Source organism: Ambystoma mexicanum, chromosome 12, assembly GCF_040938575.1.
Source record: "Ambystoma mexicanum isolate Mex_15411 chromosome 12, UKY_AmexF1_1, whole genome shotgun sequence".
In the NCBI taxonomy this organism is placed as follows: domain Eukaryota; kingdom Metazoa; phylum Chordata; class Amphibia; order Caudata; family Ambystomatidae; genus Ambystoma; species Ambystoma mexicanum.
Window position 1 is genome coordinate 987,020,778 of NC_090936.1, and position 1,149,175 is coordinate 988,169,952.

At 46.7% G+C, this 1,149,175-nt stretch overlaps 3 protein-coding genes across 6 annotated transcripts; 2 read left to right on the forward strand and 1 right to left on the reverse strand.

The window, feature by feature from the left end:
- Positions 1-189,092: 189,092 nt before the first annotated feature.
- Positions 189,093-663,864, reverse strand: LOC138514169 (rab-like protein 2A). 2 transcript variants are annotated; one of them, XM_069629476.1, is made up of 9 exons: positions 663,442-663,864; positions 556,496-556,656; positions 542,442-542,471; positions 398,923-399,002; positions 398,508-398,587; positions 372,734-372,845; positions 298,647-298,744; positions 191,283-191,366; positions 189,093-191,162 (listed from the first exon to the last, which is right to left on the reverse strand). In XM_069629476.1, the coding sequence occupies exons 1-9, from the start codon at positions 663,826-663,828 to the stop codon at positions 191,082-191,084; spliced, it is 1,113 nt and encodes a 370-aa protein (XP_069485577.1). In that variant the 5' UTR covers positions 663,829-663,864; the 3' UTR covers positions 189,093-191,081. The 2 variants fall into 2 exon arrangements, with proteins under 2 accessions (XP_069485577.1, XP_069485578.1); XM_069629477.1 differs by lacking the exons at positions 189,093-191,162; positions 191,283-191,366; positions 298,647-298,744 and adding an exon at positions 368,976-369,055 and having other exon boundaries at positions 663,442-663,857.
- Positions 663,865-664,129: 265 nt separating this feature from the next.
- On the forward strand, positions 664,130-812,825 carry NME6 (NME/NM23 nucleoside diphosphate kinase 6). Of its 2 annotated transcripts, none has more exons than XM_069629479.1 (6): positions 664,130-664,354; positions 708,673-708,774; positions 709,740-709,842; positions 712,240-712,279; positions 725,539-725,699; positions 811,363-812,825. In XM_069629479.1, exons 2-6 carry the CDS (start codon positions 708,688-708,690, stop codon positions 811,569-811,571), a joined length of 600 nt encoding a protein of 199 aa, XP_069485580.1. In that variant the 5' UTR covers positions 664,130-664,354; positions 708,673-708,687; the 3' UTR covers positions 811,572-812,825. The 2 variants fall into 2 exon arrangements, with proteins under 2 accessions (XP_069485580.1, XP_069485579.1); XM_069629478.1 differs by having other exon boundaries at positions 664,135-664,354; positions 708,668-708,774.
- A 96,630-nt stretch (positions 812,826-909,455) lies between these two features.
- On the forward strand, positions 909,456-1,039,867 carry CIMAP1B (ciliary microtubule associated protein 1B). 2 transcript variants are annotated; one of them, XM_069629480.1, is made up of 7 exons: positions 909,456-909,593; positions 942,777-942,901; positions 961,665-961,868; positions 964,694-964,795; positions 998,461-998,582; positions 1,033,427-1,033,567; positions 1,037,693-1,039,867. In XM_069629480.1, exons 2-7 carry the CDS (start codon positions 942,793-942,795, stop codon positions 1,037,828-1,037,830), a joined length of 816 nt encoding a protein of 271 aa, XP_069485581.1. In that variant the 5' UTR covers positions 909,456-909,593; positions 942,777-942,792; the 3' UTR covers positions 1,037,831-1,039,867. The 2 variants fall into 2 exon arrangements, with proteins under 2 accessions (XP_069485581.1, XP_069485582.1); XM_069629481.1 differs by lacking the exon at positions 909,456-909,593 and adding an exon at positions 911,352-911,549.
- Positions 1,039,868-1,149,175: the final 109,308 nt, after the last annotated feature.

A 1,149,175-nucleotide genomic window follows, 5' to 3' on the forward strand; every position in this document is an offset into this window, starting at 1 on the left:
AATGGTCGAATTTTTTTTTTTTTTTTATTTTAACCCTTTTTTTGGGGGGTCCCCCACCAACCCCCTTTTTCTCTAAAAACCCCTTTTTTAACTAAACGAAAACCCGAAAAATAAATATATAAATTAAAAAAAAAATTCAACCATTGGTTTTCGACCAAATTGCGTCGACCAGTTTTTTTTCGACGAGTTGACTGGACACCGTAGCTATCTTGTTCCAACGAGATCAATATGTCCATATTGGAATGTAATTGTACACATGGTCATTGTGGAAGAGGGCTCAAGTTAAAGGCAAATGACGGACACTCTTTCTAGCGAGACAGGGGAAGTGAATTGATTTATTCCTCCTCTACAGTATTCTGGCCGGGCTCTAGTTGCCTCGGCCTCCTCCTCTGTTCCCCATGCAGGGGTCCTTCCTCCTGGCCTCTATGGTTGTTCTTTATTTAGGGTGGTCCGTTCATGTCCGGTTACAACATCTCCTCCCTGCTTGTCATCCTTTTAGGGAGTTAATATTTGTCCTCCTGCTTTCTGGTGGCTGTTGTGGCCTTTGACTCAGTCATCCTTCTGCTGGCTTTGCACTCTCTTGTAGCCACCCATTAGATTCCAATTTCCTCTTGACAGTGTTGATAATTTCCTCCTAGGATATTCGCATTTCCATCATCCCATACCATTTCTTTGAAGTCTTCACCCATCCTTTGCGTTGTCCGCTTGCGTGAGCGCCACTTCATGCGCCTCTCTCACCATCACCGAGTTCCCTCGCTGCTTGTGTCCTCACCTTCCTCCGTTCCACCGCTCTTTATGACCCTTGTAGTCTTCTGTGTTCTTAGCGAGATCAGTACATTCAGCTTGCGCCGTCTCTACCAGCACTATTGTGTTGCCACCTTTGCCATGTACGCTCCTTAATTTGTGCTCAACTGCTTTTGTTGTGGCAGTCTGCAAAAAGCACTTCTCCCCCTTGGGCGGGTTGTCTTTCGCTTTTGGTATGTCCTCCCCCTCAAATCTCACACAGTCATGCCTAGCAAGGTCTTCTTCAGTACATAGTTCTGCCAGAAAATACGCAGGGTTTACTGTCTTGCACTGTACTATGTGGATATTTGGGCTAGATATCATTTCATATGTGGATGCTCACTGGTGGTCAAAGTTGATTTAGACTGTTCAAGAATGGCAAAACTGCATGCTTCACATACAATGTTACAGAACACCCCATGGTAATTGTGGAGCTCTTTTTAATTGCGAATGAAGCAGCGGCAAGCGCTTGTTCGCAAGGGAACTTTCCCTGCATTACTTAATGTAACACTCTGCTATAATAAGCCAATGGCTTGGGGCCCACAGTGGTCTTCAGAGTCAGTACTGCTGACAGCATTTGACAATTTGAATGGGAAAACAAGTAGAACTCTAGAGTGTAGTCAGGGGTTGCCAACACTGGGGCAGTGGAAATAACCTCTTTCAGTTTGTTAAAGCTTGTAAGCATGTCCTCTGTCCACATTATCTTATTATCTGTCTTCTGTGCTTCTTTGAGGCCTTGCAACAGGGGCCTCGTATATGGGCTGTAACCTAAAATCCACGCCCTGCAGTAATTAAACAATCCAAGAAACTTCTGCATTCCTTTGACACTTTTTGGCTGGGTGGCAGTCTGCACAGATGCAGCACGTTCTGGTTTGCTTTTATTTCCATGGACAGATATTAATTGGCCCAAATAGAGAACTTTCTGGAGGAAATATAGTAAATTTGCTCTGTCTACTTTGTAAGCATTATGTGCTGGCAACTGCAAAACCATGACAGAGTCACTCCAACATTGTTGTTCATCATCACTGCATACTAGCAAGTCATCCACATTTTGAACGCTAGTGCTGGATACATGTATATTCCCTAATTTGCACGCAATATCCTGTTGAAGATATTAACAAAGTTACTCACCATAGTGACTACCTTACTCCTAGTCCATAGTCCCCTTTCCTCCATACTTGTGGGACATTCCGTCCTTCGGGACGGGACCACTTTTGTTAAAAAGCATAAAAAATTAAAAAATGTTGTCCTTTTTATTGGGGATACTGCACACGGCCGTAACTCTGCCCTGCGCATCGCCCTTCAGTCCTTTTCTAGAAAGGGTCTGTGACCATTTAAGCAATAATAGAGGATACTTATTAGAGGGGGCGGCAGGCAGGCATATGGAGGAAAGGGGACTATGGAACTAGGAGTAAGGTAGTCACTACGGTGAGTAACTTTGTTATACTCCTACGTCCTGTCCCCTTTCCCCCGTACTTGTGGGAGATTCCAAAGCACTCCTCACAGATAATACGGGTGGCTGGAACCCCCTTACTGAAAAAGGTTTTTAAGAACAGCCTGACCGAATTGAGCATCTGCCCTGGAGCTCAGGTCCAAGTTGTAATGCTTACAAAAAGCTGATGGGGAAGCCCACATAGCTGCCTTGGCAATGGTCTCCCATACTTTTGGAAGGCAACAGCAGCCACTTTGCCACGTACAAGATGGGAATGAATGCCTCTCAGAGGTCGAAGGCACTGAATGGTATACGCTTCTGAAATACAGGAGGCAATCCATCGGGAGATAGTAGCCTTTGGAACAGGTTTCCCTTTCAGGTATAAGGTAAAGGGAACAGGTTTCCCTTTCAAAGTGTCAGGAATCGTCCTTGGAGACTATGGCAGAAGTGGAAGTTTTCGCCGCGGAGAACCTTCACTTAGCAGTCCAGTCCTCATCCAACATGGCGGCCTTTGTTATTTAAGCAAGCCCCGCCCACCTTCCGGCGCGTTGTATCTGTGTTGTTACTCCTAGTTGATACCAGCGCTCGGTGTTATACTCTGTTCAGCTCCTTCCGTGCCCCTCCAGTAGCGCTTATTCCTTCCCGCTTGTCTTACCTCTGTCTTTTCTTCTGCCTCTCCGTGCTCCCTTGTCCGTCCTCGGCACTTTGCCCATCACTTCTTTTCAGACTTTTGCTTTAGGCATCTGGCCACTCGCGCTAGCGGTCCGCCGTCATCCTCACGTATCTTCGTGTTCCTCTCTGTGCCTTTCGTGGATCCAACCGTTTCTGGTAAGTAGGGACTTTACTGCTTCTCCCTCTTTCCCTTCCTTTTCCACTCTGCTCGGTCCGTTTTTCCCGTTTCTTTCTTTTCTTTCCTTCTTCATTGCTTCTCGTAGCTGCTACCTTGTATTCGGCCAAGCCTCTTCGGATCGGACTCCGCCCTCTTTTTCCCGAGTCATCATCACATTGGTGGACCGAACAAACTCGCTGGATCCTCTTGTTTCCTGATTTCGCTCCGGATCTCTTGCTACCACATCCACCATTGGAGTCTCCCATTTCATACCATCTCCGGAAGACTACACAGGGTTTTTTTACCGCCCATCGGTTTTTTCCCTGTCGCGGGCTTTGGCTCCTCGGGGCCCCCCAAGACAGGTTCCACCTCCTGTCGAGGTGGCCTCCGAGGGAGCCAGACCCTACTTGCATGACAGGAGGTCCAGAGACAAGTCTACCAAGGAAGATACTAGAACCCCCCGAAGATCCTCCAAACACTCCAAGGACAAGCAAGAGGAAGCAAAAGGTGAGGAGAAGGGTGGTGAGGGTGAACATTCTGACACAAAGATTTGAGAGGAGCCCCCGAGTACAGTTGTTCTGTCCAGATAGAACTTCAGGGCTCGTCTGACATCTAAATTGTGTAATACCCTCCCAGCATCCGAGGCCAGGTTCGGAAAAAAGACAGGTAATGAGATAGATTGATTCAAATGAAAATCAGCCACTACTTTAGGGAGGAAATAAGGATGAGTGCGGAGCACAACCTTATCCTTATGGAAGGTAAGGAACGGATGTTCCATGGACCAAGCTTGAGCTCGCTTACTCGCCTTTCCGAAGTCACTGCAATCAAAAAGACAACCTTCCATGAAAGGTACTTTAGATCCGCCGTAGCCATGGGTTCAAATGGTTTATGGCATAAGGCGGTCCGGACCACATTTATATCCCACTTTGGATGAGGATTGCGTACAGGTGGAAAAAGATGTAATAAACCTGCAAAATGCTTTTACTGACTGGGTTTGTAAAAGAAAAGGAACAGGTGTCAGTGGACAGGTAGGTGGCAACAGCCGACAAGTAAGTCCTACAAGACAAGACATGAATGCCCGAAGCTGCAAGATGAGGAATGAATGAAGGGACAGTGTCAATCGTAGCATGTCTGGGGTCCAATTGCTTAGCTAAACACCAGTGACAAAAACAGAGCCACTTGCTCTTATACTGAGACCTCGTAGAAGGCTTCCGGGCTGCTTGGATAATGCACATATTGTCCTCCGACAGGTTAAACTGTGCTAAGGATTTGAATTCAGGCACCAGGTTGCCAAGCTGAATGATTGTGGGGAGGGGTGTCACATCTGCTGATTGCACTGGTGAAGGAGGTTGGGAATCAACGGAAAACCAGAATCTGGCTGGCCACCAAGGAGCTATGAACAGGAGAGTGCAATTTGATGTATTCCTGAGCTTGCAGAGTGACCGATGAATCAGAGGAAGAGGCGGGAAGGCATATGCCTTTATGTTGTGCCATGGGTGGGATCCCAAGAGCATCCCCTAGAGAGGAGACCCGAGACCATTCCTGGATGCCTAGAGAGGAAGTTTCCTGTTTGTAGCAGTCAGAAAAAAGGCCCACCACTGGTGTGCCCCATTGGCAAAAGATGGTGGCGAGGACTTCCATTGAGTTCCCACTGGTAGCTGGCCGCTGTCTGTCAGTTGAGTGAGTCTGCAGTCACATTGAATTACCCTGGAATGTGTACCGCCAGTAGCCAAATGCTGTGCTGGATGGCCCATTCCCAAACCTGAATGGCAAGGTCTACAAGAGGAATCTGAGTCCGAAGCCTGACACCAAGAGCTCCGAAGAGCCAGATGTGTACGTCTCATTTTGAGACGCGCAAGGGGAAAAGCAAGTACGCACGAGGCCATGAGTCCCAGAAGCCTCTGGAACCGCCAAGCCGTCATGTGCTCTCACTGGATGACGAGCTGCCACGTGGGGAATAGATCTGCAATCCTGTCCACCGTCAAATACACCCTGGAGACGATGGTGTTCCAACGGAAACCCAGGAAGATCAGGTCTTGGGAGACCATCATGGAAGATTTCCGCCAGTTCACTGACAGCCAAAGATTGAACAGGAGCTGGAGGAGAGACTGGAGATTGCTCAAAGCCGTCAGTGGATAAGGGCTGAGTAGGAGCCAGTCGTCCGAATCCAGATATACATGAACACCCTGTAGCTGAAGGAAAGCTGCGATGACCGCCATCATCTTTGTAAACACACGCAGTGCCGAGTTGAGACCAAAAAGGAGCACACAGAACTGGAAGTGCTCCCCTCACAGGGAGAACTGCAGATATCTTCGATGCGGCCTCCATATCAGGATGTGCATATACGTGTCCTGAAGGTCCACTACACTGAGGCAGTCACCCTTCCGAAAAGAGGACTTTATTGGCAAGGTGTGATCATCTTGAATTTCTCTTGGGGAAGAGAAAGGTTGAACTGGGAAAGGTCAAGGATGGTGCGCAGGCCAGCCTGGTTCGGTTTGGGAACTGTGAACAGACGAGAGTAGAAGCCCTACCCTTGCTCCCCGAGGGGAACAGGTTACACCGCCGAGGTCTAGAAGCTTCTGAACCTCGGCTCTGAGGGAGGGTGTCCCGATCTGTTGGAAGGGAGGGTTCAAGGGTGGGGTAGGGGCAAGCGAAAGCCTACCCAAGCGATGGACAAAACCCACCGGTCATCAGTGATGGTCTGCCACGCCTCCAGATGAGACGAGATTCGTCCTCCCACCAGAGTCTCGTGCGACCGTCAAAAGATATCATTTTACAGATTAATCGGCAGGGAGACTACCTGCCCCTTGAGAGGATGCTGATGGGCGAGAGAAAAAACAACCATGTTGTTGTTTTCGATGGGTGCTGCCAACCGGAGGTTCAGTTCTGCGTGCCCGGCGTTCCTGGAACCCCCTGAAGCCAGAGAAGGATCGAGACGGAGACCCTGACCTCTGTGTATATGGAGCCTTAGCTGGGACCTTTGCCAGGACTGACAAAGATTTGGCAGTTTGGGTGCTCGCCTTGGTCTTTGTATGTTCGTCATCTGTAGAAGAATGGCACAATTCATCAAAGGGAAGGTCTAGAATTTTATCTTGCACCTCCTTCGAAAACTTTGTCGCATGGAGCCATGCCTGGTGGGAGGTGTCAATTCCCACCATCAGGCCTGGAGCTGAGGTATCCACATGGTGTGCTGCAGCTTCCAGGAGGTCTTGTGCCAACACCCTGGCGTCTGACAAACCAGCGTTGAAGTTGTCTAGCCTATCCGTAGGAATACACTCCTGGAAATCAGCCAACTCCTTCACAGCTTCATATTAGCTGCAGCCAGGATCAGCTCGGTATTTGCTTGGCGAAGTTGCAGTGCTGAGTTGGCAAAGACTTTCTTGCCCAAGGAGTCCAGAATCTTGTCTTCCTTGGAGAGAATCTGAGCTGCAGCCGTAGAGGTTGCAGAGGCCGACTTGGATTGGAGCGTGGGGCTTATCCCACACCTTACGGGCCCCAGCCAAAACGGCCTTCTGGAGGAACAGGCCGGTACGCTCTTGTGGTGACAAGGTGAATGCTCCCGATAGCACTCCTTCCTGCGGAGTGGGGGCCTCAGGTACTGGAATGTCGAGGAGGGCCATCATATCTAGAACCCAGTCATAGAATGCTCTGACAGAGCGGGACTGCTCATCCCTATCCTGATCTGCTTGAGGATCATCCAGCGAACCGGGAGCAGACAGCTGGGCCGCCATAGGTTTTAAAGTGCTACCCCGTTCTACCGGTGTCTTCTCTATTGGAGACAGCGGGGGTAGGGGAGGAAGCGCTGGAGGTGGACCAATAGAAGGAGGTGGTATCACCGCCGGAGCCGCTGGGGTGGAAGGTGGACATGGAGGTTCAGGGTAGATTTCCTTGAAAAGACCCTTAAAATACTCCTTCATAAGGTCAGAATGCACAAGCCTTCTCTGATGAAAGCTTTGGTGCTGGGGTAGTCAGAGGCCTCTCAAATGGGGCATACCCCCACAAATGCAATGAGGATGGTTGCCAGGAAGGCCCACCACCAATCGGGTCAGCATAGACCAGTGGAGCAGAAGTAGGCGGAAGCGAGACAGTATGAGGCAGCGGCATCCGAGCACACCAGTCATAAGGGCAGAACAGATTTTTACCTTCCACCTGAGGTGAAAAAGGCTGCTCAGCCCCATAATTAAGATTCCCAGCACCCGCTGTCGAGAACGTAATTGTAAGGGAAGAATCCAAAATGGCTGCTGTGGACGATGAGGGTTGCACTGCCATTTTGTCGAGGCCAGACAAGAACTGCGTCACATGTGCAGATGAGGCAACCGCCTCCTCAGGCTGGTCAGGGGACTGAAGTAACACCTTAGCCTTGACACCAAGATCCTCGGCAGAGTCGGTACTCGGGGGGTCTCGGATGTTTAGTGGACATCTTGGAGGTGGCCCCAAAATGAGCCTCCAGAAGAGGAACCTCGGCAGAGCCGGTAACAGAGGAGTGACGGTCTATGACCACCCTCTTTGCCCCCTCGACAGAACCGGTATCACCGTGACCCTGAGTGCAGGAATACTGAGGAATCCCCCTTACAGACAAGACCTTTGGAGCAGGTCTCTCGGTTTTGTCGGTACAGACCTTAGCCTCAAAAAGAGGAACCTCGGGTTTTGTCCCGGTATGTGTAGCTCCCTCGTGAGGGGCCTCAAGCCATGGCTTGGTACAGAAAGCTCCAGAAAAGGAGACCTTGGAGCGAACCCTGGTGTCCTAAGCCACAGATGAACTGGGCTGAAGTTTAGCACCAGACAGGTGAACCTTGGAACCTGGTCCGGTCTTGGAACCCTCAGAGAAAACTCTGGTACGCCTATTAGGTCTGCGAGACACTTCAGGGGAAACCCTGGTGGTAGAGCTGCTCAAGCCCCTCCCAGACTGAGAAGACTCCAGGAAGGAGTCCCCCGGCCAGGGGGCCCTAAAAAGTAAGGAACTTACCTGGTGTCCCTTCTTTTTGTCAATGAAAAGCTGAAGGTGGGGTGGAGGAACACGCTGAAAGATGTCCTCTCACTGAAGAAGACGGCACTGGAGTGCCCGGACGGAAAGGGAATTGCAGTAGAAGCATGAATCCCAGCAGTGGTCCGGCCCGAGACACTCCAAGCAGAGAGAATGGGGATCCGCCCTAGCAAAGCGACGTTCGCATGAAGAACAGGACACAAATCCCAGACGCTCCGGTATAGACGGAGAACTAAGTGACCGCAGAACCGGAGCAGGAGAGAAGGACAAGGGGAACAACAAAAACTTTCCGGTGATGCGTCCAGCCCCGATCACACAGAGAAAAGGATTGAAGGGCGATGCGCGGGGCAGAGATCAGGAGGGCGGGGTTACAGCCGCGTGCAGTACCCCGTGTAAAAAGAGAAGGGCAACATTTTGTCATTTTTTATGCTTTTTAACAAAAGTGCTCCGGTCCCGTCCTGAAGGACGGAATGTCCCACAAGTATGGTGGAAAGGGAACGGGACATAGGAATATAGGGGATTCACAGTACCCATGTGGCAGTCTTGTGTGTTCGTACCTTTTTCCTCCATGCATAAATGCAGTGAGGTATTGAGAATCCAGGTGCAAGGGTATGAAAAAGAAAAGGCCTTTAAGTCCACAAAAGTAAAACGTGTTGCTTGTTTTGGGATGCTACACAAAATGGTCGCAGGACTAGCAACTACTGGACATTCTGCCTGTTCAATGTCATTTAGGGGGCGGAGATCCTGGATCTTTCTCCAACTTAGCCCTTTGCCTTTCTTATCAGGTATATGGCCGTGTTGCACAGAGAGATGGAGGGCACAACTATCCCCTGATGAAAGAGTGCAGAAATGGTATCTCTTATTCCTTCCTCCGCTTCTTTGGACAGTTGGTATTGTTTCACCCGGGGCAACACAGCACCTTGCTTAAGTGTTATTCGAATGGGTGCCACTCCATGTAGAAGACCAACATCGTGGGCACTGATTGTCCTTAACCACAGGAACTTGTTCTAGATCTTTTTCAATAAAAGTAGGTGCTGTTACAAGGGCATCAGGGAACACTGAACTTTACGATATTGCACCATTATCTCGTAGGGCATGCAAATAGTCAACACCATCTCTCCATCATCAACCCGATAAACAATTCTCCATCTGTTACTTCTTTCAGGGGTATTGTTGGTTCACCACTCGCATCTGTCTGAATAAGTCCCCACCACAACAATCCTTTTCAAAATATTCTGTTAATACCAAAAACTTTGCTTACATGGTTTGCTGATTTTCGATTTTAGCAATGTAAAATGCCTTTTCTTTGAGCTTACTTACTATATTGTAACCTTGGAACTTTTACTACGAGGGATTCAGGGACAACTTACAAAGAGCCTATTCATTGTGTGCTCAAATTTCCAAGGTCCCCTTAGCTTGCGTTTTTTGGCTTTATCGCAGAAATACAAAATATTATGTTTTATTTCCATTGTGCCCGCTAAACATATTTTTACCCATCACAAGCACATATTTACTTTCAACGTTAATATTAATATACACATTGTTAATCAAACCATGTTATATTATCGCTATTTTATCAAAAAAGACTACATGCACATGTGGGAGAGTGTTCTGGTGTTACATCTCGTCAGCCACTTTTACAATGCAAATAGATTATTTGTTTTCCCAATCAAATTTATTTGGCTATAATGAACAACGACCAACTTGTTTTAACACAATTGTTACTGTTAGTTGAAAAAAATAGTAACAGTTCACAGTATAGGGGTCATTAGGAGTGTGCCGGTCTTGGAAAAACGCTGGAAGAAATGCTGGGAATACCGGCTCAGGCCTTTTACCGTACCGACAGGCTCTGAGTTTGCTGGTAGGGGCAGTGAACTACTGGCACCCCTGAATTGCTGGGAGTTCAGGTCCCTACTGGCAAATAACTGCTACAATCACCAGTAGGGGTACTATTGGTGCCGGTGATTGTGGCAACCCCATTCCATGGAGTCCTGTAGGACTCCATGGAATGGGAATTTACCGCCGTTCCTGGCACCTGTAATATTCCCGTAATACCGGGATATCGGATGCCGGTAAGGGGGGGTTGCCGGTAACCCGCCAGAATCAATGGCAGGTTACCTGAAAACCCCTAATGACCCCGATAGAGTCATCTCGGTCTACAATTAAAAAAAAACAAAGTACTCTCTTACGCAGTGATGTCTCTATGGTAGGCCAGCATACAATGGTAGGAGAATGCACTTTTGTGCTGATGCCTCAGCCCCAAGAAGTGCCCAGTACTAGGTTTCCTCTCTGGCTGTTGGAGGGCAGGGTCCCATGTGTGGGGCTTGCAGTCTTGGTGATAGTGGGAAGGATGTCAGGTACAGGGCATGTGCTCCGGGTGGTGGGGAGGCAGGATGCCAGGTATGGGACTTGTGCTCTTAGTGCTAGAGGGGTGAGATTACAGGTATGGGGATTGCAATCTTGATAGTTGAGGGGCAGGTTATCAGATAAGGGGTTTGTGCACTGGGTGGTGTGTGCAAGATGTGAGGTGTGGGGTTTGTGCTCTAGTTCTTGGCAGTGTTGGGTCATTTGAGTTTGTACTTTTGGGACTAGCAACCCCTCGTAACTCAGGGACTCCTGTAATGAGTATCACTCTCTTAGTTTCACAAACAAATTTTAGTAATCAAAGAGAAAGTGACTGATCCATAAATTGATAACAATTCAAATTATACATAACATAAAATAGGAACATTATTGTCAATGCATGTTGTGCAAGACAAAAGGAACAAATGGGTCCTATACAATCTTACGGGACCATACAATTTAATTCAACATGGGATGATCTAAACAACCGTGGTTGACATTAAACACTGTGGAAAGGAATGTCGACACAGGTGTATTTTGGTCACTGGTAGCAGATCTAGTGTGCTTAGGATTGGGTGGCCTTCATCAGGTCGAAAAAAGGGATTGGGTGGTGAAGCACTGGATGCAGAATCCTGTGTTGCTCTGTAGAAAATGGGACAGAGGAGAGTGTCTGAGATATTGCATTGCCTTTTGGATAAATCATATTATTTAGTAAGCACCTAACGCTTTCATTAATATAATAAACCCTGGAGGGGCTTACAGTGTGTTTCTTGTTAGACACGATGTGTGTGGGACGCCACTAACATTCGTGGTAGGGGGTCCCGATCAGGTTTGAGAGGAAACTCTTCACAACTTGATCTTGTGGATAATGATATACTGAAAGACAGAGTGATAGGGCTCCTCAGTGGTGTGCTGGAATCCTAATTAGGGAGTCCTATCCATGAATGATTAGTACTCTGGGCATGCAAATTGATGAGTGGTGGTGTACTGAATCCTAATTAAAGTGCGCTATCATTACTGATTATTGCTCTGGGCATGCACGTTGAGGAGTTTTGACACATGTGCATGAGTCAATAAGTGCCATAAAAAATAATAATAGTACTTTTGTTGCTCAGTTGGTGAGGCTCGTAAGGTGCTGATTTTTTTTAAGGAGAGGGCAAGTGAAAGGCCGCCCATGTCGTTCGTGCCTGGTGGGGTGCATAGGTTATAGCACAAGTGCTTACACCATGCTAATGCCCACACACTCAACCATGTTTGCAAGAGTTAAAAGGAATACGGGGCAGTGCAGGTATTACTTGGATGCATTATAGCCACCACAGGAACAGCCTGTGCATGTTCACAACAACTGAATAGTGAGGGAGCGGAACAGTGACACGCTGCTGTGTGTGGCGGGCACCGAAATGAGTGGTGACGGTGGGTGCAGTGGAAGAATCTCACGTTGTTTAATCGAAATCCGATTGGACCACCAGCACGAGTTATCGCCCGGAGGCCGAATGTGCCAGATTGAAAGGCGACACCGGCTCGGCCTCGTATTAGAAGCATATCGCATCTGTTGCTAAGTCAACAGGTAATCCAAACAATGGTGGCCATTTTGGAATGGTTTCCAGGTCGGCAAAAAATAATATATTTAGCATAACCCCGGAAAATACAAATCTCCAAAAGGGGAACAGGTGAGCTTGGAGACATTGTTATTGAGTTATGTACACCGAAGGTGTTAAAATGAATGATACTCCTAGCCGGATCCTGTTGGTAAAACCCAGGCAAAAAAGTCTAAGCCATCTGATAGGTAGGGATATTGGATGCCACAGGTATAATGTGCGGATGAGTATTAGAGGGTCTCCGGTGCCAGTGTATGACGGAACCGATGTGAGCCAAGAGGTACACAATAGACCTGTAACGCTCACCTGATTCCCGCAGAGGCGCCGGTCTTGACTGGGTGAATGCTGTATCGACAAAGGTGATGTGTAACACACGGTTGGCTCTTTGGGCTGACCTCTGTGCACTGTATGTCTGACTCGAAGAGTAAGATGTCTGCAGATAGAAAATATGGGATTAATGAACTGGGGTTATTGGGTGCCTCTCTCCTCCTCCCTTTCTCTTCTCCTGTAGAACCCCAAAGGTTAACACCCTCACCTTAGGTAAGTGAACGCCGAGCTCTCCATCTGCCTCGGGGCAGGGTGCCGTAACCAGTTTCTTCACTGGATAAGGGTGCAGGCCTCTTGACCTCAGAGGACTGCTGTCCGTCGTTAACTGCACGAACGGTAAGTTCTGGGCACTTCAAATGTCTTAAAAGTCTTTTGTAATGATATCTCTTGTTTTGCAGGGTTCCGGCGATGGCGGATGGCGGGCTGATGAGAGTTGAGGATCGAACCCGCGTGAGGAATAGAAGCGCCTGGAAGCACGTAAGTAAGCGCTTGCAGCCTGCTTCACGATGCGCACTAACTGTCCCTTTTATCTTGCAGGTACAAGTTCGGAGCTTTAGAGAAGCTGAAGGGTGCTGGAATACCCACTGGATTTGGCGTGGGAAGGAGTAATGGCACGTGAGTAATAAAGTTGCCCAATGTCTTTAAACGCACCTTCTTTTGTCTTTCAGATGCGGGATGCAGCGCCGAAGGCCTCCGGAGCGTGCGAAGAGCTGGTAAGCTTTTGTCTTTCAGATGCCGTAATGCAGTGCGAAGACCTCCGGAGCATGCGAAAAGTAGGTAAGCCTTTGTCTTTCAGATGCCGGAATGCAGCGCGAGGCGTTGGTGACAGCCGATGGACCAGGTAAGAGATGCGCTGCCACTGAAGACCGTAGTGCTAACCTGTTCTTTCTTTGTCTTTACAGGTGCTGCTGAAGACTGGATTCCAGGATGGTAAGCCTTTGTTCCCTTAGGCCCAGGATCAGAAGCAGAAGACACGATGAGCGTTCTGCTGCAGAGAATGCAGAATAACGCAAAGCAAGATTCATCCATCGGGTGTGGTTTAAATAGCCTCCTGTAGTGCTTAGGTGTCTCCTTCCACAGCCTCGCCTAGGTGAGAAAAGAGTTCCTGCTTTCCAGAAGAGTTCCAGTGTTCTGAACCTAGGGAGTGGCTCCTGCCCCACCCAACAGGAAAAGTAGTCCCAAACTGAAGAGGATCAGGGGCTCAACTGGCAGGTAAGTAAGCAGCATGGTCTGCTGCAGGTAAGTCCACCCAAGCATTATGAGCCCGGCGCTTTCAGCGCTGGGACTGGGCATCTTTATGAGCCTGGTGCCACTGGCGCCAGGACAGGGTCCAAAAGGTCCCAATTGGGACTGGCTGGCACTCGGAACCGGGGTTATGGGTCTGCTTCCAAGGGAGTCGGGCAAGTCCTGATCTTTTGGAAGCAGAGATCATGACAAGACCACATACAGGTCATGTCTATATGTAGAAATACATTTGACATTAAGGAAAAAGGGGTACATAGAGCCCTTAGATAATCAAGATTTGGGGTTATCTAAGGACCTTTTGGTTGTCAATGCAGGTAGTCACAGGGCGAGAGGTGCAGTAACCTGGGCCTATGGTGTCTATGGAGCCAGCCCCCGACAGTGGGGGTGGGGGCTGCACAATCGGATCCCCAGAAAATGATTCCACTCGATCATGAAATTGAGACCATTTTTCACAGTATCTAAACAATGTATCCATGTTTGTTTCAATCTAGTCAATAGTTTGTTCAGGTCTCCCCCTTCACATATCTTTTTGGTGCGAGGCAAGTTTCTCTGCAGGCATTTGCTGGTCTCTTTTTGGAGATCCTTATCGCTTTCTTGGAACAGCCCCCGGCCATTAGTCTCTGTTGGAGATTGTATGCATGTAGTGCATATTTGGGCTTGTCAGGGCAGTTCCTCCTTATCCTCAGGAACTGTCCATACAGGAAAGTGTACTTGTACCGGATGGTAACTAGAAAAATGTAGCAAACTGTTGCGGTCTGTTTTGCGAAACAATTTGGTTTTTAGTGTGGTGCTTGATCTATAAATATGTAGGTTGAGGAAATCAATGGAGTGGAAGTCCCAGTGGATAGTGAACTTGATGTGCCTTCTGCAGGTGTTTAACCAATGATGGAATATACCTAGGACTGTAGATGGACCAGTCCTAATCATGAGGACATCATTGATGTAATGACGCCAGATGAGTATGTTGTCCTTGTACGGGTACAGGTTGGTGTCAGAGTAAATACGATCCATCTCATATTGTGCCATGTACAGGTTGGCCATGTCCGGGGCGAAGGTGGCTCCCATGCCGACGCACTTGGTCTGCTTGTATAGTTGGTCTTTAAAAAGGAAAACATTCTTAGTCATGGGGAGTCTGACACATTCCAAGATGAAACCTGTAGGTACCATCTGGTTGGCTTGTCTTGAGTCTAAAAGGGTACGCAATGCCACTAGGCCTTCTTGCTTAAGGATGGATGTGTATAAAGCCTCCACATCCAGGGGGGCTGGGATGTAGATCTCTGGTAAATTGATGTTGCTCAGGATGTTGAGTGTGTTGGTAATGTCTTTGATGTAAAATGTAATTCTGTTAAAGAACGGTTTCAGAAAAAAGAAAAGAAAAAAAAAAAGAAAAAGAAAATCAGTGTAGAGAGATTGAGGTTCCAGGAGTGAATCACATGCCGAGACTATCGGCCGTCCAGGTGGATTGGTCAGATTTTTGTGAACCTTCAGGAAGATGTAAAAGGCTATAATTTTAGGGTGTGCTTCATTAAGGATCGGGTTATGGTTTAATTCCTGGTCGGCCTCTGTGTCCGAGAGTAACCAAAGTCATTCACTTTAATAACCATCTGTGCTGAGGAGTACAATTCCACCACCTTTGTCGGCAGGTTTTATGGCGATTGCCTTGTTGTTGTTGACGGAAGTCCGGGCACGTTTCTCTTCTCTCGAGAGGTTGTCTTGATAATAGTTATTCTTTCTTAGGTCACCCAAGATGGTTCTTGTGATTAATTTCTCAAATACATCAAACTGAGCTGGGATGGTTTCAGCTGGGGGATTGAAGACTGATTTTGTCTTGAAGCCTGTCGTGTTCATACAGAAATCAGTAACAGCACTATCGTCACTCGATATAGTGGTGCGATGTTCTGGGAGATAAATCTCAAAGAAATACTTCAGCCTGGTGTTCCTGTAGAACCTCTTGAGTTCTAGCGCGGTCTCTAAAGGCTCCGCCTTAGCCGAAGGAACGAATGAAAGGCCTTTACCTAGCATATTCTACTGCTGTGATGGAATGTATGGATACATTAAAAATGGTGCTGGTATCATCTTTCATTGATTCGTGTACCACTGCTGCGTCTTTGTGCATTGACCTGATGGTAGCAGTCTCCGTTTGCGTCGTCCCAGTTGTCCTCCCCTTTGATAAAAAGGATGCTGTTGTTGCCCAAAGTTATTGCTGGTACTCCCAGAGGGGCCGGGATCACTGTTGCTTAATGATGCTGATGTACATGAGAAGGTTATGTCTCTTCTGTTACGTCTGTTAAGGCCTCCCTATTGTTGGTCGGTATAAAAGCTGTCTCGTAGGTAGGGGTATGTCTTTTCCTCGCTATAGTTCTGTAGGTCTTTCTTGAATTTTTGTACGTTTTGGTCAATAGTGATTGACAAACTTGGACAGTTCTTCCTCCAGTTTCTCCAATTTCTTTTTGGCGTCTTGAACGGTGAGATTCTTGAGGAACCGTTTCTCTATCTCCAGTAGCTCTTCTCCCAGCTTTTTGCATTCTTTGTCTGCTGTATCAATAAACAGAATGAGCCAGTCGCGGCTACACTTATTTCCAACACCGCTAAAGTTCAGTTTGAACTTGGGGTTGTCTGAACACTCGAGGAATGTTTCTTACTTGTAATCCTTCCGGGATTATCCTGGCTTTTAAGTATTCCAGCATAAACGTGCCGTGCCTTTCAGTTCTTATTAATGTTTTCTTCTGATTTTATGGTCTCGAGTTCATCTCTCGAGAGAGACCTTGGCCCAGAACTCCTTGGTCCGTGTTCAGTGTGGTAGATGTGCCCAGTAGTCTTTGGTAATTTTCATCTGCAAATGATATGTTGTTACCTTTCTCCATGATGGTCCTCAGGAGCGCAATGAGGTCAAAAAATCCTGACTTGAGAAAAAGCCTGCAGCTACGGGCTGTGCTTATATAGTATAATCCGTGGGGCTCCTGGCGATTCCCTGATCTACCCAGGTAAATCAAATAGTAATGTGTACAATTGATCAGTGCGTCCAAACAGACTTGCAACCCCTCGTAACTCAGGGACATAAAGTTTGACAAACGCATTTTAGTGATCAAAGAGAAAGTGGTATGATACATACATTGATAATTCAAATTACGCAGTATCACCAGACGCACTCGTCCCAGTTTCCACAGAGCAACACAGGAGTCCGCATCCAGTGCTACACCACGCACTCCCTTTTTTTCATCGTGATAAAGCCACCCAGTCCTAAGCACACTAGATCTGCTACCAGTGGCCGAAACACAGCTGTATCGACATTCCTTTCCACAGTGTTTAATGTCAACAATGTTATTTCTAAGTTGTTTAGATCAGCCTATGTTGAATTAAATTGTATGGTGCCGTCAGATTGTATGGGACCCATTGGTTCCTTTGTCTTGCACAACATGTATTGACAATGTTCCTATTTTATGTTCCACATGTGCATTTGCTATGTTATGCATAGTTCTTTTCCTGTGTAATTTGAATTGTTAACAATTTATGTATCAGACCACTTTCTCTTCGATCACTATAATTAATTTGTGAAACTTTAGGAGAGTGATATTAATTACAAGTGTCTGAGTTATGAGGGTTTGCTAGTCCGTTTGGACACCCTGATCAATTCTACATATTATGATGTGACTTACCTGGGTAGATCAGGGAATCGCCAGGAGCCCCACCGATTATACTAGAGAAAGATGTATAGAGAGAAATGGATAGAGGTATATAGAGTGATGCATACAGGGAGATGAATAAATGTAGATGGATAGGGAGCAATCAATGGAAAGATTGATAGATAGATATAGATATATATATATATGAAAAGAGACACATATTTAAATTTGTAGGGAGAGATGGATAGAGAGCCATAAGGACATGCATACGTTGCGATGTATAAAGTTATATAGATAGACAGAGATGGATATGTAGATTGTTATAAAGAGATACATAGATTGCTATAAAGAGATACATAGAGTAACATTTATAGAGATATATGGATAGACAGAGATGGGGCTGTATATAGATAGATGCATACATAGACAACTAGGTAGATAGAGATGTATTGAGGGTGCTGGATATATACATATATAGACATGCAAAACAATAAAGAGATGTATAAATACACTTCGAAACAAAAAGATAGATGCATTTAAACGTGTGTGGACATAGAGATGAATGTAGAGAGATTGATAGAGGGAGAAGTATGGATGCATGGAGATGCAGAGCCAGAGATTGATATAGGTAGATGGAGAGATTCATATACATATGGAAAGATTACTAGGGATGTATACAGAGAATGATGGAGCTTGATGGAACTGTTCATATAGAGATATGCAAAGATAGGTCGGCAAGGACAGACAGAGCAATGGATACAGTGAGATATAGAGATGCATAGATCGCGATGGAGACAGAGGTAGGTGGATCTAGAGAGATGGATTCATATAGATGGATAATATGTAGATAAGAGGAAGCCTAAGTCAGAGAGGAATTGAAGAAGAGTGGGGGAAAGGTCAGTTTATACTGCTTCAATGCGTCAATGCTACTGTGAAGATGAAGTGATAGATTGGTCTCAATTTCAGCAATGCTGCTGGTGTACCTGGTCGGCCGCCACACATGGGCATACACACTGCCTAATAAGGATGGCACAGAGGATATGCCCCAGATGTATGGTTATTGCACATTGTGTCAAACCTTCTTTGTAACATTGGTACCACTGTACCACATACACTATTGGTGTCTTTCAATCCACATCATTTTCTAACTACACCGACATATCAATGTAGTCACAGTCCATACATCCTTTGGTTGGTTCTGTTATTCATTCTTTAAGATAGCTTCATCAATGTTTTTTTTCATTTCTTGCTCATTGGTGCCTTCACTACACAAATAATTTGATATAATGTTCAATTTGACCCCATCCATGTTACTTTATGATTCTTATAGGACACGGTTTAATATATTCATGTTTTATTCCAGCAAAACAAATTCCATGAGATTTGAATTTGTATTCCTCCTCTTGTTTGATGTAATGAGAAAAAAAAAAGATTCAAAGCAGAAGTGTATCCTATACTACAGCTCCAAGGATTTCCATGTAATAGTCACTGTTATCTGAATAAATGCAGAATTTTTCAGATGGAAAAAAAGAATTACTTTTCCAAATTAAAATAATGTCATCATTACCACCAATTCTGAGTAACTACCAAAGCATTATATTTAATGTCTCATCCAGAACAGTGTTATGTGACCGAGAAAAGACCAATATTCTCAAAAATAAAAAATAAGAAAAGGCCTAATCACATGGACAGTTAGATCTACTTTGCACAGTCTCAGTTACAATTACACTCACCATGGTCAGACAAATAAAAACAAAAAACACAATCATCCTTCCTTGAAAATACCAATAAGTATCATGGGTCACTCTCGATTCCTGTATATTAAACCAGTCCTTTGTCTACTCTACCGGCAGTTAGTTACCTCTGCTTCCACAAACTGCAATCTGCAGCATACTTTAAAATCAAGTGCATGTTTGTTGCATGATAAAAGGCAAGTATCCTCATCCCTTTTCTCTGCATTGTTCAAGGGTAGCCCACCATTACTAGCAACCCCACACTAATACTTCTTGTCCTGTCTGTCACATACTTCATAACATGACCGTGGGGTAGAGTTTCTTATTGAGTGTAGTTATGGAGGTTACAGAGGCTGGATTTTCCATCTTATTCCACTGCACCATCTTCCAGAGTATTGCACTAGCCCCCTGGGCCAAACTCCCTTGTGTATATGGTATAAGATTTACATATTTATGTATATATTTTTCAAGGTGCAAAATGCATCTTCCTCGGTTCTTTAGAGATACATTATAAAAAACAAAGAACAATTTAAAGTCACATCTGTCACCTGTGTGGTGTGACTAATGATTCAAATGTGTCATTGCTGTCTTTGGCACCCATGTTCCTTTTCTCGTTTTTCACTAATGAAAATGAACTACTAAAATTTGAAAAAAATAAAATAACACCCAAATGTATGTTGCAATTTAAGAACCAATATACTTTGTAATGATTGCGAACAATAAGTAGAGCAAAACAAATGTATATTCACATTTATTTGTATAACACAAAAAAGATACTGTTTTAGAGAAAAGATATGCCAAAATGCATACAAATACACATTTAATAAGAAAAATAGATTCACATTTATTTTATGGAAAAACACTTTAAAAAAAAGTTTAACTGCATATTTTTTTTAACCCTTTAAACTGCCATGGGTATTTCCCCCCAGTGCCAGGACCTTTTTTGATGATTTCGGTATGTGGCCATTCAATGACTTGTAACTTTTTTGTTACATGAGATATCTCTGCCAAATTTGGCTCCTTTTTTTCCCCACATCCTAGGTTGCTGTAGTGGGGTGAGAGAAAATAAGCAAAAAGGGCGTACATTTTGGGTTTTTTCAAAAAATGCCAATAAAATGATGTACAAAGAAGCCTGTGGTTTTTTTCCTTGTAAGAGCTAGGAACGAATGGTTTGTTGTGCTGAATTCCCCAATTTCCTGGCTTTCAAGAACATGTTGTGTGGGAACGAAAAAAAATTATTTTGATGTGGTTATCAACTGTTTTGTGAGAGGTAGGCGATTTTGGCCATTTTTGCCAATTGGACATGCATGGACGGAATGGAAGAAAAGGGTAGGAAAACCGAATTGGAGAAAAAAAAGGCATATATTTCTGAAAAGGTGACAACATTCCAAGTTTAGGAATGGGTGATTTGCGTAGGTCAGGCAAACACTAGGAAGGGGAAAATGCCATAAATTGGGGGAAAAGCGGGAAAATGACCAAAAAAAAAAAAAGGTATGTGTTAGACATGGTTGGCTTGGTACGGCAATGGCTTCTATGAATTTTGAGAAAAGCAATGCTCCGCTACATTCCCCCCGACTCTTGCAGTTAGGAAAGCACACATTTTTTGTAGTGTTTTACAAAACAAGCAATACCACAAGCCAAAAACTGACTCATGGTACACAGAAGTTTTACGCTCACGGCCTGAACAGAGGCACATTGCATGTGTAAATCGGGAAAACCAATGTGGTGAGGAACGGCAAGCACACATTTCTTGAAAGAGCACAGGCAGACCTTTTCAAGGATAGGTGACTTGTGTAGGTTACAAAAGCGTATGGTGCCTAAAGCAGCGACTGAATGTAGGTCACATTTGGGAAATGAAAGGGTTGTGTGACAAAGGACACCAGCAAATGGGTCAAAACGTTATGAAAACCACACAAACACAACATATATTATACCTTCCCACAGGTGTGCCGATGAAAACGGTACCTCACATGTGTGGCTGCACCTACCTGGGCGCCAAGGGGAAAGCCTAAAACACAAGTAACCCCAAGTCTGTTTTCACACCTAAATTTCACACTTTCTCCAGACAAGCGCAACATACAGATATGGGCCTCGGGTGTCCAAGCCACCAAGGAAAATAGGGAACCCCATGCTTTTCCAGAAAGAGAACACCCGTGGGAATCTGCAAAGATATGATTTGTGCAAATCGGCCCAGAATTTAGTACCCAGACACCCCCACAAAGTCCGAAATGTGGAGAAAAAATGCATTTTCCGCACATTTCGCTCGACTCACCCATCGAAACACGCCGCCAACAACACATGGCCTACCGTCCACATTCCCACAGGTGTCCTGATGAAAACAGTACCTCACATGTGTGGGTGCACCTACCTGGGCGCCAAGCTGAAAGCCTAAAACACAAGTAACCCCAAGTCTGTTTTCAGTCCGGAATTTCAGACTCTCTGGCGACCAGCACACCATACAGATATGGGCCTCGGGTGTCCAAGCCACCAAGGAAAACAGGGAACCCCATGCATTTCCGAAAAGAGGACACCCGTGGGAATCCGCAGAGGTACAATTTGGCAAATCGCCCCAGAATTTGTTACCCAGACACCCCCGCAAAGTCCGAAATATGGGGAAAAAAAATCTTTCCACATATTTCGCTCGGCTCACCCATCGAAACACGCCCCCAACAATACATGGCCTACCGTCCCGCGTTCCCACAGGTGTCCCGATGAAAATGGTACCTCATGTGTGGGTGCACCTACCGGGGTCGCAAAAAGAAAAGGGTAACCCACTGGTAACCCCCGGCCTTTCGCCACTGCCCATTTTGTTCATGTGGGCAACCTACAGATTTGGGCCTAGGGTGTCGAAGCCAGCAAGGGAAACAGAGAACCCCATGCATTTCCTAAAAGAGGACACCCGTGGGAATGCCTTGGGAATACAGGGTGTTGTGGTTCACTGTATCAAGTAGAATGAGGACAGAGGGAGAGTTAGAATCAAGATTTGAGAGCGGATCTTCACGGTTGTTCAAAAGAGCAGTTTCTGTGTCTCTGTATGCTCTAAAGCCATACTGGTGGTCATGGAAGCAACCAGCAGATTCAGTGTGGAGGGTAAGCTGAGAAATAGCCAACATCTCCTGGAGTTTGCCCAGGAAAGGAGTGATAGTGATCGGGCGACAATTTGCCAGAATGAAAGGGTCAGCTGAAGGTTTTTTGAGGAGAGGGTGCACAAGGGAGTGCTTAAGAGTGGTGGGGAAAACTCCAGTGGTGAAGGAGAGGTTGCAGAGGTCGGTCAAGGCTGGGGGCGTGAGAGTCAATTTTGTCCTTGATGGTTTTGGAGGGGCAGGGATCTACTTGTTTGGAGGAGGCTTTCATAGACCGGACATGTCTAGTGACCGCCTCAGGTATGACAGGGGAGAGAGAAGGGAGAAGGGGGAGGGGTGGGGCTGGCCAAGGGCGGTAATAGAGATGTTGGTGCTTGAGGTGGTGTGGAAGAGAGAGGATAGGATATCCTGTGTTTTTGAGGTGAATTGTGCAGCCAAGGCCGAGCAAAGGCCCTGTGTCAGTGCAATGGTGGAGGAGGCTGCGGTAGGATTGGCTAGTTCCTTGTAGACTTTGAAAAGTTTGGCTGTGTTATTGGATGCCGCAGAGATGAAGACTTTTCTTGGAGTGGTTGCAGAGTCTATACTGCTTTTGAAGGAGGCGGCAGGCCAGTTTGTCAAAGGGTTCGTCTGGGGAATCCGATTTCTCTTCGAACAGGGGACAGGGCGGATATGCTTCTAGTGGCCCGTTGCGAGGTCAGAGGCCTGAGAGAAGGGTGTACATTGTTGAGGTGGATGGGGAGGTGACCACATCGCTCTCCTGACCCCAACAGCAGAGGAATGGCAGTTGGTGGATGTGAAGCTCTGCTTGGAAGAGGTTCTATTCGCAATTCGGGGGATGAAGGCTGGGACGGCGCTCCGGGAATATGGTTTCACCATTGAATTGTCTAAATCTTTCTCAGGTCTGCACTCTCCATACTTGGTGAAGTTGTTCAATCACATTCAGAAGACGGGGTGGACCCTGCAGTCCTTCGGTCGAGCTCGGATATCAGTAATCCCCAAGTGGGCTGGGGGGATGATACACTAAAGAGTATGGGTCATATCGACCTATATCTTTATTGAACGTAGATGCAAACATTTTCACTCGGGTAATAGGTTCTTGGTTTGACTCGTTGATGCGCTAATTGGTACATGCAGATCAGGTGGGCTTCATTCGGGGGAGGCAGGGTGCTGATACTTTGAAGCAAACCCTACACCTGGTTGACGTGGCCTGGGGAAAGGGTAGTAATCCCACGTTGATGGCTTAGATGTGGAGAAGGCTTTGATAGGGTGGAGTGGGTCTTCCTCTACACAGTGCTCAGGAAATATGGAGTTGGGGAGAAGGCTCTGGCATGTATTTCTGCATTCTATTCGGACCCTACGGCCATGGTGGCTGTTAATGGCTGCTTTCCAGAGTGTTTCAGCTATTGAGAGGCACCGGGCAGGGATGCCCGCTCTTCCTGCTTCTGTTTGTTCTCTCGATGGAGCCTCTCACAGAGAGGCTCAGGACTGAGCCTCAGGTCGAGGGGATTTGTGCAGAGGACACCACATTTAATCTGGGACTCTATGCTGATGTGGTGTTACACCTATGAAATCCACACACGTCGGTCCTGACGGCACTACAAGTGATTCAGCGATACAGGAAGTTCTCGGGGTTCAAAGTTAACAGGGCAAAGACTATTTTGTTTCACGTCAATAAAGACAGTTATAGGCATTCCTGGGCGGTTGGGGTGGAGGTGCGGTTGGAAATGCTCAGTTATCTGGGAGTGACTATCACGTGCATGTTGCAGGATCTTTGAGAGGTGCATTACCCGCCGCTCCTCCGAGTGTTTTTTGGTGATATGTTGAAATGGGAGAAACTGCCTTGGATGGGTCTGTTAAATGCCCTCAAGATCATGTTCCTGCCCAGGATAATGGATTTTTTGCAGATGCTGCCACTCGCGGCCCAGAGTCTTTAATCAGAGAGTGGCAAAAAGTAGTAGTGTCCAAGACTCTAGGACACTCCTGTTCCATACACACTTATCAAACTCTGTATAACCTCAGTCAAAATTAATGTGGCTTGCAATTCATTATATGTTCAATTTATACACAGAATATTTATTGATTGCATTGATCTACGTCAGTATTTAATGTGTGACAATTTGTCAATTCAAACATAAATCATTTGTATACAGGCAAAATCAATTATAAAAGGAAAAAACTAGCTCTGCGTGTTTCAGGATCTCCATTCGGAGCAGAATTCATTGCTTTGGCTTATTGATGTACTCTTTCCTAATTCTACAATTAAGTATATGACAGCGAGTCAGAAAGCGTGTTCAATTCATAAAATCTTTGTAAACTTAACTTAAATTGACAATACCTCACCTAATTCACTCTGATATTAAGTACTATTCTTCAGGGGTATTCGGCCGAGTAATCACATGTGCAGAATTCAAGTTGCCATTCATATTCTGTACCTCTTTAATCAGAGGCCAAGGGACGTATGTTGAGGTTCCTGTGGCAGGGAAAGAAGCCACAAGTACCATATGGGATGTTAACCCAGGCCAAGTAAGAGGGGAGTGGGACTCCCTGACCTCTGGGATTATTAAAGGGCAGTGCAGTTAAGGGTGCTGGTGCCACATCTTGGTGGGGAAATGGTTGCAGGTCCCTCGTCCGCAGATTCCTCAGAGAATTAGAGAACATTCGATCCTAGGGGTGATTTGGTACATGTGGCGTCCGGGGGCTGGAATGCAGGGGATTCCCATGTGGCCTTTGCCGATGAGCAACCTCTGGGCACCGGGGGTTAGGGAAGCGATCCCAGTGGTGGGTAGATATCAAGCATGGTTCGAGGCAGGCCTGTCAATGGTGAGCCAATTGTGGCGGAGAGGGAGTTTTGTTTCAAATCAGGATCTTGAAGAGGCCCTGTACATAGAGACTTAATCCGTATTGCTCTACCTGCAGATTAACTGTGTGTTTACCGCGGAACGATGGAGGCAGCTGACACAGAGGGATATGACACCCACAGAGTGCATTTTCAACTCTCATACAGAGATAAAGGGGCTGGTCTCGGTTTTGTATGGGTCATCCTGGGAGGCGGGGAGACCCGGTACGGAGCTGCTGAGGGCCACATGAGATGAGTAGGGAAATGAATGGGGGGCTGTGGAGGAAGATGTGTTGTAGGGCGTTTACGACCTCAATTTCCTGTTGGTATAACCTATATGGCGTTAAGTTACTCCATTGGTGGCAACATGACCTGGTTCACTTGCAAAGATGTTCACAGGGGTGAGCCCGATGTTTTGGAGGGGATGTGGGAGAGGGCCACCTATAGGTACATGGGGTGGAAATGTGCAGCTGTGCAGACGTACCGGGCGGAGGTGTTCGGATGGATCAAGGAGGCTAAAGGGAGCGCCCGTTCATTGGTCCCCTTGTTATTGCTGTTTTGCAATGAGGAGGTGGAGGGGGAATTCAGGAGCTTTCCTCACATTGTGCACCTTTTGCTGTTGGCGGCTAGAGCGTGCCTGGTGTGTTGGTAGAAGAGGGAGAGACTCCCTGGCCAGAGGGAAGAGGCAGCAAAAGAGATTTATTTGATGGAGAAAATTACGGCGGCCCTACATGGGGGGAGAATGGAAATGGAGGCAGGATGCTTGGGCTTTACCTCCAAATATTAGGGGAGAGATGGTAACCTGGAGTTCTGTGTCAATAATGGATGGGAGAACTGACCGAGACACGGGAGTCTGTGTCCCCCTCTGATTGACTTCTCCAGTTACGGGATGCATTGCCAGATGGGAAAGTCTGTGGCAAAATGTATGCCTTTGTAGTATTAGGCTGACCTGTTCCTCAAGCAATGAATGTCCCCGAGTTATTGTGGGTTATGGAGATATTGCAGGGGTGGGATGGGATACGAGGGGTGGTCAGAAGGAAGTGAAATGGATTATGAAGATGTTTATGTGCCTTTTGATTTCTTTTTGTAATGATTAAAATCAATACAATTTGAAATTTTTAAAAATAAACTGCGTACTACAAATATCAGAGACAGTTCTTGTTCCCGGCTATTGGTGAAGCCTGGAGCCTCAAACAGATAACCATAGACCATGCTCTTGCAGGCAAAAGGGTCAGGCTTGCTGGTGATGTACAGTGCAACAGTCCTGGATTTTCGGTCAAGTACTGCACTTACCAATTCCAGGACATGGACACCCAAAAAAAATAGTGAGTTCTGTCGTGGTGCAAGTGTCCGAATGTACATCCTCTTGCTGCCATGGAGAAATAGGGTTTCACCAAATCCATTAAACTGCTGCTATCAAGGGGATTGCAAATAAAATTGATTGCCACTGTCAGGCACGTTGGAATAGAAAGGTCATTGGAGAGCAGTTCATGCACATAAAGTAGCAATTGGATGTATGGTACATCGCCAAATCAATATCCCAAAAAATCGCAGCTGCTGGTAAAAAATAAAAACAAAATCGTAAGAAATGTTAAAATGGTCAGTCCAACAGCAACCATCTTCGGTGGTGTTCAAATACGTATGGGTCAGTCTAGATTCTGGTTGAAAAGTTCAATGCTCCATCATAGCTCAAACATACAATCATGGGAATATAACAAGTTTTTTCACAAGTGTGCACATGGACCTTTGAGAGAAGGGCACGATCGTAAGAAAAGGTGGTTGGTTCAGGCTCCCCTCCTCACATAGCCCTACAAAAGATTGTGTGCGACAAAACCCTTACCAGAGATTTGAAGGGACTAACAGAATTTTGCCACACTGGTTATTTGGAGGTTTTCCATAATATGTGCCTAAATTACATGCCTAAAAGGTTGCATTTCAGCATAGATGGTATGAAGGCCAGAACAAGGCTTGCTGTACTTGCTCACTGTGAGGACATTGGTAGGGAACAAGCTATAACAGGAGATGCTTTTGGTATGCTTCGTTACACCATGGTGTTTTCAAAAAGAAAAAGCAATTGGCTAAGCCAATATTAGAACAGATGGAATTCGACTTTGTGAAAGATCTGACTATGTGCTGGCCATGCAAACACATGGACTGACAACAGATTATGTTTCTAGGGGGCAGTCTATGCCACGGGATATTGCTTATGTGGTTCGTCCTCCAAAAGGTGAATTTATTGAAAAGTCGCCTTCAAGATTCAACTGAAGTGGTGTGGTCTTCAAAATGTCTTCCTATTCAAGTGGAAATCATTATTTCTTTAAAAATGTTATAAGGAAAACTTTAAAATAAATTGATATTTAATCTCTTTAGTGCCAAGGACGAGCTATCTCGTCCTTGGGATTACCTCCCTGTTGCCAAGGACGAGATAGCTCGTCCTTTCAGGCACGAAATACTCTTGCAGGCAAAAGGGTCAGGCTTGCAAAGCAGGGATCGCACAAAACTGAAATCCAACCCCCAGGCTATGTGAGGGGGAGGTCCCCCCTCACTGCCAGGGGGCTGGATTACCTTCAGTTTCACGTCAGCGTAAAAGTAATTTTCACCGCAGCAGCCATTTCGGGCTGCTGCAGTGAAAACAGAAGGTGAGTGTTCACCTTTCTCCGCCTCGATCTCTGGCTGTATTTCAAGCTGGAGATCGAGGTGGGTATCATTGGAAAGGGGAGATTCTCCCCTTTACAACGATACCCATTGTGTGGCATTGCTGCCCGCGATCGGGAGCAGGGCAGGCGATCCATGGGCAGCAATGTCACTGGATCAATGCAGATCCGTTTGTGACGTGGGGGGAGGGAGGCTGCTTACTAGGTAAGCGGCAGCCTCCCCCCCCCGTGGCCCCAAAGCATGGGGCCACAGTGTCAGAGACCCCTGGGGGCAGATGATCACTGCCCCCAGGGGTGAAAATGAAAAGAAAAAAAATAGAGGGGAGGTGGTTTGGGGCCCTGGGGCCCACTAGGCCACCAGGGATAGATGAAAAAGTGGTGTCCTTGGAAAAGGGAGGTTCTCCCCTTTCCAAGGACACTACATATACGAGGCATTGCTGGTCACGGATCAGCACAAACCACTGATCCGTGACCAGCAACCTACTAGACCACCATGGATCCGTTTGTGACTTGGGGAGGGAGGGGGGACTGCTTCAAGTAAGCAGCCCTCTCCCCCCCCGGCCTCCAAAGCATGGGGGCACAGTGCTGGAGACCCCTGGGGGAAGATGATCACTGCCCGAGGGGTGAAAATAAAAAAATAAATAAGTAAAAATATTTGAGGGATGGGGGATCCCTCAACACCCTGATCGCACGTCTCTGTGATACCCTGGGCATCACTGATCAGGCCCTGGCGTGAACCACCTTTCTCTCTGACTGCCCATCCCAGATGGAACTGGGGTCCTTTCTCTCTCCGATATCACTCCCTCTATGTGCGGTGTCCCCCACGGATCTAACCTATCCCCCTGGTTTTTCAATGGCTACATTTCTCTGCACTTTCTCTCTGCTTGCCTTTGTTGACCACCTGTAACCCGGTCTACTAAGCCGTTGTTGTTTTTTCACAATCTGTACTGTATATTTTTGCCATGCTGTAACTGTTTTTAAGTCTCCGGCGCCCAGCTACCCCAGGGTTCGGTGCGCGGTACAAATAAATAAACTAAACTAAACTAAACTACATGGCCCCACTGGCTCGTAGGATAGCCACCTTCACCTCCAACTTTCAATGTTACGCGGATGGCATGCAGCTCTCCTTCACTCAGCCTCTTCCTCACTCATACCCGACTGTCCGTAATTCAGTCATCGTGTGCTGCAAACGACCTCTGCCTCAATGCCAGTAAGACAGATTGTCCTCATTGGGACCCCTGCTCCCGCCTTCCCCCTTTCACTGGCCAACCTCCCTTGGCCCTGCGCCTCCACCTACAAACGAGGCAAAAAAACCTGGGGCTCATCTTCGACTCCACTCTCCCCTTCCCGTCTCACATCGCAGACATCTCTAAAATGTCCCACTACCAACTGTACCTTCTCAGAGGTATTCTACCTTTTCTCACTTTCCCCCAGAGGCTCAGCATCTCCAGACCGTTTGTCTTGTCTTCCCATCCTATGCATGTTTGGGCTTTGAAACACTTGTGTATAAGCCCATAATAAACAATCAATCATAATACTTTTGCTTCAGGAACTGCAGCTGATGGACCACGCTGCCCATCTCCAAAGATTTCAGTTCTTCCCTCTTGCCCCTGACCTCCCGCCTGCACTCCGTCCCATAGTCCCCACCATCCCGAATTCTGCATTTCAAGAGAACTATGCGCCTTCTCAAATTACTCTCCAGCATATTCCTTTCCCTCTTCTTGGAAGCGCCCTCCCTAATCAACAAGCCACGCCAGGTCACCTTGGCTGCCTCCCAAACCATACAATAGTTCACCTTCCCTGTACCCTGTATCATTTATCTCCAAGTAGTCTTTGATCCCACCCTCCATTTCTTCCCGAAACCTAGCATCCTTCCAGTGAATCCCTGCACCTCCATATCGAGTCCCGGCCTTGCATTCCCTCCGAGGAGACACCCATGCAAACCATATCATGATCTGTTCAACTGACCGGCACATCAGCACAATCCACTTCCTGGCCCAACAACTCTCTCCCCACACAGATGTAATCAATACGCGTGTAGGTACCATGCGGCAGTGAGTAGAAGGTAAACCCCAGAACCTCCAAGTGGACCCATCTGCACACATTCTGGAGCCCATACATCTCCAAACAGTCTACCAAGCCCCCCTTCCCCCTCCAACTCAGACCCAACTCCCTTGCCAGGGTCTTCCTGTCTAACTTGGGGTCCGCCCACATATTAATGTTGACCCCCAGCACGGGGACACCCCTGGCCTCTCTCATCAGCTGAGCCAAGGTCTCATCCAGAAAAGCCTTCTGTCCCTGGTTTGGCAATATGCCGTTCCAAATGACATCCGCTCCCCCTCCCTCTGTACTACTACCAACAGGGCTCTCAACCCTTTCAGACCCTAACCTCAGTTAACCTCAACCTGGGCGGAATGCGCCTCTCCTTGCCCACCATCAATCGAGTCTCCTGTAACATCAGAATATCCAACCCTGCTCTCCGGAACTCTGGCATCCAACTAACATTTAGCCAGGGAGTTCAGACCTTTCATGTTTAAAGTCCCAACCACCAGGTGGTCTGCCCATCCCCCTTATTACCTCTTACCATTGCCATTGCTCACCCCATCCCACATTGAACACTGTAGCACCCCTGCTGCCATATTTCCTCACCCTCTGACCTTCCCTTGTACCAGCTGAAGGCCCCACCTCACTTTGTCCCCTACCCTCCTAATCGTCTCCCCCGCATCCCTGAGACACCTATCAAAACGCTGGGCTACCATGGACAGAACACCCACCCCGTCCCCCTTACCCAAACTGGACACTTCCACCAAACCAAGGTAGAACCAGTAACCACAACCACAGTGATGTTCACACTCCCTTATAAAGTCAGGCATCCATGGCAACTTCCCATGTCACTTCTGCCAGTCTGGGCCCATTTTCTGCTGACTCAGGCCCTTAGGCGCCACCTGGCACCCTGCCACCCAATCCACCCCACTCAGAGACCCCTCCCCACTCTTTTCAGCACTTGCAATGTGTTGAAGGACCTGCTCGGCCTCAACACCTTTGGTAATTCTGTAGTCCAACTCCTTAATCTCGAAGACCAGCACAAACGGAAAGGTTCACTTGCATTGTATGCCCTTTTCTGCCAACCAGGTTGTTAGGGGCCCACAGTCTCTGTGCCTGGCCAGCGTGAAGCTTGAAAGATCTTTATAGATCTGCACAGTATCTCCCTCATAATGAACGTTGCACAGCTGTTTTGCTCGTTCCAGGACTGCCGCATTTCCATGTACCTCAAGAATTTCATGACCACAGACCTCAGGCCTCTGCCCCTAGCCATCCCTCTGTGGTGCGCTCATTCAATCTCCACCGCCATGCCTCCTTCCTCTGCAAACAGGAGGAAGCACCTTAACTGTCCCACCACATCCGTAGGAGTTTCCCCCTTCTCCTGTAGACCAAATACACGAAAATTGTTCTTACTTTCCCTATTTTCAAGGTCATCCAGCTTTAATTAGTAGTCCTCTTCCTGGGGTCCGACAGCCTCCCTTTGAAACTCATCGCCACAAGGTCTGCATTGAAGTGGTTATTTTCCATTCCCTCAAATTTGTTCTCCAAAACCGGCCCTCTGCCTCTCAGATACAAGACTGAGGCCTGCAGCTCTGCTCTCATGGCCCTAATCTCCTGGAAAATTTCTCTTATATCCTCTTATGTGGATGGGACCTTAAAGTCACTCTCAGCCCAAGGCAGCATCCAGTCTCCAGTGTCCCCGTCCTCCATTGCTGTCTGCCTCTGAAACTGCTGCCAACCATCTATGCTTCCCTTGACTTTTTCAGCCAGCGCGAGTGCCTGCCGCGAGCCCCCGCTTCTCCCTGCTGCCACACTCCTCCTGACCAGGCCTCAACTCGATACACATCAGTTCTCAAGTACCCTTAACCGGCCCACAGGAGCAGTCAATCTTTTCTACAGACCACAGTGCGCCCCTGTCTCACCAGTCATGTCCAATGTGGTAGTCCCTTTCGTACCCTGCATTCCTCCTCCATGCCAAGGGCCCCCCATTGCCTCCAGTACCTCACTGTCTTCAAAGTTCCAGGGGGGCGTCACTCTGCAGCCGTGTGCCTGTCGCCCTCACTGCAACTTCTCTGTCCCCTTCTTCAGATCCCAGGGGGAACTTCAGCCACCAGCGGGCCCTACACCTGCCCCCAGCCTCCTTCCTCCACTTTATGCCGGTCCCCGGCCTCCTCACCTCTGTGTCACAGAGCCCGCAGGAGCGAACAGAGCATCTGGCCCCCCTCTGGCCGAGGCGAACCACTGCAGCAGCCTCGGGCCAACTCCTCACAACAGGGGATCCCGCCTGGCGTGCCTTCGACCGTGGGCCTCCTCCTGTCCCTCCAACTGCTATGGAGGGTGGGTAGCACCCACCACAGATCCACTCCTCGGATCACCGCCAGCCCCATTCCTGTCTGCCAAGCAAGGACTCCACTGAGCCCTTCTTTTTCAGCCAGTATCTGGCCCTTCTCCTTTCTGGCGTTCACAGTGGGAAACAGGATCCTCCACCCGCAATTTCGGTCCACACCCCTCTGACATGCCTCAACCAGAACCCGGCTCAACCAGGGGCCACGGGACACATGGGGGCCTCCGCTACACCGTCCTTTCCAACACGGGTCGGAGCACTGTCACTCCGCCGGGCCCCACACTCTGCTTCACCGCCGCAATTTCCCTGGTTGCTTTTCCCTCACGAGACCTCTGTGGCTGTGGAACAGCTGCAATCACTCTATAAAGTGCCTTTGCCTACACTTAGGCCGCCATGGGTAACAACAGTGCGAGGGGCACCCTCAGAACATGCCCACACTGGTCTGTGCCCCCTGGTGGTCTACATAGTATGCAGTTTTAGCAATGAAGTCAAGTCCTACAAATTTACAGAAACTAGAGCATGGCCCAAGTGAGAACTTCCTTTGATAAACGTGGGGTAAGGATGTGGATGTAGTGAGCGCAACATGGCTGGCACCTTGTCAAAGGACACAGATATGTTGATTGCTGAGAAGGGGTATTCAAAAGGGAGTATGGAGACATCGGGTCTCGGTGGTCATGTGGTCCCCATCAAAAGACACCTTTGAGTTGTACATGGCTTACGACACCTTGTGCGTTCCCATTCACCCAGCCTCATTGTAAGTGTATGGCCCAAATGAGAACTGTCTTTGTTAACGGAAGGAGATGGATCTTGATGTAGTAAGCGGAATAAGCCAGGCATTATGGAGACACTAGGCACTAGGTGGACAATTGTCGATAGACCCAAGATGCCGTTAAGTTGTACATTCACTTAATGGGGCTGACTAGCCTGATCTGATGCCGTGAAACAGTCGCATCGCTCCCCTCCGCCGATCACGGCTTCAGATCAGGCTAATCAGCCCCACTGGCACCCGGACACGGGAGGACCAGCAATCAGCACCTAATCAGAGTACACCATAGCACTATATTGGCACTGAAAAAGACTGGTCGAAACGCGCGTCGGCTGCTTGCCCTCACCAATGCTCAACAACTGACGTTATCCGCCGCTATGATGTTTCTAAAATTGACTTGTGGAATTGCATAAGAAATAATAAAGCAAACAAGTTATAATCACCAATACAACTCGGATCTGACCATGAATCAATTCCTAAGCGTAACTGCTACACTCTGGGACTATTGAAACCCCCCCAGCGCCTTCCAATATCTGCAGGTTTGTCATCCCACCCAATCATTCATCCATTTGGGAACCCTGGCGTTGGTCCCCAGACGAACCAGGAGCAAGGCTGCAGGCTGGCTCACCAACTGTCCCTAAAGAAAGGTGCGCGGAAGGTAGAGAGTCCCGACCCAAATAACTCCAAACAACTGTATAACTACATTTTGATTGAGTCTGACTGATATTGGAAACATATTCATGGCAGCAGCAATAAACTGTTTATATTGATGGTATAGCTTAATTTATTTTGTTAGTGAACTTGGTGGAGGTGGTGACTTGGACAATCACTTTCATTCACTTGACATCATATCACTTCATTGCTTGTATGTCCTACGACTGTCCGTGTATGATGATTGTTAACATTTAATAAAATACTTGTGCATTCCCAAATGGAATCTAATAAAATGTAGAGTACTTGAAGCAAAGTAACATGTGAAGGAATAAGACATGTAACCTCCTTTAAAATGCAAGTACTGTGTATTTGATATTTTGACTTTCGGGTTTGTGCTGTGTTGTATATAATTATTAATAAAAGTGCTAACTCCCTGGTGATGGATATGGCAGTAGGTTGTCGGGAGGAAAGCGATTATCTCCCCCTATACCTCCTGCTGTCTAACGCCTAGGAGAATGATGCATATCAATTGAATGGGAACACAGGCATTAACAATGCAGGGAATCAGATAATTTGGAACCCTTCCAAGTTAGAAAAAGGTAAAATAGTCGCAGACTATGAACTAACCAAATTCATAGAAAACACTGCCCCCATAAAAGATGACTGTATAAATGAAATGATTCAAACATTTGAACGGATGGTGAGCACTATCAAAGCAGTCACAATCCAAAAAACACAAATATCTAACTAATAGTGAGAGATGGAATTTATGTCATGACAAGAAGAATCTCTTTGATGCTGTAATACACAAGGCCAAAAAACAACTAAGATTAGCATCGGAGACATCAAGAATCAAGAACTCTAAGGGCCTGATTGACAGAACGTTTTCCTGTGGGAGTGCGCCATTATAAAACGTTTCTGTGAATCAGGCACTAAATGTATAGATGCTACTACAAAAAAAAGTAAAGCTAAAAAACAATATAAACTGTGGTTAAGACATTATCGAGTACGGAAAGCAGACGAGATTTGGCGCACTGTAGCCTTATTTGCCAAGAGTAATAACCAAGGAATCTGGTCAGTTATTAACGGTACAAAGAAGAAAAAACTTTGCCTATAAATAGTGTGTCGGAAAAAGACTGGATTCTTCATGTAAAGAAGACACTTGGCGCACAGGCGTTAGATGAGGACACGGTCCTGCCCAATGTGACCGTTTGGCAGGGCAGCTATACTCTGGATAGCCTTATCAGATTAGTTAAGAACTTACACAGCTCTAAAGTTGTAGGTCCGATGGCACCTGTAATGTACTGGTTCGGCCGTCTCCTGAAAAATGGGCACAACCGTTAAACATCTTGTTTCAATGGATAGGGAAGTGAGGCCAAATCCCAAAATCTTGGCGAGAAAGTATAATTCTACCTATCCACAAAAAAGGTCAATGGAAAGATCCAGGCAACTATAGGATGCTTGCAATGCTGGACATAGCTGAAAAGATTTTTGCCAAAATGCTTCTTGTTGAATTGAACCAATGGATAGTCACCCATCACATCCTTCCGTCTAATCAATCAGGTTTTCAGGCACTATCATCTACTAGACCCAATATTGCTAATTTAGTGGCCGCTATTGAATTTTCTTGGTATAGTTGTAAATTGCCAGTTTTTGCTGCATTTATAGATTTCACTGCAGCATTCGATACCATAGTGCGAAAAAGACTATGGATTAAACTTAAAACTTGGGGAATACCTGCTGGGTTGTTATACATGATTCCATTACTATATAGTGAAACATCTGTGAGTGTGTTTAGACAGGGAAGGCAAACTACCTGAACCCATAACTAAACTGCGAGGAGTCAAGCAAGGTTGCATTTTAACAGCTAAACTATTTAACCTGTACCTAGCTGACTTCTCGGTTGACCTCTACGAAACACTTTCTGATGATATCAAATTGGGCACTGTGAAGCTAGGCTGGTTGGGTTATGTTGATGACCTCTTCTTGTTAGACTACACCACTAAAGGACTACAGACCACATTGAAAGCCTTAGAAAGGTTTGCAGCTGTAAATGGTCTAAAAATAAACATTAGTAAAACCAAAGTAATTCGTTCCTAGGCAAAACTAAACACTTTCACTCTACAAAATCTAAGTGGTTCATTAATAACCAGCAGATTGAAACTGTAGAATGTTACAAATACTTAGGAGTGATAATAGATCACAAACGTTGTTGGAAACAACAATGGAATGAAACAAAAACGAAATGTATGAAATCTGTCATGGCACTGAGTCACTTCATTGGTCGACAAGGGGGTTTCTCCATTAGCACCATCTTATTGTGATATTCAATCAAAATGGTACCCCGTTTACATTATGCTGCAGAAACTTGGGGCAAAAGTTTTAAAAACGAAATGGATAAGCTAGAAGCAAAAATGTTAAGGATTTTATTCAGAATGCCGAAATGTTTATCTTGTGAATACATGTTACTACAGTGTAACCTAATGTGTGCTAGTGATAGTTTAGAATATAAAATGTTAATGTTATTTGTGAAATTAACCACCTTAGATAATGACACTTATTGTTGAATTGATGAAAGCTTCTAACAAAATGGAGAAACAACAGGACTTAAGTGTAATAGACTCGATGCGTAGTGTGTACCTTAAATGGGCAAAGGAAAATGCCTATGTATGGCTTCAATATTCTCATGCAAAGGTTAAACAAATACTAAAAATGTTGATACGACTATGGCAAAGAACGCAATATGATAATCTTGCAACTAAAACCGATAGTGGTTTATTTTTGCAATTTTGGATGAAGGACTTGACAAAACCCAAATATCAAATTGCCTTTTTCAGACGGTAACACCATCAGGCGGTATCTTCTTTTAAGTTTAATGTGTGACACAATGGAAATTATGGGAGCAAAACATGTCATTGCTAGGCAGCTAAGACTATGCAGGTTATGTGGTACATCAGCCACAGAATCCGAGAAACGCATGTCACTGTGAGAGCCTTAATTTTTTGAGAATTAAATATCTGAAGGCATATGACAACACCAATAATAATGAGAACATGAATGACATATGGGAATCTCTTATATATGGAAATGATGTGTTAGGCAGAATTATATGCAGTACCCTTTGGGAACACCACACACAATTAAGACTACAAGTGACAGTACAAATTCACCTTTGGTACAAGCCTGTACTACACAGTAAAGTGGTAGCGATGGCTGAGCAGCCAGACTTATCAAGAGTAAAGTGAGCAGTACCAATAGTTACACAAAGGACAACAATTACTACGATTCAAACAAACACGGACTCAAGGATTTTGAGTAAAAGAATATACATTTATTTACACAGTTATTAAATATTTCACTATTATCAAGCAGTTGAAAAATCACGATTCTAATATGCCACACCGCACCCAATAGATTCTGGACAAGTTAGGCTCAAAATGAAGTGTGAGCAAAATGGCAATCAAGTAATTTTAAAGGGAGGGAAAGACACAAAATGTTTAGGCAGAAATTGAGCAGCACCAAGAAGTAAATAAGCAGGGCAATCTAGAAAAAGGATCTACAGTGAGGAAATCGAATTCAAGGGACCTGGCCCAAAGTCAATGGACCAAAGTCTTTGCAGAGGATCTCACAGTTCAGAGTAGTTTGCGGTTAAGTCTTTACCAAGAGTTCAGAACAAAGTGGGTCAGGCGAAAAGTTACTTTAAAACATAGGGAAGGACAAGCCCTCGGTTTGGCGAAAGATTTCACACACTTTCACCGCGGCTGTACGAAACGAATAAACGGGTTAGCACAGTACCATAAAAGCAGAAGAATGCTGTAGTTGAGGCAGACGTTCCTGGCAGATCCTTCAGGCTCACTGTTCCTGAAGCGACTGTTGGACTGACACGAACGAGGAAGACTGGAGGGTCCTGCACTGCTCAGGGAAGAAACCAGCAGCGGAGCAAAACGACAAATAAAATGTGCGCGCCTTAAAACCCAAACAGGGTCCATTCCTCCTGGCTATCCGGTTCACTGTAGCTCTGTACAACAAATTCGACCAGAGGAGGGAGGCCTGGCTTGCAGTTTGGCAAACTGGTTGGTCCCACCAGCTCAAGGGGAGAAGATTCCTTGCAGATCTTCCCTGTCAATGAAGTTTGGAGATTCGGACCTGCAGCAGGGCTTCACCGGGCAGTTCAGTCGTGGTAAGGGTCCTCTTCTTCCAGCTTCACTTTGGTTCACTTGTTCCAGTGGTGACTGACTTCCAAGCCCAAGAGACCTGCTTTTTATGCAGTTTTCCCACATTCACACAGCCTGGCTGTCAATCACAGCAGGGTGGCTGTCCCGCTGGGACAGTCACCTCAGCCAATCATGCTAGAGTGTGACATGGGTCTCCAAGAATACCCTGTGCAAGGAGTCTCAAACCCCTCCCTCACATCCTGTCCCTCTCAGACATTCAGGCGCCTAAGGAGGGCTTCTGGGCAGAAGCCTGCCAAAGGACGGCAAACAAAGGAATCAACCCTGGTTTGGCACGCAGAGAAAAGCATGAGAAAGACTTACAAAAAGAAATGGCGAATAAACCCAACCGGAACCGTATCAAAATCTATATGGACGAGCGGGTTTAAGTTTGAGGCTACTAAGACAGCCTAAAACACTACCAGGGCTATTTAAGACAACCGCGGTAGGAAAAATAGGGTAGTTACCACTGCCACCAGCCAAATCTTAACGAAAAGGGAACGAAACAATGTTCCATGAGAAACAGACAAAAAGGGATAATTATTAACCCTTTCCGGAACTCTATGTAAAATAGTTTGTACTGGGTCTGTGAGTTTAAAAAGACTTATAAAGTCAATGGCAACTTTACATGTTCTGGGACACAGTCAGTCCCAAAAAAATGGAGTCGGAGTTGGGAAGTCTGAAAAAGACAACCCTGATTCACTGCACTGAAGTTGCTGTGTGACACACAGTAAAAAGATGATGCCTATGGAGCAGGTGAAGCTCCACAGTCTAACATAAAAATGTAAAACACACACAGCAAAACACATGTAGGAAAGGGAAAAAAGGCTCACACTTACCAGGTAAAAAATAAATCCTAGAAATCCAGCAAAGCTGCTGAGGGACTCATTAGCCATTCTGGAGAATTCTCCCTAACAATATGAATTTTATTTTTCACATGATGAAATTTTATGAGCTAATTTTATCCATTTTAAAGGAATTGTCACTTGGCACTCTGTTTTAATAGAAACTGATTTTTATGGTGATGATATTATTTGTTACTATGTGTTATAATTGGATTTTGTTATGTTCACTTGTATATGTAAAGCCTTTGTTGGCTGTGTACATATTAATAAATAAATAAAAGAAAATTCAGATTCATCAATATATGCTCAAAAATGCATGCCCTATCCATTGGACCAATACAATTCAGAGAGAAATTTCCCTTTGTTTTATTTATTCAAAAGCTACTCCAGGGTGAATTTATGGAAAACTCATTCAGGTTCAAATTAATTTTGAAAGTTTGAGTAAGGGATATGATGTTACTATTAAGCAAGGTAAGGAGTTGTGGACAAGGGAATCCTCTAAGAAGAAGTTTAGAAACTGGACCAAAGACAATCTTGCGGCGAGTTGTAGGGGACATAATAGGACAGTGAAAATGAGTTCTGATTATAGAATGATTGGAAATGAATGCCTGAAGCATTGTCTAAACAAGTTATTCAGAGTTCCTGACAAGCGTAATAATTTGCAAATTCTCTACTGGAAATCTAGTGGTTATAACCAATTCCTGAAAAAAGTACAAGGTAACCAATTTGGTATGTCCTTATGATACATTCTTAATTAATACAAGAAGCTTTGTGACTTTGTCCCCTATACATCAATGGATTCACCATGTATTCTACACTGGTGAGTAAAGGGCCACAGGGAAGACAAAGTGCAAGACTTATTATGGGGGTAAAGAATAATATTAAGTCCGAGGAATTCCTGAAAGATTGAATGGGAAAAAATGTGATTGCGGTTGCTGTACAACATAAAAAAAGCAACGCAATACTTGGGTAACTGGTGTGTTAATAAATACTTATGCCTCTCCGGGTCCACAGTAGAGAATTTGGCTATCAAAAGATTTAACTTTGGTTTTGGAAAATTGATAATATTGCTCCTGGGTTTAAAACTTTGTGGTGGGGATCAGATGCCTGGAAAAAAAATGTTGGTAAATAATTGTATTGCCATCAGCCTAACAAGTTACTAGATGCTAAATTACTGTAGAAAACATGTAATGAGGGACGTCGATTCTGGGCTGAGTTGTTCATCGATTGGGCCTTGGCCATGCCTATTGGAAAAGTTAAAGATGATATTCCTGGGAAGATTACAAGATATGAAGACAGCGATAAGTCTACCATTGATTACTTTTTTGCAGATGCTGGACATATTGATCCTTTTAAATCACTATGTTTCACAGGCTGGTAGGCATGTTAATGAATAATGAGAAAGTGACCAGAATTATTTGGTCCAATAAGAATGTTCTGGCCTTCTCTAGCCATATGCTCGCTAACAAAATTGAAGTAAAGCAGTGGGTTAACTCATCTGTGCCATTAGTGAATGTGCAAGAATATGCAGATCAAATCAGTATGTGGACTGGTGATTTTGTCTTTTTCAAACTTGTAAGAAGCGTTTCACAACTAGGGCTGTAACGGTATACCAGTATAGATACCATGAACAACTTAATTGAACAATAATAACCGTCACGTTGTTTATACCGGTATACTGTTAAGTGTGCTTTTCAATCTGATTTGGAAAGGCTGCAGTAAGCAAGTGCTGCACAGTCTTGGTCTTGCACTGTGGATGTGGTGTATGCAAAGGGGGCCTTGTTTGGCAGACAAGAGCGTAGGGAAAGTGAGACCACATTAGTAAACGCAGCATTGCTGCTGTGACCGCTCTTTCAATGTGATCAGTAGAGTCGATCCAAGATCAGACGACTTTGCCCAAATTGTGTTGAAAGCTGCCCAGTGCCTGAACCTTTGAGTTCCCCATGCAAAGCTGGTAATGATGAGCTGACTGGGTCGGTAAGCATACCAGAGACTCCAGTTCATAGACTCTGCCAGACCTGAATTTCATGGGCAAACTAGAACAAAGTTATTTTGTTTCAGGCATCATTTATTTGAAAGGCAGCATACAGATTTTACACGTTTTCACACAGTCGTGCTGCTCCACACTACAGGTCAGATATTCTATGGTGATTGTCCAAATTTTCAATTTGCAATTAGCAAGACCACATGGACATCACAAGGGTGAGCGGAGCGCCTGAACTAAAAGTGAGCATTTTGTTTTTCCTTTTGTTCATATGTAGTCAACAAATGTGTAGAACCTGACAGAATGGAGAGGCCAAGTTTGTTATCATTGTGGAATCATTACTTATTGTTATCCATCATTACCCCTTTAGGAATCCAGTTATCCATCATTGTATCATGTTTAGTTATCCATCATACATTCTTATTTGTAAATGACGTAGCATTATTAGACTATCCACATTATTCTACCACATATTTGTAGCCATTTGCTTATAGAATGAAGCCTGTTGTATTTGAAATGCCATGTAGTGCCATTTAGAGACACTGTTATATTTGTAGAGAGCCATGTAGAGACGTATGTATTATGTATGCATGGAGAGAGACACTGTCATGATGCCTGCCCCCGGAAAGCCAGACCAGGCCCAGCAACCCCAGAAGCAGGCATCATGCCACTTGAAGCATGCCCAAAAACCCCAGTTAGGGGCTATTTGGCTACAATCCTGGCGCCTATGGCGCCAGGCTCATAAGAATAAAGTCAGTCCTGACGCCATGGGCGCCAGGCTCATTACAGAAAACTTACCTGATGCAGACCATGCTGCATACCTACCTGATGCAGACCATGCTTCACGAAGCCACAAGCCAAATGAGGCTTAGAGGGACTATTTTACCTCAGGGACGCCTTTCCTCTCGGGTGGGGCTGTGGAAGAATACTTACCTGGAACTTCTTCCAAGGCTATTTAAGCCACACCCGGACAGCCACACGTGCTTTGCGTTATTCTGCGTTCTGCAGCGTAACACTCACCGTGTCTTCAGCAGCTCCAGTCTTCAGCCACGCCCGCTTCAGCCCTGGAACACCTGGAACAAGAAAAGGAGAAGGAGAAGAGATCAGAACAAAACCTTTACCTGAATCCTTGATCCAGCACATCGTCGATCTGGAAGAGAGAAGCCTTCACAGTGCCTCGCAGCGCCGCGCTGAACTCACCATCCAGGGCTGCATTCCTTTACTCCATCGCGAACCCAGCATCTCCAGGCCATTCTTCAACACCTGGGGGAGACAAGAACAAATAGGTGAGCAAGGGCAATACAAACCACCCCCAAAGACTTACCTGATTACCACAGGGGGGTACTCGCCTCATCTCGGGTCGGCGCAGTCAATCCTGCATCACCGCCGCACCCCGGCCCCTAAGGGGAAAACAATGACAATACAACCTACCCCCAAAGACTTACCTGATTACCACAGAGGGGTACTCACCTCATCTCGGGTCGGCGCAGTCAATTCTGCATCACCGCCGCACCCCGGCCCCTAAGGGGAAAACAAGGACAATACAACCTAACCCCAAAGACTTACCTGATTTACCACAGGGGGGTACTCACCTCATTTCGTGTCGGCGCAGTTAATTCTGCATCATCGCTGTACCCCGGCCCCAAAGGGGAGAACCACAATAGACTTACCAGGATCTTACCAATTGCCACTTGGAACTCTTCTAGTGGTTTAAATCTGCAACCTGCAAGGAATCTGGCAGAGTGAAGATCAGACTTTTGAACTCTTACGAACGATTGGACTTTAGAGTCAATACTGGAACTCGCCAATTCCTCCACACCAGTGAAGTAACTGGTCGTCTACGCGCCCCTGCGCTCGACGCAGGATGGAGAGCTCATCTTTCCAAATCATCAGGTGAGATTAAGAGGGGATTTCAGGAGTGTTCTGTGGGCAGACAAGGGGAGTGGGAAGGCGGGTTAACGCTCAGATTACGGGAGGTTAATTCCCCTTCTCCATTGCAGAAAGATATTCGTACAAGTCCAACAAACGAAGCTAAGTGGGTCTGTCCAGTCTGTCATCTCGGCTCTACGTGTTACTCTGGTGGAAGCAACAGCGGGCCAGTCCAGATCGACGCTCCCGTGGGAATCAGGTGAGCGTAACAGACAGGCATTGAGCGTGCACTTAGAATATGCATTGAGCTTTAAGTATAGTGCTTGGTATGAATGAAAGCTTATAGGCACTATATTCGAGAATAGAGAAAGCATGAGGCCTATGGCATTATAAAGCCATTCCACTGAATGGAGACACACAGAAGTTGTTTGCACTGCAGAGTGCAGAGATTGTTATGAGTTGATGTACAAGTATTCTTAAACATTTGCTTGGCAGGCAGACAGATAACACGACCCTTGTCCGAGTGGGGAAGGCGAAGGAGGCTTATCAGCATGGATGGCTTGTGTTCGCAGAGAGAGAAAAGGTGAGGGGCCAGGCAGCAGGGAGTGTTTTTGCATGGAGAGGAGAGATGGCCTGTTCTCTGAGGAGAGAAGGATTTCATGGATATGAATGGAGAAATAGATGGTAGGATGCCTTCGCAGGCAGAAGGCCATAGTATAGATATGAGAAATGTCACATTGACAAAGAACAAGCAGTGATTGTCCAGAACACGGAGTGAAAGTACATGCAACACAGACATTTAGGCACGGCTCATATATAGAATGCGGACACACAGAGAAACAAAGGAATGCTTAATGTAACCATGGATATGTGTACGTCATGGAATAGTATAACCAGATGTGAGGAGATAGGAGTTTTTAGATGGAGTTCGAGTTCGATGAGACACGTCTGGTTGGCATGAGATCGAGAGGCATTTGGTGGGGGATTGATGCAGCCTTGGCAAACCAACTTGGCAGAGATCGATGAGCTTGGCAGACGCTTGAGACAGTTCGAGTGACCAGACTTGGCTGAGCTGGAGAGGGGCGAGATGGGACACATTCCAGATGAGACTATGGGAAGCTCAAATGGGAAGTATGTGTTATGGCCTAAACTGATTGATTAGGTCAAACCCTCACAAAGAGCTTTGGGTTTGGAGAAGGCGAAGTCAGACAGGGATCGTCTTAGAGAGAGTGAGGAATGGTGTGGATTGGACAGGAATGGTGAATGCTGGCACTTGCTATATGTATATTGCATTAGACCTGATAGATCCAGCTAATCACAGGCTTGCATTAGAAGCCTGTAAGGCGTATAGTCATTACACTGCATGGTAGATTTGCACCAAAAGTATAAAAGGTGCAAATTCGATATTTGCATTACATTATTGTTTGCATCATGCCTTGCTGTGCATGAATAAAAGTGTTTCTATTGTTTGAATCGATTCATGTGTTTTCTTTGTGTCTTGTGTCCATAGGAGTAAGAGAGGAGTATGTTAGGAGTAATCTAGAAGTAACACAGTGCACAAAGGCCCTGAGAAACGAAAGAAGGGGGGCATAGTTATCCTCACCCCCCCCCAGGAGATTGTCTAGGGTTGTCTAAGACTGATGCATGGTCGCCCACTAGGGGTAGGCATTAGGCAGATTTGTTTTACAGTCTCACAAATGTAGTAACACTTTCAGTGACTTGCAAAACAGTGGAGCAAGGAGCACATTGCTTAGCAACCACTCGGCTAGCAGGATCAGAAATGTATCCGGCCAGTGAAGTCATGCATCGCGAATTACTCTCCCCAAGGTTTAGATTCAAGGAACTTAAGTTTCTCATGGTCATGGATCGGATAACCATCCAGTTCTGTTTGAGCTTAGAATTCTAGGATTTTTAGTTTTCCCACCAATTTGAAATATGGAGAACTACACATCGCAGAATTCAAAGGGGGGAATGAAATGCATGTCCTTCTGATGCATGTCCACAAAAAACGTTAGCTCTGTAGGCTGTGTGAACACTGGGCCTATCAGTGCTTTCTGCTAGTAAATAAACTGCCCATCCCACCCCACTGTCCTCCGTGTAGATTTGCACATTGGCACTAGAGCCTCTGCTTTGCTTAATCCTTCACCTACCCGCCTTCTGCTTATGGCACTGGACTCAAGCTGGCAGGACCGATTCTACATTCAATTTGAAGTATCCAGAGCAATGGGGGTGAGATATTTCTCATGTCTATTCTCAATTTGTGACACCACCCATGAAAGCATTGCTCAGTCTCCACTCGCGTCACAAGGTTCCTAATGTGCTCCGACCTGGGGGAAACGGTAATGACGGGGCTGTGGTGAGTTGGTGGTCTAGGCCATAGTTGTGCCCATATGCATTTTAACTTTGTTATTTTCAAAGTCTTTTTTTGCCACCGTCTTTAAGAAGGTAACTGAACATGTACTGCAAGAATCAAGAAAGCAATCAATAGTACCCATTGAATGCTGTCCCTTTAGGATTACATGGTCAGTGGTGACTCCGACATCAGACTTCATAATACACCAGGCAGATGGTAAACAAGTTATAGTGATTAGGTCAACATGTAACCTTTCGGTGAGTCTATGTTGGCTATGACATTTTTACTAAAGAAACAAAATGACACTGGCTTTCAGACCTCACATGTGACTTTTCTCCCTTTAATGGGATAAAGCGTTATCAAAACAAACTTTTTGTCGCAGTAAGGGGTCATGATGTACATGCCATCTGGTTCCAAAGAAATGCAGGTCGAGGCCGATTTTCAAAGCGATGACCTGTGACTGAGCAGCAAGCTCATTGCTCAAAATGTACATTTTAACACTTCCCCTAGTCACTCTTTCATTCAAGGCGATCAATGAGTAAGCGCCACGAAAGACCAATTCTGCAGCCACCTTAGATTCCTGGAGGATCAGCTACTAAATATGTGCAGAGACAAATTTCAAAATGCTACCTTGCTACAGCTGTAAAATCCTGCCTGCATATTCGTAAGTTAACTAAAAAGCATTGAACTTCAAATGCAAAAAGGCAATGTGAAAAAATAAAAAGTAGTTTCAGTTGGAGAAGTTTTTAATGCCATTCCATAAACCGCACGTGCCTGACACAAAATCAATATGTTAGCAATAAGAAGAATAAATACAGTCCAAAGCAGGAAAAGGATTTATTTTGGGTTGGCGGCTTTGGGGTTTATATATTTATAATGGATAATGTTTTCTAAACGTATAACAGTGGGGGATTTCCCTGGTTCTATCATTGAATTTACATATAATAAGCCACACTGTGGTATTCCCTTCTGCCATACAAAAGGGTAACACGTCCGGTAATTACTGAACAGCTTTTGGCCCGCAAGTAAATTAAATGTTGTAACGTAAAGAGAGAGAGAGTGCGTGTGTATGCACACAAGCGCATACTACCATCAGCCTACATTGCTCTCTGGCATGCAGATTATCAAGATGGCAACATGCTCATCTTCACCAGTAGCCAGTGGGGGAGCTAAAAGCCGAAATGACCACTTAAGAAAAGCAATTAAGTTTCCTTTGCCAGCCGCAGCAGGGTTCTGCCCCCTGCCTGCTGCTCCTCCTCCTCCTCCTCCTCCTCTTCCTCGTCCTCCTCCTCCTCTCCAAACATGGGTTTGTGTTTGGTGGCAGCAAAGGGTGGGATTTCAGTGGAATGTATGTTGATGAGCCCTATTCTGGCCCTGGGCACTGGCGTAACAGGGGCCCCCACAGCCCACACTGTGCAGGGGGGCCCACCTGCACATGTCCTGGGAGAGGGCCCCACTTGAAGAAAAAGAATGAAAATGTTTGTTCTCAACAAAATAGAATTTTGTTTTGAATTCACTCTGCATTAATAAAGACATTATTTTTGTAACAGAAATCATTTATTTGTGAAGGCAGAGTGACTACAAAAAGAAACTTTCTTTTTGAAGGCTGAGGGCTCCCCCCAACCCATGACATGGAAGACCCTAGGCTGGAGGGCTCCATGTCATGGGGTGGGGGTGGGAGCCCTATGACTTCAAAAAGAAATAGTTATTTTTTAAAGTTACTCTGCCTTCATAAAGAAATTATTTCCGTTATGGTTCGGTCCTTAACTGAATAATTTCTTAATGAAGTTAGAGTGACTTCAAAAAGAAATAATGGGGCTCATTCTGACCATGCCGGCCTGGAAACAACGGTGCTGGTAATCTTACTGGCACCGTTGTTTCCGGACCGGCATATTACAGGTCTACCTGCTGGAGCGACTGTGCCTGACAGGTCTGACCCTGCCGGGCATAGTGGCCATGGTAGGCAGACCCGTCACGGAAGCACTGGCACTGTTAACAAAGGTGCCGGTGCTTCCATGTCCCCAATCCCATGGAGTCCTATGGGACTCCACGGGAAAGGGGATTACAGAAATTACCGGCGCCTTACTTCCTGGCCGCCGGACTTTGAAGAGCCTGGTGGCACTGGGAAGTTAGGCGCCGGTAAATTTTTAAAGGTCTGGCGGTAACCCATCGGTAGCACCGGCACGGTTACCGCCGGACCCGTAATGAGACTCAATTTCCTTTTGAAGCACTAGAGCTCGCCTCAACCCCATGATGTGCGAGTGTATGGTGAAAGGGTGCGCACAAATGTATGGGTCGCTGGGTGTGCGTGTGTGTGTGTGTGTGTGTGTACAGTCAAAGGGTGCCCATTATATGTATGGGTTGCTGCCTGGGTGTGCCTGTATGGTGAAAGAGTGCCCACTTAAATGTATGGATGGCTGGGTGTGTATATGGTGAATGGTGTGTGTGCTTGTTTACAGGGGCACAACAAAACCTACATATCGGGAGGCTAACCCTTCAAATGTTGGGAGAGGTGCTAACTTCACAGGTGGTGGGGAGGGTCAAACATTTGTGTAGGGGCATCTAAGTTCTTTACACGTTTTAATGAGACTATTCTAGTGCAGCTTCAATGTTACAAGCAGTTAACCCTCTCCTGTAAGTCTCCTATTCCCTCTCTACCCTTCCAATGACTCCCCTGGCATGCAAGTACTAGACCCACATCGCGGTTTCAATTGCCTAAAAAATTTGGCATTTGAATTCAGGTATTAACAGTGAAATGCTTTACATTGGTAATTGCTGGGCCCTTATTAACAGCAAAACCCGGGTGCTGTTTAACATCTGTGTTCTGTTCTGTCTGGCAACTGCTCTAAAGGTCAGCCAGGTCGAATCAACATAACCCAAAATGTCAGGGGAAGGGGAGGAGTGCTGAAGCCCAGTCAACTCAATGGTGTTGCGCCACTACTTGTGTTTAATGCCTTGATTACTCCTAGCCCTATTCTTCCTCGTCCCAGTACTTATGTATGAGGCAGTACTTGCGAACTCTGGCTCATACACAAGTACTGATATGAGGTAGAGGTACATGGAGGTAATGCCTGACTTAGCTACCTGTAATCTTCATTACTGCTAGTCCCACTCTTCCTCATCCCAGTACTTACCTATGAGGCAAGGAGCCTCATACGTAAGCTCTGGGACAAGGAAGAGGGACGTGGCGGTAATTCTTGGCCAAGGAGCTGATTTTGGCCGTTGGGGTAGGGGGTGGGAGGGAGAGGGGATGTGTGGGGCGGTAGGATTGTGTGATAAATCATAATGGTTTTCCATGTCCAGGCTAAGCAGGCATGATATGTGATATTAGTGGCTAGAGAGGCATTTTTGTGCAGCCAGTCTAGTCATTCCACGGTTTGCTATGACTTTCATTTAACTGGGAATTTCTGATAAAGCAGTCCTGCTAAGTATAATTACCTGGCTAGATTGGCATTTGGGTGCTGCCAGTCTAGCCATTTCTTACTGCGGCATTGTATATTTTTCGGGGCATCTGTGATAAAATTATATGATAAGTCATGTATAATGCGTCTGTACACAAGTGTTTCTATGCGCGACAAGACAAGGGAGGGAAGAAAGAGGGAGGACAAATGATCTTACTAGGCCTTGTGTCATTGTGAGAATGAGAGGTGCAAGAGGAAAGGGAGGGGTGGGGGGAACAGGGCTGCAATGCTCTGAGTAAGTGCAGCCAGGGCAGCGCGGCTATGGGTAGTGCAAGGAGTACAAGGGGCTGCAGGGTTACCGTTACAGCCCCTAAGTGCATGCTAGAGACAGTGCAAGGGTGACAGATCAAGAAAGAGCCTGGACTCAGAAAGACTGAGGGTATTCAAGCAACCGGTCGGTACAGCAGACAGGTAGGTCAGCAGGGGAGGGAGAGAGAGATAGCAGAGGAGAAAAGGAAAGTTTTGAGCTGCTTCCAAAACTTCAGATGGTCCGGCTCAAGTTTGAAGGGGCAGGCAGGCCATTCCAGAGAGGCGCACCAGAAGAGTAGAGAGATCTCCCCCCCCCCCACTCTCTGGCTGGAGAAACGTCTAACCCTTAGAGAGTTGGAGGTAGCTGAGCGAAGGGCTCGAGAAGGAAGGTATTTTGGAAGAGGGCGTTGGATGGAGTGCGGGCCCCAGTCCCAGAAAGCCTTATGGACAATGCAAAGGGTCTTGATCTTGATTCTTGCAGCCACGGGGAGCCAGTGGAGAGATGATCCCTGGGCTTGAGGCCAAGGATAAGTCTTGTAGTCCTGTTCTGGGTTAGTTGCAGATGACAGAGAGTAGAGGAAGGCAGAATGGTAATAGAGTATGATGCAGTAGTCCAGCCCAGAGAGAACCAGGGCTCTGGGGACAGTAAGCTTCTGGTGGAAAGTTAGAAAGGGAAGATTCCCTTTGAGGAGAAGAAGCTGGTAGTGGAACTTCCTGGTGACATTAGAGATGTGAGAAGAGAAAGAGAGAGTGGAATAGAAGAGGACACCAAGGTTTTTTGCCTCACAAGAAGGTGACGGAAGAGGATAGGCCGGAGAGAGAGAGGGAAAGCTGGTGCCAGGGTCCCAATGAGAAGGATCTCTGTCTTACTGGCATTAAGGCAGAGATCATTGGAAGCACACCAATCCTAAATTGCGGACAGACAGTCAGGAATGAGTGAAAGAGGAGAGGAGGCTGAGGGAGCCTGAAGGAAAGCCGATTCATACGCATAACACTGAAAGTTAGAGGAGAAGGTAGAGATCAGGTGAGCCAAAGGGGCCAAGTAGAGGTTGAAAATTACCAGGTTACTCACCGTAGTGACCACCTTACTGCTAGTCCATAGTCCCCTTTCCTTCATACTTGTGGGACATCTCTCCATCCTGTGGGACGGGACCGGAGCACTTTGTAAAAACATCCACATTTTTTTCAAAAATGTGTCCCTCCTCTCTTTCCTGCACAGAGCCCGGCACGCGGCCGTAACCCCGCCCACCTTGGCTCCGCCCCACGCATCGCCCATCAGTCCTTTTCTATCCCCAGGTCAAAGACCCATTAGCAATAACAGAGGAACCTTATTAGAGGGGACGGCGGGAGGGCGTATGGAGGAAAGGGGACTATGGACTAGGAGTAAGGTGGTCACTACGGTGAGTAACCTGGTAATACTCCTACATCCCGTCCCCTTTCCTCCATACTTGTGGGAGATTCCCAAGCACTCCTTACAGGAACTACGGGTGGATGGAAAGACCCCTTACTGAAACAGATTCTTCAGCACAGCCTGAAGAAACTAAGTGTCAGCTCTTGAGCTCATGTCGAGACAGTAATGCTTACAGAAAGTTCTCATCGATGAACGCCTGAAAATGCGAAGGAAGAGTTTGTCGGAACACCTCCTCCCACCGCTACAACCGACGTTCAAGTGCCCGGACCGAAAGGGAGTCACAGTAAAAACAGGAGTCCCAATGGTGTTCCGGACCCAAACACTCTAAACAAAGAGGATGGGGATCCGCCCTCGAGAAGCGACAGTGACACGATGAACAATCTGGAAAGTCTAATTTGAAAGACAGACAGACTAGTAAACGAACGCTAGCGAGAGCCAGAGAGGAAAAAAGGGCAGAAAATCTTCCGAGGATGCAAGTGCGTCCGGCCCCGATCGAGCGGAGAAAAGGACTGATGGGTGATGCGTGGGGCGGAGCCAAGGTGGGCGGGGTTACGGCCGCGTGCCGGGCCCTGCGCAGGAAAGAGAGGAGGGACACATTTTTGAAAAAAATGTGGATGCTTTTTACAAAGTGCTCCGGTCCCGTCCCACAGGACGGAGAGATGTCCCAAAAGTATGGAGGAAAGGGGACGGGATGTAGGAGTAACCAGGGTGAGAGTATAGAGCCCTGGGGAACACCACAGGTAGAGAGAGGTGGCAGAACGATTGGGACCAGGTTGGAGCTGGGAGTGGGGCGGTCCAAGAGGAAGGAGGTCAGTCACTCCAGGGCCTGATCCATGATGCCCAGGTTCTCAGAATCGATTGATCAGGATGGCGTTGTTGACCGTTTGGAAGGCAGAGGAAAGGAGACGGCCGAGGACAGAAGGAATGCTGGAATCAAGGTTAGAGAGCAGATCTTCACGGGTGTTCAGGAGAGCAGTTTCCATGCCTCTGGCAGCTCTGAAGCCATACTGATGGTCATGGACACAACCAACAGATTCAGTGTGGAAAGTAAGCTGGGAGATGGCAAGATTTTCCAAGAGTTTGCCCAAGAAAGGGGTGATGGAGAATGGGCAATAGTTTGCTGGGCAGGTAGGATCAGCAGACGGCTTCTTGAGGAGTCGGTGCACAAGTGAGTGCTTAAGGGGAGAGGGGAACGTTCCAGTGGCTAAAGAGTGATTACCGAAATCAGCCAAGGCTGGAGCGAGGGTGTCAATATGGTCCTTGATGGTTTTGGAGGAGCAGGGGAGCACCTGTTTGGACGACGCTTTCATAGATCGGACTTGTCTAGAAACCTTGTCAGGTGTTGTCAGAGAGAAAGAGGAAAAAGGAGGGGGAGAGGTAGAGATTGCCAAAGGGGGCCGAGAGAGGAACAGGGAGAGGAAGAGGAGATAGAGGACTTGGTGTCCTGAGATTTAGCGGAGAAGTGAGAAGTCAGAGCCATACAGAGGGGCTTGGAGGGAACAGAAGAGGTAGAGACCGTAACAGGATTGACCAGTTCCTTGCAGATTTTAAAGAGTTTGGCCGTGTTGGTAGAGGCCGCGGAGACACAGGCTTTAATGTGTGCTCTCTTGATGAGTGTTATTGTTTTGAATGGCATTTTGGTGCAACCAGTATACGTTTGTCTAAATGTGGCCTGGCATGCTTTACTGTAATGTCATTACGTGTCCACACTGGTCTACATTGTGAAGCCAGTTGGACATGTTTTCATTGTGGCATGGCATTTTTAATAGAAAAGCATTAATGTTCCTGTGCACTGTTGGTGACTTGCATGTATTGGATTGGTGTTACCTTACAAAACAATTGCAAACACTGGCTTTATAGCCATTTTTCCTCAGAAAGTGTTCTGTATATTGCATTAAAATACATATTTATATCTTTATCCTAGTGCAGTGTGCGGCATACGCCTTCAGCAGCACGTTTGTGTATATTGCGCAATCGTGACAAGCTAGGCCGGCCCAGAGTGTGGCGCGACCCGTGATTTGTTGCCAAGTTGGGGGTGGGGGGGTCCTCAGCATGGCTCGCAGGGGGGCCCCCACATTTTGTGTTACGCCACTGGCCCTGGTTGCCTGGTTTTGTTTGTGATGATGAATCTGACAATTTATGACCTTTCAGAAAATATTTGTTAAGATTAGTTAACTCGAACTGCTATGGCGGGATAACCATGATATACTGTCATTTGGCAAGAAGGTTATCGTACCGCCATAAAACCAATACCGTGACACCCCTATTAAATCACAACAGTCTACTATTTCAGGTGGGACTGACACATTTGTAAAAGCAAAGGACAGTTAAGAAGGGACCTGGTCTCAGTTTTGGTGCTGGTTTCATCTAAAGAAGATTATCAGCGAGCATAGCAAAGGAAATTACAAGAATACAAAAATTGTCTTAAAAGCCATACAAAAATGGGATTGGACAGGGCAGTGGAGGCGTATGCATGAAATATTCCCCAGAAAAGATAATAGGAATTTCTGGGCATCTATTATTGACTGCCAGAGGAAAGCAGGAAGCAAACTGTCCTGAATAAAGAGGAAACCTGGAAGGAACATATTAAGGTGACTTTATTTTCCTCTGAATTTGAAGGGTGTAATTTGTTGGCCTCGGAAAAACATTGAGAGGGGAAAGGCTTGGAGATCAAATTGGAGGAAATAGTGGATGTTATTCGGCATGGCCTTGCTAATATCGCGCTTGGTGATCAAAATGAGTTATGGAGGCGATTTCTTATGCTAATGCATCAAAATATCATGGTAATGGTCGAAATGTTCTGCCCCTAGCACAAGGCATTGCTCATCCCATTTAGCTACAATGGGGAATAGAGGGGAAACTAGAGACTACAGGGTGGCCACTATTAGATGCTACTAGCAAGGTCTTTGCATTGTTACTACTTGTTAGGGAGCATTCTCAAGAATGGCTAATTTCCCTTACCTACCGAGTCCCTCAGCAGCTTTGCTGGATTTCTAGGATTTCTTTCTTTCACCTGGTAAGAGTGTGAGCCCTTTTTCCCCACTCTTACATGTGTTTTGCTGTGTGTGTTTAACATTTTTGTGTTCATAGACTGTGGAGCCTCACCTACTCCACAGGCATCTTTTTACTGTGTTTTACACAGCACCTTCAGTGCAGTGACACAGGGTTGTCTTTTAGACTTACCAACTCAGACTCCATTTTCTGGGACTGATTACGGTCTCCCAGAACATGTAAAGTTGCCATTGACTTTATTAGTCTTTTTAAATCCACAGACCCAGTACAAACCATCTTACATGGAGTACTGGAAAGGGTTAATACTTATCCTTTTTTGTCTGTTTCTCTTGGAGCATTGTTTTGCTCCCTTTTCATCAAGACTGGCAGTAGTGGTAACTACCCTATTTTTCCTACCGCGGTTATCTTAAACAACCTTGGTATTGTTTTAGGCTATCTTGGTAGCCTCGACCTTAAACCCACTAGACCATATACGTGTTTATACGGTTGCGGCTGGGTTTATTCGCCATTTCTTTTTGAAAATCTCTCTCTCGTGTTTTGCTCTGTGCGCCAAACCAGGTTTGGTTCCTTTGTTCACTGTCTCTTTGCGGGCTTCTACACAGAAGCTCTCCTTAGGCGCCTGAAAGTCTGGGTAGGCAGGCGAGGGAGGGGTTTTAGGACCGCTGCTATGGGTTCCCTTGGTAACCAAAGTCGCACTCCTGGGTGATTGGCTGTGGTGACTGTCCCGGCGGGACAGCCACCCTGATGTGTGATTGAGAGCCAGGCTGTGTGAATGGGGGAAAACTGCATAAAAAGCAGGTATCTGGGATTGGAAAGGCAGAGTTGCCACTGGAACGAAAGAATCGATGAGGAGCTTCAGGAATGATGATTTTAACGAAAATCATGCCTGCATGGTCAAGTATAGCAAGAAAGAATATCCATCCATGGGCTCAATTTATCACCATTATCACGCCTACTCATAACGACAACAGCCTGCCGCAGTGTGTAGATACTAGCTGTATATCGATTTTTAACATCTATTGGAACCCCACTGCCATTAGTGACAACAAATTAATAGATTCGATATGTGATGAAATTGACCTCATCGCTCTTTCCAACAGCAGAAGTGAATTCATCATTGTAGGAGAGCTTAATATACATCTGTTCAACAAAGAAGGATCCAAATGTAACATCCAAGAAATGTCGAGTCGAGCAAGAAAATGGATGAAAGAAATGGGAATTCTTAATATCACATTAAGTGAACAACCTACGAATGTCAAAGGCTTACCGCACCTGACTTGGACATGTGAAAACTCCACCTCAATCATTGACTAATAGATTCATCTCAGAAACTTTACAGAAATTAATAATTTCTACTAACAATATACCACATTGTGCAAGTGATCACCACCAAATATCAATCTCATGGATTGCTCAAAGAACAAAAGCCGACCGTATAAATTCACCAGAAATGGAAGTGACCAATGGGCTGAACAAACTTTGAATCCAACAACATCAAGTTTCTGAAATACTTTCTTCTATGGAAGCGCGCCTCTTAAAGAGCATTCAAAATTGAATTAAGAATGGATACTAGAAAAATATAAATATTAAAAATCAAGGTCCAAGTATACATCAAATCATATCCACAACCATCAATACAATACAGAAATTAAACAAAAGAAATATCAACATCAAAAGCGATTATGACAACTGAAAAAAAAGAAAGAGCCTGATTTCAAAAATCAAATGAAAAAAGAAAAACAAAAATATTCGAATTTCTTAAAAGCAAACAAAGCCATGATGAAACAAAAGGATGCTGAAGCAATTCTTGCGGCACTACAAATGAAAAATACGAGATTGTTATGGTCAATGATGAATGATGTTTCAAAACAACAAACAATGATCCAAGAAGTAGAGTCCCACATATGGGTCAAGCATTTTTCAGGACTGTACAAGAACACATTGCAGAATTCGATCAAAGAGAGGGAAAACGATGCGTCCTCTTGGAACCTCAAGTAGGACGTGGATGATGTAATAAACACCATCAAAGCCCTAAATTCATCCAGAGCACCAGGCCCGGATGGCATGTCAAACAATTCTCAAGGCAGCTCCGGCAGAATGGGCAAAATTCTTTCTTTACTTGCTTCACCACATGGAAAAGACAAAGGAGATTCCACACACTTGGACAGTTGCTATTTTGATTCCAATCTTCAAGGCAGGAGATCGAAAGAATCCGGGCAACTATAGACCAATTGCCCTCCTAGACCTTCTGGGAAAGCTTTTTGCAGGTTATCTACAAAAAGCTTAACAATTGGGCAGCAAGCAATGGAAAACAAGCAAAAAGACAAACAGTCTTTGTCACCAAGATTGGAACTAATGTAAACCTTTTGTTATTGAATATTCTAAAAACAGAAGCAATTGCCAGAAATCAACAAGTCTATGCTCTTTTCATAGACCTAAAGGTGGCGTTTGATTCCACAGGCATAAACTTTGGATCAAATTAACTTCTTGTGGGTGTCCATCTTGTATTCTAAACCCAATAAAACAACTGTATTCAAATACATCTGTTCGAATGCGGTTAAAAAATGATGGTATGGTCACGGCATCCATTCCTACCTGGAATGGGTTAAAACAAGGATGTCCTTTAGCAGCATGTTTATACAACTTGTATACCAATGATTTTGGAGAAAAAGTACAAAATGCTAAAGCGAATCCACCCAAGATTAACAGTGAAGCAGTTCAAACGCTAATTTATGCTGATATCATCATACTTGACAAAACTGTGACGGGCTTACAAGAAACACTGGACAAAGCACAAGAATATATGTTGGAAAATGATTTACAAATCAATACTTGCAAAACAAAAGTTATGAAACTCTCTACACAGAAGTCCAAAATTCAACATACCATAAAAATGTGGCTAGAAAGCCAAGAAATAACTACAACAAAGACAATAAAATACTTGGGTGCTCTGATTAATCCCTCAAAGAACGAAAAAGAATGGAATGAACACATCGAAGCAAAGGCAAGATCCTTGGCAAGACAAGGTTGGTTTTTTCACTTGAAATACGGATCATACTCGCCAAAAGCAACAACCCTGTTATACAAGCAAAAGGTAATTCCGATATTAACTTATGCTAGTGAAACCTTAGTCAATCAAGAGGCAATCAACTGGTCTTACTTCGAAGGAATCTATTGGCGGAAGACGTTAGCCCTACCAAAATCATTTCCAATAGCAAGAATCCGATTTGAACTGGGACTGCAGTCCATTCAATTGATAGTACTATGGAAGCAGATGGATCTTCATAGAAAAATAATTTCGGATGATAAGATACCGTCATTGGAAATACTAAAAGAAAAAGAACAAGCCTTGCAAATTTCAGCTCTCTCGAAATGGACTTCAGAGATTAAAAGAAAAATGCAAGTAGAAGAAATCACAGACGAAATGTTAACAAATACACCACAGCAGGCGAAGCGAAAACTAAAAACTAATGATTGGATAAAAACGAAAAATGTCCAAACAAGTTATAAATGCTACCTAAAATGTGGAAATGAGGCAAGAGCCCTCAATGAATTACCCCAATATCTAATTCAATTTCCGGACTCCAAGATTTGCGATCTTTTTCTGTGTTTTCAATTCAACATATTACCAACTCGAGATTATCTATCGTTGATAGACAAAACAGCCAACGTATCCGCAGTGTGTCGATTCTGTGAAGAACCGAAAGTAATAGAAACCTTATTCCACCTGATCATGGTTTGCCCAGCACTGAAAGAAAAAAAGAGAACTGTACAGAGACTTCAAGATTTCTAAAAACCAATGACGACAGAAGATGGGCACATTTTCTACAAGGAAAGGACAAATGGCTCATTATTACAGTAATTCAATTCTGGATGGAGATTATAAAAGAGACTTAATGGGCCAAAAGAAATGAACAAAAAAATATATCTTCTTTTCTATATTGTTTTATTTCTAACATAATTCCTGTGTATGAAATTGAGAGCGAATCATAAATGAAAAGTTTGTAAAATCAAACAAAACATTTTAATTAAAAAAAAAAAGACTTTTGTCCTATTGACTTTGGCCCTAGGAACATTTGATGTGATTCCATCACTGTAGTTCCTCTTTCTAGATTGCCCTGCTTACTTTCCTGTTGGTGCTGCTTAATTTTAGCCTAACTTTGTTTTTCCCTCCCTTTTTAAATAGCTGGAGTGCCATTTGGCTCACACTTCGTTTTGAGTTTAAACCTGTCCAGAATCTATTGGGAGTGGTGTGGTGTATTGGTAATGTGATTTTTCAACTGCTTTACTTTAGTGAAATGTTATACAACTGATGTGCAAATAAATGTATATTCTTTTACTCAGAAACTTTGAGTCAGTGTTTGTTTGAATCATAGTAATTGCTGTCCTTTATGTAACTATTTGATACTGCTCACTTTCTCTTGAGATAAGTCTGGCTGCTCAGCCATCGCTACCACTTTTACTGTGTAGTGCAGGCCTGTACCAAAGGTGAATTTGTACTGTCACTTTTAGTCTTAATTGTGTGTGGTGTTCCCAAAGGGTACTGCATATAATTCTGCCTAACACTACTGCCAAAATGAAAATAATGGGCCACTAATAAAAATATACTACCAAAATAACAAATTAGCTTTGGAACGAACTGCTCCACTATATATAATCTTATCATGTGTAACTGCCTGGCCAAAACTGCGTTGATGAAAGATTGTGCCCCCTTCATGTGGCCTACACCTTTGGTTCTATAAAGTCTAAGATTAGGTTTTCTCTTACATGTTTGGAAGGAAGGTGAGACCTCAATCTTACTATGTCTAGAGAAAGAGATCACACAAAGGGTTTGGACTGTCAGGTACTCAACCTTGCGCAGAGGTAGTATGTACACCTGCCTCCCCGTTGGGTCTTGGTGCCTGAATGTTAGGTAATTTAGGCCTCCGTGTCTCACCTGGGAAAGAGGGTTAGGGTCCGCTCGATTGGCTAGGCAGGGGAGGTTAGGGAAACCGGGAAAAGGGTCAGGAAGAGGTGATGGATAGGGAATCGGATACCAGGAAAGGATACGCCCTCCTGGGGTTCTTGAGATCACTGGTACTCCGCCCACACACACTCGTACACACATGCACACTATGCCCCCAAAGACCTGCCTAATCTCAGTCTAAGGTGTAGATACCTGTCACTTTATGGATTTCTGATGCGTTCCGATCCCGCATTCACTACTGTAACCAGTGCTGGTTATTTGGCTTCACAACCGGCACCTTTAACAGGTTCTAAAGCACATTGCATACAATTGCTCCTTTGACAATAACATTAATGTACTGCAGTGATTGTTAGTACTCCCAACCAATGACTTGAGTAACAAAATGGCACTTAGCTTTGTGTCGTGCAGCAGGTACATCTGCCAAGAGTTGCAGTCCCAAAGTTCTAGCCGTATTGATACGGCGGAGCGCCGCTATAAGAAAATCAAAAGCATGTGAGAGTTTGTGTTACAAGGCTGTGTTACAGCACACGGTACAAGTTGTCATTACTGCCCATTGGCAGTCAACATGCAAATACTGTTGTCGGCTTCCCCAAGCTCTGACACTTTTATAGTGTGTCGGAAGTCACTATGTGTATTTCCCAAGGGTTTTTGAAATGCACTGCACAAGCGCTGCTTGCGTTCTATGATGAGTTCCCCAGTCCGAACGCTGCCTGCGTTTGAATGCAATTCAAGATAAAAGCACTTATCTGATGAAGAATGCAGGGCCTGCAGTATTTACAGGCAGGGTGTGGCCCCCCTGGTTTGCAGCCTGCAGAAGCCCTCTGCTCATACTTCCTCTCTGTCTCATGTCCTCCAGCACAAGTAGGAATACTTGCGCGCATGCGCAGTTGATTGGGCGTTGCCTTTGAGTAGTCTGGAGGCCCGTGATCATGCAAGCCTTCTGGGAAATGAAGTATTTTGGCTCCCAGCACGTTCCACAGCATTTTTTCCCTGCAGGCAAACCATAATAATGTCCTGAAATATGAGCGTTTTAGCTCTACAGAGCTCTTTCTTTGGCCATAGTGCTGCAGACCCATAATGCTGCTATTTACCTGGTGCCCCTTACCCATTCTAGCCACTGATGAAACCTTGACAGTACTCCCCCGCCCAACAGGTCCTGCTTTAGAGGGATGGTTTCTATGGAATAGACGCACAAGGCGGGGAGCGTGAACATTCGATGCTGGCTCCCAAGAGCATTCTTCTGGTCCATATCCCAACAAGTCAGATAGTGCAATCGCCCCAGCCGAAAGCGTGAATCCAAAATAGCTTTCACCTCGAACACAGGAATCTCATTCACTCATTCACCAATATTGGCGGGGGTTTGGTCTGGCGGATGGATGTTGGGGCAGGTTTTAGTAGTGCCACGTGGAATACTGGGTGTATTTTCATCTGGGGTGGTAATGTTAGGCGGACCGCCATTGGGTTTAGGACCTTCTCCACAGGGAAAGGACCCACAAACCTAGGTTGGAACTTACGTGGACCCACTAGATGTTGGTTAAATGTAGCTAACCATACCTTATCACTGATCTTGTACTCTGGGGCTAATAGTCTTTTTGTCAGCGTATGTTTTACAGGTTAGTTAGGCTGCTTATAGGTTGGTAAGGATACTACGCCACACACTTTCCAAATGTTTCCTAAGCAAGACGGCAGCTGGAACTGCGGTGAAAGTTGCATGTGGGACTGGTTGGAAACATGGGTGATAACCATAAGTACCACAGAAAGGGGTTACTTTGGTGGATGCATGCACAGCATTGTTGTATGCTAATTCGGCTAACCAGGTGGTGTCTGCCCAGGTGGACTCATTACTATAGGTCATACAGCGTATGTACTACTCTAGGGTTTGGTTCACTGTTTGCCTGTCAGTTTCGGGATGGTAACTGGTGGATAGCTTCATTATTATACCCACCGTGGCACAGAAGGCTTGCCAGAAACGTGATGTAAATTGTGACCCCCGATCTGATACGATGTGTTGGGGAATGCCGTGCAAGCGTACAATGTTTTGGAGAAAGATCTACCAGAATTTTAGCTGTGGGAAACCCTTTGCAAGGCACGAAATGTGCTAATTTAGTTAGTGAGTCCACCACCACCAGGATGGTCGTAAAACCATGACATACAGGTAAATCCACTATAAAATCTCAAGATACAGTATGCCAAGGCACTGGAGGCGTGGGAAAAGGTTTCAGCATTCCTGCGGGCTTTCGATGTGCTTTGTTTCTAAGACAACATTTGCATGTACGTATGTATTGAAGGATGTCTCGTTTCATCTGAGGCCACCAGAAATGGCGTGTTACCAATTCATAAGTCTTAGTAATTTCTGGATGATCCACAAAAGGTGAATCATGACACCACTTAATTGCTTGTCGGCGAATGGCTGGGGTAGGGAGATACAGCGCTGTTCCATAAAAGGGGAGCCTGTCCTTTACAGTTTGCTTTTTGCTGCGGTCACTCCACTATGCCAATTCCTGTGCTGTTATTGCCTTCCTGATGTCATCAAACATGTCATCTACCGTGATGCTGCCAATGATGCGCGTAGGTGGCACTATAGGCTTTGGTTCTTCCTTGTTAAACTTGAACACTGACTCTGGGTAGCGAGACAAGATATCGGCCCTTCTATTCTCCGCCCCAGGACGATATGCCACCACAGAGTCAAAATCTGCAAAATACATGGCCATTCATAGTTGTCTGGGGCTCAGTGCTTTGGCAGACTTTAAGAATTGAAGATTCCTATAATCTGTTAGCATGGTTATGGTATGTCGAGCCCCCATCAGGTAGTGACGCCATTCGCCGAACGCTGCCTTGATAGCTAGGAGTTCCTGATCAGCTATCATGTAATTCCGTTCTGCAGGCAATAAGGATTGTGAGAAGTACGCCACTGGATGCAGTTGTCCTGTGTCATCTTGTTGGGATAGTATGGCACCGAGAGCGTAGCCTGGAACCCTGCTTCCACCGCTGCATCCCATGGGAACGCCACCCCTTTCTTCAATAAGCGAGTAATCGGCTGCACCTTCTTGGCAAACCCATCGATGAATCAGTGGTAGAAATGAGCAAAACCCAACAGTTTGCACTTCCTTCACCGACGTGGATGAGGGCCACTCTGTGATGGTTTCGCACCTTTCTTTGATCCATAGTTACACCTTCAGGTGAGAGTATAAATCCCAAAAACTCTGTGGTTCAGTGAAATTCGCATTTCTCAGGTTTTGTGTATAATTGGTGTTCCCTTAAACATGGTAAAACTGCCTTCACATGTTCTTGATGTTCTTCTAGGCTTCAAGAGTAAATTAGTATGTCGTCTATATAGACTACGGCAAAAAGATCCAAGTAACCCTGTAGGACCTCATCCAAGAAGTGCTGGAAGGCGGCATGGTGCGTTACAGAGTCCGAATGGCATGACTTGGTATTCGTAAGCCCATACTTTGTCCTGAAGACAGTCTTCCACTAGTCTCCTTCACGCACCCGCACCAGATGGTAAGCTCCTCGTAGATAGAGTTTTGTATAGATCTTGGCGTCCCTGTACTTGGTCTAAAAAGGTAGGTATCAATGATGGGGGCTACCGGTTTTTAACCGTTATCCAGTTAATTGCTCTGTAGTCAATACAGGTTCTTAAATCCCCAGTTTTCTTGGGGACAAAGAACAATGGTGATGACACCAGCGATTTAGAGTGGCTAAATTAGTTTTGACGTAGTCTCGTAAATGTTCATTTTTAGATTCTGTTAAAGCATAGATGCGGCTGCATGGCACCGCTGTTCCAGACTCCAAGTCGATCCTGCAATTGAATGCTCGGTGGGGTGGCAATGTCTCTGCTGTGACTTTACTGAAAACATCCCTGTAGTCCTGGTAAACGACTGGCAAGGTCTCCATACTTCCAATCACATGTCCGCTACAAAGGCGTAGTCTGGGTCTCAGGGCCTTTGGTTGAAATAGATTGGCAATGCTCGGATCAATGACTAGAGGAGAAGCACAATGAACACTGGGTCCAATCCACTTTTGGATTATGAACCCCTTACCCATGGTTATCCCAAGATCATCCCAAACTGGGGCGCAGCTAGGACATCAAACCTAATGTCTTCATGATGCCGTGGGCTACATTCCAAATTTACCCATCTGGTTTGCTTTATTAGGCCCGAAGTAAGTGGTGATCCATCTACAGACTTCACCTCTTCTTTGCATTCCTTATCTTTTAAGGGAATTCCTAATTTAAACGCTAAACCTTTGTCGATAAAATTACCCGTGGCTCCTGAGTCTATCATTAGTGATACTGGTACTCGATGGTTCTGCCAACTGATATAGCCTGAAACTGTTGTGTGCTATTTGCATGTGTTGAGTGTTTGGCAAACATTTTTGGGGTGTCTTCTGGTTGGCTCACCCGGGCCACCCTCACTGGCGAGCTTTTGCGTTTCCCGGCAGCTCCCCATTGGGTTAAGTGGGACATTCCCTAACGAAGTGTCCTGTATAGGCAGAGTTTCTCCCGACGCCTCTTGTCCGTCTCGTCCTTTGTCAAGGGGCCACGAACGGTCCCTATCTGCATAGGCTCCTCAGATATTTTCTCATTCTTACTATGCTTCTGTTAATCCAACCTAACCATCGGTCTTGGGTCCCACTTCCTCCGGTGCTGCTTTCTCTCACTCTGTCTTTGGTCCAACCGTAGTGCCAAATCTATCATGGAAGAGCAGGTCTTGGGCTGCGGGTCCATCTGCACAATGAGGTCTTTCATTTCATCCCTTAAAACCTTGATAGAATAAAGCCAGACATTTCTCCTGGGGCCAGTCAGTTTCTACAGCTAGCCGGTTGAAAATGGTAACATAAGTAACTAGGTCCTTTCCTCCCTGGCATAAGGTAAGCAGCTCCCTGCCTTTGATCAGTGTTGCTGCCTTGCGGTTAAAGATTTTACCAAATTCTTCAAAAAAGTATCCCAATTATATAGGAGAACGTGATCTTTAGCCACCAGAGGTGTGGCCCAGATACAGCGTCTCCACTCAGGTATGATATGACAAAGGTTGTGCGGGCCTTGGCGGTGCGGGATATGTTAGGCTTTGTGATAAAGTGCAACTGACACTTCATTATGAACTGGTTATATCGTTGTGGGTCCCCATGATACCTTTCAGGGGCTGCCAATGGCAGTGGGGGCTCAGTAGAGAGGTGTACCTGTACAGGAATGGGTGGTGCATGGTCCCTGGGCAGAGGAGTAGTTTGGGCAGTGCCCTGCACAGTAAGTTTGTGCACCTGACCAGCTAGGCTCACATAATCTTGCCTGGTGGGCTGTAATTCACTTTTCAGTTCTTGCAATGCTGCCAATATGTCCTCCATGGTGTCGTGCTACCCAGGCGCTTGATAATACTTGGGCTTGTGCTACTGTTAGGTACTCAAACTTGCGGAGGTAGCACGTACACCTGCCTCCCCATTGGGTCTTGTTGCCTGGATGTTAGGTAACTCAGACCTCCGTGACCCGGCGGGGAAAGAGGGATAGGGTCCGCTGGATTGTATAGGTAGGGGAGGTTAGGGAAACCGGGAAAAGGGTCAGGAAGAGGTGATGGATAGGGAAGGGGATACCAGGAAAGGATACACCTTGCTGTCCCCTCCTGGGGTTCCTGAGATCACTGGTACTCTGCCCACACACTCTCATACACACATGCACACTATGTCCCCAAAGACTTGCCTAATCTCAGTCTAAGGTGTAGATACCTGGCACGTTATGGATTTCTGATGCGTTCCTATCAAGCATTCACTATTGCAACCAGCGCTGGTTGTTTGGCTTCACAAACAGCACCTTTAACAGGTTCTAAAGCACATTGCATACAATTGCCCTGTTGCCAACAACATTAATGCACTGCAGTGATTGTTAGTACTCACAACCAAGACACAGTGACTTGAGTAACAAAATGGCACTTAGCTTTGTGTCGTGCAGCAGGTACATCTGCCAAGAGTTGCGGTTCCAAAGTTCTAGCTGTATTGATACGGCGGAGCACCGCTATAAGAAAATCAAAAGCATGCGTGAGTTTGTGCTACAAGGCTGTGTTACAGCACACGGTACAAGTTGTCATTACTGTCCATTGGCAGTCAACATGCAACTACGGTCGTCGGCTTCCCCAAGCTCCGACACTTTTATAGTACGTCGGAAATCACTCTGTGCATTTCCCAAGGGTTTTTTTAAATACACTGCCCAAGCGCTGCTTGCGTTGTATGATGAATTTCCAGCCCGAACGCTGCCTGCGTTTGTATGCAATTTAAGATAAAAGCACTTATCTGATGCGGAATGCGGGGCCTGCAGTGTTCGCAGGAGGGGCGTTGCCCTGCTTTTTGCAGCCTGTGGGAGCCCTCTGCTTGTACGTCCTCTCCATCTCATGTCCTCCAGCACAAGCGGGGATCCTTGTGCGCATGCGAAGTTGATTGGTCGTTGCCTTTGAGTAGTCTGAGCCTTCTGGGAAATTAAGTAGTTTGGCTCCCAGCACGCTCCACAGCGTTTTCTGCCCACACAAGGTCTTTATCCTGCAGGCAAAACAATAATTTCCTGAAATATGGGCATTTTAGCTCTACAGAGCTCTTTCTTTGGCCATAGTGCTGCAGACCTTTAATGCTGCTATTTACCTGGTGCCCTTACCCATGCTAGCCACTGATGAAACCCTGACATGGACTTATCTTCCAAGGTAGCTTTTTGACATGACTGAAGCTGGGAGGAGAAGGTCTCATGCGACCACGCAGCAAGGAAGGGAGCTACAACACCCCGTTGCAGGCACTTCCTGCTGTTTGGCACTGGGCAGGTGTTGAAAGCCAGTGCCAATGAATCTCTTAGGCCTGGTGAATCATCTTTAATTTCAAATGTTCTTTTCTTTTGTAAGACCCCAATGGCTGACAAAGCCGTTTAACAGTGATCTCATCTGTTTTTCCGCCTGCCTCCACTTCCCTGTCGGTTTTAAAATCAACAGGGGAACAGGCTCTGCTGGTGCCGATTAACTAAGCACGGCGCAATGTTTTGAAGGGGAGTCTTGTTGAAAGGAGTTTTCAATAACTCGAGCCCTTTACTACATAATTTCTACATGATTTTTTGATACACCCAACATTTCTATACATTTTTGATGTGCAGTTATAGTAAATGTCCCGTTTATCACATAATTATGTATCCCTACTAGCCTGCAGTCCTCTGGAGATTGCAAACCTACATCTAGCCACCACTGCGCTAGCCATAACTGTATACGTCTTCCAGGATTTGTCCTCTAATTAAACTAAGTGTGAGACTATTAAGTAGATTGACACAGAGGAATTGGTTTTTGCATACATCTTGTTAGCTTGGCACTAGGAAACCCAATCAGCCAACTTCCATAAGAGTCTAGAGATTTTATGGGGGTGGGAGACGGGCTAGAAAAACCCACCAAGCCAATCACACGTTCCCTAGCCTACCAGCCTAAAGACCGACTTGAGCCATTGGGGGAAAATGTGCACATACAAACGCAAGTCTAGAAATCTCTATGGGCACAGCGTGAGCTTACTCGGTTATCTTTTATTGCAGGATTTTATTATTTTTCTACATGCCACATCCTATTATTTTAATCCGATTGTTTTATTGCCATTGTAAATTTGTGCAGTCAATAAGTATGCATGCCTATATTTTAATCCGACACCTAATGCCACAATTGTAAGTGTCCCGAGGAAGTTAATTACTTTAAATTGAGTGAATGAAGCAAATTATTTAACAAAATAGATAATTATACTATAAATGTCTTATTAGAAGAGTGTCTGCTTTATTAAGTGACTCCTACATTTTCTTCTGGGATGACCATAAAATACAATTATGGTCAAATGCAAGGTAATCCCTGGCCAGCCCTCTCATGAATCTGCTAAAAGAAATCATTGATCATTGCTGCACCAATGATGGAGGCAAATAACTTAATCTCAGAACTATAAATCTTGTCACAGGATCTAGGAAATAATCCTATAACCGGGAAATGGGAATTTCATAGTAGATATGACGCCCAATGAGCCACACTTAAAAGACAACATAAAGGCAAAAGCTAATACTAAAAAGATAGGGTGATTTAGACGGACAAAATACCACCAAGACTAAAACTGGGATGAGTAAAACCAATTCCATCAAATATCGCAATACAACCAATGCAGCCAAAGATCTAGATGATGTGGCAGAATATCCAGCATATTTTGAAATCTCAAAACAATTAGGAGGCAAGCTTTATTCAATTCAGGTAGAAATTCACAAACAGGTGAACATACAGCCCAATAACAGAAGGAACAAGTTACTTACCTGTAACTGTTGTTCTCCAGCATGGGTCTGGCATGGATTCACATGCTCATGAATATTCCCCGTCGTCAGGCTGGGAATCCTCGGTAAAGAAAAAACCAGTATCAGTTTCCTTTCTGATCTGTCTTTCGTAGTAATAACCAATCACTGGTCTCTGCGTCATACTGACCACAGCCAATGACTGCCCTCTACCTAAGCACCGCCTCTGGCAGCCATCTTCAGATTTGGAAGCACGTGAAGTGGCAGTATGACCAAGTGAAGAGCCGCAGAGGGGTAGGCGGGAGGGTTCGCATGTGAATCCATGCCAGACCCATGCTGGAGAACAACAGTTACAGGTAAGTAACTTGTTCCTTCTCCAGCATGGGGTCTGGCATGGATTCACATGCTCATGAATAAAAAATACATAGCAGTACACACATGCACAACCACGGGAGGTGGCAAAGGCTCAACATTAAGCATCACATCAACTCAACATTAAGCATCTTACCTTCTCACCAGGCTCACCTCAGGCGAACAGGTTGCGCAGCACTGCTTGGCCGACCCTGGACTCCTCCCTGGAATCCCGGTCGACGCAGTAGAATTTCGTGAAGGTGTGCGTCGACCTCCACGTAGCAGCCCTGCATATGTCCAGCAGGGGCACACCAGATAGGAACGCCGTGGTAGCTGCGATCGCTCTGGTGGAATGGGCTCTCGGACGGCCAGGCAGCGGTCGGTTTGCCAACCGGTGACAGCACATGATACAGCCGGAGAGCCATCTGGAGATGGAAGCCTTCGAAAGAGCCTTCCCCTGATTGACAGGTCCAAAGTTCACAAAGAGTTGTGACGTCTTCCGAAAACCCTTCGTGCGGTCCACGTAGAACTTCAGCGCTCTAGCTACATCCAGCGAGTGCAAAGTCCTCTCAGCCGGCGACGAAGGCGACGGGAAAAACACAGGTAACACCAAGGGTTCGTTGAGATGGAAGTCCGACGGTACCTTGGGCATGAAGGAGGGGTGCGTCCTGAGCACTACCCTCGTGTCGTGGAAAGTCAAGTACGGGGCCTTGCAGGAAAGGGCCTGGATCTCTCCCACTCGACGTGCGGAGGTGATGGCCACAAGAAAAGCTGTTTTCCACGATAGAAACTTCAACGGGGCCGAGTGCAGAGGCTCGAACGGAGGTCCCATGAGCTTGGTCAGCACCACGTTGAGCTCCCACGCCGGGGCCGGAGCCTTCACCGGCGGGAACGATCTGAACAGTCCCTTCATGAACTCTTTCACCAGACGATGAGACCACAAGGACGTCCGCCCCGTGGTTCTGGTGTATCGGGAGATCGCAGCAAGATGAATCTTGATGGACGCGTGTGCCAGCCCAGCCTTGGCCAGCGTCAGCAGGTACGGCAGTACTTGGGGAGCAGTAATCCGTAGAGGGTTAATCTTCTGTGCGTGGCACCAGACAGAGAACCTCTTCCATTTGTGTCCGTAGCATTTAAGAGTCGAGGACGCCCTGGCCTTTGCAAGAACCTCTCTGCAATCGGCCGGTATGTCGTATCCTCCAAACTCTAGCGCTGCAGGAGCCAGGCCTGCAAGTTCAGCGACTTCGGGTCGTGGTGGAGGATGGCGCCTCCTTCCCTGGAGAGTAGATCCGCGTCCGCCGGCAGCTTGATCGGCGGGGACGCTGACAAGTCCAGCAAGTCCGGGAACCATATCTGCCTCGGCCACGCAGGTGCGACGAGGATCATCCTGCACCGTGACCTCTTGAGCTGGTTGACGAGCCGGATTAGCAGAGGCAAGGGAGGGAACGCGTAGAGGAACAGGCCCTCCCAGGGGAACGAGAAAGCATCGCCCATGCTCCTCGTCTGGGGAAACCTGCTGGCGAACCTCCGGCACTTGGTGTTCGTCGCCGTCGCGAACAGGTCGATCTGGGGTGTGCCCCACCGTCGGAAGAGGCGATCCACCAGATCCTGCCGTAGTTCCCACTCGTGGCACGAGCGCAGCTCCCTGCTGAGTGAGTCGGCGATGGTGTTTTTTATCCCTGCCAGATGAAACGGCACCAGAAAAATCCCTTGGGCGACGGCCCAATGCCACAGGTCCTGCGCCTCCTTGGACAGCACTGGGGACCTGGTTCCGCCCTGTTTCCTGATGTAAAACATGGTGGTGGTGTTGTCGGTGAAGATCCTCACCACCTTGCCCTTGAGGGACGGAAGGAAGGACCTGAGGGCCCAAACCACTGCACGGAGCTCCAGGACGTTGATATGGAGGGACTTCTCCGCCGGGAGCCAGAGTCCCCTTGCGTGCAGATTTTCGGTGTGCGCTCCCCACCCTTCCAGGGAGGCATCCGTGGTCACAGTCTCCTGGTGGGCTGGGGTCTGGAAGTCCATGCCCGCCGTCAGGTGTGCGCGGGTGCCCCACCACCGTATCGCTCGTCGGAAACTCTCGTCGAGCTTGATCCTTTCCTCGAAGCTGCCCGTCGTCTGGATCCAGCACGCATCCAGGAATTCTTGCAACGGGCGCATCCGGAGCCTGCACATGGGAATGAGGTAAATGCAGGAAGACATCATCCCGAGGAGGGACTTGATGGACCTCACTTTGGCCGCGTCGGTCACCAACATCCGTTGCACCTTGCCCAAGATGGTCCTGGTCCTCTCCTCCGACGGGGAGGCCAGAAGGGACACTGTGTCGAGCCTCGCTCCCAGAAACAGTGCGACTTGCGCGGGCACCAGGTGGGATTTGGCGTAGTTCACGGAGAATCCCAGGTCCGTGAGGAGTTGGACGGTCCTTGCCGTGTGGACCACGGCGAGCTCCCTCGTCTTGGCGCGGATGAGCCAGTCGTCCAGGTAGGGGTAGATGTGAATCCCCTCGCGGCGCAGCTCCGCCGCCACCGGTGCGAGGCACTTGGTGAATACCCTGGGTGCCGACCGTAGTCCGAAGGGAAGGGCTTTGAACTGGTAATGACGCCCTTGGACCACGAATCTGAGGAATTTTCGGTGCCCCTTTAGGATGGGAATGTGGAAGTAGGCATCCTCCAAATCCAACGACGATAGGAAGTCTCCTTCCTCCAGCTGACCCAGGACGTGCTGGAGGGTGACCATCCGGAACTTCTGCGCCTTGATGAACTTGTTCAGACGTCGCAGGTCTAGGATGGGGCGCCATCCTCCCGTCTTCTTCTTCACGAGGAAGTATCTCGAGTAGACTCCGGTGCCCCGAAGCCTCCTTGGGACGAGTTCGATGGCGCCCTTTCTGAGCATCGCCTTTACCTCCAGGAGAAGTTGAGGGACGTGAAGTTCTTTCCTGGCCACGGGGGGGGACGCGCGGGCACCTTCTTTGAAACTCGAGCGCGTGGCCCCGGGCCAGGGCGTCCAGCACCCAACGGTCGGTGGAGATGGACTCCCACACGCTGACGAAGCCCGCCAGCCGGCCTCCCACCGGGGTGCTTCGGTGGGGGCCCGACCCCACGGCCGGTTCAATCCTGCTTGGACGCGGCCTTGCCGCCTTGACCTCCTTGGCGACGACGGCGGGGTCCGCTAGACTTGCCTCGTCCTCTGTAGGCCTCTTGCGACGACGAGCGGGCCGCTTGACGGTAGGAAGCGAAGCCGCCGCCGGAACCTTTGGAGGCGCCCTTGCCTCCGCCGCTCCGAAAGGGCGTCCGTCGTTGCTGCAGGACTCCAAGGGCCCGGGCCGTCTCAGTATCCGCCTTGAATCGTCCACTGTCTTGCCAAACAGGTTGTTCCCGTCGAAGGGCATGTCCAGGACTCTGGTCTGGACGTCCTGCCGGAAGTCCGTAGCTTTGAGCCATCCACGACGTCGAAGGCAAACGCCGTTGCCCAGCTGGCGGAACCCAGTGTCGGCGATGTCCGTCGCCACGGTGATGGCGTGGTCCGAGGCCACCTCACCTTCCTGCAGGATCTCCAGGGCCTCCGCACTCTTGTCGTCCGGCAGAAAATCCAGCAGGGGAGCTATCTTGTACCAGAGCTCCCTGTCGTAGCGGGCCACGATAGCCAAGGCGTTGGCCGCCTTAATCGTCGTCGCTGCCGACGAGATGACTCTACGTCCCATAGCATCCAATTTCTTTCCCTCGCCGTCCGGCGGGGAAGTCGATGTGGAGGCCGCACCCCCCCCCCCGTTTTCTTCCTGGCTGCCGCGGAGACGACGGAATCCGGGGTAGGCTGCGCCCGGAGGCATAGGGGGGCCGTGTCAGGGACCCGGTACTTTTTCTCGTACCGGTCTCTTCTAGCTGGCGTCGTGGAAGGGTTCTTGAGGAGGGAAAGGCCCTCATCCCAAATGTCGTCCAACAGAGGCACTGCGAGGACCGTCTTCCTCTTGGCCTCGCGCCGCTGATAAAGGAAGCCTTCCTTTTTCTTCTCCTCAGGGCAGAGTTGGAAAAGCTCGGAAGCCCTGGAGATCATGGAGTGGAAAGATCCGATCTCATCGGGCGGAGAAGCCCTGGTGGGAGGCGACGACGGCATATCCTCGTCGTATGCCTCGTCGTCCGTACCCGTCGCTGCCGTGTCAGTCCCCGTATCATCCCCTCGGGTGGAAGGGGAGGAGGGCTGGACGGGGCGCGACGGTTGAAAAGGAGGTGGTGGATGGATCCTTCTTTTCTTGGTAGGGGGAACACCAGAAGGTCCCGGTTCTGGATCCCCCGACGGGAGAGGTTCCTCCGTCGGTAACGGTAGCCTCGTCCTTATCTCGGAGCATAAGGACTGTATGGCCAACAAAATGGCCGCCGAGTTGTCTTGCGGCGCTGGCAGAGGGGAATCCGACGGGCGAGCAGGGGCCCCGTCGGTATCCTCGACGATGTCGTCGTCGTCACCTGCGTCGGGGTCCATTCCGACGGGCTGGCCTTGTTCCACGCCTAGGCCGTGGCTTAAGACCTCGATCAGCTCCTCTTCTGAGGTTGAGGCCGAATCTACGACGACGCCCTGCCCCCCCTTCTTCTTCCCCACGGAGGGTTTCACGGGGGTCCTATCGATGGGCACAAAAGAAGACTCCCTCCGAGGAGGCAGGGAGATTCTGGGCCCTGAGGTCGCCACCACTGGTGCAGCCTCCACAGGCTGAGCCAGGGCCGCCGCGACCGTTTCGATAGAGGGCTTGGTCGGATGGATCAAGGCCTTCACCACCTTAGGTGCGCTCACCGCCTTATCCTTGAGGGAGGGGGCACTGCCACGCTCCTCCTCTGCCTTAGAGCTCGACCGGGGCCTCTCCAGGAGCTTCGCCGGGTGCTCGGCCTTCCTCTTACCCGACCCAGAGCGTTGGCTCGTGGTTGATGGTGCCGGGGAGGGTGCGCCCTGCCTGGCGCCCGTAGAGCCCGACCGTTCGGCGCTCCCGGTGCCAGCGGACTCGCGGTGCTTGGCCTTATGTTGGGCCCCCGTCGCCGGGGCGCCCTCAAAGGTCTTAGAAGACCGCTCGGATTTCTTCTTCTTCTCGCCAGACGGGCTCTTACCCTCCAGCCAGTTGGCGAGACGTTGATGACGGTCCTTCATGGTCCGTTCCGACATGTTGCCGCAAAACGCACAGTCCTTCTCCACGTGCGTTTTGTCCTCATGAAGGCAGTAAAGGCAGAAAGAGTGTTCGTCCTCCTTAAAGACGTTCTGCAGCTGGCATCCAGGGCAGACCCTGAACAGCTTTCCGGGCGTCGAGCTTCCCTTCTCCTGGGCCATCTCCGAGACCAGGCCTGAGAAGCTTCTGGAGTCCTCCGAAGTGTAGCTCGACGAAATCTTCACCCTTGAGGGGCACAGACGAATCCGACACGGGTCCCCGTTGATCGGATGTAGGATCGGTGGAGCTTGAGGCTCTTTTGACCGAAAGAATCGAAGTTTTTTGTGAAAAAGCGCGAAAAAATAGCACTAACGCTCGAGAGCAATAGCACGAGGATCCCAACACATGAACGTGCGGTAAAAATCTGAAGATGGCTGCCAGAGGCGGTGCTTAGGTAGAGGGCAGTCATTGGCTGTGGTCAGTATGACGCAGAGACCAGTGATTGGTTATTACTACGAAAGACAGATCAGAAACGAAACTGATACTGGTTTTTTCTTTACCGAGGATTCCCAGCCTGACGACGGGGAATATTCATGAGCATGTGAATCCATGCCAGACCCCATGCTGGAGAAATGGCATAATCAAATGCACCCGGTGATGGTTGTGAACCAACAGATATACAAAAGTGAAGAGGGAGACCTAAATGTGGTCCTCATTGCACCTAACCCACTCTCATCTTGGTGACAGAGAAATGAGAGGAACATTGTTCCTGGTCCCCTCATCCCCATCGTCAATGTACAGCAGGTGTGAGAAACACTATTCACTCAGACAGCCCTTCAGACCGTATCCTAACGACGCCACTGAAGATATAAGTTTGCAGTCAATGGAGCAGGTAGACTGACTGCGACCATGCAGAAGACGACGATGTCACGACAGAGACTATAAGCCTCATTTACAGGTTCGGCGGTAACCATGCCAGTGATACCAGTGGGTTGCCACCAGACCCGTAAAGTATTACAACCCCGGCGGCCACGAAGTCAGGCGTCGGTAATTCGTTTAATCCCCATTCCCATGGAGTCACATAGGACTCCATGGGAGTGGGGGCCACGGAAGCCCCAGCACCGTTAACTGTGCCAGTGCTTCCGTGACAGCTTGCCTACCGTGGCCGCTGTGACCGGCAGGGTCTGCCTTGTCGGGAACATCTGTTCCGGCAGGCAACCTCTTAGTGTGCCGGTACAGAAACAGCGGTGCTGGCACCATTGTTTCCGGACCAGCACACTTGTAATGAGGCCCTATGACATAGATGCATTAGACATGAAGTACATATGCATTCCTGCATGAAGCTACACTGACAGATTAAATTGCTTGTAGACACGATGAATTATGATCCACGTAGATGGAGGACAGACACAAGAATACATATGAACTGCTGGATGATGCTAAATCACAACTTTAATGGGCGGCGATGTAAATCAAGATGGAAACCACAAGTATGTTGAAGTTAATGGAAGGTGCTAAAAGGACTCGATAATACAGAGAGGTGCTTACATGCTGATTTCGTGGAGACGTGCAGACCAGGTTTCCAGTGCAGCCACTGTGCATATTCATGCCAAGGACAAATAGTGAGAAAGTTTCATATTAGTAGACAGCATAAATGCAAACAGGAGAAATCAAGTTTGTGGTCCCTACACACGTGATCTAAACCTGGGAGACAAAGCCTACTAATTTGAGTCAGGCTTAGGCAGTTGTTCCCATCCAACCGAAGGCAGGACAATACAAAGTAATACCAGGTTAAAAGCATAATGCTCTGTCTCAAGCCAAGAGGATCCGAGATGGTAACTTGTTGGTAATATACAGCACCTTCAGGGCCATTCTCACCACTAATAATAATTGCACTTGGGCGGGTAACTTTCCAAAGCTCCAAGTGTGAGAAGATCCTCTTTTACCAATCCCTGCTCATCTTCTAACGCTAAGCTCACACTTTGTTGCATAACCCAACCGCAGTACACTAACCAGACATATTTGTAGTTTCAACATTTAAAAGGTGGTCGCAGAAGGAGCCATCAGATAGGTTTCACCCAATCAATGTACTAATACCCTCCATTTTATATATGCATGTAGGGAAAGAAAGAGAGAAGTAGAGAGTCACCTCAAGGAGGAGACAATGACAGGACCCACATGTTTAGATGAGGAAGAGGGAATACAGAGGAGATTTGGGACACTCTACAGGAGGATAGCTCAGGGGAAACATGCTCGCCTTGGAAGCAAGACAACATGGAGCAACACAGGTTTGATCACTGGATCCGGGCTTAGAAATCTCTGGGTAGTAAGCATGTTATAAATAACCAATCATATCATATCATACAGGAGTAGAAGAGATAGCCCTTTTGCCCCTAAGGCAAGCAGAAGCATTGCAGGGTCCCCACAGAAAGGGGTGGGGGGTGGTATGACTCACAGACAGAGCAGTGGGGAGACAACAAGAGGAATAACATGTTGAGGAGGCTCAACTTTGAGGACCAAGGAGGTGAAGACAGCGATGATAGCTTAGGGACAATGGGGTCAGGGAGAGTGATGATGATTAAGGAAGGAGGCCACACCGCTTCTCAAAGGGAATAAGCCTGGAACGGGAGACATTGTAGGAGAAAGGGGAAGACATGAAAAAGGGAAAGCTGGAACTTGAGGAGCACCTTGAACGAAAAAAAGGCAGATCGCCTAGCGCAGACAAGGCTACCCCATATGCGCAGAGGTTGAGGGCATTTCCTGGACGAAGGAGAAGTAGCATGATGGGAGCATTTACTGTCAAGAAAGGTCCAGGAAGACATGACCGATGTGTGGGGTTGGCACAGTTCCTGTTGCTAGAAAAGGGTGCCGGACGACTACAATACATACTGTGGTTGCAGATGGACAAGGATAATTTGAGGTTTAAACTACCCTCATTGACTGCTGGAGCTGGGAAATTGATTTATGAGCTAAAATGTTGACGGCAGGAACAACATTGGCAGTGGGTGACATAAAGAGTTTACTTTCAGCCATTTTGGGGAGGTAGCTAACAATGTTTGGAAAGGGGCAGGGTATCCCGGGGTGACAGCGCAGAACACAGCACACGATGGAGTGCCGTTCAATAACCGTAGAGCAGTCGTATATGGAGTGCCGTTCAATAACCATAGAGCAGTCGTATGGTAGGCTCTCAGGGTACAGTACTCCGACACATCTGGCATAAGTGCAATCATGGCACGCAAAATGTGCGAGGACGAGGACCCACTTTAATATATTCAGGAGATACAAGAAGGTAGGCGTCTTCAGACATGTGAACTGTGGGACAAAAGAGTGGGTTTATTTTACCACATGCTACACCTGGGAACACCAGAGCAGGTACAAAAGAATTTTACAAAATTAGTGGGGATGGAGGTGAAGCCATGGTCAAAAATTCAGGAGAACGAGAGAAAGAAATGTGAGAAGAGAAAACAGGAAGAAGCAACGTTAGTTCAGAAAAAACAATCACAATATAAATGAAGGGGCAGTGTTGACAAGCAGAGAGGGGGTGGCTGCCCCCAACATTCAGTATCAGCAGCCAGTGGCAGGGCGAAGCTTTGCAGGCTGAGGGGACATTAACTATTGGCCACGGGGAAGAGGAGGCATGCCCAGAGGGAGTGGAGCAAGTGAACCCGGCACAGCTGCGAGGAGACAAATTCAATGGGGCACAGCCCAGACCCTTGGGAGGTCCACCACAGTGATGGGCATGCAGGAAGATCGGCCATATATCCAGTGTGTGTAGCGTCAGAGAGGGAATGCAGCAAAGTGGGGAGGTGACATGCAGCAAAGTGGGGAGGTGACATACCTGCCAACACACAATATTGAGCAACCCGACTACTATGCCCAAGATCACACGCAGACATTTGCACCGCAAGTGGTGCAAGCACAGCATGCACCAGTCCAGTCACAAAAGCCTATGGCGTATACACCACAGACTCGGGTGTACACCCAGCCATCGCAAGCAGTATCGCAAGCACCGGCACAGCAGAACGCTGTTGCCATGAGACACGCAGACACTGCAGTGCAAACTCCTACACAGAGTATAGGGGGAGCAACTGTAGTAGGATGGAACCCTTTCACAGGGAAGGGGTTTATTTACACCGACAATAGGAGAGCCCAAAGACTGCCTTGATGTGTTAAATCATATCTGTTACACCCAACCCAAATGAGGAACCACATGTAAACATAGGTGACAAAACATTCTCTTTTCTTGTGGATACGGGGTGACTAGATCTTGTATTGGGGCGGGGAGATACCCAATGGCAGGCTTTGCCATGAATGCTCAACGGTTTTCTGGGGCTACAGATTTGGTTCCATATACTGATGACTTGCCAATCTCCATTGGGGAACATTACCTTACCATGCCGCTGTTCTATTCTAACCAGACACCAGTTAACATAATGGGAAGGGACATGATCAGTAAACTCAACATGACCATCTCATTTACTGAGCAAGGGATAGTAAATTGTACCCCAGGAATTTACTACGTGAATGCGTGAGAATTCATTCATGCATTTTGCAGACAGACTGTACAGAGGGGGGTGCCCGTAGACCCGAGCTATTTCAATGTGGGGTGGAAGTGCTGTTAGCATGGCTTCCAGGGATACAGGGCAAACTGCTTCGATTACCCAACAAAATGTTGTTCAGACCAGAAATTCACTTAGACAAGGAAGGAGGACAGGCGTTTCCACTTGAATGAAGAAAGGTATAATAAGAGATGAAAGAATAGTACTGCACAGGACTGATGATACAGGGTGGGCGTGGGGAGCAGTGATTGCAGTAGGAGAAGGGCACAGAGTGACTGACTTAACAGAATTGTTTAAGGACTATTCAGATTTTAAAACATTTTTCTATATGGGTAATACATACTGGATGAGGATTAATCCTGCAGAGAATGACCCTGATGAAAAAGGCGCCACAGCCCTTTCTCAAGGAAGATCTGGCACAGGTACCGAGAGTAGTGTGGTCCAACAGTCCATATGACGTTGGCCTATAGAAAGGGGTAGGAGCTGCTAAAATCAAGCTCAAGCCAGGGGCTATTTTGCCAAGAGCAAAGCAATACCCTCTATTTAGGGAGGCCGACAAAGCTATTTTTGAAACAATTTCTACACTAGTGCAGCAGGGAATTTTGGTACCATCTGAATCTCCATGTAACACAGCTGTATACCCAGTGAAGAAGGCAACAAGGGAATCGTGGCTTTTCATTCAGGATTTACTGCCTTTAAATAATATTGTCGAAGCAGAATTTCCATTCATTCCCAATCCTGCAACAATTTTATGTAGAATCCTGCCAGAAGCCACTCACTTCACGGTAATAGAGTTGAAGAACGCATTCTTCTCTATCCCACTCCATGAAGAATCACAGGACTTGACAGTTTGGATATAGAAATAAAAAGTGGAAACATACGAGGCTATCACAAGGGTACTGTGAATCACCTATGTTTAATAGGGTCCTGCAAATGGACCTTGGAAATATGCATCTAGACAGCCTGGTTATCCAATATGTGGATGACGTCTTAATATGCAGCAAGACAGGAGGGCAATGCCAAAAGGACTTGGTACAGTTGTTGACCGTTTTGGCAGACAAGTGCTACAAGGTGGACAAGGCAGAATTACAGAATTGCCAGAAGGAGGTCCTATACATTGGACAGCTAGTATCCCATGAGGGTAAAGTGACCCCCTGAGAACACGGGAGATTTTCAGGACACCGCCACCAAAGGTGGTGAGGGAGATGCAGTAATTCCTGGGTCTTTGCAATTATTGTATGGCCAGGGTACTCGATTACAGCATGTACACTAGACCTCCTTTAAACTGGCTTAAGGAGGCTCATAGAGGGGACAGCAAACTAACATGCACAGGGCACATGACAGAAGCATTTGTTGAATAAAGAGGGACAATCTGTGCAGAGCTAATAGAGGAGGGAGACTACATACACAACTGTGCTGCATATACCAAATGTTAGGCAGAATCCTATGCAGTTCCCTTAGGAAGCACTACAGGTACATGCAATAAATCCCCCTTTGGTATCAGTCTGTACCAGACAGATTTAGTTGGTAGCTGTGGCTGAGCAGTCAGACTTATCTCAAGACGGAGATGAGCAGTATTCAGGGTTTACACAATAGGACTACAGTACTATGGGACAAGGAAACACTAACCAAAGCTGTGTATCAAAAAGAATATACATATTTATTTTACACACTCTTAGTTCAACACACAAATCACTATTACTAAAGCAAGTTAAAACAGTCAAGAAAAGTATACAAGTTTAAAGTATATTTAAATTGTAGACAAGTTTGTGCAAGAGTGAAAACTGAGCAAAACGGCACAGTGTAAACCAAGCAGAAATGGTACTCTAACAATTTCTTCAGAAAGGTCAAGTTATACAGGGTTAGACTCCTAAACATACCAGCAACACTTCCCAATTGGATTGTGAATGAGTTAGGCAAGGCAGTACTTTATTATCAGCAACACTTAGGTGAAAACTGAGCAAAATGGCACTTCAACAATATATAAAGGGGAAGAAAAGGTGGTTATAAGAGTTTAGGTGCACCAACACATTTCTTAATGGAAAGCAATCTAGAGAAGGCAGTTGTAACAGAATTAGCCAGAGCCAATAGGCCTGTGCCAGAGTCAGTGACACGAGGAAAAGTGCCCAGGTTCAAACGGTTCTAGTAGCTGCAATCAAGTCTTTGTTTAACGATTGAAAAGGAGGGTGCAGAAGGTAAAAAGATAATGTTAGACGATAGGGATGGCCAGCCCAGAAGGTAAGTAAAGGATTTAAAACACCTTTAGCAGTACCCAACGAAACGGGAGGCCTGGCAGAACAATGTACCTTAAAAGTGGAAGAGGCTCCGGCTGTGGCGATAGTTCCTGGCAGTTCCTGCAGTTCGGGAGATCCAGCAGAGGAGGAGAGGCTCTCGTCGTGGAGGAAGGTTCGAGTTACTGCACTGCCCAGGGATGAAGCCGGCCACGGTGAAGCCAAAACGGAATAAAAAGGTACGCTCCTTTAAATCGCGGTCATGGTGGACGGGTGCCTGGCTATCCGGTCTCCTAGGGCTTGGCACTGGCGATTCAACCAAGACAGGTCCTGGAAGGTGATTGGCAAACTGGTTGGTCCCACTAGCTCAAGGGAAGAAGGCTCTTGCAGGTGAAGATCCTCTCTTGTCGTTGGAGAAAAGTGGTGAGGATCTGCAGCAGGGCTTCACCGGTGGTTCAGTCGTTGCAGATGTCTTCGGCTTCTCTCCTCTTCGGATTTCTCAGGTCCAGTGGCGACGTCCATCTTCCAGTCCGCAGGTCACTGCTTTTATGAAGAAAACCCCCCCATTCATACAGCCTAGCTGTCACTCACGCAGTGGGGTGGTTATCCTGGCGGGATAAACCCCAGCCTATCAGGGCAGAGTGCAACTTGGGTTGCTTAGGCAACCCTGTCCAGGGTGCCTATTCCCCCTCCCACACATCCTGTCTACTCCAGACTCAGTGGCGCCTGAAGCAGGGCTTCTGTCCAGAAGCCCTCCAAACGGACAAACAAAGGGCCCGACCTCGGTTTGGATTACAGAGAGCGACACGAGAAAGAAACATTATAAAAGATCTGGCAAAAAAAAAAAAACAGAGTAAAGTTAATATTAAAATAAACCGGCGGTGTGTTAAAGTCTATCTTTAAAAAGTAGTAGCCTCGAACAATAGGAAAATCCCATAGGAAAATATTTGCGGTCGAATATAAATGGTAGTAACCACTGCCACCAACCAGAAACTTTAGAGAGAGGGACTGGACAGTACCATCTCGAAAATGAACACCAGGAAAAAACTATTAACCCTTCCCTGTACCTACATAGTAAGATGGTTTGTACTGGTTTTGTTCATAACTATTGACTAGCAAAGTCAATTGTAACTTTGCATGCCCTGGGAGACAGTGGTCAGTCCCAGGTTATGGAGTCTATGGGCCTCATTACACAGTAGGCGGTAAGGGTTTACCGGTACCGGTATTTTACCAGTGCCGGTAAATCCTTACCGCCTTACTACGAGGTCCCTTTGCGGGTTGGGGAATTTAACGCCTGCTTTTTGCAGGCGTTAAAAACCAACCCGCAAAGGGACCCAGGGAGCTAATTACAGTACCGCAATTTGCAGTGCCGTAATTAGCGCCTTCCCCATTCCCATTATGCCCTATGGGGCAAAAATGGGAATGGGGAAGGGCAATGGTGCAAGGGGGAATTACCGCCCCGCCAACCTTGGAATGGGGCGGTAATTCCCCTTTCCACCAAGGCGGTGCCAGTATTTTACCGGCATGAACCATGGCGCTAATAGCGCCATGGTTCTCCGCCTACCGTGTAATGAGTCCCTATGTTTGGAGGTTACTATGACACCCCTACGGTACGGCACTGAGGGTGTTGTGTAACACACATGTAAAAAGATGATACCTATGGAGTGAGAAAAACTCCATAGACTAGAGGCACAAAAACAGACAGAAACATACATCAAAATACAGCTAAGAGTGGGAAAGAGAGTCTCACTCTTAGCAGGAGTTAAAAAAAAAAAAACTGAAATCCAGCAAAGCTGCTGGGGGACTCTATAGGTAAGGGAAATTAGCATTTTAAGAGTTCTCCCTAACACCAAATATAATGAAATTTCTAGAGCACAGGAGAATGCCTTTTGGAGAGGGGAGGTACTCTTTATTGACTGGTCCTCAACTGACCATGCAACAGGAGAATGACATCCAGACAGCAGTTGTGAAATTAGAACAGAATCAGACTTTTGAAGTAGTGAAGAGCGCAAGACTACCCTCCTATTGTTTGACACAGGCAGAATTAGTGGCACTCATACTAGCGCTAGAGACACACAAGGACAAGGAGATCCCAGTGTACTCCGAATACGTGACATCAACCGTACATGCAGGACTGTCATGTTGGAAAAGAATGGGCTTCTGACATGCTGAGGGTACGCCAGTGCAGCACGCGGCCCTATTGGATAGGCTCATAGGAGCACTACAGCTCCCAGCAGTAGTGAAATGCCAAGCCCACACATGGGGGGAGGGCATGGTTTCCTTCGGCGCACAAAGCCGCAGAAGCAAAGCGAGCAGCTTATTTTTTAGAAATAGTTGAATTTGACACTCTACTTAACAAAACGCATGCAAGCGCTCAGCATGATATTGCGAGAAGGGTATAGTTCTTTGCCCATTACCCAGATAACAGAACTGCAGGGGCAGGCACCGGTAAAGGAAAATGAGCTATGTTTAAGGAGGGAGTGTTGAATATCCCCCACTGATGCAATGTGGCGACAGGAGAGTACTGGAAAGTAGATATGATTCAAATCTGCAATGGCTACAGGTACATGCTCGTAGTAGTGTGTCCATTTTCTCGCTGGATCAAAGCCGGTCCATGCTCACACCTCGTTGCTCTCTATGGAGCAAAATTCCTTGTCAGAGAGGTTTGGGGGTTATGAGGTCCTACAATCTGATAACAGACCTCACCTGTTAAATTAAGTGTTTCAGCACATGACAACCCTGCTGGGAATTGAGCACAAGTTTTCTTGCACTTATCACCAGCAGGTGAATTAATTTGTGAACGCCTCAATGGATTGCTCAAATAAACACAACACTGTAAAGGGATGGTTTAATTGCCTACCCCTTGCATTATTTGCATTGTGTAATCAGCCTGCATCTGACCTGCATTTAACTCATGAGGTGGTGACAGGGTGAAGCATGAGTTTACCACTTGGTCCTCCCACTAGAGCGTTGACGGATGCCCAAAATGTTGCCACTGTTCTTGGAAATTAAATGTATGAATACCTCACTTCGATGATGGCTAGTGCTTCATTTATATCTCAACAGCTAGAAATGAGGCAGGGGAGGTCGAAAAAGAATGATGACGATGACACACCAGTAGACCAACATTAGCTGCTCAAAGCACCTCTTCTTTACCCTGGAGACCTCACTTTCTAGGTCCCTACACTGTAGAGCAAGCAACAGACAATGCCGTTAAACTGTTAGGGGGAAAAAGCATGGAATTACCTTAGTGACGCCAAGCCCTGCAGAGGTGAGACCCCTCCCCCTTCAGGCCCAACTCATAGATGATACACCACAAGAAGAAATACAGCAGCAGGTCCACACATGGTCAGGAACCAGAGCTAGACAGGAGCACATTGAAAGCTAGGGTAGGCACACTGTCTTTTCTTCAGACCAGGTGGCTACTGTAAATAATCAAACTGACTTTTGACAAGTAATTTCACACTTGCACAAACACTGAGAAGCACTTTATGAACTCAGAGTAACCTTGAAACAAACGATATCAGCAAAAGATTGTTTATGCTTTTCTTCTCTAAGTTGCACACAGCTATCCAATACGGACATGAAGCAACATGCCCATTATCACTTTTCTTGGGCACCCAAGATCCAATTTATTTTCGAGCGACTGTTTATTGCTGCATTGACACACTTATCACAGAAGAGCCTGATTATCCCAACAAATGATAATGATCACGGTCTCACTCAACTCATTGTACTCCCGACCCACCAAAAAGGCAGAACCCTTGATTGGGTAGCAACCCACAATTACAACACAACCTGCAAAGATCCCCAACCTCTGGCATGGACCGATCACCACATGATCCCCCTTGAGGTTAACACCAATCAGGTACTGCCCAATAAGCACCCCATGGCACCAGCATACCCCACCAGGAATAAACGCAACATCACTGCTGAAGCCCTACTACCACTGGTCTTACCTACCCTCAATGCCCTCCCAGCTAACGCTGACTTAAACCTGCTGATTGACACCTTCAATGATTCCATGGCCAAAGCAATGGACACCGTTGCCCCCTTGAAAATACGCAAAGCTAAACCCAAAGCTCATCTGAACTCGTGGTACACCCCTGAGCTCAAACTACTTAGAAAAAAGAAAGCTAAGGCTCACCACACCTGGAAGACTAACCCCACTGCGGAGAACAAATCCAACCTCACTAACTTATCTTCACTTTACAAAAGTGAGATAATCCGGACCAAAAAAGATAATTACAACACCAGGATCACTCAGGCAGGTTCCTCCACTAAAGAACTATTCAAAATTCTGAAGGAACTAGAAAGCCCTATTTCGCCCCCGGAAACCTGCCTGAAAGACAAATCCTGGTGCACCAACATCCAGAAAGCCCTCAACAATAAAATTTTAGGACTCCAAACTAAAATCGAAAACAAACGGCAACAACTCAACAACAATGTCACCAACCTTAACCTACCCACACCTAACTACACTACTAGCGCAGACGTCTCGTTCAAAAAAGTCACCATACCGGAAGTTCAAAAAATCATCACATCCCTGAAACCCTCTAACTGTAAAGGAGACAGCTGCCCGGCTCAAATCATAAAAGATGCAGCCAGAGAGCTCTCCCCCTTCATCACCAAACTCATCAACCTATCCTTCACCAATAGATCCATCCCCAGCAACTTAAAACAATCATGGGTTCTCCCCCCTCCTGAAAAAACAATCCCTCGACCCGGACACACCCACAAACTACAGGCCCATCACCACAGTCCCCTTCCTACTGAAAATCCTGGACAGAGTCGCCTACATCCGAATTCAGGAATACCTAGAATCCAACCAACTGCTAAGAATACGTCAATCTGGCTTCAGACCTCAACACGGAACTGAAACCGCCCTTGTTGATCTCAAAAGCCAGATTGATGAAATTAAAGACAAAGGCAATGCCGCTATCCTACTCCTCCTAGACCTCTCAGCGGCCTTTGACCTGGTCAGCCATGAGGTCCTCTGTAATCACCTTGCCACCGCAGCCCACTTCTCCTCTCCTGCCATCACATGGATACAATCCTTCCTGGCAAACAGAACCATGCGAGTCTTTTCCACTACAGCTGCAGCAGACCCCATCCCCATCACATGCGGGGTCCCACAAGGTTCCTGTGTATCCCCCACTTTGTATAACATATTTACAAAGCCTCTATTTGTCCAACTGGATCATCTGGGTGTCACCTACACAAACTACGCAGATGACACCCAGATACTCCTCACTATCTCTGGTAATTACCAAGAAGACTCCGCCCGGATCAACAAAATATTCTCCATCATTCAGGCATGGATGGCCTCCCATGGTCTCTGCCTGAATGATGAGAAAACAGAGCTCCTAATTGTCGGCTCCCCCAACACTCTAACTAAACTTGACCCTTGCTATAACAACATCACCATCGATGATCATCCCATTCCCATAGCCAAAAGCGTAAAAACCCTTGGCTTCTATCTAGATGCCAACACCAACCTCAGCAAATACACCAATATGACCGCCTCAGCCGCTGCCTATACCGGCAAGCTCATTAGGGCCAGCAGACCCTTCCTAGCACCCAACAGCTGCCTCACCCTTGCCAGGGCCCTAATACAATCCAAACTGGATAACTGTAACAGCCTGTACCTTGGCGCCAATCAATCCGTACTCAATAAATTGCAGGTAATACAAAATAACGCCTTACGCGCAGCCCTCAACATTCCCAGACAAGAGCATATCTCTGCCACTAGGAAAGCCTGCAAATGGCTTTCCATACGCCAAAAAATTGATCTAAAAATCATCTGCCTCACGTACAAAGCCCTCAATCACCTAGCACCACCTTATCTAGCCAATAAACTCACCCTGAAACCTGCCACCAGATTCACCAGATCCTCCAACACTCCTTGCCTACTAGTGCCCAGGTTCCACCTAAAAAGAGCGGGAGGGGTAAGCTTCACAGTGCTTGCCCCCCAACTCTGGAACTCCCTACCGCTTAACATCAAAACTGTCGAATCCTTCCAGATCTTTAGGAAGCAGGTCATCAGCTGGCTGCTAAACCAAGAATGACACCACTAACTCTAGACCCGTGCGGATACTGGTTTAGACACTGTATTTATTCTGAAAATTGTATATTGTACGCACTGCATATGCTCTGTTTATTGACCACTGTATATATATGTATACATTATAAACCTGTACGAAGTATGCAACACACAGATACTTCTCAACTCTGTAACCAAATTCTTAAGCACCCTTCTACCTCTGGGTTTGGAGCACCATACAAATAAATAAACAAATATAAACATAAAACATTAGGGGTTTTGGTAAGCGTTTGTGTTGAATTTATTGACAGAGCCAAGAGCGCACAGCTCTACAAGACATGGAAGCTGCAGCCAGAGCCATTGTGTTGAAATGTTTTGCATTCTGTTGTCTTTACCCATTTACCCTCTTAGTGTTGCAAAATGCTACATTGGCTCGCATACAATTTGAAGTTTATGTAAACACAACCCCAATTCCAGTTATCACCCAACCTATATCTGAGCAGGTTACCAGTGCAAGTAAAACGACTCGGGAAAAGCACAGACATAGATTTTGAACATGTAAACACAATTTAGCTGATTCAGCCCATGTTTCTAAGAATGTGTGGTATCAGCATATGATGAAGGTGGGGAGAGAAGCCACGAAGGAGAGCTGCTATGTGTGCTCTCTCATCCCATAGGCCATGAGTTCTTCCAGAACATTCATAGCCACTGAAGTTCCAGCAGCCAGAGCACAATGCCTTATGCACCTAGCGCTCTGCACCACAAGGGGCCGATTTCAAGGAAAATGGGCCACACTGCGATGGATGTCACAGAAGATGTTCCCATATGAAGACAACTATAGCAAGACTCAGGCAATGATAGATGACTACTGGAGCTTAGACAAGACAATTGAATACATCCTGAATGGCCCAAACAGAGGAGAAACAAGAGTAGTGACACAAAAGGAGTTGCAATGTCCTAAGACAGGGAGAAAAGAGACAGGACATCTGCCAGGATGCTGGGAGAGACCCCAACTGCTGGTATATGTACATGTGTTCATAGGTGAAGGATGGATGGAAGGGCTGATAGGAGTGTCTGTGCTTTACACCCTAACAGTTCCAGTAGAAGTGGAACCGAAGGAAAAAGATGACGGTCTCAAAAAATGGGTGACAAGCACAAAAGTGCTCAAATGGGTAGAGAATGAAGCAGGCCCTGTGTCAATTATACCACTCGAGAGTGCTTCCCTGTGTTTCCAGAATGACATTCCAGTGAAGGTCGGGATGAACAAAGGGTGCGAACGAACCTCAAGAATACAGTGTGTGAAGGTCGGTAGCGCAGTGATAACGGACCACTACTGGGCCTATGGTTCCAAGGCATACATGCAACTACCACCGTACTTGCGAGGAATATGCTCTCTAATACAACTGAACACACCAGCATTAGTGGTGCCTCAAAAGGACATACAAATAGATGGGTTTCCCAAAATGAACACACAGAGTAAGAACCGATCTGTGGAGCTGACAAGGGTAAAGAGAGAAAACTACATATTGACAAAAATGGAAAAGTGCTGGATGCGATACCACCAGAGCACAGACTGTTCAGCAGAACTGAAATGCTCTTTGCGTCAGCTGGTACAGGAGTTCAGGCCAACTCGAACTCCAAGTTGCTACAGCTCATAAGATGGGAACTGTTGCAGAAAACAAATTCGATAGTCAAGGGAGTTCAATGTTATCAAAGAAGAACTGAGAGCTGTCAGACTGAAGACCCTACAGAACAGATACGTTCTTGATCTCCTAACAGCCATTAAAGAAGGCATGTGAGTCAAGTTTGGGCCTTCTTCTTGCACATATGTGCCCTTCCACTATAGAGGGAATGGAACACTCATAGAAGGGATAATGCAATTGTCATACTTACATGCCAAGATGGAGGCGGCAACTAGCACAGTCGGAGAAGATGAAGATTGGTTGACATATATATATTTTCCTGGATACCACCATGTATGGCTAACGGACTGATGGTACTCATAGCTGCCTTAGTACTAGTCCTGCTAGCATTCTGGGTCATTAGGGTAGGGATAGCACAACAAGATGACAGAGAAGAGAATAGGGATGTAAATATTGACATAGAAACAAAAGCAGATGGATAGACAGACTTTTGATGTGTTACAGTCACTCCTGAAGCAATGTCCTCTCTTTCCTCCAGGCACAAAGTTCTAATTTCCCCCAGATCCATGGAACTATATGGGAAGATGGGTATGCTGCAAGCCTGATGGAGACTGCTGTTATATAAATGTGACCCTTGTTGCACCTATCACACTATTCTCGCCAGAAGAGAAATGAGAGGTGTACATCATTCCTCATCCCCATTGTCGATGTACCAGAGGTGAGAGAAACGCTATTCACTCAGACAGACATTCACACGCTACCCTAATGATGCCATTGAAGATATAGGTTTGAGTCAAGGGAGCAGGTAGACTACGACCATGCATAAGCTAATGAGGTCACGACTCGGACTATATATAATAATAAAAAAAAATCAGGATGTGAGATCCTACAAATCAGCAGGCTATGGTTCTGAACAGAAAAGTTTATTTCAGAAAACCACAAGTGTTATAGTTCAATTAGTTTACATAGCTTTCGATAAGCACGAAAGGCTCAAGAGGAACGGACAATAGTGATTGAGTATGGTGGAAATACAGATTGAGTATTTACCTCTTTTGTGTTGAGGTACAGAGTTTCACCTAAAGGCACAGTGGTATACAGCAGTTAGAGGAACATGTACTTATACAGTAGTGCACCCGGGACATAGGGTGGTCCAGGGTACCGTAAACACGGGGTGTACACAACATAATCTACAAGACATACACTAAAAAGGGTATTTGCAGTTGTGTCACTGAGGATCGACACGGGTGTGTTTCGGCCAGGAAGGCAGAATTGTTGCCTGGATGGTGTTGGCCTTCTTCAGGATGAGCACCAAATGTGGTGTAGTTCGTTTTGTCTGTCAATAGAGAAGGATTTGTAAGGATCTCGGGGTCTAATTATGTTATTTAGTGTTTCATAACTGTGGCCTAGTGTTGCCATATCGAAGCACAGCTTACCTCCTGCTGTGTGAGCAGTGGTGATGCTGTACAGAATCCTCCAAGGGTAAATGTTGGATGGTAGGAGCAGGGAATGCACTGAGGGAGCCGTGGGTTCCTGAGGTAACGATTGGTCAGGATTCAGTCGGATAGAGGAGGGCCTAAGAAGGTCCCTCGTCTGAAAAAAACCAAAGATGGACGTAAGTATGAAGCGTCGGTGCCGGCGTATAGGACTAGGGTGATGGCGTCCCTGGGTTGGTGGATAATATAGGATGCATGCATGAACGCTCCAGGGGGTGTCGGCTACCTGGTATCACCTGTTGCCTTAAGTGATTTAGGGCGTGGAGGGTATTATCGACCCATTAAAATAAAATAAAAATAAAAATAGCGCCAAAGTGATGTCTATATTGAGAAGTGCGTCCGAAATGGTGGTGCGTCTGTGTTCTACAGATGGGTCACAGTGCACATGAAGGGCCGAAAAGCAACCTGTGGTTACTGTGCATGTCATACCTTACAGGTTAGATAGGGCCCACACGGGGATGAAGGTGGTACCGCTATCGTGGACTCCCTGTGAGTGGGTAGACGGATCAGTGTGGGGAGCACTGTCTCTGAAGGTGTGAGAGCTAGATTTAGGCACTTACCGCGAGCCGTGAGAGCAACGTGCGTCGTCGGGGGATCTGTTGCTGTAATGGTAGCTGTAGCATATAGATGCAACCAGCTTGGCTAATAAGCTAGACCCAGGGTGGTGTCTGGGCCAATGGGAGGGGTGCGGGAGGTGCTAGGACCAATGGGAGTAGTCCTCGCCGTTCCGCGAATGGACAATGGTCTCGGTGGAGGACTGAAACTACTGGAACTGCTAAGGATGCTGGGACATGTAGTGTCCGGCCTACTGGAGGCGCTGAGGAGCCCATGGTGATGGATGGAAAATAGTGAGAGGCGCTATGGAGCATGGGACATGTGGTACACAGCGAGAGTAAATAATGTGGAATACATATCAAGTGCTACACACAACATGTGACCACAGTTCTATTCCGTATTGAATAGGTTCATACAGTTTAGTGACATGCATGTACTCAGTTTAAACATCGGACATCTGGGTACAATTTCTGGGTAACATTTCGAGGGTCCAACGAGCACAAAATGGCAACATTGTGTGTGGTGGATGGGGTTAGACCCAAAAATGTTTCCACTCTATGGTTATGTTGAGGCCGTGGTGGACTGTGTCTAGTCTGTGGACCCACTTTTGTTCCAGTTTTGTGAGCGCCAGGTCAATGTTGCCTTCTCGTTTCTGGGGCTGCAGTTGTTGCAGCACTGTCCAGGTGAATTGTTCATGCATATGGCCTTTTTTGTTGAAATGCTCAACTAGGGGTTTATCCTGTACTTTGTTCTTGATGCAGGATCTATATTCGTTGATCCTTTGTTTAACAGGTCTGATGGTCTTTCCGATGTATATCATGTCACACGGACATTTGATGACGCAGATGACATATCTACTTTCGCAGTTAGTGTGGTCGTCATGTTCCATGTAAAATCTTTGTAGGTAAAAGTTTTGCTGTGGCGGCAAGCCAAACAGTGTCCGCAGCTGTAGTGTCCCACGACTGGTGGCAGGCTCCATAATGTTGCTGCAGTTTTTGAGGTTTCCAAAAAAGTATGGACCAAAGTGTCCCTTAGATTTTTGTTCTTTCTGAACGCAAATAGTGGTTTATTTGCTAGACTCCCTTCATTTTTGATGAGGTGCCAGTGTTTCCTGATGGTGGTTTTTATAAGGTTGCTTATCGGGTTGAACATTGTGACACAGACAGTCCTGTCTACGGGATCCTTGGTTTTGGTGGTGAGACAAATGGAACGGTCTGTGTTTGCTGCTCATTTTTTAGCCATTTTTATAGATTTTTTTGGATAGCCTCTTTGTCCTAGGCGAGTTTGTAGTTGTTTGGCGTGTAGGTTGAATTTGTCTTTATCCGTGCAATTTCTACGGATGCGCAGGAATTGTCCGTATGGGAGATTGTACTTCAGGCCCTGTGGATGATAGCTCGAGAAATGGAGGAGACCGTTTCTATCTGTTGGTTTCCGAAATAGCAGAAGGCGGAGCTATTGCACAACGTGCAAACAAAGATGAATTGGACATCATACATCAGAAGAGAAGAAAACTCATCCGCACAGAGATGCATGGAACTTTCATTCTTGAATACCTAAAGGCCGGATTAATACCAGAAGGACTTCAGGTGAAAAATATCCCCCATGTTTTCACGGACAACCCCAAGTTTAAGATAAACTTCAGTAGGGTTGGAAACAAATGCAGCCGAGACTGGATTATTCTCATTATCGACACTGCCCAAGAGGAGTGCAAAAAACAAGGAGAGGACTTGACCGCTCTGGAGAAAAAATTTGCAGAAGACAACCATACAGGACGCAACAAAGAAACTAGAAAAACTTACAAATAGTGAAATTTAAGGAAATCACAGTGGACCGCAAAGTACAAAAATTCAGGAAAGATCTCTCCAACTATGCCGAAGAAAAATCGTACCCGTATCTCAAAGAGACATACTACAGCGACCTACAACAGCAACAACAAACAAACTATAACAGACGCAACCGTGTCGTCAATTTCTCCGGCAGCTCAGGATCCTCCAGCGGAAGACCCCCCCCCCCCCCAAGTTCATCAAACAGCAACAGAGGGACAGGACCAACAACCCCCCATCCTTTTTTTCAGAGGGGGGGACAACAGGGCAGACCGAAGAGACGCCCACAACACGACAATGGTACTCGAACCAACCTTAGACTCCATCCCCATTTTCAATCTATCTACCAGAACACTGACTCCACCTGAACAGAGCCTCCTAGAAAGAGGACTATCCTTTGTGCCAGCCACAAGGGCAGACCCATTCCAAACTGAGGCCGAACTCAGATTTTTTCGGACCTTGAGACTAAAATACTTTTTTTTAAATGTACCTATCTGAGAAACAGAACTCGGAAGACACCATTGACCAAGAACCTGCAGAAACATCAGAGAACGTGACGGGCCTGAAACCCAAATCAAACTTTAATCCTTCTTCCCACACTATTTCAGGGAAGTTCGAAACCATTGAGAAAATAGTCATGAAAACCATCAAAAGCGGACTGGAACAGAAGAAATACTATCAAGATAACCTGAACAAAGATGAAAGACTATCTCTCAAAAACCTGGACTCGGATAAAAACATAACCATCAAACCAGCCGACAAAGGCGGAGGCATCGTTATTATGAACACTGAAGACTATAACAAAGAATGCCAGCGCCTCCTAGATGACACCACGTCATACAAAAAACTGAACAGAGATCCCACACAACGTCTACTAGAAGAAATCAGCAATCTCACCAAACATGCTGAGGATGAGGGCTGGATCTGCACCGAAGAACGTACCTTCCTCAACAAAATGCACCCCCGGACACCAGCCTTCTACATTCTGCCTAAAATACACAAACACACTACGAAACCACCTGGCAGACCTATTGTCTCGGCCTGCGACTCGCTACTGGAACCCCTGTCACTATACACGGATCATTTTTTGAAACCCTTCGTGAGTAAAATGAAATCCTACATCAAGGATAGTGCAGAGACCATCAAGATCCTAGACACCATCACCCTGACCACTAATTCCATCTTAGTCACCATGGATGTTGAGGCGTTATACACCTCCATCCCCCAGCGAGAAGGACTACAAGCTCTCGCCACTTGCCTCGAAAGAAGGAGAGATGTTATTACTACCCCAACCAACTTCATCTTGGAATGCATCCGCATAGCCATGGTGAGAATTTCTTCCTATTTGGACAACAACTGTACTAACAGATCAAAGGGGTCAGCATGGGTGCCACCTTCGCTCCAGACGTGGCCAACCTGTATATGGCCCAGTACGAAAACGACCATATCTACAGAGACAACAACCCGTACAGAGCCAATGTTAAGGTATGCCGCAGATACATTGATGACGTCCTTGTCATATGGGAAGGCAACAAAGAAACACTCCTGGACTTCCACCTGTGGCTCAACCTGCAAAACACCCACATAAAGTTCACCATACAGTGGGATTTCCAGTCCATACATTTCCTAGACCTTCACATCTACCGGTCTGTGAACCTACTAAAAACAGAATTATTTTGGAAACTAACAAATAGAAACAGTCTCCTCCATTTCTCGAGCTATCATCCACAGGGCCTGAAGTACAATCTGCCATACAGACAATTCCTGCGCATCCGTAGAAATTGCACAGATAAAGAAAAATTCAACCTACACGCCAAACTACAAACTCGCCTAGGACAAAGAGGCTATCCGAAAAAATCTATAAAAATGGCTAAAAAAAGAGCAGCAAACACAGACCGTTCCATTTGTCTCACCACAAAAACTAAGGCTCCCTTAGACAGGACTGTCTGTGTCACAATGTTCAACCCGATAAGCAACCTTATAAAAACCACCATCAGGAAACACTGGCACCTCATCAAAAATGAAGGGAGTCTAGCAAAGAAACCACTATTTGCGTTCAGAAAGAACAAAAATCTAAGGGACACTTTGGTCCATACTTTTTTGGAAACCTCAAAAACCCCAGCAACATTATGGAACCTGCCACCAGTCGTGGGACACTACAGCTGCGTACACTGTGTGGCTTGCCGCCACACAACTAACAGCAAGACTTTTACCTACAAAGATTTTACATGGAACATGACGAACCACACTAACTGCGAAGGTAGATATGTCATCTATGTCATCAAATGTCCGTGTAACATGATATACATCGGAAAGACCATCAGACCTGTTAAACAAAGGATCAACGAACATAGATCCTGCATCAAGAACAAAGTACAGGATAAACCCCTACTTGAGCATTTCAACAAAAAAGGCCATACGCATGAACAATTCACCTGGACAGTGCTGCAACAACTGCAGCCCCAGAAACGCGGAGGCAACATTGACCTGGCGCTCACAAAACTGGAACAAAAGTGGGTCCACAGACTAGACACAGATCGCCACGGCCTCAATATAACCGTAGAGTGGAAACATTTTTGGGTCTAACCCCACCCACCCACCACACACAATGTTGCCATTTTGTGCTCGTTGGACCCTCGAAATAACTTATTCACCAGGCCTCTGTCTAACCTTCTAGACGCACTGGCATCTCATACACTAACTAAGCAGATGATACCCAGGTGCTTATCCCCCTCTCTGGGGACTATAAGGACAACCTGAAAACTCTCAACTCATCTATTCCATGATCCAATCGTGGATGGCAGAAAATTGGCTTTGCCTGAACACGGAAAAACTGAACTCCTGTTAATTGGATCTCCAATCACCCTGGGTAAACTTGACAAACAGTACAAATCATTCACCATTGACAATATACCCATTGTGGTGTCTCAGATCCTTGGCATCTATCTTGATGCAAATCTCACCATGAATAGACAGGTAAATGCCATTGCCTCATGCTCGGCCTACTACTCCAAATTGATTAAAGGAGCCAGACCGTTCTTATCACAACAAAACAGTCTCACCATTGCGAGGGCTACAATTGGTTCAAGATGGATTACTGCAACGCCCTCTTCATAGGGACCTCTGGCAAGAACATTGCAAAATTGCAACTGGTGCAAAATAACGCCCTTAGGGCCGCCACTGGGACCTTGAAAAAAGACCACATCTCAGAGGTTCGGAAACAGGTTCACTGGCTCCCAGTGAAAGAGAGAATTGTCTTTAAAACCCTATCCCTTACGCATAAATGCCTCCATGACCAGGCACCCCCTTACCTGGTCCAAAGAATAGCTAAACCTACATGCTCTAGGCTGACCAGGAAAGCCTACGCCAATTTGATTTCCCTGCCCAAGTCCCGGAGAATTCTGGCAGGAGGAACTAGCATCCCATCCATGGCTTCCCTGCACTGGAATGTCCTTTCATCCCACATTAGGATGATTGACTCACACATAGTCTCCCGCAAATCAATCAAAACCAGGTTATTTGTCCAATAGCGGAGCTTGCACCTGCGACTACTTTAGTTTGCTGTCTACCAATTGCTCACATCCTGTATTGTACTCACCTGATAATGTTCTGCTTAATAATGTTGTAACTATCCGTTATATATAACTAAGAAATCTACTGTTGTGCCGTTCTCAAGGTAACCCTGAACAATGCTTACTCACAATCACATGTAAAAAGCGCCTCGATGCCTCTGGGCTGTAGCGCGCTCTATAAATTCAAATAAAATAAATAAATGAAACTCTGTGAAGGAACTGAGAGAACAAGTGATAAATCACAAGTTGAATAGGCACATTTTTCAAGAATCCATTGAATGTACACTTAAACGTATTTAAAGTGGCTAGCAATGTGAAACAGATGAAGAGGGCAATGCTCCCTCCACTGAAAACTTATGCGAATGTGGTTAGGAGCTCACCAACTCAGAATCCAAAGGGCCAAATGAACATTAGTGTAGAGGAGGTTCTTCCACCAACAGACTGTGTGCAACGCAAGAGCAAGGCGCAAAAGAAATCTAGCAAAAGAGACTGCTATGAAATTGGTGGAAATTATTGAGCCGAAATCAAAAAAGGAAAGAACTCGGTAAAAATGAGTTTTGTACGGGCCCTGAATTTCCCCAGAGAAGGAATCAGTAAAATTGAGCAAGAAGGTACACAAGCGCAAGAAGACTACAGAGAAAGAAGGCCCTGCAAACCCTACCACTGTTGAATATGGGGGAGGCGGTGGCTTCCACGCACCGCCAGACGAAGATCCAAATGACTGGTAAGACTTCCACGGGTGTACAGAGGAAATAAAGGAGGTTAAGGAGTTGGCACCTATTTTCCTCAAATGTAAGAAATACCAATGGACTCTAACCCTCCCAGATTCCTCAATAAATGGGGCAGTGTCTAAAGACTGTCCAGAAATCGATGAGAAATGCATGGGGGAGCAAGACTGGAGAAAAATGCTAGTGAAAATGGGAAGGAACTGAAACAGTGTGCACCAACTAGCAAGCAAGAATACCCAAATCAGTTGACTCTTGGGGGAATAAACTGCAATACACCAGCAATGGGGGAATGGGTAAAATGATGAGGTAGGCTTTAAGGACCGGCCACATGCAAAGGGAGTATCCCCAAATGCAGAGACAACAAATTACTAAGGTCCCCGGTTACAACTTCTATTGGCCTCGAGAACCAAACACCTGGGGCCAAAAAAGAAAGTCAGTTTGTGAGCTTGCCCCCATATGCAATCCCACGGCTTTGGTTGTATCAGTTTGAAACAGTAAGCAATTTAGGGCTCCAAATAGTAGTACAATTCTTCTCATACTGAGGAGGACTCCAAACTTATATCTATTCCCATCTGAGGACATTGAGGTCATTCGCTTCCCTCACCTAAACTGTACATATATAGTAGAGATAGGTTTGAAAGCAATAGCAGGGGTGGAAGCCCTAATTGATGCAGCGAAGGACTGGTTTGCATTTGGATTGGAAATATCTGCACAAGTTATTGAGGACAGGGAGAAAAGCTCAGATCAGTGTGAAGGGGAGGAATACCTTGATTCCTCGAAGGGGACAGTGTCCAACTCAATGATAAGATCCCATCCTATGCCTAGAGGTCCCGCTAGACACACACGACCCAGAGTCTCTAAAGCAACTATGTGGGAACTATTACCTGCAACAATAACTGAAGTGTGTGAGAAATTGAGGGGGAAGTGAAGATTTGCTTTAGCAAGCAGAAATATGAAAATACTGAGATAGAACACGTGGGGACCGGGTTCATTTCAAGTCAAGCGAACAAAGTTAGATATTTCTAGCAACTATGATTTGGTTCTATTTTGCCTACAGAAGCGCATACAATTTGATGGATTTCTAACAATAGAGCAATTAGCCACAAGAGGTTTGTGTGGACGCCCGGCTGGGGGGATGGTGATCTCAGTCCGGGCAGCCATATGCTCTTCCATACAAGCCTTGCCCTCTAATATTCCAGGGTTGTTGGTGGCTCATTTAACATTGAAGTGCTTCTTGCGTCCAAATCAATTAGTAGTGATTAATGTCTATTGGAAGCTTGCCTGTACCAGCTTGGTAGTTTTTCTGGAAGCCTTATCGGAAGTGTTAACAGGTGTAAAGATAACGTAGCCTTTGGTTGGAATACTTTTAATGGGGGATATTAATGCTCGGTGTATTCCACTGAAGAAGGGATGATCTCAAAGAAAAAGTCAATAGGGGATGGGAAAAAATGGTCATCATTCTTAGATTGCTGGAATTTAAAGTTTGTAAATGGGACTGCAGTAGGAGATACACAGCCGTTGGCCAAATGGTCGCAGGGGTCTTCCACTTCAATTTTGGACTATCCGGTGCTATCTGAACATTTATTTCCTTTGTGTTCATCATTTCAGGTCTTGGACAATCAAAGTAGTGACCATTGTCGATTAGCTGAACTGATGAACTTTGAATACACCTACAGAGTGATGTCCACACAGACTAATCAGTTGATAAACAATTCTAAAAACCGGATTGTGAAGTACAAGGGAAATTGCAAAGTTAAACAATATGTTGCAGAAATCTGTGGGTGAGTCTTCAAACGAAGAATTGGCCAAACTTTGCAACCCCTCAAATTCTGTACATTTTCTCTGGGGGGTGAACCAACCGAATCCTCTCAATGTATGTGTGAATACGGAATATAAACATACTTTTGATGAGGAAACTCGGATTAGGAAGAGGGCACAAAGAAGGGCAATTAGAAACAAAGTGTAACGCATGAACACAACAAAAAGAAGGAATCGAGGTAAACATTTAGCGAAATGATAGAAATTGGTTGCGAGCGCACAAATATCTCCACCATCAACAAGACGGGGAAAGAATGTGTGTACGCTCTGCTCCAAAAATTCATATAATTTTGGGAATTTGTTTAATACCTCATCCCGATTTCAAGCTGAAACAAAGTAATGTGCTCTCAGAAGGGAGCCGGTGCTCATATTTTACCGAGATATACAAGCAAACAGTATTAGAGGGGGAAAAAAAAAATCTGACCAGGATCTGAAAGCAGATGTAATAAGAAAATAGTCCTCTTCGAGACCACCAGGCCCCAATGGCCTTACTAACGCCATTTTAAAATCAAACGCGGATTCATGGTCTAGAATTTTAATGGTGCTTTTTGAACACATTTTGAAAATATCCACAATTCCTGCCTCATGGAAAGCGGCTATCTACAAGAGGGGCAATCGGGCAAAACTGTTGGACTACTGTAATGCTTTCTCAGGAACATTGGCTAAAAACGTGGACAAACTCCAACTAGTTAAAATAATGCCCTTCGCGCAGCTCTGGGTATCCCCAAAAGGGCAAACATGTCAGCTGCCAGACAACAAGCGCATTGGCTGCCTGTCCGCCAGGAATCTTCAAAACGCTGGCCCTCGCGAACAAATGCATACATCACACAGCACCCTCCTACCTCTGTCAGTGTCATCATCCCTCACACCTCCAGACCCACAAGAACACCATACGCCAACCTACTGCGCATCCCCAGAGTTAAACTGGCCAGAGGTGGGGGTGCAAGCTTCCCTTTTACTGGCGCCAGGCACTGGAACTCCCTTCCACTGGCCCTCAGAGCTGAACCATCTCATCTCACCTTCCGCAAAGCAATCAAAACCAGACTGTTCTCCTAAAACATCACACATGCCGCCAATGTCTCCCACACAGCAAGCGCTATAAGTTTATGCCAAACATAGGTAGCCTACTTACATTGTACTATGTGTGGATACGGATGTATGTCTCTAGGCAACTACTTTTAGCTAAACCCAGTAGAGGCCAATGTAACCCAGCAACCTACCTAAATAATTTAACAAAGCCATGTAATGTTGTGGGCCAATGTAACTCAGTTGCCCATCAATATGTACTGTAACTAAGACGTTATCTTGTAATAGCGCCTCAATGCCCTTGGGCTGTGTGCATGCTAGATAAATGCAAATAAATAAAATAAATAAACTGGCCAACTATCGCACGATCACCCTACTAGATGTGGATGGAAAGATTTTTGTTGCAGTTCTAAGAAACAGAGGATTGGATAAAAGAAAAAAGAAAACATTCTGTCAAAGGTTGAAATAGGTTTACTTAAGGGCCTTTCTATGCCAGTAAATGGATTGGTAATGACAAATTGTCACACTGTCAACAGTGGTGAAAAAGGGCTGCATATTGTATGGTGCTTGGCTTGAGTTTTCTAGGGCATTCAATACAATAAACAGGGAATGTCTATGGGCCAAGCTCTGGGCCTGAGGGATTCCAAATGGTCTCTTGGCGATAATCATGGCTCTCCATGATGGCTCTTCCCTTCGAGTCCGGCTGAATGCACAGGGGGACTTGCCAGGAGAGGTTGTTACTGAAAGAGGGTGAGGCAGGGGTGCAGACTGGCACGCTGTCTCTAATCTATATTTGGGGGATCTTGACAGTGCACTTGCGGGTCAATCTAGGATATCCCCAAAAATGGGTGAAAGGCTTGTCCATTGGGTTGCATATGCGGATGATTTAGTCCTGTTGGACTATTTACCCTTGGGATTGCAGCACGTGTTGGCTGCCTTTGGACTTTGGATGATATGCAAAGACAAATGAGCTATAGAGGTAAATCCGGCGAAGTCAAAAATCCTAATTTTTAAGAGACCTAAGAAAAATAGTTTTAAATGCATCATCCAGAAATAGACCATACCCGTGTTGAATGAATTCACATATTTGGGGCTTAAGTTGAGATCCATTCAGACCCGCCCGGTGCTCATTAGAATTGGCGTCAAGTCATAAAATCATACCCTTGATCGCACAAATGAAGATTCACAGTACCCTATGCAAATTCTCAATACTTCCAGTAATAGATTTTTACATCATTGCTGTACGGTCTGGAAATCTCTTAATTTGCGCAGATAATAAAATGGGATTGGTAAGAGGGAAAAATTTGGAAGGGAGTTTTGAACTTGCCTATGAGCTGTCCGATGGTAAGCCTGCAATATGAACTGGGGCTCCAGTCCGTGAAGTCAGCTATGGACTGGAAGATTTTGACTCTCTGCATGGCTCCTTATCGATCAGAGATAAGCTGAGGGGTTACTTGGCTAACTACCTGATTTGCTTTCCTATTCAGCTCCAGGATATCAGAGTTCACCCACACTATGAATCTGGCAATCTTGTTAATTTCGGGTAGTAGTGCATTGGCCCACAGTGGCTGTACCACTGTGAGGTTGTTACCCCATCCAATGTGCTTCTGCACTTCGTTCCAAATCTGTACACTATGGCGGGTCATGTCAGGTAGGGGCAGTTCCCCAGATCTCCCATATAGGATTTGCAGAGGTCTTGTCCCCCCCATCCACGCTTTGTAGGACTTAATATGAGGTAGTTGGGAGATCGGCATGTATCTAGTTGTTGACTGTCACCAGTTGGCTCGCCCAATAATAGCGTTGCATGTGTGGTAACCCAATACCCACCTCCCACACCAAGCATTGTAATGTGGACAGAGCAGTAAGCAGCGTCTGTTTGCCTCCCCACAGGAGTTCTCTGAGAGCCGAGTCAATTTTAAGAAATTCCCATTTGGGCACCACGAGGGGCGCTCTGGAGAATGTATAGGTATTTGGGTAGCGTTAACATCGTGAACAAAGCCGCTATCCCGAGTAAGTTTAATGGAAGAGTCTTCCAGTGTTTCACATCTTGAAGGAAGCGTTCAGTAATGGGGTAGAGATTATGGTCATGGAACCCTACTTGGTTAGTACCTGTGTATAGGCCAAATAATTGAAGCCATCTCTTACTACCAGGTATATTGTATTGGAAAAAATAGGGATTGGTGCCAATTCAACCTAAGTCCACTAAATGTTTCATATTCCTGAAGCCTTCTCATTACTATCGCACAGGACTGTACTGGGTTAATGAGTAAATCATCTGCATACAATGAGACGCTGTCTTCCTAACATGTTCACCAACGGAGACCAGTCCATGCCTGATCTGTTCTGAGTAATGGCACTAATGATTTTATGGCGAGAGTGAATAATAAGGGAGAAAGGGGGCAGCCCTTCATAGTTCTGCATCTCAGTGGGAAGGACCTGGATGTTGTACCGTTCACCCTGACCTCTGCAATCAATGATTCATTAAGGAGGCAAACCCATCGAACAAAATCCCCCCCGAATCCCATTTTGCCAAAAACATCCCACAGGCTATCCCAAAGGACAGAATCAAATGCCTTCTCAAAGTCGACCGAGAGAAGTACCATCAGGCCTTGAAGAGTGGAGTCCTGTTCACTCACCAAGTGTAGATGCCGGATGTTCATGCGGGCGAATTTGTTCAGCATAAATCCACGTTGGTCGGGATGGAGCAAGGTGGAGATAACCGCCAGCAGGCAGTTTCTGCAAGTACCCTTGTGAGTACTTTGGCCTCCCCATTGTTAAGTGAAACATCATTCTGTGAGTTTGCCCTTTTTGTGGAACATAATACTGTAACGCTCACCTGGTACCCACGGGGACGTCACTCAGCCCGTTCTGACCTCTTACGACCTCAAACCCTTCCCTGGAGTCTACTCGACTGGAGACTGGGCCTGAAACACAGGATTGGTAGAGTGTAACTCCCTATTGTCTATGTGTGCTTGAACCCCTTCTTCCCCGGGGTCCAACCCTTCCCTTTGATCCACAGCTCACCTTGTTTTTCTTGGAACGTGTGCTCTCCGTCCCGCTTTCAGCACAGGGGCGCGTTGATTGATGCAGGCTCGTTGCTGCCTAGTTACTTCACTGGCAAGAGTCCGACAGTTAAGTATAATGAGTCTTTTGAACAGTTCTCTAACTTCGTTCCTTTCCTTCCTTAGATGATGGCCGGCGTCCGGGGATGGCGACGTGCTGCTGAGATGAGTAGGTGAGTGAGAGTGCGATGCGCGATGAGACCCTTTCGTATTTGTATTGAACTGAGTTCTTTTTCTGTATCTTTTAGGAGCCGCGACGTTTTCAGCGTGGATGCCGGTTATGAAGAAGAAATGCGGTGAGTAAGCGCGGTATGCAACACAAAGCATGTTTTTTCAGCCTGGGCATGGCTTAAATTGTCTCTGGGTATCCCAGGTGTCTCTGGGCTGAACCACACCCAAAAGACTAGACTGCCCATGCAGTTCTGGGAACCGAAATATGTGGGGGCATCCATCTTGTCCCCATCAATGCACTACAAGTCCAATCCCCAATGTTATCCTATGGGAGGGAGTGAGTGAGTCTTTTGCCACAAGGGCCAAGTCTGACTCCAAGTGGGTCTTTGGAGGGATGGAGAGGCCCTTGTGAGCCATGTAGGTGATCGTGGCCTGGCTCCAGCCGGACATCTTGGAGGGCCTGGGACATGAGGGGCAGGTATCATGGCAAATACTAGCTTTCCTAAGATTTGGAGGCAGAACACAAGTGTCTCTGCTATAATAGAAGAGAAAGAGGGGGGTTATGACTTTAGTGCTCAGTTTCTTCCATACTTCGACGGGGAAACCATATGAACCTGGGACCTTCCCAGATGGGACCTGGAAGAGGCATACCTTATTTCCTCCTCTGTGATTTTAGTCTCTCGTTCGAATGACTGTTGATCCGACAAGCAGGGGAGAGTGAGATTAGTTTAGATATTCATGCCACCGGGCCCGGGAGATCCCTGCAAGTATCGTTACAGTTCTTCATAATGCTCAGCAAAGATCTCTGCCATGTTCTCCTCTTCTCAAATTCTCTCAACCCTGCTATTTATCAATACCCTAACGTGTCTAATACCTTCATCCCTTCTTTCCAACCACACCAACGGCTTTACTCCGTTATCACCCACCTCACATATTCAGCTGAGCATTTCCCAGCGAGCCTGACGTGCATTGTCAAGGGAAGTGTTCTGCAGCTTCTCTCTGGCTGTCAAAAGCGACCAATGTGCCATGGGGGAAGGGGAGGGAGAGTCTGAATTAAGGAATTCTTCTTCCAGTTCAGCTTCACTTTCTGCTTCTCGAATCGTCTGTGACCGAGCCTTCCTCTTGGCTGAGATCCAAGAGATCATTTCACTCCTTAGAATGGTCTTATAGCCCTCCCACAACATTGCCGAACTATTCACTGTCCCACTGTTGAGAGTGAAATACTCCTCTGCTGTGGAAGTTATGTCTTCTATACATTCAGTAAATCGGAGATAATTGTTTAGGCGCCATCGTGGCACATAGAAGCACCTTGTTGCTTTTAAGTTCTATAAGTTGAAGCGAGTGATCTGAGATTTCCCTAGCCAAAAATCTTGCTGACATCGCTTTATGTGCGTCTTGTTGGAGACAAAAGAAATAATCTATCCTAGACATGGATGCATGGTCCCCAGAGTGAAATGAGAAACCTCGCTCTTGAGTATGTATTTCCAGCCATGTCACACACCTAGTGCTGACGCATAAGTGTGTAGTTTCGTAGACCTAGTGCTGACGTGCAAGTGTTTAGTTTCGTATAAACATTGGGATTCCTATCGCACAGATACGCTCGATCGCAGGTAACAGTGGGTGGGGCATAAAGCACAGTTTAACGGGTAAACTGTTATGTATTAGGACTAGAACCCCTCTGCCTCCCCTAGAGAATCCAGCATGTATTGCAGTCTTATAATTGGATCTCTTGAGGAGATGGCATTCTGAGCCTGCCAAATGTGTATCCGTGTGTAGGGCAAGGTCTGGGGTGTATCCGTTAAGGAATTGGAAAACAAGCCTCCATCTGATACAGTAACGCAGCCCGTTCACATCCATATTACAAGTTTAAGGAGCCTCAGTTTCATCTGCGCCCATATAGATCTGGTGTAAGGCTTGGACAGAAAATGTCTATCAGTTTTATTGATGCTGGGGATAGTGTGGGTAAGGGCCTGAGTGTATCCGAGCAAAGTGTACAAATATAAACATGTGAAAACTACAATCTCCCAACGCCCCCTCCTTATACTCCACACCAACCTGAAGTACTGGCCCAAATATTCTAGTCAAATAGCACTTGCTAACAACGTGACCTGTGAAAAGGTTAAGTGGGGGGGGATCTGTCCCCCCCTGCCGAGGCCCTGCAGTGCAGTCTCGATCTGAACGTCCAAAACCAAAGTACATGCTGTGCCTCTCGCACATTGGCGGAGAAATTAGTCCTTTAGGCCTCAAGGCCATCAACTGCTGTTCCAGAATATGAGCACCGCCTCTGCAAGCAGAGAGTCCACCGGATCGCAATGCTGGACAGACTGATGATGCATTGTCAGACATCACGCGGCCCGCAGGAAGTGTGTCTACCTCGATGTTAAGTTCAAACCAAGTGCATGTGTCTCAGATTCTTGGAAGAGTGGAGTTGTGCCGGGAAGGAAATACATATTTAATGCTCCTCGGCCGAGAGCCTTTTCTTTATCGAGGCTTTTTGTACTTCTCTCTTATAGTCAGGAAAGAAAGCAATCTTTGAGTCATTATACATGAATTGTCCTCTTGAGCGTGCTATCTGGAACAGGGCGTCGACCACTGTAATTCAGGAGTTTGTCAATTACTCTTCAATGTGAGGCTCCAGGTATCGGTTGCCATATGGGCACCCTTTGTACCAGTTCTACGAGAAGAAATTCGAGAGCTTTTTGGGTTTCATCAGATCGACCAGCCAGTGCTTCATAAAGAGCTCTATACTCGGGCCCTCAGACTTCTCCGGGAGTCCCAGAATCCAGATGTTACTCCTGGAACAACCCTCACTTTCTTCAACTCGGTTCTCCAATGCCTTCATCTGTTTAGTGACCGCTATAATCTGCTGCTCCATCTTTCGGATGGTATCTTCTGATTCGGATATGTGTTTCTCAGCCTCCCCAATCCTTGAGGCCATTTTATGCATATCACGGCGTAGTATGGAGAGCTCAGAACTCAAACCATCCAGTCTGCCCGCAATAGACGTTCTAGAATCAGCAATAGCCTGCATCACATCAGCAAGGGAGCTAATGCCTCTGATTCATTATCATGCAGGGAGTCATAGATGTGGCTGTTTTAGGGAGTACTTTAGTAGTTATAGCATACTGCTCCATCCTGCTCTGTGATCCAAGTTTCATAGCCTTGTCTTTCACCATGGTTAAAGTCCTGTTGCTAAGTAGGAGGCGGACCCCCAACCACAGATAAGCCGGTCTGACAGCAGTGGAATGCTGCAGGGTGCTAACGATCTATCGCACTGAACATAAAAGCAGCAGAAATGGCCTACTGTCACACCTCTACCAGGCCCAACTATACAAATCCAATTTAGCGTCAGAGAACATCACATCGAAGGAACTAAGGGGGCTGCCCTTGCACACTGGAGGACCGTCCCAACGCCAGAAGTGATCTCGTCTTCACCCTGTATCCCCCATGGGAGTCGGTCCTATGCTGGTCCCAGCAGGCTCTCAGAATATGGCTGCATCGCCTACCTGTAGGTGCCAGCCCGTTGTTAATACCTTTTACTTTAACAAACCTTTATTCGGCATAAAAACCATTAGCACCACTCAAAAAACAGATTTATAAAGATGCTTTTAGCACATTGATTTAAAAACAAGAAAAAAGAAAGGGGATGCATGTTCAAAACTAGTTAATACCTTCATTTACAGGGTTACACAAAGTCATCAAATGTCAAGTTTTGAAGAGAGCACGCTCGCAGCCTCATTCTTAAAAACATTTCCCATGAATCCTCGCCTCAGTAACCAGGCGCGGAGCACAAACCTTGCGGATACCAAGACAACACTCCTTTCTGTGAAGCACTTTACAGTTGCATATGGCTTCTTTGATGTATCGAACATTTCGTTTTTTAAATCGTGGTTTCAAGTACACACGCCTTAAATTAAGAGTGGTAGTGTAAATGAACATGGAATGTATTAGGGTTTCATCAGCAGAACTGCACAATAGGCAGGGCCCAGATCTCGTAGTTGATCATGATCAAGTAAACCAAGCAGTATGCAGAATCCCCAGTCTCATGGGAACAAACAAGGAACGCTCATAGGCAGGACGGATTTCGTCCAAAAGGCTCATTAAATTCCCCGTTATTGTGCTGGAGAAACACTCTGGTGGATTCTTCATAGAAGCTCGTTTCACCTTCAGCTGAGCCAATGATTTCCTTTTTGCATTTGCTTTAAGATCTGCTTTGGAAAACATCCAACAGTGCACTGGATTGTCCCAAAGAATCGCCATGGTCCACAAGTACAGCACCTTTTTTTACATGGGCCAGCCAGCTAGCCAGCCCTGTGCCCCCTCCAAAAGTAGAACATTTGTTAGGGCATCCCGATATGTTAATAGCCCTGGAGAGGTCCACAGTCTCACCCAATAAAGCACAAGTTTCAATACGATCTTGTCAGCTATGGGAAAAACACCAAAATGCATTGTTCTTAATACAAGACAGAGCAGACAATTTAATGTGGCCCCCCAGTTCAGACGCATATAAAGCTACAGGTAAAGCTTGCTTAGCCATCGAGTTCCAGGGCTGGTGAAAAATACCCCACTACTATGGCCTTTTAATTTAAAAAAAAAGTGCATTCCATCACTGTATTTTCCCAAGCTTATCTTGGCTTTGGCCAGGTGATCAGACGACCCACCTGATTCATGGAACCTTAGACCCAGGTAATTGAGGAATTTCACTTGCTCCAACAGTGTATTGTCCACCACCCACCACGATGCTCAGGGGGTTGCTTTTGACAAAGGGGGGGATTTAAAAACCAGGACTTTTTAGCATTCAGTTCAAGGCCAAGCTTGCCACATTTACTCATAAAAATTGCTAAATCTGGCTTTAAACCCTTTTGGGGAAGTAGCCAGAATAACTGCATCATCAGCGTAGAACAGAGTAGGCCATCTTCTAGTTATGATTCTTGGGGGGGTCAAAGGCGCCTCTTTCTAGTGAGTCTATTATACTCTGAATAAAAATTAGGAAAAGCAGGGGCGCCACAGCGCAACACTGATGCACCCCTCTGTTCACGGCAAATGCTCTTGATTGCTCACCCCTGGCTCCATAGCATACCGATGCCATGGTTTCTGAATATAACAATTTAATAGAATCAACCAGCGGCATAGGCACGTTCCGTTCGCTTAATACCCGCCAGGGTATGCTCCTAGAGACAGTCAAAAGCTGACTTCAAATCCAAAAAGATAACATATAGCTTTGTTTTTGCTAAAAATACATATTTTTGGATTAATAAAGTCTGGAGGAAGCAATGGTCCACAGTACCACTGCAGAAACTGGCTTGTGCTTCGGTTATAATTCCCGCTTCTTTTTGCAATCTAGTCAGGATCATCTTGCCAAATATCTTCTCGACACAATCTAGTAATTAAATTAGGCGATAGTTCTCCCCCCCACACCTGTAAATGGGGACTGATTGCATTCCTCCAGGTCTTAGGAATTACTCCAGAACAGATGGCAGCGTTAAAGACCTTGTGTAACATTGGGGCCCAGATCATCAAATCATCTTTATAAAAATCGACCAGGTCAGGTCAGGTCCAGCCGCTTTACCCGACTTGTGTGAACGCATGGCACTTCCAACCGCATCAGTCATGATACGCCAGCTCCCGCACATAGTCCAATCATTTCCTTCTTCCCCCGGGACAAACCCTGCTAGATCTGTGCTCAAATATAAGGTAGAGAAATATCCCCACCATACATCAGCAGCAACATGGCATTGTGAAGCTTGATCATTGTTTTTTTCGCTTGATAATAACCTCCAGAAGCCTACGCTAATTCCCTGCGCTAATGCCGCATGAAGGGCTTTCCACTGTGATTTTACATATTGACTTTTTTCTTAAAGAGTAGGGCCTTATATTTTGTCCTGGTATCGCAGAGGCATTGCTCGTCATAGATTGCTCCCGATCTTTTGCATAAGATAATGGCTTTCTTTGCTTTTGCGCAGTCAGTGTCATACCACAGATTCCCCCCCCCCCCCATCGCCTTTTTATTTGAATGGCCTACAACTTGCGATAAGAATTGGATTCATTTCCTGCCCATTATTTCAAATTTCACAATAACCATGAGCTGGCAGGCAGTTGCTATAGATGTTGCTCATATTATCTTTGATGGCATCATACACTAAGTTTTGCAGCCCCATCTGCCCAATTGACACATTTTGTTGTTTTCCTTAAGTAGGCCAGATTTGACAGGGATTGATTCCTGACAAGGCCATGGGTCAAATGCGAAGTTGGACCCCTCTTGCAGAGTTTAAGCGTAAGGGGCTAGTGGTCACTCTTGCTTCTTTCAGCCACCTTGAACTCCATAACCAGGACCAGCTACTGGCTGTAATAAATATGTAGTCGATATGAGACGTACCATTGCAGCCATTAAATGTTATCTTTGCTGGCTGGTCAGATGGTGATCTGCCATTACAGGCCCTGAGGTTCAGGTTGGCAATAACAAAGGCTGATTCCACTGCTTGTGTGTGAACCCTTTTTGGGGGCGTGACCAATAGAATAGGGACAGACCAGGCTATATCCTGGTCATTCCATAATTCAAAGGTTTCTTTTAGGGGTTCTAGCTGGAGGTTTAGGTCTCCAGCAACAACACTAAATTCACTGCAGAGAATCAATCGATTTTTAGAGCAGCTCAGCTCCTGCAATTTCGACAGTATATCACAGCCCGGTGCCCCATTAGGTCTGTTATGAAAATTAAATTAGTAAGAATCGATCTGCCACATTTGTTACCACTGATAGAAGCTGGAGGTCCACCTTCCATTCAAGTCTGGAATCAAGCCATATCGGCTGGCCCCCTGATGGTCTCCCGCTTTGTCCCCTTGTGCCTGGAACTGTATAATTCACATTTTCCTGGAAATTCACAGGGTTTACAGCCTATGTTTTCTGGAACATCAAAACCTGGTAACCAATAACAAAATTGCACCATTCCGGATCAGATAATACTCTATTTATACCTGCTGTGTTCCAGGAAAGAATCTTTGGTGAGTGTGCTGGCACATCGTCCAGGGCAGGGCATGCGTTCAGGTAGCCAGCCTCAGGTTTCCCACACTTGGCCTCAAACTTACTTTGTTCGTTTGTCCCCTCCCATTCCCATCATAACACACCATTAGCTTAAACCCAAACTCCAGCAATGCTGCGGAACAAGCACCGAGTAAAGATGCAGTGGCTGATGAGGCCGGTTTAATCAATGCCCAGTTAGTAAGGCTATCCAATTTCGGCAATTCAACACATAACAAGTCATTACTTCTAATTGAAGAGAGCCATGGGATGCCTTCCCATAATGCAAGCAATCTGGATTGATTTAAGAAAGGGCTATCTGCCAATGGGGAGACTTCTGTCAGTTTCACCAATTGGCCATAAGGCCTTAATGTTCCTAGGTCAGGGACATTTCTTAAGCAGCCACACACTTTACTGTTCGCATTAAACATATGCTTCGAGCTTGTTGAACCAGATGTGATATTAAAATAAGAACTGTTAGCAGAATGAATGTTAGGGTGTCCATCCAATGTGTAGCAGGATCCGGCAAAAGCCTAACCTTATGTTGCTCTTCTGCCATATTAACTTGTGGGAGCGTATTAGCAGAATGCTGGCCTGTTCCTTTCTCCCCTAACGACATGTGGACTCCGGGCGGGCGCACGGTACGAGGACTTCTTAATTGATTGTTCAATTCGATGTCATTTGCCAGGATGACATCGACAACTTTCCCAATAATTAGTTTCAGTTCTTGGTGCTCTGCTGCAAAGTTCGTACAAAGAATAAACAGTGCATCAACCTTGGAAAGAATAAAATTAAGGTGGGAAAATAAAGAAACTTGAGGCTCCATTTCCAATAAAGAGGCATTGTTTGGTGCAGTGGTCGCGACTTCTGCACTTGAGCTTTCTTCGCCTAGAACTTGAGGCCAGGACTGCAGGGTTAAGACTGACTGAAAGGTCTATCGCTATACAGCTGTTGTCGCTGCTATTGATACCATTGTTATTCGCCGGTTTTTGCCCGATACATTTTCATTCAGGTTAAGACAAAGTTTAAACAGTGAGCCATCATTATCAATCATAAAAGAATGGAGTGCAGATACAGATGCAATGTTGGGCGTGAGGTTAGTTTAAGGAAAGAGGGCGAAACAGGTAAACTATCAGTGGCAGTCATAACTGCTGAACCCATATGCATGCATTAGTACTGGCCGAACCCCAAGCCCTCTCCCGTAATAATAGGCTCACAACTTGTGTCAAGTGTTGGCAATAAAAGGCCGTAGGATTTTATTGTACAGATATGGTTATGGCAATACACAATATCACATAATAATGGTATCATACTTTTGGGTACCGGGTCCTGAGGTTACCCCCTCTGACCCGTGCCGCCTTCTTGTGTCCCACGACTTGTAGTGGGCACTGTACAGTGCCCTGTACTACTTTTTGTTCTTACGTTTTTTGTAGGGTGGGAGGGTTCTGTGGTAAAGAAGCAAAAAGGATTTGGAAGACACTGTTATGTATGTAGTGGGGGCTGGTGTTGTCGCAGCCCCCGTCCGGATAGCCGACTGTCTGGCCCCCTGGTGGGGGCAGGTCTTTTAACCTGGGCCCTGCCTGACGGTTGGTTTCCTTATGGTGCTTAGAACCTTGCTGTTTGGAGGAAGGGTGAGGTGATTGTTCACACCTCACCCTTCCATGTCTTTGTGCTGCAGAGACTGCGGGTCTCTGCAGCTGGGGGGAGAGGAGAGGAGCAGGCACAGATAAGGTTGGGGCTGCCCCTCTCCCAGCTTCTGATGGTAACAGCAGTTACCCTGCCTCGCTTTTGGGATGCCCTGCAGCATTGCCCATAACTGCTGAATCCATATGCATGCATTAGTATTGGCCAAACCCCAAGCCCTCTCCCGTAATAATGGGCTCACAACTTGTGTCAAGTTTTGGCAATAAAAGGCCGTAGGATTTTATTGTACAGATATGGTTATGGCAATACACAATATCACATATCATAATGGTATCATACTTTTCGGCACTGGGTCCTGAGGTTACCCCCTCTGACCCGTGCTGCCACACGCGGGCAGGGTGGGCGGCTGACCGTGTTCCCCCAGAACTATGCCCTAGAGACAGTCCCTGTAGGCGAGGGTTGCATTGATTTCCCGAAAGAAATGCTCCATGCCCTGGTTAAATAAATGGGTGCCGTCGTGTAAAAAGAGGTCCGGGTTGCCTAGTGTAATGGCTGGGTGTTTTAGGAGTCCCTGTCCTCTTGACCTACAGAATCTCTCTATTCCCCTGTTCAATTTTCTTCTGGAGATGTCTACAGATTTGTAGCAGTTGGTACCTAGCCATTTCTTTCTTGGTAGGATGGCTGAGAAGTATATTTCTGTACCCCTCCAGTTGTGCGAAATGCCTGCTAGGGAGGAGCAGATTTCTTCGCATAGAATTCATCTACCCGTGTTGACTAGGTCGTTACCCCCTCGATGGATGATCAGGAATTCTGGGGGGTCCCTGTATGCCACTAGTTCTGCTAGTGTTTCGTGGATATCGGCCCACCGTAGGCCTCTGTATCCCCACCATGAAGTGATGGTGTTTCTGAAAGGTGGCCCTACTTTGGTCTCTTCTGCCCATCTGCCTGTCCTGAACACGAATGAGTGGCCGACTATCCATGCTGATCGGAGTGTGGTCCTCACTTCACCTGTCATTTCTGGGGGGGGAGAAAAAGAAAATTTGAGGGAGGATGGCTATATCAGTTGTGGTCTGATATATCTTTTGTAACAGTTTGACTTCCATCCCCCTATGGTTTTTAGTTGTTGCGGTGCTAGGCCCCCCTGCCATGCTGCAGTGGAGGCACCTATCCTGAAGGAGTGGGTGCCAAAGCATTTGGGTCCCACCCTGCTTTGCTGATTGCTTTCATCAGCACCCTTTTAAATTGGTAGCGGCTTAGTGCCGATGAAACCTTGTGGATTAAGAAACTCCCCCCGCCCCCACTTTGGGTCGTTGTACGTAATAGAGGTTAGTGATGCAAACCGGACAGTTTGTTGCTTCATCAATGCAACAAATGTTGATGGTTCTTTCAGCGCCCGTTTTTGACTGTTGCATTTCTATGTTAACACTCTCCTGTCTTATCCTGACCTCCATGACACCCAAGCCGTTTGTGGCCTTGGTACAGGAAGCGATGGGTTCTCCTACCCGGAAAGCCCCAAAGTAGGCTAGGAAAAAAGCTGTTTTGAATAACATTATCTCGTATGGGTGCCAACATATGGCTTCCAACTGGCTTGCTATCTGCACAAGTTTGTTGAAAACAAGAGGTCGGCGGGTGTCCACTTGGGGACCCTCTATTCTGCCCCATCCTTTCATTGCATAGGAGATGAGGGCGTTCTGGGTGGGGTCTGAATCGCTCCGTATTTTTGTAAAATATTAAATTGCCACCAGGTGTCTTTTTGCCCAATCTCTTTTGAACCCTTGTTCCTGAGCCCATTTTAAAAATAATTCTACGTCTTTAATCGTTATTAACTGTGCATGGTTTAAACCTGTGGCTTTAAATACTGTCTGCAAACCCTTACTGTACTGTGTTGCGGTAGTGCTTGCCACTGCTCTCTCTGCCATTTCCGTTAGGAAACCTGTGAGGTTGTTGGCACCCGTTGATGTGCCTGATTCTTGTTGGGCATCCCGGCCTGGGCTCTCTGGCGCTGGCATTGATGCGAATGTGTTGTTGGCACCCGTTTTAGAGGTGCCTGGTTTCTGTTGGTCATCCCGGCCTGTGCTCTCTGGAGCTGGTGTTGATGCCAATGTTTTGTTGGCACCCGTTTTAGAGGGGCCTGGTTTTCGTTAGGCATCCCGGCCTGTGCTCTCTGGCGCTGGCGTTGATGCCATTATTTTTGTCTTCCCATTATTGCCCAGCATTCTGCTGGTATTGGCGTCATCTGTTCTTGGGCATGTGGTGCTAGCTCTCAGAATCTTGTCCACTGGAAGCGAGACAAAGCATCAGCAATGTTATTATCTGCCCCTGAAATGTGCTTCGCTTTGACTACAATGTTTTCTTGTAGTGTGACTTTTGTAATGGCTCGTAATTCTTTCAGCACTAAAGGTCATCTTGGAGACCTTCTGTTTAAGGAGCCCACTATCGCCATGTTGTCGCACCAGATCAAAGGTTCTGTGTTCGCTAGTTGCCTGCCCCAGATGTGTAAAGTTAGCCAGATGGGAAATATTTCTAGGAGGGTGATGTTTTTTGTCCACTCTGCCAATGTCCTGCCACCCACTCAGAGCCTAGTATGGCTCCAAAACCCTTGCGCCCGGCTGCATTGGTGAATAGGACCCTGGTTGTCCAGGTATTTAAAGGCGTTCGCCAAAGTAAAGACCCGTTGAATTCTCTGAGGAACTTTGCCCATGTTTCCAGGTCCTGTTTAACCTCTTTGCCTAGCCGGATGTGCAAGTGGGGTTTGGTGAATGATTTGATTTTGAACTCTAGGCTTCTGGAAAATATCCTCCCTTGGAGTATTGTTCTGGATGCGAAATTGAGACTGCCTGCTAGGGATTGCATTTCTTTTACTGTCCCTTATCTTTCGTTATCAGGTTTTGTATTTTTAACAAAAGTTCTGTTATTTTTGTTTTGGGGATTCTGCAGAGCCCCTTTGCTGAGTTTCTTTCGATGCCCAGGAAAATTATGCTGGTGTCTGGCGTGGTGGTTTTCTCCTTTGCCAGGGGAATTCCCCATTGGGCGGCCATATGTTCCAGTTTTGCTAAAGCCCTGCCGCATTCACCAGAGTTTGGTGGTCCCATTAACATGAAGTCATCGAGGTAATGTACTATTTATGTCCCCGGTCTCTGCTTTTGGAAAGCCCATTGAAAAAAAGGAAGTGAATTGCTCAAATAGTGCACAGGGTACTGCGCACCCCATGGGGAGGCATCTGTCTACATAGAATTTGTTGTTAAAAGTGAAACCTTGCCACTGTTGTGAATCTGGATGGACTGGCAAAAGTCTAAAAGCAGATTCGATGTCCAGCTTGGCCCTCATTGCATTTCTGGCACACTCCTGTATGAGTCTTACTGCCTCTTGGAAATGTGTGTAAATTACGGCGGATTCAGTGTGTGGGATGCCGTCGTTTAAAGATTGGCCTTTGGGGTAGGAAAGATGATGGATTAGCCTAATTTTTCCGGGTTCTTTTTTGGGGACCAGGCCTAGTGGGGATATTAAATAGTTATTCAATGCCATGCAGTCCCAGGGACATGCTATCCTGCCTAGTTGCAGTTCTTTTTTGATTTTTGTTTCCACTATCTGGGGGTTGTCCCTGGCTGACTTTAGGTTCATCAGGACGGTCTGTGACGCTGTGCCCTTAAATGGGATGGAAAAACCCTTGGTGAAAACCTTGCCATATTGCCATGCTGGTTTCCTTGTCTGGGTAGTTGTCAAGGGCTTCTCTAAAATTGCCCAGATTGATGGGCGTTTGTCCTGGTTCTAAAATTGGGGTATTATTCTTTCTTGGCTGGTAGTCTGGTGCAGTTGCTTGCTGCATGGTCACCATTGCAGTTTGTGCAGGTGCGTTTGTACCAGCATTCTTTGCCCCACGTACACTGGTTTTTCCCAAAATTTCTGCATGGGATGTTGGATTTGGCAGCTTGATGTTTGTTCTGTCTGTGGGCATTATTTTTAGCCGACCAAGGCTGGTTCTTCTGAAAGGGCTGCTCCCCTTTCTTGGATTTATCATTATCGTTGGACTTGCTTCCCTGAGTGTTTTTGTTATTTTTAGAGGAAGAATGCGTGATATCTTCCTCCAGTGGGGGCTCGGCGTTGAGGGTGTATAAGTCGTTCTGGACCTCAACCCACTCAATTGCAGGGCTTTCTGACATGCTCCTCCTGAATCTGATATCATATGCTAGCCATGTCTTTCCCCTCTGGGTTACTTTTACTTCCCTTATTTTATCAACGTATGCCCAGATTTTCCTACAATCATGGGGAATTTTTCTTCGTATATTGTTGCTAAGATATCAAAAGCTTGTAACCAGTTGTCCCAGTTTTGTTCCACCTGGGCATTTCTGGCAATAGCGTTTTCTTCTATCTTTTTGGGATCCCTGAAAGCATCTTTCCCTTTGCGCTGGGCTTCTATTAAAGAAGATTTCTATGAATTCCTTGGCCCATTTGGCTTCTTTGATTGTGGTATCAATGTCCCTGTCACGCCCGTGTTGTTTGCGATAGGGGTTGCCCATGCTTTTAAAGCACCTGCTGGGTCTGTTGATGGAGCTCTTGGGGTGTTGCATTTATTGCTGTGGGTGCTACTGGCACCTGCTGTACCTGTAGTGCCGGGGTTGCTGTAGGTGGCATTACCGGGGTGTTGACCATCGTTATTGCAGGTTCTAGTGCCATGGTGGAGTTTGGGGCCCCAGGTTCCCTTGTGGGCAGTGTCTGTTTCCCCCTTCTAGCATTAATTGCTGCAATTCCGCTACATTCTCACATAGTTTTGACCATTTTTTGTTACCTTTTTTGGCGCCTTCTGATAGTTTTCTCTTTTTTGCTGGTGCAGTGCCCTCCTCTTGGCTGGGTGGCCTGGCAATTTCTTCCCTGGGTAGGCCATACATGTTTTCTCTAACCCATGCCCATCCGTAGTGCTCTGCTGCTTCAATGGCTGCTAACAACTGTGGTGATTTGGGTTTTTGTACCGGTGTTGCGGGTCCCTGTGCTTTCCGTTTGGGCCCCATGCTCCTTTTTGGCCTGTTCTGGGGAAAGGAAAAATGTTTTAACAAGGTGTAGGGCTGTTGTTATCGGCGCGCTCTTTTGAGCTTGTTCTATTTGTTGCCCGTGTTGAGTAACTGGTGGCTGATGCCCTCGTGTTGCTAGCATCTGTTTTCTGCTAGCTCTTTTTGCTAAAGGAATTGTATCTCAATTTGTTAAATCTATGGAGGGTTCAAGAAAAATGTCTCCTATTGCCCACCGTGTGTGGTGCTTATTTTAAATAAATGAGCAGCCCCCAGAATTGTTTCCTGTGTCATGATATTTAAAATAAATGGTTTTGCTGTGGGGGTGCCCATGTAAAATTATAGAAAAATATTTTTTAGTCTGCAGTATTTGGGCCCCGCCGGGATTGAACTTGCATCAGCAGGCTCTGCGTGGATGTCAAAGCGAGATCTCAGCTCGCAGTGCTACTTGGCTGGCTGATAATCAGTCTGAATTTATCACTGGGTTGTGTTATCCTGGCACCCTGCCTTGCGGCACGGAGGCTTACACAAAAAGAAACAAAACAAAATTGTATCTCTCCCTGGACATGAGTGACTACTTTTCTTCCCTCTTAGTCCCCAGCGCGGCGGCTTACTTGAAAGCTGTTGAAACTGACACCGTCCGCGCTGGGCCACTCGGGTGCCGCTCTTTCCTTCGTTCGAATGGATTTGAAGGTTTCACACAGCACGCGTCCTTGTTTTTGTTTTGGAAATGGTTGCCGCTCGCTTGTCCATTTGGCAGAGATGTTGAAACTGACGCCGTCCGCGCTGGCTGATCGGATGCCTCTTCTTCCTTCGTTAAGGCTGCAATGCAATGTTTTGAACAGTAACAATGTTCAGGAAGGAAAAAGACGATGCGGAGTACAGCGAACTTTCCTAAGATTTGATAAAGAAGCAAAAAGGATTTGGAAGACACTGAGTAAACAGTGAACCTCCTGTTTGCTACCAGTGAGAATCTAGGAATCCCTTTTCCCTTTTTTAGGGCGCGGCTGGATCTTTGAGAACGTTGTTTACTTGTCAGGACTTCTGGGGCGCTTGCCTGAGTTATTACCCGAGTTGTTGGGCCCACTGCAAGTCCTTACACTTTTCTTCCCCCCCCCCCCATTTCTTTTTCCCCAGTGCACCAAATATGCCGGGTTTCATTAAATATTGCCTTTATAGAGTCTTTGTGATGCTGACACCGTGTATCGTAGTCCACAAATTCTTAGCCAGTAGTAGGACCGCGAGATACAGCACGACATGGGAATACCAGAATCACCAGGAAGCACAGGGTACGGAGGCACAGAGGAGGGGGCAGAGGCTCCACGCACAGCAACACGGTAGGCACCCGGCTCACGCCCATTGCCTACCACTATATGTTCCATGGGGCATAGGGATAGAGCTTGTACATTCATTATGAGCTGCACAAGCAGGGTTTCCCCTACAACAGCTTGCTCTCCACAATAGGTCACCTGGCCTAAGCCCCGCCCACCTGGTGCCTTCCTGCCTGCTGCTCTTTTTCCCCACTTAGCAAGCCCCGCCCACCTGGTGCCTTCCTGCTTCCCGCTCTTTTTCACTACTTAGCAAGCCATGACAACCTGGTGCCTTCCTGCTTTGCGCTCTGTTTCCCTACCTAAGGAGCCCTACAGCCTCTTTTCCTTTACAGATGGGGAGCAGGTGCAAGTGGATCTAGGTCACCTGGCCTAAGCCCCGACCACCTGGTGCCTTCCTGCTTGCAGCTCTTTTCCACCACTTAGCAAGTCCCGCCCACCTGCTGCCTTCCTGCTTACCGCTCTGTTTCCCTACCTAAGGAGCCCTCCAGCCTCTTTTCCTTTGCAGATGAGGAGCAGGTGCAAGTGGATCTAGGTCATCTGGCCTAAGCCCCGCCCACCTGTTGCCTTCCTGCTTGCCGCTCTTTTCCACCACTTAGCAAGTCCCGCCCACCTGCTGCCTTCCTGCTTATCGCTGTTTCCCTACCTAAGGAGCACTCCAGCCTCTTTTCCTTTGCAGATGGGGAGCAGGTGCAAGTGGATCTAGGTCATCTGGCCTAAGCCCCGCCCATCTGGTGCCTTCCTGCCTGCTGCTCTTTTTCACCACTTAGCAAGCCCCGCCCACCTGGTGCCTTCCTTCACCATCACCGTCTTGTGACCAATGCTGGATTTGACTTATGGACTTCATTCATTCACGGTGCGTCACTCTTTCTCAACTCTCATGCTGGACTTCCTTTGCATCTTGTAATCATGGTGGCCCTGAATCATGCTATTCCCATCTTCATCTGGTATCCTGGCTTGCAACATTATGTGTTACTACTGACTTCTGCAATTGTATTCGCTCTCCACTCTTGCTTCTCCACTCTTTTTGACTGCTTACTCTCTGTTCTCTCCTCATTTCCCTTCTCCCTTTTCCTATCTCCTCCCATTACTTTCTTCTACGCACTTACTATATCAGAATTGTCCCTGGACCTAATATGATAACCTCGTCTGTTTCCTCCACCCTCCCATTACTGTTTTTTTTCCTCCCCACCACCCCTCCAGCACTATCTGAAATGTCGTCAGGCCTAGTATGATAGTCGCTTGTTTTGTTCCTCCCCTCCCTTTCTGCACCCCTCTCCCTCACCTTTTGTTTTTCTCCGGCTCTACCAGAAATGTCGTCAGTCTGTTTCCATTTCCTTCCCACTCTCCCCCACCCTTCCTTATCTATGTCTTAGCTCTTGCACTATCTGAAATGTCATCAGGCCGAGTACGATAGTTGATTTCACATCCTTACTGTTCATGGCCTGTAAGAATGTGGTTGTATTTTCCCTTGTTCCCGCCCTTGCCTTGAAGCACTTTGAAACACATTGTGTATAGGCGCTATATAAATAATCATATCAATAGCTGTGTTTCATTTGGATTTCAGTGCATTATACTGGCATTTTGTAAACTGGGAACTTACTGAGAATACCAAATAGACCTCACTGTTAAGTTTACTGGGAAGGTAAAGCTTAGAGCTTATAATGTCAAACTGGGAGATTAATGTGAAATGTGGAAGTAATGTGAAATTTTAGGGAGTAAAAAATGTGCTTGCATTCTTGAAGTATTTTCAACCAAGTAAAAATAAAAAATACCTTCATTGTGATTCAGGTTCCCTTAGTCCTTGTGCTTCCTCCTTTGCAACTGCCCGGGCAAGCCTGCATTCTCAGGCTAGCAGGGAAAGCCAAATCCAAAGAGACACTTCCAAAGTGATTTCTATACAGCTGGGCTCATGAATTCATCCTAATATCTATAGGGCAACCCAACTTGCAATCTCTACGGGTCAACTCAACTTGCACACCCTCAATTCTCCATGTATATTTTTCCCATTGCCATACCAGGTGGTTGATGCACAATAGGCTCCCCAGACCACTCGGTGTCTTACAAACATGCATATTTGACATTAATTTTGAGTATTTAAGGTCAAAAAGTTAATAAATGCCTGTCCTGTGGAAGTTTGATTTATGGTGTGCTGCGTACTCACTCCTGGTTCCCTAGCTGTAGCTCTTGCCTATTGGGTGATGCGGGACACCCAGGAACTGGCTTTAGCGCCTGCTCCTCACATCCTATCAAACCCTGTATGAAACCTACTTAGCAAGAAAAGTCTTTGATGTCTTAATGCTGAGGGAAAGTCTACTATAGGTTACGAAAAGATGGTTAGGCCATTTAATTGTGTTTATTAATTCTATGTAAAAGTAGGGTGCCCTTGCTACACCTACGCTATGCAGTGTTTCTCCTGCACTGCAAGAATGGTGTACTGAAAAAAAGACCAGGGGACTAGGTTTCTGGTTAGGATGAAAGCCTGAAACATTTTTAGGAATGAATGAATGAACGTAGATTTTGCAAGGCAAGACACCATGTTGGTAAAAGATCCTATCGGAGCCCTGCAAGACAGAGCCTCATGTTTTCGAATCCACCTTGTGGATGTGAGAGTGACCAAGGAGGCAGTTTTCCATGCGAGATGGTCTGAATCCGAAGAAACCCTTAGTTCTAGGGGCTTCCTTATTAATCTGAGAGACAGGTAGTCTCAGCAAACCATCACAGGGAAATTTGATAGCTTCACTGGAAAGAGAAAGAAAAATATCAGTCCTTTTCCATTATATATGCACAAATATCTGGAAAGTAGTGGGCACATGTGTCAATTAAGGCACCTGTTGAGTACACAAAAGATGTGGAAGGACAGGTAATTGATGGAGGACTTCATGGGGATTAGGCCTTTCATAAAAGCCAATAGATTCTTAGCCATTTGCTTTCGTAATGTTTCCTGGTGACTTTTTTCCTAGCTGCAGACATGAAGAGGAGCCTTTTCTCTGAGATAAGGAGATATCCATAAACTAGTTTTTGGGTACAAAGGTTTCAAATTCAGCAATGGAAGGAAGGACTTAAGTACATACTCCTACTGGGTTAAGAGGTACAGAAGTTGAGGCAGGTGAAACACCAGTTGGATTAAAGATGGTGATCCAAGAACCACACCTTTAGTTGTCAAAATGGGCACACTACAATCATTGCCACCAATTGTCTCCTCTGGAATTTAAGCAGGAGTCACTGCATCAGAGGCAGAGCTGTAAAGGCAAAACATGCATCATCCAACAAAAAGGACCGGTTCCTCATTTTTGATGCATAGTGGGGGCAGAAAGAGTTGTTAAGAAACACAGTTGTGGGGTGGGTGGAAAGGCATTTGTTGAAGATCTCTTTGGCTATCAACAATGTCAACACCATGTGTTTTTGGAACTGTGTAAGCCAGCTTAAACAGTATTGCTTTTATGTTTTTTGTCTTGAAGATGGGATGCTAGCAAGAGGCGAAGATGAGCCCAGACCAAAATCGATTCTGCTAACACAGCTGGGAACATCCCCCTCCTTGTTTATGTAAAAACATTGCTGTAATATTGTCTATGAAAATTTCAACACATTTCCTTGGATTGAAACAAAGGATTTGGGGGCCAGAAAAATGGGACATTGATGTGGTCCTTTCTGTCCTAAAGCCATGCACCTGCAAATCTTAGCAGGAAGTGCCTCATCCAAAGTCTCAGGAATCGGTTACAGTAATCTCGGCCTAGAGAGAACTGGGGTTGAATGAGAAATCCATAATCTGTTTTGTTATTTAAAGGGATTTGAATGGAGGGTCTGCAGAATGCATAGAGAGCCAGATGCCATTGCAGATTTCTCATCTTGAATCTTGCACAAGTGTCTAGATGAATGCAAGAAGCCATGATATCAAACAACCTCTAATCACTAAGGGAATAATAATGTATTATTACAAAGTACTGAATGTTATGTAGAATATTAAAAATCTTGATTTATGAAGCTTTACTCATCACAGAGTCCGAAACGTCTCCTCTAAACTGATTACATTGACTTTTATGGCTCTCCACTACTAATCCTTTTACAAATAAGATCACCAAATGGCGTAGCTACATCGAGGATATCTTTGTATGGAGAGGCAACACTGGAGAACTTGAGAAATTTACCTGGAACAACAATCGGACTGAAGAGATAAAATTCACAATGAATAGCAGTACGACGGCCTTAGACTTTTCAGACCCGAAGATCCATGATAAGGAAGGGAAACTGGCTTGTACACTCTTCAAAAAAGAAACCAATCGTAATACACTTTTACACTACCAGGGCAATCATCCAAAGAACTTACGAGATGATGTACCCTTTGGGCAATGTTTGAGAATAAGAAGGAATTGCACAGACACTGAGCAATACAGAAAACATGCTGGAGATCTGCAAAAGAGATTACTTGATCGAGGTTACCCTAAGAAACTCCTTAAGAATACCAGAAAAAGAGATCTATGTACACCCAGAGAGTATCTGCAACAACCAAGAACACAGGAGACCAAGCAAAACAATATTACGTGTGTCACAACCTTTTGCCCAGACACAACCAAGATCAAAAGGATGATAAAAAAAATTCTGCTCACTAGTCAATTTAAGCCTTCCAGACGAACCCACTCGAAGGATGGCATTGAAACGTTCTAAGAATTTAAAATAATTCTTGACCCAAGACTCAAAGGACCCGGGAGAACAGGAATGTGGAACTTGCAAGAAGTCAGGGGTCACCATCCCTGTGGCACCTGCACAGTGTGTAAACTCACCAAGAAAATGAAATGCTGTACTATAAATGGAAAAGAATGGCAATTAAACCACTTCTCGAATTGTAAAACCACCCACATAATCTACATAATAGAATGTCCGTGTGGACTACGCTACGTTGGACAGACCAAGAGACAAGTGAACAAAAGGATTGGGGAACATAGATCAAGGATTTGCTGCAAAAGCCATTACTCCCCACTGGTCTCGCACTATATTGAATATCGACATGGACCAGATATTCTTTGGTGGGTTATTGATAAACTATCCAAAACTATGAATGCTACAAATGCCTTAAACCACAGGGAGGCCTGGTGGATGTTCAGGCTGAACTCAGAAAAGGGCCTTAATGAGGCACAATTAACAGGCCCTTTCACTTAAGAACCTCTGACCCCCTCCAACATGGGCATCGTCGATTCCAAAACACAAAACAAAAAAGTACGCAACTTAATACATCCAACACATAGCCTGGGCAACATCCAGCAGGCCCTTTGGCTGACAAGTAGTTCACACTGTACCCCAGACCACACCCATACCAACCTAAAAGGGCTTTAATGCAGCACAAGCCACGGGCCAGTTTGACACTACTCATGACTTTGGAGTGCACACGACCTGCCTGGTAGTACCTCACCTGCAGCAGCAACCAGGCAGGTGCTCGGTTGGAAGTCCGTACCCTCCCTACCCCATGTGATGCCCACCAGACATTGTCATTCCTTGACCCACCCTCTTAGTTTGCAACTGATATAAACATGAGAATGAAACATTAGAAACAGCCATCAGCTGCACTAGTTACAGACCTTGCTTTTCTCGTGAATGAACACAGGCATGTAGTTCGAATAGTCGCCAAGACACTCGACATGTAGAGCACAGCACGGCTTTCTTCCGTAAACGAACTATATCCCCATGGCAACAGGACACGCATAGCCTCACGCATGCGCATTCCCAAAGAAGAGAGTCCACTTCTCTGACATGCATGCGCTATGGCCACGGACACAGCTTCATTAAATATCGAAACGGCTGAATGCCAGCGTATGCCTGACAGAACTGCGGTCTAGAAGCATACCGATAGCAACATCATCCTTTCTATTTTGAACACATTGACTCCTGTCAGGATAGGCATCATTGTTAATGTTAATGGACATTTGTCCCGCGCACTATCACCACCGGAGTGGTCCCCTGGCGCTCTGGCGGCTCTGAAAGAGGGAGGGGGGGTGAGTTAGTGAGGAAGCTGGAAAAGTGCAAGAGCGCAGTGATGTGCTGTTGGCAGCTTCAGCCCGGTGGGTCCGTTGGCTGGGCCTGGGGTGTTTACGGCCAGTAGTCGTCTACTGTTGTGCGAGTCTATGTGTGTTTTTTGTTTTGTTGTTGCAATGTAGTGAAGTTTGTGCGGTTTGTTGTGCTGTAGGTCTGTGGTTGTGTTTGGTTTGGAGTTTGAGAGGTGTATGCAGAAGGGGAAGTTGCTAGTGGAATCGGTTAGTTGGCCTCGCTATCCTCAATTGAGGCGCTGGGCTTGTGTAGTTTCCCCAGGTGATGTGTTGGGGCAACCCCGCGCCTCTGTCCTGATCTGTGCCCATTCGGCATTCAAGGTCCCTTTTACATCTGGCCCCAACCTCCACCAGCCTCCCTCACAACCCCATCTGTCCTCCCTTCCCACTCATACGGCCCGTGGACCCACCCATGTCCACAACTCCGCTAGTGTAGTGAATGCCGATATCCCGACAATTCCACAACACAGTGGTACCTGGTAGCACCTAAGGGGTGAGTGAGGATAAGGGATCAATGAGGCCATGAGCCACCTTTAACAAACACGCAGTCTTTACCAACGGTTTCTCGCACACCTCGGGCTAACGCTGAGCTTGCACTCTACAGCTCCTCGCCAGTCAAAATGCTGAGCGTAAGGAACAGCTACCCAGAATACTGCTGGATGCTTTTTCACACTCCCGATATCCGAGCATTCACCAACTAGAAGGTACATATATTTTCCCCATTTCCATATACTCTTGAATTGACCATTAATGGACCAACCATGTTAGATCTCACCGTCTCACTGTTTAGCAAGTGGGGATGCAGGGTTACAAGCCAGAGAAGGCTCTTCAACCACAAATAGTCACAAAAGATTGTACTTGTGTCTTTTTGACTAGGCCTCCCTCCCTCACCCCCCCCCCCCCCCCCGAAGATCACTCACCTGAAGGATTCAGACGGGATAAGCACCAGGGTACATAAGAACCCCCTTTTCCTCCCATTTTGCATTTCGTCCGCACATGGGACACAGACAAGGTCAGTGGTACCCTGTTTTTACTTGACAGGCCTTTCTCCTTTTAAAATTGCCAGGTTTTATGTAGAATTATTATGTCCCCAGTCCTTTCTTGGTAAATACTGCAGTCAAGCACAACAAAATCTCCCTACTAATTCTAAGCACTTGTATGTCCCCCTTTTTAGAGACACAATCAGTGGCCCGGAAGAAGTGCTCATCCTGTGACATCTCTAGACGTAGACCCCAGCATTGGTCACATGTCTGCCCGTCATTTGACAGTCTAGAAGTCAAGTTATAGGACATATTTTGAATAGATCCTGTGAAGAAGCTTTTTGAACCAAGTTGAGAGGTTCCATTTGGCAGCACAATAAAAATATTGTAACTCAATTGAAAGATTCTGTTTTGTAGCTCTCCAATGGTCTGCACAGACTTAGGCCTAGTAGCAGTCTTCAAGTAAAAATTACGGGCTGTCAGACCCGTTTCAAGATTGTGATATTCGTCATTACCCTTTTTGTTATGTATTGCACTGTATTCTGTTATCCTCATTTGTAGTTGTACACACTTGTTGAGAAATAACCCGATTAAGGGTCAGTTTGGTTATGCGTGTGTGTTTGAAATCCCATAGAAAATACAAAACAAAAACAATTGTATTAGAATGTTAATCTGATACAGAAGCATTATGGGGAATTAATAAATGTTTAAATACTTTTTCTGTAGTACTGGTTCTATGTCTTTTGCAAAAGTAAAATAGCAATTACATTTCCAGCACCGATATTACATTTCCAGCACCAATATGGACGTGTTAGGGCAGATTGATACATGCCCCTGTATGTAGATGAAGTTATCAGACCTAGATTAATAATAAGCCCAAACCGAGTTAGTGCTTGGCAGAAAAAGAATAATCGTGCAGGAAGCCCTTTGTTCTGTAGGTATTTAGCCCTTAGTTCTCCCACGTTTTTGGGCTGCCCCTCTAGTTAGTTACATTAAGTAGGGAACAAGATGCCACTTTGGTCTCCGTTTATGGGGAATGCCAGATTTGAAACGCAAAGGTATTTTTGAAGATTGAGGTTAATTTCTGAGGGGGGACAACCCCTTTACAGCCAGCCATCCAGATGAGGTAATCTTTAAATAATGTGTAGATGTAAATAGACTTAATGAAAAGTCTGGATGATGTTTTCAGACCGAAAAAGTATTTTGGAAGCGTTGGTTTCGCTGCATTCAAGCTGTACGAGTATGATAGATTTTATTTGTATTGCGCTGATACACACGTGTTTCAGAGTGCGACGAGGCAAGGGAAGGGAACAAGGGAGGACCGAACGACGATCTTATTAGGCCCAGTGACAATGAGAATGTACAAGTGCAGGGGAGGTGGAAGGGGGAAGTGCAAGGGAGAGTGGAGGGGTGGAAAGTGCAAGGTTAAAGCGTAGACAAGTAGTGTCTGATAAGTGCAGGTAAGGGGACTGCAGGGTTACAGATACAGACCCAAGTGCAAGGGTTGCCAGGAGGCAGTGCAGGTGTGTGGTTGGGCCAATCAGAGGGTAGCCAGGTGCACTAAGCTGAAGCAGACAGATCCGCAGGGGAGAGGAAGAGCGAAGGCAGAAGCAAAGAGGAAGGTCTTGAGGTGCTTCTGGAACCAAAGATGGTTCTCCTCAAGTTTCAGAGAGGCAGGGAGGCTGTTCCCGAGGGAGGCCCCAGGCGAGGAAAGAGATCTGCCCACAACTTGTTGTTTGGAGAAGTGACTGACTGGGGGGATTGGAGGTGGAGGAGCGAAGTAGTCTAGCCTAGAGAGAACCAGAGCTCTAGAGACGGTAAGCTTCTGGGGAAGGAGAGGAAGGGAAGAATACCTCCAAGAAGTATATTGGCAGTGTTGGTTTCATATGACAAACCTCAGGTACTGTCAATGTCCTTTCCGAATCGGAGTATTGCAGTAGGTGCCAGATTTAATGAACTCACCCAATCATCCTTTTGAAGGAATGAGATTTTGGGGAAATGTCAACATGTGGAAAGTTTCTACTAGGAGAAATTGGTTGGTATGGTAGAGATACAGAATCAGACTTAATCAGTCTTAAAATGATCTTAATGGGATTCAGACTCTTAGTTCTTGCTCTCCTTTTGCAAATTGTTGCTACAGCGTGCTTCTGAGGCGGGACAGAAAACGCAGACTGCCAAATAGCATTTTTCTAAAGTCACAGACAGCTCTCACTATGAGAAAATGCTTTGGAGGCCTTACACACACGTGCCCCTCTGTGTGTAAGCCTCATCCAATACTCCTACGCCAGCAACCAGCACAACCAGTTGCATCAAGTTATTTCTTGCCCAAGGCAGTTGTAGCAAAGTATATGCTTTACTGGGGACGGTTGGAGTCCTGTAGATTAACAGAAGAGGAGGAAAGGCATAGTGTATTATTTGACCACTTTATTAGGAGTGCACCACCCACAGAATGCAGTCTCGGACCACCTACGGGATGCACATTTTACTGCTTTGCAAACTAATAACTGCTGGAAAACCTAACTTATGAAAAAAACATTTTCGTAACCATCATCTTCAGCTACCATTCGTGAGGGAACATAGACCAGTATGCTTAAGACTACCTGGCAATACATTACGCTTTCTTACCAGATAGGGTGCTGTCTGAAAAATGTGGCCTTGGGCGAACCAATACCAAATCTGTTCCGCTAGGTGACAGGATGAAGACAAGTCGCTCCTTGCTTGTTTAGATAAAAGAAATATTTGTAACGAATGGAGGAGGTGATCATGCTCAGATTAATACCCCCTAGGAGATCGGGCCAGCGGGATCCCAATGGCTGTGGCAAACCCCCATTAGAGGACAGGATATCCCTCTGTAGATACAGTATCAGCAAAGACTGAAAGCTTCATGGGTAGTCCTACCCCCTAACAGAGGAATAAAGAGTCCATCAACCTTACAGGAAGGGGAGAGACATCCACAGAGCTTCAGAGGAGTGGTAGGAGGAGGAAGGGGCATGCGGAGTGTGGCAGGCTGAGGTCTAGGCCACAGAACACAGAGCCGTGCTGGACGTGTAGCCGGAAACACCTGGTCAAGGACACCAGTGCCGAGACCAGCCCACAAACTGAATGGCAGCACAAGAGACCGGTATCTCAGAGTAGTGGAGTGCCCGCGAGAGGAAGGCAGAAGTCCCACCTGAGGAGAGGAAGCAGAGGGTGCCAAAGAACCAGCAATGCTGCCACCAAACATCCCCCGCCAGCTGAGTAGCATGCACTGAACTGCCAGGTAAGCAGTGGTTCAGGGGAATCGGAGGTAAGGGGGCTGAAAAATATCATGCCCAAGGGAGGGTGCAAGAACCATACCACCAGGCAGGGTGCACAAGCCAATACCCCAGGGTGGGGTGCAAGAAACCATACCCCAAGGTGAGATCCAAGAGACCATATCCCAGTGTGGTGTTAGGCAGAATTATATGCAGTACCCTTTGGGAACACCACACACAATTAAGACTACAAGTGTCAGTACAATTTCACCTTTGGTACAAGTCTGTACTACACAGTAAAGTGGTAGCAATGGCTGAGCAGCCAGACTTATCTCAAGAGTAAAGTGAGCAGTACAAGTTACACAAAGGACAGCAATTACTATGATTCAAACAAACACTGACTCAAGGTTTCTGAGTAAAAGAATATACATTTATTTACACCATCAGTTATACAACAGTTCACTATTATAAAGGCAGCAGAAAATCACAATCTTAATACGCTACACACCCCCTGATCAATTCTGGACTAGTTAAGCTCAAAATGAAGTGTTAGCAAAATGGCACTCCAGCAATTTAGAAAGGGAGGGAAAGAACAAGGTTATCAAAAATCAACACCACCAACAAGTGATAGGCAAGGCAATCTAGAAAAGGCTTACTACAACTAGGATTCAAATAAATAGGCCTGGGCCAATGTTAATGGTTCAGAGTCTTTGCAGAGGATCACACAAGTCAATGCAGTTCACGGTTAAGTCTTTGCCAAGAGTTCAAAACGTAGTTGGTCGCAGGAAAAGTTATTCAACAGAGTAGAGAAGGACAAGCCTTCGGCGAGGCAAAAGATTTAAAACACTTTCACCGCGGTCAGACGGAACGAATGACCGGATTTGAACAGTACCTTAGATGAAGAAGAATGCTGTAGCTGATGCGGTAGTTCCTGGCAGTTCCTGCAGGCTCACGTTCCTCAAGCGACTGTCAGATTGACAAGGAGGAAGACTGGAGGGTCCTGCGCTGCCCAGGGAAGAAGCCAGCAGCAGAGCAAAGCGTTAAATAAAAGGTGCGCTCCTTAAAAGCACGAAAGGGACTCTCTCTCACTGGCTATCCGGTTTCCTGCAGCACAGCAAATTCGACCAGGCTGAAGTGGAGGTCCAAGGGCTTTGTAAGCTGGTTGGTACCACCGTGCTCAAGCGGAGAAGACTCCTTGCGGATCTCCTCTGTCGTCGAAGTTTCAGGCAAATTGGACCTGCAGCAGTGCTTCACCGGGAAGTCCAGTAGTTGCAGCAGTCGTCTTCCTTCAGCTTCTTGTTGGCTCTCGCGATCCAGTGGCGACTGCCTTCCAGCCCCAGAGACTGGCTTTTTATGCACCAAATCCCCCATTCACATAGCCTGGCTGTCAATCACACAGCAGGGTGGCTGTCCTGGCCGGACAGTCACCTAGCCAATCGAACCATAGTGCGACTTGGGTCTCCAAGTGTCTAAAACCCCTCCCTCACATTCAGCCCACGCAGACCCTCAGGCGCCCAAAGAGGGCTTCTGGGCAGAAGCCCGCGAAAGGATGGCGAACAACGGAACCAAACCTGGTTTGTCGCGCAGAGTAATACACGAGAAAGACCTTTACAAAAAGAAATGGCGAATAAACCCTACCGGAACCAAATAAAAATAAAAGGGGTCCAGCGGGTTTAGTGTTTGAGGCTACCACAATAGCCTCTAACCATACCAAGGCTATTTTCATAGCTCACGGTAGAAAGAAAAGGGCAAATACCACTGCCACCAGCCAAATCTTAGAGAAAGGGGAACTAAATAATGTTCCATGAGAAACAGACAAAAAGGGATAACTATTAACCCTTCCAGTACTCTATGGAAGATAGTTTGTACTGGGTCTGTACATTTAAAAAAAGACTAGTAAAGTCAATGGCAACTTTACAAGTTCTGGGAGACAGTAGTCAGTCCCAGAAAATGGAGTTTAATAGTGGGAAGTCTACAAAGACAACCCTGTGTCACTGCACTAAAGGTGCTGTGTGACACACAGTAAAAAGATGATGCCTATGGAGATGGTCAGACTCCATATCCATGAACACAAAAATGTACAAACACACAGCAAAAACACATGTAAGAGTGGGGAAAAAAAAGCTCACACTCTTACCAGGTGAAAAAATAAATCCTAGAAATTCAGCAAAGCTGCTGAGGGACTCAGTAGGTAAGGGAAATTAGCCATTCTGGAAAATTCTCCCTAACGGGTGGTGTGCAAGAAACTACATCCTTATTGTGCTTAGTTCGGGTCACCGTTTGGCTTCTTGTGTGATAAAATGTAGTAGCGTTGGCAAAATAGCAGGTTGGTTTCCATGCTAAAGTTATTGTAGGAGTCTACAACAATGCAAGAGTTTAGTGACTGTGGGGCTTTTGCCCTTTGAGTTGTGCACTTGACATTGCTGCTTTGGCTCATCTCGTTAATACAGGGGCAGGTTCCTGCCAGTAATGAGCCGCCTGTGATTGTGGCTAGTGGTGCCGGTGCTTGCTGCATGGTAGTTCTGCTTCGGAACACAGTGACCGCAGGCCAAGCCCCCACTAAGCAGATGGAGCAGGTGGAAATAAGCTCCAAGAGCTAACCTGCCAATGGAGCGATGGTGCTCAGAGGGGCACCCCCCACCCCCAAGCATAGGAGTGTCTCTCTCCTCCTCTACCCCTCCCAGGAGGGGGTAGAATATAAAGGGGGCAAAGCCCCACGAGCCAAGGGGCACAAAAGAAGGGAGCAGTACCCCCCTTCTGAAAGCCAGGCAACCACACAGAGCACACCCAAGGACACAAGGATAGGCAACCCAAAGAGAAGAGGAAGCATCACCACCTACACCTAGGGGCAAGAACATTAGAGTTGGCCCAACCAGCGCCCCAGAGAGGACTGCCGCAGGCCCGGTCCAAAGGTGTCCGGTCCTGACTTTTCTTGTCCCCAGGAGCTGCTGAACCACACAGATCCCTCAAGACTGTTTGATCAACAACTGTGTAAATTAACAGCTGAAGAACTAACACTCCCAAGGGAAAGGGGAAATGGAGAAAATAAAAAACAGACTCCAACTTCTGAATGGCTGAGAATCTCCAGAAGGGAAGAAAAAGGTTAATCAGAAAACAGCATAACCTTCAAAGTCTATTATCCAAAACGACTTCATAGGATCAGTACCTGTTAACCCTCCATTAACAACTTGGAGGATGTTATTTGCACTTTTAAGTAATTTTGGTTATTCTGATGAGTGCTTAGGGTATCCTGCAATTAGACTTGGAATCTTTTGAAAGGAAGTTAAGTTCCAAGTTGCAGAAAAACAGCTTATCCTCTGAAAAGGTGACTACATGACATTCCAACTCCATCATGTTCCTGTCTTGCATGCAAGTGAAAGCACAGCCAGCAAAACCCAGATCTCAACTCATGAATTAACAGAACACCACCTGGAATCAACCCTGGACATAGCGTCTTTCACTTCCCTTTGAAAGTATTGCAGCAGAGTTCCAAATTGCAGAAAAACACCTTATCCTCTCAAAAGGGGACTACATGACATTCCAACTCCATCATGTTCCTGTCTTGCATGCAAGTGAAAGCACAGCCAGCAAAACCCAGATCTCAACTCATGAATTAACAGAACACCACCTGGAATCAACCCTGGACATAGTGTCCTTCACTTCACTTTGAAAGTATTGCAGCGGAGTTCTTAAAGTATCAGTTAACCCTGTTGCTCTTGCACTGTCTCTTTTAAAAACATGCACATAAGAATGTGTTCTTTCATTCAGTTTTTTAACCACACATTTCCACGCTGTGGTAAGCCAGCATGACTTCTACTTGCAAGGAATCTTTGCATGCAGCTCACATGTCAGGTTCAGTATTCATTCAACATGTATTTTACAGAATGTCTTAGTAAGTAGAGTTGATTTCCAGCAAACTAACACTTGACAATGTCTTTAAGAAGTAAACTCTCTGCAGCAACCTAAATACCTAACTCACTAGATACTTAATGAAGATAAGAAACTTGATGGCAAGGTAATCCTCTTTCCACTTGAAACAAACGCTGCGCTCCCACCAGATTAACAGTATTGCCTGTCCCACGTAGTCCTTGAATAACTGGAAAGCAGATTTCAAGGATCTCTCTGCCAAATCTTCTCATAAAAACTTCAAATTGGGCCTAAAACCAGGAACTTAAAAGCAGGACCTTCCTGCTAGGGAATGAACAATGAAAGGCAGATTAGAAGGTTAGTGCTGCCCTGAGGCCCTTCACTCCACCAATCAGTGAGCAGCTTCACTTCCTCCATGATGACTTGGGGAATTCTCACTCTGTGAAAGGGAGTACAACAACCAATTATGAATTCCCTTCTCACAATTAACCAATGTTTTTACCTAACCCAGACATACTACCTATCTTACTTCTCACATACATTCAGACCCGGGCCAAAGGGCAATAAGCGAGGCAAGCACTGTAGAGCGAGGGAGACATGGAGGAGACAACCCAGGCAGGAGAAAGCGAGGATGTTCCCCCGCTCCCAACCTGGCCTGACCCCTCAAGACCCCCATTAAAAATAGGAGAAAAAAGAAGCTGTGAAAGGGGGGCCCGCACAAAAAAGGAGCGACCGGTCCAAGGATCAGGGGGGTCTGCTGCAGCACATACCCTGTTAAACGAGACCCAAGGCTAACCAAGACAAAGGACACCTCTAGCCAAAGGGCCTGGAGGAGGATGTCAAAAAGTAGGGGCAAGCACTAGCATGTGACCCCAAAGGGCCCAAAGAGAACGCAGGAGGGCCCCATTCAAAAACTCTGGAGGAAAGACACGGACGCCCAGTCCGAAGGGGAAGGGGGCCCAGAGAATCAGGAAATCGGCCCAGGACAGGAGGATGCGGGGGTAGGCCAACCAGTAACACAAGAAAACCTCAGAAAATTCTTCCAGGACTTTGGGGATAAAATCACAGGTACGGTTGAGACCCAGTTGGAGGCGTCAGCCCTGCACAAGGTGAAGGAGTATATTAGTAACTTGGCAGGGCCGACACAAATGAGACGGCACTCCAGGAGCTGGTCGAGGGCCCAAGGAAGACCGAGGACCTGGTTGAGAAGCTGGTAGCCACTACTTACAGCTTGGAAATGCAGATCAAGGACCTGAAAACAGGTCCAGGAGATCTGATGTACGGATAAAAGGACTCTCTGAAGACGTCCAAGACAAAGACCTCAAGGCGGCTGTCAAGCAAATATTTGCGGATCTAATAGAGCTGGATGGAGAATCCAAACTAAGACTAGATCGAGCCCACAGAGTGGGCCCGCTAAGAAAAGAGCCGGGGCCAGGCCCAGAGACACCCTGGCGGCCCTTCACGAATACGGGCAGAAAGAAGAGATCCTCTGAGCAGCAAGAAGCGCAAAACAACTAAAATATAACGGCACAGAAATCCAGCTCTTCCAAGACCTGTCCTACATGACATTACTAAAAAAAGGAGGACAATGGGTCCCGTAGTAAGATTCCTAAACAAGGAGGAGATTGGATACCGCTGGGCCTTCCCTTTTGGCCCGCTATTCGAATGGGAGGGAAAACAGTGAATCACAACATGCATTGAGGGAGCGAACATACTGGGACTCGAGGAGGAGGAACCAGAGACCAGCTCAGCAGGAGCCAGGAGGCCAGGAACAAATAAAGCATGGGAATGGACAAAAGTGAGATGCAAAAGCGCCAAGAGGGGCCCAAATCGCCCTGAATCAACATAGAAGGATAGGATGGTATAGTCTATAAGAGGGATGAATGCCCCGGGAGGGCAAACACAACACAAAATTCTTAGGGGCAAGGGGAAGGTGGGATTTGGGACACCACAGTGGGAGGGGCTAGAAGCCAATTGAGTCCACCCTACGGGGGAGAGGGGAAGAGGTTCAGGGGGGAGGAGGAGACTGGGGCAGGAACCCATCCAAACCACGGAAAGAGACAAAGAGCCTTAGGAACTGAAATGGGGTCGGATAAGAATAACACATTATCAATCTTGACGCTTAACGTCAGGAGTCTAAACTCCCCTTTAAAAAGGAAAAAACTAGAGAGATTCCTACATAGAGAAAAACCGGACATCTTGACACTCCAGGAGACGCATATACAAGCGAGGGACGCTCACAGGATTAGAATTCAAGGATACAACAAAGTATTTCAAGCCAACGAGGGAAGGAAGAAAGGGGGGGGGGCTCTCCTGGCTATTAGGTCCTCCCTCAACATGAAAACAACAGACTGGGAAAAAGACAACAGTGGGAGGTATCTTGCCATAAGCCTGCAAGCAGGGGAAGAGGCGAACACGATAGCCACCATTTACGCACCTAATTTCGGCAAACACAAATTCATACAACAGAAACTGACTGAGCTGGAGGGTTTCGCCAGAGGCCCTATTATCCTAATAGGGGACCTTAACATGGCCTGGGAGCCACAAATAGACAGGAGTCTAGGAAGAGCGGGAACCCAAGGGGGACCCTCGAGGGAACTGAAAGATAAAATGGACAGGCTAGCTTTAGTGGATGCCTGGAGGGACAAGAAAGGGGATGCAAAGGGGTTCACTTTTTTTCTCCCATGTTCACAGGTCCTCCTCGACGATCGACTGTGTGGATCTCACGGGGTATACTGGGATCAGTAGCAGAAATTGGCATCGGCGCAATAGCTCTATCTGACCATGCCCCCATATCAATCTCTATAAGGAGAAGGAACAATTCCACAGGGATCTGGAAGTAGAAATACCCGGCATGCATAGTCAAAGAGGGGCTAATTAGGGATGAGATAAAATGCCATAGAAGAATTCTTTATACTCAACAAGCTGGGGGACACGAGCCCCAACTCGAGGTGGGATGCATTTAAAGCCACGATCAGAGGTCAACTCATTGCAGTGAAAGCAAGGAGGGACAAGGAAAGGAGGCAGCACGAAAGGGAGCTTGGAAGTAAATTGAAACAGGTCATGACCCGGATGGGGGTGGGGCTAGTGGAGAAACTAGGAGAGAATACAGGGCTAGAAGTGGCCAACTGGAGGTGTTGCAAACAAGGGAAGCAGAACGGGCTTGCTACACCTTAGACATAAATACTACGTAAAAGCCGACAGGATGTTAACCAGGCTTGTAAGAAAGGAAGAAAGACAGAACAATTACCAAAATTAAATTAAGTAATGGGGGAAGAGTACTGAGCAATCAGAGACACAAACAGAATTCACAGCGTTCTAGAAAGAACTCTACAAATCGGAGACCCCCAAAAAACTTGCTCCACTAAAATATCTGGAAAGCATACACCTTCCAACCTTAACAACCCAAGAATCTCAGGTCCTAGACCAGTATATAAAAGCTGGGAGGTGCACAAACTGATCCCCCACCTAGTCCAATTATTCAAAGACTACTGGAAAGAAGGGAGAATAACTCCAACTATGGACGAAGCTATGGTAGTCCTCCTCCCAAAATCAGACAAGGATCCGGAGTGCTGCAAGTTTTATAGGCCGATTGTCTTAATAAATATCGACGCCAAGATGTACACAAAAATGTTGGCCTCAAGGATAGACCCCCTCCTTCCGAAACTCATCAGATTAGACCAATCAGGTTTTATTCGAGGCAGACAGACCAGAGACAACAGCAGAAGGGTAGCACACCTAGTAGAAAAGGTGTACTTAAAAAATGTGCCAGTGCTTCTCCTAGCTCTAGACGCAGAGAAAGCGTTTGATAGGGTGGAATGGCGGTTTGTGTTTGCCACCATGAGGAAGATTGGGTTTGCGGAGAAATTACTGAGAATGGTAAGGGCCAACTACTCTAACCCATCCCTCCGGCTACAGATAGACAGGCAGCTAACTGGGCCAATCAAGGTAACTAGAGGCACGAAACAGGGCTGTCTACTCTCCCCCCTGTTGTACACGATCTTCCTAGAACCCCTATTGGCTACAATTAGGGCTAACAAGGACATAACAGGCATCCCGTTTTTGAGGGCAGTGCCACAAAATAACGGCCTTTGCAGACAACATGCTGCCAACACTCACAGAACCAGAGAACTCCATCAAGGCACTGGAAAGAGAAATAGGAAAGTTTAGGCAGATCGCAGGGTTAAAAATCAACACTAACAAGTCAGTGGCCCTGAATCCAACGTTACCGACAGGGAAAGAAAGGGAGATTAAAAAAGCCTCCCAATATAGCTGGGAGTCCACTGCTATACAATTCTTAGGGATCAACATCCCAAAAGATCAGTATCAAAATCAGTATTCACTGTACCAGGAAAACTACCCATCCCTACTGGTTCGCATCAAACATCTACTTCAGGAATGGTGCCCACTTAGAATTTAATGGCTGGAAAGGATAAACATAATAAAAATGGTCATCCCGTACTACTTCATACAAAATCTAGACAAAGTCACCATATCGTTCTTTAGAACACGCCAGTAGTACATAGGGAAATTTATCTGGAACAATAAAAGACCTAGGATTGCGAGGAGGCTGATGCAATTAGAGATTGGATGAAAGAGGACAGAAACAAGGGGTGGTGACATATGGAGCAAGCAGTAGCAGGAGGGCCTCTGGAGACTATGCTGTCGATGCCCAAGGGAGACAGGCCCCAAAACTTGTATAAAAGCAGGATAGGGTCATTAGTGTGCGAGGTATGGGACAAGCTAGTAGCTAAATTGGACCCGACTACTTACCTGTCGCCTTTTACACCAATCTTTTATAACCCACAATTCATGCCAGGGGTGAGAGGGAAAGGGTTTAACAGGTGGGAAATGGGAGGCTGCCTGAAGATGAGACATGTTTGAGGGAGGAGAAATCCAAGTCGTTCAACCAATATAAAAAGGACTTCTCCCTGGGCGAAGAACATGGATTCAGATACATGCAAATGCATCACCCTTTGAAAAACTGCTCAAAGAAAGCACGGGAGATAAAAACCTAGTAGGCACTCTCTATACATTTATGAAACAGAACGAGGAATCAGGGCCCATCCATTACAGGAGGTTGTGGGAGGAGGAGGTAGGCCGTCAGTTAGAAAATGGAGTGGGCACGGCTCTGGGCTAACATACCTAAGCTTACGAAACCGATCGAATACAAGAATTCTGGACTAAACTAATGTGCCAATGGCATCTCACCCAGAGTGCCCCGAACAAACTATACTCACAAGAGAAGAAAGAATGTTGGAGGGGCTGTGGGGAAGAAGGTTACTGGGGCCATGTCTGGTGTGAATGTACTCAAATCCAAGCGTACTGGGACACGATAGCACTCGTGGTTGAGGAGAGGTCTGGCCTCAAAGGCACAGTCAATCGAGGCGAGGCCATATTGGGCATTGGAGGAACAATGAAAGATCTCCCCTCCAAAGCGCAGAGGAAAATCTGTGTGATACTAATGCTCTCAGGGGCACTGGTAATCACCCAGTAATGGAAAGCAAAGGACCCACCGAAGGAGCATGAATGGATAAGCAAAATGTGGCAATTCACATTCTTGGAATGGATAACCTACTCCATACAGGGGAACCACCAGGGCTTTGTCGCGGACTGGGACTTTGTGATGAAATTCCTACAAAAAGACTCAAGCGGAGCATGGTGCCCGAGGAAAATGAAACTGTTGGGCTTGGTGTAGAAGGGACAGTAGGAATGAGACACAGACCTGTACATTCGGGAGTACTTGCAAGTACCCCAGGAAAAAGCGCAAACAAGAACCACAGAAGGTTCACATGGGGGGTTTGGAAGATACTCTGGATGGGGGAGGGGGACAGTTACTGTTTGTAAATAAAAATGTATGTGAAAAAAACAGTTATGGCCCCCATTGGAGAGAGAGATTAATACTCAGAACATTGACGTAATAACCTCAAAGAGATTGACAAATAAGGGGTATCCCACAATGAAATTGGTCACCACACAATTGGGGCTAGTAGTTTCATTTACTGATGTTCAGCTGGATAACTCCCTTTTAAGGGATGTGGATGCTGTCGGCAATGGATGAGAAGGAAAGGAGCAGGCCCATGAGAGCTGGGGGGAAAGTTATAGAAACTGATGAAAGTGAATTTTGATATGCAATGCGTTTTGCTGGAAATTTGTTTTAGAAAACAAAGCGTTTCAGCAGGCTGTTTAATAGGATTGATAAGCTACACTGCCATTATATGGGTAACTGTCCGAGTGCTGATCAGTTAGCAGGAACTATGATGAACCCTGCAAGCATGAATAGAAATTCAGAGGGGTCAGTGAATGAACTGAGGGCCTTAGGTATCTTAAAAGGGGTGCAGATTACATATTATGACTTGCAAACAGCTGGGGTTAGAGACCCCAATTTTCGAAATTTTTAGAGGAAAAACCCATTCAACACTATTTTGTCCAAGTTTTAAAACGAAAAATCTCCAGCCTATATGGTGACTCCATGATGCTATGCCTAAATAGAACGAATGTTCTAGCAATCTTTGCTAAATTTCAGAATCTGAAATTCAGCCCAAGTGTGGATGTTGAAAGCGTGGAATGTGTGGACTCGAACAAAACCGATAAAGTGATTCTCCATATTGGTTCAAAATTAGGGAGCAACCTTATAATGAAAGAGGTGCCCTTTGAAACAGCTAGGATTTGAAATGTCGGAATTTATAGATACTACAGAGCCATCCAGGTTATCTCCAGACGGAAATTACTTTGTGGACATTGTAGTGGCAGTTAATAAAATAAACCAATGTCATCGAGATGTCATCATTGCGGCTGCCGTAATTTGGACCATACAGATTTTGCTTGGGTGGTGGCTTCTTCGATGAGACGATAACATATGTGGAAACTGTGCCAAGGAGGTAATTTAGCTGCTGGCCAGATTGTTTATTTCATGGAACTCACAAGGTCATGGTCATCTGCTCACAAATCCGGCTTTGATGGAATTCATTAGAGCTTACACTATCCTAATGTCGCAGGAAACATGGCTCACAGATCAACTGTTCCTTGATGGTTATGTCATCCTTGAACAAAAGGCTCACTCTGGTCAAAGCAGGCATCCGACTGGTATCCTATTGACTGCGATTCATATGTCCCACGATTTGTAGGCACACATTTTGGACAATGACTTACATGATGCTTTAATCAGGGAATTACAACTGGGAAAAACTGTTTCTAGGCAAGTTTTACCCATTAATATATTGCCATAAGGGGGTGGCAAACCTTTTGAACTCCTTGGCCAAATGTATATTTGAATGGAAATTGGATCATGACAAGGTTTGTTCTCCTTGCAGGAGATATGAATTCAGATTATCAGGGTAATTCATGGAATTAATGTAAGTTGAAAAGGGGAGCGAAAGCGTGAAAATCGCAGCGCACGCGTGCTAAAACAGCACATGCAGCTGTATGTCGATTCATGGAATGCACTGCGCGTGTGTTCCCAGGGATGTGCGCCAAATTCGCGGGTGGCGCACATGTCACTAAACGCTGTGTGAGACGCGCACAACAAAAGGGGGCGGAACACGGGGCAGAACACGCAGAATGGGGAACACATGAAAATGTGAGCGTTACGGGGGAAGTACCGCAGCTAAATCCATGCAACGCGCGCTAACACGTATTCATGGAATTGAACAGGGGAAACCGGCGTGCCACAAAAGACGCGCTAATCCAGAAACACGTACGGAGCAGGAAGCAGGCGTAAGCAGCCCAGCGCAGCATAAAAGTGCGCGTAAAGAACAAACAAGCTCATACGCTACGATTAATATACTATTCCTCGCAGCAGTGGTCGGGGGACACAGCAGGAGGAAGAGGCGGAGGATGATAGCCAGGCCCCGCATTTTTTTACCCAGGACCAGCCTTTTTGGGATGCCCGATGACCAGGTCTATGGGAGGTACAGGTGTCCACCCCAAATAATCCTAGAACTGGTTGCTGAGTGGGAGGAGGACCTCACATAACCCACCTTGTGCTCCCAAGCACGGAGTCCCTTGGAAAAGGTGCTCAATGTACTGCATTTCTTGGCTACTGGGTCATTTCAGCGGACAAGTGCCATAGTTGGGGGTGTCTCACAGGCCACACAGTAACACTGCCTACACCAGGTGTTGGCGATCGTGACTGCACGCTCCTCAGTCGGCAGGCACATATACATGCCCAGAACACCTGCAGAAAATCAGGCCTTGGTCCAGGACTTTTACAGGGTGACACACTTCCCCAAAGTGCTAGGTGCCATTGATTGCACCCATGTAGCTCTACGCCATCCCAGGGCCACTGAGCACATCTATCGAAACTGCAAGCACTGGCATTTCATCAACGTGCAGTTTGTATGTGATGCCAAGGGAATCATCACCTCAGTATATGCTAACTATCCGGGGTCCAGCCATGATAGTTTCATATTCAGAATGTCACCCCTAAACCGGGACCTGGAAGCTGGGAGGCATGGCGACACATGGCTCATTGGTGAGTACAAATGCCTCTGCACATGCATGCATGCATGTCAGACACTGAGAAATGGGAAAACCCAACTAATAATAACCATTATCACCGCCCCAGGGGACAGTGCCTACCCTCTGAGCACCTACATGATGACTCCAATACAGAACCCCACCACACCACCAGAGGTAAGATACAACACAGCCCATATTGAAACCTGGGGCATAGTGGAGCACACCTTCGGAGTGTTGAAGTCACGTTTTCGCTCCCTTGACCGCTCTGGTGGCCAGCTATATGCACCCCCAGTAGTGTGCAGGATCATAGTGGCAGCATGTGTGTTAAAAAGCAGGTTCCAGGCTCTTTAAGATTTCTTCAGGTAAGTTTATTTCCAAGTTCTTAGTTACATATCCACATGAAGACAAAGGACATAAGCTGTGACAACACCGGCTCCCATCACCCAGGGCAAGCCAGCTGTAACCACCTCTACACAGAACACTCACTCAGAATATTCCATCATTCCACACGACATCTCAAGCTACCTCACCTCAGACAGGCACAATACAACACACCTCCCTCCTATACTAAACCATACATGCACAGACCAAGTCACATACCAGAACACCACAACTACCACCTTCCAAGATATACGCACACGTAACACTCAACTGGCAGACAGACACTTCCACGGCCAAACCCAACCATCAAAACATCACACCCTGACAAACTACATTCCATGTGCCAATAACAAAAATACTGTCATCCATCTGCCTGTTCCTGCCACAAACAAGCAACTGGGCTCTCACCCCAGGACCTGGCCAACCCTGAAACTGGGCTACTTCACCTACATTCCTGAATGACCACAAGACTGCTACACCTCCTACCACCTGCCCCCGCCTACAACAACGCGGGTGTCCAGGCTGCCACCCTGGAACCCCAGCAGGCCTCTAGACTACCACTCTAGAGAACTGAGACCTCAAAGCCTCCAAAAAGACAATCACAACCTCACTCCAACAGGGATTTGCAAAGTGGAAACATACAACATCACTGAGATCACAAACACCCATGGTCTTAATACCATAATCATTTCACCAGACTAGGATGTACAAGCCTTCCAAACACATTGGGAGCGGTGGCCACACACTCCCAATGCCAACATCAATGACTGGTAAAAACTAAACGGTCTTATAGCAAGGAAAACATCCTAACCCAAAACAAGATGTTGAACCCATGGATACAATGAAATCCACAATAAATACCACAAGTAACATAGAAAACAATTTACTCATCATCTCAGGACTTACCACACTCAATACCGATGGGTCATTACCAGGCGTCCCCAGCTACCCCTTTACCACCAGCTACCTACTGTCCAATGTGATGAGAAGGATTTAAAAAAACCCTAGAGAGGCGCTACCTCCCTCACAGAACAACCTCACCGCTGTTCAACCTTTACCGGAATCAGGTAACCCCTATAACCAGACCAATCCCCTCACATGAAATTAGAAAATCCTAACATCCTTAATTGAAAGAGTCGAGGCGCTACCTTACTCTAGAACAATTGCATGGGTGTTTAACTTTTACCACAACAGGCAACTACCCAAACCAAACCAAAACAATGTAAGGAAAACTATATACCCCACTGACATTACCCAAACAAATCAAACCATGCATTTCACACTGCAACACTTCCATGCTGAATGTGAGTTCACCCAATACCCAACACTCACTGACTCTCTCCAACCCATCGGAGTCAGATTCATCATAACATGCATTCCAAAAATCATAGAATGCTGCAACCATATGCTGTAAACAATACATAAACCACATTTGAATACAAAACCATGTTGCTCATAGTAAGTAAAATCCCCAAAACTAACACTTTTATGAACTAAAACGTCCATAGCCATTTATAGGCTCTTAAGCGAACCTGTGAGTCCATAGCCATTTACACAGGCTCTACCGACATGTGCAATATATCTGAAAATCCTCAAAATGATTAAAGCTATCACACTCCTACACATTCCACCCATCTTCCACTAACAGCAACGATTTATGCACATTAGTGTCCATGTGCCATGGTGCTTGGCACTCGAAACCTGCAATTCCTCAAAGGAATTATGCTAAATACCCTTCAATACAACATATTACCACACTATATTGTCACTGTTTCACTTACCCATTTACATAACAGCGCCGTTTAAGATGCATGCATATCTTCTATAAACACAAACTCTTGGATCCTCGCAGTGCCCCCAGTCTACAGATTCACATCGCACCAAGGCACTCACCATCCTGCACATGCAAAATGCTCTGTCAGTTTTAAATGGGTATATTAAAGTTCCAAACTACCCAACATTACAGCCGTTACTCTCTGCACAAACCTATACCTCACCATAATGTCATGACCTAAAAATGTCACCTTATTTGTTGGCCGCTACTTGTCGCCTCACTGAGACGGAGCGGCATGCCAGCATCACAATCCGCCGAAGATGTCTCTTTTGCCAAGCAGAGATCACAGCATTTGGCACCTAAACAAACCATGTCTCTTGGATCTGATTCGTAACATAGGGTTCCCATGTTCTAAGCATTGTTCATTGCTGCCTTAATATAGCTTCACACATTTTGATTCCTTCATTCTAAGACATGTCTTGCCAAACGACAGATTTCTTAAAGTACTTTCCCTTTTACATCCACAGGGCAAACAGCACTTCTAATACAAAGCTCTAGCAATAGCACATTCCAAAGAACATTCTACGCTTCACCATCTCCCCCTGCTGCATGTGTGACATCAGTCACTACTGCTCAGCAGGGCTAAGCAGAGCTTCATAGGCCAACGGTCGTTCACTTCCCAGGAGACCTCGCCATGAAAGGCTCATAAATCACCAGAGTTTCAGACAGCCAAAAACATGATGTGCACGATAAGCACAGTACGGTGCTGCCAGGCTCCCATAACTTCAAAGCTTGCAATTATCTTGTGAGGCGGACACTGTTTAAAACAACAGCTCCCCATTGCTATGAGTGCACAAGACATGGGAGTGACGTGTAGTCAGGCAAACAGTCCTCCTTGTTCATGTCAAATTGACATCCATTTCCCAAACACAGAGCAGCGTCTTTTTTTTCTATTGCCATTCTAACTTTTAAAAAAAACGTAGAGTAACATCACATTCCTCCCAGTGGTCTAGCTCTTCATTACATCTCACGGAGGACCAGGGTACAGCGTTTGCTTTCAACATCAATTTCCCAGTATTGCCAGTATTATCTTTCACCTGTTGGTCCAGCGCCATCTCCAGCCCCCAGGGCAGAGCTCTACCTCCTACTTAGGAGCTGCCCATCCAAAGGGGCCTCTTTCTTGGACTTCCCCTGAACCCTGGGACGCAGTTCTCCTTCCTGCTCCTGGAGCTGATCCATCTGCAATGGGGTTCAATTCCTGTTCCTGCCCCTGCGGTCTGGGGAGCCATGTCAGGGCTTCTCTTTGAAGACTCCCTGGGGCCCAGCTTGCCCACTACTTATGTGCGCCCATCCCACCAAAGATGGGGCTTTAATCCTCCAGCTTCCACTGCACCCTGGCTGATGGGACTTAGTTTTTAGGGGCGGTGTTGTCCTTCTCCAGAAGCTTGTCCTTCCTGCACCCCCCGCAGCAGGGTCCTCAGTCCATCAGCTTGTGGTAGGTAGGTTACCAAAGACCGACTCGTCGCCATTGTTAAAAAGCAGGTTCCAGGCTCTAAGATTTCTTCAGGTAAGTTTATTTCGAAGTTCTTAGTTACATATCCACATGAAGACATAAAGGACCTAAGCTGTGACAACACCGGCTACCATAACCCAGGGCCAGCCAGCTGTAACCGCCTCTACACAGAACACTCACTCAGAATATTCCAACATCCACACAAACATTCCACATGACGACATCTCAAGCTACCTCACCTCAGACAGGCACAATACAACAATGTGTCCTGCACAACGTTGCAACCCGTCGGGGCATGCCGGTGGACATGGTGGTGCCCCCACATCTCCAACCACATGCACGCCCGCTGCGCATGGGAGGGGAAAGGGCACGTGCTGAGGCAGCCCGTACCCAACTTGTGGCAAATTTCTTCAAACTAAAATCCCACCCCTGCGGAGTGCACACAGGCCTGGCACATACCAGCTGACAATTGATGATGTCAAAAGGGACAGTCAACTGTCACAACCATAGCACCCTAAGGTTGTTTTCCTGGAAGTGCCACATTGTGTGCATCCCTAGCTACTTAAACGGACCCAATGCTGTGTGAGTAAAAGCCACACATTCATGCAGCATGAAGGACTACCCCCTTGCAAAATAGTACACCCAAATAGTGTCATGTTACCCAACCCCTCTCTAACCCCATCTCAGCTACCCAACACACCATGGCATGCTATGTGAAAGCAACCAAATTAATGCACAACACATGACACAAGTGTCACAAAGTGCACCATCCCAAATGGAAAGAGACCAGAGACAATTCTTTCTCACTAATGAAAAAGAAACAGCACACATGAACAAATACTTACCCCCATGGCAATACATTAGTACAGGACCCACTAGTCGCAAAGAATGACAGTAAAAAATTAAAGTAGTGCAATTGTCACAACCTGACAAAGGCAGCACATCGACCCCTTCCATCTCCTGTGTGTTGCTGGTAGGGAAATCTGGCAGTGTACTGCATATAACATGAACTGCATCTGCAATGGAGACTGGCTCGTTGAGACATGAAGAAGCTACATGCAAAATGTCCTGTATGCAATACAATATACAAATCAACCATGCAGTGGAGAAATCATCACCAATCCCCACTAGGGGTGTATACACAGTTTGGACTACAGACTGATCACACAACTCATGGGAGCCCAATGCCTCTGTGTAAATTACTGTCACTTGGTCACACCCTTGCAAGCCCATGGAAAGGGGAAGCAGGAGTGGCATGTGTGTCAGGAACCCAAGTTTCAAACCCAAACACAGGACATGCCTGCATGTGCCCAGCTGGAACACACAGTGGATGCCTACGTGAGCCACACAAAGCAACACACTGTACCATGAATTTACAATCTGAAAGAAAATAGTTAAAAAAGGAAACGCAAATTAAAAAAAGTGAAATTAAAAATAAGAAATGAAAACAGAAATCAAATTAAAAATACCAATTAAATTTTAAAAAAACAAAATAAAAGAAAATGAAAAAAATCAAATGAAACATGAAATGAAAATAAACTGAAAAAAGAAAAAGAAAAAATCAAAAACCAAAAATGAAATTCTAATTGTAATTTACAATTTGTAATCAAATAGGAAAAACCAAAAATAAAAATTAAAAATGTCAAAAAGAAAAATGAAAAAGAAAATCAAAAATTGCCACGTGTCGACTGGGGGGGGGGGGGCACCCAGGAGGGAGGAGGTACACGGTGCACCCCAACACCCACATGCGTGGATGTTGAGAAAAAGAAAATCCCTCCATGGGCTCATGGCCTGCACGGCTACCCTATAGTGGGAGAACTGCCGTTGCTGTTATCACCCTCTGGTGGTACACTAGAAGGTGCGCATGGTATGGGAGGCAGACCACGCAAAGCCCTGCTCCCTCCATGGCAGCAAGCATGCAGGTCTGAAAGGTTTGGTTCTGCAGGATGATGGCACGGAGATCCCCATGCAGCACCTCACGGGTAGCATGGATTTCTGCCTGGATCTCCTCAAGGGTTGCCTGGAGCTCAGCTGAGATTGTGCGTGTTAGCTGCTCCAGCTGCTGTTCTGACCTTGTACTCTGGGACACCTCAAGTGCACCCCGAGTATCTCTGAGGGACCCGTGTTCTAATCTCAGGGCATCCCTGTGGGCTTGTGACGCTACAGATATGGCTGTGGGGAGAGTCTCCAGTCCAGCCCGTCGGTCCCTGTTGGACGCCAACATGTCCTCCCTTTGTGAGCGGCACATGGACTCTGTTGCCTGCTGCTGGAGCTCCTCCTGCCTTTCAGGGAGGAGAATGTAAGTGGCCACCCTATCCACGGCCTGAGCCATCATCTCGCATGATGCCCCCTGTTGTGCTGCAATAGTATACATGGAGTTCTCCCACACAATATTGCCTGGTGGCGCACGGCCACTGCGTTGGCAGGCACCACACCTGTTTGGGGCAAGGTGATGTGCACCTTGCTGTGCTGGCACTGCCTGTGGCTGCAGGACTGCATTCCTCCTTTGATCTGCTGGCCCATTAACAGGAGCAAATATAGTGGAGTGTGACCCTGCATCCGTAACCGCCACATGCAGACATTCCAACACTGAATGCCCCATAGAGGGGTCTACCTCCAGTGCAGGTGGGTTGGACAGAACAGCATCCCTGCCAGAAACACTTACCTGGAACAGGACATTTGTCTCAATGTCAGATTCAGCACCTGAGGCATAGAGGTCTTCAGAGGTGTACCCAGAGACACCAGCGGACCGGATGGTCTGTAGGACTAATGGATTTTCACCCACCACCACCACCCCACGCCCGCCACTGGTGCCTGGTTGGGGCTGTGAGTACTCCTGCGCCATCTCCTCCTCCGCAACAGCATCTAGTGCCTCATCACCTGCGCAAACATAAAACAAAAGTAATGAAGACAGGCATCACAATCTACACATCGAATACATAAATGACACATATCACACATGACACTAACTCTGGCATGCATGCACTGGCAATGAAGTGGAAGGGGAGCCTAAAAGCAGACACTGAGGACTCCAAGATGGAAAAGCAACACATGTGCTGCATGCTGCATAGCACCTGCATCACACATTAGCCTGTGAGTGGTATGGACAATCCACATACATGACACATGCCAGCACACAGATGGCACATACCATAGCCATGGCAGATTTGACAAGGACACCCAGATGGTAGCAAATCAGTACTGCCCCCCCATCCATGTGAGATGGACATCATGAAATAGAACATGCAAAAGAGTGTGACAAAACACCCATGTGCCACACGCTGCAACAGAGCCAGTGTTTGCTAATACAGTGATGGCAGGCACATGGATACATCAATGGTTGGTCACTTGCACATGACAGAAGTCAATTGTCATGTTTAACATTCAAACAGGGCTCCGAAGTGACCGTGTGCAGAGCATGTGTAGGTGCACAAAAAACAATCAGCCTGATTGATTGATGAAATCATTCCCATGATAAGTAAACACATGTGGGACATTGTGGGGTGAAATCTATGTCTGAAGTATGGTGAATTTGGGGCAGAACGGCACATAAATGTGTGTTAATCATGCAAATGATTCCATCAATCAGGCAGAATGAATAGGAAAACAGTATCAACAATGTTGTGGCATGATGGGAGTTGAAGGGCAAGTGCAGTAATCGGGTGCAAATTGTTAACTGCGGTCAGACGGGATACTGTGAAACCCAAACCCAAGGCTGGGGGATGGTTTGGAGGCACCACATGGGTGACCCATAGCAGTCATGACTACACAGCCTCACCTTGAACTCAATCCGAACACATCACCCAAGCAACATACACATGGTTTGCACAAACATGCATGGCCACTCACCAGACATTGCCTCAAGATCTGGTAGGTCTCCAACGCCTTGGATCTGGTCCTCTGTGATGAAGCCTCCAGAGATTGACTCATGTTCTGTGAGTACTTCCTCCTCTGGTGGAGATCCACTGCCAGTCACCAGAGTAGAGGCATGATTGGAAGCCAGCTTGCTTTTTGCTCTGCGTTTGAGGTCATTCCACTGCTTTGAGCAATCATCAGCTGTGCGCCTCACAATTCCAAGGGAACTAATCTGGTCCGCGATGCACTGCCAGTGGGACCTACGTTGAGCAGTCGTAGTCTTACACCCTGCAGTCACCAGCATTTTGCGGCCATGGGCCAACACGTAGCCCACACGTGCGTCTAGTTCCACATCATTGAAACTCTGCTTCCTTCATGTGCCAGAGGGTTGAGCCGTTTCTGGGGTCCCCGCCTGTTCAGCAAGAGCATGCTTCTTCCTCTTGAGTGGTGATGCAGACCCTCAGTGGCTTATGCCGCTCTGGTCAGTAGGGGCTGAAGCGCAGGTAGACTGGGCACTGGAAGTAGGCAAAGGCACGATGACCAAAGGTCTCACTGCAGGGATTGGCTGCTGGGTGCTGTTGGCAGGACCAACCTTGGTGTGATGGTCTGGGACCAAGACTGTCCCGGCTGGGTGATTCAGAGCTGGGGTGGATTGAGCTGAAGCTGCCCCTGCAGCCTCCTCACCCTGGCTACTTGGGGCAGCAGATGACATTGCTGCCCCAGATCCATGTGGCCTGGTAACAGCAACTTTCACCGCCACACGTGGCTTTGACTTTGTGACACGGAAGTCAGCTTGTGAGTCATCCCGTGCCAGTTCGGTGAACAATATGGGCCGGGTTAACAGGGCCTGAGCTGGGATGGTGTCAGTTGCATCTTCCCGACCCATTGAGGGGGTGGGGGGCATAGGTGTCCCTGATTGGTCCTCCACACACTGGGCTCTTGGGCCACCCTGCACATCCTGGCCATGTCCCCTACCGCGGACACCTCTTGGAGGTCGGCCACCTTTGCCTCCCTTACCACTTGGTCACCTCCCAACCATGGCACTGATGTTCTTGTGCGAATGGGAGGTGCAGTAAACAATTGTCCTGGGATATTGGGGTGAAGGGGCAGAGTACTAGATGGAATACGTACCCCTGTGCTCTAGCAAGGCTGTCTGTAACTCCTGGGGAAGATGACAGTCACGCAACGCTCAGGCACCCCGAAACGTGCACGCGACCCCTGGTAGCCCATGTGCATGGAATAAAGGACCTGCACTACGCTGTGGCACCCAGAAACACAAAGATAAGCGTACACATGGTACACACAGGTTACAATGACCTCTGAATGGGTACGCAACACACCGGGGCAACCACAGTTGAAAAATATGTGCGCGACTCACCATCTGCCTGGGAAAAGAACATGAGACACGCATGGGCGCGTTGGCAACACCCTCGCCAAAAGAAGAATCGAACGCTGAGTATACAAGTACGACGAACTGGAACCGTTGTGAAGTAATCATGTGTGAACCGACAAGAAGTACAAGAATCACCCACTCGCTCTCCACAAAAAGCATGTACAAGAAAATGGTGTCCTACGCGTACCTTTTAACCCTGCCCACACGTGCCACATCACTTACGCGCTAAGAGCCTTTCCTCCAATTACACGCAGTGACACTCGGACGTGCAGTTTTTGCATGTGTGGAATCACTATGCACCATCCTTTCCTCGATTTACACGCTGACATGCTGTTTTTTCACATGCCAAATCATTCTGTATCAAGCTGGCCACGTGACACACGGAAGACCACGTTCCTTCCCAGAAGGCAATTTTCCTGCCCCCAGAGCCCCGAGCCGACTCCCACCAGCCAACTGCTGCTACCTGCCTGCCTACTGGCCACGTGCCCTGCTATTTGGTGCCTGCACGTCAGCCATCTGCAGGGGTCCAGTTGCTGCAACCACCCCTGCTGGAACAGAAGACTCCCGACTGAAGTTCCATTGCTACACAGCCCAGCACCAGGACCCAGTTGCCCACCCACACCTGCCTCGGGGTTGCCATGTCAGGGGAAACATCAGAGACCACTAGCAACACCCAGCCAGAGAGGCAGAGGGCTACTAGCTTCAGTGCCGCAGAAGTTGGTATCCTGGTGGAGCAAGTCCTGGTGCATTATGATGCCCTCTTCGGAAGACCATGCGCCGACAATGAAGGACGGAAGAGGATCTGGAAGGACATCGTGGCTGCCATCAACGTGGAGGGGGTGGCAGCCCGCGACATAGCACACGTCCGGAAGCACTGGGAGGACTTCAGGTTCAGGACCCTCAGCAAGGCCTGGGGCCTCTTGGAGGCAGCGCATGCAGAGGGGTGCCGGGTCCGCCTTACCGACAACCAGATGAGGGTCCTGGAACATATACGCCCAGCGCTCCACCTCCAGGTCCTTGAGAGGCAGACCCATCTGGAGTCGAGCGGGCAAATGTCCCTGTGTACTGATTGAACGCAGTGCATGTTGGGGTGTGCCAGGAGTGTGCAGCTTGGACACAAGTCTGGAAAGGCCCATGTATGGATGTGTATGTGCAGGGACATGAGCCTGCCGCATGCAAGTCCAGTCATGTGTGAGGCACATCAATGGTGTATGTGTTCTAATGCATGATGGCCAAATGGATGTGGGGATTGCCACGTTAGCATTTCTGTGTATATATTATGGCATGGTTGGGGTGTGACACATGGATGCTGGTTCCACCTTCATGTACGTGCACGGTGTACATGTGCGTGTGTGTATTTGACATGTGTGCAACTGTGATACACCATGGATGCATGTGACACTCACACATAGGAGGCCGATTGGCAGATGTGACATAGTGGCCGATGATTTCACTGTGACAGGTGGTGGAGATGTACAGATGCATGTATGTCTGGTGGCGTGTGTGCATGTGTTCGGCACTCCCCATGTTGCATGTGACGTCAGGCTAACCTTCGGATGTTCATGATGTTGTATGTGTATGGATGCTGCTGCCTGCTGCAACAACCCTGTTAACTTGCACATGTGTGTGAGTTCAAATGATGTGTGTTGGGGAGTGTAATGCCATCTGTGAAGTCTGACACTACCACTCATGTGCAAATGTCATGCATGTATCAGACCATTGTACAGTGCCCTGATGCCTGTGTTCTGTCTCTCCCTGTCTGCAGAGTCAACTGATGAAGAGGGCGGAGACGGTGCTGTGGGGCACAGCGGCAGGGATCCCACCGCCAGCCAGAGACGCAAGGCCCAGCTCCCCTCCAAGGTTGTCATCTCTTTGGGGAGTGAGGAGTCTGGAGCCGCGTCCGTGGCCGCAGCTGCCGAGGGAAGATCCAAGAGGCAGAGGTGGACTCCTCGGCAGCAGAAGGGACAGCTGAGCCCCCACAGGGGGCTATGGAGGTAGATGGCACAGAGTCATCCAGGTTGGTGGGGGGTTCGGTTGAGGAGGAGGCCATGGAAAACCCACGCACAGGGCCTGGAGGGGGGGGGGGATTCCACTGAGGTGCCTGTGTGTAATCCTGTCCCTGATCCTGTGACTGCATCATCCTGCATCAGCAGGGATGCCTTCGTCCAGACCTGTTCTCAGGGAGGGGGATGCGCAAACAACTGGCCTTCCTCTCCTGCAGACGTGGCAATCCGTGACCGGGTTGCGTCAACGTGGTATTCGGGATGACGTGCAGACTTCTCGTGAGGAGAATGCACATCATTTTGAATACCTCATTGAGCGCGTCGACCTACTAGGACAGGTCACCGGCGCTGGTTTCCTCCGTGTGCTGGATCTTCTACCGACCCCCTCCTCAACTGCACCCCTATGCGCCAGTCGTGCTCTGTGCCATCTACCTGCCCAAGAATCACCTGGGCACCCTGTGGAGCGGCCCCTGACCCAGCGGCCAGGCCGGTGGAGGACACATCCTTGCCAAAGTTGGGAGTCAGAGGGCCACCCCAACAACTGGACCCCAGCAGGAGGAGGACGTGCAGGCATCAACAGGCAGGGCACATGCACGGTAGCAGCAGGGTCAAGGTGGGAGCGATGATGGCTCGGGGCCATCAACATCACAGGGGCAGGAATCGGCCAGAGGGCAGGAGGACCCTGGATTGGGAGTGACCACCGTGTGGCAGCGGTTGGGCCAGCGGATAGATGCGGAGCGGCGGCGGGCAGAGGAGGCACGGCTCACTATGGTCAGGGCGGAGAACTTCATGCACAGGGCATTGAGGTTGGCTGAGTGCCTCGAGGCAACTCGCAGGGAGTTTGAGGCCGCCATGACTGCATCCCTGCGAGACCTCGAGGCCAGGGAAGAGGCCCGCCTACAGGACGTTGAAAAGGAGTTTGATGCCCTGGCCCAGAACATCAAAGAGTGAGCCATAGGACTTGCCCGCAGCCTTTGTACATAGTTCTTTAGTGTTAGGTTTCCTTGTTTTTTCTTTTTTTTGGAGTTAATGGACTTTGCTCCACTTCATGTATATAGTTTTTTTTTCTAGGACTTTTTGGTAGGTTTCATTTATTTTGGGGATTATGGACCCTTTGGACTTGGTTTGTACATAGTTGAAGACTTGTACATACTTTCTTTATGGACTATTCCCATGGATCAATGGTTTTATTTTTTTTTAATTATTTTTTTCATATTGACGTAGGTGATGGCCCACTTTTCTTTTTCATGCCGTGGATTTTTGTTTTTCATTGGATTTTCATTATTTTTTGTTAATATCTGTCATTGTTTATTGATTTTCAAGTTTGATTTTCTTTAAGTAATTTCATTGGTTTTTTTAATACATTCATTCTGAGTTCATGATTGGTGTTAGGTACCATCATTGGTTTTGTGCATGTCTCAATGAACATTGCCTCAGTCATGTGTTGCCACTGTGTGGCTCTGTTGTGCATTTATGCATGGGAATGGTGGTTCTTTTAAGAGTGTCATGCCATGGGTCATTTGGGAGTGGGTGCTGTGGATGGTTGCATGCTTGTACTGGGAGGCAAGGGGGATTTGGGTTGGCATTAGGGCCATGGGTCTGTTTTGTTAGGACATGTTTGGTGGGCCATGTGTCAGGGCCTGCTGGCAGGTGCCTGTCAATGGGGGTGGAGGCACGTGTCAGGGCCTGCTGGCAGGTGCCCGTCAATGGGGGTGGGTGGGAGACATGAGTTGGAGCTCCCATGTCCATGGTGCCATGTGGCCTGCCTGCAGGGCAGGGGTGATGGGCTGCCTGCGGGGCATGCCCAGGGGTGATGGGCTGCCTGCGGGGCATGGACTGGGGTGTGGGCTGGTCCAATGTGGTGTGGGCTGCCAGCAGGGCAGGGGGGCACACTGCCAGATCGCGTGTAACACTCACTGCGTACCCCTGGAATACATGTAGCCCGCTCACGCCAGGCCTATCACGTGTAAAACTCCCCGCATATCCCCGGAATACTCGTACCCGGCTCGCGCCAGGCCTATCGCATGTAAAACTCCCTTTGTACCCCCGAAATACACGTACCCCACTCGTGCCAGGCCTATCGCATGTAAAACTCGCTGTGTACCCCCGAAATACACGTACCCTGCTCGTGCCAGGCCTATCACGAGTAAAACTCTGTGCGTACCCCCGGAATACGCGCAGGCAGCCCATCCACCCTGGGCATGCCCCACAGGCAGCCCACACCACAGGGGGGCCTTTTTCCACGCAATTTACCTAGCGCGAGCGGGTTACATGTATTCCGGGAGTGCGCCTGGAGTTTTACAGACGATTTCGCTAGTGCGAACAGGGTACGTGTATTCCAGGGGTGTGCAGGGAGTTTTACACGCAATTTCGCTGCACGAACGGGGTACCCGTATTCCGAGAGGGTGCAAGAGTACATTTTCATGCATTTTGGCTGCGGTGAGCGGGGTACGCGTAGTATTTTCACACAATTACAGTGTAGCAGCCTGTGAGCTGGTCCAGGGTTAGCGCGGCCCTTTGCGCCGTATTGGGGATACCGATGGCTTTTCCTTGCGCAAGGGGCGTTCTTGGGGGCGTAACTGGTGCTGCAGGATGTTCGCTGCGCCAGGGCTCAAAATGGCTTGGGAAATCCATGAATACGCAGTGCACCAGAAAGCTGTTTAGTGCACATGGCTGGCGCACGCTGGTGCACGCTCTCTCTCTGCGCTGCTCGCGAGTGCTGCCTCTGCGCTGAAATCTATGAATGAATTACCTTGTGTATCTCTTCCAGTATTCTGGACGAAGATGAGTATTTGCTTCCTTCTCCAGAATGCGAAGAGGAGAAACTGAGATATGGTAAGAAGAACAAGTTACTTACCCCTGGTAACGTTCTTTCGACTGAATGATCCTCCCATGTATTCCTCATCTTTGAAATTCGAAATCTAGCCTCAGCTGTTTCAGAAAAGAAATTCAGCAGAGGGCGCTGTGCATCCATGCAGTCGACTTGACGTCCCTCGAAGGCCTCCGCCTTGAGGGTGATGTCATCGAAGGAATATAAAGCACGCGCAGCACTCGTTGACTTCAGTTCTGTTTTTTTCTTATAGTAGAAACTACCCGCATAACCACGGATTTGATCATACTAAGCTTTATAGGAGCGAAAGCAGTAGTAGAATGGGAAATTCTACTGTGGGGTAGGCTGGTAGGGGGGGGGGATGAGGAATACGTGGGAGGAACATCCAGATGAAAGAACGGTATCTAGGGTAAGTAACTTGTTCTTCGAACGGATTGTGTCCTCCCACATATTCCTCATCTTTTATACACTCCCAAAGCAGTGTTTGTTTTGGTAGATAGAGTAAGAATTTAGCTATGAATCATTTCCACAAAACAAATGGAGCACAGCCTTTCCAAAGCTTCCATCCTGACCGAAGGAAGACTCAAGGCAGTAATGCTTCATGTACGTGTGTACAGTAGACCATGTAGCTGCCTCACAAATGTTTTTGATCGGTACACCCCTTTGCAGAGCCGTAGACGTGGCCATGCCCCTGGAGGAATGGGCCTTTAAGCCTTCTTGAGGATCCTTGCCTGTCAGCCTGTAACATTCTGAGATTGCCAGAATGATCTATCTGGATAAGGTCTGCTTTGTCACAGCCTGACCCAGTTTGTGACCTGTAAATCATATAAAAGCTGATCATCTATACCAAGTTTGGATAATCTAGATATATAGAAGCTTAAAGCTCTACGTGGATCCAATCTGTGTAATCTTTCCTCCTCTTTGCCAGGATGAGGTGGAGGATACAAAGTGGACAATACAATTTTCTTTCCTACATAAAAATAAAAAATGAGTTTAGGTAACAATTAAGGCTTATCCCTCAGAACAACCTTATTCTTGTGGAACATAGTAAAGGGGGGCTTGGATGATAGTGCCTGCAATTCACCCACTCTACGGGCTGAAGTTATGGCTACCAATAGAATGGTTTCAAATGTTAGCAACCTTAATGGGCATGAATGTAGAGGTTCAAAAGGTGCACATATTACAAATGCTAATACCAGATTAAGGTCCAAAACTGGAACCCGGAAAAGAGATGTGGAGAACACATTGGTGAGTCCCTTTAGAAATTGAGTTACCAGTGGGATCTTAAAATATGAAGATTCCTCTGACGAGCGTTTTAAGATGGATAGCGCTGCCAAATCAGCCTTTAATTGTTCCAACATGGAGCCCCAGATTGACTAGGTATAGTAGGAAAGATAATACCTCTGGTGTCTTGAATAGTAAAGGGTCTACATTCTTGTTCTTGCACCACCTGCAGAATGTGTTCCAAAGGTAACGGTCCAAGAACTCAGTTGTTAGCCTTCTGGCCGAAAGCAAAGTCTTCTTTACGTCACTTGGGAGGTCCCAATCCTTGTATCTCAGCCGCTCAGAAACCATACGTGAAGGCTGCAAGTCTTGACCTCTGGATGGAGAACCCAACCCTCTCACGAGAGAAGGTCCTCCCTTTGTAGCAAACGCATTGGAGGGCAGATGGACATGTCCAGAAGGTCCTGGAACCACGTCCGCTTGGCCCAATTTTAAGGCCTCACCTCGGGTGGTGAGCTCTTTCCAAAGGATGTATCCAGTACAGCCCTGATGGACTGGAGCTTTTGAGAAGGTATCATATGGGACTTCTTGTAATTGAGGGAGAAGCCCAGTCTGTGAAGAGATTGGCAGATGATGTTGAGATGATCCAGGACTTGTTCAGTAGAACGTGCCCTGATCACCAATCGTCCAGGTAGGGGTAGGTGTGAATCCCCCTCTCCTGAGCCTCGCTGCCACCACCTCCATCAGCTTGGTGAAAACCCTCGGGCGGAGGTCAGCCCGAAAGGCAGAACTCAAAACTGATGAGAACAGCCAACGGCGAACCTCAGGTATTTTCTGTGCTTATGATGGATTGGCACATGAAAATAAGCATCCTGAAGGTCCAATGACACCATCCAATCCTGGAGTTGGAGGGCCTGAAAGATCTGAGAAAGTGTGACCATCTTGAAAGTGTCTTTCCTGAGTAACTTGCTCAAGTATCTGCGGTCCAAAATGGGTCTCAGTCCTCCGTCCTTCTTGGGTACTAGGAAATATGGAGAGTACCATCCCTTGTTCCTCTCCGCTAGAGGCACAAGTTCTATAGCGCCTTCTAGCAGGGCCAACATTTCCTACACAAGGAGTGGATCTGGAATCCTCAAAGAGTGGCTCCCCGGTGAATGGTTCTGAGGTCTCTGAATGAAGGGGAGGCAGTCACCTTGGGCTATGGTTTCCTATGCCCAAGCATCCGATGCTGAGACAGCCTGCCTCTCACTGGTGTTTCAGGACTCAAGACCTCAGAGGTTTTGAAGCAGCTGATGCAGGGACTGTAGGTAAGGATGCCCCTGCTTGAGTGGCCTATGCACCTCTCCCTCATCCACCACGAGGGAATCTTCTTTGGCTTATTTGACCAGCCATTCCTCGCGCTCTTCCAACTGAGGAGTAGTAGCAAAAAGATCTACCCTTCCAAGGCTGTCCACTGGGGAGAAAGGGGTGAGGCTGCCTAATAGCGGCAGCCAAATCCTTGGGTGCCGCCTTCGAGGTCTGCAACTTCTCAAGGCTTTCGTCAGCCATGTTGCCAAAAAGAGGAGACCTGTCAAAAGGCATGTTCAGGAGTCTGTACTGCACATCCGGCGCAAATTGCGACTTCCTCAAACACGCAAATCCGCGTATTACAGCACTTGATGCAATGGCTCTGCTGATGCCGTCAGCAGAATTCAGAGCCAACTGAAGAGACTCGCACATGGCTTCTTCGCCGTCTCCAACAATAGCCAAGAACCTGTCTCTTTCCTTCCCCTCAGGAATGTGCTCTGCCGTCATGGAAATACAGTCCCATAATGTAAATGAGAATTTTGCTAGGGCACATGTATAGTTCACTGATTTGAGAGCCAAGCTCCCTGCAGAAAATACTTTCCATGCCCATGCATCTACTCTCGTTATCCCTATCTGGAGGGATAGTTAGATAAGCTGCCTGCTTTGAAGTTGTGGTAGCTGCATGTACCACCTAACTCTCTGGAGTGGTGGGTTTTGATAATAGTTTGGGTCACTACTAGATGGGAAGTATTTTTTAGTCAGGTTTTTGTTTACTGCTTGATTAGACTCTGGCGTTTTCCAATTTGCAGCCATCCTTTTTTGGAGAGCAATGTGAAATGATAAAATGGGATCCATTTGCGGACCCTTATCAAGGATGTCCGTTAGATCATCCTGCTCAAAAGGGAGGGTAGGCCTACTCTACCCCAAGTAGTCTACAACTTTAGACATTAACTGCCTATATGGTGCATTTGCATGCTCACCAGCTTCAGGTCTCACAAATTCTAGCTCTGGTTTGGTGTCTATGCTACGAGGATCTGGCCTTTAGCCCCGGATCGTGGGCACGCCGGATTTGGCTCAAGCACTTTCCTTACCAGCTTAATTGGAAGGCGCGGTAGAAGCATGGCTCGTTGAGGGTTTTTGTCTCTCAAATATTTGCAGCATTTCTGATCTAAATTTGTCCCATTCAGCAGGTGTGGAGGCTTTAGTGGGACAAGATACCCTCTCGGGAGGTGTCTGACGGCAGTTAAAGAAGGCGACCTGTGGTGCCTCTTTCTATTTTCTCGATGACGATGAGATGGATCTTTTAACCTTCTTTCTTCGAGGAGAGTCGCCTCTCAGCTCGTCTGAAGGTTTATTTGACGGGGTAGTCGATGGGGATTTCTGGGGGTTTTTACTTCGCCAATTTACCCTTTTGCTCTTTCAGAGCTTTTCCGGTCATTGACTGGCATTTGGAGCAGGCAGGGGTCTTGTGCTCTACACGAGACACCACAGACAAACGCAATGTGGGTTGGTTATTAACATCTTGGAGTCGTAGTCCCGACACTTCTTGAACCCGGTCTTCGGGGTAGTAGAAAGAAGAAATGTTCACGTTTATAATAAATGAGGCACACCGCAGTTTCTCATAGCATGAGCTTACTCAGAAAACGGAACTGAAGCCAACAGGCGCTGCTATATATGCCTTCAATGACATCACACTTGAGACAGAGGCCCTCGAGGGACATCAAGTCGACTGCATCGACGCACAGCGCAATCTGCCAAATTCTATTTCCGAAGCAGCTGAAGCTGGATATCCAATATCAAAGATGAGGAATACATGGGAGGACACAATCCATTCGAAATGGGTTTCTTGTTACATTTCACTTGAGATGTTGCTGCTGAGCGGACAAGTTGTGGGTGACATTCTTAGTCGCCCGACCTGGCATAGGGAAAATAGTTCATCCACCCCTGACCATGTGTTTACTGATTTGGCCTTTAAGGAAAGAAGTTTGGGCCTATTATGCCTAATGAATGGAGTGATCAAAGTTTAATTCTGGCTATTTTTGATATACCTGTATGTAAATTTGTTAGGGGGGCAATTGATCTGTTGGTTAATGAAAGGAAGAATCAAATCAAATGGCCTTATGCAGCAATGAGTAAGCTTAGTACTCTAATGAATTTAATTCTTCATTCCACAACTATGAGTGGAAGTGGGTAATATTTAACTGCAACAATTAAGAAAAAACTATAAGGGAGGTGATTGAAGATATCCTCTGAGGTAAACGCAATGGTTTTAGACGAGTAGGTGGAACCCTGCATTCCCATGTTTGATGGTACGGTCGCCACAGAGAACAGGACTAAAATAAGAGAAGTTATAAAGTCTACTGTCGCGGTGGACGAAAGCATGACTGATTAAAAAAATTAAACAAGTTTGTAAGAATTTCATATGGCAACATCATGCAATAATTCTACAGAAGGATGCTGAGCAAATGCTAGCCATTTTGATGAGTGGATACCTTGCTAGATTTTGGGAAGTTATTAATTCAAGCAGCAAGGCCCAAGTGTTAACCCAATCCAATTCAGTGTCAGAGGCTGACTGGATAGCACATTTCGAATTACTGTAAATGATTACTGCTACTCAGGGTGAGGAGTACCCAAGAGGCTCCATTGTTAATTGGGAGCTTAAGATTAAGGACACACTTATAGATTTTATGCATAGGTTCAGTAATTCTAGGGCTGCAGGTACTAATCAGTTTAGTAACAAATTATGAAAAACGAATCCTGAAGCTTGGGCATTTTATACTTACCATTGTATTCCGTAGTGTGGCAGATACCTTGAGTTTTCCAGAAACTGTGTTCGGGATTCTGATTTAGAAGAGGAGTGCGAAGACTGACCTAAGATATTACAGACCTATTTCTATACTGGATGCCAACTGCAAGGTATTCACATCCCTCTTGTTGATTCATCTACAGTCAAGGACTAGGGAAATTGGGAGGTTAAATTGCCATCAAACTGGTTTCAGGAGAGGCCATGGAACTAATCTGAACGGTTCTCTTTTGAAGACTCTGCAATCCCTGCCCTGGGCAAGGAAGTTTCCGGCAGTGTATGTTGCATCAATTTATCGTTCAGCTGCCTTGGATCGAGTGAATCACAAGGTCCTATGGGGTGAATTGGCAAGCTGGGGGATCCCAGATGTGTTTCTCAGGTTGATCATGGGTCTACATGTATCCTTTGGTATTCAAATTTGATTGAATGGGGAAGAGTTCATTGTCAAAACTAATAGTTATTAATTCAGTTCTTAAGCAGGGATGCAGCCTTGCTCCCTGCCTATTTAATGTATATGTCTCTGATGTAGGGGGGGGGGGGGTACCTTCTATGGGGCTGGCTTGATCTCTCCAAAGATCAGCGCTTTTAGAGTGCTGTGGTTGGCATACACAGATGATTTCTTGCTCTTTGACCTTACTCATATATGGTTACAAAAACTACTTGCAGCGTTGAGCTATTTGCCTTTGATAACTCACGCATTATAAATCCAGAAAAAACGAGTGTTAGTTTGCTCAGACTAAAAGCCATTGCAGTTTACATAGAATTTAAATAACATCTGCTTACTGCAAGTAAATACTTGCGTTTAGTCTATCCAATTATTGGTCAACCGCATAAAGTTCTTAGTAATTCGAAAAGCCTCTACTAACCAATCAGATCAAAATGTATCATATATTTTGAAGATTTACAATTAGGCCTGTATTACAATTCTGTTTGGGGAAAGTAGTACCCAAAATGGCTTTTGGAGTAGAGCTGTTGGGGGAGTGGGTGTTTGACCTTGTTAAACTGGAGGTCTGTATGTGTAGGAAAGTTCTAAAAGTGACAAATGTAATATCAGTGGCCGCCATTCCCTATGAGCTTGGGATATTCTGCATCCAAGCTAAGGTGAGATGTTGCTTATTGTGCCTGTATCTGAAGCTGTGTTTCCCCCAGGTGGAAACTCTTTATGAGAAGATGAATTATTTGCCGACGGTAAAAGACGCATTATATTTCGGAAATAAAAGAGCGATGTGAAAATATTCTGGGGGAAATTGGGAAGGGCGGTCACTGACTTCGAAAAGTACCCATGCTCAGGTGAAAACATCTTTTACAATGGGATTGGTGAACCATATTAGATCTTTTTCATTAGGCCCATTTGACTCACTTGTTATAGGATTATAAAAAACTAAGGACTGTGGGGCTCTGCGCAATCACATTTTTTAAAAATCAGTACAGACTTAGTTCTTGAAATTCAGATGGCACCTCCTTTATACAAGGCAGGTTCTTAGAAGAAAGCACATCTCAAAAAGAGGCTTGTCATTTTGGTAATGAAGAACTGGAGTTGAAAAAATTGAAGCATTTATTGCTATATTGTAAGGCATTAACCCCACTTCGTGAGAAATATTGGGGGAAGTGTATTGCAAGTATCCCGAGTAGGGTCGCAGATATATTGTGATCGAAACGTTTGAGCGGTTGTTCTACATTGATTGGACTTGCAGTCACTGGGTTTATGGCTTCCCTAAAATTGAAAGATGATATCTAATGACAGAGTATACTCTGTCATACTATTAAAATATATAGTATTGGGCTGAAATATTAATTTCAAAATGGGTTTAAATTATGAACAAAATTATGCTTTGCATGATAAGCTAAATTATTTATCCCGATTGAATCCTTAATTGAATTTTTAATGCGCTTTCTGCAATTGTATGTATTTTATGTATTATGGATTTTTAAAATAATATATCAATGATTGAATGCTTTTTTAGAATTTGAAATGTCATCTGTTTTAATAATTTGAATTGGGATTTGTATTTAAGAAATATAACTAATGTGTTTATTTGAATTTTCTATTTTTGCAAAGGTTTTCAGTTGAGAACTGTACACAATAAAGAAATAAATAATAACATATCCTAAAGTGGTATTCAAGAGACCATACCCGAGGGCTGGTTGAGAAGAACATTGCCTAAGGCAGGGCGAGAGAAGCAAGTCCCCAAAAAGCTTTGCGAGAAACCCTATCCCAAGCTGGGGCAAAGGTTTATTTAAATAATCAAGAAAACAGACAAAAATAATTGACGGTGTGGATCTCTATTGGAAAGGGGCAGTGGCAAACAATAGTAAAACACCAAGAAAAAAGGCCCTGCAGAGAAACAGCATTCCCCCAGAGTTGTGTGTGGAAAAACAGGAACTGGTGTGTTGCAGTTGGTGAAATGCAGATAATGGTAGCTAAGCACACACAAGAGCTGCACGTGCAAATGAGCCCCATTCTAGGCAAATTACTTAAAACGGCAGTATGTCTTTTGGAACCATACAGGCATTCACAATCTGTCAAGGGAGAGAAGAACAGGAAATACATTCATAATTTGAAAACATATCGCTGCAATCTATATTATCTTTGAATTGAGAAACTCCTGTAAAAGAAGAGATGTAGGCATAGGTGCCGAATTCAGATCTGTGAACTTATGATGTGATTGTAGCTATTCATTTTGCCCCAATCACATTGCCTGTGTAACTAAGGGACTGGGGTGACTGTGGGAACCCAATGTTACAACCTGTCCAGTGATGCAGTTTACAGAAAGGGTATATGTAGGATTCAAGCTTCCCAGTCCATCACATTCTCTATGGTGCTAGCCATCATATGACCCCTATCCAACCCTTTAGGGAATGAACTGGAATAAAAAGGAGGTCAGCAAGCCAACAGGGGACTTGTTTAAAAAACCTTGAGGGGCATGCACCAGATAATTAGAAAGTGAGATACGCAAGACAATGGTTACCAATCCTAGGGGTATGTACTAACACCTTTAGACACCTCGATCGATCATTTTCCTGTAGAGACCCCTTTTATGCATAGAGAACCCCAATTCTAGCTAGTCATCCCTTTGCCAATCATAAAAAGAGATACTTTAACATCAAAGATTTGATATTAAGGGCCACATCGGTCAGATGATCCAAAACCACAGTCATCCATGGAGCCCGCTATAGCAATGCTGAAAAATGGTTTCAGAAAAGACATGTACTTGATACATGGCATTGCTGAACCCCACATGAGTCAGGAAATCCAAAATGGTGCACCTCCTTTAACACTGCATGTATTATCTACACAGCCAGTAGAGCTGCGCCAGATTCAGCTAGCGAATTGACATCAGATGATTTGTCGTTTCATGGCATGTGTGCCTATCACAGCTTGCTCACAACAGTCCCACAGCCAAAACCCCCTGAAGCAATTAAACACACCTTCGGCCGACCCACCGAGAGCAAAAAGAAGTGGTGTACGAATTGAATGTAGGAGTTAGAGTGAGAAGACTAAAGCACATGGCAATATGGTGAAGAGGAACGGGTCAGAAAGAGGGGCAGCGGAAAAGAAGCTGGAGAGGAGTAATAGGTTGGAGAGGAGAAATAAGGAGGGAGAACAGGAAAGTTAGCACATAGGGAAGAGCAGCTTAAAGAGGAGAGAAGGGAGTGAATGAGGAGGCAAAGAGAAGCTGAGAAAAGAGGAAGGAGGAATTGAGAAGTAAGAGGTGCTCAAGAAGATGGGTAGCAGGAGAACAGGATGGTCTAAACATAAGCTCTTGGAGTGGCTTCTAAGTTTGTGGAGGAGCAGCACACATGTCAGGACATCTTGGCTGAGGAGTTAAGCTTGAGAACCCTAGCGTCTTATGCGGGATCTATGTTTTGATCAGCCAGACACCATGGGAGGTGGTGTCAGATTTTGGCAAAGATTATGAAGAGACCTGTGACATCCTGACAAATTATACAACAGCCAAGTAAATCATCACAGCACACCACAGTAGAACTGCATGGGACATTTAAAAAGACTACATGAATCTGTTCCCGGCATGCATGAAGACAAGGTTTAAAAATGAGAGGGGGAAAAACTAAGGGCCAGGTATCGAAGGGCAGTCCGACATGTACAACGTTGCAATGCAAAAGCCCCCTCCTTCGCCAGACCTATGGACTTCACATATGGTTTCTGTGCTCTCTCCTTTTTCCTCCTCTCCCATTAATGGTACCCGGTGGGAGGTCCATCTGGCTTCCTTTCACTCCTCTAAGACCATCATTACTGTCCATCAAAATCGCAATGTCTTGGACCAAGGCCCTCAGGCCAACCACATCCTCTTTGAAAGACTCTTCCCGCACCTCAAACTTCCTTTCTTCTCCTGTTGTCCCTTCTTTCCCGTCTCCAGCTCCTTTGCCTTCCTCCTCTGTCACTTCTCTGGTGCCTTCATCTTCATCCTCGGCTACCTTGCCCTCTCCTCCTTCCTCATCCTCTGCCCACCCTCTGGCTCCTTCTACACTTCCGCAGGGCTTACCTCTGACCTGTACCCCTCCACGTAAGTCTTTCAAGGGTGGGAACCTTCTCCACATTGCCACTCAACTCTCGCTCAGCTGTCAAACACTCCTCCCACATCTGCCATCTCCTGGAAGAACTCGACCTTGATGTTCTCGGTCTTGCAGAGACATGGTTCACGGCCAGATCAGTCACAAGCTTTGACAATCTCCTCCTGGATGGCTACAAGATCCTCTCTGAACCCTGATTCAACTGTGCCGGTGGGGGTGTAGCCCTGCCTCTATCATTCCTATGCAGTTCTACTCCTTTGAATGCCTGGTATGCAGGCTCTCTCTGTTGGCCACTCTCTCACTGTGGCTACTATCTACCGGCCACCTGGTCAGTTTACCACCTTCCTCTGAGTGGGCAGACCTCTCCTTCCTCCTGGCCTTGACAACTCAACCCCTCCTCGGAGATCTCAATATCCACCTGGATGCTTCCTGTCCCTGCTCTGTTCTCTTTCGCAACCTCTGTTATTCTCTCTCCATTCGTCCCTCTGGCCCAACTCACTCTGCAGGGCACACTCTGGATGTTCTGATCTCCTCAGACCTCCCCCTCTCTGACCCCTTCACCACTCCTCTCTCTCTCTCTCTCTATACCCCTGAGGCCGAGCCAACCCCTGCACTGCCACCCACCTTCTCGGTTATCCAACCCATGAAGAGTGTCAGCTGAGGCTTTCACTGCCTTTTTCTCTCTCCCTCCTGCACCTCGGGCTGACTCACATCCTAACACAGCCCTTTCAAACATCCATTCTACTATCGCTGACACTATCAATGTACTTGCCCCTGTCGGGAGGATCCACTTGAAGCCCAAAGCCAAGTGCTTTATACGACTTGGACCTCGTCACCCTTAAACTCAAGTCCAGTGTGGCTGAGAGGAAATGGCAGGCATCTTGTGCACCCTCTGACAAACTGGCCTGCCACCTACTCCAAAGGCAGTACTGAATCTGTCCACACTAAGAAGAGAGCTCACATTCAAGCCTGCGTCTCTGCAGCATCTAACTCGGCTGAACACTTTAAAATCTGCAAAGAGCTGGCCAATCCTGCTGCAGTTTCTACCTCTCCTGTCCCCTCCCAGGCCCTCTGCACGGCCATGGCTTCACATTTCATCTTGAAAATTCAGGACATCCTGTCCACCCTCTCTTCCTTGCCTCCTTCTTCCTCTACTTTTTCCCTCTACCTCTGGCACCTTTCCTTTATTCACCCCAGATGAGGTTTCTAGACAAGTCCGATCTATGAACGTCTTGTCAAAACAGGTTCTTCCCTGTTCATTCAAAACCATCAAGGACCACATTCACACCCTCGCGTCAGCCTTGGTCGACTTTTGTAACCACTTTTTCCCCACTACAACCGTCCCTTCCCCCCTGAAGCACTCTTGTGCAACCTCTTCTTAAGAAACCCTCAGCTGACACCTCCTGTCCTGCTAACTATTGCCCGATCTCCATTACTCCTTTTCTGGGCTAACTCTTGGAAAAGCTGGCCATCTCCCAGCTTAACCTTCACACTGATTCTGTTTGTTGTCTTTATGACCATCAGTCTGGCTTCAGAGCAGCCAGAAGCCCGGAAACTGCTCTCCTGAACATCCGTGAAGACCCACTCTCAAACCTGGATACTAACCACCCCTCTGTCCACATCCTATGCGATCTCTCTCCTGCTTTTGATACCGTCAACCATGCCATCCTGCTCAACCGGCTCCGTGATAACCTGGGCATCACTGATCAGGCTCTTGCCTGGCTGACCTACTTTCTCTCGGGTCAATTTGGGTCCTTCCTCTCCTCTCTCTCTACTTGTGGTGTTCCCCAAGGGTCTAATCTTCCTCCCTGGCTTTTCAACTAATACCTGGCACCTCTCGCCCACCGCATAGCCGCAGTCTGCTCCAACTTTCAGTGCTATGCGGACGACACTCAGGCCCCCCTCAGCCGCCTCTTCTTCCTCTCATCCTGGATCGTCTTTCTGCAATCCAGGAGTGGTGAGCCGCCAATGTCCTCTGCCTTAATGCCAGTATGGCTTGATCCCTAGCATGACCCCTAACGAAACACAGACTGTAGTGTAGGCAGAGCCTGGACACTAAGGGTTGCTGGCTGGCGCAAGTTGCAGTCTGTTAATACCGGCAACTGCCACCACCAAAATAGCCCCCAGAGCAGGATGCCATATGGGAACCAAGATGGCCCCTGGCAATCCTTATCCAATGTATCCTTGGTAGTCTAGTGGTTCTGGGCGCAGCCCAGGACTATATAAGCCCCACGCTGGCCACACCCAGTGCTTAGCGTTTCCTCTGGCTGAAGATTGCAAGCTGCGTAATGCTTGCTACCCACGGCAGACTCCGCATGCTACACGGCTTCTCTTTGCAATACCTCTGCTTACCTGATCTAGATCCTGAAGCCGCCCAACATCAGAATACTCACTGTGGGAGTCTTCAGGTCCACAGAAGGGCTTTGTTCCATCGCTGAGGTTTGCATTACCTAGGAGACAAGAAACACTCGGTAAGCGATTATCAGCATCCGAGCTTTCCGAGCACACCTCCTGCATTCCTGCTTACCTCTGAGCATAGATTAGTAGCATTCCTCCTCACTTCAACTGATTCCTGCATCGGGGTGGGCACCTGTACGCAAACTGAAGACAACGAACGGCAGACGGCCTGAAAAGGGAAAGAAAAACACACTAGCAGCGCACGACAAAGGAACTGCAAAACAAACATAAGAACAAGTTACTTACCTGTAACTGTTGTTCTCCAGCATGGGTCTGGCATGGATTCACATGCTCATGAATATTCCCCATCATCAGGCTGGGAATCCTTGGTAAAGAAATGAAAATCAGTATCAGTTTCGTTTCTGATCTGTCTTTCTTAGTAGTAACCAATCACTGGTCTCTGGGACATGCTATCCCCAGCCAATGACTGCCCTCTCCCTAACCTCCACCCCTGGCAGCCATCCTCAGATTTGGTAGCACGTAAAGTGGCAGGATGACCAATTGAAGAGCCGCAGAGGGGAAGGAGGGAGGGTTCGCATGTGAATCCATGCCAGACCCATGCTGGAGAACAAAAGTTACAGGTAAGTAACTTGTTCCTTCTCCAGCATGGATTCACATGCTCATGAATATAATACATAGCAGTACACACATGCACAACCACGGGAGGTGGCAAGGCTCAACATTAAGCATTACATAAAACTCAACATTAAGCATCTCTTACCTCCTCACCAAGCTCACCATAAGCGAACAGGTTGCGCAGCACTGCCTGGCTGACTCTGGACTCCTCCCTGGAATCCCGGTCGACGCAGTAGAGTCTCATGAAGGTGTGTGTCGACCTCCACGTAGCAGCCCTACAGATGTCCAGCAGGGGCACACCAGACAAGAACGCCGTGGTAGCATTGATCGCTTTGGTCGAATGGGCTCTCGGACGGCCGGGCAACGGTCGGTTTGCCAACCGATGACAGTGCTTGATGCAGCCGAGAGCTGGAAATGGAAGCCTTCGAGAGAGCCTTCCCTTGGTTCACAGGTCCAAAGTTCACAAACAGCTACGATGTCTCCCAAAAACTCTTTGTTCGGTCCACGTAGAACTTCAACACTCTAGCTACATCCAGAGAGTGCAAAGTCCTCTCGGCCGGCGACAAAGGCGACAGGAAAAAGACTGGTAACACCAAGGGCTCGTTGAGATGGAAGTCCGACGGCACCTTGGGCATGAAAGAGGGGTGCGTCCTCAGCATTACCCTAGTCTCGTGGAAAGTCAAGTATGGAGGCTTGCAGGATAGGGCCTGAATTTCTCCCACACGTCGTGCAGAGGTGATGGCCACAAGGAACGCTGTCTTCCACGACAGGAACTTCAACAGAGCCGAATGCAAGGGCTCGAATGGCGGGCCCATGAGCCTGGTCACCACCACATTGAGCTCCCACGCCGGGGCTGGAGCCTTCACCGGCGGGAACGTTCGAAACAGTCCCTTCATAAACTCCTTCACCAGGTGATGAGACCACATGGATGACCGTCCTGCAGTTCTGGTGTATCGGGAAATCGCTGCCAGATGTATCTTGATGGAAGCATGAGCTAGCCCAGCTTTGGCCAGCGACAGTAAGTATGGTAGCACCTGAGGGGCTGTAATCCGTAGAGGGTTAATCTTCTGTGCACGGCACCAGGCAGAGAACCTCTTCCACTTGTGTCCATAGCACTTGAGAGTTGAGGACTGTTAGCGAGAATTCCCTTTAGGCTGAATTTCCTAACCTAGTGAGTAACCCAGCAGCTTTGCTGGATTTCTGGAGTTTGTTTTTTTTCTCCTGCCAAGAGTGAGACTCTTTCTCCCACTCTTGGACATGATTTATGGTGTTCCTTTGACTGTTAATGTGTTTTATAGGCTATGGGGTCCTTTACTCCATAGGGTCTCATGTGTTTTTTACTATGGGTGTTACACAGCACCCTCCGTGCAGTAACACAGGGGTGTCATAGTGACACCCCACCATAGACTCCATACCCTGGGACTGACTACTGTCTCCCAGGGCATGTAAAGTCACCATTGGCTTTACTAGTCCCAAATTATTAACAGAAACCAGTACAAACCATCATATTGTGGACGTACTGGTCGGGGCAATTCGATTGCCCCGGGGTCTGTTAGTCGAGGGGGCACGTCTCCGTCCCCCCTGATCGAGTTTTGGCTGGTGGCAGTGGAAACTACTTTATATCCGACCGCGAATATTTCCCTATGGGATTTTTCCATTGTTTGAGGCTACCAACTTTAAATTATTTAATTCTCATAGCCTCGAAAATACCGCCGGTTTATTCAATTAATATTATTTCGCCGGTTGGTATTTTTTGCCAGGACTCGATTCTAAAATGGCGTTTGTGTTCTCTTCTGTGACTCCAACCCAAGTCGAGCCCTTTGTTCCACTTTTTGGCGGGCTTCTCCCCAGAAGCCTCCAAAGGTGGTGCCACTCTGGGTACCACAGGGGTGTCGGAGGGGGTTTAGGCACCCTGGACTGAGTTACCTTGGTAACTCAAGTCACACTCTGGTGTGATTGGCCCAAGTGGTGAGCCGGCCAGCTCACCACTTAGCATGTTTGATTGACAGATAGGCTAAGTGAATGGGGGTATGCTGCATAAAAGCAGGGCTTTGGGGACTGGAACTTCAAAAGTCGCCACAGGACCTGAGAATCCGATGAGGGAGAAGCTGAGCCGACCGACCACGATGACACCACCACCGGTGGAGCCCTGCGGAACCGACTCACCACTTCCCTACGACAGAGAAGATCTCCCAGCTGGAGAGGCTTCTTCCCCTGACTGGTGGGCACAACCAGTTTACCTTCTTTTTCTTCGCACCCCAGACCGGTTCGTGGTCGAACTGCCCGTGCCAAGCACCCCGGCGGCCTGATAGCCACTTACCACTGAACCACTCCTTGTACCTGAGAAACTCTGCGGCTGGTTTCTTCCCTGGCAGTGCAACGGACTCCTGTCTTCCTCCCCGACTGCCAGGAACAACTGCCCCCGCTGGAGTGTTCTCACCACTTTAAGGTACCGTGTCCGCCAGGCCTCCCTTTCTAAAGATTGCTACAAGGTAATAACCCCTTAACCTTCTGGACTGGGCTGGCCGCCTTGACCCTCTAACTGGTCCCTTTCTTTGGTCCAACTCCTTTTTGAACCGTTACAAGACTTTTGTGCACTGCAACCGTGTGACCTTGGACACATTTCGTTTTGATCCTCTTACAGCGGATCCGGCCTACTGACTCTGAATTCACGGTGTTACTTTGCCTTCCTCTCTTGTTGTGTTCGTGAAAACGTGTTGGGATCTGTTTCAGTTTATTCTCTGCCTTTTTAAAACGAATTATTAGAGTGCCATCTACGTTAAGCGCTCACCGCTGTCTGAAAATAAGTGGGGCTTTCCTTAAGACTTGTCTAATATTCTTTTAAGGGAGTGTATATCTTTTAGTGACCGTGTTTCTGAATTGCTTACTATTAGTGCCTGTGTGTTATTTTAGATGTGGTTTTAAATAATTATCTCTTTTACACCAAGCCCTGGTCAGTGTTTACTTGTTCTATTGTGTTCTCTTGACCCATTGTGAATACTCTGTATACTGCCTAACTCTACTTGACGGAAGTCTGACTGCTCAGCCACAGCTACCAAGTGAATCTGTGTGGTACAGACTGCTACCAAGTGGGTTTACTGCCAAACACCTGTAGTCCTAAATCTTTAGCAGTGGTCCCAGAGGGAACTGCACAGGTTTCTGCCTAACAAGGACGCCCTGGCCTTTGCAAGAACCTCTCTGTAGTCAGCCGGGATATCATACCCTCCAAACTCTAGTGCTGCAGGAGCCAGGCCGGCAGGTTCAGCGACTCTGGGTCGTGATGAAGAATGGCGCCTCCTTCTCTGGATAGAAGATCTGCGTCCGTCAGCAGTTTGACTGGTGGGGACGCTGACAAGTCCAGAAGGTCCGGGAACCATATTTGTCTCGGCCACCTCGGTGCGACAAGGATCATCCTGCACCAGGACCTCTTGAGTTGGTTGATGAGCCTGAGTAGCAACGGCAACGGAGGGAACGCATACAGGAACAGGCCGTCCCAGGGGAACGAGAAAGCATCGCCCATGCTCCTCGGCTGGGGGAAACCTGCTGGTGAACCTCTGGCACTTGGAGTTCATCGCCGTCGCAAACAGGTCGATTTGGGGTTTGCCCCATCGCCGGAAGAGTTCATCCACTGGATCCTGGCGTAGTTCCCACTCGTGGCACGAGCGCAGCTCCCTGCTGAGTGAGTCGGCGATGGTGTTTATCCCTGCTAGATGAAAAGGTACCAGAAACATCCCCTCGGCAACGGCCCAGTGCCACAGATCCTGGGTTCCTTGGACAGGGCTGGAGATCTGGTTCCTCCCTGCTCCCGGATGTAGAACATCATGGTGGTGTTGTCGGTGAAGATCCTCACCACCTTGCCCTTGAGGGACGGGAGGAATGACTTGAGGGCCCAGAACACTGCAAGGAGCTCCAGTATGTTGATGTGGAGCGGCCTCTCCTCCGGGAGCCACAGGCCTCTCGCGTGAAGATCTCGGTGTGAGCTCCCCACCCCTCCAGGGAGGCATCCGCCATCACCGCCACCTGGTATGCTGGGGTCTGAAAGTCTGTGCCCGCCGCGAGATGCGCGCGGGTGCCACACCATCGAATTGCTTGGCGGAATACTTCGTTGAGCGAGATCTTGTCCTCGAAGCTGCCCGTCGCTTGAATCCAACGGGCATCGAGGAACTCCTGCAGAGGGTGCATCCGAAGCCTGCACAGGCGCACCAGATAAATGCAAGAGGACATCATCCCGAGAAGGGACTTGATGGACCTCACTCTGGCCACGTCTGTGGCCAGCAGGCGCTGTATCTTGCCCAGGATGGCCTGCGTTCTTTCCTCCAACAGCGAGGCCACCTGCGACGGAACCAGGTGGGATTTGGGGAAGTTGATGGAGAATCCCAGGTCCGTGAGCAGCCGGATGGTCTTTGCTGTGTGTTCGACCGCGAGTTCCCTTGTCCCTGCTCGGATGAGCCAATCGTCCAGGTAGGGATAGACGTGGATCCCCTGCAGGCTCAACCGCGCCGCCAACTGGTGCCAGGCACTTGGTGAACACCCTGGGTGCCGACTTCAATCCGAACAGGAGGGCCTTGGACTGGTAGTGCCGCCCTTGGACTACGAACCTGAGAAACTTTCGTTGTCCTTTTAGGATGGGGATGTGAAAGTACGCATCCTCCAAATCCGACGATAGGAAGTCGCCTTCCTCCAGCTGGACCAGTACGTGCTGGAGGGTGACCATCCGGAACTTCTGTGCCTTGATGGATTTGTTTAGCCGACGCAAGTCCAGGATGGGACCCCAACCCCCTGTATTTTTCCTGACGAGGAAGTATCTTAAGTATACTTCGGAGCCCCGGAGCCTCTTTGGGACGAGCTCGATGGCTCCTTTCTTGAGCATCGCCCTTACCTCTAACAGCAGTTGAGGGATGTGGTTTTCCTTCCTGGCCACTGGAGAAATTCGGGGGCACTTCTGTAGAAATTCGCGAGTGCGCCCGTGGGCCAGGGCATCCAGCACCCAACGGTCAGTGGAGATGGACTCCCACACGCTGACGAACTTCGCCAGCTGGCCTCCCACCGGGGTGCTTCGGTGGGGGACCGACGCAACGGCCGGTTCAGTCTTGCTTGGAAGCAGCCTTGCCTCCTTGGCCTCCCTGGCGACGACGGCGAGATCTACCTGACTTGCCCCATCCCCTGCAGGCTTCTTGCAACTAGGAGCGGGCCGCCCGACGGTAGGTCGAGGAGTCGCCGCCGAATCCTTTGGAGGCACCTTGCTTGCCTCCGGAGTTCTGAAAGGGCGGCCACCGTTGCTGCAGAACTCCCAAGGCCCGAGCCGTCTCCATGTCGGTCTTGATGGCCTGCAGCGACTCATCCACTGTCTTTCCAAACAGATTGTTCCCGTCGAAGGGCATGTCCAAAACCTTGGCTTGCACGTCCTGGCGGAAATCAGTCGCCTTGAGCCACCCCCGCCCTCGAAGGCAAATGCTGTTACCCAACTGGCGGAAACCGGTGTAGGCAATGTCCGTGGCCACAGTTATGGTGTGGTCCGACACCACCTCACCCTCCTGTAGGATCGCCAGGGCCTCTGCCCTCTTGTCATCTGGGAGGAAGTCCAACAGGGGGGCGATCTTGTACCACAATTCCCTGTCGTAGCGGGCCACGATCGCTAGGGCGTTGGCCGCCGCCGACGAGATGACTTGTCGTCCCACGCGTCCAGCTTCCTTCCCTCGCCGTCTGGTGGGGAAGTTGAAGATGAAGCCGATGCGCCCCCCCCCCCCCCCGTTTTCTTCTTGGCCGCTGCTGAGACGACCGAATCCAGGGTCGGCTCTGCTCTAAGGCACAACGGGGCGGCGTTGGGGACCCGGTACTTCTTCTCGTACCGGTCCCTCTTGGCAGGTGTCGTGGACGGGTTCTTGAGGAGGGCAAGTCCCTCATCCCACATGTCATCCAGCAACGGCACCGCGAGGACCGTCTTCCTCTTGGCCTTGCGCCGTTGGTAGAGGAAGCCTTCCTTCTCTTCGGGGCAGAGCTGAAAAAGTTCAGACACCCTGGCAATCATGGCGTGGAAGGAGCCAATCTCGTCGGGAGGGGACGCCCGAGGAATCGGAGACTGTAGGCCAGTCTCATAGTCACCGCCGTCGGCATCTGGCCCCGTCGTGGCCGTCTCTCTTCCCGTGTCATCACTCGGGACCGGGGAAGGCAACAAAGGCTGAGAAGGCCGTGAGGGCTGAAGGGGCACTGGATGGATTCTCCTCCTGTTTGGAGGGCTTCCCGACAGGCCCGGTTCAGCTGGGTCGTCTGTCGAGGGTAGGGGCAGTCTTGTTCTTATCTCCATGCATAAGGCTTGGATTGCTGTCAAAATGGCCACCGAGTTGTCCTGCGGCTCGGGTTGCGACGGGCGTGCCGGGAGCTATGGTTGTTCCTCCTCCACGGGAACCTCATTGTCGTTGCCACCCTCGCTTTCGTCGAATCCCTCGTCGGGATTCCTCCTGTGGGACCGGGCCTCTTCCAAATTCTCGGTCAGTTCCTCCTCGGAGGTTGTGTCCGTGTCCATAACGGCCACCGCCCCCCCTCTTTTTCCACGGGGATCTTCTCGATGGGCTTAAAAGATGATTCCCTCCACAGAGGCAGGGAAACTCTGGGCCCCGAGGTCGTCTCCACTGGGATAGCCTCCACATGCTTCGCCAGGGCCGCAGCAACTCCCTCGATAGAGGCCTTAGCCCGCTGAATCAAGGCCATCACCACCTTGGGCGTGCTTTAGGCCTTCACCTTAGGGGGAGGGTCACCGCCTCGCTCCCCCTCGGCCGGTTCCTTCGAGATCGACGGGGGCCTCTCCAGAAGCTTAGCCGGGTTCTTGGATTTTCTCTTCCCCGAGCCAGAGCATTGGCTCGTGGTTGATGGCGTCGGTGAAGGTGCGCCCTGCCTGGCAGCCGAGGAGCCCGACCGTTCGGCGCTCCCGGTGCCCGCGGACTCACGGTGCTTTGCCTTCTGTTGGGCCCCGTCACCGGGGCGCCCTCGCAGGACTTAGAAGACCGCTCCGACGACTTCTTCTCACCTGCTGGGCTCTTGCCTTCCAGCCAGGTGGAGACAGGTCCGATGATCCCTCATAGTCCGATCCGACATGTTCATGCAAAACGCACAGTCCTTCTCGACATGTGTTTTGTCCTCGTGGAGGCAGTAAAGGCATTTTGAATGCTCGTCCTCCTTGAACACATTTTGTAGGTTGTATCCAGGGCAGAACCTGAACAGCTTGCCGGGAGTCAAGCTTGATCCGTGAGGTAGGCCTCAAACTTCTGGAATCCTCCAAGAAGCATAACTCGACGAGGGGCGTAGATAAATCCAAAACTGGTCCCCATTGATCAGAAGTAGAAACGGTGGAGCTTGAGGCTCGATTAAACCGAAAAATGAGAAATCTCTTTGAAAAAGCACAAAACGCAGTAAAAGCTCGAGAGCTATAGCACGTGGACTCCTAAAACTTGAACTTGCGGTAAAAATCTGAGGATGGCTGCCAGGGGCGGGGCTTAGGGAGAGGGCAGTCATTGGCTGGGGACAGTATGACCCAGAGAACAGCGATTGGTTACTACTAAGAAAGACAGATCAGAAACGAAACCGATACTGATTTTTTCTTTAATGAGGATTCCCAGCCTGACGACGGGGAATATTCATGAGCATGTGAATCCATGCCAGACCCCATGCTGGAGAAAAGGAAACTTTTACAAAGCGCATTGCGCCGCATCATCGCTCCTAGCTCAGGACAATATTTGAGCAGAGGGAAGAGAGGACATTAAAAGTATGCACATGGCCATTGCTTGTAATGCGCAAAGGAGAACACTTACCTACTGGCATTTCGTGCACCGCAGCAGGACTGGGCCTCCATTCTCAGTGAAGCAACTGGGAGATGGATGTCAATCTGATGTTCTGCGCATCACTTGAATACAAAGGTGAGCACATCCTTTGAATTGCCTACCAGTCAGCATACCCTGGGGAGAGTTAGGGTGGTGGTGGGGGGGGGGGGGAGAGCAGAAGACGCAATGGCTTACCTTTTTCTTCTCATCTGTCCACCTGATAAGATACTCTCAGAGGGCCCGGCACCAAATAATCATATCCAGGACCTCCAACCCACTCCCAACCTACCCATACGCTGGGCAATTAGCCTGTTCAGCAGAACAGTGGGAAGGGAGTGGTTTGGGTGAGCAGCATATCACCAAGAGTCACACAGTGGGCGATCCGGACCAGGCACTCCTGCAGGGCACCAGAGGTAAGCGTTACAGAGTAAGACAGAGATCTTCCTCATCGGCTCACCAGCACCTTCCTTGCCTGTGACTCTGGCCGCCCACTCCGGGCCCTCTTCCTGCTCCCACCTGTGACCTCCGTCATCTTCGACTCCACACTCAAATTCTCTCCTCACATCTCCAACATCTCTAAGAAGTCAAACTACCGTCTGCAACTCCTCAGAGGTATTCTTCCTTTCCTCACTTTGCCCCAGAAGCTCACTGTCTACAGAGCTTTGGTTCTCTCTAGGTTTGACTACTCCAACTCCTTGAGGGTCAGTCGCTTCTCCAAGCAACGAGTTGGTAGCAGATCTCTTTCTTCGGCAGACTCCCTGTCTCTCTGAAACTTGAACAGAACCATCTCGGGTTCCAGAAGACCTCAAGACTTCCCTCTTTGTTTCTGCCTTCTCTCTTTCTCTCCCCTGCTGATCTGATACTGCACTGGTCAACTGGCTACCCTCTGAATTCGGGCCCAGGTGTTACACTCACCTGGTATCCTCGGGGGCACCACACGATACTGGATGGATGTCTAAGCACTATCCCGGATCCCTCTCTGCTTCGTCATGTGCCAGAAGTTGGGTAGTGCCTATAACAGGAGAATGGAGGGTTAAGATACTGTTTCTGTGATGGGTGGACTCCCACCTCCCTCTGGTCCAAATCCCCTCCCTTGGGGTTATTGCTCACCTTAGGTTTTTGGGCGTTGAACTCTCCGTCCTGCGTCTATGTGCAGGGGCGCGTGGTTGGTGCGGGCGTTCCGTGGACCTAGTTGCTTCACTGGTCCGTATGCCCTTATGTCGGGTCCAGACCGGCTGTGACTCCGACTCTGCTTGCTGTCTTCCAGGTGAGTTTTAATGTATTTTATTCTGTCTCTTTCTTTCCCTGCTTTTTCTCGGTCTTCTCAGCGTCTTGCTCCACTACCCTCCACTATGCTGACCTTGTTCCTTCTCCATTGCAGGGTGCAGTGAAACCCAGAGATGGGCGAGGTAAGAGAAGCGCAGAGTGCTGCCAGGTCTCGCTGCTTGCCCAGGTAAGAATTGTTATTAATGCTGTCCTTGTTTCTTTATCTTTGCAGGTTGCGGCGAACTCCGGAGATGGGCGAGGTAAGCGAAGCACAGGGTGGATTCAAGACTGGTTACTTTACAGTTAAGTGTTCTTGCTCGCTAATACTGTTCTTGTTCTTCCAGGATATAAATGGAATCTGGATCTAGGGCTTCAGAATCGAGCCGCCGGAGAAGCAGATGAGCAGGAGCTGGACACAGTGAGCGTTACGCTGCAGGAGTGCAGAATAACGCAAAGCGTGTTATGCTGTTTGGGTGTGGTTTAAATAGCCCAGACCAAATAGTTCCAGGCCCAGCCACACCCAAAACACTACACTGCATGGCTTGGTTCTGAAGAACTGAGCTGTGTAATAGGCCCAACACTGGTATTGCTTTATTTCTGATAATAAGCCTGGCGCCAAAGGTGCCAGGAGTGACTCCATGTATGTTTCTGATGACGTTTTAAGGCCCTTGGGGCCAGTGTGAAGGGCTTTAGCCCCACTGCTACCAGGGGGCTGTTATACCTGGAGGGGGTCAGGTGCATGGATCGTGACACCAGATCCCTACCTGTCCAGCTGTACACCCGCACTGCCTCCTGGCACCCCCAGCACTTGTGGTCTGTATCTGTAACCGTACAGATCCCCTTCCTGCATTTTTTAGACACTTGTTGTCAGCGCTTTTAACTCTCGCACTTGCCACCTGCTGGCTGCACTACTGGTTGTGTTGATTTCTTGTTCTGCACTTTCCCATCCCACCTGCACTTCTCCCCTTCTTGCTCCCTTGCACTTGCGTGTTCGCAATGCCACTAGGCCTAGTATTTCCACTCCCTTTCCTTGTCGCGCCTTGAAACACTTGTGGATATGCACGTTATAAATGCCATATCATACAGCTAAGATGACCCAAACAGCCTGGCTATGAATGGCCACCCTTTGCAAAATGAAACCCTTCATCCCACTGCAGGATTTCTGGAAAATAGTGTAGGCCTTGTGGTCTCGCACATCGATGAGAGAAATGCCCTCCGGATGGGGCTCCCAGCTGCTCACTCCCCTAAAAACAGTCCACCACACGACTTACTACAGTTGTACGGAAATGTGACAGAATCACCCCCATCCTACATGAACTACATTGGCTTCCTCTCTAGGCTAGGATACTGATCAAGACTGCATGTATTATCTACAAAGCAGTCACGAGTAGCACACCAGTGTACTTGGCAGCTAAGCTTCACATATCTGGTGTCACGCACTTCTTGCAAAGCAAATCGATCAACCGGCTTGACTCAACTCATCCGCAAAGAGGATCTGCAAACAGTCCATCTCTTGTGACACACCCACCCTCTGGAACTCTATCCCGATGTCAGCTCAGAATGGCCCCACAGTTCTAAAATTTTGCAAATCTCTCAAAACATGGCTTTTTCAACAACACCTGTCCAAGCACCAATTCCAGAGGACACACATCCTGACGCACAGACCTCAACACACCTTGCGCTATGGTTGAAAGATTCCAGCCCAAATGCGGGCTACCCACACACTATACAGCGCTCCACAGTTCTCAACCTAGGTTCATGCTTTAAACAATTTTTTATTTTTTAACTGGTAATGCACGCCATACAATAAGAGTTGCAAATTATTTTATTATTTCCAAAGGAAACTGCTAATGCGGCAATCTCTTCTTGCCCTCAACCATCTACCCAAACCTCAATTTGGTCACAGCAAGTTCAAAGCGGATACAGGACAGTAAAACAGTAATCATCTCTGCCATGCTTGCATCAAAGAACCATAGATGTGTGCTGCAGGAATAGCCAGGTAAAGTTCAGTTTCTTTTTTAAATAATTGCATAAATTCTAAGTTACTCACCGTAGTGAATAAAATACTCTTAGTCCCCTTTCCCCCATGCTGCATAGGAGTTCCTTCGTGGGACAGGAGACGGAACCTTTTTCACCAGAAATAAACCTTCCACTTTAAATTTAGAGGCACCCAGGAGTGCAGCCCTGGGAGCATGTGCGCCCTGAATCCGTCCACCAGCGTCACACCTCAGTCCTCATAGATGCATTGACAATAGATTAACATTGCATAATGACACCAGTTTTATTAGGGGAGAGCATGGTGGGTACCTTAGGTAGGAATGCTGGGTGTGTCTGCAGGACTTCTTTATCCCTGTGAAAGGTAGTATATGGCTCTGAGGCAACCAGCAGCCCGATGTCACTGATTCTGCGAGCGGAGGTGAGGCCGACTAGCAAGGCTGTCTTGATGGTGACCAGCCTGATGTCCGCGGACGCCATTGGTTCAAATGGTTTGTGCGCCAGGGCACCCAAAACTATGTTGATGCCCCACACGGCGTGCAGTCTCTTGATGGGTGGGTAGAGCCTGGCAAGTCCTGTGTAATGTTTGACAATTGGGTTGGAAAAGATCTGTTCCTCCGAGTTTCTGTACGCCCCAATGCCTGCCAGGTAAGTGTGCCAAGTGTCTATCTGCACGCCAGAAAAGGGGCGAGGTGTGCCGAGAAGGAGAGCATGTCGTCCAAGGTACATGCAAGGGGGTTGATACCCCTAGAGTCTGCCCAGTGGCAGAACCTGGTCCACTTGCTCTTATACTGGGCTCTGGTAGATTTGCTCCTGGCGCCATATGATCTCTAGATTAGCCTGGGGAGGCTGAGGTGACCTAGCATGACCTGTTCAGGAAACACGCTTTGAGGGCTAGTTTCTGTGGAGAGATGTGGAGGACCCTGCTCCCCTGCTGCACCAGAAGATGTACTGGGCCCGATGGAAGGCGATTGGGAGGCCTGCCCAGGAGACTGAACAGCTCCGATGAACCATGGCCTGGCTGGCAACCATGGTGCTATCAGAATGATGCTGAGGTGGCGAGACTCCTTGATCTTGCAGATAACCCTATCAGCGGTGTGGGCGGTTAAGCGTATGCTGTCATTCCGTCCCACCAAATCTGGAATACATCTCACAGGGAGCCCGGGCCCTGACCCTGCCATGAGGCAAGCAGCTGGCACTTCCTGTTGTCCCAGGAGGCAAAGAGGTCAACCTGGGGGTGACCCCTTTTGTAGAAGATCTCCTCCAGCAGTAGGTTGTTTAACTGCCACTCGTAGTTGTCTGCTCCCAGTCTGCTGAGCCGGTCTGCCTCCAGGTTGGATTCCCCCAGCAGGTGGACGGCCGTGAGGTAGATGTTCTCCAGGGCCCATTCCCACATGCTGATCTCAAGTCTGCACATGAGTGGTGGGGTGGTCTGGTACCTCCCTGCTTGCTGACATAGAACATGCTGGCCGAGTTGTCTGTCTGAGGACGATCTTGCCCTCGATAACCGGAAGGAAGGCTGAGCGCTAGCCAGATGGCCTTCATTTCCAGCCAATTGATGTGATACTCCTGCTGGGTCCAGGTGCCATGGACGCAGTGGTTGTCCAGGATGGCACCCCCCCCCCAACCCACAAGAGAGGAGTGTATGGTGACCTGTGGGGTAGGTTGCCGGAAAGGCTTGCCTGTCCGCAGGTTGCAGTCCCTGGACCACCATGTGAGGTCCAGGTGAAGCGATGGAGGAACGTTGATGCTCTGACTGGGAGCCTTGCTCCTGGTTCGAGGATGCTGCAAAGTGCAGCTTTGTCCTCCTCATCCTGAGTCTCATTTGGGGGACAGCCAAGAGGACTGGTGCCATGAGGGCCTGGTGGTCACACCTACTGGGTGAGGTCACTTCTCTGCTGAGGAAGTGTTTTGTGGCCCTCTTGATGGGAGTGATCGTGTCCTTCGAATGAAAAAGTTTCTCGGAGCACGTGTCCCATATGAGACCCAAGGTCAGTCTCTGCATAGGCTACAGCTGCGACTCGAGACCGTTTCCTGATAAGTCGCCCTGACGAGCCTGTCGTCGAGGTACAGGTAGATGTGATGGCCCTGCGACCCGAGGAGGGCCGCCACTGTATTCATCAGCCTGGTAAAGACCCTGGGGGCCGAGTTGAGCCCGAAAGGAAGCACCTTTTACTGGAAATGGTAGCCCATGATCCGGAATCGTAGAATAAACAATGAGGCTTCTAGATCGGGACGTGTAAGTACACGTCCTTCAGATCAAGGGAGCACATCCAGTCTCCCTTGAACAACGTCTCCGCTATCAAAGCTGGCGTAACCATCTTGAATTTTTGTAGAGGTAGGGAGAGGTTGAGGGTGGAAAGGTCCAGCATAACTCTCAGGCCCGCCTGGTTCTTTTTCTGAATGGTGAAAATACTGGAGTAAAAGCCCAAGCCTCGTTGGGAGGCTGGAACTTCCTCCACTGCCTGGCTCTCGACGGGAACCTGTGGGACTGGAGGGGAGGAGAGGCTGGGATAGGGAGGCGGTACCCCGAGGACACTATGAAGAGGATCCAGGGATCCGTGAAATTCTGGCACCAAAAATGTGCATGGAGGGCAAGCCTGCCCCCCACTGGAGACACGTGGACCCAAAGTGGCGTGTCATGCCTTCTTTCCCTCTGAGGCTGTTGCGGAGGAGGGGGACTGGAAAAAGCCCTTACTTTCCCCCACCCTCCCTATTTGTTGCTTGCGCTGATGCTGGGTTGGTGAACAGTCAGGCTCCCTGGACCTCCGCACTTGGAAGCGGCGGAACCCTCTGTAAGTACACCCCTTGTCTGAGCGCTGCTGTGACTGGGTGTACGTTTTGGGTGTGGCCTTTGTCAGGATGGATAAAGACCGTTTGTGAGCTGTTTTTCTTTTTGTCCAGCTCCTCGTCCGTAGTGGAGTGGGAGGGGTGTCCCCTCAAACTGAATATCTAAGATGCGCTCCTGGACGTCCGGATTGAATTTAGTAGTACAGAGCCAGGCTGTTCTTCTCATGTCCGTGGCTATGCAGATGGCCCAGCCAGAGGTGTCAATATGGGCCACGGTGGACTCCAGGGTGTCTGTCTTGTGCCACTATCTCAGCCTCTACCAATCCCGCCTTAAATCGCGATTGGCTCTGCGCCGGAAGCTCAGAGGAAATCCGCAATTTCCCGCCAAAGCCTCTGGTTAACGGCTGCCAGCATGGCATCGGCGTTGGCCTGATGAAGATCTTCTCCTCCTTGCCTAACAGCGCCACTGAGGAGGAGGCCGAGGACGACTGAGGCTTGGAGTATAGTGATGCCGCATCGATCACCGAAGAGTGCAGCTGAGGGTAGGCTGATACCAAGAGTGTATCCCCCTCCATCTGCCTGTACTTGGCGTCCAGGCGTCGATTAACCGGCTGGACCGAGTGGGGCTTGAGCCAGCCCTTTTTGGCCAAGGCGACCACGTCCTTCTGCATCGGGATCCCCCTTCTTGCTGTGAGACGCAGCGCGAGGACTTCGGCGAGGACCGCCTCTGCTGGTTGCTCAACCTCGGGTTGAGGAAGGCCCAAGTACTCTGCCAGCCCTGCAAGACATTGGTGGAAAGCGGTGGCTGACAACGGCATTTCGGGGTCCTCCTCCTCATCCGTATCCACGTGAGGGCCCGGTATCGGTGGAGGGGTGCTGGGTGCCGAAGCCTGGGGCGTGGAGACCGGAGCCAGAGGCTGCACGATCGGATGGGGGACCGGAGCGGGCGGCAGAGGCTGCACAGGGGCTCGGGATGCCTGCACTGGGGCCTGCGGCGCCGGAGCCATTGGCAGGAGCACATCCCCGATGGCATCCCCGAGGATGACCCCCATCCGAGATTTCACGGGATCAAGGAATCTTTCAAAAAAATCTGTCCTCACAGGCTGGAGCGATAGGTGATATTGAAGGGGTAGCCGGTGACTGCTAGAGCCATTGCATGCCCTGCCCAGTCCCACCTTTAGACACGTTCCTCCACCTGCTCCATGCCTTGGTGTGGTATCGGGCGGATGTCAGGAATGTCTGGCACAGCGGCCATTTTGTCAAACTGCCTTCCACGTGCCTGCGTCGTGTTGCCCGGCTCACCGGGCTACCCTGTTCCACAGGCTGAGGCCTGATAGGCGTTTCGCCCTTGGCAGGTGGATCTGCCGGTAGAACTGCATATAGGTGCCCCCGTCAGTACTAGGGTGTGGCCCCTCGGATGAAGACCCGGTAAAAGAACCTTCCTGTCCCTCTGCACTGTCGCCGGGAGGATCCACTGACCGCTCGGCCTGTCAGCTGGTAGCTGATGTAGCCTCAGTACTCGTGCTGGTATGAGGACCTGAGCAGTCCCTCCCGTGCGGGCGAGTCCTTGGGAAGGAGTCTCCCTTGCGGGGGATGCTGGAAAAGAGCAGCCCTACCTGGGGCTTGGATTGATGATAGACAAAGTCCTTTAGGTCCTTTGGAAGCGATATCTGGAAGAGCTCCTTCCACCTGGCTAGCCAGTTCTACAGAGACCTCGAGGAGAGCGCGTTGTACACGGTACAAGCTTGCCAGCCGTGGTCTGGGCCAAGGCAACGTAGGAAGCGAAGTGTGGGGGTCTTTAGTTGGAGAGAGCCTGTCGCAGGATGGACACCTGCTGAACCCTGTAGAAGTCAACATGTGCCGGGGAGGAGTTTGATGCCTGAGGACCGAGTACCTGAATGATAAAAAGACAAGACAGAAAAGAAGTATCCACGTGTGGAATTACATGGCCGGAGCCAAACCCAGGAGCGCTGGTGAAGTCAGCTTGTTCCCGTCGACACTGAAAAAGCGACTGGGGTGTGGGAGTCAGAGCAGTGCATGCTCCCAGTGCCGGACCCCTGCGCGCCTCTAAATTTAAAGGGCAAGAAGTTTATTTCTGGTGAAAAAGGTTCCGTCTCCCGTCCCTAGGAAGGGACGCCCATGCAGTATGGAGGAAAGGGGGCGTGACGGAAGAGTATAGCGGTAATCTAGAAGATGGCTTTATTTCTCCAACCTTATAAAACAATGTTTTACAAGTAGCACTGCTTTTGTTACTTTCTTTTTTAACCAGACTTGCATTTCTATTCATAAAAATGTAAGTGGTTATGTTCTGGAACATTAAATATGGCTATGATTAAACCCTTCATTGGCTCCACGTTTCTGCAAAGTTCTGTATAGGTTTGTTTAAGATTCTCAGTGTACACTACATTAATACAAATCTGCGTCCTTGTATGGCATTTCATTCAGTATTCTTTCATTTCTAACTACTGTAATTGCAAGTGCTATCATAACCCCACTTTATTGTAAGCCAATAAAGTGAAAGGCTGAGTTGGCCCTGCTGCGGCTTTCAAACTTGCCAAGTGCAGGCGAGCACCATATGAGAGAAACACTGAATTTGTGAATTATCCACCCAGACTTACATTATCAACCCGAGGCTCTCCAGATGTTTTGAACTATGACTTCCATGATCCCCAACTATTGACTATGCTGGTTTGTACTGATGGTAATTGTAGTTCAAAACAAGAACTGTGGAGCCAAAGGTTGCAGACCCTGGACTGAGGGCAAGAGACCTCAAACTGACAAGCACTCGAGGACAGTTTAAGAAACATTCCATTATAGCAACAGCCTGATCTTTAGTTGCAAGACAAAGAGCTGTCACCTAATGGTTATTATAGATCTCTGCAGCTGATGCTCAACAACAGCTGAACTCCTTGACAGCCTAGGGCCTCCATCAAGCCGTCTCTTTAAACTATGTACAATGAAAAGTGGTAAATGGCCGCCAACTCCCATTTTCCACCTAGTCTGTCATGGTCACTGCTTGCTAAACCATCCACTCTACATGGTCTCTAGATTTTTTTTTCTTTTCTTTTTCTTTGCTTCATCCTAAATAATTTTAAACACACATCGCTAAAAATTGAGGTTTATGCAAAATAGATCAACAGTTCCATCCAGTCTGCCAATCCACAGACCAACTGCAGCCTTCACTCTGTCACCAGATTTCTCTTCGCTTAGGATTGCATTATATAGTCAAATAGATAGCAGGCTGGGCCTTGTGGTCCACTTGATCTTGCCATTTAGTTTGCCTGATGAAACATCATTCTCTCTACTTGGGTACCAGCTCTGACCTTGCTCTCACTTTGTGAGCTTGATGTGTGAAATTTAGAAATTCCTTTACCACACAGAGTACAGACACGGGGCAGGTATAAAACATACAGGGGCACTCCTGCACAACACCAACTGCCCTTACTGCATAGTTACTTGCAAAGGAAACCCCTTTTTAGAAGCTTTATAATATTTATTTTGCAGGGTTTTCTGAGCCCTTTTCTGCAGTTATTCTTTACATCTTAAAATGGTAGAGAAGCCATAATTTATTTTTTATTTTTATTAAGAATAGAATTATGTGGGTAATCCATCTCGGAAAACGTGGACTGCTGACCAGATCTCAGTTTCATCAACCAACTTGCCAAAAGTGTAGTGTACACCCGTGCCCTGCTGCATCAGTATCCTGATCAGCAGACCTTGCGCTCCCGTGGCACAGAGCAGGTTTAGAGGTCAAAGATGCTGTTTGACGGCTGCTGTGACAGCAAAGACGCTGCAGCAAAGCTCTCCACCTCTGTTCCAAAACCACATAATTAGGAGAAACAATCAACCTGTTAACAGGATATTTTGGAAATGTAAGACATACCTAGGTTTTGGTAAAGTGGCTGACGGTACCCATAATTGCACTTCTGGGCTCCATCCCCCTGCACTAGCCTGGCTGGGCATGCACCCCCTGAGCCCATCCAGCCCCACTCCTTCAACTTAGCACGTGGACCATCTGCCCCTGCACTCTACTCCCCTGGGCTTCTGTCCACCTGGCCTCCCCAGGCACTCGCTTAACCCTCCAGTACTTCCCCATACTTGCCTCTCCCCTGCACTTCTTTTTACTGCACTTGCATGATCCGAATGTCACAAGGCCTAGTAGGACCGTTTTTGTTTTGTCATCCCCGTCCCCTCCACCCTTGCCTTTTTGCGCCTTGAAACACATTCTGTATAGGCGCATTATAAAAACCACAATAAATAAAATAAAGAAATAATTAAAATCCACTTCTGATTTATAGTATACCAGTGTCCGCTCAGAACAGCTGTGAGAGGCAATGCAGATGCTAAGGACAAGGTGCCTGCCTCAGTTGACATTCAGGGGGATTGGATAACCCCTCCCTGCCAGGCCCAATGAACCACAACAGGAAGTCTCCTGGTAGTCTGATTTTAAAGAGACATATATTCCATAACTGAGGCCTTTCTCACAACGGGGGGTTGCACACCAATGGCCTTTGAAGTGCACGGCTAGAGAAGGGACATGTTTAGGCGAACAGGCAGAGCACAAGGGAGAAAGCATTCCACTATCTTGAGTTACTGTGGGCTTTTCTTACCTTCCCGTCTCCTACACTTCATGCACAGCAAAACCCCGTGTAGGATGCAAAAAGGTACATGTCACTGGTTATCTTTGCAAGTACAAGACCCTTTAAAGCAGGCTTGCTTTTAACCAATCCCCTCGGGCCCGTTGCCTTTATAAGGAAGGGGCCTCACCTCTTTCACCGATTCATTTTGGGATTAATTCCTGGAATTCCTCTTTTGGGAAAGCAGAACTTTCCAAAGTCTTCCACTAGCAAGGCAAAGGAGCTCTGCTCCCTACCCACCCCCCCAGTGCACATTGTTGGTAAACTGCTGCTGGAGCAGGCCCCGTCTCTCTGCCACCTACTCTAGTACCCAGGACTTCACTGGAGGTGAAGGATTCCGGCCGATGTTAGATAGCCTGCCCCTGTTTGGGAAAACAATAACTTCTCTTGTCTCTGAGCCCCAGCAACGGAAGCAGCAAAGCAGCTGGCTTCTGACATTCTACTCTGTCGAATCTGCAAACCATTGTTCACCACATTCGAATCAAAGGAACCTGCGATGCGGTCTTTTGACACTTTGAACCTCTTCAAATCACTGTTGCTTCTCTTCAAACCAGTTTGCCACCTCACTACACCAGCAGAGCGTGTCGACAACACTGGCTCAAACAAAAGGATGCCACTGCGATAACCTATGAACTGCCAAGTCTCGAACATTACCTTGAACCAAGAGCATCTTCATCATTGACTGAAAGCTCAATAGTTAAATAGCAGCCAGCGTCATCCCGAACAGTACTCGACGCCTTCTCAACATCCGGATCACTGAGACTATACGAACTTGGTTGCACCAGCTTGCACAACGTTAAGAAGACTGGCTTGACACCAAAAAGGTGCTGTAGGAAGGCCACCATTCCTCCTGGCCCAGTTGTTGGGACTTTGTGTGACTGACACGGTAAGCCCAGTTTTACACCCTTTTCCCCCAACGACATTTCCTACAGCATTTCCTTTTTTGACAACATTGTAGTGATTTATTGCCTTTTCCTCCCTGCCAAGTATCCTGGAAACCTGCCATGATGTGCTAACTAAGCATTTAGTAAATTGGTAGTGAGATGCTAACTTGGTTCAAATATGCATACATAAAAATAGAAAACTCATTTATCTATCTAATGCCTCATAGTGGCATTTCTGACTATATTTAAAGCCCCCTAAAGTTTTAGAAGCATGTTCACAGAGCACCTCTATGTGGCATATTATGTAAATGTCAACGGTTTGCACACAGGAATGGAGCAGTGCAAGTGGCATCAAGAGCCACACGTGCTTATTTATACTCCTTATTTTACTTCCTTGGATGTATTAGCCTGATTGCAGGGAGTATAATGACAGGCACACCACGTATGAGGAGCCATCGAGATTTTTGATTCGCTTAAAACCCCAAGCAGAAGAGCACATTTAAAATCTGAAAAAGGCAAACATACATCCTTTCTGGACTGCATGCTTTTACCAACCAATCCTCCAGACAGGGCAATGACTATGTATTCCCTTGAATAACACTCAATCACACTTGACAGATGTTTTGTGAATGATTTTGGTGTAGAACTTAAGCCAAATAGTGATTCAACATGATCTGCGCCTACAGCCAACCTCAGCAATTTCTTATGATGCAGCCAAAGTAGGTATGTTAAATAAGGAGTCTTTCATTCATCTCAGTCAAATTCCTATTGCAGTAAGGTTAGAATATGTCACAAATATAAATTTCTCATTTAGGTTAAATAGGAAAAAAAACAAGGTCTATTATTGCTGTGAGAGCTTTGTCCTCTTCGTAGATTGCAAGAAAACGAATAAAATCCCAGACTTTCCTACCACTCTGGAAGTGGCTCTATGGCCTGTACATCCAGTACATTTCTTCTTATTTCATGTATTGGATGGTCGGATGACGGCTAATAACAAGGAGGGAGAGTAGGTGGTTGGGAATCTTGGGTTTCCATGCATGTAGGCATTTTGAAATGTCTACGCCCACAGGAGATGTATGTTAAGATACTTGGAGCCATATGTAGTCAGTTTGGCATTTATGCATTTGTGGAAGAAGTAGATAGACTTTATTTAGCTCTCAAAATAAACTCCAAATCAGCAGAAGTGTAAGTCCTGTCTCCTCTTAATCTCATAGAACCTTCAAAAACCTCCAGAGGTTTTTGACATGTCTGATCCATACTGAAAGAACATGGTCATTTGCAGTCTGTGAAATGATCAAGAATTTAGCAGTCCTAGAACAAACCTTGCATTGAGATGATAAATCATCCCATCAGAAAGTAGCTTTCCCATCAAAAGATAAATCAACCTCATTCTGAGATTTCTGTTTTTAACTTTTCCTGTGCTGCAAAGCCTGGTGTGCATTATTTCTATTTTTAGGTTTATATATTCACATATTTATAACTTTTGCATCAAAGCCGACAGTTAGACTCCCAACCCCAAAGCCATAAACAAAGTATAGATCTAAAAACCTGCCCCAGATATTCTCAAATGATGTCTTTTTCTTCTGACGATTATAGATCACTTGTTCCATCTGCACCAGTTCAAACATATCATATACATACATGCCTTCTTGTGGCTAGTCTTATGTTCAATCCCCTTGCTGCTTGATCAATATGATTAAGGCAAGAACCCAACATAATCAGAGACATCTGTTTCGCCTCAGGCACTACTTGGATAAACCTCTTCCCCAGGATGTCTAACAATTTGTCATCCTTATTTAAGCACATCAAAGATGCCCTACCCTTCATACAGCTAACTGGTGCTGAAACATAGTGTTTGTGCTAGCAGATGGGGCGCTAGACAACTTCCCATCTGCCGGAGTTTGTATGCGATGTCCTTTCTAATTTGATGGCATACTAGAATTTGGTTTCTGTCACTCTGCAATACCACCTATACGTCATCATACATTTTGATGTTGCTTTCCTGGAAATACTGGAGCAAACATGCCTGAATATTTATCCGTAGAAGATGTGTTGTTAAGGCTCTTGCATTATATATTCATATGTCAGAGGTTTGACTTTGTTACTGGTCTAAATAGACTATCATTTCAAACCAAGTTGGTGAGTCAGAAGAGCTGCCAATGTCTTTGTTCTTATAAGGTGGCCTTGAAAACAGTTGTAGAAAATTATATCTTCTGTTTTGATATGTGATGTTATTGTATGTGCCACCATAGATTAGAGATTCACAATCTTAACCTAAATCGTTCTGTGTGGGCAACCCACTCTGTATCTTGCTTTCAAACCATTTGTGGTCTGAATGGTGTGCACACTGTCTGAATCTCTCTTTGTGGTGCCTGCCATTTTACAGAAACTTCTGAGAAATGTCTATGGGACTGGTGAGTCTTTAACTGTACTGTGTTCCAAATGAGCACTCAAAAGCTGGAGAGCTATCTCCAGCTGTACCGATCAGTCTGCTCAGATTAAACCTCTGGTGTAAGCCTGGTAACAGTGCCTGGAGGAACTTTAGTACCAATCTTCAAATTAAGCATGGACCTCAGCAACTCAGGATCACCCTCAGTAATACCAAGACCCCTGGAGGTAATGATCAGTAACAAGTCTTCACCTTCAATATAAAAATATTATAGTGGTAGGTGATTTTAATTTTAAGCCTAACGATCCAGCATATCGGCTAGCTGCCCAATTTATCTCTGCTATGATGGACTTAAATCTCCTTCAGCTGGTGACTGATTCGACATACGAACGTGGTAATACAATCAACTTAATTTTCTCTCAGGATACTATTACGTCTATCTTTCCTGCATTCCAGATAACCTGGTTGGTCCCTTTGTCGTTCCATTTTGCATGACTTTGGACTGTGATCAACCCAAAATCGCGTAGCCACAATGTTATTAGGCGGACTTGGCATTCTACTGAGTCGTCAGTAATTGCTTCTATTTTTGCAATCTTGTGGTTCATTGCACACTCTTGATCTAGCTGGTCTTTCTCAAATATTCATATCCACGCCTCATGGCCCCATTGAAAACCTGAAAAGTTCCGGGAAGACCCTGTGAGCCCTGGTTTAGCAAAGATCTAAGGTCACTGCGGCTCAAGCGCCATCAGGGGGAGCACAGATGGCACATTTCCTATTGCTTGTCTGACAAGGCGCTATTGCGCCCAGCCACGGCAGCCTATCACAAAGCTATCTCAGAGGCTAAACGTATCTTCTATAAACATCGTATTGAAGTGGCATTGAATCAGCCAAAGGAACTTTTTCAGCTTGTTAAATGATTGCCTTCTAAGACAGTGTTCTCATCTCAGTTGTAGATAACCGGTCGCGTCTATCGGATCAGTATGGTGTGGGTGCGCTGGTTTTGTTAGCTCTATCAGCATTTGATTCCATCGAATGCGCCACCCCGCTTGATTGTCTCTCAGGAGTTGGCCTTGGTGCGACAGTTGTGACCCAGTTTCAGTCTTTTCTCACTGATCGCACCCAGTCTCTTTCTTTGGTGCCTTTTCGTTCAATCCCAACCCCCTTGACCTGCAGAGTTCCTCATGGGTCGGCACTGTCCCCCATTCTGTTCACTACATCCAGCCACTTGGCGCCCTTATTTACTCCCATGGCTTCCGTTGCTACTCCTATGCTGATGACATGCAAATGATTGTCCAACTTAATCTTGCTAATCAGGATACTGCGTCTCAGCTGAGTGGCTGCATGGAGGCGGATTGGATGGGCGACAACTGGCTTGAGCTGAACGGGGACAAGACCGAGGTGATTGTCGGCCCTCATCTTCGTCTGGCTACTGGTCTTCAGCTTTTGGCCTTCTGCCATCGGTCTTTTACCTGCCCCGGTTTCCGTGGTCAAGGACTTGGGTGCGAAACTAACACCATCTCTGTCTTCTGCGACCCAGGTGAGTGCAGTTTGCCAGTCTGGTCCCCTTCAGTTGAAGATCTTGCAGAAAGAAATTAGTTTTCTTCCTTTGCATCTCCGGGCTCCAGTGGTGGCTGTGTTGGTGCTTGGTATTGTGGTTTATTATAATTCTTTGTACCTTGCCCAGCCTGGTTTTCTGATCAGCCGCCTCCAGATTTTGCATAACTAAGCAACTCGACTTGCTACGGGTACTCCCTTAAAGGCCTACATTTCTACAGCCCTCCGTTACTTACATTGGCTGCCAGCTGCGAAGCGGGCTCTGTTTAAATCTCTATGTATTGTGCACAGAGCCTTTTATGGCTTTGGTGCAGAATACTTGCAGTATAAATTGTATCCTTATGTTCCAGCTCAATCCCTGCGCTTGCAAAAAGCCACCCTCATCCAGGTCCCCACTTATAAACTTTCTCGGGTGGGAGGACGTGCTTCCTCTGTGGTAGCAGTGAAATTTCAGAATTCACTCCCCTAACTCTACGAGTCATTGATAATCATCCATCAATTCGTAAGGCGCTAAAACATTTCTTTTCTAGGTCTCTGGTCCTGGCTGGTCCTCTCCTTTTGCTCTCAGCACCAAGATGCCCTTGGCCGATTGTTGCGCTTTGCAAAATCGATAACAGACTCAGTCTCTACACATTTTAAGAAACTGAAACAACCATGCACTGCAAATCGGATCCTACCAGAATTCCTTAAAAAAAGCCTGTGTGCGCAAATGTCAGGACATTCTATGGTGTTTTCTGTGGAAGAAATGCTTGTAACTGCACAAAACAGGCCACGGGTGCTCTGCACCCAGGTACTGAAGACCTATGTTGTGGGTGTGAACCTTCAGAGGATGTAATCTTTGCTCATACAAATTAGCACAGATCAAATGCGAGCTGCAAAAAGAAAGAACAGAAGGAAAACTCCTACACACAGCACAGCTTAGCTTAGATCCTTCCAGTGCCAAAATACAGAAGGGCTGTAGAGAAGCCATCAGAGGGGCCTGGTTAAATGTGAGACTTTGCATATGCATACAGATTAACACTCAATTAACTGCTCAGCAAAAGAACTGTCTCTATGCAAAGGACACAGGCACGACACATATTACTAGGAAAGGAGTGCAGGGGTATGAGGGAACATTTGAACAAGCCTACCAATTAGGTCATAAGTGCTGTTCTGGAAACTTTGAGGGCTCTTTTTAAACAATTAATGTATGTGCTTAAAAAAAAACAAAAAAACATTTTGTGATTATTACACTAAAATAAAGACATTATATAGTCTTTACTGGATGCAATAACTGTTCTGGTATGTTCACTGGTTGGCAAGAATTAGCTTTTCCATCCAAACACATACCCTCTACTTTGTGCCCTTGATTTTCTATCTGTCCTGAGAACTCGATCCTGCACTTTATAAGTCAACCTTCCAAAAAACCCTCAAACCACACTACTTCAAGACTGGTATCACTACAAACGGCCTGTTACAAATGTCCGTTTTAATTTCTGACGTTACACTTTTTATTATGTCACTACATTATTTGATAACCCCAGATTTTCGATCTACAAACGCTGTTAACATACCAGTAAGTGATTGTCCGGTCATAATAACCCCTAAGGGAGGAAGCGTTTCAGCTATAATCTATCACCTTTAAATCAGAAATGTTAAGTGACATGCGCAGAGAGCAAATCAAGAGCAGTAGTTGCTAAATTACTGAAAGACAGACATACACTTCTTTCAGGTCTGTCAGATCCTCACTAGCAGTTTCATCATTCTACCCAGAGACAAGCAGCCACTTCCAAGTTTTACAGTAAGTATTGCATCCATCGTGTTAATTTGGCTCCTTCTTCCTCCATTTCCTTAGCCATGTTGCTGCTTACTGTGGGACCAAATATGACAGAACTCCCCTGTTGAGAATCATCTGTAGCTCCATAGACAACATCACTTAACTTCTATGTCAATCATTCGATCCACACTCAGGATATACACAGATTGTGTGAAGAAGGTACATAAAAAATAGACTCAAGTTTCCAAATGTCATTTCATTAAATAAAAACAACTTCTTTACAAGGATTGGATCTGCAAATCCACGCTGCTCTAAGGCGTCATATTGTTCAGTGAGGAGAATCTTGAATGTCAGCAGGAATAGCGATCAGGACTGCAAGATATGGTTAACATAGTGGTCCATATCCATTCCTTGCATTTCCAAGCCAAACTTGCTAATCAAAGTATGGATTTTGTCCTTGATGCCAATGAGCTTTTATTTGATCTCAATTAGCACTTTGTCACAGTTCTTATAATAGAAATTCCACTTGCCCTTACTTCTCAGTGACAGGAAAAAGCAACGTTCTGAAGTCGAGAAAGCGAATGGGAATGTAGAACCTGAAAGGCAGGCCACCTCTTTCAGCAGAGAAATATAATATAAGATGTTCTCTAGGTTGCCAGTTCCCACAGAGCAATAACATAGCTGATCTTGCTGCTGGAACAATACACTTTGCCTTTTTCATACAAAGCCATAGTGAGAGAACTGTACACGTTTATGAATCAAGTGTGAAACAAGTGGGACAAGGAACAGCCTGCTGAGGAAGTGTAAAGTTTGGGATGGTAAAAACATTGGCAAGAGTCAGCTAAAGAGATGGAACTGCTTGAGGTATCTGTAGAGCTGGAGGAGGCTGGCAAAATTGCAGAGAAGGAGCTTGGCTTTGCTACAGAAATAAGGTGCACAGCTGGAGAGATGAAGGTGGCGCTTTGCTTCAGAGGTGGAGGAACTTGAATTAGCTGTAAAAGATGGTCATACATTGGAGCAATGGTGGTGCTTAATAGAAGATATTAAAGCGCTAACAGTAAAGATAGAGTACTTTGCTGTAGAGATCAGGTTGTTTACCTCTACATATCTGGGAGCTAAGCTGTAGAGAAGGCAGATCCTGCAGTGATCAGGTTGTTTAGTAAAAGTAATCAAGGTGTTTAGTACATTTATTGTGGCAAGGAGCATTAGAATTGTGCTGTTTAACAATAAGGTGCTCATGTGCATTGATTGTTAAGATTATCTGAAAAGACATAGGAAATAGGCTAAAGAAATGAAGGTGCAGTGCTGTAGTGATTGAGTACCTGGTTTTGCTGCTGAGACAGCACCACTTAATTATAGGGGTTTGGTTTTGCTCTTTAAGATAGGAGAGCTCAGCTGGTGATGGGGGCTTGACCTAGTTGCAAAAACGGGAGGTGTTAGTAAAGGAATGTATCGATTAAGTTCTTGTTGCTTAGTTGTTTAGCTGGGAGGTATCAAAGTTGTGAGATGGCTGGACCTAACAAGATGCAGAGATGGAGGTATGGCTGAGGTAATCCAAAGGACTAGCTTTTTAAGCCAGCAGCAAACAGAGGATGTTGGCTCCAACGGGCGGTGGGTGGCCCACTTGTACAGATTGAACACGCAAGGCCAGTCGCTAGAGGCAAAATTCAGCACTCTGTTGTGTGTTGCTGTTTGGTACTCAGGGTGACGTAGGCTGTTCAAGATTAGGGTCTTCATTATCAGATGCATCCTCAGTATCTTTGTTTTCCAATTCAAAATTCTGTATAGGAAAAATTAAATTGAGAGCTTAAACAAATAAAGTTAAATTAATACACCTTTCAGCAACTTGTAGAAGTATGCGACAGAACACTGCAGCAGTAACCTAAGGAACAAGTCTTACCTCTAGCTCTCGCATGACCTCATCCATGAAATCGCTAGAATTTTGTTTGTATGAAACAGCCAGCTTAATTGCATCAGAAAAAATCTGCAGAGAAAAATGAAACTTAATTTGTGAGAGACTACTTAACTCCTTCACTGTTAGTGTTTTGTTCGGGGACTTCAGAGCAGAGATTTATTTGGAACTCAAATGTGCATATTTTAACCTGAATACTTCTTACATAAAGATCACAATATAGTTATGTTTTCTCCCAATGACACCGTAATACAGCGAGTTTAAAGAAGGCTGTATTTATTCTTCTGTTCTCTACAGCAGATCCCCGTTGCCTCCACACTCTTTCTCTCTCTCTCTCTCTCAACTCCTTCTCTTCAAACACATTCTCCCTTTACATTCTGCTCTGGGGTTAGCTTCCGATTCTTTATTCCACAGCCATCATTCCTGAACAGCATTCTTCTCACAATATAACACACCTCCTATTGCACATTTTCTTATCCATTACTGCACACTGCTGATCTTTTATTGATCAGCTTTGGTGCAAGAGCTACTCTCTCCTTACACCATTTTTGCCATTACACTGCCTCACCATATTCCCCAGATCATCCTAATTCACACAAGTTTTTGAATACTTTGAAATCCCTTTGTCCACACGCCTCCCTAATTTTATTTTCACCAGTTCTCCTTTTGGCATACAATTTCTTCAATCATTATTAGGTTTTCTCCTTTGCAGTATTTCAAATGTAGATACACCTGTGGTTTGATGTGGTTGGCTTGTTTGTTTATTCACTTATATTGCGCACCAGACCCGAAGGTATGAGGGCGCAGGAGCAGCAAGATTATTCTCAACGTGGTTACAGTGCTGTACAGTAATTTACAGAGTGTAGATAGGTAATGCAGTTGCAATAAGTACAGTGATACACAGTTTACAAATATACATATGTACATAGTTTACAAAGGTGAGGTCAGTTATTGGTCGTTATTCTTTAACCATTGAATATAGTTACGTCTAAAGTGGGGGTAGGTTTGAGGTATCCTTAAGGAGGGTGGCAGGGAGTTCGTGTTGGGCTGCTTTCATCTGGAAGCTGTTGCCTCCCATTTTGGTTTGTTTGAACCTACTGAACTGTGAGCAGGTTAGCATTGGTGGTTCTGGTAGGCCTGTTAGGGGTATGTCTTGTTATTCTGTCGGCCAAATAGCGAGGGGCTGCATTGTTGAGGCATTTGTGTGTTAATGAGGCTACTTTGAGCAGGGTTTTGTCAGTGGTGGTAAGCAAATTGTGGGTTCTCCTGATGTTAGAGATGTGCTCTCTTGGGGATGCTAAGCACTGCTCTGAGGGCATTGTTTTGCAGAGTCTGGATTTTGTTAGTAACCTGTTTGTTGGCTCCTACATAGAGGGTGTTACAATAATCCAGTTTTGAGAGTACAAGGGCTCTGGCTAGGGTGATGCAGTTCTGGGTAGATAGGAAAGGTTTGGCAGCTCTTATAAGCTTGCATGTGTATGCTGTAGAAGAGGCCAAGGAACTAACCTGTTTATGGAAGGAGAGGGCAGAGTCTAGGTAGATTCCTAGTGTTTTCACTTATTTGGCTACCTTGATGGAATTTTTGTCTATAATAAAGCTGGTGTATTTGTGGTCAAGTTTGTTGAGGTTGGGGGTGGATCAGAGGATGAGTTCAGACTTGTCATCATTCAGGCAAAAACTATGGGAGGCCATCCATGCCTGGATGATGAGGTACACCCTGTTCACCAAGGCCAAATCCTTGTAATCTCCAGTCAACGGGATGAGGATCTGGGTATCATCAGCGTAATTAGTGTAGGTGATACCCAGACCGTCCAGATCCTCAAACAGGGCCTTCGTGAACACGTTGTACAATGTGGGGGAGACGCATGAACCCTGAGGGACCCCGCATGTGATGGGGATAGGGTCAGCGGAAGCTGAAGTGGAAAAAACCTGCATAGATCTATTGCTCAGGAACGAATATCCATCTAATGGCTTCTTGGGAGAAGTGGGCAGCCGATTCCAGGTGGTTGCATAGAATTTTGTGATCTACGAGGTCGAATGCTGCAGAGAGGTCTAGGAGAAGCAGTAGAGAAGTATTCCCATTATCTCTCAGGGTGTCGATTTGGGCCTTAAGATTGATAAGAGCAGATTCTGTCCCATGTTGGGGTCTAAAGCCTGATTGCCGGATTCCCAGGAGATGGTTTAGTTCGGGGTATTTTTGGATTTGCTGATAGGCTGTTTTATCTAATATTTTGAGCAGGAAGGGGACGGTGGTGATTGGTCTGTAGTTAGTGGGTATAGCGGGGTCTAGGGAGGGTTTTTTGAGTAGAGGGAGGACCCAGGATTCTTTGAGATTGTAGGGGATACTGCCAGAGGAGGAGGCGTTGATAAGTTTAGTAATAAAAAGGCGAGAGGTCTCTAGCCGCATCTTTAATGCTTTGTGCGGGGAAAGAGTCGCCTTGGCAGTTTGACGGTTTAAGGCCGAGGATGATTTTTTTCCACTTCTAATGTGGAGACTTTGGAGAAGCTAAAGCGGGTGAGTGGGTTGGGTATAGGGGTATGGGGAGTGGAGGAGTGTTGGTGGATTTAGTGGAGTTGGTTATGGATTCCTTCTTGTTGTTGATTTGAAGGCCTGCGACTTTGTTGGACAGGGCCTTTTGGACACTAGTGCACCATTGTTTGTCTTTTGCAAATGTGTCTGGGACTAGGACAGGTGTTTCCAGATGATAGTAAACAGTTCTTTAGTGCTGGATTTGGCTTGCGATATCTCTGGTTACATGAATCCTGTTTGGCGATAATGATTTCTTCTTTGTATGTGGAGGCTATTTTGTTGAGAATCAGCTTGTTGATGTCTGTAGGAGATTGTCTCCACACTTGTTCCTTTTTGCGTTTCTCTGATCTGAGGGCTTTTAGATGGGATGAGAACCAAGTGTTCAAGTGTTTTCTCGGCTTGCATTTTCTCAGTTTCAGTGGTGCAATAGAGTCTAAGGCTGAATGAATGATTTTATTGCAACTTTCTACAAGGTGGTGCGGGTTGGAGGTAGCTGAGAGTTGGTTCAGGGTAGGGAAAATGAGGGGGGATGAGCTTTTCCACTGTAATGTTTTTCTTGCTTCTCGTAGGGATAGCTGTGGCTAGTAGGTTATTAGTGATGGGGCTTGAGGCTTCAAGGGTGAAGGTGAGGAGATGGTGGTCAGACCATGGTTGAGGGGTGTTGGCGGTGATGGGGGACACACAGTTGAAGTCTGCTACCCAGTCAAGGGTTCTCCCATTGTTGTGGGTAGGGGTGTACACTCTTTGGGTAAAGCCCAGTTCTGACAGGGTATTGTTAATGAGGGTAGCCTGGGGGCCTTTGAGGCCTAGGTTGAAGTCTCCTAAGAGGAGGCTCTGGGAGGTATTTTTTAAGTTGTTGGTTAGGATGGTCGTGAGGTCTTCCTCACAGGAGCCTAAGGGACCAGGAGGTCTGGACAATAAATGAATGGTGATGGTTTGGGAGTTGGCGGTGGGCAGCTTGGCTATGAGTGATTCACATGAAGGGATGTGGTTATTGGTGTTGAGTCTAATGTTAAGGTTAGTTTTAGCGATTATGGCAAGGCCTCCGTCTCTGGATTCTATTCTGTCCGCTCGAAGAATAGTATAGTCAAGAGGGATGGCTAGCGAGAGAGCTGGGCCAGCGGCTGCATGGAGCCAGGACTCTGTGATGGCTAGGAAATAGAGCTCTGCTGCTAGAATGAGGTCTGCTATGTCTCTGGCATGGGCTACTACAGATCGCGCATTAATTAAGACGCCTCTTATGGGTGGAGTGGTGGTTTTAATGCATGTGGGTCTGGTGGTTGTGTTGTGAACCTTGTGCTTGGTCGTTGTTAGTTGGGTTATGCTTGGGTCTGACTGTGGGGCAATTATTGGGAGTGACCATGGGCATAGGTGGGGTCCGGTTAGTCGGTTTGGACTGGATGGAGTCCCTGGCTCGAGGCTCATAGAGTAGGTAGTCTGGCACGTAATCTAGCATTTCTCATGGAGAAGCTGCATGGCTTACAGAGGTGCATAATGGGAGGGGAAATGGTGCCTATGGAGGCAGGGCTAGAGGTAGGGCTAGGATAGCTAGATGAGTGGATGAGGTGGATGATTACTCTCAGCAGTACCGAGTAAATGGCTGGTAGGCACATTCTGTAGGATGTCGGTGAGGTGAGACAGTCAGATGGCAAGGCAGATATGGGCTGAGTGTGGCAAAGGTGTTGAATGCCGCAATCAGGAACTAGAAGCTCAATGTAGCTGTAGGGTGGCAGGGCAGCTAGGTGCGAAGATGCGAAGATCAAACGCAACTCTCAAATCGAAGGGCAGGTAGCTACTAGGTGCACCATAGATGATGGGTTTTAGTAGCAAGAGGTTCGGCTAAGTGCAGAAATCACAAACTAGGCAAGAAACCCATGTGCAGTCATGTAAGAACGATAAAGCCAGCAGGGTCTGACTAGATTCAAGAATTCACAATCTAGGCAAAGTACAGTGTGCAGCCATGTGAGAACAATTAGGGCAGCAGAGTCTGACTAGATTCAGGAATTCACAATCTAGGCAAAATACAGTGTGCAGCCATGTGAGAACAAGTAGAGCAGCAGGGTCTGTCTAGGTTCACAGTCTCGGCTAAATACAATATACAACCATGTGGGAACAATGGTGGCTAATACATGTTCTCAGACAATTTGAATATGACATAGCTGCTATGGGCAGGGTTATTAGCAAAGGCAAGCTGTGGGGCGGCCGTGTAGGTTGCAGAGGCAAATTCTTACGCAATCTGGAATCAGCTTTACTCACCATATAAGTACGGTTTTACAATCTCAAAACTGTTTACTCATAATGTAAATTCAATTTTACTCACGATCTAAAGCAGTTTTACTCGCAAACTACAGTCAGCTTTACTGCTGTATGCGGGGAATAGATTGGCAAAGGCATGTTACAATGAGCATAGTTCGCACAGTCTAGGTGCATCATTGCTGCATGGGGCTGAAGTGGAAAGCGTAGCTAGAGACTGGGCTGGGTGGGAGCGCTCAGGCAGCGAGGAATATTATTTCTACCTGCATTCAGTCACCGTTATGCAAACAACATAATGTATGTAGTATAAGAGCAGTTCAGTCAAAAGCAAGTATGATATGAGACAACAACTTTAATGGCGTGTGAATAGTATGCGGTCACCCAGTGCAATGCAGCAGCTGAGGTGCAATGAATGTGTTAACTTTAGGTGGAGCCAAGGTGTGGGAGACAGGGGGTCTGGCAGACGGCAGTCATGGCAAAAACAGGCATGAAACAGGCGATGGCCTTCTTTCCCTTGGGCCTTGGTGTGAGTGGGCCGGCTTCGCCTGCTGGTATCCAATAGGAGGAGAAAAAGGCAACAGCGCCCAATCAGAAGGTGGTAGTGGCTGTTGGGGGCTGGTTAGGCCCTGTCAACTGCTAACAAAAGACGGGCGGCCATCTTTGAGGGTGTTCGGTACCTCATGTACCTTAATGGTGGAAATGGTGCAACCTCCGGTTTTCAGTAGTGCTAGTCTGTACTGAATAACCCTTTCCATCAGAGCACGCACCCAATCTCCACCTGTTGCTATCCTGACGGCATCAATCAGCGTCCTATTCTATCACTCCACTGTAGCATTTCCTTTAGGAGTATACAATGCCGTTGTTGCATGCTGCACGCATGCTGCATGCCATTCCTGCAAAACCTCCTCCATTTCATTGGCCACAAACTGAGTGTTCGGCAGAATTATATGCAGTACCCTTTGGGAACACCACACAGAATTAGGACTACAAGTGTACAAATTCACCTTTGGTACAAGCCTGTACTACACAGTAAAGTGGTAGTGATGGCTGAGCAGCAAGACTTATCTCAAGAGCAAGTGAGCAGTATCAATAGTTACACATAGGACAGCAATTACTATGATTCAAACAAACACTGACTCAAGGTTTCTGAGTTAAAGAATATACATTTATTTGCACATCAGTTGTAAAGCATTTCACTAAAGTAAAGCAGTTGAAAAATCACTCTTAATACACTATTCCACACCCAATAGATTCTGGGCAAGTTAGGCTCAGAATGAAGTGTGAGCAAAATGGCACTCTAGCAATTTTAAACGAAGGGAAAGACAGTTAGACAAGAATTGAGCAGCACCAACAAGTAAGTAAGTAGGGCAATGTAGAAAAAGGAACTACAGCGAGGACATCAAATTCAAGGGGCCTGGCCCAAAGTCAATGGACCAAAGTCTTTGCTCAAGATCACACAGTTCAGGGTAGTTTGCGGTTAAGTCTTTGGCAAGAGTTGAGGACGAAGTTGGTCGGCAGAAAAATTAGTTTAAAGAATGGAGAAGGACAAGCCCTCGGATTGGTGAAAGGTTTCACACGCCATCACCGCGGCTGGACGAAATGAGCAACCGGATTTGAACAGTACCTTAAATGGAGAAGAAGGCTGTACCTGAGGCAGACGTTCCTAGCAGATCCTGCAGGCTCACGGTTCCTGAAGTGACTGTCAGACTGACAGGAAGTAGGAAGACTGGAGGGTCCTGCACTGCCCAGGGAAGAAACCAGCAGCAGAGCAAAGCAACAAATAAAAGGTGCGCTCCTTAAAATGCAAGCAGGGTCCGTTCCTCCTGGCTATCCGGTTCACCGTAGCTCTGTACAGCAAATTCGACCAGAGAAGGGAGGACTGATGAGCAGTTTGGTAAACTGGGTGTTCCCACCAGCTCAAGGGGAGAAGATTCCTTGCAGATCTTCCCTGTCGTTGGAGTATGAAGATTCGGACCTGTAGCAGGGCTTCACTGGGAGGTTCAGTCGTGATAGGGGTCCTCTTCTGTCAGCTCATCGTCGGTTCTCTCGTTCCAGTTGCGACTCTGCCTTTCCAGCCCGAGAGACTTTCTTTTTAAGCGGTTTTCCCCCCATTCACACAGCCTTGCTGTCAATCAAACAGCAGGGTCGCTGTCCCGCAGTGACAGTCCCCACAACCAATCAGATCAGAGTGTGAAATGGGTCTCCAAGGAGACCCTGTGCAGGGAGTCCTAACGCCCTCCCTCACATCCTTCCCCCTCCACACATACAGGCACCTAAGGAGGGCTTCTGTGCAGAAGACCACAAAAGGACGGCGAACAAAGGCACCAAACCTGGTTTGGCGCGCAGAGTAAAACACGAGAAAGACTTTTACAAAACAAAATGGCGACTAAAACCAGCCGGAACCGTATAAAAACGTACATGGTCTAGCGGGTTTAAGTTCGAGGCTACCAAGATAGCCTAAAACAATACCAGGGCTATTTAAGATAACCGCAGTAGGAAAAATAGGGTAGTTAACGCTGCCACCAGCCAAGTCTTAATGAAAAGGGAGCGAAACAATGCTCCAAGAGAAACCGACAAAAAGGGATAATTATTAACCCTTTCCAGAACTCTAAGATAGTTCATACCGGGTCTGAGTTTTAAAAGATTAATAAAGTTAATGGCAACTTTACATGTTCTGGGAGACAGTAGTCAGTCCCAGAAAATGGAGTCGGTGTTGGGAAGTCAAAAAGACAACCCTGTCTCACTGCACTGAAGGTGCTGTGTAACATACAGTAAAAAGATGCCTATGGTGTATGTGAGGCTCCACAGTCTATGAACTCAAGAAAAACATACAGCAAAACACATGTAAGAGTGGTAAAAAAAAAAAAGCTCACTCTTTACCAGGTGAAAAAAATAAATCCTAGAAATCCAGCAAAGCTGCTGAGGGACTCAGTAAGGGAAATTAGCCATTCTGGAGAATTCTCTCTAACACTCATGACCATTATCTGAAATAATTTTTCTTGTAAAATACTGACTCCAAAACAATTGTTCGCCACACAACAGCGCACACTGTCTACCCCACTAAACAACCTATTAATGACTCTCTGAAAGACTCGAATTGGAAATGAAACCAAAAGCATTCCCATACAGCTATACAAACCAAAAGGCGGTATAAATGTCGTCAAATCCAAGGACGATGAATGTAACCAAACTTGATGGTGTGCTGCCCTCAAGTCTATCGTGGAGAACATGCCGGTAGCAAATTCCCTCCTATCTTTGTGACTGTTAGGCAGAATCACCTGGAGTACCCTTTGGGAACACTACAGGCAATTAGGAGTACAAGTGTAAGCACAATTTTACCTTTGGCACTACACAGTAAAGTGGTAGCGATGGCGGGGCAGCCAGATTTATCTCAAGAGTTTAAGTGAGCAGTAGAACAAGTTACACAAAGGACCAACCAATACAGTGATTCAAGTAAACACTTTCTCAAGGTTTCTTGGTAAAAGAATATACATGTCAGTTAGAAAACATTACACTAGCATAAGCAACTCAATATCACACTAATACACCACAAAAATCCAACCGGTAAGTAACTGAACAAGTTTAGCTCCAAAATGAAGTGGGAGCAAAATGGCACTTCAGATACTTGATAAAGGAGGGAAAAGTAAAGGGGATAAGAATAGACAAAGGGTTTCAGTTAAATACAACCAGCAATTCTTCTCAACAGGCCTGGGCCAAAGTCAATGGTTCAGAGTCTTTTGTATAGTATAGCACAGTTCTGGTATATAACAGTTAAGTCTTTGCCACAGATTTTTAAAGGATTTGGCTAGGCGAAAAGTTTGACGAATGTTTAGGGAAGGACAAGCCTTCGTAGTTGAGGAAAGTTTCTCGCACTTGCTCGATGGCCGAAAACATTTCTGGATCGCGTTTGCACAGTACCTAGTCAATGAAGAAAGCTCCAGCTGAGGCAGTTGTTCCTGGCAGTGCGAGCAGATCTCGCTGTTCCTGAGCTTCAGTCGTGGGGACAAGAACAATGTCGTAAGGTTCCTGCACTGCCCAGGGATGAGACCAAAAGCTGTAGCAACACGTCGGTTAACGGGGCGAGTTCCTTAAAGTCCACGAGCTGGTTTCCATCCCTCGACTATCCGATTTTCAACAGCACTCTGCTGAAAATTCGACCAGAATAGGACAGTGTCCAGGTGGCTTGTTCCCACCAAACTCAAGGGAAGAAGTTAACCTTGAAGGGCTTCTCCGTCGTCGGAGTTTCAGGCAATTTGGACCTGCAGCATGGCTTCCCCGGTCATCCAAGAGTTGCAGCAGTCCTCTTCCTTCCTCTCCTCTTCAGTTCTTTCGTTCCAGTGGTCGACGCTGCTTTCCATGTCCCAGAGACCTGCTTTTAAACAGTCCCCCGCCCCCATTTGTTCCAGCCTGGCTGTCACTCACACAGCAGGGTGGCTGCCCTTGCCAGACAGCCAGCAAATCACGCCATAGTGCATTCAGGTCTCTTAGGAGACTAAACACAGGGAGTTTCGGGCACCTCCCTCACATCCTGTTCACACCAGACACTCCGGCGCCAGAGGGGGGCTTCAGCACTGATGCCCGCCAAAGGCCAACAAACAAAGTGCCATGATTCCTGCCCCTCATGTCCCCAGCCCTCCAAGATGTCAGGCTGGAGCCAGGCCACAATCACCTACATGGCCCTCAAGGGCCTCTCCATCCCTCCAAAGACCCACTTGGAGTCAGACTTGGCGCTTGTGGCACTAGACTCAGTCACTCACTCCCATAGGATAACATTGGGATTGGACTTGTAGTGCATTGATGGGGACAAGATGGATGCGCCCACAGATTTCGTTTCCCTGAACTGCATGTGCAGTCTAGTCTTTTGGGTGTGGTTCAGCCCAGAGACACCGGGGATACCCAGAGACTATTTAAGCCACACCCAGGCGGAGAAACATGCTTTGTGTTTTCTGCACCTGCAGCGTGACACCCACCGTGTTCGGATCGGTCTCCAGTAGGCCTGCATCTTTCTTCTGCGCTCAGCTCCTGCAAGAACAAGAACACAATAGGAACAGCCTTACCTTGTGGTGCTTCTGCCCATCATTCATCGCTCCTTCTGTTCTGCGGGCATCTTCGGCGGTGTCATTCCCATCGGGCACACCGCTTCCTAAGGAAAAGGGAAAAGAACAGAAAAAAAGGCATTAGTAAGCATTCAGCAAATCGTCGCTTATTTTTAAAGACTGTACGAGCTTCAAACGCTTACCTGAATCCCAGCCGCTCGGGGGGAACTCGGTCTCTGGAACTTCTCATCCATCTGCAAGAGGGAAAAGACACTCCAGGTTAGCGTTGAAACATCTAGAGGTGCCACATACCGCGCTTACGCACCGCATTTCTTCTTCATAACCGTCATCCACGCTGACAACGTCGCAGCACCTAAAAGATACAGAAAAAGAACTCAGTTCAATACAAATACGAAAGGGTCGCATCGCGCTCTCACTCACCTTCAGCGCTACTCATCTCCGCAGCACATCACCATCCCCGGACGCCGGCCATCATCTAAGGAAGGAAAGGAACAAAGTTAGAGAACTGTTCAAAAGACCCATTATACTTACCTGTCGGACTCTTGCCAGTGAAGTAACTAGGCAGCAACGAGCCCGTATGAATCAACGCGCCCCTGCGCTGAAAGCAGGATGGAGAGCACACTATCCAAGAAAACAAGGTGAGCTGTGGATCAAAGTGAAGGGTTGGACCCCGGGGAATAAGGGGTTCAAGCACACAGAGACAATAGGGAGTTAAACTCTACCAATCCTGTGTTTCAGGCCCAGTCTCCAGTCGAGTAGACTCCAAGGAAGGGTTCGAGGTCGTAAGAGGTCAGAACAGGCTGAGTGACGTCCCCGTGGATACCAGGTGAGCGTTACACAAAGGGACCAAACCTGGTTTGGCGTGCAGAGACAAACACAAGAAGGAATTTTCCTACAAGAAATGGCAAAAAAAGATAACCAGAGTTTTACAGATAGGTTTTGGGCGCCATATTGAAAAACATGGCTGACCTGATTTTAGCTACCTGTGTCAGCGGTCACGAAAAATCACAGTAGTTGATCTAAACCACTAGCCATTAAAATAGGAAAAGGTAACATTTTACTATTACATGAGTGTTTTGACTAGCTAGCTAGCTAGGCAACCCCTCCAGCACTCTATTCGAAGATAGTATGGGCTGGGTCAGTAAATTTAAAAAGATTAGTAAAGCCAATTTAACTTTACATGCTCTGGGAGACGGTAGCCAGTCCCAGAGAAGGTATTCAAACCTTGGGGAGTCTGAAAGACACCCCTGTGTCACTGCACTAAAGGTGCTGTGTGACACAGAAAGAGATGCCACTGGAGTTGTTTTAAAACTCCATAACCAAAGAACACAAAAGTAAAACGCACACAAAATACATGGAAGAGTGGGAAAAAAGGCTCACACTATTCCCAGGTAAAATCAAATCCCAGAAATCCAGCAAAGTTGCTGGGGGTCTCAAAAGGTAAGGGAAATGAGCACATTGAGAATTCTCCCCAACACTTGCCCCCGAGGATTTAATCCACTCCTGTATGAATCTCCTTACTCCAGTCGGTCAAACATCCTGGAGAGACCATCAGCATATTGGTGAGGACACCCTGACCTGTGTTCAATGGTAAAAATCAAACCCTTGCAGGCTGATAGACCATCTCAGTAGTTTTGGGTTCTCCCCTTTCATTTGCAACAACCATCTCAGGGGTTGGTGGTCAGTCTGAATCACAAAAGCAGATCCATACAAGTATGGTCTAAACTTCTTCAGTGACCACACAATAGCAAAGCACTCACAAAGCCCACCTTGTTTCTGGTTCCTTCAGCTTCCCGCTGATGAAGCAAATGGGCTGCTCCCTACCTTTCTCATCCAGTTGTCTAAGGACTGCACCTATACCTGCATTTCAATCATCTGTCTGCACAATGAAGGTTTGGTTATAGCCAGGAGCTCTTAGGACTGGCGCTTGACAACGGGCTGTCTTTAGGCCTTCAAATTCTTGAGTGCAGTACTCATTCCACCTGACCTTTTTAGGGAATTTGGGAGAGGAGATCACATTCAAGGGTGAATCTATGGTCCCATAGTTCTCTATGAAGTTCCCATAGTACCCAGTGAGGGTAGGAAGGCTCTCACTTGGGTTTGAGTAGTACGGGTGGCCCCGTTTCGTACAGCTTGTACTTTGCTAGGCAATGGACTGATTTCACCTCCTCCTACCTCATGTCCAAGGTAGACCACTATACTCTGACCAATTTGACATTTGCTAGCCTTTATGGTCAGACGGGCCTGCTCAAGAGCCTGCAAAACATATCCTAAGTGATCAACAAGTTCTTTCCAAGTAGGGCTGAACACTGCAATGTCATCCAGTATGCAGAAGGCCTCCATCCCATTCAGAACTTGATTAACCATCCTTTGGAATGTAGCAGGTGTATTCTTTAGTCCAAAAGGCATTACCTTAAACTGGTAGAGGCCTGCTGGGGCTGAGAATGCAGTCTTCTCCTTGGCATGGTCCGTCAATGCTATTTGCCAATAGCCTGAAGTGAGATCAAATGTACTGAGGTACTTGGCTGAACCAAGTTTATCGACCAGTTCATCTGTCCCTGGTAAAGGGTGGGCATCAGTCTTGGTGACTGCATTAAGAGCTCTTATTATTTTTTTTTATTATTTATATCTGGTTAGTTCAAACCTTTACAAAACACATAAGATCAATGACAAACAGAACCACATAATAAAAAATAAAAAGAAATTAGCAACTACTGTTTCATAACCCAGATAAAAACAGATTAAAAAAGGAACCACCACCATAATAAAGAAAGAGCCAAAAATTACACATTTCACAGAGCTCTATAGTCCACACAGAATCTCAACTCCTTGGATCCTGCCTTTGGTACTAGAACTAGACTAGACCATGGACTGGTAGAAGGCACTATTACCCCCGAGTTGAAGCATCCTGTTGATCTCCTCCTTTATGTGGGACCTTACATGATCTGGCATCCTGTAACCCCTGTTTGACAGTTAAACAGTCACCAGTTTGAATATCATGCTGGCCCCAAGGGGTCAAGCCTGGTGATAGTGAAAACAGGGAGGCAAACTGATTTAACAGAAACGTGCACTCCTCCTGTTGTTCAGGTGTCAAGTTAGAAGACAGATGAACTCCCATTTTCTCATCTAAAGGCTGGCCTCTGAGTAGGTCATGTAGAGGTTCACTCTCCCCCTCCTCCTCCTCCTCCTTCTCCTCCTCCTCCTCCTCCTCCTCCTCCTCCTGGGCTGAAGCTAGAAGCAAAGCTCCCACTTTTGGTCTTGAGACATAAGCCTTTAAAAGGTTGGTGCAAAAGATTCTAGGAGCCTCCTTAGGATTGCCTAAGTCCACCAGATAGTTGACCTCTCCAAGTTTACCCACAACCTTGAAGGGTCCTATCCACTTGCCCTGTAACGCGCTGCGCCTTGTAGGTACCATAGCCAAAACTTGCTGGTCTTGAGTAAACTCAACCATGTTGGCCTTCTGGTCGTGCCAATGTTTGACCAGAGCCTGACCAGCTTTTAGGTTATCTGATGCTTCTGCCATCATGTGTGACATTCTCCTCCGGAGACCTATCACATAGTCAGCGACTCTCACTGGCTTGGGGGAAGGAGCACTCTCCAACCCCTCCTTACTTGGAGCCAAAGGGCCTCTAACTGGATGGCCATAAAGAAGTTCAAAGGGACTAAATCAAACTCCCTCCTGAGGGACTTCTCTATATGCAAAGAGATGGCATGGCAGTAGAAGGTCCCACTTTCTTCTAAGGGGTTCCTCTAAAGGACCTATTATGCTCTTCATTGTACGGTTGAACCTCTCTACCAATCCATTTGGCTGAGAATGGTAGGCAGTTGAGAACTTGCAAGTTACTTCACAGTTTTTCCACATGGCCTGCATGTAGTGGGGCATAAAATTAGATCCCCTGTCAGAGATAACTTCCTTAGGAAAACCTACTCTGGTAAAAATACCAAGTAGGGCCTTAGCAACAGCCTGAGCTGTAACAGTCCTCATAGGTATAGCTTCAGGATACCCAGTAGCATGGTCTACTAAAACCAGGATAAATCTGTTTCCTGAAGATGTGGGAGGGTCGAAGGGACCAACAATGTCGATTCCCGCTCTCCATCTATGGATCTATGGAAGAGAAGAAAACAAGTTAGAACTAGTAAGCACGCGCATGCAATTACTGCCTCAGTCTCCCGCGCGCCCACAGTAACTTACCTTCGTATGCGAGTCAAGTGGACTTCTCTCTGCAGAAAAAAAGAATATCTTTGACAGCCTTTGATAAAGAAGTAATTCCTTGGCGACTGCTTTTTCTCTTAGTAGAAAAAATAGGTCTTAGTAACTATGTTGGGTTATCTGCATGAGAATTTCCCAATTCTGTGTGGCTGCTGCACAGATGTAACATTGAAAAAAGAAAAGAAATTTGGGAAAATAGACTCAAATGCGCTAGCCCCTTAAATAAATGTATACAGGCGAGTCTTTACAGTCTTTTTAATTTTATTAGTGTTTTTTTCACACTAATAATTTTTATTTTTCATAAAAGGTTTCAAAAAAACATTCCAGATAAAGAGACATTTCTGTTAGATGTCACTTTTTTCATTTGTTTTTGCTTCACACCAATATATTCTAATTCAAGTGTTTTTCTTTCGCAGATGTCACTTTTTTCATTTGTTTTTGCTTCACACCAATATATTCTAATTCAAGTGTTTCTCTCTCTCGACACATGTTTCCCCATTGACTCTCTCAATGGTTCTTCAGGAGAGGAAGTGTTTGTACTAAAAAGAAAAAGCCAAATTCTCATTTTGAGTAATGCCTTAAATTTTTTTTCAATGGAAGTAAATATAATATTTACTACAATGACTCACCCTTCTAATTTTCTTGTTGTTAGCATGTATCCTGCTTGTTTTTCCAAATTTTATATACTCGAGTCTCGCTAATATTCATCAGGATATTTTTCCTAATTTAATTTTTAGGAAAGGTTCCAGGTTAAAGCTATAAGGGGGAGAATAAAGGAAAAAGACAAGATAATACTTCTTGTTAATAGTCTATAAAAAAGGAAAACATGGTCATAGTTTAAATACCAGTTCTAGGAAAGCTTAATCCAGGGAGAGTACAGGCTTCTCATTCGCTTACCTTGTTTTCTTCTCTCTGCGCCTGCATCCAGCTAGCAGCTCCGTTCTCAGACCTGCAACGACAACAAACTCAATAATAGCGCTGAGCATATCCTCAACTGACCACTCACCTTTGTAACTCGCACTCCTAACCAGTGAAGTAACTGGCCTCCATTGGACTTACCTTCTGCTCGCTGTTGAACTTGCCTGCAGCTTCTGCTTCATGGGCTCCTGGAATTTAGCCCGTGAATTGAACTTACAAACAATTCCCAGTGCTGTAACTGGGCAAACACCGAAGAGTGTGTTTTCTAATCTTTATCTGCCTGAACTTAGTGAAGCAACTAGTTCCGGACCCCAGACTTCCGTGCTCCTGCTGATGCAGGATGGAGAGCGTGCCACACTAAAACAAAAGGTCAGCTTCCCAGCCCCGGGTTAACGAGAGGAAGAGTCCAGAGGAATCCATTGCTCCTGCAGAGACCCAGGTGAGCGTGACATTAAGTGGCCAGCCAAAGGTATCTCATGGGCTAACTGTGGGAACTAGAGCCTGCTTTCAAGAGGCACTACAAGTCTTCTGTAGTCCCCTGGGATAGACTCACTGTAGAAGAGGCCATCTAGTTCCCAGTACACCCTATGCTTCCCTGGCTCTTGCCCATCCAGCTGGGAAGCTGACTGTTGGCGAAGACCTTCAAGAGTAGGACACTCTTTGACCTCTGCTAAGGTCTGCCCTACAGGGTCCACCTTCTGCCAGTAAAGGCTGCAGCTCAGGATGGTCTGCAGGATCCAGATCTCCAACAGAAGCAAGGTAATTTTCCAGTTCTGATTACTCAGCAGCCGTTTCAACCACAAGGTTGTTCCACACACTCAGCCTCAGCTGGTGGAGGGATCACAGGTGTGATCTTGGACAGTCCTCTCGGGGATGTCCTTGTTGGTAGCACTGGAGTGCTGGCTGGTTGTTTTCTGGAGGGTTTGGGTTCCCACTTTCCCTCTTTCTTCTTAGAAATTGCAGTCAGTAAGTCGTGTGAACTAGGAGTTACAGTTTCCTCTATAATCTCAAGGTACTCTCTCTGGCCTTCCTAGTCTGCTTCGGTTTCTTTTTGCTAGGAGGCCTGGGGGTGCTTGCTACAACTCCAGAGTTTTTAAGTCATTCCCCAACAGGACTCTCCCAGGTACTTCACTCTGCACACTTCCAGGTATTTTAACAGTCCTAGCATTACACTGGATGAGAAGTGGGAGGACAAGTGGTCCTTTGTGGTGTGGACATTGTTTGGAGACGGATCCATACCGGTGAATTGAGCTGCATTTTCTACAAAATCCCATTTGGTGCGCGGAGCAGTGGGAGGACAAGTGGTCCTTTGTGGTCACTTGTGGACTGCGGTGGGTAGGAGCCCTTCTTCACTGTGTCTAACGCGACGTACGCACCAACAGGAGATTTCTAACTCAGCGTTTACCTCTATGGAACGTTAAGAAAAGGCACTCGCCAGTCATTGGGCCTCATTACGACCCTGGTGGTACGGAGTGAACAGCGCCGTAAAAGGTGTCGGCGCCGTTCACTCCGTACCGCTGCATTACGAGTTCCCCTCGCGGGACACGGGAAGCACGCCTGGGAAATCCAGGCGTGCTTACTGTGTCCCGCGAGGGGAAGAGGGAGCAAACAACGGGCCATCTCGTAATGGCCTGTTTGCTCCCTCTCCCATTCCCATTCAGCCCTATGGGAGCTGAAATGGGAATGGGGAAGGACCGTGTCCGGGTCCTTGGAGGGAGGAATTACCGGGCCTTCTGAACTCGGAATGGCCCGGTAAGTCCTCATTCCGAGGACCGGGACCCCGACGTGATTTCGGCAGCAGCCATGCCGCCAATAGCGGCATGGTTACCGCCGAACTCGTAATGAGGGCCATTGAGTCTGATTTCTTGCGGACGGGAGACTGCGGAGGGCTGTGCTACCTCTTTGATCCCGGCTGCTTGTCTCACTTATCTCGGAATGCAACACAGCCTGTGAGGGTTTTTTATATCTCTCCTTCTGAATTATTACTCCACCCCCCTCTCTGCTGACTGTTGTATGTGGACTCGCCCCACCCTTTTTCTACAGATGGGGTGAGCTAAAGCAGCCGCTTCTCCACGACTATCACCATACTACTCACGGTATCTTAGTCTGACCCTGTAAAACAAAATGACCAAAGCAAAACCTGGGAAATCCGGAAATGACCTACACCGAGGCAACACTGAGAAAACAGCAAAACAGCCCTCTAAGCCCTCCCAAGCTGAATGGTAATAATGAGGTGGGGGGTGATCTGTACAAAGGGTCTTTCCCTGCTATGTTTTCAAAAGTCACTCCAAAGGTGACTGCCCCGGTGGATAAAAGTGTACTGGAAGGAGGGGCTTCTTCTCCCTCACATAACAGTGCAGCTATGGACATTACGAACTATAATATTGACAATTATTCACTCCTTGATCTGTGTCTCTCCATCCAAAAGTCCATGGCAGCAAGCAACAGACCCACCACGCCAATGAAAAAAAGCACTATAGTGGTGGAGGCGCAGGTCCTGAACGCTGCTCACAATGATTCTCAAGCAGCTAATGAGATCCCAAGTCCTAAACAGTCTGGCACTACAGGTCTAATTTGTTAGGAAATCATTCTATACACCCCACACCCATCTCACCTGTGGTACCAACCATGGGACGCCTGACGGCTTCCCCTGATCTGTACATTGATACGGAAGACCTCAAGCATGGCGACGGGAGTGGGGTGGCAGAACGTTTAATACAGCCATAATTGAGCTGCAGGTGTCCATGGCATCAGTGCAATTTGCACAAAAAATGTTACTAAAAATTTGTGGGAGGATACATACAAACACTATCATACAACTAGGGTTGCCGAATCCTAAGGCTGGGTTGGACCAGGAGCCTAGAAAACCGGCATCACCGATGGGGACCCAGGGATCTGTGGCACCTACAGATAATGGAAACCCTGTTGCACCTGCGGCTGAACCCCGGCCCATCCTTTGACAAAAAAGCAGCAACGCTTGTTGAATCGGGCAGCTATAAAAACGCGGCGGTGTAAATTGCCCCCTCTTTACCTGCCACCAATGCCCCAGTAGGTAAATCTAAAAAAGCAAAGAAAAGGGCCCGAAAATCAAAGAAGCGTGTGAGCAAAGGGACCCGGACTCTGACGAGCTGGGTCATTCCCGACAAAAACTCAGAAAGTGCAGACACAGAAGATTCGTAATCTGACCTCTCGGTCTGCACAATTGGCAACTCGACAAAGTTCTCAACGCCCCACAGGAGAGGAGCCTGGGGAGGAGGAGCACCAAGAACAGCCAACAATCGAAGATGCAGAAGACTGCAAAGCAAGAAAAATGTGCATCATTAAAAATCTGAATCAGAAGAAAAGAGATAGGTGGTTGTCAAGAACAGAGGTCCTGACTAAACTTCACCTCATCCCCAAACTGCATGTCATACGCTTCGAGGACTTCTCGTTTGTGGAACCACTTAGGGTATGTAATCCCAACGTCTCAGTTGTCCATTGTAGAGTCTTGGCATCTGCTCAACTGATCCGGACGCACAAGAAAAGTCTAATGCAGGTTGGCTTAGAGGTCGATGCGAGCAAGGAGAAGGAAGACCCCTCCCTCCCGAGTGAGGGCTACCCAGTACCTAAAAGCAAGGGCGGCAGGCCTGCCCAACCATCGGCAAAGAAGGTGCAGTTGAGCGACATTCAGAATACCCTGAAATGTCTTGCGGACTCACTAGCTATGGTATTACAACAGCCATGAGATTGTTCCCTACTTAGTTGGAACACGCATGGCCACCAACATTTTCTGACGGCTAAGGATTCCCTTTCGCTCATTAATATACATTCCTTCTTTTTCCTCCAAGAAACGTGGTTACAGCTCCCTATGGCTATTGATGGTTATACTCTACATCACACCCCTGCCCAGAAGGGAGGCGTGGGCGGCTGTTTGGGGGTCCCATCATTGGGATCACCAACAAGATCTCTAGCAAAAAGATCTCCACTGGTGATAACATCTGTGCTGTTGAAGTGTCCCTTCCGATAGAAACATCTTGGGAAAGAATGTTACTAGTCAACATATACAATCCGCCGGGGGCAAAGCACAGATAATATATTCAGGATTCCTTGCATGAGCTATTGGGTAAATGGAGGCTTGTCAATGAGAAATACCTTGTGATTGTTGCTGGGGATCTAAATTGTGTATCAACGGCGGGAGTGGTAACGGCAATAATCCACTTTTGAGTATCTTTAGCCTCTGGAATCACATACTGCCAGACTCTGAAGAGGACTGTTGGTCTGGATTCTTTGAATGTTGAGACCTTGAGATCAACAACGGTCGCACTACGGGCCACAGACCAGGCAAAATCACCTGGAGGAATGGGTGGGTGGGGAGCATCCTTGACTATATTTTCACGCAGTGCTGAGGTTGCGTCCATTGTGAAAGAAATGGGGGGTTCGGGAAACCAAATTGAGTGATCATGATTCCCCTGGTCACGAGTCTGGGGATTCTACCCACGCAGGTGGGACGAGCTAACCTGGGAATCTAGCAGCCAACCACACTTTAAATCGTATCTCTTGGTCAGTGTAGAACATGTTAAAAACAACTACGGCTACTGGTGACTGGGACTTAAATCAGGCTTATAGATTTAACCATGTCTGCCGAGCAAATTGAGAGATGGCTATGTGCTTTCTCTGATCTACACGCTTCTTGTAGAGCACGGTCAACAGTGGGGAAATCGCCGAAGGATGATACTTATGACTGGCCTATAAAACAGGAAACGTAAGCTCAGGAAAGGCATCTGACTGGTTATATCAGGGATCTTCTCTAGGATGGTTACCTTTAATGACATTAGGTAATTGAAAAATGGTTATAGATCCTGGTTGAAAGTACATAAGGCATATATATGGCAGCACACTCAAAACACTATGTAGTAGAAACACAAGAAACATATGGTCTGTTTTGGGGGAGGCTAAGGGAAGTAAGACCTCACATACGATTAACCCCATAGGTATTGCAGAGTGGTCTACCTATTTTGGAAAACCGTAATGGTATGATACGCAGAAAGGCTAGTAGCCCCAATATCATCAAATCTCTGACCCTCCCTCTGTGGTCTCTACTGAGAAGCTCCAACTCAGAATTGGAGAGCTGAATTCTTCCTGTGCTCCAGGGCCTAATCGCTTATTCAATGTTGTGATGAGAAATAAACCCCGACCTTCTGGGCTGGCCTCTTGAAAATCTTATTTGAAAAAAATCCTAGCGGAGGGACATATCTCAGCTACTTGGCAGACAGCTATTCTCATACCGTTTTTTAAAAAAGGTAACAGAACCGAACCTGGGAACTATCAGTTACTGTCTATGTTGGATTGCACGGGCAAGATGTTCGCAGCGCTAATTCTAAAGGAATTACAGAAGTGGGCTGAGGGTGTGGGAATACTTGACCGCTTCCAAAGGGGAAACTACACCTCATGCATCCAGGCACGTAAAACCAAGGCTGCACAACTAATAGCGGTAATACATAAATTCACGCGCGATCAGAGTGGCTTCTCGATCTGGGCAGCACGCCAACTGTATATTCAGTGTTTAGTACCTATGGTCACGTACGGCCTAGAGCCTCTTATTAATATGAATCTGGGGTGGTTACAGCTGGTAGAGGGCAAGTTTTGATGGAAAATTATTGGTCTTCCTCAGTGCATTCCTATGGCTATAATCAGGCTGGAGTTAGGAATTACCTCTCTTAAAGCCATTGTTCTGAGAAGGAGAACGGAATTCTACATCAGATTCAACAATAAGCCTACTAATAGGCTTCTCATGGCTATTAAAGAGGATGCACAGGTTGGCAGACAGCGTGAATTAGAAGCCCAAATGAATATCCTGTTTGAAGAAATCAGTTGGTCACCCGAGTGGGGACAAGATAATGAGCGCGTGTTTTAGTATGCAGAAACGCTTAACATTGTGGGACTGGCAGAGTAATTTTGCGCACCTGGAAAGCCTGAAAAGCTAAAAATTCATCACGCATATGTGGTTTACTTTTAAAAAGGCTTAGCCCTATTTAAATCTGTCCTTCTGACTTGTTAAGGCGTTTTGTTCTGCTTCTGCGTATTAACCATCTACCTACATTGGCTACTAGAGGCCCTGAAATGGGACTAGTGGAGTCAAAAAGGTATTGCAGAATATGCGCATTGCCTTCTGACACACTAAACCCCAAACTACATTTAGCACTTTTTCAGGTGTGGCGTGATGCCTTTACCCGTATGAATAGTTGCAGTGGGGCTCGCCCGCTAGTCGCCTCCTTTAGTAGGCGATTGTGAAAGTTAGAGATAAACCATGCAGACTAATAAAACTGGTATAAATTTGTATACATATGATCGCACACTAAAAAGTTTGAATGAGTTCTTATGTCTGACATGATTAGGTATTTGCTGCTGTTGTCGTAATATTAGTTTTTTATTCTATAATATGTTGTAGGTAAAGTTTGGTTCAACCCATGACCTAGTATATATTTTTTTTTTCACTGATACAGTTTTATTTTATGTGGATATGTGTAAAGTGTTTTACTTATGTATCAAACTGCATCACATTAATAAATGATTATTACATTGGATGAGAGCTGGTAACTGTGGAAGCATTTGGACAGGGCCTCCAGCAAGCTTAGTTAAGATTTTGGGTGTCTTAGGAACATCCTCTATCTTCGAAAAAGATTAATCAACTACAGTTATGCTGGCCCCAGTTTCTCCAATGCAGGGGTCTCCTGACCATTCACAAGAACACTGTCTTTGTAATACTCGTATTGTCTGGAATAGACTTGTACACATCCAAGTTCTGCTGTTCCCACAGACCCAGGGGTACTAAAGATACACTGGCTGAGACCTTCATGGGTTCCTCAGCCAGTAAGTGAAAGTTTCCACTTGCCATTGGTACTTCATCCACAGGGGAGAAGGCTAAGGAGACCGTGTGGACCCCTGAAGGTTAACCCTTACATCTGGGATCCCCTTTCCCATGGCCAGTTGACCCACAAGCTTAACATTTACAAAATGTTTTTATAAATGGGGGTTTGTTCTGACCTCCTTCCGGTTTGTCCCCAGAAGGCACACTAGCCTGATTTGGTTTTCCCTGTGGTTTACGCTGTTATGTTTCTGGCCCTCTTTTGGATTGTAGGTATTTGAATTCTCTTTGGGATCTTTCTTGTGCTGCTTCCCCTCATTCCTCTGAGTTGCCCCAGAATCCTTGTGAGTAGCCCTGTTGGCACGCCACAAGTCAGCAGCCCTTGCTAACTTCTTGGGATCAATTTCCTTAGAGTCAGCCAAGTGCTGTCTCAGCTCAGGAGAGCAGGCATCATGAATAGATTCCAACATAAACAAATTCCTCATACATTCATAAGTGTTCACTCTGTAACCCTTAACCAGTTTTTCAAACAGTCACCCAGGTAGCCCAAGGGGTACCATCATGCTTTTTGAGGGTCCTGACCCTCTTAAAATACTGAGAAGGGGTCTGCCCAAATCTAGCTATCAGAGCTAGCTTCACAGTTTCATACTCCTTTCTGTCTATATCCCCCAACTCCATTACCACATCAGTTGCAACAGGGGGTAGCCTAGAAAAAAGCCAAGGAATCAACCGATTCCCTGCATGGTCTTGAATCCCTTGGTTATATTCAAAAGCAGCCAACCAATCCAAAATATCAAGCTTAACCTCATACATACTTACTGCATCTTTGGGCATGCGAGGCCTCTTAGGACTGGAAGATCTAGAGGTCTCTGGGAGAGAACCAGTTTCAAGATACAACTTTTTCATTTCAAGGGCATGATTCAATTCCATTTCTCTGAGCCTAAGCTCTTGATGCTTTGTTTCAGTTTGAGCTTGGATTCATTTAAATTCTAACTCCAGTCTCATCTTTTCAAGTGAGACTAATTCAGGACATAGGATTGGACCTGATGGGGTCCCAGTGGTCAAAGGTTGAGGTCTATGAGCAGGTAGAGGTAAGACAAGGCCTACATTCTGAGACTCTTCTGCCTCATCTAACTCATCCATAATATCAGAGCTGGGCAAATAGAACCCGCAGAATGAAGAGAAGCTGGAGTCTCAAAGGGGTAAAAATACCTGAGGTTTCATCAATGCAGTATTTGGGGCTAACCGTGAACACTAATATGGTAGACTCTTATGGGGTAATGGCCATGAAATCAAAAGTTAAGAACCCAGCATCTCAGGCTAGAATAATTAATCTCAAGTACAGCAAATTTACTCTATCACCCATCATCAACTTCTATAAACTGAAGGTGACTCCCATTCTGACGTATGGCTGTGAAACTCAACTACAACTTGCAGGCTCTCTGTGGCGTCAGGTTGAGGGAGCAATGCTCCGTGTTCTGAACATGCCATCCTCTATCCCGGTCGAAGTGATCAGGAAAGAAATGGGAATGGTGTCACTGTACTCCATGGCCTGGAGATCACTGTCATTGTTGAGGAAATGTTTACAACCCCCAGGCGAAGGAGGGTACGAAGTCTTACATAGGGACTTCTCACTGTTTGAGAAAATAGCCTTAACTGAATGGAGATCTACATGTGTGGAGATACCAAAAAGTTTAGCACTGAGTGAAGAGCTCCTACTGGAAAATCCTGATCACGTCAAGAAGAAGCTTTATGATCAGGACTGGATAGACACAGGTGAATGATTCGGATCATGAAAAGTGGTGGAGGGATAACGAAAGACACTAGGAAATGAGGCCAATTTCCAAGATACTTGACCAAGTTTCCCTCTCCCACCCTGAGACAAGACTTCAATGAGGATCCGTTTTAACCTGTACCCAACAAAAGAAGTTGACAAGATGTAAAACAGCCGCAACGCAAAATTACACGTATGGGCTCTGTAAGGGCATGCCCAAAACTCAACATCTAACTATAGAATGTGAGTCACTGAAAGACTTAAGAACAATGTACTTGGGATTTTTGTTTCAAATTTCAACAACATCCCCCAATTCACTCTGGGCTAACTTGTGTCAAGGGAGGAGAAGAACAAGTTACTTCTTACCTTGTAACGTTCTTTCGACGGGATGTTCCTCCGACGTATTCCTCATCTTAGATATCTCCTTCCAGCTCTGCTGGCCTCAGAAATTTTTTTCTCTAGAGGGTGCTGCGCGTCGACGTCCTCCGAGTCGATGTCCCTCGACAGCCGCCGTATCGACGTCGACGTCATCCTGCCTATAAAGGCCGCGCGCAGCGTCCGTTGCTCAGTTACGTTTTGCAGCCCACAATAATACTTTCTGGACTAACTATTCACCCTGAAGGAGCGTAAGCTGCAACAACAAGGGAAGTAGAACTGCGGGGATGGATGGGAGGGTCGATGAGGAATACGTTGGAGGAACATCCCGTCGAAAGAATGTTACAAGGTAAGAAGTAACTTGTTCTTCGAAGGGATTGTGTCCTCCGACATATTCCTCATCTTAGATAGGCTCCCATAGCAGTATTCTATTATCGGAGGAGGGAGTACTGACTTCACGCTGTCTTCTATTGATGAATAGAATGCAGTACAGCCCTTCCAAACCTAGTCTCTTGACTGGAGGAGGAATCCAAATTGTAAAAACGTGTAAAGGTATGGACAGACGACCATGTAGCGGCCGCACATATGTCCTTAACCGGCACGCCTCTTTTGAGGGCCGATGAAGCTGCAATACCTCTGGTCGAATGAGCCCTAAGGTTTTGAGGGGGCTCTTTCCCTGCCAGTTTATAACATTCCAGAATGGCTAGAATGATCCATCTGGAAATGGTCTGCTTAGTTATTGGTAACCCCAGCTTGTGACCTGCGTAACCTACAAACAGCTGGTCTGCCTGTCTTATCATGGCTAGTCTACTGATGTAAAAACTTAAAGCCCTCCTAGGGTCTAGCCTGTGTAACCTCTCTTCCTCTTTCCCCGGGTGAGGAGGAGGATAGAAAGATGGTAGGGTAATCTTCTGAGTGATATGGAATTCAGAAACCACCTTTGGGAGGAAATTAGGCTTCACTTGCAGGACAACTTTGTCTTTGTGAAATATTGTGTGAGGGGGGTTTACAAGAAAGAGCTTGTAATTCGCTCACCCTTCTAGCAGATGTAAGTGCTATTAATAAAACAGTTTTAAGGGTAAGGAATCTTAACGAACAAGAATGGAGAGGTTCGAAAGGTGTACCCATCAGGAAAGTTAGTACTAAGTTTAAATCCCATAGGGGAATTTGGAATGGTCTTGGGGGATAAACATTGGTTAACCCCTTTAGAAACTGTATTACCAAGGGTAATTTGAAATAGGATGGTTCTTCCGCAGTACACGTAAAGATGGATAGCGCTGCGAGATAGCCCTTAATGGTGCCAACTTGAAGGCCTGAATTTGCCAAATGTAGTAGGAAGGACAAAACCATTGGTGTACCACATGAAAAGGGATCGATATTCTTTTCTCTACACCAGCTGCAAAATCTGTTCCAACGGCAGCGGTATAAAGACTTTGTTGCTGGCCTCCTTGCCGAAAGCAACACCTCCATAACATCATCAGGGAGGTCCCAATCCTTGTACCTCAGCCTTTCAGAAGCCAAGCGTGAAGGTTGAGGGTTTTGATGTCTGGATGGAGAACCTGACCTCCCTTCTGTCAGAGTAGGTTCTCTCTGAGTGGAAGTCGAATTGGAGGGCAGATGGACAAGTCTAGAAGGTCCGGGTACCACGTTCTCCTGGCCCAATCCGGGGCAATTAGGATCATGGTTCTCCGGAATCTTCTCAACCTCCTGATCATTTGAGGAATGACAGGGACCGGTGGGAACGCGTACAGAAGCGGAAACTCCCAGTCCACTATGAACGCGTCTCCCAGAGCTCCTCTCGGGGGAAATTCCCTTGAGCAGAACAGGTCGCATTTCCTGTTTAGGCTGGTGGCAAACAGATCTACCTGAGGGGTTCCCCAAAGGGCGAAGATCTCTTGAAGGACTTCCTGAGCTAGCTCCCACTCGTGGGAGACTGTTCTGCCTGCTCAGAGTGTCCGCTGTCAAGTTCTTCTCTCCGGCTAGGTGAACTGCCGATAGAGATTCCTTCTTGGATTGCCCAAAACCAGAGCTGCATCGCCTCTCTGCACAGGGGTAGTGATCCTACGCCTCCTCTTTTGTTGAGGTAATGCATGGCCACCGTGTTGTCCGTCATTATCAGGACGTTCTTCCCTTGTACAGCTGGCAGGAACGCCTTCAGCGCAAGTCTGATGGCTCTCAGCTCTAACAGGTTGATATGTAGTCTGGACGCCGATGGAGACCAACGACCGCTGATGGTCAAGTCGTTGGCGTGGGCTCCCCACCCCGTCAGAGAGGCATCCGTGACTACTGTTATCTCCGGCCAGGGTTGCCAAAACTGTTCTCCTTTCAGAATGTTCTCCTGACAGGCCCACCACTGAAGGTCTCGAGCCACCCTGCTGGGAACCTGAAGAAGATCTGTCATTCTCCCTGAGAATTGTGACCACCGAGTCCTCAGTGCCCACTGGAGGGATCTCATTCTCAGGCGAGCCTCTGGCATTAGGAAAATGCAGGATGCCATGAGGCCTAGCAACCTCAAAAAGTCGAAGGCTGGCAGACGTTGGGCATGTTGGAACTTGGTAACCATCTGTAGAATATCTTGAGCCCTCACCTCTGGTGGCGAGGCTTTTCCCAGGGAAGTGTCCAGGATCGCTCCTATGAACTGGAGTCTCTGCGATGGTATCATTTGTGACTTCTTTAAATTGAGGGAGAAGCCCAGTCTGTGAAGGAAGTGGCACACGTGATTTAGCTGGATCTGAGCTTGTTCCGGAGAAACAGCCCTGATAAACCAATCGTCCAGGTAGGGGTAGACGTGAATCCCTTCCCTCCTTAGACTTGCAGCCACTACCGACATTAACTTGGTGAAGACCCTCGGGGCGGAGGTCAGCCCAAATGGCAGCACTCGAAATTGATAGTGAGAGTTGCCAATTGCGAACCTCAGGTATTTCCTGTGTTTGAGATGGATAGGCACATGGAAATAAGCGTCCTGAAGGTCCAGAGATGCCAACCAGTCCTGGAACTGAAGGGCCTGGAGGATCTGAGAAAGAGTGACCATCTTGAATTTGTCTTTTCTGAGGAATTTGTTCAATTCTCACAAGTCCAAGATGGGTCTCAGTCCTCAGTCTTTCTTTGGAATGAGAAAGTAAGGGGAGTACCAGCCCTTGTTCCTCTCCGCTACAGGTACCGGTTCTATGGCACCTTTCTCTAGCAGGTCCCAAATTTCCTGCAAGAGGAGCGGATCTGGAGCTTTCAGAGAGCTGATCCCCGGTGGATGACTGAGGTATACGTAGTAAAGGCAGGCAGTAACCTTGGGCAACTGTTTCCAATGCCCAAGCATCTGACGTGATAGCCTGCCATAACGCCAGATGTTGAGTCAACCTGCCTCCTACAGGTGTCCTGTGAGGGAAGTCCTCAGAGTGGTTTTGGGGCGGCTGATGCAGATGGTAAAGAGGTACCTGCTGTTGCTGCGGCTTTTGAATATCTACCCCGTCCACCTCGGGTAGTTCTTCTTTGTCCCCTTTGAGCCGGTCGTCCTCTACCTCTTCCGAATGCGGAGTAGAAGCGAAAGGACTTGCCCCTCGCAGAGGTTCCTGTGGGACGAAAAGGAGTCTGACGGATTGCAGGTCCTAGGGATTTTGCTGCTGCTTTTGAAGTTTGCAGTTTTTCTAAACTGTCATCCGCCTTTTTCCCGAACAAAGAAGAGCCATCGAATGGCATGTTCAAGAGCCTGGATTGCACATCTGGGGCAAAACCAGACTCTCTCAACCAAGCGAATCTCCTGGTTGATGTACTTGCCGCCATTGCTCTGCTGATACTGTCAGCCGAATCAATGCCCGTCTGGAGGGATTCGCACATAGCGTCTTTACCGTCCTGTATAATATTCAGGAACGCATCCCTTTCTTCTCCCTCCCGGATGCAGTCAGCCGCTGTAGAAGCACACTCCCAAAGTGTATGGCTGAACCTAGCAAGGGTGCAAGTAGCATTAACAGATTTTAACGCCATGCTACATGCTGAAAAGACTTTCTTTGCCATAGCATCATATTTTTTATCGTCCCTGTCCTGTGGGACGGTAGGATAAGCCGTCTTGACATCGGTAGAGGATGCTGCCTGTACCACCAGACTTTCTGGGGATGGGTGTTTAGACAAAAACTCTGGGTCTGTAGAAGATACCCTGTACTTTGTAGACAGTTTTTTATTTACTGCTGGTACTACATCTGGGGTTTCCCAGTTTGTCATGATCTTTCTCTGAAGAGCTTTATGAAAAGGCACCACAGGATCCTCCTGTGGGCCTTTGTCAAGAATATCCGTGAGGTCATCTTGTTGGAAAGATTGTGAAGGTGCAGACCACCCCATGAACTCTGTGATCCTGGCCATTAAGGCTCTATAGGGGGTTTCAGCATGCTCCCCCAGGTCTGGCTCAGCAAACTCCACCTCAGGGGAAGTGTCTAACCCACTTGCCTCATGTAAGGAATCATGAAGATCCTTTAACCTGCGCTCTTCAGAGGAAAATTCCTCTCTAATTGGGGTTACAGGTCCCTGTAACTCAAATGTGTCTTCCTGTTCAGACAATTCACCCTCTTCCAAAATTGAGGACATAGTTCTCAATTGTTCTGAACTCATAAAGGGAGTAAATCCCATTTCCAAGGCAGAGGGTGCCGAACTTGTCATTATCGGCCTCGAAAACGTCGATGTCGTCGTCGTCGTCGTCGTCGAAGGCTTCGAGCGTGGCGTCGAAAACAAAGGCGGAGGCCTCGAAGACCTCGACAGAATTGGAATTCTACTCGACAATCTCGAAGCCATCAACGTCGAGGACCTGGGGATAGTCACTGGGTGTGTCGTAACCGTGACTTTTCTTGGCGTCGACGCCGGTGTCGAAGCTGGCGTCGAGTCGACAGACCCGTGTGTCGAAGGTCCCTTCGACAACGGCGTCGAAGACAGACGTCGACGGAACCCTCGTCGACGGAACCTTCGAGGAAGGTTTGGAGGTCATAGTCCTCCTCGAGGGTTTGAGACGCGCTCGAGAGGTTTCCTTCACCGGGTACTGCGACTCGCGGCGTTTTTGACCTTCGGTTCTTTCGACGAGAGCATCGCTCTCGGCAGTCTTCGAGGGGGTCGAGGCCGCTTTCTTGAAGACGCTCATCATATTTTTTCAGAATTCCTCCCACTCAGCCCGGGAACTATGTTTCGTGGGGCCAGGGATTCTTTTTGGCGAAACAGAGGAAGAGGAAGAGGGAGAAGGGGATCTTCGACGTCTCCTCTTCGAGTGCTTCGATCTCGAGGAGTGATGAGACCCACTCTGAGACCTGGAGCGCGAATGGTGACGAGGAGACGAATGTCTCGACTTCGTCGACGAAGAAGAAGCTTTAAAAGTCTTACCTTTCTCCAGCTTCCCCCTACGCTCCTTCAGGCCTTAGCTGTCATGGACATACAGTCCTCGCATTCTGAACAATGGTGTTCAGCTCCCAAACACCACAGAAACTCTGTGAGGGTCAGTCAACGACATAATTTTCCCACAATCTCGGCATTTCTTTAAGCCGGATGGAGGAGTTGTCGGTTCCGACTAGGAAGCCATCGAGTACGGATCGAATGACTCGAGGTAAATAGGATTAATCTGACTAAGAACTGAGCAACGGTATTCCGAGGCAGTGAGTAAGCGCGGAAAAACGGAACTGAGCAACGGACGCTGCGCGCGGCCTTTATAGGCACGTCGACGTCGATACGGCGGCTGTCGAGGGACATCGACTCGGAGGACGTCGACGCGCAGCGCCCTCTAGAGAAAAATTTTTCCGAGGCCAGCAGAGCTGGAAGGAGATATCTAAGATGAGGAATACGTCGGAGGACACAATCCCTTCGAAATACAGAGATTTTAGCCTTGTTGGCTTTCGGCAAAAAATCTTTCAAAGAATGACAGTGGAAGAAGACCAAAGGAAGAGACTCCCTGAAATGAGAGGAAAAATTGATGGAAATGTAGATATTGGACCGATGGGAATGGGTCCCCTCCCCCTTTTTTTTACGTTTCCTTTTCTTTCTGAATTTTTTATTTTATATACTTTTTTTATCTTGGCTGTAATTCAATGGAAATGTGTTTTCTTTTTAGTAAGTAGCATAAACAGTTTAAATGTAAACTATAAATATGCTAATAAAAAAAAAATTAGAGCTTGGTTGTGACATATCACCCTTATCAACACTTTCCATATTTGCTGCAGGGATGGCGGTTTCAGACCCACTCCTCAGACTTTGGTATTCTAACAACTTTTCTATCAATTCAACCTTTTTGCCTTTGACAGTGAGATTCCTAGCTTTACACATCTCTCAATTGATCAACAGTTAGTCACTCGGGTCTCCTGTCTGTAGCTTTCCATATCAGTCATAATAAAAACATTTTTTCTTTAGTGTTGCTTAGCCGTGAAGATTTGAAGAAAAGTAAAAGTAGCACTCTAAATGTAACAAGTATACTTTATCCTCACCGCTGTACACCAGTGTTAGGCAGAATCATCTGCAGTACCCTTTGGGTACACTACAGGCCATTAGGACTACAAGTGTAAGCACCATTTTACCTTTGGTACAAGTCTGTACTACACAGTAAAGTGGCATTGATGGCTGAGGAGCCAGACTTATCTCAAGAGTTTAAAGTGAGCACTAGAACAAGTTACACAAAGGACCAACCAATACAGTGATTCAAGTAAACAGTCAAGGTTTCTTGCTAAAAGAATATACGTGTATTTACTCAGTCAGTTCGAAAACATGACACTGGCATAAGCAGCTCAATATCACACACTAATACACCACAAAAATCCAACTGGTAAGAACAAGTTTAGCTCCAAAATGAATGGAGTGGGATCAAAATGGCACTTCAGATACTTAATAAAGGAGGGAAAAGACAAGGGGATAAGAATAGACAGCCCAAACACATTCATAGGCAGGGCAAAGGGTTTCAGTTAAATACAACCAGCAATTCTTCTCAACAGACCTGGGCCAAAGTCAATGGTTCAGAGTATTTTGTATAGGATAGCACAGTTCTGGTATATAACGGTTAAGTCTTTGCCACAGATTTTTAAAGGATTTGGCTAGGCAAAAAGTTTGATGAATGTTTAGGGAAGGACAAGCCTTCGTAGTTGAGGAAAGTTTCATGCACTTTCTCGATGGCCGAAAAGATTTCCGGAACGCGTTTGCACAGTACCTTTTCAATGAAGAAAGCTGTAGCTGAGGCAGTTGTTCCTGGCAGTTCGAGCAGATCTTGCTGTTCCTGAGCTTCAGTCGTGGGGACAAGGAGGACGTCGGGAGGTACCTGCACTGCCCATTGATGAGGCCAAAAGCTGAAGCAGGACGTCGGTTTAAGGTGCGAGTGCCTTAAAGTCCACGTGCTGGTTTCCTTCCCTCTGGCTACCCGGTTTTCAACAGCACTCTGCTGAAAATTCCAGCAGAATAGGACGGTGCCCAGGTGGCTTGCAAGTTGGTTGTTCCCACCAAACTCCAGGGAAGAAGTAAACCTTGAAGAGCTTCTCTGTCGTCAGAGTTTCAGGGAATTCGGACCTGCAGCAGGGCTTCACCGGTCGTCCAGGAGTTGCAGCAGTCCTCTTCCTTCCTCTCCTCTTCGGTTCTTTTGTTCCAGTGGTAGACTCTGCTTTCCAAGTCCCAGAGACCTGATTTTAAACAGTTTCCCCCCATTCATTCCAGCCTGGCTGTCACTCTCACAGCAGGGTGGCTGTCCTTGCCGGACAGCCAGCCAGCCAATCACGCAAGAGTGCATTCAGGTCCCCTAAGAGACTAAGCACAGTGAGTTTCGGGCGCCTCCCTCACATCCTGTCCACCCCAGACACTCAGGCGCCATAGAAGGTTTTGGGCAGAAGCCTGTGCAGTTCCCTCTGGGACCACTGCAAAAGATTTAAGGTGTTTGGCAGTGAACCCACTTGGTAACAGTCTGTACCACACAGATTCACTTGGTAGCTGTGGCTGAGCAGTCAGACTTCCCTCAAGAAGAGTTAGGCAGTATACAGAGTATTCACAATAGGTCAAAAGAACACAGTAGAACAAGCAAACACTGACCAGAGCTTGGTGTAAAAGCGATAATTATTTATTTAAAACCACATCTAATAAAATACACAGGCACTAATATTAAGCAGTTCAAAAACACGGTCATTAAAAGATATACACTCCCTTAAAAGAATATTAGACAAGTAAAGCCCCACTTATTTTCAGACAGCGGTGAGCGCTTAACGCAGATGGCACTCTAATAATTTGGTTTAAAAGGGAGAGAAAGGCAGAGCATAAATTGAAACAGATCCCAACACTTTCAAAAGAACACAGCAAGAGAGGAAGGCAGAGTCAAACCGTGAAGTTAGAGTTCAGAAAGCCAGATCTACTTTAAGAGGATCAGAACGAAATGTGTCCAAGGTCACACGGCTGAAAAGTGCGCAAAAGTCTCGAAAAGGTTCAGAAAGAGTTGGATCAAAAGAAAGGGACCAGTTAGATGGTCAAGGTGGCCAGCCCAGCCCAGAAGGTTAAGGGATTATTACCTTGTAGCAATCTTTAGAAAGGGAGGCCTGGCGGACACGGTACCTTAAAGTGGTAAGAATACTCCAGCGGGGGCAGTTGTACCTGGCAGCAGATGCAAGTCGGTGCTCCGTCCAGGGGAAGAGAGGATCTCGTCGGGGAGGAAGACAGGAGTCCGTTGCACTGCCAGGGAAGAAACCAGCCGCGGAGTTCTCAGTTACAAGGAGCGGTCCTTTTATTCGCGGTCCAGTGATAAGTGGCTATCCTGTTGCCGGGGTGCTTGGCACGGGCAATTCGACCACAAGACGTCCTGGGATGCGAGAAAAAGAAGGTAGACTGGTTGGGCCCACCAGTCAGGAGAAGAAGACTCTCCAGCCGGGAGATCTTCTCCATCGTCGGGAAGTGGTGGGTCGGTTCGCAGGGCTCCACCGGTGGTGTCGTAGCAGGTCAGCTCAGCTTCTCCCTCGTCGGATTGTCAGGTCCTGTGGCGACTACTGAAGTTCCAGTCCCAAAAGTCCTGCTTTTATGCAGCACACCCCATTCACTCAGCCTAGCTGTCAATCAAACATGCTAAGTGGTGTGCCGGCCGGCTCACCACTTGGGCCAATCACACAAGAGTGCGACTTGAGTTACCACGGTAACTCAGTCCAGGGTGCCTAAACCCCCCTCCCGCACCCCATGTGGTACCCAGACAGAGTGGCACCACTTTTGGAGGCTTCTGGGGAGAAGCCGCCAAAAAGTGGAACAAAGGGCTCGACTTGGGTTGGAGTCACAGAAGAGAACACAAACGCCATTTTAGAATCGAGTCCTGGCAAAAAAATACCAACCGGCGAATTTATATTAAATAAATAAACCGGCGGTATGTTAGAGGCTATGAGAATAATTAAAGTTGGTAGCCTCGAACAATGGGAAAATCCCATAGAGATATATTTGCGGTCGAATATAAAAAGTAGTATCCACTGCCACAAGCCAAAACTCGATCAGGGGGGGCGGAGACGTGCCCCCTCGACTAACAGACCACGGGGCAATCGAATTGCCCAGACCAGTACATCCACAATATGATGGTCTGTACTGATTTCTGTTCATAATTTGGGACTAGTAAAGCCAATGGTGACTTTACATGCCCTGGGAGACAGTAGTCAGTCCCAGGGTATGAGTCTATGGTGGGGGGTCACTATGACACCCCTGTGTCACTGCACGGAGGGTGCTGTGTAACACACATAGTAAAAACACATGAGACCCTATGGAGTAAATGACCCCATAGCCCATAAAACACATTAACAGTCAAAGGAACACCACGAATCATGTCCAAGAGTGGGAGAAAAAGAGTCTCACTCTTGGCAAGAGAAAAAAAAACAAACTCCAGGAAGTTCAGCCTAAACAGAGAATTCTCCCTAACAGGAGGGCTCCAGCACTGAAGCCCACCAAAGGCCAACGAACCAAGGGACCAAACCTGGTTTGGCGCGCAGAGACAAAACACAAGAATGACTTTTCCTAAAAGATGACCGGAGTCTGTTTTTACCGATAGGTCTGGGGCGCAATATTGAAAAACATGGCTGACCCGATTTTTAGCTACCGTTGTTAGCAGTCGTGAAAAATCACGGTAGTTGATCTAAATCACTGCCACCAGCCATTTTAAAAAAAATAAAGAAAAAAATAGGAAAAGCTAACATTCTACTGTTACATGACTGCTTCGACTCAGGGGAAGCTAAGCAAACCCTCCAGCACTCTATTGGAAGATAGTGTGTGCTGGGTCAGTACATTTAAAAAAAGACTAGTAAAGCCAATTTAACTTTACATGCTCTGGGAGACAGTCAGTCCCAGAGAAGGTATTCAAACCTTGGGGAGCCTGTAAGACACCCCTTTGCCACTTCAATGAAGATGCTAAGTGACACACAGAAAAAGCGGATGCCACTGGAGTTTTAAAACACCATAACCAAAGAACACAAAAGTAAAACACACACAACATACATGGAAGATTGGGAAAAAAGGCTCACACTCTTCCCAGGTAAAAAAAAAAAATCAAATCCCAGAAATCCAGCAAAATTGCTGGGGGTCTCAAAAGGTAAGGGAAATGAGCACATTTTGAGAATTCTCCCCAACACTGACCCTGACAAACCCATTGCTTTGCGCCCTCTAGGTCCAAATTGACCCTCAAACTCCCCTACTATATCGATAGACACCACCCCCTAAGTATGCGCTGCTATTGCTATCTCCTGTAAGTCGCAACATCCAAATGTACTTCTTCACGTACTTGCGTTCATCAGCGTATAATCGGCCCCACTTTCAATCAACAACCTGACAGCAACATCATTTATATCAATCATTGCGTGTGGCTTTTCATTGTCGCATCCACAACACACACATCATCCGGTTCATACCACCCACTCCGTGACGACGATACGTCCCGAACTGACTTCACTGATCCATATTATGTCGTTTGTTTGCATCACCACGCGAAGTGTCCTTTACTTTTGCACTCATGACAGATACTGTGCTGGGCAAAACATTCCTTGTCATTTGCGAAGTGTTCTGTGCTTCCGCAACAAAAAAAAAAAATCTTCCATTAGTTCTGCCCCCATCTCCAGCCTCCTTCTAGAATGTATCTTATTCTCCTCCTTCGTCCTCCCACCTGTATTCTTGGCACTTCCCTCAACCTGATGGTTGCCTTCTACCAATGTCGTCTCAGAGTCTGCACCAAGTTCCACTTCCTGCCACCGCGCCGCTCGAACCTTGTGGTTACTACATCATAACATGAACTGGTCCCCTAGGTATTCTTCCTTACAATCCACATTTAATGTCGAGCCGTCGCAGGGCGGTGATGAACTCCTCTATGGATTTGTTCTTCTTTTGCCCCTTGGTAGCAAAGTGGTACCTGGCCAAAATGTTGTTTTCCTTGATAATAAAGTGCTTGTCTAACTTGCGGACCCTTACCTCAAATGCATTTATCCCTTCATTCTGAGTCCAGGCGGGATTACGGTAGTCTTCTGTATATGGATTGCCCTTCACATTGCAGACCATGGTACAGCAGGGAGTCTTCATGTAAGCAGCGAAATATTGTGCCGTAAATCCCGTGTAGATATTGACGGCCTGCAGTGACTCGTCCTCTGCCTTGCCGAACAGGTTGTTACCGAAGGGCATGTCCAGTACCCTAGTCTGCACATCCTGATGGAAATCGGTGGCCCTGAACCAACTACACCAGCAAAGGCAAACACTGTTGCACATTTGGCGAAAGCCAGCGTCGGCGATGTCCGTGGCCACCGTGATGGTGTGGTCCGAAGCCACCTCGCCTTCCTGCAGGATTTCAAGGGCTTCCGCTCTGGTCTGGGAGTAAGTCCAGGAGGGGAGCGATCTTGAACCACAGCTCTGTCTTAGCGTGCCACAATCACAAGGGCGTTGGCCGCCTTGATGGTCCTGCCGACGAGATGACCCTTCGTCCCATGGCGTCCAGCTTCCTCCCCTCGCCGTCTGGTGGGGAAGTGGAAGTTGATGCCATCGCCGATTTCTTCTTGGCCGCCACGGAGACCACCAAATTCGGGGATGGCTGTGCCCTGAGGCCCATAGGGACCCGGTACTTCTTATCGTATCGGTCCCTCTTTGCAGGGGCCGTGGACGGGTTCTTCAACAGGGACAGTTCTTCATCCCAGATGTCGTCCAGTAACGGGACTCAGAGGACGGTCTTCCACTGGGCCTCCCGTTGTTGGTAGAGGAACCCTTCCTTCTTCTGCTCTTCGGGGCATAGCTGGAAAAGCTCTGATGCCCTGGGGATCATGGCGTGAAAGGAGCCATTTTCGTCGGGAAGGAAGGCCCGGGCAGGGGGTGATGTGAGATCCATCCCGTTGTCACCACCATCGTCCGTCCCCGCCGTCTCCGTTCCCGTCTCATCCCTCGGTGGAGGGGATGGAGGTGAAGGATGGAAGGGTGGGGGAGGATGGACTCGTCTCTGCTTGTTCAGAGGACTCCCAGACGGCCCAGGCGTCGCTGGATCATCCACCGTCCATCTCGGTGCACAGGGTTTGCAGTGCCAGCAAAATGTCATCCTGCCTGTCCGTCGTAGGTTGCATTGGTTGGGACGGGAGCGCAGGAAGTGGTGTGGTGTCTGGTTCTTCTTTGAGTTGCCGCTCTTCGTCGGCTCCACCCTCGCTCACGTCTGCCTCGTCGGGATCCTTCACGCGGGCACTCGCCTCGAACTTCTTGTCCAGGGCTTCCTTGATGGCAGCCAGTTCATCCTCAGAAGAGGTATCTGAGTCAGTTAGGACTACCTGACCCCCCCGCCCCTCCCGTCTCTCATCCCTTGGTTTCACAGGGGTCTTTTCGATAGGCAGGAAAGACTATTCCCTCTGGGATGGCAGGGAAACTATAGGCCTGGAGGTTGTCTCCACTGGGGACGCCTCCGCAGGCTTTGCCAGGGCCGCCATGACTCCCTCAATCGAGGCCTTAGCAGGGTGAATCTGGACCTTCACGACCATGGGCGCGTCTGAGGCCTTCACAGAGGGGGGGGGGGGGTGGCCATCACCACCTTGCTCCCCCTCGACTTTGTCTGTACTTGCCGGGGCTTCTCCCGAAGCTTGCCCGGGTTCTCCGACTGCCTTTTCACAGAACCAGAGTGTTGGCTTGTGGTTGACGGCATCGGTGACATTGCGCCCTGCCTGGCAGACGAGGAGCCTGAACCAACGGCGCTCCCGATACCCATGGACTTGCGGTACTTTGCCTTCTGTTGGGCCCCCGTCGCCAGAGCGCCCTAAAAGTTCTTAGAAGACTGTTCGAACTTCTTCTCACCTGCTGCTGGGCTCTTCCCCTCCAGCCAGTTAGTGAGCCGAGTAAGACGGTCCTTCCTTGTCCAGACGGACATGTTCTTACAGAACGCACATTATTCCTCCATGTGCGACTTGTCGGCGTGAGGGCAGTAGAGGCACACGGAGGGCTCATCTTCCTTGAAGACATTCTGTAGTCCACATCCTGGGCAGATCCTAATAAAGCTTGGATCCAATGGGCGTCATGTCTTTGTCCTGAGCCATGTCCACCCGGGTAGGCCTCAAAGATCTTCCGGAATCCTCCAAAAAGAGAAACTCGATAAAATATATCCCTTGAGGGGTATAGAAAATTCCGAAACGAGTCCCCGTTAATCCGAAGAACAATCGGTGGACCTTGAGGCTCGAATTGACCAAAAAAATAAGAGTAAAATCTTAAGAAAAAGAACCAAACGCAGTAAAAGCTTGAGAGCCAAGCACCAGGACTCCCAACACTTGAATGTGCTGTACAAATCTGAAGATGGCTGCCAGAGGAAGGGCTTAGGTAGAGTGCAATCAATGGCGGTGTGCAGTATGACCCAGAGACCAGTAGTTGGTTATCAGTACAAAGACAGTTCATAAATGAAACTGATTTTTTCTTTACTGAGGATTCCAAGCCTGACGACGGGGAATATTCATGAGCATGTGAATCCATGCCAGACCCCATGCTGGAGAAAGTAGGCAGCATAGGTGAAACCACTGCATGCATTAGTAGAATTGAATTTTGATCCATCAGACTGAAAGGCACATCAAACCGATTGTGCAGCACATTTACATTCAGAGGCCTCAGTAATCCTATTTAAGACAGGAAGCGCTGTAAAGCCCAATGTTACGGAATGGGGACTACAGGATATTCAAAACAGTACGCAAACCAGCCCCCTATTCACATATCAGAACACTGACCCCAGTCAGGACAACTGCTCTTACTGTAGGTTCCAGCACTGGCAGTTCTGGGACTGCAGGTGCAGAGTGTCCTTTAGATGACAATCTTGACAGCTGGATTTGGCAAATCTGGTCTGTCAAGAACCAAACTAATCCAAAGTTCACCAGGCTGTACTCCTCCTGATCGTGAACCGCAGAACATCAATGTCCAGGGCCCATGAGTAGAACGTTTCGTGAAACCAGGCCATGCGAGATCCAGGCAAAAGTAGAAGTCGCTACTTCGGAGGGTGGATGCCAGTAACCAGCCTACAACTATTCAGAGTTTCATTACAATGACCTCAGAAATTTAGGCCTGCCCAATGGTTGGGCCCACCAGTTCAAGGCAGGCGGGGAGTCACCAAAAACATTACCTTCATGATGATTCTGGCACTCTTCGTTCTTGTTCTCCCTCCTTTGTTGGGTATGTCTGCACCACAGAATGAATGGGAAAAAGCTTTGCCAATAAATGATGCTGTCACTTTAGGCCTTTTAGAAGGGAGCTTGGTACACAAGCATGCCTCCGTGCACCCAAACCCAGCCCACCTGCGCGATAGCAAACAAAACCTCCCAATTCCGCCGATTTTACCGCCATGGAGACTGCAGCTCAGCATATGCATAGTGGAAGAACCTGAATAACCATGAAGGCACTTTTCTCATACTCTAGCATCCTGCTCTCCCTCTTTCCCAAGTGGTTGGGAAACCAAACTGTGCAGATCCATGTAAATGGGAGGAGACAGAAGGGAATAGTTTCTTACCTGTAACTCCATTTCTCCAGCATTGATATCTTTCATGGATTCACATGCTTTGAATATTCCCCGGCGTCAGGCTGGGAATCCCCGGTACATTATATATAGACCCTTTCCCGTAGGAAAACTTTTGACGCTTATGCGTCCTATCCACCTCGTTTTGTATCATGCGTGCCCGCAACGTCAGGACGTCATGATATAAATACAGGACCCGCCCCCGCGCTCCCTCAGATTTCGGCCCACAAAGTAGTGGGGGAAGCGGTTTGCATGTTCAGGGGGAGGCAGGTGTGCGCATGTGAATCCATGAAAGATACCAATGCTGGAGAAATGGAGTTACAGGTAAGAAACTATTCCCTTCTCCAGCATTGGATCTTTCATGGATTCACATGCTTAGAATAGATTACATAGCAGTACACCCCCAAGAGAGGGGGCGTGCATGCAAACCCATATACTTTCTTCGCAAAGCCCGTTCCCTATGATCATGTATACATTAGTAATCGTTAACATAGGAAAACGAACCACATACAGTCATAAATTCCACAGGATGCAACCCCTCAGTCGGGGCTTACCTTATTGGAATAGGTGTCGGAGCACCGCCTGTCCCATCCTGGTATCTTCGGCATGTTGCTGCGACAGGCAGTAATGGCGGGTAAAGGTGTGTGTAGCCGCCCAGGTAGCCGCCATGCAGATGTCCCCCAGAGGGACTCCGGCCCACAGTGCCGTCGACGATGCCGCTGCTCTAGTTGAATGAGCTCTTGGCCGTCGTAGAAGAGGCTTCCCTGCCCTGGAATGGCAGTACGAAATGGTAGATGACACCCATCTTGACAGTCCTTGCTTAGAAATGGCTTTTCCTCTAGCACCCAAACCATAGGCCACGAACAGTTGTCTTGTTTCTCTGAATGGTTGCGTACGATGAAGCCCTTTTTACATCCAATGTGTGTAACGTGCGCTCCGCTACCGAGCATGGCTCCGGAAAGAACGTAGACAACACGATAGAGGAGTGTTTATGGAACACCGAAGGAGCTTTCGGTATGAACTGTGGGTTAGTGGCAAGGGCTACCTTGTTCTTGAAAAATCGTAAGTATGGTGGGTCTACCATTAGAGCCTGAACTTCTGAAATACGTCGGGCTGAAGTGATGGCCACCCGGAAGGCCAATTTTCACGACAAAAACTTCAGAGACGATGATGACATTGGCTCAAAAGGAGGCTTCAGAAGAGACGTTAAGACCAGATTGAGGCTCCACTCCGGTGGAAATTTCTTCTCTGGAGGGAAACTCCGAAAGAGGCCTTTAAGGAAGTGCTTAATCAGGCGGTCGCTGAACAATGGTGTCGAATGCCGTCGATGAGTAAACCTGGAAATGGCGGCCAGGTGTACTTTTATTGACGATACCGATAGGCCCTTTTGAGCTAAGAACAGCAAGTATGGCAGGAGCTGTTCCGGCTTAATCGATTGCGGGGCCAACCCTGGTTGATCCTCACACCACTGACAGAAACTTCTCCATTTGTAAGTGTATGAGGCGTTTGTGGAAGCCGCTCTTGCCGCTTGCAGGATACGCCGACAGTCCTCCGGAATCGTTAGCCGACCGAATTCGGCGAAGTCAGGAGCCAGGCCGTCAACTTGAGGCTGTCCGGGTCGTGATGCCAAACTACACCCTCCTGTCGAGACAGAAGGTCGGGGGTCTTCTGGAATCTCATCGGTTCCGCCACAGCTAAGTGTAGCAGGTCTGAAAACCACACCTGTCTGGCCCAGTACGGGGCCACCAGAATTACTCGACATGGGTACCTGAGGATCCATTGCAACATCCTCCGGACAAGGGGAAATGGCGGGAATGCGTACAGGAATTTGTTTGACCATGGGAAGGAGAACGCATCCCCCAGTGAGCCCTGCTGAGGCCATCTGCTTGCGTACTGATGGCATTTCCTGTTCTTCGTCGCGAACAAATCTATGGAAGGATGTCCCCATTTCTTGAATACTTGCTGTAGTTGTTGGTCGTTCAGCACCCATTCGTGAACTTCGTTCATTTCTCTGCTGAGGGCATCGGCTTCCACATTTCTCACGCCTGGTAGGTGGAACGCCAAGATTTGCATGTTGTGTTGTAGGGCCCAATGCCAGATTTTCTGTGCCTCCGTCGATAGGGACCTGGAACGTGTCCCTCCTTGTTTCCTCAAGTAGAACATCATAGTGGTGTTGTCCGTCATGACACGCACCACAGAGTCCCTCAGTTGAGGAAGAAAAGATTTCAGAGCCCATCTCACTGCTCTCAGTTCTAGCAGGTTGATATGCAGGGAGGACTCCTGCAACGACCACTGGCCTTGTACCTGTAATGTATCCAGATGAGCTCCCCATCCGCTCAGCGATGCATCCGTCACCACCGTCTTCTGGAACTCCGGTTCCACCAGAGGCATTCCTTTCGTTAGATGAGTAGAAACTCTCCAACAACAGAGTGCTTGTACCAGTTGTTCGTCGATGATCAGTCTGTCGGACCAGCGACCTTGGCTCTGCGCCCAACGGTCCGCTAGAAATTCCTGGCAAGGCCTCAAACAGACGGCAGTTGTTTATCAACGGAATGCAGGATGACATGGTCCCTAGCAGGGACATGTATTTGCGCACCGACACCCTGGTACCACATCTCAATTCCGACGCCTTGCTTTGTAGCTTCTGTATTCTTTCGCTGGATGGTCTTACCAGACTTGTGTGCGTATGAAACTCCGCTCCTAGAAAGACCAAGGTCCTCGAAGGCTCTACGGAGGACTTGCTGAAGTTTATCGCGAAGCCCAGTTCCTGTAAGAGGGACATCGTGGCCCCCAGACTTTTTCGTGTTTGTTCCATGGACGAGCCTCTGACCAGCCAGTCGTCTAGATAGGGATAGACATGGTGACCGTCCTTCCTTAAATGGGCCGCTATGGGGGCCAAGCACTTGGTGAACGTCCTGGGGGAGGACTTGAGACCGAACGGGAGGACCTTGAACTGAAAATGCTTTCGCCCGACGACGAACCTTAAATATCTCCTGTGTCGTGGGCGTATTGGGATGTGAAAATAGGCGTCTTGAAGGTCTAGTGACGACAGATAATCCATGGGTTGCACCGACCTGATAACCTCCTGGAGCTTTAGCATTTTGAACTTTAGGCTCTTTAGCCATTTGTTGAGTACCCTCAGGTCGAGAATGGGCCTCCATTTTCCATTTGGCTTCTTGACAACGAAGAACCGGGAATAAACTCTGTGTCCTTCCTGTGCCACAGGAACTCTCTCTACCGCTCCTTTTCGCAACATAAGCGCCGCCTCTTGTCGTAGAATTCGGAGGTGGGGCTGGGTCGAAAATACAGGCGGAAGACGTGGAGGCTTGTCTCTGAATTGTAGCGCATGACCCATGCGAATCGTGTCTAGAACCCATCGATCTGTGGTGATGCATTTCCATTGGTCGAAGTGATGAGACTCGTCCCCCCAGGACGTTCCGAAGGCCGTCATTGGTTGCTGGTTTGCTTGTTCTTCGTCGACGAGGGACCCGAGCTTCGCCGCCTGGAAGCTTGATAGTCTCTGCTTCTACGTGCCGATTGGGACGCTCGTCTGAACCCTTGTGAAGAGTACGAGGGCCTGTTAAATCCACGGTCCCTCGAGGCTCCAAAGCGGGAGTTTCCAGAAGCACCCCTAAAGGGGCGAAAAGAGCGAAAGTTTCTACCCGTTTGGAGGGCGCCGAGGGACCTAGCAGTATCCGTGTCTTCCTTCATCCCCTTCAACGCTTCGTCAACCTTTTCGCAAAACAGGTGTTCCCCTTCACATGGCATGTCAAGGACTTTGTACTGGACTTCAGGACGGAAAGTAGTACATTTGAGCCACGCTTGTCGACGAAGTACTACGCCATGGTTGATTTGTTTGAATCCAGACTCTGCTAGGTCAACTGCGATATTAATTGCGTGGTTCGAGGCCTCTTCGCCTTCCCGCAACAGTAACATGGCTGCTTTCCGGTGTTCGTCTGGCAGGTGTTCTAGGATAGGGGCTAGTTTGTGCCACATTTCTCTATCGTATCGTGACACGATCGCTAAGGAATTGGCTGCTCTTACCGTCGTCGCACCGACCGAGAGCACCTTTTTTCCAAAGGCGTCTTGCCTCCTAGCCTCGCTTTCTGGTGGAGTTGAACATTTTTGCTGTACCCTGGCCTTCCTAGCCGCTGCCGCCGACACCACCGAGTCAGACAGAGGTTGTGATGTTAGACATTTTGGAGTGGACTCCGGAGCTTTAAACTTTTTCTCAATCCGCCCCTTTATAGCTGGCTCCGAGAACGGATGGCGCATCGTCTTGGGACCTTCCTGCCACACGTGGTCCAGAATTGGGATGGCAAATACCGATTTCCTCCTTTGACCCATATGGTCAAAAAGGAAACAGTCTTTCTTCTGCTCCTCAGGAATCAAGCCGAACTCGGAACAAGCTTTTCCCATCATTGCATGGAAGGCTCCCACATCATCCGGAGGAGATGGCTGTGACTGGCTCCTCGTAGACTCTACCTCTACATCCGAATTCCATGTTGGGTCCCTCGAAGGTGACAGGGAGATGTCTGACCCTGAGTCACCCAGTATAGAATCGGACTCCGACAACTCACCCTCCTCCTGCACTCGAGGACGATCTTTTACTGCCTGAGGAGTCGATTTGTTTTTAGTCGTCGAGCGAGCCGCACAAGTGTGCTCGTCGACGGGAGGTACAGAAAAAGGTGACGACGAAGTCCCAGGTTGAGGGATCTGCGTATCCAGCCGCTGCAGGAGCTTCTGAAGAGTATTAAGCACATCCAGAGACAAAACTGCCTGGGGGTTCAATAACGTCGATGATATAGGTACCATACCCCCACTCGCACTCGTCGCCGTCGCCGACGTGGAAGGCCGTAAGCCTAAATCTGATGGCTGCAGAACCGTGCCACCTTCTCCTTCCACCGAGCAGGCCGTGTCTGGCTGCAGTAAGACCTCAGGGGGGATCGGGTCATAGACCTCTGGCAGCCAAGCCATAGACTGAGTCTCCGTCGACGAAGGAATCCCAACCGCTGCTGCCTGAACGGTAATAGGCATCGTCAATGACACCGAGGTCGACGAGCAAGTTGTCGTCGTCGAGCCCTTAGACTTCATCGCCGATTTCAATGCCGACTTCCCGGCTGAAACATCTCGACTCACGGAAGACCTGGGACGGTCCCCTGAGGAGGATTTTGACAGCGCTTGCCTCTCCGTCTTAGATGAGGAGGAGGAGGAGGAGGGCTTTTTATGTGATGAGGAGGACCCAGCATGCTTCCCCTTATGCTTGTCCTCAGCGCGGTTTTCTGCTGGCCGTACCTTTTTCGATGGAGGTTCCGACTTGCTCCTGGAGGCCGTGGAGCCAACTTCCGACGCCGGGTAGGCACCCGCTACGTCATTAAGCCAGTCGACCAGCCTTCTTTTACGGTCCTTAAGGGTTTTTTGGGAGAAACCCTGGCATATCTCACATGTATCCGCCGTGTGGTGCGGGTGGAGACAGATACAATCCATGTGGGCATCTCCCTCATAAACTTTTTTGAGGCCACATGTCGCACAAGGGCGAAATAACGCTTTTCCAGACATTCTCCAGAATTTGTACGTCGCTGAAGCGAAACAGAAAAAACAACCTAGTTTCCACTAGCAGTAATCACGAGGATCCCACTACTTTGAAAGACGGTTGAAATCTGAGGGAGCGCGGGGGCGGGTCCTGTATTTATATCATGACGTCCTGACGGTGCGGGCACGCATGATACAAAACGAGGTGGATAGGACGCATAAGCGTCGAAAAAGTTTTCCTACGGGAAAGGGTCTATATATAATGTACCGGGGATTCCCAGCCTGACGACGGGGAATATTCAAAGCATGTGAATCCATGAAAGATCCAATGCTGGAGAATATGCCCGGTTAGAGTTCAAGCAAAATGTTTGCGTAAAGCTTGCTGGCCAAAGAAAGAAACCCTACTTGAGCATGCATCCAAAGAATAGTTAGAGAAAAAGAGTTAGGGTAAACCGCTATTGAGTGCGCTTGGACAATTTCTTGTTGTGCCGCAGTAGTTAGTATAGGTCCTATTGCTGACCTAAAATGGGAAAACAATAACGTGTCTAACTGGTTTACTGCGCTTACCAAATAGTAAAATGCTTTAATTGAGGAGTTAAAGCAATACATTTCAAAGCTCTATATAGCATTTGCTTAAAGGTAATAACAGAACTGTCTAAAAAGTATATAGTTCAGTACTCGCTTTGCAACCCAAGTGTTCCTTTAACATTGTATAGATACAGGAAAACTCCTTAGAGCATTTTACTATTTGTTGAGCGCAGTAAACCAGTTAGACCCATTATTGTTTATCATCCAAAGAATAGTGTTTACCAAAAGCATGAGGAGAGCCCAGGTGGATGCCCCACAGATACCTGTGGACAGGGAGAAATCTCAGTAAGGCCACTGATGCTGCCTTAGTCCTGGTAGAATGAGTGCAAGGTCCTCCAACAAACTTGAGACTAGAAAGCTGCAAGTTTTCAAAATACAAGAGACTATCCACCTACAGATGATGGCTTTGGCTGCCTTGTTTCCAGCTGAAAGATCACCATAGATGATAAAAAGGCTGATTTCATGGAAGACTTAATTCTGTCCAGATAGAACTTTAAAGTTCTTGCCACATTGAGCTTGTGCAAAGTCATGTATGCCGAGGAAGTGTGAGTGATCGGGTGGAAGACCAGCAAAACAATCTCAGGATCCAAATGAAAATCAGGCAAGATCTTGGCGATGAATTAAGGCACAGTACAGAGAAGGACCCGATCCTTACTAAAGCAAGGAGGACAGACGTTAAGCACATATCAATACACTAGCCTTATAATTATAAAGGCACCCAAGACCATATACTACAACTTCAGAATGCCAGCCCTAGCCTGTAAAAAGTCTCTTGTAGCCTTTAGGTGTCCCAAAAAGTTCCTGAGGAAAGACGTGAGTAGTCACAGAGGGCACATTCCACTGGTATTTGGATTTACACATTTATAAATCATGGGGGGATGGGTGGCCATGGTCCATGCTGTGAGGACGTGTCTGGCGTGAGCTCCTACTCCGATCCTAAAGTTGATCCTTTCTGTGGTGTGTAGGATCCTGTATGTGGCCCGATTTGCACATTGGTGCATTGCTGAAGTGAATCGCCAGCCTTGTGCAGGATTTGGGGCAAATGGCGGTGCTGCTTGGAGACTCTGTACAGCGGGCAGCCTGCTTGTGCCTAGTGACGGTAAGATGGTGAGCATGAGAAATTGTTGAGTGCTGTGGCCAAGGGGAGGAGTGCTTGTGCAGCTGGGGAACACTGTGTGGGCTCCCCCGATTAGGTCGTCTAGAAACTGGGATACAGAGGGACGCAGACTTAAAGCTGTCAGGAATGCCAGCATAACGGCACAGAGCTGAAGTGGGGTGCCTAAACGAAGAGTGGGAGCGGATGTCAAGTATCGTGGGCAGCATATATGATATGATCTTGTGCGCTGAAAATTGTTGTATTGCTGCGCAGCAGTTTAAACCCATGTAATATGATGAGGGTTGTTTAGCTCCCAAGGAATGCGCACACAACCAAAAAAATTAAAGTGCTCAATTGGGTGTAGTTTAGTGCAATTCAAACAGCCGACACGTATTTTGAGCAAAAGCTCTTCTTCCAAGGCTGCAAAATTATGAACATATTTTGTACATTTTTGACAAAGTGTTAGGATGAGCAACAATTGGACCTGAGACAGAGCCAAAGACCATACAGTAAGCATTAGGGTGGCATATAAAATAAACGTCACAAAATTTCCCAACAAGATATGGCAAATTGATTAACATTGCAGAGTATAATAATACAACATGGCACAATAAAATTAAACATGAAAGGATATATAGTCCATTGATCATTGAAGTTATCGAATCGTTGAATCAATGCCATGTGTAAAAAGGGAAAGAAAGAGAAATGTGCATGAATGATGGGAATGGCCCCGTAAATACAAAGCTCGTCACACTTGTGTCTAACTGCATTACAGTTATAAGGAAATTTACCTGAGAAGGCTTGGCACTAGTTCTAATGCGTGGGGAAAAACAAGGAACAAGAGACACAAGGTGTTTGTATTTCAGTGGACAATTTGGATGTTTGTAAAAGCCCTAATTGGTTGGCTTTCATAAATTTGTCAAAATTAAATTGCTTGTCCAAAGCAGGTTTACCCAAATTAACTTGCATCTATTCTTACCTTTATATATGGTAGATAGATCTCCAATAAATTTGCAATTGCGGCTCTGCTGCAAGCGGAAGAAAACTGTTAGCCGCTTAGCATATGAAGAATTAAATAGCACATGAGAGGATAATATATAAATTGTTAAACCATACCTATATAAACGCATGTGCGTATCCAAACGTAGCTGACAGGTAGACCCATTGCGATATAATGGAGTAAGAATGGAGCAGGCACGCGGCATCGGGTAGAGGGGGAGACAGGAGAGGAAATATCTAATTAGTCAAATGATTGACACTCGCGAAGGCGAGACGGTCATATGCGCATAGACCCAGGGCGAATAGTCCGTATGGGTCGGCGCGAAAGGCCTGCACTTACCGGCGTTTCCACCCGACTGATGAGATAGAGCCTCGCACGTGATGTCTGAGCTCGTATTTACAATGCGGCCAGCGCCATGTGAACAACTAGAGCTACAACGTGAGCTTGTGGCGGCTATGTTGGGTGTAGGCCCAAGACCTATTCTATATGCACAGGTGTGCGGCTAAGTTAAAGTTCAGGAACCAGTAATATCATTAGAGTTAAATTAAGGGACACATTCCATGTACATGGGGATGCCGCCGAAGAGTAATTCGGGGAATGAGACTATATTTGAGTAGTACCCAGCAATGTTCACACGAAGCGTTAGCAATGAAGTCCTGTTATAAGTCCAAAATATTTGGTTATAAGTCACCTGAGAGACCTAATAAGTACGGTCACTGCCAGGGATTAACCTGATTAACGGATAAGGAAGATATAAACGGCCGTGATTAGTGGTCCCAATGTCCCCCAATTCTCGATGCTACGTACTTGCAACCCAATAGAAGTAGGAAAATTACACTAAACAATGGTCAAGCCATAGTTTGATTAGAAGTGATCAGTATTGTACATACTGGACAGTTCCCATCATTTATCTATAAGTATGTATGGAGCCCCATACTAGTCCGATGTAGGGAATACGCACAGACTTCAGAGAAACACAGATAGTTCATGACCGCTGTTGAGGCCATTGGATACAGTTCGATAAAGACAAATTAACCGTGCTTCCAATTGTCTCAATTTGAGGGTAAGGTTACATCCACGTTGTGGTACGGACACTTTGGCCATGCCCACAATTTTGATCTGTGACTTGTCATCAAGCTGATGGGATTTTTGCCAGTGCATGGCAAGTGGATATTTAGACTTCTGGTTTGAAATAGTACATAGATGTTCGTGTATTCTCATTTTGAGAGGTCTGATAGTACTACCAATGTATAATTTCCCCATAGGCATAGAATGCAATAGACACAGAATTTTGAATTGCAATTAATGAAAGAATTCACTTTGAACATTCCAAGTTTACCAAAGTCGATATTTGAAGTCTCGAGTGCATAGCAACACATTGAACATCTTCCACATTTGTGGAAATGGTGGTTAGCTCTCTGAGAGAGCCAGTTTATGGCAGGTTGACGGTTAGACATAAATGACGGTGACAGGATGTTTTTGAGGTTGCTTGCTTTGCTGTAAATAAAATTTGGAGTTTCATCCAACCATGGTGAAATCTCATGGTCTAGCTGTAATAAGTGCCAGTGGCATCGAACAATTTTGTATAGCTTTGAGCTATCTGTGTTATACCTTGTAATGAATTTCAATTTATTATTGGGGTAGAGTTGTGTCTAATTTTAGGGGTGAGTAGATCCACCCTCTTCATGTTATGTGCAGATTGTTGAGCTTGAGTTACTATACTGCGGTCATAACCTCTTGTTTGGAATTTCTCACGTAAGAATGCACATTCTTGTATGAAGTCCATATCATTTGAACAATTCCTGCGAGCATGAATAAAATTCACCTTTCGGTATATTCTTGATAACAGATTTTTTATGACAACTGGAGGCCTGTAAGATTGGGTTGACTGAGGTTGCCTTGCGAAATGTTTTAGTGACGACTGAATTATCTACCAAGGTGATAGTTAGATCTAAAAAGTTAATGCTGCTGGCACTGAATTCATGTGTAAATGAGATACCCCAATCATTGTTGGGCTTTGTAAACCACTTGAATAACAGATCAACTGTAACCGTCCAAACCAAAAACACATTTATATAGTGTTTCCAGAAATGGATAAATTCAACAAACGGGTTATCTGCAAATGCAAATTGTTCCTCAAATTGATGCATGAAAAAGTTGGCAAGTGCCGGGGCATAGCTAGGTCCCATGGCTACACCGATTTTCTGTTTGTAGTAGCAAATATTAAACAGGAATACATTATTAGTGAAAGCACAACATCTCTTTGACCATTAAAATATGTTCAAAATAGGATGCAGTGTGTTTACGGTAAATAAAGTCGACACTTGCAATTGCTTTTGCATGATTAATAGAAGTATACAAGGCTTTGACATCGAGCGTGACCAACAGCATCCCAGGAATGACTGCCATTTCTGATAGAATTTGCAGTATATGCATTGTATCCCGCAGAAAGGTGGGGATTGAATTAACTAAAGCTGCTAGACATTCATTGATATAGATGGAAATGGGCTCCATGATCCTCCCACCCCCACTTAGGATGGGTCTCCCTTCAGGTATATGTATGAATTGATTGTGTATCTTAGGCAAAAAGTATGCAGTTGGCATGACAGGACCGTTAACAAGTAGAAACCGTTTTTCAACGTCTGTTAATAAGCCGCGTGAGTGCCAGTTACATAATAGTTCACTCACTGTTTTGCGAAGTTGGGGCAAGGGGTTGGCTGAAAGTTCTTCATAACAGCCAGGGGAGTGTAGATGTTCTAAGCCCTTGTCAATGTAATCTTGTTTGTCCATCAAAACCACATTGCCCGCTTTATCTGCTTCCTTGATAATTATCGCATCATTCTCCATTAGTTTGCGTAGTGCAGATTGTTCAGCTGAAGATAAATTATGTTTAGCACTGTTACATTTTTTGCCTCTGGAGTTATCCTCCAGGCGATGGATGTCATTGGTTACTGCCTGATGGAATGTATCTATTGTGTTATCTTTCGGAAAAATTGGCACAAATTTCTATTTGCTTGAAAGTTCTTTAATTTTCAGATTTTGTTGTTGTATATCCAAATCTTTCATTAAGTCACTCATATTCATCATAGGATTATGTTCACATTCATCCAAGGACATCAAAACATGAGTGTTATGCATCATTTGCAGTGTAATGTCTGATGGACAGGGTATTGCAGGTTTGGTCTTGTAATATTTTACTTGGGTCGCAAAATATTTTTGGAGTTTAAGTTTACGAATGAACTTAAACAGATCGATTTGTATCTGAACATACTCATTGTAGCCCGAAGGGGCAAATGAAAGTCCTTTGTTGAGTACTGCACATTCACACGGGGAGAGTGAATAACTGCTCAAAAGTTTATCGAGTCTGATTTCTCAGATTCTGCTGGTAGGATGACCTGGTTACTCGGCATTGCGGTGGAGGTGCGTTTCCTCCTGTTGGGTTTGCCACCCCTTGTGCCCCTATGTTTTGGCCTCGGGTGGAGGTATTTGACGCGAGTGGTACTTGAAAGCGAACTTTTTTCATGGCGGCCAGTGCAGCTTGCCAGTTGCCTTTTTTGAAACGACGTATCTGTTCCAAAAAAGCCGACAAATGTATATTACTTGCATCTCCTGTCGAGTTTCGGAATCTGTAGGTATCTCTTCATCCATAGGATCCGAGTCATTAACAGGTATGTCTAACCCTGGAGCTCGGTTAATGCTTGGTCTTTCGCTATCGATGTCAGAACTTGCAGGAGAGGATGCTACGCTGCTAGTTCTAGATTTGGAAACTTCGTCATATTTAGGCTGATAGGTGTAAACTCTATTGTCTCTAGTCCCCATCATCGCGTGAGAATTTTCTGGACTTTCGGAGTTTGACATCATCTTGGTGTCTACGCAGGCGACTGTATAGAGTGTTATAGTTTGTCAATGGTGGCACTAGGTGCTTCGTAAAGGGCTATTTCTTCCTTGAGAGCATCAATTTGTATAACAGTCCTGGCATGTTCACGTTTTGCATGCTCGATGAGTAATTTGGACATATTGTTAGAACTGGTAGTTCAGTTGGCTTCCCAATCAGTTGCGAGATCACCATCCTCCGGATTGTCAAAATCCGGCAGAATAAGTATCCGCAAGCCTCTGGGAATTTCATTTTCTTGTAAGTAATGTTCTAATGTAGTTCTTTCCCAGAATTTATTAATTTCTTTTGTACGAAGGCGTTCTAATTTGATAAATGTGGATCTAAGATCCTCAGACTCCGAGGTGCATCTTTTAAAAGGGTTCAGAGATGAGCCTCTAGGTGCGAACAGGGCTTTTATATCATCATCTCTGGTAAGTAAGTATTCAGCGGCTTGTGCCATTATGCCAACTAAATTCAAGGGGTGAGAGTCCGGCAGCCAGTCCTCGGTGTCCACAAATAAAGAGATTGTGGCAGAAAAGGACAATTGAGGTTTTGGCGCACTTGACAAAGAGTAAGATGGTTCTCTGTACAAAATATGTTCATAATTTTGCAGCCTTGGAAGAAGAGCTTTTGCTTGAAACACGTGTCGGCTGTTTGAATTGCATTAAACTACGCCCAATTGAGCACTTTAATTTTTTAGTTGTGTGCGCAATCCTTGGGAGCTAAACAACCCTCATCATATTCTATTTATGTGTACACTGTTGGGAGGGTGTTCACACACTGCTCCCATTTGCTGCCCGTCAACCATCTTACTCTTTGTCAAGTGCGCCAAAACCTCAATTGTCCTTTTCTGCCACAATCTCGTTTTTTTTTTTTTTAAATTTCACTTTTATTGATTTTTAAAGGCTTGGCAGTCACATAAATGCAGCTTACATCTCTTGGTTACAAAGAAAGCGGGCATGTAAGTAGTATACCAATCACTTATTTCGCATACCTGAAGAAAACCAAACCATTGTTTCCGAACATATCCCACCCCTAATTCCCACCCCCCGCACATGATATCAGACCCGAAATTAGAGAGAGCATTAAACAACACCAATAAACCGTCATTTCAATCATGGCAGTGGGCATAAAAGTCGCGCATTGATTCAACAGACACGTACTCGAGTCAATCCAAGCGTTAAACCTTAATAGCTTTAGATATAGCGTGAGTCAGACACATTTCACAAAGCATATACGGAGCGAAACTCCGACCAGGTGTTCTCTACCGTGGGACGATCCCCATGCAATGCCGCAGTCAGGCACTCCATTCTGTAGATGCTCAATGCGACTGCTCGCCATTCACTCTTGCTAGGGAGCGTGGGTCTCTTCCATGTCATAGTAAGGCATGCTCGAGCAGCCATCAATAGGCCCTGCACCATTTTGCATGCCACCACTATCTTATCCCCGTCCTCAGTTAAGGAAAACAAAACGAGCAGTGGATGCGTCTCTCTTTCCTCCCCGTCAAGGTCCCTGATCCAGCTAAGGACTTCTGACCAATAGAGTTAGACCTTTGCGCATCCCCACCACATATGCCAATAATCGGCCCGCCTCCCACATCCCCTCCAACAATTCGGGCTTACTCCCTGGTACATCTTGGCCAGCCGGGCAGGGTCGTATTGCCATCTGTATAATAGTTTGATAGCATGTAATTTGTATTGACACGATAGGGAAGATCTCGCCGTTCTTCTGCACATTTGTAACCATAGTTTTGGGGAGACTTGCCTGCCCATATCAGCTTCCCATTTGCCCTTGAGTGTCAAGGAGGGTTTAATATCGATTTCAATGAGTGCGAGGTACATAGCACTGATCAAACCTTTGGAGCTAGTGCATAAATCAAGGATCTTTTCAAACGGTGTGAGGTCTCTTTGTAACTGTTGTTTCCATATGGGTCTGGACATTACCCCCTTGAGTCTAAGATACAGGAAGACCGAGAGGCTACCTATGCCGAGGGCTTCCTGCAACTCCTGAATGGTAATAAAGGAGTCATTGCGGCGCAGTTGCCCTGCCCTTTCCAGCCCCGCCTGATACCATGCTTCATAACTCCCTGGCTCAGGAATAGCGTCGCGGATCCCTGGTGACCAGAGATGTCCCAGTGGGGCGGGCCATGTAGTGACACCCACCATTTTCCTCCCTGGTTTCCATATCGACCATATCGTGCCTATGATGGGGTGGGATTTGACAGTGTTACCTAGTTGTGTTCCAGGCACCCATAGCCATTTACTCATAATAAAGGGACGGAGGTGATAGTTATCAAGCGCTATCCACTGGGGTTCTGACTGCTGCCTGAAATGTGGGACAAGGACCCTAAGCTGAGTGGCTCTGTAGTATGTCTCAATATCTGGGAGACCCACCCCAGCGTTATCCTTTCTAAGTTGAAGGAGGGATCTCGGGATTCTTGGCTTTTGGCCTTGCCATAGAAAGGTTAATATCAATTTCCTTGTGTCTGTAAAGTAGTCTGGGGGCATTTTAATAGGGAGCATTTGAAATAGATACAATAGTTTAGGGAGCAGGACCATTTTTACAGCATTTAGACGCCCTAGCCACGAAATGGTAAGTTTGGACCACCTTTGGACATCTTTCTGGAGAGCAAGGGACATTGGGGAGAAGTTGGCCTCATACAGGGATCCAAGGTCACGGGTGACGTTAATGCCCAGGTACCGGAGCGTAGTGAGGCTGACCTTAACTCCCAGGGGGGCGAAGCGCTCGGCATCCACGTCTCTGCGGCTATCTATTGGAAGGAGGACAGACTTGCCCGTATTGATTTTCAGTCCCGCAAGCGCTCCATATTCCTCAATAATACTAAATGCTGCCGGGATCGAGTCTAAGGGGTCGGTCACATGTAGCAAAATATCATCAGCATATAGGCCCAATTTATATTCCCGGTCGCCCACTGTGATACCCTTAACTCTGGTGTCATTTCTCAGTTTTTGTGCCAGTGGTTCCAGAGACATCACAAATAGGATCGCTGACAGTGGGCAACCTTGCCTTGTGCCTCTCTCAAGGGGAAACCAACGAGAGTATCCCCCGTTCACCGCCACGGACGTCACGGGGGAGCTATAGAGTGCTTTAATGGCACGGGAAAGCTGTGGTCCCAGCCCGTATGAACTCAGTACCCTCTCCAGGAATTCCCAGGAGACCCAGTCAAAGGCCTTCTCGGCATCCAGAGACAGAAGGGACGGGTCTCCCTCCATCTCCTTCGCTTCATGGATTAAATGCAGCGTTTTTCTCATTGTATCCGCGCCCTGTCTGCCAAGGACGAAGCCAACTTGGTCGGAGTTTATCAGTCTGGGGAGGAATGTCTCTAACCAGGCTGCAATCACTCTGGCGTAAATCTTCGCATCGATATTAAGCAAGGAGATGGGGCGGTAAGAGCTACAGTGTCTGGGGTCACGGCCCTCTTTTGAAATGACCGCGAGGAGGGCTTGTGAAAAGAATGGAGGTGCATGGCCTGTGATAAATATGTGGTTAAACAGTGAAGTAAGAAAAGGAGCAATAAAGGGGGAGAACGTTTTATAGAACCCAGGTGTGAATCCGTCATCCCCTGGAGCTTTCCCTGTTTTCAACCTCTTGATGGCCTCTATGACTTCTTCTTCAAGGACAGGCATGTCTAAGGAATCCGCTTCAGTGGGTGTTAGTGTGGGGATCCGTAATTCTTTCAGATATGTGTCTATACTTCCTACGGGGGGGGGCGGGTCACACGTATATAGGTCTTCGTAAAAATAGGCAAATGCTTCCTGTATGTCCTCGGGGGCTGTGACTACCGTGTCTGTGAGAGTGCCATCCAGTCTCTCGATCGTTTCAACCCATCTCTCCACTTTTTGCGCGCGGAGGCGGGCCGCCAAGAGAGCGTCGGCCCTGTCACCCTTCTCATAGTACTTTTGCTTAAGATATTGCAGGGTCTGGGCCGTCTTACCGGCAATGAGTATTCTCAACTCTTCCCTGAGACGGCGGACTTCGGCAATATGTGCAGACCTCTCGGATGGGGATGACTGTGCCATATCCTGGGCCCTCCCAAGCCTTTCCCTTATATCTGTCTCCACCAGGGCACGTTCACGTTTTTTATCGGCTCCCTCTTTTATTAGTATTCCCCTCAGCGTCGCTTTGGCGGCCTCCCAAACGTGTGTCTTCCCCACCTCCCCCGTATCATTGGTAAGGAAAAACTGTTTGATTTCAGTCTCAAGGTTTTCTCTGAAGACCAAATCGGCCCATAAAGAATCATTACATCTCCATTTGGAGTTTCGTGGGGTTAGATCGTGCCAGGGTATATCCACCATCACCATATCGTCGTCCGTCCATGCGGAGGTTTGTATACTAGCTGCCTGCATTATACGCAAGAGATGCTCTGAGAGAAAAATGTAATCAATGCGCGTAAGCGTATCATGGGGGAGGGAATGGAAGGTGAAGCCTCTCTCCAACGGGTGTAAGTGACGCCAGGAATCAGTGAGGCCAAAGAGGTCAAGGGACAGTTTGATGCTTGCCTCGTTTGGGGTACCGGGTGGGTCTGCTGCGTCTGCTTTAGATTGTCTGTTTAAGGAGCTGTCCATCCATATATTAAAATCCCCGCCGAGGACCGTGTGTCCTCTGGCCATTCCAAAGACCTTTTGTCAGGCTGAGATCCTGGTGTCTGCAGAAGCTGCTGAGCCCCCGACAATCCACCCAAAATGTGGCACTCTGAGCTGATACTATAAACTGCTCAGTTTACCTCACTTCCAGGGGAAAGGGGGAAGGGACAAATTAACAAACACCAGGCTGGAAACTAAGACTAGCTGGTTCTTCACCTGTGGTAAAACAAACATATAATACACCTTGTTATTCATGAGGCACTATACTAACCTTAAGTATCAATATCCTTTACCAAATAAAGTAAAAACCATACCTGGAACTTCTCTACAAAATGCCCAGAGAAGTGATAAGCTGACTAGACTTCCTTACTAGTTGACTTGAATCTCAACGATCATTCAGCCTTCTTAGTAGGTCCATGAATGTGAAATTAACTTTGCAGGTAATCTTCTTTAAACTCAAGAAGCTTGAACAAAGTCTTAAGTTCATTAAAAGTAAATGGAAGTTCTAGTGTTTCTGGAAAGTATTTATATTTCTTAAAAATTTCTTTTTAGAGTGTTTTTACTTAAATAAACAGTTCTTGAAACTTGCGTCAAAAATCTCACGTGGAAATCTCTTGAACTCGCATAGGGATCCAAACTGAGTGAAGATCGTTGAAACGCTGTAGATTAAACCGCAGGAAAAAAAAACCACACGCGCTTTTTCCAAAATGCGAAAACACTCACACGCGCTAAGTCGAAACCGCAGGAAAAAATCCACACGCGATTAAACGAAAACACGCACACGCACTGAAGTTCAACCGCGGGAAATATCCACACGCGCTTAGTCCAAGATGCGAGCACACGCGCTGACGACAAACCGCGGGTAAAAATCCACACGCGCTTAGTCCAAGATGCGAGCACACGCGCTGACGACAAACCGCGGGTAAAAATCCACACGCGCTTAGTCCACGATGCGATCACACGCACACGCGCTAAAGTCGGAAAAGCAGGAAAAATCCACACGCGCTTAAAACAAGATGCACACGCGCGGAAATCCAACCGCGGGTAGAAAAAACACACGCACAAGAGTATCACGCGACACCAAAGAGCTCGCGCTAGATACTCAAGCGAAGACTCTCACGCGCAGGCTTCTGTTAACGGAAAAACCACGCGCTTGATAGAAAACGTAGCGTAGCAAAGCCAAACATGCGACAGCAATATAGTTCTAAGTAAATATTTTTCATATGAACTTGAAAATCAGATTAAATCTTCTACAATGACATTATAGAAAGAGTCTTGAGTTTTAAAAGGACTTATCTTGTGAAGAGTCTTTGAAACTTTTTTCTTCTTGGATAACTCGAAATCTTCTTACTCCTGTTCAGTGCCAAAATGAATCTCCGCAAGATTCCTGTTTGCTTTTCCAAAATAAGCCGCTCGACCGCTTGAAACTTGAAACCCCTGAACAAGTTAAGCAGGAGCAGCTTAATACACGACCTCTCAGCTGGGCAAAGATGATGAAAGGCAGTTTAGAATGTTCATTGTCTTCCCTATAAACAATCACCAGCCAATCAGAACTTAGACTGAGGACCTCCATCTTGGCTTGGGGCATTCTCCATAGACTGCAATGAATGTTAAGGGCAAAATTGGCTGTTTTAAAATTAAACTCATAATAACTTCCAAAAACCTTTCTATACTAATTTTCCCCAGACCTAATGTCTCAGAATATGTCACTGTATCCTAACAGTACCTGACACTTTTCACTGATTCTATGCAGAAATCTGTTTTGCCCCTGGTTAGGTGCGTAGAGCGTAGCGAGGGTGACTATCGTGCCCCTTATGTTAGCAATGACTATGAGAGCCCTCCCCTCCTGATCTGTCCATGTCTCCATAATTGTGCTCCGCAGGCTTTTGCCGATTATGATTCCCACTCCCGCTTTCTTCAAGGTGCCCGAGTTCCAAAAGGTGGGCCCAACCTCCCGTGATGGGATCATTCTCTCCTCACCCTTCCGATATCTCGTTTCCTGAAGAAAGAGAATGTCGATCTTCGATCTCTTAAATTCCCTGGCCACCATAGATCTCTTGGTGGGGGAGTTCAGCCCCTTAACATTAAGCGTGCAGATACGTATCGTATCCGTGGAGAGTGTGTGTGTCATTTTAGGTCATGTACGTGTATGTGCACCTCGAGTGCGCCTGCGTCAGTGCCATCGCCGTGTGTGGAGCCCTCGCATTCATGGGTATTGTGCCATTTCTCCCTTCAAGTCTGAGTTGTGCTCGATGAAATATTGCCCACCCGCCCCACCCCCCCCGCCCCCTCCCATCTTCTTTATGATCGGCGCCCGATCCGCCTGGGTTAACCTCACCCAGTCGAACTCGGACCATCAGTGGGGACCGCAAGAACAAGCAGTCCCATCCCACTACAAGCAAACATAACAGTGAGCCCCCAACAAACAAATCATACAAAAACCTGAGTAAACCGCAGCTTCGAAATGGTACTATCGACTCCCCCCAGAATGTCTATGCTGCATGGATATTACCTCATATCCTTCACCAAGTTCACCGTGCAAACAGAATCGAGTGCTCAATGCACATAGGTAGGTTGACATATTGCAGTCGAGGAACGCCTTGAGGAAGACGTATGCAACCATGATCCTCAATGAGCAAATATCACCCCAGTCGACACCTCGACCTGGTTTCGCGCGGCCCCGGGTGGGGTCCCAAATGGAGTGATCGGGGAAAGCGCCCATCTGAAGAAGCCATTTTTTCCAGCAATTGAGCACACACAACGCCTGTCCAAGTTAGTGCTCCATGTCACGCGAGTCATTCATCCTCTGAAATTTCCTGGAACCCTGAATACGCCTCCGACGGGGACCCTTGATGCGCCATTCAGCTTCCTTTATATTTGGATCTCCCTGGGAGGGCTCCCCTACGTGGTCGCCCAGGAGGTCAGCTGTGCAGTCTGTAATTTCCTTCTCCGAAGCGAGCTTTATCGTCGAGCCTTGCCACTCGAAGGTGAGAGAGAACGGGTACCCCCATCGATATCTGCTTCCCTTGTCTTTCAGCATCCTCGTAATTGGGATACATTTTCTCCTCAGGGCAAGCGTGAGGGATGATAAGTCCTGATAGAGACAGACAGTCGCGTCACCGATGGTGAGTGGCGGGGCATTTCTAGCTTTTTCCAAGATGCGGGCCCTATCAGCGTAGTTATGAAATCTGACTAGGACCGAACGCGGGCCTCCTGCCCTGCCTCCTGCTCTGTGGATGCGGTCGATTTTGGGTTCGTCTACCAGGTCATCCTTAAAGAGGAGTTTCAGGATGTTGTGAATGGATTGTTTCAGGTCAAGATCAGTCTCTCCTTTTTCAGGAATGCCGTGAACACGTATGTTGTTACGACGTTCTCTATTTTCAAGATCGTCCACCTTCAGCTTTATTTCCTCTTCCCTATGCTCTAATTCTGCAATACGAAGGTCCATCTGTGTTTCCAGTGTATTTAAGGAGGTTTGATTGTGTTCGAGCTGTTCCACTCTGTCATCCATTTTATCCATCCTTTGCGTAATCTTGTCAATCCGACTCCCTATGTCTGCCCTCATGCTTCTCATTTCCTTGAGTAGATCAGCTACGTCCCCTTTAGTTGCTGCGGCCTCAGATCCTTGGGAGGCCATCATTTGCTCGTCCGGGCCCCGGGGGTCGTCTTGCGATGGGGCAAACTTGTACTTTGCCAGTTTGTCCATAGGGTCCATGGGTAGTGGGGTCACAACCACACAATGGAGTGCTCTCAGGGCAGCTTCTGTGCCGTTGAGGCCTGCGGCCGCGTCCGGAGATCCCCGGCCAGGCGGAGTGACAGTTCGATGGGACCAGCAGGAGCAGTGGCCGACGATGGGGGCCGAGGAGGGCACACGCCCTGGAGACCAGGGGCCTAACCCTCAGCCCACTGCAGCCTGGAGGGAAGAGAAGTGCGTAGTGCCGGTACCCCGGAATGGGGATGCGTCTGCCCCACGGGTTCGGTATATCCTCGTAGAGAAGGCCTTCCTCCGCCGCCGCCCGGGCGAGGACCCGCGCACCGGCCACAGCCTAAAGTCTTACGCGTCCAAACCCGTGGCGGGCTCACTCCTTGTAGACTTCCTGCAGGTCAGGTGTGGCCTGTGCGTCTTTTAAGTTGCACGCACCTTCTCGCGGGGTTCAGCCGAGTCGAGGGTCCGCGAAGTCGCAGGTTTCCTGGGACCGTGTCAGTGCAACGCGTGCTGGAAGCTTCCAGGCCTCGCGCGTCTTCCTTCGGTATGACGCAGAAGAGTATTTCTCCGGAATGGAAGGTCCGATTTTGGTCGGAGTTGGGACCAGACGGTGCCTGGGTGGTTCCGACACTGGGTTCCGACGCTATTTTAGCCGGCGGGGGTCTCGTGGTGGGGGCTCAACCCACTTTTCGGGACCCTTGCGCAGAGCTCACACGGAGAACGTCTCCATCCGTGCGCCCCCTGGTGGCCAGTCACAATCTCGTTTTTAAACCCATGTAACACTTACAGTCTTCAGACTTTTGGCACAGACTTTGGGGCTGGCGGATCATTGCCGAAGGAGATGGATCACCCTGCAGGCGCTTGTGCAGCTTGCCCTGAGCAGGTGTTGATCCTTAGATTGGCGCGTTACAAATTCCATATCATATCAGGTGGCAGGAGTATATCCAGCTTCCCCTCTTTCCAGCAGAACTTCAGTGCTGGCGGAGTGGTGGTCTGCGCGCCCCCAGCTGTTAATCTGGTCACATTTTAAAGAGAGACAGGAGCTCTCCCGGGAGAGGACCTGGTGCCGCAGCCACCTTGCGACATGAATGTGGGCACACTGCCCTGCTGCCCTTTAACTGTTACCCAATTGGGATAGACCCTGGACGAGTGCTCACTTGCCACCTGGGAACGACCTACCGCCAACAGGGTTGGCCTTACTAACTGCACAAGAGCACTCGTTGTGTAGATACCTTGCTGCCATGCCTTGCTGCCTGGCACTACACTGTGTAGCGCTGTGTGCAGTTACTGTACGCCCCTGGTATGTCGACTACGAAGCATAGTGGAATCCTTCACAAAGGGTAAGCAGCAAGATCTTGCAGCGCTGATTGAGGAAGAACAGCGGGATGTATTGCCAGCCAGGGGGAGACCCACGATAAGATCCTACTGATTCCACTAGAAACACTTGTGTACAGGTGCATTATAAATGATGCATCATATCATATTTGCAGCAATTGTGGCTTCGACCTCGCTGGAGGGCAAGATAGAAGAGATAAAGATTTACGTGCACCTCTTAAGACAAGACGTGTAATCCCTGGCTGAGAGAGTTACAGCCACAGAGTTGCTATTGAAAGAGAATGTGACTCTTACCTCTGATTTGGAGTCCAGAGTGCACGCCCTGGATGCTAGAAATACCACAGAGGAGCTACAGGCTGTGGACGCAGAGGGGAGATCGCAGATAAATATTCGTCTCCGGGGCCTCCCGGAAGGTGAGGAGGGGCCCATCCCTACCTACTCAATAGAGAATTTGATTCTGCAAGAAGTCAGTCCCAGGAAACTGTCCCAAGGCTTTACAATTGAAAGGGCACACCGTTCTTTGCTGAGGACGCCACTGGAATGTGCCAATCCGTGGCCCATTATTGCAAGGGTCCTCAACTTCAGAGACAGTGATGTGATCCTGCAAAGCTGCATACAACGAGGTCATTCAACGACTGCTATCCTCCCAGACTGCATGCCTTTGGTCCCGAAACTGAGAAATGTTTGTCCGGACAAAAGGAGAGGCTTTGTATGCTGGGCCTTAAATATATGCTCATTTACCCGGCTAAGCTGAAAGTGCTTTATAAAGGAATGGCAATTTTCTTTGACACTTAGGAGGGCACAAACTCTTGGATGGACCACAATGGCATGAAGATCGGGTCTACGGATGACGGCCACGACAAACAAGGGAAGAGTCCTTGAGCCCATTGATGTTTTGACCCCAGCTGCTGTAAGCAGACTGTTAAGCTATGTACGCACACACCACTGCTGACTGGGGATGCAATCTGCAGCGGGAGCACTGCGCTATTCCGCCAGTGTGTAGGATGTTTGACCGCCCCAGATCACCACCTATAGTTGGTACCCGGCTCCTGCTGGTACCCTTTGCTGTCACCTCTATGGCAACGTCTCGTATTGTGGTAACTACTAGACCCGAACAGCATGATGCTGTTGAGCTTTGTTGCTGCCTCACTGTTTGGGGTGATTGCAATTTCTTATGGATTGGTTGGTTTTTGCTGTTACCTTCTTTTGTAGGCATCTGTGAAATTGTAGGAATTGGTGGGGAATGTGGTACGGGAGGGGAACGGTGCCCAGGATTTATCTCATTGAACAGGGAGCCTGGCGGGTGGGGGATAGCCGCTGTCGGCAGGGCGAGGCGGTTCCACGACCCTGTAAGGGTACTGTAGTTGCTTGCGAGGCCAACACGCTACTTAGATGGCAATGCTTAAGGTGCTGACATGGAATGTCAGGGGGATGGGCTCCTACTTACGACAGAACCGAGTGAGGTCCTAACTTTGAGGAAGAAAATATTGATTACACGTCTAGAAGAAACACCTGCTTCCTGTGGAGCAGGAGAGGGTGGTGGCCAGGTGGGGAGGGGCGGCATATGGGTCCACATACTCGCAATATGCCAGGGGTTTCTTGGTGTGAATTAATGATGCTGTTCCCTTCTGGGTACTTGACGTTGACACAGACAATGAGGGTAATTGTGTCAGTGCATGGCTACGTCAAACACCAGGAAATATACATAGTGAACGCCTATTCTCCCAATCAGGTGATATCTGCCTTTCCTTGCCCTTTGATAGATTAGCGTGCCTACAGGATACACTGTTCCTTTGAGGGTGCTGGGGGGGGCGACTAATTGTATGGTGGACCCTGTTCAAGACAGGTCTGACTCCAGACAGGCTCGGCTGTCTACCGCCTCAGCAACTCGTAATGTTATTCTGACTAACCTGTCGCTGGCGGGCACTGAATGCGGAAAGACAGGGTTTTTCATATTACTCTGCCTACCTGTGAAGGCATCATGAAGCCGGACACAGGCAACAGACTTCTATTTCAAACTAAAACACTTTATTAAATCAAATGTCAGAATGGTTGAAGGCCTATTTTGACCTATGCTAAGGTGGGATTTCCCCATCGAAATGAAACTAAGGAAAGTCTGAGTCAAATAGTCCCACTTGAAAGGCTGTCTGTGTCCACAACCTATACTTGCCCTCACCATTTAGACTAAGAATGTGTAAGGATGTTAATAACCAAAGAAGCAAATTTCAACTCAAAGTTCGGTGCTTCTTCCAACTCTCTTTCTCCAAGTGTAAGATAGTCCCACAAAAGTCAAGATCATTTCTCTCGAGCGCCAAACGACAAAGTTCAAAATATTCCTCGGGGTTTGTCTCAGGCAATGCAGTTCAAAACAAAAAAAAGGGGTCTTGAGACCTCGCTCTCAAGACAACATGAACAGATTTTTCAGTCTCAGGGCACTGTTTCCTAAGACTTCAACTTCACTGTACTTGTCTTAGTTAGTTTTACCAGATGGTTTTACTAATATTCTGGGTCTTCAGTATTCAGGGTTCACTGGTCTAGGCGCAATTGTCAGACCGCAGTGTCCACCCATTACAGGTTGTGCAACCAGGATCCCAGGGCTTTTCAGTCCCCTGCTGGAGTGCATTACAATGTTCCTCTGCACTTGCTCCTTTGCACCAAGGTGTTTCTGCTTAATGTCTTTTGGTTTACCTGCTGGCCTTTTATACAAAGTTCCACTCTTTTTGGCTTCTCCTAGTTAGCCTTTTGGGTTATACCTTAATGTTAATTTTGAGCTTCACATGTAAATTGCTTAATAGAGTTTTAATATGCTTTGAATGAGAGTTGTTCCAGATTCAATGGTTACTTGTGTTGTTTAAGGTTTAAGTTTTCATTCTGAAAAAAACACTCTTGTTATTTGAAATGCACTGTTGGTTTAAATATAAATTTGCTTTCAGTCTGTATTCAAAGGTGACGAAAAAAAAAAAAACACACCTTTAGCACATTTTACAATAAACTGTACCATCGTGGAACGCCTGTCGACCCAGAAGAGAAGTGTTCGGTATGCTCCCTGTTTAATCTGCCCCAGCTGACCACTGAACAGGCCTACACCCTTCAACTACCACTGAGGAAGAGATAGGTGGGATGATTATTTCCTTGGCGACCGGGAAGACTTTGGGGGGAGACTGACTCCCAACCCGAGTTCTATAAAGAATTTAACACAACTCTTACCCCTATTCTGCTCAGAGTCTTTGAGGAGGCATACAAAATGGGCCAGATTCCAAAAAGCAAGCGAGAGACGTTGATGGTTCCCATATTGAAATATGGGAAGCAGGTAGACTTATGAAAAATCCTATCGACCTTTGGCAATGTCAAATCAGGATGTATAAATCCTCACATCGCTGCTAGCTGGACGCCTTAAGCGAGTAATTGCCACTTTAATTCACGAGAACCAGACAGGCTTTGTCCCCGGCCATCTACAACACATCACTGACCAGACTTAACGCACATTATGCTGTGTACAGAGTAGAGTCTTTAGATGCAATTAAAGCATTTGACTCAGTTTACTGGAATGGATATATGCAGCGTTAGGGGGATTTGGGATTGGCAAGGGCTTTATTTGATGGGTCATGTTGTACTCTGAACCAGTGGCAAGGGTCAGAACGGGTAAGCAGGTATCTGGGACATACAGAGGCACTAGACAGGGCTGCCCACTGTTGCCAATGCTTTACATACTGGCACTGGAGCCACTGGCTGTATTTCTACAGAGAATGTTTTTGGAGGCCAGAATCAATGTGGGTGGGTCTACACATGTCATTTCCCTCTATGCTGATATTCTCGTGTAGCTTGGTGAGCCTGAACACAATCTGCCTATGGTCCTGGAAGTTCCGGACAACTTTTCCGGATTGCCCGGTATATCCTTCAGTAGACAGAAGACGTGCCTTTTTCCCCCTGGTGGGACTGCGTCACTATGACACTCAAGACTTACCGGACCTGATACTACTGTGGGAGGTGCCACACACACACACAAAAAAGCGTATGCATATCAAGAACACAGTCAGGTTGTTGGATGGGGTGAAGTGATCCATGATGTTTTGAAGTAGACTGCCCCTGTCGTTAATGGGATATGTAGAACTGGTAAAAATGGTTGTGCTGCCACACCCATTATACTCTTTCGCCAATGTGCACTATTTTATTGCAGCTGCTTTCTTGAACTCCATGACTCAGGATTTCATGTGGGGGCATGTCAGACATAAAATATCCCTGACCACCCTATGCATGTCTTATGCAGATGTGCAGCTGCCATAGTTAAAACCCTACTACCTAGCTGCCCAGCTCCGATAAGTTGCTGGCTGGCTTACCGACGAACCAACAACAGAATCTAACTTGATGAGGGCGATGGCACACCCTGCAGTGCTGAAGGACGACCTGTGGACAACAGACCACAGTCTTAAGCAAGCGTCACTCATGATTAGACTTGGAAGACAGGCGTGGGAAAGATCCATGAGAGTGCTTAGGCTGTAGAGCCCTTAGTCTCTGTACGTGCCCATGACGGCAGAAGCATGCTTGGGTGTCGAAGATCTAGCAGTTGCTAGGAAGTGGGTTGGTTTGGGGCACACTTCATGGGGAGATATGTAGCAGTGGGGACATTTAGGGACTTGACACAGACGGAGGGGCTTCCCAAAGGTCAATTTGTAAGGTATCTAAAGCTTATTGAAATTGCAAAATGTATTTGGCCCGATTGGCCTGGGGAACCGGAGCCTACTAATTATTGTATGAATTGGAGGACAGCTGGAGGCCTGTATACAGGCTGTATGGGAGCTTATTGAATGCGGCATACGAGAGAGGCATGATATTGAGAATGCAATGGGAAACTGATTTGGGTCAGGCACAGAGCGACAGTCAATGGGACAGTGCACTATACTTTGTAAAAAGGATCTGCGGTAATGCCAGATTTCACCTTCTCCAGCTTAACCTGTTACATAGATCGATCTGGCAAGAGGCACTACGAACTGGAAGAAGGGAAAGTTCCATAGATATAATGACCTGCAATCTGATACTACAGGACCTATTTGTCTCCCCAGATGATAGACCCCACTGAACCAGATCCCCCTGTGAACATTTGAGAAGCACTGGATGGTGCACAGGAACAATCACTGTCAGACATACAACGACCTCGAGGTCTCCCATGGCGTAGCACATCTGGACGATTAATCGCCTATGACCAGTTGATGTAGCATGTTCATGTTTGGGCTGGGTTTACCTTAATGTTGGGTTAAGGAGGGAGGCAGGTTGGGTAAGAGTAAGAAGGCATCGAGGTATATTAAAATGATATGTTTTTTGTGATTCATTAAACTTGTAAACTAAAACACATTTTTAAAAAACCCTGTTCCATCGATCAAACATGACTCCCAGTAGAGTTGCCAAATGTTATGCCAAGGTGCTGCATAACTGCCTATGGTGTAATAGGGACAGTGCGCACATTATACACATGTTTTGGAATTGCCTGAAAGTGTGTGCCTTTTGGAATCAGATAAGAGTCGGCATGTACAAGAGCAGGAGTTTGTGGTTATCAGTGGTCCCCAATGGAATGTTTACTGGCTGCCTATCCCAGACCAGGCACAAATAGGCACATGGTCAAATTCATGGACCTGGCTTGTGTGTTAGCCAAGAGGAGAACATTAATGGCGTGGAAGCATTAAAGGGGCCCACAGTATCACCTCTGGCGGAGTGACCTCAAGATATGGAGTACAGCTGAAACCACACTTGGTTCAGGGCCATGAGGAAAGGTATCAGAGAATCCACTGAGAACATAGCAGCTTGGAATGCACTCCTCTTTGCAATGTTTAGCCACCGTGAACACCTGGGTGCTCCATTATACAGACATAAGAGCTAATGTGAGATACACTCAGAACCTGGCTCCACATAAATATAGGCAATTTGAGAGCACATGGCCACGTCCTCCCTGTACATAGATAGATGTGGCACCGAGTATGCGCACTAACTCCTATTTGGACGCTGAATGATAAGCAATACTTGATGTCTTGTTTGTTTCTTTTTCTTTGTTGTTATTGTTACCCATTTTTGAAGATCTGATTACTGCTTTGATTCTTGTATGATGTTAATGCCTACGGAGTACAATGATACAAAACGAATGAAGAAAATACAAAACCAAAAAAAAAAGGGAACATTTTATTTGTAAAGAAATTAGGTGAGCGTTCACAGTGGAAAGGAAAATAGAGCAGGGAAGAGGTAGATGGCTCCAGTTTTTGGGAGCTAGCAAAGAAAAGGAGCGGAAACGAGATTGCCTACATGGTTGTTTAGAAACTGTTAAAAGAAAAAGATTGGGAACGAAGTGATCGCGCAGGGATGCAGAAGGAAACTAGAAAGGAGAGGAGAGGTAGGGCAGGAGGGGCAAGACCATGTGTGCATTTGTAGACGATGCATAAGAAATGAAAACATAGCCGAGATTCCAAGGAAAGCCAAGGGAGAGTCAAGAAATATAGCAATGAACAGAGCGAAGAAAAAGGTGTCAATAGAGGAATTGAAGATTGAGTGAAGAGGGGCTAATCTAAAGTCAGGGAGACCAATTGGGGGAGCAGAACAGCTGTCAAAACATGAGAAAACTAAAGTAGTGATGAGAAGTTCAGTAGCACTGAAAGAAAGACTGAAATTAAGGGGCAAGCTTTCTGAATATTGTCGAGCAATAAACAGGAGCAAGAAATAAGAGATGTGGATGGAAAACAAGAAAGAAGAGCAAACTGCAACACCAAGATCTTGTGCGTGTAGAGAAATATGAATTAGGAAATGTGAGGAACTCATGGTGACAACAAAAGACAGACAAGTGATCACTGTTCACAGGTATTAATTGAACAATGAATTCTGTATGCAGGGTGGAAAAACTCCTATTCTAAACCTAAATCTAAGAAGGGAGCAAGCGTCAACCAGCAAATGAAAAATAAGGCAGTCCAAGTGGCGTGGAGTCAAAATAAGAAGGGCCTATAGTAAGCAACCGATTGCCCACCTTATAAAAAGAACAAAAAAGGGGTGTGGTATAGTTCTCAAGAAAAGAAAGATGTGTTCTTAAATAATATGTCAGGATGCAATAGTCTGTCTTCCTTCCCCACGTTTTGGACACGGGGTAAGATGGGAGCTTGGAGCACAGTACAGTGCCTGGCTTCTCCAGCACGAGACAACAGTTCCAATCACAGTTCTCAGTACAGTCTATGGCCAAGCCTTGTTTCCGGTGAAAGTCTCTTGCCTTCGAGGCCTGATATGATCAAACGACGAAAACAAATGTTCCTTTAACAAATTAAAGTTTGTTTCCAATGTTCACTGGATAACAAGTTCACCCCTGGGTGCCCCCTCTTCTGGGAGCTGACCATTCTCAATTGTTTATCACAATGTACCAAAGTTCTTTTATCAAACAGCTTTGGGTGATCGCTTCACCCCTGGATCTCCCTCGGACCTCTCTTGACTTCCTTTTCACTTTACTCTCAGGTGTTACAGGATTCACTTCGCTTGTTTGCGCTCTGTGCAGGATTCACGTCCCTTGCTTTCTCTCAATGCGGGCTTCACTTCTCTTGCTTTCAAAGTGCTTGTAGATCAAAGTATTGATTCTACAGGGATCTTGCTTGACCCTCTATATGACCACTTTGACCTATTTTGCTGGTCCTCACACTTTTTACAGTTCGTTCAAAGTTCATCAGTTTTGGTTCAAAAGTTGCCACTTTGCGATTCCTACTCAACACAGCCCGGTTCTTATCGGTGCTCCCCTTGACTCACCGGCTGTGATGAACCGCTCGGCTGTTTCCTTTTTGGATTCAAGGCCGGTACCCTGGGTGCGGGAGCTTCCCTCGCTGCTTCTTATTGGCATAGGTTTGCCCCATGTACCGTTGACATCTCCTGCAGGACACTTGTGCTATTGTTCGCAGTCTTAGGCTCTCTTCCACGAAGGCTCTGTGGGAATGGGACAAAAAGGGCAAGGTCACTTCTCTCCTCGCCACCCTCTCACTTCCTGCCACCTTTCTCTTGAACTGCTGCGTGGTAGCAGTCTTGTCATGCTGTCTTCCGTGCTCGTCTTGCTTGTACTGCGCCCTCTAGCTCCACCTCTTATCCCTGTGGGGAAAGGAATGGGCTGTCAGGTGTGGGTGTTTCTGATCAATTGCCTGACTTTGCCTGACCCTTGTATTGGGACATGTCAGGTGAACGGCTTTGGTATGTGTCCTTTGTGTTGTGCAAAGCCATTAGTTAGAAAAAGGGTTGGCGGCAGTGGTTTGGAATGTCCTAGGTGAGAGGATGGGGAAAAGTCATCAAAGGAAGCCACATCCCACCCGTTGGTGTCCCACTCCCTAAGGACCCCCCCTCCTCCCCTCACTGGTCCACCCCCAAGAATTGGATCAAATAGCGATGGCCGTGTCCTGGCCACCTGGAAGACAGATCCTAGAGGTTTAAACAGGGAGAAACCTTCAGGTTTCTCACAAGAATAGGGAAAGGAAAATGGAGAGGACAAAGGATAGAGAAATTGAGAATTTCAGTTACTGAACCTTTGAGATGCAGAAAATGGGAATGCATACATATTTGGATAGAGAGAAGGTAGTGATCTTAGCATTGATAGAGTATGAATACTCGGAAAAGGATCGATCTGAGAGTTGGGTCCATAGAAGTGGCGAGAATGACCAAAAGAACAATAAGAAACTACACTCCCAATTAACTGTGTGCCAGAAAGTGGATGGGTCATCTATGTTAAAAGCACTTTGGGAGCGATAATAAGTGAATCAAATGGAAATGGGAACGATGCGATGATGTGGAAATGTACAACGACTATAATCTCCTTGGTAAATATAATAAGAAAACTGCCTAAGTCAAGAGCAGCAGGACCAGATAGTACCTGTAATGCATTGTTACAGAAGGCCCCAAAACTATGGGCCAGGGTACTACTTATTATATTCCAGTGGATTGGGAGACAAGGTAAGCTGGCAGAGTCATGGAAGAAAAGTATAATACTGCCCATATACAAGAAAGGCCCACGTAAAGACCCTGCTAACTACAGGATGTTGGCTATGCTAGACATTCTGGTTAAAATATTCACTAAGATTCTGTTAATCGATTTAAACCAATGGATTACTAAATGTGGTGTTCTGCCTGATAATCAATCTGGCTTTAGAGCAGGATCATCTACAACACAACATTGTAAATTAAGTAACTGCCATAGAATATTCGTGCAAGGTCCGTGGGCTGTCTGTATATGCTAGTTTTATAGACTTTTCAGCGGCATTTGATACCATCACACGAAGTAAGCTATCGGCCAAACTCAAAGAATGAGGAATACCGCCTGGGTTATTGTATATGATACAACTGCGTTATACCAATACGTCGGTTCGAGTGCGTCTTGACCTAGAAGGGAGACCATCAGAAGCCATACCCACTATACGTGGAGTTAAAGGCTGAACCTTTGCGGCCATCCTATGCAACCTATACTTGGCAGACTTTTTAAACGAGGCTTGTAACAGTCAGACATTTGATATAAAGATAGGCACAGTTAAGCTTGGCTGGCTAGGCTGATAACCTTGTCTTGATTGACTATACACCTAAGGGCCTCCAAGTAAAATTAGATCAATTACTATAAGTTTGCAAAAGAGAATGATTGGGTTATAAATGCTGAAAAAACAAAAGTAATGAAGTTTGACTCCAAACATCTTATTAGAAATCAAAAAACAAAATGGATGATAGAAACAAGACAGCTTGAGGTTGTGACGAATATAAGTATCTGGGCGTGGTTATAGATAATAAGCTTAACTGGAAAAAACACTGGTGTGAAACAAGGCGGAAATGTATGATAGCCACCATGGCGCTAAGCAAATTTATCAGTAACCAAGGAGACTTCTCTGTGAACACTGTTACCACACTATATTCTGCCAAAATTGTAATGTGGTTATTATATGGTGCTGAACTATGGGGAAGTTGTTTTAAGAAAGAGTTGAAAGCATTTGAAGCCAAAGTGCTGAGGATATTGTTGAGGATGCCAAAGAACCTTTCAAACAAATATATATTGCTGGAATGTGGACTGATAAGTGTGAATAGTCGTATTGAACTAAAGGTGGCTATGCTATATGTGAAATTGAACAGACTTACTAATGGTACATTTGTGATAAAGGTTATGGAACAATATGGCTGTTCAACCACCACAGTGAATTTTGTTACCATAAATAGGTGGAGAAAGGTATATGTAAGTGGACAAAAAATGATAATGATGGCTGGTTGCTGTTCTCTCTTGCACAGATTAAGCAGAAATTAAAAAGATTAATCTGTGAATTAGACTATGAACAGATGACAGTAAACCTGGGAGAAAAAGTAAACAGTGGTCCATTCTTAAATCAACTGATGTCCCGGGAAGGCAAACCCACCTATCAATATGCATTTCCAGAGTGCAACACAATTCGTTGGTATCTAAAATTTAAATTCAACATCTGTAACATATTAGTAATACTAGGTGCGAAAAATGGTATTCATAAAGATGCTAGATATTGTAGACTATGCGGGGTAAAGACATTGGAAACAGCCCAACAAATAATATGTGAATGTGAAAGTCTTGATGAAATACAATAATACGTGTATAAGTGCAATATGTCTGAAATGTGGTTGAGTCTTATGGCCGGAAATGATATGAACTTAATTTTTTACTTGATGAAGTTTTATGTGATGATTTTAGAGATTTTAACAGAACTATCAAATGGTGCACTGATGTTTTTACAGTGATATTTTAACCTGTGATTGACAAAGACGTATGATTGTATAGTACTCTCTGGGAATAATCTTGTGATTTTATGTGAAACTGTAATTGTTATATGCATATTAAATTAATAAACAATATCAGCAAGAGAAGAGATATAGAGTGAGAAGAGGGCCATGAACCGAACCTTGGGGGGACACCATTTTGCAATGGAAAGAAGGAAGACATGTTTCTGGCCCAGGTGCATGAAAAGGAGTGTCCGAGAGGTTAGAATGCAACCATTTAAGAACAGAACCAGAAAGATCTAGAGAAGAAAGAGAAGATCGTGATTAACAGTGGAAAGTGCTGCCTGGAGATCAATAAGACTGAGCATAGCGGTCTGAGAGTAAAGAGTTCAAGGACAATTTACATGGAATGAAGAGGATGAAACCCAGATTACCAATGAGGAGGCAGTCAATCAAGTTAAGCAGTAAATTGAGAATAGATACCCCTTTGAGACTTTGAGAGAAAGAAGAGAAAAAGGTCAAATGTTAACAGGAAACTAGGGACGGTTCCTTAAGAATCAGGAATACTGCATGCTTGACCCCAGCCCACCCATTAGAGCACAAGCAACATTGAAACTCTGGGGGCTGTCAAATCATGAACAGTTTGATGAATCAAGGGTATTTGCCCTTTCTCCCCAGGAGCCAGCCCCTTTGAGGTTAGGGAGGCGAGTCTGCTCTGCAAGACTTTTCCCGGAGGGGTCTGGGCAAGTGGGAACCTACTGGGAGTGGCCCCCCCTTAGGGGAGAAGGACTCCAGGAACTCCCCATGCAGGTCACATTATCTGCATATATCGGACTGCCTCCAGTAAAGAATAACATGCCCTCCTTTTGTTTGGCTCCAGGCAATGCTGGATCAACCACGAAGCCTGAAAGAAAAAGGGAATATCCCTATAAGAACAAACTTGTGTGTAAGAAGAACGAGTGGATCAGAGAAAAGAGCCATACGCAAGGGAAGCCCTCTGACATAGCTACGTCTTGAAGGGGCGGAGCAAAGTGGAGCCACAGGAGCCTGCAGCAATTCAAAAAGCAGAGACGCCAGAGACCCAGCAACCCAAATAGTGGAAAAGCTGCTGTCGTGACAAAGCTAGGATGCCCTTCAGACATGGTTGCGTGACCATGGAAGCACTGTGGTCAGTCTAATGACACCGATACCTGTGGAAGTGGGAATGCTGAAATCTCCTGCCAGCAAGCATTCTCTGAACGCGGCCAGCTATAAAGATGCCGAGAGCGGGGCGGTTGCAAAGCCCGGAGCATGGAGACGAGGAACCGAAGCAGTATACCCATGCGAGCGCCCAATCTCGAAAGGCCACCCATGACAAACAAAGGTACCCTGGTGGAATGGAGAAGGGGGTGACCACAAGGGGAACATGCCCTAAGTGAAGGAGCGTGTGAAAACTATGATGTGGATACATTGAAAAAACAAAAATATATATCCCAGGAGAAACCAATGAAAGTTTATGTTTATATGTTTGTATAGCGCCGCAGCCCGCAGGCATCAGGGCGCTTAACATGGAAACGCCAACAAAAGTAAACGACAGGACACGCAGGCCCTGTTAATAGGTAGAGGTCCTGAGGGCAAGTTCATCTAAAGAGGGCTGTTTTCAACATCTTTCTGAACTTAAGATAATTCGGTTCTCGTCTAGGTTGAAGTGGGAGTTCATTCCATCTTAGGGAGGCTTTAACAGGAAATGCTCGGCCCAGTCCGTTTACTTTATTTGCAGTTCCTGATTGAATTAAGTCTTTATTTTCAGACCTTAGGCTCCTGCCAGGAGTATATGGGATGATTTGAGTTTTCAAATACTCAGGAGCTGTTCCATATAAACAATGGTGGTCTAAGGTCATAGCCTTAAAAGTAATGCGGTCTTGAATCGGTAACCAGTGGAGGACTTTCCTCTCTTTAGTTATATGATCCCTTTTGGTTTTACTGGCGATAGTCCTGACCGCATTATACTGGACAATTTGGCATTCCTTAATGCATTTTGTACTGGCTCCCATCATGAGCGAATTTCCATACTCCAATCTGGACAAGACAATGGCTCTGGCTAAAATGGAGATTTTTGTTGATTCAAATGAGGTCTAATTCTTAAGAATTCTTAATGGTACCGGCAAGTTTGCTTTAAATAGGCAACATGTGCGTCTGCTTCCAGAGAGGCCTGTAAGTAAACACCAAGGGTCTTTACTTTCTCTGACATGTTGACTGTGGTATTTTTTAATTTCAAATGCCTTATAGGTTGGATCAAGATTGGATCTTGATTGAGTAGAGCCAAAGACCATGAGTTCCGTTTTCCCTACACTGTGGCACATCCAGTTGGACTTCATCCATGCCTCAATGGAGTTATAGATTTTATTAAGTTTGTCATTGTCAGTAGTGTGGCTGTCAGTTAACTCCATAACTAGCTGCGTGTCATCTGCAAAATTAGTGAAAAATATACCCATGTTGGTAAGGCGGGTGCAAAGACAACGCATGTTGATATTAAAAAGAAGGGGTTGAGAAACTGGCTCCCTGGAGTACACCACAATCTACTGGTTGAAGGTCTGAAGAGGGTTCGCCCCATTGTATCTTGGAACTCCCATTACCAAGAAACAAAGAGATCCAATCAATGGCCTCTTGTGAGCAGTTTCCTGCCTTGTCCAGGGCCTCTCGGAGCTTCTGGTGGTCCAGCAAATCAAAAGCAGCTGAGATGTCTAGTAATATGAGTAACCTCATTTACTCCTGTCCATTATCTCCAGCATTTTATTCTGAAGATCCAACAATGCTGATTCAGTTCCATGTGCCTCTCTGAAGCCGGAGTGTTGGACATGCAGAACATTGTTTTGATCAATGTATTTAGGTAACTGTGCTGTGGCAAATTTGTCCAAGATCTTTAACAAAAAGTTGCAGTTGGTAATAGGACTAAGGCTTACTGGATCGCGTTGGTCTAGACCAGGTTTTTTTTTACTAAAGGAATGACAGAAGTAGGCACTTGTCATGATGCCCGCTCCCGGGGAGCCGGTTCAAGCCCTGCGTCCCCGAAAGCGGACATCTAGTCCCCAAGGAAGGACCCAGCAACCCCATATAGGGGCCCTTTGGACAGTGTCCGGGCGCCTATGGCGCCAGGCTCATAAAAGACATCAGTCCTGGTGCCATAGGCGGCAGGCTCATTATGGGAGTGCTTGGGTGCACTTACCTGATGCAGACCATGCTGCAGGATCCCGGACTCCTTGAGGCCTGAAAGGAACTACTTCACCTGTGGGACTAATTTACCATCCGGGCGTGGTCGGGGAAGGATACATACCTGGAACTTCTTCCAAGGCTATTTAAACCCCACCCGAACAGCCACACGTGCTTCGCGTTGTTCTGCATCTAGCAGCTGGACGCTCACCGTGTCTGCTCCTGCATCCTGACATCTGCCACGCCTGCCAGCATCCTGGATCACCTGCAAAGGAAGAGAAGAAGAGAACAGAAGAAGGAAAAGTCCTTACCTGCTAAATCTGCATCCCGGAGACATCTCGCCGACAATCCTGAAAAGGAAGACTTATTTAAAAGTTAATCGCGTCGATCGCTGCAGCGCTGCATTCCACTCACCTTTACAGGGCGCCTCCATGTTCAGCAGCGATCATCCGGATTCGCAGTGACGCCCCAGCGCCTAGAGAGAAAAAGACAACAAAGGTGAGAGAAAAAAGGGAAGCTAACCTCCATGTCAAGACTTACCTGTTGGGTCATTCCCTTTTCATTTCGGGTCCGCGCCGCATCCTGGCATTTCCGGACCCCGGCCCCTAAGGGGAAAAAGAGACATCAGCGTTAATGAGCGAATGAAAAGACATTACCAAAAAAAACACTCATTAAAGACTTACCTGATTTCTACAAGGATTTCACCTCTCATCTTGGGTCGGTGCCTGTTCCCCGGCATTCCGTACCCCGGCCCCTATGGGGAAAAAGACACTAGCATTAGTACATTAATGCATGGACACAAGGGGAACCTCTTATCAAAAAACTTATCTGGAAGCCAAGCAAGTTTGGTTCTCACCAATCCGAAAATCCAGTGAAGTAACTGGATACCAACGCTCCCCTGCATCAGAAGCAGGATGGAGAGCTTGTCCTTCCAGACCCTAGGGTGAGACGCTACGGGGAATCACAGAAGGGTTTCGAGGAGGGTGAGAGGGGAAAGTGGGAGGCCGATTGCATTACCCCGCAGACAGTTAATCCCCTATTTTCGCCTACAGAAGGAAACTTCTGCGAGCCAGACAAGCCAGATTTGGGGGCCCGGTCCAGTCCGTCTTCCGAACCCTGCGCATCACCTTAGAAGAGGTCACAGCAGCGCGAACCAGGCCAGCGCCTCCGTGGGAGTCAGGTGAGCGTTACAGCACTGAGATCTCTAAAGGAGGCATTGACCATACATCAAAGAAGAGGGGCGAATAGTTTGGTGTTGTCGAGAATCAATTTGAGGCAAAATATTTTCTGTACATGAAGGGCATTTAGTTTCTGATAAGATCATCATCTCCTCTACAGAAACTGGGGAGAAGTGAAATTTCACTTTTTCGGAATAATTTGGTTCTATAACAGAGTCCAGTTTTGATGGTGCATAGTTGGTTGTAATACATGATCTAATACTTTCCCTTGCCTTTGATATTGTATTAGAGAAAGTGAGTGGTGATATTAAGCACACGGCCTCGAGAAAGCTGGAAAAAGTATCCTATGAAGGACGAAGAAGGTTCTCAAAGTTAGCTGTTGAAGAGTCATGATTGCATAGTGAGTCAGGGACTCAGAGAAAGAGTAGTGACCCCTGGAGTTGTGGTGCCTCACCCATGAAAAAGATAGCAAACCACAGAATGGTAGAGTGGAAAGAGTGAAATACTCAAAAACAGAGGAAGGATTTTAAGAGGCTCTCTTAAGAAAACCATTAAGGAAAGTACTGAGAATACTGACAAACATTACACCATGTGCAACACCAGACCTATGAGTAGTTAGCAGGAGCACATATATAAGACACTAAGAACCAGCAGGGACCATCATAATTAACTTTTTTAGAGGACGACATTTTCATATCTGATATATATATGAACTAAGAGAACCCCAAAGTAAAAGGGAAGCAGCCAGGAGAGTGACATCCTTCTGGCAAACTTTACTTATTAGTATTAGTTGTAGATTAGGTTTTGGACAGGGGACATTTTTGAGTTGGACATCCTGAGGATAGACGAGCCCCTTTCCTTTTAGATAGGTAACATCCCTGTAGCAATAGGGTGAGATAGGTCTCTATTATTTTAAATAAATAAAAACCAAATGTGTCCAACTACTCCTTCTGACCCACCACAAAATCCAGTTCAGGTACAGCCATGCCCTAACACAAGGTCTAAGACAGTGGTCTTCAACCTTGAGTACATAATTGTTTTTGCCCCCCACCCCCTACCTTCCACCTAGGGGTTGGCTCCTCAGAGGGGGCCCAAGGGATGTCAAGGGGGGGACCCAGACTCTTTATAATATAAGCAGCCATCTTAATCATGGTTTTATATTAAAGGCTCACCTTAATCCCTTTTTAAAGAGTATGCCCCCACCCCTCTTGACATATTTCCGCCCCCGCCAACTTTGAAGACCACTGGTCTAAGGTGTGAACTGGGACCGTCTTCAGTCGATTACCCATCCTAAACCAGTTCCTTGCGTACACAGTTACTTCCCGGGCTCTGGCCACAACCTGTCAAGCCCGGTAGGAAGACGACCAACAAAATGGCCAGCATTTTCAGTATTTTAGTGCACAAAGGGCTGCCAGGCTGCATAAATAAAAGACCAAAAAGAATGGAAAAACAAGGTTTTCTAGCACTACTCTAGTAGGAGACCGAGTCTGCATTGATAGCCTTAAAGAATCGCAAATGCCCCAAACCTAATCGAGTTAAGTCGGGAGTACATTTGAAAAATACCTTGTTACCAGTAATCCATTCAGGGTCACCTAATAATCAACATATATGCTAGAAGCCCCATTTAAGTAGATGGGAAATGTGCAAAAACAAACATTTTTATTTCACATGGAAAAACAAAGAATGTTCTTCACAAGGATTCAGATACTCAGTCGGCAGCTCTCCATCTTCACCATTTATCAGTAAGCCCACTGCTGCAGCAGAGCAGAATGCTGATCTAAATATGATACCCAATGAGGTTCTAGAATTTGCAGCACTCAATGAGAACCTCTCATCTCATGCCTATGCATCCTTCTCTATACAACATGCTACAGCAGCCTGACAGTTCACAAGTCTGTACATAAAGCAGTAGTTTAGTGGCATTTGCATATGTGGATGGATTGGTGGCAGCTGTGAAGGAGTGAGAACTATACACTAGGAGTACTTGAATCAATATGAATGTGCAGGTTTTGCTACGTTTGTTACACTTGTGTCCACTTACTATCTTTTCCAACTTGTAAGGGCAGACTGCACTGTAAAATCCGACTGGGGCAAAGGTGACAGCATTTGTTAAGCGCCTTCAAGCGACAACAGTTACTCTATACCTGCTTACTAAAAGAATTATCCACCTCGAGAAATTCTCCAGGGAATTGTGTTTACAGAACACTTGGTGTGTAGCCAACGTGACTGCCCCACAGATCACAGAAATTGGTACATGCAATTGGAAAACAACTAGTGCCACCTTAGTTGTGGTAGAATATGCATGCAGTCTCTCAGAACCAGGAAGCCCACGCAACCTGCAGGACTTTCAAAGCCAGTACACAGTCCATCTGACAATGGTAGCTTTGGCTGGCTTCAGTCAAGTTGAAAACCTGTCGTAAAAGAAGTGTCTATGGTGTGAAAAGACCTGGCCACACCCAAATGTTACACATCCTCTTCCGTTGTAGAATGATGTGATTTGCACTCAAAAACATACATAAATATTCTGGTTCTAAGGGAAATTGTAAAGAACTGCGTGAAGTAACTGTTTGGAATAAAGAGATCAGCATGGAAGGCTGTAGGAGATTTACAGAATGAAGTCTGCAACGCACGTAACATCCTGATACAGATGTCGGCTTTAAGAGACGCAGTCTTTTAGGACCGGAGGGTTGAGATTGCAGGAAGCAACAGGATCAAAAGTATTTCTCATTAATCAATATATAACCACATTAAAGTACAAATGAGAGAGCAGATGTCTAATAAGGGTATAGAGCCATCAAAATGGTGCTTGATGGATCCATTTTGCAAGAAGAAAACATTCTCACCACTGTTTAAATATGCTGCAATAGCTGAGAAAGTAAGCCATTCTACATGCCAGTACTGTCCAAATAGGATATAAAAGAAACACATTGTTTCCAATTGTAGTCAATGGGTTGACAATGTGCTCCAAAGCACAATTAATAATTGATCCGTTTTCTTCTGCAGTTTGCTTGTTGGATCCTTTATGGCTGCACTCTATTTGAATGTTGAACACAGAAATCCCCTCAAGTGTTTTAACTAGATTCTCGGGTACCCAGCTCTCAAGATGAGCAATGACACTGAGGGGTGGAGAACCAACCATTACTCTTGAGAAAGATGGCCTTTGCTTGTGGGAAGATCCAGAAAGACACTAACAGTAGATCAGGCTACCAAAACTGGAAATGCCCTCCTGGTGCATCTAAAATAGTATTCTAGTACATTGTGAATGAGAGCCGTCGGAGGGAAGGCAGAGTAACTAGTTTGAACAAACCAGCAGCACAGCCAACGTTTGCCATCCATGATACTTTAGATCAACATTTTGAGTTTCACCTTGTGAAAAATAAGTGAGTGAACCCCACTACAGAACACATTTCCTAAACAAAATCTTATTTGAGTCCCCAATTGCAAGGAGAGGACAAAGACAGTTTGTCTGCTTTTGTTGTTGACACACTGAACATGTGCCACCATGGGAAAGATTTGCAATTGCCACAATCCTTAATCAAGTTGCATCTTGTAATGGAGACAGACCTTCTGCGGGCCTCCTCATTGCTATTCTGAATATAATAGCAAATTACATCACTTGCATAAGCCAAATTCTTGAAGGAATTCCTGTCGCCAGATGCCTGATCAAATGGGGTGAAAGAGTAAAAGGCCTGATTTTAATCAACACATATTGGAATCCTGTGAATAAGAGTGTTTTATCGATTCTGGATGATTTGCCAGCATACATCTCATACTGTGATGACGTTATAATGATGGGGGACGATTTCAATGCATACTGCTCCCCTTTAGACAGACAATCGGAAAAACAAATCTGAATAAGGGTAATGGTGAATTATGGGATGCTTGGTTTTCGGAATGGAATCTGATCATTCTCAATGGGAATGTTGGTGATGTGGCTCCCACATCCACATGGTCCAATGGAAATGCTGTGTCGACTTTTGACTATATTATAGTGTCAGTAGAACTACATCATTTTTGCTCATTGTTTGAAGCGGTATTTATGAAGCACAGCGACCACAAAGCTTTGCATGCCAATTTTGTGATTGACAGTATTCCACCTGACACTATGTGTTCACAACATCTCCAAGTATCCACCCAAGAGTACCGGGTAGAGAGTTTTGCAAAACAAGGGAGAACATTAAATTACAAACTAAATAACATATTAGAATATTGTTACGAAGTGGCAACAAACCATCTAAGCGCTCCTGGGAGCTATGTTGAATTCCTTTGGGATTTAGATCAGCTTCAAGTTAAAATAGATTTTAAACCGAAACACCACCGGCATCCTTTTGATGAGGAAACATACAACAAAAAGAAAGAGTTAAGAAGAAATCTAAGAGCAGTAAAGAAAGAAGGCCTCAAAGGTGGTTAGAAAAGAATCCAAAAAAAGCTTAGCAATAGTTATCGTCAGTGGTCCCGCATGCAGAGACTCGCACATAGCATCCATAATGGTCATACAATGCTAAAAGCCCTTCTACCGTTACAATCTAGAACCTTTTGGCTGATCATTAATGGTCAAACTCGAATCCCAAGCGATGCAACAAGCCTGTCCCATCTCAAACCACGCCTGGGTGGAATATTTCCGAGAAATCCCTGAAATCCCTGACATGTCTTTAGCTACCTCTAAAGACAGTAAGGTTGGAATCACCTGGTTTCTCAATGTATCACAAACGAAAATTGAGTCTCCAAGTGTAAAATCCTCGAGATCCAGAGCAGCAGGCCCCAACAGGCTAACAAAAAGTATTCTTAAATCAGACGTCTCAATCTAGTCAAGCATCACTTACGATCTATTTGCAAATATCATAAAGAGCCATTTACTGCCAGAGTCATGGAAGCGGGCCATTGTCATCCCGATTTATAAAAAGGGGGACAGAACAGAGTCATGCAATTATCGCCCCATTGCCCTGCTTGACTGACAGAAAAATCTTTGCAGGTCTAGTACTCAAAGATTTAGCAAACTGGGCTGAGAGTAAAATGATTATTGCCAAACAACAAACTGGCTTTAGGAAAGGCCGATCTACCATATGGAATGGCCTAATTATCTGTAGACTTAAAGATCAAAATACTTCTTCCAAAGCAAACTCCACATATATAGCCCTGATCCACCTCAAAGCATTTGATTTAGTCAATAGAGCCAAATTATGAAAAAAACTAAGAATTTGGGATATTTTTCGGAGGGCTTGCTGGCAATCATTATCGCTCTTCATCACCAAACAACGTTCCGAGTGAGACTGAATTTTAGAGGAGATCTGTCCTCCGAAATAACACCGGAGTAAGACAAGGGTGCATATTAGCTGCATACCTATCCAATCTCTATATGGCAGAGCTAGCAGAATTATTCTTGGCTCACTCACTTGTCTGTCCTAGGATCGGTAACCACCCTGTCCACTTCCTAGCATATGCGGATGACATTGCCTTAATAGATCACACTCCTGTTGGTCTCAAACATCTCCTCAAGGCTTTGGAAAAATATGCAGAGATAAATGAATTAGTGATTAAACCAGCCAAATCACAATGATTTTTAGTAATTGGTCTAAAAGTAGGACATTTCATAACTGGCGCTTGAATGACCAAAGCTTGCCCGTTGTGAAAATCAAATGAAATCTTTGGATTTTAACCTCAGATCTACCAAATCGATGAAAGATCTTAATGACGAATTGGAATCAAAAACTACCCAATTCATTAGTCAACAAAAAAAGATTTTGAAAAATCTCTGTAGATTCTCGCTATTACCCATAATAAAGTTCTATAAGGGGAAAGTTATACCTTCAATCTTCTACGGCTTAGAACTCAGAGTGCAGGCAAAATTAATTGGGCAAAAATTGAAGGTCGCATATGGAAAACCTCAATATACCCCAGGTCTCTCTCTATTGCGCGTATAAGATATGAATTGGGCTTGTACTCACTCCAATCCTATTTCCAATGGAAACTACTACTCGTATATCAATCCATCTTAGATCCCGTTAAACATTCTCTATACGATAATCTAGGCGACCATATGAACTTATCAAAGAGTCCGTTCTTGTCCAATCTGAAAAGCGATGTAGAGCAAATATTACAGAATTGTGAGGTTACTAGTGAAACGCCAATTTTAAATTCTGATAAAGCAAAGCGTGCTCTGTTAAGAACAGATTGGATAACAACCAGAGTGCAATTATGTAAACTCAAGAGTTCAAATAAACTCAGTGTTTGTGAAAAATCCTGCAAATACATATTGCCATATTTAAGAAGATTTCCAAACACCTAATAGCATGCCCAATTATTAAGGTTCCGACTAAACCTAGTAAAAACAAAATGAGACTGAGAATATAGAAAAATCTTGACCAAAACGCTGGGGAATGTGATTTATGTGGGGAAGGTTATGTCCAAGACATCAGATATCTCCTAATAACTTGTACAGGAACACTGGCAATGAGAGAAATACTTTGCTAGATTTGTACACCACAGAGTGGATCAACACTCTTTTGGCACAGGCTTTCAGCAAGTAAAGAAATCTTATCAATTGAGTTATTGACATTGCTGAACGAATTGGAGTTCATAAAAATTGCCTTATGAAGCACATTAGGAGTTACAAACTAACGGTCCACTTTTGACCTGCCAATTTATATTAAGACGAAGTACAGTATATCATGTTGTGCGGATTACTCATTTTATCTTTTATGCTAATCTTTATTATTTTTTCCTTTTGTTGTATTTTCAGGTCCTTTTCATTGGTTGTTTCTATTGTCATTGTTTATAAATTAATCAACTGATGAATCTGTGCAAAAAGTCAGAATTTGACTGAAATCACAATAAAATATTAAATGAATAAAAGAAATTTGCCAAGTGCCAAAACGGAATTTCCAAAAGGCACAGAGAACAAGGGGGTAAGGGGGAAAAGAGCGAAAGAGCAGACGGGACACAAACCGCACAGCATCCTGACCAATCCAAGTCGCTAGATGACGTGCACCAGAAAACTCCAGCGCTAGCCAGTGCACAGAGAGGTCAAGCAATGTTCACATGCTCAACCAAAAGGATGATGTAGTCACCTGCAAGTGTGCCACAGAGTGGCTCCCTCCTCAGATCAGCATTGCAAATCGCCTGAAGAGCCCTCGCACGAACAGTTTCATTAATGTAGCGGGACACCATTGCCTGAAACCAGCGCACACATGTAAGGAAAAAAGGGGTGGGGCTTAAAAACCCTTTTGTTTGATTTCTTGCTAATACCTTCCCTGGGGCAAAGCCAGGCAGTGGTTGGCCAAGGGAACCAGTGGATAGGGAAGGGGAAGGATAATGGGGGTGCAGGCTATTCGGTGAAGTCAAAAGAAGACGAACAGACCAAGCGGAGGAAGGATGGTGTAGAAGAGCGTGGAGGTGAATAGCTGAAGGAGTATGCATAGTGAGGTTTTGGTTGATGGAGGAAAGTGGTATTGTGGTTTGAATGCGTGTGCAAGATGTGTGATGTGATGGAGGGAGAGCAGGAAGTGAATGGGGAGGTTACTGGGGAAATGAAGAGTGCGTAATAAAAAATACTGGGTGGAGAGTAGTGCAACGTAGTGTGGAAGGGGGCAGAGGGAGTGGAAGAGTAGTATGGTGGAGGGGAGAGTAACAGTGTGGAGAGGGGAGAAAAGTTTTCTTTATGGTAAAAATGGTTTATTAAAAACCTTATGCAACTCAGTCAACAGTAAAACATTATTCATTACATAGTAACACTCCTAAAATCATTTTTACATTTTGAATTCTTAACACAATTCATCATAATAGTAGTAGAGTGGAGGGACAGAGTAATAGTAGAGTGGATGGGGAGAGTAGTAGAGAGGTGCAGAGAAAGGATGAAGAATAGTAGAGAGTGCAATCGTTCGGAGGGTGGAAGAAGGTATTCGAAAGAGGAACATGGGAGGGAAAGGAGAGGAAGTGTGAGGGAGAGAGGAGAGACAGTGGGTGGAATAGTAGGGAGGATAGTAAAAGAAAAAAAAGGGAGAGACGCCAGACTAGTAGGTACAGGAGTACCAGGACATGGAAGGAAAGGACACAGTGGTGCCGGAGTGTCTGAAAGGAACCAATCCTTACCTTATAAAGCATAGGGGAACTTCAATAAGGGACCATCCAGATTGATCCGAGGGAGATTAGAGAGAGAAGGTGTTTGTCTTTAGGCCATCATCATCAGACAGTATCTTAGATATTAGTGGTTATCAATCTTTGGCGACTACCCTTGGGAAGAGGGACGTATGGGTTAGGAAGGGAATGGCCCACACTGCACTAAATAGGAGGGTGAGGTATGGGTCTTCGAGATCTGCAACTTAACAAGCCCCTTGGCTATGCTTTAAATGAAAACACGTGAACTGTACTTGAGGCAATCTGTGGCACGGTTTAGAGGAACTCAATCTTTTGCACTGGAGACCCATTGGATTTCCTCTAGTATACTGAAATCTGAAGGTGAACAGTTTATTTGTTGCATGCCTTTTAAACATTCTATGAAAGGAGTTGTCTGGAAAAGGCTCTGAATAGCCAAACGTCCCGGTTAGGGTACAAATTAATCCCCTGAAGCTTGAGGTGCACCACCACTACAGTTGGGGCCTCCATGGACACCTTCTGGACATTGTTCAGACTCAAAGGGTTCTTTCCTGATGCGGACATGAAAAAAAGCATCCAGACACTAATCACTTGAAAAATCTCAAAGATATCTAGACTCTTTACTATGTGGAAAGTTTCCAACAGCATGATAAGGGGGTAGTTTCTTACCTGAAACTCCATTTCTCCAGCGTTGGTATCTTTCATGGATTCACATGTTGTGAATATTCCGTCGTCAGGCTGGGAATCCCCGGCTACTTTGATTTAGTCATTTTCCAATGGAAAGAACTTGACCCCTCAAGTGTCCCATCAACGTTGTTGTGGGTGCTTTTGGTCCCCACCAATAGGATGATGCGTGTATAGCTCCACCCCATTAGCTTCCCCTCAGATTTTAACCACTCCAGCTGGAGGATAACCCCCTGTAGAGGATGTTTGACTGAAGGGGAAGATTGGAGGTTGCATGTAAATCCATGAAAGATACCAACGTTGTAGAAGAACAAGTTACTTACCAACTCGTAACGTTCTTTCAACTGGCTGTTCCTCAAACGTATTCCTCATATTTGACATGTAATGTCCACAGCTTGGCTGCTTCAGATATTTTTCGGCAGAGGGCACCCTGTGTCGATGGCGTCGGGTCGATGGCCCTCGAAGGCCTCAGTCGATGGTGACGTCATCGGATGTTGTAAGTAGCACGCACAGCGCCCGTAGGCTCAGTTCACGTTCCCCCCCCCCCTCTCATTTTGTAGCCGATGTGCCCATAATACAGCTCTGACTGTACTCAGCCTTGTTGGAACGAAAGCTGTAATAGCATGGGAAATTCTTCAGAGGGGTAGGCTGGGAGGGCTATGAGGAATACATTGGAGGAACATTCAGTCGAAAGAATGTTACCAGTTGGTAAGTAACTTGTTGTTCGAATGGATTGTGTCCTCCAACGTATTCCTCAGATCGAAATTTGGTTGCACACTATACACCCAATATGGATGCAGCTACCCAACGGTTTGGAAATGGACAAAAGAACTCAGTATAAGAACTATCCAGAGCCTAAATGGCTGTACGACGGGTGATATTCCGCCGAAAGAAACGTGGAAAAAGGGTTCAGAGTGGCAGATACTCGACTACTTCTTTGTATCAGAGAATTTCAAGCCTTACATAAAATTGCTTGTAGTAAAGTCAGCAGACTCGAGTGATCATAATCTTCTAATTTTAGAAATGGAAGGTCCCCATTACACCCCAACACAACCCAGCTCAAAAAATGTAAGAGTACTTTGCGGTAGGAACGGATTTAGATTAACATCAAACAACTTAATGGCCCTAAGAGAGACCCTTGATGTGTCTCCCTCAAGAGTGGACCTCGACTATCCAAATTTCCTAAGCCTGCATGTAGAAAAAAAATTTTGGAAAAAAGCCTGCATTTCAACACCAACATAAATTTGATCCTGCAGTGTTTGAAAGGAAAAATCAGCTGGATAAATTAAAAAGGACCTGGCATAAAAAGCACTTTGATAAACATCTAGAAGCTCTTCAAAAGGGCAAAAATAACAAACATCTAATAACCCAAAAGGACGTAGAAAATATGTTCCAGCGAATAGTTGCAGAAAATTAGCGTGAATTCTGGAGGATTATGAATTCCACAGAGGCGCCTCAGAAATCCCTGCAAGCAAATCCCATCTCAGCAGGGGATTGGATCACTCCTTTTAGCAACCTCTTTTCAATAAGCTTATGGCTAGTGCAGATACTGATGCCAACGGTATGCCAAGTCACTCCTGGACTTTAGATACAATCAGGGATAACATCTTGACCCTGATCAAATCCTCAAGTACCTTCAGAGCTGGAGTTCCAGATGGTCTCACAAATATGACCCTGAAGAATCATCCAGAAGAATGGGCATCTTTCAAGCACCATTTGTTTGAAATCAAAACTGCGGAGGGAAATACCAGCTTCATGGAGAACATTATCGTTCCCATGTTTAAGAAGGGCGATAGGTCATTACTGTAGACCTATCGCCCGTCTTGATGTTATGGGAAAGATATTTGCAGCCCTGATTCTGAAGCAATTGACAATCTGGCTACGGGAAACTAAACACGAGACCCGTGGCAGTCAGGATTTGAAAAGGGTGTTGGAACTTCTTTGAAGTTGTCTTATAAACCTGCTGAAATTAAGATCTTCACAGAGAAACAGTAAGAAACTATCTGGCATCAGTCGACCTATCTAGGGCTTTCGATTCGGTCAACCATCAAACCCTATGGAGCAAACTACAGGTTAGGGGCTGCCCTTGTGACATCTTGGAAGCCATAACATTTCTGCACACCCAAACCTCTGTGCGCCTAAGATTGAATAATAGAGATTTGACTGACCCAATTTTCTCTTTTATTGGGTGAAAACAAGGTTGCTGCCTAGCAGCGGCCATCTTTAACTTGCATATCTTGGACATGGAAGACGCATTTAAGAATATCCTTTTTTTCCACTCCTACCATCAATGGAATACAAGTTAACAGATTGCTATATGCAGATGACTTCATTATTATGGATGAAACACAAATAGGGTTGCAGCGACAGCTGGAAGCACTATCTAGGTTTCTGGGTGCAAATGACAAAGGAAAACTCTGCTAAAATCAAGTGTACTGATTTATGGCAGGAAATCTGGTGTTAAAGTGAAAAGCAGTGGTTGGTATATTGAAGGCTCAAAGATCCCAGTGATAAAAAATGACACATTTGGAGTATCAATAAATGACAGTAGTAGATGTTCATCATGCGGTGGACCAGAGGAGGAAAATGAAAAATGCCTTACTGTCCAGGCTAAGATCATTAAACGTTTTTGCAAATTCACACTCACCCCTGTCATTACCTTTTATCTCCTACACATGTGGAGTTTGTGCCTGGCTGCTGACCATTCCATTAGGTAGGTGCACTTTCTGTGCATTACTGCACCTCCAGGGGAATTATTGATCCAGAAAAACTGGAAATTGGAAGAAAAAAAAAGAAAAAAAACAATTTGCATTAAATTGTTGGAAAGGACTGTTTTGGCATTTTCATTGTGCTGCATTTTTTGAGCTTTTTAATACCTGGAGCTGCCTTGCCATTTTTGAAAGCACATGTTTTTTCCCCACTATTGCCCGCTTGACTGTTTTTTTGGCCCTTCCAAGATGGCCGCCGTGGTTTTTTGCTGTGTAGGCAGGCTGTGTTGAACCACCTCTCCCTGTGCTGCACTCCCATTGGTTGCTGAGTTTTCGTCCATCCAATCAGGGACCGGCAAGCTTCAGCCGGCCATCTCAGCAAAGGCCCACTTTTAAGGCCCCTGTCTGCGCCCTGTCCGCTTCACAACGCTAATTGGGGTCTGGGGTCCTCTCTGCACCTTAACCACAATGATGCTGCCACCTCACTCCAGGGCTGCCTGGACTTTGCCTCCTCCAGAACTATGGGTTAGTTCCCTCCTTATGGACTCACTCCTCCCGCCTTTGACTATCACTGTTCTTTCTGGTGGTTGCCCCCATGTTATCATCCTGATGTGCAGTGCTTCCTAAAACCCTTTGCTAACATCCGATTCCAAGATTGAAAAGTCAAATCTTGCCGTTTTTTCTTTATTCTAAAAAGTCAAATCTTGCTGTTTTTGCTTTCTTCTAAAAAGTCAAATCTTGCTGCCCATTGCGAAATTCTCTATTTTGGTTGTATACTGTTTCTTCGCTAACTTGCCAGCCCAGTGACCTCACCACTCTTGTGTCCCACACCTACCTGCCTTAGCCCCCCAGTATCTCCATCTCCTCGCTTCCACCCCAATGGCGCTTTCAGTTTCTCCTATCTTTTCCAACTGCTTCTCCACTGACTATCCTTCCCTTCTCACCAAGTCTGGTAGGAAGAAGTTCAAAAAGGATATCTTGGCCTCTCACCCTGGTCTTCCTATAGCCGACACCTACTCCAATGCTTCCGCCAGACAGACCCTCATCGACATCCTCTTTGTCGTTCCTTTGCCAGATCTATAGACTCCTCATATGGTCTCTGTGCTCTGCCCCATCTCCTCCTCTCCCATTAATGGTGGCACTCGCTGGGAAGTTCTCATGGCTTCCTTCAACTCCTCTAAAGTCATCATTAAGGTCTACCTAAATGGCGCTGTCATGGTCCAAGGCCCTCAGGCCAATCTCCTCCTCTTTGATAGGCGCTTCCCTCGCCTCATCAATTTCCTCTCATCTCCTGCTGTCCCCTACTCTCCCCCTTGGCTACCTTGCCCTCTCTCTTCTTCTCCTCCTCCTCCTCGTAGGGCTCTTTCTCCACCACAGGGCATACCTCTGATCTGTACCCCTCCCTGGAAGGTCTTTAAGGCTGGCATCCTTCATATTGCCACACTCAACTCTGGCTCTGCTGTCAAACACTACTCGGACATCTGCCACCTCCTTGAAGAACTAGACCTTGATGTACTTGGTCTTACTGAGACATGGTTCACGGCCAGCTCTGTCATGCGCTTTGACACTCTCCTCGCTGATGGATACAAGATCCTCTCAGCACCCAGATTGACCCGGTCCGGTGGGGGGGCCTGATCTTTCCTGAGTGGATTCCTGCCTCTATCATTCCCACTCAGACCTACTCCTCTTTTGAATGCCTGGTCTGTAGGCTTTCTCTCTCGCTTCACATTCTCTTACTGTGGTTACCATCTACCGGCCTCCTGGTCAAATCACCTCATTTCTCTGAGTGGGCAGACCTCTCCTCCTCCCTCCTGGCCTCTACCACTCAACTCCTCCTCCTCCTCTGGGACCTCAATATACATCTAGACTCTCCTTGCCCCTCCTCTGTACTCTTCCAGAACCTCTGCGACTCCCTCTCCACCCTCACCTCTGGCCGACTTACTCTGCAGGGCACACAGTCGATGTCTTGATCTCCTGTGACCTCCCCCTCTCCATCCATCTGACCACTCCTCTCTCCTAGAATCTCTCCCTCTCACCCCCCCCCCCCCCAAGCCTACCCCAACAATGCCACCTACCTTCTCAGATATCCGGCCCATGAAGCGTGTCAGTGCTGCCACTTTCTCCCCCCTCAACCTTTGGCTGTCTCACATCCTGACACAGCCCTGTCTCTGCTCTACTCCTCAATTTCTGATACGCTTGATGCTCTTGCCCCTGTCATGAGGATCCGTTTGAAGTCCAAAGCCAAGTGCAATTCCTGGTATGACTCTGACCTAGCCACACTTAAACGTAAGTGTAGGGTGGCTGAGAGGAAATGGAGGACTTCCTGTTCATCCTCTGACAAACTGGCCTGTCGCCTGCTACAAAAGGCAATGCCGACTGTCCTCACCAAGAAGAGTCCACATTCAAGCTCATGTCTCTGCAGCATCTAACAACTCGGCCGAACTCTTTAAAATTTGCAAGGAGCTGGCCAACCCTGTTGCAGTCTATCCCTCCTGTTGCCTCCCAGGCTCTTTGCAAAGCCTTTGCCACTCCATTTCAAAAACCCAGGACATCCTGTCCACCCACACCCCTCCCAATCTGTGCTGGCTGACCCTCCTTTAGCCACCCCCCGCCCCACTATCCTTCTCGTCCTTTCCTCTTTTCTCCCCTGACGAGGTCGCTAGACAAGTCTGATCTATGAAAGCCTCGTCAAAACAGGTTCATCCCTGTTCCTCTAAAACCATCAAGGACCACATTCACCCCCTCGCTCCGGCCCTTGCTGAATTTTGCAACTACTCCTTTGCCTCAGGATCCTTCCCTCTCCCCTCTGAAGCACTCGCTTGTGCATCCTCTTCTCAAGAAACCCACAGCTGATCCTTCTTGTCCAGCTAACTACCGCCCAATTCCCATTACTCGCTTTCTTGGCAAACTCCTGGAAAAGTTGGCCATCTCTCAGCTTAACCTTCATTCCAATTCTGTTGGCAGTCTCCATGACCACCAGTCTGGCTTCAGAGCTGCCAGAAGCACAGAAACTGTGCTCCTGAAGATTTGTGAAGATCTGCTCTCCAACCTTGACTCTAACATTGCCTCTGACCTCATCCTGCTCTATCTCTTCTGCCTTCGACAGGAGTCCGGCCAAAGGATCGAAAACAAAAAGGATCGAATGCCTTTTGTTCGACACCAAAATGCCCGAAAAAAAAGGGTTGAATGTTTTTTTTAATTTATTTTTTTAGTTTGGCATGCATAAAAAGAAAATGGGGGTTGGGGGAGGGAGCCCATATATATCCGTGAAAACCTGGGTATCACTGATCAGGCTCTGGCCTGGCTGACCTCTTTCCTCTCAGATCGACCCTGCCAGGTCCAACTTGGGCCCGTTGTCATGATCTCTGCTTCCAAAAGGTCAGGGTTTTCCCAACTCCCTTGGAAGCAGATCCATAACCCAGGTTCCGAGTGCCAACCAGTCCCAATTGGGACCTTTTGGACCCAGTCCTGGCGCCAGTGGCACCAGGCTCATAAATATGCATAGTCCCAGCGCTGGAAGCGCCGGGCTCATAATGCTTGGGTGGATTTACCTTCAGCAGACCATGCTGCTTACTTGCCTGCCAGTTGAGCCTCTGATCCTCTTCTGTTTGGAACTACTTTTCCTGTTGGGTGGGGCTGGAGCCACTCCCTAGATTCAGAACAATGGAACTCTTCTGGAAGGCAGGAACTCTTTTCTTACCAGGAACTCTTTTCTTACTTAGGCGTGGCTGTGGAAGGAGACACCTAAGCACTACAGGAGGCTATTTAAACCACACCCGGTGGATGAATCTTGCTTTGCGTTATTCTGCAACCTCTGCAGCAGAACGCTCATCGTGTCTTCTGCATCCGGTCCTGGGCCTAAGGAAAAAGGCTTACCATCCTGAATCCAGTCTTCAGCAACACCTATAAAGACAAGAAAGAACAGGTTAGCATTCCGGCATCTGAAAGGCAAAGGCTTACCATCCTGAATCCAGTCTTCAGCAACACCTATAAAGACAACAGGTTAGCATTCCGGCATCTGAAAGGCAAAGGCTTACCTACTCTTCGTGCGCTCCGGAGGTCTTCACACTGCATTCCGGCATCTGAAAGACAAAAGTTTACCAACTCTTCGCACGCTCCGGAGGCCTTCGGCGCTGCATCCCGCATCTGAAAGACAAAACAAGTTGCGTTTATAGACATTGGGGAACTTTAATACTCACGTGCCATTACTCCTTTCCACATCTAATCCAGTGGGTATTCCGGCACCCTGCAGCCGCTCCGAACTCGTACCTGCAAAATAAAAAGACAGTTAGAGCGCATTGTGAAGCAGGCAACAAGCGCTTACTTACGTGCTTCCAGGCGCTTCTATTCATCACACGGGCTCCATCTTCAACTCACTTCAGCCCGTCATCCGCCATCGCCGGAACCCTGCAAAACAAGAGACATCATTACTAAAGACTTTAAAGACATTTGAATGACTCGAAACTTACCGTTCGTGCAGTAAACGACGGACAGCAGTCCTCTGAAGTCAAGAGGCCTGCGCTACCTATCCAGTGAAGAAACTGGTTACAGCACCCTGCCCCGAGGCAGATGGAGAGCTCGGCATTCACTTACCTAAGGTGAGAGCGTTAACCTTTGGGGGTCTACAGGAGAGGAGAAGAGGAAAGAGATAGGACACCCCAATAACCCCAGTTCATTAACCCCATATTTTCTATCTGCAGACATCTTACTCTACACGTCAGGCATACAGTGCACAGAGGTCCAGCCCAAAGAGCCAACCGGGTGCTACACATCACCTTTGAAGATACGGTAGTCGCCCAGTCAAGACCGGCGCCTCTGCGAGAATCAGGTGAGCGTTACACCCGTCCTTTCATCCATCTTCCTCTCTACCTGTGGTGTTCCCCAGGGGTCTAACCTCTCGCCCTGGCTTTTCAACCAATATCTGGCAACTCTCGCCCACTGCATTGCCACTTTCTGCTCAAATTTCCAGTGCTACGCCGACGACAACTCCTTTTCAGGCTGCCCTCTGCCACCTCTCTCTCTCATCTCTGATTGCCTAACTGCCATTCAAGATTGGTGTGCCGCCAATGATCTTTGAATGCCAGCAAGACGGAGATCATCCTCATCGGCACAACCTTCACCATCCTTTCCCCTCGCCCTCTGGCCGGCCTCTCTTCACCCTCCTCCTACCCCCACCTGCGAGGCTAAGAACATCGGCATCATCTTTGACTCCACTCTTTCCTTCTGCGCCCACATCTGAGGTCTCTAAAAAGTCAAATTTCCAACTGCACCTCCTCAGGAAGGAGAGGAAAGGCAGGTACTCTGCCTTTCCTCTCCTTCCCCCAGAAGCTCATGGTATCTCAAGCTCTGGTTCTCTCTAGCTTGGACTATTTTAACAGCCTCTTTCTAAATCTACCTTCCTCTACTCTCTGCCCTCTGCAACTAATCCAGAACAGGAATGCGAGACCTCAAGCCCTGGGATCGTATGTCTCCAGCTCTGGAATCTCTCCATTGGCTCCCATTGGATGCAAAGATTAAATTCAAAACCCTCTGCACTGCCCACAAGGCTTTCTGGGGCCTGGGTCCAAAATACCTTCAGCTATCCCTCTACAAATACCTCCCCTCTCGAGCTCTTCGCTCCTCTACCTCCAACTCCCTCAGGGTCAGTCGTTTTTCAAAGAAACTAGCTGGGGGTAGATCTCTGTCTTCGGCTGGGGCCTTCTCTGGAACAGCCTCCCTGCCACTCTAAAACTTGAGAACCATCTCCAGTTCTGGAAGCACCTCAAGACCTTCCTCTTTTCTTCTGCCTTCGCTCCCCCTCTCCCCTGCTGATCTGTTCTCGCTTGGCACCGTGCACCTGGCCACCCTCTGTCCTCCGGGCCCAAGTACCTGCTCACCCTGCCACCCTCCCGCACTGCCTCCAGGCGACCCCTTGCACTGGGGTCTGTATCTGTACCCATACTGCCCACCCCTTTTTTTCTTCCTGCACTTATCAGACCTACTCTGTCTGCTGCCTTAAACCTAGCACTTGTAAGTTGCTGGCTGCACAAACTGTTTGTTGCCTTTATTATTTATCCGTTTCTCCTCTGCTTCGCACTTTCCACTTCTCCCCCTTCCATGCACTTTTCCCCTCCCCTCTCCCATGCACTTGCACGTTCTCAATGTCACTGGGCCTAGTAAGATCGCCGTTTTGTTCTCCCCTGTTCCCCTCCCCTGCATTGTCGCGCTCTGAAAACCTTGTGCACGAGCGCGATAGAAATAAAATATCAATATCGCACCAAAGTCACTGTCATGCCGCCTTCGGGCGACCATAGCCTATATAAATGAAGATAACATAACTCCCAAATTGACATGGCTCTGAAGGCTCCTTGTCTCTGCCTTGGAAAATCTGGAATGCACTGGAGGGTATGTTTTGGAGACACGTCCTTTTTTAACCTAAATCCATGCCAGTCGCTATCATTAGAAGAGAGTCGGGCATAACATCTTTATATACACAAACTGTTTGGAAGAGCCTCTGCTTTTATCAAAAATGTCTGTTACCACCAACAGAAGGAGGGTTTACCATTAGTGCGGGAAGTGACCGCCTTCTAGAGGAACGGGGACCCAAATGCATGAGAATTTTAAGTCATTGTGTGAGAAATAACCAGTCCTTAATGGAAAATCCTGAGTGTGTCAAGAAGGCTCTATTTGATCAAGAGACAGCTCGCACTCCATTCTTGAGAATGATATTGAATTTACTACCTACTAAGGAATTGCTCGAGGCTAGGAAACCAGCGGCTAATAGGTGTTACTGCTGTGGACTATGCAGTTACCCATATGAATCTCTTAAACATCTAATCATGAATTGTTCAGGAATTGAGGATGCAAGAACAAACTTGATCAAAACATTTTCCGAATACAGCACACTTATTCAGTCGGAAATTTGGTCCCCTTTAATTCAAGGGTCCAAAACTTCAGTGACCTTTGCTTTATTGGAATTTGTCAGGCTTATACTTGCAGAAATTGAAGCAACACTCATGTCTTTAAAAGTATTTGCTTTTGGTAAACTTTATTCTTTTCTTCCTTTTTCTTTAGTCTTTTGTGGATGCTGTGTTAATTCCTATGTTTAAACATAATAAAATAGCTGAAAGGTTTCAAACAGAAACTAGATGCTAATAAAATTTAAAAAAGTATAAAGAAAGATCCTCTTTTTAGGGAAGATGCAATGGAAGACAGATGGACATGTCTAGAAGTCCGGGTACCACGCTCTCCTGGCCCAATCAGGAGCAATGAGTATCATGTGGGTCCGAACCTCCGTAACCTCCTGAGCACTTTAAGAACGATGGGGATCGGAGGAAACGCGTACAGAAGCGGAAATAAGCAATCCACAACGACTGCAACACCTAGAGCTGCTGTCGGAGGAAATTCCCTTGAGCAGTAGCTCTCACACTTCCGGTTGGCACTGGTTGCAAACCGGTCCACCTGCAGGGATCCCCCAAGGGCAAAGATCTCTTGAACTTCCTGAGCCGTTTCCCACTCGTGGGAGACTGCGCTCTGCCTACTCAGAGTGTCCGCCGCGGTGTTCTCCGCTCCGGCAAGATGAATTGCCCAGAACCAGAGCTGCATGGTCTCTCTGTACAGTGGCAGTGACCCTATACTTCCTCTCTTGTTGAGGTAATGCATCGCCACCATGCTATCAGGACATTCTTCCCCTGTACACACAGCAGGAAAGCCTTCAGTGCTAGCCTTACTGCTCTCAGCTCCAAAAAACTGATGTGTAGTTTGGACTCGGATGGAGACCAACGACCACTGATGGTCAAATCGTTGGCGTGAGCACCCCATCCTGTGAGGGAAGCGTCCATCACTACAGCTATCTCCACCCATGGTTGCCAAAAAGGTTCCCCTTCATGAGATTTTCCTCGCAGGACTACCACAGAACATCCTGTGAGACCCTGACCGGAACCTGAAGGAGATAGGACACAATGGTTCCAATTCTCAGGCAAGATGTCGTGAGAGCCCATTGAAGGGATCTCATTCTCACGCAGGCCTACGGCACCAGAAAAATGCAAGATGCCATGGGGCCAAGCAACCTTAAGAATTTGAAATCTGGAAGACTCTGGGCATGCTGAAATTTGGTTACCATCTGAAGAATGTGTCGAGCCCTCACCTTGGGTGGCGAGCACTTCCAATGATGTGTCCAACACTGCCCCAATGTACTGGAGCTGTTGGGAAGGCGGCATTTGTGACTTCCTGAAATTGAGGGAGGAGCCCAATTCCTGAAGGGAGTGTCAGGTGACGTTGAGATGATCCGAGGCTTGTTTGGGAGAATGCGCCCTGATTAGCCAATCGTCCAAGTAGGGGTAGACATGAATCCTGCCTCTCCTGATATGCGCTGCCACCACCACCAGGAGTTGTGTTGAGTTTGGTGAAGACCTTCGGGCGGAGGTCAACCCGAATGGCACCAACTGCGAACCGCAGATATTTCCTGTGCTTGAGATGGATCGGCACATGAAAATAAGCATCATGCAGGTCCAATGACACCAACCAAGCCTGAAGTTGGAGGGCCTGAAGGATCTGAGAGTGTGACCATCTTGAATTTATCCTTCCCGAGGAACTTGTTCAAGAATCTCAAGTCCAAAATGGGTCTCAGTCCTCTGTCTTTTTTGGGAATCAGAAATTACGGGGAATACCTACCCTTGTTCCTCTCCGCCACAGGCACTGGTTCTATAGCACCTTACTCGAGCAGGATCAATATCTCCTTCACAAGGAGAAGAACTAGAATCCTATAAGAGTGCTTCCCCGGTTGATTGTCGGGAGGCCATCGCATAAAAGGTAGGCAGTAGCCGTGGGCTATTGTTTCCAGAGCCCACTCTTCTTGATGCTGAGACAGCCTGCCCCCTACCGGCAAGCAATGACCCAAGGCCTCAGAGTGGTTTTGAAGCGGCTGCTGCAACGACTGATGGCAAAGAGGCGGCTGCTGCTTGAGCGGGCTAGGCACCTCTACCTCGTCCACCACGAGGAAACCTACATTGGCCCTTGCCTCTCGCCCTTCCAAATGAAGAGTAGAAGCGAAAAGATTTACACCCCTTCACTTTTGTCCAAGAGGGTGAAGAGGCTGAAGTTGCTGGACAGCTGCGCCCAAAGACTTGGCGGCTGCCTTCGAGGTCTGCAACTTCAAGGCTCTCATCAGCCTTGCTGCCAAAAAGATGACACCGTCAAAGGGCATGTTCAGAAGTTGAGCCTGCACATCTGGGACAAAACCCAGCTTCCGCAATCATGCAAACCTGTGCATCACGGTGTCGTAGCCATGGACCAGCCGACACCATCTGCAGTATCCCCACCCAGACTAAAGGGATTCACACATGGCTGACTTGCCATCCTGAACAATAGTCAGAAAGCCATCCCTTTTGGGAATGAGCTCCATTGCCAATGAAATGCAATTCCACAGAGTGTGCAAAAACTTTGCCAAAGCACAAGTGGAGTTGGCCGACTTTAACGCCATACTTCAAGCTGAAAATACCTTGCGTGTCGATCCATCCACACGCTTATCGTCCCTATGAAGAGGGATGGTAGGGTACGCCGCCTTGTTCGAGGTAGCCGTGGCTGCCTGGACCAGCAAACTCTCTGGAGTGGGTCAAGTGGACAGGTAGCCGGGGTCACTACAAGATGGGAGGTATTTCCTCACCAGAGACTTGTTCACCGCCAAATTAGTCTCTGGGCGTCCCAATTCACAGCCGCCCTCTTTTGCAGAGCAATGTGAAATGGCAACACAGGGTCTGTAGGCAGCCCCAGATCTAAAATGTCTGTAAAATCACCCTGATCAAAGTGCACAGGAGGTCTGTACCACTCTCGACATAAGTTGCCTATAGGAGGAATCGGCATGCTTCCCTGGGTCTGGCTTGCCGAACTCCAGCTCAGATTAAGTGTCAATACCAAGGGCATTGTGTAAAGTGTCACAAAGATCCTCCATCCGACTCTCCCTCTAAATGAGGCAGTCTGGTACATTAGGGGTCCCAAACTGAAGACGAAAGGGGCATCCTCATCAGATCTTTCCTCCTCCACATAAATGGAAGTGAGAGCCTTGAAGACATCTTTCTTAGGCAGAGGAGTACACCTCTTTTCAGTCACAGTCTTCAAAGACTTAGAAATTGCCTTCCTCAGGGGGTACACTGTCACAGGGACCTGCACAGGCAAAAATCGGCTCAGACGGCACTGACTGCGTTGATGGCTCCAACATAGTCTGCGTCAATAGCGTAGACGGCATAGTGGGCCTGACCGGGGTCAAAGACCCGACAGGCACATTAGACTGGCATGGCGATGATGGCGTTGATGCCCTCGAGGACTTCAAAGGTTTTGCCGGTAATGAATACCTTGACCTGGCACACCCCAAGTGATCTTTCGATGCCTTGTCCGAACGGGGCCTCAAAGGCTCTTGGGGTTTAACACGCCGTTTACCCGGGCTCGAAGGCGTGCAAGTATCCGGCCGAGACTGTTCCTCGACAGCTTCGTCAGAAGGCACGGGTGGAACTGTGCCTTGTTTATGAAATATTTTCATCATCTTCACCCATATAGCTTCCCACTCCGCTGGGGCTGGTGATTTGGACGGGCATGGAGTCCAACGAAGACAACGAGGAAGGCGACCGATGGTGCCATTTCCTTGAACGCCTCGATGAGGACAAGTGGCGTGAACCACTCCTAGAACTTGACCGCTTGGACTTCATCTGAGGAGAGTCGCCTCTCGACTCATCTGTCGAAAGTCCAGCAGACCAGGACTTCTGGGGTTTGGACACCTTGCCTACCTTGAGTTTTCCCTTTCGTGCCCACAACACTTTTCCAGTCATCAACTGCCACTTTGAGCACGCATCCGTATCGTGGCTCTCGCCGAGGCACCATGGACAAACCCGATGCAGATCTGTGATTGACATCTAGGAGCCGCAGTCCCGACATTTCTTGAAGCCAGACCGCAGGGTAGAAGAAAAAGACATAACTGGTAACTTCAATCGAAACCATGAGGCACGCCGAGTTTCACGAAGCAAACAAGTTTGCGGAAAAAACAGAACGGAGGCTACGGGAGCCGTGCAGGCTACATATAACATCCAATGAAGTCATCCTCGACGGAGGCCTTCAAGGGACATCGTCCGGATGCCTTCCACGCAGGGCGCCCTCTGCCGAAAAAGTTCAGAAGCAGCCAAGCTGTGGATATTACATCTCAAAGATGAAAAATACGTGGAGGACACAATCTATTTGAAATGGAGTAACAGGTAAGAAACTACTCCTTTCTCCAGCATTGTATATTTCATGGATTCAGATGCAGTGAATAGATTTTATAGCGGTATACATGCTAGGAGGAGATAAAACAGGCAAACAAAGATTAGACACTTTTGCATTTTTCTGTGTTTATGCAGGTATAAGAAAAACACCCCGGAAGCTGCAGGGCTTACCTTCCTGGAACAGCCGATAAAGGACTTCCCATCCCATCTGCACATCTTCAGCGTGCTGCTGTTGTAGGCAGTAGTGCTTGGTAAATGGGTGAGGCACTGCCCATGTTGCCGCCTGGCAAATGTCTTTGATGGGGACTCCCAACCCGAGAGCCACTGAGGCAGCTGTGGCCCTTGTAGAGTGCGTCCTAGCTGCAGTCTGCAGTGGCCTGTTGGCCTTTGCGCAGCAGAAGGAAATCACAGGCTATCCACCTTGCGATGCCTTGTTTTGTGATGGCATTCCCCTTGTTTTACTAGCCAAAGGAGACAAAGTTGTTTTTGTTGCTCTAAAAGATTTTGTAAGGTCCAGATAATATTTCAACACACTTTTTACATCTAGAGTGTAGAGCTCTCTCTGCTGGGGATGTGGCTGCGCACACCATGTACAGAACCTTTTCCATTTGTGGTTGTAGGAAATGTTCGTGGAAGGAGCCCTAGCTGCAGCTAGTATGCGCTGGCAGTCTTGCAGGATGTTGAGGTGGTTGAATTCGGCATGATCAGGACCCACGCTGTTAGTTTGCTCGACGGAGCCTGGGTCGTGATGTAGAATCACTCCGTTCTGCGATAGATCAGGGTGAGATCCCAGATGAATTGGAAGGTCCGCCACCAGTTGAACGAGGTCCGAGAACCAGGTTTGTCTGGGCAAGTACAGTTCCACCAGAATTATTTTGCAATGATCTATTTGATTTTCCCCTGGATTGTTTTCCCAATGAGGGAAGGGAGGAAATGCATATGCGAACATGCCAGTGCATGGGAACGAGAATGCATCCCTTTGAGAGCTGGGATTTGGAATCCACCTCGCAAATTTCTTGCACTGCTTGTTGCCCTGTGTGGCAACGAGGTCTAGAGGAGGATGACACCATTCCGAGAAGAATCTGGACACTTGGTTGTTGTCAGTCTCACAAATGGCAACTGCACAAGTCCCAGCTGAGGGTGTCAGTTTGCTTGTTGTGTATCCCCGGGAGGTGGAAGACTTGCAACCGAATGTTGTTGGGAATTGCCTGGTGCCAAATGGTCTGCGCTTCTTGATACAGGGTGTTTGACCGTGTTCCGCCTTGTTTGCGCAGATATAACATTGTGGTGGTATTGTCCGTGAGGATTCGCACTACTGAATTCCTGATTAGAGGGAGGAAAGACTTTAGGGCCCAATGTACTGCCCATAGTTCCAGGACATTTACCTGGAGGTTGGATTCTTCAGGAGTTCACAAGCCTTTGACTTGATGCTTGTCTAGGTGAGCTCCCCACCTCACCAGGGATGCATCGGTTACGATTGTGAGATGGTAATTGGGTTCTACAAGGGGCTTCCCTTTGGAGATGTTGTCGAGGACTGTCCACCATTGTGAGTTTGAGAGTGAGTGATGGTAATTTTGTCTGAAAAGGAGCCGTGTGTTTGCGACCATGTGGTAGCTGGAAATCTTTGTACTGGCTGCATTTTTAGCCTGCAATTGGGTACTAGTGGAATGCAGGACAACATGGTCCCTACTAGAGCAATCCATTTGCGCACTGTGATTTCTTTGTTTGGAGTGAAGGAATGTGTCAGGGTTATTCATTTTTATCCTCTTTCGGAGGAGGGATTGACGTGGCTTTGGTCCGTGAGAAATTGAGAGCCCAGGAACACCAAACGATTTGATGGATATGTGAAAGATTTGTCGTAATTGATTGCAAATCCCAATTGTTGGACAAGTGTGTCCGGTTGTCTCGGAGAAACCGTGGCTTGTTGATATGCTGGTTTGCAAACCAACCAGGAGTCTAGGTTTGATGATGGCCCTGTTGTGGTGGCCCTGTTTTTTAAGAAAAGCTGCCACTGGTGCTAGGCATTTTGTGAACGTCCTGGGGGCTGATTTGAGGACTTGAAATTGGTAATGACTTTCGCCGATCTTGAATCTGAGATACTTTTGGTGTTTTGGATGTATCGGGATATGGAAGCACGCATCTTTGAGGTGTAACGCTGATAGATATTCATGGGATTATATGGCCTTTATGACTTCTTGTAGTGTGACCATCTTGAACTTTTGCTTTATATTTTTAACTTTTGCAAGTCCAGGATTGGATGCCACTTCGTCTGGTTTCTTGACGACTAAGTATCTGAAGTACACCCCTTTTCCCTTTGCAGGATGAGGAACTCTTTCGATTACTCGTTTCTTTAACATTTGACGCACTTCCTGTAGTAGAATTGGAAGGTGAGGGTGCGATACACCTTTATGGGAAGTAACGTTTTCTGTGCGCGCTTGAATTCCAACAAGTGGCTGTGCTGGATGGCATCTAGCACCCCTCTGTCTTTTGTAATTGCTTGCCACTTATGGAGAGGAAACGCCACATTTCCTCCCACTTGTGTGTCCCCAAGGCAGTCATTGTTGGGCCTTGTTCTGTCTACCTCTTTGAGAGGTGGTTGATCCACATTTGCGCTGTCCGTGGTGATACTCCCTGCTACGCTGTGAGGACTGATGGTTTCTCTTGAAACCCTGAGAGTAGTATCCAGGGATGCCGTTGTTTTGTTGTCCCTTGAGGACGAGAACCTAGAAGGACAATCTCTTGGCGCAAGTCAGTGCAACGTAGCTGTTAACGCTCACCTGTCGATCTGAACTGGACAGCTGTGGTCTCCACCAATGTGACGCGTAGTGCCGAGATGACAGACTGGACTGGCCCACCCAGCTTTGTTTGCTTGGCCCGTAGGAGTATTCTTCTGCAAATGGAGAAAGGGAATTAACCACCCGTGGAGTTGAGCGTTAACCCCCATCCCCGCTGTTCTCCCCACTGATCACCTTTAATGCCCCCTCTTATAGTCTCACCCGATGGTTTGGAAAGATGAGCTCTCGATCCTGCATTGAGCGCAGGGGCGCGTAGATAACCAGTTACTTCACTGGTTCGAAGGAATTGGTGAGTTACAGAATAATATTGACTCAGATTTCTGGCAAGACGCCGTAAGTATATAGTTCGTAAGAGTTCAAATGTCTGACTTTCACTCTTGTCCGATTCCTTGCAGGTTGAAGCTTGACCGTAGCGAAGAGTTCCTCGTGGCTACCGGTCCAGGTAAGGATTTGTATTATCCAACACAGTTCGATAAAATAATGTCAGTATGTAACCTGTTGCTTTCTCCCTTACTCAGGTGCTAAGAGAAATGATGAAGTCTCTGGGAATAATGCCTCCAGCAGTAAAATTAGGTAAGTATTGTGGTGAGGAGGATTCCCCTTGTTTGTCCCTTTGTTTCACCTTGCTGTCCTTTTGTTCCCCTTAGGGGCCGGGGTACGGCGAAGATGAGGTGGAGGCTGTGCCGACCCGTGAAGAGGAATAGTACCCCCGGCGGTAAAATCAGGTAAGTCTATGGAGGGTAACTAATATTGCCTCTGTATTCCCTTGGCTCACCTTGCAGTTCTTGTGTTCCCCTTAGGTGCCGGAGTGCGGCGGGAACATGCAGAAGGATGCGGTGGATAGTAAAGATGCTGCAAAGGCCGGCGAGTTTAGCGTGGCGCTGCAGCAATCGAGGTGACGCACATAAAATAACTTCTTTCTTCCAGATCGAAGGCGCGGTGGATCGGAAATTCAGGTAAGGATCAAAGGTATTGCTCTTGTTCTAACCTTTTCTCCTTCTTTCTCCCTTTTCTAGGAGCTCCAGACTCGAGGCGGGCATGGCAGAAGACTGGATGCAGACTTGCAGGCACAGTGAGCGTTACGCTGCTGGATGCAGAATAATGCGAAGCGTGTGCTGCTCTTCGGCCGTGGTTTAAATAGCCTCCAAAGTAGTCCCAGGTAAGTATTCCTCCCTGACCCCACCCGAGTACAAAATAGTCACTAGGTAAAGTAGTCCCTTTCAAGCCTCTTTTGGCTTGGTGCTCTTGCAGCATGGTTTGCATCAGGTGAGTATTAATCTATGAGCCTGGCGCCTATGGCGCCAGGACTGCACCCAAATGGCCCCTAGCAGGGGTTGTTGGGCTTGCTTGGAATAACTTGATGCCTGCTTCCGGGGCTGCTGGACTTGATCTGGATCCCCGGGGGTAGACATGACAGCAGCCATCCGTGCCTTCTGATGACAACCCCATTACCAATTTGTTTGAATCCCTTTTCTGCGAGATCCACTGTGATGTTAATACTGTGGTTTGAGTCCTCCTCACCTTCACACACCAGTGTCATGGCTTCTTCCCTCTGTTGCGCAGGCAAGTGCTCTAATATAGGAGCCAAACGAAGCCACATTTCTCGATCGTATTGAGCAACTATTGCAAGGGCATTGGTCACTGACTGTTGCTCCGATAGCGAGCACTGTTTTACCAAAGGCATCAATTTTTCTGCCTTCATTGTCTGGGGGAGTGGCGCATTTGTGCTGTGTATGAGCCTTGCGACCCGCTGCTGCTGACACAACCGACTCTGGAGATGGTTGTGAGGCGAGACATTTTGGTGTATCTGGTGCCTTACGTTTTTTGTCTAGTCTCCCTTTAAGTGCTGGTTCATTTTAGAGTATGTAGGCCTATTGCCAAACATGATCTAGCATGGGTATAGAAAACACAGCCTCTCTGCGCTTGCCCATGTGGTCAAAAAGAAAGCAGTCTTTCTTTTCTTCTGCAGGAGTTAAACCAAATTCCTGGCATGCCTTAGATACCATGGAGTGGAAAGCCCCAATGTCATCTGGAGGAGAGAGCGGAGCTGGACTACCTTGCGTTCCTGATATGGGGTAACCGTGTCCCATGTATCGTCTCTGCGAGGGAAACTTGAAGAGGCTGTAGAGCTTGTGTCCCTCGGTAATGTGTCTTGGTCTGTATCCACTAGTTCTCCCCCCCCCTCTAGTTGGCGTATTCGCGGACTATCCCTTCATGGAGGTGGAGGTCTATGAGGAGATTGGGCTCTTGGATGCTTGTCGTGGTCCCTGGATGAATGCCCTTTATCTCTTTTTCCTGCTGACCTGGTATACCCCTGGTCTTTCCTGCATAGATGAAGCCTATGTGGCTGTGGAAGCCTGACATTGAGTTGTCCCAGCAGTGTTTGTAGAGTGGAATGCACCTCCAGGAAGAGTAAGGATTGTGGTTTTAAAAAGGGGATATTTGTGGAGTTATACCTCCTGTTCCCAAAGATGTTGATGGTAGAGCAGATGGTATATTATGCATTTTTAGAGGAGTTTCTTCTCCTCTTGAAGGGAGGCGACCAGACGGCTTGTCCTGAATACGAGGTTGGATCCTGCCTTCCTCAGAATTGGAGTCAGTGACCTCTGGGCACTCCTCTCTTGGAGGCTCAAAATCTGATGTTATTTCATGTTGTAAGATTTCATCTGGCATGATGTTGGAAATAGGATATAGGAGACACTCCTAGAGGAAGATGTCCTTGCTCTACGGGATCCCTTGTCTGGGTTTTTAGTATTCCTTTACTGCTGGATGGTATACTATCCTGTTGTATTTGGACAGGTAATTCCGTGGCTTCAGTCGTGGTAATGGTTGACTGGGTTGATGGCGGTGCAGCCTCACTCCCGGAAGATGTGTGTTTTTTGGTCGTCGATGAGTCCCAATTTCATCGTCGATCGATATCAATGACGATTTGGTCATCGGAGGATCTTTAGTGGACGACTCTTGTACAGAAGAGGAACTGTGGCCTTCTTTAAAAGTGCAAGACTCCGAGGGCGAATGGGGTTTCTTATTGGAGGATGAAGACGGGATCTTCGTGGACAACTTGGATTTGTGTTTGTCCTTCGTCAGAAAGGACGTTTGACGAGTGGGACGTAGTTTTAGTCGACGGGCGTGATCCTTTATCCATTGGTTTTGCCAATGGTGTTTGTCGATGGGACTTTAGACAATTGCTTAGACACAGAAGGGAACCCTCACTGCTGTCTGGTGTTTTTTTTAACAGGAGACTGGGAGTGTGTGTGACCTTATTGTGGCTCATTGATTATTTTGGCTCACTTGTTTTTTGTTTTTTCGCCGAAGGTTCTTCAGACTTGGACCTGTGGCTTGATGGTGACCTTTTGTCATATGGGGTGGCAGCTCTCCCACTCCTGACGAACCCGCTTCAGATGCCAGGTTTGCTCCTTCATTAAGCCAACAAATGAGGCAACGGTTTCTGTCTTTAAGGGTGTCTGTGAAAAACCCAGACAGATTTCACATTCCTCTGGTGAATGGTTAGGGTAGAGGCAGTATAAACAATCTGAATGCCTGTCACCTTCCTAAACGTTCTTCAGGCGGCAAGTGTCACAGGTCCTGAACAAGGATTTATTAGGTCCAACGGTCTCCATGTTCCGTAAACGGGACCGTCGAGGAGTCGTTGATTACTCTGGTTATAGTATAAATTGAAAAAAAATATACATTTTGTGTGGAAAGCTTTTTTCTCTTTTGAGAGAAGCACTTGAGGAATCCCATCAGCTAGAAAGATGGCTGAAATCTGAGGGGGAAGCTGCCGGGGTGGAGCTATACACTCAACGTCCTATTGGTGGGGACCAAAAGCACCCACAACGACATCGATGGGACACTCAAGGTGTCAAAGATTTTCCATAGTAACCAGGGATTCCCAGCGTGACGGGGAATATTCACAGCATGTGAATCCATGCAAGATCCAATTGCTGGAGAAGATTTAGAAATGCCATGTCCAGAATGAGCGTCCTGCCGCAGATTTTCTGGGGACTAAGTAGTACCGCATATACAATTGTAACAATCTGTGTTCCGGAACTTAATGGCATCTAGAGACCACAGCTTATTAATTTCTAGGAGGATTTTGTGGGGGCCCTCTTGGGTTGAGGTAAAACTGGCTAATCCTACCCCCTCCTGCTGGGGAAATGTTTTTTTTTAAAAAAGGGGATGTCTATGGGGGGGAATGGAAGTGGTTGGGAGCCAGTACTTAAAAGGTATTCAGATACCTTGGTGGGTTTCACCTTTGACCAGAAACATGGTTTACGCATTGGCAGGATGGCTTGACTTAATGGTCTTCAGTGCCAGCGAAAAGCATGAGGTGGGAATAAAAGCCTTAGAAATCGGAGCGATTAAGGAAAAGGAACTTGTCACTGCTAGGTGCAAAGAGGGTTTTCTCATTATAAAGGGAGGATCAACACCTTGCTGCGCACACCTGTTTCAAGCTTGGAAGCCTTCATGTATTTATGTTGCCTAATGATGACATTCAAGCACCCGGGGCATTGTAAGGGCAGTAGTGCAAGTCCATTCCATGTTGACAGATGCTGAAAAGAATTTTTGAATGAAAGGTATGCAGAAATGAAAACTCCTCTGGTAGCAAATGTTTGCTTCATTTGGCAAATTCAGAATTGTGACTGGTAGCTGGATACAATGGGGGCAGAATTATTCTGCATCCAAGCCAGGTCACTATTCTGGAATATTTTATTTCCAGCCATGTATCAACAATGCTCCCACTATGCAGAGAGTGGCAACTCTGCAAAGTGTTAATTTGCCCCTTACCCAGAGACGCATTGACAACCGCAGATTTGGCAGACAGTGCACTGGACAGTAACAGGTGCCTTCTTGGTTGATTTATATGCAATACAAGCTCCAAATAAGTTTTTTGGTGAGATTGGTGTTTTTTTTGATGGGGGTCAAGCCTAATGGCCCTCAAAGGATTTGTCATCACACCCCTAAATTTGCAACTTGGCGATAGAGGTAGTGCCGCTTCAGGAAGAGTATGTATCCACTACATCAGCCATCTTAGGAGGAGCTTTCGATACATACGCCCTGAGGGAGTTCAGACGGACTATCCAGGGGGACTAGCTCCCGAGGATGAACTAGAACAGGAGCAACAGTGACCCAAAGCTTAACAGGTAACAAGTCCAAGGAGTTAGAGTCAACCAAAAGGCAGCCAGTCTCCCCTTCCTCTTCATGAGAGGAACAATGAAAATATATGGACAAACAAAGCAAGATTCCACAAGACAAACAGAATGGCAAATGTCTGAGGTTAAGGGTGGCTGAACTGGCGCCATAAAACCTGGCAGCTGCTGGTTATTAAAGGTCACATTGCATGTACAGGGAATGCGCTCTTTGAAGCATGTGTCTTGCGACATGTGACCGCAGCAGTGAAAGGAGGTATTGTAAAATTGTCCGCGTCAAATGCCTACTTTCACTCCAAAAAATAAAAGTGATAATTTTGAAAAATCACTCCGAAGATCTGAATCACAAAAAAAAAAAAAAACGGGTCCAAAAAGGATTGCAAGAGCAGTTAATTGGCCTGACCACTAATCAGAAAAAAACAGGATCTGTGGTTTGTGGCCCAATGTAAAGGGGAATTAGATAATAGAGCAGGAGGCTTGCACACAGAAAATTACTAATTCTACAGCTGAATTGTGCAAGATCCTTGAAGCTGCTTTCTGGCCAGACTAGCTCAAGGAGGAAGCTTACCAACAATTTGGGACGGTGGGAGCTTGTTATGGACATAAGACTACGTTTGAGATCAAAATAGTTGAACAAGCAAAGAGAGAAGAGTGGAAATTCAGCAACATATCTGAAAGTGGGAACCTATATGGACCAGCCAGAATGAAGGGCAGATTTGCGAAGACCCTCATTTAAGACGTACATAATGAAAAAGAACAAGACACAGAAAAGAAGTGTCTAGATGTGTTTTGTCACCTTGAAATGCAAGAGGAAAAAGGACACCTTGAGAGATGCTTTTCTGCTAGCCAGTGGCATGTTCCAGATACAGTGTCATGTGAAGCAAAACAAGAGAAAAGTGGCTGCTACTGATTCTGCTTCGTGACAACATGCACCAGCAATGTAACCAGACAACTGTTCGAGACGCCTTGTAAATCTCACCTTCACTACGTTGGTACCATCTGCAGCAGACACAAAATAAAATGGCAGGTTGAACTTCTTGGCAAAGTTGAAACTTTTCTGAGTGACTTTCAAATCCACTGTGAAGGGCAAAAGACATTTATGAAACATTGAAATGAGACTTATGTACTTTTTTGCCACTTTGAGCTTCACAAAACATTTCACGCTTTCAAGTGGGTCTGCTTAGCAGAGACGCAGCAGGAAGAAGACACAATGAATACGGGAATATTTATCAAGGTAATCCTAGAAGGGATGAAGTTTAAACCATCAAGAACCAAAACCCTGAGGGTTTGCAAATCCATAGAACACGGAGCATTATGACACACTGAGCAATGGGCCATATGTTGAGTCTTTTGTTGAATCGTGCACCGAGGTTGGAAACATAGGGCACCAGAGCTTCATGTATTACAATGACAAAAACACATTCATGTTTCCAGTGTGGAAAGATCACAAATGTTTCAGTATTTTGGTCCTCAAGAGTAAACCATCAAGACTACTTTGTTGAAAATTAGAACATTATTGAAACTACAATACATTATGTTCTATTACCTGCAGTATTAGTACAGTAGGGTATAGAAAAGTAGGGCTGGTTTGTCTTACTTTCAGACTAGGGCTCATGATAACCTCACTGCCCTTCATTGCACCACCCAGCTTCTTTATACCCCCCCCTACCCCCATGATGCCAGCTTCCACTATTCCGGTGCACCACAGCAGCAAACCTGTCGTTTAGGGATTCCGGCGCCAAATTCTACTAATATTTCCCAGAAATTGAATTGTGCAAATAACACCATACTTTGAATTTGAATCCAGTAGTTTTGCCATTGTGTAATTAAAGCGATAAAATAATAATAATGGTGTATGCCTCCTAATGCTACATATTGTATTTGGAAAATGCCCATCAATGGCTGGCATTGCATGAATGTAACAGTGCATTGGTAACTATCACTATCATCGGGTACTGTATTACTGCTAGTTACGTCCTATGAATAACTTGGCGTAGGGATTGGGATAACTGCTGGATAAATGTTATGTTACGTTATTGGGTTTTATACAGCACAGCTGCTGCCATTTTCACGATCTCTTAGCTTTCTGGGATTCGAAGTATCAGAGGAAGCAGTGCACGGCTGCTATGATGTAATGCTGATGCAGTCCGATTATGTGTGTGTACTTATCTAGTGGTTTTTGAGTCATGGCCTGGGTGTGAAGAGATGGATATATATGTTTACCTGGTCGCTATTTATTGTGGGGCATTTGAGAGTTACGTTTGTGTGGGTGATCTGAAAGTTAAGTGTCTTGGCTTCCAAGAGTGGCAAAAAAAAAAGTCTTGCCCACATGGGAGCAACTAGGACGAGCGTCATCGACTCTGTTCATCTTGTTGACCACCTTCCTCATGAGGAGCTGGTGGAAAAGCGTACGCAAACATCCCTGACCAGTTCATCCACAGGGCGTTCCCCTGGGAGTCTGGTTGGGGGAACCTGGATGCAAATCCTGGCATTGTCTGTTTTCGCTTGTGACAAATAAGTCTATAGTGGGGAAACCCCATTGAGAGAAGATATTTTCTACGACCTCTCTGTGTAGAACCCATTCGTGTTCCTCTGGGAGGAAGTCTCTGCTCAGAGCATCAGCTAGGGAATTGAGCTCCCCTGGAACATGTGATGACAGGAAGATGTTCGGTCTCAGTGCCCATATCCATATTTTCTGGGCAAGCTTGGACAGATTTGGCGAACGAGTCCCTCCTTGCTTGTTCAGGTAGAACATGGCTGTTGTGCTGTCCGTCCGGATTTGCACTGACAGGTTTAGTAGGTGGGACTCAAACGCTTGAAGCGCTCTGAATACTGCCAGAAGCTCTAGCAGGTTGATGTGGTTCTTGGCCACTGAGGGAGACCAAAGACCCTGAGCTGTGTGGTGGAGATGGTGGGCTCCCCACCCCGTCAGACATGCATCGGTAGGGACTACTGCCTGTACTTCGGGATCGTAAAAGGGTTTTCCCTGTGCAAGATTCTCTTGTCCACCAGTGAAGGCATTGTACTAGTGTTGGCGAAACGACCACTAGATCGTCCCACTGACCACTTGCCCGAGACCACTGTTTCGCCAACCATTCCTGCATGGGACGCATGCGCAGGCGCGCGTGAGGGACCAGGTAAATAGATGACGCCATCATGCCCAGCAAACGCATTGCGTACCGTTATTTGGTGACCGGACTGATATTGCGGAATTTGCAGTAGTATATTCCGAATTCTTTCCTCTGAAGGAAATGGCAACCCCTCTTGAGTATCTAGGATAGCTCCTAGGAACTGTTTGGAGGTGCTTGGCACCAGGCTTGACTTTTTCTCGTTGATTGAGAAGCCTAATTCGTGGAGGTCGATAGTCCTTTGAATGTTTATTCTGCAAATTACTGGGGTTTCCCCCGTTATGAGCCAGTCGTCCAGATAAGGGTACACCGGGATTGCCTCCCTGCATAGGTGTGCAGCTGCCACCACCAGTACCTTGGTGAATACCCTTGGTGCCGAAGCTATCCCAAAGGGCAGTACCTTGAACTGGTAGTGCCGACTGTCCACCTTGAAGCGCAAGTACTTTCTGCGCGCTGGGAACATGGAAATATGAAAATAGGCATCTTTCATATCCAAGGTTGCCATGTAATCCCCTTTTTTAGGAGGGGGATTACCTCTTGTAGCGTAGTCATACGAAACTTTTGGGGCTTGACATACTTGTTGGCAGGCCGTAAGTCCAATACTGGGCGCATTGTCAAATCTTTTTTTGGCACAAGGAAGTAAGTTGAATAAATACCCTTGTTTACCTGGTGTCCCAGGACGAGTTCCATCGCGTCCTTTGCTAGCAGATTGGCGATCTCCGAGGAGAATCTTTTGATGTTCTAGAGAGTGTACTCTTTGTCGTGGAGGATGGTTCCGGGGACGCTGCAGTAGTTCTATACAGTACCCTGCGGATACTATTGACAGCACCCATCTGTCTGATGGGATCCCTTCCCAAGCCTGGGTGAAGTTGGAAATGCGTCCCCCTACTGGGGTTGCGTGAGAAGGGACCCTGAACTGAGCGTCACTGCTTTGGTGGAGGCGTGCCGCCTCCTTTACTGGGGCTGCCTCTGCCTTTACCACGTCCTCTCCTATTACCCCTGCCGTAACCCTGGGTAGACTGTTGTTCCACTGTGTACCCTGCCCCTGGGAATAGTTTGATCCTCTCTGGGAATTTTGGCCGCGTGGGCGACAAAAATTACTATTCCCTCTCTGGTTAGGGGGTTTATTGGTTAACTGGCCAAGGGACTGGAGTGTCTCGTTTTCGTCCTTGGCATTCTTTAGCGCGTCCTCGACCGCCTTACCAAACAGATCGACTTCCACCGGTTTGTCCAACAATGATGCCTGGGTTTCTGCCTTAAAACCAGACTGCCATAACCATGCATGTCTCTTGATAACGGTACCTTCCGCTATCAATCTGCCTGCGTTGTCCGCAGCGTCAAAAGTTGCTTTTAAAATGCAACTAGACACGGCTCTACCCTCTCCGGAAATTCATGCTAACTGGCCCTTTAAGGGTTCTGGTGCAGAGGCTATGAGTGCCGCGACTTCTTCCCACTGATGGCAGTTGTAGCTGGCCAACAGGGTTGTGGAGTTTGCAATCCTTGCCTGATAGGCGGACGTTGAGGCTACTTTCCTGACGAAACCATATAGTTTTTTGCTCTCCTTGTCTGGAGGAGCTTCGGACGATGACAAGGGTGTTCTAGCCCTCTTACGAGTGTTAGTGACAACTAGGGAGTCTGGCTTCAGATGTCCTCTTGTATAGAGGGGGTCAGACAGGGCTGCCCTAAAAAGTTTTTCAACTCTGGGATTGACTGCTCTGGTGAGGTTCGGGTTCACCAGGGACGGGTCTATTCTTTGCTGAATAGACTTAAGGATAGGGATGGTCTGGGCAACAGGCCTCCTTTCTCCTAACTCCTCGGCGAAGTCCCTCTCTTCCTGGACACCGGGGTGTCAATATGGAAATGTTCTGCTGCTCGTGCAAGAACCTCGTTCAGGAGGTGTTTGTTATCGACAGGGGAGTCGGTAACCAGGGCTTCCTTCTCTACCAGGGAATCTACTCTGTAGGTTTCAGGGTCCTGCTCTTCCTCTTCTTGGTCCTCAATATCCCCATAGTAGCCCGTCCCGGTTTGCTCTTCTATCATGCCAAAATCTTGGTCCTCACCAAAGGAAGTCTCTCCTTGATACAGTGAGTATGGCCGTGAGTATGGTTGTACCTCGAAGGGGTCCGTAGACCTCAGCGGTGTCTCAAACCGGGGTTTCTTACTCGGGGGGGATAGGATCATTAGAGCCCTTGTAGGCCCTTGTTGATTATATGAAAGGAAATGGTCTGGATTTTTATCGTAAAAGTCTGCCAAAGAAGACATCCTTGACATGACCCTATCTATGTCATCACTCGACCATTTTTTGGAACTGGGAATGACTCTCAGAAAGTCTAGGAGACGTATCTTGAGTAGATTTGCTGGTTTTAGAAATATCAGCAGACCTGGTCTTGTCTGTCTGTTTAGGTGTGGAGTGTTTCACAGGTGTGGAAGAGTGCAGAGGCTGCTTCTTCTGCTGTTTTCCCCCCTCCCCGTGAGTGGAAAAGTTTTTTCCCTGTCCCTTTGTGGCTCCGGAGGTTTTCGACGCCTGGCTTCGAGGATCGGGGGTGGAGTCCCTGTCCTTCGAACGTGGGGGCGTGCTGATCTTGTCTGTGGGCTCCGACTCCTGGAGAGCGGCCTGGGGGTGGAAGTCGTCTTCGTCATCCGACGATCGAACTTCTGTTAGCCTAGGGAGCGAGGCACTCTTGGCAAGAGTGGATGATTGCCTGGAGTCATGCGGCGATCTCGATCGAGAACGCCCAGAGGACACCGATTCGGACCGTTCTGTCTGTGCCTCTTTCCGAGAGCTCGACTTAGTCGAGTCTCGGTTGGACTTCGTGTGTTTTGTGCGAGTGGTGGGTGAAGCGCTTGTGTCGCTGGGGGTCTTCCCCATAGCCGCCCTGTCGGACGACCTTCCGAGGCCGGGGACCTGCTCTCGGCTGTCTTTCGACGCCGTAATGCCCTCACCGTCCGAAAGCACGGCGTCGCTGCCATCGCTGAAGGCGCCCTCCGCTGCCATGGCCGCCTGCCTGGCGTGGTGGGCCCAACGCTTCGTCGAACGGTCCTTAAGTGCCTTAGGTTTAAACCTACTACACGCTCTGCAATTCGTTTCGGGGTGGTCCCTCGGCAAGCAGAGATTGCACGTGGCGTGCCTGTCGACCCAAGGGTATTTGCGATTGCACTTGGGGCAGAATTGAAAAGGGGTACCCTCCATATGCACCTTGAGGCAGCGGGCTGGTAAGTGTAGGAAATGTATAAGGTGTACCTATATACCAAGAGTGTAGAGTATGTCCAACCCCCCACTCTCCCTACTTGCAGGGCCGAGGCCAGAGGCCTTCCGAGACCCAAATCCGTCGTTTAGCAGCCGACAGTCGATTTCTTCTCCAAGCCGGCGTCGAGTGTCGAAGTTCGACCTTGGGATGGGGAAAGGAAGTAAATTAATCAATATTTTAGCAAAAGTATGGCTAAGGCCAGGGGACTCCGCAAAATGCTTCCGACCAGTATGGCGGAAAAAAACAATCTGAGGATCCTAGACGCGTGAGGGATCTTGGGTACAGTGGACGTCACACTAGGGATAGTATTACTGGCACGCCCTGTGTCGACGCCCATTTTCGAGTTTCGAAAAACAAACTAATACTCCGCAGCTTCCACTAGATGTCGGCCTATGCACAGCATGTGATCTAAGCAGATTCCACCTCAGAAATATATATATCTTGTGCTTATGAACACTAAGATCTGTATGGCCTTGCGGTTAAGTCTTCGGTCTTGCAGTCCAGCTGGCCTGGGTTCAAGACGGCAGCAATGTTTTATTTTTCATTTTATTAAAATAGTGAGGACGTTGTGCCCAAATGGTCACTCCAAACTGGGCGCTCCAAAGCGGGTCTTCTGGCCAAATGTCTGACAAATCGTCCCACGCCGAACTTGCAGCGCTGAAATGTCCTGCGGCCCATAGATCTTATAAAATCTGTGGTGTCTAGCCCCACCCTCAGGATGTTCCTCGCTGTGTCCTTGTCATTCCATACCAAATGCCTGTATTCAATTTGCACCTCGGGAGGAAGTTGAGACGCTGCTGAATCTGCTGTTTTCTCAAAGGGAATGAGAATATCTAGCAAGGGTGTACGTAACGTTAACAGTCCTTAAACCGAGATACCCTGTAACAAAAGATTTTCTACCAATGCATCCAAGGCGGTACAGCTGCTGGGGCTTTTGAGCCTGCTGTTGCTGCTTTGGTCACTTGGCCCAGCTCTATGTTTTTGGGCAATGACTTTGTCCACTATGGATGAAGAGGCTGGGTTACCCCAAATGGGCTTGAAGAGATCAGCCAGAGCATTACTGAAAGGTAGGACTGGTACCTTTGGCTTCAGGAGATCTGTAACCCCTTAGGAAATTACATCCTCTGATGAAGATATTAGATTGATGGTGTCTATTGATCTGGCAACTCCAGTTATAAAGGAGCCAACATTCTTGGCTAGAGTTAGAATAGATTCCATACAAAAAAAATAAAGAAAGAAACCTAGGTTCCCTGGGCGCACTCCCTAGTCAAAACAAATAAATACTGGGTTGAAAAATAAGGGAGTGTGAACACATGAACTTAGTTCAGCATTTGCTTTATATGCGTTTGATAAAACAAATTTAGAGTACAAATTAAGATTAGGTTTGAGCAGATACGCGTTTCCAGCCACTGGGATCTTCCTCAGGACCCCTCACTCTCAAAGTCCCAACCCAAAGTGTTAGTAAAAGGTGGTGATAAATAAAACATTTGAAATTGAAATATCAAATTGTTCATAACCACATGGTAGGTAAATTAAAAATGATAGTGAATCAAACCAGTCCCAACATTGAGTGTGCAAGGATGGAAAAATAAATCTAAATCTAAAGAGACAGCATAATTAACATGTAAAACAGACAGAGGAAGAGACAGGTAAAGAAAACATGGTAAGTTGAGTTATACTGAAATGTGCTACTTCCTTCACAGCCTTTCATTCAATTTTCGAATTTATGACCGCTAGGCAAGATTGTATGAAGTAACCCTGTGGGAGACTGCACCAGCCTTGTCCTCTTGGCAATAGATACCCAACTATTGGTAGAAGGCTGTGCTACACAAGTTGGTAGAGTGACTGAGCAGCCAGACATCTCTAAAGAGGGGTAATTGTGAGCTGTTGAGATGTATCATAGAGGTTCACAAATGCAAGTAGACAAATAACACATAGGCAAGTTTTTCTAGTAGAATACTTATTTGCTTAAAGGTTTTAAGTAAGCCTTCTTTAGAAAGGGCAATTGGCAACAACATCAATACACTTCAAAAACACTTCTTCAGAATTAAGTTAAGTATATACCCTTTTGGGATGTCTCACACACTTCATACACCCAGAGGGGACTTCAATACCTAGGACACTGTGGACATTGATATATCACTTTTGATACTTAAACGCAATACTGAGTTGTGGAAAAGGAAAAGGTTAGGGAAGGAAAAAGGTTAACAAGTTCTCTGAACAGGTAAGTACTTCACAATCCCCCAATGAAGTACAAGTTTACCCTTTCTCAGCAATACAAGTATCTTATGTACCATCTATGAGGCACAGATAACCACAAAGTCAGTTTGTCAGAAGAGTCTGCAGAGAGCCAGGGCAGCCAATGTCAATTGAACGAGGTCTAGGGGATAGTAGGCACTTCTTCAGATAGCACAAAAGTCTTGAACAATTTTATATAGGGAGTTTGTCGAAAAGTAGGACTGTTGGGCCACAAACTGTAAGGCGTGTATAAGCAAAGCTGCAAGCAACTCTGCAGAAAAAGTAGCTACTGGAAGTCTCCAGTGAGAGACAAGCTACAGACCAAAAAGGTAAGTACCCCTTTAGTCAAGGCAGAACCTTAGGTTGGAAGAAGAGGATCCAGCTGGCTTCGGTTCAGGTTGCATTCCTGAAGTTCCTGGGCCTTAGTCATGGATACAAGAGGGAGGGCGTCTGGAAGACTCCTGCACTGCAGTTTGAAGGTCGTCGGCGGAAAAGGGCTCTTTCCAAATCAGCGGCACTTCGCGGCTTCAGCTACCTTTCAATAGTACCACCGCGGTTCTTGGACACCTTGTGGGCTCCGCTTACTTCTGGGGTCCAGCACTCTGAGGTGGGGCTCAGGCTTGGGTCGTCCTGCTTCAAGAGGGTCCTTAGGATCTTCCTGGAGCTCAGGGCCGGCTTAAAGACAATGCACTCGTTCCTGGTGTTCCTGTCCCGACACTCAGTTCCAGCAGCAGAAAAGAAGTACAGCCATGGGAAGGGGGTTCCAGTCAAGTTAGTCTTGGGGTCAGTTGGTCTCGCTAACCCAAAGTAAGAAGTTGTCCTTTCCAGGCTTCTCTAGTCGATCGAAATTTTGAGTTTCAGAACTGCAGCAGGGCTTCACAGGGCAAACCAACGGTCCAGGCGGATGCAGCAAGCTTCAATTCCAGTTTCTTTCTTCGGCTTCTTCGTCCAGTGGTCGAGTCTGCCTTCTGTCTGAGAGACCTCTTTTTATGCAGGTTTCTCCCAATCATTCGCAGCCTAGCTGTCACACAGCAGGGTGGCTGTCCTTCAAGCACATCCAGCCAGCCAATCACCTTTGGGTGCAGTCAGTTAACCAAGGGGACTAAGCACAGGGAGTTTTAGGAACCTCCTTCGCTTCCTGCCCTGCCAAACACACTGGAACCAGAGGCGGGTTTCAGCACTGAAGCCTGCCAAAGACAAAACGAACAAAGGGACCAAACCTGGGTTGGCGCACAGAGTAAAACCCAAGGAAGCCCACACAAGCAAGGAATGGTGAAAAAAGAAGACCGGGCCATTTTGACTAAATGGGCCCCACATTAAACCACTGCAACCAGCCATTAAATGTAGCAAGGGTAACATAAAAAATGTTACAAGAGTAAGCAGGAAAAGGGGCTACTAAGCAACCCACCCGTACACATAAGATGGGCTGTACTGGACCTACATTAGGAAAAACAGGTAAGTAAAGTCAATTTCACTTTACTACTCTTGGGAACAGTAGTTTACCCAAGAGAAGGTATTTAAACCTTAAGAGAAATCCAAGGGACTTTTCTGTGACACTGCACTGAAGGTGCTGTGTGTCACAATACAAAAAGGGGATGCCTATGGAGTTTGTCAGACTCCAAAACCAAAAGAAAGACAAAGTCCAGATCAGATCGAAGGGAATTCGCACAGAAATGAGAATTCTCTCTAACACTCGTCCCCCCCTAGACTAAGGCACGGGAGGTTTTAATCCACTCCTGGGTGAATCTCCTAATACAGTGGGTCATACTTTCTGGAGAGACCATCAGCATTTTGGTGATTACACCCTGACCTGTGTTCTATGGTGAAATCACACCATTGGAGGCTGACTGACCACCTTAACAATTTAGGATTCTCCCCCTTCATCTGCATTAACCATCTCCAGGGTTGGCAGTCTGTTTGAATTGCAAAAGTAGATCCATACAAGTATGGTCTAAACTTCTTCAGAGACCACACAATGGCAAAGCACTTGCATTCAATAGTTGCCCATCTTGTGTCACGGTCCTTCAGTTTCCTACTGATGAAGCAGTTGGGGTGTTCCCAGTCTTTCTCATCGAGCTGACTCAGAACTGCACCTATCCCTGTATTAAAAGCATCGGTCTGTACAATAAAGGATTGGTTGTAGTCCGGAGCTTTCAAGACTGGAGCTTGACAAAGGGCTTTCTTTAGTCCCTCAAAAGCCCGAGTGCACTCCTCATTCCACCTAACCTTCTTGCGGAATTTGGGTGAGGAGATCACATTCAAGGGAGAAGCTATGGTTCCCATAGTTCTCAATGAAGTTCCTATAGTAGCCAGTGATACCTAGAAAGGCTCTCACTTGGGTTTGAGTAGTAGGGGTGGCCGCCCAATCTTGTACAGCTTGTACTTTGTTAGGCAATGGCCTTATTTCTCCTCCTCCTACCTCATGTCCAAGGTAGACCACTTTGCTCTGACCATCTGACCAATTTGACATTTACTAGCCTTTATGGTCAGATGGGCCTGTTCCAAGAGCCTGGGAAACATATCCAAGGTGGTCAAGATGTTCTTCCCAAGTGGGGCTGGACACTGCAATGTCATCCAAGTATGCCATGCAGAAGTCATCCATCCTATTCAGAACTTAATTCACCATCCTCTGGAATGTAGCAAGTGCATTGTTGAGTCCAATGTCTACCCCCCTCTTGGGGTAGAAAAAACAGTTTTCTCCTTGGCATAGTCTGTCATAGCTATTTGCCAATAGCCTGAGCTCTGGTCAAATGTACTGAGGAACTTGGCTGAACCAAGATTGTCCACCAGCTCACCCTTCCTGGGTAAAGGATGGACATCAGTCATGGTGACTGCAGTAAGCTCAATAGTCCACACAGAATCTCAATTCCTTGGTTCCTGCTTTCGGCACTAGAACAACTGGACTGGCACATGGACTGGTAGATGGCTCTATTGCCACAAAAGCAAGCATCTTCTTGACCTCTTCCTTTATGTGGGCTCTTGCATGGTCTGACATCCTGTAACCCCTGCTTTTGACAGGGAGACTGTCACCAGTGAGAATATCATGCTGTTACAGAGTCAGATATGAAGAGGTTTACTCCTTCCGTTTTTTTCATCTGAATGTTTTCCCCTGAGGAGATCAGGGAGAGGCTCACTTTCCTCCTACCCCCCTGATCAGAGGCTAAAAACAAAGCTAGTTCTGCTCTGGAAACAAAAGCTTTCAGATGGTTAGTGTGATAGACCCTAAGGGTCTCCTTGGGATTGCCCAAATCCAAATTTTTGACCTCTCCAAGTTTGCCCACAACCTTGAAGGGTCCAATCCATTTCTCCTGTAAGGCCCTCTGCCTTGTAGGTACCATAACTAGAACAAGCGAAACAAAAAGGGAGTGGGGGGAGGTCTGGGAGTCTCTCTACCAGCACGAACACAGTCCATTGACCTGTTCTTGGGTGGATTGCACCTGGGAGAGTCTCAACCAAGTCTTTAGCTCATTGTCCCTTTCACAGAGGAGAAATATCCCTGCATATCGGTCTTTGTCCTGCCCTGGCGCAGTCCAGCACCGAAATGCTAGGCAATTCTCTGAACAAGAGTACCAACAGTAACCCCAGACAAGTGTTTCGGCCTAGCCGGGCCTCATCAGTGAGGTGGCGCTGTGCCTCTGTAAGAACAGTGAGCAAGGGGTCCATGTCTGGAGTCCCGTGGCAACTTAGGGTGAGACCCAAAGTTACTTTATATGCAAAACAAAGGGGGGTCTGGGAGTCTCTCTACCAGCACAAAGAAGACTGGTCAGGACAAAAAGACTGATATGCAGGGATATTTCTCCTCTGAATGTTAGGGAGAATTCTCCAGAATGGCTCATTTCCCTTACCTACCGAGTCCCTCAGTAGCTTTGATGGATTTCTAGGATTTATCTTTTCACCTGGTAAGAGTGTGAGCCTTTTTTTCCCACTCTTGCATGTGTTTTTGGTTATGTGTTGTACATTTGTATGTGTTCATGGACTGTGGAGTTACACCGACTCCATAGGCATCTTTTTATTGTGTGTCACACAGGACCTTCAGTGCAATGACACAGGGTTGTCTTTTTCAGACTTCCCACTGTAAACTCCATTTTCTGGGACTGACTGTCTCCCAGAACATGTAAAGTTGCCATTGACTTTATTAGTCTTTTTAAATTCACAGACCCAGTACAAATTATCTTCCATAGAGTACTGGAAAGGGTTGATAGTTATCCCTTTTTGTCTGTTTCTCATGGAACATTATTTTGTTCCCATTTTTTTAAGATTTGGCTGGTGGCAGTGGTACCTATCATTTTTTCCCTACCGTGGTCTATGAAAATAGCCTTGGTACTGTTTTAGGCTAAGTTAGTAGCCTCGAACTTAAGCCAGCTGGACCCTTTTTATTTTATTTCGGTTCCGGCTGGGTTTATTTGCCATTTCTTTTTGTAAAAGGTCCTTCTTGTGCTTTACTCTGCGCGCCAAACCAGGTTTGGTTCCTTTGTTCACTGCCCTTTGGAGGGTTTCTGCTCAGAAGCCCTCCTTAGGCGCCCGAGAGTCTGGTTGGGCTGAATGTGAGGGAGGGGTTTTAGGCCCCCTGAACAGGGTCTCCTTGGAGACCCAAGTCGCACTTTGGTTTGATTGGCTAGGCGACTGTCCGGCAAGGACAGCCACCCTGCTGTGTGATCGACAGCCAGGCTGTGTGAATGGGGGAAAACTGCATAAAAAACAGGTTTCTGGGACTTGGAAGGCAGAGTCGCCACTGAATCGAGAGAACCAAAGAGAAGCTGAAAGAAGAGGACACCTACCACGACTGAACCTCCCGGTGAAGCCCTGCTGCAGGTCCGAATCTTCAAACTTCAACAATAGAAGATCAGCAAGGAATCTTCTTCCCTTGAGCTGGTGGGACCAACCAGTTCACCAAACACAAAGCAAGGCTTCCCTCCCCTGGTCAAATTTGATGTACACAGTTGCAGTGAACCGGATAGCCAGGAGGACCAGACTCTGTTTGGGTTTTAAGGAGCGAACCCTTTATTCGTTGCTTTGCTCCGCTGCTGGTTTCTTCCCTTGGCAGTGCAGGACCCTCCCCCTCCAGTCTTCCTTCATAGTGTCAGTCCGACAATCGCTTCAGGAACCGTGAGCCTGTAGGATCTGCCAGGAACTTCTGCCTCAACTACAGCATTCTTCTTTCAGGAACTGTGCAAACCCAGTTCATTCCGTCCAACCGCCGTGAAGTGTTTTAAATCTTTCGCCAATCCAAGGACTTGTCCTTCTCTACTCTTTAAATAACTTTTCTTCTGACCAACTTCGTTTCGAACTCTGGCAAAGACCTAACCGCGAACTACTCTGAAATGTGTCATCCTCTGCAAAGACTCAGTTCCACTAACCTTGGCTCAGGCCTATTGATTTGATTTCTTCACTGTAGTTGCCTTTTCTAGATTGTCCTGCTTACTTACCTGTTGGTGCTGCTTAATTGTGTATAATCTTGTCTTTCCCTCCCTTTTAAATTGCTGGAGTGCCATTTTGCTCTCGCTTCATTTTGAGCTTAACTTGTTGAGAATATTTGGTGTTGTGTGGTATATTAAGAGTGTGATTTTCTGCTGCTTCACTTTAGTGGAATGTTTTACAAATGATGTGTAAATAAATGTATATTCTTTTACTCAGAAACCTTGAGTCAGTGTTTGATTGAACCATAGTAATTGCTGTCCTTTGTGTAACTATTGATATTGCTCACTTTACTCTTGAGATAAGTCTGGCTGCTCAGCCATCGCTACCCCTTTACTGTGTAGTACAGGCTTGTACCAAAGGTGAATTTGTACTGTCACTTGTAGTCTTAATTGTGTGTGGTGTTCCTAAAGGGCACTGCATATGATTCTGCCTAACAGTGAAAGGGACAGTGAGCTAAATACTTGGTTCAGACTCTCCCAGGGGCCATCCACCCAAGAACAGGTCAATGGGATGTGTTTGTGCTGGTAGAGAGCCTCCCAGACCCCCCTTTGTATTGCATAACTAGAACAAGCTGGTCTGGAGTGAACTCCACTATGTTGTCCTTCTGGTCATTCCAACTTACAAGTTATCAGAAGCTTCTGTCATCATTAGTGCCATTCTCCTTCGGAGTCCTAGCACATAGTCAGTCACTCTCACTGGCTTGAGGGAAGGAGCACTCTCCAACCCTTACTTGGATTAGGGCCAAAGGGCCTCTAACCAGATGACCATATAACAGTTCAAAGGGGCAGAAACCAACCCCTTCTTGAGGGACTTCTCTATATGCAAAGATTAGCATGGCAGTAGAAGGTCCCAATTTCTTTTAAGAGGTTCCTCTAAAGCACCTATCATGCTCTTCATAGTTCTGTTAAACCTATCCACCAACGCATTGGTTTGGGGATGGTAGGCTGTTGAGAACTTGTAGGTCACTCCACAGTTTTTCCACATGGTCTGCATGTAGTGGGACATAAAATGTGACCCCCTGTCAGAGATGACCACCTTAGGAAAACCAATGCTGGTTAAGATACCAAGGAGGGCCTTAGCCACTGCCCGAGCAGTAGCAGTCCTCATAGGTATGGCTTCGGGATACCTGGTAACATGGTCTACCACAACCAATATAAATCGGTTGCCTGAAGAAATTGGAGGGTCTAGGGGACCAACAATGTCAATCTCCACCCTCTCAAAGGAAACTCACACCACTGGGAGGGGCACTAAAGGTGCCACGTTCTTGGCTCCACTCTTACCAGAAATCTGACAAGTGTGACAGCTCTTACATAATCTACTTCAGACCCCATATTGGGCCAGTAGAAATACAGAGATAGCCTCTTTTGTATTCTTAAAACTAAAGTGAGCAGCCAGAGTAATCCCATGGCCTAACTGTAAGAACTGGGGTCTCACCTCCTGAGGCACTACAAGTCTTCTGGAGTCTCCTGGGGTAGTAGGTTCTCGGTAGAGGAGGCCATCCTCCCAGTAAAGCCTATGCTTCCCTGGCTCTTGCCCATCCAGCTGGGAAGCTGCCTGTTGGTCAAGACCTTCAAGAGTAGGACACTCTGACCTCCGATGAAGTCTGCCCTAGAGGGTCCACCTTCTGCAAGTAACATTTGCAGTTCAGGATGCAGTTCAGGATGGTCTTTAGAATCCAGATCTTGAACATAGGGAAGGGCTTCTTCCAGCTCTGTTTCACCAGTAGCCGTTTCACCACTTTCTGGTTGGTCCTCCCACTCACCCTCAGCTGGGGAAGGGGCTGCTTGGATGGCCTGGGGCTGTCCTCTCAGGGATGCCCTTGTCCTTAGAACAGGTGTAGGTGTTATACCTTTATTTCGAGCCCCCCCACCCTCCTCCGAGACCTTGGGTTTCCCCTGTCTCTTTCTTGTGCCTGGAATTAGAAGTGTGTGCTTCCTGTGGACTGGGGTTTATAGTAATCGCTAACTTTCCAAAGTTGCCTCTCTGGCCAATCTTGTTTGCTCCTGCTTCCTTTTACTGGGAGGCCTGGGGGTGCTTTATACAACTCCAAATGTTTTTAAGTCATTCCCCAACAGGACTCTCTCAGGCACCTCATTGTGTACACCGACAGGTACTGGATGAGAGCTGACAGTATTGGAACCATTTGGATTGGGCCTCCTGCAGGTTTAGTGGGACCTTTGGGTGCTTTAGCCACATCCTAATGTTTGAAAAAACTTTCATCCACCTTTGTAATGCTTGCCCCAGTGTCTTTAATGGCAGGAGTCTCCAGACCATTCACAAGTACACTGTCTTTGTAATATTCTTTTGTGTTATCTGGAATGGAGTTGTACACATCCACATTTTGTCGTTCCACACAGACCCAGTGACACAAACACTGGCTGACACGCCAATGGGGTCTTCAGCCAATAACTGAAAGTTACCACTTGCCATATGAACTTCTCTGTCTGGGATGAAGGCTAAGGAGGCAGTGTGGACCCCCTGAAGGTTTAACCTTACATCTGGGGTCCCCTGTCACATGGCCAGTAGACCCACGTGCATAGCAATTACCTAATGCTCTCTGGAATGGGGGTTTCTGCTGACATCACTCTGGTTTTGCACCAGAGGGTACACTAGACTTCGGTGTCCCTTGGAATGAACCCTTATTTTGTTTGTGGCTCTCTTTTTGATGGTTGGAATTAGAATTCTATTTTCCCTCTTTCTTGTGCTACTTACTCTCATCCTTGAGTGGCCCAGAGTACTTGTGAGTGGCTCTGTTGGCTACCCACAAGTCAGCAGCCTTTGCTAACATTTTGGGATCAATCTCTTTTGAGTCAGCCAAGTGCTGTCTCAGCACAGGAGAGCAGACATCAAAAATAGATTATAACAAACAGATTTCTTATTCCCTCAAAAGGTGCTCACTCTGTAACCCTTAACCCAACCAGCTATGTTTTTCAAACACTCACATACCCAGGTAGCTCAAGATGTACCATCAGTCTTTTTGAGGGTCCTAAACATCTAAAGGAACTGGGAAGGAATCTTTCCAAATCTGGCTATTAATGCCAGCTGCACGTATTCATACTCTTGTCTCTCAAGGACACCCAACTCCATTATAGCTTCAGATGCATTCTGGGGAGCCTAGACAAACGTCAGGGAATTAAATCATACCCTCCGAGTCCCTGAATTCCATGGTGTATTCAAATGTACCCAACCAATCCAATATATCAAGTTTCACATCAAACATTCACTGTTTCTTTGGGCAGGTGAGGCGTCATCGGACTAGAATGCCTAGAGGACCCTAGGAGGGAAGCAGATTTAAGAGAATCTTTTCAAATCTAGTGCCTATTGCATGTCCAGCTCCCTGAGTCTGATGTCCTGATGTTTGGCTTCTCTTTGAGCATCTAGTCTTTTGGCTTCCAGCTTTATTCTCTTGGTCTCAAGAGACACATTATGTGCTCAATGTTGGACCTTGTGGGGTCCCAATGGAAAAGGGTTGAGGCAAAAGTACAGGCTGTGGCAAAAAGGGGCCCCTATCCTGAGACTCGTCTACCTCTTCTGACTCCTCTTGCAGAATGGAATTAGACTCCAAGCTGTTAACCTAATTTTCCACATTTCTTGGGTCAGTAGGTGTCACAGGCCTACGACCCAAACTTTGGTGATTCAACAACCTTGTAAACAATTAATTTTTCTTTCCTTTGACAGTAAGACTCCTGACTTTACACATTTATTTCAGTTGATCTACTGTTAAAATGATCAGGGCTTCCTGTCATGATCACTGCTTCCAAGGAGCCGGGATCAGCCCAACGTCCTTGGAAGCAGGCCCCTTACCCTGATCCTAGGCACCAGCCGGTCCCCACAGGGACCTTTTGGACCTTGTCCTGGCGCCGGTGGCACCAGGCTCATCAGAAGCATCAGTCCCGGCACTGGAAGCGCCGGGCTCATCATTGGTGTGAAGGTGCTTGGGTGGACTTACCTGCGGCAGACCATGCTGCTTACTTACCAGACTCTTAGAAGTCCTCGGTGAACTGGGACTACTTTCTTACCTGGGTGGGGCAGCTCCACTTCCTGGATACAGCACTGGAACTCTTCTGGAAGCAGGAACTCTTTTCTTACTTAGGCGGGGCCGTGGAAGAAGACGCCTCATCACTCCAAGGCTATTTAAACCACACCCGATTGATGAAACGTGCTTTGCGTTATTCTGCATCTGCAGCAGAACGCTCACCGAGTCTGTTCCAGCTTTTCTTCTTTGGATCCTGAACCTGCAAGAATTATACTTACCATTCCTGTACCCGATCAACATCAGCACCTGCAAAAGACCAGAAACAACAGGTTAGCAGAACAAACTTTAACACGCAGTGCTTACCTGATCCATCGGCAGCGGCCGTGTCTCACGCTGCACCTTCGCCTGCAAAAATAAACAGCATTTCCATACATACCGGCGCGCTGTGCATTCTGGCTTCTTCACGCTGCATCTTCACCTGCAAAGACAACAGCAGTGTTACACTTACCGGCACGCGGCGAATTCCGGATTTCTTCATTCCGCATCGTCACCTGCAAAGACAAAAAGAGACAGTAAGAGCGCTTGCCATACTTACGCAATTCCAGGCGCTTCACTGCCACGCATAAAAAGACTATAAAGACTAAAGGTGTCCAGAAACTTACCGGTCGTGCAGACGACGGTATCCATCCTCTGAAGCCAAGAGGCCAACGTTTCACCAGTGAAGGAACTGGCAACGGCACCCTGCACTAGACGCAGATGGAGAGCCCAGCATTCACCTATCTAAGGTGAGCACGTTGACCTGGGAGGGGGGCTCAACAGACAAGCTGGGAGGAGAGAGAGATAGGGACATTCAACAACCCAGACCTTTAATCCCCATATTATTTCACCTGCAGAAACCTCACCCTTCGAGTTCGACACACAGTGCGGAGAAGTTCGACCCCAGAAGCCAACCGAATCCTGCACATCACGTTTCGTGTTACCGACACCTTCCTGCCAAGACCCGCGCCTCCGTGGGAATCAGGTGAGCGTTACAGAACGCGAAGCCCACCACAAAACTCCTACCCAGGCGCAATGGAAACCTCAGATACTGATCAACTAGCCCAGTTGCTTGGGGAATTAAGAGCAGAAGTACATGCAGCTCGCCAGGAAACGAGCTCTGTAAGAAGAGAACTGATAATTTCTAAGGAGCGAACTGAGGATCTTGCTAGGCAGTTGTTACAAACGCAGGCAGGACAGACACCTTTGCCCGTTCCAGGAGGGAGTTATCCTTCTGCATCAGCTTCAAATCCAGTGCAAATCAATCTGCCCGGTAATGTGCCCTTGGCTCCGCCCGAACGCTTTGCTGGTGATCCAAAGAAATTCGCAGTGTTCATCAACCAGTGCCACCTGCACTTCTTATGTCGACCAGCTGCATTCCCAACAGACCAGGCCAAGGTGGCTTTCGTGCTTTCTTATCTCAGTGGCAGCGCTGCAGATTGGTCGATCCCTTTAGTCACCCAGGATGATCCGGTTTTACACGATTTTCAAGCCTTCCAGTCCAGCATGGAGAAACTGTTCGCAAGACATGCACAAGGGCAGGCCTTGGACAATGAACTTCTCTCATTACGACAGGGTAACCAAGACCTCTTGACTTATATAGCCTCTTTCAATAGACTCATAGTGGAAACACAATGGCCCGAGGACAAGAGAATAACGCTTTTCTACAGAGGCCTGCGTGGAGAGCTCAAGGATGTGCTAGCGCAAGTTGTGAATCCTCCACAAGAATGTTCAGACTATTTTGACTTAGTTGTCCAACTGGACCATAGACTACAGAACAGGAAGGCAGATCGTTCCAGATTTGATACCCGAGTGTTTTCTAAACCACAGACCTCGAATAAGGGAGCTGACACTGTGGAACTCATGCAAATAGGGGGCATGAGAGGACCTTTAACCCAGAAAGAGCGGGAAAGAAGAAGGCAGCTGCAATTATGCCTCTACTGCGGTAATTCAGGACACTTTCTTCGGGACTGCCCCGTGAAACCAGCTAAGAAGACTGTAGGAGCTGCGGATACCTGTACCACAAAGTCTGAGCAGGGAAACGACCTCGCCCGACAAGAATAGAGGTCCTCTTGCCGAGCGTTAAGATCTGTCCCGTGACCTCGCATTTCGTGATACCCATGGTCCTCATTAGTCCTGAACGTCCGGATCGTTTGCATGCAATTGAAGCTTACATTGACAGCGGAGCAATCGGTAACTATGTGGACCGTGAAATGGTATCAAGGATGAATCTACCCCTTGTCCCTAAGGCAGTAAAAGACGTCATCACTACTGTGGATGGCACGGAGATAGCCTCCGGGCCAGTAACGCATGCCACCCAAGAAGTGACGCTGTTGAGTCACAATGGACACCGGGAGAGAATAGTGTTCGATGTAATCAAGGCCCCTCAGTTCCAGATCATTCTGGGAATCCCTTGGTTAGAGAAGCACAATCCTCAGATTGATTGGCGAGCAAAGACGGTTCAGTTTCCAGAGTGTTCTACCACTTGTTATCCTCGACCTGATGTTTCATTAGCGGCGATCTCTTCTGAGGAGATTCTCAAATTACCTCCCGAATACCAGGAGTTTCAAGACGTCTTCCAGAAGGATCAAGCTAACACCCTACCTCCTCATAGGTCTTACGAGTGTCAAATAGATCTAATACCTGGAACAACTCCTCCTTGCAGCAGGATCTATGCCCTCACCGAGCCAGAGAACCTTCACCTCAGACAGTACCTGGACCAATACCTAGCTAACGGGTTTATCCGTCCTTCAAAATCTCCAGCTTCATCGGCTTTGTTCTTCGTTCCGAAAAAGGAAGGAGACCTTAGGACTTGCATAGATTACCGCGCCCTGAATCAGATCACTGTTAAAAACAGATACCTGTTACCTTTGATCCCTGAACTCCTGGACCAAGTCAAAGATGCATGTATATACACAAAGCTGGATCTCAGAGGAGCCTACCACTTGGTACGGATCAAAGAGGGCGATGAATGGAAATCGGCCTTCCGCACCAAGTACGGGCTATTCGAATATCAAGTGATGCCCTTTGGACTGTGTAATGCTCCGGCTGCTTTCCAATATTTTATGAACGATGTCCTTAGAGAACTCATTGACGTGTGTGTAGTTGTCTACATTGACGACATCCTCGTCTATTCATCTGAAGAAGAACATCAGAGACACGTTAAAAAGGTTTGAGAGATTGCGTCAACATAGTCTTTTTGCTAAGCTTGAGAAATGCGTTTTCAACGCAACGGAAGTCGAGTTCCTGGGATTCATATTGACACCTAACGGAGTCCATATGGATTCAAAGAAAGTTGATGCAATTATCAAGTGGCCATCACCAACCTCTGTAAAAGGAGTTCAAAGCATGTTAGGATTCGCTAACTTTTACTGCAGATTCATTCCTGAATTTTCCCGGATAGTCCAGCCCATCACCGCTCTGTTGAAAAAGAACAAACGTTTTGAGTGGTCTTCTGAAGCGGAACAAGCTTTTCAAGACTTAAAAGCTAAATTTATTTCTGCACCTGTTTTAAAACATCCTCGCCCAGAACTTCCTTACATCATGGAAACGGATGCTTCTAGTCTTGCTATGGGAGCAGTGTTATCACAAAGAGATTCGGTCACAAACCAACTACATCTGGTTACCTTTTGGTCCCGCAAGTTTTCGCCTCCTGAGATCAACTATTCAATTACAGACAAGGAACTTTTGGCCATCAGATCGGCCTTTAAAGCCTGGCGGCATTATCTTCTAGGAGCCAGACACACAGTCACCGTAATGACTGACCACCGCAACTTACAATATCTAAAGACAGCCAAAGCTCAGTCTTCCAGACAGCTTCGCTGGGCTCTGTTCCTAGCAGAATTTGACTTTGTAATTACTTATCGACCAGGTAGTAAGAACGGAAAAGCGGATGCCCTCTCCCGGATGGGAGTAGATGAACATTTGATCAATCCAGATCCAATACCCATAATCCCAGAACAAAGGATTTTGGGTTTGGTCAGCACTGAATCTTTTGAAGACATCAAGACCACGGTGAAATCGCTTCCAACTCCGACCGATTTGCAGGACTGGCAGTTAAAGGGAAAAGAATTCTCAGTAGATCAAGACCTACCATATTTCCGAGGACGATTGCACTTGCCCTGTGAGGAACTACAAAAACAAGTAATCTCCGGTTATCATGATTCTCTAATGGAGGGCCACCCTGGCATTACCAAAACCATGGAAAAGATTAAAAGACATTTCTGGTGGCCATCGTGGAAAAGGGATATTAGAGACTTTGTAATCTCCTGCGGTGTGTGTGCCCAGAATAAAAAAGTCAAAAGCAAAAACCAGCCGGCCTATTGCAGCCACTTGACATCCCTCCCTGTCCATGGCATACCCTGTCCATGGATTTTATCACAGACTTACCTCCATGCTTGGGATATACTACCATCTTAGTAGTCGTGGATCTATTCTCGAAAATGGCTCACTTCATACCCTTGAAGGGTCTGCCTTCAGCCTCAGTATTGGCCGGGGAATTCTTGGCAAACATCGTTCGCTTACACGGTTTTCCTTCGGTTTTAGTCTCCGATAGGGGAAGTCAATTCATCTCCCACTTCTGGCGCAGTTGCTGTCGTCTAGCCCAAGTTGATGTAAGACTTTCAACCAGTCACCATCCCCAAACTGACGGACAAACCGAAAGGACAAACCAGACACTAGAACAATATCTACGCTGCATGCTCCAACAAACCGAAAACCCCTGGAAGGACATTCTTTGGATCGCTGAATACGCTTACAACAATTCGACTCATTCTGGAACCGGGAAGACGCCTTTTTTTCCTATTATATGGACACCATCCTAGAACCTCCAACCTGGATCCTCCCCAAGAAATGGAAGCACCTGCTGTGGATCACTTGCATTCGGAGATCACCTGTGCTTTTAAGGAAGCCACTGCCCATCTGCAAAGAGCGAAAAGCTCAATTCAAAAAGGCAGCCGATAGGCACCGTGAAGAGGCCCCTCACTACGCTGTAGGAGATCAAGTCTGGTTATCCACTAAGCACCTGCCTTTAAAAGGACCCTGCACTTTCATCCCGAGATACCTTGGGCCCTACCTCATATCTGCCATAATTAATCCGGTGGCTGCCAAATTGGAATTACCTACGCATATGAAAATACATCCAGTATTCCATGTCTCCTTATTAAAACCAGTACAATCAGAAACCCGATTGACTGAACTCCCAGAACCCGTTTTGGTAGACGGAGAACTCGAATTCGAAGTGAAGAACATCCTAGACTCCAAAATTTCCAGGTCTAAATTATACTATCTGGTTGATTGGAAAGGATACGGTCCCCAGGAAAGGTCTTGGGAACCCTCAGAACATGTCCACGCACCTCGTCTGGTCAAGAGATTCCATCTGAATCACCCCGACAAGCCAAAGCCCCCGGGAAAGACACACTTAGGAGGGGCCTTGAGGGGGGATACTGTCATGATCACTGCTTCCAAGGAGCCAGGATCAGCCCAACGTCCTTGGAAGCAGGCCCCTTACCCTGATCCTAGGCACCAGCCGGTCCCCACAGGGACCTTTTGGACCTTGTCCTGGCGCCGGTGGCACCAGGGTCATCAGAAGCATCGGTCCCGGCACTGGAAGCGCCGGGCTCATCATTGGTGTGAAGGTGCTTGGGTGGACTTACCTGCGGCAGACCATGCTGCTTACTTACCAGACTCTTAGAAGTCCTCGGTGAACTGGGACTTCTTTCTTACCTGGGTGGGGCAGCTCCACTCCCTGGATGCAGCACTGGAACTCTTCTGGAAGCAGGAACTCTTTTCTTACCTAGGCGGGGCCGTGGAAGGAGACGCCTCATCACTCCAAGGCTATTTAAACCACACCCGATTGATGAAACGTGCTTCGCGTTATTCTGCATCTGCAGCAGAACGCTCACCGAGTCTGTTCCAGCTTTTCTTCTTTGGATCCTGAACCTGCAAGAATTATACTTACCATTCCTGTACCCAATCAACATCAGCACCTGCAAAAGACCAGAAACAACAGGTTAGCAGAACGAACTTTAACACGCAGCGCTTACCTGATCCATCGGCAGCGGCCGTGTCTCACGCTGCACCTTCGCCTGCAAAAATAAACAGCATTTCCATACTTACCGGCGCGCTGTGCATTCTGGCTTCTTCACGCTGAATCTTCACCTGCAAAGACAACAGCAGTGTTACACTTACCGGCACGTGGCGAATTCCGGATTTCTTCATTCCGCATCGTCACCTGCAAAGACAAAAAGAGACAGTAAGAGCGCTTGCCATACTTACGCAATTCCAGGCGCTTCACTGCCACGCATAAAAAAAGACTATAAAGACTAAAGGTGTCCAGAAACTTACCGGTCGTGCAGACAACGACGGTATCCATCCTCTGAAGCCAAGAGGCCAACGTTTCACCAGTGAAGGAACTGGCAACGGCACCCTGCACTAGACGCAGATGGAGAGCCCAGCATTCACCTATCTAAGGTGAGCACGTTGACCTGGGAGGGGGGCTCAACAGACAAGCTGGGAGGAGAGAGAGATAGGGACATTCAACAACCCAGACCTTTAATCCCCATATTATTTCACCTGCAGAAACCTCACCCTTCGAGTTCGACACACAGTGCGGAGAAGTTCGACCCCAGAAGCCAACCGAATCCTGCACATCACGTTTCGTGTTACAGACACCTTCCTGCCAAGACCCGCGCCTCCGTGGGAATCAGGTGAGCGTTACACTTCCTGACTGAAGTTATCCATATTTGGCATGTTACAATTGCTTTTTCCTTTCTGATGGAGCTTAGCCTTGTGGAGGTTTAGTTGAACACAAGCAAAGTAAAACACTCAATGTAACAACTCAACACAAATCCTCACTGCCGGCCACCAGTGTTAGGCAAGAATGTATGTAGTAACCCTGTGGGAATACTACACCAGCCTTGTCCTCTTGGAAATAGATACACAACTATTGGTATAGGTCTGTACTACGCAAGTTGGTAGAGTGAGCAGCCAGACTTATTTTAAGAGGGGTAATTGTGAGCTGTAGAGATGTAACAGAGGTTCACAAATGCAAGTAGTCAAATAACACTTATACTCAAGGTGCGAGCAAAATCATTTACAGTTTTAAGTAAGACTGCTTGAGAAAGGGCAATTGGCAACAATACAAATACAATTCAAAAACACTTCCTCATATTTAAGTTAAGTAAGTAGATACCCTTTTGGGATGTTACACACAATTCCTACACCCTGAGGTGACTTCAATAGTTAGGACACTGTGGATATTGATATAATACTTTTGATACTTAAATTTAATACTGAGTTGTGGAAAAGGAAAAGGTTAGGGAAGGAAAAAGGTTAACAAGTTCTCTGAACAGGTAAGTAATTTAAAATCCCCAATGAAGTATAGGTTAACCCTTTCCCAGCAATACAAGTAACTTATGTACCAACTATGAGGGATAGATAACCACAAAGTCAATGGGTCAGAAGAGTCTGCAAGGAGGCAGGACAGCCAATGTCAATTGAACAAAGTCTAGGAGAGCTGAGGCACTTCAGATAGTACAAAATTATTGCACAATGTTATAGAGAGTTTGTAGCAAATAATCACTGTTGGTCCACAAGGCTTGTGTAAGGTAAGCAAAGCTGCAAGCAACTCTGCAGAAAAAGCAGCTACTGAAAGTCACCAGCAAGACAGACAAGCTACTGACCAAACAGGTTAGTACCCCTTTAGTCAAGACAGAACCTTAGGTTGGAAGAAGGGGGTCCAGCTGGCTTCTGTTCAGGTTGCAGTCCTGCAGTTCCTGGGCCTCAGTCGTGGAGACAAGAGGGAGGATGTCGGGAGGACTCCTGCACTGCAGTTTGAAGGTTGGCAAAGGGCTCTTTCCAAATCAGCGGCACTTCACAGTTTTTAGCTACCGGTCAATAGCACCACTCTGGTTCTTGGACACCTTGTGGTCTCCCCTTGCTTCTAGAGGTCCAGCACTCTGTTGAGGTGGCTCAGGCTTGGATCGTCCTGCTTTGAGAGGGTCCTATGGATCTTCCGGGAGCTCGGGTCCAGTTTAAAGACAATGCACTCGCTCCTGGTGTTCCTGTCCCCTGGCACTCGGTTCCAGCAGCAGCAAAGAAGTACAGCTAGCAGGGAGAGGGGTTCTAGTAAAGTTCGTCTTGGGTCAGTTGGTCCAACCAACCGAAGGGAAGAACTCATCCTTTCCAGGCTTCTCTAGTCGATACGAAATTTGGAGCTTCAGCACTGCAGCAGGGCTTCAACTGGCAAACCAACGGTCCAGGAGGATGCAGCAAGCTTCTCTTCCAGTTTCTTTTTCAGATTCTTCGCCCAGTGGTCGACTCTGCCTTCTGTCTGAGAGACCTTGCCTTTTATGCAGGTTTTTCCCATTCATTAGCAGCCTAGCTGTCACTCACAGCAGGGTGGCTGTCCTCCAAGGCAGCAAGCCAGCCAGCCAGCCAGCCAATCACCTTTGGGTGCATTCAGGTAACCAAGGAGACAAGGCACAGAGTTTTGGGAACCTCACTGGCTTCCTGCCCTGCTAGGCATGCTGCAGCCAGAGTTGTGTTTCAGGACCGGGGCCACTTTGACAAAATGGGCACCCATGGGTGGAATACTGCAGCTGAGGATTCAGCCAGCGGTAAAAATGCGCAATGGTAGGACAATCAAACCACTGCCACCAGCCATTAAATGGAAGGAGGGTAACAAAAAATGTTACACGAGTAAGTAGGAAAAGGGGCTACTCGGGAACCCCCCCAGTACTTCTATATAAGATGGGCTGTACTGGATCAACATAGGAAAAACAGGTACGTAAAGTGAATTTCACTTTACTACACTTGGGAACAGTAGTTTACCCAAGAGAAGGTATTTAAACCTTTAAGAGAAATCCAAGGGACTTCTCTGTGACACTTCACTTAAAGGTGCTGTGTGTCACAATACAAAAAGGCGATGCCTCTGGAGTCCAGATCAGATCACAAATGCATGACAGTGAGAAAAAGGTCTCACTCACTCCAGGATAAACATGAAAAGTGCTAAAGTCCAGCAGAAGAGCTGGGGGACTCTCCAGTAGAAGGGAATTAGCACATAAATGAGAATTCTCCCTAACAATGACTACGTTCATTAATTGATTTCCAAAATGGCATTGCACCAACTCCAATCCAGAGCTGGGAGCCGTACACACGCTGTGACCGAGTGAGACTATGGCAAAGCTATTTTTATTACGTCTGTTTGTTGACATGCAAACTGTTTCCAAAATCATGCAAAAGTGCCGGTGTCATTCCAATAATAGACTAGCAATATCTGTGTTAGTGAATTAAGAGATATTCACATGTAACAATGTCAGACTTACTGTATATTTTCAAGCTCTTTTTCCCACCCAATTCATTATGAATGCCCATTCATGGACCTGTGAATATATAGAAAGTGCAACATACAAAAGGTTCGGAGTTGATTAGAAGAGGTTAGTGGTACTCCTCTAGAAGTTTGGGGAGGTATCCAACACACTTGCCTTGTGTAAATCGTGTTGTATTTGCAACAGAGTGCATGGATTGTGTTTGCAAGAGCTCTTTAGACTGTCTTGATATGTCTTATGTCAGTTTGTGAGAGCCTAATCATCATCTTGCGCTTCAAATATACTTTCAAAAGTCCTTCTTCGTGACACCCGTCTCTGGGATTGTATAAAGAACCGCCCAGTTCCGACAGCTGAGAGACAGGCTCTTGAACTAGTCTTCTACCAAACTGGAGCTTTCTTTGTCTGCATCACATTTGGTGGCATCAGAGCCATAGACATTGAGGCCGACCACATGTGAGGCACTGGCGATTTTGTCATCCATTTAACATTTATTTGCAATGGTAACCGAGCTTCGAGGCTTGTGGAGGTGGTGACCGCTCCTTCTGTTTTATCTCCTGATGAAAGTGTCTTTTGGAATAGGTTTTCCACATAGGCCATACACGCTTCCCATTTCTCCTTTGAGGATAAGGTTGTGGGAAATTCGGGTTTACCCAGTTCCTTAGATTTCAAACTGCACATTTTGTGTTTCCTCCACGAGGATTAAGAACACATTCAAGGACGAAGAGAAGCACCTTGAATACAAGGATTGCTTCTTTTTCCTTTCCATAGATCTAGAATGACGATCTGAGGAGTTGGACATTTTGAGAACACCTTCGTGAATCAACCTTGAACAGCTTCAAAAGCCATTCTTTCACAGCCTTCAGGGTGATCTCTTAAAAAAAAAAATTTTTATTTATAGCAAATTACATGTCCAATACATTTGAGGAATAACAGCAATGAAAAAGTCAAATAATCTCTAAGCATTTTAAATACAACATTACTAAAGTGAATGAACAATAGGAACACCACAGAAAAACAGTATGATAATCATTTTAACCCCGACCCCCTGCCCCAGTTTCCTAAATTCAACTACAAAGAAGAAGTTCCTTTTAAGACAATCTATGGGTAGACACTATACAAACAAAAAAAAAATAATCTTCTGACAGGATTCATACTTCTCCTTATTGTTTTCCTTCAATAAACAGAAACAGAGGTGCAGATTATTAAAGAAAAGAAATGAGGAGTGGGTATCGGTTACAGACAGACATTGACCAATGCAGGGCGTGTAAGCCCGATTTTTCCAATGTAAAAATGTTAATTTTCTCTGATGATTGACCCGTCTCACGTTCGGTTGATGCAGAAAAAATAAACTGAAGAAAATGGCGCAGACTGCTCACTACTTGCCAATACACTGCCTCGGCACGAGATGGAACCAAAGAGGAAATGGTTGAGGAGGGAGCCGCAAAGAACCACCGGATGGGATGAAAAAAAGCTTTCTGGTGCAGATTGCGTCGACTGGGATATTTTAAAGATTAACAATACGTGTTAGGAATGTATCCATTAAAAGTAGTTGTACCTGCAACACTTATTGGTATCATTCACAGAGTTACAATTTGGTTGCTATTATTTTTCCATGGAATGCAGTAAATGCGTAAAACTCAGCAGATATCAGAACAAAGAAACCTATGCAATCCGACTCCAAGGAAAGAAACCCCAAATCCTTGTAGCTTTGATGTCACCATAAGATTTCGTCACGGTGCTGCCTCCTGACAACATTTACTTGTTTTCCTTATACGAATGACATGGAGGTTGAGTGGGCTGCATAAGATTCTTTCTAACATACCAAGCCACAAATAGCATTATTGTAAATAACTTTTTGCACCATTCTTCTATAAGAAAATGACATGCTTTGCATGAAGTACAAGAAGCATCATGCAGAGAAGGTGTGATAGTGGTATACAGAACCTTTCTGAGCAGAGTCTTCAATGCTGCTTTGTGTACCTGAGCATCCAAGCAGAAAATCTATGTGAAGGCGACTAAAGAGAGCCATGTGGGCACATTGCAGACTTTACTCAGGAATATGTCTAAAGAAGGCAGACGTTGCCTCCCTCGGCCACTAGGTATGTGTTTTGGCTTTTGCAGACAACAGCCTGTAGGTAAACTGGTGGCAATACTTTGAGCATGGTAAATTTCGAAATAGCCTTAAAATCACAAAAATCTATTTAAAAGGCTACACATTGTTCGATACCCGATCATTCTAATGGAAACAAACGCTCCCATGTATAGAAGGCATACAAAACCATGCATTGATTGATGCTAAAACAAGATTACTTTAGATCGAAGGGACACAAGTGACCTAAGAATACCTTTAGCCCTATTGTAGGAAGACCCTGAAGTGCCCAATAGATTATGCTTGCAATACATTTATTTCAGAGATCTGGAGTGCTGGCTAGAATTAAGTATAGTTTCCAAAAGAGAAACGGAATATCTGTGCATGGGTTCATAAGGGGGGGCATCAAAATGTACAACAGTCAACACCCAAAAGCAGACATTTGTGACACTGGAAACATCTTCGCATTCATGCGTGGCACCCTGGGTAAAGTAGTGTGGTTTGTTGCAGTAGGTTGTTAAAGATTTTGAATTTACTCTAATAGACTAGTCTGCAACCGCAAATGAGATGCAAAATATGACATACAAAGCAAACCTCCCTTTATGTGGCCCCACTAACAAAAGTAGTTTGTATTTGGAAACCTAACATTCTTGGAAAGGCTTCCGAGGTTATTTCAAAATACAATTGGCTGCAAATTCATTAAGACATGTTAGAAAGTTGCAGGTTAGGATTTGAAGGTTTTTACGAGATATTAAGTGCTGCAGCAATTTCCTAAATGAGCAAATACAAATTTGCAGTAGGCCAAAGCCATGCCTTGTGGGCCTACACAAGAGTAAACCTATTAACACCTACCTTTCCAAGTCTGTGTCTCAATGGCAAACGAGCACTCAACAAAAACAACTTCTCCAGGAACATGGGAGTGCTTTCTTTTAGGGAAATTGTGTAGTTGGAGTACATCCATCTTTTGGAAATAACTCCTCTATAGATTGATTGAAATTCCACATTCATGGGATTTTTCTACATTGCTGCTTAAGTGTGGGTTGCTCAAAAAGAAACGTATGGAAAGGAACAAGTTACTTACCTGTAACTGTTGTTCTCCGGCATGGGTCTGGCATGGATTCACATGCTCATGAATATTCCCCGTCGTCTGGCTGGGAATCCTTGGTAAAGAAAAAAATCAGTATCAGTTTCGTTTCTCATCTGTCTTTCTTAGTAGTAACCAATCACTGATCTCTGGGTCATACTGTCCTCTCCCTGAGCCCCTCCCCGGGCAGCCATCCTCAGATTTGGTAGCACGTAAAGGTGCAGTATGACCAAGTGAAGAGCCGCAGCGGGGAAGGAGGGAGGGTTTGCATGCGAATCCATGCCAGACCCATGCCGGAGAACAACAGTTACAGGTAAGTAACTTGTTCCTTCTCCAGCATGGGGTCTGGCATGGATTCACATGCTAATGAATATAACAATACATAGCAGTACACATATGCACAACCACGGGAGGTGGCAAAAGGCTCAACATTAAGCATTATATAAACTCAACATTAAGCAACTCTTACCTCCCCACCAGGCCCACCTTCAGGCGAACAGGTTGCACAGCACTGCTTGGCTGACTCTGGACTCCTCCCTGGAATTCCGGTCGACACAGTAGAATCTCGTGAAGGTGTGCGTCGACCTCCACGTAGCATCCCAGCAGATGTCCAGCAGGGGCACACCAGACAAGAAAGCCATAGTAGCAGCGATCGCTCTGGTCGAATGGGCTCTGACAGCCAGACAACGGTCTGTTTGCCAACCGATGACAGTGCAGGATGCAGCCGGAGAGCCATCTGGAAATGGAAGCCTTCGAGAGAGCCTTCCCCTGGTTCACAGGTCCAAAGTTCACAAACAGCTGTGATGTCTTCCGAAAACTGTTCGGTCCACGTAGAACTTAAGCGCTCTAGCTACACCCAGCGAGTGCAAAGTCCTCTCGGCTGGCGACGATAGCATTAGGCGATGAAAGTAAGCATTAATAAAACTCCCCTTCTAACACTCCTCCAAACTATTATTGTGCTTCTAAATATAGGTGGTGCTATTTCATAGTTACTGTATAATTACCTTAATCATGTAGGTACACTGGATAGTGCGTGGTCATACGGCCATTGTGTTTCTGGTTAATATAAAGCGTATCTAGTCAAAATTACCCAATTATAGAACTGTAACGAAAACATGTTTTAGGAAAAAGAGCATATTAGTGCATACCGTTATTATTAATGGGTACCGTTGCAATGGTTGAGACAGTAAGTTCCATTCCAACTATGCCAAAAATCACATCTGCCAATGCCTATACCACTACAAATCTGAAATCACATATCCAACTATTTTGTACCACATAAATGAAGTGCATTCAAGTATTTATAAAAAGGACACCCTTTCTGGGTCGAGATTTAACCTGAATACCGTTGCATTAAAGAAACAAATAATTTTAGCTTCTGCTTCGTGTAATGCGCATACACGATCTCCTCCCCTCTTGTTCAAAGTGACATGTTTTAAGCCAACAAACTGTATGTCCGACTTATTGTCCAACTGGTGATTCTGTTGCCAATGCACGATTTGAGATTGAGTTTACAGGAGAATCTAATGTTGATGCTATCAACTTTTTAGATCTCACCATCTATGTTAAAGAGGATCACCTGGAAACTAAAACATTTCGCAAGCCCACGGAAGTGATTCGGTGTTACATGCACACAGTTGTCATCAACACACCACCATCCATAACATCCCCTATGGCGGATATATTCGCTCAAGAAGGAACTGTCAAGATGATCAAGGGTTCAAACAAGAATGCAATCTGTTGAGGAGTAGATTTAGGCAAAGAGGTTACCCTAATAAGTATCTACAGAAGGCTTTTAAAAGCACTGAAAGAACTAAGGTGACGGAAAGAAAACTGGTAACACCAAGGGCTCTTTAAGATGGAAGTCCAACGGCACCTTGGGCATGAAGGAGGGGTGCGTCCTCAGCACCACCCTTGTATCGTGAAAAGTCAAGTATAGGGGCTTGCAGGATAGGGCCTGAATCTCTCCCACGCGTCGTGCGGCGGTGATGGCCACCAGGAACGCGGTCTTCCACGACAGCAACTTCAAAGGAGCCGAATGCAAAGGCTCGAATGGCGGCCCCATGAGCCTGGTCAGCACCACATTGAGCTCCCACACCGGGGCTGGACCCTTCACCGGTGGGAACGATTGGAAGTGTCCTTTCATAAATTCCTTCACCAGTCGATGAGACCACAAGGACGGCCGTCCTATAGTTCTGGTGTATCGGGAGATTGCCGCCAGATGTATCTTGATGGAAGCGTGAGCTAGTCCAGCCTTGGCCAGCGACAGTAGGTATGGTAGCACTTGAGGTGCCGTAATCCGTAGAGGGTTGATCATCTGTGCACGGCACCAGACAGAGGACCTCTTCCACTTATGTCCGTAGCACTGAGTTGAGGACGGCCTGGCCTTTGCAAGAACCTCTCAGCAGTCAGCCGGGATATCGTACCCTCCAAACTCTAGTGCTGCAGGTGCCAGGCCTGCAAGTTCAGTGACTCCGGGTCGTGATGAAGGATGGCGCCTCCTTCTCTGGAAAGATCTGTGTCCGTCGGCAGCTTGACCGGTGGGGACGCTGACACGTCCAGAAGGTCTGGGAACCAGATCTGCCTCGGCCACGCCGGTGCGACGAGGATCATCTTGCACCAGGACCTCTTGAGCTGGTTGATGAGTCTGAGCAGCAACGGCAACGGAGGGAACGCATATAGGAACAGGCCGTCCCAGGGGAACGAGAAGGCATCGCCCATGGTCCTCGGCTGCGGAAACCTGCTGGAAAACCTCTGGCATTTGGAGTTTGTTGCCGTCGCGAACAGGTCGATCTGGTGTTTGCACCATCGCTGAAAGAGTCGATCCACTTGATCCCGGCGTAGTTCCCACTCGTGGCACGAGCGCAGCTCTCTGCTGAGTGAGTCGGCGATGGTGTTTTTATCCCTGCCAGATGAAACGGCACCAGAAACATCCCTTGGGCAACAGCCCAATGCCACAGATCCTGGGCTTCCTTGGATAGGGCAGGGGATCTGGTTCCGCCCTGCTTCCGAATGTAGAACATCGTGGTGGTGTTGTCGGTGAAGATCCTCACCACCTTGCCCTTGAGGGACGGGAGAAAGGACCCGAGGGCCCAGAACACTGCAAGGAGCTCCAGGATGTTGATGTGGAGCGGCTTCTCCTCCCGCGTGAAGATCTCTGGTGTGCGCCCCCCCACCCCTCCAGGGAGGCATCCGTCGTCAACATTAGCTGGTGGGCCAGGGTCTGAAAGTCTGTCCCTGCTGCCAGATGAGCGTGGGTGCCCCACCACCGGATCGCTCGTCAGAAGGTCTCGTTGAGAGGGATCCTGTCCTCGAAGCGGCCCGTCGCTTGGATCCAGCGGGCGTCGAGGTACACCTGTAGAGGGTGCATCCGAAGCCTGCACAGGCACACGAGATATATGCAAGAGGACATCATCCCGAGCAGGGACTTGATGGACCTCACCCTGGCCACGTCCATGGCCAGCAGACGCTGCACCTTGCCCAGGATGGCCTTTGTCCTTTCCTCCAACGGCGAGGCCAGATGCACCACTGTGTCTAGCTTGGCTCCCAGAAACAGTGCGACTTGCGAGGGGACCAGGTGGGATTTCGGGAAGTGGATGGAGAACCCCAGGTCCGTGAGCAGCTGGACGGTCTTCAGTGTGTTCTACGGCGAGCTCCCTTGTCCCTGCACGGATTAACCAATTGTCCAGGTAGGGGTAGACATGGATCCCCTTCAGGCACAGCTGCGCCGCCACTGGTGCGAGGCACTTGGTGAAAACCCTGGGTGCCGACTTCAATCCGAACGGGAGGGCCTTGAACCTGTAGTGCCGTCCTTGGACAACGAACCTGAGGAACTTTCGGTGTCCTTTTAGAATGGGGAAGTGGAAGTATGCATCCTCCAAATCCAACGACAGGAAATCGCCCTCCTCCAGCTGTCCCACCACGTGCTGGAGGGTGACCATCCGGAACTTCTGTGCCTTGATGTACTTGTTCAGTCGTCGCAGGTCCAGGATGGGCCGCCATCCTCCTGTCTTCTTTTTCACAAGAAAGTACCTTGAGTATACTCGAGCCCCGGAGCCTCTTCGGGACGAGCTCGATGGCACCTTTGAGCATCGCCCTTACTTCCAGTAGTAGTTGAGGGACGTGGTTTTCCTTCCTGGCAACGGGAGGAATGCGGGGGTACTTTTTTTTTTAGAAACTCGAGGGCGAGCCCCTGGGCCAGGGCGTCCAGCATCCAACGGTCGGTGGAGATAGACTCCCACACGCTGACTAACTTCGCCAGCCGGCCTCCCACCGGGGTGCTTCGGTGGGGGCCCGATGCCACGGTCGGTTCAGTCTTGCTTGGAAGACGCCTTGCCGCCTTGGCCTCCCTGGAGACGACGGCGGGATCCACCCGACTTGCCTCATCCCCTATATCCTTCTTGCGTCGAGGAGCGGGCCGCCTGGCGGTACGTAGAGGAGCCACCACCGAATCCCTTGGAGGCAACCTTGCTTGCCTCCAGAGTTCTGAAAGTACGGCCGTCGTTGCTGGAGAACTCCTATGGCCCGAGCCGTCTCCGTGTCCGCCTTGATGGCTTGGAGGGACTCATCCACTGTTTTCCCAAACAGGTTGTTCCCGTCGAAGAGCATGTCCAACACCTTGGTTTTTACGTCCTGGCGGAAATCCGTCGCCTTGAACTACCCTCGCCATCTAAGGCAAACACTGTTGCCTAGCTGGCGGGAACCGGTGTCGGCAATGTCCGTTGCCACCGTTATGGTGTGGTCTGACGCCACCTCACCTTCCTGCAAGATCTCCAGGGGCTACGCCCTCTTGTCGTCCGGTAGGAAGTCCAACAGGGGGGCGATCTTGTACCACAATTCCCTGTCGTAGCGGGCCACGAGCGCAAGGGCATTTGCCGCCTTAATCGTTGTTGCCGCCAACAAGATAACTAGTCGTCCCATTGCATCCAGATTCTTTCCTTCGCCGTCCAGTGGGGAAGTTGACGTTGAGGCCGATGCCGCCCCCCCCCCCACCCTCCTGCTTTCTTCTTGGCCGCCGCTGAGACGACCGAGTCAGGGGTCGGTTGCGCCCTAAGGCACAGGGGGGCTGCGTCGGGGACCCGGTTCTTCTTCTCGTACCGATCCCTCTTAGCAGGCGTCGTAGACGGGTTCTTGAGAAGGGCGAGTCCCTCGTCCCAGATGTCATCCAGAAGAGGCACGGCGAGGACAGTCTTCCTCTTGGCCTCGCGCCGTTGGTAAAGGAACCCCTCCTCCTCCTCCTCTTTAGGGCAGAACTGGAAAAGCTCCGATGCCCTGGCAATCATAGCGTGGAAGGACCCAATCTCGTCGGTCCCGACATCACTGCAGTCATCCGTGCCCATCATGGCCGTGTCCGTTCCCGTGTCATCCCCAGGGACGGGGGTAAAGGTTGAGCAGACCGAGAGGGCTGAAAAGGCGGGGCTGAATGGGTCAGTCTCCTCTTGCTAGGGGGACTTCCCGACGAGCCTGGTTCTGGCTCCTCCGTCAGGCCTGGCTCCGGCTCCTCCGTCGGTGGTAGGCACAATCTCGTCCTTATCTCCGTACATAAGGATTGTATTGCCAACAAAATGGCCGCCGAGTTGTCCTGCGGCTCCGGAAGCGACGGTTGACTTGGAACCTCGTCGGCGCCACCGTCGCTCTAATCGTCCTCTTCGTCGGGATCCTTCCTGTGGGACCGGGCCTCCTCAACGTCCTCGTCGAGGCCCTCCAAGACTTCAACCAGCTCCTCCTCAGAGGCTGTGTCCGTATCCACTATGGCCACCGCCACAGCCTCTTTTTCTGCCGGGGTCTTCACGGGAGTCTTCTCGATGGGCCTGAAAGGCTTCCCTCCGCGGTGGCAGGGAAACTCTGGGCCCAGAGGTCGCCTCCACTGATGTAGCCTCCACAGGCTGAGTCAGGGCCGCCGTGACTTCCTCAATAGAGGCCTTAGCCGGGTGAATCAAGGCCTTCACCACCTTCTGTGGGCCTGTGGCCTTCACCTTGGGGGGGGGGGGGGAAGGGGGTCACCGCCTCGCTCCCCCTCGGCTGGATCCTTCGAGCCCGACCGGGGCCTCTCCAGAAGCTTCGCCGGGTTCTCGGCTTTCCTCTTCCCCGAGCCAGAGCGTTGGCTCGTGGTTGATGGCGCTGGAGAGGATGCGCCCTGCCTGGCAGCAGAGGAGCCCGACCGTTCGGCACTCCGGGTGCCCACGGACTCGCGGTGCTTTGCCTTCTGTTGGGCCCCGATCGCCGGGGCGCCCTCACAGGACTTAGAACACCGCTCGGACTACTTCTTCTCACCTGATGGGCTCTATCCTTCCAGCCAGTTGGAGAGGCGAAGATATCGATCCTTCATGGTCCGCTCCGACATGTTCCCGCAAAACGCACAGTCCTTCTCCATGTGCGTTTTGTCCTCATGAATGCAGTAGAGGCATTTCAAATGCTCATCCTCCTTGAACACATTCTGTAGCTGGCATCCAGGACAAACCCTGAACAGCTTTCCAGGCGTCTAGCTTCCTTTCTCCTGGGCCATGTCCGGGTAGGCCTCAAACTTCTGGACTCCTCCAAGAAGCGTAACTCGATAAAAACTTCCCCCTTAAGGGGTGTAGAAAATCCAAAACGGGTCCCCGTTGATCGGATGGAGAAACGGTGGAGCTTGAGGCTCGGTTTAACCAAAAAATTTGAAAATCTCTTTGAAAAAAGCACGAAAACGCAGCAAAGCTTGAGAGCTAAAGCACGAGGACTCCCAACACTTGAACGTGTGGTAAAAATCTTAGGATGGCTGCCAGTGGAGGGGCTTAGGGAGAGGACAGTCATTGGCTGTGGGCAGTATGACCCAGTGATCAGTGATTCGTTACTTAGACAGATCAGAAACGAAACTGATGCTGATTTTTTTTCTTTACCGAGGATTCCCAGCCTGACAGGGAATATTCATGAGCATGTGAATCCATGCCAGACCCCATGCCGGATAAGTACTTGACGTGAGCCTGTATCTGTTTTTTAAAAACTGCCAATGAATGAGGCATGAGCCTTATCCGAGAGATGACTGGAGTGCCCTACCAAATCTGAGGATTTCATATATTGACATCTATATTTGCACAAACTCAGACTTGTGTTCTCAAACACAGCCCCAAAGAAAGAAGCACTAGTTACACTGATCTAATCTCCAACTAACGGCATCAGGCTTTACGTCTGGAGGTCTTCAATTTACCAGCTCTTTTAGAAATCATTCATATGTGATCCATTGCTTGCAAAATACATCCATCACTAGGTTTATCCCTGGAGTTTATTGTTTCAACCCATTGGCCGATCATGTGGATTCCTCCAATGAAGAATACAAAATAAATCATACAGATTACTGTAGTACTAATCCATAGTACCCTTTCCATCATACTCATGGGATGTCACCCCGGCAGGGGTAGAACTGAAGCCTTTTTTCAGAGCGAAAATGTTCTTCTCAAAAATCAAAAGCTGTGGTGCATGTGCAGCGCCCGTCGCTGACTCCACCCTCTGTTTTCTTCCGCCTTTGCTATACGATCCACCCAGGCAAGTTCTAATGTATAAGCAACAAGTTACATACCTGTAACTGTTGTTCTCCAGCATGGGTCTGGCATGGATTCACATGCTCATGAATATTCCCCGTTGTCAGGCTGGGAATCCTCGGTAAAGAAAAAAAATCAGTTTAGTTTCTGAACTGTCTTTCTACTAATAACCAATCACTGGTCTCTGGGTCATAGTGTCCCCAGCCAATGACTGCCCTCTACCTAAGACCCTCCTCTGGCAGCCATTTTATGATTTGGTAGCACGTAAAGGGGCAGTAGGACCAAGAGAAGAGCCGCAGAGGGGTTGGAGAGAGGGTTTGCATGTGAATCCATGCCAGACCCATGCAGGAGAACAGTTACAGTTAAATAACTTGTTCCTTCTCCAGCATGGGGTCTGGCATGGATTCACATGCTCATGAATACAAGAATACATAGCAGTACACACATGCACAACCACGGGAGGTGGCAAGGCTCAACATTAAGCATTTCAACAACTCGACATTAAGCATCTCCAACCTCAACAGGCTCACCTTCAAGCGAACAGGTTGCGCAGCACTGCCTGGCCGTCTCTGGACTCCTCCCTGGAATCCTGGTGGACGCAGTAGAATCTCGTGAAGGTGTGCGTCGACCTCCACGTAGCAGCCCTGTAGTAGCAGCGATAGCTCTGGTTTAATGGGCTCTGACGGCCAGGCAACGGTCGGTTTGCCAGCCGGAGACAGTGGATGATGCAGATGGACAGCAATCTGGAAAGGGAAGCCTTCGAGAACGCCTTCCCTTGGAACTTCAGCCCTCTAGCCACATCCAGCGGGTGCAAAGTCCTCTCAGCCGGTGACGAGAAGAAAACAGGTAACACCAAGGGCTCGTTGAGATGAAGTCCGACGGCACCTTGGGCATGAAGGAGGGGTGCATCCTCCGCACTACCCTCATCTGGTGGAATGTCAGGTATGGAGGTTTACAGGAGAGGCCCTGGATCTCTCCCACTCGTCGTGCAGAGGTGATGGCAGCAAGAAACGTCTTCCACGATAGGAACTTCAACGGTGCCGAATGCAGAGGCTCGAATGGCAGACCCATGAGCCTGGTCAGCACCACGTTGAGCTCCCACACTGGGGCCTTCACCGGCAGGAACAAGTGGAACAGTCCTTTCATGAACTCCTTCACCAGGCGATGAGACCATTGGTACGACCACCCCGGAGTTCTGGTGTGGTGGGAGATCGCCGCCAGATGGATTTTGATGGAGGCATGAGCCAGCCCCACCTTGGGCAGTGACAGCAAGTACGGCAGCACTTGAGGGGCCGTAATCCGCAGAGGGTTGATCTGTGCACGGCACCAGACAGAGAACCTCTTCCATTATGTCCGAGGACGCCCTGGCCTTTGCAGGCACCTCCTTGATATAACGTTCTCTAGTGCTGCAGGAGCCAGGCCTGCAGGTTCAGCGATCCTGGGTCGGGATGTAGGATAGCACCTCCTTCCCTGGCGAGAAAATCAGCATCCGTCGGTAGTTTTACTGGGGGGACAGGGGTCTGACATGTCCAGAAGGTCCGGGAACCAAATCTGCCTTGGCCACGCAGGTGCGACGAGGATCTTCCTGCACTGGGACTGTCCGAGTTGACTGATGAGTCACAGTAGCAATGGCGGGAACGCATTCAGGAACAGGCCGCCCCAGGCGAATGAGAATGCATCACCCATGCTCCCGCCTGCTGGCCAACCTCCGGCACTTGGTGTTTGTCACGGTCGTGAAAAGGTCGATCTGGGGATTGCCCCATCGTCGGAATAGGAGATCCACTTGATCCTGCCCAAGCTCCCACTCGTGGCAAGAGCACAGCTCCCTGCTGAGTGAGTCGGCGATGGTGTTCTTTATTACTGCCAGATGGAAGGGTACCAGGAACATCCCTTGGGCAACGGCCCAGTGCCACAGATCCTGCACTTGCTTGGATAGGGCTGGGGATCTGGTGCCCCCCTGCTTCCAGATGTAAAACATCGTGGTGGTGTTGCCGGTGAAGACCCTTACCACTTTGCCCTTGCGGGATAAAGGAAAGAACTGAAGGCCCAGAACACGCCCATGGCTCCAGCATGTTTATGTGCAGGGACCTCTCCTCTGGGAGCCAAAGGCCTCAAGCGTGATCTCTGGTGTGCGCTCCCCATCCCTCGTCAGTTTCCTTATGTGCTGGGGTCTGGAAGTCCATGCCCGCCGCGAGATGCGCGCGGGTGCCCCACCACCAGATCGCTTGACGGAAAGTCTTGTGGAGGAGATCTGGTCTTCGAAGCTGCCCGCCGCTTGCATCCCAACGGGCGTCCAGGAACTCCTGCAGCGGCAACATCCGCAAGCTGCACAGACGCACAAGGTAGATGCAAATGGACATCATGCCGTGCAGGAACTTGATGGTTCTCACGCTGTCCACTTCCATGGTCAACAGCTGTTGTACCTTGCCCAGGATGGTCTTCGTCCTCTCCTCCGACAGTGAAGCCAATCGTGCCATTGTCGAGTCTCACTCCCAGGAACACGGCGTTCTGCAACGGTACCAAGTGGGACTTCGCAAAGTTGATCGAGAATCCCAGTTCTGTGAGCAGACGGACGGTCTTCGCTGTGTGATCGATGGCGAGTTCTCTTGACTTTGCTCGGATGAGCCTATCGCCCAGGTAGGGGTACACGTGGATCCCCTGCAGGCGCAGCCGCGCCTCCACCAGTGCCAGGCACTTGATGAAGACCCTTGGTGCCGACTTCAACCGGAAGGGCAGGGCCTTGAACTGGTATTGCCGCCCTTGGACCATGAATGGTAGGAACTTCGATGTCCCTTGTGTATGGGGATGTGGAAGTAGGCATCTTCCAAGTCCAGCGACGACAGGAAGTCGCCCTCCTCCAGTTGTCCCAGCACATGCTGAAGGGTGGCCATCTAGAACTTCTGGCACTTGCTGTATTTGTTGAGGCGGCGAAGGTCTAGGATGGGCTGCTAGCCGCCCGTCTTCTTTCAGACGAGGAAGTACCACGAGTCTACTCCGGAGCCTCTTCGGGACGAGTTCTATCGTGCCCTTTATTAGCATTGCTCGTACCTCCAGAAGCAGCTGTCGCCCATGGTTTTCTTTCCTGGTCACAGTTGGAAAATGGGGACACTTTCTTTGGAACTCTAGAGTGTGCCCATGTGCCAGGGCCTCTAGCACCCAACGGTCAGGGAGATGGCCTCCCACCGGAGTGCCGGGTGGAGGCCCGACGTCATGGCTGGTTCAGTCTTGTTTCGCCGAGGCCTTGCACCTTACACCTGGCATTACAACAAGGAATTGCCGCCGAATCCTTTGGAGGCACCTTGAGACTTGCCTCCGTAGGTCCGAAAGGATGGCCGTCGTTGGAGAGAACTCAAGGCCCGGGCCGTCTCGGTGTCCGCCTTGATTGCCTGCAGTGACTCGTCCATTGCCTTGCCGAACAGGTTGATCCCGTCGAAGGGCATGTCCAGTACCCTGGTCTGCACGTCCTGACGGAAATCTGTGGCCCTGAGCCAACCGCGCCGGCAAAGCCAAACTGTTGGCCATTTGGTGAAAGCCGGTGTCGGCGATGTCCGTGGCCACCTGCAGGATTTCAAGGGCTTCCGCCCTCTGGTCTGGGAGGAAGTCCAGGAGGGGAGCGATCTTTAATCACAGCTCCATCGTAGCGTGCCACGATCGTGAGGCGTTGGCCCCCTTGATGGTTGCTGCTGCCGACGAGATGACCCGTTGTCCCATGGCGTCCAGCTTCTTCCCCTCGCCGTCTAGTGGGGAAGTGGAAGTTGATGCAGTCCCCCCTGCCCATTTCTTCTTGGCTGCCGCTGAGACCACTGAATCCGGGGAGGGCTGTGCCCTGAGCCACATAGGAGCGGAGTCTGGGAACCGGAACGTCTTCTCGTACCGGTCCCTTTTCGCAGGGGCCGTGGACGGGTTCAATAGGGACAGTCCTTCATCCCAGATGTCGTCCAGTAACGGGACTGAGAGGAAGGTCTTCCTCTTGACCTCCCGTCGTTGGTAGAGGAACCCTTCCTTCTGCTCTTTGGGGCATAGCTGGAAAAGCTCTGATGCCCTGGCGATCATGGCGTGAAAGGAGCCAATTTTGTCAGGAGGTGAGACCCGGGCAGGGGGTGATGGGAGATCCATCCCCGTCATCAACACGGTCGTCGGTCCCAGTCATCGCCGTCTCTGTTCCCGTCTCTTCCCTCGGTGGAGGGGATGGAGGTGAAGGATGGAAGGGTGGGGGAAGATGGACTTGTCTCTGCTTGCTCAGAGGACTCCCCGATGGCCCAGGCGCTGCTGGATCGTCCACCGTAGGCAAGGGTAGCCTCGTCCTTATCTCGGTGCACAGGGTTTGCAGTGCCAACAAAATGTCATCCTGCCTGTCCGTCGGAGGTTGCATTGGTTGCGACGGGAGTGCAGGAAGCGGCGTGGTGTCCGGTTCTTCGTCGAGTTGCCGCTCTTTGTCTGCTCCACCCTTGCTCTCCACATCTGCCTCATCGGGATCCTTCCTGTGGGCCCTCTCCTCAAACTTCTTGTGCAGGGCTTCCTTGATGGCAGCTAGTTCGTCCTCAGAAGAGGTATCCGAGTCTGTTAGGACTACCTGCCCCCCCCCCCCTCTTTCTCATCCCAGGGTTTCATTGGGGTCTTTTCGATAGGCAGGAAAGACTATTCCCTGCAGGATGGCAGGGAAACTCTAGGCCTGGAGGTCATCTCCACTGGGGTCGCCTCCGCAGGCATCGCCAGGGCCGACACGACTCCCTCAATCGAGGCCTTAGCCGGTTGAATCTGGGCCTTCGCAACCATCAGTGCGTCTGAGGCCTTCACTGTGGGGGGTAAGGGCGGGTCATTGCCTTGCTCCCCCCTTGGCTTTCTCCGTCAGGATCTGCCGGGACTTCTCCCGAAGCTTACCCAGGTTCTCCGACTTCCTTTTCACCGAGCCGGAGCGATGGCTCGTGGTTGACGGCGTCAGTAACATTGCGCCCTGCCTGGCAGCCGAGGAGCTGAAACCAACAGCACTCCCGGTGCCCGCGGAGCTTTGCCTACTGTTGGGCCTCCATCGCCGGAGCACCCTCAAAGGTCTTAGAAGACCGCTCAGACTTCTCACCTGCTGCTGGGCTCTTCCCCTCCAGCCAGTTAGCGAGCCAAGTACGACGGTCCTTCATTGTCTGGACGGACATGTTCTGACAGAACACAGTGTCCTCCTCCACGTGCGACTTGTTGGCGTGAAGGCAGCAGAGGCAACGGGAGTGCTCATCTTCCTTGAAGACATTCTGTAGTCCAAATCCTGGGCAGATCCTCAAAAAAAATAAGAGTAAACTCTTAGGAAAAAGGCAAAACGCAGTAAAAGCTTGAGAGGTAAGCACGAGGACTCCCAACACTTGAACGTGCAGTAAAAATCTGAAGATGGCTGCCAGAGGAGGAGCTTAGGTAGAGGGCAGTCATTGGCTGGGGGCAGTATGACCCAGAGACCAGTGATTGTAAGTAGAAAGACAGTTCAGAAACGAAAATGATTTTTTCTACCGAGGATTCCCAGCCTGACGACGGGGAATATTCATGAGCATGTGAATCCATGCCAGACCCCATGCTGGAGAACTAATCTTAATACGGATGACACAAGGGTTGTATAGAGAAAAGGGGTCTTGAAGCACAATATCAATACAGTAAACATATATTTACTCCTACTTCCTTTTACTTTGTCTCCATACTCTCGGAAGCTAGAAAGGCAGAAACATTGGGCCTAGTCTCTAGTTTAGCAAGACAGGTTTTGAACATACTATCCAAACACAGTCAGTGGAGTTTTCTTGAGATGATATCCAACAAAATCGGTCTGTGAAAGGGAACAGAGGCTGCCTTGGATCAACAGCATGAACATGTAATTTGATGAGGGCTGGAATGCACTTGTAGTCGCAGCACTCTGGAATGAGGCCTTTCTGCCAGGGCAAGATGCCCGCAAGCGATGGGTGTCAGAGGTCCGCAACTCCTTGATCTTATGCAGCCATATTTTCAGAGCTCAACAAGCAATCCAGACTGTACAAGAATTTCAGCCTTTGAGGATGGGTTAGGAATGAATGCATGATGAGATTCTTAAAGGGGTAGTTCGGTCAGAAATATTATTGGCCTAATCGTTCTCAAAAAAATTCCAATGCAAGTTATCTGGGTTTGTCTCACTTTAACACATGCGAAAATGACGGCTCGGGTACCACCATCCTGTGCTAGTCTTATCTGTTGATCTATCGCCCTAAGTTCAAGTGCGCTCGCGACATTGATTTGGTTCACCCGCCCCAAACGCTGATATCACTAAATGCTCACGCCCCATTTCACAACACCAATGCACGTTTCATCTCAACGTCCTCTGTACGCAAACTATTGATGTGCCTCCATGGAAATGCCAAGATGCCTCGGTTTTCAAAGTGTAAACAAACCCTTAGAGTACACAACGTTGGTGTTTCTCTTGACTTCGTGTCAGTGCATTTCATTTCGAGCTTCCCTGACTTGTTTCTGCTCTGTTGAGCTCTCTGTCAAGTATGACACACTGAGAATAGGTACTTATACAGCCTAAAATCAATTAACCCAGTTGTCACTATTTCTTATATTATAAACAGAGGTCATTACCAAACCATATTTAAACTTGTGTTCATGGGAATTTTTACAGTTTGATGCTGTTAATCTTGGCTTTTTATTATAACCTTTTGTGACACTGGCTGTTTCGTTGCTGGTCTTTCTTTTTTATCACTTTATTTAAAAATTTTAACAAACAACAAAGAAAAACAATCTCCAGTACATCGCATCGTGTTCAGATTGCAATGTCTAAAAGAACCTCAGAAATAAACAAAATACTGAACACATGGACATCAATAATATTTGTAAAAAACAAATACAATTTGAACAAAAATTCCTGACACTCAACCAATAAGACAAAACAACAAGAAACAAAAACACACAACAAAACAGCCCCCCATCACCAGAAGTATCAAAGTATCCCCAACCCAAGTAAGCGATTACCCATCCAGGTTTGGAACCCAACCTTCAGCTAAATAGGTCATTAAAGGGTCCCCAAAGTCGAGAATAATGCCCTAATAACGTGGGTTGCTGGTCTTTTAACATTCAATGTTAATGGGAAACATCCTTTCTTTGCTTTACAAAAACAAAAAGGTTTTTATTTGCCACTCTGTTGATTCTATGCTTCTTCACTATTCAGGAACTATGGCAACAATTCAGCCCTACATGTACGAGACCGAATCAGAAGAGATCCTTGAAAGAAGAAAGTCATGACAATGTGGAATCCGATTAAAGTAATGAGGATCAATCGCCAGAGCTTGAACCCTCTCGCATGGAACATGTTTACACCTGGTGCCTGCCATCGTTGTGAGCTTTTGCCTACTCTGGTGGAGAACTGCTGTTGTAGAGAAAACTCTGGCTGCTTGGCCTACATTGCCGAAGGAGGCGCACTGCTGCTATGCGTTATCAAGCTATATAACTTTAGGGCCGCCTGCCTTACAAGATCTGTGCTGCAAATGATGGTCCTTATGCATGAACTCAGAGCTACAGATCGCCCTCGTAATCCAAGTAACGAGTAAGGTCACTGTTATTTGTTTGACTCTGGAGACGGGAAACGATGTGCTGTTCACCCAAATCAATATAAGTCAGACAGATCACGGACGCAAGAATGTTTCTGTAAATTGAATCATTGTAAACTGAAGTCAAAGTGTTCCACTTTAGATTTATCATCCGAACAATTACGTTTTTTTTCACTTTGAAGTATCTCAAACTTTTTTTTGTCTTTAATGTGCGTTCACATTTCTAACTGTCAGTACTTGAAATTACAAGTACTGTCAATAGGTTGTATTTGAAAAGTTACTTTTTAAATTGCAATAATTCAGTACATTTTACAAGGTAGGGCAAATAAAAAGAAAATTCAATTATTGGGTTCATTCCAGTAAACGATGTCTGTACCTCTTACACAGGTGGTACAGGCTTGTGGCATATCGTGATTTTACATGGTGGATTAAGGGAAGACTGGAATTTCATGGCCGAAGAGTAATACCTGCATGTGCGGTTCGAGCTGTTTGTGATGAATTCCCCAGTGACAGCAGACAATACTGTGGATTTATGCAGCCAGTACCTCGACCGCAGCAGTATAATTTGTAGTGTCATTGACATCCACCAAACCAAATTAAATACAAAATAATTAAAAGTGAACAGTTGTGAGAAATGTTCTGTAAAGTCCACTACATGTCAAAACTTAAGAGTAGCGTAAGATCTTGGAGTGCAATAACACGTGTACTGGCCTATCACGCTCACCTCATCCACCCCCCTCCAGTTTCAATGGCAGTTCGCACCTGTGACTGTGCGCTCGCAAGGGGGCTGGGTGGATGGGAAGGCTCAAGGTGCCAAACACCATGTACACCTCAAAGGCATCTTTTGCACTGCAACCATTGTCCACATGGCCACCCCTGACCCAGTGTCTCCAGACTCCCCTTTGTAGACCCCATCCCTGCAATCAACATATGTATGTGTCCCTTGAACATTGCTCCGGGCCCATCGTGCTCGCACCATCCTCATCCATCCCCCTCTATTATCAATGGCAGTTTGCACCTGTGGGCGTGTGCTTGCAGGGGCTGCACTGGCGGGATTTACAAGGTCAAACATTGTGATAGAGATCTGGTGGGTGCGTACAAATACGTCAGACATTCACATACACACCCACTTCAGAAAGCCTTCATAAAGACTTTCAAAGTTACCAAAGGAACATCTTTGAAATCGACAATGGATATCGGCATCTCTCCACTTCTTACCTTGCTTGCTCAATCGGCTCATCAGTTGTTCCAAGTAACTGTAACCTTTAGTGTAGTTTTCTGTATTGTCAACGATCTCCACTAGGACACTTTCTATTGCTTTATACTCCAATGTATACCCTATTCTCACTTTATTTTATTTAGAAAGTCTCCACTATTATCAACCGGCCTATGCATTTTTATCTGTGTAATTAGCACATAACATTACAGAGTATCGTTTTTAAATGTAATTTTTAGTAGTGCATGGTTTCAATGTGCTTTCAGTGCCATTTTCTATAAAGTCAATTTATTTTTATTATCAGAGGAATTTGATGTCGGTTTACTCACTGCGATACTTTAATACTAATAATGTTTTATATTTCTTTAACAGATCATAAGGGCAATCGAACAATGCCTTCTTGTATCATTTTCGGGTGCAGTAATACCAGCCATGCTAAACATGATAGTACAGTCCATCATGTTTTTCCAAAGGATTTAAATTTAATAAGAAAATGGCTCTTTAATTGCGGATTTCAAGTGTCCAAAATTGAAAGCAGAGCCAAGGATGTCTTGGATGACGTGAGGGGCAATAGATTCTGGGTCTGCACTTCTGAGAAGATATGTACGAGCAATCACCGTACACCAAAAGGCATTGCCCAAGAGAACTTCGAAAACTAGGTTTGCAAGTGAACACTCATATGGAACTAGTCTATGGGCAGGTACCATAAATAACAGTTTTCAGTTTTTGGGGAATAATTTCATTGATATTTCATTGCATGTCTTTCCTTCTTGACACAATTTTCTTTGATTTATACATTTCGAACTTTAGATTACTTTGTGATACTCAAATAGCTCTGAGCAATGGGAGCCTTACCACACACACTCCTATTGCGTCTTTTAAAATTGATGTCTAGTTTTTTGGTAAATTACTAGGTCTGTCTTTACGTAGACTGCACAGATGGAAGTACAGACTGTTACCATGGAGGAAACCGCAAACTCGTCCAACATCCTAATGGTGAAGCCAAGCGACTTGCACACTTTTTTTTGATGTGGTCAAAGTTATAATACAAATGTACATTTTCTAATGAACAATGTTCTGACTATTCTTATCGATTATTGGGCTAGGATGCTACATTGACCACTATTCCAGAGTCAACAGCAACCTCATTCACCTTTCAAGTACATTTTGTAGAATAATCCTTCAACTGTGACTACACAAAATATGTATTTGTTCAAGTTCCACCAAAACATATTGATTACTGTTATGTATAATGTTAACTTTTAGGCTTTGTCAATACCAACCTTTTTAATGTAATTTCTTTTGATTTTTGCTTTTACATCTTTCTTATTTCAATTACCATTAAATAGGAGTAGCCTGGAACTTCGACAACATACTATTCTTCTACAGCAAATGATCCAGATGAGGTAAAACGTGGAAAAGGGCCTCATTAGAAAGTATGCCGGTCCGGAATTCACATTTCTGGTCGCTCCATACCGGCACATTTTTCCGGACCGGTATATTCTGATTAATGATGCCGGTACCACCGGCACCGCAAGTGACCCACCGCATCCGGCAACAATGTTGCCGGAATTCGCATAGAGACGCATCAGCCGTGCCCGAGATACCGGCATGGCGTTAATAAGTGCACATTACAAGCTCCATGCACACGCAAATGCTGGCATGGATATGCCGGTAGCACATTAAAACCGTGCCGGAAACACCAGCATCGTGTACCAGGCGTTAAGTAGACTCAGGTGTGTAGAAACATCCCACAGGTGGTCCCAATGAGCACTGCTACAGCACAAAAGGACCACTCCACACCCTTTCCAACACTACCATGCTAGCAGTAGCAGTACTGGAGCCCCTGGCTGCAGGCCTACTACTTGTGGAGGCAGGGAGGTAGAGGATGCAGTGGAGACGCTTGAGGAGAAGGGGGGGGGGCATCATGGCCCAGCAAAACCCCAATGTCCATAAGGTTGCAGCCCGCAGGCAGCCACCAATTCCCCGCATAAGGGCATCACCTTTCAACCTGAGCGAAAGCCAGATCCACACCCTGTACGGGCTAGACGGGGACACCATCACTGCATCAGTGGACCTGATCCAGGACGGCCTGGTCAGCCTGATCAATATCCACACAGCCGCCGCCCCCCTTTGCTCAAGGTAGTGTCCGAGCTACACTTCCAGGCAACAGACACATACCAACATATTGTGGGTGAGCTGCATGGGATATAGCAACCCTGTTTTTGCGTGTCCTGTTCCAGGTCATTGATGCGCTCCTGCGTCACGGAACCCACATCAGCCTACTCAGGACAGCTGCCAAGTCAATGACACAAATATTGCCTTCCATGCCCTTGCAGGCATGCCAAACATGATCCGTGCTTTAGACTGCACACATGTGGAGCTAGTAGCCAGGCATGCTGTGGAGGCAGTCTACCGTAACAGACAACTGTTTCACTCACTGAACAGTAAGATGGTGTGTGATGCTCGACACCTCATTACCCATTGCTGTGCCCGATTTCCCGGTTCGACCCACGACTCCATGGTGCTGCGCAACTCCAAGCTACCTGGGTACATGGCACGTCACAGTGGACAGTGTATCTGGCAGCTCGGTGAGTCTAACTACAAGGGCATGTGCACTGTTGAATTATAGGCATGTGCAACACTGATCAGCAGTGGCTGTGCGCAGTGTATGCATCAATACGTTTGCTGTTCAAGTATTATGCGCTCATACGATTAGCAAAACACCCAGAAAGCGCACAGAGGCCAGACAGGGTGGTTAAAAGGGAAGGTAGACCATGAATAAGAGCAAGGATCAATGATTGCTACAATAGTACAACAAGTAATGCTTAAAAAGGTATGGGGAGAAAAACCTACTGTGGGTTGTTAGGGCATTCCACGTTGGAGTGTTTCAGGTGATATCAAGGTGCAACACATTAATAGCATGACTTGGTGCAAGGCCCCGAAAAGCGTGTCTCATTTGAAGAAAATATTTCAATGCATGTATTAAAACATCAATTACGTACGCAATACAAAAATCACTACATGTACCAGAATGCCCCACACCAAAGTGAATAAAATAAGCACAAACACAGTCAACTAAACCCACACCACCTGATGAAGACCGGGAATACCTTTGCTGCCATCCACATACCACCATTGGCCTGCACACCATTTAGCTTGGTCCCCTGCCTGTTAGAAGTGCACAATCACATATGCAATGGATTGCAATTCGAAATGTAAAGCATTATATATGTATGATTTAGTGTCATGGACATATAGTATTATTCCATTATAACACAAGAACACCACATACACCAGATCCATTTGTGTTGGATGTATTAAAAGGGGTCAGAGGTTGTTGGCTGTGAATGGGCCATGTAAAAGACACTGCACACCACACACCCACCACACATTATCACAATGTGCATTTCTAGTACCCAAAATAGGACATATGCTATTTTAACTGCATTCTTTCGTGAATTTATGCATTTGTTAAGTGAACACTATACAGCCTGTAGCAGGATGATATGGTCAGAAGTATGACATTGTACACTTTCTGTTGCCCCCATGCAGGTGATGCTGGTTATGCCCCGAAGCCATGGCTGATGACCCCCGTGAGGCAACTCCACAACCGTTACGAGCAGGCATACAACCGTGCCCATGTCCGAATAACAGACATTTGGCCTGTTAAAGGCGAGGTTCCGCCACCTTAGCAGATCGGGGAGCACTAATGTACAGCACTGTAATGGCGGGAAATATAGTGCTCGCCTGTGCCATGTTGCACATCATGTGTATTAGGTGCAACGTCTCATTGCCCCCCTGACATGAACATGCACCCACCAGAGGCAGAGGAGGACAGTGATGAGCTGCCAATTGCACAGCGCTGTGATGGCATGGATTGACATGTCACACGAGATGTACTTATACACCACTACTTATCTATCACACACGTGGCACAGGCCAGCTAGCACACTGGGCACTGCACATAATAAAAATCACTCACTTACACTGAAAAATCAATATCCAGTCATGATTTGTTTGCAACACCAACTGTAATGTGTGATAAGAAAATCTATACACATGTGAAATGGCTCAACTCGCAATACTATACCCCGCAACTCTCCCTCCCCAACTCTCCCTCCCCAACTCTCTCTAGGCAACTCCTGTCAGGTTTGGCAATGTTCATTAGCACAAGTCACAGACAGGGCACGTATGCGACCATGGCCTATTTTGGTCCCCTTTTTGGCTCTGGTGTGCTGAGCGGAACAGCCGCATGGAACGCTGCCTTGGGCTGCTCTGTACAGAACTACCAGTTGTTGTGCTTGTTGATGGTGGGCGGGTGTGGGGGGGGAATCAAAGGGGTGTCAGTCCAGGAAAGCCTGGAGTAACATGGCCATTGTCTCTGCGATGGACATCACGCCGTTCCCCTCCCGTGCACTCCGTGACCGCTGGCCAATGGCACGTGTGCACCGACCAAGTGCACTTGCATTACTTCGTCCACTGGCCTGGATGCTCTCGCGCATGAGCTGCACCTCCCGAAGGTGCTGCTGCACCAGGGATATCGGTGCATCCTGCCATTGCTCCATCCTGGTGAGCTGTCCTTTAATATCCCCTCACAATGGGGAAGGGGGGACATTGTGGGGCATGTTGGGAACATGGGGCTGAATAGCAGGGGTTTGTCAATGCTGTGGTCTGTCGTGTCTCCAGTTTCCACACCACCATTGTCCACTGGGTCACCTGCAATCCACACAGGTGCACACAGCTTTGTGGCGGCACTGCTGCATCTGGGGCTGCAGGGGTGGGTGCAGCTTGTGGGTACTGAGATGGCAGTGCAGGAGGCATCACGGGGGCCTGAAATGGCACTGCAGGAGGCACCATGCGGGGGTCTGAGGTGGCAGTGAAGGAGGCACCATGCGGGGGCCTGAGGTGGCAGAGCAGGAGGGACCACGGGGGCCTGAGATGGCAGGGCAGGAGGGACCATGGGGGCTTGAGTTTGCGGGACGGATGCAGCTGGGGTTGCAGTTGCAGGTCTGTGTTGAGGCTGTGAAGTCCTGGGTTGAGGTGGTGGTGGTCATTTGTGTTCCTCTGCGTCGGTGCCTGGTGCCCCTTGATGTGCTGGGATGGGCCTGAGGGAGTCAGAAAGGCAATCATCAGTGAGGAGTGTTGATTGGTGAGGCAGACGTTAATGCGTTTCCTTTTTGATGACAGTGCTGTGTCAGGGGCATGGCGGAGGACATGGCATGGTGCACACATGCTTGTGTCATGCATCCTGTGCGGGTGGATGTGCGATGTACGTACATGGTGTGGAGTGTGCCAAAGATACTGTCGTGGTGTACTCGACATTTCTGGGTAGGGTGTTAGGGGTGTGGCACACATGCTGTGTGATGTGTTGGGGAGGCTTGTGCCATGGATGGGGTCCCCATGTGACTGCTGCCTGTACCACTTAGAGGGATTGGTGGCAATTTGTGCTCATGGTTCGGGCTGGCTCGAGGAGTCGCATGTTTCCTTGGTGTGTGACTCTGGTCATTTGTGGGTGGTGTAGGTGCTTGGCACCAACGTGACTTTGTGCCAGGGCTAGCACAGCAGACACACCAATTTTGCTGTGGCAGGGGATGTGTGTCTGAGTGGCAGCAGGCGATACAGGGTGCCTGTGCTATGTTCTATGTGTGACTGGGATATGAGTGAGGTTTCGGGGCTAGGTGTATGTCGTGTGCACCCATGTTGCACGTCCAGTGGGGGTGGGTGGGGGGTAGGGGGACAGGGCTGTATTGGTGTTGTGCACGAAACACTTTTCTTTTGCAGCTGTAGTGGGTGCAGGGTGGACAGGGAGCTTGATGTGACATTGGGGTTACGTGTACTCACCAGCCTCCTCAGATTTCAGGGCTCTGGCCTCCGCAGCACCGACCCCTTCTATAGTCTCGAGGTGCAGCACACTACTGCACGTCTCCTCCCAAGGCTGCAGGTGGATAGGGGATGCGCTGCCGCCACCTGTGGCCATACCTTGTCTGCGCTGGGCCGACAGAAGGTTGCGCACCCTCAAGCGCAGGTCATCCCACCTCTTGTGGCAGTCATGCACAGTTCAGGAGGGTTGTGCCAACTGCTGTCACTTTCTGGGCAATCTCCTCCCAGATGCTCTTCTTCCAGAGGTCTGCCTGCCTGTTTGGTCGGTGGAGAACAGTTTGTCTGCATGTTGGACAATGGTGTCCGCCAACATGTTTGGCTTCACCTCGCTGAAGCGTGGCTTGTGCCTCCAGGTTGCACAGACTCTTGATGTCATGTTGTATTATCAAAATCTGTGCTCTGGATTTAGGTGCGTGTCCTGTGCTCTGAGGATTACAATGGATTGTGTTTTAGTAATGGCCGCCGGTTGATTTCCTGTTCCGGCGATCACTATTTCCGGTCATGGTAATTGCAGCAGCGTTGGTAACGGTGGACCCGGGAGCGTGATGCCGGATTCGGAGTCACCACCGGTGTTGGCTTTTTGGGGGGAAGAGGGAGGGGGTTGTTGGAATTACTGGCATGCCAGAATGCGTGTGCACGTCAACACAGAATCATCTGGTGTTTCCGGCAGCAGGAGTTGACTGACATGGTGGCACCGGCATGCCGGTAATTAGGATTTCTTACCGGCAAACTCGTAATGAGGCCCAATGTATTGATTTAGACTAATGGTTATAGATTAACAATATGCGTTTTACATTCAAGTTGCCATTTCTTGTGGTGATTTGCAATACTGTCAGCAAATTGCAAAGCACATGCAACAAACAAAGTACACCTTCAAAAAAATGCACTTTGTCACTGAATAACAGACACTTTCACTGTATTGTGTTTGTTTTAGTTCATAAACTTTAGCTGCTTAGCGTAAAATAGAATAGGTGAAAAAACATTACAACGCATTAAAACGGATACAAGTTAATCAATGTGTTTTCCAGTGTGAACTCGAACAAACTCCCTGCGACATCTCTGAAGGTTATCAAGGTACAGTTTCCATATATGTCTTTAAAATGTTACACATAGTCTTTGACTATGTTATTAATTTAAAAATGATAAGAGGATGACTTTTTTTGATAGTTTAACGCATATTGCAAGGTCTGCAATCATTAAAACCACTTTCTCAAGATGTACTCTGAGATGAAAAACTTTTAACATTACATTGTTTAAAAATGTATTCAATTTTCTTTGAATTTATTATGTACAAGGACTGTGCTACTGAAGTGGCCGAAATTGAAGAGACATGGGTATACGTAACATATTGTAAAATATCAATTATCACCCATTAACAGTAATGTAATATTTAATAAGTTTTAGTTGCTTCCGTAGTGACCATTCGTTATATTTGGATATAGGTATATATGATTCTTTAGGTGGAAGAGCACATTTCAAGGTTTATACATTTTTTTTAAAAAAAGTAGTTTTTCAGCTTGGTCTGGTGGTCGACAAATCCAATTTGACAGTTAAGGAAAATCCGCAAAACAAGGGTACAAAACAAAGGTTTTAAAAAAAATTGCTTGTTTAGGACTTTCTCCATTGATATTACATTTTCATGTTGTAATTGATCCGTTCTGTATGCGTGCTATAAACTAAGCATGTTTTGTTTCTCTTAAACTAGAGGCCTAGGACGAAGAGGAGCGTAAAGACAACTACACTAACAAAGGATGTTGTTTGCCAAAAAGGCATGACTTGGGAGCAGCTACATGTTGAGACGGAGGATGGTTCACGCAAGATTCAGCGTTGTGATGCAGCAGCTAAGTGGCCGGAATTTGAATTAAATGTTAGCAATGACCCATGGAAAGTATGCCTGGATCATTGTTACATCACACGTCACCCAGAAGAGACAGGCAACACAGCCAATGTTTCTGAATTGCTTGCAGAACTGCCCACACAATCAACACCCTATAAACAAATTCTTTCTATGAACCTGAAAATGTTCCCCGTTTCTCCAATACATGTGAACTAATCGGAAGTATCACAAACAGAAATAACTGAAGCATCTTCAACACTAATTAACGATTGTGCTCGTAATGAGGACTTCACTCTTCCTAGTGTTGATTATCCATCTCAACGGAATTGCAATCCACTGTACCTCTTGGCGATTGGCTACTAAAGGAACCAAAATACATTTTTTTTCAACTGCTGCCTAATCGAGATCATGAAAATGGTTAAATATAATCATAAATTGCATAAGAGGATTTGTGGGGAGCCATTGGTGGAGTTTACTCATAATTAAAGCACCAACGTGCAGATCAAGGGTAGCTGTTACACCACCATAACTCATTCTCATGGTCTGCTCAAGCCATACTTGGAAAAGTGCCTGCTGGAAATGTACTTTGTTCATCTGCATTGTTGTTTAGCGGATCAACGTTCAGTACACTTTCAAGTTTTTCAAACTTTGTGGGACTCCAGCTCCTTTCAAAAACCCAATACTACACATATTAGAAGGATTTCTTGTACCCCCCACAATATTAGCCAGGCATAGACACTCAAACAGTTGTTAATGGACAATGCTCTCACTAGCAAAGGGCTCTGCCTTGCTGGTGATGGACAGTGGGACAGTCTTGGTTTTTCTGCTAAATACTGCACTTATCACTTCCAACACATTTCTTTAATGCCCATCTGGTGAGTAAATCTGCAATTTGTCCATCTGACCTCCATTTTTAAGGTATTTCTGGCCAAGACTCCATCTTCCCTGCCGCAGCCCCCGCTTCCCTCCCGGCTTCCTGGTTCCCTTAGTCCCACCCTAACATCCACCCCCCCGCCCACCCCATGATTGGCCCAGCACTCGTGGGCGTTTATTCCAAACAAGCCGCACCTCAAGCAATTCACCGATTTCCTTTGTCCAACTACACTCGCTACCACTGTCAACTTCTGTAAAAAGGAAACACATGAAAACAGCCTCTAGTCCCAAAGGTTCGAACACATTTTCTTGTGTGCAGCCGTACAATCACAGTATTACCTACAAACCAGAGACCAAGGCAGTGGGTTAACATATGACGCTACGCACGAACGCACAGTTCATGGCCCATCAGGCATGCAGCTATTACTACATTATCCTTCCTGCAAAGTTGTGTCCTGTACGATGCAACTAATACCCGCTACTTACAACTACTTTTATTCCTCCTACTCAGATATCTAGCACCTTACTGCGTGTACCACTTCTTCCACATTCCAATAGGCGGCTGGTGGACCAACCATTGGAAGATTACCATGAGCAAGAGCAATTTCTTCTCCATCGTTATTATCTGGGCCGACCGATATGGCCCGGTATGTCTCTAAACCATCCCAGAGGCACCAGATGCTACCTTCGCTACCTTTCAAAGAAAAGAACAAGTAACTTACCTTATCTGGTAAAGTTCTTTCGGTGGGATGTTCCTCCGACGTATTCCACATCTATGACCGGTAATGACCACAGCTGTGCAGCTTCTGAAACATTTTCGGCTTGGGCGTCCTGCGTCGATGAGGGTCGACGTCACCGGATGTTATATAGGGCGCACGACGCCCGTAGCCTCAGTTACAGTTTTTTCCCAGAACATGTGGCACCAATCTCCCACCAGTATGACTGCAGAAAGCCTTGCGGAAACGTAAGCTGCAATCACATAAGAAATTCTATAGAGGGGCAGGCTGGGAGGGTTCGATGTGGAATACGTTGGTGGAACACCCCATCGAAAGAACGTTACCAGATAAGTTAAGTAACTTGTTCTTCGAGGGGACTGTCTCCTCGGACGTATTCCACATCTAGGACAGACTCCCAAAGCAGTACCAACGTATGGAGGTGGGAAAAGGATTTACAAATTTAGAATATGGGAATGCCCAATCAAATTGCTGAATAGAGGCCTTCCTTACCAAAGGCCAAATCCTGCCCATGGATGGAGTCCAAGGAATAGTGTCTCACAAAAGTAAGGACAGAGGACCATGTGGCTGCTTCGCAAATCTTGCGCATTGGAACGCCCCTCTGTAGAGCAGTGGGGGCTGCCATAGCCCTAGTAGAGTGAGCCTGCAAGCCTACTGGAGGGTCCTTTCCCGCGAAACGGTAACACTCAGATCGTCAAAATGATCCACTGGACAAGGTCTGCTTGGAAACAGCCTGACCTAAACGCCTTCCAGCATAAACAAAGCGCTGATCGTCCACTCTGACCCGGGACATCCTTGAGAGATAGAAACTCAAAGCTCTACTAGGATCCAATTTATGGAGCCTATCCTCTTCCTTACCAGGATGTGGAGGAGGCTAAAATGCTGGAAGAATTACCTTCTGGCTCAAATGGAATTCCGACACAACCTTCGGAAGAAAAGGCGGCCGCACCCTAAGGACAACCCTGTCCTTATGGAACACAGTGAAGGGTGGCTTGGCAGAAAGTGCCTGCAACTCACTCACTCTGCGTGCGGAAGTAACCGCAACTAAAAATACAGTTAAAGGATAACAGTCTCAACGGACAAGAACGTAAGGGCTCAAACGGAGCTCCCATCAGGAACTTTAAAACCAAATTCAAATCCCATCCCGGAACCTGGAAAGGCAACGGTGGAAACACATTAGTGAGCCCTTTTAGAAACTGTGAAATCAAAGGAATCTTAAAATAAGAACATTCCTCAGATGAACGCTTAAATATAGACAGCGCCGCCAAGTAACCATTAAGGGTACCCACTTGCAGGCCCTTGTGGGCTAAGGAAAGCAAAAAAAGACAAAACCAAAGGAATGGAACATTGGAAAGGATCCACATTCTGTACCCTGCACCAGTCAAAGAACTTTCTCCAACGGCAACGGTACAGGGATTTTGTTGCGGGCCTTCTGGCCGAAAGAAACACCTGTCACGTCTTCAGGGAGGTCCCAATCCTTATACCTCAACCCTTCAGATACCAAGCATGAAGGCTGAGAGACTTGACCTCTGGATGGAGAACCCGACCCCCCTCCCGTGAGTGCAGATCGTCTCACTCTGGAAGACGGCGTGGAGGGCAGATGGACATGTCTAGAAGGTCCGGTTACGCCACTCTGTCCCATGCCAGAGCAATGAGGATCATCCTGGAACCGAACCTCCGTAACCTTCTCAACACTTGCTGAATGACGGGGACTGGAGGAAACGCGTACAGCAGTGGGCAGGACCACTCCACTACGAACACGTCCCCTAAGGCTCCTCTTGGAGGAAATTCCCGCAAGCAGAATCTTTCGCACTTCCGGTTGACACTGGTGGCGAAGAGATCCACTTGTGGGGTTCCCCAAAGAGCAAAGGTCTCCCAACAGAACTTCCTGAGCCAGCTCCCACTCGTGAGAGACCATGCTCTACCTGCTCAGAGCGTCCGCCGCCGCGTTTGTCTCCGGCCAGATTAACTGCCACAATCGAAATTTCCTGCTGGATGGCCCAGAACCAGAGCTGCATCACCTACCTGCACAACGGGAGCGACCCTGGACCCCCCCCCCTTTTTTTTGAGGTAGTGCATGATCACTGTATTGTCTGTCATAATCAGGACATTCTTCCACCACACAGAAGGCAGAAAAGCCTTCAGGGCTAGCCTGACAGCCCGCAGCTCTAACTGATTGATGTGGTGTCTGGACTCCGACGGAGACCAACGGCCGCTGGCTGTCAACTCGTTGGCATGAGCTCCCCAACCTGTGAGGAATGCGTCCGTCACGATAGTTACCTCCGGCCAAGGTTGCCAAAATGGAGCTCCCTTCGTCAGATTGCCTTTGACGGCCCACCACAGAAGATCCTGTGCGACCGAGGGCAGAATCTGAACAGGATCCGACATCCTGCCGGAGAACTGCGACCACTGCATCCCGAGAGCCCACTGCAGAGATCTCATCCGCAGCCTGGCCTCTGGCACAAGGAAAATGCAGGATGCCATGAGGCCGAGCAACCTCAAGAATTTGAACGCCGGGAGACTCTGGGCACCTTGAAATTTGTCCACAATCTGCAGAATATGATGAGCCCTCACCTGGGGAGGCGAACACTGCCACAGGGATGTGTCGAGCACTGCTCCGATGTATTGGAGCTGCTGGGTAGGTGTCAAATGGGACTTCTTTAAATTGAGGGAGAAGCCCAGCTTGTGAAGGGAGTGGCAGGTGACGGACAGATGATCCAGGGCTTGCTCAGGAGAGCACGCACTGATCATCCAGGTACGGGAAGACGTGAATCCCCCCTTTCCCTGAGATACGCTGCCACCACCATCATCATCAGCTTGGTGAAGACCCTTGGGGCGGAGGTCATTCCGAATGGCAGGACCAGAAAACTGAAAATGTGAGTCGCCAACCGTGAACCTCGGTACTTCCTGTGCTTGGGATGAATCGGCACATGAAAGTAAACATACTTGAGGTCGAGGGACACCAACCAATCCTGAAGTCGAAGGGCCTGGAGGACGAGAGTCACTTGTCCTTCCTGAGGAGCTTGTTCAGCCAACGCAAGTCCATGATGGATCTCTATCCGCCGTCTTTTTTCGGGATAATAAAAATAAGGGGAATACCATCCCTTGTTCCTCTCCGCTACAGGCACCAGTTCTATGGCGCCTTTCTCCAGCAGGGATAGGATTTCCTGCACAAGGAAGGGATCCGGACGCTTCAAAGAGCTTCCCCGGTGGATTGTCGTGAGGCCTCTGCTGGAAGGGAAGACAGAAGCCGTGGGTTATGATCTACAGAACCCACACATTTGAAGTAATAGCTCGCCATTCTCCAAGATGCTGCGCAAGTATGCCCCCAACCGGCGAGCCATGGGACATGGCCTCATGACTGAGCGGACGTGCCAGTGCCGGAGGGCAAAGAGGCAACTGCCCAAGCGGCTTTGGCACCTCGAGTACCTTGCTTTCCACCTCTGGTACTCCTACGGCAGCCCCTTTCACTGGCAGCTCCTCTCCATCTACCAAAGGTAGAGTAGTACTGAAAGGAACCTCCCCTCCATTGCTGCCCCCTAGGACGAAAAGGCGGAGGTTGACGTACTGCAGTGCTCAAAGACTTTGCTGCAGCTTTGGAGGTCTGCAACCTCTCAAGGCTCTCGTCAGCCTTGCTGCCAAACAGATGGACACCATCAAAAGGGCATGTTGAGAAGCCGGGATTTCACATTAGGAGCAAACCCCGACTTCCGCAACCACACGAACCTGCGTATCACGGTGCTCGCAGCCATGGACCGGCTGACGCAGTCTGCCAGGTCTAGACCCGACTGAATGGATTCACACATGACATCCTTGCAGTCTTGCATGAGGGCTAGAAAACCATACCGTTCTTCCCCTTCGGGAATATGCTCAGCCGCCAAAGACGCACAGAGTGTAAGTGAATCTCGCCAAGGCACAAACGGAGTTGGCTGCCTTCAAAGCCATACCCCAAGAAGAAAATACCTTCTTCGCCCAACCATCAAAGCGCTTGTCGTCCCCATCAGGAGGGATGGTAGGGTATGCAGCCTGCTTCGCTGGGACCGTAGGCGCCTGCACCACCAAACTCTCCGGAGTAGGGTGCATCGACGAGTAGCCGGGGTCACTACTGGCTGGGCGGTATTTTTTCGAAAGAGACTTACCAACTGCCGGAGACTCTCCGGAGAAGTCCAAGCCACCGCCGCCACCCTTCTTTGCAAAACCATGTGAAATGGCAACACTGGGTCAGTGGGTTACCTTGTTCCAGGATGTCCGTCAGATAATCCTGATCAAAATCAACAGGTGGAGCAGACCACCGCAAGTATTCCTTCACCCTGGACATGTGAGACCCCTGGACACGAGACACCTATTGGAGGATTCGGCATGTGTTCCAGGCTCAGGCCTGCCAAACTCCACCTACGGAGAGGTGTTAAGACCACTGGCATCATGCAAGGACTGAGTTTTTCCATCTGACTGACCAGACGAAAGGTAATCGGGGACATCAAGAGGCAGAACCATCTCCTCATCGGACCCTTCCTCCACCTCCGAAATATACTCCAAAGGTTGGAACAAATCCAATCTGGGAGGAGGAACAGAGTAGGGCTCAAAAACATACCTAACAGATTTACTGAGAGCCTTCCTCAGAGCTTCCACATCCCTCCGGGGCACCTCTGGCAAATCCTCCACAAAAGGCATTGAAGGAATCAGTTGACATCGAACGAGGCGCCGACAGCATCGACAACTTCCTCGAAGGCAGAGCCCCAAGAGCGTCCCTCGACGGACACGGCACCAACGACTTCTTTGAGGGCAGAGCCCTGAGAGAGTCCTTCGACAGACACGGCGCCGATGGCGGTCAACGCCTTCCTGGAAGACTTCACAGGTTCCGACAGTTTTTATGGCTTTGAGGACCGGGACCTGGATCTGGCACGGCTACGGCGATCTTCCTTGTCTGATCAGGACCTCGATGGCTCCCGATGATTGTGCCGACCGCACTCGCCCGAAGGCGTGCGAGTGGTGAACCGAGCCTGTTGCCTGCCGGCTTCTTTCGAAGGCGCGGCCGGAACTGTGCCTTGCAATTCGAAAATCACCATCTGCTGGCGGAATGCATCCCATTCTGCCCACGACGAAGACTTGGTGGGACACGTCAAACGCCGTTTGGCGGAGTCCTCCGACGAGGACGGGGAAGGCGACTGGTGACGGCACTTCCTAGAATGCCTCGAAGGAGGCAGAGGAAAGGCGGGAACCACTCCGAGACCGAGACCCCCTGGATTTTCGCCGACGCGGAGAGTCACCTCTCGAGTCATTGGTCGAAAGCCCAGCAGATTTCGACTTATGGGGCTTAGACACCCTACCTACCGTTAATTTCCTCTTCCGTTCCCGCAAGGCCTTAGATGCAAGGGACTGGCAGTCATCGCAGTCAGTAGTGTGGCTTTCACCGAGGCACCAGAGGCAGATGTCGTGCGGGTCCGTGATGGACATTTTCGAACCGCAGTCCCGACACTTTTTAAAGCCCGACTTCGGGGTAGAAGAAGACGAAGACATTGCTGTCGAAGAAGAAGAATCGAGCGCGTCGAGATTCCGAAGCAAACACGTTTGCGGAAAAAATGGAACTGAGGATACGGACGCTGTGCGTCCTATATATAACATCTGGGGACGTCGACCCTTGACGGAGGCCCTCGATGGACAACGTATCAACGTCATTGAAGCAGGACGCCAAAAACATTTCCGAAGCAGCACAGCTGTGGTCATTACCTTTCATAGATGTGGAATACGTCGGAGGACACAATCCCCTCGAAGCTCTGTTCACGTCTGCACCACTCCTAACACAAATGGTGTCTTATCTCACCCATGCTCCTTTATGAACTGTACCATGTCCTCCACAGTGATTCTGCCAAGGCGGGGACCTTACGACACTTGCATATGTACAAAAGTACTGTATGGCACAAAGTATGCTTATAATAAGTTATGCAAATGACCCAAGGCAAAGTGAAAGTACTCTTTGTACATATGTCTGCAATCCACATACAAATATCACAGTACTCCCATTGATAGCAGCACTGCGTTGCTGGTTTGTTAGCAAAAGGCTTCGCTACACCCACTGCAAAGCAATCGACCCATCCATGGAAACATGTCACCACTTACCTTTTCTGTCCACACGTACATATCTATTCAGTAATAACCCAATCAAGGCAACTTTGTTACCTACTTCCAACCAGTGCCCACCCTGTTATGTCAAAGGGCCCCACCCATGCACACAAGCTACTATGGGTTTTGCAGGCACAATACAACATAGCACTTCCACTGAAAATATCCTCATAGTGTCTCCAATGCACTCCCTAGCCCTAATGGAGTCTGCCTGCACTCACCAAAAGATTATAGTACCTATACAAGTACCCACCGATACAGTATATGTGAGTAACTGCATACAAATTGCTTCCATGTGCTAATGTCTGACTGTCCTCCCTAAAACAATGCAGTGCGCAAGCCCTACGCTCTTGGATACATAGGCGGAGGCCTATGGCTTCCGCCCATGCACCCAATAGCCTACTCCTTAAACACACCCACTAAAATGCAATATAGACATGCATGCTACCATGCGGCCACGTACCTTTCCTGACTACCAGTACATATGGGTACACTAACGAAGTCACAATGCTACATTCTCCAACCTGCTTCCAACCAGTGGCCATACTGTTACATGCAATTGACCTAGCCATGCACAGTCTAGTACACCTTTATAGGCACAACACACTATCATACATCAACTGCAAATACCTTCATATTACCTCCAATTCACTCCCCATCCCCAATGCACTCTACCTGGACTCAATGCACTCTTTCTACGTATGTGTGCAATTCACACACCATTATCACAGTCCTCCCATATAGCGTTTCAGGTATTGTGCCAAACACCTATGCTACTCTTTGTACATATGTGTGCAATCCACATACCAATATCACAATACTCCCATACATTGCAAAGAAATCGGAGCACACAGGCACATAGCGCTTCAGTACCCCATAGCTATCAAGCAGATGGCGAAATTGACAATGGACATGGAAGGAGGAACTGGTGAAGACAACTGACTAGTGATGTTTACTTTGTGGTTGCCCCGCTAGATGATACACACTTACTGGACATCATTTCCCATCCTCATGATATTATTTTGGTGCAAAATACCAAATAATTGCTTCATGTGTGTCCCCTCCACCCCCGCAAAATAAAAAGGTTTTCTTTGCAGTAATTACAGGAAATGCTACTCCTTGGTGGAATGATCGAAGCAGCTAAACAGATTAGCCATCACAGGTAGGAAGACACAGGAGCAGGTACCCCACAAACCTACACAGCTACCCTGACAATGCCCTTTGGACCCAACCCCATGACCCTAATGACTACCTTGAATGGTACATAAACACAACTCTAGGATGGCCCCATAGCTATTTGCAATGCACTCCTTGGGATTATATCATGTATGGTGTGCAGGGCAAATATGGAAACCCAGAAGTGTTTATGAATGGTCAGAAGAAGAAGAGGAAAGCTGTGAAAGAGAAGGTCGAGACATATTCATCCATAAAGGGATGAAAAGGGGGAATGTAGGACAGTATAAAAATATGGGCACATTTGGTCGGCATCCCAAACCTGCCAGAAACATACAAACTGCAGAAGTCAATGTGTGAAAAACACATTCCAATGAAGTAAGCAGCCATATTTTAACAAAAGGCTACATGCTTAGGCGAGCAGAGCATCAGAATTAATGCTCGAATTAGGCCACAATACATACACACATTATATATTACAAATAAAACCCAATTGTGAGCGCTGTAGCTAGGCCAGCATCATGTTGCTTTAGTGTCATGGTGCCATCAGGAGCAGACAAACTTATACAGGGAGGAAGCCTGGTATACAATTGAGTAAGAAAGGTTAGCAATGTATACTTTGTCTATGTCCGGGAGGGGATATATATATATATATATATATCTAGATCAACTAGATCAACTAGATCCAGAAGAGAGGTTGGAACATTACTGAGCCCCTGCATTCAGTTGCAGGACGGAGAATCCGCCATTGAAACACCTAAGGCTGGTTAACATCTCGTTTAAACATTCCATGCAAACGTTCCCCTGTGAAGTAGTAGTGATAAGAGAAGACAAATGCGGGCATTCATCACCGAGCTTTGTGCGACGCACGTGCAGACATTCATCGCTCAGCTTCGTGCGACGCCCCCGTGGAGACCAGGTGATCGTGATATTTAGTTAGCAAAATCTATATAAAAGGTTTAACACAGGAGCACAATTATTTTACTCGTAGGCTCAAACAACGTAGAAAACCATTCTTTCATTTCCCAGTAGAATGCAGCAGTCATAACATTCACTGAAAAGACACATTCCAAATTTTGCAACATTGCTTGGTCAAGGCCTGATATCTCGCAGGAACTGGTAGAGCGAAAATGAAGCAAAACAGCTCTTTCCCAGGATTTCAGCTATCAGTAGTGAGTCATACAAATGCAACTTAAAAAGAGTTACAAAACCCAAGGAGCGAAGACAAGATATTTTACACTGATTAGTCAAAAGATGACGCAGGCTTTCCGAGTTCTCACAAGTTGCATCCCAACAAATTATAATAAAGCCACAATTTTAGGCAGAGCAACCAAAATGCAACTCGTGAGATGACAAGAGGGAATGGCACAATGCAAAGCAATACGATCACAGAGCCAGTACAGACAGAGCGCCACATTTCCCACTACAGGAAAAATTACAATTATAAAGTCCCAGATTCAATATCAATTAAACAGTTTAAAATAGAAGAACAAGTTACATACCAACTGTAACGTTCTTTCGATTGGATGTGCCTCCCACGTATTCCTCATCTTAGATATGTATCGTCAGCATTGCTGCTTCGGAAAAAAAATAAATTCCACACCAGGGGGCGCTGGGCTCGAAGTCGTGGCATCAACATCCCTCAAGGGTTGCCATAGAGTGTTGATGTTATCCATAGTATAAATGGCTCGAGCCGCGCCCGTTAGCTTCAGTTCTGTTTTTTCGATATTTTTAACTGATGAGTTGACCAGGCGTCCCCGTAAGCTCTCAAGGAACATGGAGTGTAACAAACGTAAACTGTAAGGCGGGGTAGGATGGGGAGGGGGGGTTGGATGAGGAATACGTGGAAGGAACATCCAATCAAAAGAACGTTACAGTTGGTAAGTAACTTGTTGTTCGAATGGATTGTGTCCTCCCACGTATTCCTCATCTTAGATAGACTCCCAAAGCAGTGAACATTCGGAGGAGGGAGTACTAGTTAATTTTACTCATGGGCTGTATGTAGAGCAGCCTTAGCAAAAAGACCCCCCTGCGATGAGGTGGAATCTAAGTGTTTTACAAAAGTGTGCATTGATGACCAGGTGGCCCCTACACAAATATCTTGCACCGGGACACCCCTCTGAAGTGCCGTTGAAGTCGCCATGCCCCTGGTAGAATGAGCTCTTAGCCCCTCTGGAGGTTCTACACTGTCCAATTTCTAGAATTATCCATCTGCCTACGGTCAGTTTCGTTGCTGTCAGGCCCAATTTGTGGCCGGTGTATCCAATGGAAAGTTGATCACTTTTCCGTAATTTTGCCAGTCTAGAAATGTAATAACAGAGCCCTTTTTGGGTCCAGCCTGTGAAGTCTTTCTTCCTCCTTAATTGCATGAGGGGGGCAGATAGAAAGATGGCAAAGTGATCTTCTGAGACAAGTGAAAGTCGAAGACTATTTTTGGTAGAAATGAAGGTTTGACCAAGTGCAACTTTGTCTTTATGAAAAATGGTGTGAGGAGTCTTACAAGAGGGGGCCGGTAACTCTCACACCCTGCGGTATGATGCAATAGCCATTAGTAGGATGGTCTCCAGTGAGAAGCCTTAGCGGACAAGAATACAAAGGCTTGAAAGCAATGCATGCAAGATATTTTAGTACTAAATTTAGATCCCAACCAGGGACTTCAAAAGGGACTGGAGGGAACACGTTAGTGAGGCCTTTTAAGAATTGAACAACGAGTGGCATTTTGAAGTATGATACCTCTTCTGAGGAGCGCTTAAAAATAGAAAGCGCAGTATAGTATCCTTTTATTGTACCAACCTGAAGGCCTCGATTGGCCAAATGCAGCAGGAAAGAAAGTGCCATAGGTGTACCACATAGAAATGGATCCGCATTCATATCCTTGCACCAGTTACTGAACTTGTTCCAATTACACCTGTACAACTATTTTGTTGCTGGCCTTCTGGCTGAAAGCAAAATCTCCATTACATCGTCCGGTAGGTCCCAATCCTTAGATCTGAGCCTCTCAGAAACCATGCCTGAAGGCCGAGTGTCTTGACCTCTGGATGGAGAACCCGACCTTCCTCTTCCGATAGAAGATCCTCTTAGTGGAAGAAGTATTGGAGGGCAGATGGACATGTCCAGAATGTCCGGGTACCATGTCCTGCTGGCCCAATCCGGGGAAATTAGGATCATGGTTTTCCTGAACTTTCTCAACCTCTTGATTACGTGAGGAATCACATGGATTGGAGTTAACGCGTGTAGGAGTGGAAATTCCCAGTCCACTACAAACGCGTCCCCTAGAGCTTCTCTTGGGCGAAATTCCCTTGAGCAGTACAGTTCGCACTTCCTGTTGACACTGGTCGCGAACATATCCACTTGTTAGGTTCCCCAAAGGGCAAAGATCTCTTGAAGGACTTCCTGAGCTAGTTCCCACTCGTGGGATACTGTACACTGTCTGCTCAGAGCATCCGCCGCCGTGTTCTGCTCTCCGGTTAGGTGAACTGCTGATAGAGAGATTCCTTCTTGTATTGCCCAGAAACGGAGCTGCATTGCCTACCTGCACAGTGTTAGTGGCCCTAAGCCTCCTCTCTTGTTGAGGCAGTACATGGCCATTGTGTTGTCCATCATCATCAGGACATTCTTTCCCCGTACAGAGGGCAGAAAGGCCTTCAGCGCTAGTCTGATTGTCCTCAGCTTCAAAAGGTTGATGTGTAGTTTGGACTCTGATGGAGACCAACGACAGCTGATTGACAGGTCCCTGGTGTGAGCTCCCCACCCTGTGAGTGAGGCGTCCATCACCATTATCTCCGGCCATGGTTGCCAAAAAGATTCTCCCTTGAGAATATTGTCCTTGCAAGCCCACCATAGCAGATCTTGAGCCACTCTGGCCGGAACTTGCAAAAGATCTGACATTTCCCCCAAAAATTGGGTCCATGGAATCCTGAGGACCCATTGAAGGGATCTCATTCCCAATTTGGGCCCGCTGGCACCAGGAAAATGCAGGATGCCATGAGGCAGACTAACCTCAGAAAATCGAAGGCCGGCAGATGCTGGGCATTCTGGAACTTTGTTACCATCTGTAGAACGTGATCTCTCACCTTGGGAGGCAAGGCTTTGCCAGAGGAAGTATCCAGGACTGCTCCGATGAATTGGAGTCTTTGGAATGGTATCATATTTGACTTTTTGTAATTGAGGTAGAAGCCCAGTCTGTGTAAGAAGTGGCAGGTCATGCTCAGATGTTCCTGGGCCTGTTGAGGTGAACGTGCCCCGACTAACCAATCGTCCAGATAAGGGTAAGGGTAGACAAAAATCCCCCTCCCCTGAGACTCGCCGCCACTAACACAATCAGCTTGGTGAAAACCCTTGTGGCGGAGGTCAACCCGAATGGCAGAACTCGAAACGGATAGTGAGAACTGCCAATCGTGAACCTCAGGTACTTTCTGTGCTTGGGATGAATCGGCACATGAAAGTAAGCATCCTGAAGGTCCAATGATACCAACCAGTCCTGGAACCTGAAGGATCTGAGAAAGGGTTACCATCTTGAACTTGTCCTTCCTGAGGAACTTGTTGAAGTTTCTTAAATCCAAGATGGGTCTCAATACTCCATGCTCCTTTGGGATGAGGCAGTATGGGGAATACCAACCCTTGTTCCTCTCTGCTACAGGTACCTGTTCTATTGCACCTTTCTTGAGCAGGGTTAATATTTCCTGCAACAGGAGCGGATCTGTAATTTTGGCAGAGTTTTATCCCGGTGGATGGTCTTGAGGCCTTTTTAGAAAAGGAAGGCAGTAACCTTGAGCCACTGTTTCCAGTACCCAAGCATCTGACGTAATGCCCCGCCATTCGTTCAGATGCTGAGAGATCCTGCCTCCTTGTGGGTCAAGGCCTCTGAGTGGCTTTGCAGCAGCAGCTGAGGGGAAATATGCTGCTACTGGGGCTGATCTAGCACCCTTTCATTATCCACCCTACAGAAATGTTCTTTGTCCTCTTTGACTGGCCTGTCCTTTTCCTCTTCCAAATGTGGAATAAAAACAAAAAGGACGGCCCCTCCAGGAAGATGAGCCCGAATAGGAGTGTTGCTGAGGTTGTCGTATGGAGGTGACAAGTGACTTAGCCACCACCTTGGATGTCTGCAGCTTCTCCAAACTTCCATCTGCCTTGCTGCCGAACAACCTCAAGCCGTCAAATGGCATATTGAGAAGTCTGGCTTGCACATCCGGTGCAAATCCAGACTTTATCCATGCAAACCCGCGTAGCACTGTGCTAGATGCCATGGACCTACTAATGCGGTCAGCAGTGTCCAGTCCTGATTGAAGGCATTCCCCATAGCCTAATTTCCATCTTTCACAATTGCAAGGAAGCAGTCTCGCTCCTCGCCCTCAGGAATGTGTTCAGCCGCTGCAGTAATACAATCCCACAGGGTGTATGTGAATCTTACAAGAGCGCAAGTCACATTTGTTGACTTTAAAGCCATGCTGCTCGAAGAACAAATCTTGCGAGATCAGGCATCAGTTTTCTCATCGTCCCTATCTGGGGGAATAGAAGGCTATGCCGATTTTCTAGTGGATGTGGCTGCCTGCCCTACTAAGCTCTCAGGTGTAGGATGCTTAGTTAAGTATTCAGGGTCAGAAGGGCCTGTATTTCCTAGCGAAATGTTTGTTTCCTGCTGGTCTAGAGTCTGGGGTTTCCCATGCGGCCATAACCTTCCTCTAAAGTGTTGTGTGAAAAGGAAGAACAGGATCCTTTTGAGGACCTTGACTGAGAATGTCAGTCATGTCATCATGTTCATAAATGGGTGAATTTCTGTTCCACCCCATGAATTCCAACACCCTATTCATAGGATTTCTGTATTGAGAGTCTGCATGATCAGCAGGGTCAGGCTTGTTGAATTCTAATTCAGGAGACGTGTCCAAACCACTAGCTGTTTGTAGATATTCATAGAGGTCAGACATCTTGGACTGAGGGTCAATTAGTTTTCAGGAACATCCTTTGCACCACATTTTAACCCAAAAGGGGAAATCTCCTCTTCAGAGTATTGTTCTTCGTAAATAGAAGCCATAGACTTGAGTCTTTTCTTGGCACAGGGTGAAGTATTTGTGAAGGCATTAACCTTGGTTTTGCCAAAGGCATCGATGTTGGTGCCGGAATTAATGTTGGCGTCGATATTGTTGACACTGTCTTCTATAAAGTCGCACCTCTCCCAGATGAACCTAGCTGACCCATGGGCCTCAAGAAGTTACAAGTTCAGCGCTGACCAATCCTGAAGCAACTCCATTATATGATGTGTAACGCCTGGTCTTCTCCCAATGAGCAGCACTTCTTGTATCCCCTATATCCCACGTCATCGATGACGTGTTTTTGTAATGTGTATTTTCTGTTTTTTTGGGCAGAGCGCTCTCGGAGTAGCAGAGTTCTCTGCGTTTCCCATTTAACTTTATATAAAGACATCTCTTTTACTTACTCGCAATTGGTCCTGATCTCATTCCCTACTGGAGTGTGTCCATTGGTGTCTTATTTGGTTATTTTACTGTAAGAGTGGGGAATGCCAGCTTTCAGAGGCTTCGATGTAAGCGCCGTCGAGGAAGGTGTCGATGCCATCTGACACACCGGTGTCGAGTACGTCTGACAGATGCATCGAGGAGACCTTCGACACAGACTTCGAAGACCGTCACCTGACGTTTATGCACCGACAGGTCTGTCTTGCTCTTCTTACGTGGCGTCAGAGGTTTCTCTCAATGACACCCTCAACTATTTTTCACCGATTGAGAGCGTCTAGTCTCGGACCTTCCCCTCATGTTTAGAATGAGCTGGGGGCATGGTCTTCACGCGATTTCTTGGAGGGGTTTTGGGCACGTTGTCGAAGATTTGCATAATCGAGGCTCTAAAAGCCTCCCACTTTCTAGGGGAATCATGTTTTGAAGGACAGGTGATAACCCCTGTATTGTAAGACAAAGAAGAAGAAGATAAGGGAGATCAGTGACGCCTCTTCCTCGCCTTCTTAGAAGAAAAAGATTTTGACAGACTCCTCGATCTAGATTTACATCAGGATTTTACCCTAGACTCAGCAGAGTCTTCGTTTTTCTTTCACTTCCAACATATTTTCTCTGGATATGCTCGGTTTCTTAAAGTAGTTCTTTGGCTGTACCATGTGGAAGATGGTATTTAAATTGGCTAATTGTGCTAAATCAGGACTTTTGGCATAGTACAGTTTATGAACCAGATTGAATGGTGCGTTGATATTTTGATATGGTGGCAGGCGCTTTTGCAAATAGGTCCAGAAATGCAGGCTAATGAATGTCATTGTAGTCCTGTGTATTTGCACACTGGACAGGAGTCCATATTTTGTAGTAGTTTCATTTTGAATTTGCCTTTCACATACTGATTGAGGAACTGGCTTAAAGACTTGAAATATTTTTTGGCTATGTAACACATTGATGTGCACAGCATTCGTCGACTCGCAGGTCCGGATCCAAGCACCAGAGGCAAACTCGATGGGGGTCAGTAATAGACATTTTCTTCCCACATTTCTGGCACTTTTTAAAGCCAGTTTTAGGGGTAGAATGATTTGATGAGGAAGACATCTCGAAAGACTGAAGCGCCGTTTTCGTACACACGAAGCGAAAGCTTTCGGAATAAACAGAACTGAAGCCAACGGGCGTGGCTCGAGCCATTTATACTATGGATGACATCGACACCCTACAGCAACCCTCAAGGGACGGTGACGCCACGACTTGGAGCACAGCACCCCCTGGTGTGGAATGTTTTTTTTCCAAAGCAGCAAAGCCTACGATACAAATATCTAAGATGAGGAATACGTGGGAGGACACAATCCATTCGAAATCACAGTTAATGCAGCTGTTCATATTTTCACATCAAGCAAATGCAAGAGTAATATGGACTTGTTAAGAAAAATCATAACTCACATGAGTACCTCTGCCCCACACTAGAATTACTTGCGATCCTGCAACTAATATAATGGAAACTCATTACCAGCAGATAATATTGCATGCAGCCTCTATTATAATAATGTACAAACATGTCTACATATACATGGCAGCACTGTTGCCAAAAGTAAATGCTTCTGAACAGCAGAGTCTCAAAACATAAGGTCACACACAGGGTAGATTAAATCATGCACATGAAGTAGTCTTCTCATTGAGCGAGTTTGCAAAGTACATGGATAGATACAGTTCACCAGATGAGAGCAGAGTGTTGGTGCCAACAGCGTACAGTTCCTGAGGAAGGAAAACCAACTGTTATATTTTGTCATATGTAACCAAGCTGTTTGGTATAAATTGTTAATTTCACTTCCACTCACCCTGGAACAGCCAATGAGAAAGAAGGATTTACTGACACAGGTGGCTACTGCTTCTGTTCAATTGGAATGTGTGAGAAGTCCAGTGACATCACTATACAATGAGCTAACTAGCCGGCCACATGTTTAGAATACGCCAATGAAATACAAATCATGTATAGTGCAATGCTTACTAGCCAATCATAATAGAGAGAAGCATTGCAAATCTATAGCTTTTGAGAATATGATTTAAGTATGTACTCACTCCATTAGTATTTGAATGTCTCTTAGATAATACCCTGCCTGGCAGTCTATTGCAAGATATTTTGTGTTCCTGTACCTGGTGCATCTCATTTTTTGGCTCGTCTTGGATTATTTTATTGGCATCAGAAGGGACTTGCTATACACTGCCTTCGGTGTCCCTCGAAACACCTGAAACAGCATAGGTTAAATCTTCATGAAATGTGAGCACCACCCCTGCTAATTCTCCTGGAGCCGAGGCATGTCAAATATGGTGCAAGTCTTATGGTTCAATTTATGTCGATCTTGCTGTTGCAAATTCAGTGTCCTGTAATCCCACACTGTCAGGATGCATGTTCATTAGTCACACCTAGTCTGAGCCTTCAACTCCCTTAAATGCCAGGATACAAACTCTTACATAACCTTTATAAACATTATTCACTATAAGCATTTTAATACATGGATTGTCCACCACAGACAAGCCCTCATGATTTGCCCCAATACCGTTCTTCTGGCCTGCCCACCAACAAAAGGTTTTCAATTGCACAGAATTAATGACCCTGCAAGAGGTCGAGGAAACCAATTTGCAAAAACCTTCCCACAGCCTACCCTAAAACAAATTAGAAAAGTCACAACTAGAAAATGTTAAACTTATTGTGCACAGATGGGCGCTACAAGTGTCAAAAGGAGGAAAAAACATCCATCAGCAGTAAGCGCAACAAACCACAAGTGTGACCTCTCTTACATCAGTAATGAATGTAGCAAACATAAGCTGACAACCCACAAGGACACCAATTTCACAAAACTTGACCAAGATCAATATTTGAACATGACAGATATTATTACCAGTATGGACACCCAGAGAGAGCAGCGCTCCCAGGACCACATGCACATTTGGCAAAAACTACGAACATCCATGGTGAGGCCAAAGCACCACCACATCTAAAACCCAAATCAGGCCTGGCACCAAACCATGCTGTGTAGAACAAAAATGTGTTCCACCTACAAGATTAGGGTTGGGAATTAGTGTGTCTTTTAACGCCACCCACTTCGACTTACTTGGAAAACCTTCCATTTTGAGGGCCGCTTTTCCCCCCCTTGGGCGTTTATATTGTTAACTGTTTATAGTCCAGCTACAATTGTAGGTCCAGATGGAAAAGCCAACGGAATCGAAAATGCCTCTTCGTCGGTTCTATTTGGAAATCCCGAAAGACCCACCTTTTGATTGAAGTAGATTGTGTCAAGTCTTTAAATGTCGGAGTCGACGAAGTTAAACAGCATTTGTTTGAACCTCCCACATAATCTGCTCTTTAGTCAGGAAGGATGAAACTTTAATCACAGCGTTTCTGGGTCTGGTACCTGGTAGTTGTGCAAGTCTTTTGGCTCGGTGAGCACCTTCAATGCAAGTTACTTGCTAAATCGAGAGGCCAAATGTTGGCCTGAGTAGAGACTGGACACAAGGAGTATGTCATTTCCTTTCCTTTGTTTCATTCATATTTCTTATTTATAGGTTGTGTTTTTCGCGAACGATTGCCAAGGTTCTTACACTTCAGTTTGAGATCATATGGAATGCTTTGCAGAGTTACAATCCTGGAGATTGAGTCCTCCTGCTTGATATGGAGCTCTTGCAAGACGCCCGCTGAGAATGCATGCCTGCTATTTTATCCGTGAGCGGTTTAAATTGTGCCTGGAAAGTCTCTGAATTTGTCTTGGAATGCTTCTAGCCATTGTTGGAAATCCTCTATTGTGGTCTCAGAGGCCGTTGATGTTGCCCCCAACACCCGGAATGTCTGACTCACAGCTCTGTGGTTTAACCAGCACCTACTCAAGACCCCCTCAAGGGGCCCTTGTGCGCGAGGCCCTCATCCACCCATTTTTAAGCAAGTATGGCCGTTCATTGCTTAAGGGGATTAAGTATGCATATAACCCGGCTACAAAGCTTAGGGAAGGTGCCAGATATCGTGCCGGCCGACAAGGACCAGTCCTCATGGAGAGCACCTCTAAGTGATGCTAGCATGGCTTTATTCCAGATTAGTTGATGTGTGGCCCAAATGTAGCCAGTGTCCCTATTCAAAATGGGGTGCAGCAGTAACAGAGCACTCTAGCTGCCTCCCCCCATACCTTTCGGGTGAAGACTGGCATGCTCTCAGCCCCTCCCCCACCTCAGCATTCCAGCAAAGGCCTCATCTCACTACTCGCCCTGTTTTAGCACTGGGACATTCTTATTTTACCAGAGTTTGGTGCATTCTATCCAAGCTTCCGCAATCATTCAGTGCAGGTCGCTTTGCTTCTCTGCTCTTCCTCTCGGCCCTGTGCCGCACCAGGCCCAGCTGCCTTGGCATGGGGACAGAGGCATAATCGGAGTTCCCACTCCGCCTCCCACCTTGGTACTGGATGTCACTAGGAGTGCATGGGGAGGCCGCTATCAGAAGTGTCTTAGCGTGTTTTCATGAGGGGGGGTGTAGGTGCTGATTTAGCAGAGATCACTGTGCAGGCATCTTTTTTGGACTGCTGGGCATAGATCCCCTCCGGACCCACCCCCGCCCCCTCGACCACCCCCCCACTTCCAAGTAAATTTCGATGGGGAAGATTTAAAATCTTGCGAATTCTGGTAAGGACTTCTGTCACCTTGATGGAGATGGTTAGGGAAAACCCTCATGATCATAGATCAACATTGTCGGGTGTACGATATAAGTTCTCCCTTTGCTGTAGCAAGCAAGATTGAATTGTCACTCTTCTGGATCCAACTTTCAATGGCAAAAGATTGCCAAGCAAGTCAATAGAACAAAAAAAAAAAATAGGATGAATAAAATGTCTGGACACGGGCTAGTATTGCTAGTTTTAGTCTATTGTGAGAACACACAAGACTAACACTATAGAAATATCGTTCCTTGAACATTATTACCTAGTTACTATTGAGTATTTGCCTTTGGGACAGCTCCGAAGTTGGATATAGTAAGGCATAAACAAATTCCATTTCACAATATTAACAATTGGGCTTTCGTGCCTGTAAAATAGTAACTTGCAACATTCTTATGAAGTAGGTGCAGGGGGGCATTTTGTAGATTACTCATTATGATTGTAGTAGCTGGAGTAAAGAAGGTCACTTACCATCAATTTTATTAGCGACAACAATACAGGGAATTTCTGGCCTGAACTCTCTAAGCTCCTTGTACCATGTGTTCAGGTTCTTGTACGTGACCTTCCGTTGAACATCAAATACCTGGAAAGGAAAAAAATATTGTAAAGGCTAATATGGATAATGGTCTCTCGGAGAACAGAAAAAAGGACATTAGGTGTGGTAGGATCACCATCATAAGTGCCATCTCACACGATAGATCACCTCGCATTAAAGGGTAGTGGCACCCTCTCGTTCATTGCATGGTAGGCACTCATACCCTATAGTCTCTTTCCAGACCAGAGTAAAGACCTTCACCTAAATAACTGGCCTCTTCTACGACCAAATAGATATCACCCATTAAATAGCAGAGCGTGTAGCACTTTCATCTTATTAACCAATCTCTCTTGCCATCACAAAGCGTGGAGCTCCATCATCTGACTCATTGGTTAATCCACCCTGGACATGGAACACTCAAATGACAAATTCACCCTGAAATCGATGGAGCACCATCACCACTGAGCTTCATTTATAGGAAACAGGAGGCAAGGAGAACAAGGCAGAAGACAGAAGGGGGAGCCATCAGCTAGAGAGAGATGTAGCTCTTAAGGTAAGGGTACAGCAAAATGATTTTGGAATCTCAAGCTCAGTGACCCTTAAGAGAGGGCACTACAATTGTGACAAGGTGGACACAAATCAGTACAGTGAGAAAACACACTTATGCTAGATTTGAGTAACTGCAGTACATCATAGAAGTGAAGGCAATTGCTGGGGACAAATGGGTGTGAATTTTACTCACCAATATTGGAAGTTAAACATACCAGCTTGGGCACGGCTGTATGCTTCTCTCCAGACAGACCAGCTACTTACAAATGCCATCACCGACCATTATCAACTGAAACCACTGAAAATGGCAGAAGAATTCAGGGTAAAGGGAACAATGTAAATGTACATTGTAAGAATTAGAAGATTTAATGGTTATGCAGTCTCCATGGCCACTGCCTAATGGTTTTCACGGGCCAGTTTATCTGAGCCAAGCAAGACAACTTCATTCAAAAGCACATTGCAATTTGATATGTAGTAGCCTTTCAAACCAAACTGTTACATTGAGCATGGTTGGGGTTATATAACTATGGATAGAAAATTAGCACCACAATCCTTCTTGCTACACAACCACAGACTCAACTCAGTCTCCATCTTCATCTCTGCTCTAACACTACAATATGCCTCCTGTATATCTGACACCAGACAAGGAAGCAAATTCCTAAAATGCAGCATTTTTTTTTTAATGTTAATGTTAAAGGACATTTAAAGGACATTTGTACCGCGCACTATCACCACCAGAGTGGTCCCCTGGCACTCTTAAACAAGCACATGGGAGGGGGCAGTTGGAGTAGGAGCATTAACTAGCAGAAACAAAAGGAACAATCGCCACTGAAAACCAAATGCCCTCCATACAACCAATAAAGATTCTCCCTAAAGGGGAATAACCCAGGAGCCAAGAACTAAAGAAGGTGCAGATCAAGAAAAAAATAGATGTGCAAAGAATGACGCTTATTTTCAGAGACATACACCAGGAAAGGAAGGCAGCTGCAGCAGCAAAAATTCTCCCTCAAGGGAAAAGATAATACAGCCAAGATAATGTCAACTGTACAACCATGCATCCAAACACCTCAGAGCAAAAGTGGTGCAAACAAAACAATAAATTACAAGGCATCTAACACGAACATTAAAAGAATAGCAGAGAATTGTTAATTCAGGTAAAGCTAGGCTAAAGCTACAGGGTGTTTGTGTTCAGATCAGAGGCAGAAAACAGAATCAATAAGTAGGCCTTGCGGTCCTTTTCGGACATCAAATTGTATACTTTTGTTTAGGAAAAATCAGACATGAAAGGAAGAGCAAAACATACATATAAAGTCAGTCATTTCTGATGTCAGAACTACACAATGAAAAAGCATTTCCAAAAGGCTACCAAAGACTGGTTGTTAAATAAAAACATATCATATAGCCAGCCATATGTTCAATGAGCAAGAATGAATGCAGCGCACACATAAAATGGTCAATTGCCGGATAGGACACTTACTGTTCTGAGGCAGGGTATGATCAGCACCAGACAAACCACTTTCTAGAAACCAAAGGCCTCTCCTAGTGTACTTAACTCTGGGAATCAGTAGGGCGATTTTCCTTCAGGAAACTAACAATTGGCAGGATATCCTCTGCTTATGTCTAGGCAAAAGGTCACTGGGTTTTGTAACTTTCAAACTGGGAATCCCAGCTAGGACGTTTCAGGTTTTCGTTGGTCTTGAGGGATTCACTTCTTTCTTGGCTCTTTGGTATGTAGATTCAGGGCCTCTAGACCTCAGCCTCAACTAGTGGGGCGCTCCCTCGCCATGGAGTCTGGATCCTACGTGCTTTGGCACGTTAGGCCTTGGTAATCACAGATGTTTTGCAGGGTGATGGCGAGGTAAGCCCCAGAGCCAGGGACATCATTTAGGGGTAGCAAGTGCTACCCCCGACTATTGGCTTGCTACCCCTGACCAATCGGCTGCTACCTCTATGCAATCCTCCAATCAGGACGCTGCAAGGGGGCGTGGCCAATTTGAAATCACTTGCATGTTTGCACCGTTCGGCTGGCTCCGGGCTCCCTCCTTTTTCTTTGCAGTCAGCCAGGCAGGCAGGCAGGAGGAGCACAACGTGTTTGTGAGTGAGCCGAGCACTAGTGGAGAGGAGGCGGCTGATCATCTCCACGTTACGAACGATTCCTGGTGAGGTATAGATTAGGGATTATACTTCGCAAAGCGAATTGCTGGCTGGCGGCTGTAACAACCACAGAATGGAAACAGACAGTCGCGCTATGTTATCTTCTACCCTGCTCCCCCTACCCACCTCCAGCCTACTTCTGCAGGAGTCTGTCCCGATACATTCTGGTGCACCATCACCGCCTTGTGGCCAATGCTGGATTCATAGACTTCATTGATTCACAGTGCAGTACCCTTTCTCAGCTCTCATGCTGGACTTCCTTTGCATCTTCTACTCATGGTGGCCCGGAATCATGCTGTTCCCATCTTCATCTTGTATCCTGGCTTGCAACATTATGTTTTACTACTGACTTCTGCAATTGTATTCGCTCTCCCCTCTTCCTTCTCCACTCTTTGACTGCCTACTCTTGTTCTCTCCTCCTCGCTCCCCCCCACATATCCTTCCCTTACTTTCTTCTTTGCACTTAATCAGAATTGTCCCTGGGCCTGGTATGATAGCAACGTTGTCTGTCTCCTCCCCATCACCTTACTTGCCACCCCCCCCACTTCCTTCAGCACCATCTGAAATGTTGTCAGGCCTAGTACGATAGTTGCTCGTTTTGTTCCTCCCCTCCCTTTCTGCACCACTCTCCCTCACCTTTTGTTTCTCTCTGGCTCTACCAGAAAGGTCGTCCGGCCTAGTACGGTAGTCGCCTGTCTGTTTCCTTCCCACTCTCCCCCTCCCTTCCTTATCTATGTCTCAGCTCTTGCACCATCTGAAATATCATCAGGCCGAGTACGATAGTTAATTTCACATCCTTACTGTTCATGGCCTGTAAGAATGTCAATGTATTTTCCCTTGTTCCCTCCCTTGCCTTGAAGTGCTTTAAAACACATTGTGTATAGGTGCTAAATAAATAAACTATCATATCAGAAGGGTATTTATTTAACGCAAACCTAGTTTCTTGAAGCAACATGTTAAAGTAATGAAGTAATGCCACACAGTGCTGCAAACGTAAAGTATATACAATTCTATTCCGGTCTCGGGGAGGGGAGGGGGATGTGGGTGTGTGTGTGTGTGTGTCATGAGAACTATCGAGGCACTCCACCCTTTCTGATGAATGTTTGAAACATTATTATGAGTGATGCCTCCTTGTGAAAGCTTTTACCTGACCAAAGCTCGCACAGGCTACTAAAATCGGAACATGCATGCAGTACAATTGGTTCAACGTCGCATTATGGCTGCTCATTAAAAAGATGTGGTGTGAGTGGGTGTTTTGTTTTCAGCATTACCTGATGTGTTCAGGGGAGGAGTTTTAGTTGCGTGGGAGGTGCCTTAACTGTCTACATGAGGGTAAACACATATGCTGCCCCCCCCCCCTACTTGTCCTTGGTTTCTATAAAGGGATCTGCGCTGCATCATGCCTATTCACAAGCCCTTTGTATCGTCAACGTGTGGCTGTGACCCGTATGTGTGAGTGATGCGTGTGTACTCGTTGGGTGATGGATGGTTTGGGCAAGGAAAGGAGACTTCTTGTGATGTGCTTGGTTGGGATATGAATGCACAAAAGGAAAGGAGATGTGTTGTGATGTGCTTGGATGGATGCATGGAATTTATGATGCAAGAAAGAATGCTGTGAGAATATTGTGGTATGAGTATGTTCCGTGTTAAGGTTCTACACTCAGGCAGTTGGAGAGCCTGCCTGGGTGATGGGTGCCACTGGGCACCTATGAGACATCTTAATGTAACTACAATAATGGATCTTACTGGTAACTAACCTGAAGTGCCTGCAGACCTGCTTTACATCAAAAACCATACTAAATCCAAGACTTGGCTTGGCTAAAGAAAAAACAAACTCGTGCCATTATAAGCAAGAAGGAGAATCTATCCCTTTAAAGAAAAACCTCCAATTAACTGCGACGAGGAGGTTAAAGGAGTACACGTCGAACTAAGGTGAGTGAGAGGAAAACCTATGCAAGCAGGGGAGAGCCTTTGTGTAACACCTGACGGAGGTGGAGCGCGAGTGAGCCACGGAGCCCATGGGGTTCAGAGCGACTCTGAACACAAGAAGCAAACGCTGAAAATTGATCCAGCAAAGTCCTAGGAAACGGGAAGCCAATACCCGGTGGCGATGTAACGACGAGAACATTGTGGTGGGCAGACTGCCCGCATAACAATGCCGATACCACAATGCTTAAGAGTCAGCTAACTGTCCGGTTGTCAGAAGGGCTACTGAGACACCAATAGAGAGTGGAAAGAAGGGGATGCTACCGAGAGCGAAACGAGAGAGAAACAGAACGGAAGAGAAGGTCCCAGGCAATTACAGGCCCCAGAGACTTTCCCCTGCAGTCTTGAAAGTAATGGCCAGAATGGGAAGACAATGAGGCCGCTGAGGATTATGTAATCCGAGAGACTTGCCCCAGTATAAATGACAAAACCTTGAAAGAAAAGTTAATGAACTTGAACTTTAATAGTTAGACAGACAGCAACACCCATATCACAACACAGAGGGATCATTAAAAGTTGAGCAACCCTACCCTCGGAAGAGGGGAAGGTACCCCATCATTCAAGAAGCACAGACTGGAACATTTCAGAGATAGAATACTATGAAAGAAAGATAAGATGAGCCCATAAAATGAGACACAAGGGACACCAAACTAGATAGGGGGAAATAATCATTCATACAGAAAATGAAGTACAAATAGAAAGGAGTACTTCACAAGACTACCCAGGGCCCTTTTACCTGAATCAAAGGGTGCAACAAAGGTCAAGAAGGGAAGTATGAAAAGCAATTCCTAAAGAGGGAAAAGCCAAAAACATTGTAAGAGTTAAACGAATCGATACAGAAGGTGGCCAGAGACTGGGCCTCATGAGTGTGCCAGACCGGTAACAAAGGTGCCAGTAAGCGTATCAGCACTGTTGTTACCAGACCAGCACACTCAGTTCTGTGAGCGGCTGCTGTCCCATCTGCCAGGTCAGACCTGGTGGCCGGGACAGCAGCCGCTCAGACTTTGGCAGAAGCACTGGCACTGTTGCACACGGTGCCGGTGCTTCCTTCCTCCCCATTTCTATTGAGTCCTATGGGACTCGAATGGGGAGTTACATTTTCAAGCACATGGCTTCACGGATCGCCAGGACTGTAATACCCCGGTGACTTGATCAGTAAAAGGGAACCCGGAGGTCAATATATAGTAAGAAAGGAAACCGAAAAAAAGGGTTTGAGAAAGAAAAAGGATACTCAAAAGAAGTAAAAAGTAGGAAGGTCAGAAGGAGGAGAAAGTAATGTCCACAAATCCCAGTGCCGCCACCACCACGTGCAGAAAGGCAGGGGTATGGTAAAGCAAGTAGATGAAGTATGAAAAGAAGCAGGAATAGAAGTATTGCCAGGAGTGATCCAGGTCTCAGTAAGACAAAACATTTAAATTAAGTCATACAAAAAGATGAAGAATGGAATGGGACTTATTTGACATATGTACACAAGTGTTTTCAGGCACCACAAGACAGGAGGGGGCAGGGGACATGGGAATCAACAATACAACATCAAGGAACAAAGAAACTGTTATATTGGCCTTGTGACAATCCTACAGTGCAAGTGCAAGACAAGGTGATAAGTGCAAAAGGGGGGGGTAGAAGTGCAGGGGAGGGGAGGGGTGCCCCCATGGGGTGGGCAAGTGCTGGTCAGGCCAAGGCAGCAAGTGCAAGCCGAAAGAACGGGGGGCATGCAGTGGACAGGAGGACTGGGTTGGGAAAAGTCTGGGAAAGGGAGCCTGAGGGCAGGTGCTGGCAAAGGAATGCCGAGAGGGACTGGTGGAGGGTGTGGGGATGGGTTTTCTGGTCCCTGTACAACTCTGAAGGGACCAGGCACTAGTCGCAACGACAGGTGTAGGGTTTATCACCAGAGGTGGAGAGGAAAGGAAGAGGAAAGCCTTGAGAAGTTTCCGGAACTTAAGATCCGGCTCAAGTCTGGGGGGGGTGGGGGGAGAGAGGCTGTTCCAAACGGAGGAGCCAGCCGAGAAGGATCTACTTCCCACTCTCTGCTTGGTGAAACATTTGATCTGCAGAGACTTGGAGCCAGAAGATCGAAGGATTGTGCCTGGGGGGTATTTCGGGAGAGAAAGCTGGATGTAGAGTGGTCCAGGCCCCAGACAGCCTTGTGGATGATACAAAGGGGTTTGAATTTGATTCTTGCAGTCACCAGGAGCCAGTGAAGAGATTTTAGGGCTTGAGAGATGAAGTCTCTGGGCTTCAGGCCAAGGATAAGTCTTGTAGTTCTATTCTGGATTAGTTGAAGCCGGCGAAGGGAAGAAAGAGGAAGGTTGAGGAAGTGGCTATTGCAGTAATCGAGCTTAGAGAGAACCAGTGCTCTGGAGACATTGAACTTCTGGGGTAAGGTGAGAAAAGGTAGAATGCCCCTGAGGAGATGAAGCTGAATATTGAACTTCTTGGCAAGGTCTGTGATGTGTGGAGAGAAGAAGAGAGGAGTCAAAGATTATCGCAAGGTTTTTGAAGGTTATTACACACAGAGCGAGCATTGAGAAGACCAGATTTGAAACAGGGAAAAGAGTCACAAGAAATAGGAGAGAAACAAAGCATTAAGATTAAGGACTGATAAAGACTGAGGAAAGGAATGATGGGAGTCCCTAGATGGAATAGGGCTAGGCATGGTGAGCAGGAGTAGGAAAATTGAATAGATAAGTGGAAAACAATGGCAAGTACTAAGGAGCATGACCAGACAAAGGTCGCCCTTTGAATGGGACGCCAAAGGCAAAGAACGCCCTTGGAGCACTTCCTGAAATAGCGGTGACGTGGTAGACACGTGACCACACTGGTCTGTCAAGGGGGGGTGTGGGGCTAAAGAACCAAGCCGATGGTTATGGCATGCAGGAAGGATTAAACCTCCAGTCCCAGAGGAGCAGGGGCACAGGCAGGTAAAATTTGCCTCTACTTCTTTCCGATTGACGTCATATTGTTAGTCAGGTCCCAATTTCCCCTTCTAGCATGGTCAAGTGATTGTACCTGCCTCTGTAGCATTAGTGACCACGCATAACACTTTTAAAAGGCTTCCCAGATTTATGATGAAGAAGTCTTTAATAGTGTAGTTAATGCTGATTTAAATAGGTTTCCCATCAGATTTGTGGTCTTGAACTGCTGAAGAATGGCCTTTGGGTGGAATGTGGGTATCCTCCATTGTATTTTAACTGGTATTAATGCATTTACAAAATGTAATATCTTCGACTCAAAGATGGTGTCTATTGAAATGCATTCTGGGTGCCCAAGTAAACATTTGACTCCAAGCTCCAGTGAAAGATCATGTTTGAACACTGCATTTTCTGAAACACTGGACACATTTTTTTTCCGTCTTTGTTGATGATGGTTTTGAGTTACTCTGCAAGGAGCCGAGAGCAATTCCTTTCGGCTCCCATGCGAAACGGGTGTTTACAAGTCAGTGGAATTTCACAAAATACACCGGCCAGGTATTTGTGAAATTGTATTGGCAGTCTGGCCTCTCTGGAAAAGTACTTAGTTGGAATTGTGTACATTAGAGTGGAAAATTTCAGACAAGGCTGGTAAAAAACAAGTCACTTTTGCTTCTGTTGGATTGGGAGAAGGTGTACGTATTTTCTCCAGTCCGTTCCCGTTGATGGTCTCTTTGCCAACCTGGCGTTTTGAAAGTTGTCCAATCTAGTTTTGGCACAAGATGAAGGTGTTAACCAATGCTTACGGTGATGTTATTCCTTCTTTTATTCTGTAACATTTATTTGGGTTACTAAACGGCCAAATAAGCGCAAGTTTATAATGTAATTGAGAGAGTAAATGGGTTCTTGTGTTCCAAAAAGCATTAGGGAAACTCATAAGCGCATATATATATATATATATATATATATATATTACATTACTCACCGTAATCGTATTTCTCATGCTTGTATCTGCTTAGATTCACATGCTGTGCATAGGCCGATATCTAGTGGAAGCTGCAGAGTATTAGTTTGTTTTTCGAAACTCGAAAATGGGCGTCGACACAGGACGTGGCAGTAATACTATCCCTAGTGTGACGTCCACTGTACCCATGATCCCTCACGTGTCTAGGACCCTCAGATTGTATTTTTTCTGACATGAGGTAGCATGAGGAGTAGCGCGAGTACAGATAATCCATGCAGATAGAAAGATAAGACTACAAGCATCCATGCGCCTTCTCTCAGAGGGGAGGAAGGGTGGGTTGCATGTGAATCTAAGCAGATACAAGCATCAGAAATACGATTACGGTGAGAAATGTATCCCTTTGAGGCTTGTGGAATCTGCTTAGATCACATGCTGTGCATAGATTAGCGAACAGTGTTAAAAGGAGGTGGGATGTGAGAAGGGTCATGAGCAAATAAATGTCTTAGAACCGCTTGTCCCACTTGAGTATCTGTCTTGGAATGGGTGTCAATGCAGTAGTGCTGAGTAAAAGTGTGAATAGAGCTCCAAGTAGCTGCTTTGCAAATGGTGTCAAGGGGTACATTTGCAATGAAAGCCAGAGTGGCCCCAATGCCTCTTGTAGAGTGGGCTCTTGGCGTGAAAGGCAGAGTTTTTTCAGAAAGGGAGTAACACAGCTGGATACAGTTAATCCACTTATAGATGGCACCTTAAGAGACGTGATCTCCCTCTCTGCCTGTAGCTACGGAGACAAACAGCTGGTCTGTTTTCCTTAGCGGTCTGGTCTTGTTTACATAGTGGAGGACCGCCCTACGCACATCTAGGGTGTGTAGTTTCACCTCAGCCGAGCTTTGTGGGTCTTGGAAGAAAGCCGGAAGCTCGATTGACTGGTTCACGTGGAATTTAGAAATAAACTTAAGTGAGAACCTAGGGTGTGTACGTAAAACCAGTTTATCTTTATGAACTGTAAAGAAAGGATCCTGCACTGACAGAGCCTGAATTTCACTGACCCTTCTTATAGATGTTATTGCTACCAAGAAGGCTGTCTTATAAGTCAGGTGTTTGAGACTGCTTTTATGCATGGGCTCGAATGGGGGGCCCATGAGTTTAGATAGCACCACGTTAAGGTCCCAGCCTAGTGGTGGGTTTGAAATAGGAGGGTGAAGTCTCTTTAATGCCATGAAAGCTTTAACCACTGGTATCTTCCACCACAACACTGTTATGGGAGGTGGTGTATGCTGACAGCGCTGCCAGGTGTACCTTCAGTGAATTAAATACCAGTCCTGCATCCAGCAGGTGGAGCATGTATGTGACAATTGTGGAAGGAGTTCAATCAACCGGGTTGATTTGCTTATTCTGGCACCAGATAACGAATCCTTTCCATTTGTCAAAGTAGCAGTACCTTGTGTTTGGCTTCCTAGATTCTTTTAGGAGGTCCATACATCTCAGTGGTAATTTGAGATGTCCGAACCCTATGATCTCAGGAGCCATGCTGCCAGGATCATTGAGTTGGGTTGAGGATGCACTGTTTGACCTTGGTGCTGGGACAGTAGGTTGTACCAGCCCGGGAGTTGGAGGGGTTCGCACACCGCTAGTCTGCGTAAGTGTGGGAACCACGGTTGTCTCGCCCACATGGGAGCAACTAAGAAGAGTGTCATTGATTCTGTTCATCTTGTTGACCACCTTCCTGATGAGGTGTTGGTGGAAAAGAATACGCAAACATCCCTGACCAGTTCATCCACAGGGCGTTCCCCTGGGAGTCTGGCTGGGGGAACCTGCATGCAAATCCTGGGCACTGTCTGTTTTCGCTTGTGGCAAATAGGTCTATAGTGGGGAAACCCCACTGAGAGAAGATATCTTCTATGATTTCTCTGTGTAGACACCATTCGTGTTCCTCTGGGAGGGGATCCCTGCTCAAAGCATCCGCCAGAGAATTGAGATCCCCTGGAACATGTTGAGATGACAGGAAGATGTTCCGTCTGAGTTCCCATATCCAAATTTTCTGGGCAAGCTTGGACAAATTTGGCGAATGAGTCCCTCCTTGCTTGTTCAGGTAAAACATGGCTGTAGTGCTGTCCGTTCGGATCTGCACTGATAGATTCAACAGGTAGGGCTCGAACGCTTGAAGCGCTCCGAATACTGCCAGAAGCTCTAGCAGGTTGATATGATTCTTGGCTACTGAGTGAGACCAGAGACCCTGAGCCGTGTGGTTGAGATGGTGAGCTCCTCATCCTGTTAGGCATGCATCGGTTGTGACTACCGCCTGTATCTCGGGATTGTAAAAGGGGTTCCCCTTGGACAGATTCTCAAGTTTTGGCGAAACGACCACTAGATCGTCTCACTGACCACTTGCCTGAGACCATTGTTTCGCCAACCATTCCTGCATGGGACGCATGCGCAGGCGCGCATGGGGGACCAGGTAAATACATGACGCCATCATGCCAAGCAAACGCATTGCTTTGCGTACCGTTATCTGGCGACCTGTCTGATATTGCGGAATTTGCAGCAGAATTACATTACACGCAGAAGAAGCAGTAGCATTCAAGAAAGTTTATGAGTTTCTACTTAATGCAATTTTCACACAAAAGAGAATTCAATACTTCAGGAAAGACTGCATTTCTCAAGAGTATTTGAAAATTCGAACTTACTGGAGTTAAATGAACTTAAAAGTCAAAGAAGAATATTCAAGGTTGTAAGGTGTTTTCAAGAGTCATTTTTCTTTAGGATATTAAAGAGACTGGAATGACTAGTGACAATATGCACTAAAACATTACAACGGTTTACAAGATATTCCATAAAGATAATTAACCTCCAAGTCTTAAACAGAGGTATGAGATACCAGAGCCTACCAGAAGGTTGCAGGGCTGCAGTGTCTCCGTTGTTATTTTATCCAAATTCCCCTTTCCCTTTCTTGGGGTTCTCAGCTCAGCTTTTACTTTAGGGTTGAGGTGAACTCCTGGTGAGCGTCTGTGGGGCCAGCATCAGCTCCTGTGGAATTCAGTCAAGCCGGACCCCGACACTCCTTTGTGGTGGTTTTTTGGCATGGTTATAATGGCTGCTGCAGTAACTCCACACAAACGCCTGCCACGGTTAATAGCACCTACTTGTCCGAGGTGATTCCCTCCCAGGCGTGGGTGAAGTGTGTTATACGCCCTCCTACTGGAAAGACAGAGGGGACCTGAAGCGGGTGGTCGGAGGTGTTGCTCCACCTCTGCAAGTGGAGGACCTCCCCCAGCCGCAAGATCTACGCTGGCCTCTTTGGAAGCCTTGAGAGGCTTGTCCCCGATTGGAACCCCAGGATGAGCTTTGGTTCTGGTAATATCTGGCACCTCATTGTGAGTTTTGTCCTCGAAAGCGACAAAAATTGTTTGCCGCCTCTTTGGCTTTGTGGTTTATTAGTTAGCTGGCCCAGTGATGTAAGAGTGTCATACTCTTCTTTGGCTGATTTTAATGCATCCCCAACTGCTTTATCGAATAGTACATTCAATTCGATAGGCATACTGAGGAGTGTTGCCTGCATTTCCAGTTTAAATCCCGATTGGCAAAGCCATGCGTGGCGTTTTAAGAGTGTCACTTCAGCGATTATTCGGCCCGCAGTGTCTGCGGTATCAAAGTTATTTTTCAGGATGCAGTTTGACACCACCTTTCCTTCCACTACTGCTTGGGACAGTTGGGATTTTAGAGGTTCTGGAGCCGAGGACATTAGGGTAGCAACCTCCTCTCACTTATGGCAGTTGTAACTTGCCAATAAAGTGGTGTTGGCAATCCTTGTTTGAAAAGCCGCTGAGGTGGCCTCTTTTCTCCCGAGAGTCTACAGTTTTTTACTTTCCTTATGGGAGGGAGGTGCTTCCAATGAGGATAGAGGAGTTCCTGCCCTTTTCCGAGTTGTGGTCACTACAAGTGAGTCTGGTCTTAATTGGCCCCTGATGTACAGTGGGTCTGTGGGTGCGGGGGGTGGAGGCGAGGGACATCTTTTCAAAACGTGGGTTTACAGCCCACGTTTGGATTGGTGTCTCTAGGGAAGATTGGATTCTTCTTTGAACAGACTGAAGAATAGGTATAAACTGGGTGACAGCTTTCTTGTCCCCTAAAATGTTCTCCACAGAATCCTTGTCTAATTGTGTCTCCTGGGTCTGAATTTGGAAATACTTGGCTCCTTTTATGAGCATATCATTATATTGAAATTGATTGTCCACTGGTGATTCTGCCAACGGTGGGTCTAGGTTATCAGGAGAGGGTAAGTTGTACACATCCTGTTCATACTCATCGTAATATTGGTCTCCCTCCTCTAGTGTTTCAATCTCCTCAGAGTCTGTATTTGGATCATATAGATCAGTCTGGACTGGGTCTTGCTGAGGGGTAAATAGAAGGGTGTCTGAACGTGGCCTCTTTGCTGGGGGTTGCGAAGATGTGGTGCCACTAGTTGGTAGCATGTTTTGCAAGCTTAGCATAGCCTGGGGATTTTTCTCAAAACATTCTGCCATGAATGTCATTCGTCTCATCACCCGATCAATGTCATCAGCAGTCCACTGAGACGAGCTTGGTATAGTCACAGGAGTTGGTGGTGTTACTGGAGTAGGCTGGCCATTGTTTTTCAAGGCTCCTGCTATAGTATCCTCCCCCTGGGAAACCAAGTCCTTTTCCCCGTGTGGTGTACTTGCCTTCTCTCTATGAGAATGATGACTTCTGTGTTTTTTTGGTAGTTTTGCCCTTAAGGAGATCTCCGGGACATGCTTTTGCACCAGATGGGCTATTTCTGAAGTCTTGGTGCTTTTTGCCGATTGACGTTTGTGAGGAGTGTCGAATTCAGCAGGTGGGAGGTCCGAAGTCACGTCTTCCGACGCTCGGCGTTCGGCTGATGGTTTGGACACAGCACCCGCGTTGTCTCGCGACTTTGGGGGCCTGTTTCGGGATCTTGAGTGCCCAGAGGACATGGAACTAGTGGATGACACCATGTGCGGGTGTGTAGACTACGTTGTCGCCGACTCTTGGCCCTTGGGTATGTGTTTAGTGTGGGCCGATTTATATATGCTACTACCGCCGGGTGTCATCACCGTAACAGCACCACCGGCCTGTCTGATGGGGTCAGGGACTTGCACTTGGGAATCGGTCGGTTCCCTGTCGCCTTGTCGTCCGAAAACACGGCGATGCTGCACTCGCTGGATGCACCCTCCACTTCCATGGCAGCTTCGGTCTGTATGGCGTGGTGGGCCCAAGTTGGTCTTTCAGTCCTTTCGTTTTTTCAGTTTGAAGAGCCGACAAGCTCAACAATGGCCCTCATCGAGGTCCCGTCCAAGACAGAGGTTGCACAATCTGTGCTGGTCTTTCCAGGGGAACTTCTTGTTGCAACTGGGGCAGAATTTAAATGTTGTGTTTTCCATATTTGGATGGAAGGGCAGCTAGGGGAAAATAGAGGGTAAAGGGGAATATGCATTCTCTTAGAGCCCTAAGAAATGTCCGCCCCCCACTCTGCCTACTGTCTGGACCGAGGCCGGGTGCGCCGAAGGGGTGTCGTCAAATCAAGGTCTTTGTCCGATGACGTTCGTCCTCATCACCTCTGTCGAAGACGTTCATCGAAGGTCAGCGATTTAAAGGATAGAAAGAGTAACTAACTCCAATTAAGTTTCAATCAATGGGGTCAGCCGAATAGGAACTCTGCGATTTAGCGTCTGTCAATGATGGCGGGAAAAAAAACTATCTGAGGGACCTCGACGCGTGAAGGACCATGAGTACAGTGGAGTCCATACTAGGGATAGTATTACTGGCACGCCCTGTCGACGTCCCTTTTTGAGTTTCGATAACAACTGTAATACTCTGCAGCTTCCACTAGATGTCGGCCTATGCAAATCATGTGATCTAAGCAGATTCCACAAGTCTCAGAAGAACAAGTTACTTACCAACTGTAACATTCTTTCGATTGGATGTTCGTCCCACGTATTCCTCAGCTTAGATATTCAGATCTTCCAGCTTGCTGCTCTGGAAAAAAATGTTCAGAGGGTGCTGTGCTTGAGGCCGCGGTGTTGAGGTCCCTCAAGGGCCGCCATCGAGCGTCAACATCATCCGCAGTATAAAACGGCTTGTGCAACGCCAGTTAGCCTCAGTTCCGTTTTTACGATATGAGTAGCTGCATCAGTTGACCAGGCTTTATTGACCTTTGGCTCGGAAGGAACTTGGAAGTGCAACTGGCGTAAACTGTACGGCGGGGTAGGTTGGGTGGGTCGATGAATACTTGGGAGGAATATCCAATCGAAAGTTGGCAAGTAACTTGTTCTTCGAATGGATTGCGTCCTCCCACGTATTCCTCATCTTAGATATTCTCCCAAAGCAGTAAGAATTGGGAGGAGGAAGTATCAGTGAAATTAGTCGTGAATCGTGTGAAGGACAGCTTTTGCAAAGAGGCCGCCTTGACGAGATGTTGAATCCAAGGAATACGGTTTCACAAATGTGTGCATTGACGACCAGGTGGCCTAGCACAAATATCCTGCACCGGAAAACCCCTCTGGAGAGCCGTTGAAGCTGCCATACCCCTGGTTGAGTGGACTCTCAATCCATCCGGAGGCTCTTATCCAGCCAATTTATAGCACTCCGTAATTGCCAAAATTATCCATCTGGGTTTATTTTGATACACCTAAGCCCAATCTGTGTCCAGTATATCCAACAAACAGTTGGTCACTTTTTCAAAAATGTAGCTAATCAGGCGATGTAGAAGCCGAATGCCCTCTTTGGGACCAGTTTGTGTAGTCTTTCTTCCTCTTTACTCGCATGCGGAGGAGGATAGAAGGAAGGTAAAATGATATTCTGTGACAGGTGGAAATCAGACTATTTTCGGTAAACATGAGGGCCTGACCCTAAGAGTTATTTTGTCTCTATGGCGGTGTGAGGAGGCTTACAAAAGTGCCTGCAACTCACTCACCCTGTGGGCTGATGTAATTGCCACTAATGAAATGGTCTTCAAAGTGAGGAGCCCTAACAGATAAGAATGTAAAGGCTCAAAGGGGGTACCTGTGAGAAATGTTAAAACTAAATTGAAATCCCAAATAGGTACTTGGAAAGGAGTTGGAGGGTACACATTTGTCAGTCCCTTTAGAAATTGGATAACCAAGGGCATCTTAAAATAAGACCTCTTCAGATGAGCGCTTGAAGATAGCGCTGCGAAGTATCCTTTCATGGTGCCAACTTGGACCCCCAAATTGGCCAAATCTAGAAGTGAGAACCATAGGAGTATTGCATTGGAATGGATCCACATTCTTGTCCTTGCAACAGTTACTGAACTTATTCCAATGACACCGGTACAAGGATTTTGTTGCTGGTCTTCTAGCTGAAAGCAAAATCTCCATTACATCATCCGGTAGGTCCCACTCCTTATAGCGCAGCCTCTCAGAAGCCATGCGTGAAGGCTGAGAGTTTTGACCTCTGGATGGAGAACCCCGACCTTCCTCTTGCGAGAGAAGATCCTCTCTTTGTGGAAGATGTATTGGAGGGCAGATGGACAGGTCCAGAAGGTCTGCGTACCTCGTTTTCCTGGGCCAATCTGGGGCCATTAGGATCATGGTTTTCCTGAACTTTCTTAACCTCCCGATTACATGAGGAATCAAGGGGACTGGAGGAAACGCGTACAGTAGAGGAAATTTCCAGTCCACCACGAACATGTCTCCTAGAGCTCCTCTTGGGGGAAATTCCCTTCAGCAGTACTGATCACATTTCCGGTTGACCCTGGTCGCGAACAGATCCACTTGAGGGGTTCCCCAAAGGGTGAAGATCACTTGGAGGACTTCGAGCTAGTTCCCATTCGGAAGACACTGCTCTGCCTGCTCAGAGTGTCCGCCGCCGTGTTCTTCTCTCCGGCCAGGTGAATTGCTGAAAGATTCCTTCTTGTATTGCCCAGAACCAGAGCTGCATTGCCTCTCTGCACAGTGGTAGTGACCTTACCCCTCCTCCTATTGAGGTAGTACATGGCCACTGTGTTGTGTGTCATTATCAGGACATTCTTCCCCCATACAGAAGGCAGAAAGGTCTTCAGCGGTAGTCCGATTCCCCTCAGCTCCAAAAGGTTGATGTGTAGTTTGGACTCCGATGGAGACCAACGACCGCTGATTGTCAACTCGTTGGTGTGGGCTACCCACCCTGTGAGTGTGGCATTCGTCACTACTCATCTCCGGCTATGGTTGCCAAAAAGGTACTCTTGAGGATATTGTCCCTGTAAGACCACCATAGTAGATCTTGACCCACTCTGGTTGGAACCCGCAAAAGATCGGACATATCTCTTGAAAATTGGGACCATTGTGTTCTGACGGCCAATTGAAGGGACCTCATTCTCAATCTGGCCTCTGAGACCAGAAAAATGCAAGATGCCATAAGGCCGTGCACACTGAGGAAATCGAAGGCCGGCAGATGCTGGGCATTCTGAAACTTTGTTAACATCTGCCGGATGCGGGGATCTCTCTCCTCGGGAGGCAATTCTTTGCCTGAGGACGTATCCAGTATTGCTCCAGTGAACTGGAGATTTTGGAGTGGTATCATTAGAGACTTCTTGTAATTGAGGGAGAAGCCCAGTGTGTGTAAGAAGTGGCAGGTCATGGTCAGATATTGCTGAGCTTGTTCGGTTGAACTCGCCCTGATTAACCAGTCCAGGTAGGGGTAGACGTGAATCCCCCGCTCTCCTGAGACTTGCTGCCACCACAGACATTAGCTTGGTGAAAACCCTCGGGCGGAGGTCAGCCTGAAAGGCAGAACGCTATATTGATAGTGAGAACCGCTTATTGCGAACCTCAGGTACCTCCTGTGCTTGAGATGGATCGGCACATGAAAGTAAAGCATCCTGAAGGTCCAATGATACCAACCAGTCTTGGAGTTGGAGAGCCTGAAGGATCTGAGGAAGGGTTACCATCTTGAACTTGTCCTTCCTGAGGAACTTGTTCAAGTTTCTTAAGTCCAAGATGGGTCTCAATCCTCCGTCCTTCTTTGGGATGAGAAAATAAGAGAAGTACCAACCCTTGTTCCTCTCTGCTACATGTACATGATCTGTTGCACCTATCTCTAGCAGGGTTAAAATCTGCTCGAGGAGAGGGTCTGGAGTTTTGGTAGAGTTGACTCCCGGTGGATGGTCTTGAAGCCTTTGCCGAAAAGGAAGGCAGTAACCATGGGTCACTATTTCTAGTTCACCACTCCTAAACTTCCAGTTAAAATGTTTAAACCGTGTAGTGTAATAGAGACCTAGTGTAATGTGGGACCCTGACAGATTTAGCTGAATCCAACCCAACTACAGCATTAGATATTGGACCTCTGCCTTGAAAACAACGTATGTCGAAACACGTGTCGGCTGACATCTTTTGGTTAAAACATTGATGTTTTTGCAATGTTGAAAACATTCTTCCAGGATTATAACCTCTTGTAATTGGAGCTATTGAGGATGTTTAAGGCCTAAGCGCAACACGCCTATCGTATAACCATACAATCATCTAAAATATGTCTGCATCTTACTTAATCCCTTCACCCTCGACAGAAAACCCCCATCTTGTCTATCCTGTCAACAGTCCTCAGAGTGTTTAGCACAGTCATTGATCAGTAATACAGTCACTGGGAAACAGCTACCTCTATCCAGTCTCTCAGGGGATACCACAATGCCACCAACAGCAAGGCACGCCTCACCTAAATTCAAGGCCACCAAACCAAACAACCAACCAGCATGACATCGGAACTACTAAGCCGCAAGCCTACCCTCCTTCAGTTCCAGTCAGCCTTGTTCATCTATTCCTTGGCCAGTAAAAGAGAAAAGTAGTTTGAGCTCACCATATACCACAGGGGCGACATATATGGAACAAGTTACTTACCTGTAACTTTTGTTCTCCAGCATGGGTCTGGCATGGATTCACATGCTCATGATTATTCCCCGTCAGGCTGGGAATCCTCAGTAAAGAAAAAAATCAGTATCAGTTTCGTTTCTGATCTGTCTTTCTTAGTAGTAACCAATCACTGATCTCTGGGTCATACTGCCCCCAGCCAATGACTGCCCTCTCCCTAAGCCCCGCCTCTGGCAGCCATCTTCAGATTTGGTAGCACGCAAAGTGGCAGTATGACCAAGTGAAGAGCCGCAAAGGGGTAGGTGGGAGGGTTTGCATGTGAATCCATGCTGGAGAACAACAGTTACAGAAACTTGTTCCTTCTCCAGCATGGGGTCCGGCATGGATTCACATGCTCATGAATAAGAATGCATAGCAGTGTACACATGCACAACCACGGGAGGGGGCAAAGGCTCAACATTAAGCAATTCTTACCTCCTCACCAGGCTCACCTTAGGCGAACAGGTTGCGCAGCACTGCTTGGCCGACCCTGGACTCCTCCCTGGAGTCCCGATCGACGCAGTAGAATCTTGTAAAGGTGTGTGTCGACCTCCACGTAGCAGCCCTGCAGATGTCCAACAGGGGCACACCAGACAGGAACGCCGTGGTAGCAGTGATCGCTCTGGTCGAATAGGCTCTCGGACGGCCGGGCAGCGGTCGGTTTGCCAACCGGTGACAGTGCATGATGCAGCCGGAGAGCCATCTGGAAATGGAAGACTTCGAGAGAGCCTTCCCTTGATTCACAGACAAAGTTCAAAAACAGTTGCAACGTCTTCCGAAAACTCTTCGTGCGGTCTACATAGAACTTCAGCGCTCTAGCTACATCCAGCGAGTGCAAAGTCCTCTCGGCCGGTGTCGAAGGCGACGGGAAGAAAACTGGTAACACCAAGGGCTCATTGAGGTGAAAGTCCGACGGCACCTTGGGCATGAAGGAGGGGTGCGTCCTCAGCACCACCCTCGTGTCATGTAAAGTCAAGTATGGAGGCTTGCAAGATAGGGCCTGGATCTCTCCCACTTGTCGTGCGGAAGTGATGGCCACAAGGAACGCTGTCTTCCATGACAGGAACTTCAAAGGCGCCAAATGCATAGGCTCGAATGGGGCCCCCACGAGCCTGGTCAGCACCACATTAAGCTCCCACGCTGGGGCCGGAGCCTTCACCGGCGGGAATGATCGGAATAGTCCCTTCGTAAATTCCTTCACCAGGCGATGAGACCACAGGGACGCCCGTCCCGTAGTCCTGGTATATCGGGAGATGGCAGCCAGATGTATTTTGATGGAGGCGTGAGCCAGTCCTGCTTAGGCCAGCAACAGTAGGTATGGCAGTACTTGAGGGGCCGTAATCCGAAGAGGGTTAATCTTCTGTGCACTGCACCAGACCGAGAACCTCTTTCATTTATGACCGTAACACTTGAGTTGAGGTCGCCCTGGCCTTTGCAAGAACCTCTCTGCAATCAGCCGGTATATCGTACCTTCCAAACTCTAGTGCTGCAGGAGCCAGGCCTGCAAGTTCAGTGATTGTGGGTCGTGATGGAGAATGGCGCCTCCTTCTCTGGAGAAAAGATCCGCGTCCGCCGGCAGCTTGACTGGTGGGGACGTTGACAAGTCCAGAAGGTCCGGGAACCAGATCTGCCTCAGCCACGCCGGTGCGACGAGGATCATCCTGCACCTGGACTTCTTGAGCCAGTTGATGAGGCGGAGCAGCAACGGAGGGAACGCGTATAGAAACAGGCCGTCCCAGGGGAACGAGAAAACATTGCCCATGCTCCTCAGCTGTGGGAACCTGCTGGCGAACCTCTGGCACTGGAGTTCGTTACCGTCGCGAACAGGTCGATCTGGGGTTTGCCCCATCGTTGGAAGAGCCAATCCACTTGATCCTGGCACAGTTCCCACTCGTGGCACGAGCGCAGCTCCCTGCTGAGTGGGTCGGCGATGGTGTTTTTTTTTTATTCCTGCCAAGTGGAAGGGAACCAGAAACATCCCCTGGGCGACTGCCCAGTGCCACAGATCCTGGGCCTCCTTGGATAGGGCTGGGGATCTGGTGCCCCCTTGCTTCCGTATGTAGAACATCGTGGTGGTGTTGTCTGTGAAGATCCTCACCACCTTGTCCTTGAGGGACGGAAGGAACGACTTGAGAGCCCAGAACACTGCTCAGAGCTCCAGAATGTTGATGTGAAGAGACCCCTCCTCCGGGAGCCAAAGGCCTCTTGCATGGAGATTTCCGGTGTGGGCCCCGCCAACCCTCCAGAGAGGTGTCCGTTGTCACAGTCTCCTGAAACGCCGGGGTTTGAAAGTCCGTGCCTGTAGTGAAGTGAGCATGGGTGCCACACCATAGGATCGCCCGACGGAACTCATCGAGAGGGATCCTGTCCTCGAAGCAGCCCCTCGCCTGAAACCAGCGGGCATCAAGGAACTCCTGTATTGGACGCATCCAAAGTCTGCAAAGGGGTACAAGATAGATGCATGAGGACATCCTGAGAAGGGACTTCATGGACCTCACCCTGGCCACGTCCGTGGCTAACAGGCGCCGCACTTGCCCAGGATGGTCTTGGTCCACTCCTCTGAAGGGGAGGCCAATTGCTCCACTGTATCGAGCTTCGCTCCCAGAAACAGTGCTATTTGGGATGTAACCAGGTGGGATTTGGGGTAGTTGATGGCGAACCCCAGCTCCGTGAGCAACCGGACAGTCCTTGCCGTGTGTGTTCCCTTGTCCTTGCCCGGATTAGCCAGTCGTCCAGGTAGGGGTAGACGTGGATCCCTGCAGGCGCAGCCGCACCGCCACTGGTGCCAGGCACTTGGTGAAAACCCTGGGTGCCGACTTTAATCCGAACGGTAGGGCTCTGAAATGAAAGTGGCGTCGAGGCACGAACCTGAGGAACTTCCTGTGCCGTTTTAGAATGGGGTTGTGGAAGTAAACATCCTCCAGGTCCAACGACAATAGGAAGTCGCCCCCCTCCAGCTGTCCCAGCACGTGCTGGAGGGTGACCATCCTGAATTTCTGTGCCTTGATGTATTTGTTTAACCGACGCAGGTCCAGGATGGGTTGCCAACCGCCTGTCTTCTTTCTGACGAGAAAGTACCTGGAGTACACTCCGGAGCCCCGGAGCCTCCTGGGGACGAGCTCGATGGCACCTTTCTTGAGCATCGCCCTTACCTCCAACAGCAGCTGAGGGACGCGATTCTCCTTCCTGGCCACCGGAGGAATGCAAGGGCACTTTTGGAATTCCAGCGAGTGCCCGTTGGCCAGGGTGTCCCAACACCCAACGGTCGGTGGAGATGGACTCCCACACGCTGATGAACTTTGTCAGCCGGCCTCCCACTGGGGTGCTTCGGTGGGGGCCCGACAACACGGCCGGGTCAGTCTTGCTTGGAGGCGGCCTTGCTGCCTTGGCCTCCCTGACAACGGCGGATCCCCCTTGCTTGCCACGACCTCTGTAGACCTCCCAGGAAGAGGAGCGGGCCGCCTGGCGGTAAGTGGAGGAGCCACCGCTGGATCCTTTGGAGGTACCCTGTCTGCCTCCGGAACTCCGAAAGGGCCGTCGCTGTTGAAGCACCCCTAGGGCCAGGGCTGTCTCCGAGTCGGTCTTGATGGCCTGTAGAGACTCATCCACCGCCTTACCAAAAAGGTTGTTGCTGTCGAACGGCATGTCCAACACTATGGTCTGGACGTCCTGGCGAAAGTCTGTCGCCTTGAGCCATCGTCGAGGCAAACTCTGTTGCCCAGTTGGTAAAAACCAGTATCGGCAATGTCCGTTGCCACCGATATGGCATGATCCGACGCCACCTCGCCTTCCTGCAGAATTTCTAGGGCCTCCGCCCTCTTGTCGTCAGGTAGGAAGTCTAGCAGGGGAGCTATCTTGAACCAGAGCTCCCTATCGTAGCCGGCCACAATCGCTAAGGCATTGGCCGCCTTATTCGTCATCGCCGCCGACGAGATGACTCGTCGTCCCATGAAGTCCAACTTCTTGCCTTCACTGTCTGGCGGGGAAGTGGAAGTTGAAGCCGCCGCACCCGCTGCCTTCTTAGCCGCTGCCGAGACGACAGTCTGGCGTGGGCTGAGCCCTGAGGCACAAGGGGGCGGCATCGGGGACTCGGTACTTCTTCTCGTACCTGTCCCTCTTGGCGGGTGTCGTGGAAGGGTTCTTGAGGACAGCAAGCCCCTCGTCCCAGATGTCGTCGAGCAAAGGCACCGTGAGGACCGTCTTCCTCTTGGCCTCTCGTCGTTGGTACGGAAACCCTTCCTTTTTTTGTTCTTCAGGGCAGAGCTGGAAGAGCTCGGATGCCCTGGTTATCATGGCGTGGAAAGAGCCAATTTCGGGGGGGGTGATGATGGGATGTCCGCTGTGTCATCGCCGCTGTCATCGTCCGTCCTCGTCGCTGTATCCGTATCCTCTCTAGGGTCCGGCGAGGGGGATGCGGGGTCCACAGGTCTCGCAGGCACGAAGAGCGGAGCGGGGTGGACTCTCCTCCGCTTGTTCGGAGGGCTTCCCAACGAGCCTGGTTCTGGATCCTCCGTCGGGGTCCGTGGCAATCTCGTCCTTATCTCGGTACATAAGGATTGGATTGCCAACAAATTGGCCGCCGAGCTATCCTGGGGCTCGAGTAATGGCTGCGACGGACGGGATGGCTGCTCCACTGGGCCCTCTTCGACCACGTCAGCAGGGACCGCCCCCTGGGATCGAACCTTCTCGAACCTCTCGTTGAGGCCTATGGACCTCTCGTTGAGGCCCTTCTCGGTTTCCACCAGCTCCTCCTCAGAGGCTGATTCTGAGTCTGTAATGGCCACCGGCCGCCCCCCCTCTTTTTTCCGACAGGGGCTTCAGGGGGGTCTTAACGAAGGGCTGGAAAGAGGATTCCCTCCGCAGTGGCAGGGATACTCTGGGCCCGGAGGACGTTTCCACTGGCGTTGTCTCAGCCGGCTTCGCCAGGGTCGCAGCGACCACTTCGATAGAGGCCTTTGCCGGCTGGATCAGAGCCCTCACCACCTTAGGTGCGTCCTGGGCCTTTGCCTTGGGGGGGGGGGGGGGTCAGCGCCTCGCTCCCCCTTCAAGATCGACCGGGTCCACTCCAACGGCTTACCCGGGTTCTCGGACTTCCTCTTCCCCGAACCAGAGCGCTGGCTCATGGTCGAACATGCCGGGGAAGTAGCATCCTGCCTGGCAGCCGAAGAGCCTAACCTTTTGTCGCCGCTCCCAGTGCCTGCGGACTCGCGGTGCTTGGCCCTCTGTTGGGCCCCCGTCACCGTGGTGCCCTCACAGGACTTAGAAGCCCGCTCAAACTTTTTCTTTGCCTTCTCACCTGCTGTGCCCTTCTCCAGCCAGGCAGCGAGGCGGGAACGACGATCTTGTTTGGTCCGTTCCGAAAGATTCTTGCAGAACGCACAGTCCTCCTCCACATGAGTCTTGTCCTCATGAAGGCAGTAGAGACATCGCGAATGCTCGTCCTCCTTGAAAACGTTTTGCAATCTGCATCCAGGGCAGCACCTGAACAGCTTGGATCCGGGCGTCAAGCTGATCTTCCGGAATCCTCCAAGAAGTGTAAACTCGACGAAAACTACCCTTGAGGGGCATAGAAGAATTTCGAAACAGGTCCCCGTTGTCGGAAGTAGAAACGGTGGAGCTTGAGGCTCGATTAAACCAAAAAAATGAGAAACTCTCCCGAAAAAGAATGAAAACGCAGCAAAAAACTCGAGAGCTAAAGCACGAGGACTCCCAACACTTGAGCGTGCGGTAAAAATCTGAGGATGGCTGCCAGAGGCGGGGCTTAGGGAGAGGGCAGTCATTGGCTGGGGGCACTATGTCCCAGAGATCAGTGATTGGTTACTACTAAGAAAGACAGATCAGAAACAAAACTGATACTGATTTTTTCTTTATCGAGGATTCCCAGCCTGACGATGAGGAATATTCATGAGCATGTGAATCCATGCCAGACCCCATGCTGGAGAACCCCATTCTTATACAGATCTTGGGGCACAGATGTGCATCCAGCTTACATTGCAATAATGCACCATCCAAACACTTGCCAGCCACCCAATCAGTAACGAACACCTCATCCTAATTTTCCTACGCTTCTTCTCATTTTAAGAATCAGGATGGGATTCAGAGTGAATCATAGACACACATTCATAGACCCAAACATTTCATCATGAATGCCCCGTTCTCCCAACCTATAGTCTCAGGAGTGCCATGATCATATCCGGCACACACTGGCATCTATGTTTAACGGGTCTATACAGTCTCATTATGAAGCCTCATTGACTTCTAATTACAGGCCCCCATTTCTAATGAGGATCCGCAGGAAAAAAGCCTTGGTTCCGTGCACATTAAAAGGGTTCAACAGTGTGTGCCCCCCCCCTTCTTGAGAATTCCAAAGAGCTGCCAGTGTGTACACATACACTATTACATTGCACGTGTGACTCTGGATGGAAAATGGGTGGGGAAGAGGATGGTGAACTGTGAGGGGGGAAAACAAAGGACGACATGAAAGGCATACACTGCAAAAAGAACAAGTCCTCTGACAGCCAATCCCTTGAACAGTTGTGTGCCTTTTTTATGTGTGTGTGTGTGCGCGACTGTGTGCGCCCATTAGTGCAACAAGCACTCCCTTCCTCCAATGATCACTTTAGCTCTGAATGTAAATGTATCAACTAGAAAGAGGAAGATGAAAAGGTCTGTGCACAGATACTGTCCGTAGGAGAAAAACTGCTTGACTGGCAACGCTTCCTTTAGACATCCTTCTCACTGTGCATTCTGATTTCAAAATCAGTACCAGCCCCAGAGTTTTTGTTGCCACCCTCATTTCTCCTACAAGTTCTCACTCATCCTTCAACCTTCCCCTTATGTTAAGGCCCCTTCACCTGAATAGGGCATAGGGCATGTTAAGAATAATACATTCTAATTGTAACTGGTGAGGGACATATTTACAGATTAAAATAAGGCACACTGTGCAGTCCAATATGTGTCAGAATATATTTGTTGCCCCATCCGACAGTCTACTCATAGCTTTCTTTCCTCAGTCCATCCACAGCTCAGGCCTGTAAACTGTGCTAAACAAGTTTCAGGATCACTAGCACAGTTCCAGGATATCGTCAGCCCTGCCGCACTCAAGTTGCCCATCATCCATTTCTACCCTCTTTCAGCCTCCATGTTTAAACCCTTTAACAAATGCCCTGTGCCCTTTCAACAAGCTCCTTATTCCTTCCATACTTTAGTAAGGTACTTCAAGATTGAATCTGTGCTTTTATGTGGCAATAATAGACAGGTCATCAAGTCTTACCATGATACAGGCATGAGCCTTGTGGTAATATGAAGCGTGCATACTTTGGAACCTCTCTTGTCCAGCTGTGTCCCAGAAATCTGAAAATAACATTTACAAATTAGAAGATGGTGAAATTAGCAGTTTGCGCACCTGGTCCGGGTACACTATTACATGGCAAAATATAAACAAGGCTGCTGTGGGTCAGACCGAAGATGTCAAAGACAACCAGTGTATGGGAAATGTTATGTGACTGAAAGGAATACTGCAGAGGCAGAGAAGTATAATGATCTGGAGTACTAGTGGTGGCCGTAGTAGCAGCGGTGTGAAAAAGAGCGCAAGGGAGAAAGACAGTGCGTTTGTATATAAAGTGATGCTTTATGGGCTCATCCTTTTCTACAGAGGTGGCCGTTGAGAAATGGCACTCTTTTCTTACCTACAAGGACTGTCTTCCCATCCACTGTGGTTGTATATTTGTAGAGCGTGAGAGCAAACGTGGAGAGCTGCTGAGGGCGGCTGTAGAGAAGTTAAGGACTTTACCAAAGCAGGTTCCTTTATCCTTCAAAATCTCCACTCACAGGCCGGGATCACTATCCGGGTTGCAATTACAATGCCTAAAAAAAGCAAACCATCTCCCACTATGCGCTCATGAAAATTTACCAATTGATGGATTTATTAATTTAGTATTGACAGTTAATTTCCAAGCACAGCACACCATGAACTGAAAACCTGTACACCCGACCAGTTGTATATCCTGCACCAGGCCTTGCTCCCATTGACTAGTGCACCTAGTTTTGTGAAAAACAAACTAACTCCTACTGTAGCTCCCCCGACTTGTTTATTGGGAGACCTTCTCCCTGAGACAAACTATCAAATGACTGAAACAATAAATTAAAAAAAAATAAAGGAATCATATATAGTGCAGGTACTCTTGGAACATAAATATAAGAGTGAAAATGAGGAAGGGCTTTTCTGTATTGTGTCCTATCAAAGGAATTGTTGAAAGCTGTTTAAAGGCAGACATTTTACAAAGAGAAGCTGCGAGGATACTTAGAGGTATTCATGACATTGAGAATTCCAAAAGGTAGATAGCAGAAAGGGCAGTTTGAAGTCAACATTGTACATAGCGAAAGCCAAGAAGCAATTCTGAGGAACGAACTTCGACCCAAGAGCGGCAAGCACTTTTGAAGTCAGCATCCGAGATAGCATAGGATTGGAAGCACTTATTTGCAGGCAGCTTCTCCAATTAGATGAAGTACTTGACAGAAAACTTTAGAAAACAGGGAAACTAAGCTGTCAATTTATTTTTTAAAGAATGGTACATAATTGTCAGACAGTTTGATGATTTCAACTGAATATAAATATCAAAATGCACCTTGCTGGAGGCTGGGTGATGGAACTAGGGTGACAGGGGGAAGGGTACGGCCGGCCCTGAAGGAAGTAGACTGGGCATCTTCCCAGGACTCCCAATCTATCACAGCACCAAGTGCCAACCTCTGTCAGAACCCTTAACTATCCAGAGTTTGCAGAAACCAGAGTCCCTCAGCAATTACTAGCGCAAAGGGGGGGGGGGGGGAACTATCGAGTTCCTAGATTACCTGGGAAGAGAGATGGTATTGTGTGCTAGATCCACCCCCCCCCCCCCCCAAACATGCCTTTGGCACCAATAGGAAATATAGCTTGTGTTCCACCCCACATTATATGTGGCAGTTCAGACAGCGAAGTGCTTTGGGGAAACATTGTGAATGTTCCCATGTGCCCGACTACAGGACCACTGCCTGTGTCCCCACAGCCAAACTTCCATAGACATGGATTTATTTTCTGAGAGAAAAAAAGAAGGCAGCAGCAGAAGCTCATGCAGTCACCGGCGAGCCAGACCCACTGAGGTCCACGGATGCTGGGGCAGAGCAGACCAGCATTATATCTCAAACAGCATCCCAGCACAGACCGACAGAACAGTGGAGAGAGCACAGTAGCGCCTATGTAAGCAACAGGAATCCAAAATGGAAACTGCTTTTAAAAAGACATTGCCCACAGAGCCATACTGGTGAGTGGAGGACAAACTGAATCAGCTGGAAAAGTAGTGGTAGAATGAGCTTTCCAATTACAATGCTTGCATATGTAGTTTGGTCACAATCACCTACCATGTGGGAGAACCAACCACTGTATAAAAGGCCACAGTTGATCATTCAAGGTGTGGGAGTCATAAGATGGAGTGTGACAAAGCAGGGGGTGGTTAGAAGTGGTAGGAGAGTTGGAAGGGATAGTGTGGAGGGGAGGTGGAACAGAGTAAAAGGCAGAGAAAGATGAAAGGAGTAGGTAGCTCCCACTGGCAAGGAAGCGACACAGGGTAAAGAGAACAATGACGAGCAGATGGAGTCAAAGTTGATGTGGATGAGCGGAAAGCCTGGGGTAGCAGTCTTCTCAGAGGAGAAGAACAAGTTACTTACCAACTGGTAACGTTCTTTCGACTGGATGTTCCTCCAACGTATTCCACATCTTAGACATGTAATGTCCACAGCTGTGCACTTCGGAAACTTTTTCAGCAGAGGCGTCCTGCATCGATGAGGTTGGGTCGATGTCCCTCGAAGGCCTCCGTTGAGGGAGACGTCACCGGATGTTAGAAATAGGACGCATGGTGCTCGTAGCCTCAGTTTAAGTTTTTTCCCTCCGAACGTGTGGCACCAGTCTCATGCTTGCTTGACTGCACATAGACATGCAGAAACGGAAGCTGCAAGCGCATAGGAAATTCTCCAGAGGGGCAGGCTGGGAGGGCGATGTGGAATACGTTGGAGGAACATCCAGTCGAAGAAACGTTACCAGTTGGTAAGTAACCTGTTCTTCGAATGGATTGTGTCCTCCAACGTATTTCACATCTTGGACAGACTCTCAAAGCAGTACCAGAAAATGGAGGAGGGAAAAGAATGTAGAGTACCCAATTAGATTGCGGAATAAAGAACCGCCTTACCAAAGGTCATCTCCGGACCATGGATTGTATCCAAGGAATAATGCTTAAAGGTGTGAAGCGAAGCCCATGTAGCGGCATCAGAAATATCCCCAATAGGAACACCCCGCTGGAGGGCGATGGAAGTAGCCACGCCTCTTGTGGAATGAGCTTGCAACCCTCAGGAGGGTTCTTACCCACCAATCAGTAACACTCCGTAATGGTGAGGACAATCCACCTGGAAAAGGTCTGTTTTAGAACAGCCTGGCCCAATCGGTGTCCAGCATATCCTACAAAGAGTTGATCGTCCACTCGGACCCTGGACATCCTAGAAATGTGAAAGCTCAGAGCTCTCCTAGGATCCAACCAGAGTCGCTCCTCTTCCTTACCAGGATGAGGAGGATAGAAAGGTGGGAGAACCACTTTGACTCACATGAAATTCAGAAACTACCTTAGGTAGAAAGGACGGACGTACCCCAAGTACAACACAGTCCTTGTGGAACACAGTAAAGGGTGGCTTAGAGGAAAGTGCCTGCAATTCACTCACTCTGCGATCGGAAGTAACCGCAACCAAGAACACGGTCTTGAAGGACAATAATCTCAAAGGACAAGAGTGCAAGGGTTCAAACGGAGCACCCATGATGAATTTCAAAACCAAATTTAAATCCCAAAATGGCAACACTTCCATTACGGCATCCAAGAGGTCCCAATATCAAGCGTGAAGGTTGAGAGTCTTGACCTTTGGATGGAAAACCTGACCCCCACCAATGTGCGAGAGCAGATCCTCTCGGTAGGGAAGACACCGGAGGGACGATGGACATTTCTAGAAGGTCCGGGTACCACAGTCTCCTGGCGGAATCCGGAGCAATGAGGATCATGTGGGAATCTAATCTCCATAACCTCTGCAACACTTGAGGAATGACCGGGACTGGAGGAAACTCGTACAGCAGTGGGAATGACCAATCCACTACAAACGCATCTCCTAAGGCTCCTCTTGGAGGAAACGCCCTTGAGCAGAATCTCTTGCACTTCCGGTTGACACTGGTGGCGAAGAGATACACTTGCTGGGTTCCCCAAAGGGAAAAGATCTCCTGAAGGACTTCCTGAGCCAACTCCCACTCGTGAGAGATTGTGCTCTGCATGCACTACATCTTGGACCCATTGCAGGGACCTCATCCGCAGCCTGGCCTCTGGCACCAGAAAAATGCATGATGCCATGAAATTCGAAAGCTGGGAGACACTGGGCATGTTGAAACTGGTCCATCTGCACAATGTGATGAGCTCTCACCTTGGGAGGCAAGCACTTCCCCCAAGGACGTGTCTAAAACAGCCCCGATGTACTGGAGCTGTTGGGAAGGTGTCGGATGCGACTTCTTGATATTCAGGGAGAAGCCCAGCCTGTGGAGGATGCGACAGGTGAGACTGAGATGATCCAACGCTTGCTCGGGAGAGAGCGCCCGGGTCAGCCAGCCAGTCCAGGTAGGGGTAGACGTGAAACCCCCCCCCCTCGTCTGAGGTACGCTGCCACCACCACCATTAGCTTGGTGAAGACCCTCGGGCGGAGGTCACTACGAACGGCAGGACCCAAAACTGAAAGTGCGAGTCACCAGCTGCAAACCTCAGGTACTCTGTGCTTGGGATGGATCGGCACATGAAAGTAAGCATCCTGTAGGTCCAGAGACATCAACCAATCCTAAAGTTGAAGGGCCTGGAGGACTTGAGAAAGAGTAACCATCTTTAACTTGTCATTCCTGAGAAGCTTGTTCTACCAATGGAAGTCCATGATGGGTCTCAATCCCCTGTCTTTCTTCGGAATCAAAAAATAAGGGGAATACCATCCATTGTTCCTCTCCGCTACATGCACCAGTTCTATGGCGCCTTTCTCCAGAAGGGTTAAGATTTCCTGCACAAGGAGAGGATCCAGAAGCTTCATGCACAAGGAGTGGATCCGGAAGCTTCAAAGTGAGTTTCCCCAGTGGATTGTCGCGAGGCCACTGAAGGAAGGGAAGGTAAGGCAGTAGCCGTGGGCAATGGTATCGAGAACCCACGCATCTGAAGTAATGGCTCGCTCCCAACCGGTGAACTATGGGGCATGGCCTCATGACTGTTTGGAAGCGGCTGCAGCAGTGCCTGAAGGCAAAGAGACAGCTGCCTGAGCAGCTTTGGCAACATGACTCCCCCCCCCCCCCGACCACCACTGGTACCTTTACGCTGGTCCCTTTGACTGGCGGCCCCTCTCGTTCTACCAAAGGAGGAGTAGTAACGAAAAGAACCTCCCCTCCATTGCTGTCTACTAGGGCAAAAAGGCGGAGGTTGACGCACAGCTGCGCTTAATGATTTAGCAGCAGCTTTAGAGGTTTGCAATCTCGTCAGCCTTGCTGCCAAACAAATGTGCACCATCAAAGGGCATGTTCAGAAGACGGGCCTGCACATCCGGAGCAAAACCAGACTCCCGCAACCACGCAAATCTGCGTATAATGGTGCTCGCAGCCATGGAGCGGCTAACACTGTCAGCCGCATCCAAACCAGACTGAAGGAGTCACATATGGCATCCTTGCCGTCTTGCACGAGGGAATATGCTCAGCCGCTAAAGAAACAGTTCCACAGAGTGTGAAATCCTTGCCAAGGCACAAGTGGAATTGGCAGATTTCAAGGCCATGCTCCCAGCAGAAAATACCTACCGAGCCCAACCATCGAAGTGCTTGTCGTCCCCATCAGGAGGGATGGTACGGTATGCTGCATGGCTCGAGATGGCTGTAGCCACCTGAACCACCAAACTCTCGGGAGTGGGGCGAGTGGATAAATAGTGGAGGTCGATAAAGGAAGGGCAGTCGTCCTTTGTCAAAGATTTATAGCAGCCGGAAGAGATTCCGGGGACTGCCAAGCAGCTGCCAGCCTTTTCTTTAAGGCGAGATGAAACTAACACCGGGTCAGAAGATGGACCTCGATCTAAGATGTCCGGTAGATCATCCTGTACAAAGTCTTCAGGAGGACTGCACTATCCCAAATACTCTGAGACCCTAGCCATGAGCCTCCTGTATGAAGACTCAGCATGAGCCCCAGGCTCAGGCCTACCAAATTCCACTTCCGGAGAAGTGTCCAACCCCTGGCGTCATGAAGGATCTGCCTCAACTCCTCCAATTGACTGTCCCCAGACAAAACTGGAGCCACATGAAGTTCACCAGGGTCCTCAAAATCAGACCTTTCTTCCTCTTCATAAATGTCGTCCAGAGGGAGTTGAAACCCTGGCCTGGGGACAGAAGAGGGCCGCGAGTCCAAAACTGGCCTCACAGACCTGCCACCCTCCTGCATTGCCTCCAGGCCACCATCTGCACTAGGGTTCTGTATCTGTACCCATAGCGTCCGCCTCCCATGTTTCATCTGCACTTATCAGATATACCTTTCTGACTAACTTTCACCTGCCACTTGCTGGCTGCACTACCATTGTTTGAAGCCCTTATTTATTATTTATTCTATTTAATATTTATTTAGGTTTTCTCTCCTCTGCTTCGCACCTCCCCTCTCCCCCAATTTTCCTTTCCCATGCGCTTTCTTAAATGTCACTGGCCTAGTAAAATCGCTGTTTTTTCCTCTCCCATGTTACCCTCCCTTTTTGCCTGGTCGCGCTCTGAAACACTTGTGTAGAAGCGAGATACAAATAAAATATAATTTCATTTCATTTCATAGTAGCCTTCCTAGGAGGATCGACGATATCCGGGTTCTCCAATGGCAGATTGCGGTCAAAAATACCCAAAGGCGTCGAGGGCACCGAAGGCTTCGACGTCGAGAGAGTCGACAACCTCGGCGTTGTGAGCACCGAAGGCTTCAGGTTCGACACTGGTGCGGACGGTGCCGTGGGCTGATACAACAGCAAAGCGTTGACGACCGAGTCGGACGGGCACGGCGCTGACCTAGTGGACGCCGGCCTTGAGCCCATAGCAGATTGCATCGGCCTCGCTGGAGACGAGGACCGAGACCTGGAGACATGTCTCTTGCGACTGTCCTGAGCCTTGTCCGGACCGGACCTCGAAGGTTCCCGGTGCGAGATGCGGACCCAAGCCCAAAAGGCGTGCGAGCCGCGGTACAAGACTGTTCCTTGCCGGCTTCATTAGAAGGCGCGACAGAACCATGCCCTGTGATTGAAAGATCGCTAACCTCTGCTCCTTAAAAGCAGCCCATTCCTCCGGAGTCTAGGACTTTGTTGGGCATGCCACTTTGCTCGAGGCACCATCCTCAGAGGACGGGGAAAGTGACCAGTGAAAGCGCTTCCTAGAGTGCTGGGACTAGGAATAAGAATGGCGGGAACCACTCCGGGACCGAGATCCCCGGGCCACCTCCCGACGTGGAGATTCGCCTCTCGAGTCGTCAATGGAAACCCCCTTGGAGGATTTAGATTTTCGGGACTTACTAGGCTTCGAGCCCCTACCTACCTGGAGCTTCCCCTTCCACTTCTGCAAGGCCTTGGCAGTCAGCGACTGGCATTTCGAACAGTCTGTCGTGCGACTCGCCCAGGCACCACAAACAAATGTGATGCATGTCGATGATCGTCATTTTTCGACTTACAGTCCCGTCAGATCTTGAAGCCAAACCGCAGAGTCGGAGGGGTCAAAGAAAAAGACATCTCAACAATGATAACACACGAGGCACGCAGAGTTTCACGAAGCAACACGTTCGCGGAAAAAACAGAACTAAGGCTATGGGCACTGTGCGTCCCATTTATAACATCCAGTGACGACGGATGCCTTCAAGGGACATCGACCTGACGTCATCGACGCAGGATACCCTCTGCTGAAAAAGTTTCCAAATTGCACAGCTATGGACATTACATGTCAAAGATGAGGAATACGTTGGAGGACACAATCTATTCAAAGAGGATGAGAGGAGCAGAGCGTTGGGAATAGCCTGGAGCGAACTTGATAGTTGGAGGGATAGATTAACTAAAGACATTAAACGTAGAAATCAAGGAAGGTTTGTGAGGAATGCAGTAGGGATTCAATATCAAACAAATGACTTACACAGTCAAGGCCTAAGAATCAGACTATTCCATGTCAAGGAATATGGTGCAAGAATCTTTAATTTACACGACAGAAAACAAGGAATTTAGAGTGACTGTAGTCATGGGTGGGCTAGGCAACAAAACTAATTGGGCTTCTTTGGACCATGGTACTCAGACATTCTTTCTCTTCCCTTGGCGTTTGCCCTAGGCAGGAAAGATTATCAGTCTTTGGGTTTCAAGTGGCTCTCACCTCTTTTGACTTGATGTGGTATTTTTCTTGTCCTCTGTAAAATTTGTAATGATGTTCGTAGTAGTGTTCTGATCCAGGAAACTGGAACCACGATCCCTAGGGTCTTAGGATGTCGGATGCGACAGGGTCAGCATCAAGCTCTTGTGCCACTGGGGTTTTTAGGCTTTACCACCTTACGCAGGTTGCCAGGCTTTCGCCTGGATGCTGCTCCTCCACCAATCTAGTAGCCTCTCCAAGAACTTGGGCTTCCAACTACCCTTTTTTCCTAATGCTCCTTTCTTTGGGATCTTTCTCCTTTTGACTCTCTGCGTCCTCTCTGCCATTCTTGTATGCCCCTCCATGAGCTACATTGTACTTGCCCCACTTCTCAGGCTCTCCATCTTTCCAACGCCTGCCTTCTCTCCTGGTTTTAACATTCACTCCCATTGTATTCTCTCTTCTCCCAATTTCTCCTCCTTCACTTCAATTCATTTACCTCCGGTCTGGTCGCTCTTTAACCCTCCAATACTTGTTAGCTTCTTAATTTCTTAACTTTCCCTGCACCACCACCTCCTCCTCAGCACTCCCAACTCCCTCCTTATCACCTCTTCAACACTTTTCTCTCTATCTCTGGTCTTAACCTGGTCTGCACTTCCTCCCCTGAAATACTCTATGCACCTTCCCAATTCACTGCTACACCATGTGTGTCTATATTCCTCCTCCAGGGTCTCCATCAAGCCCTATTGTCTCAACTCTCATCCTCTAGTCCTAGATATGGAACTTAATCACAACACAAGTTAAAGGCAAAACATGAAGTCCTCAGCCATAGGTATCTCCTGAAGACCGTACTGGTATCCATCATACTGGCTACACAGTGCACAGTATTCAGTCCAGATTGGAGGATCTGTCGAGAGGTCACCTTGCTGTCATTCACCAGAGCCTCAAATCCATCCCTCGAGTCACAATCAAAGATGTATTTGGTCGCCTCAGAGATGACGGACCAAAGTCTGAAAGAGCATTTGGCCAGTGCAAAGGAGGTGTTGCTACATTGCAGGGCCAAAGACCCTCCTGCCCCAGGCATCCAGTCATTTGCTCTACCTATCAGGAGGCAAAAGAAGGAGGGTTTCAGATTTGCCATGGCAGCCTTTACAACCCAGCTCTCTGGTGATGGATTTGCAGACAAACTCTGATCAAAGGGTTCTGCCCTGTGCTTTTCTGGGAGGTCACGTCATCAGTCGTTAAAGAGGCCAGTTTAGATGGTAGCACCAGGACGAGTGCCTTTACTGCCTGGTTGAAAGGCAACAGGGTTTCCTTATTTAGGCCCTCTTCCAGAATGTCTGTCACCTCATATTGTACCTTGGGACAGGTTGGGGCCCGACAGCCCAAAGGTATGTTATGTTATTTTGCACTTATATAGCGCCTTATATACCATTGGTATGGTCTGAAGGCGCTTGTAGGTTGAACGCCCTTGGGAACCGAAGTTCAGATCAGTAGAGAGAGTAGGGAGAGTCAAAAGGTGCGTGTGAGCACCGGGTATGTGTGCAGCTCGTGCGGAACTCGTGTAATAGCTGCTTCTTAGTGGTAGGTGTGGTGGTTGAGAGATCAGGAGAATGTGTTCGTTCTGGCAGGATTTATCCGGAACGGATGTGGCTGCGTTAGGCCTGAGGAAAACGCCTGGCTGGGGGTGTGGAACCAGCAGTGATTACATAGAATGATGTGGAGTAAGCGGCGTATTGTTGGTATGAGAACAGTTATACCGAATGGTGTCATAGTATCTCTGTGTTCTAGTTGAGTGGTGATGTAAGGAGAGAGTAAGCATGGTGGTGTGGTATGATCGGTTATATGCTCTTTCACTGAACACACTTCTAATTGCAACTTTCCCAGAGAGGGTACTGGGCGCACTTCTAAATACAGTTTTCCACAGAGAGGCTATTGGGCACACTTCTAGATTCAGTTTACTAGAGGCTATTGGGCACACTTATAAATGAAACTTTCCAGAGTGTCTATAGGATACATTTCTATAGTCAACTTTCACAGATGCTATTGGGAACACTTCTAAATTCAACTTCACAGAGCGACGATTGGGAACACTTCTAAATTCAACTTCACAGAGCGACTATTGGATACACTTCTATAATCAACTTTCACAGAGGGTATTGGTTACACTTCTAAATGCAACCTTCACAGCGATGCTATTGGGCGCATTTCTAAATTCCATTTTCTACGTAGAGGCTTCTGGGCGCACTATTAAGTAAATTTTCAGAGAGGCTTTTCCAGAGAGGGTGTTGGGAACACTTCTAAATTCAATTTACTAGAGAGACTATTGGGCACACTTGTAAATGCATCTTTCCAGAGTGTCTATAGGATACATTTCTATAGTCAACTTTCACAGATGCAATTGGGAACACTTCTAAATTCAACTTCACAGAGCGACTATTGGATACACTTCTATAATCAACTTTCACAGAGGGTATTGGTTACACTTCTAAAATGCAACCTTCACAGCGATGCTATTGGGCGCATTTCTAAATTCCATTTTCTACGGAGAGGCTACTGGGCGCACTATTAAGTCAATTTTTCAGAGAGGCTTTTTCCAGAGAGGGAAATTCAGAGCTAAAAAGCTGCCTGAAGTTTGTCCGGGGTAGGACCATGTTTACTTCTGGTGAGATGTTAAGGCCAACTGCATCCTGCAGGTTGGACAAGAACCCACCAAGTCCCTTCGATCACTATTAAACTCCTGTGGCAAGTCCCCAACTTCCCTTGTTTGGAAGGATTCCATACCTAAAGGGATTGAGTCACCTTCCTCATCATAAATGTGTTCTAGGTGAGGCGTGAATGTACCCCTGGGGAGTACCACACAACCTGATAAGGATGTTGGTACCGCTAAACTCATGGACACCTGGGGCTGCACTAAACAGGAACACGAAAAAAGGGGGAGGGGTGCCCAATGAGAATCAATTATGACAATATTTTAAACACATTCGACATGATTCATCTAGTTCACTGAAAAGGACGTGTCAAACACATTGGTAGAAAAGTACACATTTATGTTTATTTATACATTAAAAATAATTGTTTCCAATGTTGATTCCGGATCAAGCTATGTATGGTCTGAATCTAGACCATGCCTAGATTGTAATGGTCCATCACATTGGAGAAAAAAAAAGTATATATTATGCATAAACACAAAAACGTATTTCACATCAAATGTATTTAAAATATTGTCATAATTGATTCTCGTGGGACCCTCCCCCCCCCCCTTGTCCTCTTTTTGTGTTACTCCCTAGGGAGTGCGGCATACTCTCGAGGAGCTCTGGCATCACCAGCGCTAGTGAAGCCGTGGAGGGAAGTGTCAGGGCCAGACAACCAACACCCAAAGATGCAATGGTGTGCCAACAAGACAGGATCTCTTCTGATACCAGTCGGGTCAGGAGGTACATGGCTCAAAGACATCTGTCTCTGCCGACTCATCCGAGCACACTCAACTGGAGCCAGCAGAGCAGAGGCCCAAGCATTGGCACAGAGGGTTTAGCAAAGATGTCAAGCATCTTAAGCATAAAGTCCACCCATTTCTCAGATTTAGAGGATTGGGTGGTGAACGGTACCTGTGGAGATTGATCCTTGGGGGAATACTTGTAGTGATGCAAACTTTGAACCCCAAAGACTTTGTCAGAGTCGGTATATCAAAGAAAACGCAAAGCCAAAAAGTCAAAGAAGCAGTGTTTCTAAAATGAACAGAGCATGCAGAAAAAAGGAATTAAGGTCAGGGGGGCAACGCTTCTACATATACTGGCCCGGACGACATGTCCAGGGTGGGGTGCATAGAGGCATCAAATGGAGCAGAGGCGCAGCCACACCGTGCCCTCTGGTGGCGAAAACGTTTAAAAAGAGCAGCTGCATTGGGAGATTGATATAAAAAAGTGAGGATTCCGTGGGAGGAAGGAATCCATTCGAAATCGGAATTATAAGAAAGCTTATATTTAAGGTTTTGTGTTGAAATATATGCCCAAACAATATTTAATCTGTGCCACAAAGCACAGCTGAGATAAGAGACGTGACACAAGATCTAGGTTTACAACTGTGCTTAAATAAAGTGGTTCTCAAATTGGTGCTTGGAAAGGGAAAATATCCTATGGCAAAAACAAAGCTTAAGTGTGATTGTAGGCCTCATATAGGTAGACTGCACACCAAATTCGTATAAGGTAAGACATAACATACTTTAAGAAAAAAAGACTGCTGACCGCTAATAACGCCTTTAGAGGAGTAAAAGATGAGCACACCATATCAATGGGCAGTATTAGGGTCATGAATACTGTCACCGAACAAAAATAACCCCCCCAGATATGCGAGGTCATCTTTGATGTCATTTGTGATTTCATCTTCGATGTCCTGGGTTTTAGTCTTAGCAGTACATGGCGGTGGGGCTAGTTATGGTTGCATAGCAAACCATAAATGGCGTATTTCTTGGGTTTTTCGATTTTACTTTGTAGCCACAATATCCTTTAACAAATGTTTGTTCTGTGAAGTTCATAGGTTTTTATTAATGCAACTTAGCCATAACGGCCCTTTCACAAAGTTTTTTCACTGAATTTCAATGGTTTTCATAAGTGGAAATGTTTCATGATGTTACAGCACTGTATACGAGTTATTAACAATCCCTCTTTTAACATATGTGAAAGGACTATAAACCTCCTTTAGCAAATATTTTCTGCAATGCATACTGATGTGCGTTTTCAGCAGCGCATGCTGGGGCTGTAAATCATGGTGGAATTGCCTAGGGCATGAGGCTTGACCATGACCTCAGCCCCCACCAAACAAACCCCATTTATCCACTGCGCCAAGCCTGCATCCTGTTCCAGTGTTAACTGTGCCCCCATAATGTGACCGTTAGTCACTGCGCATGGCTTGCAACAATGGACAGTCTCAACAATCCATGGGTCATGGACTTCAGACATGCCACAGGCCCCAATAAGCAAATCAGAGTAGACAACCCCATTGTCGTTCCCAGAATTTTTCTTCCCGTTCAAGCATATCCGGATCTTTTGAATTTTTTTTTTTATTTGGTTATTTATAACCCAGCACATCAGAGAACATGTACATTAACATTTGATTGGAACCCCTTAGAATAAACCGTAGGATGACATTCCCCACATACCTCCCCTCATGTCCATGTTCCCGGATGGGTCTCATCTTTCAGGCCCATTGGCCCGGGCGCGGCTCTGCGTCTTCGCTGGTTGAGTGGAGGGCTCTCGCGATCAGGCTTGGCTTATGGGTCAGGGCTGGATAGTTCTGGTCATAGTCTAACAGCGGTGTCCAGATGTTCATAAAGCAGTGGAGTAGGCCCGCTTTGGCCGCAGTGACCTTTTCAGCTAGGAGGATGTCCCAGATTTAGATCCACCACAGGGTCATCAGGTGGCCTTCCGCTGATGTGCAGGTGTGCACTACCATGATTTTTGCCGCTAGCAGGAGTTGTCATCAGCGCTGCCCTCCGACCTGTTCTTGGGTAGGTGTCTGGGATCGGGATCCCCAATAGGACCTGTTCGGGGGCCAGTGGTATTGCCATTTGGGTGATGTCCTTTATTGTAGCGAGGCATTGAGACCAGAACTCTTACCTTTGGGCAAGTCCACCACATATGAAAATAGGTCCCTGGCAGGCTGAAACAGCACCAGCATTGTGGATCCAATGCCTGCTGAAAGTGGTGAAGGCGGGGAGGGCGGTGGTAGTTCCAGCGCAATAGTAGTTTGTGGGTGCATTCCCAATTAGTGACGCACGGCGGGGAGGCCGTGTGCCTCCTGGACCAGATGTCCATCCAGGTATGGTCCTCTATGTCGTGACCCAGGTCTGCCTCCCATTGAGTCATATAGGAGGGCCTGGTACGGAGGGGGTCGTCTTGTAGTGATCTGTAGTGGGCCATGATCTTCCCCCAGGCTGGCAGATCGTTTATTGTAAGTTCCAGCAGGGCAGGGGATCGGATAGCTGCCGGGAGGGTTAAGGGGTGGGAGAACCAATGCCTCAGCTGAGCATAGGTGAACCTGCCTGTTTCCGCCAATTGGAAGGTGTGTTTACATTGTTCGAAGGTTAGGGGGAGGCCCCCCTCAAAGAGCTGTCCCAGTGACTCAAGGCCATCCGCCACCCAGTTTTGAAAGTTCCTTGGATGGGTGCCCGGGGAGAAGGATGGGTTAAGGAAGATAGGTGAGAGGACTCTGGTCCCCTGGGATACCCTTGTGCCTACGGGCCCACTCCCAGGCATTGATAGAATGTTTGGTGGAGGACAGCAAATCTGGCCATGCCCGGCTTAGGGTGGAGGGGATGAACGTTTTAAAGCGGAGGGGGAGAGGGAGGAGGAATTGTTCAATTTCTACCCACTTTGGGTGCCCCTGGGCAATTCCCCATGCCTGAAGGTGGGCCAGCTGTGCTGCGATTTCATATTTGCGCAGGACCGGCACCCCAGACTGCCCAGTTTCATGCTGCTCATCATTTGTCTTCGGGGGATGTGTGCTTTCTTGCCCTTCCAAACAAAGTCAATTATTTTCCGTTGAAGCCACTGTAGCGGGGAAAGCGGGATCGAGACAGGAAGAGATTAGCATGCATAGAGGACCCATGGGAGAAAATTCATCTTGCATGCCATGATACGGCCTAAGAGATTTCTTGTGACTGCCAGCGGTTGAGGGCCCTTTCCATTTTTGCAAAAAGTTGGGAAAGTTTGTTTGAAATGCTTTTGCTGGGTGGGCAGGGATCCGAACCCCTAGATATGCAATGGACTCTGCACTCCACTGGAGCAGGCTTCGTTGCTCTAGGGTTTCTCTTCCGGGTCCCACCCCCAGGGCCACTGATTTCCCAAAGTGGATCTCGAACCCTGCCACTCCCAAAGCTCTGGATCTCGGTTAGGGCCATCTTCATGGAAGCCGCAATATCAGTGACAGTAACACGTCATCTGTGTAAAGCGCAATTTTGTGTTGGGCGGGGCCCACCTGTAGGCCACTAATCTCGGGGTTCCAGCGGATCCGCTGGGCCAAGGGCTCCATGACTAGGGTGAAAAGCAGGAGGGGACAGGGGGCAACCCTGTCTTAGTCCGCATGTGAGCGGGATCAGATCTGATAGACCGTTGACCCTCAGCCGAGTCCTGGGCATTTGATAGTTTGCTAGGACCATTCTTTGGAAAGTCGGGCCAAAGGCTTTAAGGGTGAGGCGTATGTAACTCCAGTCCACTTTGTCAAAGGCCTTGGTTGCGTCCAAAGCCAGCAGGGCGAGTTGTTGCTTTTCCTGGTTGGCAATCTCTATCAAGTCCAGGGCCCTCCGTATGTAGTCTTTTGTCGACCTATGAGTTATAAATCCTGTTTGGTCTGGATCTATGATGTTAGGGAGGATAGGCACTAGGCGGTTGGCCAGGACCTTGGCATATCCGAATTTTTAAACATTTTACCACATAGCCGGTCCCTGGTGGCCCATTGCCGATCCCAGGTGGCGACGGCAGTGACCAGATTGTCCGGGGCATGGTGGCCCTAATATGGCAACTGGCTATGCCTCAGTCTCCAAAGTTAGATCACAATTTTGTGTACCTGCATTACAACACTTTTCAAAAAATAAAAGACATTTGCAAAAGCATGTTTTCAGGTCCATGTTTCATTTCGAAGTAGTGTCAAAATGTAGGTACAAAAAATACAGATACAACTTAGCCCCCACTTGACAAATGTCCATTTGCACAAATATTCAGTTAGATCTATAATCTATATGCAGATATATGTGCAAATTTGTCATACAGCACCAAAGTTATAAGCCATCTAAAAATGTTGGGACCACCGCTCTAATTTTGCCCCCGCTTGACATACTCCCACCAAACTTTGCGAAAACACTAAAAGTTGGGTCTAAAATCTTTTTGCAAGCCTGTGTGCAGATTTGTCAAACAGCACGAAATTTGTAAGCAGTTCAATCATTTTGGGACCCCCCACACCCCCCGCCCTCTAATTTGGTCGCCTCTTGGCAAAACAGCAACACTGCAAAACATTCATAGGTGGGTCTTAAATGCATGTAGTTTCATTGAATGGTGCCAAAGTTATAAGCCATCCAAAATATGCTCTTCACCGACCCTCTAATGGTTTAATATGCATGGATGTCCTCAAACTTTTGTCAAGTCCCCGAACATCTGAGATGAAAAAACACCTGATTTTTGGCTTTTTATGGCCGTATCCCATCCTATCCTCATCACTCCTTACTGTAATGTTTTTTTAATGTTTTTACCTTTATGTCTGCGGGCTACTGGCACAGTTCGCGAATCCAACATGGCGTCAGTTTAAAAGGTTTTGACGCACCTCATGTTTTTAAATTGACCAATCAGCGGGCATGTACAATGTCTGCAAATGTTACGCAGCTCCCAGAAAGGTCCAGATGTGTTCCCGGGCACCAAATCAGGAAGAGATTCCACAAACCGGATGCAGATAAACAATTTGTTTTATTTACATTTTGACAGTTTTACAATATCTACTGGATAGATTAACACCAGGTTTGCAAAAGCACGCTTTTGGGACGAAGTCGCTGCTTCTCATGCAAGTTTGGTGCAAAAACATCAAGCAGTTTGGGCTGTAGGCACGAGAACAATCTGTTCCCATTTAGGTCTATCCGGATTTAAAAGGTTTTGGGACACCCTTCACCCCTCATATAACTGTGCCCCCCTTGACAAAACAGCACAAAACTAGGCAAATTGATTCAGAGTTGGCCATATACTTTCTTGCAAATTCATCAAAACGGCAGCAAAGTTATTATAAGCTACCCATAAACTGCTCTTCCTACGGGTTGATATATCGTAAAATACATTATGATGTCATCTTTGATGTTCTGGGTGTTCGTCTTAGCAATGCACGTAGTTATGGTTGTTTAGCGTCCCATATTTAGGGATTGTCAATAGTTTTTCGGTTTTGCTATGAACTATAACGGCACAGTAATGTTTTTTCACTGAAAATATATATATATATATATATAACACGGGGCCAAACAAGAGGAGGAAGACAACGAGGAGGGGGCAGGGGGGGGGGGGAATAAATAAATAGGCAAGGAATCCCACAGGGAGATCGCTGCGCTCTGGGAATTAAAAAAGACACGGCCGCGGAGACAAGTTTACAAATGTCAATTGTCAATCTCTCCAAACATGTCCTAACGGAATCACAACGTTCTGTACTAAGTTTGGGCTTAAATTTCTGTCCCACATCTGAATATGACTATCCACAGACCAGGATAGACTTTGACCAATATGTACGAAAAGTCAAATTAAGGAAATTCTTCATGACGAATCCCATCAAAGAAAAGAAACGAATCGCCCAAAGTGGGCAGACTGACCTATCTAAATCAGATTTGGATACCCTTTCCACCCTCATGTTCCTACAGAATGATAGAGATTCAACTTCTGAATCTGCAGAATTTGACCTGGGCGAACTGGACATCAATATGGAGTGGTACAAAAGCACCAAATTGAAAAACAAATCCAAGTTTATGCATCCAGTGATTTCAGGTGGCACCATAGAAACATAGAAACATTCCAAAGTCTGGTAACTGAGGACCTGAAGAAAATAAGACATAAGGAGGCGAAAAATCACAAACCCAACATTGGGAAGGAATACACCAAAGCCCTGAAAGAATTGAACCCCTTGCCCAATCGTATCATTAAGGCGTCAGATAAGGGCCGCAACATCGTACTTATGACCATCGACCAATATATACAAGAGGCAAATAGACAACTTAATGACAAAACTTGCTATGAAAAATTAAGTGAGAATCCAATGAAGGATCTGGAACTGAAAGTACAGATTTTCCTTAATAAATGGTCTGAAGAAGGAATGCTTGAAGATAATGACATCAGATTTCTCTATAAATCCCACTCCACTACTCCTACAATTTACTTCCTTCCTAAAATACATAAGAACATTTCCAAGCCTCCGGGGAGACCCATCGTCACACTAACAGGGTCATTATTGGAAAACATGTCCAAGTACATTGATGAATCTTTATTTCCTTTCGTACTCACACTACCCTCATATTTGAGAGATACGAAGGATTTCTTGCTGAAGATTAATGAAATACCCTGCGAGTCCGATTTTTTACTAGCCACGATGGATGTGGTCTTTTTATACACATCCATCACTCATGAGCAAGGTATAAAGGCCTGTACTCATTATCTGAATACCAGATCGTTGAATTTTTCTAAACATTCGGAAATGATTCTGGCCATGGTTCTTCTGTGCCTGACCAACAATGTTTTCCTATTTAACCAAAAGGTACTATAGACAGAAGCAAGGTACCGCGATGGGAACAACCTTTGCCCCTTCATATGCAAACCTCACAATGGGGTATTGGGAGAAATATGAGGTATGGAAGGAAAGTAACGAGAGGTTCACTAATAAGGTTGTCATGTGGCAACGCTACATTGATGATTTATTCATCATCTGGAAAGTCACACCAAAGGAATGGATGGATTTTGTGGTACATCTTAACATCAATGAATTTAAACTTAAATTCACCGAAACCCACAGCCCCAAGGAAGTTGTATTCTTGGATGTCACGGTCCAAATTGATGACGGGAAAATAAAGACCAAAATGTTCCGGAAACCAACAGGAGTAAATGCCCCATTACATGCGAATAGTGCCTACTGCCAAAATTTGATTTGGAGTATTCCTTATAGTGAGTTTATCCGTCTCCGAAGAAACTGTTCGGAACTCAGTGCCTACGATGAAGAGAGCAAAATCACCGCCTGGGGCTTTCAAAAACAATGTTATCCAAAACAAGTGACCCAGAGAGCCTATTTAAAGGCACGTCAGTGCAAGAGGTCTACATTATTACTGGATCGCACTAATAGGACACTGAACAGTGAAAGAACCAACTACTCGTCTGATTTTGACGTATGGACAATCTGCCAAATACATCAAAGGCATCATACGCAAACACTGGAATACATTGGCAGTGGACCCGGACCTGAGACAATCATTGGGTGAATATCCTAATTTTGCCTTTCGGAAATGTCCATCAAAGACAAATTAGTAAGCAGCTTCATGCAACCGGACATTATTTCCCATCAGTCTACTTGGTTAATTTGTAGGAAGGATGGCTTTTACAAATGCAGAAAATGTAAGATATTTGAATTTGCGGAAGAGTGCAGCACATACTTACATCCTATACAAGAGAACAATTGCCATCAAGGACAGGATAACCTGCGACTCAGTATATAGTGTATGCACTCAAATGCACCTGTAGCAAATGGTACATAGGCAGTACCAAGTGCAAATTAAAGATACGGATACAGCAACATATCAGAGCCATCAAAAATCAAGACTACACATACCCCATTGCTAAACATTTTTGGAAGAAACATGATGGGAAATTATGTGACTTTTCGTTCATTGGGCTACAGCAGGTAAAGATTGGACCCAGGGGAGGTGATAGAGAGAAATTACTGAGACAACGAGAGACCATAGTCATTATCGATTTCGAGAGCAAGCTTCCATTGGGACATAACATTGATGAGGAACTTTATACCTTTTTGGGTGAATATCTATAGTTGTTGTATTGCCCACCTATTGTCATTACTAAATCAGGATAATGATCGTTCGCTGAGGATTTGTTAACCTTTCCCTCAGTATTCCCTTATTTCAGAGAGTTTTATTTCTACCGGATGGAGCTCACCGGTTAGATGGATTTTTAATCATGTATAGACACAGATTTTGTAATCCCTATATACAGTTATGTCATTTTTTATGCCTGATCACAACAAGGTTTTTTTTTAATGTTGACATTCAGTCCGGGGCGGATTAAGTGCCGCCATTTATTCTTCTAGCACTAGTCACTTTGGAAAAATATGTTGATGGCCTAGGTTTGTAGTCACCCATGGTAATACAATGCTGTGGTCTAAATTGTTATTCAACAAGAATATACTTTGAAATGAGGCACTATGCTTCACATGTGATAGACCCGGTGTTGTGTCATGGTTCGCGTAACACAATTTGAACACACGAGCCACTACTGTAGTTTCATGGTCTGAATTCGATCCAACAGGTGTAAAAATCTAGCAATTTGAAATTGTCTTCTATATATTGTATTCATATCATATGTGCACACCTTTAAATTATCGACTAATGATGAGTGGAACTACTTTATCTGAATGTTCTGGGCAGTGAGAGATCCACTCCAAAATGGCGGACGGTGTGATCAGGCATTTGGTATTGAAAGAAAATGTATAGTCCTACCTCTATTGTGACTGCTATTCAAAGGGGAAGGATTTAAATTCTGTGTCTTGCAAAATCGAATTCATGTGAACAAGCTACAAGTCGTAGCGAAACGTGTCATCGGAGGTTTACCTTTGTGTTGCTGGGCGAGGGCAGGTGGTGTTTCCACATGAAATTTTTTTAAAATTTTGTATTCAATAAAGAAGACATTTTTATTCGAACTTTGTTATAGCTTGCTCTTTGAGAATGTTGGAATCAACTTTGAGACTATATTGCACGACACTCCGGGAGTGCGGCTCAAGACTGTGCCGGTCCACGGTACAGAAAATGGAGAGAGATATATATATACATACACACACACACACACCAGTGAAGAAAAACAAAGGGGCGAAACATATGTCGTCAGTGGTGTCATCAATGACATTTGTAATGGCATCCTTCATGTTCTGGGGGATAGTGGTAGCAGTGCACAGTGCTAATGGGAGGAGTGGGTGCTTAGCAGACCATAACTGGCGAATTTCAGGGTTTTTTTTAGGTTGTAATGTGCACCGTAATGGCAGGCTGGAAAAGTTTTTTTAGTGAAGTGCACAGGTTTTTGGTAGGTCAACCTAACCATAAAGTCCCCTTAACATTTATTTTTGTAGTGAATTTTCCATGTTTTTAGTAGGGCAACGTAACCATAACATCCCTTTAGAAAAGTTTTTTTTCACTGAATTCCATAGCTTTTTAGTAGTGTAATTAAATCATAACATTACTTTAACAAAATGTTTCTAATGCATTTATCAGGGTTCTAATAGTAACACATAAGCATACTACTGTTAAGGAACATTTGAAGTAACTGCCCACCTTCCGAATAATTCCACATTATATGCTGGCGCACAGCATGGTGGTGTGTTCGAAAACTAATACACACTTCACAACAACATGTGTGACTGGATGATAGTGCGGAAGTACATTGTATATTCTTGTAGGAAGTTGTAACTGCAAAATTTCCGGTGCAGAACTCCACAGGGCATGTTTGCAGCACAATAGAAGCAAGACTGCATACCGACTTCTCTGGATCATTAACCCCCCCCCCCATTCTTCCCCAAAAAACGAGGGATGAATGCCATTAGCAATCGAGATTTTACAGCAGTAATCCGTGATACCAAAAAAAAAAAAAAAGGATTTTTGGTCTTCAACCGGAACGCCTCTGGTGTTCCCGGCTGAAGAAAACAAATCCTTTTCCAAGATGGCCACCATAGAAAGGTAAGACGGGTGTTGGATAGAAACCCTTCTTTGCTTTCCATTACAGCCTGCAGAAAGCAAAAATGAAACTGTAACCATAATGGCAGCACCACATTTTTGTTCCTTGAGAAATGTGTCGTTATGAGCAAGACCTTTACCAGAAAGCCAGTCCCTGGTGGACATGGCGACTTCAATGCAATGCTTTGTCCCTTCCAGTAATGGCCAGTAGCCATGTCCCCGACATTGTGGCCACTAACCATACATTAAGCCTACCCCTCAGACGGAAGCTGTACCGTTGATTTGTTATGTACATGACAACACTTGTTAAATATCAAAACATATGCGTAGAAAAAGGAAAAGAGTAGTCTTCTTACGTGTGCACAAAATCCCAAACTATGATGGCAAGCGCAATCACATCAGAAATACTGCAAGCAACACCATTACCACTCACCTTTCGACACATAATTTCGTAAGTAGCACAGGTGGAAAGGTGTGAAGATGTGTATTGGGAGGGCGTAACCATGTATTATTTTACAAACATTTCTGTACAGCAAACACTTTCAGTGCACCTTACCTCATTTTTCCTCTTTTAGAAAGATACTAATCATTCTGAACTAATGTTGGTTAATGGGGCATCTGGGTGACAAAAATTGGGCTGACGGTGACATAAATTGGCCCAACGGCACTAAAGCATATGAGATGGGCCTGACCCTCCCGTAGCCAAAGCAAGTCGTATGCAATACCTTTCTCCATAACGTTCCTTGGCAGCGTAAACAAATGCATCCATAAGGACTTACGTGCCGTGATACATCACCTACAAAAGAACACATTACGACCTGCAACGTAGCACGCCACATTTTGAAATAGAGTAAATTTGTAAAAATAAAAACACTAACATTTAAGAATTAGCAAAGTAGTTTTATTTCACAATAAACTGAGCGAAATCATCGCCCTATGCAATTAGTAAACTAGGTTTGTTTCACAATAAACTGTGCGAAATGATCGCCCTATTCACATTTCCATAGAAGTAGTCAGTTTGTCTCTTTGGTCAACAATCAAAATGTTAACGGTAATGGCCACGTTGTTGTTTTCCCACACAGAAAATAAGTGTTGCCGGCACAGTAGTCGTTTTCCTCGCACATTGATTTGCAAGACGACGTCAATCGCTGTGATCTACACCACCAGAAAGGATGGAATGTTACTCCTTATGGCGACAGCAGCGTAAGGACAGAGGTCCGACACGGTCATCCCACTGAATTATGACGCACAGACAACCAGTGACGAACAGTTGCATTTGACGGTTAAAAAAGCCATCACTCAGCAGCTGCAATCCGTGACATTCACAATAGGGAAGGACGTAGCTGAGGGGGAAAGGGGGAAATACATGTTTTATCAATACGCAACCTTTGGACAAACAGTTGTAATACAGAACATTTTCAGTAAAAATTATTTCATGGACGGCGGCAATCTCCATAACGTGAAAAAAAATAAACGGCACAGAAAGCTGGAACGTCTTTATTAATAACATTTTTGTTTGGAAGTACCTGAGCGGTGAAAGGGGAAATAAAACGTGTATCAATATGCAACCTCTGCACAAAACAAAGTTGTAACACAACATTTTTACTAAATATTAATTTTAATTTGGGGAAATGTAGTGGCACCCTACAAATGACAACAATGTGCAATGTCCATAATGGGAAAAAAAAACTGCAAGAAACCTTGTAATTTTGTAATTCATTATTAAAAAATGTCTCTTTTCGAAATTAAAAATGTAATGCCAGTTCGGTATACAGGCGTAAAAAAAAAAAAAAAACGTACATGATGTGGACCACCTCCATTGCGTTCAGTACAGTCAAAGAATGTATTTGGAAGAGTGCCTCTTCGAAAACTGATATTTCATGTTCGTTACAAAAGCATAACCTTATCAAACGATATGTTTTTCAAACTGTTACTCCCTGCATTCTTTCTGCTTTTCCCCCTATAGCTCAAGGTTAAAAAACAAGTGAGCCTTATGGGTGCTGACAAATATGTGGCCGTACTGAGCTCGTATTGAAAAGAGAAAATCAAGTGACCTTCACTCCGAATGCATATACATTCTCATTTTGCAACATATCAGCAGCTATTCATGACAACCGCTACTCCCGTAAAGAAGTGCTGTGTGTTCGAAATAGTGCAGGTGGCTGGCTTAGATTTCAAACTGTAGGACGCCAGTCTGACTGCAGTAATGTTGTTTATGTATTGTAACATGGACGCAGTAAGTTCATTTCGTACAATGAGTAGCAAGTCCCACTGTACCGTATGACAGTGGTAACAAGAATACACCAATGTTTGACTTTCTACTGCCACATCTCATTAACGCTCACCTTTCGAAACAGTGTTCCATAAGTGTAACAAGCGCATTGGTGACTTCTTCGTTTATGTAGGTTAGCGGCGATGTCCGCGTACAACAGAAAACGAAGTAAACATGGCGGACGTATCGAAAGATTATGACGCACTTCATGCTGTGGCACAACCAATTGGTGAAAGTGCAACATGGTCGCGGGCAGCACGCCACGGAATAGCCAATTGAAATCTTCTCCACGGAGCGAACAGGGAAGTGTGACCGCGGAGGGGACATAGATATCATTAATTTTTAGAGACATACTTTTTGATAGTTTTTAAGGAAACTACTGGATGGATGGTCACAAAATTTACAAAAACGCTTTCGAGACCAAGCCCCTACCCCTGCCCCTGCCGCAAATCCGACCAGCGGTTTGGCCTGTAGCCATGCGCAGAGTTTTCCCCATTCAGTCTATGGCAAAAAAAAAAAAAAAAGACATTTTGGGACCCGCCCTATAACTTTGCCCCCCCAGGACCAAACATCACCAAACTTTGCAAAAAAACAAACTGTGTGTGTGTGTAATTAAATATATATATATATATATATATATATATATATATACACACATATACACATACACACGCAGATATTCAGTCATTGTTTCAACATTTTTCATAATAACATTGTTTCAGTAACACAACAATTATTCATTCTGGTAAACTTTATCTGTTGTGCCATGATCAATGAACATAGGTTCCATTGTGCATCTTCAGAATGACAAATTCAAGAAAGCCAAGTGGTACATTTTGACTGCTCAACACGTCTCTGTCCCGAGACATTCATCAGAAGCATCTGTGGCTAAGGAGAAGAGAAGTAATTATGTTTTTAATAAGTAGGGCTCATTGTGAAGTAATCAAAAGCAAAGTCCTACTCCCAAATACAAGTTATTCTTAAAATGATATCTGTATGTGTAGACCTCCATGCCCGATCCTGTCTTGGTTCAGGGCCCTCAGCCCAATCTCCTCCTTTTCGATAGGCGTTTCCGGCGTCTTATGAACTTCCTCCCTTTTCCTGCTACTCCTTCCGTCAACTCTCGGCACCCTCCTCTTTGTCCTCTGCACAACCTCAGGCCCCTCTACCATCTCTGCAGGGCGTACCTCAAGCCTCTACACCTCCACAAAAGTCTTTCAGATGTGGGAATCTGCTTCACGTTGCTACTCTAAACACTCGGTCTGCTGTCAAACATTCCTCAGACATCTGTCACCTCCTGGAAGAACTCGACCTAGATATCCTTGCTCTCACCGAGACATGGTTCACGGCCAATTCTGTCATGGTTTGGACACTCCTCCCTGAGGGCTACAAGATCCTCTCCGAACCCAGAACCAACCATCCGGGAAGTGGAGTAGCCCCGATCGTTCCTGAGTGGTTACCTGCCTCTGTCAATCCTATGCAGGCGTACTCATTTGAATGCTTGGTCTGCAGGCTCTCTAGCTCTCCTGGCCTCTAACTGTGGTCACCATCTAGAGCCCACTTGGCCAGGTCGCCCTCTTCCTCTCTGAATGGGCTGACCTCTCATCTTCTCTCCTTGCCTCTACCTCTCAGCTTCACATCCATCTGGATACTTCCAATCCCTCCTCAGGGCTTGTCCGCAATCTCCGACTCGCTCTCCCTCTCAATTCTACCCTCTGCTCCGACACACTCTTCCGGGCACACTTTGGATGTCCTAATCTCCTCTGACATCCCCCTCTCCAACCTTCTCACCACTCTATCTTGGACTGACCACTTTCTGCTCTCCTCCCACCAGACATGCTGTCCCTCAGGGGAAGCCTACCCCAGCACTGCCACCAACCTTCTCGGTCATCCGGCCCATGAAGTGTGTCAGTGGAGGCCTTTGCTGACACTTTCTCTCCTCCTACGGCTGACTCACACTCTGGCACAGCCCTTTGACCTCCTTGCCCTTGTTATGTTATGTTACTTTGCATTTATATAGCACCTTATGTACCATTGGTATGATGTCAAGGCGCTGGTAGGTTGAACGCCCTCAGGAACCATAGTTCAAGTCAGTAGAGAGAGTCATAAGGTGCGTGTGTGCACCGGATATGTGTGCAGCAGGTGTGGCACTCGTATGATAGCTGCTTCATAGCGGTAGGTGCGGAGGTTGGGAGATCAGGAGTATGTGTTTGTTCTGGCAGGGTAATACCAGACTGATTCTGGCTGCGTTAGGCCTGAGGAGAACGCCTAGGGTGGCGGGTGTGCAGCCAGCTGTGTTTAGTTAGGATGATGTGGAGTATGTGGCAGGTGTTGGTATGATGACAGCTACACAGACTGTCCTAGTATCGCTGTGTTCTAGTTGAGTGGTGGTGTATGGAAGAGAGTAAGCGTAATGTGATGTAATATGGTGGTTTTCAGTAGGTGCTTGAGATCGAGTGCCTTCATGCTCCATGCACTCCAGCCGTTCTTGTAGAAGGAACAAGTTACTTACCTGTAACTGTTGTTCTCCAGCATGGGTCTGGCATGGATTCACATGCTCATGAATATTCCCAGTCGTCAGGCTGGGAATCCTCGGTAAAGAAAAAACCAGTATCAGTTTCGTTTCTGATCTGTCTTTCGTAGTAATAACCAATCACTGCGTCATACTGACCACAGCCAATGACTGCCCTCTACCTAAGCACCGCCTCTGGCAGCCATCTTCAGATTTGGAAGCACGTGAAGTGGCAGTATGACCAAGTGAAGAGCCGCAGAGGGGTAGGCGGGAGGGTTCGCATGTGAATCCATGCCAGACCCATGCTGGAGAACAACAGTTACAGGTAAGTAACTTGTTCCTTCTCCAGCATGGGGACTGGCATGGATTCACATGCTCATGAATAAAGAATACATTGCAGTACACACATGCTCAACATTAAGCATCTTACCTCCTCACCAGGCTCACCTCAGGCGAACAGGTTGCGCAGCACTGCTTGGCCGACCCTGGACTCCTCCCTGGAATCCCGATCGACGCAGTAGAATTTCGTGAAGGTGTGCGTCGACCTCCACGTAGCAGCCCTGCATATGTCCAGCAGGGGCACACCAGAAAGGAACGCCGTGGTAGCTGCGATCGCTCTGGTGGAATGGGCTCTCGGACGGCCAGGCAGCGGTCGGTTTGCCAACCGATGACAGTACATGATACAGCCGGAGAGCCATCTGGAAATGGAAGCCTTCGAGAGAGCCTTCCCCTGATTGACAGGTCCAAAGTTCACAAAGAGTTGTGACGTCTTCCGAAAACACTTTGTGCGGTCCACGTAGAACTTCAGCGCTCTAGCCACATCCAGCGAGTGCAAAGTCCTCTCAGCCGGCGACAAAGGCGACGGGAAGAATACAGGCAACACCAAGGGTTCGTTGAGATGGAAGTCCGACTGTACCTTGGGCATGAAGGAGGGGTGCGTCCTGAGCACTACCCTCGTGTCATGAAAAGTCAAGTACGGGGCCTTGCAGGAAAGGGCCTGGATCTCTCCCACCCGTCGTGCGGAGGTGATGGCCACAAGAAACGCTGTTTTCCACAACAGAAACTTCAACGGGGCCGAGTGCAGAGGCTCGAACGGAGGTCCCATGAGCTTGGTCAGCACCACGTTGAGCTCCCACGCCGGGGCCGGCGCCTTCACCGGCGGGAACGATCTGAACAGTCCCTTCATGAACTCTTTCACCAGACGATGAGACCACAGGGACGTCCGGCCCGTGGTTCTGGTGTATCGGGAGATCGCAGCAAGATGAATCTTGATGGACGCGTGTGCCAGTCCAGCTTTGGCCAGCGTCAGCAGGTACGGCAGTACCTGGGGAGCCGTAATCCGTAGAGGGTTAATCTTCTGTGCGTGGCACTAGACAGAGAACCTCTTCCATTTGTGTCCGTAGCATTTAAGAGTCGAGGACGCCCTGGCCTTTGCAAGAACCTCTCTGCAGTCGGCCGGTATGTCGTATCCTCCAAACTCTAGCGCTGCAGGAGCCAGGCCTGCAAGTTCAGCGATTTCGGGTCGTGGTGGAGGATGGCGCCTCCTTCCCTGGAGAGTAGATCCGCGTCCACCGGCAGCTTGATTGGCGGGGACGCTGACAAGTCCAGAAGGTCCGGGAACCATATCTGCCTCGGCCACGCAGGTGCGACGAGGATCATCCTGCACCGTGACCTCTTGAGCTGGCCGACGAGCCGGATTAGCAGTGGCAAAGGAGGGAACGCGTAGAGGAACAGGCCCTCCCAGGGGAAAGAGAAAGCATCGCCCATGCTCCTCGCCTGGGGAAACCTGCTGGCGAACCTCCGGCACTTTGAGTTCGTCGCCGTCGCGAACAGGTCGATCTGGGGTGTGCCCCACCGTCGGAAGAGGAGATCCACTAGATCCTGCCGTAGTTCCCACTCATGGCACGAGCGCAGCTCCCTGCTGAGTGAGTCGGCGATGGTGTTTTTTATCCCTGCCAGATGAAACGGCACCAGAAACATCCTTTGGGCGACTGCCCAATGCCACAGGGTCCTGCGCCTCCTTGGACAGTGCTGGGGACCTGGTTCCGCCCTGTTTCCTGATGTAAAACATGGTGGTGGTGTTGTCGGTGAAGATCCTCACCACCTTGCCCTTGAGGGACGGAAGGACCGACCTGAGGGCCCAGAACACTGCACGGAGCTCCAGGACGTTGATATGGAGGGGACTTCTCCGTCGGGAGCCAGAGGCCTCTCGCGTGCAGATTCTCGGTGTGCGCTCCCCACCCTTCCAGGGAGGCATCCGTGGTCACGGTCTCCTGGTGGTCTGGGGGTCCATGCCCGCTGTCAGATGCGCGCGGGTGCCCCACCACCGGACCGCTCGGCGGAAACTCTCGTCGAGTGTGATCCTCTCCTCGAAGCCGCCCGTCGTTTGGATCCAGCGCGCGTCCAGGAACTCCTGCAACGGGCGCATCCGGAGCCTGCACATGGGAATGAGGTAGATGCAAGAGGACATCATTCCGAGGAGGGACTGGCTGGACCTCACCTTGGCCGCGTCGGAAACCAACATCCGCTGTACCTTGCCCAGGATGGACCTGGTCCTTTCCTCCGACGGGGAGGCCAGAAGGGACACTGTCGAGCTTCGCTCCCAGAAACAGTGCGTTTTGCGCGGGTACCAGGTGGGACTTGGCGTAGTTCACTGAGAATCCCAGGTCCGTGAGAAGTTGGACGGTCCTTGCCGTGTGCTCCACGGCGAGCTCCCTCGTCTTGGCTCGGATGAGCCAGTCGTCCAGGTAGGGGTAGACGTGGATCCCCTCGCGGCGCAGCTCTGCCGTCACCGGTGCAAGGCACTTGGTAAATACCCTGGGTGCCGACCGTAGTCCGAAGGGGAGGGCTTTGAACTGGTAGTGACGCCCTTGGACCACAAACCTGAGGAATTTTCGGTGCCCCTTTAGGATGGGAATATGGAAGTAGGCATCCTCCAAATCCAACGACGACAGGAAGTCTCCTTCCTCCAGCTGACCCAGGACGTGCTGGAGGGTGACCATCGGGAACTTCTGTGCCTTGATGAACTTGTTCAGACGTTGCAGGTCTAGGATGGGGCGCCATCCTCCCGTCTTCTTCATGAGGAAGTATCTCGAGTAAACTCCGGAGCCCCGAAGCCTCTTTGGGACGAGTTGGATGGCGCCCTTCCTGAGCAACGCCTTTACCTCCAGGAGAAGCTGAGGGACGTGAAGCTCTCTCCTGGCCACGGGGGGGACGCGCGGGCACCTTCTTTGAAACTCGAGCGCGTGGCCCCGGGCCAAGGCGTCCAGCACCCAACGGTCGGTGGAGATGGACTCCCACACGCTGATGAAGCTCGCCAGCCGGCCTCCCACCGGGGTGCTTCGGTGGGGGCCCGACCCCATGGCCGGTTCAATCCTGTTTCGACGAGGCTTTGCTGCCTTGACCTCCTTGGCGACGACGGCGGGGTCCTCCAGACTTGCCTCGTCCTCTGTAGGCCTCTTGAGACGTCAAGCGGCCCGCTCGTCGGTAGGTAGAGAAACCGCCGCCGGAACCTTTGGAGGCGCCCTTGCCTCCGCTGCTCCGAAAGGGCGTCCGTCGTTGCTGCAGAACCCCAATGGCCCGGGCCGTCTCAGTGTCCGCTTTAATGGCCTGAAGGGAATCGTCCACTGTTTTCCCAAACAGGTTGTTCCCATCGAACGGCATGTCCAGGACTCTGGTCTGTACGTCTTGACGGAAGTCCGTAGCCTTGAGCCATCCACGCCGCCTAAGGCACACGCCGTTGCCCAACTGGCGAAACCCAGTGTCGGCGATGTCCGTCGCAATAGTGATGGCGTGGTCCGACGCCACCTCACCTTCCTGTAGGATCTCCAGGGCATCCGCCCTCTTGTCGTCCGGTAGGAAGTCCAGCAGGGGAGCCAGTTTGTACCATAGCTCCCTGTCGTAGCGGGCCACGATAGCCAAGGCGTTGGCCGCTTTAATCGTCGTCGCTGCAGACGAGATGACCCTGCGTCCCATAGCGTCCAATTTCTTTCCCTCGCCGTCCGGTGGAGAAGTCGAAGTGGAGGCCGCACCCCCCCCCTCCGCTTTCTTCCTGGCCGCCGCGGAGACGACGGAGTCCGGGGTAGGCTGCGCCCGGAGGCACAGGGGGGCCGCGTCCGGGACCCGGTACTTCTTTTCGTACCGGTCTCTTCTAGCTGGCGTCGTGGAAGGGTTCTTGAGGAGGGCGAGGCCCTCATCCCAAATGTCGTCCAATAGAGGCACCGCGATGACCGTATTCCTCATGGCCTCGTGCCGTTGATAAAGGAATCCTTCCTTTTTCTTCTCCTCAGGGCAGAGTTGGAAAAGCTCGGATGCCCTGGCGATCATGGAGTGGAACGATCCAATCTCGTCGGGCGGAGAGGCCCTGGTGGGAGGTGACGACGGGAGATCCTCGTCGTATACCTCGTCGTCCGTACCCGTCGCTGCCGTGTCAGTCCCCGTATCATCCCCTCGGGTGGACGGGGAGGAGGGCTGGATGGGTCGCGACGGCTGAAAAGGAGGTGGAGGGTGAATCCTTCTTTTCTTGGGAGGGGGAACACCCGAAGGTCCCGGTTCAGGATCCCCCAACGGGAGAGGCTCCTCCGTCGGCAACGGTAGTCTCGTCCTTATCTCTGAGCATAAGGACTGTATAGCCAACAAAATGGCTGCCGAGTTGTCTTGCGGCGCTGGCAGCGGGGAATCCGACGGGCGATCAGGGGCCCCGTCGGCACCCTCGACGCTGTCGTCGTCACCTGCGTCGGGCTCCATCCCGACGGGCCGGTCTTCATCCACGCCAAGGCTGTGGCTTAAGACCTCGATCAGCTCTTCCTCTGAAGCCGAATCTACGACGACGCCCTGCCCCCCCTTTTTCTTCCCAGCCGGGGATTTCACGGGGGTCCTATCGATGGGCACAAAAGAGGACTCCCTCCAAGGTGGCAGGGAGACTGAGCCCCGAGGTCGCCACCACTGGTGTAGCCTCCAGGCTGAGCCAGGGCCGCCGCGACAGTATCGATAGAGGGCTTGGCCGGATGGATTAAGGCCTTCACCACCTTAGGTGCGCTCACTGCCTTATCTTTGAGGGGGGGGGGGAACACTGCCTCGCTACCCCTCCGATGGGGCCTTCGAGCTCGACCGGGGCCTCTCCAGGAGCTTCGCCGGGTGCTCGCCCTTCCTCTTACTCGACCCAGAGCGCTGGCTCGTGGCTGAAGGTGCCGGGGAGGGTGCGCCCTGCCTGGCGCCCGTAGAGCCAGACCGTTCGGCGCTCCCGGTGCCAGCGGACTCGCGGTGCTTGGCCTTGTGTTGGACCCCCGTCGCCGGGGCGTCCTCAAAGGTCTTAGAGGACCGCTCGGATTTCTTCCTCTTCTTCTCGCCTGACGGGCTCTTGCCTTCCAGCCAGTTGGCGAGGCGTTGGTGGCGGTCCTTCATGGTCCGCTCCGACATATTGCCGCAAAACGCACAGTCCTTCTCCACGTGCGTCTTGTCCTCATGTAAGCAGTAGAGACAAAAGGAGTGTTCGTCCTCCTTAAAGACGTTCTGCAGCTGGCATCCAGGGCAGACCCTGAACAGCTTTCCGGGCGTCGAGCTTCCCTTCTCCTGGGCCATGTCCGGGCCTGAGAAGCTTCTGGAGTCCTCCAAAACGTAGCTCGACGAAATCTTCACCCTTGAGGGGCGCAGACGAATCCGACACGGGTCCCCGTTGATCGGATGGAGAGTCGGTGGAGCTTGAGGCTCTTTTGACCGGAAAAAACAAAGTTTTGAGAAAAAAACGTGAAAAATTAGCACTAACGCTCGAGAGCAATAGCACGAGGATCCCAACACATGAACATGCGGTAAAAATCTGAAGATGGCTGCCAGAGGCGGTGCTTAGGTAGAGGGCAGTCATTGGTTGTGGTCAGTATGACGCAGAGACCAGTGATTGGTTATTACTACGAAAGACAGATCAGAAACGAAACTGATACTGGTTTTTTCTTTACAGAGGATTCCCAGCCTGACGACGGGGAATATTCATGAGCATGTGAATCCATGCCAGACCCCATGCTGGAGAATGTCCATTCCATGCCCCCAACTGTTCCAAGCATTCCATCTGTTGCATGTATTCCCTCAGTTCTATGCACTCCATCTGTACAATCATTTCCATGCATTCCTTCTGATCCATGCACTTCGTCCGATCCATGCATTCCATCCGTTACACCCACTTCTTACTTTCCACGCACTTCATCTGCTCCACCCACTTCACCCGTCCTGCGCACTCCATGCACCGTCATTCCATGCCATCTATCTGTTCCATGCACTTCATCTATTCCGTGCACACCATCCGTATCATGTACTCATCCTTTCCATCCTTTCATCCACTTCGTTCCCCTCTTCCATTTCCTCAATTTCATCCACTTCACTGCTTTCATCCGGTTTATTCCTCATCCACTTTACTAATTTCTTCCACTTCACTCACTCCATTTAGTTTATCCGTTGTAATTTACATTGGCGGTTATTAGTTTAATTTCTTGTTCGGATCATGATGCTGGATTGTTATTTATGATAAAGCAGCTTTGGGCTAAGATCATGGATTGCTGTTATCCAGTTTGAGTTAAGAGTCGATTTTAGGGGAAGAGCCATGTTTTCAGTAATTTGCGGAAAGACATGAGGTCCTCGGTGAGTTGGATGTGGGGTGGAAGTGCGTTCCTCAGTGGGGGCCAGGGCTGAGAATGATGATCCACCTAACCTGACTGAGTTGGTTTTTGGTATGACCAGGAGGCTGGCAGAGTGCGTGGAGGATGTTGGGGTTTTGATTTGTCTTGAAGATATTGAGGTCCGGTTGAGAGACGCATAAGGTTTTGAAGGTCACCCTTTGGGCTACCAGAAGCCAGTGCAGAGTTTTTGAGGGCTGGGGAGATGTGATCTCTTGGGCAAAGTGCTAGTAGCAGTTTGGCTGCAGCGTTTTGTGCTCTTTGTAGTTTAGTCAGCTGGTACGCGTGGACTCAGAGGTACAGGGGGTTAGCATAGTCCAGTCTTGACATAATTGATTGGACCACAGAGTCTGTTGGGAAAGGAGAGGTCTGGAAAAATGCGCCCACAAGTTTTAAGGTGGTAGTGACAGGACTTGGGAGACGATGTTGACTTGGAGCGAGAGGGTTAGGTCCGAGTATAGGGTGCATCCAAGGTTTTTTTACTGAATTTGAGTGTGTTGGGGCCCTTGGCAGATGGCCATGGTAGTGGGTGCGGAAGAAGTTTGGTGTTGCCACATACCATGATTTCAGTTTTGGAGGGGTTTAGCAAGAGGTGGTTTGTGTTGTCATCCAGCCATCTAGGTCGAGGAGGCAGGAAGTGAGGCCAGGTTGGCAGTTGGGTTTTGAATTCAGGAGTTTTAGGATTAGTTGTGTGTCATCAGCGTAGTTATAGCACAGGATTGTGCAAGTGGATTATCTGTGGGAGGGTGGACATATAGAGGTTAAACAGGAGGGCTGATAGGCATGCTCCTTGTGGAACTCCAGTGTTGACTGGACGGGTGTGGGAAGCATAGGTGGAGAGAAGGTTTTTTGGTTCCTATTGTCGAGGAAGGATGCTATCCATTTGAGAGCGTTTCCACTGATTCCCAGTGAGTGGATGCGGTCAAGGAGGATTGAGTGGTTGATTGTGTCGAAGGCGGCGGATAGGTCAAGGATTAGTGCGGCGCATCCCACAAAATCAGCAGTGTTTTTAAGGTCATCCCAGATTGAGGTTAAGTTGGGTTTTGGTTCTGTGTCGGGCTCTGAAACCTGATTGAGCGGGGTCTAGGAGATTGTTGTCTTCGACAAAGGCATTTAGTTGGGAGTAGGCGGTTAGGTCAATGAGTTTGGCAAGGAACCGGATGTTTGAGATGGGGCGGTAGTTTTTGAGCTTGAGGGAAGGTTTTTAGAGGAGGCTTGACATGAGCAGTTTTGAACGTGTCGGGAAAAATTCCTGAGGGGAGCGAGTCTTTTATTTTCTTGTGTGTTCCCCCGTGCAGGTAGATGCAGAAATTTCTTTGAGGGTTGGGCAGGGGTCGAGCAGAGAAATTGGTTAGTTGATATTGGAGTGAAGGAGTCGAAAGTCGGTTGGGTAGTGGTCACAGGCGATGGGATGGCAGGTAGGGTGGGTGGATTGCATGTTGGGTGTAAGAGAGCTAGTCTGTTGGTTAGAGAGTTTATTCTTTCGAGAGCTGTGGTGTAGAAGTGTAGAGAGAGTGAGTCGCACAGTGATTGAGAGAGGGTGGTGGTGGTACATGGTTTGGTGAATTCGGCGATGATTTTGTGAAGTTCTTTGCTGGGGTTTTTACAGTTTAGGATTCAGGAGTTGCAAAGGGCTTTTTTAGCTTTCCGGGTTTCGGCCTTGTAGACGCGATGGTGCCGGGCTAAGGAAGATCTGCTCAGGGCTGTTTTGTCTTTCCGCCATTTGCGTTCTAGGGATTTATATAGCTGTTTAGTGGTCTTCAGTTCTGGTGTGAACCATCTAGGAAAAAGGCCATGGCGAGCTGATGGTTTGCAAGAGGGGGTGAACGGGATTAGTGAGGTGTTGAGCCAAAGGCGTCGGTGGTTGGGGTTCGTTGGGTAGACGGGAAGAGGGAGGAGTTCATCGGCTATGTCGGGAAGGATTTTTAGTTTCTTCCAGCATTTACGTAGATTCAGAGGTTGAGGTTCAGGTAATGGGAGCAGGTTGGGTGAGCGAATGGTGAAAGAAACAATGAAGCGATCGGACCAGATGATTGGGGTGGTGGGGGTTTAGATGTATCAGGTTGTGGGAGCTGAAGATGGCATCAACTGTGTGTCCTTTATAGTGAGTCGGCCCGTTTATGTGGGTATGGAGGTTAATCGCGTCTAGGCCATCAACCAGAGAGTGGGTCATAGGGTTGGTGGGGATGTCAAGCCATATGTTGAAGTCTCCTAGAAGGGTGAGGGTGGGATGATTTAGTTGGGGGTGGCAATAGAGTCAGAGGTTGTTTGAGAATTGTCTATCATAGCCAGAGTGTCTGTAGATTATTAGAAAGCTGTGGGAGAGCCTCCACCCATTAACAATATCATCAAGGATGATAAGTGGTGTCAGGGCATTCATGACGCCTTTCTACTCAAGATCGACTCTTGCAAAGAAATCAAGAAAGCCCTTGGCAATGTAACATCGACGCAAACCTCTACTGATACCACTACGTCCAACAGTAGCGAAAACACTATCCCTCAATTCTCACTCACGCACTACACCGAAGACTAAGCATCCAAAATCATACAAGACCTCAAAGCCACTTCCTGTCCTGCCGACGACTTTCCAAGGAGTCCTTGGAAACCTTGGTTCCGTGGATTAGCAAACTGGTAAATCTCTCCTTCGACGAGGGTCTGGTGCCGGACCTGTTAAAATTGGCATGGATTACATCTTTATTGAAAAAGGAAAACCGTGACCCAGCCAACAATGACAACTATAGGCCCATAACAAACGTGCCTTTTGTCCTTAAGATACTTCATAAACTTGCCTACCTACAGTTACAGGCCCATGTTGAAAAACATAACATCCTGCGAACCAATCAGTCGGGCTACAGAGCTCGTCACGGGACTGAGACAGCCATGCTAGATCTCAAATCCACCCTAGCTAGCATAGCTGACAAAAACCAAGCTGCACTGCTTATGCTATTAGACCTCTCCGCAGCCTTTGACCTAGTTGATCACAGCTTACTGGTGTCAAGGCTCAGAGAGGTCGCTAACTGCTCTGTAATTGTATCCAGATGGATTGCTTCCTTTCTGGGTCCCAGAATGGTTAGGGTTTGCGTTGGCAGTAATCAATCTTCCCCGATCTTTAAGACATGCAGAGTTCCTCAGGGCTCCTGTCTGTCACCTTTGCTCTTTAGTCTATACATCCGTCCCCTTCTTGACCTCTGAAACAAATTAGGAGTGCAATACACAAACTACGCTGACGATACTCAGGTAGTCATACAGTTGAGTGGCTCTTATAGCAGTGATGTGGAAACCATCAACAAATTATATAAAGCCATACAAGATTGGATGGCCTGCAACTCTCTTGTTCTGAACGACAAAAAGACCAGACTCCTCATTGTGGCATCTAAAAATACTAGGACTAAACTTGACTATGCTAGTTTCCATATTGCCGACAATACCATCACCGTCCAAAAGAAAGTCAAGACCTTAGGAGTTGTTCTTGATTAAGAACTCTCCATGAAATCCCACGTTTCCAGCATTAAGTCCAGCTGCGGTCTTATAAACAAAGAGAATAGGATACATTCGCCCGTTCATCTCGGAAGAGAACTGTGCTCTCCTGTCCACTGCACCGATTGATTCGAGATTAGACTACTGTAATAGTCTCCTAGCGGGCACCACAGCCTCTAACATCCAATCACTACAAGTGGCTCAGAATAATGCTGTGCGTAATATCTTTACTCAATCTCGTCGAACACATATCTCCACTTTTAAGAAAAAAACTTCATTGGCTTCCAGTCAAACATCGTATAACACACAAGATGCTCACTATGACACACAAATGCCTTAGTCTAAGTAGTCCTACATACCTGTCAGCTCATATTAGCACTAAGCCTAATGTGAGGAATCTTCGTTCATCCACTGCGATCGTTCTTAAACACCCCAAATTCAGGACAGCCATAGTTGGAGGTGCCACTCAGGATGCTCCGGGTCCCCTTCTTACGAACACTTCCAGCCCGGATACGGCAGATCCAGAGCTATACGGTGTTCAAACGTGCCATAAAAACTCACTTTTTTAACTTGGAATAACTCAGACTTTTCTCCTCTTCTGCCTCAGGTGTTTGTTTGTCTTTGTCTTGTCTCGTCTTTGTGTGCGCCCTGAGGCCCACGGGCATGTTGGCGCGTTACAAAAATTAAAATAAATAAGGGAGGAGGGATAGTTTTACGAGGAGTGTTTCGTAGGAAGGAATGGATGGCTGGTTCTCGATGATTGAGGCGTAGAAGTGAGACTTGAAGGTGTTTGCTATTCCTCCTCCTCTAGAGGGACGGTTCAGTGGGATGAGGGAGTAGTCTGGGGAAGGCTTCATTGGCGATAGGGGCAAAGTCGTCAGAGAACCAGGTTTCCGTGATAAAGACCAGGTCCGGTTTTGTCAGAGGCAAGGAGGTCAAAGATGCTGCGTCTGTTTTTTGCTACAGATTGGGCATTAAAAAGGATCCAATTTACTTCGGTACAGGATGATGAAGAGGGAGTTGCGGAGGAGGGTGGGGGGGTCGGAGAGGGTGGAAAAAGTAGAGCTAGAGGGGGGGGTGCTTGGTGGTCGATGCGAAGAGTAGGTGGGCAGTTGAGTTGGTGGGTTTGGGGCAGGGGTTGGACTGGTGTGACGGGTTGATTGAGTTGGGTCTGAGGATTTGAAGGTGGGGTGTGGGGGGTTAGGAGTTGTGGTCGGTGAGAATTCGAGGGAGAGGGGCTTCAGGTAGGGTGTAGCGGGGGAGGGTGTTGATCGAGATTGGGCAGATGAGGAGGTGCGTCGAGACAGGAGTGACGATGAGTAATGAGAGATTGAGGGAGACCAGGTATGTTATCTCTTCAGTGTTTTTGCTGCAGTTGGTGTGTGAGCGGGTGGGGGGGTCGTTGGGGGAAAGGGAAGCGGCTACTGTTCTTGCCAGGGCGAGGCTTGCAATTTTTAGGGAGGGGGGGAGATGGTGGGAGTTGATGAGGGGAGTGGGGGGGGTGGTAGCGGGGATGGGTGTGCTTGGGAGGTTAGGCTGGCCGTTAGTCTGGGGAGAAGAGGGAGCAGGTATAATAGTATGTGGGTTGGAGGAGGGCATGGGAGGAGGAGTGGTCTTAGGATGGTTGGCTCGCCATCATGCCCCTCTGGCTTGGTGTTTGGGTGGGGGATGTGGTGGAGGGCAGGATGGTTTGGGGAAGGGGGGATGGGAGGTAGGGCGGAGAGGAAGGGAGGGTGGCGCGAGGGGGTCATTTTCGGCATACCTTGGAGGGTTGGGAGGAATCATGGTTTGGGTTAGTTTGAGCTGTGTTATAGTTGGCATTGGATGATTTCATTCACACCTTCCCACTTCAACTATACCACCAGATGTTAGTTGTACAGACTCTTATGATTAACTGTACTACCGCTATACCACAGCGATAATTTGCACTTTAAACTATACCACCGGGTGAGATTACTCAGTTTCTAAATTAAACTATACCAGAGGGTGAGATTATTCACAGTTTGAGTTCAGCTATATCACAGGGTTATATTATTCACAGTTTCTAGGTACAACTATACCACAGGGTGAGATTATTCACCGTTTCCAAGTACAACTATATCACAGTTTCTATTTAGAATGCAACTAGACCACAGATATGCTAATAGGCCGACTTACTAATGGATCTAAACCACGGATATGCTATTGGGCAGACTTTCTAAATGCAATTAAACCATTGATGTGCTTTTAGGCAGACATTCTAAATGCAACTAGACACAGATATGCCATTAGTCAGACTTTCTAAATGTAACTAACCACTGATCTGCTATTGGGTGGACTTTCTAAATGCAAACTAGATCACAGATATGCTATTTGGCACACTTTCTAAATGCAACTACACCACAGATATGCCATTCGCCACACTTTCTAAATGCAACTACACCACAGATGCGCCATTTGGCACACTTTCTAAATGCAACTACATCACAGATATGCTATTAGGTGGACTTTCTGAATGCAAACTAGATCACAGATATGCTATTTGGCACACTTTCTAAATGCAACTACACCACAGATATGCTATTTGGCCCACTTTCTAAATGCAATTACACCACAGATGGAAGAGTTTACAACGGTTTAGCTTCCGGGGTTGAGTGGTAGGGTATTATGGCGTGAAGTAATTGCTTCTGTCCCTGCCCTTGCCACACTTGCATATTGTTGGCTTCTTGCTTCTCATGTGCATACCTGCAGATACCACCTGGAGCTGTTTCTGTAGGAGCCGTCCTTTGCCTCAAGGTTCTTGGCCGATGGGGCTGCCCTGGGAGGGTCAGTTATGACCGGGTGAGTCAGCCAATCAATGCACGGTGGGCGGGGAGGGACAGGGAACCAGAAAGAGGGAAGCGGTGGGAGAGAAGGGCAACAAGGAGCTAAACAGGGGCTGGGGGGCCAAATTTACTTTAACGGGGTCGGATGGAGCACAATTAGGGACACACTCACCTCAGATCACGACAGAAAATGAGGGGGCGGGGGCCTGCACCAGTCGTTAGACTCCAGCAACACGGTATACTGGCCAATTACAGCACGGTGGGCAAGGAGGGAGGCGGGAGGGACAGGGAACCAGGAAGTGGGAAGCAGGAGGGGGACAGAGGCAAGGCGGACACAAGCAGGGGCGCGGGCCCAGTGGCGAGGCACAAACTATCAGCAAATCGGGGTCAGATGCAGCAGAATTAGGGACACATTCACCTCAGATCACGACAGAAAAATGTCATGAGAATCCCGCTGAAGCCCACCTCCAAGTGAAACTTTTGGTATGATTCCGACCGCGCTGTCATGAAACGCAGGTGCAAGGGTGGCTGAGGGGAAATGGAGGGCTTCGTGCACATCCTCTGACAAACTGGTCTGCCACCTGAGCCAAAGGCAACACAGACAATGTCGTGTCTAAGAAGAGAGCACACATTCAAGCCTGCATCTCTGTGGCCTCCAACACTGTCAAACTCTTTAAAATCTGAAAGGAACTGGCCAATCCTGTTGCAGTCTCTAACTCTTCTGTTCCCTCCCAGCCCCTCTGTACGGCTCTCACATCTCAACACTCAGCTAAAACTCAGGACATCCTGCCCTCCATCTCTTCCTCTCCCTCATCCTCTTTTCTGCCCCCCTTTGGCCATCTCTCCCTCTCATCATCCTTTCACCTCTTTCTCCCTGAAAACAACTGACAAGATTCCTGCTCGTCCAGAATCAAGGACATTGACGCCCTCATTCCAGCCTTGCCCGATTTCTGTAATCACTCGTTCGCCACTGGAACGTTCCCCTCTCCTCTTAAGCACTCCCTTGTGCAATCTCCATTACCCCTTTCCTGGGCAAACTCTTGGAAAAGCTGGCCATCTCCCAGCTTACTCTCCACACTGAATCTGTTGGTTGTCTCCATGACCATCAATCTGGCTCCAGAGCCGCCAGAGGCACGGAAACCGCTCTCCTCAACACCCGTGAAGATCTGCTCTCTAAACTTGATTCCATCATTCCTTCTGTCCTCATCCTCCTTGATCTTTCCTCTGCTTTCAACACGGTCAACCACCCCATCCTGATCAATCAACCCCGTGAGAACCTGGGCATCATGTATCAGGCCCTGGAGTGGCTGACCGCCTTCCTCTTGAACCTCCCATCCCAGGTCCAACATGTTCCCTTTCTCTCCGCCACCTCTCACTACCTGTGGCGTTCCCCAGGGCTCCATCCTCTCACCCTGCTTTTTTAACCTACTTATCACCTTTGGCTCACCTGATCTCTACCTTCTCTAACTTTGTGTTTTGCGGAGGACGCTCATCTTTTCTTCAGGCTCCCCTCAGCCTCCTTCCACCTCTCTTGCTCATTTCTGACTGTCTATGCGCAATTCAGGATGGGTGCGCCTCCAGCAATCTCTGCCTTAATGGCAGTAAGACCGAGATCCTTCTCATTGGGACCCTTACCCCTGCTTTCTCTCTCACTCACTCTGGCCGGACACCTTGGGCCCTCTTCCTTCGCAGTCCTGCAAGGCAAAAAACCTTGGTGTCATCTTCAACTCCACTCTCTTTCCTCACATCTCAGACGTTGCCAAGATGTTCCAACATCAGCTGCACCTCCTCAAAAGGGACTCTTCCCTTTCTCACTTTCCTCCAGACGCTCACTGTCTCCAGAGCCCTGCTTCTCTCTAGGCTGGACAAATGCAACAGCCTCTTTCTCAATCTGGCTTGGTCTACTCTCTGCCCTCTGCACTTAATCCAGAATAGGACTGCAAGACGTATCCTTGGCCTCAAGCCCAGGGACAGTATCTCTCCAGCCCTGAAATCTCTCCACTGGCCCCTGGTGGCTGCAAGGATCAAGTTCAAGACGCTTTGCATTGTCCACAAAGCTTTCTGGGGCCGGCATTTCATCCAATGCTCTCTTCCAATACATTCCTTCTCAAGCCCTTCGCTCAGCTAACTCCAACTCTCCAATGGTTAGACGTTTTCTCCAGGCAGAGAGTGGGGGGTAGATCTCCCTATGCAGGTACCGCCCTCTGGAATGGCCTTGCTGCCCCTCTCCAACTTGAGCCGGACCACGTGAATTTCGGGAGCAGCTCAAAACTTGCCCCTCTTCTCTTCTGCTTTCTCTCTCCCTCCCCTGCTGACCTACCCATAAGCTGTACCGACTGGTTGCTTGGCTACCCTCAGAGTCTCACTGGGTACCTAGCTCTTTCTTGATCAGACACCCTTGCACTGCCTCCGGGCCTACTATGCACTTAGGGGCTGTAACTAACTCCACAGTCCCGGTTATTCCTGCACTACCCAGAGCCACGCTGCCCTGGCTGCACTTACTCAGAGCATTGCTGCCCTGTTTTACCCTCCACTCTCCTTTGCACCTCCTCCCTTTCCCCTTGCACTTCTCGCACTTGCACGATCTGAATGACACAAGGCATGGTAAGACTGTTTGTCTTGTCCTCCCATTCTTCCCTCCCTTGCCACGCCTAGAAACACATGTACACAGACGCATTATAAATGTCATATCATCTGTAAATAAAAGGGGAAACAAATTTCACCTCCCTGGAAAGTGAAGATAAGGGGATTCAAAAACCTTTCTGCAGTCAATGTCAGGAATTATAGTTGTTTCACTGATATAATCTAGATTATGTGATAAATTACAGTCATCAGTATTTGTATCTCCAGAATTCCATGGTAAGGTGGGAAATTATCCAACCTGTAAGAAATGAAAATGTGGGTGGGAAAATGATATAATTGCATGTGTTTAGTTGTAGATCTAAATACCTTCAGTAGTAAATTCCTTGTCAATATGATATGGAATCCCTTTATCTAGACTTACGAGTTAACTATCAATTTCTTTTATTTTTTTGTAATAGTTCCAACAAAAATGGCATGGACTCTAGTGGATACAAAATCAGTTTGTCAATACATCAAACTAAATGGCATATGTGCACATCTGTGACGTGACCACGCACGGACGCCACTGCGCTTGCGTGATGACATCACGCACCGAAGGACCACGCTGCAACCCACAAAAGGCCCTGGTTTATAAATGAATTAATGCGGCCTGTCTGCTAAATAAAAAAGGTGTAAAGATTTGATTACTTCAAAGTCAGCCCTACTATTACAAATATTATTTCTCTTCTCCTTAGGCACTGATGCTTCAGATGAAGCCCTCAGGACCGAAGCGCATTAAGCATTAACAAATCTACCACTTGGCTTGGCTGAATTTGTCATTTAGAAGATCTAGAACCTATGCTAATTGATCATGGCACAACAGATCAAGTTTACCAGAATGAAAAAAAAAACAAGTTACTCTTACCTGGTAACATTCTTTCGCTGGGATGGTCCGACAATGTATTCCATATCTATGACATGTAATCACCACAGCTGTGCTGCTTCGGAAAATCTTCGGCGTCTGCGTCCTGCGTCGATGACGTCAATACGCCGCCCTCGAGGACCTCCTCCGACAGCCGAAGTCACTGGATGTTATAAATTAGACACACGTAGCCTCAGTTGTAGTTTTTTCCCAGAACGTGTGGCACCAGTCTTCTGCCAGTCCGACACACAAAGCCTTGCGGAAACGTAAGCTGCAATCGAATAAGAAATTCTGTAGCGGGGAAGGCAGGGAGGGAGCGATATGGAATACGTCATCGGACCATCCCATCGAAAGAACGTTACCAGGTAAGAGTAACTTCTTCGAGGGGATTGGGTCCTCCGACGTATTCCATATCTATGACAGACTCCCAAAGAAGTACCAATGCAAAGAGGTGGGAAAAGAATTTGGAAAACAGAAATTTAGAATGCCCAATCAAATTGCGCAGTAAAGGACCGCCTTGCCAAAGGCCAGATCCTGCCCACGGATGGAATCGAGGGAGTAGTGACGTACAAAAGTATGTACCGAAGCCCAGGTGGCTGCATCACAGATGTTACGAATAGGAACACCCCTCTGTAGGGCAGTAGAGGCAGCCATACCCCTGGTAGAATGGGCACGCAAGCCGACCGGTGGTCCTTACCCGCCAAGCGGTAACACTCAGCCAAAATAATCCAGCGAGACAGTCCGTTTCATCACAGCTTGTACCAAACGCTTTCCAGCGTAACCAATGAAGAGTTGATCGTCCACTCTGACCCGGGACATGCTTGAAATATAAAAGCTTAACGCTCTCCTTGGATCAAGCCTATGGAGCCTCTCCTCTTCCTTACCAGGATGTGGAGGATGATAAAACGTCGGAAGAACAACCTTCTGGCCTAAATGAAATTAAAACACCACCTTCGGAAGAAAGGAAGGACGAACTGCAAGGACAACCCTGTCCTAATGAAACACAGTGAAGGGTGGCTTAACTGAAAGTGCCTGTAACTCACTCACTCTGCGAGCGGAAGTGACCGCAACCAAAAATACAGTTTTAAGAGTTAACGGCCTCAAAGGGCATGAATGCAAAGGCTCAAATGGAGCACCCATCAGAAACTTAACAAGGTTCAAATCCCAACCGGGCACCTGGAAAGGTGACGGAGGGAACACATTAGTGAGCCCTTTCAGAAACTGAGAAATTAAAGGAATGTTAAAATAGGAACACTCTTCAGAAGAGCTCTTAAATATGGACAGCGCCGCCAAGTAACCTTTAACGGTACCCACTTGCAAGCCCCTGTGGGCCAAAGAAAGCAAAAAAGACAGAACCATGGGAATGTCACATGCAAAAGGATCCACATTCTTAACCCTGCACCAGTCTCATAACTTAAGCAAACGGCGAAGGTACAGGGACTTTGTTGCTGGCCGAGAACACCTCCATCACGTCTTCCGGGAGGTCCCAATCCTTATACCTCAACCTTTCAGAAACCAAGCGTGAAGGTTGAGGGATCTGACCTCTGGATGTAGAACCTGCCCCCCCCCCTCCTGTCAGAGCAGATCGTCTCGGTAGGGAAGATGACGTGGAGGGCAGATGGACAAGTCGAGAAGGTCCGGGTACCACGTCCTCCGGTCCCACGCCGGAGCAATGAGGATCATCGGGAACCAGACCTCCGTAACCTCTTCAGTACTTGTGGGATGACGGGGACTGGAGGAAACGCGTACAGCAGTGGGAATGACCGCTCCACCAAGAAGGCGTCTCCCAAGGTTCCTTTTGGAGGAAATTCCCACAAGCAGAACCTCTCGCACTTCCGGTTGTAACTGGAGGCGAAGGGATCCACTTGAGGGGTCCTCCAAAGGGCGAAGATCTCAGGAGAATCTCCTGAGCCAACTCCCACTCGTGAGAGATCGCGCTCTGCCTGCTCAGAGCGTCCGCCGTCTCGTTTTCGTCTCCAGCCAGATGAACTGCCGAGATCGAAACTTCCTGCTGGATTGCCCAGAACCAGAGCTGCATCGCCTTTTCGTTGAGGTAGTGCATGGCCACCGTGTTGTCCGTCAGGATCAGGACATTCTTCCCTTGCAGTCGGCAGAAAAGCCTTCTGGGCTAGCCTGACGGCTCTCAGCTCCAACAGATTGATATGGAGTCTGGACTCCGACAGAGACCAAGGACCGCCGACTGTCAACTTGTTGGCATGAGCCCCCCCATCCCGTGAGGGATGCAACCGTCACGATCCTCCCCTCCGGCCAGGGTAGCCAAAATGGAGCCCCCCCTTCATTAGATTGTCTTCGACGGCCCACCACAGAAGGTCCTGGGTGACAGAGGACAGAACCTGAACAGGGTCCTGCCACTGGAGCTTGAGTGCCCATTGCAAAGATCTCATCCGCAACCTAGCCTCTGGCACCAAAAGAATGCAGGATGCCATGTGGCCGAGCAATCTCAAGAACTCGAACGCTGGGAGACTCTGGGCAAGCTGAAACTCGTGCACCATCTGCTGAATGTGATGAGCCCTCACCTGGGGAGGAACACACTGCCCCAGTGATGTGTCGAGCACTGCTCCGATGTACTGGAGCCTCTGAGTTGGTGTCAAATGGGACTTCTTTAAGTTGGGGGAGAAGCCCAGCTTGTGGAGGGAGTGTCAGGTGACTGACCGATGATCCAGTACTTGCTCGGGGGAGCGCGCCCTGATCAACCAATCGTGCTGGTAGGGGTAGACGTAAATTACCCTTTCCTGAGGTGCGCTGCCACCACTACCATGAGCTTGGTGAAGACCCTCGGGCGGAGGTCAATCCGAACGGCAGGACTCGAAACTGAAAGCGCGAGTCGCCAACCTTGAACCTTAAGTACTTCTTGTGCTTTGGTGGTATCGGCACATGAAAATAAGCATCCTTGAGGTCGAGAAACACCAACCAGTCCTGAAGTTGAAGGGCCTGGAGGACTTGAGAAAGTCACCATCTTGAACTTGTCCTTCCTGAGGAGTTTGTTCAAACCGCACAAGTCCATGATGGGTCTTAATCCCCAGTCTTTCTTGGAAATCAAAAAATAAGGGGAATACCATCCCTTGTTCCTCTCCGCTACAGACACCAGTTCTATGGCTCCTTTCTCCAAGGGATTGAATTTCCTGCGCAAGGAGCGGATCCAGAATCTTCAAAGAGATTCCCCGGTGGATTGTCTCGAGGCCTCTGCCGGAAAGGAAGACAGTAGCCGGGGGTTATGATCTCCAGAACCCACACATCTGAAGTAATAGCGCGCCACTCTACAAGATGCTGCGCCAGCCTTCCCCCAACCGACGAACCATGGGACATGGCCTCATGACTGAGCTGAAGCGGCTGCAGCGTTGCCTGAGGGCAAAGACACAACAGCCCCAGCGGCCTTGGCACCTCAAGTACCTTGTTTTCCACCTCTGGCACTCCTACGGTGGCCCCTTTGACTGGCAGCTCCTCTCGCCTTACCAAAGGATGAGTAATAACGAAAGGAACCTCCCCTCTATTGCTGTCCCCTAGGATGAAAAGGCGGAGGTTGGCGAACTGCAGCGCCCAACGACTTCGCTGCAGCTTTTGAGGTCTGAAACCTCAAGACTCTCGTCAGCCTTGCTGCCAAAAAGATGTTTGCCGTCAAAGGGCATGTTGAGGAGCCGGGCCTGCACATCAGGAGCAAACCCCGACTTCCGCAACCACTCAAACCTGCGTATTACAGTGCTCGCCGCCATGGACCGACTGACGCAATCTGCCATGTCCAACCCCGACTGAACGGCCTCATATATGGCATCCTTGCCATCCTGAACCATGGCAAGGAAACCATCCCGTTCATCCCCTTCAGGAATATGTTCAGCCGCTAAGGAAACAGTTCCACAGAGAGTGCGTGAAACGCGACAAGGCACATACGGAGTTGGCCGCCTGAAGCGCCATACCCCCTGAAGAAAATACTTTCTTCGTCCAGCCGTCAAAACGCTTGTCGTCCCCATCAGGAGGGATGGTAGGATACGACGCCTGCTTTGCCGGGGCCGTAGCCGCCTGCACCACCAAACTCTCCGGAGTGGGATGCTTGGTCAAGTAGCAGGGGTCACTACTGGCTGGTCGGGATTTTCACGGCAAAGATTTGCCCACTGCCAGGAGACTCTCCTGAGCAGTCCAAGCCGCCGCCACCCTCCTCTGTAGAGTGATATGGAATGGCAGTACCGGGTCAGTTGGTGGACCTTGGTCGAGGATATCCGTAAGGTCATCCTGAAGAAAATCCCCTGGGGGAGCAGACCACCCCAAGTACTCGGTGACCCTGGACATAAGGCACCGGTACGAGGAGTCGGCATGAGTGCCAGGCGCAGGCCTACAAAACTCCGGAGAGGTGTCCAGCCCACTTGCACCGTGCAGGGACTGCCGCAGGTCCTCAATTTGGCTATGGCCGGTGAGAATCTCGTCTGGCACCGTATCAGGAACCATGCCATCATCAGAGCCCTCATTCACCTCTGAAATAAACTCAAGATGGCGGTAAGAAAGCACAGAATGTGGAACAAAGCCATGCTTGACCTTGGCCAGAGCCTTTCTAGGGGGTTCCACCGAGCCCCGGGGTACCCCCGTCGAAACAGCCTCGAAAGACGTTGAGTGAATCGGCATCGAATGCGGTGCCGACAGCATCGATGGAGTCGAAAATGGAGCTCCGAGCGTGTCCCTCGACAGCCTGGACGTGATGGCATCGACGACTTCTTCGGAGGCGGGGCCTCAAAAGAGTCAGTCGACGACCTTGGTGCCACCGGCGTCGACGTCTTCCTCAGACACCGAATTTGCACACGGTCTCGAGCGAGTTGAGGACCTGGACCGGGCATGACGAGAACGATCCCCTTGTCCGAGCAGGACCTCTCCCGCAAATCGTGCTGACCACCCAAGCCCGAAGGCGTGCAAGTAGTGTCTCTCGACAGATCACGACTGACCCCACTCTGAGGCGCGGACGGACCAGTGCCCTGCGATTCGAGAATCGCTAACACTTTCTTCCCAAAGGAAGCCCATTCCTCCAGCGTTGCATGCTTGGTGGGATAAGTGACCCGCCGACGGGCGGAGTCCTCGGATGAGGACGGGGAAGGCGACCGATGACTGCGCTTCCAGGAGTGCCTCGAGGAGGCAGAGGAGTGGCGGGACGGAGACCCACTGGACTTCCGACAACAATGCGGAGAGTCGCCCCTCGAATTGTCCGTCGAAAGCCCTGCAGACCTCGACTTCCATGGCTTGGACGCCTTACCTACCGACAACAACTTCTTGCGCTCCTGTCGTGCCAGTCCGTCACCGACATCTTGGACCCACAATCCCTGCACTTCTTAAAGTCTGGACGCTGGGTGGAAGACGAGGTAGACATCTTCACGAAGAAATTCTTCACAATACGAACAGGTTCGAAGAACCGAGAAAGAAACTCCAAAGAGTCGAGGCGCGCCGAGATCTCCGAAGTGAACACGTTCGCGGAAAAAACGGAACAACTGAGGCTACGGGCGTCGTGCGGCCTACTTATAACATCCAGTGATGTCTGCTGTCGGAGGAGGTCCTCGAGGGCAGCGTATCGACGTAGGACGCAGACGCCGAAGAAGCACAGCTGTAGTGATTACATGTCAGATATGGAATACTTCGGAGGACCCAATCCCCTCGAAATCCTGTTACTGAAACAATATTAATACAATGACTAAATAGCTGATATATATATATATATATACACACACACACACCGATTCAAGGAACGTTTTCCTAATGGATTGCGCCATTATAAAACACTTCCATGAATCAGGCCATCATTCTCCAGCATTAGCATTCTTGATTCTGGTAAGGGTAGGGAGGTAGTTTTTTAAAAAAGGTTATTGGTTTGGTCCTTCCAGGCTATGCCTCTGGTTTTGTACCGGTCTTCCCTTTTGCTTAGCACTAATATGGGACAGTGGAGTGAATGTACTGCCACCCGAAAGGCAGGCTGCCTGGTTAGCCAGAGGGAGGCAGAGTTGGGTTAGGTTAAAGACTGTCACTATCCCTTGCTAACTCCCCTCTCTCTGGGTCCTAATCTGACTGTGTTCCCCTGTCACCTTGCCACTTTGACAAGAGCTTGCTCCGTGTGGTCCCTGTTCCTCCTTGCAAGGGCCTGGCTCACCAATGTTTCCTCAAGCTCCTCCTCGACACTTCACCACATGCTCTTACCTCCTCCCACCAGACTGATACTGCTTAGGAGTAGGGTGTGTAACATCACTCTTTGAGCGGACCTTCCCTTTAGTCTTGTCTTCTGTCTCAACTCTCCCCCCTTCTCCTCTCCCCTGCTCTTTACTTCACACCTCCTCAAATTGTACACTCCTAGTGACTTTGCTCTGCCTTTCTTCTCAGTTCTTGCACCTTCCTCCAACATCTTGGCCCCTTTAACCATATCAGATCTTTTATTCCTAGCTAATCCCTGAACTCCTTTCACAAACTTTGCCTGCTCCTCTCCTACTTTCACTTCCAGCCACTCCCTTCACAAATTATCACTAAACTCTCCCCTTCTTCGCCAAACCCCAACATCTATGCTCCTTTTACAAGCATCTGTCCCCTTCCACCTAAGCTGAGATCCACACATGGGTCTGCACAAGTGGGTGATTTTCTATGCCGGGTTTTAAATATGCATTTCCTTTCAGGTGTTCCAAATTGAGGAACACAGGACTCTCGCATCCTCTGGACCGAGGCTAGTCAGTCCACGATGTCGGATTTTGATTAGATATCAGCTCTGGGGCGCCACACTGGGCTGGTGGAACCAGGACTGATATAGCAGAGCATCCTATGTGGAGGTTTTTCTGCCCAATTGTGAGTAATCAGCAAAAATGCTATTTGGGATAGCACATTTTATAAACAGAAGATATATTTTTTTTGCAATTTATATAATGATTTACGCCAAAGCGCTTTGCAAAAAGGACACACTTTACAGTACAATGAAATAGGAAATTAAAAAACTAAGAAAAAGTATTCATAGTTGATCTAATTCTTAATGGTAGTACGAAATAAAGAAGTAATCGATCAGAGAGATCCGGGTAGAGCATTCCAGGGACATGCAGCTAGCAAAGTGAAAGAAAGAACCAGTCACTGGGCACAAGGAGGGGGGCCGGGGGTTTGAGATATGATCATGGAAATTGAGATAGAGCGAAGCACACAAGCAGTAGAATCAAAAGAAACGAGACAAAATATGTAAGACGACGCAAGGCCATAACGAGACTTGAAAATTCATGGTGTCAATCCATTCAGAATTAATTCTCATCTAAAACCTCTGGTTCTAGACTGGCCATTGCTAAACAAGCTAGCCTAGCTTCCAAAACCACTCAAATCCCGGTGAGCACCACTCCTGAATGTAATAAAGACATGAATTTAATAAAGACACTGCTACTCCTAGATTTGTATTTTAAAGCTGTTCTGAACAAGAAATTCTCAACATAGTGGAAAAACTCAAATCCACCTCTTGTCTTGGGGACATCTGCCCTACGGACATTCAAGTTACTTGGATTACCAGAATGGTAAACATGTCCTTCAGGGACAGGTATATGCCAGCATCATTGAAGGACGTCTGGTTCACCCCCCCCCCTTCTAAAGAAAACCGCACTCAATCCGGCCAATGCCAAAAAACATAGACCCATTACTAATGTCCCCCTCTTATTGAAGACCTTATAGACCAAGTAGCATACCTACAATTGAATAACTGAACATCCACCAATCAATTTCTAGTACAGAAACTTGGGGAACATTGATGAAGAGGTAAAGTATCAGAAGAGGACCCAGCCCAAGACACCGAATACATTTGGTTGGATAAATATGAGTGAAACCAGACAGAAACGGAACACGCAAAAGAAGAAAGCGAAGAGAGTAGAAGGGTATGATTCGATCCACAGTGTCAAAAGCAGCCGATAAAACCAGAAGAGAAGAGTGTTTAGAATAGCGGCAGACAGCAAAGAATCAGACAGAAATAGAGCAGTTTCAGTGGAATGAAGAGCACGAAAGCAAGACTGAAGACGGATCAGTAACAAAAGCAGAGACCTGAGAATAGACAAGACACTCGAGAAGCTTAGAAAGATCAGGAAGAAGAGAAATAGGTCAAACATTTGAAGGAAATGAGGGGTCAAGGGAAGGTTTCTTCAGAATAGGAAGAATCAAAGTATCTTTAAATGAAGGAAAGATCGAGGTGAGTAAAGAAATATTGAAAAGAGTAGCAAGATCAGAAATGAGAGTGACAGAGCTTGTGAATAGGATCAAGGGCGAAGCAGTCGGGTGGGCTTGTGCAAGTAAAGAAGAAGTCTCAATTATAAATCTGAGAAAAGGATGAGATAACCGAAGTAGGATAAAAAATGTACAAGACAGAACTACTGTGAAAGAGGGAACAATGGCCGCAACAAAGAGAAGCAACCTTAAAATAAAGCACAAAGCAAGATCAGAGGCAGTTAATGTTGAGTTAAGCAAATGGCCAAGAGTGGGAGGAGAAAGAAGGCGAGATAATGATGGAAACAGAGCCATGGGATGACATTGGGTTTGTAGAAGATCAGAAGAATATGATCATTTGGCTGAAAGAAGGGCGTCATCATATAGTGCGTGATGAGAGGAAAAAGATGATCCGCATCAGAGAAAGAGCTATGACAGTGTCGCTCCACACGGTCAAGAACCTGCCGCATGGAGGGAAGACGGGGGAGCCATGGTTGAGCGGATTTACGCGAGGTGCTGAATGGGGTTGTAGAGTAAATAGAATCAAGTGAAGGGAGAAGGACAGTGAAGCGGCCGCACCATTAGCAGAAAGGGCAGCAAATAAGGGATGCGAGCGAAGAGTAGAAATACAAGAGGAAACGAACAAAAGAGTGTTAAAGCACAAAGATCTCGACAAAAGTATGTTGGAGCTTCAGCACCAGGTGGCCTAGTCTAGAAGGGAGAATCAAGAAAAATTAAAGATGATCAGAAGAATTAATGGGGTGTATGGAGACAGAAGTTGTGGATAAAGGTGAAGTAAAAATTAGATAGAGACAAGAACCAGAAACATGTGAAGGAGTAGAAAGAGCAGACAAGAGATAGGAATCAAGAATGGAAAGAAAAGAGATGAGTGAATAGGAGAGATGAAGATTGAAATCACCCAGAAATATAAATGGGGTAGAACAAGGTAAAATAACAGAGCAAAATATCAATATCACAAAAGGTTCCAACAAGGACAGGAGGACAATAGAGTCAAGGGATGGGGATGAGAAAAGAAAGTGAGTATTCAAATAAAGGAGACAATGAAGTAGGAGTAAAAATAAAAGATGAGCAGTTTGAGAATACCGTTCCACTCCCCCACAGGCCAAAGGCCGAGGTGCGTGAAGAAAAGCTGCGTCATGCTCAGAAAGGGAAGCAGGAATAGAATTATAAGACAAAAGCCATGTCTCAGTAACACACAATACACACAAAACGTAGGATCAGATGGAGGAAAGTATCTAAAACGGAGTGAGATTTATTACAGAATGATTGAGCATTTCATAGGGCAAGATTAATGGGTGGCAGGTGACTGGAGCAAAGAGGATAGGTAAGATAGTTACGAAAAGAGACTAGCAACAGAGCTACGAGGAATACAGGGTGTACAATTTAAAACAAACAGTCATCAATACCAAAAAGGCAGGAACAATCAAAATGCAGGCGACAAATATGGAGCAAGCACTATGATGGTCCAAAAGCATAAACAAGCAAGTGAGTACGCTGGGTGTTCTGCGTCGAAGAAAGTAGTGTTGAGCATCACATTGAGGCTAAAGATAGTGAGAGCAGAAACATAAAAGAAAAAGATAAAGTAGTTAGCATCCAACTGCAGGCAGCAGCAAGGAGACATAGCCCTGACTTGGCCGTGGGCTTTGCCCAGGCTCAGTGATTTAAAGTCCGGGTGACGATGGGAACGCCAAGGGGGCGTGGCACAGTCCATGGGACGCTAGGAGCAGATACCAGGAGAGCAGGTGAAGGGGCTACCTGACGAAATTAACAGCAGCCAACACCCTCACACCAGGTAGCACAGCCCAATTGGATGCAGTCTTTCAGGCACTCGTGAGTTCACCAGGTCCGACGGCCAGCACCGCTGCAGCTACAGCACATCACACACTGTCTCAACGGCAGACAGCAGCAAGGAGACTTGGCCCGGACTGTTGTGGGCTTCAGCCAAGCAAGGTGATTTAATGTCAGGGGGGCCCAAGGGAAGGCCAAGGGAGCGTGGCCACAGTCAGCTGGATGAGAGGAGCAGATACCAGGAGAGCAGGTGAAGGGGCTAACCCCCGAAAGGAGCATCAGTCAACACCCTCACCCCAGTTAGCACAGCAGTTGGGTGCAGACCCTTCAGGCACTTGTGATGTTTACCAGGTCAATGCAGGTCCAGCCACCAGCACTGCTGCAGCACGCCACACTCAGCAGCAGGCAGCAGCAAGGAGACCAGGCCCTGGCTTTGCCCAAGGCAAGGTGATTTAAATGTCATGGGGGGAGTGGGGGGAATGGGAAGGTCAAAGGGGCAAAACCACAGTCCACTGAACGAGAGTAGCAGATACCAGGAACGCAGGTGATGGTGCTACCCAACCCCCCGCCCCCCGAATGGGGAATGCTTTTAAGCATTTGGGACTTGCAGGGCCCTCAGAGCTTTTAACATTACATGCCACTATTGCAACAAACCGGTGGGGGGTGTCTGTACTTCTGCTCCCTATATGGTGGACGAGAGGCACAGAGGACCCCAGCCAAGATTCTCTGATACGGTAGCAATGGGCGAGCAATCAAGGCCTAGCTTCTCAGGAGGTGATGCAGGCTGGTTCTTAAGTACAGTGTAGTCCCCAAGCCCCCACAAAGGAATGTCCACTCACTGTATTGGTTAGAACACAGTCTTTATATAATCAATAGTCAAGGTTATGTACACTTATCAAAATAACTCACTTTGTACTCCGGAAAATCAACAATGACACATATACAATTCTAAAGTGGTACCACCCTTTGTACTAGATCCTAGTAAAGTGCATCAACAATACTGTAACAATGGCACACAGATCAATAGAGTGAAACCAGCAATAGAAAGAGGAGAGAAAATAAGATGGTTGAGCAATAGGCAGAATACTGGCCCCTACCACTAGGCACAGTTCTGTGTGGAGATCCCCCCACCTGGGCAACCTGTAAAACAAAGATATAGCGCACGGCCAGTCCATATATTGTTCTGCCAGTCTTATTCCCTCCTATAATGTTTTTACCCCCCCAATGTACCTGGTGGAGTCGAGTTCTTTGAAGAGGCGTCGACAAACGTCGAGGAACTCGCTGTTCGGTGACGGGGATTCGACGGCCCTTCTTGAATGCCTTCCTCTTCAAGCGGGAGGCACGGGGCGTCGAACGTCCGTCGACGAACAAAGTAGAACGGTGTCGATGAGGCGGCAGCTTCGTCCGAGCGGTGCTCGTCGGAGCGTCGGCGTCCTGCAAGGCAGAGGCGTGCGGGGCACCTCGGTGACAATAGTTCTGGACCGCAAAGATTGTGGAGACGGAGGCCCAGCAAGGGCGTCAAGTCGTTCGAGTCTTTGGGGTCTTCGGGTGGCGGGAAACCCACCGGCAGGTTTCTCCTCGGCGCGTCGGTCGTCCTCGACTTTCTCCGGCAGGATAAGCGGTCGACGATGCGGTCGAGAGAGTCCTTCGATTGAATGTTCTTAAGCAAAGGAGCGGACGGCTCCGGTCGTCGGCGGCACGGCATCAAGTGGTTCCCACGGCTGGGCAACACAACTTCGACGGGCCTCCAGCGGTTACACAAACTTGCGAACCCTGGTCGACGGCAATGGACTTCGACGACGTCAATGTCCGGGTGCTTCACTTCGATCTCCTCGGCGGTCCCGTCTCGGGTCGGCAGCCTTTCGGGGGTCTGTCTTCCAGGGCGCTTCGGCGAAGATGGAGCGGTGCTCGATGGTCCCTCGGAGCACGGGAAGAGTGCGCCTTACCAGGTCCTCTCTCGGGTCATTCTTCGACGATTTCGACAGCCTTCGGATCGGTCGAAGCAAATGCCACAGCAAGTCTTCTTCTTCCAGCTGGACGTCGAGGATCAGCAGTTCTAGTTATTCTTAGAGTGGAGACTCCACTCCAGGATGCTTCTGAACGTTCCTGAACGTTCCTGAACACCTGGCTGCTTCTGAACCAACTACCAGTGGTGAGAGGTCCCCAGATATACTATCCTGCCTCTCATCTACACTGCTGGCACACACTCAGCAGCCAATCATACAGAAGGGCATTCATGCAGTCAGTCAGCCAATCAGGCACACACTGCATTCAGGCCACACTCCTCCCTTCCAGACACTCACAACAGGGAATGTGGATTGGGACAAGTACCCAGCCATTTAACACTACACACTGCATGCAGGCCAGTTTCGGGCAGGGCTGTCTCAGTCTTTGTCTCTCATGCCAGAAACCAGACAACCACAACAAGGAGTGTATATTGGCCACACACTCCATTCACCCAGGTCCCACCCACAGGAGGTACCCACAACATACAGTCACTGGGAAGGCTCCAGTCGGTCTAGCTGGGCCTTCACAACAACACCATATATGGAACTTCCACCCAACAGCCAGTCAGGGGGAAGGGACAGAGACAGGGCTTCCCAGGACTTTGGGAAAACAAGATAACAGGCAATAGAAAGCAAGAGGCCACAGGGGCCATCTTGTTTCCTATCAGGAATCAACAGATCCCAATGGCAGGGCCTGGGTATCCCAAAATGGAGGACACCCAGAGCACCTGTCGAATTCAGCATGGAGCTGCCACCAGCCCATACCCTGCTCTGTGGGCCACCCACAGGTGCCCAAAAACATACACTAGGGGCACAGGGTTGTACCCCTACCCATGGGTGCTATAAGGGTATCCCATGGGTCTGTTCACCAAACCAAAAGAGAGAGCTGCACTGCCAGGAGTCCCACATGGACTCCTGGGCAGAAAACATGACAGAACACACGGTAAAAAGCAGTAAAGGACAAGGATTCAGAGGCCCTGTCCCTCAGATGCATTTCCAGCATCACAACTATATTTTGGGTTTTTCTTAAAGAGCCAGATGTATGAAAAATGACTCGTGGCGAGTCAGGTTCAAAAGCTGGTTTCCAAAGATAGCTGCCGCTAACTTTGTTAAAGTTATGGGATTCTTCTACATGTGCGCATCCCTCCATGCGCCAGTCCCCTCTTTCATGCCGACGTCCAGTCCACTGGCGGTTGTGATCAAGTATATGCTTTACAGGGGATGGCTGGGTGGTTGCTTTAAAGGAGGGAGAGCAAGGGCTAAGAGAACCTGACTCACCATGAAGGTATGTTTTCCTTTCTCAGTAGTTCTGCTCTCCCTCCTTTAAAGTTGGGACCAGACTATAGTAAGGGTGGAGGAGACGGCATACACGAGATTCAAGCGAATATATTGCAAAGCATCTTTTGGCCAAATGTGGCATCACTCACTGAAGCAGCGACAGAGTAATGCTCACAGAATGCAAGAGGGGAAGGCCACGAAGCAGCACTACACATTTCCATAATAGGGACATGGCTAATAAAGGACACTGACGTAGTCTCACACTTGTGGAATGAGCTGGAAGTTTCTGTGGAGCCGAAACCCCCTCACGTCGTAATTTCTTTGCAATACACGAGAGACCACCCGCCTGGCAATTGAAGCTTTTGCAGACTTATTACCAGGCTAAAGACCACTGTACAAGATGGAGTTGTGTTTTCCTCAACAGATTTGATCCTTTCTAAGTGTTGAGTCCTTGATACGTACAGATTATGCAAGGCCACCTCAGCCGGTGAAGAGTGGTCTGGGATGGGAAATTGGAAGGGAAATCTTTTGGTTCAGATGAAATTCCGACACCAGTCGCTAAGAAGGGCACTGTACTAAGGACAACATTATCCTTATGAAAAATCAGAGAAGGTTCCTTTGAGGACAGAGCATAAGGCTCGTATTCCTCTTGCTGAAGAAACGGCCACAAAAACAAACAGATTTAGATCCCATTGAGGTGGAGGATCGAGAATAGGTAGATACAACTGGAGAGGCCCTCAAAATGCCTTCCAATGGCCTCGTTTGAGAACAAAAAAATCTCTTCTCTATTCAAATAGGCACCTATTGCTGACAAATCATGTTTACGACGGTCTACTTCACTCCTGTTGATGCCAAAAATGACCTAAAAAGGACATCACATCATCAACAGATGCTTTCAATGGGCTTAAATAGCCATCCAGAGCCAGTAAAAACCGCAACCATTTGCTTTGATATTGCTTCCTTGTGTATGCCTTCCTGGAAGCCACCATGATTTTTAGATTCTGCTCATATAAATGTAAATGAGCAAAGGTCAGTTCTTCAGGAACCAAGCCTTGAAGTTCAGTAAAGGTGGCTTGGGGGGGCATACCTGCCCCTTCTGCTGAGTCAGAAGATCTTCCGTGACCAGTAGATCTAAACTTGCGATCCTTGCTCGATCCACAAACCAAATATGACCCTGCCAGAACAAGACTACGAGGATCATTGTAGAGTTCTGTGTTGCTTTGCATTTCATCAACATCTTATTTATTAGGGGAAGCAGAGGAAACGCATATGTTTTCTTCAACCAATTCAGCTGTAGAGAGTCTCCCAAAGAGGGACATCCCTGTCCCTCCCAGAATGCAAATAGGGGACAGAGGGCACTGTATTGGGTTTGCGAATAGATCCACCACCGGGCAACCCTGCTTCTGGAATGGCATCTTCGCAACAGATGCCTTTAGTTCCCAATCCAGTAGTGCAGAGGCTAGTCTGCTACGGATGTCCACCAACACATTTTTCTACCCCTCCAGAGACAGGACTGTCAGAAAAAGGTTTTCCATGGCCCAATACCATATTTGTTCCGCCAGAATACAAAGTGACAGGAGCAAGTTCTCCCACTTGCCTGTTAACATACAACATAGCGGTGGTATTGTCCGTAAATTTTCACAACTTTTCCCTGAACAGAGGGTAGAAAGAGATGTAGAATATAACAAATTAATTTCAGCTCCAACACGATTAGGTCGTCCTTTTGCGCCTCTTTTGTCCAAAGACTGTGCATTGTCAAAGCCTGACAATAAGCACCCCACTTGTATTCTGAAGAATATGTTGTTACTACAACTTGATGACAGGGAGGTTGAAAAAGAAACCCTATTAATAGATTTTCCGATTTGTTCCACCAAACCATGGATTCCCGAATGTGCATCGGTATTGAAATGTCCATGCTCTGCGGATACAACAGCAGATTACAGCTGCTGGCGAGGTGCCATTGAATGGTTCTCATCCAAAGTCTTGCACATGGAACTAGATGGATGCAAGCTGCCATCAGACCTAAGTCTTTGGTACCACCAGGTCGACAGCACTTGAGCCATGGAGACAGATTACTTGTTGTATTGCCAAAACCTTATCTACAGAATGAAAAGCTTTGTTCAGGAGTATCCATCACTGCTCCTATAAATTGAAGACTCGGGAATGGGATTCATTTTGATTTGGCCACATTTATCAAGCATCCCATCAGCTCCAACAGTGTGCTGCATCTCAATTGCACTTTTTGCAACACATCTTCAGGATGGGTATTCATAAACCAATCAACTAGGTATGGGTAAAGAGGTACTATCAGCCGCAGCTGGGCTGCCACTGCACCCAAAATCTTGTTGAAGACTCTAGGAGCCGAATTTAGCCCAAAAGGTAGACACTGGTAATGCACCTTTCTTATAGTAAATCTCATGTATTTACAGTAATCCTTCAATATGGGTAATTGAAAATAAGTGTCTTAAGGTCAAGAGACGCCACCCAATTGTTGTGTTGGAGTACTGCTAGAATCTAAGGTACTGTTACCATGTAAAATGACTCCACTAAGAGGGACTGGTTCAATTCTGATAGATCTAATATTGGCCTTATTCTGCCATTCTTTTTTGGAATTATAATATACTGGGAATGCAATCCCAGACCCATTTCTTTTTCTGGAATCAATTCCATTGCCCCAAAGAGAGAAGATTTGGAATCTCTGAGAAGCTCTGGAAATGACTTCTAGTGCTTTGGCAGTGAACAAGGTGGTGTAGGACAAAGGGCCAGAGAGTAACCTAGACAAACTATTCAAGATCGAATCCTCTTGTGTTCCCACAGATGTAGGAATTTCATAATTTTGCTATCAGGAATGTCTGCTCCCACGTATAGATCGGAACACATGTTTCATACATGCCCAGGTGGAAGTCAGACTTCTTTCTTTCCTGTGACGTAGCAGTTGAAGGTGTGCTGCTTGCTTTACCGTCAGCCTATATATTCTTTTCTTCAAGTGGTAAATAAGTTTATTCAGATACAAAATGCATTAAAAACACACAAAAACAAGTGTTATTAAACACATTACATTCGTATTAGTTTACCACCATTAAAACACAATAATAAGGTTACAAATTTCAAAATATCTAAAACTTGAATCTGTCAACTGCTTCCAGGGCTTCCGTCACATCTGCAGGACAATATGCAGAACTCAGTGGCTCTGAAAGAATATAGCCTCCAACCTTAAAGAAAAATCCCCTTTGGCACATATACACTACACAAAGGAGTTCTTACACCCGCCCCCCCCCCCCCGGCCCCCAGGAAGGAGTGCTACTGGACACACCCTTCTGTGTAGACAACACTGGAGCGGAATGGGAAAAGGGGAGATGGCTAGCATTAGGTCTGTATTCAGAAACAAATCTTCATTGTAGACAAAGTAACATAGAAAACATTGGAGGCTTACCATGAATACTGGTCTTGGACGCAGTAAATGCCAATACACTAAACAACTAGCTAAATACCTGAATGTGGCTGTAGTCGTGAATCCATGCAGTAATAAATCACTGTTGCAAGAACGGCATTGCTATGATGTGGCTTTGTATTTCGAAAGGGTCATGGGATAGCTTGCAGTGGTCAGCTTGGGATTAGAGGAGACCTACACCTATCCCCCACCCACCCAGTCTCTGCACCATAGAGGAAGGCTGTATTCATTTTTGACCCAATGACTTCAAAACTTGTCCAGCAGTTTGCTGCCATATTTATAATAAAAGGGCATTAGACCTCTTAAGCTCACCATCACCTGTTTGGCAACCATATTTACATGACTACTCTCCCTCACGAGAATGGCAAACCCAAATACTTTTATTCCTCCACCACCTCTATTTCGTAATCTAAACTGCAAATAAATGAGGATTTCTTTTTGCCAAAGACCAGTACCTTTTTTTTTTTAATAAAAAAATTATTAAAAAAAAAAAATGTATTTAGCTGGAGGCCATGCTCCGAAAAATATTTCTTGAATATTCCAAGCTCCTGTAAAGGTGCTAATTCAGCGCCACACAGTGGGGCCACACCTACAAATTAAGGGCATAAGCCGGATGGGCTGGGAAACCTCCTAGGGGGAACAAGGGGACTCTGGAGCTGTAGTCAGCCTTCAAATCACGCCTGGAAGGGAATAAGGGGATTGGGATACCTTGTGTATGACCTCGGCACAAGGAATGTGTATGCAAAAGTATGAGAAAGGGGAAACCCCAGGTATAAGCACTCAGCAGGGATGCCATGGGTTGGGCTTCACCCTGAAAGCCTACTTCAACCACATGACCCGTGCACCATGGTTTAGGAAGGGGTAAGCTTAGCTCAAGCTGCACGTCTCCAGCAGACCATAATCGCTGAAACAGTACTGAGTGATGTAATCCAGGTCGGCGAGACAGTCCTATGGCTGCGTGTTGGAGATGGGGAAGTTGACCTGATCCAGAGGAACACTCATACAGTCTTAATTGCCCTTTGGCCAGTGGGTATGGGAACGCAGAGGTTAAATGGAATGTCATTCCTTGAAGAACCAATCGGACGAAGTTATGGTGCTCCTGGGAAGTATCCAGCCCACTGTCCACTGCAGTGCTTGTGAAGGTCGCTATCTTGCAGGTGTCGTGTGAAAGTCTCCATTCCCACTAGTTCAGGGTGTCTTCTGTTCCTTCCGCTGTGGTGCTGACCAACGGCAGATGAAGAAAGGACTGGAGGTCAGCACAAATAGTTTACTAATTGCAAACTGTGGAGGAGTGGGAAGCAATGTGGCGCCACATAGGGAGATGAGCTGGGAGAGGGCAGACCCGATTGCTCCAATGATGTTTGACGGTGCACAAAGGTAGGAGGTACAAGCCTACAGACATAGCGCATCATCTTCTTTCCGATAATTAAAAAAAGATAAGCAGAAGAAAGACGACATTTGTATTTGGAAACAAAAAAGATATCTTTTAAATATTGTGCATTTTCTGCTGCGCTGCCCTGCATCATTTTCCTGTGCCCAGTTCAACTTGGGGCCCTGTGTGCTGGGAAGCCTGAAATTCTTTGTGCCTTTTCTTGCAGTCTCGCAGCATTTCCAAGATGGCAGTCGCCTTTTCCGACATGTAAAGGTTGCCAGAGTAAGTCTACCTTCTTCCCTGTAGGCCACAGGGGAAGTCAAGTTGGTTTACTGGGTTCCGGCAGGCTTAGGCCGGCCCCCTCATCAAAAGGCCCCGTCTGTTCCCCTGTCCATTGCCTGGCAGGGTCTGTGGGTCCTCTCCTACACCCCCCTCCACGTGCACATGGATGCTGAGAAAAACTCATGTTTTCTGGACACACAGTAAGCAATGGTGCACCTAACGCTTCTCTGAAGGTCAGTTCCTTTGACTAACCTCATCGATCCTTCACACCGGGACTGTTCGACCTCTCACTTCACCTCATCTGGACTCAGACTAGGTTTCACCTGCCCTGCTGAAAATCGAATTTAGCGTACCCAGTTGCTGCATGTATTTCACCTGCACTCCTAAAAAACAAATGTTGTTTTGCCCAGTTGCTGCATGTATTTCACCTGTCCTGCTGAAAACCGTATTTAGTTGTGCCTTGTGGCTGCTTATGTTCTTCACTAGCTGGCACATTTCCCTCTGTCTCCCCCCCTTCCCTTGTAACCAACACCACTCCCTACCTCCAAGTGCATCAGTGCTTCACCCTGGTAAGTGCGTTTGCCCCCCCCCCCCCCGCTCCACTTCAGCCAACCATGTTGCGATCCATCTCTCCTATCCTCAACTGCTTCACTATCTCCTATCCTTCACCAATCACTAAATCTGGCCGGAGGAAACTGAACCCAGGCCTTCCTATTGCAGACAACTATGCCACGGCTTCCGCCAGGGAGACTATCACTGACATCCTCTTCTTCATTAAACGCACCGGACCTATGCACTTGCTACATGGTCTGCTTTCTCCCATCGCCTCTTCTCCCATTAATGGTGGCACTCGCTGGGAGGTTCTCCTTGACCTCTTTGCCATTTCCAGAATCATCATTGATGTTCATCTCAATGGCACAATCATGGTGCAGGTTCTCAACCCAACCTCTTCGACAGGCGCTCCCGCGCCTCTCTGGTTCAACGTTCTTTCATCGTCCGGCATTTCAAAGCCTGCAGTTTAAACGTGTTTGCCAGTTCATTGAATTTTTGGGGGTGGTGGGAAAGGGTAGATAAGTGTTTGGGTGGGCTGGGTATAGGTAATAAATAGTAGCAGGAGGGGGCTTGGGGACCCCCCCCACCCAAAAAAGAAATTAGATGAACTGTCAAACACGTTTAAATTGCAGGCTTTGAAATTCCAGATGATGAAATGACATGGAACCGCCTCTTTAACCTCACCTCTCCCTCCAGCCAGGCTCCCTTGCCTTCTGTGCCTTCCTCTTTCTCTGTACAGGCGCCCCTGCGCTGCCGCCCCAGATCCTTTCTCTGCCTCGGCTCCTTTGCCATCCTCCTGGGGGGACCACTGTCCCCTGTGCACCACCGAGGAAGAGCCTCAAATATGGCAAGCTGCTCCACATTACCACTCTCAACACCCGCTCTGCCGTCAAACACTCTTCTGACATTTACAACGTCCTCAAACTCATGGATCTGAATGTGCTCGCCATCACGGAGACATGGTTCAAGGATAGCTCTGTCACATGCTTTGACACACTCCTCCCTGAAGGCTACAAATTCCTCTCTGCGCCCAGGCCCAAGCAGACTGGTAGGGCAGTGGTGCTCATCTTCCCAGAATGGCTATCTGTCTCCATCATCCCTACTCTGGCCTCCTCCAAGTTCCTAGTTTGCAGACTCCATCTCCAAAATCTTCTCTCATTACGGCCACCTTCTATCGGCCACCAGGTCAGTCCACTCTCTTGCTCTGTGAATGGGCCGACCTTGCTTCCTCCCTACTCCCCTCAACTCCTCCTGTTGGGTGATCTTAACATCCATCTGGACTCTGGCTCCTCGGGGCCTTTCCGCAACCTTTGCGACTCCCTCGCCCTTTCTATCCTTCCCTCTGGCCCCACACACCGCGGGCTACAACTTGGATGCTCTCATCTCTACTGACCTCTCCCTCTCACTACCTCCCTCTCTTGGACTGACAACTCTTCTCTCAACACACCTGAAGCTCTCCTCTCCTCCTACAGTAATACACCCAGCAGAGCCACTTGGCTTCAAAGTCACCAGACCCATGAAAAAAGTGACAGTGGCTACTTTTGCCTCCTACTCTCCAAATTAACAAGGGGGTCCTGGGAGTCTCTCTGCCAGACATTAGTCTGGTTGTGAGAGCCTTACCCAGATTCTTTAGCTCACTAGCTTTCACAGAGGAGAGGTTTCCAAAACATATCAGTCTTTGTCCTGCCCTGGGGCAGCCCAGCACCGAAATGCTAGGCAATTCTTCTCTGAACAAGAGTACCAACAGCAACCTCAGACATGTGTTTCGGTCTGGTTGGACCTCATCAGTAGGGTGGAGATGTGCCCCTCTAATAATGGTGAGCAAGGGGTCTACGTCTGGATTTCCCTAATAACTTAGGGTGAGACCCAAAGCTACTGAAATTATGCAAATTAACAAGGGGGTGTTCTGGGAGTCTCTCCTCCACCCACTCCTTCAGCTGACTCCCATCCTGACACAGCCCTCACTAACCTCAATCTCTCCATCTCCAACACTCTTGCCCCAGTCATGAGGGTCCAACTGAAGCCTTCCAAAAAGTGCAACTCTTGGTACGACTCCGACCTGACTGCCCTTAAACCAAGTGTAAGGCAGCTGAGCGGAAATGGAATGCGTCGCGCGAACCATCTCACAAACTGGCCTGTTGCCTCCTTCAAAGGCATTATCAAGTCTGCATCTGCACCAAGAAAAGAGTCCTTATCCAAGCCTGCATCTCTGTAGCATCAAACACAGCCAAACTTTTCAAAGTCTGCAAGGAACTTCTCAATCTTGCAGCAGCCTCGTCCTCTGTCACACCTACCCAAAACCTTTGCTCGGCCCTGGCTGCACACTTCACCACAAATACCCAAGACATCCTTTCTACCCTCTTCCACAGCAAAGCATACACCAACACTGGAGCCTCCCTTGGCGCCACCTCCTCTTACCCTCTCTTCTCTTTCACCCATCACACCGGATGAGGTCACCAGACAAGTCCGATCTATGAAGGCTTCATCCAAACAGGTGGACCCCTGCCCCTCCAAAACCATTAAAGACAATATCTTGTGTGATCTCTGCAATCTCTTCTTTTCCACTGGAGCATTTCCAACTGCCCTGAAGCACTCCCTTGTGCACCCTCTGCTTAAAAAAAAAACAAACCTCTGCCAACCTCTCCATTTCGGCAAACTACCGCCCAATCTCCATCACTCCTTTCTTGGGCAAACTCCTGGAGAAACTGGCTCTCTCACAGCTGACCCTCCACACTGAACACGGAAACTGCTCTAGTGAACACCCGTGAAGACCTGCCCTCACATCTTAACACTAACACCTCTATCATTCTCCTTGACCTCCCCCCCTCTTGAACTCCCCCTCTGCTTTGACAGTTAACCCCAACATCCTGACCACACATCTGACACCCTGGGAATCACAGGTCAGGCTCTGGTATGTTTTCTTTTTTATTTAACTTTCATTTACTGGCAAAAGTTCACAGTACACACATTCAGGTATTTCTTTCAATGCATGCTTTACAGACATATTAATCACTTCATTTGTTGGCTGTGTGAATCACAATTTCACAAGATTGCTACTTTTGTTTACAAAGTGCGTTAGTTTGGCGTTTCATACATGTACAGTTCAGGTGAGCCTGGATTACTATCAGATTGATTAAGGTAGGTGTGGAATTCAGTCCATACATTTTTCGTGCGAGCATGCAAAGACAGCAAGTTTATATATTCCTCCTCACATTGAGTCCAGGTAAGTGCACTTAGCCACATTGAAAAAGTAGGGTGGGGGGGATGTTTCCAACACTGGAGGATACATTTCTATGCCACCATACAGCTTACATTAAAAAAAAGTAAACATTTTCTTATTTCTGACATCTTCCCAGAAACCAATAGTGGTGCCTACAATCTTGGAGAGTGCCTGCAGGATCTCTTTCCAAAAGTCGTGGAGTTTGATACGTGTCCAAAACAGATGTGTGGTTGGCCTCTTCAGCACGGCACCTCGGGTGAGCCTATCAAGTCCATGGGAAGTGTAATATAATCTATTCAGAAGTTTGTAATGCATGCAGCAGAACCTGAAATTGAGGGAGACCTTAGTGTGTGGGAGCACAACACTTTCTTCCATGTAGTAGCCGACATTTTGAGATCTAGTTAATTCGCCCACTTGTCTCGCACTTTGGAAGGTTGGTCTGGGATTTTCGCTAGTAAGATCTTGTATAGCGAGGAGACTACTCCCAGAGCTCCATTGGAGTTGGCAATGCAGTGTATTTCAGGTGCATCGGGGGGCTCATCTGGGTAGCAAGAAAACATGGCACGAATAGAGGCACAGAGCCTATAATATTGTAGCATCTCCAGTGCGGACCTCATATGTTCGGCTAGCCACATTTGGGGTGTGATGAAGTTCACCCACTGGGAATAGGTCGGTTAGCGCTATGTATCCTAGTGTTTGCCAGTGCCGAGTCAGCGCTGCATCATGCGTGGGTTCGAGCCCTGGTTATCCCCCAGATCGGGGGCCATTTATAGTAAGGGCGCAAAGGTCATTGGCTGTAGCATTCGATCCCATGCTAACAGCGTGGCAGCTGTGGGATCCAATGGGGAGTCATCTTTGTAGGTCTGGTATAGGATTAGCGTTCTAAGGTTTATTCCGCTCACTGCTAACCTTTCTAGTTTAACATGGGGAGGGCTTCGAGTCTGCATACCAGTGCAAAGCATATTGAGCGTGTGCTGCTATCCAATATAGTTTAAGGTTGGGGTGGTGAAGCCACCTCTCTCATAAGGTAGGATAATGTGTCCATTTTTGCATACTGCCCCGGCAAGCAACAGAAATTGTGCGCAGGTATTGTGTAGTCTATCAAAATATTGTTTTCCAGGCAAGACAGGGACATTTGCAAAGACGTACAGGAGCTTCGGGACCAGGATCATTTACACCAGTGACAGTCTACCCGCCAAAGTGAGTGGTAGGGAACGCCATTTAATAATCTTAGTTGCTACATATTGTTCAGCAGTAATGTAGTTATCAGATAGTAGCGTTGGCTTAGGTCTGGATACCTGGACCCCTAAATATCAAATTCCATCTGGTGACCATCGGAGAGGGTACTCGCATGTGGGATGCCGGGTCGCCATGGTGAGCGGTGTAGGGGAGGACTGGTCCAAGAGACCCCCCTCGCCTGCGTTTTCTCCCCAGGTGAGGGCTATGGCTCATTGGGCGTCCCCTCATGCCACCCGGGCCCAGGTGGTGGAGGGTTCACCCGCTGGAGACATTGCCCACACGTATTGATTGCCCAACACATATTGACTGCCCACATGTATTAAAATTTAGCTAGGCCCAGAAACCATTTTATTTGGTAAAGATGGTGTGAGCTCAGCGCACTGTAGCGCGGCCCCCACCCTTGGAGAGTCTCAGTCATCCCCGTCGCCGCAGCACCCTGGCAGATCCGCTGCGAGCACGTTCCCACGAACAAGACGGACATGAGCTAACGTAATACACTAACATTGTATCAGTTCACCTCCCGCAGTGTATCATCGCTCCCAGCATGACCCGGCCAGCAGGCCTGGGAAATGAAAAGAACAGTAAAACGGTCATCAGATGGCAGACAGTCTTTATATATTAATGTCAAGACCACTCGCAAAGTATGCTTTCTTCCACAAAACCCTTTATATTACAAAAGCCTGTAAAATGTATAAACATAAGAAAGCATGCTTCTATGATATAAGCGATGGCGAGCCCACACCATTGCAGTTGGGTGCTAATAACAAAGGAACGCACCAGGGATCTATTTGTTACGTGTATCACTGGGAAACTTACACTATGGGCTTGCGCCATAACTGAAATAATGCTGCTAGAGGACACGAGAAGATGAATGTAACCCTACAGAGGGCTTATGTGAAGGATGCACGAGAAGGCGTTTGTCATGTGTGCATGCCTAGGCCCCACATGTGCCACCACCGTCACGAACAGTGGCGGGTTATTTTCTGTGTACTCCACCAATTCTAATTCTACCTCACTTACTGCAAATATATATGCATATAACTAAATACTGTAGTTGTTAAAGCATAATGTATGAATAAGGTGCTCAGACTGGATATAATCGAAACGCATCCAGCAAAGTTTAAATGCATGTTTTGTATTGATTTGAATAAGTATCAGAGTGTTCAAATGTTTGTGATGTCTTTACCTAAAATCGGCAACACACGAGGGAGATACCTTTGTGAAATACGGGCAAGGCCATTCCCCCTCCCACCCTGTGAAGACTGCCAAGGCATGAGAACAAAGACCGCGCTGCACTGCTTTACCTCCCCCAACCAGACTGGAGCCGCTTCAAAGAGTTGTAATCCCCTCTGTAGCACCCAAGGTCGCAGCCCGCCACCTGCATTATTTACAGCCCAGCAGTAAACCTCTGCCTGAACACACGCGCCCCCTTGTAAACCCCACAACCTACCGGACCATCTCAGACTTATGGCCCTGTGCAATCAGGACACCCAACACTTTGACAACACACAGAGGAACATCCATAACAACTTCTAACAAGGCAGAAAGACCTGTACCGCCCGTCCCAGGCCCTGAAGCTTAGCCCCTCGACCTATGGCCCCGGTCAACAGGACACTGGTAACCATGCCCTGACGTATTACCTCCAGATCCCTCACAAGGTACATTCCTCCTGTGTTGCATTAACCTGTAGTATAACCTATTGGAAGATTTACTAAAGAGTATAATATTGAAATGACTGAATGACTGCGGTGTGCATGGCATAGGGCAACCAAGTCAGGAAAAGACATTCATCTCTGACACTGGCTACAACAACACCGTCCGGATGAACTCAGCCGACCTGCCAGGCCCAGCCCAACCCACAAGGCTGACCAGTGACGTCGTCCAGCCGAAGCCAACCACATCGCAGCAGCACCTATAGTTAGTCGTCGCCACCCAATCCCATTAAACTTGTGCCCCCTATAGTGTGTAGGTTCTTATGACGTTTTTTGTAAATATATACGCCTGTCTTTGCTATTGTCAGACAGAGCGCTCTCGGAGGTTGCAGAGTTCTTTGCATGCCCTATTCTGATTGATAAACTCCCATTTACGCTCACCCGCACTCTGTCTTGGCCTTATTCCCATCCTGGGAGAGTCCTTCATTGTCTCTCATTGCGGGGAGGATCGTGCTGTTTGGGGACGCTTGCCTTCAGCGGAAATCTCAGATTTACTAGAATTGTGAACCCAGATAAGGTGCCTATGCGGATCACTGTCTTAGTATTTGATCCAAATTTGGGGACGGATTTCTGATATATAAAAAAAAAATATGCCATCCGCATTTAATATCTCAGGGTTATCTTTCAATCGTATTCCCCTTCGGGCATGTTGTGCTCTAATGTAGTCTGCCATTGGTTCTATAACCAATGCGTAAAGAATGGGGGAGAACAGAGCCCTGCCGGGTGCCTCTGCTCAGTGTAAAGTGGGCCGATTTTTAGGAGTTGACCAATACACTCACTGTGGGACATGTGTATAATAGTTTTATGTACTTAATTTCTGCACCAATGCCAATCTTTTCCTGTACCTCCCACATATATGGCCAAGAGACCATGTCGAAGGCCTTTTGAGCATCAACTGTGAAGGCCACTGCCTCCGCCTTTTGGTCGATTCTGGACATGAAGTTAGAGTCTAATGTTTGGGGATGTTGACCTTCCGGGGACAAATCCTCCTTGGTCTTCCTGTATTAGATGAGGCATGAGTGGTAGAAACCTGTTTGCTAATGTTTTTGCAAATATTTTAGGATCTATATTCATAACTGATAGGGGCCTATACGATCCACATTCAGTACCCGGTATGAAGGGCTTCAAGAGGATAGTGATGGTCGCTTTGCGTAGGGAAGGGGGGGAGAATGGACTCAGTGATTCGGTCCAGACCTCTAGCAACCGCGGGGCAAGGAGCGCTATGTGTTCTTGGTAGAATTCGGGAGTGAGGCCATCTGTCCTAGGGGCCTTGCCTTTGGGAAGCTCAATTCTAGCCTTCACCATTTCATCTAGGGTGATCGGGCTTTGCGAGGTTATTGCTAGTCGGGGGGCTAATGGAGGTCATGGGGATCTGATCAAGTACAGCACGAATAGGGTGTACATCATGTGGTTGGTTTAATGTGTACAAGGCGCTGTAGAACTTGGAGAAAAGTCAAGAATTTGCTGATCTGCCCATTGCAGGGTGCCATGTTGTCAGTGATACATTCTATCTGGGTTCAACCTCCACTTCCCTCTGTTCTAGTCAGCCTAGCCAGTGTCCTACCCAGTCTTTCACCTTCCCCATACTTTTTTGCTGCTTGTGGGCATGAGAAATAGCATATTTCTCTAAGGACGTGAGACTCAAAGATCTCCAGCTCGATCCGTATCTGTGCTAGCTTAATAGGGCTTGCTGCTGTTATACATTCCTGTTCCACTGTAATCACTTTTAATATGCCCGCCTCCTGGATATAGACATGCCCTGTATGTACACTTTGAAGGCCTCTCATCTCACCCCAGCGTTCGCGTCATGTTGAGTGTTCCATTCGAAAAATGTCTCGATATCAGATCGGATCTCTGCTTTGAATACTATATCCGACAGAACTTCCGATTTAAAGCACCAGGCAGTGTGGGGACAACCCTAGTACAATAGACAGTGTCACCGGGCGTGGTCCGATAACATGCGGACGAGTATATTCGCCTTCTCAACCCTGCGTATCAAAGTGCCTGATAGTAAAAACATGTCAATTCGTGATGAACTTTCATGCACCGATGAGTAATACGAGAATCTTTTTTCCTGAGCGTGTAATATTCTCCAGGCATCCTGTAAATCTAGTGATGCCATGTGCAACAGTAGTCTGCGGGGCGCCTGTGACAGGGCCCTGGGGGCTGATCCCGTTCTAACCAGGTTAGTATCTAGTATTAGATTCATATCCCCCCTCAAATGATCTGGGCCCCTATGTATTCCAGGAGGATGGAGATCACTTCATTGAAGAACTCTGGGGTATCAACATTAGGACAGTACGTGTTCACCAACAAGTATTCCCCGTTTGCGATCATACAGAGCAGGATTACAAATCTGCCTTTGAGGTCTATGTAACTTTTTCAGTGTGAATGGGATTGATTTATGGATTAGTGCCAATACCCCCCCACAACCCCTTGCGTGTGTTGAAAAGGTGGAATAAAATCAAATAGATCCCCAGGAAGGTGCTAAGCCAGCCGCTATGTGTCTTGCAACCTTGGGTTTCTTGTAAGAGGAGTATCTTCACGCCATGTCTTTGTGCATATGCAGTAATTCTGTATGCCTTAGTAAAATAACCAACCCCTCGGACATGCCATGACATTATTTAGTTGCCATTTCACATTTCAGGGTACATCCCAGATTTTCCGCCTTTGTTCACTGGATGGTGTGTCTGTTACATTTGTCACCCAACGTGCGCACTGCTGTGTTGCTTCTGCCAGTTTTGTTTTTACATACCCCAATTGGAATACCCCCCTCCCTCAGTCCACCCTGCCCCCCAACAAAGCATTGTTTATTCCACACCCCCTGGTTCTACTTCCGGTCGGCCTACCCCAACTTGGCCCACCTTCGAGAGGTCCAACAGGGACATGGGAAACAACCATTGCAGCTGCAAAGGGGTTCGCTGCTGCCGCATAACCACCAAAATAGTATCTAGGGTGGAAAACCCATTTCTGGAACATGTGGGGGCGGTTGGAGTTGCCGTGTGCCATGATGATGTGAGGGCGGTTGGAGTTGCCGTGTGCCACGATGAGCTCATGACAGTAAGGAGAATAGAAACCTCAGAATAGTGTGAATTGGGCGTCTTAGTCAGCCTGGTCGTTTTCCATCTGGTCATTGATGGGAAAGTTCAATGGCATCTGTGCTTTGATGAATTTTACTACCTCGTTCGGGGCGGTAAAAACAAAGTTTACCCCTGAAATTAAGTTTCGGCACACCGGGAATAGCATGGCATATTGGATGTTCCGTTCCCTAAGCATCTTTGTCACCCTGAGGAATTGGGGACTTTCTTGCTGTACTCCAGTGGAGAAGTCAGGGAAGATCCTGATTATCCGGGAGCCCAGCCTCAATTCTTTTTTCTCCCGAGCTAGGTGAAGTAGATGATCTCCGTCACAGTAGCAGAGAATCTACGCAATTATGGAGCTGGGAAAGTCCCCGGGCTTGGGATGCAGGGCCAGTGCACGGTGGGCACGCTCAACAGCAAAGAAGGGGGACAGTTCAGGGTTGCCCAGGAAGTCCTTAATTAAGTTTTCGGTAGCCAGCTCCATTTACCCAGTAAGTGCGTCCTTGGGCACCCTGAATGTTATTTCTACGTGAATGGGACTCAAGATCATCGCACTTGGTTTTAATAAATTTCATATCTCGGGTAAGGGTAGCCACTGTGTCTTGAACATGTAGCCCGTCCTCGTTGGCTCAGATCGTGGTCTCAGCCTCAGTGATTCTGGCGCCCTCGTGAGCCAGTTGGGATTGGAGTGATGCAACATTCGCATTGATATGGTTTAATTTTTCATGAATGGCTACAAAGTTCTTGGTCATCGCTTCTGTCATACTGGCAAGATCAGGGATCGGTGTGGAGATAGGCATAGAGGTGTCACCCTTGTTTAGTGCGGATTGCCTCTGGGTGTGGACTTTGTAAATTTGTCCCCAGAACCGGTTTTCTTTCCCCCTGGGCCCCTTTGGTCATGGTAGGCAGGTGAACGTCCTCGTCTCCCTGTTTAGGGTCTGGCTCCGGATTCCTTCATTTAGTTGGCGTTCAGTGTCCAGAACTGGGGCAGAGAGGTGTGCCAGGCGGGGCACTGTGGGGTCTGTTGGATGAGAGGGTAGTCGAGCGGTTCGCAGTGCGGTCCGGGTGTTCTCTGAAAGTGCCTGGGGGCCACAGGGTATGCTGTGGCCAAGGTAAGGTCTGTAGAGCACCCCAGCAGGCTGCGGCTGATTAGGAGAGTATTTCTGGTCCAGGCCAATAGGGTAGCGAGATGCAGGGGGCCGACGGAGCAGTGGCCGCCACTTTAATGTCCCCAAGGTTGGGGTTGCACCACTCTGCATGTGCGTCAGTAGCTGGCCATGGTGAACTAGTCAGGGCGGTGAGGTATTGGTATAGGTCCTTTTGTGATGTTCGGTCACCAAATGTGCCCAGGGATAGATGAGGTTTCATCAGCCGTGGGGGGGGGGGGGGAGAGAGAGAAGAGGCCTGGTCAAGCCAGTTAGTGGTACAGAGGGGGGTTATAGCTCTGCATGAGGTAGTGCCCTCAGTTCCAACCCATTAAGCTCAGGGATGCTTTCGTCAGGTACCCCACACTCTCAGCACTTACTTGGAGCGGGCGAAGCAGGTTGCAGGTGTGGAATCAGTGATGTGACCGCTGCGTTGATATGGGCTGTTCAGCGCACCCAGCCGGAGGAGGGAGCACCACGGCACCATCGAGGTGCTCCTGTGGTGGTGAAGGGACGGTGGCCCCCGGCGCAAGCTATGCTGCCTATGGCATGCCTTGGTCCCCCAGGCCAGTTCTTCACCATGCTCCTTCAGGGCCCATGAGAGCCCGCAGGCATCCAGCAGGGGCAGCCAATTACAAGAGCCCTGATGCCCGGCGGGCGCACCAACTGCAAGGCGCGTTTCTTCCCCCATGGCTTAGCGCAGGCAGCACGAGTCTCTCGCCCAGCCGGGGAGGGGGATAGTATTACTCCCCTCGTTGTGTTCAGCAGCTTTGGGAAGGGGCCGGTGGGGGAGTCTGGAGGCTGCCCACTATCCAACGGGCCGAAGCCCACAGCAGCTCCCGATCACGGCCACCCAGCAGGGGTAGTGGGAGTGGGGTGGGAGATATTCCTTGGGCCCAATACGCAGCAATGCGGGTGGGCGGACCGCCCCAGCCAGCCTCGCTCCGGGAGTCCCAGCGGCCTTCAGGATGGTAGCGTATCACTGCCGCAGGTGAGCGGGTTAAGGATTAGTCGCACTCCGCCTTCCAGGTCGCAGGAGGCCCCATCTCTGCCTAGGGGTGCTCAATCCCCCCAGGATACGAGCCGTTGGTGCACCCCACTATCTGCAATCAGTGGCCGTGATTCGGAGTCAATGGATCATTAGAACCGCCAACTTTTCCAGTTTGTTTTCGGCGTAGTGCGGAGCCGATCAGCTAGGCAGCCATTTTCAGGCTGCTTAACAGCGCCTCAGGATCTGGCGTGGTTAACCTCCTTCCTCTTGAACCGCCCATCACAGGTGGAACGCTGAGCCCTTCACTCGACTATCACTTTCTCAACCTGTGGCGTTCCCCAGGGATCCAACATATCCTCCTGGTTCTTCAACATCTATATGGCTGCCCTGGCACATGTGATTGCCACTTCACCTCGTAACTTCCAGTGCTAAGCGGATGACACACAACTATCTTTCAAGCTACCCCCAGCCGCCTTCTCCTCGCTCACATCGGTCTGTCTGCTATTCAGTCTTGGTGTGCTCCAAACAACCTCTGCCGTCAACGCCACTAAGATTGAGATTGTTCGCATTGGGACCCTTTTCCAGATATCTCACTCGCTCTGGCCAGCCTCCCTTGGCCCTGCACCCGCACCCACCTGCGAAGCAAGAAACCTTGGGGGTCATCTGACTCCACTCTCTCCTTCTCCTCTCACATTTCAGACATCTCTAAAAAGTCTAACTATCAGTGTCACCTCCTCAGAGGTACTCTACTTTTTCTCACTGTCCCACAGAGGCTCACTGTCTCCAGAGCCCTGGTTCTCTCCAGGCTGGACTACTGCAACAGCCTCTTCCTCAACCTCCCTTCTGCCCTGCGCCCTCTACAACTCATCCAGAACAGAACCCCAAGACTTATCCTTGGCCTCAAGCACAGGGACCGCATCTCTCCGGCACTGAAATCCCTTTAATGGCTGCCCGTAAGGAATAAATTCATGTTATGCTCATCTGGCTCCCACAGGGGTGTCGAGCGGAACTGGACAGCCACGGTCTCCACCAACGTGATGCGTAGTGCAGAGATGACTGACTGGACTGGCCCACCTAGCTTCGTCTGCTTGACCCGTAGAAGTAGACTCCTAAAGATGGGGAAAGGGAATTAGCCACCCGTAGATTTGAGTTGTAACACCTCACTGCGTCCCCACTTATCACTTCTGACATTGCCTTTCACAAAGCTCACCTTATAGTTTGTATGATGAGCTCTCCATCCTGTGAAGAATGCAGGGGCGCGTTGATGGCCAGTTACTTCACTGGCTTGAGGATATTGGAAGAGTTCTGGACAAATCTTGGCTCCAAACCTCTGGGTGAAAGGCCGTAAGTATATAGTTCTAATGAGTTCAAAATGTCCGATTAATCACTCTTGTCCAATTCCTTGTTTCTTTTGCAGCTTAGACCCAAAAGATGATCGTCTTGTGGCAACTGAAAGCATTCAGGTAAGTGTGTTTTGTAACACTGTCCGGTAAATGATGCCAAGGTTTAACTCGTTGCTTTCTCTTTTCTTACAGGTGCAGCGTAGAAAGATTTGGCGTGCTGGTGGATAATACCTCCTGCGGTAAAATCAGGTAAGCATATGGTGGCAAGAGATTGTCCTTGTTTGTTCCCTTGGCTCACCTTGTTTTCTTGTCCCCCTTAGGCGCTGGAATGCGGCAACCAGGTGATGGAGACAGCACCGGATCGTAGAGATGCTGCGAGGAACGGCGAGTATGGCGCGGCGCTGCTGCTGGCGATGCAACGCGTTTAAAATTAAGTCTGTTTCTGGTTCGAAGATGCGCTGAATCCGAAATCAGGTAAGAAATCCAGTAAAGTTCTTGTTCTAACCTTTCTTCTTTCCCTTCTTTCAAGGCGCTCTCGACTCGAGGCGGGCGTGGCAGGATGCTGGATGCGGACTGCAGACACGGTGAGCGTTACGCTGCTGGATGCAGAATAACGCGAAACATGTGCTGCTCTTCGGGCGTGGTTTAAATAGCCTTCAAAGTAGTCCCAGGTAAGTATTCCTCCACAGCCACACCCGAGTAACAAAATAGTCCCCAAGATAAAATAGTCCCTTCAAGCCTCACATGGGCTTGGATGCTTGGATCCCTTGCAGCATGGTCTGCCTCAGGTAAGTGTTAACATATGAGCCTGGCGCTTGTGGCGCCAGGACTGTACCCAGATAGCCCCTAACAGGGGTTGCTGGGTTTGCTCCAGGTAACATGATGCCTGCTTCTGGGGTTAATGGACTTGGTCCGGATGCCCCGGAGTAGGCATCATGACAGCACTCTCCCCCCCCCCCCCCTCCAAGGCGCCTCCTAAAGTCGTTCTTCCCCCTTGGCCTTGGTTTGTCGGGAAATTCCGGTGGAATCTTCTCACCAACCTAGGTGCATGAACGTGGCCACTAGGTTCCCATGACCGTTCTTGTGGTCCGTAACCTTTCCAGTCGATTAAATAAAAAAGTCTTGACTTAACCATTTTGGAGTCCAGGATACTTTTCACTTCAAATTCAGGTTCCCCGTCTATAAGGACAGGGTCAGGTGGCTTGGTTAGTCTTGTCCCAGGTTGTACTGGCTTCACAAGTGACACATGGAAGATGGGGTGAATTCGCATACTAGCAGGTAATTCCAATTTGACGGCCACCGGGTTGATAATGGCCTTAATAAGGTAAGGTCCCAAATATCTAGGGTTAAAGGTCTGTTTTCCTTTTAGAGGTATGTGTTTTGTGGCCAACCAAACTTGATCCCCAATTTGGTATTGTGGAGCATCACTTCGATGCTGATCAGCGTTTTTCTTGTACTTTTCTTTCGCAAGTTTCAAATGTTCAGTTGCTTACTTAAAGGCTTGTGTAATAGTAGCGTGCAGATGGTTCACTGCAGGCATTTCTAAGTGTTGAGGCGAGTCAAGTTCTGAGGTTCGAGGGTGGTGCCCGTATATGGTATAAAAGGGGCTTTGTCCAGTTCCAGAATGTACAGAGTTATTGTATGCATATTCGGAGATCCATAGAATGTCCTTCCAATTACTTTCAGTCTGGTGTAACATACCACGCAGGTACTGTTCAAGAGTCTGGTTGGTCCTCTCCGTTTGACCATCAGTCTGGGTATGGTGACTGGTCAATAACCTCACGTCGATTTGCGCCAATCGACATTTCTTCCAAAAACGTGAAATGAATTGACTACCTCGATCAGAGACCAATACGGAGGGAAATCCGTGTATTCGAACAATGTTTGAGAAACTCCTTGGCCAGAATTGAAGCAGAAGGTAATCCCTTTAAAGGTTTACAGGAATAAAATGGGCCATTTTGGAAAAAAGATCCACAATAACGAGAATGGTGTTAAATCCATTACATGGAGGTAGGTCTGTAATAAAGTCTAACAATAAGGTGTGCCATGGTGTAGGTGGAATATCCAAGGGTTGTAAAAGGCCAGCCATTTTTTTCTTCTGACTTGTTTTGGGCGCAAATGCCACAGGACATTACAAATGACTAAGTCTTTTCGCCAGGTGGGCCACCAGAATTCTCTTCATTTTAGCTCCAGTTTTTGCGATACCTGGGATAATTGGAGATGACTAGTTCTTGTAGTTCCTTATGTGGTAGAAATAGACGCCCTTGATAATAAGGTAGGTCATTGATGACAGTAGTCCGAGCCTTTCTTTACCCAGTCCTGCAGGGCTGTTGGACCGAAGAGTTGTTGGATCTTTACCTGAATATCTTCTAGGGTTTGTAAAGTAGTTATGCCAAGAATTCTTTGTTCTGAAATTATAAGCACCGGCTCCAGGTTCGCAAATGCTTCTTCCATTCCTATTTGGGATAAGGCATCTGCCTTGCCATTTTTACAGCCTGGTCGATAAGCGATCACGAAATCGAACTCGGCAAAGAACAATGCCCATCGAAGTTGATGTGATGATTGGGCTTTGGCTGTCTTTAAATACTGCAAGTTCCGGTGATCAGTGATTACAGTAATGGTATGCCTGGCACCGAGAAGATAATGCCGCCAAGCCTTGAAGGCGGATTTGATCGCTAATAGCTCCTTATCGGTAACCGCATAGTTTAATTCGGGTGCCGAGAACTTTCTGGACCAAAATGCTACTGGGTGAAGTTGGCCGGTTTCAGGATCCTTCTAGGACAGGACAGCTCCCATGGCTAAACTGGATGCGTCGGTTTCAACTATGTATGGGAGTTCAGGACGAGGATGCTTTAATACAGGTGCAGACATGAATCTCGCTTTCAGTTCTTGGAAGGCATTCTCAGCTTCTTCAGTCCACAGGAAGTGTTTGTTTTTTTGCAAGAGCGCTGTGATAGGGTGTACAACGTGCGAGAAATCCAGAATGAATCTGCGATAGAAATTAGCAAATCCGAGCATGCTTTGTATTCCTTTAACTGAAATGGGTGATGGCCATTTGAGAATTGCATCCACCTTTCGAGAGTCCATTCGAACACCTTTTGGAGTCAGGATAAATCCAAGAAATTCAACTTTTGTAGTATGGAAAACGCATTTTTCCAATTTTGCGCATAACTTGTGCTGGCGTAGTTTCTCAAGGTCTGCACAAACGTGCTTCACATGGTCAGATTCTGAAGAAGAGTAAACTAGAATATCGTCTATGTATACAACAACACAGATGTCAATGAGTTCGCGCAGGGCATCGTTCATAAAATACTGGAAGGCTGATGGTGCATTGCACAACCCGAAGGGCATCACCTGGTATTCGAATAACCCGTACTTAGTACGAAAATCAGTCTTCCATTCGTCGCCTTTCTTTACACGTACCAGATGGTATGCCCCTCGGAGATCTAATTTAGTGTAGATGCAAGCGTCCTTTACTTGGTCTAGTAATTCTGGGAGCAGAGGCAATGGGTATCGGTTCTTAACCATGATCTGATTTAAGGCGCGGTAGTCTACGCATGTTCTGAGGTCGCCTTCCTTTTTTGGCACGAAGAACAAAGCTGAAGATGCAGGGGACTTGGATGGATGAATGAAGCCATTGTCAAGGTATTGGTCCAAGTATTGTCGTAGGTGAAGGTTCTCGGGTTCCGTAAGTGCGTAGATCCTACTACATGGAGGTTGTGCACCAGGTATGAGATCAATTTGACAAACGTATGATCTGTGAGGTGGTAAGGTGTTTGCCTGTTTTTGGAAAACATCCTGGAATTCTTGATATTCGTGCGGTAACTGCACGACTGGAGTAGCGACTGTGGCCAGGTCTTTGCTCAAGGTTTTAATTGGGTAACAAGTATGTGCACAATCCGGGAAGGTTATGCTCTTCTCTCGCCAATCAACACAAGGATTATGCGTTTCCAACCAAGGTATCCCCAGTATTATTTGGAACTGCGGGGCTTTGATTAAATCAAACACAATAGTCTCTTGATGCCCATCCTGACCCAATAATGTCATCTCTGCAGTGGAATGAGTTACAGGCCCAGAGGCAATTTCAGTTCCATCGACTGGTGATGACATCTGAAGTGGTCTTTCTGCAGAGAGGTAGATTCATCCTAGAAGCCAATTCGTGGTCCACATAGTTTCCTATGGCCCCGCTATCAATGTATGCCCTAACTGCGTGCAAACGTGATGGCTGCCTTGGATCTATAAGGACCATTGGTATGATGAAATGCGAGGTCCGAGTATCCTTCAAGCTCGGCAAGCGGACCTCTAGGCTTGTCGGGCGTGGTCGTTTCCCGAGTCAGGCTCCATATGGCTTTTATCCCAGCTCCTACCACCTTCTTGGGTGGTTTTACAGGGCAATCCCGTAGAAAATGTTCCACAGTATAGACATAATTGCATTTGCTGCCTTTTTTCTTTCCTTCTGTGTGAAGGGTCCTTTAACTCCTCCGATTTGCATGGGTTCGGAGGCATCAGTTCCTTTGGGGGTAGCGTTGGGTTGATTAGGTGGACGCTAACATACCTACCAACTACAGACCGACCACCACGGTGGTGCCTTTCCTTTTAAAAATTCTTGATCGGGCTGCATACTTGCAGATCCAAGATTATTTGGAAACCAATAATCTCCTGGTACTGAGGCAATCTGGTTTCCGTCCGTGATACGGTACAGAAACTGCTCTTAGACCTTAAAACTCAGATGAAGAGCTAAAAGATAAGGGTAAACTGGCCCTCCTACTCCTCTTAGATCTCTCGTGGCCTTAGATTTAGTAAATCACCAAATCCTATGCAGTCACCTCAAAACTGCCGCCCATTTCTCAGACAAAGCCACAGCCTGGATCACCTCCTTCCTGGATAATAGATCCATGAGGGTCTTCTCCACCACTGCCACCGCTGAACCCTCACCAGTCACTTGTGGAGTCCCTCAAGGATCATGTGTGTCCCCGACACTCTACAATGTGTTTACAAAACCCCTTTGACATCTTGTATTATCTGGGTGTTACTTATACCAACTACGCCGATGACACCCAGATATTTCTCCCCATCACAGGTGACCACAAAACTGATTCTTTAGCCATCAATGCTATTTATCAAGTCATCCAGGCCTGGATGGCCCAGCATGAATTGTGCTTGGACGACGAAAAGACTAAGCTCATCATCCTTGGCTCCCACCAATGACTCAGTAAACTAGCCTCCTCATTCAAATCCTTCACCATTGATGGTAACACCATCAAAGTGGCTAAGGATACAAAAACGCTTGGATTCTACATCGACTCCACTCTCATTATCCAGGCAAACTAATGTAGTATCATCGGCTGCATCATACACCTGCAAGCTTATCGCAGCATGCCGCCCCTTCCCTTCAACAGCCAACTGCATTACTGTAGCCAGGACCTTGTCCTACCTAAAATTGATTATTGCAATGCACTCTATTTGGGCACTAACCAATGTAATATTTAAAAAACTACAAATCATCCAAAATAATGCCATTAGAGTGGCTCTAAACCTTCCCAGGAACCTCCACATCCCTGACTCTAGACAGAGTCTTCGCTGGCTCTCAGTCTCCCAAAGAGTCTCTCTTAAAAGCACTTGCGCTCACACACAAAAGCCTCGCCAACCAAGCCCCTAGCTACCTTGCCAGCAGATTCACACTACATACCACTGCGAGACCACTCAGACGTGCCCAAACCAACTGTCTCGCTATCCTGCGTTTCAACCTCCAGAGATCTCGTGGACGTAGCTTCCCAGTCCTAGCAGCAAAGCTATGGAATTCGCTACCTAATCCTCTTAGAGCTGAATCCTCCTTCCCGGCCGTCAAGCGCAAAGCCAAAGCCTGGTTGTCCGCCCAAGACTTGCCGTGACTCTGCTCCTATGGCCCCCAGAGTCCTAACAATAGCGTTAACGGCTTACAGGTATAACCTGTTTTTGTACATTTGTATATTTCCTGTATAAACTGTATATTCTGTTCAAATGCATTGCCTGTACTTACTACACTGTTCTGTACTATGTCTGAAACTAAGTGATGCGCCCGGATGCCCTTGGGCCTGGTGCACTTTATAAATAAAATAAATACAAAGGGGGAGGGGATGCACATTACGTGGCAGACAATGGACCGGGACAATCTAATATGCAACCTTCCCTCCCTGGTGACAGGGGCCAGCAAAGGGATACAGGCTCTAGGGAAAATGACAGCAGGGGTGACGCGAAAATAAATGTTGCGACCAGAATACAACAAGGGGACAAAATATGGAAGCAGGCAGGAAACATGGGGGTGAAATGAAGCACCAATGCCCACGATGGAGCTCCATTCAATAACTGTTGAGCACACGTATAGGAGGTTATGAGAAGCATGTATCCTGATAGCTATGACCTGGGGACGGTAATGGCTCATAAAATGAAGAATGATGATGACCCCGCAAACTATAAAACAGGTGCAGGATCTCAGGGGTTACCAGCAACGGGGAAGAGGGAGGAGGATATAGAGGGGCAGGATATAGGGTCTTTGGGACGTGCTTCATATGCCAGGACATAGTGCATCTCGCATGCACCTGTTCTTTTGTGCAACAGGCAGCATAAATGGCACAGCAACAAGGGTTTGCCACAGCACAGCCATCATGGCAGCAGATGCAGCCTCTCCCAGCCCTGCTGCAGCCAGGACAGACGCCCCTGCAGCAGGGACCACCGCAAAGGCACGTGGGTCCAACAGATGGTGGAATAGCGTCTGATGAAACAGCAGCAGTAGCCGCAGGAAGCACAGTGTTGGGACAAAACCTGGTGCCCCACTACACCAGAGTGTTGTTGGGGAAATCTTCCTTTCCCAAAGGGCAGCCCACAACAATAGGGGGGCCCACAGAAAGCCAGAGTGTCTAGTCCTAGCAGTAAGAGGGCTCCGAAGAGGTACCCGAGGTAGGTAGCAGTGAAAATAGGACCAAGAATTCTCATTTCTCAGATACAGGAGCAACCAAATCCTGTTTACGGGAAGGGAGATTCCTGCTGTCAAACAAGGGGATATAAACGCAGGGCTTCTATGGGGCGGTGGCGATGGTTCCAGTAACAAAGGATTTGCCACCAACAATAGGAACACATCACATCATAGCACCACTACAGTATTCCAAAGACACCCCTATCAATATACTGGGGAGAGACTTACTTGGCACGTTAAAGACCACAATATAATTTACGGAGAAAGGGATGGTGTGCCAATGCCAGGCATTTACTACACAAGTGGATGCACTTTTTCTAGCAGCACAGTCTCAGAACACACTACAAGACCAACCCATGTACCCAAGCATGTTTTTGGACGGGGTGCAGATACTACTGGGAAAGGGCCCCGGAAATACAAGGGACCGACTAGCACCAGACTTCCTGTTCAGACCACAGTGCCAGAAAGATGACAGTCAAAAGGTTCCACACTCTTACTACAGCTAGAGGAGGTAGTGATACGCAAAGACATGATGATCCTATGCGGGACAGACAATGACAACATGGAATGGCATACAGTGCTATGCATCACTGACCGTAACAGGAATTACCGATGAGCAGCTGTTCTCCGATGAGGGAGGGGGAGAGATGGTATTCCAGCTTCAGATACATTGCCCAGTCAAAGTAGTAGAAAAGCTGGTGGCAATACTGACGCAACTAGTGAAAAGGGGGAGCAAAATATCTCAAAAGGATCCCAGAGAAATTAAGCAAAAAAGGGCCCCATGATGTAGGGGTACTGAAAGGAGTAGGGGCAGTGAAGATAAAAATGAAGGAAGGGGCACTGTTGCCCCAGGAAAAAAAATGCCTAGTGTCCAGAGAAGCAGATGAGGTAATATACTCAACCGTACATGCACTATGGCAGCAGGCCATCAAATGGAAATCCTCGTCGCCATGCAACATGCCTATATACCCAATAAAGAAATTAAAGAGTGGGTCGTGGAGATTTATACAGGATTCACACCCTATAAACGATGTGGTTGAGGCAGAATTTCCCTTGGTACCGAACCCCGCTACAATACTGTGCGACATCCCAGCCAAGCCAAAATACTTCAGTTATTGACTTGACGAACGCCTTTATCTCCATTCCACTGCACCGTGACTCAAGAAACCAGACAATGTTCACGTATTGGGGGACCCGATTCAAACACACTAGGTTGCCGCAGGGGTACTGCGAGTCAACAAGCATTTTCAACAGAGTGATACAAATGGACCTCGGCAATTTACAAATTCAAAGCACAGTGATCCAGTAGGTTGACGATTTGCTGATATGCAGTGAAACTGAGGACAAGTGTAAGGCCGACTTCTTAACACTACTAGCAGAGAAAGGGTACAAGGTGGATAGGGAAAAACTGCAATACTGCCAGGAGGAGGTTGTGTACTTGTAACGAATAATATCCATTCAAGGGCGCAGGATAACGAGAGGGTCGAGGCAGTCCCCTTAACACGTCCACGTAAGGTGAAGGAAATGCCGATGTTTCTGGCGTTATGCTATTACTACAGAGCATGGGTTTTTAACTACTCGACATACATGAAACACTTATTGCAGGCCCTTAAGGAAGCACAGAAAGAGAAAAGGAAGTTCAAATGGACAGACATGAAAAAGCATCACAAACTTAAAAGAAGCATTGGTCACTCCATATAAAGAGAAATGTTACTTGTTCGTCCACTCCAATGGCTCAGTGATGACGGCAGTCCTCACACAAAATAAGCCACAGGGACACAAGTCATTGGCTTACTACAGTAGGATTTTAGACCCAGTGATGCAGGGACACTTCCCTTGAGAACAAGCGCTCTCGGCTGCAGCGTTTCCAAAAAGAAAGGCAGTGACAATCAACATGGGGTGCCCCGTAGTACTGTACATAGAACACTCACATTTGCCATCTTGGAAAAATCAAAAAGCGCACTTACAACACAGAGGGCATTGAGGTATGAGGTGATGCGGACAAACTCAGCCATTGAGGTACTGAGGTGCTGTGTGGTAAACCCAGCAGCATTCATAGCAGAACTTGTAGAAGGGGACTATATGCATGACTCTACAACACATGGACAGCAGGAAGGCAACATACAGGTCAAAGAAGAAGAAGAAATAGAAGGGGCAGACATGGTTTATATTGACAGGTTGTCAAGTATAGACCCTGAAAGGAGACATACTGAAGCTGCAATAGTGGGTTACAGGAACCGGGAGTATGTAATAGCATCCCAGCAGCGATTACCATCACATTATTCAGCACAGGCAGCAAATTAGCAGCAATGATCAGTGCATTAAACATGATGGAAGGACATGAAGCTAATATATTTTCAGATTCCACCTATGAACCATCTACAATACATTCAGGATTGGCACGGTGGGAGAGAAGAACAAGTTACTTTCTTACCTGGCAACATTCTTTCGATGGGATGGTCCGACGACGTATTCCATATCTATGACAGTAATCACCACACCTGTGCTGCTTCGGAAAATCTCAGCATCTGCGTCCTGCGTCGATGACGTCGATACGCCGTCCTCGAGGACCTCCTCCGACATCACCGTAGCCTCAGTTGTAGTTTTTTCCCCAGAACGTGTGGCACCAATCTTCTGCCAGTATGACCACAGAAAGCCTTGCGGAAACGTAAGCTGCAATTGCATAAGAAATTCTGTAGCAGGGTAGGCAGGGAGGGAGCGATATGATATACGTCGTTGGACCATCCCATCGAAAGAACGTTACCAGGTAAGAAAGTAACTTGTTCTTCTAGGGGATTGGGTCCTCCCGACATATTCTATATCTATGACAGACTCCCAAAGCAGTACCAACGTAAGGAGGTGGGAAAAGAATTTAGAATATACAAATTTAGAATGCCCAATCAAACTGCAGAGTAAAGGACCGCCTTGCCAAAGCCCAGATCCTGCCCCCGGATAGAATCGAGGGAGTAGTGACGTACAAAAGTATGGACCGAAGCCCAGGTGGCTGCATCACAGATGTTACGAATAGGAACACGCTTCTGCAGGGCAGTAGAGGAAGCCATACCCCTGGTAGAATGGGCCCGCAAGCCGACTGGTGGGTCCTTACCCGCCAAGCGGTAACATTCAGAAATTGCCAGAATAATCCAGCGAGAGGGGGGTGCTGTTGAGCAGCCAAGGAAAATGGCCGCTTAAGCTCGGGAGCTCCGTCGTGGCCCGCCCGAATCCTTTCACATCAGCGCTAATCCTGACTGCCTGCAGCAGCCACTGCCACGATCATGTTGCCGGCATCGTCCTCTACCCGCACCTGTGATTTGGGGCTGAATCGGTGCCCAGGGCCCGCACTCCCGACATCTGCGGGCGGGCCCTGCCGGGAAGTGCCGCGGCTCCTGATCCTCCCACACTGCTGCCCGCGGCCGCCTGTGGTGCCTCCTCGCTGCTGCGCCTGGCCTCCTTACTGTTGCCTGGGGAGTCTGTACCCCGGGGCTTCTTTCCATCTGGAGTGCTGTTTCGCGGCGGGTGACCCGACGCTGCTTGCTCCTGGCTGCCGCAGTGGTGCGGTGCACTGGTGGGCCCTGTGCGCCGTGGACTGGGCTGTAGCCCGCCGCCTCCGCATACGAGCGCGGATCTCCCGCCCGCTCCTGAGACTGAGGGCCGTGCTGGCTGTTGGGCTCGCGGCTGCCTGAGCCGGCTGGCCGGGCTGTCCGCTGTGCAGGCGGCCACTCCCCCGTGGAGGGGGGGGAGCCCACGACGCCATCAGGACGACACCGGTGCAGAGACCTATTCCACTTACCTCCTTCCCTCGTTCACGTGGAGCACGCCGACTGACAGCTGCGGACCTGCACCCATTAGCCTACAGACGACGCGCGGGTCTAGCCACCCCAAAGGCTGCAAGGTGGGTGCTGGGGGCTGCGATATATCCAACACGCTCCTCCTGGCTGCTTGCATCATTGCCTGGGAACCTTCTACGTCCACTGTGGGGCTGCCTGCACAGGGGCTCTGCCTGCGGCTGACTTTTCGGCCCGCGGAGCGTGGCTCCTGCATCCTGCTTCGCCTCCGGTGCTGCGGCCTACCTGGCGGCGGTGGTGGTGGTGGTGGTGGTCGCGCGCCCACTTCCTCGCCCCCTCGCCACATCTTGCTCCGGAAATCATCGTGCCGGGGCTCCCATAGCGGACTGACACACCATGGGGTGCCATTGTAAGGGGAGGTACCCTACTGTACGACTGATTGCGGTGCCATGCCCTGGGCAGTGTGTGGTCCTCGTGTCGACTGGTTATCGGCTCAGCGCCCTGGGCCTAGGCCTACCTGAGCGAGTCACTACCCACAAAAACACACGGGGCCCCTCAGTTCCTTCCATCAGCAGGGCCTGCGCTCCCCAGGAGACCCGCACTGTTCTGGATCACGTGTACCCCCTGGCTGGCCTACATCATCTCTGCTGCCACGCCATACTCTGCCTTCCCCCACACTGTCGGCATACTATCAGCATCCCTGAATCTACAATACCTACGGACCGCAGCTGCTGGCCTTCATCTCCCCCCGCGACTCCTCAGCCGCCGCCCACCTCCAACTTTGCCAGGTTGAGCAGGACTCCCCAACATAGTAATGTCCAACGAAGCGCGGGGTGCTAACAAAGTGGGCGCTATGGACAAGTTTGCCAGGGCGGCCCCTCGGGCGGACCCTGCGTCCTCTGCGGCACAGGAGGATAGCGAGACACTGCCGGATCCCCCGCAACCAGATCTAACCACCATGATGGAGTCCATGGCAAAAAACTTTGCATCCTTCCATGAAAAGCTGGACGACATCAATGCTAATGTTGCCTCCCTACGCGCTCAAATTGACCAACATGGGTTCAGGCTCACGGAGACGGAGCAAAGGATAGGTACCAACGAGGATCACATTCATACCCTTCAAAACACAGTTATAGAGCTCATCCGCGACATGAAACAGGTCAAAGCCAAGAATGATGACCTCGAATCGAGGTCACGGCGAAATAACATTCGCATAGTGGGGGTTCCTGAATCAGCACTAAAGGGACACATGGAGCTCGCGGTCGAGCAACTCAAAGATCTCCTCGGTAACCCCGAGCTCTCACCATTCTTTACGGTTGAAAGAGCGCATCGCTCTCTGGTGCCCTGCCCTAAACTAAGCGATTTCCCCAGGCCAATCATCGCGAAATTACTGAGCTACAAAGACAGGGATCTCATTCTCCGTTTGGCCAGAGAGAGGGGAGCTGAGGCTTGAGTCCCAAATCATCAGGATTTTCCCTGACTTCTCGGTGGGGATCCAGATGGAGCGACGCCGATTTAGCAGGGTGAAGATGTTGAGATAGAAAAATTTAGTATTCTATGCTTTTCCCTGCTCGTCTGAAACTCATTCATCGCAATAAAAGCAATTTCTTTACGGTCCCGGACGAGGCCGTTAAGTTTATCGAAGCGCAGGTCCCACTGTTGAATCCTCCAGAGGAACCAATGGACGACGACTGATCCTGTAACCCCTAGGTTCCTCCGCTGGCCTCTGGCTGTCGGGGCGACCGTGAGACTGTTCACCTGGTGTATTGTGGCCCGCCCCCTTGTCATCCCATTTGCTGGCCGGCCTGGGTCCTTTGGCACCTTATCTAGTACTTCATCTCCTGTGGGAGTTGTATCCCTGTATTTCATGATCCTGTCACCAAATCCCGGACCTGCACTCCAGAAACTGGGCCGCACCGTCATGCTCTGACCTGTGGCAGTTCCAATTTCGTCCTTGCTATCCTGAAAACCATGGTTATCCTTTCCTTGTAACCTCTACTTTAATAGTCGAACAATGCTAGGAAATGTGAATGTTTTTCATCCAAAGCTTTAACATTGGTGGGCTAGACGGAGCAGCAGCCCCCCACTGCAGCTGCAATGCCGTTTACGTCGGTGGGTTTGTGTTCGAGCCCCGGTTGGGCTATTTCTCAGGCGCTGCAGAGTTGGGGATGGCACACAGTTTTGTTTCAGGGTGGTTGTCAATGCACTGCTAGTCATTACTGGGCAGTGAGGGAGGAGGGTGGGACAGTTGGGGTTTGTTTTACACAAAATGGCGGGATTGTCCTGACTGATGCGGCGAGGTGGCAGGCCTGCCTCATCGCAGCGCTCCTGTTGATATTCGGAGTGAGATTCCACATCTGGGATGTTCCCTAACTCTTTAGTATGCCTATTAGAGTATAGACGTGGAATATACGGGGGCTGACCAATTTTACCAAATCTCGTAGGATTACTGCGTATGCACAGAGGCATGGGGTCAAGGTCCTCCTGTTGCAGGAGACACATGCTAAGAAACTCTTGTCATCAAACCTCGCACAGACCTGGGCGCCAACAGATACTATACTCAGTCCAGGGGAGTCCTCACTCTCATCCACAAACCGGTTGGGTTCACACTTCACACATCCCACATCGATCCTGAAGGTAGATCTGTGATCCTACATTGTACCTTAGCTAACGAAGAATGCCTGCTTGTGAATTTGTATGCTTCCAATATGGATTCTCCCGACTTCATAGATACAGTATCTGCCAGTCTCATGAAATATGTGGATGTTCCCACTATATGGGGCGGAGACATGAACCTCACACTTGATGCGGCCCTAGACAGAACAACCATTGCCCGCAGACCTATAACCCGAGCGGCCAAACGGCTTCTAACTCACATGAATTTACACGATGCTTGGAGAACACTCCACCTAAGGTACACGATAGTTCCTCGAGAATAGATCTATTCCTCCTGTCAGGTAACCGGTTGGGCAGGGTTTCTGATGTTAACACACACACACACACACACACACACACACACACACACACACACACACAACTCCCCCGTGCTACTACAGACCCAGCTGGGTAAGGCCTCTGGGGCTATCAGATATCGTCTTTAGGGCTGAGATACTAGCAGACAAATTTGTTCTACGAAAACAACAATGCCTCCGATACGTCCGAGGGGAATCGTTGGGAGGCATTCAAAGTTTACATCAGAGGAATGTGCATCTCTAGAGAAGCAGGGGTCCTCAAAGCCATAAAGCAGGCCTTAAATCGCTCCGAAACCAAGCTTAAAACCTTAGAACAAGAGTACGCTTCCAATCCATCATCTGCCACCCTAGCGAGGATTAGGACTGAACTGGAAATATTTGAAGCACATGCCCTTAGCGAAGTGAGATACTACACCCGCCCTGCGGCTGCCCGAAGATATGGTGAGGGGGATAGACTGGGCAGGACCTTGGCCAAACTGTTGCGGTCTGAGGGAGGTGGGACCCGTATAGATAGTATTATCGATGAGAAGGGGTCGAGACACTGGTCAGACCAGGCCACCCTTGACACTTTCGCCAGCTTTTACGCCAACCTATATGGCCCCCAACCAGAGCACACAGCCCGAGACCTTGACGACCTACTAGAGTCCATCCCTATGACCTTGATCTCTCAAAGCACCAGAGAACTGCTTGATGCCCGGTTTTCCTTAGACGAGATAGTCCAGGTGATCTTGGATCTTCCTAAGGGCAAAGCCCCGGGCCCCGACGGACTCACATCTGAGTTCTATCAAGAGCATGTTGCCATATTAGCACCCATGCTGCAAGGGGTCTGGACTGAATCACTCCCTTCACACGCCCTCCCCCCTCTTTAAGAGAAGCATTAATCACCGTCCTCCCCAAACCAGGGAAACCTCCAGACAAATGCGGTTCCTACAGGCCCCTGTCCCTCATTAATACTGACGTGAAGATCTTTCACAAGGTAATTGCCAATAGGTTCCTTCCATTCATGTCCCACTTAGTCCACGCCGACCAGAGTGGATTCGTCCCTGGCCGCTCTACAGCGCTTAACATCCAGCGTCTATTTAACGTACTGTCTAGAATTGATCCGAATGCGGACGCGGTGGCAGTCACATTAGACGCCTAAAAGGCGTTCGACATGGTATCATGGCAATACTTATGGGCTGTTTTGGGGAAAATGGGAATAGGGCCGAATATGATCTCCTGTATAAAACTGTTGTACACGAGACCGTCGGCAAGGGTGCTAGTTAACTCGGTCCCCTCTTCCCCCTTTGAATTACACAGGGGTACCCGACAAGGCTGCCTATTCTCCCCCCATCCTCTCTGCGCTTGCCATTGAACCCAGGGCCGATCATGTCAGGAATCGACACAATCGTAAGGGCGTTTGTTTGCAGGACACACCGGAAATCATCTCATTGTACGCAGATGACGTACTCCTCGTCAGACAACCCTCCACATACTTGGACCCCATCATTCGAGATATAACAAAAATAGGCACGTATTCTGGCTTCACCATAAACTACTCAAAATACGAGATCTTCCCTCTCACTAAATCGACCCAACAACCGTCCTGCGAAATTCCCCCTTCGCTGGTCCCCGGCTGGGATCAAGTATCTCAAGGTGCAGGTGTCACTGGCTAAAGTTTCCCTGCTGGCAGACAACTACGAAGCAACGGCACAGCTCATTGAATCCAAAATGCTCAAGTGGCGCAATCTCCCTCTATCCCTTGCGGGCAGACTCTCCCTAATAAAAATGATCGCAGTCCCCAAGCTCCTCTATATATTTGCAAATGTGCCAGTGTGGCAGGCAAGCAGTATTTCAAGAGGCTTCACACGGCGTTTGCTCAATTTCACTGGCACTCCGGTGCGGTCCGCAAGAAGTGGCAACATATGACCCTGCCTTATGAAAAAGGGGGCTTCAATGCCCCTGATTTAACTCTCTACTGGAACGCTGCACAGGCCCAACATGCTACCCATTGGTACACACACCCCAATCCGCCCCCACATGTTAAATTGGAAAAAATGGCGGGGGACGGTACCCACATCATGACCTTACTATTACACTATGGATTTCGTGCGGATGCCCCATTGGACCCGGTGGCTACCACGATTAGGGCATGGAACAATATCCTTCCCTCCAGTCCGGAACAGCGCTCATACTATAAGTGGCTCCCCTTATGACAATTTCCCGGCCTCACCCCTACACATGATCAACACCTCTCCCAACGTTGGGAAAGCCTGGGATATCAGGCTCTGACTGACCTTTATCCTGATGGTTCATTTATTACCCCCCGAACATTGCGCCCCGGGCACCCCAGCTCTGCGCTTGACTTGTTGCAGTACTACAGGTTGAAAGCAGCGGTACGGGCAATGTTAACCCTCCTTCCCAGAGGAGCCTCCAGACTCACCTGAACTCCAGTACATAGCAAACTCCACAGGCTGTAGGGGCATAATATCCTCCCTGTATAAAATACAGATAGGCAAACTAGAGAATATCTCCCCGGAACCACGGGAGGCATGGGCCAGGGAGCTCGAAACGGAGATCACTGACGAAATGTGGGGCAAAATGTGTGCACACACGCGCAAGGTATCACCGAGTGCCAGGTTTCGCTGCATACAATACAAACTTCTCAATAGGCTCTACTATACGCCGTACAGAGTTGCAAAATTCACGCTCACCCCGACACATACATGCCCGAAATGCAAATCAAACGAGGCAGATCATGTTCATATATGTTTTGGTCCTGTGCTGCGCTGCACAAGTTTTGGGTGGAGGTGACAGAGGCGCTCTCGGAGAGGATTGGCTCCCCGGTAGAGATGGACCCGTTAGCCTTGCTGTTTGGTATTTGGACGGGAGAAAATCTAAGGAAAATGTCAAAATTCTTGAATGCAGGTGCTATTGTTGCCAAGAGATGTATATTACAATGCTGGAAGCGCCGCACCCCCCCCACCTTCAGCATGTGGTTGAGGGCCCTCACATGGGTACAAACATGCGAGGAGTACATCAGATCCTTGCCCATGACTTCCCGTCCTATGAATGTGTGGTCCGAATTTTGTAGTTATCTGAACAACAAAGATGGGGTCGAGTGGACCTCCGCCCCCTCACCGGCCCAACCGGACTCATCTCGATGTACGACCCATGTGTACTATTCCACAATGTTCACCCCCTCTAAGATGTGAAGTTGATCTTAGCTGTGATGCAATGCATATAGATGCTGTTATGTTGTTTTCTTGCTTACATGCTATCTGTGCTGCACCGGTCTTGGCCTTCTGCCAATAAACAAGTTTAAAAAAAGAATAATCCAGTGAGACAGTCTGCTTAGTCACAGCATGTCCCAATGCTTTCCAGCGTAACCAATGAAGAGTTGATCGTCCACTGACCCGGGAAATGCGTGAAATATAAAAGCTTAAAACTCTCCTAGGATCGAGCCTATGGAGCCTCTCCTCTTCCTTACCAGGATGTGGAGGAGGATAAAATGCCGGAAGAATAACCTTCTGGCCTAAATGAAATTCCGACACCACCTTTGGAAGAAAGGAAGGACGAACTCTTGTCCTTATGAAATACAGTGAAGGGTGGCTTAACTGAAAGTGCCTGTAACTCACTCTGCGAGCGGAAGTGACCGCAACTAAAAATACAGTTTTAAGGGTTAACCGTCTCAAAGGGCATGAATGCAAAGGCTCAAACGGAGCACATATCAGAAACTTGATGACAAGGTTCAAATCCCAACCGGGCACCTGGAAAGGTGACAGAGGGAACACATTAGTTAGCCCTTTCAGAAACTGAGGAATTAAAAGGGATTTCAAAATAAGAACACTCCTCAGACGAGCGCTTAAATATTGACAGCGCCGCCAGGTAACCTTTAACGGTACCCACTTGCAAGCCCCTGTGGGCTAAGAAAGCAAAAAAGAGAACCACAGGAATGTCACATGAAAACGGATCCACATTGCTAAACCCTGAACCAGTCGCAGAACTTTCTCCAACGGCAACGGTACAGGGACTTTGTTGCGGGCCTTCTGGCCGAAAGCAACACCTCCATCACGCGTCTTCAGGGAGGTCCCAATCCTTATACCTCAACCTTTCAGAAGCCAAGCGTGAAGGTTGAGGGATCGGACCTATGGATGGAGAACCTGCCCTCCCCTCACCTCTCCCGTGAGAGCAGATCGTCTCGGTAGGGAAGACGACGTGGAGGGCAGATGGACAAGTCCAGAAGGTCTGGGTACCACGTCCTCCGGGCCCATGCCAGAGCAATGAGGATCATCCGGGAACCGAACATTCGCAGCACGTGCGGGATGACGGGGACTGGAAGAAACGCGTACAGCAGTGGGAATGACCTCTCCACCACAAACGCGTCTCCCAAGGCTCCTCTTGGAGGAAATTCCCACGAGCAGAACCTTTCGCACTTCCGGTTGACACTGGAGGTGAAGAGATCCACTTGAGGGGTCCCCCAAAGGGCAAAGATCTCCAGGAGAATCTCCTGAGCCAACTCCCACTCGTGAGAGATCACTCTCTGCCTGCTCAGAGCGCCCGCTGTCTCGTTTTCATCTCCAGCCAGATGAACTGCCTAGATCGAAACTTCCTTCTGGATGCCCAGAACCAGAGCTGCATCGCCTCCCTGCACAGAGGAAGTGACCCTGCCCCCCCCCCCCCTTTTTGTTGAGGTAGTGCATGGCCACTGCGTGGTCTGTCAGAATCAGGACATTCTTTCCTCGCAGTCGGCAGAAAAGCCTTCAGGGCAAGGCTGACGGCCCTCAGCTCCAACAGATTGATATGGAGTCTGGACTCCGATGGAGACCAACGACCACTCTGTCAACTCGTTGGCATGAGCTCCCCATCCCGTGAGGGATGCGTCCATCACGATAGTCACCTCCTGCCAGGGTAGCTAAAATGGAGCCCCCTTCATCAGATTGCCTTCGATGGCCCACCACAGAAGGTCCTTGGCAATCGAGGTCAGCACTTCAACGGGGTCCAACATCCTGCCAGAGGACTGCGACCACTGGAGCTTGAGTGACCATTGCAAAGTTCTCATCCTCTGGCACCAGAAGAAAGCAGGATGCCATGAAGCCGAGCAATCTCAAGAACTCAACGCTGGGAGACTCTGGGCATGCTGAAACTTGTGACCATCTGCTGAATGTGATGAGCCCTCACCTGGGGAGGAAAACACTGCCCCAGGGACGTTCTGAGAACTGCTCCGATGTACTGGAGCCTTTGAGTTGGCGTCAAGTGGGACTTCTTTAAGTTGAGGAAGAATCACAGCTTGTGGAGGGAGTGGCAGGTGACAGACAGATCCAGGACTTGCTCGGGAGAGCACGCCCTGATCAACCAATCTTCCAGGTATGGGTAGACGTGAATTCCCCCCCCCCCTTTCCTGAGATACGCTGCCACCACCACCATGAGCTTGGTGAAAACCCTCGTGGCGTAGGGCAATCTGAACGGCAGGACCCGAAACTGAAAGTGCGAGTCGCCAACCGCGAACCTCAGGTACTTGTGCTTGGGATGGATCGGCACATGAAAATAAGCGTCCTTAAGGTCGAGAGACACCAACCAGCCCTGAAGTTGAAGGGCCTGGAGGACTTGAGAGTAACGATCTTGAACTTGTCCTTCCTGAGGAGTGTGTTCAAACCGCGCACGTCCATGATGGGTCTCAAACCCCCGTCTTTTTTCGAAATCAAAAAATAAGGGGAATACCATCCCTTGTTCCTCTCTGCTACAGGTACCAGTTCTATGGCGCCTTGCTCCAGCAGGGATCGAATTTCCTGCGCAAGGAGCGGATCCAGACTCTTCAAAAGAGATTCCCTTGTGGATTGTCTTGAGGCCTCTGCCGGAAAGGAAGACAGTAGCCGTGGGCTATGACCTCCAGAACCCACACATCTGAAGTAATGGCACGCCATTCTACAAGATGCTACGCCAGCCTTCCCCCCCACCCGGTGAAGCATGGGCCTCAGGACTGAGCAGAAGCGGCTGCGGCGTTGACCGAGGGTAAAGAGGCAACTGCCTGAGTGGCCTTGACACCTCAAGTATCTTGTTTTCCACCTCTGGAACTCTTACGGTTGCCCCTTTGACTTGCAGCTCCTCTCGCTTTACTAAAGGATGAATAATAACGAAAGGAACCTCCCCTCCATTACTGTCCCCCATAACGAAAAGGCAGAGGTTGGCGGACTGCAGCGCCCAACGACTTCGCTGCAGCTTTGGAGGTCTGCAACCTCTCAAGGCTCTCGTCAGCCTTGCTGCCAAAAAGATGTGCACCATCAAAGGGCATGTTAAGGAGCCTGGCGTGCACATCAGGAGCAAACCCCGACTTCCTCAACCACGCAAACTTGCGTATCACGGTGCTCACCGCCATGGACCGGCTGACACAGCCTGCCATGTCCAAACCCGACTGAACGGACTCACACATGGCATCCTTGCCATCCTGAATAATAGCACGAGAACCATCCCGTTCGTCCCCTTCGGGAATATGTTCAGCCGCTAAGGCAATACAGTTCCAAAGAGTGTGCGTGAAACGAGACAAAGCACATAAGGAGTTGGCTGCCTGAAGCGCCATACCCCCTGAAGAAAACACTTTCTTCGCCCAGCCATCAAAACGCTTGTCGTCCTTATCAGGAAGGATGGTAGGATACGACGCCTGCTTTGCTGGGGCCGTAGCCGCCTGCACCACCAAACTCTCCGGAGTGGGGTGCGAGGTCAAGTGGCAGGGTCACTACTTGCTGGGCGGTATTTTCGCGGCAAAGACTTGCCCACTGCCGGGAGACTCTCCGGAGCAGTCCAAGCTGCTGCCACCCTTCTTTGCAGAGCCATATGGAAAGGCAGTACCGGGTGAGTGGGTGGACCTTGATCGAGGATATCCGTAAGGTCATCCTGCACTAAGTCAACTGGGGGCGCCGACCACCCCAAGTAGTCCGTGACCCTCGACATAAGGCGCCGGTACGATGACTTGGCATGGGTGCCAGGCTCAGGCCTACAGAACTCCACCTCCGGAGAGGTGTCCAGACCACTGACGTCATGCAGCGACTGACGCAGGTCCTCAATCTGGCTATGACCAGAAAGAATCTCATCCGGCACCGTGTCCGGAACCAACACATCTCCAGAACCCTCCTCCACCTCGGAAATATACTCTAGGCTGGAAAAGGGGCAAAGAATACGGGAGAAAGACATGTTTTGCCTTGGCCAGAGCCTTTCTAGGGGGTTCCCCCATGCCACGGGGTACCTCCGACACCACAGCCTCGAAAAGCGTCGAGGGAAACTGCGTTGACGTTGAGCGCGGCGCCGACAGCATCGACAGAGGCCTCGAGGGTGGAGCCCCAAGTGCGTCCTTCGACAGCCTGGGCGCCGATGGCGTCAACGACTTCCTCGAAGGTGGAGCCTCGAGAGAGTCCGTCGACGACCTCAGCGTCAACATATTTTTCGAAGACTTCATAGGTGCACATGGGCTCGAGCACGTCGAGGACCGGGCCCTGGAACGGGCATGACTAGAACGATTCCCCTTGTCCGAGCTGGACCTCTCCTGCGAATCGTGCCGACCACCCGAGCCCGAAGGCGTATGAGCGGTGTCTCTAGTACGTCACGACCGACCCCACTCGGAGGCGCGGACGGACCGGTGCCCTGCGAATCAAGAATCACCAACATTTTCTTACCGAAGGAAGCCCATTCCTCTGGAGAGGAACGCTTGGTGGGATAAGAAACCCACCGACGGGTGGAGTCCTCGGATGAGGACAGGGAAGGTTGCCGATGACGGCGCTTCTGGGAGTGCCTCGAAGAGGCAAAGGAGTGGCGGGACATATTCTGGGACCGAGACCCCCTAGACTTATGACTACGATGCGGAGAGTCGCCCCTCGAATTGTCTGTCGAAAGCCCAGTGGACCTCGCCTCCCGGGGATTGGACACCTTACAGACCGACAGCGTCTTCTTACATTCCCGCAAGGCCTTGGACATAAGCGACTGGCAGTCGACACAATCATCCGTGTCGTGGGCCTCCCCGAGGCACCAGAGGCAGGCGTCGTGCGAGTCAGTCACCGACATCTTGGACCCGGAGTCCCCACACTTCTTGAAGCCCGGACGCGGGGTGGAAGAAGAGGAAGACATCCCGATAATTTACAAAACAAGCAGGTTCGAAGAACCGAAAGAACAGAAACTCCAAAGAGTCGAGGCGTGCCGAGATCTCCAAAGCGAACACGTTCGTGGAAAAAACGGAACTGAGGCTACGGGCGTCGTGCGTCCTACTTATAACATCTGGTGAAGTCGACAATCGAAGGGAGTCCTGAAGGACGGCGTATCAACGTCATCGACGCAGAAAGATTTTCCGAAGCAGCACAGATATGGAATATGTCGGAGGACCCAATCCCATCGAAGGGGGGGTTCAGGAGAAGTGACTGATCCCCAGTACAACATGCAGAACTGCTCTGGCAATTGAAGCACAAGCTCCTAGTGGAGGTGGCCATAGTAAAATGTGCCACATACAGGTGAGCAGGGCCGAATATCATTAGGGAACTAAATGGCCGACAGAGCAGCCCAAGAAGCAGCCTACTTACCTGAGGGAAGCATGAGACTGTACCCAGGGGCAGAAGGGAAAGCACAAATGATGGCGGCAGAAACGAGGAAGTGTCAGGAGAAAGAGATATAGTGGAAAGTTTCAATACAATACCAATTGTTCAGATTATAGAGCTGCAATGAGAGGCCCCAAAAGGAGGAGAAAGGCTTATGGATACAAAGAGGGTGTTCCTTGTCACCAACTGACTTGATCTGGAGGCAGAAAAACATGGGGAAGCCTCTAATGGCCAGAGAATTGCTAGGTATAGCACTAGAACAGCTACACTTTGCTGCCCACATATCCAAAGAGATGTAGCAGCAGAAATAAATGAAGGGTGGGATGAACCAAATTTACAGGAGGGAGTGGCGGAATGGATGCCAAATTGTGTGGTTTGTCAACAGTTTGTCTGGTCATACTGTAAGGACTGTGAAGGGAACACTACCGTGCCGGACAGGGCCCTTCCGGCACTTGCATATAGGCTATGTTGATAAGCAAGATAGATGTGCCTCTTACATGTACATGATCGTTGTCATCTGTCCAGTCTTAGGTTGGCTTGAGACGGGACCCTGTGCAAAAAATTACGCAAAGTCAGCCGAAAGTTCTTAGTAAGGAAGGTTCTTCCAAGGTGGGGGGGGTTTGTGAGGATATAAGGTCGGACAATGGCTAGTATTTTGCCAACAACCTTTTTAAGGAAATAAAACCTCCTGGGAATAAGCCACAGGCTATGAACAGTGTACCGGCCGCAGGCAAACAGGATTGTCGAGAGACTAAACAGCTTACTATCAGAATGCTTAGCAAAGCTAACATCCTCATTGTGCCAAAATTGGCTTTATTGCCTCCCAATCAGCACTTTTTGCTCTTTGCAAATCAGCCAGTGCAGATGACCACTTGACTCTGCATGAAATTGTAACTGGTAGGAGGATACATGCGCCTGTCCCTCCTGCGCGTCCATTTTCGGATGCTAATTCCACACCAGAGGTTCTAGGAGCAGAAATTGAAAAGTACTTGACTGAAACGACCAATGTCCTCAAATACATTTCCCGCTAGGTTCAACATGTTGGCCAACCATCGTTGAAGAACAGACAAGTACCCGCAGAAAGGAGGCATTTCTGCATGCACAGTTCCTTTATCCAAGGGATAGCATTTTCCTCTGTAAGATCATACGAAAGTGGCAGGAGCCTAGGTTTTGTGGTCCCTACGAGGTTGTATAATCAATGCCTACAGTCGTAAAGGTTAAAGAAAGGAGGCCATCGACCCATATAACCGACGTCCGCAAAGTCAACAGCAGCACAGCGGAAGAGAGAAAAGCCATTGATAGGGAGTAGGACTCAGTTATCATGGACTTTATTTTCAGCTTTTAGAATGTATAGAAAGCCCAAAAATTAAGATATTGGGCAAGTGAGCATTTAGGGGAATGGGAAGAAAATCTAAGCTCGATATGAAAGTGATAGTGGTAGGATCGATTTGTCTTTGTCTTCCATCTTCTTTATTTACTCTGGTTCTTATTGCATAAAGGAAATTAAGGTATAACAGCTCATAGTGTAAGGGAGACACGCACCAAAAGAAGTATATCTAATATTGAAAGGCTCCACGACTCCATTGGGGAAGGAGGAGACAGCATCTGAGAATGTGTGGTACAATGAGATGAAGAGGGTGGGGCGAGGGAGCACCAAAGGCAGTTGCTATGTGTGCTCGCTAACGTCGCACATCGCAGGGATACCAAAACAATTCTTGCCACAAGTAGAAGCTGAGCAGGGGAGTTGCCTGATGCATCTATCTCTGTGCAGAACTAGGGGGCTATTTCACGGACACACAGTAGAAATGCAACGTGTAGATGAAGGGTAAGAGGTGTCTGAAGATAATTATATCCGACTTGAAGAATGGCCTGGGAAGAAACTACAAAGCATATCATAGAATATAACACCAAAGGGGCGCAGAGGGGGAAACCTGTGGCTACTGTTAGGCAGAATTATATGCAGTACCCTTTGGGAACACCACACACAATTAGGACTACAAGTGACAGTACAAATGTACCTTTGGTACAAGCCTGTACTACACAGTAAAGTGGTAGTGATGGCTGAGCAGCTGGACTCATCTCAAGAGTAAAGTGAGCGGTAGCAATAGTTACACAAAGGACAGCAATTACTATGATTCAAACAAACACTGACTCAAGGTGTTTGAGTAAAAGAATATCCATTTATATACACATCAGTTATTAAACATTTCACTATTATCAAGCAGTAGAAAAATCACGGTCTTAATACACTACACCACACCCAATAGATTCTGGACAAGTTAGGCTCAAATGAAGTGTGAGCAAAATTGCACTCCAGTAATTTAAAAAGGGAGGGAAAGAAAGTTAGGCAGCAATTGAGCAGCACCAACAAGTAAGAAGGGCAATCTAGAAAAAGGAACTACAGTGAGGAAATCAAATTCAAGGGGCCTGGTCCAAAGTCAATGGACCAAAGACTTTGCAGAGGATCACACAGTTCAGGGTAGTTCGCGGTTAAGTCTTTGCCAAGAATTCACAACGAAGTTGGTCGGACGAAAAGTAACTAAAGAATAAGGAAGGACAAGCCCTCGGATTGGCGAAAGATTTCACACACTTTCACTGCGGCTGGACGAAACGAACAACCGGGTTAGCACAGTACCTTTAGAGCAGAAGAATGCTGTAGCTGCGGCAGACGTTCCCGGCAGGTCCTGCAGGCTAACGGTTCCTGAAGCGACTGTCGGACTGACAAGGAGGAAGACTGGAGGGTCCTGCACTGCCCAGGGAAGAAACCAGCAGCGGAGCAAAGCGACGAAATAAAAGGTGCGCTCCTTAAAACCCAAGCAGGGTCTGATCCTCCTGGATATCCGGTTCACTATAGCTCTGTACAGCAAATTCGACCAGAGGAGGGAGGCCTGGCTCGTAGTTTGGCGAACTGGTTGGTCCCACCAGCTCAAGGGGAGAAGATTCCTTGCAGATCTTCCCCGTCATCGAAGTTTTGAGATTCGGACCTGCAGCAGGACTTCACCGGGAGGTTGTCGTGTTAAGGGTCCTCTTCTTCCAGCTTCTCTTCGGTTCTATCTTTCCCGTGGCGACTCCGACATCCAAGCCCAAGCGACCTCTTTTTTTTAAATGCAGTTTTCCCCCATTCACACAGCCAAGCTGTCAATCACAGCAGGGTGGCTGTCCTGCCAGGACAGTCACCACAGCCAATCATACCAGAGTGCTACATGGGTCCCCAAGGAGACCATGTGCAGGGAGTCTCAAAACCCTCCCTCACATCCTGTCCCCCTCAGGCGCCTAAGGAGGGCTTCTGGGCAGAAGCCCGCCAAAGGTTGGTAAACAAAGGAATCAAACCTGGTTTGGTGCGCAGAGAAAAAGACAAGAAAGACTTTCACAAAAAGAAATGGTTCCTGGTGAGTTTATTCGCCATATACAAATATATAGGGGCCAGCGGGTTTGAGTTCGAGGCTACCAAGATAGCCTAAAACACTACCAGGGCTATTTAAGATAACCGCGGTAGGAAAAATAGGGTAGTTACCACTGCCACCAGCCAAATCATAATGAAAAGGGAACAAAACAATGTTCCATGAGAAACAGACAAAAAGGGATAAATATTAACCCTTTCAAGAACTCTATGTAAGAGAGTTTGTCCTGGGTCTGCGAGTTAAAAAGACTAATAAAGTCAATGGCAACTTTACATGTTCTGGGATACAGTAGTCAGTCCCAGAAAATGGAGTCGGAGTTGGGAAGTCTGAAAAAGACAACCCTGTGTCACTGCACTGAAGGTGCTGTGTAACACAAATTAAAAAGATGATGCCTATGGAGTTGGTGACACTCCACAGTCTATGAACACAAAAATGTAAAACACACACAGAAAAACACATGTAAAAGTGGGAAGAAAAGGCTCACACTACCAGTTGAAAAAAATAAATCCTAGAAATCCAGCAAAGCTGCTGAGGGACTCAGTAGGTAAGGGAAATTAGCCATTCTGGAGATTTCTCTCTAACACTAACCGCAGGAGAAAATTTTGCAAGAACTCGACGGGCATGATATACCATGGTGCCACACAAGGCCCCCGATGTGAATAAAGTGTTCAGTGTTTCACGACGGGAAATGGCAAAGATGGATGGGGCAGTGCCGCACAGAAGGGCTGGTGGGGTACGAAGAAAGGGTAATGAAGAAAATGGAGAGCGAATGCAGAGGAATATGGGATGTCAATGTACGTGCTGTGACATGGATTGATGAAAAACACCCCTGTCTACATCAAACCACTGACGCTGTATTCTTTGTGTTTGAGTGATGTGGCAGGATTGGTATGCTATGCTACATGATACTCATACATTTAGGTTTCAGATCCTCCATTTTGCCTTTCTCTCGGTTTCTCTCTGCCTCCCTCTGCACTCAACTCCTCTGACATGCCCAAATCCCTCCTGGAGCAGATTAGACGAAGACCCCCGTAACAAGGGAAAGCAACACATCAGACCGTATTGTTCACTTGCTCTCTACAAGTATAGCATTAGCATAATATAGGGTAGATAACAGAAGGGTTTCTGTGAATGCCACTTATCCATAGCACAATATGATGTACCCAGCTGATGTCCCCGCCAAGGCTTCATCACAAGATTACACGTGAGATGCTGACCGCTATTGCTAAATGTCTGCAATTTCATGTGAAGTACCTCCCACTAATGTGCAAATGCTATAATATATTAGTGATTGCATTGGATATGCTATATAACCTGCGCTCCAAGGGCTGTCCCTAGAGAGCTCAGAGTGTGGACTTCCCTCCACTTGCCTATGCTGTATTTTCCTGCTTAATCGGCGGATTGCTCTGCATTTACTATCTAATACAAAAAGCTTGGTTTACCCATCAGTCTGTGTCTCATCTCCATTTGTTGCATGCCGAAGCTTAGGCCAAAAGGGAACCTTGGGGAGGGGCTGCTTTAGCTACTACAGATGGTGCCATGACTCTAGCCTACCTGCAGCTCTGCGGGTTGCCCTCGACCATGACGCATAGCCAAGTACACACCAAGGTCTTCAACATACAAGAGGTCTCTTTTATAAGCATGGAACACATGGTGACTGCGAAGTTGCCAAATCTGGGGTGGGGGTCTAGAGGTGGGCCACAGAGGATCTCCAGCACAGGGCACAGCTGTGAACATGTTCCACTTGGGCTGATCCTGCCACTTATCCTCAGTCACTCTGTTTTTCTCGGCATTGCACTATATTTTGACTAAACGTTGATTTGCCATGTATGTGCGGCCTATCGATTTACACTGGTATATTTTGCATTTGTCTGTAATTGGGTAGATAGCTGCACCGCAGATATTTTTAGCTCCGTCTGTCACATTCATCAGGTCTGCCATGCTTCTGTCTGTCTTACTGCTATGTTTGCTGGCTCCAGTGGAGAGCTCGAATTGAGTGCCCACAAATGTAATTAGTGCAGCAGGTTTTCCTGTGCATAGCTATATTATCTGTGCCATCTCCAAGAGACCATTAGGGTTACAAATCTGTGTACAGGGCTGTTGACAGGCAAGTTCAAGAGGAACAGGTAGAGTTCCCATATTTTAGCAGAGCAGCTCGCTGCAGACGCAGAAAGAACTGGCAGGGTGCCTGCCACAGCACACATCAACACCAATGTTTTCCCAAATATAAAACAAAGAAAGACAAGCACTGAACTACAAATCATGGTCCTTCTGTTACATTTGGTTTTAATCTGGGTCTTGTAGTTCACAGACTCCCGCTCTTCCCTCAATGAAGATATGCACATATTAGAGGGCCTTGCTTGTACGTGTTACTGTCTATTTGTCATGTTAAAAAGGCTTCTGCTGCAGCTGATGTTTATGTTCGCACTTCTGGCAGTGATGTGTTGATTTCCATTTTTGGTTTGTCATGTTAGGTTTAACCGTTTATGTTGCTGCTCAGATTGCAGTTCACACTGTTCAGAGATGATATTTTGATTCTCATTGCTTTTTTTTGTTGCTTTTTTCAGGCCTACGGCCCCTGTGTGCCGTCACAGTCTATTTTGGGTTTACAAACTACTGGGACATGCTATTGTTTCCAGATTGAGTGAGTTTCAGAGTCACTGTGCCTGTGGTTAATGTGTGCCACCACATAACCACAACTTGTGACCTTGGTGGCTGTGCAGATTGGGGGTCCAGGTATGTTGTTGCATGGCCCCGAGGATTGGTCGCAGGTCCCGATGCATTTGCCCCTTGTTGTCCATTAAGAGTTCTTTCTCAGTGTGCTAATTTTCTGACACAAACTGTTGGTCAAGGGGTATCCGTCCAAAGTGATCAGAAATGCCTCCAAACGGGCCTATAACAACAACCAGGAAGCACTTTTAGAGAAAACCAACAAAGAAGCCAGAGATTTTGGGACAGTGTTTGTGAACACATACTCCAATTTATCCTATAAGATCAAAACGATTATTAAGAAAACATCGAGGAAAGTCTACCATGGCAAAAAAGTCTTACCATCTTTGGTGACGTTCAAAAAAATGTCGAAGCCTACGCAACATGCTGGTCAGAAATGATGCAGAGATCCAGACCAGGCCAACACGACAAACCGCATTGTGGGGGTTGCCAGAGGTGAAGGGACACTTCAGCATGTGTGAACAAACAGAGGAGAGAAGAACCATTCAAATCTTGCCCAACCTGGTGTGGGACCTCACTGAAATGACCAATTGTAACACTCAAAATGTCATTTATATGATCACCTGCACATGTGACCTACATTATGTAGGTAAGACATACAGGAAATGTCGTGTTCGGCTGGTCGTACACCGCAGTTGTATACAAAAATCACAGCGCCACTTGTTAAGCATTTTGTAGAAAAGAGACATACTGATTTCATATGGCTCATATTGAAAAAGATATACGGTACCAGTAAGTTAAAGATTGATCGCAAATTTGTATTTGTATTTTATTGTTTATATAGCGCTTTACTCCAAAGCGCTTTACAGCATAACAACCAGAATACAGAAAACATCAAACATGGAACATAGAAGCAATAAAATGTACATATTCAAACCAGAAAAACAGCATGTGGAACAATTTGCATTTGGGAAAGAAGAGGAGAGGTATGGGAAGGAGGAAAGGGAAAGTGAAAAGTAGAAGGAGTAGAATAGAGGGGGGAGATCAAAGGGGAGACAGGGAGAGATAAAGGAACAGGAAGATGGAGTGGGGAGGAGAAAGAAGGAGGAAGGGGAGAGAAGTCAGGGAGGGGGTGAAGGAGTGATTTTAAGGAGGAATAGGTGGATATGGAGTAGACAGAGAAAGGGAGGGAGTTCCGATGTAAGGGGGCAAGGAGCTGGAAGGAGCAGAAACGAGAAGAGACAAGGAGGAGGAGGGGGGGACATAGTAAAAAGATCATCGTACCGAGCGAGATGGGGCATAGAGAGAAGAGAGGAGAGGTAAGGAGGGGCAATGTCATGAAGAGATTTGAAAACGAGACAAAGGAAGCAGAATTCTAGTTGGGAGTGGAAGGGAAGCCAGCCTAGGTTGGCAAGTGAATTCGGAGATTGAGTATAGGGAGAGGAAGACGGAGGGTACGGACGGCAGAGTGGTAAAGGGATTTAAGGGGGGCAAGATGGGAAGAGGGGAGATCGAAAAAGAGAAAAACAGTAGAAGAGGCGAGAAAAGATGAGGGAAGAGATTAAGAGTTTGGTAGCATGGAAAGTAAGAGAGGACGGACTTTACAGATATTAAAGAGGTGATAGCGACAAGAGCGAGTAGTAAGGGAAATGTGGTAAGTGAAGGAAAGGGAAGAGTCAAAGTAGATTCCTAGATTCCATGCATGAATGGAAATTGGAAGATCGGCTGGGGGGAAATGAATGGAAGGAGGGTGGGAGGGGGGAGGAAGGATGTTGGAAAGGAAGAAAAGGACTTCAGTTTTGTCCGTATTAAGAGAAAATGCGATGACATCCAGTTTTTAATGGCCATGAGACAGGAGGAGAGTTTAAGATGAAGGTAAGGGGTGAAGGAAGAGAAGGAGAGGAACAGTGGAGTGTCATCGGCATAGAAATGGTGAGAAATTCCAAAAGAGGAGATGAGGAGCGAGAAGTGAAGTATAGAGAGAATAAGAAGGGTCCGAGGACGGAACCTTTGGGAACACCATGGTTCAGAGGGAAGGTGGAGGAGGTTTTATCGCCCCAAATGACGGCGAATGAGCGGTTGGAGAGGTAAGAGGAGAGCCATTTAAGAACTGAGTCTTTGAAGCCAAAGGAGGAAAGAGTATTCAGAAGTAAGGGGTGATCGACAGTATAAAAAGCAGCAGAGGTCAAGGATTAGCGTTGCTATCAGTAAGGAGAGAGTTCAGGACATAGGTGAGGGCAGATTCAGTGGAGTGTTTGGGATGGAAGCTAGATTGAGAGGGGGAAGAGGAGAAAGAGGTTAGAGAAAGGCTGAGAGTTGAGAATAGGTAAGGCGTTCGAGTAGCTTAGAGAGGAAAGGTAAAATTGAGATAGAGCGAAAGTTAGACGCAATAAGGGGATTGGCAGACGGCTTCTTAAGGATAGCCGTAATAGTGGCATGCTTGAAGGCAGTAGGGAAGGTAGCTGTAGAAAGACAAGTATTGAAGAAGGAGGTTAGATAGGGGATAAGTAGGGGGTAAACCTTAGGAATAAGAATGGTAGGGATGGGATCAGAGGGGGCGGCAGTAGGGTGGGGTTTGGATAGGAGGAGAGAAATGTCTGATGAAGTGATAGGAGAAAATTCAGACATCTAAGCCGAGGGGGAGGGCAAGGAAGGGAGGGAGAGGGAGTAAGGACAGCAGATCTTTTGACGAAGAGAACACATTTTTTCAGAGAAGATGTTAGAAGTCAGAGGGAGAAAGAAGAGATGAGGAAGAGATATCAGGAGAGGATAGAGAGGAGGCGAGAGGGTTTGGAAGATACGATGAGGATAAGAAGCTTGGGAGTAAAGGTTAGAAAAGTAGGAGCGTTTAGCAGAATTAAGGCAGGAATCCTAGTGAGTGACAAGAAAAGTAGGAGGTTTGGTTAGGGAGAGTGGGAGATTTGCGCCAGGAGCGCTCAAGACCACGAAGGAGACGCCGCATGGAAATGAGGTGAGGGGAGAGCCAATGTTGAGAAGGCTTTTGAGTAGGGGAGAAAGAAGAGAGGGGATAGAGTCGATTGAGATTAGAGGTGAGAGGAGGACAAGGAGGAGAGGGCTAGGTCAGCAGGGAGAGATGAGAAATTAGAGAGGGATAGAAGGGATGAGGAGCAAGAATCAAGGAAGAGTGAAGGGTTAAAGTTCCAAAGGTCACGCCGCATGAAGGAAGTAGTGGGGGGTAGAGAAGAGGGAAGAGGGGAGAGGGGAGCTAGGGGTAGGGGATAAGGAGAGTAGAGAGTGATCAGATAGATAAGTGGGAAGAGAGGAAACTGGGGAGGTGGAGTAAGTAGAATTAAAGATGAGATCAAGTGTGGAGCCTGAGGGGGTGCGTGGCCGGCGAGCGCGAGATGAGGACGCGATTCCTCAAAGCTCCCGAAACCGCAACTAGATCCTGCAAAACATCCTGAAACCTGGGAACCATAGAAGAACAAAACAAATCTATGCCTGGCGGAACACGCACTGAGCGTGCCTCCACAAGAGCGGAAAGAATCGCAGTGCCAATCGGGCGCAAATCGCTGAAGTAACTGGGTGAAGGCAGGCCGTGCCTGACTGGCAAGATGCCCGCTAGTGCAGCTGCCTAAAGAGGGCGGCGTCTGAAGAAGCTGAGCCAGCAGAGGTGAGCGCTCGGCCCTGGCCCCTCTGATACTCTGCCCAAGCTGCCAGCGACGGAGGGAGGCCTACGCTGATACGGGGCCAGGGGTTTCCTCCTCCCCGTGCGGAACTGTGTGCGTGCCAGGAGGCAGCCCAAGCGGGAGAGAGCGAGCGTGTCCTTGCCGCCGGAGCAAAGTCGGAGAGGAGGGGACCCACCAGGAAAAGAGGACCGGCGCGTGTCATGGCCCCATCCGGCTGTGTCTGCCCTGGGGCCGCTGCAGCTGTACTGCGGAGGACAAATTGAGGACGCTGAGGGTGAGGAGACAATATCCCCAGGCCCCGCATGAAACTTGGAAGCGGTGGACCGGGCCAGTCTAGAACGTGCCGGTTGCCGCAACAGCCTGTGGCGATATCTCCCCGCGATCATCTTTACGTCAACCAAAGCACAACAAATGCGGTGCGGCATACACACCCCTAATCCTGCCAGTGGGGGCCGACCGTGTGTAACGACCACCACGGAAAGCCTGTGAAGGATAAAATGAATCCGCAAGAGACAGAACACTGGGGGCAAGGCACTCTCACCCACGAACAACCACAAACAGTGTGGGGGCTGGGCTAGGCTGCTCAACAGATCCTGGATAACAAGTGTAAGGGCCAGAGCCATACAGAAACATAGCGGGAGAACCATACCCAGTGCACTCACCTGTGGAGGCCACCCCAACGAGGCATCATAACGACAACTAAGCGCACACAGCACAAGGAAAGGACACATTGCGCCAGGTGAGGAGTGGGGGGACGAAAGACCAAGGTGGGGGAGGACGGTTTGAGTCAAGGGTGCTCGAAGTGAATAGGACCAGAGATACTAACAGAGATAACAGCCTCCCTGCACACCTCAACTCCGCTTCGCAGTAATACCCTTTACTAACCTCAAAATAGCCAATCCTGCCTACCGGGCTCCGACCCTAGAACACCAGAGGACACTGAAAAACCCTGTGTCAAGAAGGCGTATTCAGAACACACGCCACTGCCATAAGCTGCTCCGTCAGCTGTGCGCGCCTGCTGCTCCACAGACCACCGCCCACTGATCATAATGGGGAAAGATAAAGCAAAAACTGCGACAACACAGAGCAAAATAGAACAGTTTATAACCGCTACCCAAACTCCCCCACAAGAACAAGCCACAACTAGAGAAACAGCAGTAGCAGATGGAGACATATCGCTGAAAGCCGTCATGAATGCCATAGCGAACTCGAGGACCTCCATGGAAAAGAAAATGGACGGCATCATTGCAGACATGTGTCTATTGCGCCATGACCTGCAAAAACTCACGGCTCGCACGGGGGAAGCCGAATGTAGGATATCGGAAACAGAAGACAACTTAAGAGCAGTGAATCAACAAATGACAGGAGCGATGGCCCGCCTCAAAGCGCTGGAAGAGAGTGGAAGAGGGAGAGGGCAGAGCAAGGCGGAACATCTGGATCCTTGGACTACCTGAAAAAGCAGAAGGAGCAAATATGGAATTGTTCCTTGAGCAGTGGCTGGCTGGCCTCTTCGCACCCAAAACCCTACCAAACTTTTTTTCAATTGAAAGGGCCCACAGGATGCCAACTGGCAAGCAAATCCCAGGCGCTCCACCGCACACAATAATAGCGAAACTCCTGAACTACAGGGACCGGGATTGTTAGGGAGAATTATCTGTTTAGGCTGAATTTCCTAACCTAGTGAGTCCCCCAGCAGCTTTGCTGGATTTTTGGGGTTTATTTTGTTCTCCTGCCAAGAGTGAGACTCTTACCCTCACTCTTGGACATGATTTGAGTGTGTTTCTTTGAATCTAGATGTGTTTAATGGGCTATGGGGTCTTTTACCCCATAGGGCTTCATGTGTTTTTGTGATGTGTGTTACACAGCACCTTCAGTGCAGTAACACAGGGGTGTCATAGTGACACCCCAGTATAGACTCCATACCCTTGGACTGACTACTGTCTCCCAGGGCATGTAAAGTCACCATTGACTTTACTAGTCTTAAATTCTGAACAGAACCAGTACAAACCATCATATTGTGGACGTACTGGCTGGGGCAATTCAATTGCCCCAGGGTCTGTTAGTCGAGGGGGCACGTCTCCGTCCCCCCTGATCGAGTTTTGGCTGGTGGCAGTGGATACTACTTTTTATATTCAACCGCGAATATTCTCCTATGGAATTTCCCATTGTTTTAGGTTACAATCTTTATTTAATTATTTACGGTAGCCTCGAACATACCGCCGGTTTATTTAATTAATATTAATTCTCCGGTTGGTATTTTTTGCCAAAACTTGATTCTAAAATGGCGTTTGTGTTCTCTTCTGTGACTCCAACCCAAGTCGAGCCTTTTGTTCCACTTTTTGGCGGTCTTCTCCACAGAAGCCCTCCAAAGTGGTGCCACTCTGTCTGGGGTACTTAGGAGGGGTGGAGGGGGATTTAGGCACCCTGGACTGAGTTGCCTAGGCAACTCAAGTCGCACTCCGTCCTGATTGGCCCAAGTGGTGAGCCGGCCGGCTTACCACTTAGCATGTTTGAGTGACAGCTAGGCTGAGTGAATGGGGGTTTTCTGCATAAAATCAGGGCTTTGGGGACTGGAACTTCAGAAGTCGCCACAGGACCTAAGAATCCGACAAGGGAGAAGCTGAGCCGACCTGCCACGACGACACCACCGGTGGAGCCCTGCTGGACCGTCTCACCACTTTTCCCAAAGACAGAGGAGATCTCCCGCCGGAGAGTCTTCTTCCTTTGACTGGTGGGGATAACCAGATTCACCGTCTTTTCGCCTTCCCGACGTACCTTGTGGCAACCGGGATACTACGTTTTACCACGACCGCGAACACCTTTAACCGGAAAACTCTGCGGCTGGTTTCTTCCCTGGCAGTGCAACGACCTTCATCTTTCCTCCAAGTCGAGATCTTCTCTTCCCCTGGACGACGACGCGACTTGCAACCACTGCCAGGAACAACTGCCACCGCTGGAGGATCCTTCCCATTTAAGGTACCGTGTCCCGCCTGGCTTCCTATGCTACCGACTGTAGGGGTAGATTGAGCCCCCGGCTTTCGAACCTGGGTTAGCTGGGGCACCCTGGCTAAACTTTCCTAAGCCTCTCTAAACTCTTTTTGAACTCCCTGCAAGACTGCCTAAGCTTAGTGTAACTGTGTGATCTTGGGCGCATTTGTGCTCTGCCCTCTCTAAGAGTGGGCCCAGCCTTTGGACTTTGGCTCACCAGTGACTTTTGCTCTTCTGCCTTGCTAACAGTGTTCCTGAATCTTAAGAGTGGTGTACCTTTCCATATTCTGTCTTTTTCCCTCCCTTTTTCACAAACTTATTGGATGCTATCTAGTCAAGCGCTCACCTCTGTATGAAAATAAGTGGTGTTTTACTAAGACTTATCTGATAAGGAAAAAGGGGTGTATATGTCACAATAGTAACTGTGTTTAGAATATTTTACAACAAGAGTGCTGGAGTGTTTCAAACACTGTTTTTAAATAAATTATATACTTTGATACCAAAGCTCTGGTCAGTGTTTGCTTGTATTATTGTGTCTGAGTTCCTATTGTGTATACTTTGCATACTGCCTACCTCTTCTTGAGAGAAGTCTTACTGCTCAGCCACAGCTACAAAATAAATCTGGGTGGTACAGACTGCTATCAAGTGGGTTTACTGCTAACACCTGTAGTCCTAAATCTTTTGCAGTGTTCCCTAAGGGAACTGCACAGGTTTCTGCCTAACAGGGATGATGCAAATGACTTGAACCAAGGGCTCGATAACATTCAATGGTTTTAACATAGCTTTCTTCCCGGACTTCACCAGGGAGGTACAGAAAGCAAGACGATCCTTCGCCCCATTGAAAAAACGCCTACAAATCCTCAATATAAAATATAGACTTCTATTCCCGGCACAGCTGAAAATATATTTTAATGGAACAACCGTGCACTTCACAGATGCTGGTGAAGCATGGAACTGGGCTGAAAGTCGCCTGGAGGGAGACTGGCGACCTAATGCACAACAAGGCAACCGCAGGAATCAACCAAGACCAGAGAGAGCACTGCCTGAGCACCCACACCAAGAACCGGAAGCACAAATATAGACAATGACTAGAAAGGGAAATACGACATTGGCCCGTGCAGCGAACCATTGAAGGGCATCGGGCCCCACAAAACGTAAGCAATGACCAGATTAAGTTCCCGATGCCTGCATGACTGGCGGCACGGACCGCATACCCCACCTGGATACTATTACGTTAGTAAAACATACCAACATGTATGAGAGTCGTGATATGAAAGAGTAGAAACTGTAATTTGTAAGTTTATAATGGGGCGACAGATGCTTTAGTTGGGGCGAAGTATAGGGAGGGGTGGTTGGGGGGGAAAGTTTTTTGTTCTAGGTTTTATACACAAAAGTATCGAGACCATATACATGCATGCAGCAGGGATAGCACAAAAGCTAACAACTGGAAAAGGGTTCTCCCGAACGAAACACACGAATGACCCGCGAATCCCAAACACCCAATGGCGCTACCACCCACAATAACCAATAAACGCTTGACACTCCTAACATGGAATGTCAATGGCGTGGGGTCTGGAATCAAAAGACGCCTAGTGTTGCAATACATAGACATGCACCAGACATGGTACTCCTAACAGAAACTCATCTAGTTGGAACGATATGCAATTCCTTCAAGAGGTCCAATTATGGCACTGCAGTACAGGCAGGCTTCTCCATGGGAGCCAGAGGGGTATTGATCTTAATCCACAAGAGACTACCGATAATATCCAAAGTAACATGATACTGGAGGAAGATGCGTCCATATTGAAGCCACACTGTGGAACCAAACCCTAGCAATCATGGCGGTGTATTCCCCGCCGGCACTATTATCTACACTACTCGCAGAAATCACACTCATCCTGGTAGCAAACACAGCGGACATCTGCGTATTAGGAGGCGACTTCAATGAAGTCAAATACCGTACACCTACGGGGGAGAGGCCCCACGGCAAAAAACAAACTAGACACCTTTGCCGCTGCGCTAGGCCTGAGGGACGTATGGCGAGAGCTACATGGGGACAAACGTGAATACTCCTTCCACTCTGGCGCATATGCCTCACTATCTAGAACAGATTACTTTTTCCTACCAGCCCAAAATATCCATAAAGCACGGGATGCATCCGTACTCCCCCGTGGAATCTGCGACCACTCTCCACTATTAATCAAACTTGAAACGGAACGACCACGACCCCCGCCCACCTGGCGACTTGACTATTTAGGATTCCCAGACCTCTTGGAAAAATTAAACGAGACGAAATCTACTTACTTTGAGTTAAACACGGCCACAGTGGATAATCCTGGAACACTATGGGAAGCCTATAAGCCGGTCCCCAGAGGGGAAATCATTGCATGGATAGCGGCACACAAGCAGACATACCGGGGGAAACTAGTGGAAGCAGAGAATGAGGTAGCGTCCAAAGAAACACAACATACAAATGATAACACGCCAGAGTCGAATAGAGCACTAATACTCGCACAAAACAAATTACACAATCTATCGCTCGATTGTGCTATGAAGGCACACAGAGCCATGAGAGCAAGACAGTACGAAACAGGAGAGAAAGCAGGTAAATTACTAGCTTGGCTAGAGAGGAGATGAGGGACATCAGCAAGTTAGATGCATTAAAACCCTGTACACAGGCCTAACCACAACCGACAGTGAAATAGCTAAATGTTTCGCGACTTACTACAAAGAGTTGTATGGCCCCCTGAACACACCATGTGAGCATACACTGCTAGATGAAGTCACACTCCCCCGCCTAGAAGCTGAACAAATCGAAATATTAGAGAATAATCTCAGAAGAGGAGATATCTAACACCATTTCCCAACTCCAAACAGGCAAAACCCCAGGCCCGAACGGTATACCCATAGACATCGAAATAGGCAAAATATCGTACCACACCTGCTCAACATGTTTGAATCCCCAAGACAGGAAGGGATACTCCCGATGGACCTACGCAAGGCCACCATAATTGTAATACCGAAAGAAGGTAAACCCCCGGACCTATGCAGCTCCTACAGGCCCATATCCCTGACCAATAGTGAAGCCAAGATACTGGCAAAAATACTAGCCAATAGACTATTTCCCTCCTGATCCACCCTGATCAATGTGGCTTTATGCCACACCGCTCCACAAGAATGGATATCCGTAGACTACACCTAGCGCTTGAAAGAGCACCCATTCTACAACAACCACTGGCGCTATTGGCAATCGATTCTGAGAAGGCCTCTGGGAGGCACTATGGGGGATAAGGAGAAAGATGGGCTTTGGGGAAAATTTCATACAATGGGTTCAACTTCTGTACAACACCCCATTAGCGGAAGTGAGGGTGAACGGCTGGTCCTCACGCTGTTTTCAAATGAGGGGTACCAGGCAGGGATACCCGCTGTCAGCAATGCTGTTCGCCCTGGTAGTGGAACCCCTGGTGGCAATTCTGAGAAACACGACGACATGGGCTGGTTTCCGCTGGGGCCCAACATGGGAGGATAGAATATCATTATACGCTGACGATCTGTTGATCTACCTGGCTGATCCGCCGGTCTCCTGCCACATAGTTACACAAATCCTGATACAATATGGCAGGTTTAGTGGCCTCCAAGTCAATTGGAATAAATCAATATTGTTCCCGGTCAGAGGACTGGAATGTATACCTCCCGAAGGCTGCCCATACACAGTTGAAACGGAACAATTCCGATAATTGGGGGTTCTGATCAAAAATAAACTGGAAGACTACATGGCTGACAACTTATACCCAATAATGAAGCGCTTCGCACAAGATGTCACCCACTGGACCACACTGCCACTAACCCTACTAGGGAGAGCGGCACTCTTCAAAATGCTAGCTCTACCCCGCTTCTTGTATATCCTGCAAAACGCTCCTCTCCACATTCCCACAACCGAATTTCGGAAACTGGACAAAACATTACGAAAACTACTATGCACTGGCCACGCTCCAAAGATCTGTATGGGAAGGAGGGATTGGACTCCCACATATGCAAATCTATTACTGGGCGAGCCAGATGGCGGCTGTTAATGACATACTACATGGGGATCTGGAATTGCCGCACATACGTGCAGAAAAAGCAGCGAGACATGACGCGCCCCCAATTGCGAGCCTGTATGGGGTGCTGAGCCGCCCCCACCCCCCGCACCATAACTGCCCACACAACCCAAATTTGGGGGGGGAACACAAACATATAGGGTGGAGAAACAAACTCACCACGATACAGCCCCTGTGGGACAACGCTCTCCTCCCAGAACTCCACAAATTACCCAAATGGCCTAGCTGGGAAACAGCAGGGATACAAACGATCCAACACGTGATCAAAGAAGGTAGAATCATACCATTCACGGAAATGTCGGCTACCTATGGACTTCCACCCACGGAACACTACCATCACACACAGCTATCCCATGCACTCTATCCCATGCACTCAAACATATGCCAAATCTTGCTGACCTCCCAGACTGTATACCGATAGAGAGAAACATTGTGTTCGATGGCGTCAATGTCAAAACTACGTCAACGATGTACAATGTGATATCTTCCTTTGCCACAAAAGAACTGTGCAACCTGAAGGCTAAATGGGAGCAAGATGTGGGCCCACAGCTGCCCGAGGAATGGGTCGCGACCTTAATGTACCCCAGAGAAACGGCAATATCGGCTAGAATACAGCTAATCCAACTGAAAATCTTACATAGATTATACTATCCACGGACAAAACTATCCACAGATGCCAATTGTTTACAATGCAAACAAGAAGAGGGCATGTTTACATATACTGTGGCAATGCCCCCGCATTCAACACTTGTGGAAAAAATTCTGCGACAGGTCATCACGTGTAATAGGCGAACGATCCCGATAGAACCAAAACTCCTGGTGTTGAGGATCGAAGGAGGGTGAACTGACCCGCTTTGAAAAACTCTTGATTTCAACAACTACAGAACTGGTAAAAAAACATTGCACAGTTATGGGGCGCAGAGACCACCCCCCAGTACGCCCAGTGGGTGGCAGACATGGACGCTTGTATAGCAATGGAGCATCGGGTCTACACAGCCAGAGGGTGCCCTGGGAAAGCCGCTAAAATATGGCAAAAGTGGGAGTCAACCATGTGATGACCGAGGGTAAAATGTATGACTCCGATACCTAATGACCACGCAACACCTACACAAGGTGGAGATACCCCAGACACTGCCCTGCACTACTAATGTGATTTAACTAACTGTGGAAATTAGTCTTAACTGCATTGATGTATGAATGGCAATGTTGTTTGTAAGTTATATATTGTTGTTCCAAAAAACAATAAAAATGTGATATAAAATAAAAAAAAGTGTGGAACCTGAGGAGTGGGTAGGAGAAGAGGGGAAGAGGAGAGAGAAGGTAGGAGTCGAGAATTGAGAGAAGAGGAGAGAGATGTGGGGGGGTAGGAAGGTGAAGATTAAAATCGCCAAGGACAGTAAGGGGGAGATGAGAAAGAGGGTGGTCAAGGTCATCGTAGAAGGAATAGAGGGGGCCAGGCGGTCTCTAGAGAATTAGGAGAAAAAAAATGGGGTGAGGGGATGAAAAGGATTTATACTGGTATTCAAAGGAAGAGAAGGTAGGAAGGGATAGGGAGGAGGTAGATGAGAGGTATTTAGGATGGAAGAGAAGACCAACGCCTCCACCACGACCAGAGGGACGAGAAACGTAAGAGAAGGAGGAGAGAGGCAGGAACAGTAGAATTTTGAGGAGGGATCCAGGTTTCAGTTAGAGGAAGTGGAGGTTGAGTCGAAAGAACATGTCTAAAACAGCAGCAGTTTTATTGCAAAGGGATCTGGCATTCCAAAGAGCACTGTTGATTAGGTTAGAAGGCTGGATTGGAGGGTGGATGAGGTTAAGGCGACAAGGAGGGGAAGAAAAGGAAGGAGGAGAGCGGGGAAAGGGGATTAGGCAAGGGAATGGTCATGAGGATAAAGGAAGGAATAAGGAGGAGAGGGAGGAGGGAAGTGGGGGAGAGGGAGGGAGGGAGAGTAGGGTAAGTGAGAAAGGAAAATCTAGCAATGTGCATGACAGGTTATGGGAGGGATGAGAAGGAAAGATATTGAAGGAGGAGAGTGTAAAGATAAGGAGTATCATGGAGGGAGAGAAAGGAGAAGGACCAGCGGGAGATAGTAGGAATAGGGCCAGGAGCAGTCACACCAATGAGGATGCTCAGTGGTCCTTTCACTGGAGAGTCAGGGCAGAGGCCAGACAGGAGCCAACACTGACAGAGGAAGACAGGCAGTGGCCCTCAGAGGTAGGGCAGCAGGTAGAAGCGACGCAACAGGCTGAAGGCAGGAGGCAAAGGGCAGGACCAGGGCAGACAAGGGGGGGCAGCAGCAGACAGGAACGGAGCACAAGGTAGATTGTAGGCAGTGAGCAAGGACCAGGAGCAGGAGGTCCAGTAGCAGGTCCAGGGGCAGGAGGTGAGCAAGGACCAGGAGGGGGAGGTGAACGAGGTCCAGGCAGCAGGAGACAGAGGGCAAGGGCCTGGGCAGTTGATGGATGGGGCCAGGGGGCAGCAGCCTACCGAGATGGAGCACAAAAGTGGTAAGTAGGCAGAGAGCAAGGCCCAAGGGAGACAATGGAGGGGGCAACAGCCGAGAGGATTGGAGCACAAGGTAGCATGTAGACAGTGGAGAATATGGTAATGGTGCACTCCTAAATTCAAAAATTTGAAAGAGTCAAGTATAGTGTTGAAGATGGGTAACTATTTGAGGTGCGGGGGAGGAACTGAGGTCTTGGCACAAGGCCCCTACACAAAACAAGGAGAAGATTCAACATTTGAATCCTCCCGTCCCCTGCACACTATCTTGTGTTGGTTAAACCAACTACTATAATCTCTGAAGTAGGTCTAGTTAGCTTAAACAATTTTAAGAGTTCAGTAATAATTTCCACAATAAGTTCTTGTAAAACAAAAAGAGCATGGATATATTTCTTCAACAAAATACAATATAACGGAAAACAAACAATTTTGAGGAAAAAGAAACAGTTTTGAAAACAAAGGATTTTGTAGAGTAATTGTCGACAGCTGTCCCTTCTTAGTGGTGACACATTTTGAGAAAAAACGCGCTGTTCTTGAAAGGCCTAAACAGAATTTGGAGCATTTCCAGTTTCTCTTTCACGTCTTTCCAACTTGTAAAGCAGTGTCTTCCATTTCACTATCCTTTTACCCGGTACATTTATTCTATAACTTAATTGCTGGGGCTCACGGTACCCCCTGAAGAATCTTTCAAAATCAATATAACGCGACTTCGTATTGATCCAAAAGCCTTTGTCATGTCAGATTGTTTTCAGTGCCATTTCATCCTTGCATTGTTTTAGTCTTTCACAGCATTTGCCAAAATCTCTGTTGCTGCTTTTTCGGCTCCGGAAACAACCATCTCTGTCTGTTTCTCTATCACTGGTATAAAGGCCGTCAAAGGGAGGAGATCCACGAGGAGGCTTTGAGGATTGTATTTGAATGAAATGGCACTTTTGGATCAACACAAAGTCGTGTTATATTGATTTTGAAAGATTCTTCAGGGGGGGTACAGTGAGCCCCAGAAATTAAGTTAAATAAATGTACCAGGTAAAAGGATAGTCAAAAGGAAGACACCGCTTTACAAGTTGTAAAGACGTGAAAGAAACTGGAAATGCTCCAAATTCCATTTAGGCCTTTGAAGAAGAGGGCTTTTCCCCTCGAAACGCATTGCCACTAAGAACGGACAACTGTCGACAATTACTCTACAAATTTTTTTTTTCAAAACAGTTTCTTTTTCCTCAAAATTGTTTCTTTTCCGTGATATTGTATTTTGTTGAAAAAATATATCTATACACTTGTTTTACAAGAACTTTGTGTGGAAATTATTACGGAACTCTTTATATTGTTTAAGCTAAATAGACCTACTTCAGAGATTATAGTAGTTGGTTTAACCAATACAAGATAGTGTGCAGGGGTCAGGAGGATTCAAAATGTTGAATCTTCTCCTTGTTTCGTAGTATGTAGGCAGTGAGCAGGGTCCAGTAGCAGGTCCAGGGGAAAGAGGAGAGCAAGGTCCAGGCCGCAGTAGGAGTATGTAGTCGATATGTAGGTAGTGAGCGGGGTACAGGAGCAGGAGGTCCAGTAGCAAGGGGTGCGCAGGGTCCAGGAGAATGAGGTGAGCAAGGACCAGGCCACAGGAGGCAGAGTATGTAGGCAAGCAGGGTCCAGGAGCAGGAGGTAGGCAAGGTCCAGGAGTAGGTGATCAAGGACCAGGCAGCAGGAGGACCTGGACAGTCAATGGAAGGGGGCAGCCGCCGACAGGGAATGAGGACAATAAGGTTGGTAGGCCAATAGGTGGGGGCGCCTGAGTAGGCTGAAGGCGACAATTCTGAGGGAGACTGGAGAAATGCATGATACTTCCGGCTCAGAGGGTAGCTTCCGGCTCAGAGGGTAGAGACTAGCTGATGGAGGGGGCAGCTGCAGAAAAGAACGGTTAAATTGCTTAACTTTGAACAGAAAATAATCTTCAAAATTACAGATCCATGTAGTGGGGTTAAATGAAGGCATTGAGTTAATATAATATGAGCAATAGCAGCTGTGGGTGTCCTAAGAGAATTATGTTTTACCACGCGCTACTAGGCCGTGTGACAGACTAGTTTCATATTGTTTACATTGAAAAAATGAAAACCGTATGGGCCTTTACCATTTGAAATGAGATCATATTAACTATAGTTGCTGTGAAATTGATGTCGAATGTAAATGACATGGCTGGATGCATTTCATGGGTTACCATTGTCTTTCTCTGATGCGAATACCCCAGGGTAGAGGATGCGAATATAATCATGCAGTTCCCTTTGTGCTTTCAAATTATGTATTGACACACTATCCCAATAGATTTTTTGAACACGTGCTATCGGGGTAAAAGATAAAAATTGGACACAGGGCACCAATTCGGCTAATTCCATTACGCTCTCACACAGACGTAGCTCCCTGGCTGTCAGTTAGCCGTGCTGTACCAGTAATAGTATGGCTGTTGGTCATTATATAACTAGTTGTCCCTGTTCTGCGTTTAGCCCTTTGACCGATTTTGGAGCCCTTTCTCTGTGACAGTGACGGGTCCTATATTAGGTACTGAGTCCTTCCTTGCTGTCGATTAAGTTTTCACTTTACGGCGTGCGAAGAGTCAGATGCTTGGTTGCTTTGGAAAGGTGAGTGTTTTATAGCCTTTTCCACTGCTTACAGGTGAACGTGTGGTCCCGGCCATGATAGAGTCTCACACTTGTGGTATTGTCGGTCTTGAGAGACACCTCGTGGGGCTGAGACAAATTTCACAATCCGCAACTAGATGGCACGTTATTACCACGGTGTTCGTTGACACAATTGTTTAACGCCAACAGTTGGACGTTTGAGATTACGGTGCTCATCCTTGTTCAACATGCTAGATGTGACTTTGTAGCCATCCACGAGTTTAGATTGGGCTGGTAACATTTAATTTTGGTTACAGGAGGGAGTGCGTACCTTGTCGCCAGTTTGAGCTAGGGGACTGAATAAAATTGGTGGGTGTTAGTGATCAGCGACACCCTTGTTCGGTTATCTCCATTCAGAGAAGATTGAAGGTAAACAGGTTATTGGTTTCTTGACTATTTGCATTTCATACAATGGTAGGACCTGATCCTTACATGGAGTCTGGTACTCTGATTGCTTGTCTTTGCAGTTACTCACAAGAATACTGAGGTGACTTATTGTGCCTATGTGAAGAATTACATGTATCCAGTAAATGGAACATTTGGCGAGCGTCTATTAAGTATACGCCACTTATGAAATTCCTATTGAAGGTAATTTTCAGTTCACTGGTGGAACTGGGCGAGGGTTGGTCAATTGGTGGGCCAGACCAGTTATCTTGGTACACCAGTAGTTATGACTGATGTACAGGATTGTATATTGAGTATTGTGGCACTCACCACAGATTTCAAGGATCCTGTTTGTTGTTTTTATTGTAGGTACATTGACATCCATATTGTGAGGTTTGAAAGACCCCCTTAACACGGTGTTGAAGCAGTCTACAATTTTAAAGTGTTCCCCTGAAGAATGTTCACCCATTGCAGAGTTTGAAGAACAGAAACATGTTGGGAATAGTTTTATGGCACATTTAGAATGTTGAATATTGTAGTGCAATGTCATTTGTGTCGGATGAATTTGGTTAGGTTGTTTTAGAGGAACTTAATGTATTAATTTCCTTTGTTCACTGTGTTTGAGTCTGGGTCAATATGTGTTTTAGTAGTGAATCAATTTTTGAATAAACATACTTTGAGTTTTTTTGATGTATGAATGCATGCAGTCCATTTTTCAGGACTAAGTGTGCCGGCTAAACAGTGATCCTTGGGTCTTGTTGATGAGATAATTTGTGCTAAAAGTTTAATCAATCTTCCTCATAAATCCATATTTTAGCAGAGCAGCTCCCCGTAGACGCAGAAAGAACTGGCAGGGTGCCTGCCACTGCCCACATCAACGCCAAGGTTTTCCCAAATACAAAAGAAAGATGAAGACAAGCACTGAACTACAAATTACAATCCTTCTGTTATATTTCGTAGGTTTAATCTGGGTATTGTAGTTCACCGACTCCCGCTCATCCCGCAATGAAGATATGCACATATTAGAGAGCTTGCTTGTACGTGTTGTTACTGTCTATTTGTCATGATATGTTAAAAAGGCTTCTGCTGCTGCTTATATTTTTTTCCGCACTTCTGGCAGTGATGTGTTGATTTCCATTTTTGGTTTGTCATGTTAGGTTTAACCATTTATGTCGCTGTTCGGTTTGCAGTTCACACTGTTCAGTGCTATTTTGATTTTCATTGCTTTGTTTATGTTGCTTTTTTCAGGTCTATGGCCCCTGTGTGGCATCGCAGTCTATTTCGGGTTTACAAACTATTGGGACATGCTATTGTTTCCAGATTGAGTGAGTTTGAGTCACTGTGCCTGTGGTTAATTTGTGCCGCCACATAACTACAACTTGTGACCTTGGTGGCTGTGCCGATTGGGGGTCCAAGTATGTTGTCGCATGGCCCCCAGGATTGTTCGCAGGTTCCGATGCATTTGCCCCTTGTTGTCCATTAAGAGTTCTTTCTCAGCGTGCCGTCACTGTAAGTGTATTATGCATTCCTGGGGCTGCCGTTTCTATGGTCGCTGATTGCGTTGCCTTGTGTTTGTCCTTCGCCGCTGTGTAGTTCGACTTTCTCCACGGCGTGGCTTGCCTATGCCACTCGGAGGGTCGCCATGGTACACCATTACCACATATCCTTGGCCAACGACAGACATCTTACTTGTCATTGTGGTTAATGGTAGATGTATTGAATTTGTGTTTCATTTCTTGATTTATTGTGGCCATGGTGTATGCTACAGACAAATTAGTGCACAGAAATACCTACATCCAGCAATGTCCTACCAAACCTGCCAGAACACGGCAACATGGTTCCACTACTCCTTTCAATTATTTAATCCTAATTTCTACACTCCACCCCCGCCACTACCCCTCTACCTCCTCATGGTCCGAAGAGGGGCAGGGAGTTCGGGCAGGGGTCCTACCAGGACATGCATATCTCCTATGGCTCACAATGACATTGCCAGAGGGACCCTGCTGTGCTGTCTGCTGCTTTGCTCCCACTGGACCAGTCTTGTCCCCATCTCAAATGTGACATCCAAGGAAAAAGGGTGAATTATTTAATTGACAGTTGCCAGGCACTCCACGCTGCGAGCGGCTGAGTTTCCAAATGACGATGTTTCAAAGGAAATTGTCAATGCTGTTGGAATATCTGGCAGCACTATTCTACATTCGGTATCAAATTAATTGTTGGTTTCTATTGGTCCCATCACTGAACATCATGCCTTTCTGTTGAGCCCTTGCTCACCTGCAAATCCGTTGGGTATTGATCTGCTATGCAAAATGCATAGTACCATTTATTCCTGATGGTATTTGTCTATAGGTTCCACAATCTAGGTAAGCTGAATGTTTCTCCTCCAACAACACACTCACCTAGAGCCTCCTAGAGAGCCTCCTTCACTGCTCACGCCCGCACAAGTTACACAGGTACAACTCCTTATGGACTCCTTGCCAGTTGCCCTCTGGGCTGCACATGCCAATGAGGTAGGCCACATTCTCTCTGCTAAACTGGTTTGCATCAATCCGGAGGTCTCTCGCCCCCATGTGCCCCAGAACAGAAGATCCACCTTAAGCAGAGGACGGTATCAAGCCTGTCATCTCTTCCCTCATTGATCAGGGCATCCACTACTACACCACTAGCCCTTGCAATACTCTGGTGATCCCAAATGAGAAAAAGGGCAGAGGCAAATTCCGTTTTGCCCACGATTTGCATGCCCTTCAGACGGTAATACTCTCACATCCAAAGGTCCCGAACCCCCTGACCATTCTCTCCTGCATCACACCCAACGCCCAATTTTTGACTTGCATTGATCTTGCCTTTGCCTTCCTCCGTCCCCATCCACACTGACTCAATCTTTGCATTTGCATACAAGGGACATCAGCTCCCCTACAAGTCCCTTCCAATGTGCTTCATTGACTCCCCATCTACCTTCTCCCAGATTCTGCAGAACTCCTCCAGGATGTCACCTTCCCGGGAGGGTTCATTATGATGCAGTACATGGATGACCTACTGTAAGCATCACCTTCCTTCCAGGTCTCCCTCGCCGACTCCGAAGTGCTCCTCACTGCACTAGCAGCAAACGGTCACAAAGTGAACAACGCATATTTGCAGCTCTGCCTACCCACTGTCCGTTACCTATGACACGACATTTCCCATGGCACTAAGCGCCTTGCCTCCTCTTGTGTGCCCTGCATGTTACAATGTCCCATGCCCACCACTAAGACAGTCGCACTCCTTTTTAGCAATGAGTAATTTCTGCCACCCCTGGATCATGGATTATGCCTCTACTGTAGCATCTATGCAGAAGATGCAACATGACTCCAAGCCTGACAAACTCGCATGTCTCCGGACGCTTCCACAGCTTTCGCCAAGATCAGACTGCACTTTCCATTTCCCACGCCCTTCCGGACTACTCTAAATCAATCAGTCACTCTAATGTGGTGAGAAAGAGGGGGTATGCCTTAGGCGTACTCCCACAGAAGCACGGGGACCTAGATCGTCCGGTATCTTATTTTAGCTCACAGTTAGACCCTGTTGCTTCCGCTTTCCCCAGATGTCTCAGAGCGGTAGCCGATGCTACCCTCCTCCTTACAAAAGCTGACAACATAGCCCTAGTACACCACATAAACGTAGCAGTGCCACATTCTCTATTAGCAATCCTCCTCAGGAGTAAATCGCAACATCTTTCTGCTGCACGTCTTACCATATATGATACACTGTTCCTCTCTGCTACTAACGTCACTCATCAGAAGCGCCACAATCAACCCTGCCTCCATCCTACCCACACCTGATGACGGTCACCAGCACGACTGCCTTGCCGCAGTTGAAGTCGTAGCATCATCAAGAACCGACCTCAGGGATATCCCCTTGTCCAATGCAGAACTCATTCTCTTTGTGGTAGTCTCCAGGCAGGTTTTGCCATTTGCACCTCCTTTCAAGTGTTAAACTTTTCAGCTCCCATCAATACGATCAGCACAAGTTTCAGAACTCATTGCCCTCACACGGGTTTGAACGATGCCACAAAACGCACAGCCACCATATACATCCATTCCCTTTACACCCTTTGGTATCTCTCAACTACGGGACCCTCAGGAAACAGAGGTTACCTAAATGCACAAGGTATCCCATTCTCAATGCACCCTATGTTGAAGCCCTGCTTATTTAGATCTTGCTACCTACCGAGTGGCCATTGTGAAGTGTAAGGAAAAAAAAACACTACTTTTTGACAGCACCTCGCAGGGTAACAAGCTGACTGGCGGCCATGCGAAAATATGCAGCCATCCATGGCCATCAGGCTCCCGATTATGTGCTGCTGTTTCTACTCTCATTTGAGGATCCCCTAGCATCTCTCTCCGTCCTGGAAAACCTCCAAGAGGCGGCCCCTCAGGCCGAGAAACGGGGCTGGGAAAATAAAGGTTGTCTTTATTGCTCTGATCGACTATGGCGTGATAACTCATGCCTGTTAGGGGCCCCATTCACGTTATTACTCTGTCTAGCACGTGTTGCTCACTCCGAGTCCAATTCAAGCAAGGGAAAATTTACCTCAGGGGTCCATAGATATTGGTTTGCTCCCAAGTTCTCCTCCATTGCTCAGAAATACTGTGCTCACTGAGCAACATGCCTCGCGTTCAACCCTGAAAAAAAGGAAAGCCTGTGAAAACAACTCCACGGGCACATGAGGTCCCTTTTGGGCCCTTCATCAATTAGTGCGCTTCCTTTCACTATGTCCTGGTGGCAATAGAAAAATGTTCTGGAAGGACTTACGCCTACCCCTGTAAATATGCTGACTCCATTACAGTGGCCAAGAAACTGCTCAAAGAGTTCATTCCTCACTTTAGCCTCCCAGTCCCCATAAACTCTGATAGACGACCCCATTTCACAGGACAAATTGTACAGAATGTTTGCAATGCCCTAGGGATCCTTCATAACTTTTGTAGTTTTCACCCACAATCAATGCCAACATTTCAATGTGAAGCTCCACCTCGCCAAGGTCTGACAGGAAACAGGCCTAAAGTGACCTCATGCCCTCCCACTTCTACTCATGGACATAAGAAACACCGCAAATAGAGTAAACTGCCTCTTCCCCACCACCCCCCATGAGAATGCCAGTCACTCCGCCACCTTCGATGATCTTATTGTTTCCTATTGCAAAAGAATAATACTTGTTGTCAGTTCTCACTTCCAGCAAATACAAGGTGGTCTTCCTCGACTGCCTGAATCGCCATGCCACAGTCCCGAAAGTGCAGCAACAAAAATCATCCCTGAATCCTTGCTGGAAAAGTCAGTTCCAGGTCCTTCTGACAGCCCACATCACAATATGCTGTAGAGGCCAAGACTCTAGGGTCCACGCCAGCCAGTGTGAGACAACAGCACCTCCAATCGAACAGCAAGAGGTACCGGACAAAGACCGGCCGCCGTATGCCAGCACTAAAGACACAGCAAAGCTGCAATCTGCAGGGGTACAGGATAAGGGAGTAGTTTCTTAACTGTAAACTCCATTTCTCCAGTGTTGGTATCTTTCACGGATTCACATGCTGTGAATATTTCCCTGTCAGGCTGGGAAACCTCAGTAACTTTAAGTTAGCATTTTCCTATGGAAAACTTGACACTTTAGTGTCCTATCAACGCTCTTTTTGTGTGCTTTAGGCTCCACCAATAGGACGCCTGGTATAAATAGTCTGCCCCTGTGGCTTCCCTTCAGATTTTAACCTCCAAAGTAGAGGGAACCCGAACCCAGGTTTGCCTGCAGGGGCGGCCGGCGGGCACATGTGAATCCATGAACAATGCCAATGCTGGAGAAAGGGAGTTACAGGTAAGAAACTACTCCCTTCTCCAGCATTGGATCTCTCATGGATTCACATGCTGTGAATAGATTACATAGCAGTACAACCAATGTGTGGTGGTGTGTCACAGGCAAACCAACAAATAGCATTTTATCACATATTTTAAACAAACCCAGCAAGTGATATAGCCAAAATAGAAAAAACCCTGAAGCTGCAGGGCCTACCTTACTGAAAAATGCGTTGGTAGGACTGGACGTCCCACCTTCACATCTTCCACATGTTGCTGCCCCAGACAGTAATGCCTGGTGAAGGTATGTGGCACCACCCAGGAGGCTGCCTGGCAAATGTCCACCAGCGGTATCCCAGACTACAGCGCTGCAGACGCCGCTGTGGACCACGTAGAATGAACCTTTGGAGCACTCCTCAAAGGCTTGCCAGCTTGTGTGACAAAACGGAATTGTAGAGGGCATCCAGCGGGAAAGTCCTCGTTTGGAAATGGACTGCACCTTGTTGGAGGGCCCAAACGCCACAAACAGCTGCTTTGACTTCCTAAAGTCCTGCGTACGATTCAGATATAACTTTAGTGCCCTCTTTAACGTCCAGAGAATGCAGGGCCTTTTCCACTTGTGTGGATGCATTAGCAAAGAACAAGGGCAAGTTTGTGAAATGCTGACAGCACTTTCAGAATAAAGTGCAGGTTAGTAGCCAGGAGAACCGTGTCCTTCATAAACCTTAGACAAAGTGGGTCAAAGACCAGTGCCTGCAATTCTGGCATCCGCCTCGCCACCAGAAAAGCCACTTTCCACGAGAGGAACTTCAAGGAAGCTGTCGACATGGGTTCAAAAAGAGGTTTCATCAAAGCCGAAAGGACTACATTGAGGCTCCACACCGGTGCAAACCTCTTCACCGGAGGAAATGTTCGAAATAACCCTTTCAGAAAATGTTTCACCAGGCGATCACTGAACAGGAGCAGTATGGCGCTTTCTCGTGAACCTAGAAACTGCGGCCAAATGCACCTTAACGGATGATGCCAGGCACCCTTCTGCAAGGTGTAACAAGTACGGGAGAACCTGAGCCGGGGAAACGTCCAAAGGCTCAATCTCAGGATGACCCTTACACCAGGTACAGAATCTCACCCATTTAGGACCATACGAGACATTTGTGGGAGGAGCCCTTGCTGCCTCCAAGATCCGTCGACACTCCCTGGATATTCCTAGATGACCGAACTCTGATCAGGATTCACACCGCTAGGCTGAGAGATGCCGGATCATGATGCCACACTGTCGTCCTGAGACGGGAGATCCGGATCCGCTCCCAACCGAACCGGCTCTTCCACCACCAGAGGATGGAGATCTGAAAACCATGTCTGCCCAAGACAGAACGAGGCAACCAGAATCACCCTGCACTGGTACTTCCGAATCCACTGGATGGTCCTCCGAATGAGTGGAAACGCATACGCGAAGAGGCCCGTTCATGGGAAAGAAAAAACATGTCCCCCCCAATGACTCCGGATGAGCCCCTCTGCTGGCAAACTCCAGACACTGCTTGTTTTCCCTTGTAGCAAACAGATTTAACTGAGGATGTCCCCATCGCCGGAAGATTCTGGTCACCTGCTGCTCCTTCAGCCTCCACTCATGCAGCTGACTGGCGTCCCTGCAGAGCGCGTCCGCTTGAACATTCAGAACACCGGGCAAATGGAAAGCAAGAATGTTGATCCGAGCTACAGACCAATGCCAAACGTCCAGCGCCTCCTTTGACAGGAGTCTGGAACACGTGCCCCCCGGTTTCCTTAAATAGAACATTGTGGTGGTATTGTTTGTTAACACCCTCACCACTGATCCAAGGAAGAAACAACTTCAGGGACCAGTGCACCGCCATTAACTCGAGCACATTGATATGCAACGCAGTCTCCACCCGAGACCATAGGCCCCAGTACCTGGCAGGAAGCGTCTGCCACGATCGTGAATTGGAACTCCGACTCCAGCAACGGCATGCCAGTTACAGCAGATTGGTCGTGTACGTCCACCATTGAAGGGAGTCTACCAAGCAGTCGCCGACCACCAGCTTGTCCAACCATAAGTCTTTACTTTGTGACCACCTGTCTGCGAGGAACTCCTGCAACAGCCTCATTAACAGGTGGCAATTGGGAAGAAGATTGATATGCGATGACATGGCCCCCCCAACAGTAACATGTAACTTCAGACCGACACCACTGCACCCCCTTTCCACTCGCATGTCTTGGAATGCAACTTTTCCACTCGCTCGCTGGAAGGTTTTACCAGATTGTCCCGTGTAAGAAACTGCGCCTCAAGAAACACCAACTCTCTGGACGTCGTCAAATATGATTTGTCGAAGTTGACGGCAAATCCCAGCCGTTGCAAAAGCTGCATGGTTGCCATGAGAGACTCTCGTGCCCTTTCCCATGACAAACCCCTCACCAACCAATCAATCATCCAGGTAGGGGTACACATGATGACCCTGCCTCCAGAGGAAAGCCACCACTGGGGCCAGACACTTCGTGGACGTCCTGGGGGAAAGACTTCAGGCCAAACGGGAGGACCCGAAACTGATCGTGATCCTCTCCGACCACAAAACGCAGGAACTTGCGGTGTTTCCGCCTCATAGGGATGTGAAAATACGCATCCTGCATATCTAATGATTCCAGGAACTCGCCCGGTTGCACCGAGTAGATGACATCTTGAAGGGTGAGCATATTGAACTTCAGGCGTTGAAGATTTTTGTTCACGCCCCAAGATCTAGACTAGGCCTCCACTTGTCATTGGGTTTTTTCACAACAAAGTACTGGGAAGTAGACCCCCCCCACTGGCCCCTCTACGCAACCGGAACTGCTTCCATCGCCCCTTTTTCTAGCATGAGAACCACCTCCTGCCGCAGGATTGGAAGATGCGGCTGCACCACATGCACTGGCGGAATAGGGACCGGAGGATGCCGGAACTCCGAGTTACCAAGACGCACCATGTCCAGCACCCAGCGATCTGTTATCTGTTGCCACTCGTCCACATGGACTGCGATCCTGCCCCCCAGCAGATTGTCCATATGGCAAACATTGTTGAGCTTTTGATTGCCTTCCCTTAGCCGCCGAGGACTGTAAACCTTTCTTTCGTTGAGCTTGAAAGTCCCTGCCCTTCTGAGCCGACTGGACTGATCGTCGATAACCTTGAAATGAGTAGCTGGAGCCCTCATAACTTCGATCTCTGGCAGAGGCAAACCGGGCATTCCTCGAGGCTCCACAAAAAGCTCGAAAGGAGCAAAAAGAGGGACCACTTTGCAAGGAACCCAAGGATTTTCCTGTCTCTGTATCCTCTTTCATACCTTTCAGGACCTCATCATTTTTTTCACCAAACAAGTGTTCACGCTCTCAGAGCAGATCGATGACCTTATATTGGACCTCAGGACAAAAGTCTGTACGCTTCAGCCAGGTCTGCCGTTGGAGCACTACCCCATTATTAATTTGCTTAAAATCTGACTCCGCCAGGTCCACAGCAATATTGATGCTGTGGTTGGAGGCCTCCTCCCCCTCTCGAACCAACAGCATTACCTGCTTTCGTGTTGCTCTGGAAGATGTTCAAGAATCGGGGCTAGCGGATGTCACATTTCTCGATCATATCTGGCCTTAATTGCTAAGGAATTTACAGCCTTCACAGTCGTAGCCCCTACCGTCAAGACCTTCTTTCATAAGGCATCCTGTTTCCTGGCCTCACTGTCCAGAGGTGTAATGCATTTGTGTTGCCTTCTGGCCTTACGGCTGGCAGCCACCAAAACCACAGACTTGGGCGCGAGCTGCAACACCGGGCATCTAGGGGTAGACTCCGGAGCCTTACATTTCTTTTCAAGGCGACCCTTCACTGCCGGTTCTGAAAACGGGTGGCGCATCGTGTACAGGCCCTCCTTCCACACGTGGTCGAGAATCAGCACCGAGAAGACTGCCTTCCTTCACTTTCCCATATGGTCGAAGAGAAAGCAGTCCTTACATTCCTCTTCAGGTGCCAGGCCAAACTCTAGACACGCTTTCGACATGGCGTGGAATGCCCCAATATCATCCGGCAGAGATGGTTGTGCTGGACAACGGAGCTGCTCCACCTTGGGGTCCGTGTTCCACGCGTTATCCCCTGCGGCAACAAAGACACTGTTGATAGGGTGTCGCGCGGAGCACTCTCAGGGTCCGATTCAGGTAACTCTCCCTCTTCAGGATGAGACCGTGAACGGCCCAAGGGCAACAGTGCCCGAGGAGACTTTCTAGGTGCCTCACCAGGCAACCCGTCGACCACCGGCACTGCAGGACTTTGAGGAGGCGGCAACCTCGCATCCAGTTGCCCCAACAAAGACGGAGCATAGATAGCACCTGCAACGGGCGCAGAGATTGCCGATTAACCAAAGGGTAAAGGGGTGGGCCGGCCCCTCCCGCACTCGACGGCCTCACACTCTGCAGACCCAGAGCAGACGGGTCAAACACCGGCTCCTGTTCCTCCACCATCCCTGAAGAAACAGAAAACATGCAGGATCCTGCAGCAAAATGTTCTCAGGAAGTATGGACTCGAAGGCGGCAGACTGCCACACCCACTTCTTCATCAACAACCTTTCCGACTATCTGCGACAACAGCAGTGGACCACTTTCAGTGAGTCGTGGATGGAGCAGACAACACAGTCGACGACGGAACCGTAGATTGCACCACCGTCGACGACGGACTATCCGACGACGAGCTCGTCAGCAGCACGTCCCCTGGCTTTGATTTCACCGGAGACCCAGATTTTTTGGAAGACTAAGCGGAATGGTGCTTTGAAGACTCGCCGCTGGAAGAAGCCTTGTGATGGTCACTGGACGAGTGCTTCGAAGAAGACTCATTCGGCTTTGCCAGTTCTTTCTCCTACACTGTAGACTTCTCGGGACTATCACCAGACCCTTTGAATTGGTCAGGCCGACCACGCTTTGACAACAAAGAACCACTCGCCCCCTTCGAATGATGCGATCTAGACAAAGACTTGCTGCCTTTCCCCACCTCCGACACAGGCACGGTTGCCCGATGCTCTTTAGCGGGGGGTTCCGCCGATGCCGCTCAGCGATGCTCCGCGGCCTTCTCCGCTCTCCCTGAAGACTGGCTCCCCTGGGCCAAACCCACCTCAGAAGCCGGGTAAGTGCCCTCGTTAAGCCAGCATATCAGTCGTCGATTATGGTCTTTCAAGGTCTTCTGCGAAAACCCCTGGCATATCTCACAGGCATATGCGGAGTGATGGGGGTAGAGATAGTAAAGACAGTCCATATGACCATCCCCTTCGTACACCTTCAGGCCACAGGTAGCACAAGGCCAAAAGAGAGACTTCTTCTAGGCTACCAATGACATCCTAACCCACAAACCAAACGCATGTGCAAAACACGAGGTTATCCCAACAGTTTGGAGACGGTTAAAATCTGAAGGGAAGCCACAGGGCGGGGGCTATTTATAACAGACATCCTATTGGTGGGGCCTAAAGCACCCAAAAAGAACGTCGATAGGACACTAAAGTGTTGAAATTTTCCATAGGAAAACGCCAAGTTAAAGTTACCGAGGTTTCCCTGCCTGACGACAGGGAAATATTCACAGCATGTGAACCCATTAAAGATCCAATGCCGGAGAACGACACCCCTCTTCAGCTGCCCACTGGGTGTCCAGCAGCTAAAACCCTGGAGACTCTGCATCTAGCATTCCTCGAAGAAGAAGTTCTGCTACCTGCCCCGAGATGCAACTTGCAGAGTGCCGCCACCATCTCACCCGACAGAGGATGAAAAGCACCTACCAGAAGCATGCCACTGCTACATCTGTCTCATATGGGTGGCACATGGCTCTCAAAAGTTTTTTTTCACCAACAAGCTACAATAACGCTGCGCACCAAGAGTGTAGATCCATAAACCCTCAAGCCTGACGGGGTTTGGTGGCCAGCGGAATGTGTCTACCACCTCAGATGATTTCTTCCAGCTCTACGCATCGGTCATTCTTTCGGGGAACCTGAACTTTTGCAACATCTCTCCTGTCTACCAGGTTCTGTAACGACTGACACTCTTTGGAACGTTTGGGCATAAGGCCCCAATCTACATAGGGTTGGACTGCTAAAAATAACGCTGGATTGCATTATTGAATATGAATTGTTTACAACATGTTGCTGTTCCTTACCATGGTATTGGCTCTGCCTCCCCTTACCTCTGCCATTCTACACCCAGATACGAACACCTTCCTCAACTTCTCCTGGGCCTACGCTGACCTAATAAATGCCTCTGATTGCTATGTATTCTCCCACACTCTATCATGAAAACCGCTTTCCACAAGCTGCAAAGTGGGAAAACAGACGGCAGAGACATTCATGACAAGTGAGTTGCGCCTATATTTGAACAAAGGATAATATTATGTGGCAAACGAAAATTGATGTCAACTAATGGGTCTTCATCAAAAGATAACGAAAAAACAGATTCGGCTGTATCGCTGGACGAAAGCAAACTCAATACACTTGATAGATGTCATCCAGTATACAATTGAAAACTCAGAGACTGAACGCGATCCAACTGAGCGAAAGAAAATCAGATTCTAACAAATGGGCCCCAACACCTTTGGCATCCAAACAAAAAGTGGCTCTAATAGAAACAGACTCTCCAATGTTTCCAACTATAGAACACAAATCTGAAATGATCATAAAAGAGCAAAAAAAAAAAAACTATGCGTGGACATCTGGACACAGCAGGTTAAACCGGTCTCCTGTGATGAACCCAACCGACAGTCAGAAGTCGGACAACCAAGAGAGTTTTACAGACCAGGAAACAACGAAAGCGCCACTTCAAAAACTAGCTATAAAACCTTAGCAGACCAGAGTCACAACATAAGGTGTAAACAAAGTGATAGTGAAAATCGTTTAACCTTTTAACTGCCATGGGTTTCCCCCCCCAGTGCGAAGGCCTTTTTTGGTGATTTCAGTATTTCACCATGCAAAGCCTTCTAACATTTTCTCCTTCATTAACCCCTTAGTGCCAAGGACGATACTTCGTCCTTGGCACTTAAAGGGTTAAGATCAAACTTCCAGAGCTAGTGCTCAAGTATCAAGAGAGGGACAACACTATTCACAAACAAAAGCAGGTCTACCAGGACTTCCAAACTCGAAAGGATACTGGACAAAGGGGACAAATTAATCCCAAATAGAAAAACCACAATGAGTTTGTTCCAGCACATTCCGAACTTGAGATCATTGCGAAGAGATGACTTAAAAATCATTGAATTTGGCCAGAGGGGCCGCACAGACAGCATATTCCTTCACATTACATCCATAACTGTCAAGGCAATGTTACTCAAAACAAAGTCAGTGAGCATAAATGGACGAGCCACTTTACAGATCTTTTCTACCATTTGCCTGGGAACCTGCACTTAATAAAAAACCATCATCGGACCTATGGGACATTTATGATAAAGACCGGATTGTGAGGAAAATAACCAAACTCAACAGCTCAAGAGCACCAGGAACAGAAGGGATTGCAAACGTGGAATTGAAAGCTCACCCGGAGCAATAGGGCGACTTTATTTTTGAAATCATAAAAAGGTGTAGCCAAAAAAACAAATACGAGTTTCCTGGAAAACTGCAAATATAGTTCTGATTTTCATAAAGGGCGACAAACCTGCCCCAAGAACTACCGTCCAATATAGCCCTCCTGGATGTGGTCTGTAAACTATTTGGCTCATTAGTCCTGGACAAATTCTTAGCCGGGGTAAAGATGGCCGGTCGTTTAGATCCATACTGTCGGGATTTGTCAAAAATGTAGGTACCACAGAAAACAATGTTGATTAGTACACTAAAGGCCAAGATAATGGAGGGCCACCCAAGAGCCTTTGTCTCGTTCACAGACCTAGTCCAGGTTTTGACCGGGTCAACCGAGAGAAGTTATGCTTACAACTGACAAAGTGGAACTGCACAAACTCCCTTATGGAACCCATCAAATCCATGTACTCGGGAACATCACTGAGAGTGAGGCTTAACGGAGCAGGACAACTCTCAGAATCGGTCGAACCAACAAGAGTCAAACAAGGGTGCCCGCTAATGCCAGCACTTCACAACGCCTACATGGGAGACATTGTTGAGCTAGAAGATCAAATAAGATCATTCCCACCAAGGATAGGGAAAGAGAAGATCACACGCCTCCTATACGCGGATGATATTATCTTACTGGACCAAACCAACGCCAGCTGAACATCCTTTTATAGTACTTAAAAAATAAAACGACCTAGAAAACCAGATAAAACAAGAATAATGATCTTGGAAAAAATATCAAAGCGATCTGAAAAACAGCAGTGTTACCTTGAGGGCGAATGACGGGAGACCGTAACAAACTTCAAATACCTGCGCATCACATTTAACAGGAGTCCTGTGGAAAAACCCATGCAGGCAACACGCACGCACCCGGAAGTGACAGAAGTGACTGTTTACTGGCGAGATCGGCTGCTGTTTCCTTTGTGCAAGACTTTGGCACCTGCCCATTATTCTTCCTATCGCAATGTGCATTTACAGCAGGAGGAAGTCCTTTAGGGCTACACCAGCCGTGCCTGACTTCGAAGTAATTCAAACTTGACTTCCTTACTGTGTGTGTTTTTTTTATTGTTCTACTTTTCGGGGGCGGGCAGGCAGCCCGTATACACTCACACTTACCTGTTCTCTATTGTTGTTTTGTGTTCCCCCACTGCAGCTCTCCTGTGATTGTACGGCTTGTATTTGTCCCGCCTACTGCTCCGCCTCCCTCTGCCTTCATATTCTGTGTGCATAGCGCACCACGCGCGCACACCTGGAAGTGACAGAAGTGACTGTTTACTGTTCGCTGAACAGCGAGCAGCGTGGGTGCGCCTTATTCTCAGTTTAACCTTGCCCAACCTGCAAGTCAGATTTATTCCCCACTTGTGATCCCTCGTGTGGATTTCACTATGTTCACGCGTCTACACTCCTTAAAACAAGGTATGCCAAATGATACTGTGATTGTCAACCTAGATTACGCTGTAGATAACTTTAATGCACTTCACAGGGCTCATTCCTTGCGCTATTTACCATTAAAATCTCGCCGCACATCTATGGCCCTCATACCCTCGTTAAATCTTGACTGTTCTAATTTTAGCAGTTTTGGGCAAACTTCGGTCCCTGCACCCAACCTACCAGCCTCCTTTTCTAGAAAATCACATGCTCTTGGCCAGGTTGCGACACATCGGCAATGGCCCAAATCCCCCCCGGCTGACCTGATGCAACATTCAATTTCAGATGCTACCTTACTTGCATTAGAGGGTCGATGTGAAAAATCGCCTCTTCGTCTGTCTCTTTTCCAGCAACGATCTATGAATGTCTCACCCCCCCAAAATCACGTTCCCATTTCCCTGAATTCTCACATGGGCGACTCGCCAATCTCAGTCTCAAGCACTCACGATGATGCTGTCCCCCATGAAATATCCTCTATTAGTAATCCACCAAGTGATTCTTCTTTGTATGCTCAGCCTACACCCTGTGCGTGTCCTCAACCTAAATCTCCGAATTCGGAGTCAATCAATCTTCCTACTATGCTGGAGATAACTCTTGCAGCATTAAACACTACTGTCCTGAGCTTATACAAACTCTTTGAACGTTTGAATGAGAACAATTCTAAGCAGACACATCAGATTGACATGATGCACAATTGGATTTTGTCGTCTACTAAGGCCCCTATTCCTCAAGGTTCTTCCTTTTCACAAACTACTACTTTTCCCATTCTCCCCTCTATTCCTAACATTATTCGCCCCATTGATACAGAGCCACAACATGCCACGCCAATGACAGTCGATCATTCTTGGGAGAACATTTCAAATACCCAAGAAGGGCCAGTTGACCATCCTACAACGATGCCCACGTCTTCTTTGGTTTGTGGCTCTGTCCCGGTTCTACCTCAAGCTTTAGCTTGTTCTCACGATTCAAGTGCACCTAGTTTAGTGCCTGTTGCAGCGTCAGCTCCAAGCAAAACTAATTAAAAAAAAGTTGCCAGTCCATCAAACCCTCATCAAAAAATCCAAAAACATGCTTGCCCCAAAATTACCTAAAAATTCCATCGCATCTTTTTTCAAAAGTGGTTCTGCAGTCCCTTCATTGTCATTTAATAAGATTTCATACAAGTTACCAATGACTGACACCAATGCAGCTTTAACTGGTCAACCTGTGGTTCCTACTGTTCTTCATTATTCCCCTTTGCATAATTTAGCTATTGCCCTAGAGGCATCTGTGACACCTCTGAGCTCCAGGACACCTAACACAATAACACCTGGTGCTCCAGCAGCGACGGCCTCGTTGCCTACGGGTCTTCATGACTCGCTCTCCTTTTCCACTGAAAATTTAGCTTCTATTAAATCTGCTATTGATCGATTTCTTAGCCTGCAAAGCCAGAATACCATCCCTTCTGCTGCTCCTGTCCCTGTTAATGTCTCTACCTCTTCGACCTCTCTAAACAATCCGTTTAGAAAGGATTTAACATGTACTGCAATACCTCCTATGCAAGAAAATGTTCAAACCAGGTTGTTGCCTCAAATCTCCACCATCCATTCTGATCTTATGATCTCACAGTTGAAATCTTTAATGGACGATTTTTTGGAAAAACAAGGATTTTCGGGCTTACCAACTTCGGTCAATGGTGGCACTTTTAAAACCCGTGTTCAAAGTGCCCCCAATCCTCTAGGCAACATCGGACTTTCTCAAGCCCCTCAGCATCTATTAACTACTCCACAGATCTGGCCCTCCTCTGCACTGTCTAGGTCTAATAATCAATTTGATTTGGATTCTCTGCCCGTCATGCCCAAACAAAATTTGAAATATAATAAATCCTCTATCAAACAACCTTCCCAGTTTGTTAAATCTCGCCCCCCGTCAGGACACTCACTTATTATGAAATGCAGAGGTGGTAAACACCAACTTTATGCTTTAAATTGACAGTGTCCTAAACATCTTAAATGATGTAGACTCCCTTGAACAGGTCTCTTCCATTGACATCGATTTGGTTGAATTCATTGGAGACACCGATTTCACCATTGTGCGCCTATGGATACCATCAGCCAGTGTTGCAAAAACGTTATGGAATGCCAAACTTAGCCCATGTCAAACAGGGTTTCTCATTACGCAGGACCCTGAGCGAACTCAATCCCACTCCGACAAACACAGCTGTTGGCACTACTGGCCAAGCTATCGCAACCACACGGGTTTATCAATCCAATAAAATGACGTTCCATCAGTCATAACCATCAGACGAGCTTGCTCGGCGATCATTTCTATTGGGTTGTTGGAATACTCGAGGGCACACCCATCTGCAACACTCGGTGTCCTCAATAGCTCGTATGACATCCTAGCTTTTCAAGAAACGTGGTTCTTAACACCACCTGTCTGGGACAATTATTCGATTGCCCTTCTTCCCGCCACAAAAGGTGAAAAAGGTCGCCCAATGTCTTGGTAGTCGCCAGGCAGTCAGCACACCTACATATTCATTCCTGGTGTACGTATGACATTTTTATACAATTAGTGAGAATACACGGTTGTAGCGGCAATATGGCCATCTTCAATATATATCGAAATCCAATAAAACTCCCTATGAACCCGATTCTTAAAGAGAGGTCATCCTTGCTTGAAGTTGTCTCTCAAGCATCTGACATTACTGCCACTTCGTTACTTGGTGACCTTAACCTCGATTGTCTCCACCCTAAATCTGAGGTTGCAACACCCGAAGTCTCCATGTGGTCCACCTTTATGTCTGACAACAATTTCAACATGGTTAACGGTGCAGTTCCAGGCGACTTGCCCGCCGCCACTACTTGGCGACGTGACTCAAGTGTCAGTACGATTGACTTCATTTATGCAGACACACTTCTATTTCAGAATATCACCTCCTTGACAATTACGTCTCAGGCATATAGTGACCACAAGTTTCTCACATTACATTTTTCAAGACCACACGTCACTGCTCCACTCTATTCCACCAGGATGCTCTCTCAACTATCTATCAACTGTTCTGGTACTCGTATTTCATGGTCTTTCACTCTTCCACTTTTGTTCAGGTTAGACTAACTTTAAATGGATTACTTTCGCAACCTATTTCAACATCACGCGGTCTCAAGCAAGGCTGCTTACTGGCTGCTGCTATTTTCAATCATTATATCCATGACATTAAATTTGCTTTTGAACTGATCGATTATGACGCACTGAAAATTAATGGTTCTGCAATCAAAGCGTTGTTTTACGCTGATATAGTTTTAATCTCAAAAACTCCTTGTGGCCTTCAGAAACTGCTGGTAGCCCTTGACTGCTATGTGGCAGAGAATGATCTTAGAGTCAACACCACCAAGACTCAAGTGTTAATGTTCAACCCCCATCAAGGGGTCCATACATTAAAACACTGGTTCATTGGCAACAATATCAAACTGTCTATGGTTCCATCATATACATATCTGGGCGTCATTTTCAAATCTTCCTTAAAACATATGGCTATGATTGACGTTAAACTCCACAGTGCAATCTCCCAGACACGCATCCTCATTGCTAAATTTGGTAAATTTTCCATAGTCCCGGCCATCAAGTTTTGGCAAATGAAAGTAATTCCTACTATTCTCTATGGTCTTGAAGCAGGTTCTCCCTTGTCTATAATTACTCTTGACAAATGGGAGGCCAAATTCTGGAGGAGTGTCCTGCACATACCAATATGTGTACCTATCTCGTGGCTTTGCTACGAATTAGGACTCACGTCTTTGCCCTAAGCACTTGCTTGGAAGCAATGCTCCTTTCTCAGGAAGTGCTTGCTTTCTTCCCAGTCTGATAATTTACTCAAGACAATCTCAGCTTTTATATTCTCTACAGACCACCCTTTTGTTCGAAGTTGGTTGTCGGTTTATAGGATCTTGATTCAAGCTGAAATCAGTATTGATATTTTATTACACGATCCTAATAAGGCCAAACTAAAACTATTGCAGTCCTCATGGATTATGAATCATCAAAAATGGTTGTCATATAAGCATGCCACCACTCATCGCTTTCCGCCTCAAAAGAGGAATTCCTCAAAAATATCTTGTAAAAGCACCTTCATTAAAATACGGATCCTTAATTCTGCGCTTTCGCTTGCATATCTGGGAAACCAGAGATCTCTTATGCACGCGTAAATTGATTTCCTCCATTTATAACAATTGTCGGTTTCGTCACTCGGTCAAATGTCCTGAAACTTTGGCTCATTTAATCACACAATGTACTGAGCTAAACTCGCTTAGACATCTACACTTTCATAAGTATTGTTCAAGTTTTGCCATGTTTGAACCCAACGTTTGTTGGAATTACATCTTTGGTTCTACCTTGTTGGGCATCCAAATAGCTACTATAAATTTCTTATCTTCTTTAAAACTAGATAAACTAAATAATCCACAAGCTCTACTTTCAAACTGTAACTGAACCTTGTGTGCATTGCTATTGTACATGTTACAACCTTAATGATATATGACCAGTGTGATGATATTGTCTGGATTTGATAGCGTATGTTTTAATGATTTTATGATTGTTTATACTTAGATTATGTATAGTATTTTATTGATGTTTCGTTTTACTTTGTTTATTGAAAATTTGTAAAAATTCAACTAAATCAAAAAAATAAAAAAAAAACCCATGCAGGCAACACTTGGCAAAAATAAAGACCCTCATCTCACAAACCAAGGCAATAGATAATTTGACATTTCTCATCGATTGCGGTAATCCATGTTTACAAGGGAAAAGGTAACTGCTTCAATCTCCTAAGGAGCAGAGGCGATGCCAGGAATACCTGAGAAAATTTAGTGCAAATTAGAAGGATACTACTGCCGTAAAGTTTTGAAACTTCTACCATCCAAGCCAGTAGCTTCCATCAGAAGGGAATTAAGTCTGGTTCCATTAAAAGCAATTATCGACAGGAATTCCCTGTTATTTTATGGGAAGATCCAGCGAACCCTCCCACCCCCCGTCCAAAAATCCTTGAAATCAAAAAGCAAATGGAGGGAGGCAGAAACACGATGCTAACCAATTGGGTAACTAAGAACAAAATCCTCCTTGATGCAATTGGTAGCTCATAGAAGGAACTGATCGTAACCCATCCAAAGCAAAACAAAAAATAAAAACATGGGATTGGATCCAGACCCTTGAAGCAAAGAAGAACAAACATCGCACTTGCCACTGAACACACAAAAAGGTGAACAAACTGACGAAATTTCTGATAAAATTCCGACAAAAATTTGCGCTCGACATTTTTGAAAGCTCATTTGAATGTTTTAAACACTAACGAGATTCTAGCAATTCGGGGAATATCAACTTCCAACAACGGTCGACATCGCAAAAAAAACAGACCAGGTAGAAACAGACACCTCTTACTGTTGTGTCCTGGAATAACTAAAGAAAGAACCATTTACCTGGGCAACATTTGCACGCCTCATATTGAAGAGTAAGATGTTTGGTGGCCCAGAGTGATAAGCGGCAAACTAATACCTTTGGTCATAGCTACTAAGTCACTTCTCCAGAACATCGGTTTGGAACAATAAACAGGAAAACAAGTCCGTAATACTGTAAATCGACAAACATTTTTGGAAACCTTTTGAAATTTTCTTCGAATTTAACTACATGGTTAGTGGAGGGATAATCACTTGGTTTTAATAAGAACTCATGATGAACTAGAATTCTTGTATTAATTGTCAGACACAATTAAAACAAGTAAAACATTTTTTTTAAAATAATAATAATTAAGTGTTGACTTGTGGTTCCAGTGATAGTACGTTGTCCGGGAGTATTCAGAGGATTTTTTTTTTTTTTAAATCACCTTTGAAGTCTCTGGTTAGGTTCCCATGCCAGATGGACAGTTTAGTTGTGGGTTGATTGCGTTGCCCTGTGGGAGTGAGATATTTCTGTTTTGGCCGAGTTTAATTTGTGGTTCTTTGTGGTCATCCAGCTGTATATGGCGGTGAGGCAAATGATCAGGGTGCTGCTTGGGTCTTGGCTATCTTGATGAGTTGTGCGTCTGCGTAGTTGCAGGCAGGCAGTCTGTGGTTTTGAATGATTTTCATCAAGGGAGATATGTATGTTCAAGAGGAGAGCAGCGGTTAGTGTCTTGGGGCACTTTGCAGGAGATGTTTTTGAGGGAAAAGGCGGTACGTAGGGTCTTCGATTCGATTTGTGAGGAAGGATTTTAGCCATTTTAGGGCAGGCGTCTTCTACACCGAATTCCACCAGTCTTTCCATGTATGTATGTCTGTCAAATGGGGCTTAATCCTGCAAGTTGTGTCCTTTATTAGTGTGAAGACGTCAGTCTATTGGGTCAAATCAGACGAGTCTTGCTGTATCACCAGTTAGTGGTTTTGTGGTGGTGTTCATATTTGTGCGGTTTATTCGATGTTCTGTTAGGTTGTTTCAATTCTTGTTCTAAGGCAGTTGGTGATATCACATAGGGCTTGTTATGGTATGGCGTCTTTATTGCAGGATGTAGAGTTTTTATCTCAGACGATTCTGAAGAGTTCTTTTGTGGGTTGGTTGCCGATTGGATTCTTGTGGCGTAGCAAGTTTCTTTTTTGCTTCGAGGACTGCCAATTTGTATATTCTGAGCTGTCTTTAGTATTTTGTCCTGTTGGTTGTAATGGTTGCTCCATATTTTATTCCAGTTTGCGGTTGCTTTTTCAAGTTCTCAACTCTTCAGTGAACCACCTTGCTGCGGCTTTGAAATGTTTTGCTGGTACTTGTCTGTCTAGGGTCTCAATGATCCAGGTAGTGAGTATTTCTTCTGCTGAGTCCAGGAGCATTCTGTTCAGCTCGGTGCTGTTTCGTTGAGTCGATTCCAGCAGGTCTGTTAAGTATTCCAAGTCAAGATTCTTCGAGTTTCTTTTCCTTGTGCCATTTAATATTGCATCTCTGGGCAGTATGTAGGTTTGAAGTTTGACCGAGAATGGAATCTGGTAGTGATTACTCCATACCATTGGTATCGGTGGGGCAGATGCAGAGTCCTTCTCTGCAGAAGATTGCATCCAAGGTGTGTCCAGCATTGTGGGTGGATCCGTTTACCATTTGCTTTTTAAGTGGGTGTTTCCAGGAGGGCGCACAGAGTTTTTGCTGTGGTTTCGTTCTCTTTCAAATCAGATGTTCAAGTCCCCCAGGACAATTAGGTTGTCATGGTAGGTGGATAGGTTTGCGATGGAGTCACCGAGTTTCATTGCGTAATTAGAGTTGCAGGATGGCGGCCTGTATATCAGAAGGAACACCATTTTGGCTTGGTTGTGGAGTTCGATCATGACGAGGAGAGTATGTCAGTTGAGGGAAGTGGAGCAGCGCAGATGTGCTCTTTGTGCACCATTGCGATTCCTCTACCTCTCCGGTTTTCTCTGTCAGCGTGTTTTAGTTTGAAATTGTCCACTATGGCCTTGTGCACAATTGTTTTATAGTTCTCAAATAGCCATTTTTCTGTGAGGAAAAGTGCATCAGTGCCTCCCTCGCTTAGGTCGTCATATTTCTATTTTGTGTTCAGCCATAGATGTTATGTTGAGTAAGCTGCAATGCAGTTTGTCAATTTTCCTTCGTGGGTTGTTGTCTGTTTTTACGTGTGCCACAGCCAGTGTGGGGTTTGTCGGTTTTCATTACTAAAGATTTCTCTTCTGGGTGGGGTTGCATGTTGAGATTGTTCTTGGGTGTTCCCTCTCCTCATTCAGTAGTCTAATTAGGTTGATGGTAGGGTTGCTTATTTTTGTTTTGTGCAGATCGGTAGGTTGCTCGAGCGTGGGCGCTCTACTCCAGTCTGTAGGGCATGTTACAGGTTATGGATTTGAGTTTGTCCCCGATTCTTATTGGGGTTTTTCCAAAAGGTGGTATCAGAGTTTCTGTGTGTTGCTTTTTGGTTTGGCATCCTGGTTGGGGTCCATGTTTGTTTGGGTTCTTGCTTATGGGTTATTTGCTGGTTGTCTGTTATCCATTGAGTCGGAGTTGTAGGTGGAGAGGTAGTGCGAGAAGTATTCAGTGTTTCCTCTGTTCTTGGTCTGCATCCTTCTTCCTTTTACTGGTGTCTTCACGGGGTTCCTAGGTGCACATTTTGGAGGGTAGGTTCCATTCTGTTGGGTTATGGTTTCCCGCTTATTTCTGGTTTCCTTTCTTGCATCAAGGCATGTCAGGAGTATGTGTGGATGGTTTGTGTTGGGTCGGCAGTTTCCTGGTCCCCAGTTACATTTCCTCGCTTTTGTGGTTCCCTTTTAGGTTTGTGGTGTATGTTTGTTGCTTTCCAAGCTTGTTGTTAGGTTATTTCCAGGTCTCTGGTTATATTTCCACGCTTTCCTAGTTCCCTTTTGGGTTGGTGGGGTCAGAGTGTGCAGAGCTCTGCTTTCACTGCAATGCGGGTCTCTCTGTATTTGTTTTTTGTGCTTGAGTCATGTTCACAGTGGAGAGGGCCTCCATGTGGTGTCCCAGTGTTGCTTCAAAGTGGCACAGGCCTCACTGTGGTAGTTAGATTGTGTGCTGTTGTCAGTTCACAGAGGCAACAGTATCCATGATTGGCAGGAATCCCTTAAACACGATTGATCACATGACCTCCTTGATGGGCTAGGATGCCAACACATTGACAGTGTTCCAGGCCTCTCTGGCTAAGACAGCAGCTCCACTGACACCGGCATCCCCATTGCCTCTTCCATCAATGACAACGATGTAGATTGCTGCCTTTTTTACAATGCCAGACTTCCAGTGGTGAGTTAACTGTCCCATTTTTTTGGAGGAGCCTGTTTAAATCAGGAAACTGTTGTGCAAGGAACAGATGGCTTTGAATTTTCCTCTGTTAATTGTATATTTTTATATAAAAATAACGCTGGTGGTCCCATTCAAAGAGAAGCACGAATCTATAAAAGCCCCGATACTGGAGATAATTATACTGTCCATATCATGTTGGCTCGAGTATTAGGAATACTCTGTAGGTTTGGGTTTGCTCTAGAATATGCCTCAAGTATAGGGTTAGCCCCATTGAGGTTTCATAACCCACTGCCCACCCCGCACCTGAATCCCTATGTCCCAATAATCATGGTCATCAAGGTCTCATTTAGCTAACATTTACTCAACCTGACCCACACCCCTTATATGTGGTGGCCAAACGTGGTGTTGTGGCTAGGCCCCTCCCCCCGCCCCAACTAGCCCAAAAACCCTCCATCCACTTCCCCCACAGTTGATACCGACGATCAGAGAGGGCAGCTTCTGGCTTGGATACCTCAGTCATTGTCATGCTTGGATAGCCTAAAAAGCACTTCCGATGCCTTGGGTTACACCATTTTTAGAAACAACTTGTATGCAATATACAGACATTTAAGAAGAGCAAAATGTGTCCGTTATCCAAACTCCGTTATTTCTCCATTTCTCCCATTATCACCCATGTCTAAACTCCAGCCCTATCTGCCACCTGCTGCTTTTGCAACATTGGATACCCCAGTATATTTAATCTGTAGCAACAAACCATCCCTCCCCCACACTCCCACTGACTTTAGCATGACACTTTAGCAGCATGACCTGGAACAGACCATAGTAGATAGGAATGTGAGAAAATTATTTCTCGTGAACAATGGTTAGCTTGCTGGATTATTTTGCAGGGCTGTGATTCAGATAGTGAAGGATTAATAGACATGGAAGGCTTTATATTAGAAATTCTCCAAAGGCAGCGTAGGGCTGAAAAGAGGGCATGTTCTCTGTAGGAGACAGTGTCCCTAAGCAGAATGACCACATGTAGACAGCCTTCTTAATGAAAACAAATAGAAAGACAGAACAGGCATAATCAAAAAGTTTTCAGCGGTTGGACAGGTTCAATAGAATTAAGGACACCAAGGGTAAGAAGGCAAAAGAGTTGAATGCGCAAATAGAAAATGACATTCAGGACAGCCAAGGTGGCACAACAATGACAAACTTTGTGATCATCAACGGTGCAGCCGGTAATCACTACATGAAATAAATGCTAACATATTATGGTCAGCAATTGGAAAGGATACAATCCATCCATCAGGAATCTCTCCATTAACCTATAAAAAGAATAAAACAAAATGAGGGTCAGTTGATCAACTGCACTACATCAGGGGGAAACATTTCAAGTTACAAGCCACTAACTAGCCATACAAACCCACTTGCCATTGCAATTATATACATAAACAGCTCACCATTTCTTATTCTCCAAGAGTCAATTAACACTAGGCAATCATTAGCAGCCAGTGTACAATTTGAGTTCTGCTCTACAACACAGGAGGGATGTTAGGTCTAGGACCTCTATTCTATACCAGTTTTGACTCAATCAGCCTCAACTGCATATGAAAACAAGACCATTGACACAACAATGGGACAAAATATCACTGTGCCTACCTCTCCTTCACCCTCAGACACAAACCAGCCTGACCCCTCCACCCCCACTCCTAATTCTATGAAAATCTGCACTCAGAGAAAACAAAAATACTTGGTCGGTCTGAAATTGCTAAGACATGGGGGCTATGTAACTCCTACTTGTAGGACTAGTTCACCATTGCCCCAAGGCAGCTCCTGCTAAACTGCTTTTAGCTCTTGCTCAACAAATATTTATTCCGATTCCTGAATGCATAAGATCAAGTGAAGCCAAAGTTCAGCAGACTGGCAAGTTCCTTCGATTTCTAACCTTTAGATACATCTTCCCTACACAGAGGGAGAGTGGAGTACAATTTAAAACATGTAAGCCAGACTGCATTTTCTTAAATAAAAAAAAAACATTAAATTAATAGGAATGTCTCAGGCCCAGAGAATGGTTTTCCATAGTTCTACATTTTCATGTTAGTGGGACCAGGGACCCATCAAAGCAGTTCTTGCTGTAAGGGATCAAAATGGCAGTCACACATGTGCAAGATCTGCAGGGAGTCCATACACCTAGTCTGGGGCAGTGTGTACACATTCTGAGCAATATTTAATACTAGGCAACCCTTACATTACAGGGTTCATAATTCATAGGCACCGAGCAGTAAATAGTCCCGGGTGGAGGTAATGCAGCACTTACAATCCCCCAATTTATTTGGCAGTGCCTACAGAGGGGCAGCAGAATGAGCATAGACCAGGTATGAGGAAAAGTAATGGGTCACAAAAGATGTAACAAATAAAACAAGAGGTTGTCTAGCCAACTCCATTTTCATGACAGTTACCTGTGGACTCATTCTGCAGGCAGCCCCCTCCATTCCGGATACAGACAGATGAGAAAGGGGCACAATCTAAACCTCACCTACCAAACTGACAATCAGATGGGGGAGGAGTAACACCACACAAGGTATATTTGGAGTGTCATAATTGGGAATGGCCTTCCAAAAGCGCAAACCGCTTTTTACTCACTTCTGTCCCCTTGCTTTTCAACACACAATTTCCCATCTCTGCTCCAGTTACTCACACATCCTGAACCTTTGGATTTCAATTTGGTAGACCAGGGGATAGATAGGAAAATACAATCTGGAATCCCATGGTCATACAAATTTGGTCAAATGTAGAAACTGCTATTAGAATTCTGATTTTCAAACTTAATCCGTCAATTTGACACCATTTCAACCTACACCTTTCTAGCGATTTTTTAAAAAATCTCTCCAACTTGATAGATGAGGAGACCAACACAGAACATTAGTGAATAGCTGGGATTAAAAACTAAAGCCTTCTAGTTTCAACATCAGCAACATATCACTAGAAACCAGTCTCTTTCCCATGCTTTCCACATTTCTCCTCTAGCACCTTTTTCTATTCGAGTCGCCTCTCCTCTTCTTGGGTCAAGATGCACATCTGCAAGTTGGAGCCGGGTGTGAGAGCAGTGGATGGGCAGGTGGAAACAGGAGTGAATGGATGGACAGTTATGTAGGGTTTGTCTTGGAATTGGATCATTGGCACTGCATCATTCCTAATCTTGTTCGATACACTATGATGAACCTTGCCCAATGACCATTATTCCTAACCTTGCACGTGGTCACCAATTAACAATCCTGCCAGATGGCCACGATTGCTTATACAGACTTACTACAACCATGAGTTCAGTCATTCTTGCTAACATCACGCCTGCTGTTCAGGATTCCTTTAATTCCCTTGCACATGCTTGATGGGATTAGTCTTTCTAATCCTGCTGGATAGTCATTATTGACAGCCTCTTGTCCAAAACACTGTGCTGATAATCCCCTGCCTGATGGTCATTGGTATAATTGACCATCAAAAGGATTGACAGACTTACTGCTGAAACTGCATGGGCATTTATTGCCAATTCTACTTATATTTTGCCCTTGCAGATTATCAATACTGGAGCACCTAAACTTACCAAAGATATTTGCTAACCCCCCTACTGCTAATCATTATTGCTAATCCTCACTGGTGGCAACTGTTACCTGCGGTGAACATGTTGAATGCTACCTAGACTCATTGATAATCCAGCAGGATGCAATTATCGATCTGCCAGAAGTTATTGTCAATAGTACTGGAATTAATTTATTGGTTGATGCACTTGAGAAACACAGGTCCTTAACAGTTTGGAGGTTGGACCCCCATTTTAAAATGTTAATGGAGCTCTTAAACGTCTACCTTGTAAAAAGGTTTTTGTTCAAAGATGTCATACTTGGTTTCAATACGTTATGTTATTGGGCATGCGTGTAGCACCTTTTACCATTGGTATGATTCCAAAGCGCTGTCGTCTGAACACCCTCGTGGACCGCAGTCCGAGTTAGTGGAGAAAGTAATGTAGTAAAACGTGCTTGGGTGCACTCAGTGTGTGCAGCCAGTGTGCAATAAGTATAGCAATAGTATATGGCACCTTTTGTTGTGAAGCATTTAGACATTTATGTGGATGTTTGAATTGTTTGATTTCACGCCTCTGGCGACAGAAGAGCTGAAATGGCTCTGCCACATTTACCCCCTAAAAAAACAGACTAAAACAACAAAAAACAAGAGTAAAAATATAGGAAACTGACATTGGTTCTCACCACGCTATCTCTAATACAGCTTTCCACTGATCTGTTCAGATCATTGGCACCAGCAAAGGAGCGCCACAGAAAAGAGATGATGTATTCTTACTGCTTTAACAAAAAAAAAAGTGCCGTTTCAATAGTAACCCACCAGGGGTTCAAAAATAAGGAATTTATTAAACACGTATTGTGATCTTAACTAGTACACAACATAAAATTGACAATACAAATCCCAAACACATTAAAAGCAATTGATACAAAACCATGATGGATAAGTGTCCAAAACAATAGTTCATACAACAAACACTGGGAGAACTACACAGCCAAGCCCAGGGATCATATCTCTCCAGGACTGAAATCTCTGCACTGGCTCCCAGTGGCAGCGAGGATTAAGTTCAAAACTCTGCAACGTCCACAAGGCCTTCTGGGGCCTGCGTCCTCAATACCTTCAGCTTTCTCTTCCTAAATATCTTCCGTCTCGAGCTCTTTGCTCATCCACCTCCAACTCCCTCAGGGTTAGTCACTTCTCCAATCAACGAGTTGATGGTAGATCTTGGTCTGGTGCTTCCCTCTGGAACAGCCTCCCTCCCCCACCTTAAACTTGAGGAGAACCATCTCCGGTTTCGGAAGCACCTCAAAACCTCTATGCTTCTGCCTTTTCTCCTCCTCTGCTGACCTCCTGGCTGGAACTTGAACTACACTGGCTACCTGGACACCCTCTGATCTTAGGCCCAGGTCCCTCCCCTGCCAGCATCTCGCACCTTCACTGCCCCCCCTTGCAACTCCCACACTTGGGGAATGTTTCTGTATCCCTACAGACCCCCCTACGAGCCCCTGACACCTGATGGACACACTTACCCTTGCACTTGCTGGCCGCTACTTACTTATTGTTATCTTCTTGTATTGCACTGCAACCCCCCCCGCGCACTTGCGCAATCTGAATGACACCTGGCCTAGCAGGATTGTTGTCTGTCCTCCCTTTGTTCCCCTCCCTTGCCTCATCGCGTCTTGAAGCACTTGTGCATAGGTGAGTTATAAATGCCTAAATGCACATGTATACATCAATTGTACAGCGTGACCCAACATGATTCTGTCGACACTTCTGAACTGACCGACATTCTTCAGGGGTGATGTATTGCGATTATAAATACTCATGTGACTCACCAATCTTCTTCAACCAATGCGTGGACAACACTACAAGTACCTCCACTGACCCAATTGTAACATAAAAAACAAACAAATACCCAATCAGGACAGTACAACCCCTAGGGAACATTGCAATTTCACCATAACGCAATAATTGCGTACATCGCCATGTACCCCTTCCAAAAAAGGGGTACATGTTTTAATAAATTCCTTATTTCTGAACCCCTGGTGTGTTACTATTGAAACAGCACTTTGTTATAACAATATTATGTGGCCATCTAGTAGGCTGTTTCAACTTCCAAATTGTAGTTTGCGCATATATTTTATCATATCTTCTGAGGCCCATTGGGCCTCGAGTGGGTTTCAGGAGTCTGTCATCCCAGAGTCCATTGCACAATATCTACATATGATGGCCTCCAGGGATAAATGTTGAGCGTACAGTGAGAAATGCATAGCTCAATTATTAGATGCTGTCTCTGAGCTGAATCCAGATGAGTTACCAACCAATCCATCAGTGGGACGAATTAGCTCAAATTCGTAAAAGATTGATTTGTCCCAAGTTACATAAATACATCATGCTCTAAAATATTAAGGGGAAAGCATTACCCCAAAGAATTAGTGCGGAATGAACCACGTTAATTTCTTGATAAGGAAAACTTTCGTACTAAATGGAGTTATATCTCCATCAAATATGGTAGGGACAGGCTGGTGCTGATTATTGAAACAGCTGATAAATCAACAAAATTAAGGAATACATTAAAACAGCATTACCCTTGGACGATTTCAAGAATAGACTTGATAAACACAGGAAGGAAATGTCTGAATTTAGGGTTGATTCAACCAATGACAGAATATGTATGTTTTAATCAACATCTCAGTTCTTTCGCCCATGCGAAGGTGTTTCCGTATGTGAAACAGGATGTCTCTGGTTGGAATAATTATCCTTCAAATAATTTCGGAGGCAATTACAGAGTGAGATTTAGTACAGCTCAAGTGCTGACCGTTCTTCAGATGCTGCTGCTCAAGGCACTATCAGGGTGGTAATAGTGGTTCTACCAATTCTAATTCCAACTTTGCTCTGAACAGGGGCAGAAGAGGTAGAGGGCAAAATTCATCCCGATCACAAGGACATCCTTTTTAGGTTGAGGCAATCCAGAGCAAGGATGGCAACACAATCAAGTTCAAACAAGGAGCCAAATTCAACCTTTCTTCATACATGTTGGCCCGTGAAGAAGTTAAGGCACTAAATAAAATATTAGGTTTTGTTCTCACTAAGTGACACAATGCCTTCGTTTTTCGGGTCGAGTGTCATCAATTCTTACGTAAAGTACACCTACAAGATATTTTCAAAGTGCATGCATATCAGGAGTTACAGAATCACTCGGGACTGAGAAATCCATCTACTTTCTGTCCTCCGTTGCATACTTGGCCACCACCAGAATAGACACTCTGAGAAAAAGGTTCTGTCAGCTATGGCAAAACTGGAAGCAGAGGCCTGTGACAAATCCTCCAATTTGAGCAAATAGAAGGATTCAATACTGAAGAAACTGGGTCAAAATACTGACATTCGACAGGCAGACAAGGATGGTGGTAGTCATTTTAAATCGTATTGACTATCAGAGAATGTGCACGACTATTATCAGATGTCGTGAGTTACAAGAAATAACCAGGAGAACCTACCAACGCGCCAATGCACCTTCAAAGATTGAAGGTGCATTGGCCAATACATGTATTGGTAAACAGGAGGCTGATTATCTTATCAGGAAGGGAGCTCATGTACATATTTGGAGCATCTTACCCAAGATTAGATTTGAGACATCCTCCGGGCCAACCCATCGTATACGGGTCGCTTCCATTCTGGAACCGTTGTCAAAATTTGCAGACATTTACATCCTTGTGTGTCCAAAATGTCATCTTTCGTCCAAGACACAATAACAGAATTGAAGGCAAGAGGTGTGATCCTACAAAACAGCTTCTTACATGTCTGGACATTAAGTCACTTTATAACTGTATCCAACAAGCCACAATGAAAGTAATTGATGAAGTTCTCTCGGTAGAAAGGATGATCATCCAGTTCCAAATGCTTTCCATGTGGTGTGGAGTTGGCATTAACAAAAAATATCTTCAAATTTCAAGACCAATTTTATTTACAAATTGAGGGCACAGCCATGGGGGCCACCATAGCTCCTAATTTGGCCAGTCTATATGTTGACACTTGAAAAGAACCCCATCTACTGTGACACAAACCCATATCGCAACAATATAAGAGAGTGGTTATGCTACATTGATGACATCCCGATTATTTGGACAGATGTGTTTAATGAGGCCTTAAGATTTCATGGCTTAGATTAATACCAAGAACAGGTATTTGAAATTTAGTCATACCAGTCAGTCGTGTGGAAGTACATTTTTTGGATATAACGATTTATCCAGTGAACTCAGTTTTACATGTCAGACCATTGCACAAACCCACTGTTAAGAATGCATTACTTCAGTTTCAGAGTCATCACGCCAAGCATATCAAGAATTTGCCTTATGGCCAATTATTGCGGTTGCGCAGAAAAAGTAGTACAAGAGACTCATTTGATACAGAGGCTTCTCATCTATGTGCAAAATTACAGGATAGGGGGTACCCCAAGAAACTCTTTAAACAATCTGTCAAATGTGCTTCCAGCGCCAACCGTGAAGCTCTGTTGGACGAAAGCACAAAAAAGGATTCATCTTCCAACAGGCTTCTAATCGTTAACACCTTCACAAATGTCATACAAAACCAAAATGGTGATCACTAAAATGGGCGTAAATGGTTTGATAAATCCTTACAAATACTACAAAAAAGCACAAATATAAGAAATGCAGTAATACGGTTTGAATAAACCTAAAACCATAACTGAGTTGTGGGGTCTTCCTCCTGTGATGGAGCACTGTAGATGTGGGTTGTGCGCCGTATGTAATTTAACCTACGACACTACAAGTGGACCTGGATTTGACGAAACCCTGGCAATTTAAAGACCTGGCGAATTGCAACTCTAATAATATCATCTACATGATCAAGTGTCCATGTGATCCAATTTACATTGGAAACCAATCAAATGAAAAACCCGGATCATTTAACACAATAATGGTTTGCGTATCAGATTGAAACTGCTCCAATTGTTAGAAATATCATGGCCAAGGGGCATTCACATACTGATTTGAAATGGGTTGCATTGATGAAACTGAGGTCCGTACAAAAGTTCCATTAATCAGAAATCACTCAAGTGGAGCAAAAATTAATATTCCTGACTCAGTCATGTTAGGGGCTTGAATGATGGCATTGATTGGAATTCGGCTTAAATCAGGGCGTGACTAAGAACCCACATTCATCATTGTTAGACTGCAAAAGTGGGTGCATTGTTGCAATTTGTACATTATGGGGCAACACTGACAATTATTTCAGTCTAACTTTTCTCTAGTGTTCCTTTTTTGTATTGAACGTAAGATGTTAGCATGTAATGTTTGTCTAGAGGGACTGTAGTCATGAGCATCGTGCTAGCCCTTGCAACAGTGCGGTTCTTGTGATTTGGGCGGGTATGGTTATCACTGGATTGCAATTTTGTACATTTGTACATGGTTTCCTCCTTGTTCCTAGATACCAACATATTTCATGCCTGCCCTAGCTCAGGTACCAGTCTTTGTGGATGTTTAATAGAATTGGAACACGCGCTAGACGTGGGGTTATTTAGTCATTATCCTTTGACATATAGAGTTTCCGGCCCTTTCATTTGACATGCTTAGAGACAGATGTGCGGTAAGAAATCTTAAAGTAAGGTAGCCCCGTGAGCGGTTGATCGAGCGAGATTGAATTAATGTGCAGTATTTCAATTGCATGCTTTACCATTGTTGAAACTCAGCCAAAGGGGTATAGTGTTGTATTGTATATAAGATACCAGAGGAGGGCATGAGCCATCCATCCAGAGTATCAAGTCCAGTATTTTGTTTGTTGTTAGTGACCCTGGTAAAAATAATTATTAGGCAGTATTCTGAAGTCAGTCTCACCACTATAAAAATATAACAGGTAAGCACAATATATTGCCAAGGATTATAAAATACCACAAAATGCCACCATAATAACACAGTAATAGATATAACCCCAAAATATATCTAACAGCCCCTGGGGCGATTAACTCATTTAATAGGATACCAATTGGGCTCTGCTTTGATTCATAGGTGACATACTGGACATATGTTTCTAGGTTAATATCCAAGTCCATTTTCAGTGAGATACGTGGGGTACAGCGATGGTCTAGTACTGTGGCCTTCCCAAGGTGCCTGGTCTTAATTAAGGTAAGCTCCTACATTTAGCCCACATCTGGGGCGCACGGTACACATTAGTGAGGACGTGGGAGTACAATTTGGCTTTTGCAATCCACAGTGTTAGAATAGGGTTGCATGTATGTTTCATTGGATCCGAAAGTCAGTTGGGTGAGGTGGCACTATTATCCAATCATGCCTATAGTGCTGGTTTGTGGCCTTTGGTGTGGCATTGATTGAATCAGGATAAGAGATTTGACGCAGACATTGCATTGGTGGGTGTAACTACACCCAGTTGGTGTGGGTGTTGTGTTTTCTGTGGTTTTAATATAGCTACCTCCTTACTTAGGGCTTTTGTGACTTTTTTGTGTTGTAGATATTGATCGTATGGGCATGGGGAATGGGAGCGATCCAGTGTAAAGCGTACACATTGGTTGTGTTGTCACGAGTGTCCATGATGTCCAACTTTCCTGACAACATGGAGATCTATGCAAAATGCAAATATAGCATTATGGTGAAATTGCAATGTTCTCTAGGGGTTGTACTGTCCCGAGTGGTTATTTTTGTTCATTATATATTGCAGTTGCGTCAATGGAGATACTTGAGCAGAGTTTTCCACACTGGTTGAAAAAGGTTGGTGAATCACATGAGTATTCACACAGAAGTGATTTAGCACCTGGAGATAATCACACTAAATCACCCCTGAAGAATGTTGAGCAGTTCAGCAATGTCGACAGAAACCTGTTAGATCACGCTGTATAATTGATGTATAGATGTGCATTTAGGTTGATATTCAAACAGTGCTGCTTTTTCACTGTTTAGGATTCAGGTCTATGTTACAACTGTGTAGCTATCACATTGTTTGTTGTATGAGCTGCTGTTTTGGACACTTCATCCCTATTTTCTTGCATCAATTGCTTGCAATTTGTGTGGTATTTGTATTGTTGTCAATCATGTTTTGTGAGTTAAATGTTATGTACTTGTTATTAACACAAATCATGTTTTAATAAATTCCTTATTTTTGAACCCCTGGTGGATTACTATTGAAACAGCACTTTGTTATAACATTAGCATGTAGCCATCTAGTGGGTTGTTTCAACTCCTTCCAAGTTGGTGTTTCCCCGTATAATTTATCATACGTATTCTTACTGCGTCATTGAATGTAAAAGGTAAAACAGCATTTTTATTTTCATTTATTACTAGTTGCAAAGTAACTTTTCAAGCTAAAATCTATTTTACTTGCATATCAAATACTCCCACAGGACATGAGAATTACTTTTTTTAATTCCTAAAAATCCTTTAGCTCCAGGGTTCAACACTGAGGGGAGCTGGGAGCTATTTAGCTCCTGCTTGTAGCCTAGAAGAGCCTGGTTAGCGAGACATCAACAGCTATCAGCGCACTGTGTACGAGCTCCTGGTTCCACAGTGGTAGCTCCTGGTCGTTGGTTAATACCAGATACCCAGGAGTTGCTTTTAGCTCCTGGTTAGCTAACCTTAATTTCGATCCCTGAACTCCTACTTCAGAGTAAAAAAAACAACCACTTCAAAATCTTGTCTGGAGTCCTGGCTATGCAAACAAACTTGATTTGGTCACTTAAATATCTACATGTACTTGATTGGTTCGTACAATATCGCTTTGATCAACGATCAGCATCCAGAGTCCCAGATGCTGATCCATTCAAAACCAGAGGCATTTTCATCTCTTTTTACATGCATGTGTGATTTAACTCATTTGGCAGATGTTCTCTCCTATATTCATTAGAACTAAAATCGGTCTTCGTCAATCTTGGCCAACTGAGAAGAATTAAAACCCTGGAATTGGTCATGTCATTGCTACAATGGTTTCAGTTTTAGAGCCATAGTTTAGGGCATGGATCTTGAATTCCTGGTTCTCGTCTGCCGCAAGAGGGATTTGACGAGGCATTGGAAAAAATAGAAGTCAGTGCATTGTATCTGCTTATATAGGAGATCTACAGCTCCTGACAGCCCTTATGTAGCCACTGGATTTTTCATGTATAGAATAGCATGGAAAGGTTGGTCGGCTTGCAGCACAGGAAAGGGGTTGCTCATTGCAGATTTGATTATGTTCATGTGTGGATGATAAAATGTAATGTATGACCAATGAATGTGTAAAGCTAAACAACGCTAGTTACACTTTGAAATCTTCTGAATACTTAATTTAGGAATTTCAAGAGGGGAACAAACTTTCTAATTGGGCCGATGCCCCTCAGTTACAGCATCTTCACTGCAGCATATACGGCAGATAACATCACTATGCAGCAAAGGAAGAGCACTAACAGACATTGCAAGACAAGCTGCAAGCACACAAATGCCACCACATCTATCTGGCATACAAAACCCACAAGAGAGGTGGGGCACCTTAAGCTCCACTTGAAATGAGTGACAACACATGGATGTTAAATGGTGACTCAAAACTACAGTTTACAATCCATCAGAAACCTTGCAGACATACATTTTTAAATTTCAACCTCTGACAGTTTTGGCAGGGAGACACAAAGGGCCTCATGAGGCTAAACTAGTTTACCATTACCAGTGGCCGTTTTGCCAGTAATTTCATCCCATTCTGTTGAATAATCAACTAGAAATAATCCAGTTGGTGGTAATTCCACCATCTTCAATTTAATAAATCCAAACCCCAAATCTGATTACCGATTTTTACTGCTGCCGCCAGACTTAATTCGGCCAAAACTGCTCTATAAAGTTTAGTCCCGGTTGAAGAAGGCAGAAAACAACTATTAAGATAATTTTAACCTATCATTTTTCAGTTACTTTGCCATAAAGAATTTGTTTTCAATCTGTGCCCTATTAGTCACACAGAATGCTAAGGAAAGTAGCAACCATATGGGTGATCCATAGGTTGGACTAAAAGAAAAGAGGTGCACATTTATTAGAATCTGTGTTAAGGGCTATGTCCGGTCATCTCATTTGTGCTTTTATTTGAAAATCCCAGAATAGGTGCGATAAACATTTGCCACTAGCCACAGTGCTTTTAAATTAAAGAAATCCAAAATTGCTTAGGATGTCAGCTTGATGGGCAGATTTAATGACATTCCCACAACAATGCCAGTAGATGTGAGGAGACTATGAAGGTTTATGCATGCCAACATTTAAAAGACTAGAGTGAGCCATGACAGAAAAGACATGACTGAGCTACAGCTGGCCATTGGTTTAAGGAATATACTCAATTAGGTCACATAGTTGCATCTCTCAATTAAGAGCAAGGATTATGGAATAGATCGATCATCAGGTTATGTGCCTACCAGAACACTGAAGTGTCAAGACAACGATATAGCTTAAGCAGTGGCATCAGGTACAGCAACGCAAGTAAAGCAATGTTTTGGGGGATTTGTCAATTATGTTTGGGAGTGCTCGGATCAGTTCTGGATGTGAGGGCAACCGGTCAATTTGGCATTTAGTGTAGGAGGTATTCCTTGGACCTTGAGCATTGGAACAAGTGTAGATGCAATGCCATAGACCTTTGAGCACCTACGTGTGGCAGTTGCGGACTAGTGCTAGGCTCAGTTACCTGCACATCAAAGTGGTCATTTTCATCCAAGAGATATACTAGGCTTTGTCCCGGTTTCAGCATGGTCAATTGTGGTCTATGTCAATAGTGTCTGTTCCCGAAGGGCCTCCTGACATTGGTAGGCACTTGCCAATTTAACAGCAGACGATGTAACAGAGGCACATTACAACCCGCCATTCCCAAATGAGGCCTTTTCTCTGCCAGAGGATTCCTCGCCTTTGTCTTCTACTTGCTGTAGACAGTCTGTTTTTAGGTCGGACTAATCAGAGGTTTAGCTCTTTGCCAGAGCTCTTGAAGATGCATATTAGACGGACCTGGTGCTAATCAGTCTTCCATAAAATGAAGCAAGTGCATAAAGGAGAAAGCACAGTTATAGTGGTAGTCCTTTTCTAGGAATACATTGAACCGTGTTAAACAATGCTTTTAAAAAGGTTTTGTTTGTATAGCGATATAGGTTTTTCCACTTTTGTGTCATATTACATTGTTTTTGTTAGGGTTATTAGAAGCCAGATTTTTTTTTATTTTGCCCTTGCGTGAGTTTGCAGAAAGTGGGGATGACATCTGCAGATTTGTACAAAATTTGCAACAGATGACCATGTCCAACGAAATGCGCACAATCATCTTTTCTAAAAAGGCTGATGGGGACTGCCTAGCAGCGCATGGTCCAATTAGGTACTTACTTGTAACATTTAATCACTCCTAGTTCTACATTTCATCTTAAGTATACTTACTTGTGAGGTACAAACCTATACATTAGTTGAATTTGTTTCCAAATCCCTCAAGTCCAGCCCCTTCTATCTCATAACATCTCACTAAAGTTGTAGTCTTAGCCACTGGAACACATTTCCAAACTTGCTGTTCCAAACAATTGAAACGGTTTCCTTCAGTGATTAACAGTCAAATCCATCACGTCAAGACTAGTGAAAAATATATGTAATATACCAAACAACTGTGATATTCACACTGTGTAGGCTCATTATATGTGAACGACAATAGGTACAGCCTAATGAGGTGCTATAGTCAATTGCATTCAGGAAGAAGTCTAAAGTTGGACAGCACCTACTAGGAAGCCGATTAAGAAGCACAAATCAAAAGAACTAGATTTCAGGCAAAGATTTTGCCCTTAGAATGAAAGTATTTTCATGCTGTTCGCACACCGTCATGTGGAGTACATTTGAGAGAGGGTTAATACACCAACGCTACTTCTAGGTTAGATGGCAAACCCTTTTGTATTATTAATGGAGCTGTGACATCAAATGCTATGCTTGTATGAATAGTGTCATTAGTGCCCTTTTACCTAACAAACCAGAAATTACGCCCCACCTACTGCTTGAGAAATTATGCCCCAGCTACTAGCCTCCCCAAAACTAAATATAAAACCACTAGGGATAGAAGCAGTACTATCGGGTCTCCCACATTATGGACTCAGATACCACCCACCCTGAAACAAAAAGTAAAACCCCCATCAATGCTGTACTATTCCTTGCTCAAAAACACTGGCTATCAGCAAACACCCGAATGGGGAGGCGCTTGGGGTGAACGGGGTAGAGGAGGCAGTAACTCTACATTCCATCCCGATTTATTCCACTCCAATGCACTAATTTGTCAAGGATTAAAAGAGTATGATGGATTCCATGTTGAGGGCAATTAACAGGTTTTGGAACATTACAAAGTACTCTAAGGGCAAACACACAAAGAGTAACGCAATCCGACTTAACAGGGCAGGTCTTCCCTTAAGAGGTGCTGCAGCCTGCATATGGGTTGGTAGATCAAAGCCAATGGTCATTTATCCAATGAATATACATCATAAGAAAGCACCACCAAGTTTTGTTTGTTCATAGTATTGGCTAGTGGTATAATATAAATGGAGTATTACCCAGAACACCAGAGACGTGCCCCTATGCTTAGATGCCATAAAGTCCAACAAAACTATTGTACATGTTGGAATGGTGGTTTCTGTTGCTCCTTAAGAAAGAAGACCCAGCATAACACTGCTTGATAGATCACGATGCTAAGAAGAGTAGACAGCTTTTCCAACATTTGATTTATGAACAGTGTGTGGCTCTTGTGAACAGGTCAGTGGAGAGAAGAATGCTTTCGAAAAAAACAAAGTTGAAAATCTTACTTGGACTTCCCCACAGCACTGTCACCAAGGCAGATAATCTTGACGTTCTCCTCTGCATCATACTTCTCCTGATCCAGTTCTGGCACCCCATGTCCATCTCCGTCCATGGTGGGTCTGCAGGGTACAATATTCTGATCCCCCTTTGCTGAACACACTTCTTTCTGTAAGGGCCAAACAGAGCAATTTAACCAGAATCTTGAATAAAGAAGATTGTTGTTTAATACTGAAATAATAGACATATGATAATCTCTCACTTGTGCGAAACTGACCTATTTTTTATTTTATTATGTTTTATTGTGGCAATAAACCACGAGACTGCGGGCCAATACTGCCCCAGGTAATGCCCCCGGGGCCGTAGTTCCAGGCCCGAGCGTAGCGAGGGCCTTAACGAAGCCCCGGGGGCATTACCTGGGGCAGTATTGGCCCACAGTCGAGGGGCTTATTGCCATTAGTAGCCCGGCCGTTAGACCGGGGTACTAATTGCTTTTTTTCTGTTCCGAAACATGATTCGGAACAGATTTTTTTTTTCCTTTAATAAATTTTAAAAAAGCATAAAAAAAATGGGCGCCAAGAAAGGGAAAACTGACTACGTTTTGACTACTAAAATTTTTTAAAAAGTACCGCGGTCTCTGCCGGGGGACAATGGAAGCCTCCAGCCGTGCGGAGGCTTGGAGCATGGATGGCCCCGCTCCAAGTCTCCAAACGGCTGGAGGTTTCCATTCCATCGTCCCCCGCCGCAGACTGCGAGATAGAAGGTAAGTGGGGTGGGAGGAGGGAGGAGGAAAGGGGAAAAAAAATGTCTTACCCGAGTCCCCGGCAGGGGACAAGGTAAGCCTCCAGCCATGGCGAGGCTCGGAGCGGGGATTGCCCCTTTTCGTGCCTCCTCATTGGCAGAGGGGCTGCATCGCCCCTCGCCGGGAACAGAGTAGCCGGCTCACACAGCAATACCGTGTGGTGTGGCTCGCAAATGAGCCAATCACCACACAGTATTCCTGTTCAGCCGCGCGTCCCGGGTACTTATGGTTATTACATTGTAAACCTTTAACATTACTCCAATAATTACTATTCCATTCAGCCAAAAATCAAATGGAATCAATATCCAATTCTGGATCCTTGGCCTAATGCCGACTTCACCAATTTTAGAGCTGCAATTGTTAATCCAATTTTCTCAGCCATCATCAACCCCTCTCACCATTCATCTGCAGTCGTTGAATCATGCAGATTGATGTAATGACCCAAATGTAATGTTCTAATTTCGGTAAGTCCTGGGCAGTTTACTATGAAATGCTTTGTCTCCATTATCTCCTGGTCATTGCAGAAACAATACTTGGTCTTGTGGGGTTTAATCTGTTTTCTTAATAGCAAGACCTCTTTTGTAGGTAATATGTTCAGTCTGCATCTCAACAAAAGGCCTCGATAATAGGCTGATGGGAATCTTATTAGGTATTTCGATGGCATGTTAAGTTTCTTTGATTCCCAAGTGATGTTAAAAACATGCCTGTTGTTGTACTTCATCTCTAGGGTTTCAATCCAGTCCTTTCCCTGCAGGATCTTTTTTGCTTTGGTGGGTTCCTTTGTTAACATTTCTGCCTCAATGCTATTGGTCTTCAGAAATTCACTGCATCGGTTCCCCCAATATTTGAGATATTTATCAATCGACTCCTGTTCAAGATCTCAAAAGGGACCAGAGGTGAATTCATTACACATTTCCCGTATAAAGACATGGTTTTCTACATGGTTATTGACAACCGAGATTGGAGTTTTGGCTCATGTCTTATCATATAACCTGGTAGGGAGTTTGGTAGTCTTAAAATCTTCCAGGAAAAAAAAAAAAAAACATTTCCCAGGCTCAGTAGTGTCTCACTTTCATACGTCAGACATGCCATCACCTTTGGTCTATAAAAAGACTGCATGGCAATCAGAATTTCCTTTATCGATTGTGGAAGGATCTCCCCTGGTTTGTCAGCTTTGTAAGTTTTTCTTTAATCAGTTGGTATTGGCCTAGTTAATTAATATTTTTGTTTATCCCCACTCCCAGGTAGATTATAGAGTCTACCTTCTCAAAACTCTGGCCATTGATAGTCCAGTTAAAGATTTTCCCCTTTTGTCTGGAGCCTCGAGTTGACATGATTTTGTATTTCTTCTTGTTTGCCTTCATTGAATTCTCATCTAAGAAGTCTTTGACTGTGTCTAGCCGACTTTGCAGACCAACTGCCATCTGATCTACAAAGACCAGATCGGCTGTGTAAAGGATCCATGGGATTACCCGCTTGTTCATTTTTGGTGGAAATGCGCTGATTTTTCTGTGACTTGTGCATATCTGCCATATACAGGGCAAACAGTAATGGGGCCACTGCACAATCTTGCTTTATCCCTCTGTATGTATAGATCTTTCTCAAGATGGTGCTCTCTCTTGTAAGGCGCACCTGGATCGATGTACCAGTGTACAGTGATTGAATTGCCTCTAAATCCTTGGGACAATTCCACCGCTTCAATTTTCTCCACAAGTGTTCACGACAAACTCCATCGAACGCTTGTACTAAGTCAATAAACCCAAGATAAATGTTGGTATTTGTTGCAAGCGCACGCTGTTTTAGCAGATTCAAAATTAAAAGGTTTAGTGAAGTGCCTACTCCAGTTATTTATTTATTTTATTTGAAAAATCTACAGTTTTAACATATGTAAAAACTTTTGTTTCAATTCTACTGACATTGCACCAAACTCCTCCAAAACCAATAGCTATTCACATCAAGGAAAGGAAGAAGGCAGATCAGAAACAAAGATAAGAATACATCAGCCAGTTTGTACACAGCATGCAAGAAATCAATTCATTCTCTGTTCATTTTCACCAGAACACAGAATTGAGTCTTAAAATCACGGCTCAAAACGGGCATTTCAGAAGTGCATTTAGATAGTTTACAATTGCACCAACATGTTTTGCATTTGCACCAGATGAAATCTTAAGCCACCAAGTGAACATATCATCATCATCATCTAAGGGAGAAAATTGACGCAAGGCACTAGTTTTCTCGCACTCAATTAGGTGTTTCAGCGATTCAACTGCCAATGAACAGAAGCGACAGATTGTCTTTTCGTTGCCAAAGTATTTCCTTAGATTTCAAGATATTCAATCGAAACCTGAGTAATTGCTCGCGATAGTAGCGAGAAGGAGAATGCATTAAATAATGCAACTGAAGATTTAGCTTTTTTTGACCAATGTCTAGCCAGTATGTTGAAGATCGCTTTTCTCGTTTATCTATGTTGATGATCCAAGCCCAAGACTCTAATTTCTTTTTTGCAACTTGTGGTCTAGTCAAAAGATCAAACTCAGATTCCTGCGGCATCAACCCACGCTTGTACTCAGACGCCACATATCTAATAAGGTAGCATTGGTATCAACATAGAATTTGTTGAATATTTGATAGGCGGGCATTGGATTCTCAGACATTTTTCGCAATAATGTGATTGATTTCCAAATCACATGGCTATGCAGTGAGTTCAATGACAGTTCATCACGTAAAGATATCATTGAGACGCATTGTGGTACATGGAGAACATAGCGCCAAAAACGCCCCTCTAGAGAATTCCAAATGCACTCGCTGATGTTCCAGCTGACCTCAGCACCAAAAGTTAGTATAGGTACTACCTTTTGTAAGTAGAACATTAAGACCGGGGATAATGAAAATTTGCAATAACTTGTTTATTTTTGCCGCTTGAAAGGCAAGACTCATGGTTTTTAATTTCAGGTCTTTCACTCATTGATGTTCGCAAATGGAAATGTTAAACTGCACACCCAACTATCTTATTGAGTCTACAGTGTCAAGGAACTGGCCGTCTACAGTCCACCTAAACGCCTTTGCCTTTTTACTTGAAGCTGTGCCGATTGCCACAATTTTTGTTTTTTCAGTGTTAATTGTGAGCTCATTGATCGTTAGGTTCTCAAGAGTTGAGCAACCTTTGGAGACCAATTTGAGTTCTATCAATTAGCACCAGATCATCTGCGTAGGCAATGCAACTTACTGGAACTTGGTTAACCTTTGGGGAAACCCAGTGGACAGGACCTAGATGATCCTGTAAATCAGCCAAAAATAGTTTGAACAGATCCACGGCAAGGGGGCACCCCTGCTTTACACCCCTTGCCGTTGGAATGGGATCGGACAGGTCTCCATTTCTATTTAGGCTTACCCGGATTGAGGTGTTCAAGTGAAGAGCCATAATTGGATCAAGAATATTTGATGGGCACTTCCACTTTCTTAATTTGTTCCAGATATAAAGGTTATTTTATAAAGGTTAATTTGTTCCAGTTATAAAGGCGGTCTGTCTAGGATCCATTATATGTGCCTTTTTAGTCCATTGTTTTAGGTCTCTCAACAGAAGTGAAGCAAACAATTTCCCAATCGAGTCTAAAAGGGCCATCGGCTGATAATTGGATGGATTCTCGCTGTCTCTTTTTTTATAAATTGGGGGGACTACTATTGCATCTTTCCACGTCACTGGTAGAGTTTTAGTTCATAGAATTAAAGTAAATAATGAGGTAATTAGGTCTCCCCAGCACTCCTCGTTGGTCTAAGGCATAATTTGAGATGCCGTCCGGGCCAGCAGCCCTCAACTGGCTGTGGTTTTTAATCATCCTCAGTATTTCTGCACAATCGAAATCCAACTTCCATGTGCTTAGTTCTTTACTACATACTTCGTACTCTCATTTGCTTTTCTTCTTAAATAATGCTGTGTAATGCTCCACCCAGCATTCTACTGACACCTGGCCTACAGCAGTGGCCGCTTAGAAGTCATCCCCCCCTCATTAATGATCTCCCATACATTTCTGCCATTATTGGCACATACTGCAGCTCACATTTCTTCTGCATCACCTTGAGGCTGTTTCTCTATGGTGGCTTCAAGCCAATTCTTTTAGCTTTAGCTTGTTTGCATTTCCTGACCTTTTCCAGGTTCTTCTTGGGGTCAGATGTACGTAGTAGTCTCAGTTCTGCTCTATATTTTTTCCTTTTTGTCACTAGATCTTTATCATAGGCATGCGTCCTTTCCAATATTGGTTTCTTAGTGAAGTCTCTTGATTTCAAATTCTTTTAATATCCACCTATATTCCACACCCTCTGGGTTTTCCCCACACATTTTTCGTATCTCTTTGCAAGTTTCAGTAATTCTTTCTGCTTTATCCTCAATTTATTCAACCCCCAGGTTACTTCAACGGGGTCCATCATCCAAGTCTTCTGATGTTTCATAGGTGTTTCCATTTAAATCCTCAGCAGGTCACCATCACTTGCTTTTTGCTTTTGAACTCTGAACAGCTTAATCCATGGTTTTGTCTTTTCAGATACAAAAACAAGTCCAAGGAAGTTTGGCTTGAGCCACTGGACCAGGTATCAGCGCCATTGAGGCCCCCATTGGTTTGACCATTTAACATCTGCATATCCCGAATTTCCATTTCATTCATCCAGCGTAAAGCTCTTCCTTTCAGCTATGGCTCTGTAATCAGCTTTCTTTTTTTTGTTAGTTATTTCTTATTTAAGTCAGCGCATATCATAATTAACTGATTTATTTCCTCTAGCATTGATTTGGCCACCTCTTTCATTATATCCTCAAGAAAAGTCTCTATTTGGGGCATATTTTCACTACAGTATGTTTTGATTATTAACAGTTTGAGTTCCGTTTTCTCAAGTTGTTTACTTATTTTCGCTATCTACACGAAGGGATTGGGAATAAGATGTTCTATTACCTTTAAGCCAGCATCGATTTTAACCAAGGTTATGAGCCCAGCATAAGGTCTTCCCATATCTCCTTTCCTAGCTGGGTTTATATATAGTTTTCACATAATGGCTTGCTTCTTATCCATATCTCCTGAAGACATACGATTTCATTTTGCCCAAGGGTGTCATCCTCCCCCGAACACAGGTGTTTAAATCCACATGTGTTCCATGAGGCAGATGCAAGTCTCAGTTCGTCATCCTTCTCATTCTACTGTTTATTGGTTGCATGGGCTCCCGCAATACAAGACCAGTCGAGTTTTCTCTCTGCATTGAATTTTAGACTATCGGCTTTAAAAACTTTCTAGATTTATCTATGGTCAATTTTAGAGTTTTATCCAGATGATCTGGCCCATTTAGTTCAGGGGTTGGGGGCGGGGTTATCTTTGTTTCCCATTTTTTGTTGCCAAATCGTTACGTTTTTTGTTTCATTTCTCCTCTCACTCAGGGTTCTGGAAGTAAATTTTGATTGTGTTTTCCAGTCTTATTTCGTAGCCTAAAAGGGCTATTTTGTGTCTTGCTCCTAAGACTAATTCTTTAATTGCTGATGAGTACAGATGTAGGGTTACCGAGTCCGATCTTCTTTCATTAACAAATTCCACTATTCGGATATCATCCGATGATCGGAGTAATTTTCGGAATCGTTTTAGTAGCTTCATCACTTTTTCTCTATTTAGGATAATTTTTGGGGAATCTTTCATAGTTCTTTCCAGCCGAACGTTATGCATCCCTTTTCCTCTGATGTCTTTTTTCCCCCGCTCCTAATTATACTTGGGGAGTATACTTCCTTGAATCTGCTGTTAGCTTTACTAGACTCCCTCGGTTCTTTCTCCTTCGTTTTATTTGGCGTTTTGTTACCATTGATAGCATCCTTTCTTTTATCCTCCAAAGTTCTGTATTTTACTCATTTTTCATCACTCTTGGTTGCGGTTTCATCACTTAAACCAGTCTTCATTTTGTTTCGATTGCCTTAGTTTTTTTCCAGTAACATTACCTTTTGATGAGGTATTGGCGTTCAATCTCGTACTTTTTTTTATATTTCCTCCCATTCTGAGGAACTCCAATTTTCCCAGTCTTCTTCCTCCTGGTTTTTCTCTAGAAGCTATCAGGTCACTCAGACCAGTGTCCTACTCAGCATCTTTGTAATCCCAATCATCAACATCTCCACTTCTTACTAGTGAGTCGTCCAACTGATGCGTTTCAGCAGATTCCTCTGGAATGAGCATTTCTCTTCTTGCTTTCTTCTAATCTACCTGGGAGTCGGCACATTGGGTCAGATCCAGTTTAGGCGGGGTTCTTATATTTCTTAGGAATTATCTTGATTCACTTCATTTAATTTCCTTTTAGGGATTCCTTTCAGTCCCTTCTTTCCTTTTGTAAGTGGAGGTGTTCCTTTATTTCAGTGGTTTCATTCTTCTCTAATATGGCTACTCCCTGAAAGATGGGAACATTTGTTTTCCCCCGATTAGTTCCTGCTTTGTGGGTTAAAAGAATCCCTGTCCACCTCCTTTAAACAAGTCTACTGTTTATCCGTTGATTAGGGCCCGGTCCTTGGTCCTTTATTTCCCTCTGGAGGATGAAGCTTATTGTGGTAGTTAATGATTTTGGTTCTTCTTTGGGAAGTAGCATTAGCATTGTCCCTCAGAATTAAGTTAGCTTTTCTCTTTTGAATAGATTCCACTATCTCTAGGTCCAGCTGCACATGTGAATGATAGTTAGCTTCAGATTTTTTTTATGGCAGTTTCTCACCCACACATTCTTCTAGGACCGCCTCCATTAGTAATGAATCATTAATTGCACAATCAATATTGCCATAGATTGGTTAGATCAGCTTCGTTAACTAATCTCAGTTCCATTTTCTTCATGAATCGTTCTAGCTCTAACATCTGAGAGTTAGTCTTAGCATTTCCTACCTGAAAGTCTTGCAGTGATGTATTTATTGTTTCGTACAACTTTAGGAATGGGGCAACTGCCGTTGTCAGCGTAGCCATTACTGTATTTTGTATGTGAACTAGGTCAATCCCTTTTGCAGGTTTGGCTCTACTCCATTCCTCCTCTTTACCCTTCTTGTTTAGTGGTTCCTCGTTTCTTTCCTTGGACACACACATACTCTGAGTATCTATCTCTTGACTGACAATTACTGTACTATTTTGATCTTGAGGTAGTGGTGCCCTGCTAGCATCCGGCACGCACCATTCCATAGTTCTTTCGCCCGACTGTTGTGTCAGCAAGGCCGCCTTGTTATCCAATGCTGCAATTTTCTCATTTATAAAAGATAGGCTTTTTGCATTTCTCTTACCCATTCCTTCCAGTTAGGGCAGTAAGATCTTGAATGGAACAAGTTACTTACCTGTAACTGTTGTTCTCCAGCATGGGTCTGGCATGGATTCACATGCTCATGAATATTCCCCGTCGTCAGGCTGGGAATCCTCGGTAAAGAAAAAACCAGTATCAGTTTTGTTTCTGATCTGTCTTTCGTAGTAATAACCAATCACTGGTCTCTGCGTCATACTGACCACAGCCAATGACTGCCCTCTACCTAAGCACCGCCTCTGGCAGCCATCTTCAGATTTGGAAGCACGTGAAGTGGCAGTATGACCAAGTGAAGAGCCGCAGAGGGGTAGGCGGGAGGGTTCGCATGTGAATCCATGCCAGACCCATGCTGGAGAACAACAGTTACAGGTAAGTAACTTGTTCCTTCTCCAGCATGGGGTCTGGCATGGATTCACATGCTCATGAATAAAGAATACATAGCAGTACACACATGCACAACCACGGGAGGTGGCAAAGGCTCAACATTAAGCATCACATCAACTCAACATTAAGCATCTTACCTCCTCACCAGGCTCACCTCAGGCGAACAGGTTGCGCAGCACTACTTGGCCGACCCTGGACTCCTCCCTGGAATCCCGGTCGACGCAGTAGAATTTCGTGAAGGTGTGCGTCGACCTCCACGTAGCAGCCCTGCATATGTCCAGCAGGGGCACACCAGATAGGAACGCCGTGGTAGCTGCGATCGCTCTGGTGGAATGGGCTCTCGGACGGCCAGGCAGCGGTCGGTTTGCCAACCGGTGACAGCACATGATACAGCCGGAGAGCCATCTGGAGATGGAAGCCTTCGAGAGAGCCTTCCCCTGATTGACAGGTCCAAAGTTCACAAAGAGTTGTGACGTCTTCCGAAAACCCTTCGTGCGGTCCACGTAGAACTTCAGCGCTCTAGCTACATCCAGCAAGTGCAAAGTCCTCTCAGCCGGCGACGAAGGCGACGGGAAGAACACAGGTAACACCAAGGGTTCGTTGAGATGGAAGTCCGACGGTACCTTGGGCATGAAGGAGGGGTGCGTCCTGAGCACTACCCTCGTGTCGTGGAAAGTCAAGTACGGGGCCTTGCAGGAAAGGGCCTGGATCTCTCCCACTCGTCGTGCGGAGGTGATGGCCACAAGAAAAGCTGTTTTCCACGATAGAAACTTCAACGGGGCCGAGTGCAGAGGCTCGAACGGAGGTCCCATGAGCTTGGTCAGCACCACGTTGAGCTCCCACGCCGGGGCCGGAGCCTTCACCGGCGGGAACGATCTGAACAGTCCCTTCATGAACTCTTTCACCAGACGATGAGACCACAAGGACGTCCGGCCCGTGGTTCTGGTGTATCGGGAGATCGCAGCAAGATGAATCTTGATGGACGCATGTGCCAGACCAGCTTTGGCCAGCGTCAGCAGGTACGGCAGTACTTGGGGAGCCGTAATCCGTAGAGGGTTAATCTTCTGTGCCTGGCACCAGACAGAGAACCTCTTCCATTTGTGTCCGTAGCATTTAAGAGTCGAGGACGCCCTGGCCTTTGCAAGAACCTCTCTGCAATCGGCCGGTATGTCGTATCCTCCAAACTCTAGTGCTGCAGGAGCCAGGCCTGCAAGTTCAGCGACTTCGGGTCGTGGTGGAGGATGGCGCCTCCTTCCCTGGAGAGTAGATCCGCGTCCGCCGGCAGCTTGATTGGCGGGGACGCTGACAAGTCCAGAAGGTCCGGGAACCATATCTGCCTCGGCCACGCAGGTGCGACGAGGATCATCCTGCACCGTGACCTCTTGAGCTGGTTGACGAGCCGGATTAGCAGAGGCAAGGGAGGGAACGCGTAGAGGAACAGGCCCTCCCAGGGGAACGAGAAAGCATCGCCCATGCTCCTCGTCTGGGGAAACCTGCTGGCGAACCTCCGGCACTTGGTGTTCGTCGCCGTCGCGAACAGGTCGATCTGGGGTGTGCCCCACCGTCGGAAGAGGCGATCCACCAGATCCTGCCGTAGTTCCCACTCGTGGCACGAGCGCAGCTCCCTGCTGAGTGAGTCGGCGATGGTGTTTTTTATCCCTGCCAGATGAAACGGCACCAGAAAAATCCCTTGGGCGACGGCCCAATGCCACAGGTCCTGCGCCTCCTTGGACAGCGCTGGGGACCTGGTTCCGCCCTGTTTCCTGATGTAAAACGTGGTGGTGGTGGTGTTGTCGGTGAAGATCCTCACCACCTTGCCCTTGAGGGACGGAAGGAAGGACCTGAGGGCCCAAAACACTGCACGGAGCTCCAGGACGTTGATATGTAGGGACTTCTCCGTCGGGAGCCAGAGTCCCCTTGCGTGCAGATTTTCGGTGTGCGCTCCCCACCCTTCCAGGGAGGCATCCGTGGTCACAGTCTCCTGGTGGGCTGGGGTCTGGAAGTCCATGCCCGCCGTCAGATGCGCGCGGGTGCCCCACCACCGTATCGCTCGTCGGAAACTCTCGTCGAGCTTGATCCTTTCCTCGAAGCTGCCCGTCGTCTGGATCCAGCGCGCATCCAGGAATTCTTGCAACGGGCGCATCCGGAGCCTGCACAAGGGAATGAGGTAGATGCAGGAAGACATCATCCCGAGGAGGGACTTGATGGACCTCACTTTGGCCGCGTCGGCCACCAACATCCGTTGCACCTTGCCCAAGATGGTCCTGGTCCTCTCCTCCGACGGGGAGGCCAGAAGGGACACTGTGTCGAGCCTCGCTCCCAGAAACAGTGCGACTTGCGCGGGCACCAGGTGGGATTTGGCGTAGTTCACGGAGAATCCCAGGTCCGTGAGGAGTTGGACGGTCCTTGCCGTGTGGACCACGGCGAGCTCCCTCGTCTTGGCGCGGATGAGCCAGTCGTCCAGGTAGGGGTAGACGTGGATCCCCTCGCGGCGCAGCTGCGCCGCCACCGGTGCAAGGCACTTGGTGAATACCCTGGGTGCCGACCGTAGTCCGAAGGGAAGGGCTTTGAACTGGTAATGACGCCCTTGGACCACGAATCTGAGGAATTTGCGGTGCCCCTTTAGGATGGGAATGTGGAAGTAGGCATCCTCCAAATCCAACGACGATAGGAAGTCTCCTTCCTCCAGCTGACCCAGGACGTGCTGGAGGGTGACCATCCGGAACTTCTGCGCCTTGATGAACTTGTTCAGACGTCGCAGGTCCAGGATGGGGCGCCATCCTCCCGTCTTCTTCTTCACGAGGAAGTATCTCGAGTAGACTCCGGAGCCCCGAAACCTCTTTGGGACGAGTTTGATGGCGCCCTTTCTGAGCATCGCCTTTACCTCCAGGAGAAGTTGAGGGACGTGAAGTTCTTTCCTGGCCACGGGGGGGACGCGCGGGCACCTTCTTTGAAACTCGAGCGCGTGGCCCCGGGCCAGGGCGTCCAGCACCCAACGGTCGGTGGAGATGGACTCCCACACGCTGACGAAGCCCGCCAGCCGGCCTCCCACCGGGGTGCTTCGGTGGGGGCCCGACCCCACGGCCGGTTCAATCCTGCTTGGACGCGGCCTTGCCGCCTTGACCTCCTTGGCGACGACGGCGGGGTCCGCTAGACTTGCCTCGTCCTCTGTAGGCCTCTTGCGACGACGAGCGGGCCGCTTGACGGTAGGAAGCGAAACCGCCGCCGGAACCTTTGGAGGCGCCCTTGCCTCCGCCGCTCCGAAAGGGCGTCCGTCGTTGCAGGACTCCAAGGGCCCGGGCCGTCTCAGTATCCGCCTTGATGGCCTGAAGGGAATCGTCCACTGTCTTCCCAAACAGGTTGTTCCCGTCGAAGGGCATGTCCAGGACTCTGGTCTGGACGTCCTGCCGGAAGTCCGTAGCTTTGAGCCATCCACGACGTCGAAGGCAAACACCGTTGCCCAGCTGGCGGAATCCAGTGTCGGCGATGTCCGTCGCCACGGTGATGGCGTGGTCCGAGGCCACCTCACCTTCCTGCAGGATCTCAAGGGCCTCCGCCCTCTTGTCGTCCGGCAGAAAATCCAGCAGGGGAGCCATCTTGTACCAGAGCTCCCTGTCGTAGCGGGCCACGATAGCCAAGGCGTTGGCCGCTTTAATCGTCGTCGCTGCCGACGAGATGACTCTACGCCCCATAGTATCCAATTTCTTTCCCTCGCCGTCCGGCGGGGAAGTCGATGTGGAGGCCGCACCCCCCCCCGCTTTCTTCCTGGCTGCCGCGGAGACGACGGAGTCCGGGGTAGGCTGCGCCCGGAGGCATAGGGGGGCCGTGTCCGGGACCCGGTACTTTTTCTCGTACCGGTCTCTTCTAGCTGGCTTCGTGGAAGGGTTCTTGAGGAGGGAAAGGCCCTCATCCCAAATGTCGTCCAACAGAGGCACTGCGAGGACCGTCTTCCTCTTGGCCTCGCGCCGCTGATAAAGGAAGCCTTCCTTTTTCTTCTCCTCAGGGCAGAGTTGGAAAAGCTCGGAAGCCCTGGAGATCATGGAGTGGAAAGATCCGATCTCGTCGGGCGGAGAGGCCCTGGTGGGAGGCGACGACGGAAAATCCTCGTCGTATGCCTCGTCGTCCGTACCCGTCGCTGCCGTGTCAGTCCCCGTATCATCCCCTCGGGTGGACGGGGAGGAGGGCTGGAAGGGGCGCGACGGTTGAAAAGGAGGTGGTGGATGGATCCTTCTTTTCTTGGTAGGGGGAACACCAGAAGGTCCCGGTTCTGGATCCCCCGACGGGAGAGGTTCCTCCGTCGGTAACGGTAGCCTCGTCCTTATCTCGGAGCATAAGGACTGTATGGCCAACAAAATGGCCGCCGAGTTGTCTTGCGGCGCTGGCAGAGGGGAATCCGACGGGCGAGCAGGGGCCCCGTCGGTATCCTCGACGAGGTCGTCGTCGTCACCTGCGTCGGGGTCCATTCCGACGGGCTGGCCTTCTTCCACGCCTAGGCCGTGGCTTAAGACCTCGATCAGCTCCTCTTCCGAGGTTGAGGCCGACTCTACGACGACGCCCTGCCCCCCCTTCTTCCCCACGGAGGGTTTCACGGGGGTCCTATCGATGGGCACAAAGGAAGACTCCCTCCGAGGAGGCAGGGAGATTCTGGGCCCTGAGGTCGCCACCACTGGTGCAGCCACCACAGGCTGAGCCAGGGCCGCCGCGACCGTTTCGATAGAGGGCTTGGTCGGATGGATCAAGGCCTTCACCACCTTAGGTGCGCTCACCGCCTTATCCTTGAGGGAGGGGGCACTGCCACGCTCCTCCTCTGCCTTAGAGCTCGACCGGGGCCTCTCCAGGAGCTTCGCCGGGTGCTCGGCCTTCCTCTTACCCGACCCAGAGCGTTGGCTCGTGGTTGATGGTGCCGGGGAGGGTGCGCCCTGCCTGGCGCCCGTAGAGCCCGACCATTCGGCGCTCCCGGTGCCAGCGGACTCGCGGTGCTTGGCCTTATGTTGGGCCCCCGTCGCCGGGGCGCCCTCAAAGGTCTTAGAAGACCGCTCGGATTTCTTCTTCTTCTCGCCAGACGGGCTCTTACCCTCCAGCCAGTTGGCGAGACGTTGATGGCGGTCCTTCATGGTCCGTTCCGACATGTTGCCGCAAAACGCACAGTCCTTCTCCACGTGCGTCTTGTCCTCATGAAGGCAGTAAAGGCAGAAAGAGTGTTCGTCCTCCTTGAAGACGTTCTGCAGCTGGCATCCAGGGCAGACCCTGAACAGCTTTCCGGGCGTCGAGCTTCCCTTCTCCTGGGCCATCTCCGAGACAGGGCCTGAGAAGCTTCTGGAGTCCTCCGAAGTGTAGCTCGACGAAATCTTCACCCTTGAGGGGCACAGATGAATCCGACATGGGTCCCCGTTGATCGGATGTAGGATCGGTGGAGCTTGAGGCTCTTTTGACCGAAAGAATCGAAGTTTTTTGTAAAAAGCGCGAAAAAATAGCACTAACGCTCGAGAGCAATAGCACGAGGATCCCAACACATGAACGTGCGGTAAAAATCTGAAGATGGCTGCCAGAGGCGGTGCTTAGGTAGAGGGCAGTCATTGGCTGTGGTCAGTATGACGCAGAGACCAGTGATTGGTTATTACTACGAAAGACAGATCAGAAACGAAACTGATACTGGTTTTTTCTTTACCGAGGATTCCCAGCCTGACGACGGGGAATATTCATGAGCATGTGAATCCATGCCAGACCCCATGCTGGAGAACAATTTTTATGCCAGCGCCGAGTTTGAATGGTCTCTGATCCATGCGTGGCGTTCGTATTGCTGGACTTTTTTTCCGTCCCTATGGTCAGGGATTCTTCTCCTTTCCTAAGTTCCTCAGCCACTCTTTTTGAGTCATTAGGGCCCCCCTCGGTAAATGTGGAGGAGTCTTGTTTTCTTTTTCCGAATCCATGTATCTACTCAAGTGCCACATTCTTTCCTCTAGTTCCTCCCAGCCATTAAGGTCCTCCAAGTTCAGGCTTTCTATTTCGTTGGCTGTTAATTCAATAGTCCCAACTTCTGACTGGACTGGCCCCTTTACATTCTCCAGCCGTGCTTTACTTAAGGTTGGGTGATCAGAAGATCTTTGGACTTTTCCTTATCACTCCATTCTAAAGTTTTCTGAACTGCTGCTTCTTCATTGTCTAAGGTCTTAGTTTGTCTCAAGGGACAACAGGGTGGAGCCTAGGGGTCAGGAGACATTCTTTGCCGATCCTAGGTGGGTGTAAAACTCGCCTCCAGTATTTGTCTCCATTACCTCGGTCTCTGCTCCAGGGTCCACCCTGGTTTCTTGTTCATGCTGGGGGATTTCACCAAGATCTTCGTTTGGGATTTGTGGTTCAGCTGACCCCCCCCCCACCCCACCCCCAGTTTCATCATCGGATCGTCTTGGTACTCGATGCATCCCCACGGTTTTTCTCAGGGGGCTGGGTTTATTTTCCACCCCGACTGGCCCATCAGGCTCCTGGGACTTACCCCCTGCACTCCCCTTATTTTTACATCATACCTAATATTCAGACGTTCCAAAGTCTCCAATGATGGGGGTGGAGCTAAGGTTAAATCAGGCCTAATTCCACACGGCATAGTTCTACTTTCGATTTCCAACACAGTCGCCAAACAGACATAATGAACTTGTGCTTCTAAAGCCCCACTCGCTTCCAGCCCAAATAAGTCAGTAGTTAGCTGTGGGCAAGTTGATTATCACAATTACCCTCTTTCTCTGGTTCATCACTTTGCGGTGGGAACAAGTTGTTATCAGGTCTATACTCCTGTATCAGTTTTGCCTTCGACTTATCAGGCAGGGTTTTAGGCTGCATGAACTGTGAAGAGGGATCCAAGGTAGGGTTCAATAACTGTTCTGTCGGGGTTACTAGCAGAGCCGGGAGGGATGTTAAACATTACCTCTCTATCCCACACAGGCACCTCAAATCCCACTCAAAAAGCCCCCACCTCTCGTCACATATGCCCCTTTGCTCCTCACTTCACATTACATTTAACCTTCCCCTATTGTCAATTTTTCCATTAAGGCCCCTTACTCTCCACTTCTCTGTTGCACACCTCGGGTGTTGCCCTCTCCCCCACTATACCCATCCGTCATTAACACAGATTACAACCTTACTTTGCTCTGGGCAGTGCAATTTCACACCCAATGAGCCATCATTTATGAGATGGTGAATGCTGTTCTAGTGCTTCAACAACTTTTAACACCGAGGCATCTACTGCCTCGAGCAAATGCCAGTGCAAAATTACACCACTGTTTCAAGATTAATTTACAAATTACATAACTTTTGAAAAAGCATTTGCATTGAAGGTTTGCACTGGCATTGGCTCTGGGACAATTTCTTGGCAAGGATTACATGAACTTTGCACCATCGCAGGACATTTCTTTGCTAGCGTTGCACCAAACCAATTTCCTCAGTACAAAAAAGCATTTCAGCACTGGTAATTCCATATGGGCCCCTTGTTTGCCATCCGCAGTCCCCCTTAATAACCTCATTCCTTTTCACAATGAATTTTACTTATGGTACATATGAAAAACTATTTTCCAACAAGCAATTTACAAATAAAATCTAAAAAAGAAAATTTGAATTGCACTATCCCACTCCTGGCATCTGGGCGCCTCTAATGTTGTGCATAAGCAAAAGGTAGGGCTTTCACACCGACTCACAGGCACACCACAAGTTTGGGTGCTTGCCTTAATACCAAAATTAAAATCAATCACCTTCTACATCTGTTCCCCCATAGTAAGCGGTCCTTGGTTTTAGGAAGACTGGGTGCATGTTAAGGCACAATATATGGGTCATTTTCAGCTCTTCTCTGAATTGCTGGAAGCCTGTAGAACAGTTTAATTTCTACCCCTTAATTAGAAAAGAGCTAAGAGGGAACCCTGCCAAGGACGAGTATGCTCGTCCTTTTTGCATAGACTTGCATAATAGCCTGGCAGTTAAGGGGTTAAAACCTGCCATCTGAAACCTGCTACTCTTAGAACTATGTGTGGAATCCCAGGGACATCCATTTGTCCCCAATAGTGACAGCAGGTCCCAAGACAAAGTATCATTTTTTTTATTGTGCATTTGGTTTCTTACAAACCTTAAACACATATTGCAAAACAATTAAAAAGGCATACAATGATATAAAAACCAGCATTTTTCACCAATTTAAACATCTTTCAGTACAAGTTCATATTCTTAGTAACCGCATTTAAAAGATCGATTTTTTCAAACTCTTTCCAGACATGGAATGCAGCAGATATAATTATTCTCCCGAGTATAGAGTGCGCCAAAACTGATCACACTTGTTTCAATGTCAACGTTGCACTGCCGAGTAGCCTAAAATAATAAAGCATGTTGGACAAAGCAGACTATGAAGGAGGATAAGTCTCAAACGTAGAATACAATTTCAAAATTCAATGCATTGCGATTTGATTAATTAAGTGGTTGCAGAAATTGAAAGTGGTGTGCAGCTGTGTGTTCCGTGTCCCCATGCTTCCCGGAGGATCGGAGGAGGTGGTTGCAGGAGCGCATGGTGGGCAGAGGTAATACAATCAGCATAAGAAGATTCGGAGTCGTGAGCATAGTCAGTCTGCGTCAGTCCACTTGCCTTTTTCTGGGTGTGAGGAGCTGCAGCTACGTGATCAGCACAGTGTTTGCCGTGTGTTTTGCTACGTGCCTTAAATCAAGCACTGTCGCTTTAATCCTGCCGGCTGCCGGCTGTGGGCGGCGACTACATAACTCCACGCCAAGCGCGGAGCGCGCGCGGAGTCGTGAGCAGAGTCAGTCTGCGTCTGGCAGTACTGCACACAAAGCTTTGCAAAATGACTGCTCAAACTGGCCATGGAGGCCCCCAAACAAGGCACAAAACTATACAACAACGGCGGATGCAGAACCCTTGGACAGCTTTGAAGGCAGATTCTGCTCCTACGTCCTCAAAGGTAAGCTCTGTCTTAAAGAGACACATATCCAAAGTATCATCTGAAACTGTAGACCTAACGGCTGATATGCACCAACTAGCAGCACCGGTGCTGTCTGTGCCTTCTACGTCTTCTACTGTGACCTCGCCTGAGATCGCTGCGACCGTAGTGACCACCTCTCTCCTCGCCGATTCTGAAGTTTTGGTTACAAACACGACGTGCTCAAACGTTAGAGCAAAGAGCGCGGACCGGTCAAAGAAAGACTGCGCCGCGACATCTGTAGAGCCTGTGAGCACTGACCCACAATCCATCTCTCCTCATAAAAATTTTAATGTCTGCGAGCAATCCGCACTTTTGTCTGAGTGCGAAACTACCCAAACAGTTCTCAGAGTGGCCCAACTCACGTCTAAACCCAAACCTAATACAGAGGAGGTCATGGCCGCGCGTGTCTGCGCCCGACAATCCAGAAGAGAGTGCTCCCACTGTGAATGATGTCGGACCTTCGGATGTCTTCTCACAACGTCCATTATTAACCCTAACTAATTTACTTCCAATCCCTTTAGATTCCTCACGATCACCCCAATCCAAGTACATACTCCAGCCAACGTTAAATTCAATAGAAAACACCGAAGAATTTTTCACGCCTTTCGAAATCACTGATGTAGAAATCATAGCAGCCTCGCAAGATGTGGAAGGCACTGACAACTTGACCGCATTCGATGGGCAAATGCAAACTGTGATGCCTCGAACTAAGGACTCTGAGGCTGTGGTTAACGTTCCCGTGCTCGCTGAAGCCGAAACTCGTTACACACACAAATCTAAATCGAGTGCCTTACTGGAAACCAATTTTCTCACTGTCAATTCCAGGTTGACGAAAGTAACAACGCCATACAGTTTCCCAGATAGCATTTCGACAAAACGAGCAAAAGAAGATGCGATGCCAAGCATTACTCAGCCTCCACAAGGGCCTATTACTTGTCATGCTAGTCAAGGGCAAGCAACCTATCAACCCAGTCGTAATTTCGACACTGCAAGTGATAACTTGCATAGATCACGTGAATCTTCTGACCATGGTTTGACAGGGCAAAGCAACCAAAAGTGCATAACATCATGCGATAAAAGAAATACTGGTGGTGCACACGACAGCACCATTAATACAACCTATACTAAGACGAGATTTCACACTTCTAATATGGCCTCCTCTAGTACACCAAGAAATGTGAACCTACGGCCAAAACCTCCACAACACTTACAGAATATCTCTGTCACCGCAGCAGTGAATACATCGTCCTCTAGTGAGCATCAAACAGAAAATACAAACTGCTCACAATCATCTTTAGCGGACAAAACTACTACCGACCCAAAACCAAGTCTGTCAGCTGCAGATCTACAACAACGTTCTAGCAGCTTCTTCTGCAGCCCTGCTTCCGTTCTTGAAGATGTACGAGTCACTGCAGGAGGCATATAAAGATCAGACTTCACTGATTCTATCCCTCAAGGAAAAAATTGATAAATTTGACAATGTGACAAACTTTTTACAATCACAATTGACCCAGGAAGCTGAACACACGATACGATGGCAAGAACGTTTGAGTGACCTTGCAGCACGGCATCATTGCCAAAATGACACCCTATCTGATGGGTTACTTGAAGCCGTGAAATGGATGAGACATTCATCAACCATGATGGGATCAAACAACATTCCAATAAACCCTCAAGCATCCATATGTTCAACCAAGGCCTCAACACCATTGCAAACACGACCACAAAATACAAACGATTCTGCTCCAACTTCGAAGTCATCAGCCGAAGAAACAACGAACATCGTTCCGGCTGTTAACGGTGGAGAAAGAAACTTGATTGCGCCCCCGCTTACACCTGCTCTTGTGCAAACGCTGAGCAACCAAGTACCCTGCTCAGCAATAAGTGCGCATCTTGAACCACCTCTGACCTCTTTGGGAATCTTCGAAGGCGCGGCAAAAGCCATAAAGATCTCCACGACCTCCGATCAAAAAGCATTGTTAACATGTGGGCGACAATCAGCCTTTGGGAAGAGAACGTCTGCTATTAAAAAACGTGTTAACAACTCGAAGCCACAGAAATTCATCCGGAACACAATGCTAGACAACAAGTCAGCTTCATCTAGCAGAACAGAATTGCCTAAGTCCAGCAATAATAACATTGCTCATGTGGACAATGACTCTGGAAGTCATGGGCGTCTCACTGCTCCAGTGAACAAACGACAAAGAGTGGAATCTGATTGCGAAAGCCGAATGAGTAAGTCATCGGATGAAGAAATCGATGTATGCAATCTTTCAACCTACTCCGACGATGCTGAATCTAGAATCCCCATTATTGCCCCTATTGTGGCGCCTGACGACGCTATTCACGAATTGCCACACAAAGTAAACCCTGCGGCGGACGAAGTCACGAATCATAAAAATGGGCCGATGACCTCGAGGCCATCATCCGACTGGCTAGCGCGGTTGAATCCCAAATACACACGCTCTCAAGAAACGAAGAAAAACTGTTATATTTCTCATGCCTCCTCATCTCTAAGAAACGGCTTAAGCCCAACGAATTGTAAATTGAGATTACAAAATCTAAATCGAGAAAATTGTGATCTAAACTTGAATCGCAACAATGTACTGAAATTATTTGCCTGTATTCCATCTCTACGAACGATAGTGTCTGATGACATACGAATTGTTGAGTATGCAACAGAAAAACGCTGTGACCAGGTTCTATTACATATTACCGCGTCCTCAGTACGCAACACCATTGTAAAAGCCTCAGAGGAATTGCTTGCGTTTGGTTTCGACATCTCTGTGGAACCTACGAGCACAAGACTCGACAGGTCAAATACACGCAGACCGACAATGCTCCAAGCAACGCAAAACCAAAGTTGCGCCGAACTACGCAGAGCAATGACCTTCAAGGAAAACCCAAGATCAAATAACATCCACTTTGCTAAAATCACTAACCACAATAAGGATGTCGAACGACACTAGCCATTAAGGATTGGAAACAAATGCACTCGTGAATTCATCTCCTGGAATACTCGAGGATTCATTCACTTATTTAACAAATTTGACGTCGATTTAGACAAAGTCATCGTCATCTGTCTGCAGGAGACTTGGTTATGTGACCCCCCGTCACGAGATGGCTTCCTGACACTATTAAACCCAGCAATTAAAAACCTAAAGGGGCGACCATCCTCTGGCCTACTAATGATGATTAAAATAAACACCAGGTGGCGCCTTGTAGAGTCCTCTAACCCCAATCCTTTTGTGCAAAGTGCACTGCTTCAGACAACAGATGTTATTTCAAACACAAGGAAACATTTGCTTGTCTTAAACGGATATTGGAATCCAAACAAAATCAGCACCAAAAATTTTATAAATGCAATAACATCTTGCATTGACAAATCACTAATTGATTATAAGAACTTATCTATAATTTGTGCAGGTGATCTCAATTGCTCATGGTTTAAACACGACCTTGTCACGAAGACGTTTAAACGATTAACTTGTGATGAAGAAAAAAGTAGAGAGTTCAAGTGGAGACAGGCACTATGGAATCGAAACTGCTTTATGGTAAATGGTCAAGCTATAGGAGACCAACCTCCTCAGCCAACATGGTCTTCTCATAATGCACAGTCAATAATTGACTACTTCTGGATATCTCAACATCTTTTTGAAAACGATCTGACACTGTCAATAAGAGCTATGCCAAATAGCGATCATAAGCTTCTCAGACTGGCCTGCACAGTAGAATGGTCATCTGATGCAAGAACTTATGAACCAACAATCTCTGTAAATACTGGCGGAAATCGTCTTAGAATCGATGGTCCTAAGATTGACAAACTACGCCAGCAATTTTGCCAGGATAGCGATCTGTCCGTGAACTACGCTCCTTTGCTTCAGGACTTCATTATAAGAAAAGCGGCAAACCGCATAATGGGTGTAACTCATAAACATCTCTCGTCTTCAACTCTGACTCAAGCCAAACAGATCATGCGACGCGATATCAGAGCCTTAAAGAAGTCTTATAAGGCAGCCAGTGCGATAACTGCAATCAAAGATGCAATACGTGCGCGTCGCCAAGCATACCGCAACTGGTTGAAATCTCAGAAACTAATAATTGAGCAAGACAAAGCCGAGTTTCTGCTGAAACATCTAATTCAGAAGAATCCACGGGAAATCTGGAAAATCCTGAATACTGGCAACTCGAGACATCATCAAACACCATCTAACACGATTGATGCTGATACATGGGAACAACACTTTACTAACATCTTCAATAAACCATTCCATGAAGAAATGAGTACACCCACAAATGAGTTAACATCCTGGAATTTTCAAATAAAAGCGGAAGAGATCAGAGCTGCAATACGGGCCCTCAAAAGCTCGCATGCAGCAGGTCCAGATCTAATATCTAACATGATGCTAAAGAAGAACGAACAATGGGCGAACTTTATTGAACAACTGTTTGCACGCCTGTCCAAATCAAAGACGATACCTGATTCCTGGCGCGTGGCGATCATAGTACCAATCTACAAAAAGGGCAACCGGGCTGATACAACCAACTATCGCCCGATTGCCCTGTTGGACACCATAGGAAAAATGTTCGCCTCTTTTTTACGACAAAGGCTAACAGCTTGGTCCATACAAGAGCAAAGAATTGACATCCGGCAAACAGGATTTACAAAAGGTGTAGGTGTGGAGGTAAACCTGCTGTTAATAAATATACTAAAACTTGAAAGCTTAAAAGCAAAGTCGAGATTATACTTGGCATTCATCGATCTGAGGGGTGCCTTTGACAGCGTCAACCGCAGTAAACTATGGCAAAAACTAATGAATTGGAAGTGTCCTAGTGACTTGGTTGCACCAATAAGAGCTCTACACACAGAGACTACCATCAAAATAAGATTAAACAATCAAGGCCTACTATCTGAGCCGATTTCAACAAATGCAGGTGTGAAACAGGGATGCCCACTAGCAGCCGAACTCCTCAAACTGTTCATTTCTGACCTCCCAGCATATCGTAAAGATGTGCGCTGCTTTCCACCGAAATTGAACAATAGCGAAATTGGATGCATAATCTACGCCGATGACGTGGTTCTGCTGGACCAAACACAGATAGGTCTGCAACGCCAGTTAACAAATCTTCGCGATTACCTAACAAAAAATGACTTGGAGCTAAATATCGAAAAATCCAAGATCGTCATCATTGGCCAACGTCGCATCAACGAACAGAAAACCTTTGTATGGAAAATTAATGACACTCGACTAGAGGTAGTTAATTCGATCAGATATTTGGGAACAATTTTTATTAACTCAGTGCACGAACACCATTGGAAGGTTGATATGGTAAACAGAATGACTCAATATAGCATTCAAGGCCAGCTGTTGAATAGAAACTTTGGAAAGTTCACTCTAGCTCCAGTTCTGACCTTTTACATTCAAAAAGTGATTCCTGCAATTACCTTTGGTTCAGAGGCAGGTTGGAACATCGACGCCCTGTTTTGGCAAAAGTTAGAGGGGATCTACTGGAGGCGCGTCCTGAAGCTCCCTCCATACATTTCGATGATCCACATAAGATATGAACTCTCCTTAAATTCCCTACATAGTTACGTAATGTGGAAATCATTAACGGCACTACGCAAAATGAATTCGATTCCCTTAGCGCCGGCATTTGAAATTTTTGCTGGGGAAAAAACTACTGGAAACTTAAAACTGTTAGATGAGTGGAAACAAATAATGATATCAACTCTATCAAATGCTGATCTGACCTTGCATGATCTACTGACAAGACCGCAATCCACATAAACAAAATTTGAACAATGGTGCTGGATAAACAACAACGAGCGACGTTTGCAGATGAAGACCACTTTAGACTCTGGTATCGGAGAACACAAACTAAATGTTACAAGTAGATACCTTACAAACTGTCCATCTCGTTACCACCGTGAGCAGTTTCTAAGACTTCGTCTAAATGTAATTAAAACCAAAGAAATGATGTGGGGTCGTCATTTTAAAGAAGCTAAAGATAATCTATGTCGCTTTTGTCATAGCGAAATAGAATCCTTAGAACACCTTATCACCACATGCACGAAGACCACCACAAAGAGAATGCAACATCTAGGAGAATATATCCCAGCAGACTGTAACACTCGAGATTGGTGGTCCTACGTTGCAGCCGGATACAGCATTAAATTAAGTTGTGCGGTAATAGATTACATAGGCGCTTTAAATCTTGATGACCCGTGAATGTTTTCATGAAATTGACTTTCTCCTTCTTTTAGATTACTCTATGCTGCATCGTAATTCGGATTTGGCTGAATGTATTTTGATGAATGTTGTAATTTTGTAATAAAAGTCTGATGCCACATTGATTTCAGTGTGGCACTTCAGGCTGATGTTAAATAAAAAAATAAAAAAAAAAAAAGAAATTGAAAGCTTTGTCTAGCACAAGTTCTACATTTAGGGCCCGATTCATGGAAGTGTTTTATAATAGAGCAATCCCATACGAAAATGTTCCATGAATCAGACCCTTAATTTTAGATGGATCCAATAATGAACTTTAGTCCCACAAATAAGCCATATTCGTTAAACTCCTTAAGGCAAGGCTCAAATTAAAAGACAGTTGAATTATAAAAAACAATCTTACTATGGAAGTCAAATAGATTCAAATGTATTAAAGGTGCATGATTTCGTTAAGATTGCATTCAACATAAGTGCAACATGATTAAACAAAGGGAGTGTGTTGACATCCTCAGCCATCATTTCTTTTAATAAAAAGCACTACGTGTCACCCTCCAAGAAGTCATCAACGAGGTGAGTCCTAACTCACAACAAAGAGCTTCAACAGGCAGAAAGTTGGGCAAACCAAGATTACCACGCAAAATTGTACCTGCGAGTTGGTGAAGCCATTTACCTTTACTCTCCTCGAAGGATTCTAGTCCGTACAAAAAGCCAGACATGATGCAACTCTTATAGAGCCTGATGAGACCTGCAATGGAATAGCCCCCTCTGTTAGTAATTAAAGATTTAATTAATCTAGTAGTTTTCTTTAGAGTGCAACTCAACAAACCTAGATAATGCCTTTGGACTAAGACGAGAGTTAATAGGAACGCCTAAATAAATATTACTGGACTATCTCAATCTTATTTTCCATATAAATTGACTTGTTTTGCGTTGGTTCCCCAATAATCATAATTGTCTTTTTAACATTAAATCGATAACGCACTCGCCCTAGAATAAGATGCAAATCCATCAATACTACGCTGAAGACCAATAGCAGTTCTATCCAAAATTATAGTGTCATCTGCATAAAACCACCAAGGAAGTAATAATCGCCAATCCTAGGGGGAAAATTATTACAGCCATCCAAACAAGTATCAGTCGTGGTTGTAAAGCAATGATATAGTAGTCCAGGAGGTACGGACATGGAGACAAAGCTTAAGTGAAAGGGGTGGCAAAAAGTCCAGGAGTGTCAAGCTGCTGGTCCTGAGAATAATCCGGTAGAAGAACTGGAAGCGTCACTGTAGAGTTCTTCCTTCCAATGTACCCCTTTGTATTTAATATCAAAACTACAAAGGGATCAATTAGCCGAAAGATGGAGATCACTGCATCCGTAGTTTGGCAAGTTCAGACACCGTTGTTAGCCTCGGGTTGGAAACTCCAATACTGATGACTGCCTAAATGAAGACCCAAGTTCAAACAAGGTATTCCGTAGAACTATACAAGACCATGAATATTAGAACAAAACAAGAACATTGAACAGCAAGGATCAAGAAGAAACGAGGAGATGGAATGCAGTACACTTACCACTGGGTCTATGGTGAGAATACTACCGAGGAACTCGTACACCATCCAACCTAACCCTAACACCTCGCCGACAAGGGGACACCTAAGCAGAAATAGTCTCTAACCCAAGGTACTGTCCCGACGAAACGAGGACGCCTAACGCGCCAATGTTCACAGTCTCTAGTCCAGGCGCCGAGAAAGGGATGGTGTAGGTTCACTCTAGGCAGTAGTGGAGGCAAGCAAACACGGCCGTCCAATCAACAGTGGCGGATTGGAAGCCGCTCCCCAGTTGACGGCGTGTGGCAGATGCAGATGATGTCCAAAGAGGTAGGTAGGCAACGGGTGAGCAATAGAGATAATGTCCGAAAAGAGGAGGCAGGTCGTTGGGACAGTCCGGGTTCAGCAGCGTGTAATCAACAAGAGGTAAGACGTATCCACAATGCAGGTCAGAGGACAGTCCAGGGTCGCGAGCCAGGAGTAGAGCAAGCCAGGAAAAAGGGGACAAAAGGGGGGACAAGAACAAAGACCGAACAAACCAGCCTTGAAATCAGAATTAGAAGCAACGAGTGCAGCAACCCGGAAGGGATTATAGCAGGTGAGCGCGGCTTCGTTTCCGCTTGACTCCTCCCCTGCGGAATGCGATAGCGTTATGCTTGTGGAGGGGACGCCACAATCTGTAAGAGACTTCAATTCAACACTACAGCTAAGTCAATGCCTAGTCTGGGATACTGAATGGAAACCCTTATTGATATATCTTTACGTCCAGTTCATGAGTTCTGGATGACTACCCCTATATAACACCCCTCTCTTGGAATCCCCCTGATCCCACTGAGCCAAGAAGTAGTTCTGTTTTGCAAGTTTAAACAGTGTATTTGATAATTTAAACAATATATATATCACACTTTATAATAAATTAAATTGAATATCACACTTAATCTGAGCAGTAATCAATAATGGATAGTCCGGCACTAGCACACTTCTTTATAATCGATGAGTGGTTATAGGATCGATACGATAGCAACAATACTTTTATGGTTTCAAATGGATGCAATGTGGAATGAAATGCAGTACAGAAAATAACTTGATAGGATTTCAGCAAAAGACAATGTAATCACTTTCTTGGACAATTCACCCCCCCTTTAATGCAATGTAAGGAGATGAATAGAATGGGACTCAGTTCTTAGGAATGCAATCAAATAGAGTTGAGTTCAGTTCCCCCCCAGCAGCTTATACAACAGATGGGAGTTTTGAAACACAGACCCAAGTGCTTTGAATATGGTGACAATGCAGTGAGAAATATGCTGAAAATGCTTTTAATTCCCTTCAGGAGGTTCAGGGTGAGTGGTATCTAGTTATTAGTCCAGGCTCACGCTAGCAATGATTCAGGGATGGTTCTTAAGAGGCAAACGAAATTTAGTAGTTCAGGCAACAGCAGCTATCTTTTTACAAGTAAAGAAATCGGGCCAAATCGCAAATCGTGGCAAAATTCACGGTGCGAGAATCGTGATTACGGAGAAAGTATAAGGAGTAGGGAGTCGGTTCTAGGCTTGTTGAAAAGCTGAGATTCTAAGCTTTCAGAGGAAAGTTAAACCAAGTTCCTAGCACAAACCAGAGATACGGACGATTAAATAAAAGTAGTTTTTCGGATTTGAAATTTTAAAAGTTCAAAGCGACAGGTTACAGCTTGCAGCTAGAAAATGACAGGTGACAGCTTTGCAAGTGACAACTTCTAGGAGGCAGTTCTGGTTAGATTAAAATAGTTTGGATTAGATTATTTTAACTAAGATTGGTTCTGCACGGTTCTGCTAGGTACTCACAATATATTTTAAAATAGGCCTCACCACGGATCTGGTCAGGTTTTAGACTGGACTCCGGTTCTGGTCTCGGCACTTCACAGTGATCTGGGTCAGTTCTCTGGTTCTGCTAACAGCGGTCTGGGTCAGCTCAGGATCTCTGGCCTAGCCTCTCTGGATTCTGGATACTGCTCCGCTTTCTAGGTACTGCTACAGGTTCTGGAGATTGATGGATTTGAAGTCTGGATCTCTGGATGTGAAGTCGTCGATCAGCATGCTCCGCAGCAAATGGAATTGAATGTGTCTATCTGTCCTGACTGTCTGCTTTTATGTGTTTTGAAAGTGGGTGGAGAGGCTAGCTTTCTAGGCCCTACCCCTCTCCACGTGTCATTGGCCACTTCCTCCTCTTCCCCTTGATTGGGGGAATGACGTGAGGTGTCATCATGACGAGGTCTGTTTATGAGTCAGAGAACCCGCCCCTGTCAACTTTACAAACAAATCTATATCTGATCCAAATACATACTTCCCCGATAGACAGTTGTTTGGCATTGCATACACACATGCATTTACTGATGGTAGCCCCTGTTCCAATTCTGTCGTTTCTAGGAGCTTGGGTTCACAAATGGCAACATTTCACTTTTTGGTCGGGTTACCAATATTGGATTTGTCCCCGCATTTACACAAATGTTCGCAAAGCATGTGGGCATTAGGTGGTGGAGTGTCAGATTTTTAACATACATACATTTAGAGTAATATCCTCTTTTCCGCTAAAACCCCCCCTGAACATACCACCGGGTCCTAACACGTCTTCAAATGTGCACAGAAAAAGAATAATGATATCACTTATAAAATTTTCACAAGTCCGCTCTATGAATGATCCATCTTTTTAGATTTATGTTCTGGCCCCAAAGGGGTGTGGTTTCCCCCCAGCACAAGGTTGAATTTCTGTTTTTTCCAGTTCTGCCAAGCCAGCTTGCTCTCACAGGCAGTGCTCCTCCCCTTTCCTTCCAGGAGGAAGCCACTTTTACGACCCCCCCCAATAAAACATTTGCCCGAGTCAGGACAGGGCTTTGTTCAATTTCCTGCAGAGCCCAGGTAATTCAATCAGAGAAGTGTCATATCCCTTTTGGTGGGAACAGCAAAAGGCAGCTAGGCCTGGGAACACAGCTGTTGTGCAAGTCTCAACTCCTGTCGGGGGTAGCTGGTGGGCAAAATTCCCTCTCTTTTTAAGCCAGGCCTCAGCTAAATGTCTCTTTGGCTGCCAGTGTTCCTGTCCAAACCAAACTTCCAATTTTTACGCATGCAGCTAGAATGCTGATTCTAAGTTTAAAACTATGACATTTAAACAATTGCAACCTATGTGACACTCAAAAGTAGGTCACTCATTTCTTTTAAACATTTAGATTTTTAGTGTCTTTCAGTCCAAATAAAACTGCTGAAATCCACAGCTCAGCCAGTTTTGCTATGAACATTATTTTAGGCTCATCCTCTTTCCAGATTTTGTATGCCCACAAGACTTTATTCTGTCAAATGTCTGCTGGTGTTCAGTGAGACTGTTGGATATTCTGCAATGTTTGAAATGGGCATTCTGAGCTTGCCTTCAGAGAAACAAAGGGTGATTTTTAAAGTGATTTCTAGCGAACAGGCACTGCTGTTTTTCTCTTTGGCACCCCATTTCACTCATGGCTCTTCTGACCCAGCACACCCGCATGCAACGCTCACCTGATTCCCGTAGAGGCGCCGGTCTTGACTGGGCGTATACCGTATCTTCAAAGGTGATGTGTAACACACGGCTGGCTCTTTGGGCTGGACCTCTGTGCACTGTATGTCTGACTCGAAGGGTAAGATGTCTGCAGATAGAAAATATGGGATTAAGGAACTGGGTTATTGAATGTCTCTCTCTTCTTCCCTTTCTCTTCTCCTGTAGAACCCCAAAGGTTAACGCTCTCACCTTAGGTAAGTGAACGCTGTGCTCTCCATCTGCCTCGGGGCAGGGTGCTGTAACCAGTTTCTTCACTGGATAAGGGGAGCAGGCCTCTTGACTTCAGAGGACTGCTGTCCGTCGTTTACTGCACGAACGGTAAGTTTCGAGTAATTCTAATGTCTTTAAAAGTCTTTAGTAATGTCGTCTCTTGTTTTGCAGGGTTCCGGTGATGGCGGATGACGGGCTGAAGTGAGTTGAAGATGGAGCCCGTGTGATGAATAGAAGCGCCTTGAAGCACGTAAGTAAGCGCTTGTTGCCTGCTTCACGATGCGCTCTAACTGTCTTTTTATTTTGCAGGTACAAGTTCGGAGCGGCTGCAGGGTGCCGGAATACCCACTGGGTTAGATGTGGAAAGGAGTAATGGCACGTGAGTATTAAAGTTCCCCAATGTCTTTAAACACACCTTGTTTTGTCTTTCAGATGCGGGATGCAGCGCTGAAGGCCTCCGGAGCGTGCAAAGAGTTGGTAAGCTTTTGTCTTTCAGATGCCGGAATGCAGTGTGAAGACCTCCGGAGCGCACGAAGAGTAGGTAAGCCTTTGTCTTTCAGATGCCGGAATGCAGCGCGAGGCGTTGGTGACAGCCGATGGACCAGGTAAGTGAAGAGCTGTCACTGAAGACCGTAATGCTAATCTGTTCTTTCTTGTCTTTATAGGTGTTGCTGAAGACTGGATTCAGGATGGTAAGCCTTTTTCCTTAGGCCCAGGATCAGATGCAGAAGACACGATGAGCGTTCTGCTGCAGAGGATGCAGAATAACGCAAAGCAAGATTCATCCATCGGGTGTGGTTTAAATAGCCTCCTGTAGTGCTTAGGTGTCTCCTTCCACAGCCACGCCTAGGTAAGAAAAGAGTTCCTGCTTTCCAGAAGAGTTCCAGTGTTCTGAATCTAGGGAGTGGCTCCTGACCCACCCAACAGGAAAAGTAGTTCCAAACAGAAGAGGATCAGAGGCTCAACTGGCAGGCAAGTAAGCAGCATGGTCTGCTGCAGGTAAGTCCACCCAAGCATTATGAGCCCGGCGCTTCCAGCGCTGGGACTGGGCATATTTATGAGCCTGGTGCCACTGGCGCCAGGACTGGGTCCAAAAGGTCCCAATTGGGACTGGTTGGCACTCGGAACCTGGGTTATGGATCTGCTTCCAAGGGAGTTGGGAAAACCCTGACCTTTTGGAAGCAGAGATCATGACACCGCACCGGGGGGTGGCAAGTCAGACTACCATTTTGGTGTGCGCACAAACTGCGCGGTTTTCATAGATTCTGGCGCACATGTGGGCTTTTTCGGCCATCTTGGATTTCCTAAACCCACAGCATCAAATGTTGTAGCATAATAGTCCAAACGTGGGTCAGAACACCCAACAAACCCCCCGCTCGACTGCACTTGGATTGAGTCGAGGGGATGTCGGGTGTTAAGGATGTTGACCCACGTGCTGGGAGGTCCGCATCATCTTCTTCCAATTCTGCAGATGACAAAGTTCAGCATCCTTTCCTCCATCAGGGGTGGATCAGTCGGTTCTCCTCGCCGGTCCTGATGGGAGTATTGGGCGGTACACTGGGCCCCCCGGATCTTTGCTCCTGCTCCCTGGTTGGCCGGTCTCCATGGTTTCATCTCTCCTAGGATCATAAAGCAAAAGCGGCAATACCTACTCAGACATTTTTCCACCACTATTAATGGTGTGGCAAACATATATTTTATACATACGGAGACGTAGCATTTTTAGTTTGAAAAACAAGATATAATTCAGAGACAGTCGCTCACAAGAAACATAATATTTTAGAGACTATATGTGGGATATTTTAGGTTAGAACTGAATTAATCTGAGACAGTACCCTCTAGGATTCCAGAGGATTCCTCCAGTTGTTGCAGAGTGTGCCTGGGATGGCAACACTTTAGCTGATTTATATGGACCCACTTGTCTTCCCCCTCTGCCAAACCGCCTTTGGGGATGCAGATTTTATAAGCTACAGGGGAGATCTTGTCTATAATTTCAAACGGTCCCTTCCATGTAGGCAAAAATTTGTGCTGTCTGGCCTGGTTCCTTTGGAAATTGTATAGATAGACCCGGTCTCCCACCTGATATACCTTCCTGGAGGTTTTCAGGTCATAGTGGGTCTTCATGCTATCAGCTGATCTTTCTAGATTCCGCTGAGCATAGGCAAAAGCATGTTGAAGGCGTTTCCTTAAATTCTCCACATACTCATGAGTTGTGGAGGCATTTATCAATGTCTGCTCTTGGGTCCTATAGAGCAAATGCTGAGGAAGCACCATCTTGCGCCCCGTCATCAACTCAAATGGTGACATTTTGGTTGCAGATGATGGCCATTAGGACCAGAGGTAATCTGATATTCCAACTTGGCCCAGAATCTGCCACAAACATTTTTAGGATGCTCACAATGGTCCGGTTGTAGCGTTCCACTGATCCAGAAGAAGCTGGCCTGTAATCAATATGTAGCTTTCTTTTGACCCCCGGTATCTCCCACATCTTTGTCATTACTTCACTGGTGAAGTGACTACCTCTGTCTGACTCAATCCTTTGAGGTAGACCAAAACGGGAAAAGATGTGGTTAATCATCAGGGCAGCTGCAGTTTCTGCCTTGCAATTTGGGGCTGGGAGACATTCCACCCACTTGGTAAATAAGCATGTGACCGTCAACATGTACTTATTCCCCCGAGAGGAGCGAATCACAGGGCCTACGAAGTCGATTTGTAATTCTGACCATGGCAGTGTCATCCCCCTCTTTTGGAGAGGCGCCCGGTGTGTGAGGGATGTTGGCTGAAATTGTGCACACACAAGACAACCCTTCAAGTATTGGTTGAGGTCCTGGCCCATGTGTGGCCAGTATGCAACCTCTCTTAAGATTTCCAGTGTTGTGTGAAACCCCCTATGACCGGCGGTGGCTGCATCATGGGCATGACTTATCAGGCTTCGGAATGAGGTAGGAACCACCCACTGATCATGGCCAGCTTGGGATTTCCTGACCAGCAAACCGTCTTGATCCGGAACATTTTTGGACATTTCATCAACACTCTTAGGTCCTCTTTCCCAATGTAATCGGTATCCGTCAGGGAAAAGTTCTCAGGGTCCTCAAGGTGTTGGTAAAACGTACCAATAATTGGATCCCCCTTCTGAGCTGTAATCAAATCAGCATCAGGGGTCTCCTTGCTCCATTGGGCAGTTGAAAGATCACTGAGCATTTGTCTGGGACCGAGTGATAGCAGTGACCTGGATTTCCCCCAACAGGGACTCTATTTCTATTATATCCCCTTGGATGGCCCCGGTTTTGGCCAGCTGATCAGCTTAGTCATTACCAGTTTTGTCTGGTCCCTCTACTTTGGAATGACCCTTGATCTTTTTCCAATAGATGGTCATCCCATTCAAGGTGACCAGCTCATCAATGTTTTGGATTAACTTCCCATGTTTCAAGGGTTTGTTATTAGCACATAACATGCCTCTGGTTTTCCAATTAACCAGGTGCTCCACGAACCAGTTCCGGACATAATCCGAATCTGTGATTAGGACCAGTTTGTGGAGTTGATTTTGGACAGCGGTGAGGATGGCTTGATGCACAGCCATCAACTCTGCCACCTGACTACTTCGGGGACCAATTTTGTACCCAGCGGAGGGTTCTGGGAACTCCTTCACCAATGCATTCCCTACGCCGGCCACCAGTTCTTTTCCCCCGTTGTCGTCAACATGGTAAGAGCATCAATCCACATACACAGTGGGCATTTCCTCACACTTGTCTTCTTCAAAGACTTTGTGGGGGGGAATTAAGGTATGCCTCCATGTTGTCCTTTATTTTTAGACTTTCGTCCTCGAGACAGTTTTCTCTGGCACAATCATGCAAGTCAGCCAGACCTTGCGTGAGGGGACTCTTCTTGTTTTGGCCATATCTGACCTCCACAGGAAAGCCTTGCATTGACAGAATCCAGGAAGTAATTCGGGAATTACTCACATTTCCGGCCCGGATTCTGTCACTTTGGAGATATTGCAGAGGCTGGTGTGGAGTCTCCACTATGATGTGTTCCCCCTGGATGAACGGGCGGTAATTCTTCAATGCCCACACCGTTGCCAGGAGTGCCTTCTCACAATCGTTGAATTTTTCCTCCACAGAGGATAAAGTTTTGCTCGCATAGGAGATTACTTTATTGACCTTGTCATGCTTTTGGTATAATACTGCCGTCAAGCACGTATTAGAGAACCCGGTCTCCAGGAAGAATTCCTTGTTTCTGACAGGGTAAGCTAGGCAAGGCGCGTGAGAGGCTTCTTTTGAGCTGCCTTACTGCCTCGGATTGTTCTGGACCCCATTCCCACTTGACACCCCCCTTCAAGAGATGAATCAGGGGTCTGGTGATCTCTGCGTAGCCCTCAATGAACTTTCTGCTGTAATTAGTCAGTCCAAGGAGGCTCCTTAGTCCCCGCAGAGTTGTGGGGTCTTTCAGTTTTTGGAGGGCTTCCACTTTCTTTTCCTGGGGACAGAGACCCTGAGGAGTAATCTCATGCCCCAAGAAATTAACACGGGTTCGACACCACTGTGCTTTCTGAAAGGAAAGTTTTGCTCCGGCGGCCCTCAACTGTGTCAGAACAAAACTGATCTCCGCTATGTGTTCCTCCACAGATGAACTTTTGATGAGGACATCATCTACATAAGCCAGGTTACACCTTGCACCCAGGTCGGGCATGGCCTTCTGTAGGAAAATGTTGAATTCATTGCCGGAGTTGAGGTATCCGAAGGGAGTCCGGGTCCATGTGTACTGCTGGCCCCCAAAGGTAAAAGCCAGCTTGTATTGGTCCTCCCTACTGACAGGCACAGTCCAGTATCCATTGGTCAGGTCTATTGCAGTGAATACCTGTGACCCCTGGATCTGGGCCAGCCCTTGGTCAATGTAGGGCAGAGGCCATCGGGAAGTATGGACCCGTTTGTTGAGCTCCCTGAGGTCGGCGCAGAGTCTCCACTGGCCATTTGGCTTCAGTATTCCCAGCACCGGATTATTGAAGGTGCAGTGTATTGGACAAATTATTCCCTGGGACTCAAGGTTCTTAATTATTTCAGTAAGGGACACCATGGATGCGAGAGGCAAACGATATTGCTTCACAAACACTGGAGTCATGCCAGGGTCCGTGGCGATTGTTGTTGTGTGGATGTCGGTGCGGCCACAGTCATACGAGTCTACCGCAAAGAGATCTTGGAAATCCAAGAAAACTTGTTTCAACTTTTGCTTTTGTTCCAGAGTCACACAGGCATCAGCTAGGTTGACTCTCTCTTCCACCATCTGCCTGAAGCCTGGAAAGACTTCTGGTTTGGCTATTTCAGCGGCCTCCTCCAGCTAGGTGGAGAAGTCCCTAGTCAGAGTGCTGATTTGGACTGGAGGCTTCAGGTGGGAAAGGCAGCCCTCATGGACCTGGAAAATAACCTCATCCCTCCTGAAGTCACAAGTCACATCTTCCTTACCATAAGGGCAAGAAGTGTACACCAGGAAGTTCCCCCCCCATGCCGGGTAAAAATCCTGTCTGGTGTTGTATTGTCATCACTGTCAAAGCAGTCCTTGGGGATTGGTCCTAACAGTTCATTTCCTAGATCAATGGAAAAATGTCGGTCATCAACCGCCATTCCAATAATGGTGCCTGCGGCTAGAGTAATACTCTTTACGTCGCTGTTATCCACCTCTATTGGAATGGTGTCATGTTCTATGTTGACTAATGGAGTTGGGTTTACCCCCAACCCTTGCTGTTGGAGAGAAGCATTTAGATGTATACAAGCATCATGGTTTTGCAAATATTGTCCTCTTTTAACTTTCACTTCCAGGGAGAATTGTCGGGTCCTTCCTGGGATGGTGACTTCCTCTTTAATCTGAATTTCAACTGCATAAGGTAGCAATTGAGCTGACCTAAGTGCTTTTTCTGGATCATCAAAGCCCATGGGATTATCCGCTAATCGGGACCAAGCTTTGAAGTTTATTAGGTCCAAACTAATGGCAAAGCGATTGAGAATGTCACTGCCTAAGTAAAAAGCGGCAGTGACGTCTCGCACGACCCAACAATTGTGGACTATGTTCTTGTTGCCAATGGAGATTTTGTGCATACACCTCCTTGGCAGGAGAGGTTTGGAATTAGGCGCTTCCAGGTCCATTTCCCATTTGTCTATCAGTTTGAATGTGGGAATGGCTGGATCTTTTGGGAGTTGGCGGAACATGGCTTCGCTGATGAAGCGCTTACCTTTGCTCACACACACTCGGGCGAGAACAGAGTCCTTCCCATCATTTAACTGAACAGGGATGAACAACTGCTCTCCAATTTGCTGAATATCAGCCAGGCTCTGAGCTGGTTTCACATCTTTCTGGACTATAGGAGAGTGTTTCTGATTGTGGATTAGTAAAGAATTTCAGGGTGGTTCCTTCCAGTGCGGAATACCACCTTAAACTGGAAGGAAGGTTGATTTTCAGAAATAGAGAGGACCCCCCCCCATCACCAGTCTGTTGTCCTACTGCTATTACTGTCACGTCTGGAATCTGGTTGTTCTGGAAGTGAAATTCTACTTGGTCAGATTTTTGTTCAACCATGTGGCAGGTGCCGTTTAAACTAACATGGTTGACACTCTAATTTTATTGGTCGGCTAGTCTGGGTCCAGAGGACCTTGTTTACACAATCTATTAGGGGTGACAACCTTCTCAGGAGGTCATTCCCTAGTAAACAAGGGGTGCCCTCTGGAGTCACTACTATGACCGGGTGTTTCAACTTGTGTCGCCCAATTTTAATGTCCAAGTCTGCAGTCCCCTCAACGGGAATTTCCTTCCCATCAAAGTTCTGCAGTTGTCCAGGAAGAGAGGAGAGGAATACGGTAATTCTCCCCCCTTCCGGCATTTAGTTCCTCAAAGGCCCTTTTGGACAGAAGGGTAGCTTGGGATCCAGTGTCCACCAGTGTCAAAATTGTACCCTGCCCCTGTACTTGTACCGGGGCATATTATCTTCCCTCCTTCTCCTCAAGGGGGCACAGTTAATGCACATTTTTGGACAACTGGTGGGCTAACTTTCTGGTTTTGGACATTGCTAGCTAAGAGATTTGGGCAGAATTCTGTGGAGAGCCTTGGGAATCTGAAAGAAAAGTTGGCAACTGGAGATCAGAGCCATTGTGGGTTCCCCTCATTCCGGTTCTGGGCTGCCCCCCCCCCCTTCTTGGAGGCAGTCACCAGGATGGGTTTGAACCAGGGGATTTCGGTATTGTGGGTTCTGGGATGAGATGATGGGCGGCGGTAGCTCAGTCTCCGTATCTCCCCAGTCTGGATTGGAATCCCTTGGGACCCATTTTTCCTTGGGAGGAGTTCCCCCATCTCTGAAGGAGAAGGTCCTTTCCCCAGGATCCTCTGAGGATCCCTCTCCCTCAAATTGGAAGACCTGTACCTCCTCCACAAAGTGGGTCTGGTTTGGGTCCTTTGTTTCTCCTACCCCACCTCTGCTCCTTGGGAGGCAGGCTTTCAGGGGTAGGAGATTTTGTTTCCGGTTCCTGGTTTTCTAGGAGCTGTTTACAAGTTGGGAAGGAAGCTTCCTCCAAGGCTTTACACCCCCCTTCCCCTTGTGCCTCCTCCCTGGGAACCGGTGTGTTATCGGGGTGCTGCCCCCGTCATTGTTCTGGAGCACCAGGTCCAGAGTTTGGGGCATTCTGCGGTGGCATGCTCATCTGAGGGTTCTGTTGAGCCCTCAGTATGTGACCCAGATCTCGTGCCATATTTTGGACCTGGCGCTCAAGTTGTGAAACCCGCTCAGGCTGATACGGGGCTCTATTTTCTCCCCTGGGCTGATCCGGGAAGGGTAGCTATCCCTTCTCTGGTAGTACCCCTGGTTGGGAAGATTTTGGTACCCCTCCACCCTTGGCCTCCCCTCTCCCGGATTAGGTTGTCTGGGCTCAGGGAATTGGGGAAAGAAGGATGGATGATTTTGGGGCTGGAAATTGGGTGGATACCTGGGGAAAAAGTTCTGCCCAGGATTTGGAGAATTTCTTCCCTCCTGTGGGAAGTTGGGAGGGAAGTTCCCTGGGTTAGGTGCTTGGCCAGATCCCCCCCCCCCTTGGGCTGGAGGAGTCCACACACAACCCAGGATTGGTCGGTTTCCCTTATAGCGGGGACTTACATAGTCAGGGGAGCGGGGGACCCCATTTGTGGGACTACCTCCTCGACTCCCTGTCTGTGACTGGCCCGAGGGCCTTCTGGGCTGTGAATTATTAGGTGCAGGTAGGTTTTTAGGCCCCCCATCTCCAAATCCAAAACGGGGGTGACCTTTACCTCTGGCACCTTGGCAGCAGCAGGGGTGCTGTTGGTTTTGGGATTTTTCTGGGTATTGCTTTTATTTTCTATGGGCTTCTGCACCTCATAGATCCGGGTAGCCTGTTCAATGACCCAGTCTAAAGATCTTTTCTCATGAAAATCTCTCACGAGCTGGGTCATTATATATTTGGGCAAGGCATGGAAAAATGTATTGACAAATTCTCTGCTGTCTGTGCGCACCCTCCTGGTGGTCTGTGCAAAAGCACGCTTTAATTCTTGCACAAACTCTTGTGGGGCCTGATCCTCCCCACACTGCAGACTGTAGGCTGCCTTGCGAGCCTCTTGGGGATTTCTGTGAACAGAAAAATGTTTTAATATGGCCGCCCTATAGGTGGACCACCTTGAATGATTTTGGTCCTCCAGCCCCGCAAAGAAACTGGAGTACTCTGGGGAGAATGTCCACTTTACATATTGCATACAGCTTTGGCTGTCCATCAAATGAAAAGTCTCCATCATTTGCTCATAGAGCTCCAAGTGTTCCCAAACAGAGTACTTGGCGTTCTTATGATAAAGCGTGATGACACTCCTGATTGCCTTAATCTGTTTCAATGGGTCCTCAAGCAAGGCCCTTTTTGCCTTTTTGGTTCGGGTAACCCTGGTCCATTCATCCTGACTCAGAGGCACTGCTCCCAGAGGTTCCTGTCTGATCTTCCAGGTTTTCCCGGATTCCGCGAGCCTGGGAATGGCTGGCAGAATATGGGGACCTGGTCTCCTGTGTCCTGCGCCGTTCAGAGGAGTCTTCAGATTCTTCCTTGCTGCCAGGATTTGATGGGTACCCCCGCCCCCACTGACCTAACTGGGCAGAAGTTTTCAGGATGCCCTTAATGGGCCTATTCTCCTGGGGTTCCCCACTAAATTGCACTGTGCTTGGGTGCCCATACCCGGATGCCCGCCCATCCATTCCTGGGAGGTACTGGCCTATGAGCCCCATGCTTCTGGCTGGATAGTAATCTGCCATCCCTGTAGCCCGGTGCTCATGTGCGCCAGGGGACATGGGGGTGGCAGAGTCCAGGGACTGAGAGAGATAAAGGCCTCTGGTACTAGGGCTCCTGAGGTTATGCTCAGGAGTTTCCCTTTCCCAGCAAACCTGGTCTCTATCCGCCCCTGCTCCCTGTTGCAATGCAAGAGCCTGCGCCTTCAGTTCCTCAGTTAAGGCCTAACTAGACTATATCCGTCTCTCCTGCATTGCTACCTGTTGTTGGAGCCTATCATTGTGCTGGCAGAGAGCCTCATTCTCTCTCTGCGTTTCCTGATTGGTCCTGGAGCACTGGGCCAGTCTTTGCTGCAGGAGGGTTACCTCCTGAGTCCCATCCCTACTGGCCTGCTACTGTCTTGCCAGAGCCTCCTCCACCCTCCTGGTGTGCTCTAGCAAGTCCTGGTGTTCTTTTTGGAGGTCACCTAGTCCCTGGTGGGACAGGCGATTTTCTTCCATTTTTCTTTTTAAGTGGCAGACTTCCTGGCCTAAGGTGTCCCAGTCTGCATCTGTGCCGTCAGGTAGTCCCTTTGCCTTTGGAAGGCACCAGCTTTCTGGCGCTCCTGATCAAACACTGCCTGGGTATCCAGGTCTTCCAGGATCAGTTTATTGCTCTCCTCTTTCTCTCTAATTGGATTTGCAGGGTGGCTACCTGCTCTGTGCATGCCCTGTTGAAATTGATCTGTTGCTCAAGCTTTTTCTGGCTCTGCAATAGGGAGTCCAAACTGTCTTGGCGTTCCTTCTGCAAGGCCAGAATTCTGGTATCCTGGTCAGCCTTTTCCTGTTGCAGTATATCCATGTCCTCTTTTATTTTAATGATATACTGCCAACTATCATTTTCTGACTCCTCTGCAGCCTCTGCTCAGAAGAGTCCAGATCAGATTGGGTCTTCTGTAATGCCAGCAGTTGCCTACTCGCCAGATCTTGGCCTTCAGCACATTTGTCCTGCATGGCTCCCATATGTAAATATAAATATGCCGCTACCCTGGCAATCTTGTTGTGCTCATCCTTGGCCTTAGGGGACATATATAGTTCACTCAGGGCCACATGTAAGGGACCCTGGTCTCTCCATTTATCTGACCCCGTTTCAGCGATCTGGGGTGCGATTGCCTGCAACCAGACCGTCTGGTCCTGATGAGTCCACTCATCTCTCACAAATAGCTTATGTAAGAAGTGCTCTCTGGCTATTTCCATATCTACCAAGGTCGTCATTCTGGAATTTGAGTTCCTTCCTGACTTACAGAAGTTTGTATTTTATTTTTGCAAAACAGACCTTTTCATTAGAGCGTTCCTTTGAGGAGTGCTTTACAGCGTAACACAGCGTGGTGATCCGACCGGATATGTGTATCTGGTCAGCTGGCACACTGTATTAATCTGCACAAGTGATAGATCTAACCCAAACATCCCGGACGAGCCCCCAATTTGTAAGAGAATTCAACACTACAGCTAAACCAATGCCTAGTCTGGGATACTGAATGGAAACCCTTATTGATATATCTTTACGTCCAGTTCATGAGTTCTGGATGACTACCCCTATATAACACCCCTCTTGGAATCCCCCTGGCCCCACTGAGCCAAGAAGTAGTTCTGTTTTGCAAGTTTAAACGGTTTGATAATTTAAAATATATATATCTATCACACTTTATAATAAATTAATAATTGAATATCACACTTAATCTGAGCAGTAATCAATAATGGATAGTCCGGCACTAGCACACTTCTTTACAATCAATGATGAGTGGTTATAGGATGGATACGATAGCAACAATACTTTTATGGTTTCAAATGGATGCAATGTGGAATGAAATGCAGTACAGAAAATAACTTGATAGGATTTCAGCAAAAGACAATGTAATCACTTTCTTGGACAATTCACCCCCCCCCCCTTAATGCAATGTAAAGAGATGAATAGAATGGGACTCAGTTCTTAGGACTGCAATCAAATAGAGTTCAGTTCAATTCCCCCCCAGCAGCTTATACAACATATGGGAGTTTTGAAACACAGACCCAAGTGCTTGGACTATGGTGACAATGCAGTGAGAAATATGCTTAAAATGCTTTTAATTCCCTTCAGGAGGTTCAGGGTGAGTGGTATCTAGTTAATATTAGTCCAAGCTCACTCTAGCAATGATTCAGGGATGGTTCTTAAGAGGCAAAGAAATTTAGTAGTTCAGGCAACAGCAGCTATCTTTTTACAAGTAAAGAAATCAGGCCAAATCGCGGCAAAATTCGCGGGTGTGAGAATCGCGATTACGGAGAAAGTATAAGGAGTAGGGAGTCGGTTCTAGGCTTGTTGAAAAGCTGAGATTCTAAGCTTTCAGGGGAAAGTTAAACCAAGTTCCTAGCACAAACCAGAGATACTGACGATTAAATAAAAGTAGTTTTTCGGATTTGAAATTTTAAAAGTTCAAAGCGACAGGTTACAGCTTTGCAAATGACAAGTGACAACTTCTAGGAGGCAGTTCTGGTTAGATTAAAATAGTTTGGATTAGATTATTTTAACTAAGATTGGTTCTGCACAGTTCTGCTAGGTACTCACAATATATTTTAAAATAGGCCTCGCCACGGATCTGGTCAGGTTTTAGACTGGACTCCGGTTCTGGTCTCGGCACTTCACAGTGATCTGGGTCAGTTCTCTGGTTCTACTAACAGCGGTCTGGGTCAGCTCTGGATTCTGGATACTGCTCTGCTTTCTAGGTACTGCTACAGGTTCTGGAGATTGATGGATTTGAAGTCTGGATCTCTGGATCCAGAAGTCGTCGATCAGCATGCTCCGCAGCAAATGGAATTGAATGTGTCTATCTGTCCTGACTGTCTGCTTTTATGTGTTTTGAAAGTGGGTGAAGAGGCTAGCTTTCTGGGCCCTACCCCTCTCCACTTGTCATTGGCCACTTCCTCCTCTTCCCCTTGATTGGGGGAATGAAGTGAGGTGTCATCATGATGAGGTCTGTTTATGAGTCAGAAAACCCTCCCCTGTCAACTTTACACACAAATCTATATCTGATCCAAATACATACTTCCCCGATAGACAGTTGTTTGGCATTGCATACACACATCATGCATTTACTGATGGTAGCCCCTGTTCCAATTCTGTCGTTTCTAGGAGCTTGGGTTCACAAATGGCAACATATTTCACTTTTTGGTCGGGTTACCAATATTGGATTTGCCCCCGCATTTACACAAATGTTCGCAAAGCATGTGGGCATTAGGTGGTGGAGTGTCAGATTTTTAACATACATACATTTAGAGTAATATCCTCTTTTCCGCTAAAAACCCCCCTGAACATACCACCGGGTCCTAACACGTCTTCAAATGTGCACAGAAAAATCACAAGACTAATGATATCACTTATAAAATTTTCACAAGTCCGCTCTATAAATGATCCATCTTTTTAGATTTATGTTCTGGCCCCAAAGGGGTGTGGTTTCCCCCCAGAACAAGGTTGAATTTGTGGTTTTTCCAGTTCTGCCAAGCCAGCTTGCTCTCACAGGCAGTGCTCCTCCCCTTTCCTTCCAGGAGGAAGCCACTTTTACGACCCCCCCAATAAAACATTTGCCTGAGTCAGGACAGGGCTTTGTTCAATTTCCTGCAGAGCCCAGGTAATTCAATCAGAGAAGTGTCATATCCCTTTTGGTGGGAAACAGCAAAAGGCAGCTAGGCCTGGGAACACAGCTGTTGTGCAAGTCTCAACTCCTGTCGGGGGTAGCTGGTGGGCAAAATTCCCTCTCTTTTTAAGCTAGGCCTCAGCTAAATGTCTCTTTGGCTGCCAGTGTTCCTGTCCAAATCAAACTTCCAATTTTTACGCATGCAGCTAGAATGCTGATTCTAAGTTTAAAACTATGACATTTAAACAATTGCAACCTATGTGACACTCAAAAGTAGGTCACTCATTTCTTTTAAACATTTAGATTTTTAGTGTCTTTCAGTCCAAATTTACTTAAACTGCTGAAATCCACAGCTCAGCCAGTTTTGCTATGAACATTATTTTAGGCTCATCCTCTTTCCAGATTTTGTATGCCCACAAGACTGTATTCTGTCAAATGTCTGCTGGTGTTCAGTGAGATTGTTGGATATTTTGCAATGTTTGAAATGGGCATTCTGAGCTTGCCTTCAGAGAAACAAAGGGTGATTTTTAAAGTGCTTTCTAGCGAACAGGCACTGCTGTTTTTCTCTTTGGCACCCCATTTCACTCATGGCTCTTCTGACCCAGCACACCCGCACCGGGGGGTGGCAAGTCAGGCGACCATTTTGGTGTGCGTACAAACTGCGCGGTTTTCATAGATTCTGGCGCACATGTGGGCTTTTTCGGCCAACTTGGATTTCCTAAACCCACAGCACCAAATGTTGTAGCATAATAGTCCAAACGTGGGTCAGAACACCCAACAAATCGCCATGGCAACGCAACTGTATGCGTCCTGAAATGGGTGTGGATGTAACAGGAATCCGAACGTGACGCGAGTTTTGCAAGTGTTCTGCCAGAGATACTGCCGGGTGACATAGAAGGCAATCAGTGTTTCTGGCCGATCCTGACAAGGAGGTGGCAAGTGAAGAGACAATGCAAGCCAAGTGCAGGGGGGTAACAAACCAAAGAAATTGAAGGTTATAGCGTGCAAGATTGGGTGGTGGAAACAAGGCCACAGGCAATGTGGCAAAGAGCAATGTATAATGGAGGACAATGGATCCAGCAAAGTGAAGTAAACTAAAAGAGTGCTCGATGCCGAAGGTGGGTGTGTAGAGTGATGAGGTAATGGATATAAAGTAATGATCAACAAGAGTTGAAGCAGAGAACAGGCCAAGGAGACCAATAATGGGGACATGCAGCAGGAAAAAAAAAAGGGTGGCGAAGAAGATTACAACCCAATATAGGATTAAGGTGGAGGGGGTAGGGACCCATGAGTTTGTTGTACTGATATAGATAGCAACACATATAAGTTTCTGTTCTGTATTCTTGTAATAAGTAAAATGTATAGTATCAATAAAATATTTTTAAAACCGTCAAAATGAACTGTAGTTCAATGAAGAAAAAGCATGTTAAAACCCTACACATGGAGTTGTGGAAATGTAAGGCCATACTGTGACAAGGTACTTTAGTGGTTTGATTTGGTTCTAGGTGTGCCATTTGTGAGATCGGTTGACAGCTGCATCTTGGGCTTGCTCCCGACGGATCTGAGCATCTCCCTTGTAAAAAGACAGTGGGTCTAACAGAGCACAGAATATTGGGAAGAAGCTCATTTTAAATAACTGGAAGAGTAATGTCAGGACTTGGTGCAGGGTATGGTCACACTATTGGTGAGGGAGAATGTTTTCACTTCCAGAAGAGTCACCGAGTCTATGACGACTAGAATTTCAGAAGATTTACATTTTGCAACCAGCTCAGGGGCTGAAGCTAGAGGGGCGAGCTGCAGGGGGCAAATCACCACATATGTAATATAACCAAACCATGAAGGGATGGTTGCCAATCTCTGACAGCCTTGATCTAAGAAATGTCTAAATCAACATCAAAGAGGATACCTAAAATATGTTATGTATGCAGCTGATATCGGGGAACAGTGAAAAGGACTAAGGCCAAGCGATAGTGCTTGATCCACTGATTAAAGACCTATGAAACGGTTCTGCAACCTTTGGCTCTCCAGAGGTTTCAGCAGAACACTTACAAGATCTTTCATCATTGACTACGGTAGATATGACAGAGTTTTAGTACAAAACATCTGGATAGCCAAAGGTTGGAGAACCATGAGAAGATCAAGTTACTTACCCCTGGTCATGTTCTTTCAACTGGATGTTCCTCCCATGTAGTCCTCATCTTATGAGAATACCTTCCAGCTTCGGAATAATTATTTTTGACAGACATCATATTGGTATCGTCAGTACATACGGCACATGCAACGCCAGTTGGCTTCAGTTCCGTTTAACGCATTCCTCATGCAGAATTACCAGCCTCAGTGAGTCCCAGATAGTACTAGACTCTGAAAGCGTGTAAAGTGCAATGCCTGAAAATTATACAGCAGGGTAGGCGTAGAGGGGTGATGAGGAATACGTGGGAGGAACATCTAGTCAAAAGGACATCACCAGGAGCAAGTAACTTGTTCTTCGAATGGATTGTGCTCTCCCATGTATTCCTCATCTTATTATAGACTCCCAAAGCAGTGTTAGGTTTTGGAGGAGGGAGTAAGAATTTTTAGTTTCAAGATTTGTCATGGATCGAGTAGAAGACTGCTTTCCCAAATCCATCTTCCTGGCTAGAGGATGAATCCAGACAATAATGCTTTGTAAAAGTAGGGCTGGTAGATCAAGTGGCTGCCGGACGAATGTCTTTTATTGGCACCTCTCTGTGAAAAAAAGATGTTGCCATTCCCCTTGTGGAATGGGCTCTTCCAGGGGGATCTTTCCCGGCCACTGTGTAGCACTCCGAAATAGCCCGAATTATCCATCTGGACAAAGTGTGCTTTGTAACGAAGACCCAGTTTGTGTCCAGTATACCCCATGAAAAGTAGGTGTTGACGTAGCTTTGTCATCCAAGAAATGTAAACGCTCAAAGTCCTTCTGCGATCATGCCCATTGTAGGCTTTCCTCTTCCTTGCTGGAATGAGGGAGCATATAGAAAGGTGGAAGCAGAATTTTCTGGGTTAAATGGAAACCTGACAGCAATAAAGTTTTAACAAAAAGGACAACCTTATCCTTTTAAAAAAAAAAAAAAAAGAAAAAACAAAGTAAATGGAGGCTTACTAGATAGGGCCTGCAACTCACTCTGCCTGCGGGCTGATGTGAACGCAACTTACAGAATGGTTTTAAATGTTAGCAGTCTTAATGGACTTGAGTGGAATGGATAAAGAGGAGCACATCTCAGAAATTGAAATACCAGAATAAGATCACAAATTGGGTCTTGAAACAGTAGGGAACACATTAGTGAGCCCTTTAAGAAATTCTATAATGAATGGTATTCTGAAAGACGATACCTCTATCGAGGTGTGCTTTAAGATTGAAAGCACCACCAAGTATCCTTTGATGGTCCCAATCTGGAGCCCCGGATTAGCCAGATGTAACAAAACAAAACACACACAACCATAGGTGTATTGCATTGAAAAGGGTCAACATCCTTTTTCCTACAACAGCTGCAAAATGTATTCCAATGGCAGTGGTATAAGGACTTTGTTGCTGGCCTTCAGGCTGAAAGCAAAATCTCCATTACATCGTCTGGGGGGTCCCAATCCTTGTAACAACCGCTCAGACACCATGCATGAAGGTTGAGAGGCTTGACCTCTGGATGGAGAACTCAACCCTCCTCTCGCGTGAGACGGTCCTCTCTTTGTGAAAGATGTATTGGAGGGCAAATTGACATGCCCAGAAGGTCCAGGTACCACATCCTCCTGGCCCAATCTGGATCATGGATTTCTCAACCTTTTGATCACATTAGGAATGACGGGTACTGGATGAACGTGTACAGGAGTGGAAACTCCCAGTCCACTACAAACAGGTCTCCTAGAGCTCCTCTTGGGTTAAGTTCCCAGAAGCAGAACAGTGCACACTTTGTTGACATTGGTCACGAAAAGATTCATTTTAGGGGTCCCCCAAAAGGTGAAGATCTCTTGAAGGACTTCCTGAGCTAGTTCCCACTCGTGGGAGACTGCTCTGCCTGCTCACAGTGTCCGCCACCATGTTCTCCTCTCCAGCTAGGTGAACCCCCCCCCTCAACAGGGAGACACTTTCTTGAATTGCCTAGAACCAGAGCTGCATCGCCTCTCTGCACAGTGGCAGTGAACCTACGCCTCTTTTGTGGAGGTAGTCCATGGCCACTGTTGTCTGATATTATCAGGGCATTCTTTCCCCGTAGAGAATGCAGAAATGCCTTCAGCGCTAGTCTGATCGTCATCAGCTCCAAAAGGTTGATGTGTAGCTTGGATTCCGATCAAGACCAACAACCACAAAGTCAGATCATTAGCATTGGCTACCCAACCCTTGAGTAAGGCATCCGTAACTACCGTTATCTCTAGCCAAAAAGGTTGTCCCTTCAGAATATTATCCTCACAGGCCCACCACAGAAGATCCTGTGTGACCCTGTTTTGAACCTGAAGGAGCTCTGTCATCTTGCCTGAGAATTGAGACCACTGTCTTGAGGGCGCATTGAAGGGATCTCATTCTCAGGCCAGCCTCTGGCACCAGGAAACTGCAGCATGCCATGAGGCAGAGCAACCTGAAAAAGTCAAAGGCCGGAAAATGCTGGGCACTCTGGAATTTGGTGACCATCTGCAGAATGTGTTGAGCCCTCACCACACAGGTGGCGAGGCTCCCCCTCCCCTCACCCCCTCTTAATTTGGTTAAAACCCTTCTGGGAAAAGGTCATCCCAAATGGCAGAACTCAAAACTGATCATGAGAACCACCAACTGTGAACCTCGGGTACATTCTGTGCTTGTGAAGGATCGGCACATGAAAGTAAGTGTCCTGAAGGTCCAATGACCCCATCCAATCCTGAAGCTGGAGGGCCTGAAGGATCCGAGAAAGTGTGACCATTTTGAAATGGTCCTTCCTGAGGAACTTGCTCAAGCGCTCCAAGTCCACAATGGGTCCCAATCCTCCGTCCTTCTTGGAGATTAGAAAATAGGAAGTTTACCACCCTTTGTTCCTCTCCGTCACAGGTACTGGCTCTATAGCACCTCTCTCTAGCAGGCTCACAATTTCCTGCACAAGGAACAGATCTGGAACTTTGAATGAGTGGCTCTCTGGTGGATGGTCCCGAGGCCTTTTTAGAAAGGGAACGCATTAACCATGGGCTACTGTTTCTAATGCCCATGCATCTGAAGTAATGCCTCACCATTCTTTCAGATGCAGTGAGAATCTGCCTCCCACTTGTGGGTTAAAGCCTCAGATGTTTTGAGGCAGCTGAAGCAGTGGCTGATGGTAAAGTAGCCGTTGCTTGGGTGGGCTTTGCACCACTCGCTCTTCCTTGAATTTTCTCTGACCCCCTTTGACCAGTCAGTCCCTTTGGTCTTCCAACTAAGGAATAGAAGCGAAAGGACTTACCCCTCCAATAGGATCCACTGCGATGGGAGGATTCTGGCTGTCTGTTGGCGGCTCCAAGGGACTTGGCCGCTGCTTTTAAGGTCTGCATCTTCTCAAGGCTTTCGTCAGCCTTGCTGCGAAAACAGATGCCCCCCCCCCCAACCCCATCAACTGCACGTCTGGTGCAAAACCTGACCTCAACCCCGCAAATCTGCTTATCACTGTGCTTGCCGCCATGCTATCAGCTGAGTCCAAACCTGACTGCAGAGACTCTGACATAGCCTCCTTGCCATCTCTTACGATGCTCAGGAAGCCGCCTCCTCTTCCCCTTCGGGAATATGGTCAGCCACCATAGCTACACTGTCCCACAGTGTGAATGTGAATTTTGCTAAAGCACAAGTGGAATTTGCGCAATGCTTCCTGCAGAAGATACTTTTCTTGCCCAATCCTCGAAACGCTTATCCCCATCTGGTGGGGTGGTATGGTATGCAGTCTGTTTGAAGGTTTACATTGCCACCTGAACAACTAGGCTTTCAGGTGTTTTGACAGGTAGCTAGGGTTGCTACTAGATGGCCTATATTTTTGGTGAGGTTTTTATTCACTGCAGGGTTCGCCTCTGGAACCTCCATGACCCATTTCTGGTGTGCTACATAAAAAGGAAGTATGGGATCGTTTTGTGGACCTTTATTCAGAATTGTAAAGCTCACCTGATTCCCGTAGAGGCGCCGGTCTTGACTGGGCGTATACCATATCTTCAAAGGTGATGTGTAACACACGGCTGGCTCTTTGGGCTGGACCTCTGTGCACTGTATGTCTGACGCGAAGGGTAAGATGTCTGCAGATAGAAAATATGGGATTAATGAACTGGGTTATTGAATGTCTCTCTCTTCTTCCCTTTCTCTTCTCCTGTAGAACCCCAAAGGTTAACGCTCTCACCTTAGGTAAGTGACCGCCGTGCTCTCCATCTGCCTCGGGGCAGGGTGCTGTAACCAGTTTCTTCACTGGATAAGGGGAGCAGGCCTCTTGACTTCAGAGGACTGCTGTCCGTCGTTTACTGCACGAACGGTAAGTTTCGAGTAATTCTAATGTCTTTAAAAGTCTTTAGTAATGATGTCTCTTGTTTTGCAGGGTTCCGGCGATGGCGGATGACGGGCTGAAGTGAGTTGAAGATGGAGCCTGTGTGATGAATAGAAGCGCCTGGAAGCACGTAAGTAAGCGCTTGTTGCCTGCTTCACGATGCGCTCTAACTGTCTTTTTATTTTGCAGGTACAAGTTCGGAGCGGCTGCAGGGTGCCGGAATACCCACTGGGTTAGATGTGGAAAGGAGTAATGGCACGTGAGTATTAAAGTTCCCCAATGTCTATAAACGCACCTTGTTTTGTCTTTCAGATGCGGGATGCAGCGCCGAAGGCCTCCGGAGCGCACGAAGAGTAGGTAAGCCTTTGTCTTTCAGATGCCGGAATGCAGCGCGAGGCGTTGGTGACAGCCGATGGACCAGGTAAGTGAAGCGCTGTCACTGAAGACCGTAATGCTAACCTGTTCTTTCTTGTCTTTATAGGTGTTGCTGAAGACTGGATTCAGGATGGTAAGCCTTTTTCCTTAGGCCCAGGATCAGATGCAGAAGACACGATGAGCGTTCTGCTGCAGAGGATGCAGAATAACGCAAAGCAAAATTCATCCATCGGGTGTGGTTTAAATAGCCTCCTGTAGTGCTTAGGTGTCTCCTTACACAGCCACGCCTAGGTAAGAAAAGAGTTCCTGCTTTCCAGAAGAGTTCCAGTGTTCTGAACCTAGGGAGTGGCTCCTGCCCCACCCAACAGGAAAAGTAGTTCCAAACAGAAGAGGATCAGAGGCTCAACTGGCAGGCAAGTAAGCAGCATGGTCTGCTGCAGGTAAGTCCACCCAAGCATTATGAGCCCGGCGCTTCCAGCGCTGGGACTGGGCATATTTATGAGCCTGGTGCCACTGGCGCCAGGACTGGGTCCAAAAGGTCCCAATTGGGACTGGTTGGCCCTCGGAACCTGGGTTATGGATCTGCTTCCAAGGGAGTTGGGAAAACCCTGACCTTTTGGAAGCAGAGATCATGACAAGAATGTCCGTTAGGGTCATCTTGCTCAAACCGTGGAGCAGGTCTGCCCCATCCCATAAAGTCATTTACTCTAGTCATCAGATGCCTATAAGAAGCATCAGCATTGTCTGCCACATCCAGCTTGCCAAACTCACTCTCCGGTGAAGTGTCGACCCTACTAGTTGACTGTAAATTCTCATAAATCCTTTAGCCTGGATTCTTGCGAAACAAGGCTTTTAGGGACGTTTGGTGTGCTTAACTCAATCCAAATGGTGGAGTATATTGATCTGTGGGTTTGTATTTCTCTTAAATTGAGGATAAAGACTAAAATAAATCTTTCTTTGGTAGTGGTTTCTAAGATTTGTGAATTTGTTTAGGTTTGAAAGGTAAAGGCGTTGATGGGTTCGACAAAAGCGTTGCTGACCTCGACACCAAGGGTGTTGACAACGGACGTTGATTGCGTCTATGGTGTCGATGCTAGAGGTGTCTACATCTTCAACTTTTCTATCAATCTTATCTTCAACTGAGCCCTCGAAGATCTGGACCCTCGACTCGAAGGAGTCTGACTATTTTTCATTGTGTCGAAATCTTTAAGGAACGAGGGGTCTCTAGCTTACGTCCCGGGTCGAGGGCGTGCAGGATGTTGTTTCCGATCCCCGATACATAATCCGCAGGAGCTGCTGAGCCCCACCCAAGTGTTCAGTCAACTACTGATAGAAACAGAAGTCTCAACACCTCCGTGGGAAAGGGGAAGTGGATAAAATAAAAAAAGGAAACCGGCTTCCCTCTACTACAACTAGTGGTGAACCTGCCGAGGATGAGAAGATTAAATTAATTATTTCTATTCTCTGAAACTGACCCACCACAAATCCCCTTGCAACTTTAAATACCAGTTTTACCGCCTTGAACAACTAGGTGGTGTGTTGATGCATTCAGAATAATGGAGATTACTTACATTTCTCAGTCTCTTAACTGAAAGGATTTTTTTCTCGATGCCTTTACTCTTGTGAAGATTCTCTTTCTAGCAAGTTCAACCCTAAACTAAATGTGTGATTTTAGATATATCTTCAAAATTGTTGCGTGCTTTAAGAATTAATTATCTTCTTACAAACGAAGTCTTGAAGACCTAAGTGATTCATTCCTTAAATCATCTCAGACTGAATGTCTAACAAAAAATGCATTCTTCTCAACATCCAAACAAGTGCACTGTGAAATTTCTGTGTACAGGAGGAAAACTACTAGCACTCATGTACCGCTTTAAGTTATCAGGAAGGAAACCCTCCCCCCCCCCTTTCAACTTAGCCGTGATCTGCGTAGCAGCGTGTTTAAGAAAAAAAAAGATTCTAGTCTCGAAAATGCACGTGAGCAACTCCTCACGCATGTGCAAATTACCAGTGTCTGAAGAAAACACTACTTCCCTCCAGGCGGCTACTACGCATCAAGCAATTGAGACACTGCCTCAATTTGCATGCGTGCAGCGACATTTCCCTTCTCATTGAAACACTAGCCGCGTAAGACAACAGAAATTTACTTGGACTTCACAATAATGCTCCTTTAATTGCCACTCTTACGTTGTTTTAAGTTCTGAGCGCCTAACTGTCACAGCAAGAAGTAACTAGAACATAGCTATGCTTCTTCACACAATTACAATCTAACGGAGTGCAGAGAAATGAATTAAACGCCAAGATCACTAACCTAACTAAATACCTAAACTATTTTGATACCGACTAGCAAAGGATGACTTGTCTCAAGAACTTTTCTTGTGAGTAACTGTACTTTCACAGATTGTCTAGCAATAAAACTAGAGCGCAGCGCTCCCACCAATCCTTCAGCTTGACTTGTCCCACATAGCACAAAGAAACCTGAATCTTCTCTAGTCTGGCCAAGGTTTTGTTAATTCTCAAAAAGCCCTAAAATGAGGAGCTTCTAGTAACAAGACCTTGTTCAGGGAAGGACAATGAAGGCCAGTTTAGAATGTCTCTTCTGTTTCATAGCACCCAAAACCTCCAATCATCTTTCAGCTTCTTCAACTCCAATCACTTGTCAGCCTCCTCAGCACCATGTTGGCTTCCGGAGTTCTCCTTTAAAAACAAGGATCAAACCAATAAAGCAAATACTGAATGCAAGCAAATACTGAATGTGACTAGGTGAGACTACAGAATGTAACTAATCAGAATGGAAACCCCAACAGTACCCCCTTCTCAAGCCCGGACCCCAGGGCCTGGTTTAATTGGATTCTTTATATGAAACTTAGCCACTAGATTTGGAGTATGTACATCCTTAGCTAACTCCCAAGATCTTTCTTCAGGGTTGTACCCTCCCCAATCAGATATTGCAACCTCCCTCTTGACCTCTTTGAATCCAGAATTGCCTTGACTTCAAACTCTTATGAATAAATCTCTGTAAAAATAACCTGAGAGGCTGAACTTAATCTAGTTCCTTAACTACTGGTTTCAGAAAACTGACCTGAAAAGTCAGATTAACCTTTAATTCAGATGGTAACCTGAATGCTGTAGGATTAATGATTTTCTCTACTTTGTGTGGGCCAACAAATCTAGGACTGAACTTATTTTGTCCTTTTCATCTCAGAAACGATGTGGAAAGCTACCATATTGCCAATGTCATACCTTGAACTGATCTCAAGTGTCCTGTCAGCATGTCTTAGAACAATTTTTACTTAGCTGCAAGGATCTAGTTGCTCTAGCTAAACCTTCTCGCATGGTTTGTAAACTCTCCTCTACCCCCGGATTTGGCGACTCCTACATGACCAACTCTGGATGGAAACCTCTGCTACAGAAAAAAAAGAGACATACACGTGGAGTCTTTAAATAATTGTATGCAAATTCTGCCATCCAAAGCAGATCAATCAAGCCTTTATCCTCCTGCCAAAAACATTGCAGATACTTTTCAAACTCTTGATTAACACTGTCGATCAACTTGGCCATTAGTTTCTGGGTGAGATCCTGATGTTAATTGAATCTCCATTCCAAGTTCCTTACAGAAAGCATTCAGAAATTTGGAAATAAACTGCGATCCCTAATCTGAGATCAGTCTACTGGACAAGTCATGAAGTCTAACAACCTCTTGAAGGAATCTCTAAGCAAGAGTTGAAGTGATAACTTGCCTCTTGATGAGGATAAAATGAGCCACTTTAATCAAACAATCCACAACCACAAGGATGGCAGAACATTATTGATCAATCTGAAGATGCACAATCAAATCTCAAAATACAGTATGCCACAGGTGGAATGGGTAGAGGTTCCAATAAACCTGCTGGCTTGCCACTGGTTGATTTAGACTTTGCACACATTTCACGTCTTCACGTAATTCAAACATGTCCACTCTAAGACTTCCACCAAAAATGTCTTTGTACCAAATCTAGAATTTATGGAAAACCTGGATTTCCCACCAGACCAAACTCATGACATTCTTTTAAGATTCTTTCCTGTAGTTTTTCGCTGGAAGAAACAATCCGATTGCTAAATAAGGCAGATCCTCAGAAACCGACCTAGCAGAATCCGGTCGTGCCCAATTCTTTATTTGTCCCAGGGACATTTCTTGCCTCAAATCTTCACACTTGGAAGTGATAGTTTAATCTCAGCTATCTTCGGAGATTAACGGTTTAATGCCAACCTTGACTTCCTGGAAACTGCACCAGCCTTACCATTTAAATTGCCTGGTCTAAAAGTCTCCACAAAATCATAATCAGCAAAATAATAAAGACCAGCGTAACGGCCTAGGTGTCAGTCTTAGCTAATTTAAAAATACACATCTATGGTCCGGAACAGTGACTGTATGTCTGGCCCCGAGCAGATATTGTCGCCATTCCATAAAAGCTGCCTTAATGTCAAACAATTCTCGATTCATAATGGTGTAATTCCACTCCGCACTAGAAAACATTTTAGAGAAGTAAGCTTCAGGGCGTAATTGACCTGTCTTTTCTCACCTTTGTGATAAAACCACTCCCATGGCCACATTTGAAGCATCTGCCTGAACAAAAAAAGCCTTAGAAGGATCTGGATGTAATAAGATGGGACCATGAATGAACCTTTCTTTCAACACTTTGAAGGCTTCCACCACCTACACACTTCAGCTGAATTGTATTCCTTTCTTCAACAGTTTCGTAAGAGGGGGAATAATCAGAAAACCCCTCAATGTACCTTCTGTACAAATTAGCAAATCCCAGAAAACTCTGAACCTCCTTCACTCTAGTAGGAGTCGGCAATTCCTTCACTGAAACCCTTGCCATCCATTTCCAGACCGAGAGGTGAGATTACAATTCCAGTTTTGGTATGAAATTGACATCTCTAGCTTAGCAAAAAAGGTGATTGTCACGCAATTTTTCCAGTACAATCTAACATGCCTTTGATGTTGCTCTAATTCTTGGGAGTAAATTAAAATGTCATCTCTGTAGACAACCACAAAGATATCTAAACAGTCTCTCAAAATATCATTAATAACACATTGAAAGGCTGCAGGGGCATTATATAACACATGGCATAACTAGATATTCAAATAGCCCAAATCCAGATTTAAAACACAGTCTTCCATTCATCACCCTGTCTGACTAAATGGTAAGCTCCTCTTAAATTAAGTTTAGAAAAAAAAAATGCTCCTTGAATACCATCCAACATCTCAGAAATCAAAGGGAAGGGTGTTAACGATTCTTTATATTAACCTTATTCAGAGAACGATAATCTTTACAGGTTCTTAACTTCACATCTTTCTTAGGAACAAAAAATAGGGGGATGCTGCAGGGGATGGAGAGTGCCTAATAAAACCCCTCGCCAAATTTTCCTCTCGATATTCCTTTAAATACTTGCTCTCTTTTTCAGTCGATGCGTAAACTCTACTACAGGGCAACATTGCTCCATCCTCCAAATCCATCTTACAATCATTAGATCTGTGCGGAGGTAAGCATCCTGCTTCCGTTTCATCAACAAAAAAATCTTCTAAATCCTTGTAGCATTCAGGTAAATTCCCCACAACAGCACCAATATAATGACTAAAACCTCCACAATCAGGCAAAGTCAAGGTTCTCAACCAACCCTCATTACCTCATTCTCTGAATTCACAAAATTGAACCAGTAATCTTTAGAAGCGGACCGAAAATCCATCACTCTAGAACAGGATTGTGGGAAGTCAACCAGGGCATACCCAAGATAATCTTTAACTGGTGAGCACCAATCAATTCAAATATTTCCTCCCCACGAGTCCCCTTCAAAAATAGATGTAATGGAACTGTACCACGAGTAATAACAGATGTCAAGCAAGACCCATCCACTGCTCCAACATCTCCTTCTTAACTAAGGGAATCTTTAGCAAGCCCCTTGTCCATGAAATTTCCTGTGGCTTCTGAATCTATCATTGCCGAACCCAAACCCTTCAACTTCGCTTATATAAGAGTGTTAGCAACAAATTGACTGAGATTTCTTGGGAGTATATGGACAATTTCCCAAAAAGTGCCCACTTCTCCCACAATACAAAAGAATAGCTTGCCCTTCGCCTATCCTCCTTGGTTAAGGGACCCTGATGCTTACATCCCTGCTCAACTTTTACTCTCTCCTCCTCATAGGACTGATCTCTTAAGGCCAGATCACTACTTCCCCGTCTCAATTTCAATAATTCTTCCGTCTATTTCTAGTGAAATGCGGTCCCCCCCCCCATTTTCTTGAATTCCACTTGAAAAAGAGCAAATTCCTCAAAACATGACTCCCTGACTAACCAACACCACCGACCAAGATACCGCCTCTCCAGAGGTGTAGGATAATACGAAGGCAACTGTAGCGGCTTCAGTGGGAAAACTCCCTGGTCTACAAAGGAAGTGTAACTCGCATTGAGTCGAAAAGACTTGAAATCTCTTGGGCTCCCTGCCATAACGCTCTGAGGTGCTAGAGGAACTGGTACTAAAGATGCCTCATTCTTCCATAGCAACCCTGCTAGGACTTGAATCCTCCCTAACTAGAATCGGAGTGTGTTCTCCTAAATCACCTGCATTCAAGTTTTGCTGCCTGAGGGAGACCTGCATCTGAGACACCTTTTCTCCCAACTCGTCCACCTTTCTACTTAACTTAGCATTCTTCTGGTGTTTAACTCTAAAGCTCACCCCTCAATTCCCCGATTAACTCCCATCTCAGCCATGGTCACTAGTGGGTTCAGCACCTCAGGCAGATTCAACTATTTTCCTTTCTATTGTCCTTTCATTCTGTCCGGCCCTGATACTTCATCCGCAGGAGCTGCCGAGCCCCACAGTACCTCCTAAGTGTTCAGTCAACTACTGATAGAAACAGCAGAAGTCTCAACACTTCCGAGGTAAAGGAGAATTACTCCTCCACCCAGCCTCCTGAGCACCAAGTTGGCTTGGGGAGCTCTCCTTTAAAAGCAACAGAGTTAAGGACCAAACTGATGAAGCAAATACTGAATGTAAGCTAATACGGAATGTGACTAGGTGGGACTACAGAATGCAACTATAATCAGAATGGGAACCTGACAGATGTAGCGTTAGGCCTTTCCTTGTCTGCCTTAGTTGGCTCGACAGGAGCATGGCTTTTTACCTTCTCTTTCGAAGGTGTTGGCGCCTCTCGAAAATCATCAGAATTTCCTGCCTGAAATTCTCCCACCGTGCTGGAGTGGAGGATTTAGAGGGACCGGTTATACTCCTATCCGGGGAGGAATCTGATGAACTCGAAGTGGGCGATTCATAATGCCTTTTCTTTGACTTCCTCGAAGATGACAAGGAACGATGGGACCCCCGCTCTTGGAGCGCAAGTGGTTTTTTGTTTTCACTTTTCCTTCTAGGAGAGTCCCCGCTCGACTCGGATGATCATTTCTTCGATGGTGTCACCGAAGGGGATTTAGTAGGGGGGGGCCTACCCACCATTGGTTTCCCCTTACGCTCTTTCAGATCCTTACCAGTCATCGACTGACAGGATTCACAGTCTGCTGTTCTATGTTTGATGCCAGGGCACCACAGACACACCTGATGTGAGTCTGAGAGGAACATATTGGACAACTGCTACAAAATGTTGAGCTAGATGTTTGAGTCAAACATATGCATTGCATTTTAACCGGTCTTCTGGGCTGAAGACGAGGCAATAGTATTCAAACAAAGTTTTCTCTCAGAAAAAACAGAAGCGTGTCTTAATTCTTCTAAGCGTTCGCTATTGCGGAAAAACAAAACTGAAGCTAACGGGCGCTGCACATGCCATATATACGGACAATGACGTTGACTGTGGGATGGCCATCGAGTCAACCACATCGACGCACAGCGCCCTCTGTCAAATTCAGAAGCCACTGAAGCTGGAAGATATAAAATGAGGAATACGTGGGAGGTCACAATCCATTCAAACATCTATATTGAAGTAAAGTTAGTTGATGGAATAAACATGCATTATGCAGTTGCGCAACCTAAAGCACCGACTTTCTTTTTGGTGAGACTAACCCTGTGGAGGAGTCCGAAAAAAGGACCATTTTGTTTTTTATTCTGAATGCGAGATACTTTGGTGCAGATAATCATTTAATGCTGAAATGGATTGTAAAGTGCGTACCTCTTTTCAAGTCAGTGTATTCATAATATTTAGTTTCTGTGTGATGTTTACAATGGACACAGAGCGCATATGTTAGGGTTGGTGAGAGCTCCAGGGCTTCTTATATACTTGGGGCAGTGGACCACCTGGAGGCATGCAACAATACCTTGACAGTATGATCTGCGCCATACTGTCATGATTTAAATTATAAACATATCCAGACATGCACTCCTCCTTCAAAGCTCAGTTTAAGCCATACTCTAGTGCCAACACAATAATAGGTGTTAGTATACAGATAAGAAGATCTACAATAATAAATCAATGCAACAGAAAACAAATCAAAGAAAACATTTTTGAAAAAGGACACAGAAACAGAGCACAAATCAGTTAGTTAAACTATTACACATTCATACATCCAGGCCTTCTTTTGGTCATATTTAGTAGTAGTAGTCGTTTATATAGCGCCTTTTCCCATTTGTTTGGCCTCAATACGCTTGCGATGGGAACGCCCTCAGTGACTGAAGTCCAGGTATGTGAAAATTCTCCAAAAAAGCTAGGCATAAAATAAGCAGGGTCGCGGAGCAATTTGCTATGCAGTTCTGTAGGTTTGCCAATTAAATTGCCATTTGTGTAGCAAAGTTAGCTATTTAAGTTACCCTGTTCAATGAAAGCACAGCTCACCCGGCATTCCTTTCTTGCCTTCAGAGCTCTCTCCGCCCTATTTTCTCTGTTCATTGCAAGTTCAAAGGGGGCAAATGAAGAGGGAGTGCAACAGTAATCACCCCCTTCACTCGTGTGCCAAAAGGCCTGTGTGGGAGTGCTACGCACATTTTTCGAATAATTGCAAACCAGAAAAAATCTGGATAATATTGTTATTAAGCTAACTGTATCCTGTCTGCCAATGACCAGTATGTGTTAGTTATTTTTTTTAATAAAAAGGCTTTCATTTCCTTTTCTAAAAATGTAATAGGTTACATAATGCATAATTACGGTATTGCTACTGTAAAACATTGCATTGGCTCCATGCTTTACAGTGAAATGCATCTACATTTCAGTGTCGACTAGATTCCATTATGTTAGGGAAATGCATCATATTGACGAGTGGACACTTGAAAATGTACATGACCCTGCGGCCACATGCTTTGATGGCAGACCTAGTCCTGTGGCCTGCTGGTTACATACAGCTTGCAACTGGTGCTCAACCCATGAGCTGATCCCATACTACCATACTCCCATACTCCTTGACATTCTATCTTACCATGTTGGTTTATACCCGCTACCCTGAAAGTGAGATGGCTGCAAACTACAATATTCTGCCTAGTTTGCCCAGTTCTTAACATACTGAATACACAAAGCTAACTTGATATTTACTTAAAGTAGTGATCAATAGTTTCATCCAGTCTGTACATCTACAGACATACTGCAAAATTGTACACTGTAGTTAGCCTCCAGAGCTCACTTTGCTCTATGATTAGGATTGCATTATATATATGCACCTGCAGTAGCGAGCTGGCCAAACTGTTTTAAGAGCCTTTTTATCATATCTATTTATTTGTGTACATTCATGCAGTGAACATCATCCAGGGCTCCCAAAGTATTTTTGCCCACTCGCATAGTCTAGTAGATTTTAAGAAGGGCCAGTACCATTTGCAGGGGATGTTGGAAACTTTTATTTAAACTTTACTTTGTTTGCAGTAAATGTCAAATAAAAGTTTCACTGTGCATGGCTGGCCTCTGGGTGGCAGCAGTGTGCCAAACTAAAGTGAGTTTGTGGTGACATGCACCATTTTACAGAAAGAAAGAAAGAATTTGCAAGGCGTGACTTATCGCACTAATGTCTTACTTAAGCAGTATATAAAACAAAACTGCTGTATTGTTGCTTATTTAATATCTTGGGTACAAGTATCTTCTGGTGGCATTAAAAACATTAGTACAAAATTGCTAATCAAATGGGTTTGTTTGCTAATCAAGAAAAATGTGATTAGCAAACTCTGCTAATCAATTTTTGAAAACTAATTTATGCCTTGGAGTGTGTGTGCATTTGGCCAAGATTAGGAATAAGGTGGGCTGGCTAGGCTCCAGTAAGAAACCCAAGAGGTCAGACACGTGCACGGGTGCTAAAGGAGGTCATGAGAGTGCTAGTGCAAGAGACTTGCAAGGTGTCCGGCTAGACCGAATTTGTCGTAGGTTGTCATGGTATTCTAATGGCAGAGGTGTTGGAGCAAGTCTCGTGTGAGGAGGCGAAGACACAAGTATCCAGCTAGACCACATTTGTTGTAGTCGTAGCTGCATTCTAATGTGTGTGGATGGATATCCTTGTCTGTCATTTTTGATCTGGCTGTGTGATCAAATAGTCTGTCTGAAAAGAGAGGATACCCTCTAAGCACTATGGACAGGCTACCCTCAAAGTCCTATAAGCACACTACACTGGCTAATTTAGCCCATCATCTAGGCGTGAAAGACAAGCTACCATAGGCATTGCTAAAAGCAATAGACAGAAGATGTATAGTAAGACTATAAGGGTAGCCTAAGTTGTATAATAGGCTACCTTCAGGCATTGTGCAAGCGCAGTATCAAGGATACTTGCATATATCTTTAAGGGTTACAATGGCTTACTTATAGATCTAAGTGCAATTGATAGGTTATTGTCATCTTTTGGGTGTAATGGACACGCTAACAAAGTGCAACACAGGAGCCCACTCCCAAGGCCATCTTAGTGCAGAGCACTACATGTGCTAGCCTCGACAGTTCTTCACAAGCAATACATCTGCCAACCTACACAATTTCACGTGTGGTACCCTTGATAGTCTATTCAAAGCTAACCTACCCAATTTCTTTCAGCAAGCAATGAACCCTCTGTTCTCATAATTTAACCGAAGAAAAATGACAGCACATTCAATGGTTTATCACATTGTACCAGTCTTTCAATACCACATTTCATAAGTCTGTGCGTCATAAAGGAATATCCTTTCTGCGTTTGAAGTGCAAGGCATCTCAAAACAGCTTACCCTGGACCATTTGTTGTTGCTTATAAGTTATTTAAAGTGCATTATATTCTGGATAATACCTTTATATCAAACAAAGCCAGTTCGAATGAACAACACCATTAATTACTCATTTTGAGCTATTGTTCTACTTATGCAATCTTGAAATGTCAATGCACTTTTTATGGGAGAAGTGTTACATTTAAATCATTCTTGTGCCCACATACCTCTTCTGATTTCACTAAAGTTAGTATTAAAATGTTCCTCTACAGAGAAACTAACTTGGTCACTGCCAAGTAGGACAATGGTTTGATTTGTTTTAGAGGAATTTATTATGGCCTGACCTCAACTTATACAATGTTCCAATCTATATTTATGTTTGACTCAAACATCTAGCTTACCATTTTGTAGCAGTTTTATTTGTTATCCACTGTGTGTTGTCCATGCTAGTATTCCTTTAGAAAGGGTTTCCACTATAAAAAGAAATCCACGATATAAAAATGAAATTGACCAATAAATGGACATTCTTGACAGGACCTCAAAATTGTATGCATTTAAAAATGTTAAACTCTATAGCAATGAACTGCAGGACACAAACTTCCCTATACATTATCTAACTGAAACCTTACCTTCAAATTACAAAAGTGAAGATCCCATTGTACAGATGCTCTCGCTATTCGAGAGTGTTCAGGTGCCATCTTGAATCTTAAATTAGATTTTGATAGACAGACAAAAGGGACTACATTGTCCAGTGCCATGCTAAACTACGTAAATCCACAGAGATCCATTAAATACCTAGCGTGCCAAAATTCCACTAAAAACAGAGCCCTTGACGCCATGCTGGTGGAACACATGTCTTTGCATTGCAGCCTACAGCTCCTTATCCACCAGCATCGTGTCCACAATGCCCAACTGGCACCCATCCGCCTGCCTCACCTTTTGAGGTCACGAAGTTTGGAACGTTAGCCTTCTAGTTCTTTATTAACTTTGTGAGCAAATCTAGGTTTCTATGGTAACCATAGAAAAGAAATGTAATATTCTGTATGTACACTGACGTTCAAGGACCAAGGTTTCCTGCTGTCTTGAAACCAATGTAAATATTAGTCTTCTAATAAACATTGAATAAATTACTTACCCCTGGTAATGTTCTTCCTGATGGATGTTCCTCCCATAGATTCCTCATTTTAGATACATTCATATCCTGCTTTGCTGTTTGAAATTTTTTCAACAGCAGAGGGCACTGTGCGGCATCGAGCCGATTTACTGCAACGGTTACGATTCCTGCATCCGGGCGGTACCTCGATCACAGTATGAATAGCATGCCCTACGCACGTTGCCTCAGTCCCTAGTTTTTCCCCCCCTCTTTCTGCTCAGCCATCTTGAGGAATAGACAACCCACATAGGCGCTGAAAGAGAAATATAAAAATATCCACCCAGTCAGAAGAGGTAGGCTGGGAGGGCGATGAGGAATCTGGGAGGAGCATCCATCAGAAAACATTACCACAGTTAAGTAATTTGTTCTTCTAATGGATTGTTTCCTCCCACGGAATCCTCGTCTCAGTTTAGACTCCCACAGCCATTTTGTAGATGGAGAGGGGAGAAGTGGTTTTTTGTACACTTATTTGATTAGCATGCGATGTTTTGAAGAACCACTCTTCTAAATCAAGCGTCCTGTGCAGCCGGTGTGTGCAAGCAGTAATTCTTTGAGAAACTGTGGAATGAGGACCAAGTTGCAGCATTACTAATGTCCTGCACTAGTAGCAGCCGAAGTGGTGTCACTCCTCTTTTGGAATGAGCCATTAGGTTCTCAGGGACATCTTTGTCTGCAACTGAGTAGAACTGCGAAATTCATAAGATGATCCAACGGGATACATTTTGTTTGGCCATGGCTTGGTCTAACTTGTGGCCAGTATAACCAATAGTTAGTCATCTTGTCCCACAATTGCCATTCTAGAAATGTAGAAGCCAAGAGCCTTTTTCAGGTCAAGCCTGTGAAATCTCTTCATCAGTAGATGGGTGAGAAGGTGGATAAAGAGCTACTTGTGTTGTTGTCTGTGCCAGATGGCATTCAGATAGCACATTGTCCTTGTCAAACCCTAAAAACTTCCTTCTCCTTGGAGAATATAGTAAATGGTGGTTTCCATGACAGAACCTGTAGCTCACTCTGCGAGCAGAAGTGACAGCCTCTAAAAAGATAGTTTAAGGTTAATAAAATTAGAGGACAAGAATGGAGAGGTTAAAATAGAGCTCCAATTAAGGAAAGGTTAGTACTAGGTTCCAATCCCAGGACGGAACAAGAAACAATGACAGTGGGAATGCATTTGTCAGTCCTTTTAAAAATTGTAGGATAATCAGCAACTTATAGTAAGACCCTTGTTCTAGCATGTATTTAAAAATGGGTAAATCTGCCAAGTACCCCTTAGTGGTAGTCACCTGCAGCCCCCGATGGGCTAGGTGCAGTAAAAAAAGAAAGCACTGCAGGTGTATTACAAGAGAAAGGATCTATATATTTAACTCCACACCAGCTGCAGCTGTTCCTATGGCAGCGGTACAGTGCTTTTGTTGCTGGTCTTCTAGCAGAAAGAAACACCTCCATAACGTCTTCCTGAAGGTCCCAATCTTTATACCTTAACCTAGAGGTCCGCAATCTTTGGCTCTCCAGAGGTTTTGGACTGTAACTCCATCAGCACTAGCCAGCATAGTCAATGATATGGGATCATGGGAGTCAGAGTCCAGCCACAGGTCGCACTTCTGCTAAACACTCAAAAGCCAAGTGCCAAGGTTCAGAGTTCTGATTCCTGGGTGAAAAAGACAGCCTCCCTCTTCTGTCAACTCTCTGTGGAAGACGGAATGGAGGCCAGATGAACAGGTCTATAAGGTCTGGGTACCATGTCCTCCTGGCCCAATCCGGAGCAAGCAGGATTATGGATTTCCCAAGCTTCCTCAACCTTCTGATTATGTGAGAGTTGACAGGGATTGGTGGGAACACATACAGGAGTGGAAATTCACAGTCCACCACCAACGCGTCCCCCAGAAGTCCTCTAAGGAAAATCCATGGAACAAAACAGGGCGCACTTCCTGTGGATAGTGCATAAAAACAGTACACAAAAACAGATCCACTTGAGCTGTTCCCCAAAGGGAAAAGATATCGAGAAGGACTTCCTGAGCCAACTCCCACTCTTGGAAGACAGTGCTCTGCCTGCTCAGAACGTCCACTGTCTTCTCCGGCTAGGTGGACAGCCAAAGAGATTGCATTTTGTAGCGCCCAAAGCCAGAGCTCCTTGCATCCCTGAACAGTGAGAGTGCCCCTACACCACCACTTGTTGAGGTAATCCATGGCCGCTGTGTGGTCCATCATTATGAAGTTCTTCCCCTGTAAGGACCGCTAAAAGGCCTTCAACACCAGCCTGATCTCCCTCAGCTCTAAAAGATTAGTGTGAAGTCTGGATTCTGATGGGGACCAATGTCTGCTGATCGTCCAATCACTCATCCCTTGAGGGAAGCATCTGTGACTAGTTATCTCCGGCAAGGGTTACTAAAAGGCTTCCCCTCCCTCCCCCATTACATTCTCCTTGCAGGCCCACCCACAGGAGATCCTGTACAACCTTGCTCAGGATCTGAAGAAGGTCCGTCATCCTGCCCGAGAATTGTGACCATTGGGATATGAGGCCCCAAGGGACCTCATCCTTAGGCTGGCTACTGGCAGCAGGAGAATGCAGGGTGCCATGAGGCCCAGCAACCTTAAAAAATTGAATGCCGATAGATATTGGGCATTCTGAAATCTCGTACCATCTGCAAGATATGTTGATCAACTCGGCAGGCAAAGCCTTCCCAGAGGAAGAGTCCAGGCACACTACAATGAATTGCAGCTTTTGAGAAGGTGTCACCTGGACTACTTGAAATTGAGGGAGAAGCCCAGTTTGTGGAGCGAGTGGCAAGTACTGTCGACATGTTCCAGAGCCTGTTCAGGGGAACACGCTCTGATCAGCCAATCGATTAGGAAGGGAAAGATTTGAGTCCCTGCCCTCCTTTAGATGTGCCCCCATCACCATCACCTTGGTGAAGACCCTCGGGGTGGAGGTGAGCCTGAACGTTAGAACTTAAAATTGATAGCGAGATCTGCCAATGGCAAACCTCAGGTACTTGCTTGGGAAGCATAGACACATGAAAGTAAGCATCAAGTGAAAACCTCCAGTCCTGGGGTTGAAGGGCCTGGAGGATTTGCAGAACAGTGACCATCTTAAATTTGTCTTTCCCGAGAAACTTTTTCAAGCACCCCAGGTGCAGGATGGGTCGCAGTGCTGGGTCTTTCTTGGGAACCAGGAAATAGGTAGAGTACCAACCCTGGTATTGTTCCGCTACAGATACCTTTTCCTTTTCCACTTCACCTTCCTCCAACAGGGAAATCTCCTGTAGAAGGAGCAGATCTGGTTCCCGAAGAGATTGCTCACTCGGGGGAAATCTGGGGGTCTTTGTCGAAATGGGAGACAGTAACCTTGGTAACTGAAAAACTGGGTAGAAACCACAAAGTTAGCCAGTCGCTCTCACTCGGTTCCCCTTATGGGATAACTATAGAGTTGCAGAAAGGTAAGTATAACACATGTCGATTCTGTAAAGTTCTCTGAACATTTTCTTCAAGTAGCTGTTGCCTCATCGAAAAATCGAGCTCTAAAGCCAATGCATTTTGGAGTGGTACTCCATCAGGGCTGGGACCTACAAAGTACCAAGTATTTGCACTGTCTAAGAATAATTGTAACCTTTCATGTTCTAATAACCTTTGCTTTTTACTCCTCTTGAAAAGTATTCTGAAATAGTATTGAAGTATATTTGTGTGTTATAGAATTGCCTCCTTATAACTGACAGAAAGTATATCAAAGAAACCTGGAGTGTAAGAGTTTATTTGAACACCTGTGATTGTAGACCTCTGTGTAACATCATTACTGCTCACATTCCCCTCGAGATAAGCCTGGCTGCTCAGCTCTGCTACCATAACTGTGAAGTACAGATTTATACCAATGGTTGGTTTGCTTACACCTGTAGTCATAGTTGTCTGCAGTGTTCCCAGAGGGTACTTCATACAAACTCTGCCCAACACTGGTGGCAAACGGTGAGGCTCAATTGTAGAGTTGTTGCATTGAGAGTTCCGCTTTACTTTTGTTCAAATAGTAACCTTCACAAGGCTAAGCACCACTAGTAAAAGCAATTGTAACATGCCAGAACTTCAGACAGGAAGCCCTGATCATTCTAACAGTAGAGCAACTGAAAGACATGTGCAAGGTCAGGAATCTCCCTGTAAAGGAAAGAAAAATGAATTGATTGAAATATTGTTGAATCATCAAAACCTGAATAGTAGGCCGGTCACAACTGCTACTTCAGAAAAAGTGGAAAAAGATGAGGATGATAATGATCGAGAGTCTAACTCTAATGTTATTGAGGAGTCAGAAGAGTTAGGAGTCTCAGGATGTGAGCCCCTCTTTACCTCAACAAGCTCTTAGGCCTCAACCTTTAGCCACAGGGACCCTTCCAGGTCCAGTACTGAGTCCAGAATGCGACTCTTGAAAAAAATGAGACTTGAGTTAGAGTTCTAAAGAGAAAACAAACAGCATGATCTCAAACTAAGGGAAATGGAATTGTATTGTTTATTTATAGAGCGCACCGGGCCGTTAAGCAACTGGGCGCTTGCAAGCAGTAGAATCTTAGGTTACATAGATATTATACATTTCTTACGTTACAGGGTCACATACACAGCATTTGCCATACAGCGTCATATCTTACAAATAGGATATGTTACAGTTTCAAATATTTTACATTAAATATACGGTACCGTTGAGGCTTTAGCAGTCATTGCTGTGAAGCCAGAGTTTGACATTAGCTTTAAACACATGGGAAGAAGGAGTAGCTCTGAGTGAGTCTGGGATGGAGATCCAAAGATGCTAGTACTGGGAAGCTGGACCCTCCTGTTCTTTTCAATTTGAAGCAGGGGATCTTAATACTATTTGATTGAGCCTTTCTGAGGTGTACTTTGTGAATTTCTCTGTGAGGTATGCAGGTGCTTTATTATTCAAACAGTTGTGTGTAATATTCAGAGTTTTAAGTTTGATACGGTCATTGATGGCCAGTCAGTTGACGGCTCTTTGGTCAGATATGTGTTGCCCTTTAGGAATGCCTAATGCGGTCCTGAGAGCATTGTTTTGCAGGGTTTGGAGTTTGTTAGTATTGTGTTTACTGGTGCCAAGGTACAGTGCATTGCAGTAGTCGAATATGGAGAGGATGAGAGCTTGCGCTATAGTGGTGCAGCCGTCTGTGAATAGGTATGGTTTGCAAGCGTGAATAAGTTTGCAGGTGTAGCTGGTTGCTGAGGCTGTAGCATTTACTTGCCTGTCGAGGGTAAGAGCTGAATCTAGGTAGAATCCTAAGGTTTTAACTTCCTTGGCTACCTTGATTTTGATGCCATCGATAGTGAAGGAATTGTAGAGATGGGATAATTTGTTACGTTTATTAGTGGACCTGATGATTAAGAGATCGGTTTTGTCGTCGTTAAGACAAAGGCCATGTGTGGCCTTCCAAGTTTGGATGATTTGGTAGACTTTATTTATGAGGTTGATGTCATTGTCAGTCTCCTTGGATTGGGATAAGAATCTGGGTGTTGTCAGCATTGTTGCTATATGCGACCTAGTTTGTCCAAGTTATCAAACAAGGGCTTTGTAAAAATATTGTACAAAGTGGGGGAAACGCATGATCGTTGAGTGGCTCCACAGGTGATAGGGACTGGATCCGCTGCTGATGTGGGTGAGCAGACTCTTATGGTTCTCTTATCCAAGAATGAGTTTCTCCACGCTGTGGCTTTTGTGGAGAAGTTGGCAGCCCATTTGAGTTGGTTACAGAGAACCTTGTGGTCTACCAGGTCGAATGCGGCTGATAAGTCTAAGAGTAGGAGGATAGAAAAGTCTCCTGTCTTTACGCTCATCTAGTTCCATGTCTCGGTCTAAAACCGGATTGTCTTGATCTCCAAGTAAGATTGGATCTGAAGATATGCAGCTTTATCTAAGATTTTGAGGAGGAACAGGACAGTTGTTATGGGCCTATAGTTCGTTGGGATATTGGGGTCCAGGTTTTTTTTTTTTTTTTTTTTTAAGGAGAGGTAATATCCAGGCATCTTTAAGGTTAGTTGGCACAGAACATATGAATGATGCGTTGATAAATGATGTGATGAAGGGGCTAGTTCATGTACAGCCTCTTTGATAATAGGGGCTGGACAGGTGTCACCAAGGCATCGCGGCGGTTTAAGAGACGTAATGCTGTTCTTAGTTTCGATAATAGAAATGGCTCTGAAACTGAATTGGTTAGGAGGTTTGGTTGGCGGAAAGTTCCTGATGGATGGTTTCTTGCGTAGCGAGGGCAATGTTATGGAGGGAGGTTTTTTTGGCTGCTATTTTGTCTTGTAACATTCTGATTTTGTTGCAGAAGGCATTTTGAATGTTTGTGCACCAGGCTGTTCTTTGGTGCAGGAATCTATGGGTGCAATTGGGGATTCTAATTCTCTCAGGATAGAGAATATTTCCCTGGTATTAGTATTCGCTTTTTTGATTCCGTCGTTGAGTCATTTTTTTGCCTGAATGATTTGTTTTTTGTAACTGTTGGTGAGGTCGGTAAGGAGGTTGTTGTGGGGAGACATGTTTTTTCTCCAGCAAGCTTCTGCATGTCGTTTCTCTTTGCATAGGACTTTTAGCGTAGGGGTACACCAGGTGTTGAGATGGGCAGGAGGTTTACATTTGTTGAGCTTCAGCGGCGCAATGGCGTCTATCGCTGAATTGATTGTGTTATTGTACAAGTCAGCTAGATCATTAGGGTTGGAGGTCAGGTTAGAGTGATTAGTTGGGTCAGAGGGAGCAGGTTAGACAGTTATTTTTTTTGCAACGGGTGAAGGCAGGAGGAGCATGCAGTTTAGTAGACTTAGGTTGGGGAAGATCTGATATGGTCAATGAGATCAAATAGTGATCAGTCCATATGCAGGGTTCAATTGCCGTTATGAGGGGAAACAAGTTGATGTCTGCGACCCAGTCCAATGTGCGGCCTTTAGAATGCGTGGGGACGTTGTTACGTATGGTGAGGCCTGCTTCCAAAATGGTGTTGGCTATGGTGGAGGCATTAGTGTCTTTTAGGTCATTGAAGCCTACATTGAAATCGCCTAATAGAATGATTGGTGTTCCTGGTTTGGCATTAGTGTTCAAGAGGGTGGTTAAGTCTTCTTAGAAGGTGCCTAGTGGGCCAGGGGGTCTGTAGATAAGGTGCACCGTGATAATACGTGAAGCAGAGATTTCTAGTTTTAGAGAGAGCAGTTCAGCTGACGGCATAGTGATGCTATCCATTTCTTTGATGCTAAGGTTGGCTCTGCAGATAAAAGCTATGCCACCTCATTTGGAAGTTTCTCTGTCTTTTCTAAAGATGGTGAAGTTCAGGGGTAAGGCTAGCATTAGGGCAGGGCCAGCAGCTTTGTGCATCCACTGCTAGGAAGTGGAGTTGGTTATAGGTGAGGTCAGCAATTTCAGAGGCGTGGGCTATTAGGGATCCAATGTTAATGAGACCTCCCTTGAGGTTGTGTGTTACTTTTAGACTATCGCTAATGTGGGCCTTGTTGGGCAGAATTTCAGACCTGGCATTAATCAAAGCACCTTTGATAAGAGGTGCTTTGTGTAGGTTGTTCGGTATTGGCGAGTGTGAGGTGATGCTGCTGCAGGGAGATTGTGTAAATGGAGGGCTCTGAAGGGGGTGAGGAGCTCTTGGGATACCGGGTGTGGCTTGGAAGTCTTGAACCCAATCTTGCATTCCTGATGGTCGCTGAGCAAGGTTGGTTAGGCGTAGGCCTAGAGGCAAAATGGTCTAGCCACAGCTCAGGTGAGTTCAAGTAGGGATTGTGTGGGGGCGGGGGGGTGATTCAGCGTGTTGGCAGGGTGTGCCGTAAAGAGCGTGGGTGTCATGGCAGGTATGTGTTGGATGGTGGGGCTGCGTATGTGGGTGATGGCTATGGTGGTGAGTAGGGTAAGGAGCCAAGTGGTGTTATAAGTTAGGAGGGGCAAGCACATGACGGCGGCTAGGTTTGGTAGTGCTTCTAGGTAGTTTCAGGGTACACGTAGTTTGCAGTCGCTAGGTTTGGGTTGGACGCAAGGGCTGCAAATGCTAGGTATAGGTGCATAGGTTGCAAATATAAGGCAGTACAATGGCTAGGTATGGGCAACACAATAGCCAAGTATGGCCGACAATAGCGAAGCATAGGGCTATACATGCCAAGTACACAACAGCCAAGTACGGGCGACACAACAGCAAGTACGGGCGACACAACAGCAAAGTACGGGCGACACAACAGCAAAGTACGGGCGACACAACAGCAAAGTACGGGCGACACAACAGCCAAGTACGGGCGACACAAAGGCTACACCTGATAGGCTATTTATCAGGCAGGCTCACTGTTAAAACTGATCAATATGCAGCGTATGCATGAGCGTATGGCGTAGTAGTAGGTTTGCAATACAGTAGAATAACAACGGAAAGAAAGTAGTGTAGGGGGCGCACAGACCAGACAGATAAGTTTGTACACCAGTAATGGCAAAGTCAGCAGCAGAGTACAGAAGTCTGGGGAGAGTTGCCTTAGGATTACCTTGGTGTTGGGTAACACTCTATAGTTGGAGGACAATGGCATAACAGCTAGTCAGTGCTCAGTAATGGCACTGTCTGCTGGACCTGGTTAGGCTGTGGGGTCGGATCCTTGTAGCGGGCGGCTAACTTGGAGTGTACTAGGTACCTCGTGGTTTCAAGCGGATGGTAGTGGACACAAAGTTGCTGTTATCAGCAGCAGAATTCTGCAAAGGAGGAACTTATTTTGATGCTAAAAGGTATGTTATGTGTGGTAATATGGAGGCACAAGCATAGATATTTCCAATTGCACGTGCAGTGGCTGCAGCGCTTACCATTTGATGTCGGAGGATCGGGACATCCGCTGCTCCTGCAGGGTCAGATGTGGTTCGGTAGAGCTCCTTCTCCGCGGGTTACAGCGGATGAGGACGTCACGCTGAAGATCTAGGTCGTCGTGCAGGTTATGTAGAGGGGCATAGGTAGGGAAGCTGTAGCGGTTTTTCGGCCAGAGGTTGTGGGCAATGGCGACTGGAAGTACTGGACAGACTGGAACAGGTGATGTGCCTTCCTTATCGTGCCTTTGTTTTCGTGCGCTTCGCCTTCCGGCGATTCCCGATAGGCTGTATAAGCTTCGGTGAGGCCTATCAGCTGATGGGGCGGGCTGCTTGCAGGCAGGGGCCGGATACGAAAGGTAAATAATGGCGGCGGCCATTACAACATGCTCTTGAAATGAGGAAATTGTCTCTTGAAAATGTTTCTATCCCAGAGTCTTCTAGATCTTCCAGTCCTAAGAGACCTTGCATGCCTAAGGAAGCTGTGAGTATGTATGAGGTGAAGCTTGATATTTTGGATTGGTTGGGTGCTTTTGGTAGAACTGTGTGATTCAGGGTTTCCCAGGTAATCAGTTGATTCCTTGGCTTTTGTCTAGGCTCCCCCAGGTTCCAACTGATGCTGTAATGGAGGTGGGGGAACTTGAAAGATTGGAGTATGTAAATGTGAAGCTAGCTTTGATAGGGTACTGGGAATGAGGTTTCCCAAATCTTGCTAAGAGGTTTAGGACCCTCTAAAAGACTGATGGTACCTCTTGGGCTACGTGGGTGTGCCCGTTTGAAAAACAGATGGTTGGGTTAAGGGTTACAGAGTGAACACTTATGAAGGTATGAGAAATCCATTTATGTTGGAATCTATTTTTGATGCCAGCTCTCCCGAGCTGAGACAGCACTTGGCTGACTCTAAGAGATTGATCCCAAGAAGCTAGCAGAATCTGCTGACTTGTAGGTTGCCAACAGGGTTACTCAAGAATTCTGGGGCAACTCAGAAAAAGGATGAAGGGAAGCAGCAAAAGAAAAATGACAAATAATTCTAAAAACTCCAATCCAAAAGAGGGCCACAAACAGAAAAAGGGTAAGTCACAAGGGAAACCAAATCAGTCTAGCGATACCTCTGGTGCCAAACCAGAGGGAGGTCAGCAGAAGCCCCCCCCGCATTTGTCAAAACATTTGGAAAATTGTATGCGTGTGTGTCAGCTGACCATATGAAAGGGGATCCCATGTGCAAGGGTAAACCTTCAGGGGTCCACACTGCCTCCTTAGCCTCCATCCCTGAGGGAGAAGTACATATGGCAAATGGAAACTCAACTATTGGCTGAAGACCCCCCCATTGCAGTCTCTGCCAGTGTTTGAGACCCTGGGTCTGTGGGAACAGCAGAATTTAGAGGTCTATAATTCGATACCAGATAACACAAGAATACTACAAGGACAGTGTACTTGTAAATTGTCAGGAGACCGCTGCCATTAGAGACACTGGTGCCAGCATTCAGCATTACAGTAGTGGATGAGTTTTTCAAACCTGATAATGTTGCTAAGGCACAGAAAGGTCCCACTAAGCTTGCTGGAAGCCTTATCCAAATGCTTCCAAGACTACCCACTCTCATCCAGTGCAACAATAGGACTGTAAAGATACCAGTCAGTGTACAAAGTGAGGTGCCTGGGAAGGTCCTGCTGGGGAATGACTTAAAAACTCTTGAGTTGTATCAAGAACCCTCAGGCCTCCCAGTAAAAGGAAACCGGAGTAGACAAGGAAGGCCAGAGAGCTCACCCTAGAGGACTCTCAAGAGGTTGTTACAGGAGAACCTATAACACCCAGTCCACAGGAAATGCCAACTTCAATTTCCAGGAAAAGGGAAACCCAAGGTCTAAAGAAACAGGAAAGATAGCAATTCTGTGCATCAAAACAGGACTTCCCGAGAGGACAGTCCAAAGTCACACCTGTGGCCATCCATCAGCTGAGGCCGAGTGTGAGAAACAACCAGGCGAGTTGTAATCAGCTGTTGAAATAAATCAGAGCTGGAAGAAGACCTCCCCCCAACCCCTTGGAGATCTGGATCCTAAAAACCATCCTGAGCTGCAATCTTTACTGGCAGAAGGTGGTCCCTGTAGGGCAGACTTCAGCAGAGGTCAAAGAGAGTGTCCTATTCTTGAAGGGCTTCGCCAACATACAGCTTCCCAGCTGGACGGGCAAGAGAAAGAAGCACAGGTTGTACTGGGAGGATGGCCTCTTCTACAGTGAAACTACTAAGTCTATCTCAGGGGACTACAGAAGACTTGTAGTGCCTCAGGAGATAAGACACCAGTTTCTACAGTTATCCCATGAGATTCCTTAAGGAGACCAAGGAAAGGATTTCTCTGTATTTCTACTGGCCTAAATTGGAGTCCGATGTAGATAAATTCTGTAGAAGCTGTCACACTTGTCAGACATCTGGCAATAGTGGAGCCAGGAATCTGGCACCTTTGATGCCACTCCCAGTGGTGGAGTTCCTTTTGTTCCTTTTGAGAAGGTAGGAATCGACATTGATGGCCCCTTAGACCCTCCAACCTCTTCAGGCAAACAATTCATTTTGGTTGTAGTAGACCATGCTACTAGGTATCCTGAAGCTATACCTACGAGGACAGTCACTGCTCAGGCAGTAGCTAAGGCCTTACTTGGTATTTCTACCAGGGTAGGTTTTCCTAAGGAAGTCATCTCTGACAGGGGATCCACCGTTATGTCCCACTACATGCAGACCATGTGGAAAAACTGTGGAGTGACTTACAAGTTCTCAACCACCGACCCTCCCCAGACAAATGGGTTGGTAGAGAGGTTTAACCAAACTCTGAAGAGCATGATAAGTGCTTTAGAGGAACCCCTTAGAAGAAAGTGGGATCTTCTACTGCCATGCCTTCTATTGGCTTATAGAGAAGTCCCTCAGGAGGGAGTTGGATTTAGTCCCTTTGAGCTCCTCTATGGTCACCCAGTTAGAGGCCCCTTGTCCCCAATTAAGGAGGGGTTGGAGAGTGCTCCTTCCCCCAAGTCAGTGAGAGTCACTGACTATGTGATAGGTCTCTGAAGGAGGATGACACATGAGGACAGAAGCTTCTGATAACTTCAAAGCAGGTCAGGCTTTGGGGAAGCATTGGCAGGACCAGAAGGCCAACATGGTTGAGTTTACTCAAACCAGCTAGCTCTAGTACCTACAAGGCAGAGGGCCGCTCTCATGATGCCGGCTCCCGGGAAGCCGGTTCAAGCCCTGCGTCCCCGAAAGCAGACATCCAGTCCCCAAGGAAGGACCCAGCAACTCCATATAGGGGCCCTTTGGACAGTGTCCTGGCGCCTATGGCGCCAGGCTCATTATGGAAGTGCTTGGGTGCACTTACCTGATGCAGACCATGCTGCAGGATCCCGGCCTCCTTGAGGCCTGAAAGGAACTACTTTACCTGTGGGACTAATTTACCATTCGGGTGTGGTCGGGGAAGATACCTGGAACTTCTTCCAAGGCTAGCTAAACCCCACCCGAACAGCCACACGTGCTTCGCGTTGTTCTGCATCTAGCAGCTGGACGCTCACCGTGTCTGCTCCTGCATCCTAACTTCTGCCACGCCTGCCAGCATCCTGGATCACCTGCAAAGGAAGAGAAGCAGAGAACAGAAGAAGGAAATGTCCTTACCTGCTAAATCCGCATCCCGGAGACATCTCGCCGACAATCCTGAAAAGGAAGACTTATTTAAAAGCTCATCGCGTCGATCGCTGCAGCGCCGCATTCCACTCACCTTTACAGGGCGCCTCCATGTTCAGCAGCGATCATCCGGATTCGCAGTAACGCCCCAGCGCCTAGGGAGAAAAAGACCAGAACAAAAGGTGAGAGAGAAGGGAATAAGGAAAGCTAAATCTCCATGTTAAGACTTACCTGTTGATTCATTCCCTCTTCATTTCGGGTCCGCGCCACATCCTGGCATTTCCGGATCCCGGCCCCTAAGGGGAAAAAGAGACATCAGCGTTAATGAGCGAATGAAAGATATTACCAAAAAACACTCATTAAAGACTTACCTGATTTCTACACGGATTTCACCTCTCATCTCGGGTCGTTGCCTGTTCCCCGGCATTCCGTACCCCGGCCCCTATGGGGAAAAAGACACTAGCATTAGTACATTAATGCATGGACACAAGGGGAACCTCTTATCAAAAATACTTACCTGGAAGCCAAGCATTTTGGTTCTCACCAATCCGAAAATCCAGTGAAGTAACTGGATACCAACGCGCCCCTGCATCAGAAGCAGGATGGAGAGCTCGTCCTTCCAGACCCTAAGGTGAGACGCTACGAGTAATCACAGAAGGGATTCGAGAAGGGTGAGAGGGGAAAGTGGGAGGCTGATTGCATTACCCCGCAGACAGTTAATCCCCTATTTTCGCCTACAGAAGGATACTTCTGCGAGCCAGACAAGCCAGATTTGGGGGCCCGGTCCAGTCAGTCTTCCGAACCCTGCGCATCACCTTAGAAGAGGTCACAGCAGCGCGAACCAGGCCAGCGCCTCCGTGGGAGTCAGTTGAGCGTTACAGCCTTACAGGACAAATGGATTGGACCCTTCAAGGTTGTGGGAAAACTTGGAGGTCAATTATTTGGTGGACTTAGGCAATCCTAAGTAGGCTCCCAGGGGCTTTCACACCAACCGTATAAAAGCCTATGTCTCTAGACCGGAGCTGGGAGCTTTGCTTCTAGCCTCTGCTCAAGAGGAGGAGGAGAGTGAACCTCTACCTGACCTCCCCAGGGGACAACCTTTATATGGAAAGATAGGAGTTAATCTCTCTTCTAATCTGACACGAACAGGAGGAGTGCAATCTCTGTTGAACCAGTTTGCCCCTCTGTTTTCACTATCACCAGGCTTGACCCCTTGGGGCCAGAATGATATCAACACTGGTGACTGTTTACCCGTTAAAAGCAGAGGTTACAGGATGTCAGACCATGTAAGAACCCACATAAAGGAAGAGGTCAACAAGATGCTTGATCTCGGGGTAATAGAGCCATCTACAAGTCCATGGTCTAGTCCAGTTGTGCTGGTAATTTTATAATTTCAATTTTTTTATTAAAAGATTGATTTAGTTGATAAATCAGCTTTTTCAATAGAACTTTTACAATATCAAAATCATAACACCACCAAGCAGTACATAGGAATTTGATAAAATAGAATAGGATTACTAGACCCAAAACAGTATTAAAAAAAAAACTCTACAATATCAAAAATCATTGCAACACCACAGGTTAGAATGGAAGAGCAACAAAAGGAGGGATGGCGACCCTATGACCTTGGAACCACAGTAGGTGAATGCTGTGTCTGTTGTGGGAAAGGAACAACCACTAAAACACTTGTTTGCTTATTCTAAAAAGCTGAGTGTGATAGTCATACTCAACTGATCTGAGAGGAAAGGAGTTAAGATTAACCAACCACTTCATGATAACAAAACTGATTTTTATCTTTAATCCTAATGAAATCTATCTAAAAGATTCCATAAAAACAGGTACACGTTATGACTACAGCAAATACTTCTTTCAAAGCTGAAAAAGTCACAAAAATCCAACCATTTTTTAGTGGGGTTAGTACGCGAGACAAGAAATATTGTGTGGGCACTCAATGTGCAGCATCAAACAATTGGAAGTAGAGCATTATTTAGTTGAAGTAGCTCTATCATACAAGAAAAACCTGTTAGACATCTTAGGTTTAGTTTTGTGGAGGTCGACATATGTTTCGGCTAATGACACCTAAAAGAATCAGGCAATGCACAAAAACATTGTCTGTTGATGTAGATGTAGCCGTCTTCAGGACAAAAGGAGCAAGACAGTATAGTAGTTTGGTGGTGCTGAGTACTTCTTATTCATCATGAGTGTATATATATATATATATATACACACACATACACACATATACACAGAACCCACTACAAAATAAACAAACGTATCACAAATAAGCCAAATAATGAAAGAAAAACCTTTAGTCAAAGTGGTTGATACTAAAAGAGAATTTTAAAAAACATTAACGGTGTAGGGGAGGCAAAGGTCCCAATGACAGTACACCTCATTGTTATCATCACTAACTGTAGCCAAGGTACAAGAAGACAGGGAAAGTGGCATTTAATTTACCACATAGTCTACTTAAGGGTATATTTATTAGAGCCTTCCAGTTTGTTAATTTACAGGATTTTTCTGATGGAGACAAGATTATTGCTCATCAACCTAAGGTGGAGAAACTCACCTAATTGTAGAATGCAGGCAACAAATACCGCCAAAGACTTCGAGTTCAGCACGGGCCGAATATCAATTAAATAAATAATCTGTAGACAGTCAAAATCTATTAATGGAAAGACACCTGAAAATGAGTGTGCTACTCCCAGAGTAAGAATCGTAATTTAATGGTTAATAAAGATGCTCACCGATATGCAACAAGAGCGGTCGCGTGTGGTATCTTTAAATGTTTGGCAGCGCTGTTTTAATGCAAATAAGCGTTTTTTCTAATCTGAGAAGGGATAACAATAGTTACAGAGTCATTAGTTATTGCTTCATGAGATGTGCGAACTAACGAATGGCAGATAGGAAACAAGGAAACAAATGTTACCTTTACAATAGCCTCGGGTTGAGTACACTCGAAAAAAGTTGTAATGGACTCCTAATAAACGTTGCCCAACATAGAAAGGAAGACACAGTTGAAATAACCAGATTACATATTAGGTTTGAGCAAAGTTTCAATCAAGAGGGGAATGGTGACGTTTGCTTACCTTCAAGTTAATGAAGAGGGAACCGAGTGCGAGCCAAGTTGCAAAAGGCTTAGTTCGCGAGCGTGTCGAACACCAGAACAACGACCGCAAGGGCGCGGTCTGCTGAAAGGCTGAAGTTGTGTTGATCAGCGAATCCAGCAAGCGTGCCGACGTGAGCAGCTGTAAGAGCTGAGGGTTGGCTACTCATGTGACTAATGCGATGACGTTATTCGCATTTGATGTTTGTTAAAGGGGACTTGTGCTTTAAATTGAATGGGAACAACACGTTAAATATATGCATTAGGATTTTAAAAAAGTATCATTGTGTAAATACCGGTCTTCCAATGACGCACTGCCCTGGGAGAATAAAAAAAGAGAATGAGATAAAATTCATTTGTGTCTAAATTTGATGGAACCAATATGATCGGACTGTGCCACAGAGCAATTTTAGACGTTCCAAGGGGCAAACAGAAAAATATTAACAACTACTTATCAAAGGCTTAAAGGGAAGGACAAGAACAACAATATTATTGCAAAATATTTCATTAAGTTGTTTGCCCAGGCAACCCTTGTTTTATGTCGATAGAGCGTATGTTAGTGCCTTAATTACAGGCAGTATTTTGCAGGAATCTTTCATAGGTCCATATGATTTAATGTAAGGGAATGAAAGCCTTTAGAAAAAGAACCTTTAGAAAAAGAGACCACTCCACTGTAGTGTTTAAACCCCGTTTAACAGTGCCCAAGTTGAAAATCCATTTTTGTTCCTGTTTTGTGAGGAGCAGGTCTCTATCGCCCCCTCGTACAGGTGCTGTGACGGTTTGAATTACAAACCAAAATAAGTCATTGAACGAATGTTTGAACTGAGTAAAGTGTGCAACCATAGGTTTGTTCTCAACTTTGTTTTTGATACAAGAGCAATGCTCGCATATCCTTTGTTTTACTGGGCGTTTTGTTTTTCCCACATATAATAAATTACAGGTGCATTTTATGCCATAAATGGCCCATGGAGTGTTACAATTAGTGAAACCTGTCAAGGTCCATTTCATTTCATATAGTTGAATTGTTTTTACATTTTACGTTAAGGAGCAAACAGAACAGGAACCGCATTTAAAATGACCTACTACAGGTGGCAAAGACCACAAAGTAGTTTGAGAAACTGATGGCTTGCGTGGGATGGGATACGTATGTACGGGTTTATCTCTCAGATTGGGTTGTCTTTTAAATGCAAAACGTGGTGTCTCAGGTGCAAAATCAGGAGTTTATGATGTTATGTTATGTTACTTTGCATTTATATAGCGCCTTATGTACCATTGGTATAGTCTCAAGGCGCTGGTAGGTTGAACGCCCTCGGGAACCGAAGTTCAAGTCAGTAGAGAGAGTATAAAGGCATCAAAGATGCGTGTGCACACCGTATATGTGTGCTGCAGTGTAGCATTCATGTGGAGGCAGCTTCTTAGCATTAGGTGTAGTGGTTGAGGGTTGAGGCGTATGTGTTTGTTCTGGCCGGATTATCCAGATCGATTGAGGCTGCGTTAGGCCTGAGGAGAACGCCGGCTGGAGGGTGTAACCAGCAGTGTTTAGTTAGAGTGATGTGTAGTATGAGGAAGATGTTGGTATGAGAACAGCTATACCGAATGGTGTCATAGTATCGCTGTGTTCTAGTTGGGTGATGGTGTAAAAGAAGAGAGTAAGCGTGGTGATGTGATATGATGCGTATGAGATCGGATTATATCTACATACTTCCTAATTCGTCGCTCATGCGTTCGTTCGATCATGCATTCAACTGCACTTAGGAATCACCGGCTCTACTAGCTGGTACTTCGTCTGGTCTGCGCACACATACTTCTGTGCCAATTCTTTATTATTGTTTTTCTCAATGAATTACAAATAGGTGAGAAAGTTGAGACAAGTGATTTTATCTACTGTGTTCCTTTTGGTAGCAGTTAAACAGTTTTGTCTGTTTGTGTGTTTTGCTCTCTTATATGCTCGTGAAATGGTCTTGGATGGATAACCTCGGTCAGATAAGCAAGTTTTTAAGATCTTGCCGTGAGGTTCAGAATGCATAATATTGGTACAGTTTCTTCCAATTCTAAGAAATTGTCCAATGGGCAAGTTTTCTTTCAAGCTGGCCAGATGAACTGTCAAATCGTAATAGGGTGTTTTTATTAGTGTCTTTTCGATATAACGAGGTTTCCAAATGACCATCTGGAGGTATTTTTTTGATGATCAAGTCCAGAAAAGAAACAGAGTTTAAATTGTCTGTCCCTGTAAATTATATGTGCGGATTTTGTCCATTCAGCCACTGGATAAACAAGCTGAGGTTGCTAGTAGACCCTCTCCAGACCATAAAAATATCAATGTACCTATACCAACAAAGAATGTTGTGTTTGTATGGATTCTCAGGATGATAAATGGAATGCTCTTCCAGATTGGCCATGAATAGATTGGCCAAATCAATCGAGGGCAAATGTGGCCCCCATACTCGTGCCATGTTTTTGGTTGTAGAACAAACCGTTGTAGAGAAAAAAGTTTCCCATTAATGCGATTCTGGCCCATTCGAGAAGAAAAGGTGTAGGAACAGAGTTAATGGTCGATGTTCTTTAGTTGAGATAAGAATCAATGACTTGAAGGCAATCAAGTTGGGGTATGCTTGTGTATAATGAGGTTACGTCAAGAGTAACCAAGATATCTGTGTTCGAGATGGATAAATTGTCTATTATTTGGATCATATTTGTGGTATCTTTTACCAAGGATTTCATCTCTTTAATAAATGGACAGAGAAACCAATCAACAGAGAGGGGCTCAAGAATGGAGTTTAGAGCTGAAACGATGGGTCTGCCAGGTGGACAGGTTGCATTCTTATGAACCTTAGGTAACAAATAGAATGCTGGAGTTGTTGGATTTTTTTAAAAAATCTGAGTGTGCATGATGCATAAAACTAGTAATTTCCTCGTTTAATCTTAATGTAGGATCAATATCAATTTGGCGATAAAACAAGGTGTTATCGAGCTGTTTTTTCACTTCTTTGTCGTAAGCCTCCTTGTCCCAAAGGACAATACCTCCCCCCTTATCAGGTTTTATAACGGAAAATGTGTTATTTTGAAGTTGTGTTAAGGCCATACGTTCTTTATATGAAAGATTGTCATGATGGTAGTTTTTGCTTTTAAGCAAACATTCACTTTCATGGCTGATCTTATTTTCAAAGGCCAGAATAGCTGGGCTAACCATGCTGTTAGTCTGGGTGAAGGTCGAGGCAGGTTTTAGGCCCGTGATATTATCTCGGTCGTCTTTAGGTTGAGAGGCTTTAAAAATATATTTCAGACGAATGAGTCTGAAGAACCTCTGTAGTTCTATGGCTGTTTGAAAAGAGTGCTTTTTTCATAGGAACAAGAGTCAAGCCTTTACTAAGGGTGTTAATTTCCTCTTGTGAAAGGATATAGTTGGTTAAATTGAAAATCGGAATTGCATTTAACAAGTCTGAGGTGGGCCTTGCCAACTGCGGGTGTGCATTTGTGGGGGGCCCGGAGGTCGGTTGCGGCCGCCTCTGCCCCGCCCTTGAAAAAACTGGGTCATACCTCCCTGGTTGGCACTATTGCCATTAGTAAGATCAGGATCGCTATTGGAACTGCTATTGCTAGTGTTAGAACATGTTTATTTTGGTCCTCATAATATGAGTCAATCAAGTATGGATATGTTTGTTTCTTTATAGGTCTCAACATCTTTTTTTAGTTTCCAAACTTTTTTGTCCAAAATCGTTTTTGAATTTAACCAATTCTTCTTCCATTTTTTCTAGAAGGGGCTTGATGTCCGCTATCTCTTTGTCACCTTTCAAGGCAATCTCTAATGTTTCAATTTCCAATTTTTGTGGGGCCGATTCTTCTTCTGCCGTCTGTATAATCAGAATGGAGGTGGTCTCGGGAGCATTTATTACTAACGCCGCTAAAAGATTTCTTAAATTTTGTGTTGTCGGTAAACACTCACGGAATAATCCTGACCTGTAAATCCTTCTGGAATGAGCCCGGCTTTTAAATATGCCAACATGAGTTGGCCATTATTAGTTCTTATTAATTTTTTCTTTTTTGTGTCAGAATATCTGTTTGATTTTCGTTCAGTGGGGGTTGGATGGTATCTCCACTTGTAAAGGCTGACGGAAGTTCCATTAGTCTTTTGTACAGTTCTTCAGAAAAAGACTATTCACGTCTTCCATAGTTTAAATTTATGTAGGAAAAATTCAAGGGTACAAGAAGTCAAAAATTGTCACAAAATGTACAGCAGGGACCCACTCAAGACGTAATAGGTATGACGTATTGAATAAGTAAAGAACACTGTTTGTGTTAGTAACCTAAACAACCAAAGGGTTGTCCAAAGATGCTATTCAAGGGATAGGAGAGGTCTGGTTTCTGGGAACACCACCCCCAGGGATCACAATACAATGAAAAGACCAACAAAAGGAGGGATGGCGTCCCTATGACCTTGGAACCACAGTAGGTGAATGCTGCGTCTGTCGTGGGAAAGGAACATCCACTAAAACACTAGTTTGCTTATTTTAAAAAGCTGAGTGTGATGGTCATACTGAACTGATCTGAGAGGAAAGGAGTTAAGATTAACCAACCACTTGATAGTTCATAAACTATTAAAGAGTCAGTAGAGTGCATAAAAGGCGTGAGAGAAGAGAAAGATAATTAATCAACTAACAATTGTAACAGAGTCAGAGTAGCTAAAATCATTAGTAAAGTTCGGATCATACATTTTACAGTTATTCCTATTCACATATCAGTTCGATATCGAAAGAAGGTAAACCATATGGATGGTAGAATAAAATAAAAAGTAAAATGAAAAATAAAATACTCCCATCATTCCTTAAAGTTAAACCAGGTTTGTCTATAGGTAACAATTGAGCAACTCTAGGTGAATTAATACATCCCTTCAAGATCTTCACACTTTAGACTTAAAATACTATCAAAATTCGCTCACATCACCATCATATAACAGATCATAAATTCAATTTTATAATAAAATTTACAGTTGCAATTACCAGAGAGACTGATGAAGCATTAAAAACCTTGTGCCCTAGTTGTTCCTTAGATAACAAGGGTCCTTCTTTAAAATGATTCATAAAATGCTGTTTTCTCAAATCTACCAACCCGTCAACATTCCGCGATTAAATGAGAAGTTGTCTCGAGCTCATTATCCCTTTTACAGAATCTGCAGTCAGTCGACAACACATGTTCTTTTGCATAGATTAATCTTCTAGCAACTAAAGCTAGATTGGCAATGTATCTGCATAAACTCTATCGGGAAAGTGTATGATGTACAGCGGAATCACATTCAGTGCTTTGCATAAAAAGGAGCCAGCTTTATATGCATTATATTTTGAGCATCTAATTCCAGTCCTGATCCAATCATTCCTTTAGATCTTTAGTTTAGCTTTGTCCAGAAATTGCATTAATAGATCTAATTTAATATCTGCTGCATCTAAAAGAGATTCGCACTGAACTTCCCAGTTTGACATAGGAGTGTTACCGCTATTTTTTTTAAGATTTTTTTTAGGACCAGGAACAAGTTCTTGGCTAAAGTAGGAGGAAGATGAATTTTCCTATAGAGGGCTACCATTGCCCAATGCACCACCACTTCTAAAGATATCAAACCCATTTCATAGCGAATTAGGGCAATCTGTGTGCTCGCAGGAACTGGTAAAATCATTTTCCCAAAAAAGTCCTTCTAAAATATCCCAGTTCACGGCTTTGTCCATTATTTTAGTCTGGGAACCATACGTAATGGGAACGGCTTTTTGTAGATAGTATTTTCGAGCAGGCAACAAGGAACATTTTCCAAATTTCCTCCCAATAGCCTTCGCCTGAATTGCCAACATGCTCATTAGCAATTCCTCATTATAAGATTTCTCAAAAGGGTACGAGTTAACATTCACTCCAAGATATTTATACGAGGTTGTATGAGCCAGGGACTGTTTGGCAAGGACCCAATTCAATCTAGTTTTGGATCTTTTCTTGGCATTATTAAATATTAAAACATTTGACTTTTTTGCATTCATTTCCAGGCAACTGATGACGGGGCCGTTAGCTTCCTTTGGAGCCCAATCAGAGTCAAGTCAAAAGGAACCAGATCATCTGCATAGAGCAGATACTGGATGTGATTGGATCCCCATTTTGGAGGGAAGGAGTGAATATTCTTTAGGGTATGATAAAAATTTCTAATGCAGAAATTGAATAAAATAGCGGCAAAAGGGCAGCATGGTTTCAGACCTATATTCATTTCAATGGATTCAGACAAAAGATCTTTCGTTGTAAGTTTAATTTTGATCGATGTATTAGAATAAAACTGTTGAATTCAAAATAAAATATATGAAGAACAGTAGCTAAAATAAGTTTCCGATAAAATGTCTCTTTGGACTGAATCGAAAGCTTGTTCAAAATCAACAAATGCAACATAAACCGGGTATCTATCTTTTATTGCTTGCGCTTTGATCGCTGAAATTATTGTTAGATTTAGCGCAGTCCCAATCCCTGGGACAAACCCAGATTGATGTGGATCTGACAAGTCATCGTTATAAGCCATTTAGTAAAATCAACTAATAAAAGCCTTGCTAAAATCTTGCCTGGGGCATCTAAAGGGGCAATAGGACAATAGTTGCATGGGTTGGTTCTATCACCCTGTTTGAAAATAGGAATTACAAAAGCAGTCTGCCAACATGACGGGATTACCTTGGTCTTAATTACAATTTGAAATATTTGATATAAGACCTTCGCCCACGCCTCAGGACTGGTTTTAAAAATAAAATTCGTAAGCATTTCAGGACCCGGTGCCCTTGAGGAACTAAGTTTTTTAATAATTAGTAGAATATCTGTGGAATAAAACTTAAATTGAGATAAGTCAGACTGCTCACAGTCAATTAGAGGGATTAATTCTCGTTTAAAAAGATGTTTTTGATAGTGAGCTTTCCAAGCCATCTCAATGCCATTAAGTTGATTAAGGGCGTTCCCAGAGACAGAATTGATTATTCTCCAAATCTCAGTAGCAGATTTTTGTAATAAGGGTTTGAGCATTGATTCGGCTTCTTTTTGTTTCAAAATATCGGTAATTTGTCTAATTTTATTTCTCTATGTCATTTTCAATTACTTTTTTTTGTGACATGCTTCCGTTTTTGGGGAGCTTACGAAGCGCTATACGTAATTCTTTTTGAAGATCATGGATGGAAAGATTCCATTTATGTTTATAGATGAATTTGTTTGTTACCATCATTAAGTGATTGGGCAATTATCACAATACAGTCATTATAGAATGTCCGAGAGTTTGTTACATTATCTTTAGCCAAATGAGCAGCTTTCCACTGGAGGGAAGCAATTTGTTTAGGATTCAACCTAATCCGGTTCTGGGCGTTGTTAATTTCAAAGTTACCTTTAAGCACAAGGACTGGGTCGACCAAATGGGGGAACCACACAACTTCCAACAAATTGTGGTCACACGCGTGTGTAAGAATAACTTTGAATGCAGAGACCAGCATATTAGGGTGTTTTGATATATACACAGTCGACGATCGAATTGTAGAGACCTCTAGACCAAGTTGGGTGGTGAGGAGAGTCATTTGCATGAGAACCATTCAAATAACAGAACCTCATTTTCATTACCCGAGCCCATTTATCAGATCTGGATCCCGGTCTATTGGAGGAGTTTAGCAGATTCATATTGAAATCTCCGGCAATGATGGTGAATGCATTATTAGCGTCTAGCAATGCTTGATACAATAGAGACTCAACCTTACTTATAAACAAAGATTCTGTTGAAAACAAGGGATTCCAATATATGTTCAGAACTGTCACCTTTGGAAAGAAAGGGTGGTTACTATTTGAAGTTCGAATGATGACTGGTTTCTCATGGTCGGGAGACGGCAGTTTTTGTATGGATAGTTGCGAGTCCAAACAAACCACAATTAGGAGGACAGCCGCAGGTCTACCCCTGGTCGCCTTAGAGGCCGGCACTACGGCAATGGAATGGTCCGGCCAAATAGGAGTCTGCATCATCCATGTTTCTTGCAAAAGTATTAAATCATATTTTAAGAGTAGTTTTGCTTTAGAGGTTAATAAATGGGAGAATCCACGGGTATTCCAGGATACCATGGAACATTTCTGATTGACTCCTAAAACTGGGAGCTAGCGATTGGTCCCTGTTCCCATCTTGTTCTGAGCTAAACAGGCCCATTTAGATGGCACCGTCTGGGGAGGTATACACGGCACTGATTTGCAATTACAACATTTATGAGCTTCTCCTGACCGGCTACCAGTGGGGTCATCACCACCCATCATGTTAGGGACAGGGTTTATGGCAGCGGTGGTTGGGGGGGAAGGGCTCACAAATTTCTAAAGCTAGGTGTCATGATCACTGCTTCCAAGGAGTCAGGAACAGCCCAACATCCTTGGAAGCAGGCCCCTAACCGTTATCTTAGGCACCAGCCGGTCCCCACTGGGACCTTTTGGACCTTGTCCTGGCACCGGTGGCACCAGGCTCATCAAAATCATCGGTCCCGGCATTGGAAGCGCCGGGCTCATATTATGTATGAAGATGCTTGGGTGGACTTACCTGCAGCAGACCATGCTGCTTACTTACCAGCCACTTAGAAGTCCTCTGTGAACAGGAACTACTTTCTTACCTGGGTGGGGCAAGCTCCACTCCCTGGATACAGCACTGGAACTCTTCTGGAACTGGAACTCTTTTCTTACCTAGGCGGGGCCGTGGAGGAAGACACCTCATTACTCCAAGGCTTTTTAAACCACACCTGATAGATGAAACATGCTTCGCGTTATTCTGCATCTGCAGCAGAACGCTCACCGAGTCTGTTCCAGCCTTTCTTCTTTCGATCCTGAACCTGCAAGAATTATACTTACCATTCCTGTATCCAGTCAGCAACAGCACCTGCAAAGACAAGAAACAGGTTAGCAAGGCAACCTTTACACGCAGTGCTTACTCACCTGATCCATCGGCTGCGGCCATTTCTTCACGCTGCACCTCCGCCTGTGAAGACAAAAGCATTGTTATTACTTAACGGCACTCCGCGAATTCTGGATTTCTTCACGCTGCATCGCCGCCTGTGAAAACAAAAGAAGAGACAGTTTGAGCGCTTGCATTTACTTACTCATTTCCAGGCGCTTCACTCCATCTTCCATCTCCAGAGTCCTGCAAGACAAAAAAGGGAAAAGCATTATACAGAGTCCTGTTCAATATTAACGTGCCACGCACCTAAAGACTATAAAGACTAAAAAGGTGTCCGGAAACTCACCGCTCGTGCAGTTAACGACGGTAACGGTTCAAGAGGCCTATGTTTCACCAGTGAAGGAATTGGCAACGGCACCCTGCACCAGACGCAGATGGAGAGTCCAGCACCCACCTATCTAAGGTGATCACGTTGACCTGGGGGCTCTACGGAGAAGCTAGGAAGAGAGGGAGAGAGAGAGAGAGAGAGAGAGGGACATTCAACAACCCAGACCCTTAACCCCCATATTCTTTCACCTGCAGAAACCTCACCCTTAGAGTTCGACACACAGTGAGAAGAGGTTCGACCCCAGAAGCCAATCGAGTCCTGCACATCACTTTGAGTCGTAGACACCTTCCTGCCAAGACCAGCGCCTCCGTGGGAATCAGGTGAGCGTTACAGAACGCGAAGCCCACCGCAAAACTCCTACCCAGGCGCAATGGAAACCTCAGACACTGATCAATTAGCCCAGTTGCTCGGGGAATTAAGAGCAGAAGTACATGCAGCTTGTCAGGAAACAAACTAAGAAGAGAGCTGATAATTTCCAAGGAGCGAACAGAGGACCTCGCTAGGCAATTGCTACAAACGCAGGCAGGACAGACACCTTTGCCCGCTCCAGGAGGAAGTTATCCTTCTGCATCATCTTTAAATCCAGTGCAAATCAATCTACCCGGTAATGTGCCATTGGCTCCGCCCGAGCGCTTTTCTGGTGACCCAAAGAAATTTGCAGTGTTCATCAACCAGTGCCGCCTACACTTCTTATGTCGACCAGCTGCATTCCCAAAAGATCAGACCAAGGTGGCTTTCGTGCTTTCTTATCTCAGTGGCAGCGCAGCAGATTGGTCGATCCCTTTAGTCACCCAGGATGATCCGGTTTTACATGATTTCCAGGCCTTCCAGTCCAGCATGGAGAAACTGTTCGCAAGACATGCACAAGGGCAGGCCTTGGACAATGAACTTCTTTCATTACGACAGGGTAATCAAGACCTCTTGACTTATATAGCCTCATTCAACAGACTTATAGTGGAAACTCAATGGCCCAAGGATAAGAGAATAACGCTTTTCTACCGAGGCTTGCGTGGAGAGCTCAAGGATGTGTTAGCTCAAGTTGTGAATCCTCCACAAGAATGCTCAGACTATATTGACTTAGTTGTCCAATTGGACCACAGATTACAGAACAGGAAGGCTGATCGTTCCAAATTTGATACCCGAGTGTTTTCTAAACCACAGACCTCTACTAGGGGAGCTGACACTGTGGAACCCATGGAAATAGGTGCATGAAAGGACCTTTAACCCAAAAGGAGCGGGAAAGAAGGAGAGCTGCAATTATGCCTCTATTGCAGAAACTCAGGGCATTTTCTTCGAGACTGTCCAGTGAAACCAGCTAAGAAGGCTGTAGGAGCCGCAGATACCTGTACCACAAATTCTGAGCAGGGAAACAACCTAGCCCGACAAGTGTAGAGGTCCTCTTGCCGAGCGTTAAGATCTGTCCCGTGACCTCGCATTTCGTGGTGCCCATGGTCCTCATTAGTCCTGATCGTCCGGATCGTTTGCATGCAATTGAAGCTTACATCGACAGCGGAGCAATCGGTAATTATGTGGACCGTGAAATGGTATCAAGGATGAACCTACCCCTTGTCCCTAAGGCAGTAAAAGACGTCATTACTACAGTGGATGGCACGGAGATAGCCTCCGGACCAGTAACGCACGCCACCCAAGAAGTGACGCTAGTGAGCCAAGATGGACACTGGGAGAAAATCGTGTTCGATGTGATCAAGGCCCCTCAGTTCCAGATCATTCTGGGAATCCCTTGGTTAGAGAAGCACAATCCTCAGATCGATTGGCGAGCAAAGACTGTTGAGTTTCCAGAATGTTTTACCACTTGTTATCCTCGGCCTGATGTTTCACTGGCGGCAATCTCTTCTGAGGTTCCCAAATTACCTCCCGAATACCAAGATGTCTTTCGGAAGGATCAAGCCAACACCCTGCCTCCTCATAGGTCTTACGACTGTCAAATAGATCTGATACCCGGAACAACTCCTCCTTGCAGTAGGATTTATGCCCTCACCGAGCCAGAGAATCTTCACCTCAGACAATATCTGGACCAATACCTAGCCAACGGGTTTATTCGTCCTTCAAAATCTCCAGCTTCCTCGGCTTTGTTCTTCGTTCCGAAAAAGGAAGGAGACCTTAGGACTTGTATAGATTACCGCGCCCTGAATCAAATCACCGTTAAAAACAGATACCCGTTACCTTTGATCCCTGAACTCCTGGACCAAGTCAAAGACGCATGTATATATACAAAGTTGGATCTCAGAGGAGCCTACCACTTGGTACGAATAAAAGAGGGCGATGAATGGAAGACGGCCTTCCGCACCAAGTATGGGCTGTTTGAATATCAAGTTATGCCCTTTGGACTTTGCAACGCGCCTGCCGCCTTCCAGTATTTTATGAATGATGTCCTTAGAGAACTCATAGATGTGTGTGTTGTTGTCTACATTGATGACATCCTCGTCTATTCATCATCTAAAGAAGAACATCGGAAACATGTTAGAGAGGTCCTCAAGAGACTACGTCAACATAACCTTTTTGCTAAACTCGAAAAATGCGTTTTTAATGTAACTGAAGTTGAGTTCCTGGGATTCATATTGTCACCCAACGGAGTCCATATGGATTCAAAGAAAGTCGATGCAATTATCAAGTGGCCTTCACCAACCTCTATAAAGGGAGTCCAAAGCATGTTAGGCTTCGCTAATTTTTACCGCAGATTCATTCCTGAATTCTCTCGAATAGTCCAGCCCATCACTGCTCTGTTAAAGAAAAACAAACGTTTTGAGTGGTCTACTGAGGCGGAACAAGCCTTTCAGGACTTAAAAACTAAATTAATTTCTGCACCTGTTCTAAAACATCCCCGTCCAGAACTCCCCTACATCGTAGAAACAGATGCTTCAAGTCTTGCTATGGGGGAAGTTTTATCACAAAGAGATCCGGTCACACATCAATTACATCCTGTAGCCTTTTGGTCCGGCAAATTCTCGGCTCCCGAGATCAACTATTCAATTACAGACAAGGAACTTTTAGCTATCAGATCGGCCTTTAAAGCCTGGCGGCATTATCTTTTGGGAGCCAGACACACAGTCACCGTAATGACTGATCACTGCAACTTACAGTATCTGAAGATGGCCAAAGCTCAGTCTTCCAGGCAGATTCGCTGGGCTCTGTTGTTGGCGGAATTTGATTTTATAATTACTTATCGACCTGGCAGTAAAAATGGAAAAGCAGATGCCCTTTCCCGGATGGGAATAGATGAACATTTGACCAATCCAGAACCAATACCCATAATCCCTGAACAAAGGATTTTGGGTTTGGTCAGCGCTCAATCCTTTGAAGACATCAAGACCACAGTCAAATCACTTCTAACTCCGGCCGACTTACAGGACTGGCAATTAAGGGGAAAAGAATTTTCAGTGGATCAAGACCTAGCTTTTTTCCGAGGACGATTGTACTTGCCCAGTGAGAAGATACAAAGACAGGTAATCTCCTGTTATCACGATTCACTAATGGAGGGTCACCCTGGCATAACCAAAACCATGGAAAAGGTCAAAAGACATTTCTGGTGGCCATCATGGAAAAAGGATATTAGAGACTTTGTAATCTCTTGCGGTGTATGCGCCCAAAATAAAAGTCTGAAGGAGAAACCAGCCAGCCTCTTACACCCACTAGACATCCCTCCCTGTCCATGGCATACCCTGTCCATGGATTTCATCACGGACTTACCTCCATGCTCAGGGTATAATACCATTTTAGTAGTCGTGGATCTATTCTCCAAGATGGCTCACTTCATTTCCCTGAAGGGCCTACCTTCAGCTTCAGTATTGGCCCGAGAATTCTTAGAAAACATCGTTCGGTTACACGGTTTTCCCTCGGTTTTGGTTTCCGATAGGGGAAGTCAATTCATCTCCCACTTTTGGCGAAGTTGCTGTCGTTTAGCCCAAATAGATGTGAGACTTTCTACCAGTCACCATCCCCAGACTGACGGACAAACCGAGAGGACAAATCAAACTCTAGAGCAATATCTACGTTGCATGCTCCAACAAACTGAAAACCCTTGGAAGGACATTCTTTGGATTGCTGAATACGCTTATAACAATTCGACTCATTCTGGAACCGGAAAGACTCCCTTCTTATTATACGGACACCATCCTAGAACCTCTAACCTGGATCCTACCCAAGAATTCGAGGCACCTGCTGTGGATCACTTGCACTCGGAGATCACTCGTGCTTTTAAGGAAGCCACTGACCATCTGCAAAGAGCTAAAGCTCAATTCAAGAAAGGAGCAGATCAGCACCGTAAAGAGGCCCCTCACTAAGCAGTGGGAGATCAGGTCTGGTTATCCACTAAGCACCTACCTCTAAAAGGACCCCGCACTTTTATCCCGAGATACCTTGGACCCCATCTTATCTCTGCCATAATTAATCCAGTGGCTGTTAAATTGGAATTGCCTTTGTATATGAAAATACATCCAGTATTCCATGTCTCCTTACTAAAACCAGTACAACCAGGAACCCGATTGACCGAACTCCCAGAACCTGTTTTAGTAGATGGAGAAATTGCGTTCGAAGTAAAGAACATCCTAGACTCCAAAATCTCCAAATCCAAATTATATTACCTGGTTGATTGGAAAGGATACGGCCCCCAGGAAAGGTCTTGGGAACCCTCAGAACATGTCCACGCACCTCGTCTGGTCAAATTCCATTTGAATCACCCCGACAAGCCCCGGAGAAGACACGCTTGGGAGGGGCCTTGGGGGGGGGGGGTGCTGTCATGATCACTGCTTCCAAGGAGTCAGGAACAGCCCAACATCCTGGAAGCAGGCCCCTAACCGTTATCTTAGGCACCAGCCGGTCCCCACTGGGACCTTTTGGACCTTGTCCTGGCTCATCAAAGTCATCGGTCCCAGCACTGGAAGCGCCGGGCTCATATTATGTATGAAGATGCTTGGGTGGACTTACCTGCAGCAGACCACGCTGCTTACTTACCAGCCACTTAGAAGTCCTCTGTGAACAATAACTACTTTCTTACCTGGGTGGGGCAAGCTCCACTCCCTGGATACAGCACTGGAACTCTTCTGGAACTGGAACTCTTTTCTTACCTAGGCGGGGCCGTGGAGGAAGACGCCTCATCACTCCAAGGCTATTTAAACCACACCCGATAGATGAAACGTGCTTCGCGTTATTCTGCATCTGCAGCAGAACGCTCACCGAGTCTGTTCCAGCCTTTCTTCTTTCGATCCTGAACCTGCAAGAATTATACTTACCATTCCTGTATCCAGTCAACAACAGCACCTGCAAAGACAAGAAACAGGTTAGCAAGGCAACCTTTACACGCAGTGCTTACTCACCTGATCCATCGGCTGCGGCCATTTCTTCACGCTGCACCTCCGCCTGTGAAGACAAAAGCATTGTTATTACTTACCGGCACTCCGCGAATTCCGGATTTCTTCACGCTGCATCGCCGCCTGTGAAAACAAAAGAAGAGACATTAGACAGGTATTTACTTACGCCCATCGCGCTCGTCACAATAGAACGCCTGCAAATACTCCGGCGTCTCTTCAGCACGAACTAAGCAGCAAGGGAAAAAGACAGTTTGAGCGCTTGCATTTACTTACTCATTTCCAGGCGCTTCACTCCATCTTCCATCTCCAGAGTCCTGCAAGAGAAAAAAAGACTATAAATACTAAAAAGGTGTCCGGAAACTCACCCCTCGTGCAGTTAACGACGGTAACAATCCTCTGAGTTCAAGAGGCCTATGTTTCACCAGTGAAGGAACTGGCACCGGCACCCTGCACCAGACGCAGATGGAGAGTCCAGCACCCACCTATCTAAGGTGAGCACGTTGACCTGGGGGCTCTACGGAGAAGCTAGGAAGAGAGGGAGAGAGAGAGAGAGAGAGGGACATTCAACAACCCAGACCCTTAACCCCCATATTCTTTCACCTGCAGAAACCTCACCCTTCGAGTTCAACACACAGTGAGAAGAGGTTCGACCCCAGAAGCCAATCGAGTCCTGCACATCACTTTGAGTCGCAGACACCTTCCTGCCAAGACCAGCGCCTCCGTGGGAATCAGGTGAGCGTTACACTAGGCCTTTTTCAAGGAGGAGATGTGTCTGCTGCCAAACGTAGTTCTTGATTACCAACGGGATTGTTATGTCCACTAAATCTTGATACGCAGGCTTCGGGTAGGAAACCCTAGCAATATCTTTGGAATTAATATGGCGAAGGGCAGGAGGGCAGGAATAAGCTGAAATACTGCCAAGATTGTCGTTCTGCTTGGAAATGGGTCCGAGTAGACCCGATCTATCAGTCGGTTCAGCACTCAGCACTGGGCAAGATGGGGTTACTCGGACTGTTTCCAGCGAGATTTGCAGAAGGCAATTTTATAAACGGAACTCTTGAGATGAACAAGTTACTTACCAACTGTAACGGTCTTTCGATTGGATGTTCCTCCCACATATTCCTCATCTAGATACATCTTTACCTTTCGGTCTCTCCAGCAGAGGGCTCTCCACTCGAGGCGGCGACGTCAGGTGCCTCGGCGGCCTCTGTCAAGCACCGACGTCATCCATTGTATAAAGGCCTTGAGCGCACCCATTGGCTTCAGTTCTGTTTTTTCTGTATACCAGAGTCCATGACCATTGTTAAAAGCGTGCCTCTTGACCCCAGCCTCAAAAGAAATCAGAGTGTAAACCACATAAACTGTACTGTGGGGTAGGTTGGAAGGGTCGATGAGGAATACGTGGGAGGAACATCCAATCGAAAGAACGTTACAGTTGGTAAGTAACTTGTTCTTCAAATGGATTGTGTCCTCCCACGTATTCCTCATCTTAGATAGACTCCAAAGCAGTTTCTATTGGAGGCGGGAGTACAGATATCTTTTTAGTCATGTACTGAATGTAGCCCAGATTTGGCAAATAGACCTCCTTGAGAGGTAGTTTAGTCAACAGCATAAGGTTTTATGAAAGTATGCATGGATGACCATGTGGGTGCTGCACAAATATCTTCTACAGGGACACCCCTTTTAAGTGCTGTTGAAGTTGCAATGCCCCTAGTTGAATGAGCTCTTAAACCCTCAGGGGGATCTTTTCCAGCTAGCCTCCGTTATGGCTAGGATTATCCATTTGATAATGTTTGTTTAGTTACATGTAGTCCTAACTTATGACCAGTGTATCCTACAAACAGTTAGTCACACTGATGTATTTTTGACAATCTTGAGATATAAAAGCTAAGAGCCCTTCTAGGATCTAGCCTATGTAGTCTTTCCTCTTCCTTACTTGTGTGAGGAGGAGGGTAGAACGTAGGTAGAAATATTTTCTGTGACAGGTGAAAGTCTGAAACTATTTTTGGCAGAAAAGAGGGCTTGACTCGAAAGACAACTTTATCTTCATGAAAGATGGTGTGAGGAGGACCACTCTAAAGTGCCTGCAACTCACTTACTCTGCGGGCTGATGTCAATGCAATTAGAAGTATAGTAAGAAGCCTTAACAGGCAAGAATGTAAAGGCTCAAAGGGTGCATATGTCAGAAATTTCAGTACCAAATTTAAATCTCACACAGGAACTTGAAAAGGTATTGGTGGAAATACACTGTTTAAACCATTTAGAAATTGTATTATTAAAAAGGTATCTTAAAATAAGATTTTTCTTCTGACCAGCGCTTGAAGATAGATAGCACTGCTACGTATCCTTTTATCGTCCTAACCTGCAACCCCAGATTAGCTAAATGTAACAGAAAAGATAACACCATTGGAATATCACATTCAAAGGGATCCACATTCTTATCCCTGCACCAGTTACTGAACTTGTTCCAACGACACGGTACAAAGATTTTGTTGCCGGCCTTCTGGACGAAAGCAAGATCTCCATAACATCATCCGGAAGGTCCCAATCCTTGTATCTCAACCTCTCAGAAGCCATGCGTGAAGGTTGAGTATGTTGACCTCTGGATGGAGAACGTGACCTCCCTCTTGCGAGAGAAGATCCTCTCTTTTTGGAAGACATATTGGAGGGTGGTGTACCGCTCACCTGGTATCCACTGGGACGTCCCGCAGCCTGTTCTGACCTCTTACGACCTCAAACCCTTCCCTGGAGTCTACTCGACTGGGGACTGGGCCTGAATGATTGGTAGAGTTTAACTCTCCATTGTCTGTGTACTTGAACCCCTTCCTCCCCGGGGTCCAACCCTTCCCTTTGATCCGCAGCTCACCTTTTCTTGCAAAGTGTGCTCTCCATCCTTCTTTTAGCACAGGGGCGCGTTCATTGAAGCGGGCTTGTTGCTGCCTAGTTACTTCACTGGCAAGAGTCCGACAGGTAAGTATAATGAGTCTTTTGAACAGTTCTCCAACTTTGTTCTTCCTTCCTTAGATGATGAATCCCCCCCCTCTTCTGAGACTCGCTGCCACTACCGCCATCAACTTGGTGAAAACTCTGGAGGCGGAGGTCAAACCGAATGGCAGAACTCGAAACTGATAGTGAGAATTGCCAATCGCGAACCTTTAGGTACTTTCTGTGCTTGAGATGGATTGGCAAATGAAAGTAAGCATCCTGAAGGTCCAATGATACCAACCAGTCTTGAATTTGGAGAGCCTGAAGGATCTGAGAAAGAGTGACCGCTCTTTAACTTGTCCTTCCTGAGGAACTTGTTCAAGTTTCTCAAGTCCAAGATGGGTCTCAGTCCTCCGTCCTGCCTTGGAAGGAGGAAATCTGGGGAATACCAACCATTGTTCCTTTCCGCTACAGATAGATGTTCTATTGCACCTTTCTGTAGCAGGGTAAAAACTTGCTGCAACAGGAGCGGGTCTGGATTTTTGGTAGAGTTGTATTCTGGTGGGTGATTGAGGTTTCTTTAGAAAGGGAAGGCAGTAACCTTGGGATACTGTTTCCAGTGCCCAAGCATCTGAAGTAATGCCCCGCCATTCTTTCAGATGCTGTGAGATCCTGCCTCCCACTGGGGTCTTGTGAGTCAAAACCTGAGAGTGGTATTGTGGCATCTCCAGCAGCAGCTGAAGGGACAGATGCTGCTGGGGCAGATCTAGCACCTCTTCCCCGCCACAAGGAAATTTCCTTTGCCCTCTTTGACTGGCCTGTCCCCTTCCTCTCCCAAATGAGGAGTAAAAACGAAAGGGACGACCGCTCCAGGAAGATGAGCCTGTGTAGGGGTGTTGCTGAGGTTGTCTTATAGCGGCACTGAGTGACTTTGCCGCTGCCTTGGAGGTCTGCAGCTTCTCCAAACTTTCATCCGCCTTGCTGCCAAACAACCACGAGCCGTCAAATGGCATATCAAAAAGTCTAGATTGAACATCTGGTGCGAAACCTGACTTCCTTAGCCACGCAAATCTGCGTAGCACTTCGCTAGATGCCATGGATCTGCTGATACTGTCAGCAGTGTCCAAACCTACTTGAAGACATTCTCCCAAAGCCTCCTTGCCATCCCTAATTATGGACAGGAAACCATCACGTTCCTCTCCTTCCGGGATGTGTTGAGCTGTCGCTGACATGCAGTCCCACAGAGTATAAGTGAATCTAGCCAGAGTGCAAGATACATTTGTGGATTTTAGAGCCATGCTCCCGGATGTAAAAACCTTTTTCGACCATGCATCGATCTTTTTGTCATCCCTATCAGGGGGAATTGTAGGGTATGCAGCATTTTTTGTTGATGTGGCTGCTGAACTACCAGACTCTCAGGAGATGGATGCTTACTCAAATACTCTGTATCAGAGTTACAAGGTCTGTATGTTGCCACATATTTTTTTTATTCACTGCTGGAATGGATTCAGGTTTTTCCCCCAAGCAGCATTTACTCTCCTTTGCAGGGCAATATGAAAGGGAAGTATGGGATCTGGTTGAGGACCTCCTGACAAAATATCTGTCATATCATCATCCTGGTATACAGGCAAGTTCCTACCCCATGCCATTAACTGTTACTTTGTTCATAGGTTTTCTATAGCCCAAATCAGCATGTTCTGCTGAATTTAGTTTTTCAAATTCGTATTCAGGGGACTAGTCCACTTGCAGACTGTAAATGTTTATACAGGTCTTGCATTTTTGATTGAGGATCAATTATTTCTTCAGGGACCTCCCTTGTACCATATTTTACCCCTGCTGATGAAACTTCAGGTTCATCTTCATCCTCCTCATTTCCTGAAGACATTTCTCCATATATAGATGACAGTTTTGAAAAAATCATGTCTGCTTTCTGGGTGAAATACTTTCTCAGGAATAGGTTTCACCCCTGTAATTGGTGTCGACAGAAGTGTCGATGGCGTCGAAGTCGTGGCCGTTACCTTCGAGGTTATCGAGGCATTCTTCGATGTTTTCGAAGACGCTACGAATGCTGTTGAAGGAATCTTCGAGGCAATCAACGCAGTCATGGAGTCTTCGAGGTCGTCGCTAAAGTACTGTACGTACCTTTTTCAGCTGGGGCTTCGACCCCTTATACTCGACAGCCTTCGACAGAGGCTTCAAAGATGTTTTCGTCGAGGTTTTTAATGACGTATCAAAGTCTAAAGTCTTTTTCTTAAGGTCTGCCTCCTGTTTATGCACTGGAAGGCTTTTCTTTTTAGGTGTTTGGGAAGAGTCCCTAGAAGACACCCTCGACAATTTCTTGTCGGATTTCCTAGTTTTAGACCTTCCCCTGTCACTTTTTTGTACATAGAGATATGATATTCAACAGACATTTTTGAGGGGGTTTGGGCCGCATTCTCAAAAATGTTCATCATTGATGCTCTAAATGCTTCCCACTTTTTAGGGGAGTCATGTTTTGTTGGACAAATAATAACTTCCTCCGAAGTTGAGGAGGGAGATCAGTGTTGCCTTTTCTTTGCTTTTTTGGACAAAGAAGAAGACTTCCTTGATCTACTCCTCGATCTGGACTCCGTCGAGTCTTTCTTCCCTCTCGAAGAAAACTTCGAGGATTCCTCCCCCACTGCCAGTTTACCTCGTCTTTCTTTCAAGGCCTTATGGGTCATAGATTGACAAGAACCGCAGTTGTCGATTCAACGGACCCGAGGCACCAGAGGCAGTTACGATGAGGGTCGTTCAGCAACATTTTTTCTTCCACACCTTAGGCATTTCTTAAAACCCGTTTTCGCAGTAGACGGGTTCGAAGAAGACTACATAATATCGCTGTGACTGAAGCGCCGTTTTATCTCGATCCAAAGCAAAGCTAACGGAAAAACGGAACTGAAGCCAACAGGCGCGCTCGAGGCCTTTATACAATGGCTGACGTCGGTGCTAGACAGAGGCCACTGAGGGATATTGATGTCGCCGCCTCGAGTGGAGCGCCCTCTGCTGGAGAGAAAAAAAAATGCCCGAGGCGAAACCTAAAAGGTAAGGATATATTTAAGATGAGGAATACGTGGGAGGACACAATCCATTCGAATAGATCATTTCTTTTTTGCTCGAGAGTTCTAAAAAACGGTTAACGCAGAACTTTGGACTCATAGGTTGAGGAATACAAATGTTCTCATGTAAACTTTGATGAATCGCCTCCTGCATGCATGAATTGTTATGAGAGTACACAGATTCATCAGAAGAGTTTTAGAGTCAGACTCGTCTACCGTTACTGGCATAGAAGAGGCAGAAGTAGCCGAGGGCGACATCACCTTCTCCCCCTCTAATATCCTAGCTCTCGACTGAGGGGATTTAGAGCGCTGAGGGGCCTCAACATGGGGAGGAGGCAGTGAATTTTTTTCAGGTTCCAACTTCTCAGATGGATGAAGAGGGGAGATCAGAAAGATTAGCCACAAAGGCTTTAGATTTTTTTTTTATTTTTCTTAGCGATTGGGAGATTGTTTTTTTCTGTTTTGGATGCTCAGAGGGGGAAGTAAAAGACAAATCTCTGCCAGACGTGCTTTTTCTATTTCTTTGATTGTTTTGAGAGGGGTGGAAGAAAACATATAGTTGGATCGCCAGACCAGGTAATTCAGGGATCACTTCCTCAGGGTCTAGATTATTTGAAGGAGCAGCCGTGAGGTCAGGAGCAATCTCAACAACTACCCTCCCTGTTTCAGACTGTGGATGGGAAAATCAAAAGAATTTGTTCAGCTTCTGTAGGGGCACTGCAGTCAGATTGCCTACACCAGCTTCACAAGCACCCCGTGTGGCATTATCCAACATATATGGGAAGTACAATGCCAACCAGTCCAGTTTGTTCATCAAAGCAATTGTGTTTTCTTGAGAAGCTTTAGCTTCAAGTATTTCAAATAAATTTGTAAGCGTAAATAAGGAAGTATTGATAGCCGTTAGAGAAGACGCCAGTGCCTGGTTGTTTACTGCCAGAAAGCCAAATGACGGACGAGCCAATGGCTTGGCAAAAGAGGAGCCAGAGGAAACATTTGAAGGAGGGGGAGATATATCTTCTGGGGCGTCAGTAGGATAGAAATCGGGTGAGATAGAAAGCCTAGCATACTTAAATGACAAACAGGAATCTTCTACCATAGGGACTGAGGCCAAAACCATTTTTTTGAGTTGAGCTAGCGGAAGATTTGAGGGGTATTCTGATATTGAGATGAAGGCATAGCTTGAAGAGTCCCAGAATTAATCATAGGAACTTTACTAGAGAGAACCTGAGAATATAGTGGGATAGGAGTCGGAGGGATCATTAGTTGGGAAGCGCCAGGCTCAAGTCCCAAAATAAGCGGAAGAATAGCATCAGGATTCCCATCTCCAGCCACATCGTGACACAAATTACCATCGGAAGCTATTTCGCGCATGTTATGATCAGAGAAAAATTGGGCTTGCAAGGTTTCGTTTGAAGCCATTTTTCGAAGTTCAAAAGGTAACCTTTGTATACCTATAAATGGCAAAAGAGGAGATGGGCTCAGGCATTAGATGTGTGGCAAGAGGGCATACCAGCAGTAAGTCTCATCATTTTTAAGCAATGTAATTATGTAACTAAGGTTTAAGTAGAGCGAGAGAAAACAACAAAAGTAAAAAGAGAAAAATAAAATGTGAACACTTTTTTTATTTATTAAATAAGTATGTGAAAAGAAAAAATAAATTCTAGAAAGAGTCAAAGCATGAATTGAAAAAAAAACAATGGTTTTAGGGCAAGGACCCAACCAGTATGCAGCAGTTCTACTACTGCTACATGGAGCAGCTGTAAATAGATCAATGTAATATTCACCGAGCAGGATTACAGCACCCTTGCCGAACTAATAGCAGAACAAGGCTTAATAAATGTTGGTAGCAAGGTTAGTATAGCGCAGGGTGGTGGTCAATTAATAAACAGCGCTTCGCTTACATCTGCGGCGCGCAGTTATATATTGATCATGAGAGTATGTTAAAGTAAAAGTGCAGTGTCCAAGCCGGGCTGGCAGCACAGACCAATTTGCTCCGCTACAGGACTCTAGGTTCGATCACACGGGCACAGATACGCATAGAGCCAAGTCCTGGACAGATGTATATAAGAGAATAAGAACAAACAGCCACAATTTCATTAGGCTACTTACAAAAGAAAAGCGTAGCAAACAAGCCCAATCAGCTGCAGAAACCACAGGCTAACACGTACCAAAAGCTGGCCTCCAGGACCAGTTTACAGGCATTCAGGGGAGCTCAAGGATCACAAACAGGAACTATTATGTTTCCAAGGACGGCCAACAAATGCTAAGAGCAGAGTAATGACGGAACAACGGTCAGTGGACAGATGACAGTACTCGTGCGCTGGTAATGAAATTTTAAGGCACTTTCTGGTGACAAGGGGAGGCGGGCCAGGGTCCAATGTTTATCAGCACAGGAGTTGATAGTCCATAAACAGGCAGACTAATCCAACGACGGGCAGAAACTGCAGTGACAGTACCCGTCTAGTACTCGCTCATGGTTGTGCTAGTACCAAAGGCAGAATCCAAGGAGTTGCGATTCTGTGTGGACTATAGAGCCCTTAATGCAGTCACGAAGATGGATGCCCATCCTTTACCTAGGACAGATGAACTGGTGGACAAGCTTGGTTCAGCCACGTACCTCAGTGCATTGGACCTAACCTCAGTCTATTGGAAAATATCTGACAGACCATGACAGGAGAAAACTGCATTTTCGACTGCAGCAGGCCTCTACCAGTTTAAGGTAATGATTTTTGGACTAAAATAAATGCACCTGCTACATTCCAAAGCATGGTGAATGTGGTTCTGAATGGGATGGAGGACTTCTGCATGGCATACTTGGATGACATTGCAGTGTTCAGCCCTACTTGGAAAGAACATGTTGACCAGTTAGGATATGTATTGCAGGCTCATCTGACCATGAAGGCAAGTAAATGTCACTACAACCCGAATGCTAATTTTAGGTGTGCGGAGGCAGGGGGATTGGGGGAGGGGGAGGCCTTCAAAAAAGGTCCCATTCCTGATAAGTGTGTTTGTTTTACCATTTGCAGCAGGCTCAATAAGTGGACTCTATTTGGGCCTATTAAGGACCAGGGCGGACGCCAGAGAGGGACAAGAGTCGCTCCCTACCAAGGGGGACGAAGTAACCTCCCCCGTGCCTACCCAAAGAGAGTAAACTTGAACCGCGGCAATCTAAGTTGCTGATAACTGAAAGTCTCCTGTCCATCCTGTTACAGTGTCTCACCCGCCAGTCCCCGGGGATCTGTTGTCCAGGTGGCCAGGACACAGCCATCACTTTTGGATGCAGTTCATGAGGATCACCTGGATGAGGGGTCCTCGGGGCGTGGAAGTGGGACACCGGAGGGTGAGACAGTAGCCCCTTCCTTGCAACATCTTTTCCCCCATTCCCCCATTCCACCATCCTACCAGGTAGGATACCTAGGAACTCAAACCCACCGCCCCTCCCGACACGAACACGGTTTCATGGACAGCTCACTGTGAGAGAAAACAGACAAACACCCGAGCCATATACCTGACATGTCCCAACACAATGGTCAGGCAGAATCAGGCAATTACTGATAATTACACACACCTGATCAAACTTCCCCACATGGATAAAAAGTGGAGCACGAAAGCACACTCTGATCAAGGCAAAACATAGGAAGCAGCAGTTCTGAGGCAGCAGTTTAATACGAGGAGAAAGATGGCAAGACCAGAAAGAGTTGCAAAGAGGAAGTTGCCCTTAGCCTTTTCGAAGGAAAACTTACTTTCACGAGCCCTCGAGAAAATGAAACATAAGACCAGGACTTAAAGCTGAAGAAAGGTGCATTGTGTGTCAAAGGTACCCGGGGCTGTCCTGCAGCGATAGACGACACAGGGAGGAGCGATTGCCACCGTGGTACTGTCCTTGGCTCCCACAACAAAGCAACTCCAGTAAAGTCAGCACAGCCGATGAGTCGGACAGACTGATAGCAGACCGGTCTGTGTTAGAACCATGGTTGCAAGCGGCAAAATCGTATAAAAAGAACCGTGAGTGAGACATTGGCGATGAGCGACGCGAGTATAATTGGAACTAAGAAGTGATCGAACGTTGGGAGACAGCCCCAAGATACCATATACATAGTGGTTCGGCACCATGTGGGTGCTCATTCGCAGGACTCTTATGTAGCCATCTGGTAGTGTAAAATTGTGAACTGTGACATTTAAGTGGTCGGGCACCCGGCCAAGCAAAACCCTGTGCACATTCAAAAGTCTTTGATAGCTAATACAAACTAATTTGTCCAAACCCAGCTGAGGGAGACTTATTGTGAAAAGGGGATCTGAGCCCAACTGAGGGGGATCCAGGGTGAACCTTGAGTCACCTGAAAGGGGAATTGTGGAAGCAAAAGGGATCGGAGCCCAGCTGAGGGGGATCCAGGTTGAAGAGTGAATCGTCCTACATGAATACTCGGAAAGGAACTTTTTGTTTGTTAGATATATTAGGCCCTCTAAAGCCAGAGACTTTTGATAACTTGAGAGACTTGGGCATAGAAGACCCTGATGCTTGTAATAGAACTGTCCTCGTGCCGAAGAAGCCCAAGATTGTGTTATGCTCCAGTGAACCACCTTGTCTTGTACTAAAAATGTGGGGAAGTGAGACCAACAGCATGAACATCCTGACTTAACATTTTGTGGACACTTTTTCTTCATCAACATTAACCACTCCCACCCCCCCCCCCCCACACACACACACACACACACACAATGTCTAACTTAGCGGTAAGGATTGGCAATCTTTTTTTTTTTAGTATAGGCCCTTTTATTATGACGAGACTGCACTAGGGCTGCATTATTATTATTTGGTGGTCATAGCTTGCTCCCATCTTAGGTGTAAATAGGCGTTTATCACACCCTTGATAAAGTTCAATAAACACCCTTGAACTGTGATCAATTGTGTCTGTCTTACTTTGATACCATGCCTTCCTTACACAGGAGATGTTTACAATTACAAATAAAGCTGTCCGGACAGCATTTATTTTTCATAGTGAACACTGTCTAACATGCATACGTGGTAAGCAGTGTTCACAAATGAAAATGAAACACTCTCCAACATTTAATTGTAAGCGCCGTATGGCAAGTGGCGCTCAACATCTGCCTGGCATGCATGAATGCCAGACTGCATTTACTCCCATTGCACTGTGGAGTGTGTTGGGGTAGATTGATTTTATCCAAATAAGAAGAGAGAAATTTACAATATGTGCACCATATTATCATTAAGAATGGACGGAATATTGTTACAATTGTGTGTACCTAGGAGAGTTACTTTGAGTGTTGTGTCTAGTGTGATACATTTTAGATTTGCAAACATGGAGCAACATAAAATGGTGTGAATATAATATGGCAGCACATTGAGCAACTTAGCACGAGGAGATTTAAAAACAAAAAGTTTTCATATGCGGTAGTCTTGCACACATACACAAAAATAGATAAAGTACAGAAGCTTGTTCTGGGAACTGGCAGGCAAAGGGATTGGCAGGGAGACAGTTGAAACCACATGGGAAAGCCTATATGGAGCCAAAATAGAAAGGCTCAGGGTTTCCAGCTTGGAAATTGTTAAATGAATAGCTTAGAAGCATCTGCCAACTGGCACTGTCACTCTAGGGCTAGTAGCAAAATTTGTAACTGACTGGGAACAGAAATTATTACGGCCCTATGAGAAGGTTAACAGGAAAAAGATTATAATGGGATCAGAGGCTACATGAATTGAAGTGATGGTCAAGCACGGTGAGAGAACGCCAAGAATAAATATATCTAGAATGTCAGAGTGCATGGGGGAAATGAGTTAACGCCCTTTCAAAGGAGCCTTTTTGTTAAGCTCTCCATAGCCCCATAAAAATGTCCATACATAAACCAAGCATGTCCGATTTACCATTACAGGCCTCTGACCAAGTGAAAGCTGTACTAAAACTGCATTGTATGCCATGTTAGGCTTCTGTGTCTTGCAGGGAGAAACCAAAGAAGAGGGCTGGGCTTGTATTTGCAATGTCATGAAAATTGTATATTCAAGGGGATGGCGCCACAGTGTCAGGCAGCCAATGAGATTGTGGGGGATTAGATTTCCTTGTAAAGGGTAAATCCATTTGTAAGGGAACATGAGCGGAGTGTGTTAAGTGTCTGTGGTTGAGGAGACACTCAGGTTCTCTCCCAACGGCAGTTGTGAAATAAACTTGACAACGTGCTTTCACGTCTTCAGAGGTGGACTGTTTTAGAGTACAGAGATCAGAGGACAGCCCTGACAAGTGCAAATGTGACGGGCAAAAGGTGGCACGCACAGGCTTGTACGCCGTCTCTTGCCCTTTACATTTGCACACTGTGTGCAAATGACCAGAAATTTGGAGGTGGGGACCCGCTTACGTTAAAGTGTAAACCTAACGGGTCCCTGTCACCAACTAGTTTTTTTTTTTCAGAATGAGGTACAACGTGTTAAGATGTTTCACTAGGAGAGCCCCTTTCCTGTCCTGAGATTGAAGTATCACACGAAAGTTTAAGAAAGCTGGAAAGCATTTGATTCCCACAACCAGTGGCGGATTTAACACACTGATAAGGGAGAAAAATGCCCACGGGCCCCACCCCCCAGCTCTGCTTTTCTCACCTCACAGACAAACAGCCAGTCTGCACAGGACCTCCAACCTAGATCTTATTCTTTTAATAGGCTCGGCAAGCAGACCATTTACAACAGGATGCGATTAGTGATATTAACAGATTACAATATATGTAACACTTGTCCACGGTGGTCGAAGTGTGCAGGAAAGGTTGGGAGCAGTGCTCCTATGCTTTTCTTTTTTGCATTTAACTTTTCCTATACTATAAGTATAGGAACTATTAGGAAGAAGTCTGCGTCTGCCGTCTGACCCGAGTAAGGGTTGTGATGTCTCTGCACCTGTGTCTGTGCTTTTGTAAATTAAATGCATGTGACTGCTGAGGGTGCAGGCCCAGCCACAGTACAGTCTTTGGACAGGCTGCTACTCTACAGAGGTAATGTGTTCGTGCTGCGAGCAAAATGTCCCAGCAGGCAATTTGACCAGGCCTGGTCACACAGGTTTGTTGAGTATAGCACTCAATATGTGCCCGAGTTTCCCCTTCTGTCTGGCAAGCGACAAAGAACGCTCCTAGAATGCGCAAATTCAGCACACCACAGGGTACAGCACACTTAAATGTAAGCTTGACTTATTAACTAGTCGTACAATACCTGGGCCTGGCCACGTTCTATGGCAATCGGTCAGCAAACGCAAGAATGTTCATTTTTATTTTTGCTTTTCAGGACCGTTGGGTACCACATGGAATACAAACAGATCTTCACATTGTCAATACAACGGCCATGTAATACAAAAGTTAAAAGCTCAGTTCACTTGCTTTTTTCCCTCTATATCCAGCTCCATTCCTCGAAAACGTGTGTTTTAATTCAATTGTGTTGCTGTAGTCTTACTAACCTGCTTTATTTTGCTCTGACCCTACGAGGACACCCATTTTCTGCACAGAGAACGTCTTCCATTCAGGAAGGAACGTGAAATGAAATGCACGGAAATATGTGCTCATGGCTAAGAATGTATAGTGCAATTTTAGCGTCATCTGCATCATTGTTTAAAAGGATAAACAAAATGTTTTCGCTCTGCTGGGGGCATGTCAGGTGGTTTAAGAAAAGAAGCCCTTGAGTGCAGCATTCCCAAATGCAGACCCTGCTCAAACAGCTACTTCTTTAAATCCTTCCTTTCGGTGTCCCCAACGTGAAATGAGAAGGAAAATAAAATAAAATGAGGAATGGTTTGTGCAATTGACACTAGCAGTGTGTTTAAGGGCAGACCTCTCGGGCCTTTGTCCCTATTGTCCAGTGCACTGTTGAGGTTCTGAACCTGCAGCCTGGCAGTTAGCCATTAAGGTTGGATCAATTATGCCCGTACCTGGTACATACAGTTTGTGCATTCACTACAGCAAAACACATCAAGGGCTTTTTCCATTCTTTGGGGAATATATTGATCAAGTGCATCAACCAAAGTGGAAACGTACATAGTATGTTTAAGTGCTATCATGGTTCAGAAGATACCTCAGTGTGTTAAGCACTCATTGAAGGAGCACAAGTTCATATGATAGATCACAGTACATAAGGATATTTTTTGTAACAATTAGTTTTTACAAAAATTACAAAACACAAACAATCACATCACACTTCATTAAATGATAATTAGGATATTTATGGAGCGCGGACCTAGCTTCGGGAAGCAAAAGAGCGCTTTAAAATCATAGGAGGTTGGGGTGATAGAACAAGTTTAGGGAGCAGAGAAACGTCTGAGCAAGGCCTTCCCTCTCTGATGTTGGAAACACTTTGGTGATAGGAACACCTACTTTGCCAAAACATACCTGCACCAGAAAGTGCTAGACATAAAACGAACATAGCATCAGTGTTCCACTGGTCTAAAGCTGTCAAACAAGAGCTTTAAAAACGGTCACCACACTATCTGTAGAGCATATAGCTTTAGTCAGGAGAGTTGGTTAGGCAGCCACATTTGGAACCTACTTGTTTGAGGCTCATATCCTGGCTTTGCCATTGAACAATCATGTGATCCTGGACAAATAATTTTATCTCACTGCATAGTTCTGCAAAAAGGTTAGCCATCTCATATTCCGGCAGCATTGGTTAGACCATGTCCTTCCTTTTCCTCTAGGCCATTTGAGTGGAAGGGGTACTAGACCAGAGAGAGTTGATCAAAATGTGTCAAGCCTTTTGAGATTACTTTCGGATCTGCTTATTTGACCCAAAAAGGTTTGCTTTTGTACAATTTAAAAATGTCACATCATAAACAATATACAAATCTTTGTCAAAATAATTCTTGTACTCGGCTGACCTTATCACTAAGTTTACTTAGTTGGCTGTACTAAAGCTTTGAATTACAGTAGTAAAATGCAGCTGATTTTTGAGGCTCCCTTGGTATTCCTAGTTGAATACGTCACTTGATGAAAGTGAAAATAAAGCTACAGTAAAGCAATTCTCCTTTTGTATAACATGTTTCTATAAGGATTTTTTTAAATGGTCTTTTTTTGGTTTATCATGTGATGTGGGTACTTTCTAAGTCAGGTCTATAAAATAGTATTATCTTGGTTAATGAAGGTCAAACATTCACAAACAATTGCACCTTGCTCAATGAAAATAACGGGTCCCTAAAGTTAATTAATGTCACACATTTCATAGCCATTAGTTCCTCCCATTCTAAACTATGCCTACCCAGGGCCCTCTTTCAATCTTGGGGTGCATATGCGTCGCAGGACATAACCTATACATTCGGGGCTGACCCTCAAAATAGGGGTCTATTGACCAGCCTAGAAACTGTTTATAGAAATATCACTGGTCTTCGAAGATTTACGTGTATCCCAGCATACACATAGAACCCCCAACCATGTGCAGCTAACCTTGCGTGCCCACTGGAACACAAGCGTTTAACAGTAACAAGCCGACCATTGAAACATAACATGTCAAATCGGACCCGAAAGCAGAGCGGTTGTCTCAAACGGATTGCAATGACGCAGCTCGGGTACTATTCGACACATGGAAGGGGGCTAAATCCACTGCAGAGCTGTACAAACCAAACGCACTTAACGGAGTTGGTTGAGCTCGCGTATTTGACCAACGTTTGTTGTGCCATCGTTATTATTTCGGCACCCTTTATACCACTCCGTGCACTGCTTTTTTTCCGAGTCTCCACTGTGCGCTTTTTTGAACCAGGCCTTTAAGCACCCAATTTGCTCCTTACCTCCTCTTCCTTCCCCGTGTTGTCACTTATCTCATGCGCGCTGCCGATTTCATCAGGCGCGCACCCGCCTGTGTCCCACGGCGTCTCGGCAGCTACGCAACGAGCGTCAGGAAGCGAGCTTACTGCGCCTGCGAGCGGAAGGGTTGGTGTCTCAATCGCTGCGCCTGCGGTGTGGATGATCTCGCGCAATGCGCTTGCGCAGAGGTCCCGCAACCGCCATGTCTCGCTGACGCACTCAATGGATGACATGTCGGCTGCGCGCATGCGGTCCACAAGGTCACTAAAGGGGTCGGCTGGCTCATCCTCTGAACCCTTTAGCGGGCCCGCTGCGTTGCCCCACCCTGGGAAGAGGGCTCCACCCCCCGCGCCGCATGGCGCAGCCCCCATGCTGCAGTCCTGTGGAGGAAGCGAGGGGAAAAGGGGCAATGTGACGCGCGCTGTCCCCATAGAAACCCCTTAAGAGCAGACGTATATGACGTAGTCGCAGAACGAAAGTGATTATGTCTGTTTTACAGCTATTTGGCACTTTGTACACAATGTATACTTAGCCATAAGTATTTGGCATGTGAGACACTATAGTTTTTGGTATTGTGTTCACATCGTCTGTTTGAACTTGTATAAAAATATTAACCATACAGTTTTTGTAGTAATGGAAAGGTAAATTTAGAGTTTAGAGGACGGACTAGACTTTTCTGTCCTAAAGAGCATCCCGTGACCCACCCTTTATAAACCATGATGCTCCACGATTTGCTACAACTGTTCAGCAGCATCCGTAAACGCTTACGATCGTTTGGTATTCATATTTGTTAATAGAGCGCTATCGCAATATTGGAACGCATGATAAATGCATCCCAGAAGGCCCTGGTTCTTGCGCTCGTCTCCTATGAACGGTCGTTATAAGTGCAGTTGACAGGTGAGACTCTAGGAGGAACATGAGATCGGGAGACTTTTGAATCGAAGGGTTTCAATTTGCCAATAGAAATAATATTCAAATGTGAGTCGAAATGAGAAAGGTATTGGTACATTGTGCAAACGGCTCTTTTTGTTTGCTCTGTGGGCTTTCATTCAGTCATTCAGCATCACTTCTCATTAAACAATCAGACATGGCGGGAATCTATGAGCGATGGCCTTGTGGCTGAGTAGCACTGGATGGACACAGACCAATATATTTTAATACATACTTAGGTGATCGACTATAAAAAATTATTGCACTGGACACTTTAGACAGAGAAGCATCCTCCAGTGCGCACGGTTAATGACAGTGTCAATTGTCCACGCTTTTCACCCGTAGCCACTTTTTTGGTGACCTAACTGGCGAATGGCATTTTAATACGTACATAGCTCAAACAATAACTAAACTGCAGGACCATTATGCATACAGGGCTCTGACCTATTGATTTCTCCTCAGTGCCATTTCTGTAATTTCCGATAGCATGTGTGGCAATAGATGCAAACCGTACAATTTGCACATGTATGACAAAGAATGCTCTGATTACTTACCAGTAATCTTCATTACCCCTAGTCCTACTCTTCCTCGTCACAGTACTTACATCATGAGGCCCCTGCCTCCGTCACAGGACCTTCTTCTATTTCTTTAAATTCCTAAAACTCCTCCCCCACATTCACATCACTCAGTTTCATATTACCAAGCCCGAGTATGGGACCATCCCCACAGGGAGGGTAAGGAGGGTCGTCAGTACTGTGACGAGGAAGAGTAGGACTAGGAGTAATGAAGATTACCGATAAGTAATCGGAGCATTACCTCCACGTCCACTCTTCCTTGTCCCAGTACTTACTTCATGAGGTATACCAAAGCAGCAACGGGGAAAAGGTCCCAATGAGAGACAGAGCTAAAAACAGTACAGCAAACACACCCACAATAACTCTTAATTCACATCCCCACAGACAAAACTCCAACCACGAAGGAACCAACCCCCTGAGTGGGAGAAACTCAACCCATAGCAGTTGATGAAAATGCCTAGACCAGCCAAGGCGGCAGCAATACAAATCTCTTGCAGAGAGAAACCCTCCTTGCATCGGCCCAGGAAGCCGCCAAACCCCTGGTGGACCGCCACCGATCATGTGCAGGCACAGGCAGGCCAGAAGCCACAAAGGCCCTGGAGATCACAACCGGGAACCACCGGAAAATGGAAACCACAGATGCTTTATGCCCAGCCCCAGCCGGACCAGAAGCAATCAGAAGACTATCAGATTGGTGGAAAAAAGCAAACCTAGCCAAATACTCCAACACGTCCCGCCGGACATAATGTTAAGCCAAACCACCTCCTCATGCATTCTCGGATCATGAAAGAAGTCAGAGAACCAGATTCTGAGAGGTGTGAAAACTGAGATACAACTTAAGGTAGGTACTTCGGCCCACACCTCAGCACCACCGAGTCTGGCAGCACCCTCAGGAAAGGAGGGTGACATAAGAGAGCCCCAATCTCCCCAAGCCTACGGGCAGAAGCGAGGGCAATAAGAAAAGCAGATTTCAGTGTAAGATGTTTGATATCAATCTCGGAAAAAGGGCTCAAAAGGAGGCACTTGAAGGAACCGTAATACAAGAGGGAGATCCCAAGGGGGAAGCCCTTTATCAGCACAAGGACAGGAAGAAGAAAAACCCTGGAGCAACTTCCCCACCAACACCTCCCCATCCAAGTGACCATCAGAGTCCCCCAAAAGGAATTTCATGGAGGCCCACTGAGAGTGAAGCCTGGAAAAAACTGCCAGGTCCATGTCAAAAGCCCTTCTGGAGGAATCGAAGGCTAGCCGAGAGGCCAGAACGCAGGTGAGGGATCCCAGACCGGCCATACCAGTCTCGGAAATGGCTCCAAAGCCTGCCGAACACCTTCAGAGTGGAGGGTCTAAGAGCATCCATTATGTACTCAACTACAGGATCTGAGAACCCCTGAGATATCAACCTAGACTGAGCAATAGCCACACTGCCCATTGCATCTGGTGGAATTCCAACTGCAGATCCCCTTGAAGGGGGCACGGCCACCTCAGAACCAGCCAAGGTTCCTAGGACCGACGCTCCAACAGAGAGGGGAGCCAACTCCGGTGGGACCAGAACTGAGCTAACAACAACAGTCACCCTGGACACTCTGATGTGCCAAACCACCCGGGGCAGAAGGGGAATAGGCGGAAAGGCATAAAGGAAAACCCCAGGGCCACTGTACAGAGAGGGCGTCCATCCCCCAAACCCCCCCGGCCTCAAACCGAGAGCAGAAGAGGGGAACTTCTGCTGAGGCCGGGGATGCAAACGGGTCTAGAACCAGGGACCCCAATCTGACACAGGTCACCGCAAAGACCTGGGCCAACAGCACCAGTTCCGCAGAGGAGTGAAAACCGGCGTCTGAAAAGATCCGCTTGAACATTGACCACCCTTCTGATACGTGAGGCCACCAGAGACACCAGATGAGATTCCTAACAGGTGCCTATCAGCGCTGCCGGAGCATTCAAGGAGCGGCCGGAACCCCTTTTGCAGTTGACATATGCCAAGGCGTCGTATTGTCCGATCGGAACAAACTGCCGACCATCCAGCAACTCCTCGTAGTACACCAGAGTTTGGACAATGGCACAACTCTTGCCAATTGGATGATCGCCAGCTCTCCCCAGATCTCACAACCCTTGAGCTGAGAGGACCCCCAATGTAGACCCTTTCTGCTGGCGTCGGTAATAAGAGAGGCCACAGGAGGAAGGACCATGCACACCTCAGCCTGTAGACCTGAAACCCCCGCCACCATAGCAGGGAGACTCGCAGCGCAGGGGACACTGAAAACAAAAACTACGAAAGCCGAGACGTCGGGAGAGAGTATAAGACACCAGGGGACGTAACAGAAGATGGGCTCAAGGAACCGGAAAACACGCAAGACGCCACGTGTCCCGTAACATCAGCAACAGGCGAACCGAGGCATACTGCCTTCTGAGAACCCAGACCAGCCAGCAAGCGCCCCCCCCTGAACAACATCCAGAGTACGCTCTCCCCAGACGTCCGGACAAGCAGTTAAGGGTCTTGAGACCCATAAGCAGGTGACACACATCCTAGAAGGCATTGGGACCAGGAACACCCGCAAGTAGAAAACTTGACCCTGAACAGGTAGAGGAACGGGCAAGATCGTAACCCACAACAACCGTTCGGAGAGAATGGATCCCATGGCCAACTACTTGGACCGTGAGCTGGGTACCAAAGTCCTATCCATGCAAACCTGGAAAGGAGGAGACGGGAACGGCAACTGATACCCCCCCTCCGGAAGGAGCCCATTACCCAGGAAGCCGAACCCCACCGGTCCCATACACCTCAGAGAAGATAGAGACGAGGAGCCAGGGAAAACCGCCAGTCACTGCACTTGCACCAGAGTAAAATCACAGGACGATGAAGCATGCCTGTGCCACAATATAACAGCATGCTTGTCAGCCCACAAAAAGATCTGATTTATCAAAAGGAAGATACAGGACAGCCCAGAAGTCCAGCAGACCATGGCCCCCCAGCCGACAGAAGCCACCAGGCTGGCGTCAAAAGGGCACAGTACTGTCACAAAGCAGGGCACAGCAATCCATCCCGGATAGCAGACATCAAAGGCAACCCCCCACCTGGGGTATGCCTACCCTGGAAAAACCCACTGAAGTGACATCCCACTCCACCGGCACCAGGGGCTCTGAGAACCCCTCTAACCACAGACATGTGCCATATCACTTCCCACAAGTCTGAGAGGAGGCGTGAAAGCAACACGTTGGCCCTAAAAGAAGAGACACTGGGAACCCGCTTAATGGCCATTACTTCCATGATGCATATTCCAGAATTCCATGCCGGACAAGGGAAAAGAAGATCATCTCCTTTTGACCTTCCCTCGTGCAGCTCAGATGAAGAGGACAGGACAAGGAGTCTGCATCCATAGCTAGCACAGACCCAAACACACCACTAACTCGCCACATGACTGAGAGGTGGCTTGAGCCCTGTATCCAGCAGCTGGTAGCCCCAAGCTCTAAATCGTTCCAATGCGTCGGTCTAGGAAGGATGAAGGGCCGAGTCAGCACCGTAGAGACTCAAACCCAAAGTGTAGACTATGCCAGGCCAGTACCCATCCGGCCGCTTGCAGACGTGTCCAAATCCGTGCCGTTTTCACAGGCTGCACGCAAAGAATGCAGCCAACATCCAGTGCATCCTGGGCTGCGTGTGTCTGAGGAGCGGGTGGAATGTGACATGCCTGCGACAGAACAGAGCCCCGCACTTTCAAAGACTCTGCTACTGTCACCCCATGACAAGAAGCAGCGAGGCCACACAACAAAAGGGAAGGTTAGCCCATACTGCCAAGTGCTTGCCATTATTTCCCATAAAGTTGTGTACACCGAGCACGAGGAAAAGGCCTGTTGAATCAAGATGGCCAAAAACAGGAGGAGAGGGGAAAAACATCAAGCCCAGTCCTGCCCTCTCCTTACCTTCCCCCGGGCCGTGCAGGACCCGGGATACAATACTCACGCTGCGGTCCGGAGCCCAGCAAAGAACCGAGTGAGGCAATCCTGCTCAACTGTGACCCCAAGCCCTGTAGGTGGCCCAGGAGCAGCGCCGCACCTGAGGGAGCCGAGGGCCCCACCACACAGCCCCCCCCAGGGGGCCAGCAAACGGTGCTCCCCAGTGCCCCGCACCGGGAATAAAAAGTCCAACCTGCCGGAGGCAGGAAAAATTAAACTGAGTGACGTGGATTTGGAGTTATAGGAATTTAAAGAAATAGAAGAAGGTCCTGTGTCGAAGGCAGGGGCCTCATGAAGTAAGTACTGGGACGAGGAAGCGTGGACGTGGAGGTAATGCCCCAAGTCTTTGATCCTTACGGGCACCATGGGAAATTACATAACATGTTGTCACGAGTAAGCAAGCAACATTGTGGAGTGAGGAACATGTGGAGCAACTCTATAGTCAAGTAAACCTCGAACAAGAAATGTCATAAGCTGTGAGCTGAATCATTTGCAGGGACTCCAGATAAGACACCATGAGATTTCATTTGCCCAGGATCACACACTTTAAGTAGTGAAATGGGATTTTAGCAATTTAAGCCTTGACTACATATCTTCCCAGCTTTAGTTTATGTACATTTATTGAGGTTTGGGCTTCCGTGTCCTTAAATAATGCTTTGTTTTATAATGAGGCCACGAGAAGGTCACAAATTACATACATAGCTGCTAAGTTCCCCTGTGTCTGTGTTCTTTTGCATGCTGGTAATTGTAGGCTCATACTTACAATTGGAAAACAAAACTACAAGTTCCACCATGCAGTAGGAAAAACGATTGTCTTGAGATGTCACGCACGAAACAAGGTAACTTGACAGCTACAAATGCACACAGCAATATATAAAATGCCCTAGAAACATGTTGAGCATAGTAGGGCACTAGCTTTATTGTCCCTACCCTAAATGGAAAGTCACATTATCATGCAAAATAATGTAAGCCTAAAATATCTCTATTGGGTTTAAATCTGTAGTGATCATTGCATACAACATTATTCACCCTCCCACATCACTCAATCCCATTGTGCTGCTGTTGATTTGTAACCACTAGGTGCTGGGGAGTATTCAGATCTACTTCCATCAATAGGTTGGGAGTGTTCATCCACCAGCTTGTGGGCTGGCAGATTTGTGATGAAAGGGAGTCTGCTTCATATGATCTCAGAATTCCGAAGCCCAGAGTCTCAAGGCATGTCTCACTAGGTGAATGCGCTTGTCAATGGGACCGTGAATGCAGAGGAGACTACCTCCCAAATGTATTCCATCCTCACTGGGCACTAGAAAGAACTTCTTGTAGTTGAGGAACAACACAAACTCCAGAATCTGTGCACACACAATGTGTATCATTACCTGAAGGTCATCGATACACCAATCATGGTAGGGGTGAACAAGATCCCCACTGCATATGTAGGAACCTGCCTGCCACCCAGCACCACTGCATGTAGTCATTAATAGAGATTGTAGCATAGCTACTACCATTTTAGAACCCACAAACTTTCCTACTTCAGATTTGGGCTAAACTAGTTATGTGTTCCATTGATGGATTTGTTTAATCTGACAGGTGCAGCCTGTTGTGTGCATGCTCTCCAAGAGATGCGGAACTGGAGGAGGGATCTTAATTTTTTTCAGTTGTATCAGGCTGTCCTGATCTAGAGAGAGCTTTATTTCACTCCGCTGCTACTTGTTGCACAGGGATGGAAGAGTGAGCATGACTGTAGCTGCCTCTGGTTGCAGCCTGCTCCACCCTGTGTGGGTGTGAGCTAGAAGGACTCTGATAAGCCCGTTTCAGCAGTTGCTCTATTAACTGCCTTCAATGGGAGTTCTCGCTTTTGTGCTCTTGTGGCTGGCGTTTTTAAACATTCATTGTAATGTTGCTTTCACTATTGAATCTTGCCTGCTCTAGCCGCTTCATACGGAATCCTGTAACCAAAAGAAAATCACCCACTTGCACACCTTGTGTAATTGGATGTTAATTGTGTCGTTATTTGGAGTTTAACTGTGAAGTTTAAGTAATTCAAGGTGCCGGGGAGAAGAGGAACAACCCTGGCATATGGGCTGTATAATAAATTGCAAAAAGATATGTTCAGAGTTCGGGAACTCCCGTCCCCTGCACACTATCTAAGGCTAGGAAAGCCATTTAGTTTAGTAGTCATTCTTATACATTTCGGGGTTTGTTGGAAAAGTAATCGTCATCATTTTCATATGTAATATCCAATATAGAAAAGATACATTCATAGATATGTAGTAATAAGTCAGAATTCAATAACAAGTTATTCAGTCTTGTACATAAAATGTATTGATCAATGAGGGGATTGCCCAACGCGTTTCTAGATGAATTCTCTTCTTCAGGGGCTGATAAATATATTCAGACTTTGAATCTAGTTCAAAAATCTTAAAACATAAATCTTAGAAGTATTCTGTGCATTGTAATAACAGTTCTAAGCAGTACAAATGAGAGCAAATGTCAAATCAAAACATTTAAGTTATCAAACTGGTCATTTTTTATATGAAAATAATAATGGTGAAAGAATTTAGATGTTATCTTATTTTAGCAGATCATTACATGCTTAGGAAAAGCAAAACAAGGCTCGTACAACAATGACACAACTCGTGCATTAAAATTCTAGGTTAAGCGCAACTGCTTTTTTCTGACTAAGATCAGGGAACCTTTAAGAGCACCACTATCCCTTAATAGAGGCCCAAAAATAATTTGTCATGACTACCCCATTGGGTAGTACATTATTGGTCCCTTGTTTTGCTTTTCCTAAGCATGTAAGGATCTGCTAAAATAAAATAACACCTAAATTCTAAGTTGTTTCACCATATATTTTCATTTTCATATAAATGTAGGGTGCATATAATTGGTACTTGAAATGTTTTGATTTGACATTTGCTGTATGAAAATTATGACGATTACTTTTCCAACAAACCCCGAAATGTATAAGAATGACTGCTAAACTAATTGGCTTTCCTAGCCTTAGATAGTGTGCAGGGGACGGGAGTTCCCTAACTGGGAACTTATCTTCATGCAGAATCCTGTGCAGTCCGCTATTAGAACCGATCAATTCTTGGTCCCTGAGATCATGATTTTTCTTTTCCTGGATCTTGCCTGCAATAGCTGCGTCTGCAGCATGCTTCCTGTCTGCGGTTTCAGCCAACCAGTTCTCTGCCAATATTTGTGCTGCATTTTCTAAAACCCCAATTTTTCTGTGAGATTTCCTCCCTCACAGACTCCCCTTGTTTATGCAGATTGCTTTCTCTCCTTTTTCATGTTGTCCTAGTTTCTTACTTTACTCTCCTGTTCTCTATTTCCACATATTTGCTGAGTTATCAGCAACCTAATGTGTTACGATTTCCTGTTTGTGTATTTCTCACTTTCTTCCTAGACTTTCATTTGTAGGTTTATGTGCCTTCCCACTCTCCAGTGCTCATTTTCCTGGTAATTCCATGTATGTGCTGAATTGGCAGTGACCCACTGTCTTGTCCTTGATTAGTGCTTTGAGTTTACTGATATTCCTAGAGTGCCAGGTTCAGAGTATCTGCAGCAACTTTCATTGAGTGCTTCCCTGCTAATCCCAGATATCCTACCGCTGAGTATCACTCCCAGGGGGTCTGTCGGGTAGCAGCCTCACCTCCCTGGCCTCATGGGAAGGGGCTTCCCCCAGGGAGAAGTGATGACATCCTAGGATTCGGCCCAGGAGCAATGATCCAAGGTGAGCACTCAGGAGCAATCACCGAAAGGACACAGAGGAGCAAAAACAGTGGTGATGAATCTAGCAAATTCGTCAGTTTCCCCGAGTGAAACCCCCAACCCCCTCTCATGGGGACAGAAAAAGGCAGAAGCTACCTGGCTCTGACCCTGCGGGTGGCTATATGTGGGAGGACCACATGGGGGAGGACAACTCTCGGGGAATCAAAGTGAGTCCATGGGTCCGAACAAGTGTTTACCTATACTTCTCGGTAGCATCCATGTGCATTTTCCCCATTCTTGTATGGCCAATTGTGATGTGGATAAAGAACCTCCACTACTTGTTGATCACCAACCTTATGCCTTTTCTCCTTCCTTGTGCAACACTGAGACACCCAGTACTGAGGCTTATGTACTCCACCCTACCCCCTTTTTATAACACTAAGACGAGATAGAGGGATGGAGTAATGAAGATTGCCAAAAGCGGCAAACCTATGCCAAGGTCTAGTCGTTGGAAACTACTGACAAGTGCCAGCACATTCAAAAGTTGAGCAGAATGGGATTCTCAAGAAATATAATTACTGGATACAAAAACAAGCAAGTGCACATGAGGAAAGTTAAACCTGGCATTTTCAGGCAAATATTAAGCAGACTTAAAAAGCACTGGCAGGAGAGTAAACCAGGCACACAGTGGGTCTGAGACTTGCCCCAAATCAATTAGCAGAAAACTCGGAGTGTAAACCAGGCAGGAGAGTAAACCAGGCATTCGGCGAGTCTGGGACTCGCACCCAAGTATCAAAATGAAAGCCCTCGAAGGAGAGTAAACCTGGGATTGAAGAATTGGGGCAGAAGCTTCCGACCCATCCCCAGAAATTGTGGAAAGCTGAGAAAAAAAGGGAAGAAATCCCCCAGCCCATTTTGTTTTGTGAATCACAAGGGAAGAGCATTCCCCTTTTATGTAAAGGACATCAGAGATCCTAAGAATGAACTGCAATATATTTGTGGAAACTGAGAAAACCCAAGGGAAGAACCATCCTCATTGGGGATTGTGATCAATATAAAATTGGTATTGTGAATAACCAGATAGACTCTAGGGGGAAAGAAAGACCCTTCTCTGTTGGAACCTTATTTACCCTTATTTTCTTCACTTTCAAGACTTTGTGTTTGGAATTGTGGGAGGAAGCTGATGGTGTACAGCTCAAAGACATTTCCCTGTCACGTTATATTGAGTTTAGTGTGCGAGGATCAGCTTAGGATTTTGGACACAGGACAGAGAACTCCCCACCCCTCATTTTCTTCTTATAATAAAAGTCTTTGACAATAACCGAAAATGCCTCTTTGCCCGGGTCTTACTCTTGATCCATCACAGCACTAAACTAGTAACAAAAGCATCAGGGAGGACATGGATGCAAAATACATTGTGTTAATACCTAGATTCGAGATTCAGTGAACTAATAACTAGATGCTAACAGTGGCTGTAGAATACAATGGGGTAATACCTGGATGCAAGATAACTTGATGGATCACCTAGAACTAAAATACAATGGGGGGGGGGGAATACATAGATGCAAGATACAGTGAGAGTCACCTCGGCGTAAAGTTCAGTGGGCAGATAGCTGGGTGGAAATATTTTGTGGTTGGGCATACCTGGTTGCAGTAAACGGCGGGGTAATACCTGGAGGCAAACCCAGCAGATGCAGAACACAGTGGGGAATTGCATAGAAGCAAAATTCAGTAGTGGAATATCTAGATACAGTGTATAGTGGGGTATTACCTAGAAGCAAAATTCAGCGGGCAAATACCTAGATGCAAGATGCCTAGATGCAAGATACAGTGGGGGTAACCTACAAAAATGCAGTGGGTGGGGGCAGGGCATAGCTGGCTGTAGGCATATAATGGAGCAATACCTGGATGCAAGATACAGTCTGGGGAAATCCCTAATACAGAAATACAGTGAGAGATACCGAGATGCAAAATACGATGGGAACCACCTGGATGCAAGATACAGTGGCGGATCGTTAAGATGAAAAATACAGCAGTAGGAATTCCTGGGTGCACGAATACAGTGGATGGAAAAATACAGTGGATGCCCAATACAGTGGGTGAATACCTGGATGCTTAGGTACAGTGGAGGGCCAATGTGGCAGGTCAGAAGAAGGACACAGACTCTGATCGTCCATATTATGGTTATTCTTTAAAAGAAAAGTGAAAACTCGTAACTTTCCCTTTACTACCGGTTTTCCCTACCTAACAAAAAATGAACTAGGGTGCTCATTAGTTATCAGTGAGTCCAAAAGAAAGATCAGTCCACTGTCCAAAATAATATTACCTGACCCTACCACTACAAAACCCAAGTCACAGGAGAATGTGTGCTGGTTTCTCATCAAGTTTACTTTATCAAAGTGTTCGTAGAAAGTTCATAGTAACTACTTTTATCAAGTCGCATAGTTCAGATATGTGGTTCTTCAACTTTTCAACAGTATCTTTTCTAATTGCTGGTTCTCTTTCCTTTTTATTCTCCTCTCTTGTGATCTTATTTTTTTTATCCCCCTTTCCTTGGTATAATTCTGTTCCTTTCTTGTTGGCCAAACTCAAGACTTTCTCTTTACTCAATGTCCAATCTTTCTCTTGACAGGGATTAAATTGTTCCAGTAATGATTCTTTTTATTGACTATTGGTCCCTATTGGGAAAGGTATGAGCGTTCTTTGTAATGATTCGCACTCTTTTTCTGTACTTCCCACACTTGGTCTCTACTAGGTCGAGTATGAGTGTTCCAGTATCAATTCGAAATCTTCTTATGCACTTCAAATACTTGTTCTCTGCTGGACAAGTATGAACGTTCCAGTCATTCTCTTCGGTTCCCCACCCGGGTCTCCCGCTCTTCCCGTTACCTTCGTATCTCGGGGATAATGTCACCGGGACTTCGGTCAGGACGGGACCCTCTTCGTTGAATGTCTGGTTGGCTTCTCAGCTCTTCACTTCTTCTTTGCTCTGCACACTCTGTGGTGCCTTCAGGTAAGTGGTGTCGCTGTAGTTTATGGACCCCCAGGTCCACCGGGATTCAGTCATGCCACCACTTCTTACACGGTCGCTCTTCGGATGCTGTGTTAGTACTTCGGCTTCTCTCGCATTAAGGTTTCCTGCGTGCCACACACTAGAATTCACACTCTAGCTTCCTCCCAGCAAAAGACACTCTGCGTCCCAGTTTCTCTCCCACAGCTGATTTGAAACTCCCGGGCTTCTCTCTCCCCCAGGTCTCTGCCTCTCAGATTTATGACGCTGCCGTGCGATTTACCCAGCGCACGGTCAAAGTCCTTCTTCTTCGTTCTACTTGTATTCTGTATTGATCTAGTGCTTTTCCTTGTCTCAGTACCACATACGTATTTCTTTTCAGGTACACTCAAAGGTTCTATGTAACAATAACAAATACCAGTTCTTCATTTTTTATTCTAGCAGATGTTACCGATGGGCTATAGGTAGGTTAGTTAGGTAGTTCCTTGTCGGAATGGGAGTCCTTGTCCCGAAGAGGGGAGTCTCTCCCAGTGAGGTCCCACCTGCCTCTACCCCTAGGGAGGGTATTACCAAGTGGGCTCACCTCCCTCACCTGCCTCTACCCCTGGGATAAGTAACTGAATCCTGTGATTTGTCCCAGTCATCTGGAAGTAAAATACAAAGCCGGGACTAGTTGGGTTAGCAAGATTTGGACAATAAGGCAAACTGGCCAACCTATGTCACCCTTTGCTTTTTCACTGGCAGCCCTGAGGATTCCCTAGATGTACTGTAGGAGATGGGCCAATTGACGGACTGAGCCAGTTAATAGTCTTGGGCCCCAAAGAGGATGCTGGGAAGTGGGTGGAAGAGCAGCTAGTGTGTTTAGATTACCAAAATGGCTAGAAAGAACCCACAAGTTGTGTGAAAAGGCAAGAAAACCAGTAATGCCCAGATTTCCATGCTTTAATTATCCGTCCTCCCGAAAAACAATCAAAATTGCACACAAAGAACAGTGGGAATAAAAAATATATTTTTTATAAAGTTCTATTCCCACTAGGGGTATTTTTAGGGGACTTGAAATATATTTGAACGTTTACGTTTTGTAATCCATATTCCTTAGCACCTAGTAATTCATTGCAATTAAAACCTGCCTCTTTACCTTACCAGCCCTTCAAATCAGGGACTAATAACATTAGATATCCTTCCATTGGTCCCGTTCTGCTGGTACCACTGATCCAAAACAAATCCGGTGAACTGTACAGATGGACGCAGGTGCCGTCCTCTTATGTTCAATATGTTTTTACTCTATATTTTTTTGTTGGAAGTATTTGCTTTTTATATGTAGAAGTGGCTGCTTCTCTGTTGGACTGGTTAGAGTGAGCCAATGGATCAAAGTACGAAGAAGTACAGCACCTAAATGTCATCACTTTCTTTTTATTTTTTTACAATGCCATTGTTGCAAAATGTGAAGAAACGAGTTCTGCTCGGCAGTAGTGCAAGGATGAGTAGTTGCTAAACCGCCTACTCAGCCCCAGCTACTAATAAACTAGCAGTGATCCCAATTGTAAAGATGAAACTGATACAGCCCAACGGTATACCTCTTTTTGTAGTGCAAGCCATACCTTCAAAAGGAGTGCAGTGATCGAAGTGAGCGGAAACGGTCAGGAGCGGTGTTCCACTACTTTCATTTTTTTCTGTTTACCATTCCTCTACTTTTTACGACCATATTCACCATTCTATACCGAGCATTTGTCCATTCATGTCCTTGTGCAAGAGTAAAGTTGTAATAGGAGCCTTAGTTACTAGTCACTTAGACTATTGCAATGCCCCAGCGTCAACACCTTGTCACATGTTGCACTGTGCTTCTACTTACCCTCTCCCCTGCCGAGACCACAGTTCCACTACTTTTCTTGGCACACTTCTACCACTGGTGAGCTGATAACAATAACAACCGCTTTACTACAATGGATACAAAATAAGAGTATCCAGGTTTCTAGAAAAACAGGAACTTTTAATAAAACAATCCATACAGACAAAATAAGTACGCACACAAAAAATACCCCATAAAGGGAAAAGCAGAGCATGCAGAACTTTAATGTGAAAGGGCACTCTCGATTGATAAGCAGGGGTGATTACTCTTAAGACAACACTCTTGGCTTTATCACTAAATATTCATGAGTGATGCTTCTAAAACGCCGAGTAATGCATTTGTGTAGAGCACAAAAGCACAGCATCACAAGATTGTAATGAAAATGTTTATGGGAGGGACATGAATGTTTCCCGCTAATATGCGGGAGTAACAAAGTGCAGTGAATGAGCCGAAAGCAAACGCCCTAAGAACATTTTTAAAATATTGCATGAAAATTGTGCTTTTTACATCATGTTTTGTGTGAAAAATGGTTTTAAAAGCCACATGGTTTGCAATCGGTTTTGGAGGGTAACGTTTGAAAAAATCCAACCGATGCAGGTCGCAACAAGAGTATTTCCAGTGCATTTTAATAATGCCTTTCCCCAAAATATATGCCAGTACACAACGCATTTTCATGCTGACTGTGCACATGTCCATTCCACACTGCACAAATATATTACTATATAAGAACATTCTAGTGTTGACTTTGCCAGTACAAAATGACATGCAGCAGTAATAAAGCACATCCAGACTGGCTGCACTGATACAGGCCAGTATGGCCACATAGGAACACTCATGTTGGTTTTATCCTTGATGCACAGCACAAACTAATTCCATGCCGCACTAAGAAAATCTATCCGCAAACCAATGGTAGCCCAGTCTAGCCACGTAATAACACTCATTATGTTTGATTTACCTTTGATGCCAGTAACAAACGTCATGCCACAGTAAGAACACATGTCCAGATAGCCTGCCGCTGACAATTGTAACCCCGCAAATCAGGAGCCTGCTGCCCAACACACAAGCAAGCACCTGCATTCATACACATTCATCCATGCACCATACACTCTCTCATTCATACGCAAACAAAATAAGGTCATTCAGTCGAACACATTCTTACAGACCCAAACCCAAGCAGACACAAATGCATGCATTTTCTTTCATTACCTGCAGCACTGGACCGGAGACTGTTCCACCTGAGGCTCCCACAACGGCCCTCCAGCCCCCACAGAGCAGGAACAGGAACCAGGGAGAGCTAGATGGTTACTGCACATACACGGAGCCGGAGCGGCTCTAGCTCCATACTCCAGGACATCTGAATGTGTGGGGTTGTCCAGGCATGCCCAATCCGCACATTCAACCATACAGTACTCCAGCCTACATCCACCAATGAGCCATGCAAGTCTGGGGAAGCCAAATGTCCACAGCAATGCATGGCCATGCATGCTGGTATACTGATCACTGTCAAAAGAAAAATAAGTTTCCCCTTCCTTTGACAGTTAAAGGCAGCTTGAGGAGCCACAATTCAATGCAATCCCTCCACTTTCCATGTTTGAATGCTTTGCTCCCATGAGTATGGGTAAGGCAACCTCCAAGACTGTTTGTGTGTGGCTGTGAACTGAAAGAAAGAAGGGCGCTCATAATAAGAACCCCTCGAATGCTTATCACTCTTCACAACAGCCATCTTAATCTATTTGACCATGTGTGAAAACACCGGTTTTCTCTGGGAGCAGGTGATCACCCTTTTCTGGAGTATAAAGGATGGCATGTAGTCAGCCTAGTTAGTGGCTTAGTTGCTGAGCTTGGAACCAATGCCAGCTCCAGTTCCTGACCAGGAATAGTGTAATTGTCGACTTATCCCTTTATCTATGCATGTCTCAGATTGTAAACGTATCTAAATAATGTAGCTCCAATTGTATATTGTACGATCTACTGTTGTACCAGTTAAGTGATCAAATTTACCCTTTCCCATCACTTCATCCAGTCTCACTGAACCCCAAACACCAAATTGTTCTATATCCGGCACCTTTTGTTTGCAATGCTCCTGCCACAGTAAATGTTTCCTGTAAACCACATGATGCTCCATTGGGGGAGGTCTACATTATATCAAATACTTTACAATAAGTAATTTTATTTAGAAAAATTTGTTTTTTTGTTTTTTATTTTTATTATTTATTTTTTTTTAAAGCCAGAAATTAACACTGGGGCTGAAAATTGTATATATTTGACCCTGTAGAAAAGGTAAAACTGATCTGCGTTGATAACACTGACTCGCTGGGTGTATTTGGATTAAAGATTACAAAATAAATCCTTTGCCCAACCCCTCCAAACTTGAAATGTTGGGGAACATTTGTTGAAAGGTTCTTAAGAAAACAAGAAAGCACTGTTTTTGGCCTACTCCCATTCATTTTCCCTTTGAGAAGAAATGCTTTCATTGAACGACATAGCGTATAAACCGCTGCACAGAGTTTCTCTAAATGAGAAATAAATTGAGTACGAATCGATGTAGAAGTGGTATGTTTTTCAGAAATGGAATCTGCCGTTTCTTTTGCTCATTACGAGCGATTCCTCCAATATCGAGGTAAGCAGAAAAAGAAAAGTGCTCAAAATTATATCTGGAGGAGGTAAAGGGGTGGTTTCATATCCGGCTAGAGGGGAGGAAGGGCAAAGTGGACCACTTGTGCAGTAGTAGAGTTATGGGTATGCTGAGGAGCCCGTTTGAACTGTGGGAATTCTCCCCACACTCAGAAAATAAAAGACTGAAAGGGGGGGTGGGTTAGGAAGAATTTATTCTAAGAGGAAGGTTTGCAGACCAAGAAAGGAGGAGGGGGGGGCACATGGTGAGGGGCATTGGGGAAAGGGAAGACTTTTAAATTGTCAAGCGCTTTCCTATTACTGCAGAAATCTACATATGTTGCATTGATGACCGGAAATGGTTACTGAGAAAATAGGTGGCATTGACCATGCATTCTTAGCACAATAATTTATAAGAGGAATAAAAGGAGGGGGTGGAGGGAGGGGCCGTGGACCAATGGCTTAAATTGGTGGAAAATGTACAGTGCCCACGGGCCCTGAGGAACCTCTTCCCTTTATGGTGAAACCTGGACATAGGTGGGACTTGCGTACCTAGTAGGCCTAATAAACAATATTGTCTAATTGTCAAAATGTTGACAGAGAACCTGGCCGAACACCCTGGGCAGTGGGATCGGGTTAGTTACTAGGGAGGAGGATATGGTTTGCAGCTGGTAATCAGTGCCAATTTTTTCAATAATTGGTGCAACATGTAAAGTGGCCATCGATAAAGTCCATGGCAAGTGGGACCTGAAGAATGTATATCTTAACAAGAACCCTTGAAATTCAGTGAAAAACCTTTAGTTAAGACAGTTAAAATGGTCCAATTTAATTCCACAAAAACCTTGAAATTCAATGGGTGTGGGCAGTAATGACCATCTTATCCTCAAACTCCCCTGCCCCTCCTCACCCCTGTATGACATCACAACAGGGATCAACAATGAGATAAAAATTACATCATGGGGGACATCTACGGCGTAATCTGAGTTAAGATGATCAGAATTGGACGAGGTACAAAACAACTTTGGCATGAAGCATTGACTCGATTTCCAGGAGGAGACTGGGGTTAGTCGATCCAGTAGTTGTTAAAAATATTTGACGGAGAAGAGGGTTCCCCTTTCTCCCAAAAAGTATAACTATATGTCCCATGGTGCTCATCAGCAGAGTGCCCACTGTACATGTTGCACCAAAAGGTTCTATGGGTCCCTCCAGCTACAGCCTTTGGCCAATGTACTTGTTGCACAAATAGATTCCCTTTGGCCCAAAAGGTATAAAAAAAATGTTTTGTATTCACTCTCTTCCGATTCTCACGGGATTCCCCTGATGATGAACAAGAGATACAGCGGCAATGAACTACTCATTCATGGTATTCCTGCGATAGGGCAAAAACGCTTGGAAAAAAAAAATCTTCCCTCCCCTCACAGCAGGCACTCACCAAACACCCCCCTCCTCTTTCCATTTTCCCCCCACTCTCCTCGGCTGTTGTCTTCCCTCCCTGGCTCTCTCCCATTATCCCCTGTCACTCTTTGCTTTGTGTGACCCATTTTCTTTTCCGATCGCGTCTTGCGGTAATCTCACAAAATACCCCCTGCACTGCCCTGATAATCCAAAAATGTTAAAACTGTTAGCTGGCTCCCTAGATCACCCCGAACTCTCCAATTTCACATGGTATCCTCTTTCTCCCTACCCACCTCTAGCCTGATGCAATTTCCTTCTTTTCCCTCCTCTAAATAGCTTTGTTGCACTTTTTCGCATTCCCCCAGTATTACGGTGGTAGTTGCTCGCATCGAGCTAAAAAAAAAAAAATACATAAATAATTCCGGGTTTTCATTTATGAAAAGTCTCTCTGCAACATGGGTGATATAGCTATATTTTTGGGAGTAGGGGACATACCCCCCCCCATCAAATATTTTTAAAACTACTGGACGGAATAACACCAAACTTGTTCTGGAAATTATGTCAATGCTTCATGTCCAGTGTTTTCTGTGATTGATAAAATATTCACTTTTTTCTCTATGAGAAAATTAATGGGAGTAGGCCAAAAAGAGCATTTATTTTTTAATAACTTTCATTTTTTAAGGAATCTTTCCCATAATTTCCAGTTTGGAGGGGCCTGTGACAAACGTTTTGTTAGGAAAATACCAGGCAAATATGTCATGCAAGTCAAAAGTTATTAGCAATAGAATTGTCAGATGTCCTATGGCTCATGTCACCTTATCTATAATGCGGCGACAGCCTGGTGTGATTGCATACTTTTTCCTCCCCCAAATGGCATTTTAAGTACATTTTCACCCAGTATTCTCATGGGAATCTTCTTGCATCGAGCAGCAAGAAAAACAGTGGCTCTTCATTTCTGAAAAACCTCTCGGCCTCTCTGCTGCAAAGCCCAGCCAGAGATATGTAAAGGTTCTTTGGGAGCAAGGGGCACCTCTTTTTCTCCGTCGTATGTTTTAAACACTTGAGGTCGGATTTACCCTAAGCCAGCAAAGGAAACAACTGTGACACTTTGTGCGGAAGTTGTTTCTTATTTAGTACAAATCCGTCCAGTGGGATGTTAAATAGATGCACTTTTTCTTTATGGGAAAATGAATGGGAGTAGGCTGAAAATGGCATTTTGTTTTATTAATAACTTTCATCTTTTAACAAATTGTTCCCAAAAGGTCCAGTTTGGGAGGATCTGTGACAAACATTTTTGTTTTAACTAACTGTAAGGTGGCTATCACTGCCCTATATTAATATAGTGATAGGCAAATTATGTTAGTTCAAGATGGAAACTAAATCTGTCATTGGTTTGGATTCAGGAAAATCATGACTACACGATTTGTTCATACTCGCCGTTGTCTTACCATGTTTAAACAGTTGATGTTATTGTGTGCTCTTGTGCGACACCCGCTGCCTGAAATCCATTCCCGAATGATGGAGAGTGACCATAATGTATGGCCAGTAGTATACTACTTGAAATTGTGCAACCTGTTTTAGCTTATTCCAGCTCCTACTCATCAATAATGGTTTTGGTTCCTTATTGGTCTTTGGGTGCTTCATCTGGATACACAAGCACAGATTTGTGTATACAAATTAATCTGTTTCTACATACAATGGCAGGAGGTGCAATACAAATGCAAGCTAATGTAGCATATATTAGGCTGACAATTTGTGAGCTAATTTCTTTTAACGTTGCATTTTGAGGTAAGTATCGAACAATAAAGTAAGTTTCCCCCACCCCCTCCTCCCCCGAGCTGCTTCTCTAGAAACTTACAAATATAGATAGCAGAGCTTCTCCCCATGATAACTTGGCCTCATCTGGGATCTCAGATCCTATCCAAAAACCTTCAGTTGTGAGGGCACCTTTTGAATTCCATAATCTTCCCTAAGGTATGACGATAACCATCCCCAATCCTCCCTGAATTTCATAGAGTCCCCTTGAATTTTATACGTTCTCGATATTGATATTTTATTCATATCGCGCTCATACACAAGTGTTTCAGAGTGCAAAAAGGCAAGGAGGGGAACAGGGAGAACAAAACAACAATCTTACTAGGCCCAGTGAAATTGAGAACGTGCAAGTGCATGGGAGAGGGGGAGGGGACACGTGCAAGAAAGGGGGGAGAAGTGGAAAGTGCAGAGCAAAAGGAGAACAGATTAAATAAATAATAAAAGCAACAAAAGTGGTAGTGCAGCCAGCAAGTGGCAAGTGCTGGGTTTAAGGCAGCAGACGGGGTAGGACGGATAAGTGCAGGAAGAAAAAGGGGGGTTGGGACTATATGGGCACAGATAAAGACCCCAGTTCAGGGGGTGGCCCGGAGGCAGTGCGGGAGAGTGACAAGGTGAGCAGGCACCTGAGGACAGAGGGTGGCCAGGTGCACCGTGCCAAGAGAGACCAGATCAGCAGGGGAGAGGGGGGGGGGCGAAGGTGGAAGCAAAGAGGAATGTCTTGAGGTGCTTCTGGAACCGGAGATGGTTCTCAAGTTTTAGAGTGGCAGGGAGCCTGTTCTAGAGGGAGGCCCCAGCCGAAGACAGAGATCTACCCCAGCTGGTTTCTTAAAAAAACGACTGACCCTGAGGGATTTAGAGGTAGAGGAGCAAAGAGCTCGAGGGGGAGGTATTTGCAGAGAGATAGCTGAAGGTATTTTGGACCCAGGCCCCAGAAAGCCTTGTGGACAATATAGAGGTTTTTGAATTTTATCCTTGCATCCACTGGGAGCCAATGCAGAGATTTCAGAGCTGGAGAGATACGATCCCGGAGCTTGAGGCCAAGGACAAGTCTAGCAGTCCTGTTCTGGATTAATTGCAGAGGGGGGAGAGTAGAGGCAGGTAGATTTAGAAAGAGGCTGTTACAATAGTCCAACCTAGAGAGAACCAGAGCTTGGGAGACCATGAACTTCTGGGGGAAGGAGGGGAAAGGCAGAGTACCTCTGAGGAGGTGCTGTAGGAAGTTTGACTTTTAGAAACATCAAAGATTCGGGCAGAAAAGGAAAGTGTGCAATCAAAGATGACCCGAGGTTCTTAGCCTCGCAGATGGGGGTAGGAGGAAGGCCAAGAGAGGCCGGCCAAAGAGTGAGGGGAAAGGATGGAGAAGGTATGCCGGTGAGGATGATCTCAGTCTTTCTGGCATTCAGACAAAGATCATTTGCGGAACACCAACCTTGAATGGCAGTAAGGCAATCTAAGATGAGAGAGGGTGAGGAGGTGGGCGAGGGCAGCCTGTGAATGAGTTGGCTGTCGTCAGCGTAGCACTGGAAATTTGAGCAGAAAATGGCAATGCAGTGGGCGAGAGTTGCCAGGTATTGGTTGAAAAGCCAGGGAGAGAGGTTAGATCCCTGGGGAACACCACAGGTAGAGAGGGAGATAGATGATAGGAAAGACCCCAGTGTGACCTGGGAGGTACGATCAGAGAGGAAAGAGGTCAGCCAGGCCAGTGCCTGATCGGTGATACCCAGGTTATCACGGAGACGGTTGAGCAGGATGGTATGGTTGACCGTTTCAAAGGCAGAAGAGAGATCGAGTAGGATGAGGACAGAGGGAATGTTAGACTCCAGGTTGGAAAGCAGATCTTCACGTATGTTCAGGAGAGCAGTTTCCTTGCTTCTGGCAGCTCTGAAGCCAGACTGGTGGTCATGGAGACAGCCAACCGAGGTTAAGCTGGGAGATGGGCAGCGTTTCCTGGAGTTTGCCCAGAAAGTAATGGAAATTGGGTGATAGTTAGCCGGACAGGAAGGATCAGCTGTGGGTTTCTTGAGAAGAGGATGCGCAAGGGAGTGCTTCAAAGGGGAGGGGAAGGATCCTGAGGCAAAGGAGTGGTTGCAAAAATCGGCAAGGGCCAGAGTCCGGGTGTCAATGTGGTCCTTGATGGTTTTAGAGGAACAGGGATTTTTCTTTTTAAATAATTTTTATTATTTTATAAACAACACTCCAAACATTACAAACAATTAGGACGTTCATGATTAAGCTTCAAACATTACATTGCAGAATGCATTCTTCGGTCCCCCCCCCCCACCCCACTAACTTGAGCCACTGTATCCGTGACATCCACCTGTACATCTTCAGGCGTGTCTACTGCCATCATCTCTTCCGTGTCATCATCGCTGTGGTCGGCCTGGGAGGGACCCACCATTGAGGCCACCAATTGTTTCCATGCTATTAGGGGACCCACCTCTTTTCCCCCCCCCCCACCTCCTCCCCTGGTGACTGCTTCATACCAGGCAGCCGTTTCTGCCTCTGCCCACTTTAAAAGGTCTGCCCGCCACATCTCAATTCTGGGCCGATGGGCCGCTTTCCAGCACATTGCAATTCTCCGTTTGGCCAAGATGGAGGCCAGGTCCTTCATTTTACTAATGTGCCTCAGGTTACGTGGTCTGGTAAAACCCCCAAGCATACATGCCCAAGCCGACTCCACATCCAGCGTAACCCCTCTGTCTGCTAATCGTGTTTCTAGTTCTGTCCAGGACCTACCCACCTCCGGGCAATCCCAAAACATGTGCAGCAACCCAGCCTCTACCTCCCCGCACCAAGGGCATTTCTGTATCGCCGGGCCGCCAAGCCTGGCTATTTTGCCGGGGGTCAAATATGCTCTATGAGTGACATATAATTGGATCTGCTGAAGTCTCACGTTTTGGGACACCTTCTTTTGATACCTTTGGGCTCTATCCCATTGTCCATCTGTCATGGGTTCACCCACCTCCTCCTCCCAGTCTCGCCTCAGTCGGAGCAGCTCCCTCCCCGCCCTAGTTCCCAATAACTCAGATATTTCGTGTCCACCCTCCGAGACATCATACATCGTCTTTATGGCGGCATCAGGCTGTTCCGCAGGCACTGCCTCAGGCCATCTTTCTCTCACTAGTTTAATGATTCTAGAATAAGTAATGTTTTGGCCTTTATGCACCCCGGTATCCTCCATTAATCTCTGAAAGTCCAAATACCACCCCCTCTTGCCATATATCGCCAAGGGTAGCCAGACCATCTGCAGACCCCTTTTATCAGTTGGGAGTCTTCCACACACAATGCCACTAACGGCACCTGCAGGGAAAACGGGGCTGGGTCTCCCACATTCTGCCATGCCCTACGCCACACCTCCCAGCCAAGCACCAACAATCTTGCCATTCCTGATAACTTTGATTTAGGCAACTACACTGTCTCTCTCAGGAAGCAGGGAGCAGGATCCCTTCGCAACAGCCTAGCATCAGCCGTTTCCTCTTCAGACAACCCCCTTGCCACATATTGCAGCTGTCCTGCCATGTAATATAACTCAAAGTTCAGCAGGTTTATACCCCCCCCCCCTATCACACGAGTTTTGTAATTTTCAGCAGAGGGCCACCCTTTCTCTGGAATTGTGCCAAATGAAACCCCTGCACAGGTAATGGAGTTTTACAAAAAAGCGTTTGGGGATCACATATGGGATGTTTACAAAAAAGTGTAGCAATCTGGGCAGGACTACCATTTTAAGCAAAGCCGCTCTCCCCATCATGGCCAGTGGCAATGTGGACCAAAATCCCATGCTATTTTTAATCCCTTCAACTACCTTCTCCGTATTGTATTTGTATTCTTCCCCTGTCGTGTGGATCGATACCTAGGTATCAAAACGTCTCGGTTCGCCATGGTATTGTCAAAACGGGCAGGTTTCCCAATGGGGTGCTTTTATACCTCCCCAGGGGGAACACATTGGACTTCTAGGATTCACTGCTATGCCCGAGAGGGTAGCGTAACGTTCCATCGCCTCCAAGACATATTGAAGGTTCTCCTCCGGGAAGCACAGATACAAAAGCATGTCATCGGCATACAGTGATATAAGGTGTGTACCCCCTGCAGTGCGGATCCCTATCTCCCCGTATTGTTGTCTAAGGCACAAAGCTAGTGGCTCTAACGCTAGGATATATAACATGGGCGACCAGGGGCATCCCTGTCTAGTACCCCTGCTAAATTGCTTTTATCTGAAATTATAGCGCCTGTTTTAACCATTGCAATTGGGGGCTGTACAACATCTTGACCCATCTCAGATACCCCGGCCCCATCCCATATTCTTTCAAGGTCGCCAGCAACCAAGGCCACCTCACTGAATCAAAGGCCTTGACCGCATCCAGCAATACAATTGCCAGCTCGCCAGGGTCATTCTCTGTTTGGTCAATAATGTGATGTAATCTCCTATGATTGTCAGTTATATTTCTGCCAGGAACATAGCCCGTTTGGTCAGGGTGTATCAGTTTGCCGATGACTCGCTTAAGCCTGTTAGCCAGCACAGCTGTAAGGATTTTACTGTCCTGATTGAACATCGATAGGGGCCTATATGACCCACAGTCTGTGCTTGGCTTGCCTGGCTTCAAGAACGGGATGATCACCGCTTCCCGTAGGGATTCTGGCAGCCCCCCACGTTCATAAGCCTCATTAAGCATGGCTAGTAGCGGCGGGAGCAACTCTTGTTTATACGTTTTATAGAATTCACTGGGGAGCCCGTCCGACCCCGGAGCTTTGCACATGGGCAGGTGCTGGATCACTGTCTCTAGTTCATCTGAGGTGATTGGGGCGTCCAGGTCTGCCCGTTCCAAGTCGTCTAGAGAGGGCAAACCTATGTCTTCTAGTGTTTCCTGGATCTCTTGATCCCTGTTTTCTCCAACGTCCTCATACAGGCATTTATAGTATCTGTGGAACTCTTCATTTATTCCCTCTTGAGTATCCCAGATCTGGCCCTCCTCACCTCCTAACTTCTCTAATCACAGGTTATGGTGTCTCGTTTTATATAACCAGGCCAGCAATCTGCTCGGCTTATCTCCTCCCGCATGCTGCCTTTCCACATATTTCTTATAGTTCAGCTTACATAATCTATCCCAGAGCTCACTGCTGGTTTGTTGCAGCAATCTCATCCTCTCCCCATCCTCCCGAGAGGCACCGCCCTTACGCATCCTGGCCTCCAATTCCCTTTCTGTTTCTTGTAACCCCTGTGCTATACCTCCTTGGAGCCCTCTGGATTTTGATATGGCTGCACCCCGCACTACCATCGTGAATGCCTCCCATACTGTTCCCACAGATTGCATGCTGCCGGTGTTAATATCAAAGTACTCAATGATCGCCTCCCTCAGGTCCTCCTGGATTCCCGAATCCTGCAGGGCCTCAGCTCTAAGCTTCCACGTCGGGATCCGCACCCTAGGGGGTTGGTATCGCAACTCCAGGACCAAGGGGGAATGGTCCGAAAGCACCCTAGCCTTATATTCCACGCCCACCATTTCTCCTACTATCTCAGCGGCGGCAAACACATAATCCAGTCTCGTGTGCAAGCCATGTGGCGCCGCATAGTGTGAGTACTGCCTGTCTGCTGGGTGCAGCCGCCTCCAGACATCCTCAAGCTTAAAGTCTGTCAGCAGGGCCTGTAACGCCTTAGCAGCCGGGGTGGGTTTGTCTAGCTTGCCGTCTGATCTGTCCATCTTGGGGTTCAAAGTGCAATTGAAGTCCCCTCCCTATAGAATTGCGTGACCCGCCAGGGGGCTGATTTTGCCATATAGAGTCCTAAAGTAAGCCGCTGTTTCTTGATTAGGGGCGTATACATTTCTAATGCTCACTTCCCGGTTTTCCAGCATCCCCTGCGCTACAACCATTCTACCTTCCGGGTCCACCGTCGACCGAGTCAGCTGAAACGGCATGTGCGGTGCCACCCATATGATGACTTCCCTAGCGTAAGTTGAATATGTAGCTCTCGTGATGCTCCCCCTCCATTTCTTCTTGACCTCCTCCAGTTTCTCCCTAGTGAGGTGGGTTTCCTGTAATAATGCTAGATCAATCCTCATCCTTCTTGGGTACATCATTACTTTATTGCGCTTTAGATAACTATTGAGGCCCCTCACATTCCAGGTCACCACTCTGAGGCTACCCGATGCCATTTATTTGATGTCCCGCCTCTCCCAGTTTCCCCTTCTGCCCCTGATGACACAAAGTTTGGCTTGCTCCCAACAAACTCCCCTTTCCCTAACTTCAAACCACTGCACACAACTCCTTCCCTCCGAAATCCCCACCCAACACCATCCCTGGATCTCAGGCTCCCCCACGTTTGGTCCTGCCTTGGAATGCCTAGGCCAGGAACCCAGCAGGGTGTCACCGGACTATCGGTGACCAAACTAAACTTCTCGTTGTGGGGATGTGAGGGCTGGCTCGGTAAAGCTCCCATACTAATACCAAAGTTTCTAGTGCCAACGGATCATGCATATATCTATAGCCCTAGTCGCACTCCCCCACAGGTTATATCCTGTGCTATATTCAAGTCCTATTGTCATAGGCTGCGGCACCCTGGGTGCCCCCGATATATATTACTTATCTTCGCCTTCTTCTGTCTGGATGCCCGGTTCTTGGGGCAACTCTGCGCGTCCAACCATCCCATAGCGTCCTCAGGGGTTTCAAAAAACAAGGTTCTGCTCTTGTGGAACACTTTCAATTTTGCTGGGTAGATCAAAATGTACTTGTGGCCCGCTTCTTCTTTTCACAGACCCAAAGTTCATGCGACGGCACTGCACCTGCAAGGTATAATCCGGGTATGCTGTTATGTTTTCCGACCCCCTTTGTATTGTACTACCCTTCCGAAAGTGTTCAAGGATTTTTTCACGGTCTCAGTAATTCGGGATCTTCGCGATCACCGGCCTAGGGGGGTTTCCCGGCGGTGGCCTTTTCATCAGGGCCCTATGCGCCCTCTCCACAGCGAACCCCTGGGTCAGCGCTCCCCCAGTTATCTCCTGCAGTAGCATGGGGGCGTGGCTTGGAGCCGATGGAGGGCAGAAGCTGATCTGCCGGGCTCCGGCCGAGACGCCGCTTCCTGATCCTTTTTCTCCGGTACAAGAGTGGTTGCAGCCAGCGGAAAAGCACGCATCGGCGGGGGAAGTGCTCCCCATTAGGAATTACTCGATTGTTGGTATTTTCGGAGCCCCCGTGAAGAAGAGCGGGCTCCGGATCCCACCCTCCCCTCCGCCGCGCATTGATCCAAGATGGCGCCTCGCACAGCTTCACGCAGCCCCTGAACCAGCGTCCCCTGACGGAGCGCTTTGGGGATCGGCAACAAGGCCGGGGGGGGGCGACCCCTGTCTGAGACTGGTTCGGAATCGACACAGGCCCCCAGGCCCCTGACACCGCTACCCCTGGGCTGGCCCAATTTATGCAACGCGGACTACAACTAGAACCACGTGGAGGGCATCACATAAAGAGAAGCTCGCCACCTCTGAGAAGCAGCACCCCGCCCCACGGCCATCACCCGAACGACCTGATTCCAGCCGAAGCACTCGGGGGCCCTGAAACTCAAGGTGCGTGAGCCAACATAATACCCTTTGGTGGGCCCCTGACCACCACCGCACCCTTGGGCCGCCCCACTTGGCTCCCCGACTCGGCGATCTACATCCTGCGGCTTTGAGATGGCCACCAAGAACAAGAGCAGGGCCGCCACCATGGACTCCTTTGTCTCGACCAAGGCGAAGACCTCCACCCAGTCCAGACCTAGCCTCTCCGAAATCACTCATCCGAACGAAGGGGAGGTCAACGACAATCGTTCTCAGATATTGGATGCCATTGCCTCACTGAGAACCCACATCGACTCCAAGATTGATGAGTTCAAAATAGACATACAACTCATCCGCCAGGATGCCCGCAACTTGACGGAGAGGGTAACGACCGTCGAGAATTCCACGACGGAGCTGTCCGGGGCCACCACAACCCTGAAGTCCGAAGTCTCCGATCTAAAGAGGAGGGTCGCCTTCCTGGAGGAAAGGGCAGAGGAAGCCGAAGGACGGGCCAGACGGGGGAACATCAGGATCCTGGGTATCCCGGAGGGAACAGAGGGCCTAAACACCACATCCTATGTCGAAACCCTTCTGCTACAAGAGATCGGGGCCGGAAAACTAACCCAAGGCTTTGCGGTCGAAAGGGCACATAGATCCCTCCAGAGACGTCCTCCCCCCGGCTCGCGTCCACGGCCAATAATAGCCAAAATATTGAATTTTCAAGACAGAGAAACCATCCTACGGCACTCCAGGGAAGCAGGTCCCATTGAAAGGGGGGACTCAAAAATTACTATTTACCCCGACTACACCCAGAAAGTGCAGAGGGAAAGGAACTCATTCGTCCCGATCAAGGCGAAGCTTCGCCAACTGGACATTAAATACAGGCTGCTGTACCCCGCGCGCCTGAGAGTTGTTTATAATGGGCGAGCGATATTTCTCGAAAACCCGGAGGCGGCCAATATGTGGCTAGAAGATAATAACCTAGCCGATGGCAAGGATCCCCCTCGGAACGACGATTAAATCCCGAGTCTCCTCGCACCACCAGTAACCGGACCCCAGCAGGTAATCCAAACAACAGTTTAACTTACGGAAGCGGCCCTCGCACGGCCCTGCCGCCTCGCACCAACCCTACCCCCAGCAGAAAATCCAATTGGGCCAGTTCACCGCCCGACCCAGCTCACGCCCGATACCCGGATGGGTTCAGACGGCGCGAGAGCGCCTGAGCACCGCGACAGTGTTGTAGTCGCTGGGCGCACCAGTTTGTGTTATGTTATTAGTTTAGTTGGCTTTGCAGTCTACGAATCATCAATGTTGGTAAAGTACAAGATGGCGGCAGGTTACGACACAAGACTTCATGAACCAGGGGGCCCCCGCCCGCAGAACGCCACCTGTGGTTCGTTGTGCCACCGGGCCGGCGGGCCAGAACTCCAAGACGAATTCAGAACACCGATCCGATGGCGTCGCAACTTGTTGTGATGACATGGAATGTGAGGGGAATGGCTTCATACCTCAGAAGGAACCGCGTGCAGTCCTACCTCAGGAGGAAGAAGGTCTCGATTGCGCTATTACAAGAGACCCACCTTACAGCGGACTCCATGTCTAAGTTAACAGATCGATGGGATGGGACCATGAGGGGGTCTCCTTACTCCAAATATGCGAGAGGCGTACTGATATGGGTGAACCCGAATGTGCCTTTCCAGCTAGAAGGTTGGGATTCTGACAAGGAAGGGAGATATACATCAATGTGGGGCACCATAGAACAAACCCCAGTGTGCTTCATTAACACATACTTTCCGCAGCATGGAATCCCGTCATACTTAAGCACGTTGAGTGCTAGACTGGCACAACACCGAGGCAGGACCTTCGTGTGGGGGGGAGACTTCAACTGCGTCATGGACTTAAGCAAGGACAGATCGCGCCCTCCTCCTCAGCCAAGCAGTCCCGCATCCACCTCCTTGACGGAAACACTCGACCAGCTCAACCTGGTAGACATCTGGAGAGTGCAACATCCAGAGGCCAGAATTTACTCACACTACTCAGCTCCACATGGCGTCCACACAAGGATCGACTACTTGTTTGTTGATAAGGAACAATCCCCACTGGCCACATCCACTGAATATTTGGGGAGATCGATCTCCGACCACTCCCCGCTCGCCATGCATTGGCAGCTGCGTGGACCCAAACCTCCAATTCCCATGTGGAGGATGCCTACAGCAGCGTTGGATGATCCAGAGTTCAGAGAGGACCTTGCTGAGAAGCTAGAGGAATATGTCGAAATCAATAAGGGATCGGTGGCTACCTGGTCCACACTGTGGGAGGCCATGAAGGTGGTTACCAGGGGAGAAATCATTTCAAGAGCGGGCGGAACCCGCAAACAACTACAGTCCTCTCTTGAGGCCCAGGAATTAGAGATCGCAAGACTAGAGTCCGCCCCTGACATTTCTCCAGAGTCCGAGAAGATCCTTAAAACAGCCCGTATAAAATGTCAGGAATCATGGGTCAGACTGGAGAAATTTGACTTCGCAACACATACCGCCAGATCCCACAGCGAGTCTGACAAACCCGGCAGATTGCTTGCCTGGCTCTGCAAGCGGGAACACCCCAAACACCTGCCAACGGAGATAAAGGACGAAAAAGGAGTAACACACAAGACGCAGATGGAGATTAACGAGACTTTTGCTAAGTTCTACTCCAAATTGTATGCCCACGAGTCCCAGGTGCCCGCCGCAGAATTAATCGAAACATTGGAGGAGTTAGGCCTCCCTCAAATCTCCAGCGAGCAGAGGGAGGAACTGGACTCGGAAATCACTTCCGAAGATGTGACAGCGGCCATCAGATCGCTCGCTAATGGCAAAGCCCCCGGCAGTGATGGTCTCCCGCCTGAATTCTACAAGACCTACGAACCCATTCTCACCCCCATCCTGCATGAAGTTTATCAAGAAGCCTACACAAACGGCATCCTGCCCAACACCATGAAAGAGACCATAATTATTCCAATGCTCAAGCCGCACAAGTCACCCACCGATTGCGATTCTTATCGACCTTTGGCCATGCTGAATTACGACAGCAAGATCCTCACTTCTATATTAGCCAACAGACTCGCCAGAGTGGTAGGATCCATAATTCACGAAGATCAAAATGGATTCGTCCCAGGACGCAACACCACGGCCAACCTCAGGAGAATACAACACATCATGGCCGAAACCCACGATCGAGAGGAGGACCTGGCGATACTGTCACTTGATGCCATCAAGGCCTTCGACTCTATCTATTGGGAGTGGCTTGTGGAGGCTTTGAGGGGCTTCGGCTTCGGTGCGGGCTTCATCAGATGGATCCAGGTACTTTATAATTCGCCAATGGCAAGGGTTAAAACAGGCAGAATTGTCTCGGGATCCTGGGCAATACAAAGAGGCACGAGACAGGGGTGCCCACTCTCGCCCATGCTGTATATATTGGGCCTAGAACCAATAGCCATATACTTTCGCCAACAGTTTTTTGATGCAGGCATTAAGGTGGGCAACGTTTACAACATAATTTCATTATACGCGGATGATGTACTTCTCTACTTGAGGAACCCTGAGCTCAACGCACCCACAACGCTAGAAGTTCTCGACAATTATGCAAAGTACTCAGGGATACGATTCAGCAGACACAAATCAACTGCATTCCCCCTAGCTAGCCTGAGGGGCATTGCAGTAGACAACCTCCCTCCTATCGGAATACAGTGGCAACCTGACAAGTTCCGATACCTGGGAATCAATGTGGGTCACACCCCGCTACTCGCACACGAACATAACACTATAGCAGCAGTCACCGGCCTTCGGCGTTCAGTCAAATTTTGGTCCAAACTACCACTGTCAATGGTGGGTAGAGCGGCGATTGCCAAAATGATAATCCTTCCTCGATTCCTGTACTTCTTTGCCAATATTTGCCACTACGTTCGCCCGCCTTTCTTCAAGACACTAGAGGCCATCATCAAGGACTTCTTGTGGGGTCCGCGCAGACACAAGCTCACACTGGCCACGCTGTCTCTCCCACATAAGGAAGGCGGAATAAAACTCCCAGACCTTCACCTTTACTACTTGGCGGCCCAGCTCAGTCACATTACGAAGTGGCTGTCTGATGACACATCGGCCGAATTGGAACTACTCAGGCAGTCTTCCACAAACTTAATCCCCAAAGAAATTCTATGGTTTCCCCCTCGGCTACCTCCCGAAACTCTGCTGATTGTCAAGCTGGGCAGGCAGATATGGGCCAGGGCCTGTCACATAAGGCAAGTGAAACATCCGTACTCACCGGATAACCCCATGTTGGTGGATGTGTGCAAGTCGGAGGCGGAACTTTCCACTCCCAGGAGATGGGAGGAAGCAGGCATATATACATGGGGAGACATGTTCACTGATGGGGAATTCAGGGACTTCGAGTCGTTACAGAACATTGAAGGACTATCCAAGGGCCAGTTCCTCTGGTACCACAGGATCAAACAGATCGCTAAGAAGCAGTGGAACAGCTGGCCGGAAGAGCCCACCCCAGACCCACTGCTACAGGAAATGCACGACCTCTCAGATGGATGGAGACCTGTTTCCAGACTTAACAACAGACTCATAGACAAGCCTAACCCCAAAGGTCAGGCACTGAAGGCGAAATGGGAGGCAGATCTTGAATCACCACTTACTGACAAGGAATGGGAGAGAGCACTGATCTACCCCAAGAAAGTGTCCCGGAATTCCAGATTCGGACAAATACAGCTGAATGTCCTTTACCGGACATATATGACTCCCCACAGGATTGCCTCATTCAACCCGAAAATACCCCCGACGTGCCCATGGTGCGGAAATGACAAGGCAGACATGATCCACATGTTCTGGTCCTGCATCAAAGTGAAATCACTCTGGTTCAAAGCCAAACAATCCTGCGCAGAAGCTGGCATGGTAAGATACGACTGGACGCCCGGAGAGTGCCTACTAGGTATATATCCTAGACCGGGCAAATTTAAACATTTGGTGAAACTAATGGATATCTCATGCATTTTGGTCAAGAGAACAATAGCGATGGGCTGGAAGACTCCAGCGGGCCCCAGCCATGCCCGGTGGCTGAGCGAACTGGCGAGATGGACGATTGCTGAAACCAGGGCCTGGCAAAACGGGATCACAACCAGCGGAGAAGCCACAAGTGGAGCCCTGGACTCCTGGAAAGCCCTCCTGAGTGACATGCGCTTCAAGGCAGACTATAAGCCTCCTTGAGGGACTGTAGCGTCCTACAACACCCGATTTTTCATACTGATACAGAGAAGGAATCACCCGAATCTGTTCCCCTCGCTTCCTGTAACATCGGAACTATAATTTTTACTTGCCACCAAACATCTCATAATTAACGCTACATGTAGACTGCTGTTGTTTTGGTTGTTCTCACGTTACTTTTTTGTTGTTGTATCGTTTCTTTATTACCACACTTGTAAGTTTGTAATGTTTCTCACTTTCTTGAAAAAACCAATAAAATACTTTACAAAAAAAAAATTTCCTGCAGTAGCATTGCCTCAATGAATTCCGTGGGGTTGGTTTCCTCAGCACCTTCTGGCAATCCAACGATGCAAATATTATTTCTTCGGGCGTGTCCCTCCGCCTCCTCTGCCCTACACTCCAGGTTGCCCACACGCTGCACTAGGGTGTCAAGGTCCGATTTATGGGCTGCACAGTCCGCCGTGTTCCGGGCCACCTCTTTTTCCAGGTCACCCGTGCGCTATGCTAGTGACCTTACATCTTGCCCAAGAAGATTTACCTCCTCCTGTACTGCCCCAACTTTGAGCTCAAGTGCCGCTTTCAGTTTGTTCATGGCCAGTCCCAGTTTAGTCTCCCAGGCCACTTTCAGATCCGCAATCGCCGCAAGTATCTCCTGGTCTTTGCCCATAGTGTCTGAGCCCCCATCCGGGGTCTTGTCTTTCTTCCTGGCCCCTTCAATTCCTGGTGGTGGTTTAGCGTATTCGAGTGTGGGTTGCTTGCCCTTTGGTCTTATAGGTTTGCTGGACATCGTGATGCATTGGAACCTTGTGGGCTGGCCCCACCGCACGTGGCCCCCAGCCCGAGCAAGCTAGCTCGCCCGAAGCATCAGGGCCCAGCCAGGCCGTGTCAGGGCTGTCCTCAGAGTGCCTGTTCTACTCCTGAAGTGGGCTGTGTCCTCCCACGTAATCATGTGGGTTTATTCCTTCCACTCAGATCTCGAGCTCCAGCCCCAGTTGGCTCAGGTTCCTGGTACTTATGTGGCTCCCAGGGTGTGTATACTGCCACTATGTGCATCCCACAGGCACCTCCGCAAGTTTCCGTCCTCACCATACAACTGTGGTGTTTTATGAGGCTTCACACCAGATCTGCCTTACAGGCAAGCCACGTTGCAAATGCCCCCGAGCTCCAGTATTGCCCTTAGAGTGAGCAGTGGCCCTCCACCTGGTAATTTGCTGGCATAAGCTGGGGGGGAGGCATCTCCTTCCACTCACTTGTGCAGAGGATATCCGAGCCCCGGGATCAGGTGGGGCCTCATGCTGCTACTATAATGCCTCCCATGCCACCCATTGAGCGCAGCGCCTCGCATATGGCCATACATCCAAGCGCAGCACAAAGCACAATATCAAGTCTGGGGCCAGGGGTTACGCGTATGTGCTGGATGCAACCATCTGGACCACGCAGAGCCCGCTTTGCGGAACAGCTGGGCTGTAACGCCACAGGCCCTCTGTCTTGTAGCTCGCTGCGTCTCCAATTTGCGAGAGGGGGCCAAGGCCGTCTCTGCCACCCCGCCCGCAATGTGCTCCGTCGCTCAGGGGCGTAGGGGACCGCAGGCGTCCCAGTACTGTTAATATCCTCCGGGCACAGGCTCCCGAGGATGCAAATGTCGGGCTAGTCCTCCAGTGGGCCTCTCGCGCCCGATGCGGCTAGTTCCCTGCTCACTCCAACGCCGGAGGCGGCCATGTCTCTCTGCATCCGTCCTCCAAGACGCCCTGGAATGGGGTTTGCTAAAGGTGCATACGCCCGCTGGGCACCGGGCCCCACACGCCTCCGGTCCAGCGGGCGTCCCAGGGCTGAAGCGCGTCGCCACACGTCGCCGTCCTCACTCGCCGCAGTGCCACAGCCTCTTCGTTTCTGGCCGCCGGAGCCTTTGTTAGCTCTTCTCGGCCGCCATTTTGGGGGTCTCGGTCCCAAGGAACGCAAACGCAGCGAAGCCCACAGGACGGTCCTCCTCCAACGCTTGGGCTTTAGATTTTCAGGATGTCTGTGCGCACCATTCATAAGCAGGTACGCGAGGCCTCAGGGTCTCTGTGCTTGTATTTATGCAGGATCAAACGCCGGATCTTGGGAGCTCTCTCAGAGCTCAACTGCTCACATGGCTCTCGTAGCCATGCCCCAGAGGAACAGGGATTAAACTGTTTTGACGAGGCTTTCATAGATCAGACTTGTCTAGCTACCTCATCAGGGGAGAAAAGAAGCAAGGACGAGAAGGGGGTTGGGAGGGCGGCTGAAGGAGGGTCAGCAAGCACAGATGGAGTGGGGAAGGGGAGGAGAGGGTGGACAGGATGTCCTGGGTTTTTGAGATAAAGTGAGAGGCAAGGGCATTGGAGAGAACCTGGAAGGCAACAGTAGGGGTAGAGGCTGCAGCAGGGTTGGCCAGCTCCTTTCAGATTTTAAAGAGTTCAGCTGAGTTGTTAGATGCCACAGAGACACAGGCTTGAATGTGGACTCTCTTCTTGGTGCAGAGAGAGAGTCGGTATTGCCTTTGGAGCAGACGGCAGGCCAGTTTGTCGGAGGATGAGCAAGAATCCCTCCATTTCCTCTCAGCCGCCCTATACTTAAGTGTAGCTAGGTCGGAGTCATACCAGGAATTGCACTTGGCTTTGGACTTCAAATGGATCCTCATAACCGGGGCAAGAGCATCAAGAGTATCAGAAATAGAAGTGTATAGAAGGGACATGGCTGTGTCTGGGTGTGAGTCAGCCAGAGGAGGAGGGTGGGGGAGAAGGTGGCAGCGAAACCCTCAACTGACACGCTCATCATGGGACGGATGTCCGAGAAGGTAGGTGGCAGTTTTGGGGTAGGCTTGGCTTGGGGGGAAGAGAGTGAGAGATGAGGAGGCAGTGGTCACTTCAGGAGAGCGGAGTAGTCCGAGGGATAGGGAGGGGAAGGTCAGAGGAGATCAAGACATCAAGTGTGTGACCTGCAGAATGCGTCGGGCCAGAGGGGAGGATAGCGAGAGAAAGGGAATCGCAGAGGTCGTGAAAGAGCAAAGATGAGAGACAGGGAGAATCGAGGTGGATGTTGAGGTCACCAAGGAAGAGGAGTTGAGTGGTTGAGGCCAGGAGGGAGGAGGAAAGGTCAGCCCACTCAGAGAGAAAAGAGGTGATTTGACCAGGGGGCCAATAGAGAGTAGCAACAGTAAGCGAGTGGCTAGGAGAGATTGAGAGCCTGCATACAAGGCATTCAAAAGAGGGGTAGCTCTGAGTGCGAATGATAGTGGCAGGAATCCACTCGGGAAAGATCAGGGCTACACCACCTTTGGGCCTGTTGCATCTGGGTGCAGAGAGGATCTTGTAGCCATCATGGAGGATAGTGTCAAAGCTCGTGACAGAGCTGGCCGTGAACCATGTCTCGGAAAGTCCGAGGATATCAAGGTCAAGTCCTTCGAGGAGGTGGCAGATGTCAGAGGAGTGTTTGACGGTAGAGCAAGAGTTGAGAGTGGCAAGATGCAGAAAATACTTTTTTTTAAAAAAAAATATTTTTATTGTTTTGATCAGAAAATAAACCCGACCTTTCAACATAATTATACATTATAAAAAATACTTCAAAATGAAGTCAAATGTATCTGTACATTCACATATACATTCATATATAAACACGGTTAAACTTAAAATCATTGATTACAATCAGTCAAACGTGTTACATAAATCAAAATCATTATAATCCTGCCTAATATTCAAACAATTTAAAATATTTACAACCGCATATTGAGGGTCTGTCTGGAAGAGGCGCTAGAATAGGTATCCGCGATCGGGAGACCAGGGTTAAGAGGCCAAGATACCCTTTTTAAACTTCTTCTTTCCAGACTTGGTGAGAATGGAGGGTTTGTTGATACAGAAGCAGTTGGAGTAGATGGGAGAAACAGAAAGCACCATTGGTGGGAAAAGAGAGGAGGCAGAGGGAGGAGTATGCAAGTACAGCAGTATGGAACAGTCACTGGGCTAGCATGTTACAATCAACGAGCAAAGTTAAATGCAGACTACACCCAAGTTTGACTTTCAAGTTACATGTAAGGCCATGTTGTTAAGGAAATTAAGTGGGAGTAAGATGTGAAAGGTGAGTACAGAAACAACTTAATTTTGTACATAACAGGAAGAGGTAAGAGTACAGGCAGAGAGGAGGGTAAAGTGCCTTTCCTGAGTATAATGCCATTGTGTGAGCACCTTGTACCACATCTCTTAGTTGCATAGATTTGGTAAGTCTAGGAATATTGCTTCACAAGGCCTCCCATCAGTAATATCGGAGCCTATCGCTTTCTGAGATGTCAAAGGCCTGCTTACACTGCTCAAAGGATTTAATTTCCTGTCCTTGCATCATATCTTTGAGTCTCGGACACCCCGCTGCCTTACAGGGGCCAAAGGTCCCTACATCCATCCCCAGTCTGAATTGGGGGTTCCTAAATAATAGTGTAAACGGGCCAGGAAGTGTGGATATCCCCCCCCACCCCTATTTTATCAAATCATCCCACACCTCCCTTACCAATGCCATGATCTATGACGGTCGCATAGTAGCTGGTCAATCTTCTTTAGCCAGCCACAGTCCACAGTGTGTCCTCATCTCCTGACAGCCACTGTTTCAGCAACTGCAGTTGGGCATCCTGATTTTAATATCTGAAGTGCGGGACCGCCAATCCCGCCCTTCTTCTCGGGGCCTTGAGCATGAATGAATGCTTCATGAATGTTGCTTCACAAGGCCTCCCATCAGTAATATCGGAGCCTATCGCTTTCTGAGATGTCAAAGGCCTGCTTACACTGCTCAAAGGATTTAATTTCCTGTCCTTGCATCATATCTTTGAGTCTCGGACACCCCGCTGCCTTACAGGGGCCAAAGGTCCCTACATCCATCCCCAGTCTGAATTGGGGGTTCCTAAATAATAGTGTAAACGGGCCAGGAAGTGTGGATATCCCCCCCCACCCCTATTTTATCAAATCATCCCACACCTCCCTTACCAATGCCATGATCTATGACGGTCGCATAGTAGCTGGTCAATCTTCTTTAGCCAGCCACAGTCCACAGTGTGTCCTCATCTCCTGACAGCCACTGTTTCAGCAACTGCAGTTGGGCATCCTGATTTTAATATCTGAAGTGCGGGACCGCCAATCCCGCCCTTCTTCTCGCGGCCTTGAGCATCCCCCAGGCTACCCTTGGTTTCCTATTCTGCCATATAAAGGCTTAGAGAAGCTAATTGAGCTATTTGAACAATTTTCTGGGTAGGGGAAACGGCAGGGCCTGGAAATAATAGAGAAAACGTGGGAGGGTCACCATTCTAATCGAGGCCATCCATGATATATACAGCGGGTTCCATCGTAGTAAATCTGTTTTAAGGGTGTTGAGAAGCTGGGGGTAATTTGCGTCATATAATGCTTCCAATGAAGTCATAGTATGGATCCCCAGATATTTAATGCTCTTGTTCACCCACTGAAATGGGGGAACACCCTAGCACCTCACCCAATACTTCCACTGACAATGTGAGGTTCACCACATCTGATTTATGAACATTTATTTTTAGTCCGGGCACTTCACCAACAACGTTATCCCGGAGGCCACAACCTTATGAGAGAGAGAGAGAGATTCTAAGAGGGCCAGAAGTATATAATCATCAAACGGCATTGTTCTATGGACCATCCCCCCAAATGAGATACTCTTCACTTCCAGTACCTCTTGCAAGCGTCGCAAAAAGGGTTCTAGAAATGTTGCTAACGGGATATCTCTTTAGTTCCCCTTTCCAGGCAAATAGGGCCAGAGAGCTGTTGCTTTGTCTATTGGCGCAAAGTACTGTTCTCCAAACCCCATACGTGCCATGGTGAGGACAAGAAATGACCACTCCACGTGGTCGAACACCATTGTGGCAACTAAGGCAAACAGGACTGCTGAGATCCCATGCTTCACAACCTTCTCCACCAGATGGCATTCCCGCCTTGTGTTGTTGAATTTCTGGCGGTGATGAATAATGCCTGACTGATCAGGATTAATGAGACCCGGGAGCCAATCTTCAAGTCTAGTAGCTAGGATCTTAGTAAAGATCATGGCATCGATATTAATCAATGCAATCTGGTGATATGACACGTAACTCGACAGGTCTTTCCCAGGTTTCGGCAACACCACCAATTTAGCCTGATCCATAGATTCTGTGATACTCCTCATTTTTTTCGAACGAGTTATACAGCCCTTTGAGGTGGGGAATGAGAACCGTCCGGTATCTTTTATGAAAGGCTGCTGTATAGGCCTGGGGCCTTATGTGGGGGGAGGTTCCCGATAGCTACACAAACTTCCTCTTCTGTGATGTCCCCTTCTAGTTCTTCTCTATCCTCTCCCAAGAGAGTCAGTAAGTCTATTGCATCGAAGTATATTTTCTGTGGGTCACCCTGAGACCTATCTGAAGAATAAAGAGCACCGTAGAAGTGTTTGAAGCACCTCAGAGTTCCCTCGGTGTCCACCACTTCCTTCTCCCGTTCCCTCCATAATTCTCAGGATCGTTTTGGTCGCACCCCTCATCTCAGTTGTCTCACTAAGAGCTGACCCTCCCTATCCCCCCTCACATAATATCGCTGTTTCACATTAAGAAGGCTTCTCTCTGCTTTCTTGGCCCTTAGGAGATCCAACTCCAACTGCTTTTTATTTTTTTAATCGTATTTCTCATTGGGTAATTCCCCATTTTGGGTATTATATCTCTAAGTTGCAATTCCAAGTCATCTTCCAGTGCTCCATTTTGCATATCTCTGGACTCCTTAAGAGCAATCAATTCCACCCTAATGACTGCCTTGAAGGCATCCCACCATAGGTCGGGGGAGGTATCCGATATAATAATATTCTCTCGAAATAGGTCAACATTTTCTCCTCTTTTGCTGCTGACCGAGCCGTGTCTGTTAATAACCATTCCTGCAGAGACCATTGCCCAAACCCCCTTTGGCCTTGGTATATGTCTATTGTCGCATAGGGTGCGTGGTCCGATAGTACTATCGCCCCCAGGGAGACCTCCCTGATTCGTCACATTAGTCGGGCCGCCACTCAAATGTAGTCTATACGGGACAGTGATCTGTGGACATGCATGTAATATGTATATCCTGCTTCTGTGCCCCTATTAGTACGACAAACATCCACAAGTCCCAATCCCTGAAACTTCTCATTAAGCTTTTGAGATGGTCCCCTCTGTGCGGTGTTCATCCCGTCCCGCTTCCATCTACCTTCGGTACCCATGCCATACTCAGGTCTCCAGTTAATATGAGAAATCCCTCTGCTATCCCTTCTAGCTCGGCCATTGTGGCTGTAAGAAACCCATCTTGCCCAGAAGTTGATACATATACCTTTTCTAGAGTAAACCAATCTGCCTTAATGCAAAATTGAACAAAAAGGTATTGCCCTTGTTTGTCCCCCTTTGATTCCAGGACCACCAAGTCAGGGATGTTTTTGAAGGCTATCAGCACCCCTGTTTTCCTCCGTGTTGTCCGCCCTTTAATCGGAAAATTGCGAGTGACTGAAAGTGGACCTCTCTTGCCTCTTATCACCCCTCTCACATTCCCAGTCCTGTCATCCCACATCAGATCACATGTACGGCAGCTCATCCTCCCCTCACATCCCTCTTATCCCACCCAACAACCGCCCATGCCGGTCCATGTATCCCATAGACAAAATTCGGGGAGATCCCAGACCATGCACCGGTAAACTACTTGGGCACAACAAACAGCAGAGAGATCGCTCTATTACCCTCCTTGTGATTCCAATCAAACCAACTGCCCCCCGCGCACCCCTGTCTGACCTCCAACCGCCCGGCCTGCTATCCCTAACCCCACTCGGGGCTTCCTAGTGTGACTCCACAGTACTCATTGGTTCCATATCCATAGGAGCGGTTTTGCTTTCTCGAACCCCACCCCGTACACTTCAAATGACGACCCCTATGCCCCACCAGGCCAGGTCCAGTTGCTATCATCCCTCTGTATTTGGCTTCTCCATAGTTTTATTTCAGCCTCTTAGAGCGTGGGAACGTGTATTCCCTCTCCCCATCATTGACAACTCCCATTGTCTTCTCCTCTGGAGGGCTGGACTCCACTCGTCCTTGGCTAGTGCCTTGGTGCCGCTTTCCAGAGCCACCACATTGAGGCCTTTTATGCATGTGGTCCCCATGTACTGTCTACCTTTCCACGTGAAGAGTAAGCCAAACGGAAAGGTCCACTTATAATGCACCTTTTCTTGGTTGAGGAATTCTATCCACATGAATCCCGTTCTTGGGGACCTCCAGGAGAAGATTGGCACAAAAGGATTGGATCGTCGTTTTGAGATCTTTAACCACAACCTCTTCCAGGCCATTATTAAAGCATATGTTCAATCGTTATGACCTATTCTCGAGGTCCTCACATTGCAGCTCTAGATTGGGTGATATCTGTGCCAAGTGTTAGTGTTTCATCCTTTTTTCGGGAGTCTTCGGCTAGTTCCTGTAGAGCCTGCTCATTCGTGTCCACTCACTCCCCCAGCTTTGAGAGCTCACCTTTGATTTCCTGCACGGTACCCTTGAGGTCTGATCTCAAGGTGGAGATTTGCTCTTGAAAGGACTCTGTCATTTGTGTCTCTTCTTTGTTGATAGCCACAGGGTTCAGAGATGGTGGAGTTCCGCCTTCTCCAGATAGCATCTCTGGTAAAGTGGGGGCGTTGAGGCCTTCTGTTTATCCGACTGCCAGCACCTGCTGATCATGCCCTCTGACCCCTAGACTGCCACCATGGAGTGTACCGGGGTGCCCTTATTCCTTCCACTGCTCTTGGGTTTAGATAATTGCTCCTGGATGGTTATTTTCCTGGTATTCTTCTTCTGTTTCGTACCTCTTGATATTGGGGTCTGCGTCTTGTAACGGTGCGTTAGCTTGCCTTCTTTACTGCAGTGATGCCCCTCCTCTCTACCCCCAGATCACTTCATTGCTGGTCTGTGTGAGGCACCTTGCACTGTGTATTTAGCAACCTCCTGTTTGGTTGGTCTGGGAAGGGCAGCCTCCAATAAGCTGAGGATGTTGTGGCGTTGGATGCTATGGCACCCAGGCCCCCACTTTGCATCCACTAATTGGGGGGGTGGTGGGAGGTTGGCCCCTGTGAATGGTCTGTATCTGCAGGGTGTCCCAGGCCTTTTTCCAGCTAAGGCCGTGTGGTCCTCCTCCCCTTTGTGATCGAGCTCGCTGAGCCTCTGGAGAGGGCTCACTCGGTCCAGGAGCCCCTGCACCCACCTTAAATGATGCGTATACTGGATCCTCCCAAGGTTAGTTGAGCCGAGATGGAGGGAGGGCGGGCGGAAGGGGAGGAGAAGGGGACACGATAGCCCTGAGATCCCCCTTTGGTTCTATGTTGTTTTGGGTGCCCACCTCCCCCCCCCCCACCCCGTGCCGTTCCTTACCTCTCATTGGATTTTTGCCATGCCTGGGGCCTCTCCGTTCACTGCAGAGGGGGAGGGGCGTGGCCGTTGCTGATATCCTTCCTCCTCAGGTGGGCTCAGTTGTCGGCTCCTCACTTCTCGACCCAGTGCCTCAGGCCCGATTCCAAAGCGCGAGTGAGTGGGCCACGCACTCGCTTGCCTCTTTAATGTACACCCATGATTTTTGATAGTGCGCCCATGTTTCTGTTGCTGTCCTGTGGCCGCCACGTTCTCCCTCTCGGCTCCTTTTACCTGGCTGGGGTTTTAGCTTCTCAGAGTGCTATCGTTACCATCTTGTAAGGCGGGCCAGGGAGGAGCGGCGCTCGGCACGTTTTTTCTCCCGTGGGCCGGCCTTCTTGGATTCAGCTACTTCCACTTTTATCTTGTATTGGTGCACTGTGAACGAAACTAATTTTAATTGATCATATTTGTTTGAATTAATTCAATAGACATCCATATATGTCAAAAGTTTTTTTTACTTGATTATTATACCAATTCAAACCAAACCACAACTATCCAACATTAACCAACTGGTGCACGTGCAAATGTTTCACCTATATAATTTTAATAATTTGCAAAGCGCACGATCGCAACAAGGCATCTTGGCGCCACGAAAACAACAATACAGACCTGTCTGCTGCTACCTAAAAGAGAAGGCTTTTTAGCGCCTGCTTAAACTCAATATGGTCAGACGCGCGCTTCAGGCCTGATGGCAGTGCATTCCACAACTGTGCTGCTCCCACAGAAAATCGCCAACCCCCCCAACCCTGGACAACCTGATGGTAGGAAGGAACCACAAGAAGATCAGCAGATTGAGATCGAAGATCCCGATCAGGAAAATGGCAGACACATTTGTCCTGCAGGTAGTCTTCTCCAACACCCTGCACAGCTCGGTGGACCAAGCACAATGATTTAAAATCAATTAGTTAGGTCACAGGTAGCCAATGCAAAGATCGCAGAGTGGGGGCAATATGGGCTCCATAGGGAACCCCCGTAGCCACCCGAGCTACCAAGTTCTGGAGAAGCTGCGCTGGATCAGGCCCTTGAGTTGGTCTAAATACAGTGAATTGGAATAATCAATTTGACTAAGAATGAGGGCGGCTACTATCAGAGGGCGAAAATGGGATTGGATAAGTTGGAGCACCTTCTGCAAAATTTGGGCCGGAAGTGGCCTGCTCTGCCTGCTCTGCAGACTGCTGCCACCTGCTGGGTCATAGACAGAGTATATGAGAACATGACCCCCACGTTTTTTAACACTGACACTGGGGTTGGGCGATTTCCCCAAAGAAACTGGCAAAAAAGCAGACACTGAAGGTGACAGACTAGAAGAAGCACCCACCACCAGAACTCCTGTCTTGTCCCTGTTAAGGATCAGCCAGTTCTGGTTCATGCATCCCCCAACAGCCTCCAGGCACCGACACAAACACGACATCTCAGCCTGGTCCATATCTAACCGGACCGGGATCTGTGTCTCGTCGGCATATGAGTAGCAAGTGGTTTGTCATAAAGTGTTCAGAGTGAAAGTTTGTCCATTGTTTAAACTTTCGTCCACAAGTAGTATTAATGTTAGGGAATGTTAGCTGTGTGATCAGTATTTTTCTGAAAAATGTGTCTGTCCATTCAATAATTCTAAGTTGACTTATGTATTAGCTTTTCCATTATTACGTTTTTCTTGCTTTAGTAAAGCACCGATATATTTCAAATATGTCTTCCAATAGACTTCTCAACTAATAGCGTCTTGGGACCGCATACTATTAGTCGAGAAGTAATAGACTTATTCGTACATACATTGGAAATAGATCAGAGCTTTACTAAAACAAGAACAACTTAATAATGGAAAAGCTGATACATAAACTAACTCAGAATTATTGAATGGACAGACGCTGAACTGAACAAGATACATTTTTCAGAAAAATACTGATCGCACATACTAACATGTCCTAAAAATAATACTTGTGGATGAAAGTTTAAAAAATGGACAAACCACTTGTCATGTATATGATTTAGCCTAGGCAAACCCTTTATAGGTAATAACATTTGCATGTGCACCAGTTGGTTAATGTTGGGTTGTTGTTGTTGGGTTTGAATTGGTATAATAATCAAGTACAAATTGTTTTTTTTTTTTTACATTATTTGTTTGAATGAATATATATATATATATATATATATATATATATATATATATATATATATATATATATATATATATATATATATATATATATATATTAAAATGTCAAAATGTGTTTATGGCAAAGCCTTGTTCCTTATGCAATTCCACACTAATCTGCACCAAATGTTGCATAGTTACCTGTTGGGCCCCTCCAAACATTACTGGCTGCATGACATTTCGGACGCCCCACCCTTTTCCCGGATTTCAGCACCTTCACACATGAAACGGTTGCCTGAAGTCGGTGAAACATCAATGCAGTCGTAGAAGGACCGGTCCACAATCCTCGAATGCACGGTTTCTGGGACATTTGCACCGCAGTGCACCACAATGAACTGTACCATGCAGGGTTAGGCAACAGATGGGGAGAGAGCACAGTGGGTCCCGGTATGCAGCAGCACACCAACTCTCGTCTCCTCCGGGGTATGTCAGTCAGCCACACGCACCCATTCTCGGTACAGTTTACTTCAGAGTGCAAAGCACATCAAGCGATAAGCGAATTGGAACAGCGACCTACAGGATCATTGATTTTCAACAATTGATGACCGTGTTGTCATGTCTGTCCGCAGAACCCATACGGAGAACGGGTACTTTTTGCTACTACTAGATAAAAGTGGAAGTACTTTTTCTTGTACATTTGTGCTGCTGGCTGTTAGCAGCAAATATTCTCGTCAGGTGCAGCGTGATTGATTCTAACTAACTCAATGTGGAGCTAATTGTTGTCATGTTTTAAGAATGAGGTTGACGCAAATGTTTACGCAAACTTGACCGATTTCATCCATTTATGTGAGCTATCACAGGGGAAAGATCCTCTCTTCCCCAATTGAAGCATCCACTTCACAGAAGAAATGCTTTCTACTACAGGAGTATGCCACTTGGGGGAGTTCAATTACATGTACCCAGGCCTGAACAGACTTTCAGCCAGTGTAACGGAATACAAAAAACTGTACAGTAATACTAACCACAAATGTCTGTACCTTCTTCACCAGGGCAGGCTAGGCCATATAAAATGACCCATCAACGCTGTCGTAGGGCTCTGCAGCTCACCCTTGCTGTCATTAAGCCGGATGCAGTGGCCCACCCCATCATATCGGAGGTATGTAAAGTGCAGTGATGATCTGGCCTCCTTTCCCACACTGTTTTTCTTTCTCTTTAATGTCCTTTCTCTCTGATACATTTTCGTCAATGAATTGAGTCTCCAAAAATTGGGATAAACCAGAGAAATCATTATTGGGTATTAATGGCAAGCACTTGATTGTCTTCAGAAATATCTTGTGCATGTATGAGATTGGAATATTTTCAAGTCTGTTTGATTTTTAAATTAAATGCATTATCAAAAGTAGCCATGGACTGTTAAAGAATTAATGTGTTCACTTTATACTCCCGGATTTTAACGGAAGAGGCACTGAATGGACTGATGACTAATTGAAAACTGATGTACATAAGAAACTCCTCCCCCCGAAGACCTGTGCACTTCCATTTCATTGCCTGATCTGAAGGATGGAGAGAATAAATAGAGATGTGCCAGGAGTTCTCTTGGCCCCATTCCTTCTGGCAGACCAAGATCTGTTTGTGAACTAACAGCCTCAAGATCGAAGGAGATGCTTGTAGGGCAGATCCTACTGTTAATGTAAAATCTCTTGGTTTAAGGATTCTAGAACCTGGTAGATGCACAATCGATGGTCTAATAGAGCACCAACTAATAGTTCATGGGAAAGTCCTCCTATAAAGCACAGGAACCGTGGTGTTCCATCTCTGCTCTTGTGCCACGACTGTCGGTGTACGAACATCTGCAGTAAGAATCCTTCAAGAGACTTCTTACAATAATCTACCTGTGAAACCATGATCAGTGAAACCTTTTGTTACTTCTTGGTGAAACCGCCGCTGAAGGAACCTCCTTGCATGTATATAACTTCTCTATCTAGTTGATCAGTATTCCCCCAGAGACCACCATTGGAGGAATATCATTACTGATTTGGAGCTTTCTGTGCTAGCTTTTCTCTAGTGTGTACCTGGCTCTTGGAACCTTTTTTTTAACTCTCCGATATCTTCTTGTCTCAGGCTGTGCATGACAAAATACTGGATAACCAATTTATGATCATAAGGAGCAAAATCCTGCACTGGACCAGAGGCGATTCACAGAACTTCTACAAAGAACATTCAGGTAAGTGCGAGCCTAGGGCAGACCATGAAGGGGCATTGGAAAAATGTAAAGATTTCCTTTGGACATCATAAGAGGAGGAACGTTTATAGTCTCAGCAAATATATTCACCTTCACATACACCCTCACCCCCCCCCCACCCCCTGGCAAAAAGGGCCATAAAATATATAGTTGATAGGTTGGGAGTAGTAGTGCCCTCTACATTAAGCACTGAGAAGAACCAAAATCTGTCCTCCTCCTGCACAAATGAGGGCCCGAAGGACTCTTGTTTAGAACCACCCTGACTCCCAACTGAGATTTTGAAGCGCTCCTCTCTTAATAGGTCAAATATTATTATAGTTTGGTGTGTGAGGACTGAATCCAACTGATGTGTGAGCCTTACACCCAAAAGGGAAGACGTTTTGTGGCTGCTAGCATGTTGGTGCAGCTAGAACTCAAAGGAGTGCCGCAGGGCAAGAGAATACTGCAGGTGATTCGGGGGAGCTCTTCCTTCCCTGTTTCTGTATAACAATCTATGGAGTGGTGCTGCTTCTCACTTGCTATAGATCGTCCTTGAATGGGTGCTGGCTAACCTGAAACTGACTGTCCTGGCCCTACCTCTAGCTATACTAGAATCCCCATGGCCCTGTTTGGAAAGTAACAGACAGAAATACAGTCTCCCTTTTTAGTGCCTGGCCTTCCATACAGGACAATTTTACCTAATGTGCAGAATTGATTGACTTTTTTTTAAAATTATTTTCTTTCTTTTAGAGGAGGACCTATTCCATCTAACAACCAAAGCACAGTAATAACCATCAGTGACTGCAGTCAGGGATGAACTCGGCCTTTCTGACTTTCCATTGGTCTAGTTAAATACCAGCTGCTTTGTCCACCCTCAATTATTGGAAACCCAAGTATCTGCAACCACACCCCATCTCGCCAAGCATAACCTGTGCTGAAAACATGCCTACATGCTCTACTTAAATCAGTCCTAGCACCTGTACTTTTAGCACCTGATGAAGTGCACTGGAAATGGGAAATGACATGGGCCCATGTATATCGTTGATGAATCGCTGTGTAATATTTGAAAATGACCTGAACATATTTCAGAATGTTCAGAAAATTGAGTTTCCCACAAAAGTGTTTGGGTGCGCGCACGGCCATTATAAATGGGAGAAGGTGCTTTCTAAGGAAACGGAGTGGCTTTGCATTCCATAGCAGGACATATTGATATTTCTGTGTACAGAGGTTATGGGCGAGCCCATCCCTGTCTGACACTGATCACAGTGAACGCGCCTATTAACCACAATATCTTATGTTAGGAATATGGAGACTGATATCAGATGAGCTGCCACGCCCATCCAATTTACCCTTGTTTGTGTCAGGTGATAGCTGTGGTATCCCACCTTACTTTACTTTGCCAAACAACTTCTTCAACACTTACCGCTTGAGCATACACTTCATCAGACATTTACTTCTTCATGCATTTACTTATTATCTTTTACTTTTCACGTTGTCAAGGTGGCAATGGATATGGTAATGTTAGCTGTAAGGTTAGGGTCGGGGTCAAGAAAGGACTAGGAGGAAGAATATAGGTTAGAAAAGAAGGGGGGATAAGGGGTGCAGAGGGTCTCCCCTGGAATGAAGAAGTGAATGTATGAAAAGTTAAATGTGAAGAAGTGAATGTATGGCAAAGTGAATGGTGAAGATAAAGACATTCATCTGATAGCTGTATGGTTTGTACCTGGCCAGGATCACCTTTGTCTGTCTTTCCTAAAGCTATTTGCTCATGGGGTTGTTGTGATACAAAAATAGCTGTGTGTGTGTTTTTTTTTTAAATTTCTCCTCCAAGTCGTCCACGCTCTCCGTCTCCAACCTCAAGCCTTGGTGCCTTTTTTAGACCCCCTTCCCAGTGTGTTTATCTCTTATTTGGATTTGATACCATGGACTCCTCACCTGGTTGGCTTGAAATGGATCCCATGTGTGGTAATAGAGGTTGTGTCTCCCAATAATGATGTAGGTTTCCTAATATGGGCCATCTAGTTGAAGCCTAGGGAACAAAATGGCTGAGAAATAAATCATGCCAGTAAAGTTGGCGCTACTGCAGTGGAAGTGCGGTCAGAAGGATTTCGTTTCCACATAGTGTATGCTGTTCATGGGGGAGCTGGGTCTGGTTGAGATGCAGTTAGTTTTAGAACGTTCTCCCTCGTTGAATTCAACTTATCATGCATCTATTAACCACAAAGCAACAAACCACAGAACTGTGTGAGGGGAATCCTAACACTGTGCACAAAGATATCTCTGTAATCCCCATGATCAGGAGCAACGGGTCGGTAGGTGTGTGTGGGTGTGGGTGTGTGTGTGTTTGTCTGTTTATCTAGAGTGTAAGTACTGACCGACTCCCTGTCTGGCTTCTTGCAGGACGATTCTTCTATCGGAGACTGGTCGAGTTCATGTCCAGGTACCAATTGTTGTATTTCTGTGATAATCACCCTTTGCACTGCCATAACAACCAGTTACTCACTTTAATAGATCAAATGGACCTAGAGAGCTCAACGCGTGGGACCAAGAGACCAGCAAAGAGTATTCAAATTCAATTAGAAATGTAACCTAACAGTATTTTACTATGCACACGACTCTCTTCGTGTCGCCGTCCGATGTAGTTTGTCAATTTGAGCCCCTTCTTTGTTTAATGTTGCTGCGTCTGTGTGATAGAAATTCTATAATGGCTCTCTGGTGTATTCACATATAAATATGAATAATCAAACCATTGGTTACTTTGGTTAGTTTCCTTTTATATAACCATTTAAAAGGCGATCAGGTGCCCTGACATAATTACTTGTCAGTGGAAGAATAGTTGTATACAGCTGCCACCATCAAATAAATCCTTTGGCTGCACATAGATTGACACACCTCCCCTTTTCTAAAACCATTCCTGGCTCTGCATGCCATCTGACACCATTCCTTCAGGCCTCTTCCCTGCCCGATACCAACTGTTAACCTCTCTTTGTGTGACGCCATCCCTTGCTGTTTAATTCCTTTCAGATCCTCCCACTGCTGTTCTTTCCCTGTCTGTCCCAAGCTCTTTATGGGCTGACACTGCAAACTGCTGTCAGGTCCCAGATAGTTGTCCTGCAGAGGTTGCTGGGCCCTACAGACCCCCAAGAAATGTGTAGTTTGCAACTGATTATTGTCAGCTACACTCTCCACACCTCCTAAGGGAAAGTGGAAGTGGATAAAATAATAAATAGCACGCACCCGCTTCATTTGCTTCTATTTGCATATCAAGAATGTTTGCTGCACTCTACAAAACAAATTACAGGCAATGACTTGGGTTGCTTCGTCTTCACCTTACTTAAAATCCCTTTCCCGTGTCTGCCCATGTAACTTTCATACCTGGCTGCCTTTGCTAATTGCTAAAAGGCTCTTCAAATTGCTTGCTGGGATCTCCTGGACTTCTGTTAATGTTTTTTAACAAGCCTCTTGTCCAAACTTCTACACTTTGAGAAATGTCTTTCCTTGGGAGGTTCTTATTTTAATAGATACAAATCCTTTTGAGAGTCTTTATTTAACTTCTTTATTTTATGATAAATCAGAAGTGATTATCCCAGAAAACCTGGCCTGGACCCCTTCTCATGTGTCAAGGGAAGGGCAGCCACTACCTGATCCTGACTTTGGCGGCAGTATTATGTGGGAGGATCACATGAGGGGAGGTTCAGGTCAGGAAGAATGGGAAAATACTATAAATAGCTTCCCTAGTGATCATATCATATTGATGGTCTATTGTAAAGTTGAAAATCATGAAATTGGTTTAAATAGGAACATTAGGGACTTTAAGTCCCATAATGCCCTAGGTACTGGAACACGGAAGAGGGCCTTAGAAGTGCAGAACTGCAGTATGTAGTCTAGTGGTTCTGATGACTCAACACTGAGCGGGACTTTTAAATATATAAAGCCCCTTCCCCTTCAGGAGCAGGCCATCTAGAGAAGCAGAAGGCGTGAGAAGCAGTGGAAGCACCAGTTTGTAGAAAGTGCAGGAGACGAGGCCACAGCTGTTGGGAAAGCGGGACACTGTGTTAAAGCTGTGGCAGAAGTCGGGAATCATGTGAAATGCAGAGTGCAAGCAGCGGGAAGCGGTTAATAAACTGTCTGCCTGGCGGGCGAGAGAGGCTCTCCCAGTTCTGTGCACTGCTCCAGTGTGGCAATCACCGGAGTGTAACCAGAGCAAAGGTGGCTCCAATTGCAGGAGACGCGAGGCACAGACACATTGTAGGAGCCCTCGTACACCTGGGTTTCCCCGCTGAGAGCACGAACACGAGCAGCGGATCCGGAGGAGACCCGTAATAAAACCAGTGAATTGTCCTTACTTATGTGACCCAGGGGGCGCTCCTAACCCGACCGCTGGCTCAAGAGGATGATTTTGAATACCAAACTAATGAAAAGAAAGGCTGGACCACAAACTGGTCGAACTAGTGATTTAAGGCAATTTGGGCAAAATGATCGCTTTAAGAGAGAAAGTGAAAAGAAACATTGCAACCACCAGTGTCCAAACAAAAAGGGAGTAATATTTAACAAGAGTGAGAAGCAATATTGTAACAACCATTGTCAAAGCAAAGAGGGGACAGTATTTAAACAGAGTAAATGTGATACACAGAAAGGAGCATTACTTTTGTAAGGAGATTGTATTGTATCAATCATTGCCTAAGACAAAGAAAGGCATATAAAGGAAACCAAAGATGGCAAAACAGAAGCCCTCCTAGTGATCATTCTTAAGGGGGACAGAGCATGTTCTGCATTGCCGGGCAAGTGAATCGTTGGGAAGTACATTGTCATGAAACAATTGTTGGTGTAACTTTCCCCAGTGGGGATTAAAGTGTGGAAAGTTTTGAAGCAAGCCTTACCACAAGATACTGATAGGAGTTTTGTCCTGGCAGGTGAGTAGACCGGGAAAGGGAAACTTAGTGGTTAGTCATCGCTGGCGAGTTGACCAGGAAGAAGTTGAAGTATTTCAAAGTGGTAGACTGTTGTGGCAAAACGAAAACAATACATCCGATGTTGTGCTGGTTAAACTATTGTGAAATTATCCCAACAAAACTGTGTTGTATAAAAAATAAGTCTTTTTGGTTTATCAAACGAGCAGTTTATTGCTTGGAAGAGTGAGAAGTCCTAATTGATAATTGTGTTGCCAAGTGAAGAACCTATGGATTGAAGAGAACTTTGTGTCATACCTTGAGTGGAACTTGGCTACTGGAAGAACCTACTTACCTTTGACTTTTTGGTTGGAAGCATCCCGATTTGATCTAGGGGAAGGGGATTCGATCCTGGATACAAGGATCTATGTTATAAATTATATCTAAACGTTATTTTGTGGAGTTTGAACAGCCAGATAACCCTTTTATGATTTTGTTGTATGTATGAGTGGGATGGATAGAGATTCTTTGGACATTAGGTCAGTTTTCTTTAGCTTTAGGTGTGTTAGGTTAGGGAGGGTTCAGAGTTTATCCCACCCTTACTGTTCAATAAAATGGCTAATTGTGAGAAAACTATATGTACTTGTCCATCTTGCATTACTGACCCCTCACAATATGTAACGTATTTATAAATAAATTCCTTTCTCTATTCCTAGCATTAATAATTGTGTGCACTAAAGATAATCAATGTTTTATCTTAAATTGTTGCTCCTTAATAATGAATGTCATTGGTGTCTTCTGTAACTAATTCTCTTCTTTTCCTTGTTCCGAAATCATATTCTGTAGTTGTTCGCACTCTTGTTTTTCACCACACAGCTGTCTTCCAAGGAAACGGCTGACCCGCAAGTGAACGCTCGCCGGCTAAATTGAATGCGCTCTATACGCAGTCCTTTGCCTCTCTCTTCGTTAACAACACATCTCTTGCTCCCGTAGAATTGCCATCCCGCGATCAAGCGACTAATCCTTTCAGAGTTGCGCGCGTCCTTTACCGTACAAAACTTCTCTTATACTTTGATACTTGCCCACCAAAAACAAGGCTATTACCTTTCCTACTGCTTCTTCACACATGCATACAATACTCTTGTGAAGGAGTACACAGCACTCTTGCATAACTGATTGTTAACTACACTGTTGCTGTCTACACAAGGGTCACTACTGTTGTAACCTTAACATCTACATGTATAAAAATATTTATATTAGTCCTGATCCCACCAGAGTTCTGCTACATGTCCTATGCCTTCTTCTTTCAGATGAATCTTGCTGCTTTACCTTTAAATATATTTCAATAAACTAAATCTTTTCGTAAGCTAAATTAACTGTGACCTGCTTGGTCTAAGTCTAAGATCAAAGGAGGTTTAGGATCTTTGAGTGTTCCAAACTACCTCACAGGAGTGCAGTTTGATGAGCTTACACCTTCATTTGCGCCAAATCATGTCACTATTATTAATAGATCTTCAGAGGTTCCTCATAAAAAAAGCAACTCCAGTGGTCCTTGGGGTGTGCAGAAAAAATCTTAAGTGCTTTGTCGTACGACGCTTGAAGCAGGAGACACAATATTACGAGGTGGGATTGAGCCCCTAGAATGACAAATCGCACCATTTATTTTTCCACACACGTGGAACACAGCCATATAAAGGATCAGATTTGAGAAAAGCTAAGTGCCGAAACACGTGTCATCCACAAAGGGCTACCAAAGCACTTAATAAAGACTTTTTCTGCACACCCCAAGGACCACTGGAGTTTCTTTTCTTATGAGGAACCCCTGAAAATCTATTAATAATAGTGACATGATTTGGCGCAACTGAAGGTGTAAGCTCATCAAATTGCCTGGTGATTCTACAACAGAGTTGAGGGTCTCTAAGTCTCCGTAAATGCTCACACCCATGCGACAAAAGTCAAAATTTCCCATTCAGAAAACAGAATTTGGAATTGTACAACTATTCACATTCGCGAGGTACAATCAGAAGGGTGTCAATCAAAAAGCCCCTCAACAATAGCCTCATACCTCACAGGAGTGACCTCAACCAATCGGCTCCCTTATTATCCTCTCCATCTTGGAATGGGACTCTTCTGTTTCCCTGCTATTGAAAAGTGGTTAAGGAACATAAGAAATACTAGATTCAGTAAACAAGCATCCCCAGTTCCTAAATTCAACTTCCATGCCTTACCAGAATTTTCTGAACCCATTGCCCAAAAAGCACCCTTTCACCTTCTGTGCAACTGGGAATCTGGTGCAATACCTAACAATGTTCTTTGTCTATCTGACACACTCCCTTGTTCACCTCCGACTATATCCCTTCATGGAGCGACACCATCTATTGCTGTTCTTTCTCTGAGTCACAAGATGAATCGCTCACCTCAGACTGTTAGGCAGAATCACCTGCAGTACCGTTGGGGAACACTACAGGCAATTCAGACTACAAGTGCCAGTACAATTTCACCTTTGGTACAAGCCAGTACTACACAGTTATGTGGTAGCAGTGGCTGAGCAGCCAGACTTATCTCAAGAGTTGAGTGAGTAGTAGAACAAGTTACACAAAGGACCAACTAATGCAGTGATTCAAATAGACACTTACTCGAGGGGGCGCTAGAGGACCGACCAAGATGGCCGCTCCCCTGTAAGCTCTCGGCTGCCTCCCGCATGAATCTTGTTGAATCGCGGCAATCCTGAGGCGAAATCACTAAATAAGCAAGAAATCCACTACTCTAGTGCAGCACCTCATCCCTGCCGAAAATCCGGAGAGAATCGGTCTCGCCTTCCACGAGATACCCACAGCGTGGTGCGGGCTGCACATCCGCGAACCACGTGGGCCCCTGGAACACCGGCCTGCCCGGCAACAATCCTCTGTAGACGGACAGGAGGGGCGGAGGACCCACCCGTGAGACCTACTGAGACCAGCAACAGCGGGGAGGGGACGCCAGAGAGCAGCACTGCAAGAATCGCTCGGGACGGTGGCGTCGCTTCACCTGCCCTGCAGAGCAGCTACATGGCTCACATCGAGCAGAAGGACGGTGTCGGAGCGGACACCCACAGGTGAGAGGTGGGAGGCGCGCAAAGGCACACAGAAGCATACAAAACAAGCAGGACGGCAAGCCTACGCTACGCTAGCAAGAAAGGGTCACTCTGCAGCACCCCCGCCATTTTAGCCCATAACTACTTTCTGCGCGGCTGGGTCCCAGCCCCTTGTGTGGCACACAGCAGCTAAATCAGAACTTGGGCCGAAGAGGGATAGATTATAAATCCCGGCACGACTCAACTGCGACCCTTCATTCGTGCACGCCTCGACAGCCTTTTATAAAATCCAAAAATGGGACGCTCCGACACTGCCGTCCACAGCACGGGACAACCAACCGAACTGCGCCCATACACCCGCCAAGACCAAGATGGGGAAGCCTGACAAGTCCCAGAGAAGACTCAATTTTGACGCGGGCCCAGCACCCAAAACGCCCAGGCCGGACCACCGCCCCAAATCCCCGAATAATCCATCGGAGGAAGAGCAACTGCAACAAACGGACATTAGCGAAATCCAGATGGAACTAAAAGCTGGGATAGGTGGCCTGGACAGCAAGATAGACTCGCTCTCGTCCAAGGTGGACCTGCTGCAGCACCGTCTCGACAAACAGTGATAGGCTTGACTCCGTCGAAGACAGAGTATCGGATCTGGACGACGGCACATCAGCACTCACCACCCGAGTCTCCACGCTCGAGGGCCAAATGAAAACCATACTGGCCAAAAATGAGGACTTGGAAGGCCGCTCCAGACGAAATAACATAAGGATAGTCGGAGTCAGAGAACAACAACTACCAAACAGAATGGAGGAGCACATCGAAAAACTATGCACTGAGCTATTTGGCCCCTCAGTTCTGTCGCAATTATTCGTAGTGGAAAGAGCCCACAGAATCCCTGCAACAAGACCTGCTCTGGGAGCTTCTGCCCGCCCGATCATCGCCAAGCTCTTAAGCTACAAGGACAGGGACGCGATCCTGAGAATGGCAAGAGAAAAGGGCAAACTCCTCTTCGATGGGGACAATATCCAGTTTTACCCAGACTTCTCGCCGTCAGTCCAAGCCCAAAGGAGATCGTTCACCCATGTTAAACACAGATTGCGCGCCAACCAAATCACGTACTCCATGCTCTTCCCGGCGAGGCTTCGCATTCAACTTGAGGGAAATACTCACTTCTTCAACTCCCCCGAAGAAGCCACACTGTTCCTCGACAGGCAGGGATATAAATCCGCCAACCAAATGTCCGGAGCCATAAACAGAGAAAGATCGGGGAGAGTCCCGCCTTGATGAACACCTGCGCCACTGACCCAAAGCAAGAAGGAAACAAGCCATCAGGTAAATCTTTGCAAACGGGAGGTTGGGGCCTAAGCCTTGGAAGGCCACCTGCGCCCCGTGCACAACACGCCTTGTGTTCTGGTTGGCGGGGGTTCCAAACGGACGAGTTGGGGGTTTTCCGTGTAAGGAAAATTGTTTTACTGTTGTTGTTGTTCGAAACGCGCGCCATCGCCTAGCTGCGGGCCTCGTCCTGGGCCCCGCCGCCGCCCTTTGCACGCCCTCCCGCCTGATGCAGCTCCCATGCAATCCAGCCGCCCCAAATGTCGGGACACCACCGAGGGGTGGCCCACCGCTTCTCCCGCAAACGGGCTCCATATAAAACATCACCCTTCCAATTCAAAGTAGCAACCTGGAACATTAGAGGGGGCAACATCCCGGCCAAGACGCGAAAGATCCTGCAATTACTCAGACGTCACAAGATCAAGGTGGCAATGATTCAAGAGACCCACCTTCTACCTCAAAACGAACACCTGTGGGCCCGCAACTGGGGATGCCACCGCTACTTCTGTTCATATTCATCCTACGCCAGGGGAGTCGCAATTCTCCTTCACACTTCGCTAGGGTTTCGCTTGATCAAAATGGAAAGAGATAACGATGGAAGGGCACTTTTGGTTTGGGGCATGGTGGAGGGAGAGGAGGTGGTTTTCGTCAACTCCTACGCCCCCAACACAGACGGCGCAAACAACTTTGACTGGGTGCTATCCCGCCTTGCGCAAGTGCGCAACGCAACCATAATCTGGGGAGGCGACCTGAATACTCATCTCGACCCACAGAAAGATAAATCACAGCCAACAACCGCGCACCCATCCAAGGCCAGCCTACAAGTGCAGGAGATCTGCAAAGCATTCGACCTATCAGATATATGGAGGATCCAGCATTGGGAAATCAGAGACTACACATACCACTCAAGTGTACATAATACGAACTCCTGCATCGATTATCTGCTAGTCTCCGCACACAGCAACTGGCAATGGGGCAGCTGCCAAATACTCCCCAAAACCTTCTCGGGACCACGCCACGGTAATACTCGAATGCTGCTTACAGACTACCAGACCACAGCCCTCCCAATGGCGTTTCAAACCCAGATCTCTTGCAGATCAAATATTTGCCACTGAACTAAGCGAGGAAATCAGCACCTTTCTTGAAATCAACCATGGCACCGTCAACTCCGCCGGAGTGCTGTGGGAATCACTCAAATGCTATGTAAGGGGCGTCTGTCTAGCCAAAGAAAACGTAATCCTGAAACTTATCAGACGTGATCTAGGGACCAGCGAAACACACCTGAAGGAACTGGAAAAGCAGCAAGCCGCTAACAACTCAGACCACATCCAGGCAATGTTGAAAGAAGAACTTCTCAACTTCAGAAACCTAGCAGAATGGGAGTTAACATTTCTGGGCCACAATCATAGAATTAGACAATATGGCGAAGGCCAGGAGCCTGGGGCCCTTCTTGCTCGTCTTATAGCCGCAGACAGGAGACCAACAAGGGTGGACAGTATCCGAACACCGCAGGGAAATATGTTGCACAAAGAAGAAGACATAGTCGAAGTATTCAGGGCATTCTATCAAGATCTATACAGTGCTGGGTGCCCGGCAGATACCGAGGCGATCCGGAACTACCTCAACGACACAGAACTGTACTGGGTGGAGAGAGAACTCCGTGAGCCGCTGAACGATCCCATAACTCTAGATGAGATCCAAGAAGCCATTAAAAGTCTACCGCCATCCAAAGCCCCGGGGCCTGATGAGTTAACTGGTGAGTTTTATAAACACTTCGCCCATCTCATAGCCCCTCTTCTCCTAAATGTCTTCGAAGAAGCGATTGAATCTTGCATTCTCCCACAAACACTAAGAGAAGCCAATGTAATACTTCTACACAAAAAAAAACAATCCACCCGAAGAATGTAAATCCTATCGCCCAATATCATTAATTAAATCTCGATAATAAAATCCTGGCAAAGATCCTCCCAAACCGACTACTCCCGCTAATGCCTGCACTGGTACTCGCTGACCAGGCAGGATTCGTGCCTGTGCGAAACACTACATTCGGGATAAGTAGAATGTTCGGGGTTCTGGCAGCCCTCGACCCCGAACAGCAGGCGGTGGCGGTGCTGCTGGATGCCGAAAAGACGTCCGACTCCGTCGAGTGGCCCTTCTTGTTTGCCGTGCTGCAACAGCTCGGACTTGGGAAACATTTTATTAAGCTGGTCTCACTTCTCTACAATCAGCCCCTATCAGCAATCACTCTTGGGTCGACTTGCTCGGCATATATTAATCTCCAACGCGGCACCAGGAAGGGATGCCCACTATCTGCCATGATATTCGCCCTTGTGATGGAGCCCTTAGCAGCAGGCCTCAGGGAACGCCAAATTCAGAGGGGGCTCAAAATAGGACCTCACCGTCTGATAATATCCCTCTATGCCGACGACATAGTCCTGTACATGCAAAACCCCAGTGAAAACCTTAACCCGATCATGCGAGAAATAATAAAGTTTGGGTTAGTATCAGGGCTGAAAATCAATCAATCTATCTAAATCAATCGTTTTTCCCTTAAACACAAAGACCAAAATAGTTAAAGACGATTTCAACTTCCATTGGGAAAAAGCTCACGTCCGATACCTAGGAATCCTAATGTCCCTGAACCACCATGACATATTCAAAGACAATTACGAAAGCACATTGAAAACACTAAGGGATAAGGTGAACAGGTGGAAAACTCTACCATTCACCCTCTGGGGAAGAGCCTCACTGGTAAAAATGGTAATTCTCCCCAAACTCCTGTATCTATTCTCCAACATCCCCATCCTGTTGACTCGGCACTTCCTTGGTAATCTGAGAACTCTGGTTCTAGACCTCATTTGGTCGGGTAAACCTGCAAGGGTGGCATACTCGTCCCTCGTACTCCCTGTCACTAAGGGAGGCCTAGCGCTACCCGATTTAGAACGGTACTACTGGGCAGCACAAGCCCAGTTCCTCAGTCACCGGTATAAGCCCCAGTTCGTAAGACCACACGTACAGGTCGAACGGGCACTAGCCTCACCCAACCTGCTAAGGGCCGTGATCATCAGCAAACAGGCTGTGCCACACACGACGCTGAACGTAGTGCAATCTACTTACACAATATGGCAGAAAATGGCCCAAAAGTACAAGATACACTCTAGATACTCTCCTCTACTACCCGGTAAATTCATCCCCGAAGTCCCACTCTCCACTGAGAAAGTGTTTCTGAACTGGGCGGACAAGTGCAAAATAAATACACTAGGTGACCTTTTCATACAAGACACCTTCATAATACCGCAGCAAGCAAAGGAGAAAGGTAGCACCTCCTCCCTTGATATTTTTATGTACTTTAGAGTGCGGTACACCCTTCAGGCCCTCATTCCATCGTTCCCACAACAACCACCCACTTGGCAGCTGCTGCACAGAGTTATTCAGGCACAAGGCGAGGGCAAATTGGTCTAATCTATCTACAAAGCTCTGCTCATGGACACTCTACCATCAAACCCCAAAACGAAAGCAAGATGGGAAACCACGCTACAAACACCCATTCTAGATGAAGACTGGGACTATATTTTACAACAGACTCAAAAAGTGGCACTCAACTCCCGCTTGAAACAAATCCACTTCAACTTTCTGCACCAAACCTATTATACCCCCAAAAAGAGAAACAGACATCACCCCGAGTCAAACGCATCTTGTGACAGATGTGGGACCCCTGATGCTGACTTTTTGCACCTGGCGTGGAGCTGCCCAACAGTGACCAAATTCTGGTCAGATGTGCTCGATGAAACTGACGCAATAATCAGCGAGAGGGTGGAGCACTCTCCACTAGTGGCACTCCTAGGGCTAACGAGACCCCTATCCTTGCATGTTAGAAAACTGGCAAGCATGCTATTGGTACTGGCACGTAGAAGATTGGGCATGGCGTGGGGACGAGGTACACCCCGCACACAAGCGAACTGGAGGAGAGACATCATCTATTGCCAAGAAACAGAAACGGAATTCATAAAGACACTACCCCTCCACGCGGGACCCCCGGATATTTGGGGCCCGTACATCTCACACCTCCTCTCCAGCACCGTGCCAACCGAGCCACCTGATCAGCCACCGCAAACTACACCTGAGTAAACCAAAAGCAATAGAAGCTCGTCGCGTATTGGGACTGTCGGTGGGTGGGGGGGCGGCCATGGGGGGGCAACGGCGGCATGTTTGCAGCACACTGTTTTGGCTTGTTTGTACACATGTTTCACTAAAATGCAAAAATAAAGTTTAAAAAAAAAGAAATAGACCCTTACTCAAGGTTTCTTGGTAAAAGAATATACATTTATTTACTCAGTCAGTTAGAAAAAATTACACTAGCACAAACAGATCAATATCGCACACTAATAAACCACAAAAATGCAACCAGTAAGTAAATTAACAAGTTTAGCTCCAAAATGAAGTGGGAGCAAAATGGCACTTCAGATACATAAAATAAAGGAGGGAAAAGACAAGGTTATAAGAATAGACAGCCCAAATACATTCATAGGCAGGGCAAAGGGTTTCAGTTAAATACAACCAGCAATTGTTGTCAATAGGCCTGGGCCAAAGTCAATGGTTCAGAGTCTTTTGTATAGGATAGCACAGTTCTGGTAAGTAACGGTTAAGTCTTTGCTACAGATTTTTAAAGGATTTGGCTAGGCAAAAGGTTTGACAAATGTTAAGGGAAGGACAAGCCTTCGTAGTTGAGGAAAGTTTCACACACTTTCTCGATGGCCAAAAAGATTTCCGGACCGCGTTTGCACAGTACCTTGTCAATGAAGAAAGCTGTAGCTAAGGCAGTTGTTCTTGGCATTTTGAGCAGATCTCGCTGTTCCTGAGCTTCAGCCGTGGGCAGAAGAAGGAGGATGTCGGGAGGTGTCTGCACTGCCCAGGGAAGAGGCCAAAAGCTGTAGCAAGACACGGTTTAAGGTGCGAGTGCCTCAACGTCCATGAGCTGGTTTCCTTCCCTCTGGCTATCCGGTTTTCAACAGCACTCTGATGAAAATTCGACCAGATGGGGACAGTGTCCAGGTGGCTTGCAAGTTGGTTGTTTCCACCACCTCAAGGGAAGAAGTTAACCTTGAAGGGCTTCTCTGTCGGAGTTTCAGGCAATTTGGACCTGCAGCAGGGCTTTACCGGTCATCCAGGAGTTTCAGCAGTCCTCTTCCTTCCTCTCCTTTTCGGTTCTTTCGTCCAGCGGTCGACTCTGCTTTCCAAGTCCCAGAGACCTGCTTTTAAACAGTTTCCCGCCCCATTCATTCCAGCCTGGCTGTCACTCACACAGCAGGATGGCTGTCCTTGCCAGACAGCCAGCCGGCCAATCATGCCAGAGTGCTTTCAGGTATCCTAGGAGACTAAGCATAGGGCGTTTCGGCACCACCCTCACATCCTGACCACCCCAGACACTCAGGCACAAGAGGAGGGCTTCAGCAATGAAGCCCACCAAAGGCCAAAAAACAAAGGGACCAAACCTGGTTTGACACGCAGAGACAAACACAAGAGGACCTTTCCTAAAAGAAATGGTGAAAAAAGATGACCAGAGTCTGTTTTTACAGATGGGTCTTGGCCGCCATATTGAAAAACATGGCTGACCCTATTTTTAGCTACCGTTGTTAGTGGTCAGGAAACATCATGGTAGTTTGATCTAAACCACTGCCACCAGCCATTTAAAGTAGGAAAGGGTAACAGTTTACTGTTACATGAGTGTTTTGACTCTGGGGAAGCTAAGCAACCCCTCCAGCACTCTATAGGAAGATCGTATGTGCTGGGTCAGTAAATTTAAAGCGAATAGTAAAGTCAATTTAACGTTGCATGCTCTGGGAGACAGTAGTCAGTACCAGAGAAGTTATTTAAACCTTGGGGAGTCTGAAAGGTGCTGTGTGCCACACAGAAAAAAGATGATGCCATGAAGTTTGTTTAAAACACCATAACCAAAGAACACAAGTAAATGCACATCAAAATACATGAAAGAGTGGGGGAAAAAGGCTTGCACTCTTTCCAGGTAAAAAAAAATCAAATGCTAAAAATCCAGCAAAGTTGCTGGGGATCTCAAAAGGTAAGAGAAATTAGCACATATTGAGAATTCTCCCTAACCCAGACGCCATCTCATTATGGACTGCCGCAATCGACTGCTTATTTTTCTGTGTGCCAATCTGTTCCTGTGCTCACTGTTTGAAACCATTGACTGCTCAGCTCACTGTCTAAAATGATCCACTTCTTTCTCGTTCCTCTGACTGGCACCATCACTTTCTCTTTTCTAATAACACCTTTTTATCATTTATTTGTCCGAAGCAATTTGTTGACACGATAGAGGTTATCTTCCACGTTTTTCAGATAATCTGTGTTGCTGGAATTCAAATTCACTCATGTTGATGTCTTTCCTCTTAGTGGTCCGATAAAGGCATACATTCTGGCTCATGAAGATGCGATACGGCTCTGGAGGGATCTGATGGGCCCTACAAAGGTCTTCAGAGCCCGCTACACTGTTCCAGATTCCATCCGTGGAACATACGGTCTAACTGACACCAGGAACACAACACATGGCTCCGGTAAGGGATTCTTTTTGTTGTATAGCCCATCTCCGTCTTATGGGGCATGCTTGGATTTGCCTGTAGGACCATCTAGCACTTTCCATTCAACAGTTTCCAGGATCTGTTTTTTTTTCTAGCAGCATTGCAGTGCCTTTGAGTCTGTCCTTTCTTCTTGTGTTGTGTTACTGGGTTTTAAAGGGAGCAGTGCTGCTGTTTTCCTGGCCTACTCGCACCTTGAGATGTGCACGATAAGGCGTTTAGTTAGTAAGAGCAGAGGAGGCAGGGCAAGGATTCTTTGCAGTTGTGCGTGATCTATAATCCATTGGGACATGGTCTGGGTGAACACAGTGGTGGATATGCATGTTGTGTATATTGCTGCTGTTTCTTTTGGTGTATATGAACATAGTTTTATTTGGTCTGTGGGTTGGTGCTTTTGCTTCAACTAGGCTTTACCCTGTCACAGAGGACATCTGGGACCAATAGGTATACTGAGACCGTATATCGAGTTCAACCCCTTCGTTTCGAGAGTGTTTACTAAAAGGGGCCTACAAAGTATAAGCAAGATCTTCCCAAAGCCAGAAATGTGCTGGGATAGCTTATCCTTAGTCTGAATGGGTCTGCCCTTGGGAGGTACCACAAATACCCTGTCTCCTTCTTATCATAGTTCAAAGGATGTCCCTGAACCCTTGTCAGTTACATGAGCACTGCAGGCTCTCTGGTTACTCAAACCCTTCTTCAGGTGGACTAGTTGTAGCCTTCCATCCTCCCATACCCCAAGACTAATTTGGGAATCTCGTGCCATTAGTTTCCTCTCATGTCTGGCTATAGGACTGGCATATTCCCTCATCTTAGTCTCACCTTCAGATCCTGATGTTCCTGCCTCCTCCTATCGCGTGCCTTCTTTCCTTCAGATGTTGTGGTAGTCCCATCCTTTCGCTCTCTTGATGCCACCACCTGTTCTCCACCGTCCTCCCTGCCTGATGTTGCTACCAGCGAACCACAAACTTCTCATCCTGACTGTACCACCACTGGGTTAATACTTTCTCCTTATGCAACGCCTTTGTCACTTGTTTGCAATAATCAAAATTACATTTTATAATGAAAGCTATATAACAATATAAATCTAAAATATTTCACCAAATTCAGATCTTCATTCACCAATATTCATTACACAAGTGTACCAAAGGACAACTCTTCTCAAACAAATTCATCCTAACTTGTAGTACAGTTCAATTTGATTCTCCACATCATTATGCCGACTTAACTTACAATCAATGAAATATTTATTTTAGTATAACGACATGAACCAAGCAAAAAGACGTGTAAATAAATAGTGCATTTAATTTTTCTATCTAATAAAAGAAGGCCAACGAATGGGCACCACCTTTTGATTATTTGCAATTCTGAACTATGAAAGTTATTTCCAAGGATTTCGTACACACCAAAAAAAAAACAAATACTCAAAACGGAAAAAATATCAACCCTTAGATAACCCAGAAAACCTTGCACCCAAGTAGTAATTCAATGCTACGTGATCCTTCAAAATATCACTGAATGCATTCCATCAAAAACAAGAGACTTCACAATGAATATTTTCTCTGTATAAACCCTTTATATGTCCAAGTATAATCTCGATATACAATGAAGGCAGATGCGGTATGGCCAATGAATTTTGTGGAGACAAGTTCATCAGGGCAATATCTGAAAATATCAACAGAAATGTTTTCTTTTTTTTTCAAACTTTATTTATTATTTCAAAATACAAAACACACAAATGACTAAACAAATCCCCTACCCACCCCCCTCAAATCCCCAACTGCAGACTCGCAACTTTGCCATCCCAGAACATAACCCATTCAGTGTCCATTTTAATACCGCCTTGAGCCACCTTTGCACTGTCCCAAGTTATCATTCACATACACAGGATATGCCACCCCAATGGCATACGTATTCCTCCTCTCTCTCAGCCGTCCGGTGCGGTATCAGGGGAGTAAACTGCCTGCACCATATCCATTCGATATTGTCTATAGGGGGCCCAATAATCCAACGGCCGACTTGCACTTGGAAGCATTGAAGCGAACATGGTTTCCCGTCGTTCACACAGGTCCATACAGTCCAGCCATTTAGCGAAGGTAGGGGGGTCGCTTTCCCCCACGCTCTAGCCACAAGATATCTAGCCATCACAGATGCCATACCCAGCAGTTTTTCTCCAGTATGGCTACCCCCCTCAATCAATGCCAAAAGCCACATTTGAGGTGAACATACATGCATCAATGACAACAGCAATGACATGGCCTCTTCAATTTTCCCCCAGAAGGTCCTAATTCTTGGGCAGCTCCAACAGACGTGATAAAAGTCTGCCCACTCTACCCTACATCGTTTACATGCCGATGAATGTTTCGGAAAGCATCTACTAAGCGTGAGCGGGATGTGTTAGGCCTGGTGTATGTACTTGTAGTGAATGAGCCTATACCGGGAGTTCAGCGAGATATGTCGTGTTTGTGTGCAAACGTGCTTCCATTGCTCCTCCCCCAGTGCTTTCCCAAGAGCGGCCTCCCAATTGCTCTTGAATGAGAGCTCTCGCATCACCCTCCCCTCTCTTACCAGCTTATAAATAGTGGATACTACCTTTAGAGATGATGTGGGGTGGACTATAGAGCACATAGCCGGTCGCCGACAGGGTGCTCGTGGGAAAACCGGCCATTTAGCCTTGAGGATACTCTGCAGCCTATAGTACTGAAGCAAGGTCACTGCGTCCGTACCACCTCTAACCACAAGTTCTTCCCATAGTATAAACCGGCCGTTTTGCACTAAATCCCCCAGGGTTTGTATTGCGAGCGCCTGGAACCACTCCTTAAAGGATCTCTCAAACGTAAGCAGAATCCCTATTACATTATACATTGGCAGCTCAGGTACACAAAGCTGAACGGATTGCAATAACAGGTTGACCCTTTCCCAGGCCCTACATGTTATCTCCACCGGCTGAACCTCTCCCCTCGGCACCGCGTCCATGTTACCCCACAGCATTCCCAAAAGAATGGAGGGATGAGCGAGAGCCTTGGCCAACCTAGTATGCGGTGCCGCTGTGTCCAGAGGGTCCCAACCAGATGTATATTGCACCTGTGCAGCTAAATAATAAAGATAAATATCAGGGTATTCAAAGCCCCTTCCCCCGTACGGTCTAGTGAGAGTAGCATACGCACTCCTAGCTTGCTTGCCCGCCCACACCAATTTTGTCATTAATTTCTTAATACGAGCCCAATAATTGCTGGGGGCCATACCGGTACATCATTATACACATGAAGTCTGGGCAGTATCACCATTTTCGCCAAAGCGATCCGGCGGCCTGAGACAAAGGAAGCCGTTTCCACATCTCCAGTTTCTGCTCCAAGCTCTCCAACGGGCGAAGGTAGTTATCTTTATATAACTTATCCTTGATCGTGGACATCATAATACCAAGGTAACGGATACCATCCAGACACCACCGAAATTTCTCACTCACATCCGCCCTCTGAACTACCGGGGTTAAAGGGAGCACCTCCGACTTCTCCCAATTAATCCTAAATCCAGACAGTTCCCCAAACCTCGATACCTCCTTCATCAATGGGGGCAAGTTCTGGTGCGGGTGCTTAACATAAAGAAGAACGTCATCAGCATACTAAGATATAATGGACAGATGTGTGTATGCATATATACCTCTCTGCGCATGGGATTCTCGAACATGGCATGCAAGAGGCTCCATTGCCAGCGCAAATAAAACCGGGGGAAAAAGGGCACTTGTGCCTCGCGAGGGATATAACAGCACTGAGACTAGGCCATTAGTGTATACTGCTGCCCTGGGTGCCGAGTATAGGAGCTTAATCCAATGAATATACGTGAGACCCAGGCCAGACCGACGGAGGACTTCAAACAGAAATGGCCATTCTACCGAATCAAATGCCTTTTCGGCATCCAAGGCGGCTACTACCATCGGAATATCTGGATTAACGTTATGCAACAGGGTGACTAGGCGCTGAAGATTGTTTTGAGTAGAACGCCCAGGGATAAATCCTGCCTGATCCGCCAATACCAAGGCAGGCATATGAGGAAGTAACCGCCTAACGAGAACCTTGGCCAGGATTTTATTATCTGTGTTCATAAACGAAAGTGGTCGGTAAAATGATAAACACTGGGGGTCCTTCCCAGGCTTCAACAGTACAGTGATCAGAGCAGATCTAGTGGACTCAGGAAGAATACCGCTGGCCATGGCGCTATCATACATCGCCAGGAGGTGGGGAGTAAGCAAGTCTATGTAGGCCTTCTAGAATTCAGCCGTAATGCCGTCTACTCCCGGAGCCTTCCCATTGGGCAGCAACTCTATAGCCTAACGAACCTCTTCTTCCGCATCATGCCCGGGAGTGGGTCGCGACATATATAACTGTTCATAATACCGCCAAAACCTCTCATTTATCCCCACTGAATCCCATATACAAACCCCATTGTCCCCCTCTATTTCAGTTATGCAGATCCAATAAAACCATATTTCATTGCTTGTATTGGATCTCCCAGATATCTATCCTCACAAGTCGCCAACTCCTGTAGCCTCTCCCTGAGCCGCTTAGGTTCCTTGCAAAGTTCAGGAGTATCCTGGGTACTCTGCTTCATTTCCCCCTCCCTGATCTCGGCCTCTAGCTTCCTCATGGACCTTCTAATGGCTTTCAACACTCCACCTTCCTTGGAAATGCAGCACCCCTGTATATAGACTTTAAACGTTTCCCACACTATGCCTGGATCTGGGACTGACCCTACATTGAACTGAAAAAATATGTCCACATCATTCTCTCTTGGACCGAAATGCCCCTTCCTGAAGTGCAGCCCCGAGGAATCGCCAACGCAAGGAATTAGGTGTGCATGGCGCGAAGTTGAACTTGATCACCACAGGGGAGTCGTCCAACAAGGTTCGGGGCAGAATACGCGCCTTGGAGGCCGCACCCAGCATGGGCCCAGAGGCCATCACATAATCTATCCTAGTCGAACTCCCATGTACTCCTGAATAAAACGTGAACTCCTTATCAATGGGATGCAACTTGCGCCATATATCGTGTAAGTCATGGGTCCACGCAATATTATTCCATGCCCATACCGTTTCATACCCAGGAAATATTATAGAGATGACTTGCACATGTATGAAAAAACTCTGGAGAATCTACGTTTGGAGCGTACACATTCACAACCAGGAGCTTGAACCCCATTACTTCCCCTGCCAGTATTAAAAACCTGCCCTCCTCATCCAATATCTGATCATGAAATCTGTATTGCAGCGACCTATGTATGTACCTAGCAACTCCCCTGGAGTGAGAAGAATAGGACGCGGAGTACCTATGAGAGCCCCATCCCAGCCAAATTGGGAGGTGCAATGCCTCTAGTAAGATGAGTCTCTTGCAAACATAATATATTCACCCCATGATTCCTACAGTCATTGGCTATAAACCTAGTCTTCTTCTGGTTAGTGAAACCCCAGTTGTTCCAGGACATCACCGCCACACTTTTCCCGGGGATACTACTTGAAGCCAAAACCATACACCCAATATATAGGAAGCAGACCACTTTTTCCCACGTTAATAACAATCAACCCGGATACAGCATTTCCTATACCAATTACTTTCCTCAAGCGACCAACCAGAGTCCAATTAACCACATGATCAACCTCTTCCAGGTGGTTAGCCCCTGCAAGTACAGCACCTCCATCAGACAATGCACACCAACAAATCACAGCCCCCTTCTGATACAAAGCTGGAGTCCCTCCCCCCCTACCCCCACCAACAAAACAGGTAATCCACAACAAGACTCCCCTCCCCACCCCATCCCACCCACGCCAGAAACAAGAACCTACTAGCACCCCAACCCCTCCCCCCCTACCAGCCCAACCAAACCCAACATACACCGCAGCATCTGTGGTAACTGGGGCACTGGGGGCAACCCAAGCGTTCCTTATGGCAACGACTTATGAATAACATATCTCCCGCCACTCCAAGTTAAGTCATTCAACAACCTCCCCACATATCTGCAAATTCCCACACTGCAGGATATCAAAACCGTATCAAGCCGGTGCAGAGGCGACCCCTTAGACTCCGGCAGGTTTCTCGCAAATTGTTCCGCAGCCTCTGGCGCAGTAAAAAACACCACCGACCCATTATGCTGCACTCGCAACTTGGCCGGATACATCATAGAGCATTTTATTTCCTTACGCCTCAGGATACTCTTGGCAACTTGGAAGGATTTCCTTTGATCCTGAACTGCCGGACTGAAATCTGGGAACAGCCGCATGGTGGAGCCCCCCATCGCAGCTCCCCCTTCTCTCGAGCTGCTCGTAGTATAGCGTCTCTATCGCGGTAACAAAAGATCCTTGCAATGATGGGGCGTTCCGGGGTGCCCGGGGGCGGTCTGGCTGCTGATGAATGATGAGCCCACTCCACCATATACATATTGGACAGCAAAGGATTATCAAGTACATCCAGCAACAATTGTTCCACAAATTTCTCCATATTATCAATGTGTGTAGATTACGGAACACCAATAACCCTGATGTTGTTCCTCCTCGAGCGTCCCTCCAAATCCTCATTCTTGGCCGCAATCATCTTCACCGCTTGTTGTAGACTGGAGACCTCGCGCTGGAGGACCGCAACATTATCTTCAGTGGTCCCAATTCTCTGCTCCACCTCCTCCATACGCCCGCACAGTTTCTCGATCTGCACCACAGAGATATCTACCTTGCAAGTGAGGGCGCCTATCTTGACCCCTAGCGTGTCCATGCTCCCCTTAAGTGCCAGCAGGTTCTGATTCAGGGTGGCAATATGCACCTGTTCAGGAGTCAGCGTCCGCGGAGTGGCAGCTGGGGCTTGGGCCTGATCTGCACGGGCGAACAGATCCATTCTCGCCTGCTTCTTCTGATTGCCCATATCTCCTGTGCAGGGCCCAGCTGGTGGTCCCCACACCCTGGACTGCTTTATATCCGAGCAATCACCTTATTGGGGCTGTGCCTAGGCGTACTCGCGCTGCCAATCAGGGTATATCATAAGGCGCTCCCCTCTGCCCCCAACAAAAATGCCCACCACTGTCCAGTCCTCCACTGGCACTCCAAATTATTCCGCACAACTCTCCCTACTGTCCAGGGGTGACATCCAAACAGGAGGCAGAGCGCCCACCAGGGCCCACCCCAATTCTTAGGGCAGATGATCCTTTTCCAGTAGAGATCGCTATATGGGTGCCAGCCCTGCCACCAGCCACTAACTCAGCGGTCCATCACCAGCTGCCTGTCCATGCTATGCGGCCAGCTTGCAGTACCACTGCCCCCCTTCTGCCAGCCGTCGCCGCTCCAAGCAATTATGGGGGCCTCCCACCGTTGGATGTTTGCCTCTATGGATGTTTATCTAACAGACATGCACTGGACACATTTACTGCTAGAGTAATTGCTAAATATGGGTGGCATAGTTAACGTTTTCCAATTTCAGACCAATTGCATCCTTGCTTGGTGTAATGGCTTTGGAATGTGGCCTTGTTAAAGGAGGTAGTCACAAGCCTCCGAACCTGTAGGTGCCCGGCATCCACTGCCTTATCACTTTAAGATTCCTGCTGTCCAAAGTGCGTACAACCTACCAGGATGTAATGTTCCACTGCATATGGAGAGCCCACCTCCAACAGTACACCGCCTGCGAAGGCGCTCCACCACCCGCCTCCGTCCAGGCAGCCAGTATTGCCTGACACACGGCTCTGTCGCTGACGCCACGCCACCACCCAGACAGCCAGTATTTGCCCGCACTTGGGACCGGAGTAAACGGGTCCCTCCCAGATCTTCACCCGCCGTGGTCACTGCATGCTCCTCACCAGCTCCACTGCTGTGTTATGCCGCTGGGTTCCTTTCCGCCTCTCCGGAGCCCGCTTCAGCCGCCTCCTGACAACACGGATCAGTTGCCGTCACCGCGCTCTCCGTGACCCGCCAAAGCTGGGGTGATGACCCTTCCCCCACACACCTCCGCCTGTGGCCGCCACACCACTCCCCTCTGCCACAGCCTCCAAAGGGGGAGATCTCACCAGCACACCAGTAACAGCCTGCCCGGGAGGTCCAGAGACACTTTCCAGCTGCGTCTGAGTGACGAGGACAGGGGAGACAGAATGTTAAAGAAGGATAAATGATGGTCGTTGCCGGAGCTTTTCAGGCAGCGGCCATCTTGGTAAACTGGGCAACAGAAATGTTTTCTTAGAGCCCTCCAGACATGGACAATACTAACCATGGTAGTACAAAAGATAGTCCTACGAAATGCAAATCATACCTGTATTCAACATAACAAAATCCTAAAGCTCTAGAATGTAGACATAAAAACAGTCAATCTATGTGATCACTGTACATTTTTTACTGCGTGTAACCAAAATGTCAATTTTTTTTGTTTTTTTTTACCTCATTTCACTGCATATATATGTGAGGGGAGAGCCCCCACCCCTGCAGTGCCCTCACACCCCCTCACATTTATCATTAACTTTACCCACCCCCTCCACATATATAAAGGGAAATGCGGCTGGAAAATTCTGCATTTTGGGATGCACAGTGATGGGGCGATACCAAAAACAGTGCCACAAAGTAAAAAACTTTCCATTGTGGTTACAAATAGTGTACCATACAAACAGAAATTATTTCATGCACTTAAAAAACAATACCTGCATTGTCAAATGAAAACCCCTGGGTTCAGGGGGAATTAAATATTCGTGCTCATAAAACATTTTCTAAGTCATGAACCGTTAAATGGCAAAGATAAAACAAAATAGAAACTTGAACTCTCCAAGATCGTGAAAAATGTGGAGCTTTTTACAAAGAAATAGCAGAGTGGGTAAAACCAAGCATTCCTCAGCTCATAATCTACAAAAGAATAATTTGGCACAAGTAGCATTGGCGTGCATGTCTCTCATAGTGATGTCACCACGCTGGTAAATGTGATGACATCAGTGTGCTATATTCTTTATGCACCATCCCTATACATGTACTACGCATTCCAGCTTTTTTCACTAGGGATTTGCATGAGAAACATTCTTCAACATTACCAGTTGATCAAACAACAGACCTTCTAAAAATAAAAATTTCAAAACCGATCCGTTAATACTACATACACCACATACGTCACAATTCATCATCTTTGTGTTGCATGCTTTTCAGAGCTCAACAGCAGAGTTTCTGCAAAATGTATTGTGTGACAAATCCAATCCAGAGAATGTGTCCCCTCTACCCAAGGCTGAGCTACCCCCTTTGGGACTAGGGAGGTGAGCCTGCTAAGCTTAACACCCGACAGGGAACAGGGTAAGCGTGATTCCCCTCTCGGAGTGACACGCACCTTAGAGGACAGGCAATACCTAAATAGGGATATGTGTTATCCTCCCTTGCCCCAGAATACAATCAGTTTGTTGGTTACTAGGGTATTGATGTAATGACTGGGTTACCAATTAATAAACCAAAGGTTGGTATGGTTTCTGACCCTGTTCAGCCACCATCCTCAAAGCGACTTGGAGAAGGGGCATAATCCCTCCCCTTTGCTACAAGGAGGAAGGAGTACCCATCCGCATTGGTGGAGGGAACACCAAGGCCCTTCCGCAGAGCCATACAGGACTCTCCTCTGAAAGAGGTATGTCCTGGAGTAACAAGCCAGCACCTGATGGGGTGCGCCGACCCACGTTTGAGCCTGCAGCACTGCAGGCCAATAAGCCGCAGAGAGATTCAGCACAGCAGGCTCAGTGGAGGGACCTGGAGCCCCCAAACCACAAGAAAAAACAGAGACGTGGCCAAAGCCCTGCTGGAAACTGGCAGGAAGGGAGCCTCCTCTCGGACAAGAAACGCCAAAGGAGGGAGACCATGCCACTTCCCCAACACACCCAAATGGAGGGGCTCAACCTGAAAAGAGAAGGTACGCAGTTGCTTAAGGAAGTCCGGAATCGGGCAGCAAGGTTTAGACAGACATTGAGGCAGGGTGAGTACCAGAGAACCTCAAGGTGGGTTGAGACCCAAATGACCCCAAAGTGGGTTAGGAACAGAATGACCCCAAATGCAGGATGAACACCAGGGATACGAGTCATATAGCCCGCAAGGGGAACTGTACGAAATTACCGAAAAAAAGGTCTGACTTAACAAAAAGTCAGAAAAATGCATACCATCAAACGGTTCGAACACCAAACGTTCGAACCTTTGGTGGCATGCATTTTAGGTTAGTAAAAAAAAAAGAAGACTGCGGGGGTTTCCCCCCCGCAACACCCCACTATACAGTATAGTGGTATAGTGAGCCAGAGTTGGGGGGGGGGACCCCCGCTGCACACCCGACAAAGGGGAAAAAAATAAAACAGGGGCTGCGGGGGTGTACCCCGCAAAACCCTGCTCACGGTACTTTGCTGTGTTGTGGGGGAAACCCCTGCAGCTGCCCGAAAGAAGAGAAGAAAGAAGGAAAAAACAAAAAAAAAGACCCTGCGGCACATGTTTTCCATCATGGAAGTGAAAGGGAACTGGTGCCGCAAGGACACAGTGCCTCTTCAAAGGTAAGTAGGGTGGGGGTGGGGGGGTGGGTTTGTAGGGGCTTTTAATGTATTTTCGCATGGGAAATGTACAAACCTTTTGTGGTTCGTACATTTCTCATGCAAACTTTTCCATTGCTGACTTTTCTGCGACCGAAAAATCACACAGATCCCTGCAAAGGGGCCAAAGAAAGGCAATACCCAATGTGGGTTGTGAAACCCGACACTCCAGGGCAGGGGTATCCAACAGGAAGAGTGGAAAGAACAGTATAAATATCATTGGAATGTAGGCCCCTGTTGACGACCAGGAACAGGATTTACAAGTCCCAATAACCCCCAAGTTTATCACAGGCTCGAGACTGATAAAAAGCATATGATAAAAAAAGAACAAACATTGACTTCAAGTTCAAAGAGAGAGAACAGAGGAAGAAAGGATGCTGCTTTAAAGTTAACTCGTAACCCAGGGCGCAGGGAGGTGAAAAAGGCATTACAGTGGCTGAGCAAACCGGGCCAAGGGACACTTTTTCTTGAAACATAATAGTGAGTCAGAAACCAACCACCATTCAAGCATTCGTCAAGAAGCCATATAGCCTTAATTTTGTTGGCTTCTTTCTTTTTTATTGGTAGGAACAGGAATCGGGTTAGATTAGGTTTCTAGTGAACTGATGGATGTGGTAGGATATCCTGACAATCGCCCTTTTGACTTCTTTTCTTTCCTATGGGATTAGGGCCAAGGCAAACCGGGTCATATTGGACTATTTTTATTTTAAATAAAGGGACACATAATTCAACATGCTACCTTATCCGTCTACTAATTCTGACTCCCCACAATTGACACGCTATCTTTTCCTTAACTTCTAGTACAATTCATGCATTTCTAAAATTATGTACAATCCACAAGCATAAGCATCAGATATATTTACATAAACAAAACCTGTTCCATAGCCAATGCTCATTGAAATGTAATATGCCTTTTCTGTTTATCATTTTCCATTCCTCATCTGCCTTCACTGTATATCAAGATTATATTTGGACATATCAGAAGATTATACAGAACAATTATACAGAACAATTATTAATTGTGCAGCCTCTTGTTTTTGATGGAATGTAGTCACTGACTGTTTCAATGATCACATATTGTTGTATTAGTACTTGGTGGCTCCTAGGAAGGTTTCCTGGGTTTTCTAAGGTTTGACAATTTTGGTAGCCCACACAATCACAGACATGTAACATAGTTCAAATTTCCTGAAATGCACCAACTGATGCATGCCACCATACATATACCATGAAAACTATGCAAGTGTCTAAGTACTTCCCAGTGAGGGCACTTTGGTTGTGTGTATACAGAAGGGATCCCCTGGTCTTAGTATCCTGCTCAATTCACTACCAGGGAGTTCTGCCAGTGGTGGGTCTGGTGGTTAGGGAATGTTTATGTAGTGGGATGGTAGAAGTGAGCTTTGGACATCTCACTGGAATTGGTATCCGCTTGTTTTGGGGGGGGGGGGGGGGTGTGTGTGTGTGTGTGTGTGTGTGTGTGTGTGTGTGTGTGTGTGTGTGTGTGTGTGTGTGTGTGTGTGTGTGTGTGTGTGTGTGTGTGTGTGTGTGTGTGTGTGTGTGTGTGTGTGTGTGTGTGTGTGTGTGTGTGTGTGTGTTTTTTAGTGTTTTATGTAAGACTGGAAGAATTAATGTTGAAAAGGTTAGTGGGGAAGGTATATTTTGAGGATTCTGGACTGAAGATATTTACCAGCCAAAGCGTGTTGAGAATGCTGGCTGTCCTTGCCTTATTCCTGCGGGGAGAATCGGGGGAGGACAAAGGGGGTGATCATTTGGATGTAGTCTAAATGTACTTGGCTCCACCTGGTCCTGTGCTTGAAGAAGGTCTTGGTGTCCAGTGTCTATTGCAGAGGGCAAGTGAGTGAGACTGACCCAATCAGTCCAACCTCTGGAGCCTACGTATCCACGCCATATCCCTTATTGTGACTGGGACAGACCTGTTGCCGAGATACAAGTATCAGCCGGAGAGTAACGAGAGATTGAGTCTGCAGGCTAACGAGGCCAAGACCATGTAAAGATTTGTAGATGAAAATTATGAATTTATAGAGCAATAAACTGTTCATGGCAAGCCATCCAGCATGTGCTGGTGAGCAGAGGTGGTAGAGGATTGTTGTTAGATTATAGAGGGTGTGTTTAGTGAAGTTGATGTCCTTTTGTTTAATGTAGAGGACGAGATGGCTAGGCTAGAGCAACGGCCCAATTGACTAAGCACAAGGGTAGAGATTCAGGTTTCGGTCAAATGGCGTGCAATATTGGGATGGATTTTCCTTATGTTCATAAGGTTAATCCTGGCGGCAGTAGAGGGGTGGAGGGGTTTTAGTGGTGAGAATGTTGAAGATCTGGATGACAGCAGTTTCAGCTGAGTGTTTGAAGGTCTGATTGAAGACGAGTACAGAATCCACAAGCTATTCAGCCATGCTTTCAAAGACTACTCTTTTGTGGATGTTTGACTGATGGGGTAGGGAGAGGCTGGTCTGTCGAAGGAGGGAGTTTTTTGGTCAGTAGCGCGTTTCTTGATTATAGGGATTACAGTTATTACTTTGTAGCAGATTGGTAAGAGGCCTGCGGAGAGGGGTAGATTGAAGAGGCAGAAGCTAGGAGGTGATGGTGGGAGTGAGTTCTTTAGTTGCAGTGCGAATGGACCACAAGATGGGTTGGCAGAATGAAGGATGTGTATGGGTTCAGTAGGGAAGGTGGGATAGAATTATAAGGGTAGATGGTGATGGGCATTTATTGGGGGGAGGATACCTTTAAGGGTCATAGAACGTCTGCAAGGGTAAGTGTGTAAAGAGGGGAAGGCTAGTCTAGTAAAATGATTTGGCAGAGTTAAGAGCCATGGTGAGGGCCAGGAGGGAGCCCTTGTAGGCGATGAGAAGTGTAGGGAGCGAACCTCCCACCAGCGGTATAGATGGAGACCCAGGATTGTCTCGGACGGTTGCATGGCTGGGGAGATTCATAGTTGAGAGGGTGAGAAAATTACTAGGATATTGATGATTAAATTAGACAGTGGGCGGGTTGCTGAACTCTATGAAGGCGAGTTAGTTGAAGTGCAAATTCAGGGTAATGAGAGGCTTGAAGAGAGGATTTCACTTCGACTAATTATGGGACAAATAAGGTTTAAAATGTCTCTGGGTGACTGATGCTGGGGCAAAAGGTGGGGAACAGATGTTAAGCAAATGAGTGAGTGATCAGAGGGAGGTGTGTCAGAAGAGAGGGCAGAGAATTTGAGGTTGGAGGTAGGAAGACGGGATCAATGTAATTCCCATGTGTGGGTTGGACAGAGAATGGTCGGAAAGAGTGGGGTGGTCAGGCTGCAACTCATGAACCTTGGTCACATTGGAGTGATTGCAGTAACTCAATGTTAATATGGGGGGGGATCTGCTGGCAGTAACTCACTAGGTCAAGTTCAGAGAAGACGAGATTTGGGATGTAAGGTGGGCAGCAGATGAGTAAGAAGATAAAAGGGAAGGAGGCAAGAAGATCTGAAATGTGTTTGAATGAAGTGAGGGTGGAGTTGGAGGGGGGAGTGGGGCTTATGTGTTTTATGATGATCAGAAGCCCTTCGCTGAAGGAGTCAGAGAGGATGTGAGTCTGTATGGAGGGTGGGAGTATATCCAGGTTTCAATAATGGGCATCACAGAGAGTGCAGGGTGCTTTAGGTCCAAGTGGTCCATTATTATAGATGTTAAATTGCAGAGGGATGGTCTTATAGGAGCTACCAACTACATGCCAACTACAACCTCATATCCTTGGCCCCTGCAGGCGATGGAAGGCCTCTGAAACAAATGCCCAAAGCCTTGGGTGATCTTCCCTCCCCAGCCGGAATCTCAACATAATTTTATGCGTGCCAGACAACATTGTCTTTTCAGTTTTGCACATTCAGGCCCTGAAAAACCAAAAAACCCACAGTTGCAGTGACTGAATAGAGCCATCAATTCTAAACTCCTCATTTTGTTTCTAAAGTAGGAGTGAAATGCATGTTTCTTTCCATTTCAAAATATTAGTAATTTAATTTGACAAAATGACTGCATGTGCGCTTTTCATCATGTCTTCCCAGAATACATAGGACGTTTGGTCTGACAACTGCGCTTAGACCATATGCACCCCACTAAAGAGAAGCCACTTAACTTATCTATAAGTTTATGGTTGAATAGCTGGTACATTGTGAACTTCAAGAGTTGAACTTTATATTGATGAAAGAGCCAAGATGTCTGAAAGCTGGGAAGAATCCTGAGGAATTGTGGTGTTGTGAATACAGTGAGAGACTTGAAAGTGAACTATTTAGAATCCTGGGGAAGGGGGAACCCCTTTCCGACCAAGAGCTGGAAGAAGCTCTGAAATTTAGTTTGAACACTTTTTCCTTTGATGCAGACATCCCTACACAGTTTGAACAAATAGATGTGAGGGCTAGTATAGGTTTTGGACACACAGACATTGAATTTGGAATTGGCACAGACTGTCACTCATTTCAGTTAGGTAGAGAAATCCCAATTTAGCATAGGGCAAAATAGGCCTTATCTGAACCCCTTCTGTGATTTTGATAAATGTTTTTAACCCAGACTTTCCTCAGTTGTCTATCTACTTCCTGATGACATCACACCACCTCCTGATGTTCTCCAACTACCTCTTTACTTCCTCCAATTACCCTGTGAGGCTTGACCACCTCTACCTTCATTTCACGAGCCACCTTCCAATGTTATCCAACCCCCTGTTTACTTCTGTCCAACCATCTTTCTCCCCCTCTTGTCTCCAACCCCCTCTCCAAACTCTACAAACCCTTGTTACACTCTCCAACTTGCTCCAACCACCTGCTACCAACAACCACCTTCTGCAGACTACCATCAAATTGAGCCGGTGCCCTGCTTTCTAGATTATTTCTAGTGAAGGAGGCCTCTGGTGTGTTATCAGGGGTGGGGATTGGTTATTGCCCTTCTGGGAATGGTGTGTAGCCCTGATGAGGGACCTGGGGTTGGTTCTACCCTCCACTTGGACAGTCCTCATTGCCTTTCTCTGCCCCACCATGGGCCCGCCTCCCAGCCTATCTGGCTTAATGGTACACGGGTTTGTTCATTAAGGCCGCTGGTGTACGGATTGGCTTGTGGGCCCCATCCATGTGGATGTCTTCCATTTCTGATCTTGGACTTGGGGTTGGCTAGTACCTCCTGTTTGGTGATCTTCTCTCTGGTTTTCATGCCCTGGCCCTTCTCTGGGTTGAACTCCCATAGCCTATCTGTTCCTAGCTGTATGAGAATGGAGTCTTTGTTCGATTGCTGGCTGCCTGTCAAAGTTCCCAAACTAATTTGGGTCCTTCACTTTCCTTCTGTAATTGTATACGGATTACTGCGCCCGTGCTACAAGAGCCGGGCTTGCAGGGGCTTGCAGTTCTTCTGAATTGCTGTTCCTAGAGGGGGCAGGAATATCTGCAGGGACAATGTGACTGGCCCCTGCCACTTGATGGGGACTGGGAGAGGGTCACTAGGGGATCCTCCCTGCACTGCCCCCCGTCGTCTCATTCTATAGCGTGGTGGAGCACTCTGCCTCTTTGATCACCCTCCCCGCCGCCTGCCCCCCCGAAGCCCTCTAATTGAAACAGAGTACTTTGTCACTTAATCTGCTAATGCATGTTTTCCTCTCTGTCATTTGCTTTAACTCCTATAGGTGGTACTTAAGCACCAAATATGAGCCAAAATCTCAAAATATAGCTAGACACTGCTTCGGTATGAAAACCGTACCAACATATTTTTGATTTTAATTAATCTTTCAAAAAAGGGAGTGCCCAATGCTGCTTGGCTCACACACCTTTTGTACAACCGTGCTTGCATAAGGCATCACCATCGTTCCAAAGTAACAGTCCAGCGTGCAAAGCTTTTCCAAAGCTTCAACCTCATTCAGCTGTTCGTATAATTCATCACACCATATATAGAATGCATTTCTTCTTCTTTACACAGTGTAACATTACTGGCTATATACTGGAGAACTTTTTGGCGAGAAAGTAGGTCATTTATAAATTGACAAGCATACCCTTGCATTTAGGGCAAAAATGGACCCCACAGTACGTACACAAGTTTTCCAAAACTGAAAGATCATCTCACTTAAAGCGGGTAAGAACCAATATATGTACAAAATAGAAAAATAAATATATGTTGGGCAAAGGAAAACTAAAACCCACTGCGCTATATATTCGTATTAATATTGAGTTCTTTGTTGCTAAGTGGATAATTGAAATCAACAGGCAATGTTGGCTGCTGTTGCCTCATCAGCCACCTCGGTAAATCAAAGAAAAGGAGATGTGCCTCGAAACGTTGCCCTGGAGGAACACAAATTCTCCAGCATTGGATCTTTCATGGATTCACATGCTTGGAATATTCCCCGTCGTCAGGCTGGGAACCCTCAGTACATTTATAAAGACGTTTTCCATATGAAAAATGTTGACACTTTTGTGTCCTATCTACGTCAATTTGGGCTTATTACGCTTGCACCAATAGGACGTAGCCGTATAAATATCCCCGCCCCCGCGGCTCCCTTCAGATTTCAACCGTCTTCCAAAGTAGTGGGATCACTTCGTGTCATCTGCTATTTTACAAGGTTGTATTTTCGTCTCTTTCCCAATGTCTGGGAAGGCTCTATTCCGTCCGTGTGCTACATGCGGATTAAAAAAGGTGTACGAAGGAGATGGACATATGGACTGTCTGTATAGTCTCCACCCTCATCATTCGGCGGCTTTTTCCATATCATCCATGGAAGATGACCGTGAACCAGTGGTTGGACCTATGGAGCTTAGATTACAAGGGGTCACCTCGTGGACGCTCTCGATTGGGCGAAGTATCCCAGTTACAGCTTTACTCAGTCCCCAGGTCGTGTTATCCCTGGAGGTATTGTCTACATTACAGATTCTATTGAGTAAACTGGATGCAAAGTTGCCTCAAGTTGGTGCTCCGGCAGGGCTACATACTATGCCAGCCGAGGACGAGCTAGGCCCTTGCCGACGGCTATTGCATCAACAGCCGTTCCGGTTCATGAAGATCCACCACGCTCGCACCCGGAGGAAGGAGAACTACCAGAGTCCGAGTCGGAACAAGAAGAATCTTTATCAGTTATATCTTCGTCCCCTTCTAGGGACCCGACATGGGAGTCAGAGGCTGAGATGGAGGCTCCAAGAAGCCCGGCTCAACCATCACCGCCGGATGACATCGGTTCCTTCCACACAATGATGGGTAAAGCATGTACCAAGTTTGGCCTGGCCCAGGAAAAAGAAAAGCAAGACTGTTTCTTGTTTGATCATATGGGGAAGAGGAGAAAGTCGGTATTTTCGGTTCCCATTTTAGATCATGTATGGGAAGAAGGGTTACGGACAATGTGCCATGCATTCTCAGAGCCGGCGGTTAAAGGTAGACTGGAAAAGAAATGTAAAGCTCCTGAGTCAACTCCAAAATGTTTGTCGTCTCAACCTTCTCCGGAATCGGTGGTATCGGCAGCTGCTTCAAGAAAAGCAAGGTCACAACATAAATGTACAACTCCTCCGGATAGCGAGGCCAGGAGACAAGATGCCTTTGGCAAGAAGGTAGTGTTGATAGGAGGAACAACGGTGAAGGCAGCCAACTCTCTGGCTATTATGGTGAGCTATGACAGAAAGATGTGGCATCGTTTAGCACCCATACTGGAACATCTACCGGACGAACATAGAAAATCTGCTATGTTGCTGGTGCGTGAGGGGGAAGAGGCGTCAAATCACTCAATAAACATCGCCGTAGACCTGGCGGAATCAGGTTTTAAACAAATTAACAATGGAGTGGTTTTGAGGAGGCAAGCCTGGCTCAAATGCACCAACTTTCACCCAGAAGTAAAATATAAAGTGCTTGATATGCCTTTTGAAGGGGAACAGCTATTTGGAGAGAAAGTGGACGAGGCCTTGAAAGGCATGAAGGAAGACTCAGACACTGCTCGCTCGCTTGGAGCCCTTCAGAGTCGCAGAAGTTTTTGTTCGTTTCGCCCCTTTAGAGGAGCGTCAGGAAATTCCCGATTCGTGTCATCCAGGGACCAGACCTGGAGTAGTCTGTCTTACTCCTCTCAAGGCTATAGGCGGGCTACCCAAACTGCTAGAAGAGGTTCAGACTATCAAGCTTCAAGAAGAAGAGGAGGTTATCCATCGTCGACGAAGGACAAGCAGTCAAAGAACCAGCAATAACGAGTTTCAGAACGTCCTGGGAGGCAGGGTGTCTCACCGTGTCGACGAGTGGGAGAAGATGACATCAGACCGGTGGGTATTGGACACAGTGAAGCTAGGCCATTCTTTGCAGTTCAAAAGCAGGCCAGCACACATTCCACCTGTGTTTTCGGCTCAGCCCCATCTGCAAATATTACAACAAGAAGTAGTGCTTATGCTACAAAAATGGGCTATAGAACTGGTCCTGGTGTCCGAGATAGGTCAAGGAGTTTACTCCCGATACTTCGTTGTAAAAAAAAAAAAAAAACAACGGCAAGTGGCGTCCCATTTTAGATCTTCGAGATCTCAACAAGACACTATAAAAATTCTGAAGTTCAAGATGCTCACACTTCAGGAAGTTATCCGATCTATCCAGCAGGGGGACTTTCTGGCGTCGTTGGATCTGCAGGACGCATATTTTCATATACCAATGCGCCGACGACACAAAGTTCCTGAAGTTTGTAGTCGGGCAGACCCACTATCAGTTCAAAGTACTCCCATTCGGATTAAAGTCATCTCCCAGGACGTTCACAAAGTGCTTAGCTCCGGTAGCAGCTTGGTTAAGAAAACAAGGTCATCATGTTTACCCTTATCTGGACGATTGGTTGGTAAGAGGGTGTTCCCCAATAAGGACACAAGCAAGTCTAAAGGCCACCATGCAACTTCGGCGATAGTTAGGATTTGCGATCAACTTTGAAAAGTCCTCCTTAACTCCCTCAAGGAACTTGGTGTTTTTGGGTGCGGAGTTCGAGACTCAGTTAGGGTTGGTGAAACCATCTGTGGAAAGAGTTCACAAGCTCTGGCTACAGGCAAAAGAGTGGAAATTCAACACCAGAGTGTCGGTGAAGAGCTATATGTGACTGCTAGGGGCCATGGCGTTGTGTATCCCCTTAGTAAACAACTGTCGTCTCTTCATGAGGCCAATTCAAGAATTCCTGGCAGACCGATGGTCCCAAAGTCAGGGGCTTTGGTCGGACAAATGGACTATCAACAACGAGCTGCTACGAGCACTTCCATGGTGGCAACTTCTTCAAAAATCTATCGAGAGGGATGCCCCTGCAGGAGCCAGAGTTTCACATGACAATAGTGACGGATGCGTCTCTGACTGGATGGGGAGCGCATCTGGGTTCTCTACAAGTGCAAGGTCTGTGATCGTCAGAAGAGTCAGCCCTTCATATCAATGTGCTGGAATTGAGGGCGGCACGTTGGGCCGTGAAGTCCTTTCTATCACACATAAAAGGATCGGAAGTGAGAATATTAACAGACAATACGACAGCAATGTTCTACCTAAGAAAGCAAGGAGGTACTCGTTCCGGGACTCTCTCGACCGAAGATCAAGAAATATGGCATTGGGCTCTAAAACAAAATATAAGTATATTGGCCTACCATCTGCCGGGAGTAAAAAAAATGTACAAGAGGACTCTCTCAGCAGAGAGATTAATCAGCTGCACGAATGGGAATTGGACGACTGACAGCTGGCGAAGGTTTTCAAAAAATGGGGACAACCTTCCCTGGATCTCTTCGCGACGAGAGAGAACCAGAAATGTACACAGTACGCAAGCAGATGGCCACAACCCGATTCTCTGGGGGAAGCATTCTCCTTCCCGTGGACGGACAAGTTTGTGTACGCTTTTCCCCCATTTCCACTCATGCAACGGTCTCTGCAATGGATTCACAGATACCCTTGTCGGGTGATCTTGGTGGCCCCCTATTGGGCGAGACAGTCGTGGTTCTCCGACCTGCTTCAACTATCGATGGTGCAACCGGTGAAGTTCCAGAGGATTCCAAACCTTCTGTCTCGGGACAAGGGAACAGTGTGGCATCACGATCCGGACGGTCTCAGCCTGGCTCCTGACTTCTTGGAGTTTGAAACTCTAACCATTTCATCGGATTGCCGTTGAATTTTGCAAGCCGCACGGGCTCTGCCCACGAACACCTCATATGCATGTAAGTGGAGGAGATTCTGCATGTGGTGTAAGGATCAGCCAGGTTTGGAGCCTCTGAATATCGTCCCGGAGCAGCTTCTTCCATATTTGCTGCATTTAGCAGAAAGCGGTCCTTCTTTTTCGTCGATAAAGGTTCATCTGGCAGCCATTTCAAGATTGACTCGTAAAAGGCATTCATCACCACTGTTTAGTGATCGGCTAGTTAAACACTTTATGAAAGGTTTGTTTCGTACTTTTCCTCCAATTATCCGAACTGGAGTCTTAACCTAGTATTGACAGAACTAATGAAAGCTCCTTTTGAACCTATGTCGTCTTCATCTTTAAAATTCTTATCGTAGAAGTTGGCTTTTTTGGTGGCTATCACTTCGGCATGACGACTTTCGGAATTACAAGCATTAGTCATTGATCCTCCATACTTGAGATTCTTCAAAGACAAGGTGGTGTTGGCGACCAACCCTCATTTCATACCAAAGATTCCAACTGTCTTTCATAAACATTCGTCTCTTGTACTACCGACATTCTTCGCGACCCCTTCATCTGTCGCAGAAAAAGCTCTCCATACATTGGATGTGAAAAGAGCTCTAAAGTTTTACCTTCATCATACTCAAGAATTTAGAGATACAAAACAGCTATTTGTGGCTTTGGCCCTTCGGCAAAAAGAAAAGCAATATCAAAACAAGGACTGGCTCGGTGGGTCTCATCGACGATTGCCTTTTGCCACTCGAAAGCGGGAAAGCCGCTGGACAAGCGTCCAAGAGCCCATTCTACGAGATCCACATCTTCGGCAGCATTGTGGGTCGGGATTCCGCTGGGAGATATCTGTCAGGCGGCATCCTGGTCGGTGCCACATACATTTACCCGCCATTATTGCCTCGAACAGCAACATGCAGAAGATATACAAATGGGACGAGCAGTCCTACATCATCTGTTTCAGTGAGGTAAGCCCTATACAGGGATATATCCCTCGATCAATATATTGTAATATATTTTGTTGTTTAAAAGTGTGTAACTGCTGAAAGTTTCTCAATGATAAGAGGCCTGTGTGGTTATGATGGTATTGGTTTGCATTCACACCGCCAAATCAAGAATACTGCTATACAATCTATTCTGAGCATGTGAATCCATGAACGATCCAATGATGGAGAAGGGAATAGTTTCTTACCTGTAACTCCAGCATTGGTATCTTTCATGGATTCACATGCGCCGCCGGCCTCCCCTGTATGCAAACAAGTTATAACCCCGACTACTTTGGGGGGTTAAAATCTGAAGGGAGCCGTGGGGGCGGGGATATTTATACGGCTATGTCCTATGGGCGCAAGCATAAGCGGCCCAAAACGACGTAGATAGGACACGAAAGTGTCAACATTTTTCCTATGGAAAACGTCTTTATAAATGTACCGAGGGTTACCAGCCTGACAACGCGGAATATTCTAAGCATGTGAATCCATGAAAGATCCAATGCTGGAGAATTTTCCTCCAGGGCAACGTTTCGAGGCGCATCTCCTTTTCTTTGATTTACCGAGGTGGCTGATGAGGCAACAGCAGCCAACATTGCCTGTTGATTTCAATTATCCACTTAGCAACAAAGAACTCAATATAAATACGAATATATAGCGCAGTGGGTTTTAGTTTTCCTTTGCCCAACATATAGTTATTTTTCTATTTTGTACATATATTGGTTCTTACCCGCTTTAAGTGAGATGATCTTTCAGTTTTGGAAAACTTGTGTACGTACTGTGGGGTCCATTTTCACCCCAAATGCAAGGGTATGCTTGTCAATTTATAAATTACCTACTTTCTCGCCAAAAAGTTCTCCACTGTATAGCCAGTAATGTTACACTGTGTAAAGAAGAAGAAATGCATTCTATATATGGTGTGATGAATTATATGAACAGCTGAATGCAGTTGCAGCTTTGGAAAAGCTTTGCACGCTGGACTGTTACTTTGGAACGATGGTGATGCCTTATGCAAGCGCGGTTGTACAAAAGGTGTGTGAGCCAAGCAGCATTGGGCACTCCCATTTTTGAAAGATTAATTAAAATCAAAAATATTTTGGTACGGTTTTCATACCGAAGCAGTGTCTAGCTATATTTTGAGATTTTGGCTCATATGTGGTGCTTAAGTACCACCTATAGGAGTTAAAGCAAATGACACAGAGAGGAAAACATGCTTTGGCAGATTAAGTGACAAATTACTCTGTTTCAATTAGAGGGCTTCGGGGGGGGGCAGGTGGCGGGGAGGGTGATCAAAGAGGCAGAGTGCTCCACCACGATATAGAATGAGACGACGGGGGGCAGTGCAGGGAGGATCCCCTAGTGACCCTCTCCCAGTCCCCATCAAGTGGCAGGGGCCAGTCACATTGTCCTTGCAGATATTCCTGCCCCCTCTAGGAACAGTCATTCAGAAGAACCGGAAGCACCTGCAAGCCCGGCTCCCGTAGCGCGGGCGCAGTAATCTGTATACAATTACAGAAGGAAAGCGAAGGACCCAAATTAGTCTGGGAACTTTGACAGGCAGCCAGCAATCGCAGAAATACTCCATTCTCATACATCTAGGAACAGATCGGCTATGGGAGTTCACCCCAGAGCAGGGCCAGGGCATGAAAACCAGAGAGAAGATCACCAAACGGGAGGTACTAGCCAGCCACAAGTCCAATATCAGAAATGGAAGACATCCTCAGGGGTGGGGCCCACAAGCCAATCCGTACACCAGCGGCCTTAAATAACAAACCTGAGTACCATTAAGCCAGATAGGCTGGGAGGCGGGGCCATGGTGGGGCAGAGAAAGGCAGTGAGGACTGTCCAAGTGGAGGGTAGAACCAACCCCAGGTCCCTCATTAGGGCTACACACCATTCCCAGAAGGGCGACGCAATAACCAATCCCCACCTCTGACAACACACCAGAAGCTTCCTTCACTAGAGAGAATTTAGAAAGCAGGGCACATGCTTTATACAAGACCACTGGCTCAATTTGCCGGTAGTCTGCAGAAGGTGGTTGTTGGTAGCAGGTGGTTGGAGCAAGTTGGCGAGTGTAACAAGGGTTTGTGAGTAGAGTTTGGAGAAGGGGTTGGAGACAAGAGGGGGAGAAAGATGGTTGGACAGAAGTAAAGAGGGGGTTGGATAACATTGGAATGTGTCTCGTGAAATGGGGTAGAGGTGGTCAAGCCTCACAGGGTAGTTGGAGGAAGTAAAGAGGTAGTTGGGGAACAACAGGATGTGGTGTCATGGCATCAGGAAGTAGATACAGACAACTGAGGATAGTCTGGGTTAAAAACATTTATCAAAATCACAGAAGGGGTTCAGATAAGGCCTATCTTGCCCTATGCTAAATTGGGATTTCCCTACCTAACTGAAACCAGTCCCAGTCTGTGCCAGGAAGTCCAAATTAAATGTCTGTGTCCAAAACCTATACTAGCCCTCAAATCTATTTGTTCAAACTATGTAGGGATGTCTGCATCAAATGAAAGTGTTCAAACTAAATTTCAGAGCTTCTTCCAGCTCTTGGTCGGAAAAGGGTTCTTCCTTCCCCAGGATTCTAAATAGTTCACTTTCAATCATAATGGGGTTCCCTTGCCCAAGGTTTCAAGTCTCTCACTGTATTCACAACAACACAATTCGTCAGGATTCTTGCCAGCTTTCGGACATCTTGGCTCTTTCATCAATATAAAGTTTAACTTTTGAAGTTCACAATGTACCAGTTTCTCTGGCTATTCAACCATAAACTTATAGATAGGTTAAGTGGCTTCTCTTTAGTGGGGTGCATATCGTCCTATGTATTCCGGGAAGACCTGATGAAAAGCGCACATGCAATCATTTTGTCAAATTAAGTTACTAATATTTTGAAATGGAAAGATACTAATGCTGGAGAAATGGAGTTACAGGTAAGAAACTATTCCCTTAGTAGGCTTAAATTACTGATGATTGGACTTTTATTAATGTCAGTCACTTAATGTAACCCAATATAGGAAACCGGCACAATTGAAAGAACTAGAATAATGAAACCTGCATTGGAAGTCATGAATTGAATTTATTTTTGGCAAGCCGACACAAGTGTTTTGATCACACTGGTCTTTCTCTAGGCCAATTCACTTCTATAAGCTAATACAAATTGTTGAAAATACTGATCGTGTATGTGGATAGTAAGAGCAAAGGAGAGTGCAAATGCCAAATAGAAATAGAGTCACAGCAACATCCAAGTGTGAAAGGTGACCTGATAGCACATATCATTAAGAAACAGTTGTGCGTTACAATCAAGTTACATATTCATATTGCGATATGAAATGCAGGAAACGGTCATAGGCCAATCAATCAAAGTTAACAAAGTACAATTATGAAGACAGTTCATGGCGCAGGAGAAAAGGAGAAAATAAAAAATATAAGATTGAGGTTAAATTACGTGATAAAGCCATGCTACAAATACAATGAATGTCAGTGTCTCCTGGGTTACAATCCTCTAGAAACAGTGCTTATTAGCAGATGAGTTGTGTTAGGAAGGCATGGTATCAAAGTAAGACCGATACAAGTGATCACAGTTTAAGGGTGTTTATTAAACTTTCGCAAAGGTGTGATAAATGCCTATCTAAACCTAAATCTACAGATGGCCACAAGCTACGACCATCAAATAATAATAAGGCAGTACTATTCGAAACTTGCCAAAGTAAAAGGGCCTATACTACAAAAACCTATTGCCAATCCTTACCACTAATTTACAAATAATGTGGGGTAATGTTCATGAAAAAGAAATAAGTCTGGATGTTTAGGCCATCGGCCTCCCTTCCCCATGTTTTCAGCAAAGGACAAGGTGGTTCACTCAAGCATAGCCTACTCTCAGGCTTCTTCGGCACAAAGACACCGTTCCATTACCAACATCAGGGCCTTCTGTGCCCAAGTCTCTTAAATGATCAAAGTCTCTTGATACAGAGGGCCTGATGTAAACTAAAAGTTTCTTTACAAGTACTCAAGGTGGACAATTCTTTCTTCATCCTGGATCCCCCTCAGCCAGGCTCATTTCCCTTTTACACCGCAATCTTTACTTTAGATCCCCCTCTTCCGGGCTCGGATCCTCCTCTCCAATGCCTATAGAATATCTTTTCTCGGGTGACTCACGGTTCACCCGGGATCAACCTCAGCCAGGCTCGGATCCCTTTTCACAATTAGTCTCCCTCAGCCGGGCTCGGACCAATTGTAGTTTATATTAGCTATCGAAGACTTTCACATGTGCACAGGGTTTTAATTGACCCGTTGCAGGACCACTTCAATTTCACAGTTCACAATTTTACACTCTCAGTTGTTTACATAATGGAGACGTTTGAATGAGCACCCACGTGGTGCCGGACCACTCTGTATATGGCATTGATCTTGGCTTTAAAGGTTCAGTCACTTAGATGTTCAATTATATTTGCATCGCTCATCACATACGCCTCACACTCACTTCTTTGCAGATTTCTTCATGCAATGTTGCCGCTTGCAACCATGGTTCTAACACAGAGGGGTCCGCTGTCAGTCTCCCGACTCACCGGCTGTGCTGACTTTGTTGGCGCTGCTTTGTTGTAGGAGTCGAGGACAGTACCATGGCGGCAATCGCTCCTCCCCACCTTGTCTATCGATGCGGGAGGACCCTGGGTACCTTCGACACACAATGCACCTTTTTTCGGCGTAAATTTCCGGTCTTCTGTTTCTTATTCTTGAGGGCTTGTGAAAGTAGCGGTCTTCTGCAAAAAGATCAAGGGTACTTCGCTCCTTGCAACCCACTCTGGTTTTGCCGTCTTTCTCCTTGTATTAAACTGCCATCTTGGAACTGCTGCTTCCTCATGTGTTTTGTCTTGCTCAGAGTGTGCTTTCGTGCTTCGCCTTTCATCTGTGTGGGGGAAGTGTGATAGCAGTCATGTGTGTGTAATTATCAGCAATTGCCTGACTCTGGCTAACCCTTGCATTGGGCTGTCTGTGAGAAAGTGTTCATGTCAAGAAAGGGCAGGGGGGTGAGTTCCTAAGTATCCTACCTGGTAGTATGGGGAAAAGGTGGCACAGGGAAGGGGATACCGCGTCTCACCATCCGGTGTCCCACTCCCACTCCCCAAAGATCCCTCATCCAGGTGATCCTCCCACACTGGTCCACCCCCAGGAACTGGATCCAAAAGCGATGGCCTTGTCCTGGCAACCTGGATGACAGATCCCTGGGGACTAGTAGGTGAGACACCCTCTGGTTTCTTACAGTTGCCATGAACACTAGCTACACTTGGTATCTATAATGTGAAATGGATTAATAAGAACCGCTTGTGATTCGGTGGCAGTCGCCATGTTGGGAGTGGTGGAAACATATTTATCATGAATAGGTATTGGTTATTGGAAAATTAAAACAATTGGACTAGGTATCATGGATTGTTGGTAACGCACGGACAATAAAAAGCGATGTGCAATAGCTACACAATTCATTTGCATGGGCACAACAATTATAGCAATGTATATAGTCAAGGTGGCATGAACAATAGAAGACCCTCACCTGATAAGTATATCATCCAGTGTATTCATTAATAGAGTATTCTGTATATGGATGTCTGCTCGGAAGCTTGAACGGTATTTGAAGCAATTTTCTATTAACAATTAAGAAAATAATATAGTCACTATCTCGTGTTTGGGTGGGCAAAGTCATTGACTAAGGTAAATGAAACTGATAGTTAGAACGTACCTGGCGATTGTCTCATGGAGATATTGCGAGATGCCTTTAGATTGATAATGATAATAACTCTGGAGGCAGTCCCTGAAAGAAACCCAGAAAACCAAATTTAGGACGAAAGATTCACCAGTCGTATCAAATACCAAACAAGTTGGGGGCGCTGTTGAGCAGCCAGCTAAGATGGCTGCATAGCGTATATGCTCCGCTATATGGCCCGGAACATTAGCGTGCCAGCGACGACATCCTGAATTGCTGTATGCTGTAGCCGGTGGGAAGTTCGTGTGAAGGCTTGGTGCACCCGGTGTCCCATCGGCATGGACTCCTGTGCCTGGGAGACAGTGCTGTGAAGCTTGCTTGCGGTGGACCCATGTGGTGGCGAGGAGGCCGCTCAGGGGAAGTGAGCCTCCAGCCTGGTCTGCATGAACATTAAAGAAAGACCCCGTGGGCTCATCATCGTTTCACCTCCCCCCCGCCCCTCTTCAGGGCTGAGTCTCCTGCCGGGCTCCCTAATACTATTCTCCAGTGAGCAGCGGGCTGGTCGGGCCACTCCGGGAGGCTCGAGAGTGATAGCTCCTCCCCCGGAATCACCGAGCCCCGCAACACCGGATTGACTGTGCTGCCTTCCGCCAAGGGTGCAACGTTGGATGAGTGTATGCCCATCTCTGGCGAAGCTGAGCTTGGGAGTATGCTGACACGATGGCGGGATCTTGGGAGAGCTGCTGGTGACGTCTTGAGTTTGCCCCTAACAGGACTCACTCCGCTGCTGGGAACCGCAGCTGTGATACTTCCACCTCCTGGAACGGGGCGTCTCCTGTCCTAACTGCGGGCTGTGCCCGCCTTAGATCGCATGGCTCCTTGGTTGTCCGTATGCAAGCTGCAGCTCCACATGCCTCAGGTGAGCCCTGGGTGCCCCAGCCTGGTATCTCTAACCCCCACCACGGTTGGTCTACACCAGCCTGTACTACAGACACTGAGCGGCCCCCTATCTCTTTGGGCTGCCTCTGGCAACAGGGACCATCCAATCCCGCGGCCCCACACGCCTTATCCTCTGCACAGTTGTGGGCTCGCTGGTGCGGACCCACAGCCTGAGATCTGCGCGAGCGCCCCACTGTGCTGGCGTTTCCGGCGCTACTCGCGCTCTGGGACTGGCGACCCGCCATGCTGGGCGGGAATCTGTTTTACTGAGTGGTCAGCAGGAGAGCCTTCTGCGGGGCTGGGGCCACACGCTGTTTCCCCTCTGGGCCCCCCCGTGGTGAACTTGAGATGATGACTGGAGAGTGAGATTCCCTTGTGACAGCCCGGCTCATTCAGACTTTAGAGGCCCAAATTGTCACTAGCGCGTGTGCTACGTGCTGCTAACCGGACATGGCTGTGACCGGAGACATGCCGCACACTCTGGCCCTTGCTGGGGTTGGGGCCTTTCTGCATCTTTTTGACCTCCTTCCTCCCAGGACCCCAATTCAGGAGACATTTGCTACAAGACTGCCGCACCAGGGAAACACTGTGCTCAATCAGGACACCGACTAAATCCTGCTACTATGGATTAGGGTGCCACGTTCGATCCGGAGCCTGGTAGCGCTCTACCCCTAGACCGTGTGAGGGGGACAGACATCACACCCCACAAATGGAGGGTGCGGCACCCATGGCGACCGCGCATCCCAGACGACCAACAAATAATTGCTGCTGGGTCACTAGATGAAGCACGCGCTATATATCTGGGCCGTGAGACTACTGCTGCACATCCTCGCCTGCCTATTTGCTCCCTGAGGTTTACCCTGATTGGCAGGGGTCACCACGTATACTGATCCCCCTCGGATTGTTGGCCTCTGTGGGATCCGCGCCTCCTGCGCCTCCACGACACATCACACCTCGCTATCTACAACACTGAATGTGGAGGTTGCCGACCAACCTCGCTTAAAGCACCTCCTGACAACACCTGGCGTGGGAGGAAGAGAGTGTGAAGGGCCCTTCCCAGACATCCGCATAACAACCCTACAGCCCTGTAGCGGGTCCCCCCATAGGGAGAGAGGCCTCGTGGACTGTGGTTGACCTATCCCCTTATACCGCCAGGACGCACAGGCTACGGTCACGACAACTGAAGCGGGCGGCTGTGTCTCCAAGTCATGACCAGGTGTGCTAAGGGAGTGAGGAAAACAGGAGCCATGGACACATTTGTGAAATCTGCTCCAAGATCTGAACAAGGGCCCTCGGCGCATGCTCAAGTCGAGGCCCCTATGCTCATTCACACTCCGCCCTTCGATCTCACCCTTTGATGGACGCTATGGCCAAAGACTTTGCGGCCATTCATGAGAAGCTTGATGTCTTCAACGCAACCGTGGCATCCATGCGGACACAGCTGGCCCAATAGGGAGCTTGCATCACGGAGGCTGAAACCAGGATAGGGGCCAACAAGGATGGGCTACATGCCCTCCAGGACACTGTGGCGAACCTTACTTGAGATATGAAGTTTGTAAAGAACAAGTGTGATGACCTCAAATCTCGCTCATGAAGGAATAATATCCGTATAGTTGGGGTCCCCAAGGATGTACTCACCAGAAAGATGTAATTGGCCACCGAGAACCTACTCAAAGACCTCCTTGGGAACCCCAAACTTTCCCCATTCTTTGCAATTGAACGTGCCCATAGGGCCCTGGCCCTGCGACCCAAACCTGGTGACTTCCCCAGACCAATTATTGCAAAGATCCTGAGCTTCCGGAACAGGGACCAGCTTCTCAGGCTGGCCCGGGAAAAGGGGGAGCTGAGATTGGGATCCCAGATCATCAGGATTTTCTCTGACTTTTCCACCAGGGTGCAACAAGAACAACGCCAGTTCTTAGGTGTGAAGAAGATGCTTAGGGAGAGAAATATTCAGTACTCCATGTTGTTCCCTGCTTGTCTAAAACACAGCTTTCGGGACAAACTCTACTTCTTCACAGTCCCGAGCGAAGCTGCAAAATATATTGAAGCACAGATACCTGAGGTCAACCCGGCGGAGGAACCGATTGAGGACAATCTACCAGGCTGAGGGGTCCCAGCCACTTTGACTGGGAGCTGCTTCTGTATCCTTCCATTACCATGAACAGCTAGTGGCACACTAACGGAACGTCCGCCTTCTTTACTACAGATATGGGGTACTTGCCCCTACTACACGGTTTGTGGCCATATGGCAATGGCGTACCCCCTTGCAGCTTCAGTGTTTGTTTCACAAGTTAAGGGATCCCCAGGACCCGGTTGGACCAGAAAGGGTGGGGGGGGGGGTGGGAGGGATATGGGCACTGCTAGTTTTGTGTTTGCAGTGGGGGAGGGTGGGACTGGTTCTGGTACGCACAGGGTACGACTTGGTGCGGTATGTTGTACACTGGCTCAATCCCTGTAAGTTCTTGGAGTTAAAATAAAACAGTTGGCAACTGGGTGCTGGAGGGAGTGGACAGTATCACTCAATAGGCAAAGCACTAAAACATCTTGTTGGACACAAGTTGTAATGTCTTTCAGAATATGGCACAGCAACTAAAGTTCCTGAGTTGGAACGTCCAAGGTCTGGGTAATTTTGTGAAGACCTGCAAGATCATATCTTATGCAACGCGTCACAAAGCAAACATGCTGTTTCTCCAAGAAACGCACGCCTAGGAAGGGATCTGCTGCAGTACTACACCTGGTTGGGGCCCTAATAGGTATTTCACCTCATTTTCCTCTCCGTCACGGGGGGTCATTACCCTGGTGCACAAAAACCTAAGATTTGCCCATAAGAACTCTCATATATATCCTGCAGGGAGGTTCGTAGTGGTTCACTGTATACTAGAAGGCATGGAAATACCTATTGCCCGGATGTGGACTCTTCAGAGTTCTTCGGGGAGTTGGAACGACTATTGCCCACAAATGTGGGGGTACCCATAGTGTGGGGGGACATGAATCTGATACTCGACCAAACACTCAATAGAACTAACCTCGCCCCTAGACCCCATTCGAGGACGGCCCACCAGCTGCACTCTCCCATGCTGTCCTTAGGCTTATGCGACTCCTGGCAGATTATGCACCCTCTCACAAGGGAATACACCTTTTACTCTTCCGTACACAATATGTCCTCCCGAATTGACATGTTCTTGGTATCCGGTTCCATAATGGGTAGAGTTACTGATACAAACATTAGGCCTTGCACATTCTCGGACCACTTCCTGATATCTTTGACCCTCCAGATGGGGGTGGGAGGGTGGGGAGTGGAAGCTGCCCCTGGAGATTTAAGTCAGACGCTCTGGCAGATCTAGTTTTCCGAGCGGATATACTAAAGCAGACATCGACATCTTCCTTGCTACTAACTGCGTAGGGGACACGTCCCATGGAATCGGATGGCAGGCCTTCAAGGTATTCATTTGGGGGATGCCGATCTCCAGAGAAGCCGGGGTCCTTAAGTGCATACGTAGGGACCTGGAGAAAACTGAAACTTTGCTAAAAAAAAACTGGAGGCAGATTACGACCGGTCCCCCTGCCCTGATATTCTACTGCAAATCAGATCAGAAATAGAAATATTTGAATCGCAGGCCACACGTGAGGTTCGTTACTTCTCCCGTCCCATGGCGGCAGGAGGTATGTGGAGGGAGATAGGCCAGGCATGACACTGGCTAGAGTGGTGCGGGCGGAAAGAGGGCAAACCCACGTAGAATCCATAATTTCCGCGAGCGGACAACGGGTGTGGGCAGATGCGGAGGTGGTGGGGGTGTTCTGAGATTTCTACAATGATCTGTACACTGCAGGCCCCCCCCAAGATAATCATGCCTTACAGGCACTACTGAAGGGCATACCTATTTCCCATCTTAGTGCTTGAAGCAAGGAGGCGCTTGAATGCTCCATCTCACTTGAAGAAATTGTGGAAGTGATTTCCGGCCTGCCCAGTGGGAAAGGCCCTGGCCCAGACGGACTCACTGGGGAATTTTATCGGGAATACGCGGGGACACTAGGCACTGTCCTTCTCAAGGTGTGGGAGGAATCATTGCGGGCGGGACTGCTGCCTGCAGCTCTCCAGGAGGCGGTGATCGGAGCTCCTCAAGCCGGATAAACTCGGTGACCAGTGTGGCTTCTATAGACCCCTATCTCTTATGAACTGCGACATGAAGATTTTCGCCAAAGTTCTGCCTGCTCCCCCTGATGCCATACCTGATACATCCAGACCAAGCCGGGTTCTTTCCTGGGTCTACATCGCTGAATATCCGGAGACTATTCAATGTCATGCTTGATCCCCTTACACAGGCAGTGGCGGTCACCATAGACACACAAAAAGCCTTTGACATGGTGTCCTGGGAATACCTGTGAGTGGTCCTCCGGGTAATGGGTATTGGCCCGAACATGTTATGCTATATCCAATTGTTATACACTCATCCATCGGCCAGAGTGGCGGTTAATTCCCAACTATCTGAACAATTTTAACTGGGCAGGGGCACTTGCAGGGTTGCCCCTTCCCTCCCATTTTATTCTCCCTGGCTATCGAACCCATGGCTGATTATATCAGAGAATGACATGGACAATGTGGGCTCCGCCTGATTGGTTGACCAGAGATAGTGTCATTGTACGCCGATGACATACCTTTGTATGTCCGCGACCCACACATCAACCTAGACCCATGCTGCAAGCTGTAGTACATATCGGTCAGTGCTGCGGGTTCACAATCAACCTCTGCAAGTCAGAAATATTTCCACTCACTGACTGCACCTCTGAATATCAGGGCCCCTTTCCTCTGCACTGGGCACCTGACCACATCAAATATCTGGCAGTTCTGATATCCAGGACTAGCTCCTCGTTGCTGAAGAATAACTATGACTAGGCCTCCGAGGTCGTTGAGTGCAAAATGCTTAAATGGCAAACTCTCCTGCTTTCTGCGCCGGCCAAACTATCATTAATAAAAAGGACCGTGCTGCCCAAATTGCTCTATGTATTTGCTAATGTCCCTGTCTGGCCGGGCAAGGCCTAATTCACTGAACTGCACTCACTGTTTGCCCAATTCCTATGGCACTCCAGGGCGGTCCGAAAAAACATGGGTTGCTTTATCTGCCTCCTACAAGAAGGGGGGATTTTCTGCGCCACACACTGAGCTATACTGGATAGCCTCCCAGGTGTAATTTTCCACATACTGGTACTTAGTAGAACGTCCACCACCTCATGTTAAACTCTAGTCACTTGCCGTGTGTCGTACTGACCTCAAGACCCTAGTGCTGGATAACAAATACAAAGATGACTCCCCGTTGGATCCAGTTGCTTCCTGTTAGGAAAGATTTCATAGTTGTATGTAATTTTCCCTCCATGTGTCAACCCCCAAACTTTTTGTTGCTGTTTAGACATCATTGACTGACTTTGCCAGAGAAGCACAGCCTTCAGCTGCACTCCACTGGGCTTTCGCTCACTTTTTATGGGGAAACTGACATGCCCTTAAGACAGTCCGTACTGGGAGACTTTGTTTCCCTTAGTCCTTTCCTCCTTATGCAGCTTTTTGTGCAACTTGTAACAAGTGTGCAATGTATCTTATCCATACAGCACACTTGGGTCTATAGTCATTTCCACTTTTTATGAACTGTGCAGATGTGCCATGGACAGGACTGGTGGCAGCTATCTTTTCGTATTCTTTTTAACCCTTTCCTGCCATGTTAACTGCGTTTGGCCCAAATAGGTGGCCTGGCTCCAAAATGGCCATGCCACGAGGTTCTTTGTCCTGTCCTTTGGCCATCTTTCCCCTTCACCTTCCCCAGGTCGAGTCGACCCAGACCAGTCCTTATTTGGTCATGCACTTTCCCGCAAATCCCAATGTTTTTTCGGGCTTCTGCATGCCTTGTGTGTGTGCCTCCAGGATGTGGGCTGGAATGTCTGATTCCAATACACATCCTGGGTGCCAGAGAGTCTGGAGTGCCATGAATGCCTGGGACCACCGTGGTCCGTGATTATATTAATAGTGGGAACCTGTTCTGCATCGCCTCATCCACCTTCCTGAGCTGTTAGAGACCCTTGAAGAGACTGTATTCCGCCCATTGGCACAAGCGCGTACATGTACTATTGAGCACAAGGCTCCTCTCTTCGTATGGCTTGGACTGCCTCTTAGTTAGCTGAATTATTGATGTTGAACTGGGCCTAAAGATTAACTGCACTGCCTGGTTCCTTCCCATCTTGGTTGTCGACATACTTAGTCTTGACCGCCTGCCATTGCTACCCTGATTGGTTTGCTTGTCCAGAGGTTACCCTGTTCCAAGAAACTAGGTTGGCCTTCTAAACCTCTGCCACTCCAGGACAGAGTTTAGAAATCCTTCTTAACACTTCCACAATAAGGGCCTGGCAACGGATCTTTTGGCACGTAGGTAGGGCGCACCCATTGTACAAATGGCTCCCAATCTGGAACTTCCAAGGGCTGCTACCACTGCGGGACAGGGCAATCCGAACCCGGTGGGAGGCATTTGGGTACAGGACACTGGCAGACCTATTCCCAAACAGTGAGTTCATCAAACCGGAGACCTGGAAGCCAGGCCACAGAGAGGCGGGGGGATCTGTTCCAATTCTACCGTGTCCGTTCTGTGGTGGCGTCCAAATGGCCTGATTACCCTAGTGAACGCCTGAACCTCGGATACTGTCTTACATAGCCAACTCAGGAGATAGCAGGCACATATTATCCACACTCTATAAAATGCTATTGGAAAGGTTGACACCTCCCCATCGAAAGCACGCTCCCGTTGGTAAGAGAAACTGGCAACTGAACTCACTGGCACACAATGGGCTTGTATGTGCGCCCACACCAAGAAGGTCCCCATTAACTTCTGCTTCAAATTTATGCAATTTAAAATATTACACTTCCTGTACTATACCCCCGCTCGACTAGCCAAAATGTCCCCTCCCACGGAATTTTGTTGTCCAAGACGCAACAGCACTACAGCCGATCACCTACACATGTTTTGGGACTGCCCGCAACTAGGTACCTTTTGGACTAGAATAATAGGTGTACTGTTGGACATAATGGATGTCCAGTTGGTGAAACACACACTAGCGGCTCTATTTGGTATGTGATCTGAGACGCTGGGTAGAAGCGACAGGGCCTTTTGTGAACGTGGGTTCCATGATTGCCAAGAAGTCAATACTCCTTCATTGGAAAGATAAATCTCCCCCCTCAGGGAAGGAATGGTTTAAAGCACTAACTTGGGCGCACGAGAATGAGGAACTCTATGCCCAGACTCTGCCAGCCTGTTCCATACTTCGAGATATATGCAGCGAATGAGTAATTGATTGTTTGCATGCCTACTGCCCATAAGATCCTCTGTTGCTTTCATATGTTTGCTGTTGACTGTAGAGATGTTGTTGATCCTATTGTAAATGAACATTGAGTGTCGGTTAGCTCCCTGTTGCCAAACTAAATAAAACATTTAAAAAAAAGAAAATACCAAACAAGTTCGCTTCCAAGACCCCATGACAGACAATACTTCAATTTTCTCAAGAGGATAAGAGACAACAGAGGAGGACGATCACAACACAGACCTCACACAAACAGATGCAAGACCAATAACAAGATAATAGCATCAAAAACAGCAAAGGAAAACCAGGTACTAACTTGGTTACCTATTTAGCATCACACACTTTACGCCTGAAGAACAATCGGCTTTGAACAAAGGTCTATCTTTTGCATCTTTGGCTCACAATTAATACACTGATATTCAAATAGATGTACACATTCTTGAGGAAATTAAGATAGAAAAAATTATTTGCACCAAAATTAACTGAGAGACACTTTAACTGAGAGACACTTTTGCCCTGCTAAAAGTGTCACTGGAGGACGTGTCATTTTCTGATGAAAGAAAAGACTACAATACAAGGTTGTTTGGGATTATATTGAGTTCCTGAACTATTATAATATAGTCTAAATCACATATAATATATATATATATTCTCTGATGCTCTGTTAGTTTAGTCCTTATACAATTCCACACTGTTCTATAATGAAGGCTAACCCCTCTTGTGCACCATAAGATCCTCTTGATCCTCAACTAGTCAAGCCTATTGCCTTTATAGTGGCCTCTCACCTTGCTGAACTCTCAACCTGTGTTTCGACTCTGTTTGCTTTCCCTCTTTTCAAAACAGCCACGGTCATCCCTCTCCTAAAAAAGCAAGGGGCTGACCCGAACCTACTGGCTAACTTTTGCCCTGTGTCTCTTTTATTGCATTACTCTAAAGTGCTTGAAAGGTTTGTGTTCAACCATCTTACTAATTTCTTAGTCATCCACAACCTTCGAGAACCCCTACAAACAGGTTTCTGATCCTGTCACTCCACGGAATCTGCTCTCATGAATGTGTCCAACTTCATCACCTCTGCTAAGCACTCAAACCTATCATCTATCATAATTCTCTTTGACCTGTCTGCTGCTTTTGACACTGTTGATCACTCTGATCTCCTTAATGCTCTTTCTTCTTGTGATTCACGATCAGGCCTTTCCCTGGATTGAATCCTACCTTGAACCTCGCCAATGATCTGTCCCCTGGAGCAACAACACCTTTCAACTCACTCTAACTGTTGGTGTTCCACAAGGCTCAGTCTTGAGTTCGCTCCTTTTTACACTCTACACTTCTGCTCTTGGGGCACTAATCTCCTCCTTCGAATTCTTGTGCCAACTCTTTGCAGACAACACCAAAATCTCTTCTCTTTTCCTGAACTCTCCTCTGATCTCTCTATGAACATTTCCAACTGTCTGTCTGCCATTAAATATTGGATGGCTTTGCACTCTCTGGTATTAAACTCGACAAAAACAAAGGTAGTCTTCTTCCCTGCCAAATGATCTCTCTCATCTCTTCCTTTGCTTATTCAGTTGCCATCTGACATTCTTCCCTACTCTTCTTCAGCTAGAAACCTCAGCGTCATCTATGACCCTTCTCTACTTTCATCCCCAAAACTGCAACAGTTGCTTCTAAATATTAGTAAAATCTGTCGCCTCCTTACTTTCAACACTGCAAAAAATCTCTTAACCACTCTTGTTTTCTCTAAACTGGACTACCGTGCCAGCATCCTCTTTGGTCTCCCCAGCTATGTGTTCTGTCCTCTCGACAAGATCATTAACTTTGCTACCCGGAACTCTCTTTGAACTACCTCACTTCACAGCTACTTCCTCGTACCGACACAAGGATGGATGACTGAGGATGCAAAACAGCGCACGATTTGAAGGTCTTCTCCTGGTTCATACGCAGTAAGGCAGCACTGTATCTATCCTCCTCTATACAACTTTATAAGCCTTCTCGTAATCTCTGCTCTGCCTCCTTGACTACCTGTGTGGCTCCTCGCCCACCATGTGCTTCCTCTCGCTTCTGCTCTTTCTCTCTTCTTGCTCCACTTGCATGGAATTCTCTTTCCCCGGACATCAGAGAAACAGCCCACACAGAGTTGTTGAAAACCAAACTAAAAGCCTACCTCCTCGCCTCCGAGTTACCCTCTTAACCTACCTCTCATTTGCCTGCTAGAAAACATTTTTCCCTCGCCTCTAACCTGCCTCTGTCTCTCATTTCATCTGTCTCCATTCTGGCACTTCACCCATCATGGTTACATCCCAAGCACAGATGGCCATACCGCTTACCTGCACTTACAAATGTCTAATGTTGGCCATCCTTCATCTATATATGTCCACTTATGTATTGTCCCCGGTGACTGTTCCATTTATTCCCCTCCACAACCTGGTCAGAATGCACCTCAAACTTGCCACATTGTAAGAAGCTCACTGCTTCCCATTAAAACTGATTTCTTATCTTTTGTACATTCTTTTGTGATCAAAAGAGCATTGTTCCTCCTGTAAATCAATAACTAACAAATCTGCACAAAAGTTTGCGGACGTTACTAGCTACGTGAAATTTGGACACTTCCCCTTTTTCCCCAGATTTCAGCCCCTTCACACATGAGAGGGTTGCCTGAAATTGGCGAAACATCAATATTGGTTGTAGGACCTGAAGGAGCTCATTTTAAGCATCTTGACGCGCGGAACCAAACTTGAAGGCCTCAAAAACCACGTTTCAAGGCCCTAAGATGCACTATTTCCAAATTATTTGCCACTGCAATGCACTGCACAACACCAGGGTGAGGCAACAGGTGGGCAGAGCGTACAGAAGGCCCCAGTATGCTGCAGCATACCAACTCTTGTGTCCTCTCCACGTCTGTTCCTGGGTATGCCTGCCAGCCACACTCGCCCATTCTTAGTGCAGTTTACTTTAGAGTGCAAAGCACATCAAGTGATAAGCAACACGGAACAGTGACCTATAGAATCATCGATTTTCAACAATTGAACCGTCTGCCCATGTACTCTCTCTATGTAGTTTCTTTGCTGAAGTGTAGGATAGATGAGGCTATTCTGTTGTGTACTAGTATGTTATTCCGAGGGCCAGGTACATAGCATGAAAGGACCGTTTTTTGTGTTATTTTCTACTTTTATCTCTTCGATTAGACCCTGGCGATGTGGTGGTTTATAGTGCTGCAGAGGCCATCAGAGATGGTGAGTTTTTCAGCCAGGAAGGATGCAACATTGTGGTAACCAGCGTAGCTATCTGCGGCTTGGGGTGATGTGGGAGGTTGTGCCTCCGTGGAGCAGAGATCCCCCCCCCTTCAATGGTAAAGGAGCAGGGGCTGGACGACAGTTCTGAAGTCTGTGGTGGGGGTGAAGGGATTTGTCACCTAAGGGAGGAGAGGTAATGCCAAACTATCTGGTCTGTCTTCGAAAATTGCATCTTGAAAGAAAGGTTGCTACAGATGAAGACGTCTAAGTATTTAGCGTTAGATGGAGCTGATGGTGGGCTTGTGGAGGTTCAGGGATTCCTGGAGAATGATAGCCCTGACTGTGGGCTACAATCCTTTCTTATTGGGCTTGTGAGGAAGGAACAGATGGCCATAACTCAGAATTGCCTCCACTAAGGCAGGTCTGATGACAGATGAAAAACGTGAATGAAAAAAGATCAGGCCAAACAGAAGAGCAACTAATAGGTCCCAAGAGAAGCCAGGAGGTTTCGCAGCAACTGACTGATTCATCAGCAGTACAAAGAGCTGTGGGTTTGGTGGCCTTTGGATTACAAATTGGGAAAGATTTGCGGCCTGGCACACACAATTGGATTTTGTGCAATACCAGGGAATCTTAGTGTGGTGTGTGTCCCATTTGTGTGGGCCTGTTGCCCCTTTAAGGAACAGCGTCATGATGCTCCTCTAATAAAAGGGGCTCTGCTGGCATGTGAACGGCAGTGCAGCAGAGCCCCAGGAAGCAGCAACTCGTGTCTGTGTCGTTATTGTTTGATGTTTGCCGTGTGCCCACAGCCTTGTATCACAGCCCCGGCCTGGGTGCCCCCAGAGCCGAGGCTGCCATCAGCTGGGTACCCCCAGCTACAGAAGTACGCCCGGTGATCCTGACGGTCTGCATAGTGTTCCCTTCCCTGTGAACGCAGCGCAATTGGTAAGCTGGGTGATCGCAGTGTTTGGTGTGGCCAGCCCTGGTGACATGCGGCGGGCCACCCCACTCAGGACAGCAGTGCTGCACAGAGGCCGTGGACCATGGTGGAATGGCAGTGGGCCTCGTACAAAGTCGGTGGGAAGAGTGGAAATGTACCGAACAGGAGGCTGGGGATTAGCTCTCATTGTGAAGCCATGAATGCTTGTGACAAACCTAGGTGAGCGAGCTGAACCCTGAGTTGTTGAGTTGTGGGGTTAGTACGACTAAAGTGAATACTGATCAATACTGCAGGGCAGTGAGCTGCCAAAACTGGGTGGGGATTGGCACTGGTCTGGGGTGGTTACCTAGACATGGCGCATGAAGGCCTGCAGACAGTTTCAGTAGATGCTAATCCAGCAGTGACGCAGGTCAACGATGGAAGCCTTGACATGGCGTTAGGTGGCAAGAGCCTGGTCGTTCTTCTGGGAAACGTGTGCAGCATGTGGTGGTTGCACATTTTTAAAAAAAACGTTGCATACCGACTTGAGATGTGGCTTCTTTTTCTTTATCTTTGGAGATTGTACAAAGGCTGTTTACAGCGTGTGACATATAGTTGAGAGCACTTGTATAATTTCTGTGCTTTTCATTTTGACTGTAGACCTCTGCAAGGGATGGGAGAGTGCGGTTTACACTATGCAAAGTGCTTCTCCTCCAAGGATGATAATTGAGGTAGATGGGAGGGGAGGGGGGTCTTGCAGGTACAGTACGCCACTTTCCAGCAAGTCTATGGGCTGTTAGACTATTAGGTTTGTAACTGGAACCGTATGAACAACTAGTAATATAAAATACGTGGTGAAGAGCACGGCGATTGTCCTGGGGCATTGTCTGGAATGCTTCCTTTTAGTCATGATTGAGTGAAACATGTGGAACAGTGTGTTTGGGATTCTTCCTAGGAATATGGTTAGCTTGGTAGAATTACAGGTGGCTAGACTAGTCCCTGGAAGTCTCTCTGATATGATATGACATTTATAATGCGCCTATACTCAAGTGTTTCAAGGCGCGACGAGGCAAGGGAGGGGGAACAGAGGGAAGACAGACTGCGATCTTACTAGACGAGGTGTCATTCAGATCGCACAAGTGCAAGGGAAGAGGGAAAGAAAAGTGCGGGGGGGGGGGGAGTGCAGTACATGGAATCATAAATAATCACATAAAATAAAGAAAGAAAGGCCATCTAGTGACAAGTGCAGGGTGAGTGCACACATAAGTGCTGGCTTGGGGACTGTAGGGATACAGAAAACAGTCCCCGGTGCAGGGTTGCCAGGGAGGCAGAGGCAGCGCAAGCGTGCAACTGGCAGGGCTAGGGCCCGAGTTCAGATGGGTGGCCAGGTAACCCGTGCAGTCTCATTGTCAGCCAGGACTTCAGCAGGGGAGGGGGGGGGAGAAAGCAGAAGTAAAGAGTAAGGTTTTTAGGAGCTTCCGGAATCGAAGATGGTTCTCCTCAAGTTTCAGGGGGTTGGGGAGGCTGTTCCAGAACTGTTCTCTGGACGGATGAAACAAGTGGAGTGTTGTGGCATAGTATTTTGCCAGCATTGTGGATGAAGTTTGGCTGTGTGCTTTCGATGCACCCCTGTTGTGGATTGAGTTGTGGACATTAAATGCATAGTAGACTAGAAGCATGACAGAGAGAGGATGTGGGCTAATGCTCTGATTACGTACGGTAATCTTAATTACTCCTAGTCCTTCTCTTCCTCGTCCCAGTAATTACACCATGAGGGCTACCTGCCATCCTACAGAGATTTAACCAAATCCATTTAATATATTTGTACTCGCCCTTCCTCCCCTATAAAGTGGGTGCTTGCCTCTGAAATGTCCTAACACACCAAACTGGCAAGGTGACGCCTTCGTACTGGGAGGGGGGAAAGGAGGGTGTAAGTACAGGACGAGAAAGTGTAGGACTAGGAGTAATGAAGCTTAACGGTAAGTGATCAGAGCATTACCCCCATGTCCCTCTTCCTCGTCCAAGTCCTTATGTCAGGTAGGCATACCCAAGCCGGCGGCAAATCGACACCACCAAGATAACATTATGCAGCACCCAAGCGTGTTTAATCGTCAAGCACACAGACTGGGGAGTTACATTGAAACAGACCCTAGCACAACATGGGCAAAACTGCCTTCCCCTTGACTGTAGAGGTGTAAATGATAGTGATGAGTGAAAGTTGAGGGGGTGGGGGGGTCAGGGGTAGGCAATGTGGAGGCCCATGAGGAAGCCTGGCAGATGTCCAAGATTGAAGCACCCCTCACTTCCACGCATGATGTCGCCATCCCCCTTGTAGAGTAGCCCTGAATCCTATGGGGTGGGGAAGCATTTTCCATGGAACAAGTCAGAGCGATGGTATCTCACAATAACTGCCGATGGTCACTGTGGAGGCTTTTCAATCCTTCTTCAAAGCCCCAAATTGTGACGGAGACTGTTGGACTTTCAGAAAGATCTGGTCCTGTCCAGGTAGGATAGCGGAGATCAAGCAAGAGATGGGATGACCTCCTACAACATTTTTTTTTGTTTTTTGAAATATATTTTTATTTTCTGTAACAAATATAGCAGAAGCATCATCTGTAGCATCTGAAAGGCATATCACAATGACAAGATGAAATAAACACCCAACTTCCCTTTCCCCTCCCCCCACCAAGACCGTGGTAAGTCAATGATTCTCAGGAGTTCTAAACGCTTGGGTCGGCATCTCCATCTGGTTCTGACTCAGGTGGCTCAGGATGAAGCAAAGGTACTGTTAGGGCCACCCAGCGTTGTAGCTCCTCGCTAGAGTCCAATCTCTGCACCTGAATCGCCGTCTCCCATGCCGCTGTTTCAGCCATGATCCATTTTAGAAGGTCGCCCCACCATACGGGTATAGACGGGCCTCTGGGGATTTTCCAACTCATGGCTATGCGCCTTTTTGCTGTGCTGTATATGAGGTCTTTGAGCTTGTTTAGTGGTTTGTTCTTCCTGCTCCGCCTAAACCTGCCCAGGATACATGCTGAGGGGTCATATGTCTCAATGTCAATGTCTGCCCCGGCCACCCTTTCCTTTACTTGCAGCCAAAATTCCCTGAGCACCGGGCAGCCCCAAAACATGTGTGCTATGCCAGCCTTGGGTTCACTGCATTTGGGGCACAGTTGGATGCCAGCACCGGTGAATCTAGACCTCCTACAACATGTGGAAGGTTGAAACCACCTTGAGTTGAAAGACTCGGTCACAGCATAGTGTGATGTCATCCGGGAGTATGATCAGGTAATGGGGTGAGAATAAGAAGTCCCTGAGGTTGAAACGTTAGCTCCTTAGACTCCAATGGGACAAATGGGGCTCCTGCACAGCCTTTAAGACTTTGGGTAACACCCAGGAAGGAGCCATAGATCCAACTCGAGTGCAGGTAAGGGTGAGCCTCTTCAGGAGCCTAGATATGACCACCTCTGCCTCAGCTTCAACAACCCCTCCTCTGGGGTGCTGGAATGCTCTCCCCTCTGAGCAAATAAGGGTGACAGGGCCAGACCCATATGAAACCCATCCTGCAGGAACTCGAGACACCCACATTCCAGGAGCAGGACCCCATGAACCCCACACCATGTGATGAATGATTTCCAGTAAAACTCAAAGGAGCAAAGGGTAGATCACTTATGGGAGACCTGCTAGGAAGAAGACAGGGTATCGCCTAGTCCCTGTTGTCGAAGCCCTTCCCTCTCAATAGCCAAGCTGCCCATTGACAGTTGCTGGTCAGCTGAGAGTCTAGGTGGGAGAGGACCAGGCAAAGGAACACAGGGGGAAGCTGGGGAGGAGCCAAGGAAATGGCTTTCAGCTGGGGAAACCAGGTTCTCCTTGGCCATCAATGGGTTATCGACAATATCTTGGTGTAAAGGACCGGTGGGGGGTGGTCTGTACTTCTGCTCTCTATATGGTAGAGGGGAGGCACAGAGGACCGCAGCCTAGATTCTCTATTCGGTAGCTATGGTCGAGCAATCAAGGCCTAGCTTCTCAGGAGGTGATGCAGGCTGGTTCTTAAGTACAGTGTAGTCCCCAAGCCCCCACAAAGGAATGTCCACACACTGTATTGGCTAGAACACAGTCTTTATATAATCAATATTCAAGGTTATGTACACTTATCATAATAACTCACTTTGTACTTAGGAAAATCAACAATGGCAAATATATACAATTCTAAAGTGGTACCACCCTTTGTATTAGATCTCGTTAAAGTGCATCAACAATACTGTAACAATGTCACACAGATCAATAGAGTGAAACCAGCAATAGAGAGAGGAGAGAAAATAAGATGGTTGAGCAATAGGCAGAATACTGGCCCCTACCACTAGACACAGTTCTGTGTGGAGATCCCTCCACCTGGGCAACCTGTAAAATAAAGATATAGCACAAGCCCAGTCCATATATTGTTCTGCAAGTCTTATTCCCTCCTATAATGTTTTTACCCCCCCAATGTACCTGGTGGAGTCGAGTTCTTCGAAGAGGCGTCGACAGATCCTTCTTGAGCGACCCCCTTTCAAGCGGGAGTCACGGATCGTCGAGAGGCGTCGAGGAACTCGGCGTTCGGCGGCGGGGAATCGACGGCCCTTCTTGAATGCCTTCCCTTTCAAGCGGGAGACACGGGGCGTCGAACGTCCGTCGAGGAACTCGGCGTTCGGCGTCGGGGAATCGACGGCCCTTTTTGAATGCCTTCCCTTTCAAGCGGGAGACACGGGGCGTCGAACGTCCGACAACAAACAGGGTAGAACGGCATCGATGAGGCGGCAGCTTCGATCCAAGCGGTGCTCGTCAGCGTCGGCGTCCTGCAAGGAAGAGGCATGCGGGGCACCTCGACTACAATTGTTCTGGACCGCAAAGATTAGTGAAGACGGGGGCCCAGCAAGGGCGTCGAGTCGTTCGAGTCTTTGTAGTCTTCGGGTGGCGGGAAACCCACCGGCTGGTTTCTCCTCGGCGCGTTGGTCGTCCTCGACTTTCTCCGGCAGGATAAAGCGGTCGACGGTGCGGACGAGGGAGTCCTTCGATTCAAATGTTCTTAGGCAAGGAGCGGACGGCTCCGGTCGTCGGCGACATGGCGTCGAGTGGTTCCCACGGCTGGGCAACACAACTTCGACGGGCCTCCAGCGGTTACACAAATCTGCGAACCCTGGTCGACGGCAATGGACTTCGACAGCGGCGATGTCCGGGTGCTTCACTTCGATCTCCTCGGCTGTCCCGTCTCGGGTCGGCAGCCTTTCGAGGGTCTGACTTCCAGGGCGCTTCCGCGAAGATGGAGCGGTGCTCGATGGTCCCTCAGAGCACGGGAAGAGGGCGCCTTACCAGGTCCTCTCTCGGGTCAGTCTTCGACGATTTCGGCAGCCTTCGGATCGGTCGAAGCAAATGCAGCAGCAAGTCTTCTTCTTCCAGCTGGACGACGAGGATCAGCAGTTCCAGTTACTCTTAGAGTGGAGACTCAGCTCCAGAACGCTTCTGAACGCTTCTGAACAACTACCAGTGGTGAGAGGTCCCCAGATATACTATTCTGTCTCTCATCCACACTGCTAGCACACACTCAGCAGCCAATCATACAGAAGGGCATTCATGCAGTCAGTCAGCCAATCAGGCACACAGTGCATTCAGGCCACACTCCTCCCTTTCAGACACTCGCAACAAGGAATGTGGATTGGGACAAGTACCCAGCCATTCAACACTACACACTGCATTCAGGCCAATTTCGGGCAGGGCTGTCTCAGTCTTTGTCTCTCATGCCAGAAACCAGACAACCATAACAAGGAGTGTATATTGGTCACACACTCCATTCACCCAGGTCCCACCCACAGGAGGTACCCACAACATACAGTCACTGGGAAGGCTCCAGTCAGTCTAGCTGGGCCTTCACAACAACACCATATATGGAACTTCCACCCAACAGCCAGTCAGGGGGAAGGGACAGAGTCAGGGCTTCCCAGGACTTTGGGAACACAAGGTAACAGGCAATAGAAAGCAAGAGGCCACAGGGGCCATCTTGTTTCCTATCAGGAATCAACTGATCCCAATGGCAGGGCCTGGGTATCCCAAAATGGAGGACACCCAGAGCACCTGTCAAATTCAGCATGGAGCTGCCACCAGCCCATACCCTGCTCTGTGGGCCACCCACAGGTGCCCAAAAACATACACTAGGGGCACAGGGTTGTACCCCTACCCATGGGTGCCATAAGGGTATCCCATGGGTCTGTTCACCAAACCAAAAGAGAGAGCTGCACTGCCAGGAGTCCCACATGGACTCCTGGGCAGAAAACATGACAGAACACACGATAAAAAGCAGTAAAGGACAAGGATTCAGAGGCCCTGTCCCTCGGATGCATTTCCAGCATCACACTTGGCCAGGCTGAAAGACATCTGCTGGATCGCCCTGGGGATGAGGGAGATTGTGGGAAAGGCCTAAAATCTAAGTCACACCTGCATAATTCTGATGCAGAGAACAGAGATAGAAAGAGTAAGCTCCGTAAAGAGCTTCGAACTCTATTCCTATTCGAAGGAAGTTGTTCAATAGTGCTCACCCAGGTATTCCAGACGGCCGCTAATAGGCCACCAGAAGGTATACCTCCATTTATCCTAGTTGCTGCTTGGTTATAAATGGTAAACCCGTCTAATTCAAAGGACTCCCTCAGCCATGTTTCCTGTAAAAGGATTAGATCATGGCTACTGAAAGTGAACTTTCTAATTTCCTGAACTTTGAAAGAACTGGAGTCCCGTGTATTATAACTAAGAACTCTGAATCGCTCACCGGATAGAGGGATTTACCCAGACCTCTAAGCTTCTGGACGACCTCTGTGATGATATCAGGGAGCATTTCCCAGATCTGGTTCTTCTCACCCCCCACACCTCTCAGTCCTTTGCCTTAGACTCTTTGAGTCCCCTTCTTGCATTTCCCGACTCATTAGAGATTTTGCTCTTTTTCTTCCCTCTTTCATTAACATCACTACAAGAAGGCTTATTCCAATGCTGCTGGGGTTTGGGTGGCTTAGTGGAGAGAACCTCCAGCCCCAGATTTATAAAGTCTCTTCTTGAATTTAGCATTGCTTTGGCTCCCATATGTGATTTCATTATTACTTCCACAATGTTGGTGGCATGTGCATAAGGGAAACTAATTTGATCTATATTATTGGAGGTGAGTAGGTAGAGGTCCAGTATTTGTCTCGTAATTGCTAAAATGGTCCCCGGATTGAAGCTTGACAATTCTGTTAGTTTCAGCCACGCCATAGGTGCCACGTGGGGGCTCATGTCCATCTTGGATGTATAGTTATCACTTTCCACCTCTTCCTCAAGTCTCTGCCGGTCTGTCTCTCCTCGAACCTCCTGTCTCATGCTTGAAATTTCAGGTTCCTTAGCCTCAATCAATTCTATTTCAATTCTGATTGGGCCTCTGGGACTTGTTTTAGTTTGTTTCATGGCCCGTCGTAGTTTTCCCAGGTATACGCTGGGTTGACCCCTGCTTTGAAGTTTCTTTGCAGAGGATTGGCACTAGGCAAGGGGGATCTGGTTGAGCTTCCATCAGGTTTCCCTTTTGTTGGCCCACGATAACTTTTGAAATCGAGGGTCTCGATTGTTCTTTTATGGATTGGGTCGTTGCATTCCCCATAGGCTCCTCCTCTCCGTCTTTCATTTGAGTCATGTCTACTTGCTAAGAGAATAATTTTTTTTTTTTTAATTTTTTTATTTTAATTTTTTATTAATTTTATTCAAACCAAACAACAATACAAACCAAACATGCAGTGCAATTTATGACAGTTCCATCAAACGCATTTAGTCTTTAGTCACTGTTCCCCCAATCCCACCCCCCTTTATGAGCCTATTTGTTCGCATTCAATATCTGCTTCGTGTGGCAGGGTTTCGCTGCCCTCGGATTCTGTTGGATCCGATACTACTCCAAACGTTTCCCCTATCAGTGATTTCCATGCCATCAGGGAGCCCACTTCTTCCTCCCCACCCATGCTGCTCGTCTCTTGCCATACCATCGTTTCAGCTTCCGCCCATTTCTGTAACTCTTTCCACCATACCTCCACCCGTGGCTTGTGACACTTCTTCCATCCCATAGCAATCCTTCGTTTTGCGAGCACATATGCCAAGTCTTTCAATTTCCCAACATGTTTAAATTTCCGTGATCTGGGGAACCCTCCCAACAAGCAGGCCCAGGCCGTATCTATAACGAGCGTGACCCCTTTCTCCGCTAGTTTTTGTGCCACTTCGCCCAGAAGCATTCAATTACCGGGCATGACCAAAACATGTGTGCCATGTCGGCGTTCTCCTTGTCGCACTTGGGGCACGCCTGGCGCCCAACTTTTTTGAACTTTGATATCCTCAGAGGGGTCATGTATGCCCTGTGCATTATATATAGCTGTATTTGTTTTAATCTGGCATTTCTTGACACCTTCTTGTGGTATCCCAAGGCACGTTCCCACATCCCATCCTCTATCGGGGCTCCCACCTCAGCTTCCCATTCCAATCTCAAATGTAGCACTTCCTTCCCGACCTTTGTCAACACCATCTCATACAATCTAGAGATCTCATGCCCCCCTCTGATATGTCATATTTTGCCCCAATAATAGCATCCGGTTCCTCTGTCAAAATTGTTTCAGGCCACGTTTTCCGAATTTTCTGCACCATTCTGTGGTACGTAACATATTCACCTGTATGCAATCCCGCCTCTGCCCTAAGTCCTTCGAGATCCCTAATGGTCCCCTCTTGCCAAATGTCCTCTGCTAAGAGAATAATTGATTTTTGTGGGTGGAGGATTCCTCATTTAGTGCCTTATTTAGAGCGTTGAAGAATTGTTTCTTCCCAGACTTCGGATGTTTCGCTTGTTTTTTTATTGTTTGTTTTTTTTGGTCTGGATAGTGATAGTTTCCTTACAAACGTCATTGAGTGCGTGTTGACCCCTTTTTTCTTCCTTTTCCTTTTATTCAAATCTGTCTCGCCGCTTGATTCCACCTCCTGTATGTTATCCATGTTTGACGCAGACTGATGCAGTCTGGCAGGCTCTTTTGCAGATCTATTCAAATCATTCCTGGTTCCTGAAGCAGCTTTAGCAGGGTCTTCTGGACATCGTCAATTTTCACCTCCTCGATCTGGCCCAATCTAAAGAATTCCTCCAGCACTGACTGTGATAGTGGGGTGTCATCTATAGATGCTGATTGTACCATGCTTGCTGCAGTCGTTTAACTACGATGCCCTCTGTCCTTGGGCTTTTTAGGTCCATTCTTATAACCGGAAATTCTGACCTTATAATTCCTTACCTATACACTCTATTCACAGTATACATTTTAACAACAAATAACCCTAACCGCATCCACAGCAATCACCGACCTCTCTCTCCCTGTGCTGCCACCTTACACACTTCCCCATGCATCTTTCCCTTACTTGTTATCTCTTACAAGAATCTACTCACATGTGTGTGCTCACCCAAACTCCTCCATCACGGGGTTCCAACACCGGCCTGCACTCTCCTCGGAGCCGCACCCCACTTCAAAGAGCAGAGAGGACTTTTCTTAAAATGGCTCCTGCTAAACCACATGTTTTTCCGGGGCCGCTCGCTGTATGTGGGCGCAGCTCTTTCTGCAGAAGTGGCCTGGAAGCCTCTGCAGGTATGGGGGGCGTTGGGATCTCGTTGAGGTCACAAATTGAAGGCGCGCCCCTGAAAGCCCACACCAGAGAGAATACAACCCGCAAGTGAAGAAAGGTCATAGTCGATCTTGTAAGGATAAAGAGTTAATTTTTTTTTAATTTGGTTTTTATTGATTTTTTTTTTAATTGTACACCAAAACATAGACAAATGAAGTGCAACAGTCAGATCAATGAATCATAATCATAGTAAGGTGTGTCATAAATTAGCTACAACAAGTTGCATTGTCACTTTGTGTGTTGGCTTTCCCCCCTGACCTTCAGGTCCCCACCCAAATCCCCCTCAGGTTTGTGCGATTGTCACAATATCAAATGGCATTATCTTACTTGTCTCATCATTGCATTTAGCAGCTACACTTCACATTGCATTATAGTCCTATCGTGGGCAATACTCGGGGGTCAGTTAACAGTCAGTTACATATTGGTGGCTTTGCATTTGTTATATCAGGTAATGTATTTAGAGCGAAAGTCAGACCAATCCGTGTCTATGGAAGTACGATCTCCATGGATGGCTGCAGTTAAATTGTCCATCAGATATATGTTTCGAGCTACATTAATCCATTTGTTTTTTGTTGGGAGAAACTCTCTTTTCCAAGAAGTTGTAAGACATGCTCTCGCAGCCAGAAGCAGACCATGGATCATCCTGGGTAGCTTGGAGACTACGTCATCTAGTTCTTCCAAACCAAACAAAACCATAAGCGGTAATTTCTCCCTCTCCACCCCATCTAATTCCTTAATCCAGCTAAGGACTTTGTCCCAGTATGTCTGTACAGCCGAGCACCCCAACCACATGTGCCAGTAGACAGCCTTTTTCCCGCACCCCCACCAACATTGGGGGCTTACTCCTTGATACATCTTAGCGCGTTTGGCTGGATCATATTGCCATCTATAAAGTAATTTAATACTGTGTAGTTTGTACTGACATGCTATAGATGTTTGTGTAGTTTTCCCACATATCTGCAGCCAAGTATGTGGGGACAGGTCCCGTCATAGATCGGCTTCCCATTTGGCTTTCAGTTTATGGGATGGGGATTTGTTCACTTCTACTAGGGCTGTATACATTACACTTATGAGACCACTGGTGCCCGTGCTGGTGTCTAGGATTTTCTCAAACGGAGTGAGTGTTCTCTGCAATTTTTGTCTTTCCAGATATCTCTGGTCATGACCCCTTTCAATTTTAAATAGTGGAATACTGAGAGTGGGCCTATCCCAAGTGCCTCTTCAAGTTCCTGTATGGTTCTAAAGGTATCATTTTTCCATAGCTGTCCCGCTCTTTACAGCCCGGCTTCAAACCAGGTTTGGAACCTTTATGGATTTGGAATGGCATCTCGGACTCATCGTCCCTACACGTGTCCCAAGGGTGAGCTCCATGTTGTGATTCCTTTCATCCCCTTCCCTGTCTCCACACGTTCCACAGGGTCCCGAGTATGGGGTGTTCTCGCAGTTTCTTGTAAAATGTTGTTCTAGGTACCCACAACCATTCCCCAACATTGGAGGGGCGGAGATGATGGTTGTCCAGGCCCACTCATTGCAAGTTTGTACATTGTCTGAGATGTGGAATTAAAATTCTCAGTTGTGTGGCCCTATAATATAGCTGGATGTCCGGGAGGCCGCCCCCTCCATCGTCCTTGCGAAGGTGTAGTGCTCTAGGAACCCTGGCCTTTTTCTTTTGCCATAAGAAGCATACCAGGGAGTTTTTGGTCATTTTAAAATAATTATCTGGCAGTTGGATGGGAAGCATTTGGAATAAGTAAAGTATTTTTGGTAGGATCACCATCTTGATGGCATTCAGCCGACCCATCCATGAGATTGTGAGTTTGTTCCATCTCTCAAGGTCCTTTTCAATCACTGTCATCAGAGGGGTAAAGTTCGCCTCATATAGGTCTTTAAGGTCTCTGGTGACGTTGATGCCCAAGTACTGCAGTGTACCTAGGATAATTCTCATACCCAGAGCTGTGAAACATTCTACATCGACATCCTTGCTTTTGTCTATCGGAAGAATGACCAATTTCCCAGTGTTTATTTTGAGCTCCTCGAGGCGGCTGTAATATTCTGTTATCTCTATGCTGCTGGGATGGACGTTAGAGGGTTTGTTATGTGTATGAGTATGTAATCAGCATATATGTCCCCAACTGTGAATCCCTCCACCCTTCTATCTGGTCTCAATTTCTGGGCAAGTGGTTCAAGTGAGAGGACAAAGAGTATAGCAGATAGTGGGCAGCCCTGCCTAGTTCCTCTTTTCAATTCAAACCACCTAGAATAGCCTCCATTAATCGCCACACGAGTCCTCGCGGACGAGTATATCATTTTAATGCATTGGCGGAGCTTTGATTCCAGGCCTCTTTGAATGAGAACCCTATCTAAGAAGTCCCAGGCCACTGTATTGAATGCCTTCTCGGCATCTATCGAGAGGAGCGTCGGGTCTCCTACTGCCTTCTGTGCCTCATTTATTAGGTGGAGTGTCTTTCTCATTGTGTCCACCCCTTGTCGTCCCATTACAAATCCAACTTGGTCGGGGTATATCAGTCTCAGTAAATGTTGCTCCAGTTTAGCCGCAAGAACTCTAGCGTATATTTTAGCATAAATGTTGAGGAGTGATATGGGGCGATACAAGCCACATTTTTTCGGGTCCCTACCTTCTTTTGGTATTACTGTGAGGAGGGCCTGGGCAAGGATAACCAGTTTTAATCTCACACGCAGATGACCGCAAAAGCAAAGAACTCAGCTGCTAAGAACGTTCTGCAGAAAAGTAGTACAAGCTGATTGGATGGACCCCATACAAGTACTACCTTTATCCATAAGCAATGGTAGTTTATTGATCCCAGTCCGACCGTCTTCCATCAAGTGGGTGCTGCGGGGGTCATCTTCTTTGCACGTCAAAGGTCAGAAAACAAATTAATTACACTCCTACTATACAGCTTGTTTTATCACTCATACTGTGCACTTGTCAGGCCTTAGGACGGAACCACAGGACTTTCTGGGGCACTCTAGCCTTCACACACACATTTCACTCACCCCCTGGCTCCAAGGTCTCCACCCTCGTTTTGAACTATGATTTATCCCTCCCAGCACTTCGCAATACAAATCACACAATTGTAGCTTCATCGATATGCCCTGTCCATCCTCTTTGACCATTTCAGGACTTGTTACTTCGGGGTTGGTGGTCAAAGGCCATGGATTTCGGTGATCTTATGGTTCAGTCAGTTATATGGGCTATAACTCGTAGTCACCCATGAATAGGCTGGGTCATGCTTTGGCCAGTGTGAGACAACATGCACACCAGGTGTCGGCCTCTGATTGCGGCCTTGTAGGGCACATTCCTGTTGGGTGAAAAACACTTCTTTGCAACACTTTTGGAACAATGAATAGATGTTGCAGAGGGTGGGGGTGCGAACTGTCCTCATGGGAGCTCAGGCATGCCTGGTGATTTCTATGGCCTCGTGGATTTGGGCCTAGTCCGTGCATGCAATGCCGCATTTACCAATCAGGCCTTCTCTTTTATGTATGATTACTAATAACTACGCAAAATAGCGATGTCGCTTGCGCCTTATACTGTGCTATGTAGTTAAACTATATGTAATTATACTGAAGTAGGGCCGTGTTAAACGGCATTATCCCCCCTTCCCCTGGCCCATCATAGTGCTGTGAATGCATCTCGCCTCACTCTAAAGCGCCTAGAGGGGTGGGATGGGGCTGCCCCCTTCCCAACAGGCCTAAAATGTGGGATTCTGTGTAAATCACTTGCATTTCCTGTTTGATTACTTCTTGTTTGGTCCGTCTCAGTGTGCCTCTGTGTTATAGTGGAGTTGTGGACATTGCGAGCTGTTAACACGTATTACAGCTATGATATATGTATTATTGGGGCACTGTATTCTACGTAGACCCTTGATGTGTTTTTCTCCTCTTACCTCTAGATTAGAAATAGACCACAATACCTGTGCCCACTGGTTGCTGGTTGGGTTAAGGGGATACTACGGGTGCTAAGGGGAATGATTGAAGCCCATTGTGGTCTTCTGACATCCAACATTGGATGTCTGGATCTTTATTGTTCTTCCTTATGTGTCTGATTAAATTCACTTTTTTGTTTGTGCATTCATTATGTTCTTTATGAATTATTTGTCTTATCCCTCACTATGTACAAATGTTGCTCCTGATTAAATTGTATGCAACACAAGTTTTAACATTTCTATGCATTTGTTAAATAAATTCAATATCTAATGCCATTGTATCATTCATTCCTTGGTTCCTATCGATATAGATTTATTTACTGTTTCTTTGTAGCAGAGTTGATACCACTAAGGTTTGTGAGGCTGAGGCCCAGTTTAGTAAAGAAGCCTTATTGGCTCTAAATGATACCTGATGGGAACATACCCTTCTGTGTTGTATTAATATTTCTTCAGTTCCTATCAGAGATGGAGACAGCCCTTTTGCGATAAACCCTGCGTTAGGAGCCAGCGATGACGCTTGAACTAACCATCCAGTTACCCTGCCACAGGTAGTGCACAGAGCTAAGCTTTAGTCTCCTTTCTATCAACATGATCACATGCACAGTGAGTGCAATTACGCATAATATGCAGCAGTTACTCTGGCGACGCAAGCATTGGGCGTGCTAGAGCTGGAGATGCGGCTTCTCCCAATAAAGTATCCGGTGTGTCTATAAGAGCTATTGTCACAGGATTTTCCTCTGATTACTTATTACAGGTTTCAAAATTGGCAAAATCTATTAATTCCTTACTAAGCACAAGATTTGCACTCTGTTCAACTCTTCTCTGAACCCAGGTCTTGTCCCAGCAGCATGGAAGAATGTACTTGTGAGAACTCTTTTGAAGAAAGAGGCACTAGACCAATCTCCCAGCTACCCTATCTGGCCACACAATTGGAAGTGATCGTGATCATCCAACGACAAGTATATTTAGAAGATTACAAATGCCTGGATACTGCTCAGTTTGGCTTGAAGTCAAGACGGAGCACTGTGATAAATACATCATCAATAATGGACTAGCTAAAAGAGGAGGGAGGCAAAGGTGGAGCTGGCCGACTGGTCCTGTTCAATCTCTCTGCAGCCTTTGACACTGGCAGCCACAACATGCTCTTGTGGCATGAGCTGGCTATGCCCCTTCCTTACCAACTGTGAGATTAGATATCTTTTGTCTGACCCTGAAGCACTATGTTGTGGAATCCCTTATGACTCATGCCTTCTGCCACTCCTTTCTAAGTATATCTCCATCCTCTGGCCGATCTTATCTGAAGGAGTGGCTTCTCTTTTGTGAACTCTGCTGATGATGCACAGATTTTGTTGAATCTATCTCTACGACTGTTAAGAACTGCATTACTCCCATTAAATATTGGATAGATTATAACTCTCTGAAGAGCAACCTCAATGGAACCAAGGTTTTGGTGGTCTGTGCTGGGTCTTGGAGCTTCTCTTTTTGACCAGAATGTTTGTCCATTGCTCCTGTCCCCACCACTCATTAAAGAAAAGTAGGCATTATTATGGATGCAGATCTAAATTTGATCCAACAAGTGTCCGCTGTTTCCAAAACGAGCTTCTTTCATTTAAGAAGATTCACAAGCTTACTTCCCCTTCAATCGTTCCGACAAAGAGTCACAGATGTTAATCTATTCATCTCAGCATGGATTCGACTTTGGGAATAGCATCTACTTCCAGCTAAAGTAATGTTATGCCTGCACAATACAAAATGAAGTGGCTAGATTAATCCTCACAATCCCATAATTTGAGTATGTTACAATCTGGTCTCCACTCTCTCTATTGGCTGGCTTTTAAACAGCCATTTTTTTAATATATGTGTGTGACACCCACGGATCTATCTATGGATCAAGATCTAGTTTTTTATCCACAAGATTATGCTATTCATCTTTACTCTCACCTCATCCCAAATCTATCTGTTTTCTTTCTTTTCCACAATATCAAAAGGAAAAGATTGGAGGTTCATTCTTGGTGGTCATGACCTCTTCGTTTTGGAATCGTCTCTCTCCCAAATTACAGAAAGAGAGTAATCTCCTATATTTTAGAATATTCCCAAAAATATTTCTCATTGATCTGAAATAATCACCTTACCTGACTCTCTGCACTACTTTTTCAGCAGAGCCTGTTCGCTCTTCGTTTCTTCTATAGCGGCAAGGTATTTTTCCTGGTGATGGTGCTTTATAACCCCAACCCCTTGAAATAGAAATATGTCCTGTACATCTAACTGTGATTAACCTTTATATAATACTAGCTGTGGTACCCAGTGTTGCCCGTGTCCTGATCGAGTGGTGTCTCATGTGCCTGGAGGATGTTGCTCTTGTCCTCTTGTCAGAAAGTCTAGCTTCAGTTTGCTCTGGTGTCTCATGTGCCCTGGAGAATGTTGCTCTTGTCCTCATGTCGGCAAGTCTTGCTTCAGCTTGCTCTGGCAACTCATTTGCCCTGGAGAAAGTTGCTCTTGTCCTCTGGTCGGCAAGTTGTGCTGCTGTTTGTTGTTGGGTTTCAGAAGCTCTTGATATTGATTTTCGCTTTGCATCAGATGGAGCTTTTCCACGTGATGTTCGTTTTTTGTGTGGCACATTTCAGTCACTCAGTGGATTCAGCACATTTGAGAAAATGTCCAAGAACGACTGATTGATTGTGTACTCTTATTGTGAATGAATTTAAGTAAACTGTAACCTTGCCATTTCCCATATATGGAATGGCATGATACATTTTTTTAAACTGTCTACAGTAGTAATAAATGTTAAAGGAATAACCAACATATCGAACATTTTGCTTCAGACACTTTTCCAAATGTTGCCTCCTTCTAGTACCTACTGTAGTGAATCAGGGTGAGCATCAGTAAATGAGGGCGTCTACAGAGTGAATTTCTTGGTAGTAGTGGGTTCAACGTTGTGGATGTGTATAGCCGGACAAACATACAAGCATACATACATTCGGCTTTACATATAAAGATACAACTATACAGTGCTGTCTAGCACTGTCCCAAGTACATATCTCCTCCTCTTTAACATCCTGGTTTCTGCATACTGTAATCTGTTTTCAACCACATTACCTGCACCAGACTGTTGCATGTAGAGCACATATGTTTGAGACGTTTGGACTACAATGTCCTGATGATCATGCATGGTAATCTTCATTACACTTAGTCTTTTCTTCATCGTCACAGCATACACATATTGAGGGCTTATCAGATATATTCAGAAACGCCAAGTTCCACCAAAAAGTGTATATTTCTGTCCCACTACCCTTCTTGGCTAGAGTAAGAATAGTAAATTAACTCAAACCTAGTAGAAGTGGGGGAAGTTTGTATTCCCTTGTCCAGCACATGTTGCTGGGTACTGTGCAGAAATTGATAAAGTATTACATTCTAATTATTAAAAGTGAAAACATCAGACAATTTTAAACGGTATTAAAGTGAAATGTGGTGCCATCTATCTGTTCATTACAGCACCCAATGCATATTAAAAGTGAACATTTGTGTTTGTTTAGTTTTTACTTCCAGTGTTTCCTAACATTCTTTTTTTGATGTGACAATTGTTTATTAATTTAAAGTTAAAGACATCATTACACAAATGCAACAGTAAATAACTTGTCGAAGTCCACAGTCTGAAACCTCCCCTTTTCTTCCCCCACCACCCTCTCCCTAGCCAAGGATTCCCAAAGTTATCTCACTATAAAGAAAAAAATATATAGGATACGTACACGCTTTTAATTTATATCCAAAAGCCAAAGCCTCTGAGGGCAGCACTGCTTGACATAATCGTCCTTTAAAAAAAGCAAAATCGTAGTGCAAAACATGTTTAAATGAGCTTAAGTCATTATGGAGTGAATACGACATCCATTCTAAGGCCACAATTTCCCAAGTCACGATAAGTAGGTATTTGGTTACTCTTCCAATTTTTAGCAACCAGAACCCAAGCAGCCACCAGAAGGAATCCCTACAGCTTTCTTGTCCACCGTAGGAAGATGTGGTTGTTCTGGGGCCATAGAGCTAGCAGGTGATTGTATTTAGTACTGGGAAACCCAATACCATATTAACATAGATCCCCAGAACTCCTGGATCCTCGGGCAGGACTACCCCACATGTTGCCATCTCCTCGTCCCCCACGTCCGGTCCAGCATTTGGGAGAAGAGGTTGTGTACATGTTGTGAAGCCTAGTGGGTGTGTAGTGCCATTGCAGCAACCTTTTATACCACATTTCTCTAATTTGGATGGCTCTGGCGAGTTTCGAAATGACGCTACGCAGCTCCTCCCATTACTCATTGGTAATACCCCCCCCTGCAGAAATGGATTCTCATTTATTTGTATATTGCAGCTGTGTACCTCCAGCGTGGCCTCCGCTATTATACGGTACAGAGAGGAACTAAAATGCTTGGCGTCTGAGTGGGTCAATATATACAACTCTAATGGGGTTAAGCCCATGATTGCCAGCATCTTGATTTCTGGGTTAGAAACCCAATGTGTAAGTTGATTATATCTTTGGCGTACCCCCTCTGACAATTGGAAGGCCTACTTGCATTACATGAAAGAACGCACATTAGGGCCATTTAAAGAGGTCACACAACCGTTTGCATCCAGTGGTCTGCCATTGTCAAACGCCCGCTCCTCCAGTCCCAGGGTAAATTGCAAATTATGAACAGGGATGTGAACAGAGAGAGGAAGGTAGAAATGCGTTGTTTCCAAACCAGGGTATCCCAAGTGTTTCCCCTTCAATTGAATGGTCTGGCTGTGGTACATTTTCTGGATCTTCCCTAGGGAGCCACAGAACCTTGTCAAGGGAAAATCACATCACCGCCCTATCCATTTTGGCCTAAAATTTGTTTGGGGCATCTGCAAACAATGCCTCGTTGTAGGCTTTGAAGTCGGGGGAAGGACAAACCCCCTCTGTTTCTGGGTAACATCAGCACTTTGCTGGATATTCTTGTCCTCCTCTTCTTCCATACAAAATCTCCAGCTAATTTAAAAATGTCTTTGAAGAACGAGGAGGGGAGCGAAATTAGAAGAGCCTGGAAATGATGGAGGAGCTTGGGAAGAATAGATATCTAAATGGTTACTATTCGGGATGTTCAGTAGGCACCATCTAAGGAGATCCTTCTTAATGTCCGTAATGAGTGGGAGATAATTGGGCGCATGAAGGGAATCTATATTTTAGTTTGGGTAATTACCAGGTATTTGATCCCATCATTGGGCCACACAAACGGATAACTTTCCCTTGCCTCCTGGAGGGGCTGTCCTGCAAGGGTTAAGTTCAGAATTTCTGATTTGTCATAATTCATCTTTAAGCCTGCCACTTCATAGAATTTTCCCAGCTCTCACCGGACTTCTCCCAGGGAGGAAGTGTGATGAATCCTGCGGAGTCATCACTGAATCCCAGCCTAAAATCTCCTCCCATGTGGGCAGGAGGAGGCAGCCGCTACCTGATCCTGACCCCGGGGGTTGCATCATGAGGGTGGATGACATGGGAGGAGGTTGCTGTCGTGGTAAAGTTGTGACTCCCTTAGGACAGATACAGCGTTCCTCTTTGTGTGAGGATGAAGACCCTATTTATTTTATTTATTTATTTATTTATTTATTGGTTGGATATACATATAGCCAATTGGCTTTGTATAACACATTAACAAAACAACATAAATACTCAATCTAAAAACATATTTCATTTTCACATATCCTATACAATACAATTTAAAATTGCCACATTTTTCAAGTAAAAAACAACAATGAAATATATGAGGTTAATATCATTGCCTCGCATAAAAATCATCCATTGATCAGATATCTCAGTCATCACAGTGTCATTATTATAAGATTTAAAATAAATAATTCACAGATCGTTTAAACTTTCACAACACATGATAAGATGGTAAAGGGACTCAACGACATTTACTCCAAACAGGCCACAGTACTTTGGCATATGTGTGGATCCTATATTAGCACAATTTGTTTCTAATGCAACAGTAACGTTAAATTTCATCATTAGATAGGTACGAAACGTGCTAACATTGGGATAGGCAAGAATGTATAGGGGAGAAGACACTCGACTCATATACTCGTCAAGAAACCTGCCACTGAACTTTTTAGATGCTATATTAATCATGTTTTGTTCATGGCAGTAATCCTGCATCCTGAACTTAAGTCTCATTTTGAATGATAGAAGAGAGAGGGCACCTGGATCAGACCCATTGGTCCATGTGCGGTGTAGCCTTTGAATTATACCAATGGTACCAATCAACACATTGCCTTCTAGACTAAGATATGCTTTTACAAATGGCACAAAAATACTTTCAGTGCGGAGTGTGACAGCTTTCTCATAGGACAAAACACATTGGCAGATATATGCGTACAAATAGCTTTTGATATTGAATTCCAAATAAAGATATTCCACACTCACACTTGGAGGGAGACATAGTAGTTTTCTTAAAAGGTTGGATTCAAGAACCACACCAAGTTTGACAAACTTGTGCCCCCAAACTTCCACAGCATAGAGCAGCATTGATCTAATTTTTGCAAGATAAATATTAAGAACTGCAATGACCGAATAGCAACAATTGCGACCAATAAATACACTTAAAGCGTTTGCAGCCACAATACATCTGCTCTTAATAGTAGACCACTGTTCCTTCCAATTCAGCTTTCCATCAATGATAGCTCCCAGGTATTTGTAGGATTTCACCTGTTCAACTTTTTTGTTTTCCAGGCACCACGAGTATTTCTTATGTCTACATTTTATTTATTTATTTATTTCATTTGTTACACGCCCAGACCCTAGGGTATTACGGTGAGGTTACAGACAGCTTGATAATGTTGCAGACAGCTTGACATTTCTTATACAAAGTTACAGGCAGCTTGGGAATTTCTTGAACAATGAAGCAGCAACTAGAGAACGCTACACAGTAATGGGTAGTCGGGACGGTACATTGTATAGATTAGTGGGATGATTCAGAGTTAGGCATATGATAGAGGGGAGGCCTACTAAGTCAGAATTTTTTGAAAAGGCATGTTTTCATAGATTTTTTGAATCTGGTAATAGTTTCCTCATTTTTGATTTCCAGTGGTAGGGAGTTCCAAAGGGTGGGGGCAAGGACTCTGAAAACACTCCCTCCTGCTTTAGTGCTTTTATGGTGCAGGATTTCTAGAAGTGCCTTATTGTTCGATCAGAGTGCTCTACTGGTAGTTTTTTTCTTTATGGTGTTAAGGTAGCTAGTGGCTTTGCTAGTCATACATTTGTAAGCTATGCATAGTGTTTTAAAAATAATTCTGGCTTTGATGGGCAGCCAATGATATTCTCTCCTAATGTTGGAAATGTGATGATTTTTTTATACCTAGAGCTGCTTGAAGTGCTTTGTTCTACAGCAGTTGTAGTTTACATATGTTGGCATTTGAGGTTCCTAGGAGGAGGACGTTACAGTAATCGAGCTTGGATAGTATCAGTGCTCTAGCTAGTGTTATGCACATGGTAGGTGTAAGGAATTGGCGGCTCAGTGGGATGAGTTTAGCTGTGTATGCTGTGGAAGATGAGAGGGCTGATATGTGTTTGCTCATGGTGAGGTTGGCATCTAGGTAGGCGCCAAGGGTTTTGACATGCTTAAGTACTGGTATTCGGGTTCCGTCATTGTTGATATGTGTGTAATCGGAGTGGAGACAGTCAATTCTAGCTTGGGAGCCTACAATGAGAATCTGTCTTCTCAACATTCGGACAGACTATTCAATGCCACCCTGTTTTGCATGATAGAGTACATTTTGTTGATAGTCTGGGTGTCTTGGGCATAGTCCCCAGTAATGATAATGAGGATCTGGGTGTCATCTGTGAAGTTAGTGTAGATGACACCCATATCATCTAAGGCTGAGAATAGGAGTTTAGTGTAGGCGTTGTACAAGGACCTTGGGGTACTCCGATTTGGACCGCTATAGGATCAGCCGCCTCTTTCCCAATGGCGACTCTGGATGTTCGATGTCCTAGGAATTATTTAAGGGTGGCATCAGTAGAGAAGCCGAAGTCTTTTGTTAGTGTATCACAGAGATTGACATGGTCTACAAGGTCAAACTCTGCTGATAGGTCAAGCAACAGTAGGATGGCCATTTTTCCAGAGTCTCTGATGAAGTCTATTTGTATTTCGAGGTCAGTGAGAGCAGTTTCTGTACTGTGGTTCGGCCTGAACCCAGATTGTCTAGCTCCTAGGAGTCTGTTCTGTTCAAGGTGTGTTTTGAATTTGGTTATATGCAATTTTATCAATAATTTTAAGAAGGAATGGGACTGTGGTTATGGTCCTGTAGTTGGTCCGTATTAATGGGTCAAGTGTGGGCTTTTTAGTAATGGTGTAACCCAGGCTTTTTTGATACTAGTCGGGACCAGATTGGAGCTGAAGGATGCATTTACAAAATTGGTGATGATGGGGGTGAGGGTAGAGGCACATAGTTTGACTAAGAGAGCTGGGACAGTGTCTCCTTTGCAACTGGAAGCCTTTACTATTAAGTACTGTTTCTTGGGTAACTAAAGAGAAATGGAAGATAGGCGTATTACATACTACGGTACTATTGCTGGCTTCTGCCAGAGAGAGTTTTTCTGCTAGAATTTTCCTTTTGGTGATAATTTTCTTTTGTAGAAGTTTGATTTTCGTGGCAAGTGTGTCTTGAATGGTAGTGCACCATTCTTTGCTTGGTTGAACAGGGTTGATGATCGGGATGGGGTTTTCCAACTCCTTGAGTATGGAGAAAAGTTAGTTTGCATCTGAGGACGCATTACAGATCCTAGTATTGATGGCATTACCTTTATGTGCAATGATGCCTGCTTTATAGGTTTTATTAGCAGAATTGAATGCATCCATTGTTTCAGGTGTTTGAGATTTGGTGTAGCGATGCTTATCCGTCTAGTTTTGGTGACACAAGGTGCTAGGGTGTCTATTGTGCTTGTGAGGCAGTTATGGTAGTAATCTGACAGGGCGCAGGGGTTGTCATTAGTAATCATCTTGTCTGTAAGAGTTTTCTTTAGGATGGAGTTAAGGTTTTCAGCTGAGAGTTTGCGAATATTTCTGGTTACATAGGTTTCCAGAGTGGTAGATTTGGGTGGCACAAGTTCAGTGCATGAGATAGAAAATGTAATGCTATGGTGGTCTGTCCAAGGCAGGGGGGTGATTGTTTCTATGGAGGCTGAGGTATTGAGGGATAATACCCAATGCAGGGTTCTGTGTTCTTTGATCCCTATATTCAGGATGGCATGCTGTCACTCCGTAAATCTTTCCCCAGCTACAGTCCCGCAAAAGGTATATGAGAAATCACCTAACCAGAATACACGTTCCACCCTAGGAACCTATGGGTCACATGTGATGCCCCTTGACTACAATGGTTCTGTCTTGGATTAAAGTGTTAACCCCAAAGTCACTGCATATACCATGCACAGAAAATCTCCTGTGTCTAATGAGTTTCAGTTCAACAAACAATTGAAGCAAAATGGCACTGAAAACTCTAAATCCATTATGGACTACATGACCCATAATGCCTACGGTACTGAAACAAAGAAGAGGAGCAAATAGCGAATGATGATTACCAGTGCTGCAAAGGAGACCGTGCGGTCTAGTTCTTTCAGTCGCAGTCAAAGAAGCGGGACCTTTACGTCTAGAAATCACCCGCAGGTGAGGGGAGCTGGTGAAACCATGGAAGCCAGGGAAGCTGAGAACGCGGCAGGAGAAGCAGAAGTGCAAGCGCCTGCCAAGGCCAATGCTGGGCGAGGAACCGTGAGGTGCTGCAGCATGTATGAAGCAGGAAGCGTAATCGTGACAAATGGCAGCTGGGGCAGAAGCCCAGGTGGAATGCAGAGCTATACGCTGGTGTACAAAGACAGCTGCGGCAGAGCTGTCGGAGGCATTGTTAGACCCCAGAAGGTTTGACAGTGTACCGAAGTCCAACACACACCGCAAATGCACTGCAGCATCATGAAACTGCACACAGATGCCAAAAGAAGCCAGTGAGTTGGCCTAAGCAAAGAGGTAACACCAGGGCGCTCCACAGGGAAGAGTTACAATTAAAAGACAATTTTGAATATTGACTAAGCAGAAGAGAGGGGCAAAGAGGGCACAATTCTCCTTACCTGGGAAACTTGTAACCCACATTGCCACGAGTCAACAGACTATAAAAGATGGCAAACATTTTACAATTCTCCTTATGAGAGGTACAGGGGAAATACTTGGAACAAGTATTGCCACATTCAGAAGGAAACATTGACAGTTGCTTTGAAGTAGAAGTTAATCCTGGCAGGAGAGTACACCAGGAAAAGAATCAAGTTGTGTGAAGTGGAAGTTAATACTGGCAGGAGAGTAAACCAGGAAAGCAATCGTTGTTTTACAGAAGGAAACTTGATCGTGGTTTCAAGAGTTGTGGAAAGAAAGTACACATCTTATCACATTGACAAACTATTGTTTTAACAAGATACCTTTGCTGGACTGTCCTGACAAAAGCATTCTGCAGAAAGGATAAGTTTTCCACCTTTCTAAAATAGTCCTTTTCATCTTGGGAAGAGTACTTTGGGAAAGACATTTGCGTTTGGTTTTCAGTGAACAAGTGGTTTTGTGAAAGAGACGTTTTCTTTAACAATGCAAAGCTTTAACACTTGTGTGCACATGCGCGTTTTAAATGCCATATCATATATCATAACAGTGCAAAGACGTGTTGGGTGGGGAAGCCGTTTTGCCATTGAACTGAATAGAAAAGTGTTTTTTTGAAAGACATTTTCTTTAACAATGGAAAGACATATTGGATGGAAAAGACATTTGCCTTTGACCTGAATAAAACACTGTTGAAACAGAACTCTTTCAAACGTCTTCCTGAAAGGATTCAAGGAAAGGGAATCCAACCGTAGATTGCTTTGTGAGAACTAGGAGTTTGAACTTTTACACACGTTTGTTGAACTGAACTCGGAGAAATTTGCCTTTTGCATTTTGGATGTGTAGTATAGTGGTAGGGTCAGACACTTTTGGACACAAGGTTACCTTTTCATTAGTTTTAGTTTGCTGGGTAGGAACATTCTCGTTAGGGTAGGGCCCATCCCCATATAAAATTAATAAATGTGGCAAACATTGAGAAAACTACAGCTTTGTTGCCGTCTCTCATTTCTGACCCCTCACATAAGTCAGGTCTGTCAGTGCCAGAAGCATGTCGTCCTCAAATGCATTATTTTATGATTTCCCCCCCCCCCCCCAAGGCAATCCAATCCCTTTTATTTCCCCCGAGTCTCTCAGCTGTACCAACAAGGACTCCAGATAAAACCCAAATAGTAGAGGTGAAAGGGGACAACCCTGTCTCGTGTCTCTTTGAAGTTGGACCTTGATTACCAACGGGGCTGATGGGGAGATCTAGTTAGCCCATATCATTTAAAAAAAACGGTCTCCAAACCCCCTTGTCCCCAATGTTGTGAAAAGAAATGACCATTAAACCCTGTTGAATGCCTTCTCGGTGTCGAGAAAGAGCAGAATTGCAGGGGTATCAGTTGTATCCGATTACAGGATTTTTCAAGAAGATGGGACGCTCTGCGTATATTACCAAATGTTTTTGACGTCTGCTTACAAAGCCCATTTGGTCCTCCCCAGGTGGAGCAGTTATCCCTCTAACCTATTAGCTAGGACTTTAATATACATTTTAGCTTCTGTATTAAATAAATCAATGGGACGGTACAAGCCACATTTTGTTGGGTCCTGGTTTGGGAATCAATATTAATTTGGCCTCTTCCATCGAGGGAGCAATACGTTCCTGTTTTCGGAACGTGTTGTAGAAGTTGGCCAAAATGGGGGCTGGCGCTGTGCTGAAGGTTTTATACACGATTGCTAGGAAGCCATCTGGGCCTGGTGATTTGTTCAAAGTTAAGTCCTTGATCACATTAATCTCGTCTGCCTGAGTTATATCGGCTTCCAACATGACTTTTTCTACTGCAGATATTCGTGGGAGAGACAAACAATCCAGGTAGTTCCAGTGAGTATCTTCCCTAGGGGAGTCTGTAGCATACAGATTGGTATAATATATAACAAACTCTTCCGGAATTGCTGTCGTCTGAGTGAACTTCGTACCTGTTTCATCTACCACCTTCCTAATTACCCTAGAGGCCTGTTGATCCCGCAGGGCTCTAGCCAGCAGTGTACCTTGTTTGTTTCCCTTCATGTAATATAGCTGTCTCGTACCCAGCAAGGCCTTTTCTGGCCTTTTAGTTTGAAGGAGCTCACATTGCCCCTTCAAACTCCTGTCTGCCTTTAAATTAGCCCTGGACTGATGTTTTGCCAATTCATTCCCCTTATATCTCGGTCCAGGTCTTGTTCCAACCCCCTAATCTGTTTATCCCTCGTCACACTTGGGGAGATCAATTGCCCTCGTATTACCGCCTTAAAGGCTTCCCTTGTGGTACTTTCTGAAGTTAAATTCAGGGGATTGTCTTCAAAATAAGTAGTTACCGTCTCCCCAATTTCCCTTATTAGGACGGGGACTTTGAGAAGTTTCCCTGGAAAGCGCCATTTCCAAGGTTCATTGTCTCTGGTTGGGATATCTAAATGGACACTTACGAGAACATGATCCGATACATAGCAATGCTCCCTTTGTCTGATGCGATCATTCTCCCCATTAGTAGAGGGGTTGCCCAGACATAATTAATTCTAGAGAAAGTGTGATGGGCCACTGAGAATAATTGTATACCCTCTCTCCTGCCCATGGGTCAGTCTCCAAGTGTCACAGAGGCCTAGCCTGTTTATAACTGTTGCCATGCATTTTGCTGGTGTTCCCATTTCTCCCAATCTCCCCTCGCTCCTATCTAGGGTTGTAGACAAGACAAAATTGAAGTCCACCATGAGTATCCCCTCCTCCCTCTGCAAAATCCCTTAATTCACCCAACGCATCGCACACAACCCCATTCGGACCCACATTCGGGGAAATACAATGTTGCTATAATCAACTTCATCCAACCTGCTCGGCCCCCAATTAACAGAAACCTCCCCTCCTTGTCCTCCTTCACCTTCGAACCCGTAAAATCTACAGCGCCTCTGATCGCAATCAGTACCTCAAAGTTTTGTAGACTGTGTTGGCTTGGCAACGTCTCTGTGTAGTTTCTAAGCCTATCTTTTCGTCTATTCTTCCTTCTAATGTGTGTCTGCTGTAGTGCCAGTATGTCTGGTTTATGCAATTGTAAGTAATGCTCTACCTTTTTCCTATTAACGGGAGAGTTTTATGCCCCTTCTGTTTTGTGACAGAACTTGTAACTTGAATGTTCTATTGAAGCTACTCTTGACTATATGTAACTTCTTGCGGTTTCCCCTTTCTTCCCTTCGAGCTAGAATGCTGTATTTACATGTGTAAGCATGTAAAGGAATCCTTGGTTCACCACCCTCCCCCTATTCTCCTTACACCTCACCCCTTACCCAAAAACTCCAACTTATACCCAAATAACCGCCTGGTCATAGTTCACTCACTAAGGGTCCCCGAGCAACTAACGCTCTGAGAAAACCAATTGAACTGGTATATAATTTCATGTGGACATCCTAAAGCCCACCCCTAGATCAAGAGAACGAAAGACTGGCCCCCACCCTGAGCTTACTCTGGGGAGAAACCTTTAATCACTCTTTTCCTCCCACTACTCCCAGTCTAAATGGACCCCATCTAGCCCTGCCGCATATACGCATCCCCCATTCTTCCCTGTATGCTCTGCACCAGAGAATCTTAACCTTTGCACTACTTGGCCTTCACGTTAAGGACTGCTTTGGTGAGCCCCTTGCAGCCCTTCCCCCCCCTCCACCTCCCTTTGGTCCCCTGGGTTTTTGTAACCATTCCCACTGGTAAGTCTTTTGCTGCTTCTGCGCATTAGACGCCATAGGCATATCCAAATCATCTTCTAGGCGCAGCACCGTTAATGTCTCTCTTGCAGTAGTGATGCAGTGCTGAGCGCAGTCAAGCTGGAAGAGCAGACCAAACGGGAATGTCCAGCGGTACCTACTCTTTCTTCTGGAAATTTCTCATCAGGGTGTGCACAAAGACCAGCCTCCACTCACTGTGAGAAAGGACACACAACTACTATTAGGTAGCGAGACCCATTACACCTTTCACCCATGTAGTCAATATACAACTTGCGGAATGGCCCAATAGGGCGGGGGGGCTGTGTACCTCATATTTTCCACAGGGTGAGACCAGTGCTGTAAATCTGACAGGTAGTACAGTTAATAACCATTTTAGTTATTGGCTCCTGCAAATTGGGGACAAACCAGTCGTCCTGTATATCTGCAGCGATATGCAGTTTGGACACATGGAATGGGTGTTGCAGTTGGTTCGAATGCGACCAGCAGTAATTTGTGTGGCATTACTGCTTTACCCGACGTCTCCTAACGCCACAGTAAATCTATGGGGGACTGTTTCCATCCTCTCTTCACTGATGCATCTTTTTCTTCCTGTGGGACCGTCCTTGCAACTCAATCTGTTGTGCAATTGGTAAAGAGTTGTAAGAGTCTGGAAGCTGTTCTCTACTCTGCGCCACTACTGGATACTCTAGAGCGTTACAGAGTGAGACCTCGTCTGTGTTGTTGGTATGGGCGGTGCATTTCACCACCGCTGTCAAGGAGGGCTGGGACAGTGTGTCGATCAGTTTATCTAACAGTGTTGCATGCTGAGCCAGGGACCCATCTGCCCTTCTAAATCCCTGTCTCTTCCAGCGAGCAAGTCCTGCGTGCACCATGGTGATGACCTAAGCCGAATCAGAATAGATGGTGACGCAGCACCCTTGAGACGCTAGAAGTGCCTCAATGAGCACTATAAGTTCTGCTGCTTGGGCCGAGTCATGCATGGATAATCTTTTTTGTACAAATAGCTCACAGACCCCGTCCACTGGGAGGAACTGCCGCCCCATTATGCCTCAAGCATGTTCCCTCATAGATAGTTGCTGACCGTCAACAAAAAGTACCCCCCTCGAGTGGGCTGTCCCTCGCTTTTGGGATGTCATCTTCTTCTCCCTCAAATGTCACACAGTCGTGTACCACAATGTCTTCCTCTCTGCATGGTTCTGTCAAAAAGGTGGCGGGATTTAGAGTTTTACGCCTCACTATGTGAATGTTCGGGCTGGACAGAATGATCTCGTACGTGGATGTCCACTGTGTAGTCAAAGTTGATTTGGAATGCTCCAAAATGGCAAACACTGCGTGCTCCACATACTGTGTTACAGAACGATGCATGACAATTGTGGAGCTTTTTACAATCTCAAATGCAGCTGTAGCAAGCGTTTGTTTGCAAGGGAACTGGCCCTGCATCACAGAATCTAGCACTCCTCTGTAGTAGGCCAATGGCTTGTGGCCCATTGTACTGCAGTCATCAGTTGGCCATTGGAATGGGAAAACAGATATAATTCTTTTTTTTTTTTTAACTTTTATTTTTGGCGGCAAAGGTTACGTGGTACATACATCAAGGCAACCATCACAAGTAAGAAACATTAGGTGGAGCAGTGCATGAGCAGTTGTACAAAATCACAATTATGTCAGATAATAATCATACAAGATACATATGAGTATGAGTTTATGTTGTGGCAGTGGACACTGAAGAGGCGGGGGACGATCCAGAGCCGGGTGTGTCTTCACTACGACTGTTAAGGTACGAATTGAATTCCACCCAGATATTCTTGGGTCGAGAAGTGACGGGGAGCATGGATATAAATTCCTCCTCACAGTTCCGTGCCCAAGTAAGCATATGGAGCCATTTCTGGTGGACCGGGGGGATGGGACTTTTCCAGCTCTGAAGTAGGCATTTTTTGGCTATCATGCACCCAATATTAAGAAACTTGCCAAACGTCTGGTGTCCACCGTTTTCCAGGCTCCAAAGAGGACGGCTAAAGGATCAGGGTCAATCACTGTGTCAGTGATAGCCGTGAGCGTTTCTAGGATGCTTTCCCAGAACCTCAGTAATTTATCACAAGACCAGAACATGTGTAAGTGGTCAGCTGCCGTCGCTCCGCAGCGGGGGCAGGGATGCGCCGTATCACGGGCGAACCTCGAAGTCCTGTGTGGAGTGTAGTAAAGTCTATTTAGAAGTTTGTACTGCATGGCGCGAAAACGGAAATTGAGGGAGACTTTCCGAGTGTGTAGGCACATATCCCCCCAAACCCTATCTGATATTTCTAGATCTAGTTCGCCAGCCCATTCATCACGTGCCTTGAGAGTGGGAGTAGGGGTAGCCTCCTGTAGGATCTTGTAAAGTGATGAGACTACTCCATGGGCACCTCCAGAATTGGCAATATATGCAATGGCTGAGTTGTCTGGGGGCTTATCGGGGAATGTGGGCCATTTGGTGCGAAACGCAGCTCGCAGTCTGTAGTATTGGAGGGTCTCCAAGGCGGACCCGGTGTGCCCCGGTTTCCAAGTTTGGGGTCGATGAACCTGCCCTCGGGGTAGAAGTCCGTCAGTGCTTGGTATCCCAGCATCCCCCAGTGTCGGGCCAGTGCCGCATCATGAGTGGGTTCCAAGCCGGGAAAGGCCCATACAGGGAGCCACTCGTAGTATGGAGAGGCTTCAGGTGTCTGAAATAGTAAGCGAGCCCAGGCTTGAAGGGTCGTGCTAATTGGGTCAATAGGAGAGTCTGGTGTGTAGTGCCGATGTAGTATGAGGGACATTAGATTGATACCAGCAGCTGCCATTCTTTCCAGTTTGATATGGGGACGCACCGGGGTGCCAGGGTACCAGTGGGTGGCATGTTGGGCCTGGGCCGCGGACCAATAAAGTGACAGATCTGGAGCCGTGAATCCCCCTTGTTTATATGGGAGTGCCATGTCCGTCCACTTTTTGCGTACTGCGCCAGAGTGCCAGAGAAACTGTGCACATAGTGTGTGTAGTCTAGTAAAATATCGCCTCCCGGGCCATACGGGTACGTTGCTAAACGTATATAACAGTTTGGGGAGTAGGATCATTTTTATGAGGGAGAGCCGTCCAGCAATGGATAGTGGGAGGGCACGCCACCGTAGGAGTTTAGTCTCAGCTATTTGTGATATCGCGGAATAGTTGTCGGTGATGAGGGTGGATTTGTGTAGCGATATTTGCACACCCAGATATCCTATACCATTCGGTGACCAGCGGAGGGGATATTCAGTGGTGGGTTGTCGGGTGGACTTAGTGAGTGGGAAGATCTGATTTGGAGTAGTTAATAGTGAAACTGGAGTGGGTGCCAATGCGGGTGATATCCCTTAGTATGGGGTCAAGGTGTGTTGCGGGGTCTTTGATGTATAGTAAAACATCATCCGCATATAGAGATATAATTTGAGGACTATCTTTCAGTCTTATTCCCTTGCGGGCGTGATGAGCACGGACAAAGACTGCCATCGGTTCTATTGCTAGGGCAAACAGAATAGGAGAGAAGGGGCATCCCTGTCGGGTGCCCCTGAAGAGTGTGAAAAGGTCAGATGTCAGTGTATTGGTCCTAACCCGTGCCACGGGGGAAGTGTACAGTAATTTGATGAACCTAATCATGTTTGGGCCTATGCCCATGGTCTCCAGCACTAGCCATGTGTATTTCCAGGAGACCATATCAAAGGCCTTCTGGGCATCAAGCGTAACCGCCACAGCCTGTACATCTTGATCAATGCGGGACATCGCGTTAAACAGTCTCCTGATATTGTGGGAGGTAGACCTACCGGGTACAAAGCCGGCCTGGTCTTCATGGACTAAATACGTCATAATGGGCAGGAATCGGTTGGCTATGATTTTTGCAAAAATCTTTGTGTCGAGATTCATAAGGGAGAGAGGTCTATAGGACCCACATTCATTGTCACGTTTGCCAGGCTTGAGCAGCACTGTAATGGCTGCTTCGCGCATGGAGAGGGGGAGGATAGAGGCACGGAGCGATTCGTCCCAGACCTCAAGCAGCCTGGGGGCGATTATGGCAACGTGCTCTTGGTAGAAATCGGCGGTTAGGCCGTCAGGTCCCGGGGCCTTGCCTTTGGGCAGGTCATAAATGGCTGTTACAATTTCATCTAGTGTGATTGGGGAGTCCAATTCGTCACGAGTAGCGGAGGAGATCTCTGTGGTGGGGATCTGGTCGAGGAGTTCACGCATATGATGTTCTGTGTGTTCAGCGGGTTGAGAGTAGAGGGACCTGTAGAACTCGGCGAACGTATCTAAGATTTGTTGGTCGGCCCATTGTGGGTTGCCATGTTTATCTTTAATAGAGGTGATCTGCGTCCGGCCAGATTCCCATTTTAATAGCGTCGCTAATGTTCTCCCAGGCCTGTCTCCCTCTCCATATTTCCTGGCTGCCTGCGGGCGGGTAAAGTATTGTGTCTCACTGACGGCGAGCTTGTTGTATGCCTGGAGTTCATTGGCGACCTGAGCAAGTATGGCAGGGGCAGCCCTAGTGGCACATTGTAGTTCCAATTGCTTCAGTTTGGTTTCAGATCGATCCAGTGCAGCTCTGATGGATTTCAACACCCCAGCCTCCCGGGAAATGGACCTACCCCTAATATACACTTTGAAGGCGTCCCACCTGACTGCAGCCGAGGTGTCCGAAAGAGAGTTGTGTTCAAAGAAAGACAGAATGTCAGCAAGTATTTCAGCCCTAAATACAACATCCCTAAGGGCCTCGGATTTGAAACGCCAGGTGGTGAACGTCGGGACAGGTATCCCCAGCCTCGCCGAGAGTGTAATTGGGGCATGATCAGACAGTGTGCGAGGTAAAATGTGGGCTTCCACCACCCCGCCCATGACTCCTTTTGATACAAGAAATAGGTCTATTCTAGAGGAGCTATCGTGCACTGATGAGTAGTAGGTGTAGTCTCTCCGTTGGGGGTGTAACTTTCTCCAAGCGTCACAGATGTCAAGTGTCATAATGTGGGCTTGCAGTCTGCGTGCCGCACCGGACAAGGAACGGGGAGCAATTCCAGTTCTGTTCAGGACCGTGTCGAGGATAAGATTGAAGTCCCCACCCCACAGGATCGGTATGCCCACAAATCCCAGCAGTATGGTGGTGATATTGTCGAAAAATTTGGGGGAATCCACATTAGGGCAGTAGGTATTAACAAGTAAATATTCTTTGTTAGCCAGAGTGCAGTGCAGTATTACATAACGACCTTCGGGGTCGGTGTAGTTTTTGTGCAGTGTAAACTTAATGGATTTGTGGATCATCGTTAGAACACCCCTGGATTGAGTGGAATAGGAGGTGAAGAATCTCGCCGGTCCCCATGCAGGGGCCATGGTTCTTGGTATGAGGCCATTGGAGTGCGTCTCCTGTAGGAGCAGTAACTTGCAGTTGTGTCTGTTAGCATACGCTATAATTTTACGGGCCTTGGTGTGGTTGCTTAGCCCACGGACATTCCAGGACATTATGACGGTAGACATTGCAGTAGTAAATATCCTAACATACTGCACACATTTTTAGTGGACATCCCAGACCCGGCAGTGGTATGTGCCCCAACGTTTGAAGTCGAACATGCATTCATGGGCCTTTAATGCTCGCACCATGCAACCTTGTGTGCCTTTTTTAGATAACACCCCATTCCCACCCACCTTCCTCACCACTAACCCAAATTTAGTAGTGTAAGTGCCAACCCACCCTCCCTGTGCACCGCCGGATCGACCCCAACCTGAGCCAGCTGGTGCAGGAGCCCAACAGGGGCTAACCCATAACAACAGTATAACAAACAGTGCAATCGCAATGGGGTGCGCTATTGCCGTGCGCTAGCACGCTTGGAGCCCGATGGGATCCTTGAGAAAACAAGCAGTGTTTGCGGTACAAAAATGCATGTCGCTGCATCTATGCCGGGCCTGCGTGTAGAACAGAGGAACGTTACACTAAACAGTAGGAAGTCAACATGGACAAGATGAGAGGTTCAGTATTATGGTAATCTGCGTTTTCAAGAGATTAGGTGCCGTGAGTACAGCCAGGGCTACTTAGGAAATGTAAATAGAACAACCAGATACTTGTATAGCCATAAGGACGCCCGGCCATAGGGCGATCAGAGGGAGCAAGCCTCAGATGGAGTTCAGTCATTCTGCATCATATCCTCAGCGGCTGGATGAGGGGGAATGTGTGCCTCTATGAATTTCACCACCTCCGAAGGCACCGTAAATAAGTAAAGTTTGTTGTTGAATGTGAATTTCAAACGTGCAGAGAATAGTATGGCATAAGGAATGTTCCTTTCCCTGAGCAGTTTCTTAACTCCAAGGAATTGGCGACGTTCATGCTGGACTCCAGTCGAGAAGCCGGGAAAATTCGGGTCACCTGCGAGTCCATTTTGAGCTCACCCTTCTCGCGTGCGAGGCGGAGGATCTGGTCGCGATCTTTAAAACTCAGGATCTTCGCAATGATGGGTCTTGGAAAGTCCCCAGGCCTGGGACGTGGGGCCAGTGCCCTGTGGGCCCTCTCGATCGTGAAGAAAGGGGACAAAACCGGGTTGCCCAATAGATCCTTCAAGAGGTTCTCGACAGCCAGTTCGTGACGTCCCTTCAGCGCGCTTTCTGGGACCTCAATAATGCGTATATTATTCCTCCTTGATCTGGATTCGAGGTCATCACACTTAGCCTTCACTGACTTCATGTCCGTGACAAGGGTGGCCACTGTACTCTGGCACCAATTCTATTTTCAGCCTCAGTGAGTCGCGTCCAACTTGGCCCTAAGAGATGCCACATTCGCATTGATGTCGTCGAGCTTTTCATGAAATGCAGCGAAGTTTCTGGCCATAGTTTCCATCATGACCGTCAGGTCCGCCTGAGGCCCCTCCACAGGGAGCGGTGTGTCGGTCTGATCGCATGAAGAATGGGTTGATTCAGATCTCGAGGTGGCTTTTGCAAATTTATCCATAGCCCCAGTCTTGCTGGTATTCCTGGATCTGTTGGACATTATGTGATTTATGACCTGGGGCTATGTAGAGTGAGGGCCAAATGGAGGAACCCACTCTCTTCTAAATGGTGTCGCAGTAACCCATGTTGTCGGCTGCTCAACAGCGCCCCCCCTAACGGATATAATTCTTGGGTGTGTAATCGGCCGCAGATAGCATTGGGGCAGTGGAAATGATCTCCTTCAGATCATTGAAGCTGTTAAGCATGTCTTCTGTCCATCCACGTTTATGGTCTTTTTTTCTGAAACTCCTTGAGACCCTGCAACAAGGGCCTGGTGTACTCAGCACAATCCAAAACCCATGCTCTGCAGTAGTTACACAACCCTGGACATTTCTTCATCTCTGACAGTTTTGGGCTGAGGAGTGTTGCGCACCGAGGCAGTGCGATCGGGGATCATTTTCTTCCCATGGACAGATATGAACTGGCCCAAATAGAGCACTTCCTGGGGGCAATTTTGCAGCTTTGCCTTATTTACCTTGTACCCCTTATATGCCAGCAGCTGCAGCACGGCGAAAGCCTTTCCGGCACTGCTGCTCACTGTCACTACACACCAGCAAATCGCCAACATACCAAATGATAGTGCTGGGCACTTGAATGTTCCCTAAATCAGCATGCAATATCCTGTTGAAGGTGCTGGGGGACACGCAGTACCCTTGAGGCAATCTTGTGTGCTCAAAGTGCATCCACCCCATGCATAAACGCAGTGAGGTACTGCGAATCTGGTTTAAGGGGCATTGAGAAGAAGGCATTGTTAAGGTCCACCACAGTGAAGTGGGGCTTCTCTTTAGGAATGCTGCACAGTATTGTTGCAGGGTTCGGCACTACAGGACATTCTGCCTGGACAATGTAATTTAGGGAGCAGAGGTCCTGTATCATCCTCCAACTTCCCCCTTTGGCGTTTTTAATCAGATAGGTAGCTGTGTTGCATGGGGAGGTGGAGGGCACTATTAGTCCCTGATTCAGAAGTGCCACAATGGTGTCCCGTATGCCCTCCTCTGCCTCTTTGGACAGCGGATTCTGTTTAGCTTGTGGCAACACCGCACCTGGCTTGAGTGTTATTTGGACCAGTGCCACCCCCTGCAAGAGCCCTACATCGTGGGCATTGGTTGTCCATAATATTTCTGGGACCTGCCCTAAGTCTGTTTCAGGGAAGGGGCGGCGCAACAAGGGCCATTAAGGTACACAGTATCTTTCGATATTGCACCATGACGTCACTGGATACAAATTGCTAGCACAATCTCTCCATCGTCGACTCGATCCTCAAACAATTCTTCATCTGTCACCTCTGTGACGGGCACCGTTGGGTCAATGCACAGTACAGTACACCACTCGCACCCATCTGAGTCTGTGTCCACCACAACAACCCTTTTAGCTGACACAACCAGGCCCTGTAAATCCAATGAAAGTATTGTTCCTGCCACAAGCTCTGCAGTCAGCACGGGTCAGAAGATTAAATCTGATGGTACCTGCAAATGCACCTTACCAATCTGGGGCATCAAGCAGTATGCTTATCCCATACACAACCATGTCCGGGCCCACAGTTATGCCGTGAACCACCACCTCCCCTCCTCTGGCCTGTATGATGACCATTGCCCTTAAGGCGCACATGCCTTGGGTGGTACATACCACCCTGTGGTCCGTAAAGGAGATGGTCAAGTTCAGCTTGTTCAACAAATCCTGTCCCAACAAATTTATCGGGGAGGCCTCTGAGTACACCAAGTGTGCACGCACCATTTTTCCTCCTATTTTGATAGCTATCTCTTCTGTGTAGGGAAATGTTGCAACAGCCCCAGATAATCCTTGCATGTTGAGAGTTTTACCTGATAGTGGGAGTTTTCCCTCACTGATGTATGATTTGGTTGCACTGTGTCGACCATATTGATGATTTGCTTATTACCAATCTCAGTGCCCACCAAGGGTTCCTCGTCGGGGTGGGTAGTCCTGTACAGAATTGGGCACGCAAGAGCTTTCTGTGGACTGTCCTAATCAGAGTATGTATTGGTACATGGGAACGTGAACAGGTTTCCTCCCATGACGCTGACCCCTCGGTAAGGTACTACCATTCCATTTGGCACTGCATTGGATCTGGACATTTGACCTCCGTACAAGGCATTCTGCTGGGCTGTTTGTGGTTGTGCGTTAGGTGGTGCTTGTGCCTGAATGTGTGGGGGTTTTGGTGGTAACTGGGTGTATGCCTGATGTGTTTCATAGGGTATGAAGGTGAACATGAACATTGGGGGTGGGAAGGTACATGGCTGTGGCGGGGCAGGAGCAGGTTGATTGTATGGGTTGTTGTTAGGCAGAAACCTGTGCAGTTCCCTCTGGGGCCACTGCATAAGATTTAGGACTACAGGTGTTTGGCAGTAAACCCAATTGGTAGCAGTCTGTACCACCCAGATTTACCTGGTAGCTGTGGCTGAGCAGTCAGACTTCCCTCAAGACGAGTTAGGCCATATTTGGAGTATACAAGATAGGGCAATTTACACAGTAGAACAAGCAGACACGGATCAGAGCTTGGGTGTAAAGATATATAATTATTTATTTAAAAACACATCTATGGAAAACACACTGGCACTAATATGGCAAACAACTTCAATCACAGTTACTATATCAATCCCATAACAATATTTCGACAAGTCTAGGTTCAACGACACCACTTATTTGCAGACAGAGGTGAATGCTTTAACCTAGATGGCACTCTAGTATTCGTTAGAAAGGGAGAGAAAAAGGCGGGGTATGAAACCAACTCAATACCAACACTTTTACGAAACAAATGCAAGGCGAGCAAGGCAGGGTCTACTGTAAATCACAAAGTTCAGAGGCAAGGCCCACTCGGAGAGAGGCAAGGCTGTATGTCCCAAAAGTATCACAGTGGAAATGCACTTCAAGTCTTTGTAGCAAAATGTCACAGCAAGGTTGGACCAGTTTAGAACAAACGTTTAAGAAGGTCTGGAGGCGACCCAATGGAGAGGTAAGGATTTAAGACACCTCGCGCTAACCGTTTCAAGGGAAGCCAGGCGGACACAGTACCTTGCAAGTGACGAGACAGCTCCGGCGGGGGCAGTTGTTCCTGGTGGTGGATGCAAGTCGGGGCTTTGCCAGAAGATGAGATGATCTTGTCGTCGACGAAAGTTGATGGTCGTTGCACCACCAGGGAAGAGAACAGCCGCGGAGTGCTCCGTCACAAGGCACCACCTTTTGGTCTCGGTACAGTGGTCAGTGGCTATCCGGTTGCCGGGGTGCTCAGCACGGGCAATTCGACCACTTGACGTCCTGGAAGCAAAGAAAAAGCAAGGGACTGGTTGTTCCCACCAGTCAGGGGAAGAAGGCTCTCCAGCAGGGAGATCTCCTCTGTAGTTGGAAAGTGGTGAGTCAGTTCAGCAGGGCTCCACCGGAGGTGTCGTCGTTGCAGGTCGGCTCAGCTTTACCTTCGTCGGATTCTTAGGTCCTGTGGCGACATCTGAACATCCAGTCCCAAAAGCCCTGCTTTTATGCAGAAAACCCCCATTCATTCAGCCTAGCTGTCAATAAAACATGCTAATTGGTGAGCGGGGCGGCTCACCACTCGGGCCAATCACACAAGAGTGCGACTTGAGTTGGCAAGGCAACTCAGTCCAGGGTGCCTAAACCCCTTCCCACACCCCCTGTGGTACCCAGACAGAATGGCACCACTCTGGAGGGCTTCTGTGCAGAAGCCCGCCAAAAGTGGAACAAAGGGCTCAACCTTTGGTTTCGGTGTTGCAGAGGCGAACACATACACCATTTTAAAAACCGAGTTCTGGCAGAAAATACCAACGGGTGGATTTATTTAAGACAAATAAACCAGCGGTATGTTAGAGACTAATGTGAAAAAGTATTAGCCTCCAACAATGGGAAGAATCCCATAGGAATATATTTGCGGTCGAATATAAAAAGTAGTATCCACTGCCACCAGCCAAAACTCGACGAGGGGGACGGGACAGTGCCCCTCGAACAACAGACCCAGGGGTGATCGAATTACCCCTACCAGTACGTCCACAATAGGATGGTTTGTACTAGTTCTGTTAGTAAATTTAGGTCTAGTAAAACCAATGGTGACTTTACATGCCCTGGGAGACAGTAGTCAGTCCCAGGGTATGGAGTCTATGGCGGGGATCCTCTAGGACACCCCAGTGTTACGGCACGGAGGGTGCGGTGTAACACACATAGCAAAACACATGAGGCCCTATGGAGTAAAAGACCCCATAGCCCATAGAACACATTGACATTCAAAGAAATCAACCACATTCATGTCCAAGAGTGGGAGGAAAAGAGTCCCACTCTTGGCAGGATGAAAAAAACAAACTCCAGAAATCCAGCAAAGCTGCTGGGGGACTCACTAGGTTAGGAAATTCAGCCTAAACAGAGAATTCTCCCTAACAGTTGTACCCCGCTCCCTGGTTGCTTCTACACTCCTTTGCAAAATGTCCCCACTTCCCACAGTTCCAACACTCCAACAATCCCATACTACCCCTCACTCCCATCCCCCCAAACCCCTGTCTGCCCCCTTGTAACTCTCTTCTTCCCCGCTGCTGACCTTCTTGGTGCCATTTAGAATACTGATGCTGAGGTCCGCCGCCCCACTGCCCCTGTCCTCCACCTGGCCAGAACACTGCTATCCTCCCATCTGCATGTGCGGGAGCCTTCTCCGCGGAGTCTATCTCTGTATTTGCCGTTACCGCCCCTTCAAGTGCTATTTTAGCCAATTCTTTCTGCACTAGTTTTGCTACCTTAACCTTCAGTCTTTGAGCCGTTTCCTTTTCTCGTTCGTTAATCCTTTTACAAGGATGTAGAACTATGGTCTAGATTTCGGCCCATCCCTTCGCCTCCACACCCACCACCTTGTTGAGCGCTTTATGAACTTCCTTGGGTAATCCCCTCTTAATAACAAAATAGAAAAGAGGAACAGACCGGTCCCATTGTTCACCCGTCTCGGCTCTCCACATCTCATGCCCTTTTAAAATGTATTGAGAGGAATGTTCATCATTTCCCATAGTGTACTGCATTATGGACTGAAAGTCTGGTGTGTCCAGGTAGGCCAGCCACAGTGCCTCCCACACTTGCACTCTAATATTGTTGAAAGGGGCCCCATCGTGTGCATCGTCATCTAACTTCACTCCTGGGTACCCTGCCTTGGCCCACATGTCCCCGCCTGATCTCCCACAATTGCAACAAGTAAACTTGTCATGTCTCCCTCCACCAAGGGAATTCCCACTGTCTGCTTTTCAAAGGCATATATCCACTTCCCAGCCCCAGTAGTGAGGGGCGGGAGAGTTTTGATCAAATTATTCTTGTCCACCTGTGCCCACGGCACATCATTCTCCCTCCCAGGCCCCTTGGGCCATAACAGCAATTGCGTGCCCACTCCTCGCCTTGCTTTCTGTCCATCACTTCCCCTTTTCCTTGCCACTGCTACCCATCCGAATCTGCTACTCAATCGTGGTCCCCACAGGCGCTCTACTCTGGGTGATATCTCTGGCACCTCCCGGGCGTCCCCTTCTTCATCCTCGAATTCATCCACAGTATCCCATTCTCCTTCCCATAGTCTCTGTTCGCATCCCTGTTTGATCTCACTGTCCCATAGCCTACACTTTCTGCTCCACGATTGCCACCGCTCCCTCTCTCGGCATGCACATCATTTATTTCAGTGCTATCCAATCTAAGCAAAATATCTCCAGCACTCCACTCATCCAGTCCACACCCATGTTTGCTCTCCCCTTCCTTCACTACCCTCAGACAGGCCAACTCTGCTTGTGTTGCCTCTAAGGCCTCCTTCTGCGATGTATTCTCCCATGGTGTAATACTGTTCTGTGGGGGAGGGGTGGTGGCAGGCATGGGCACCTATGTTGGGTTGGTCTGTCCTGTGGATGGGTGGGCACTTCCTCTGGTACTGTTGCTGTCACTATATTTGAGGTGGAACTATCTTCGTGCTGGGGCATACACTTGGCAGTGTCTTCTATATCCTCTACCATTTTCCACAAATCTAAAATCTCTTTTCATTTCTGGAGTTGTTTACCTTTATATTTAGCAGTTAGTATGTTCATGTGCTCGAATATCTGTTATCCAGCCAGGGATGGGGCATCCCCCCTTGGGTCTGTCACCCTCTGCTTGTGATGCATCTCTATCCTCTCCCTCTACAATGGCAATGCACCATACATATGAGGGGCCAGCTTCATTTTCCTTGCTCCCAAATGCCCTCCCCACAACCCTTCGAAACAAGACATCTCACCTAGTATTCTGCAAATCTCTCAAAACTGAGATTTTCAATTAGCTTACCTAGTACTTTCTGCCCACTCACTCCTTCGTCCCGTAGGTCTCCTGCCTTCTCTGGCTTTCTGTTGTTACCTGAACCATTTTGCCTGTATCTCTGCACCCATTGCCATTTCTTTGTCAATGTAACGGTCACCTGTCTGGCATCAGGTTCAATGTAACTAGGAACCACAGACAGGTGCTCATGTCTTTTTCTTTGTAACAAAGTTAGCACTGCTGTAACAGTGCCACAATGCCACATGGCCGGTTTGTGCGCTTTATAAATGTAAAAAATATGCTCCAAAGGAGTCATTACCCTCATGCTGACAATCGTTTGGTTACCAAAACACTTTGTTATGCATTGCACAAAATGCTATTATAGCTGTCACTACCAGTCTCTCATACCCACTTCCCAGTCACCCCCTGTCCATGGCCCCTCCCTTACACACACACTCTCCATCTTCAGACCCAATCACCCACACCACTCCCACAGGCCCCCCTCTTGGCCTTCACCTACCACACGATAATAATCGAACACAGATAAATTACAAACTAAAACAACAAGCCAAAATAACAACCACTACCTTGACTCTTCCCCCCCACCCGAGGTCACAGGAACCAAGCTCACTAATTATACAGAGCTCTTACTTTTTTACCTCACTTTATCACAACAACAATATGGTGCCACCTTCTCCCCTTCCTTAGAAAAAATACAAAAAAATGCCACATGGCCTTCCACGCTCTCCCCACTCACTCTTACCCCCATTGTTGTCGCTCGCATGAGGTACTTAAATCTGCGTGTTCACCTGAGCTCCTGGTATTCACCAAGTTGAGCGGAAAATAAATTGGTTGAATGACAGACTTGATTGAAGATTTGATCGAATACGATAATTGCAATCAAATCTCCCATTCGAACAGCATTATGGTGAACCCGGGGGTGGGTGGTGTCTCCCGCACCCTTGTTCACTATAATGCCAGCAGGGGCTGCGGGGGTGTCCCCAGCACCTGACCGCTGAAAGATTTAAAAAAGAAAAAGGGACGCTGCAGCGTCAAATCCAACCCACGTTTGAGGAACGGATCCGACACTGCAGTGGTGCAGGAGGCGCGTGGAGGCGGCAGGGAGAAAAAGGTAAGTAGAGGAAGAGGGTGGGGTGTTTGGATTCTGGCGTCATTTGGGATGTTTGCGAAAGTGAAGAGATTTGCGGCGATATTGACTACGGTCAATTCTGCTACGAATCTTTAAACTTTGGTCAAACAACCCAAATCCAAACTCCTCTGTCACAGGGTCCCAATACCAGCCTGCATCCTGCTATTAACCGCGCCCCGCATCAAAGAGCAGACAGGAATTCTCTTAAAATGGCTCCTGTGCACCACTGCGGGTTGCACGCTTGGGACTGGTCACTGCAGGTGGGCGCGGCCCCTCCAGAGATGCGGCGTGGAAGCCTTTACAGAGGTCACTGGGATCACGTTGGGGTCACCCAAAATGTAGAGAAACCTCTCAATGCTCACACCAGAAAAAATGCAACCCACTCGGGGGGGGGGGGGGGGGCGAAACGGCAGCATGCCTCTTGCCAGAAGAACAAGATTTTATTTCCACAAAAATAAAGATGCGCCAGCAAAGCACTCTGCTGCTATGGAACATTATGGCTAAATTCCGCATGAGCCACACTAGGGGATTCTATGGGAATGGGGATTAACAAAATTACCAGCTCCTGACTTTCCGGCCGCCGGACATGTAATAGACGGGTGGCACCGGGAAGTCAGGCGCCGGTAATGGTTTACGGGTCCGGTGGTAACCTGCCGGTAGCACCGGCAGGGTTACAGCTGGACCCGTAATGAGGCCCGTTGTATCCAACAGGCTACAGCTCGATTCCAGACACGTCAGCACACGTCCAAAGCTCCCCATTCTTGTTTTACCCCTCCCGGCACCTCGCAGCACAAATCACGTGACCTATGGTGAAGGTAACCAGTCCCTGCTTTCTAATATTTTCTGATCAATTGGGGGGTCTAAAAGTTTCATGGTCAGTGATCTGTGACTGGCTGGTACTTAGGAATGGTGGGGGTCTTGGGACGTGGGCATCTGGGCGTTATTACTTGGAGCTTGAATGGGGAAGATCAGAGGTTTGTGTCCTCCTTCTCGTGGGATTGCTTTTCACAAAGAGCTCTCAAAGCCCTTGTGGCCTTGCAGAGCGCATTCTTTCTGCCATACGAATGCTGGCAACATCAGACAATGAAGGGTCTATGAATCTCTCCAGCTCTGGCTTTTCTCACCAGTGCCCAAACTACAACCTATTCTCGCCTGCATACACTTATTGCCAAGTGTGTAGCTCGGGCCTGTGGCCCTGGCTGCAGCGCAAAACTAGGCCTCGATTTCAATATGGCTCCTACTATCCAAGATTGCATTTGATTGCCAATGTAATCTAAAGCCATAGTACGCACCGCCCTCCCCATACTATAGCTAGCCCCTCTCGACACCCCCTTGTCCCCCTATAGCCTCCACAAACCCCTACTGCACACTTCCAGGCCTCTGCCTTATCCAAAACCGCTTCGGGGATGAGTGTCCCTTCCCAATAAAGGTATTAACATAACATCTCGGCAACAGCCACCTAGCCTGTTTAGTTGCTATTGCAACAGTCTACTATAGGATCATCTGCTTCCATCTTCAATTCCTGCACCCCGCCAAAAAGTGTTGGCTTGCTCACGCCCCCAAATGAGGCTCCCTTCCTATTTTGAAGTGAGCAACACTTGGTAATTTTGCAAGATGCATGTTAATATGCCATCAAGCCTGAACCCAGCAGGAGGAGTCAGAAATCCTGCCACACCCATTGATTTAGAGGAATATGGCACTAAATCCAAATGTTTTCTTTTTCATTTTTGGTCGTCCCATGCAAATACTTTGTAGAATCTCATCAAATTATACTTCTGACCCCTTTTGTTCAAGGACAACGGGTGTAATTACGCCCTCTGCCCCCGTGTAGCTCCTGTTTGTATATTATTGAACACACAAGTTTTTTTAGGACTTGAGCCCTGTTCATTTTGTTAGCATTTATTTCAAGGCTAGCAACATTTCTCTCGCTGTCTCAGGATTCACCAGGTAGATAGGCTCTATTGCACTATGAGGCAATCCTGCAGTAGATGCAACCTGTCCGGTCTGCCCATGGCCCAATCCCTGCCCAGCCCTGATATGACATGCTTCTTGGAGTTGATTTCTTTTGGTAGTCAAAGTAATCCTGATCTGTAGCTACTGAAATAAAAGCAAATTGCTAGTTTGGACAACATGGCCAAATATACACACAAAAATAAAAACAATGGTGAAACTTCTGAAAAAACAGCAGTTGGCTTCAGTTAGCAAAACACAATCGCCATGTTTTGCAATCCATTCCAGATGGTACTTTCAACCTAAAGTTTCAAAAATACTTTTTGGCAATTATTTTATTTCTACAAATTGCATCTGAGATGTGTTCAAGTGCCTGAATTGCAGACTGGTCTCAAATCCCTGCTTCGCCACTTGACCAAACTGTGTTTTATCTGGCAAATACTTATATCTCACTATGCCTTATCTGCCAGAATCAGTAGCCTCTACAAGGTGTACAGCCCACACTGTCTGCTACTTTAAAATAAAGCCTCGCTCCTGATATTGCCACATAGGTAAATGGTAACAGTGACGTATACTGTACGTCACATTGTATTTGTCTCCTGCCTTACTCACTACAACGTGTTTTTAATGTAACTTCCCATGATACCTTTGTGTATTAAAGGCTCCATCTGTGATATCATTTTCTGCAACATCACTGGTATCACCATTTATTCAAATAAGGGGGCACGCGCACGGCCCAGAGGCCCCGCAAACCCTAAGGCCATCCCTGTTCACTGAGTCTCACTTTTAGCACCCTGTCTCTCTCTTTCCTGCCCCCATCACCATCTGTTCACTGAGACTCGGGGACTCTCATGACTCCAGTGCTTTCTGGCCACCTTCTGTCCATCAGATTACAGGAACTTTGTCTGAATACTCCGTTTCTCTCTGCTTGTTCCTCCCAGCCCTCCGTGTTACTGCGTTAATTCACTGCAAATAGCATTCATGAGTTCCTCCCTCATAATACCACTCTCTGACCCTCACAAGGTCAACTTCACAGGGAGATTTCAGCGAGGTAACGTTGTTCAGCAGGTCTCCAGGCTGCAACCCAAAAGATAGGCTGCATATTCCACTGACCTCCCCTGAACAGTCTGTCTCCGTCTTTGTTCCGCTTCATTTTCTGTGCGGTGCCGAGATGCAGAGCCAGTCAGTTTTCTTTGCTCCGACCTTGACACTTAGACACGTGACACACCTTTGCCTGCATCTTGGTAGCATGACTGCCAACAAGCAGTGGAACAAACAGGATGTGTGTAGTGGTTCGAGGACTTGTGTAGGGGATGGGACCAATGCAGGTTAGGAAACGGAGTGAAGGATCTTTTTTTCTTTTTTTTTCTTTTCTGGAAGACTGACTGAATGTTGCGAAGACCTCATTTTGGGTGACTGTGACCAAGGAAAGTGATTTGGGTGGGGGGTTAGGGGGAAATGAAGTTCTCTGTTAAGAGCTGAGAGCTAGCACGGGTGTGATATATGAGAGTATCGGATTAAGAAAGAAGTCTCTTTATACCTGGATGAGTGTGCCAGGCTAGACTGCTAGCATTGAGGCTCTCTGAACAAAATGGTAGGAGCACGGTGTATTCGTTTGTTCGCTCTGAATAGAGTTGTTAAAGTTGAAGGTGCCTGGCTGGCGAGTCTTGGCGCCGATCATCTCGGAGGAGATGGTGGTGGAAGTGATGATGTGTTTTGTATGCGTCCAGCACAGAGGAGATTGTAGAAGAGGTATTCTCCTGGGGATTGACGCTGCATTTAAGGCGAGGGCATGTGTGATGGGTTTTTTTGAAGTTTCCATTCACTTAAGTGGGTGGGTGTACTTGGGTCTTACAAAACTAAACCTTGTAAGGGGCGCGGTTCTGACTGGTAATATGTATATATGGTATTTCTGAAGTGCAACCCTAGCTGAGAAGCAAGTGAGTGCGATCTGTAGGGGAATAACTGATGATCCTGTTGTCATGCATGTCTCCTCTCTTCCTCCCTCACAGACTCCCCGGAGTCCGCCAGCAGAGAAATGGCCTTCTTCTTCCCAGAGTTTAACGAAAGCTGCTGGTATGAACAGGAGGAGCCTTATTTCCGCTCAGGACCTGTACTGTATGACCAGAAAAGGCTTATTCACATGCTGTGCCAAGAAAAGGACTTATACCCACCCCATGGTTGCATGAAGGAACAGCCAGAGCCAGAGATGGGTTCATAACATGGCACTGAAATGCAGCCTTGGCTCTTGGATCTGTGATGTCATCAGTCTTTTGAAGGAGTCATGTGACAACAGACGTGTTTTACTCGAGCTACTGTTTTTTTTGCAGGAATATTTCCATATGGTCCATGGGACGCTTCTGTTCCACTGCATGCGAAGAAAATGTGGTAACTTGAATTCCACTGCTTTGCATATTGATACCCTATTCTCGCCAGCAGCCACTGCATCACTGTTCAATGTTTCTGTAAACTTGTACTAGCAAGAGTGGAACGTCCCTGTGCGCCATCCAGAATCATTGGAAACAATATCTTTGAATGAGACTGCAGAAAGAATTGATTTGAAGATCTGTTATGGTCTGTTTATTTCATGATGCATTTCTGAAGGCACTTAAGCAAAAACAAGAACGTTATTTACACAACTACGTTATTGTAGTCAAGAACGCTATCCAACATTGCTACCATATTAGACACACCTATGTATCACAACAATCAGAGTTTTACAGTATATTACAATTGGACTATGGTGGTGGTTCATATGTGCCACCTTAGGATTGGGAGTGTGGAACTGGACTGTCACCAGGTCTCCTGATCTTTGCTTTCGGCCACAAGTAAAATCCTAGAACTCAGGGAGGATGTCATCCTTGTCGTAGCATTGCCTTAGAGTGGCTACCATCATTTACAGAGCTCGTTCAGTTCTTATGGTCCAAAGTCCATACCTTGAACTTTTTTGCTACATCTGGAGGCAATTTAGATTCCAGTTTGGAGCATCCAGGAGCCACCCTCCTGAGGTGAGTCAACTGTCCAACATCGCATTGCATCCCGTTCAACCTGATTTCACCTACGATCAAGATCTGAACACAGTCCAGCTAATGCTTCTTTCCTCATTCTGATAATTCATATAAATGATCAGTGAGAATAACATATATGTACTAGGTATGTGGGCGTTGTTATTGGGAGATTTGATGTTGAGTGGGAGTTCTATCAGTGAATACATGTTTTGCGTATACTGAACAGTTATTATACAAGGTGTGGCACATTTAAGTGCACCACCACATAGGCTGGTTATAGCTGAAGTGCTTTTATAAATGCGTCTTGGATTGTATCAACAAGAAAAGCTCATTAGATGAGTTGCACTGGACTCTTTGTATTCATGGGCATTATAAACCTTCAGAATGTGTTTTTTTTGTGTGTGACCTACCTGACGGAATACTGACTTGAACAGTGCTAAATAATAAAAAAAAAATGTTATTCAGGGCTGCAATGTCACTAGAGTTATTTTCCACTTTGACTTCCAGTCCATGAGCAACTATGTACTTTTGCTTCCTCTTCTGAATATGTGTTAGGAGATATGATTCCAAGTTACAGTGTTCGATGGTGTCTTTTGGCTTCCCTTTTGTTCTGACTCCCAGTTCCAGCATCCAGTGCCTTCCTTTGCCTCCACTTTCCCAACAGGCTTCCAGGAATTCTGACTCCAGCATATAGCCTTTCTCTTTAATGACTCCTTCTTAATGTACTTTAGGAGCTCACACTCCAAGTTCCAGCATACATTCCTCTTCCATGTCACTTTCTTAATAGGTCCACCAGTGCTGCTGCTGACAGACCCTTCTCCCTCTTGATTCCATTTTGTTTCAGGTGGCCGTGCCTAGTCCTAATCACCTATTTGCCAGTCCGGGAGAACAGACTCCTGAGCTGGTATTCCAAAGTACCTTCTGGTGTGTACTTCATCACATTTCATTTATGGGAGGTAAAATGTGCCAAACTACAGCTGGTTGAGTGGATACCTAGAGTCTACTGAAGAGGTATCCCAGGAGGTCCGACATGGCATTCTCCTTGAAGAGAAGTGGGTTGGTGCCTCAGTTGTTCAATGTTGAACCCAGAGATTCAAGTTTTGTCTTTACCTCATTGTAAAAGTGTAGCTCAAGCAGCAAGCACTATATAAACAAGCATTGGCAATGCCAACAGTTTGTATCAGCTGCAAAATGGTCCGAGCACCTGGACATCTAATGGCAGAGCCTAGCAAATGCTTTACACTTATACACAAGCCAAAACTGCTGGCTTTGCCAATGCTTGTTTTTAACAGGACTTAAGTAAAAGACACGCATAGTGCTTATGAATTGAGTTACTGAAGCCAGACATGGTTAAGACATTTTTATTACACCGGTAGCATGTTTACAACTACTTTCAAATTTTTGTTTTATTAGTGTTATAGTTCAACATAGAACTTTTCACTTTTTACAAACAATATACAGCTGAAAACAGTATTGCAAAGTGTTAAGAGTCGATAGTAAAAGTACTATTTCATATTAATCAATGTTATACAAATGAGTGAAGCTACATAATATTATTATTACTTAAAATGGATACAAAACCCAGATCAAATTTTCATTATAATAAAAACAAGTTAATCTATCCAGTGATATTAGGCCATAAACACAGTCCCTTACCCCTTTGCTCTTATTCTTTAGTATCCTCCAGGAACAAATCTTTTAAAAATCGCAGTGCCGCAAGTCTCCATGCATTTGATTTATTAATGAGAATATATTGCCTGGGGAAATTATTCTAAAATCCTGTTTAGTAAATATTTAAAATGTAAATCACGCCGATGGGTTAAAGAATGACACTGTAACAGTAGCAATGATAAATTGTCTCAATAGTTCTCTCTTCATTGCAAAATCTAAAAATCTGTGAAGAATGTTCAATCCCCTCTCTACTTCCTATAATTCTTTTTGTTGGGAAGAGATTTAGATGCATTCGCAAAGATTTTGTGCACCAGTATTGTTTTGGAAATTTTTGCAAATAGTATGGAAGAACGCCATAAGGTATGACGTCAGTTTAAATCCCTGACTGCGGTCGGTAGCCTGGATATATCCAATCCCTCTCCATAATTTTTGTTTTACTTTGTCGTTTGACGTTAACGGCATATCCATACTTAAGTCAAAGCGTTCAATATAGGCATTACATTTAGAGACCCACATATTCATAGGTCCATTACAGCTATTATTCTTAACTTGTTTCACAAGCCACCAGATGGACCCCTCCTCTGCCAAAAGAATGTTAACAAGAAACCTTAGGTTCTTCCAAATTACCATTGAAGTCAGTGAGGTTAGTCCTAATTAATATCTTCTCCAGAAGAAAAGTCAAACCTAAACCAATTTCTTTCCAAATCAAAAGTATTTTAGCCCCATAAGTAATAACAGGTAGGTCTTCTTTGTTATAGTATTCAGTTGCAGGTATTAAGTAGAAATACCCATATTTCCTGTTAATATGTGAGGTTTGGGCTGCCATGGCAATAACCTTTTCTTTTTTTGACCTCAGGGGTCCAATGTGATTTGTAGTCTAAAATAAGTGAAGGCCTAAATAAATAAAATGATCGACCCGTTCGAGAGCATTTTTGTTTACATACCAGATGAAATTCCAGTTTGTTTTTCTGTTACCCGCCCAAATGTCAAAATCTTTGTTTTTGGTACATTGATGATTACATTCATATAGTTTGCTGGGTCATCCAATTGTCATTGTAGTCCTACCAGCGTTTGATCCATCAACATTATATAATCTGCATATAGTAAGTAATTCACAGGAATTCAATTTACATTGGTGGGAAGGCCCGGGTATTTTTGAATGCACTTCCATTGTCTGAAATGAAAAGATTAAATAAAAGCAGTGTCAAAAGGCAACCTTTTTTCAGACCTCGTTCCATTTTTATCAGAGCATATGTATCAGTGTGCAAAATCTTAAGAATTGCAATTAAATGTTCAGGGCAACTCCATGTTTCTAGCTTCATCCACAGCTTGCTTCTGGAAACACTGTCGAATGCCATGGAGAAGTCTATAAAAGCAATATATAACAGCCTAGACCTCTCCACGGCCTCCTTCTTCAAGATGCTGAGGATGAATCCATTTACTCAGTACCCATCCCCCTCCGAAAGACCCATCTGATAAACATCCAGTCTTACACTCTCCCTCACCCAGGTCTGAAGATCACGTAGCACCAGCCTCACAAACCTCTTCGAGTGGGTGTCTAATAATGAAATAAGCCTATAATTTACAGTGTCAATTCTAGGTCACTTTTTAAAGATTGGAATTATAATGGAATCTACCCATGAAGTCTGGATTTTCAAAAATTCGATAACCAATTAAAAAATAAGATCCCACAAATTGGCCTGCAATTCTACATTTCCCATCATAACAGAAGTAGCCAGGCCATCGGGGCCCTTGAGTTCTTTCTCTTAGATATCAGGTCCACCAAGTCCCCAATCTCCCATTTCAAATCCCAAGTCAGGGCAGTAATATGCCTACTATATGGTTTATACTCTGCACCATATGTGTAAATAGTTTTAACATGTGCTATCCATTTTTTCTCTGAAATTGGATTGATTTGGGAATTTGCCCGATGTGTGTCATCAGATTTTATTGTGGTCCAAAAGTTTCTAGGGTTTTTTCCTTCTAGGATTAGAAGGGTATTTCAAGCATTTGCTAGTAGATGTTCGTACTTATACTGGGATAGCCAGTTCTTAAAGTTACCTTTAAGGTGCTGTTTTAGCTTAGTGTCAGCTGGGTGCACATTTGTTAATGCTTTCCACAGCTCTCTCCGATTATCATAATATTTTTCTATGTATTTGTTATGCTTTTGGCTAATGCTAGACTTTTACATTACATAAACCTTAAAATCAATGCTAAATTGTTCATTAAAATAATTAATCAAAAAGAACATCTTTAAAAGACGACGTTAACACGCATTATACAAATTAATCATAAAATGTATCACAACCATTTTATTCCAATCAAAAAGACCTTGCCTTCATGTTTATTTGAGTTACCAACATTCAAGCTCTTACACACTCCTCAGTCAACCTTATTTTAACTATTGACAAGATGTAAAAGGCAGCCGCCACCACCTTCAATGTTTCTGCAGAATAAAGCGTAGACCAAAACTGGTCAGATTTGTAGCCCCTGCACTTTGCCCTAAAACGCTCATAAACCTTTGCGTATAGCTTTTCCAAACGATCACAGCATGCCAAGATATACCTACTTGATTCTACCTGTGTGTCACAGATTCATCATAATCTCGACTCTCAGGATTCCTTAATCCAGGCACAATTTATCTCCCTTAATGGCAGTATATCTAACCTTAAATATAGCAAAAAAGCAATGTAGGGGTGGACTGCAGAATTTGGTAAGATAACTGCTAGGTTCATGCCAGCAAAAGCTCTGGTTTGAGAACTCTATGTAATGATTGCGCGATGTCAGTGGGTCTATAGTCACAACGCGATCCAACAAAAGTACCCTTCCTCAATTCGAAAACAAAGACCCCAGGTTTCCAATATATCCTTCACTTGTAGTCCAAGATCACTTAGATGGCTAGTGAGTATATTTGTCAGACAGTGGTGCGCTAAAGTATTTGGTCTGAACTTACCATGCGCCTCCGATATCTGCAAGAAAGAATTTGAACTGACCCCAGACTCTCCTTCCCAGATCTTCACATATAATCTGGTGCACCTCATTTTACAGAGGCTGGCTATTAAAGTCAACCCCAACTCCACCCTCAAAGCTTCTACTGACACTGATTGAGGTACAACCGCAATTGATCTCAGAAACTTTCCCTCAATGGTATTCAGCCATTTGGCGTTGACACCCAACATAGCTTCAATACAATATAACAAGGTGGGAATGGTGTTAGAAGAGATTTCCAAACTCTGGCCTGTTGGATAGAAGTTTAGGAGGCCGCCCTAGTTTAGTGAAACAGGGAACATTCTGGACAAGCCAGACCAATCACTTTAGCTTGGCATGCGGTCAAGACTTAGTCTCAGGAGGGGCGAGAGTGATCAGAAGCCCACAATGAGCACACACAGTAAAGATACCATAGAATAGTCTTAGACAGGTGTATATCAAAAATGCATTTATTTTAGGCCCAATAAAACAACATAAATAACCAAACTAGTAATGCAACAGTTACCACACAAGAATTTCATTATTTAACATGTATACAAGTACTGTAGCCTACTGTGATAAAGGGAGTAAAACATCCACAACCTGTAACAGAAGGGGGGTTAACACAAATTATGCATTAGGCAGTCTTCAAGATGGAAACCCTAACTTATTCAGTCCATCCCTACGAAGTGGGGAACCTTGTGCTCCATGTACAGCAGTACGTAAAACGTGCAGTCGTGCCTAAAGTGAAGACTGTACCTTTCAAGATGCTGCAACAGTTAGGTAAGGGTCCTGAAGGGGATAGAAAAAGTTCCAATCGCCTGGGCAGGGTCTGCCCTCATGGACAGAGCAGTTTCTGACTTTCAGAACAGGCCGGGGAGCGCAGGCTATCCCATCCCAAGAGAGGAGCCCAAGGAGCCTTTGTGCGTAAAAACAAACAAATGAATGAGCCAGGGGCACCGGTAAGTTATACAAGTACTCGCCACCCTGTGCTTCAATCCAGACTTTACCATACTATGCTAGTTTAATCGAGGTTGTCTTGGGTTTTAAACTCCACCTTTACTTCTCAGATCCGGTTCTCAGGTGCTGCGGGACGGGACAGAAGTCTGTGGCAGGGCAGTAGCCACAATTCCGCCCACAAAGGGAGGAAGAACAACATTCCGGTGCAGCAGGACTCGGGGCACAGCAGAGAAGGTGGGAAAGTCTGCCACAATGACAGTCGCCACAACGCAGTGAAGCAGAGACAGCAAAGGCATGCAGCGTGAGGCACTCTCCTAATTTGCAACCCAGAGGATCTAGGCCTGTGAAAGTTGGCAGGAGAGTGTTGGGAACCACAACCTCGGGATCACCAAAGTTTCAAGTCTCAACTTTAAACGGTGGTGCTCCTGTGCGATGTCCCACAACAGAGCAGGTCAGTTCACTGGTCGGCCCAGGAACACTTGAGAAGGCTCTTTTGGCAGGAAATCGGGATATGCCGAGAATTGTTGTTTCCACTACTCAAATGGGTCGAGGGGCCCTCGCAGGCCTTCCATGGTCGAGAGTAAAGCAGGGGTCCGATGGGAAGGGCTCAGGGTGCCAAACCTTCCAGCTCGTCTCTGGCGAGGCCACAGGTCTTCTTCAGCTCACAGGATACTTGGCTAATTTGGTAGTTCAAGATGAACCACTGTAGATCGACCTGGAATGGATGCTGGGCCCCTTCTCTTATCCAAAGTTTGATGCGTGATTGAATCAGGACAATCAATAGAACATGTGCTCCCTTGCATGTACAATTGCCTTGGTCCAATCATGGTCCACGGTGGTCCGCATGTATTCATACAATACAGACATCCTGGCACCAGTAGTGTGGATTGGAACCAGACAGTCCCAACCCTCCCTCTTCCTGAGCGCTAGCACACGTGACATGCAGGAGCCCGCAAAAGATGCAGTTTTTGGTTGAGGCTGCAAATAAGTGCTGGGTCAGCTCGACCTGGGGGAAGGCAAAGTGACAAGATGGCCAAAGGACAGAACAAAGGATTTTGTAGCACGGCCATTTTCGGCACTGGCCACATTCATGAGCCATCTGCGGTAAACGCAGAATTGTTTGATTAAAAAGTAGTTAAAATACCAGAAAAGTAAGCTGCTGCCACCAGTTCGTCCTAGGCACACTTGCACATTCACCACAATTACTTAGAGGGTGTCTAGGGTCATAAAACAAAAGGGCCCCTGTGCACAGTACAGTAATGTACTTTGCGCACTGATAAAAAGTTGCCAAGAAATGGCAACAAAGTAAAAGCCTAAGGGAAACATAGTTTCCCAGTACTGACAGCCTGAAGGGCGCGGCAGTTTCCCCATTACAAATGAGGAAAAGCCCAGGGGAGTGCAGCTGAAGGCTGTGCTCCACTGGAAAAAGTCAGATCAGGATAGCCAAACAAAAGCAAAAAGTTTGGGGTGGGGGCCATAATATGGAGTTAAAATTGAATTCAGAGAAATCTTTCCTCACAAATGGCAGATGTGTTGTACACCTCAATGAGGCGCTCGATTGACTCTCCTCCCCTAGTTTTTACAAAATGTCTCAAAACCTGCCACTTTCACATCAACTTGTTAACCACCGGCACCCCAACCATAGACTGCAAAAGCAATTCCTGGAAAAGAACAACCCAAACAGATGTAATTCTTGACTTATTGCAGCTTGGTGCCGTCTAGCCGTCAACTATGGCATACTGCCTTTTTCCCCTTACGCTGCACTTGTTGCATCTTTAGTCTTTTGTATGTTTATCGTCATGCCATTTCCTTTTGAAAACACTGCCAAGGCATTTACAGACTTGTGTAGGCCCCGTGAAGTTCGATCGATCAAGACTTTGTCATCCGTGTACCCCCATCCAAGAGATGTGTATGCTCCCCAGGCATGGTGGATTGTTACCACATTGGACCACACCTCCCCATAGCTGCCATATACAGCTTGAATAATGGGGGCGAAAATGCACCCCTTTTTCAATCCTCTATTAATGGCCACAGGTGAATTGATCAAACCCTCCTGTGAGGTTCGTACAGATACAAAAAGTGTTGGTATATAGAAAGGTTATCAAATGCAGCAATTGCGGATAATTATGCCAAGCAACTAATTTCTTCCACAAGAAATTACGATCCACAGAGTCAAATGCAGCTGTGTAGTCGACAAAACACACGTAGAGGGCCCCATTGGTGCCGTAATCGGCAAACCCCACCTGTAACGCCAACATAGCATGTACCGTGGGGCAGCCTCTCCTATAGCCAAGTTGTTGCAGCTGCAGGATACGTTGTTGATCCTTCCACTCTTCTAGCAGCTTTAAAAATAAAGTGGCAAATACTTTGCTGCTGCAGTCCAGCATAGCTAATAGTCGATAGTTCTGTGTATCGTTAGAAGAGCCTTTTTGTGTACAGGGATTAACATTGACAGTTGCCAACCCTTTAGGAATAAAACCACTGTCCAATATATCTTCAATCATTAAATGAAGTACCTCTGCCCAAAACTGAGTATTCGCCTTCAATTTTACTTTTGGGAGGCCATCTGGCTTTGGGTACTGGGACGAATTTAGTCCCTTGATAGTAATCGCAATATTAGTACTGCTCATTCTACTCCTTATGTTCCCCCTCAATTTGGCAGAACTTTCCAAACATTTGATTCCTGGGCATGGCCCCCCGATGTATTGTGACTAAACAATGTGCCTAGCATTGCTCACTCACCCCACAAAATTATTTGGGGGATTTGCCGCCCATATGTGCGTGATACATAGAGCAACATTTCCGTCGTGAGTTTTGATAGGTTTGAAGACAATTTTCCAGTTGGCTGTGTGCACACTACATTTATGTTGTTTCAGCCAGGTCTTGTACCTGGTTTCTACAACAATAGACTTTTACTTGTTGGCCCAGTATTAAGATTACATTATGTTTGATTTTTGCCAATTCACTTCTTTGTTCTTTTTTCTTTTCATTTATCGCTATATCAAAAGGCTTCGCCCCACACCATTCAATACACAAATAGGCATGGCCTGTTCATACTTGGCCACAATAAACCTAATAACAAACGCAATTGTCCGTTACGCTTCAAATAGAGCTGCTCGGGCTTCCATGTCGACTTATGATCTCACTAATTAATCAAATGTTTGCCCTAGTCTAGTTTATTCGATTTCCTTGTGCTGAAGTCGTAGCCCTACTTAAAATTGGCAAGTGCTGGATATGTAATTCATTATTAAACCTAAGTTTAAAATTGCATGGCCACTTAGGCTAGTAAGGATAATCACATACTCGCCAAGTAGACCACAAAGCAATTTTGTAGCAAATGTGCAGTCCAAGTTGGAGTTGGAACCTCCTGCTTGCCTCGTTACTACGTTCACATGAGAAGACTCACCACTAGGGATCAAAGGCTCTAAATGATGTTGCAGCATATTTTCTACCCACACTGCCCCGCGCCATATTGATTCGTATGCGTATATTTTAGCAGTTTCTGATTTTTTTTTTTTTCTTCAGTATCGATGAGTCTCCTTCCAATCTCTGGAGGTCCCAAAGTGTTAAACAATGTGCATTCAAATCACCTGCAACCAAACTTTCCCCACCTGGATGTAGATCACACCATTTCACAATGGAGTTATTAATGCTCTCTCTTAAGCACCCTGTGTCCTGGCCATCGGGGGTGTCATGGATGCTTATAATCAAAGGGGTAAATGAGTTGAGCACAATAACTTGTTTCCTCTTTTTTTGTAAAGGGGGCAAGGGTATGTGAGGAGTATACGGTAAACACAAGCAAAAGGTATACCACTTGCTACCCAACTTCCCTACACACTGTCCGAAAGATGAGAGTGCTCGTAAGTGATTAATATATACACTTAGTTTGCATAGATCACGTGAACATAGGTATTAGCAAAAAACCATCTTTAATACATTTTCAAATCGTTAAAACGACCATCTGACAAAGTCATATACTGGTGGTCTAGCTAAAACAACAAAGCACAAAGACACGTTCCATGATATTAGAAAGGATGTCATGTTTTCTAAAATCACCTTGATACTAACATCACAATTGCCGCAATAGATAACATTAGAGTCCGACTTGCAAACTAGGTGCTTTTCATTACATTTTAGGAAAATGTACAAGACCGAGGTCTTGATCAAAACTGTGAAACATGTTGCGAGAACGCTGATTTATGATTATTTGTGTCTTTGTGCTTTGTTGTTTTAGCCAGACATGTTTTGTGTTTTGTAAGGTTGAACCTGAACATTGATCCTTTATATTTGTTTTCTCATCTTTTGGCTTTTTTTCTTTGTTTTTCTTTTTCTTTATTTTAAACTAATTCAAATTTTAACTGTTCTGTAATTTTAAACATGAATCTTGATTTGTAGATTTGAGTAATTTGCTTTTGTGAAAAACCAAAATTTGGTTATATTGCAATAAAAAAAAAAGGTCTGTGGAAATCTGAGCTGTAGTACCATTGATATTCCTTGCAAAAAATGAATTCTAGCCCTGGTTATTACAGACCAACAGTGATCAATTCTTACTGACTATCCCCTTTTAATATTAACCAACTGCAGAGATCGATTCTATTCTATCATAAGGATGTTTATGTGGTACTTTTGACGTTTTTGTTATTCCCATTAACGAGTATACTTCTTCCAGTATTTTTTGATAAGGACAGGTTTTTTACCTCTCAAGAAATGACAGATCCCGTTATGTTGTTAACATTCATTTATTTTTTAACAAAGCAAAGGAGACCTGGCAAATAGTCCTGACAGACCATCACATGCTCGGATCATGATAAGGCACTGTTAACATGTAAGATTATAACAGATTACAGCCGGTATGCAAGAACATAGGGTTGTTGGTAGAGGCTCTGTTGACAAGGTGTGAGAAGTCGACAATCGTGCAGTACAAAGGGCCGCAATAACCAGCACTGGCCACACCACATCTAGAGTGACTAGGGGCTATACCCACTGTACATTTGGTTTGCAGCAGAGAGTTCGTCAGGAGTAAAGTTTCCATATGGATGCGAAAGTCGACTCTGCATCTGCCACAGATCCAAAGCAAGGCACAGTGGTGCAGAAAACTGTGTGCGCCAGGCGATCATCCGAGGCAATGGATGCCGCTGATGATCCCGTGTGCACCCGTATCCAGCATCAACAGGATGGGGGCAGGAGAAGTAGGGTGAAAAAAGGGCAGTGGATAGTGTTGGGTTTAGAAAGGCTGGATTGAGGGTTAAGGCAGCCGAATATGCCAGTTGGAGGGGTGTCGGCAGCAGCAAAGTTGCCTTCATGTCAAAATTGTAATCCGCAGGTCGGGACTGAGAGCAGCGGCATTTTCACAACAGAGCAGGGGGTTAAAAGAAAAGGTGAGGGCCAAAGCACTGTAGTGGAAACTGCACTTATACAAATGCGGATAGATGTAGGTTCCAGGATTAGCCTGACTTTATGGGATGATGATTGAGTAGGATAAGGCGCCAGTGATCACAAAAGGAGGATGCGGCTCCCAGGCTTTGCTGTCCGAGACCGGCAGAGACGATATGTATCTGGCTTTACTGAGGCCGGCTGTACCTCCCAGTGCAGGCTATAGAGGTAAAGTCTCCATTGAGGCCTACAGCAGCCAATGGAAATGCTGCCTCTAGATGGAGAGGAAGAACAGGGAAAGCACTGCGGTGCCGCGGTGCCCATCATGGAAAAGTGGAGGTCGTCTGCAGGCATCATTCATCCAGGCAAGATGTTAAAGCTGGACATCTGGTCTCCGCTGGGATCCAGCTGTCATTCAATCCTGACAGAGACGATACGTAGCTGCCTTGACTTAGGCCTTAACTGAGGCCAGCTGCACCTCCCGGCGCAGGGTATTGAGGTAAAGTCTCCATTGAGACCCAAAGCAACCAAATGAAATGCTGCCTGTAGAGGTAGAGGAAGAACAGGGAAAGCACTGCACTGCGGCGGCAGCCATTATGGAAAGGTGGAGGTTGTCTCCAGGCATCATTCACCCAGGCAAGATGTGAAAGCTGGGCATCATGTCTCTGCCAGGATCCAGCTGATAGTCAATCCCGGCAAAGAAGATATGTAGCTGCTTTGACTACGGCCATACCAGGTTATTAAACTTAAACAACTAAAATTAAGTCATTAACTCTGAGAAGACTGCTTTAAAAAGCGATGGCAGGCTCTTCAAGCACAAAGGCTGGTGGTGAGGCTTCATTAAAGCAAGCTCAAAGAATTTCCATGAGGTGTTGTTTTGGGCGGCGAGGGGCAGAAACTTGGTGGGAATGCCCATAAGTATTAGCATGACCATGGGCATTCAATGGGTGGGCAAATAGCCAAACAACACCTACACGCTGCGTGTCCCTCATATGCCATTTCTACCTATCTGTACTCTAATACAATAGTTTCGGCTTATAGGTGGCTTTGCCACTAAATAGCCCAAACTAAAAAGCATGTGTACCTTTACATAAAACCTGCTATGGAGGGTGGATGAGTAAGTGGAGCATCGCCTCCTCCCCCAACCCCTCTTGGCCATTCACATTTTGTATTTTGTTGTTTCAGTAGGTGGGGCTTGCTTACTATGCATCAATGTGCTTTAACAGAAGTCAAGCAAGTGTTTGTGTAACTGGAGGGACATGCCCACTCCGACGGGGATGCTAGTTCCACTGAAGGGCTATAAATGGCATATATATCCCCATATGGTTGTGCAATTATAAAGCAGGGAGTCTTCTACCTTAAATCAAGAAGCAGCCCGATATGCCCTTTATTATCTGTAATTGGTAAGGTGACTGGGGAACACTGCAAGGACCCGTATACTAAAGCAGTAATTAGAATATTTGAAAAGATAACCTGGGTGTCCCGGACTGGTCGCTTGAACAGTGGGCCTCATTACGAGTGTGGCGGTAACCACGCCCGTACTACCGGCGGGTTGCCGCTGGACTCATAAAACTTTACCGGCGCCTGACTTCCTGGTGCCACTGGGAGAATACAAGTCCGGCGGCCTGGGAAGTCGGGCAACTGTAAAATGTAAATCCCCATTCAAATAGAGTACCATAAGATTTGGAAGCGGTGGCACCGTTGCTAACAGCCGCTGTGCCCGGCATATTCAGACCTGTTGGCCATAGCAGCCCCGGCAGGCAGACTCCTCGTTTGCCGGTCTGGCAACAAGAGTGCCGGTGAGTGTATCGGCACCCTTGTTTCCGGACTGGCAAACTTGTAATGAGGTCCATTGAAAAACACGTTTGAGAGGAGATTGGAACAGTGGGATTGGAACTATAATTTCCAACACTTGGAGAACTCAGGGACTCCCTTTGGTTAATTATAACTTTAAGAAGCCTCAGATATATCTGGTTCAATGTCCTTCACCAGTGGTACGAAGCATTATTTTACTGCTACGAATTAATAGATTGTTGTGTCCATGTTGGGACCCATGTTAAAGATTACAGTGGAGGAGAGACATTGCCCTATTTGTAAGAACAAGGCCATCCCTGAAACAGCAAAGCATGTTCTGAGTGCAGTGAATTTGGACCGGCTAGTATGTGTTTGCCTGGCAGAGTTGTATATAATTATAACACCATAAAAGAAAATACTTTTGGGGTTTGTTTAAATTTTAACAACAAATTCTTGCACATTGCACTTAATAGGGTTTGGCAGAAAGCTGCCACGTTATTCGGAGATCGTACTGGAATGTTATTATTTTAGTTCCTTGTAGTAACTGATTTTATGGTGTTAATAATAATAATTAACCTATATCCGACCTAGTCATGAACGTGGATCAAAACATTTAAAATTAGAAGATTGACTGAAATATGTATTAATGTTTTTTCTTTAATAAGTATTTATATGGGCTTCACGTTTTTATGTATTGCGATTCACAAATGTTATTGTATTTATGTGTAACGTGTTAATTAACGGACAAATTAAATAAAATAAATAAATGGGATAAACCCCTAATATTCTTGCTCTGAAAAGGCAAACCAGCAGAAATGTATACCTACAGTTCAGTTATAGGTCCGTATTGTATGTTGGCGGGCTTGCGGGGAGACCCCCTGCCCTGAAGGGGGTTTACAGTGTGAAACACCTGGGGCTCTCCTTTAGGGGAGAAGCTCCAAGACTTTCACAATGAAAGTCCCCCCAAAAGCTGGGGCATGTTCTGTTACCCATTATAAGAAACAAGTGTACTCCTGTGGCGCCATTCACCAACTGTCCTAAGCGGCTCAGCTGTTTGACCCAGCTGTCAAAACCCTGCCATGCACCATCTGTCATTGGTTCTTTCTCTTTTCAGTGAAACCAGGGACCCTCCAGGTTACAAATGTCCCTCTTCGAACACTGCCCTTGAGATGAGGTATGGGTCACCATAGTCCCAGCAGGTTGATGAATGGGATCTCACTGCTGTGACTGTACAGATCCAGGAAGTCTGGAAATGGAATCCCATGTCGCCCTACATGCAGCTCCCAGGAGACCAACCTGAATAGGGCATAAAATAGTGGCCCGTATTGCCGCCAAATTTAGCAGGGGTTTAGATAGATACTTGTATTTATTTATTGTAATTAGTGAAATGCCTTTTTACAAAACATTTACACATAATAAATACACTACACCGGGAGAAGTTAAACTGCATACATCAATTGCAACAATCACAGTACCATATGAGTAATAGAATAAAATGCAACAGTATCACAGTGTCTGCCTATATGCAAGGGAAGCAATGTGCAAATCCGCAAAGTGCAAAACAACACCATGTGTAAAAAGCTGAACAAATAGACATCACTAGGATGAAGCAAAGATAATAATACCAGCAAACAGCAGCACTCGAGATACATGTATAACACAGACGAACAATACCTAGTTATAAAACCATAAGCAGTGCATAAACATTCTTCGAGACTAGTTACCAATAGTAAATAAAAAGTAACTAACAAACAGTATGAGTCTTTAATGGCAGCATCCACGGCGGTTAAAGTGGATTTGTGCGAATAGCCAGTGTCTTTGATATCAAGTTCCAAACCCTGTAAAGTGCAAGAGGGACTGAGACTGAGGGGGAATTCAAACAGTACATCCAAAAATCATCATAATAGAGTCGTAATGATAGACAAGAGTCTCATATGTACACACCTAAAAGGTACTCAGAGAGAGACATACTCTTTGTAAACAGATGTTTGGATGTTTCCAAACATACAGCACATTCTGTCATCCAACGCTAATTTCATGTGTGCGCCTAAAACGGATAAAAGTTGCAGTGGGTTAGTACCGAGACACAGCATTAGCCTAAGCACTTCCGGCTTTGGTATCAGAATAATGTAGGATTTAGGTTTTTCGAACCTATGGACCACACTAGGCATACATTTTAAGTAGCAATGTGATCATAGTTTTTATTCTAGTCACCTACATTGAATTTGGCTTTAAGCATTGTCTTCAAGGTCCAATAACCAACCCTAGTTTCCCAGTTTGGGTCCAATTTCTAGCTTGAAACGTAGTCATCACAAGTTCGTCAAATGTTTCACTCTTGGTGTGACAACTTCTCCCACAATTAGCACCCAAGATTTTTAGAACAGGACACACTGGAGTCATCTTGGCCTTTAAATATAGTTCACCCCCTTTCCTTTCCACCTGCCCACCCAATGAAATCAAACCCAACTCCAGGTGCAGCAGTTTCATAGGGACTGATGGTCTAAGTTTCAATAAATTCCTCCAGAAGGCTCCCTCAACACAATTTAACCATCTCAATTCCTTCATCCTCAGGGCCTCGAGGCCATAAAAAATTGCCGGACAGCAACACTGCCTGTAGAGTATTAATATCCCCTCCAAGGAGTAACCTGCCGTCTGGTGGGTAAACGACTAAACAAGTGGGTCAGTAAGGCAGCTTTTCTCTTGTTGTTAGAAATAATGTATGAGTAGTTGTTATCAGCACTCATTTCTACCCCAAGATAGGCCTAGTGGTCAACATACTCCACATTCCCCAGGTTGGAGTGGAGTTTCCCTCGATTTACTTTCTTCCCAGCAACCAACAATGTCTTTGTTTTTTCAATGTTGACCACCAGATCATTCTCTCTCGCATAGTCCGCTAAATCATCTAGGATAGAGGACAAGGCCAACGCCGCTCTCTGCAGCTCCGCTGCGAGAGCCAACTCCAGGATCCCTCATGCCCCACTTGCCCACCATGGAGCTCGCCGCCCCTGCCGCCGCCATTGAGGCACACGCGGCCTCGAAGCCCGCAGTCAGCTGCAACACGAAGGAGCAGCGCCCCGCCCACACACAGCGCCGCCGTATCGCAGCTGATACAGGATCAGCTGTTCAGCCTACCAGCCCCTCCTCTCCCGCTTTAAAGGGAGAGGAGGCAGACCGGCAGGCGAAGCCGCATCGAGGCGAAGGCCAAAGGACAAGGCCAACGCCACTCTCTGCAGCTCCGCTGCGAGAGCCAACTCCAGGATCCCTCATGCCCCACTTGCCCACCATGGAGCTCGCCCCCCCTGCCGCCGCCATTGAGGCACACGCGGCCTCGAAGCCCGCAGTCAGCTGCAACACGAAGGAGCAGCGCCCCGCCCACACACAGCGCCGCCGTATCGCAGCTGATACAGGATCAGCTGTTCAGCCTACCAGCCCCTCCTCTCCCGCTTTAAAGGGAGAGGAGGCAGACCGGCAGGCGAAGCCGCATCGAGGCAAAGGCCAGAGGACAAGGCCAACGCCGCTCTCTGCAGCTCCACTGCGAGAGCCAACTCCAGGATCCCTCATGCCCCACTTGCCCACCATGGAGCTCGCCCCCCCTGCCGCTGCCATTGAGGCACACGCGGCCTCGAAGCCCGCAGTCAGCTGCAACACGAAGGAGCAGCGCCCCGCCCACACACAGCGCCGCCGTATCGCAGCTGATACAGGATCAGCTGTTCAGCCTACCAGCCCCTCCTCTCCCGCTTTAAAGGGAGAGGAGGCAGACCGGCAGGCGAAGCCGCATCGAGGCGAAGGCCAGAGGACAAGGCCAACGCCGCTTTCTGCAGCTCTCCGCTGCTCGAGGCCGCAGATGGCGCACAAAAACTCTGCCAGTCCAGGTCAAGGTAAGGCCAACATCCCCTATGCCCCCTTGTTTCACGCTTTATCTGCATGCCCTCCGCTGCACAACAGTAGGAATGCGCGCCTACGGTCCCGCACCCTGCTTACCAACCCCAACAGCTATACTCCTACCATCGGTTACCGCAACGCCAGGTTGGCCACAAGAAGCCAGCTGCCAGCACTCTTGTGCGCAGCCACCAAATGCACCCTGGACCCCAGGGTCACCTCGCAGTCCCCTGCCATGACGCAACAAGTCTTCAAGTGTTGTACTTACAATCACTACCCCTCCATTACCACTAACTCTCTATCTCTACCTCCGCCCCTTGGCCCCAATGTAACTACCGCTATCGCCCACTCTGCCACTCTGGAGTGTGTGCGGCCCAATGATCATTTGTTTTCTGGTCCCACTGCTGGTGCCTCCATTGACTGTGTGCTGCCCAATGATGGTCATATGTTTTCTGGTCCCACTGCTGGTGCCTCCATTGACTGTGTGCTGCCCAATGATGTTCATATGTTTTCTGGTCCCACTGCTGGTGCCTCCATTGACTGTGTGCGGCCCAATGATGTTCATATGTTTGCTGGTCCCACTGCTGGTGCCTCCATTGCCTGTGTGCTGCCCAATGATGTTCATATGTCTGCTGGTCCTACTGCTGGCGCCCCCCTTGATTGTTTGCGGCCCAATGACACCTTTGTGCCCCCTAATCTTACCGCTGACACCCCCTTGACCACCCCACCTAGTTCCTCTGATCTTCCTTCAGCTACCAGCCTCCCACTCCCCCTGCCTCCCCCCAGCCGCACGCTCATGTGCGCCCTGCTCAATGCCCGTTCTGTACCAGCCCACGCCCTCGACATCAATGACCTGCTCATAAAAGACGAACTAGACCTCCTCATCCTCACTGAAACCTGGCTCAATGAAAGTTCGGGCCCAGCCTTATCATTGGCCATCCCACCTGGTTACTCCATCTACAGGAAAGACCGCACCTCTCAGAGAGGTGGAGGCGTTGCCCTCATCGCCAAAGACACCCTCTCCATCAGAGAAGTAGAAGGCATCCTTGACAGCAATAGCGACTACCTCCCTCTAAAAATCAACGTATCCGCTAACTGCACCATATCCATGCACATTGTCTACAGACCCCCAGGACCGTGCACCGACTTCCACGACACACTCATCTCTGCACTCTCTCATAACATCAAAAAGACCTCACAGGTCCTACTCCTCGGTGACCTTAACCTCGGGTTGAACGACCCCAAGGACTCCCCTGCAAAACTCCTCAAGAAGGCACTCTCCAACCTAGGCTTCACGCACTCCATCTCCCAGCCCACACACATCAAAGGACGCACCCTTGACTGGGTCAGCCATCACAACTGCACCCTTCTCATCAAGGACAACAACCCTATTCCTTGGTCCGACCACCACTACATCCAATTCAACCTCGGAACTAACAAAGCTGCTTTCTCCCCGCCACCACCCTGCCCCGACACGTACTCCAGAAGTTCACGCCTTCTCACAGCTGAAAACCTTGCACCCTACCTCCTTAACCCAGCCCTTCAAACCCCCTCTTCGAACAACCCCGATACCTTAGCTAACACCTTTAAGGATATCATCGCATCAGCTGTGGATGCCATTGCCCCCCCTAACTCTCAAAAAAGCCAAACATGCCAACTCCTGGTTCTCCAAAGAACTCCTTGATCAACGTGCGCAGAAGAGGGTTGCTCTTTCCACATGGAAAGCAAACCCGTCTGAAGCCACTAAACAGAAATTCAAAGCCATCTCCAAATTATATAAGACCAACATCACTCGAACAAAGGCTGCCTCCTTTAACACCAGGATCGCTGACGCTAAATCAGGCTCCAAGGAACTATTCACCATCTTCAGGGAACTCGAAAAACCATCTGCCCCCCCCTCTTCTATCATCAAAGATGACAAATGGTGTAACAGCATTCAATCTGCCATGCTTGGAAAGCTTAACACTCTCCAAAGTAAAATTCGTGGCCACCAAAAAGCCCTCTCCGACATTATAGCGAACATGCATGCTAAGCCACCCACCAAGACCACGTCCTCCCCGTTGTTCGAATTTAAAGATAGAGCAAGAGGTCATTACCCTGCTCAACTCCATTAAACCTTCCAATTGCAAAGGGGATGCATGCCCCGCCAGCCTCAACAAGGATTCCGCGCCTAGCCCCCTTCCTCACGGCCTTTATCAACTCATCCTTCCAATCAGGCCATGTCCCATCAGGACTTAAGGAAGCTTGGGTTCGCCCACTTCTCAAGAAACCCTCTCTCGACCCAACCTTCCCGGGGAACTACAGGCCCATTACGACTGTACCGTTCCTGCTCAAAATCTTGGACAAAGCAGCTTACCTGCAAGTCCAGAAGTTCCTAGAGGAAAACCGCCTCCTCGGTCTACGGCAATCTGGGTTCCGCCCTCGCCATGGCACTGAAACGGCCCTCCTAGACCTGAAAAACCAAATGGACGATCTCAGAGACGCAGGCAAACCTGCCCTTCTACTGCTCCTTGACCTCTCTGCAGCGTTCGATCTTGTCGACCACAATACCCTGTGTCACCACCTAGCCACACAAGCCAACTTCTCCCCTAAAGCCTGCCAATGGATCACCTCCTTTCTCAAAGATAGGGCCATGAAAGTCTTTTCTGAAGTTGCTGCTGCCACCCCCAGCCTCCTCACCTGCGGTGTCCCCCAGGGTTCCTGTATCGCACCTACTCTCTACAACCTCTTCACGAGGCCACTGTTTAGCATCTTGGACTCCCTGGGTATCTCATATACCAACTATGCGGACGATACGCAGGTACTCATCCCACTCACGGGCGACTACCTAGCGGACTCCAACACCCTCTCCTCTATCTACTCTACCATCCAATCCTGGATGGCGGAGAATTGGCTTTGCCTCAATGGTGAAAAAACCAAACTCCTCCTTATTGGCTCACCTTTCACCCTCGGCAATCTTGGAGAACAGTACGCCTCCTTCACCATTGATAATATTCCAATTAAAGTCTCTAACCATGTTAAGACACTCGGAATCTACCTTGACTCCGACCTGTCGATGGACAGACAGGCCAATGCCATCGCCGCCTCCTCAGCCTACTACACCAAAGTCATCAACGCAACAAGGCCCTTCCTGGCCCGTCAAAGCAGCCTCACGATTGCCAGGGCCATCATCGGGTCAAGACTTGACTACTGTAATGCCCTTCTCGTCGGGACCTCCAACAAAAACATCGCCAAACTTCAGCTAGCCCAGAACAATGCTCTAAGGGCAGCCACCGGCACCGCAAGGAGAGACCACATCTCCGAAATCAGAAGGCAAGTGCATTGGCTCCCTGTTAAAGAAAGAATTGTCTTTAAAACTCTTGCCATCACCCACAAATGCATTCACGAGCTTGCCCCCCCTACCTGACGAACAGAATCACCAGGCACTCCGCCACAAGACCGCTTAGATCTTTCTACGCCAACACCATTGTCAGGCCTACCTCTCGGAAAGTGCGTGCTGGTGGCTCCAGTTTCCCCACTCTTGCAGCCACGCACTGGAACGCCCTCCCACCTCACCTCAGACTCATCGAGTCCCACCTTGCCTTTCGTAAGGCTATCAAAACCAGACTCTTTGTGTGACTTTAACCTGTTTCTGCCTTTATGCCTGCTAACTTGTAACTAAGAGCCTCCTGCACCCGAATGTAATCTTAAATCTGTGTTTCCTCTGTAACAGCGCCTCGATGCCTCATGGGCTGCAAGTGCGCTTAACAAATGCAAATAAATAAATAAAAATACAGTTGGAGAGAGTGTGGTCAAGGATGCTGGTGACCGTCATCATTCTAATCTTAGGAGGACAGTTTGATTTGGACAACATACTCTCAGGGAGGTCAGAGATGTATAAATTAAACAGCAGGGGAGCCAGCACACAACCTTGCTTGACTCCCCTGCTGAGCAGTACTGATGTAATCACACCTCCATCATTATCTAAGCGGACTCTAGCACTCCTTTCTTTGTGGAGTTTCTTCAATATAGTCAATAGCCACCCCGGGCATCCCACAGTCATCAATTTGTTCCAAACCCTGGATCTATTTACTAGGTCAAAAGCCGAAATGAAATCAACAGACGTTATATATAGCACTGGGGCATCCCTCTGTGAGGACTCCAGAATCAGGCGGTCAAGCATACGTATGTTGTGTGTGGTAGAGGAGCCAGGCCGGAATCCTGTCTGGAGATTGTGTAGAATGTTCCCCGACATTACCCAGGCATGAAATCCTTCAATAACAAACCAGAAAACAACTTACCAGTCACGTCCAACATTGACAGCAGTCTGTAGTTTTCCGCCATGTTCCTGTTGCCCTTTTTATGTACAGGAACAAGTACAGACTGCCGCCAAGTGGGCACAATGGTATGTTCACAACATACTCTATCAAATAGTGGTTCCAAATACGGGGCCCGAGCAGATGGATCCCTTTTGAGAACCACATTAGCGAGCCTGCTGGAGCCAGGAGCCCTAGAAGATTTTAAGTCTTTACAAGCTGCCAGTAAGATATCAATAGAAGTATCAATCGGACAACACTCACTATTCATGATGTCACACAGGATAGGGGTGGCTGATAAAGACCACATCCTCCCACCATTGTAGTCCAACCATATCCCCTCCCCGATAGGGTTCAAAATTCGTTGATCCCTCTGACCTTTGGCAGCAGTCAGTAGCTCCCATATGGTCCTTGTGTATCTACTGCTTAAAACACCCATCTACCGCTGCCATTGTGTGTTTTGTGCTGTGTTCTTCCAATCTTTTAACCATCTACAGTACTGATTTTTAATCACACTTGTTTGGTGATGAAGTTTGGGGCCAGGTAAAACCCTCTTTTTCAAATCCTGCAATTCTCCACGCTTAGAGTTGCGGATCTGAACATCAAATGGATTTCTGTAAACATTGCTAACAACCAAGTGTCGGCCCGATTTAACAGACACCACATCCAACACAAAAGCACCAATCCAGTGCTCCATCTCATCTGCGCCTAAGGATGTGTAAGCCTGCCAACAGGCCCTACCAAGATTGTTTAGCCGCAACAAGGCCCTTTCTATACTAACACCAGACCACCAAATACAATTCCAGACTGACTTTGAGCATAGAACCAGTGACATCTTTGACAGGAAGGTGCAGAGTTAACCTCAAGGGGAATGGTCACTGTTAATGTGGGGAGACATTTCAAGTGATTGCACACATTCTAAGATGTAATTACTAAATAAATAATCCAGGGTTGCCCAACTGTGACCACTTCTCCTGGTCCCCCTACCCGGAACATCACCTCGGGTTCGTCCATTCAGGAGTACCAATTCCCATTCCCTAAGAAAGTGAAGGCAAGTTCCTGAGCGCTCACACCAGAGAGAATACAACCCGCTAGGGAAGAAAGGCCCATGTCGATCTTGTAAGGGTAACGTTTAATCTCACATGCACATGAGAGCAACAGCAAAGAACTCTGCTGCTAAGAACGTTCTGCCGAAAAGTAGTACAAGAAGAATTTTATAAAGAAAATCATCGTCATACATGACGCAATACATAGGGTAAAATCATGCGTGGCTGATTGGTGTGCGCCTATACAAGATCTGCCTGCCCCATAAGGGATGCCGGGCCAATGGCTCCAGCCCGATCCGTCCGTCCTCCGTCACGTGGGTGCTGAAGTGATCTTCTCACGTCAAAGGTCAGAAAACACATGAATTATACTGCTACCATATATATATTATTTATATTATCTACCATAATATATACTGCTACTACTTTAGCACTCATACTGTGCACTTGGCGGGCCTTAAGACGGGCACAAACGAGGTGAGAAAGCAGAAGCCAGGTCCTGCAGTCCTGCAGACTGCTGGCTGGCTGGTGGATTGGGCACCGGATCCTCTAGGCCTAATATGAGGTCTGACTGGCTACTCTTCTATTTGCTCCACAACAATCTCATTCCTGGAGAGTACTTCTCTGTTCCCCTGTGCATTCCAACATTACACTTCCCTCTACTATGTGCTCTTATGAGTCCCTCACCAATCCACCAAGTGCTCCTGCCTCCTGCCAACCCCTCCCCCTCTCTTCCACCAGGCATGTGATGTACGTAGCTGTCTTGACCTTTCCAGGCTACCCACTCTCTGGCCGGTCTCTCCCGACCTGGGATACCCTCTAATCTGTAACCACCTGCTTACGCTGGATCACCACCTCCACACGTTGTTTCTCTTCCTCCTCTTGCTGTATCCCTACCTCCTCCTACTGTTTCTCCTCCTTTGTCTTTGGCGCCACCTTCCGCTGTTGACCTGACTTCGTCCTTTTACTCTCCACGTCACTGTCTTCCCTCTTCTTTAAATCACGTCCTCTAAAGCCTCTGCCAAACCAGAAAACATCTCTGCTTCTCTTGCCTCCTGCGTGCTCCTTCTCTGCAACCCGACATTCTTCACACTCCCTCACCCTTCTGATCAGGTGTGCACTTTATATAGTACTCTTGCTCCACCCCTTGGGAATGTCCCCCACCACCTCTGCTCCGGTGAAGGTATTTTTGTATGCTTCTCAGGGATTGGTTACTGGGTATATGTAAAGTTGCTGCATGGCTTGAGTCGTCCTATATTTGCTTGACCCGGTTCCGCATTCCAAGCCTTTAAGATCATATTGGATCCGTAGTGGAAGTGGGCGGAATGCTAGAACACCTGCAAGCAGGTTCGTACTGGCCTATAGGGCATTGCCCGAACCAAAAACGCAAAATGCGAGTGGGGGCACGTTTTTTTGCTCAAAGTGGGACACTTTTTGTCCCATGTGGGCCACTTTGATAAGTTACACCATGCAGCTAGTAGTTTTTACCAGTGTTACTGAATAAATGTTCTTTAAAATGCACAATTTGCATCACATTTTATCAAAGGCTTCCCCCTTGGGTACTACACAGTCTGTCATAAAAGGAATTAATTGCCATTTGCAACTGTGGGCTACTTTTTGTTTGGTGTCTGGGACAATTGTATGCTCCAGTCCGACCCTGCCTGCAAGTGTTTTAGTTTTTTATTCTATGCTGCAAGTGTTCCTGTAGTCATCTTTTTTTTTTGCTTGTCCAAAACCTTTAGTAAGAATTCAAGCCTCAAACACCCAGACCCGGCTCCAGCAAGAGGGGCAGGGGATTCCAAATTGTTAATTGTGGGCGAGAGTTACACTACATAGAGTAAGAGTGAAGAGAAACAGAGATTTTGCCTATGTTATGCTTTTTACTTTTCATGCAATTTAAGATTCAAACATAATTACCCCAATATTCGTGTTCATCAACCCATTGCTACAATGATGTACACATTGTCAGGTTGCTTTATCATGTGACTTCTGCCTTTTTAAAGTAATCTATATAAAATTGTGTATTTTTTAGAATTGTTTATGGTTTATTACAAACCTTTACAAAAGAAGTTAGAGTAGTAAGAAAAAGAAACAAAATAAATGGAAAATGAAAGGTAAAGAAAACTATTGAAAAACAGAAACTAATAAACAACATTTCATTTTCATGGCTTACAATCATTGGTATAAAAGTATACAATTCATAACGGTAATATTTGTTTTTCAATAAATCGTCCCTATCACTTAAAATGTCTGTTGTATACGGAGTTGCAGCTATGGTAAGCGGGGTATAAGTAGAATTTAGAATTCTGTATAAAAAGTGACTTGTGTATAAAGACTCAGAATTTTATTATTTTAGGTATTTAAAACCAAACTTAAATAAATATTTTTTACCAACTTGAGCTGGGAAGATGTGTAATCAAGGACCTAGATAGGCTCAAATTCTGGCTTTAACACTTAACCAAAGTGTGTAATCCTGGGCAAATTATTTAATCTCACTGTGTGTTTCCTGACAGTGTTAGGTGCCCCTAGAAGTGATTCAGTTTGCAGTATGAACTGTTCAAATTAATAGATGGGCAGCACAGGGGTCAGAGCCCGCCAAGGAGACACGCACACATCTTTCTTTGGAAAATATAAGGCCACATTTATTGAATAAAATGGTTTCATTCAAAGTACAGTAAATATGTCAAACAAGAGGTCATCATAGACAATTGCATATTATAAACAGTATGTAAACTGTATGTACCAGACAATGATGTATAGGGGGTGGCAGGGGAGTGGTGGCTTCTTCTCTCTGCCATGGCCAACCAGGAGTGATACCAGAAATCTAGAAACCCCTCAACCTGCACTGTCTATCCCCTGATCCCACTCTCTCTTGTATGCGAGCACTCCCACACACCCTCAACTCAATTAAAATATGCTCCAAAATGACGACAAAAAATAAAATGTGCTTCAAAATGTAATTTTGTAAGAAACAAAATGTCCTGTTCCTTGTTTCAATATCAAGGAGGCGGGGGCTGTCTTTCACAACAGTATGGCTGGACCACCAGCACCTCCTCTGTTGCCTGCTGGGAGTAGCCACAGTATTCAGGGAAGAAGTGTTGAGGGCACACCATCTTAGATGGAATAAGGAATGGGGGCTTGGTTGTTCAGCCCGTGCAGAGGAGGTTGAATCATCCTCGATTCTCCCCAGCCAGGTCAAGAAAACATGGTGGGGTATGTGGGTGTGGTTGTAAATGGGAATGCTGGTCAGGGAGAGCTGATGGAACGTGATAGAAGGTGAACGGTGAAGGAGGAGTGGATAGAATGAAAGGGGAGAGCAGATGGGAAGGGAAGATAGATAGATTGATATTGCCACACTATTCCTTCTGCTTCTCTTTTGCTCTGTACTGTTTTTTTATAGCTTAATTATAGTATTATATTGAAAAAAAGGTGCAAAACATTTGTTTTAGGGCATGTTTAATTGGGATTAATCTCTCAGACTTTTGTTAAGGGTGCTGTAATATACAGCTTTAATTTTTCATGCTTTGGCAATAGTTTTCCTTATGGGGATGGGAAACTTATGGAAGATGGAGTGAGTAGTGAATGGAAGGTCGAAGTAGTGAGGGAGCTTATGGAAGGAAACAAATAAGCAAATGGAAGAAGAGAGCGGAAGACTTTGTAAGAGGTACTGCAGAGCCTGTGATTTTGGAAGGGATGAGCAGGTGGAAGGTGAGAGTAGATTTACCATTTAACCAAACTGAGTGAACCTGGACAAATCATTTTTTGTCAGCAAAACCTGTGAGCGGGCTGTTGCAGCCAGTGTCATTCCCCTAACCACACAGCTCCAATAGTAGAAAAAGACAACTAAAAACATAACATTTGTTGCACTCGTGACAGCCATTAACTACTCCCGCCAAAAGATCCACACCGATGCCCCACCTACCTGGGGACATCTGTCAGCCTTTCCCAAGAATACCTACTCCTTAAATCTGCCACAGAGCGCAGTTCTAGAAAGCATCTTTACCAGACATTGAAGTAGTCTTGCCCCTAAATGTGGCATCCCTGGTCCTAACAACCTGGGTTTGAATCCAGGCTTCTGTACTTTATAAAGTAGCCTAACAAACCAAACCAAATTAAGGGTGAAAATGGATTTTTCCAGATCCAGGAAGACATTTTTTGCTGGATTACAAATCTGAGAAATCTGACTTAATGGCAGCACTTTTTCAGGGTACTGCTATACCCACACACAATGGAAGTTGGCCCCAACTGAACACAAACCTGGCCCACCCAGATAAGAATTCCTGTAGCCAGGCCTCCGCAGCATCTTAAGGTACAGAGATATGGGGCTCTGTGCCCTGTCCTATGGTAACAATAACAGAGAATGCCTTTTTTATGGTCATTGTTTCTGTTACCTAGTGGTACGTCATCGATTCCACTGTGATTAGAAGCTGGGGTAACTCTGATAGGAAATGATATAGCATTTTTCCTAGTGGGCTATTGGTTATCTGGGGCTGGGCTGTATGTAGAAAACCTGAAAGAGGTTATGAACATGGAGGGTTACTGCAGAGTCCTGTGGCAGATGTGGGGGAGAAGTAGTTTGAGTGTGTTAGCCCTTGCCATGCTGTGGGATGCTGCCTCTGTGTTTTGAGTGATGATTGGGGAAGTGAGGAATAGATTCCGATGTTTACAAAGGAATGATGCCCTGGAAAAATGGAGAGGTCCATGATATGTCTCACAATGAAATGACATACTGATCATAGCAAGAAGATTGTGTATATGCAATTTCGAGTTGATAACCTTCCTTTGGAGCATTTGGTGGAATCGTGGAGTAGAACGCCTGTGAGAGGGTTATGCCCCTGTGACTGTGGGATTACAGTGTAATTAGTACACTCCTTTTTTTATGCCCCCTGTATAAAACATTTCAGAGGTGGACACGTACTCCCCTTTTAAGAAGAAGTTGTATTGGGACCTGTTTTGCTGCAGTTGAATTGTGTGTAATGGTAAGAACTGATGAGGTCAAGGAAGAGCAGTAGTCCTTTATTTGTTATCTGCTTGGAGAGTATAACGAATAGCACTGGCAAATAGGGAATTATGAAATGCTATTTGACGTTTGTGCTACTACATTTTTAGAAATTAGATGCTGGAGACAAAGTGGTACCTGGAGTTTGCCTTATTATGTATTATTTTCTGAATGTTACATGTTTTTAAATGCTACCTGTGAATTGGAATGTTTATGATCATTTATTTTAAGATTTCAATGTTTTACTGTGTATTTATATTGTGATTGTAATGGCTATGACTATGCAATAAATTGATTGGTGGTAATAAGAGAGAGAACAACCCTTGTAGCTTACCAGGACAAGGATCAGGCTTTAGGTTTTGGCCCAGAGATTCTTTGGAGAACACCCCTCAAAGAGTGCTATTTAAGACTTCTTGGGCAGGAGGTTCAATTTACCATAGACAAGGAGACGGGTAAAATACCCATATGACCTGCTCCCATCAACATACATTTTATGAAACTCCTACAATGGCAGGCAACAGCTTTTCGACCTGTGTGGGATCTGAAGAATGCGGGTCCCTGTGTCTCGCACTGGGACCATGGAATGTCCAACTGTGGTCAAATGAATCAATAAAATATTAAGCAGACAATAAGCATCATCCCTTTGTAGACCTGCAAGCAGGAGAAGGGAACACGTGTAGGGTGTGGAAGAGACGGTGAACAAGAAACTGTCAGTCACTGTGCAGGATCCGCTGGTGACAGAAGCGATGAGGATGTGGCAATTTAAATCACAGATGTCCCTCAGATGGTAGACCATACCAAGACATGCAGACTTATTGGGAGAATTCCCCTACTCAGCCTTTTGGCTTAAGCAGCTGAGCCCGGTTTGGTGTTAGCAGGCACAGGGGCAGGTTCGCCCTGGCACAAAAGCTAAGCATGGGTGTTCGTGGAAGGCAGTGGTAATTTTGAGAGGAAGGCGTAGAGGTAGACCAAAAGCAAGCATGAGGAAAGAGAATGCAAAGGAGCAGAGAAAGGATGAGGAGAGAAGGTGACAGGAGGAGAGTGGAAAGACCTGGGTAGAGACACGTAAAAGGGATAAGGGTGATAAAAAAAAAGGACGGTGAGATTAAGAGCGAAGAAGGGAGGAGGAGGTGTTTTGGACATAAACATGCACATGGAAATAAAGGGAGACTGGAGTGGAGGAGGGTGAAAGCAGGTTGGAAGGAAAACTGAATCAGGAGGCAGCTGAGAAGGAGGAGAGGAAATTTAGAAACAAGTATTAAGATATCGGGAGGAAGGAAAGTGAGATGGAAGTAGTGAAGGAGTGTAATCATGGTGCAACAACCAAAGAAGAGGCGAGAATGAAAGAAAAGAGAGGGAAATAGAAAGAGGAAATAAGGTTGGTATAAAGTCATTGGTGCAGAAGGAACTTGCAAGGAGGAAGGAGACTGAAGTAGAGCGAGCAGAGGAAAGAGAGAATAAGGATGGAATCCATGATGGGAGCTGGAGAGGGCAGATTTGTTTTGGGGTGCCGAGGAGGCACTAGCAGAGTTTATCAGCAGATAAGTGATAGGGATAAGGAGATAGAGAGGCCAAAGGACTCCCACCTGCAGGATGCCTAACAATGCAGTGCTTATAGAGACTATAGCAGTATGCTACAGTACACTTACCCATTCATAACCAGTCTTTGGAAAGTTAGGCACAGCATCATTCATATCTTGGAACCATGTACAATGATCCCCAGCACCCCTTGAGGGCTGGCGGGTAGAATGGATCGGCTGGGAGGCCAAAAGGAAGACCAACACCCCTACCAGGGGACAGCGACCACTCAGCCAAAACAGGAAGTGTATAGGGCACTTGAAATCTCACAGACTTAGTGACTTTCACTTGACCACCACAAGGTGGCCCTCATGGGAAGAGGGCCCTAAAGGAAGCTGGAATCTCATACCTTTAGTTTCTTTGATTTGTCCCTATCCTTCCATCCTAAACCCTAGCTATTCTTCAGTTATAAAATAAACCCTTTTGAACCGAATCATCAAAGTATGGAGTTGTCCGTCAATCTTCAGGTCATGACATTGGCTATCAGAAATGAGAAGACAGACCATGACCCAATAAAGGTTTACCCAAGTCCCGGCCTAACAAATAGGTTATATGCCTCCTTCTGGCAGGGAAAGTCAAAGGGATAGGCCACCAGAGAGAATCAGGTTTGGCTTGTCGTACACTTCCACAGGCGGCGATCTTCTCTCTAAGACCCAGAGTTGCCTTTGACTTCTGGTGATGAAGAAGATGGAGCTCCAAAGGGAGATCATTACATGGCACCCTGTCTATCTGGTTTCCTTTAAGAAGGTCATGAGCAGAAAGGCACCCTCCCTATCCAACCAGATATCAATCAAGCCTTCCCTACTGGCTCAGAAGCAGAGTCAAGGGGACACTGCTGCCCCGACTAGAGAGAGCAACTGGGTGTCATGATGCCTACCCCCGGGGACCCAGACCAAGTCCAGCAACCCCAGAAGCAGGCATCAAGTTACCCCAAGCAAGCCCAACAACCCCCGCTAGGGGCTATGGAGAGTCAGTCCTGGCGCCAAAGGCGCCAGGCTCATAGATTAAAACTTACCTGATGCAGACCATGCTGCAAACTTACCCGATGCAGACCATGCTGCAAGAGCTCCAAGCCAAACAAGGCTTGGAAGGGACTATTTTACCTAGGGACTATTTTTTACTCGGGTGGGGCTGGGGAGGAATACTTAACTGGGACTACTTTGGAGGCTATTTATACCACGCCCGAAGAGCAGCACACGCTTCGCGTTATTCTGCATCCAGCAGCGTAAAGCTCACCTTGCCTGCAAGTCTGCATCCAGTCTTCTGCCACGCCCCTCGAGTTTGGAGCTCCTAGAAAAAGGGAGAAAGAAGGAGAAAAGGTTAGAACAAGAGCAATACCTCTGATGCTTACCTGAATTCCAGATCCATCGCGCCTTCGAGCTGGAAGAAAGAAGTTGTTTTATGCAGGTCACATCGCCTGCTGCAGCGCCTCGCTGAACTCACCGGCCTTCGCAGCATCTTTACATTTCACCGCATCCTCCTGCATGTTACCGCCGTACTGCGGCACCTAAGGAGAAGACAAGAACAGCAAGGTGAGCCAAGGGAATACACAGAGGAATACCCCCCATAGACTTACCTGATTTTACCAACGGGGGTACTATTCTTCTTCACGGGTCGGCGCAGCTTCCAATGCATCCTAGCTGAACCCCGGCCCCTATGGGGAAACAAAAGGACAGCAAGGTGAAACAAGGGACTAACAAGGGGAACCCTCCTCAACACAAAAGACTTACCTGATTTTACCGCCGGAGGCATTATTCCCCGAGACTTCATACTTTCTCTCAGCGACTGAATAAGGGAGAAAGCAACAGGTTACTTATGGACATTATTTTATCGAACTGTGTTGGATAATACAAATCCTTACCAGAACATTACCGGTTGCCACGAGGAACTCTTCAATAGGGTCAAGCTGCAACCTGCAAGGAATCAGACAAGAGTGAAAGTCAGGCATTTGAACTCTTACGCACTACATACTTACGGCGTCTTGCCGGGAATATTGGAGTCAATATTGTCCTGGAACTCACCAATTCCTTGGAGCCAGTGAAGCAACTGGTTATCTACGCGACCCTGTGCTCAATGCAGGATGGAGAGCTCATCTTTTCAAATCATCAGGTGAGACTATAAGAGGGAACATCCAAGGTGATCAGTGGGGAGAACAGCGGGGTGGGGGGATTTACGCTCAACTCCACGGGTGGTTAATTCCCTTTCTCCACTTGCAGAAGAATATTCCTACGGGCCAAACAAACGAAGCTAGGTGGGCCAGTCCAGTCCGTCATCTCGCCCCTACGCGTCACATTGGTGGAGACCGCAGCAGTCCAGTCCAGATCGACGCCTCTGTGGGAGCCAGGTGAGCGTAACACTGGGGCACAATGAAGTCAAAGGTGTTTCCCTACTACCTAGATCAACCAACAGCTCAAAGGAACAAGAAAGGCCTGTCAAGGAGACCAAGACTGTATGTCTGCCAAGACTGCACCCAGAGATACTGGTTTATCGAAACCATCAGATACCAATATAATGGCAATGTAAAATATCCTCAGGGAGCTGTCACCTGGATAGCTGAAGGTAATTGAAGACCTCAAAGATGTTGCTGCTCTTCCTAGGAAAGCACCTCACTCACCTTTCGCTGTCCTTCAGTAATGTGTTGCCAGTGATGACCCAGGAGCATTTTTACCAACTTTGAGCAGCAAGATGCAATCACCAAGTGCGAAAAGGAACACTGGGGCAAGTCCATTCCAAAATTGTGCTTGGACTTCAAATACCATCTACAAAACCTGCCAGAGCTCTGAATCCAGGCAGATGAGTCTCCCTAACATCTCCTCTACCAAGTCAAGAATACTTTGAAGAAATGTATCAATAGGCTGCCCCCATAAGAGGTTAAATAATTAATCCTGGAAACACTTTTGTGCTTCTCTGCTGCCTTCTTTGCAATGGCAGGTAAGACCGGTAGCCGTAAAGAACCCGTAATTGCCCATTCCCGGGTGCCGGAAAATATGACTCCCCATTCGAGTCCCATTAGACTCAAATGGGAATGGGGAGGACGGATCCACCGGCACCATTCATGAACGGTGCCGGTGCATCTGTCGAGTTCTGCGAGCGGGTGCCATTCCGGCTGCCAGGTCAGACCTGGTGGGCTGAAAGGCTCCCGCTTGCAGAACTCGTAGTTTGCCGGTCCGGAAACAACGGTACCTGCAAGCATACTGGTACCGTTGTTTCCGGACCGTCAAACTTGTAATGAGGCCCAACAACCACTCCAGTCCACCCATGAACAGTCCATGCAAATGGCTATGGGCTACCACCATGCTTATCAGGCTAAACCAAGCCAAGCTAATCTCATAATGTGAAGATCTAATGCCTAGAACTGCTAAGATACTGCTCCATTCAATACCTAACCCAAACTCTTTAAGAACACAGAACCACAAGGAGAGTCACATCCAAGTCCACTGGCCAGGTCAGGAAGAAAGGTATGCTGAAATCCTATGGCCAAACCAATGGAGATACCACCCAGGAAATGCTACACCTCTGGCAACCTAGGCCACACGAGCAAGAATGCATGGACAGCAGCTATTGCTTTCCTGCACTGTCCCAAAGGTATGCAGGCATGTAGAAGAATGGTGGTATGCTGCCATTCACAAGCAGCCAAATCCCTGGCTCAAGTTGAGGCACTGGCCCAAGGCTCCAACGGTCAGGAATATTACCTACCCGCCAAAGTCTAGGGACAACCAGTGGGATTCAGGGGCCCGGCAGCCTGCTACCCGTCAGATCTAGTATTCACAGATCAACTTCTACATAGGAAGACCAGACTGTCCCCATAACTAGAGTCCACAAAGACATTTATGCTAAAGCTTGTGGATACAGATGACATTTAGGTGGAGACGGCGGTAATCTCCGCATAACCAGAAGAGGTGATCCTTGAAACAGACCTTACCTTCTTTACAGGTAGATGACCAGCTCTCAAAAAGAGGGGCACGCCAGCACGGAAAGCATCATCGTTAGGAGACAGAGCAAACTTGGTTTCTTATTTATTTTATTGGATTTTTATGAGTTGTTTATACCAGAGACAAGGCCTTTTCCTAGTGGCCTCCAATGAAACGGCGAGGGAAAGGAAATCCAATCGTTTGCAGGCGCGAGGAACATTCAAATCAGTAAAACGCAAAGTGAAAGTGGTGGCGAGAAGAGATGGATGCATTACAAGTGCAAGTAGTAAATCAGAGGTTCTCGGGATATAGAGTGGGGAGAAGAGCTTAACACAAAGTGCCAACAGCCCTCTACAAGTGTTTAGAAGCATGAGCAGAGCTCAGAACAACACCAGTGTCACAGAGAACTTAGCACTTACCACGAGCTGCAGCTTGATATGTTATTATAATAACACAGTGTAAGGAATCCTGGGTGGACATACCAGGAGAGGTGACGTTTTAATCATGTAAACTCAGTATTCAGGACTATAGGGTTTCCAAAATGGCAAAGTCTTTAGTTTTTTTTTTTTGCAGAAGTGGGTGTGGCTATCTGTTTCTCGGATGGCCACTCGTACGCTGTTTCAGAGGAATGCCTGCCCCAATAGTTTCCTATCCATGCTTCTTTTTTTAAAGCAGCAATAACAGGTTAAGTGGTGCCTGAGGATATCAAGCCGTGCAAGAAGTTTTTTTGTTTTGTTTCTGCCTTTAGGTACATTGGGACATTGCTCCAGTAAGCATTGTGACTATGGCATAGATTTTGAAGTCAATGCAAGCTGTCACAGTCTTGCTTTATTCTGGGTCCCTTGAAGTTGCTGATTAGGAACATGGGGAGCCTAAATAAGACACTGTTGCAATACTGCAGGCGTGCAAGAACTATTGCTCAGGTGACCTGCATTTTTTGAGTCAGAGGGATGAGCTTTAGTACATGCAGATGGAAATTGGATTTAATTAAATTGGAGCGGAGTGCTTCAGAGTGCTGTTACACTCCTCTTCACTGGCTGCTGTTTCTACGGTTTCATGTGTTAATATCCCTGCAAAAATATCACCATATTTTTACGGTGATATTTTTTTTTTTTTTTTTTTACTTGTATTTTAATTGTATTTCAATTTTTACAAGATCTTTTCCTTCACTCTGTTGTGGGGTTCTTCTTAAGATCGTTAATTATTTTGTTTCTTCTTTATGATATTCTTTAGGGTACTGTTTCTTCTAGGTTAGGAGATGCTGTTTTTCGTTTTGATCTCAAGTGTCCTTTTCTTCTAGTTTCAAACTGTCCAGGAATTTTGCAGTTGCTATAGTCAGTGAAATTGAATCCCCACTCATAAGTTTGTTCCACCAATCCTCTTCCCTTATGGTCTGGAGCTTTGATCCGTGTGGGTGAAGATAGGTTTGTCTGGGGTTGCTCGTACCAGGACAGTGAAGGAGTAGATGTCTAAGAGTTTCGGTGTCCCCACTTGCACAGAAACGGCACTTGTTGGTCATTGATTGTTTCCTGGTGTAAAGGATCTCATTTGTCTTCAGGATGTTTAAGCGAGCTCTCAGAAAGATTGTACGCAGTCTTTTGTCTGGGAACTTTTTTAAGTAGTTTCTTACATCATCCAGCTTTTGTGTGTTGGTTGTGTGATGGGCCGAAGTTGTGTGTTCATCAGCTATTTCAAGTGTTTCGATCCAATCTTGTAATTTTAATGTTTTCTTTATTTTTCCAGGAATGCGTTCGATTTCCCATTCAGAACAACCAATATTTGCAGCTTGATCTAGAAGGTTTTTGTACCATGTTGTTAGCATTCGATTTTGGCCGCTCTTCATTTCTGCAAAAATGATTTCCAGGATTTTTGGTCGTGGGTGCCTTAGAATCTTTCCCAGGAACAATAAGCTATTTCTCTCCACCACTGATTTCAATGATTGCAAACTTAATTCCCGTCGAATGTTTGCTACCGGGGTGGAGTTTGGCAATCGGAGCACTCTCCGCCAAAATATTCCTTCCAGTTTTGCCCACAGTGTTTTCGGCAGATAAGGCATTGCCTCTGCTCCGTAGGTTAGAGCTGGAGTGGCTTTTGCTTTGAAGAATCTTATTATTGGCAGGACTGAGAATTTGCCGAATTTACGTTCCAAAGATACGGCTTGTGCTGCTAGTGTTTTTGCCTTGGAGAATAGATGTTCTTGCATTGTTATTTCAATTCTGCTGCACGATAGTTTGACCCCCAGGTATGTGAAGCTCTTTACTGTATCCAGTTTTTCTGAATTTGCAAACCACTGGGGGCGTCTACTCTGTTTAGATCCTTTTTCCATGATCATTATTTTGGTCTTTGAGGTGTTAAGTTCCAGATCGTTTTTCTTTAGGTAGCAGGATAGGCTATCCAGTTGTCTCTGGAGTCCAATGGGCGTTTGGTCAAATAAAAGAATGTCGTCCGCGTAGAGAAGACGTGTCACTTTCTGCTTCCCTATTTGAGGAGGAAATGAACGGGTGTCGTTTTCTGCGTCCACTATATCCGCCATGTATGCTTTATACAATGCTGGTGCCAGAGGGCACCCTTGTTTGACACCTCTTTCTGTCTTTATGATTGTAGACAACGAGCCTGCTGCGTTAAGCCGGACTCTGACGGAGGTGTCGCTATGCAAGGCCTTCATTGGTTCCAGGATAAATAGTGGGCAGTTTTGTTTTTCGAGTTTCGTCCATAATTTACCTCTATTGACACGGTCGAAGGCCTGGACCAAATCGATCGTAGCAATGAAGATTCTCGGTTGGCCTTCTAGGACTTTGGACTTCAGGATGCTGATCAGCATGATGTTGACGGAGGTCCCTAGGTTCTTTTCAAAACCCGATTGAAATGGGTCTGCTATTTTAGCCTCCTTTTGCCATGCCTGGAGTTCGTCTAGCACCAAGGAGCCGAAGAGTTTTCCAAGCACATCCAAAAGTGCTATCGGCCTGTAGTTTTTCGGGTCATCTCTCAGGCCCTTCTTGTAGATGGGGACGATGTTTGTTGTTCTCCACGTGTCAGGAATTTGTCTTGTGTTCCTACATCTTCGGAAAATCTCTGTTATTAGCGGCGCCCAGGCTTTTGCGTCCTGTTTTAGATGAGTGTTGGATATTCCGTCTGGGCCAGGTGCACGAGAGTTGTTTAACTTGTAGATCTTTTCTAGAATGGCCTGCTCAGAGCAAGTTATCCATTGCGATGTATTTGGTTTTTCCACTACGGTTTCTGGTATTGTAGGTTCTTTAAATAGTTCAGTGATGTGTTCTACCCATTTCTCTTCTGGGACACTGTTGGTGATGGTCATATCTGTGGTAGTCTGATTGGTTTTGATTAGTTTCCAGAAGTCTTGTGAATTCTTTTTACACACTGTTCTCAACATGGATTCAGCGTCTTCTTGGTATAATTTCCAGCGCACTGATTGGAGCCATGCTTTGTAGCCTTTTTTTTTGTATAGTTGCCGATTTTAGATTTGATTGTGTTGGATATCGTTTTGCTTGTCGTATTATCTTCCGTAAGGAGGATTTCTTTATCCTTAGCTCTTCGTTATATTTGTGCAGATGAGTTGTTTCCGGTCTTCTCTTTTGCATTGGGCGTAGATGTGGAATGAGAAGAGGATAGTAGGCCAATTTTTCAGGGGTAGCTTTAATAGACCTTTGCCTATAGTAGGATGTTGTAATATCAATTAAGACATCTGATGTCATTTTCAGCCGGCTCCCTTGTGCGTTTGCTTCAAGCTTGTAAGGCATTGCTGTGGTCACGTATGTTCTTACTGGCCACGTTGCAGATAGTAAGTTGTGATCACTGCTGGTGGTTTTCACTACCTTAAAGCTCGTGATTGTAGAGTATAGCTCTTTGGAGGCGAAAATGTAGTCGATGGTACTTTTCTTTCCTTCGCTTTCCCATGTAGGGGTGGTGGTGCTGGCAACTTCTAAAGAGTTCAAATTGTACAAGTCTCTGGATTTCATCAACTCTGACCAAGCGCAACCGCGAGCGATTGAGCATGGATTTGTTGTATTTTGCTGTGGCTTTGATGCTTTGTGACCTGGACAGGTGGCATTCAGGTCACCGCATATCAAAATATGGTCCACATCATAAATTTCAGCAACGTCGGTCAGTATTTTTTCCACGATGTTTAGAAAATCGTTTGTTTTGGTTTCTGATGGGTTCCAGTAGATGTTCAAGAGAAGAATGAGGTCGTGTCTGAGTTTTCCTTGGGATGCTTCCTCTTTTTCCCATTTCAGTAATGTTACCTGGATTGCCAAGGACGAACTCAGATTGTGGACTATCCGTAAGATACCCCCTGATCGGACTGCTGTTAAGAGGCCTGATACAGGTCGGCCTTTGTCTCCTTTTTGAGCAGGAGATAAAAGTACTTTGTAGCCCTCCAAGCTGGGTGGGTAGAGAAGCCAGGTCTCTTGTAAACTTATTAGGTCAAATTGGCCAAGATTTATCTCTCCGGGCTTGGTCAGATGGGAATGGCCTCTTGTATTCCAGGAGCCAATAGTGATCATTTGCTGCTTCTTCTGTATGCCTTGCATTCGCTCTGATGAGTCTCCTCCAGTCCTGGCCGGAGGGCGGTTTGGTTGCTATTTCTTCACATAGCGTGTCAATACGGACGGAATCCAAGCCCATTTTTTGGGATCTTTTTCCACCTTGTCAGCATGCTTTAAAATCGGGGTTTTTTCTCGATTGTTACGCGTTTCTGTTTCCCTTATGCCCGATCTCGAGGGCGGGCCCCTCGGTTGTCTGTTTGATTTACTTACGAAGGACTCCTCCTGCGTTTTCCACCTTCCCGTGGTAGTAAAATTGTCAATACTCTTTACTCTTCCTTTATCTCTTCTGGTGTCTGGGCTGTATTGCCTTGTAATTTCTCGCACTGTGTTTCTTTTGTCTTCGTTTTTTCGCTCGTTCTTCTCTGGTGTTCGGTGTAATTTTCTCTTTGTGCTTGAAGTGTCTGTCCCTTCCGGGGTAATCAGCGCTGATTTCCATCTATCTTTTCCGTTTGTCTCGTAATTGCGCTCCAGTTTCGATGCATGCCGGTGGGCACTCCTATGACCTCATTCTTCTGATGTAGTTTCCCTTAGGAGGTACCCTCTTTTAAACAGTTCACCTGCCGCCTGGAGCAGGAGTTTCTTCACTGTTTGAGACGTGATGTGCAGAAAGATGCTATCTGTCCTAGCTTTTTGTGCGAATTCCACTATTTTTATATCCGCACTTCAGATTTGATCTCCTCTGTGAATTTTTTCGAGGAGCTTCATCGTTGCTCTTCTATTGAGGATGATTTTTTCTCCCGTTTTGTCACGTCTTTCAAGCTTTAGCGTACGTGACGCGTGACTCTTTTGAGTGAAGATTTTGGATGTACGCGTGGAGTTTTGTTGTGTGGGCAAGGCCAAAAGTCTTCGATTTGAACAAGCTGAGTCCCCGGATTTATGTCTTCGTCTGTTTTCATCCCTCCTGTGACTCGATGTTCTGTGTGTTGGTGCGTTTGCCTTTTTATCTGTGTCACTTTGACTAGTCGGAGACTTTTGTCTATGTCGCGATTCGTTGTTTGATGTCTCTTCAAATCTTTCAACATTGCGTTTTTCCTTGTATATCCTTAAATAAGAATCCTCTGTGCTTTAATTCAGTTTTGTTGATCTTTGAGTTTCCTAGGCGAAAAAGTGTTTTCCTCTCTGGGGTAATTTGACGACTTCTCTTACTTAGGTCGTCAGTTTTATCTTTCTTTTTTGTTGGTGTTTTTTTTGGATCTGGTGGTGTGGGTCTTTTGAGTCATGTTGCAAGAGATTATCGTCCAGAAAGGATACCTTTCTTTTTTTTGTAGATGGTCTGGGAATATCTGATTCCGATGTTTCAATGGAGTAGACGCTTAGGTTGGATAGGTCCAACGAGTTGTCTTCAGTGGCTCCCCTCTGCTCTTCATCTTCAATAATCTGGTAGGACTCGTTCTCCGTAGGTTTTGGTTTTTGGTCGTTCACCGTTATCCATTTGGTCATAAGCTTGTTTAAGGTACTTTCTGTTGGTTGTATCTTCTGTGCAAAGAGAGCTTTTGTGGTTTTTTCTTTCGCTGATGCTTGATTTTTTTTAACCTTTTGTCTCAGCGGTTTTTTATTGCTCTCTTCGGTTCGCGTTCTGGATTGAACCTCATCGGTTTGATTTTTGCATATATTTTCCGTGTCTTCCGACTTGGCATGTGAGTTTATTGCTCTTTTTGGCGATCTAACGCCCGTGTTGTCAAAGGTCATCGAATATACGTCTGCCATTTTGTTTTCTGGTTTATGTTTTCTTTTAGTCTCATTCGGATTCGTTTGAGTGCTCACGTTCATTGATTTATGTTTGAAGTGGAATACCTCAGGATTGTCTGTCATGGTGCTTTGATCGTTTGCACTTGCCTTCCAAGCTTCTAAGGCTGTTATGTAGCCTTCGAGATGGGTTAGCTTTGAGTTGCATGCCGCTATTAATGAGGTATGATCCTTTAACGTATCGTTGATGGTTTCATATAGCTTCCCAAATGGTGCAAGCCCAATGGTCACGGCTGACATAATTGGTAGTATGTCAGTGCTTTTGGTAGGTAAATTGGTGTCTTTTTTTTTATGTATTTCGCTTTCTGTCTTAGCATTATATGGAGTAGAGAGTAATGATCGTGAAGCTTCTGCTTGATCAACATCCTTTCTTTGTTTCGAGATCAGAATCCCGCCAGGAGATGTGTCTCTGATTTGTAACTTGTTTTTATAGTTTAATAATGCCTCCGCCAGTTTAATTTCTTCACATTTTCTCTGGTGATCTAGTTGGACCATCTTTGAATTTGATTCCGTTTCGGTTTTTTTCGCCGCAATGGATTTATTTGATGGTTCGGCTTTGCCCAATTTATCTGCCAGGCCTAAAGATGGGGACAATAGTGTTTCGCTCATAATGAGGTCTACCGTTTGTGTTTCATTGTAGTTTCTTCCTTCAGTCGGAGCTGACTGTAAGCCAAGATCTAATTGTTTTTCTTCCCGGTGTATGGTTATAGCTGGTTGGCCAGAGGCGCTTTTTTCTCTCTTTTCCACGTTGTTTTCCAAGTTTCGCTCCAAGGGTCTGTGATCTGTATTGGCGTTAGGTGGTTCGGTTTTTTGTTGGGACGTAGGGAAGTTGTAATGCCAGCGTGTTTGGGGTGAGTAACCAGTGCTTCCCAGGCACTGCGCTGAGGCCGGTTGTTTAGGTACGATTTTTCGAGGGGATGGGGGGGATTCCCTCCAAGATTTCCAAATCCGATAGTTCAAACCGGTTAGCCGGCGGAATCTTTCCCAATTTTTCAAAAAACCTTTCGATCGGGTTATTTGTCGAAGTTATTGTATTAGTTGGTTTTTTCGTCTGAGTCTTGTTTGGTAATCTGTTATTGGGTGTTGATGAGCCAGTTGGCTTTAATTTTTTTTCTCCTAGGCTTTGTATGTTCTGATTTATAACAATATCGTTTGATTTGAGGATTTGAGATTTTGACTTTGCCTCCTCCTCTTTTCGGGGAGTAGGGGAGTGAGTCAGAATAGATTTGGACTTGAATCCGTCGTATGCTTCTGTATTTGAATAAGTGTTTAACTTGGCCCAATGATGTTCTCTCAGGATATTCAGATCATCAGTTACCTCTACTTCGGGATCCTCCAGGTATGATATAGTTGTGTTTGGGCAGTTTTGGTCTCCATATCCAATCGAATCTAATTCAGGGCTGGGTAGGGCAGCTCTTATAGTCCTTGGGTGAACCTCGCTTTCAATTTTTAATTTTCTACAAAGGTCAATTTTTTCCAACCCAGTGTATTTCTTCTCACTTATTGTCTCAAAGAAGGCCTTCAGTCCTTTATCTGTAGTTTAGTTTGTCCTTATTGCTACTTCTGTATACATTTCACCCTGTGGTGGCACCAATCCGCCACAAGAGGGCGTGACGCGGCCACTCTCCGGCACAGGCTCGCCTCTCCCCATTTCCTGGAGCTTCGGAACCAGCCTCGGGCTCGCTGGGATAGGGCCCGCCTCCAGCCCTCCAACCCCCGGCGCCGGGTCCTCTACACAGCGGGGCACAGCGGCCCCAACGTTCATTCTCTCAGTAATCAGCAGAGCCACCACGCACTCCATCGCCGTCTCTCGCACCCCCCCGCCAGCCGGCCCGGACGCCGGCGGCACGATAACGACCTCGAGGGGCGGACTCCCTTCTGACGACCGCCGCTCTCCCTCACCAACGGATCCCACAGGCGGCGGCACAGCTCCTCTCCAGGGTAGGTCATGCTGCTGCCGATGGGGCGATCTGAGGGGGGGATCGGAGGGGAGAGAGGATGCGTCTCTAATTGCTGTGATTTCTTCGTTTTATGTTTGGGTTCTAATTTGTTACGCACAAGTGGTTCCTCTTGAGTTTTTAGTGTGAGAAGGCCACTTCTCAACACGCGGCCGGCTTCTTCTTGCACAGTATGCCCCAGCTCTGACTTTTCTATCAGGGCGGGCTTCTCCATGATTATACTAGAATAGTCGTAGGAATGTTCTATTGAGTTCTTAAGTGCTTGGGATCTTGTACTTGGGTGAGCTTTGCAGGGAGCAGTCGGGGGGGAGACAGACAACCAGCACGCCAGCAGCCAGACTGCCAGACTGCACCTCCTCGCAGCTCTCCGCGGCCGCTCTGCGGCCAAAATGGGTTTTTAAACCCTATGCCTTGATGAAAGGCAGAAACAGACTCAGGCAGCAGGAAAAAAGACTCAGGGTTCTCTGCCAGACTGCACCTCCTCGCAGCTCTCCGCGGCCGCTCCGCGGCCAAAATGGGTTTTTAAACCCTATGCCTTGATGAAAGGCAGAAACAGACTCAGGCAGCAGGAAAAAAGACTCAGGGTTCTCTGCCAGACTGCACCTCCTCGCAGCTCTCCGCCTTAATATCTTTACAGTGATATTAAGCCATGGAACCTGCGGGGGACACCCCTGCAACCCCCATCATTTTTTAAATGGAAGGCGGTCACCCCCGCAACCCCCAAGCACATTAACCCCATAAGTTATCCCCTCTAATAATATCAAGCATATATATATGGCGATAGTATTGTTGGGGATAATATTAACTGATACAGTTTCTACATGGACCTGTTTTGTGGCTCACCCCCGGGCTTGAAAAACACTAACAAGGCGCAGAGAGCCAGGGGCAGTGCCTCAGAGCACAGTTGCACGCAGTTGGGGGCAGAGGCATGCAAGGAGTACTGTTTTCCTGTACAGCATTCAGGGACGAAACCAGAGAGAAAGTGGTGGAAGTGTGGTTTGATGTGGGTGTTTGCGTACCAGCCGTGATCTAACGGTGTGCATCCGTCTTGCAGCCATGAGCTCCACTAAGAGTTAACTTTGTCTGCTTTTTCTCCTGTCCGCTCTGCTAATGCTTTGCCGACATAACTTATTAGGGCCTCTCGTCCTGGCTCAAAATATATATAACCTGATGAGCAATTCCACTACAGTCCAAGTTACTAACTATGTCATTTGTCATTTCGGGGTGTCTATAAGCATCCTACAAGCCCGCCGCTGACTCATAAACAGGAGGTAGAAGCAGGAGAGTTCTCAAAGGCAACCAGCACCAAATGTCCACTTCTTGCTGACTCTACGGACATGAGAGGTAACATGAAGGTCCTTGCTTCTGTGAAACAGGAGTTGGATTCCATTGTGTTAGATGAATCCTTTGTGAAGATGTGCCATGATTTATGTATTGACGCCACACCGACCAAATGCAATATGGGCCCTGCTGTGCGGTTGAGACCACACCTCGAATGCGTGTGGCGTTTAAATCTATGGAGGGTCTCGCAAATACTGTCAATGTATTTGTAACACTGCATGAAGGAAAACGGGACTTAAGCCCCTTCAATATTCCCCCCTGGATACATTGCGTTAGTCATCTATTTCAGCCTTGCACCTGGTTTTACAATCCATAGTTTGGCTCTATGACAACATAAAGTAATCAGTACAGCATAATTCTGCTTTGCTATCTCTATTGCAAACAAATTAAGCACTAACAAGCAACACCTGATGAAGATAAATCCTGCAGGAGTTTTGCCAATGGAAGACTTCAATTTAATTATTCCTGTAGGCAGATGGATTGCAGACCAGCTCTCTAGTTCGCTTAAAGGTCCTTAACTACCCTCCAATCTCGAAGAGAGGCTGAGCCTAGCCTGTGATATTTTTAAATCACCCGAATTGATGAACCGTATCAAGGAGGTGAAAGACTTGGATCATTTTGCATAGGGAGACCATTCAGCGACTTTATATAATCAACCTGTGAGCAAATGGAAGAAGAAACAACGAGAAACGAAGAAAACAAAGAACTTAGTGAAAATGTATATGTACAAAAATCGTTCTTCAAGGAAGTTCCTACGGGCATTATCTATCATAGGAGGATCTTATTGATTTAAATGCTCAATCCCAAACCAGTATTATATCTACAGGTTCAGAGTTAAATAAGAAATCTCCCAAAGCCACCAAGAAAACAAAATAAAAGCAAAGGGCAATTCACTAAAGAAGATAGCTACATTTCTAATTCCAGGTATTCAAAATAAATTGCCTGAAGAACTCCTCCCCTCGGAACCTACCTCAGTAGAGTGAAGCTGGCGAATTGCTACCTTTTATCCCTTAGTGTTTTGTTTACTCTAAAACAGTCCGTTGAGACGGAAGGTAACTATCCTTCCATGCTCAGTAACAAGGAGGATCCTCAGACATCCTTGTTGATAAGCTAAATCTCTGGGGTTCTGGAGGCACATCAGCAGACTCAATCTGTAGTGTGATTGGCTTTGAGAACATTAGACAGGTTACTTGCCATATGTTTGTTAATCAGTCTAGAATCTTGCAAATCTTTTCTCTAATCCCTGCCATGCATTTGGTTAACTCGGGTGATTTTGACTGCATGGACATTTATCAGCAGGGTGGCGAAAGGATTTTGGTCCATTGTTTTTCACCAATCATTGCGTGTCTTGTTTGGGGCCAAATGGGTAATTTCAGATTGATGGGTTTTAATTTGCATAATCTCTCCAATCCAGTGCACCGTGTCAAAGTTAGTGCAGAGAGTGGGAATAAACAATAAGGATTTTAGACTATCCGTTCCTTCTCTGACAATTGAACATGATTTAAACACAAATGGTTTGAGACTTGTATTTGGCACCAGGGAGGAGTGCAATCAACCTTCAAGAATCATCCAAGAAGACTAGTCTTGGCTATCATCAGCACTTTATAGAGATAGTAAGAAGATCATGGGCCAGAGGTGTTGCTAGAGGAGGCTAAGGGGGCTATAGCCCTTGGTATTTTGGTTGTAGCCCCAAATAGAAGCTCAGTGGCTACAACCAAAAGACTTGTTAGCCCTGTATCCCGACAGTCCTGACATTAGCATAGCCCCAGATCATTTCCAGACCTAGCAAGACCCATGTCCTGGGCACTTTTTAGCTTGAGCCTGGACAGTGTAAAAGTGCTGTCTTGGAATAGTTGTGGGTTTAAAAACATTGTAAATTTGAGAAATTCCTCCTCATTCTCTGTTTTGGGGGATGTAGGCATTATCTTTCTTTAAGAGACGATGCTATTGAATCCTTTGCACATTGAAGGTTATAATGTCTTCTTTAAGAAGGAAAGGAAGAGTTTAAGTGGGCATCCTAGTGGGGACCTCATTACTCCTATTGATTTAAAATGAGGGTTCTCTTGACAATGATTGATACCCCCAATGATGATTTTTTGGCTATTAAAATGCAGTCAGTAGAAGAAGAGCATGAATAACATTTTAATTAAAAATATCTATTGGAACCCTTCTCGATTTAACATTGAATCCATGTTGCATGATTTGTGTGAAATTGTAAACAATTGGTTTGGGAAAGGTCATCAGGACAAAATTGTGATAGCAGATATGAATTGACCTTGCACCCTTGACTATGTTGCATATAGGAAGACCTTATATAGTTCTCAAGTGAACCTTATGGAGTCTAATAGTAAAACAGAACATTGGGTAGATTGTATGTCTTCATGGGGCTTGCAGCTCCTTCTGCCGGATCTAGTCTCTAACAGGAAGATATTCTAAATTGGCAAAGAGGTCATTTCCTCTCTTGGATTGACCACATATTTCTTTCCACATCTCTTTACCATAAGAATTCCCCCACTAAGGATTAGTTGGAGAAAGTTGTGACAGATATGTATCTGGGATTTAACATCTCTAATCGCATCTCCCGCAAGATGATTATTCGGATACTCTGGGCCAAGATAAAGCCTTTGATTGCACAACTAAAATGTATTTATGTGACACTTTGTAAATAATCTTTACTTCCTTTGGTAAAATACTATTTGACTAAAATCTTCCCAGCCATAACTTATGCCTTAATATTATCCTATTCGACCTCGGTTCCTTTTTTAACTCCCTTGAAGGCCCTGTTTGGAAACATGTTTTGGGCTTTGCAGCATCAGTGACACACTGTGTTTTAAGATATGAACTGGGCTTAAATAGTTTACAAACGCTGGTCCAGGGACAAAATTAACATTGTATGCCAAATTACGTAGTCCTCTGTCAAAATCTCTCACCTGTAACTTCAACCAGGCGTTATGCAAATTCTCTAGAAAATCTTTTTTTGGAAACAGGGTAAAATGCTTAGGAACTAACCCATAATTCCACCCTGACTAAAAAAAGCTCCATCAATATGATTGGAGGCCTTCTATAGAGCAATACTGAGTATGCTGTCTTTTTTTAGAAAGCGTGAAGCTACCCCAAAACATATAAAACTCTTTCCTTGCAATTTAGCAAGAAGGATTTATATGAGGTTTAAGTTTAATCAAGTTCCCACTCTAGAATGTCTTGGACTGAGAAAGGAGTTTGCGAAGCAAGAGAGAATTTGCGGGCTATGTCGATCCACTAATGAGCAGGAAACCTTGAAGCATCTTGTTATATTTGTCCATGAACACTGAATTGAAGGTTAGTGTGCTTCAAAGGTTTCTCTGGTTTTATATTCATGTTTGCTGGGGAACGATTGCGGTCGAGATTTATGGAAGGAGGAAGTATCTCCCTGCTACTTGCTTTAAATAGATTTCTGAAAACTTTATATGAAATCCTCAAATCTTTAAATTACCTTAGGAATTGGATTAAAAATTGTCAGCAATGGATTCAAGGATATGAAATGTATTTTATGAATTTAATTCCATGATTTAAAAGTCTGTATCACTTGATTAATAGAATTTGTATGAATTGTACACGTTTAGTGTATATGCCACAGGAATGAAATATAATGGTGTATATCGATAGTTTATTTTGTGTAAGGTTTTAATATAAAACCAATTCGCAATAATACAAAAAAATAGATTTCTTAGTGAGATCTTGAGTGTGCAGCACAATAGACAAGAGATTATCAAAGATTTCATCAATGTTTTTGGCTGAGGTTACGGTGGTCGGAAAGGTACCAACAGAAGGTAGCCAAGTGAAGGCAAGGGCAGTATGGATGCATTTGCCCAAATATATGATCTCTGTTACTTACAGAACCTTAGTGGTGGAAGGACCAGACACCTGGGTTTGGCCTCAAACTTTTGTGAAGGACACCTCTGAAACAGTGCTATTTATGGAGCCACGCATGGGAGCTTCCATTAAAGGTAAGGGGTATGTGACAAAGTTCCATATTTTAGACTGGGTGATGGGGTGGGAGTGACCATGACCACTCCCTGAGGTTGGGCCGAAAAGAACGAAACAGAGGAACCCACGGGCTCCCCAGCCTATCATCTGGCCTTAGAAATATTACCCCATCACCAACTTCAAGGGGGCTCCAATGCAGGAGAAGACAATACTCTGAGGGATAAAGACAGCAGGGAAGAATTTCTAAGACTACAATGAGGGGCCCAAGACCCTGTTAGCAGATAACCATGTGATCAGGTTAGAAGAGAAACATTGTCCTCTTTCCCCAATAGTTGGACTTAACCTTCACTATAGCTAGTCTCCCCAGGCCTGACATATCATCTCACTCTCCTAATCCCCTAGGGTTGACTCAAGCTGGCAATCATCAAAGGAAAACATGCATTGGCGAATGACAGACAGGGTTAACTAGACCAGCAGGAATGCGAAAGAAAACAGGGTGCCACAACCTGGAATATTCGGATTTACAGCACAGGTTCAGTCTACAAAAGATATAGCAGACAAAGAGCATTTTTCCTGTGCAAGTCCAGGAGCTGGGAAAGGAAAAGCAGACGCAGAAGAGACAGTGAACAACAAACTATCAGCTGCGGTGCAGGGAACCAACAATGACAGAAGCAACAGAGGTATTTGAGGTGGCGATTTGGAATGGTGAGGACAGGAAAGTAGAGAAGAAGACCGGGTGAGCAGGAGGAAAGGAAAGGCTGAGGCGCACAGAGAAGAGAAGAAAGGGATAAAGTGAAGAAAACAGAGGAGAGCAGGAATACCAGGTGTTAAGAGGGATTTCTGAACGCTGACCTGGTGGGCAGAGGTTCAGAAGGCCAGCCTAGTTTCTTGGAACAGAGTAACCGCTGAACAAGCCAGACCAATCAAGGTAGCTCTGGCAGGCAGTCAAGACTAAGTCTCAAGAGGGGTGAGGGTGACTGAAAGACCTAAATGAGCACGCAGAGCAAGGACACTTACAAATTACTCCCAGACAGGTGTATATATCAAAAATATAAACACATTTATTACAAGGTCTTTGTAACTCAACACACAGTAAAAGAATTGCAGCAATCCTACTAAACCAACACAACGCAATCAATACAAAATATATACAAGACCATTGGGGTCTAAAGGGTTAAAGGCACGAAATTTAGCCACAACCTAGAGGGGAAGGAAAATAGGTAATGCAGATAGTCTTTAGTCCCCTTCCACATCAAACACACGCCTAACTAAGAGGCAGTCCAAACCCTAAGAAGAGAGGAGCCTTATGCTCAATAGTACATGTAGTGCAGGCGCACGTGGTTGTTCCAATGAGCAAAACGGGGTCTGTTCAGGGGTCCCTAGCAGCTCAGGAATGTGGGTGAGGCAATGAAGAATAGATTCCCACTATTCGAGGAGAGCCTCCACTTGAAGGCAGAGGTGAGTCCAAGGTTCGGGAATAGGTCGCACTAGCAGTGGAAAGAAGAGGGACCCCCAGGGGCCACTCAAGTATAAAAACAGATGGAGGCGCTAGGGGCCACCGGTTAAGGTTAGGGTTACTCACCAGCCCCAGGCACACTCCGGAGCAAACTTCGCCAGTTGAGTCCACTGCGGTTGCAGGTTCAAATATGACAAAAGGACGTCTTTGTGGCTTTCAGTTCAGGTGATACAGCGATGATTCCCAAACGGGACAGTGGCAATTTCTCCGCTCCTGATGGATGGATCAGGCCAGTTTCACTGCAGCATGCTTCAGGGGCAAGAGAGTCACAAAAGCAGCGCACCTGCAAAGATGGTTGCCACGGCTGGGCAACACAGAAACCGCGTTTACTCTAGTCCTGGCGCACAAGTCTCACTTCAGACCTGGGAAGTATACCAAGTAAGTTTGTTCAGAGTTTTTCAGCTGTATCTCCCACAAGCCCTAAAGCTCTGAGATCATTTCCCAGCAAGACCTTTCCTGGGACACTCCTCTGAATGCTCACTGGAATCCTGACTGCTGTACCATTTATAGTAGGATTTATAGGTATTACTGAGAACATGAGAGGTGAGCCATCAGCCAACTTAGTGGGTAACAGAGGAGCTCTGGCAACTTCCTCTGGGTCTACCAAGGTAGAATCCACTACAGTTCGACTACACCCACTATCCCTAAGAGCTGGAGTATCTACACCATTTATCAGCACAATGTCTTTAAAGTAGTGCTTGGTATTGTCTGGAATCCTAGCATAAGCCTCTGAGCCTTTAGGCTCCCAGGAACCCAGGGAAACTAAAACTACCTCAGAATCTATCCCACTAGGGAAGGAATCTGAGGAGAAGGATACTCCTGTAATCTCCTTTTCCTCATAGGAGGAGAAGGCCAGATTAGCAGAGTGGACCCCCAAGGTTTTGACCTTACATGTGGGATCCCCCTTCACATGGTCACTTGCTCCACAAGCCACACAAGATCCATTGGGTCTGGTGACATAGGGAGGCTTACTGTAACCCGAGTTCTGTTTTGGAGGATAACCCCCACTACCCTGTGAGTTCTCTTGTGACCTAGCCTTATTTTTCTTTTTGTGGCCCTTCGGGGAGGAAGGTTTATCAGATCCCCCACCCTCTTTATCTTTGGGCTTTTTCCCCTCCTCCTGCTTACCAGGATGAGTCTTGTCCTTATGGGACACTCTATGTGACACCCACAAATCTGCTGCTACGGCTAGCTTCTTAGGATCATTCTCCTTTGAATCTGTCAAATGCTGCTTAAGCTCAGGGGAACAAGATGCAACTATATGTTCAAGCATGACAAGACATATCATACCCTCAAAGGTGGAGACCTTATAACCTTGAACCCAGCCAGTCAAGTTTTTTAAGGATTCAGTTACATAAGACACCCAAGTACCTCCTTTCTTTTTGTACTCTCTGAATCTCTTTAAGTATTGGGCAGGGGTCTTTCCAAACTTTAAGATGAGAGTTTGCTTCAACATTGCAAAATCTGCTATCTCGGCTTTTGACATTTCCATAATGGCACTGCAGCCAGAATGGGGCAGTCTGCTAAGTAACCATGCAATCTTATCAGCATGGTCAACCTGTTGAACTTTGCATACTCAAAAGTATTCAGCCAGTCCATAATGTCATTCTTTTCATCATACACACTGAGCATATCTTTAGGAAACCTTGGATGAGAGGAGGACCCAGACCCATGTCCAGGACCCTTAGAGCCATTGGAAACTTGAAGCTTGGCCAGTTCCGACTGGTGATCCCTGTCCTTCTGTTTTTCTGCCTGCTCTATCTTTAGCTTGGCCATGTTAAATTCAAGCTCCTTCTGCCTAAACAGCAGTTCTTGCTTCTTGAATTCAGGCATGGCCTCAGCATCAGCACTGGCAGAGGAAACATTGGACATCACATCATCTAAATCCTCATGGGTCCCATTGATAAGTGCAGCGACAGACTTGTCAGTTCTGCCAGTGAGAGCAGCCCCACCACCTTCTGCACTTTCCTCAGGAGCTATGGCACCAAGTTGTGACTCTTGCCATTCCATGATTCTTTGGCTCATTTCCATGTGTGTGCCTTGAGCAGGTAAACCCCTCTCAGCACACACCTTTCTTAATGTTTCTGGTTTAGAAGCATTTATGGTTAACAAGGTACTTGTTTACATTTTGTTAGATGGGTCTATGGCCTTTTTCAGTTATGTTACAACAATTCACTATGTGTCCTGGGTAGGAATAACTCAAAATGCCTTCACTAGTGTGCAACACTGGATACCTTCATTCCTATCCCACTGCTGCCACCAATTTGTTAAGACAGATTTCTGAACTCTGACCTGGTGGGCAGAGGTTCAGAAGGCCAGCCTAGTTTCTTGGAACAGGGTAACCTCTGGACAAGGCAGACCAATCAAGGAAGCTATGGCAGGCGGTCAAGACTAAGTCTCAAGAGGGGTGAGGGTAACTGAAAGACCTCAATGAGCACACAGAGCAAGAGCACTTACAAATTACTCCCGGACAGGTGTATATATATATATCAAAAATATAAACACATTTATTACAAGGCCTTTGTAACTCAACACACAGTAAAAGAATCACAGCAATCCTACTAAACCAACACAACACAATCAATACAAAATATATACAAGACCATTGGAGTCTAAAGGGTTAAAGTCACGAAATATAGTCACAACCTAGAGGGGAAGGAAGTAAGATAGTCTTTTAGTCCCCTTCAACATCAAACACACACCTAACTAAGAGGCAGTCCAAACCCTAACAAGAGAGGAGCATTATGCTCAATAGTACATGTAGTGCAGGCGCACGCGGTTGTTCCAATGGGCAAAACGGGGTCTATTCAGGGGTCTCTAGCAGCTCAGGAAGGTGGGTGAGACGATGAAGGATAGATTCCCACTATTCGAGGAGGTCTTCCACTTGAAGGCACTGTTACGCTCACCTGGTTCCCACAGGAGCGTCTATCGGAAACGGACAGCTGCGGTCTCCACCAACGTGATGCGTAGTGAAGAGATGACAGTCTGGACTGGCCCGCCTAATCTTGTCTGCTGGACCCGTAGAAGTATTCTCCTGCAAGTGGAGAAAGGGATTTAGCCACCTGTGGACTTTAGTGATGGCCCCCCCAACTGTTCTCGTTCTCCCCACTAATCACCTCTGATATCCCCTCTTGGTAACCTCACCTTATGTTTTTAAATGATGAGCTCTCCATCCTGCATGGCATGCAGGGGCGCGTAGAGACCAGTTACTTCACTGGTTTGAAGGTACTGGAGAAGTTCCGGAGGAATATTGACTCCAGTGTCTATAAAGTTCAAAGAGTTCAATATGTCCGATGTTCACTCTTGTTCCATTCCCTCGTTAGGTTGCAGCTGGGTCCAAAAGAATATTGCCTGGAGGCAGCTGATGGCGTTTAGGTAAGTGTCTGTATTACCAAACACTGTCCGGTAAAAGTTGCATGAGTTTAACTGGCTGTTTTCTCTCCCTTTATAGGTGTGGCATAGAAAGATGCAGTGAATTAAAGGATAATACCTCCGGTGGTAAAGCAGGTAAGCCTATGGTGGCAAAGAGATTGTCTTTGTCGGTTTTCTCGGCTCACCTTGTTATTCCTTTTGTTTTCCCCCCAGGTGCTGGGTTTCGACGAAGAAAATTATGGAGGCAGCGCCGAGTTGAAAGATGCGGTGGACTGGTGAGTATAACGCGGCGCTGCTGCTGGCGAAGCGACGCGTGCTGAAATCATGTCCTTTCCAGGATCGGAGATGTGCTGGGTCCGGAATCAGGTAAGGAATCAAATAATGTCCGTGATCTAACCTCTTCTCCTTTCTTTTCCTTTTGTCTAGGAGCTCCGGATTCGAGGCGGGCGTGGCAGAAGAATGGTTGCTGACTTGCAGACACGGTGAGCATTACGCTGCTGGATGCAGAATAACACGAAGCATGAGCTGCTGTTCAGGCGTTGTTTAAATAGCCTGCAAAGTAGTCCCAGGTAAGATGTTCCCCAGAACCACAACCGAGTAGAAAATAGTCCCTGTAATAAAATAGTCCCATCCGGGCCTCACGTTGGCTTGGACTCATTTGCAGCATGGTCTGCATAAGGTAAGTAAAGTGTATGAGCCTGGCGCCAGGACTGATTTCTATGATGAGCCTGGCGCCTAAGGCGCCAGGACTGAATCCAAACAGCCCCCAGCCGGGCCTGTTGGGGTTTTAATGAGTATCTGGATGTCTGCTCCTGGGGCTGATGGACTCGATCCGGATGCCCGGGGGTAGGCATCATGACAGGCACAGGTGATTCCAAGGTTCGGGAATAGGTCACTAGTTCGCACTAGCAGTGGAAAGGAGAGGGACCCCCAGGAGACGCTTGTGCGTAAAAAAAGATGGAGGCGCTAGGGGCCACCGGTTAAGGTTAGGGTTACTCAATGTCCCCAGGCGCACTGCGGACCAAACTTTCCCAGTTGAGTCCACTGCGGCTGCAGGTTCAAATACGACAAAAAAGACGTCTTTACGGCTTTCAGTTCCGGTGATACAGCGATGATTCCCAAACGGGACAGTGGCGATTTCTCCACTACTGATGGATGGATCAGGCCAGTTTCACTGCAGCAAACTTCAGGGGCAAGAGGGTCACAAAAGCAGCGCACCTGCAAAGATTGTTGCCGCGGCTGGCCAACACGGGAACCGCGTTTACTCCAATCCCGGCGCACTTGTCTCACTTCAGACCTGGCAATGCCAAGTGTTCGAAATTCGGTGTGAGGGTTCCCGGGGGCACGGAGCTAGCAGTATACCAAGTAAGTTTCGAGGGCCTCCTCGAAACGACAGCGGAGACAGAGCAAAGGTCCTGCCTAAGCTGATCAGCCCACTGGTCGGCCCAGGGACACTTCTGAGAAGGCTTACTTGCAGGTTTTGTTGAAGGTGCTGAGAATAGTTGGTCCCACTATTCTAATGGTTCGAAGCGTCTTCACAGACCTTCTAGGACAACCAAATGCAGAGGGGTCCCACGGGACGACAGCGGGCTCAGGGTGCCAAACCTTCCAGCGGTTCCTCGACTCGGCTTCTTAGTTTCAGGATACTTGGATCCTATCCTTCGTTCAGTGGGAACTCCAGAGATCGAGATGGTATGTGTGTTTTTGGCCTCCTCTTATCCAAAGTTCCCTTTGCCCCAAGACTGAGAGGACCCAATGGGAGATCTGCTCACAAACGCAAACTCCATACGTGGACCAATAGCGGACCACGGTGGTCCCAGGCATTCACAGCACTCCAGACTCTCTGGCACCCAGGATGTGTATTGGGGACAGACACCCCAGCCCACATCCTGGAGGCACACACACAAGACCTGCAGAAGCCCACGAAAGCTTGGCGTTTCACGGGAAACTGCATGTCTAAATAAGGACTGACACGGGTCGACTCGACCTGAGGAAGGCAAAGGGGCAAGATGGCCAAAGGACAGGATAAAGAACCTTGTGGCATGGCCATTTTGGAGCCAGACCACCTATTCGTGCCAAACGCGGTTAACACGGTTTAAATGGCAGGAAAGGGTTAAAATTGTATAAAAAGATAAGCTGCCACCAGCCCTGTCCATGACACATCTGCACATCTCCAAAAAAGTCTTATGAGAGTATCTAGGGTCTTTGTAATGGACTATGAGACCCAACCCAAGTGCACTGTACTGTAAGGTACATTGTGCACTTGTTACATGTTGCAGAAAAGTTGCAACATTGGTAAAGGACTAAGGGAAACAAAGGGGGTCATTCCGAGTATGGCGGTAGCCATGGAGCAATTAGCTCCATGGCTGCCTCCCATACAGGTACCGAGTCCGATGTTGTTCAATGGGGACTTACCGGTCCATTCCGACCCTGGAGAGACCGGTAAATCCCCATTGAACAAACCATTCCCCATTCCCATTTGAGCTCCCATAGGGCTCAATGGGAATGGGGAAGGCGCAAATAACAGGCTCGCGAATGGCAAGCCCTTTATTTGCACCCTGGTCCCTTAGCAGGACCCGTAAAGGACGTGTGGTCCGACCACACATCCCTTACGGTTCCCGCTAAAGGACCTCGGAATTGGACGGTAGGGGATTACCGGCACCTGGTATCCCCTACCGCCCACCTCGGAATGACCCCCAAAGTCTCCCAGTACTGAATGTCTTAAGGGCATGTCAGTTTCCCCATAAAAAGTGATCGAAAGCCCAGAGGAGTGCAGCAGAAAGAAGGCTGTGCTCCCCTGGCAAAGTCAGACTACGGTGTTTAAACAGCAGCAAAAGGTTTAGGGGTGTACAACTGGAGGGAAAATTACATATAAAATGAAATCATTCCTAACACCAGGGCAGAGAGACATGCAGCAGGAAGGAGCAAAATGAAGAAATGGTTGGTAGAAATGCAGTGAAGGGGAAGGAGAACAGAAAGGAGGGAAAGGCCAGATTGGAGGAGGATTAGAAGCAAATAACATTTGATAGGGAGTAAAATGGTAGAAAAACAGAAGGAGAGGCAGGAGGAGTGGAAGAGGATGAGAAGGAAGGACCACCTGGAGGATATGAGATTGGGAGAGAAGAATTGAGAGGGTAGGAGGAGGGAAAAGAAAGTGTAATGGAAAGGTGTGGAGGAGGGCAAGCAGGAGAGGAGGAGAGGAGTGTAAAGAGGGAAATATGTTGGTACAGAAACAGCTTGCAAGGAGCAGAGAGAATGGTGGAAAGAGTGGGAGGCCTAAGGAGTGCCTAATTATTGTGGGGCATCAAAGAGCACTAGGAGAGAGATCACTATATGGGAAGAGCAGATGGAGGCAGGGAAATTGATAGACAGAGGAGGGGTCCAGTCTAAGAGACACTTGCTTGACAGGGCATCTACCAATATGGAGCATGTAGCAGTGTCTGACACAGAGTCACTGTAGTTCCTCCATAGAGAGTCTCAGGGAGGTGTGGCACAGCCTCATGCAGGTCTTTGAAGCCTGAGCAATGAACCCCATAATCTCTCCAACCCTTATGGCCCAAGTGACAACAGCGCAAAACCACTTAGCAAGACAAGGGAAACGTGCAGGGGGGACTTGAAACCCTACAGACTGATTGACATTCCTTTTACCAGTAGGAAACAGAACCTAAGGGAAGAGTCAGATGGGCTGACAGACTATGATCCTAGAACACGCTGAAATGCCCTGTCTTTACATTCTTTGATTCTTCCCGATTCTTAGATCCAGTTCACACTTAACCCTTAATATTATTCTACTGTAAAAATAATCCTCTTCAACCATACTATCATAATCTGATGTCTGTTGATCCCCAGCTGTGACAAGGCACAATTTAGAAATACAAAGTCTAAATTGAACCCTTGAATGAGTGTGTGGTACTTAATCTGTACTGAGTAAATATTGAGCTGGGTAGAATTTGATGCTCTATATGGCATGTATGGACCTCTGAATTGCCTTTGATTGTGTTGGCACGATTCAGCTATGGGAACATTCAGATGCAAAGGACTTACCGAAACCTTTATTGCAAATCTGGAAGGACAACCATTCTGATCGCAAGGTATCCATTACATATGGTCCTACCAGACAATGTACCTATTTATTTCCATCGAGGCGAGGCATGAGGCAGGGGTGCATACTAGCGCTCCTGCTGTTTAACCTGTACATCACTGATTTGGCCTTTTTATTTGTACTGCCAGGGATATCTCTACAATATCAAGCCATCGAATGTCAATCTTGCTTTAGGCAGATGTCACAGGACTACTGGCTCGGACACCCAGAGCACTGCAGGTGCTGATTGATAGATATATCTTTTTTTTTTGGATACTAGGGGTCGCCCTGTTAATATTTCTAAATCTAAGGTTATTAAGGCCCAAAGCACCAACCATCATACCATATAAAGTGCAAGGGTGTAAAGATGGAGACAGTTACCAACTACGCTTCATCCTTGCAAGTTGCTTTTGGACTTGATTAGACCATCTCAACATATCAGAAAAACTCAAGTCCAAATAATCATATACATTCTTCCTTGTTCTGTTTTGGTACATCTACAGGTCGTTTTCCTGTCAAAGCTCTGCTACTAGCATATCGGGCTAAAACTGTAGAAGCAGTTGCTTATGAAACGTGCAAATTGAGCAAATGCTGCCTGCCATATATGCATGGCAAGCCGTGTTTACAGTGGATTCTTATGAGTTTGTCTGCTTTTTGCTGGTGCAAAAAGCGATCAAACTCAATAGGAATCCCCAACATTTGCACCAGCATGACAATCCATGCTGATGCAAATGCTGGAGTATTTCTATGGCGGAGAGGAAGGGAGGGGCAAAATAAGTTACACCCCCCCCCCTCTCCATCATCCAAATCAATGAAAATGGGGAAATTCATAAAAGCCCTATGCACAGCTTTTTCGCATTTTCTGTTTGTTGCGCCGATCTCAAAATGAGCGCCAATGTGTTACCTATAAATGCGATAACTGCTCATTGATATTGGCATGAGGTGAGGTAGGCAATGTCAGCTGCTAATTGCAATCCAACTGCAGTCTAGGGTGTATCACATTTTATGTTTTGTAGGTCATTGTATTGTTTCCTGAGGCAGAAAAACTTAGTTCCCACCTTTTAGATTGTTTTTTTTTTAAACAAAGGTAGTCCAGCACTAATCTATTTACAGCCGCTTAATGATTAAGGCTCATGGTTTTATGGTATTTAATTTCCCCACCATTTCTGTCTATTTATCCATATTTACTTTGTATGCTGTGCTTTGATGCCTATAATTTGAAGCTTTGGGAGCTGGGCTCTTGCACTTCAATCCAAGATCCATTTTCACCCGAAAACAAACAACTGCTCCTTCTGCTTACATGTTATATATATATATATATAAAAATATATATACATTAATGTTTAAACAACTTGAACAACTCCAAAGAGAAATACATCACTTTTTTTAGCCTCTCCATTGTGTTACTTCGCACAGCCCTTGACCTGCAGGACATAATGGATACCAGGACACATGAATTGCAACGTTTTTCTAATTTTTACAAAATAAAATACAAATAAATACTGAAAGGCAATAGAGTGATTTCCGTTTGTTACGATGTTGAAAGATATTTGCTGAGTGCTTTTGATGCAAACTGTTGCTTTCTTGACCAATTTCCTTAAGGTGGTTAACTTGTGAAATCCTTCTGCATTGCTACACAGTGAGCTTGGTTTCTTTTAGGATTTGCTTTTAAGTGCCAGGCTATTACGCAAGTCTATGCAAAAAGGACGAGCATACTCGCCCTTCGCATATAAGGGGTATGGTAGCTAATATTTCTTTTTTTACCAAAATAAAGTGAAATTGAATTGAGTGTGTGGTACACATTGTTTATACTACAGAGGGCAAATGTTTACTTTGATTTAAGGGCCGTGTTTCAATACGGGACGTGTTCAGTGTGCAGTACTGGAAAATCTGCTCTTTTGACCTCAGATGCAGCTTACTTGAGACAAACCAGAAGGAACTAGTGCAAAAAACGTAATCAACCACAAACTGTTTCTGTGTCATCTTCGAGGAGGGATGTTTTCTCTTTTTCGATAGTTGGTTTTATGAGAAGTCCTCTGACATTCTGGGCATACTTTGGTACAAGTTATATAACTTTGTTAATGTGTAGCGTCACCTGGGAGTCCTTTAGCTTGCCTAGTCCCCTTTATAACAATATAGCAATGATTTGATATGATATGGCATTAATAACGCGCCTGTACACAAGTGTTTCTAGGTGCGACAAGAAAAGAAGGGGAAAACAAAGGGAGGAAGAAAACATTGATCTTACTAGGCCTTGTGTCAATCAGATCGCGCAAGTGCGGGAAGAGGGGAGGAGAGAAGTGCCAGGGGAGGAGGGGAAGGAAGAAGTGCAGGTAACTCAATAAGTGCAGCCAGCAGGTGGCTCATAAGTGCAGACTGTAGGGTTGCAGGTACAGACCCTTAAGTGCTGGAGGAACCCGGAGGCAGTGCGGGGGGGGGGCAACTGGACATGCAGAAGCCTGGGCCAGAATTCAGAGGGTATCCAGGTGATCAGGGCACAGAGCAGTTAGGTACGTCAGCAGGGGAGAGGAAGAGAGAAAACGGAAGCAAAACGGAAGGTCTTGAGTTGCTTCCAGAACCAGAGGTGTTTCTGCTCAAGTTTGAGAGAGGCAGTGAGGCTGTTCCAGAGGAAGCCCCCAACCGAGGAGAGAGATCTGCCCCCAACTCTCTGCTTGGAGAAGCGTCTGACCCTCAGAGAGTTGGAGGTGGATGAGCAGAGAGCTCGAAAAGGAAGATGTTGTGGAAGAGAAAGTTGGAGGTAGAATGGTCCCAGGCCCCAGAAAGCCTTGTGGATGATGCAGAGGGTCTTGAACTTGATCCTTGCATCCACGGGGAGCCAGTGAAGAGATTTCAGGGCTGGAGAGACACATTCCCTGGGCTTGAAGCCCGGGACAAGTCTTGCAGTCCTGTTCTGTTGTAAAGGTCGAAGAGTAGAGGCAGGCAGATTTAGAAAGAGGCTGTTGCAGTAGTCCAGCCTAGAGAGGACCAGATCTCTGGAGACAGGGAGCTTCTGGGGCAAAGTGAGAAAAGGAAGAATACCTCTGAGGATCTGCAACTGATAGTTTGACGTCTTAGAGACGTCAGAGATGTGAGGAGAGAAGGAGAGGGTGGAGTCGAAGATGACACCAAGGTTCTTAGCCTCACAGGAAGGAGCAGGAAGAGGGCCGAGAGTAGGTGGCCAGAGAGAGAGTGAGAGAGGAAAGGAGGGAGCAGGTGTCCCAATGAGGAGGATCTCAGTCTTACTGGCAATAAGGCAGAGATCATTGGCGGCACACCATTCCTGAATTGTGGCCAGACAGTCTGGTATGAGAGAAGGAGCAGGGGTGGCTGAGGGGAGCCTGAAAGAGAACTGGGTGTCATCCGCATAATACTGAAAATTGGAACAGAAAGTAGCAATGCAGTGAACAAGAGGTGCCAGGTAGTGGTTGAAAAGCCAGGGAGAGAGATTAGATCCCTGGGGGACACCACAAGTAGAAAGAGAGATAGAAGAGGGAAAGACCCCAGTTGGACGTGAGCAGGTCTTCACAAATGTTCAGGAGAGCAGTTTCTGTGCTGCTGGCAGCTCTGAAGCCAGACTGGTGGTCGTGGAGACAACCAACAGATTCAGTAGGCAGATTAAGGTGGCAGATGGCCAGCTTCTCCAGGAGTTTGCCGAAGAAAGGAGTGATGGATATCAGGCAATAGTTAGCCAGAGAGGAAGGATCGGCTGAAGGCTTCTTTAGAAGGGGGTCACAAGGTAGTGCTTGAGGGGGAAGGGTATGTTCCAGTGGTAAAGGAGTGATTGCAGAAATCGGCCAAGGCTGGAGCAAGGCTGTCAATGTGGTCCTTGATGGTTCTCGATGAGCCGGGGAGAGCCTGCTGTGATGAGACTTTCATAGATCGGACTCTAGAAACATAGTCGGCGGTGAATAGGGGAAAGGAGGAGAAAGGAAGAGGAGAGACGGTCTCAGATGGGCCAGGAGTGGTAGAGAAGGAGGAAGAGGAGGTAGAGCAAAAGAGTGTCAACAGGATGTCCTGAGTTTTAGTGGTGAAATGAGAAGTCAAGGCCATGCGGAGGGCCTGGGAGGGAATAGGAGAGGTAGAGACTGCAGCAGGATTGGCCTGCTCCTTGCAGATTTTGAAAAGTTTGGCCGAGTTGTTAGATGCCGCAGCGACGCGGGTTTGGATGTAGGCTCTCTTCTTAGAGAGGACAGAGAGCCTGTACTGCCTTTGGGCAGGTGGCAGGCCAGTTTGTCCGGGTGTGCACCTGATGCCCTCTACTTCCTCTCCGTCACCCTACACTTGCGTTTAAGGATGGTGAGGTCGAAATCATACCAAGAGTTGCACTTGGATTTGGGCTTCAAGTGGATCCTCATGACAGGGACAAGGACATCCAGACTGTTAGAGATAGAGAGATGAAGGTTAGTGAGGGCTGTGTCAGGGTGTGAGTTAGCCAAAGGTGCAAGAGGAGGAAGGAAAGTAGCGGCAAAAGCCTCAACTGACCCACGCTTCATGGGTCAGATGACCGAGAAGGTAGGAGGGATCGCTGGAGTCGGCTTGGCCTAAGGGGTAGATGGAGGCGGGAGGATAGGAGAAAGTGATCACTCCAAGAGAGAGGAGTGGTGAGAGGGTTAGAGAAGGGGAGGTCTGATGGGAACAGAACATCGAGGGTGTGCCCTGCAGAGTGAGTCGGGCCAGAGGAAAGAATAGAAGAGAGAGAGAGAATTGCAGAGGTTGCAAAAGAGTCCTGAAGAAGGGCTGGTAGCATCCAGGAGGATGTTCAGGTCTCTGAGAAGGAGAGGTTGAGAGGTATAGGCAAGAAGGGAGGAGCAGAGGTCAGCCCACTCAGAGAGGAAGATGGTGACCTAGCTAGGCCGCCTGTGATAGTGGCCACAGTGAGAGAGGGGACAGGAGAAATAGAGAGCCTGCAGACCAAGCATTCAAAGGAAGAGTAGTCCTGCATTTGAATGATAGAAGCAGGGTTCCACACTGAGAACATCAAGGCTACACCCCCAGCAGGACGGTTGGTTCTGGGTTAAGAGAGGATCTTATAGCCATCGGGAAGGAAAGTGTCAAAACTTGTGACAGAGCTAACCATGAACCAAGTCTTGGTGAGACCGAGTACATCCAAATGAAGCTCTTCCAGGAGGCGAAAAAATGTCAGAGGAATGTTTGACAGCTGAATGAGAGTTGAGAGTAGCAATGTGGAGCAGGTTGCCACATTTGAAGGACTTCTGGGGAGGGTTACAGGCCAGAGGTACGCCCTGCGGAAGTGTTAATGGTGCCCGAGTCAGAGAGGAAGAGGAGAGTGACAGAGGGGTGGCAGAGGTAGGAGGCAACAGGGTGGCCGGAGAAGCAGCAGTGGGTGCCAAGGAGATGGTTGAGGAAGGGGGCTGCTGTCACTCACTGGATGGAATGTCTGGTAATCCCACAGAGACCCGGACCTGACTTGATTGCAGAGCCCTAGTTAGACCTAAACCAGGGCCTCCTCTCTGTTGAGGGATAGGACTCTTTTCAGTGATATGCCCCCAGACTGATCTAAATAGACAGTCAAGTGAGGCTGATCACTTAATAAAAGAGTGGGAGCACGCACCGCTACGACCACCAGCTGTAAAGGAATAAACACTGTTTAGTATTTTAGGTGAAAGCAAGGGTTAAATGTAACTGGGTAGGACTAAGATATACCTGAGCTATATGGTGGCTTAATCTTCCTCGTAGTAACCCCACCCTAGAGAAGAGAGGATGATGAACTACCTGTCTATTGGATGGGATTGAGAACAATCAATATACAAAGAAGGGAAGAAGACTCCAATGATGGTATGCTAGTTCTTACCGTGTTGTTTGGAGGAGGTAAGAAGAGCAAAAATGACTCACAACGACTGGGATAAAATAATAAAGGGGGGAGGTTAGTACAGGTGCTACCCCGACGGAACGAGGGCCACACTAGGGTCGGGGTGGTGCACGTTGCTGCAGAGCATCCCCAAGTGCACTTGCAGATGGAAGTCCGTCAGAAAACTTGTGCAGCGTAGAGGATGGTTCACAAGGAGGAGTCTCTAATGTAGAAATAATGCAGACAACACGAGCAGGAGTAGAGAGATTGAGTAAGGGTAACAAACAAGAGAATAATACTTGCTGTGGGGTGCTCCGAAGAAGGCATGATCAGGAAGACAGTCCGTGTATGCAGGGAAGAGGACCAGTACACAGGAAGTGTCAAACGTAGCAAAATGAATCCAAAGGCAATCCGAGTATGAAGGCAGGAGGTCTGGGACACGGGAAGTGTCAAACGTAGCAAAACTAATCCAAAGGGAGTCTGAGTGTGAAGGCAGGAGGTCTGGTACACAGGGGGTGTTGGATTCGAAGCAGAACGAAGACAGAACTTCACAGGAAAAACACTGAAGCAACTTCAATTGGAAGCAGCGTTCCACATCCTTCATGGTATTTTGTGGAACTCAAAGTGAGGCTCTGGGTTCCTATTGGAAGCATCAGGGAGATGGGAAATGTAGTCCTGATGTGTTTTGCGAGAAGCAGCCGCCATGGCAACAGTCCGTTTCCACAGCAGTTTCCATTGCCTGTGGAACAGGGCTGAGAAGCGACGAATCTTATGACAGAAAATGGTGCCAGGCCTCTGAAACAGATTCTGGGCAGCAGGATAAGCGTGCATTTTCGTTCTGCGGGGTACCACTGCGCCCCGAACCATAAAAGCGGCAGAGGAGCCAGAGAGAGCTCAGAAGGGATAGCAGGAGAGGAAAGGAAGTTGATGAGGCGCGGGAAGCATCTATCAAAAAGTAGGAGATTGGCCTGATGGCCCTGGACCAAGACGGGGCCATTTAAGTAGAGATTAATGATGGTCTTAGAGGAGTAGAAGGGGGCCAGGAGGGCCTCCTACCGGGTGTCACCATTAATGGAAGAAGAGGAAAAAGGAGAGAGAACAGAGACCATATGGGAGGTCCATAGGTCTGGAGATGGAACGACAAGGAGTATGTCGGTAAGGGTTTGTCTGGAGGTGTAGGTATCAGTGATAGGGAGGTCTGGGTTGGAGACCGGGATGTCCCTCTTGAGCTTCTTCCTGCCAGACTTGGTGAGAGGGATAGGTGAGACAGAGAGCCCCATAGGGGCCATGGGGAGGAAAAAGAGAGGAGAGGGGAGCCCAAGCAGGGGAGCAAAAAAGGGGAAGACACAATCTTTTGGATTCCAATTCAAGTCTAATTTTCTCAAGAGACACACATTCTGCACTCAGTGATGGACCTTGTGGGGTCCCAGTGGATACAGGTTGAGGCAAAAGGGCAGGCTGTGGCATGGAGGGGTTCTCTTCCTGAGACTTCTAAGACATTAGAGTTAGACACTGAATTATCATTTTACAAATTTCCTGGTTTAGTAGGTGTGACAGGCCTAATACCCATACTTTGATGATTCAACAATCTTGCAAGTAATTCATTTTTCTTTCCTGACCTTATACATTTCTTTCAGTTGCTCTGCTGTTAGAATGATCAGGGCTTCCTGGCTGAAGCTATCCATATTAACATGTTACAATTGCTTTTCTAGTAGAGCTTAGCCATGTGAAGGTTTTTAGCTGAACAAAAACAAAGTAAATTCTTAGTGTAACAGCTCTACAATAGATCCTCACCACCTGCCACCAGTGTTAGGCAAGATTGTATGCAGTACCCTTTGGGTGCACTACAACAACATTGACCTCCTGGCAATAGGAACCCAACCTTTGGTATAAGTCTGTACTACACAGGTTGGTAGTGCGCTCGAGTAGCCAGGCTTATCTCAAGAGTAGGGGAGTTACACAGAGATTTACAATGACAGGTATTCAAATAAACTCTTACACACAGGGCTTCTTGATTAAACAATTATTAATGTATTTAACAGTCAGTTTGAATAAGCCTTCTTCGGAAGGGAACAATATGAAGCAACACACAAATACACTTCAAAAATACACACTCTTAGTTTTCTAAATCAGCAAATACCCATTTGGGATGACTCACAGACACTACCTACACCCTCAGGTGACTTCAATAGCTAGGGTGCTGGGGACATCAATATATCACTGTTGCATTTAGAATATACTTGAGAGGAGTGTCAAAGAAAAGAGGTTTCAGAATAAGACAAGGGTTCACACAATTATTCTTAATCAGGTAAGTACTTTCAACAATCCCCCAATGCAAAGTCAGTTAACCCTTTCCTGGAGGGAAGGCAAAACATATAAGCAGAGGAGAGAGGAGTCATTCAGGGAGCCAGGCCAGCCAATGGTAAGTTAGCAAAAGCCAAGGTGAACTGAAGCACTTCTTGCAGGTAAGTAAAAGTCTTGCACAATGTTTTAGAAATCTTGTAGCAAACATAGAACCAAATGTAGGGTCACAAGGGGCCTCATTACCACCCAGGTGCCCTGGTAAAACCAGGCGTTAAGGGAGGACCCGCAAAGGGACCTCGGAATAGGGCAGTAAGGGATTATCGGCACCAGTGCCCTTACCGGTATTCCCTTACCGCCTGGGTCGTAATGAGGCCCAAGCTGTTAGACCTGTGAGTAGTAGAAGATGCAAGCAACTCTACAAGAGCAACCGAGACAAGCCTTCGACCGCAACAGTCACCGACCGCAACCAGCAATCTTCAAACAGGTGGCACTTCAGTGTTTCAGCTCCTCGCTTCTACCGCAAATAGCAACACCACGGTTCCTGGCTGTCGAGATGGGCTTTCCTTGCATCTGGGGTCCAGCACTCTGTTGAGGTGGCTCAGGCTCGGTCAGTCCTGCTTCCTGGGAGTCCGAAGAATCTTTCTGGAGCTCTTGGCCAGCTTAAAAGCAGCGCACACAATCTGGTGTTCCTCTCCCTGGCTATTCGATTCTAGCAGTGACTGCAGTGAAAATTCAACCAGCTTCGAGAGGATGTCCAAGTGGCTTACTTTGGAGTTGATTGGTCGCACCAACTCAAGGGGAGAAGTTCTTCTTGCGGGCTTCTCGGTCGATACGAATTTGGAGCTTCAGCACAGCAGCAGGGCTTCACCGGGCAAACCAACGGTCCAGGTGTTGCAGCAGGCATCTCTTCCAAGTTCTTCTTCAGATTCCTTCGTCCAGTGGTCGACTCTGTCTTCCAAGGCAAAAAGCCTCGCCTTTTATGCAGGTTTCTCCCATTCATTACAGCTTAGCTGTCAGTCGCCCAGCAGGGTGGCTGTCCTTGCCAGACAACCAGCCGGCCAATCGCCTAAGAGTGCATTCTTGTCTCCTAGGAGACTATACACAGGGAGTTTTGGGCACCTCCCCTGCTTCCTGCCCCCGCCAGACACCCTGGAGCCAGAGGCGGGCTTCACTAGTGAATCCTGCCAAAGACAAAATTAACAAAGGGACCAAACCTGGTTTGGCGTGAAGAGCAAATCTCAAGAAGGACTTTTCCACAAAGAAATGGTGAAAAAAGAAGACCGGGCCTTTTTAACAAAAATGGCACCCTTGGGTGCTTTACTGCAGCTGCGAACACGGCCCGCGGTAAAAGCACACCACAGTAGTTAGAAGGAAACCACTGCCACCAGCCATTCATTGGGGAAAGGGTAACATAAAAATGTTACAGGAGAAGCTAGACAAAGGGGATACTAAGTAACCCCTCCAGCACCCTATTGTAAAATAGTGTAATCTGGGTCTAGAAACGTACAAATGTAAGTAAAGTCAAGTTCACTTCACTGCTCTTGGAAACAGTAGTTTATCCCAGAGAAGGTATTTAAACCTTGGGGAAATCTGAAAGAATACCCTGTGCAACTGCACTGAAGGTGCTGTGTGACACAATGTAAAAGATGATGCCTATGGAGTTTGTCAGACTCCACAACCAAAATAAATGCAGTGTTCAAAATCACATTAAAAGACATGAGGGAGTGGGAAAAGGGGTCTCACTCTCTCCAGGTTAAAAATTCAAGTCCTCAAAATCCAGCAAAGTTGCTGGGGGTCTCTAAGGTAGAATGGAATTAACAAATTTCGGAGAATTCTCCCTAACACTTTGTTTTGTCCGACGGTCACTTCCCATTTCCTGGGATCTTAAAGGAGCTGGTGTGTCTCCTGCCCCAGGTGCATGACACATCACACAGTTGACAATGGCTGCCTTTACTTTATCATAAATTCCTAGGAACCAGATATTTTCCCTCAACCGGGCTTTCATTTTCACAATGCCCCCTTCATGTGCTACAGGCTCACTCTGCTGATCAACGTTTCAGGCAGGATTATTCTGGCTTCTTTTAATAACATCCCATGCTCTGATTAGGACAGTTCTTTATGGATGTTCAGCAAGACTGATAGGTTAGCCTGGGGCTGGGGAGCTGTGTGTGCCTTCTCCTGTAAGATAGCCTTCCTTTTCTCTGTCCCGAGAAAGCTAATGGGTATTTGCAGGCATTCGACCTCTGCCAATTTAAAAACTATTTGTACGTGTTCCTCTGTTCGTTCAACATCCCAGATTTGCCGTGGCTTCCCCAGGGTACTTGGACTGTGGGATTGTCCAGTACTAGGCTAAACACCAATGAGAAGAAGTATACCTTTGGCTGCCTAATGAAGTTCCTAATGCTGTGACAAGGTCTTTAAACTGAAATTGTCAAGAGGGGATGTGACTGCTCTTAGCCTAGGGTGGGCAGTCTAGCAAGGTGGAAGACAGAGCAGTTGGGAGGGCCCCAACCCATGTCTTTTTTTTATTTTTATTGATATAGCTGATGTTACTCAACTTTTCAATATGTTAAAAACAATAAATGAAAAATTCAAATTTTAACAACCAATGTCGATAATAAACCTATATCACATTTTGGTGTGTTTAACAACAGATAAAATGAACACACCTAAAAACCAAACAGAACAAACTAAATTATCATTCTAATAAGGTATATCATAAGTTGTCCTATACAATTAAGACATACAATTAAATTAATTTCAAGCCTTCTAATCAAATCATCATAACATGTTGCCATTGACTTCTACCTACGACCGTAATATCGGGGTTCGTGACTTTGTCCAACTCTGACAAATTCAAGGCATTTAAAAAATGTATGGTGGCAATACGAATACTCATGTTTGGGGTTGATAAAATGAACTCCCACCTATATTCAGGCAAAATCTTTCCAATTCGTGCGCTAAGATGGAGAAAACGTTTCTTACACAAGCCCATGAGTTCTAGACACTCTAGAATCAAATGTTGCAAGGTTTCCTTAACTGTCACATTCAAGCAAAACCGACAAAAATTATCTCCAGCTTTTATCTGTTTGCGCTGGGCTAAAACATCACAAGTTGGCCACAGATTCATCCGGAGTCGCAGTATGGCACATCTTAACTGTGGCGAAGGTGCTTTCCGCAGGTATAGTTCAACATCTCCAAGTTTTTTTTTCCCCAAAGCACAAATTATTCAAGTGTTTATATTTTAGGCATAGTGTTCTTCTTGTAGTGCCAGTTTGTTTGAATACAGTGCCATTGACCAGTCTTTCTCTTTTTTTTCCAGAAAAAGGACTTCTTCCAGCATTCCCTGCGAGGAAAAGAACTATCACCAACTACACCAAAGCTACCTGGACCTACCTGGAGTGCCCGGAAACCTGTAAATGTAGCAATGCTTAGAAGCAAATCGAAGCAGGACCATATCTCTAAGAGTAGGCAAGAACTCCACTGGTTTTCCATCACCACTCGCATATCCTTCAAAGCAGCGATATTGGTACACAACTGTCTTTATTGCACCTCCCTCGCTTACCTTAAATCCATGATTCTTCCCTATGTCCCGGTTAGATGTCTGGGCTCCTCGAGATAGAGTTAGTAAGATCTTTATGTTTCAATTGGACCAAAGGCCTACGTAAATCCTTTACAGTCGTGGCAGCTAAAATATGGAACTCCCTTACTTCTAATCTGAGACTTGAGGAAACCCATCTCAGCTTTCGTTGTAAACTGAAAACTTTCCTCAATGAATAAATCCCTTCTTGCTCTTAATCCTGCTGCTCCTAATCCTGTCTCGTCTGCTTTATGTCTGTCTCACTTGTGTCTATGTTGGTGCGCCTGGATGCCTGCGGGCTTCAGTACCTTATAAATGAATAAATAAATAGAGACTTCCCCATGACCTGGGGAACTACACCGAATGGTGCAGTGAAACCATAAGCAGTGGCGGACTCAGCACATGGAGAGCTACAGGAACATTGTGCTTACCTCAGGAAGAACCATGTAATGGTTCCCCAATCCAACAAGCGGACTAACAGGTCAACAAGGCGCTCACACGAAATAGGTATAACCCCCGTACAGGGATTAAAAAGAACCTCAAGTGCGAGACACCGCGCTGGGGATCCTGAAACGAAAAAAAGGTTCAATTAAAGGGCACTCGCGTGTGGTCGCACAAGGGTTCTTTTACTCTAAAAAAAAAGAATGTTACAGGCACAAGCAGAGCACCAGGGAGATAAGGTTTTGTCCAGCCCTCGCTAAGGAGGGTTGACAGGCCCTCCGCTCATTGCCTTCTCACTGCCGCTGACCGGGCCGTCATGCTGGCACTCCCCTGATAGGAAGGAGAGCATCCAACAATACAGCTGCCTCCCCGGCATCCCCCTCCTGGTCACCACAGGCCTCCGGCCGCTGTGAATACTAGCGCTCCCCACAGTGGGGAGCGCCCAATGTTACAGTCCTCCCGGGCTCGCTAGAATTTTAAAGGGGCCGCCCCTGACAAGTGGCCCATCAGGACTCGCTGGCCACACCTAGCAGACGTGGCCCAGGTGGAGGAGATTTGTGTGGGGCTCCTCGCGGTGCACATGATTGCTGGGGAGCACATTGCATACGCAGCCAAGCCCAAGTAAAGACTTTTGGGCCCCCACACATTGCTGCTGCTGCCAGAGAACCATCACAAGAGAGCTCAAGAGAGAAGAACATCAAGAAAGAGCAGCAAGGACCTTGACACAGCCCTGGCCAGACTGTCTCCGAAGTAACATGTTTTTATAAATTGTTTTTTGTACAGCCTACTGTATGGACTTTATATATATATATTTTATGTTTAAAGAAAGTGAGGCTTAAGTGTAAAAATTGGCTGTGAAGCCACAGAGCTATAATGGCACAAAGGGATGCTGAGCATATGTTGACTGCATTCAGCTTCCCAGCCTGCGCTGTTGCCCTTTGGACCAATTTACCACTTCACCTGTGTGCTGACCCTTCCTATTTCTCGTTCAGAAAAAACCTCAAACCCCATCTTTTCTACTTTCTGTACCCTCTTTTTTCTTTGTAACTAGCGCCTAGATGCCCATGGGCTTAGCGTGCTGTCATGAATGCAATAATAAATAAATAAGCTTCCAAGAATGTCTCCCAGGTTTGGCAGCTTATTATGAATGGATACACTCTGCAGGCATTTCAAGTAAATCTAATTTCAGAAGAGATTTGGTCGACTTCTTCACAACTTTGTTTGTTGATCCTCAGCCCGCTGAGAATGAAGAGTGATGGCCCTCGGGCGGGGATTGGCCTTTAGCATTAGACAAGGATGGTATACTTAATCTGATCAAGAAGAGTAGTCGGTCTAGAGCTCCTGGCCTATTCAGGCTTTCGATTTTTGTACTTCAGGCTTATTCGGAAATATGGGCCAATGTATTATTTACTCTTTTCTCCCAGGTGCTAAAAAAATAAGCAGGAGCAACCATCGTGGATACTGTCGATAGTAATTCCAATTTTTAAGAAGGAGGATGGAACGTGTCCTGGGAATTACCGCCTAATCGCCCTTCTGGATGCACATGGTAAAACGTTTGCATCTCCGTTACTGACTAAGCTGACTGAATGGGTGAAAGACAGCCTTTGTTATGATATAAGTCAATCTGGATTTGTTAAAGGGATAGGTACCTCCCTAAGTGGTTTTATCCACAGTCTTTTTTTTAAAAAAAAAAAAAAGGGTCCTTCAAAGGGGCGTGACAATGTATCTAGCTTTTATAGACTTTCAAATGGCTTTCAGTGGTGCTGACAGATCCCTCCTCTGGACGAAGTAAAATCTGGGACTGTCCAAGTTATTTGCTAAATATGCTGTGTAAGGAACTCATGGTGGCAACAGTAAAGACAGACACAAGTCATCACAGTTCAAGGGTGTTTATTAAACTGTAAATGCAGGGTGGAAAAACACCTCACCTAAACCTAAATCTAAGATGGGAGCAAGCTTCGATCATCAAATGAAAATTAAGGCAGTCCTTGTGGTGTATTGTCAAAGTAAAAGGCGTATACTAAAAAAAAAAAAACTATTGCCAAATCCTTACAACTAATTACAGAAAGAGTGTGGCATAGGGTTTTAAATGAAAAGAAAGACGTGTTCACAAATAATAATTCAGGATGTGATTGCCAGGGGTCTTCCTTCCCCACGTTTTGAGCACGGGACAAGGTGGATCTCCTGAGCACAGCACACACTCGAGCCTTCCCAGCACGAGCCAACAGTTCCGTACCAGCAATCAGGTTCTTCGATGGTTAAGTCTCTTTTTAATAAAAGTCTTTTGCCTTCGAGGGCCTGATGTTTTCAACTAAACAAACAAACAAAAATTTCCTTTCCAAATGAATATTGGGGTGATGACTTTCCACCCCCTGGATCTCCCTCTCTCGGGCTCGGACCTCTAGGCTTCCCTCGATCGGGCTACGGCCTTTCTTTCTAGATCTCCCTCTGCCGGGCTGGGATCCCAATACCAAGTGGGACAATTCCCCTGGTCTTACAATACTTCTTGCATTCACAAATCTTAATGTCACCCCTTTTTGTTGACCTCCCTCTGCCGGGTTCACTCTTGCCAACTTTTGCAAAACAGTTCACTGTGGACATCCCTCTGTCAAGTTCACTCCTGTCAACACACTGTTCCTAGGGACTTCAGGTCTTGCTCCTTTTTGTTAGCGTCCCTCTGTCGGGTTCACTCTTACGAACTTTTACTATACAGTTCACTGTGGACATCCCTTGGTCGGGTTTACTCCTGTCAACATACTGTATTTCTGTACTTTAGACTTCGCCCCCTTTTATCGGCACCCCTCTTTCGGGTTCCCTCTTGCCAATCTTGTCATTCGTATCTTTATCAATTGTCACTTGTCATGCGGGACACACTTCCCTTAACTTCACAATCATTTGTCGGCAAAAGACTTTCGACTGTACAGAGAATTTTACAAGACCCCTGTATGACCACTTTCACCCACTTTCACCTTTTCCTAAGGCCTTCTGGTTACGATAGTTTCTACCATCGGGTAATCGCCCAGAGTTTCCTGCGTGAACACCCACGTGGTGCTGGACTCCTCTGTTGCTGGTTTTCCCCCCTATTCATCCATAGCTCTTTCACAGTTCAAACTAGCCGTTTGCTACTTTTTGTTCAACACCGTTCGGTTGCTTATCGACTCTCCCCTCGACTCACCGCCTGTGATGAACCGATTGGCTTTTTTTCTCTTTGGAGTCAAGGTTGGTCCCACAGAGACAAGCGTCTCTCCCTGGCTTGGTAATCAACGCAGGAGGGTCTTGTGCACCGTTCATATCTGCTGCAACACATGCTGGCTATTGTTCGCGGTCTTATAATTCCTTCTGCAGAGGTTTCACAGGCCTTGGTCGTAAAGGGCAAAGTCGCTTTTCTCCTTGTTACCCTCTCGGTCTGTGCTGTCTTTCTCCTCCTCTTGAACTGCTGTGCTAAATTAGCTCTCACATTGTGCGATCTGCCTTGCTCGTCCTGTGCTCTTTTGCCCCATCTTTTATCCCTGTGGGGAAGGTAAAAGGGCTGTCAGGTGTGTGTAATTCTGGTCAACTGCCTGACTTTGCCTGACCCGTATATTGGGATATGTCAGGTAAACGGCTCTGGTGTTAGTCTGTTGTCTTTTGTGTTTTGCAAAAGTGTTTGTGACGGAAAAGGCAGGGGCCGTGGTTTGGAATATCCTATGTGATAGGATCGGAAAAAGGTGTTGAAAGAAGGGGGATATCGCGTCTCACCCGTCGGTGTCTCACTCCCCAAGGACCCCCCATCCAAGTGATCTTCCTTCACTGATCCACCCCCAGGGACTGGATCCAAAGCGATGGTCGTGTCCTAGCCACCTGTATGACAGGTCCCCGGGGTTTAGTCAGGGAGGCACCTTTGGGTTTCTCACAGCTGATGGAATTATATAGCCAGACCTTCCTCCAGGTTCGCTTGAACCAACATGGAACACTTACAAAATGCATCCCAACGCTTCGGGGACTAAATCAGGAGTGCATCCTCACCCCTACTTTATTTATTTTATTTTATTTATTGGACATTTGTATGGTGCCTATACGCAAGTGTTTCTAGGTGCCACAAGACAAGATGGGGACAGGGCGGAAACAAGGGAATAACAACAAAAAATAAAAGATTGTTATATTTGCCTTGTGACAATCCTACATGCAAGTTCTTGAGAACGTGGTAAGTGCAGGGTTTGAGGGGGTAGAGGAAAAAGAGCAGGAGTGGAGGCACCCAGAGAAGGGGGCAGAGAAGTGCTGGGGGGCCAAGAAGGCAAGTGCAAGGGAAAAAAGGGGGAAAGGGAGAATGAGTGTGGTGGGCAGGGTGGACAAGTTGGGCTTGTCCAGGAAAGGGAGCCTGAGGACTAGTGCTGGGAAAGGATGCAGGGAGGCTGGTGGGGGCTGGTCTGGTCTGGCCCCTGCATGACTCTGAAGGGACCGGTCCCCAGTCGTAGCAGCAGAGGGAGAGTTAGCACGTGGGGGGGAAGAGAAAAGGAAAGACTTGAGAAGTTTCTGGAACTTTAGAAGAACTGGCTCAAGTCAGAGGGGGGAAGAAAGGCCATTCCAAGGGGAGGAGCCAGCCGCAGAAAGGGATCTACCTCCCAGTCTCTGCTTGGAGAAACATTTGCTCTGCAGAGAGTTGGAGCCAGAGGACCGAAGCACTCTGGTCGTGAGTATTTAGGGAGGTAAAACTGGATGTAACGAGGTCCCAGACCCCATACAGCCCTGTGGATGATGCAGAGGGTCTTGAATTTGATTCTTGCAGTCACCAGGACCCAGTGGGGAGATTTTAAGGCATGAGAGATGCAGTCCCTGGGTTTGTGGCCAAGGATATGTCTCGCTGTCCTATTCTGGATCAGTTGGAGGGGGCAAAGGGAGGAAAGAGGCAGATTGAGGAAGAGGCTGTTGCAGCAGTCAAGCCTAGAGAGAACCAGGGCTCAGGAGACATTGAGCTTCTGGGGGAAGTTCAGGAAAGGTATAATACCCCTGAGAAGGTGGAGCTAAAAGTTGGACTTCTTGGCAAGGTCCATGATGGGTGGTGAGAAAGAGAGAGAGGAGTAAAAGATGACCCCAAGGATTTTTGCCTCACAGGTGTGTAGCGTAGCACTCACCAAAACATTACAAAAGTAGTCTGAAAGGAGTGTGCGCCAGTGCGAGAAGAAATGCATTTTTATTCAGGGCCACAGATGCAGCTTGGACAGCTAATTCAAACAGAACGTGGAATAGAATTGCATGAAAAGGCGCTGTCAAAGAACCGCCCTCTACGTTAAATCTTTTATACATGGTAAATGAATTAGCATTGATGTTCGTGCGACATAGAAAAAATCTCCCCACACAGAAATGATTGGTTCTTGCACTTTGGACACATATGCAATCGCTTACATTACGCTGGATCATTGGGTCCGTGAACCTTCCCATACTGCCCTCAATTACAATTATGTGACATCACAATCCACCACTAATTCCCACAACACAAAATTACATGATTGAAACATTTGAGACGACCAGCGGAACTTTATTACTCTTCCCTGGTCGCCTCTTCCTGTCTTCCATGGGAACGGTTACCCATCATGACACCATCAGAGCTTTCACCCACGGACATACTTTTAAATGATTGTTGCCTACTGGGAACACGCTAACCCTCTTCCCAGGGAAAATGGTCTACGGGTGATTTGAGACTGCTGTGGGACTTGCCGGCCTCACTAGAAATTCACATTTCATAAATGATTTTGAATTATAAAATGGTCATATATTCCCTTTTCACTGGCAAACCCTGTGCACTCTAATCAGTTCACCTTCAAATATAACGACCTCTGTGTGCTTCTCAGTACACTTGGTGAGAAATCGCATGCTCTGAGCAAATGAACCGTCTGCAGTGGCCTTTGCCGCAAACGAAATGCTCTCACACGTTAAAAACAAAACAGGCTTCTGGGGCCTAACAAAACAGGCTTCTGGAGCCTATCTACCGTGCTTCATTCTACCAATGAGTTTAATTATACTTAACTGTGCCTCAGGATTTATGGATTCATTTAATTAAGCTTTTAATTTCACATATATGAGAAAGGGCCCCCTCCCCTATTAGAGTGCTACTGTCTCAGCTGATAAGTCCGTTCCTTCATACTGCACTGGACTTGCATTTTTATTACAGGTGAGTGAGGTGATGGGACAAAGGAGTCTGGCCAGAGAGAGGGGGGAAACGAGGAGCAGGCATGCCAATGAGTAGGATCTCTGTCTTAGTGGCATTAAGGCAGAAATCATTGGCAGAGCCCCATGCCTGAATAGCAGTCAGGCAGACAGGGATGAGAGAGGAGGAAGAGGAGGTTTAACCTGTTTATTTCTGATGTAAGAGGATGCATGGAACAAGTCCAGGCTTTCCCTCCTCGACTAACTAGGTGCCCTATACAAAGGTTTTTGTATGCAGACGATCTGGTCCTCTTGGATCAGACACCCATGGGGTTACAAAGGCATCTTAGTGCGCTTGAGGAGTATGCTGCTAAAAACAGATTGAAGATAACATGTTAAAATCTAACACTTTGAGATTGAGGCCAGGGAGAGAGAAAGAATATGTGAATATTAAATGGTATTAATATAATTCATCCGTGGTTAGGGTGGATGAATATCGATACCTTAGAATTTGTATGACTGCAAGTCCAAAAGATGTGCCTAATGTTCAGATGCTGAGGCATGAGGCAGAGGCCTTAGCAGCTCAGGGAATGGCCTGCATCGCAGGTTTGGCCCCTTCTATATGTGCCCAGTGCTAACGTTTTATAAGCAGAAAGCTGTCTCCAGGCTGGTCTATGGAGCAGAGACTAAACTAGAATTGCCATCTTTGCAGTGCAACATCTTATATGGTGTCTTTTGGAAGAGAGTTTTAATGCTTCCAAGTGGCACTCCCATTCAATTTGTGCGCTGAGTTGGGACCGTTTATTTGCACGCCATGGTAAGGTGGAAACCCTTGTTTTCTTTAGAAAATGCATACTAGCGCAATCAAATTCATTGGGCCTCATTATACGTGTGCCGGTCTGGTAACAACGGTGCCGGTAAGCCTACCGGCACCGCTGTTACCGGACCGGCACACTACGAGTCTGCGGGCGGGTGCACTCCCGCCCGCCAGGGTCAGACCTGGCAGGCGGGACAGCACCAGCCCACAGACTCTCGCGGAAGCACTGGCACTGTTGCACACAGTGCCTGTGCTTCCGTGCTCCCCCTCCCCATTAACAGTAAGTCCTATGGGATTCAAATGGGAATGGGGATTTACATTTTCCGGCGCGTGACTTCACGGACCGCCAGGGCTGTAATGCCCCGGTGTTTCTGTGAAGTCAGGTGCTGGAAAAACTCTCAAATCCAGCAAACCTGCCGGTTTTACCGGCACTGTTACCGCCAGACTTGTAATGAGGCCCATTGTTTCCAATGATAAAAGAAGCTCTATTGGTGAGATCTGTTCATGAACTGGCTTTGTGGGAAAAGGACTGGCTCAAAAATAATGGGAAATGCCAATGTCAGTGCGAATCTTTTCTTTACCAATCCTTACAAAGCTAAAGATAAAATGTGGATGAATTATTGGATTGACACTCTAATGCAATGTAGAAAGTACAAAGCTTTTATGAATTTTAAAGAGTAAACAAAACCATTCAATTATTTACCAAAGTATTTGGGGACATTTTCTTGTGCATTACATCGTAATATATTTCTAAGACTTTGTTTAAACTTGTTCCCCACCAACGAGGTTCTCAGTACGTGAGCTAAGCTTGAACAAAATGCTTGTCGATGTAGATTTTGCAAGATAAGCTCGAAACCTGCGACCTTCATGCATCTTTAATAGATTGTCCAAATTTTGATGAAGCAAGGGCACACTACTTTGTGAAATTCATCATGAAGCATTGGCTATTAACGCAAGAGGACTGGTGGATTATTTTCTTCAGTGGACAATATGTGAACATAACTTAAAACAATTGATTTCTATAAATGTGTCATCATCTGCACTAAGGAGATTAAGTCTAATTAAAGTTAAATAACTGAGCTCCTTTAAGGAAACAATTAGTAGGATTATTAATGTATGTGAGGATTTGTTGATTTTAAGGAATATACTGTACTTACATGTCTGAAGGAACAGTTACTAGACAGGTTTTACAGACTCATATTATGAATGAGACCTTTTGTAATATGATGGTTTTTAAATCTCTTCTTGTGCACAAAATGGTTCTAATGTGTATGTACATTTGCGTATTTGTTTATTTGATCACTCTTTTTTTTAACTTTTGTATAATGAATTGATGTTGATAAATTGTTGCTGATGCATGTGTTGAGAAAGGTTTGATTATTCAATCGAAACGCATAATAAACAAATAAAAAATATACATATTTTTATAAGACTTTGTTACATTTTTAAGATGTAAAAGGACTCACTTCATATTTTTTAAGGTTTAGATACACAGCTGCTTAGGTTACGTAGTGTCTCGTGAGTTTCCCCTCTTAAAAAACCCTGCAGGTGTATCAGAAGAGAAAAGTGTACATCAGCAGAGAACAACTAAAATAACCGTACAATAGAATTCCTTTGTCTGACTTTTCTTTTTCCCTTAGGGATATTTGGGAGAAATCTTGCCCTAATCTTTGCCTTTTCTGCCCTTCCCTAAATCACAGCGGGGCTCACCCGGGTGATCTTGGATCCAGGTAAGTGGGGCTGGAGACAGGTAAGAGGTGGGTCAAGTATTCAGTAAAGGTATATAAGTATATCGTGTGCCAGCCTACACCCGTCTCCCTATAAGGTGCGTGTAACCAGAGGCGTTGCTAGAGGGGGCTGAGAGCGCTATAGCCCTGGGTCTTTTAGTTGTAGCCCTGGATAGAAGCTCAAGGGCTACAACCAAAAGGCGAGCTAGCCATGAATGCCAACATTAGCTTAGCCCCAGATCTTTTCCAGACGTAGCAACACCCCTGTGTGGTACGATCCCCATGCTAGATAGGACTTGATCGCTATAACTCGCCACTGATGGCTGCCATTATTGGAAGGTGGCGGGCCCGCTCACAAGAAAGGGGCAGGGCTTAGCCCCCCGTTTGTATCCTCTGTTGCCTGTATCACCTCCTGGGTGGGGAGAACAAGGAAAGATTGGCCTGAGGATGAGTGGGGAGAGACAACTAATGGGAAGGAGGGCAGCATACGTTTTGGGATTGTTCAGGTGAGGTCAGAGAATGCAGAGTTGGATAAAGAGACCAGGCCGTGTAGAGGAGCATGGGGGACGATTTTATAAGTGGTGTGCAAGGTGAGGTATTGGTCAGTGGTACTGGAAGTGAATGAGCATGTGCATTAGTGGAGTTGCATGTGAGAGATGGGAGTGGATGAGAAGGTGACTGGGAAAGAATGAACGATAAAAGGTGGGAGGACTAATAGTTGTGTGGAGAGGGGAGAGTAGTATTGGTGTGGAGAGGGGAGAGTAGAAGTGGTATGGATAGGGGAGAGTCGTACTGGAGTAAAAAGTGGAGAATAGTATTAGTGTGGTAAATAACAAGGACCGATCCTGCTCCAACCCAGACATCAAAGTGAGTGGGAACTAAAGGGTATGACCGTCCCATACTTTTTGGAGGAATCTCTGATCGTTCCCTTACTTTATTTAACCCGGGGCACCGTTCCCAGGCGGCAATATTGGACACCTTTATTTATGTATTTAGTAATTTAGTCTCTAGTGGGGATTTTAACCTGGGTTTTGTGGGTAACACTCCAGTGCCACACCACGCTGAGCTATCTTGCAGGTGCTAGGCTGTTGTTCTTTTGTATAGACTGCCTGTGACATAACACTCATTGTCAAACTGTCACAATGCCCCTTCTCCACACTGGTAACACCAAACGCTAACCCAGGTGAGGAGGCAGAAGGCGAAGCTAGTACTGGTCATTCCAGATTGGAAAGGGCAAGCCTGGTTTCCAAGCCTGCTAGAGATGTCATGTAAGCTCCTCATTCTACTGCCTCGAGATTGGTCGATCCTGCGGGGCCCAGCAGGCGAGTGGCATTCGCTGGTTCAGACAGACAGTTTGAGCCTAATAGCCTGGACGCTTTCTAGAGAGCCTGGTCTCTGCCAGGTATTTCGGCAGAGGCTCAACAATGTATCAGAGAATCCTGAGCTCCAGAGACAAAGAAATCTTACAGAGACGCCTGGGAAAACTGGCATAGCTGGTGCCTGGCTAGGGACGTTCATCCCGCTAGAGCAGATATAGTCCACATAGTGAACTTCTTGGCCATGCTGGCAGCAAAGGGCAAGGCATACAGGATGGTCAACACAGCATGCTCGGCTATAGCAGCAGGGCACGCACGGGTGAAAGGGTTCTCAGAAGGAGAGCATCCTCTGGTGTGCAGGCATTTCAAAGGAGTAAGGCTCTTGATGCCTCCTACACCGAAGTACTTCTAGGTGTGGGATGTTGATGTGGTCCTCAGACTATTCCAATCATGGCCGGAGAACGAGGCATTATTGCATAAGGCTCTGTCTGCTAAACTTGCAACCTTGCTTTGTCTCATTTCATACAAGAGGACGTCAGATGTCACAGCTTTAGAAGTCAGTCTTTTTCAATTTTGGGGTGACATTTCAAGTCACCAAGAGAACGAAGTTTGGGATTAGATCAGTGACGTATCCAGCCTTCCTGGACCAGTCGAAACTGTGTCCAGTCAAATGCCTGGTAGCCTATGAGGCTATGACGGCACACTTTAGGCTGTCAGAGCAGTCCCAGCTGCTGTTAGCATTATGCAAATTGTTCCAGGCAGTATCCTCGGCTACAGTAGCCAGATGGGTGCGTTGGTGCATGGAGCAAGCAGGCATCAATATCAAAGCTTGCAGAACCCACTCAGCTTGGGCGCTATGGCTTCCAAGGCTTTCAGCGTAGGGGCCAGCCTAGAAGATGTCAGGAAGGCAGCTGACTGGTCTAACGAGTCAGTCTTTTAAGACCTTCTACTTTAGGCCAATTGAACAAGTGTCGACGCTGGTGGTAAGTAAGCTTTAATCAAGGATAATCCGAGCCTTCAGTCTTGAAATAGAATTCAGATTTTCCCTACTATCGTAACAGAAAGTCATTCTATCAAAGACATGGAGGCGAAGGATTATCCCATCCAGGCAATCGCATAGAAGTACGCATAGGAGCTGTGTGTGTGGTGCAAGTGCGTCAGTTAATCATGTTGTGATTGCCTGCCTGTGTTTGGCCTTCATTCAGTGTTGGTGTACTCTGTTTCTTTCCGTGCAGAGGTCAAGCTAGCAGGCTTGTGAAGCAGCAGGATAGTATTAGTTGGATATAAGAGCATTTATCGGTTGGGATGCCAGTTGGGTTCAGAGGCAGCAAAAGAAAGAGGAGGATGTCCAGTCAGTCAAGGGTGGTCTAACCTCAGGTGAAGCAGGATTGAATGACCATGTCACATGGACTTACACACCCTATCAAGTTAAACTACAAAGTACACTATCTCCTCTTGAAGTTGTTGTTTTTCCTTGCGTTGTGTTTATTTGTACAGCTGTTTTTTAAGCTGCTCGAGAAGTAAAGAGTTGAGTTTGCATAATGTGAGCCTCTGTGTCTTTAATAGAATCATGACTTTCTGTTATGATAGTAGGGAAAATTTGAATTCTATGGCAAGACCGGAGGCTCGGGTTATGTTCGACCACTGCCCACACCAGAACCTTGGCTGGCGGAGTAACATAATTAAAGATGACCTGCTTTGAAACGTAATAGTTATTTGTTCCCACCAGGCCACTTGAGATCTGATCAGGATTTTGGGGAAATCACTTCTTAAGATTGTATTTGGAAAGAAGTCAGGCATATTTAAGTAAAATGCTTTAGTTTTAAATGGTGTATTGTATTCATCATTTATATAGCGCCCTTTCCCCATTTCTATGGCATCAATGCGCTTTGTGGTTGGAACGCCCTCAAGGACAGTAGTTAATGTGTGGGAGATTCTAAGAGTTAATTCGTAAGATGCGTGTGTGCATTTTGCCAGGTTAGGACTTAGGTTGGCTGGCTGAGCTCCAGTAAGCAGCCCAGAGATCAGGCATGTGGGCGGCTGCTCTTGGTGGTTTAGGATAGAGTGCTAGTGCCAGAGATTCGATGTGCACCCAGCTAGACTGACATTTGTTCGTAGGTTGTCGCTGTATATTAATGGCAGAGGTGTTCAAGTATGTCAGGGGTTTCAGTGTGGGTGGCTATGCGGGCTGCTATTCCGGAATTACATAGCCATAGCTGCATTCTAAAGTGCATGGATGTGCAGCCGTGCCTACAGCCTGTGTCCACAGATGTGGTGCATGCATACCTTAAACTCAAATGGTGTTCATCTTCAATGTCATTTTTCTAGGTACATGCGATTGGCTGGACTTGCCAGTTGTTGCCTACCTATATTGAGGGCCTGAACAGTGGGAGGGGGGCTCTCACAGAATAACTCGCAAAACTCACTTCACATGGGCAGATCTAATCTGACAAACCCCCGTGAACCCAGTGAAACAACACATCCTCAAGCCTAAACCTTTCACACCATGGTACGCTCAAGAACTAACTTCTTGAAACAAGCCATCAGAAAACAGGATTTGGAGAATGTCCTGCAGCATATCCAAGCTCACCTTGCTCAAGGAACTCCATGCTACACACAGATGACTGATCCCTGCCAAGGCCAATTACTACCAGAACACCATAGCCAATGTCAACATTGATAGTAGAGCCCTCAAAGCAATCAAACACTGCATCAACCTTCTGCCCCACCGATCAGTACAGTACTCCATTGAAAGATAGACAATAATCAAATGTTACTTAATCAACAAGATCAGCATGATCTGCCAAAAGACACCAAAGAAAGGCTACAATTGACAGCCTACTACACATCCCATCTCGTAAAACCACAACTACCTGGATACCTCAAGACACTCACTATAGAAGACCTCCCCAGCCATCCTAGAATCCCTCAAGGCCACATCGTACCAGACGTCATCCGCCCTGCCTTTGTACTCAACACCCTTTCTACTGAAGCACTCCTCCCTTAACTGACAATGAACAGGACCCTAACTCAAACACTTCGACTTTGGGTCACTATTCGGCCGAAGTTCGGCTGAAAAACAGCTATTCGGTTTCAGCAGAATCGTTTCTGCCATAGTGACTCGAAGCCGAAATCCACTTTCCATGATTAGCTGTCTTCTCGCTGTTTGGGAGATGACAGCCAATCATAGAAAGTGTGGCAGTGTCTAGGCTGCATAAGCCAAAAAAGCTGTTTGCTTATTGGCTACTGCAGCTTGACCACAAGGAAGCAGCCTCTGCACATTGAAATAGGAAGTGCGAGAAGGGAACAGTTCTTCACTTCCCTCGCTTCCTATGCCAATGGGCCAGCACGGCCAGAGAGACCACTGCCCAGGTAAGTCCCCCCTCTCCTCCTTCAACATACGGTGAGGCCGCTGGGATGTCCTGCACCGCTGCGGACTCACCAAAATGCCCATTCCATTTTTTGCGCCGGGCCACTGGTGCAAAGCCGGTGACCTGACCTTCATTATAGTATTCGGGGGCCACTCCACTCTCCGGGTTGGCCCCCAGACTCGCGAGGGCACTGGGGCACTTTGTCCGTACCCCCACGGCCTCGCAATTTGGTAGGACTGGGCCATAAAATTGTCTCTGGCCCCAATAGAAAAGTGGCCCACAGTTGCAAATGGCTATTAATTCCTATTCTGACGCTGTTTGAAGTGGGTGTTATGGTGTTTGAAATTGTGCATTTTAAAGAATATTCATCCAGCAAGACTGGTCAAAACGATTAGCCGTATAGTAAAGTAACTCATCAAACTGGCCCACCACATTGACCCAAAAAAGTGGCCAACTATGACCCCAGAAAACTGGACCACGCTAGCTTTTTGTGTTTTTGGTTCAGGCCTTTGCCCTATTGCCCACTCCAAAAAAGTGGCTCACAGTTGCAAATGGCTATTAATTTCTTCTCTGACACTGTTTAATTAGTACCCATGTTTGACTAGTACCCAAGGGGGTGTTTTTGGATAAAATGTGATGCAATTGAAATTGTGCATTTTAAAGAATATTCATTCAGCAACACTGGTCAAAACGATTAGCTGCATAGCGTAGAAACTCATCAAACTGGCTAACCACATTGCCCCATATAGTGGCCAACTATGACCCCAGAAAACTGGACCACACTAGCTTTTTGTGTTTTTAGTTCAGGCATTTGCCCTATTGCCCACCTCAAACTTGGATCTGGGGCCTAAATATTGAAACAGCCAGGGGGCATTAGGACTTTCATCCTTTTTTGGTCTCGGGAGGATAGCTCAGGGGCAACGTGCTCGCCTTAGAAGCAAAACGACACGGAGCAACACAGGTTCGATCCCCGGGTCCGCGCTTAGAAAACTCTGGGTATTAAGCATGTTATAAATTACCTATCATACATAACCTAACCTATCATATCATATCATGCCAGAGGGGAGTGATTTTCAAGGTGGGGTGGAGGTGTGACAGGGGACAGCATTGGCCTCTGGTCAGTGCTCGGGGCTTGCTGTGCTGGGGGCTTGGGGTTGGGCATAGGAGTATACAGGCAGGTGCTGCGGAACCCTGTGTGTGAAGCATTTGTTGGTAAGCATTTGTGTACCCTGCTCTCAGCTGCTCACACATAAGAAAATCCTTTACTTTTAGTCATACAACTTACCAGAAAAGACGCAGCACCCACCAAGGAAGCTCATCTCCGAGACCGGCTTGCTATTCCACCCTGATGCAAATCACTTCCCAGTTCCTACAAATCTGGTGAGTACCATGAGGGTTGTACTATTCAGGGGAAGCTTGAGGTGGGAGGTCACCACTCGGTGCATATGCCTGATAAATTAAAGACTGCTATATTATGCTTGCTGCAGTCAGTGGATGTAAATAAATAGCTTCCCCCTCCTGGCAATTTCAAATGCGTGTTTTGTCATTGGATGCTCATGTTTCCTTTTTAACATAATTGTACATGCCTTTTTAAAAGGGTTTTTTTAAAACATTTTTTGAAGTAAACCTGAATACCGCTTCAGAGCCATCATTCGGTACAGCCCTGCCAAAACATACTTTATGTTTGACTTTTGCTTTACAGTGTATTCATTGAAATGTTGTTTATTATGCTCTACAACATGAATACCTAAAAAAGCAACTATTCGGCTCACTATTCGGCTCTGGCAGAATAGCTGGACTAAGTATTCGGTATTCGACCGAATGGTAAATTAACTATTCGGTACACCCTAACTCAAAGTACCTTCCCCTAGAAGCTGAAGACTTAGCAAATCCTCCTACTTCAAGAAACAAACACTGACTGCGTCAGCAACAACCGCCCCATCACACATCTTCCCTTCCTAGGTAAGAGCCTTGAGAAAGCAGTAGCCACGCAACTCCTCCAACACATTGATGTCAACAACCTCATTCAGTCCTACTAATCTGGTGCCGGACCCAGATGCATCACAGAAACAGCTAAAATCAAGGTGATCGATGATGCCCTTAAAATCCTCAATGATGGCCATCTTTGCCTCCTGGTTCTCCATGACCCCTCAGCAGCATTTGACACAGCAGACCACCAGCACTTACTGACAATCTACATCACTGCATAGGCATCAGCGAGATAGCCCTCAGCTGGTTCAAATTGTACCTTTCTAAGCTTGTACAAATGGATTCCTCCAGATCACCAACTCTACCCATCACCTGTCCAGTCCAGCAAGGATCCACTACACCCGTGTAATCTTCAGTCTCTACATGGAACCATTTTGAACCCTCCTTGCCCCACACATCCACCAATATGCAGATGACACGCAGCTCTATCATAAGATATTTCCAAGACATCCTTAGGCTATAGGTCACTTCTCATTGATAAAGTCATGGATGTCCAGTGCTTATCTGAAGCGCAAACCTCTCCTCCACCTCCCCCAACCTCCTCCCAGTTCCCCCCTCAAGACTGAATCCCTACTCCTGACCAACACTGAACACTCTGACACCAAGACATGGCTCTCTGTTGTGCACCTTGAGGAATTCACAGCTCAGCTGGCCACCTATGCCTAGTCTGTAGGGTATTTTGTGGAGATTTGGGGCCTGACGGTATTTTATTACCGCCGAGAAATAACTTAGCAATAATCACTCTTTGTATTCAGATTTGGCCATGTGCAACAATAATACAATGGACATGCATTATTTCAGCACCCAGACCTGCATATTTGGTATACGTGGTTGGTGGTATTTTGGTGAGCATAATTCCCTTGTTTTATTTGTGGCCCCAATGTCCAGAATCCCTTATCTTCGCTTAGATTTTTCGTGTGATCACTAGAGAGACCTCAGACCTGCATTCTAGGGAAACCACAATTTCCAGTGATAGTGTTGGTGCGCCACCATGGGCAAACTCACTGACTTATTTACGACAGAGAGCTATATGTGGTAGTCTTGTGGTAATTTCCACTACCTTATATACGGTAGGGAGCTATGTTCAGAGAGTCTCTCTTCCCGTTGGCTCATGTACCTCCAACAAGTTATACTACAGTCACTCACAATTATTCATACTGATTCTGACATACACACATCTGTCTTAAAATGACCATTGCACTGTTTAAAAATCTCCCCACATCATTGGCATTGTAATGGTAAATAGAAAATAAACCACCCGTCTGTTTTCAAATATTTTCTGTATTATAAAATTTTCATTTAGACATGATCTCATTCTTCACAGCAATAAAAGGGAACAATCAAAGCATTTTCAATGACACACTGCAATTATAGTGGCGGAGAACAGAACTTAAATTGCAACATTAGCACTTGATTAAGACACGCACGAGACTTTCATTTTTCTACACTGACTGCATACTTTCGTGCACACACACAGCTCCCCCAGTTAGGTAATTACCTTATCTGTTCAGAGTCTTCTCTCTGTGAATGTGGCTCTCTTGGCTTAACTCCAACAAAAAGGAACGCTTGCCTTCTCAAGCCGGAGTCATTGCCTGGAATTCTCAGCTTTTTCAGATAGGACTGCCTCTGCCAGTGGGAAGGTAATTCTTTCAGCTTTCCCCAGTCTCGACTGCAGCAGGACACCCCCACAGCCAGGTCTTCTCCCCAGTAGTGCAGAAAGATGTCTGCCTGTCTTTTTCCCTGCTACTGCCCACTAAAACTTTCCTCTCAGCCCTCTTTATGACGTGTTCCAATGAAATCCATCATCTCTCATCCTCCTACTTTTAAACAATAGCTTCGCTTATACATTTGCAATTGTTGCAAATCTGACTTCCTTCCTCCTGCAGTTACTGTGCACAACAACACGGATAATCAGGCAGAGAAGAGAGGAAAAATCTGCACACTCATTTAACTGGTTTTCAAAATATGCCTAATTCTGCAGTAGAGAACACATTTTATTAGTGAGTTATAATAAAATAAGGTTTTATTAGTCAGGTTAATGGTTAATATGTTAGCTGTTAATTTTCAAATGTGTCTCTAGCAATATAGGCATTTCAGGTGAAAAATAGTGTGCATTTTTAAATGAACACGTGTGCTTTTAACTGTAAAAATAGCTTTGCATCTTGTATGTTAAAATCGTTTTTTGACTGAATAGCCTGTCTTTCCTTGTTAATCTGCTAACCCATATAGCAATGCACCGCACCCTTGTGGTGGTGCTGCAAAAAAAAAATGCTACTTGTGCAGTAGTGCTGTAATGCTACTTGTGCAGTAGTGCTGTAATGCTACTTGTGCAGTAGTGTTGTAATGCTACTTGTGCAGTAGTGCTGTAATGCTACTTGTGCAGTAGTGCTGTACTCTGTGCTGTAACATGCCAAATATCCTTACATATACCCTCCTTTTGTTTTTAGAACTTGGCTATAATCCAAGCCAATTCCTAAAAACAACTTGTTCTATTTTTTTTTTTACAATATAGCAATCCAACAAAATGAATATTCATGTGCATCAATGAAAATTTGCAATTAACATTTCATCTGAGTCCATCAGTTCATAAAATGTTCCACATTTGCCTTCTCAGTGGAAGTGGCATTACTTTAAGTTTAAATTTTCCAAGTCAATTAAAAACAATGAAATAAAACAATTAACTAAAACAAATAAGTAATATAACAAGTTAAAATAAATAATTAAAATAATAAATACGTGGAACTTCATATGCCGGAACTTTTGCTTTGTCTCTTTTGGTATATCCCGACCAGCGAAGTTATTCGGTTCATTCGAGTACTCTTTCATCTTGGCAATCTTGAATCCACAGTAGTCATCTCTTTTGGCATTCCGGTCATTTTGTCTTCACCTCCACCTGGAGGCAGGCATCTTTTGGTCTTCATCCAGGGGACTCCAGGACTCCATCGTCTCCCGTGGCCTCTGATCCCGGAACCTCCGATCAAATAATGTTAATTGTCTAAATCAAAATAGAAAATAAACAGATTAAGTACATAGCACAATACTAACTTCATCCTTTTGCCAAAAATAAAACATGCTTGGTAAAAATACTTCGTTTTTTTTTTTTTTTTTTTTTTCTGAAATTAAACACAAGTTAAAAGAAAACAAACACATATAAAACAGCATTCAATATTTAATACACTTTCTCTCTGCACACCAACCACGAGCTTCCGTTATATGTGCATTTATTTATTTATTTATTTATTTATTTATTTATTTATTTATATTATATATTTTCACATAAATTACAGTGTTTATGTGCCATCATAACAATCAACTTTTTTTTAACTTCTTTGTCACTGCCTCCTGATCACACCCATTTATTTTCTCAAGGGACTCTATCCGTTTCCACATGCTCAAGCTGCCTGATCTCATGTCTGGGATGGCATGGTTTGATTTGATTTACATGGACAAACTGCTCTATTGCTGTTTCACCTTCATTTTTCAAAATTTTATACACTACAGGAGAGACTTTATCTATAATTCGGAATGGCCCCTGCCAGGCTGCCAGAAATTTAGAATTTTTCTGTTTACTTTTTCCAAAATGAAACTTGTACACCTGATCCCCTACATTGTATTCCTTTACTGATGTCTTTTTGTCATAATATGACTTAGCACTGTCAGCAGCTCTTTCCAGATTTCTCTGCACAAAAGCAAATGCATGTTGCAAATGCCTCCTCAGTTCATCAATATATTCATGAACTGTGGATGCACTCACTAGAGTTTGCTCATGTGTTCTGTATAGTAGGTGTTGTGGTAACACCATTTTCCTACCTGTTAAGACCTCGTGGGGGCTAACACTTGTTGCTTTGGCAGGAGTCGACCTGATTGCCATCAAAACCAATGGTAAACGCAAATCCCAGCTGGAACCTGCTTCTGCCACAAATTTCTTTAAAATGTCCACAACAGACCTATTGCTTCTTTCAACTGTACCTGAAGACGCCGCCCGATATGCGATATGTAGTTTCCTTTTCACCCCTAGTATTTGCCATACCTTACTCATTAGAGTACTTGTGAAATGACTTCCTCTGTCTGACTCAATTCTTTGTGGCAACCCAAACCTTGAGAACACATGGTTCACCAGCAATGTGGCTGCTGTTTGCGCACTACAATCTGGTGCGGGAATGCACTCAATCCATTTTGACATCAAACATACCACACTCAAAATATAGCGGTGTCCCCTGCTCGACCTTTTTAAAGGACCTACATAGTCTATTTGCAAATCTGACCATGGGAGAGTTAGGCCTCTTTTCATCAATGGTGCTCTATGCATTGGTGAAGCAGGTTTAAATTGGGCGCATACTAGACATCCTCTAGTATATAATTCTACATCTTGGGACATATGTGGCCAGTAAGCATAATCTTTTAGTATTTCTAATGTCTTTTGTGAACCTCTATGGCCTGCAGTTATGGCATCGTGTGCATGGTGTAGCATTAGTCCTCTGAATGAAAGGGGTACTACCCACTGTATTTGCCCTGTTATGGACTCTCTAATCATGAGTCCATCCTGTAATCTAATTCGTGTTTTGTTCTTTAATAACACCCTCAACTCTTCTTTTCCCATACAATCATTTTCTGTTAAAGGATTTTGTTCAGGATCCATCAAATGATTATAATAGATTCCCAAAATTTGATCATTCTTTTGTGCCTCAATCAAATCTTGGTCTGGCGTGTCATGACTCCACTGCACCACCGGTTGATCTACCTCCTTTGGTGCTTTAGAACGTGTGACTGCATCAATTTGTATTTCACCCATTAAATAATCAATAGGTAGCAATTCTCCCATCACAGCCCCAATCTTAGCCAGATGGTCTGCCTTATCATTTCCCTCCTTATCCTCTCCTGGTGTTTTTAAATGCCCACAAATTTTTCTCCAGTATATTGTTAAATTATTTTCTGACACCAATTTGTCTATGGCTTGTATCATTTTTCCATGTTTAAGTGGCTTTTTGTTGTATGTAATCATGCCTCTTGCTTTCCAACCAGGCAAATACTCCACAAAGCTATTCCGTGCATAGTCAGAATCAGTCACCAGGACAATTTCACTGAACTTTTTATCAACTGCAGTAGCAATTGCTTTATAGATGGCTGCCAATTCCGCTACCTGACTGCTCCTATCTCCAATCCTCATCCCTATACTAGGAACGCCTTCACATTTCAACCAGACATTTCCTATTCCTGCCACTAATTGTTTATTACTGTCATTTTCAATGTGAAAAGCACAACCATCCACATATACAGTTGGCAAATCCTTGCATGTTTTTTCATCAAAAGCTTTGTGTGGTGATTGTTCAAACTCCTGCAAACTAGCTTCCACTTCCATTTCATTTGGTATTTGTTCAGCTGCACAGTCATGTAAGTCAGCTAACCCTTGAGCAATTGGGCTCTTTTTATTTTGTCCATATCTTACTTCTACGGGAAAACCTTGTAATGCCAGCGTCCATGAAGTGATTCTGGATTGCGCTAGATTGCCTGATCTAATTCTTTTACTCTCTAAAAATTGCAAAGGTTGATGATTTGTTTCAATAATCACCTTTTCTCCCTGAACAATGGGGCGGAAATGTTGTAGCGCCCACACAGTGGTTAATAGGGCCTTTTCGCATTCATTAAATTTCATTTCAACTTGGGAAAATGCCTTACTTGCATATGCAATGGTTTTGTGATTCAAATCGTGTTTTTGTGATAACACTGCTGACATACAATGTTCAGAAAAGCCTATTTCTATAAAGAAATCCCTGTCCTTTATGGGGTATGCTAAACATGGTGCCTTTACAAGACATTCCTTCAATCTAGCCACTGCATCAGACTGCTCTCTTTCCCATTTCCAGGGAGTATTTAGTTTAAGCAGTTTAGTCAATGGTTGAGTGATTTCTGCATAATTCTCAATAAACTTTCTGTTATAGCCTGTCATCCCTAATAAACTTTTTACTCCTTTCACATTTTTAGGATCTTTTAATCTTTGTATGGCCTCTATTTTCTTCCTTTGTGGATTTAGCCCATGTTCAGTCACTTCATGCCCTAGAAAGTTCACTTTTTTCTTGCACCATTGTGCTTTTTGCAAAGATACTTTGGCGCCTGCTTTCTGCAATTGGCCAAGCACATGTCTTATTTCATCAAAATGGCTTTTAAGGTTTTCATTTTTTATCAAGACATCATCCACATAAACTATTGTCCCTCTTTCCGCTGCATCTGGCATGGCCTTTCTCAAAAATATGCCAAATTCACTCCCACTATTGATGTACCCGAACGGAGCTCTAAGCCAGGCATATTGAGTCCTGTCAAATGTAAAGGAAAATAGGTGTTGTATCTCCTCTGCCAATGGCACACACCAATATCCAGATGTGAGATCTAACGTGGTAAATACATTTGAACCATGTATCTGAGCTAGGCCCTGATCAATGAATGGTAGTGGCCATCTAGATACTGGTACTCTTTTATTTAACTCTCTTAAGTCTGCACATAGCCGCCATTGACCATTTGGCTTTAACACACCTAAAATAGGCGTATTGGATGTGCTATGAATGGGCCTAATTATTCCCCGTGATTCCAAATTTTTAATAATCTCTGCCAATGATTCTAAACATGCCAGCGGTAGTCTATACTGGCGTACAAACACTGGATTTCTGCTACAACCTTCTGGTAGTGTGGCCACATGTAAATCAGTTAAACCACAATCATAAGCATCTTTTGCAAATACATCCTTAAACTCCATAAATATTTCCCTCAGATTGCGTCGATCCTCATCGCTGTTACATGCATCCGCTAAGGAGATCTGCTCTTCTACCATTCTGGAAAATTCTGGAAACTCTTCTGGTAAAGGAATCTCAGCGCTTTCCTCTAACTGTGTGGCTGTGTCTTTTTGTAGGGCTGCCACTTTCAAATATTTTGGCATATCAGCTTCCACTTCAATGGGCTGATTTCCTGTTTCATTTTCATTTAAATTAAATATTATGCAATCCTCTTGATGGCAGCACACTGTCTCATTTGAATCATAAGGATACACAGAATGAATTTTAAATATTCCTTTGGGCTGAGAGTCCAGGTGTTCTGGCAACTCGCCCTTGGCATCTACATATTTTTCAGGAATATTCCCAATCACCATGTTATTTAAATCTGCCGTATAATGTGATTTTTGTATGGCCATTCCTAATGGGGAGTTTTCCTCTAAATGAACGTCCTGACAACCTTTATTATTTACCATGATTTTTACAGATCCCTCACCAATGTCTACCAATGGAATGTATTCATAATCCAGGCCTTGCTGTTTTATGGATTCATTCAGGCATACAAATGCATCAGAGCCTTTCATCTGCTGTCCATTTTTGCATTTCAGTGTTATTGCAAACTGTTTTGTAAATGCAGGAACAATAGTATTTTTCCTCATCTGTAATTCGACTGCATAAGGAACTAGTTGTGCACAATGATAAGCCCTTCTTTTGTCTCCAAATTCAGGCGCCGGCCCACCTAGGCGTGACCATATTTTTTGATTAAGGAAATCTAACACCATACACATTCTGTGCATGATGTCATTGCCCATGTAAAATTCATTTTGTGCTCCACTCACTATCCATACATTATGGTAAATTGCTTTCTGCCCAATGCTAATTTTAAGCATGCATCTGCCTGTAATTCGGTTTTCAAAGTCTGGACTGTCCAACCCAGAAACATATTGGTTTTTAATCCTAAATTTCGGGATTTCTTCCCTCTCCATAATTTTTTGCAACAATTTCTCATTAATGAAACTCCTTTCATGTTCAAGCGCTAAAGTGGCTTTTATTGTTTTAAGATAATCATTTATACCAGCGTGAACCCATGGTTGCTCATCTTCCATGTGTATCTCTGCCAGAGTGGTAATGTGTTTTTCTGAATCTGTTTTAGGAACAATATTCTGTTTGCATGTATTCTCTTTTAAATAGAAACGTAATGTGTGTTCGTCTATGGCAGTCTGCCAATCTTTCCTTGGGTCCAAGTATATTTGTACAGGTAGTTTTTCATTGTCGCTCTGATCTTTGTCTTGACACCTTAATATAACAGTGACACTAGGTATGCAGCTATTCTGGAGATATACCTCCACAGCATCATTTGTTTTGGCAACGGTGTGACATTCTTTTATATTGCTGTTTTGTGATTTTAGTTTCTTAGGCCTCAATGGTTTTTTGGTTAAGGACCACAACACTCCATTCACCCCATCTATGAGAGGAGACAATCTTTTCAGGCAATCTGTCCCCATCAGAAATGGAATTTCACAAATAGATGTGATCAATACCTCTTGTTTCATTCTGTGCTTTCCTATTTTTATGTCAACCTCAGTTACACCTATGATGGGCACCTCCTCCCCATTAAAGTTATGCACTGGGCCTTGATTTGCCTTCACTGTGATCTGACTCTGTGGAGGCCTCCCTTCATTGATACTCTTTACCAGCTCCTTGGACATAATTGTGGCCTGTGCGCCAGTGTCAATCATAGCAAAGGTGTGGCATTTTTCTTCTACAGTGATGGGTGCATAATATCTGTCCTCAACTTCCTCTAATACACATAAGAAATGTGAATTCTTACTGATTTCAGGGCTCACCTTTCTCAGGTCTTTTTCACTTTTGGCTAAGCACATTGGTAAATGAAAAGACATTTTTCCCTCCTTTTTACCCATTTCTGTGCGAGATATTTTATTCATTTCTCCATGTTCAGAGGTTTTTTGGAGTGTGGCCACCGTTCGCCCATCCATCTGGGTAACATCAGAGACCACATTACAACCTTCCAACTGAACATGTGTCACAACATCATTCAGCAATTTGTCATTTTTTAATTCTGTGCATTTGTGATCATTTAGTGTAATACCAGCCCTTTCAGCCTCTTCAAAAATATGTGGCTCAAAGAATTTTTCAGGTGATTGACTTGTACCCTCCTTGTGAGTATTTCCTTTTTCTGTCTGTGTTTGGTAATTGTTTTGCTTGCCCAGGGAAGGAGCTATGGCATCCCCACTTACTCCCTGTTCACTGGTATTCCCCATGCATGAGTCATTTTTCTTAAATCTGTCCCTTTGTTCTTTTGGAATTCCTAATGTTTCTTTTTCATTTGTGCAAATCTTTACTGTTTTATTTAGCTCTAAGTTAAACCGTACCTCTTTTTTAGAAGTATTTGCACTTTCTGTCACAATTTCATTTACTGGTACTTTCATTTTTAATCCATTAGACATCTCAGAGTCGTTATGCAAAATTATATCAGAGCTATCTGTCATTTTGGCACTGCAGTTATCATGAGTACTTAGTCACTTTTCGGAAGCCCCCCGGTCATTGCTATGGCCATCAGCCCCCTCTTTGGAAGGTTGTTTTTGCGCTGTATAGAGCTTTCCTATTTGCTCAGCTAACATTTTCACTTGGGCCTCAAGGCATTGGAACCTTTCCACCTCTCTAGGATCCTCTTTCTGTGGCCTAGGTCGATATTGGTTGTTTTCCCCCTGATTGGATCTATTCTGATACCTCTCAGGTGATTGATACCGGTTGGGATGGTTTCTGAACTCTTGATTCATTTGTGGAGGGGAGCGGGTTGCACCCATCCTTTGATTATAGTCCCCTGGTGGGGAATCATTGTACTGGCGTGGACTGTAGTTCACGTTTTGCTTCATGTCCTGTCTCTCAGATTGTGGGTACTGGCCCCTATATTGATTTCCATTATCAGTAAATCGATCCACATATCGGGGCCTATCCTGATTACCATATATCATGGTGCTGGGATCAAATCTGCTCTGTGTCCCCAATGACTGGTAGGGACCATCATTTCTTTGATCTTGATTTTGTCTCTGGTTATTGTTCATACCTGCCATATCAGACCGGTATCTTACCCGGGGTCTATCTCCTAAATATCTAGGGCTGATGTAGCTCTCTCTATTACTAGGATCATGTGATTGGAATATTGGTACAGTAAATGGCGATCTTTGTTGATTACCCCTTTGTTCAGGTGTCACATTATTTTTACCTTGGCTTTGAGCAGACTCAAGGGACATTTTGGCTGACCTGATTTCCATTACTGTGGCTGAGGGTTCTTTAGATTTAGGCCTAGTATCTTTCATTTTATCACTTTCTCTACCCTGACAATAGAGTACCTCATATAGCTTGGTGCTTTGATGTACAATCCATTCAAGGGACTTGTCACGGTCAAATTCACGGACCAATTGGGATATGATGTCTTTCTGTAGCCCATAGAAGTATGCGGTTTTAAACTCATTGGAATTTGAGTCAAAAGATACATCAAAGCGAGAGAATGCTCTTTTTAAGTCTTGTAAAAATTGGCGAGGTGATGTATTAGGTCCAGCAGTAATAGTGTACGCAACTTTCTTTGCCTCCTGCAATGACTGAAAAGGAGAAAAATGGCGCCTAATTTCTTTTTCAAACTCCAGCCATGTCATATTCTGCTGTTCATTTAATCCCCTTATGATGCTGGCTGTCGGGGCATCTAAAGTTAAATGAAAATATTGTCTGTACTGTTCCTTAGGTATCTGGAGCGCTTTAAAAATGTCATGCACCGCTTCTAAGTGATCCTCAATGCAGCATTCACCTCCCTTTTTAAATGGTTTGATCAGGGCTTTAATGGATTTCATTATTTTTATGGGGCTACTTGTTGCAATGCATGGAATTGCACTATTTTGTGATTCAATCCTGTTTTCAGGTGTATGAGATTGGTGGCTGCCCCCAATGGGAGTATCAAATCCCCCAAGGGCACTGCAACCAAGTTCAGTCACCGGCCCAGTCACTGGGGCACTAGCTCTTTGGGCAGAGCTAGAATTCACCTCCACTCCATTGAATGTGGTACCCTGCCGCCTCTCCTGGGACCTGGGAATGCACATTTGCTGTTCTAATTCCTTACACTTTTTAAGGAGTCTGTTGGCTTCATCATGCAAATAATTATTTTCATCACTCATTTTATTAATTGCCTCCTGCATATCGCACATTTGCATTTGGCATTCATTGAACTCTTTACTTCTCTTGTCTCTTTCTTGGATCATTTTAATCATTTCTTGTTCTACACTCTGGAGATCACCTTCTTTTTCGCAATGTTCTTTTTGTAAAATCTGCATTTCTGAAACAACCTCATCTTTATCCTGCCTAATGTGATCCACTAAGGCTTTTAAGTGTGTCAATTCTTGCTCACTATCTTCAAATTGTTTCTTGCTTTTGGATAACTGAGTATCAAAGTCTCTGCATTTTAATTGCATGTCTTTTTGGCATACATCCAATTCTGCTCTCAACATTTCCTGATTTTTACTTGCCCCATCTAATTCAGTCTTTAACCTGTTAATTAGCTGAGTATCATTCTCTTGCATTCGCAGTGACTTGTTTAAAATAAACCATATTTTGCCGCATAGCCGTATTAAACAGTCTTTCTCTGCACTTTTATCGGCTGCATTCAATAATCTTGTAAGGCAGACCTGAATTATGCTGCCTTCTGCAAAAATATTGTCTAGTTTTTCTTTCTGCACCTCACCCTGAATGCGGTTACTCCATTCTAAGGTACTGTTCGAAGACCAATTCCCATGTGCAAATAACTTTGCCTCTAAATATTGCACTAGATCTGAGAATGTGGTTTCCCTTTGTGACATTCTGAAATTCGTTTTTAGTGGCACACTGCTATTATAAAATGGGTTCCCTTTAATGTGCAAATGGCAGTGTGAGACACGCTTGCCACGCCCAGTAGGTACTCTATGATCACTTTCCCGGCCAACGCACCATAAATATGTAGGGTATTTTGTGGAGATTTGGGGCCTGACGGTATTTTATTACCGCCGAGAAATAACTTAGCAATAATCACTCTTTGTATTCAGATTTGGCCATGTGCAACAATAATACAATGGACATGCATTATTTCAGCACCCAGACCTGCATATTTGGTATACGTGGTTGGTGGTATTTTGGTGAGCATAATTCCCTTGTTTTATTTGTGGCCCCAATGTCCAGAATCCCTTATCTTCGCTTAGATTTTTCGTGTGATCACTAGAGAGACCTCAGACCTGCATTCTAGGGAAACCACAATTTCCAGTGATAGTGTTGGTGCGCCACCATGGGCAAACTCACTGACTTATTTACGACAGAGAGCTATATGTGGTAGTCTTGTGGTAATTTCCACTACCTTATATACGGTAGGGAGCTATGTTCAGAGAGTCTCTCTTCCCGTTGGCTCATGTACCTCCAACAAGTTATACTACAGTCACTCACAATTATTCATACTGATTCTGACATACACACATCTGTCTTAAAATGACCATTGCACTGTTTAAAAATCTCCCCACATCATTGGCATTGTAATGGTAAATAGAAAATAAACCACCCGTCTGTTTTCAAATATTTTCTGTATTATAAAATTTTCATTTAGACATGATCTCATTCTTCACAGCAATAAAAGGGAACAATCAAAGCATTTTCAATGACACACTGCAATTATAGTGGCGGAGAACAGAACTTAAATTGCAACATTAGCACTTGATTAAGACACGCACGAGACTTTCATTTTTCTACACTGACTGCATACTTTCGTGCACACACACAGCTCCCCCAGTTAGGTAATTACCTTATCTGTTCAGAGTCTTCTCTCTGTGAATGTGGCTCTCTTGGCTTAACTCCAACAAAAAGGAACGCTTGCCTTCTCAAGCCGGAGTCATTGCCTGGAATTCTCAGCTTTTTCAGATAGGACTGCCTCTGCCAGTGGGAAGGTAATTCTTTCAGCTTTCCCCAGTCTCGACTGCAGCAGGACACCCCCACAGCCAGGTCTTCTCCCCAGTAGTGCAGAAAGATGTCTGCCTGTCTTTTTCCCTGCTACTGCCCACTAAAACTTTCCTCTCAGCCCTCTTTATGACGTGTTCCAATGAAATCCATCATCTCTCATCCTCCTACTTTTAAACAATAGCTTCGCTTATACATTTGCAATTGTTGCAAATCTGACTTCCTTCCTCCTGCAGTTACTGTGCACAACAACACGGATAATCAGGCAGAGAAGAGAGGAAAAATCTGCACACTCATTTAACTGGTTTTCAAAATATGCCTAATTCTGCAGTAGAGAACACATTTTATTAGTGAGTTATAATAAAATAAGGTTTTATTAGTCAGGTTAATGGTTAATATGTTAGCTGTTAATTTTCAAATGTGTCTCTAGCAATATAGGCATTTCAGGTGAAAAATAGTGTGCATTTTTAAATGAACACGTGTGCTTTTAACTGTAAAAATAGCTTTGCATCTTATATGTTAAAATCGTTTTTTGACTGAATAGCCTGTCTTTCCTTGTTAATCTGCTAACCCATATAGCAATGCACCGCACCCTTGTGGTGGTGCTGCAAAAAAAAAATGCTACTTGTGCAGTAGTGCTGTAATGCTACTTGTGCAGTAGTGCTGTAATGCTACTTGTGCAGTAGTGTTGTAATGCTACTTGTGCAGTAGTGCTGTAATGCTACTTGTGCAGTAGTGCTGTACTCTGTGCTGTAACATGCCAAATATCCTTACAAGTCCCTTGGATTTGATATCGACAGACACCTCTCCTTCAAACAGCACATAAGACACAAGCAGACTGGTACCAACTTTCTTTCCTGCAGAAAATCAAGACCTTTATCCATGGAAACTGCTTCAGGTCTGCTGTCCAAGCCTTGGGCCCCTCCCACGTGGATTGGAATGCAGGTTGGCACCTGCACTGGCACTGCAGGACGTGCCCGGCATGCTGCACCACGACTCAAAGGTTTCCACAAATTCAACACATCACCTGACCCTCATCAAACTGCACTGGAACCTTTAGCAAGACTGCATCATCTTCAAATCCTGCTGCATTATCTACAAGACTGTCACCCTGAAGTTCCCAAGCTATCACACTGAGAGACTCTGCATCTCAGGAGGCCTACGATCCACCAGGACATGCCGCTGCAAGAAGGAACAAACCAGAAGACAGGCCATCTCTGTCTACACCTCAAAACTCTGGAACAATCTCCTCTCCATCAACATCAGACACACCCACTTGCTTCAACCGTTCAGGAAGGAGCTCAAGACCCTGCAAGAATGTCTCCTTCTCAAGCAGGGCCAGCCTTGGGGGGGGGGGCCAGCCGGGCAACTGCCCGGGGTGCCATGCACCCCAGGGCACCCTTAGGTCCTGCCACGCAAGCTCGGGAGAGTCTTTCAAGGACTCCCCCAAGCTGGCGTACACCTCCCCTCCTAATCAGCCCCCTCTTATCCACCTAATGAACCCTCACCCCCACTGTCAAACTATTTGAAACTATAACTCTCTGTGCAGAGTGAAAGCCTTCAAGTTATGGTTGTGTATTTCCTGCGTTCATGACATTATATCGTTTAACAGATGTCTTAGCGGTGCTATAGTTGGTTAAGAAACGCTCCGATTCCATTATTTAACGGATGGCTTGGGAGAAGCAACCAAGCCCAAAAAGAGCAAACATATACGTGACCAAAACACCGTTGCCAAGAAGGCACCCTCACCGACCTCCCACTGATTGTGCGCGTGCGGCTAACTAAGGCGCGTTCGCGTTAGTCCCCGCTCGTCCTCGTGTCTGGATCTTACCCCGGACGCTGTCACCAAGGCAACCGCTACACCGTTGCTAAGAGATCAACGCTGTAAACAATGGCGAGAGGGGGTAAAGAGACGGTGGACGGAAGCCAGAGTATTGCGCGAGGCGCCGGCACAGCATCCGGGTCCTGAGCTCCTGGGTAGCCGAGGTCCGCCGTAGGTGAGCCATAACACTTCGCTCCAGCCCCTACTCTGTGTGCGTTTCTTTAAATGTCCGGTGAATCCGTTACCCCATGGCATATTAGTTCCTGCCAGTGCGCCTGTCTAGCCTGACAATCCTACTCTGTGTTCCAAAGCCCGCGCCCCATACCCCCAAGTTATGCGCGTTCATCCTGTACTCTCGCCGGTCCACGCCCAGATCGACCACCGCCCTGTACCTCAACATGCAGTGTCTTCGGCACATGTGCCGCTAGCTTATTCCCCGGCATGTGTACTTCAGTGAAGCGCCCCCCCGCCGCCCGCCCGCCGCCATTTCAGTACCCTCAATCTGTGCATTTGAAGAATACTGCCCAATAGCCAGGAAGGAGGGATGCACATCTCTGCTCCCTAAACAGCTCCACCCTGCGTCCCACATGACTGCCATCAACGCTTGTCCACGATATGTTTCTACAACCTACCTTCTCTCCCGCGACCGCCCCCACCCAGGCCGGTCTACATTTGAAAATCAAAAACCATTGCATGTTTGCTTTTCTAGTCTGAGGGACTGTCACCGTCAATAAGTGTTCGAAGCCCTGCCATTACCCCCACCAAGGCGGTGTGAGAGATTATATATATATATACGCAAGCTCCCACATATAAGGCAAAGAAGGATACACTGATTTGCCCAGGACAAAGTAGACAAATAATAAATGTACCAACTATATAAACCCCTATGGAAATAGGTTGAGCAAAACGAGTATAATTCAAGCTTTCTTCCCAAAACACTCTGGCGCTTGTTCTTCTTCTTGCCGATAGATTTTTATCCACCAGTGGTGATTTTTGGATACCGAGGCTTGAGCCTCATTACTCCATCTTCTCGGGTTGAGTGTGTAGTCGTGGGTTAGTAGTATTCTTCTTGGTCTGTGTGGTCTTGTCACAGTAGGGCTAGTTTCACAGGGTCTTCGCAGTGTCTTCCCCTACCAACCTTGACTTTATTATACGATTCTGGAAACATTCATCTGAATGTATATGCCGCCAGGGACAGGGTGTCAAGTCAGCAGTACACAGTGCTATGTGAGGGACAGGTTGTCAGTAGCCACAAAACTGCGAAATATCTCCAACGCTTGTGAAATAGTTCAGTGAGCTAAATACTCTTGGAACGTGTTGAAGGTCACGGGTTCAAAACCACCAGGAGGGCGCTTGGAATCCAGGCTTCTGTTTTTTTCCCCTAAAGCAGCGCACACCTAAATTCTCGGAGGCCGCTCTCTTTCCCGGAGACTCGGAGAAACGCTAGGAAACCCGGAGTCACTGGAGCAATCTCGGAGGTTAGGCAGCTCTGCCCCCTCCTGTGCACTTCGGCATGTTCTTCAAAGGGAAGCTTTTTACTTCTAGCACTGAAGCCAGATCTAGGAAACGGGCTTTCGGCAAAAAGGACCTGCGGGGAAATTGCAGAGCTCCACTGATGGACTCAAAAGTAAAGGCACTTCCCGAAAATAGGGAAAACGGCAATAGACCGAAAATTGGTCCAATCAAGGATATCCTACATGGGCTTTTTTTTTAACAGAGAGCAAACTTTCACTACTTTAAAAAAGAAGGAAATCTCCCTTGTGCAAATGAAGACTTAAATAAAGGCACAAGAAAAGTATTGAGCCTGGAGCATATGTAATAAGTTGGTCGTCCCCATAGCTAATGGATTTCATTGCACCCAGCTTCTGTTTACAATCTCCCTGGAAACCGGCCTCTTGGGCCTCGCTGCGTAGTAAACTCACCAACGCTCGGCACTAATGATAGTCTGTGAACGGGCAGGTCAGCTGCAGCGGAAAAGCCTGTGTATACAGAACATACCCGCCACGGGGGCTCGTGTCCAGGGGTGGAGTGCGGGCAACTACATCGAGATAAGGCCCCGGCCCCCAGAAAGCTTTACAGCACGTTATATTTTGAACGCGACTTGATTTGTTTCTGTTCAAAATATCCTACGGTAAGTGGCATCTACTTACTCGTGAGATGAGCGGCTTTGCTTCACTGCAAGCAAGTTCTCTGTATTGTACCGTGCTTGTTTGCGGTGCGTCTGTATCTAGCAGCACTTATTTTTCTGACGGTCAGACCGTCAGAGAGATGTGTTTTCTACTGTAGAGGTGAAATAATGCAGCTGGGTAGTGTGTCAGGTATTCAAGTATTACATAGTTTCATGAGTTCCATTCTGGAACTTTTACCTTAAAATGTCTCCCGCCAACACAGCAGCACTATGTAAAACACTTTAAATACATTAAATACATGGCTTCTGGTCCAGTTGGTGAGAGGGCGATTGCACGCAGTGACCCCGCCGTCCATGAGTAAAACGGCGCACTGTCAAAACAAAAATCAGGAATATATGTCTGTGCACAATGAAATCATTCATTAGGCCCAGACACCAAACCCCATTCAGCACAAAGACCAACACCAAAAGCCATCTGTACTTGCACATGTCCTGGCAACTGGCTATGGGTTTCTTGCCTATCAATGGAAATAAAGTATATTTAGTCCTGTCTCCTTGACTGCTGTACTCTCCCTATGATATCATATGATATGACATTTGAAACGCGCCTATACACAAGTGTTCCTAGGCGCGACGAGGCAAGGGAGGGGGAACAGAGGGAGGACAGAAACAACGATCTTACTAGGCCAAGTGACATTGAGATCGTGCAAGTGCACAGGGGAGGGGAAGGGGAAAAGTGCCAGGGGAAAGGGGAGGGTGCAGTGTTGTAAATGGGATCACAACCATAACAAGAAGTGCGGTCAGCAGGCGGCAGGTGCAAGGGTATGTGCAGACAGCAGGTGTCCAAAAGTGCAGGTAGGGGGACTGTAGGGTTACAGATACAGACCCAAGTGCAAGGGTTGCAGTGAGGCAATGCGGGTGTGCAACCTGCCCGCCCAGTTGCACACTTGCATACTCACCCTATGATATATGATATGGCATTTGTAACGCAGTGACCTTGCCGTCCATGAGTGAAACCACAAAAACGGCGCACTGTCAAAACAAAAATCAGGAATATACGTCTGTGCACAGTGAAATCATTCATTAGGCCCAGACACCAAACCCCATTCAGCTCAAAGACCAAAACCAAAAGCCATTTTATGACATGTCCTGGCCACTGACTATGGGTTTCTTGCCTATCAACGGAAGCAAAGTATATTTCGTCCTGTCTACTTGACTCGCATTCTCTCCCTATGATATGATATGGCATTTGTAACGCACCTATACACAAGTGTTTCTAGGCATGACGAGGCAAGGAAGGGGGAACAGAGGGGGGACAGACAACGATCTTACTAGGTCAAGTGACATTGAGATCGCGGAAGTGCAGTGGAGGTGAGAGGCAGTGGGGGGAGACAGTGCGGGTGTGCAACTGGGCGGGCAAGGACCTGGGCCCGAAATCAGAGGGTAGCCAGGTGACCAGTGCAGTATCGGACAGGAAATCAGAAAGGGAGAGGAAGAGAGAAGGCAGCACCAAAGAGGAAGGTCTTGAGGTGCTCTGGAACCGGAGATGGTTCTCCTCAAGGTTTAGAGAGGTAAGGAGGCTGTTCCAGAGGGAGGCCCCAGCCAAAGAAAGAGATCTACCACCAACTCATTGCTTGGAGAAGCGACTGACCCTGAGGAATTTGTAGGTGGAGGAGCGAAGAGCTTGAGTAGGAAGGTATTGACAAAGAGAGAGTTGAAGGTAATGAGGCCCCAGGCCCCAGAAGGCCTTGTGGACAATGCAGAGGGTCTTGAACTTAATCCTTGCAGCCATTGGGGACCAGTGCAGAGATTTCAGTACCGGAGAGATACGATCCCTGGGCTTGAGGCCAAGGACAAGTCTTGCAGTCCTGTTCTGGATGAGTTGCAGAGGGCGGAGAGTAGAAGCAGGCAGATTTAGAAAGAGGCTGTTGCAGTAGTCCAGCCTTGAGAGAACCAGAGCTCTAGAGACAGTGAGCTTCGTGGGCAAGGAGAGGAAAGGAGGAATACCTCTGAGGGGGTGCAGTTGGTAGTTTGACTTCTTAGAGATGTCAGCGATGTGAGAAGAAAAGCAGAGTGTGGAGTCAAAGATGACCCTGAGGTTCTTAGCCTCACAGGTGGGAGCAGGACCTGTGAGGCTAAGGAAGGCCAGCCAGAGAGTGACAGGAAAGGTTGGTGTAGGTGTGCCGATGAGGAGGATATCCGTCTTACTGGCACTATGGCAGAGATCGTTGGCGGCACACCACTCCTGGATAGCAGACAGTCAGAGATGAGAGAAGGAGAAGAGGGGGCAGAGGGGAGCCTGAAAACGAGCTGAGTGTCATCTGCATAGCACTGAAAGTTGGAGCAGAAAGCGGCAATGCGGTGGGCGAGAAGTGCCAGGTATTGGTTGAACAGCCAGGGATAGAGGTTAGACCCATGGGGAACACCACAGGTAGAGAGTGAGATAGAGGAAAGGAAGGACCCAAGTTGGACCTGCGAGGGTCGATCGTAGAGAAACAAGATCAGCCAGAACAGGGTCTGATCAGTGATACCCAGGTTATCACAGAGACAATTGAGCAGGATGGCATGGTTGACCGTGTCAAAGGCAGAAGAGAAATCGAGTAAGAAGAGGACAGAGGGGAGATTAGAATCAAGATTAGAGAGCAGGTCTTCACGGATGTTCAGGAGAGCAGTTTCCGTGCTTCTGGCTGCTCTGAAGCCAGACTGATGGTCATGGAGACAACCAACAGATTCAGTGTGAAGATTAAGCTGGGAGATGGCCAGCTTTTCCAGGAGTTTGCCCAGCAAAGGAGTGATGGAGATCGGGTTATAGTTAGCCAGGCAGGAGGGGTCGGCTGAGGGTTTCTTGAGAAGAGGGTGCACAAGAGAGTGCTTTGAGGGGTGGGATGCTCCAATGTCAAAGGAGTGGTTGCAGAAGTCAGCCAGGGCAGGAGTGAGGGTGTCAAGGTGTTCCTTGATGGTTTTGGAAGAACCTGTTTTGGTGAGACTTTCATAGATCGGACTTGTCTAGAAACCTCGTCAGGGGAGAACAGAGGAAAGGAAGAGAAAGAGGGAGGAGAGATGGCCACAAGGGATCCAGAGGTAGAGAAGAGATTAGAGGGAGGAGGAAGAGAGGACGAGAGGGTGGACTATAACCTAACAGCACCCATCCACAAGCCAGCTCGATATGGGTCGCTAGCAAGGACTTGGCCACCCCTACCTACCTTTGTGTTGGGTAGAATGCACACATGCATTCTATACTCCTCTGACGAATCTCCCATTCCACAGACTTTGGTCTCCCGAGGGCGTTCACCTACAACGCTTTTGGGCCCTTACCAACGGGAATAGGTGCTATACAAATGCCATATTACATTACGTTGCATCATATACACCATACTTGCTGTCGTTCTACCCTGGTGGGTACCTCTCAGGTTAAGCGCTAGCCTCTGACTTGGGGCCTGTTCTTTGCAAGTTCAAATATTCATAGGACAAACTCAGCCCTTCATCCAAGGGTATTGGGGAAGAACCTAGACCCAAACCTTTCACTGGGGTCACACAAACAGAAGGTGTTCAGCAAACCTTATCAAAGCAACTGATCCTACCACTTACACTCACAATCGTGTTGAGAGAGGTGACAAACCAAATCCGTTTGCAGGGCTTCCTCAGTTGAGAAACCGATGACAAGAAGATGGCACTCGGTGAATGAACACAGAGCACCTGACTAGGCCACCCACATGCACAAGATGGCAAGGGACAGCGAGCCCCTGACTGTACCATCCAGACACAAAACAGTATTGGCAAAGTTCACAGACACAACTCCTCTATAGGACTCCATCGGTAGAGAATCCCAAATATGGCAGAGGACTCTGCCAACAGGCACAGAACCCCTAACCACCTACATACTATGGGTGTCGAGGAAGGGGGAGACCCCCCCCAAATCCATCAGCAGGGCTCCCCATTTTCCATATGCTCTAGAGAAAGCAGACAACCAACCAACTCAATTTCACAAGGGGCAGAGGACAACTGACAAACAAAGGGTTCCTGATTGAAGCACCCTCGACATAAACAAGGGGGCTTTAGACACAGGACTTTCAAATGTCACCTAGCATGGCAAGGTCACAAACACAAGAAAGTCCCTCATGAGAGTAGCGCACAACTGGCAATGGGCCTAATCACAAGCATGTGTTAATCCCTTAACTGCCAGTCTATTAAGCAAGTATATGCAAAAAGGACGAGTGTGAGCATACTCTTCCTTGGCACTTAAGCAATGGCAGGGCTCCCCATGTGAGAAACGCGGAAGAGGCAGGGTGCAGGGAACCTTAGGCTCTTAGGGGGCGTGGCCTGGCAGGTCATCGGTGCTGCAATTAAGAGGCAACACTTACCTCACCTGAATGCTGCCTCCTAGACCATGCCCCCGTACGAGCCACGATTCGATTTAGCAAAAGTAATTGCACCACTGACTCCCTGCAAGGCACCCGTTTCACTAGAGATGCGGGGATCATGGCACCCTCCCACCTGGGGTGCGAGGGTGATGATCCCTACATTTCTAATAAAAGGGGCGTCTGGCAAGGGGTGGCGCAGCGCGAAACAATAAAAAGGCTTTTTTCGCACCCCTCGAACCCCCTCTAGTATCCTCTAAGTTTCCACCCCCTGTTGTTTGCCTTACACGCACTTCCTCCTTCCATGCTACCCACCCGTGTGACAGATCTGCCCTATGTTCTTCCTTGCCAACATTACTTTCTCGTTTGCCTGTAAGATAGCTCAGCAGGTTGAGCACCCGCTGCTGTGTTATATGTGTGATCTGCAGGTCTCAGGTGCGAATCCCAGCAAGACCAACTGAGCCTTTCATCCTTCCGAGGTCGATAAATGAGTACCAACCTCGTTTGGGATGATATAGGTAAATATGTTCTATGTTCTATGTACAGCTTAGTTGAAAGCACTATATCAATAAACAAATCATCTTTATCCTCTTGCGTCGGTGACGTGGGATAGGTTCCAGAGTCTGTGTACTCTGGGCAACATCTAGCAAATATCTCCCTCTGCTCGCACAGCTTCATGTTATCCAACCACCTCGAAAATGCGGGTGGAGGGGTGGGGGTGGGGGGGGTTAGGCCTACCCCATGTTCTTGTCTTGCTACTAGATACCTGGCCACAGCAGTGGCCATGCCCAACAGTTTTTTTCTCGGTGCGGGTTCCACCTTCTATGAGAGCCAGTAGCCAGAGTTCTGGTGAATTGTCCCTCGTTTGGGGTAGCATTCCAGCCATCGCTGCTTCTATGGCGACCCAGAAAGATCTGATGCGGGGCAGCGCCACGCAACATGGTAGAAATCAGCTGGCTCTACATTGCATCTCCTACAGGAGGGGGATCTCTCTGGGATGAACCTATTCAAGGTATGTGGGGAGTAATAAACCTGATGAACAAATTTGTAATGGATCAACCTGTACTGACGGTTTATGAATATATAACGGGTTTGCATACAGATAAGTTTCCATTTATCCTCACTTAGTGTGTTACCTTCCCATGTGGTTTTGTAAGTATGATTCTTCACACCTTTCCCTGCCCTAATCAGTTTGTAAATGGTGGACACCAATTTCCCTGTAGAAACAGGGTTCGTTACATAGCATTGTGGGGGTTGAGGAGTGGGGGCTTGAGTATACAGCGTAGTCTGTAGTAGTGTAGCAATGTCACAGCGTTCTGCTCGCCCCTAGAGCGGAGCTCCTCCCACAATAGGAATCGCCCATCTCTACCCGTGTGAGACTTGCCGTGCACGCGCCCCTTCTTGATCCCATTCTCAGATTCCACCTGTGCCTCTCTGTACTTTGTGGGACTGCTTCACAGAGCTTTTTTGCCATTATAAAACACTTCTGTGAATCAGGCCCTGTGTCTTCCTGAGTCTGCGCCCCTCTCTGGATCCTCTTGAAATGCATCTACCTGCAGGGCACTTATTCCCACTCTGACTCTGTGTTTCCCTCTGCGATCGATATGCCCTCCATGTTTTCCTTTTGTTCCCACGTCCACTCTAGTATCCTTTTTAATCTCACCCCAGCCGCCCCCACCCCAATCCCTGTGCCCCTCTGCCTTCCGTGTTTCCCCCGTAATGGATTTTTCAGAATTTATTGATTGTCTTTTGGTTAATATTAAACCTTTATACTCACATACAATAAAATCATACATTATCTTAAATGTATCAAAAGCACACACATTCATACACCAAAAAAAGAAGTTACAAAAAGAAAGGAAGATAGATTAATAAATATTACATCTCAAATATATCTGCAGCCTAAGACAAGACCACAGTCAAGCCAAACCTTTGCAAGATCTAGATCATTAGAACATAATACAATAACAGTATAATCACAATAAAGATCCTATATAATTATAATTGTTTTTTTATAAGGCGCCTAATACAAACAGGTGGTTTCTAAGCACGGGATCGGGATTCGAATGGTATCCAGTGTTTTAACGAATACATTACAGAGAGTGTGTTTTTTTTTGAAAAAAATTTTTTTTTACTGAAAACATGAACAAAAAAAATACTGACATTTGGTAAAAGTTTTGTGGGGGCTAAAGGGGTCAAATGGGTGGGGCTTAGGTTTATAGGAAAAAGGGGGCTTGGCAGGGGGACTGGGGCCCCCCAAATACAGTATTTTTTTCCCACTGTTTTGGGTTTGGTAAAAAAGCATTCTATGTAATGGAATTCGTTAAAATCACATAGATGCATTCGAACCTGTGTTGCGCTGAGTTGTCTTGCTTCCAAGACAAACGCGTTGCCCATGAGTTATCCTTCCTACGCTTGATTTGCCTGCCAAAAACCTGCGATGGCTATTGAAAGGCCTGATATTGCCATATAAGCCTCGTGCCCAGAAATCTTTGGTCCAAATACCACTTTCATCATGCACCCATTCGTTTTTTAGCTGTTTTTATTCACAGTGCGATAACAAAATAAGAAGAAAGCCACACAGTGGCAGAGTATTGGAGTCTCATTATACATGGAGCATGGACAGAAATTACAAGAGCACAGCGAGTCAAGATACTCTGTTGCCTGGGACCCAGCTTCATTGTCAACTATACAGCGTTCTATAATTATCCAGTGTTCTAACGTTTCCCTCTGTAATGCAAGCAACTAGTTTATGACCTCAGACCCCTCCATGCCCTGTTCATCAAAAAGCTTCTGAGGTAGCTCCAAACATCTGCTGGATGTAGTATATCACAGTAGATCTCCTCGCACTCATTTGCTTTAATCAGCTCACGCAACTATTGATCTCTGGGTGGTGTGCTTTTATCCATCCATGTCAAAGCGATACATTTTCGAGCCAAAAGCAATGCCAGAACCACAAATCTACTCAAGGTTTTCAAGAGCCGGGGCCCATCAGTCATATCAGGGGGCACTCTATGACGTCCGTGCCCGTGATAATGGCCGCCGTCTCTGCCATCTTGCTCCCGAATTCAGCAATTTCTGAGTCCGACCAAGTATGGAGAAAGTCAGCCCCTGTCTGCTTACACTCATTTAGGACATGCTCCAGTCGCGTGGGATCACATTTCTTTACTTTAAGTGGGATGTAATATGAGTGGTGCAAGAAGCGGTACTGCAGTGCCCGATGCTTGTAATTCTGCCAAATATATCGGGACTGCCAGCAGATCTTTTCCCATTGTGTAGGGGTTCCCGATGCAAGCTTCCACCTAGATCTAGCTGCCGAGATAACAGTCGGTCAAGAGGATACAGTCAATTTATATAACATTGAGATAGACTTAATGGCTGTGGTGGTCGACTTTTATATAATTCAGAAGGTGACTAGCCCTATGTTCATCAGGCATGCACGGGTACCGTGCCTTCAGCTCCTCTTTAGTGGAAAGGGACAGGGATAGTAGTTCTTGGAGCATCTCTAAAGTAATACACTTCCCATCATGTAACAAGTTTTCAAATTTGGCAATCCCTGCCCTATGCAACTTGCGCATGATCCTTTCATCCTTGGTGAATGGGATTCCATCAGTACTGTTCAGGAATGCAAGCGGAGTACAGGTGGGATAAAGCAACAGAACCTATCCCACGGGATTATATTATTTATCACTGAATGCTACAACAAATGTCACAAGTGCGTAGTAGAAGCTGCCAGGGAGCCACGCAGGATATCGCCCCTATGCTGTAATTTGCCTCTACCAACAAGTGCATACAAGTGCATAGTAGAAGCTGTCAGGGAACCACGCAGGATATCGCCCCTATGCTGTAATTTGCCTCTTCCAACAAGTGCATAGTAAAAGCTACCAGGGAGTCACGCAGGATATCGTCTCTATGCTGTACTTTGCCTCTTCTAACAAGTGCATAGTAGAAGCTGCCAGGGAGCCATGCAGGATATCGCCTCTATGCTGTAATTTGCCTCTTCCAACAAGTTCATAGTAGAAGCTGTCAGGGAGCCACACAGGATATCGCCCCTATGCTGTAATTTGCCTCTTCCAACAAGTGCATAGTAAAAGCTACCAGGGAGCCTCGCAGGATATTGCCCCTATGCTGTAATTTGCCTCTTCCAACAAGTGCATAGTAGAAGCTGCCAGGGAGCCACGCAGGATATCGCCCCTATGCTGTAATTTGCCTCTACCAACAAGTGCATACAAGTGCATAGTAGAAGCTGCCAGGGAGCCACGCAGGATATCGCCCCTATGCTGTAATGTGCCTCTACCAACAAGTGCATACAAGTGCATAGTAGGAGCTGTCAGGGAACCACGCAGGATATCGCCCCTATGCTGTAATTTGCATCCTCCAACAAGTGCATAGTAGAAGCTGCCAGGGAGCCACGCAGGATATCGCCCCTATGCTGTAATTTGCCTCTACCAACAAGTGCATACAAGTGCATAGTAGAAGCTGTCAGGGAACCACGCAGGATATCGCCCCTATGCTGTAATTTGCCTCTTCCAACAAGTGCATAGTAAAAGCTACCAGGGAGCCACACAGGATATCGTCTCTATGCTGTACTTTGCCTCTTCTAACAAGTGCATAGTAGAAGCTGCCAGGGAGCCATGCAGGATATCGCCTCTATGCTGTAATTTGCCTCTTCCAACAAGTTCATAGTAGAAGCTGCCAGGGAGCCACGCAGGATATTGCCCCTATGCTGTAATTTGCCTCTTCCAACAAGTGCATAGTAGAAGCTGCCAGGGAGCCACGCAGGATATCGCCCCTATGCTGTAATTTGCCTCTACCAACAAGTGCATACAAGTGCATAGTAGAAGCTGTCAGGGAACCACGCAGGATATCGCCCCTATGCTGTAATTTGCATCCTCCAACAAGTGCATAGTAGAAGCTGCCAGGGAGCCACGCAGGATATCGCCCCTATGCTGTAATTTGCCTCTACCAACAAGTGCACACAAGTGCATAGTAGAAGCTGTCAGGGAACCACGCAGGATATCGCCCCTATGCTGTAATTTGCCTCTTCCAACAAGTGCATAGTAAAAGCTACCAGGGAGCCACGCAGGATATCGTCTCTATGCTGTACTTTGCCTCTTCTAACAAGTGCATAGTAGAAGCTGCCAGGGAGCCACGCAGGATATCGCCTCTATGCTGTAATTTGCCTCTTCCAACAAGTGCATAGTAGAAGCTGCCAGGGAGCCACGCAGGATATCGCCTCTATGCTGTAATTTGTCTCTTCCAACAAGTGCATAGTAGAAGCTGCCAGGGAGCCACGCAGGATATCGCCCCTATGCTGTAATTTGCCCCTTCCAACAAGTGCATAGTAGAAGCTGTCAGGGAGCCACGCAGGATATCGCCCCTATGCTGTAATTTGCCTCTTCCAACAAGTGCATAGTAGAAGCGCCAGAGAGCCACGCAGGATATCGCCCCTATGCTGTAATTTGCCTCTTCCAACAAGTGCATAGTAGAAGCTGCCAGGGAGCCACGCAGGATATCGTCTCTATGCTGTACTTTGCCTCTTCTAACAAGTGCATAGTAGAAGCTGCCAGGGAGCCACGCAGGATATCGCCTCTATGCTGTAATTTGCCTCTTCCAACAAGTTCATAGTAGAAGCTGTCAGGGAGCCACGCAGGATATCGCCCCTATGCTGTAATTTGCCTCTTCCAACAAGTGCATAGCAGAAGCTGCCAGGGAGCCACGCAGGATATCTATGCTGTAATTTGCCTCTTCCAACAAGTGCATAGTAGAAGCTGCCAGGGAGCCACGCAGGATATCGCCCCTATGCTGTAATTTGCCACTTCCAACAAGTGCATAGTAGAAGCTGCTAGGGAGCCACGCAGAATATCGCCCCTATGCTGTAATTTGCCTTTTCCACCTCAGGGTTTTCACCAGGGGCAGGGTTCCCTGGTATCGTTCCAGTTGGCAATTTCCAAATGGTTTCTATTAGTTCCAGTGATGTAAAGACATGTTTTTCCTACTGAACTGCTATGAAGAAACTCCCAGGGATCATTTAATTTGTTCTGGTGCATTGCCATTGCACCTACACTGCTCTTGTGATATTATTAAGGGAAATGTCTGCATTTCAGAGCGGGGAGTGAGGAACGTTTGCACATCTCTCTGGAAGGAGCATGTGTCGCTTACTGAAAGGATCGTACAGGTCACACTGTTTGGGGGTCGTCCGTCTCACTGAGTCGACACTGCGCTTCACTTAGAAGAGTCTGTGCGTCTCACTGAGGGGAACCTGTGCGTCCCCCTAAGGGGGCCTGTGCATCTTACCTAGGGAAGCTTGTGGGTCTCACTGAATGGATCCTGGTGATCTCACTGTGGGGGGCTTATGAAAGTAGCATATTTAAACATATTAATCAACCTGCAAGAAGATGGTGTACAGAACTCTCAAGTTTCTCAATTCTAAATTTCGAACTACAAATCCCAGAATTCAACGAAAAAAGGACTCGGTGGTACCTTCACTCATGGAACGGAGACACGTGAGAGCCTGCGTGTATTTCTCTGAAGTTCAAATGTATGGATAGCACCAAGGGAAGCTTGCATAGCACCAAGGGAAGCTTGCATAGCACCAAGGGAAGCGTACCCTCTCCTTAATAGAGGATCTTGTGCTTCTCATTGAGGGGAGCTTGCACTTCCAGCTTGTGATTTTTGCACCTCACCGAAGGAGACAGTGCGTTTAACTGAGGAGCTTGTAGGTGTTACTGAGAGGACATCCTGCCACTGTGCATTGTATCGCTCACAGGGGCTTACCCACGTCCCTCAAAGTGGCCCTGCCCATTGCTGCACCTTTTGTCCTGTGCAGTTCCTCTGGTCCGCATAGCGCCCTCTGTCTCTCACAGTGCCCCACTGCTCGGTATTCACAGCGTCCCTGTCTGGTTTGCAGCGTCTCTCCTAGGCGTTGTTATCTCTGTTGGCCCTTGAAATGGCTCCGGCTCCTAGATCCACTGCCCCTCATAGATCCACTGCCCCTCGTACGTCACCTGCCCCGCGTAGATCTGCTGCCCTTTGTAAGCCACCTGCCCCTCATAGATCCACTGCCCCTCGCACGTCACCTGCCCCGCATAGATCCACCGCCCCTCGTACGTCACCTGCCCTGCATAGATCCACTGCCCCTCGTAAGTCACCTGCACCGGATAGATCCACCATCCCTCATAAGCCACCTGCCCTGCATAGATCCACTGCCCCTTGTAAGTCACCTGCCCCGCATAGATGCACCGCCCCCTCATAAGCCACCTGCCCCCCATAGATCCACTGCCCCTCGTAAGCCACCTGTCCCCCATAGATCCACTGCCCCACATAGATCCACTGCCCCTCATAAGTCACCTGCCCCACATAGATCCACTGCCCCTCATAAGTCACCTGCCCCACATAGATCCACCGCCCCTCATAAGCCACCTGCCCCCCACAGATCCACTGCCCCACATAGATCCACTGCGCCTCGTAAGGCACCTGCCCCTCATAGATCCACTGCCCCACGTACGTCCCCTGCCCCTCATAGATCCACTGCCCCTCGTAAGTTGCCTGTCCCTTAGAGGTCCACTGCCCCTTGTAAGTCACCTGCCCCTCATAGATCCACTGTCCCTAGTAAGTCACCTCTCCCTTAGAGGTCCACGCCCCCTCGTAAGTCACCTGCCCCTCATGGATCCACTGTCCCTAGTAAGTCACCTCTCCCTTAGTGGTCCACTGCACCTCGTAAGTCACCTGCCCCTCATAGATCCACTGTCCATAGTAAGTCACCTGTCCCTTAGAGGTCCATTGCCCCTCGTAAATTGCCTGTCCCATAGAGGCCCACTGCCCCTAGTATTCACCTGTTCCTTAGAGGTCCATTGCCCCTCGTAAGTCACCTGCCCCTCATAGATCCACTGTCCATAGTAAGTCACCTGTCCCTTAGAGGTCCACTGCCCCTCGTAAATTGCCTGTCCCTTAGAGGCCCACTGCCCATAGTAAGTTGCCTGTCCCTTAGAAGTCCACTGCCCATCGTAAGTTGCTTGCCCCTCATAGGTCCACTGTCATTGTTCAGGTCACATTGTGCCATTCAACATTCTCATTTAAGCCCCTACTGTGACGGTTTGTCATAAATATGAGTTTTTGTTCCAAATGTAATCATTTTTTGTTGGTGACCTCCAGAGAATTTCCCCTGACTCTCTTAAGAATAGTCCATTCAAAATCTGTAAATGTATGGCCTTTTCCTATATGTTTGACTAGTGGAGCCAATTCAACTTTATTTCATATGCAGCTCCTGTGTTCCATCATTCTAGTTTTGCACTTATGATTGGTTTTTTGCAATGTAGAGTAATTGACAGGGACAAGTAATCATATACACAACGTTTTTTGTATTGCTGTTTGTGTGTTCTTTAAGCCCCCACTAATTTGTCAAACCCATATCTATAGATACATTCCCTTTGGGTTGGGGACACATAACACAGTTGCCGCATGGATTGTGTCCTACAACCTGCGGGAGCCCCCACAGGGTCCCTTGTTGGGATTCATTCCTTCCTGTTCCGATGTCATTCCTCATGATGATGTTCTGGATATTGGTGCTTTTCTTAAAAGCCACCAGAGGGATATGCATATTTTTCATCATCACCTTTTTCCAATTTCTGTTAATGATCCCTTAAATTTTATACGACAGGCTACTATAAATAATACTAAAAACGAATGGGCTCCTTTTCTTAGTTTTACTGTGCCTACTTTTTGGTTCCAAAAGTGCTTCTCTGTTATTAAGAAAGGCACATTTGGCTGAGCGTTTCACCAGTTTGTGTGGGTAGTGACTACTCACTAGTTTGTTAATAAGTGTGTTGGCTCCTTCTTCATAGGACTCACTAGTATTACTATTGCGTTTAAGGCGCACCAACTGTCCAAAGGGCAAATTGTCTCTAACATGGCGAGCGTGGTGACTCCCATAATTTAATAATACATTTTTATCAGTTGTCTTGGTGCAGGGCCTCAACAGAAGATGCCCCCGATCATGATAAATTGTTACATCCAAATAATTGACTTCACTGTCACTCATATAGGCCGTACATTTTAAATATTTGTTCTGGTCGCTAAGCCAGAGTAGAAAGTTACTAGTTTCTTGTTGGTTCCGTGTCCATAAGAAAAAAAAAACATCATCAATGTATCTAAACCATTTAGTGAGTTGCTTTTTTAAGGGATTAAGATCTAAATGGACTACAGTTTGTTTGAACATGTCTACATATAGGTTAGCAAGGTTAGGAGCCATTGCTGCACCCTTCGCCGTACCTTCCACCTTGACTTAAAATTATCCCATACATTTAAAACCATTATTCGTAAGGGCCAATTTTGTGCACCATAGAATGAAGGCCTTACTCACAGGATGGTAATCTTGTTGTCTGAGCAATGTTTCCTCAACCACTTCAAGAGAAGCCCACTGGGTTGTATTTGTGTACAATGACTGTATGTCCAAACAAATAAGAAGATTATGTTAAATAGAAAAATCTAGTCCATCTATTGTAATGATGGCATCCTGTGTGTCTTGCACAAAAGATCTAGTTTCTGCTATAAATGGTCTCGGGCAATAATCTACATACTTAGAAAGATGTTCAAGTATGTAGTTAACCCCTGAAACTATAGGCCTGTCTGCTGGTCTAGTGTGGCTTTTGTGGATTTTAGGCAAGATATAGAATGTGGGAACTCTAGCATTCTCTCTAATTAGATACTCGCCTTCCTGTTTACTAATCAGATGCATCTCCACTGCCTTTTCCACCTTAGTTTTGATAAATTTCAACAACCTGCTACTGGGGTCTTGTCCAATCTTCTTGCAACTTTCACCGTCAGACAACAATCTCTGGCATTCTTCAATGTAATTCTGTCTGTCCATTAACACTAATGCTCCCCCTTTGTCTGCCTGTCGAATCACCAGCTCTTTATTCGATCCGTTTGCTCTTTCTCTTTCCAACCGTAACATTTCATCATACCACACATTCCCAGATGTTAGGTCCTGCCCTTTTTCAGATCAAACTTCTTCTTTTAAAACACTTCTTTTGTTTTTCTTTAAATTATTTTCTAAGGGTACAACATTAATTTTGTTAAATAAAGAACACAATAATCATATTAGTCATATACTATTCAACCCTATCATTAAAATCATCCAAAATGCACACATCTTTCATTGTTTGTCTATAAAAACATTGTCCTGAAAAATCCCCCCTCCTTCTCCATTTGTTGGCCTTCTATAAAGTCTTATAGCTGAAAAGAAAGTTAATGAAAGTTGTGTTATACTTCCCATCATGTTGCGCTTTGCCCCTCTTCACCGGGGGAGCAGGTGCTCTTAGCCATGCGCACGTCGCTGATGTGAACCCATCCTCAGCGTCCGACGACATTGACTGCCATTGGTGTGGCATAAGTCATGATGTGTGGCCCAGTGAAGCGTTATTCCTTCCACTTCTGAATGTGATTTTTGATGAGCACCTTATCACCAGGGTATAGAAGTGCTCCTTGTAGAAAGTCACTTATTGGATCATCTCTTTACCCAGTTTGTGTCCTTGTGTTGCTCTGTTGGGATATGTATTTAAGAGGCTTGGTAAGTCCAGTGATGTATACATGGAACTCCTCTCCCAAGATGCTAGCAGAGGAATTGGTGTACAAAATTGTACGTGCTGGAGATATAGGTGCATGCGTTCTCTGACTAGTAACAATTTCATGTGGAGTGAGATGATGAGCTCCTCCAGGCGTATTGTGCAAAGCAAATAGAGCCAGAGGCAAGCAATAAAGCCAGGGCTTGCCAAGCGTAGAGGTTAGTTTTACTAAGCTGCATTTTTATTAAGTTATTAATTCGTTCAGCCACACCTTTGGCCTGAGGCTGGTAAATGGTACATAGTTTGTGTCTGATTCCTAAGAGTGCAGTTATCTCCCCAATCAAATCATTTTCAAAATGCTGACCATTGTCGGAGCAAATTTCATCTGAGATTTCCCATCTTGGAAACACCTCCTTTATTAGGAACTTAGCCTCTGAGCAGGCATCATTACGGGCACTGGGACCAGACTCAAGCCTCCTTGAAAAACGGACACACCACAACAAGCATATACCTATAAGAGGTATATCTGTCTTGCATTTTCGTCATAGTGAATATGCAAGTGCCAGAAGGGCCCTTGCATATTGACTATGACGATATGCAAGACAGATGTACCTCTTACAGGTATATGCTTGTTGTGGTGTGTCCGTTTTCACATTATGCAAGTGCCGGAAGGGCCCCCCCCCCGGATGCAGCAAACTCCCATGCACTACTTTTAAAGTGTGCCCAGTTGCGTACTTCTGACATATCATACAATCATTTACAAATTCAGGCACATATTCAGTTAAATTTGACAAAAACCAATACTCATTTATACCTGCACCCACATGCTCTTTCGATATGTGGGCAGGGTAGTGAAGTTGTTCCAGAGGCACGTTCAATAACTACTTTGGCATTACCACCTTGCCGGTGCTGTCCTGTTGCCACAGCACATATTTTGGTGACAGGGAGCACCCCGTTTTCTTCCACGCCTCTTTTTCACCCTCTGGTGCTTCTGCCTGTAATTCGATTATCTGTATCAATGGTGTCACTTTAAACCCTTCAGGTAGTTCAGCTTGTTCTTTTGCTGCTTTCACTAATGCTACAATCCATGCTCCACATACAATACCACTGGACATCCCATTATTATTTTCAATGCTTTTTCAATTGGAAATGTAGCGGCAGCAAGTGCCTGCTCACAAGGGAAGTGTCCTGCATTACTGTATCTAATGTCCCACTGTAATATGCCAAGTCTTGTGTCCCTGCCCCTTCTTTTTTGTCAGTACGGCAGTCATTACCTTACTGTCCGAGTGAGAAAACAAATGAAACTTCTGGTTGTAATTAGGTGTTGCTAATACAGGTGCATGTGTCAGTTCATTTTTGAGTTCAACAAAATTCTCATTCATTTCAGCTGTCCATTTTATCTTTCTTTTGTTTTTCTGAGCTTCCTTGAGTGCCTGAAGTACTGGTCTGGTGTATGTGGAGAAATCAAAAACCTATGCACTGCAATAGTTGCATAGGCCCAGAAACCGTTGCATTTCTTTCACTGTCTCTGCTTGGGGTATTTTATGTATTGCTTCAACCCCTTCTGGTGTTATTCTTCTCCTATCAGCTGATACAATCTGCCCGAAGTAAACCACTTCTGTTTGACAATATTACAATTTTTCTCTGTCCACTTTGTATCCCAATTCTGCCGGCATTAATCTTCTGTTGTGCTGTATTCTAGAAGCTTGTCCACATATTGTATTATTGTACTTGCTACCTACAAATGACTCAAATCCATTTGTATTACTCTGTTGAATATGCTGGTATATAGTTGAGGCATTCTTGTGTGTGCAAATCTGGTCCCGCGATACGTAAACACAGTAAGATACCTTGAGTCTCGATGCAAGGCAATTGAGAAGAAAGCATTCTCCAAATCCACTACCGTGAAGTAGTGTGCCTCTGCTGGGACGCTGCAGAAAATCGTCACTAAATTTGGAAACGGTGGAAATTCTGCTTCGATCACGTGGTTATGAGGATGTTATTTCTGTATGAAATGGCATGCCCCTCCCTTTGATTTTTTAATCGGATACATGACCGTTTTGCATGGTGGTGTGGACTCCTGTATGATACTTTGCTGCCATAGGGCATGCAGTGTCTCATATATGCCCTTGTCTGCTTCTTGTGAGAGGGAGTATTGCTTCACTCGTGGTAGTAGTGCTCCCTCTTTCACTTTTATGTGCGCTGACCCTGCCCCTTTCAGTATTCCCACATCGTGGGGTCCTGTGGTCCATACATTCTTGGGTGCTTTCACCAAATCTTCCTGCATGTACTTTCTCTCTTTTCTTGCTATTTGTGTCATCATTGGTATTGCTCTTTCCTTTATCTGAACTGCACATGGTATGCAAAAAAACACTTCTCCCTCCTCCTCAACTTTTGTAGCAAACAACTCCTTGTCTGTTACTCGCGTCAATGTTAATGTGGGGTCTATGCACCATATTGATAACCACTCCATGCTATCATCAACTGTGGCAACCAATATAATCATGTCTTTTCTCACTACCACTTCTTCCAGGTATAGCAGTGTGATAGCCGAGGGGCGTTGTGGTCTGAATATAAATTCATTTGACAGTCAAAAGACCTTCCCTTGTATTCCCGGGACCCACCGTAGCAGTATCTGGACCCTGTACAAAAATACCTCTTTGTGTGTGGGTTTCATGGTGCCTGTGCTTATCCCCTTGTTGTGCTACTGTAGTGACTGGAAGCCCCCCCTTGTAGGGCGGGCGGAACACTGACTGGTTATGTGAGTACTGCCCCTTCATGCTTTTTTTTGCCAATTATTTCTGCACTAGTTTATTTTCTGCTTTCACTGCGTTGTCTACTGCCTCTTTATGCTTTTCCTGCTTCCTTTTGAAACAATGTACAATAGTTGCTTGTATTTCAGGCCATCCTTTTGCCTCTATCCCGACCACCTTTTGTAGGGAAGCCTGTATGTCTGCGGGGAGTCCTCTCACTAATATGTGATAGAATAGAGGTATTTTGTCATCCCATGATTGTTTATTCTCCTGGGTCCACATCTCTTGAATAGATCATATGTATTCTGCCAGGCCCTCTTCTGGCTTCATTGTTTGTGCCAATATTGAGGCCATATCTGACATATCTGGATACAGCTCTCTTAGAGCCTTCCAGACATGTTTGCTAATTATTAAAAGGTGCCCTATCATGTATATTAGAGCTCAATTTCACCCTGCATATCCTGCCAAATCGTGTTGCTTCACTCCCCTACCAATACTGCCAGCAAGCTCTTGATATCCCCTATCGCTAGCGGTATCCCTGCCATCTCCTTCTCAAATATGTATATCCACTTGATGGCCCCTGCCATTAGTGATGGTAAACTGAACACCAGATTGTCTTTATCCATGGTCTGCCAGGGTACGTATTGTACCTTACCTTTTGCCTCCTGAAGAAGGGACATCTGGGTACGCACTCTGCGTTTGCCCCCTCCCTGTGGTGTGAGAAATTCATGGTGACAAGTATGACAGACACAAGTGATCACAGTTCAAGGGTGTTTATAGCACAAATGAAAGTTTGTATGCGGGTTGGCAAAATGCCTAATCTACACCTAAATCTAAGATGGTGACAGGTGTCGAGCATTAAATGAAAATAAGGCAGTCCTAGTGGTGTTGTGTCAAACAAAAAGGCCCATACTAAGAAAACTTATGACCAATTACTTTCACTAAATACAAAGGGTGTGGGGTTAAGTTCTCAAGTAAAGAAAAAAGTGTTCTCAAATGATAAATCAGGAGGCGGTAGCCTGGGTCGCCCTTTCCCACGTTTTAAACGTGGTGTATGGTTGGAGCTTGGAGCTTGTAGCACAGAATGATCTTGGGCTTCTGCAGCACGAGACAACAGTTCCAAATGGCAGTTCTCAGGACTGTCGCTGGCCAAGTCTCATTTCTTCTGAAAGTCTCTTGCCTTCGGGTCCTGATGTGTTTAAACAACAAAACAAAAGTTCCTTTAACAAATGAAAGTTTGTTCCAAAGTTTAATGTGTGTGATGGTCTCATCCCTAGGTCCACCTCTTCTGGGCTGACCCTTCACATACCATTTTTCACAATTCTGACAGGGTGACGACTTCACCCTGGGTCACCCTCTTTTGGGCTGACCCTTCTCAATTGTATTCCAAAGTCAAAATAGGTTGCTGATTTCACCCCTTGGTCCCATGCTTTTGGGCTGACCCTCCGGATATCGTTTTCCACATAAAGTTCTGATGAAAGCTTCGCCCTTGGATCTCCCTCAGCCGGGCTCAGACCGCTCTTGCCTGTGTCAGTACTCGGGTGATGATTTCAGCCCTGGATCTCCCTCTGCCAGGCTCAAGCCTCTCTTGACTGCTAGTACTTGAGTGAAAGCTCCATCTCTGGCATCCCTCTTTTGGGTTCACTCTTGCTATCTTTTTTAACTTCTCTTTTGACTTTTCACCCTTGGATTCCCTCTGCCGGGCTCCAACCCCTCTCAATTCTTAGCCTTCCTTCAACGGATTTAGTATGGCTCTCGAGCAGGGTGATAGTGGCTCACCCCTGGGTCCTCCTCTTCTGGGCTGACCCCTCCTTACATTTAATGTTCACCTTTCTACAGTTCAAAGGTTTTGGGATTCACTTCCCTTGCTTTCATGCCAATTTACGAATCAAAGTCTTTTGAATCTACAGGGTTTTTGCTCAACCCTCACGTATGACCACTTTGCATTCCTTTGGCGGCCTTTCTATGGCCTTCTGGTTTCTGTAGTTTTTCAATATGGGGCTCAACCAGAGTGTCTCAAGTTAGTACCCACGTGGTGCCGCTTTCCTCTCCAGCTGGTCTCCCCCTCACATTTCTAACAGTTCCTTTTAAAGTTCATTAGCCTTAGTTGCCACTTTGTGATTCTCACTCAACGCAGCCCGTTGCTTATCGATTCTCCCCTCGACTCACCGGCTGTGATGACCCACTTGGCTTTTGGGTTCTGGCTTCTTAGGAGTCAAGGCCAGTACCACAGGTGCGGGAGTCTCGTCTGCTCCACATTTTCATCATAGGCTTGCATCGTGTACCATTCACATACGTTGCAGCACACTTGTGCTTTTGTTCGCAGTCTTAGATTCTCCACTACGAAGGTTCTGCGGGCCTGGGATGAAAAGGGCAAGGTCACTTCTCTCCTCTCCACCCTCTCGCTTCCCGTCCTCTTTCTCCTTCGTTTGAACTGCTGCTTGGTATCCGTCTTGTCATGCTGGCTGCTGTACTAGCCTTCACTTTGCTCAAAGTGCAATCTTCTGCTCCGCCTTTTATCCCTGTGGAGAAAAGGAAGGGCCGTCAGATGTGTATGATTCAAGTTAATTGCCTGACTTTGCCTGACCCTCGGGTTGGGACCCGTTAGGTACACAGGCTTAACATTAAAAGTCTGTAAAACAGTATTCATGTCTGAATGCCCTACGGGATAGGATGGGGTTTGATTGGTATACTGAGAAGAGCGGAATGGGTAGGGTTTGTGAAATGGACGAGAATAACTGAGACGGAGGACAGAATATAGGGGATTATGGGAATGGTAGTATTTTGTCTGAGCAGATTGGGTGTTTGGAAGATGTCAATCAAAGGGATGGGATTAATAGGGTTCACAAACTAAACAAGGGGAGTTGTGGGACCAGCAGTGTTTCTTCTGCTCAAATGGGACGCGCTGGAAATATTGACTAGAGGGGCATGGAGAAGAATGGCGGGGGTATGCAGGTAGGGAACAGGGAAACTGGGATTCTGGGAGATCCAGCTTTGAGATGCTACAGGGTTTGGACTTCTAGTTGGTTTATCAGAGGTGTAGGGTTGATAGGACTTTATTAAGGGATCTTCATTGGGTGGAAGGGAGATAGAAATTGAATAACCAAAGAAACGCGCAGGTATTTCGTCCTCTTCTTCCGTGTCTCACCTTGGGTATTTCCCCTAGCATAACCCCTGGTCCCCCTACCCAGGGAGTTGCCCCCACTGGTCCACCCCCAGGAACTGGAACCAACATCGATGGGCGTATCCTGGCGACCTGCATAAGGGTGTCTTGTTGTCTTACTGGGAGAATACCCTCAGGTTTCTCACAGTGGCCTCTTCACTACTGCCATTTTCGCTTTTCTAAATGTTATGCGTCTTATCTTCCCTTTTTGCTTGTTCCTTTCCTTTCTTTTTTATTTCCCTTTCCATTGCTTTTCCGCTTCCTGAAACATTGTATCTAGTTGCTGCTGTTTGCTTTCTTTGTTGTCTGTTAAATATTTTTTACTCCCTTTTTCTTGTTTGTCTCTTGAAAGGCATTCCTGGCATTTGTGGATACACAGCTGTCCCTAGAGCTGAGTGGTAATTTTGCTGAGGACATTTGCCGTTAACATCTCATATGCCTATGATCCAATTGAAGCCTGGATGACCATAAATTGGATGTGCCTAGACGGCAGCAAGACCAAACTACTCCTTTTCGGGTCAAGGCAAGCTCGCGCCAAGCTGAGTACGGATTTTGCTGCCTTTCAAAATTAAGAGCAGCACAATCCAGGTGCTCAGCAAAGTAAAAACTCTGGAATCCTCTTTGGGCGCAGAATCAGATTAGTAAGAGCTGCCAGTACCATCTACGCCTGCTTACACACATCAGGCCCCTGATCACTGAAAAGAACTGCACCACCATTGCTCCAGCCACTATACTATCGAGGCTGGACTTCTGGCAACGCGCTTCTGATAGGAGCTAACAATGCCTGCTGGGAAAAATGTCAGACCATTCAAAACAATGCTGTGCACATTATCAAAAAGATTCCAAGAGGTGAGCACATCTCGGCCGGAAGAAGAGATCTTCACTGGCTGGTGGTGAAAGATCGGATTGATTTCAAAGCCGGCACATTAGTACACCGTTGCCTCGTTGGAGATGCTCCTTTCTGTCTAAAGTCACTGGTATACCCGTATGTTCCAGCAGACCCCTCTGTTTAGGAAACCAGAGGCAGATTAACTGTGTAGCATACAAGCAGAGCAAAGGATTGGGTACATCTTTTTCCACTAGAGCCGCTAAGCTATGGGCCACTCTTCCAACCGCTCTGAGACTTGATAGAAACAGCTTAATGTGCCACCGAGCTTTGAAGACCTTCCTATTCAAGTGAACCTTTTGAGACAGTGCTGTTTTTTTCTTCTTTTCTTTTCTCTCCTTTTCTTTGTTCGTGTTGTCCCATTTCATCCATGTCGTCCTTTGTCTTTATGTTGGCGCCCTGATGCCTGATGCCTGCGGCACCATATACATTTATACTCCCACTCACTCAATCTTATATTTACTGCTTAACTCATTCTCCACAGGCCCAGCCCTCTCACACCTCTCGTTCCACTCTTACATGCAACGGCCCTCTCCACAGGCCTTTCTCATTAGTTTTAATTAGTACACAAATGGCCCTCTCCACAGGCCTGCCACCATACAAATAATGCCCTATGTTAGTACGCCGAGGGTACGGTTGCTCCTCCCTTCGACCGACCGCGCCCCCTGAACGTGCTACACAGCTCTTCCGATATTTACATGTCAGTTTGGCTCTGGCCCTTCCGTATCTTCCACAGCCACAATAAACAAAAAACTGCTACAACTTCCATCTTGTCACAATAAACTGCTACAGCTCACAACAAACACTAGCACATATGCTTCTCCTTTTTTTCTCCCCTTAAACCCCCCAAAATAATATATAAAAAATGAGGCAACTATACCTGCTGCCTGTACTATGCGCAACTCTCGTCTAGCAAAGTCTGCCACTTACTATGCAACCCTCTGCTCTAACGCAGGTGTTCCACCGCACACTTACTCCCTATCGGATAAATGGACCTAAATTCTAAGACTACTACAGCCAATTGCCCTCCGCCTATTGAGGGCGCGTCCTATACAACATAAAAATGATCCCTCCCCCAGTGCGTTCATTTACGGGTACACTCACATATCCTTATTTGGAAATCGTCAAGTCCCCTTGACTTCTGAGTTTCCCTTTAAAGGCCAGCACCACTTCAGGGCGGAAGGGGGTATTTAGACTAGCGCGGACCTTTGCGAACTCAGCATCTGCGATGCTTCCTCTGTGTTGAGCTCTGAGTATTGGTCTGGAAACGCCATCCCACGCCCCTCCGGAGGCACAGCTGGAATTCCTGCATCTGGTCGGGAAAGCTTGAGTATACCTGTATGGGCCACCAAAAATATACTGCAGGTTGCCTTTGAACTCACCAATAAAAAATCCAAAAGTAATCCAAAAAGGAGTGTACACCAGGCAAGAAGTAAGGCGGTTTGATTCAGGGCTCCAGACACAGCTGGGACAGCAATTTTCAAACAGAAGGTGGATTAGAACTGCATGAAAAGGTGCTCTCCAGCAAATGCCCCTAGGTCCAGAACTTTCATAATCATCTAAACTAATTACTATGAAAGCATGACACGGTTGGCCCATCCGTTGAACTTAGATCATTGGGCGAACACATAATTCCTCTATATCGGGACATACATTAGCCTGTGATGATTGGGTCCCGAAAATCTTACCACACCACCCTAGACACACATTGTGATGTCACAGTCCAACCCCCAATTCCCACATCATGAAGCCAATGTATCTAAACTTTTGGGATGACCAGCAGATCTTTATTCATCTGCCGCCAATCATCCCCATCTGCTTCTCACAGGAATACTACCGATCATGACACTGGCAGAGCCTTGAACCAAAGACAAGTTGCTGTTTTGATGTTAAGAACACCTCAAACTGCTTCCGAGGTTGAGTTGTATTGAAGGGTAATTTGAAACCGTCATGGGCACTTTGAAACTGCCAAGAGCCAAGCTTCATAACTAATATGCTCAATTATTAAAAGAGGTTATCGTCACTGCCCTTCCCCTACCCCTCGTGAGCTTGGCTCTGTGACCTCGAAAGTATCATAAGCTGTTCATTCCTTTCCTCTCACTCAACACTAGGAACGTGTAGTTTTACAATGTGCTCTCAGCCCCAGTGGCTGCTACGTTAAATTAAAACGTGCAAGTTATTTTCTACTGAAGTGGGATGCTTTGAGGCCTGTTTACAGTACCTCGTTCTAATGTTGATCCCTGCATACTTACCTGCAACCTATCTTTATCGTTTTTATTCTATCTACTTATAATTCAATTGTTTAGGCCCTTCTCAGGTATGGCACCTACAATTATTTTATTTATTTATTGTTTATTTATACAGCACTTATACACAGGTGGAGTGGTGCTGTTAATGAGACTCCCCTCCTCCTTTAGTGGCTATTCCCGCAACTGATATGTGCACACCTCTTTCCCGTGTAGAATCACAAAAGCCGTATTACCATTGTATCACAAGTTGAGATATGACGGTAATACCGCTGTAGAGGAGCAGGTTGACACATTTTCCCTAGGTCCTGCTCCCTCACTGCCATCATACTGGAACAGAAGGAGAAGGGCTATATGTGGGGCTCCATGGGGGTCATTACGACCCTGGCGGTAGGGGTTTAACGGGGCCGGTAGAGCTGCCGGCCCCGTTAAACCCCTACCGCATAATTACGAGGTCCGCTCGCGGGACCCGGTAAGGACGCCTGGTAAAACCAGGCGTCGTTAGCGGGTCCGGAGAGCGGCCCGCATCCTAACAACGGGCCCGTCATTAAAGAGCCCGTTGTTAGCATGCTCCCCATTCCCATTGAGCCCTATGGGGGCTCAAATGGGAATGGGGATGTACCGGGTCCGGGTTCCCTGAATGGGGAAATACCAGGCCCTCCAAGGTCGGAATGGCCTGGTAATTCCCCATTCAGGAAACCCGGCCCAGTATCCGCAATGGGAGTAGCCATGCCGCAAATAGCAGCATGGCTACCTCCAAAGTCGTAATGACCTCCCATGTGTTATGCCCATACCTCATTAAGTGTATGAGAGACAATGTGCACTCAGACAACCATATTGAATGTACCCTCGCACTGGAAGTGTGGAAGGATGCCTTATGGATGGATGTCAGCACACGCCATTGGACATCATGGAGCACTGAGTGAAATCTGACGTGGGCAAAGTGATGTCATTAAGAAGATCTATGAAGCCATGCTGAAACAATATGAAAATACTGAAGAGTGATGATGTAACAAGAGAAACATGTATGAAACGATAAAGTAATCATGAATGCAAAAGAAGATAAAGTAAATGGCTGACCAATAAGTGTAAATAAGCAGTAGTGCAAGGTAGAAAAAATGCATAGATGCTTGCTAGAGAGGAATATATAGCGTTGGATTGACGGCCATTATTGCAAAATGGACACCGGCGTGTGTAAATATTCAATTCAACTACCTCAGAAGCTGATCCGGGTTGGAGAGTCAGGAGACGCTGTAAAAAAAAGCTTTGTGTGCAGAATAAGAGCCGTCGATGTTGGCTTGGGACCAAGGAAGCTTTTTTAAGGAATAGCTGCAAAGCACAAAGGGAGGCAGACAGATGAGTCATGGACATGAGACATATTTCTCTAATTTCTCAAATATTAAGAAGAAAACATCTTGAAGAGCCAGGTTTTGGACAATTAAAAGTGTGTAAAGTCTATGCAAGGTAGAGTGAGTAACCCTCTAGAGGCCAAGAGGAGCAATGACACCCAGTATAATCAAATCAAATAGCAGTAAATAAGAGGCTGAAATGGACAAATTCATGGTCTCGTCACACGTGACCCAAAAATCGGAATACAAGGCCTATTCATTAAGCCTCGAATGAAGATAGTGATATGCTTTCAATCCTTCGAATGTCCTAGGACAGAGAACAGGCTATAAGGTCAACTACAGACGGGAAACTTTGGCTCATGGACGAAATGAAGAGAGATGATGGAATAATTGGGAAAGTTGGGATTTATCTAATGTGATCCAAGCACCTGTGTTGCGGTTTCCTTAGGTGCTCCTAGCCGAGTCGAAAGTCCAAGGTTGGGTGGGATTGCCAAACAATCAGTGGGTCTATGGGGCAACCTGCTATACAATGTTGCATAGACCAATCTGATGCCAGTTTGTTTGCTGTAATCAGTATTATACGTATGTAGAGGTAGTTTGAGGATTGTCTTATAGATAAGAGAGAGCCAATGAAGTACTAACCTGTATACCTTCTGTAAGTAGATATGTTGCCCCTATCCAATCCCTCCTACTAATACGTTTTATGGTTTTCACGTAGGATGATGTCATAGATGATGCATATTGGGGTATAAGACCCCTTTGTAATCAAGTTTGTGTGTGAGTGTGCAAGTATCAGTCTGATGTCTGCCAGATGACCCTGCTTTATTAAATTAAGAATAAAGTAGTACTTTGCCGTATTCCTTGAGTCTGTCTGATTATTTGTTCTGATAACTATTGGTAATTCCATCTAGCACAAGAGAGGCTTCAAGGTGCTAGAGCACACTGCCAAAATTGGGCGGTCATACTGCCAAAAACACAGCGCAGTTACCTCCATGCAGTTGCCACAAATGAAGACAGAGGTGCACCCACTCCACTCAAGAGAGCTACATGAGGCACACGCCATCCCCAAACACACATTCCAACACAGTGCTGACATCAGCCATTGAGACCTGGGAAATGCAGCTGCTCACGCTGCACACTAATCTACACAGGCATTAAGGCCAGCACAGGGCAAAGAGATGAGGAGGTGGAAGACATGCTATGTAAGACAAACACACGTACCCAGGGTCAGGCCCTAACTGACAACCAGCTGGTCACCCTGTACTGGCTGAACAGAGAGTCCCTAGATGAGCTGCACACCTTAATCCAGGAAGACCTAGAGAGCATGCTAAACATCAGGACAGTTGTGCCCCCAAAAATGGAATGCATTGCAAACGAAAATTACAGAAACACCAACTGGGGAGTGCAGCACCTCAGTAGAGGATCTCACAATAGAGCTGGCCATGATGGGGTTGGACTTCCAAGTCGGGCATAATCGTTTCATGCATTGGAGAGAGCTACAAGTTGCAGAGTCTAGAAATTGCACGGTATTACTTAGCACTAGAGCAAAGTTTGCCCTAGTTTTAAAAACACTGGGACATATTAGAAAACCATTGCACCATGGCAAGTGCAGTTTGGCATGGTATAAGCGCCAGGGCAAAAATAGCGCTCGGGCAATAATGATGCACTTTTGCTGCATTGAAAATGCATCTTTTTTGCACTATGGCAATTTTTGCCCTGGTGCTTATACCATGCCAAACTGCACTTGCCATGGTGCAATAGTTTCCTAATATGTCCCGGTGTTTTTAAAAATAGGCCACACTTTACCCTAGTGCTAATACAGTGCAACGTTTCTGTAATCTGGCCCCTGGTCTCAATGCTGAAGTGCACGTGTAAATTGGGGTGGCTCTGCCCCTCAAGGAAGGAACAGGTTATTTTGCAACTTGAACTGAATGAAAACGTTGGTCGTGATTGTTACATGTCTCCTCTGTAGGGAGGCATGGTATCGCCCAAGTGTGTTGTAGTGGTCACGTGGGGAACCACGTGACCAAGTTAATAAAGTAAACGAGCCGCTTCCGGCTCGTCAGTCGAGACCCAACTGACTCCGCGTGTGTGTGTGTTTGGGAGGCACCATGCGGCTGCCCCACCACGTGTGCTGGGCCCAAGGATGGTGCCCAGCTCCAGGACGGTGCCCCTGCCGGGCAACACCGTCCAGACGGTGCCCCAGCCGGGCAACGCCGTCCCTGTGTGTCGCCCTGGCCCTGTGAGTTGGGTCAGGATGGCGACCCCGGCCTGGGTGCCCCCAGAGCCGGGGCCGCGATAAGCCGGTTGCCATCCGGCCCATGTGTGGAGCTCCGGTGTCCACGGAGCCGGTGGGATGAACCCCCACCCTTCATCTAGCGGCGTGATCGCCGCACTTCTGTGTGTGGTGTCGGGTGCTACCCGACACAAGTATGGGGCTGCCCGGTGGACCGGAGCAGCCCCCAACAATGGCGATGAGGCGAGGGGCCCCGCGTGCCCCGAAGAAGATATGGTGCGGGCCCATCTCCATCTGGGCCCGCGGTGTGGAGGAGCGGAGGCTGTTTTCCCCCGTATCCCCGTGGGGGAGAGAAGTTTCTGTGGCGTCGGCCACAGAGGAGGTGCTGCCCCTCCCCCACCTGCAGGCAGCGGAGGGGAGGAGCGGCAAACATAGGATGGCGGGCCCGACACCAGCTGGGCCCGCGCAAAAGAAGGCTGGCAAGCTGCCCGCCCCGTCCCCCGAGGGAGACGGAACAGGTCGGCGGCTGTGCCGCATGGAGGGATGCAGGCCCATCTCCGACAGGGCCCGCCAAAGAGGAAGAGGATCTTCCCCCACCATCAGGAGCAGGGATGAGGTGTTTCCCCTGCGGGGGAGAGAGTGTCCACGGTATCGGCTGCGTGTGTCGATGTGCCCCGCCACGGGAACAGAGGGGGGAGAAGTGTGCGGCCCGCGCCGCAGTGAAGAACGCGGCGCTGCCTCTTCCCCCGCTGGGAACATGCTGGCAGAGGTGCTGCCCCTCCCCCACCCGTGAGCCGCGGGAAGGAATACCGGCGGTGCGCGGCGCACAACAAAAAGAAAAGGGCGGGCCCAACTCTAACGGGGCCCGCAGAGGCAGCGAGGATAGTGCTGCGTCCCCCATCGTTGCGGAGGAGATCTGGGGTGCGGCGTCTGCCGCACATCGGAGGGTGAACCCCCCCCCCCTCTCGCCTGGGGGCAGGCATCCCCTGTAGCCTCGGCCGCAAGAAAAGAACGGAGGCGGGCCCAATAACAACTGGGCCCGCAAGAACATTGGGGCGCTCGCCACGAGGAGCGGGCAGGGGAGCTGCCTGCCCCTCGCCTGAATTTCGGCCGACAACAGTGGCCGAACCGTAGTGGGAGCTGCTGGAGCCGCGCAGCGAGGTTGCTTTGCCACTCCCCACCATGGAGGCGGCCGCGGCCACAGAGAGCGGCATACATCGCCGCACGGAAGAAGAAGAAATGAGGATGCGGGCCCAGATCCGACTGGGCCCGTGAAGGCAATGAGGAGGTGCCGTGGCCCCAGGGGGAGAGAACTGTGCGGCACCAGCCGCGATGAGAGGGGGATGCCCCTCGCCGCACAAGGGGTCTGGCAAACGGCTGAGGTAGGCCCATCAGGTCGGCCCGCAAAGGCGGCGGGGGTGAGGTGGCTGCCCCTCCCCCACTCGCAAGTCGGGAGATTGAAGAGCGGAGAGAAGAACCCACGACCGCCAAACAAAGGAAAGGGGTGTGGCCCAGGCAAGCAATGTGTGCCCAGAGGGAGTGGAACGGGCGGCCTGGTGCCAGGGCAGCAGCACCTAGGACTGTGGACTGGGCCGAGGTGGCCCCTGGGCCTTCCCAGGTGCGGCTTTGCCGGCCCTTGAGTGGTGAACTGAACTGTTATGGGTGGCTGCCCACGTATGATGTCGGACTGGTCTCCTGCAGACCTGCAATTGCTTAATATGGACTCAGTAGCCATCTACATGAAGACTGGGACCCTGCAGACCCTGGACTTGCTTAAGATGGCCCATTGAAGTGGCGATGTGAAGCTGTGATCCTGCATATTGTGGCCATGCTTTAAATGGTGCCAGGGCGGTCAACAATGGCGGCATTCAGTAATAGTAAAACCACTCACCCAGGTTAATAAAGGGTGGATAAGTAGAGTGGTTGTAGTGGTAGTAGTTATGTTGGGGCGTTGGTTTTTTTGTTGTTTCGTTGTTATGAAAAAGGAGGAGTGTTACATGTCTCCCCTGTAGGGAGGCATGGTATCGCCCAAGTGTGTTGTAGTGGTCAAGTGGGGAACCACGTGACCAAGTTAATAAAGTAAACGAGCCGCTTCCGGCTCGTCAGTCGAGACCCAACTGACTCCGCGTGTGTGTGTGTTTGGGAGGCACCATGCGGGTGCCCCACCACGTGTGCTGGGCCCAAGGATGGGACCTAGCTCCAGGACGGTGCCCCTGCCGGGCAACGCCGTCCCTGTGTGTCGCCCTGGCCCTGTGAGTCGGGCCAGGATGGCGACCCCGGCCTGGGTGCCCCCCGAGCCGGGGCCGCGGTAAGCCGGTTGCCATCCGGCCCATGTGTGGAGCTCCGGTGTCCCCGGAGCCGGTGGGATGAACCCCCACCCTTCATCTAGCGGCGTGATCGCCGCACTTCTGTGTGTGGTGTCGGGTGCTACCCGACACAAGTATGGGGCTGCTCGGTGGACCGGAGCAGCCCCCAACAGTGATGAGACTTGTTTGAGTCTGCCCTGCAGGCGTGGTCCATTCCAGGCAACAAGCGCCTGCTGAAATGTCTATTCCAAGACAGAAGCCAATCATCGAGGGCCATGTTGTCTGGCAATAGTACACAAACCGGAAGCTATTCACGCAAATGCAAATCTTTGCAACGAATACACGGTTGCCCCTAATAATTTATCAGCATCATTACTGAACTATATAAAGAAGAGATGGAACGGAAACGTTAGCACAAAGCCAATATCTTTTTTGTATGGCGTTCTTTGGTATGTTGAGTATGTTTTCTATTTTAGTCTGTTTTCTTTGTAATGGCCCAGGCATGCCCACTTTAGCTTTGGGCTGGGGGCCATTGTCAGACACTGATGTCTGTAGTAGGTGCTACAGGGACAGTCCCAGTGGGCATCCCCTTCTATCTGAGTGCAACAAATCGTTTGATTCCGGACAAACCATGTAGCCAAGTCCACCCTTTAGAGAAATTGCAACTCGGCAAATTAATAGCCCCCCCCCAACCCCCCATCCACGAGACTATCAGAAAAGGCAATTTCCTTGATCTGTTTTTTGTGGTCAAAATGTTGTATTGTGGACATTTATTTTTATAGCATAGCTGAGATGGGGTGAACACAGAAAGAAGTTGGCCCTGGGAAGGAGTGTTGGCAGCTAGGAACAGTCAAGGAGGGAAATGCCAGCACTGGGACGCAATTGACGTCTTTGGAACGTCCTGTACTATATGTCAGTTGGTTCTTACCTAGGCCTGCGCTGTAGGTTTTTAGAGAGCTCGTGTCCTGCTGGAGAGGGTGTAAAAGGTTTGTAAACATCTAGGCATTATACATAAGAGTCTCTCATACTCATACGTTAAACTTTGCAAAACGTGGCGGAGCCACCTGGAACAGTCTCCGTTACACAATCCCGATTACTTTATTTTTTTATGCAAGTTGCATGAACGTGTGTGACTAAAGTGTTGTGTTATATGTCAATTTATAATGCTATCATGCCACTTACTCGTTTCAGCAACACTACTCCTGCCTGCAATGCTATTGATTGTAAAAGCACACCATTCCCCCTCCTCCTCCCTTGCCTGCATTCTGCCCCTATTGTCCATGGTTTATTACTCTTTCTCGTAACTGGTTTACGTTGCCCAGAATATGTCTCTTAATCCATTATCATTATGTCTTTGCCAATCACTAGACCCCATTGAAACAGAATGGGAACTGAAGTTTGGGTGGGAACATGGAGGCCGCACCGCCCAAGAGGCCCTATCGCAGCACTCTACAGCAGCCCAGGACCTAAGTATGGACTCCCTGGAAACACAGGTCTGTATGAATTAGTCTTTAGTATTCTTTTACCTGTCACCTCCTGCCCTTTGCCTTTCAACGTTCTTGTTGTGACCATCCCTTGCTGGACCTCCAGGCTCCCCTGACCGTTGCTGTTGTGTGGGGTGTCCGTGGGCACACAGGCAGTCCTCATCAGTGCTGGGTGCACCCAGCATAATGTTCAGTCACTGCTATTGCGGGGTAGCGCACGGGCCAAACCGATGGTTGCTGGGGGGGGGGGGGTACAACGTCCTTTTATCATGGGATGTTTTTTCACTGGGTTTTTTACTGCAAATTATTTAACGAAAAAACCCATCAAATTTTTATGGGGGGTTACAAAATTATATATACGGGGTGGGGGTGTTTGGGAATAGATCAACAATTAAAGGGAATGGAGGGCTTGGAGGGACATCCCCCCCAAAAACAATGTAAAAAAAAGTGATGCTTTTTTTCATTAAAACATTCCCGGTAAAAAAAAAAGAACGCAAAAAACATCCTGCGATGAATTGACATGGAACCGCTGAGGGCACCCAACATACACTTACAGTTGCCTTGGTCACACGCATGACACTAGCTGCCGGGGTTTCCCGGGCTTGCAACTGGGCTGTGGTCACACAGCTTGACAGTGGCCTGGGAGCTCCCAGGTTACACATGCGATCAGTGGAGGCTGCAGTACCGTGGTCACACGGTGTTAGCCTGCAGGCAGGGTAGGAGGGCCATGATCACAAAGCATCAGCCTGCAGGCCCAATAAATGAGACACAAGGCAGAAGTACCATTCATGGAGTCTGCCACCATTATGGCGCAGATGCTGGCTGAGGCTCCTTTTATTGACAATCAGTCATGACAGTCGGGACACAATCTTTAAGGGGCAAAACCACAGTTGCTTGCGTACTCTATCTCAGTCTTGCCAACTATCACTGTCTCTTTTCTTTATTCAGTCTTCCTGATGTATGTGCTGTTGCTCTCTTACTATCACCAGCTAGCGGCATATGCCATGTCGTCTCTAGCACTCGCTTGCATTCTGTGACTGTCCCACACTCTGAGGCTCTCACCTTGTTTCTCATTCTGAACTTCTAACACCCCTACCGCTCCTCCTGTTTTGCGTTCTCGCACATTGCTTGCTTGACCCTAGCTCAGGTTCTCCAACTCTTAAATGCTTCTGGTGGCTTCTGCTGTCTCTTGCTGGTCATGCCCCTTGTGTTGCCACTTATGCTCTGTTACTCACCAGGTTTTGGCATTGTTTCCTGTGACAAGTGGTGTATGTTAAAGTAAGTTCATATTCTATCTCTCTTTCTTTTTTTAAGCATTCATATTTATTTGCATTTGGTCACAAACAAACCTCCACATATATGACTTTACAAATGACAGCTCCATTAGCCCCCCCATCTCCAACTCAGTGTCTCCTGCTTTCAACCAAAATCTGAACAGTACAAAGTCTCAGGATAGGTAGTAAAAATGACCAGATAAAAAAGGAAAACACTTGGATTGACTCCCCCTTCTACAATCGGGTTTGGTGGTTACAATCCCCACACTCCTCTCCCAGTGGTTAAGCACCTCTAACCTCCATCATATTTATCAGAGGGCTCCATTCCTCCTGGAAGGATGCTAAACGGTCGTTTACCAGGGCAGCCAGCTTATCCTTTACCATAATGCTGCACAGTTTCCGTTCCCACTCCATCCTCATGGGCACCCCCCCTCCCTTCCAGTTTTGAGCTATCGCCAGTCTTCCGGCACGCAACATGGCTTCCCACAACCTAGGCAGTCTGTATTCCTCCATGTCTGTAGCCGTTACGCCCAAGAGCATCTGAATAGGATGCACACTCAATTGAACCCCTGTTATGTCTTTGATCTAGGTTAGAAGTTCCTGCCGAAAAATGCAGATCCTGGGGCAGTGCCACCACATGTGAGATATGTAGCCCACTTGTCCACAGCCCCTCCGACAGAGCAGGGATGCTTTTGCAAACATTCTCGAGATCTTCAGAGGATCCGGGTCCCATCCCTGTAGCATCTTAAAATTATGTTCCATAGGGGAGGTGAATAAATTGCCATTAAAGGTCACCCTGAAGATTCTGGCCCAGTCCTCATCAGTGATTTCCCTACCTGCTAGCTTCACCCAGTGTGTTTTGAAGGTAAGTCTTCCTGTAGTTGTGGTCGAGACCAGTGCTTTATATATACCTTTCAGGAGGTATATATAAAAGTCTTTCGAATTGGGTGATCTCCCTAGCCACCAAGGCACCCCATTTAGGGTCCGTAAACAGACCCTTTAATCTTAAGTAGTCAAAAACAGAGACTGTCCCTCCCCAGAACCTCCCGTAATTCCTCAAGATCTCTGAAACATCCCTCCACAAACAGCTGCCCTGCTCTTTCCAGACCCCCATCCGACCACTGTTGAGCAAATCTCATCCCCTGGTGTGACAAGTTAAATGGGGGGGGGGGCCCACACCGACGACATGGGCAAGGGCCAGTAGGAAAAGGCCTTGTTTGCTCTTGCTTTTCCATACCTCCCAGAGGACCCCTAGTGTGGTGTGTTCCCTTGTCACCCTAGGGATGTGCCTAAGCGGTGCCCATAGGAAGTCCCTCACCCTCAGCGAGTTCATTTATAGGTCGTTCAAATATATCCAATAAGTTCTCATGCCCTCTCTCGAGTGTTCCAACAAGACCCTCAGTTGGGCTGCTTTATAATATAGGTAAGGATCAGGAAGGCCGAAGCCACCCTGGTGCTGTGGAAGCGTGAGAGTAGACCACTTCACTCTAGGCCTCTTTTTCTGCCACACAAATCTAGTGAGGGCACCCTTCAGATCGCCGAAAAACGTTTCCGGGAGTTTAGTCGGGAGGGCTCAGAATAAATATAGCAAGCTTGGGAGGACGTTCATTTTTAATTGTTATTATACAGCCATACCAGGAAATGGTTAGGGGCTCTTATCGCTTAAGATCTGCCCTGATTCTATCTACCAGAGGGTACAAACTCGCCTTAGCCAGATCCGCAAGACCCCTCATTAGTAGGTCCACCAGGTATTTCATATGGGTCTTCTCCACCCTCAAGCCCATGTACAGAGAACGAGAATCCAGATGGGAGTGGCCCATTCCCACGGGCACGAGGCTTGACTTATCATCAATGTTGATTTTAAGGCTGCAAAGGTGCCCATAGTTCTGTATCTGTGTCAGCAGTTCGGGAAACGAGGAATCAACCTTGGTGAGATAACCCACGATATCGTCTTTGAACAGGGACAATTTGAACTCCACCTCCCCACTGTGAATACCCTTTATCCCCTGATTGGCTCTAATCGTGACCACTAGAGGCTCCATTGTAAGGGCATAAAGCAGAGGTGAAAGGGGACACCCCTGCTTCTCGCTAGTCGAAGGGGGCCAGACACCACGTTATTAACCTGAACCTGTGCCTTGGGCGCTGAATATAACGCCTCCACCCATTGCAGAAAGGCCGGCCCGAGACCCATCCTCCCCAGGACTGCCTTCATAAAAGGACTCTCCACACTATTAAATGCCTTTTCTGAGTCTATCGAGATCAGGCACCCATCACTTTGATGGGCTTGTGCATTGTACATGAGGTCGATAGTCTTACGCATATTATCAGAGCCTTGTCTCCCCCTAATGAAACCCACCTGGTCCCCACGGACAAAGGACAGGAGTAGATCCTCCAACGTGCTGCCTAAGATCCAGGAGCGCGAGGGGATCAAGGAAGGCCACATTCTGCCCACCATTCCCTGCATACTCTGACAAATAAAGCCCTTCATAGAACTTTGCAAACTCCCTCCCGATCCCCACCGGGCCATAGATCTCCCTGTCTCGGTCTCCCTTCATGGCACCAATGGCTTTTCTTTTCCTTTGCTCCCTCAGTCGCCAAGCCAGTATGTTGTCCACCTTCTCCCCCGCTCGTGATATTTTTGCTTTAGGAACAGTTGTTTATTCCCTGTATCCTAGACCAAGATGGCATTGATCCTCGCCTTGTAGAGGTGCCATTTCGCAGCCTTAGCTGGTGAGAGGTAATTGCCCCCAGGTCCACCTGGCTGCAGTTCTTCCACCTCATATTCTCTTCCTGTTCCCTCCTTTCTTTCTTCTTCTGGGAGCCTATTCTAATTAATACCCCTCTAATTGATTTTATTTGATCTGGTATTGTTTGTATGGTATTGTTTATTTATATAGCGCCTGTTCACAACACAGGCAAGTGTTTCAAAGCGCTCAAGGAGGGCGGGAAACATGGGGAAAAACAACAGTCGCTCAGAGCCCTTGAAATTCTGAGATGATAATAGTCTGATAATAGTCTGCACATGCAGAGTAAGTGCGTAAAATACATTTAACCGTTTGAGGTACAGCAAATAGGCCTGACTGGGATTCTGCAGTTTTACCAGTGCAATTGAGGGTGAAGACAAGGGAGAACAGAAAGACGATCTTCAGGCACGGTGCGTACGGATCGTGCAAGTGCATAGATGGTCACATGGAGTGGGAAGTCCAAATACACCCGGTCGGTGGAGACTGGGGTAAGTCTGGTTATTTATAATGCGCATACCCTAGAGGGACCAGGCAAGAAATGCATCTAGGCGCAGATGTGAAACTGAATCAATTGATACTGCATTGCACCAACTCAAGGACTGACGTGGTAAGTGAAGAAGAAGTTACACAAAGAGATGGGATTTTAATTGTTTCCTAAAAACAGTCAGGGAATCAATGCATCTAAGGTCCAAGGGGAGAGAGTTTCAGGCTCGAGGACCAAAGGCAAACAACCGCCTCTCACCACTTGTGGTTGTTCTGACTGAAGGGACCTGCAAGAGGTGTAGGTCTTTAAAATGCAGATATTGTTATGGGCAGTAAAACTGGATTTTTGCATTCAGGTAGGCAGATACCATCCCAATGATACACTTAAATACAAAGCAGAGGACTGTAAACAGGACTCTCTTGAAACGGAAGCCAGTTGAGATTCCTTCGGTATTGAGAGATAGCAGTTCTTCTTGGTAGTGAGAAAATTAGTCTAATGGCAATGTTTTGAGCAACCCGCAGTCTTTTAATTTGTAATCTTTGAGCCCCCATAAAAGGGCATTGCAATAATCCAGCCTGGCATTGGTGACTATTCATGCTACTGTTGGCCGGTCCTTCTCAGCAATAAGTGAGATGATAGGTTTTATGAGTCTCAGTTGGTAGTGTACTGATTTGACTGACCTGGGAATTGCAGTCCATACTTGACAGCTGGATACAGCCCAAGTTCTACAATACATCTGAATATCTTGTGGTCGAAGGGGGCCAGGCTAATTGTAGCCTTGGACGCCTCCCAGAGAGTTTGCACTCCCACCTGCCCATTATCATTGAAAGTGAAATAGTCTGTGATTTTGGTAAGTAAGGATTGAGCAAGCTCCCGATCTTTTAGCAAAAAATAATTGCATCACCACCCTCCTGAGGATCTCTGGCGAGGTTCGCACTCTGTCTTATCCTTACCATGTCATGGTCCGACCATGGGATTGGGAGCACACGTGAGTCCTTGACCTGAGCTCTTCCCCTCAGTGTCCACCAAAAACAAGTCGATCCGCGAGTATGAATCGTGGACCAATGAAAAGTATGCATAGGGCTTGTCTCCCTCTCCACAATCCCCCCAAGGAATCCGGTAGGCCCAGGTCCTGGTTCACCCTTCTAAACCACCTGGAACCCACTCTGCTTTCCAACTTGAAGATCAAATTCCACCACTCTCACAGTCCATCGCCCACTAACCCCCATGCTACAACCTGCAAGGTCATCCAGCCATGTACGGTATCGGGCCCACTTGCTCTTCTCACCTGGGAGGCGGCGAAGAACCCCGTCAACCAATAGCGTCTCATGGCCCCTAGGTCCTCTAGGCGGAGTGTTACTTTTTTGTATTTGCGGGCCCCAGGGATTTTGCGCCTTAGATCAGATGCAACTGGTGTCTCCCGGGCTTTTTACCCGGAGCCGTGAGTCCCCAATAAGCTTGTCCGAGGCACTTTGAAAGTCGTCCTCTGTCACCAGCCGATACTTCTGGCCTTCGTACTGAAAGGCAATGGAAATGGGAACCCCCATCGGTACCGCGCCCCCTTCTCCGTCAACCACTTGGTCAGGGGTCCACACATTCTCCTCCTAGTCAGAGTGAGCGCAGATAGATCCTGAAAAATGGTAACACGGGACCCACCATAGTGAATTGGGCCCTCCTTCCTGCCCCTCTCAAGAACTTTCGTCTTTTCCCCGTAATAATGAAAGCGGGCCAACACTGTTCGAGGATCCTGGGATCCCACTCCCGCTCGGTGTGCCCTGTCAATGGTGGGCTCCTCTATGGCATTGTCTCCAAACAGGGTGCGCAGTACTTCTCGAATGGACCTTCTGATGTCTCTCTCGATTTTGACCTCTTTTTCTCGGGAACCCAAAGAAGCGCAGGTTAGTGGGCTGTTCCCTATTCTCAAAATCATCCATCTTGAGCATGATCTCCGTCTCCCCCCTCTCCAGTTCAGCAAGTCTCACATCTGTCTGAAGCTCAAGAGTGTCCAATGAGGATTGATTTGTTTCCAGCCACAAGATCTTAATATCCATTGAGTTAAATCTGTGGTGATTTATCCAGCCTTTTATCAAGCACTGTGTGGATAGCCCTGATTTTGTCGCCGCTGGGTCCCCTGCCATGGTTTCTCTGATAGTGTTAAACACTGTATCCCTACATCCCGAACCAAGAGCTCAGTGAGAGAATCAGAATTTCTCCAAGGATGCCTTCCAACTCATAGACTGGGTGTAAAGGAGAGCCATTCCGCAACACCTCTCTGTAGGCTCTGTGTCCTCCAGGCACCAGGGTCAACCTGCCCAGTACTGCACTAAGGGCTCTCCTCACCCCTGCTCTGAGGTCCTTCACGACCCCTTGGTAGTTCCTCCTCCGGTCTGACATTGCTCCTTCACCCCAGGGAGCACACAGCTCTTCCGGGCCCCTCAAGACCCCTGCACTGCTCCACAGAGCCCTCCCACTTGTCCCTACGCACTCCATGCAGCCCTGCCTGGGGCACACTTCCTCAGCCCCAGTGGCGTCACAGCTTCCACTGACCTGCTGCTGGGGCCTCCCAGCACTACAGCTGCTCCAAGAGACACCACTCGACCAGGATTCCTCTGGCTGGTCCCTGCGATCAACACTCACGCTGGGGGAGGCCGTTGGGCTGCTGTGTGCTCCCTGTTGCATGGTGCTGGACTCCATTTTCTGTCTGCCCTGCCACAGTGATCCGTTCCAAAGTTGGTAGGCTGTGGTGCCGACCACAGTCCTCCATTGCTGCACCGTAGTGGGACCCCCACTGAGAGGACCACAGAGTGGGGAGCACCCACCCTAATGGCCCTGGAACCAACAGGCTGTGCCCACTCCTCACCTTCTGTGGGCCAGGTCCTCTGTAGAGCACCTCAATGTCTCCCGGCACCCTTGGAGCACGAGTCCAAGGCCTGATGACCGCCGACTGTGCTGAAATTCAGGCCAGGCGGGCAGCAGGGTTATCGGTGCCTGCTCCCACAGTTGAAACTCGCATGGGAGCGGTTAAAGGGGGGGGGCAGAACCCCCTTCCACCCTGGATCCAGAGAACAGCACAGATGAGACCGCCATTAGCTGCGTCTCCCTGGTGGGATGTCTTGATCCTCCTCATTAGTATTCACCCCACCAGGGATAGTGTGGCGGGCACAGCCTCTGCAAAGGCTCCTCCACTGCAATCACCCCTGAGGCTGACAATGCGTTTCAGGCCTCTTCGCTCCCTTGCCGTCTCTTCTGTCAAGACTCGACGTCCACGAAGACTAAGAATACCTCCGTCCCCAAGCACTGGTCAGAGAGATGGTGTATACTCGCGGACCAGTTATTAGGGCCACAGGTGACCGGTACAGGAAGCACCAGAATTCCACGTGGCTGCAAGGGGAAAGGAAGATTATGTAATACATCTGTTGCGGCAAAACCTAGTGACTGAGCAATAGATATAACAATAACAAAGCAACACCTACCCGTGGATTGACTGGTGAATGTATACCTGAGGGGTGATATGTTGTTGTATCCCTCTTACTTGGTGCTGGCCTGTCCCCCTAAGAATGGTGTAGCAGTGCGTGGAAGGACACAAGTTTGGCAGAAGGTGGAAGGCACTGCAAGCAGAGTCATCCGTGGGCAGAGTCCTGTACTTTGATGTCTTGTTAGTACAGTCTCGGCCTTGAGTCCTTGTTTGTATCAAGAAAGAACTCGAAACTTGAACCGGATACTGAGAGCAAAGGTTTGTGGCTGAGAGAGCAAGATAATCAATGGGAAAAAGCAAAGAAGTCCATACTGGAAAAACTGAGGTCTGTGTCCATGTAAGCAAAGCAGCGAGACATGCAAATCTGGGTAATCCAAAAGCTGTCCGTAGTCCGTAAGCAAGGTTCCTGGTTTATCCGTGAATCCAAACAAGAAGAAACGCCACTCTCCGCAAACAACAACAGCTGAGAAGCTTTAAATGCAAGGCGAGGATGCTATTTATATTGTTGCCATGGAGGCACATTGACGCGACTGCGTCAGTGCTGTCGCTCTATGTGAGCGGAGCCGTGTTATCGATGAGCGTCCTCCAATTCTCCAAGGTAGAGGCCAAAGCGGACCCAGTGGCCATGACAACCGCTTGTGAACGGGTCGTGAGGCACACAAGTCCTGGTGTGCCTGTCCGCCAACTCATTCTTCCTTGTGGTTGTGCCTGAGTCTACAATGAAGATTGGGTGAGTGTGTATGAACGCGACCCTGATCATGGCGTGAAGTGTGCATAAGCCTGAGGCTGCTAAACTGCGAATGTGTGACAGAGCCCCCCCCCCCCCAAAGGCCCACAACCTCGTGGGCAAAGAGGATAGGACCGATGAAAATGGGAAACTAGGACGGGGGCATGCACATCCGAAGTAGGTTCACAGGACCTCTCCTCAGGACCGTAACCCACCCAGTCAATCCGATAGTATAAACATCCACTGATGAAACGAGAACCAAGGATCTCGTTGACCTCATATTCATCAGGGGAACCACCCACAATGGGAGCAGGGGGCAAAACAACCCGAGTGGAAGAAGGGCATGAGGTGTGGAAAACAGGATGTATACACCAAGAGCTGGGCAAGGACAAACAATAGGCAATGGCATTGATCACTCTGGATACCCTATAGGGACCCATGAAGTGGGGCAACAACCTCCTGCAACCAGGGAGACAGAGGTGTCGGGTAGAGAGCCAAACCCTATCACCGACATCACAAGGAGGAGCAGCGATACGTTTCTTGTCAGGCACATAGAGGTCTGGGCTTCACAAAGGTGTGTGATAGTATGCCCATGGATCCGGTCCAGATCCCTAAAACAGGAATGGCCTGCAGGTGTGGCTGAGACAGGTAGGATAGGGAAGGGTAGGGCTCTGGGATGTTGGCCATTGAGGACATAAAAGGGGGAAAACCCAGTGGAGGCATGGGGTGCATTGTTGTATGCAAATTCGGCAAGATGCAATACTTTGACCCATGAGTGCTGGTATTGGAGTGATAGACTAATGTACTGCTCAAGTGTCTGATTTACACGCTTGGACTGGCTGTCTGTTTCAGGATAGTATGCAGCGGAGAACCAAGCGCCAATCCCTAGAAGGTTTGTGAGTGCACGCCAGAATCTAGAGGTGAATTGAGAACCCCGGTCGGAGATAATGACAGTGGGGAGCCCAAATAGACAGAAAACAGAACGAAAGAACAAAGATGCCAAAGCAGGGGCAGTGGGAATACCTGAACATGGTATGAAACAGGCCATCGTAGAGAAAGAATCCACCACGACCCATATTGTGTCAAACCTCTGGATCCATGGTAGATCAGTGATGAAATCCATAGTAATCGTGTGCCAGAGTTTGGGGGGAATGGGTAGTGGGTGTAGTAAGCCTAAAGGACACCCTTTTTGAGTTTTGCATTGAGCACAAATAGAACAGTTACTGACATAATTGTAGACATCTCTGCTCATGGAAGGCCACCAGCACCACCTCTGGAGCAGTGATAGGGTTCTCTGTTGTCCTGGGTGGCCACGGATAGGGGCATCATGAGACCATTCCATAGCACGTGTTTGGATGTCATTCGTAGGTAAGTATAGTTTGTCCCACTCACGTACTTGTTCCTCATGTGCGGATGCCCAGTCACAGATGTCAGTCAACATACATGCTGGGGGTGTGCATAAACATATAACGTGTTTTCTTCCGGGTATGGTCTTGGGAAACACAGGAAGGGTTTCCCCTCCGGGTATATGAGAAAGGGCATCAGCTTTTCCATGGGTCCTCCCTGGACGATGTTGAATAACAAAGTCATAAGAGGAAAAGAAGAGATGCCGCCGGACCTGTCTGCTGTTTGCACATTTCAAAGCGGCCAGATCCTGGAGGTTGCGATGATCTCAGAACACTGTGACTTGGTGCTTAGCCCCCAATAAGTGGCGTCTCCAAGTCTTGAATGCATCCTTAACTGCAAGCAATTCTTTTTCTGTGACGGTATAGTGTGCCTCTGTGGAATTTAACTTACGGGAGTGGTATGCTATAGGATGAAGGAGACCGGTGGTCGGACATACCTGGGACAACACAGCGCCCAACTCGAATGAAGAGGCATCTGCCTCAACTATGAAAGGTTGTTCCTTGTCCGGATGTTGTAGGACTGGGGCAGACGTAAAGGCTGTCTTCAGAGCGTCAAACGCAGCTTGTTGTTCAGAAGATCAAAGAAAAGGGGCATGAGGGCTGGTGAGCTTAGTCAGTGGCATGACAATGGCAGAGAAACCTTGAATGAACCTATGATAGAAATGAGCGAAACCAAGAAAAGACTGTAGTACTTTCAGGGATGTAGCTACGGGCCACTCCAGTATGGCACAGACCTTGGTTTCATTCATGGAAAGTCCCCCAAGAGTGATATGGACCTAGGAAATCAAATTCTGAGACATGGAATAAGCATTTCTCAGGCTTGGTGAAGAGAGAGTTACTCCTCAGATGAGATAAAACCTCTCTGACATGGGTGACATGTGATTGAATGAATGTCTGGGGAAAAATGACTATATCATCAAGATACACAACGAGGTATACATCTATGATGTCATGAAAAAGGTCGTTCATGTACCTCTGAAACGTGGCTGGGGCGTTGCACAAACCAAATGGCATCACAGTGTACTTGTATAAACCGTGATGGGTGCAGAAAATAATTTTCCATTTGTCACCCCTTCTGACACGGGCTAGATTGTAAGCTCAGTGCAGATCCAATTTGGTGAAAACAATGGCGTAGATTAAACCATCTAATAATGGATTGTTGAGTGGTATCGGATAACTATTCTTTATAGTGATTTGGTTAAGCCGTCTGTAATCAACACAACGGCGTAGATCTCCCTCCTTTTTGGGAACAAAAAAATGGGACTGACAGCTGGTGATTGTGAAGGACGAATATGGCCTAGTCTAAGGGATGTCTGTATGTATTGTTTTGGCACAAGGTCTTCCGCAGGTGATAAAGAGTAAACGCGACCTTTGGGCATGTCTGCCCCAGGAATCAGTTCTATGGGACAGTCATAGGGCCAATGTGGTAGGAGATGTTCTGCACAGCCCTTATCGAATACCTCTGCAAAGTCGTGGTATTCCTTGGGGATACTGGTGTTTACTGCCCCTATGATATGTCCTGCGGAGTCAGTATTCATGAGCTGAGGTTCGTCAATAGACATGTGTGTGAGGGCACCTAGTATTTGAGACGTGACCTTAATTCCCCAGAATTTGCCAGGCAGTGGGTTTAACAATAGGAAGATACGAAAAACACGCAGCCTCAAGCCCAATCTATAATGGGATTGTGCGAGCAGAGCCAAGGTATCCCAAGAGTGAGGCCAAATTGTGGAGTGGTGATAAGATCAAAAGATATGGTTTCTGTGTGGGTTCCGAACATGGTAAGTATCAAAAGCGAGGTCTTCTGTCTAACAGGTCCCGTCAACAATCAAGAAGACCTGTCAACAGGTTGTACGGGTTCAGGGTGTAACTTGTTCTGTAGGGGTAAATTGAGAGTGGCAGCTAAAGAAATATCTATATAGTTGCCCGTAGCCCCTGAGTCTGTCACCAATTGCACATTATGTTGCACACCGCCGGAAGCATTTAAAAAGGCCTGAACTTCCATGGGTCTAGTAGAACACATAAGCGATGTAGGGGAGGCTGTGTTTAGACTCATCCGTGCCTCCTGTTCTATGGATGAGCCTTCTGAAAACCCATCGACTTAAGCTTGGGACGCCTGGGGTATTCTTTGACATAGTGACCATTCAACCCACAATAGAAACAGGCGTTGGACACGCTCTGCCATTCCCTTTCAATAGGCGTACCCCGCCAATTTGCATGGGTTCCCCCAGTGTGTCTTGAGTAGAGGTGCCAGAGAAACCCGAGAATCCAGGATTTCTTCCTGTCTCAAATTTACATTCTGAACGTCGGGCATCCACTTGAAGAGCCAGGTCTATTAGTTCAGGGTACTGGGCGGGCAAAGATGGGACCACTGCTAGAGCGTCTTTCATGAAATCATTTAAACCCCTGTAGAAAACGACTGCCTTCTTGTTGTCGGGCCAGGCTGATTCTACTGCCAGCTGATTAAAATGGGTAATGGAATCGACTAGGGTGTTCTTGCCCTGTGCTACATCCAGAAGTTCAAGGTCCTGGGTTTGGGCCTTATGACGAGTGTCAAAAACCCAGGTCATTTCTGCCACCAGAAGAGCAAAATCCTAGAGAACGGGGCTATCACCTTCTAAGAGCGGATTGGCCCAGGCAGCAGCAATGCCACTTAAGTGGGAAAGGGTAAATGCCGCCTTGGTGGTGGAATCGGGGAAAGCCTGAGGGCGACACAAGAAGTGTAGCTTGCACTGATTCAGGAATGTTCTGAACTTCCAGGGTTCGCCTTGGAATTTCTCCAAGGCTGCCAATGGTAACGGAGTAGGGGCATAGACCGGGTTGGGGGCATTGCCCAATGGGATTGGTGGGGGTTGGGGATCCCCAAACTCAGGATCTGCTGGTTGTGCATGATGCTCGCTCTATATTGTGTCTAGCCTTTGATGTATGGAAGCAGTGGCGGCAGCCATGTCGATTCTCAACACCATTATGGCCTGTACTAAAGCAACCACGGGAACCCGTGTGGATACATCCATAGTCCAGTGGGTAGTGGTTTCTCAGTCTGTCAAGACTTGAGGTCCATGAAGACTAAGAATACCTCCGTCCCCAAGCACCAGTCAGAGAGATAGTGTATACTCGCTGACCAGTTATTAGGGCCACAGGTGACCAGAACAGGAAGCACCAGAATTCCAAGTGGCTGCAAGGGAAAAGGCAGATTATGTAATATATCTGTTGCAGCAAAACGTAGTGCTACAATAGACTGAGCAATAGATATAACAATAACAAAGCAACACCTACCCGTGGATTGACTGGTGAATGTATACCTGATGGGTGATATGTTGTTGTATCCCTCTCACTTGATGCTGGCCTGTCCCCCTAAGAATGGTGTTAGCAGTACGTGGAAGAACACAAGTTTGGCAGAAGGTGGAAGGCACTGCAAGCAGAGCCATCCGTGGGCAGAGTCCTGTACTTTGATTTCTTGTTAGTACAGTCTCGGCAGAACTCGAAACTTGAACCGGATACTGAGAGCAAACGTTTGTGGCAGAGAGAGCAAGGTAATCATTGGGAAAAAGCAAAGAAGTCCGTACTGGAAGTGCCGAGGTCCGTGTCCGTGTCCGTGTAAGCAAAGCAGCGAGGCGTACAAATCCGACAAGGGTAATCCAAAAGCTTTCTGTAGTCCGTAAGCAAGGTTCCTGGTTTATCTCCGAATCCAAACAAGAAGAAACGCCACTTGCCATAAACAACAACAGCTGAGAAGCGTTCAATGCAAGGCGAGGGCGGTATTTATATCGCGACTGCGTCAGTGCCGGTGCTCTATGCGAGCGGAGCTGCATCGTCGATGAGCGTCCTCTGATTCTCCAACGTAGATGCCAAAGCGGACCCAGTTGCCATGACAACCGCTTGTGAATGGGTCGCGAGGCACACAAGTCCTGGTGTGCCTGTCCGCCAACTCGTTTGTCCTTGTGGTTGTGCCTGAGTCTACAATGAATATTGGGTGAGTGTGTATGAACGCGACCCTGATCATGGCGTGAAGTGTGCATAAGCCTGAGGTCGCTAGGCTGTAAATGCGTGACATCTTCACCCATGCGCGTACCTCGTGCCTGCCGTGCCAGTTTCTTCTTCAAAACCTGCTGGCTGTACAGCACACTGGCAATCCCATGTACTGACGCTTCTTGGGACCCTGGCACAGCGACCACCAACTGGATTCAATCTCGGACTGTGGTGGGCTGGCCTTCAGGACCCCAGCGTCTTATTACTGCCTCTGGAACCGTGTCCATCCAACGTCGGGCCAGCTTTGCCCATGTTTATCTCCGGTTGCAAACCAGCTGGAAAGACCAGAATTTCTCTGCTGGTGCGTCAATGCTTCCCCTCTGGGATGCAGGCATTGGTTTCGCTGGATGGGGCCTAAAAGGGGAGGGTGGACTCAGGTACCCTTTGTGTCTGTCGGGCTGGGAGCAGAGAGGTTAGGCAGCCATCTACTGCGCGCCCCTGGTGGCCTCCTACCACTCTTCCTTGCAGTGCTTCTGGCTTTTCTCCATGAGAAGGCATGATCCTTTAGCTAATGCCATCTTCTATCCCTGCATCTCATAGTTCCCCTTGCTCCACTCTCTCCCTGCCCTCCCTGTAACATTGGATCTATGTAAAAACATATCGCCCTTTTGGTCTATACTGAGATTCTATGTGTAATCCTCCCACAAGTTCACCAGGGAGCATACTACGCACTATTGTAAGTCTTCAATCACTGTCCCTGTGTCTCCTATAGGTGCGTCATTTGTTTTTAATCTTGACGATTTAGCACATTCTTTAGTCTTAGGTTTATAGCCCTGCTGTCTATTTTATGTCCCTGATTGGGAGATAATTATTATTATTATTATTATTATTATTATTATTAATATGGCAACCCTTGGACAAGGCCAGACACCTCAAGTCCTGTGTCTCAGGAATGGGGTTCTCGAGTTTAGACCCATGGAACACTTACATCGCATCCAGGAGAATTGAGCTTTCTTAGCTATATCCCAGCCCTCCACATACCGACTCTACTCGACCTTCCCTGGTCCTCAGGCCTGACGGGAGGTTCTGGAGATTTAGTCCTCTAGAACATTTAAGACCCATTCAAGGGAATGGAGCCTTTTTACCTACATGGCCTGCTTGAGTACAATGCACGATTTTTACAATAACAGCTTCATGCTTATTAATGGCATCACAATCCTCCAAGTACATTTACACAGGTGCCTGTACGTAACAGGACCAAGCTTTTGAAACACTCTACACCCAGATACTCCAACCCCTGCCCTCTCCCTTCCAACCTGCTACCCTCCCTACCCTATAATCGCCTCAGTCTTTCACGAATCGGACATCGGATCCCTGGTGGGGACATAATGCTCCAGCCCTCCAGCAAGATAGACACTCTGAGACTGCCACAATGGTGAAAAGGCACAGTATAAAAGCTATATAACATAACATATGACTATGTATACTTCTGGTTCATTTTGGTGACCTGGTAGTACTGGCTCTGTTCTTGTTTCTTAATTGACGGTTTTGTGCCCCCTGAAGTTATTGCACTGTCGTTTTTTTTCTTAGTGTTTATTCTGCGCTTGTTGTACAGGGAAATGTTTATTGGCTTTATTCTTAAATCTAGCATCTTAGTTTCCGAGGAACATCTTTGTGTCAACCTATTTCAGTGTTGCTATTCTGTGTTACATTGCAGTGGTGGCTCTGTTTCTCATTATTTTGCTCCCCCTTTTACAGGCTCCCCCACTTGGTCTCCTGCCTCTGGTGGACATTCTCTTCATTGCCTGCAGTATTGATTTACTTGACTCTAAGCCCATGTTGCTTGACCCTACTGTTAACTCTCTCTCCCTGTTTCAACTTCCAAGTGACACGGCTGCAATCTTGCCTTCTGTGTGTTCACTATCAACCCTGGCTTCCCTCTGTATGTGTTGGCATTCTTTGTTTCCCTTTGTTTGCTCTTCTTTCTATTGCCTCATGTAGTTAGGTTTCTTTCTTGCCTGCTGGTAGTCTGTTCATCCCTTCATGGATCCTGCATTCTGACATTTTCTCTGTGACTTCTAAATTCTGAGCTTCTCTTTGTGTCTCTTGTCATTCTCTGAAGCACCTTGTATTTCTATATACTATTGACTTCTCTGTGTCAGCTGGGAACCTAAGTTCCTCTCCGTGACCCAAAATTCTTTATTTGTCTCTGCATTTTTTGGCAGTTCTTGCTTTATTTTATGGCCAGGTAGTACTATTATAGCAGTTCCTGGTAAATGCCTACACAAATAACAAAACTGTCGGGTTTTGCCGATGCTTGTTATTTAAGATTCTCTCTGTCTCCTGATGTTCTCTTCATGGTTCCCTGCATCTCTTGCTTTCAGAGCATCTCTTCACTACTAATTTCATTCTTTGATTCTCTGTATAGCTTGACATTCTTGAATTCCCTGTATCTCCTGGAAACCTAGGTTTCTCTCCTTGGCTCCAACATCCTTGGCTTTTTTCTGCATCTCTTTGCAGTTCTTGAATTCCCTGGATCTCATGGAAACCTAGGTTTCTCTCCTTGGCTCCAACATCCTTGGCTTTTTTCTGCATCTCTTTGCATTTTTTGAATTCCCTGTATCTCCTGGAAACCTAGGTTTCTCTCCTGGGCTCCAACATCCTTGGCTTTTCTCTGCATCTCTTTGCAGTTCTCGACTTCTCTTTATTCCCTGGCATGCTCACTTTCTCAGTGGGTTTCATGCATTCTGTGTCTCTTTGTGTTTACTGTGTCTTGGGCTTCACTCTGTGGCCCCATGTATTTGTAGTTTCTCCCGTACCTCCTGGTAATCTGATCTCCTCTTCATGGCCCCTGCACCCTGGCCTTATCTCTGGCTCTGACATTGCAGGTATCGCTTCAGGTTTTGCACCTAGAAACGGGTGTGTACAGGCGTGTTATAAATGACTTATATCACATCAGTGCTTCTTTCTTTCTCACCAGACACTTGTGAGTTCTCTGTGTCTCCTGGAAGCCGGACTTTCCTTCACTTCAACCTTCTTGGATTTCCTCTTCCTCTTGCAAGGTCTTCACTTCTCTGTTTGTTGGCATTCTTGTTTTCTCTGCGTTTTCCCTTGCTCCTGAGATTAATGTGTTACTGAACATGCTTTACTTCTCTGCAGCTCCCAGCTTTCCTTATTACCTTCTGGGCCCGATTGTCAAAGGTTTTGAGAAAAAGCAAAACAGGAGATGCCTGTCACCGTCTGATGTGCCCTTTCTTCCCTGTACCTGATTCGCAAAGCCTTACACCTGTAGCAAATCTGGAGATGCCTGGAGCATTTATAAGATGTTCACGTGCAAATGCAATTATAAAACACTATTCTCAAGGGCATCACAGAGATGCTTCAAGAATTTCCAGATTTGCTCCAGTTGTAGGATTTGTGAACCAGATACAAAGTGAAAATCAGTATTGCTCAAAAACATCTCCTAATTTGCAATCTGCATCGAGCCACGTGCTTACTGATTTTCTAACATCTCTATATTGCTTTTAAAATTCTTGACTATTCTGAATCTTTTGTTCGCTTCAGTCGCTTTGCTGGGACTTCAGTATGCTAAGCGCTTCTTTGCACCCACTTTCTGTTTGCCCATATTTCTGTTGCCTACCCTTATGAACCTGTATATTATCTATTTTATCCTGTATTCTTAGTTTCAATTTGGCCTCCATCATGACTGCCTTTTCTTGGTTGTTTCAAGGCATTCTTGGTTCTTTGTGTTTGCATTCTGAGCCCCAATCCATGGCTCATGACATTCTTTCCTTATTTGAAATCCTTGGATATTTCAGAATCATTTCCAGGTTCTTGACATCCCTAGCTTCTCTTAGTATTGGCTGCCAATATTGGCTTCTCTGTGTTTTCTGGTATTCTTGTTTTTTCTTTGTTTCCAAGACTTCTCAATCTCTTAGCATGAATGCCTACTTTCCTTTTCTGTAGCATTCTTGGTGTCTCTTTTAGTCCCTTAAATATTGTACCTTCTCTGTGTGTTCCCTGGTATTTGAGGATTCTGTGGATGATCCCTGGCATTTCTGAATTCTCTCTCTGGCCTGTGGGATTCTTGACTTCTTTCCATGGCCTCTGACTTTCTTGCCTTCTCGCCATGGCTTTTGGCATTTCTGAATCATTTGTGGCCTGTGGCATTCTTGACTTCTTTCCATGGCCTCTGGCTTTCTTGCCTTCTCTACATGGCTTGTGGCATTTGTGACTTCTCTCTGTTTCTCCTGGCATTCATGACTTCTCTTCGTGGCTCCAGGCATTCTTGACTTCTGTCTTCATTCTCTGGCTTGCCGGGCTTTGCTCTGTTTCCCAGCCTTCCTGGATTGTCTCTTTGCCTGCCACAATCCTGGTCTTCCGTCATGTTTTCTATTTGTGTTGACTTCATCATATTTCCTTGCCTTCTTCACTCACTGCCATGTTTTATGCAGTTGAGATCTTTTTTGTCTTCCTGTGCCGTTCACACATTATCAAAGACAATGCTAGTCGTTCCTGTATGTAGCTGTACTAAAAAAAAAAAGATGTTTAGTCCTAATGTCCCAGGTTGTCACATTTCATGCCAGCTGAGATTGCTTGGCTTCTTATTTTGTCTCACTGCAGTGTTTACTGCTCTCTCCTTGTCGATATGGATGTTTGTCAACTCTGTCCTTCATCCTCTTTCTTTGTGTCCTAGGCTATGCGCATCATGACCCTTCTAGGTTTCGAGCCCCTGCATACAGCTTTGGCAGTCGGCGCTTCCAGTTAACTGACGACTGCTCTCCAGGCCCAGGGTATTTGGTCCCATCAAATATCACAACCCATGGCAAAGATGGAACACCTGCCTACTCACTCTATGGGCGTCCCAAGGACCTGGAGCTCTTCAAGACCCCCGGTCCAGGTCAGTGCATCTTCTCTATGTAAAAGGTAATGTATACTATACTACCCGGAGTGGTCTCCTTAAACTGAGGTTTGTCTGATGATGTCTAGTAGGTCCACACCTGGGGTGTCAAGAACTGCTTTTGTGGTAGAAAGATGATGTGGAGAGGATGGAGAGAGCCTCAGATTGTAGGATCAAACAGCACACTGGGCAGTACAGAGGAAGAGCAGGAGGATTTGGTAGTGCGTATATTTGCTTGGGTGCATGGCATCATGAAAGGTTTTGGTTCAAGCATGAATTAGTGGGCAAGTAGATTGGAGAGGCTGCAGTCCAGCCAGATTCAAGTGAGTTGGTGTTCTGGTGGTTCATAGTAATTTGTACAATAGTATTTGTAGCATGAATCCTATTATGGATGAGAAGCAAGGAATGGTTATGAGATAATGATATTATGTGGTGGGTTCAGAAATTGCACTGATTCGCAGAGTTACTTTGGACTGATTACAGCGGTAAGGGTAAAATATCGATTGTTCTTATCTTTTTGGTAAGGGTTTTTGATTGGTGCTACTTTGGGACATCATTCTTTATTTTCCTACTTGATCGTTTTGGATCATATATGGCCTTGTAACATGGTTCTGGATTGGTACTAGTTATAAAAAGTGTCTCTGGATAGGCGCACAAGTGAAGGTTTGTACGTGGACTCTGTTTGAATGCTGAGATTGGTGTGCAGTAAAACCAGACTGATGTACACATTTCAACTACCACTGGCTTTGAGGCATTTTCAGAAGTACTTGATAAATATGGAGCCTTGGACTAGTGCCCTCAGTGCAGAATGCTTAAACATTAGCTGTGCATGATAATTTGGCACCATTTTCGGCTGTGAAGAATGGTTTTGAACTGGATGCTATTGTATATTTTATTTTGGGTATTTATTGAGCAGAAATGCAGCTATGGGAAACAGAGCACTGAACATCAATATGGGTTACAGGCATACATTAGATTGTTGCAGGGGAGGGCACTGTTGTTACAGGATAGACTTTATTAACTGCTTACACATTAAGGTATCAGAGATTAGTTAAGATACACAATTACTGGGGAACATGTAACTGTGCTGAAAGAGGTGTGGATGTGGCTTAGTGGGTGTCCTTCGAGAGCGATACAAGGCTGAGTCGATTCAGGGGTGTACCTAACAGGGTATGAAGAAGGGGCTCCTTGCAGGAGATAGTGTTACTGAATTCCATGAGTGTGGGGCTGAATCTGATGTTGACGGGTGTAATGTTTCATTGTCTCGAGGCATAGACCTTATTTATTGGTCCTTTCGTTTTGTGCCTCTGCTGCTGTTTTCCAGCCTTTTCTTGATATCTGGTGATGTGTTGGCCACCGGAAAGAGTGACATTGTCTGCCAGGCCTTGGAACAGCTTTGTATATGATGCAGCTGGCTCTTAGAGTGATTCACACTTCTAAGGTTAGCCAATGAAGTTAGATGAGTGTGCACATTACATGGTCATATTTCTGGATACCTTTAGGGTGTGCAGGCTTCTGGAGGACACATTTCATTGGAGATATGATGGTGTTGGGTATGGCAGTGAAAAGAGCTTCCTTCTGGTATAGTTCTTTCCTTGGAGTCTGTGTTTTCTTTATTATGTGTATTTTGAGGGAGAGGTGGCTATCTATGTGAAATCGCAGAGAATTAACAGACTGTCAGCTACGTAGTGATACCTCTGATGTTCATAGTAGACAGCCAGGTCTGGATGTGTTTGTTTTCCATGATATTGATAAGATGCTGGGATTCCATTTTGGTGAGGTTCCACTTGAGGTAGGCACCAGACATTCAGGTCTAGATCAGGGCAAGGAAGGCTTGTGTTGGTGTATTTTCAGACAATATTGCTTGGGTATTGGTGGATGTGGTTGTTGAGGCGGATGAGAGATCCCAGTGGCTCTATGTAGTGGTTCAAGGTCATGGGCCAAAGGCTGGATCCCTGTCATACTCCAACTGATGCCACACTTCTAGGATGAAGGTGAAGCAGCAGAAGGCATTCTTTCCAATTCCCTTGTCGTTGTGCAGTATGCTGACGAGTCTGTATAGAAAGCTAAACAGAACTCAAGGCATACTGAAAATCATTTAGTGTCTGTCATTGAGGATGCAAAGTGCAGTGTCTACCACTTGGAAGGTGGCTGTCACCATGCTGTGTGTGAGGCATTGATGAGTTTTAGCTTAAGTGTTCTTGTATGGGATGATATGTGGGTTGGATTGAGGGTAATGTGAATGATGTTGCTATGATCCGTTGCCCACGTTAGTGCAGTGTCTGAGTTGCTTGTTGTGTAGGTGGTGATGGGCTGTGGAGAGTGGGTCGGGGCACATGGTGTATGGCTTACCTGGGGGGTGGGTGTAGTTTTATGGTCCTTTCAAGGTTCTAACAGGCACAGAAGTTGAAGCGTGTTTGCGTGGGTGTTGATCCTTGTCCAATTGTTCTGTACTGGTAATGCTTGCAGGGATAGGAAAAGAAAGGGAAGCAATTTTATTTCAACCAATGTCATAGTAGCTTGAACTGCTGCCAAGTATATGTAGCCTTTTGTGGCACAGCTATGTGACTGGCTTCAGCATTTACTTGTCCCAGAAAGCTGGTTCCTGAATGCATCTGGATGCAAACACTGGAAAGTGTGTCCCGAGGTACAGTGAAGAGTTTGGGTTGATGTAACAATGCATGGTGTGATACAGACTGATTCTGACATGGTTTGGGGGAGAGGTTTGATAGTACTGATTCAGTGCCTATAAACACTGCATTCTTCCTGAGTGCAGTGACCAGAATAACAACTGCACGATCAGTGTTTCTCATTATCTGTTGCAGGTAGTTACTCACCAGAAAAATCCGGGAAATCTGCCTATCGTTCTGCCCCTGTGTACTCCCTGGCTGCTCGGACGAAAGGCTTCGGCAGTGACCAGACTCCAGGTAATGTAGGACAACTCCCAACACAGTGCCCTAATCTAGCCTTTTCTTCCTTTGATCTGGCAGGCACCTCCCTGCATTAGAGATATTCTGATATAAGATCACATATCAATGTTTTTGCTGCTAGATGTTGTCCACATGGCTACTAGAGGTTGGGTTGATAGCATGTTTGAACACTATTCTTTATGTGAAGACCGATTGGAACTCTGTGTGTACAGTCCACTTTCATTGCAATGTTAATCAAACTGACATATTTTCTTAGAGTTGAATGCAGTGGTCAAGTCTCTGCCCCAGTCTTGGCTGCTTCTTGACGAAGTACCTTGGGGCATTTACTCGTGACTCACATCCCTGGAGAGTTTCTGTTACCTCTGATAGGGCTGATTGATAGATGTGAGCACACTGATAAGTACATGTTTCTGTCTTTGTCGCCACAGGCTATATTCATGAAATGTGTGTTCAATCAGAGAGATTTTCCTACGTCCCACATTCACCCTCATTGACTATCCAAATGAGCTGGAGGTACTGTGAGCCTTTCTATTAATAACTTGGCCAGAATCTCAAATAGCGACACCAATGCTATCTCTCTTCCAGGAAGCTGGTGAAGACAAACCAAAAGGTGATGGATTGAATGTTTTGAATCAATCTTAGCCACTGTCGTTCTTCTCAGAACTTTTCTATGCCACCTGTTCCATTGAAGATTTAATCCCCTCTGCATGAGAGCACAAGCAGACCTATGTAGCTGGTAGCATCTTGTTGGTAAAGGATGATGGGTATTATGGAGAAGTACCACACAGCTAAGATGCAGAAGCGGTATAAATTTGCAGGTTTGAATTATGGGTATGCAGTGATTTTAACAAATACAAAACAACAAATGGAATTTCTAATGAACCCAAAACGTCTAAAAAGAAAAAATAGCACATTTTTTAAAACTATATATATGTGGTTGGGAATGGAACTAGTAGCTTTGGGGGTGGGGGAAAAGTATGAATGTAAAAAAGGGGGGTTGGTGGGAACTCCCCCCCAAAAAAAAAGAAAAAAAATGTTTTTTTTAGACATTTTTTGGTTTGTTAAAAATTCATTTGTTGGTTTGTGGTTCATCAAAATCACATGCAACTGAATTATGCACTAAAGAGGTCAGACAGCAGCGGATTACAGAAGATATGTCCAAGGGATCAGCAAAGGACTTGTGCACCACAGGGAACACATTGGCAGATTTTATGCACAACACCATGTGGGATAAGGTCTACAACACAAGGCTCTAATTACAATGAGGTCAAACGAAAACAGAAGGAAGCACGGAAGCAATTTGAGATGAAGCTTATGATCCTGAGTCATAATTCACAACATTTGTCAGGGTACAGGTCTACTGATGAGGTGTAAAAATGGCACTCCCAGTTCTTTTGGATTCTGTAGTCCTTGAACTCTTGCTCCTTGGTGTTGCTGGTGTACAGTGGCTGGTGACTTTTCAGGCTTCAGTCATTATGGGGCCCCTTCACAACCACAGCCAAAGGTGGTGTGGTTCCTGGGCTTCAATAAGACCTCCTGGTTCAGTGTCTGCATGACAATACTTGCACTGCATAAATCTGCCTTAAGCCTACTTGGTGGTTTTTGTAGCTCGCAGGAGAATCTGACTATGGTTTCTGGCTAGCCCAAGGCTCACTTCTAGTTGTCAGCTTGGCTCGGGTCTTTAGCGTTTCTTCCACCAGTTATTGGCCTCAGGCCCACAAGACATTCAACTGTCCTAGACCTGATGCCCTGGCTGATCCCCAGCTCTGGCCTTACTGGTTTCACATTGTGTCCTTGAGAAACCTTTTCAACCATTGGCCCTCTTGGCTTGTTAAGGCTTGTAGCTTTCTCTGTACCTTTGCCACCTTCTCAGTCTTTCTCTCCTCCAATGACGTCCTCATTCCTCCAGCGCACCACTGCTCTGCTCCTCAAGCTCATCCGTGCCTCCTCCAATGCCTTCCTTTGCCTTTTTCCTTGCTCCACTCTCTTAGTCTTTTGCTCCAATGTCTTTTTTCTCTCCTTCTCCTTCCTCTGCCCTCCTGGTTTTTTCCTTTTCCAATGCCTTCCTTTCCCTAATCCTTTCTCCTTCCCACACTCTCACCTCTCTGCTACATTGTCTCTAAACTCCCACATTCTGGCTTAGCTCCGACCCCTTTTATACTCTGTCCTGCTTGTCATTGAGGCTTTTAGTCCTGCAGTGGAGATAACTGGAGTTGTTTATTGGCCTTGTCCTGAGATTGGATGATGGATAAACATGCCACCCTTTTCCCTTGTGAAGCCACTAGTGTTTGTATTACCAACTGTAATTCAAAATGGAGGGGTGTCATCTTGAAATCAGACCACCCTGCTATGGTGGCATCCCGATTCCACCATGACTTCCCCATCCTGAGACGCTGCCAGTATTCAATTACAGTTTCCTTTGTGTGTTCTAACTGCCGCAAAGAACGTATTAGCCTGATGTTGTGGTACAGATGGCAATCCATGCGCCGTCCCTTCTTTCTTTCCAATTTGCAATTATTCCCACCCACGAAAATGTAGTCCCGGGTCCACCAATTACAGCATAGTAGCTATCACATACTCAAAAAGAAGTGCAAACACCGGGCAAGAAGCAACACTGTTTATTACAGCTGGGTGAGCACAAATCAAAAAGAACAGTGGATAGGCTCTGATCGAAAAGCTGACACCCGAATGGAATATGAACAGTAGTTTTATACCAAGAAATACAATGATCGGAAATCCACTGAAACACTTGTAAGGTGGAGAATTCACTTTTTCTATGTTTCCCAGGGATTTCATTGGTTCGTGGACATCATCACCTCGAAGTTTACGCGGATTAGTGAAGCGTAAATGAAGCCATCAGTTTAACACTTTCCCATTACAATGCCTCCCCATGTGGTACCACATTTATTCACATCCCACCTCGGAACAACTCGTTATTACTGAAGTAACATTTGTGCTACCGCTGGAACTTTAATACACTGCCATTGGTCAGCACCATTGAGAACAGAACACGAGACACCTTGGAGAAGGTGGGAAAGGGGACATTCACACAGTACCCGTTAGTTGACCTTTACAAAACACTGTGGTAGATATGTTGGAGGCTGGCCGACTCCGCAGAGCCAGTCGTCCAGTGTTCTTTTCCCACAGTCGCCTGCCAATGGGCATCGGCAGTCAAGTGACCGGCACACTGGTACAGAGCCACCCTCCTCGCTGCCGCGTAGGGCGGCTAATTTGGCTGACCACCCTGTGATTACATCACCTTTTTCTAGTTATGTTGTTTTTCAAGTGATGAGTCGCTTAAGCCCCACCTACCTTTGCAGATCCCTGTCGTATTGGTCACATGTTTCAGATCGAGGTTTCCCAGGTCCAGACCGCCCCAAGAGATTTCCCACTATGTGCATTTATGATGGTGCTATTTTTATCCTTCTCCCTTCTCTGGCTAATCATAGGACAGTATGTTGGACTGTGTATTCACCCAATGCATCATTACCCCCTAGCCTTCCCGGTGAAGCCCTTTCTACAGGGCATTTGTGGCTTATAATACCTATGTCATTTCCCATGTAGCTACCCCACCATCCCCTTCTTTATTTTTGCAGTTGGTAGGTGTGTCCCCCTGTCTGGTGCTGAGTTAGCACCTTTAATACATTCCCCCCTTCGATCGATCTTTCGATTGACATTTCTGACCCTCTGATCCCTTCTCCCTTTTCCTTGCGCACCCACACCCTTGTTACCCTGGTCATGTCCCTGTCCTCCTTGTATGAATTCAAATCTTCCATAAAAATCAGTATCTTTGTTCCATCAGATGAACACTCTCCCCATAATTCTTTGTAATTTTCCACGTCTGGTGGGGGTGCTGTGAAAACTATTTCTAATTCATTCTCTTTCATTCATACTGGGGTTTTCCTCTCCTAAACCCTCCTCGACCTTAATTTATTGTAATGCCATTATATAACCATTCTTATGCTGGTGGTATTTACACCAATGGATGATCATGCGACTGATGCAGGTGGTGATGAGGATCGCAACAAGCACAGGGACAGTTATCTTAAATGCTGCTACACGCCAGTTGGGTGCCCAGGTGAATAATTAATCTAGCCAGGTTGCTGATGAAATGTCTTGTGTTTCGTTTGCTATTCTCTTATGTATTGTTCTCATTTCCTCTACTGTGTCAATGATTGTTTCATTTGCAGCATTGTTAATAGGAATTGCGGTACCGCCTGCACTCACTATCTTATGATGCACCCCTCCGTCCATCGCCGTCATAATATTCAAAATTAAACGATTTTGGAGGGTGATTAATCATAGGGCCCTTAGCTATTCATGCACTGTGTTGAGTCCTTTTTCGGTTGCATTTGCCAGCTGAAGCAGTTTGTAACTCCTGATCTGCAGCTACTTTGCATTGGCTGCTGCTTGTACCCCAGGAAGCATGAGAGATGAAGAGAAGACAGATGCTGAGCTCAGCAATTTCAGATGTGGTGGAATGTTCTCTAGGCTCTTGGTGCTTTCGGCCGAGTTGCTGCTGGACCTTTTCTTCTTTGTTACCTTGTGTTTGTTTGTTTGCATTTCTGCTATCAAATCTGTACAGGGCACAACTAGGGTATGATATGATAATTTATTTATATTGCGCTCGTACACAAGTGTTTCAGAGCGCGACAAGGCAAGGGAGGGGAACCAGGGGAGAACAAAACAGCGATCTTACTAGGCCCAGTGTCACTGCGAACTTGCAAGTGCATGGAAGGGGTAGAGTGGAGAGTGCGGAGCAGAGGAAAACAGAATAAATAATAACAAATACAAATAAATAGATAATAGAGGCAGTAAACAGTGATAGCGCAGCCAGCAAGTGGCAAGTGCTGTGTTTAAGGCAGCAGACTGGGTAAGTCTGATAAGTGCCGAAAGAGTGGAAAACGGGTGTGGGAGACTGTGACTGTATAGGTACATATACCATCCCCAGTGCAAGGGGTGGCCAGGAGGCAGTGCAGGAGGGTGGCAGGGTGAGCAGGTATCTGGGCCCAGGGGATAGAGGGTGGCCAGATGCATGGTGCCAAGAGGGAACAGATCAGCAGGGGAGAGGGGGAGCGAAGGCAGACGCAAAGAGGAAGGTTTTACGGTGCTTCCCGAACCGGAGATGGTTCTCAAGTTTAAGTGTGGCAGGGAGGCTGTTCCAGAGGGAGGCCCCAGCTGAGGACAGAGATCTACCCCCAGCTTGTTTCTTTGAAAACCGGCGGATCCTGATGAAGTTAGAGGTAGAGGAGCGAAGAGCTCGAGAGGGGAGGCATTTGTGGAGTGATAGCTGAAGGTATTTTGGACCCAGGCCCCAGAAAACCTTGTGGACAATGCAGAGGGTTTTGAATTTAATCCATGCATCCACTGGGAGCCAATGGAGAGATTTCAGAGCTGGAGAGATACGATCCCCAGGCTTGGGGCCAAGGTCAAGTCTCCCAGTCCTGTTCTGGATTAATTGCAGAGGGTGGAGAGTAGAGGCAGGTAGATTTAGAAAGAGGCTGTTGCAATAGTCTAACCTAGAGAGAACAGAGCTTGGGAGACAGTGAGCTTCTGGGGGAAGAAGAGGAAAGTCAGAGTACCTCTGAGAAGGTGCAGAAGGAAGTTTGACTTTTCAGAGACATCAGAGTTGTGGGCGGAGAAGGAAAGTGTGGAGTCAAAGTTGACCCCGAGGTTCTTAGCCTCACAGATGGGAGTAGGAGGAGGACCAAGGGAGGCCAGCCAGAGGTTGAGGGGAAAGGATGGTGAAGGTGTGCCAATGAGGAGGATTTTCACCTTGCTGGCATTCAGACAAAGATCATTGACGGCACACCAATCTTGAATGGCAGTTAGGCATTCAGAGATGAGACAGGAAGAAGAAGTGGCCAAGGGCAGTCTGAAAATGAGCTGATTGTCGTCGGCGTAGCACTGGAAATTAGAGCAGAGAATGGCAATGCAGTGGGCGAGAGTTTCCAGGTATTGATTGAAAAACCAGGGCGAGAGGTTAGACCCCTGGCCAAGATGATAGGAAGGACCCAAGTTGGACCTGAGAGGGTCGATCAGAGAGCAAAGAGGTCAGCCAGGCCACAGTCTGATCAGTTATGCCCAGGTTATAACAGAGACGGTTGAGCAGGATGGTATGGTTGACCTTGCTAAAGGCAGAAGAGAGATCAAGTAGGATGAGGACGGTGGGAATGTTAGCGTCAAGGTTGGAGTGCAGATCTTCACAGATCCTCAGGAGAGCAGTTTCCGTGCTTCTGGCAGCTCTGAACCCAGAATGGTGGTCATGGAGAGAGCCAACAGAATCAGAATAAATGTTAATCTGAGAGATGGACAGCTTTTCCAGGAGTTTGCCCAGAAAGGGAGTCATGGAAATTGCGTGATAGTTAGCCAGACAAGAAGGATCTGCTGTGGGTTTCTTCAGAAGAGGATGCACAAGGGAGTGCTTCAGAGGGGAGGGGAAGGATACTGAGGTAAAAGAGTGGTTGCAAAAAAAAGGAGAAGGTGTCAATGTGGCCCTTGATGGTTTTAGAGGAACAGAGGATGAACCTGTTTTGACGAGGCTTATATTGATCTGACTTGTCTAGCGACCTCATATGGGGAGAAACGGGGAAAGGACAAGGAGGAGGAGGGGTGGTTGAAGGAGGGTCAGCAAGCACAGACTGAGAGGAATAGGAGGGCGAGGGAGGAGAGGGTGGACAGGTTGTCCTGGGTTTTTGAGATAAAGTGAGAGGAAGGGCATTGCAGAGAGCGTGAGAGGCAAGAGGAGGGCTAGAGACTGCAGCAGGGTTGGCAAGCTCCTTGCAGATTTTCAATAGTTCGCTGAGTTGTTAGATTCCTCAGAGACATGGGCTTGAATGTGGACTCTCTTCTTGGTACGGACAGAGAGTCGGTATTGCCTTTGGAACAGGCGACAGGCCAGTTTGTCAGAGGATGAACACAAAGCCCTCCATTTCCTCTCAGCCGCCCTACACATATGTCTAAGTGTGGCTAGGTCAGAGTCATACCATGAATTGCACTTGGCTTTGGACTTCAGGTGGATTCTCATGACAGGGGCAAGAGCATAAAGAGTATCAGAAGAGTAGAGAAGGGACAGGGCTGTGTCAGGGTGTGAGTTAGCCAGAGGAGGAGCGGGGAGGGAGAAGGTGGCATCGAAAGCCTCGATTGACACACGCTTCATGGGCCACATGTCCGAGAAGGTAGTGGCAGTGTTGGGGTAGGCTTGACTTGGGGGGAAGAGAGTGAGATATTAGAGGAGAGGAAGCAGTGGTCACTCCAGGAGAGAGGAGTAGTCAGAGGGATAGAGAGGGGGGCCAGAAGAGATCAAAACATCAAGTGTGTGTCCTGCAGAGTGCATAGGGCCAGAGGGGAGGATAGAGAGGGAGAGGGACTCACAGAGGTCGCAAAAGAGCAAAGATGAGGGACAGAAGAATCGCAGTGAATGTTGAGGTCACCAAGGAGAAGGAGTTGAGTGGTTGAGGCCGGGAGGGAGGAGGAAAGGTCTGTCCACTTGGAGAGACAAGATGTGATTTTACCAGGGGCCGGTAGAGAGTAGCAACATTAAGAGAGTGGGTAGAAGAGATTGAGAGCCTGCAGACAAGGCATTCGAAAGAGGAGTAAATCTGAGTGGGAATGATAGTGGCAGGAATTCACCCAGGAAAGATCAGGGCTACGCCACCTCCAGGCTGAGTGGATCTGGGGGCAGAGAGGATCTTCTAGCCATGGGGAAGGAGAGTGTTGAAGCTCGTGGCAGAGCTGGCCGTGAACCATGTCTCCGTAAGACCAAGGACATCAAGGTCCAGTTCTTCAAGTAGCTGGCAGATGTCAGAGGAGTGTTTGACAGCAGAGCGAGAGTTGAGAGTGGCAAGATGAAGAAGGTTGCCAGCCGTAAAGACCTTCCGGGGAGGGGTACAAATCGGAGGTACGACCTGCAGAGTTGTAGAGGTAGCATGGGGAGGGGCAGTGGAGGAGGGAAGAGTGGGCATGGTAGCCAAGGAATGAGAGGAGGGGACAGCCGGAGATGGAAGGCAGTTGATGAGGTGAGGGAACTACCTATCGAAGAGGAAGAGATTGGCCTGAGGACCTAAGGTAGAATTATGGAGGGTAACCAGTACACACATCCCCTTCCAGACTAGTGATAGCTCGGTGTATGCTCTCGTTCCACATGCCCAACAGGTGTTCATCACAGCTGCAGGCCCCTTTTGCAACGCTGCAATGTCCATCGTCCTCTTGCAACCAATATTTATCCCAGCATTATTGTTCCATTTGCTCTGAAACACAAAGAATACTGTGTAAGCGGCTTTTTGTTTTATGGACGTGGGTTTTCGTTTATCCATGTTAAAGCATGTATATAACTGTTCCAAATGTTCATACATCCTGTATTTCTTTTCTTAACCACCAGTCCTTCTATGCGGCACTATGCCATTCCCTTTTCCCTTTTTCCATTGTGCAGCACCTAACCCTGTATTTGCATCAAGGGTCTGTTGTGGCACCATGGCACATCGTACCCCTTGGAGTTCTTACATAATATTCTCTTATGGACAGTGGTCATCTGTTTTCCTTTTTGTGCCCGTTCTGTTAAATATTCCAGAACCAGGTGCTTACTTTTTTCTCCCTGGGCCAAACTTTGCCATATGTACCAGACATTCTTCCTCTTCTGCTGTCACCTCTTGTGGCAAGAATTGTTTCTGCGTTCTTGTGTGGTGTGGGATGAGTGAGCACACATAGCATGTACCATTGGTTCTCCCCATCCCACCTTCTTCTTTTCCCCATACCATACATTTTCTGAGGCCAGGTTCACACCCTCCCTAACAATTTTGTAGAATTCCTTTGGGATAGGTATTCTTAGCTTAGTGCATGTCTCCTTATCACCACCAGCTGATGGGCTCAAGTTATCCTTATGTTCTAAATGCCAGAAAAGAAGGAGACAGAAAACAAAGATGCAGAACACTACAACACTTTTTACATTTACCCGACTCTTCTCTTTAATCCAACCCCCTCTTCTTTTCTCTCGTCCGTCCTCTATTTCTATTGCGGGTCTTCGTTAACACCTTATCATAGTACAAAATGTTAATGTAATTTGGCTAATGCTCCCCATCAAGTGATTCCTCCTCTTCCTGATATGCTTCTGGTATGCGATGAACGTCTGAGTGGTGTATCCATGCACGCTGTTCTTTTATTTTTACTCCCATGGGTGTTGAGAAGACCACTTCAAAAGGACCACAAATCAGAGGTTCCTTTCACTTTCTCACTGTATTTCGGATAAGTAGTTTGTGCCCTGGATAACGAGGCTGTGTTTGTGGAAATGCTTGGAGGGTTTGTGCACACTCTTCGATATTGGTTCGCTCGCTTGTAGATTGCTGGACCTGGCGGGAGATGTAGGGAAGCACATTGGTCATCTCAATTAAATAGTATTTCATTTCATTGCCAAGGACTTCTGAGCTAGGGTTAGCATCTGAAATTGAATGTGAAAGAGGGACTAGTACATGCATTCTCCTCATGTTACAATTTCATGCAGACTAAGGTGATGCTCTGCAGAAGGTGCATTTTGAAGGGCAAAAAGTACAATAGGGAGGCACAAAAACACCCAATTCCAGCACATAGTAGTTGTTAGCTTAGCCAAGCACTATTTTAGTAATCCATTAATTCTCTTCACAATCCCGTTCACCTGCAGCCGGTAAACTGTGCAAAGTTGGATTATTGGCAAAGTGTTGGCCATTATCTACCTTATCTCCTCACATACACCCCATCTTGGGAATACTTCTTTGGACACATGGGTGGAGAAATGCAGCTGTTCTAGAGCTATGTTTCTCAATTTTCTGTGCATTACAGGCTACCCTGTGCTATTCTGCTTCCAAATCAGGTCTGTTGGTGACCGTGAACATCCTCTTTTTATCCACCGCTCTTTTTCCTCTTTTGGTATCTCTCCTTGTAATTCTATTATGTGCACTATGGGGATCGTGTTAAAAAGTTCCTCCCTTTCTTTCTCCCCACTCTTCTTCCATTCTGCAGTGATGAGTGTCACCCTTTCTGCTTTTTTCAGGGGTGCCTGTGAACTCCCCTCCTGCTGGTAAATATGCTGCTGCTTTTGCTGCTCTGTCGGCCATTTCATTCCCCATTGATATCCTGTCTTGTTTTCCTGTGTGTGCAGCGCATTTTATTATTGCCACCTCTACTGGAACTTTTAGGGCTTCATTCATTATTTTTCTATTTTCTTTTTCAAATTGTCTTTTTATTGAAACCTCGATGACCATAGCCAGAAATCAACAGCCATGTAAGATTCAAATACGGACATCGAAACTTATTTCCATTTTTCATTTCCAAATCCTCAAATAATAATACAATTAACAACAAATTAAAACATTTGGTTCCACACATGACCCAATGTCATTCTATATCTCAAACAGTGCTTCAGTTCTACATTCCCTCTCTCAACATTTAAATCCTTCGCAGGAGTCTTCGCCAGTGTCTGTTACCTTAATTTGTGAATAAATGCATCAGGGTCTGAGGCCTAAAAAACATGTTTTCTTGTCTTGTCATGCCGCGGCGGGGATGGCGTGTGTGGAATCGCTGGCGTTTCTGTCCGCCGTAGCATTTCACTCCTCGTTTTTTCCCCGCACCGCTCTAGTCGTTGCACGCGAGCGTGACCCGGAAGTATAAAGCACTCCACTTCCGGGTCGCATACGCGTTGCAACGTTTCCGGGTTCCCTCCTGTGTTGCTGCCGCTCCCGTTTCTGGTGATATCCTGCTTTCTGCTTTTCGTTTTTCGCTGTTCCCACACAGCAGTGTTCCACCCTTTTGCTACCCTGCCTTGCGCAGTGCCTTGTCCTTGATTTTCCCTTTCTTTCGCCTTTTTCCCTGTGCCTTTGCTTGCTTCGGTAGGAATGGCAAGTGGGCTAGAGGGAGGCTAGAGCAGCCTTTCTCTATTATCTTCCACTTTGGGCACCTATCGTCTACTGCCCATTCCAACATTGGCGCAATCTGTGCTGCTCGGAAATAATGCTGTATAGATTCCACACCCATTGCCCCCATCCCTTTCGACCTAAGGAGTACATGGGGTGGAATATTAGGTGGTTTCCTTTTCCAAATAAATTGACCCATTGCTTTCTGTAAATCTGAAAGATCCCTTTCGGGGAAGAGAATTGGTAGTGCCTGAAAGACAAACAGGAGTCTCTGTAAAATTGTCATTTTATTTGCACAGACCCTACCCAGCCATGATATTTCATGCTTTTCCCACTGTTTTACAATGGCTTTAGTCTCCTGCCACAGGGTGGGGATGTTAGCCCCATAAGAGTTTTATACGATTTAGTAATATGCACCCCTAGGTATGCCATCGAATTATCCGCCCATCGGAAAGGAAAGGCTGACTGCATAGCTAAACAGGTCTCGGGTGTTTCCCTGATTGCCAGTCCCACTGACTTTTGATCTTTAATGCAGAAGCTTGATACTGTATATAATCCTTCAAGGAGATCCAGCAAAGGCGAAGTCGACAGGAGAGGTTTCTGAAGAAAACAGACAATATGGTTGGCGTATAGTGCAACTTTGTGTATTACCCTTGTGTGTCGGACCCAATATGTTTGGATCATTTGTGCTAAGGGTTCTACAGCCAGTGCAAAAATTAAGGGAGATAAGGGACATCCTTGCCTTGTGCCCCTACCCAGAGGAAGCAGGGCTGTTTTAGCAGCTTTCACTTTGATAATAGTGGATGGAATTTGGAAGTTAGCCAATATTAGTTTGATAAAAGCAGAGTCGAAACCATAAGCTGGCAGCACTGCTTGCAGAAAATCCTATGACATGCTATCAACAGCTCGATGGGCATCTAGGGAAAGGAGAGACAAGCCCACCAGGATTTCTGGAGCCATTGCCACTAGATCAACCACCCGTCAAATGTTGTTGTGAACCCCTCTATTTTGAATAAACCCTGTCTGGTCTTCATTGATGAATGAGGTGAGGAAGTAACTCTCCCAGCCTTGTGGCTAGGATTTTACAATAGAGTTTGGCGTCAGTATTCCGGATGGCTATGGGGCAGTAGGAAGTGCAGATCTCAGGGTCCAGTTTCAAAAGTAGAGCGGTTGTGGATTCCTCAATAGAATCCGTTACTTTCCCAGAATTGGGGAAGGAATTAAATAGTGTGGTGAGTTACCGAATTAAGGGGCCCACGAATGCTTTGTAAAATCTGTTAGTAAACCCACCTGGAGCAGGTGCCTTTCCCACTGGGAGAGAACGTATGGCTTGAGCTACCTCCTGGGCAGATATAGGATTCTCTAATGTTTCCCTTGTATTATCAGAAATTCGGGGGAGTTGCGCTTGTTCAATAAATTCCCGGATATAGATAGGGTTTTCTTGATGTGGGGTGGAGACGTTACGACGTTCTGTGACTACCTGCTTCTCATCTTCATCCCTTAAAGCGCCGATATAGTTTCAAGTTGCTGCTTTCTTAAGTTTAGCCGCCAACAGCCTATTCGCCTTGTTGCCCTTAGAATAGAAGAACTGTTTCATCCTAAGTATAGACTGTGCCGCCTTCCCTATCCTATTGGTTTCCAGAACTTATCTAGCTATTCTGAGGTCCTGTAGTGAGCGGCTATTCCCCTTTGCTGCATGCACCCTCTCCTTGCCTTGGACCAGCTCTTCCAAACTAGCCTGATGCAGGTTCTGAGTTGTACATCAGGCCACTGATTGCTCAACAATGACCCCCGAATGACCGCCTTCCCCGCATCCCACACAGTTTGCATTTCCATACCCTCAGTAGCATTTTCTTGAAAGTAATTGACTATGGCCTCCTCTATATGTGCTCTAGCTAGCAGATCTGTTAGTATAGCCTCATTAAATCTCCATGAAGTTGTCTGTCTTGGCACTCGCCAACCTAGGTCTAGCTCCAACTTTATGGGAGAGGGGTCTATGAGCGATTTTGGTAAGATCTTGATTCCTTTAACCAGCTGGGTGGGGGTAATGGAGACCATGGACATATCTAGCGTAGAGAAACCCTCATGCACAGCAGAGTAAAAGGTATATTCCCTCTCCCCTGAGCGGAAAAAAATACCATGTCTCTATTGGAGAGAACTCCCTCAGAAGTGTCGTCATGGCGTAGTAGTTACTTCTGTCATTAACAGTGGGATACATCAATTTATCTGCAGTCGGCTCCACCATGCAATTGAAGTCACCCCTCCATGAAGTCCGCCAATGTCTCTGAGAACTTGCGTAAAAAGTTAGCCTGCTTTTCATTAGGGCCATGTAGTACGCCCAATGTGAGTTTGCGATATAATACCCAAATAACCCTTGAGTAGCATATATCTCCCGTCAGCGTCACGCAAGACTTCCAATAATCGCAGCGGACGGCCTTTGCGTACCATGATGGCTACTTCTCATTTTATAAGGCCGCTAGTCGCAAAATATATTTGCGGGTACAATTTGATAATGAAACGCTTTTCATCTCCTTTCACTAGATGGGCCTCTTGTAAGAACACCAACTCCACCTCCAATGAGGAGAGTCTCTGTAATATTGATTTCCACTGTATTGGAGAATTGAGACCCCGAACATTCAGGATCAGATATGAGATATCCGAGGACGCAATCATAGCTCGCCTTAAACCAAGACTCCGTCCATAAGACAAACTGGGAATTATGAGTAGCCACTCAGAAAAATATTGTCGAAACATAATGCTTAAGAACTTGTGGGTGACCAGAACCAAAAGAAAAGAGGGAGAAAAAAGGAAAACACAGAAAACATGTAAATTCCAAAAAACAAAACCATTAACTTTTACCTTAGAAACCAACTGTGATCGCAGCCAGGCTGTACCTATATGTAGTTTTCACCTATTTGCCAGTGTCTAAGGGAGAGATCCTTCTTCCGGACTGCCAGCATGATTTCTTCTTTTTGCCGGAAGTAGTGGACCCTGGAGAGCACATCAGGAACCAGGCCACACTTTGCTCCATTGACAAATAAACACAGTGGGCCTCATTATAAGTTTGCCGGTCTGGTTACAGCGATACCGGTAAGCTTGCCCGTACCGTTGTTTCCGGACCGGCAAACTACTAGTTCTGCTCACAGGTGCCTTCATGCCCGCCCAGTCTGACCTTGCGAGTGAGAAGGAACCCCCAAGCAGAGTATGTCGGTCGGATGCACCGGCACCATTCTACGGGGCTCAATGGGAATGGGGAGCATTTTTTTCCGGGGCCTGCGAATGGGCAATTACCGGGTCCGCAGGGCCGTAATGACCCGGTAATTGCCCATTCACGGATGCAGGAAAAAATCGCAAGTATGGCGGCAGCCTGCCAGTTTTACCGGCAAGGCTACCGCCAAACTTGTAATGAGGCCCAGTGTGGTCTATCCAGCTCTAGGACTGTGGTGTCTGGGGTGTCCATTAGGAATCGGAACAAGTCTCTCACATAGTCTGTAAGGTCTTGGTCTTGCACTTATCGCAGGATGCCTCAAATCTGGATGTTATTTCTCTGTGACCTCTTCTCCAAGTCCTCTTGCTTGGCCCAGATCACCTCCAGCTCACGGTTCAGGCCAGTTGTCGGCAGAGACTTAGAAAATATACCCCTCTGTCCAATGGAGATTGAACCTTGCAGTGCTCCAGTGGGATTGAATCCAGTATACATTGCCACAACTGTTCAGCCCTTTTTGGGCCTTGCACTATTCTCCCCAGAGTGACTGGACCTCCAGGTACGTGCAATAAGCAACAGAAAGCAACACCATTCGTGCCCCTCTGCCGCCACTCAAATCGGGCCGTTGCGTTCAAACTGATGGCCCTGTGTTCAACGTTCATTGTGGATGGTTTGCATGGTAATTCAGGCACCCCCATGTCCCTGTGCTCTCACTCACTGCTTTGTAGGCCCACTCACAGGTGGAATGGAATGCTGCTTCGTTCACCTCAGGGTGGCGTTGCTTAGCTCACAGAACGGGGAGAGCCACTGATCTCCCTTTCACTTCAATCCTCCCCGGTAGAAGATCTCCGCTCTGTCTGGGGTTTCCAGGCTCCAGCAGCGCCAGTTCCCGACAGGGGATTGTAGCCAGTGCACCGACCACTCTGACCGGTAGCCCGCTCACTGTGATAGCGTGGTGTTACGGTGTCAGTCACACGGCTTCCGCCATGTTGTCTTCGCCGCCTGCCACGGCACGAGATTAGTTTTCCTTCAGTAATCTAACCCAGGATCGGGCCCCAACACAACTGACAGTATGGTCCGCCCTTCCAGGGAGGCTGTGCCAGACTATGGGGATTGATTAATTCAATAAAACAGCCTTTATAAGGGTAGAGCCTACAGCAGACACATCTGACTCAGCTTCCGCATGTTGTACGGGGGACCCATCACTTCTTTTGAATGCCCTCCTTTCCCACCGTGCCATTCCTGAATGGATAATTGATGTCACATAGACAGAGTCGGAAAAGATGTTTGCTGTATGCCCTTCGATAATTTTTAGTGCTCTTAACATTGCCACTAATTCAGCAACCTGTGTTGAATAATGCAAAGGTAGTCACTGCTGAGACGCTATTACATATTCCCTGTTTATGCAGCACACTACTGCCGCACCAGTATGTCTCCTTCCTCTCTCTGGGTCAATACTTGATGACCCGTCAATATAGACTCCGTCTGCTCCTGCTATTTCTTCCTCTTTTACCTGTAGATTCCCTTCCATCCTGCTCATGTGTGCTGCACAGCCATGTATGTAATCCCCCTCCTGCATTGTGTTCTGCTAGGTAGATTGCTGGGTTTACACTTCAGCACCTTACCACCTCTATGGCTTGGTTTATCAATATCAACTCATATCCCGATGCTCTTTGGGTAGTTTGTGTACATTTTGATTTCTTAAGAATGGCAAATGAGTGTTCCACATACAATACTACAGGACACCCCATGGTAATAGTTGATGCCTTCTCAAAATTGCAAACGATGCAGCCACAAGCAATTGTTTGCAAGGGAAGTGACCTTGCAATACTGGGTCTGGGCTTCCACTGTAGGAAGCCGGTGGTTGATGTCCCTGCAGCATCTTTTGTGTGAGGAAGGCCGTCATCACTGAGCCATTTGAATGTGAGAACAAATGGAATCTTTTGCTGTAAATTGGGGTAGCTAACATTGGCGCATGTGTCAGTGCGTCTTTTAGCTCTGTGAAACTTTCATTCATTTCAGATGTCCATTTTATGTCCCTCTTCTCTTTTTGTGCTTCCTTAAGGCCTTGCAGTAGGGGTTTCGTGAATGTGGCATAATCAAATATCCATGCTCTGCAGTAATTGCATAGACCTAGAAACATCTGCATTTCTTTCACCATTCGTGGGTGGGTGGTGGAATGAATGGCCTGTGTCCTTTTGGGTGTTGTTCTACACCCTTCAATGGATATTATTTGCCCCAGGTACATAACCTCTTCTAGGCAATGCTGTAATTTTGCCTTATTTATCTTGTATCCTTTTTCTGCAAGTAGTGACAAAACGTGTACCTAGTCTGTTCTACACTCTTCTTCTGTGTCAATACATATTAGCAGATCGTCAACATACTGAATTACAGTGCTTGATGTTTGCACATTACATAGATCCATTTTTATTATCCAATTGAAAATGCTGGGCGATTTGCAGTAACACTGGGGCAAACGAGTGTTTTGAATCTAGTCCCGCAATACCTGAAGGCGGTCAGATATCTCGAGTCTGGGTGCAAAGGTATATATAAGAAGGCATTTTTCATGTCAGTGACCGTAAAGTACTTTGCCTTTGCTGGGATATTGCACAATATTGTGGTAGGGTTTGGAACCACAGGAAATTCTGCTTCCACCACTTCATTTAGGGGGTGCAAATCTTGGATGAAACGCCATGACCCGCCCTTTGATTTCTTTATCATATAAATCGCTGTTTTACAGGTTGATGTTGATGTCTGAATTCTGCCTTGCTGCCATAATGCGTGCAGAGTGGAGCATATCCCTTCATCTTCCTCTCTGGTCAATTGGTATTGTTTTGCCCGGGGCAGCAGGGCTCTTTTTTTCAGTTTTATTTTTACTGCCCCAATCACTTCAAGTACCCCCACATCGTGAGGTCCCTTTGTCCACTGTCATGAACCCAAGACTACAAGGAGGTTCTTGTCAGGGTGCGATGGAATTCAGAAGGATGATCAGTAGAAGAAGAATTCTTCCCCGTTATACCTCACTGCTGTTCAAATAAGAAACAGGCAGAGAGATCGAGCAGTTGGAAAAGGAGACCACCCACGATTCAACGGCTGCAGGGAAACAAGACAAAATTTCAACAAGAGATACAAGATTGGCACGACAGTGGAGGGCTCACTGTAGTTGACCCACCTTGTTGTTTTCTGAAAGGTGCCGGTCAGTCTTGGGTGTATCTGGTATATCTCCTGGAGCCAGGTAATTGGTTCTAAAAGGAATACCTGAAGATCAAAATATGATACAGAAAAAGGCTAAGACAAGAAGAGTTAAAGGCAGGGCTCTATAGGGCTAAGACAAGAAGAGATACAGGCAGAGCTCTTAACAATTTCTATTGCAGAGGGGAATCAAAGAGTTCTTGATGATTCCGGCAGTTCCACTTGATGGAAGAGATCCAGTATCCAAGGAAACCTACCCCGATGGCACGAGGACGCCTGGTGGTTCCCAAGTCTCAAACCTATCCCAATGGCACAAGGACACCTAAGGCACTTGCTGCACAGCGTCTCTAGTCCTTGTGCCTGGTGAACACAATGATGGTAGGGTGACAAAGAAAAGCAATCCTTTAGACAATCCGGGTCTGGCAATGTGCGTGCAGTAAAAGTACCAAACGTTAGGCAGGAGGAGTCCTTTGGGCAATTCGGGTCTGGCAACGTTCTTGTAGAGAAAGTACTAAGCGTGAGGCCGGAGGAGTCCGTTAGCAATCCGTGAGAATATCAGCAGGGAGAAGGGAAGTCAGCAAGGTAAGGAGGAACAGAAGCCTGCACAGGGAATACACAGTTCAGTAGACTTAACTGGTAACTTGAGACATAGGGAAACAGGAAACATGAAAAATCCATAGAACAGGGTAGAAGTCAGACCATGAAAGCTAAACAGAGCGCGAGCCAGAACGGGTCCAGGTATAGAACAGGCAATGAATGGCCGGCGTGAAACGACGACGAAGCAAAACGAAATCCTGAACTTCAATCAGAAGCTCTGAATGAAGGTAGGAGGCGGCTATATGCCGAGGAAGCGCGTCATGCTACAATGCGACCCGTGATTGGAGAACGTCTTCCGGGGTTGCGGCATGACGTGGCACGCATTCTCCGTTACCATGGAAATCTTCCGTCCGGGTGTCTGGTGTGCTGCTGTGCGCGTTCCTCATTTCCATGGCAATTTGTAACGAGCCAGGAACGGGGAACGCAGCTGCAGCTGTGAATGAGGAAAACGAAGCACAGGCTTGGCTTGGGGTCTGTTCCAGGTGATAGTACTTGCACAGGGTTGTGGGCACCCTTGATTCCTGACATCCACAACTCATCCGGCACCCTTTTGAGGTCTCCCTCCTTTTCCCTTTTCACTAATTGCGTCAGAAAGGGCACCATTTTTTCCAGTATCTGAACTGCCACTTCATGTTGTCATCATCTGTTCCATACAGAATGACCATGTCCTTGCGTATTATTGCTTCTTCCCGCTGTGACACCATTGTTTTCCCCTTTAAGTCATCCTTCTGGCACCATGATCCGAATAGGAATTCTGAAGCTAGTCGGAACACCTTCCCCTGTATTCCCGGAACCCATCCTAGCAGAACTTTGACCCTGTACAGAAACATGCTGTGGTATAGTGGCTGAGCTGCTACCCGGGCATAGTAAATGCCAGGCGTTAAGCACCCCATCTATTTCTATGTGAATGATATGGTTGCATTCAGTTTGCTGAGCAGGTCTCTCCCCAAGATATTGATGGATGTGTCTTTGGAGTACAGTAAGGGAGCTATGAGGTGTTGTGTCCCTATGGTTAATGGTAAATCATTTGTTCCTGGAACCGCAAATCACTGCCCCAGACAATCCCTGCCTATCAATCACTTTCTTAGATAACGAGAATGCCCCCTCCCTGATGCAGGATTGGGTTGCTTCTGTATCGATGAGAAACAATAACTTGGTCCCGTTTTCACTGCCATCCCGTGTTCCTCTGCAGGGTCGTCACTTACTGCTAGGACTGGACACGCTCAGGCTTTCTGTGGGTCCCTCTATTGCTGCGTGTTATTTGGCGGGAAGGGGAAAGGGTTCCCCCCTTCCACGATGACCCCTGTGCACCACGTTTTGCCCTAGCATCACTTGTGTGGGTGGCTCAACCGTCGCTGGGACCGTTACCCCCACTGTCAGTTGTCCTTCCTTGAGGCTGCAATCCTCCCTGCTCTGCTGGCATCTGCGTTGGTTGTAACTGCTGCCCTGGAGGACACTGTAGCAGCTGCCACTGGAGCCCCTACTGTTGCGCTACTTGGATTGCCTGTGCCTGTTGCATAAATGGACAGGTGTGTGCCATGTGTCCCATGTTTTCACACATGTAGCATGGCCCGAAAACCCCTGTATCCTGTTCCACGTTACCCCTTCTTCCCTGTTGTGAAAACCCTCTTCCTTTAGGGAAGTATCCCCCATGCATGTAATTCTCCTGTGGTGGTGTTCCCCATTGTGGTCCATACTGTGGCTGCATGTACCCTCCTTGTTGTGGTGTTTGTCCTGCAGTAAACCCTCCTTGTGGTGCTGGTGCCACAGCGGTGGCATGTGACACTTAGAGTGCTCCTTTCATGGTGTATTTGGCCAGTTTCTTTTGTACTAATCTGTTTTCTGCCTTTGCAGCATTCCCGGCTGCCTGCATCTTGCTTCCCTGCTTCCTCTTACAGTAATGTACTATTGTGGCTTGTATACTGGGCCAGCCCTTACCATCTATACCTACTACCTTGTCCAAGGAAGCCTGTACTTTTACTAATATGTGATAGAAAAATGGTATGCATTCGTCCCATGACCTTTGAATCTCTTGGGCCCATAAATCCTAAACTCGCTTCATGTATTCAGCTGGGTCATCGTCACCTTTCATTTTGTAAGCCATCACTGTCCCCAAGTCATAGCTCTCTGGATACATGCTCCTTAAAACTTCCCAGACATGTGCTGACAATTGTTAAATGGAGCTCCGTCATGAGCATTGATGCTCAATTTCACTCCTTTATAGCCAGCGTGATTCCAAGTGTTATCTGTCTGTTCTCCTATAATTGCGGCACACAAACTTTACATATCCCCTTCGGCCAGCATCACCCCTGCTGTCTTTTTCTCGATTGACTGTATCAATTTGCTACAAGTGAGGGCAGGCTACATATTAGTTTTTCCCAGTCCATTGCTTTCCAGGGTACATAATGGGCTCCCCTTCGTTCCTTCTATAGTAACAGCAGTACCTGTGTCTTAGGTCCAGTCCCTTCCTCTCTGACAGCTTGTGTTAACCCCATTTTTACTTTCCCTGCCCTGCTATGTAAGGAAGTGGACCAGCACCTGTCACACCCGTCACTGTCCTGATGTTTCCGCTCTTTTCTTCCCCTTCTCCTATGTTTGTCGGGTATCCATTCGTCACTGTCCTGTCACTCCATTCGTCTCCTAATAACCCTTTGTCTGAGACAGGCTCTTCCTCATCCCCTTCATCATTTTTATTTGTTTCTTCCTCTTTTTCCTCATCTAATTTGTATTTTCCCCTCTATCCCCCGTTCCGCCTCACTAAATAATGCATCCACCTGTTGGCGCATATTCTTTTCAATGTCCGCCAGATATTTTCTATCGCCCCGCATGGGCACCTCCTCTCTTTGTGCTTCTTTCTCTTTACCCCCGCCCCCATTGCTTTCCTCTCATCTCCCATTGAGGATTCCCGCTGAGGGTTAGTATACCCTGCGGCTGGTCGAAAGGTGGGATATAACCCATAGGGCGGGGGCGGTGATCCTGGTCCGCCTCCTCCCACTGTCTCTTCTTCTTTCTTCAATTTCTCCTCTTTAGTCTCCTTGTATAATTTCCAGAGACCCAATATGTTTTGCCTGCTTTTTAGCTTAGGGCCTTTATATTTATATTTCTTTAATAGGTATGAGAACATATTCTCTATTATTTTTCTGTCAAATGTCCCTTCCCCTGGCCATGCATAGAAACACTACCCTGCAGTTTCCCTGGCCCACTGAAAATTCGATTTTAATCATTTATCGCAATACTGGTGCAAATTTGTGGCACCATGTGGTCTAGGGGACTGTCCACAGAAGCATTATTTACTTTCTTTTTATTCTAGTACCCTGTGTTCCCCCTTCTTCTGTCTCCCAACTCTTTAATTTTTTTTAAATTCCCAATCACTCCTCTCAACATACTCTGACCCTCTGATTTACTTTGTGTTATCTTTCTGATGTGCACAAACTAATACATTCTTTATAAAGTAAAACCAATTCATATTTTCCTGTCAACGATGTTGAAAATTATTTTAATTTTATTTTTCACCCATATTTTCTGAGAAGTATAGTATTGACATAGTTTATCTTTCAAACATGCATACAAAAGTATGATTTAGACATTCATTTATTTTCACAAATGTCTTATGTCTCCTCTCTTCTCCTCTTAACTCAAAAGTATAATTTTTGTCATTAAATGGATTTTTAAAGTTCATATATTTCCTCTCAACACATGCTTCACCATGTATTTGACATGGACCTTCAAGAGAGAATCTAAAGAGAGAAAATATTTTATATGTAACAATCTAATCAGCTTTACATTCCCATATCTTAGCTGATGCTACCTAAACATCCTATACAAATGTTGAATCATCACTTACCCTTTCCTTGTTTCTATGCAGTTACTGATGCCTTATTAGTCAGGTTATATTCTTTACACCTTTATCTCCATTGCTGTTGTCACAGCTGACTGAAATCCTTAAAAAGTAATTAATAATTTTTTTATTGGATAATCGTTTACATTACCTTTCATAATGTTTAATACACACTTCCTAATTTCTGAGTTTATCTTCCCAGTGTATTTTGAATAAGGATATTTGAGAGTTGCTTTCTTATGTTAATTTTATACTTTATACCTTAAGAAATATATAATTGTTCCCATCTTTGATATTACTTACATAAGTACAACATTAGGTCAGCTAATTCTAGCTTAGATAAGGTTACAAATCAAACTGAAAGGTCAGTTCCTCCAAGGGTTACTATTTTGTCCCTGTTCCACATACATTACTTTTATCCAGGTCAACACAGATTTCTTACCTTCTTTTTTGAGAGATGCAATTGCCTCCTTAGACGCGATCTGTGGAGTGAATGAATTTCGCTGGCTTTTATCCGCGAGTGCAATGATGTCATCGCATATTTCTAAGCGATGGCGTCATGATGTATTGGCACTCTGCGGCCATCTTTGTTTTCCTATTTTTGTAATGCAGCGAGTGCGTACTTGCTTATGCTTTCTAATTTGCAAGGAGACTAGAGATTGTTCATGATATGATTCTTACTCCTTTTCTTTATTCTATTTTATTGGATTTTAATTCTCCACACTTAAACTTTTCCAGATCAATCTATTTTTTATTTATGATCCCGCATATAATGATAAGCTTGTTTAGAATAGCTTCTAAACCTCCTGCTTTGCTAAGCTTATTGTTGACTTCATTGGGAAAAATATTTTATATACACATTCTATTTGTCTTTTTCTATATACAAGGAGAATAAATAGTTTCCAAATTGTGTTGTATGCTTACTTATGACAGTCAACAATATAAAACATTATGACTTGCTACAAGCGTTAGGTATATAGCCAGTGGAACATCCCATAGTCCGAATTCAGGCTGTATTGCACGTGTCCTCTTCTCATTGGTACTGGTACTTTTTCCTATCCAAAGAACTTAATATTCTCTGTCTTTTTCTTAATTTGTATTTGTATATGTATTTTATTTATTTGTATGGCACACCTGACCCAAAGGCATCTGGGCACATTTCTTGAGGTTACAGTAACATTGTATATACAACACAACAACATATCAGACTAAAAATACATACATACATACATACAAGATATTTACAAGATATTTACAGAAGAGTTGGTCAGAGCATCGCTGCTTGGCAAGGCAGAGCATCAGACATGCAATGTGAATTGTTAAGGACCATGACGATGGTGGATACTTTAACAGCCCTGCGCTATGAGCCACAGTTTGGCTTTACTCTTAAATGAATAGAAGGAGGATTCAGATCTAAGAGGATTAGGTAACGAGCTCCAAAGTTGGGTGTCGAGAACTGGGAAACTGGTCCCCCCTGCTTTCTGAAGCTTAAACCTCGGTATTGAAAGACAGCGAGCTTGGGCTGCTCTCTGTGGGCCTGTGGAGGTGTGTGGTGTGAAGCGGTTCACGAGGTATGATGGAGCCTGGTTGGCAAAGCATTTGTGTGTAAGGGCGAGAGTTTTAAGGGAGATTCTTTGGGAGACCGACAGCCAATGTAGGCTGTGTCTGGTGTCAGAGATATGCTGGTTCCTAGGGATATTGAGTGCAGCCCTGATGGCGTTATTTTGGGTAACCTGTAACTTGCTTAGCTTCCGTTGACTGGTCCCTAGATAAAGGGCATTACAATAGTTGGGTTTCGACATGATAAGGGTTCTGGCAAGGATGGTGCAGTTGGCCATGGTGAGGAAAGGGGCGACATGCTGTGATAAATTTACATGTGTAGGCTGAATGTAAATTTAAATGATTACAGCATTAGTTTGTCTTGTGAGAGACAGTGTCGAATCAAGATAGATGCCTAGGGTTTTCTTGTCATTGGATACCTTAATGGTATTGCCGTCAATGATGAAAGATTTGAATGCAGGGTCTAATCTATTGAGTCTGTGGTGGGAGCCAATGATGCGTAGCTCTGTCTTCTCGTCATTAAGACAGAGCCTGTGATGTGCCATCCATGCCTGGATTACCTGATAGACGTTGTTTAAGTCTTTGGTATTGGCTGTGCGGTCACCAGTGATCGGGATGAGTATTTGGGTGTCATCTGTGCAGTTAGTGTAGGTGACACCCAAATAGTCAAGAATATCAAAGAGTGGCTTCATAAAAACGTTATAGACTGTAGGTGGAACACACGATCCTTGAGAGACCCCACATGGGACTGGAGAGGCTTCAGCGGCGGCTGTAGGGGAGAAGACCCTCATGGATCTGTTCGCCAGGAAGGATCTAATCCATGAAGTAGCTTTGTCGGAAAAATGGGCTGCAGACTTGAGATGATGGAAAAGAATTTGATGGTTCACCAGATCAAATGCTGCCGATAATTCTGGCAATAGTAAGAGGGCTAGCTTGCCGTTATCTTTAAGGTCCTTGATTTGAGTTTTCAAGACGATAAGGGCAGTTTCCATTCTGTGCCTTGGTCGGAAGCCTGATTGTCTGAGGCCGAGGATTTTATTTGATTCTAAATACTTCTGGATCTGAAGATAGGCAGCGTGATCCAAGATTTTTTGTAGGAAAAGGATGGTTGTGATGGCCCTGTAATTAGTTGGGGTGCTGTGTTGAATGAGGAGTTATGAAGGGTGCTAATTCATAAGTGAACTCCTTAATGATAGGGGCTGGGCATGTGTCACCCTGGCAATTGGAAGGTTTGAGTTTACTCATGATGTTTTCTACCTCTTTAATAGATAATGGCGAAAAGCTGAAGGGTTGATGGGTGTGAGGAGGAGTGGTTGTTATTCCAGTGGGAATAACGTGTGGATGGTCTGTGAGTAAACAGCTTTTCTGGCACTGATTTTAGTTTGTAATGTGGAGATTTTGTCGAGGAGCGCTTTTGGTATAATAGTGCACCATATTAGTCTTTGCTACAGGTTTCTGGTGGGGCTGGCAGTCTTTCCAGCTCTTTAAGTATCTTAAAGAGCTCTTTGGTGTTGGATTCCGCTTGCAGTATTCACTTGTTATGTGTCTTTTTTGGCTTGGAGAATTGCCACCTTATAGTTGAGGGCTGCTAGGGAAAGGCTGTCCTTATTTGCGTCTGAGTGGAGGCTTTTCCAACGGGCCTCAGCTATTCTCTTCTCCTTGCATAATACTCTCAAGTGTGGCATGAACCACGCGTTGAGGTGTGCACGAGGTTTGGGTTTCCGTTTTAATTGTGGCAATGGTATTCATGGCTTTAACTATGGTTTGATTGAAGGTATCGACTCGGACAGTAGGGTCTGTGAACGACACTGAAGCATTGTTTAGTAGAGGCAGGATATGAGTGAGCAGTTTCTCCTTTTGTTATATCCCTTTTATTTCTCGTACTGATGGATGGAGCAATGTTCTGTTTAGAGCGTTGGTTGTTGACATTGATGTTAAAGGTAATCGTGTGATGCTCTGACCTGGCACAAGGAGTGTTTGACAATACGTTGATACTGCAATTCAGGTTGACCAGCCAGTCGAATGTTCTTCCATTGTTGTGTGTAGATTCCTGAATGCAATGGGAGAAACCTAAATTGGCTAGAGTATTGGCAATGTCTAGCGCTTTGTGGTCATTAGGATCTTGGTAACCGAGATTAAAATCCCCTAGTTAAATAATTTGTGAGTTGGGTTGGTGTTGGTTACTAGGAGGGCAGTGATGTTGTCTGCAAAGGTGGAGGTGGGACCTGGTGGCTTATAGATAAGGTGCAGGGTAATGGTTTGGTTAGGTGAGATAGGCATTTTGACGGACGGTAACTCAGCTGAAGGAATGTGTTTATTGGGGATAGGTCTAAAATCAAGAGAGCTTCTGAATATGAGTGCAACGCCTCCGCCCTTGGATTGGTTAGTGTTCCGTCGCATCTAGTGATGGAGTAGCCATTGGAAATGGCAAGGGAGAGTAGTGGTCCGGCAGTTGCATTGAACCAAGTCTCTGTGATGGCTAGAAAATCTAGGTCTTGGGCTGCGATGAAGTCTGCAATATCCAGCGCATGGGCGGGAAGGGACCTGGCATTAAGAAGGGCACCCTTAATCATGGTACCTTTGGCGGTGGTAGGTTTAATGTTGTTGACTATCGAAGGAGCTTTAGGAATGGTGTTCTTGCTGCCTGGTGTCTTAGGTCTATGTGTGTGATATCCTTGAGTATTGAGCGTTTTCACTGACGTGGTGAGAAGGTGAGAATGTGTAGCCATGGGGTATCTGGTATCTTTATTTCTAATTGCCCTTAAGTGTTCAAGCAATCATAGTTTCAGAACTCTTTTTGTACTTCCTATATAGGATTTATTGCAGACACATCTTATGCAGTGTACCACAAATTTACTGTTACAGTTAATGTACTGTCCAATTTATTTGGTCTTGCCATGGGTAAGTTGAAATCCGTTTTCCCATTTTCTATGTTGGGACACATTTTGAAGTTCCCACATCTATAAACAAACTCCTGTTGGTTCATGTAGATCAAGGAGACTGCACAGCTGTTTTGGTTTTTCTGGTTTCAAGAAACTTCGGCTTATTTTTTCATTAATTGTAGGAGCTTTCTGAAAGGTAATAGTTGGTTTATCATTTAGGTATTCTTTGACATTTTCGTCCGTTTTGAGCATGTTCCAATGTTTGTGCAGGATTCATTTGATGATTTTTGCATCATTACTATAGGTTGTGATGAAGTTTATTTTTGATTGCAAACTTTTGTCCTTGGGTTTATTATTAAGATAATTTCTTTGAATTTGTGTTGCATTTCCTTCCACTCTGGCCAGTGCTTTTGATTGGTATCCTCTTTCTTTGAATTTTACCTTAAAGGTTTCTTTATGTTTTTCAAATAATTCCATTGTGCTGCAATTCCTTTTAACCCTTAGTATTTCTCCATAAGGAATATTCCTTATTATATGGTATGAGTGGTTACACTGAGCGTGTAGAATGCTATTTACAGCCATTGGCTTTATGTGAAGATCCGTATGTATCTTTTCTCCTTGTGTATACAGGTCTAAAAATTCCACTCTTGTTTTACTTTCTTGCATAGTAAATGTTATGTTGTAACTGTTTTTATTTAGATAATTGACATAATCTAGTAACTTTAACTTTTCTCCTTTCCAAATCATTAGGACGTCATCTGTATACCGTCCCCAATATATCACATTTTCATCTTCGTTGAATGCTAGATGTTTCCAGGCATGATTCAGTTCATAATGCCCCATGAAGAGGTTGGCATATGACAGTGCCAACTGTGCACCCATAGCCGTCCCTTGGAGTTGTCGATAAATTTGTTGGTCAAACGTACAAATTTTGTTTTTCAAAGCAAAATGTAACATTTCTACAATCATAGTATTTTGATTGTTGTAATCAATAGATCTAGATTTTAGAAAATAAGCTGTACATTCCACCACCTTCTCATGTTCAATACTGGTATAGAGCGATGCTACATCCAATGTTATAAATCTAAATTTGTCTTCCCATGGGATTAGTTCTAGCTGTTGGATTACATGCTTTGTGTTTCTCAGATAGGATGCTAAATTCACTGCCAATTGTTGTAAATATATGTCTTGTATTGCAATATTCTTCAGTTAGAGGCCATGTGCCGTTAATGATTGGACGGCATGGTGGGAAGATGTTGTACTTTTTATGAAGCTTTGGTAAAAAATATATAGTAGCCATGACTGGATTTGCCACATTCATATATGCACATTTCTTCTCAGTTAGTAGGGCATAATTTTCCCAGGATTTACTTTTTTCTTGCCATTCTCTTTGTGGCGAAGTCAGTGGATTATTTGCCAATTTCTGATAAAAGTTTTCATTGTTTAAGTGTGTGTTTCCTTCACATAGTCAGACCTGTTCATTAGAACTATGTTTCCCCTTTGTCGGCCATTTTTGTAATGATACTTTTATTGTTTTTCAGTTTTTCCAACTACTGTGTCTCTTTCAGAAACAGATAACACCATATTTTTGCTTGTTTATTTGTCAAGTAATTGTGTCTAAGTTCTTCGCTTACAGCTTTTTGAAATATATCAATGACATTGTTTTCTGGGAGTGTTGGCTCAAATTTAGACTGAGCTCTTAAGGTTGTTTCTTCTGACAAATATGTATTAATGGCTTGTTTTCTGTAAATCCTTGTAAGGTATATTCTTCCTCTTCATCAATGTTCAGTAGATTAACTGTATTTTCTGCCATTTCTACTGTTAGTTCTGATACTTCTTGTACAGTAATTTGTTCCTTCCTTTTTGGTGGAATCTGATAAAAAAAAGTTTTAATTTTAACTTGCAGAATCTGAAAATATCTATTTGTGTTTGGAAGTAGTCCACTGGGTCTTTTGGGCTGAATGATAACCTTTTGTTTAATGCTTTGAATAGGGCTGAATCCATATGATGATTGGATAAGTTGGTTACTAGGTTTACCTGTTCCCCCTCCTTTGCGATCTGGTTTGCATGCCTTGAAATTGACCTCCTTGATTTCTTAATTCCTCCCCTCTTTCCCCTCCTTCTGATGTGATTGTTGTTCAGATATTTGGGTTTTGAGGAGTCCTTTGTCTTGTGTTTGCTATATTTGGCTGCTGGTAATTGTGCCTGGTACTTTTCTTGAACATCCTTACTTCCTCTCAAAAAGGACATTCTGGGTTTATTGTTTATGCATTGGGTGCCTCTGTTTGTCCTTTCTCACTGTAACTACTTGTGTCATCATCTGATAATTCTGGTGTTTTGCTTTGATTTTTCTCTGGTGTAGTTTTCCTATAATTGCTTCTTATATCGTATATTATTTGATATGTGTAGACTTGCTGGTTTTTATAGTCATTTTCATCTCTGATGAACATATTATGTTTTAGTTCCTCCGTGTAGTTTGTCAAATAGTTGTCAAAAATTTGATAGTTTTTGAACGTCAGTTCTGGGAGATTTAGTTTCTCTGTATTCGTTTTCAATATTTGGATTTCCTTAGTTATCTTTTCATGTGTTCAAGCTGCCTGGTTTATTATTCGTATCATCATCTCATGTGATGTTTTCCTTAGTAAACCTTCCCAGTCATTTAGGGCTATCACATCTTCTTCGAATGAGGGGAAAATACAGATTCTGAGGCCTCTGGGAATTCTTCCGACCTCCAAGTACATTTTCATGGTTTTTATTTCCCACCATTTGGCCAACTCTTTCTTTGAAGCCATTTCTAATTGCCGAACAGGCTTCTTAATGACTTTGAGGTTTGTGAGGATGGACTTGTATCCATTTGTCTATGCCTCAAAAAAAGCTCTTCAGCTTCAGCATCTCTCGGAGTAGTCTTCTGTCATTTTTATAGTATATATCCAAAGCTCTTTTCCTCTGTTAGATGGATACTCTGGCCTTCTCGACAGGTCCGACCACTCACTCTACTCATTCACAATGGCCTTCTCCACAGGCCCGACCCCCCTGTACTTTCTGTATGGAATGAATCTTATGCTCATCCAATCGCAGGAGACGTCCCCCGTTCTGTCCTCTGAAGACAAAGGACAGGAACCATTGCATGACACCATAGAGACTCCATTTTATACTTCCCCAGACTCCATCTTTTTACTAGGCCACACAATGATTTCCAAAAGCCATCTCTCCCACTGTCCAGTTCCGCGCACAGCCAGCCCGGCCTCCCGCACCACCACCTCCTCTGTCTGCATCGCACAAGCTCTTTTCTCACAGAAGCCCAGGCGCAAATTGTTGCAAACAGATACAGTATTATTTTTCTTCCTCTGAGCTCACTGCCCTGTGTGTGACCAGAGGCGAACCACTGCCTGGGTGCCCACTCATCACCACAAACCTGTCTATGGCCCCTCAACCCCCACCTTGAGAAGCCATGGTCCCCCAACATTTCTTGATGCAGATACACATCTGACCCCCATTTTATGAGCAGGCCAACCACACATCCCAGGTCAAATCCCCCACCGTTGTATTTCACTAGTAAACCTAACACATGTCGGCTTATATCATGGGGCATCAAACGGAGCAAAACGTCCAAGGAGGGCACCTGGGCCCGGGCCTCAGAGTTTAACGATCCTTAAGGTTCAAAGAGCAAAATCAGTCAAATATCAAACAAAATGAACTCTACAGCATCCCGATGACTGTCCACTTTTTCCAAATTATTTGTTGCATGCCTTCAGTTCCTGTTTTTCTAAGATAGATTAGTTAGCTATGTTTCATTGTGTGTGTGTCTCACCTTCTCCCCACGGAGATGAGCCCAGCTGACCCACGTGCTGCTCAACGAACACCCAAGCCTCAAGCCATTCCGGTGCAACTGTCTCTTATGTATCCATACTGTTTCTATGACATTCCAGTATTATGTGCCTATATCAAAGCGTTTCAATCTTATAATGTGCTGCTTGTGTAATGTCTGGCAGAACGCTCTCAGAGCAGCAGAGTTCTCTGCGTGCATCTTTTATCTGTTATAAAACTTTGTTCAACTTTAATCTATCTCCTGGTCTCATTCCCTACTGGGGTGTGTCCATTTATTCCAATCTTGGGATCTATGTTGGGGGATGAGTCCATTCACCACTCACTCAATGTTAGTACTTATCTGCGCTCTCCACTGGCTCAATGTTCCCTATGTTAGCGCAACAATTTCCAGTGTCTAAACATGCCTCACTCCCGCTGTTGAAATGCAAAAGCCTGCTTTTTTACATGAGATACATTTTGGTGGTGACTTGTCCACCATAAGCCCTCACCACTGAATGATTCTAACTACCACATGCATGTCCCTCTCTACACAAAAAACCCCAACACAACTTGTACCCCAATAACGCAACTATACAATCACTTGCACTACGCGCCACTCCTGGCTAACAGAGTTCACCAAACACTATGCACCTTCCCGCTCTACCGCAGGCGTGCCCACGCCAGCGCCCACTTCCTATCGGGTGGTATGCTCTAATATCTAGACTACTCCTACACCATAAAATGAATCTATCCCTCTGTGTCTGTAGCCATGCACTATTATGCAGCATATTCTTGCACGGTTATACTCATGTCCTTGATACTCTCGAGTCCCCTCGGAACTGAGCCTCCACCACAGGCTCATCCTTCCACTGAGTGCAGGACGGCGCTCGTGACCTAGCAGACCTTTGCGAACTCAGTGCTGCAGAGCCTCCTCAGTGATGCAGTGTGAACAGCTGGGTGAGCACAAATCAAACAGAACAGTGGATAGGCTCTGACCAAAAGGATGACATCTGGATGTAATACGAACAGTATTTTTATAGCATGAAATACAATGGTTGGAAATCCATCGAAACACTTGCAAGTTGGAGAATTCACTGTTTCTATGTTTTCCAGGGATTAAATTGGTTCATGGACATCACCTCCTCGAAGCTTACGTTGATTACTGAAGCGTAATTGAAGCAAACAGTTTCCCATTACAATGCCTCCCCATGTGGTACGACATTTATTCGCACCCCACCCCAGAACAACTTATTTCTAAAGTAACATTTGTGCTGACTGCCGAAACTTTAATCCACTGCCATTGGTCAGCACCATTGAGAACTGCACATGAGACAACCGGCAGCTGGTGGGAAAGGGGACATTCACACAATACCTGTTAGATGATGACCGTCGCAAACTCTGTGGTAGATACTTTGGAGGCTGGCCACCTCACCAGAGCTCATGAAGCTACCGTCTAATTGGTTGTCCCAGGAATGCTGCTTCGTCCACCCCCACTCCCCCCACTGCCATATAGGCAGGCTAGTTTGGCTGACCGCCCTGTAATTACATCACCTTGTTCTAGTTATGTTTTTCGTGTGATGAGTAGCTTAAGCCCCACCCCCTTTGCAGATCCCTGTCATATTGGTCTCCTGTTTCAGATCAAAGTTTCCCAGGTCCTTCCACCCAGAGGGATTTCCCACTATGTGTATCTGTGATGGTGCTATTATCCTTCCCCCTTCTCTAGCTAATCATAGGACAGTATCTTGGACTGTGTATGCACCCAATGCATCATTATCCTCTACTGTTCCCGATGGAGCCCTTTGTACGGGGCTTCTGTGGCTTCAAATACCTATGTCCTTTCCCAACTAGCTGCCCCACCATCCCCCTTATTTACTATCACAGTTGGTAGGTGTGCTCTCCTGTCTGGCGCTGAATTAGCACCTTTGATACAGACTGTAGGTTCTCAACCAATTTGTGCTGTTTAAGACTGTCTCACTCATAATATTTGGGGCGAGTGGGTATGCATAGCCCCAATAATGAGCATGGCGAGGCCCTGGTGGATCCCTGTACACCTCCTCCAAGATTGGCATTACTTGGAGGGTCCCGCCTCTAGCCGCAAGCATCCCTCTCACCCCAATTCCAGGCCTCATCAATGGGACTTTGTCACAGTACACACCACAGCATATCTCATTAGGAAAGAAACATATAAGGGCAGCAAAAGATTCATGTAAATGTGCTATTGGAGTGCCCTCAGCCACTTGATTTGTATCTGTTCCATGCTCTGAAGTCTCATTGAAACATGCATTGACAAAGCCAACCGTTGTGGCTTATGCACAAGTATTAGATAGGCTTTCGCCAGGCACTGCTACCATATGTTCAGTTGATCACGCTGTTTATCAGCTGTGTTTTATGGGCTGGCATCACTATTATGGCTTTGTAAAAATAAGGAAACATTCTTGTGCTTGTAAGATCTAACAAAGTTTTTAATTAACATATAAGTAAAAACATTTTTTGGAGTACTCTTATTGCTAACGAAAACCAAAATGAAATTTTAGGTACATTCAATATCTTTCATTGACATACATTTGCAATGGTATGGATCATTTAGGAAGTGCCATGCATTCAATGCTTGTTTTTGTCATAATTTAAAAAAACAGAAACTCTGAGAGAGCTTGGAGTTTCTGTCTTACTTGTTCCATGCATTCAATACTTGTCTTTTTTGTAAATTCAAATATGCTTGTCCAATTTTAAATATACTGCTTTATATATTAGTTAAATCCTGCTGATTGTCAGAAAATTGAGTTGTTCCTTATTTGCTTTTCTTTTCCCTCATTCAGCTCAAGAAATAAGTGGTGTATCAGTCACTTTTACTTCCTAATCATAGGCAAATACTCCCCAAAAATAAAAATAGGGAGTACAATACTCCTACCTCCAAATCTTATCTGGAGCACTGTCCTCATTTATAAGGGAGAATAGAATATCCTTATTGATTTATCAATGTCCTCATTATAGAGAATCCTTATCTGTCTTGATGCTTAGAATTATTGCAGGTGTCCCAGATGAATCGCTGCTCACTTAGTTTGGCATTGTCCTTATTTCCATCCTAACATCGCTTGTCATTGTTATCATTTTCATCCTCTCTACGCGTTTAGTCTTTTTAAGTGGCTCATCAGGAGGAATCCTGTGTTTTTAAATCTAACATTAAAGGTTAGCGAATGTTAACAATTTGTTTTTATAATTGATAATCATGTCTTTGTAAACATATATCGAACATGAAAACTGATCTCAAATATCATGTTGAGTATATTTTTCCTTGGCTTACACTTCGACGCCAGTAGGGTCAGCATCTGTAGTAGAGCTCTATGGGCACAGCAGGTCCCTTGATACTAACATTACACGTCCAGAGCATAGATTCACAAGGCTTTCCAATATCCTCTGTTGAGCCATCGTCAGTTGGGATGACTCTTTTTTGTGCCATTTCAATGTAGCCACCCATATTAATGGTGTATTGTTTATTGTGGCAGTGCTTGTGTGCTTTGTGCTCCCACTTGGTACAACCTAGTTTAATATTAATGTTCCATGGAGAGTGCAGTATTAAAGTTTAATTTGTGCCACTTTGACTAGTTCTGCTGTCGAGCAACCACATATAACTGTGGAGCTGAAGGTGTAACCTATGCTGAATCTGTCCTGAACTCTTGTTTTTCTCATTCTCCTTTCCTTAGGACCAGCGGCTTACCTCCTTCCTGCAATGCTGGGGCCACATACAGTGGGAAAGCCTTCTGCACCCTACATCTCCATGACTGGACGCAGCAAGATTGGTAGTTTTGCAGAAGATCTGCAGAAGGTGAGTGTGATAATGGGTGTTGTCTCCCACTAGTTGTACTTTTATTTTGTCCTTGGGACCATTGATGGTTGTGAAATAGTGCCCGTATGTGCTAACATGTGTTTCAGCCTACAAGGCCTTTCTCAAAGCCGGGCTTATTCTTTACAAAACAAATTATATATTACATATGTATTCAATATATACAGATTTGATCCTTGATTGTATGTATCACAACTTTGTGTGAAGACAGAAAGTTATGAGTGGGAGTAGGAAGGATTAATAGGAGAACAAAAAGAAAAAAAGGGAGGAAAAGGAAGGGAAAACAAACAATACATATTTCATTAATTACATTACCCCTTAACAAAATTCACCATGTTCTTTACAGGAGCGACTTATTGTTTCAGTGAGCTCTCCCTTGTATTGCTAACAGCCTGGGAATTCAACATAATTTCTTGATTACTATTACTGACTACCCCTGTTATTGACGATTAACAATGTACGTTCGACAATTTACCTTGCCATGCATCATTTAGCTTCTGTGCCTCTATTCAATAGACATAGGTCTACTCACCCAATGATCTTGGTGTTTCTCTATGGTCTGTTCCATTATTTAGTCCATAACTAATAACAGGGATAGTTCCCAAATACCTGCAAAATATGCATTCTTTGGATTTGGTTGTAACATTTGGTTATGTACAGTATTAGATCTCTTAGAATTGGACAATTATGTTATAGGTTATGTTTGACATTATCCCCGTGACCTCTGTTGCGTCCTAACTACACCTGTGTTGAGGTTTTTATTTGCAAAGATTAACCATCCACTATATCATACTGCAAAGCATGGAATTAAACTTTCAGCCTTTCTACAAAACCCCTAAATTGTATTTCTTGACGTCTTTATATTTAGGGTAAGCCTTAGTTATAGTGCCATAATTAGAGTGTTAGGAAGGCTTGATGCAACCCTCCACCATTAAGAAACGTTTGTTTCCAATGTTTCTTGGCAATGGAAGTCAATTAATCATACCAGACTTGAAATATTGAATGAAATATTTGTTTATTTTTCCTTCCTATTTTTTTTTCTTTTTTTCTTTTTATTGTCCTATTAATCCTACCTACTCCCACACATGATGTTGGTACATACCATCAATGGATCATATCTGTGTATATTGAATACATATGTAATATATAATTTGTTTTGTAAAAAATAAGGCTGGCTTTGAGAAAGGTCTTGCAGGCTGAAACACGTGTTAAAACATACGGGCACTATTTACTATTTCACAACCACGAATGGTCCCAAGGACAAAATAAAAGTATAAAATAACCCGATAAAGGTTCAAGTGATTTATTAGAAGCACCTGGCATTCAAATAGGAGTACATCATAAGCAATTTGCATATTAACTGGCGGATTAGGTAACTTCTGGTACTCCATCCAAGCGATGGGTAATCACTTAAACGTCTTCAGCTTTTTATTCAAAATTAAACTTTATTGGCATTAGGCTTAAAATAACACAGATCAACAGTAAAGCCTTCTCAAACAACCAACACAACTGAGCCCTCCGTCCCCTCTCCCCCTAACTCCCCTCTCCCTGCAGCGAAAATGTATTGTCTCCTTGGAGTTCAGACAAAGGATAAGACCTAATTTCCAACCAGGTATCACAAGGGCACGCTTATCCGTGAATCGGAGAGCCTCCCCTGAAGTTCTCTTCGTTCTATTGGTTCCTGGGTGGTGTTTAGGGCTTGTTATCTCGTCATGGTGGCCGGCCCCCCTCTTCTCCCAACCCGCACCTCTGCCCTGTCGGCCTCACCACCCATACTTTTCAAAGAAAGGAAGCCACAGGCCTTCGATGTCACCGATGTCTCAAACTTTCATCCTATATCTCATACCTTTTCTAGCTAAACTCTACTGAAACAGCTCTGACTTGCGTGATTAACTCTCTTCTCACAGCCCATTATTCTAAACACTCCTCTGTCCTTATTCTTCTTGACTTATCTGCTTCTTTTGACACCGTTGATCACTCTTTGCTTCTGAACTCCCTCCTCGTTTGGCTTTCGTGGCTCTGTTCTATCGTGGTTTTCCTCTTACCTATCCAACCGCACTTTCGCTGTCTCCTGGTGTGGTGACACCTTTTTGCCTCTTCCCCACAATCATGGTGTTCCTCAAGGATCAGTACTTGGTCCCTTTCTCTTCTCCTTATATACTTCTTTCCTCGCTCCTATAATCTCTTCTTTTGGACTATCTCACCACTTCTATGCTGATGACACACAGCTCTTTCTTTCGTTCTCCTCTTTCATGCCTGACATTCATTCCACTTTCTCGACTTGCTTGTCTGCCATCAAATTTTGGATGACATCCCACTTTCTCACTTTGAATGGTGGAAAGACTGAAGTCTTATTCTTTTCCGCAAACACTCTCCCACCACTGCCTCCTCCCCATTTATTTCCTTTCCTCCTTCCAGCCTATCCATCTCCTCTACTGCCCGTAATCTTGGTCTCTACTTTGATTCTAACCTTTCCTTTGCTCACTATATCTCTCTCACATCCCATGCATGTCACCTCTATGGTCTGTTCCATTTCACCTCTACAACATTCGGCAGAGTCAGCCACTTCCTTACTTGCCGTGCATCAAAACTTCTTATCTCATTGTTAATCTTTTCTCGACTTTTCTATAGTTCTGTCACCTTCTTTGGTCTTCCCCACTCGCATCGTGCTCTTCTTAAATTTATCTATCATTCAGCTATTCGCTCACTTTGTCTGCTCTCTTATTATCTTGCCTCACTTGGTTGGCTGTCTTTCCACTCTCAGCTTAAATACAATTTTCTTTGCCTAGTGTTCAAATCTCTCTACGGACTTGCCCCTGACTATCTTGCATCACTCCTTTCATTCTATTCTCCCTCTCGTTCTCTCTGCTCCTCGGATCTCTTTAGACTGACCGTTTTCAGTCCTTCCTGCGCTCAATCCCGCTTTCGCTCTTTTCAGCTCCTCGCCCCACTTCACTGGCCCATGCTCCCTCTGTCCCATCACTCTATTACTTCTTACTCCTTATTCCATTCCTCCTTAAAATCTCACCTGCTTCAGTATCCTGATTGATTCTTACAGACTGTACCTAACAATGTTTTGCACCACTGTTCTTATGTACCGTTTATCTCTTATGTAAAGCGCTTTGGATAAAGGCTTAACTGGATTACTCTCTTCGGCTGGGGCCTCTCTCTGGAACAGTCTTCCTGCCTCCCTGAAACTCGAGGAGAACCATCTCCGGTTCTGGAAGCACCTCAAAACCTTCTTCTTTGCCTCTGCTTTCTCTCCCCCTCTCTCCTGCTGATATCCTGACTGAAACTGCTCGGGTTACCTGGCCACCCCTTCTGATCTCTGGCCCAGGCCCCACCAATTGCCCACTTGCACTGCCTCCCTGGCAACCCCTGCACCTGGGGACCGTTGTTCTGTATCCCTACAGTCCCCCTACCAGCACTTTTATCTGCACTTCCTTGCACTTGCCACCAGCTGGCTGTTTATTTTCTTACTTATTCCACTTTTTCCCATTTACTGCACTTTCCCCTCTCCCTTCCCCTGCGCACTTTTCCTTTTCCCCCCTTCCCATGCACTTGCGCGATCTGAATGACACTTGGCCTAGTAGGATCGTTGTCTGCCCTCCCTTTGTTTCTCCCCCCTTGCCCCGTCGTGCCTTGAAACACTTGTGTATAGGCGCGTTATAAATGCCATATCATATCATATCCTATTATATAAAGAATAACATAAATACAAATTACAAAAATACTCCATATCATAAATAGCTCGGATCTTTAAAACCCACTCCTTTTCAGCCGGCATTCGTGGGCTATTCCACAGTTGGTCCAGGCAGCATCTAGCAGAGACTGCCATGATCTGAAACATGTGCCCCTGCTCCGTTACTACCTCAAAAAGGAGAAATCATGGCGAGAGCTCCCTCTGGATCCCGTCCACACCTTTTATCCAGGAAAGAACCGCCCTCCAATAACCCTGGACCCTTGAGCAGCCCCACCACATTTGAATATAAACCCCTCTTCCCGGTGGCCCTTCAGCAGTGTGGGTCATATCCCTCCCTCATTCGCGCAATCATCGCAGGTGGTAGTGCCATCTGTGCGGCAGCTTTAGGGCCTGGTGTCTATATTGGAGTGAGGTCGCGGAGTGGTTAGCCCTCCTGCACATTTGTGTCCATAAAGTGTCCTCAATATCCCTGCCCAGATCCAGTCCCAATTTGATTCTCGGTGGGAGGGGGTTCCTAGGGTTCGCCAAGAGGATCCTCTTATACATTTCGGCTATGAGCCCCCTGGATTCCCTCTGTGTGATCAGGAATCCTTCAAAGCTCGTCAACTCCTTCCTCAGATTCTCACCCCACCTGCTCTGTGTCAGGACCCCCTTCAGTTGCAGGAAGCGGAAAGGTGACGATTTGTGGAGTACAAGGCCTCTTCCAAACTCCTCAGGGAAATGAAGGTGTCCCCTTCACACAGTTGTCCTGCCCTGCTTGGTCCCGCCTCATACCAGGGTTGACATGCCAATGGATCCTCAATCCCGTCCCTCAATGGGAGGCCCAAACACAGCTCAAGGGCGACAGCCACAATGTGAGCCACCTATTGTCCCCACCCTCCCTCCATATGTACCATAAGACCTCCAAAACCGGGTGATGCAACACTTTCTCATGAATATTGGCTTGAGGGACCCACAGCCATTCGTCTAGTGTGAGTGGGGCTAATACTGCGTTGTCCATCGCCACCCATTGTTTTTCCGAGATGGAACCCTGAGCTGGGTTTCCCTTTGGTATGTCAAGTCCGGAAATCCCACTCCCCCTGCCTCCTTTGGCAGGATCAATGTCCTGTGGGCAACCCTATGTCTTGCCCAGAGAAATCTCAACATAGCCACTTTGACCTTGGCGTAGAACGATGAGGGATCCCTATAGGCAACATCTGGAATGAGAACAGGAATTTGGGGATCACCACCATCTTTATACAATTTTAAACGTGCCATCCATGACAACCCCGATCTCGACCATCTCTCCATGTCTCGCTTTATGGTGGACCATACAGGGAGAACATTTTTTGGAAAAAGGTCCTCAGACCACTGAGTCACCTGGATCCCAAGGTAGCGAAAGGCGTCTTCCTATATCCTAAACTGTAATCATGCAATGTACTCCTTCCCCCTCTCTGGCAGCGCCCCCACCGGATAAACCACTTACTTTCCCAGTTTTACTTTGAACCCTGATAATCTCTCGTATTGCTTCAAACCTTCCAGCCCGAGGGGAACCGAGTCAAATGGTCTGGTAATATGTAGAGCAGAGCGCCATCAGCGAAAAGACTAATCTTACAGTCCACCACACCCACCATGACGCCTCTAATCCCTTCACTATCCCTAATCATCGCTGCCCATGGCTTCATAAGCAGTGCGTAAATCAGCGGGGAGAGTGGGCACCCTTGGCACATGCCCAGTTGTAGGGGGAAGGCCTGTGATTCGGTCCCGTAAACCACCACATTGGCCGTCGGTCTCGAGTATTGGACCGTCATCCAGCTGGTCCACCTACAGCCCATCCCCAGGGACTCGAAGACCTCCCCCATAAAGGCCCAGCTCACCCGGTCAAACGCCTTCTCGGCATCCATTGCCAGCAAGAGTAACCCCTCTTCCTTCACCCCCGGAGCATTGAGAACATGAAGCGTCTTTCACATGTGTCGTCTCCCTGCCTGTGTAGCACGAATCTTGTCTGGTCAGGGTGAATCAATCGAGGGAGGCAAGATTCCAAGAGTGTCGCAAGGATTCTGGCAACGATCTTGGCATCAAAATTGAGGAGATAGAAAGGCCTTTATGAAGCCCAATTGACTAGAACCTTCCCCGGTTTCGGGATAATCTCTATTATGGCCTGAAGAAACGGCAGGGTATTTTGGCATCCCCAACTATGGAATTGAAGAGTTTGGCCAGGGGTGCCGCTAATGGGGTTTGGTATTGCTTATAGAAGTCAGCCGTGAATCCATTGTCAACAGGGGCTTTGCCTGTTTTCAATATTTGAATGGCCCCCAATACCTCTTCCTGGGTTATCTCGCCCTCCAGGGCCTCAACTTCTGCTCTTGTAAGCTTGGGGAGGCGTCACTCGGTCAGGTACTGCCTGACTTCCCCCACGTCCTGCTCCACTGGCCTAGCATGTAACTCCCTGTAGTAACCCGCAAAACAGGTCGCAATATACCCCTCTCCTTCACGATATGTCCCTCAGTATACCGTGCTCCTTCTATTCTCCGTTCCACCCTACAGCCCCTAACCCTATCTGCTAGGAGAGTCCCTACCATGTCACCCATTTTGTAATACCTCTGCTGAGTGAACCTCATCTTTTTTACCACCTCCCTTATCAGTACTGTGTGGAGTTCCTGCCTCTTGTCCCTCATTTTACCCAGGAGTCCTACCCTGTCTGCATCCCATTGGGACAGCTGAGATCGCAGCATTTTCAACTCTTCTCTAAGTCTATTTTCGATTAGCCCCCTTTCTCTCTTTTTGCGAGACCCCTCTGCGATAAGTAGCCCCCTAAAAGTGGCTTTGGCTGCCTCACAGACCGTTGCAATACCTGTCTCTCCATTATCGTTGATTTCAAAATATGCTCCTATCTCCTTCCCCAGGAAATCCTTGGACACCCGGTCCTTCCGCAAGGTGTTGTTGCACCTCCATCTAAAACACCGGCAAGATTCAGGGAGCCACCAATTCGCCACCACCAACTTATGGTCCAACCACATGATCACCTCCACCATGGGCGCCCCCACTTCACCTTCCAGTTCTCTCGGAATCAGTAGGCGATCTATCCTCGTATATGTCTGATGTGGGGGGGGGAAGAAACGTATAACCCCCCGGGCCCAGCCAGTGACTCCGCCAGACGTTCACCCAATAGTGATCTTGCAGAAGGTTACCAAAAGCCAGGTTGTCTTTGGTCGCAGCTTTAATACCCGTCCCTTTTGCTCACCAGTGGTCCAGCGCAGGATCCGCATAACCAAGTTGAATCCCCCCCCAAAACATCACGCCCTCCGCCCCCAGTCATCCATCATCTTAAATACCTGATGTAGGCACCCCGCCTGCCCCACATTGGGTGCATACAGGGTGGCCAGTGTGATCTGTGTCCCCTCATGAATTCCTTTTATACCTAAGCATCGTCCCCCAAAGCCCCTTTTGACCTGAATCCCCATCAGTCAGAAGGACTTACCCAGCAGGATTCCCACTCCTTCTTTCTTAGAGGTCCTTTGGGAGGCCCAACAGTTCCTACCAATCTCTTTGCCCCTTATTGCTGATTCCGCCCCCTGCCTATAGTGGGTCTCCCGCAGGAAGAGAATCGCCAGTTTCCGCTTGTGGAACATATTACTAATTAGGCATCTCTTGTTCTGGGAGTTCAATCCCTTCACATTTAGCGTGCCTACCAGCCATATCCTTTCTTCACCCTTTGTTGATTGCTCCTTGTGTTCTCTATGGTGTAGATATCCCTTGTTGCATGTGAGCTTCATTGCATGAGGGTCCCTTCCCTATTCCACTCCCCTCCCCAAACCTTCCCCCTCCCTTCCCACCCTTCCCTGTCTCGTTCCGAGGTGTTCAATTGCGTTTCCCAATCATGTTGGGTATGTCCGTTGAACCATCATGGGTGTGACCCCTGCCTTGGGTACCATATCAAGCAGCCCTTCCTACCCCTCCACCTGACTCTTGCCCAACCAATAAACCAACTCTCCCAACACCCGGGTCCCCTCTTCAACAACTGTGTGCATCCAACGTGCACCCCTGTCCCCCCAACCCAATGCCGGCATCCATAATATCTAACGCGCATAGTCATATCTGACGTCAAATAAAACCTTATCAGCTCTGATGAAGCCCCCTTAGGGTATACAAGATAGAACATTTCTCTGCCCCTTCTCAAGTGTCATCGTTCTGTTGTGTTAAGGTGTTAAGCTTCCGGAATGTCCAGGCTCCTTTTGCCCTGTGCTTTCCTCGCACCGATTCTGGGCCCCGGGGACCCCGGTTAGGATCCAACCTTTGTCTGCTGCACTCCGCAGTAGACCCTCTCGACGCCCCACCAGATCATTAGTGACAAGTTGTATCTCCTCTTCTGGCACCAGATGGTATCGCTCCCCCACATTGAAACTCAAGTGTAAAGGGATAGCCCCAGTGGTATCTCGCCCCTTCTCCTGGAGCCATCTAGTGAGAGCGCCACACTTGTTGCACCTCAACAACGTGTGGGCCGAGAGGTCTTGAAAAATAGCCACCCTTGAGTCGCCATAGTCCACCTCCTTCATGTACGCAGCTTTTTCTAGGATCCTCATCTTGTCTCCCACTGAGCGCGGGACATGAGCTCCCCCTCCAGCGTGGTGCACTCTGTCTATGGTGACCTTTCCTCCCTCCCTGGAACCTAGGACCATCCCCATTATTTCCTGTATCTTATGTACCAGGCCCACTGGTGATTCACCATTAACCTCCGGCAGCCGGAAGAACCAGAAGTTATTCCGTCTCTCTCGGTTCACAAAGTCATCCACCTTGTGGCATAGTTCTCCTGCACGCCTCTCCATTTCCATGAAGCGTGCTTCCATTTGCGTCTCCAGGAGTCCAGCCAAGGTTTGATTGGCCTCCACCCGATCCATCCTGTCCTCGAGGTTGACCACCTTAGCTGAGGGGTCCACCAGTTTCGCCCCCATGTCTGTCCTCATCTCTCTGATCTCCTCCAGAATGGTCTGTTTGTCGCTTCAAGCTCTGGTTGGGTGGGGGTGAGTCTCCCGTCTCCCTTTGTCTCTGCCATCAGCTCACTGCCTTGATATTGTAATCGTGCTAGAGCACCCTTCCATCTCATAGGTGTTCGGGATCGTCCCCACTACTGTCCCAAGGGGTAATAGAGTACAGGTACAGCCTTATAACAGCTGTTGGCAAATCCAAATTGATTAATGTTTGAAATTAAATTTAATAACTCTTGCTCAAAAGGCTGCAATGTCAGACCCTATGTCACTCAGGCTGTCCAGTGCCTTGAACACGAATTGAAAATGAGATGGGTCTCATTTTGTTGCGCCAAATGTCTTTATTATATTCCAGGTTCTTATATCAAAATTCTGAATCAACAAGTTATATCTGTATACAATTACTTTGGGCTTGTGCATTGGAATACACTTTGGCATTTCCATATAGATTCTTGGTTCACTCCTTAGTTTTTCTTTTTCCTAGCTGAATTGGTTAGCCTTTTACCTCTTTTCCCTTGACACGTGTTTCCCCATCTTGTATTGTCAGACGGTTCATCAGGAGGGGTTTAATTTTGGTAGAATGTGTACCTTGAACAGTGTATTTGTTTAATATTTAGTTCTTGCAATAGTTGCCTCACTTAAATGGATGGTTTATGGTTCCTCTCTAGTATGCAAAGGTTACTGTCATCTTTATTGAATCAATGTGTTGCTACCATTACACATTGTTTATTCTCTTCTTCCTTTTAAGTTCAGTATTTCTACGCGCTCTGATGTCCTTGCGGCATTTCGGCCGCAATGAGGAATAGTCAGGGAATCCCCAAGCTCAGCTCAGACTCCGGTCGCCATGCCTCGTGATTGTCTCGTCTGCTGCCATGTTGCCTGCTGTGGCCCAGCCTCCCTTGCACACTCCTGTGTCTCCGGGATCCGTGTCAAGGTCCCCAGGGGTTGGTTTACTTCAGACGAGCGTGGTGGCTTCGCCAGCCATTTCGCAATGGTAAGTTGGGGCCCCAGTCAGAGTTGTCCACTTGGTTAGCTCCGGTTCTCCCTGGTCCCAGGTCAGTGCCAATGTCCGCAGGGGGCTGGGGGGGATCCCTCCTTGCCACTGCTTCACCTCGCAATTGGGCCCACCATTAACAAATATGTATTGGGTCACGACGTGGCCCGTTGCAGGAGGGCCCCCGGAGTCCAGATCAGCTCCTCCTCCATTGCCAGAGGACATCCCTATGATGGAGCACCACTTTATTTGGCAGACAATTGGGGTGCGGGGGGAACGAGGGGGGAATCCAGTCACCTACTGTCTTGTCGACATGGGTTTCCTTCCCACTGCTGCACTCCTTGAGTCCCAGCAGCGTCTGTGCTTTTTGCTCCAGAATCACAGTCCCGGTACGCCGAAGGCAGGGGCCTCTGCACCAACGACGTCTGGGTCAATTTGAAGGCAGTGTGTCTCTTCTTTGGTCAGATGTAGGCCTCCATGACATGCCGAGTGCAGCTCAGGCCTCTCCAGGCGCTGCAGGGCCCAAAATTGGCCGTACCTCAGCTGTCGCACCAGCACCTCACAGGATGGGATGCCCGGTGAACAGCGAGTCCCTTATCAGCCCTCCCCCGCCTCCACACAGGTCAGCGCCACGTCTTCTGGATCACCTATGCTGTTGGGTAAAGACCCCCCACTGGGGGCACAGGGCTGAACAATTGCCGCTCCACTCCCTCAGATTCGCACCACGTGTGGTAGTCTGGTGATGATCACTCTTTGGGTGCTGGCACAGGGCTGGCTGCGCTTCCTCTGCTTTATCCCTGTGGAAGCCTTGCTACTTCCCACGCCTGGGGAAACGTTCCGGCAGGGTGCCAGGTGCTGCGGTTCACATGAACTCATCTTTACTACCAAGGCAGGGGACAGAGCTCGGCTCTCAGGCAGCCATCTTGCCTGTGCCCCTTGGTGGCTTCCATATCTTTAGCTTTTTTGGCGCAGAAAACCAGTCTGTATACCGACAAATGTATTGCTTATGCCACCAGTTGTAGGCAACTGCAATTTCTTCATAGTGTTCACATACTTTCCAACATTCTGTGACCAAAAAGATGTAAGATTTTTCAAGTTTGAAAAATAATAATTCCCATAACAATGACGTAACAGGAAAGTACAAAACAAACAAACCGCACAACATGGAAAGATGGTGAAATGTAAAAAATGTATAATTCTGAATGCTAACACCAAATTGTCAGCAGATGCTGTGTGATGGTGTTACACTCTGCCACTTGCTTTCACTGCTGGTTCACCTAATGGTTGTACCGTCAAGAGTGCAGGACAGAGTCATGCAGCTGTCAGGTCAGTGGATTGGTCTGAGTGCAATCAAAGTAATAACCTACCAGTCCACTGTATAGACAGACTAATGTGTTGCATGCTCTGTCCTGGTGCCTGCCTTAGAATCACATAAATTACTTGCCACTGTGAAAAGCAGTAGGATCTGTCACTGAAATCTGTAGGCGGTAGGGATGCTTCAAAAGCAGTATCCTACTGCCTAAATCTGTAGGGTTGGCAAGTATGGTGTTTATACCGATTCCTTGTAACCGAACCAAGCGGAAAGATGTGCTAAGAACAAAACTGAGCAACTTTTATTTTGGAAGTTCACAACGACCTGCCTCTTCAAGAAAGTCTTCCGCATGCAGAAACATTGCTCCCTTCTCACCACAAGGAAGAATCTTTTTTGCGGCTCAGCAGTAGAGGGGTCACAATTATGGATCAATATCAGGAAATACCCTGTATTGTCAAAGTACTGAAGGTAGCGGTGACTTCCAACCTTTGCACCTAGCGGGAGTTCCACCACATTCAGAATGATTGTCAAACCAAATTTGTATATGTCTGACTTGAGGTCCAGTGGATTGTCTGCAGAAGCTGCTGAACCCCCGTAGTCCTCTGAGAATGTTTCCCTCCCAACCAATTTAGTACAATTAAGCTGAAAACACCCCTAAGGGAAAATGGGAATGGGAACAAAATAATAAACACCAGGTCTGTCTCAGCTCTGTCCGTTTCTCCACCTAAGACAAGAAAGCAGAACTGCAAATCATAGTCACTAACCTTACTTTTTTCCTGAACGCTCTTTCTCATTTATCAAGTTAAATTAGTAAACACACCATACCTGGTTCTCCTCTTCTAAGAGCTTAGAGGAGTGTGAATTCACAGAGATTACTTTGAAGAAATTCATCAACTGAGACTCTTCGACTGGATAGCTGCTTGGAATTACAGGATTCCAGAATGCAGTTCTACCTTACCAGCTATTTCTTGAGTTCCTTAAAGGCTCACTTGCTCTGAAGTCTAATTTGCCTTTAATTAAATCGTTGCTGCTCTGTCAAAGCAATGAGTCTTTAGTAAAAAGAGTAAATAAGTGTATGCGCTGCACCAGGATCAGCAGTCTACTTTCACGTTGCTCAGTAGTTTGTAACATTCTTTTAAACTTAGTTTCCACTGTTTGGATGATATAAAGTTTGCAGATTTTTCCTCAATTGGTGCCACGGGCCATGCAGTACACGCGAAGCGGAAACTTGTCACCAAAAAACAAACAAACAAGCGACGAGATGTGATAACACTGCACCGCACACACGCGAAGTGGAAAGTGTATTAGTAACAACAGGCGAGCGCAGTGATGCGGATTCACTGCAATGCACATGCGCAAAGTGGAAAATGTCTCCGTAATGACAAACAAATGCCGGGAAGCAGAATCACAGAACCATGCACACACGAAGTAATTTGCTTCCCCAAAAACAAACAAAAAAGTCAGGAAGTCCTAATCACATACACGCACGATGATTAGTGGTCATAAAGACTCGTACAATTTTGTTCCACGATGCGTACGCAATTCGGAGACCTTACGAACACTGTCACTTGCGCAGACAGTGTGAGATGTCTATCTCGTATCTCAGCACGATGTGCCCCAGGACATGAGAACTTAATTTACCAGTTCTCATTTAATATTCAACATAACACAAAACGTCACGTGGCCCCAAGAACATCCAACGCAGAGAGACGAAACGGCTTTCACCAGCTCCAGCGTCGCTCTTGTCCTCACGCTTGAGTTGCTTAGCAACAAAGAAAAATCACAGAATAACTTACAAGATACAATAATAACACTCAATTACTCTCCAGCTGAGCGAGTTCAATGTACTTTGCCCAATTTAGTTTCTTTTTAACAGTTACTAATCAAATAAACTCCTAAGAATTAAACTATGACTAGTTCAGTTAACAATTACTTTAGTAACTTCAGAAAATTCACTTAACTTACTTCGTAACTTCCTCTGATCTCTGGTTTTTCCCACTTGAACTCCAGACTCTCTCCAGTTCCAAATTAGCTCAACATCATGCAGATAGGCCAGTCAAAGGTAACTTGTCACAGAACTAAAAAGTTAGGTCCTTTCCTGCTCGGCTGCTGACAATGAAAGGCAGTTTGGAATGTTCAGTCTATGCCTTTCTTACACTCCATGCCAATCAGAGAGCTTGCTTGGAATCTCTATATTGGCTTGGGAAGCTCTCCACACTCTGTACTTCAAGGATAAGGCCGAAACCAAAGGCATAGGAAACACATATTCTCGCAAACAACATACAACCTGACAGTATATAGGCGGCAGAGCAGAACTACCCAGCTCAATATTCACAAAGAACATCTTGTAACTCAAGACCAAGAAAAAAACCTACCCACTAATCCTACTCTCAAAGGCTGATGCTATTAACCACACCATGTTGCTTTGTAGGACAGAAACAACTGATGGCATTCAGGGAAATGCTTTCTCCTGGCTCTGTGTATTTCCCAATAACTGTAGTCCTCAAATTAGATTGGGCTGGTTACTCTCCAATCTTAATTCCTTCCCTGCAGACTCCCTCAATGATCAGCTCACCTTCATGATTCAAATTTTGCTTGGCCTCATTGTCTCAGATTCTGGGAACCCTTGACATTAGATTGCACATGTTTGCTGATGATGCACAAATACACCTTAAACTGGATAAGGCTCTGAAGGGACACCAACAAACAGGAAATTGCCTTCTTGGTGGAAACAAGCCTGTGCTGTCTAAATGGCAGAATACTACTGCCATGCTATTTGGTTCAATGGTTCCTTCAACCATGCCATTTGACTGCCCAATATTTCAAGCAACAGACCTACAACTAGTTGAAAAGGCTCACAAACGTGCATTGATGTTTGACAATGACCTCTCACCTCTGCTCACAAATACTGAATTCCTTCTAATACCCCTTTGTGACAAGAAGAGTCCTTCTCCTCTTATGCCTATTGAAAAAAGGCCAAAGTCCTTTACCCCTAAATGAACAGTTACACTTACATTTGCAAAGCTCTACCAAAACATCTATATATATATATATATATATATATATATATAACGCTTAGGTATCTTTACGTATGCAGCTGATGTAATTTATCAGTGTTATATTGTCCTCTGCTGTCCAAATGGCAAACTGCACCTCTGTGTACCATTCCACAACAACAGCTATCATTTTAACAAATAAAATGAGCATGGTTCTACGCGGTCACACCTTCACCTCCCACCATCGTAAACATTTGGAATAATTTCAAGTTACTTCTTTCCAACCCCACTTCACTTCACAAAGGACACGATGGTTCCAGTGTGTCAGGCTGAGAGTTGTTGAGTTTGTCCGCAGAAGCTGCTGAACACCAACAGTCCCTCAAGAGCATTACACACTGAGCTACTAGACCAAACAGCTTAGCACGGAACACCCCATGGGGAAAGGGGAAGTGGATAAAATAAAAAATAACTCAGATCACTTCCAGCTACTTTGTGGGATTCTGCAGAGGAGAAAAGAAGAAAGCATGCCACATTAACATCTTCACTCTTCTCTTAATGTCCGATTAAACCTCTGTACTCATTAGACAAATTAAACTTAAATACCTGGATTAGCTCTGCACACTGCTCAGTGCAAGACTTAAATGTGGCTTTTGTTAGGCTTGCAACTCTATTCCAACTCAGAATTCAAGAAAACTCTTAAATGGATGTGTAGGTTTACTCAAAAGAATTGTTCCTTAACCTGCTCAAGCTCAGCGTGTGTTTTCAAACTCAGAAAAAGACAAATGCATTCACTTACAAATTGTTTCTTCTCTGAAGTCTGCCTTGGTAAAAAACAGAGTCTTGGTTTAATCGGTATGATGAATACTCCTTATGGAAAACTGTGTGACTCTTCCTGACTCTGCCGCCAGGACACGTGATTACTCCAAAGTCTCTGTTAATAAGTTCTAAGTGAGTTCTGTCGCTGTGCTTCCCAAAGCTCGCCGTCTGGTCTCCAGAAAGAAAAAAGAACAATGTCTAAAGTCGCTGCGCTACGGTGGCAGAAAAAACATATAGCTCCAAAGAGAAACAAATTCTATTCAGTCCACGCTGTATGTAACTCATGGTGGCAACAGTAAAGACAGACACAAGTGATCACAGTTCAAGGGTGTTTATTGAACTTTATAATGGGTGGGATAAATGCCTAATCTAAACCTAAATCTAAGATGGGAGCAAGCTACAGCCATCACATAATAATAAGGCAGTCCTAGTGGCGTCTTGTCAAATAAAAAAGGGCCTATACAAAAAAAAAAAACTATTGTCAATCCTTACCTCTAACTCACAAAAAGAGCGTGGGATAATGTTCACAAGAAAGAAGTGTTCTCCAAATTATAAATCAGAATGGTATGGCTGGGGTCTCCCTTCCCCACGTTTTTAGCACTTGACAAGGCAGGACTTCTGAGCACATCACACTCTTGGGCCTCTCCAGCATGCGGCTCACAATTCCAGTTCAACAATACCAGAATCCTCTGGGGCTAAGTCTCTTTCCTACAAAGTCTCTTGCCTTAGAAGGCCTGATGCAGCAAAACAACAAACAAACAAAAGTTCCTTCGGTAATCTTGCACCTTGGGCGATTGTTTCTTCGCCCCTTGGATCTCCCTCCACCGGGCTTGGATCCTTCTTGCAACTTGGGTGTCCCTCCTTTGGGCTCACTACAGCCTTTGAAATGCAGCTATCAATTTTCAACAGCCTTAATGTCTTTCTAAACAACTTCTCACTTTGGACAATCCTCAGCCATGTTCACTCTTGTCGGCACAATGTTCACGGGTGTATTACTCTTCACCCCAACTCGCAGGCATCCCTTAGCCGGGTTCATGTTTGCCAAATACACAGTTCACTTTGCTTTATTACAAGGCGGGATTCACTCTCATTAGATTTCCCTTTGGCATCCCTCCATCGGGTCACATAGCTATCTTTAACACAGTTCATGGGTTTCTAATACAGTTCATGATTTTCTTCATCTCATCGGAAAGCGTGGGTTCCTTTCTCCTAGCTCCTTCGGCATCCCTCTGTCGGATTCACACTTGCCTTATTCCACAATATTCACAATCTTATCAGAAAGCAGGGTTACCTTCCCCTAGTTTTCTCTCGGTAATGGGTCAGAGACTTTAGATTGTACAAAGGATTTGATGTGACCTTTGTAGGACCACTCTGACATCTCACACCACCCTTTCTTAGGGTCTTCTGATACTTGCAGTTTCAACACAAAAGGGGCCACGGAGAGTAATTCGAATGAGCACTCCTGCGGCGCCTGACCACTCTGCAGCTGGCCCTTCTCTGGGCTTTTCCAACATTTCAAACACACACAGCGTCTTTGTTCCCAAGTTCTTGCGTTCATCTAATGTTGCCACTTGCAACCTTAAATTAAACCAAATTAAATCGGATAAGGATGTACCTTAATGAAAGGGCCATGGCTCCTTCCTTCACATCGTTAGCCTCAATAATCGTCAGTAGCAGCTTTTGCATATTCGGGGCAGCATGTCTTCCCTTCACGAAAACCTGCTTGGTTTGAGTGTACCAATCTCAGCAGGATATTCTCCAGCCGCATCGCCAAGGTTTTCACCAACATCTTATTGTCTGTGTTAATCAGACTAATAGGTCTGTATCTCCCTGGCATCATGATGTTCTAATCTTTATTCAGAATGACTGGGATAATTGTGTGACTCGTGGATTGAGGGAGCCCTCCTAGATCCACTGAGGCCTTATACATGTCCTCCAGTTGGTTAAACATGCTGTCCAGCATCATCCTATGCTGTTCCATAGGGACACCATCCAGTCCAGGGCATTTTCCAGCACTCAGACTGTGTACTGACTTTCTCAGCTCATTGCATGAAAGCTCCCCCTTAGGGTATGCCTTTTCATGTTCAGACAGCTCATGCAAGCGTCTTAGGAAACTGGATGATCTTTCCAATATTACTCCTTCCCACAAGTAAAGCTTTTGGTAAAACCTACGAAATTCCACATTAATCTCCTTTTGATCAAATGTCAGACCCCATGGGACCTTCTCAATCACTGAAATCACTTTTTCTCCAGCTTACACAAATGATATGGAAGCAGCCTGTCACATTTCTTCCCTCGCTCATAGTAAGTGCACTTGGTTTGTTACAGAGTGTATTTAGCCCCCTCTGAAAACATTTTATTCACTTCATATTTGAGCTACGCAATACCCTTTTCTTGTCGTCATCCGGTGATATCATGACCAAGCACTCAAGATCTTTAATCTTCATCTCCAACGCTTTGATAGCTTCTTCCTTAACCCTGCGTCTCTTACTTGAAAAGCCACTTAGAAGCCCCCTCATAGAACATTTAAAGCTCTTGCCAAACCATTTTCGTTTGTACTTCACCATTCAAATTAGCATCTAAAAAGAATAGTGCTTAATGTACAATCTTCTCTACCATCTCTCTTTCCTCTAATAAGGAAGGTTTAATTTTCCAGAAGTTATTCCTGTGAATATGAAGTTGCAGAGAGATTGTCACCTCAGCATGATCTGTAATATGAATTAATTTAATACTGCTCTCCAAGTAATTTGTCGTTGCAAGTCCGGCTGTCAATAGTAAATCTATCCTCAAATAGATATCATGTGCCCCTGAGTAAAAGCTGTAATCGCTTTCAGATGAGTGCCCTAGTCACGATACATCCACTAAATTGTGTTCATATTGTGTTGGAGTGGCAGGGGCTCTATAGCAGTCACCCCAATTACCAGCAGAGAGACACTCTGGCCCATCAAAAACTCCCCGCCACAAGAACGGAAGACTCAGCCATAGGGCAAAATTTACTGTCTTTATTATCTAACAAAATGACAGGGATGACACTAGAAAAACATACATTCTCCAGAGCTCTCGTCTTCTTAGCGTGGGTCACGAGGTTTTATCCAGCAGTGATGTCACAAATCAAATTCCATCTCCAAAACCTACTGGGCTTTCAGATTGGTCAGTTTAGGCAAACTATATGGACATTCTATAAGGGTTAGTTGTACTACTGGATAGCCATATCTGATGGCTTCTCTGGCCACCAACTTTACATCCTACAAAAAACAAAGTTGCAGGACCGGAGGGAGACTATTGGCTCCTTCAACATATTATGTCTTCACGTGAAAGGTGACTTTGGATTGGGCAGACTGTATCCCCACAGCCCTGGGACCCTATATGGTTACCAGGCTGAGTGTACCTTCTCAGGGCAATGAGAATGAACATGGAGGTGCTGTGTTTTCCCTAATTTTGCCCACTCCAGCCTACTTCTGCGGGAGTCTGTCCTGATGCATTCTGGTTTCACCATCACCGTCGTGTGGCCAATGCTGGATTTGACTTTTATGGACTTAATTGATTCACAGTGCGTCACCCTTTCTCAACTCTCATGCTGCCCTGAATCATGCTGTTCCCATCTTCATCTTGTATCCTGGCTTGCAACATTATGTGTTACTACTGACTTCTGCAATTGTATTTGCTCTCCCTTCTTGCTTCTCCACTCTTTTTGACTGCTTACTCTCTGTTCTCTCCTCTTCTCCCTTTCTCCCTTTGCCTATCTCCTCCCCTTAGTCTCCTCTATGCACTTACTCTATCAGAATTGTCCCTGGATCTAGTATGATAGCAACCTCGTCTGTCTACTCCACCTCCCTTACTTGTTTTCACCCCCCTCCAGCACTATCTGAAATGTCGTCAGGCGTAGTAAGATAGTCGCTTGTTTTGTTCCTCCCCTTCCTTTCTGCACCCCTCTCCCTCGCCTTTTGTTTTTCTCCGGCTCTAACAGAAATGTCATCAGGCCTAGTATGGTAGTCGCCTGTCTGTTTCCATTTCCTTCCCACTCTCCCCCTCCCTTCCTTATCTATTTCTTAGCTCTTGCATTATCTGAAATGTCGTCAGGCTGAGTACGATAGTTAATTTCACATCCTTACTGTTCATGGCCTGTAAGCATGTAATTGTATTTCCCTTGTTCCCTCCCTTCCCTTGAAGCACTTGGAAACACATTGTGTATAGGTGCTATATATATAAACTATCATATCACGCTTGGACCCCTGTCTTCAAGATAAAAAATCTTTCAAGGCCTCTCTCTGTTTGACATTAACTCTCACCATACCCTTATTACTACTATCCAAGAAGGGGTCAATTACATCATTATAATCCCATCCTAAAAAAGATGGTGGCCGCCCCCCTATCCTGTAGAATTTGCGCTATGCTTTAGAAAAAATACCAATCCCCTACTGTGGGTGTGGTACATAGTGTCATCAAGGTCCCCTGTATTCGAGTTGTTACTGCGACCACTCTCCCTTCCTTGTCACTATATTGAGATATCACATCTATGGGCATATTCTTACTAATCAAAATTGCCTACTCTCTGGAGCGTGAATTAAAGGTTGAACCAAACACCAGTCTAACCAAACTGCTCTAAATTTAAGAAGTTTCCAACTCTGTGAGATGGATATCTTGTAGTAGAGCAATATCTGCGCTCAGGTTGTTTAGATAGCTAAAGATTTTTTTCCTTTTAACACGGTTGTTAAAACCATTCACTTTCCATGAGATGATGCGAATATCCTGTTTTGCTTTGCACACAATGTCAAACATAATGTAAACCACACTGTAATTCAAACAAAGATAAAAACCAGGGAATACATAGGGCAAGACAAAATAAAGACTGAGGAGAAGGAAAACCCCAAACCCCCCTAATACAATGCCAACCCCAAACAGAGGCCACATGTAGTCCAACAATATGGACAATGTACAACCCCTGAGACCAGCCTCCATTATATTTAGAAACTGAAACGTAAGCAAAGAAAATCTAATAAAGGCAAATTAAAATAAATAACACAATATAGTAATCCCCATTAACATTCCCAACCTACACATCACTTTCATACATCCAAAGAAACCTCCTCCCCACCACTTATAACAGAACTTCAACACAAGACCCATCCATTCGTCCCATTTTACACATCTGCACATTGAGCTGGCATGCACAGGAGAATCTCCTACATACAAGTTAACAATTGCAAAGTAACCTCATTATCCAAACATTATACATTGGTTATTATTATATTATTATTATATTTAGGTGATCTACATTGGCCAATAAAAATAACCCCTTTGAATTAAATGATCAAAATACATCAACGACTATCAAGCATAAATTCGTAAACCGAAGGGTTGATTTGAATCCATGAAATTGCCTTTAATTCCGACAGTCATCAAAGTACATACAAAAAAACACATTGTGCAGTGAAAATCCTGACCTTGTACCAGCATGTATCTACATCTTTGTCAGGTATGAATAGGCCTCATAGAGAGTAACTCTTCCGGCAAATGTCCACGTCACGCACACCGCGTCGAAGAGTCCTTTCCTACAATTCAGATGGGGCACACCATAACGAAAACTTCAAAGTGGGCCCAAATACCGTGTCGAAAGCCAGACCCCTAGCCCACCCCTTGCCAACAACCAGCCGTGGCAACCAAATCCAGGTTGGCAGGAGCAGACCATGGGACAGCCATCCAGGGGAGAAGATGTAAAGACCGTTGCACAGCCCTCACTTGAGGAAGGGGCCGCCTCGGGCATTCTCGAGCAGACCGCAATTCAGCATTCATTTCATGTGGCGATTCCGCAAGCAAGCCATTAACTGTGGGTACGCCACCAAAAACTGAAAGAAGATGCATTGCTGAGCAAGTGAGCAATTAGATGTCTAGGGCCCCCTCTAAATCTTTGATATCCCCAGACCACAAAGTATGTGTCTGCAGGTTTTCCAGCCAGAGTACAGCCTCAGAAGCATCTCCAGTGGCTTTCACACCCTCTGGCAAAAACACTCTAAATATTGCAGATTCAGTCAAGACAGCTTTGACATATTTTCCCTTGGCTAGTGTTTTAGCTTCTATGTAGATGAACCTCTGCTCCATCACTTCTTTAGGATAATCAGGGTAGATTGAAAAAGGCTTGCCATCATACAGCACATGGCCATTTTCTCTTACAGCTTTTAAAATCCGTTCTTTAGTATGAACTTTATTAAGAACCAGAAGAATTTATCGGGATTTGCCAAAGCCTGTTTCCCTACTCTGTATGTAATGTCCACATCAGAACGGGCCAGTAATAATGCACCACATAGCTCTTTAATCACTTTGGCAATTTGAGCCACAATACCAGAGCTACTGACCTTATGGCCGTCAAGCCCCATCAAACACAGGTTCCTGCAGCAGAATTTTAGATCCAAATCCATGGCTTTTTCCTTCATTCTTGACAGTTCAGCCTTTAAATCATTGTACTCTCTGAACCTGCTGGCTATTTCGGTACTCAGACCTCCAGTTTCATTCTCAGTTTTAGTCATCCGACCTTCCAGATGGTTGACTTTTTGAGAAAGATCAGATGAGGTAGATTTTACATCACCGACGTCCTGGGCCACCTTCAGCAGTAATCTATAGCTGTCTTGTGTTCCTGGCACTTCCCCCATTTCAGCAGAAGTTTGTTTGGGCTTCTTAGGGATTGGATTATCTGCTGTATCAATCTTTTTTTAGCATTCGTTTTCCTTAAAAGTATCTTTAGACGAGGGTGATAGGAATTGCTGGCTCAGGCTGCTGCTCTGTTGCCCGACATTCCAGAATCCCAAACCACCCTCTTTTTAATGACCTCTCTCCACCTCTAAAGCTGGAGAACCTGTTCAAAATATAGAGAGGTCTGAAGACTTACTTGTTTCAATTTACATATGGATTGGAGTCATACCTATAAGTTGGCCCGGGTGCTTCAATGCCCCTGTGTCTGGCTAGACACCTAGCACCGGCTTCTGGCTTCCATTCCCTGGGTATCTTAACTACACTGTGGCCCCACCATACTTCAACTTCACCATCGTAGATGCGTGCAGGAACGGATAACTCTTTGAGGGCCTTACCTTACACACCAGTTGTTTATCATCAAAGCCCTATGCATAGATTGTCAATTCACTGAAGGACCTTGTTTTACATAGCAGCTGTTTAACAGTCTCTTGAGTCACTGCTTATCTCTCCTAAGTAGAACTCTGAGGCTGCTGCAAGATGGTGTTGCAATGTACAAAAATCAATACATAAAGTTGTAGATGGATAAATAACAATAGGCATGTATTCTACCGAGAGTTTCAGAGTGGCACCATAAACAACAAAACCTATGCTTTTTAAGGAACTCACAAATCACCAAAAGGGCACCCCCCTAAAAAGCAACACTTGATTTCTCTCTAGCATAACCCTCCGGAGGAATAAACCACATTATTGATAGCTGCCCAGCTAGAATTGTGTAATGTTTGTAGCCCCCTAACTCCCTCCCACCTCTTAAGCTATCTCCATAGACCAGCAGCGCAGAGGGTGGAAAGGAGAGGCATAAAGACCGTATAGAAAACATGGGGGAATTCTCAGTATCCTGCCACCCTTCAAATCTTCATCACATGTTCCCTCTAGCCAAACCCTCATAACACCCACAAATATCAAGCCTTCTGATACTCTCCCTCACACTGATGTGTCTTTCCACTCCACCAAAGAAAGAAAAAAATACCTGGTCCCCCTGCACCCTTACTTACACCCCTCATGTATCTGCCCTTCTCTCCCTCAACAGCTAAAAAGAAATGTGCCTGCCATCATGCACTTGTGCTCCTACATCACTAAGCTTATCCACTACATTCCTCTCAGCTGAGCATTGCTCTATGACACAGTAAGAGCCATGGGCGTGAGGAGATTGGGGTAAGCAGAGTAAATGTTGTATCCCCCCTTCACTAACTCCCATCAGTTAGAAATTACTTTTGTTTTGCCCTGGGGTGAAGCTGGAGCAGGGGGTTACAAGATTTAGAAAAAGAACATTGTTATTTATTACCTCTCCCCGTTCATCCAGTCAGCCACCATATAGATTTCCAAATGTCAAACTCTGCTCTGACTTCATGGCAGAGAAAATTCTGAGGTCAAGTCACACACTTACCTGGACACCTACCAGAGGGTTATGTCTTTGGGCCCTTTTCTTTTTTTTGTCCTTTGAGATTGCTGATCGTCAAGCTTCCATCGCTAGACATGAGTTACATTCAGGAATCATTAAAGGTTTGAGCTGTTGCCTTTTATTTCCTTCCATAGGGTTAAGAGAGGAGCCCCATCCTTCAGCTTGCTAGGTGAAGTCTCTGGAGGCCCTCTGCCTTATAGTGCCTGGATGTCTTCTAGTATTCCTAATGGGGACCCTAGATAGTTCCTATGAGCTTTCAGGGGTACCCTTCACCCTTTTTCATTATGGCAGTTCTTAAAAACAGACTTCATACCACCATAGAGGACCCTCGAGTCACCATTGCAAACTGCCTGTTCGCTTGTCGAAATACTTGTGGCGGCATTCAGTGACAAGACTATCAAAGACTGCATGCTAAAGCATGGATGACCTTTCTACAGCACGGATGATGCCTCCTTTGTTCATGCAACAGACATGATGGGTAGCAGTAGAGTGTGTAGTTGTGACTTCTGCTTTTCGAGAACCAGCAGGCTGGTCAGTTCTAGGTGTGCTATATATTGTCATGGGTATGTATGGAGTACATCCTGATAGGATGTAGTGGTTCCATTTGCAGACTCTTTACAAGATAAAAGCTAAACGTGTATTTGACTTGGAATTGGCCTAAGCTTGGGGAAAGGAACCCTAAGAGGCCTATCAAAAGTGGAACCTTAATTGTTTTGAGTTACTGAAGGAATTAAAGCTTGGGCAAGGGAACTCCAAGGCACTAAGAACATTGACACTGATTGAACTATGAAGATCCTATGAACAGTCCTTTTTGAGTAAGCTTGATTTTTTGAAGCTGACCAAACTACAACTGGCGACAAGACCACCGAAAACCAATCCTGGTTTTCCTATTTTTGTTGAACCACTACTTTTTTCTTTAATAAGACTTCCTGACACATTTTTGTTTAAGAGTGAGGGCAAACATAGGTTTAGACACGGACAGATTTTTATTTTGGACTTCCAGACTTCGACGGCCCTTAGAAACATCCGTTAAGGGAACCATCCCTTTGGTGTAATGGCCAGTTAGGTATTACACCAACCCAAGAACTTTAGTAAAATAAAGATTTTGAAATTATTATCTTTGAGTCTGTGTCTCTCTTGATACCATGTCTGTCTCACATACGGTGCAGGAGTGGGATGCGTCTCAACTGATAAAAGATGGGTGTCCCACCAGATAAGAGAACAACATCTCCTAAAACCAGGCCCCCTGACAGACCTAGGCAAAGAGGAAATAGCTAGTGTCTTTCTCTCTACCAGTAGGTTGTTATTCCACAAACAAGAACATGATAAAACCCTGGAGTCACCTTTCATCTTCTGATCCAACAGGCCTTTCCCACTGTCAGAACAGTTGTGGAGGAAAACATCTACCATCTGTTTTATCCGCAGGATTATATGGTGCCAGAAAGAGACAAAGCGGATCGTCTCTGTAGACTTAAAAGTCAGCATTCCTGTTGACAGGCACATATACGTCATACCCTGTAGGAAAAGACATTTTGAGATGTTACCCCTGTTGGCCTGTGGAGATAACATAAAATGTATCTGTTTGAATTTCTCTCCCTCTCCCAGAAAGATCAATAGGGGTGTGATGCTAGGGAACCATGCGTATGAGAATTTAGGGACTTCCCTTTTCTCCTATGATATCAGGAGGGGAAGTTATGAAAGCCTTGATAAACAACCCAATGGACCAGGGGACCCCGAAACATTTTTTCATACAAAAAATACTGAGTCAAATTGTGACACCACGTTGACAAGAAATGTCATTTTTTGAAACCCAACCCAGTCTGTATTTTCAGGCCATGAAACCTAGGAGGGAAAACCATCTGTCCTACTTTACCACAATCTTCCATCTCTTCCAATGAGATACCACTATTCAATCCCAGTAAGAAAAGAAGAGATACATATTTACCATTGCTTTCCATAGAACCAGAGGCAATCTCCCCTATAAAAAGGGTACCCATGACAGATCCCTCAGGGAAAGAGTTAAGATTCCCTCCAGACTACCGCCCTCGTGAGCTTAAAGAACAGGAATCATCTTCCACAGAAATATCTTGCAATGAGACACCCAAAATGGAAGATCTAGTCAGGTGTGAGAGTAGTGGGCCAACCCCAAACAGCATGAGGGCCAATAAGAGCGAACAATTGGGAAGGCTAGAATATGAGACACCACAGGAGCCATCCACTGGAGAGGACAAAGCCCTGGAAAACTTTTCTCACCACCTAATGGAAAAGACCGAGATAGCAATCCTAGAACAACCTCTTGTAGGGGACTCAAATACAGTACCACCTGAGTTAACGACTCTCTCACTAGAACCACTCTCTGTAATAACTCAGATAGATCAAGGGATTCTGCAAGACAAACTAACATCTGATTCTCTAAGAAAGCAGGAAAGGAAAAGATCACTCTCTATATTTTTTACTGCTTCCACAGATACAGACGTTGCCTATTTTGCAGGGATTGGGATCATGTCATGCAGTCCTGTCCCAGGAACCTAGAAGAGGAACTTATAGAGGCACAGAAAGAGGAGGAAGGAGAGCCTCCAAAAACCAGAGACCCCAACTTTAAGGTCCTTACCCCTTATTATCAATCTGTCAGACCCTTCTCTGGGAGAGCGGGAACCCTCTTTAAAATACTTTCTGGAGAATCAGGAGGGGGAGAATATTTCCACCTTAAACACACACCTTAATAAATTCCCAGACCTAGGGAGACTTATTAATAAGCCTGATATGGGAGTGGGAAAAGATTAATATATTGTTGACTTTCCATAAGACTCTGACTCTGAAGGGGAAATTTAATCTACTTCACATCATCAATCTGTGAAAGCCAACTGTGGAGAGATTGCGTGTCCTCTCTTTATAAATTCTTTACCAGATACATCAGATAGAACTTCATCTATACATGGGTCCCCAGTGGAAACTGTAAACATCCTCCATATCCAAGTAGATTCCCGGGTATCATGTGTAACAAGGGCCCATGTCTTAAAGTCTTGTCCATCAAATGAGGGTGAAACAACACTCTTCAGTCTTGAGCTAAAACCTTGTTACTCCTGTAGGAAAGTTGGTCATGTGGCACTATATTTCCCCCTTAATAAAATCTATCTCACCACCACCTTGACAGAAAATCCCACTGAGGAGAGACCAGGTATGGCAAGTAAGGCTGAGCTGTCATGTGCTGACATATTTTATGTCCACTCCAGTGAAACACCAGTTGAGAGAGAAAAGGACCGTAAGAAATCCCACTTCAGAAACGCATTTGAACTAAGGAAAAGAGAAAACATCTGGAGAAGAGGCAATACATTTCGAAAGGGGACCTTAAACCATAACTTTTAAATTGTGTGGAAGGCTTTTCCTCTAGGGGAAGGGTATGTGAGACACATAGGGGTATTCTTACATGTAGACACAGAGACTCCTCTATTCAGGTGGTCACAGGAGGGCCATTGCTCTTGGATCCCAACCATGGGGGTGGACGAGCGAGGGAGAATCACCTTGATAGGGGAATCCGGGGTTGCCTTTGTGGGAATACTCCAGGCGATACGCAGTATCCTAATAAGGCAATAGAAGAGGAGGAGAAAGTCCTGGACACCTTCATGGGATCCATTAATTAGGAATTAAAGCTTGGGGAAGGGAACTACAAGGCTCTAAGAACATTGACACTGATTGAACTATGAAGATCCTATGAACTGCTCTTTTTGAGTAAGCTCGATCTTTTGAAGCTGACCAACATATAACTGCTGACAAGACCACTGGAAACCAATCCTGGTTTTCCTATTTTAGTGTAACAACTATCTTTTACTTTAATAAGACTTGGTAACACATTTTTTTTAAAGAGCGAGGGCAAGCATAGGTTTAGACAGACAGATTTTATATTGTTGAATTCCAGACTTCGACGGCCCTTAGAAACATCAGTTAAGGGAATCGTCCCTTTAGTGTTAGGGCCAGTTAGGCATTACACCAACCCAAGCACTTTAGTAAAAATAAAGGTTTTGAAACAATTATCTTTGAGTCTTTGTGCCTCATTATGACCCTGCCTGTCCGTAAACAAGGGTGCCAGTAAGCTTAACGACACTGTTGTTTCCAGACCGGCATATTACAGGTCAGCCTACCAGAGCTGCTGTGTCCGACAGGTCTGACCCTCCGGCGCACAGCGGCCACAGCGGGCAGACCGGTCACAGAAGCACTGGCCCCGTTAGAAACAGTGCAGGTGCTTGCGTGTTCCCACTCCCATAGAGTCCCTGGGGACTCTATGGGAATGCGGACTTACATTTTGCCGGCGCCTGACTTTCCGGGCCGCCAGGGTTGTAATCACCCGCTGGCACCGGGAAGTGTGGTGCCAGTAAATATTTACAGGTCTGGCAGAAACCCGTCGGTAGCACCGGCACAGTTATCTCCGGACCCGTAATGAGGCCCCCTGTGTCTCTCTTTATAACATGCCTGTCTCACAGCACCTACAAGGTAATCCTGAGGCCATCCGTCCCCAAAGCCCAGCATAATGCACAGACTGCATCAAAAATAACAGGCATGGGATAGCTCCCAACCACCACTGTGCTGTGCCCTGAACATTGAGCTCAGAAGGGGGAAATAACATGGTGCCATGTTATCAGTCCTTCCAAGCCCACCTTCCTATATTCTCCTTTGCCTTGGGGACTTCACCAATGACAACAACCACCCAACGGATGACCGAGAGGGAACTCCCAGTGCTTCCACCAGCGCAGCCATTCAGCTACATCAGAGCGTGCAGCCTTTAACTGTGCTCTGACCATCTATCCCAGTTGCCCAGGCCATCCAAGATTTGCCCAGTCTGTGGCCTCTTGTCACCTAAACATGACTTTGAAATCTGCTATATATGGCACATTACAGAAACCTTGCCCACCATTTTGGGCAGAAATATACACTGCGAATATTCCATGTACAGAGGTCCCAGCACCATCATACTCCTTATTCAATCAGGTATAGAAGGCAGGTATAGAAGGCCATGCCTAGGCAAGCCGAGTCATCCATTGTTGTGGCACAACAGGGCAGGTAAACCGGGGCAGGAAAGCCTTCTTGGAGAAAATCACTAACTGACCTTATTCTCCCAATTGTTAACAGAAAAGATCCTCTTGATCTTATCCTCAGAGCATATAGGTTGGAAATGGGGGCATTCTGCTTCGCTTCCACCCATTCCACCTACAGGCAGAACACTTGATGGAATGCAGAACCTTGTGTTTGATCCCATAGTCCGCTCAATCTGAATTTCCAAAATGTTTTGGCCAACCGGAGAGGCAGAAAAACATGAATGTTTCTGCCATTAGGTTGGCTGAAACAGCTAAGGCCGGGCATTGAAATAAATGTGTATGACAGCATATTTCCTTCCAATGGGCAAAGTGGAATCCATAGGGATTTGTGATAGGCGGATTTGCTCCCGGGGGGAAGTGTTTGGGTGGCAGAAAGCGTTAAAGGAAAGCTCGATTTTAGAAATTAAATAGAAATGTCAAAATGAATTGTGGGAGATGCATGTTGAAGCATTCAAAGGGTGAGAGTGACTAACTGATTTGTAGAAGAGAAAAACAAAGGTATGCAGACTGAGAGGTGCAAAGGTTTTTGGCCATTTCCAGACCTTTTGTCCTTGAGGAAACATAAAGCGTTACAACATTAGAGAATATTAAAATAAACTACGCCTGTGTGAGGGGATTAGAACTGAAAAGGGAGCTGCAGACTGCAGCCTGAGTAGCGTACAACCAAAAGCTAGAATAACCCAAGCGGAAGTGTAAGGGAAATGACCTCTAGGCAGGTACTCCATACACTTGTTATTGAGACTCAATTAAGGTGTAACATGTTTATACGCTTCATAACATGACACAGATCATATCTGTGATATTCAATACTTGTTTAGTCAGATTGTTAGTAAGTGATGTGAGAAACCTAGAGGTGCCTCACTTGCTAGTCCCTGGGGATCTGTCATCCAGGTGGCCAGGACACCGCCATCGCTATTGGATACAGTTCCTGGGGGTGGACCAGTGCGGGAGGATCACCTAGGGATCACTTGAATGGGGGGGGTCCTTGGGGAGTGGAAGTGGGACACTGAAGGGTGAGTTGCTGTATTTAGTTCTTATAACACCTTTTCCCCATCCTACCACGTAGGATACTCAGAAACTCTACCCCTGCCCCTTTTCCAACACAAACACTTTCGCACCCCACAAAAGAAAATGGACTAACACCAGAACTGGTTACCTGACATGTCCCAACACCAGAGTCCGGCAAAGTCAGGCAATTGACCAGAATCACACACACCTGACGGCCGTTTCACTTCCCCACGGGGATAAAAGGTGGAGCATGAGAGCACACTACGAGCAAGGCAGACTGAACAACGAGAGAGCTATCCAAGCATGGCAGTTCAAGAGGAGGAGAAAGGCGGCGAGAACCGAAGGGGTTACGAGGAGAGAAGCGACCTTGCCCTTTGCGACCCAGACCCGCAAAAAACCTGTGGAAGGAAACGTAGGATCACGAACAATAGCTAGCATGTATTGCAGCAGATATCAATGGTACATGAAGCCCTCCTACACTGATGAGCAGGACAGGGAGAGACGTTGCTACCGTGGTACTGTCCTTGATTCCAGAAGCAAGAAAAGCTAAGCGGTTCATCACAGCCAGTGAGTTGAGGGGAGAAACTGAACTGTATTGAACGAAAGTGGCAAATGATAAAGTAAGGAAAGTTCAAAGAACTGTTATCATTTTACGGGGAGACCAGCTTCAGAGGTGTCCGGCACCACGTTGGTGCTTACTCGGGAGACACAAGGCCTTAGGAAAGACATCGGGAAATGGTCAAAGTGGTCATAAAGCGGTCTAGATAAATCCCCTGTACAGTCGAAAGTGTTTGACGACACGTAATTGGAAATCTAAGTGCGATTAATCCTGCATAGTGAAAAAGGAGAAGGAACTGTGTGGTTGGCAAGAGTGAACCTGACAAGGGATGTCGACAGAAGGGGGTGAAGTATGATGCCCCAATGAACCATTTGTTGACAAGGGGGAACCCAACCGAGGGATGTCCACAGTGGATTGTTTAAAAAGACATTAAGACTTGTGAATGCAACAGACGAAATTGTAGAAGAAATGGCTAAACCCGACAGAGGGAAACCAAACATTGAGAAGGGTCTGAGCCCGGAAAAGGGGGATCCAGGGGTGAAAAGGCATCACCCAGCGACACATGAATACAGCAGATGAGTCCTTCTGAATAGAAGCCATAGTGAACCCCATGGAGGGAGGCTGACATTCAAGAGGGGTCTGAGCCCTGAAGAGGGGGATATAGAGGGTGAAGAATCCTCACTCAAAATGCAATTGTTAGGGAGAATTTTCTGTAAGGCTAATTTCCCAAACCTAGTGAGTCCCCCAGCAGCTTTGCTGGATTTTTGGGTTTATTTTTTTCTCTCCTGCTAAGAGTGAGATTCTTTTGCTCCCACTCTTAGACATGATTTGAGGTGTTCCTTTAACTTTCCATGTGTTTTATGGGCTATGGGGTCTTTTACTCTATAGGGTCTCATATGTTTTTTTTTTATGTGGGTTACACAGCACCCTCCGTGCCGTAACCCAGGGGTGTCGTAGCGACCCCCCAACAAAGACTCCATACCCTGGGACTGACTACTGTCTCCCAGGGCATGTAAAGTCACCATTGGCTTTGCTAGTCCCAAATTATGAACAGAAACCAGTACAAACCATCATATTGTGGATGTACTGGTCGGGGCAATTCGATTGCCCCGGGGTCTGTTGTACGAGGGGGCACGTCTCCGTCCCCCCTGATCGAGTTTTGGCTGGTGGCAGTGGATACTACTTTTTGTATTCGACCGCAAATATATCTCTATGGGATTTTCCCATTGTTCGAGGCTACCAACTTTAATTATTTAATTCTTATAGCCTCGAACATACCGCCGGTTTATTTATTTAATATTAATTCGCCGGTTGGTATTTTTTTGCCAGAACTCGATTCTAAAATGGCGTTTGTGTTCTCTTCTGTGACTCCAACCCAAGTCGAGTCCTTTGTTCCACTTTTTGGCGGGCTTCTCCACAGAATCCTCCAAAAGTGGTGCCACTCTGTCTGGGTACCACAGGGGGTGTTGGAGGGGGTTTAGGCACCCTGGACTGCATTACCTTGGTAACTCAAGTCGCACTCTTGTGTGATTGGCCCAAGTGGTGAGCCGGCCAGCTCACCACTTAGCATGTTTGATTGACAGCTAGGCTGAGTGAATGGGGGTGTGCTGCATAAAAGCAGGGCTTTGGGGACTGGAACTTCAGAAGTCGCCACAGGACCTAAGAATCCGAGGAGGGAGAAGCTGAGCCAGCCTGCAACGACGACACCACTGGTGGAACCCTGCTGTACCGTCTCACCACTTCTCCCAACAACAGAGGAGATCTCCAGCCCGGAGAGTCTTCTTCCTTCGACTGGTGGGGATAACCAGTCTACCTTCTTTTCGCCTCCCTGGAGCATCTCTTGGCCGCCTTGCCTGTGCCAAGCACCCCGGCAACCGGGATACCATGTTTTCGCCACTACCGCGAACCAAAAGGGTAGTACCTTTGTACCGGAGAACTCCGCGGCTGGTTTATTCCCTGGCAGTGCAACGACCTTCATCTTTCCTCCACCACGAGATCTTCTCTTCCTCTGGGCGACGCTGTGACTTGCACCCGCTGCAAGGAACAACTGCCCCCGCTGGAGGATCCTCTCCATTTAAGGTACTGTGTTCCGCCTGGCTTCCCTTGCAACCGATTGATCGGGGTGTATTAAATCCTCATCTCTCGAACCTGGGTTAGCCTGGGACACCTTAGCTAACTTTTCTGAACTAAACCTTTTTCGAACTACCTCTGCAAACTTCGAAGACTCTGTGTAACTGTCTGATCTTGGGCACCTTCCGCCTGACTCACTTGAAAGTGGGCCTGGCACCTAAACTTCCTCGCTCACCAGTAGACCGTGCCTTCCTAACTTGCTGTGGTTCTTTAAAAAGTGTTTAGTGTGTATGCTTCCATAATTCTGCTTTTCCCTCCCTTTTTATTTAACTTGTTGGAGTGCCATCGAACGTTAAGCGCTCACTCTGTCTGGAAATAAGTGGTGTTAACTAAGACTTGTCCAACAAGTAATCAGGGATGTACATATGAAAATAGTAATTGTGTTTTGAACTTATCTTACCAATTTAGTGCTAGTGTGTTTTATACGTGTGTATTAAATAAATAATTATATACTTTTACACCCAAGCTCTGGTCAGTGTTTGCTTGTGCTACTGTATTTCTGTACCTATTTTGTATGCTCTGCATACAGCCTAACTCTTCTTGAGGGAAGTCTGACTGCTCAGCCACAGCTACCAAGTGAATCTAGTGGTACAGACTGCTACCAAGTGGGTTTACTGCCAAACACCTGTAGTCTTAAATCTTTTGCAGTGCTCCCTAAGGGAACTGCACAGGTTTCTGCTTAACAGCAATCAAAAGGGAACTTTTTGATTATAATTTACAACATATTAGGCCCAAGAAAGCAAGAAACGTAATCACTGAATGTCCTGATATCGCTAGGAATGTTTGTGGATCTGAGCCCGGAAGAGGGAGATCCGGGGGTGAAAAGCCATCACCCAATATACATACAGAAAGGAACATTTTGGTTTATTATTTTTTAACATATCAGGCCCTCAGAGGCAAGAGACTTTTTCTAGAAAAGAGACTTAACCACTGAATGTCTTGATACTTGAGAGCGAAATTGTAGTCTTGTGATGGGAAAGCTTGAGTGTGCACTGCTTTGCCGCGGAGTCCCGTCTTGTCCCGTGCTCAAAACATGGCTACCGCATTCTGACTTATTATTTGTGAACACTTCTTCTTTCTTGTGAACACTATTCCACACTTTTTTGTATTTAGCGTAAGGATTGGCAATAGGTTTTTCTTAGAATAGGCCCTTTTATTTGACAATACGCGCCTAGGACTGCCTTATTATTATTTGATGGTCATAGCTTGCTCCCATCTTAGATTTAGGTTTAGATCAGGTATTTTCTCAACCTACCTATGCAGTTTAATAAACACCCTTGAACTGTAATCATGTGCGTCTGGCTTTACTGTTGCCACCATGAGTTCCTTACAGTGACTAACATCAAATTATAAACTAAGTCCAAAATGCAAGTTGCCAAAAATAACAGAAAGGAAAATATCCAAGAAAACTGCCAACTACATGGCCAAGAGTTTCACCCTTCTAGGCTTTATCAAGGCAAGCAACACATTAATGCTGTCATTAAATAATACAAATGATGTATTTAGAAGTCCTCGTGAGATTTGATTGATTGTGGGCAATGTAGCCAATGTAAAGGTAAGTCTTTGAGAAAAGGGGCTGGTTCCCATGGGCAGTAGTATATGTAGGTTAGAGGTGGTCCATTAGCAGACCCATTAGGCAAAAGTTTCCTCTGCCTTGTAACTGCGCTTGTTTCCTGTTCAGCGTGGAAGACCTCATGGCCATTTTGTTGACAGCTTTCTTGAATATTTTACTTTCTGTTATTTTTAGCAACGGGGCAGTTTTCATTATTAGTTTCCTGGAAAATGTCCTTGTTGTTATCTTTGGCAACTTGCATTTTGGACTTAGTTTAGAATTTGATGTTAGTCACAATCTCACTAAATAAGTTTTGAATGTCATAGATATGATATGTGTCAGGTTATGAAGTTAACTAACCTGTTCAACCTTAATTAGTCTCAATAACAATTGTATGGAGCCCCTGCCTAGGGGTGATTTCCCTTGCACTTCTGCTTAGGTTGTTAAAATAAAATAGTGGTACCTGCCACATCATACACCTCTTTAGCACACATGCTCTCATTTCACTTTCTAGCTCTCTCTCTCTCTTTGTGGGCAAGAGTCTCACTGTCAGGTGATTTCTTTGCTAAAGTCTGAATAACCATAATAATTATTTTCTGATAGTTCATAATTCCAAGATGGACAGTCTGGTACGCTCCTGTTGTACTATATACCCATAAGAAAAATGGGTAGGGGACAAATAGCACCAACGCTGGTTCTTGGCTGATTTGAATAAAATCAAAATGCATTTTGGATACATACGAATGACCACAGATCTTTTTATGTGACATTTTTCATAACACATCCTAACTTTGAAGTGTTTGTAACCATGAACCATCTCTGCTCATTCCTACAGCCTCAGGATTTGGATGTGAATTAGAAGGGCTGTACATGAAATACCCCATTGGGTCCGAGGGCCATCTTGCATCTCTTTCCCAAAGCCATAGCCTGTCACTTTATCGTTGCCTGTGGGCCTTCCTTCCCTCTTGTATTCAAAACCGGACAGGAAGCCCAGTTGAGCCAGGATTTTTAGAAGAGGGGGGTTTGGAGGGGAAGACAGTCTCAGGATAAATATGTCTATGCTTATGGATTGTGTGCATGCCAGCCCATAATGCACAGGCATCCTTGGAGAATTATATGTATGGGATGCATTTGTAAAGAGACGTGTTAGAGACATAAAGCGGAGGCGGTGAAAAATTAATACAAATGGGAAGCATCAGTTGCATGCATTGAAGAAGAGGTATAGTACCCAGTTATAGGGCTTGCACATGTAGCCCTTCTTCCAGCTTAATACACAAAGCAGAGTGATCCTAGTATCAGCAATATCCCTGTCTATTTTATTCATAGTCACCTATGAGTTGTATTCTTTGGAAGTCACCTCACTCTCTGTATGTGGGGGTGTGAGGAGCTGTGATCCTGTTTTGTGATGTTGGGTGACAATGCCTCTAATCTTGGTTGAGAATTCCATGTAATATGGATTTTACATTGCTCTTTTGATACAAAAATGGTTTCAGCATAAGGTAAAGATGAGATGCCCCTCTATCAGATTCTGAAATTAAACGGTTTTGTATTTACAGACTCCGGGTCCTGGCACCTATCGTGTTACTGATCCCAGTTCTTATAAAAACAGACCCCCGAACTACAGCATGACAGCACGCAACGAGCTACCTGGTGACAACACCATGAAACCAGGACCAGGTGCCTATGCTCCTGAGAAGGTAAGTAAAGAAAGCGTACTCTTATCTAGGGCACGGTTTAATTCTATCCCTCTACTGGCAGTGGTGGCAACCTGGACTGGGGGGGGGTGCCGATTGGTCCTACAGAAGACTTGACCCATCTGGTATTCTTTTGTCCTGCGTATGTGAGGGCTAGAGGTTAGTTCTTACGACCCTTATTGCAGGAATTGGGTTTTGCACAATATCGGCGTGCCCTAATATACTTGCTCTGGGCGGACTCGTGACGTGTGGGCTGGTCTTTGCTCTCATATCAGCACTATCTGCAGAAGCAAATGCTAAGTGGAGCTATATGAAATGAGATTATGCAAAGCTATTAGCGATCTGGGCTCGGAGTGTTTTAGTTGCTTTTTTATGTTTTATGTTGTATTTCACTGTGTTACAATTGACATGTATTTTTGTATTTTGCACTGTTTTTATGGAATGTTCTGTTCATATTCGAAATAAACATATGATGATGAGTAAGTAAAGAAAGCATATATTAAAAAGAAATTGTGGCTGAGAGAGTAGTGTTTCTGTTGTCATGTGATGTATTGAAAATACATTTAAAAGACTAAATAAGACAAATTGGGCCGCCATTTTGATTTGCGCAAAAACTCACCACTTCATTAGATGTTTAGCTATTTAGAATAAATTAAAGGTTCGCTAAATGCATACAGCATATTTAAACATCAGTGTTGAGATTGTCGTGAAAGATCAGAAGATCAGCCACAGACTCTCCAGGTGGATTGGTGGGCGTCTTTAATAGCAGTCTGCAATTCCTGCATACACAAGACAACAGCACCCCAACTACAGAACAAGACTCGGCGCAGCAAACCCCTTTCCTCTGGGCGCAGAGCTTTTATACATGAGAGCACACATGCAGTTCAGACATGGCACGAGATCGTCAAGCAACAATGTTGCAGGGGACTTCACAGCCTCTGTATACAAGTCCTACGCAGCGGCTATGTTCTCATGCTTGGGACGGCACAATCAGCAGTAGACATTTTAAGATTGATTAGAATTCCTGCTGCACAAGCTACTACTACGATTCCAACAGGGTTCGGGTATAGTGGCTTGCTTACTAATGACTACTGCTAAAGCCGCCGCCTCTAAGAAGGCATCTCTCTAAAACACGATGGTGTATGCCAAAAGGGAAACGTGTTAGAGGCGAGAACTATGGAAGTGTTTAAGGCATGATGCACATTACAACCTAGGGCCAGCACTGCAATGGCAATACGGCACTGTTAAACATGGCAGCTAGCATATATTCATTATGACTATGAAGGCAGCAGACTATCTGAGGAGATTACCAAAATTTAAATTCTCAGTTTACCCCCTCAGGGTCAAACCAAACATGAATAACCGTTGTCTAAAAAATAGTAGACAATTTTGTCTAAAAAAAAAAATAGCTATCCTCCCTGTCCCGGGAGGATAGCTCAGCGGCAACGTGCGCGCCTTGGAAGGAAGACGACACGAAGCAACACAGGTTCGATCCCCGGGTCCGCGCTTAGAAACCTCTGGTTGTTTAAGCGCGTTATAAATACGCAACTAAGACAAAAAACAAACAATTCCGGTAACAGCGCCTCGATGCCTGTGGGCTGTGTGAGCACTTTAAAAATGTAAAATAAATAAAAAGTGTAAACTTGTGTACTGTATAGGGCCTCATTACGAGTATGGTAGTGCGGATAAAAGTGGCAGTAACCGAATCAGCTGCACTTTTCCAACTGCGCCATACTAGGAGTTTGGACCTGGAGAGGGGGATTTAGCTGCAGCATCATGCTGGAGGTAAATCCTCCCACTTTCCTCTGGAAATCTGCTCAATTAGTAGTTTGTTATTCCGACGCTGGCTATCCTGTCGAAATCCCCAATGGAGTCCTATGGAATCCAAATTAATGGGGACAAACACTGCCACTACCACTTGTAATCTGGTGGTAAATCCACAGGACCAAGTGGTGGTAATAGTAATTCCATTGGGTGGTATTCCGGCGGATTTACTGCCGGAATAATGCCCAAATCGTAATGAGGCCCATTCTATGTCAAATGGCTGAAACGGGATAAACCCTCCAAATTCAACACCACGTGATTGGACATTTCTTTGCAATGGAACCTTTCTTTTCAGAAAAATACATATCTTTTTTAATTGGTAAAATACAAAAAACTATTGCGGGCAGCTATTAACTTCTGGCATATTTTTCACTCTTATTCTATTTTGGAAAATGTCTGTCCCTCTGGCTCCCATGTTTTCTATTTGTTAATGCTGCATTTTTGCATCATCCCCACAACAATGCAAAAAGATTTAGGAAACAAGGGAAGAATCTAATAAAATCAAATTGCATCACCTCAAACCAGAACGCTTGTTACTTGCCAGGCAAGTGTTCGCGTGAGAACATATTCCCAACTAATTAGAATGTAATGGAATGACTTCATAGTGGCCTGAAGGACTTTTTCCATCCTTAAAATACAGTTAATTATAGTTTGATTATTGGAAAATTATTATATCCTCAAGACTAAAAATAACACAGAAAATAATTGTGTAACAGGGAACAATCTTTCAGCTGCCAAAATGGATGCCATGTGATATAGCTTAAAAGCAGGTTCTTAAGAGAAAAATTGGCAATCATGTCAAGAATCTTAAAATGTGAGCTCATAATAATGTCTTGTTGTACATAGAGCTTCGTTACAGATTCCTTCTGCTCCTAGGCACTTTAATAATTCTTTATATTATTCCCCAACCCAATGGTATTCAATTCCTCAACATCAAACTGGTAAAGGACTGAGTCAGTCCTGTAAAGATTTGAACCTGTGACTGAAGGTTACATACAGATCTCTGACGCGAGGATAAGCTTTTGTCCTGCTAGTAAATGTAAATCATCATAATTGTAGGTTTATTTAAAAAATGTAATTTTCTTTTTAAGAGCACCGCAAGCAAGAGGTGCCGAGACTATAGCCAAATGATTTGTTATGCCCCCTGATTCCGGAAAGGCATTGCTAGACTTCCTAAGAATCCAGAAAGTCCTGAAGATCTCACACTGAACCCACTACTCATTACCCCCCCCCTCCTACCCTCCTGTTTGTTTCCATTTAGTGAGACCGAAGTCCCTTCACTGCACGAAAAATTGCATCAAAGTGTGGACATCACTGAACCACTGTCCACTAAGATGACCCAGTGCATGGAGAGCCTGCTGGTCAGATCTGTGCAGACCTCACTGTCCCCATATGTATGGCCTTCCTTAATCTGCACTCCTCTTGTGTATTTCCACCATCGACCTGTCTCCTTCATCCACTCTCCCCATCTTTACCCCTAACCTTACCAGGTCACTTCATCTGCCCTCGATGTTTGTACACCGACCCCCTTCCCGGACTCCTCCTACCACTCTCCTTTTTACTTAAAGCCCTCTAAAACAGGAAAAAGTCACTAGGTGAGGTCTATATAAACCGCTGAAAATGAATATTTATCCTGCAAGTGGCAGGTTTAAATCTTGTCAATGCTTTCTCAGTCTATTGTCCTTCTGTGATCAATAGAATGAGTACTATTTATTTGGGAAATTGTAAGACCCAATACGTGAGTGCCATGCTGGTTTTCAATGTATGAATGCTATATATATTGTAAATATTTTCACCAAGCTAAGACAAATGATTTGTTTCATCTTTAGCAGTTTAAAGGAGATAATCTAACATATAATTTAAATAATGGATTGTGTGGAAGAAAACCCATTTTAACATTAAAAACCATGTATATTACAAGGTAAGGTGGTCTTGTTTAGCTCAATTCTGCCATTTTGGTGGCCTTGTGTTGCATGTAGGACACTCAAGACTGCATTGGAGATCTAATGCGTATCCTACATCCTACTTCAAAAGGTTTTACCTGTTGTAAAATCAATAAAGAGAAAATATAGGGAGGGTAGTGCATTAAAAAAAACGTGCCTGGGGGAACTCCCTGAAATCCTTAATCCTACGGGGAAGGTGAGGCTTCATGCTTACTGCGTCTTGGGCATCTCACTACTTGTGGTAGATGTGGCTCTTTTAATCTCTTGTTTCTTGTGCCAAACAGTAATGGATATGGTGTCATTCTCATGGCCCGACTGCGACTGATCACTTTTTTATGTGATTTTATTTTTTTCATTTTAGGTTTATCTGAACCGGGTTCAGGCCCCGAACTTCTCTTTTGGGATTCGTCACTCTGAGTACTCAGCCCCACTCATCGTGGACATGGACATGCTGGACCAAGGACCCCGCTTTCCACGAGTGAATGATCCCTGCCCTTAAACGCAGCAGCCATTGGAGTGAATGAAACAGCGGGTGGGATTGAGCTACAGGTGGAGACAGAGCTAAAAGGGTCTTTAATTTTAAATGCTCACTTCTTGTCCAAGTATTTGCACCATGTGTCTGTTCTTCTTTGGTTTTTCCCAGCTCCTTTGCTGGGTGAGAAGCCCAGACCTTTGCCTGGCTTGTTTCTACAACTCCTTTGAGCTTCTCCCAGTCTCTAATGCTCAGTTTTACAATCCCTTCAAAATATTCCTGTCTCGCAGAAGACCCTCCTGCCTCCATGAGATCTGGTTCACTGGACTCTGCATGAGTGGTTTGCGCACAGTAGGAGAAGGGTTTCAACACACACAATAACAGAGTGTTAGAGAATCTGCTCTGGCTGCAGGAGAGACAATTTGTACAGAAGGGATGGAGCTTTTCATTGCATTCTGTGCTGCAGGAGATGCACCTTCAGAAGCATTGGGGTCTACCTGGCCATCTTGCATGTCTTTTACACTCTTGGTCTATTTCCCCAAACTCCCGACTCTTCTAAGTTGCAATGAGGAGTCCCTGACCCAATCATGCTGATTCCTCTTGAACCTTTCTTTGGAATGCACCACACTGGATGAATATTTTCCTTCTCACTGCAGGAAGCTGCTAGTTTGTTTTTGACAGTGGGTCGTCTCAGACAGTCAAGGAAGTGCCACCTGAGAGCTATGATTTAATTGATGATGGTCTCTTTATGAATTCTTCTCTGACCGTCTGTGTTCCTTCTTGCCAAAAAATCTCATTTTTCTGTTGTTTTCCCAAATCTCTTCTAAATGTTTCACCTAGACCTGCATCCTTTAGAGCTGATAACCCCCACATCACCTTGTGTTGCTTTCCTACCTGTACGTCCACTTGTTCTCAAATTTGTCTTTGATTCTTGCTCTCTCTCAACTCTCTATCGCAATCTATCTCTCACTTACTTCTAGATTCGTGCTTCAACTCTTTCTCTTCTTTTCTCTCTCGGTTGCTCTGTCTCTTGGTCTTTGTTTATCTCTCTCTTCCATAGTTTCTTTTTACAGCTGTTTCTTGCTACTCACTCTGCCTCATCTACAAGCATACAACGTAATCTATCGGAGTCAGTGTTCCCAATGAAGGAGACGTATGCACTTTTATGCATGCATAGGGTCAGAGAGGTCCTTCTCACCTGTGCAGGAAAAGAAGTCAGAAGAACAATCTATCTCGTTTAGAAAGACGGTGCCCTCATATTTGTATAACTGATTAAATAACCTGAAGTCAATGTACTATATGGCATCCTGGTGGCCACATATGTTGCCCTTCATCGCCCGCATATACAAGCACCTGGAAGTTCAGACTAGGCTCCACATGGCCATATCCGCTAGTCTGAAAGGAAGTTGATTCACTGTTTCATGGGTGTCCCTTTTGTAACTTGTGTCTGGCTTCTAGATCATGTGCAGACTCTTTCCACCACGAATGCACAATATTAAAGTCTAACAATATTCATACAAATCACGCTAAATCAGAGGTAACATATGCACAGATCAACCCTTAAGAGGCTGTAATAACTTCAGATTTGCATTGACTACCTTTTCACTGAATCAATTGACTGTTTAGTCTTTAGTAGTAGTGAGCCATCACACTGTAAATGACAACTGTTCTACCGTCGGTGTATGTGTTCTGCATAACAATCGCTTGACCGCGTGGTGCTCATCAGTAGGCTGCATGCAAGCTCAAAATGCAAGAAAATGGTTGAAATAGCATTGCACCACTCGGGGTGCCAGCCAAGTTGCCCTGAATGCCCGTGGCTCCATGCCCATATGTATTATACAGTATGGTATATTGCCCACGTATATTGTGCCAATTGAAATGATTAACTCTCAGTAAATCTTTGAGACCACGTGCCATTTTCTTATTTCTCTGATATCTCGCTAGTATTTGCACACAAGCATTAACATGCTAGTAGTCCATCATGCGGCTACCTGCAGTGTAACCTCTGTTGATCTGTCATGCAATCAATTATGTGCCATGTGAATAAATTCTCACCCTTTGTAACTCTTGACTGTGAATGTCTATGTTCATCGTGTTGAGCATTTGCTGTGTGCCTCGTTTGTGCTAATGATTAAGGCTTTCACCTTCTTGTCGGCGGGCGGACATGGGCGGTAACGTTACCGGACTCAATGCCCCCTACAGGGGCGTGATTTCTATTCGAACCATATGGTTTGCCCTGGGTGCAAATAGTGAATTTCTTTTTCCTCTGGAGATTGGCTGCACTTATTGCGTGACGCGAATCTCACTGAGGTAAAAAAAAAAAAAAAAGATGCTGCCACCATTGTAAAAGGGACTAAACCCCATTTCCATTTCTATGGCAGTGGCGGGAAGTGGAAGGAGCGCCAACCAGAGCACAAAGCTCTGGTCCAGCAGGTAAGTGGGGAGGGATGTGGGTGGCAGGAAAGGTATTTTTTTATTAGGGGGTGTCTGGTAGGTGGGGAGGCAACAGGGAGAGGCTCCCTATTGCCTCTCCACATAAAAGAAAAAGATGGTGCCACCATTGGCGGGACTTTGGGTGACTGGAAACAGCGGGCAGTTGATTGGCTGAGCACCCTTCCCTGGGTGCGAATGTAGCAATCATCCCCCAGAAAGGGGACAAACATGGCCGGTGAGGGCCTGGCAGCGAGGGCTGCAGGCTGTTACCGTCACTGGGCGTCATTGCTATTCTCACCCTGGAGTTTTCCCAGGGAGCAAATAGTTTACTTTATTTTTCTCTGGAGATTGGCTCCGCTTATTTCGTGACACCAATCTCCCAAGATAAAAAAAAAGATGACTGCTGCCATCAGAAAAGGGACTAAGTGCCTGTTCCATTTCTGTGGCAGCAGCTGGGAGCGGGAGGAGCGCCGGGACTGGAGCACGAAGCTTGGATTCAGCAGGTAAATTTGGAGGGACCAGGAGGTGGGGAATGGGTTTGGTTTGTTTTGGGTGGTGGTAAAATAAAAGATGGAACCACCCGGGCAAGGGCCTCGGGTGGCTGGAGACAGCGGGCGGAGACTGTGTATTCTCACCCGCTGTGCCAGCCACCTGATTGGCTGAGCGCCCTTCCACGGGTGCAAATATGTAATCATCAAAGCAACGAACCCTCAGAATAGCAGATGTGCCGCTGGATGCTCCATGGGCTCCTCTTATTGCGAACAACCTTGTTTACTTCAGTATTTTCTATGTTTCAGAGCTCAAAGCCCATGTAGATGGCCTCCCTTGTGCACTCTTACTGCCAGATTTCTTAAGTGGCTGCGTATTCAATGTATGCATTTCGTAAGTATCAAAAGATTAAGCTGAAGCACTGCCCCCGCAGCGGGAGAAAGTGACTGGGAATTTGCTTCCGAGGAACGAATCATCTTTTTCTGATTTCATTAGATGATTGGATTTGTTTTGTTTGCTTTTTTCTTTTAATGTTGGAATGCGAAAAGTTTATCTAATAAAAAAAAAAACAATTTTTTATTAATTTATAAAGCGCGCTCACACAGCTCGCAGGCATCGAGGCGCTGTTACAAGAATTGTTTGTTTTTCTTAGTTGCTAATTGTGTTTTTTTTTGTCTTAGTTACGTATTTATAACACGCTTAAACAAGAGGTTTCTAAGCGCGGACCCGGGGATCGAACCTGTGTTGCTTCTTGTCATCTTGCTTCCAAGATGCGCACGCTGCCGCTGAGCTATCCTCCTGGGGGATAATAATAACACACAAAAAAAAAATTACCCAACACATTTCAGGGTTCTTAGAGGTGCCAGCGAGTGATAACCGGATTTATTTTTTCCAGCACAACCTCTTTCCTGCTTCAGCTTCACCCTGGAACATAACTTGAGATTGAGTGAGTGATCAAACGGACGTATGGGGCCAGGCAGCTCGGGAAGAAAGTCCCCACCAGAGTATTGTGAAATGTCTGTGGTATGCAGTTAAAGCGATGCCCCTTAAATATGTAAGGGAGCTGCAAAGTGTGGGTTGGGGCACCAAAGAGCACACACGTATGTTTCTGCTGACTATAGCAAGGATTTGATAGTTAAGAGGACTTCCAGAAAGCCAAAGAACTTACTAAAGGCTGGCATGTGTTGTATAAATGATTCACTCGGCTATCCCTTAAGTGGTGTCAACTCCTATACCTTTCCAGAGATGCATAAAGCAGAGAAATCCCTGAATGGTCTGGGGAGGAACCCACGTAAAGCTTACCTGGCTCCCTAATGGACCATCTGGGTCTAATCTGGGGAGAGGTCCTCTACACCATAGCTTCACTTATTGATAACGGCTTCTGTTACTGTTTACTTGTTGCAAGTGTCCAAATTATTGTGGGTTTGGCTGAACTACTGAGCAAATGCATGTAAGCTTTATTTGTGCTGGTGCTTGGTCACGCTGAGTACATGAATATCTCCTGCTTCCTTTCCACTTGAATCTGCTTTGGGACTTGGCACGGCTGAATTTTTGTGTGCGGAAGCTAATAATATTGCATTACGTTGTTTTCAGATGTTGTTTTTTGTAAGCTTTATTTTCTGTCAGTGTTCACTAGACAACATCATGACATACAATCAATGATCAAGAAACAGAGTGTGGTAGCAGTCTTAATTCACATATATTTCCATTATGCCAACAACCCTGTCCCCACCCCAACCTCCAATACTATACCCATCCAAATTAACCAGTGGTGGCACCAGATGTTGGGTTTTACAGATACACATAATATGGATCGTAAAATGGTGATGAACCGGATAGTGCAGCCCCTTTGATGAGCAGCAATTACCCTCGAGATGGATGGCGATGCAGATCTTACTCCTACATCAACTAATAGAGCCGACTCCGGAAGTTGACAAAGGGAAGACTGTTTTATTATCAATTGTCTAAAACAGGGAAATGCTTGATCTTCAAACTCAAAGCATTTAAGAAAAAACTGTACTTTTATAAGCAAAATGTGTCATCAATAATGTTGACCTGCATCACTACCAACGTCATCCTAAGTGGCAAACTACAAAAACTTATGTGCATAGGCTATTGGTTCTGAGTGAACATCTAAGTATATAATCCATACTAGTCTAAAAAAGTGTAACTATGTGATTGGTTACTTAACATCAGGTGGGCAACTAAGCCCTCCTCTAAAAATGACCACTATGAATGTCACTAAATACACAACGTCCGATTGGTATACACACTGTGGGACCCCTGAATATGCAGGTCCTCTACAATTGGTTGGCACTCTATCCATCTTCAGTACTTTTCCACCTACGTTAGCAGCCTGCAGGCTGGCCGTCCAGATGCAGGTGAGGTTGCCTTAACTTTATCTTCCCACCAATTAGCATATCAATCCATCATCACCTCAGTGGTCTACTGTCAATTAGGCCTTTGAACTTCGTCCTTGAGTGTGTTGTTAGCTCTGAGAAAATTAGGGAGTGAGAAGCTCAGTCTGCCTTCATGCATAGGTGTGACCATCTCGTTGATGCAACTTCATGCTTACATGTGACTAGAGGCCATAAAATCGAGCATTTAATATTTTATTCCAATAGACCTCTGACGTCTTCCCTGTTATGCTCATTCCTTCTGGACAGGAGGTTTGTTCTTTCACGTGATTCTGTATCCAAAGTCAGTTTAGCCCAGTTTGATGAGACCTTTGCTCCTTGGGGCTCATCCAACCTCGCCTTTCTGAGCTCCCCTTGTGTAATTTTATGTCTGCTTTTAACTGTGACATACTGAACTGAGGCCTTTTTGCTAACGTCCAACCTGCTTTAATACGTTTAGTGGAAACATCCATAATTCTCTCATTCCTATGTATGTATACGTTGCTGCAATTTATTTTACCATAAGCTGCATCTGTACACGTGTAAAATGATTTAATATCTTCATCTGTTTCTGTGGCATAAGTTTCTTCACCTTGAGCCCAAGATGTAATTTATCCTTATTGCTTTCTTGATGCCTTATAGAATATCCGCATTCTCTGATCACTGCATCTTTTTATGTACTTCATCTTCAGCTCTGTATCACATATACTTGGTAATGGCTAGTAATACTACCATTCTTCCTTGCCGTTTATTGGTTCTGCTTCTTCAAGGATCTCGTTCAGATGGCCATCATATATTTTTGTATGCAGATAAGGTTTTCTCAATGCGTACCTTGGCTCCCAGATTCTCTTAGGTACTGGCCCTTTCACTGGCACTGGATTGAGTCCATATTCTGCTCTTTGTTGATTCAGCTCTTCTGTGTATGTCATCACATACTCTGGTTTACAGCATACAGGTAAAAGGGGTGGGTCGATGGAAGTGGGGGTTCTTGGCTCCATCTCTACAGTGGTGGGGCATATGGTGATGTCAGTGGCTACAGCAAATTGTTGTGTATGCGCCTGAGCACCATACCACTACCCTGAGCTTCTTTGTTCTGTCATAACTTGCATAGATGGACTTGGGGTGTGACCAGAAGCTTTGTGTCTGACATCCAGCCTGTGCTGCTGTGGTTATAGTGAGGCCCTGAAGAAATGCCAGAATGGTGGACCGGATAGACACTGTGAGATGGTGAAGGAGGGCCTTGAGAGGATTGTGGTGCTGGGGTTGTGCCTGGGGGTACACTGCTGACCTGGACACTGCAGCCCTTGGGAGCGCCCCGGCACCAGTCCAAGAAGGCCTGCAATCAACGCTACCGGATTCCACACAGGTACTTGCGATAGGCTCACTGCATATGACCTTCAAATGCTGCAGACACCATTTGACTGGATCCAACCCCTTACTCACTTACTGGCAGAGCATGCATGGAGCTGCTGAGAGAGCAGAGCTCATCTAATGGGTACCCATGCTTGAGGCTATGACCCCTTGTCAGTGAGAGAGGAGAAATTAATAGTTATGGCACAAGCACAATTTGGGGCATTTAATTTACTACTGGGGCAAATTGATGACATTTGGATATTAAGATGTCTGTTTTTAATAATTTCATGAAATTGCGCTGGTATTTATAGATTGAAATGTGTATTTACAATTTGACAACATATGTAGATTGATTTTTCCGTTTTGGTTTGATATTTTTTGTTGTTATTTTTTCTTTTTCTCTCTGCTCTTTTCTTTCTTTCCATCCTCTTGTCCTCACTCCTTCTTCTAACCTTCTCTTAGTGTTCATAGATTGAAATGTGTTTTCAAAGAAAGAATAGCCTTATGGAAAGGCAAATCGGCGGGCTGCACTCGTGAAAGCAGCTGGGAGATTGCAGTAATCACTCAGCAAAGAAAGGACACGACACCAAATCCAGGCAGCACGAAAGTCACTTTATTATTTAGTGTGCATCAGAGAAGGAAAAGCCTGGGTAGCAAACTACGCGTTTCGCTGTATTCTGACCGCGTGATCACGTAGGTTGGGAAAACGCAGAAAAAAGACTACGTTTTGAAGCCATGTCAACTCTATGGTAAATGCATAGAGTGGCCACAGACCGATGTCAGCACTTCGTAAAATCTCCTGGCAGCCATGTTTAAACATCCTATAACAGCACCGTGCATGTGCATATAGAGGACCCAGTAGCTTAAATAACCTCAAAAATATCGAAATACAATAAAATAATTGTAAACATTTTTTTAGGTATTTTAAGATTGTTGCATTACCACAAAAAGAAGAAGAAACCGAGTTAACCTCAACACTACTAATAGGCGAGGTGTGCATTTGGACCATCTAAATATTTGGCAGACAAACACATAGTCATGTGCACAAAGTTATTGTAGCGCATGACTAGACTTGCCTGATTTAAAATACCGTAGTAATGGAGCCTGTATGTACAAAGTAGCTGGCTCATTCATTTGGGAAATTAATATAGATTTTACAATTGTAAATTGTACCTAATGGCAACATCTATATCTTTAAACTCGCCAAAGTGAAGACGAGAGCATGCGTGCCGGTGGTTTCTAAAAAAACAAAGTGTTTTTCCTTGGTTGTGGAGTGCAACAACCTGTATAAGCTTACGTTCCACTTGTGTTACAATGTTATAGACGGCTGTCAGAAAACACTGCAGTGACACCACTGATAGCAACCAAGTATGGACAATAGCAAGTCACAAAATGACAATGAATATGCAAAATACGCATGGCAGCAATAATTGTTAAACATGATAACCATAAAGTGCATGGTGCAAAACAGCAATGATTACTGGCAACAGTAATAATAAAGTGCATAGTGCTCTCCGTCCATGTATGCTAAGCGGTAAATAGGATAACAATATAATCCATACCTTATGGAACAAGTTGGTGAATATCCTAGTAGTCTAGATGTAATACAGTAAGCAAAGCATATTATAAAAATATTGAAAGTGATCCTATCATCTAAAATAGATTTCATAAAGTGGAAAGTGCATACATGGACTGCTGGAGGATAAACAAAGTTTATCTACATTAAAGTGCATAGTGCATGTAAACAATGCTCATGTTAAAGTGCGTAATGCATGTCAATATTCCTGCGATAAAGTGCCTAGTGCTTCTCACCATAAAATATTAGCGAATTGCATGTCCACGTTAATAGTATATAGTCCTTGAAAAATGTCTGCAGCCTACAGACCACAATTAGCATCCTAGATATAAATACTGACTATCTCTGACAAAGGACAGGCAGATACATGCGCAGTCGAGACATTTCTGTGTGAAAAAGCTTATCATAATAAATCCACCTTAAAATCCAACCTAACAACATGCTAAAAACATATGTAAACAAGAAAAACTTCAAAATTCCATGATAGAACAACCAAAAATGTGTATAAAAGAAAGAAGAGATATACAACATTCAAGAATGTGATAAAGCGTAGCAAAAAGATAATCATACAAGAACATATAGAGATGATAGTAAGAGCAACAAGAGCCTACTGTTTGGCAAGTAAGGGGTCACATTAATGGGCAGCTGGTGTAAATGAAAAAGGTCCAAAGAGCCTTTAAGTGCCCAGAAACGTGTATAATTCTTCATCAAGATTGTGACCCTAGGTCTTTTCGTCTCAAGATCCAAAATGGACTTAGTTTCCAATTGTCTCAACAAATGCTTTCGGTTACCACCTTTAGGTGATTTGGGCACTGGCTGGATACCAAAGAAGGAAAAACCCTCCAATTTGCTTCCATGTTTGGTCTGAAAATGCAGGGCCATTGGATAATTGGGATCTACATTTTTGATGGCCCTAATGTGTTGAAGCATTCTCAGTTTCAGTTTCCCTCTTGTGCTTCCCACATACCACATGTCACAAGGGCAGTTCAACACATAAACCACATACTCAGTATTTTACAATTTGACAACATATGTTGATTGATTTTTCCTTTTTGGTTTGGTCTGGTGGGTCCTGGGCCCGCTGCAGGATATCCGACTCTGCTATCCCGCACCTACGGATATCTTCCAACCACTGCTTCACAGATGGACCTTGGAGCTTCTTTCATGCTATGGCTATCCTCCTCTTGGCCAATATCAGCATAAATGGGGCTAATTGCTTTTGCACTTTATGTTGTTTCCCACTTGATAACAATCCCCTTATAAACACTCTCAGGGCACATTCAAAATGTGAGCCCAGCAGCTTATTGATCGCAGCCACCACACACTGACAGAAGTCTGTAATCACCGAGCATCCCCATATCATGTGCCAGAAACCTACCGGCCCCACTCCACGTCTCAGACAATCCATACTTAAGGAGTTATTCATCACGTGTAGCCGTATATGAGTCACATATACCCTATTCAGGACATTAAATTGTATCATTGAAATCTGGCATTTCTTGATACCTTACGGATCTGCTCCCACATTTTCCATTATTCTGCCTCCAAGATCTGCTCCCCCATGTCTTTCTCCCACTTGTCCTTCATCGCTAACTTCTCCAAGGGAAACATTCCCTGCAATGCTTGATAGATTCGAGATATCCTGGTTCCCCCTGCCTCTTGTGTCATCAGTACCTGTATTAGTGCGTACGTGTTGGGCTCCTCCGGGATGTCTGGCCATATTTTTGCTAAATGAGTTACCATCACCCCGTAGTTAAGGAACTGTCCCCGAGAGAACACATCGCTGTTTGCACTCCTCAAGCGGCATCACCTTCCCTCCTTCAAACAGAGCTCCCACTGTGTCACATTCCTTCTCCATCAACCCCCGGAGTCCAATCCTATGCACAGCCAACCAGAGTTCCGGATCTGCACTCCATGCTAGCCTTGCTCAATACAGCCCCACCACTTGTCTATTTCTTATAAGTTTCCTAAAGATTTCTGGCACTACCGAAATATAAAATAAAATATTACTGTGGTCTCCCCCCCCCCCGACAGTCCCCCATAGTAATTCTGCTCCATCTCGATGGGCCGGTGGGACCTATTAAGAATTCTCCCCCGGAGTCTGCCCCCATCAGCATGGCTTGCAGTTGCGCTGCCATAGAGTACCACTCATAACTCTGTAGATTGAGGCCCCCTTCCTGATCTGGGCGTCATAGCGTCACCAACGAGACCCTTCTCCTCGCTGAGTTCCACAGTAACTCTCCCATCCGCTCATCTAGCATCTTGAAGAAGATCTTCTTGATTGGATAGGGGATGTTGGTGAAATAGTAGAGGAGCCTCGGTAGAATGACCATTTTGCATAGTGCTACTCTATCCATCAGCAATAGAGGTAGTTTGTTCCAGAATTGAATTGAGTCTCCTATCTCTGGAAGTGCCCTATCTGTGTTATATGTAAACGTTTCCTCCATATCATGAAAGATCTGGATGCCCAGGTATCGAAATGACACCCTTCCCATTGGAGCCACCAGGCAGGGAGAGTTGTGTGGTCTCGGTTGTGAAGGCCCCCCAATGGGAACAGAAAACATTTTTCTCTATTGATACGAAAGCCAGATAATTTCCGGAAGTTGCTCAATACTGCCAATAAAATTAGTTGCATGTTTAGTGGGTTATTCACGTACAACAGTAGGTCGTCAGCATATAGGGAGCGCACATGCTGTTGCCCTCCCGCCAGGATGCCTGCATCTATCATTTGTACCCTGAGGTACCTTGCTAATGGTTCCAGTAGCATTGCAAAAAATGGGGAGACCGGGCAACCCTGCCCTGTCCTGCTTAATGCCCATTGTTGTGATATCCAGTCATTTGTTTTTATTGTCGCCATTGGTCTATTAAACAGCAGTTGTAGTCATCAGAACATATTGTCCCCAAACTTGTAGGCTCCCAATACTCGGAACAACCACTCCCACTCAATGTAGTCAAAGGTCTTCATAGCATCGAACGAGGCTAGAGCCATCTCTTCCTGAGAATCTCAAACCTGGTCCATTATGTGATGCAGACGGTGGAGCTTCATTGTGGTGTTTCATCCCCCTACGAACCCGCATTGGTCCGGAAATACCAACCTCGGGACAACCCCAGACAATCTAGTGGCCAGTTTTATGCCCTGGAATTTCACATTAACATTTAATAATGTAATTGGGGATAGGAAGCACATTCAAGGGGATCTTTCGACTCTTTAAATAAGGCCGTTATTATTGCTTCCCTCATGGAGTCAGGGAGACTCCCCACCTCAAAAGCCTCATCATAGACCCTCTTAAGTCGGGGGGTCAGAAACTCTTCGAACCAGCAATAGAATTCCACCCGGAGTCCATTGTCTCCCGGAGCTTTGTCCTTCCCCATCACCCGTAGAGCCTCCCGTATTTCAAATTCCCCAATTGGTTCATCTAGTTTCTCCCGTGTATGACTCACCAGGACCGGTGGCTGTGCCATATCTAGAGGTTCTTGTGCATCTTCCCCCTTGAATGACTCCCAGATGGTGCCCCATTTTTCCACTGAGCCTTCATTTATCTCAAAAAAGCGTGTTATTTCTTCCTGCAGTGTCTCTCAACGCTCCTTCCTCCAGAGCTGTGACCAAGAGCCTCCAGGAATTCAATAGTGATTTCCATTGTATCCCTCCCATGTTTGTCACCAAGGGCCAGTGGTCCTAAAGAATTCTCCCCAGGTATTCCATCCCATTGAATCTGCTGGAGCATTCGGTCCCCACAAACAAATAGTCTAGTGGTGAGTAAGATCTGTGCACCCCTGAAAAAAAGGAATAGCCGCTTTCCCACTCGTGAGGCTCCCTCCACAGCTCCACCAGGTCCCAATCCCTTGGTATTTTCCGCAGATATGTTGCCGCCTGTTGTTTAAATAGCCCCAATTTTCCTGGGCTGTCCAAGCTAGGGTCCAATAGGCAGTTGAAATCCCCCCCATATGAATAACCCATCCAGGTATCCCCCCACCAGTTGAATCAACGACAGGAAGTTTTCCTTATCATCTATGTTAGGGGTGTAAGAGTTGATTATGCATACATCTCTACCTTCCCATACCCCTTGAAGTGCCACTGTCCTTCCGGCCTCATCAGTGATCACCCTACCCACCTGCAGGGGTACCCCAGCCTGCTACCCAGACCTTGGATATTCCAAGTACCGATCTTCAACCACTCACCCCCCATGCCAGCTATCATTCCTTATGTCCCCCCTCCCCTCCCCTCCCCCTTCACCATCACTCCGTTTTGTGTATACTGTCTGTCTGTTCCTCCAACCTGGTTTTAAACACTAACCACCTAGGCAACCATGCCCAACTTGTTTGCATCCCTAAGTACCCCCCTTCCAACCCACCCCCAACCCTTTCTCAGTCCCCGCCGCCCCCTTCCCCAGCCCTCCCTTTCCCATCACCCCTGCTCCTTAGCCCTGAACCCTCCCCCGAACCTTCAACCCCCCCAACCAAGGCTCCTTTCCTCCTTCCCCATAACGTTCGACCGTCGAGCCGATTTCACCCACCTTGTCCCACCTCACTGCAGGCATCCGGTCATTGGTCTAGAAAAGAAAGGGAAAGTATGGAAGAAAGAAGAAGACAAAAAAGGAGAAGAAAGGAAAAAAAGAGAGGGGTTTCCCCATCACCCCCCCTTGCCACCCGTCATCACCATCATCTCTCACTCCCATATTACAGCCACCTCAGCTGGTGCTACTAAGTTGGCATGCCTCCTCATTCTGTCTCCACTCTTCCTGAGTTCCCTTGAATGTGCTCTAAATCCCTCAATTGTGACCTCTCAGCCTCTTTTCCCTCCCGTTGCCCGAGCATGGTGGTTCCGTGTCCAGCCAGTCCCATGCCTCCTGCGGGGACATGAAGAACCATGACTTCCCCCTGGTATAACCTTCAACTTGGCTGGAAAGAATAGCATGTATTTTATATTGGGATCTCTGAGGCATCATCTCACTGCATCATACATTCTCCTCTGGCATTGCACCTCCAACGTAAAGTCCGGGAAGATGCATAATTTCGTATTCCCAACTCCATAATATCCCACCCTGCAAGAGTCATGCAAAATGGCATCTCTGTCTCTGACGTTCATTATCTTGGCCACTATGACCCTCGGTGGCCCCCCATGGGGGGAGCCCTGCCTGGCACTTTGTGGGCCCATTCAACTGTAAAGATTTTCAACAGATTCTTCACTCCAAGTACTTCCAGGATGAGGTGCTCCACGAATTGCTCCACATTTGATCCTTCTTCTCTCTCTGCGATCCCAACCAGGCGGATGTTGCATCTCCTAGACCATCCTTCTGCATCTTCTGCTCTTGATTCTAGGGTCCTGGTAGCGCCCACCAACCCAGCGACTTGGTTCTTAAGCGGCTGGAGGTCATCTTCCACAGTACTCACTCGCTGTTCTACCTCCGTAACCTGCTTGCACCCCTTCCGAAGGTCCGCTCTCACTAAGGACACATCTTGTATATGAATTTACAAAATGCAACAAAGACATGGCGTCATCAACGCGCTAAACTGAGAGGAAGAGGTTACAGCAAGCTTTAGAACAGCAGTGTTTAAGCTGCTTACAGAATATGGCAAAAAGAGATGCTCCACATCGTAAGAGGAAGGGCATTCCAGAATGATGGGTCAATCACAGAAAAGGATCTGCCTCCCGCACGGGCACGCTGAAAGCGGTGGACAGACAGCAAGAACTGATTAGTTGACTGAAGAGATCTCTTCGGGTGGTAGAATGAGAGTTTAGATTGAAGAAATTCAGCCCCGACATGATGAATGGTGCGGTGAACAATACAGTGGGCTTCATTATGATATGATAGGTTATTTATAACGTGCTTTATACCCAGAGGTTTCTAAGTGCGGACCCAGGGATCGAACCTGTGTGGCTCTGTGTCATCTTGCTTCCAAGGCGAGCATGTTGCCACTGAGCTATCCACCCGAGACATTATAAGTCCGGCGGTAACCCCGCCGGACTTGCAAGATTTACCGGTGCATGACGGGTGCAGTTCTGCCCGCCAGGTCTGACCCTTGTTACAGGACCAGGCATAATGAGGTCCATAGAATCCTAAAATTCACTCGGCTTCTAACAGGGAGCCAGTGAAGGCTCTGAAAATGGGACAATCTAGGGGCATTAAGGGCAAGCCTGGCCGCTGCGTTCTGAAGAATCTGAAGGCGTTGAAGTAGCGCCTCTGGTTGACCAAGATAGATTCTGTTGCAATAATAGATTGATCCCATGATAGAAGCAGTCACAATTTGTGACCTCCCCTCATTCGGGAGAAAGGGGAGGACCTTCCTCAAAACTTTGAGTTTGACAGAACCTGTTTGACAAACTGAAGAGAATGGTGCTTCTCTAGAGCCAGAGGCCATGCTTTTGATACCCAAGCCCTTGACTGGGGTAGAGGGTTCTGGACAAGGACCTCGAGATGAAGACCAGTATTCTGAAGTCCAGCATAGTCCAGCAGAAACCGGGCCAACTACCAAGACCTCAGTCTTTACTCTGTTTAACAGGAGCCAATTATTGGCCATCCACATCCCTACTGCTGAAAGGCACTCTTTCAGCTTTTGGGGAGGATTTTCCCTGGAGCATGTAAACGAAACATCTAACCCCACTTGCTTGATGCTCCCCTCCAGGGAGGTCTTTGAGGTCTGGATCGCCTCCTTCAGCGCATCTAGAGTCACTCCTCCAGTGTTCCCCCTCATTCGTACCTTCCGTACCTCAATCTGTCCCTTCGTGTTTTGGGGGTCTGCCTCTTGCATCTGTGTTCTTTTCTATTTTTTGTTGCCCTTTAACCATTGTTGTCGTGAGCAGAGGTGAGTTTGCCCTCAGTGTGGCCTTGCATATATAGGGGTCCTTCCTGCTACTGTTCGTGGTTCTCCTTATATTACTTTACTATATTATATGGGCCTGCAAGTATGTGGTGCCTTTTGTCTTAATAACTTCCCAGTTATTAGGGGGTATATGCCTCTGATCCTCCAATTCCTTCTCCTTTCTGCCGTTAGTTCTGCGCTGGGTGCTGTCCGTGTGGTACAACGGGACCTATGCCAGTACTGTTGCTGCCCACACTTAGTTGTGTCTAACTGTAAAATCCACTCTTCCTGGCCGCCATGTCTGCTTGGTTGTCCCTGAGGTGGGGGTGGTCTATGCAGACTAATATGGCCAGTCTTTGTATGTTGTGGCACCCCCACCGACCTACTTAACTTCCTCAGTATTGTGGCAGCGTTCCGTGCACTGTCTCTCTGCCTTCTGCTGAGGCCGTGCAGATCTTTCATCAGCGGCCCCACCTGGTGCGCAGAGCCTCTCTTCCTCAGGTCGGCTGCTTCCCAACTGCGACCCCGAGTTTCCGGCTCGCTCCGTTGCTCCCCCCCCGTGCAGTGTCCTCACCTCCTCTAAATGTAAAGGTGCCCTGCTCAGTCTCAGTGGTCTCTTCGAATTAGCCCCGGGGTCTTCCATTGGTCCCAGTGGCCATTTTGGAATCTCGGCGCGTAGTGTCGTCAAAACAACCTTCACTCAGTCTCGAGGTCCAGGGGCCACGTCCCGCTACTTTCTTTTTTTCATGAACAGTGGCTCCAACCTTCATCTGCAACCTCTGCAGCTCGTTGGTCGCAGCTTCACGTTAGAAGTAGGATGTTTCACAGGATTTTAACGGGTGGTTCAGGAACTGCTCAGAGCTACATGCTCATGCTTCGGGTGCTGTATAGTTATAATGCTGAGTCACTGAAATGGTTAGGTATGAGAACATCTTGTCTTACTTAAGATATTGCAGATAACCCTTTTAAGCTTTAATTTCTTCTTTCCTTCTAATTGTTGGTTAGCCCCCTTACATGAATTTGGTTTTATACCTATTGCATAATACATGGATAAATGCATATATAATCTTTGAAGCAAATGAACTCATGCCACACACACCGATAATACGATGCCTGCAACTGATAACTTAGCCCACTGTTATGTTCTCCGGGCCTGGTGCCCGGGAACATAAATGAGGATATGTAACACTGTGTCCACATTTCAGAGTGTCCCTGCCCTTGCCTGGGCAGGGCCTCCCATTTATTCTGATACACACGTGGGCCGTCACCTGACATGGCTGATGGCCCACATCACATCCCATCAAACCTTCCCCAAACAACGTGCGAGTAACAACAACAAAGGCTATATCGGTAAATCCATGGTAGTCTTCACTTCAGCTTATAGACCCAGAGTCTCTCTGGGGGTTGCCAGCCAACCCGCTGGGGTTATTTCCGGTCAAGGACACCTACACAGTTTTCATTGCAGCCTGGTCCTGACGGGTCCTCCTCCCAGACCTTGGACCAAAGGGTTGACTCTTCTTCGCTGCAAGACTCCATGTTATCCTCCAGATCTGCTTCTGGGGTTTGTGGCAATTGCCGGAACCAACTGGAGTTTCTAGTCAGTGACTCTCGTTCTTGTTGGGCTGTGACCCTGGTCCCCTTGCTCCTCTGAACTGTCCATGGCCTGGTCTCATGCGGGAGACATAGCCTCCCGCATGAGACCAGGCCATGGACGTTCGCAACAGCACAGTGTTACTGACTACCACCAGATCATCGTCTACTCATCGCCGGGTGGTTTCGCGCTCATTAGCCTGCTCCTGATGCTCTCTCCATCTCGCCGGGCTCCCTCTGGAGTCGTGCTCTGGGGTGAGTGATGCGACCTTGCACCCCAGTAGGGCCTCGGCTGGTGACATCCTAGTGGATGCATGCAGTGTCGTCCGGTACGCCATGAGGAATGACGTGAGTGTGAGGTTGAGGGGCTGCTCTTTGTCTACAGGGATCTCGAACACCTTGTTCAAGGTCCTCATAAAACATTCCACATCCCCTTTGGCTCTGGGCCAGCAGGTAGTGATGCGCCTGTGAGCCACTCCATGGAACCTCAGGAATCATTCAAAGTCGGCTTCTTGGAAGGGTGGCCCATTGTCTGACATGATGGAGTCCGGGAACCCATGGGCTGCGAATAATCCCTCGAGTACCAGAACCACCTCACTGGCTGCTGTGGATTCCACAGACTGGATGAACGGGTACCTTGAAAATTCATCCAGCACCACTATGAAATGCTCAGAACGTAGGACTGTTCCGAAGTCAATACTGAATGCTTGCCATGGGATCGTGGCCCTCACTGGGGACTCGATGGGTGGCTCCTTAGCATTCAGCCTCACAGCCTAGCACCGGTTGCACCTGGTCAGTGCGTCGTCTACCTTGCGCTCCAATTCGAGGAACCCCTTAGTCTTTGCAGGCCCCTGGACCCTCCCACCGGGTGTCATGAAGGTAGTCCATGGGGTCGTTTGCCCCCGGCTCGAAATAGCAGGGTTACCCCATACTCCTGCAGCTGGAGGAGCCATCACTATAAATGTATTGGAGGTCATAGAGCTGATCCTGTCATGATCTGGGTGAGGGGCTTGTGGTCAGTGTAAGCAGTCACAGGATGACGTGGATATAGAGGTGAAAGTGCTTACAGTCCCACAAAATCACCAGAGCCTCCTACTCAATCTGGGAGTAGCAGTGTTCCGTTTCCGATAGGGCTTTGCTGGCATATGCCACCGGCTGTCTCACACCATGAACATTTACCTGCAGAATAAGGGCCCAGAGCCCGACAGGGCTGGCGTCCATTACAATCTCTGTTGTCGGGGGGGGGGGGTCGAAGTAGGCCATGGCAGTATCCATGACCAGAGCCGCCTTTACCTCTTGAAACACCTTTTCCTCCGCTTGCCTCCACTGCCAGCCTTGCTCTTTCTTTGTGAGCACCCTTAGGGGTTCCGTGATGGTTGCCAAGTTTAGGATAAAGCGTCCGCAAAAGTTCACCATCTCCAGGAAGCTGCGCACCACCGAGGGCGACTCTGGGAGAGATGCCATCTTGATGTCACTCTCTTTCTTGGGATCCGGGGACAACCCCCTGTCGTGAAAAACATTGCTAAAAAAATCCAACTTGGGTTGCATGAATCTGCATTTGTGTCTGTTGAGCGTTATCCCATGTTGAGTAAGGTAGATGAACACTGCCTCTAGTCAGGGAAGGTGGTCTTGCGCGACTTGGAGAAGACAAGCACGTCGTCACTTACACTTACATTCAGGACTCCGGGGAGCCCCGCTAACATGTCCCTGATTGAATCGGAAGAGCTCCACATGGAAAGAAAACGTGGAAATGGATCTTGAGTCCACGTGAATGGGCACTTGGTGATACCTGGCTTTAAGGTTCAGGGTGGAAAAGACCTTGGTAACTTGTAGATCCGCAAGGATGTCATCCAGTGTCGGCGTGGGATGACGTTCCCCACAGATAGTCTTGTATGGTAGCCGCATGCCTACACATATTTTAACCTCCTCAGGGGCCTTGAGTTTGGTTGCCACCACGATGGGAAACATCCATGGTGTGGGATCCACCACCCCCTCAATGAGGTCTGCCTTTTCAAGCTTCCCCAGCTCCTCCTCCACTTTCTGCCACAAGTGGATTTGTATGCGGCGGTGTCGTAGAGCCACTGGTTGCATGGAGGTGTCAATGTGAAGCCTCACCTCCTGGTTTTTCAGACATCCAATGCCTTCAAATAGATGCAAAACTTCTCCAGCAGACACTCAGTCACGCAAGGACACCTGTAAGGCGAATTTTACCAACCCAAGGTTTTCCACCATTGCACAGCCCAGCAATGTGTCCTTTGCGATAGGTGTGACATAGAATGTGGTTTCCACTGATGCTCTGTCGTGTTGTACCAAGGCGTGAAAGGCCCCCATCTAGTGGTAGAGGAGATGAACCTCCGTAGGTGAAGATCTGAATCTTTGGATGATGCAGTGCTGGTGGTGGCGACAACCTCTTGAACTGTGCCATTTGCATCACGTTGATTGAATCCCCTGTGTCTATAAACACTGGTATGTTCTTTCCCAGCACTGACACTAGGCACCTTGGTTTGCGTCATGTGCCTACGTCATCCATGCAGATCACAGACACGAAGCAGGCATCCTCGAGGTCCACTGCACCCTCTAGGCATGAGAGTGTTGGCGCCTGTTCCGTGCCTTGTGCTGCTACTCTCCTTTGGTGAGGCTGCAGAGGGGTGGATGGCGGTATTGTTGCCTGAGGGCCAGGACATGTTCCACGGCACATTCTCGCAAAGTGGTTGGGCTTACCACATTTCCCGCAGCTCTGCCCCTCCGCCGGCCTTTCCCACTCATGTGGTGTAGGCCCTCCGCGTTTGTCACAGGGCTTCTGCTTGCCAACTTCAGCCGGTCCGCCACACAAGGGTTGTCATGCTACCTTGATGTCACTGTGCACACGGTCTCGACCCAGCCTACCTTGGATGCCTCTTCCATCTGCCCAGCACGAGATGACAACAGCTCTTGTGTCTTACCCAGCTGCAAAATCCGCTTCAGTTGCACGTCAGGTTCTTTTAGGATCTGTCGTCTTAGGGCTATGGACATGCAGTGTTGAATTATCTGGGCTCTAATCTCATCAGTCTAGCCGTTGAAAAGGCAGGATATTTCTAGGTGCTGAAGTCATGCATGGAATGCATCAAGCAACCCGGTTGGGTCCTGGTGCACCTGTCGCAGCTGAAACCTCTCAAAGTCCCAGTTGACCATGGGCTGGAAGTAGGCTTGGAGCGCAGTCTTTGCCTCTGCATACGAGTCGTCACCTGGTTGTAGTGACTAGAAGATCTGGTTACCTCATTCCCTGCATAGAACGGGAGCATTGCTTTAATTTTCTGGTAATCATCCGCCCAAGAAGAGGCGAAGAACATCTCCAGCCTCTCAACCCACATGTCCCATCTGGGTTCCAGTGTCGCTGGTGCACCCATGACATCAAATTCAAGGACAGGGGCACCTGCGAAGCTCATTAGCATTCCTCGCACAGGCATCCCTGCGTGTACTCGCTACTGGAGTGGTGTGGGACGTAGACATTCCAACATCCTCCCAATCGGTCTCCTTGTTAAGGCGGTTTAACTTATGCCGCCCTGTTGTGGGCGCACTTCTCCTGTGTCCACCCCTGTAGTAAGCTGCACGAGCACCCGGAGAGGGCAGCAAGCTTTGGGGTCTGCCTGCCCCCATAGTGTTTTCCAGTAGTAACACTCTCTGTGCTGGTTCTCAGCAGGATGAGCAACTGATGAGGGGCATGAGTTAGCTGTTGCTGATCATACGTCGTTGGTACTGCGGATGATGTGTCACGTGCCACTCTTTCCCCATTCCAATAACTTTCTTTTCTTTTTTTTTTTTGTCTTTCCTCTCACCGTGAGTGAAGCTCTTCTGTGTATGAAATGGATGTCTCCTCCGGTGTGCCACACTCAGCGCTGCACGCCTCACTGCACACGCCACACAGTGTGGACACTCCACATGGCATTTTCCTGGCTGCGCAACGTGAATGGGGCTGACCTCAGCCACGGAGAGCTCTGATGCCTCACCGCACGATGCCCATAGTCTCCATTCTGCCAACGAGGTCGAGTTAGGCGGGCTTGCGAGCCTCTGCCCACCTCATCGCCAGTTATGTTCGCTGGACATGGCGCCTGGGAACATAAATGAGGGCACGTAACCCTGTGTCTGGATCTTGGAGTGTCCCTGCCCTTGCCTGGGCAGGGCCTCCCGTTTGTTTGGATACGCACGTGGGCCGTCACCTGAGATGGGTGATGGGCCCCATCACAACAACCCCCTCGACTCGTCGATGACTCACCCTCCTGTATATCGCCTGCAAAGAACATGATTCTTTCAACAACATGTCCGGCAAAAACCCACCGTTCGCAAAGCGGAGAAATGCCTTTCCCACACGGCGGTTGAGTGCACATCACACCCCTCAGCAGGTAGCAGCTTTCTGGAGCAACAGAGCATGCAGACAGGCGATTCTTTGCAGAGGGCATTTGCAAGTAACTTAAAACTGCAACCTACCACTTCGGATGGGCGGCTAAGTGTTACCAGTCACAGATCTCCAACAGATGAAGGGGTGTCACATTGAGCAGTGTGATCCCCCTTATAACGAACGTTATCACAGAATTAGACCTGAACATATCATCGGTTGTCATACAACAGGAAACTGAGGGCGTCAAGGAGCAAGCCCACATCGAGGCTCACCCCGACTGCGCTGCTAGACGTAAACCGGTTCCTGAGAGCAAAAAGCTGTGATATGTCAAGCAAAAAACTACCGACAGCTCAGTTACACCAGTCAGGAAAATAACTGACTTACTGGAATGATTACTATTCAACAAAAAGAAAAATTGCCTGGCAATGAGAAGGAACATGACCTCATTGCTGATCCGAATTCGATAAACGACCTGAGTATTCTTGAGATCGATAATGCAGATGATTGCACTTTGCCAAAAGAACGGCACCCGAAAGGAAATATGAACTCTTAACATTGCAGATAACTGGATAACTCGATTACCTCTCAAATGTTTCCCTCCTTTTTAACGGAGCATGAAACTAGTTTTAATAGTCATCAACTGGACACGTCATGCTATTTATCAAGCTTTATCAAGCTCTCCGGGTTCCACCCATCTTCATCACACCTTAAGAGACATTAATGATCAAATAAAGTTACTCTTCTCCTATTTCGGCCCTTAACATGGTTCCTAGTTCATTAGACTAGCTGTATAATAATTTCCATATGGAAGTTAAAAGTTCACACACTCAGAGGGCCTCATTAGGAGTGTGCAGGTCCAGCAACAATCGTGCTGGTAAGCCGACCAGGACCGTTGTTACCGTACTGGCACACTCTGAGTCTGTGGGTGGCTGCCATCCCGCCCGCCAGGTCTGACCTGGCGGGTGAGACGGTAGTCGCCCGCACACTTTCACGGAAGCACCGGCGCCGTTATCAACGGTGCCTGTGCTTCCGTCATCCCCATTCCCATTGAGTCCTATGGGACTCATATGGGAATGGGGATTAATGATTTTCCGGCGCCTGACTTCCAGGAACACCAGGGTCGTAATCCCCTGGTTGAAAAATTCACACAAGTCCGGCCGCAGACTGCCGGTTTTACCAGCACAGCTACTGCTGGACTTGTAACGAGGCCCTCATTCTTTGTGAAATAAGGCTGAAATTAGAAGAACAAGATCTGCTAAAACTAGGAAGCATACCAACAATGTGGGAACCGAATCAAGCGAACAAAAACACAGTTTCCATGAGTCATTAGATACAAAGAAGGGGCCCGAAAAAAAAGAGAAAAAAAAGCAAGCTACAAAACGGCCTCCTTCTTCCTCCCATCCCACAACCAAAGCAGCCAAACAATCAGAAAAGAAGGGGAGTGAATCGAAGGAACTCTAGAAAATGTTTGAGAGGCTTACACCTGATCGAAGCAGAATCATCCAAAGCATGAATAAGGGGTATAGACGAATCCAAAAGAGAATCCATCATACACATTGAAGAAGATCCAACCCAACCCGTAAAATGTGGAGCTTAAAAATCTAAAGGAGAAAATTGCACGGTGTAATGACGCCAGTAATGCGAACGTCATCACTGAGATCCACTCTGGCATAAAATGTGATCTCGAACAGCCTAATAAATTCATTTTAAAATGGAGAAGAGTACTACCGACATGAAGGTCATTAAAAAGGTTGGCCCCAAAGAGGTGGATTGGCACAGATCATGCGACTCGACAAGAATCACTGCAGAGGTGCCACATTCCCTAATAAAGAAAACTGGACATACGACCCAATTGCTGCTTTAATTTACGTTTAGAAGTGATAATCATATCACACTTAATCGATCTAACATTCTGAAGCTACTATATGAGATCCCCAAATTGCACTTCATTTCCTCCAGAGATATAGACCTGGTGGGCTTTGCTGAAAGTGAAAGTACTGATATCATGGTGATTACCAGGCACTCAGCCGTTGCCTTTGAAATGTTAGTCACGGAAGGTCAGCCCTTAAGGCAGATGGGCTATGATATATGTCCCCATTATGTTAATCTGGGGCAGAACAGGTCCTCTTTCAGAAACAACTGGTTCAAAAGCACCAAAATTAAGTCTACTATAATAACCTTCAAATTACATTTTCAAACTCGCCGGTGAGCAAAGGGTGGTAAAAGTTACTAGTCCCAAAGTAAATGATAAGCAAGGGATGGCAGACTGGAGCTGACTAGCAAATATTCTGTTGTTGGAAAACCATTGTTTCACCAATAGTAGAGGGGGCACATAGTTTGAAGAGTAGCAACGATCAATTCTCTTATCTCTCATGGAATGTAAGAAGCCATTACCACTTGTTTCATAACTCAGAGCTGTGTACTACATTAATCCAAAATTCTGTTACATTGCTGCAGGAAGTATGAATACTCTAATCAATAACAATAGAGGGATCTAAAACATTCTAGCAGTTAGCTACCAGAGATGATAGGGCTAGAACAACAGGTGGGCTCGCTATTGCCATCAAAAACAATAAAATTGGGAACTTCTAGAAATGACTGAGAAATATTATGGAATTTTAGCAGCAAAAATTAAAACAGCTGGCAGCTCCAATAGAACATTACTTGTGTTTAGGCTCTATTGGAACGCCTCACATTCCAATAATGACTTCTTTCAGGGCCAGATGTTAGAGATATTGGAGTCCTTTATAGGAGAAGATGATAGCTGTGTTGTTAACTTGGCAGGTGACTTTAAACTCCACTTGTGAAGCCCTTAATGAATTCCAACAAAACTCTTCTTGGAAAGCCAGTACGAAATGTGGGCCTCATTACGACTTTGGCGGTAACCCTTAAAATCGGCAGTAACGCTAATAGCGCCGATTTTAAGGGTCCGTCGGATCACGAGCCCAAATACCGCCGGTGCCATTACAGCCGGCGCAAGTACAGCTGGCTGTACAAGCGCTGGCCATAATAGCGCCAGGAACCATTCACGCTAAAACATCAGTAATCACGAGTCCGGCGTAGGCGCTATTAGCGCCAGAAAAGCGGCAGACAATCCGCCGAAAATACTCCAGCAAAAAGCTGGAGGTAACAGAACACAGGCCACAGCAATAAGGGCCCAGGTGGAACCAATGCAAATCAGAGGCCTACAAAGGAGCCACCCATGCACAACACACCCTCCTCAACACCATTACACCAGCAGGAGCAGGGAGGAGACGGCAATAAGGGCCCAGGTGGAACCAATGCAAATCAGAGGCCTACAAAGGAGCCACCCATGCACAACACACCCTCCCCAACACCATTACACCAGCAGCAGCAGGGAGTAGACAGCAATATGGGCCCAGGTGGAACCAATGCAAATCAGAGGCCTTCAAAGGAGCCACCCATGCACAACACACCCTTCCCAACACCATGCTGCCATATGGAGCCGGGAGCCTTGATGTTGACTTCTACCTGCTGCGCCTGGAGCTACAGAGGCCAGCCAACCAGGCACAGCTTCACCAGCTGAAGGGTCAATTCTATGCCATTGCCCAAGTCCCAAATGTAATAGCAACCCTGGACTGCACACATGTGGCACTCGTACCACCCCAGGCACATGAGGCTGCCTACAGAAACCGGAAACCGTACCATTCCCTCAACGTGCAGATGACATGTGGTCCTGGCCTCACCTTCAGCCACGGCTGTGCCCGCTACCCAGGATCCACCCACGGCTCCATGGTCCTGCGCAGCAGTACCCTGCCGGCGTACATGGAAATGCACTGAAGCCAAAACACATGGCTACTGGGTGAGTACAAATGTATACCATAAAACATGTCAATCCACAACTGATGGTGCCAGTCACTGAATCCATTATTTCCAATAGGCAGCAGCATTACTGCAGCATTCACATTCAAGCACCTTGCACGATAAACCTTGGGCATGTCCAACACAGCAGAACACACCCACGCAGGATGCAAGAACATGTGGCGGCACAGTGACATATGGAAGCCCCACCACAATAAAGCCTCCTGTGTGAGTAGCACCATGGCTCCCAACAGTGACACAGTACAGAAATCCCACCCTGGCCACCCGACAGTAATGAAATTCTAAACCATAAGCTGGCACATCCACAAATGCACCACACATAAGTAGGCTAAGTAATGGCAATGTACATCCCACGAACACTGTCCCCAGAATGGCCTAGCAAATGCATGGAGAACAGTACAGAATAGTGACAACCAGCAAATGCAACTGTAACCAATGGATTTGAGTACTGTTACATCCAGAAACATAGGCGTACCAAGTGGAGAGTACCCCATTGATTCAATCGTGCCCGTAGGACAGCACACTCCACAATGTTATAGACCAAATGACAAATATGGCAAAATCACACTGATGACAGAGCTCTGTACACCCACTGGTCTTACCTTGTCCCCATACCGTCTTTCTCTCCCCTGCAGGTGATTCTGGATATCCCCAGTACATGTGGCTCATGACCCCTGTGCGTCATCCACACACGGCAGCGGAGCGGGCATGCAACCTTGCCCATGCCCGTACACTGATCTGCATGGAGAGGACATTTGGACTGCTGAAGGCACTCTTCCGGTGCCTCGACCGCACGGGAGGGGCCATGATGTATGCACCAGAAAAAGTTTGCAAAATTGTACTGACATGTGCCATGCTGCACAACATCTGCTGTCGCAGAAATGTGCCACTGCCCCCTGATGCACATGTGCAGCCACCTGAGGATGGTAGTGAGGGTGATGAAGTGCCAGAAGGTGTTGCACATGCACAAAGGTTTGGGCTGAGGGAGGGGAGGTTGGCCAGACAGGGATTGATTGATGGATTTTTTTTAGAAATGAGTAATTGTTAAATTGGAAATATGTCACTTCAACATTAAATTGTATTTGTAACAATCACTACTGTCCATGCATTGTGATTTTTCTAACGTGATTTATTTACAGTCCAACAAACACCCCTCCCCCAGTGAACACCCAGCACACAAACCCCCCTGCCCCAGTGAACACCCAGCACACAATCCCCCTTCCCCCCAGTGAACACCCAGCACAAACCCCCCCTCCCCCCAGTGAACACCCAGCACACAAACCCCCCTCCCCCCAGTGAACTACCCTCAACTGTGCAGATAGGCACATGTGTCTTATCAGGGCACCAAAAACAATGCCATGCACCACTAGGATGGTCGTGTGCGCTTTCCTTTTCCGGGCCCCTCTGGTGTGCGTGCCCTCAGGTGGCGCATAGACCGGCGCCTAGGAGATGGCTCAAGGGAACCCTCTGTGGGTGTGGTCGAAGTCGAAGGGACTGAAGTGGCGGCCAGCATGTGCTGTCGCATGAGGTTGTTTCCCTCCCTTGTTTGCTCAGCAAGTGCTGAGACTGCCTCGGTCAACTCCCTCACTCGTTGTCCAAAGCCTGTCAGGGCAGCAGTACATTGTTCAACGACTCTGCGTTTGCGCGCATTGTCACGCGCTATGTATTTGCATCCATGCCGTATTCATGCACTGACGGCCTTGATGTGACGACTCTGCACCTTGGCCATTGATTCCACCCTGGCCTGTTTGGCCTCAATAATGTCGAGTCGGCCCATCACTGCAGCCCCTTTGATGAAGGGCACCCCTGGTGTGTCATGTGCTGGCCTGCGACTTGTGCGCTGTTTGGTGGTGGAACTGCATGGGGACATTGCGCCGCCTTGGCTTGGGCTGCCAGGCTCTGAGTGCCGGTCTTCTGGGCTGCCATATGATGGCGTATCCTCGTCCGGCTGTGCTGTGCAGACATTACGCACAGGCAGATGTGGGCTTTGTGGAAGCTGTGTGCCTGGCCTTGGGCTCCCCTGGGGTGTGACCATCCCTTCGGCGACACTGCTTCTGGGAGAGTGCTGTCCTCCTGCCTGATGAGCACGTGGAGATGTTCCTCCCACGTCGGGCTCTGATCCACTGCTCTGTCCCTCAGCACGGGGGCTGTGACTGGTGGCTTCCCTGCGGCCATGTGGGTGCTGCTGCTGTCTGGTAGGGCTGCGTTGGGGTGTAGTGGGGGTTGGCCTGGTTCGTCTCCCTTCCGTGCAGCCTCTTTGTGGGGTGGTGGTGCTGGTGGAGGGGCGGTGCCGTGGGCGATGTGATGGTGTGGCCTCCTCCCCATCATCTTCATCCCGTTGGGATCGACATGTTCCTGTGGGGCACTTAGGGTGTGGTTTGAGTTCAATGCTACATATATTTGTGTGATGCAGTTCATGCCAACAAGTGGGATTGAAGACAGTATCATTCACGCATTCTCCTTGCATTCTGTTCTGTCGCCATGTGGTGCTTGTTGTGAGTAGGTATGGAGGTAGACTGCATGGGAATGTTGGAGTGACAAGATTGCATGGATGGTTGGGGTGCACTGTGCTCAGGGTTTTGGGGGTGTATTCATGCGCACTTCAACTCTACGTAGCTGTCCTATGGCTATGCATGACTATCCCCTGCCCCTGTCATTCATGCACTGCACGTACAGGGTCATCTAGGCAGCACTACGGTTCAATGGATGTAGGCCTCACTTATGGGTGTATGCAGTTCCTCACACACATTTCATCCCATTCATTCACTTACGTTCTGCATGTGTGGTTTTTTCAGCTGCATGCATTCGGGGGTGGGACTCACCTGCAGTTGGATCGATTGCCAGTGCCTGCCTCCGCTCCGCCAATGCCCTCGAAGGTGCCAACATCTATCAGAGCACTCATTTTCTCCTCCCATGGTGTGAGTTCGGGTGGGGGTGGTGGTGGGCCTCCTCCAGTGCCCCTGCTTGCACTCCTGTACTGTGACAGGATGCCACGGACTTGCACGCGCAGGTCGTTCAGGCGCTTGCGGCAATCCTCCCAATCCCGGGGCACGCGCCCCACAGCAGTGACCCTCTGGCTGATGTTGCGCCAGATTTGTGCTCTGCGCAGGCCACTTGTTTTGCGCTGCTGCAGCTCCTCGTGGTGTGTCTCCGCCTCCTCCACCAGTACAGCTAGCTCCTGGTCACTGAATTTGGGCTTTCGCACCCTGTCCAGGGCAGTCTTGCCCCTAGTGCGCTCCTGAGACATGTTTTGGGGATGGATGGCGTGGATGGCTTCCTGGGGCTGTGATATCCGATGGATTGTGATTTCCAAGATGGCCATCGCTTTGTTTCCCGTTCCGGCGGTGATGCGTTTCCCGCGTGCTAAAAGCACATGCTCATAGCGCGCGCTATGAGCGCAATACGGCGGTATCGCACGGTGCGCAGAATTTAAAGGTTCGCGCTATTTGCGATAACGCCATGGACCAGGGCGTGTGCACGATAAGTCGTGATTTGGTGGATTGTCGCCCGGGGACCTTGGCGTTAGTGCTATTTACATCCGGTGGACAATCTGCCGCATTACCGCCGAATACCGCCGAAGCCGTGATCAGGCCCACAGACATAAATGAGCAACACAAACGCGATCTTGGGGCATGCAAATGTTAAACAGTGACACTCGGGGGGGGGGGGGGGGGTATGGGACTGGAAAAACATGACACCTGGTATAATGATAAGACATCATCATGTATTACCTACATTTTGCAACTAATGACCTGTTTAGGAATTACAATGTGATGAATCAGAGATGATTCCCCCAGAAAACCTGGCCTGGTTCCCTTCTCATATGGCCAGGGGACGGCAGAGACATCTTAATCCTGACTCCAAGGATGGTGTTATGTGGGAGGATCACATGGTGGGGGAGCAGGTCAGGAGGAATAGAAAAATCCCTTTAATAACTTCCCCAAAGATCCTACCATCTTAATGGCTTAGCGTAAAATTGAGACGGTGAAAGGAAAGAGTAATTTGAACATTGGACACTTCAAGTGCCACAATGCCCGAAGTACTGGGACGTAGAAAAGGGACGCAGAGACACTGGTCTGCAAGTTACAGGCTAATAGTGCAAAAGACCCACACACGAGGAAGTTTGGAAAGTATAAAAGACCCCCTTAGGTGCAGGTAATATAGAGAGTAGTAGTGGGAGATGGAGTGATTGCAGTATCTCCACGTAAAAGCTGAAGCAGAGGTTGAAGTAGAGAAGAGATGCCAGAGCCCCCATCCTTTGCCGAACAGGTGCTGGTTCTGAGAGGGCCTCTACCTTCAAAGGTTCAGAGGTTGTGCAGCGGGAAGCGGTATTCTTTTATTAAAACCTTTATTTATCATTGGCATGGCATTAGGTATATATCAAACCAGTTGTTACAATCAATCGGGAGCAACATATTCAATTCAGCTTTTAAACATAATGGGCCTCATTACAACTCAGGTGGTAAGGGTTTTACGGCGGCGTAAACAGCGCCGACCCTTACCGCCTGAGTACGAGGTCCCTTAGCGCCATGGCAGACTTAACACCTGCTCTTAGCAGGTGTTAAAATCCATGGCGCTAAGGGACCATGGAGTTAATTACGCCACCGTAATTTACGGTGGCGTAATTAACGCCTTCCCCACTCCCATTATGCCCTATGGGGCAAAATGGGAATGGGGAAGGGAAAATGGGAAAATGGGGATTTACCGCCCCGCCAAGGTTGGAATGGGGCGGTAAGTCCGCCTACCACCATGGCGTAAACATAGTTTACGCCATGGTGGTAAAGTCACAGCCCAGGCGGTAACTTACCGCCTGGGTCGTAATGAGGCCCAATGTCTTTCCGCATGGTACACTGTTCACATCAGCAGTCTCTGTCTAATCCTCCTCTTCAACCGAATCGTTCATCTGCGTGTGTAAATATGTTCTGAGTGGGGCCCAGATGTCTTTAGGCCTGGAGTGGGTTTGTATGTCCCTCACGTACATCTCCTCGTTTTCTTGCGTGAGGATCAGGTGACAGAGCCATGTTTGGGGTTTGGGGGGAGTCCTAGACTTACATTTCAGGAGTATGAGTCTCTTGGCTACCGCTTCCGCCACTGCGAACAGTCTTCAAACTTTTATCAAGGCCTTTCCAATGTCTCCAAATAAGTACTTTGCCGGGGTCGCCGGTATATGGATGTCCAGTATTTCACTCATCGTCTCTGCTAAGTCTTCCCAGAACGGGCAGATCGGTGGGCAGTACCAGTATATATGGATCTCATCTGCTGCATCCGTTCCGTACTTGGGGCAGGTTGCTTGTTTGGATGGGTCAAATTTGGCGATCTTTTTTGGTGTGATGTGTAATTGGTTCAGAATTTTGAATTGTATAAGGGGGAAGTTGGCGTTGAGGGATATAGTTTTAGTGTATCTACACTATTGTGTCCATTTCTGCTCATCAATTTCTATATTGAGGTCTTTCTCCCATTTGGGACGCATCGTGTTGGCCGAAGAGGTGTGTGTTTATATCTTCCTGTATATTTCGAAGATGCTGCTCTTAAGCCCTGTCTGTGTTAGGATCTCGGCCAGAAACTTATGTACAGGCGGTTTTCCGGAAAAGACGGCCAAATTGCTCTGCAGTCTGCTTTTAGACAGTGGTATTATAGTGTCGGTATCAGGCCTACACCTATTCTGTCCTTAATCTCCGCAATCGTGATGAAATAGCCCTCCAGAAATAGGTTCGCCCAATTTGGCTCTGCGTTCCGCATCCCAGGGGTTCTGCAGCGTGCGATCCATGGTTGGTTCCAGATCCGAATATGCCCAGAGTGGGGCTTGCGGCCAGTACGGTACATCGCATTGGACACTCTTCAGGATCTGCATCCATGCGCGGACCGTAGATGATACTGGGTCTGCCCAAACCCTCTCCTCCTTTGCTTTGGTGGACATCATGCCCTGAAGGTTTTTTGGTGCTGCTGCAAACTCCTCGGCATGTATGTGCGCATATTGTTCCGTGTCTTGGGACCAGTATCTGGCAAACTGAGCTTGGGCTGCATAATAGTATAGCTGGTAGTCTGGCGCTGCCAGGCCCCCTGAGTCATAGTGTTCACACATTTTAGTCCAGCTGATCCTGGGTGTATACCCTCCCCACACAAAGTGTGCACTATGCCTCTGCAGAGCTTCAAAGAATTTTCGACCCGGCCAAATGGGAATCCCACTGAAGAAGTACAGTAATTTGGGGACGATAACCATTTTTAGTAGAGATATTCGGCCGTACATGCAAAGCGGTAGTTTCGTCCAGAAATTGAGCTTGGTTTCCAACTATGTCAGGAGCAGACCATAGTTGCTGGAGTACAGTGTGTTCTTGTCTGTTGCCAGGTATCGAGCTGTAGTAGGTGACCAGCAAAACTGTGTAGTGGCCTCCGATTGTGTGACAGATTTAGTTAGCGGTATTATTTCTGATTTGAGCTGGTTGATCTTGTATCCAGAATAATTTGTAAATTCTGCAATGTCTTGCATTATCGGGGGGAGGTGCGTATCTGGGTCTCTGACATATAGCATAGTGTCATCAGCGTAAAGGGATATGAACTGAGGTTTCCCCATAATGCGTATCCCTCTCCATGCATGTTTGGTCCGCAAGAATGCTGCCATCCCTTCTATGGTAAGCGCAAATATCAGCGGGGAAAGGGGACAGCCCTGTCTCGTCCCCCTCTATAGTTCAAAGCTGGCTGAGAGGATCTTATTAGTCTTGACTTTAGCAGTGGGTTTATGGTACAAAATGTGCAAGCTTCGGATGAATCCCAGGCCAAATCCCATCTTCTGTAGGATGGCATACATACATTTCCAGGAGATGGAATCGAACGCCTTCTCTGCGTCCAGCATCACTGCCACTGTCTTCTTCTCAGGGTCCATTTTGGATGAGATAGCGAAAAACCTGCAGAGGTTTAGGGCTGTGCGATGGGAGGGTATGAAACCCAATTGGTCTGGGTGGATCAATTTGTTCATGTGTGGGTTCAGTTTGTTGGCAATGGCTTTGGCTATGATTTTCACGTCCACATTAATGAGTGACAGGGGCCTATAAGAGGAGGGGTCTTTGGGAGGTTTATATGGTTTTAGCAGGACAGTGATTATGGCCTCATGTAAAGTCGAAGGCAGGGTGCCTCTTGAAGGCAAGCGTCCCCAAACAGCACGATCCTCCCCGCAATGAGAGACAATGAAGGACTCTCCCAAAATGGGAATAAGGCCAAGACAGAGTGCGGGTGAGCGTAAATGGGAGTTTATCAATCAGAATTGGGCATGCAAAGAACTCTGCAAACTCCGAGAGCGCTCTGTCTGACAATAGCAAAGACAGGCGTATATATTTACAAAAAACGTCATCAAAACCTACATACTATAGGGGGCACAAATTCATGGGGATTGGGTGGCGACGACTAACTATAGGTGCTGCTGTGATGTGGTTGGCTTTGGCTGGAAGACGTCATTGGGCAGCCTCGTGGGTTGGGCTGGGCCTGGCCGGGTGGCGGAGTTCATCCAGGCGGTGTTGTGGGGCCATCGTGGCCAGTGGCAGAGATGAATGTCTCTTCCTGACTTATTAGCCCTATTCCATGCACACCGCAGTCATTCAAGCAGTTTTAGTGTTATCTTCTTCAGTAAATCTTACAATAGGTTATGCAACAGGTTAATGCAACACAGGAGGAATGCACCTTGTGAGGGGACTGGAGGCAATACGTCAGGGCATGGTTACCAGTGTCCTGTTGACCGGGGCCATATGTCGAAGGGCTAAGCTTCAGGGCCTGGCACGGGCGGTACATGTCTTTCTGCTTTGTTAGAAGTTGTTATGGATGTTCCGCTGTGTGTTGTCAAAGTGTGGGGTGTCTTTATTGCACAGGGCCGTAAGTCTGAGGTGGTCTGGTGGGTTGTGAGGTTTTACTGCTATGCTGTAAATAATGCAGGTGGCGGGTGGTGGCCTTGGGTGCTACAGAGGGGGTTACAAATCTTTGAAGCGGCTCCAGTCTGGTTTGGGGGAGGTAAAGCAGCGCGGCGCGGTCTCTGCTCTCATGCCTTTGGCAGCCTTCACAGGGTGGGAGGGGGAATGGCCTTGCGAGTATTTCACAAAGGTATCTCCCTCGTGTGTTGCTGAATACAAGTAAAGACATCGCAAACATTTGAACACTTTCTATAATACTTATTTTAGAATCACGTCAAAAACATGCTTTTAACCTTTGCTGGGTGCGTTTCGATTATACCCAGATCGAGCATCATATTTGTACATTACACTCTAGCAGCTACAGTGTTTTAGTTACATGCATGTACATTTGCGGTAAATGAGGTAGTGGTTGGATCAGTGGAGTACATAGAAAACGACCCGCCACCGTCCGTGACGGTGGTTGCATATGAGGGGCTCAGACATTCACACATGATACGTGTACTCTTGCGCATTCTTTAATGAGTTCATAGTATAGTTGCATCCGTTTTCTCGTGTACTCTAGCAGCATTAGCTTTAGTTATGGCGCGAGCCCATGGGGTGTAAGTATCTCAGTAATACGTGTAACAAATAGATTCTTGGTGCGTTCCTTTATTATTAGCATCCAACTGCAATGGTGTATGTTCATTGTTGCTTATATCATGGGGGCATGATCTCTTTTTAATTATACATCTTACAGGCTTTTATAATATAAGGGATTTTATGAGAGGAAAGCATCCTTTGCAAGTAGTTTAAACATAAATATATGAGGATTGTCAGGCCTGTGACGACCATTTTACTGTTCATTGTATCTTGCCTAAGCCTGCTGGCCGGGTCATGCTGGGAGCGATGATACGATACACTACGGAAGGTGACTGTTACAATGTTAGAGCATTACACTGGCTCATGTCCTTCTGGCTCGTGGGAACGGGCTCGCAGCGGATCTACCAGGGTGCTGCGGCAGCAGGGATGTTCTCCAAGGGTGGGGGCCGCGCTACAGTGCGCTGAGCTCACACCATCTTTACTGGGCAGAGAATGGTTTTTGGGCCTAACTAAATTTGTGTTGTGATCAATAGATGTGGGCATTCGATATGTGCGGGCAATTAATACGTGCGGGCAATGTCTCCAGTGGGCGTGCCCTCCACCACCTGGGCCCGGGTGGCATGAGGAGACGCCCAAGAGAGCCACAGTCCTCACCTGGGGAGAAAGTGCAGGCGAGGGGGGGTCGTTTTGGACCAGTCCTCCCCTACATTTCCCCCCTTTCGTTACTTAAGTAACAAATTCTTTAAATCTTCTATCCTCCTACATTCTGCCTCGTCCATCACTGCCTCATCCCATGCCGGAGTTCCTTTGATGGGCATCCATGCCCTGCACACTGCTCTTAAGCTCTCACCTCTCCGGGCATATTCATCTGGAGTACATGTTAGATATATGCACCCACCATCTGCTTCTAAATCTACCCAAACTTCCTCATACCATTCTAGTATACGAGGCTCTTTGATGGTGGTGTGCCACAACTTATCTACAATATCTTTATCGTGGTATATGGGCACCAGTTGGTACCTGGGTGAATTATCTATTCCTGTTTGTACTTGTGCTTCTTGCATTGTTTTCATTGTACCGTGTGAGTTGCCCATTGTCACCATCATCATTGCACCGTTTGGTACTGCGTTGGCACATACTCGAAGACCCACCTGGCACAGGCAAAAAAGTAGAAGGAGGAACACAACAGCTGGTATTAAAAATTTCACAGTTGTTCCAAGCCATGAGGGAACCCAGGAGAAGATGTTGTCAAACCAGGTGCTCGCTTCTGCTCCACCTTCCATTTTCATTTTTTCTCCCAGGTTGTGGACTGCTTCGATTACATGGGACAGGGAGCCATTCTCTGCGTCTTCGGAAGGTACGAAAGTGCAGCAGGCACTTCCTATTTTTCGGCAAACACCACCGTCCATCGCTGTCAACAGGTCCAGGACATACCTGTTTTGCATGGTCATTAGTCGTAAAGCTCTTAGTTCGACTCTGATGATATTGAATCCTTCTTCAGTGTCGTTCGCCAGCTGAATCAGTTCCCAGCGTGTTATCTGGAGCCATTTTGCATTTGCCCTTGCTTGGACACTTGAGACTAGTGAGGCGAAGAATGTTTCTGCTGAGCTGAATAATCGATATTTGTCTGGGATCTGGGCCAATAGTTCTGATGATGCTTTTGATATGTAATTTGACGCTCGTCTTTTACGGGTTAGCACTTCTCCCTTGCTTCCAGAAGACAGGACATATATTTGTGTCTCTGCAGTGGGTTGAGCCACACTCTGCACGCGTTCCTGTGTCCTTTTGCTCCCATGGATGTGGCTTTCTGGTATCACCATTAGTGCCGAGTGTAGAGTGGCCATTGAGCAGCTGCCACTCCATGACTGGGGGAGGTGTAGGTATGCTTGTTTGCCGCACACCCAGTATGTGTCCATGAGGGCCGCAGTCCCTTTCTTTAAGTCTGGGATGGTGAGGGTCTTGTTGCAGTTCTTGTTTGCTCCCATGGGGGTTTTCCCTTCCCCTTTAAAGCACAGGTTATAGTCCATCTCGCCCTGTAGTTTGAATGGCTTTTCAATGGCAGTTACCCAAGTTAGCTTCGAGATGTGTTCTCTCCATACCGGTGTACACGTTTCCTCTATCCACTGTAATTTATCCGGCGCCACACCTCTTAGTGCTTCCGCTTTGCACAGCACTTCTTCATCCTTCCGTTTGTTGTCAGAAAAAAGTGTCCCTTCTATCACAAAAAATGGTTCTTTTAAACATACTACTCCTGTCGTTTTTGGGTAACAGGTTTTCTCGTTCTGCAGCATTCGAAAAGTCACTTCGTGTGCCTGGAAGGTGTTCTTAATCCTGCACAGCGTGAGATGAAGGAGACATTGGGCATCCACATAAGGCAACTCTTTGGGTAACAATACTTTGGGTGTACCTGATGCATGGGGGATGAGGGAACAGACATAACAGCTTTCGTTTGTAGTTTGTTTAGCTGTGGCACTCATGTCTGCATACCACTTATTTGTTTGATGGGGGTGTCGTGGGTCTTCCATCTTATCTAAACCTAGCCCATAATACTCATCATACTTCTTCCTCCCTGTTTCTCTCTTTCGTCTGATGTTCTTGTTACTCATGTATTTCCCACCCCCCTGAGCAGTGGGCAAACTAGACCCCCCTTTCTCATTCCCGCCCCCCTGGGCCCATTCATCATATAGTATTTCGTGTATTTTTAGTAGTTTGTCGTTTTCTGGAATGTGGGCAAGTTTGCTGGTGGGGGTGTCATACAACCATGATATGGCAGACGGGTTTCGATCGTTGAGACTATGGGCATTGTAACTGAATACCCCTGGTGGAGATACTGTGTTGCTCTGCATTTCACCATGTGGCTTTTCTCTTTTTGTGGCCACAACACTTGATGGTGTGGTATGATACCCCCAGACAAGTTTAGTTCCGTCCCATATCAAAAAATCACCTTCCCTGGTATTGACATCTGCAGTTGTATTGGGCCCGTTGGTACTGTTAATTGGTCCAGTAGTGTTATTACTCCCTCCCCCCTCGTACATCTCGATAGAGATGAACGCTATAAACCAATATGTAACCAAGCCAAACATCATCATAAAAAACAATGTAATGCATACTGATAATCCACACTCATACGAATATCTACATCTTTCATATACTAATTCTCTCATTCTACTAATTCTATCCGTTGCAGGCTGCCCGTTAGATGCCATGGAAGCTCCTGTTTGAAATATAAAAGTGCATTAAGTGCATGCATGTAAACGTTTTGTTGGCACCATCTGTGCCAATACATTTGACGGGGAATGGAAGCGGGTGGGGGTGCGGGGGAGGGGTATTCACAGACAAGGGTATATACAAGTTATAATATTATTATTTCACTAGTTATACATCATTCACCTAGATAAAAAAAAAAATCCCACGCATTTTTTTTTTTTTTTTTTTTTGATATCCTTGTCAGGCATTATTTCATTCAATTCCAGTGCTGACAGTATTCCATTTAGGTCCAGTGTTGACACACACACACACACTCACGCAAGCCGATATTTAGACATCCTACTCATTTGCATCGTTTGCTGTTGTCTGTGCCTCCTCGTCTATCTCCTCGTGTACATTGCTGTATGCTTTTCGTACGTCGGTTAAGTGCACCCAGTATAGCAAACCCTTCACCTTTACTGCTGTGGGCGTGCAAAATATTACTTCGTATGGGCCATGAAATCGTGGTGCATTCCACCAACGCACGAAGCTTCTGACATAAATTGAGTCACCTGGCATTAACTGCAGTTGTTGCTCTGGCTCCGCGACAGATCCTGTTACATTTCCCTCTTCTCTAGTGAAGGGTGGGGACAGTTGCTTTGATATTGCGCGCGCTGCCCTTGTTAATTTTCTTAGGTAGTCTGTGAATTCATTCCCCAATATTGCGGCACTTCTGTGAGCATCTGAGTGTTCACGCAGTGGAGAGTGTGCTGTGTTCATTCGTCTCCCAGTCACGATCTCGTGTGGGGACAAGTGGTGGTCTTTACTTGGTTGATTTCTCAACTCAAATAGAGCCAGGGGTAGACAGTAAATCCAATTTTTCTTTAATGAAAAGCATAGTTTTGATAATCTGCCCTTTAACAGGCCGTTCATCTTTTCCACTACGCCATTACTTTGTGGATGATAAATTGAACATAATTTATGTTTGATACCCAATAACGTGGTAACTTCCTTGAAAAGTTCATTCACAAAGTGAGAGCCGTTGTCTGAGCGTATTACGTCACAAATTCCCCAGCGCGGGAACACTCCCTTACTAGGAACTTGGCGGCGCTTTTGGCATCAGGTCGCGCACATGGTCCCGCTTCCACCCACCTTGAAAATGGGCACACTACCACGATCATGTACCGCGAGCCATTACACCTTTCCCCCATGTCTGCATAATCTATATGCAGTTCTCTGAAGGGGCCAATGGGTTTGGGAATTGTTCCCCGGAGTGTGCGTAGTGTCATTCCTGAGTTGTATATTTGGCATGTTGTACATTCCATTGTTAATCGAGACACATGTTCCTGGAGACAGGGCACAAACCATTCTTCCTGTATCTCTGCTGCGATGTGCTGCTTAGTGTTGTGTGCGGGGAAGTGTAACTGTTGAAACGCAACTTCTAGCAATTGCAGTGGCATTACCACTTTCCCTGAGTTATTTTGCCGCCATAGTAGGTCTGTTCCTGATTGGCTGCATCCCCGTTTTGTCCATGTTAGTTTTTCTTCTGCACTAGCTTCTTCCTGTAATTCTAGTATTTGTGATAGGGACATCATGTTATATCCTTCTGACAGTTCTTTAGTTGTTGCGTTCTTGATCATGAACTCACCGGTGTCGTATTTCTGGAAATAGGAAGCCTCCTTGGCGGCAGCGTCTGCTGCCGCGTTCCCTAAAGACACAACATCTGAGTTGGAGGTATGGGCCTGGCACTTCACTATTGCTACGGCAGTAGGGTTCTGTAGGGCCTCTATTAATTCTTTTAACAATTCTGCATGTTGTACTGGTGTTCCATCTGCCCTTCTGAAACCCCTACGGCCCCATCTTGCTAGACCTCCATGTACGGTCGTTGTCATGTAAGCTGAATCTGTGTATATTGTAACCGCACAGCCCTGTGCTGCGTGTAGTGCTTCTATGAGTGCAACCAGTTCTGCTGCCTGTGCAGAGTAATGCGACGGGAGGCGGTACTGTACTAATGTTTCAAACTCACCTTCCTCTAATCTCACTACCGCCATGCCAACGTGTTTTTCTCCCGTGTCCATATCAATTGATGCGGACCCATCCACAAAGTACACTTCCCCCTCGCTGAGAGCGTTTTCACACACCACTGTGCCCTCCCCTCCTTCTCCTGTGTAGGTTGCGCAGTCGTGATTTTGCATATCTTCTACTGTGCATGCTTCTGTAATGAAGGTGGCGGGGTTCACTGTCTTACATCTCACTATGTGAATGTTGGCGCTGGACAATATAATCTCGTATGCTGTTGCCCGCTGTGTGGTCAGTGTGCTTTTTGATCTTTCAAGTATTGCAAATAATGAGCGCTCCACAAACAATGTCACAGGGCATCCCATTACTATTGTGGCACTTTTTTCAATCGCAAATGCGGCTGCTGCGAGCGATTGTTCGCACGCGAAATGACCCTGCATTACAGCATCTAAAGTACCACTATAGTAAGCCAGGGGCTTGTGTCCCAAGGATGTCTTTTGTGTTAGCACCGCTGTCATAAGTGTTCCTTTGCAATGGGAAAATAGGTAAAATTCGTGTTCATAATCAGGGTTTGCTAGTACTGGAGCGCTTGAAATTAGTTCTTTCAGTGTTTTGAACGATGTGCGCATTTCTTCTGACCACTTTATTTTTACATTCTCCTGTTGTGCTTCTTTGAGTGCTTGTAGGAGGGGCCTGGTGTATGCTGCATAATCTAATATCCATGCTCGGCAATAATTGCACATCCCCAAAAATTTCTGCATATCTTTTACTGTTGTGGGTTCTCCTACCGATCTTATTGCCTCTACCCTGTCGGGAATTATTCTTTTTCCATCTTTCGATATGAGCTGTCCCAGGTATAGGACCTCAGGCAGACAATACTGTAGCTTTTCCTTGTCTACTTTGTATCCTTTGTTGGCCAGTAAAGTCAGGAGCGTTGTTGAATCTTTTCTACACGTTTCTTTGTCTTGTGCACACACTAATAAATCGTCCACATACTGAATAATCGTACTCTCTACTGATAGGTTCCCCAAGTCTTCATGCAATATGCGATTGAATATGCTCGGGCTCTCACAGTATCCCTGTGGCAGTCTGCAGTGTTCATATCTTTTTCCCCCCAGTGTGAACGCTGTAAGGTACCTGCTCTCTTCAGCCAGAGGTATTGAGAAAAATGCGTTTTTCAAGTCCACCACTGTAAAATGTGATGCTGTTTTTGGGATACTGCATAGTATGGATGCAGGGTTCGGGACTAGAGGGAACTCTTTTTGTATTACATCATTGAGGGGGCGTAAATCCTGTATCATCCGCCAAGATCCCCCCTTTGCTTTTTTGATTGGATAAATACATGTGTTACATGGGGAGTTTGAAGGCACTATTATTCCTTGTGCTAGTAGTGCATTTATCGTCTCTTTTATCCCTTCTTCAGCTTCACGGGACAATGGATACTGTTTAACTCTTGGTAAGATAGCTCCTTGTTTTAGGCTTATTCTCACAGGTTGTACTCCATGCAACAGTCCCACATCATGTGGGCCTGTTGTCCATAAATTGTTTGGTACTAGCCTCATGTCGTCATCAAAAAACGACGGTGGTGTTCCTACCACTGCCATCAATTGGACGGGGATCTCTCTGGCTTGGATCAAAATGTCACAGGGCATCGCTATTTCCATTACTATCTCACCATCTACTTCTGTGTCTGAAAAGAGATCCTCATCTGTTACCTCGCGTAGGGCAAGGTTGGCGTTTGTACACAGTACGGTGCGCCACTCACATCCTTCTCTGTCCATTCCAATCACAGCGATCCGTTTCGTTGATACCTGCACAGCGTGCAAGTCCAACGACACCACTGACCCTGGTGTTGCATTCGGACACACTATGGGGCGGAAGAGGAATTCTGCTGGAATCCTCCAATCCATGTTTTTTAGTTCTGGGACTATGAGAGCCAAAGTCTTTAGCCCTGCAATAAACATCTCTTCCTTTTGTGGCAGCCCTCGTATCTCCTGTGTGGTTGTGTAAGCTTGCACTACCAACATTGCACGCAAGGGACATATCCCGGGTGTAGAACACACTATTCCTCCTTCGGTAAATGATATGGTCATGTTAAGTTTACTCATAAGATCCCTCCCCAGCAAATTTATCGGGGACTGTTCATAATACAGTAAGGGTGCTTTTACGGTTTTGCCCCCTATGGTGACATCCAAAGCTTCTGTGTAAGGAACTTCAATTACAGCCCCAGAGAACCCCTGCGTCTCTAACTTCCTGTTAGATAACGGGAATCGGCCCTCTCTGACACATGATTTCTCCGCTCCCGAATCAACCATGAATATAAATTGCCTGTCTCCTATCTGCGCCCCCACCAATGGTTCCTCTGCTGCACTGTGGGTGGTAGATAGAACTGGACACGCAAGTGTTCTCTGTGGGCTGTCCTATGCGGGGTGCCTCATGGCCCCCCCTTCATTAAATACGTTACCTGAGACCACTGACATGCCGTTATAGGGTGCTGGTGCGGGGGCCCCGTTAGCTGCTGTCGCGAAAGGGTTGCCTGGTGTATATTGCATGCTGTCGTTGTTAGGCATGTTTTGTGGGTGGTTCTGTGTTCTGTATTGGGGTCCCTGTTGCTGACTCGTGTTACCCTGGCTTGGGTCTCTCAGTTGCTGCTGTCCCATCGGAAGGCCATATGGGCTTCCCGGATGGGGATGGCCATACTGTTCCACCTCCTGGAACCCGTTGTTTTGTCTACTTCTGCACTCTCTGGAGTAATGTCCCCATCGCCCACAGTTCCAGCAACTCCCCTGGGGGCCCCGGGGACCCTGCCATCCACTTCCTCCCATTCCTCCGTACCCCTGTGGTCCACCTCCTCTCCTGCTCCTGTACCCACCTCGTCCCCCTCGAGGGGTCCTCTCTTGCCACTGCAGACCTCCACCCTGCTCCTGCTCGTCCCACTGCCGCTGTCCTGTTCCCGCCCAATTAGTTGCCATCCTTCCTTGTATTGCTATCAGCCCCTCCTCTTCCTCATCTCCCTCCCTACTGTGTGGGAGCGCGGCTACTGCTGCTGCAACCTTCACTAACTTTGACTGTACTAACTTCGCCTCGTCTGCCAATCTTTTCTGCGCCACCTCGTTCTCCCTCTCCTTTATTCTTTTACAATGGTGTACTATTATGCTTTGAATTTCTGGCCATCCCTTTGCTTCAATACCTGCTATCTTGTCAAGCGCCTTCTGTACTTCCTTTGGGAGCCCTCTTTTTATAATGAAGTAAAATAAAGATGTCGATTGATACCAGGGCGTGCCCGTTTCTGCTCTCCACATCTCTTGGACCCGAAAAATGTAATCCATAGCCTCTTCCCCGTCATTCATTGTACACTGCATCACCGACTGCAAGTCCGGTGTGTCTGGGAATGTTTCGCGTAAGGCATCCCACACCCTGGCACGCACCGTGTTAAAGGATGCCCCATCATGGCGGTCGCAGTCTAACGTTACTCCCGGGAAACCGGCTTTAACCCATACCCTCTCGGCCTGGTCACCTACCGCTGATACCAGTAGACTTTTCACATCTCCTATGGCTAGGGGTACCCCGGCAGTATGTTTCTCAAAGGCGTATATCCACTTGCTTGCCCCTCCTGACAACGGGGGCAATAACTTCAATAAATTGGCCTTATCCATCTGTGCCCATGGGATATAGTTAGACCTCCCTCCTTCCCTGTGTATCAATGGGAGCTGTAGCCTTCCTTTTGTCGTTCCGTCCGGACCCTGTTGATCTGTTGATGTCCCTAGTGATGCCATTTTTCCCACTCTGTTCCTTAGTCGCCCCGTCCACTCATCATCCAGGGTTCTCAGCGAACACGTACCTTCCCCTCCTTCGCTTCCCCCTCCTGTCGCCATACTCAACCTGTCATTTTCTTCTACCTCGTCCCTTATGTCACACAGCAACTCCTCTCTAATTCCCCCCGCCTTTCTTCGCTTGCACTATCTCCCTCTCCGGGTCCTACTTCTATTATTCGCGTTGGTTCTTCCTCAATTCTGAACAAAATCTCGCCTTTTTTCCACCCCTCTTCGGGCTTTCTATTTTCACCTAGCGCTCTGGACGTGCGCCCTGATCTAGGTGCATCTAGTGCTGTCCGTTCACATATGTCTTTTATCCTAGAGAGCTCATCCTTTGCTATCGTCAGTCTTGATTCTAAATCATCTGTGAGCTTCTCTATGTCCACCCTATGTGTACCCACCTGGCCTCGCTCCCTTGTACTTTCATAAGGTGGGGGTGCAGTGGGCCGGTGGGGTGTGGTAGTTGTCGGGGGAGGTACATACGTTGGGTCACTGTATCCTTCTGCGGGTACAGGTTTCTTTAATATCGGGTATAAACTTATTACCTCCACTGGTGGTGTGACACCTGGCAATTCTTTGATATCTTTCTGTAATACCAGTGGATTGTCTGTAGTAGATGGGAGATCAGGATTTGGTGCTGGCGCTTTAGGCGGTGGCACCTCTTCGAATAACCGCCAAAGATCTAATATTTCCCTCCTATTCTGCAACTGTTTCCCTCGGTACTTCAAGAAAATGCATGTCATCACCATATCTAGAACGCTTTTGTCAAATGACCCTCCCTCTGGCCATATCTGGGGTAGCCCCTCTCCTTTCAGCTCGGTTACCCATTGGTCGTGGTATTTCTTGATCCGCTCCGCGTGCCCTGGAAGGCTTTTACAAATATGTGATAATGGTGTTTCAGGCCCCATCTTTGTGTGCTCCCCTGGTGCTTATGTGTCTCTGTATCTCTACACCTCCAATGGTACTATAGTATAGATATTACTTTTTGTATTCTACTCCACTTCCAGTGTTATGCTCGCTTGGGCTCTCCCTCCCTTAATTGTTCGATACAAAAACTGTCTGTACACAATTTCTACTTTGTTCTCTTCGGGGGACACATACAAGAGCAATCCATCATTTATTTTGACACTATCAACCCGGAAATCAAAGGGTACCCACTCACGTCACTTTCTCAGCGTTGCTTCAAAAAGAATTTTTATCCGGTCACACTTACCATGACCATTTGACAATTACACGTTCATAGCCGTTTTACACATTCGCAATGACAAAGTTATCCCTTAACACATACGAGGTGCACACACCTCTTAGTAACACTCCGTACACCAGTCACGCTGCCCTCCCTTTCCTCCCTAGCCGGCTGTCCCTGTCTATCTTGCTCAGCACATGTGCATATATTTATAGGTTTTAACCTTCTCTCCCCCCCCTAGTAGGACCCTTGTTCTCTTATTTTTCTCCCAAGGTTGTGCTAATTCCGTTGTTATTCTCCCCCTACCCCAAAGAAAAAGAAAAAGAAGTAGTAGCGATCACTAATATATTCTCAGTGCCCCCTTTTGCTGAACACTTTTATCTTGTATTTCACTTCGTCATATATTCCCAGCACTAGTCAATATAGCACTATGCGGCGCCGCCTTCCACCCCCTTTCGGAGCTAGGTTCCTGTCACTTCTATCTCTTTTTTCACCTCGTAATCCTAATGGCCATATGCAAAGAAAAAGAAAGGAAATTTTAGAGTAATCCTTAGTATATCTTCGTACCCCCTTCACGTTCCCTGTCCTACCCTTCTCTCCCCACTCCCTTTACAATCGCTCACACTCAGTACTCACGTGCCCGTCTTGAACCGATAGTCTCCGAAACTGGGTCCGTCCAGGCAGTGTCACCGGTAACTCAACGGTCAGCCCCTGGCTCCGGCGAGCGGCACTCAAAGGGGATTTTTTTCCAATCGGGATCCCGTACCCTTTCTCATTGAGTGCGCACTTCTTAGTGTGCCGGTCGCCGTTGGCGGGCAGCCTCCCGGAGCCGGCTCACCGTGCGTATCCCTTCTCGACCGGAGATTCTCGTGCCAAACGGGGACGGTTATAAGGAGTTTAGGAAGAAAAAATCACGCTATCGGGGTCACCACTGAAGGCAAGCGTCCCCAAACAGCACGATCCTCCCCGCAATGAGAGACAATGAAGGACTCTCCCAAAATGGGAATAAGGCCAAGACAGAGTGCGGGTGAGCGTAAATGGGAGTTTATCAATCAGAATTGGGCATGCAAAGAACTCTGCAAACTCCGAGAGCGCTCTGTCTGACAATAGCAAAGACAGGCGTATATATTTACAAAAAACGTCATCAAAACCTACATACTATAGGGGGCACAAAATCATGGGGATTGGGTGGCGACGACTAACTATAGGTGCTGCTGTGATGTGGTTGGCTTTGGCTGGAAGACGTCATTGGGCAGCCTCGTGGGTTGGGCTGGGCCTGGCCGGGTGGCGGAGTTCATCCAGGCGGTGTTGTGGGGCCATCGTGGCCAGTGGTAGAGATGAATGTCTCTTCCTGACTTATTAGCCCTATTCCATGCACACCGCAGTCATTCAAGCAGTTTTAGTGTTATCTTCTTCAGTAAATCTTACAATAGGTTATGCAACAGGTTAATGCAACACAGGAGGAATGCACCTTGTGAGGGGACTGGAGGCAATACGTCAGGGCATGGTTACCAGTGTCCTGTTGACCGGGGCCATATGTCGAAGGGCTAAGCTTCAGGGCCTGGCACGGGCGGTACATGTCTTTCTGCTTTGTTAGAAGTTGTTATGGATGTTCCGCTGTGTGTTGTCAAAGTGTGGGGTGTCTTTATTGCACAGGGCCGTAAGTCTGAGGTGGTCTGGTGGGTTGTGAGGTTTTACTGCTATGCTGTAAATAATGCAGGTGGCGGGTGGTGGCCTTGGGTGCTACAGAGGGGGTTACAAATCTTTGAAGCGGCTCCAGTCTGGTTTGGGGGAGGTAAAGCAGCGCGGCGCGGTCTCTGCTCTCATGCCTTTGGCAGCCTTCACAGGGTGGGAGGGGGAATGGCCTTGCGAGTATTTCACAAAGGTATCTCCCTCGTGTGTTGCTGAATACAAGTAAAGACATCGCAAACATTTGAACACTTTCTATAATACTTATTTTAGAATCACGTCAAAAACATGCTTTTAACCTTTGCTGGGTGCGTTTCGATTATACCCAGATCGAGCATCATATTTGTACATTACACTCTAGCAGCTACAGTGTTTTAGTTACATGCATGTACATTTGCGGTAAATGAGGTAGTGGTTGGATCAGTGGAGTACATAGAAAACGACCCGCCACCGTCCGTGACGGTGGTTGCATATGAGGGGCTCAGACATTCACACATGATACGTGTACTCTTGCGCATTCTTTAATGAGTTCATAGTATAGTTGCATCCGTTTTCTCGTGTACTCTAGCAGCATTAGCTTTAGTTATGGCGCGAGCCCATGGGGTGTAAGTATCTCAGTAATACGTGTAACAAATAGATTCTTGGTGCGTTCCTTTATTATTAGCATCCAACTGCAATGGTGTATGTTCATTGTTGCTTATATCATGGGGGCATGATCTCTTTTTAATTATACATCTTACAGGCTTTTATAATATAAGGGATTTTATGAGAGGAAAGCATCCTTTGCAAGTAGTTTAAACATAAATATATGAGGATTGTCAGGCCTGTGACGACCATTTTACTGTTCATTGTATCTTGCCTAAGCCTGCTGGCCGGGTCATGCTGGGAGCGATGATACGATACACTACGGAAGGTGACTGTTACAATGTTAGAGCATTACACTGGCTCATGTCCTTCTGGCTCGTGGGAACGGGCTCGCAGCGGATCTACCAGGGTGCTGCGGCAGCAGGGATGTTCTCCAAGGGTGGGGGCCGCGCTACAGTGCGCTGAGCTCACACCATCTTTACTGGGCAGAGAATGGTTTTTGGGCCTAACTAAATTTGTGTTGTGATCAATAGATGTGGGCATTCGATATGTGCGGGCAATTAATACGTGCGGGCAATGTCTCCAGTGGGCGTGCCCTCCACCACCTGGGCCCGGGTGGCATGAGGAGACGCCCAAGAGAGCCACAGTCCTCACCTGGGGAGAAAGTGCAGGCGAGGGGGGGTCGTTTTGGACCAGTCCTCCCCTACACTCTCTCCAGGGATTCCTCCCACACCTTCAAAAGCCGGTTGGCTAACTCCATGGCGAAGGCTTTGTAGAGGTCTGTCGTGATGCCGTCAGCTCCTGGTGCTTTCCCCCTTTTTAGGTCTTTAATTGCTTGGGTTATGTCTTCTACTGATAGCCGGGTATCTAACAACATTTTGTCTTCAGGTAGGAGTCTAAGTGTTGCTGAAGCTCTTCAGTGGACATCTGGTCCCTGTTTTGGTATAGCTTGGAATAAAATTGAAAGAAAACTTTGTTGATCTCTCTCTGGTTCGTGATCGTTGTTCCGCGCTCGTCGGTGATGCTTGTAATGTGTCCATGGTCTAGCTCTGACCGGATAAGGTTGGCCAGGAGTCTGCCCAATTTGTTTCCCTCTCCGTACCTCCTGGCTATCATGGGTTGTATCATGTAGTGCACTTCCTTGTCGGCCAATTTGATAAATGTTTCGGTGGCCTCCTGCAGGTGGGCCAAGATGTTTTGCCCCAGTGCTCTAGTATATACTTCTTCTGCCATTGTAATGCTGGCTTCAGTCTGGGTTAAGGTCGAGCGGATCTCTCGGAGTCTACCGTGTACCGTGGCGATCAGGTGTCCTCTCAGCCACACCTTAAAGGTTTCCCATATGGTACCGTCTGATGAGACGGAGCCTTCGCTGCGCTCAAAAAAGTTGCTTGCTTCAGTATGGAGCATCTCCACCAGTGTTTCATCTCGTAAGAGTTGCAGTGGCATTCTCCACATTCTGTGGTTCTTGGGCGTAGAACCAAATTGAATGCCTAGTATGATCGGTGAATGGTCAGAGAGGGTGCGGGGCAGTATGGTACATTCCTTGGTCTCCTGGATGCATTCCATGGAGCATAGCCAGTAGTCGATGCGGGAGCTCGAGCCATGGACATAAGAATGAAAGGTAAAATCTTTGCGGTGGGGGTGTAACTCTCTCCATGCATCGGCCAATGGTATGAGTCGCATGGCATTTTTAAGGGTAGATGCTGCCTTCGTCTCCTTTCTGTTACATTTCGTTGTTCTATCCATTTCAAGGTCTACGATGGTATTAAAATCCCCTCCCTATATTACCTTTGCCTCTCCTATTGGTAGTATTGATGTTAGTATCTGATGGTAAAACTCTGAAGAGTCCCTGTTGGGGCCATACGTGTTAAGGACTATCATGTCCTGACCTAGAAGTGTTCCCCATATTATAATGTATCTACCTTCGGGATCACAGGTGGTCTTATTAACGACAAAGTTTACTCTTCGGTGAATGATTGTTGTGACCCCTCTGGATTGCGACGAGTAGTTAGTGGCGAACATTTGGTGACCCCAGGCACGGTGTAAAGATTTCACTGCCTTTTCGTTTGCGTGAGTCTCTTGCAGCAGTAGTATGTCAATTTCATGTCTGGTAGCATATGCCATGACTTTCCTGGCTTTGATTGGATTAGAAAGACCCCTTATGTTCCAGGATAAGAACCTATTGCTCACCCCCATTTCCAGTGTTGTCGTACCTTCTGTCATTTAAGGTGTGTGTCATGATTATGTCGTACAATTACATGTCTCCCAGGTTTTGCCATGCCAGGTTTTCTCCTTAACTCAAAGTAGTCCAACTGTTCCCCCCAACGCGGAGTAGGTCCCCAGCCCTCCCTTCTCCCCCCTCCTCCCTCCCTCACCATCCTCCCATTCGGGCTGTGTATCCCCCATAACTGCTTGCAGTACTGCAAAAAACAGGGGAGGTGGCATGTTATGTCGCCATCTCCAGGACCGTAGCCTTCTGGAATGTCGTCTCCTCTTCGACGCCACTCCTGTTATGGTTTGCTTGAGTGGGTCCAACTGGTAGGTCGTTTCTGCATCTTATTGATGGGCTTTCAGCCGTTTTTAGGAGTATCATGGACATTTGATTCAATATATCACAGGGCTTCTTCTGGAGACTCAAAGAATTGGGTTCTGCCTGCGTGTTGTATGCAGAATTTTGCCAGGTACATCATGGCATAGACCAGTTTTCTTTCTCACAGCACCTTCTTTACTCCATCAAAAGTGTGCCTGGCAGATTGTACTGCCGACCGAAAAATCCGGGTATATGTGCACATGATTGGAGTCATGCAACAGCGGGGCTTTTTCACGTGCAAGTTTCAGGATCAGATCCCGGTCTCTATAATTCAGTAAGCGTGCAATGATGGTTCTGGGAGGAGCGCCTGGATTCAGAGGAGGGGCCAGTGCCCTGTGAGCTCTTTCCACCAGAAAGTGGCTGGAGAACTGGCTATCAGGGAATAGGGTGCAGATCAGCTCCTCTAGGAATTGCTCCATGAGCATGTTGAGTTTTGATTCAGCTACTCCCACCACGCATATGTTATTACGCCGTGACCGCAACTCTCTTCGCATTTTGTCTGCAGGGTCTTGATAGCCGTGTGCATGTCCACTAAATCCTTGTTATGTGTGGTGGTCGTGTCTTGCAGGGTGCCCACCCTCTCCTCCACCTCCGAGACTCTGGCGTTGACCTCTCGCATATCTGATCATATGGACGCTATGTTTTCGCCGATGTCGCCCAGCTTGTTGTTGATTGCTGCGCGAATCCCTTTTCCATCGCCGTCATATATGGTGTCATGCCTTGCTCTGGCGGGGTCTCCGAGGGGCTCTCTAGGGGTAATGTCTGTGCTGGAGTCGATGTGAGGGTGGAGTTAAATGTGTCCATGGGTCCCTTCTTCTTGTTTTTAGATCCTCCGCCCATCATGCATGCAGCGTTGTCCCTTACTCCGGTATGCAGAGATGTTATCTGCTTGCTGGCTTGACGTTGTAGTTCTACTCTTAGGGTTGTCAGCCGGGGCACATTAGGTGTTGGTAGTTGCAAGGCTCCTGCAGCTCATGGGTTGCTCCCTTGGAGGAGTCACTGTATAGTAGGTTGGGCATCTGGGGCGCACGTCCTAAACTCGGGCAAGGGTCCCGGCCAGCAGGTCCCCAATGTGTTATGAGGCTGCTGGAGCACACACAGTGGCATCCCCCCGCACAGCAGCAGACTGGGCATGGGGATCCGCGCCTCTATGCAGCCCCACAATGTTCTGGTAATGTCCTGATTTAGTAGCAGGTTGGGCTGCGCCCCCCGCTTCCACGGCCGCCTGCCCAGAAAATTGCGCACGTCTCCCCGGGGCCCCACTTCAGCACGTACCTTCCACGGGTGGCAGACCTGCCCCGCCGATCCACTCACCGGAGGTGTGAGGGCGTTTACAATGAAGCTGTGTCGTGGAGCTGCACCCCGTGTGTGTCCTAGGGGGAGCTTCACGACGCTGATGTTGCCCGGGAGCGGGTGCGCATGAGAAGTTTCCCCGTCCCTCCTCAACTTGCACCAGGCACCCGCTTCCACCCGGGTGTTGGTAGACAGCCTCAGGAGCTTAGGTGCCAGGAAATCGCCGGAACCCTGTCCCGACGTTCCGATCCGGCTGGCTGCAGGGTGTTGGTTCAGCCGCCGCAGACGATGTTGCTTTTTGGCCCCGTGAGACACAGCGCAAGGCCGCACAGGCACTAGAGCTGCCCCCCACCCGCAGATGGGATCATTCTTGCAAAATGGAGCTGCGTTAGTCGCGGATATTTGGCCCAGTTGTGCTCCTCAAACTCTGCCGTCAATATTTGGGGAGTAAGCATTGGTTTGCACCGGGAGACCACAGGATTGTCACTGACAGGGGTTTGTAGGCTGCAGAGCTCTCGGATCAGGTGGCCATTTCCAACAGCGTGCAAAAGCGCCCCCCCGGGAAGCGGTATTCTTGAAAGCTTTCTCCCTGAAAAGCCGATCGCGTAAAGGTTTTCAGCAGGATTCTAGTAAGTAGTCTCAGCGCTCTGCGCGCATGTAACACAGGACATTTTTACTGGATCTGTAGTCCAGCGTGCACGCGTGTGCAGAATCACAGCAGGCGGCATCCTCAGAGCCTTCCGTGTGTGTGGCATCGTTTCTGGCTTAATCAGGAGGTGAGCGCAACCTCGGTTAATGCAGTGACTGACACTAATACACGACTTGCTATGCAAGATCGTGTAGACACGCCCTATTAACCCTTTTGACTTGCGGAGCGCATGCGATGAGACAAGAAGTTTGTTCAGGGTGATTATAAAGGAGAAGCATAAGGTGACAAGGAGTGTTTTCAATTTATGTGGAGGAGCTATCCTTAAGCTACAAACTGTTTATGGCTGGACTCTTTAGCTGAGTGTAAATATGTAAAGAAGAGACAGAAGCAGTTTGTTTTCAGGCACTGCAGGATTTAGGAAGTGGTGGAGCAACCTAACCTACAAACTGTGGGTGGCTGAATTGAACTTATCAGCAGTGAAAGAATACAATTAAAGCTCTTAGGCAATGCGGAAATATATTTGTAAAGAGAAGAAAGTCTTCAGTTTGAACATTTTGAACAGTTTGATGAGTGCATGCTAGCTGTTGCAAGACAAGTTGAGAAACAGTAAAAAGACTGAACAGCATGTGCATGCAGTCATTTTAGAAGGCTATATAAAGTTAGAGCAATACATTCTGAGGTTCACAAGAAAATATTCACCTAAGTTTACTCGTCCTCTGGGCAATCAGAAGAGGAGAGTCAGGTATGATAAATGATAATTGTGAGTAGTCCTAGGGAGGAGGGAAGGTTCAAATTGATGTACAGTTGTTATTTGAGGCATGCGCTTCTTTTCTTCCCCTTCTGCAGATTGTTGAAAAAGTCTACAGAGGAGATCTGGCAATTTTTTATTTTATCCACCGTCTCCCACCCCCCCGAGGAGTACCGTGCTCAGCTGTAGTAAATTGGTTCAGTGCGCTACTCTTTAGGCGGACTGTCAGGGTTTAGCAGCTTCTGCGGACAAGTTCCTCGGCTCTCAGCCTGACAACAAAGAAGAGGAAGCAGAAGACCAGGAGGCAGCAGAGCGAGGGGACGTGTATGCGGTACCCACTGAGTTCACTAGTGTTGTGTGACCCCAGAACACTCAGTGATCGCCTGCTGGCCCTGTCTAAGCATTTTGAAAACTGAACTGATCTAAAGAAAGTGAAGTGGCAAAATAATAATCACTTTGAATACCAAACTGATACTAAGAAGCTAAGGTGGCAGAATAATAATAACTTTGGGAACAGACAAGCAAGATATCATTCAACTTATAAAGGTCAGAATAAAAGTCAAGCGAGGGCGATATGAAAAGAAGTTAATAAGAACCAATATTGCCATTGCCAAAGCCAAGAGAGGGCAATTAAGAATCAAGTTGTTTGCAAACCCTATTGCCAGCGTGTGAAAGAAGCAATAGTTGAAACTGACTTAAACAAACATTGTCTGAGTCAAAGAAGACCAAGTAGGGCAAAACAGCCATTATGCACACTTGGCTGATATAAGAGTGGGAAACTAAGAGTTTCAGGAAAGCTGTCCTCCTGATAAAAAGTATTCAGGAGTAGAGGAGCATAGCCTGCATTGCATGTGGCAATCACAAGTGTGAAACAAACAGCACCAATGTGTTTCATGTCTTCCCAGAAGAAGTAAGCAAAACTGATGTTGTGGAAAGTGAAAAGACTTTGCTAAATTATTAGAAGTAAAACCTGATCACAGTAGTACCTATAGTAGTTAGGAGTTTCATTTAGTCTTGGCAGGTGAGTTTACCAGGCAAGGGACTTTGTAGTGCTCCCTGCCTATTCTGGGTTACATGTACCTTTTACATACAGTACTGCATTAATACTACAAGCTGCATACCTTCCCAGATGATATTGATCAAAAGTATCCTGTTTCTATACTAGAAGAGAAGTAACCTCTTCGCAGATTGCTAATGTTGGCCTTCAAATGCTACTTGTTTATCAATCTGATCAGAGCAAGAATGAAGAGGGTAAGGGGATTTAAAGGGAGTAAACATGCTTATTTTGAATGCTGCGAGGTGGCAAATCTACCTATGGGTTTTGCTCACGGTGAGGGGGCGGGGGGGTGCCACCAGATATACTTGATTACTTAATTCCTTTGGTTTGATTGATGGGGGCCCCAAAGATTTCCAAGCCTAGGGCCCCAAAAATACTTAAGATGGCCCTGGCCTCTGTCTAGGCCTCCCCTTCCTCCATCCAAGCTTCGTCATCTCTTTATTCATGCAGCCCTATTTCAAAGGGGTGTGCTGTTCTTCACCAGCTGCTGAGCTCATCTTTGGCTCAAGTGCTTCCAGCATTACCTTGAGCCAAAGATAAAGAAGCAATATCTTTATGTTTTCAATTCCACACAGAGATGTCATCAGTCTATTCCACTTCCATATATACTGACAGGGTATTCATTATAGGGAGTTCCTTATAGGAATGGGAGTGCTTGTCCCCTAGAGGGGAGTAACTCTGAGTGAGGTCCTGCTTTCCCAGACCCCTAGAGAGGGCTTCGCTCCCTAGCCTCAAAGCGAGTGGCTCCCCCCTGGGAAGAAGGGACGAATTTCCCAGATTCATCACACTACTTACAACTGTATGTACCTGATGACCTGGCGATCTTATGAAGAAAAAGAAATCACTCTCCTACTGAGATCTAGCTCTAGAGTCATCTATGCATGCATCATTTGAATACAACATTTTGGTGACGAGGTAAACCAAGCTGCTGAAGAGTGGCAGCCAGCAACCTACGTTCACCGAGCCCAAGTTAGATCATCCAAATACCCAGTCCATCCTCCATGCATATCAAGAGTTCTTGAGCGAGGATCTGAGAGCTGCTGCGCCAGCCAACACTGCGAGGGAGGCATCAGAGTCATTGAGTCTGCTGTGAGCGACTGAAGAGATCCATTGAGCCAACCGGCGCCATGGAAGGACCATCTGACAGGAGAGAGGGGACCCTTTAGAGCTGATCAACTACCTGCTGCTTACAGATAGGCCCTTAGGAGCTATTGGGCCATCTCCTGTCTGTACAGAGCCTCTCATCCCTCCTGCCTTGCTGTGCTGCGGCACACCTAGACTGCAGCCCCATGGGGAAGAAGCAGTGTGCCTCTGTTTCATTGGAAGTGTACTGCAATATTATTCACTATTTTAGCAGCAGGCCTGCATTAGGATAGAGTGCAACGAGACGTGTGATGGATTCTTTCCCACATGGAGGTGGACGTGCAAACATTTGATCCACGGTCAAGTTTCTCTGAAAGCACAACTTGCCACGCACACACTGTCCACTTTGTAGGGACAAGACCGGGCTCACAGCTGCATGGTCTGATATGCAAATGTCCCCCATCTCGGTGTTCAATACACTTTTCATCATACTATGGGAGAAAAGGATAGAACCTAAACAGAATGAAGAGTCATGGACATGTAATTAACAGAGTATTCTATCCTTCTCTTGGGGCTGGCAAATGCTCCACACATCAACAAGACCGTGTAATAACTTGCACATATTTGTTTCAGGTCCTACCTGGGAGACCGAACAGCTTTGAAACTTAGCAAACGTGTTATAAATGTCACAATTAAAATTGCTGCCAAGCATGAAATTAGGATCCCCAAACTTGTCTAGTGCCTTCTGTGACGACTGAAATAATCCTCCTGATGCTATGTTAGTTGCATAAACCACATACCTTGTATTATTCACAAAAACATCCACAATAACAATCCATGTATCCCTAACTTTGTTTTATGTTTTATTAGTGTATGGTAGTTTACAATGAAACTTTTACACATTTAAAAATACTTCAGATACAAAAATTCATACATACATAACACATGAACAATAAAAGTATTAGACCATTGTGTTCCTAATACCCAAAGCCAAATCTAATTCATGTAGACAATGCATATGCTTTTACGGATATTGTTGATAGAATACTATCACCTTATTGTATAGTAATCAACATTAATAACATTAAAACGTCTATAACAATATGAAACATATACAATCTATGATCAGCCCCATACCTAAAATCAATTAAATTTCATGTTTAGAGTGCCTGTGTTTTTGCGTACCTCCGTAGTAAATCACCCTCACCTTACTTTATAGTGATCAAATTAATAGCATTTCAAAACCTCAATAATGAAATGGATAAGGATAGTTCATTCCCTGATACTATGCGTTGCCAGAAGGCCCACATATTCAACCAGAAATGTTAACACATTTCTCAATGACCTGCCATTTTAAGGACTGGTCATTCAGTAACCAAGTGAAAGAGATTCTTCGGGGCACCACTTAACACGTTGCAAAATGTGCAGGAATTCTTAATTGTAAGTCCTCTGCTTCGCATGTTGGGAGCACATTCATTCTGAATCTCAGAAACTGTGCTCTCCAGTGCAAGTTAGATCTACTGGTCAGGTACTTTGGGGTAATGGCCCAACTTCTTGAATCCCAAAAAAGATGTTTACATCATTTGTATTTTGATATTCCCTTCCTGGTGTTTTACCAATCCTTATTAAAAAGACTCTTTTTCACCTCAGTGGGATTATCGATCAATAGAGCATTGTTAACGTATTCTAATTAAGAATAATCTCGATCTTTGATTTAAAACCATGCATAGGGGAAACTGAGATCTTCGTATAGCACATTTCTTGAGGGATAAGTAGATTTCTATAGAGTGAGAACAATCTCCATTGATACCAGCCAATTAGGGATGTCAACCCTAGCTCGTACCTTAAAACTGCAGTTGTTACAGTTAGGAAGGTAATGATAAAACCTTTTTCCACACCATTCCCTTGATTTTCTTAAAATCAGTACTTCCTGAGAGGTAATGAATTTGGATCCCGTACATAATAGATGGCACGACTTTCCCTTTGTAGAAATCTATAAGTGGTTGGATTGAGAAACAACCATACTGGTAATTGATCTGTTTCATTTGTGGAACAAAGCCTTTTATTATTTTCAACCAAATCCAACAGTAGTGATTCTTTTGTTGGCTTAGATCTCAAATGAAATCCTAGATAAATTAGCTGTTTTGTGGTTTCCAATGTGTGTTCACCAGCTCTCCATGTAAACCCACATTTCTTGGAGGTATTTCTTGTAAATCGTATGATTTTATTTTTGAAGCGTTTAATTTAAGATCATTGTCTATAGTAAACTGCACAAATGCGTTCATCAAGCGTTGAACGCCTGCCTGAGTATAGTCCATCAGCAACACGTCGTCAGCATAAGTGAGCCAACAACATTTTGTCGATCATAACAAGGGTAAAAAAGCTACTCTTGAAAGGGATTTTGCCATTTGCGTTACATAAATGTTGGACAAGGAAGGGGCCCCTACACATCCCTGCCACAGATTGTTCAATGCGTCTACTTCATTCAAAGTTTCCCCTTGCAATTTCAACCTAATTCTTACAGTTTTGTTTCCGATTGGTTATACATGAGGATATTCAAAAGACCTGCTTGTTTTCGTTTTAACTTCAGTTTTGCACCATTTACTGTCTCGAACGCCAGAGACATGTCTATACTGTCTACATAAAGAGGCATACCATTTTTGAATATAGCTGTTTGGGACAGGATGTGAAAAATGAACCCATTCAGTGAGGTGTTTAAGCCCTTTCTAAATCCTGTTTCATATTTAGCAAGACAGCTTGCATCTATTGCCCAGTCTTCCAATACTCTTAGCACCAGAGCCGCAAACAGTTTAATGTCTGCGTCTAATAGTGCTATTGGTCTATAATTTTAGGGGCTGTATTTTTTCCCTTTCTTATGTATTGTAATAATATTGGATAGTTTTCATGTCTCAGGTGTTCTGCGTGTTGAAATTACACCATTAAATACAGTAGTTACTGAGTCCATTGGGGCCAGGTGCTCACTACAAGGAGGCTTTGTTAATAAGTAATCTAATGGACTCTATGTCAAAATTAAGTTCCCATGGCTCATTGTCTATTATTGAGGATTAATTATTTAAGGGGGCTTTGTAAAGATCAGCATAATATTTTTCTCAAATGTTTGCAAGAATAAGCTTTGCCTGGATGGTGGCTTGGGGACAGTTTAACTTTCTGATGAATGTCCAAAAATTACATGAACTCTTTTTAATATGGTCTCGAGCATGGCTCTGCTAGCTTTCTGAGCTAGTATATGGCGGTGCAATTTGATCCAGTTGTTATAGCCTTGCTGCAAATTGCACACTTTCTCCGGTTTGGCGTCCTCTGGAATCTTTGTATTTTGAACTAGTTTGAGATCATGTTTTAATTATTTGTTCTTTTTAGCCACCGTAGGATCGTCAGTATGTCTTCTAGGTATTGTCCTATTTTTAGTGGAGGGTAGGTCATTCAACTATTTTTTAATGGAGGCAAACAAATGGTCCACCTGAAGAGTTTTGCTCCTTTCCTCTATTGTGGTGTTATTATAAAATCTGGTCAGCTGGGAGTTAAACCTGATTATAAACCTGATTATATTACTTTGGTACCAGGCTAGAAGGTTTTTCTTATTATTGACCGGTAAGTTAGTCATTTCTGGGATGAGATGGTCACTCAATATTATATCAAATTTTTCAACCAGCATGATATGATTAAGATCCGCTTTTTCTATTTTAAAGTGATTACTGTGAGGGGTCAGAAATGTGAGGGGGACAATTTCATAAAGGTGTTTCATAAGATGCCATTTTATTAACAAAAAGGGGTTTGAAAATAACATCTCACTATCCCTACCCTGACAAGGATTTCCATGCCTATCAAAAATAAACTAAACGAAACTCTCTAACAAAAGGAATTTTTTCCCTCACACTTATACATACAACAACTTAACAAGGTAATATATGGCATTTCAAATATATCAAAAACAACAGTTATGTTCAAATCCTGATAACTTTTTCATCCTTGTAACCTGGGGGAGTTCCCCTTCCCCAGATTCAAACAGGATCTTTGATCAACACTTCAAAATAAGAAGAATCCGTCTTGCAACAAAGTTCAAATGATAAAGTTCTTGTTCTAACAAGTCTCTTACTTGGACTTGACCAACAATTCAACATTTTCAACAGGTTTTTATCCCTCCACTTGTGCCAGAGTTCAACACCACTTCTTTTCTGAAATCAAGCATACTTCAACAGTTTGTCTGTATCCACCAAAGTGCTTGTGACAGGATGCTTCCACAACAGTTTACAATATACGTTAGTGGTTTTGCCACATCTTCTTCATAATCTTTAACCACAAAACAGTACTTCAATGACTTCTACCAGGTCCACTCACCTGCCAAGTCTACTACTACAAAGTCCCTTGCCTGGTAAGCTCACCTGCCAAGACTAAATGAAACTCCTAACTACTATAGGTACTACTGTGATCAAGTTTTACTTCTAATAATTTAGCAAAGTCTTTTCACTTTCCACAACATCAGTTTTGCTTACTTCTTCTGGGAAGACATGAAACACATTGGTGCTGTTTGTTTCACACTTGTGATTGCCACATGCAATGCAGGCTATGCTCCCCTACTCCTGAATACTTTTTATCAGGAGGACAGCTTTCCTGAAACTCTTAGTTTCCCACTCTTATATCAGCCAAGTGTGCATAATGGCTGTTTTGCCCTACTTGGTCTTCTTTGACTCTGACAATGTTTGTTTAAGTCAGTTTCAACTATTGCTTCTTTCACACGCTGGCAATAGGGTTTGCAAACAACTTGATTCTTAATTGCCCTCTCTTGGCTTTGGCAATGGCAATGTTGGTTCTTATTAATTTCTTTTCATATCGCCCTCGCTTGACTTTTATTCTGACCTTTATAAGTTCAATGATATCTTGCTTGTCTGTTCCCAAAGTTATTATTATTTTGCCACCTTAGCTTCTTAGTATCAGTTTGGTATTCAAAGTGATTATTATTTTGCCACTTCACTTTCTTTACATCAGTTCAGTTTTCAAAATGATTAGACAGGGCCAGCAGGCGATCACTGAGTGTTCTGGGGTCACACAACACTAGTGAACTCAGCGGGTACTGCATACACGTCCCCTCGCTCTGCTGTCTCCTGGTCTTCCGCTTCCTCTTCTTTGGTGTCAGGCTGAGAGCCGAGGAACTTGTCCGCAGAAGCTGCTAAACCCTTACAGTCCGCCTAAAGAGTAGCGCACTGAACCATTTTAGTTAAATAAAACATCCTGAATATGACATCCCTGAGTCCGCCTCCTCCTTCTGATTCGCCACAGTAGGTAACAATTTGGCATCCACCAACCATTCATGCACTCATTGTTTAAATGACATTCATGTAGCATACACTCAGTTGATGCGCTCAGAGTTTCATGCATCTCACAATTCTATCCAAGGCTCTCACCACTGGCTAAGGCATCACCCATTCAAGATACAACACCATCTTATTTTCAACATTTTTGTAAGCATTTTTCTTGCTATGGTTGTCGTCCGTTTTGTGTGCTGTTTCAATCCCCTAAAGAAGAAGTAACAACAGAGGCGGAGACACTGTGTTGTTTGACCATCCTGACACCTTGTTTTTTTAATAGAAACATTTCCTTCCACTGTGTGTAATCAAGACCCTGCTAGGGGCCTTGGCGACTTTCCCGACACATCCTTGTCATTCTTACATTTTGGATACATTATTTTTTTCTGTAGCTTTTTTACATTCATGCTTGAACCAATTGTCCTTAACAGATGGAACTTTAATACAAGAATGCACATTCTGTTCATATACAATATTTATAATTGATATTTAAACATTAAAGTGCTCAATAACATGTAAGGTGTAGTCGGATCAGGAATAACGTCAACAAGCTGGCTACCTTGATACAAAATGTGGTTCAATCCATCAGTGTTTTGGAATTTCTGCTATGCAAACTGACGATTTATAGTGGTTCATTCTAAAGAAAGAGGCCATTTTACTTGGTCCTTTTAATAAAGCAACAAGTGGATGTTGATTGCTTTCGACACAGATGATGATTTCCTTGCCATACACCCAAGACCAGTTTGCCATATCAGTTATAATATAATCAATTACTTATGAATCCTTCACACTCCTGATTCATAAGTAATAAATGCTGGAATATCAGGTGTGATTCGGCCGTTGATATGACAAAAGCCACATCAGACTCAAAAAGCATGTGATATATTGGCCCCTCTTCACGCCTTCCTACCACATAAAGTCAGATGAGGAATTCCCCAAGTATATAGTGCAAAATTTAGATCACTTTCCAACAGGGTCTTTGCATTCAACATAATATGAAAATCGCCCACGATAATTGTAATTACATTTTCAGTGGAGGATTTGGGCATTAACATATGATCTAATAGCTGATCAAATTGCTTCAAGATATTGCAGCCATTACTATTATATATATCTGACAAGCATATAGAGTACAAGAATAGGACTCCAACGAATATACAAATGAATTGTGTGTTTGAGGCCTGCTTATTTCCCCACGTATGTGCACCATGAGCTGAGAACACACCCTAATGAAAGTACTTTAAGAACATATGACAGTGAACAAAACCACCTCGCCTAGATATGTCAGTAACAAAAACCAGTGGCCCAGATATATGATGTCATCAGTCATGTCATCAATGACATTTGTGATGTCATCTTTGATGTCCTGGTTGTTAGTCTTAGTAGTGCACGGTGGTGGCGCAAGTTATGGTTGCTTACCAAAACTGGTGAATTTCTGAGGTATTTCGGTTTCACTTGTAACCATAACGTTCCTTTAACAAAGTTTTTTCATTGAATATATATATATATTTACATTTTGATTCACCTATATAACTGATACAAGTGCCTCCACCTGAGCTGATGGGGTACCCGAGGAGACGAAACAAATTTCAATCAAAATAATGAAAAAGCACTATAACCAACTATTAATAAATGAGGTAATGCCACATTTTAAATGACACCTCTGAGACAGAAATAATTGTCAAAGAGAATTACTTTTCTTTTCTTATTTGTTTGTCCTTTATTTACATTTTGTGTTTTTCTTTTCTTTTCATAAAGGTTCAATTTGAGGTTAAAATAAAACAAATGGTTACCTGGGAACAATTGCTGGTGAAAACACATCCAGACACCTGGAACAAGGATTCTGAATAATTATTTTACAGCAAAGAGACAACTTTTCAGTATTTCTATTTATTTTAATAGTTTTTTTATAACACGCTTATCTAAGCGCGATCCGGGAACCTCTGTTGCTCTGCGTGGTTTTGCTTTGAAGGCCAGCACATTGCCTCTGTGCTATCCTGACAGCTTACCTTAGTGAAATCCAACTTCAGTCAATGAGCCGACTACTCATCTGACCCATGGCAGGCTCTGAAGAAGCAGGTTCTGGGTACAGAGACTGTTGAATCGCAGAGCACCTTCCGGTACTTCCTCTTTTCTTTACTGCCTGGGGAAGTGCAGATGGGCTTAGTGCCTGACCAAAAAAACTTCAACCAAATTTTCAATGTTGGCGTCAAAGGTATGTCACCCTCAGTGAGGTTTACTGAGCAGAACTACGCTCGGCAGTCCTTGTGGGCTTAGGACAGAACATGCACAAAGTAATTTTAAACTAACACTACAATGAAGAGTCAGTGTGCAGAAGTCTGGGAGCAGTACGTGAAGTTTGCCCTAATGCTAATTCAGAATGGTAGTGGCATTGAAAGTGCACTTTTTTTGCACTAGAGAAATGTTTGCCCTAGTGCTTATGGGTCAAAGGATCGAATCAAAAGGATCAAAATACAATAGGGTCGAATCAAAAGGACCGAAAACAAAAGGGGTTTTTTTTTTTTGGGAGGGTTCCCCCGTGTTTGGTGTCAAAATCACCTTTTTTTCCTATACAGAAACCCCAAAAAAATATACATATAAAAAAAATAATTCGACCCTTTTGTTTTAGGTCCTATTGACTCGATCCTATTGCATTCGATCCTTTTGCATTCGATCCTTTTGCATTGGATCCTTTGACCGGACACCGTGCTTATACCATGACAAATAGCACTTATCATGGTGCAAATGTTTTCTAATATGGCCCCAATGTTTTTTGCCCTGGTGCTAATACAGTGCAATTTTGCACTTGCACCGGTGCAAAATGTCTGTAATCTGGCCCCTGATTTCTTTCAGGCTTCTACACAGAGTCCTTGTTATTGTTTGTTGGCAGCCTGCCCCAACTACTCGTCCCTTTGATGGGGGCAAATTCTTCACGAAAGGAAATCAAGCTAATACCACTTTTTCCATTACCATAAACAAACTAATGAGCATTTATATTTAATATCTGTGTTCTCTGGGAACTTCTCTTTGCTCTATGCTGGTTTGTCATTGGTGATAAATCTGTCTGCCTCCTGACGACAGGGCCACTCTACATAAGTCCCTGACTTTAACCACTTCCTGCTTCTGTGTCTGTGAAATTCTTGTGTGTTCCAAAGAGCTTAGTGGAGCGTTGTACTTGAAAGCCAGGTATTTGCCTATCAGGCGAAGTCTCACTTTAACCTGATCACCAACTAAATGATACGTCTGAGTGCAATGGAGTATGACTTGTTAAAGGAGTCCATTGGTTTGGTTTGTTGATCCCTTACTCGTTGTATGAAGGGCAGGGGTCATGTCCTAAAAATTAAAGTGGGGGGACTCATCAACAAACAATGGGATGTGATGTTGCCGGAAATTAGCATATCAAGGTGAAATATGTACATTTCCTTAAATTGGCTTTATATAACCACCCAAATTGAACAGGACGAATGGCATTTGCCTTTCATAAAACCAACACACACAAAACCAAGGCAGGATATTTTCTTCCAATGGTGTTTTTGAGAACGTTAAAAGGTGTGCATGTTTTAAACTCTAAGAACCAATAGAAATGTTTTCCCTGGGACTTGCAGTACCGAAATTGGATATTTCACCTTCAGTTGTGTGTTCCTTTTCATCCTGTTATATAGTGCAGTGGTGAAGTATCCGGCCTACAAACCTGACACTGTGGTTTTACCCCTGAGGTCGGCTTTAATATATAAATTCAAAGAGGACATTCAATGTTACTCTTTTAGCTGGGGGGGACTGAGTCCACCCTCTGAATGAAGTGGGTCGACTCCGTCCCCCCTATACCCTCCCCTCGACTTGAGCCCTGGTGAAGAGTAAACCACTGACGAAGCAGGATTGCTCAAGTTGGACGATGCAGGATTAAACTTGTATGAGCTGTGTGACATGTTATATGGGCAGCTAGAACATTTCCCAGTGTGGCTGAAGTCCATGGGAAGGACTTCTGAGGGCCATCCTTTCTTTGAGCGTGGTTTTATTAGCTGTATGCTGACATCATCATTGTTCCATTCCAAGTGGCTCATCTGTGGTAGGTGTCAACAAGAGAGGTATTCCGCTTGTTTGTTTTGCCACCCTGCTATGTACTCAACTGTAAAATAAGTGACTACGATGTGGTCATCATATTGCACTAACGTATTTGTGCATTTGGTGAAATGTCAATTCATTTACTTTTTGTACACTGGAATTTATTCAATATTGCATTGTTCAAGTACAATTGTGAATGGTATGACTGTGTTTGAAGTTTGTATGACTGTGTTTGTATGTTGGAATGTTGGCAAAACTACTTTTGCTCATTTTAATCATTATATGAAATGTGTGTGGCGTCATCAGTTGTTTCATGAGTGATAAAATACACCGTGATTTTGTATCTTATCTTGTTATGAAATTGCTATGGGTTTGACACAGCATCGCGATGTCTCTGCTCTTAGAGAGTAGATGGATTAATTATGTACATTGAATAGGTTAATTATCTCACCTGGTAGCTTTTCTTGTGTAGTTATGTACTCCACTTCAAACATAAATGTCTGCCGTTTAGCACCTAGCCTGTCCAGGTGGGAAGTGATTTTTCTGACTCTGCCTGGTGTAAGGATATGTAGCAGTGTACCACATGTAATCCTGAAATACTGAGTGGCCGAAGCGCAAGCCAACATTTCTTGCTCAATGACTGAACAGTTTTTCTCAGAATTGGACAGAGGTGAAGTATACCACAGAGTTGCAGTGTTTGGCTTGGTGCATGACGTTGGCCCACAAGACATACTTGCTAACATCAATTGCGATGATGGTCAGTCTGTCAGGTTGAAATAGTAACATTGACAATACCAGCTTCGATCACCCCAAATTCTTGCAGGCAGTGATCAGACCATTCATACCAGACTCCTTTACATAGCAGGGATTGAAGAATCCGTCAATTCTGAGTTGTTCTTCTGGGGAGAAAAAGCCTTGGTGATTGTGTCAACTAGTGCAATCTTAATATGTCCACTTCGATTTTCTGTAAGACTTTGGCAAGTGTCTAATTGTGCATTTCTTTGTCTTTGCCATACACTAGTATATGGTTTTAGAAAAAGGCCACATGGAGAAGATCATTCAACAATTTTGTTATGAGCCTATGGAATACTGAAGCAGCTGAAGATTGGCAGAATGGTATTCTGGTGTACTGGAAAACACTGTTGGGTGTGAGGAAGGCTGTTGATGCCTAAGAGTCTGGATGCAGGCAGGCCTGATGGCTTATACTCTTTTTTTAACTTAACTTTATTTAAATCTTGAATTACAAAATGCGAATGCAGGTTGAAGATAACGAATAAAACCATTGCTGCAACAAAACAGTGACTGGTGTAAATAAGGAGGGCAAGGGAATAGGGAAGGAGGAGCACTAGGTAACCATGGAAAGGTAATACATATGTTTGTACACACTCTTAAGATCAAGGTTTGAGAAAACGTTGTCTTCCTTCAGTAGAAGTAGCCATTGAGTGATATGAATTCTATAACTATCTTGTCTTTGCGGCTGCATAAGTCAATGCATAAGCGAAGGCCTTGGCCATCTTGTTTCCCAGTAAGGACGATGGGTGGTAGCCATCCTATGGCCTCCACTGATTCTATTATATTGTTTCAAAACAAATCATCCAATAGTATTTTGAGGTAGTGCCTTCATGTAAGCGGCACATGACGCACCTTATGTTTTATCAGGATATTGTCTCTGTCTGCGAAACACGGTCTTATCAACGAATTGTATTAGTGCCCCTGTAGTCTTGCAGAATACGCTGCTATGGCGATGGAGCAATTCCTCGCAAGATGGAAGGTGGTGAGCAAGTACTTGCTTTTTGGAACAGGGATCAAGGCAATTTTCTAGCAGCCTTTGCTCATCCCATTCCAGGACTGCTGGCCCTTTGACGGATACAGGGACTTTGCCATTGGCAGTGTGACCTTTGAAGAGTAGACTGCTGCAACCGGTACCCTATTTATTACATTTCCTGTCCACCACAGGTGTCTTGTCTGGAGTGATATCTGGTGGAAGTAGGTTGACTTTGTGCTTGGGAAGTACACTTCTTGTGGGATGATGATGGAGTCAGAGCTGGACTCCGCAAACAATTGTGCGACTACATTGTCAATGGTAATGTTGCAGTCTGGCTTGCAGCAAGATGTGGCGTTTGTGGTATCCTTCACACAGAATGCTAGGCTTGCCATTTGGCTAGTCAGAGTCTCTGAGAACGGGTCACTCAATATTGCAGCTACAATTAAACTGTGTTTCGAGTTGCATATGGCACTAACATGTCCTATTGTGTTGCACTCCATGCATTCGTTGTCTCTGGTTGTACACAATCTATCATTTGCAGGATCCGATTGTCAAATCTGAAGCAGTGCCAGACTGCATCATGTCTGGTACTCATATTTGACCTGTATTCGCTGTCAGGACATGATTTGCACTTATAATCGCTTGTTTCTCTCTCGAAACAGCAATACCTCCTCTTTTAGTTGAGATTGCTTGGCCTCTTTCATGGAGTGAAGTGAGTATTGTACTGTCTTGGCAATTGTAACTGCTTGTTTAAACACAAGGTCTCTAGTCATCTACAGAGTTTCTTGTTCTTTGGCATTGTGACTGTGTACAATATATTGGTCCCTTATTAGTTGATTTGCGATGTTACTGAATGTGCACTTGCAAGCCAGTTCTTTCAAGACTCTGACAAATGTGTTCATTGATTCAGATTGAACTGAAGTGTTGCGTAGACTTTGGCCTTTCCAGGACAATGTTGAGAATATTGTCAAACTAATCCAGCCAGGTAAGTTTGCGCTTCCAAAAAGCTATCAGTGAAATTCCTGCTGTCCGTTTTCTTTGTGGGGTCTGAGTGCGAATAGATGCTGTCCTTTGAAGCCCAATGCATTGCGAAGTAATGCAGATGTGCAACCAGAAGTAAACTATGTGCCATACACAGCCTCTAAGTAGGTCTGAAATTGACTTTGCTATTGTTCCCAGGGAAGGAGTGGTTCAACCGGAGTTTGGAGGAGCATTTATTATTTATTTATTCATACTTGTAGAGCGCACAACAGCCCAGAGGCATCGTGGCGCTTGTTACAGAGAATGAAACAGTACTTAGTTAGATATCAGGAAACAAAACAGGGAGTTGCTGTGACTGTGCAGGAAACAATTTATGGGAACAGGTAGAGAGTGGGAGAGGGTAGGGAGTGGGAGAGATAGGCAGGTTATTTGAAGAAAACAGTTTTAAGGTTTCTTCTAAAGGCAGGGAGAGAGGGTTAAGCTCTGAGGGCAGTGGGGAGTGAATTCCACAGTTATGGGAAGCCTATCCCTCCTGCTTTGGCCTTGTTGATGCGCGGTACAGTGTGTAAGATGGTGTAGTTCGATCTAGTGGGCCTGCTCGAGGTGGATCTGGATAGTGGGTCTGAAAAATAAGGTGGTGCTGTGTGGTTAATGCATTTATGAGTGGTTGTGAGGAACTGATGCGGTCTTTGACTGGGATCCAGTGAACCGACTTTCTAGCTTGTGAGATGTGGTCTCTCCTGGGGATACTTAAGGCAGCTCTTAGTGAGTTGTTTTGGGTTATTTGGAGACGGTTTATGTTTTTCATCGGGGTGCCGGCTAGGAGCACATTACAATAGTCAAGCTTGGCTCTTATGGTGGCTCTAGCTATGGAGAGGCAGTTTTCCTTGGTTAGGAAGGGTTTAATGGCGTTGATGAGTTTCGTGCTAAGGGCGGATGCAGAGACAATGGCGCTAACTTGTTTGTTCATAGAGAGGGTAGGGTCGATGTCGACCCCTAAAGTTTTAACTGAGGATAGAACTGGGATGATACAGTTGTCAATGCTGAAATTGTCATAAAGACATTCTAGTTTGGCTAGAGTGGCCTTTTGACCAAGGATGAGGATCTCTGTCTTATCCCCGTTAAGGCATAGGCCGTTAGTAGCCATCCATGCTTGGATAGTGGAGTAAATTTATCTTAGTGCTGTGGCGTCTTGATGATATGCACCGGTTAAGGGAAGGAGCACTTGGGTGTCATCTTATTAATAAGGGGCTTAGTAAAGAGATTGTATAGCGTGGGGGCAGTGCAGGATCCCTGTGGGACACCACAGTGGATGATGGAGGGGACTGCGTTGGCTGAGTTAGAAAACACTTGCATTGCTCTTCCTTCAAGGAAGGAAGTGATCCAAGAGGCTGCTTGGTCGGAGAAGTGTGCTGCATGTGTGAGGTGTGACGTGAGAGTTTTGTGATATACAAGATCAAACGCCGCTGAGAGGTCTAGGAGGATAATGAGTGCGGGCTTGCCATTGTTAATGATTTTGGTGATTTGGTGTTTTAAATCAAGCTGGGCTGTTTCGATTCCATGCCCTTTGCGGAATCCAGACTGTCTTTTGCCTAGGATGGAGTTGGTTTCTAGGTAGAGTTGTATCTGGCAATGAGCAGCCTTGTCCAGTAGTTTCAGAAGAAACAGGACAGTAGTTATGGGTCGGTAGTTGTTCGGCTGGGCGGGGTCTAAGGTAGGCTTTTTTAGGAGGGGATGCACCCAGGCCTCTTTAAGGCTGTCTGGGACAATGCCTGTTTTAAAGGAAGAGTTGATGAAGGCTGTCAGTAGTGGAGCAAATTGGCTCGGCACATTCCTTGATGATCTTCGGGGGGCATATGTCGCCCTTGTATGGGGATGTTTATAGATGACTAAGGATGTCTATGACTTCTGATTCAGAGATGGCTTTAAATTTGAATTTAGTGCTGGTGATGTTTTTGCAAATATGTGAGGTCTGTACAGGCTGGTTTTGGATTAGTAAGGTATTGTAATGGTCTTGGATTTTATGTTGTAGGAGGTCTATTTTTTTGAGCATAGCAGCTTGAATGCTATTGCACCAGGCTTCATCTTTAGTGATCTCGTCGGTGGAGATGGGAGGATCTGTAAGTTCATTAAAGATGGAAAAGAGTTCTTTGGATTGAGAGTTGGCTTCCGCTATTCAGAGATTATATGCTTCAGATTTGGCGTTGAATATGGTGTCTTTGTATTTTTTGGCCATAGCTTTAAAATAGTCTTTAGTGGTGTCGCTAGGGTTTGCCTGTCAGTTTTTGAGCGCCATGCGCTTGTTGTTGCGTAATGTTTGCAGGTCATCTGTGAAACATGCGTTAGAGTGCAAGGACTTCTTTTCTTTCTTATCTTCAAGAGGGGCAATGGGATTGATTGCGTGGGTGAGGGTGTCCTTAAATATATCCGCTACGATGTTAGGGTCTTGCGAAAATGGAGGTGCTAGACACGGTATGACAAGATATGGTCAGAGATTATTGTCAGTTGACTGCTTGGAACTTCTGGCTTGGGTAGCTGGAGCACAAGAGTTATTTTTAGTGATTGGGGCTGCAGGGATGGAGAATTGCATACAGCTATGGTCTGTCCACGGGTAGACCGTGCTGGATGTTATGGTGGCCTCGCAATTGTGGTCGACTAGCCAGTCCAGTGTGCGACCTTTGGAATGGGTCAGAGTAATAATTTTTTGAGTGAAGCCAAGGTCAGAGAGGTCCTTGCTGAAAGATATGGTGGTTTTATCATTAGGGTCTTTGAAACCAAGGTTGAGGTCGCCAAGGAGTAGGGTTTTGGTCGTTTTTTTATATTTTCGGTTAGTAAGTGGGTGATGTGTCCTTGGAAGTCTGCCGGGAGCCCCGGGGGCCGGTAGATAAGATGAATATTAATGGTGCTGTTAGGAGAGAGAGTCAGTTTGGCTGACAGGATGTCTGCATTTCCCTCCCAGTGGTAAGTTATAGACCTAAGAAGTAGGGCATTTTTGAAGATTATAGCTAACCCCCCTCTTATTTTGGAGGGTCTATCCTGTCTGAGAATAGAATAATCTGCGGGTAGAGTTAGGGTTATGGTCGGCCCGGAGGCCTCGTCCAGCCAAGTTTCAGAAATGGCTAATATATCTAAGTTCTGGCTTTAGATGAGGTCGATGATTTCAAGAGCATGGGCGTTAAGAGAACGGACATTGAGCAGGGAGCATCTGAGGAGCGGTGCCTGGTTAATATTATTAGGTTTTGCCTGTTTACCTATTTTGGGTGTAGAATCATGTGCCTTGATGGGGTTGAGAGTGGGCTTAGTTTTGGATGGCAGTGGGGTGCTAGGGTTGAGGGTGTGCAGGCCCTGGTGGGACATGTGCCATTTAACAGATGTGCGAGTTGTTAGTCTGCGGTTCCCATGTGATACTTCCGCGGGATAGGAGGTTATGCGCATGGGTAGAGTGCGTGTTCTGAGTCTGTAGAGTCTAGAGTGGGCATTGGGAACACGGGTGAAAGCATGCGTAATGTAGTGCGTAGGAAGGTCAGCCTGTGCGCTTCAGTCATAGTGAGATTAGATAGGTTGGCGGTGTCTGGACAGCTAATGGCATGCAATCTGGCATAGAGAAGTATAGAATTCAGGAGGAGAACAGCACCTATCATGCTACAGTGTAGGGGCATGGTGCACATATTGAAAGGAGGGGTGGAGAGGAGCTCCCTGTTAGGCTAGTGCATAATACTAAGAGATAAGGATAGATGGGCTGTATTGAGTAAGATTGGATGCCACAGGGACGGCTAAGTCAGAGTAATCTAGTGGAGTGGCAGATATACTGTTCCAGCACACAATTGGCAGTGGGCTAATTCAAACATGTTAAACAAAAGAATAAATATGTTATTTCAGCAACCGTTGGCATCAGGCTAATTCAAACACGTTAAACAAAAGGAAATATGCTATTTCACAGTATGTTACAGTAGTTGGCATATGCTATTCCAGCACACAGGTGGCTCCTGCCTTTGAGGAATATGCACTCGGATGGGGCATTCAGCCTATGGCGGGCTAGCATGACAGTATAAAGACCTTTGTTACCATGATTGCAGTGGTCGTTGGTACGGATATAGTATAGATATTCTGATAGACTGCGTAGAAATATCTAGGCATGGCTAGCAAACGGGGATGCATTTGTGGAGGAGCCGGTGGTAGAAGTATACATTAATATATATTTTCTAATAACATTGTGAATCGGTATTTGAGCAGCAGTAGTGTTAGAAGGTGCGGCGTGCCCATAGAACATGGGACAGCTGATCAGCAGTGTCTGATGTAGGTGATAAATCTTTCATACCTGATGAGTTCATATAGATATTGGTAGGTTTAAGTTGTTATGTGATGCTGCGACTGTACTCAGATGAAGTCAAGTTAAACAAAGTACCTTTTGAAATAGAATCATGGAGCCGCAGCGTCCGACGGCGAACAGGAGGCAAACCGGGCCTTACTCCTGGCCTTCCTCTGACAGCTTCCGCCTACCGGTAGTGGCTGCTGGGTAAAATGATTACAGGTTGCTTAGCAACCAGAGCGAGCCTCGTTGAGGGCCCGAGTTGCGCCTGCCATTTTGGAACAGGCTGCGCGTTAGAGGATGGTGATTGAACACGGATCAGCTGTTCAGGCGTAGTTGAATCGCTTGCTTCGGGGATCAGCTGGGTGGGGTCAGCTGCACAAGATAGGCAGTTGGCCCACCCTATGAAGATAATAGCAGGAACAGCCAGCTGAGGGGCGAATTACCTCAGAGGAATGCTGGTTGATTCAGACGTTGAGAGGGGGGCTCCAGCCCGATCCTCCTCACGGCTGCTGCTGGTGGTGATAGATGGAGGAGTAATACCCTGCATGGTGGGAACAGGTAGTGATGTCCTTAAGGATTTAGCAGAAATCTTGTGATATGGGGCTTATCATCAATGGTTACCAGGAAGTCAAAAGATGTGTCCTCAGGAGTGCAGAAAAGAGACATAGGCTGTGTGAAGTGGGTGCTGGCGTGCAGCACCCTGTAGATGGAGGCAGACCCGTTTCTTGGGGCAGGTGGAGGGGGCAGCTGCCTGGGGAGCAGAGCTTAAGCATCTCCCGGGGCGCAGGAAGGGGCCCACCCAGACTACTGCCTTTGAGCTCACGCTGGTAATAAAGGAATACATATTTCGAACGCTGCCTCTTAGATGCTCTGGAGAAATACCCTTTGCCCACCCTCCACAGCTTTGCGTTGACAGAGCCTTTAAAGTGGGGGCAATTTGTAAGTGATGGTTCATTTAACAAGCCATTGTTTTTACACCACAGTGATAAGAACTGAACATGGGGAACTTTTATTCTGAAAGCCAGTGTGGTGTCACGTGACCCTGCGCGCGCAGGCACGTGACACCAGTTTAATAAAGGAATCACCGGAACTGACGGAGCCACGTCAGTCTGGGTTTAGGCACCAAGCCAACGAGTTGGAGTTTTATTGCGCGCAGCTGTTCCCGCGCTGCGAAGGCAATCAGCCCGCCCCCGCGCATCGGCGGAGGCCTCAGCAGGCACGCCAAGGCCCCAGGCAATCTGCTAACATCACACTGGCGACGAAGTGATCGACACCCACATCAGCTACAACATCCTGCAGCTGTGCATAACGCTGCACACATGGTGGTTGAAGCCCCACCCTCTGATCAGGACAGGGGCTCCCACACACGGCTGCAGCTGAACCATCCTACGCTCCTGGGAGAATCCAGCAATTTTCAACAGGTACTGCGCAGCGGTAGACAGACTAACCGCGATGACCCCGCCAACGTCGAGGTGCCACACACCACACCGCCACCCTAGGCCCACGTCCCAACGCTCAAGAGACCGCACATACATCTAGAATGTCGAGTCCAAGCACCAGCCCTGGGAGAGCCAGCATGAGCCCGTCTTCCAGGAGGAGCATCTCCCATGAACATCCCGACCCAACGCAGACATCATTTATGCCGCCATTTGACCCGTTCACTTCAGGCGCCGCCATCAGATGGGAAATCTAGCTCCAACAATTTGAGATGCACCTCGAAGCCAGAGATATCACCGTGCCAAAGAAAATGCGCACGTTCCCCCTACTCAACATTGGAGCAGCGGCCCTGCGACTCTTCAACGCAACACCCAACCACGGCAACGCAGACAATTACGACGCAGCAAGATCGGCACTCACGAACATGTTCAAGCCTGACCACAACCCAGACTACGAACGGTTCCATTTTTGCATGACGAGACAGAGAGAGAGAGAGACAGTGGACAAATTTCACGCCCGCCTTCGCGAAATGGCGGTAGGCTGTGAATTCCCGGACGAAGAATTCGCCATCCGTCTCCAGATCATCAACGGGATATCCTCCGAAAAACTGAGACGGGCCATATTATCGGAACGCAACAAACGCCTCTCACGCATCCTCGAAATGGCGCGTCTCCGCGAGCAAACGGAAGACCAGGTAGCAGTCATGGAAACAGCGATCCAGAAACTACCTTTGGACAACCCCGGACCGGCGGAAGATGTGGCAGCCATTTCCAGACGCCAGAACGCCCGCACGAGGCAAGATTGGAAGCCCCACCCACCACAAGGGCGAGACAGAAGCTGCAAATGGTGCGGAGGCCCGTGGCACAAAGGCGACTCCTGCCCCGCATGGGGATCCACGTGCAGGAAATGCAACCGCCTCAACCATTTTGCCGCAGTCTGTTTAAACCCACCAGACAAAGACCCTGCCCCACGCCAGACACAAGAACGCCGGAAAAAGTTTGCACCCAGAGAATCCTCGCAACTCCAAACACGAAAAGGCAAGGCCAGAGCCGTCGATGAATCCCAAAGGTCCCCAGACTCGAGCGACAGCGTCGACAGCGATAGCAGCACGTCCCCCGAAAGAGGTGACAAAGGTAGACGGAAGAAGGGAAACAAACGGATACACCGAATACATCTCATATCCGCAGTTGAACCACATCGATCACGACAGAGGAAAAGACCGTCGTGCACCGTCCTCTCCAATGGAGAACCACTAAAAGTGGTCATCGACACTGGCGCAACAGTGAACGTCATGCCGGTGGCAGCATTCAACAGACTTCGCCCAAAACCCGACCTCCAACAGAAAGGAGTCAGGCTATATGCCTACGGTTGCAAGAAACCCCTCCCCGTGCGAGGGTCATTCAAGTCAAACTTCGCCCACGAGAACACCAATTGCCGTGCACGCATATACGTAGTAGATGCCGGCTGCGAGACGCTACTGAGCTGCAGGACAGCTGAGAAGCTGAAGCTAATACACTTCGCGTTCAGCCTCCAACAAGATGAACTCAGCAGCCTACTGAAACGACACAAGAAACTATTCCAGGGCATTGGGTGCCTCAAGGGGAGAACCATCAAACTTCACATAGACCCCACCATTGAACCGAAAGCAGTTCGACACCGACGGATCCTGTTCCACCTATGGAGCGCGGTAGAAAAAGAACTGGCCAAGCTTGAAGAAGAAGGGATCATCGAGAAAACATCTGGACCAACCCCGTGGCTCTCACCCATGGTGGTAGCACAAAAATCCAAACAGCCGAGCGCAGTAAGAATATGCATAGACATGAGGCTTCCCAACGTCGCAATCGGAAGAGAACGCCATGTAACCCCCACGATCGACGAACTCATCGTTGACCTCACCGGAGCAACTGTCTTCAGCAAGCTCGACCTCAGATCAGGCTATCACCAGCTACGCCTATCCAAAGAATCGAGGTACATTACCACCTTCTCATCTCACCTCGGCCTAATGAGATACAAAAGGCTCAACTTTGGAATATCCTCTGCAGCGGAAGTGTTCCAACATGAAATCCACAAGGTCATCACGGGTTTAGAAGGGACCACCAACATTAGCGATGACATCCTAGTATACGCCCCAAACAAAGATGTACACCATCAACGCCTAGCGGCGGTCCTGAAAAGGCTCGAAGATGCAGGCCTAACACTCAATGCAGTGAACTGTGTTTCTTTGGCTACATATTCAGCGCAGAAGGAGTATCCCCCGACCCGTCGAAAGTGCGAGACATCAAAGACTCCAAAACACCACAATCAGCCTCAGAAGTGAGGAGCTTCATGGGGATGGCCACCTACTGCGCACGCTTTATCCCCGACCTCGCAAGCGTCGCAAGTCCGCTCAGAGAGTTAACAAAGAAAGACCAGAAGTGGGAGTGGACCGCAGTTCACCAACAAGCGTTCCAAAAAATCAAAGACACGCTATCTACCTCCACCACCATGGCATTCTTCGACATAGGAAAACAGACCGAACTCCTCTTGGATGCCAGCCCTTGTGGCCTAGGAGCAGTATTGACCCAAACTGACAATGAAGGCAGAGTGTTCCCCATCCCATTTGCCAGCAGAACCCTCACAAAACCCGAACAAAACTATGCGCACATAGAAAAGGAAGCTCTAGCCATCTTGTGGGGATGCCTAGGCAAGCAAGCAAAAATATTCACGGACCACAAACCATTGATCCCGATCTTCCGAGGCTCAGCCCCCCACCCACCGGCACGCATAGAGAAATGGATGCTGCAATTACAACCGTATAACATTGAGGTGGAGTATCGCCCAGGATCGGACAACCTAGCAGACTACCTGTCCCGCCACCCAAGGCCAGCTACTGACAGTGAACAACACCACGCGGAAGAGACCGACGAGCATGTATGTCAGGTAGTTGCTTGCGCGAGACCAAGAGCCCTAACTCTACAAAAAGTTGTGCGCGAAACAGAAGAAGATACTGTCCTACAGCACACGGCGACAGCCATCCAGTCTGGCAACTGGAAAAACTATCTCATGTCCATTGCCCAACGCACAACACCGGCTCAGACCAAACTCAGAGCACTATTTGGGATCAGGCACGAACTCTCAATAGCTCCGGAAGGAGTACTACTGAAGGGGCACTGCATCATAGTACCAGAATCCCTAGAGGAGAGGGCTCTCAAGTTAGCCCACAGCGGGCACCAAGGAATCGTAAAGTCAACAGCCTACCTGAAGTCCAGGATGTGGATGCCAAACATGCAGCAAAGAGTGGTAGACCTAGTTGAATCATGCGCGGCCTGCCAAGCATCCAGGAGACCCGAACACCCCGAACCAATCAGCAGTACCCCAAGGAGCTGCACACGCTGGGACGCGGTCAGCATGGACCACTGCACCATTGCTGGAGAAGGATACCTGCTCGTAGTGATCGACGAGTTCAGCAGATATCCAGAAGTCAAACACGTAACCTTGACTAACGCCGCAACCACCATCCTCGCGCTGGAGAAGATATTCGCCACCCACGGAATCCCGAAGAAAGTGAAAAGCGACAACGGGCCCTCCTTCACCGGTCAAGAACTACGGGACTACTTTAAAGAGGTGAACGTCAAGCACCAGCGGATCACCCCGAGATGGCCCCAAGCAAATGGAGACGCGGAGAGATTCATGGGGTCACTTAACAAGGTCATCAGGATCGCCAAAGAACAAAAGCACCTGTGGCTGAAAGCCGTATACCGGTTTCTGCGGACACACAGACAGACCCTGCACTCGGCCACCGGGATCAGTCCCGCCGCCCTCATGTTCGGGGTACCGATACAGGCAGAACTACCCATACACCCCAACTGGACAGCCCCAGAACCTGACATCCCAGCGATAGACGCCAGGCGGCTAAGGAGAAACGAACAAGAGAGCATCGCCAGGCGAGCCAGTCACCGAGAACTGACCCCAGGAGACACCGTTATCGTCAAGAACCGCGCACCGCCCAAGACAATGTCCCTTAACTTCGAAGTACAGCCATGGACAGTCAGCGCAACCAACCACAGCATGGTCACCGCCACCCGAGAGGGAGAGACCGTGACACGCAACGTGTCACACTTCAGGAAGGTACCGCCGGAAATGTGGGAAGAGCCATCAACACCCCCAAGGGAAGGCAAAAGAGAAACACTGCAAATTCCTCGAGGGCCGGCACCAACGGAGAGTCGTGCTACACCAGGAGACATAGACAGATCGCGCTCACCCGATGGGAGAACCGAAGCGGAGACCACGGAAAAGGACGCGCCCAGAGAAAGAAACACCCACTACCGTCTGAGAGAAAAACCCAAGCCGTCATGTCGTCTCCGAGGGTACATCGTAGACGGAATCTACAAGCGATCGCCAACGCCATGATGAACCCCGAAGAACGAAAACAAGAACTTTAAGTCGCATGTTATTGTGCAAGTCAGAACAGTTTATATAACCCCGTGTTGATCATCATGTTGTTAAATATAATGCACAAATACCTCCAAGTTGGGGAGGAATGTGGTGTCACGTGACCCTGCGCGCACAGGCACGTGACACCAGTTTAATAAAGGAATCACCGGAACTGACGGAACCACATCAGTCCGGGTTTAGGCACCAAGCCAACGAGTCGGAGTTTTATTGCGCTCAGCTGTTGTCGCGCTGCAAAGGCAATCAGCCCGCCCCCGCGCATCGGCGGAGGCCTCAGCAGGCACGCCAAGGCCCCAGGCAATCTGCTAACATCACACTAACATCACAGCCAGTACAAAGCATCAGTTAGCTGACCAAATCTACGCATTCTTCCAAGAGCATTAATGTGCCACACAGAAAACGTTTTAAACTATGTTCTTTATTTTCATGTCTTTGATACACCAAAACGTGTTTTTGTATATTACTTTTTAGTTACATGTGTTGCATGCCTGAGAAAGTTAACTGACATTTTCCTGCCTAATTGGTGTAGTGGCTGCTTTGCGACATGGACTAAATGCATCCACGCAGCATCAAAGAACTTTAGACTTTCTTAACCCGTTAACCACTGCCAGATGGCTCCTCAATGGGACTTGGTACCTTGATTAGGAAAGCAGGGTTCATGTGTCAACGTGCAGACCATAGTCCATGGCAAATCAATGCAGTGATATGTGTACAGCAATGATTTGTACACTGCCCAACTTACCAACGAGTTTGCTAGGGGGGGTCATTATGAGTATTCTGGTCCGTAAATAAGGTGCAAGTAACAACGTATACCGGCACTGTTTCCAGACCCACATACTCCAAGTCTGCCGGTAGGGGCAGTGAACTACCGGCAGGCCTGTCCTGCCGGTAGTTCAGGCCCCTACCGGTAGATAAATCACTGAAGCACCGGCACCATTAAGGACGGTGCCGGTGCTTCAGTGGTTTCCATCCCATGGCGTCCAATAACTTACTGTTACTCTGCCACCTGTAATATCCTGGTAATATCGGGATATTGGGCAGCAGGAACAGTAATATAGCTTTACCAGTATCCGGCTGTAATTACCGGCAGGATACTGGGAAAGCTGTAATGACCCCATATGTGTTGGTCCTCTTTGTAACACAAAAAAAAAAGCACAACAATCGCTGAGAAAGAAGAGGTAGTGAGATACCTTTTCTGGTCAGGGCAAATGTACCTGTTCCTGCCCCGAGCAACATCATATTTATGCATAATTGAAAGTAAATAAATAAATAAATACTACACCAGCCATAACATTTTTGATAATTGATTATTAATGTTAGCACACTGCAGATTGCATAAAAGGGAATATATACATAAACGAAAAATTCAATGTGCTAGGCATGAAAACAGAATCTCATTGTGCAATCCTATTATTTGAGAGGAATATGTAACAACACACTGTATTTGTCTGATGTGTCCCATGTCCATACAATAGCACACTGGAATTGTTTGTGTATGTAGCTCTAATGAGTGTGCCATACTGTCCCTACACTTAGATACATAAAGTAATCAACTAATTGCCTCAAATTGTACATTTACTGGGCCAAACACCCTTTTTAAACTGCCACACGATGATTTTCACTGCAGACCAGCACTAATGAGAGAAGCTAATTCCAGCTCAGTTAGATGAAGCATGGGCCTGCTCTTTTTGCAGAAATTACCCCTCAGGCCTGCGCAATGGCGAGGAGGCAGGGGCTGAGGAACTTTGGCCCCTATACCACGTATCAGAAGGCAGTTTTCTTTAAAATGCTTCCTCAGTTTATTACTTGTCAGGATAACGTTTGTAAGGAGTTCAATCCTTTCTGTACATATTTCCTTGTTTATGGGGTGTCTCTTGTAGGGTATATGTTATGGTCTATAAATATAATTCCCTTAAGATGTTTCTGGATTGGGCATGCTCAGACTGAGACCCAGCCCCGCCTCATCTAAAATTCTCCAGAAACAAGAAGCAAAAGGGCCCCTATGCCCCATGTGAGTGGCTGATACTGCAGCCATTTTATCCTCACATCAAAAATGTAAGATGTCCGAATGAGTATGTGTGATTCAGGTTTACAACATTTTAATATTAGGGTGAGTGTTGTGAACAGTTATGTGAGCACCAAGCCTTGTGCTTGTTATGCTTTTACTGATTCCCACATACAACCCTTTTATCACAGACTTGTTTATCAAATATAGAGATCTCTGATCATTGTTATGTTCCCAAAATGCTCTGTGATTTAATGTAAAGCAGACAGAAACTCTCATTGGTGCTATTTGTCGCCTTTCCCTCTCTCATAGGGGTATTTTGCGAGAGTACAAAAGGAGTGTACCAGACTGACCACCTTGGAATGATAACCTTCTATCAGAAAATAATTGATATTTTTAGTCTAGTGTTACCCCTTGTGAAATACAAGTGAGGTGGTTTGTCAAGAATGCCTGCAACACAGTGCCAGTGGTCAGTGGGCCGTCAGACTGCGGCAGTCTGGTCACACCACAGAGTACCAGTACAGGCATTTTGAAACAGCATTCAGGCAAGGCCGTCGTTAAGAGCAGGTGACAGAAAAACCATTTACTTGGGCAGCAACAGCTGTATTTTCACATTAGATTTCTTCTGTAATGTACTTGAATTACAATGTAATGAAACCAACTGCATTTGTTTAGCAACATTGTATTGATATTGAAGAGGGTTTTGTTGCATGACACAGAGGTGTAGTTTGAGAGTGACGTGTGCCAGTAAGAGGGCGCATTCTAGTGTTTCGCACTGGGCACCAAGTTGGCTAGAAACAGCCCTGAATGGAGGGGCGGGGTACCAGTATAAACTCAGAGGCACTGTGTTTATTAAAGTTCAGGGTCCCACCCTAAAATATATATTGCACAGAAAGGTTTTGGTGAAATGTAACAATGATTTATAGACATTGTGCAGAATGCTGTTGGAGAAATGTAACAATTCTTTATTAACAGGAGCATGTGCAGCATACATTTACTGGCAGCAGAGAGCGGGCTCGATGCACAGGCGCCTCTTCCTCCTTTCAATGCGCAAATGCGCAGACATGGAGAGGCATGAAGACGCTGCGGTGGTAAAGCGTGGTGTACAAAAGATACAAAAAAAAAGAGATACTACACACTTGCACTGACCACGGGGCAGCTCCCACCAGAAGGCTCCACAGTGACAAAAACTGGGACAATTGATGGCAGTCCGGTACATTTTCTCCAGCTGCTGCCTCATGAGGGCTTTGCGACTGGAGAAAAGTATCCCAGTCGCATATAACGCTGGCGTCCTGGGTGGCAACGTTTTCACATCTGTCTTTGTTTTTAGCAATTCCCTGCTAATGGGCAGCAGTTAAAAAAAACAACTTTATTTATCTTGGTTCACATCATGTACAAACAATAGATTAAAAAGAGACAAACAGAATGAAAGAATAAGGGAAATTAATCAATTACACACAACAGTATATCACAGAATAGTGTTCAATAAATCCTGCATACATTTCCTGGGTACACTAGACACACTAATCCCTTTTGGCTTGGGACCCATTTGGGCATGAGTCTTGCAGTGTTGATGTTGGTGCCATGCAGTCCATATTCTTCACAACAGATTATGTTGTCCCAGCCACCTTCAGAGAGGCACACCTTGGCTCAATCTGTGGTACACATCCACCCTCTGTCATGGCATCAGAAGACACTCAACATCCAATAAACTCTTTAAATGGTTCCCAAAAATTAGTGGGCCTAAATCTAGCTGGCAATAGGCATCAGTGATCCATTTCTGTATTGGAACACCACGTCAGATCCACCAGCCATTTAATAACGACGGGTGAAGCTGAGCTGGACCATCAGGATACAACACTTGGCCAACAACATGGAAATAGACAATAGTTTCCTTGCGCTTTTAGAAAGCCCAGGAAGCCACCCGGACATACAGCATAGCAAATCCAGAGGAATCTCCAACCCAAGCATTTGTCCCATCATATTGTAGAGCAGGTCCTAGAACCCCCCCACCCTCAAACTGAATACAGGTAACATGCCAGGCTGATCAATGATTCCAGTATTGCAAAAATCAGAGTGATAGTGCCTTTTTTGCATATAAGGCAACATATATTTTTTGGTGTCAGAATGACCCAGGAAGTAAAGGGTATCTCCGGTAATACATGCACATCATGTATGTGTAAAAATGTAGTCTGAAAACTGGACAGAAAATGAGTTATGTATAAAAGTAGATTGGTTCCTCCTTTGGTACCAAGTACCAAAGTGTGGCCGAGTATCTAGGCTAGACGGGTTGGGATAGATTCTAATATGGATGCCAGAAAACAAATGACTTCGGGACCAGGTGTCAAAAGCCCTTAGTCATGCAGACAATGGAATATTCTTTGGCAGCAGTCCACTGTAGAGAGGCAAGGCTGGGATTGGTATATTTAGAATTTCATGGCAGGAAAAGCAGACAAATGATTGATAGCAGTTCAGAAAAACGCATAGGAAATTTACCAATTAGATGGAATAGCTGCTTACTTGGCAACAAGTAAGCACAGTATAACCTGCCAAGTGAAATTGGCAGGTCTCCAGCATCTGATAAGGACTGCTTCTTAGCAGCCAACTAAGGATTTATAATGAGGTCCGGCTGAGTCTCACGCAAGCATATCAGATTAAGTGTCAGTCAAATAATGCTTACCAAGGTGAAGTAATGTGGGCTTGGTGAGTGACAGTTAAGCCAACCAATCAGAGACAAGTAGGGGTTAATTTCTGGTTGAAGGGACCAATCAGATTTGTATTGTGCAATTGTATGTAATGTTGCATCTCAAACGTGTAGAAAAACACGATGATTTTGAGAGCTCAGTGCTGCTGTTTCTGGTGTCTTTGAATCTGTATTAAAGATGACTTTTGAACCAAGGTCCGGGCGTCCCTCTCCCTACTTATCCTGTCTCCAGTTCCTGGGTCCACAGATGTCAAAGTTCATGGAGGGTCCTCCTGTTCAGTATCAACCACAAAATTCAGGCATGCCCAAATCGTATGCAGAAACTCTGCCTCTGCCTCTGACTCCTTACACCTAGTACATCTGCCGTCGGCTGATCTGTCAAACCTCATTTGATGTGATGGAGATAGATACACTTGGTTTAACACCTTGCATTGGATCAATTTGTACCTGTATTAAAGGCAACTCTCTGCATACACCCACACATGTAGGTCCACATCCTACCATCTAGTTCAAATCCCACATCACCTACCCACTTTGAATTGCAGGGCAGCTCCCCACTAGGGGTATCTCTCTGTGCCCATGAGTTGATAACTAAAGCCATTCTCTTTGAGTTAGCCAAATTTATAATATGCTATAGAATTGGAATCGTAGGGGGCTCAGATGGCAAACATGTTGACCATGTTTCATATGCAGACCTTACGAAAAAAGTACTGCAAAGCCCACCTGTGGCTACGTCGCAGCTTGACCTCAACTTGGTCCCAAGAAGCAAATGTACCTTCAGGATAAAAATCATACATATACTGTATTATTAAGTGTGATCAAGAGGATCTTACTGTAGCATTGCTTGTCGGGTCTAGGCACTGATTGCCCCACACTCCAAGTTCGGGCACATAGGGAAACTTGATCTGCAATCGCTTAGTCAGTCTTTTCCATGCACCTATATGCCACCAGGTCAAACTGGCATTTGTGATCAATGGTCATAGCCACCAGAGTACCCTGTAAGGAACAAGGATAGATAGACCCCCTTTCTACCCTTACATTCGGAAACAGCTGTGATCCAGGCATCCAGAATGATGTGAATGACACCTGTGCTGCCAAGTAATACAATTCCAAGTCCGGCACATTCAGACCCCCTGATCATATGACCTGGTTAGCATTTCCCATTTGATTCTAGGCGGTTTCGGATGCCAGGCCAACTTTACTAACAACGATCTAAGATCTTTAAAAAATGGCTGGATTCTTGACATATAATATAATGTCATCTGTGTACAATGATATCAACTCTCGTACTCCCCCCAATGCAAGGCCCTGTGGCCGATGCAACAACCTAATTCAGACCGCTAATGGCTCCATTGCCAACGCAAACAGGAGTGGCGATAGTGGGCACCCCTGTCGCTTATCCTGACCCAGCTGAAAGGAGGCAGAGCGTTTACCAAACAATCCTATTGTGATGAAGCGCAAGCCATTGTCACTTCCCAAAAGGGGGTGGGGGCTACGTCTTTTAAGGTCAGGGACGACCAATTGGAGAGAGCATGGTATAATCCCACTTTATCTCAAACCCCTTCTTTACCGAAGTCCAACCCCTCTTTCATTACCTCGGATAGGGCAACATCCTTTGTTGAATAGTCAGTCAACTTAATACATTAGACCTGACTAGAATACCAGGGGACACTATTGGTTTTCCATAGTGACACTTGTGTATAGGCGCATTACAAATGCCATATCATATCATATATCATATCATATAAAGATTACACAAGTACTGTAAAATGGAAGATGCCCAGGAGGATGCAGATCACTCCAGAGAACCGGAGTGAATGGTCTAGTCTTCCACAATATTCGATTGGTTCCGAACAACCCAACAGGGATGTGCAGGAGTTCAAATCCCTGTCAGCTGTGACACCGAAAGAGAGCTACCTTCCCGAGGAGGAGAGTCACAAACAGCTGCCAGATGGCGAGCAGCCGCAAGACCCGAACTGGGAAGCCCGGTAGAGAAAGTGCAGACTCTACGCACGGAGGATGGAAGTACGCTGCTGGTAGTCCAGGAAGAAGGGCCGGGACAAGCAAGTACCCGAATCAATCTCCGCGTGGCCATCGAACCGGAGAGCTGCAACACGGTGCAGAGCCGCTCTTAGAAGGATGGCAAAGGCAGCAAAGTGACAAACAGCTAAGCCAAGTCGCTACATGCTGCCGGAGCCTTGCAGGAGGGCACTGTGTCTCGGGAGATGCAAACCAAGAGAAAAGGTACGCAGGCATAACAAGAATAGCTGGAGGTCCAGGGGAGCCATAGGGGAAGTGTGGAAAACATTTGAGAAGTGTTGGGGACCCTGAAAGAAGCATGTGAGCCTGGGGCATGCATCCCAATGAGAAACCGAGAATGAGGGGGTCTGGGACCTTGAAAGTAACTGAAGGAAGTGAAAGTGAACCATGAACTTGTCAGGAAAGTGAACCAAGCTGTGGGGAACACGTATTGTGAGTCTGGAACCTGCACCCATATAAGAGACCAATTCTAAAAACCACAAGAGGTTCTGGGACCCTAAAGAGTATTAAGACATTTGAAAATGGCACACATACTTGGCAGGAGAGTAAACCAAGTTGTGCTGGTGCCATATTGCAACTCTGAGACCCGTACCCATATAAGAGATTGATTCTGAAAACTACAGGAGGGTCGGGGACCCTAAAGAGTATTGAAACATTTGAAAGGGACACACACATACTTGGCAGGAAAGTAAATCAAGTTGTGGTGTTGCTGCACTCCGAGTCTTGGGCCTGTACCCATATGAAAGTGAAACACGCTCTTGGCAGGAGAGTAAACCAAGACCTGGTGTTACAGCCTTGCGAGTCTGCGACCTGCACCCCAATGAGGACTAAATAAGAGAGTCTGGGACCCTACGAGAATCAGAAACTGTCCAGAAGGAAGAATATGTTTGTCAAGAGAATACATCAATGTTTTGTGATACAGCTTCGCAAGTATGGGACCCGCACAATTATGAAAATAAGAGGGTCTGAAAACCTAGAAATAGAATACTGAAAATGAGAAGGTAATCTCCCAATAAGAACCAGCTAGAAGCCAGGAGAAAGGAGCCAAGCCCTGATCACTGGAATATAATTTGTTAACAAACAGGCCATTTGTTTTCCTTTGAACACTTCAGACTTTGAGCACTTTGAAGTGGTAATAAATGTCACTACTAGTTTACTTTGGAGTTTTGGAGTCCTTACATGTTAGTCATTAGTTAATTTTATTTTAAAATTTGTTTATTGGCATTTTCAATAACATCGGTTACATATTTCCATGTTGTGCCTTATTCTTGTACATGTAAAATACATTTTAATTTTAACTTTAACAAACAGTAACAACTGTCTCCTTACAGTGTTCACGTGATTCAGCTTCTCTCGTCTCTGGGGGGTAGGGGTGTTCGGGAGGGGGCAATCAGGTTGTTTGCAGGGTGTGGGGGGATGCTTCCCAGAGGCCCGTAGCGTCTCTCACTACTAGCTCTCATCGAGTCTCCCTGTATGGCTTACAGGTATGTTCGTTCCCAGCCGTTGCCTCAGGGGGGCTTGTCGTCGGAGGGGAGAAACATATGTCTAGTGAGTTCTTTCCATGCTTCCAAGGCTCTGCTGGATTCATCTGTTGATCTGGCCATGCTTTCTTCCCAGGCCTTGGTCTCAGCCAGGAGCCATCGTTCCGTTTCTCCATGCCATGCTTTATATTGTGGTCCGGCTGTTTTTTTCCAGGACATGGCTATGGTTCGTTTGGTTAATATGCACAATATGTCCATAAGTCTGACTATGTGCTTTATCTTGGCTAATCTGGGGTAGGTTCCTAGCAAGCACTCCTCCGGTATCCATTTGTATTTGATCATACCTGCTTTCTCACATGTCTGTTTCACCTTTTCCCAAAGTGTCTTCGTTTTGGGGCATTCCCACATCATGTGGATTAGGTCTGCTTCCTCCTTATTGCACCAGGTGCAGTTTGACTGCGTTTGCTTGCTAAATTTGGCTATCCGTTTCGGGGTTAGGTAGGTTCGGTGCAGCACATTCATCTGTATTTGCCTGAACCGGTAGTTTCTCGACACCTCCTTGGGGAATGTAAGCGCCCTGTTCCACTCCCCCTCTGTCATTTCCCTGCCTATATCTATTTCCCATTTTCTTTTCATGTCCATGCTTCGGGGGTTAGGTGTATCGCTCAGTTGCCTATATATTTGGGATATTGGTCTGCAGCCCTCCCCCATGTTGTATAGCAGCGTTAATAGTGGGTCAGTGTCCGGTTCTTCAGGCCATGTTTCCCATTTGCTTCGTGCCATGGCGCGGATCTTCTGGTACCAGGGGAACTGTCCCGGGTGTATGCCCTCTATGTCCCGCAGCGTGCTAAATTCCTTGAAGGTGCCTTCCTCATATAACTCTCCCCAAGTGTAGACCCCTTCCCTTTCCCATGATCTGATTTGTCTGTGGCCGCTGTGTATAGGTCTGCAATCAGTGTGATCTCTGGTGAGTAGGCCCTCTGCACATGGGCGAGTGTCCTCGCTCTGCGCCAGAGTTCCCTCCCCAGGGTGACTATGTGGGGTGTTTCTCCCAGCAACTTCGGTGGTGCCCAGACCAGTTCTTTCAGGTGGTGAGGGAGGCTCATAGTCTGTAGTAGGGGGTTTTCATCAGTAGCTTCGTCTGAGAGCCATTTAGTTATAAAGCTGAGTTGGGCTGCTAGGTAGTATTTTTCTAGGTTAGGGAGCTGAATGCCGCCCCTGGCGTATGGCAGGGTTAGTGTCGACAGTGTTATTTTGTGCCTATTTTCTCCCCATATGAACTCCTTTATCAGCGATTCCAGTAGTCGGAAGAAGGGTTTTTTGATATAGTAGTGTACATTTTGGAACCCATACAGGAATCGCGGTAAAACAATCATCTTAACTATGGAGGCCCTTCCCATCATCAACAGGGGAAGTCGCGACCAGAAGTTCATGGATCTGCGTAGGGTCGGAAGTGCTGCCTTTGTGTTGTGTTCGTGCATCAGTGTGGGGGTGTGCATTATCTGGATTCCTAGGTATCTGAATTTGGTGGTTTGCCATTTTATCCCTACCTTCGGAAGTGCCTCCGTCTCAACGTGTTCTAGGGCCGCCAGGGGGAACATGCAGGACTTCGACTTATTGAATTGGATCCCGGATACTCTGGAGTAATTGTCCAAGACTTCCAGCATGACGGGTACGTTGAGGTGTGGGTCTCTAACATATATAAGGACATCATCCGCGTAAAGCGAAATGATGTGGTCTACCCCTCCTAGTCTTATGCCAGCGTCGAAAAACTGCTTCCTAAAATAGATCGCTATGGGTTCCAGCCCCAATATGTACAGCATTGGGGATAGCGGGCAGCCCTGCCTGGTCCCTCTTTGTATGTCCCAGGCTTCTGATATGTGTTTCCCGGACTTCACTCTAGCTCTTGGTCCGGTGTACAGTATCTGAACCCATCTAATGAACCCGGGTACGAAGCCGAATTCTCTAAGTACTGCCACCAGCCACTCCCAATAGATGGAGTCGAACGCCTTTATGGCATCTAGGGACATTAGTGCATATAAGCTCCTGTCTTCATTAGTTTGGGCCATGATGTGTTGTAGTCTGCGCAGGTTTATTGATGTGTTTCGGCCCGGTATAAAGCCGCACTGGTCGCTGTGTATTATATCCCCTATTATTCTGGACAGTCGCTTGGCTAGTATTGTTGTTAAAATTTTCACATCATAATTTAGCATTGCTAGCGGGCGGTAGGAATCACACAGATCTGCCGGTTTGCCCGGTTTAAGGACCGGGACCACCAGTGTTTCCCTCATGCTTTCGGGCAGCACTCCCCTCTCATATGCCTCTTGGTACACCTCATGTAACAGAGGCGTAAGGGAGGGTTCATATGCTTTGTAGAACTCCGAGGGCAGGCCGTCAGTGCCAGGCGCCTTGCACGTTGCCAGGGACCGGATAGCTTCTGTTATATCGTCAAGCGTGATTTCAGCATCCAATATCAGAGCTTGTTCGGGTGGTATCTTATGGAGTCCTATCTCATCAAGGGTGTCTGTAATCTGTTCTGGAGGGGCCTGTTCCTCATGTGAGTAGAGTTGTGTGTAGAAACGTTTAAAGGTGTCGTTTATGTTCTGCTGCGTGTGATGTGTGTTCCCTTCCTCATCTTGCAACGTGGTGGTGGGGTGTCTAGGGTGTTCCCTTCTGCATAGCCAGGCCAGCAGCCTGCCCGGTCTGTCCGCCTCTGTGTGTGCCCTGTTCGTTTTGGTCACATGGTCGAGCTTTTCCAGCCTATTCCACGCTGAATCATTTTCTCCCCTGAGTTTCCGAAGTTCCGTTTCCCTGTTCTGGTCACCTATGGGGGCTGCCTCTAGCCTTTCTATCTTCTTTTCCAGCTGGTCTAATTCTTTCCTGAGCTGTCTCCTGATTCCCCCGGCCTTTGCAATGATTTCCCCCCTCATCACCGTTTTCAGGGCGTCCCATACCGTGCTGCTGTGTTCCACACTTCCTGCATTGTTTTCTATGTAGCTATCTATGGAGTCTTGTAGCTCCTCCCTAAAGTCTGGGTCTTTGAGTGCTTCCGTTGGCATTTTCCACATGGGGATCGGGGGTCTGGGGCCATTGTGGTTCCATGTCACCAAGAGTGGGGAGTGGTCAGATATGGTTCTTCCTAAATACTGCGCTCCTTCCACCTGTGGTAGGTGTTCTCTGCCTATGAGGATGTGGTCCAGTCTCGTGTATAGTTTGTGCGGGGATGAGTAGTATGAGTATCCTCTCTGTATGGGTGTGTTTCGCGCCACACATCTGCCAGGTCCAGCCTTTCTATCATTGCGGTCAGGGCCATTGTTGCTGCTGATGGACCCTTCGGATGGGGGATGGATCTGTCTATTGCCGGATCGCATACACAGTTGAGGTCCCCCCCCCCCCAGAGGAGCAGGCTATCTCTGTATTGCACGATTTTGGGGTATAGTGAGTCCAGGTGGGCCGGTATATTGCTGTTGGGAAAATAGGAGTTCATTATGCATATTTCTGTGTGCTCTATGTGCCCCCATAGTATCACGAATCTACCCTCCGGATCAACCTCTGATTTTCTCAGGCGGAAAGGGAGCTGTGGGTGTATCCAGGTGTACACTCCCCTGGCATATTTGCAGTATGCAGTGCCAAAACCCTGCCCCCCCCAGTGTGTTTGGAGTTTGGCCAGTGAGTCAGTCGTGCAGTGGGTCTCATGTAGTAGCGCTATCATACCCCTTTTCCATTCAGGTAGGTCTTGATTCTGTTTCTGCGAATGTATGTCCCCAAGCCTCGCACATTCCATGTCAATATTTTAACTGCTGTTGTGGTCATGGTGGTTCAAGGTGGGCATAGTGTCTGTTCAGCTCCTCTCTTTTTGGTGTCCGTGTGCATGGTGCTAGCGTTAGTAGCCCCTTCCCTGTGTGGGACAAGATGCAAGTTTCCTCCTCCCTCAGTTCAGTCCCTCTCTCCCTTCTTTTCATTCTTGGAGACTTACCAACAGTAGTAACTTCCATTCTTTTGAATGGGAACAGCAAACCGTGTAACTTTGAACTGCCCCCAGCAGTTGCTTCCAACTTGCAACACTCGGGGGATCCCGAGCCTTCCAGGCCACTCCTAGCCTTCCGGATCAGGGTGCGTGTAGGTAGGTTGCCTACACAGTTTCCGTGGGGGTGGGTCATTTTTCCGTGCTCGTGTAGTCCTTCGAGTTCTCGTCCGATTCGGCAATCAACTTAGTAGTGTTCCACTGGGATCTCATTGTCTGCTTTGGTGGCCTTGCATGGGGGGGGCCTCACCTTTCTTATTATAACGGTGGGTGGGCTGTCATCCCATATCCGATTTTGGTAGATCATCTTTGCCATCAGCCAGGTTGTTATGTTCTAGCCATAGATTTGCTTCAGCTGGAGTCTCTAGGAATGTCGCTCTTCCTTTGTAGAGGACCTTGAGGCATGACGGGTAGAGCAACATATACTTTAGGTTGTGTTTCCGTAATTGCGCTTTTATTGGGATGAAGGAGTTCCTTGCTCGTTGCACAGTGGGTGTGTAGTCCGGATATATGACTATTGTTGAGTCTTTCCGTTTGATTTCTCCTCCTTCTCTTGAATATGGTAATATGGTTTCACGGTCGCAGAAATTCAGAATTTTAGCTATGATTGGTCGTGGGTGTGAGCCTGGCGGTGGCCGTTTTTGAAGGGATCTGTGGGCTCTTTCCACTGAGAATCCCTGGGAGAGCTTCCCTGGGCCTATCTCCTGCAGCAACAGCGTCTCGACGAAGTCGGTCGGGTCTGGGCCCTCCATGTCCTCAGGAACCCCTAGTATGCGAATATTATTTCGGCGGGCTCGGCCCTCGGCATCTTCGGAGCGCGCCTCCAGCCTTGCCACCTTCTGCTCAAGTTCCTGGACTTTCGTTTTCAATTCTTGGGTGTCCTCCACGGTGTCTTGTAATGTATTTTCCGCCGCCGTGACCCTCTCAGTGAGGTTACGGGCATCCTACGCATGAGCTGTATGTCCGATTTCACCTCCTCTATCTTCCCCTCCACCGATGTGCGGAGGGCAGATATTGCCTGTAGGACCTGCGCATGTTTGAGGTCTTCTTCCTTCTGGGAGGGTTCCCCGAGGTTTCCTGGTCCTGCTGTGGTTGTCTCTGGGGTTTGGCCGTCGTGAATGAGTCCATTGTGACCAGTTTCAGTTTGCTCTTGGGGGGTGACATCTCCCTCCCAGGGTCCCTCCTATGTCCTGTTCCAGGTCTTGACCCACAGGTTGTGTGGTCCTGGCTTACTGCCTTCAGGTAGTGCTGTGGTTCCGGTGCTACGTGTCCAGTTAGTGTCTGGCAGCCTCAATAGTTATATGGGCCTTCTCGCCTCACTGTCCTGCTTGTCGATTTGTGGCTCAGGCTGGTCCTCCTGCTTGCTTAGGTCTGGTCCTGGCTTCGTTGGGGCTTGTTCCGGTGGGGATTATCCCTGTGGCAGTTTCGTCAGGCAGTGGTGATTGCCCCGTATCCGTCTTGCTGCTGCTTCCGTCCCGGGGGGGGTGTCAACCTGCCATTTGGGCCCAGTGTGTGGTCGAGGGTGCCCCCGGCTTCCGATAGTCGGCAGACCTCAGCCGCTTTCAGTGCAGTCTCCCCAGGGGTACGTTGATCGCTCTTGCGCCCCCCAGCGGCCTGGTTGGTGCGGTTGCCGTGCTGCCAGACGGGCTGTAGTTATTGACGTGGGCCCTCCGCGTTATCCAGCCGTCCGGGGCCCAAATTAGGTTGGCCAGCTCTATAGAAGCCCGTCCCCACAGCATGCATTGTGGGCTGGTTCCCAGAGCTCCCCCGCCACTCCAGGAATCTTCCTCGCGGTCTTTTTTTGTGCTTTTTTTCTCCCCCTTCTCTCCCTTCTCGGTCTAAGGGCACCAAGGGCCACACGGATCCGGGCTGCCCCCCCCGTGCAAGAGACTGTGCAGGATCGCAGGGTCGATTGTTCTTTGCGCCCTCAGGCCGGGCGATGTCGGCTAGCATGCGCCGGGGGGTCGCTCTTGTGTCTGCCTCCTCACCTGGTAGTGTGTGCGTTCGTTTGCCTCCCTCAAGGCCTCCGTTCGCGCCTCACAGCGCAGGTGCTGTGCGCTAGCTCTCGCTGTAGTCGCGGGGGGGCCAGCCCCCGACCCCGCAGCGACCGGTGTCCTGATGGAGGGCGAGTTCAAAAAGGGTCGACTCTCCGCTGCTGTGCTGGGGCGCGTCCGGGGGGCTGCGTGCCAGCACCCTGCTCTGCAGCCACGGGGGAATCACTCTCAACCTCAGGTGCTTATCCCTGGATTTGGAGCCTGGGCGAAGCCGGGGATTGCGTGGCCCGGCTCCCCCGCCGGTGCGCAAGTGTGCGTTCGAGGGGCTGCGGGCCTCTCCGCGCTGCAGGGCTCGAGTGGTCTGTGTCTGCTCCCACCTTTCAGGAGCTGCGGCTTCTCCCACGTCCGTTGCGCAGGGTTCGCCGGTGTTCCGCTCCCTCAGCAGCCGGAGCCCAGGTGGAGCCGGGGATCCGATGGTCCGATCAGTCGGTCGCTGCGCTCGAGCGCATCCTCTGCTGTGGGCTCCGCGGGGTCTCGATTCGGCTGCTGCATCAGTCACAGCTCGCAGCGGGCGGCGCCATCTTGCAGGCCCCAGGGGCTCGACTTTGGACTCCGCGTTTTCTGTCTTCTCCTTTCCGATTCGGCTCAGGAGTTGGGTCGAGTGGTGGGGATTAGTTCCCCTGCAGGATTATGCAGGCAAATCGTGTATTGTAGAGCTAATCAAGCATTATTAGTTCTTTTTGGCAGGATCTCGGACGGAGCTCCACGGGAGCTTGTCTTTACGGCATGCGTGCAAGCCACGCCCCCTTAGTCATTAGTTAATAGTGTTAGGGTCAGAAGTAGGGTTTTGGGAAACAACAGTGACAAGTTATTCTCATTTGGACCTTCTGACAGTTTTCCTTAGTTTCTTTGAGGCAGGGAAAGCCCTCTTAGTTTTAGGGATCGAAAAGGCCTTTATCCAACCCCTTCATTTTTATCAATACAAGCTTATAACCAAAACAATGTCACACTTGTGTCCGAACCTTACTCCTGCACCCTCACACTATCCTTGCAGAGACGCCTGCATATAGCAGCCTTACACAACTCAAGAAATAATCTGGGATCCCTATTTTCTTTAGGAGCATGATCAGATACTCACACACCACTGAATCAAAAAAACAGGGCGCCTACAGCTTGTACCTCTGGGTCAATTTGCGCAAGAATTGCAAACATCTGTCTCAGGTATAAGGCAGTGGAGCGGCTCGGAATAAAACCTGTTTGGTCCAAATGGACAAGAGAGGCAAGATGAGGAAGGAGCCTGTCTGCCAGTATCTTAGAGAACATCTTGGTATGTAAATGTATTAAGGTTCTCGGCCTATAGGAGGCACAATCTGTTGGGATCCTTGCTGGGTTTTAATATTAGGGAAATGTACCCCCTCTCGCATTGAGGGGGGAAGACTCCCTTCCTGTAGCGTCTCCTGCCACAACCGAAGCATCTGTTCACCATATTTGGTCCAAAATCCTTAAAGAATTCAACTGTAATGCAGTTGGAGACAGGGCGCTGGAAGACGGCAGCTCTTTCACAGCCGTTTAGATAGCTCTAATTGTAACGGGAGCGCCCAGTAATTCGTTAGCCTCGCTATCAAGACCCCCCCAAGGGGGCACTATTTATAAACTACTGAATCGCTTCTAGATTCGGGGTTCCCCTACTCGCATACAACTTCTTATAACATTTTTGGAAGCACCCAAAATTAGTTCGGATCTAACACCAAAGACCTATCTTTGGTCTTAATCACAGCCAGATCTACTAGACATCTCTCACATCTCAGCAGATTAGCCAAGAGCCGTGCCATTCTGCCCGCTTTACCCTACTTGCGACAATGCGTGGGGCAGCAAGATATTACACCTCTCGCAGCCTTAAATCGATCAAGTGATGTTCTAATTGCGACCAGGGTACTCTTGTTGGGAGACTGTCCCGTATCCTGCTGAAACCCCTTCAATACACTCTCAAGATCTGCCAGCTGCCTTCATATGCCTTTAAGGAATCCATTCTCCAAAGGAATACAGCGACCCTGCAAGTAGACCTTAAATGCCTCCCATAACGTCCCCATGGAGGACACAGACCCTACGTTGATCACTCACAGAAAATGTGTTGACAATCTCCAATATTTCCCCTGGGAACACTATATCCTGTAGAGCTAGAACTTTAAAGCGCCAACATGGCCTATTAATTACTGTGCTATCTGATTGAAACCTCAACAACATGGGTGAATGATCTGAAAGCATTCTAAGGAGAAGAGAGAACTCCTTTGTTGCATAAATCATGTCGGGTGCCATCAGGATATAATCTATATCTAGCAGAACCAGTTCACCCATGCCCTCTAGTATTTCCCGAGCAGCTAGGGATATTGGTCTTGTCACAACATTCGATCTAATGGGCAGCAGTTGAATGTAATGGCAGCAGCCACTTCCTTCCCATTTTGGGCTGTTATTGAAGGGACGGGCTCACCTTCACGGCTGTCACAAGCAGTAACAAAACGCAGTTGACAAAGGGCAGCTTAACAGTGGACTTTTGTTAGCAGAGCCTTTTTTAGGCATGAGTGTTTAGTGTCTTGGCAGTGATGGCACATTTCCAAATGAAAGTACACCACTCCTCTCTAGTTACCTACCAAATCTCTGTCTGCTACCAGTACAATTAAACAGAATAATGCTCCTTTTAAATATTAATTAATATCCATGATGACTGCTAGTTTGACATGTCAAAAATATGTTTGCTTTTATGTGAATAGTCATTGTGCTTAACAGCAAACTGCAAGTTTATGACTAACAATCACGCGACCCTGGGAACCTTACTACACAATTTAGTTTAATGCATGTCTTAAAGTGCTAAAGGTACAGTAGTGTGAATAGGAGATTTTTAGACGTGCATTATTTTGCATCGTGATACCTGTAGTTTTCCATTAAGGATGTGCAAATAAAACCGCAATTGTACTTATTTGGTTTTACATGGTTCTATAAGGATTTACATATTGTCAGATTGTTTGACTATCTGATTTATGTATTTTGCAAGTAATCACAATAAGACAGTACTATTGTAGTCCTTGAAGACACAACTTAAATAATTGTAGCAAGTAAAACTTGGAATATGTGGTTGAGTCCTTAAATTGCAAAATGGATGAGAAATCATGGTTTTGCTGCTTAAACAAAGTGTTCAATCTTTAGCTAATAATGTAATAATGCTGTGACTTAACTGTAAACATTGGAGTCCTTAGAAGTGATTTAGTTCACAATACACAGGGAAAACTCTTTCAATGGGGCAGATTTAATCAGTTTGGGGAAAATGATTGTGCTCCTCTGTTAGTGGTGCCTGAGACAGTCATCTACATTTGCATTATTGTTGCACTGGCTCTCCCCCAGGCACATAACACTTGATTTGGCAGGCAGATACATAGGGCCTCATCACGACTTCGGCGGTAATGCAGCGGATTATCCGCCGGACGTAATTAGCGCGAATAGCGCGACCCTTTAAATCCAGCACACCATGCACTACCGCCATGTCGCTCTCATAGCGCGCGCTATGAGCGCGCTTTTAGCGCACGCTTTTAGCGCGCGGGAAACGCGTCGCCGCAAGAACGGGAAATAAAGCGGTGGCCATCTTGGAAATCACAATCCGTCGGATATCACAGCCCCTGGAAGCCATCCACGCGATCCAAGCCCAAAACATGTCTCAGGAGCGCACTAGGGGCAAGTCCGCCCTGGACAGGGTGAGAAAGCCCAAATTCAGTGACCAGGAGCTAGCAGTACTGGTCGAGGAGGCTGAGATACACCACGAGGAGCTGCAGCAGCGCAAAACAAGTGGCCAGCGCAGAACCCAAATATGGCGAACCATCAGCCAAAGGGTCAGTGCTGTGGGGCGCGTGCTCCGGGATGGGGAGGATTGCCGCAAGCGCCTGAACGACCTGCGCGTGCGAGTCCGTGGCATCCTGTCACAGCACAGGAGTGCAAGCAGGGCCACTGGAAGAGGCCCACCCCCACCCGAACTCACACTTTGGGAGGAGAAAATGACAGCCCTGATAGATGTTGGCACCATCGAGGGCATTGGTGGAGCGGAGGCAGGCACTGGCATCGACCCAACGGCAGGTGAGTCCCATCCCCAAATACATGCAGCTGAATGTACCACACATGCAGACCCTGAGTGAATGAATGTGAAGACATGTGTCTGAGGTACTGCATACACCCATAAGTGAGGCCTACATCCACAGAACGGTAGTGCTGCCTAGACGACCCTGTACGTGCAGTGCATGAATGACAGGGGCAGGGGATAGACTTCCATAGCCATAGTACAGCTACGTAGAGTTGGAGTGTGCATGAATACACCCCCGAAACCCAGAGCGCAGTGCACCCCAACCACGCATGCAATCTTGTCACTCCGACATTCCCATGCAGCGTACCTCCATACACATTCACAACAGGCACCACATGGCGACTGAACAGAATGCAAGTAGAATGCATGATTGTTACTGTCTTCAATCACACTTGTTGGCATGACCTGCATCACACAAATATATGTAGCATTGAACTCAAACCACACCCTATGTACCCCACAGGCACATGTCGATCCCAACGGGACGAAGATGATGGGGAGGGGGCCACACCAACACAGCGCCCACGGCAGCGCACCTCCACCAGCACCAGCACCCCAAAAAGAGGCCGCACTGAAGGGAGACGACCCAGGCCAACACCCACTTCACCCCAACGCAGCCCCACCAGACAGCAGCAGCAGCCACATGGCCGCAGGGAGACGACCACCAGCTCGCCCCAAGCCACCATTCACAGCCCCGATGCTGAGGGAGAGAGGTCTGCATCGGAGCCCGACGTGGGAGGAACACCTCCACGTGGCCATCATGCTGTAGGACAACACTCTCCCGGAAGCAGTGAGGCTGAAGGGATGATCACATCCCAGGGAAGCCCAAGGCCAGGCACACAGCATGCAGGATGTCGACATGTGCCTGTGCGTATTGTCCGCACACCGCAGCCAGATGTCGACACGCCATCATATGGGAGCCCAGAAGACCGGCACTCTGAGCCAGGCAGCCCAGTCCAGGCTGGTGCCATGTCACCATGCAGCCCCCCCCCCGACAGCACACAAGTCGTAGGCCACCACGTGACACACCAGGGGAGCCCTTCGTCACTGGGGCAGCAGTGATGGGCCGACTCAACATCATTGAGGCCAAACAGGCCAGGGTGGAATCGATGCCAAGATGCAGAGCCGGCACATCAAGGCTGTCAGTGCATCAATAAGGCATGGGTGCAAGTACACAGCGCGGGACAAAGCGCGTACACGCCGAGTTGTTGAACAATGTACCGCTGCCCTGACAGGCTTCGGCCAACGAGTGAGGGAGTTGACTGAGGCAGTCTCAGCACTTGCTGAACAGACACGGGAGGGAAACGACCTCATGCGACAGCACATGATGGCCACCGCTTCAGTCCCTTCGACATCGACCACACCCACGGAGGGTTCCCTAGAGCCATCTCCTAGGCGCTGGTCTATGCGCCACCTAAGGGCACGCACACCAGAGGGGCCCGGAAAATGGAAGCGCCCGCGACCATCCTAGTGGTGCATGGCATCATTGTTGGTGCCCTGATGAGACACATGTGCCTATCTGCACAGTTGGGGGTAGTTTACTGTGGGGAGGGGGGTTAGTGTGCTGGGTGTTTACTGGGAGGAGGGGGGTTAGTGTGCTGGGTGTTTACTGGGGGGAGGGGGTTAGTGTGCTGGGTGTTCACTGGTGGGAGGGGGGTTTGTTGGATGGTAAATAAATCACGTTAGAAAATTCAGAATGCATGGACAGTAGTGATTGTTACTGATGCAATTCAATGCTGAAGTGATATATTTCCAATTTACCCATTACCCATTTCTAAAAGAATCCATCAGTCAATCCCTGTCTGGCCAACCTCCCCTCCCTCAGCCCAATCCTCTGTGCATGTGCAACACCTTCTGGCACTTCATCGCCCTCACTCCCATCCTCAGGTGGCTGCACATGAGCATCTGGGGGCAGTGTCACATTTCTGCGACAGCAGATGTTGTGCAGCATGGCACGTCAGTACAAATTTGCCAACTTTTTCTGGTGCATACATCAATGCCCCTCCCGTGCGGTCGAGGCACCGGAAGCGTGCCTTCAGCAGTCCAAATGCCCTCTCCACGCAGATACGTGTACGGGCATGGGCAAGGTTGTATGCCCGCTCCGCCGTTGTGTGTGGGTGACACACAGGGATCATGAGCCACGTGTACTGGGGATATGCAGAATCACCTGCAGGGGACAGAAAGCCGGTATGGGGACAAGGTAAATCCAGTGGGTGTACAGAGCTCTGTAATTAGTGTCATTTTGCCATTTTTAGCATTTGGCCTATAACATTGTGGAGTGTGTTGTCCTACGGGCACGATTGAATCAATGGGGTACTCTCCACTTCGTACGCCTAGGTTTCTGTATGTAACAGTACTCATTCACTTGTCGCAGGATAAGGGGGCCCTTCCATCTACTTCTGAATGACCGAAGTGGCTGCCACATGTGTCATTGCAAATCCATTTGGCTAATGTTGCATTTGCTGGTCGTCACTATTCTGTACTGTTCTCCATGCATTTCCCTGGCCATTTGGGGGACAGTGTTCGTGGGATGTACATTGTCATTACTCGGCCTACTTATGTGTGGTGCATTTGTGCATGTGCCAGCTTATGGTTTGGAATTCCATTATTGTAGGGTGGGCAGGGTGGGATTCTGTACTGTGTCAGTGTTGGGAGCCATGGTGCCACTCACACAGGAGGCTTAATTGTGGTGGGGCTTCCATATGTCACTGTGCTGCCACATGTCTTCCATCCTGCATGGGTGTGTTCTGCTGTGTTGGACACGTCCAAGGTTTATCATGCAAGGTGCTTGAATGTGAATGCTGCAGTAATGCTGCTGCCTATTGGGAATAATGGATTCTGTGACAGGCACCATCTGTTGTGGATTGACATGCTTTACGGTATACATTTGTACTCACCCAGTAGCCATGTGTTTTGGCCTCAATGCCTTTCCATGTACGCCGGCAGGACCATGGAGTCGTGGGTGGATCCTGGGTAGCGGGCACAGCAGTGGCTGAAGGTAAGGTCAGGGCCACATGTCATCTGCACGTTGAGGGAATGGTACTGTTTCCGGTTTCTGTAGGCAGCCTCATGTGCCTGGGGTAGTACGAGTGCCACATGTGTGCAGTCCAGGGCTGATATTACATTCAGACTTGAGCAATGGCATAGAATTGACCCTTCAGCTGGTGCACCTGTTCCTGTGTGGCTGGCAATGCAATGTGTTCATTCACATGATTCAACAGTGCATCAAGCACCTGTCCCAGCATGGCACTGAATGTGGACTGGGCCATTCCATGCATCATGGCAACGGTATGTTGGTAGCTGCCAGTCCCAAGTAATTGAAGCACATGCACGAGCTTCACTAGGGGAGGTACTGCCGTGCTGGTGGCTATGCGACTGCCAATGTCACCCTGGATTGTGTCCAGCAACTGGGTGATGGTTGCCCTGTCCAGCCGGACTTGTGATTGCTGATGTTTTAGCGCAAATGGTTCCTGGCGCTGTTATGGCCGGCGCTTGTACAGCCGGCTGTACTTGTGCCGGCTGTAATGGGGCCGGCGGTATTTGGACTTGTGATCCTAAGGACCCTTAAAATCGGCGCTAATAGCGTTAGCGCCGATTTTAAGGGTTACAGCCGAAGCCGTGATGAGGCCCATAGTCTTTGCAGTTAGTCATTGCAGCAGAGATTCTAGAAAAGCCAACTGGCTGCGGCAGAACCAAGGTTAATTCCCTCCCCTCTTGCTGCCAATCATCAAAGTTGCTTCAGCTATCGCGAGTACTACCCCACAGAACTCTTTGATATGCCCTGCTCTGTTATGTTATTTACTCTAAAACTGCACACCTTCTGCAGGTTCTTTGAGCTTCATGATCTTTAAGAGGTGGGGCAGGGGACTAATGTAGAAGTGCAGGGGAAGGGCCAGGGCAAGGTTGCTTTGTTGCATGGTTGATATATGCAGATTTGAAAACATAGGGCTTTCTGTGGTGTATACGTTTGAGACGTTTTATGAGTTGTCTGGAGCAGTGGTTAATGTATTCTCCAGGCTACTAATGTAAGTTGTTTGTGTGGTTGTCTGTGAACCCTCTCACAGTGGTGTTTAAGACGTGTAGAGAGTTGTGTTGGTCTATCTGTGGTGAGTTAGTGCAGTGCAGCATCTAGTGAAGTTTAGTGTGAGCTCGTGTCTTCAGGCGGTGTGCATTCCATTGTGTAGCCAGTGTTGTTTCGGTGCTGGAGTTGTGCAATGAGATTTGTTGTCTTTTAGGGAGGTTGATTTTGAGATGGTTATTGTTTCCATCTTTTGTCCAGCAACCCACCCAATAACTGGGGACAACCTTTTTCACTTTGGAAACATCACAGTTGGTCATATTTATTTGTATACATCCATGCAAAACATTCTTTCTCGAGCTGTTATGCCATATTATGGGATGCTAGGCTAGGATGATTGTACACCACTATACCATTACACAAAGGTCAGAGCCCACAGTTTCTATTCAGTTACCTGGGACCTCCCTCCCGACTGCCCACTGACACCTCAAAGACACCCCACATGTTGCTGCACTCATTCTTACATGTGATTATGGTAAAATGCAGAGGGAGGTGGACCATAAATCAGCAATTGGCAAAGCCATCATTTGAAGCATTAGTATAGCCCCACCCCTAGGTTTCTGTGTGGATCCGTTCCCGGCAGAAGATCAGGGGCAGTCCTTTCCTCTCAAACATATCAGCTCTCCTGAAGCGTTACAAATGATTGTTTGATGCAGAGCGATTGTGTGCATGATGTGTACCTTTGTGAAACGATGACTTCAAGCAGATGAGTTAATCGCAAATGCTCTTCTGAGTTGTCTTAGTCTTAAGACCTCATTACACGGTAGGCGGTAAGGGTTTACCGGTAACGGTATTTTACTGATACCGGTAAATCCTTACCGCCTTACTACGAGGTCCCTTTGCGGGTTGGGGTATTTAGCGCCTGCTTTTTGCAGGCGTTAAAAACCAACCCGCAAAGGGACCAGGGAGCTAATTACGGGACCGCAATTTGCGGTACCGTAATTAGCGCCTTCCCCATTCCCATTATGCCCTGTGGGGCAAAAACGGGAATGGGTAAGGGCAATGGTGGAAGGGGGAATTACCGCCCCGCCAACCTTGGAATGGAGCGGTAATTCCCCTTTCCACCAAGGCGGTGCCGGTAATTTACTGGCATGAACCATGGCGCTAATAGCGCCATGGTTCTCCGCCTACCGTGTAATGAGGCCCTTAAACTTACTAAATTGCATGGGACAGTTTAAGGAGACCTCAAGTTTTCCAATGTAAGATGGGAAATAATTGACCATTCCTGGCCTTAAGGCTCATAACAAAGAAAGCAGGTATGTTTAAAATGTGTTTGCATGAATACGTTCATGTGTACACATGTGTATGCCCCTTTGTGGGCACTGAGAGCGACATAAAGGGGTCAGCATGTGCATACAGGGAAATAGACTGCAGGATTCCATTTGGGCATTAGCAGCATGAAAGGTTAGCTGCGCGAGCATGTATTGCGCAAGCATGTTTTGTTGAGGCAGGCTTTCTTTTGAGCACTAGCAGCATGAAAGGTTGGCTGCGTGAGCATGTATTGTTTAGGCAGGCTTTCTTATGAGCACTAGCAGCATGAAAGGTTAGCTGCGCAAACATGTATTGTGAGGCAGGCTTTGTTTTGAGAACTAGCAGCATGAAAGGTTGGCTGCGCGAGCATGTATTGTTGAGGCAGGCTTTCTTTTGAGCACTAGCACATGAAAGGTTGACTGCGCGGGCATGTGTTGTTGAGGCAGGCTTTCTTTTGAGCACTAGCAGCATGAAAGGTTGGCTGTGCGAGCATGTTTTGTTGAGGCAGGCTTTCTTTTGAGCACTAGCAGCATGAAAGGTTTGTTGAGGCAGGCTTTCTTTTGAGCACTAGCAGCATGAAAGGTTGGCTGCGTGAGCATGTATTGTTGAGGCAGGCCTTCTTATGAGCACTAGCAGCATGAAAGGTTGGCTGCGCGAGCATGTATTGTTGAGGCAGGCCTTCTTATGAGCACTACCAGCATGAAAGGTTGGCTGTGCGGGCATGTATTGTTGAAGCAGGCTTTGTTTTGAGCACTAGCAGCATGAAAGGTTGGCTGCGCGAGCATTTATTGTTGAGGCAGCCTTTCTTTTGACCACTAGCAGCATGAAAGGTTGGCTGCGCGAGCATGTAGTGTTGAGGCAGGCCTTCTTATGAGCACTAGCAGCATGAAAGGTTGGCTGCGCGGGCATGTATTGTTGAGGCAGGCTATGTTTTGAGCACTAGCAGCATGAAAGGTTGGCTGCGCGAGCATGTATTGTTGAGGCAGCCTTTCTTTTGAGCACTAGCAGCATGAATGGTTGGCTGCGCGAACATGTATTGTTGAGGCAGACTTTCTTATGAGCACTAGCAGCATGAAAGGTTGGCTGCGCGGGCATGTATTGTTGAGGCACGCCTTCTTATGAGCACTAGCAGCATGAAAGGTTGGCTGCGCGGGCATGTATTGTTGAGGCGGGCTTTGTTTTGAGCATTAGCAGCATGAAAGGTTGGCTGCGCGAGCATGTATTGTTGAGGCAGGCTTTCTTTTGAGCACTAGCAGCATGAAAGGTTGGCTGCGCGAGCATGTATTGTTGAGGCAGCCTTTCTTTTGAGCACTAGCAGCATGAAAGGTTGGCTGCGCGAGCATGTTTTGTTGAGGCAGGCTTTCTTTTGAGCACTAGCATCATGAAAGGTTGACTGCGCGGGCATGTATTGTTGAGGCAGGCTTTGTTTTGAGCACTAGCAGCATGAAAGGTTGGCTGCGCGAGCATGTATTGTTGAGGCAGGCTTTCTTTTGAGCACTAGCAGCATGAAAGGTTGGCTGCGCGAGCATGTATTGTTGAGGCAGCCTTTCTTTTGAGCACTAGCAGCATGAAAGGTTGGCTGCGCGAGCATGTATTGTTGAGGCAGGCTTTCTTTTGAGCAGTAGCAGTATGAAAGGTTGGCTGCGCGAGCATGTATTGTTGAGGCAGCCTTTCTTTTGAGCACTAGCAGCATGAAAGGTTGGCTGCGCGAGCATGTTTTGTTGAGGCAGGCTTTCTTTTGAGCACTAGCATCATGAAAGGTTGACTGCGCGGGCATGTATTGTTGAGGCAGGCTTTGTTTTGAGCACTAGCAGCATGAAAGGTTGGCTGCGCGAGCATGTATTGTTGAGGCAGGCTTTCTTTTGAGCACTAGCAGCATGAAAGGTTGGCTGCGCGAGCATGTATTGTTGAGGCAGCCTTTCTTTTGAGCACTAGCAGCATGAAAGGTTGGCTGCGCGAGCATGTATTGTTGAGGCAGGCTTTCTTTTGAGCAGTAGCAGTATGAAAGGTTGGCTGCGCGAGCATGTATTGTTGAGGCAGGCCTTCTTATGAGCACTACCAGCATGAAAGGTTGGCTGCGCGGGCATGTATTGTTGAGGCGGGCTTTGTTTTGAGCATTAGCAGCATGAAAGGTTGGCTGCGCGAGCATGTATTGTTGAGGCAGGCTTTGTTTTCAGCATTAGCAGCATGAAAGGTTGGCTGCGCGAGCATGTATTGTTGAGGCAGGCTTTCTTTTGAGCACTAGCAGCATGAAAGGTTGGCTGCGCGAGCATGTATTGTTGAGGCAGCCTTTCTTTTGAGCACTAGCAGCATGAAAGGTTGGCTGTGCGAGCATGTTTTGTTGAGGCAGGCTTTCTTTTGAGCACTAACAGCATGAAAGGTTGGCTGCGCGTACATGTATTGTTTAGGCAGGCCTTCTTATGAGCACTAGCAGCATGAAAGGTTGGCTGCGCGAGCATGTATTGTTGAGGCAGCCTTTCTTTTGAACACTAGCAGCATGAAAATGTGCTTTACCATGAGAAATTCTGGAATGCATTGTTGAGAGCACTCCCATCACTTTCTTTGGACGCAAAAAGCATGATAGTGGGTCAGACCTCATGACCTGGTTGGGCAGGCTTTCTTTTGAGCACTAGCAGCATGAAAGGTTGGCTGCGCGAGCATGTATTGTTGAGGCAGCCTTTCTTTTGAGCACTAGCAGCATGAAAGGTTGGCTGCGCGAGCATGTATTGTTGAGGCAGGCTTTCTTTTGAGCACTAGCAGTATGAAAGGTTGGCTGCGCGAGCATGTATTGTTGAGGCAGGCCTTCTTATGAGCACTACCAGCATGAAAGGTTGGCTGCGCGGGCATGTATTGTTGAGGCGGGCTTTGCTTTGAGCATTAGCAGCATGAAAGGTTGGCTGCGCGAGCATGTATTGTTGAGGCAGGCTTTCTTTTGAGCACTAGCAGCATGAAAGGTTGGCTGCGCGAGCATGTATTGTTGAGGCAGGCCTTCTTATGAGCACTACCAGCATGAAAGGTTGGCTGCGCGGGCATGTATTGTTGAGGCGGGCTTTGTTTTGAGCATTAGCAGCATGAAAGGTTGGCTGCGCGAGCATGTATTGTTGAGGCAGGCTTTGTTTTCAGCATTAGCAGCATGAAAGGTTGGCTGCGCGAGCATGTATTGTTGAGGCAGGCTTTCTTTTGAGCACTAGCAGCATGAAAGGTTGGCTGCGCGAGCATGTATTGTTGAGGCAGCCTTTCTTTTGAGCACTAGCAGCATGAAAGGTTGGCTGTGCGAGCATGTTTTGTTGAGGCAGGCTTTCTTTTGAGCACTAACAGCATGAAAGGTTGGCTGCGCGTACATGTATTGTTTAGGCAGGCCTTCTTATGAGCACTAGCAGCATGAAAGGTTGGCTGCGCGAGCATGTATTGTTGAGGCAGCCTTTCTTTTGAACACTAGCAGCATGAAAATGTGCTTTACCATGAGAAATTCTGGAATGCATTGTTGAGAGCACTCCCATCACTTTCTTTGGACGCAAAAAGCATGATAGTGGGTCAGACCTCATGACCTGGTTGGGCAGGCTTTCTTTTGAGCACTAGCAGCATGAAAGGTTGGCTGCGCGAGCATGTATTGTTGAGGCAGCCTTTCTTTTGAGCACTAGCAGCATGAAAGGTTGGCTGCGCGAGCATGTATTGTTGAGGCGGGCTTTGTTTTGAGCATTAGCAGCATGAAAGGTTGGCTGCGCGAGCATGTATTGTTGAGGCAGGCTTTGTTTTCAGCATTAGCAGCATGAAAGGTTGGCTGCGCGAGCATGTATTGTTGAGGCAGGCTTTCTTTTGAGCACTAGCAGCATGAAAGGTTGGCTGCGTGCGCATGTATTGTTTAGGCAGGCCTTCTTATGAGCACTAGCAGCATGAAAGGTTGGCTGCGCGAGCATGTATTGTTGAGGCAGCCTTTCTTTTGAACACTAGCAGCATGAAAATGTGCTTTACATGAGAAATTCTGGAATGCATTGTTGAGAGCACTCCCATCACTTTCTTTGGACGCAAAAAGCATGATAGCGGGTCAGACCTCATGACCTGGTTGGGCAGACTCTACTTGAAAGCGAGACAATGTTGGCATATGTTGTTGAGAGAGGCTGCCTGTTTTTTTCTTTACAGGCAGCCGACTTCAACACCTTTTACAAAATGTTACTGTGTGTTGTTTGTGACCTGCCATCTACTGAAGTGTTTTTTCTGTGCCCTGCAGAGCAGAGTGTAAATCGTACATTGTTGCTGAATTTTTCGAAAGGTTTTGCAGTGAAATGAACGATTTGAGCCCATTATTTTAAAAAGGTCTCATGGGAAGCACTAGCCAAAATCGTACTGGATTGGTTCAGGCGCGCTGGCTTGGTTCAAGTCAGGAAAACATTTACATTTACACCCATCCATGTTTATCAAATTCAGCAGCATCAACACCTAGACTGCAGTTACCTAGACTGTAGCTTCCTAGCCCCATGCTGTGATGTTCTATCAGGCAGGTGGTGTAGACCTGAGGATTCTAATGGATACATGCTTTTGTAATACATCTGTAGATTTGCATTAGATGATTGCGTTATACAGTTTCACTGTTTTTGAATAGATTTTGTATAATAGGCAGACTGTTATCTAAGACTAATGCCCTCTCTCTGGCTGCCACTCATATGCCTCCACTGTCTAACCACTGGTTTCATTTTTGTTTGTACTCTCCGGGCTGTGACATCACCTTATTTCACATACATCACTTATTTTTTTATTTTTTATTCTGTACTTTTATGGCTTTTTCCGCCGAAATAAAGATTGTATGTATGGTATAGCTGAATAGGGCACGGAAGTCCATGTAGATGGCTAGCTAGGTTTTGCTACCTTGTTTCTTTGACCACACATTGGGAGATCCTGACTTCCCCATGAAAAAGCTGGACTTTTCCCATAGTTCGCCCCCCCTACACTCCTGCCACGCAGGATACTTCTTTGCATTAGACGTGGGGGAGTCAGGAGGGGCTCGGGCGGCCTTTTGGTGGTTATGACCAAGACTTTACAGATCCGACAGAGCGCCACGACATCACACAGGTGGCAACAGTGCGCTGTATAAGAAACTTTAACTTAACATAACATTCCAAGCTGCAATGAGCTGTGATAGTGGAGCAGCCTTTCATCAGACCTCTTTGCAGCTGAGAGTACTGCATATTGTCTCTGTATACACTAAATAAGGAAATGCGTACTTCACCACTTCACAGTAAATGGGGCGACTTTTCTGGCCTACATCACCCAGCAGGGATCCGCCAGTCCTTGATGGTGCCAAGCAGGCACTTTGAGTTCTTTGGTTCGCTCCAGTCAGAGGCAGGTATGCCTGTACATTAGGAACTCACATACAACCAAATAGGGTCAAATGCAGGAATAGCTGCGGGCATTTGTTAGTCACCTTTTCTGAGTCAGTCCCTGTGCCCCTGATTAAAAACCTGTGACACAACGTGCCCCTCCATCACTGTGTCTTTAAAAGCTAAGAACTTGCAGAACATATTTTTAGAGCTCTGTTGCCGCATCTCAAGAAGCAAGAGAGCAAATGACCTAGTATTATTATGGTTTAAAAGTACCAGTGGCTGTTCACATTAGTACCTTTGGTGTGATTTAGATTTTTGATACTGTTTACTTTGCATGCAGACCACTCGTGTGTGGTAGAAGAAGCAACACGTCTGCCAATTAAGTGGGTTATTCTCATGGGGCCAGGTACACGCATGTGGATCTGTAAAGATCTTTCTGCAGCCTGTATGGCACCTCTGCCTTCAACCCTTATGCATTCAACAACATTAGTTTGATTTAGTTGTATAATACAATCTTATTTACAATGCTGTGAAGCTACAGGCACTCACTCTGATGAAGTTTATTCCTTGCCCAAGGTAGACTCAAGACTCTGGTGGTGATCTCCAAGTCAGGGATAAGGGGGAAGGGAGCCCAGAGCCCAAGGAGATTGTTGCTTCAAATGTGTTAATTAACAAGGGGGGTCCTGAGAGTCCCTCTGCCAGACATTAGTCCTGGTTACGAGAGCCTTACACAGATTCTTTAGCTCACTATTTTTCAGAGGAGAAATATCCAAAACATATCAGTCTTTGTCCTGCCCTGGGGCAGTCCAAAACCGAAATGCTAGGCAAGTCTACTCTGAACAAGAGTACCAACAGCAACCCCAGACACGTGTTTCGGTCTGGTTGGACCTCATCAGTAGGGTGGAGCTGTGCCTCTCTAAGAATAGTGAGCAAGGGGTCCACGTTTCTGGATTCCCCATGTAACTTAAGGTGAGACCCAAAGTTATTAAATCATGCAAATTAACAAGGGGAGGTCTGGGAGTCCCTCTGCCATACATTAGTCCTGGTTATGAGAGCCTTACCAACATTCTTTAGCTCACTATCTTTCACAGAGGAGAAATTTCCAAAACATATCAGTCTTTGTCCTGCCCTGGGGCAGTCCAGCACCGAAATGCTAGGCAATTCATCTCTGAAAAAGAGTACCAACAGCAACCCCAGACACGTGTTTCGGTCTGGTTGGACCTCACCAGTAGGGTTGAGCTGTGCCTCTCTAAGAATAGTGAGCAAGGGGTCCACGTCTGGATTCCCCTAGTACCTTAAGGTGAGACCCAAAGTTATAAAATGATGCAAATTAACAAGGGCGGTCCTGGGAGTCCCTCTGCCAGACATTAGTCCTGGTTACAAGAGCCTTACCCAGATTCTTCAGCTCCCTATCTTTCACAGAGGAGAAATATCCAAAACATATCAGTCTTTGGACTCCCAGGACCCCCTTTGTTTTTGCTTAGAATGTGTTCCCTTCTTTAACCACACATTGTAGGTTTATTTCGCTAAGATGCTTTTAGATGAAATTCAATAGCCTTGGCAAATGGGTAATGATCTAACAGCATTTCATAGAGATAAGAAGTGTGCTGAAGATATGATGAGACCAACGCAACCACTTATAAAAGATGGTTGGAGGTGGGAAGCACTAAAGATCAGCTGCTATGAGGAATCTTTGCTGGGGAATTAACAAATCCAATTTCTCATGTAGAACGTAACAAAGAGGATTGGTCATGGCTCACTCAAACACTAACAACAGATTTTAGAAGGCTAGGAGATCTGGGAATTAGTCTTTAATGAATAATGCTATTTGTCTAACATGACATTTCTGTCTTGGAATTCGTGGTGTTTCAATAATTTTCTTAATAATAAGTTGTTATTAAGAAAGATGTTGCCAAGAAAGATTTAGCAAGATCTTAGCGCATATAATATACTTCATTTACAAGAAGTGTGTCTTACGATGCCTCTGACTCTGGATGGCTATGTTGTAGCGCAACAGCTTGTCACACCATCCAATGGTGTAAGGACGTCAGGGTGCTTAATGACAGCCATCAAAAAATGTGATCTTAACACATTCTAAACATTCTCGAACTCCCACTATGGTATTCTGGCTGTGAAGGTGACTTTTGGAGAGACATATATTCGCCATTCGGTTTTAATTTTCAATATGTATTGGAATCCCTCGATCTTAAAGATAGATAATGTCATATGTGTGACAGCCCAAATTATTGATACCTGTATGGAAGAGCGGGAATGCAGAAATAGTATAGTAGCAGGTGATTTTAACGCTGTTTGCAAAGCAGCCTGGAAAGAGAAACATTTTGGTTCAGATGGGACGCAGTATCGCAATTCAACTAAGCTTGACGCAGGCACAAAATCTTTCAATTAGTTTGATTTGTGGGACATACAAATGACAAATGGCAACATGAAAGGTGATATACCAAACAAGCCTACTTGGCGTAAGAATAAAAAAGCAATGTGTATTGATTACTAACACCACCATTGTTTAATTTATGTGAACAATTCGATATCCCGGAGTCACATCTGAGTGATCATGATTGTTTAACTGTTATTTTCAACTTAATATTTAAGAGTAGAATTAATAAGGGTTTAATGAATTTGCTAGCAAATCAAAAAAGAAATAAGATTGCACTGAAAATATATAATACAAGCGTTTTTAATAGACAAATTAGGCCTCTATATAATCACACAACATGGGAAGAAAAAACATATTTATCAAGTGCTTAGCGGTTTTTGTCCTTTTTCATTAGCAATATTAAACAGGGAACTAATATAGTGAACAGGCCCAAACAGAACATTCTTCGTTTTGATCCAGTGGTTCAAGGGGGAAAACGGTGCCGGTTCATACCGGGCAGCACATTACGAGTTTGCTTGCGGGAGGCGGTATACACGTCTGGTCTGGCCAGACGTGTATACTGGCACCCGCGAGCAGACCAGGAGGCTAACAACGGACCCGTCATTAACGGTTCTGTTGTTAGCATCCTCCACATTCCCATTGAGCCCTATGGGGGCTCAAATGGGAATGGGGACGTACCGGATCCCGAAAATGGGAAATACCGGGCCCGCAAAAGTGAGAATGGCCCGGTAATTCCCTTTTTTCAGGACCCGGACACGAGTTTGGAGGTAGCCAGGCCGGTAATGACATCATGGCTACCTCCAAACTCGTAATGAAGCCCATACAGTGCATCAGCAATATAAAAACGGCACATAACTTACCGTCATCGGTTGCTGCAGAATGATGAGAAACAGATGCTCAGAAGTATTACAACCAAAAGTGCACACAACTTCTGGAGCATAATTAATCGGATGCACTGTACACAGGATGAACTACGGTGCAATCCTGTCCTGGAGGAGGGATGGGATACTTACTTTTTGGATCTTTGTAAGTATACAAAAACAACGGTTCCAAATTTATCACAATTGGAAAAATGGGAAATTGTGTTTGACATAAAAGATTTTGAGCATTTAATTAAAAAGGCGTTGCATTCTAGAGCACTGTTCCCCAATGGATTAATCAATTATATTCGAAAAAATGACATGAAGCTGTGGGATAATTCCCTTTACGTGTTATTTCAATACATTATTGCCACTAAGACCACTCCCAAATCCTGGAAGACATCAATATTTATCCCGATATATAAGAAAGGTGACCAGTGAAACCCATCTGAAAATGGTCAGAATCTACAGGGAAATTGATGAAATATCAAACAGGATTTAGGAATTTAGGATTTAGGAACAAAATCCTATATTTGCTACATGCATGGATTTTTCACAGGCATTCAACACTGTTAATAGAGATTACTTGGGGGGAAAGGTGAATGTATTGAAAATCCTGAAGTTGTTTCCGGCAATCCTAGTCTATCGGCATTCAGACACATGTTTACAGATTAGGTTGGACGGGCCAGGAGCCCTAACAAAGGAACTTCCCACACACAGGGCATTGAGGGAGGGGCGTGTTTTGGCCCTCTGCCTGTTTATCCTATATCTTTCTGATGTGTGGTAATGCCTTGCAGAGGCGTTCTTTGTACCACCCCGATTACATAACTTAAACTGCAATGGATGGCGTATGCATTATACTTCTGGATTGCACCCAATTGGGTTTGCAGCGCCTGATGAATGCCACTATAAGCTATGTTGTGGAGAGTAGGGCAAACACCACTCGTACCAGTTACCAATATGATTTACTTAGGGTTCATCTTAGATGCAAGTCCGAACAGAGGTTTGGTCATGAAAAGAATGAAGGAAAAAGCAACTGGGATGGTTTCGCAAATGAGGAGAATCAATAGAAAATGTGGGAGATTTTCGGGAATCCCCCTCATTAACAGTTAAAAGGCGCAAGTGATTCCAGCACTGCTGTATGGTCAGGAAATTAATAATTTGGCAAGAGAATTGGAGCTTGAAAAAATTTAAACTATAATTTGGAGAAAAAAAACACTTGGCCTCCCCAACTGTATCCGATCGCAGACATTCTACATAAAATGGGAATAAACTGGATGAATGGCTGGTTAAAGTAGAACATTTTAACATTTTAAAAAGTTATTTTAACTCTGGCCAAGAACTCTATATTTTTAGATTTGAAAGAATGTTTGCACAGTGGGAAACCTAGCCCCGTTTCTAATTTCAGGTCCCTAAGTGAAACCATACTGTATTCAATACAGCTAACTGCTGAATCCTTAAAAGCGAATCTAATGCAAATTAAAAAAGCTCTCTTACAGAAAGATTGGCACGTTACCATTGAGAAGCTGCAATCCTACTCACTATTTAAGTGTTTCCACAAACTGTCACACCCATTGGCATACTTACGAATTATCTAAACATTTTCCTAACGCATACTGCAGAAACCAGTTTTTAAGGCTCCAGTTAAATGTGATTCCAACTGGCAAAATCCATTTGCGATCCAACAATCCTGACAGTAAAAATGATTGTGATCTCAGTAAACAACAAGATTTTGTACAAAACCTAAAACATATTTTAATTGTGGAAGAAAGTGCTTTGAGCACACCTTATTACTGCACCAAAAAAATTATGCTTGTTTGCAAAAAGGTACTTAAAGGATAAAGGTTTTTGTAAGTTTTAATGGTGGCCCTTTATGATAACACGTGTTTCGGCAAGGTGCCTTTTTCAAATCAGGGCATTTCCTGTGGTGTCATTATTACGTTACGGTAGTTGTAACTGTTGGATATTACTGGGATGAATCCCAACTGCAATGATTAATCTCTCGCCTCTCGCGTCGGTAGGAGACGCGAGAGATTAATCATTGCAGTTGGGATTCTTGCATCAAATTAACCGGATTCAGATTCATTAGTAAAGAAATTGTTAATATTCAAATGATAATGCACTAATCAACGCTCATAGCACTTTTATTAACTTGATTGGGATAGTTATTAGAATATATATTACATTGACAGTTTTTATACCCATAATAAGTTATGTGAATTGTGTATTTAAGTGAAATAAGAAGTCAAATGTTGATGGTTATAATGACTATGTTTTCCTTTTCTATGAAATTTTAAGCATTTGAATGTAATGTTTTTTCCTTCATATCCAATGTTTGTATATTTATGTAATCACATATGAATAAGATTTACATGGGTGAACAAATTCACAATAAAATATGTTTTTTAAAAAAATTGGTAGATGCAGATTACTGCACTGAAGTACCCTGCTTCTGCCATTCTGGCTCTTCCTTTGGGCGTCCCCTTCAACACCACCTGCTGTGGAAGAATCACCTGCCCCTCACCAATGTACGTTCTACTAACAACCCCAATAGACCATACCTCCACCATTGGCTGGGCCCCAGTTATGGATCTTGTGTTCTGGGTGTGAGGAGGCAGGATGGCAAGTATAGCCAATTTTGATCAGACTCGGCTCGTGTTCGGCTCTTGAGTCAGACCAGACCCCCTGACCAGAGCCGGCCTTAGGGGGGGCGAGCCGGGCGACCGCCCAGGGCGCCATACCTCCCAGGGTGCCCTTAGCCCCCACCACACCAGCTCGGGGCAGTCCCCCAAAAGCTCCCCCAAGCTGGTGCCGCAGGAGAAGGCGTGGCAGGAGCCCCTTTCTGTCAAATGCGCCCGCCGGCGCATTCAATGACAATAGGGTGCTGTTAGCACCCCATTGTCATCAAATGCACCCCTCCGCCGCGGGCGCCTCCAATGACAAAAGGCGCCATTAGCACCCCACCACGCCAGCCCGCGGGAGCCCCTCAAGGGCTCCCCCGAGCTGGCGTAGCAGCAGCAGGCGTGGCAGGTGCCTCATCGTCACCAAATGCACCCGTGCTGGGGGGGCTCATTCAATGACAATAGGGTGCTAACGCGCCCTATTCATATCATTACCGGTGCGAAGAGGTAAAAAAAAAAATGGCCCATCCTGGCCCACCCCCTTCTGCCCTGCCCCCGGTTAACCAGGGGCGCGCGGGGGAGGGCACCAATTCGCCCAGGGCACAGCTGCCCTTAAGGCCGGCCCTGCCCCAGACCCGGCTCTGGCTCGACCCCACCCATGAATTCTCTGGCTCTCCCACCTCTACCTTGAATGCACGTGATGGTTTTTTCGTATGAGTACTCACTTCCTCACACGTAATCGATTTCCCACGCTGTACATTTAAGTAGGTGTTATCAACCTAATGTGGTGAATGCCCAACTTGCGAGATGCATGAAATTCCCGAGGCCCGGGCTGCCAGACAGAAACAAACAATGAAACATCATGGTGATTTGTTAGTATGATTTTTGGTTTGTTAGTATGATTTAAGTTAATGTCTGTTACACCTATAGACCAGCACC

Coding starts and splice junctions, on each gene's coding strand:
- LOC138514169 (XM_069629476.1), bottom strand. CDS start 663,828: ATGGGGGCTGCGCCATGCGGCGCGGGGGGTGGAGCCCTCTTCCCAGGG. Junction 399,003..542,441: donor AGATTCCTGATGGATGGATT/GTATCCTTTCCA, acceptor ACTTCTCTACAG/CCGCCCTCAGCAGCTCTCCA. Junction 372,846..398,507: donor AGGCTCATGCCTGTATCATG/GTAAGACTTGAT, acceptor TTTCCTTTCCAG/GTATTTGATGTTCAACGGAA.
- NME6 (XM_069629479.1), top strand. CDS start 708,688: ATGACCCATCAACGCTGTCGTAGGGCTCTGCAGCTCACCCTTGCTGTC. Junction 708,775..709,739: donor CCCACCCCATCATATCGGAG/GTATGTAAAGTG, acceptor TTCTTGTCTCAG/GCTGTGCATGACAAAATACT. Junction 712,280..725,538: donor CTGGTCGAGTTCATGTCCAG/GTACCAATTGTT, acceptor CTTTCCTCTTAG/TGGTCCGATAAAGGCATACA.
- CIMAP1B (XM_069629480.1), top strand. CDS start 942,793: ATGGGAACTGAAGTTTGGGTGGGAACATGGAGGCCGCACCGCCCAAGA. Junction 961,869..964,693: donor CTTCAAGACCCCCGGTCCAG/GTCAGTGCATCT, acceptor TATCTGTTGCAG/GTAGTTACTCACCAGAAAAA. Junction 964,796..998,460: donor CGGCAGTGACCAGACTCCAG/GTAATGTAGGAC, acceptor TCCTTTCCTTAG/GACCAGCGGCTTACCTCCTT.